Source organism: Bos grunniens, chromosome X, assembly GCF_055505025.1.
Source record: "Bos grunniens cultivar Pamir isolate PY7600 chromosome X, Bosgru_T2T1.0, whole genome shotgun sequence".
NCBI classification, from domain to species: domain Eukaryota; kingdom Metazoa; phylum Chordata; class Mammalia; order Artiodactyla; family Bovidae; genus Bos; species Bos grunniens.
The window spans coordinates 60419597-61573029 of record NC_141194.1 but is presented as its reverse complement, the minus strand read 5'-3'; the positions used below and the strand labels follow the sequence as shown (position 1 = coordinate 61573029).

General features: G+C 40.6%; 4 protein-coding genes and 2 non-coding genes across 20 annotated transcripts; 2 read left to right on the top strand and 4 right to left on the bottom strand.

The window, feature by feature from the left end:
• Positions 1–81613: 81613 nt before the first annotated feature.
• On the bottom strand, positions 81614–94500 carry EFNB1 (ephrin B1). The gene is made up of 5 exons (XM_086388017.1): positions 93615–94500; positions 84808–85085; positions 83968–84060; positions 83628–83756; positions 81614–83475 (listed from the first exon to the last, which is right to left on the bottom strand). The coding sequence occupies exons 1-5, from the start codon at positions 93740–93742 to the stop codon at positions 83063–83065; spliced, it is 1041 nt and encodes a 346-aa protein (XP_086244143.1). The 5' UTR covers positions 93743–94500; the 3' UTR covers positions 81614–83062.
• An 86140-nt stretch (positions 94501–180640) lies between these two features.
• On the bottom strand, positions 180641–262733 carry STARD8 (StAR related lipid transfer domain containing 8). 4 transcript variants are annotated; one of them, XM_086388470.1, is made up of 15 exons: positions 262499–262733; positions 247425–247458; positions 194810–194881; positions 192646–192727; positions 191594–191657; positions 188847–190249; positions 187982–188155; positions 185962–186121; positions 185314–185512; positions 184710–184920; positions 184324–184438; positions 183818–184042; positions 182603–182820; positions 182326–182502; positions 180641–182178 (listed from the first exon to the last, which is right to left on the bottom strand). In XM_086388470.1, the coding sequence occupies exons 1-15, from the start codon at positions 262541–262543 to the stop codon at positions 182061–182063; spliced, it is 3297 nt and encodes a 1098-aa protein (XP_086244596.1). In that variant the 5' UTR covers positions 262544–262733; the 3' UTR covers positions 180641–182060. The 4 variants fall into 4 exon arrangements, with proteins under 4 accessions (XP_086244596.1, XP_086244597.1, XP_086244598.1 ...); XM_086388471.1 differs by lacking the exons at positions 247425–247458; positions 262499–262733 and adding an exon at positions 213932–214092; XM_086388472.1 differs by lacking the exons at positions 192646–192727; positions 247425–247458; positions 262499–262733 and adding an exon at positions 213932–214083.
• Positions 262734–334923: 72190 nt separating this feature from the next.
• Positions 334924–361812, bottom strand: YIPF6 (Yip1 domain family member 6). Of its 3 annotated transcripts, none has more exons than XM_086388468.1 (7): positions 361695–361812; positions 348480–348608; positions 347368–347446; positions 344667–344709; positions 342291–342416; positions 341493–341650; positions 334924–339605 (listed from the first exon to the last, which is right to left on the bottom strand). In XM_086388468.1, the coding sequence occupies exons 3-7, from the start codon at positions 347444–347446 to the stop codon at positions 339487–339489; spliced, it is 525 nt and encodes a 174-aa protein (XP_086244594.1). In that variant the 5' UTR covers positions 348480–348608; positions 361695–361812; the 3' UTR covers positions 334924–339486. The 3 variants fall into 3 exon arrangements, with proteins under 3 accessions (XP_086244594.1, XP_086244592.1, XP_086244593.1); XM_086388466.1 differs by having other exon boundaries at positions 361729–361812; XM_086388467.1 differs by lacking the exon at positions 342291–342416 and having other exon boundaries at positions 361729–361812.
• A 12790-nt stretch (positions 361813–374602) lies between these two features.
• LOC147340548 (U6 spliceosomal RNA) lies at positions 374603–374709 on the bottom strand. Its single transcript, XR_015160025.1, has one exon. It is a non-coding gene; the product is annotated as a U6 spliceosomal RNA (small nuclear RNA).
• A 43540-nt stretch (positions 374710–418249) lies between these two features.
• Positions 418250–1145043, top strand: OPHN1 (oligophrenin 1). 10 transcript variants are annotated; one of them, XM_086388458.1, is made up of 25 exons: positions 418250–419128; positions 419270–419427; positions 598128–598223; positions 618478–618539; positions 640762–640833; positions 734283–734384; positions 745371–745481; positions 751161–751265; positions 753234–753363; positions 755856–755959; positions 773657–773748; positions 778243–778321; positions 780681–780714; positions 781260–781322; positions 785771–785845; positions 879948–880032; positions 885336–885394; positions 886547–886652; positions 921325–921484; positions 994636–994783; positions 1015509–1015832; positions 1036932–1037097; positions 1038189–1038239; positions 1042661–1042702; positions 1144606–1145043. In XM_086388458.1, the coding sequence occupies exons 2-24, from the start codon at positions 419274–419276 to the stop codon at positions 1042692–1042694; spliced, it is 2412 nt and encodes an 803-aa protein (XP_086244584.1). In that variant the 5' UTR covers positions 418250–419128; positions 419270–419273; the 3' UTR covers positions 1042695–1042702; positions 1144606–1145043. The 10 variants fall into 10 exon arrangements, with proteins under 10 accessions (XP_086244584.1, XP_086244583.1, XP_086244581.1 ...); XM_086388457.1 differs by lacking the exon at positions 1144606–1145043 and adding an exon at positions 1043923–1047878; XM_086388455.1 differs by lacking the exon at positions 1042661–1042702 and having other exon boundaries at positions 1144606–1144804.
• TRNAF-GAA (transfer RNA phenylalanine (anticodon GAA)) lies at positions 903850–903921 on the top strand. The gene has a single exon. It is a non-coding gene; the product is annotated as a tRNA-Phe (tRNA).
• Positions 1145044–1153433: the final 8390 nt, after the last annotated feature.

Genomic DNA, 1153433 nt, shown 5'->3' with positions numbered 1-1153433 from the left:
CTGTCTTCACGTCTTTTGGGCATCCCCCGTCTCTGCCCCTTTCCATCCGCAGCCACTGTCACTGCCCTAAGTCAGTCTCCCACTATCCCTCCCTGGGATCCCAGCTTCCCCAGCCTTCTCACTAGTGTCCCTGTCTCGCTTCTGCCCCACCAAGTCCCCTCCTCACTGCTGCCAGATAGATTGTTTTCTTTCTGTTTTTAATTTTAATTGGAGGCTAATTACTTTACAATACTGTGGTGGTTTTTGCCATACATTCTTATGAATCCGCCACGGGTGTACATGTGTTCCCCATCCTGAACCCCCCTCCCACCTCCCCCCCCATCCCATCCCTCAGGGTCATCCCAGTGCACCAGCCCCGAGCACCCTGTCTCATGCATCAAATCTGGACTGGCCATCTATTTCACATATGATAATATACATGTTTCAATACTATTCTCTCAAATCATCCTACCCTCGCCTTCTTCCACAGAGTCCAAAAGTTTGTTCTTTATATCTGTGTCTCTCTTGCTGTCTCGCATATAGGGTCATCATTACCATCTTTCTAAATTCCATATATATATGTGTTAATATACTGTATTGGTGTTTTTCTTTCTGACTTACTTCACTCTGTATAATAGGTTCCAGTTTCATCCACCTCATTAGAACTGATTCAAATGCATTCTTTTTAATAACTGAGTAATATTCCATTGTGTATATGTACCACAGCTTTCTTATCCATTCTTCTGTCAATGGATATCTAGGTTGCTTCCGTGTCCTGGCTATTATAAACAGTGCTGCTATGAACATTGGGGTACATGTGTCTCTTTCAATTCTGGTTTCCTCGGTGTGTATGCCCAGCAGTGGGATTGCTGGGTCGTATGGCAGTTCTATTTCCAGATTTTAAGGAATCTCCACACTGTTCTCCATAGTGGCTGTACTAGTTTGCATTCCCACCAACAGTGTAAGAGGGTTCCTTTTTCTCCACACCCTCTCCAGCATTTGTTGTTTGTAGACTTTTGGATCGCAGCCATTTTGACCGGCATGAGATGGTACCTCATTGTGGTTTTGATTTGCATTTCTCTGATAATGAGTGATATTGAGCATCTTTTCATGTGTTTGTTAGCCATCTATATGTCTTCTTTGGAGAAATCAGACAGACTGTTCTCTTAGGCAAAGAAGATTATGTCCCCCCTAGGCTAAGCCTCTCAATTACTGTCTTTTGCCTCAGGATCAAGGCCATGCTCAAGGGTGGTGCTTAAGGACCTTCACAGGTTGGCTTGGCACCAGCTGGCTTGGGTTTGAATCCTGGCTCTGCTACTTATCAGCCGATGACCTTGGGCAATCCATTTACCTCCCTGTACTTCAGTTTCCTTATCTGGAAAATGGGAATGCTGCTTGATAATGACAGTATCTACCTCATGGGAGTGGAGGGAAGAGTAAATGAGGTAATACAGTTAACAAAGCTCCGGACAGTACCTGTGAGCTGAGGCCCCAGAAGCACTTGTGGCTCAGGTCCGAAAGGGCCTCAGCCATGGCTCAATGTAAGTCAGAAAATGGAGCTGGAGTTGGACGGAGGGAAGGAGGGTGCTGTGAGAGAAGCTAAACATGGCCTCATTTTCGGGAGCTGAGAGGAAGATCTGGCCTTGGCTAGGCAGTTCACGGAGGGCAGCAAAACTGGCAGCACAGGCTCCCAAGGTTCTTGTGGTCCCTGAACCCAGCCTGGGGAAAGAGAGGAGGCGGCTGCAATGCCCAGGGCCTCCCTGGTATCTCCTAAGCCTCAGTTTTCTCATCTGCAAAATGAGGATTCAAATTACTTCATGGGGTAGCTGTGAGGTGAAGGGAATGCATAGAACCCCCCAGCATAACACTTCGAGCATCACAGGTACTCGAGAAATCATTGGAGAGGGGAGAAAAGAGCAGGGTTATAGATACCCAGGCCAGAGCAAAGGGCCCAGTGCTGCCTGTCCATCTACCATCTCCACGGTGGTGACAAGATGGGACATATCCCAGTTGCTGCAGGAGCATTGCTGGGTTTATTTTGGAGCCAGGGTGGTGGTAGAGGCAAAAGAGGTTTGGCCGCACCCTCGTGCACATCAGGCATCGGAAGACGGGTAGCCAGGCCCTCACATCTCTGAGTCTCAATCCCCTTAGCAGCAAAGTAGGGATAATATCACCAGGCCCACGTGGCTACTGTGAAGCTGAAATAAGCTAATGAACAGAAAAGCACATCATACAGAATGTGGGCAATTCTTGGTTTATCAACTGCTGCTGCTGCTGCTAAGTCGCTTCAGTCATGTCCGACTCTGTGCGACCCCATGGACTGCAGCCTACCAGGCTTCTCCATCCATGGGATTCTCCAGGCAAGAATACTGGAGTGGGTCGCCATTTCCTTCTCCAATGCATGAAAGTGGAAAGTGAAAGTGAAGTCTCTCAGTCGTGTCTGACTCTTAGCGACCCCATGGACTGCAGCCTACCAGGCTCCTCTGTCCATGGGATTTTCCGGGCAACAGTACTGGAGTGGGGTGCCATTGCCTTCTCCCATTATCAACTGCAGAAGAAGCAGTTTAGAATCAAGGTTCAGAGCACTGGCTTTGGAGTAAGACTGATCTAGGTAAAAGTCTGGGTCTCCCCTTCCTAGATACACAGTCTTAAGCAGGTCATGTAACTTCCCTTGGTCTCAGTCTCCTCATCTATAAAATGGGAATAATAACAGTACCTACTTCACAGGATTTGTGAGGAAATTCAGAGATCATTTTGACACACCTCCCAGTCCATGTAAACATTCAATACATATTGTTTTTTAAGATGATATTATGTCTCAAGGACAGAACCCAGGTCTTCAGCTTCTAAATTTCTTTCTTCATAAACTTCATCATGTAGCCCCAGTGTCTGCTTACATGTGGTAAATGATAAACCCTTGTAAGCTAAGAAATCCTTAACTCTCAGCTATTTTATGGCATAATGGACTATCAAACCTGGAGGAACTGTTGAAAATCAATTATTCTACCTACTCCATTATACAGATGGGAAAACTGAGGCTCAGTGAGCAGAAGTGATAGACCTCAAACTAACCACATGAGTGTTGCATACCAAGGCCTCCTGACCAAAAGCCAACACCCCATGCCCACCAATGTTGTCCCTTCTCTGGAGTTATCTCTGAGTGGAAGAGATGCCCCCCAAAAGGCAGGGTAACACCTGCTCTGGCTTCCCCAGAATCCTACCAGCTTAGGACCTTTCCATCTCATTTTGCTGACCTTGTCCCAGGCCACACCTAGCTGGTGGCCTATCGCCGCCTCAGCCTGCCCTCCCTCCACTCTGAGTGCTTCGACAGCCTAGGCCGGGTGGTCTGTAATTGCTTCCTGTCCTCACAGGCTCTGTTTGTTTGCTCTGTGGCCGCTTCCTCACACCCAGGCACACCGGAGGTGCTGACCAGCAGTGCAGGACCCCTGGGGCCTGGCCCCCAGCCTGCTCTCAGATGTTGGGCCAGCCCTCCCCAGACCCACCACCTGGAGCCCAGGAACCCAGCAAGGCCCTGGAGACACCCTCCCTCAGCACTTCCCCCAGCTTCCGCAGCCCACCCCCACCCTCTAGCAGCTGGTCCTGCCCCCAGCTGGGGGAGAAGCCAAAAAATCAACAGGTGGCGATCCAGAGGGAAGCCCTGGTCGGACTTGGACTGACTGAGTGGGACAACCGCCCTCCTTCCCCTAGCCCACCCCTGCTTGCAACCCCTGCCCAGTGGGACTCAGACAGTAGGTCCAAATGACTCTGCCTCACATCAGGGCTTTGAAACTCTGTGAGCTTGGAATGTGTGTAGGGGAGGAGGGAGGGGGGAGGGTTGCTTAGTTTGTCCCTGAAAGTCTCTGAGTCTAGGATAAAATGACTCAATGCAGTAAAACTACAGACCTGGGCTTCAAACCTGCCACTTTTGTGACTTTAAAGAGAATTAGTTCGATTTTCTTAGCTTCCATTTTCTCCTCTGGAAAATGGGACTAATACGCTCTATCCCCTGCCCAGGGTTGTTGTGATGTTAACAGGAGCCATCCTGTGTGCACTGCCTGGTAGGTGGGGTAGGTGGGGAGGGCGACCAGCTGGTTTACCTGGGACTGAGGGATTTCTCAGGATGTAGAACTTTCTGCGCTAAAATCTCCACAGTCCTGAGCAAATTAAGATGCATTTGTTACCCTCAGAATAGGTGTCAGATGAATGTTTGTTCCTGAAACCAGGCCCCCACTGCCTACCTCTCACTTCTCCACATAACTTGATATTCCTCAGTCTAAATGTCTCTTCTCTCCAATTTGCTCCCATGCCTTCTCAGGAAGCCTCCTAGATGCACGTCATACAGCGCCTTCTGCGTCCCCTTCCTCAGCAGTTGTGTCCATAGCTTCCCCAATGCTATCAAGCCTTCTTCTCTTCAGCCCCTCTGCCACCACACCCCATTGTCTCTGCTCTGGACTATTATACCAGCTTCTTCTCCAAGCCCTCTACATCCCATCTCATCCCCCTGCCACACACCCTCAAATAAATGATCTCTTTTCCACTTTGTCTAGGCTCCCAGCCCCACCCACACCACCACACACTTGCACCATACACCATACGCATCCCAGGACACCCACACTCTGTCTGAGTCTCAGTATGAAGGACTTCAGTTTGATTTAGGAACCTTTGATAGTGGGATAAGGCCTCAGAGGAGGTGAGAGGGGAAGGTCTATAAACTTTTCCTCTGAGAGTAGAGATTTAAAATATAGAACAGTTGCAATGGGTGGGGTGTTGTCTGAAAGCAGAGGCCTGGCTGCACTGCTCTCTAATGGCTGGGCTCTTGCATCTACTGCCTTGTTTCCAAGGCCTCTGGGATTGTTCTTCTCCCCAAAGCCCCTGCCCTTGAGGCCTAGGCAGGCCAGGCCAGGAGAAACAGAACTGAATTCCACTTAGTTGGCTCTAGGCCGTAGATACTGCAGGGAAGTGTGTGCATAGTGTGTGTGTGTGTGTGTGCACGCGTGTGCGTGTGTGTGTGTGTGTGTGGTGTGGTGGGAGGAGTTGTTGGTGAGTGGGCAAAGCCAGGTGAACAGTCCCTTGTGGCCTGTTTCTTTTTTCCAGCTAGGGAGACACTGTGCTCTAGCTGATAGGCTTGAAAGTCAGGGACATGAGCGCAGAAAGGACACTGCCATCTCCTTGGGGCCCCTGGCCATAAGCTCACACTGCCCCTCCTCAGCACCCGAAGAAACTGCCGTCAGCAGAATTCCTCACGTCCTGCTGCTGGGGCCATGTTTATCCAGTACAGCAAACCTACCCAGAAGCTTCTTGTGGCAGCCTCAGAAACACAGATTCAGAGGAGGCCAGAGGGCCTGAGGGAGGGAGGCCAGAGGGAGAAGCTGAGAAAGAGAGAGAGTGAAGCTCAGAGATGAAGGGTGAGAGACAGAAGCTAAGAGGGTGCCCCTCTGGGGCAGCAAGATGTTGATGCAGCAAGATGGAGAAACAAGCAGGACTCGGGATGTGATGGGAAACCAGACTGCGAGGAAGAACACGGGTCATGCTGGAGAGAGAGATGATGACAAAACCAAGACAGCAACAGACAATGGAGCCAGGCAAACAGCAGGGAGAGGGAAATAAAGGGGATGGAAGCAGGAGGAGTAGAGGGGAGACATATACAGGGCTGGGGTGGTCAGAGGGCTGGACAGGGAGGGAAGCAAAAGGCAGCATGGGAGGCGGTGGGGTGGGCTGGATGGGGGCGGCCACAGTGCCCCCTCCGTGCACAGACACATGGCCAGCCCAGCCCCAAGTGGGGCTGTTTGCAGAAGGAAGCCAGCTCTGTGGTCAGGGCGCCCCAGGCCTGGCGGCGGCCGCCCCCTGCACTTAATGAGATTCTTGTTCGGAGCTGCGGGAGATGGGGCCAGGCTGTAGAGTCCCCGCAGTGTCTCTGCTCTCACCCAAAGGGGGTCTGCGCCGGGGCTGGGGCCCGGACAGCAGTAGAAGCTGTGCAGGAAAGCGACCAGACAAAGCTCAGCCGCTGAGGTTACCAGGCCTCAGGAATGGAGGGGGTTGCAATGGCAGAGAAGCCATGTAGCTTCTGCAGAGCCCTGGGGGAAGAGGGAAGGACAAAGGGACACACTGGCCTGCAGGCAGGACTCCTTGGTTCTCATCTTGGCTCGGTCCCCCACTCTGGCCAGGTGACTGTGGGCAAGAGCCCTCCTTTCTCTATGGGTCTCAGTTTCTCCGCTTGCTCCCATGAAAGGCCAACTTGGGCAGGTGAGAACCATGGAAAAGCAGAATATATGCCCTGGCTAAGAGGACAACTGCCACTCTGCTCCAGCTGTGGCCTTTTGGGAATGTGGGTGCAGTGTTACTAGATTTTCAGATTTTTAGAAGTTATAAATCTGGATTTTATGTAAAAATCTAGTGAATTTTCAATGATGGCAGCTAATTTCTTCTCAATGTAGGTACTTTGTGGGCCAAAAAAAACACTCTGAGGGTCTTAAGTGGCCCATAAGGTACCTGTTTATGGCAGTCTCGAAGGCCCACACCAGCTCTGACAATTGCCACATCTGTGGCTCCACCACCATCCTGAGCGAAGTCCAAACCTCACCCAAATCTCATGTCCTTGGAGAATAGCCAGACACCAGGAGGAGGCTGCCTTGCCCTGGCACTGGTTGGAAGGGTGGGGGGAGATATGACCCAAGAAGTTAGGCTTCTGGATGATCTGTTTACTGGCCAATGATTTGCTTCTAAAGCTCCCACCTCTCCCTAACTCAGCCAAGTCCTTCAAGGCCTTCCTCTGAGAACACATTCTGCCTGTGCCTGAACCAAAGAGCAGGCGAGTACTATGCAAAGCCCTCAGGACCAGGCTGAAGAGAGGCAACTCCCCAGAGACAGGTCTGTCCTTCCCCTGCCACTCTGACTACAGGGCCCAGGCTAGGTGAGCACCACCCTGGCACCAGCTTGGGGAAGATGGAGGTGGGGAGCGGGGAGGGGTGGAAGGGGGCGGAGCATCCTGGCATGTGCATCTGCTGTATGCATCCCCACCCCTTCCCACTCCACAGCCCATGAAGCCCAGCCAAGCATGACAAGGGTTAATTGGATACCCCCAGCTGGAATCATAGAGTCATAGGCCTGGAACGGACCTTGGAGGTCATCTGTCAGGGAAAGAGGAGAGATTTTAATTACTCAATTCAGCTGGGCTGGAAACACCCCCAGCCCAGGTTGTTTATCTAGAAGGAGGGAAAGCTGGAAAGAGCTGCTAGGCTGGGAGCCTCCTGAAGGGTAGGGCCTGGCCACTTGGGTCACATTCCTGTCAGTGCCACCCCCACTGTCAGCATTGCTTCACTCTGGGGTGGGCACACAAACCTTGGCTGAATAATTGACTAACAGGCAGGACTAATGGTACTGGGAGAGATCATGAGTGACAAGACCCTAAGTGTGTGTGTGTTAGTCACTCAGTCGTGTCCAGCTCTTTGACACCCCATGGTCTGTAGCCTGCCAGGCTGCCCATGGAATTCTCCAGGCAAGAATACTGGAGTGGGTAGCCATTCCCTTCTCCAGGGGATTTTCCTGACCCAGAGACAGAACCCGGATCTCCTGCATTGCAGGCAGATCCTTTACCAGCTGAGCCACCAAGGAAGCCAGACAAGACTCTGCACCAGGAAGGAAATGACTAGGGCTCTAGGACTGACTCCAAAGGTCACAGGGCTAAGAAGAAGCTGCACTGAGAATTTTTCCATGATGCCTCTTTTCACAGGACTAGGGTAGGAACTTCAAGAGGGGCCAGCCACCTCAGCTCCCACTTCAGCAGACTCTGAGCCCCTTTAGGCTTCCTGGTCCAGTCAATGCTTCCCAGTATTCTAAGCTCCACTCATAGTGTGATCCTAAATAAGAAAGCTTCACCTCATGATTCTTTGCACAGAACCAGAAAAAATAAATGAGTTGGTTACAGCAGGAGGCTTAAGGTCAGACACCAGGAAGAACTTCCTGAAGGTGGAAACCCATACAAGCAGCAATCCAGGTGGACTCTGGAGTCTCCTGCCCTGAACAGGAAGTGCAATGGGGGATGGGGAAGTAACATTCAGAGCTGGGCAAAGGCTGGCTGAGTAATTTTTCCACCCAGCCTAGAGTTCAGTGTTGATGGGTGGCGGGAGGGAGAGGAGCTCCCCAGACTGGGGCAAGGGAATCAATTCACCTCATTTCCTATCACTGCTCTGGAGCAAGTGGCACCTGGTAATGTTCCCAGTCCAGTTCTGAGGCTGCTGATTGGAGGTGGAAGCTCAAGGCCACCACGGCCTCTTTCTCGCCATAAGCCATCCAAGAACTCAGCTGAGGCAGACAGACCCAGACCCTGTTGTCTGTCTTCACTAGAGAAGCCCAGAAATCAATGATGGCCCCTTGGCTCAGGGCCCAAAAGGGGGCTAGGCTCGGGGAGAGAGAAGGGAATGACGGCCATGACCATCAACACAGTGTCGGGGAGGGGGGTTAGGGGTGGTGGAAGCGGGGGATGAGGGAACCACATGTCTCCATCCAAGGCAGAGGGGAGTGAGAAAGACACAGAGCTCCCTTGGGAACTCTCAATAGCTCTTTAAAGGGTGTTCATAGTTACCTTGTTCTCTGCTTTAAAAGTCCAGAGGGTTTAATAACACTTTTAAGTGGCATCTTCTGTGGGGAAGTTCCCACTGGCTATAGGCCCAGGCTGTGTGTGTCATTTCCATCCCAACACCTTTCCCACAGCCAGAAAGAAAGTGTAGAAAGTGAAAGTCGCTCAGTCGTGTCTGGCTCTTTGTGACCCCATGGACTAAACAGTCCATGGAATTCTCCAGGCCAGAATACTGGAGTGGGTAGCCTTTCCCTTCTCGAGGAGCTCTTCCCAACCCAGGGATTGAACCTTGGTCTCTCTCATTGCAGATGGATTCTTTACCAGCTGAGCCACCAGGGAAGCCCAAGAATACTGGAGTGGGTAGCCTATCCCTTCTCAAGATGTACATTTATCGCAGCCAAGGAATCAAAGCTCGAGTACTCTAGAAGTTCCTCTTGATATCTATCCTCCATCCTTGCTGCTTCAGTACCCCACTTTCTTCTTGCCCTGCCTCCAAATGAAAATGAATTCCTGTTTGGTTCTTGAATGGACAAATCTCAAATTAGAAAGCCTCCTGCTATTCAGGAGGTCATTTTGGCACACTGCCCCCTGTCATTCCCCACCACTCCCATCCCTAGCACATTTTCTTCTGGGAACTGGCCTAGGCTACAGGGACTAAAGGAAGGGCCTAGGACAAATCAGGCTGAGGATCCATTCCTGAGGATCGCAGGGAGAAGGGGAAGAAAGAGGGAGGGGTGGAACTGGGTGGCCTTTGGGCTAAATCAGATAATAAACGTAAGCCACCTGCCGTTTGAGGCCAGAGTATAAATCGCTAATCGGTTTGGGACTTGCACATCCGCTAATGAATTTCTCTCTATTCCCAGAAGGTCTCTCTGGAGCCGCCTCACTGGCAGGGGGCCAAGCAGGGAGTTTCTGGGGGGTGGGGGCAGCTCTTTGCAGCCTCCAGCCGTGTTTCTCCTATCCCCCAACCCCTTTCAGCCCCTCCCAGCCCCTGTCCCCCGTGCTGCTTGCCAGGTTGGAAAACTCAGAGAGAAGAGATCAAAGGCAGCCAATGCCCCATGCACCCCGATGAGTGCTCCCAACCTTGGCCCTCTCTTTTCCCTGCACCACCCTCAACAGCCAGCAGCTTCCTTAGTCTCTCTGACAGGCTCATGGATAGGGGCAATGGATAGAGCACTGGCTATGGGGTAAATCCAACCTAACTCGGCTCCATCCCAGCTCTGCTTCTCCGGGCTTTGGTTAATCCAGCTGTGAACTGGAGACCATCATGTCTGCCTCATGCAGTGGTTTGAGGAATAAATAAAGCCGTGTAAGAGAAGCTCCTACCCTAATGCCTGGCACATAATTGGTGCTAAATTCATGAACTTTATCTCCTGCTTCTCCTCTAATATCATCCAGACCAGGGGTCAGCCATTCTTGGCCTCCAAGAAGGAATTATCAAAAATGGAAGCTGAATGAAGTTGGGTGAGAAATGAAAAGCTTCCTGACCAGGCCTGTCACCCCACTCCCAGCTTTGGCTTTTAATGTCAGCAGCACCCACTGCCACCTGTCTGGACTTCAGAAGTGGCTTCAGGCGCCAGAGTTGAGGGCTGGATGGACCAACTTCTCCCCTTCTAGTGCATTCTGTGGCCTAGGGACCATGGGCACAGCCCTCTGGGCAACTCCTGGGTACTTGAGGCAGCCTAGGAAAGGCCTCAGGTCACCACCACTAGGGTAGAGGTCCTCTCATGTCAGGTCACAGATAGCTACAGCTGTGGGCTCTGGGCTGTGTCTCTGCCCACTTGCTCTGTCCATGTCCATCCCTGTCTGATACCCCTTGATTCACACAGATTCAGGCAGCCAGCACAAAGCTGTGCCCCTGATATGACATATGCAGGGGACAAGCAGAGATGCTACAGAGAAAATAACTTGGGGTCCCCAGAGAGTTCATATTTTGGCAGAGAGCAGGCCAAAGGATTTTAACTGAATGACCGTATGTGTCCAGGGAGGGACACCAATGTGGGCAAATAGAGGTCTCCCCATTGGCCCTGAAGCTAGCTGCTCCTTCAGCAACACTCCCGGTCACACCTGCAAAGAAGCCTGACAGTAAAGAATCCACCTGCAATGCGGGAGACCTGTGTTTGATCCCTGGGTTGGGAAGATCCCCTGGAGGAGGGCATAGCAACCCACTCCAATATTCTTGCCTGGAAAATCCCATGGACAGAGGAGCCTGGCAGGCTACAGTCCATGGGGTCACAAAGAGCTGGACACAACTAAACCACCAAACCAAGTAGGTGAACTTCCTGGCAAGGTCCTGTGCTATGGTATGCTTAGTTGCTCAGTCGTGTCTGACTCTTTGTGACCCCATGGACTGTAGCCTGCCAGGCTCCTTTGTCCATGGGATTCTCTAGGCAAGAATACTGGAGTGGGTTACCATTTCCTTCTCCAGGGGATCTTCCCTACCCAGGAATTGAACCTGGGTCTCCTGCATTGCAGGTGGATTCTTTACCAACTGAGCTACTGGGGAAGACTTATCTAAGCTCTGTCCCATGCAGCCTCTTATTCTACTTACCGATAATCTCCATAAAAGCTGCTGCTGCTGCTGCTAAGTCACTTTAGTCTTGTCTGACTCTGTGCTATCCCACAGACAGCAGCCCACCAGGCTCCCGCATCCCTGGGATTCTCCAGGCAAGAACACTGGAGTGGGTTGCCATTTCCTTCTCCAAAGCATGAAAGTGAAAAGTGAAAGTGAAGTCGCTCAGTTGTGTCCGACTCTTAACGACCCCATGGACTGCAGCCTACTAGGCTCCTCCATCCATGGGATTCTCCAGGCAGGAATACTGGAGTGGGTTACCATTTCCTTCTCCAGGGGATCTTCCCCACCCAGGGATCGAATCTGGGCCTCCTGCATTGCAGGCAGATTCTTTACCAACTGAGCTACTGGAGATGCCTTACCTAAGTTTTATCCCATGCAGCCTCTGATTATACTTACTCATAATCTCCAGAAAAGCTAGAATAGAACTAATTGATCTTTCCATTCCACCCAATAACATGGAAGAGATGGGCAGCATGAACTAATCCTTTCTCCCCTCCTGGCCTCAGTGTCTCTATCTGTACAATGGGAAGAATTGGATTCAATATTTTCTGAAGGCCCTCCCATGACTGAGTTCCTCCTGCAGGCAAGAAAAGAGCCAGTCTCTAGGACTGGCAGGAACTCCATATTAGATGCTGGCTCTGTCTCTATAAAACTAAATTGAGTAGCTAATTCTGAGCCAGAAGTAGGTGAACCTGGTTCTGCCTGATACCAGGCGGGCCAGACTCTCTCCATGTGACTCTCCCAACAGGTGCCAAAATCAAAAAAAGTTCACATTCTCCTGGGTGTTGTTGATAGATGTAATCCAGGCCCACAGAGTGCTCTCTGTGACAGTGCAGCCCAGCCTAGCCCTACTCTGGCCAATGAAAGTTGCTCAGTCACTCTTTGTGACCCCATGGACTATATAGTCTATGGAATTCTCCAGGCCAGAATACTGGAGTGGGTAGCTCTCCACTCCAAGGGATCTTTCCAACCCAGGGAACAAACCCAAGTCTCCCGCATTTCAGGTGGGTTCTTTACAAGCTGAGCCACCAGGAAAGCCCAAGAATACTGGAGTTGGTAGCCTATCCCTTCTCCAGCAGATCTTCCCAACTCAGGAATCGAACCAGGATCTCCTCAATTGCAGGTTGATTCCTACCAACTGAGCTATCAGGGAAGCACTCTGGCCAGAGGTCCCACCAAGCCAGGGCCACATCAGAGCCTGTCTGGGCCTCAGCCCCAGGATGAAGAGTCTGCTGGAGGAAAGGGATGAGGACCACAAAGACAAGGAGGTGAGAGGAAGAGTTCCCAGCTCCTCCACAGCTAGTATCCACTTTCCTTCCACCTTTATTCATAGAGACCTCAAGACAGAGCTAAAAGGGGATATATTGTACAGTCCCCCATAGGACAGAAGAAGACACTAAAACCAGAGACAGAGAAAGGAACTTTCTCCGGCCTCCTGACATTGCTGAAATAATAATAGCTGATGTTCCTGAGGGACTTCCTGTGGCTTACATCCTGGCATGTACATTAAATCCTGACATGCTCTGCAGGGCCACACAAAAGGGGGATCAAATAGATTCTACTATTATCCCCATTTTCTGGATGGGGAAGCCGGGGCTCAGAGAGGAAGTGACCAATTCAAAGCCAGGCAGCCTGAAAATGGCAAAATCTGACTTTGAGCCTAGGGCTGTCTGCTGCCTACTTTATGCTCTTAGCTATTATTGTTCCAGTGCCCCTCCTGGACTTATTCCCACCTCTACCCCTGCCAGGCCATAGACCTGCTGATGTAGCAAGTACCAACAGAAGCCTGACAGAACCTCAAAACTCTCCAAGTTCAGATCCCTGCCTTCAGGGTAAAGCAAAGAGCAGTGCAAAAACTATTTAATGACACAGAAATGCTCTGGGAGACCCAGGGTACAAAACAGAATGGCCAAAAGAAGACATCCAAATGGACAACAGGTATATGAAAAGTGTTCAACATTACTCATCATCAAGGAAATGCAAATGAAAACTACAATGAGCTATCACCTCAGACCTGTGAGGATGGCCGTGATAACAAGAGACAGAAAATAATAACTGTCAGTGAGGATGTGGAGAAACTGGAGCCCTCGCATGCTGTTCATAAGCTGCTTTAGAAAGTAGTATGGAAGTTCCTAAAAAATTAAAAACAAGACTAACATATGATCCAATAATTCCACTTCTAGGTATTTAGCCAAACTAATTGAAATCAGGATCTTAAAGAAATATTTGCCCCCCCCCCCCGCCCCGTGTTCGCGGCAGCATTATTCACAATAGCAAGACATGGAAACAAGTATGCATCAACAGATAAATGGACAAAGAAAATTTGGTATATGCACCCAAGGGAATATTATTCTGCCTTAAGAGAGAAGAAAATCCTGCCATTTGCAGCAACATGGATGAACCTGGAGGACATTATGCTAAGCAAAATAAGCCAGACACAGAAAGACAAATACTACATTACTCCATCTGTATGAGATCTCTAAAGTAGTCAGACTCTTAGAAACAAAAAGTAGAATGGTGATTTCCAGGCACTGGGTGATGGGGAAATAATGATGCAGTTCAATGGGTATAAAGTTTCAGTTATGCAAGATGGAAAATTTTTCCAAATCTGCTGTATGGCATAATGCCTATGTTAACAATACTGTATGCCTAGAAGTTTATTAAGAGGGTACATCTCATGTTATGTTTTTTTTTTTTTTTTTTAACCACAATTAAAAAAAGAAAAACAGAATGCCAGTATGATCTCGTGGGTAAAAACAGGGACCGTGTGCATGTGCAGAGGGAAAGAAAACAGCTAGAAAGAAAGATAACCCCAAATTAACAGTATTTCTCCCTGGTTAGTGGAATTCTAGGTGATGTTTTCTTGGTAATACACTCTGTGGTTTGCAAATTTTCTATCATGTATATGTATGACTTTTATCATCCTCCTCTCCTTCCTCAAAATGAGAGACAAAAACAAGCCAACCAAGAAAATCAACAGATGCTTTGGCGCCTGACACAGAGGGTCGTGGCCGTGCCTCTACCAGCCGGGGTACTGTGGACAAGCACCCAGGCTCTCTGAGTCTCAGCTGCCTCCCCTTTGGGATGAGTGTTGTGATCTCACAATTCCTTGTCTTTGCTGTAGAGCCCACTTATCTTTTCTTTTGATCCCTCAAGTGAGATCAAAAACAAAGGTTGAGAAACTGGCATTCTAACCCCCAAAGTCACCACGGTGCAAGCAAGTGGACCACAGTCTCAATCAGAACTGCTTTCTCCTGCCAAATTAAGAGAAAGGGGAGGATGTGGCTGTGACCTCTTTGTGGTCTCAGTTTATTAACTTTGAAAATGAGAGCGCTGTGAGCAGGTCTGACCCCCTTGCCATGGAGCTGGGGAGGGGCTGGGCAAAACCTTCCTGCTGCCCACCAGGCCACAACAGCCCCACTGAGAACAAGACCTGCACTCCCTGGGAGTGGGAGTGGGAGCAGAGGGCAGGTCTGCAAGATCAGTTGGGGAAGAGAAGCGCAGAGCATGTTGGAGAGGACCTACATGGGGAGACCCTCGCTTCTGCCAAAACCTGCCAGCCAGATGCTCTGTCATCTTTGTTGCCACACTCCAAGGCTCTGGCGCTTGGGGTGGTGGCTGTGTCATCTCCGTGGGTACCCCTGCCCCAGAAGCATGGCAGGATGACAGGGCTCTGTTAGCCTTCTTCAAGCTGATCCATTCTTGGGAACCAATCCTGGCCCCCACCGCATTCCTTGACTTTTTGATGGAATGTTCAGTTGCTTAAGCAGGGGGCAAGACTGAGCCCTATGGCAGCCAGGACCCCAGGCTGTCTAGGGAAGGCACAGCCACTGGGGTACCCAACCCCTACCCAGCAACCCTCCAAATGCCTGTAAGCACTCTGGCAGGGCTCTGTGGTGATCCTGGTGGTCCCCCCACCTGCAGGAAAACTAAGCTCTCCTCCGCCTGCTAGAGACCCTCTCTGCTCAGGACCAAGCAGTCCCTTCTGTGGAGTTTTTTTCCATCCCCTTCTCTCAGACACCAGTTTTTCTTCCTCTCGGAAACTAAGAATCTAACTTCTTAGCCTTCTCTACAGGAAAAAATTTATATATATATATATATATATATATTTATATATATATATATCCATATGCAGACTTGAAATTCTCTGCCTGTGCATTCCTGGACGTTGCAAGATTTCATTTTCTCCTGCCTTTCACTTAGACAGATTCTAGAACATTACAATAGGAAGAGACTGTTTAGTTCAACTTGCTGGCCCTAACCCTCCCCAAGCGCACCCATTTTACAGAACGACCAACTGAGGCCCCAAAAGGGAAAAGGCCCAAACCCAGGTTCAAAGCCAAGTAGTGGCAGAGTTGGACCAAGAATCCAGAACTCCCAAGTCAGGACCCTTTCCTTAGCCCAGGTCATCAGTTCAGTTCAGTTTCTCAGTCATGTCCAACTCTGCGACCCCATGGACTAAGGCCAGGCTTCCTGTTCATCACCAACCCCCAGAGCTTGCTCAAACTCATGTCCATAAAGTAAGTGATAACATCAAACCATCTCATCCTCTGTCGTCCTCTTCTCCTCCTGCTTTCAATCTTTCCCAGCATCAGGGTCTTTTCCAATGAATCAGTTCTTCCCATCAGGTGGGCAAAGTATTGGAGTTTCAGCTTCAGTATCAGTCCTTCCAATGAATATTCAGGACTGATTTCCTTTAGGATGGACTGGTTTCTTCTCTTTGCAGTCCAAGGGACTCTCAAGAGTCTTCTCCAACACCACAGTTCAAAAGCATCAATTCTTCGGCTCTCAGCCTTCTTAATGGTCCAACTCTCACATCCATACATGACTACTAGAAAAACCACAGCTTTGACTAGATGGACCTTTGTTGGCAAAGTAATTTCTCTGCTTTTTAATATGCTGTCTAGGTTGTTCATAGCTTTTCTGCCAAGGAGCAAGGGTCTTTTAATTTCATGGCTACAGTCACCAACTGCAGTGATTTTGGAGCCCAAGAAAATAAAGTCTGTCATTGTTTCCATTGTTTCCCCAACTATTTGCCATGAAGTGCTAGAACCGGATGCCATGATCTTAGTTTTCTGAATGTTGAGCTTTAAGCTAACTTTTTCACTCTCCTCTTTCACTTTCATCAAGAGGCGCTTTAGTTCTTCTTAGTATTCTGACATAAGGGTGGTGTCATCTGCGTATCTGAGGTTATTGATATTTCTTCCAGCAATCTTGATTTCAGCTTGTGCTTCATCCAGCCTGGCATTTAGCATGATATACTCTGCGTATAAGTTAAATAAGCAGGGTGACAATATACAGCCTTGACGTACGCCTTGCCTGATTTGGAACCAGTCTGTTGTTCCATGTCCAGTTCTAACTGTTGCTTTTTGACCTGCATACAGATTTCTCAGGAGGCAGGTAATGTGGTCTGGTATTTCCATCTGTTTAAGAATTCTCCACAGTTTGTTGTGATTCACACAGTCAAAGGCTTTGGTGTAGTCAATAAAGCAGAAGTAGATGCTTTTCTGGACTCTCTTGCTTTTTCAATGATCCGACAGAGGTTGGCAATTTGATCTCTGGTTCCTCTGCCTTTTCTAAATCCAGCTTGCACATCTGAAAGTCCAGGTCATAGGCCCCTCTTCTACCATACTCTGAGCCACCCTCTGAAGAAGCAGGGAGGTGGGACAAGCCCCAGGGGCTTCTCCTGGCTGAGGAAGTCAGAGACTCTGAGGTTGTGAGCCCACCTTACTCATCTCCCCTACATCAAGGGGCTTAGCCCTGCCCAGCATAGGCCTGCTCCCCCAGCCAGCAGCCCACACCTTGGTGGGGAGGCAGCAGAAGGAAAACTGATTTGTTTCTCCTTGGCTCAGCTGGTAATGAATCTGCCTACAGTGCAGAATACCTGGGTTCATTTCCTGGGTTGGGAAGATCCCCTGGAGAAGGGAAAGGCTGCCCACTCCAGTATTCTGACCTGGAGAATTCCATGGACTACAGTCCACGGGGTTGCAAAGAGACACAACTGAGCGACTCACTTTCTGGTTTACAGCAGCACTCCCACTTGCCCTCTCTCTAACTTATCAACCTCTCACAGGCTCCCTCCATCTCTCTCTGTCTCAGTCTGTCTCTCTCCAAAATCTTGCTCTCACCCTCATCTGTTGCTCAGTCTCCCAGTTTCTGTCTGTCTCTCACACATGCAGCCAATCTCTCCCGATTTCAGTTCCTCTGCCTTGGTACCCTCTGCCTGTCTGTATCTCGTACACTGTTTCCCTGTCTCCCACTTTCCTCTGTCAGCTGCTGGCAGTTCCTCTCTCTCTGCATCAGGATCTCTGGGTTGTGCACCCTTTCTGCGTTTCTCTCTTTCCATTTCTCAGTGAGCACTGAGGATGACTATCACCTCGGCCCCTCCCCAGAGTGAGCAAGGGTACACAGAACAAGTGCGGATAATGCTTTCAGAGTCCCAGACTCCCAGCTGGGCTGAGGCCAAGCTGAGCGGACTTGGACTGGCGGCAGTAGGCCTAACTCTGCTTGGGAACCTCTTCCCCCCATGCTAGCCTTTTCTGAATCAAGTCCTAGAAACAACCACCCCAGATAGACCCCAGGAACAGGTGAGAGCCAGGAAGGAGCCTAGCACCCTGTTGGCCCTGGGGGCCTGGGAGTTGGTGCCATCTACTCCCCACTTTACAACTGGCTGAGTACTCAGATAACCTCTGACTTGATGACCACTGGAAACCTCTGGCAGGGCAGAGCAAGAGATTCTTCTGTCTGCTTCACAGACAAGACCCCTTGGTTTCCAAGAAGTCAAAGGACTTGGCCCAGGACATACAGCCCATGACAGATCTAGAGCAAGAGTAAGAGCTGCCAAGCAAGGATCAATGGCTCTGGATGTCCCTTCCCAACACCATTCCTGGAACCACGAGTGTGCTGGGCAAAGGAGTGAGCAGGTGCTCTCTTAATGCAAAGGCTCTGTTGATAAACACTGAAGCCCCACTTTGAACAAGAACCCAGAGACATGCAAAGGCAGACACAAATAAACTAATCTCTGGCAAGAACTTGACTGTTTCTAAAGTATTCTCGCATGTGCCACCTTCCTAATAAGCAAGGTAAGTGGTGACTAACCTTATGCCCATTGTCAGCTGAGGAGTAGATGGCAGAGAAAGGGTTAGGGCCTAGTCCTACAACCCCCACTCCAGGGCTCTATCATGCCCTTCTTGGCAGAAGGGAGACCAAGCCCCCACCACTAGGAAGGTCAGTGTTGGCCATGGATGGAGCTCCAGCAGTGCCAGCTCAGGCTGCACTCACAGGGCAAATCTCAGTCCATCTCAAGCAGGCAGGGCCCAGTAAGCAGGGCAGGAAGGGATTCCTAGTCCAGGATTCAGATCCGAAGAATTGGTCCTTGCACTCTAGCCCGAAATCCTGAACTCAACCCAACCTGGCCTAGAGCTGGCAGAGGAGCTGCTGTGAGAGAAGGGCACAGGGCTCCTCTCTGAAAGCAATGCCAGGGAGGAGAGGTTCTGGCCCAGAGACGCTTGGCCTTGCTTCTGGCCCCCATCCTCAAACTCTGATTTATGGTTTATATCTGCTTACTGTCTTTCTCTATAGTGTCAGTTCCATGAGGGCAGGGGTTTTCACATTTATTCACTGCTTTATCACCAGTGCCTGCAACAGTGGCTGGCATGTAGCACTCAATAAATTGTTGAGTAATTACTGAGTGAATAAATGAATATTGAGTAAATATATGGATGAGTATTATACCCCATGAGTGGGGAGAGGGAGGGTTTCATAGCCTAAAGGATTTTCCCACCTCTTTCTCCTGAACAGAATGAGACAGAGCATTCCTTCTGCAGAGTTCAGACTCTGCCCATCCCAGAGGACCTAGCTCAAACCCCTGGAAGACCCCACCTTCTCCTGAGGGCTAGGCAAGGCCCAAAAGGTGAGAAACAAGGGGCTTCCCTCCTGTTCCCACAAAGCACAACCAACAGCACACCCTGTCCTGACTCATAGACTTGAAAAGTGTCTGGTTGGCAGAGCCCATTCCACAGCTGGGGAGACTGAGGCCTGCAGAGAAGAGTATAGGAGCAGATCAAGGTCATTCTGGGTTGGTGTGGAGCTAGGCTTGGAGACTAGAGCTCCTGATTCTCCTTCTGGGTTCTGGAAGGGACCCAGGAAAGGAAGGGGAAGGGAGTAAGGGTGCCCTCAGGACTCCCCATCCTGGGCGCCCACACTGAACCCATCATCTTTGGCATATTTGTCACCCTCTGTTTCCGACCCATATCACCCTTCTTTCCTTTGGAGCTGGCATAGGGACCAAAGTGGCTGTGAACAGGGGCTTCCATTTTTGTCAGGCCCCACTCTTGTTCCAGCCCTAGCCACATATCCCCACTCCCTTCCTCAGATGGAAACTCTATCTCCACTCACACTTGCTCTCTTTATATCTCTCCCCTCAGTTTTATGGGGTGGCTGTGGCAAGAAAGAATTGGAGGGGAGGTGCTGCAGCTCAGAGACTGTCCTTTATTAGTTCTCTCTTCTCCGGGAAATGAGGGGCTGCAGCTGGCCGGTGATATGGGTGGGGTGAGCTGGCCTCTGGGTGCTGGGAAGACTGCACATCTGGGGGCAGGGGCCTGGAAAGGAGGCTGAGATGAATTACCTGCGTGTGCTGGAAGAACCAATTGGGCATGCGGGCACGCTGCCTGCCCTGCTGGAATTAGGGAGCGATACTGGGGGCACCAGCTGGGGACCTGGGAGCAGGAGGAGCTCCCAGAGAGGGGCAGGCAGTATCGGAGCCTTGGAGAGAAAGCCCAGCCTCCGAAAAAGAAGAAAGAGCTCTTTTCAAACTCAGGGGAAAATATCAATAAATGGAGCCTGCTCTTCTCCATGGCACAACCTTCTAGCCACACTAGCAGACCCCCTACCACCCAGTCCCCTCCCCACCCATCACAAAGCCACTTCCAGCTGGGCCCTCCCAGCTCTCTTTCTCTGACCAGATGGTGTGGGTGCTCTGTGAGGCATCCTGGCCCCTTGCCGAACATGCACACACATACACACACACAAGCACACACATACGCATTCTTGTTTGCTTTCAAAACATTCCTCCCTCCCTGCTCTGCTCCAAGGCCGTCATGGACAACTCTCCCATTTAATAGTTGTATGTGACCTCAGTTTTCCTCATCTGCAGAATGGAGTTAATCCTTCCAAAACAGAATGTTTTGAGCTTTGGAAATCATTAACGGGTGACACTTGGCCCTCAGCTCATGTCCATGGCTGACAGGGGAGTGAAATGGGGGAAAAAATAGTAATAATAATACCTATCTTGTAATATGGGCTTCCCTGGTAGCTCAGTCGGTAAAGAATCTGTCTGCAATGCAGGAGACCTTGGTTCTACTCCTGGGTCGGGAAGATCCCCTGGAGAAGGAAACGGCAACCCACTCCAGTATTCTGGGCTGGAGAATCCCCGTGGACAGAGGAGCCTAGCGGGCTACAGTCCATGGGGCCGCAAAGCATCGGACACACCTGAGTGACTAAGCACACACAGCACACACGTCTTGTAACATGGCTGAGAGACTATATCCATGTTTGGAAGAGTGAGTCCTTTTGCCAGCTGGGAAATGTGCTTCCAGGAGGTAAGACCCTGTCCTCATGATTCCCTCTTCCCTGCCTTCCACCCAGGGTCCTTGGAGGCCTCCACAGGAATGCGGCTCCTCAGCTCCCAAGGTGCCAGAAGAGCCAGGAGGCGGCTAGGGGTCAGGAAGCCAGGTGGGCCGACTGGGGCCTGGGCCTTGAAGGTAGCTGCCTGCATAACTGCTGGGGACACTGGAGATAGCCCCCTCCTTCCCACACCTCCCTGCCCCCACCCCCATCTCTGCAGCCTTGCATTTGGGTCCCTTGCTCTCCAGGAGGCAGCCTCCTCTCTGACATCATCTGCAGTCAATTCCCCTGAGGGCCATCCCCAATTTTCATTTCCTCTCACTAATCCTCACTCACAGTCCCTTTGCACAGCCCGGAACAGCCTCTGTCCCGGAGCTGGCCCTGCTCACCAGATATTTGTTGCAGCTCACAAACCTAGGTTTCTCAGCTGAAAGGGCCTTGCAGAGTTCACCATCTCCCATCTCCTTTCTCCAATGCAAAGATGAAGATGGGTCATGGTGGAGGCAGAGGGAGGAGAGGAGGGACCACTCACGGCATTCAGCACCTCTGTGCTAAGTAGAAAAGGGGTGCAGCATGCACCCATGTGCATATGATTGGCAAAGAGAAGGCAGGCTGGATTTCAGCCCTCACTCACACTCTCGGGCAGATACCTTTGTGCAGTTTGCAACCTGTGCAACCATATACAGTAGCTCTGGGAGACAGCCCGAGAATTCTAATGCATGCTCAGAAAGCCCGGACTGGGCTCTTTCAGAGATCTTGCTTCAGGAAAAGCCAGGAAGGTTATATTAAGTTCTGCAACAGTTCAAGAGGTGGAAAAGCACCAAAAGAAGGTGCTTACTCCACAGCCAGCTACATCTAAAGCAATTGTGCAGATGGCAAGGGCATCTCTGGGACTCTGGTGGTTAGAGAGGGGATGTGGGACTGAGGGCAGGTTGGCACAACAGGGTCAGAAATAAAGTGTACAATGTAAACCAAAAGGCTAAGGCCTAGAGTTCTGTTTGGAGAACAGGAGTCAAAGGCTGAGGTCTGAATTCCAGCATTGTGGTTAGGGCTAAGGATTGATGGAGGAATAGAAAGGTCAGTTCTGCTGCTCTGAAGAGGGAGTGAACTTGAAGTCCTGTGTCAGGTCAGATCACTCTCAGGGTAGGGGCAGTGGCCCAGCAGGCCTGCATGCGAGTGTGGGGCCCATTCGGTCAGCCCAACTGTTCCTGTTCATCTGCCTCCTTCCAACCCCAGGATCCTGGGGTTGTAAACAAGCATTAAGACATTAAAACACATTGGTTTAGCACTTCACATTCCAGTTCCCCTGTGCCTTGAAAGGAGCAAATCTCTAGCCCCCTCCATCTTTACCCTGGCAGAGCCCTATTCATCTTTAAAGCCTAGTTCAAATGTTACCTCCTCTGTGAAGCCTTCCCTAAGCCCCTGCCCTGAGATCCTCTCAGCTCTCACAGCTTCTTGGACTCCAACTGTCACCACACGGATCTCATTGTACTGTATTCGCTCAGGTTTTTGTCTGTCACCCCCACCAGACTAAAGGCCCCTGAGAGTAGGGCCTCTGTCCAATTTGCCTTTGAGTTCCCAGGGCCTGGCACTGAGCCTGGTGCTGGGAGGAGCTTAAGAAATGCATATCGGGAGAATGAATGAAGCAAAATGAATACATGTCCACACACAGGTCACTGGTCGCTAGGTCTGGGAAGGGCAGTGAACTCAACTGGGCTAGGGAATAAAGATCCGTGACTGTTCTCATTTCAGGCCTCCAGGCCATGTCTGGATCAGAATGAAAGCATGCACCAGAGTCAGGGGGATTGGATGGGGTAGGGGCTGTGGAGCGTGATTCCTGCTCATCATTGTCCCATCCTCCTGAATGTTCCTCCCTCAGTCTGACCTCAAGTTCTGGACAAGCTCCAGGAAGCCAAGGCAGAGAATATGCAAGTGACATCTGACCCACCCCTCTGGTGGGCACCATGCCAGTCTTGTCTTGCTTGGGATGTCAGAACACACCCAGCTACCCCTTATTCTCTGGACATCTCAGAGGGCTCCAGATTTCCCAGTTCTCGAGTTCCTAGAGGGCTCTGACCAGGGGCTCAAGCCCTGCTCTATAATGACCCCTCACACTCCCGTCTTGCCAAGTTGGGATGGGGACAGTACCACCAAGATAGACGAATTGAGGCCAGGGGGCCTGGCCTCTTGGATCCTTGATGCGCCTTTGCCATCAACCTGTCAGGTGACTGTGGTCCAGTGTCCGCCCCTCTGCTGATCTGCGATTGTCCCTCTGGGGTCTGAAGGTCCCCAGGAGGGATAGAGGCTCCTGGGAAGGCCAGTGGAGAACTGACTTTGCTGCAGAAAGATGGTCCTCACCCCCCACCCCTGGGGGCATCAGGAAGGCTTTAAAGGAAGAGATCAGGACTGGGCCTGGAGGGTCTCACGGGCGGGAACTCAGGCAAGTGGCGTTTGGCGCCTATCCGTCCACCCACCACCCGCCTGCCCGCCCGAGCCTGCACCCGCCTGGCCACAGGCTGAGGAAGCATAATCATGCTGGGCTATTTCAGACCCATTATCTCAGCTCAGCTCCTGCTTCCTGAGCAGGCCTCGAATTAGCCTGGTGCTTTGTTCTCAAGTGCATTTGTCAGATCGTTTGGCCTGTACCTCGGGAAGAAGGGAGAAGAGGGAGGGGAGGGCAAGGGCGGGGAGGGGGCGGAGAGGGAGCTGGAGGAGGAACTCGACGCTAATTAAGTCTCATTAAAAAAAAGAAGACGACAATGAGGAATAAGGAGAAGAAGAAAGAGAAACGAAGTGGAGGGGGGAGGGAAAGGCTGCTGAGGAAGCAGAACAGCCGCCGGGAGAGACACACACACAGAAACGCACAGGCACATACACGCCCACAAAGAGACACACAAACACACACAGCTCTCCCTCCTGGCAGCCTGCAGCTCTCTTCCTCGAGCTCAGCCCTGCCCTGGCCCAGCCCGGCCAGGTCAGAGGTAGGCACGGAAACCCAGGCCTCCCTTCTAGTACCCAGGGCTGCTGGCCCAAGGACCAAGCACAGCCCAACTTCCAATCCTGGCTCGGCAATTCAGGAACTCTGTGGCCTCCGGCTAATCCCCTCTTAGGACCTCAGGGTCCACATGAGCCACATGAAGTGCATCCACTTTGCAAGGTTGGTGGGATGAATCTGGAGCACCCTGTGTAGAACCTGGGCACAGAAGGGTTCCTCCACTGCCTACCTCTGCCTCTGGCCAGTGCCCTCCCAGGCTTAGACCCAGCTGAGCTGTTCCCAGAGCACTGCACAGGGGCTGGGGGCCTGCTGGCCTGTGCCCCATCACCAGCCCAGGCCGCCTTAATGGACGATTGCTTAGGCAACAGACAAAGCTGCCCGGGGCAGGGAGGCCCCTGTGTCTTTACAAAGGTCCCAAATATTCCTAATGAACTAACTCTAGTTTACTCTCTCTCTCTCAGAATTCTTGGTCTCTTAGTAACTTACCTCTCCCAAAGCAGGAGCCCAGCTTGGTGCCAAGCTTGCCTTTCACAACACTCCAGCTTAGCCTTGGGGAGATGTTTGGAATGTCTACCCCATTCCTCCTCCTCACGGGCTGACCTCAGCCTCTCCATCTGCAAGACAAGTGACCTGTGTTCCCCTGCTCTCTCTGGAGCAGGGGCTGCCATCTCCAGGCAGGAGGGTACTTCACAGGGTATTTGCCAGCTCCCCACAGGGCTTTTAAAGATTTAACTTCATATGATATTTCTCTTTCTCTGTCTGACTATATCTTACATGTGGAATATGAAAGAAATGATAGAAATGAACTTATTTACAAAACAGAAACAGACTTACAGACCTAGAGAGTGAATGGGGAGGAGGGACAGAATTGGTCGGGGAGGCATCGTTTAGTTGAGTTCAGTGCTGAGTCGTGTCTGGCTCTTTGTGACCCCATGAACTGTAGCACGCCAGGCTTCCCTGTCCATCACCAACTCCTGGAGCTTGCTCAAACTCATGTCCACTGAGTCCGTGATGCCATCCAACCATCTCATCCTTCGTCGTCCCTTTCTCCTGCCTTTAGTCTTTTCCAGAATCAGGGTCTTTTCCAATGAGTCAGTTCTTCTCATCAGGTGGCCAACATATTGGAGGCATAGATTGGGAGTTTGGGATCGACATGTACACACTGTTCTATTTAAAATGGTTAACCAACAAGGACCTACTGTAGAGCACAGGGAGCTCTGCTCAATATTCTGTAAAACCTAAATGGGAAAAGAATTTGAAAAATAATACATACATGTATATATATAACTGAATCACTCTGCTGTACACCTGAAACTAACACAACATTGTTAATTAACTATACTCCACTACAGAATGGGCTTCCCTGGTAGCTCAGACGGTAAAGCATCTGCCTGCAATGCGGAAGGCCTGAGTTCGATCCCTGGGTCGGGAGAATCCCCTGGAGAAGGAAATGGCAACCCACTCCAGTACTCTTGCCTGGAAAATTCCATGGATGGAGGAGCCTGGTAGGCTACAGTCCATGAGTTTGCAAAGAGTCAGACGTGACTGAGCAACTCCACTGTAGAATAAAAAGTTAAAAAAAAATTAACTTCAATCTGTGCCTTTGGGGTGGGCATTGAGACTCCTCCTCTAGTTCAAGGACATGAATTAGATGCCATTTCAAAAGCTCTTATAGCCTGAAGCATTCATAAGAACAGCTAAATGGTAAGAACTTTCATCTGGGAGTCAGATGGTCCTGGATTCAGATCTCTGCCCTGTAAATCACTAGTTATAAGACCTTGAGCAAGTTATCTCTCCTTTCTAAACATTACTATTCTCATCTCTAAAATGGAGTTAATGACCACAGCTGCCTCGTATGTGCCTGTGATGATGACTCGAGATCATATGTATACAACACTTAGAAACTGTGCCTGGCACATGCTAGATGCTCAATATATTGGACTATTTTTAAAATTGAGATATAATTGATGTATAACATTGTATTAGTTTTAGATGTACAACATAATGATTTATTTATAGACATATATATTGAAAAATGACTACCATAATAAATTTAGTTAACATCCATCACCACAGTTGCAATTTTTTTTCTGCTGTGATGAGAACATGCTGGGCTATTATGATTACTCCTCCGTCTCCATTTCCCCACATCTCCCCCACCCCATCTGGCTCAGCCCAGATCTAGATCCCCTCAGAACAGCCCAGATGCCCCGGGCCTGGCAGGGCAGAGGGGATGGAGGGAGTCACCATCCTAGGGGAGCTGGGCCGGGACCACAGGACTCCATGTCACCCTCAGGCTCTTCCCTGCACTCTCTGGCAGGCCGTGGGAGCTGGGTCCACAAAGGCTCAGGCTGCCTGGGCACTGAGTCAGGTACTGGAGCTTCAGCACTGGGAGTAGCCAGCTCTAGGAGCAGGAATGGCTTGGCCTGGGGTCTGATCACCTGGCTGCCAATCCCGGATGTGCTGCAGATTCTGTCTGCCCTTGGCTGAGTCCCTGATTCTATAAGGGTGTTAGCTGGCACCCCTCCCCCAGTGGGGAGGCAACACGAGCTTCAAGGCTGCAGAAGTGGAGATCACTGCTGAGGCCCTGCCTGGCTCAGCAAGGTCAGTGGGCAGAAGTCAGCTGGCATACCCCATTCCCACCGCCCTCTCCCACACTGCTCCCCTCCCCTCTCTGGCAGAGTTTTTTCTCGAAGTCTCTTCTGCAGCATGCTCTGTGAGCCTTTCCACTCCACATTCCTGTGCAAGCCTTCCAGCAGTCCCGGACTGAGCTGGGGGCTCGGATGGGATATGCACTGTGAGCTGAGTTCCCATTGTCCACAAATCGGGACCAGCTGTGAGCAGCCTGAGAACCCTGGGCTCATGGCCACCCCCACTCCCACTGCAGTTACAGAAGAAGGGAGCCGAGTGAGCCTACTGCCTGCCCGCCTGCCCAGGGCTCCCCCCGCCCCAACACAGCATGATCAGCTCCCTAGCCAGGAACAATCAAGCATTATGAATAAAGATGTGCAGCTGGACAGAGAATTCCTCCACACCCACCTGGCCCACCCAGCAGTTCCCAGCCTTCCTCCCTTGACCAGGCCGTCTCCACCTGAAGGGTACCCCACCCTGGCATGCATGCATGCAGAGACCAGTTTCTAGGGGCAGAAGACTGCCCTGGCCTGGCACTGCTTTCAAAAGAGCACTCCAGTCCTCTGGAAAGAAATCGCCTGACCCTGTCGTATCATAACTTGGGTGGGCTTGTGTGTAAGGCTTGCTGTGACCTTGGCCATCAGGACTGGTGGGGAGGAAGAAGACCAGTCCCTGGGGAACATGAGGCCAGGAACCTGATTCCCAAGCAGGAAGCTTGGTCCAATGGGATGTAAACCCTTAACTTGGTCAGACTCAGTATAGAGGCATGTCCAGTGACAAGAGGCCAGGGGGTGCGTGACTGTCTGTTGACAACAGAGTCATAGGATTCTACATACTCTGTACTGACAACAGTGTTCTAGCCAGGGTCTAAGCACATGGGAAGCAGCATCCAAGGCTTTGGGTGGGGAGGGGGATTTAAGAGGATCAACCCTGGGAGGAAGATATACACTCCCCTTGGACAGCAAGTTTTATGGTTAGGGCCCATGTATGCCTGTGTGGGGTGGGCAAGGAAGTCACAATGGACACAAGTTTGACCCAAGATTCTCTCTATAGCGCCTGCTGAGCACCAGCCTATTATAAGAGGAATTCCAGATCCTTTCCCATCACACCACTCCTCCTCCATTCCTGGCCCTGGGTCTTGACTCTATCTCAACCTCCATTCCCCACTGTTTTCCCCAAAACCTGTTGGGGCTGAGGTGGCCCAGGTCAAGATTAGCTTCAGACCTGAGGGCTGGGTTTCTAGGTCAGTAGTCTCAATCTTGGCTGCACAATGGAATCACCTAGGGAGCTTCAAAAAATCCCCAAGGACCAGACTGTACCCCAGACCAACTGAGTCAGAATCTCTATGATCCAGCCATCAATAAGTTTAAAACCTGTCAGATGAATCTAATGTGCAGTCATAGTGGAGACCACTGTTAGAGGCAAGCACCCAGCAGAGTGGTTAAGGACAGGGCTAAGAAAGTAGAAAGCCCGAGTCAGAATCCCAACCCTGCTGCTTTCCTGTGTGGCAGATTACCCAACCTCATCAAACCTCAGTTTCCTCATCTGTAAAATGTGACTTTCATGATTGTTGTGAGGATTACACAAGGAAAAAACCCACAAATATCTTAGCATGGAACACAGGAAATGCTCAAACAATTCTGGATATTATTATTATTAGCCAGAAGGGCTGATTCAGGAAGAGGCTGACATGTAGGTTGAAAAGTCATCCCTCTTCATCCAGAGGCTTGTAAACTTAGGTTATAGATTGGCAATGTCAATGGTGTCCTAGAAGGGTCAGGCAATTTCACCAATAGTGGAGGCATAAAGTATCAGGACTGAGGCATTAGAAACCATCAGGTCCCATCCACTCATGTTACCAAGATGGAAACCAAGGCACAGGAAGGGAAAAAGACCAGAAGCCTGGTCTGTCAACTCTCATGCATGTTCTCAGGTCAATGTACATTTATAAACATACAGTAGAGCATCTACTATGAACAAGGCACTGAGTTGACATGGAAGGAGCACGGAGGTGAATATAGTAGAGTACCTGCTCTCAGAGGGCTCAGAGCCAGGCTTGTAGATCTGTTGATCACAGAGGATGAGAAGTGGTCAGTTCCATCTGGATAGGGAGGTTGTATCCACCTGGAGAGTTCCAGAGAAGGCTTCAATATATAGTGGTGGGCCATGGAGAAGGCATTACAGGCAGAGGAGGACACAGGTAAAGACGTTGAAGGTTTTGGAGCAGGGGTTAAACTTTCTAATCTTTCAGGAGAGTAACTTAACTTTTGTGTGGAGATTGGAGGTATAAGTAAATTTAAAGGTAGAAGCAGGGAGGAGACTACTGCTCTAGCTCAGAGGACAATTGATGGGGATATGAGTCAGTCCTGATGTTCCTTCCCAAGCCCCCAACCCTCACTGCTGATAACCTCACCTCATTATGCACTGAGAAAATGAGCACCATCAGACAGGAACTTCCTTTTCTCCCCACAAACTCCGTAGCCCAACTCCTCCTTCTTTCCTCATCAAAGTGGGAGACAAGCCGGTTTGGTGGTGCTAAATTCTCCTAACTTTTGTTTGTCCGTAAAGCTTTTGATTTCTCCATCAATTTTGAATGAGATCCTTGCCAGGTAGATAATAAGTAGCATGGAAGCATATACACTGCTGCTGCTGCTGCTAAGTTGCTTCAGTCGTGTCTGACTCTGTGCGACCCCAGAGACAGCAGCCCACCAGGCTCCCCCGTCCCTGGGATTCTCCAGGCAAGAACACTGGAGTGGCTTGCCATTTCCTTCTCCAATGCATGAAAGTGAAAAGTGAAAGTGAAGTCGCTCAGTCGTGTCCGACTCTTCGCGACCCCATGGACTGCAGCCCACCAGGCTCCTCCGTCCATGGGATTTTCCAGGTAAGAGTACTGGAGTGGGTGCCATTGCCTTCTCCGCATATACACTACCATATGTAAAATAGACAGCCAATGGAAATTTGCTATATGACTCAGAGAACTCAAGCCAAGGCTCTGTAATAACCTAGAGGGGTGAGAAAGGGTGGGAGGTGGGAGGGAAGTTCAAGAAGGAGGGGACATAGGTATGCCGATGGGTAACTCATGTTAATGTATGGCAGAAACAAAAGCAATATTCTAAAGCAATTATCCTTCAATTAAAATAAATAATTTTTTTTTAAAAAAGAAGACAAGGCCTTCCTCCTATCTCAGACCAACCCTTCAAACTGTACTCTAGAGCCCACCCTTCTCACCTTCCCAAGATTTTGGGGGGTAGCTCCTTTCACTCTCTGTCTCATTCCCTTTAACAAAGACATACTTTCCATAAATTCCTTCTCAACAAAAATGGGGCGGGGGAGGTGACTAGGGAAGAAAGATGACAAAAGGAGAGGGAAGGGAAAAAAGAAATTTTTTTTTAAAGACTAGACTTCCCTTTCATCCATATCTCCCTTCAGTTATGGACCCACATCTATGCTTTCCTTCATAGAATTTCTCAAAAGAGCCATCTACACTCCATCTCTGCTTCCTGAGGGTCCATTTATCTGTCAGTCACTGCAGTCTGGCTTTTACCCCTTCACTAAAGTCTCTCTTGTCAAGATCACCAACAACTGCCAGATTGCCAAATCCAGCAGATGCTTCTGGAAGCTGATATTATGACAAGCAGTTCAGTGTGGTTATTAAGACAGGGCTTCTAGAGTCAGCATGCTTGCATTTGAGCCCTGGATCTACCACTACCCAACTGTATGACCTTGAGAAAAATACTTAACTTCTCTGGCATTAAATTTCTTAATCTTTGAAGTGGAGGTGATAATCATAGCACTTACCTCACAAGGTTGATGCAATGCCATTATTTTTTTCTATTTATGGCTGAGTAATATTCCATTGTATATATGTACCCCTGTTAAGGCCCTGTGCTCAGTGCCTGGTACACAGCAGATGCTCCACATGGGCTGGCTTCAACCAGGCTCCATCTGACCTCACCTCTCAGCAGACACCCCAATGCTGATTGACTTTTTCCTTCTGTAAAATGTCTCATCTCTCAAGGGACAACACACTGTCCTAGTTTTGTTTTTTCCTCCCTCACTGGCCCCTCCGTTCACTCCTTCTCTATCCAAACTCTCCTCTCCTCTCTGCACTCCCTCCTGAGGTGAGCACATCCATTCTCATGGCTTCAAATGCTACATATATGTCTGTCACTCCCAAATGTTCATGTCCATCCCAAACCTCCCTGATCTCCAGCCTCATTTAACCAATGACCTACTTTATATCTTCACTTAATGCTTAAAGAAAAACCCAAATTAAACATGTCCAAAGGGAAAAAATATGAATTCAGCTGGAAGCCTGTTTCTCCTCCAGTCTTCCCATCTTAGCACCATTTACTAGTTGCTCAGTCCCAAACGCCAGGAGTCCTACTTGATTCTTTTCTTCCCCTCACTCCCCACATTCAATCTATTGACAGATTCTATTCTACCTCAAGTATCTGTCCCCCTCTCTCCACTTGCCCCCACCATCACCATTTCTAGCTCATGGACAGCTGCACAGGTCTCCTCTCCACTCTCCTGCTACTTCTCCTAGCCTGCGGCAGTCTAGGCTCCTGACAATAGCTGTTAGTAAACTCAGGTGTGTCCAACTCTTTGCAACCTGATGGACTGTACCCCCCACCCCCAGGCTCTTCTGTCTATGGGATTTCCTAGGCAAGAATTCTGTTGTGGGTTGCCATCTTCTTCTCCTCAAAATGGCTGAGTCGTAGTTTTTCCAAATGTGTTATGAGATGACACCTCTCGCTAACTTACAACCTTGCGGTGGTTTTGGATTTTACTTGGAATCAAATGCAAGCATCTTTCTCTGGTTTACAGTGCCCCTCAAGGTGTGGTCCCTGCTTCCCCCTCCTTCTCTTCACTTCAGCCACAGTGGCATCTTTTCTACTCTGCAACATGCTCAGCTCTTTCTGGCCTTGAAAGAGCCAGTCGTTGGTCCCTGTGCCTGGAAAGTTGACTCTGTGGCTCTTTGCATTGCTGGCTCTTTGACAGCCTTCAGGTCTTAGCTTAAATAGCACCTCCTTAAAAAGGCTTTCTCTAAACACCTAAAATAGATCCGCCTGTTGTTCTCTACCACAGCCGTGCGTTTGCTGCCTTTGAAACTCCTTATATGTTTGTTCATTTGTCTTTTCACTGTCTGTTTCCCCAGTAGTATGACTATGTCATAAGGGCAGACACCTCAAGAGTCTTGTTCAACATGATTTCCCCAGAATCTGGTACAGTGACTTCACAGAGAATCCAATGACTGCTGAATGAAAGGAGGAATGAAGGAAAATAGAAAATAGGCCTGGAGAGAAGGGAACAAACTGGAGAGATATTGAGGAAGTAGACATGATAAGACTTGGTGATGGATTGGATGTGGGTGGTGAGAGGAAGGAAGGAGGCAGTGATGAGGTTTGGGGCTCTATTAACTAACTAGATGATTGTGCCATTTATGAAACTGGACAATAAGGAAAGGTACCAGTTTGAAGGAAAAGGTGGTACCTTCAAGCTTGAGGCATTAAATCTGAGGTCCTTGCCTGACATTAAAATGAACATGCCCAGTGGGCACCTTGGGACTTGAATTCAGTCTGGAACTGAATAAATGATCAGGACTAGTGAAAAATAATGGGATGTGATCAGAATAACTGAAAGCAAGAGAATGGACATGATTGCTGTGGAGAGAGTGTGGAGAAAGAAGAAGACAAAGACAAAATCTAGAGCAAAAGTGACTCATGTGTGGCAAGAGTAGAGAGTAAAGGAGTCACAAGATGCAAGAGATCTGGAGCCATTTGGCGTCTCCAAGCCAAGGGAAGAGACAATGGCAAGCAGGAAGGGATGTGTGGCAGGGTCAGATGTGAGGATTAGAAAAGGCCACTAGATTTGCTGACAAGGAAGCTATTGGTGATCTTTAAAGAGCAATTACAGGCAAGAGGGAGAGGACCATAATGCAGTAGATGAAGGAAAGCGTGGGACGTTAGGAAGAGATAGTGAGGGGAGACAATGCTCCCAAGAAGTTTGGCTGAGAAGGGAAGGCGAGAGAGAAGATGATAGCTTAAGAGGGAGGCAGGGTCAAGGGAGGGTTTCTTTGAAGGATGAGGGAAAGCTAAAAATCCTCATAGGCTGAGGAGGAAACAACACTCAAATGAGGGGGAGAGATGGAGATACAGGAAATAGAAAATAATTGATGGAGTTAGAGGTTCAGTATGGAGCAGAGGATAGACATGTCTCCCTAGGAGACAAAAGGAAAAAGGAGGAAGAAAGTAAGGGACAGAGGGAGGAGGGGAGAGAGAGAGAAAGAGACTTGGATGGAGGACATACAGAAAAATTCTGAGATGGACAGCCTTTGTCTTGGCAAAATTGAAAGCCAACTATTAGGAGGGGTGTAGCCATAAGGCTGTAATGTAAACAAAGTAGAAAATGAGAACTGCAGTCTCCATGGGATGAGTTAAAGGATTGTGGAACATCAGTGTCAGCAAGGACCTCCCATTGAGGCTGGCAAACTTATAAGTGCTAGGAGCTAACCAGTCAGGGCTGGGGACAGCAGCACGAGCAGAAGGTGTGCAAAGCTTGAATGGCTTCAAACCACGAAGGTCATGGCTGGCATCAGGATCTAGAGCAGACGACGCAGGGAGGTGAAAGAGGCCTGAAAAGGACTGAGAGCTGGGAGAACAGAGTAGGGAATGGCAGCGAGGGACTGAAATGCTCAGAATTGACGGGATCAACTTATTTTTTTCCCCTTTATCCAAAAATCAGTTACTTAACAGACCAGTGCCAAGCACTGGAACCAAGACCAGGTTTAGGAGGAATGAAGGTGCTGTTCATCTGAAGGATGGAGGTAGAGGAGCCAAGGACTGAAAATCTTGGGGCTGAAGTCTTCCCAAGTAAAGACAAGGCTCAGGATGTAGCTAAGCCAGTGGGAAGCTTCTTTGGAGAGGATGCATAGATGAGGTTACGGGGATTGTAGGGTGGCTGGCAGTTGGGCTGAGGAACGTCTATGAGGATGCTGAAGCCAATGGGGAAGGCAGCAGGGGCCAAGATGGAGAGAAAGGCCAGGGGCCTGGTGCTGTGTTAACTGAAGACCAGCCAATATTTTCTGGTGGGCAGTGAGACTGAGAAAGGGGAGAAGAGTTTCTGGGACTTACCACCTCCTGCCCAACTACAAATGCTATTTCTCTCTCCTTCTTTTCTGCCTCGGCCCAAACTATACCTTACAGTAACATCCACCATATAATATAACTTGGGAAGATTCATCACTCTTTCTGACAGCAATAACGTGGCTCTCTGTGGAAGATGAGGCATTGGAAGTAGGCATGAGAGCCCTGGGCCATAAACAGCAATTGTAAACATGGACTTCTACAGCAGTCTCCCTACTGCCTCTAGAAGCCATGCTGGAAAAAGGTAAAAGCAGATCATCCACTAGAGAGAGTTGCTAAAGGCAGACACAAGTTCTAGTTCTGATGTGAGGGTAAAGGGGAGATGTTTTTGGATAGAAGATGGAGGTGGGTGGCTTTGTGGCCAAAAGAATAGGTTTCAATGGAGAGCACTCAAAGTGTTAATTGGGAAAGATCAGACCTAGTGAGAAGGATGAGAGACTAGGTGGCAACTGAGAGCCCTCTGTCCTTGATTGAATAGTTGTCACAGGTGACAGGACTTGGGGTCAGGGAAGGGGGCCTCCAGGGAGATGAGACACCTCTGGTAGCATGACCACGGCAGCCAGTCCATCCTCCACTCCTCCCAGGAGAACCACAAGCAAGAGGCAACAGAATAGGGCTGCCTGGGTCCCTGAGACTAATCACCACAAAGCATGGCCAGCCTCCTGGAGGTTTCTCAGCTGGACCAGCTACTCCACTTCATTTCTCAAGAAGTTGGCCCTAATACCACCTGAACAGAATTGAGCTTGGGTTTACAGAAGTGTAGATAGAGTACCATATTGGCCCAGGACAGTGTAAGCAGTCCTGTGTAAGTTCTATTCTGTTGCTTTGCTCTCTGTACCTCAATGGTTTCCTCACCTGAAAAATCAGGGTAAGAATGCTTTTCTCACAAGGTGGTTATGACGATTAACTGAGAGAATGCTCTGAGAAGTTTTCATAAACCTTTAGTCACTGCAGAGATGTCAGTTGGAAGCATCTCATTACTATTGGGAGGAGGGCCATAGCCCCAGGCACTCTCATGAAGGCCAGTGGACCCATTAGCTTGTCTGGCTGTCCAGCAGCCCATCTTCCCACTTGTCAGTACAGGAAGCAGGCAGTTAAGGACCTGTACAAGGCTGGGAACCTGGTGCTCCTGGGCATGTAGGAGTCCAGTGGAGAAAGGGGTGAGAAACCAGGACATGATGAGAAATGTTGGGCTGGATGAAGCACAAGCTGAAATCAAGATTTCCAGGAGAAATATCAATAACCTCAGATATCCAGATGACACCACCCTTATGGCAGAAAGTGAAGAAGAACTAAAGAGCCTCTTGATGAAAGTGAAAGAGGAAAGTGAAAAAGTTGGCTTCAAACTAAACATTCACAGAGAAGGAAATGGCAACCCACTCCAGTATTCTTGGAAAATTCCATGGACAGAGAAGCCTGGTGGGCTGCAGTCCGTGGGGCTACATTACTGAGCACACGTGCATGATGGTGGAGGGAGATGGATTGGTAGCAATAAACTGGTAGAACTGAAAAAAAAAACACCTCAACATTCAGGAAACTAAGATCGTGGCATCCAGTTACATCACTTCATGACAAATAGATGGGGAAACAATGGAAACAGTGACAGATTTTATTTTGGGGGGCTCCAAAATCACTGCAGATGGTCACCGCAGCCATGAAGTTAAAAGACTCTTGCTCCTTGGAAAAAAAGTTATGACCAACCTAGACAACATATTAAAAAGCAGAGACATTACTTTGCTAACAAAGGTCTGTCTAGTCAAAGCTATGGTTTTTCCAGTGGTCATGTATGGATTTGAGAATTGGACCATAAAGAAAGCTGAGCACCAAAGAATTGGTGCTTTTGAACTGTGGTGTTGGAGAAGACTCTTGAGAGTCCCTTGGACTGCAAGGAGATCCAACCAGTCCATCCTAAAGGAAATCAGTCCTGAATATTCATTGGAAGGACTGATGCTAAAGCTGAAACTCCAATACTTTGGCCACCTAATGTGAAGAGGTGACTCATTTGAAAAGACCGTGATGCTGGGAAAGATTGAAGGCAGGAGGAGAAGGAGACGACAGAGGATGAGATGATTGGATGGCGTCACCAACGCTATGGACATGAGTTTGAGTAAACTCTGGGAGTTGGTGATGGACAGGGAGGCCTGCCATGCTGCAGTCCATGCGATCACAAAGAGTCAGACATGACTGAGTGACTGAATTGAACTGAAACATGGGAAGATTGGGAGAAGGCATCCATCTGGCTGCCATCCAATGCTCTTCCCTAAGGATACCAGGACCTATATGATTCTTATTTCTTGCTTTTCTGGCTAGTTGGGGGCTGTGGGCTGGCCAACTGAATGCTAGGCAGGAAGATCAGTGGACCAGTCTGAGCTGAGGGTGATACCTATAGGGGACCTTCAGGGGGTTAGGGAACGTAGTGGGAGAGCCCTGGACTGAGCTAGGAGGGGCCTTCAGCCCCAGGCTGACCCTGCCAGGGATGAACGGAATGTAAGTGAAACAGCTGAGCTGGAAATTGGGGAAACAAAACATAAACCACCTCAATAAACCTGTCAAGGCCAACAAACTCCCTCTTTTGTTCCCATTGCCTGACCTGTACTTGGCTTGTAAAAGGACAGCAAATGAACTCTGGCTTTTAGGCACAGCCTCTGGCACCCCTCTGCCCAGATAGGAATTCTGGCTCTACCACTTCCTAGCTGTGAAAGCTTGGACAAGGAAGTTAGCCTCTCTGTGCCTCCATTTCCTCATCTGTGCAGTGGGGTGCTGTGGGATTAAATGACTTAATATTGGTAAAGCAGTTATAACTACAACTGGCACAGGGTAAACACTCTTAATGTTTCTGAAACACTGGAGTCTAGGCAGCAGAGGTTCTATGGAAAAGGCATTGGACTTGAAGTCTGACAGGTCTGGGGGCAAACCCTCCATTTCTCACTTAATCTCACTGAGCCACAGATTCCTCATCTTTAAAGGAGGTGGTGGACTAATTCTTAACAGGACAGACTGAAATTAGATGACGATGCCTATGGTTGTGTCCCCAGCCTTTAGTAGGTGCTCAATAGATGACAGCCTCTTGAAATCTCCCATATACTGATAGCACCATTTCCCAGTCTACCCCAGATGAATAAATAATCATCCATATAGTACAGGATCCCATTTGAATGCTGCAGCCTGCCTGCTACTTATCTTTGTGGGGTTGGGGAAATCCAAGGGCCTGAGACTTTTCTGCAAGAGCTTCCTGCTTCATGTATCTTAGAGCAACAGTGCTTCTTAAACTCTAGGACCTATCAGAACCACCTGGAGGGCTTATGAAAACACAGATTGCTGACCCTACCCATAGAATTTTTATCTAGTTGAACTAGGGTAGGGCCTAAGAATTTAGATTCCTAATAAGTTCTGGGGCTACTGATGCTGCTGGTCCAGGAAGCACACTTTGAGCATCACTGCCTTAGAACAGCAACTGTGATGTGCAGACAGCATACCAGTGCAAGTTGTGCAGCCTTAAATTCTGATTGAGTGGGTCTGGGGTAGAGCCTGGGATTCTGTGTTTATAAGAAGCTACCAAGTGCTGCTGCTGCTGCTCTGCTTCACTGACCACACTTTGGCAAGCAAGGCTTAGAGGAGTGCTTGACCCTTTATTCATCAACAGTCCTTCCCAACCAAGATGCTGGAAGGTTAGCAGAGGCAAACAGAGCTGGGGAGGGCAGTGCAGGACTCACGTCCAGAAGTCAGTATCAGAGAGGAGGTGACAATGGAGTGCTTCGGTGGCAAGTGGGGACGACACTGAGGGCAGCGCAATACTGGAAATGGCGGGCACGTGCACACCATGTGTGCACATGAGACAGAAAGCGAAAAAAAAAAATTGAAAGAATTTTATATATTTTTTCAAGCATCAAAGTAGTATCTTGGAAAAAATCAAAACTCGTTGGATTTCCTTACACGTACTTTATGGGTTAGTATTGTTTTAATTTTAATTATATATGGCCAATGGGGGGCAGGGGGTGTGCAATCTGTTCAGAGCTTAAAGCCTCTAAAGGTGTTAACCCTGGTGGTCACTGAAGTCTCTGTCCCTGAGCTTTGGGGCCTAAGGTTGTGGCCAAGTGTGTGTTCCACTGGATGTCCCTCACTTTGCCCCAGGATCTGCAGAGGAGATTCAACTTTCTTAGGTGGAATACAAGTCACCATCAAAGGGGACTCAGGATTTGTAGATGGGGTACCAGATGTCTTGTGACCTGGAGAGGCATTGATGTCACTGAATCAAGGAACAAAGGAAGGGCATGGGTTCCCCATGGACACTCCAAGCAGCATCCATGCACACCATAAGTCCTTGCTCCCCTGCTCCATAAGAAGTATCCCCATCCCTCCCAATGGCAAAGAGACCAAGGATTCCAAGTCACACTGACCTGCACACGAAACCCAGATTCAACTTAGCTGTATAACCCAAGATAAATGACCTTTCTATTCTCTACCTTGGTTTCTTAAACTGTAAAATGTGAATAATAACACTTTTCATCTTATAGGGCTGTTATGAGAATTAAATGAGTTAATATAAATGAGATGCTTAGAATAATACCTGAGACCTAGTGTGCTCTCAAAAATCATGGTTATTATCATTATCTAATAGTAATCCTTATCATAGTAACAGCACCATCTCAGTAGAAACAGATGAGTTTGGGCAATGGGAAACATCTGTTCAAGGAGATGAAGGGGCAGATGTGAGAGGTGAGTTGTGTACAAGATGCATCTGAAAGGAGCCCAGCAGGACTTCTTGGGGCCACCTCCCACTGCCCAGTCCTGCCAAGTCACGTGTGGGCTAGTGAGACCATCAGACAAAACCCAAAATTAATCCTGAAGGACCTGAAAACCCCAGTAATGGAACTGAAAACCTTGGGGACACAGGTCTTATTTTTGTCTCTTTCCCTAGTTGAAAGCTGTTAAAACAGAGCAGCAATGTTGGTTGGAGTTTGGTGTTCCCGCTCCAGACTGCCACAGGCCTATGAGAATAGTGTCTGACCCACTAGTGAACACCAAACTGCTGGTATAGATCTGAAATGCCCAAGGCTTTCCTTTTTCAAAAGAGCACATCGGTATTCAGATGCACTTGGGAACCCTGAATCAGCTGAACGGTTCCCATTGCCCCCTCCCGGGGCACCAAAGCTGGCTGCAAGCGTGGTTTCAGAGCATGATAAGAAGTGGCCCCCTGGTCCTTCTTCCCCCACCTGTGCCAGTCCGTCCAGGCCAGTGGGCCCTCCATTAGCAACACTGGGAATCTTTTTCACCAGCTTCTTCGGGCTTTGAAAGATTCATTCTCCAAAACACACAGAACTGGGGGAGTAACAATTTATTTGTCTTTCTGGTTTTATCATACAGACATCCTGGGCTGCCAGTCAAAGCTTCTGGTCAGTGTGAGATTGGCCAAGAGCACGCTGAGCTGCCATTGGCACAACAGCCCAGAGCTGGGACAGGCTTCCCGAAGTACAGTGCTGGACTTTCAGATCCCTCTCCAGCTCTTCTCTTCATGGACACTGGCTTGAGATGGGAACCATAGACCTTGCCCCATCCCTTCATGCCCCAGAAATCGCCAGTGACTAACCTAAGGGTGCACAGGAATTGCTGGGAAGAAAAGCCAGGTCTTGGGTCCTCTAGCTCTGTCTATAGCCATGTTACCTGATTGCCTCAAACTTTCTCAAACCTTCCTCCAAGTGTGCACACAGTGCCTTTTAAATCAGTCTTCTTGGCCTGGCCAAAGCCCTCCTCCCCCTTCCTCCAGGCCCTCCATCCTGTATCACAAACCCCCTCCCCTCCAACTTCAGGGCCTTATCCCAAGTGTCCTTTTCACATCCGCACGCCTCCTTTCCCCTCCCCCAGCCTGTTCTCCATAGGAATGGGCCTCCCCCAGCCTTCCCATCTCCTGCTTCCCACCCCCCTCACCCCCAGCCCTATAGAGTGTCATAAATTCTAACGAAACCCCATCAGGGGAAGAAAAGGAGCAAAAAGTGCCTAATTGGCAGGGGCCTCGAAGCTCTTGGTCCCTGTGGTGGGATTGATAAGGTTCCTGGGAAGCGGTAGGGGTTTGGAGAGAGGAGGGGGGAGGCTGGGGGCCTGCCTGCCAAATGTAGCCAATTAATGTCAGTGCTGCCTTTCATGCCAGCCAATTAAGTCCCACATACTTGTCACCAGCCCTGGGAAGGGGGGCAGGGAGGGCGGGGCAGGGGTTTCAAGGGAACAACTAATTTCCCTGCAGCCAGGATAATGCAGCCTTCGAAATGGGGAAGGGGTACAGAGGGAGTTAGAAGGTGGTTGGGGGTTGCCAGGGGCAGGCAGCAGGGGAGGGGGCAAGGTGCAGAACACTGGGGCTCTGTGGGGACTTTGTTCGGGGCCCTGGGAGAAATGGAAGCTGGAATTGGCTTCAGGGGCCAATAGCTGCTGAGCCCTAGGAAGAGGGCTCACTTTCTCACTTTGTGCCATGTGCTGGCAGAGCCACGCATTTGCCACTTATGCTATTTAGTTCATACAACTCCTGCACAGCTCAGAGGTTAGGTAACCTGCTCAAGACAGAACAACTGTAAATGGTCAGAGTAACGCGCTATTGACTTGCCAAAGTCCATGGTAAATATTCCCTAAAAGCCCTGCAAAGCAGAGACAGTGGCTTAAGCATCCAGGAGCCCTAGTCACCTCCCTCCTCACCTCCACCAACTGGGCAGAGGGTCCTAATGAAGGGCCACATAACCCAGGCTGGCTCCCAGACAGCAGGTTAGTCTGAGAGCTGGTGAAAGACCTTTCAAGGCAGGGAAAGGACCTTGGAAGGGGGACAGGGAACAGAGTCTCAGTGAAGGAATATCCTTGTGAAACCAGGGATGCCCACTGTTAGGCCTCCAAGGACGCAGCTGGCAATGGATAGAAGAGACATTTCCAGATAGAGGTACTAAGAGGGTCTTGGCAGCTCTTCCCTTGGAAAGCTTAGGAAAGCTGCCTTCTTGCTGGCTTGGGGAAAAATTCTGAGAGCTCCTGAAGGGGGGTCCAGGAAGAGCCTGGCGGCAGCTCAGGACCAAACAAAAAGGCCCTGCCAGAGGCCCTAGGGAGCAAGCAAGGCTCCTTGGTATAGCCTATGGCTCAGCATCAGGCCCTTACCCTCAGGAGCAAGTCTGTTTCCAGGCATCTCCCCGGGGAAAAAGCAAACAAGACTGAGTGCTGATCTTGGCTGCACCACCTGTGAGACGAGTGAGCTTAGGGGAGTCCTGGCCCCACTCTAAGCCTCGGTTATCTCATCTGTGAAATGGGGATAAGCAGAATCCCTACCTCCAGGGCTGCAATGAGACTCCCAGAAGAGATAGGATGGGGAAGGGTTTGTAGTCGTTGAAAGCACTTCTGAGCAGGCAGTTGGGGTAGAGGCAGATGTGCCCAGGAGCCGGACAGCACAGTGCCACCAGCTGACTCTCTGCCCTGGGTGCCTGCAGAGGTGCCACAATGTGCGCATTGTCATGCAGATGCTTTGCCAAGCCGTCCACCCCCAGTGGGCCTACTAATGACCCTGAGAGCTGGTTGGAGGCTGGGGCAGGCTAATTACATGGCCCCAAGCCCGCCAAGACCCAATAATTACACAGCAACTTGTACAGAGAGGGTGGCTAATTGTGTGACAAGCTGTGAGGGGAGGGCAGGGTGCCCCCCGAGCTAATGAGCTTCCCCCAGAGTCTGTGAGGCAGGGCCAGGGCGAGGGGATGTGGCAGGCAGGACATTCCCATTCCCAGCCCCCCATGGCGCCCAGCTCCCAGGAGGGTAGCAGGGCACGCAGGAGGGAGGTGAGCAGTGATTAAGAGCCAAAGCTCGCCTCAGACCTGTCTCTTCTTGCCAAGTCTTGCTCGAAGACGCACCTGGTCGGGTGATATGGGCCTGCTCTCTCAGAAGCAATACTCCCCTACCCCTCCCTCACCCCGAGGTGGCTCAGGCTCTTCCACGTTTGCCTCCTGCCCCCGGCCGCGACTGGCTGGCAGACTCACCATGGCGAAGAGTAAAAGACGGATCTGGGAAATCCTTGACCATAAGACCAAGCAGGATTCACCAGGAGGCCCCAGCCCAGCTCCCATTTCTCACAGGGGTGGGAAACCAAAGCTCATATCAGCCAGAGTCCTGGCAAACTGGTGAGCTACTCTTGGGCCTCCCTAACTGAGCTTCTTATTTCTTTTTCATTCAGTGTAGTCCTAGGTACTCTGAAGGCCTTGGGGTCAGCCAGTTCTATGTTCAAATTTAGCCAGTTCACATTTGAGCTGTGTGACTTTGGGCAAGTCACTTTACCTCTCTGAGCCCCAGTTTCTCCATCTATAAAATGACAAGGTTACAAGGATAAAATGAGTTAATTCCAGTGAAACCTAGGAGTTCAGTGCCTGGCCCTATGTGACCCTATCTAGTGTACTCTTTGTGCATGTTCCTGACAGCCCACCTGAGGTAGAATGCACAGAACAATTAGGAGTCTCCTAGCCATCTCCACCTCTTTTCCAGGCCCACCCCCTACCCATATTTACCAGAGGCCACCCTGACTGCCTGAGCCCACCCCAACCACCAATTTCTGCCTGGATACCTCTTTCTTTTCCCTGACACTGGAGCGAAGCTGAAAGAGGCAGGGGTGTGAGGGAGAGGGGTGGATTAGGCCGTCTCTTCCCTTCAGATGTGGCACCCTATGGAGGTAAGGCTTCCAGGTGGAGAGAGGCCTGGGCACCTCCTGTTTCTGAGATGACCTCCCCCTCTCTAGCTCACCCCTCAGCTCTGGACACTTTCGAACTCCCCCTCCCCAAAAGCAAGCAGGAGGCAGAGGCATTGAAGTGGCTGCTGACAAGTTGGAACAGCTTAACAAATTACTCCTAATAAACTACTGGGGGCAAGAGAAGGGGAGGCCAGAAGCCAACCTGCTCCCAAACAGCACCTTCATCCATGCCCTGCTGGCCTGGCCACTCCCAGGACAGCCACAGGCTTTCCTGCAGGGAGGCCTACACAGGAAACCTCTCCAGCCACCCCTACCCTTACCAGCCCCAAGCCTGGGATCTGAGGTTTCCCAGGCCTTAGAACCATGCGACTTGCCCAAATCAGAGAGGTTTCTCACCTTCACTGAAGCCCAGGGTTTCAGCCCAGCTCTGCCAGACACAGAGGAAGAGGCAGCAGAGCCAAGTGCTCCCACCTCCAGACTGCTGGTCCAGGGGCTCAGGTTGGAGACCCCAGCTTATTTGGCACCTGACCATTCTACCAGACATGTGCAGACAGGATTCCCTTGTTGATACAGCTCCTGGCCACTGGCTGAGGCAAATCATCTCTTCTCTTGGCCTTGCTTGCTTTCTTGTCTTTCACATGAAGGTTGTCAATCCCCACAAGGTCCCGGACAGTGCTCCAAGGGCTGTCCTCTGCATTAAACAGGATCATGGACAGGAAAGCACTGCCTCGGTTTTAAAGCACCACACATGAGCTGGTTGTTGGAATGGCTGCTGATTATGATTGTTATTAATTCTTGGTTATTAACTCTTGTCCCTTCTGTATCCTTCACTTTTGTCCTTAGTTGGACTGGACCAGTAGGAGGAAAGAAATAACGGACTCTACCAGCAATAAAAGGTAAATGCAAAGCACTTTCACATACATTTTGTCTAATCCTCACATCAGTTCCTCAAGGGAGGAGTTACTATCCCCTTTCACAAAACAATCACAGGGGCAGTTGGCCTCTGATCAATACTGGCTACTGCCCCAGACTTTCAGACTTCTCCTCTTCTAGGATTCTTTTCAGCATCATGGCGATACTTCTAAGCTCACTGGGCAGGCTTGGGGAGAGACTTGGGCTGGGTGGAGGGGAAGAGGTAGGCCAGAAACAGGAGCCTGCGTGCTCAGACTCAGAGAGGTCAATTAACTTACCTGAGGTCACACAGCTAAAAAGTGCTGTCTCGGCTACAAATCCATGCCCTTCTCACCAGCTCACTTAGTGAGCCTGGACCTGGCTAACCTGGACAGGCAGGGGGTCTCCCAATGGAGGCTCAAAATGCCAGGTTTCAAAGTGGGCCCTGGGCACAGGGTGTAGGCTGCATCCTGGAGAGCCGTGGAACGGGTCTGTTCTTGAGGGGGAGCTGGGCACTGCTGGGACAGACCATGTGCCGAGGCCTGTAATCTGATTAAGCCATTAGAGCCACTGCCCCAAGCACGCGCTGCCAGGGCCGCCAAGTCCTTCAATTAATCCCCAGATTAATCTGCTCTTTCTCCCTGTCTCCTCCCCTCCACCACATCCCCGCCCCGCTGTTTCAGCCTGGAGGGGGAGGGAAGCTAACCCCTGGGGCTTGTGGGGCTGCACAAGGGACATCAGATACATCCCGCTTGTCATCACAACCACCCCTCAGACAAGGGAGCCTGGCCTGCTCTGGCCACCTTACCTTTGGTCTGTCTTTCCCTGCAGCCCACCTCAGACCCTCTACTCCTTAAAGTTCTGCATTCATCCAGCAACTGGTTGAGCACTTAGAATGTGCTAGGCACTCATCTTGGGGTCTAGTGGTAAAGAAGACAGACAAGGCTCTGGGGCCCCAGGGCAGGAAAGGAGAGAGAGAAACACACGGGTGCTGACAGACTCACGTGCTCCATGCTGCAGCGGGAAGCTCAGCAATGGTTGTTGAAGGAGATCAGAGAAAACAAGAGGGCTACTCTAGGCAGAGGAAACGTGTACAAAAGTACTATGACTGGTGTGAAACACATAGCCTGTTTGAGGAAGATGGCTTGCTTGGGATGGGGAAGGAGAGACAGAGGCTGGTGGAAGATGAGGCTTGGAGCGGGCTGCTGCCCATGGTAAAGGCTCTGCATCGTATGATGGTATGAGCCAGGCATCAGTGTCCATGGGTACACATTGCTGTAGGCATGAGTGTGCAGCTCAGCTTGTGCGCATGTACAATGATGGCCACTTTGCTCACGGGAATTTGTACCTGAACGTGTATATGAAGGCTCTTCCTTCACTGATGTGTCAGTGTGTGTAGTTGCCTCAGCCACACTCCTAGCACCCCGGGGACAGGGACTGAGGATGCTATTTCTCCTATAAATTACTTGCCCACCAAGCACCAAGTATCAGCAGCTTTCAACAGAGCATCCCTGGACCTAACTCTTCATCAGATATGCCAGATTCCTGCTGGGTAGGAACTCCAAGACCTGGATTCATATTCCTTTCTTAGACAGGGCGTTTCACTCTGCCCTGACTAACACTAGCCGGGGCCAGGCAAGCCTGGGAGGTTGGCAGTGATGGGGCTTTCCACCTGCCTCTCTACTGCTATCCTGGCTGAGCTCCCTTCATGTCTCACTGAGATTGCTACAGAGTTTCCTCACTGCTGTCTGGCTTGACCCCACCAAAGCCTGGTATCCACATACCCATCAGGGAGGGGGGTCCATTAAAACTGTCAGGTCCTGTCATTCCTCTGCTGAAAGCCCTGCAGAAGCTTCCACCTCACTCAAAGTAAAAGCCACACTTCTTTCCGTGGCCCTTACCATGGCACTGTAACACATGCCCTCCCTGCCTCACCATCATGTCTCTGACCTCTCCTCCTAACCTCCTTGCTCACTGCCCTCCACTCACACAGGCCTCATCACCTGTCCTCCAGCTACCAGACATTCTCCTGCCTCAGGGCCTTTACACCTACTGCTCCTCCTGTCCAGAGGACTCTTCCCTCAGATAGAGGCAAGGCTCCTCCCCTCACCTTCATTTTTTACTCACACGCCTCTTGTCACTCTCTCAACGACACCTGGCAGGACCACTCTATTTAAAATTGCAGATCATTGCCTACCCCATCCTGGTACTCCTTAATCTCTGTAATCTAGTCCTTTTCCTCTCCATAGTACTAACCACATTCAAATACACTGCATGATTTACTTATTTATTATGTTAGTATTCGTCCCCTCTCACTAAAATGTAAGCTCTATGAGATCTTTGTCAGGGCTAATCACTGATGTCTCCCAGCTCCTAAAACACTTTCTGGCATCTAGTAAGCATACAGTGAGCATTCGTTGAAAGAATTCCTCCTGAGGGGGGAGCCCCCAGGGCCAAGTTCTTCCCAAAGCTTGCTTTGAGCTTCATGAGCTCCAGTCTTCATTCCCAGTGCTTCCCAACCCCTTTTCCTCCCACCGAGATGCCATTAGATTCCTTTAAGCCCCAAAAGGGATTAGAGTGACCATTCATACAAATGCACATATGTATGGGGACATGTGCACACACATTGCCCAGATATGGGCACTGAAGTCAGGTTCTTTGCTTCCATTGCTGATCCACAGAATTCCAGGGAGCCCCCAGGCCCTGCACTTCCCCTCCCAGGTTTCTCTCAGCTGCTGCTCTTGATCCCCCAATGACTCCCTTTTCCTCCCCAGGCCCCCGAGCCTCTGCCTTCTGCCCTCAAGGTCTTCATTTTCCCTCCTCTGACCCTACCTCTGTGCCCCCAGGACTTGATCCCTCCCTTTACTTGTCTACCTAGTCCCAGCTCCTTGCCCCTTGGTGTGCCCATAACTCGGTCCTTTCCCTCATCACCACCTCAGTCTCTATGCCTCTGCCCTCAGGGTCTTCCCTGCCACTTTCCCTGTCCTTTCAGTCACCCCTGTTATCCCTGCCCTTCCTTCTCTGCTTGGTGCCCTCAAGTCTCGCCCTCTCCCTGCAATGCTCTCCCTTTCCACTTGCTGGCAAACACCCAGGCTTTGGCTCTTACAGCCTCTATCTGTTTCTGCCTGGCCTTTGTGCCACCTGCAGGCCCAGCATCCCCAAGGGCTCTCCACACAGCCACTCACTAATTAGGTCAATTATGAGGTCAATTATCTAATCCTCTCCAATCCAGCTCTGCATTGCTCCACACACTCGCATTCTCAGGCACTTTCAGAGACCCAAGCTGTAGATATTCCACTCCTTGCTACCTCTCCTGTAGATGCTCCCTGCCTGGCCTCTTGGCTGAGCAGGTTCTTCTTATCACAGAAAACTTTGGAAGGGGCAGAAGTCACTGAATGGTGGCTAGAAAGACTAATTCCCAAGAGTGATGTGTGGGGAGTACCTCCCTAAGCAACACTGAGGTCACCATCCCAGGGATGGCTTCACTGGAGTCAGTCCCCAGTACCTGGACTTGTGCATGTGTGTGTTGGGGACTGGAGAATGGATCCTGCCTGGAGACAAAGGAAGGGACAAAAAGACCTTTAGGCCAAGGCTCCTCGATCTTTTACTAAAGTCACATGACTCTTGAGCATCTTGAAGGAAGAACTGGACTATAGAAACACACACCTACACCCGTTTGCAATTCATTTCAAAGAACTGGTGCCCAGACCCCTGGAAACTGTCCAGAGATCCTGGCATAAACTTGGATCCAGAAACTCTGATCCAATGGCTCTTCCCAGCATTGTGCCAGCCTCTATCAGGAAAATCACCCCTTCAGGGTGAGGTCCAGAAGCCCTCAACCTTCCCTGCCTCTTCCCAGAGCCTCAGTTTTCACTTCAGGAGCGCCTTGCCTGCCTGCTCCGTTACCTGACAGCCAGTGCCATGAAAGTCCAGTGTCATTGTAGCCTCTGGGGCACCAAGAACGGCCACAAGGACCTGATACCCATGATAAACGCCCCACTAAACGTTTAGTTGGGTCCAACTAAACGCCCCACCTTGCAGCTAAGGCCGCAGCTCATTGGCAGTCTGACCCAGTAAGGGAGCCAAGGAGAAGAGGACCAGAGCAGGGGCTGGCAGAAGTGAGGAAATGAAAAAGGGAAATAGAGAGTCTAGGTAGGGAAGAAGATGGAGGCCAGAGAAAGACACTAAAGAGAATGAAAGCAGACACTCAATGAGGGCAGTGTTGACATTACCAAGGAAAATTCAAGAACTTCACCAAGTCTGATGTCTTCCACTACACAGACGGGCAGATTCAGGCCCCAGAGAGAAAAAGGGACTTGCCCAAGACCCTACAGCCTGTCCCTGGCAGAATTTCAAGTACTTAAGCCCAGACTATCACTGCCCCACCCCACTTGAAGGGCCCTGGGAGGAGAGAGGGTGGAGAGGCATAGAGCTAACAGCCTACAAATCTCTGTCTCACTGGCCACAAAGATATTCATTACAACCATCAGTATAATAAGGATATTTTTAAAATAACTTGAATATCAAACAACAGGGAGTTAAGTATACAAATTCTAGTTTAGTTATAGTGTTGAATGCTTTGTAACAAATAGAAATTGTAGATTACATTTCGTATCAGAACATGTTCACAGTACACTTTGGAGATCAGTTTATAAAACCAAACCAGTAAACACATACAGGAGTGAAAAAGGACGAGAAAGAGGAAACACACTAAAATGTTAACACTTGTTATCTCTAACAAGAATGTTGCAAATTATTGTGGTCTTCTTTTTGCTTGTCTACATTTGCCATATTTTCTTTAACATGCAAGTATTACTTTTGCAATGACAAAAAGCAGTACAATGTTACATGTAAAACACTTTTTAGAATGTTTGTCTCCAGCTCAGACTTCTCTCTTGACCTCCAGGCTCCGAAATCCACTGTTGGCTGTCCCATCAACCAGAGCCAGAACACAGGCTGAAGGCTCCTCCTCCTCCTTGTTGTTCAGCTGCTCAGTTGTTTCCAACTCTCTGCATCTCCATGGACTGCAGCAAACCAGGCTTCCTGTCCTTCACTATCCCCCAGAATTTGCTCAAACTCATGTCCATTGAGTTAGTGATGCCATCCAACTATCTCATCCTCTGTCATCCCCTTCTCCTCCTGTCTTCAATCTTTCTCAGCATCAGGGTCTTTTCCAATGAGTTGGCTCTTGGCATCAGGTGGCCAAAGTATTGGAGCTTCAGCTTCAGTATCAGTCCTTCCAATGAATACTCAGGGTTGATTTCCTTTAGGATTGACTGACTTGATCTCCTTGCAGTCCAAGGGACTTTTAAGAGTCTTCCCCATCATCACAGTTCAAAGGCATCAATTCTTCAGCACTCAGCATTCTTTATGGTCCAACTCTCACATCTGTACATGACTACTGGAAAAACCATATCTTTGACTATATGGACCTTTGTCGGCAAAGTGATGTCCCTGCTTTTTCTACGCTGTCTAGGTTTGTCATAGTTTTCCTTCCAAAGAGCAAGTGTCTTTTAATTTCATGGCTGCAGTCACAGTCCACAGAGATTTTGGAGCCCAAGAAAATAAAGTCTGTCACTGTTTCCAGTTTTTCCTCATCTATTTGCCATGAAGTGATGAGACTGGATGCCATGATCTTAGTTTTTTGAATGTTGACTTTTTTCACGCTCCTCTTTCAACTTCATCAAAAGGCTCTCTAGTTCCTCTTTGCTTTCTGCCATTAGGGTGGTGTCATCTGCATATATGAGGTTATTGATATTTCTCCTGGCAAACTTAATTCCAGCCTGGCATTTTGCATGATGTACTCTGCATAGAAGTTAAATAAGCAGGGTGATAATACACAGCCTTGATGTGCTCCTTTCCCAATTTGGAACCAGTCCATTGTTCCATGTCTGGTTCTAACTGTTGCTTCTCAACCTGCATACAGGTTTCTCAGGAAGCAGGTAAGGTGGTCTGGTATTCCCATCTCTTGAAGAATTTTCCACAGTTTGTTGTGATTCACACAAAGTCTTTAGCAATTGTCAATGAAGCAAAAGTAGATGTTTTTCTGGAATTCCCTTGCTTTTTCTATGATCCAATGAATGTTGGCAATTTGGTCTCTGGTTCCTCTGCCTTTTCTAAATCCAGCTTGAACATCTGGAAGTCCTTGGTTCACATAGTGTTGAAGCCTCACTTGAAGGATTTTGAGCATTATCTTGTTAGCATGTGAAATGAGTACAATTGTATGGTAGTTTGAACACTCTTTGGCATTGCCCTTCTTTGGGATGGGAATGAACACTGACCTTTTCCAGTCCTGTGGCCACTGCTCAGCTTTCCAAATTTGCTGGCACATTGAGTTCAGCACTTTAACAGCATCATCTTTTAGGATTTGAGATAACTCAGTTGGAATTCCATCACCTCCACTAGCTCTGTTCATATTCATGCTTCCTAAGGCCCACTTAGCTTCACACCCAAGGATGTCTGGGTCTAGGTGAATGACCATACCATCGTAGTTATCTGGGTCATCAAGACCTTTTTTGTACAGTTCTGTGATTTATCAACTTTAGCTGTCCCCACCTATGCCCTTCCTAGCAGAAGCCACAGCCATGCCCAGGCAGTACTACTGCAGCCTCTAGCCTGCTCCACTCCACCCTGCTCACAATGATAATCCGGGAAATTTTGTTAAAAGGTTCATCCAACCAAGTCTCTCTCACCTGCAAAGTGCCCTAGAAAAGGACCTATGGGCCTTCAGCAACTTTGTAAATCTCATTTCCAAGATTCCTGTTCCCAAAAGAGGAGGAACACACACATACACACTTCTCACCTCTGCTACTATTGTCCCATCCCTACTTGGCAAAATCCCTACCAAGACTTCCCAGATGCCACTCTCCCTGCATGCTACTGCTGCTGCTGCTAGGTCATGTCAGTTGTGTCCAACTCTGTGAGACCCCATAGACGGCAGCCCACCAGGCTCCCCTGTCCCTGGGATTCTCCAGGCAAGAACACTGGAGTGGGTTGCCATTTCCTTCTCCAATGCATGAAAGAGAAAAGTGAAAGTGAAGTTGCTCAGTCGTGTCTGACTCCTAGCGACCCCATGGACTGCAGCCCACCAGGCTCCTCCATCCATGAGATTTTCCAGGCAAGAGTACTGGAGTGGGGTGCCATTGCCTTCTCCCCTCTCCCTGCATACATGTCCTTTATTCAACTTCCAATCCATTTCTCCCGTCTGCCCTCATTTGGGCATTGGGTTCATCTTCTCCTCTGGCCAACAAGAGGATGATTCTTGTGGTTCGGAAGTAGACTTTAGTAGAGCCCAGCCTCCTGATAGAGGCAATTCCAAAGGGCAGCAAGGTGAGTCACAAAGTAGGGGCTGGGTGTGGGGTAAAGATGAACATGGAACTTTCTTATGGGACTGTTAACTTCAACACATACACACAGAGCCCTGTACAGTTTGCAGGCCCCCATAATAGGTGGCCAGTGTCTCTCCCAGCACATGGAGCACTCATACCACACAGTAAGTATACCAACCTGCACTTTCCACAATCTCCGCCCACATGCACACCCCCGACATAAAATGTGCACATTTTCTCAATTCAAAGAAGCCTCTCCCTTATCTTTTAAGGTTTAAAGACTTGGAGTCAACACTTGTAAGCAAGCACACAACCCCACACCCTAGGATCTGCCCACCCTACAGTGGTCTACCCTGCTGTCTACCAGATGAGAAGTGTTCAGTGTGGTAGTAAGAGCTGGGATGTGGAGCCACACCAGCTACCTAGACTAGTAGTGTGTGGCCTGGTGGCAAGTTACATCACCTCTCTCAGCCTCCTCAAGTATAGAATCAGAATAAGAGGAAATAAGTATGTATAAATATGTAAAGTGTTCAGAACAGTGCCTGTCATAGAGTGTTATATGTATTTGTTATTATTACTATTTGGTGGTTTAGTCGCTAAGTCGTGTCCGACTCTTGCGACCCCATGGACTGTAGCCTGCCAGGCTCCTCTGTCCATGGGATTTTCAGGCAAGAATAGTGGAGTGGATTGCCATTTTCTTCTCCAGGGGATCTTCCCAACCCAGGAATCGAACCCAGGTCTTCTGCATTGCAGGCAGACTCTTTACCAACTGAGCTATGAGGGAAGCATTATTACTACTACCTGTCGTAAAAATATATACCTATATCCATACAATTCAGAACCTTTTGGGGAGAATAATAGAGGGCTATATGTGTGTGTGTGTGTACACGTGTGCACACATATGTGCATACATGCATATGGTCGTGCATGCACACATGTGAGCTTACAAATAAGTGATTACTGAAGTGGTATGATTTAGAAGGGGACTACCCACACCTCTACCCTTAATCAACACCATTGCCCGAAATTCCACCAATATTGAGTATATCATCTGAGTCTTAAAGGCCAGTTCTTTTCAACAATCCCCTATTAAAATGCACATACCCCTTGGGGGGTGTTAAGCCTTATCAACTAACACCTTAGTTGTCAGCTAACACCTTAGTTATCAGCTAACACCTTAGATATCAGTTAACACCTTGGTTGACAGCTAACACCTTAGTTGACAGCTAACACCTTAGTTGACAGCCAGCTGAGAGCAAGACCCTGCAGGACTGGCTTTTGGAAGAAGGAGGACAGGGATAGTAGAAATAGAGGGGGTCGAATAGGGTTGAGAGGAGGGCACGGAAGCCAAACCCCACCAACTTCCCAAAGGTACCAAACTTGTCTTGCCATGCAGTGTATAGAAGGGACAGATCTTTCCTTCCAGCTGATGTCACCAGGTGTGGGTAGGGGTGAGGCAGAAAGAAAGGGAGATTATATGCCAGATATGTCCCCCACAGCAGCTGGTAAGTGTTGGCACAGCCAGCCCAAGCCTTCCTTCAAAGGTGAATGGAAGTTGGAAGCTGGAATTTCTGCATCCTCCTGCCTCTCCTGCAATTTTCGCCCCTTCTCTACCCACCAATCCCCCTCCAGGGGCTAATCGAAGGCAGTCGAGAGGAAAGAATACAGGTAGATGGGCTCTGACTTCCCCATCCTCAATTCCCACCACCCAGAACTGCCACTCTGAAAGCCTACGGCTACTCTGTGATTGGGCCCTAAGGGGCCACTTCTATCCCCTTGACCTTAGAGGTCAACACTGCCAGCTCCTGCTCAGAGCCTCTGGCATTTATCATTCCATCCAAAGCCATTCCTGTTTCCTGCCTGGACCATTCCTGTGTGTAATGAAAGCCATAAGCTCATTAAGCTGGGGGTGAGGAAGGACTTCCTTTGATTTGTCCTCAATTTACCTCCCTCAAGCTTCAAAGAGGCCTCCCACGTCCACAGGGCTGAAGCTTCAATGGCCCAGTAGAGCTCCCTGTGTTCACAGTGCTCATGATTGGAGCATTTATAGTCCATTCATTTCTACAAATGGTGGAGACCCAGAATTCCTGCAGTGTCAATGCTAGAATGATGATCAGCAATCATCTAATCCCCTCTATACTCTCCCCAGTTCCTACACATTATTCAGACAAGAAGACTGAAGCCCAAAGAAGTTACTAGTCCCTCATTTAGGTCCACACTGCTAAGGTGGACAAAACTCTTTCCTGTGCATTCCCCTATGGCATACTAGGAACAATCTTGTAAATAAAGGAAGATTCACATGCCCAACTCAGAGAAGAGGAAATTGAAAGTCAGAACTGCTTAAGAACTTGACCAAGATCTCAGAGCAAAGATGTGGCAGACATGGCCTTCAACCCAAGCCTTGTCTCAAAAGCACTTTCTGGCACAAGCAAGTGATTAGCAGCACAGGCTTTGGAGTTAAATAGACATGGGATTGACTTCTAGTTACACCCCTTCCGAAGGTATGGATTTGGATTTTCTCAAAGCCTCAGTTTCCTCCTCTCAAAATCCAGGGTTACGATTACCACTCTCATGGGGTTGTTGTCAGGATGAATGGATCTGATACATTGTAAAGTGCTTATTCATTCAGTCTACAAAGATTTAGTGAGCACCTACTATGTGGGCTCTGTTCTAGGCCCCAGAGATATAGCAGTGAACAAAAGACAGACAAGCCCTGCCTTCATGGAACTTATAATCTCGCAAAGTGGGAGAAGCATGTGAAGAATTAAGTAAACAAGACAACTTCAGGTAGTGATGAGTGCTGGAAAGGAAATAAAATAGGGTTGAGGGATAGAGCACGCCTTGGGTGGGGGCAGGAGGTGACTTTAGACTGAAGTGATGTTTGAGCTCAGTGAGGACAGAGTGTTGGACAGAGGGAAGAGCAGGTCCAAAGGACAGCGGTGAAACCTCAGATCTCTACCATGTTTATATATCTCTTGCCCTGACTGCTGTACTGAGCTCCAGACAACTGCCTACTTTGATGTGCACGTGTGCGTGCTAAGTCACTTCAGTAGGGTCTCACTCTTTGCAGCCCTATGGACTGTAGCCTGCCAGGCTCCTCTGTCCATGGGATTCTCCAGGCAAGAACACTGGAGTGGGTTATCATGCCCTCCTCCAAGGGATCTTCCCCACTCAGGGATCGAACCCGTGTCTCTTATATCTCCTGCATTGGCAGGTGGGTTCTTTACCACTAGTGCCACCTGGGAAGCCCACCTACTTTGACAGCTCTGCTTAATGTCTAACATGATTTTAGAGTTGACATGGCCAAAGCAGAGATCCTGAGTTTCTCCCAAACCTTCCTTCCCCCCAGTGTACCCCAGCTCAGTAAATTGTATCACTATTTGTTCAATTGCTTTAGCCCCAAACCTGGGAGTTACCCTTGAATCTTTCCTTTTTCTCACCTCCTACATCCAATCCATCAGAAAAGTCCAGCCACTCTACTCCCAAAACGTTTCCTAATCTGTCCACTCCTCAGCATCTCCCCCTCCACCAACCCGGCTCAAGCAACCATGCTCACTCACCCCAACAGACCTCCACTCACCCACACAGTCTGTTCTCAATGCAGAGACCAGAGTGAGTCTTTTAAAAATGCAGATCAGATCAAATTACTCTCTTGCTTACCACTGGCCTCTCACTCTGGCTTAGAAGAAAGCCCCAAGTCTCCCACCCCTGGCCTGCAGGGCCCTGTCTGTTCTGGCCCTCCCTGTGTCTCCCACTCATCCCTTACAACTGCCTCCCTTGTCTGTTCACCTCCAACCCCATCGCCCACCTCCTTGGTGAGTCCTCCAACATGATGAAACTCTTAGAATGGATAATTATTAACACTCAGAAGATGTGAGGCGGTAGGTAAAAAGAGAGAGAAGCCTGAGAAGGTCTAGTAGAGAGAAAGGAGGACACAGAGAGCAGTTCTGAAGAAGCCCAGTAAGGAGGGGCCGGACAACCGTGTTCAAACTGGCAAGTGGTTGGTGTCCAGGCCCAAGTGGGGAGGAGATAACTTTTAGTCACGCAGACATCATGGGCTTTCACAGTGAGAGGAGAATGGAAGGCAAACCAGGCCAGAAGACAGTGAGCATGGATGTTCAGTTGTGAGAGGGGAGGCAAGCAGGAGGGTGGGAGCTTGAGGAGCATGGAGGAGGGGATATTTTGCTTTCAGGGAAAAACTGGAACATATTTGCAGGCTGAGGGCAGGGAGCCAGCACAAGGGAGAAAATAACTGGAGTGTGGTCCCCTAGGGAAGGGGCTGGTTAGACTCAGGAGGAGGAGGACCATGCTTTCCTCTGAGGAGGCTGGAAGTGGGGAGGGGAGGAGGGCAGTTGGGAAGGGGAATTGGGGAAAGGGGGCTCAAGCCCATGGCCATCAGCCTCCCACTGTATCCCTTATTTTCCTTGTCTTGTTAGGCTTAACCACCAAGGGCAGTGCCAGCCAGCTGTTCTTCAGTTCTGACATTTACAGTTAAGGAATGATGGGGAAGCTGGATGATAAGATGTGGTGTTATAACCACCCCTTTTTTATGCCCTAGGGCCTATGGGCACAGGTGACCAGGGCAAGTGGAGCCCATGCCTGGTGTGGCCTTTCTCCCTGGATCCCTTGTCAGATTTCTGAGTCTCAGAACAGCACCTTCACCAATCCCCATGCCCACTGCCTTAACTCACACCCCTGCCTGCATGTGCAGGGGGAGCTAAGCCTGATCCTGAGACTAGGGACACTTTGAGGAATGCCATCACCAGCCCCAGTGCAACAGTCTCATGCTTCTCTAGGCCCACAGGCTCTGTGCCAGGACTTTTGCATACCTGAGCACACACAGTCTAATGCCCCCAAAGATCTTATGAGCAAGGTAGTTTTACTATGCTCATTTTACAGTTGAGGGAACTGGGCTTAAAGAGATGCTATCAATTGCCTAAGGTTACCCAGAGCCATTAACCAAGGGGAAAAGTCCCCAGGAATTGGAAGATCTTAGGTCTTAGTGTGTGTCCAAAGGCAAAAACAGTCACTGAAGCAGGAAAGGCCCTCTAAGCTCATCTTAGGGGAGTCAGTGCCAGGACAAATGGGGAAACGGAGGACATGGCAGGGAAAGCAATTTGCCAAGGTTACTCAGTGAATGGGAATCAGTAGGGAATCTTCCTACTCCCTGTGGGGCTACCAAGGTGAACTGACAGCACCAGGGCCAGCCATCCACCCTACAGGGCCATGGAGGAGGCAGGATATATGAAGCCATGGAGAAGAACAGCCAAGAATGCATTAGGTTCAGCAGTCTTGGAGACCAGGGACATATCTGCCTGTTCAACGTCCTGGTAAAATGCCTGGCATGAGAGTCACACCTCAGAGAATGTATGTGAGGTGGACGGAGGGAAGAACAGTGAGGGGGAGACATCTGGAACAAACCCAGAGGAAGGCCCAGAGGAAGGACTCCGTGCTGGTCCAGAATCCCCTCCTGGAACCAGTACCTCACTCCCCACTCTGCTATTTGGAGGCCAGAACCCAAGGCTCCGACTCCTCCTAAGCTGGAGAGGGGTGGAGAGGAAGCTCTGCCAAAACCGGCCTGGGGTTTTGATCGAAAAACCTAGAGTCACCATCAATGCATCCCTCAGCCTCCTTTCCCACCATTACTCCAGGAACATTCTTTGGAGCCCTCCTTGATCCTGCTGATGAAACAGAAGCCCCTGTCCCTATACAATCACTCACAGCCCACTACCCTCCTGATTGGGGTGCTAATAAAGCAAACCCCTTCTCAGTTCCCAGGGCACACAAGGAACACCTTTGTGGCTGGGGCTGGCACATCTGGTCTGCCTGTCTATCAAGACCCCAGGCCTGCTCAGTTCTCTGGGGCCCAACCTCTTTTCCGCTTGTCCCATCACCCTCTCATCTACATTGCTTGTCCCACCTTCTCTCTGGTATGTGCTCAGGGAGGGTATATTTGTGCTCAGAAGCAGAGAGCAGTAGGATCAAGTCCTCACACATGGGCACCAGCCCACATCCTTGTACATATATGCATACACACACCAAGGCACACACACTCCCCTGGTTACCCACACTCACACTTATGCCACTATACACACATACTGGAACTTGTAGATCACATGCACACACACAGGCTTGTGCCAAAAATAGACACACATTTATCTAGACCTAGGTATATAACTCTCCTGCCAAGGCCAGTCTGTGAAGTTTCTTTCCTGGGTGGACCCATCTTTGTTGAGGTGGAAGATATAAGAAAACATAGAGGCTGGATGTAAGAGTGGGTATAATTGTGTCTCCTGTGGTTGGAAAATGTTCTAGGGTCCAAAGAAAATGAGCCAGTGTTTGGCTCTAACTCCCTCCAACCCCTCATGCTCTGACCTCTCTGTTGGATTTCTTGCTGAAACTCAGCTCCTTGCCCATTGCTCAGCCTAGTGTTCTGGCCTGGCCCTGCCCTGCCCAGTCCTCTGGGGTCCAAACATGTGGCCAGGGCTCAAGAAACCAGTCTTATGGTGCACAACCTGGGAGGCTGCTCAGTCGTGGAGAAAGACCCCTCCAGGCCAGAGGTCATCTTATCTCCCCTTCCTGAGACAGTGCAGCCCAGAAACCTTCCCCAAAAGGAAGGCAGGAGGTGCCCTCAAGGAAGAAGCTGCAGTTCCCAGTATCAACAGGTCCAGGATGGATCCTGATAAGAGGAGGCAGAAAAGAGGGCATTGGGGCCAGCCTAGCTCAGGGAAAGGGTAGGCTCCACTTCCTCACCCCTGCTCTGCTAAGCCCCCACCAAGGATTCCCTAAGCCCCTCACTGCTCTCCCTGCTCCCCAATCCCATCTCTTCCATCCTGCCTTCTCTCTTCACCATCCTTCTCCTGATCCTCTCATGAAAAATGGATGGAGCTTTTATTAAACTGTTTTCTCTTCAAAGGAGTTTTCAATTTTTAATGCTTTGCCGGGGTCGGGGAGACAGACTGGCCCAGACAGACCATGGGGAGGGGCAGAAGAGGTCTGCCCTGAAATGTAGGTAGGAGGAGGGAGAAGGGAGGCTCTAGGTCTGCCTGAGGGTCAGGGAAGCAGGAAGCAGAAGAGATTTGTCTTTGTGATGGAAATGCTTTCCTGGGTGGGACACAACCCTGCCCTTTTCCCTCTGCTCCTCGTGTTGGGTTGGGAGATCTTCAAGGGAAGTAGACCAGCTTGTGTTGAACACCTACTGTGTGCCAGGGCAGTGAAGTGGGGTGCTATAACCACCCCTTGGTTCTACCCTGGGACCTTTGGGCACATTTGATATACAGATGCACCGTTGACTCATGACACCAGCTCAGTGATAGGAGGCAGTAAAACAGAGTGATAAAGAGCAAAGACTCCAGAGTCAGCCTGCCTGGCTTTAAATTCTGTCTTCATTGTTTGCTTGCTGTGCGATGCTCAGCCAGTCATTTCATCTCTCTGAGCCTCAGTTTTCCCACAAGTCAAATGGGAGAAGGAGTACATTCCTTGTAGGTTTGCTATGAAGATGCAATGAGATCATGCATGTCAAGGGTACATACGTATCTAACACTTAGTAAGCCCTGGATGCATACTTACAGTAATAGTGTGATAATCAATGTCCACATCTCACAGATGATGAGGCTGAATCTGTAGGAGCTTAAGGGTTGACCTTCAAAGCTGCAAGGCCACTAAATGGTGGAGCCATACATCATACCACCTCTCAAAGGGTAGAATTCTGCCTTCTTGAACACTCCCCATAGCTGGCACACAGTTGGCAGTCAGAAAACATGTGCTGAATAGTTAACTCCTGCCATCTTCAATTTTGCTGTCTTATCCCAACCTAGCCTCAATTTACTATGTGTCCCCTTAGACTAATCACTTTACCCTTCCAGTGATGGAGACCCAAGTCCCCCACCTTCTTCTCTGGCTCTCTTGGCAGATGTAGCCAGTGTGGAAAGGGGAGGGATGGGAGGAGCCCAGTTACTAGCTGGAAGAGTAAGCTCCCAGTCGGATGAGACAGCCCAGGACAGGGACCCACAGACCCAACCACAAAATGCCTATCGTGGTGTCAAGTATGTAAGTTTGATTCTGCATTTAGAGTATGTACTTTGATACTTTTTATTGTGGGATCACAAAAGTAATGCATGGTCATTGTAGGAAATCTGGAAAACCTGGCCAATTTTGGAAAAAAGAAGAAGAAATCTACTTTGAATCCATAATGGCTATAGGGTTGATTTGACCTCAATTGGACCTCAATTGGTCCACATACATCTCTTTGAATTCTAAAGCCAGAGGATCTAGTTCAATATGGATATTGTGGTGCATGTGTGTGGACAAAGGCGGCACGAGGCCCAGCTGAATTCAATTCAACCATGGACCCAGCAGCACTCTGGGCAACTCCAGGGAGAAGGAGATGAGGACCTTTTTTCCAACCCATCTGGTCTGGCTCCAAGTGAAACTATGAAAAAAAGTTGGCTGTAAATGATAAACTAGAGAAAAATTCCTACTCCTAGGCACTGCTTTTCTAGGCATTGATCCTTTTGACTTACAAGGAGATGTTTTAACAAACTTTTTGACAACTTAAATCATTTTTACTTCAGTGTCCATGCTGAGGTTTTTATTTGTGGGGTGTTATCTCTGATTCATTTAAACTCCTATTCTTCCTGACCAGCTGCATTGGGGGTGTTATCTCTTTTGGTGGAAGGGTCAGTGTGTGCAGGGCCACTGGAGCAACTACTCCGAGCCTGGAATCTACACCACTGCCATCCAGGAGAGGGGCCCAAACCAGTTTTTGAGGGAAGGCCAATGTTGGAAGCACCAAGTGGCTTGGACAACATAGACTGGCACTGAGGCAGCAGCACATGGGCTGCAATGAATGATATGCCCTGATTCCTTCCAAGAGCCTCAGATGCCTCCTTCACCTCCCACCCTACCTGGTGTGCCAAGTGTGTGTAGACATTAGGCCCACTGGCATTTTTCTTGCCAATATTTTCAAGCACCATTACACAAACAAAGCTCAGCCTAAGCCTGTCCCTGTCCCGGAAACCACACAGCACTTCAATTCTGACAGTGAGCAGCATTCCCAATGGGAGCAAATGATTACCGTGGCACAGTCAAAAAGATACTAAGCAAAAGCTGCTTACATTGAAAAGGGATGGATATTGAAATCGGTGAGAACATGAGCTACAGAGATAGTTGGCATCGCTGGCCAAAACACTTATTTGAAAAACTTAAAGGCAAATCACTTGAAAAGCAGATTATATTGCATTTAAAGGTTATATATTTATCCTCGGTTGCAGAAAGTTAGAGAAGTTGAAAGCAGCAATGGAAACATTTCAGCTTCAACTTGTTTGCTTTTGGGGGCAATTTACGTAGAACCAGAGGTAAGATTTCAAAGTTCAGGGAAACATTGCTGAACAACCAGAGCAGGATGAGTGAGTTGAAAATTAATTCCCAAATTGTTCTCCTCAAAGATATAAAAATGGAAAATTCCAGAAAAGAAGCAAACATGCTTAAAGGTGGCAAAAAAAAAAAAAAAAAAAACAACTTCCCATAGTGTCTGAAAATTACTATTACATGGAAAACCGGTGACTGGAAATATTTCTTTTCAACCAATTTGCCACTGTCACTGCAAGCTTGTTTGACAAGTTTGACATGCTAGCAAATCCTCGAAGGTCTCCTGGTCTCAGGTCTGCAATGAGGAATCAGACAGGACACTTCCAAGCTTCAAACCCTGTGAGGCCAACCACTCCCCCTCTCTGAGCCAGTTTCCTCTTCTGTGAAATGGGGAGAAATGGCCCTTCCCGATTCATCTCCAGGCTTATTACAAGGATCACACAAGACAGGGCAGTGTTAAGAAAAGTGTGCTCGGGAATCAGTCTGCCTTGCTCTGCTGCCTAGAAGCATTTTACTTAAGCTTCCTGGGCCTCATTTTTCCCATCTACAGAATGGGGCCACACCTTACCTTCCTCGACGACATCTTGCCATCTTACATGTAAAGTATAAATACTGGTATTTACTGGCATAGAGTAAATGTTCAATAGCTGTCTGTTATCACTATGAATGGAAAAGTCCACTTTGGAGACTTGTGAGGCATTGTCACTTTTATATCTGTCTTCCCACTCAGTGCAAGAGCTGGGGGGAGGCAGGGATTGGACTTTGGCTATCTATGTATCTCTCACCAAATGGAGACACAATAGTCACCACGGCATGAAGCTTTGAGTCCTTCTCCTCCATGCATCATCTGGCTGACTGGGTCTCTTAAAAAGATCCAAATGAGTCCATATATTTCTGATGAATAGAAAGAGGAGAGACAAATCCATGATGGAGCTATCTGAGGCCCACTCTCCTGCCACCCTGACTTCCCTTGAGCTGGTGTGTGCCACAACCCCTGTAGAGAATGACAGGGTATGGGAGCCTAGCCCTCCAGTCCCAGCTCTGCTCATGACTTGCTGGAAGTCTTGGAGCAAGTGCCAGGCCCTCTCTGGACCTCAGTGCCCTTTACTAAAACATGAAGTGGCTGGACTAGATCAGTGCCGCTCAGCCTTGGAATGGAATCCATGTGTCTTCCCTTTATAGGTAGGATAAAAGTTTCAGTTGAAACAGCCCCTGAGAAGAAATCTTTGGACAACTACAACTCCCACTCCCAGATCTGCATGGCCCCCACTTGAGATATGCCTTCAGAACTGAAGATAGGCTATGAAAATGTCTTCCAGTTGTGAATTATAGCTGTCTTTGTAAGTGTAAGAAAAATTGTGTTTAGCTTACCATCAAAATAAGAACATAAAATTTCAATTCTCAAAGAACTCATGACCCCTGGGAATATATCAGTAGATCACCCCAACATTGCACAAAGCCCAGGCTGAGAAGCCCTGAGCCAGATGTTTGCCCACACCCTCTGGGCCTATGCCTACTTTTATGGTCTCTGGATTGTATGCCACTTGAATGCAGAGTTCCAAAGAATAACAAGGAGAGATAAGAAAGTCTTTCTCAGTGATCAATACAAAGAAATAGAGGAAAACAATAGAACAGGAAAGACTAGAGATCTCTTCAAGAAAATTAGAGATACCAGGGGAAATTTTCATGCAAAGATGGGCACAATAAACGACAGAAATGGCATGGACCTAACAGAAGCAGAAGAGATTAAGAAGAGGTGGCAAGAATATACAGAAAAACTATACAAAAAAGATCTACATGACCCAGATAATCACAATGGTGTGATCACTCACCTAGAGCCAGACATCCTGGAATGCGAAGTCAAGTGGGCCCTAGGAAGCATAGCTATGAACAAAGCTAGTGGAAGTGATGGAATTCCAGTTGAACTATTCTAAATCCTAAAAGATGATGCTGTGAAAACGCTACACTCCATATGCCAGCAAACTTGGAAAACTCAGCAGTGGCCACAGGACTGGAAAAGGTCAGTTTTCATTCCAATCCCAAAGAAAGGCAATGCCAAAGAATGCTCAAACTACCACACAATTGCATTCACCTCACACGCTGGCAAAGAAATGCTCAAAATTCTCCAAGCCAGGCTTCAACAGTACATGAACCATGAACTTCCAGATATTCAAGCTGGATTTAGAAAAGGCAGAGGAACCAGAGATCAAATTGCCAGCATCCACTGGATCTTTGAAAAAGCAAGAGAATTCCAGAAAAACATCTACTTCTGCTTTATTGACTATTCCAAAGCCTTTGGCTGTGTGGATCACAACAAACTGTGGAAAATTCTTAAAGAGATGGGAATACCAGACCACCTTACCTACCTCCTAAGAAATCTGTATGTAGATCAAGAAGCAAAAGTTAGAACTGGTCGATGCAGGATACTGGATGCTTGGGGCTGGTGCACTGGGACGACCCAGAGGGATGGTATGGGGAGGGAGGAGGGAGGAGGGTTCAGGACGGGGAACACATGTATACCTGTGGCGGATTCATTTTGATATTTGGCAAAACTAATACAATTATGTAAAGTTTAAAAATTAAATAAAATTGAAAAAAAAAAAAAGTTAGAACTGGACTTGGAACAACAGACTGGTTCCAAATCGGGAAAGGAGTATGTCAAGGCTGTATTTTGTCACCCTGCTTATTTAACTTACATGCAGAGTACATCAAGAAATGCTGGACTGGATGAAGCACAAGCTGGAATCAAGATTGCTGACAGAAATATCAATAACCTCAGATATGCAGATTACATCACCCTTATGGCAGAAAGCAAAGAAGACCTAAAGAGCCTCTTAATGAAAGTGAAAGAGGAAAGTGAAAAAGTTGGCTTAAAACTCAACATTCAGAAAACTAAGATCATGGCATCTGGTCCCATCACTTCATGGCAAATAGATAGAGAAACAGTGAGAGAATTTCTTTTGGGGGGGCTCCAAAATCACTGCAGATGGTCACTGCAGCCATGAAATTAAAAGACGCTTGCTCCTTGGAAGAAAAGTTATGACTAACCTAGATAGCATATTAAAAAGCAGAGACATTACTTTGCCAACAAAGGTCTGTCTAGTCAAAGCTATGGTTTTTCCAGTAGTCATGTATGGATGTGAGAGTTGGACCATAAAGAAAGCTGAGTGCCGAAGAATTGATGCTTTTGAACTGTGGTGTTGGAGAAGATTCTTGAGAGTCCCTTGGACTGCAAGGACATCCAACCAGTCCATCCTAAAGGAAATCAACCCTAAGTATTCATTGGAAGGACTGATGCTGAAGCTGAAACTCCAGTACTTTGGCCACCTGATGCGAAGTGTTGACTCATTTGAAAAGACCCTGATGCTGGAAAAGATTGAAGGCAACAGAGAAGGGGATGACAGTGGATGAGATGGTTGGATGGCATCACCGATTCAATAAACATAAGTTTAAGTAAACTCTTGGAGTTGGTGATGGGCAGGGAGGCCTGGCGTGCTGCAGTTCATGGGGTCACAAAGAGATGGACATGACTGAGTGACTGAACTGAACTGAACTGATTGTGTGTGCACCTTACTTCCTTAGATGCAGGCATGCCCTCTCTCCCCGTCCCTTCCTATCACTCCCAACTCTTTTGGCAAGCTAGATAGGCCCCTCATTTCCCTGCCAAGGCCCCCAGAGCAGCTGTGTGGTAGGAGAGGAAGACAGGCCCGGGCAGGAGTTGGCTTTCACCCTGCCCTGGGACTGGCCAGCCCCAGTGGAGCTCCCATATCCAGCAGAGGAAATGGACAGGGGACTCTAAACCCCAAACTTCTGCTGCCCCAGATCCACTTCTAGGTATCGGCTAGAAAACAGCTGTTGGGCCCCTGGAGCTTCTCCTCCTTCCATGGATGCCTCTCTACTGCCTTGCCAGGTGAACTCACCTGGGGAAGGAACTTGTTCTACAGGTGCTGCGGACTGGAGGGAGGGGGAAGTGGAGCAGAATGGGCAAGAAGCCAAGAACGGCCATCACTCTACTGTCTCTTTTCTCTGAGAGGCTGTGGTGGGCAGGGGGAGCCTTAGACCAGCATAGGGGCAGGGGTGGGAAGATCTAAGATCAGCATTGAGTGCCGGGCAGAAGACTGCCAGGCTTGGTGTCTGTCAGTGACCAGCTGCTGTATGACCTCATTTCCCTGGATGTCAGTTTACTCATCTGGGAAGTGAGCGGGATCCCCATTCTTGAGAGGATCAGAAGAAGTTATGGGTGAGAAAGCCCTTTGCAGACTGTAAATTGCTGTGCCCTCAGCACATGCATACATATACATGGAAGCAGGCACCCCAACATACTTTCGGCCCCTCTCATCTGTCCTAAAGCTCACGCTTGAGCATGCATCAGAATTACCTGGAGGGCTTGTTAAAACACAGATGGCTGGGCCCCACCCTGACTGTCTGATTCAGTATGACTGGGGTGGGGCCCAGGAATTTGCATTTCTGACAAGTTCCCAGGTGATGCCGAGGCTGCTGGTCCTGAGACCACAGTTGGAGAACCATGTGCAAACGGTGTCTTCTGTAAATGCTAACTGTGTATGTTCACATTGTGTGTGTTGTTCTAAGTCATGGTTCGTGTGAACCACAGGCACCCCCATCCAGCTCCCACAGGCGCCTGCCAGGGAAATATCTCTTAGCTAGCTTGCCCTGTCCCCCAGGCAACCCCTGTGCAGAGCATGAGTGAGCAATCAAGAGTTAGCCAGGAACCCCTCCTAACACACATTCAAACATCTTCACACACACAACCATCATGTACACACACACTCATCTCACACCTGCATAACCTAATGGCTAAATAACAAAGACTCTGAACAGAACTGCCCAAATCAGCCAGCTCCCTTGCTTCCTAATGTATGACTTTGGACAAGTCAACCTGCCTGTGCTTCAGTCTCCTCACCAATAAGAAGAGAGGTAAGAATAGTGCTTCATAGGGTTATCGAGAGACTCAATGAGATAATGAGTGAAACTTTCTTGGAAGAATGTTAAATGTTAGCTATTTTTAGCAGTGGGCGCCAAGCCCCCAAAGGAAGCCTTAGTAGGAGAAAAACTCCAGGGTAGTCCATAACCATGCAAACTCACTTGGGTCAAAGCAGTCTCCTGGCTCTACCTCAATCCACGTGGGAGCTAGGAGACCTAGACCCCAAGGCCAGGTGTTTCTAAATCACTCCTTGTGTGCCTGTGAGTCAGTCTCTTGCCCTCCCTGGCCTCAGCTTTCCCATCTGTCCCATAGGGGCTGAGCTGGATCATTTGTCAGGGCTTTCTTCCAGCTCTGCCACATGGTGGGTTCATGCCCAGTGGTGCATGGTAGAGGCAATAGCCACAATGCCACAGGCCCAGCCCATGGCCCAGTTTCAGCCTTTCTGGAGCTGAGAGAAGCTGCTCACCCTCCCTGGAGCAAGAAACAGTCAGCAACTCTCCCACGGCTGTCTCTTCCACTGGCTCCTCAGGTGCAAAGAGCCTTGGGGTCGCCAGAGGCCTGGGAAGGGACGCTGGAGAGAAGATTCGTGATAACCACTTTACTTCTGGGCCCTGTCTGTGCAGACTACAAAGCACTGTTGTGCCCATCATGTCATCACAGCCATGCAAGGCAAGGAGCACAGGAGAAAATGCAAGTTCCAAAAGGTGGTTTCCTGCCCAGCATAACAGTACTTGAACCCGGGACTGCTAAAGCCCAAGTCCACTGGCCTGGGCTGTGAACATCTGTGGGAATCAGACACAGGAAGAGTTCCCATATGACCTTTGCTTTCTGTCTTCACGTTTTTAGTGAAATATCACGTTCTCAGTAAGACCTGAAGCCAGCCCCACCATGACAATCTTGAACCTCCTAGATCAGATCAGATCAGATCAGTCGCTCAGTCGTGTCTGACTCTTCACGACCCCATGAATCGCAGCACGCCAGGCCTCCCTGTCCATCACCAACTCCCGGAGTTCACTGAGACTCACGTCCATCAAGTCAGTGATGCCATCCAGCCATCTCATCCTCTGTCGTCCCCTTCTCCTCCTGCCCCCAATCCCTCCCAGCTGTGCTCTATTTTCTCTTCCTGTAACTGAAATCACCTTCTAATATAATATATAGATTACTTATGTATTATGTCTAGTGCTTATTGTGTGTCTCTGAGGGCATGGACAACATTTGTCTATGTTGTTTACTGAAATCTCTCCAGTGCCCACAACGGTGCTTGGCACTTAATAGGTACTCAATAAATATTGGCTTAGAGAGCGGCACATCTAATAGCGGCTCAGAATGGGACAGTGGAAACTACGTCTTAGCTGTTCTCCTTGCCTTGACCCCTTCCCCCTCTGCTCTGAGGATGTGGATGACTTTCTAAAACAACAAGCTGATCAGGTTCCTTCCCTGACTCTAACCTTTCCAGGACTCCTCATCAGTCCTGAGGTGAACTCCAAATGCCTTGACCCTTCATAATTTGGCCTCCTAACTCCTCTAGCTTCATCTCTTAGGCCACTTGAAATACCCTCTGCCTTCCAACCAGAATAGATTATTTGCAGCTTCTCCAAAGTGCCCTGGTCTCACCCACTTTTGCGCCTTTCCCATGTGATTCTGTCTGCCCTCTGGCACTTCTGTAGCCTAACAAACTCTTAATCATCCTCTACCCTTAGCTCAACTCCTCATCTTGGAAGCATTTCTCAATGAGATGATGACTTAAATCATTTCCTGACTCTCACTGACCTCCTGCTCCCCATCCCTGGCTACCTTTGTACTTCCTAAACACTCTGGAGAGGCCTGGGTTTCAGCAATTGTACCCTGATTTCTAGTCATCATGTATGTCTATTTCAGTGAGTCAGGAGCCCCTTGAGGATGGGGACCCATCATGCCTTACTTATGTCTGTGTCCCCAGTGCCCAGCCACAGAGTAGCTGCACAACGGATACACGCATGAATGAAGTGGGGTCCGTGAAGGTGTTAATGAACAGCCACAAGTATCTCAATTTTCGAAAGCTCTAAGGGAAAATGAACATTTCCTTGTGGTAGGATTGTTTAGGCTAAGACATCAAGCTCTTTTTGCATTGGGCTAGAATTATATCACCTCCATAAGGCAACCCTAGTTATCTTATGGAAAAACTAATCATATCTTTCATCTCACTGTCTGCCGCCTATGCCTACCTTACCTGCCTATACCTATTTATCTAACCTGTCTTCTATAGACATACATCCCATAGAAACCTGCCTACTTATCAGAGGCACACAGCAGAGTGACGGTATAGCTCTGGACTCAGAGAGTAGAAATTGCTTCCCAGGTCTACCAAGCTGTGTGACCTAGAGTGAGTAACTTGGCCTTCTGAACCTCAGTTCTCTCATCTATGAAAGAGAGATGATAATAATTGTACCTTTCTGATAGGGTGATTGTGAGATTAAATAATTTAATTCTTGGTAAGCACTGGTAAAAGAAAACATTCAGCAAATGATGGTGCCTTTTAGAACATTAATTTATATCACAAGTTATTCATCAAAAGATTTGGGACAGCTGAACAAATGCCATAAAATAGAAAATGATAAAATATGTACTTGAGAGAAATCAAGATAAAGAAAAATGAGGTAGGAAAATAATAAAGATGGAAGTAAAATTGACACACACACAAAATGCCTTCTCTAAAGTTCTGTAGTTACTAGAGTCTGCATTTGGCTCTCAGCTCTCCTGGTAGCCGCATTAAAGAGGCAAACATCATCAATTATAAGCTTCACAGCATCTGTAACATAAAAATAAACCAAGTGTTCCAGGGAAGCATGGCTTTCCCTGGTCAGAAAGGAAATCACATCTTTCCCTTAACCCTTCACAAAGAGGACCCTGAGAGAAGCTACCACGCAGTGTCTTCAATAACATCCCTGCAGCTAGCAATGACCAGGCTGACTTTCTCACAATATTCCCTCCAGCTACCTGCTATAGGGACCTAGGGCAATTCTCTAAAAATAAAAATAAACAATAATAGCCACCATTTACTACGTGCCAGGCATAGATCCCCCCAAATCAACTCAGGAAATGAGCATTATTTTTTATTGTTGTTATAAATTATTATTAATATTATTCTTATTGTTTTTTATTGTTGTTATTAATAGCTATTTCCCACTTTATAGATGAGGAAACTGAGCATCAGGTGAAATCACTTGCCCAAGGACACACAGGCCAAAAGTGGTAGGGCTAGATGCAAACCCAGGTCTCTCTGTTACCAGAATCAAACTAATAGTCACTTTTCTGCCTCTGGCAAGACCACAATGCTGCACTCCAAATACTGATGAACTGCCTTAAACTAAGGATAATAAAAGACTCCAGGAGATAGGTGGGGAGTCTGCTTTGCAGACAGCCTACCATAAATATTAATTCTTTGGAATGAGCTCTTGATAAGGCTGGGGCATCAGGGGCTTCAAGGTTAAGTCATCCAGAGGGATCCCAGACTGTCACTGTGGTGAGTCACTGATGCTGGGCAGAGCCCTGTGCTTGACTGGAGAGCCTGGCAGAAGGGAGGGCTTCGATGGGTCAAGAGGGCCTAAGAGAGATTCTCACAGAAAGACCCAGAAGGTTCCCATGGATGAGGACACCATTCCCCTGAAAACAGTTCTGAATTCCCTCCAACATACAAAGTTCTCCACCATGGAGTCAGGCCTGCAGCCATCTGTGTCTGGAACATTTTCAAAGCAGGCGTTACCAATTGCCACTGTGGCCATTTAAAAACTCTCAAAAACTCTCAATAAAACGCCCCAAGAACATCTAATTTAGGCAATATAGCTTCCTGGTGAACCCTCCAAGATGAATTGGTTGCAAATTGTACCCCCAGGTAACTGAATGATTTGACCTGTTGTATTAAATTGTTGGAGAGAAACCAATTGAATGCTGGGGGCTGTATGCCAATGCTGATGATCTGGGTTTTCAGGTAGTTGATCTCAAGGACTGCTTTCTGACAATAATTGGGCAGTAGGATCAATTGTCTGTTGCAGTTAGTCCTAGACCATGACAATAGAATCACACCAACAACAGAGAGAAAAAGACTGATCTTTCTGTTCTCATTTGCAGGGGGCCCAGCCCCAGCATCTGGTTTGCCCGGAAGTCACATCAAGTCATTCAAACTCAGGTGCAGAAGAAGCAGGGTAGGGAGAGAAGGTAAAATCCATACACCTCTCAAATGTGGTATCTGATTTGCCAGGAGACCGGCCTTCCCTGCTGGTTCTGCTTTATATTTTTCAAATGCAGTTTTTGGTAGACAAGATCTTTAAAGCCTTTGGATTGAGCACAAGGGGAAGAGACGAATGGGGAGGAATAATTAAAAAGGACAGCCCTAGGTGGTGAAATGGTTAAGGACCAGTGGCTCATGGCACCTCTAAGGTCTCATATAGCCTCATGAGGGTGGTAAGACTTGAAATGTCCCTCTAAACTTCCCCTCTCCCCCAGACCACCCCCCACCTCCACCCTCACCCCACACAAACACACACAAACCCCACGGTTCCAGGTGTTTACTTTGAACCCGTTGGCTTTGGAGATGACTTAAACACCTGGAGAGACTGGATTTGTGTCTGTGTGGACATCCACAACTTTCCCAGATGACGCTAGTGGTAAAGAACCTGCCTGCCAGTGCAGGAGACATAAAAGACCAGGGTTCAATCCCTGGGTCGGCAAGATCTCCTGGAGGATGGTATGGCAACCCACTCCAGTACTCTTGCCTGGAGAATGCCATGGACAGAGCAGCATGGTGGGCTACAGTCCATAGGGTTGCACAGAGTCAGACACAACTGAAGCGACTTAGCGTGCACTCACGTGTGACATACAGGGACTTTGTGTGTGTGTGTGTGTGTTCGTGTGGTGATGGTGGGAAGAGGCCATTCCAAGTGGGGGAAACTGCCTAAACCAGGGCTTGGAAGCAAGTGAGTACCCTTGGTGTTCAGTTCTCAAGGTGATTTATAGTGTGTGTGTCGGGAGGAGAGCCTTGAGTGGCAGCTTAAGGAATTTAGACTTTATCCTGTAAGTACTGCAGAGGTGTGGACTGTTTCTTAGGAGGCAAAATGGCTCAGTGGGTGAGGTCAAACTCTGGATTCAGACTGCATGGGTTCAAATGCTTGCTTGACAGAGTACTAGCAAATGTGAGTTTTGGCACATTGTATAACACCTGTGTACCTTAGCATATCCATCTTTGAAATGGGAATGATAGCACTTACTGTGGAAAACTGCACTGGAGATTAAATAAACTCTCATACGTGAAATGCTTAGAACAATGCCTGGCACAGAGCAACCCCTCACTTGGTGTTAGCTTTTATCATTTTTACCAGATTGGATGATGACAGGGGCTTCCTCCACTCCAGGAATGGTCCTACATGCTTTATGTGCATGCTGTCAGCTTGTCCTCACAGCCCTGTGAGATAGACCTGATTTTTATTCCCACCTTAAGAGGAAGAAGCTGAGGCATAGAGAAGCTCTGTTATTACCCTGGATCTGGAACTGAAGGTCAGGCTTCCCTCAGCGTAGAGGACAAAGGTAATGTCGAACCATGGAGGAGGCAGAGGCAGGAATCTGAGTTGAAAGGCTGGGGCGCTAGGATACTAAGAACAGAGGCAGAGAGATAGCAGACATGGATAGATGACATGGGCCCCTACTGCACAGAGACGGCTCAAGATCTCTCAAGTCCCATCTGGGCCTCTATTAATCTTGAGTAGTTGTGTCCCAGAAGCCTCACCACTCACTACAAAATACAGTGGGTCTCAGACCCCACCACGGAGCGGGATGTGAGGATGGATCCGCCCCATGTGTTAGCCCTCTGGCCAGGACTGTCCAGCTGGGAGATGGAGGGGATGGAAAGAGCTCTTGGAACCTGGGGACAATGTCGCCTTATCCAGGGCCCTCGGTTTACCCAGTGATGAACTGGAAAGGTGTCTCCAGGGTGTTTCTGAACAGCAATGAATGAAGGTGTATGCCAGGGGAGCTAAGAGAGAGGAAAGAGGCAGAGAAATGGGCCAGGTTAGGGAGTAAGGGGAAGGGGACACACTTCACTGGCCTGCCCCTCCTCGACAAAGTCAAACTGCTGTAAGGCACTGATGAAGCCTGCGTCCCGCCACTGGGAAGAGGAACAGAAAATGGGTGTCCCGGACACTCACGGAACTGCCTGTGCTCCTGGCTACTGAGAATCACGGTGGCTAAGAAGGAGGAGGAAGCAGCGACTAGAGAGCCACACAACTTTCCTTAGGGTAGGGCTGAATTCACTCAGTCGTGTCTGACTCTTTGCAACCCCATGGACTGTAGCCTACCAGGCTCCTCCACCCATGGGATTCTCCAGGCAAGAGTACTGGAGTGGATTGCCATTTCCTTCTCCAGGGGATCTTCCTGACCCAGGGTTCAAACCCAGGTCTTGTGCATTGCAGGCAGACACTTTACCATCTGAGCCACCTGGAAAGCCCAAGGTAGGGCTGGCTCAGGGCAAATCCTTTCTGTCCCCCAGTATCTATCCCAACCCCTAGCCCTGCCACCCCCAACCCAGCTCTAGGCAGAGAACTCTTTCTGCCCAGCTCCCCAGTGAAGACTGAACAAACTGAAGCAGCTGTGCCCTATGCAGGTCTCTGCAGATCAGGTGGAAGGAAGGTGGCATCTAGCAGTCCCTTGCATGTAGCTGTGGTGTGAAAGCTGTCTGCAAAATGACAAACAGAAGGGGTTTTCATCCGAGGGTTAGAAAACTTGGGTCACGTCCTATATTCACTGCTACCTTCCCACATGGATGTGGGCAAGTCTTTTCTCCTCTCTGGACTATGAAATTCAACTAAAAAATCTCATATCATTTTTGCCTAAAAATCCATCACACTGACTATGCCCTATTGGTTGGTCACATCTCCATCCAGATATCCAGGGATGGACACTGTCCTCAGAAGATCAGGGGGAGGGGTGGAGAGAAGAGGACCCTTGGAAGCAGAAAGCCCTGAGTTTGAAACCCCAGTGCTGTCACTTAAAGCCTGTGACACTGGACAAGTCCTGTGGCTTCTCAGATGTACCACACACACCCCATCAATAAACAGGGATAACACCACCTCCTCGTAGGACGATGGTAATGAGGACTTGATGAGACGATACATTCGGAGAACCCATAATCCCTCAGCAATGACCCTACCTGCTCGGCCTGCCACATCTCAGTGTAAAACACTCCTGGGCCAAAGAGCCAAGCTAGCAAAGCAGAAGCTGGTAATGGCCAGGAGGCTGCCCAAGCCTGGGGAGGTGGGCAGAGGGCAAAGCACAGAACTTGGATGGGGATCCAGAGGGGCAGACAGGGCCTGGGGAATGGGAGGCAGAGGAAAAGGGGAGCCTCTGAATGAGAAGGAAGGGAAAAGGGGGGCAGGAGAAAGAGAGTTTATTATTCTTCCTGCAGACCAATCACGAAACTCCTGGAGTGTCGAATTCCAGCTCCTGCAGCCAGATGTGACCTGTTCCTGTTATCATGGAATATTAATCAGAGGGGCCCTTGGGTAATTGGGAAGTTTTGATTAGAGAAATAGCCCTTACAATAATAAGCAGGCAGAAGCCTAGGGAAACCCACCCCCACTCCTGGTCACCTACCTCTTAGGCTCCATACTTCAGAGGCTCAAGGACCAGCACTGAAGGGCTGGGGAGTGCAGGGAGGGGTACCAGGTACCAAAACTGGTTGTGAGGACCAGGATTGAACCTGCCAGGTGGAGAGAGGGTATGCAAGGATAGGTGGCTACAAAGGGGACTACAGACTGAGAGATCTGGGGCCTGGCACTGGCCTGGCTTCACTCACCTTCCCATCAATCATCACATTAGCTGTTCCTGGGGATTCCCCCTTCCCAGACCCCCTCCTAGTCAGCCCTCAGCCAGCACCACTGCCTCAGGCTCTGGCCCTGCTGGGACCCCAGCTCTGTTGCAGGCTGCACATGGCCCCTGGGTTCTGTATATTTAGACGGTTAATGAATCTTCCTGTTTGACTGGGCCAGGCTAGAGCCTGAGATGGAGGAAATGAGGGCAAGAATGGGGAGGAGGGGCTGCAGAACTGCTCCAGCCCTGGAGATCCTCTGACCACAGGGACCCCAGACCCAAAGTACAGAAAAAAACCCAGGCAGTTCAGCTCAATGAACCTGGGTGGTTGCCCCAATCCCCACCTGTACCCCCAAGACCCCAAGACACCACAATTTGAAGACAGAAGACCTGAATTCTAGGCCCAACTCTTGACTTGCCCTCTCCTGGGCTTCAGGTGCCTCTTCTTCATGTTGAGGGCTTTATTCTCTTTACCAAACTCAGCATCTACTATGTGCCAAGCTCTATACTGGGCCCTGGAGATTCAGAAAGAAAAAAAAAATAGAGCATAGTTCTTACCCTTCAAGAGATCATATTCTAATGACAGAGGCAGTTATGCAACTATCACACATGGAGATAGTAATTGTAATAATAGTGTTGACTGAGTGGTCATGATGTGTTCGGCCCTGTGCTAAGGGCTTTCCATGTCTTATTTTCTCAATGTCTTTTCCATGCCTTCATCTTCTCAATGACCCATTGGTAGTATCAGCAGCCCTATTTTACAGATGAGGAAACTGAGTTACTAAGAGGTGACGAACCCAGTAAAAGGATAACGTTTTAGACTTTTGATATATATATATATATATATATATATATATATATATATATATATGTAAGTAAGTAAATGTTAGTCGCTTAGTCATGCCCAACTCTTTGTGACCCTATGGACTGCACCCCACCAGGCTCCTCTGTCTATGAGATTTTCCAGGCAAGGATAGAGTGGGTTGCCATTTCCTCCTCCAGGGGATTTTCCCAACCCAGGGATTGAACCTGGGTCTCCTGCACTGCAGGCAGATTCTTTACCGACTGAGCCACACACATAATTTTTATGTATGATGTATATCATATATTTGGGCTTCCCTGATAGCTCATTTGGTGAAGAATCCACCTGCAATTCAGGAGACCCCTGTTCGATTCCTGGGTCAGGAAGATCCACTGGAGAAGGGATAGGCTACCTACTCCCGTATTCTTGGGCTTCCCTTGTGGCTCAGCTGGTAAAGAATCCACCTACAGTGCGTGAGACCTGGGTTCAATCCCTGGGTTAGGAAGATCCCCCTGGAGAAGTGAAAGGCTACCTACTCCGGTATTCTGGCCTGGAGAATTGCATGGACTATATAGTCCATGGGGTCGCAAAGAGTCAGACACGACTGAGCAACTTTGACGAATATCATGTATATGTCATATATAAATGATAAAATATTATATATAATTTACATATATACATATATATTATTACCTAAGTGGCCTTCCAGAAAGGCTGTACTAGCTTAAACACCACCAGCCTAATGAGTGTAGAAAAAAAGCCATTTAGTAGCGCATCTTTCTTTCCAACTGTACCTGGAAGCTCCGGTGTCTCTGCTTCAGATCTGGGCCTCTGGCTGCTGGATCCTGGCTGAGGATGAGCATGGATTCTGGTGGGAGATACTCACTGATTCATGGGTTCATCAGCTTTTAACTGAGCACCAGGTTCACTGCCCTAAAGGAACACACATTCTGATGGGAAGTGATAGCTTCTTGCATCGAGGTATACTTGCTGCATTTTACAAAGCAGTTTTGCTGACATCACTTCATTCCCAACAAATGAAGAAGAAACCCAGGCCTCAAGAGAAGAGATGACTTATTCAAGTATGAGTGCCAGAGTCAGGCCTCAAATGCAGGGCTCCCAACTCTAACTGCAAATCCCTCTGGGGGCACAGCAAACTGGGTATTCCTCCCCTTGGGCTTTCAGGAATCAAGGTCAGGCCAGCCAAGTCCCGGGGCCTTGAGCTTGAGAGGGAGGTGATGAGGGCATGAATGGAGAGGAGGGGTAGCACAACTGTCATGGCTCTGAAGATCCATGTACTGAGCAATCACCAGGCTTTCTGTGTGCACATTCACTCTATCCTCACTGCAGTCTCATGAGATGACTGCTACTCTCAGCCCCACCTTATGGAAGAAAAAACCAGGAACACACAGAGGGTTAAGTAACTTGTTCAAGAATTCATAGCTAGAAAGTGGCAAAGCTGGGATGTAATCTTGGCAGCCTGATCCCAGAGTATGGGATCTGGAGCCCCGTACTAGGAGGCCTCTGAAGCCACATGGCTGACATCAAGGCTACAGGCTACAGGACTCCAGCTCACTCTCTCCCCATGCTGGCATTGCCACCTCACTCCTCTCAAGTGGCAAAATACCTAAGCGTGTGGACTCTGGATTCTGGCTTCTTGATTTCAAACCCTGCTCTACAACTTCCTAGCTGTGTGCCCCCGAGCAAGCTACTTTCCCTGTATGAGCCTCCATTTCCTTATCTGTAAGACAGGGCTAATCGTGGTTCTACCTCAGATAGGGACCTCCCTGAGACCTCACTGAAACATAAGGTGTCCATGGAACAATGCATGTGACTAAGTGTTGAGCATGGTGCCTGGCCCATAGTAAATACTCAATAAATGTTTGCTTTTATTGTAGGGTAATATAATAAGGCATTGACTCTTCAGATTGGCTGGACAGTAATGTGAGCAGATAGAGAGGGCAGAGACAGCCCAGCCAAGCCCATTCAGTTGGACAAATGTTTCAAAGTTTCGTTGATACTGCTCTGCCCTCAGCTCTGTTCTGGGTCCCACTCTAAATGAGACACAGAGACAAATGAGACACAGTTCCTGCTCTCCAGAAATTCAAAATATATTGGGGAAACAGACACAGGCCACATAGTGTAAGCAGAAGCACCACAAAAGCTGAGAAGAGAGTACCAACTTTGCCTGGATTTGAGGGTTGGGAGTGTACATGAAGGATGCATAGGAGTTGCAGGCCAGGAGCAAGGGCATGGGCATTTCTGGCTGGTGGCAGTACACATGGAAAGACTCAGAGGCTTAAGGGTCCCTGTCCTGCTCAGGGACCTGTGAATAGACTTGTGTTATTGGAATGTGAGGTGAATGCAATGTGGAGGGGTTGAGGTGAGAAACAAGAGGTTGGTAGGGGCCAGATCACCCAGGGCCTCAACCGCCGTGCTATGGAGTTAAGGGATCATTGACAAATGTGAAATGCTGAAATGGAAGCTGAAGCTGGTTGACAAGACAGGATAGAGTTTGGGAAAAAACACTTTGGCTGCTGTTTGCAAGAGAGAGGGATAGATGGAGGCAGGGATTGTAGTTGCAAGGTGATTGCCATAATCCAGGCAGGAGAACCAGTGTGGCAGCATTGGGGGTGATAAGAAGTGAGCAGAGTTAAGAGATGCTGAAAAGGCAGAACTAAAGGATAACCCAGAAGTTTCTAGCTCAGACCCATCTGTGACAAGACCTCAGCTGAGCTGGGAACAGTCACCTGTGCTCTTGTAAACTGGTCTCTTCCCCCTCTTCGGTGTTTATTTTCATTTCCTTGTAAAGTTTGATTCAGAAAATTCCGATCTTGTTTCAGCTAACAGAAGAGAAAGGAGATTTTTCCATACCCTAGCTGGGATCTGGGTTCCCAGGGCCTCCCAGGGTCTTCCAGGGTCCAGGCTTTGCTGGTGGCAACTCCAGCAGCGTGATGATACACAAAGCTTGGGAGATCTGTGGGGCTAGAGCCCAGGAAAAGGCTTGGCATGGCTTGGCCGGCCTGCTGTGGGGGACAAGAGCAGTTTGGCCAGGATCAGGGTACTGGAAGTGGGGCGTACACAGAGAGAGAGAAGTGAGCAAATCCTGCCTGTTGCCTGTTTGAAAGGAGAAAGGCTCCCTTCCCTTGGCAGTGCCCTTAAGTCATGGGCACCTCTGGCCTTTTCTTTTCTAGATTCTACTCTCCTAGGCTCCACTGAGAGTGCCCTGGATGAGTGGCTGTGCTAAATGGAGGGATCCCAGAGCCCACAATTAACAGCCTTGGATGGGGGTGGGGTGGGAGAAGAGGGATTGGGAAGCTGTGCGGTGATGTGAAGGGGCATTGGGCTGAAAGTCAGAAGACCTGGGTGAGGGCCAGTCCTGGTAAACTCTCTGTGTGACTCTGGGCAGCTCCTTCTTCCCTTCTCTGGACCTCAGTTTTCCCATCCATCCAACTAGGGGGTTGGACTAGTAGGTCTCTAAACGCCCAAACAGCTTGAAAGATTCCATTCTCTTCTCTGAATCTGCCCAGGGGGAGGCCTTGGGGGCTGGGGCACAGGCAGGGGCTGAGAATTCCATAGCAATTTGCATGTGAAAGCATGTTACTGCCATGGCTATTAGTGTGTGCAGGGGGCCTGAAGACAGGGCAAGGACAGCTAACAGTCAGGCAGTCCAGAAAGGCCTGCTGCCCAGGTGGGGGAGGGAGCGAGGGAGGTCCTGGAGGTGTGCAAGGGAGGCTGGACCACTGCCTTGGGTTCCCAGGGAAGGATGAATCCTGAGACCTTTAGGGCCCCACCCAGCCTCGAGATGCCCAATCCTTGGTCTGGCCGCTACAGAGACCTCCAGGCTGTCAGGCTGTCCTTGTCAAAGAGTGACTTCAGAGCTGCGCGAGGTGCCACAAGAGAGGGGCCCCAGGGAGGGGGCCAACTGTTAGTGCATTTGCTTTTCCAGATCTGCTTTGACCAGGCATAAACCTCTCAGGACCATATTTTCCTCAGGATTATGTGTCCTTTTGGTAATTGCCTTGTATAAACTTACATAGTTTGTCAATATAAATACTGTGTATATACAGGTTTGTTTGGTTCACTCAAAAGGGCTCCTGGGGATTCCGGGAGAACAAAACAGCTGTGTGCAAAGAGGGCCCACATCTGTGACCTGTGAGGGACAAGAGGTGGCCCTATCAGCACTCTTCATAGGCCTCTCAGTAAGTCCCTTCTGGTATTTGGGTCTCAGTTTCCCCATGACACATTTGATCTAGAAAGGACTCTCAGAAAAGTCCTAGCTCTACCATTTCCTGGCCTCTGACCTCTCAGATTCTACTGAACAAGCATGAGGGCAGTGAGGGAGGCAACCCACTGGTCCCTCCAAGAACAAGGGCTCTGTCCATCAGAATCCAGCCGGCAGACAGACCCCAGTGCAGGGTGGCTCCCAGTCTCCTTGGCTGCTCCTGGTACCCTGGGAGCAAAGGAGCCACCTGGAGCCCTGGGGCCCTGGCCAGAATCCAGGTATTTACCTACTGCTCCTGGGAAAGGCTGGTAGAGACTAACCTATGGAGCCACAGCAGTAGGTAAGGGCTGAGGGCACACATCTTTTCTACTTTGGCTTTGGGATGTATATATCATGGGTATATTTTGCTCATCCCCCAGCCTAGGTGGGATTGGGGATAGGGGATGCAGATTGGGAGTGAGACCTCAAGATAACTTCTGATGATGATGTTTAGGAACTTTGCAAAAGGCCAGCTTTGGTCAATGAAGATGGGACTAGCCAGAGCTTGGGGGCCACTCTCAAAGCAAGAATGATCCCTGGGAAGCACAGTCCCAGAGCTTAACTGGCCACTCCACAGCTCATGGGAGAAGCAACAGCTACCCTTTATTGGTGCCAGGCATTCAACACTTGTTAAAAAAAGGATGAATAAACACATGGAAGGCTAACTTTAGTACCCAAGCTTTTAATCTCTGTATCCTCCATTCTGCCTCTCACATCACCATAGAAGCACTTTAAGAGCTAACCAGGCACTTAAAGGTCGTTCTAGAATGTGAGATCCTTGGGGGCAGAGACCATGAGTATCCTGTTCATCACCGTACCCTAGTGCCCAGATTGCTGACTGGCATATAATAGGTGCTCAGTAAATATTCTCTGACTAACTGAAGAAGTATAATCCCACTCATTACCCAGACAGGGAAGTTGAGGCCCAAAGAGGCAGGGACCTGCTTGCCCCTAGTCAGAAAGAGTCATGGTAGATCTGGATAGGCTCTGGGCTCCAGCCTCTCAGCTCAGGGCTCTTTCAAAAGGCCCCATGGCAAACTTTTCCTGCCCTTCCCTACCCATTCACACATTCCTTATCCACTCTCCCCCACCCCCACCACCCAGCTTTCCCTCTTTCCTTTCTCTTTGCCAGCTAGATAATTAACCATTGGAAACAGAACCTATAATTACCGTCTCCCCCATGCCCTTAAATTGCTTTCAGTTTGGGTTCTATGACCCCTGTCCTGGATGGGGGTTGGTCTCCCCCTCAGCAGCCTCCCAAAGGGGGAGTCAACCTAACAAGCACCAGCTGAGGCCCTCACTCTCCAGATCTGATGGCCAGCTGTACAGGAGGCTGGCAGCAGATGGGCGAGGAGGGTCCCCCAGCAGGCTGGGGCTGACTCAGCTAGGGTGTCAGTGGGACTGTGACGTGCCTGGGCAGGATAGGAGACCAGGCAGGCAGGCAGGCAGGCAGGCCGGATTTCCGAGAGTGATTGATGCCAGGTGGCCAAAGGGCCGCTTTCTCAGCAGGCCCCAACCTAGGATGGTCCCAGTAGGGCCGGGTCTTTTCTTGGGTCCTTCAGTTCATGCTCATGTCCCTGACTAGAGGGTGTCAGGCCATCCACATCCCTGGTGCCTCAGGGAGGCTGGGAGCTTAAAATTGATCAGTGCAGTAAGTCCCAAGAGCCCTGGCCTTTCAGTCCCACAAGGCCTAGCCATTCAGGGAAACTGAGGCCTGATTAGCACCTGCTCAGCTTGGCTTCATTGGTGATCTGGACTCAGCTTGTGGAGGAAGCCAAGCAGCCCCACCCTCACCTGGGAAGCATCCTCTATCCCTGACTCACTGGGAGGGAGTTTAGGCCCAGCTGGAACAGGAAGGAGAGCTGAGGGTGGGGCGGGTCTGGGGCCCTACCACAGAAAGCTCACACCCCCTGCCTCCAGCTAGCTAGGCTTGGTCCCTCCCTGACCCACACAGACAGTAAGGGAATGAGGAGGGAATGGCTCCCCTTCTTCAAGAACCACAAGGAAGCACACTTCCTCAGTCTCAACCAAGGCGGGCAAGGAGTGTGTGTGTGTGTAAGGGTGGGGTGGAGGAGAATCACCCTCTAGCAACTTCTGTTTGCTCACAGTATAGTAAAAAGACCTGAGCTTGAAGCCTCGGACTTGCGTTCACTTGATGTGTGTTCTTGCAATAGGTCTGTTTCCTCATCTCAAATATGAGGCCAAGAATTCTTTACCTCCTACCCTCACAGGGAAGTTTATGAAATTCAATGAGATAACACGTGTAAAAGTGCATTTTTTTTCAGTGGCAGGCATTGTCCAGGTGAAGGACACTCTGCTACAAAGGGCTACTGAGTGGTACTGTGTGGCCGGCAAAGCACAAACATGGAGTTCAGACCAACAGCAGCCTCGGCTCCCAGGCCAGAGCAAGTGACAGCAGATGTCACAAACCTTCTAGGCTGTTGGAGAAGTTGCCCCAAACTTTGCTTTGCCCTCTCCCAGAGATTTTACTTCACATTCCCCACAGCTACTTCCAATAGGCCCCCAGAAACTCGATCCCCCACTGAGACAGTGGGGGCAGCGGGTGTCCCAGGCTGGGTGGTGAGCCACCCAAGGACACTCAGTTGGTGATGTGTGGGAAGGGCCCTACCCAATTCAGATCCCCCTCAGTTAGAGAAATCAATCTGGCCTAAACCAGCCTTGGGTAGAGACCCCTGGCCCAGGCAGGGGCCCTGCTCTGGGCAGGCAGTCAAGCAGCAGAGGCCCCATCTGATCCAGGCACTTCCTTTGGTTAATGAGAAACCAAATAAACAGCCTCTGCCCCAGCTGGCTTCAGGAGCACCCCAGCCGGGCCCAGCCCTGCCTGCTCCAGCCAGCCTCCCTCCCCTTCACCATGCAGGTCCCGTGATTCTCCTCCCCTAGCCTTCTCTGTGCGCTTCCCACTTCCCTCACAGCCCTGCCTACTCCTTGGCTGGTGTGCTGGGGCTTCCTGCTCTGGATCACTAACTAACCCTCCCCTTCCTTCCTCCTCCTCCTTTCCTCTAGTTCCTTCTTACCCATTTTTAGCTGCTGGGATCCCACTTGTTCTCCTCTCCTGATATCTGTCTCAGCCATCTCGATAGCTAATCCCCTACTAAGAAGACTGTGGGCTGCTCCAGGCCCTGCCAGCCTGAGTCTCTGCTGTGGGACTGAGGCCAAACCCTATTCAGGGTGCTCACTTCACTCTCAGACCCTCAGCCTGTGGGAGGGAGACTGGGTACTCAGGGCTTTAACTGTCAGCCAGAAGCCCCCGAGTATGCCATGCTGAGAACTCTGGTGTGCAAGAGAGAGAAGGCTCTTCTGGCTAAGAAGCGAACTGGGATGCCTAAAGCAGCCTGGTTACACAGTGGGCCAAAGCTGAGGCCCAGCTCTTCGGAAGTTATTTCCATCCACCTCCAGGTGTCTTGCGGCAGGGCAGGGCTGGGCCTGTCAGCAGGTTCCAGATCTAGCCCCAGCCAGGTGGTGGCAGTACTTGCGGACACACCCAGGTCCCCATGGGAACAGCCCCTCCCCCATCTACTCTCTCTAGCTGAACCTAATGCCAGACTGGGCAGATGCCCGTGGCCTATGCCACAGTGATGACAGGATGGAGAGGGGGATATATGGTCACAGTATCTAGCAGAACAAGAGGGCAGAGGAATCTGTGATGAGGAAGGGCACAGAACACTTGCAGCATCTCGCTCCACTAGGATAGTCACCATCTTCCCACACCTGCCCAGATCACCAGCGTTTTGGTCAGGTGAAAATCATACACACACACACACACACACACACACACACACACAACTCAATCACTCTCTGTGTTTCATTCATATATTCACTCATACACTCACACTTCATTCCCCAAACATCACGACATCATTTTACACCCATTTCTCCATGTGGTTTTTTTTTTTTTTTTTTTTTTTAGTTCTCATTTTTTTCTAAGAAAAAAGCAACAAGAAAATAATTCAGAGTTTATACAAAACATCTTTACATTATTTTTTTCCAAAAAGACTAGTATTTACACAAATGGCAATAGAAACAAAAACAAAAAAACCCTTTTGACTGCCACCTGGAAGGGGCTGGCTGTCCTGCTCCCTCTCCCACCTGGCTCTGGAGTGGGCAGCTGGCCAGGAGGCAGTGTGGAGGTGGATGGTGGAAGGCCCAGCTCCTTCCATGGCCACTCTGGGAGCGCCTGCAAGGCGCTTGCAAGTGGCAATCTGTTAGCAGCCGTGCTGGCAAGGACCCGGGGTCAAAGTGCACGGCGTGCTGGCTAAGCCCTGGGCAAGCCTCTTCCTCTTTCCAAGCCCCAGACCAAGACTGGGGGGCTAGTGGGAGCTGGGTTAGGGGGACACCCACCTGTGATAGAGCCCAGAAAAGGAGCAGGCCACCTGGCCTTATACCCGCTTAGTTCTCCACCCTGGGCTTCTGTTTCCCCACCAGGCCAAGGATGCCAAAGGTGAGGGGAGAACAGGGCAGAGGGGAGAGGGGGGAACTCCCAGCTCTGCAGGGCAAATAGCCACCTGGGCACCTCACCTCCCTCCACCCCCCATGAGGTCATCTGCCTGCAGCAGCTCTCCTGTTCCCCAGGCAACAGCCAATTAAGACGTTAATTACCGTGAGAGTGAGGGAGGCAGGAGATGCCCAAGAATCCCACAAGGAAGGGATTTTTTTTTTTTTTTTTTTTTGGTGGAAGGGTGGCAGCCACTACCCCATTGCCAAGATCAGCACTGTAGAAGTAGGGTCAGTGGGGGAGGGTGAGACACCTTGCCCAGTGACACTCTTGTCTTCCCTCATGGGCAAGAACAGCCCTGGCCTGCCTCCCACCATGCACCCCCCGTAAAAAAAAAATGTCAAGGAGTTTACAAAAGAAGTGCCATCCTATGCTTCCTGGCTGGTCACAACCTGCCCCAGGCCCCTGATACTGGGGTAGGCCAGGCTCAGAAAACCTGGGGAGGGGCTGCCTTTTCCATTTTTCTTAAAAAAAAAAAAAAAAAAAAAAACAGATGAAAATGAGTTGACAGCTAAAAAATGAACACAAAACATTAAAAACAGTGATGATAGCGGACAAGCAGTCCTGGGAAGGGAGAAAGGGGGCGAAGTGGGGCAGGGCCAGGGGGGCATCTCCCTGCCTGCTGTCCATCAGCGTCCGACCCTGCCCTCCAAGAAGGGGCACCCCCGCAGAGCCCAGAGGCCTGGCCAGAGGGGGAAGGCACAAGAGCATGGGGGCTGGGGGCACAAGCACCCCCCTCCAAAGCCCAGAGGGTGCAGCAAAAGGGGGATTATAAAAGCCAAGAAACTACAAAACTAAATACAAAGGTGGGCACAGCTGGCAAAGGGAGGGGTGTAGGTGAGGAAGGGGAGGTGCAGTCCCGGCTGACTGTCCCTCGGGACCGAGGCTGCTCAGGCCCTCAGACCTTGTAGTAGATGTTCGCTGGGCTCTGGGGCGGCATCTCCTGGACGATGTAGACGGGGTGCCCGTAGTCCCCACTCACCTTCTCATAGTGGGGGCAGTAGTTGTTCTCTGTAGTCCGTAAGGGGATGATGATGTCGCTGGGCTCGGTGCCCGCAGTGCCACTGCCCCCCTTGGGACTGGCCAGGGTGCTGAGTGAGAGGGCGGGCGCCCGCTGCTGTGTGTGCTTGCGGTGCCGCTTGCGCAGCTTCAGTAGCAGGATGGTCAGGAAGATGATGATGAGTAGGAAGATGACGCAGCCAGCGCCCACAGCTGCAAACAACGCCACCTTGGAGTTGAAGAAGCTGTCGGGGTCCCCGCTACTGCCTCCATTCCCACCAGAGCCACTTTTCTCATCCTGGTTCACAGTCTCTGTGGATGGGGGAGGGAGGGGAGAAAGGTCAGCCAGGGGTTGCAGGGATACATGGCAGATTCTGGGCTATGCCCTGCCTTCCTTCAGAGCTAGCGCCTGAACAGGCAGCCAAGCAATGGCTTCTGCCCTCTGAAAACTCCCATACGCTCACCATGCTTGCCGTCAGAGTCACCCATGGAACTCCGACCACCAGGGGCCTGCGTGGCCATCTTGATAGTGTTGTCTGCCTCCTTGCTGGGCCGGCTGGTAGTCAGCTGCTCGGGTGTCACAGCATTGGGGTCTGGAGGTGGGGAGAGGGCAAGTAAGCCAGGAAACTCCGGAAGCACAGGTGCCTTGGTTATGTAGTACCTCCCAGCCAAGAATGGTCCAGATGTTGGACCTGATATTCTATCCCTGCTGCCCCCTCTGCCACTACTCTCCACGCCCCCACACCCAATCAGGAGCATCTGTTGCAGAAGCCCAGCTAGGGACCCCTTGGCCTGGATGCTTACCTTGCCCAACCTTCATGACGATCTTCATGGTGCGTGTGCGGCACACACCTCCCTCCCGGTTCTCCAGTCCCTCCAGACTCCCATTGGATGTAGCTGCAGCAAGAGGCCAGAGCAGTCAGAGGGAGGAGCGGTCTGCCAGCATTACCTAGAAGCCCTAGAGATGCCTGAGTCCATAAGAATAGAACTGGGAACTTGGGAGTTACAAGCAATCCCACCCACCTGTGAACCTTTCTACTTCTCTCCCACTAGGAAGAGTCCGGGACCTAGCCCCTCCCATGAAGATGCTGCTCCTCTATCATGACCAGGCCTTGGCCCTTCTTTCTTAGTTGAAACTATGTGCGTCTCCTCACTGGGTAATGTGGCTCAGAGGCCAAGCAATTAGAACTCGCAAGGTAAGGGAGGCTTCTCTACAGACTGGAAAGAATCCTAGATTGGAGGTCAGGAGAACTAGATTGGAGACCCAATCCTCTCTCTCCCTGTGTGATCTAGAGCAAGAAGCCCCTTCACCTCTTGGGGCCTCAGTTTCCCATAAAGAGAAAGGCTGAAGGTCTGCCAATTCTGCCATTCCCAAGATTAGATCTTAGGTGGGCAAAGAAAATAAGAGACAGAGCACCACGGACTGGAGTCCTCTCCCAACTCTTAAGAGCCAGGGCGAGCTGGCAGCAGACCCCATGGTAATTGTTGGGGCCAGAATTCCAATACCAGGCTAGGAGGAGAGCATGTCAATCCTCAAAGGGACTGGATCAGGCTGGGCCTGAAATGTGTGTAGTCTCCTTGTACTACTCAGAAGCTCCCACCACTACAGGACAAGACAGAAACACACGGTGGGTAGGGACTCACAGGTAATATAGTAATCATGGTGCTTCTTGAACTCCAGGCCCATGTAGTTGGGGCTGAATTCCTGGAACTTGATGGTGAAGCGGATTTCCTGCTCTGGCCTATTGCATGTGACTAGCACATTGGGGTCAAGCACAGTGCTACAGGCCGCTGCCTGCTCAGGCCGCACCAGATACAGCTTGTAGTACTCATAGGGCCGCCCAGCTTCTGCTCGGGGGCAGATGATGTCCAGCTTGTCTCCAATCTTTGGGTAAATCACCAGCCCCTTCCCACTCAGGAACCTGCCCAAAAAGAAAGAGAGATGGTTAGCCTCAGGGTTGGGGGTCTCCGGCCATTCCCAGAACCAGGAGAGCAGACAGTGAGGACCAGGCTAGGCCCATTGGGTGGAGATGGAGAGGACAGACATTCTGTTCCTTCAACCTTATGCTGTGGGTGGGGAAAGAGAACCACACTGCCAACAGGGCGTGGAAGGGGTGGCCCATGGGCAAGGCTGCCAGCCTTTGACTGTTCGGCAGGGTAGGGCACTACCTAGCTGGGAGAGCCCTTTGTCCTAATGTGGTATTTCCGCAGGGGGCTGACGTGGCAGATGGGCTGGGCACCAAGGTGTCGGGTTTGGGCTGCCTGGAGGTGGTGGCCCTGTCCTCCTCTCACCCCCAACACACTCACATTCCTTCATAGCCACTGCTACCAGCTCCTCAGCACACACACATGTGTATGCACTTATGTGCACAGAACACAAAAACACACACAAAACAAGCCCACACATGCCCTAGAAACCACCCCCGCAGCTCCCAGTCAACGGCTGGGGGAGCACAACCTATCTAAGACCCATGTCTTCTCCCCAATTCGTGCTAATCTTGGGCATGATAAGGAGATAGGAACAGACCTTGCCTAGAGCCAAGGGATAATGGGCACAGTCTCCAGCCAGGTAAAGCTCCACACAGCTCTCTCCACTCCCCACTCCAACTGCCTGGCATTCTACCAGCACTCATCCCACCCCCATAATGCAAGAGCCCAAATGCCCAAATCTGACCAGTCTCACTGCTAGGAAGAACAGAGAAAGGGGAGAAGAGTCCCAAGCAAGAATGACAGATCATATAGGACAGGGCCCCAAGAACCTTGCTCACCCGCCTTTTATTACCACACACACACACACACACACACTCACTGACTCTGCTCCCAATCCTGAGAGAAAATGGATAAATGCCTCCTGAGCCAGGTCCATCTTCTGATCCAGAAGGCCAGGCACTGGGAAATAGCAAGGGGATGGCAGCTGCCTGGGGCCACTGATTCATATCATCCTGTCCTTGCCTAAGCACACACTAAATTCTCTCAGCCATTTCTGAGCCTGGGAAATGTAGGAGAAAGAAGACATGCTTTGGAATCAGACAGACAGTGGCCCTTACAAGCTCTGCGACCTTGCATGAGCTGTCTGATCTCCCTAAGCTTCTGTGTCCTCACTTATAAACTGGGAGTGGTAAGAGTCCCACCTCTAAGGATGGTGGAGGGGAGACATGATGGCATGTACAGAGTACACAGTTGGCACTCAACCATTTGACTCCTGCTTAGAAATAGTCTGGTCTGCCAAGAGGCAGGAAACCAGACACTAACACCAAGGACCTATGAGCCCAGTCTTGTTTCTTGGGTGGGAAAGAGGAAAAGATGATACAGCTCCATCCATAAGGACTTTACTGTCTCGTGTGGGTCGGAAAAATAAATGGCTCATGTGGCAGCAATGGACAGCACCAGGCTATCTGGAGGCTATATGCAAGGATGGTGGCTCAAAAGGCGAGGGCTGGAAGCGGAGAGAGAAAGGAGACAGCTCATCCGACAGGATAGTCAGAAATGGTCCCATAGATCGCTTCTTGGCCTTTTAGCTAAGATGAAGTGTAGAAATGGTCCCACAGAAAGAGTAGGATGAAAGCAGGTCCCAGGGGAGGAATAAGAAGTCAACACTCAGCAATAATAGACAGCAGTGGCTGGGACACAAAATCTAGGCCAGGGATTGTACCAGTGATGGGTAGAGAAGAGCAGAAGAGGCGGAACAGCTCAGCTGGGGTCAGACTGAAAGGCAAGGGTTACAACAATCAGTGTGGGTTTCATCCAGTTGGGGACAGACTCTCCAGCAGGAAGGGCAATGAAGAGCTGAAAGTAGTGCTTCAGCGGAATGAAGTTGATAGTGGAAAAACATGGTCCCACTCCCCAAGGACCCATTCCACAGCAGGGACTACACGGGAGCTCAGTATCCTCACCTGATGGAGGGAAATGAGATCCAAGGAGGTAAAGGAACTAGACCAAGCAGATGAAGTAGATGAAGAACAGCAGCCCTCTCTCCATGTCCAGGGAGGCTCCACTAAGCTGGAATCTGCCATCTTGCTGTGCAGGAGGGTAAAAGTCACAACAAGAAGGTCTCCCCACTTAGTACCTGGCTTTACCAAACTCCAGAAGGCCAGCAAGGAAGCAGGCATGGGATGGAGGCCCACACAAACATTTGAGAGAAAACACCTCCAACTCCATACACCACAAAAAGCCAAGAAGTTTCACCAAAGCCTTCATAATTCCCAAGGCATTTTTCACTTTATAATCCTCATACTGGTTCCAGCCAGGCAGTAGGATTAGACAACTTCTAACAACTAGAAGGAACCTTTGAGAGCCACTGAGTCCAAGCTCCTCATGTGAGGGAATGAGCAACCAGATGAATGTTCCTATTGAGGGGTGCTCAAAGCCAAGCCAGGGAGCCTAAACTCACCCAGGATGTTAACCCCCAGAGGTCTAAGAGTACCTGAAACATTGGCTGAATCCTTGTGCAGCTTCTCCTCCGCAAGACCCTACCTGGAGATGACAGCAGGTAGACAGAGAGCACACATAGGGGTACAGGCCAGCTCTCTTTTCTAACCATTTGGCTCGCCTTACCCATCAGGGAGTTTTGTCAACTCTGAGCAGTCTCCCATCACCACTTGGGTTCTGGAGCCCTGGAACCTAGACACAACCAAGGAAACAGATGTCTACATAGGGGGTGGGGGAATGGGAAAGAGAGAGGACTATTGCCCCCAGTACCCCTCAGACTCTCATCAACCTCAGCGAACAGGATTCATAAATATGCATGAGTTTATTTGCATAGCAGCTGGCAGAGGGAAACTCACCTTCCTCTAAAATGCAGAATGGAGCGGAGCCTGATGAGACCTGCCTTCCCTGACCCTGATGCACCATGATGGTGCCTTCTCAGCTTCTTTCTTCCCCACCACTGAAAAAAGTGCGTCTGGGCCTGTGAGAAGCCCCAGAAAGTGGCGAGGGGCCATGAGGGATGGGTATGCAGCCTATGAGAGTGAAGCCTGACGTCAGGTAATACGCTAGTCATCCTCTACAGCAGGGACCCTGCAGGTCTCCCTTTATATCCACAAGGAGTAGGGGCTGAGAGGAAGAGGATGAGAGTGCCTAGTTAAACTGTTTACCCCCCAGTTTTCAAAAACTAGCACTCCCTTCATCATCAAACCAAGCTTTTATGTCTGGGGCCACCCCCAGACAAAGCCCTTTTCTGGAAAGTAAGGGGATTGACATGGCCCAGCAGGAAGCCTGCAGCAGGTCACCATGGTAACCCCTGAGGCCTTCCCTCCTTAGCCTCTGATAGCCCCTGGGACCCCAGAGAGCCACCCCAGGGAGTAGAAGGACTTTTGGGAGGTGGCCTGAGCATTCAGGCTCCTATCTGTGGCCTGCCTCTTCCCCTCCAACTTAACCCAAGTCTCTTCCCCTCCACCTTAACCCAAGTCTCTTCCCCAGGCTGCCTACTGAGCTTAAAGAATTCTAGAAGGGGAGAAGCCTGAGGGTCTGGCACAGTAGTCAGTACTGGTCAGAGGCCAACTCCCCCCCTGCTTCTTTGTCCAGCTAAGCCCCTATTCACCCAAAAACCAACAATCAACAGCAGGGAGAGTTTTGGATCTGTGGGGGTTGTGTCTAGAAACCTGCCCACATTCCACCAGCTCTACATTTCTGTCCCTCTCACCCTTCCCTCAGGCCCTAGGAACTTGTGGTCAGAGACTGCCCAAAAGGACAAGTCCGGTCCTAGGCCACGCCACCACAGGTTTGGTAGAAGACTCTAGCCACAGCTTTGATTTAGTGACTTCGGAACCCCCAAGGGTGGCAGGACCAGTGGAGGACAGACCCCAAGCCAGAGCTCAAGTCTACACTCATTCCAGCAAGGGTGGAGAGTCCCCAAATTAAAGGCTCCTCTTTCACTCCCCCAGCTCCACCCAGCCCCCGAGGCAGCAGGAGCAGGCCTGGCGTGTCCCAGCAGTGCCCGCCCAGGCGTGGGTGGGCAGGAACAGCAGCTGGGTCCTGGCACACACACAGTGCTGTCAGAGGCAGGGAAGCCAGGACAGCCCCAGAGGAAGCCACCCCTCACACACACACCTACACTAAACCATGCCTCCCCTCTGCCCCACCTGGCCAACACTAGGGCCCACTGGAGGCTCAACAGCCCCTTCCTTGTTGTCTGCTTTCTGTGGGGTCCCTAAAAGGCAGGGAGACTCCTGGCCCAGAGAGGAACCAAGGGGGCTGTTTAGAGCTCAGGACGAAGTGTACCAGGCATGGAGCTGGCTGCCTCTAGATCATCCCGAGCAGCTTGCCCTCAGATAGTGGCCTAGGAAAGTCAAATGAGGAAGCTGGAGCTCTGATCATCCCACGTGGGCAGGGCCTGAGTCACAAGGACAGATGCACATACACCTGTGAAGTGAGAGGGGAAGCCGGCGGCTAGACCAGCGCCTCTTCCCAAACCCTGTCTCTCCCATATCCCAAGGCAGCAGGATGGTGTGGAAAGAACAGCACAAGGCGGCTCTCCCCGCTAGGAGCTGAGTGACTCGAAACAAGTCACTTTCCTTTTCTGGGCAAATGCCTCCTCATCTGCAAAACAGGGGCAATTCTAACTTCCCAGGGCTATTGGGAACATCCAATGAGCTCACAAATGAAGATGCTTTGGAAGTAGCAAGGTACTGCCCAACTGTTAGCACACCAAATACCATTTAGAAGAAGCTGAAGAAACTTACTACACTCCTGGCTGCAGCGCCCCTACCCAAAATGACTACCATGAAAATCCACCCAGGAGGGGCTGCCACAGAGCCCAGGGCCATTAACCCCCAATATGGCTGGTGAGCATCCCCCTACTTCAACTCCCCTAATAATCATAGGGTGGATCCTCCCCCTAAACCTACTGTTCCCATGGCAACCAGCAGCCTCCTGGCTGGCCTACCCGCTCCATAACCCCAATACCAAAAAACAGTGATGCACAGTAGTATCCAGGGCCCACCCATCCCCACCCACCACAGTTGCTGAGGCAGTGGAGAGCCTGAGAGGAGAAAGGGAACCCTAGATTCAGCTCCTGGCCCAGCCTCACCAGGCCCTTCTTGCCCTGGACTGAATGCCTGGGGTTGGGGGAGGGAGGGAGGGGAACAGGGAACTTTAGGAGCTGCTGGGTTCCCATTGCTTTCAGGCCCCCACCTGTGGCCAATCAGCCACAGAGTAAGAGGTCAGGTCCCTAGCCGCCCCGGAAAGGGGGCCCCCTGAGCTGGCCTCCCCAGGACTGTGAGCTGGAACAGCTGTGAGGGGGCTGGGACCAACACTTTGGCTTACAGCAGGCAAGCCTGGGTTGGGGTCTGCAGCTGCCCCCACCCATGCTGGATGGAGTCAAGGGTCCTGGATGCCAAGCTGAAACCCCCACCCCCACCCCTTGCAGGGAAGGTGTAATATGATCTCAGGCACATTCCCACTCCCTGGAGGTGGGGGAACCTGAGTGGGGGGCAGGAAAGGGTCAGAACGGGACTGAGAGACTGAACTGCAGCAGCTGGACTTGGCTGAGGACTCAAGTATGAGGCCTGCCGGCTGCCCCAAGCTCTCAGGGGAGGAGGCTGGAGGAGGGGGCTGCCCTGGGACCTTCCATCACAGCCCCCCACCCCCACCGATCCAAGCACGCTCACGCACTCTGGTTCCTCCCAACCTCTAGCGGGCCCAGACCCATTTTCTCACACTGCACTCACTGGGCAAATCTGACAAGAGGGGCCAAGGAGACAGATGCTCTTGCCACCAAAGACTATCACCCTGGAAGGCCCCAGCACCAATTGGGGTAAGATGCTGAGAGTCTGGAGTCAGCCCTTCCAGCTCCCTTCTTCTGGTCAGAGCTGGGGCTCTCTGTACCCTGGAACCTGGAAACATACCCCCAGCCCCACCACTTCTTTATTTTGATTTTTTTCCCAAGGAGGAAGCAATTAAGCAGGGTTTATAGGCACTGGGAGATTTTTTTGGGGGGAGGGGGTTGCCAGCTCCTGACAGGACTGAGGAGAGAAACCAAAAGCCGGGAGGAAGAGGGGAGGGAAGAGAGAAAATGAGCCTGTGAGGGAGAGCACGGGCATGTGCGAGAAACAAAAGGACTTGAGAAAAAGAGGCAGAGAGTGACTAAGAGTGAGAGGGAGTGTGAGAAAGAGGGAGAGCCGGGCAAGTCGAGCTGGAGAGGGGAGGTGAACGCGGCTCACACAGGGTGTAAGAGGGCGAACCAACAAGGGCCTGAGAGGGAGAAGTCAGGCGGGAGGCAAAGAGGGAGACATGGACAGAAAGAGACTGTTGATTTGAAAGACTGTGGGAGCTCAAGGCTTGGGCGCGGTGGCAGAGGCAGCCCCCAGAGCTCAGAGTGAAGCTGAGGGCAGTGCCTTCCTCTTGTCCTCCTGCACCCCGCCCCCCGCAACCCGTGCCAACACACACAGACAGGCTGCATTCCAGACCCCGGAGTATAGACGGAACATGGATTGGGGGGCCATAGGGGCACCAGGATCAGTCCCCCACTGTTCCTAGAATCTGCTCAATTACAGGATGGAATTCGTGCAGGTCCTACTGAGGCCCCAGCCACCACCCCCACCACCCCCAGGATGCCTGCCCTCAGCCTGAAGTGGATCTGGGAGGGGGGCAGATCTCAAAAATCTGTAAACTGGTCCAGAGCACTCAAGGCTCAAAACACAAAAAGGGTGAAGCTCAGGGAGATCTTGTTTCTCCCAGTTCCCACCCCCCACACTCTGCAGGAGGGCTTCCTTCCAGCTGTGGAGCAGCCTGCTATCTCTGGTTAGAGACCCGAGAGAGCAATTAGGTCACTCCCATGAGCCCCTGTGATGGGCTACCCCAGGCGGATTTCAGCTCTCCACACTCAAGAGAGAGCATTTCCAGCCTCCACCTTCACAGGAGAGAACTGGGAGCTTCACAACCTTTCTCCTTGGGCTGAGCAGCCCTAGGGCCCAAGACCATTTTGAGTCCCTGCTGTTAGCAGAGCACTGTGTCCAGTTTGGCTTCTGAGTAAAGAAGAAATTCTTGTCAATCCTTTTCCTTGTACCCTGACCCTGGTTTAGACATCCCACTAACTGATAAATAGGACCGTACCTTAACTCAAGGAGAAGAGAAGTAAAGAAGCTGCCCTCTTCCACTCCAGGGCTGAGAGATGCACCGCCCCTGGAACCTAAGAGGCCAAGGCAGGCAGGAGCTCGAGAAGTTAGCGGGAGCCCGGAGAGTGGACAGAAAGAGATTCCAGATATAGGAATCATACAGATAGGGCAGGCCTAGGGCCCCCAGTTTCCCACTAAGTGAGGTGTCCGCACACTGCTGGGCCCTCCAGAAAACAGGAAGGAAAAGCAATTTTGACCCTGGGTTCCAACCTAAGTCCTGGATGCCAAAAGAGAAAAAGGTCCAGAGGTCACTGCACAACCCAGCGACTCCCCATTAACAGCCAGAAACCATTGAGCCACCGCCCTGAAAGGTGTGTGGTTGGGGTTGAGGGTGGGGGGGGGGGGGGAGGTTGGGCGAGGATTATGAAGGGGAAGGAGAATAGAGAAAAGAAAGGATCTCCTCTACATAACTGCCTCCCCAACCCCTTTGGGAAAGCTAAGCTCAACTCCCCAATCTGAGGGACGGGGAAGATGGGGAGGAGCAATGGGACCAGCCTGGGCAGGAATCTTTCATTTGCCACCCACCTCCCTCGCCAGCTCGGCCGCCACACTCCACCCCGGCCAGCCCTGGAAGCTCTGCTGTCGGCTCCATTGGACCCCCGACGGGCGATGGATCGAACCCACCCCTCCTCCAACAAAACCCCTTTCCCACTCCGCCTCTCTCCACCCGCCGCCTTTGTGAGCCTGGGAGCGGCGCCCGCCCTTCCACGGCCCAGCAGGGAGAAAGGTGGCGGGGGGGTGGGCGCGAGGGCTGGAAAAGGCAGCAAAACGAAAAGCTAGGGAGGCGAAATGGGAAGAAAGAAATGAAAATGGGAGAAGCCCAAATCAGGATACAGGCACTGCCACCCGCCCCAAGCGCGAAGTCCCGCGCTGCGGTCCCTTCACTGCTTAAACAAACGGGGAACCCGTGTTCTGGCCTCTTCCCCTGCCCAGGTCAAGCTCGCCCCCACTCCCCAACTCCGCCAGCGGCTCTCCGCGAAAACCGCCACGTTCCCAGGGGCCCTAAGGGGGCTGCTTTCTCTCCCCTACCCAGCTCTCTGGTGCGCTCTAGAGCGCTCCGACTCCCAGCTCTGCCCGGCGCGACAATCTCGACTTGATTTGGGACTTGCGGAGGAGACAGCCGAGAAGCCGAGGGGTCACAATCCAGCCAAGTGCCCCCACCCAACCCCGCCGCACCCTTCCCCGCCCGTCCGCAGGGAAACACACTCGAAAAAGCCAGAGACAAAATAGGGCGCCGCTCCTCCTCTGAACACCTTCCCACAGGCGCTCGGGGGCGCGCGGCCTCACCCCGAAGGAGTGCCTCCCACCCTCAGGGACCAGAAGAGATAAGTTACTCACTTGGGGTTGAGAGAGCTCCAGGACACGGGCTCCAGATTCTTGGCCAGCGGCGTGGCGAGCCGGCATAGCGCCAACACGACCATCGCGACAAGCCACTTGCCGAGCCAACGCTGGCCAGGACGGGCCATCTTCCCGGGGGCAGGCTGCACTTCGGGATCCCCTGGCACCTCCTCAGCAAAGCTGGCCTCGCCTTCCCGTGCCGCGCTGCGCTCCGAACCTCTCAGGCGCCCATCCTCCGCAGCCACCGGCCCTGAAGTGCTCCCCTCCCGCCGGCTTTGGTGTCGCTCTTCTCCGCCCCGCCGGCCAGGAGGACTCACTGGGCAGCCGCCCGCAACTCCGGCATGAGCTGCGGCCTCCGAGGGCTCGCTCCCCTGGCCTCTCTACCACACGAAGCGCGACGGGGGCTCTGCCCCCCACCGGAGGATCCCCTCCGATTCCGCTCGGCTCCCCGAGACTGTTTGGGACTGCGTGCCCTCTCCCCGACAGGGTCTCCCCGCTGGGGACTTGGTGGCCGCCCCGACGCCTCAACCGTCCTGGAATCGGCACCCCTGGGAAGAAGTGGGAGTCTCCCCACCACACAAGCTCGGTCTGGGTGCTCCCGACCGGGCCGTCCTTGCACGGGCTCCGTTCCTCCAGGCCACACTGGAACTCCGGGCTGGGCGCCCCCCGACAGCTTCGACTTCAGCGCGGGCCCCACTTAGTGTATTTAGAAGAGCGGGGAAACGCTGCCGAGCAAGCCAGTCCCATCAGTTTGCGCCTCTGAAGCCTAGGCGTTTGGCCTGGCAGCCCAGTCGCCGAGTCCTAGCTTCCCGGCGACTGCGCCCGAGGGTCTGCGTTCAGTGCGAGGCTCACACACCTCCCACTGCTGTCCAGCACGCATAGACTCCCTCCGCTGCCGCTGAGCTGTCTACTCCCCTGCTCAGGCGTACGCAAGGCCAACCCTACTCGTTTTAGCCAATAGCAAGCTCCGTTACGGGGTCCTTGCCCCGCACCACGCCCCTAGAAGAGGAAGGGGGCGGGGTTTCGGGAACTCTTAAGGACGCCGCACTCTCGATGGCACCAATCTGAGTGTGCGGCTCGTGCGGTTAGGGATGGGTCCCGCCTAGTCCTGTTCTCAGAGCGCTCTGCCCGTGGGAAGTTGGCGTTCCTCTAGAGTTGTTGGCCTGCTCTGCTCCCTGCGCGCCTGTTCAACACTCCGGCCCACTGCCCTGGGCCAGACAGGTCCTGTCACGAGTATCCCGGGAAAGTACTGCCATTCTTGTTACACACGCGAGCCCTGAAGTTTTTGCTCCATGCCCACCACTGTGGCAAAGATAACTTGTTTACTGCCTGTCCCTTCTCTCGCAGAACTCTGGTAGGCTTTCCTCCTTTCACCTTCGCAGTGCAGTGTCCACTTGCACATGGACCCGGAGTCCTGAACAGACAAATGGATATCGGTGGGTGGTGGAATCTCAGAGGGGTCAAGGAGGGGAAAGAGGAGGGCGGGGGAGAATTTCTTCGCCCCTGGGGACTAGGCCTTGGAATCTCAACTTTGCAGAAGAGCCTTGTGGGACACCAGGGGCCCAGATTTCGAGTCTTGTCCTGTCTGAAGGTATGGGCAAGGCCCCGAGATAGGCCAGAGGGAATGAGAGGGCACCTCGATAAAGAATGACGCAAAGAGGAAAGGTTATAGGGCAGAAGCACCTTTAGAAAATGCAAAAGCAGATGCCCTGGCCCTAGCACACCAGACTCCAGCGCCTCCCGGCCTCGCCATCTGGGTCTTTGTCTCCCAGCCCTGGCCTGTTCTCCCCGCCCCTCCTCGGTTCTTTGCTTATAACTTTGGCTCAATCCCATAGCTCAGACCCTCCAGGTCCGACCCACTCTCCCTGTCGGACCTCAACAGATGTACCCACATGCTAATGTCTCCCTCTACTGGACTTTTATAACACTGCCGGCGCCTGGGACCGACTGAGAGTGCCCATTCCAACAGGAGCGTGGCACACACGAGCCTGGCACACGCGCTCGAGCACAAGACCCAGGACAGGGGTAGTGGCCTTGGCTAGAACCGCGGTCCCCTATGGGGAGGAAGACAGAGCACTAGGAGGAAGATCTGAGTTTGGAGTTGGCTCAGGGATTGCCGAGGACTTAAAGTCTCTTTGCTGCTGCTTTATGGAGATAATTAGAGACATTTCCGAAGTGCTCTGCCATTTACACAGTTTCCTGTCCTTCTCTCACTTAAAGAGGAGGCTGAGTTACTGACTTTCTCATTGGATCCTCTGATGACCTCTTTGGTTCATAAAGTGGACCTATATTTGGGGGAAACAGAGAGGGAAGTGGGTTATTCTCACTTCCAGGAGAGGAAGTGGGTTACTCTCACTTTCAGAAACAGGGCCTAGAGGATGAGGAGGATATGGGTAGAAATAGAAGAGGAGGAGCTGTTTAGGGTCTCTCACCTCCCAGCTGGATTCCTTATTAGGGTGTGAGCAAGGAAAGACAAGAACAAGGTGCAGGGACACACCAATAGACCAAGCTGGAGACTAGGATTGTCCAAAGGGCATGGAAGGACAGCAAAACGTGAGGATGGAAAACAACCTGCCACGTACTTAGTGCCTACTATGTTCCAGGAACCATGGTAGAGGCATTTCCCTTCACAACCCTTTGAGATGAGTTCCATGATCCCTATTTTACGTAAGAGGGAAAACTAAGGCTCAAGGGGAAGTGACTCATTTGAGGTCATGGAGCTGATTGATGGTAGAAGCAGAATGTGGCCCCAGACTTCTCTGTCTCCTAAGCCTGTGCCCAGTTTCCTATACCATACTGAGTCACCACATTTCCAGCCCCTCTTCTTGCTTACTTGCTTACTTACTTCATTCCTGGTTAAAAGCTGGTTCATGCCTGGAAAGCAGCAACCTTCAGAATGGCCAGGACTCCACTCTTCACTCACAGTCCTCTGAGGGGTTTCTAGGCCTGGGGAAGTTCATCTATGTCCCTAGCCATATCCCCAAGTTCCCAGCTAAAGTCAACTACCATCAATCCCAGAACCAGCCTCAGATTCCACTGCTAACATGCCGAGTGCCCCTCAGGAGGTGAGCCTAGGTGGGGGGCTGATCAGGTGGGGGATGGGGCAGATGAAGCTATGCTGCCAGACTTGGGAAGCCTGGGAAGACAGCAGCAGCTCCTGAGTGTGCCAAAACCTCATCCTGGGTGGGGAGGGCACAGAGGAAAGAAGAGAGGACTCTGTGTCTAGGCCTGCTCCACACACTGGTCACCGCTGGTCATGGTGCAGTTTTTCTGCCTCAACCTGCCTTCTGGAGCCTCTGTAGCAGGGCTGGGCCTATTCCATGCTGCAGCCAGGGCCAATGACTCCAGGATCCCACCTCCTGCCCCACCCTAGCAGGGCCTCTTATGTAGTGATTCATGCCCCCTAAGGTAAGGAAAATTACTCCCCAGGGAAGCTGAAAAGGAAGTCAGGATCTGTGGGGGATGTGGACCCTCTCTTATCCAAGCTCACTATCCTAGTGGCAGTTACACACCTTCCCAAGCCTCCCAGATCAGTGTCACTGAACACACACACCCCTCAGGGTTAAAGTCCACCAGGGTTTCCTGAGCACTGATCCTGTGATTGCCTCTGAGCTGAGATCCAAAGAGGAATCCCACCAAGCCCTGCCTTCAAGAATCTCCAAGCAGATGGAAATCTGTATGTAGGGGCCTTCTGAACCCAGGGGTGCCAAAAAACATCTGGCTGCTGCAGGAGGCCTCAGGTATCGTAACAGCCCCCCAGAGAGCTACATAACTCAGCTTCCCACACCCTCGGGAGGCATGGAGTTATGGACTTCAGAGCCATAGAGTTCACTGCTTATCAGTTGTATCTCCTTGGTTAAGTCGCTTCCCCTGTGTGCTTCAGTTAACTCTTCTGTAACCTGGAGATCATCTCTCCTTCATGGAACTGTGCTGAGTGGGGAGTGAGATAATGCACAGAAAGGTCTCAACATCACAGCCAGCCCACCATGGTGCTTACTAAATGGAAACTATTATTCCTCCACAGAGCCTCCCACAGACACCCTCATTCCCAGTCACACATGTTTTCACCCGTTCACACATGCTTTATGTGCCACATGCACATTTTTTTAGCTCTTCTCATATTCTCACACATGTACATATTCATATATGAACTCACTGTCTTCCTTGCCTATTGATTCGCACAGCACCAGTTATCAGGCCTGGTTCCTAACCCTACGGGACATAGAGTCTAGCCTCCACATTTTCTCATGGGACTGTCCTGTCCATGTGCATGAACACTCACACTCCCTCTCTGACTACCGTGGCCCTTGTCCTTGACCTTTCCTTGTCTTCTTTGTACTCTGAGACAAGACAAGTGAACTTCCTCACTTGAAGCCACATAGCCAAGGAGAAGAAGAGTCAGGATTCAAACCTGGGCCATAGAGCTGTGTAACTTGAGCTTAGACACATGACTCTACTCGGATACTCCAGGGCCCTGGAAAGGAATATGTGTCAAAGTGTGGACCTTGTACAGTGAAGGGTCAGAGGACAGGAAGCCTGCCCTGAGGCCTGGGGTGATGCCAGCTGGGACTACTCCATGAGGCTAACAGCCCTCTCTCCTGTCTACAGTCATCTCTGGCCTACCCTAATCCTCCTGTCGTCCCCTTGAAGACCCACAGCCTCTGCCTGCATCCTCTTCACAGATGTACACAACTGATCCCTACAGGGAGAAGGAGAGTTGTGTTTCTTGAACCCCATGTGTATGCCAGGCACTGTAGGTGGGCACTCTCACCCTTGATGCTATGCAATCTTTGTTTAATTCTCACAACATCCCTGAGATTGATACTGATAGGCCTATTTTAGAGAAGAGAAAACTGAGGCTCCAGGCTCAATCAGGCTGCATCCCCTGCCCCTACCACCCTCAGCCTGCAGAGCCCTCTCTTACCCAGCCAACTTCTTTATCCCACTAGCCGCTTCTCTCCTGGTCTTCCTCTGCCTTCACTGCCCTCTAGCAGAGACCACCTGGGGTCAGTGTTGAGCTCAGGCTGTCCTCCCTCCCCAGTGAACATCTTGCTTTTCCCACATCACTCTATCTCTGGGTCAGGCTCAGGGCAAGCCCAGGGTGGGAGCCTTCCTACTCTTCCTCCCATCCCTCTCCTGGCTGTACCACACCCCAGACCAAGCCCCAGGTAGGTAAGCCCTGCTAGTCTAGTTTCACTGTAGCCATGGCAATTCCCAGTGGCTGGGGAAAGAGAGGGTTGTCCCAAAAGCCAAGAGTTCAACCAGACGTTCAATCCCTGGTCCCTGCCCCAGCTTCAAGCCTGGTTTATGGGTGTGTGCACTGAGATTACCTTGATCTTCCGGGTGTCAGCCTGGCTCCAGATCATGCTGTTGGCAGGATGACACCAGAGATAAGAGACCTTCTCTTCCTGAGACGGGCCTGCCCTCTCCCTCGCTCTCTCTTTATCCCCTCCTTGCACCTCATTACCCTACCTTGAACTCCTAGAAATCTGTCCAAAGCCCTTGGGCCCACACAGGCACATGACCTTCCCTTGTGCCTGAAAAGAGCCTAGAACAGGGGATTTGAAGGCCAGCGCATGGCTACGGGTGGCATGGCAGGTAGCACAGGCTCTGGACTGCAGCTGGAACCCTTGGCTCCTTGAAGGCCTCATCTTTGGATATCCCTGAGTTCCTGTATGTCACTGATCTGGGTTCAGCTTACTCTAATAGTCCCTCCTGTCCTTGCTTTCTGGCTCCAGGGAGGGCAGCTGTGGGGGAAACTCTGCAGCACTCCAGCCTGGCCCACCTGTCACTCTCTCACTCCAGTTACCTGGGGAATGTGCAAAGAGGGGCTGGGCCATTCATCACTGTCAGGGGCTCAGGAATTCAAGGTGGGGATCAGCCATTGTCCCCATCTGTCACTAACCCCAGCTTAGCTCCCCATCTCAGAGAACTAGTAAGCCCCGAGGAGGACAATGCTGGCTGCAGAAATGGCATCTTTGCCCAATCCTGCTCCTGGCTCCTTAGAGAACACACTGGACTTGTCAAGCCCCATAAACACAGGGAATAAAATTCCCTTGGAGGAACACCCAAAGCAGAGCAAATATTTGAACAACCTCAGGAACCAAGGGAAGAGGCAGTGCTTCCTCCTCTCTCCAGCCCTCCTAGTTCTTACCCCTCACTAGCCTATGAACTAACTTCCTATCTCCCAACCTACCATAAGGGTTAAAGGGTCAGCAATATGTAATCATAGTTTTTCAGTGAAGTAAAAAAAAAAAAAAAAATGGTTAAAGGGTCAGGTCTGGGCTTTCTCAACTGATAAGCTCAAGCCTACTGGTAGAAAGGTCATGAGCCCATGGGCCATCCTGAGGCGAGATAAGGGACTGGACACAACTGGCCAGATAACCAAAGGCAAATATATGGGACCCAGGCCCACCACCCTCCAGCTGCCCCTGAGCCAACCAAGCCAGGATCTCTGACATTGAAACCTCTGCTCCCCACTCTCTACTTAGTCCAGCTTGGTTTCAAGACCTTCGTTCTCATCTTTAATCATCAAGACCCCAGTGCCCAGGCTCAATGTACATCCCAGGGAAGGTCCAATTTCCTTCTAAGCCTTTAGTCTCCCAACCAACCTCCCTCACCCCACCCCTGCCATACCTCCACCTTCCAAGTGCTGACCAAGTTGGGGCTGGGTGAGGCCTCAGTTGACAAACCACCCAGAATCTTCCTCACAATGAAGCCACCCCCTCCTCAGAGGAAGATAAATCTCACTGGCCTGGCTTGTTTTTCTTTCACAGCTGCTCTCCTGGACACAAAGCAGAGACTATGGCAGCCCCAGGCTTTAGCCAGAACTGGAGATGGGGGTGGGGATGTGGAGAGGAAGGGAATTTTCCTCCTTGGGTTGGTGTTCTGGTCAGGGGTGGGGAAGTCAGGAAGCTCTGGGGCTTCTGAACCAAGAGTGTCTCGGGGGGATTAGGGCTCTCTAGACAACGGAGGAAGGAGGAGGGAATTTCAGAGGGGAAATGAGACGTTAGGCAGGTTGTTCAATCACAGAGGTAGTCTCTAAGGAAATCTCTCCCTAGTAGCCTCCCTATTCCTCAATCTCTGTCGACCCCCAGTGGCCAGCCCAGTATTTGCAGTACTGGGCCTGGCCCCCAACAGCCTGAAGGAAGATAGAAGATACTGCCAGCTTCAGGTGCTGGCCCGGGCTGAGCTAAGCTGGGAATCCCTTTATTCTCTTTCCCCTCCTCCTCTAAGTACTAGAGATTCAATCTATCCAGGCCTACCATAGCACTCACCTCCTCTGAGCAGCCTTCCTAGAAGCCCCAAGCCCGCAGATCTGTTCTCTCCTTTGATCTCCATTTCCTGATTGTGTGCCTCTGATCAGCACTTGGATTTCCAATATTACTGTGTATCTGAGCTCTCCCTCTATATTCTAACCTGGGGCAGAAATCACTGACTGCTTTTCCTTTATCTTCTGCCAAGCATCAAAGCCAAGCATCAGGACTGCCATACAGTGGGTGCACAGTAAATGCTAATGGTGTTGGTGATGATGATGGTGGGGATGGTGGTGACAGGTACCATCTACTGAGCACCTACTACATTCCAGGTACTTTGTATCTATTCTCTCACTCAAAGTCATTTTATATTCCAATGAGAAAACTGGCATTCTCAGAAGTTAAGTGACCCAAATAGCATCTTATGTCTAGTATTTGACAGGCCCTGAAGTTTGGTGCAGATCTCCCTGGCTGCATCTCTGCCTCCATCTCCTACATACTAGACACTGCATTTACTCTTGTAAGGGACACAGGGATGACTATGATGCAGTCCCTGACAACATGACATGGTGTGGGCAGAGCAAAGATTGTAACTCTGTGAAGCATGGAGAAACTGGCTTTGCATCTATCCTCCTTGTTCTCTCTCTTGGGGCACTTCTCCAGTTTGCTCATTTGGCAGAAGGACAGACAGCTCAGCCAAGATGGGCAGTCTCCCAGCTACTGTCACCTAAGGAGGCTAGAGCCAACTAGGAGAGTCCTATAGACAATGGACACCCGAAAAATTTAAGAATCCAGGCCTGCAGAAGGAGGGTCCATCAGAGATTGCTATCTGTAAAATAGACCTTCTCAGGAACAAACATGGATCAGTCAGTTCACAAACACTGCTAGGCCTCCCCTGGGAGCCTACAAGGTGCTAGAATCTGATAGCAAACCATCCCAGGTCAACACGCACCATTGAGTAGAGGGCCCATCAATCTGAACCTCACTCTTGTCTGTGGCCTCACTGAGCCATTTTGCCTTTCTCCAGCCTGGTGATGTTGGAAATCAAGGCACTCTATCCTCTTCCCTTCCCCACGTAAGCCACTCACCTGAGACTCTTTCAGTCACTTAGGTCTTAGTAGTCCTTGGTGTGGAGAAGGCAATGGCACCCCACTCCAGTCCTCTTGCCTGGAAAATCCCATGGATGGAAGAACCTAGTAGGCTGCAGTCCATGGGGTCGCTAAGAGTCAGACACAACTGAGCGACTTCACTTTCACTTTTCACTTTCATGCATTGGAGAAGGAAATGGCAACCCACTCCAGTGTTCTTGGCTGGAGAATCCCAGGGACGGGGGAGCCTGGTGGGCTGCCGTCTATGGGGTCGCACAGAGTCAGACACGACTGAAGTGACTTAGCAGCAGCAGTCCTTGGTATGAAGAATACCTGCCCAGACTGAAAAGGAAAAGAACCTATTGTGGAAGTCTGAGGTGATTCAACCCCCCTCCCTTACCTGCATCCACTACTAGGGTTCTCCCAAGGCCCTGCTTGGAGTTGACAACTCTGGAAAGCAGACAGCCTATTCCATTTCCCAGGCACATTCTCCAAGGTGCAGAGCTTGCAGGTGTCTTCCAAGGGCACTTCATGAAGGGATTATGACTAAAGTGGATTGGCAACACCTGCTTTTAAAATGGTCCAGACTGAAATGACTAGAGCCAGGCAATAAGGTACAGGCTTCTACGACTCTGATTACCTGTTTTCCTGACATTAGAGCAGAATAGAACTGCTTCCTGCAGGAAATCTCAGCCCTACCAGAAGAGCCTCCCAGGGCCCACTTCTGGGCAGAAGCACAGTGGTCTTCCTCTGGAAGCAGACATGCCTTCGCAAGGCAATCCACCCACCCCTTGTCTACTTGGCACCCATATTCATCTCTAAACCATACTTAATCTCCAAATAAAGATACTAACAAGGTCATATTTCTGCCAACATAGTACAACTATCCTGCCTACCACCCAAAGCACACTGACCCCTTCTGCAGAGGAGGAAATAAAGTTCTTGAAAGCTATTTACTCTTTTCCTTGATATCCTATAAATTAAATATTATGATAGGAAGTTAACAATACTTAAATACTGATACCCATATTTCCCTTTGCCTCTCTTATAAGAATACTTGTCATTGAATTTAGAATGTATCCAGATATTCAATGAATGCACTGGTTGAGGTTTAAGCCCAAATATGTTATATTAAATAATTTATATATGAGCATGCTGCTGCTGCTAAGTCGCTTCAGTCATGTCCGACTCTGTGTGACCCCATAGACGGCAGCCCACCAGGCCCCGCCATCCCTGGGATTCTCCAGGCAATGATCCATCTCAGGATCATTAAACTTAATCACACCTACAAAGATAGATCTTCTTTCCAAATAAGACAATATTCATAGGTTCTAACTATTAGGGCATGGACATGGTGGTGGCCACATTCAGTCCAGTACAGTGAATAAAGGGATGGAAGGCATGCAGTAAGGAACAAGACAGAGAGAAGGTGCTAGAAGGGGCTGTCATGTTGTGTTTGTCTCAGGCACCATCATAAACATTTTTTGAGTAATTACCGTATACCAAGCTCCATGCTAGGCCCTTTATGTATATTATCTCATTAAAGTGGCCCAACCCTCTGGTTGTTACTATTGTTATCCCCATTTGCCAATAAGGAAGCTGTGGTACAGAGAAGTCAAGCAACTGGCCCACACTCACAGAACAAAGAAGTGGTGGTGCCTGCTTACTAGCTGTGTGACTTTGAATACAGTATCCCTAACCACATCCATCAGCTTCTCCCTCAAACAGGCTTGTGAACTGGAATTCATGGTGTTGCAGTTGTTTGAGAAGCATCTTGATATGACTGCTGGGAGCCAGGCTTTGAGGTCAGTTAGGCTTGGGTTTCAATTCTGTTTCTGACCCATTACTTCTGTAACTTCCCTAAGCTTCTGTTGGCCCTATGATGAACTGTGGAGAAACCATTAATTTGTTCACAAGTGCCTATCATGTATCAAGAAAATATCACTTACCTATCAGGGTGCTGTGCAGCTTGAACTAGCTGATGAATATAAACCCCTGGCCCATATTACATCCTTGCCAGAAAGTGGCTATTATTATTGTGTAGTTGCAGTTGTTGGGCTTCCTGGGTACCTCAGCTGGTAAAGAATCTGCCTGCAATGCAGGAGACCCTGGTTTGATTCCTGGGTCAGGAAGATCCCCTGGAGAAGGGATGGGCTACCCACTCCAGTATTCTTGGGCTTCCGTGGTGGCTCAGATGGTAAATAATCCACCTGCAATGTGGGAGACCTGGATTGGATCTCTGGGTTGGGAAGAGCCCCTGGAGGAGACCTGGGTTGGATCTCTGGGTTTGGAAGACCCCTGGAGGAGGGCATGGCAACCCACTCCAGTATTCTTGCCTGGAGAATCCCCAGGGACAGAGGAGCCTGGGGTGGCAAAGAGTCGGACACAACTGAGCGACTAAGCACAGCACAGTTACAGTTGTTAGAGAGAAAGGGGAAAACAACCAGGAGGTGTTCCATTTGGAGTGAGACCAGATGGAGTCCCCAAGACTTAGACTGATTCAAATGCCAGGGAGGCATTGGCATAGACAGGCCAGAGAAAGGCTAAGATCCTTGGCCAGGTCAGCGAAAGAAGGCTCTGCCAGCAGGGCCTTAAGTTGTAATCTCAGGCTGAATTTATGTAAGGCGAACACATGAGGGCGTGCACCCCTCATAATGGGGTGGTTCAGAGATTCCCAAATCCTGGGCTCCTGCTCCCTGTTTTCACCTCTAGGTCCTAGCTGAGACTGAAAAGGAGGTTGAGGGAGGGAGGAGATATAGGAGATTAACAGGTACCTCTCTGAGGCACAAAAGAGCAGATACTGGTGTTGACCCCCTGAAGAAAGTAAAAGGGGAAATAGAACAGACTCAGCAGACTGAGGATTGGGTTGGTGGGTAGAAGAAGTCACAATACAGGGATCAGAATGACCTCTTAGCCTGGGCACCAGGCAAGTAAAGAGCATCAGTCTGTTACTCTCTGTCTCTCTGTCTCTGTCTTTCTCTCTCTCTCTGTCTTTCTCTCTCTCTCTCACACACACACACACACACACACGGGTTATGAGGGAGTCCCAGATTTAGAGAAAGGAGCCTGAGTGAGGCATGAGACTGTCCAGCCAGGAACATTTGGGGTCAGACATGATCTGAGTCTTCATGTAATGACTACAAAAAGTAAAGACAGTAAACCTTGGTGTCTCTAAAGGGTCAGTTGATGGAAAAGGTTAACTTGATATCTCTAGTGAGACAGCTCCAATGAAATCAGGCCAATCCCAAAGTTAGGAATCTCAAAGCCTGAACAAGATAGTTTAAACTTCAGAATAATGGGAGAGCAAGAGATAATAGCAAGGTGCACCAGTCTTGACATTAGGCATATTCACTACACACTTGCTGGCAGTGTGACCTTGGGCAAGTTACATAAACTCTCTGAGTTTGCTTCATCTTTCAAATAGGAATAAGAATAGTAGTACTACTAGGTAAGAGGTAAGTAAGATACTGAGCATGGAAGTATCTGGCACACAAAAGGTGCCTAGAAAATGTTGGTTCTATAGCTATTCATAAGGGTGTCTGAAGAACCAACTGAAATGGGAAACTTTGGGGACCTTGAGGCAGATTGCCCTACCTGGGATCAGCAGCTTACTATCAGGAGATGAAACCTATGTAAGATTGGACCTGGACTAGAGAACCTTTAGGAAACTTGCACTCCTGACACTCCATGGCCTGTCAGTCAGCAACTGCAATATATAGGGCATTGTGGGAGATACAGAAAGATTCAAGTCAAATCTCAGCTCAATTGTCACTTCCTCAGAGAAATTTCTCCAACCATTCAGATGAAATTAGTGCCATTCCCCAAACCCTTTTTGTGATCTTACCTTGTCATCATCTTACCTTTTTAAATTTTCTTCATAAGTTATCAGTCTAAAATGACTATTTTTCTCATGTGTTAATTTTATGGCATGCACACACAAATAAGCTCAGTAAAATGTGTTGCTGTGTTCATAAGAAATGAACCCTGACATCAAAGAGCTTATGAAACCAGTATGGGAGTAGTTGAGGGCTCATGTGTCAAGGTCAAGGGCTCACTTCTAGCCAAGAGATACGAGTTTCAGTAGTTGTTGGGTCTTGACTGGGGCTTTGAAGGATGAACATTAGAAAAAGTGGAGATAAGTGAGGAGAGAGGAGTCAATAAATGATAACAGAAAGTACAGTTCTCACATTCTGAGCACCACACATTACCAGACCTGTTTCCCACTCCAGCAACAGACCACTGAACAAGCCAGAGGAGGTTCTGCTTCTGGAACAGTGCTCACATCAGTGGAAGAAGACAGGACATGTTCAGATAGTAGTCAATACTATGGAAAAGATAACACAGGGTAATGGGATGGAACAAGGTGGAGACAGAGGTAAGAGCGGCTCCTTCAGAAGTGGGCATCACAACCTCATGGGGCTTTTGAGGAGGCCATGTCTGAGCTGAGATCAGAATGATAAAAAAATCCAGGCATCCAGAATCTAGTCCATCCTTCTACACATGGTAATTCCCTCTACGTTCAGCCCTTGACACATCTTCTCTTTCTCTGTTCTCCTCTGATCTTTCCCCAGAGTCTTCTTTGCTTTCTCTGGTCACTCTCTACTCTACTATAAATCAGTCCTAACTTTCAAAGTCTCTTTCAATTTTTCTTTAGTCATTACTACCAGTTCAACAAACCAAAGGCCCCAAATGAGGCCAGAAAACCCAAGAAGTTTTTTAGAAAGGGGGAGAGAATGAGGAAAGACCGTGACTCCTTAAGTCTCATTTTCCCCCCGTTCACCCTGGTGAAGTTGAAAAAAGAAATAGCAACCTGACAGAAATACTGTGGGGGTTACCCTACCTAGTACATATCATGTGCTCAGAACATGTTAATTCTCTTCTTCCTTGATGTTTTAAAGCATGAAGTGTCCGATCTTAATTACATGTTCATTGTAGAATGTATGGAAAACAATGTAAAGTAGAAGAAAAGAAAAATAATAACAATCACCTTCACAAAACCCCACAACTCAAAGTTAACAGCTTGTTGACTTTTTGGTATATTTCTTTCCAGGATCTTTTCTAGATTTCTTCTTTTTAAAAACAACTCTTTTGAGATATCATTTAAACCATAAAGTTCACCCTTTTAAAGTTCACAATATAATGTTTTTTAGCATAGTTCCCAAAGTTGTGTGATCATCACTATCTAATTTTAGAACATTTAATCACCCAAAAAAGAAACTTTGTACCCATTAGCAGTCACTCCCATTCACCTCCAACTCACCTCCAGGCCCAAGTAGCCATTAATATACTTTCTGTCTCTATAGATTTGCCTACTCTGAGCATTTCATAAAAATGAAGTCATACAATTTGTGACCTTTTGTGTCTGGCTTCACTTAGCATGATTTCAGTGTTCATTCAAGTTGTAGTATGAATCAGTACTTCATTCTTTTTTATAGCCAGATAATATTCTTTATATCGATATGCTACATTTTGTTTATCCAATCTTCAGTTGGTAAGTGCTTATGTTATTTTCATTTTTGGCTATTATGAATAATGTTGCTATGAACATTCATATACCAGTTTTTGTGTGAATATATATTTTCATTCCTCTTGTTATATACCTAGGAGTGGATCTGCTAGGTCATATGGAAACTCTAACATTTTGAAGAACTACCATACCATCAACGTTTCTTTCTTCATAGTTATGGTGATGCTGTAACGCAATCACCTGTACTAGCTTTCTGAGACTTATTTTGATTTTCCCTAGTTTCTTGGTGAAGTATTTTTTCAAATGCCCTTTTAAAATACATTCAATTCAATAAAGCATGGAACAAGCCCTGGGACTATAAACATGAAGCAAAGCTGGTCACTGAAATCAGGCATCCCACAATCCAGTGGGAGAAGCAGACTCATCAAGTTAAATCCTATGTGATCTGTGCTATAGTGGGGCAATGTACTAAATGTTGAAACAGCACAGGGGAAAGAGGACAAAACTCTTACTGTGGGGTGGTAGGGAAGGCCTACTAGGACATATGACATTTTCAGACTCTGGGAAGATGAGTGTGGGTTCATCAGGGAGATGAGGGGAAGGTAGAGAGGGAAGAGAAGAAGGAGGGAAAGTCAAGCAGAAGCAACAAAGTATGCAAAATCATGGAAGCATGAAAGAATATGGCACCCAAGATGCTGCAAAAAGATTGCTATGACTAGAGTCTCAAGTACTTTAAGGAAAAGAGCAGTAATGATGCTGGTAATGTAGGTTGGGGCCAGATCTTAAAGGGTTTTGAATGATATGTAAAGAATTTATAATTTAACATGTATCACTAGGGGGATCTGAGGCCAGGAGTGGACAGGATTAGAATTGCAGAGTTTAAAAAGTACTTTTGAAATCAAAATATTACACATGTATATGGTTAAAAATCAAAGACCAGAAGTGTCAATATAACAACCAACCATCCCTTGCCCCATCCTTTTCCATGCCAGACTTTCTTCTCCTTTAATGGTTTCTCCTGGTAATTAGTTCCTGCATTTATTCCTATTTATATAGTAAGCTACTATTTCTCTTTTTTCTTCCAGTTTTATTGAGATATAACCGACATACAGTATTGTATAAGTAGGTGGCCTTTACACTTTGTGGATAGTTTCCTTCATCATGCAAAAGCTTTTTAGTTTGATGTAGTCCCATTGGTTTATTTTTGCTTTCATTTTCCTTGCTTGGGAAGACATCCAAAAAAATATTGCTAAGACCAATGTCAAAGAGTGTACTGCCTTTGTTTTCTTCTAGAAATTTCATGGTGTTGAACATTAAATTTATTCTTTGACTCCACTGTGAGTTAATTTTTGTACATGGTGTGAAAAAGTAGTCCAGTTTGATTCTTTTGCATGTAGTTGTCCAGTTTTCCCAGCACCATTGATTAAAGAGGATGTCTTTTCCCCATTGTATATTCTTGCCTCCTTTGTCATAGACTGATTATAAATTTGGTTCATATTCTATTCTATTCCATTTATCTATGTAACTATTTCTGTGCCAGTATCATATTGGTTTTGATTACTATAGCTTTGTAGCAGAGTCTGAAGTCAGGGAGCATGATGCTTTCAGCTCTGTTCTTTCCCAGGATTGTTTTGCCTATTTGAAGTTTTTTGTGTTTTCATGCAAATTTTAGAATTATTTCTTCTAGCTTTCTGAAAAATGCCATTGATATTTTGATAGAGATTGCATGGAATCTATAGATTTCCTTTGGGAGTATGGTCATTTTAACAATATTAATTGTTATGAAGCAGAAATCAATAACACTGTTTACCTACTCAGCTTTGTTCTTAGTACTTTATATGGCTTTGACTTACTATCTAATGTTCTTTTATTTCAGCCTGAATTACTACCATTAGCATTTCTCGTAATACAGGTCTATCAGTGACAAACTTCCTCAGCATTTGTTTATCTGGGAATGTCTTAATTTCTCCTTCATTTTTGAATAGTTTTGTTGAGTATAAAATTCTTAGGTGACTTTTTTTTCTGTCAACACTTTCAGTATGTCATTCTACCATTTACAAGCTTCCATGATTTTTTATGAAAATATATATTCTTCTCAAGTGCACCTGGAACAGTTTCTGTGATAGACTATTTAGTAGGCCATAGAATAAACCTCAGCACATTTTAAAGAATAGAAATCACAGAAATTATTTTCACTCACCACAATGCATTGAATTAAGAAATCAAAATGGAAAAATATTTTGGAAACTCACCAATATATGGAAATTAAAAAACAAACAAACAAAAAACTCCTAAATAACCACTTGGTCAAAGAAAAAAGAATCAAAGGAAAAATTAGAAAATACTGAAGATGAAGACAAAACATTGCAAAAGTTAAGAAGTGGCTAAAGCAGTGTTTTTAGGGAAATTTATAGCTATAAATACTTACATTATAAAAGAGGAAATATTCCAAATCAACAACCTAATATCCACCTTAAAGCTCTGGGGGAAAAAAACAAACTAAATGTAAAACAACCAGAAGGAAAGAAGCAATGAAGTGCAAATTAATCAAATAGAGTAGAAAATACAGAAAATCAATGAAACCAAAAGCTGAATCTTTGAAATGATTAACAAAATTGGCAAACTTATAGTTATATTCACAAAGAAAAAAAATAGATGACTCAAATTACTAAATCAGAAACTAAAAGAGAGGACATTAATACAGATATTACAAAAGTACAAAAAGGAATACTATGAATGATTGTGTCAATAAATTAGATAATTCAGATGAAATGGAAAAATTCCTAGAAAGATACAGACCACCAAAACTGATTAAATAAGAAATAGATAGTAAGAATGTGTCTATAATATGAATTGAATTGGTATTTTTTTAAAAGCTACAAGAAAGTATCAGCACAGATGGATCCATTGGTGAATCACACAAAAATTCAAAACAGAACTAATACTACTTCTTCAGACACTCTTCCAAAAAATAGAAGAGGAAGCAATATTTCCTAATTTCCCAACTCATTCTCTGAGGCCAGTATTACCCTGATACTAAAATAAGACAAAGATATCTCAGGAAAAGAAACCTAAAGACTAGCATCTCATAGAAATAAAGATGCAAAAATCCTCAACAAGATATTAGAAAACAGACATGTATAGAGCATGCCATCCAACAACAGAATATACATTCTTTCCAAAAGCATATGGAACTTTCTCCGGGACAGATCATTGCTTAAGCCATAAAAGAAAATACTAACAAATCAAATTCAGCAACATAAAATGATTTATACTCCATGGCCAAATGTGATTTATCACAGAAAAGCAAGGATGGTTTAAAATCTGAAAAATAATTAATACACCATATCAATAGTATAGAAAATGAAAATCAAAGTCATTTCAGTGGGTACAGAAAAAACCATTTGATAAAATATAACACCCTTTCATGACAAAAACACTCAATGAATTAGGAATACAAAATAATTTACTTAACTATATAGAAGACATATAAGATATACCCACCTACCAATGCAGGAGACATGGATTCAGTCCCCCTGTTGAAAAGATCCCTTGGAAAAGGAAATGGCAACCCACTCTAGTATTCTTGCCTGGGAAATCACATGGACAGAGGAACTTGGTGGGCTACAGGCCAGGGGGTCACAAAGGAGTTGAACACAACTTAGCAACTAAACAACAGCAAGATATACTCACATCTAACATCCATAAGATCAGTTACAAGACAAAGATATCTGTTCTTACCACTTGTGTTCAGCATTGTACTAAAGGTAGCATGGGTAACTGGGCACCAAAAAAGCAATAAAAGGCATCCAAAATGGAAAGAAGAATAAACCCATTTTTATTCACAGATGACAAGATCTTATACATAGATCATCCTAATAATCCCGCTAAATACCTGTTAGAATTAATAAACAAATTCAGTAAGGTTGCAAAATATAAGATGGATATACAAAGATAAATGTATTTCTATATACTTGCAATGAACAATCTAAAAACAAAATTAAGAAAACAATTGCATTTATAATACCAGCAAAAAGAATAAAATATTTAAGAATAACTAATGAAAGGATCTTTAAATCTCTTCCAACAAAATTTTGTAATTTTCAGAGTATGTATAAGGTTTACACTCCTCCTGTTCAGGCACCACTTGTTATGGTCTTTTTGACAGACTGGAACCTGGGGACAGGACTTGACAAAAAGAAGGTGAAGAAAAGAAGGACGTGTGGGACCCAAGTCTGTAATGGAACAAGGGTACTTTAATCATGGTGGCGTGTGCTTATATACTGTTATACATGGAAGCTTTAGGCAGAAAAATGTTGAGTAAAAAACACCAAAACCAGACGCATAACAACAGTAACTAAGGGAATAATAATAGTCATAGGGCCATAACAACAGTAACTAGGAGAATAACAATCATCACAGGGCCAGAAGACAATCCGTGTATTGGAAATAAGAACATGACTAAGTAGTTTTATAAAAAAGTAAAAGGAAACTCCAGTACTTTGGCCACCTCATGCAAAGAGTTGACTCATTGGAAAAGACTCTGATGCTGGGAGGGATTGGGGGCAGGAGGAAAAGGGGACGACAGAGGATGAGATGGCTGGATGGCATCACTGACTCAATGGACGTGAGTCTGAGTGAACTCCGGGAGTTGGTGATGGACAAGGAGGCCTGGAGTGCTGCAATTCATGGGGTCACAAAGAGTCGGACACGACTGAGCAACTGAACTGAACTGAACAGGTTACTGAAAAAAATCCACGTATGCGTTCCATCTCATGACCTCAGTCCTGAGAACTAGGTACAACTCTGCTCATTCTTGTTTTCCAGGAACTGATAAAAAACAAAAGACCCTTGAAAAACAGAAAACAACATGTAAGATTCCTTAAAATTAAACGTTCCCTGACAAATAAGTACATGAAAAGGTTCTCAGGGGAATGCATATCAAAACCAATGAAATGTCCACTTCACATCTAGTAGGATCACTATAAACAAAAAGCTATATAAAAACAAGTGTTGCCAAGTATGTGGAGAAATTGGAACTCTTATACACTACTGGAGGCAATGTAAATGGTGTAGCCACTTTGAAAACAGTTTGACAGTTCCTCACATGGTTAAACATAGAGCTATAAAGAGTCAGGCATGACTAACACACACACACATCATATGACCCAGCAATTCCAATCCTAGGCATATACCCAAAAGAAATTAAAACATATATACACACAAAAACTCGGAGAAGGCAATGGGAACCCACTCTAGTATTCTTGCCTGGAAAATTCCATGGACGGAGGAGCTTGGTAGGCTGAAGTCCATGGGGTCGCTAAGAGTCGGACATGACTGAGCAACTTCACTTTCACTTTTCACTTTCATGCATTGGAGAAGGAAATGGCAACCCACTCCAGTGTTCTTGCCTGGAGAATCCCAGGGACAGGGGAACCTGGTGGGCTGCCATCTATGGGGTTGCACAGAGTCAGACACGACTGAAGCGACTTAGCAGCAGGAGCACACACAAAAACATGTTCATGAATGCTCACAGCAGCATTAATCGAAAAAGCCAAAAGGTATAAACAACCCAAATATCTACCAACTGATGAACAGATAAATTAAATGTGCTATATCTGTTCAGTGAAAATTTATTCCACAATAAAAGGAAATGAAGTGCTAATACATGCTACAACATGGATACATCTTGAAAATATCACATTAAGTGAAAGAAGCCAGTCATACAAAGCTATGTATAGTATGATCCCAATTATATGAAAGGTCCATAGTAGGCAAATCCACAGACACAGAAAGTTGATTAGTGGTTTCCAAGAGTTGGAGGCAGCGGGGAAGGGGAATGCCTGCTAACATGTATAGGATATCTTTCTGAGGTGAAGAAATGCTCAAAAGTTGACTGCGATAGTGGTTACACATATACTAAAAACCAGTGCATTTTATGCTTTAAATGGATAAATTGTGTGTGAATTATATCTCAATAAAGTTGTTCTTTTTAAAGGAATCAACACTTAGAATATTTTTATAGAAAAGAAGCTGTGATTTCCTCCTGCAAGAGCACCAAAATTGCAACTAGCTGTTGAACAACCATTGACAGGATGACACTCAGTTCAGTTCAGTTCAGTCGCTCACTCGTGTCCGACTCTTTGCGACCCCATGAATCACAGCACGCCAGGCCTCCCTGTCCATCACTATCTCCCAGAGTTCACTCAGACTCACGTCCATCAAGTCGGTGATGCCATCCAGCCATCTCATCCTCTGTCGTCCCCTTCTCCTCCTGCCCCCAATCCCTCCCAGCATCAGAGTCTTTTCCAATGAGTCAACTCTTCGCATGAGGTGGCCAAAGTACTGGAGTTTCAACTTTAGCATCATTCCTTCCAAAGAACACCCAGGGCTGATCTCCTTTAGAATGGACAGGTTGGATCTCCTTGCAGTCCAAGGGACTCTCAAGAGTCTTCTCCAACACCACACTTCAAAAGCATCAATTCTTCGGCGCTCAGCTTTCTTCACAATCCAAATCTCACATCCATACACGACCACTGGAAAAACCATAGCCTTGACTAGATGGACCTTTGTTGGCAAAGTAATGTCTCTGCTTTTCAATATGCTATCTAGGTTGGTCATAACTTTTCTTCCAAGGAGTAAGCGTCTTTTAATTTCATGGCTGCAGTCACCATCTGCAGTGATTTTGGAGCCCAAAAAAATAAAGTCTGACACTGTTTCCACTGTTTCCCCATCTATTTCCCATGAAGTGATGGGGCCAGATGCCATGATTTTCGTTTTCTGAGTGTTGAGGTTTAAGCCAACTTTTTCACTCTCCTCTTTCACTCTCATCAAGAGGTTTTTTAGTTCCTCTTCACTTTCTGCCATAGGGTGGTGTCATCTGCATATCTGAGGTTATTGATATTTCTTCCGGCAATCTTGATTCCAGCTTGTGCTTCATCCAGCCCAATGTTTCTCATGATGTATTCTGCATATAAGTTAAGTAAGCAGGGTGACAATATACAGCCTTGACGTACTCCTTTTCCTATTTGGAACCAGTCTGTTGTTCCATGTCCAGTTCTAACTGTTGCTTCTTGACCTGCATATAGGTTTCTCAAAAAGCAGGTCAGGTGGTCTGGTATTCCCATCTCTTTCAGAATTTTCCACAGTTTATTGTGATCCACACAGTCAAAGGCTTTGGCATAGTCAATAAAGCAGAAATAGATGTTTTTCTGGAACTCTCTTGCTTTTTCCATGATCCAGCGGACGTTGGCAATTTGATCTCTGGTTCCTCTGTCTTTTCTAAAACCAGCTTCAACATCTGGAAGTTCACAGTTCACGTATTGCTGAAGCCTGGCTTGGAGAATTTTGAGCATTACTTTACTAGCGTGTGAGATGAGTACAATTGTGCGGTAGTTTGCGCATTCTTTGGCATTGCCTTTCTTTGGGATTGGAATGAAGACTGACCTTTTCCAGTCCTGTGGCCACTGCTGAGTTTTCCAAATTTGCTGGCATATTGAGTGCAGCACTTTCACAGCATCATCTTTCAGGATTTGAAAGAGCTCAACCGGAATTCCATCACCTCCACTAGCTTTGTTCATAGTGATGCTTTCTAAGGCCCACTTGACTTCACATTCCAGGATGTCTGGCTCTAGGTCAGTGATCACACCATTGTGATTATCTGGGTCGTGAAGATCTTTTTTGTACAGTTCTTCTGTGTATTCTTGCCACCTCTTCTTAATATCTTCTGCTTCTGTTAGGTCCCTACCATTTCTGTCCTTTATCGAGCCCATCTTTGCATGAAATGTTTCCTTGGTGTCTCTAATGTTCTTGAAGAGATCTCTAGTCTTTTCCATTCTGTTGTTTTCCTCTATTTCTTTGCATTGATCACTGAGGAAGGCTTTCTTATCTCTTCTTGCTATTCTTTGGAACTCTGCATTCAGATGCTTATATCTTTCCTTTTCTCCTTTGCTTTTCACTTCTCTTCTTTTCACAGCTATTTGTAAGGCCTCCCTAGAAAGCCATTTTTCTTTTATGCATTTCTTTTCCATGGGGATGGTCTTGATCCCTGTCTTCCTGTACAATGTCATGAACGTCAGTACGTAGTTCATCAGGCACTCTATCAGATCTAGTCCCTTAAAGCTATTTCTCACTTCCACTGTATAATCATAAGGGATTTGATTTAGGTCATACCTGAATGGTCTAGTGGTTTTCCCTACTTTCTTCAGTTTAAGTCTGAACCTGGCAATAAGGAGTTCATGATCTGAGCCACAGTCTGCTCCTGGTCTTGTTTTTGCTGACTGTATAAAGCTTCTCCATCTTTGGCTGCAAAGAATATAATCAGTCTCATTTCAGTGTTGACCATCTAGTGATGTCCATGTGTAGAGTGTTCTCTTGTGTTGTTGGGAGAGGAGGACACTGGAACCCACCAAAAAAGATACCCTGTGTCCAAAGACAAAAAAGAAGCTGCAACAAGATGGTAGAAGGGTGCAATCACAATAAATTCAAATCCCATACCTGCTGGGTAAGCAATCTGCAAACTGAAGAACAATAATACCAAAGAAGTTCTCCCACTCTTGTGAAAGTTCTGAGCCCCACACCAAACTTCCGAGCCTGGGAATCCAGCAAAGGGTTTAGGAATCCTCAGGGAATCGGACCTTGAAGGCCAGCAGTATTTGATTGCAGGACTTCTGCAGCACTGGGGGAAACAAAGAATCTACTCTTGGAGGGTAAAAACAAAATCTAGTGTGCACCAAGACCCAGGAGACAGGAGCAGTAACCCCACAGGAGACTGAACCAGACCTACCTGCTAGTGTTGGAGGGTCTCCTGTGGAAGTGTGGGTCAGCAGTGGCTCGCCACAGGGACGGGGGCACTGGCAGCAGCATCTTGGAAGGTGCCCCTTGGAGTAAGCCCTCTTGGAGGTCACCATTAACCTTACCATAGATCCTGTAGACCCCAGGGCTGGGTCACCTCAGGCCAAATAACTAACAGGGAGGAAGACCAACCCCACCCATCAGCAGGTAATTGGGTTAAAGTTTTACTGAGCATAACTCTGCCCACCAGAGCAAGATTCAGTTTTTTCTTCCGGTACCTCCCATCAGGAAGCTTACGCAAGCCTCTTAGCCTCATCCACCAGAGGGCAGATAAAAGAAGCAAGAACCATAATCATGCAGTTGCCAGAATAAAAACCATGTCACAGAAAGTTAATCAGAATGAAAAAGCAGAAAGTTTTGTCCCAGATGAAGTGACAAGATAAAACCCCAGAAAGACAACTAAATGAAGTGGAGATAGGCAACTTCCCAGAAAAAAAGAATTTGGAAGAGTGATAGTGAAGATAATCCAGAATTTCTGAAAAAGAAGAGAGAAGATTCAGGAAATCTTTACCAAAGACCTAGAAGAAGTGAAGAACAAACAAACAGAGATGAACAATACACTAGAAGGAATTCATAGCAGAACAACTGAGGCAGAAGAACAGATAATTGACCTAGAAGACCAAAAGGTGGAAATCAGTGTCACAGACTAGACTATAGAAAAAAGAATGGGAAAAAAATGAAGACCGGCTAAGAGACCTCTGGGACAACATCAAACCCACCAACATTCACATTATAGGGGTCCAGAGAGAGAAAGGAGTGGAGAAGGAGATGGCTACCCACTCCAGTATTCTTGCCTAGAGAATTCCGTGGACAGAGGAGCCTGGTGGGCTGCTGTCCATAGGGTCGCACAGAGTAGGACACGACTGAAGTGACTTAGCATGGATGCATGCATTCGAGAAGGAAATGGCAACCCAATCCAGTATTCTTGCCTGGAGAATCCCAGGGATAGAGAAGCCTGGTGGGCTGCCTTCTATGGGGTCACACAGAGTTGGACACAACTGTAATGACTTAGCAGCAGCAGCAGCAGAGAGAGAGGAGAGAGAGAAAGGACTCGAGAAAATATCTGAAGAGAAATAGCTGAAAATTTCCCTAACATGGGAAAGGAAATGGTCAACCAAGTCCAGGAAGTACAGAGAGTCCCAGGCAGGATAAACCCAAGGAGGAACACACTGAGACACATAGTAATCACCCTGACAAAAACCAAAGACAAATACAAAATATGAAAAGCAGCAATAGAAAAGCAGCAAATAACATACAAGAGAACTTTCATAGCGTTATCAGCTGATTTCTCAACAGAAACTCTACAAGCCAGAAGGAAATGGCACCATATATTTAAAGCAATGAAAGGGAAGAACCTACAACCAGGAATACTCTACCCAGCAGGAATCTCATTCAAATTTGATGGAGAAATCAAAAGCTTCAAAGACAAGCAAAAGTTAAGAGAATTCAGCACCACCAAACCAGCCTCACAACAAATGCTAAAGGACCTTCTCTAGGCAGGAAACACAAGAGAAGGAAAAGGCCTACAGAAAATAAACCCAAAACAATTAAGAAAATGGTAATAGGATCATACATATTTATAATTACCTTAACTGTAAATGGATTAAGTGCATCAACCAGAAGACATAGACTGGCTGGGCAGATAAAAAAAAACATGTTCATGTATGCACTTCCACTTACAACACTCTACTTAACCCCCAAACTTTATGAAATTATTTTATATTGTTTGGTTAATCATGTTTCCATTATGGCTTGTGATTGTAATTATCTTTTATTTTTCGTCTGGCTATTGATTGTAAAAACTGATAAACATCTTTTACTATTGTGATTATGTAACTATTATTCAGTTAATACCATTGTATTATGATTGGTCAACAGAAAATAATAGAATTCTATATCACTAAAACTACCATTTAATAGAAAAACCTGTAATCACTTTTAACAATCCAGATATATATCAAAATTATCTTGGACTTTTGAAAAATACAAATGCCCAGATATTGCTTTTTTCCCTCCATAGTACCAAATGTGTCTCTAATGAGCATCCATGTTTAAAAACAACTAGAGTATATGATGATTTTTTTTTACTTTTACATAGTTTGTTACAGTTTTTGTATTTCATATTCAGTGCTCCCATTTCATTTAGTTTATGTTTTCCAATTTCTCTGTCTCTTTATTGTTGTTGTTTCTCAAGCCTTTATCAAGCATAGTAGAAAAGCCTTTGTACACACACATATATAAATAGTATGCATAATATAATATATATGTTAGAAAACTTATGGATTTTTGCCTAGCTAAAATATTTATGACATTTTGATACCACTTGTTTGACTTAGTATGAATAGAAGGCTAGATTTCAAATTTATATTCACTCAAAACTTTGAGTGGCATCTAATATTGGCATCTAATACTTTGGCAACTAATATTACTGCTAAAAGACTAGAAAGTTTATTATCGTAGTGATTTTTTGAGGCTTGAAACTTCTAATTTGATTCTGAAAATATAAAGAAATACTATATTGTAAAAAAAAAACAAACAAGAAATTAACATGTAATATAATGTTATTAACTAAAGTACAGATTTTGTTCAAATTTCACAAAGTTTTATGCTAGTGTTCATTATTTGTTTTCATATCTTATTCAAGATTCCACATTGTGCTCAGTTGCATTGAGCAGCCTCAGCTGCATGCAACAAATTGTGGTAAATTCCCTTTTGATTTTCATTCTGTTATAAATATTGTTATTTTCCTTGTTATGGCTTCTTAGATACATCCATCATTTAAAAGTGGATATTTGATTTCCAAATGCTTGAAGCTTTTAAAGTATCTTTGATATTAATTTCTCATTTAAATGCTTTCTTCTCTGCAATTACTCTTTGTGTTTTTTCAGTCTTCTAATTTTATTGAGACTCTCAATGGCTAAGTCAAAGATCTCTCTTGGTAAATGTCATATTGCCCTTGAAAATATGTGGGTTATTTTCATATATCTTTTAATATTGATTTCTAACATAATTCCACAGTGATAAGAGAACAGACTATGATTTAAATACTTTAGACCACGAAATTTTTGCACTTTGTTTTATGTCCCTGGATATGTTCCAGTGTCTCCTAGTTTACAGTCTGTGGGAACTTAAATAGAATTTGTATCCTACTGTTGTGTGAAAATTGCATAAATCTTAATTATGTTGAATTGGTTCACAGAGATTTTCTGGCCTACTATATCCTTCTACTTCCCTGTATATTCATTCCATTAATTTTTGAGAGTTTGATATTGAAACTCCTATAAAAATCTTGATTTATCTACTTAGAAAATAATTGTAATATATAGTGAAACTAAATGTAACCTTGTATTTTCCAAGTCTCCTGTAAATGTGTTATCATACTTTCATGTATGGCAAAACCAATACAATATTGTAAAGTAATTAATATCCAATTAAAATAAATAAATTTATATTTAAAAAAAGAAATAAAAAAATTTTTAAAAGATGAGCTGAAAGTCACAAATTAATTCTTTACTGAGATTCCTAAAATTAAAGTTTACTCCTTGCTCTTAATATTTTATCCTCAAGAGAAGAGTTTTAAGGCTTACAAACTCTTAGATGTTGCTATTACAAAGTTGAAATAAAAAATTGAAAAATGTTGAAAAAAAGTTGAAAGTTGGAAAAAAAGTTGAAAAAAAAGAAAACGAAAAAAATACCCAAAGACTCAAAAAAAAGCTGTGATCCACTCGTGCGTGTGTGCTTAGTCACTCAGTTGTGTGACTCTTTGCAACCCCATGGACTTTAGCCCACGAGGCTACTCTGTTAATGGAATTTTCCAGGCAAGAATACTGAAGTGGGTAACCATTCCTTTCTCCAGGGGATCTTCCTGATCCCCTGGGGATCTCCCAGGGATCGAACCTGGATCTCCAGCATTGCAGGTGGGTTCTTTACAGTCTGAGCCACCAGGGAAGCCCTCAATTAGTGGAGATTTCACACCAGAACAATAAGGAAAGAAATATGGAACTTGAAAAGATAGAACCTTAGGATGATCTGGCCTCATGGAGGTTGGAAGTGAATCCTAAGCTATTCTGGAGACCTCTGCAGCAGAATTTTAAATATTCACTCTTAGCTTCTCTTTTCCTGTTTTCAGATTCAACTCCTGGTGTCAGCTTCTTGATTTCTCTAGTTCCAGTTCAGAATCCTTTCTGCACAGAATTTCCTGCCAGACCACTTTCAAGGCACCACCAAGCCGACTGACCTTTGGTCAGATGGACAACTTGATTCAACTAACCATGCTTACCATTACACCACCTCACTGGATTCAATTACTTCCTCTTCTCTCCCTTGCTCCCACAGCACTCTGAACTTCTCTCTATTATATCCCTGAGGCTCTAGGATTCTGACCAGTAACTGCATTTCTCTCCCAGAAACCTGGCCTAATTTTTCTCTACTTCCTCCAGGGCAGCTGGCACAGCCAGATGCAATGTAAGTACTAAGTAAAAAGCATTCAACAATAATGATAATAGCATTTATCAAGTGTTTACAGTGTGACAGGCAGTAAGCCCTTTGCATGAATTAATTCATTCAGTCCTCACATCAACCCTATATGGTAAATGCTATCATTATTTTCACAATACTGATAAGGAAACTGTGGCTTTAGAAAAGTTAAGTAGCTTGCCCCAAATCACACAGCTAGTAAAGAATGGAATGAAGCACAAGCACCCAGCTCTTGAAAATTTGCAAATTATGTGAAACTCTGAGGACTAATACTGCTGCTGCTGCTAAGTCACTTCAGCCGTGTCCGACTCTGTGTGACCCCATAGATGGCAGCCCACCAGGCTCCCCCGTCCCTGGGATTCTCCAGGCAAGAACACTGGAGTGGGTTGCCATTTCCTTCTCCAATGCATGAAAGTGAAAAGTGAAAGTGAAGTTGCTCAGTCATGTCCGACTCTTAGTGACCCTATGGACTGCAGCCCACCAGGCTCCTCCATCCACGGGATTTTCCAGGCAAGAGTGCTGGAGTGGGGTGCCACTGCCTTCTCCAAAGACTAATAGATCCTTAGGATTACAGTGACTCAAGCTTTGAAGAGTTCTCTATACGTTGAAATGATGAGTTGAAATGGACAGGATGAAATATTCTAGCCCCATCTCTCACCCTCAATCCAACTGCAGAAGTCTAGGAAGGGGAAGATGGGGCTTAGCAGCAGCAAATTTGGAAAACCCTTTGAACTTTCCCCTTTCCCCTCATCCTTTTCAATCAATCATTTGCCAAATGAGGTTGCAGTCACTTCCATGATAGTTTCCCCGTCTTTGCCCTACTCTCCATTCTCACTGATTCTGCCTTAGTCTAAGACACCACCATTCTTTCCCTAGACCATAGCAAAAGTCTCCTAGGTGACATTGCCTCCAGCCACCCCTTTCTCCACACCCAGGGTGATTATAAAACCTTACTTGGCACACTTTCCCTTAAAGAATCTCTATATCTCCCCTTACTAAATTGTGAGTCCTTGAGATAGAGACCAGACCTTGTTTATCTTTTTATTTCTCCCCACTACCACCAAAACAAGAGACACACCCACACATACACACATTTACACACATACAGTGTGCTCAGTGCTGTGTCACGTATGATGATTGATTCTTAAGTTTCATGGGTCCACCTAAGAGGGCATATTTCTATTTCCTCACTGAGGATGGTAGGAGAAAGGTCTGGCCCATCACCGTCCACATGCCAGTCCTGTGTCCACAAACTATGTCCCCAATCTACTGTGACCCTGAGCACTGTTACCAACTGATTGGGAAGTATCCTTTCCCTCCTTGTGTTGGATCACCAGCAGCTCTGTCTGACCCATCTGATTAACAATTAAGTGAAACCACTCAGAGGTTAATCCGAAGGCCAGACACCTGGATGGTTAGTAGAGCTAGGTTGTTTCCATCTCTCCAGAAAGACTACACTAGAGTGGCATCTACCAAGGGTATGATATCCTGTAGTAAGCTTTCCATGTCATTTTTATCTGGGATACTTAAGCCTCAGCAAGACGGTAGGCGCTGGAGCAGTGGCTGCATGGTGCTGGAGCGACTTTGAGGAGATATCCCACATCCAAAGGCAAAGAAGAAGCCCCAGCAAGATGGTAGGAGGGGTGAAATCACGTTTACAATCAAACCCCACACCCGCCAGAGACACTCAGAGGGCTCAAACATACCTTGTGTGCACCAGGACCCAGAGACCCCACAGAGACTGAGACAGAACTGTATTTGGGTGTCTCCTGAGGAGGCATGGGTCAGCAGTGGACTGCTGCGGGGGCAGAGGCTCTGGGTGCAGTAGACCTGGGTATGGTAGAAGCCCTCTTAGAGGAGGTCACCATTAACCACCATAGAGCCACCAGAACTTACACAGGACTGGGGAAACAGAATCTTGGAGGGTACAAACAGAACCTTGTGCACACCAGAACCCAGGAGAAAGGAGCAGTGACCCCACAAGAGACTGACTCAGACATGCCCGTGAGTGTCCAGGAGTCTGGCGGAGGCGTGGGTCAACGGTGGCCTGCTGCAGGATTGGGGGCACTGAGTGTATCAGTGCCTGCATGGGACCTTTTGAAGGAGGTTGCCATTGTCTTCATTACCTCCACCATAGATTGGCCTCAGGTCAAATAACAGGGAGGGAACACAGCCCTGCTCTTCAACAGAAAATTGGATTAAAGATTTACTGAGCATGGTCCTGCCCATCAGAATAAGACCCAGTTTCCCCTCAGTCAGTCTCTCCCATCAGGAAACTTCCATAAGCCTCTTATCCTCCATCAGAGACCAGACAGACTGAAAACCACAATCACAGAAAACTAACCAATCTGGTCACATGGACCACAGCCTTGTCTAACTTACTGAAACTATGAGCCATGCCGTGTAGGACCACCCAAGATGGACGGGTCATGGTGGAGAGTTCTGACAAAATGTGGTCCACTGGAGAAGGGAATGGCAAACCATTTCAGTATTCTTGCCTTGAGAATCCCATGAACAGTATGAAAAGGCAAAAAAGAAAGGACACTGAAAGATGAACTCCCCAGATCAGTAGGTGCCCAATATGCTACTGAAGGTCAGTGGAGAAATAACTCCACAAAGAATGAAGAGAAGGAACCAAAGCAAAAACAACACCCAGCTGTGGATGTGACTGGTAATGGAAGTAAAGTCCAATGCTGTAAGAGCAATATTGCATAGGAACCTGGAATGTTAGGTACATGAATCAAGACAAATTGGAAGTGGTCAAACAGGAGATGGCAAGAGTAAACATCGACATTTTAGAAATCAGCAAACTAAAATGGACTGGAAAGGGTGCATTTAACCAAGATGACTATTATATCTACTACTGTGGGTAGGAATCCCTTAGAAGAAATGGAGTAGCCATCATGGTCAACAAGAGTCTGAAATGCAGTACTTGGATGCAATCTCAAAAACGACAGAATGATCTCTGTTCGTTTCCAAGGCAAACCATTCAATATCACAGAAATCCAAATCTATGCCCCGACAAGTAATGCTGAAGAAGCTGAAGTTGAATGGTTCTGTGAAGACTTACAAGACCTTCTAGAACTAACATTCAAAAAAGATGTCCATTTCATTACAGGGGACTTGAATGCAAAAGTAGGAAATCAAGAAATACCTGGAGTAACAGGTAAATTTGGCCTTGGAGTACAGAATGAAGTAGGGCAAAGGCTAATAGAGTTCTGCCAAGAGAACACACTGGTCATAGCAAACACCCTCTTCCAACAACACAAAAGAAGACTCTGCACATGGACATCACCAGATGGTCAATACCGAAATCAGATTGATTATATTCTTTACAGCCAAAAATGGAGAAGCTGTATACAGTCAGCAAAAACAAGACCGGGAGCTGACTGTGGCTCAAATCATGAACTCTTTATTGTCAGGTTCAGACTTAAACTGAAGAAAGTCGGGAAAACCACTAAACAATTCAGGTATGATATAAATCAAATCCCTTATGACTACACAGTGGAAGTAACAAATATAATCAAGGGATTAGATCTGATAGACAGAGTGCCTGAAGAACTATGCATGGAGGTTCATGACATAGTACAGGAGGCAGTGCTCAAGATGATCCCCAAGAAAAAGAAATACAAAAAGGCAAAATGGTTGTCTGAAGAGGCCATACAAATAGCTGTGAAAAGAAGAGAAGTGAAAGGCAAGGGAAAAAAGGAAATATATACCCATTTGAATGCAGAGTTCAAACGAATAGCAAGGAGAGATAAGAAAGCCTTCCTCAGTGATCAATGCAAAGACATAGAGGAAAACAATAGAATGGGAAAGACTAGAGATCTCTTCAAGAAAATTAGAGATACCAAGGGAAGGTTTTATGCAAAGATGGGCATAATAAAGGACAGAAATGGTAGGGACCTAACAGAAGCAGAAGATATTAAGAAGAGGTGGCAAGAATACACAGAAGAAATATAAAAAAGATCTTAATGACTCAGATAATAACGATGGTGTGATCACCAACCTAGAGCCAGACATCCTGGAATGTGAAGTCAAGTGGGCCCTAGGAAGCTTCACTCTGAACAAAGTTAGTGGAGATGATGGAATTCCAGTTGAGCTATTTCAAATCCTGAAAGATGATGCTGTGAAAGTGCTGCACTCAATATGCCAGCAAATTTGGAAAACTCAGCAGTGGCCACAGGACGGGAAAAGGTCACTTTTCATTCCAATCCCAAAGAAAGGCAATGCCAAAGAATGCTCAAACTACTGCACAATTGCACTCATCTCACACACTAGTAAAGTAATGCTCAAAATTCTCCAAGCCAGCCTTCAGCAATACATGAACAGTGAACGTCCAGAGGTTCAAGCTGGTTTTAGAAAAGGTAGAGGAACCAGAGACCAAATTGCCAACATCCACTGGATCATGGAAAAAGCAAGAGAGTTCCAGAAAAACATCTATTTCTGCTTTATTGACTATGCCAAAGCCTTTGACTGTGTGGATCACAATAAACTGTGGAAAATTCTGAAAGAGATGGGAATACCAGACCACCTGACCTGTCTCTTGAGAAACCTATATGCAGGTCAGGAAGCAACAGTTAGAACTGGACATGGAACAACAGACTGGCTCCAAATAGGAAAAGGAGTACGTCAAGGCTGTATATTGTCACCCTGCTTATTGAACTTCTATGCAGAGTACATCATGAGAAATGCTGGGCTGGAAGAAGCACAAGCTGGAATCAAGATTGCCGGGAGAAATATCAATAACCTCAGATATGCAGATGACACCACCCTTATGGCAGAAAGTGAAGAGGAACTAAAAAGCCTCTTGATGAAAGTGAAAGAGGAGAGTGAAAAAGTTGGCTTAAACCTCAACATTCAGAAAACTAAGATCATGGCATCTGGTCCCATCACTTCATGGGAAATAGATGAGGAAACAATGGAAACAGTGTCAGACTTTATTTTTTTGGGCTCCAAAATCACTGCAGATGGTGACTGCAGCCATGAGATTAAAAGACGCTTGCTCCTTGGAAGAAAAGTTATGACCAACCTAGATAGCATATTCAAAAGCAGAGACATAACTTTGCCAACAAAGGTCTGTCTAGTCAAGGCTATGGTTTTTCCAGTGGTCATGTATGGATGTGAGTGTTGGACTGTGAAGAAAGCTGAGTGCTGAAGAATTGATGCTTTTGAAGTGTGGTGTTGGAGAAGACTCTTGAGAGTCCCTTGGCCTGCAAGGAGATCCAACCAGTCCATTCTGAAGGAGATCAGCCCTGGGATTTCTTTGGAAGGAATGATGCTAAAGGTGAAACTCCAGTACTTTGGCCACCTCATGTGAAGAGTTGACTCATTGGAAAAGACTCTGATGCTGGGAGGGATTGGGGGCAGGAGGAGAAGGGGACGACAGAGGATGAGATGGCTGGATGGCATCACGGACTTGAAGGACTTGAGTCTGAGTGAACTCTGGGAGTTGATGATGGACAGGGAGGCCTGGCATGCTGCAATTCATGGGGTCACAAAGAGTCGGACATGACTGAGTGACTGAACTGACATTGCTTCTGTAAATAGAAGGTGGAAAAAAGGACAGATAATACCAATATTTCTTCAGATCCTTTCCAAAGTATGCCAACTGACTTTGCCTTTCTGATTCTGATGACTGTCCTCAGGAGCTAGATGAGACCAGGATTGTGATGCCTATTTGAAGAATAAGGAAAATTAATCTCAGAGACATGAAGCAACTTACCCAAGGAGGAGGACTCATCTTTCCATTCATTTGACAAACAAGCTCAGGCACTGTGCTGGTCACAAAGATGAATACAGCTTGACCCCTATTCTTTACTAGGCAACAGCCATGTGATAGGAATGGTGAACAAGAGATGCATGGTCACCACCCTCAAGAAGCTTTTTGCATCTATAGGCACCAGGTTGTACAGTCCACTCTGCCTGGTCTGTGGCAGGACCTGTGGCCACATCTAACTTTAAACAAGTGGAAACATATAATCTCTGTGTACCTGGAAATACAGAAAGCTTGACATTGATGAACCCTTGGTGATGCCTATCACAATCCCACAGCTAGCAAAAATTCATCCCTGGACTGCCTGATTCCCAAGCCTCCCTCTTTATCAGTGTCCCACTGCTCTCCTCCTGTGCCCCCAGGAGGAATGGCCAATAGCACCTCCCGTGAGACAGCCAGCAATGGGCATGGCTTGGGGAAAGTGGAAGGGTTGGGAGAGTAGGGCCTCTCCCTGACTGTTCAGTGTCTCTCCCATGACCCTTGACACCTAATCCCTCAAGTTCCCAAGGTGCTTTCAACCCTACTCCTGGAAGAAGTCTCAGTCCAGTGTCCTCTTCTATTCTCTGAGCTTGGAGGAGCAGGAGTACACATGCTTCTGGTGAGGTGCACTTCACTCCACCCCTCCCACTAGCTCAGGTTCACAGAAATCCTTTTCTTTTGATTTTTTAGAATGTTAGAGCATAGTAGACAGGAAAGCCAGAGCAAATTGGGAGATCTTGGTCCTGGTGAGCAGAGAACATTAGCAGAGATTCAGTTTGCTGTCTGCAGCTCCTACCACATCCTCCTGAGGTGATGTCAGGAAGCTGAGGGAGGCTGGTGTAAAGGAGTCTGGGGTGACATCATCCCAAACTACAAAAGAAGAGATGAAACTTAGACGCTGAGAATTTCCTGATGACAAACAATGCTTTCTTTATGCCTGTCTCCCCACTCCTCGAGGAAGAAACCATCCATTTTTCGCTAGCTGTGGGATTGTGATAGGCAGGATTTAAACGTTTAGTTGCAGGTCTTCAATTATCCATCTTTCTCTTCCACAGTCTTGGTGATGGAGAAAGTCCATGTGGAGATGGTGGTATTATAAGATGGTAGCTGTCCCCCCAGCCTGGGTCATAGAACCCTCCTGCTGACCCATGGTAGACATATAAAATGAGTGAGAGTAAACTTTCTTTTGAAGTCGCAGAGATTTGGGTGATATTTATTACTGTAGCATAATCTGACCTATGTTACCTAAAACAGAAATCATGGGCAAGTTACTTAATCTTTCTGTGTCTCAGTTTCCTTTTTTGTAAAATTTGGGTAATATAAACCTTAACCTCCTGTGGATATAAGAATAAAAGGATCAGTAAAAAGAATGAAAAGATCTGAGGACAGTCTCAGAGACCTCTGGGACCATGTCAAATGCACCAACATTCAAATTATAGTGGTCCCAGAATAAGAAGAGAAAAAGAAAGGGTATGAGAAAATTATTGAAGAAATTATAGTTGAAAATTTCCCCAACATGGAAAAGGAAATAGTCAATGAAGTCCAAGAGGCACAAAGAGTCCCATACAGGATAAACCCAAGGAAAAACACTTCAAGACACATATTAATCAAACTAACAAAGACTAAACACAAATAAAGACTATTAAAAGCATCAAGGGAGAAGCAACAAGTAACATACAAGGGAAACTCCATACACTTAACAGCTGACCTTTCAGCAGAGACTCTGCAGGCCAGAAGGGAATGGCAGGATATATTTAAAGTACTGAAAGGGGGAAATCTACAACCAAGATTACTGTATCTGGCAATGATCTCATTCAAAATTGATGGAGAAATAAAAAAGCTTTTCAGACAAGCAAAAGTTAAGAGAATTCAGTACTACCAAACCTGCTTTACAACAAACGTTAAAGGGACTTACATAGTCAAGAAATACAAGAGAAGAAAAAAGATCTACAAAATCAACCGCAAACAATTAAGAAAATGGCAAAAGGAACATATATATCAATAATTACTTTAAATGGAAATGGATTAAATGCTCCAACCAAGAGACACAGACTGGCTGAATGGATACAAAAACAAGACCCATATATATGCTGTGTACAAGAAACCCACTTCAGACCTCAAGATACATATAGACTGAAAATTAGAGGATGGACAAATATATTCCATGCAAATGGGAAGCAAAAGAAAGCTGGAGTCACAATCCTCATATCAGAAAAAATAGACCTTAAAATAAAGAAGATTACAAGAGATAAGGAAGGACACTACATAATGATCAAGGGATCGATCCAAGATGAAGATATAACAGTTGTAAATATCTATGGACCCAACATAGGAGCACCTCAATACATAAGACAAACACTAACAGACATAAAAGGAGAAAATGACAGTAATGCAATAACAGTAGGAGACTTTAACACCCCACTCACACTAATGAACAGATCAACAAAACAGAAAATTAATAAGGAAACACAAGTCTTATATGATACATTAGATGAGCTGGATCTCATTGATATCTTCAGGACATTCCATCCAAATGCAGAAGAATACACCTTCTTCTCAGGTGCACATGGAGCATTCTCTAGGATAGACCACATCTTGGGTCACAAATCAAACCTCAGCAAATTTAAGAAAATTGAAATGGTATCAAACATCTTCTCCGACCACAATGCTATGAGACTAGATATCAATTACAAGAAAAAAAACGGTAAGAAACTCAAACACTTGGAGATTAAACAACATGTTTCTAAATAACCAACAGGTTACTGAAGAAATCAAAAGGGAAATCAAAAAATTTCTAGAAACAAATGATAATGAAAACACAACAACTCAAAACTTATGGGATGCAGCAAAAGCAATTCAAGGGAGGTTTATAGCAATACAATCGTACCTCAAGAAACAAGAAAAACATCGAATAGACAAGCTAAGTTTACACCTAAAGCAACTGGAAAAAGAAGAACAACAACAACAACAAAAAAAAAAACACACACCAAAATTAGCAGAAGGAAAGAAATCATAAAGATCTGATCAGAAATAAATGAAAGTGAAGTGAAAGAAACAATAATAAAGATTAATAAAACTAAAAGCTGGTTCTTTAAGAAGAGAAACAAAATTGACAAAGCTTTATCCAGACTCAATAAGAAGAAAAGAGAGAAGAATCAAATCAACAAAATTAGAAATGAAAAAGGAGAGGTTACAACAGACAATGCAGAAATACAAAGGATTATAAGAGACTATTATGAACAACTATATGGGAATAAAATAGGCAACCTGGAAGACATGGACAGATTCTTAGAAAAGCTCAATCTTCCAAGACTAAACCAAGAAGAAATAAAAATTATGAACAACCCAATTACAAGCACTGAAATTGAAGCTGTGGTCAAAAATCTCCCAAAAAACAAAAACCCAGGACCAGATGGCTTCAAAGGAGAATTCTATCAAACATTAGAGAAGAGCTAATGCCTATCTTTCTAAAACTCTTTCAAAAAATTGCAATGGAAGGAACACCTCCAAACTCATTCTATGAGGCCACCATCACCCTGATGCCAAAACCAGAAAAAGACAACACAAAAAAAGAAAACTACGGGTCAATATCACTGATGAACATAGATGCAAAAATCCTCAACAAAATTTTAGCTAACAGAATTCAGCAACACATCAAAAACCTCATACACCATGGTCAAGTTGGGTTTATTCTGGGGATGCAAGGATTCTTCAATATATGGAAATCAATCAATGTGATACACCATACTAACAAATTGAAAGATAAAAATCATATGATAATCTCAATAGATGCAGAAAAAGCCTTTGACAAAGTTCAGCACCCAAAAGCTCTTCCAAAAATGGACATAGAAGGAACCTACCTCAACATACTAAAGGCCATAAATGATAAGCCTACAGCACACATTATTTTCAATGGTGAAAAACCTAAAAGCATTCCCCCTAAGATCAGGAGCAAGACAAGGGTGTCCACTTTCACCACTATTATTCAAGATAGTTTTGGAAGTCCTAGTTACAACAATCATAAAAGAAAAAGAAATAAAAGGAACACAGATCAGAAAAGAAGCAGTAAAACTCTCACTGTTTGCAGATGACATGATCCTGTATGTAGAAAACCATAAAGATAGTACCAGAAAATTACTAGAGCAAATCAGTGAATTGAGCAAAGTTGCAGGATACAAAAATCAATACACAGAAATCACTTGCATTTCTATATACTAACAATGAAAAATCAGAAAGAGAAATTTAGGAATCAATCCTGTTCACCATTGCAACAAAAATAATTAAATATCTAGAAATAAACCTACCTAAGGAGACAAAAGAACTGTACACAGAAAATTATAAGACAACAATGAAAGAAATCAAAGATGACATAAACAGATGGAGAGGTATTCCATGCTCCTGGGTAGGAAGAATCAATATTGTGAAAATGACCATACTACCAAATGCAATCTACAGATTCAGTGTGATCCCTATCAAATTACCAATGGCATTTTTCACAGAAGTAGAACAAAAAATTTCACAATTCATATGGAAACACAAAAGACCCTGAATAGCCAAAGCAGTCTTGAGAAAGAAGAATGGAGCTGGAGGACTCAACCTTCTTGACTTCAGATTATACTACAAAGCTACAGTCATCAACACAGTATGGTACTGGCACAAAAACAGAAATATAGACCAACAGAACAAGATAGAAACTCCAGAAATAAACTCATGCACCTATGGGTACCTTATTTTTGACAAAGGAGGCAAGAATATACAATGGGGCAAAGACAGCTTCTTCAATAAATGGTGCTGGGAAACATGGACAGCTACATGTAAAAGAATGAAATCAGAACACTTCCTAACACCATACACAAAGATAAACTCAAAATGGATTAAAGACCTAAATGTAAGATCAGAAACTATCAAACTCTTAGAGGAAAACATAGGCAGAACACTCGATGACATAAATCAAAGCAAGATCCTTTATGACCCACCTCCTAGAGTAATGGGGGAAAAAAAAAAAAAAAGTAAACAAGTGAGACCTGATTAAACCTAAAAGTTTTTGCACAGCAAAGGAAACTATAAGGAAGGTGAAAAGACAACCCTCAGAATGGGAGAAAACAATATCAAATGAAACAACTGACAAAGGATTACTTTCCAAAATATATAAGCAGCTCATACAACTCAATACCAGAAAAACAACAACCCAATCAAAAAGTGGGAAAAAGATCTAAACAGACATTTCTCCAGGGAAGACATACATATATCTAACAAACACATGAAAAGATGCTCAACACCACTCATTATTAGAGAAATGCAAATCAAAACTACAATGAGATATCACTTCACACCAGTCAGAATGGCCCTCATCAAAAAGTCTACAAACTAAATGCTGGAGAGGATGTGGAGAAAAGGGAACACTCTTGCACTGTTGGTGGGAATGTAAATTGATACAGCCACTATGGAAGACGTTATTGAGATTCCTTAAAAAAACTAGGAATAAAGCCACCATGTGACACAGTAATCCCACTCCTAGGCATATATCCTGAGGAAACAAAAATTGAAAGGGACACATGTGTCCCATTGTTCATTGCAGCGCTATTTACAATAGCTAGAACATGGAAGCAGCCTAGATGTCCATTGACAGATGAATGAATAAAGAAGTTGTGGTACATATACACAATGGAATATTGCTCAGCCATATAAAAGAATGCATTTGAATCAGTTCTAATGAGGTGGATGAACCTAGAACCTATTATACAAAATGAACTGATTCAGAAAGACTAAAATAAATACCATATTCTAACGGATATATACGAAATCTAGAAACACAGCACTGAAGAATTTATTTACAGGGCAATGATGGAGAAACAGACATAGAGAATAGACATATGGACATGGGGAGAAGGGAGGAGACGGTATGGAATGAGTAACATGGAAATTTGCATTACCATATGTAAAATAGATAGCCAACAGGAATTTTCTGTATGGCTCAGGAAACTCAAATAGGGGCTCTCTATCAAACTGGAGGGGTGGAATGGGGAGGGAGATGAGAAGGAGGTTCAAAAGGGAGGGGATATATGTATACCTATGGCTGATTCACGTTGAGGTTTGACAGAAAAAAAAATTCCGTAAAGCAATATTCCTTCAATAAAAAAATAAATTAATTTTTAAAAACTAAAAAAAAGAATAACTGGATCAATACATAGGGGGCATAGAAGAGTTTGGGGCTGGTAATATTAACATTTTCAATCGAGGTTAGATTCATTACTATTATCTCCACCTGGAAAATATCAAAACTTGACCAATCAAGTTGAGCAGAGGTACAGAATGAACAGAGGAGCCCGGTGGGCTACAGTCCATGGGGTCACAAAGAGTCAGACATGACCGAGCAACTAAGCGTATTGCCTTGTGTTAAGTTGCAAAGAACACAGGAGGGCTACTTCCTGGCTCCAGCCACGTTGGAAAATCTGGGTAGCTATCCTTGAAGCCCAGTTCTGAGGTACTCTTCACTGGACTTATATGGGGTGCATGTTCAAAATGTAAATTTCTGAGGTGGTCTTGTGGGACTGGTTTTCTGCTATTGGAAGAAGGGCAGCTGGGGGAAGAAGCAAATTTTTAGCACACATCCTTCATCTCCCACCCTGGAGGCCACCCAGATCCTATATACAACCTCTGCTTGTGACCACACCTTCAAGATCTGAAGTCAGAGGCTATGTCCAGTTGAGTCTCGATTTTTAAGTAAAAGGAATATGGGAGCTTCACAAGATTCAGGAAGGCAGTGGTACTGTTTGGAGGACACCTCATTCCACTTTGAAGAAGAAGGATTAGTAAGAGACTATGAACTAAAACTACAGCAAGAGGAGTCAGTGCTAGAGGTCAGACAATAGGAAGAATTCCTGACAACAAAATTTTGTCTCATTTTTGCAGAGGTTTATAGTTTAGAGAGCTCTTTCACATCTGTACTCTCCTTTAAGCATCTCACAACAATGTAAGGTGGATACAAATTGCTTCTATTTTACAGAGTTGGCAATTGGGGTTCAGAGAGGTTAGATAAGTTGTCCAATATCACACAGCTACTAAGTTGTGTGGAAGAAATTTGACTCCAAGTGTCCTGCCCTGGGTGATAATTACTGGCAATTCGGTGAGAATTGGATGAACTCTGTAGCAGATTCTATGTCTCAGAGAAGCCACCAAGTGGGTTGGAGGCCCCAGGGGTTCCCCCACTCCCATTGTGATGCCTTCCCTCTCCCTAGGGAAAGTCTGGAAGAGATGGACCCTGTCCTTCTGGGTAATTAATCTTCATTGCTCTTCATAGGGCTCCTGGCTCTCAGAAACTACTGTTTGAACAAGGATGTCAAACCCTATGTGATCTCTGGACTGGCCAATGAAGCACCCATGTCTCTGCTCGAAGGAGATACTGTTGAAGAAGAAGATGCCTGTCTCCATTCTCCTCCAATGGGCTGGTCCCAATATCACACCTAATACTTGCCAGGTGGCATTCACCCCAGTGAGAACACATGGGGGACAGAGGTCAGCCTAGTACAACCCATATTTTGAAGCAGGAATGCTAGAGTCAACTGAAGAGCAACTCTCTGCTGGAGGAGTTTGGAAGAGAAGATTTCCTAACTCCTGTTTTTGTCTTCATGGCAAGTGACCACCCTCGGTGGTTGCTCAGTATCCCAGCACCCTTTTTATGCTAGAAAGAATCCACTCTATGCACTCAAGCACTAGCCTGGGATACAGAAGTACCAGGATCTAGTCTGTCTCAGCTATGAGCTCACTGTGTGTGACCTTGACAATTTGCTTCCCCTCTCCCGGCTTTACATTCTAAGGACCTTTCTATTTATTAATAGTACCTCAACATTCTCTGATCAGATCATTCTATGTCAAGACTTAATATGCATACCTGCAGTTAAAAATTCACTATGAGAAAGAAACTGACAGGAAAAAGAGTATGTATTAATTAGAAATATGCAGTTGTACTCAGACATATTTAGGGATATTTAGTTGGGGTGGAACAGAGAATAAGGTAATAGGAAGGAGGTGGGCAGACAAGTTGATGGCCTCACAAAGAAGAGGGATGAGAGGTATGAACAAAGAGATCTGGTAGAAATGACAGGGCTTAGGGGTGAAAATGAGAGGGAAAATCTGAAGATGGACAGGACAGAGCCACTAGAGGGAAATGTTGGCACTCATGAGTCTCATTGTCTGCTGGATATCTCCCCTTGGATATCCCACAAGCACCTCAAAGCCACCATGGTTCTACCCCAGCTCAGCATCTCTCCCTTCCTGAAGCATCCTTTCCCCTCCCCTCTGGCCAACCAGTCCCCAAGTCCAGGGATTTTTCTCTCCTCCTTACCATTCAAGTTTGAGTCTGTCCCCACCTCCATACCCACACTACTACCATCATCATCTTTCACCACTCACTTGTCCATATTTTTTATTGAGGTATAATTAATTCATAACCCAGGTCTCCTGTGTTGGAGGCACACGCTTTACCCTCTAAGCCACCAGGGAAGCCCAATTAATTCATAATGTTATGCTAATTTCAGGCATATAGCAAAGTGATTCATATATATATATATATTCATTTTCATATTCTTTTCCATTATAAGTTGTTACAAGATATTAAGTATAGTTTCTTGTGCTATAAGTATATCCTTGTTGTTTCCTTATTTTATATATTGTAGTGTGTATATGTTAATCTCAAAGTCCTAATTTATCTCACCCCACCCCCTCACTTGGAATAATGCAATGACTCCTGGTTCCCTGAGTTCATGCTTAACTCCTCCAACCCATGCTCCACACCCCCGGAAAGACCCTCAGGGAGCTCTCTAGTGCCCCCTGGATAAAATCCAAACTCTTCTCCATGGTCTGCAAGGTCCTGTGTCTGCCTTCCTCTTCAGCCTCATCTCTTCCACTCCCCATGTAGATGGGAACACTCCTACCTTACAAAACAATTCTTGCCCATTTCCACATTTTGGCACGTGCTTCCTCCTCTGCCTAAAACATTTTTTTTCTTCCTACTTCATCACTTGGCAAATTCCTTCCCATCCTTCAAACCTCATCCCATACAACCTCTCCTTCTGGGAGCCAGCCTGGGTTGAGGGTCTTCTGGGCTCCCACAACTCTTGGGTGTTTCTTTGTCACTGAACTGATCACACAGACTAGTATTTATCTGGTTATATTCCAGACTCCCACACTAGACTGGGAGCTCCGTAAGGACAGGAATCATGTCCTTTTTGTCCTTGTATGGCATCTTATATATGGGTGCTTAATAATTGTGTGTGGAATGAATGTTGAAACAGCTTTGGGCCTTGTGCTACAGTAAGCCAATGTTTATTGGCTTGAATTGTCATCCAGGAAAAAAGCAGTAGATGGGGATGTCAATGAAATTGGATGGGACTAGGGAAAATTTTGAAGTAGTAGAGCAGAGTTTCAGCTGGAATTTAAAGTCCCTTTGAGGAAGGATTTATGTGAGTTGAGGAAAGGGGAAGCTGGCCCAAGTCACAAGTGTGGGTGGATGTGGGGCACATGTGACACAGAGACTGGAGGAAGGACACCAGATTTAGCTGTTCAAGCAAACTAGGTGGTTCTCTGTAACAACAGTGCTCAGTCACCACTCTGTGGGCTGGGTGTGTGCTTGTGCGTACTGGGAGGTTTTGCAGGCTTGATGGTTGGTAGAGGATTTGTGAGACCTCATTCATTTCACAAATATTAGTTGAGCACCCATGCTGTGCCAAGCACTATTACAGAGACTGAGGAACTCAGCAGTGAATATAAGAGGCAAACACATCCAAAATTTCCTTCCCTCATGAACCCTCCTATACTGTTGGTGGGTAAACTGGTGTAGCCACTATGGAAAACAGTATGGAAGTTTCTTAGAAAACTAAAGTTACCATAAGATCCAGCAATCCCACTTCAGGGTGTATACCCAGAAAAGAGGAAAACTGTAATTTAAAAAGATACATGCACCCCAATGTTCATAGTAGCACTATTTACAATAGCCAAGACATGGAAGCAACAAAAATGTCCATTGACAGATGAATGGACAAAGAAGACAAAGTATATATATATGTGTGTGTGTGTGTGTGTGTATATACATATGTAGTATATATGTGTGTATATATATATATATATATATATACACATATACATATATATACACACACACAAAAATATATATAATGGAATACTACTCAGCCAATAAAGAGTGAAATAATGTTATTTGCAGCAACATAACATAGATCGTCCTAGAAATCATCATACTAAGTAAATTCAGACAGAGAAAGACAAATATATATCATTTGTGGAATCTTAAAAATATTACAAATGAATTTATTTACAAAATGGAAACAGATTGACAGGCATAGAAAACAGATTTATGGCCACAAAGGGGAAAGAGGAGGGGAGAGATAGATTAGGAGCTTGGAATTAACAGATATAAAATTACTATACATAAAATAGAGAAACAAGAATTTAGTGTATAGCACCGGGAACTATATTCAATACCTTATAATAATTTAGAATAGAAAGAGGATTGGAAAAAGTGTATATATATATACACACCAGAATCTAGCACAACATTGTAAACCAACTATACTTCAATTGTAAAAAAAAATCCTTTTCTTCATGGAACTCACATTATAGTGAAGGGAGACAGACCAAAGGGAAACAAATAAAATTTATAGAATGCTAGATGGTTATAAATCTATTGAGAAAAATCAAGGAGGGAAGGGAATTAAGAAGTTGCTAGAAGGGATGTATGCGTCAATTATAAATAGGGGAGTCACAGGACTCCAGGAGGTTAGAAGCCTTTTCTGTGGGGAGGGAACATTGTAGAGGGGACTGGCAGTGTGGGTGGTGATAAGCTCCCAACCAGGCTTGCAGGTGGAGGGAGGCTATGATGAGGAGCAAGTGACTGAATGGGCACCCTGGAGTTTGGGTTGATCCTGGAGTTTCATGGTGCCGGCATTCCCATCTCTTCCCATGTCCCACTGAGCCCCCACCCTCACCACATACACACGTAGAAGTAGCACATCCACTGCCACAGTCCCAGAGCTGCTTCTTGGTGGCTTATGTGTCATGCTTCACCTTACTTCCTTTCAGCTGAGACTGGTGCTCTTCAGTGGTCTGACTAACAAGTCTGATTAACCAATGCAGATTATGTCTGGTATTTCAGATCCCTGCACTTATTAGGATGGCAGGAATGTGTGTGAGTGAACCGCTGCTAATGTACTCACAAGTATGCTCTGCTTTTTCTAATGTTGCTCATCCTTCAAAGCCCCAGTCAAGACCCAGCAACTACTGGAACTCATATCTCTTGGACAGAAGCGAGCCCTTGACTCAACTACCCCCGTACTGGTCTCATAAGCTCTTTGACATGAGGGTCCATTTCTTATACATCACAGCAACACATTTTACTGAGCTTATTTGTGTGTGCATGCCATAAAATCAACACATGAGAAAAATAGTGTGCATGTGTGTGTTGCAGTTGGGATTCCATGGGCAGCTTTGCTGACTCTGGACACTTCCATCTCTGAGCCCCCCTTGAAATATGAAGCCCCTGCCCTACTTCCCTCATGGGATTCAGTTCAGTTCAGTTCAGTCACTCAGCCGTGTCCGACTCTTTGCAACTCCATGGACTGCAGCACACCAGGCCTCCCTGTCCATCACCAGCTCCCAGAGTTTACTCAAACTCATGTCCATTGAGTCGGTGATGCCACTCAACCATCTCTACCTCTGTTGTCCCCTTCTCCTCTTGCCTTCAATCTTTCCCAGCATCAGGGTTTTTTCAAATGAGTCAGTTCTTCACATCAGTTGGCCAAAATATTGGAGTTTCAGCTTCAGCATCAGTCTTTCCAATGAATATTCAGGACTGATTTCCTTTAGGATGGACTGGTGGGACCTCCTTGCAGTTCAAGGGACTCTCAAGAGTCTTCTCCAACACCACACTTCAAAAGCATCAATTCACCGGCACTCAGCTTTCTTTATAGTCCAATTCTCACATCCATACATGGCCACTGGAAAAACCATAGCCTTGACTAGACGGACCTTTGTTGGCAAAGTAATGTCTCTGCTTTTTAATATGCTGTCTAGGTCGGTCATAACTTTAATTTTATGGCTGCAGTCACCATCTGCAGTGATTTTGGAGCCCCCAAAATAAAGTCTGTCACTGTTTCCCCTGTCTCCCCATCTATTTGCCATGAAGTGATGGGATCAGATGCCATGATCTTAGTTTTCTGAATGTTGAGGTTTAAGCCAACTTTTTCACTCTCCTCTTTCACTTTCATCAGGAGGCTCTTTAGTTCTTCACTTTCTGCCAAAGGGTGGTGTCATCTGCATATCTGAGGTTATTGATATTTCTCCCAGCAATCTTGATTCCAGCTTGTGCTTCTTCCAGCCCAGCGTTTCTCATGATGTACTCTGCATAGAAGTTAAATAAGCAGGGTGACAATATACAGCCTTGACGTACTTCTTTTCCTATTTGGAACCAGTCTGTTGTTCCATGTCCGGTTCTAACTGTTGCTTCTTGACCTGCATACAGATTTCTCAGGAGGCAGGTCAGGTGGTCTGGTATTCCCATGCCTTGAAGAATTTTCCACAGTTTGTTGTGATCCACACAGTCAAAGGCTTTGGCAGAGTCAATGAAGCAGAAGTAGATGTTTTTCTAGAACTCTCTTGCCTTTTTGATGATCCAACGGATGCTGGCAATTTGATCTCTGGTTCCTCTGCCTTTTCTAAATTCAGCTTGAATATCTGGAAGTTCACAGTTCACGTACTGTTGAAGCCTGGCTTGGAGAATTTTGAGTATTACTTTGCTAGCGTGTGAGATGAGTGCAATTATGCGGTAGTTTGAGCATTCTTCGGCATTGCTTTTCTTTGGGATTGGAATGAAAACTGACCTTTTCCAGTATATATATATAATACATGATATAATATGTGATATATAATATAATATTTGATATAGAGTATAATATATGAATGAAAGCCTGAAAAGAAATACACTAAAGTGTCACACTGATTACCCTGGATGGTGGAGTTAAATATGATTTTCAGTTTCTTCTCTGAACTGTCTACTCACCAAATTTTATCCATTAAATATATGTAATATTGAAGTACCAATCCAAGCTACAACATGAAGGTATCTTGAAAACATCATTTGGGAGAATGGCTATCAACAAACTACAAAGTAAATACTCAGCAAATCTCTACTGGGTACCTAGAGCCAAAGTAAATTATGAGTCCAGTGCCCCCAGTGGAGCTTGAAAGGGGAAGTGGAAAGCTTATTTGCTAGAGGAATGATCCCAGTCCCAGCTCTGCCTTGAGCTCCCTGAGTGATCTCAGGGGACAGTACCTGAAAACCTCAAACACTCAGATCTGAAATGGGCTCTTAAATACCCTCTCTTCTCATCCACAGCAGATATCACTTGTCCAGTCATGGAACTTTTTATCCCTTAGTCCAGATGTCCTCAGAATCTGCCTCCAGACAGTGTTTCAGGTAGCCAGTGCTTATTGTGCACATTTTTATTCTCAATCTATAAAGCAGATATGGTATATATACAGAATGGAATACTACCTAGCCATTAAAAATGAAATCTCATCATTTTCAACAATATGGATGGACTTGGAGGGTGTTATGCTACGTGAAATAAGTCAGATAGACAAAGACAAAAACTGCCTGCTATCACTTATATGTGGAATCTAAAAAATACAACAAACTTTTGAATGTAACAAAAAGGAAGGAGACTCACAAACATAGAGAACAAACTAGTGGGTACCAATGGGTGAGGAGGGGTACTATAAGGGTAGGGGATTAAGAGGTACAAACTATTAGGTATAAAAAAACTACAAGGGTATATTATACATCACAAGGAATATAGCAAATACTTTATAAGTGGAATATTACCTTTAACATTATGAATCACTACATTGTACACTTGTAACTTATATAATATTGTACAGCAACTATACTTCAATTAAAAAAAAAACCTTTTATCTCCAATCTGATCTAATTTCCTCATTTTATAGTTAAGGAGAAAAGTTTCTTGAAACCACAGAATGAGTAAGTAGTCACACCAGGACTTGTACCCAAGACTCCTGCTTCCCTGTCCAATGTGTGTTCCACTTACCATCTGCCTCTCATGGTACTTCTCTACACAACTGGGGTTGGGATGCAAATAAGATAATTTATCTGAAAGCACTTCCCAAACCATTAAATGTAATACATATATGTGGGTGATGGATAATTGTTATTATAGAAATTGGGTAACTTAACAGTCTGTATGTATTTCAAGTGCCCAGGCTGTGTGAGACTTTCTGGAGTAAGAGAGAAATACAAAGAACACATAATTCCAGGAAAGAAGCTAGTGAGCAGAGGTGGCTAGTGAGAACAGATTCCATTCATCAAAATAAGAACCAGGTACAGGTCTAGGATCTGAAAGAAATCAGGTGGTAGGTGAAGATTTGCTGTGTCTCTGCTTGGTTTCTTCTTTGCTTCTGTCTCAGCTTTCCATGGTCATGGCTGCCATAAGCTGGGGACATTCTGGAATTCTGAAAGTATCTGCTATAGGAAATATATGTATAAATTATATATAAATTAATGTCTATATACTTGCAGAGAGGTGAATACACAGTCCAACTAAACCACCAGACTTGTAGTTCCCACTCTGGGCCCTACACCCAAGGCCAGCCCCATTTCTCCTGGGCAGGATGTACCACTCCTTTATAAATTGTTTTGAAACATCTTTATCATTCATGACTATTTGTCTGCATAGGGATCTTCAGTGATATTGTGGGTGGTGTCCACTCGGGAGTGTTTGGTAAGTGGCTGAATCCCAGGTGTGCTTCAAAGGCACATGCAGCCTTTAGGGCAACACTCACCAGACACAGTGGGCACCATCACCATGCAAGTAGAGGGGACCTCTTCTTGACCAAGACTCTGGCAGGTGGGAGGGCTTAGGCCCTTCTGTGATAATGGAACCCCTTCTCCCACAGTGTACTGGGGCCTGATTCCCAGGGTGGGAGCCTGAGCCTCAGGTTGTCTCCTATTGTGTACCCTCCCTTCCATTTCAGAGGCCTTGGCATTCTCATTAGGGACAGGGGAATAGTGACACTGCCCCACAGGATAGTTGTGAAGGTCCGAAAGAAAAGCTATCTAGAACACAAGAATATGGAGCTGCCTGTGGAGAGGCTGCAATAATTGACCACTTCCTTACCTTTCTCCAGGAACAGAGCCACTCGAGGGCCTTTGCCTCCCTAACCTGTAGCCTCACTCTCTCAGACAGCCAACCAAATGGCGTGAGGAAACCAGCAAGCCACAGTCAGGTCTTGGTCAAGAGATTTTACTTCCACTGCCAGAGGCCTTGGTTTTATTGTTCTTGTTGTATTTTTTTTTTTAATTTTCTTCTGAGTTTTTCTTTTTAGGAATGAATGTTGAATGTTTTCAAAGGTTTTTTTCAGAACTATTAATGTATTAATATAGCAGTTTATATTAATAGATTTTTGGCTATTAAATCAACTTCCCCTTTCTTCATAAACTGTTCTTGGTCATGATATTTTCTTAACTTGCTGTTGAAATATGCTCACTAAAATTTAATTTTGGAATTTTTTGTGTCAATATTCATAAGTGATATTCATCTGAAATTTAGTCCTTTTAAAATTATCTTTATCATATTATAGCATGTACTGTGGTGTGCTTAGTCGCTCAGGCATATCCAACTCTTTGCGACCTCATGAACTGTAGCCTGCCAGGCTCCTCTGTCCATGGGGATTCTCCAGGCAAGAATACTGGAGTAGGTTGCCATGCCCTCCTCCAGTGGATCTTCCCAACCAGGAGATCAAACCCTGGTCTCCCACATTGCAGGCGGATTCTTTACCATCTGAGCCACCAGGGAAACATACATAGCATGTATCATATCACATTTAAATATTAGTGTTATACTCACTTTGTAAAAAGAATGTGGACATTTTCCTTTATTTTCTCTGAAGCAATTTATATAGCATTAAGGCTATCTGGTGTCTTTTGCAGGATTCCCCTATGATATATCTGGGCCTACTGAATTTTGTGGGATAATTTCTTAATAATTTGCTTTAATTCTGTTATAACCGCTCTGCTTATGCTTTCTATCAACATGTTAAAGTTTGGTAAATTACATTTTCTTATGAAATGATGCATTTCATCTAGGTTTTCTAACTTATGTACATATATTTATACAAAGTACTCTTTTATTACTTCTTAAAAATTTGCTGTGTATTACTAGTTATTTCTTTCCTGTCCTTTTATTTGTGCTTTTTCCTTTTTAAAAATTAAATTTGCTAATGGTTCATTTCTTTTCTTGATTTGGTTCAAAAAACCAGGATTTTGACTTATTTAATCTACTGTTTTTATATTTTCTGCAGAGGCCTTGTTTTTATCCACTGCCTCACTCAATCTTTCCAGCTGCCTTTGAGGCAAATGTTATCATTAGCTGCATAATAGGGATGAGGTAGCTCAGCAAGGTGAAGTGACTCGCCCATGGCCACAGCTATCACAGACAGCTCTGTCTGTCTTGGAAAGCCAAGCTTGGTTCATGATGCTACATGAGAGTCACAAGAGAGTTCCTGTTCACTGAACTGCTATGTTCACAGCAGTGTGAATGGGGGTGATCAGGAAAGCCTTCCAGCAAGGCCCTGGATCCTATATAATTTCAGATAGATAAAATAAGGGAAAAGAAGTGAAAAGGCAGTTCAAAGATACATGGCTTGATGGGTTGGACACTGAATAAAGCATTAATCATGGATGGAGGCTGTAACTCTTGTCCTTACAGCTATGTAACCATGGAAGATTTACCTTTCTTCTCTGGTCTCAGTTTCCTCATCTACAAAATGGGGCAGTTATCCGACCTTTGTATAGGGCTACTATGAGAATTTGATGAGTTAATACATGTAGAGCTCTTGAAATAGTATACAGATGATACTTGAAATCTCAATAAATAGCAATTGGCACTAATATTTAATAGAAAAGGAAAGATCATTCCATTCTTAACTGAAAGCAAAAGCAGCAGAATACAAAGGTTAAAGTAATAAATAAACCAATCTAATATGAAGTCAGATTTATTCTTCCTTACTACCAGATCGGGAAGAGCCTGGAATTTCAGCCTGAGAAGTAAGGACTTTGTCTTGAAGGTGAAGGTGAGCCTTGGATGCATTTGTAGAGGCAGGGGGTGGTGTGGGTAGTACCTGCAGCACTTAGGAAGATGTGAGCTTCAGCAAGGCTCCTCCCTCTGCCTGAGTCCTTGTCTACCAGAGATGTGGAAAGGGAGATGCTCTGTGAAAGGCTGAGAGCTCCGGGTGAAGTGTCCAGAGCAAAGGCCCATCAGACTCCCACACTAGACTTTAATTTCCTTGAGGACACCATCTGGGTTGCTGACTACTCCAAAAATTGGGCGTTCAAGCTGGGTATTCATTCTGCCTGGGCAGGCAGGCTTCCCTGCTGTCTTCTACCATCTACGCTAGTGATCAAAGACATTTCAGTGCTCTCTCCCTTTCAATATGCTGCCTCCCCAAAGAAGCCTGCTCTTCTTGCCCCTCAGTGTCCTCTCACCCTCCTCTAGGGGACTTATCAGCCACATGTCATTTCTAGGCCATACAACTTGAGGCTGAAAGCGTTCACAGATCATCTAAGATTGTGGTTTTCAGTCCTGCTTGAATGTTAGAATCACCTAGATAACTTAAAAGGAATATTGATGCCAGAGTTCCACGTCCAGAGGCTCTGATATTATTGGTCTGGGGTGTGACCTGGGCATCTGGTGATTCTGATATGCAACCAGGGCTAAGAAGCCCTGATCTGGGGTTTCTTAAACATCCCTGGCGATAAGAATCATTACCTGGGGTACTTGTTAAACATCCACATTTTGGGGCTCTATCCTATCTAGTTGGGCCTCTTTCTGACTGGATGTAGGATTAATGTTACTTCCCCCTGCTCCTTCTATTCTCCCCACTAGAGATGAGCCTCATGGAAAGCTCTGTGTGCAGGTTGTGGTGAAGAGTTGGTGTGGGGCATTTCACAGAGCCATTTGCCCTGGACCATTATATGATAGAATGTTACTTGAGCAAGAAGCAGATACTCAAAGCCTTGGCAACCATTAAGTATAGATGAGGCCTCAGCCCTGGGGGATGCTTCTTCTACTTTTTTAATAGCTGCTAATCCCAGAATAACCTGCGGAGAAACACAGGAGAATGGAGTTGGAATGAACCTCGCAATAAGTCTAGCTTTCCCCTCATGCCTTGGAGGAGACAGTGCTGGGCAGACAAGCAGGAATTTGGGTGTAGGGGTAGAGAAGCAAGGAAGAGGGAGTGGCAAGAGGACAGTTAGGTGTAAGGTGCTGTTGGGCACTGAATTGTGCCCCCATAGGGCAGATATCGAAGACACAGAGCCACAGACACAAATGCCAGAGCCTGAATCTGTAACATATCTCTTTAATATCCAGTGCCACAGAGAATGGCAGAGCAGCAACTTTAAGGCCAGCCATAGTAGATTCTCAAAAAATATTCATTCAATAAATAAATATACCAGAGTCTGAATCTGTAACATATCTCTTTAATATCCAGTGCCACAGAGAATGGCAGAGCAGCAACTTTAAGGCCAGCCATAGTAGATTCTCAAAAAATATTCATTCAATAAATAAATATACCAGAGTCTGAATCTGTAACATATCTCTTTAATATCCAGTGCCACAGAGAATGGCAGAGCAGCAACTTTAAGGCCAGCCATAGTAGATTCTCAAAAAATATTCATTCAATAAATAAATATACCAGAGTCTGAATCTGTAACATATCTCTTTAATATCCAGTGCCACAGAGAATGGCAGAGCAGCAACTTTAAGGCCAGCCATAGTAGATTCTCAAAAAATATTCATTCAATAAATAAATATACCAGAGTCTGAATCTGTAACATATCTCTTTAATATCCAGTGCCGCAGAGAATGGCAGAGCAGCAACTTTAAGGCCAGCCATAGTAGATTCTCAAAAAATATTCATTCAATAAATAAATATACCAGAGTCTGAATCTGTAACATATCTCTTTAATATCCAGTGCCACAGAGAATGGCAGAGCAGCAACTTTAAGGCCAGCCATAGTAGATTCTCAAAAAATATTCATTCAATAAATAAATATGCCAAGTTTCAGGGTTCTGAGGATACACCTCAGGGCGAGCTGTTGAGAGGCAGATTGGCTGAGCTGAGCAGACACTCCCCCTTCACCAGAGGCCATCTGCTTTGATTTGCTTCATTTTTTTTTTCCTGAGTTAGATTTCACTGGGCCATAGGATTCTTTTAAGTGTAGAAACCACAGATGAGTTCCAATGTTTTCATATTATAGATAAGAAGAAATTGAATCTTAGGAGTAAGGACTTGCCTTGGTCACTCACACGCATGCTGCATGCTAAGTTGCTCCAGTTTTGTCTGACTTTGTGACCCTATGGACTGTAGACCACATGGCTCAAGAATACTGGAGTGAGTTGCCGTGTCCTTCAACAGGGGATCTTCCAAGGGAAGATCCAGGGATCGAACCTTTGTCTCTTATGTCTCCTGCATTGGCAGGCGGGTTCTTTACCACTAGTGCCCCCTGTGAGAGAACAGGCACTGGGGCCATGTCTGTGTGAGGCCTAGATTTCAGGCTCCCTAAAGTTGTCTGAGGGTGACCTTCAGCAGCTCAAGCTCCCTCACTCAAACCTCTGCTCCTCCATCTTCAGTCTACTTAGCCTGGAGATTGCAAAGAAAGCATAACGGAAAGGAAAGAGGGGTAGAGGAGGAAATGAAGGAAGAAAGAAAGGGTTTGCTGAACCATATGTTCAGAAAGAAGGGAAATTTGGGAGTAGAAAATTTTAGAAAAGCAGGGTTGCCTTAAAGAATAGCATATTTCTGGGAGAAACGTCCCAGAGTGTGGGGTGTGAGTGAATTACAAAAATGGCATTATCAGGCTCTCTCGCCCCAATAAAGTGTGTTTGCTGCTATGGCTGCTGCGTCAGCCAGGAGAGAGGCTGGGTTACAGCTGCTGGCCAGCCAGGAGAGAATAAATGTGTCTGCAGTTCCTACGGCTCCCTGAGTCTCCTTCCAGACTCTTAGCTTGCACCTTCTCTACCATGGATTCAGCAAACAGTGCACACAGTGAGACACAGTGAGACAATTGATGCTGTGAGCAGGGTCAGCAATACACAGAGAAATGCTGCTCTTCAAGGCTGGACTAGAGAGTAAAATAAGGTGAGACTCTCAAGAGGGAGGGGATATATATATATATATATATATATATATATATATATACACGTAGCTGATACACTTTGTTGTACAGGAGAAACTAACACAACATTGTAAAGCAATTATACTCCAATAAAAATAAATTAAATTTAAAAAAATAAGGTGAGACTGAGAAAAAAAGAATCAAACTTAACCCCAAAGGGTCCCAGTCTGAATTCCATAATGGCTCAGGGTACTTGGTGGTGCCTCTCTTACAATGTGCCTGAGTCAGAAGCCTTGGGCATCTGTGGGCAAATAAGTCCATCTGCAGACAGATAAATTGCACTTTGTCAAAATTAAACAGTTTTGCACTTCAAAGAACATTAACAGTTAAATGAACAGATATCTTACGGAATGGGAGAAATAGTTGTAAATCATATGTCTGATAACAGTTTCATACTCAAAATAGAATGCTTACAGCTCTCTGGCTTACTTATCCATTCATCTGCTGTTGGACATAACACATATATATGGAATTTAGAAAGATGGTAACAATAACCCTGTATACGAGACAGCAAAAGAGACACTGATGTATAGACCAGTCTTTTGGACTCTCTGGGAGAGGGAGAGGGTGGGATGGTTTGGGAGAATGACATTGAAACATGTACAATATCATATATGAAACAAGTCGCCAGTCCAGGTTCGATGCACAATACTGGATGCTTGGGGCTGGTGCACTGGGACGACCCAGAGGGATGGTACGGGGAGGGAGGAGGGAGGAGGGTTCAGGATGGGGAACACATGTATACCTGTGGTGGATTCATTTTGATATATGGCAAAACCAATACAATATTGTAAAGTTAGAAAATAAAATTAAATAAAATTAAATTAAAAAAAAAAAAGAATGGTTACAGCTCAAAGACAAAAAGTCAAATAACCCAATTCAAAAATGGGCAAAGGACTTGAACAGATATGTCCCCAAAGAAGATACACAAAGGGCAAACAAGCACAGGAAAAGACATTCAACACCACTGATCACTAAAGAAATGCAAATCACTGAGGAAATACAAATCCACAGTAGGATACAAATTCCCACCCACTAGGATGGCTATAATTTTTTTAAAGAGGAAAACAGCACATGTGACAAGCGTGTGGAGAAATAGGAATCCCTGTACACACCATTGGTGGGAATATAAAATGGTGCAGCCTCTACTGAAAACACCTTGCTGCTTCCTCAAAAAGTTAAACATAGAGTTAACATATGACTCAGCAATTCCACTCCTAAATATATACCCAGAAGAGTTAAAACCAGTTTTTAAATAAATACTTTTTCACAAATGTCCATGGCAGCACTATTCATAACAGGCAAAAGGTTGAAACAACTAGAGTGTTTATTAATAGATGAAAGAATAAACAAGTTGTGGTCTATCCATACAATGAATTGCTCTTCAGAGATAAAAATGGAATGAAGCACTGAGCTATCTATCTACCTAGGAAACTTGGATGTACTTTGAAAGCATAAGCTGAGTGAAAGAAGCCAGACTAAAAGCCACATAATTTATGGTTCCTTTTATATGAAACATCCAGAATAGGCAAATCCATAGAGACAGAAAAGAGATTACTGGTTGTCAGGGAATGTAGGGAGGGGTGAATGAGGAGTGAATATTTAATGGATATGGGGTGTTCTTCTGGGGTGATAAAATTTTGAAATGACAGAGAGGTAGTGATTGCACAACACTGTGAATGCATAAAGTGATACTGAATTGTATATTTAAAGTGGTTAATTGTATATTATGTGAATTTCACTTCAATAAAAAAATGATGATAGATCACAGCTGCCCTCTGTGAATAGGAGATAAGCCATCTGAGCAGTAATCTCCTTAGATCTAGTATTGCATGGCCTTCTGAAGTCTGAGCAAAACATTTTGTACACACTCCAAACTTAGCTTGATAAGCAACAGCAGCTACAGATGCACATAGTGTTCCATAGTTAATCTATCTGGTTATGTACAATTCAAAGTATGAAAACTAGGGCCATCCATACCTTTCTCTTTCTTATTGGAATCTTGATTTTGTTCACAGTACCCATATTCCTCTGCATGATGATGTGCTTCAAAAGATGGGTCTGATTGGTCTAAACCTATCATACAGGTATCAACCCATGGCCTATGATTGGCTTAGCCATGGGCATGTGACATAGTTCAGACTAGTGAGATGCTTTGGGGAGCCCTATGGAGGGCCCTTCTGGGATCTTCTTGCTTTATAACAGAGCTACGTGGGAAGAGATGATCTCTCTTGTCTTCTGTGGGATGTTCTACTGAAAAGGATATCCAAAGCAGTGGCAGCCATCTTGCAACAAGACTCAGGATGAAGCCACCATATGGATCGGAGAAGAGCCATAGAGAACCAAGAAACCACAGGGAGGTAAGTCCTGAAATCATCTTGATACATATCCTCATTCTCTCTTGTTCAGTCACTAAGTCATGTCTGACTCTTTGCCACCCCATGGACTGCAGCATGCCAGCCTCCTCTGTCCTTCACTATCTCCCAGAGTTTGCTCAAATTCATGTCCATTGAATCCGTGATGATATCCAATCTTTTTTTGCCTTCAATCTTTCCCAGCATCAGGGTCTTTCCCAGTGAGTCAGCTCTTCGCATCAGGTGGCCAAAGTATTGGAGCTTCAGCCTCAGCATCAGTCCTTCCTGGATTCTGGGTTGATTTCCTTGAGGAATGACTGGTTTGATTTACTTGCAATCAAAGAGACTTTCAAGAGTCTTCTATAGTAAGACAATTCAAAAGCATCAATTTTGGGGCACTCAACCTTCTTTATGGTCCAACTCTCGCATTCATACACGACAACTGGAAAAACCATAGCTTTGACTATATGGACCTTGTCAGCAAAGTGATGACTCTTCTTTATAATATGCTGTCTAGGTTTGTCATAGCTTTCCTTCCAAAAAGCAAGCATCTTTTAATTTCATGGCTGCAGTCACTGTCCGCAGTGATTTTGGAGCCCAAGGAAATAAAATCTGTCACTGTTTCCAATTTTTCCCCATCTGTTTGCCATGAAATGATGGGACTGGATGCCATGATCTTAGTTTTCTGAATGTTGAGTTTTAAGCCAGCTTTTTAATTTTCTTCATTCACCCTCATAAAGAGGTCCTTTAGTTTCTCTTCCTTTGCTGCCATTAGAGTGGTGCCATCTGCATATCTGAGGTTGTTGATATTTCTCCTGGCAATCGTGATTCCAGATTGTGAGTCATCCAGCCAGGCATTTGGCATGAAGTATTCTGCATGTAAGTTAAATAAACAGGGTGACAATACAAGCCTTGTTGCACTCCTTTCCCAATTTTGAACAAGTCCATTGTTCCATGTCCAGTTCTAACTGTTGCTTCTTGACCTGGCATACAGATTTCTCAGGAGACAGGTAAGGTGGTCAGATATTCCCATCTCTTTAAGAATTTTCCATAGTTGGTTGTGACCCATACAGTCAAAGGCTTTAGCATAGTCAGTGTAGCAGAAATAGATGTTTTTTCTGAAATTCTCTTGCTTTCTCTGTGATCCATCAGATATTGGCAATTTCATCTCTGGTTCCTCTTTTATAAATCAGCTTGTACACTGAGAAGTTCCTGGTTCGCAAACTGCTGAAGCCTAACTTGAAGGGTTTTGAGCATAACCCTACTAGCATGTGAAATAAGGGCAAATGTATGGTAGTTTGAACATTCTTTGGCATTGCCCTTCTTTGGGATTGGAATGAAAACTGACTTTTCCTGTCCTGTGGCCACTGCTGTTCAGTTCAGTCGCTCAGTCGGGTCTGACTCTTTGTAACCCCATGGACTGCAGCACGCCAGGATTCGCTGTCCATCACCAACTCCCGGAGTTTATTCAAACTCATGTACATTGAGTCAGTGATGCCATCCAACCATCTCATCCTCTGTTATCCCCTTCTCCTCCCACTTTGAATCTTTCCCAGCATCAGAGTCTTTTCAAATGAGTCAACTCTTCACATCAGGTGGCCAAAGTATTGGAGTTTCAGCTTCAACATCAGTCCTTCAAATGAACGTTCAAGACTGATTTCCTTTAGGATGGACTGGTTGGACCTCCCTGCAGTTCAAGGGACTCTCGAGAGTCTTCTCCAACACCACAATTCAAAAGCATCAATTCTTCGGTGCTCAGCTTTCTTTATAGTCCAACTCTCACATCCATACATGACTACTGGAAAAACCATAGCCTTGACTAGACGGACCTTTGTTGGCAAAGTAATGTCTCTGCTTTTTAAATGCTGTGTAGGTTGGTCATAACTTTTCTCCCAAGGAGCAAGCGTCTTTTTATTTCATGGCTGCAGTCACCATCTGCAGTGATTTTGGAGCCCTCAAAAATAAAGTCTGCCACTGTTTCCACTGTTTCTCTATTTGCCATGAAGTAATGGGACCAGGTGTCATGATATTTGTTTTCTGAATGTTGAGTTTTAAGCCAACTTTTTCACTCTCCTCTTTCACTTTCATCAAGAGGCTCTTTAGTTCTTCTTCACTTTCTGCCATAAGGGTGGTGTCATCTGCATATCTGAGGTTATTGATATTTCTCCCAGCAATCTTGATTCCAGTTTGTGCTTCATCCAGCCCAGCGTTTCTCATGAGGTACTCTGCACAGAAGTTAAATAAGTAGGGTAACAATATACAGACTTGACATACTCCTTTTCCTATTTGGAACCAGTCTGTGGTTCCATGTCCATTTCTAACTGTTGCTTCCTGACCCGCATGCAGATTTCTCAAGAGGCAGGTCAGGTGGTCTGGTATTACCATCTCTTGAAGATTTTTCCACAGTTTATTGTGATCCACACAGTCAAAGGCTTTGGCATAGTCAATGAAGCAGAAGTAGATGTTCTTCTGTAACTCTCTTGCTTTTTTGATGATCCAGTGGATGTTGGCAATTTGATTTCTGGTTCCTCTGCCTTTTCTAAATCCAGCTTGAATATCTGGAAGTTCATGGTTCATGTATTGTTGAAGCCTGGCTTGGAGAATTTTGAGCATTACTTTACTAGCATGTGAGATGAGTGCAATTGTGCGGTAGTTTGAGCATTCTTTGGCATTGCCTTTCTTTGGGATTGGAATGAAAACTGACCTTTTCCAGTCCTGTGGCCACCGCTGAGTTTTCCAAATTTGCTGGCATATTGAGTTCAGCACTTTCACAGCATCATCTTTTAGGATTTGAAATAGCTCAACTGGAATTCCATCACCTCCACGAGCTTTGTTTGTAGTGATGCTTCCTAAGGCTCACTTGACTTTGTATTCTAGGATGTCTGGTTGTAGGTGAGTGATCACACCATCATTATTATCTGGGTCGTGAAGATCTTTTCAGTACAGTTCTTCTGTGTATTCTTGCCACCTCTTCTTAATATCTTCTGCTTCTGTTAGGTCCATACCATTTCTGTCCTTTATTGAGCCCATCTTTGCATGAAATGCTCCCTTGGTATCTCTAATTTTCTTGAAGAGATCTCTAGTCTTTCCCAGTCTGTTGTTTTCCTCTATTTCTTTGCACTGATTGCTGAGGAAGGCTTTCTTATCTCTCCTTGCTATTCTTTGGAACTCTGCATTCAAATGGGTATATGTTTCCTTTTCTCCTTTGCTTTACACTTCCCTTCTTTTCACAGCTAAGGCCTCCTCAGACAGCCATTTTGCTTTTTTGCATTTCTTTTTCTTGGGGATGATCTTGGTCCCTGTCTCCTGTACAGTTCACAAACCTCCATCCATAGTTCATCAGGCACTCTGTCTGTCAGATCTAGGCCCTTAAATCTATTTCTCACTTCCACTGTATAATCGTTAGGGATTTGACTTAGGTCATACCTGAATGGTCTAGTAGTTTTCCCTACTTTCTTCAATTTAAGTCTGAATCTGGCAATAAGGAGTTCATTATCTGAGCCACCGTCAGCTCCTTGTTTTTGCTGACTATACTGAGCTTCTCCATCTTTGGCTGCAAAGAATATAATCAGTCTGATTTCAGTGTTGACCATCTGGTGATGTCCATGTTTAGAGTCTTCTCTTGTGTTGTTGGAAGAGGGTGTTTGCTATGACCAGTGCATTCTCTTGGCAGAACTCTATTAACCTTTGCCCTGCTTCATTCTGTACTCCAAGGCCAAATTTGTATGTTACTCCAGGTGTTTCTTGACTTCCTACTTTTGCATTCCAGTCCCCTATAATGAAAAGAACATCTTTTGGGGGTGTTAATTCTAGAAGGTCTTGTAGGTTTTCATAGAACCATTCAACTTCAGCTTCTTCAGCATTGCTGGTTGGGGCATAGCCTTAGATTTCTGTGATATTGAATGGTTTGTGTTGGAAATGAACAGAGATCATTCTGTCGTTTTGAGATTGCATCCAAGTAGTGCATTTCAGACTCTTTTGTTGACTATGATGGCTACTCCATTTCTTCTAAGGGATTCTTGTCCAAAGTAGTAGATATAATGGTCATCTGAGTTAAATGCACCCATTCCTGTCCATTTTATTTCGCTGATTCCTAAAATGTGGATGTTCACTCTTGCCATCTCCTGGTTGACCACTTCCAATTTGCCTTGATTCATGGACGTAACATTCCAGGTTCCTATGCAATATTGCTCTTTATAGCATCGGACCTTGCTTCCATCACCAGTCACATCCACAACTGGGTGTTGTTTTTGCTTTGGCTCCATCCCTTCATTCTTTCTGTAGTAATTTCTCCACTGACCTCCAGTAGCATATTGGGCACCCACCGACCTGGGGAGTTCATCTTTAAGTGTCCTATCTTTTTGCCTTTTCATACTGTCCATGGGGTTCTCCAGGCAGGAATACTGAAGTGGTTTGCCATTTCCTTCTCCAGTGGACCATATTTTGTCAGAATTTTTCAAATTTAGTTTTCCAAATTTGCTGGCATATTGAGTGCAGCACTTTTACAGCATCATCTTTTAGGATTTTAAATAGCTCAGCTGGAATTCCATCACTTCCACTAGCTTTGTTCACAGTAATGCTTCCTAAGGCTCACTTGACTTCATACTCCAGGATATCTGGCTCGAGGTTAGTGACCACACCATCGGGGTTATTGGGTCATTAAGATGTTTTTTGCATAATTCTTCCATGTACTTTTCCCACCTCTTCTTAATCTCTTCTGCCTCTGTTAGGTCCTTACTGTTTCTGTCCTTTATCGTGCACGTACTTGCATGAAATAGTCTCTTCATATCTCCAATTTTCTTGAAGAGATCTCTGATCTTTCCCATTCTATTCTTTTCCTCTATTTCTTTCAATTGTTCATGTAAGAAGGTCTTCTTATCTCTCCTTGCTATTCTTTGGAACTCTGCATTCAGTTGGGTATATCTTTTTCTTTGTCCCTTGCCTTTCACTTCTCTTCTTTCCTCAGCTATTTGTAAAGCCTCCTCAGACAACCACTTTGCCTTCTTGCATTTCTTTTTCTTTGGGATGGTTTTGGTCACTCTCTCCTATAACAAATGTATGAACCTCCATCCATAGTTCTTCAGCTCCTGCAGTACATGTTGAGCTGGGATTGTGTCTATCAGGGCTGATGAGGAGGATTTTGGTGAATTCTTCCTGCCCATTCTCCCACGTTTAGCCAACCCACCCAACCCAGGGGCCCCTAGTGGCCCCATCATTTTATGTATGTACACACACTCATAACGGCCTGGTCTTCCATGGCCTCCCATTAACCTCCTGGCACCTGACCCATGGACTATCTCCTTATTCATTCCAAAAGGCCTGCTTCTCTGTTCTTTCCCTCTCCTCATCTTTTACCTCCCCAGAAACACACTTTACCAAGTCCCATGCAATGAGTAACTTCCAACAGGGAGGGAGCCATAGGCTCAGCTTTATCCTCTCCATGGATGTAATAGTTTATCTTGTGTGTCAGTTTGACTGGACCACAGGTTACCCAGCTATGTGGTCAAACATTACTGTGGTGTGTCTGTGAGGGTGTTTTTGGATGAGATTAACATTTGAATCTGTAGCCTGAGTAAAGCAGATTGCCTCCTGAATGTGGATGGGCATCATCCAATCAGTTGAAGGCCTGAATAGACCAAAAAGGCTGCCATGCCCCCTCCCCTGTGGTATGAATAAGAGAGAACTCCTGCTCAAATGCTTGAGCTGGGACATCAGTCTGTTCTGGCCTTCAGACTTGAACTGTAACACTGGCTCTTCTTGAGTCTAAAGCCTACCAGCTTTGAGAGTGGCATTTACATCATCAGTCATCCTGGTTCTCAGGCCTTTGGATTTAAACATTAGCTCTCTTGGGTCTTCACCTTGCTGATGGCAGGTCCTGGGACTTTTCAGCCTTCGTAATTGTATGACCTAATTCCTTATGATAAATCTATCTATCTATCTATCTATCTGTCTATCTATGGTATTGGTTCTGTTTCTCCAGAGACCCCTTACTAATATACCAAGTCACCCATTTCCTCCTAGACATTGAGTTCCTTCTACCTTGGATGTCCTAAGATTTAGAATCAGGAGACCTAGGTTCAGATTCTGACTCTACCACTGCTCTGCTATGGTCACTTGGACATTTGTCCATTGATAGCCTCTGTACATTGGTCTGTAAAGATGGGAATAATATCTGCCCTGCCACCTTGGTGGGCTACTGATGCAGTCAGCCATAAGACAATGGTGGATCCATAATGATCTGTTCCATGGAGCCATCTCCCAGGGACTTGGGCCCAGATATATTCAAGTTCCAGCTACAAGGACATGATTCTGCTCTGGGTTTGGCAAGCAGGCAGCTCTGACCCTGTTCTCCAAATCAATTCACACCCCTCCCCCATCTCTCTCCCTCCACCTTTCCCTTCATCCCTCCCTCCTTCAACCTCTTCAGAGATTTGCTCAAGTCTGTAACTCAGAGTGGGCCAGGTCGTCCAGCCTCTTGACTCACAAACCTGTGAATGGAGAGCATTTCCAGGCAGCCTATTTGCATAAGCCTTTTTTGTAAGGTTGTTATTTGCTTCTGATTGCCAAAACTTCTTCCTAACTGTTTCTTATTAAAGAGACATTATTTAACAGTCAAAAAGATATGGGTCCTAGGAGCCCTGCAAGTGTTTATAAGACTTTGTTCCTCTCATCTTTCCATCTGTCTTCCCCTTTTCTCATTCTCTTGGGCCCTCTTTTCTGTTTCTTATAAAAACTACCCTTCAGTTCAGTTCAGTTCAGTCGCTCAGTTGTGTCCAACTCTTTGCGACCCCATGAATCGCAGCACGCCAGGCCTCCCTGTCCATCACCAACTCCCAGAGTCCACCCAAACCCATGTCCATTGTGTAGGTGATGCCATCCAACCATCTCATCCTCTGTCATCCCCTTCTCCTCCTGCCCCCAATCCCTCCCAGCATCAGTCTTTTCCAATGAGTCAACCCTTCGCATGAGGTGGCCAAAGTACTGGAGTTTCAGCTTTAGCATCATTCCTTCCAAAGAAATCCCAGGGCTGATCTCCTTCAGAATGGACTGGTCGGATCTCCTTGCAGTCCAAGGGACTCTCAAGAGTCTTCTCCAACACCACAGTTCAAAAGCATCAACTCTTCGGTGCTCAGCTTTCTTCACAGTCCAATTCTAACATCTATACATGACCACTGGAAAAACCATAGCCTTGACTAGACGGACCTTTGTTGGCAAAGTAATGTCTCTGCTTTTGAATATGCTATCTAGGTTGGACATAACTTTCTTCCAAGGAATAAGTGTCTTAATCTCATGGCTGCAGTCACCATCTGCAGTGATTTTGGAGCCCCCAAAAATAAAGTCTGACACTGTTTCCACTGTTTCCCCATCTATTTCCCATGAAGTGATGGGCCCGGATGCCATGATCTTCGTTTTCTGAATGTTGAGCTTTAAGCCAACTTTTCAACTCTCCTCTTTCACTTTTATCAAGAGGCTTTTTAGTTCCTCTTCACTTTCTGCCATAAGGGTGGTGTCATCTGCATATCTGAGGTTATTGATATTTCTCCCGGCAATCTTGATTCCAGCTTGTGCTTCTGCCAGCCCAGCATTTCTCATGATGTACTCTGCATATAAGTTAAATAAGCAGGGTGACAATATACAGCCTTGACGTACTCCTTTTCCCATTTGGAACCAACTTGGCATCTGTTAAAAAAGAATAAGAAAGCCCAGATGGCCCAGGGTTGGCAGAGGAGGGAGACTCACCTTGGGGACCTCTCATTAATTACTGTTATATCTAGTCTCCCTGGACTTCATACTCACACAAGCAGGACCCAGTTAATGCTTTGGACTGTGGGGGGATCTAGAACATTTTCCTTCATTCTCTGTCCTCAGTGTAGAATGTATAGTTAAGGCTTTCCTACAGGTACATGAATAATAGGATAGAAATGACATAAAATTGCATTATCTGGCTTACAAAAGAAGCTATTCCTGAGGCCCATGCCAGTCCCATTCCAGCTCCTGGCCTGCCTGCCTCCACAATGCAGGTGCCACCCGTGGCATCCATGGATCTGATAGGGCCACAGAGGTTATGTCTTACCAAAGGGCCATCTCTAGCAGTTTGAGTTTCTGTATCTGTATCTGCCACTTCCCCAGATCAGTAACCCCAGAAGTGTCTTCTTTCTAGGAGAGAAGATACCCACAGATGGAGTGTCTGAATGCAACATAGTAACCCATCATTCATATATTTGGCACTCATTTGGTAGATGGAGATGCTCTTCTTACATTTCTTTCCTTTTCCTTTCTTTCATCCCTCTCCTCATTGCCATCTTTCTCCTCAGTATTGACCTTGTTTCTTGCATCTCACCCACAAGAGGAGAATCATTCCTGCTTCTGCCTTCTGATGGCCCAGTGTTGGGGTGACAAAGTCTTTCAAAATGTCTTCTCTTGCCTTCAGTGGCTGAGTCAGTTCAGATGGTTGGCTTGCACCCCTCTCTCTAGAGTCACAGCTCTGCCTTGTTCAGCTAATATTACCAATCATTTGCTCAAAAGCATGGCCTGAGCTCCAATCAGATCAGGCCCAGGCTAAGTGCTGGGGACTTGAGGAACTGAGTCTCTGCCTTTTAACAATCCATAGTTGAGAAGACAGGCACACAAACAGGCCAGCATTATGTGAAGGAGGCACGGGGCACATACCCCAGAGTAGGGTTGGGAGGAAGACTAAAGAAGGCTTACCGGAGGAAATGAATTCTGACCTGAGATCTGAGTAAGGAATAAGAGTTAACCAGGGAAAAGGGAAGAGAAAGGGCTTTCCAGGCAGAAGGACCTGCATGATCAGAGCCTAGGAAATAAATGAAAGCATGACATATTCCAGGAACTGCAAGAGGTCAAGCATGGCCAGAGCAAAGAACATAAGAGCGGATGAGGCACGTGCAGGGGCCAGTTGTGGGATGGTTGGTATGCCACGTCAGAAATCTTAAATTTTATCCTGAAGGCTTGAGGGAACCACTGAAGGGCCAACCTCATGAATCCTTCATTTTGATCCTAAGGCAGAGAAGGTGAGTGTCCCAGAGTTGCACACCTAACTCACATGGCACAATAGCCTAGAGATGAAACACTGAGGCTCTGGAACCAGACTGCCTGGATTGTAAACACTGTTCTGCCCCTTAATACATAAATGACCTTGGACAGGTTCTTAAATCTCTATAGACCTCAATTTCTTCATCTTTAAAATGGGGATAATTATAGTACCAACCTCAGAGTTCAGTTGTGAGGATGAAATGAAATAATATACGTAAAGTACCAAATGCCTATGAAATACTTGATGCATAATAGCTATGAGTTTTTATTAACACACATAAATATACTCTCACTATATGCCAGGCACTGTTCTAATTATTTATTAAATATTACCTCAGTTAACCCTCACAACAACTCTATGACAGTTGACTAAAAGGAGCTACAAAAGCCTCTGGGAAAATAAAACTGATAAGGTCAGAAGTTCGCCTGAAATTGAACAAAGTTCCCCTAAGGATGGAAAGTCAGGAGCACTGCAACAGTCCCCTCAGAACAGAAGGTTCTGGCTGGACTGGCATGATGCCTCTGTGTGTGTATGTGTGTGTGTGTGTGTGGGGGGGGGGAATGGGGGTGTGGTGAGAGACGGTACAATGTGCCAGGCCAGTCCCCTTCAGCTGCAGAGCCAGCTTGGCCTGTAAGTAACAGAACAGCTGTGAAGACTTTTAAGCTCTGGAAAGTAGAGGCCCCTTCCCTCTGTAATCTTGCTGGGCCTCACCCAAGTGAAAGGTGAAAGCATATCACTAGCCCTGTCCCCTGTCAATGTGGTCTGTTTAGAAGGCCTGATCTGGGACCTGTCCAGACCAATACCTCATTCAGCCTGAAGAGTACTGCCCTCCTGTCTCCTTCCTCTACATAGTCCTCATCTGGCCAGAGGCCCAGGCCCCCTCCCTTCCCTTTCCCAGATAGGCTGCCTCCTTCCGTGACAGGCAAGTAGTTGAAGATAAGGACATTCCCTGGGCCCTGCAAGGGGCATGCAAAGCACCATCCAACATAAGCCTTGTCACCTCTGTTAGCAGGACTGACCACGTATGTGATTTACTGCTGGGTGAGGGCTACAGGGTGGTCTGTGTCTGGGCCCAGGTCCAGGTCTCCAGCCCTCCTTCAGCTCCACCGGCTCCCAGACAAGCAGTCCACATTCTGAAGGGGTATATAAGCTGGCCTGCCTCTGCTATTGCCCTGTGACTGATGTGCCCACCACACAATCTAATGCCAGCAGAGGCACAGCAGGACACACCACAACCCAGGGCTGTATAACCCAGTACATGAGAAAGGAAAGGGTGCATGTCAGAGACTCGTGCATCTCTGCAGGGGTATGTGTCTCTCTGCGTGTGCACCTGTATCTTTGTGTCTGGAGTTGTTTTTCTGTGCCACCGTGTGAACACGTGCTTGTGTTGCCCTGCATCTCCATGCATGACCATAATCAGCATATCTTTTCTTTTTTTTTCCTTAAGTAGAGTTGATTCACAGTGTTGTGCTAGTTTCAGGTGTGCAGCAAAGTGACTCACACACACACACACATGCATATATATATTAATTATATATTCCTTTTCAGATTCTTTTCCATTATAGGTTATTACAAGATATTGAGTACAGTTCCCTTTGCTATACTAAGTAGGGCCTTGTTTTTATCTATTTTAAATGTGGTAGTATGTATCTCTAATCCCAAACTCCTAATTCATCCCTTCTCCCTTTCCCTGTTGGTAACCATAACATTATTTTCTAAGTGTGTGAATCTGTTTCTGTTTTGTAAATAAGTCCATTTGTATCACTTTTTTAGATTCCACAAATACTGGATATATGATATTAATTTTTCTCTTTCTGACTTACTTCACTCTGTATGTGAATGTCTAGGTCCATCCATGTTGCTGCAAATGGTATTATTTTGTTCTATTTATAGCTGTGTAGTATTCCATTCTGGATGTATACCTCATCTTTTACATCCATTCATCTGTCAATGGATACTTAGGTTGCTCCCATGTCTTGACTATCAAAAATGGTGATGCTATGAATATTGAGATGCATGTATTTTTCTTTCTTTGTTAAATTATGAAAGTATGATAACACATTTACAGAAGATTGAAAAATATAGAACACAGTTACATATAATTCCACTATATATTGTAATTGTTTTTAAGTAAACTCATATTGTAATTATTTTTAAGTAAACTCATATTGTAATTATTTTTAAGTAGTTAAATTCATATTTTTAGTTAGAATTTCAATATCAAACTCAAAAATTAATAGAATGAGTAAACAGAAAAGTATAAGGATATAATAGACCTGAAAAGCACTATGAACCAACTCAATGTAATTAAGATTTATACAAATTTCACATAGCAGTAGGATACAAATTCTATTCAAGTTCCCATAGACTATAAACCAGGAGACACTGAAACATATCCAGGGACATAACACGAAGTGCAAAAATTTCATAATCTAAAGGTATTGAAATCATAAGTCTGTTCTCTTATCACTGGGGAATTATGTTAGAAATCAATATCAAAACATATTTGAAATTAACCCACATAATTTCAAGTGCAATGTGACATTTATCAAGAGACATCTTTGACTTAGCTATTGAAAGCCTCAATAAAGTTAAAAGAATGAAAAAACACAGAGGGTGATTGCAGAGAACAAAGCATTTAAATCAGAAATCAATATCAAAATGAGAGATTAATATTGAAGATACTTTTAAAATCTAAATAAGGATCCGTGTATATTTTTGAATTAAAGTTTTCATCTTTTCCAGCTTCATATAGCTGGAAAGTTATATGAGAGCAAGCAGTGGGCTTGCTAGTTCATATAGTAACTACTTTTAGTTTTTTAGCACATTTTAACACACATTTTGAGGAACATTCTGCTGGAGCCATTGAACACATTATGCCCAGACAGCTGCTGGTTTATGACAAAAAAGCACTGTTTTTATCATCAGGCAATGGACTCTTCTGACATCCTTGATCCTCCCTTCACTCCTGAATTCCTTCATCAATCTCCATCACAGGTAGGGTCGCCAATAAAGTGAGGTGAAGTGGGTCAGTTCGGGGATGCCCTTTTCTATATTTCCTAGCAAAGCATTAATGTTCATTAATTGCTATTTCTATAGAGCAGGGCCAAGACTTTTACTTGATTTTATGCATCTTTTTTAGTGTGCATAAAATATATCCATAATGCTTATTTTATTATTTCCAATTTTGTTTCAGTTTTATTGAGAAATAATTGACATACATCACTTTACAAGTTTAAGGCATACAGGTTATGGTGTGATTTAATTGTATTGTGAAGTGTTTTCCACAATAGGTTCAGCTAACATCCATTATCTCATATATGTTGTTGTTCAGTTGCACAGTCATGTCCGACTCTTTGTGACCCCATGGACTGCAACACACCAGACTTTCGTCCTTTACCATCTCCCAGAGCTTGTTCACACTCATGTCCATTGAGTTGATGATGCCATTCAACCATCTCATCCTCTGTCACCCCCTTCTTATCCTGCCTTCAGTTTTCCCCAACATCAGGGTCTTTTCCAATGTCAGTTCTTCACATCAGGTGGCCAAAGTATTGGAGCTTCAGCTTCAGCTTCAGTACTTCCAATGAATATTAAGGGTTGATTTCCTTTCGGATGGACTGGTTTGATCTCCTTGCAGTCCAAGGGACCCTCAAGAGTCTTCTCCAGCACCATAGTTCAAAAGCATCAATTCTTCAGTTCTCAGCCTTCTTCATGGTCCAATTCTCACATCCATACATGACTACTGGAAACACCATAGCTTTGACTATATGGACCTTTGTTAGCAAAGTAATGTCTCTACTTTTTAATATGCTGTCTAGGTTTGTCATAGCTTTTCTTCCAAGGAGCAAGCATCTTAATTTCATGGCTACAGTCTCTGTCCGTAGTGATTTTGGAGCCCAAGAAAATAAAATCTGTCACTGTTTCCATTTCCCCCACTCATCTATTTGCCATGAAGTGAGAGGATCAGATGCCATGATCTTAGTTTTTCAAATGATGAGTTTTAAACCAGCTTTTCACTCTCTACTTTCACCTTCATTAAGTGGCTCTTTAGTTCCTCTTTGCTATCTGGCACTAGGTTGGTGTCATCTACATATCTGAAGTTATTGATATTTCCCCTGGCAATCTTGATTCCAGCTTGAACTTCATCCAGCCTGGCATTTTGCATGATGTACTCTGCATATAAGTTAAATAAGCAGAGTGACAATATACAGTCTTAATGTATTCCTTTCCCAATTTTGAATCAGTTCATTGTTCCATGTCCAGTTCTGACTGTTGCTTTTGACCTGCATACAGGTTTCTTAGGAGGCAGGTAAGGTAGTCTGGTATTCCCATCTGCTTAGGAATTTTCCATAGTTTGTTGTGATCCACACAGTCAAAGGCTTTAGCATAATCAATGAAGCAAAAATAGACAAGATGGACGGGTCATAGTGGAGAGTTCTGATGAAACATGTTCCACTGGAGGAGGGAATGGCAAATCACTTCAATATTCTTGCCTTAAGAACCCCATGAACAGCATGAAAAAGCAAAAAGATATGACACTGGAAGATGAACCCTCCAGGTCGGTAGGTGCCCAATATGCTACTAGAGAAGAGCAGAGAAACAGCTCCAGAAAAAATGAAGAGACCAAGCCAAAGCAGAAACAATGCCCAGTTGTGGATGTGTCTGGTGGTGAAAGTAAAGTCTGATGCTGTAAAGAACAATATTGCACAGGAAACTGGAATGTTAAGTCCATGAATCAAGGTAAATTGAAAGTGGTCAAACAGGAAATGGCAAGAGTGAACATCGACATTTTAGGAATCAATGAACAAAAATGGAAGTGAATGGGAGAATTTAATTCAGATGACCATTATATTTACTACTGTGGGCAAGAATCCCTTAGAAGAAATGGAATATCTCTCAGAGTCAAGAAAAGTTCCCAAAATGCACGGCTGCTGCTGCTGCTGCTAAGTTGCTTCAGACGTATCCGACTCTGTGCGACCCCACAGACGGCAGCCCACCAGGCTCCTCCATCCCAGGGATTCTCCAGGCAAGAATACTGGAGTGGGTTGCCATTTCCTTCTCCATCCCAAAAGGCACTACTTGGGTGCAATCTCAAAAACTACTGAATGATCTGAGTTCATTTCCAAGGCAAACCATTCAATATCACAGTAATCCAAGTCTATGCCCCAACCACTAATGCCGAAGAAGCTGAAATTTTATACCAGTACTATACTATTTAGAAGAAATGGAGTAGCCATCATAGTCAACAAAAGAGTGTGAAATGCAGTACTTGGATGCAATCTCAAGAACGACAGAATGATCTCTGTTCGTTTCCAAGGCAAACCATTCAATATCACGGTAATCCAAGCCTATGCCCCAACCAGTAACGCTGAAGAAGCTGAAGTTGAACGGTTCTATGAAGACCTACAAGACCTTTTAGAACTAACACCCAAGAAAGATGTCCTTTTCATTATAGGGGACTGGAATGCAAAAGTAGGAAGTCAAGAAACACCGGGGGTAACAGGCAAATTTGGCCTTGGAATACGGAATGAATCAGGGCAAAGGCTAATAGAGTTTTGCCAAGAGAATGCACTGGTCATAGCAAACACCTTCTTCCAACAACACAAGAGAAGACTTTACACATGGACATCACCACATGGTCAACACCGAAATCAGATTGATTATATTCTTTGCAGCCAAAGATGGAGAGGCTCTATACAGCCAGCAAAAACAAGGCTGTGAGCTGACTGTGGCTCAGATCATGAATTCTTTATTGCCAAATTCAGACTTAAATTGAAGAAAGTAGGGAAAACCACTAGACCATTCAGGTATGATCTAAATCAAATCCCTTATGATTATACAGTGGAAGTGAGAAATAGATTTAAGGGACTAGATCTGATAGACAGAGTGCCTGATGAACTATGGATGGAGGTTTGTGACATTGTACAGGAGACAGGGATCAAGACCATCCCAATAGAAAAGAAATGCAAAAAGGCAAAATGGCTGTCTGGAGAGGCCTTACAAATAGCTATGAAAAGAAGAGAAGTAAAAAGCACAGGAGGAAAGGAAAGATATAAGCATCTGAATGCAGAGTTCCAAAGAATAGCAAGGAGAGATAAGAAAGCCTTCCTCAGCAATCAATGCAAAGAAATAGAGGAAAACAACAGAATGGAAAAGACTAGAGATCTTTTCAAAAAAATTAGAGATACCAAGGGAATATTTCATGCAAAGATGGGCTCGATAAAGGACAGAAATGGTATGGACCTAATAGAAGCAGAAGATATTAAGAAGAGGTGGCAAGAATACACAGAAGAACTGTACAAAAAAGATCTTCATGACCAAGACAATCATAATGGTGTGATCACTCACCTAGAGCCAGACATCCTGGAATGTGAAGTCAAGTGGGCCTTAGAAAGCATCACTATGAACAAAGCTAGTGGAGGTGATGGAATTCCGGTTGAGCTCTTTCAAATCCTGAAAGATGATGCTGTGAAAGTGTTGCACTCAACATGCCAGCAAATTTGGAAAACTCAGCAGTGGCCACAGGACTGGAAAAGGTCAGTCTTCATTCCAATCCCAAAGAAAGGCAATGCCAAAGAATGCTCAAACTACCGCACAATTGTACTCATCTCACATGCTAGTAAAGTAATGCTCAAAAATTCTCCAAGCCAGGCTTCAGCAGTACGTGAACCGTGAACTTCCAGATGTTCAAGCTGGTTTTAAAAAGGCAGAGGAACCAGAGATCAAATTGCCAACATCTGCTGGATCATCAAAAAAGCAAGACAGTTCCAGAAAAACATCTATTTCTGCTTTATTAACTATGCCAAAGCCTTCTGCTTTATTGACTATGCCAAAGCCTTTGCCAAAGCCTTTGACTGTGTGGATTACAATAAACTGTGGAAAATTCTGAAAGAGATGGGAATACCAGACCACCTGATCTGCCACTTGAGAAATTTGTATACAGGTCAGGAAGCAACAGTTAGAACTGGACATGGAACAGCAGACTAGTTCCAAATAGGAAAAGGAGTACGTCAAGGCTGTATATTGTCACCCTGCTTATTTAACTTCTATGCAGAGTACATCATGAGAAATGCTGGGCTGGCAGAAGCACAAGCTGGAATCAAGATTGCCGGGAGAAATATCAATAACCTTAGATATGCAGATGACACCACCCTTATGGCAGAAAGTGAAGAAGAACTTTCACTTTCATCCTCTTGATGGAAGAGGAGAGTGAAAAAGTTGGCTTAAACCTCAACATTCAGAAAACTAAAATCATGGCATCTGATCCCATCACTTCATGGCAAATAAATGGGGAGATGGTGGAAACAGTGTCAGACTTTATTTTTTGGGGCTCCAAAATCACTGCAAATGGTGATTGCAGCCATGAAATTAAAAGACACTTACTCCTTGGAAGGAAAGTTATGACCACCGTAGGTAGCATATTCAAAAGCAGAGACATTACTTTGCCAACAGAGGTTTGTCTAGTTAAGGCTATGGTTTTTCCAGTGGTCATGTATGGATGTGAGAGTTGGACTGTGAAGAAAGCTGAGCACTGAACAACTGATGCTTTTGAACTGTGGTGTTGGAGAAGACTCTTGAGAGTCCCTTGGACTGCAAGGAGATCTAACCAGTCCATTCTAAAGGAGATCAGTCCTGGGTGTTCATTTGAAGGACTGATGCTAAAGCTGAAACTCCAATACTCATGTGAAGAGTTGACTCATTGGAAAAGACTCTGATGCTGGGAGGGATTGGGGGCAGGAGGAGAAGGGGATGACAAAGGATGAGATGGTTGGATGGCATCACTGACTCGATGGACATGAGTTTGAGTGAACTCCGGGAGTTGGTGATGGACAGGGAGGCCTGGCCTGCTGCGATTCATGGGCTCGCAAAGAGTCAGATGACTGAGCGACTGAACTTAACTGAACTGAACTGACTATACTATTTTGATGATTATAGCTTTATATCACAACCTGAAACCAGGAAGTATGATGATTCTGTGTTCTTTGTCAGGATTTCTTCAGCGATTCAGGGTCTTTTGTGGTTTCATATAAATTTTAGGAGTGTTTTTTTCCTACTTCTATAAATAGTGTCATTGGAATCTTGATAAATAAGCTTTGAATCTATAGTTTTTTGGCAGTTAGGTAGTATCAACTTGAGTCTTCCCTGGTGGGAAGTATCAACATTTGTTTTTTGGAAGTATTGACATTTTAACAATATTGGTTCTTCCAATCCATGAACCCAGGATACTCTCCCATTTTTTGTGTCTTCTTCAGTTTCTTTCATCAGTGTCTTACAGTTTTCAGAGTAGTGATCTTTCACTTTCCTGGTTAAATTTATTCCTAAATATTTTATTGTTTTCAATGTTATTGTAAATGAAATCAACTTCTTTTTCAGAAAATGTGTTGTGTATAGAAATGCTACTGATTTTATATGTTAATATTTTACCCTGCAGTGTTATTGAATCCATCTAATTTTTTTTTTTTTTTGGTGAGTCTTTAGGATTTCTAAATATAAAATTATGTCATCTGCAAATAGACACAATTTTGCTTCTTCTTATACAATTCTAATAACTTTTATTTCTTTTTTGCCTAATTACTCTAGCTAGGACTTCTTGCATTATGCTGAATATATGTTGAGTTGAGTGGTGAGAGTGAACATACTTATCCTGTTCTTTTTTTTTTTTTTTTTCTTGTTCTTGATTCTAGAGGAAAAGCTCTCAACTTTTTACCATTTAGTAGAATATTAGCTATGGGCTTTTCATATGTGTGTGCATGCTGAGTCACTTCAGTCGTATCCAACTCTTTGTGACCCTATGAATTGTAGCCCTCCAGGCTCTTCTATGGGATTCTACAGGCAAGAGTACTGGAGTGGGATCCATGCTCTTCTTCAGGGGATCTTCCTGACCCAGGGATCAAACCTGTGTCTTTTATGTCTCTTGCATTAGCAGGTGGGATCTTTACCACTAGTGATATCTGGGCAGCTCTGTGAGATTTTCATGTACAGCCTTTATTATATTGAGATATGCTCCTTCTATGCCTAATTTGTCAAAGATTTTTATTATGAATAGATGTTGAATTTTGTCAAATGCTTTTTCTGCATCTATTGAGATGATCATATGATTATTTCATTCTACTAACATGATATATCACATTTATTGATTTGTGTATTTTGAGCCATTCTTGCATCCCAGGGATAAATCCCACTTGATCATGGCGCATGATCCTTTGATGCATTGCTGAATTTGGTTTGTGAGTATTTTATTGAGAAGTTTTGCATCTATATTCATCAGGGATGTTGGTCTGTAGTTTTCTTTTCTAGTAGTATCCTTTTCTGGTTTTGGTATCAGGATAATGCTGGCCTTGTAAAAGGAGTTTGGGAATATTTCTTCCTTTTTGGTTTTTTGGGAGAATTTGAAAAGGGTTAGGGTTAAGGACTGACTGAAAAGGGTTGGTGTTAATTCTTCTTTAATTGTTTGGTAAAATTTACCAATGCAGCCATTTGATCCTGAGCTTTTCTTCATTGGGAGATTTTTGATCACAGATTTAATCCCCTTACTAGTAATTAGTCTATTGAAATTTTCTAGTTCATGCTTATTCAATCTTGGTAGGTTATATATTTCTAAAACTTTTTCCATTTCTTTTAGGTTGACCAGTTTATTGGCATATTGCTGTTCATAGCAGCCTCCTATGATCCTTTGTATTTCTGTAGTTATTAGTTGTAATGTCTCCTTTTTATTTATAATTTTGTTGATTTGGGTTCTATCCCCTTTTTCCTTGATTAGTTTAGCTAATGGCTTGTCAACTTTGTTTATCTTTTCAAAGAATCAACTCTTAGTTTGGTTGATCTTTTCTGTTCCCTCTTTTTATTTATTTCTTCTTTCATATATATCAGTTCCTTTCTCCTGCTAACTTTTGGCTCAGTTTGTTTTTCTTTTTCTAGTTCCTTAAGGTGTAGTGTTAGGTTGCTTATGGAATCCTTCTTGTTTCTTAATGTAGATGTTTAATGCTATGAACATCCCTTTCAGAATTGTTTTTACTGCATCCCATAAATTCAGGTCTGTTGTGTTGCAATTTCCATACATCTCAAGAGAGTCTTTCATTTCCCCTTTAATTTCTTCTTTTTATCCCTTTGTTGTTCAGGAGGTTGTTGCTTAATTTCCATGTATTCATGAACTTTCCAGTTTTCCTCTTATTAATTTCTAGTTTCATTTCATTGTGGTCAGAGAAGATAGTTGGTACTATTTCAATTTTCTTGAACTTGCTAAGAGTGGTTTTGTGGCCTAATATATGGTTTTTCCTTGGAAATTTTCTGTGAGCACTTGAGAAGAATGCATTCTGATGTGGCTGGATAGAATTTTCTATATATGTATGTTAGATAAATTTTGTATATAGTGCTGCTCAAATCTGCTTTTTCCTTATTGTCTATCTGGATGATATATCCATTGTTTAGAGGGGGGTATTAAAGTCCCCAATCATTGTTATATTGCTGTTTATTTCTCCTTTTAGCTCTGTTAGTTTTTGTTTTATATATTTAGGTGCTTTGATATGAGGCACATAAATGTTCATAATTGCTACACCTTCTTGATGAATTTGACCCCTTTATCATTTTGTCATGACTTTATTTGTCTCTTTTTACTATCTTTAGTTTAAAACCTATTTTGTCTGGTATAATTATAGGTATCTTGATTTTGTTAAACTACCATTTATTTGAAGTGACTTTTTCCATCCATTCACTATGTCTATTTGCATCTTTAAGGCTAAAGCAAATTTCTTGTAGGCAACATATCATTGGATCTTATTTTTTTAAATCTATTTAGCCATTCTATGTCCTTTGATTGGAGAATTTAATCCATTTATATTTAAAGTAATTATTGATAGGCAAGGACTTACCATTATAATTTTTTTAAGAACTTACTGTTGTCATTTTATTCATTGTATTCTGGTTGTTTTGAAGATATGCTGTTCCTTATTTCTTGTTCTGTTATCTCTTTTTCATGTTTTGATGTATTTTGGTATCAGTATGCTTTGATTTCTTTATCATGTGCTTCTGTTAAATGTTCTTTTTATGTAAAAATCTGTAGAGGTTTTCTTCTTACAGTTACCATGAGGCATATATAAACTATCTTAAAATTGTAACATCTTATTTTAAGCTAATAATAACTTGTGGATAACAACTAGCTATGATTATACTTACTACATTCATTTTTAACTTTTAAACTACAGTTTTAAGAGAATTATTCACTACCAATACCAAATTACAGGATCTAACTTGTGATGTCCTATTCAAATAGAACTTGATAATAATAATCATTTTTAGGTGAAAATTTAATGCTTTAATTTTAGGCCTTATAAAAATATCTGTGTCAAATCCACCCCATTAAAGCAGTCAGAACAAAATATTCCTGGTGTCCAAATGAATTCATATAAGCAATCAGGTCAAGATGTTATGTATGTGTGTGTGTGTGTGTGTGTCTGAATGAGTATATGAGTGTCACTGGCTACATGCTCTTTTTGTGAGCACTTGGGCCAGTCAGGCACCTGTAGGCTGGGGGCCTTGTTCAGTGTATGCAGTGTGTGTTCATGTGGAGAAAGGCGCCCATTGCTATTGCCTACAGCAATAGCCCATTAGAGTGTTTCCACACTTTACCAGGGTATGGAACTGAGGCTAATCCATGGGAAGATGAGCTACTATTTGTACCTCCATCCTCACTGTTCAGCCAGCTTTCCCAAAATAATCCCTCTAGTGGGAGATCATAAAATGTCTCATAAAAGAGAAGGAAGCCTGGGGCCAGTCATATTCATACTACAAATTGCATTAGGGAGAAATGGATTTGAGGACTGTGGGTGTTGTGGGAACCCAGTCTTTCAAGATTTTAAGATGGAGAGAAGCCAGAAACCCAACCTCCTCAACTGTCAGCACACTGGCATCCTGGGCAGTTCAGAGGAACTGAGGCTGGAAAGGTAGAGTAGGACTGGTCAGGGAGAATACAGGCAGACTTGAAGTGGGACTGGGCTGACCATGAGGGCTCAGTCCTGGGCTGTGGGCAAGCTTCAGGGCACATGGACTGGGCCCAATTCAAAGACGAGGCTGGTTCTGATGTCATGAACCATCCCTGCTGTACCTTTGCTATGAGTGGGACTCTTAATTCTCCTGCCTTCATGATTACAGTTATCTCCCCTGATCTCCCTGCAGCTCTTCTTGCCCTCTCATGTCCACAACCCACACAAGCATCCAGAGTGAGCCTTCCAAAAAAACAGGCCCAATCTTGTCACTCGCAACCTAAAACCCTCTGCTTGTTCCCTTGAGTCTATGGCAACAGTCCCCAAATTATGTGGCCTGGGATGATCACTGAGATCTGGATACAAAAAGGGTTCCCAGGGCAAATATGTTAGGAAAATGCTTCATTCAAAAAAGTAAAACAGAGGTCTTTATTGTAGAGCAGATCAGCATTTGTACTGTGCTAATATGTATGTCATCTATCCCATATTTCTCATAGGACATAGCACTCAGCAGAACCCAGTTTGAGAAACACTGGCTCTGAATGCCATTTACAATCTGGTGCTTGCATACACCTCCAGCTCCTTTGTCTTTACTCATGCTGTCCCCTCAACTGGAATGCCTTCCTTGGCCTTCCCATTGTCGCCTAATTCATACTCATCTTTTTTTTTTTTAACTTTACAATATTGTATTGGTTTTTGCCATATATCAACATGAATCTGCCACAGGTATACATGTGTTCCCCATCCTGAACCCTCCTCCCTCCTCCCTCCCCGTACCATCCCTGAGTCGTCCCAGTGCACCAGCCCCAATCATCCAGTATCATGCATCAAACCTGGACTGGTGACTCATTTCATATATGATATTATACATGTTTCAATGCCATTCTCCCAAATCATCCCACCTTCTCCCTCTCCCACAGAGTCCACAAGACTGTTCTATACATCTTTGAAGACATTTAGATTGTGCCTCCTCTATGAAACCTACTCTGGCTTTCCCTACCCACTCTTCATCCTTTATTCTCCAGGCTGTGCCTATGTCTGACTTGTGACTTATTGCCATGTATTGAACAATTTCCATATTTGCCTCCTGCATGGGATTTTGAACTCCTTGTAGGCAGTCTGGGCTTTATTCAACTCTGGGCCCAGAGCCCAGCCTTGATGAATGCTAGATGGAGAGATGGGACAGAAAGAGCAATAGAGAAAGAAGAAAGAGAGCTTAAGGGGAGTAGAGAGAGGGAATGAGAGAGCAAAAGCAAGTATATGAAAGCTTTGGTCAGGAAGCCCTTGTAGTGCCCCAGTTTCTATGTGCCAAGCTAATGGATTTGAAATAGAAGAACAGAACATTATATAAGATGCTCTATGCAGCTTTTCTAGAAATGGTCAACGGCTCTTGGCTTATTGGCATCCAATAAGGCTGCAGCCCACACACATTTCCACTCAAGCCAGCCCTCATGTGCCCTCCAGCACACCCGCTGCCCACATAAGCCCTAAACCCAGCCCTGCTCTTGCCCCTGGTCTGCTCTGGCTTTTGGGGCCTCTTTGGCACTCCTTCCCTGGTTTTTTCAGAACTTTTCCCTAGTGGCTATGAGTAGGTTTCTGTCCTTCTGGGGATGGGAGCAAGATGGAGGGGAGATAAGAAAAGGCTCAGTGAATGTTGGGAAAGGCAGTCTCCTGCAGCTGTCCACCCCCTACCCACCCTGGGTCTTGGACCTGGAATGCTGTGCAGGGCTTACGGCCTTGTGAGGGACTCTCTCTCTGTTCCAGGCTTTACGTACTTTCCTTTGTTCTGCTTAATCCCCGCCATCAGTGACCCTCAAGTATGCTCCCAACTTTCTGTATTTCAGCCCCTGGAGGCAGGGAGGGGAAGAATGGGGTTCTTCTGCTGCGGCATGAAGTGTAGCACCTGTAGTCATGCTTCAGAACAGATCCTCCAGCCCTGGGGGACCCACACTCTGCAAGGGACTGAATCCTGAGAACCCTTTCTCCTCTCTTGCTGTAAGTAAAACCTGGCGTGCCTGTCCTCTGTTGTCAGCAACCTGGAATCATGCACTGGTCTCTTACCCTGGTGGCACTTATTTGCTTTTTAACCTTGGCTGCACAGCCTGAGCACCCCATGAACAATGACACAGAGAGACCTCTCCACACATTGGTTGCTGGTTTTCACCCCCTGTGTGTAGGCAAAGCAGGATAGCACAAGGCTGAGGTCCTGGCAAGAACCCCACTCGGAAAGAGACATCATCTCAGATGTTTACAAACTTCTTGGCCACGTTGTCAGGGCAACTCTGTGACACTTTCCTGGAGGCTGTCTAGGAGGAGGGCTGCAGTCCAAGAAAGGCTGACTGGAGGCCATGCTTCTGACTGCACCCCACCTGGGAGCTGGTCTTCCTGCCTGAGCAACAGCCGCCTGCTGCACCCCCTTGCTGAGGTTCACTTCCTTGAAGAAGTCTGGATAGCAGTAAGCTCACTCAGCTGCTTCTGAATCCATCCTGGGGCTAAGATCCTTGCTTTCTGTAAGTTCTTGATTCTATCCATTCTTCTCCTCACATTTGCTTGAGCCAGGGAACAAAGAGTCTGGATTGTGTCTATGACTTTGTGTGTGCACACATGAGTATGTGTGTGCAACACACATGTCCATGGGCACACGTGTATATGCATAGGCACGCTTTACCCTCTGAGCCACAAGAAGCTCTCTATACCCATACCCAGGAGAGGGCCAGGGGCTTCTTCTCAGGGAACAGGAGCCCAGAAGCCCCCACATCTACCCTCTGATGGAGAATGTGGAGGGCATACTCTGGTTCAGCCTCCTAGATCCTGCGGGCTTAGAAAAAGAGCTGGTTGTAGAGGTCTTGCTCAGGGTCACATAGCTGAGAAGCAAAAGAGTTGAGTCGAGACCCCTCACAACTTCACGGCTCCTGACTCATGGAGTAGGGTTTTTTCTACTACCCCAGAGCAGACAGAAGCACCTTCATCCTGCCTATCCCTGAAGCACTGATGAGAACCACAGAAGCCAGTGGACAGAGCAGTGCATAGTTGGATGTAAAGGACTGTGTGGCTGTGAGAGATGACTCTTAGGTACTGTCCTTCCCTGGGTGTCTGGTGGAGTGTTGAGCTCCTGGAGGGTACTCAATCTTGTCTGTTTGCTTGCCACTGCCAAGGCACCAGCTTGATAATTCTCTCCTTACATCCTGCCATTTCTCTCTGCACCCAGCTGCCCAAGCTGCAGTGGTTGTGAGGGCTGCTCCTTTAGAGCTCCGAGAGCAGGGCTATGTGGTACAGTCAGTTCCCTGTAGCCCTTCTTTTCTTCTCCCTTTACCTTCTCACTCTTGAGCTCTAGACTTCGGTCTTGGCCAGTTAACCCCAATCACAGTCAGAAGGCTTTGGGTTAGACCAGGGGTTCTCAGCCCTGGCACTATAGGTGTTTGGGGGCTGGGGAAATTCTGTTATGGAGCCAGTCCTGTGTTCTAAGCAGCAGCATCCCTGGCCTCTCTGCCATTCCATGTGCCATTGGCACACGCCTCCCCCCCGCCACCCCTTAGCTGTGACAATCAAAAGCATTTCCAGATATTGTCAAATGTCCCCTGGGAGGCAAGATTGCCTTCCATTGAGAAGCACTGGGTTAGACTGAAGGCAGCTACTGTGGTTCTGCTTCCCTTTTCTGGAAAGGCTACCATGTGGTGGGCTAGTCCATCTCCAAAGCTCCCAGTACCTCTCTGATGGCTTTTCTCTGCCATGTTCCTTTCCTGTTTCCACTAAATCCTGTAACTCCAGGGCTAACACTTGGTGGCTAGGCCTGGACACTCCCATCCACACAAGACCTCAGGACTCAGGTGGCTTGGGGTGAGAGCTGGTGGGAAGGAAGGGGACAGAGGCTGGCGGAGGACACTGGGACTCACCAGTATATCAGTAGTAAAACTAGATTTTCAATGCCAAGTCCTAGGCCAATGCATCACTTACATTTTGTAGCCCAGCTGGGTCTTTCTAAGACTTTGCCTGTCCTGCTAGGTGCTCACACCATGGCTGAGCCCCAAGCTCCTGGCTTTCTCCTCTTGAAATTCCTGATTAATTAAATGAAAAGTCTCCCTCTGGGCATGTAGGGGCAAGCCTCTGCTCCAGACCCATCCCCACATGCATGCTAAGTTGCTTCAGTCATGTCTGACTCTGTGCAACCCTATGGACTACAGTCTGCCAGGCCCCTCTGTCCATGGGATTATACAGGCAAGAATAGTGGAGTGGGTTGCCATGCCCTCCTTTCCCAATCCAGGGATCAAACCCAGGTCTCCCTCATTGCAGGCCGATTCTCTACTGTCTGAGCCACCAGAGGTTTTGTGAGCATCTAATGAGAAAACAGAGAGGCAAACTGAGTCAACTACACTGAGGAGGAGCAGGCTGGGTTTCATTTCTGTGACTCCCCCTCCTTGCCCTGGGCCCTGGGCCCTGTCTCCCTTCTCAGCACCCTGCCCCTCCACCCCCTATCTTTGTCTCCCCTCAACTCTGCTTCCCCTCCTCATAAAGCTGTCACAGGCCGGGACATGGCCATTTCCTCTGACTACACAATCAGTGCTTGTTTATGCTGATATTTTTCTGTGACCTGGACAACATGTCCCACCCCAGGGACAAGCTGGAGCCACTGGTTCAGCTGACTCCGCCCCCTGGGGGAGCTTGTTGGAAGGAGGCCAGTCTTAGGCCAGGCTCAGTTCTTCCCCGGCCCTTCAGAGGGGAAGCTAGGAGCTGGGGGCTCTGCCTCCCAGTCAGGAGCTTGGGGCCATAAATCACTGTCATCTGACAGCAAAGAGTTTGTCTGAGGTCATATAAGCCAGTTAGAGGCCCTGACAGGCACTTGCTTGCCTCTCTGGACTAGGAAGTATAGCTGGGGTAGAGCCGGGAAATGATAAGGGTGTCCACATGCTTGTTCAATGCACCCAAAGAGAAATGTAAAGATAGACACCCAGCTGTTCAGGCCTCAGGACCTCTCTCCCCCTGAGCAGAGGTGTTTTTACTCATTTATAGCTTCTGTGTTGCCCTCTGCAAGGTCCAGCTTATTATTAGTTTTGTAGGCCCAGCATCCAGGGCCCACAAAAATGTTTTAACTTTATTTTATTATCAGAAGAGAAAAATGAATATAATGCCAATGGATATATTTATAATGATTAGTCTAGCCCAGACAATATTTGTCTTTATATCAATGCAATTTTAAAATGTTGTTTAGGAAGGAAGGGCCTATGAAGACAAAAGTAGGCAGGGCCTTGAAAGTCCATATGCTACCCCAGTCTGTGCTCAATCCCAGGCCTTTTCCATTAGCTTGAGATAACATCCACCTGTCTAGAGGCTGCAGCAGCCCAAGGCCACCCTATGGTCCTTCTTGGGCAGGGCAGGAATCCTAGGGGCAGGCAGACCAACCCCCAGCAGCCTGTGGGGGTGGCCTGGGGCAGAGGAAAGTAACTTCCATGACTAGTGTGCATCCCTGCAGCCCTGTCCCTCTGCCCTCCATCCTGGTTTCAGCTTTCCTCAAATGCTTTTCCCCCCTGTTCAATAGCTCTCATGCTTACCACTCGCGGCTCCCTCTCCACCATTCTAGCAGACACACTGACACTACCAGCAAGAGGTGGGAGCATCCTCTCACTTCGCTCTCGGGGGGGAGTGGGAAGAAGACAACCTTGGGAGTCTGGGCGGAAGTCCCAGCTGAGCCACTTGCTTGCTGTGCACCCCAGGGTAAGTCTCCTTGCCTCTCAGACTCTCAGATCTCCATCCAGGAAAAGGGGATGATAACAATGCACAGGGGAATTTTGAAGTTAAAGGATATCCTGTGTGGGCCTGGTATAGAGTCAGCAATCAGTATCCATGTGCTCCCTCCTGGGTGGCGGAAGTTTGTTGCAGTCCTTACTCAACCTTCCCCAGGTTCCTTCGAGCTCCAGGGCCCCTTCCCATTCCCACAACCCCAATTTCATGTTCTTTCATGTCTCCCTGCTCCTACACACATTCAGTTGCATTCAGTACACACTCCCTGAGCTCCCTGATGTTGGCTCTTCTAGACCAGACCCGGTGCTGGCCACTGGAACTACAGAGATGCCTCTCACTTGGCCCCTGTTCTGGATGTCATAGCCTAGACGAAGAGATGAGCTTGTACATTTGAGGTCAGTTTTATGTGATAAAATTCCACTCAAAAAAATACTTCATGAGCTCAGAGGCAGGCTGGGTGGGGGAGGCTAGCTGAGCCTGGAAGGGTGTAAACAGAGAGGATAGAAGAGGGCAAACCAAGTTGCAGGGAGTGGGACTTGGACAGCAAGGGCTTGGAGTAAAGGAGCCTACACAGGAAACACAGGGAAGTGGTCCCTTTCTGCCTAGGACTATACTGGGCACTGTACTGGATATGTGGGTTCCTTGCGACACCGTAGAGAGGTAGGCATTCCTGAACCCATTTTACAGATGAGGCTCAGAGTCAAGTTCACACTGCTAACAAGTGGCAGAACCAGAACTTGATCCCACTTCTGTGTCTCCAGATGCCTTCCCTGGACCTCCCAGCCTCCTCAAGCTGGGCACTATGAAGGACTCAGAGACGAATCTCACCAGGATCTGGATCCCAGGTGCTCCCAAATTAATGGGGATACTGGCAATGTGACTGGTACCCAAAGAATCCTAAGATGAGGCATCAGCAAGATGGAGGTCTTAGATGCAAAGGGCAATGGCAACTCAGAGGAGGGACAGAACAAACCTTGCTAGAAGTTCTGGGAATGACTTTATTGTAGAGACATATTGGGCCTGAGTGTTGCCAGACTGGTGAGGCTGGAGGGTGAGAGTACCTTGCAATAATCAACCTACCTTGCTAAGTAGTTCACACATCTCTCTGAAGCTTGTTTTAGTTATGTGCAGGGAAACCGGGGCCCCAAAAGATTAAATGATTTGTCCATAGCCCCACAGCTAAGAACTGGCAGAGACTTGAACCTGGGTCTACTGAGTCCAAGATAGTCCTACAAAAAGGAACTAAAGGAGCATGCCCAGGACATGGCTGGAGAACAGAAGTGAAGGGGGAAGAAACCTGGTGGACAGATCAAGGCTGCATTGTGGGGTCCTGAATGCCATAGTTTAGTAGTCAACTGGAGGGGGAAGGAAAGTGGAGGCACTGACAGTTTTTGAGTCAGAAAGACACTCGACTTTGGAAGATTAACCTAGTATGAGGTATAGGTGGAAAAGGCTGCAAGAGGAGAGACAGGAGGTAAGGACCTCTGCTGAATATCCATGTAGAAAGAAATGCACAGTGAACTGGGTTGTTGCAGACACTGGGGCAGGGGCTGAAAGGGGGACGGCTTGCAGCAAGACTCAACCAGATGTGGCTATTTCCTCATTAGGCCCACGTGATCTGGCCCTACATCTTTGACCCCATCTTCTCCCACTTTCCCCCACTCCCTGCACCCCAGCCACCCTGACTTGGGAATGTCAACTCTGTCTCCACCTTAAAGTCATGGTACTTGCTCTGTATTTCTTCTGCCCATAACTCTTTACCCTAAATCTTTGCATGGCCCATTCCTTCTCCTCGGGTCTTGGCTTCCATATCACCTGCTCAAAAAGGCCCTCTGTGACCACCCTATTGGAGTAAGTGCTCAGTCACTATTACCTCAGCAGGTTTTAATGCCTTCATCACCATTATCATAGCTGAAGTTAGCTTATCCACCTCCCTCCACCCATCCATCTACTAGAATGGGCACTAAAGGCAGGTGAGAATCTTATCAGTCTTGTTAACTGATGTATTCTCTGTGCTTCAGCAGAGTCTGGCAAAAAACTGACATTCCACAACTACATGTCAAATGGCAGAATGGATGAGAAGTTGAATGAATGTATGGATGGATGCATTGGTTGAGAAAGAAGGAGGGATCATGGCTGATGTGGGGATCTGAGCTGGGCAGCCAGGAAGAGACAGCACCACAAGTTGAGACAGAGCAGGAAGCAAGGAGCAGACTGTGTGTGGGAAGATGGTGAGTTTGGCTTGAGCCTGTTAAGTTTCATATGCAGGTGGGGCCTCCAGGTGGAAAGGTCCATTTATACAGTGGGAAATATTGGCCAGAGCCAAAAGAAGTGATGGAGCTGTCAGTCATGATGGTAGGGGCATCTGCACAGAGGTTTAAACTGAAACAATGGATGTCAGCGAGGTCCCTAATGAACAAGGTGAGACAGAGGGGACAGGATAAGAAAGGAAGGCATGGACGGATAAACAGGAAGATCAGCCCATGGGGCCAACTTCTTCAGGAGGAAGTAGGGTGAAAACCAATCAGTGGTTAGGACACAAAGAGATCACCAGGATATTTAGGGCCTGGTCAAGAGGTAGCTGTGTCCAGAATGGTGAAAGCCAAGGTTGTGGGGGTCTGAGAGTCAAAAGGGTAGGTGGGGCTTTGGTGCAAGTCAGGAAATGATATGCATATGTAGCCCAACCCCACCCAGCCAAACACCCAGGCCCAAGCCCTCCACAGAGGCTGATTGGCAGGGAGGAGGCAGGACAGGGGAGACTATGATTTATTCATGTCTGCCATGTCCTAGGCACTGTGTAGCCATATTCACAATCATTGGTTTATTTAAATATGACAACAACCTTAAAGACACAAACAATCATTAGCCTTGTCTTCTGTGAGAAAAACCAAATCAGAAAGGTTTCATGTGCCACTTAAAGTCACAGAACCCGGTGATGATAGATCTTGTCTGGGTTTGTCTACCATCTACCCTCAGCCACTCTGGCAACAGGGCACTGGAGACTAGAAAATAACAAATTGATGCTCGCAGATAGATTGTCCAGTTCCCATGTGGGATTCACCCACAGTCTGGTTTCATTGAAGTAGTGGATCTGGGGAACTATATGGGTTGGGAATTTGAAGATGAAAATTCTCTGGCAACAGGGCAAGGCCAACTCAAGGTGGATCAAGATATAAGACTGAGGGTTACAAATGGCCATGAGTGGTGCCTGCCATGTGTGGGAGCGGCCTGGGTGACCCTCATCATCATGACATCTACTCCCACGTCTATAAGCTATGGCAGTCCATTCACAGACTGCATGGCGGGCCAGGCAGAGAGGCAGGGATGGAGGAATGGAAGCCTCTGCTTTACGCAGGGGAATAACACTAAGGCCCGGAGAAGCTCCCCTGCTTGGTACTACCTCTCTCAGAAAGACAAACATGGAGGAGCCACACCAGGCAACTGGTCCAGGGCCTCAGAGTCCAGAGCTGAAAGACTAGAATTCTCTGGCCCTTCTAAGAGCCTCCTCTGTAACTCTTTTCTGTCTCCTAGTGGCCATCACCTGGGAGGTCAATTTCATGCCACCCATGAACAGCATGCTCAACCTCATTCTCTGTTACCATCACCATGGCCTCCTTCCATGACCAAGTGGGGCAGCACTGTGCCAGAAGGTCCCCTAGCTGCCTGCCTGGAAAAGTACTGGCTTGGGCTTCACACCAGTGTTGCCTAACACCAGAGCTGCTTGAGTGATTTCCTATCCTACCATCATACCTGGGTTGCCTTCATTGTTTTCCCAAAGTCAAGGGGCTAACAGGCCCTCTGCTCCACTCTCTTCCAGGTCTAGCCAAGACCCCCAGGCAGCAGCAGTGAGGAAAGGCCAATGACATGTATGTATGGCTGAACCCAGAAGAGATTGGAAGAAGGTGACAGAGAAAGGGACTTGAAAAGTACCCTGATCTGTTCAGGCAGGGTAGAGGTACAGACTGGGATGGGCCATGTTGAACATTTACCAAGTCAGACTTGTGACGAGGTGATCACTGGCCTGTTTGGCCCAAGAGGAAGCTGAGGTTCCGAGAGAGAGAGAGAGAGAGAGAGAGAGAGACACCGTGAGCAAGCGAGCAGGACTTGTTTTCTCCAGGCTGCTCAACAGTACTCAAAGGGTGCAAACAGACTGGTTGGAAAGCCTATACTCTCTCCAGCTGCCCCTCAGAGCTTGGGAATTTTATGGCTACAGCAATGTGACCAAAAAAGTGCTTCCTACAGGAAGTCAATATGAGGAGGCCTCTCTTTGCTGGTCACTGGAGCCAAATCAGGGGCTGCCCTGAGGCGCTGAGACATGTCTTGTGGGTAGAACAGGGTCCCCAAGCTTCCTGAGACTGGGTCATAACTCTTTATCCATCAGCTTGAGCTGTGCGCAACAGAGGAAGAAAGGACAGCATAGCCAAAGGCATCCCTCCATAGGGCTATCATTAGTATGCATAAGGTCATGCTTAGGAGCTGCTCAGATAGGGGACCTGGTCAAGTCAGGGAATAGGGTTTGTGGCTTCTACTGAAGCCCTACTTCTTGGAATCCTACCTCCCCCCAGCCCCAATAAACTCCCAAAGAGAAAGACTGAAGCCTTTCCCCATTTTTCCTGCGGCCTCCCCTGGTGTCCTGTGTTAATGTTCACAACATCTGAGCCTGAAGTTGAACTGAACTTGCATCGTAACTTGTCCCTTGTCCCTGGCCAATCACCTCCGCAAAGACAACCACACAGGTAGAGTGCATCTCTAGGAATGCTTTATTGTTGCACTGGGGGGTATCACAAGGACTGTGCTCTCCACCTCCCCTGTCTCATCTTAAGTGCCCTGCCCCCCAAGGCTTGCTAGACCTCTGCCCCCACCCACAGATTATGGTACACTCATGATAGAATATGTGTGTGTGTATATATAGATAGATGTGACTGTATAATATATATATATATTTATCTATATGTACATAACACAGTTTTAATATTGATACAATACTGACTGTACAGTATTTATAGGTACAAATAAAATAGATAGGTTTAAACATTACAACTGGTTGGCTGGAACCCATCCCACTACAGTTTATTCAGCCAAAAATAACAAAGCACCAGTTGGCGTTTGGCATTTGACTTTGCATGTGAACCAACATGACTGGTAGGTGGGATAGATCAGGTTTGGATCAAGTCCCAGTGGGCTGAGATGACACTAAGCCCTTCCATCTGACGGGCTGGCTGCTTGAACCAGGGGCCAGGTCTCTGCTGGAGGGAGGGGCTGTCATATCAGCCTGCTACCACAGGCAAGAAGAGCAGAAAAAGTGATACAAACACAGATAGTGTCTCCTCACCACCATCTGCTTTTATTCAGCCTGTGCGGTGTCTGTTTACTCACTAGACATGGCAGTGCATGGCCAACGGCTACATGGGACCCCAGGGAGTGGCAGATAAAGTATGGGGCCCAAGTCAGGGGAGACTGGCTCATTGGTCTCTTGAGATCTGATAAAGGAAGGTTCTCCCCACTCTCACATCCCAAGCTAACCCAAATCGTCATGTCACCTACTGGGACCCATCGTTGCCCCCTCCTTAAATCAGCCTCGTAAAAATCAGCATCTTATTTACACAAATCAAACAGCTCATGGTGGTTGGGGCTGTGCTGTGCTCTGCCCCTGTGCCTGTCCACTCCAGTTCAATTTCTCTGCAAAAGCCAGTTCAGGATCAGTGCTGGGCCCAAAGGCAAGACCAGAACCTCCTGTCCAACCTCAAAAGGACCCTAGCAGCAAACAGGATGACTTAACCTCTCGGAATAGCAGAGAGCTGGGAGCACACACTGCTCTCTGCCTCCTCAACCCACAGGCAGGAGAGCTGAGAAGACTTTAGACTGACTGGTCGCCCCATGGACCCAGAGGGCAGTAGCTGTCTTCCTGCTCTGAAAATGACTCCTTTCTCTCAGAAGGGCAGAACACAAGTTCAGGGGTGGAGGTGGAATGGAGAGCGGACACTGAAATTCTCTTTTCCTCCCTTGTACATATGGAGGAACTTCAGGAAGTAAAGGGGACTGCATGGCCTTGCCTCTACCCTTAGGAGCAGCATCCATCTGGGAGCTCTCTGCTCTCATCCCCCCCTCACTGCCTTTGTGCCAGGGGGCCTGAGCAGTGGCACTCTGGGATCAGGCTGAGGCTCACAACTTTGTCTCAGGGCCAGCTGCCTGCAGGGTCGGGAAGGAATCCCGGATCTTTGCCACCTCCATGGCGCACAGGTGTCCGAAGACTTTGTTGTACCAGTCAGGAGAACGGCCCCTGAGGAGGTAGAAGCAGGAAGGCGTGAGTTGTGGGTTCTTCCTTTGAGCCCCTTCCAGGGACAAGGAAGATAGGACTTGCCTCCTAGGATCAGGGGCATGGGGCGGGGCAGGGGCAAGGGACACCAGGGCTGAGGGGGCTTTGTACCTGAGGTCAGCACGGCAGATGTGAGTGAGCCGGGAGCGGCCCAGGCCACAGGGTTCCATGAGGTACTGGGACGTGAGCATCAGAGCCCGCACCCCCGACTCCGGCACAGGCTGCTCAGGATCCAGGGACTGAGACACGAGGAGGCAACCCCCACGGGGCAGGTCAGAGCGCCACATCCTGTGGGGAAGGGATGCACACATTCAGCTTCCTGGCACTGGTTTCCTCCCCACCTCCCCAGTCCCCCAAGCACACAAGAGTGACAGCTCATGCCCCTCACCGGAGCACCACAAAGTCACGGCAGGGATGGGGTGCCATGCTGTCAGTGACATAGTGGTACAGCTCCACACCCGGCATCAGGGCTTCCAACACCTGGGCCCGCAGGAGATCCTCATCCCAGAGGGCCCTCTCCCGCAGGACACGGTGTAGCACCACGGCTGGAGGGGCTGCCACTTCTGTGGATGCCTTCCACACGCGCAGCGGGTGCCCGTCTGGTGCCTGTGAGCAACAAGAGGAGGGACAGGGGCGGCTGTCAGGCCTGGAGAACTCCCACTCCACCCCTGGGCAACGGCCTACCCTCACTCCAGCCCCCAACAAGGGAAGGCTGCAGGGCTACTCCGCTAACTCCAGCCAGATCCAGACAGACCAGCCCTGTGTTTCCTGTCCTCTTCCTCCTTTTCAGATTTCTGCTCCTCTGCCTGCTCAAGAGCACAAAAGATGACAGGACACATATTCTCCAAGGCCTACTAGGCTCTACCAAGCAATGGGCACAGTGCTTGGAATTTCTGGAACCAATGATGATGGTCATCCTCAATGAACTCCTCCACCTACCATGGCAAGTGGAGCACGTGCAAAGCAACAAAAGCTGCCACTCCTGGTGCCTTTTGCATGTGCCAGACCCTGTACAAGCCTCTTACCCTGATCCTGTGAGGGGGTTTTTACTATGACCATGGCAAACCTCGGACTTGTGGCCTTACTTATAATCAGAATTGGAGAAGGAACATGGCTCATGTCAAGAAGGACAGAGAGAAGTTACCTCCAGCCTGGGGCATGACTGGAGCCTTTGAACAGAGGAGGGGGCATATCAAGTTGGGGCTGGAAATGGCTGGGGAAATATAATGCTTGGGGCAGGTCTGTCCTGGCAGAAGAACAGCAGCGGTAAGAAGCACAAAGGTGGAAATGTAAGGAGCTCAGCATGACTGCGGTGCAGGGAGGGATGGGAGTGAGGCTCTAAAAGTAGTGACCTTTTAGTCAGTGCGGCCTTCTGGAAGGAGCCTTCGGGAAGGTAATGCCAGCAGGTGCTCCCCAAGACAGAGCCCTGGTCTCGCTTGCTTCTCACTTCCTTATGGTGCTTGCTCTGCTGCCTGCCATTCTCCATTCTCCATGCAGAAGCACAGTGAGAGGCGGGGCAGCTCCTTCCTTGGGGATCCTTGCACACAGCCTGTGCTCTGCCCCCTCTTGGTCCCATGGCCAGCCTGGGCAGCAAGGTCCTCACCTTCTTGCAAGCCAGCTCCGTGTGCTGGGGCCCCGGCATGCTCATCCAGCCCTTGAAGCGCTCAGCAGCATTGTGCAGCAGCTCCTGGATGCTCTCTTCCATATAGAGGCTCAGGCTTACACCAGCAGCCCGGGCCTGCCGCAGTTCAGCCAGGGCTGGGCCTGGAGGGCTGAGTTCGGCCGCACTGTAGGAGCCACACAGTTGCAGCACCATGTCTTGGGGCACCTGGGAGGGCATACACAGACTGGGTTGGGGGCCAGGGGGAGTGGCAGAAGGTCAGGAACCTCCGGTCCTAGAGCCTATGGGGTCTGCCAGGTTCATTTTAAGGGAGCAGAGCTCTGGATGCTGCAGGGTGGTAGATGAAAAACTACAGGGGAAGAGCTGAAAGTAGGAGATTGAGGCATATGTGGTCAAGATCGGCCCTATCCCTGATTTAGGGTGCAAAGGTCAGGTATGTTGGTTCTACTGGGTCTGGGAAGTAGGCAACATGGCCTAGAGTGACTCACCTGGAAAAGTTTCTTGCAGTCACTGATCATGTGTGATAAGCCCTGGGTGGCAGCCATGTTCTCACTTAAGTCCCTAGGGCCTGGCCGGCCAACTAGGCTGCGTTTGCTCTTGATCCTGGAGGGAAGGGCCAGGAAGAGAGGGCCAGGAAGAGAAGATGGCATAAGGGCACAAGACAAGCTCCCCAGAAGCCTGCTTGCCAGTCCTGAACACAAAACAATCTGTTGCCCTTTCCAAGCCCCTGCTTCACAGCGTCCAACCAGCCCCAGGCCCCTGAAGAGTCAGACTGACCCCTTGTGGTGATGCCTGGGAACTGCCGTGCCAGCCAACCAGGGCCAAAAAGCCAATGAGCCCCAAACCCTCCCTGCCATGCCCTGCCCTGTTTCACCTGGGTGAGGGGTTATCCTTCTTGGAGACGTTGAGGTGGAAAATAGAAGGTGCCAGGCACACTGCCAAGTTACCGGCTGTCATCTGGTTCTCCTCAGCAGAGGCAATGTCACTTAGGAAATAGAGCAGGGTCTGTAGTACCTCTCGGTTCTCATCGGGGAGCAGCAAGGTGGCGGCTTGTGTGGCTGCCAACCACTGATCCTTGGGGAGGACTGTGAGGAAGGCATGACAGAAGGGTTTCCTTATTCCCCAAGAGCCTCTGCATTCCAGGAATGCAGAAGGCACAGCAATCCCAATGTGAAATTGGTGAGGGGGAAGGTGGACTCTGGGGGGGTCTCTGGGTGCTAGATCAAGCCTGGCTCTAATGTGAAGTGTACCCTCGTGGAAGTCCCTGCCTTTCTTCAGGGCCTCAGTCTATCCTTCCATATAATGGGTTTGGGGAATACAATGTGGTCTTTAACAACCTTACAACTCGGCATAGAAAATCTTTCACTGAGCTCATGGGCATGGCTATACTTGCCTGCACAAGGTTTATCTTCCACAAACCCTAGGATTCAGGAAGGCTGAGAATCTGGCAAGTTACCGGGGATAGGTGGGTGACTCACGCTGGTAGATCTGCAGGAAAGTGGTAGTAAGCTTGCTGGTGAAGATGGGCTCGGGCAGGTCCCGGAAATACTGCTTCAGTAAGTCAGCCACATCATAGGCTGACTGACCCTCATAGCAGACGTTGTCAGGGGAGGTCTCATTCATTTGACGCAGGGTCTGGATCCTGGACTTCACCCCAGACTTGCGGAAGATGCCCACCTGGCCCATGGGGGGGAGGGAAGGAGACTGTGAGGCCAGCCATAGACTAGGTATCAGGAGTGTAGGGCACCCCGGAGACCCCCAAGCCTGGCAAGCTTCCTGCTAGGCAGGGTAGGAGAGAAGTGGAAAAACCAAAAAGATGAGTTTTTATAGCTTTGGGTCCAAGGAAAGAGATGGCCTTAAGGGAGATGAGTAGGAAAACAAGGTCCTAGGCTAAGGCAGGCTCCTGGTAGATGGGGGCTACTGCACTTGGGCAAGAAAAAGCTGGCACAGAGCCAGGTGAAAGGGAGCTTGGGTCCATCCTTCTTTGGCCTTCATGAATATAGGAAAAGTCTCCGTTGGGCCAGCCCGACCCAGGAGGAAGGCCAGAGTGGCTTCCCTCCCCAATCCCTCAGCCTTGGACTTCTTTCCCATTGCCATCTCTCCTCATGCTCCCTGGAAGGCCTCACCTGGTCCAGGCACTGGCTACGCAGGTAGCGCATGGCTTGCTGAATGCTCTGGGGCAGTGGCTGGCCTGTGCGCTGCACATGAATGAGGGGTGGCACCCCAAATACCTGCTGGCCCCGGTAGTTTGGTGTCTTGTTCCTCTTCATGAACTTGGGGACTGACCTATTCAAGGGAGAGATAAAAGATCAGGAATGGGGACAGGGTAGGCCCAGACACAGCTTGGAGACTGTCTCTAGTCTTGGGAACTCAGGTCCAGCTGCCCAGAGTCAACATTCATTGAGCATCCACTCTAGGCCAAGTCCTAGGGAGTCCCAGAGGAACACAGGGAGCTCTCAGTCTGGTCAAGGAGATGACTGCATTGATAGGCAGTGACAATACACATGGCCAGAAGTGAGCCAAGAACTTAAGGAAGACCCACAAGGGAGGGTAACTATACCTAGCAGGTCAGGGAAGGCTTCAGAGGGAAGGTAGAAATTCAGCCAGCTCTTGAGGGATAGGTAGGCATTGTCCCACAGGAGAAATGGGGAAAAAAGACATTCCAGGCAGACAGAAGAGCATGGTCAAAGGTAAAGAGGCAGGAACCAAATTCTACATTCAGAGAAGGGTGACTGGTCTGCTGGCCTGAATGGTGGTGTTGTTTGGGCATGGTAGAATAAAGACCCTGACAGATGAGGCAGGGTTGAAATGTGAAAGGATCATGATGGGAAGGAAGCCGGATCTTATTCTTTGACACAGGAGGGTTTTATCAGGAAAATGATCACCAAAGCTGCATTTCAGGACAATCTCCTTAGTGGCAGCATGGAAATTGAGATAGAAGAGGTATAGCTGGGGGGCCTGGGGTCCCCCTTCACCCCCTCCTCATCCATGGCACACACTCATGTAAATCCCATGTGCATCTCCCACAGACATACATAAGGCACCCGGAATGGCTCACAAGCACATGAAAAGATGCTCAACATCACTCATTATCAGAGAAGTGCAAATCAAAACCACAATGAGGTACCATTTCACGCCAGTCAGAATGGCTGCAATCCAAAAGTCTACAAGCAATAAATGCTGGAGAGGGTGTGGAGAAAAGGGAACTCTCTTACACTGTTGGTGGGAATACAAACTAGTACAGCCACTATGGAGAACAGTGTGGAGATTCCTTAAAAAACTGGAAATAGAACTGCCTTATGATCCAGCAATCACACTGCTGGACATACACACCGAGGAAACCAGAAGGGAAAGAGACACGTGTACCCCAGTGTTCATTGCAGCACTGTTTATAATAGCCAGGATATGGAAGCAACCTAGATGTCCATCAGCAGACGAATGGATAAGAAAGCTGTGGTACATATACACAATGGAGTATTACTCAGCCATTAAAAAGAATACATTTGAATCAGTTCTAATGAGGTGGATGAAACTGCAGAGTGAAGTAAGCCAGAAAGAAAAACACCAATACAGTATACTAACGCATATATATGGAATTTAGAAAGATGGCAATGATAACCCTGTATATGAGACAGCAAAAGAGACACAGATGTATAGAACAGTCTTTTGGACTCTGTGGGAGAGGGCGAGGGTGGGATGATATGGGAGAATGGCATTGAAATACGTAAATTACCACATGTGAAATGAATCGCCAGTCCAGGTTCGACACATGATATAGGGTGCTCAGGGCTGGTGCACTGGGATGACCCAGAGGGATGGGATGGGGAGGGACATGGGAGGGGGGTTCAGGATGGGGAACACATGTACACCCATGGTGGATTCATGTCAATGTATGGCAAAACCAATACAATATTGTAAAGTAAATAAATAAATAAAACTGAGATTAAAAAAAAAGAAAATAAGGCACCTGGAGTCATGCTGGCCTCTCCAGTTCCCCAGCACATCCCACCAGTCCACTGACATAAGGGCTCCGCCTGCCTGACCCACTTTCTGAGGATGACCCTCCCAGGACCCTGGAGTGGGGCAGGGAGGGATCTAAGACCTGGATAAGCAGCTCAGTGCCCACTCTGGCCCAGGAGGACTCACCAGACCCAGCCCTGTTTGTGGGGGATGGTGTACTTCTCCATGAAAGTGGTGAGCCGCAGCAGTGAGCCCTTGTGCAGGAGGTGTATCTGGCTGGCAAACTGCCGGTTGATCTCCAATGACTCTGAGTTGAGGCTGGGCCGGTGAGAGTTCTGAAAGCTGTGCCAACGGAGCTTCCTAGTGAGAGGCGAGGGGGTAGAGAAGGCTGGAGGAGCAGGTTTCAGCAAACCTTAGGAAAAGTTGTGTTCTTCTGGTCCTTTTCCTCCCCCCGCCAAAGAAAATATATACAAAGAGATGGGACCACTGTCAGCACTGCTGCGGGGCTCCAGGGTGGAGGAAGCTTAGTCTTGATTTCCAGGGCTGCCCAGAGGCCAAGATGTTGTCAGGGAGGGTGGTACAGAGATCGGGCCCATCTAGTGCCAGCAAGCAGTATGAGCCCCTCTTCCATTCAAGACTGCAGGGGAGGGGCTTCTCTGAAAAACCCAGAATAGTGAAGCTGGGGATCAGAGACCATCTCCTGCAATGCCCTTGATTTACACATGGGCTACCTAAAACCCAAAAGGAGCTACAGTTTGCACAGGCCGTAGCAGAGGCAGGTCCTAAAGCTTACATTCTAGATTCCCGAGTCCCGTACTTTCTTTTTCTCTTCTGGGACTGGCTGCAGCCAGGCAATCACTCAGCCCCTAAGAACTTTCCCCTGTGCCTTGTGACTAAAAAACTGGAAGTGGGAAAGGGGGACATGGAGGGCGGATAAGGAAGGGAGGGGAGAAAAGGGGTAAGGGAAGAGATGAGAGGAGGGGGAGGGAAAGGGAGAAGGGAGAAAGAGAGACAACAGAATCCTTGCCCCACCCTTACCCTGAACTCCCACCTGCAGGGTCTGGTAAGTGAGGCCCCGACACCTGAATCTCGTCGCTCACGGGATACTGATGTCTGGAGTCCAGTTGGGGACCCTGTAGCCTCAGCCTCGTTCATGGAGTTCCTGCTACTATCCAGCTCACTGGAGGAGGCCACAGTGTCGGAAACGTGTCCTTCTTCCACAGACAGGCTGGAGGAAGAGGTTGGTTCTCCCACTGAATGTGTCTCCTCCTCATGATCCTGGGCAAAGCCTGGGGCCCCAGTCTCTGACTGTGCCAGGAACTTAGCCTTGGCAGGGGTCTGAGGCTGAGCCAGGACTCCAAGTTGCACATCCACCTGGCCCAGGGCTAGGGACTCCCTGAGGGCTGGAGCCTCTCCCTGGGTCCGAGCCTCACCGGTCTGGCCTTCCACTCCATCGGTGGCTATTTCTACTGTTGAAGTGGCCTCCTCCTCTACTTCCTCCTCCTCCTCTTCTTCCTTATCTCCAGGCCCCAGGTCTGGGCACATGGCCTGAGACCAGAGCTCTACCCGCTGCTGCAACCCCCACACGTGCTGGAGGATGTCATCCAGGTGAGTGTAGCTGTCCCCACCTTCCTCCTCCTCCTCTTCAGCCTCGGCCCCAGCCAGTACAGGCTCAGCTGGATACAGCTCTGGCATGTTGTCATAGATGCTGGTGTGGCTACCTGTGGAGCCACAGGAGCCCCGGCGCCCTTCATGGCCCCAGTGCCTACCCGGCTGCCAATCTGCCAGGCGGTGTCCATCCTCTGGGCACAGGCTCTCAATGGACAAGGAACGAGGGAATGTGCCTGGTTTGTGGTCTCTGGGCACATGCACCAGGCAATCACCCTGGTGTGCCCGCGGAGGAGGCTGGAACATGGCCACAGGCCAGGCCTCCCAGGCCCTCTGAGTCTCAGCGCTACTGCCACTGGCTGATGTGGCCGCCTGGTTCTTGGCCCGATAGAGGAAGCCATGGCGACTTCGGAAAGAGAAGGCTTTGGCAACCTTTTCTGAGGTGACTGAGCTGTGCTCCAGATCTGCTTGCCGGCCTCCACCCTTTTCCTTCCGTCTGAGAGACTCAAGGTGCTTGAGGAAGCTCTGGGAACGGTGCTTCTTGGTTTTGTCCCGGGGGCCCTCCTGGCCCCGAGTGGGGCTGAAGAAGGGCCAGTGACTTGGGCTGGAAGAATGGCCTAGCAAGGGCAGATCCGCTGGCTCAGGTGGTAGGCTCACAGTGATGGCAGGCAGGGAGGTGGCACTAAGCTCAGTGAGGACGCCCTCACAGCTAGAGGTCACTGGCAGGTCAGGGCTTGCTGGGGCCAACAAGTCAGAGGAACCCATGCGAGACCACTGCTTATTTTCTCGCTCAAAGGTCCAGTGGTTGCTGATGGTACAGTGCTCTTCCTCCTCTGAGTCTTCATTCTGAGAAGAGCATCACAGGGTAGGGTCACGGGTAGCCAGTCCACAAGCCCTTTCTTGGGCTCCACTCTCTGCCTCCAAACTCTTTGGGGACTTGGGGGCAAAGGGCCCTGCTCTCTGACTGAGAACACATCCTCAGAGTAGGAGGCACTCCTCGGCACTCTGGGAGTGCCGGAAGAAGCCAGGAGTCATGGAGAAAGCCTGGATGGAGGGTAGTGGTCATCTGGTCAATGAAATCCCTACCCATTTTTACAGACAGGGAAACCTAAACAAATGAGAAGCTGCTTGCCCAAGGTCATGGCAACCCACTTCAGTATTCTTGCCGGGAGAATTCCATGGACAGAGGAGCCTGAAGGGCTATAGTCCATGGGGTTCCAAAGAGTCAGACGTGACTGAGGGACTAACAATTTCACTTTCAAGTGAATGACACAGCAGGGCTGGAATCCAAGCATCCCTGACATCCTGTCCTCAGCAGCCTCCCAGCGAGTCTTGAGGCTATAGTCTTAGATAAGAATCCCAGAATGCCAGAGCTAGAAAGGATATTTTACATTTTCTAGTTTTCTACTTTGCAAAGTGGGGACGCTGAGGAACAGAGAGGGGAAGAACTTTGTCCAAAGTCACTGAAAAGTCAGTGCAGAGCTGGGGCTAGGAGCCCAGGCTCTCCTGTTTCCCTGGCGACTTGTTTACGGCAGGCCTCTGGTGGAAAAAGCTCCAGAGAAAAACCCATAAAGCCTGACCCCAGGGAAGGGTAGGTTCATTTCCCCACCTTCCAGGGCTACATGCAGACTCAGAGCCATCTTAGTTCCTACAATCCCAGACTAGCAGAGTCAGAAAGGTTTTTGGAGGGTATTAATGCTGCTCTCAATTCATTGTAGAGCTGGAGAAAATGAGGCTTAGTGTAAGACTTCGTGAAGTGAGATTGGACATCCTGACTTCTAAGATCTTCTAAGATCATATAGGCCATGATTTTCCATCACATTATTCTGTCTCTGCCCCCAGTGAAGGAATTTTTGCCATCACAGAGAAGGCATGTAGGCAGATGGACTTCCCTGAGGGATGTCCATCACTAGGTCAAGTTATTAGAAAATCCAGGAGGGAGTGGTGGGCTGATAAGGCTGAGTGATGCTATGAGTCAGGGTACTTTTTCTCATACCCCAACTTTGAGACCAGGCTAGCCGAAACCCAGCAGCCTCATAAACGTACATCCTACTCCCAGGCTGGAGCAAGGCACCACCCTGGACAGCCCAGCCTCCTAGGACACTGGACTAGTTTCATAAGTTGTTCGTGTTCGTCCTGGGTTCGCCATGGTGCCACAAGACCACAGACCCTATCCTTGCCCTAACTCACCTGCTTGCATTGAAAATGAACCTCCAGTTTCATCGAGGCACAACTGTTCAAGGTCATCAGCCTCCTGCAAGTAACACAAAGCAGGGTTCACCCAAGGGTCACAAGCCACCGAGCCTGCAGGGACTAGCCTAGGACACTAGGAAGATGCCGTCCACTGCTTCACATGCTCAAGACATCAAAACATCTCCCAAGTCCCTGTGTTCATGAAGGTTTCAGTGCTAGACATGATGCTGTAGAAATTATGGGCTCTTGTCCTCTAGGAACTTACAGATGTGAGACAAAAAATAAAAACAGCCACTACAGAGATGGGACACATTCAAGAACAGAGCAGACAGAAGGCATAGAGGGCACACAGAGGGTGGGACGAGCAACTTCCCTGAAGGCAGGGGGGGTGCAGTCAAAGAGAAGTCTTGCTGGAGAACAGAAATGGGATTTGGATCGACAGAGAGACAGAGACTCCTATCCCAGTCTTCAACCAAAGCCTGTGACAAGGTAGAGAGGGAAATGGTCAATAAACAGACCAGTGCATGTGTGAGGGGTAGACTGAGGCTGATAAGGTTGGGCAGAGCCATGTTGCAAAAGGCCTCAGGTGTCATGCTAAAAAAGCTTTAGACTTCTTTCTGCAGACGGCGACATATTTCAAGCAGAGGAGCACTCACTGGGAAGCTGACTCTGGTGGCTCTTGTGGAGTTGTATCAGAGCAAGGATGGGAATGCAGAGATGGAAGATAGGAAGGCCAGTTAGAAGGATGGATCCAAGAAGTCGTGGTTTGGCCTCAAAAAGTAGAGGGGGACAAATTAGAGGAATGTTTGGAGGCTCTAACTGAAGGGAAATAAAAGGCCAAAGACCTTGGCTTTCTAGTGCCTGGGGGTGGGCAGTGAGGATATCACAGGCACAGAGACAGAGTGAAGAGTGAAGAGCATGAGAGCAGCAGATAAGCTTTGTTAATAGGCAGGTTACTCTGTCAGGGGGGCAAGGATGGCTTTTTTTTCCCACGAGGAAGCCCCAAGCCAGGCCCATGACCTCCCAGGCCTAGCCCTTAGCCCCCCTACCTGCACAGGGCCCCCAAAGAGTCCTCGTCCAAAAAACTGTGGTCCTTCTTCACAGAGCCAATATCCACAGGAAACAAACCTTCTGTATGGCAGAGAAAAGCAGAGATGAGTCTAGAGCAGCAGGTTAGAAACTCAGTGCCAGGGACCCTGCAGTGAGAAGAAGGGGGAGCAGGCAGCAGGGAGCCAGGCAGGCGAGAGCTGAGGAGGAGGAGAAAGGCTGCAGTGAAGGAGGGACCCAGGGAGCTCACGGTTGGCCACAGGGGGAAGATCAAGGAGAAGACAGAAAAGTCAAGCTGGACAAGAGGACCCATCAGTCAGTGAGGCAGGTTCATGCGGGAGGCTGCTCAAGACGGGGAACCTCCTCTCTGGCCCAAGGTGAACCAGGGGGACCAGGAAAAGAACAAGGACACTGTGCAGTCAAACAATAGCTCCCTTTCCCTTCTGCTCAGAGCAAGAGCACCTGCTCCCTGGGGTTTGAGAAGGGAAAGGGGGAGAGGAAGGAGCGGAGGAAGAGGAGAGAATACCTGCAAAATCTCACACCTCTCTGCCTACTGGTAAAACAAGCCCATGAACTCATTTACTAATGTTAATTGAGCACCAACTTTCTGCTAGACACTGGGGACACAACAGCGAATGAGACAAAAATGATCCAAGCTTTCATGGAGTTTGCGCTCTCACAGGGGCAACAGATGGTGAACAGTATGCGAGAGAAACAAAGTATGCTGTTACAAATGCTAGCAAAGACATGAGCCAGGGTGACAGGGTAAAGAGAGGCCTTACTAAGGCTGAGCCCTGAAGAGCAAGAAGGGGTCAACTGGGCCAGGAGTCTGGGAGAAAGTCTCCAGCAGGACCAAAACTAAGGCTCCAAGGAGGGCGAGAGTCTGGTGTGAGCAGGTGGTAGGAAGAAGCCCAGAGAGTAGTGAGCAAAGTGGAGAGAAGCACGTGGAAGCTGGGCGATGCAGTTTTGTCGGCTAGAACAAAGCGTTGCCGCTCACTTCATTTTGGGTGTGCCATGAAGCCCACGGAGGAGTGAGTGACAGAGTGGAGTGGGGTATACTGTGGTCAGGCCTGCACTCCCTGGGTCACTCTAGCTGCTGAACATCAGAGTAGAGGACGGAGTGTAGAAAGGAGGCTGTAGCACTAGGCTGGGCGAACAGATCACACTAATGTGACAGTTAAGGCGATATGAAGTGGATAGATTCAAGATATAGTCTGGAGGGAGCAGGGTCTTGCTGAAGGGTTAGATACAGGCACAAAGGAAAAGAGAACCAGAGGATGATGTCGGGATGTGGGGCTTAGGTGGTGGTGGCGCCATCAGGTGGTAACATCTTAGACGGCTGTCAGACAGCTGAGCAAAGATACTGAACTGAGAGTTGAAGCGATGAATCTGGAGTTTGGGCCTAAGGGCTGGACAGAGAGACATTGGGGAGTCATCAGAATATACATGGTGCTCAGAAAAGGATCTCCTCAGAGATAAATGTCCACAGAGAAGAAGGGCTAGGACAGAGCCCTGGGACACTCTAACAATGAGAACAGTTAGAGGAAGCTGAGCCGGTGAAGGAGACTGAGAGTGGCTGCCAGAAAGCCGGGAGAAGAGGGTAGTCCAGGAGCTGGAATGGCCAACTGCACTGAATGCTACTGCGAGATTAAGTCAGGTCTGAGAAGTGACCGCTGAATTTGACCACATGTAGGTCCCTGGTGAACTTGACAAGGACTGTTTTGTTAGTGAGGTGGGGATGAAGCCAAGATACAAGTGGGGATGTGGGAAGAATGGAAACAGCAAGTATGAACAACTCTAGAGAAAAACAGAAAAATGAAGGAAAGCAGAGAAATAAGGCCGTTGAGAGGGGAGGTGAAAGCAGGGCTACCCGAGTGCACCCTCCATGTTACGTCTACATAAATACCTTCCCTGGGAGCTGTGCAGAGCAGCAGCCCTGCCTGAGACAAGGTGCTTTAACATATGGGAGACCCCAGAACTTGTGAGAGCTGATGAGAAGGCAGGAGAAAAGACAGGACAGAGGTTGTAACGATGGGAGCAGGCCAGGATAAACAGCTTCTTGTGTGGTGGGAGAAAAAAAATCTTACGGGCCCCATGTTCCAACTGAAAAATGGAGGGATAAGGCAACTCTGGGGTGGGGCAGGGGGAACCACTGAGTGACCTTACCTTCAAAAAGCTGAGCATACTTAGGGAAGCCTGTTGCTCGGAGCCACCTGCATGCTTTTTTGGCCTCAGCTTCTAAAACAGATGAGAGGAAGAGAGACAGGCAGAGGAAGAAGGTTAGCAGGTGCTGGCGGCAAGCCACCCTGGATATGCACACTTGAACCTCCAGCAGGGAAGCACCTATAGCTCTGGTGACCTGGAAATGACAAGAGAAGCACAAAGGAGCTATCGCATTCCCTCCATGTCACAGCTAGGATTTCCTTTCTGCTCCCCAAACCCTACTCCCTGGATGTGGTGGGACACCTCTCTCACACCGTATTCTCTGCCCAAGAACAGGACCACCACCAGCAACAACTCTAAGGAACATCTGGGGTCCAGGAATACTGCCAGGGGAAGAAACCACCACTGTGTCTTCATCCACTCCTTCCCCCACCACCGGGGGTCACCCCCTTCCACAGCCCAGGTCCAGCTAGGGATACAAAATGTTCAACAGCGTTATTCTGTTTTCCATCATCATACCTAGTATTCCCCAGCATTCTGATAACAAATCTCATTTAACAGACACCATAAGCTGTGCGGATTTTAATATGCTTATTTTACACATATCCAAATAGGTTCAGAAAGGAAGGGCTCATCTGTAAGTCTCACACCATAAGGCAGTAGTGCAGAGGCCAGAGTTCAAGCTCAGTGTGATCCCCGCTCAAGGTTCTGACCCCTTCTAACAAAGCAGCTCTTCTCCCCCATCACCAAGGTCCAGGTGAGGATGCCTCCATCCCCATGGGGCTTCCCCGGACTGCTCCAGCCCTCCCCCATGGCTTGGCCTCTTTGTGGCACAACCCAATGCTGACTGTCCAGCTGACAGTGCTGGCTTATGGGAGTCTTGGAGGGCAATGGCTGGGTTAGCCTCCCAACTCTGCCCTGGGAGTGCCTGGCACAGGGTAAGGTACCCCTGATAGCCTCAGTGGAGACTTGCAGGTGGACTAAAGCCACAGTGGAGGCGCTCCTGGCCATGGCAGGCTGAATATCTGCAGCAGAACCCTGGGACTGCCCAATTCCCCACCCATGGTGCCAGGGAGCAGTGGGGCTGGGGCCATGGGAGCTGTCATTGATGTTGGGGCCACAGAGAGGCTGCCGCCTCTGCAGAGCTGCTCTGCCCATGGATTCCTGCCCCCACATTTCTTCCACTTCCTTACAGACTATAACCAGGAGCCTCCAAGGAGACTGGTGGGGATTTTCCAAGACAGGAAGAGCTCTCTCCCCAGTGGTCTCCCACAGGGAAATCCAAGATGAGATTCTGGCAGCCAGGAATCATAAGTAAAGGACACAAATGTATTTCAGAGATCCTAGGTGGGTAGACAAGGGAAGGAAGAATGTGGGAAGGTGGAAGTTGGTCGGAAAAAGATAGCCTGACCAAGGGTCACTAATGAGGAGTTGTTGCAGAGAAGAAAAGGCTCTGAAGCCTCTGGAGCCCCTAAGGGCTTAATGGGCCAAGGGCAGGGGTGGGAATGAACACTCTGCATTTCTGAGAGCGTGTGCATTGGTTGCTGCTGTCCCAGTATCTGTCTCTGCAAGTAACTGTAGCCAAGTTTGCTCATGTCCGTGATCCACATAGATCAGTGTGGGACCATGCACCCGGATACACTCCCCCTCAGCCACCTCAGTCTGTACCCACACCTGCATCTGTGTGCACACGTGTTTTACGTCACTATAACCTTCTAACCTATGACAGAGATTTAGGAATCATGAGGACCTCTGAGAGGTACTGGAAAGTGTTTGCTCCCACAGAGCCCAGCTAGCAGTACCTCAGCCCCTCTGGCAGGGGGCAATGCTAGACCAGAAAAGGATCTGGATCTCTAGGTCAGTGGTGATCCGGGGACATAGTGAGAACAGCCCTAAGGAACTTCACTCCAGCCCAGGCCGCATTTGACGGACATGGTTTTGCTGGTAGGACAGCTGAGCCAGCTGCCACAGCCACTTCCCTGTCTTTTGCTCCTACCAGCCCCCTGGGAAAAGGCCACCCGAGGCAGGGGGACCACCCTTCAGGATCAGGTCTGCATGTCAGGAACACATGTAGCCTGAAGACCACTGTAGCCTCTGGTCACTCATGGCTTAGAGGCAGAACAAGGAGGAGGCAGCAGAGGGAGACACATCCGGATGCCCTTCCTGAGCCTGGAGGAGATGGAAGACGGCAGAAATGAAGTCCTGATCTTACACATCTGCACATTTCACCTGAGTCACAAGGGGCCGTGGGAGAGGGGAAGGCTGCCCACTACCCTAGTGCTTGGCAGTAGCCCTGGCCAGGGTTGGTGGGAAGGGAACCAGCTCACTCAGGTGGGTGCCAAGGCTTTTCATTCATACATAGAGCCCTCTGTGCTGTGCTGTGCTTAGTCGTTCAGTCTCATCCGACTCTTTGCGATCCCATGGACTGTAGCCCGCCAGGCTCCTCTGTACATGGGGATTCTCCAGGCAAGAATACTAGAGTGGGTTGCTATCCTCCTGGCGATCTTCCCAACCCTGGGATCGAACCCAGGTCTCCCACATTGGGAGCCCAAGAATTGGGAAGCCCAAGAATACTGGAGTGGGTAGCCTAGCCCTTTTCCAGAAGATCTTCCTGACCCAGGAAACGAACCATGGTCTCCTGCATTGCAGGCAGATTCTTTACCAGCTGAGCTACCAGGGAAGCCCTTAGAGCCCTCTAGCTTCCTGCTATTCAAAGTGTGATCATTAGACTAGCGGCATCGGCTTCACCTTGGAACTTGTTAGAAAGGCAGAATCCCAGACTTTCTGAAACAGAATCTACATTTAAGTAAGTCCTTGAGTGATCTGCATGCACATTAGAGTTTGGGAAGCACTGGCACAAATCAGCTAGCTCAGGGATTTTCACCCGTGGACGCACATTAGAATCAACTAGGAAGCTTTGTAAAACTACCAATCCCTGGGAGCCCCACCCCCAGAGGCCGATTTAATTGATCTGTGGTAAGACTCTCCAAATCAGTATTTTTTAAAAGCTACAGTATAGACATACTGGAAATGGCCCAAGGGACTTTACCAAATCACACAGAATTAAGTGTCACAACTGAAATTACTACCATCTTTTAATTCCATGTCCTGTGCTCTTTCCATTGTATTATGGCACTTGCCTTCAGATGCCACATAAACAAAAGGCTTAGATTCAAAGGAACCAACTCCAGGTCCCCAAACTTTTTTCTGCCCTTCTGATCTAGTGGAGTGACAAGTCTGAGTTCAAATCCTGGTCAGTCACTTGCTCTCTGACTAAGCAGTCTGACTAGCTAATTCTCTAACTTTGGGCAAGTTGTTTAACCTCTCTCTGACTCAGTATTCTTTTCTGTAAAATGACAAAAATAGAATCCACCTCTAATAGCTACTGAGAACATTAAATAAAATACCAGGGATAAAAAGCACTGGCACATTGTACTGAGCATTCAGCAGAGAGTTACTACCCAACACTGACAGGAGGGTCCCAAGGAAAAAGAGAAAATGGGAGAAAAAGACCCAACTAGTATTCTTTTCTGGGCCTGGATAATGGCTGCATCTATACCTCTGTCAGAATTGGAACTAGATGGCTCAAGGAAGTGAGAGTAGGAGGCAGAATTATCAAAGAGGCCACAATAATTCCAAAAGACAAAGCAGCCAAGGGGTTAGAAGCAGGGTCTGAATGAATCCTCAACAGCACCTCCTGGCAGGAATCTAAAGAATGTAATGGCTTATTACCTGCCAGGATGTCAGGGACATTGGCTCCTGACAATAGACCACCTCACAGAGGCTTGAGAGGCCCTGAGGCTCCCTCCCAGATGGAGTGGTCAGGGGCTTTTGTCTTAGTGATTAAGGGCTGAGCTAAGGTGCTTTGCTTTGTCCTTCCCACCAATCCTAGCCTGGCCAGGCTGGGGCCAGGAGTGACCACCCATCCCCAGTAGTCAGTCAGTGTCCCTGGGGCTGGGGCTCAGGGAGCCCAGACCAACGATTGCCTTATGTGCCTGGCAGGAAGAGTGACACTGGGCAGGCTGAGACGAGTGATGGAGGAATGTCTGTGGCCCCTGGTCCTGCCTGTGTCCAGATGTGCGAATTCCAACAGTTTTAACTACTATGTTCTGCAGGCCATTTTGCTGGCCAAGACTAGGGTAATATGCCAGGACAGGTCAGGGACTGCATCCAGCTGGCACAAGCTGTATTCCACTAAGATTTAAGCCGCGATTCCCTGGGGAGGGGCCCAGCCGATCCCCTCAAGGGTTGGGGGAGAGGACATACTAGAATGCTCCAGAGTCAATCATGCCTCAGTCTCCCAAAGGGAATGACAAAGAAGAACTAGCTGAGCAGCAGTGTACTGTCTCAGGGGTAAATGACAGTATCTACACCTACACTTCCACAGGCCACATCCAGGGATCCTCTTAGCACTGCACATTTTTCTATACAGAGGAGGATACAATGAAGAGAAAAGCAGGGCTTCTGTTTTAGAGAAACTCTACATGAACAAGGGAAGAGTTTATGGACTCAGGAAAAAGGCAGCACTATTTCCCACTGAGGAAATACAATAACACCCAAAGATGATACCTGAGTTGGAGAAAAAGCTTTGTCCAATCAAGCTGACTCTCCCACTTGCTGCCTAAATCATCATATGCAACTTGCTTTACTCTCTAAGCTTTGGTTTCCAAATCTACAATTTGGGGACTAACAACTTTACTGCCTACCTCTGAGGTTACTGTGTGCATCTGGCTGGGTTCTGTCTGATTTTGAGAGGCTGTATGAAAGTTATCATCAGAGAGGGCTGCTTTTAATAAGACAACTTGAACTTTGTATCCAGAGTCTTTAAAGTTCAGTTCAGATTGTGTCCTAGGTATAAAGAAGTGGGAAAGTGAGCTAGGAGAAGAAAAGACAATCAACAACTAAGCTGCCAGAGCTCGGGTCTCATCCAGCCACTCTCCTCACTCGCCAGTCACCCCTCTTCACACCACTGTCGGGGAACTCAAGGCCTTTATGCCTTTGGTTACCCTGTGGGCTGTGAGATAGCTGCTGCCCAAGTCCTGGTTCAGCCTGCTCCCTCCCAACCCAAAATCCGGCTCAGGCCTCAGGACTGGGCAAGATCCAGGGCCTAGGACAAGAAAGGGGTAGATGTCACAGAGGCCCAAATCAAAGTGTTCTTGTTACTACCAGAGCAGTCCCCTCTCGATTTGGGTACATATTATAATCTGGGGAACTTGAAAATGCCAGTGCCCGAGGCCCAATTAAATCATGACCAATTAAATCAGACTCTCTGGAGATATAATTAGTTTTGTTTTGTTTTTGAGAGCTCTCCAGGTGATTTGAAAGCACACCCAGGATCGAGAACCGCTGCCCAAAACAGACATAACCTGGTAAAAAAAAGCCACAGCATAGGTCTTCAGAAATATTCTATCCAGAGGCTACACTCAGGCCTGTTCTTATCACTGGCTCATGCTCTCTTTGGGGCCAACGAACAGTGATGTGAATGCATGTGATAGACATCTGCAGGTGTCTGTGAAGGCAATTTATTCAGTTAGCTGACTTATTCCATGAGGCAGCTTTCAACAAACTTGGTTTCGTTTCTCTTACTTAGCTGCCTATTTGGAAGGGCATCTCCCCCGTGGCCCTCAATGCAGGATGAGTGATAGTCAGTCAGTCATGTCAGATTCTTTGTGACCACATAGACTGCAGCCCACCAGGTTCCTTTGTCCATGACATTCTCCAGGCAAGAACACTGGAGTGGGTTGCCATTTCCTTCTCCAGGGTGAATGCAGGATGGGTATCTCCAAAACAAGGTTTGTTTCAGCATGGTGTCTCCCACCTCCAGTGAGCCTAGGGGAAAGAGCCAATGTTCAGAGGGGTGAAGAAAGCCCTGGGAGGCTGCTGTCTATGTGACAACCCAAGGTCCCAGGTATCTATGTGACAACTCAAGTTTCCAGGGTGGACTCTGTGAGGCCAAGCTGGTCGCCCTCTGGTAGGCAGAGGGGCCACTGACCACTCGTCTTGCTGTTGCACGTGGGAAATGCCAAGTCCTAGCAAAGAGCTTCTCAGATCATTTCTCTTGGTTGATGCAGCTCTCAGTTCTTCTGCCCACCCCTATTCCTAGAGAGGGACCTCACTTGAGGAGGTGTTGGCCTTCCAGCAGAGGGCTCGGATCTCAGCTGACCCCAAGTGCTTGTGACCTGCTCCTTCCACTCTCCCATAAGATTACACTAAGGGGCCTTGGCCATGAGAAATGTGTCCACTCAGCCCCGAGGCAGTACTTCATTTGAATTTGCACAAAGGGGTCTGTGGGATTTGTTCTGACCCTGGCAAAGGTGCTGCAACAGGTGACCACCCAGATATGCACCTCTCTGTCTGGGAGACTGATGGAGAAGGGCCTTCACAAGGGCCAAGACTAAGAGTTGTCATGGATGCCGGGACTGTCAAGACTTCCCCTCCTGACCTTGCAGCGGACATGCCGGGGTCTACCATGCTCTGTCTACTGGGAGGTCAGGTGTACTGGTTGTCTCTCCTGCTCTTAGCTGGAATCACAACTCTAACTAGGTTCTTCCAGGGGAGGGGGAAAGGGAGACTGAGACCAAAATAACTCTTATCCCACATTCCAACCGTTGCAGGAGGGGTGCCGCAGCAAGGACTGCTGATGTCAAGTGGCCGAGCTTGATAGTGCTAGACACTGACTGGCCTCTGGTGGCTGGGCAGAACTCGGGGCCCCTGCTGCACCTGTTCGGATGTGAGCCCTGGTCTCAGCTAGAGCTACTGTGGGACTGGGTGGCAACAAAATGAAGCCACAAAATCTACTTGCTGGCCAGTGGCAGGTTCACAGGTGTGGCCCTCCTTCTCTAACACTCCATGTCCATGCCATGGCCATGAGGCCACAAGGATTCTCAACCAGAGACAATTTAACCCCCCCCCCCACCCATCACTACCACAGGAGACCTTGGGCAATGTTGGGAGACATTTTTGGTCATCACAACTGGGGAAGGATGCTGCTAGTATCTACCGAGTAGAGGTCAGGGATGCTACTAAACATCCTATAATGCACAGGACACCTCCCATAATAAAAGAAAGCTTGACTCCAGACCTGAAGTGTAAGAGACCAGGAACAGCAGCTTCCTTCCACCTTACCTGGGGGCCTCAAGCACCTCCAGGCAGCCCCAGCCCACCTTGGGGATGTCCTGAGAAGTGAGGTGAAGAATGAATGCAATGTTCACTGTAGGTCCCTTATCTCTGGACACTGTGGACCCCTTTCAGCATCAGCCAGGGGAGGTGACAGTTCTTATTTTTGGAGTTTTTATAAATATGGAAGTGATATAAGGAACTTCCAACTGTGCTCTGTCTCCACACACATACACAAAGCTGTAGCCCAAGCTGCAGTATGCAGCCATAAGTGGAGGAGGGCCATGAGGGCCCTGTGGCTAAGCCAGACTTCTGGCCTGCTGGGGCTGCTTGAGAATTTGGGTCCAGAGGCGGCCCGGTCTGTGGTCTCCTAGGCAAGCACTTGATGCAGCAGAGCCAAAGCAGACAGCTGACATTTTGCCTGGCACAGGGCTTCCTTGTGAAAGTGAAGGTCAAAGCTGTCACCTGCTCTGCCACAGAGGCTCCATTAGCTTTCTTGCCCTCAGGGGATCCTGTCCCCTATCCGGATCATCCCAGGTGCTCTGACAAGGTCATGGGAGACAAGGAAAGACAGGTGTTTTAATAATTCACGTGCTACTCCATCACTTCCAGTTCCCAGCCTGGAGGCAAGAGATACCCGCCTAACTGGTATGGGGCAGATGGAACTGCCCTCCACTGTGGTATGGGTGAACAGGGTACTGGATCCAAAGTCAGGAGAACTACATTCTGATCTTAGCTCCACTAGGAACCTGTCAGATGACCTTGGGCAAGCCAGTACCTCCATCTAAGTGGCAGTTTCCCTATCTTTCAATGGCCACTCACCAAAATCTAGACCCAGAACAGAAGTATGTGTGATTGGTAGAGAGGGGAGCCTCCTCTTGCATGCTCTCTTCTGGGAGACTCAAGAAAGAACCCTCAATAGGGACCAAGAACAAACCCATCTTTCCCTTCCAATTCAGCTCTCCTGATTTCTGGCCTCCAAAGGCACCAAACATTAAGGCTTAAACCTCTAGTCAGGCTGGTCTGTCCTCTCTCTGCTCATGTATTTAGCCACCAAATTCTATCCATTTTTCCATCCAACAGTCACGATTTCCCATGCCCAATCGTGCTCCAGGTTCTCATGCCTGGATTATTTCCGCCCTGCAAGTTCCCAGCCTCCAGGCTGTCCTTTCAACAGGTCATCCTGCCAGCTTCTTCTCCAAAGAGCCCAGCTCTGACCTGGCCACTCTCCTAGTCTGCAACCTAATGGGCTCCCCACTGCCCACAGCTGGGGCAGACATCAAACTGATTTCCACCTCCACACTCAAGACCCGGCCTGACTTGAAGCTGCAAATTCCTATTATTTATCACGATGAAGGTCAGACACCCTATCCCATGAAGACTTCATTCCCTGATCTCTCACCAACCCCCTAACACCCAGTTAAATTAAGTGCCCCCCCCGAATATTTCCATTACCTTCTCGACAGCATGTATCTGTTTCCCCCATTCCACTGGAGCTCCAGCAATTGGGTCCTTTGTATCTCAGTCTCCCCAGTGCTATGTGGTGTAGGCTACTGCATGCTCTGGCAACACCTAGATAGGAAGTCCTGTTTCCCAACTAAACATCGTGCAGACCTTTGACTTCACCCCCTCCTCTGGCATCTCCACAGTGGGGACACAGAACTGAGCTGCTGCTGCTGCTAAGTCACTTCAGTCGTGTCTGACTCTGTGCGACCCCATAGACGGCAGTCCACCAGGCTCCCCCGTCCCTGGGATTCTCCAGGCAAGAACACTGGAGTAGGTTGCCATTTCCTTCTCCAATGCATGAAAGTGAAAAGTGAAAGTGAAGTCGCTCAGTCGTGTCCAACTCCTAGCGACCCTGTGGACTGCAGCCTACCAGGCTCCTCTGCCCATGTGATTTTCCAGGCAAGAGTACTGGAGTGGGGTGCCATTGCCTTCTCCACAGAACTGAGCACACATCTGCAATTCAGCAGACTGGCTGACTGGCAGCCCACCTTGCCCCAGGGCAGAAACCATACATTCAGGAACCAAGGACCAAAGGTGTGAGAATAGAAGATAAACTCTGGATGAGGGTGGAGGCATTCTGCCTCATGGAGCACTTAGCTCTCCCATCCCAAGCTCCTGTGAGCACGCAAACTTACTTAAGAGAAGGGACATCCACCATCTTCTGCTTCCCTTTCCTGTTCTGCAAAATGTTGGTGCTCACCTGTTTTGACCCTGTACCACCACTTCTACATCCCAACCCCCCTTCCTAAACCCAACTTCCCTTTCCTCTTGCTGAGGCCAAATATAAACTTCTGGGCAGGAAATGCCTTGAAGGAGCTTGGCCCCACCCTGAGATCCAGAGAAAATTGTCTCTGACAGAAAAGATATAGGCCTGAGAGAAGTAGCCTCCTCAGGCCAGGTCTGCTCTCCTCTGGAAGCCAACAGACACAAGCCTGCCTTGGAGCCCAGCAGTGGCCAAAGGGAGGGCTGGGACAAGGAGTTCAAAGGAGAAGGTGGGGACAGGGGTGATGATAGGAATGCTCAGGCCATGGTGAGGTGAAGGGAAGGAAAACCCCAAAGAGTGGCCTGATGGCCGTGTTAGGACTCCAGAGCATACAGGTTCTGCAGTACGGTGAGTGGGAAGAGTAACAAGCTAGTGATCTGAAGACCTGACTTTTAGTCCTAGCTCTGCTACTTCTCAGCTCTGGCTGTGATCATTATTGATAACAATTTTTATGATACTGAATGTAATTATGTTGTGCATTAAGAATAATTCATGATAGACACTAATATTTACTTACTATGTGCCAGACCCTGAGCTAAGGACTTTATATAGATCATACTGGATAAGACTTTATTTCTCTATGCCACAGTATCCTCATCTGTCAAGTAGCATTACAATCATAGTACTGACAAAATGAGGTATTTGCAAATATAAAATGAGATAATAATCATAGCAGCCAAAGGGCAACAAGTCATCATTATTGTCCCAGGCATTAGATTAGGTACTTTTTATATGATTTATGTTATTGAGCCTTCATAACAACCCTGTGAGGTTAGTGCTCTGATAATATCTCTATTTGATCAATGAGAAAACTGAGGCCCACAGCTACAGAGTAATTTCCCAAGGTCATCAGTGAAGAAGTGGTGGTCCAAGATCCACACTGAGGCAGTCTGGCTCCAGAGTCAGAGCCACTACATTAGAATCCTCATTATATAGGAGAAATCTTCTAGGCCACAGACATAAAAAAACATATACCAGTTTTTCTGCAGTATGAACCATTAACTTGAAGTAAGTTCCCAGTAGTAGAGAAGCACCTGATCATGCTGTATCTCTTTGGTCTCCACAACAGCCCTGTCCAAGGCTGGCCTGCTGGACAAAAGGGAAACTAAGGCTATGAAACGTCAGTTCAGTTCAGTTGCTCAGTCATGTCCAACTCTTTGTGGCCCCATGGACTGCAGCATGCCAGGCTCCCCTGAAAGGTCAAATGGTTTCTATTGGACTACAGATGAAACCAAGAAACTGAGTAAATGCCCACAGCCCTCCTGTTGATCTGTTCTCACGTCAGCATCCCCAGGCTCTCCCCTCCAAATCCACTCCCCCTTGGTTGCGTATTTATTCAACCAATATTACCTGAGCACCTACTCTGCACTGGGCCCTATGGTAGGCACCAAGGTCTGAAAACTGAACAAACATTGAACTCTCCTAGAGTACCTGGCAAGAGCTGGTACTAGGCCCTCCTTCTCAGGGAGGCAGAGGCTAAGATGGACTGTCCTTGAAGCACCCCCTGGAGCTCATTTGGAGGCAAGTAACAGAATGAGCTCGAAAGTAACGGAGCTGGCAGCTGGTAAAACCTGAGGGAAGTAAGCTCGCAGCACCCGAGAGCCCTGAGGTGGGAACACTGGAGGGAGGACTAGAGCATCTAGACAAAAGCCCCTCACATACATACCCAATTTAGCATGTGCCAGGCCAGCTGCAGGGCTCACAAAAGTGAATCCAGCCAGCTACCCACGTGCCCCTAACCACCCACACCTTCTAAATAATACAACCTGGTTGTGAAGATAGCTCACTAAAATGTCTCTTCTCCTAATGCCACCTAGCAGCCTGCTCTCCACCCTCAGTGCAGGAAAGTGCTAATCAGGCAGGCCTGCTGCCATCAGAACAATCCCCACTCCCTCCTGCACACCCGCCCCCACCTCAGCGCAGCTCTGCTTTAGATACCCAGCCCTCAGTGTTTTCTCTCCTCTTCATCTGTCAACCCTGGGGGTCTGGAACATGCAAGGACCTGGGGACTGTATGTACAGGACTCGGTGATTGCTGGTGGGTGTGGGGAGCAGTCAGGCAGGGGTGGGAGACTCGAGATTTAGCTCTTGCCTCCCAGGCAGGCATCTGGGAAAGGGAAGGGGAAAGCATGACACAGTCGCTAAGGATGTGGGTGGTGGACTCAGACTGCCTGTGTCCTGATCCCAGCTCCATCACCCTCGAGCCGCATGACCTTGGGGAAGTTCTTTTAACCTCTCCCTGATTCAGTTTCTTCATACATAACATGGGGGTGATTATAGCAGTACCCACCTTACTGAATTGTCATGGGAGCTAAGTAAATTCAAATGTGTCAAGAATTGAGAAGAATTCCCTATTGTTCTTGGTGTTACCATTGTTACTAAGTCTCTTTCAGAGTAATAAATGTCACTAAAGGAGCCCGGAGGAAGGGAGCCCTGGAGGCAGGCACAGTCAGGAAGAGCTTTTCAGGAGGAGGCAGAATCTGAAATGACAGAAAAGTCCAGACTTAGGCCCGAGAGGTGGCAGGTTTGAGTATAGCATGTCTCCAAGTTAGTGAGAAATAGCAGTGACAAGGTAGAAGAAAGTACTACTAAACAACAATAACAGTGAGAGTGCTATTTATACTATTGGATTTCATATTCAGCAACCCCTGAGGTAAGTACATACCTTCATCTCACAGCTGACAGAGGCTGGAAGCTCACAGAGGTTACAGAATTTGCCTAAAGTCACCCAGTGCTGCATTATACCAGAGTCGCCACTCCTCACAGTGACACTGTCCTGCCCCGGGCATCCTGTGTACACTTCAGGGGGTGTTTTGCTTTGACTCCATTCTGGCCCCTTTCCCACATGACCCTCTCTGTTTGTCCCATTTACAAGACACTACTCAGGTGGGGGCTGCTCAGACCAGATGTTTGGGGCAACGTGCTTCCCAAGCTCATTGCCCTTGCCTGCCTGACTTGACTTCAACCTAGAGCAGAAAAGTTGGCTGCAAGTGCCTCTCTCGCACCTCAGACAGGCCTGCCTCTGCAGCCCAGATAAAGGACAGGAAATCCTCAGGCACCTCCCCTAGAGGTCCCTCCCTCTACCATGGGAACAGAACTACAGCCTGGGCAGAGGTTCCTCTGCAGTGGGGAAGCTGCCAAGTCAGCCCCAGCAGCCTTGGCTGCTGGGGTGTGGTTTGGGGGAAACGGGGAAGGCTGAGGGTCAGAAGACATGGGTTCCAAATCCTTCCTCCCTGGAGACTGAGCGCTTCCTCTCTCTGGGCCTCAGGTGGGGATCAGCCAGGAACCTGCTGCAGGGATCACATGGTCTGTCTGACTGGGTTGCTCTGTGAACAGAATGCGGTCATGGAACTGAAAGTCCCTTGGAAACTTTAAAGAAATGGTAGGACTCGTCACTGTCATCATCACTGACTGCTAGAGGCATGGCTGAGCTGGTGCTTCTCCCCATCTGATTCACACTTCTAGGCCCCACTGTGGGCGTGGCTCAGACTCATTTCCAGCTTTGATGCTCCTTAAAATATCCCTTTCCTACACCCCCCACCAGCTCAAGAGACAAAAGCAAGTGGCAGAAAAGCAGGCTATATGGTCAGCCCCCACACAGTACAATGCAGTCAGCCCATCCCAGTGAGCACCTCCTCTCCTCAGGCTTGCCCTCAGATGTGGGGACACCAAGAAGAAGGCCATACCCTCCCAAGGGCACCACAGTCATGGGAGTTAGCTGGACCAGAATGACAAACAAATCAGAGAGAATTGTATGAGGTGTTTGGACCCAGGACTCCTGGGGTTCAGAATCAACCTGCTGGAGTCACCATGAAAAAGTAATGGAGAAGTCTGGAAAAGTTGAGGGTACAAATAAACGGAGGTGAGTAAGGGGCTCCCCAGAGCCACAAATGGTAGAATGTGCAAAGGCCAGTAATGAGGCTGGGAAGTACTGGTCCCAGGTCCCCTGAGGAACATTTGGAGGACCTGAGGCTGTTTGGCCTGGGGAAAACACAGAGGGACTCGGGTTCTATCCTTAGACATCCACAGATCAGAGAGAACAGATAGGGTCTAGGCGGTCCCAGGGGGCAGAGCTGGGACCCAGGGGTAAAAGCCAAAGGGAGACAGAGATCAGCTCAACATTGGGGGAAAGAAAAAAAAAAAAAAAAACTTTGGAGATTCCATGGATGTAAGCCACTGCCTTGAAACACTGTGCTCCCGCTTATTGAAAATGGGTGACAGGAACTGCTCGAATACTTGGAGCGAAAAACCCGAGCTACTGAAGGAGAGTTAGACCCAGTGCCCTCTAAAGGCCTTTCTTTCCTGAGCTCTGTCTGCTTCCTACCTCTAGTGTATTGCGGGAGAAGCATAAAGGTGACCAGAACTGGTTAGGCCCTTGGCCGGTTCCCACAGAGACCTGGGATCTCAGGAGCACTGCGGGCTGGTACTACACAGGGAGGGAGCAGGTCACTCATTAACTTGCGGCTGAATGGGTCGAGGGTGGCCACCTGGGGCAGACACAAGCATGAGGAGGGGCAAGAGAGCAAACTGCACAAAAGTCCACGCTCAAGGAAAACCCAAGCTGTGGTAGTTCAAGGCCCTGCCAACCCTAACTGACCAGCCAGCCGAGAATATTTAGTGACTAGGCATGGTACAATTTGAAACCAGTTCACCTTTGCCTTGTGGATAAGGAAACGTTCTTGACTGGGAACGCAGAGTCTCATGGCTAGAAGGAAGCCTGGGAGACCACCAAGTCTATGTCATCTACCCAAGCTAGGCCCAGGGAAAGCATATTGTCTTTTCTGAAGTCACTCATGGAGAGGTAGCTAGAGAGAGGCACAACCAGAAGCCAGGTTTCCTGACCCTATCGCAGGCCCATGGGGTTCACTAAATGTTGGTTCCTTCTTGTCTCACTGAAACTGCAGAAAACTTGTGGTCTAGAGCAGTGGTGCCCAACTTTTTTGGCACCAGGGACTGGTTATGTGGAAGACAATTTTTCCACGGATGGGCGGGGGGGAGGGTTGGGGTTGGTTTCAGGACGATTCACGTGCATTACATTTATTGTGCACTTTATTGCCATTATTATTACATTGTGATATATAATGAAATAATTATATGACTCACAATAACACAGAATCAGTGACAGCCCTGAGATTGTTTTCCTGCAACTAGACAGGCCCATCTGGGGGTGATGGGAGAGTGATGGGGAGCAGCTGTAAAAGACAGATGAAGCTTTGCTCGCTCACCCACCACTCACCTCCTGCTGTGTGGCCCGGTTACTAATAGACCACAGACTGCTCCTGATCTGTGGCCTAAAGGTTGGGAACCCCTGGTCTAGAGCTATCTATATTGGACGTGTGTCCTAGCTTGATCCTTCCCAATTCCCACTGCTTGTCAAGATACAGGCTCTCTGAGGAATGCCTCCTCCTCCACTATGGAGGCCTCAGGTCTTATGTCCCAGTCTGGTGTGAAGGGACCCACAACTGGACTGAAAACAGACACACACAGCCCCACCCCACCCCCCAGTAATGGCGAACCCTTTGAGTGGGCATTTCTTGCTCTTTTAGACTTTCAAATTGAGATCAGGGATTCAACTGCTCCTTGAAACACCCCCACCCCCTATGACTCTGACGCCTAAAAAACCAAACAAACAAACAAAAACCTTACCCCATTGTCCATCTGAATTTCTATTAATTCAACTCCCTGCCTGTCTCTATAATACCACCCAAGATGCGTATGCATCCTTCAAGCAACGTGAATGACTACTTCTGTTTCCCCAAGTGAAAACACAGGGGCAGAAGCTTAATTGGCCCCAGAAGTTCTCATGCCTGAATGTTCATTAATGTCCCCTTGGGGGACGGTAAGGGCTTAAAATGGGGTCCCTTTAAGGCCTGGGGTGGACAAAGAGTTAGTTAATGGCCATCCCTAGAGGTGACTTTCCAAGGTGGTTATTATGTGGCTCAATCATTAACCACACAGTGGCAGGACCCTGGGTTTGCTCAAAAGGAGCCACTCCTTTCCCAAGGACAGCCCAAGAGCAGGAGGCTCTGGGGTAGCAAGGCCTGGATGAGGGAAACTCTCCCTCAGCTACACAAGGGGGTGGAGGAGGGCTGGCCCGGATACGGAGGAAGTCAGCACACCCTTACTGGGGTGGGAGGGAAAAGCGAGACAGTGAGGGTTTTTATCATGAATGAGAGAGGAAGCTCCAAGCTGGGTCATGGTGATTAGATGACAAGCTGGGAAAGACGCTCATCCTGAATGCATCCTGTTTTGCTCTGAACTGGAACTGGCCTTGGGGGCCAGGGGCAGGGGAAGGCCAGGAGGTGAGAAGCCTCCCAGGAATTCTCCCAGGCCTGCGACCTCAAGCTCCCGGGTGGCCCTGAAACTAGGGAGGCCAGCAAGAAAGTCAGAACTCTCATTTACCCCTACAGAACTAAGGCATGCACATACTTTTCACAAGATTCCTCCACAAGTCAACCTTGGGAGCCCAAGCCCCAGAGCTGAAACCTCAGAGACAGTGGCAGGCACTTTAAAACAAGGGGGCTAGGGCTCCATAATCCCTCCAACTCAGACCATTCGTAGGCCTCTCTTTCAAGGTTCAGCTCAAATGTCACTGCCTCTGTCAGTCATCTTCCCATCGGTCAAAATTCACTGTTGCCCAGGTCAGTCTTCCCAGGGCAAAACATCCTCAACAACGGGAAATATGAACTGCTAGAGTATTTGATGATATTAAGGAACTGTTTTCAGGTGAGATAGTGGTGCAGTATCTATCATTTGAGTCTCTATCATTCATACCGGAGAAGGCAATGGCACCCCACTCCAGTACTCTTGCCTGGAAAATCCCATGGACAGAGGAGCCTGGTGGGCTGCAGTCCATGGGGTCGCTAAGAGTCAGACATGACTGAGTGACTTCACTTTCACTTTTCACTTTCATGTATTGGAGAAGGAAATGGCAACCCACTCCAGTGTTCTTGCCTGGAGAGTCCTAGGGACGGGGGAGCCTTGTGGGCTGCCGTCTATGGGGTCGCACAGAGTCGGACATGACTGAAGCGACTTAGCAGCAGCAGCAATAGCAGCATTCATACATATAATATGTAATATGACTATTTATAGACAAATTGATAAGGTGTCTGGGATTCATGTCAAAATAACAAGAGAGTGAAGTATAAATAGGGAAGGATTGGCCATGTGTGGCTAATGGGACTTTACTCCATCGATCATCTCTACTTTTATGTATGTTTGAAATTCTTCATAATAATTTTTTAAAGCCCTCACCAAGGTAAAGGCTTGGTGTGTCATGTATCCATGCCACTAACTCCCATCTACTAGATGGCAGATTTCCAGAAGGTGGGGGTTACACTCTGTGTCCTTCACAAGAACTAGTACCAGAACTTAATGACTAATAATTTATACAGCACTTGGTAATTTACCGAGCTCTTAGCCATGGACCTTCTCATTTAATCTGCTGAAGTGGATAAAGCAGGGAGAAACCAAGAAAAGAGATCGAATGGAACAGCAGAGCCTGAGTTAGAACCTCCATGTGTCCTGCTCCCAGTCCCCTGTTCTTTGCCTGACACCACGCTAGACTCCTGAGGAACTTTACCTTCAGTTCTGCAGCTCCAGCAAGGTCGGGGTAAACAGGGACAGCAACAGTGGGGTGTGCAAATTCCAAAGTGGAAGGCTGGGCAGGAGGAGGCTCAACACACACAGCACTTCAGATTGGTGACAAGGACCCAGACTGGGGCCTCCTGTCCAGTGACTCAAATTTACTAGGACCTGTTCCCCCTTAATACACACACATAAACCAAGGCCCCAAGTCACAGATGAATAAAGCTGCAATAAACACTTGACACCAATAACTATGTGCCCAGCCCTGTGCTCAACTCCTCTGTTAACAGTTGCAGGGTGGAGGAGTTCACATATTCCATCCTAAAGCCCTTGCATCTTTCACATCCCCTCTTTACTTTATCTGATAACAGCCTCCCAAAGGCCATGACGCTGGATCCTACCCAAACTGGGAGCCCAGGAAAAAAGTTATCTTTAATCTATTCAAGCCAGAGACAACTCCTTCTTCTAGTGAGAGACCCCATGGCTCACCTTCCCCAAGAAGGTAGGGCACACCCTGCCTTTGTTAAACCTGTCACCTGCTGAACCTTGACATCTGCCACAGCATCCCCATTATAGACTCCCTCTCCTCCTTTTGGGACTTTCTGGCTTTTAAGGCACAGAAATTCCAAATCTCAAATCCAGAACATAGTTGGACAAAGGTCAAATCCTGAAAATGAGGACCAGCCCAGAATGTCTAGCAATATGGTAGCTGTAGCCTTTGGGTGAGAGCCCCCCACTCCCCAAAATCATCATTCCCATCACACTCTTCTGGGTTAATCCATCAACCACTCAGAAAGCACCTGCAGATGCCATCTCCTCTACTTCTCTACACTCTTGTTTTGCCTCCTCTCATCCCCAGATAAGAATTATCTTTTATTCCAGGAAGATGAAAGTGAAGGGGAAATTCACAGAGCAGTAAGACAGATGATGGGTGGGGACATCAACCCCTAGAGTGGGGGCAGGAACAGATCCACAGTAGGAGTCAGGGTTTGAAAATAGCCCTTGGTATGATTCATCACCGTCTCCTGCAGGGACCCCCGACATCGGTGCTCTGAGTGAGATGGAGACAAGCCAGGGCCCTCCAGCCCAACCTCTGGGGCCCAGGGCTCAGGGTTGGCCCCACTACTCTCCACCTTCAGTCTGGCTGCTGTCTTGGTTGCCTTTCCCAGTACCACTAGTTTTCCAGCTGGCTTAGCTGCATAATAACGACAATGCTCTCCATCTGCATAGCTCCTGTCACCCCAAGCATCTCAGAAACAACACTTTACCTGCCAGCTTAAGAGCCTGGACCCACGCAGCAAGTCACCAGATGTCAGGGTGGAAGAGACTGGCCCCTTATATACTGAAATCCAGCCCACTAACCAAGGTGCAGTTGAAAACACTGGCCCACAGAAGTAGCATGACTCGCCTAAGGTCACATGAATTAGTGGCTGAACTTTGGTTTTCTGAGTTGTAAATCAGTACTTTAAAAAGTCTTGGGAGAACAGAAATGGAGGAGAGAACCTCATACTATCTAAATGGGGAAATCCCCAAAGCTTCCACTAACTGGCTCACAGGTTCTCTAATCTAAAACCATCTTGGACTTCATGGGGTAAAGCAGCCCTGAAAGACGCGACTTATCCAAAGAATTTCGCTTGATCCCCGCCGCTGTCTTAATATCAGGAAAGTCCGGGCGTTTCTCAGAAGGGAAGGCAGTGACCTGAGGGGAAAGCCCAGGCCGCCCAACCAGGGGCTTCCTGGAAATGTGCTCAACAGAAGAGGAAGGAGAATAGAGGAAAAGCGGCGTGACTCGACCACAGAGCCCAAGCCCCGCCACCCCGCTCAGTTTCAGCCCGCCTCCGAAGCCCCAGAGCCGCGGCTCTGGGCTCCAATCAGGCCCGGGGGTAATGCGCGGACAGCTGCCTTCCACCACCCGACTCGCGGGGCTTTCTCGGGAGAATCGCGGACGGCGGCTCCGGGAGTCCCCCAATTTTGGCGACTCGGGCCTCAAATCCCGGGGACGCAAGTGGTTCGGCTCGCTCCCCTTGCGCCTCCTGTGGACGCCGCGCAGCCGAAACGCTAAGAGCGGGGCTGGAGCGCGCTGGAGAGGCGAGGCGAGGGAGCCCGGGCGCCTCGCCGGCCCCGACCTCCTCCGGCCGTCGCCCTAACTCCCACCTGAAGACCGCGTCCGTCGCTGTGGGTTCGAGTCCCGACGCAGCTACCAGCGGGCGGGAGGCACGCGCGGAGCCTGGGGTCGGGCGGGGGTAACGGGGCCAGCCAGAGGAGCAGCTGCTGCGGCCCCTTAGCTGGTGTCAACCCGGAGCCACTCTCGGCGCAGGTGGGGACGGAGCAGCGGCGAGTCGGGCGGCGGGGACGCCCCGCCCACCTATGGGACCTTCAACCAATGAGGGCGCAGTCCGGCCCACCGAACTCCCCAGAAAGCGGCCCAAATTGTGGTGGGTGGGGCTCTGCCTTCAAGTTCTTCCAATCCCTGGGCCTCTGCCTCTACCTCCGGTCACACCGCTGAGGGGGGGGGGGGCGGCATTGGGGGAAGGTACAAACTCAGGGCCAGCAACTAAGGGTGAACAAGCGGGGTTACTGGCGAGCAAACTAGTATCTATTGAGCTCTGTGTCTGGCACTCGTGTCGGGGATTTAAATACTTAGACTATGAACTCGGGAAGGTTCAGTTGCTTGCTGAGGATAATTTACCAGGAGTTCGGAAGACACAACTTTAGTGAGATCCCTGATTAGTTGGGTCAACTAAAAGAACATTAGGTATTTGAGAAGCAAGTTGCCATTCCCATCTTGTTCAGGCCTCAGCATTCTGCAACTCCCCCACGATTCCCAGCTCTCTGCCCCGTGTCCAAACTCTGTGCAGAGAAATGTAGGGAAAATTTGGGGTATCTGCATTAATCATGTTAAAAATCCCTCATAGCTCAGTTGGTGAAGAATCTGCCTGCAATGCAGGAGACCCCTGTTCGATTCCTGGGTCGGGAAGATCTGCTGGAGAAGGGATAAGCTACCCACTCCAGTATTCTTAGGCTTCCCTTGTGGCTCAGCCGATAAAGAATCCTCCCAGAATGAGGGAGACCTGGGTTTGATCCCTGGGTTGATCCCTGGTTCATTAATCATGAAATGAGAAGGCTCCTAAAAGTTGTGACAAGTACCACCAGAAAGCCTGTTTAAATTCAGTAAGAAACAGAGTGTAAAGTTTTGATTTCTCTCTTGCCTTTCCTCACAAGGGTCCAATACAATTTCACACTTTCATTTCATTGTTGAATCAGGGACTCCTATTAATCAAGGATGGGAGTACCCAAGACCCCATGCCATTCAATCATTATCCTCCACATTTACAAAATAGAACCTAAGAAGAAATGACTCACTCAAGTTTTCCCAGCAAATCCATGGCAGGAATAATACCTGCACACTAGTCATTTTCTCCTAATAGATGGGAGATTTCATACCTAACAAATGGGAGAAATGAAGCTGAAGTTCATAGAAAGCAAGGACTGCATCCAACTTGTTGCCCAGAGTACACAACACAGAGAAGAGCAAAAATTAATGTTTTTAACGCTGCAACTTTCTTAAAGTAGTCTGAGGCAATGGCAGAGCTAGACCTAGCCCCAGGTGCCCCCCTTTTGCCTGGCCTTCAGTACGCTAGGCCAAATTGGAATTCTTCTACCTTCCTTCCCTGCCAGCCTTGATGAGAATGAGGGGAAAAATGGTGAAGCAAGGTGTGTACACGTCTGTTCCTCTCAATGACAAGACTGCACACAGCTGGCACTTTGTTCAAGATGAGCAATGTCCTCTTGGGTCTTGGGTATGGATGAAGCCTGAATCCTAGAACTAACTCCTGGAAACAAAATCCAACCCAGAGTCAGAAATCTTTATCATGGGTGGGAAGGGAGATGACCTTCTTCCTGACACTGGGTTGCTATATTTGTAAGCATCCCTAAGGCTCTGAGTTGGAGCCAAACTTACCATGTTTCTGGAAAAGGCTAGAGGGATATAAGAATGTGGGTCCTGCAGTGGTCCTATAGGTTCCCTAATGATGAAAGTGAAAGAGGAAAGTGAAAAAGTTGGCTTAAAACTCAACATTCAGAAAACTAAGATCATGGCATCTGGTCCCATCACTTCATGGCAAATAGATGGGGAAACAGTGGAAACAATGAGAGACTTTATTTTTTGGCCTCCAAAATCACTGCAGATGGTGACTGCAGCCATGAAATTAAAAGATGCTTGCTCCTTGGAAGAAAAGTTATGACTAACCTAGACAGCTTATTAAAAAGCAGAGACATTACTTTGCCAACAAAGGTCCATCTAGTCAGAGCTATGGTTTTCCCAGTAGTCATGTGTGGATGTGAGAGTTGGACTATAAAGAAAGCTGAACACCAAAGAATTGATGCTTTTGAACTGTGGTGTTGGAGAAGACCCTGGAGAGTCCCTTGGACAGCAAGAAGATCCAACCAGTCCATCCTCAAGGAAATCAGTCCTGAATATTCATTGAAAGGACTGATGTTGAAGCTGAAAGTCCAATACTTTGGCCACCTGATGCAAAGAGCTGACTCATTTGAAAAGACCCTGATGCTGAGAAGGCTTGAAGGTGGGGGGAGAAGGGGACAACAGAGGATGAGATGGTTGGATTGCGTCATCGACTCAATGGATATGAGTTTCAGTAAACTTCGGGAGTTGGTGATGGACAGGGAGGCCTGGAGTGCTGTAGTCCATGGGGTTGCAAAGAGTTGGACACAAGTGAGCAACTGAACTGAACTGAACTGTACTGAAGGTCTTGACTAGAGACAAGTCTAGTCAAGGCTATGGTTTTTCCTGTGGTCACGTATGGATGTGAGAGTTGGACTGTGAAGAAGGCTGAGTGCCGAAGAATTGATGCTTTTGAACTGTGGTGTTGGAGAAGACTCTTGAGAGTCCCTTGGACTGCAAGGAGATCCAACCAGTCCATTCTGAAGGAGATCAGCCCTGGGATTTCTTTGGAAGGAATGATGCTAAAGCTGAAACTCCAGTACTTTGGCCCCCTCATGCGAAGAGTTGACTCATTGGAAAAGACTCTGATGCTGGGAGGGACTGGGGGCAAGAGGAGAAGGGGACGACAGAGGATGAAATGGCTGGATGGCATCACTGACTCGATGGACGTGAGTCTGAGTGAACTCCAGGAGTTGGTGATGGACAGGGAGGCCTAGCGTGCTGCGATTCATGGGGTTGCAAAGAGTTGGACACGACTGAGCGACTGATCTCATCTGATCTGTACTGAAGGTCAGGAAACCATATCAGAACAGATTCCATCTGCCACATGACACCAAGCACAGTGCCTACAGTAGCTTCTCAATGTTTGCTAATGGGTGAATGAATGTTAAAAGATACTCAAGGGACAACCATGAATAAATACATGAAAAAATAAATCAAATGAATGATGAGCAAAAAACTCAAGTTACCTTTTGGTAGATAAATTTAAGTGAATCAGATACGATGGGTTCTGAGACACCCAATTCTTTAAAAAAAAAAAAAAAAAAAGGTTATCAAACCAGAAAACTACAAAAGGGAAAACTACAGGAAGTGAAAAACTACAAAAGGAGCAATTGCTATAAATAATTAGAACAAGAGCTTCACAATGCCTATCATAGACTAGGTACTCAATAAAAACATCTGGTCATGAGTGAACACAATAGTCAGCAAAAGCTACAGTCCTAATATTTGCGATGAGCACTGTGACATTCTGAAATGGCCCAAGCAGATGTCTAGGCTATTTCTGTGGGTCTTTTTTTTTTAAAAAATCTCTTTCCCTTATCCCAAGAGCTTCAGAAAAGCCAGGAGAGCTCAGTTTCTTCAGAAAAACAAAGATAACTCATCTCCTTCAAACACCAGCATCCCTTGCTCCCCAAGATCTCCAACCTAAGCCAGAGTCTTGCATGAACAGATATTTAGCAACGGTTCCTGGAAGATGAGAACATGGTACCTTTTCACAGGTCCCTTTCTGGGCAGCATCTTGAATGACTCTGGAGATAATGGGAACCTCCAGATTCTTGCCATCCCTTTTCCTATAACCCCGCCCCGAATTTCCTGTGTGTCCTATAGTGTTGCTGCTGCCCCACATGCCAGCTGAACCATCAGGCAGAGAAGTGTAGTCTTCATGAGGGTAGGCTGAGGGCAGGTGACTAAGTCTCAGGGTGCATGCATGTGTTTCTATGCCTGAGGCATGTGGCTGCCCTCATTCTATCACTACCATAGCCCACTGTGTCATACAAAAGGCAGGACAGTGGATTCTGGAGTCAGACAGCCTGGGTACAGAAGTGCAACTCTGCTAGGTACACTAGCTGTGTACCTTGGGCAAATTTACTTTCCAGCTTTCTGTGCCTCAGTCTCCTTATCTGAAACGTATGGACGATAATCACATCCTGACCTTATATTGCTGCTAAGCAGATCCACTAGACTAAATTACCTAGAACAGTGACTGGCACCTAGAATGTGCTTCTAAGTGTCAGATATGATGATAGAGGCACTGAGCAATGGTGGAGTGAGTCCTGGATCAGGAAGTAGGAAAGTTAAGTGCTAGTCTCCATGGCTTTCTGTCTGTGTCACCCAGGAAAAGTCATTGTGCCACTCCAACCATCAGTTTCATCTGTAAAATGAGGGGAGAGCACAATCTCTAGTGGGCAAAGTTGAGACAATGGATATGAGTACTATAAAGGGTGACAGGATGGCACTGAAGGTGTTGTAAAGCTAAGCTTTTGCCAAAGCCAATCAACCCTTTCCTTCTAGGCAGTGGTAGAGAGAAACTCCATATGCTGTTACCCTGAGTCTTACTCTGAGACACTTGGGTCTCAATAAGTGCCTATCTGAGAAATTAACAACAGTCCCTACACCCATCCCTGTCCAGATGGGAATTCCTCGGGCTACTGCCGTCAGACGCATAGTCCCACTCCAGAATGGTCCAGGGTAACATCAGGAAATAACCCAAAAGACTCTTCCACTACTCTCTCCCATGCAGCTAAAGAGCAGCAGCAAATAATTCCAGGGAACTCAGTAGGGAAGAATATATGGGGAGGAGGAGCTGTGAGGGAAAAATAAATTAGACCAGCCCCACCCAGCACATGGACGCGACTGAGCGACTTCACTTTCACTTTTCACTTTCATGCATTGGAGAAGGAAACTGCAACCCACTCCAGTGTTCTTGCCTGGAGAATCCCAGGGACGGGGGAGCCTGATGGACTGCCGTCTATGGGGTCGCACAGAGTCAGACACGACTAAAGCGACTTAGCAGCAGCAGCAGCAGCACCCAGCACATGACCATGGGTGCCCTGACACATGCACTCACACTTGCACACACATTCAAACAGGCCTCATGGAAAGCCCACCAGTCAGGCCTGGGAGGGTAAAGGCCTGCTTCCTGGAGGTTTAGGGTGCCCCCAGCCTCATGAAAGGGGACTTCTGATCAGGTTGCCACAATGTGGGATTGTTACAGCTTGTTAAAAAATTCCTGAGAAACCATGGCCACGTCAGGGGGATTCACACTCAGAGGGGCAGCTGGAGTAGGGCCAGATGTAGGGAGGCGGGAATGTAGTGGGGGGAGTGGCTTCCAAAGGTGAGGGGCACACCTCACTGAGCACTGCCAAGTAGAGGTGGGGGACAGAGAGCTATGTCCTGGGATGAGCACAAAGACCCCCTGTCAGCCCACAACCCAGGGGACCAGCATGGCTGTGCTCACCCCGCATGCCAGAGCACCGTGCAAGGGGGGCTCTGTGCTAGGCTGGGACCTCTGGGCTGGCTGCAAGGGCAGCTTGAGCATTGGCTGAGCCAAGCACAGGCTAGGGGAGTTTCAAGGGTCACTTGCCTTCTCTGAGCTAGGATACAGAGGCAATCATTACCTCCCGCCTGCCTTCTGCAGCCATCAAGAGGAGAGTGTTGGGGCAGCTCATGACTGCCTCCGGACACTTGGACTAGGCAACTGGAGGCAGAAAACCCAGGCCCACTTAGTCCCTGTCCTCAGCTCTTCCCCAGACATCCAAGAGCCTGCCCCATCCCACCCCTCAACACCTCCAAACACCAGATAAAAGTGTCAGCTTGAAGGCCTGCAGCATGCACACAACAGACCTAGCAATGGATCCCTTTCACATCCAGGCTGTGACTCTGGTCTGGCTTTATAGGACTGTCTCAAAGGAGCTAGAGGTTTTCTGCTGCAAGCCCCCCATCCCTGGCCCACAATACCACCCCCGTCCCCACGCTCAGTTCCCTTGGGGAGGTCTGCCTGCCTTGAGTCAAAAAAAAAATAGGTGGGTTCACACTGGGTACACACTCCCAGAGCAGGATGTCCACCCCCAGCCCCCACGGCCCACGCCATTCCTGTCCTTCAGAGGAAGGGCACAGTGTGCTGAAGGGAAATAAGCAAAAGCAAGCCCACTTCCAGCTAGAGACTGTCACCTTGCCCTGCACCTTCCCCATGCACACAAACAAGCAGCTGAGGTCAGAGGAACCTCCCTCTACCTTTCCCAACAGCCACCTCTGTCCAATCTAGCTTCAGTCCTCAAACTTGCTCCTTCCTGTCTAGGCTGTTTCCTCATCTGAAAAAACAGGACTGGGTCCTGGTTTCTATGGTCCCTTCTTTCCAGATTATTCTCTACTCCTGTGAATCTCTCTGTATGTTCCCATGGGAGTAGGACTCCCAGAAAATTACATGCATGGATCTTCTGTAAAGGAAGGGATGGTGGGGTATGAGGGTCCTTTGAGGGTGGGGATTAGCAGGGGGCCAGGCAAGAAAGAGCAAATGAAAGAGTGAAAAAGGAAGAGGGGGGTGAGATGAAATTCAGAGAAAGGGAGGGGCTGAGGCCAAGCTGGCCCAGAGGACTGGAGACTCGTCCTCTGCCTCCAGTGCTGTCCTCAGCTCATCTTGCAGCAGTGGACACCCAGAGCCTCTGAACTAAGCTCAAGATCCTGCCCCCTTGCCAGGACCCTTCCACATGTCCCTCCCGGGAAACAGCTCCAAAGACAAACTCTGGGAGTGTGAGGAGGAGATGAAGGAGGAGGGGTTCTTCTTTTCCACCCACAGTCCCCACCATCAGCCCACCACAGCCTGACCTCATGCTGCAGCCCAGAAAGTTGGAGGGCTGCTCGGATGAGGGAGTGAAAAGGGACAGAGAGTAGCTTTTACAGTTCCTGCCCACAGCCTGGCCCAGATCAACCCCGTGATTATGGGTCTCTGGGGTTTGGTAATCTCAACTCAGGCAGACAGTACCAGACGTGTGGCCACCTATCCACCCTGTCTCCTTCCCTTGAAGGATAGCCCTCAGAGGTCCCAGGATGGCATCGGAGAGGGCATGGGATGTGTGATGTGGCTCCAAGGTCACTCAGCAATGGCTTGGATTTTTGGCTTGGAACTCCTGTTTCATCTCAGTGTGCCCTTAAGCAATCACAGCTCTCCCCCTTCCCTGGTATCCCTACACACACACATATTCTAATTCGACCCTGAGCCAGGGCCAGGGCTCCCCTACACATACACAACAACCTGTCAGTCAACATGGTGGGCATCCAGGCACTCTTAGGGGCTTGGGTAGGGAACAGGGTAGATAGGCCCAACAAGGGTCCCTGCATTCCTGGAACTACCACGCCAGTGCAGAAGGCAACAGCATCCCTAGATGGAGAATGCTCAACCCAGGCAGGCAGGCAGCCAGGTGAGGTCCCAAAGGACAGGGAGAGAAGAAAAGACAGCAAGGTTGGACATTTGATGTGTCTGAATCAAGCAGCCCCCCAAGAAACACCAGGAAAGCTTCTCCTGGGTCCCATTCCCACCAAGACTCCTGGATCAGGGGACAGGACACTGCAACTCTGGCTTCTACCCGGCTTCTACCACAAGGATACTGTGTGACTAGGCTGAGAATCTTGCCCTCTCTGGTCTTCAGTGCCCACGTAATAAGATGGTCTGATCTGAGGATCTCCACAGCCCCCATCCTTCAATGCATTCACACATTCCATGACAAATCTAAACCTGGTTTGCTATTCCTTATGTGGCATTTGAGTGGGAGCAAGGGGGAAATTACCAGGGGAAAAGAACGGGCAGAACCTGAAAGGTTTTTTTTCCGTGCTCAAAGAAATATATATTTTTTTCTGTTTTAAAAAAGACAAAGTGCCAGGCACTCTTGGAGACTTTCTGGAGTGGAAAGAGACCATGGGGATGGAGCTTTTAGGCTTTTCTAGCTGACTAAAAAGGTGCTGCCAGGGTGGCTGAGCTGTGTCACACAACTATGGGACAGAGTGGGGGAGGAAAGTGCTCTTGGAGTGATGGAGAGTGTAGGGAGCTATGGGTTCAGTAGTAAGACATGGAGACAAAACATGGGATAGGATGGACAGATATATGAATGAAGGGGTAAAAATACATATAGTGGGACAGGAAGACATCAGGAGGGTCCAAATGCCATGCCAGAGACAGCGACAAAGTGCTAGAGGAATAGGGAGCCGGGAACATACTATTTATTAAAACTGCCTACTACGTGTTAATAACCATCAGTTCAGTTCAGTTGGTCAGTCACGTCCGACTCTTTGTGACCCCATGAATCGCAGCACACCAGGCCTCCCTGTCTATCATCAACTCCTGGAGTTCACCCAAACTGATGTCCATCGAGTTTGGGTGATGCCATCCAGCCATCTCATCCTCTGTCGTCCCCTTCTCCTCCTACCCCCAATCCCTCCCAGCATCAGGGTCTTTTCCAATGAGTCAACTCTTCGCATGAGGTGGCCAAAGTACTAGAGTTTCAGCTTCACCATCAGTCCTTCCAATGAACCGATCTCCAGGACCGATCTCCTTTAGAATGGACTGGTTAGATCTCCTTGCAGTCCAAGGGACTCTCAAGAGTCTTCTCCAACACCACAGTTCAAAAGCATCAATTCTTCAGTGCTCAGCTTTCTTCACAGTCCAACTCTCACATCCATACATGACCACTGGAAAAACCATAGCCTTGACTAGATGCATCTTTGTTGGCAAAATAATGTCTCTGCTTTTGAATATGCTATCTAGGGTGGTCATAACTTTCCTTCCAAGGAGTAAGCATCTTTTAATTTCACGGCTGCGATCACCATCTGCAGTGATTTTGGAGCCCCCAAAAATAAAGTCTGACACTGTTTCCACTGTTTCCCCATGTATTTCCCAAGAAGTGATGGGACGGGATGCCATGATCTTAATTTTCTGAATGTTGAGCTTTAAGCCAACTTTTTCACTCTCCTCTTTCGCTTTCATCAACAGGCTTTTTAGTTCCTCTTCACTTTCTGCCATAAGGATGGTGTCATCTGCATATCTGAGGTTATTGATATTTCTCCCGGCAATCTTGATTCCAGCTTGTGCTTCATCCAGCCTGGCATTTCACATGATGTACTCTACATATAAGTTAAAAGAGCAGGGTGACAATATACAGCCTTGACGTACTCCTTTTCCTATTTGGAACCAGTCTGTTGTTCCATATCCAGTTCTAACTGTTGCTTCCTGACCTGCATACAGGTTTCTCAAGAGGCAGGTCAGGTGGTCTGGTATTCCCATCTCTTTCAGAATTTTCCACAGTTAATAATCATAGTAGACAGTTTTTGCTCTTTCTGAGAGTAGGATGCCCGCCCAAGGAGAGGTGGAGAGGGACAAAGCCAGACGGACTATAGGGATCAAAGTATGGTATACCCAGGGACAGAGCGAGAGATGGCTAGGAATTATAAGCAAGCGGACTGCAGGGGTGAAAGCTCTGAAACGGGGGTGGTGGGGGGAGTGGGCTGCCAGTCAGGCGCGGGGTTGAGATGGGACAGACGAGATGGGAGGCGGCGAGGAGAATGGGAGTGCAGAGCCTGCGGCAGTGCAGCCGAGCCCTGACCTCCGCAGGGTCCGCTCGGCTCTGATCACCTGGTTTCCAGCTCTGCGGGTCCCAGCGGGTGCCCTTCACATCCCGCGGCGTCCCACTCCGGAGCTTCAGGATCCGCAAGTTCCGCCCCCAGCCCAGAGCCTGGGCCATGAGTTCGCGGCGGCACTTGCGCCTCCGGTGGCTGCCGGGGACTCAGCGCGCGGTTGGCAGCACCGAGGGTGGGAGGAGCCAAGCGAGCTCCCGTCCCCACCTTGAGCAGAAACTCCCACTTCGCGATCTTACACCAACTTTAAGTCATTTGGCTTCACTGTGCTGCCTCACCAACCGGCCATGTTGTAGTCCCCCTCTGGCCTTCTCCACCGGACCCCCTATTTGAGAAGTGTCTCACCACCACCATTTCTTCCACTCCAGTTTGAGACAGTGACGGTCTTCTTTGTCAGCAAATCAGCCCCTCAGCCTCCTGTCTACCCCAGATCTCTCAGACCATGTGGCATGACGGAAGACCTTGTGCAACAGCCAGATGGTCAAGGAAACAATGGTTCCCGCCTTCTTGGCTGACTGACTGACTCACTCCTCAGCCTACTCTACTCCCACACTTCTCACCACCCCTGTTTTCTGTCTGACAAGAGCAACTGGACCCTGGGTTCCAAAAGGTACCCCTTGAAACTCTCCTAGTGCCAAGAATACCTTGGACCTTATGAGCAGGCTGCTGCTGCTGCTGCTAAGTAGCTTCAGTCGTGTCCGACTCTGTGCGACCCCATAGACGGCCTCCTACCAGGCTCCCCCGTCCCTGGGATTCTCCAGGCAAGAACACTGGAGTGGGTTGCCATTTCCTTCCCTAATGCATGAAAGTGAAAAGTGAAAGCGAAGTCGCTCAGTCGTGTCTGACTCTTAACGACCTCATGGACTGCAGCCTACCAGGCTCCTCCATCCATGGGATTTTCTAGGCAAGAGTACTGGAGTGGGGTGCCATTGCCTTCTCCGCTTATGAGCAGGCGCATTCCTTAAAGACTGTTTTGTGTTACAGTCTCAAAACTGAGATCCACGAATACAAATGACTTGGCCATCACTTAAGAAAGGGACGATATGTTGCAGGACAGTTATGAGAATCTAAAGGGGCTAATCATTGTACCTGGCATAGAATACAGTCTCCATAAAAAAAAAAAAATTGCTTTTATCCTCAAAGATATCAGCACTGGGCATCTACCACCAAAAAGAGCCTGGACCCAGGACCCTAAGTTATATAACCCATTCCCTTACCTTTAACTTCCACCTAAACAAGCAAACTTACACTACCTGACTGAGGATTGTGGGCAGTCCTATCAGCCTTTGTTTACAATGGATGAAAGGCAGTAAGATGCCAACTCACAGACCTGGCCATTTCTATTCCACTTCTGGTGGTATCTAGTAAGGGGGTGGAGATTTTACCTTAACTGCAGCATAACCTGGGCCATTTTTCCTCTCTGAGCTTCAGTTTCCTCATCTGTAACATGGGGATAATAGTTCCAACATGAAGATAATAATTCCAACATAAGGACATGGTGATAATAAGGATAGGATATAGAGTTGAAGTTCACAGCCCCTCCCTCTACTGTCTCTTTTCTTTGTGCCACAAGATGAGAGCTTAGCAAACCCATTTGTGAGGGGAAGGCTGGGAAAAGGAAGAGGTTTGTGAATTGATTTGTGCTTATTTGTCTGAAATTTGCACCCATTTTTCACAGTATCAGTGGCAGAGTTGGAAGGATTGAAAGATTAACATGATGATCGCCATGTCATTTGCCCTTTGCCAGGACAGAGCTGGCACAACAGTAGGTGTTCACAAATATTTATTGAATGAATATATTCTTCACATGGGGAAGAGAACTTGCCCAAGGTCACACAGTGAATTCATTTCAGAATTGAAACATCTCCTGTCTACTTCCATTCTGCCTGTGGAGTTCTTGTTTATCCCTTGTATGATCACAAATCAGTAAGGAGCCCACTTTTCTCTCCCAGCACCCACTGGCCTATTAGGAATCCCCGTTCTGGAAAAACAGCCATCAGGAGGGCCCCATCTGTGGCTAGCTTGGTGCTGCCAAGCCTTTGACTTCTGAGTTTCTGGAGCCCCTATACAGAGCCTGCCACAAAGGCAAGGTCCCTTCTGAGGAAAAGGAGGCCTTGTTCAGCTTGTTCAGCTTCATCCAAGGACAGGAGTTTCCCTTTTGCTCACTGGTGGGGTTGGCGTGCAGGCAATAGTCCCTTGCAGCAGCAGCCTAGAAGGAAGGATGGCAGCAGTCATTTCCTACCCTGCTAAGGCATCTCTCTCCCTGGCCAGTCCTTCCCCTATTTCCTGAGTTCCATTGCTTGGGCTCTGGCCAGAACAGTAATATGAAAGGGCTTCAAAATTTAATTTGAATCACAGGACCTAGGAACTAGAAAGGATCCCCAGAGATCATTTATTCCCATCTCCATCCCATTGCAGGAATGCCCTCTGTTAATAAATAGGAAGGGGCATCTGACTTAACCTCTTACAGCTTCAGCTTCCTGTCAAAGCTTCAACTTCTTGTCTCAACAAATGGACAGGATGACACCTACTTGACAGTGTTGTTGTGGGAGGAAATGTGAGAATGAATTTAATAAAAGCTAATGCGGGGCATCCCTGGGTTGCTCAGTGGTGAAGAGTCCACCTACCAATGCAGGAGGCATGGCTTCGATCCCTGGTCCAGGAGGATCCCACATGCAGGGAAGCAATGAACCCCATGTGCCACAACTATTGAGCCTGTGCTCTAGAGTCTGGATGACTAGAGAAAAGCCTGCACAACAGTGAAGACCCATCACAACCAAAAATAAATAAGTAAATAAAATTTAAAATAAATAAATAAAAGCTAATATGTATTAAGCACTAACTATAGGATTGGCCAAAAAGTTCTTTTTTCTGTAACATCTTATGAATAGACCCTAATGAACTTTTTGGCCAGCCTGATATATGCCTGGCATTGTTCTAAGTACTTTTTGCGTATGAATCTATTTTCTTACCACAACCAATAAAGCATTTAATTATCATCATCATCCCATTTTATAGATGAGGAGAGTGAGGGCCAACAAAGATATTATAACTTGCTATGTTCACACAACTAAAAAGTGATGATGGCAGAATTTGAACCCTGAACCTCAGTTTTCACCCATGTGACATGGAAATCACCCTTACCCCAGAGAATAATCCACTGTAAAAGTTCCATGAGCTCACTTTTGTTTGGTTGGAACTTTTGTACCCAAGAACCCATAAGGCTGAGGGGGAAGAATGTGTAGAACCCCCAGGGGCTGAAGTTGTAACTTCGTATCCAAGCAGGGAATGTCTTTAAAATACCTGCTCTTCAACATCTTCTTGAATTTTCCAGTTAATTCCGGTGTGCATCCATATTGTTTTCATATAAAAATGGTGCTTTAATCCTTTAAGCCTTTGAGGAAAGTTGACACTCCAGGAAGATGAGCCACATTGGTCTGTGCATCCATACGCCTCTAAGCCCCTGCCTTAGACCCCAGGGGTACCAAACACCAGGCACATGGAAGGCCCTCAGTCACTGAGAATAGACAGTAACATTTATGAAGCACTTGTTACGTGAGTCAAAGTTATAAACACTTTCCATGTACGATCACACTTGAAGCATCACGAAAGCTCTGTGAGGAGGTCAAATTATTATCATTGCCCTCATTTTTGGTGGGAAAATTGCAGCACAGAGAGATTAAGTAATTTGCCCAAGGCTGCACAGTTGGGAAGTGACCACTGGGCTTTAAACCCAGACAAATCTTTCAGCTTTGGTTAGTAATCACTATATACACTGCCTCTCCAGCCACGACAGAGCCTTTTGCCCATGCATTGCCACAACTTCAAACCAGGAAAATTGAATTGGCAGATGCAGACCTTATTCAAATGAGATGAGAAGTTCCTTGAGGGCAGAGACGTAGTGTCTTCTCCCCACCACCCAGCCAGGAGCTGGTTCTCCACTCATCTGTGGCGACTGACTGTTTCCTGGCTCCAGCAATTTCTTGGACCCAGCACCTGTTGGGCTGGTGAAAGAGCACTAGCATTTCACACAGGAGTCCTCTGCCAACCTCCATAGCAAAGATCCAGATTCACAAAGGGCTATCCATCACCTACAGGGACAAGTCCACACATCTAAGTTTGGCATTCATAGTTCCACACAAGCTCACCCAGCCAAAGCAGCTGGCACTCCCAGAACACACTAAACTTCATTAACTATCCTAATGTGTTACATGTGTTCTTCTCTCAACACAAACACACACAACGCTTATCCTTATTTCCTTCACTCATTTCACATTTACAGGGTGCTTTCAGTGTACCTGGCACTACTCTAAGCTCTTTGTACATTTTAACTCATACAGTCATCACACAAACCCTGTAGGTATTATTATTATCCCATTTTACAGATGAGGAAACTGAGGCATAAAGAGGTCAAGGTATTTGCCCTATCTCCTTCACTGGGCAAAGTCCCACAGACCCTGTAGCCCCTCTTATGAATAGAATAAGCCATTCCCTTTCCAGTCACTCCTTCAGCTCAGTTTCATCAGCAATAATTCTATATTGAATTATCTGTATGCCTTCCTTGTCCAATAAGAATTTGGATCCTCTGAGGCCTGGGACTGTGTTTTATTATTTATGGCATATACATTGATCAGGAAGGAGCTTGGCACAGACTAGGTATTTAGGGAACATTTGTTCAAGGGCTGAATGAATGACTCAGAAGCAGCCTTGCCCAAACTCACTGATGGAAGAAAGATTTGGGGTCTTCTCTCCCCAACATTACTAGGGTAGAGGAACATCAAGATGGCTTGGTGACCAAATATGAAATGCAGCTACCTTTGGTGAGAGGAGAAGACAGAGAAGGCCTCTGCATCCCTTCCTGCCCTTTGCGTGGTTAACTCAAACCTGGCACCCTGACCACAGAGCCATTTGAGCTGATGGGGCATCTACATCTAGCAAGCCATGAAAGCTGGCAGCTCTGGGTTCTGCTCCAGAGAATTGACCTCACTGGTTTCTGTGGTTCCCTCCCAAGGTCTCCACAACTGTCTGCAATTCAGAGGTTCATATGGAAAAGAGCTTAAATGTCATTCCCCCAGGGAGTTGGGGTTTGCTGCTTTAAGGCTCAAATGTTATGCTTCAGTCAACTTGCTCTATTCTTTCCATACTGGCCAAATGCACTCTGTAGACAAGTAGAGGGCAGTTTGGGCACAACTCTGGCCTCAAGTCCTGGTTCCATCATTCAGTAGCTGTGTAACTTTTGGCGAGTTGCTGAACCCCAGTTACTTCATCTAGAAAATGGAAACAATATTTTCCTGCCCCAGAAACCTCTAGATAATGGACCTGAGAGCACTTTTAAATGGAAAATGACCAGATTCAGAATTGTGGTGGAGTACTTCTTGGATCAGTGTTCTGCCTCCAACTGAAGGCAGAAAGGTGAAAGATGGAGACTGTCTTTCCTGTCTCCTCTTGGCTGTGTCTGACTATAGCCCAATCATTAGCCTTTTCTGGGCCTTAGTAAAATAGAAGGGATCATTCCTAGGTCCTGGAAGACTAGTCTTATAAGAGTTACTGGATGGGCTGCAACAGTGTATAAGTTGCACAGATTTTATCAGCTCCAGAGAAGAGGACCCTAAGAACTGCAACCGTCAGAGCAGCCTAGACTTTGAACATCAGCATCAATGCTACTTAGATGACATGTCATATCACTTTTCTGAGCTTCAGTTTCATCACTATTAAAGGGAGATGGTAAACACCTACTTGGACATCAAGGAGATCAAACCAGTCAATCCTAAAGAAAATCAGTCCTGAATATTCACTGAAAGGACTGAGGCTGAAACTGAAGCTCCAATACTTTGGCCACCTGATGTGACTCATTGGTAAAGACCCTGATGCTGGGAAAGATTGAAGGCAGGAGGAGAAGGGGACAACAGAGGATGAGATGGCTGGATGGCATCACCAACTCGATGGACACAAGTTTGAGCAAGCTCTGGGAGTTGGTGATGGACAGCAGGCCTGGCGTGCTGCAGTCCATGGGGTCACAAAGAGTCGGACACAACTGAGCTACTGAACTGAACTCAACTCAACTCCTACTTCCCCAAACTGTCATGTGACCCAAATAATATATCATCAATAAGATAAGCTTGTCAGTGGCAAACCCATCCCTTAGCCCTTCACCTGCCTCGCTGCTTCCTTCCTGTCCTTCCTTCCTTGTCAGCCTGTATCACACAGGCTGATCAGTTTAGTGTCCACTAATTCTTTCTGCTTTATGTGGGAAGTAGTCATAGCACCTACCCACAGTCGCACCCACTCCCACTCCCCAACTTTAGCACACACAATTTTACCCCAATGGAACTTGCAGAAGCCCTCCTCCTCTCTCCATTACCTGGCAAGATGCAGTACCACCAAACAGGAACAAGGACCCTGCAGTCTGGCTCAGGAGTCCAGGACTCAGTCCATTTAAGCAGCTGGCCTTGCCATGAATGGCTTTTGTGTCAGGGAAAGAGTTTGCAGTTTGGCGGGGATGGGGAAGTCAGTCATCTACATCCTCACCTTTGTGTGACTAGCCAGGAGGACTGGCAAGTCATGGCAGTAAGCAGACTCTGTTTGCATCCATCACTAGGTGTGTTCCTTTAGGATTCCAGGTCAGTGCATGAGAGAGCACCCAATGGGCCAGGGTCTCAACCGAAGCCCAGCATGGAGTTGGTGTGCCCTCAGAGAGCATCTGCTCCACCCCCCCATTATACAGATGGAGGTCCTAGGCCCATCCAGGGAGGGGCAAGAAACCCAGGGCCCTGTACCCAGGCTTTGCCCTTCAGTATTCGCTCTTGCCTTGCCCTGTCCTGCAGATTCTGTCATCCTCCTGAGGTCTTATGGGTCTGAGTGGTTCAAATGATCAGGTCAGAAGGGATCCAGAGAAGTCCCACATTTCTCTGAGGGGTTGTTGAGTCACTAAGCCATATCTGATTCTTTGTGACCACATGGACTGCAGCATGCCAGGCTTCCCTGTCCTTCTATATCTCCCAGAGTTTGCTCAAACTCATGTCCACTGTGTCAATGAGGCCATCCAACCATCTCATCCTCTGTCTGCCCTACTCCTCCTGCTCCCAATCTTTCCCAGAATCAGGGTCTTTTCCAGTGAGTCAGCTGTTCACATCAGCTGGCCAAAGTATTGAAGCTTCAGCATCAGTCCTTCCAGTGAATATTCAGGGTTGATTTTCTTTAGGAGTGACTGGTTTGATCTTCTTGCAGTCTAAGGGACTCTCAAGAGTCTTCTCCAGCACCACCGTTTGAAGTCATCAGTTTTTTAGTGCTCAATCTTCTTTATGGTCCAACTCTTGCATCCATATATGACTACTGGAAAAAACATAGCTTTGGCTGTACAGACTTTTGTAGCAAAGGGATGGCTCCACTTTCTAATACATTGTCTAGGTTTGTCAGAGTTTTCCTTCCAAGGAGCAAGCATCTTTTAATTTCGTGGCTGCAGTCACCATCTGCAATGGTTTTGAAACCCCTCCCAAAATAAAATTTGTCACTTTTTCCACTTTTTCCCCATCTATTTGCCATAAAGTGATGGGACTGGATGCCACGATCTTAGTTTTTGAATGTTGAGTTTTAATTCAGCTTTTTCACTCTCCTCTTTCACCCTCATCAAGAGGCTCTTCAGTTCCTCTGTGCTTTCTGCCATTAGAGTGGTATCATCTGCATATCTGAGGATGTTCATATTTCTCCCAGAATCTTTATTTCAGCTTGTGAGTAATCCAGCCTCGCATTTTGCATGATGTATTCTGCATATAAATTAAATAAGCAGGATGACAATATACAGCCTTGATATATTCTTTTCCCAATTTTGAACCAGTCCGTTTTTCCATGTCTGGTTCTAACTGTTGCTTCTTGGCCTGCATACAGGTTTCTCAGGAGGTAGGTAAGGTGGTCTGGTATTCCCATCTTTTTAAGAATTTCCCACTGTTTGTCATGATCCACACAGTCAAAGGCTTTAGCGTTGTCAGTGATGCAGAAGTATATGTCTTTTTCTAGAATTCCCTTGTTTTCTATGATCCAATGGATGTTGGCAATTCGATCCCTGGTTCCTCTGCCTTTACTGCCGAAGCTTATTTTGAAGGATTTTGAGCATTATCTTCCTAGCATGTGAAAGTGAAAGTTGCTCAGTCGTATCTGACTCTTTGTGACCTCATGGAATTCTCCATGGAATTCTCCAAGCCAGAATACTGGAGTGGGTAGCTTTTCCCTTCTCCAGGGGATCTTCCCAATCCAGGGATCAAACTCAGGTCTCCTGCATTGCAGACGGATTCTTTACCAACTGAGCTATCAGGGAAGCTCCTCCTAGCATGTGAAATGAGCACAATTGCATGATAATTTGAACATTCTTTGGCACGGCCCTTCTTTGGGATTGGAATGAAAACTGACATTTTCCAGTTCTGTGGCCACTGCTGAGTTTTCCAAATTTGCTGACATATTGAGTGCAGCACTTTAACAGCATCATCTTTTAGGATTTTAAATAGCTGAGCTGGAATTCTATCACTAGGGGGGAATATCTCTAAAGGGAACATCTGTAATTTCTTCTCTGTGTGGTATCTTCAGTTAACCCATGCCAAAGTCTGCAAACAAAAGCTGACAAAGTGCAGGTTGTCAGATAAACAGTGGTGAGCCTTGAACACCACTTGCAACACAAGTGTAGCAGTGAAAGGAGTGGGGAGTCAGGCTGTCCCTTTGTACTTCCCCAACAACAGTGAGTTGAAAACCAGGCTGCTGTTCCAGAACCTTGAAGGCGGAGTCTCTTGAAAGTGTTCTCTCATGCCAAGAGTTCAGTCAGAAAGGCTAAATGGCAGGATTTAGCCCCTGTGTCAGCTACATCCCCCAGACTGGAGAGCTCAGGGACAGGGACCACATCCTTTGTCAGAACAAAACCCCAAACCCTGTGTAGTTAGAGGCTCTGTGAGGACAGGGCCTTGTCTTGTTGTCTTAAAGTCAGGGGTGGGCCCAGCCAGATATGAGGGTCCAGAGGGGCTGTTCACACTCAGGGCCTAGAGACAGGGTCTCTGGGTCAGCCTCCCCCTCCCTCCTGCTCACCCTCTTTTCCTGGCTCTTCTCCATCCAAGCCTGGATGGTCTATGTTCTAATTTAACCAAGGAGGTTGTTCTCTTTGACCAAGTTATTATCCTTCAAGCCCAGTGTTGCCATCTGTGTTCCCTTCGGCCTTTGACCTGCTATATAACCTTTGGGCAGGTTACTTGCCCTTTCAGGTCTAATGATATCTTCATCTGATCATAAAAAGGTTAGATGGACTAGATCAGCAGGCTTGCAGTTTGTGCCTCACAGTGGCTAGGAAGGAGCCTTAAAGCCTATCGTGGGGATGTTGGAGGAAGGGAGAACAAAGGAAGGCTGAGCCTATCTCACCTTGCTTCAGTCAGAGTCATGCTGCTTTTTGTTTTATACTTTGAGCTTCCACATAGGATTTAGTTTACACCTAAAAAAAGCAAATGGACTAGACATGTCCTCACACTTAGGCCTCAGTTCCCTTCTGAGTGATCATTACAGGCCATAATACAAGTCAAACGTTTAGAGCAGTGCTCAGCATGTAACAATGGTGACAATGATAGCTATTATTTATTGAGCACTGAGTGCCAGGCATTGTTTAAAGGTTGTACCAGAGTCAACTTATTTGTTCCTTCCAAATCTTCTCAAGAGGGCGCAATTGTTATCTTCATTTTACACATAGGACACTGAGGCAACTGAGAAGTTAAGCAACTTATCCAAGATTGCACAGCTAATGGATGGTGCAACTGGGATTTGAATACAGGCATTTTGACTCTAGGGCCCTCCTTGATCAGCCCTACTATTGGTTCTCAATACGTATTTATTTATTTTTGCTGTTCTTATGGTTGTTTCCATTGGCATGTTCTCTTATCCTTCATCTGCAAAATGGGCTGAGTTCCACCTCTCAATGTGACTGTGTGCCTGAAACCAGACCATGGCTGTAGAGCAGGTACATTCCTGTGTTGGCAGCCAGGCCAGGCTTCAGTATGCCCTCAAGCTAAATCTGCAGAGCTAAAGCCTATGGTTTGAGGCCACTTCCCCAAACAGTGCACAATGGGAAAAGGGTGAGTTTGCTAAGAAAATAAGTGCTGGCTTACATGCTCAGAGCCTAGAGGAAACCAGAGAGCAGACCAGCGGAAACTTGTAAGGTGGCTGGATGTCCCACAGGCGATGAGGCTCTGCTGACGTGCTCAGTTCAGCCCTTACTGACTCAGCACTCTAATTGCCCTCCATTTGCCCAGGTCAGCCTTCCTTCTTCCATTTCATCTCCTTTTCTGGCTCCCTCTGTTTTTCTCTTCCTCTCTCCTCCTTCTGCTTGCTCAGCAAGGCTCATAATAACTTGCCAAACCAGAACTCTCATATTTCTTATATTTCTGCTTGGCAGGGGAATTTCACAGCTGGTCCTAACGTCTTCTCCTAAATGATCACATTCTGGCCACAGTCATCTCTTCTCGGGGTTCACTAACCTTCCCCAGCTGGTTCCCTCAACTTGAACTCAAAGCCCAAAGCTTTGTCCCTCTGCCTACCTTTGCTTGACTGTCAGAGCCACTAACTCCCTGGGTGCATCCCCCTCTCTTTTCTGAGTCTCAGTCTCTCTATCTGATAAAGGTTGAAGGGGAGGTGGTGATTTGACTAAATGATATCTGAGGAGTTTTCTAGCTCTAATTTACAACCATTTTATATCTGATCCATTTAGAAAATTGAATTTTCTTGACCACTTCTCTCTCTCTCTCTCTCTCATTTGTATCTATGTATATGATGCTAAAGCTGAAACTCCAGTACTTTGGCCACCTCATGCGAAGAATTGACTCATTGGAAAAGACTCTGATGCTGGGAGGGATTGGGGGCAGGAGGAGAAGGGGATGACAGAGGATGAGATGGCTGGATGGCATCACTGACTCGATGGACGTGAGTCTGAGTGAACTCCGGGAGTTGGTGATGGACAGGGAGGCCTGGTGTGCTGCGATTCATGGGGTCGCCAAGTCGGACATGACTGAGCGACTGAACTGAACTGAACTGATATGAATGTGTGTGTGTGTGCGTGTGCTGAGAACCCAGAAAACAGGACTTTGGGCCAGAATCTGAGGAACTGGGAGCTTTACAAAGTGGGTCAGCATGTTAAAAGCCAAGTGACTTTATTTTTTTTAATGTAAATTTATTTATTTTAATTGGAGGCTAATTACTTTACAATATTGTATTGGTTTTGCCATACATCAAAATGAATCCGCCACAGGTGTACACATGTTCCCCATCCTGAACCCCTCTCCCACCTCCCTCCCCGTACCATCCCTCTGGGTCATCCCAGTGCACCAGCCCCAAGCATCCTGTATCATGCATCGAACCTGGACTGGTGATTTGTTTCATATTTGAAATTATACATGTTTCAATGCCATTCTCCCAAATCATCCCACCCTCTCCCTCTCCCACAGAGTCCAAAAGACTGTTCTACACATCTGTGTCTCTTTTAAAAGCCAAGTGACTTTAGAAAAATGGTTCCCTTGTTTGAGGTTGAGCTTGATTCCAGAGGAAGCTCAGGGAAGTGTCTGTCTAGAACCCAGGAAGCAGCAAAGCACCAACTCCTCTAGGTGTAGTACAGCCCCTGGGCTTGAGCTCCATGCCTGACCCCCATCCCTTCCAAGAGTGACCCCCTGCCTGTTCCAGACAAGTCATCAGAACTAGGGGCAATGGGGACCCAACCCTGGATGGGCCAAGATTTCTGTTTTCAATGTGCTGACAGTCAAGTTACAGAGACCAGCACGGAGATAAATAGAGCATCCTTTACAGTTGTCCAAACACTTTTAGTGATTTTGTCTCATTTGGTCCTTACAACAATGCTGTGAGATAGCAGGTGAGGAACTGTTATCCCATTTTACAGAGCAAAGGACTGAGAGTCAAAGATAGGAGAGAATTGACCCTAGCTGAGTGGAGAGCTGAGAGACAAACCCAGGTGTTTAATCTTCAGAGCTACTGCTCCCTCCAAAGCCTCATGCTCTCTCAGATTTTCAATAACCTTGATAATAGAACCTTTCTGGGAAGCTACTAGAATAACTTCTTAACGGTGGCTAACTTGGAAAATGGGAGTGAAGATTAATGGGACTTTGGCTCTCTATCTTATATCCAGATATTCATTAAGGATTTTCCTCTGAGAATGATTCTTAACCAGTATGTGAAGGAAATGGGCTTCCCTGGTAGCTCAGCTGGTAAAGAATCTGCCTGCAATGTAGGAGACCCCAGTTCTATTCCTGGGTTGGGAAGATCCCCTGGAGAAGGGATAGGCTTCCCACTCCAGTATTCTTGGGCTTCTCTGGTGGCTCCAAAGGTAAAGAATCCACCTGCAATGCTGAAGGAGGGCATGGCAACCCACTCCAGTGTTCTTCCCTGAAGAATCCTCATGGACAGAGGAGCCTGGTGGGCTATAGTCCATGGGGTTGCAAAGAGCTGGACGTGACTGAGCGACTAAGCACAGCACAGCATGTGAAGGAAATACTCCAGTACAAGGCAGAACATGATCCATTCTCTAAGACAAGTATACACAGTATGCAAGAGACTTAAAGGTTGGAGGACATACTATTTGACTTGAGTTTCAAAGAATGGCAAAGGTCTGAACAGACTGAGATGGAAGTGGGAGTCTGTGAATCCCAGGGACCCCAGCAGCACTCCAGCTCAGCAGATGTCAGTAACTTCTGAGACAACTGTGCTGACTAGAAGGAATTCTTCCTGAACAATTAAGTACATAAAATGGGCAGGATTTCCTGTTTTCTTTCCTTTCTTCATTTTATATTGTGAGCTACCTAGGCCTGAGTCCCAGCCTTGGGAAACACCTGCTTCACCCACTTGCCCCTCACCTGGAACATGATCACGAATGGCTCTGGGGGTGGGCCAGTCCAGCCACACTTGAGCAGAAGGAGCCATGGGGACCAGGAGGCTTTGCATACAGAAGGGGGCCCAGCCAGGCCTCCCACACTGCTTTTCCCTAAGGTCCAGGATCAGTGTCAAACTATCAGATGATCAGATTGCTCACATTTTTGGAAAAACAAGGTCAAACACCTATTCAATTAAGTGTCACACAACCATAGTGTGTGAGAGATGGAAAGGCCTTAGTAGCCGCTCTATCCAATTCCTTCATTTTAATGATTGGGAAGTCAGGGCCGAGAAGAAGATAGTTGCCCAAGGTCACAGAGCTGTTAGCCACCAAGCCATTGTGCCTGACTGCAACTTTCACCCTACTGACAAACGACCCTTGTGAGCCAGGCCTTCAAGGGGCTCATTGGCCAATAGGAGAAAGCAGCACATCTGGTCTTTGAAGACGGGGAGGTGAACAGAAGCACATCTGATACTTCCATCACTCCACCCAAAGTTGCCCTTTGGCCTCTATACACTGGCTCCCTGGAGTGGGGGTGGGGCTCCAGAGCAAAGATAGTTAACCTGGGCCTTCCCCATCCCAGAGGCCCAGGGGCTCATTCCTGAGATCTCAGCTCCTGCCTTCTTAAATCTCAAATCAGACTTCTGGACTGGAGAAAACATCTCTCCCTCCCCCCACTCTCTTGCTTGGACTGGTCATGGTGGTAATTTTCATAATCATTTAATAACTATTATTTGTATATTGCCTGAAAGTGATTCCTGGGTCCAGAAAATCCCCTGGAGAAGGGAATGGCTACCCTCTCCAGTATTCTTTCCTGGAGAATCCCATAGACAGAGGAGCCTGGTAGGCTATACAGTCTATGGGGTCGCAAAGAATCAGACATGACTGATTGACTAACACCTTCACTTTGGGAGCTTATTGAGCTGTCTCACTCCCACTATCACACTTAGTTCCCACAACAAACCAAGAATTGGGTATTTGGATCTTTACTTTCAAACGGAGACAACTGAGGCTCAGAAAGTTGATAAGTGACAGAGTCAGACATCAGACCCAGAGATGTCCGAATTCTTCAGAAACCGAGCCCTTTGCATCAACCTTAAACTACTTTTTTCACTGGCATCTTGGGAATGACGCATAAGTGGATGGGTGGATGGAAGGATAAAGCAAATAGCCCTCAAACACTGTCTCTGTGGCTGGCTATGTATTCAGTTCAGTTTAGTTCAGTTGCTCAGTCATGTCCGACTCTTTGCAACTCCATGGACTCCAGCACGCCAGGCCTCCCTGTCCATCACCAACTCCCAGAGTTCACTCAAACTCACGTCCATCGAGTCAGTGATGCCATCCAGCCATCTCATCCTCTGTCGTCCCCTTCTCCTCCTGCCCCCAATCCCTCCCAGCATAAGGGTCTATTCCAATGAGTCAACTCTTCGCATGAGGTGGCCAAAGTACTGGAGTTTCAGCTTTAGCATCATTCTTTCTGAAGAACACCCAGGACCAATCTCCTTTAGAATGGACTGGTTGGATCTCCTTGCAGTCCAAGGGACTCTCAAGAGTCTTCTCCAACACCACAGTTCAAAAGCATCAATTTTTCGGCGCTCAGCTTTCTTCACAGTCCAACTCTCACATCCATACATGACCACTGGAAAAACCATAGCCTTAACTAGACGGACCTTTGTTGGCAAAGTAATGTCTCTGCTTTTGAATATGCTATCTAGGGTGGTCATAACTTTCCTTCCAAGGAGTAAGTGTGTTTTAATTTCATGGCTGCAATCACCATCTGCAGTGATTTTGGAGCCCAGAAAAATAAAGTCTGACACTGTTTCCACTGTTTCCCCATCTATTTCCCGTGAAGTGATGGGACCGGATGCCATGATGTCGTTTTCTGAATGTTGGGTTTTAAGCCAACTTTTTCACTCTCCTCTTTCACTTTCATCAAGAGGCTCTTTATTTCTTCTTTGTTTTATGCCATAAGGGTGGTGTCATCTGAATATCTGAGGTTATTTATATTTGATATGATATCAATATGATATCTGATATATTAGATATGATATACATATCTGAGGCTATGTATTAAGCATGAGGATAAAGAGGGGAATGAGACAAAGTTTCTACCCTCAGGGAACCTACCTGCTTAGTGAGTGCTTCTCAAACTTTTGCACCATAGTACCCCCAAACAACTGAACAGGATGAACTCATTCCCTGCACAGCCCTGAGGAGCCACGGAAGTCCATGTAGCCAGTCACAAGTGAGAAATTTCCTGGACGTCTCTATATTTATCTTACAAATTCGTGTAAATTTTGCATGCTATTCCATTACCTACATTTATGCTTGTTTTAATTTAAAAATGATGTTTCCCTCCCCTCAGATCTTTTAGGGAGAATGAGCTATTCCAAGCAGATGCTCTTGGAAACATCTTCTGGGAAAATCTTCTGCTTACCTCTAGCCCAGGGGGACAGAGATACCATTGAAAAGCAACAGACAGTAGTAGGCTTTTGTGTGGTGAAGGTCAAGATTTTGGTAAAGAGGTCATGTGTGTGCATGCATTCACACACATGACACATATAGAAGCTCTGTAGCCAGAATTGTTTGCTTTGCAGGACCATGTTTCTTTGGCACCCAGGTGATCCACACTTCAACCCTGCCAACTAGCTGTGAAGTAGGCATGTTCCTCAGCCCAGAAACCAGAACTGGAAAGGACACCAGGGATTCTCAAAGGTTTTTTACTTCCTAAAAGACCTTTTGGTGACTGTGATTGAGAAACAAGATGGCATCCACATCCCAGGAACAGAGAGCTGAGAGGAGAGAAAATCAGGCAAGCTTACAGCTGCTTATGTAGGTTGATGAAGTAGTTATCCTGTGAGAGATATTTAGGGACTGGTAAAGTGCTTCCCTGTTTTTGATGGCTTTCTCAAGACAAGAAGCATGTGTTTCATAAAGTTTGAATGTTGTTCTGCCATTTGCATGCTCTGTTAATGGATTAATGAACTCATTATTCATTCTGCTTTTTTTTCTTTGTTTTAGAGAAAGGTTCTGCATGCCAGCCTACTTTGATGATCTTCAGGGAAACAAGAAAAGGTGCTCCGACTTTCTCTGGGGCCATAGGTTAAAGGGAGCAGGGCATCTCTGGGGTCCAGATGTGCTGATAACAGCAGTGAGGTCAAAGTATAATAGCGCCAAGTGGCAGAAGGGGGAGGTGGGGAGCGTTGGATATTCTGAAACGGTTTCTCCTCCACTCCTTAAGAGTCCCTTTTGGCCTTTTTCTTTTTCCAAACCTTGAAGGGCTTTGTGTTTTGTTTTCAGTAAGGAGGCCTTTCCCTTCCCTGGTGGAATGTATTCCCTGGAATATCCTGCTCCAGGGGCACATGACAGAGAGTTGGAAGCCTCTGTTCTCAGGAGCCCTACTTCCTATGTTTTCATTTTTCCTCTTGAAACATAAACCAAACCAACTCTTCCTGTTTCTGGTTTGGGGATGTGGAGAGTCACACAGCAGGGACCCTCTAGCAAACAGGTCAGAAGGGGCCTCTGAAAGCTGCCCCTTGGCTGCCCTGCCATGGGAGGAGGGCTGTTGGGATGGAATTTTAGTCCCATGGAAAGAGGAGAACAGCGTCCAGGCTGTGATGAGGAAGCAGCCAACGCTGGTTCTGATGCCTGTTTGTTCTTCTTTGCCTTTGCCCTTACCCCAGGCTGATCAAAACCAGGTTGCCATGGAACTTTTATCAGCTGAGCTACTGATCTTCAGCCCTTGGGTACTGTCAGTCTGGAGCAAGTTTAGGGGAGAATCATCAGGGCTGTGAGAAATTGGGAGCTGGTGCTGTTCGCTCTCTGGAAAGACAGATTCTAGGAGGATACTATACAAGAGTGGGGACTTGGGTTCTAGTCTCAGTTTTACTACTAAGTGCCGTCTTCTGTTTTTCAGATGACCTACCTACTCTGAGCTTCAGTTTCACCAATTGCAGTGGGAACATTAGACTGTATGAGCTACAAGGCTCCTTCCATCTCAGACTTTGGGAAATTCTAAGCGCCAGCAGATTGGTCATAGAGAGGAGGAATATAACAACTTCCATGAGACTGCAAGGGGTGAAAACAAGACCACTGGGTGGAAGTTGTGAGGAAGATTCTGGCTTCACATAAAGAAGGACTTTCAACTGAGTACAGAATGAAAAGGAATGCTTGACCATACCTGGAGTTTGGACTGAGCCTGAGTGGATATATAGCAGGAATGGTAAAAAGGGAGCCTGTTAGCAATTGACCACATGACTAGAGCAGTAGTCACCAATATTTACTTTTATGTGACCAACTTCAGTCTCCAAATGAAACCTTTATGGAACCTCCAAGAGGTGAAGTAGATTTGGCTGAGTGAAGCAACCCTGCAGCTCTGTCCTCCCCTCATATCTCCCAGTGAATCTCTGGGAACTCTAGAGTTCCTCAGAACTCAGTTTGTAAGCTACCAGTTAATATAAATATGGTCTTTAAGTGCCCTTCTTGTCTTGAGATGTAGGCAACCTCCAAGTTTCAAGGGTTTGGTGGAAATGTGTTTTACATGGATCTGTACCATTGACTGCAACTCTTAGCCCCTCAAAGCCTTGTCTCAAGACAATTTGCCATCTGGAGCCAGTGGGGGCTCTGTGTTGATCTGTAATAGCTAGTTCAGAGCTGAAAAGATAGGGAAGAATGTCTGCTGAGAAAGAAGTCACTAGTCTAATTACTAGCAGTTCTTTCACTATGCCATCAAAAATAAATGGCAGTCCTTGCAGATTCATTGTTTATGTGAGGCCCTGTGCTTACTTAGTTCTGGGAATATAGAGGTCAGTCAGATGTAGCTCTTGTACACCAACAACTCATGATCCATGGGATATACAGAAAAGAAAAGAAGCAAATGCAGAACAGCATGTTGTGTTATAATAGAGATATCGACAAGATGGGTTTGTCCAGAGAACCAGAAGATGGCTTGACAAGCCAAGTAGGGGGGCTGGCAAAGATACATGCAGTGGAGAGTCCAATATGAGAGTTCATTGTATGCATGGGAAATACTGTCCCACGAGGCTCAGAAATGTGTGGGTGTGGTGGCAGATGGAGAAAGAAAGATAGGTCATTAAGTTGTGAAGAACCTTAGTTGCCAATGCAAAAAATCTGGATTTTGACCAAAGGTAGGGAACAATCAAAGGTTTTTGAGCATGACCAAATTTTTCTTTTAAAGAGAGAACTCTGACAGCAGTATGGGAGGTGGACCGGAAGGGAAAGCAAGCTGTCAGGGAGACCAGTTAGGAACCATAGAAACCATCCATGACAGAGCTCTTAAGGGCCAAAATGGAGGACTATGACGGTGTGGGTGGAAAAGAAGGGACAGATTTGAGAAACATTACAGAGAAGATTCATGGGCATGATTTGGTGACTGGATGGTAGCCAGTAAGAGAGGGAGGAGCCCAGGCAATTTCCATGATTCTTGCTTGAGTTACAGGGTGGATGATAGTACATTCAACAAGAAAAAGAATCCTAGAGAAGGAGAAGGTTTCCAGGAGAATGATGAAGAACTATGACTTTTAGTGTTGAGTTTGAAGGATTCATGTGAATTCCTGGTAGAAGTGTCCAATAACACTTCTCAGGTCCTTTCCAGATCTGCCATTTCATTTGCAATTCCCATTCCTCCACCCAGCCTGTGGGTAGCTGTCCTGTGCCACACAGCCCTTATTCTGATCTTCTGGATTGGCCCAGGCTGCAAAAGTGGTCAACTCAGCTGTGCATCAGGACATTTGCCTGGCCCATCTGTAACCCTGGCTTTCTATTTTGCATTCCTGAAAGCAAGCATCGGGGACCTGGAATTCCCATCCCCTTTTGACCCCAAAAGAAGCTATTAGGCTTTCCTCTATGGGTCTGGAAATCCTTTCCTTATCCCAAAAAACATCTTGAAATTGCCCTTTCCTCTGACCCTATCCTTGCCTCTCCCTTCTTTCAGTCTGACTCTGGCAGGAACAAGGGGTGGAGGATGACACAGAGTATAGTACAGATGATCTTGAGACCTTCTAGTTCAACTTTCTTATTTTTCATACATGGAAATTGTGGCTCAGGCAGGGGAGACAACTAACTCAAGGTCACAGAAGGAGTTAATGTCAGATCTGGGATTAGATCTTGGAATTTTCAACCCATAGTCCAATGTTATTTACCTTGGCTGAATTCACTGTAGACCACAGTTGAAAGATTTCCTGTCTCAAATGATAATCAATCCCAGGAACCCACTAACTCAGTCGATTTTTATACTACTCCCGGTTGCTGGGTAAAATATCTGTCAATTGCTAGATAAGCTATGGCCGGCCAGTGTTCTTCATCAAAAGGCAAATGTTAAATGGGCCAGATCTGTCAAGAATTAGTTACAATAATTTTTTGGTCTTTTTCAAAAGAAAGGGAGCTAATTATTATTATTCTGGTAATTTTCATAGGCTCAATGTTTTGGTATACTCTCCTCTTGAGCCTTAGAAGTGATGTTTAATAGCAACTTAAATAAATGTCTTTGTTTCTATTTTCTCCCTTTTAAACTAGTCTTCTCTGCTCTCCCAGAGCTGGAGGGACAGGTCTGGGGCATCTGATGGATGAAGTCTGGTGTTCAGGCCAAACCTGCAGCCAGGCTGAAGCCAGGTGGGTTGGGGAACCAGGACTCTTGTTACAGGCCAACTATTACCCCCACCCCCTCACCAGGTCACCTCAGCCATTTCAACAGGAGCTTGGAGAGAAGTCCCAAATGGCTATAGGCAAGAAAAAAAGTCTTGTGCACTGGGAACAGGGGGCCTCAGGGAGGATTTGGTGTAGGGCAGTGGGAGGGAAGGTCAGCAGGCTTCTCATCTCTGTGGGATGCTGGGAAGGGGAACTAATGGGTTAAACAGAAGTATAGGTTCTATAAGTCAAGAAGTCATTAAATTTCATTCAGAGCAGCAAGATACCTTAGAGTTCATTTGGACCAAGCACTTCACTTTATAATTGGGAACACTAGGGCCGAGAGAGGGGGAGGGACAGGCCCAAGGTCACACAACTGGTCAAAGACAGAGACAAAATGGGAACCTAGAACTTCTGGTACTCTGGTCAAGTGTTCTCACTTCAGTACCTGTGAGGCAATTCAGAATGGTTCAGGTCAGAATTTGTTTGGAGGGAAGGGGCTCCTTTTAGGCTCCAGAACTTATTTCCATCTCAGGAGCAATTCATTCTTAAGTAATAGGAATAAGGAGTATGGAGTGCTGTAGGGAGCCCGGGAGCGTTCAGCAAGTCTTGGAGTGAGCCACAGAGGCCTAAAGGCCCGTTTGACCTGACAGTTTGTATAATCACCACCTGTGGTTTCCAATGCTTGGTATATATGCAAGGGGTGATTTGGAGTGATACATCAACATTTTGAATTATGATAGATATATGTGAATTCATTATGTATTAGGAAAGCTGTAACCAGTATCTCAATCCCTCATTTCATAGATATTTACAGCTTGGTGGTGGTTTAGTTGCTGAGTTGTGTCCAACTCTTTTGTGACCTTGTGGACCGTAGCCCACCAGGCTCCTCTGTCCATAGAATTTTCCAGGTGAGAATACTGGAGTGGGTTGCTGTTTCCTTTTCCAGGGGACCTTCCTGACCCAGGGATCCCGGGTCTCCTACACTGAAGTGAGGTTATAGTTTAAAATCAGTCTGAAGTAAAGAAACACAGTAAATACATACTGCACAGGATGAAACGATGGCAAAAACTGTGAAGTTGGTTCACCAATAAGTGAAACTTGGAGAATATTGTGTTAGTGGATGCTTGGGCCATGATAGCAGGATCATCAAAGGTCATTCAAGCCATCCTCCTGGGCCTGGGCAGCATTATATATGTTGAAGCCAGTTAGATGTTCCTAATGTTGATGCCTTTGAACTGTGGTGCTGGAGAAGACTCTTGAGAGTCCCTTGGACTGCAAGGAGATCCAACCAGTCCATCCTAAAGGAGATCAGTCCTGGGTGTTCATTGGAAGGACTGATGCTGAGGCTGAAACTCCAATACTTTGGCCACCTCACGCAAAGAGTTGACTCATTGGAAAAGACCCTGATGCTGGGAGGGATTGGGGGCAGGAGGAAAAGGGGATGACAGAGGATGAGATGGCTGGATGGCATCACCAACTCGATGCACATGAGTTTGGGTGAACTCCGGGAGTTGGTGATGGACAGGGAGGCCTGGCGTGCTGCAATTCATGGGGTCACAAAGAGTCGGACACGACTGAGTGACTGAACTGAACTGAACTGAACTGAATGTTCTCCTGTGCAGATGGCACCAAAGATTTGCTCTGTCCATGAAACCACTAGGAGAGAAGCAGTAGCATGACAGAGAAACCTTTGATTGACTAATCTTAATAGGAAGACGATTACATATGCAAAGCATACTCAGTCATCAGCTTTGAGTCAATGTCTTGGCTTTTTCTTCTCTAAAAGGTCCCTGGTCAGTCCTCCCCTTCACTATTTCCATTCTACTCTGGTGGAAACTTACAAGAATGGCATATGAGAACAGAACAGGCTCAGTGTACAGATAGAACATTGAGAGTCAGAGAGGGGAAGGTTCTTAAGATCCTTCAAACATGAGTTGTGCAGTCAAGACTAGATCCCAGGCTTCTTGATTCCCAAATGCTTATTTCACATTTGCTGCCCTGCGATTCCTTATTCATTGCCCTCTTGGCACATTCCCCTCAATCTGACCCCAAAGCAGGCACCTATAGCCTCCACTGAACTCCTGGCTAGTACAGCTCCCTTTCTTTAAGAACTTCTAAACTCATCAAGGGCCCAAGAAGCTGGTAACATTGGTCATATCAGAGAGGATTGCTGAGTGGTGAAGAGATAGGCATAGGGAGATTTTGTATTTTCATATCTCTTGAATTTTAAAACAGGTGAAAGCATAACCTCATCCCCCAAAATCAATAATAAATCAAGAGTTCTCTCCCTCCCTGAGCTATATCTCAAAAATAATCATTTTTGCTCAGAACTTTGATATTTTTAATGCACCATTTCTTACACTCCATGCAAGAACCCCATGAAGTAAGCTCCATTTTATAGATGTGGACACTGGTCCAGAGAGAGGAAGTTCCATGCCTGGGCCCACACAGTGAATTGCTTATGAAATTAGGACTACAATCCAGGTCCTTTGATTTTTGGTGTCTTGCTGCTTCCACTGCCATATCCACATACACTCTTAATTTGTTCCAGATTGGCTTTCAATCAGCCTAAGGCAATGTGTTCACATTTGTCCTTAAATAGACATTTTCAAACTTTAACCTAGAGAAGCAGCACAAAAGTCAGTTCTAGCTCAGTTCTGTAGGTGACAACTTCTTCTGCCTGGCCCTATCCTCTTAAAGACACTCCTCTTTCCTCTAGAAAACACAGACCACTCAAGCCACCTGGTGCCCACCGTCCCGGGATGCAGCCCTGGCAACTCAGCCTGGCACAGACAATCTAATGAGGCAACCTGGCAACTTCTGCCAGTGCTTTTTTCTGGGAAAGGTCATTATTTCAGGACCTGAGGGTTTCTTTTTAGCCTTTGCAGCTGGTGTCTCTGAAATAGAGAAGTTTGTCCTTTCCCCACTATGGGCAGCCCACATATATTGTGCCCCCAGAAGTCTCTGTTGCAAAGTAGGAACTGTGTTCAGCAAGAAGCTCTGGAAGGAGATGGGGCAGGTTGGGGAGAGGGAGGTAGTAGAGAGAAACAGATGCATGCTGCATGCTGATCAAAGCAGTGTTCCTGCTCCACAACGGGTCCCCTCTCATCTGCTGTCAGGGCAATGCAAATAAACACCTCTCCCTGCTGGCTCTTCCTTTTGAGCAGCCACCACCCAAGAACTCAGGGTCCTAAGGTGGAAAAGCCCTTAGAAGGTCACCAGATCCCTTCTCTGCCTCCTTGTAAGACCAGTGACCTGGGGAGGTCCTCAGGAGCAAGGGCTCCTGTTGTCTATTCCAACATCTTACCAAGATGCTCTGTGCAGGCTCTTAGCATCCCAGTTCTTAATTGGTGTCTTTCTGCTTCCCTGAGCCCCAACCCTAACTGCCATCTAGCAGCCATGCTAATTCAAGTCCTGAGCTCATCCTGATGAAAAACTGTAGCCAGTGGAAATGGCTGAGGTCAGGTTGGAGCCAAGAGGATGACCTAGATGACCTCAGAAAAGCCCAGTTGATGCCAGGAGTCCAGGCTCTGGCGGCAAATTCATTTCTGGCCAATATCTTTCTTTCTCTTTCTCCCCAAAGCAGTCATCTCTAAACAACTGTGTCCTCTTCAATGGAAGGTAGGTGCTCCAGAATGCCACCCACTTGTTCACACCTAAGTGGGACACCAGAGGCAGAAGACAGTTAAGCAAAGAAATTTGCAGCAGAGGAAAGACAGGGATTTTTCTCCCTCAAGGCTATGTACATCCCTTTAGTCCTAACTGACTCTCTTGGTAGATTTCCAAACGAAGTAAGCATTGGAAATATCAGATATCGAACTCCAAATGCCAAGTCTCTTTCCTTCACCTCTTCTTACCTGCTCCCTTTCCCAACATATCTCCCATGCCTTATATACTTTTTAGTGAAAAGAAAGCATCTGAGAAAAAGGGAAGCATATGGGTGGCGGCCACTTGCTGATAGCTCTATAGGGAGACCTTCCCCTGGTTCCCTGACTGGAGAAAATCATCCATCTGAGAAACACAGAAGGTCTGCATGCTCATTCACCTCAAAAGACCTCAGAAGTGGACTTTGGGAAAGGAGCTTGGGAAATGCCCACTGGAGGGAGACAGAGGACATCTCAGCTTCGGCACTAGGACATCAGCTCCAAGCCCAGACACCTGATCAGCTCATCTGTGAGGATCACTGAGAAGCTCAGTGCTATTGCACGCTACGTGTGAGCCCCACCTTACACACTTACCGGCATTCTTCCTCCCTTGAAGCAATGGGAAGCACTGTAAAAGAAAGAGAGAAGAAATTAAGGCATTGCAGAGCCCCACAAAATATTAGAATCAGAAGGAATCCTTGAAGTCAGCAAGTTCAATCTACCCATTTTACAGAAAAGCACATGGAGGCCCACAGAAAAGGAAAATGAGGTACATGTCGAGAGCAAAGTGGAGCTTAGGAGCTCAGACTCCTGACTGCCCACTCCACACTACTTTCTCCCACTCCACTGACTGACTCCTCTGGTTCATGTCATTATCATAGAATAAGAGCACCTCCAAGTCAGGAGATTGGAGGCAGTCTGTGCAGGTCACAGTACTGTTCCAAGGCCTGACAATAAGAATTATCATAGAATCAGTCAGCATTTGCTTGGAACATACCATCCTTGGCATAGCATCAGCCAGATTAGAAGTAAGGTATGTTGGTGGAAAAAGCACTATTTGGAATTGGAAAGCTCAAGTTCCAATAGGGCTCCCTTCCCCTATTTATTGATTATGTAACATTGGACATTACCCATAATCTTTCAAAACTCACTTTCTGCATCCATAAGCCTAGGATAGTAATAATCCCAAGTTCATATATTTTGTAAGAAATTGCAACACACAAAAATATTTTAAATGGTAAAGAATATTATAAATTAACTCATTGAAAATATTTATAGAGCACCCTCTCCTCCGTGGATCACAGCCTTGTCATGGTGAAGGGGCTTGTGTAACTCAATGAAGCTATGAGCCATGCTATGCAGGGCCACCCAAGATGGATGGGTCATAGTGAAAAGTTCTGACAAAATGTGGTCAACTGGAGGAGGAAATGGCCACCCACTGCAATATTCCTGCCACGAGAACCCCATGAACAGTATGAAAAAGCAAAAAAACATGATCCTGGAGGATGAGTCTCCCAGGTCAGAAGTCATCCAATATGCTACTGGGGAAGAGCAGAGAGTAATTACTAATAGCTCTCCAGAAAGAATGAAGCAGCTGGGCCAAAGCAGAAATGACACACAGTTGTGGATATGTCTGGTGGTAAAAGTAAGCCTGATGTTGTAAAGAACAATATTGCATAGGAACCTGGAATGTCAAGTCCATGAATCAAGGTAAATTGAACATGGTCAAGCAGGAGATGGCAAGAGTGAACATCAACAGTGTAGGAACCAGTGAACTAAAATTAATGGGAATGGGTGGCTCTAGTTCAGATGACCATTATATTTACTACTGAGGGCAAGATTCTCTTAGAAGAAATGGAGTAACTCTTATAGTCAACAAAAGAGTCCAAAACGCAGTACTTGGGTGCAATCTCAAAAATGACAGAATGATCTCAGGTCATTTCCAAGGCAAACCATTCAACATCACAGTAATCCAAGTCTATGCCCCAACCATTGATGCTAAAGAAGCTGAAGTTGACTGGTTCTATGAAGACCTACCACAACTTCTAGAACTAACACACAAAAAAAGATGTTCTTTGCATCATCAGGGATTGGGGTGCCAAAGTAGGAAGTCAAGAGATGCCCAGAATAAAAGGCAAGTTTGGCCTTGGAGTACAAAATAGAGCAGGGCAAAGACTAACAGAGTTTTGTTAAGAGAACACACTGGTCATAGCAAACACCCTTTTCCAACAACTAAAGATACGACTCTATATATGGACATCACCAGATGGTCAATACAGAAATCAGACTCATTATGTTATTTGCAGCTGAAGATAGAGAAGCTCTATACAGTCAGCGAAAACAAGACCAGGAGCTGACTGTGGCCCAGATCATGAACTCCTTATTGCAAAATTCAGGCTTAAATTGAAGAAAGTAGGGAAAACCACTAAACCATTCAGGTATGACCTAAATCAAATCCTTTATGATTATACAGTGGAAGTGATAAATAGATTCAAGGGATTAGATCTGATAGAGTGCCTGAAGAACTATGGATTGAGTTTCATAACATCATATAGGAGGCAGTGACCAAAACCATCCCAAAGAAAAAGAAATGCAAGAAGGACAAATGATTGTCTGAGGAGTGCTTGCAAATAGCTGAGGAAAGAAAAGAAGCAAAAAGCAAAGGAGAAAGGGAAAGATATAGCAGAGTCCCAGAGAATAGCAAGGAGAGATAAGAAGGCCTTCTTAAATGAACAATGCAAAGAAATAGGGGAAAACAATAGGATGGAAAAGATGTGAGATCTCTTCAAGAAAATTGGAGATAGCAAAGGAACATTTCATGCAAGGATGGGCACAATAAAGGACAGAAACGGTAAGGACCTAACAGAGGCAGAAGAGATTAAGAAGAGATGGCAAGAATACACAGAAGTATACAAGAAAGGTCTTAATGACCCAGAAAACCATGATGGTGTGGTCACTCACCTAGAACCAGACATCCTGGAGTGTGAAGTCAAGTGGGCCTTAGGAAGCATTACTATGAACAAAACTAGTGGAGATGATGGAATTCCAGCTGAGCTAGTTCAAATCCTAAAAGATGATGCAATTTAAGTGCTACGCTCAATGTGTCAGTAAATTTGGAAAGCTCAGCAGTGGCCACAAGACTGGAAAAGGTGAGTTTTCATTCCAATTCCAAAGAAGGGCAATGCCAAAGAATGTTCAAACTACCATATAACTGTGCTCATTTTACATGCTAGTAAGGTTATGCTCAAAATTTTTCAACCAAGGCTTCAGCAGTATGTGAACCAAAAACTTTCAAATGTACAAGCTCCATTTAGAAAAGGTAGAGGAACCAGAGATCAAATTGCCAAAATTCATTGGATCACAGAGAAAGCAAGGGCATTCCAGGAAAACATCTGCTTCATTGCCTACACTAATGCCTTTGACTGTATGGATCCCAACAAACTGTGGAAAATTGTCACTTTGCTTATTTAACTTATATGCAGAGTACATCATGAGAAATGCTGGGCTGAATGAATCATAAGCTAGAATCAAGATTACCAGAAGAAATATAAACAACCTCAGATATGTAGATGATACCACTCTAATGGCAGAAAGTGAAGAGGAAGGAACTAAGGAGCCTCTTGATAATGGTAAAAAAGGAGAATGAAAAAACTGGCTTGAAACTCAACATCAAAAAACTAAGATCATGGCATCCAGTCCCATTATTTCATGGCAAATAGAAGGGGAAAAAGTGGAAGCAGTGACAGGTTTTATTTTCTTGGGCTGCAAAATTACTGCAGAAATTGACTGCAGCCTTGGAAGGAAAGCTATGATAAACCTAGATAGCATATTAAAAAGCAGAGACATCAATTTGCTGACAAAAGTCTGTATGGTTCAAGCTAAGGTTTTTCCAGTAGTTATACAGATGTGAGAGTTGGACCATAAATAAGGCTGAGCATCAAAAAATTGATGATTTCAAATTGTGGTGCTGGAGAAGACTCTTGAGAGTCCCTTAGACTGCTAGGAGATCAAACCAGTCAGTCCTAAAGGAAATCAGTCCTGAATATTCACTGGAAGGACTGATGATGAAGCTGAAGCTCTAGTACTTTGACCATCTGATGTGAAGAACTGACTCATTGGAAAAGACCCTGATGCTGGGAAAGATTGAGGGCAGGAAGAGAAGGGGGCGACAGAGGATGCTATGGTTGGATGGCCTCTTTGACTCAATGGACATGAGTTTGAGTGATCTCTGGGAGATAGAGAAGGACAGGAAAACCTGGCATGCTGCAGTCCATGGGGTTGCAAAGAGTCAGCTACAGCTTAGCAACTGAACAATAACAACATCATCAATGCCCTACAAGACACTATAATAGATGTTAAGAATATGGCATAGATTTAGATAGATAAGGTCCCTGTCCTCATGGAGCAGGGACAAATAATAAATAGGTAAATAAGTCAATAAGTAAATTATAGCTATCAGTAAGATCCAAGAAGGAGAAACCTTAAAACCAGGATGAGGTAGAGAGTGATAGGATAGATGGAATAGGCAGGGATTGCTTTAGAAAAGGTGATCAGAGAGTGTCTCTCAGGGGTGCTGAACTTTGAGCAGAGGCTTGAATGACAAGAAGGAGCCAACAATGTGACAATCTGTGTACAGAACATTCCGAACAGAGGTTGAGAGAGTCAAGTGCCAAATTATGCAGGGTTTTGAAGGCCAGGGTGAGGATTGGCTTTGATTCAAATGATGTTAAGTAGCTATTGGAGGGCATAGAACAAGAGACTGGCAATATCTGACTTACATCATAGAGAGATCACTCTGGCTGCTGTGTGCAGAATGGATTGTGGAACTAAAGAGGAAGCAGGGAGTCTCTCTTAGAAGGCCTTTGCGGTAATGCAGGTAAGCAATGTTGGTGGCTTAGGTTAAAATGATAGTGGTAAAATGTGAATGCAATAGTTAAGGAAGAAAGAAGGGTTCCTCTTAGAGGTGGAAGAGATTTCTTGCCTACGCTCCTGCCTTCAAGCAGCTAGTCTCTAAGCCAACCAAAATCTTATAAGGAAATGAGTTGCCATAGTACTTTTCACCTCTCTTATCCTTGCACAGATTGCTATACCAGGTGCAGACACTTGACCACAATGATTTCTAGTTCCAGGAGATTAATATAAGCCCTGCTGCTGCTACTGCTGCTAAGTCATTTCAGTCGTGTCCTACTCTGTGTGACCCCACAGGCGGCAGCCCACTAGGCTCCCCTGTCCTTGGGATTCTCCAGGCAAGAACACTGGAGTGGGTTGCCATTTCCTTCTCCAGTGGATGAAAGTGAGAAGTGAAAGTGAAGTCGCTCAGTTGTGTCCGACTCAGCGACCCCATAGACTGCAGCCTACCAGGCTCCTCCATCCATGGGATTTTCCAGGCAGGAGTACTGGAGTGGGGTGCCATTGCCTTCTCTGAATATAAGCCCTAGAGACCCTGAAATGAAAAAAGTCAGATCTACCTTTGTAGACTGAAAGACAAAATCTGGTGAATCTCCAACCCACAATTGACCACAAGAGAGAGTAGGGGTAAGAGGTGTCCCCCTTGAGTGTTCACTGGCAAAATCCTCAAGAGACATTAGTCTCATGGAGATGGAAAGTTCTAGAATGAGATAGGTATAAAGAGAGGGAAACGCCCAGTTGAGAGAGACTAATGAAATTCTCCTACAAAGCTCCAAAGTGGACCCATGATTAAGCAAGTCAATATAATTTTCAGTGGTGGACAAAAGGGGAGTAAAAAAGAAGGTTGAAGAGGTGGGAGGGAAAGTGGAAGCAGGGCCCTGTGAGATCCTAAATGTAACAGTTCTGGAAAATTAGGAGATGAACTGGTGGGTAGGACACATGGTTACTCTGAAATCATATTCTATTCATATTAAATTCTCTCCTCTCCTACCCTAACCACTAAAGATGTAAGAGAATTAAGGATCATTCAGGAGTTAATTAGGCTTTAAATTTACACAGGTATTTGCAGATTATAAATAAGTAAGCTATTACAAAGTAGACTGTCATAAACAAGGTAGGTTTTCTTGTGCTCATGTAACACATGAGGAAAATGAGGCCCAGAGAAGAGAAATTACTTATCCAAGGCCACACAACAGTAAATGGCAGAACCAAGTTTACAGTTTAGGCTGATGGGACTCCCAGTTTTATTTTATCCTATTCTTTTCTCTCTGGGGTCCAGGATAACCTGGCCATGAAACCCTCTCTGCTTTGGACCCTGATCCTGGCACTATTTTGGTAGCTGAGAGGCTTACAGGGGAAAATGGGGTATGAAATTTTACATCACAGAGTTTGCTACAGGACGAAAATTCTTTTTGTTTCTTGGTTGTAAAACATATTCTTTTACATGGAGATTCTGGACAGAGGAGCCAGGAGCCCAGCAGTTATAGAGATAGGCACTCTGGAAGAAGATCAGGATTGGTGGTAACAACTGGTTCCCATCCAGTTGGTTACCATCCAGTGACTCATTCAGTTATTCATTCATTCACTTACTCACTATGAGCCTCTAAGGGCCAGGCCCTTTGATAGGTACCCAGGGCTTCAGATAAATTAGATATATTCCTTCCCCTTGAGGAATTCACGGTCAAGTGGGGGCAAGAGGTAGGCCACAAGTACAAATCATCACAATTCCATGTAAATACTGGAAAAATCATGACAGGAGTAACATAAATAAAGTCAAGGAGGTATGGAAGCATGAGATTTGAGGAACAGTGTATATCTGGCTGGAGAGCAGAGTGCCAGACAGAGAGTAAGAACTGGGTGTGGAGCAGTGGTCAGGGCCATATCATGAAGAAACTTGTAGGTCAGTGTGATAGAACTTGAACTTTATCCAGAACCCAGTGGGGAACTCTTGAAGGGGGCTAATCAAGGTTTATGTTTCAGGATGCTACTCTGTCTGTTGAGTGAGGAATTGGGAATCCGAGTGGGAGAGGTTAGGTAAAACTTGAGACAGCGAGGCTGGAGAAGATTGGGTCAGTGGCCTTTGGGATCAGAAAAGAAGGGACTAATATATGAGCTGTCTACATAGTGGGACCACAGTAAGTGACAGGACGTGGGAGGTAAAAAGAAGTTGAGGATGAGTCCAAAGTTTCTGGCCTGGGCAACCAGTTAACAGCACCAGGTGGAGGTGCTATTAACTGGGGTCAGGAACAGAGGGAAAGGCCTGATTGGGGTAAGCGGGAGGGTAGTTTTCCTTTTGTAATGAATCTCATTCTGAACCTCTCAGATTTGAAGCCTATGTGGAACATCTGCTCAGAACTGTACAGTAGCCCCAGCAGTGGACCTGCAGATACAAACTTACACAGAAGCAGACATGGTTCTTGTGTTTGAGGTGCTTGCCATCTAGTGGGAAACAGAGTAGCTAGACAGAAAGAGACAGATACAGAGTTTTTGAGAGAAAAAGAGAATTTTATTGAAAGAGTATAAAAAGAGAGAGCCAGAGCCCAAAGGGGGATGGATACAGGAAGCTGGTCTCTGAATGAGAAGTCAAGAGGTCTGAGAGGGATAGTTTGGAGGCCATCCACAAAGACTACTGACAGGCTTTGTCCAGACCTGAAGAGTTCTCAGCATCATTGGTGGATTCAGAGCTCAGCATTCCAGCATCCTCTCTGCTGGGCCTGCTGGCTCTATGCCCAGGCCTTGCTCTGCTATCTGAAGGCAAGTCAGTGGGGACTTTTCGTCTTTTCCTTGCCTGGCTTCCCTGCTCCGCCTCAACCCCTGGCCAGTCCTGTGCCACAGGCCCCAGCCTAGGGCTGGTCATGAGAGCACGTTCTTGACATTCCAGCCTCCCCCAGCCTTCTCAGCTGGACCACACAGAGCCCTATTCACAGTCTGAGCCCCCCTCCTTAGTGGGCTATCACCACCCTCAGACCCAGACTGTGTGTTGCCAAGAAAGACTGTGGCCACTGTGGGAAGGAGACTCCCTGATCCCTCCATAGTTGATTCCTCTGTCTTTTGGGGTCTCTCTGTCAGGAGAGGGTTCAGCGGCTTTGGTTACTTGTATGTGCATGAGAGTACACGTGTGTTCTATGCACTCAGCCAACTTCCTTTAGGCTGGGCCTAAAATAGAGGCTGTGTTGGGGTGGACACAGGGGTGGATAAGACACAGGTTGGATCCTTAAAGGAGTTCACAGTCCAGCATGGAGGTAGCTGGGTACGTGGAGGGCAGTGTGCAGGTGAGGGCTGGGTTGAGCCTGCCACCAGGTCTTCAGTTGGAGCATTGGTGTCATGGTGTCACTTTTAAACCCCATCGCAGTGGCCTGGGAACATGTGTTCACGGGTAGGGTGTGAAATCTGGGTGTGAGGTGGTGTGGTCCTGAGGGATGCCAATTTCTTCTCTGGAAAGAACAGAAGAGACATTTAAAATGGGAGAGAGATTTAAAGTGGGACTGAGTGATAGCAGGCATTCTGGTCACGCGCCTTTGACTAGTTCTTTGCTAGACCTCAGACTTGTTGCCTATAATGATAGGTGGGTCCCTGATCATTCTAATCCTTTCATCACAAGGAAGAAGGTGAAGGACAATTTCAGCTGGGAAAAGACACTGTGAGAAAGGATTTCAGGAAGGCCTTTGTAGAACTCAAACTGGGACAGCATTTTGAGGAATCCCAGAGGGTTCTTTTTTCCTTTCTCTGAGGGTGCAAGCTATCCTAGACTAGCTTGAAATGTGTGAGCCTCTCAGAAGTTCTGACTCTCCTTTCCCACCCACCAGAACTACCATGGTCTAATAACCTACCCACCCCTAAAAGGGGATCCAACCTGTAGCCTCAGGGATGCTGATCTGTATATCATTTTCTAACTCACCCGCTGACAGATATCCTGCTCCCTTGGGCTCTTTTTGCCTTAATTCCTTCCTGCCAGTCCTGGTGGAGTGTTTTTTGCTCCTTCCCCACTCCCCACTCCTTACTTGGCCTGCAAGGCCATGCCAGGTCTGGCTCCTTGCCTTTGGGCCCGTATCGCCCCAGCCTTCTCCAGCTTCATGCCCTCCTGCCCTCCCCACCTCCACAAGAGGCAGAGAGCTGGGCTGGAGAGGAGAGACAGCGAGAGGAAAGAGAGAGAGCACAAATAGCTGCAACTCCCAGGGGTTCTCTGGACAATCTCAGGAATGTCACATCCCAAAGATTTGATTTTCCCACCAGCCAACAGGGACCCTCTTTCCTGCCTAGAGCTTGGGAGTCCCTCTGGGAGAGGGGCCTTAGACAGGGTGAGTGCAGTAAGGGACTGGAGAGGGGAGATGTAATGGTACCACAGCAGAATGGGCCCTCTTTTCCAGACTCTGAACTAGTTTGACCCAGAGTGGGAGTAAGGGTAGAGATAGGAAGAGCGAGTGGAATGGCCTAAACAGCTCACTTCCTGAGCCTAAGGGTAGTAATATCAGTGTTTCCTTCTGTCTTTTTATCTCCACAGTATGTCACCAATTCTAGGCTTTCTTTGGGCAGGTAGAATTTCACCCCATTCTATGGATGAGGAAACTGAGGGCCCAAGCCATGGGCCCAGGATAACAAGAGTAACCCATGAACTATCTTCAAATTTAAGTCAAATTTTCTAAGTATGTACTGTGCAGCAAGCCCTTTCACGTGTCACCCTTGCAATCAATTTTGAAGTGGGGACTATTATCCCCATATTGTAGATGAGGAAACTGAGGCTCTGAAAGGGGAAGAAAAGGCAGAATCTGGGCTGGCAGTTCCATTTCCAGCAGCTACTACATTGTATCATTATACTGCATTCTTCTCTGAAGCTCCCAGGGGGACCCAGGCCAGATTAGCTAAAAAGGCCAGAGAATTTTAACTCACACCCATTTCCAGGGCCTCAAACTCCATTTTCCAAATGCAGAACTTCCTTTCCTCTGCCCCTTGGCAGTTGCAGCCTTGGAGCTGCTGGTCTAACTGGACTCCAAGGTCCCTAGTGGCAGAGGCTGCTCAGGGGTGGGCCAAAGGGATGGGATCAAGGAGTTCCACTCCCTAACTCCACTGTGAAACCTCTGACCCCACATCCCAGCACAGGATGCCTGAGCTGCTGCTCCCTGTTATTGTTACTAGTGACTTGGAAATGCAGGCCAGGCCTTGGCTCCCAGAGCTTCTCAGGCTATTCTCCAGCCCTAGGGGCTGCTGGGAGGACTGGCCTTCAGGGCAGGCTCATTTGTCTGAGCCTGGGCTCAGTTCCACTCCCCAGGGAACTTGAGTGGAAATCACTGACATTTGGGGAGCAGATTTTTTTTCACTTAGCTTAAAAGTTCAGAGAAGTATACATTGTCAACTTGAAAAAAATTGCACAACCTAAAACTTGAGAATTACTTGAGAAATTCTTAAGAAAAACTTGAGAATTTTATTTGACAGTCTTTCTGAGGGCTTCAAGCCCGGAAGACAACCTCTCAGATAGCTCTGAAGGACTGCTCCAAAGATGTAAAGGAAGAGCCAGGATATATGGAGCTTTCAAAGACCAGAGAGTTGGAATATCAAAAGATTACTGTTAATTAAATAAAACCAGATATCTCAAGTTAATGAATGTAGCACTTTTCTGTGTGTGGGAAGATGCAAGAGTCTTGCTTTTTTTTTTTTTTTTTTTCCAGCCAATGATAGTAAGTATAATGAGAGTTATTGAAGCTGGAAGGACTTTCAGAGATAAACCAATCTAACCCCCTCATTTTATAGGTGGAAAAAAACTGAGGCAGAGATTACATAAACATAGTGGAAAGAACATGGATTTTGGACCTTGATTACCTGTATTTAAAATCCCAAGTTTATCACTTAATAGCTGTGTGACCTTGGATACATTTCCTAACTGTTCTGTATTTCAGTCAAATGAGAATGATGAGTGTAATAGCACCCACCTTGCAGAGTTGATTGTGATAGTGAAATGAGTTAATATTTGTGAAGGACTTGGTTCAGTGTCTACCATATACCATGTGCTCTATAAATGTAGCTAATCACTTTTTTCTGCAGTGCTTTGGGCTGGGGCGGGGGTGCGGGCACAGTGTAGGGAACTGGCATTGCCAATCTGCAGGTTTCCCCACTTTCTTCTTCCTCCACCAGCCATATCATCAGGCATGTCCTCCACTCCCAGTAACCCCCACTCATACTCTTTTTGGTACCAAAGAAGCTGAAGGCAAAGTAAGAATTTGTGTCCAAAACATGAGTCAGAGTCAAAGCTTTGATTCCTATTCCCCATTTTACCTCTTTAGTGCCCATGGGCACTTCTCCCACTCCCCAGAACAAATACTGTCCAATCTCAGATGGTTCTTTAGCAAACTTCACCAACTGTGCTGAGATGAGGCAACTGGAGGAGAAGGCGCAAATTCTGGAGGTCCTCACCCCTATCCCTCGATTTTTCCAGCTGTGCTGTTGCAGAAAGTACCCTAGTCTCCAGTTAAACTTTTCCTTTGCCTTGAGAACTAGGCGGATTTGCACACACAAGAGGGGGTGCTTGAGAGTGTGTTCTTGCGTGAACTCAGGAGAGCCCTCGTGCACATCTGCACCGATAAGCCTGGCTGTGTGAGTGTACAGTGACTGCGGAAAAGCGTGGCATTGTTTGTTGGACCAAAACTGGATGGCCAGCCTTGACAAAGCTTCCCAGTTTACAAGGGATTTTTCAATCTGATTTGTTTTGCCTCCCATAGAAGCAGGTAGGTGAGACAAGGTTATTACCACATGCGTTTATGTACATGTGTGTGGCAGTCCTGCCGGAATTGCTGTTATATTCTACCAGAGACAAGCTGTGTTTGGATTTTGCCACAGAGCAAGTAGGAAGACTACAGAATATGTGAGGATCTGGCTGTGTCCTTACCCCATGTGTGACCTTGGGCGCATCTCTTCCCCTTTTTGAGCCTCAGTTTCCTCATCTGTAGTTTCAAGAGAGGAAAAGGGAGGGAGAAACAGATGACCTCATTGAACCTTGTCACCCTTGATATTGTGTGATTAGCTTTGTCTGTTCTAAGGGGAAAGAATTGAGGGCCAGCAGGGAGTACTGATCCTCTCAAAGTCACCTAGAGGTCATGGCTGATATGGAACTCCAGCTGTATTCTCCACCTCCCAGGTCAGTGCCATTCAGGACCTAATAAGCTCGCCTGATACAAAGAGAGTAACATAAGAGAGGATCCATGTTCTGGGCACTCATGATGTGTGTCACACCATGCTTGGTCTGGAATGGGGCAAAAGGACACATCAGAGAAATGGTCCTGTGTGTATGCGTGTGAGTATGAGGCTGAGGGGACTCTCATGCATACATAGTGCCATGTTGAGAGGTCATGGATACCTTCTCAACCTTCACTGGCCTCCAGGGAAGATGCATCAGACATGTATGGAACTATTTACACTGAGTTCATCTCACATCCAAACACCTTACCCTTTGGCTACTCCTAACTTCAGCACAGCTCAAGGCAGTCCTGGACCCTGGCCTGACCTCCTCCCATCTTCCCAGTAACACTAACTTCTGAAGTATCACCCTTCAGCTCCCAAACAGGTTGTTTCTGGTCCTAGAGTCAGACAGGGCCAGAGGAGAGGGCTGAAGAGGAGTTGTGGCATAGGAGCCAGTAAGACTTGAGTTCTTAACCCTGGAGTTGCCAAACATGGAATAACCTTTGTTCTTTGCTCTGATGCTCCCAGTGAATAATTCGGAAATCTACTGCCAGTGAGTCATGTGTGTTGACCACTTATTCCATACCAGGCACTTTAAAGACACAATCTTCCCAAATCCTCATAGCATCTCTGTGAGGCAGGCCCTGATTAGTGTTATTTTGCAGACAAGGAAACTGAGGCTAACAGAGGACTTGCTTAAAAGCACACACCTCATGTGTGTGTGTATGTGCATGTGTGCACGTGATGGGTGGGGGCTGGGATTCCAAGTTTCTTTGCTTCCTCCCTCTTCAAACATCCTGAGCTGATGGAGAGCTCCATGTGGTGCTGGATGCTAGGAGCTCAGTTTCCCCATCAGGACCACAAGAAGGTCGAATGAGACATCTGAGACGGCCCTTTCAGCTACGGCAGGTTCAGGCATGGCCATGCCCCTCCCTGTAGGCAGCTTCTGCATCTGCCACAGCTCCCTCCCACACAGCCAAGCAATTGCTCACAAGGGGCCCAGCTCAGAGAGGCAGGGTGGCTCAGGGCATCCCATACCCCTGACTGGGTTTACAAGCCCAGAAGTCCTGCCTATTTGACTGGGTCTGCAAAGCAGTAGTGCTGGAAAAAGAGACACAAAACTCAAGGTGTACATAGGTCTGGCAGGCCGCCTCTTATCTGAGATCTGTGTGTTGATTCATGCCTGCCACAACCCTGTGTGCACACGTGTGTCTTTACGCTGTATGCATGCTTCTGTATGTCTAATTGTGAGTGTGCCTGCAAGCTCATGCATGGGAGAGTGTTTGTGTGCATGCATGCCTACCTCTGTATGTGCATGTGTGCATGTGTGTGAGTCTACATGCTTGTGGATATGTACTATCTGTGTGTGCATGTGTGATTGTGCATGTATTTGCCTCTATGTGTATATGTGTGTGCGCACACACTTGAATGGTGTGTCTATGCATATGTGCGTGTAGCTGAGAGTATGCAGAAACACATGTGTAGGCTCCATCTTTGTGGACATGTACATGAGTGAATGTGTGCCTGTATGCTAATGTCTGGGACCAGGGATAGAAGTCCCTGACTTTTTCTTGAGGGTCTCTGACCCCAACAGTCTCTAAGAGACTGTCATTGGTTGAGAGCATTTGCCGGGAGTCTGACAGATTGGGGTAATGAGTGCAAAGGGATTTAAATCCATGCCAAACACCCAGAATGGTTCTCCAGGGAGTGGACAGTCATATCAGTCTGGTGTCCAACCTCATAGGTACTTTCACCCCCTCCTTGCCCTGTTCTTCTCATTGGGTCCATCTCTCATCATCTCCTCCACTCCTTACTGCCATCGCAGCCACCTTCCTGGCTTTCACATCACTACTTGGGCTCCTCCACACCATTTCTGCCCAAGGCAACTGGAGTGATTTTCTTAAAACTGTCCACAACTATATCCATACTTTATTGAACTCCTCCATCCCCTAAAACAACAGTCCCCAGATTTTGGAATTTCATGGATGAGGAAGGCAATATTTAAATAAATGAGGAAGGGAACAGTCAGAGTATTGGAAACTTTATTTTCCTGAGGACAGAAATTTTAAAAATCTCACACTTCTATTTCATTAAAAGAAATCATTTGAACCCCACCCCCATAAGAAGTAATAGTAGTCTCTAAATAAAGAATAGTCCTTTGACTTGAATTAATTTAGCTTTCTGCAAACTGCAATGCATTAGCCCTACCCTTCTCATGTTTTACTGCAGATGAGTGAAAAGCTCATTTGAGAACCTCACTAGGTGAGGGCCAGGAACCCATGGATCAATTCCAAATTCTATGGGAGGTAGACTCTTGTCCTCCATCTCCAGCTCCTCTCTCCTCAAACCCTGCGATAAGTAAGGCACATGATGAAACCAGCCCTTCCTCCAACCCATCACTGCCTCCAGACTCTTGCTGATGAAGTTCCCTCTGCCAGGCATGCCTGGAATGCCCTTCCCCCCATTTGGACTGACAAACTTCTCTTCCTTCAAGCTCAGCCCAAATGTGACCTCCTGTGAATCCATTCTAAGCTCCTCCAAGGATGCCAGCTTGACTTTCATCCTGTCTTCTATGTAGTCAGGCTAGTTGTCGAAAGTTCTCCCTACTCGGTGCAGCTATGGGAAGCCATATAGTGTCAACAAGACTACGGATTTAGGAGTTCGGATCTCAACTCTGCCAACCATATCTGAGTGATCTTGTAAATATTTCTTGATCATTCATAGTGTCCATTCCCCATCGATAAAAGCAGGAAAACAATGGCTTGCTTATGGTGAAAATCACCATCACAGTTGACAAACAGAAAGTGCCTAAGTCTAACACATACCATATATGAAATAAATATCAGCTCCCTGATTCTTTAAAGCAGAAATCACATCCTCTACATCCTCATGGGTCCTGCTGTGCTTGTGTATCCTGCATACGTGCCTGTGTATCTTGTGTACAAGATATTGCAAGCACTCAACAACTATTTATTGACCAACTATCTAGCATAGTGTCTGGCATATGTCTTGATAAAGATTTAACACTTTTCTTACCTCTTCTTTGAGGACAAAAGCTATTTGTTTTTTTGTGTAATTCCTGTGGTGCCTAGCACAGAGTAGGTATTTAATATATGTTGAAGGAAATTAGTAGCAATAATCATAATAATAGTTACCATTACTTGTATGGTATGGATGCTACATGCCAGGCATCACGCTAGGAACTTTACACACATTGTCTCTTATATTTCCTTACATTTAATATGTAAACAATAACACCAACCTCACCACCCTATAAAGTTGGTGTCACTATTGTCTTTATTTTAAAGCTGAGGAAACGGAGGCTCAGAGAGGTTAAGAATCTTGTCTTTGTGGCAAGGGCAGGGAAGCAACAGAGGCAAGTTTTAGAAGAAGAGCCAGCCAGCTGTCTTATTTCTGTGAGAAAGCAGTAGAAGATCATAGAGCTGTTGTCAAAGGTAAGACTTGAACCCAAGCCTTTCTAGCTCCAAGGTAGTCTCAGAAGCCTATCTGCCTTCCAGCCAGCACTCAGTGGTCCCCAGCTGCCTCCTTCAAACCAGAGCAATGGAGTGGGCTGGGGCTAGGTAACCTCTTACCTTCACTTTCCTGAAGCAAGCCCAAAACACGTCCAACAGAGGCATGGTGGGGTGAGGGGAACTGGCAGGGCCCAGCAGAGCTCTGCTGGGCAAAGGTCTCTCCCTCTCTGGGGACCAGGCTACCCAGAACCAAAGGCTCAGCCAGAGCTAGCTCTGATCAGGCGCTCCATCAGCGGCTCATCTCGGGAAGAGGCGGAGAGCAGCGGCCTGAGCTCAGCTCGCCTGCACTTCTCCTGGAGGGCCCGAGGGAGGGAAGGAGGGAGGGAGGGAGGAAGAGAGACTAGCTGAGGAGGAGGGGCCAGGAGGCGGGTCGCTGATTCAAACTCGGCACCGTTAACCAGTTGGCTAGTACTGGACAGCAATGCCATTTGAAATTCCCTGAATTTCAGCTCCCAAGCTTGGAGCATCCAGCCTGCTGCAGCTTACCCGCCAGTCCTGCCACATGCACGCTGGCCTGCTTGGCTCCTGCCACCTGCGAATGACACACCAGCCCTTTCTGGGTGCCTCTGTGTAAAACCGAGACCACACAGGGACACTGGAAAGAGTGCCAAGGAAAAGCACCCAGGGAGGAGAGCCCTCGACCTGAGCAGGACTCAGGTTGGTGTGGAGACACAGAGGGGAAAGGCCTTAGAAACCTTTTCTAACAGGAGGCTCTGGGCCCTGGGTCACAGGGTCATCCTCCTCACCCTGCTTTAATGTCAGGAATCATGACTCACTCTGGCATTTTGGGGAGACCCTCTCCTTTCTGGGCCTCAGTTTCCCAACTGTACAATGAGAGGCAGGCTCACAGGTCACTAAGTCTCAAGTCTGTTGTATGGCTCCCGTTTGGAGTTAGCCACAGGGCAAGTCTGTAGGAAAATCCCTTCTGGTAATTACTACCCCTCTCAGAACTGCTGTGCTGCCCTTAGGCATCCATAGGAAGTCAGGGAATGCCCCAAAGAGAACCCCAGCTCTCAAAGATCATTTTCTCCATCCCCCTGCCTCAGAGCATCACAGCTTTCTCCCAACTCAGATATCCTGGCTGTGTCCTTTTCTGAACATCGAAGCAGATGACAATTTCCCTTCTTTATCCACTCCCATGCTCCCATGCTCAGAACACTCCAGTTCCAGTTTAGCCTGGAATCTAGTCTTGAACCCCCTGGATGCACTGAAGTCAGCTCTTTCCATGGAAACAGAGTTAGCACTAGCTACTTCTAGAGGCTTTTTGGGCAGGAAGCCATTAAGAAATAATGATTCCCCTCCCCCACTTCAAAGCTTCAGCAGGCAGGGTGCCATGGCTGATGGCCAGAGGGTCCCAGGGACCGACCCCAGGCTTGGGTCTCTTGGGGGATATGTCATCACAAGTCCTAGAATAACTTACTCCTTCTGGCCTCACTTCCCTTTCTGAGATTCATGATGGTCAGGCAAAGGGCCAAATCCTGGGGCCCGAGAAGATCTTAAGCCTACTTTGAGCAAGCCTTTGCCTATGTTTGAGGACTTTCCTCATCTGTGGTTTGGTCCAGAGGTTTGTCTTGAGGGTCTCTAAGGATCCCTCCAGCCCTGCTTACAACTTACTCTGTGGCCCTCAGTTTCCTTATTTATACTCTGGGGAGGTTGTGATAACGGATCTCTCACCTTATCTCTAGCCTCTGGGCCATCTCAGACGTTTGTTCTGCTGGGCTCTGTCAGAAGGATATTCAGACACAAGGCAAATGGTTCCTTCACACCTACCTCCAACTGTATGCATGCTCACGAGGGGAAGCCCCCTGCCTGGGGCAGGCAAGTAACACAAGAACCTAGAGTGGAGCAGTGTTTCCTCCTTTGAGTGTATCTCCTCTTCCCCCTCAGCCAGATGTTTGAGGATGGAGAGCCACGGAGGCTGTGCGGCAGGAATGCAGGCCTCCCAGAATGACCCCCTTCATTAGATTCCAGCCTCTGGGCAGAGGTGCACCAGCTGTGCCTTTGGACATTCATTCAGGAGGCAATAGTGCATAGCATACTGACTTGAGAGATCAGGAGATTTCAGTTCTGGGCCTCTCACACTAGTTTAGCTTTGAGCTTGAGGATAGTAGCCTTCAACCACTAAGCCTATGAACTATCGCAATGAACTGTCTGGATTCAAATCCAAGTTCTGTTACTCTCTAACTAGGTGACCTTCGGCTGCCTTAATTTCCTGATCTGTTAAATGGGGGATAATAATAGTACCTACCTGGTTGGGAGGTTTAAATTAAATGAATTAGAGCATTTAGTACAGAGCCTGGCATACAGAAAATTCTCAAGAAATGTTATTTGGTATTACTAAAAAAGCTAAAGCTTTGGAACTTGGCAGACTTAGATTTGAATACTGGTTATGCTGTCTTTTAGCAGTGCGCCCTCAGGAAAGTCACCTCATTTCTGTTTCCTCATCTGTAAACTGAGGATTCTCTGTTTACATGAGGGAACTGCTGTTAGGAGTTGATGGAAGAGAACATTCATTTACACTCACCATGCTGGGCACATAGTAAGCGTTCAATAGATTTGAGTTTCTTTGCTCCCTCTTCTTTTCCTGGGTGCTCCTGACTCTCCCTGCTCTTGGTAAAGCAGAAAGTATGTTAATTTGGCATTCTTTAGACCCAAATTCAAATCCAGGACCAGCTACTTTGGGGCTATATAACTACCTTAGGCAAGTCACTTTCTCTCTGGGACCCTCAGTTTCCCTGGCTGTAACATGAGGATGCTGAAGCTGAAGCTCCAATACTTTGGCCACCTGATGCAAAGAGCCAACTCAGGAAAAGGACAGAGGAGGGACAGGACAGAGGAGCCTGGCATGCTACAGTCCATGGGGTCGCAAACAGTTGGACACAACTTAGTGACTGAAGAACAACAACAAACATGAAGATGAGGGTAAAGATCACTACTTACCTTCCAGACTTGTCATTAAGGAAAAAGCAACATGAAGAACCCGATGTGTAGTGGTTTCTCTCAGTCAACACAGATTCTCCGTCCTTTCTTTCCCACTTCTGTCCTCCTTCCCCACCTCATGGGGGCTCTGAATCTGGGAGGGCCTCCCTTGCCTCATACCCAAGACCTCCCATGATGGGCATAACAGGCTGTTTTTGTTTGGTGGCCAGGTTCCAGAGGGGCCGGTTATTGAGGGAGTGAAGAATAGCGTATGGAGAGTCTAGCAGTTAGGACAGGTGGACCCAGAGGGACTGGGAACTTGTAGACAGACAAGCAGGGAGGCTATCACATTAACCCTCATGAGACTAGCTGCTTTCTTCCTCTACTCAGGAACTGGCACTGCCTGCCATAGGGTGTCTTGTCTAAGGCCCAAGTTACCAGTCTGTGCCAAGGAACCCAGGTAAGGGAGATAGTATATTATCTGGTATAGCTTAGATCTGTGAATTCAGAAGAATGGCCTACCTCCTGAGGTCACTGTGTTCTTTCCTCTGTCAGATATTGAAGTGAAGTTGCTCAGTCGTGTCCAACTCTTTGCGACCCCATGGACTGTAGCCCACCAGGATCCTCAGTCCATGGAATTTTCCAGGCAAGAGTACTGGAGTGGGTTTCCATTTCCTTCTCCAGGGGATCTTCCCAACCCAGGGATCGAACCCGGGTCTCCCGCACTGCAGGCAGATGCTTTACCGTCTGAGCCACCAGGGAAGCAGATCATATTTGGAACCACTAAAGTGAAAAGGCTTTATAGAATGAGACAGGAAGTCAGAGACCTTACTAGAACCTTCTTAAACTTTTTGCTCTCAATATCTCTTTATACTATTAAAAGTTATTATTAAAGATCTAGGCATTCTTATTTATGTGGATTGTATCTATGGATATTTGTGGTATTAGAAATTAAGACTGAGATGTTTAAAGGGGATTGATGGATTCATTCATTTTAAAAACATGCTTCAAAATTAGACATGTTCACATATTTTAGAACATATTTTTAATATATTTTGTGAAGAATAACAATATTTCCTAAAATAAATTTACTGAGAAGAGTGGCATGGTTTTACAGTTTCTTGCTGCTCTCTTTAATATCTGGCTTAACAGAAGATAGCTGAACTCTCATGGTTGCTTCTATGTTCAGTCTCTTATGATAGGTTGTTTTGACTGAAGTATGTGAAGAAAATCCTGCCTCTCAAAGATACATAATTTGAAAAGGGAGACCTCATTGATCATTGAAAAGGGTCTCAGGGACCTTTAGGGATTCTTGGGTCACACTTGAGAACCACTGTATTACAAGATCCTAATTAGACCTCATTAGAGAATTCTGAAACATGTGTGCTGGACGAGTCTTACAGAGCATTCAGTTTGAAATTTTTCATGGAGCAAAGAGGGAAACTGAGGCCCACATAAGGAAAGGAACTGCCCAACTTCACACAGCAAGCCAATGCTGGAGCTCATACTTGGACCCAGATCTCCTGCTTCGTAGGACAGTTCTCTTCCTACCAACTTTGTTAAATACAGGTTACTCAGTAAAGAATCTGCCTGCAATGCAGGAGACCCAGGTTTAATTCCTGTGTTGGGAAGATCCCTTGGAGAAGGGAATGGCTCCCCACTCCAGTATTCTTGCCTGCAGAATCCCATGGACAGAGGAGCCTGGTGAACAACAGTCCATGGGGTGACAAAGAGTTGGATATGACTGAGCGACTAACACTTGCTAAAATGCAGCTTTATAGTTCCAAGCGTACTATGGTGGAGGGTACTCTAGTCTGGGCTATAGGGAGGTTTGGGTTCTAATACTAGATCTACATCATTGATGTGCAGCAGTCAAAGCTTTTCTAAGCATTCAAAGATAGTAGCATAGATCAAGAATGTAGTAAAGATTATGAAGTAGTGAGCTCCCCCATCATTAGATGTATACAAGGGAAAGTTGGCCCAAATAACTTCTCATGTTCCTAACATGAGAGCCTAACAGAGGTGACTATAAATGGTACCTTGCACCAAAGTTCAGGCAGGATTCCTGTGGCAGGGCCTAATCAGTCCTTTTTCCAGGTTGAAACAGGAACATGGTAACTCGAAAGAAGTGTTTGAATAATTATTCCACATTTATTTTATTTAAAAAACTGTTTATGCGTTTATTTGCTTATATTCTACCTTTCATTCACCAATGTCCAATCATTCATTCAACAAGTATTTACTTGACACCTACTACACAGATCTTGGCATTTGTATTTCATCTTTTTTTCCCCTTGGTCTCTAAATATTTACCAATGTTTCAATCAGTGAAATCTACTATAACAGAGGGAGAGAGCAAAGCCCAATGGAAATCAAGTTTCCTAGAAGTCCATAGGCAGACAGGAATGGAGTGAAAGGCACAAGTCTAGATTTCCATTTCTAATAATCACAGTAGAGAATGGAAGCATAGAAGTGTTCCTATGAGACAAACAGTTGCATTACAATCTCCAAACAGCTGTTTACTCCCCTAGAGAGGAATATGCTATTATATAAGCTCCTGGAGGACAGAAATTTTCTCCCAAGGGAATATGGTTTTCCAATGCTCGTGTATTTTTCAGTACAAAGCCACTCCCTTTGGCATCTAGCACTTTCAATCAATGGGGCTCAGGATCTTATATCCATGCCTTTTATGCATGTATTCATTCACTCATTCATTCAGTAGATCTTACTGATCACCACACTGTGCTTGGCCCCAAAGATATAGAGATGATGATGTATACTCACTCTGTTCTAAGCACTCTCAAAGCTTTATCACATTTAGTTTTCACAGCAACTCTCTGCAAAAATTACTCTTATAATTCTCATTTTACAGATAAGAAATGGAGTCTGAAAGAGGCGGAAAATCTCGCCCAAGTTCACACAGTTGGTAATTGGTAGTGCTAAAATTCAAGCAAAACCCATTTGACCTCAGGGCCCATGGACCTCAGGGCCCATGCCCATACACATTACTCTCTACTCAGATATGGTCCCCGTCCTGGTGGAGGGCTGGTTCATGCTCCATGGAAGAGTTAAGCCAATAGATAAAAGAACTCTGATCCAAGATAGAGCAGGGGAGGTGGAAATACAGAGACAAGGAAAGTACTATCAAAGGATAGATCAGGGTCAGCTCAAAGAATAAGAACATTTGAAAGAAGAGATGTATTCAGCTTGAAGAATGCACAGGATTTGGGGAAATAATGGATTGAGTATTCCAGACAGAGGGGCTAGCATAAGCAGAGGCCTAGCAGTAGGAAATCAGAAATCACCTATTAATTACATGTGACAAAGCTCATTCAGGTGGTCTGCTGTGTAGGTTGCATCAAGTTGCCACACTGAGCAAAATATAAATACAAGACACTCAGTTAAATTTGGATTTCAAATCAACAATGAGTAATTTCTTAGTACAAATATGTCTGAAATTCAAATTTAACTGGTATCCTGAATTTTAGATATTTTCTATTTTATGCAGTCCTAAGGGGGTATAAATGAGATGCTAGAATAAGAAAAAGTAGATTAGAACCAGATCATAGACAGCCTTCAATGTCAGGTTAGGTAGTTGCCATGTGACCTTCAAAAATGCCTCACTGAGTTTCAGTTCCCCCATCTGCAATGTGAGGGCACTGAACTAGACCAGTAACTCCTAAACCTGGCTATACATCTGATTTTAAAAAGAGAGACTGCCAAGCTACTTCCCAGATATCCTGAATCAGAACCTTAAGGAGTAGGGTCCGGTTCTCTGGTGATTCTGATGAATAGCTGGGATTGGAAACCAATGGGCCAAATGGCTCTAGGGGTCCTCTAGCTCCCATGTTTATTATGACCAATCCAGTAATTGATTAAAATGGAGAGACAGAATATACCTTTATACCTTTAACTCCCTGAGCTCCTTCGGTCTCCTGATTTTCCTCACCAGGGAGGCCCAACACCAAAGACTTTGGGAATTCCCTATCCATTCCTCTCTCAGAGACAGAAGATTACCATTTTAAATGAGGCATTCCAGCAGATGAAAAGCAGATAATCATTTCTACAAAATGCCCCTTGCCTTGGCAGGAATTTCCTCATGCCCAAGGGAGGGGCCCAGGTATGGTTGGAAAATGGGATGGAGACTAGGGTTCTGTGTGTTACAGGACCATTAAGGCAAGCAGCCAGAGACTGAGGCAGGCCTGAATGTGATCTCCAGAAAAGACATGAGATGTCCTTGGAGAAGTGAAATTCCTGCTTTTAGAAAGTCTGGTCTCCCAGTCCCCAGGGCCTCAGGTGGGAAATGCAGACTTTCCAGCTCAGGAATGCAGTGTCCCTGCCCACTGCCACAGTGGTTCTGCCCATAAGTAGGTCAGCTCAGCACCTCCTAGCTCCTGTGGCCCCTAGTCCAGCCAACTTGTTAGGCTGAGAGTCAGAGGCAGGGCAGGGGACATGAGATTCCCCAAGGATCAAGCTCTGCTACGTTTCCTAGACAGGCCCAGCACCCCTCACCTTGGGCCAACTCACTCCGTCTCTCTGGAGAGGCCTTGGGCTTCATTTCTAAGTGTGACAGCCCTGAGGGGCCACCACTGGCTTGGCCTCACAGGAGGTGGTGGTAACCGAGGGCTGAATCCCTTGAGCATCTGATTGTCAGCAGGATTGTTGGTCATTATCAGCCCAGCACATGAGCAATTTCCTGCATGAAGCAGTGGCTCCAAATGGTCTGACAAAGGGGCTGCTGTCTCGGCCCTCACAGGCCAGAGAGAACCTGGCAGGGCTAAGTGCAGGGTGAGAAAGCTAGCCAAGAAAGGGAAAGGAAACAGAGAATGTGTCACAGATGTGGGTAAGAGAACTGAGAAACAGGGCAGGAGAAAGAAATAAACTAGCTTGGAACAAGTTCTTGGCCAATGACACAGTGGGGACCTCCTCTTCAGGCTCCAGAATGGCCTATGGGCATGACTCAGGGAGACTTTGGGTTAGGGTAGCAAATTCTTGGGAACTTCTTTGCCAGGCGTGGTGGGTAGAATGAAATTCTTTGTCATAGGATAATGGCTTCAGGAAACCTGGATGCCCTGAGAGATGGCAAGATCCAGGCAGGCACTACAGGGTAAGCGTTGCTACATTTGCAGGAAGGTAGGCAGAATAGGCTCTCTGGAGAGCCGAGGTGACAACCAGGAGTGGGGATGCTCAGGGGAGCATGCACGGTAAGTAAGATGTTTGAGTCATGTCCAACTCTATGCAATGCTATGGACTATAGCTCGCCAGGCTCCTCTGTCCATGGGATTCTCTAGGGAAGAATACTGGAGTGGGGTGTCATTTCCTTTTCCAGGTCTTCAGTCGTATACAATGTCTTGAGGGAGAGTGTGGCAATTGATGAGTCCATGGACAGATATTGCCAAGTACTCTAGGAGGGGTTGAGGATGTGGCACCTGGAGGGTCTCTGTCTGTGGGTGGAAGGATTCCAGAAGGAGAAAAAAGGCCAGATTCTAGTTTACGAGGGGATCAGTAAGGGCAAAGCAGGACACTCAGGTCACCAAGGATGGAACTAGGGATCAAAGTGGGGACTTGGTCACCATTACTTGGTCACTGTTACCAGTCAGAGCCCCATGAACCAGGATGCAGGGCCAGGGCCAGGCCACAACAACAAGGTTCTGATGTTGAGTACAGCAGGTGGGCCTGGGCTGCCCAGTGTCAGGATGGATGCCAGAAATGGGGCTGGGTCCGTAGGTAGGATCAAAAGGTCTCAGCTATGTGGGAAAGAGATCAGCAATGGCTGGGTCCTGGGCAATATTAGATAACAGACCCCACAGCACCAAGTTCAGTGCAGAAGTGTCTGTCTCCTTGAGCTTGACACCACTCAGCTTAAATAACTTGACTCAGAGTCTGCACAGTGGCCAAAAGCCTCCCAAGAGGCCCAGACTCAGGAAAAACAAGCCTTGAATTAAGAAGCTGTGACCTTCTCGGTAATTTGGTGAACTCTGAGATAAGCCATTCCTAGGCTTCTGGGTCTTCATTTTTCTATCTACCATCTATCCTTAGGACTGGAGGAAGAAAAATACATACATGGAAGGAGAAGAAACCAAAAGAAGAGTAATAATAACAGTGATGACGATGATGAAATGAAATATAGAACATTAAGAGGAAAGTATAATGACGAGTTCTAATAAAATAACCACAATCATAGCTAACATACATTAAGCACTTACTTTGTGCCAGATGCCTCTCTAAATACTTTTCATGGATAGCTTCATTAACCCTCACAGAATTCCTGAGTGGTAGCTAGAAATGAGGAAATCAGTTACTTTTGCCTGAGGTCCTAACAGTTGTCAAGTGGTAGAACCAGCTTTCTAATCCAGGCAGGCTGGCTCCTGAGTCTGCATAAGTAACTCTCATACTCAATAGTCTCCAACAAGGAGGCTCATGGGGATAATAATAAAAAAAAATCAACCCCAGCTCCTCCCTGTAGCCCAGTTAGTAGGAGTTTATCCACCAGTGGGCATGGCTTGGTTGTCCTCTATATCTATTTTTCAACAATAAACAAATAAACAAGTAAATAAATGTGCAATAAAAATAAAGTAAAATGCCAGGTATTGACCAGAGCTATAAAAATACAACAGGAGGAGAAGAAGATGAAAAATGAGGCCCAAAGCGCAAAAAGTGTCATCTGGCTGGAACTGGAGCCTTGATCTCTCTATGCCAGGCTTCCTTGCATTGTCCTATTCTGTCTCCTCACCCTCCATCCAACATCTCATCAACCACCTGCCTCATCAAAGCCTTAGACTTTGGCAGATTCTACCAAGGCCAAGGCTCAATGTATGTGGTGGGCTGGTTCTTCCCATGGGCAATGGGGCTCCCCTCTCTAGCTATTAGGAAAAGTGAAAGTGTTAGTTGCTCAGTCGTGCCTGACTCTTTGTGATCCCATGGACTGCAGCCCACCAGGCTCCTCTGTCCATGGGAATTTCCAGGCACGGATACTGGAGTGGTTTGCCATTTCCTTCTCTAGGGGATATTCCTGATCCAGGGATCGAACCTGGGTCTCCTGCACTGCAGGCAGATTCTTTCCTGAACAGAAACTCCAATTTGCCTTTGTCTTTCATTGCCTGCAATGTGGGAGACTTGGGTTCAATCCCTGGGTTGGAAAGATCCCCTGGAGAAGGAACGGTTACCCATTCCAGTATTCTGGCCTGCAGAATTCCATGGACAAAGAAGCCTGGCAGGCTACAGTCCATGGAGTTGCAAAGAGTCCAACATGACTGAGTGACTTTCACTCTCAATTTTCACTTTTTCATCGCCCTGGACTCTGGGCTCATGAACAGTAGTGCTGACCCCTGGTAGCAAGGCTGGGCAATGGGTAGAGAGGCTAGTGTTCTAAATTCCTGGAATTCACTAGCAGTGAGCTGCTCAGCTTACAGATAGTGGTGAATCTGTACACTATTCAGAAAGTCAGGCAGTCAGCTCTTTTTTGAGCATCAGCCACCACATGTTTACCCAAGATAAGAAAGGCACAATCCTGCCCTCAAAGAGCTTGTAATCTAGTTTCGGGAACAAAACAGACGTTTCTATTGGAAGGGAAGGAGCCCTTAGACTGAGAGGAAGTAGACATACTTTATAGTCCCAAGAAGCTGAGTAATCTTGGGTAAATCTCTGCATCACTCCATGCCTTGGTTTGCCCTTCTGAAAATCTGGATGACAATCTTGCTAGGGTTATTATTTTTAAGATTAAATGATAGGATGGATGTGAAAGTATTGGAGATCTGTAAATTGAAGGGGGTATTTATCCTGGTCTGAACAGCTAAGCTGGGTGTGGCCAAAGTTAACTTAGACAAGGAGAGTGTTGTGCTCTTCAACTCATTTACACTTTCTTAAGAAAATAAAAATGGAACTCTTTATGAATGAAGCTTGGCTTTCACAGTGACCTCTACTAAGTTAAATACTTACATCAAATGCACAACTTACACATGATTTTTAAATACACAAACAGATACAATTCCATACTTTTCTCACTGGTTTTCAACTGTTCTTAATCATTAAGATTAAACAAGTAATGAATATGAAATGTTCTTTGTAAATTGGAAAAACGCAATGGAAATGTGTTATTATTACCAAATGTAGGCTCTGTTATATTTCCTTCTGCTGCTGCTGCTAAGTTGCTTCAGTCGTGTCCGACTCTGTGCGACCCCACAGATGGCAGCCCACCAGGCTCCACCGTCCCTGGGATTCTCCAGGCAAGAACACTGGAGTGGGTTGCCATTTCCTTCTCCAATATTTCCTTCTAGAATCCTCTAATTTTAAATTAGGCATTCCAGGAGGGCCTAATTTATCTGGCAGCTCAGGTCATTTGGGCATCAAATGTGAGCACATCTTATAATGTTGGGATAGTATGGGTTCCTTGGATCCAGCTGAGGTCCACAGAGCTGACCAAGCTGCAGTAGATTTGGCCATTATGGGGAGGGGGACTGACTCCTTTCCCACAGACAGAAGCCCTCAGGAGGAGATGGATTTTGATCTGGTAGCATAAAGGATGTTAAGACCTTGGCATTTGGAGTATAAAGACCAAAGACTATAGGGGTAAAGACAGGACCAGCAGGCTTTAGAGACACCACACAGCCTCCTGTGTCCATGTCTGTGGGCACACTTTTCTCTTTTGGGAAAAGGATGGGGCAGAAGTAGAAAGAGAGAGGTGAAATCTCAGGAGTGCCAAGGCTTCAGGAACTCTTCATTTCCTGCTCTGTTCTCTCTGTTTGCAACTTCCTCACTTCTGAGAAATTCTCCATTTTTTAAAAAATGAAATCTGCTTAATGAAATATTAGACGATTCTAGAGGGAAATGTAAGGGAGTCTATATTTGATAGCAATAACACATTTCTGTCGTATTTTCCAATTTACAAAGAACATTTCACACGTATTACTTAATCTTCACAATCAAGAATATCTGAAGGCAGTTCTATTTCCAGTTTTTTAAGGAATCTCCACACTGTTCTCCATAGTGGCTGTACTAGTTTGCATTCCCACCAACAGTTTGTAGACTGTTGTAGACTTTTTGATAGCAGCCATTCTGACCGGCACGAGATGGTACCACATTGTGGTTTTGATTTGCATTTCTCTGATAATGAGTAATGTTGAGCATCTTTTCATGTGTTTGTTAGCCATCTGTATGTCTTCTTTGCAGAAATGTCTGTTTAGTTCTTTGGCCCATTTTTTGATTGGGTCGCTTATTTTTCTAGAACTGAGCTTCAAGAGTTGCTTGTATGTTTTTGAGATTAATTCTTTGTTAGTTGCTTCGTTTTCTATTATTTTCTCCCATTCTGAAGGCTGTCTTTTCACCTTGTTTATAGTTTCCTTCGTTATGCAAAAGCTTTTAAGTTTAATTAGGTCCCATTTGTTTATTTTTGCTTTCATTTCCATAACTCTGGGAGGTGGGTCATAGAGAATCCTGCTACAATTTACGTCAGAGTGTTTTGCCTATGTTTTCCTCTAGGAGTTTTATAGTTTCTGGTCTTACATTTAGATTTTTAATCCATTTTGAGTTTATTTTTGTGTATGGTGTTAGAAAGTGTTCTAGTTTCATTCTTTTACAAGTGGTTGACCAGTTTTCCCAGCACCACTTGTTAAAGAGAATGTCTTTTCTCCATAGAGTATTTTTGCCTCCTTTGTCAAAGATAAGGTGTCCATAGGTGCGTGGATTTATCTCTGGGCTTTCTACTTTGTTCCATTGATCTGTATTTCTGTCTTTGTGCCAGTACCATACTCTCTTGATGACTGTTGCTTTGTAGTATAGCCTGAAGTCAGGCAGGTTGATTCCTCCAGTTCCATTCTTCTTTCTCAAGATTGCTTTGGCTATTCGAGGTTTTTTGTATTTCCATGCAAATTGTGCAATTATTTGTTCTAGTTCTCTGAAAAATACCATTGGTAGCTTGATAGGGATTGCATTGAATCTATAGATTGCTCTGGGTAGTATGCTCATTTTCAGTATATTCTTCCAATCCATGAACATGGTGTATTTCTCCATCTACTTGTGTTCTCTTTGATTTCTTTCATCAGTGTTTTATAGTTTTCTATATATAGGTCTTTTGTTTCTTTAGGTAGATATATTCCTAAGTATTTTATTCTTTTCATTGCAATGGTGAATGGAATTCTTTCCTTAATTTCTCTTTCTGTTTTCTCATTATTATTGTATAGGAATGCAAGGGATTTCTCTGTGTTAATTTTACATCCTGTAACTTTACTATATTCATTGATTAGCTCATAATTTTTCTGGTGGAATCTTTAGGGTTTTCTATGTAGAGGATCATGTCATCTGCAAACAGTGAGAGTTTTACTTCTTCTTTTCCAATTTGGATTCCTTTTATTTCTTTTTTTGCTCTGATTGCTGCGGCAAAAACTTCAAAAACTATGTTGAATTGTAGTGGTGAGAGTGGGCATCCTTGTCTTGTTCTTGACTTTAGGGGAAATGCTTTCAATTTTTCACCATTGAGGATAATGTTTGCTGTGGGTTTATCATATATGGCTTATATTATGTTGAGGTATATTCCTCTATGCCTGCTTTCTGGAGGGTTTTTTTTTTAAATCATAAATGGATGCTGAATTTTGTCAAAGGCTTGTTTTGCATCTATTGAGATAATCATATGGTTTTTATCTTTCAATTTGTTAATGTGGTGTATCACATTGATTTGTGAATACTGAAGAATCCTTGCATCCCCAGGATCAATCCCACATGGTCATGATGTATGATCTTTTTAATATGTTGTTGGATTTTGTTTGCTAGAATTTTGTTAAGGATTTTGCATCTATGTCCCACTGCTGGGCATACACAACAAGGAAACCAGAATTGAAAGAGACATGTGTACCCCATCACAGCACTGTTTATAATAGCCAGGACATGGAAGCAACCTAGATGTCCATCAGCAGATGAATGGATAAGAAAGCTGTGGTACATATACACAATGGAATGTTACTCAGCCATTTAAAAGAATACATTTGAATCAGTTCTAATGAGGCGGATGAAACTGGAGCCTATTATACACAGTGAAGTAAGCCAGAAAGAAAAGCACCAATACAGTATACTAACGCATATATATGGAATTTAGAAAGATGGTAATGATGGCCCTATATGCAAGACAGCAAAAGACACACAGATGTAAAGAACAGACTTTTGGATTCTGTGGGAGAAGGTGAGGGTGGGATGATTTGCGAGAATAGCATTGAAACATGTATATTATTATATGTGAAATAGATCACCAGTCCAGGTTCGATGCATGAGACAGGGTGCTGGGGGCTGGTGCACTGGGATGACCCTGAGGGATGGGATGCGGAGGGAAGTGGGAGGGGGGTTCAAGATGGGGAACACATATACACCCATGGCTGATTCATGTGAATGTATGGCAAAAACCACCACAATATTATAAAGTAATTAGCCTCCAATTAAAATGTTTAAAAAAAGAATATCTGAAGGCCAGTGAGAAAATACAGGGGCTTCTCAGGTGGCCTTAGTGGTAAAGAACCTGCCTGCCAATTCAGGAGACATAAAAGATGTGGGCTCAATTCCTGGGTTGGGAAGATCCCCTGGAGAAGGAAATGGCAACCCACTCCAGTATTCTTGCCTGGAGAATCCCATGGACAGAGGAGCTTGGCGGGCTGGAATCCACGGGGTTGCAAAGAGTCGGACATGACTGAAATGACTGAGCACCAGTGAGAAAATAGAATTGTATCTATTTGTGCCTTTAAAAATTGTGTGTGCTTTGCATTCTTAGACACCCAATACTACCACTGCCTCCCAAAACATACATTCTGACCATAGTTTATCAATCAAGGGATGCATCTAGGGATGGTTAGCTGACTTAAGCCTGGGAGATCTAATTCACTTCATGTCAAATAGATGGGGAAAAAATGGAAACAGTGACAGACTTTATTTTCTTGGGCTCCAAAATTACTGCAGATGGTGACTGCAGCTATGAAATTAAAAGATGCTTGCTCCTTGGAAGGAAAGCTATGACAAACTTAGACAGCTTATTAAAAGCAAAGACATTACTTTGCCGACAAAGGTCCATATAGTAAAAGCTATGGTTTTTCCAGTAGTCATGTATGGATGTGAGAGTTGGACAATAAAGAAGGCTGAGTGCTGAAGAATTGATGTTTTTGAACTGTGGTGTTGGAGAAGACTCCTGAGAGACCCTTGGACTGCAAGGAGATCAAACCAGTCAATCCTAAAGGAAATCAATCCTGAGTGTTCATTGGAAGGACTGATGCTGAAGCTGAAGCTCCAATACTTCGGCCACCTGATGTGAAGGAGCCAACTCATTAGAAAAGACCCTGATGCTGGGAAAGACTGAAGGCAGGAGGAGAAGAGGAAGACAGAGGACAAGCTGGTTGGATGGCATCACCAACTCAATGCACATGAGTTTGAACAAGCTCCGGGAGATGGTGAAGGACAGGGAAGCCTGTTATGCTGTAGTCCATGGAGTTGCAAAGAGTTGGACATGGCTGAGGGACTGACAACAGCAACAAATCTAATTCTACCCTTTAACTTTACTATCTGGAGGGATTTACTCACTCTCAGGTTATGTGAGGCACAGAGGCCATGTTATCATGGGAAGCGGGCCAGTTTTCTGCAGGAGAGACTGAAGATGGCTTGCAGAGAGAAACTGATAGTGAGATACAGCTAGATTCAGGTCCTGGCAGTGTTCAAGGGCTCAGATACAATGGTTCCTGAGGTGCTGCTATATTCCTGTCTCTTGAGTTTCATTTTTCAATCATACATTACACTACTTTTGCCTAAGCTACTTTGAACTGAATTGGTCAATTTCTAACAAAATTCTCTATCCTTGATTTTGCATCCTCAAATCTTTTATAGGCAGTACTGTCAAATAGAGAAACAGAGGCAACTCATTTTTTGGTCATTTTCTTATTTGACATATTCACTACATTTGACTATTGATTATTTCCCCTCTCTTAAAACACTTCTCTTATGTTGAAGACTCTTCATTCTCCTTAATCTCCTCTTCTGTTTCTGATTCTGCCCTTCCCCATCTCCTTCAGGGAGACATATTTCTCTGCCTCACCACTGCTTTTCTCTAAAATTATATCCTAGGCTCACTCTACTCTCCCTAGATGACTTCACTCATTTTCAAGATTTCAACCACATTTTATGTGCTGATGACTCCCAACCTTTGTTTTCAGGCCAGATCTTTCCTTCAGCTCCAGACCTATGCATCCAGTTGTCTATTCAACACCTTTTGCTGAATGTGTCACAGGCACCTCAAATGCAACACATCCAACATTGAACTCCTCATTTGGTACTTTGGTTTATTCTTCACCTTAATGAACAGCACCCACACATTCAGTAACCAAAACCAAAAACCTGAGAATCCTCCAGGCTTCTTCTAATTTTCATTCACCATGTTCCACTGTTCCATCAGTCCCACCTGCTCTCTCAGTTTGTCAGTTATTTTCCTTTACTTAGTGTTAATGGTAAGGGAGTTATTTGTAGCAAATTAGAATTAGAAATGGCTCCCCAAATGCCCTTCTCACTGACTAAGTTGTAATGCTTTGTAATTATCTATCTGAGTTATTATAATGACCAGTCTAGCAAACATACCACACACACACCTAATTCTAGAATCTTCTCATCCTCTCAATCCCTACCATCCTTGGGCTGGATCAGGCATCAGTTTCTGCCTAGGGTAGGTGGAAGGGTTCAAAGTGCTCTGTGGAAGCATACCAGGCCACCATGAGAGGAGAGGGAAAGTGTCAGAAGCTAGGGCTCTAGACCCTACCCCTTCCTCAACAGTGCTTGTAGATGCATTGATTCCTTGATTTATATACTGGAATACAGGATAATTTCATTGGAATAGACACTGTCTAACCCCTTTCACATATCTTCTGTCACTTGATCTTTACAACATCCCACAAGGCAGAAAATATGCATGTTTTGACAAGTAAATTAAGGCTCAGAAAGGTTATGTGACTTGCTTAAAATCACAACACCTGAAAAGTAGTGGAGCCCAAATTTGAACCCATCTGTCTGCCTCTCAATTCTGCCTTCCCCCGACCATGCCATAATTCTTCCTCCCTTCTTTGCCTGGACATGCACATACCTGATTCTGCTAAGGTACTAGTTCAGTTTCAAGGACAGGGCATTCACAGAATGCCTAGTCAGGGAGCTGGAGAAGGGAACAGGCAGGGCAGAAATGTCTCCTTATATCACATACAAAATGGAAGACTGGAAGAGACCTCCTATTTTGTAAGAAAGAGACAAACTCCTGAGAGGAAAAAGACAGGCTGAGCATGGGCCATAGACCCAGAAAGGACTCAAACTCTTTTAATGAGTCTCACCAGTGGTTTTACATCTACAGAACATTGAAGACTGGACTGATTTTGAGAGAACTGAAATTGCTTTATTCTGTGATCCTAAATTTTATGCATGCTAAGTCACTCAGTGGTGTCCGACTCTGTGACCCTATGGACCTTAGCCCGCCAGGCTCCTCTGTTCATAGGATTTTCTAGGCAAGAATACTGGAGTGGGTTGCCATTTCCTAGTCCAGGGGATCTTCCTGAAACTGCATCTCTTGTGTCTCCTGCATTGGCAGGATTCTTTACCACTAGTGCCACTGGGAAGGTGCTCTAAATTTTATATTCATTATCATTACTTAAAGTATACCTACATAAATATTTTATGACCAGAAAAAAAATTTTTTAATTTAGTTCAATACCCTTTCCTGTCACTCCCATTTTATAAACAAGAAAATAGTGGCCCAGAGAGAACTGACCGGGCTGACAAAGTGGGTTAATGACAGAGCTAGGGCTTAAATCCAGGTCACCTTATGGATTCAAGACATGCCTCACTCTATAATTCCATTCTGATATCCTAAACATTCATTTTACATAACAAAAGAGGAGACCCCATCTATACCATAAGAAACAACTTTAAAAGTAGTCTTGCTCATTGCTCAGCATTAATTGGAAGAGAACATTGCTGAAAAGTTCTTGGTAGGAGGAGAGAAAGAAAAAGAAACACACTTCACAGAGCCTTTCACTTTCCAACCCTTTGGAATTTTAAATCCATTTGAGCATGCCTCATTTTTATCATCATCTGGAATTTTCCAAAAGGGCATTTCACATTGCAGTCAATTATATCACATTTAATGCCACCTTGTATAACAATCAGATCATTCCATTTTGCCTACCTGTGGAGAAATGCTGACTCTTGGAGAACTTGTAGCCTTCTTCCTTGATTTGTTTTTCATTCCTCCTTTTCTATCCTGCTTTCCTTCCCAGCGTGTAAGAGGCAGACCCAGAGTTGATCAAAGGAAAAGAGAAGGAAGGAGGAGGTATACAGATCCACAGACTCAACCTGGAACTTTCTTATAGACCCAAGCCCCCTAATCTACATCATAGGCTAACAGTTTGCAGATGGAGGAAGCAGCAGGGGCTCACAGGCAGCCGCACAGTGTCAATCTCCCTCTAGTTCTGGAATCAAGTTCATATGGCCTTGGAAGTAATATCAGAGCTCTGCCACTCACATTCACCTCTCTGAGCTTCCATTTCATCATGTATAAAATACGAGTAAAAATGTGCACCGGGTTTCCATGTTGAGAAATGGTAATAGCATATGTGAAAAACTATGTGGTGAACAGTATAAAGAAGTCACACTTCTGTAAGATGTGCCACATCTCTTGGTGTATATGTGTGTCTGCTCGCAGGGAAGAGAGATGGAACTGGCACAAGATTCAGTGAATCTCTTAGCCCTGTTCCAGGCTGACATAGATATGGAGCAGTACCCTGAAGCCTTACCTTACTGGGGTCACTGCTGCCCCTAGGGGATCACTCCTAGTCCTCTGAACCAGCTCACCAGGGGTTTACATTTATATCTGGAGGGATGAAGGAGGGAAGGAGAGTCTAGTTATGAATCCCAGGACCCATTCTGAAACAAACACACACTGAAAAAATGGAGAGGGACATTCAATTGGCTAGGTTGAGGGCAAATGTGTGAGTTCTTTTATATCTCTCTGCAGGCTTCTTGTTTCAGGAATTCCCTACCACCCTTCTCCAATCCCCTAGTTAGGCAGGAAGGAAACAGCACAGGAGATAAGTATATAGAACAAAGTAGATATGATATAAATATTATCAACATGTCAATGTAAAAGTTAAAGTACACAGGGCAAAGTTTGGAAGGAAATCTGAAGTAAAAGGTAAGGGAGGGTCTTCTTTATCATCCATCCATCTCTATAAGAAAATTTATTTTCAGTAACACATATGATAATAATGGCCAGAAAGGAGACAGAGTGAAACTTTTGCTTAACTTTTATTAATAATCACAATGATATCACTGTTTATTTCAAATACACAGTATGAATTGAGGAATAAACCATAGGAGTTGGAAACACAAACTTCACCTGAAGTGAGCTCAAGCAGTCCTGGATGGTTCTGAACCATTACAAACTTACTTTTGAAGAAATGCATGTTGCTGAACCTGCATGTTGTTGAGGGCTGTCTATGTAAATGGGAACTCCCAAAATTAACTTCCATGTACAACAAAATGTTTATTAAAGGTTAGGTAACAAAATCATGCTAATATGAAAGGTTGTAAAGCAATAAATTTCTTACATCATTGTTTCTTTGTAAATGTTGTTCACTGAAGAGTCAAGTAGTGTACTATAACACATTTTTGTTCTTTATATAACTTTTTGTTTTGTCCTGGTGCTTGCAATTGACTTTATCTTTCCCTCACTTTTAAAAAACTTATTTTCATCATATTCTCAATAATTTTATTCAAACTCTATCATATTAGGTATTCTAGCCAGTTCCTTTTTGTTCAGAGGTCTCCCCAGCAGAGGTTGTCCTCCTGTTTCTATCTGGGTTGTTTTGTTAGGACAAATGCACATTTCTTATCATCTTAGAACTTCAAGGGTTTCCTGGGTATGATCTACTATTTACACTTTCTTGGTATATTCCTACATTTGGTGGAACACATCCTCAAGGGAGTTTCCAATAAAAAGGTGGGTGGAAGTTCAATTTCATGAGTTCTTATGAGTGTGAATTTTAATTCCTGGGTCAGGAAGATCCACTGGAGAAGGGATAGGCTCCCTACTCTAGTATTTTTGGGCTTCCCTTGTGGCTTAGCTGGTAAAGAATCTGACTGCAATGCAGGAGACCTGGGTTCAACCCCTGGGTTGGGAAGATCCCCTGAAGAAGGGAAAGGCTACCCAGTCCAGTATTCTGGCCTGGCGAATTCCATGGACTGTATAGTCCATGTGATCGCAAAGAGTCAGACACGACTGAGTGACTTTCACTTTATGAGTTTGAAGATCTTTTAAAAATTCTATCATCATACTTAATTTGCAGTTTTGTTAGGTGTAGAATTATTGGCTTAAAACATTGTGTCATAATTATTTCATGATATTGCTTAATTATCTTCTAAAATGCAAAGCTTTTTGATAAGAAGCTCAAGGTTAGTCTGATTCTTATTTCTTTGTATGTGACCTGATTTTAACTGCCTGAAAGCTTTTAGGATCTCCTTTTTCTCCTTAGTATTCTGAAATGCTATCATACTGTTATTAGTCATCACAGGATGATATTAGGCTCCTTTTCATTCCTTGGGATAATATTCATTATGCCCTTTCAATTTAGACATTCATGTTTCTTGTTAATGGTAAAATCTTTTGGATTAATTCTCTGATGATTTTCTGCCTCTATACTTTCTTTTTTTCTTTCTTTATGTTATCCCTAGTACTGGGACAATGAATCTCCTGGATTGATTCTCTTATATCTCTTATCATTTTTCTCCTATATTTTCTTTACTTTTGTCTTTTTGTTTTCTCTTCTGGAAGATTTTCTTGATTTATCCACCAATTCCTCCATCAATTTAAAAGAATTTAAGAATAGATATATTTTTAAATTCCAGTTCTCTTTTGTTCTCTGATTTTTTTCCTTATCAACTTGCTTTTGTTTTCTAAATCCAGTCTTCTTGAGACAAATTAGACTTAATGCACTTCTATCCCCTGAATTTTTACTCTTTCTTCCAAATTAATCTCTTCTTTTATTTATCTGTTCTCTATATTTAGCATTAGAAACAATCATATATCTGGAGATCCTTGACTTTCAATTCATATTTTATTATGAGGCATTAAAATCTGGTTAGGAACAAATAGAATCAACAAAGAAGAAGGGCAGCAAAAAATGAAATACAAACAGAAACAAATAAGCCTAACTATATTTCAAATGAATAGCATAACCTCACTGAAAAGGAAAATAAAGTGCCTTTTAAACACAGCATTTGACCATATAGCCTCAAGCTAAAGATAAAAACATATATATAAACAAATATTAAGCTCTAGTTAGTTGGGTTTTTTAAAAATAGAGGTATGATTTATCATTTCCAAAACTAATATGTGTTCAAGGATTGCGTAAGAAGTAAATATTTTGTAGAAATAGGAACCATGACTTTCACTTTTTAAAAAGGGAGTTATAAAGTGAAAGTCTTTCAGTCGTGTCCAACTCTTTGCTACCCCATAGACTATATAGTCCATGAAATTCTCCAGGCCAGAATACTGGAGTGGGTAGCCTTTCCCTTCTTCAGGGGATCTTCCCAACCCAGGGATCGAAACCAGGTATCCCACACTTCAGGCAGATTCTTTACCAGCTGAGCCACAAGGGAGGCCCAAGAATATTGGTGTGGGTTCAGTTCAGTCACTCAGTCATGTCTGACTCTTTGCGACCCCATGAATCGCAGCACGCCAGGTCTTCCTGTCCATCACCAACTCCCGGAGTTCACTCAGACTCACATCCATCGAGTCAGTGATGCCATGCAGCCATCTCATCCTCTGTCATCCCCTTCTCCTCCTGCCCCCAATCCCTCCCAGCATCAGAGTCTTTTCCAATGAGTCAATTCTTCACATCAGGTGGCCAAAGTACTGGAGTTTCAGCTTTAGCATCATTCCTTCCAAAGAAATCCCAGGGCTGATCTCCTTCAGAATGGACTGGTTGGATCTCCTTGCAGTCCAAGGGATTCTCAAGAGTCTTCTCCAACACCACAGTTCAAAAGCATCAATTCTTCAGCGCTCAGCCTTCTTCACAGTCCAACTCTCACATCCATACATGACCCAGGGGATCTTCCTGACCCAGGAATCAAACTGGGGTCTCCTGCATTGCAGGTGGATTATTTACCAACTGAGCTATCAGGGAAGTTACTAATAGGGAAAAATGGTTAGAATGAACCATGTTGTATTGGGTTGGAATTGGAATATCAGCATGGCTTTTAATATATGTTTATATCTGCATTTATTCTAGCTCATCCTTTGAGAGCTCCATCTGTATTATTTTCTTGCCATTGCCCATTACAAATGAAGAAAGAGCTAGTTTCAGACTAAAGCTAAGAAAATACAAGATGAGCCTGGAAATTTTGGTTTTCTAAAAAACATGCTCAAAGAATGTTGGGGACATGCCAAAAGGACACAGGAGCCAGTTTGAAGGGACTGAACCAGTCAAATCTGGTACAATTTGAGTATCAAAACAAATAATGTAAGAGACTATAACTCACAGAATAAATAAGAATCCCTGAGTCCATGCAGGTACACATAAATGAATAAATGCATAATGGAGAGAGAAAACACCTCCTTATAGTGGAATGCCAACTAATAAATGTAGAACAAATGCTGGAATTAGGAAATTACCATTTCTCAACCACCATAGAAATGATTGTTTCAGACAAGAATTATCCATGGATGCTAAAACTTGTGAGTAAAAGTTTGATGAGAACTAGAATAGTTACACAGCCTGAGTATCTCCCTACAAGCCAGGTATTAATTACAAAGAAAATGTAGTAATGTTGTAGTGGATTGACTTGGCAAACAGGTGATTAAATCAGATGGTTAAAGTGAACTTAATCACGTGATTAAAGTGAACATTACCCATAATGGGACAAATGGACATCACATATCTGATGATATGATGCACTAAGAAAGATAAAACATCACCTTTGTGAAGTGAAGTCGCTCAGTCGTGTCCGACTCTTTGCGACGCCATGGACTGTAGCTCACCAGGCTCCTCCATCCGTGGAATTTTCTAGGCAAGAGTACTGGAGTGGGTTGCCATTTCCTTCTCCAGGGGATCTTCCCAACCCAGGGATCGAACCCGGGTCTCCCACACCACGGGCAGACCCTTTACCATCTAAGCCACCAACCTTCGTAGTATGCTTAATAAAAATGCATAACCTAAATCTAATCCTGAGAGGACATCAGATAAACTCAAAGTGAGGAACATTGGTTCTATAAAATAAATGTCCTATACTGTCCTAAAATGCCAAGATCATGTCAAGAAAGAGAAAGACAGGAAGCATCTAGGTTAAAAGAAACCAGATTGAATTCTGAACTAGAAACAGAATTTATTTTGATTTTGCTATAAATATATTAGTGAGTCGATTGGTGAAATCTAAATAACGTTGATATTAGGTAACAGTTAAGTGTTAGTTGCTCAGTCATGTCCGACTCTTTGTGACCCCAGGGACTGTAGCCCACCAGTCTCCTCTGTCCATGGAACAAAAAGAAGCCTGCCAGTCAATAAGCCCTCACCAGCTCCCAACTAGATTCCTCTGTCCATGGAATTCTCCAGCAAGAATATTGGAGTGGGTTGCCATTCCCTTCTCCAGGGGATCTTCCTGACATAGGGATTAAACCCTCATCTCCTGCATTGCAGGCAGATTCTTTACTATCTGAATATTAATTTTGTGATTTTGATATTTATATTGTGATTATGTAAGAGAATGTCTTCATTATTAGGAAATTGACAGTGGTGTATTTAAGAGTAAAGGGGCATCATGCCTGCAACTTCCTCCCAAATGGTTTTAAAATAATATATATATATATATATAATGATATAGATAGGTACAGATAAGTAAATTGAATTAGACAAAGAAAATATGGTGAAATGTTAATACTTTTGGAAATGTAGGTGAAGGGTATACAGGAGTTCTTTTAATATTTTTGCAACTTTTCTGTATTTATAAAGTAATTTATTTTTTTTAATTTTATTTTTAAACTTTACATAATTGTATTAGTTTTGCCAAATATCAAAATGAATCTGCCACAGGTATACATGTGTTCCCCATCCTGAACCCTCCTCCCTCCTCCCTCCCCATACCATCCCTCTGGGTCGTCCCAGTGCACTAGCCCCAAGCATCTAGTATCGTGCATTGAACCTGGACTGGCAACTCGTTTCATAGAATGGCATTGAAACGTGTATAAAGTAATTTAAAAACAAACATTTAAAAAATCTGGTTGGGAACTGGTGAGGGCTTATTGACTGGCAGACTTCTTTTTAGGATGACTGGGTGGTAAACTGGATGATATACTAGGACACTCCAAAACATCAGAAAACAGGGGTATTTTCTCCAGAGTTTGTCATTTTTGTTCAAGAAAAATCCTTCAATTTTTTGGTCAAAGGATAGACAACTGACTGCGGAGAATGGGAGTGAAGAAGTTGTTAGAGGGTGATAGGGTGGTTGGGTTCAAATACTAGGCCCTGTCTTCCTTGCCTAAGTTTTGAATGAACTGAGAAACGAGACAAAGAAGGAAGTCCTATGGATAACAAAATTGCAGTCTTTGTATCCATAAAGAATAAAAATACAGTGTATATCAAGATCAAATTGATTTCCTAATACTAAAACCCAGAACTGGAATAGTTTATCCACTTGCTGCAGTGCTAGAACATTCCAGGACTCCCCATAAGGCAGGGTGGGGCGTGTTCTGCTAAGGTGGTTGCATGGTGGAGATCCACTGAGAGTACACACTCTCTATGGGAAGACCACCCTCCTCCCCATTCAAGGAATGGAGAGGAAGGAGCTAGAATTACATCCTGGTTTCTCTTTCTAAACTCAGCAATTAGAGTTATGAGAAGAGGACAGTGTTTAGGAAATTCTTTCTCCCAGAAATCAGGAATGGAGAATTACTCTCTATAGAGAAGAGTTCGCACTTCTCGGCACAGACTTTCAACATCCCTGTCTTCAGCCTCACTTTCTACATCTGCCCAGCACCAAAACTGGCATTTCTAAACAACTACACTGAGGGACAGTAAGAGAAGATCCTAATGAGTACAGAGAATGCATATGCAGAGAAGTGGGAGGAAGGCTCATTAACATGAAGCTCTGCATGTGGCTCTCAGAGGAATCAAGTGCCAAGAAAGGAGTTGTCAACAATGTCATGTCAGTGAGAGGCTGTAGGAAAATGAATATTGGAGAAAAGCCCTTGGATTATAAATCTAAACTAGGGTGTCAGTGACATGTGGATAGAGATGAAGGCAGAAGTCCTATTGCAAGGGGTCAAAAAGGGGTGAACATTTTTCTCCTTGTGCTTCCAAAACATCCTAAAAATGACCTGCCTTCTCCCACCAAAGGTACAGACTTTTCTCTCCTGGCCAGCACACAGTGTTTCGGTTTCCTCTCATTTCTGGCTCTGACTGTTTCCCAGTGTGATGATACAGAGGAAGAATGTGGTAAGAGGCTGGCTCTCACTTCAGTGCTAGTCACATGCCAGTTTTCCCAGGCAGGATTATTCCCATCCTAAGCGCTGAGAAAACCTGAAAACTGCTTTACCCAAGCCAGGATACTATTTTCCCTCTTCCAGAGAGTCAGGTTTGAGTTCATAAGGATGTGCAGTCCACCAATTCAATAGAGGCCACGTGGAAGGAAACAGGCCACGTAGAAGTACAGGGCTTCCCAGGTGGCACTAGTGATAAAGAACCCACTTGCTGATACAGGAGACGTAAGAGACACAGGTTCAGTCCCTGGGTCAGGAAGATCCCCTGGAGGAGGGCATGGCAACCCACTCCAGTATTCTTGCCTGGAGAATCTCATGGACAGAGGGGTCTGGTGGGCTACAGTCCATAGGGTCTCAAAGAGTCAGCCACAACTGAAGCGACTTAGCACAAGCACACACAGAAGCAGTATGGCAGAAAGGAAAGAGCATGGACTCTGAAATCATAACTTTGGTATTACCACATGAATGACATTGGGAAAGTTACTTAACTTCTCTGAGATTTAGTTTCCTCAACTATATGGGGAAATAATGTCCATTCACTCACAAATATTTACTAAAGATCTACTAAATGACTAAGTTCTATGAACAACATAGGCATGTCATCCCAGAGCTTATGTTCTAATAAGAAGGCAGACATTGCCAACATAATCACAACAAATGTTTAATTGCTAAGGGAACAAATAGAGGGAGGACTTAAACTTGTATAGGGAGAAGGGACTTATTAAAACATCTAGAATTAACCAGATAAAATGTGGCTAAAGGGAGAGAATCCCAATTGGTGGTGGGGGGTGGGGTGGGGTGGGATTCGGTGTGCAAAGACTCAAAAACAAAGGTGAAATAATTTCAGTGTTGCTTGAGAAGAGAGTGCCAAGGGAAAAGAGATGAATTTGAAAAGATAAGAAGAGGCTAGATACTAGCAGGTCGTAAGGCAAAGCTAAAGATTTGGGGCTTTTCCCCCTTAGTACTGTAAAGGGAGCAAGGTAAAAGTTTTGTTTTTAGCAGTGCTGGTAAGAATAATGTCATTAAAAAAGGCAGAGTAAGGAACATCCAAAATTTTTCCCTTCATAAAATCAAGAATGCTGGCAGAAATGATCAAAATTAGCTTTTTCTCAGAACTTTGGAAATAAACTAAAAGTTTTGAACAATTAGAGGAGTGTTTATTCAAGAAAAGGGCTGAATCTCAGTCAGAGTATATTCTGTGGCATTTTAACTTGCCCTACAGCCATACCCACTTCCTGGTTCCACAGTAGACTTGAAAACCTACAACTCACAATCACAGTGAAACCAGAAGCCTGGAAGCTAATGGAAAGTGCAGAATACAGTTGGAGCTCTAGTCTCTACAGGAGTAATATTTTTGTATACGATTAAATTAAGTAGGGGTTTCCCAGGTGGCTCAGTGGTAAAGAATCCACCTGCCAATGCAAGAGATACAAGAGATGCAGGTTCAATCCCTGGGTCAGGAAGATCTCATAGAGGTGGAAATGGCAACCCACTCCAGTATTCTTGCCCGGAGAATCCCATGGACAGAAGAGCCTGGTGGGCTACAGTCCATAGGGTCACAGAGAGTTGGACACAACTGAAGGCGACTTAGCATGGCACAGCAAAGTTAAGTTAAACTAATCCAAAGTAGATTGTTTTAAATTGAGATGTGAATTATAATCCCCACGGGGAAAAAAAGTAAGAAATAACCCAAAACTATAGTAAAAAAGATTAGAAAGAAATTAAAATAGTACACTGAAAATATACATTTAACATAAAAGAAGCAATAGAGAACTATTAATGGAGGATAGCAGTTCATGGGGTCACAAAGAGACGGACACGACTGAGCGACTGAACTGAACTGAATGGCAGATAAGTGAAAGTCACTCAGTCATGTCCAACTCTTTGCAGCCCCATGGACTGTAGCCCACCAGACTCCTCTGTATGTGGGGATTCTCCAGGAAAGAATACTGGAGTGGGTTGCCATGCCCTCCTCCAGGGGATCTTCCCAACCCAGGGATTGAACCCAGGTCTCCTGCATTGCAGGCAGATTTTTTACTGTCTGAGCCACCTGGTATCAGTACTCACATTGAACACAAATGATTAAAGCACTACAATCAAAGGCAGAGATTTGCAGAATGGATATAATGTAAATATGTGCTATTAATAAGAGAGATTCTTTTTCTCAAAAACACAAATAAATTGAAAGCAAAATGATGGGAAAAGGGGACTTCCCTGGTGGTCCAGCGGCTAAGACTTCCTGCTTCCAACGCCGGGGGCCTGGGTTTGATCTCTTGTTAGGGAGCTAGATTCCACATGCTGCAACTAAGAGTTCACATGCCACAGCAAAGCACAACCAAATAAATAAATATTTTTTTAAAAAATTCACTTCAGTTGGATTTTTCAACTCAGTCACTTCACTGAAGGCATTGTTTTAATACTGATAAATATAATAAAATACTTGGAAAAGATACACCATACAAAGAGTAATCAAAAGAGAGCTGGAGTGGCTATATTAATATCAAACAAAATAGATAAGATAAAATTTGTTCAGTTCCATTCAGGCGCTCATTCATGTCCAACTTTTTGCCACCTCATGGACTGGAGCATGCCAGGCCTCCCTGTCCATCACCACCTCCCGGAATTTACTCAAACTCATATCCATTGAGTCGGTGATGCCATCCAACCATCTCATCCTGTCGTCCCCTTCTCCTCCTGCCTTCAATCTTTCCCATCATCAGGGTCTTTGCAAATGAGTCAGCTCTTCGCATCAGGTGGCCAAAGTATTGGAGTTTCAGCTTCAGCATCAGTCCTTCCAATGAATATTCAGGACAGACTTCCTTTAGGATGGACTGGTTGGATCTCCTTGCAGTCCAAGGGACTCTCAAGAGTCTTCTCCAACACCACAGTTTAAAAGCATCAATTCTTCGGCGTTCAGCTTTCTTTATAGTTCAACTCTCACATCCATACATGACTACTGGAAAAACCATAGCCTTGACTAGAATTTGTTACTAAAGGCAAATATATTGTAATGATAGAAGAGTTAATCTATCAAGAAGATATAATTATAAATGTATATGCACCAAAAAATGAAGCCTGCAAAACACATGAAGTAAAAACAGAAACAAAGAAATAGACAATTCAACAATACTTGATAGAGACTTCAATGATTCCTCTTTCAATTACACATAGAACAGCTAGACAGAAGATCAACAAGTCCTTAGAAGACTTGAACAATATTATATACCAACTTTTGCCTGGAAAATCCCATGGACGGAGAAGCCTGGTAGGCTGCAGTCCATGGGGTCGCTAAGAGTCAGACACGACTGAGCGACTTCACTTTCACTTTTCACTTTCATGCATTGAAGAAGGAAATGGCAATCCACTCCAGTGTTCTTGCCTGGAGAATCCCAGGGACCGGGAAGCCTGGTGGGCTGGCGTCTATGGGGTTGCACAGAGTCGGACACGACTGAAGCGACTTAGCAGCAGCAGCAGCAGCATACAGCTTATAGAACACTCCATACAACAATAGCAGAATACAGGTTTACCTCAAGTGTACATGGAACATTCACCAGGATAGATCATAATGTTATGATATAGGAAGTCTCAATCAATTTAAAAGGATAGAAATTATACATAGTATGTTCTACAACTACAATAGAATAAAATTAGTAATTGATAACAGAAAGAACTTTTGGAAATTACAAATATATGCAAATTAAGTAACATGATTGCAAATAACCAATGGACCAAAGAATAAATCATAAGAGAAATGAAAAAAAACCTTTGAGATGCATGAAAAAATACTAAACACAAAACTTATGAGATATCCTCTCTGGGGTTTCTTTTACAAGAACACTAATCTCATTAAGTGTTAGTATTAATACCCTCTGTTCAATTCCTGATATTGGTAATTTGTGACCTAATTACCTCCCAAAGGACCCACATCTGAATACCATCACATTGGGGGGTTAAGATTTCAACATATGCATTTTGAGGGGACACAAATACTCAGTCTATAGCATGAAATGAAGCTAAAGCAGTGCTTAGAAGGAAATCTATAGCTGCACAAGTCTAGATCTAAAAAATAACACAAATCAGTAATCTAAATTTCCACTTTAGGAAACTAGAAAAAGAAGAGCAAACTAAGATCTGGCCAGCAGAAGAAGAAAATAAGTATTTGATAGAAACTAAATGTCATAAAGAATAGAGAAACAATAGAAAAAAATCAGTAAACCCAAAAGTTGATCCTTTGCAAATGCCAAAAATATTGACAGACCTTTTACTAGACAGATGAGAGAGAGAAATTAAAATCAGAAATGAGTCTTGTATGTTATTTTTCGCTTTTTCCTTACTGCAAATGGGACCTAATTAAACTTAAAAACTTTTGCACACCCAGGGAAACCATAAACAAGACAAAAAGACAATCCTCAGCATGGAAGAAAATATTTGCAAATGGAGCAATGGACAAAGGATTAATCTCCAAAATATACAAACAGCTCATGTAGCTCAAAAAAAAAAAAAAAAAAAACCAATTAAAAAAAAATGGGTGGAGGACCTAAACAGACATCTCTCCAAGGAAGACATACAGAGGGCCAACAAACACATGAAAAGATGCTCAACATTACTAATTATTAGAGAAATTCAAACCAAAGCTACAGTGAGGTAGCGCCTCACGCTGGTCAGGATGAGCCATGCATGTGTGCTCAATTGTGTCTGGCTCTTTGTGACCCTATGGACTGTAGCCCACCAGACTCCTGTGTCCATGGGATTTTCCCTGCAAGAATACTGGAGTGAGTTGCCATTTCCTCCTCCTGGGGGTCTTCCTGACCTAGGGATTGGTCAGAATGGCCATCATCAAAAAAACAATAAATTCTGGAGAGGGTATGGAGAAAGGGGAACCCTCATGCACTGTTGGTGGGAATGTAAACTGATACAGCCACTGCGGAGAACAGCTGAGGTTCCTTAGAAAACTAAAATCAGAGCTACTATATGACTTCCAAATCCTACTACTGGATATATACCCTAAGAAAACCATAATTCAAAAGGAAACTTGTATCCCAGTGTTCATTGAGGCACTATAATAGCCAGAACATGGAAACAACCTAAATGTCCATCAACAGATGAATGGATAAACAAGATGTGGTACATATATACAATGGAATATTACTCAGCCATAAAAAGAAACAAAATTGTGTCATTCTCAGAGACATGGATGGACCTAGAGACTGTCATGCAGAGTGAAGTAACTCAGAAAGAGAAAAACAAATATTGCATGTTAGTGCATATATGTGGAATCTAGAAAAATAGCATAGGTCATCTTATTTGCCAAGTAGAAATAGAGGCACAGACACAGAAAACAAACTTGTGGATACTACAGAGGAAGGAGGAGTGGGATGAATTAGGAGATAGGAATTGACATATATACACTACTATGTATAAAATAGATAATTAATGAGAATCTATCAAAATCATCTATGCTCCTCCCACAAGAAATTAGAAGTGCAAAATAATTCCAAAGCAGGGCAAAGTAAGGAAATAATAAAGAGTATAAATCAATGAAAATGAAACCAGAAAAACAATAGAGAAAATCAATGAAACTGTGCATGAATGCTCAGTTGTGTCCAAATCTTTGAGACCCTATGGATTGTAGCCCCCCAGGCTCCTGTGTCCATGGGGTTTTCCTGGCAAGAATACTGGAGTGAGTTGCCATTTCCACCTCCAGGGGATCTTCCTGACCAGGGGTTGAACCCAGGTCTCCTGCATTAGCAGGAGGATTCTTTTACCGCTGAGCCATGGAGAAAACCCAACAATGAAACCAAGAGCTGCTATATTTTTAAGTCCAATACAATTACAAATACTTTGCTGAGACTGACAAAGGAAAAAAAAACCCACACAAATTACCAATATCAGGAATTGAACAGAGGGTATTAATACAAACCCTGGGACACCAAAAGGATGATAAAAGAACACTACAAACAACTCTACACACATCAGTTTGACAACTTAAGTGAAAGTGACCAATTACTTGGAAAAGAAATTACCCCATCTCATCTAATATGAAATAGATATTTGAATCACTCTATAACTATTCAAGTAACTGAAATAATAATTTTAAAACTCAAGCTCAGATTGTTTAACTTGAGAATTATACCAAACATTTAAAGAATTAACAAGTCTACACAACATCTTCCAATAAATAGAAAACAACTTCCAACTCATTTACGAGGGCAGTATTACCCTGAATACAAAACCAGACAAAGTACTAAAAAGAAAACTATAGACTGATATCCCTCATAAACATATACACAAAAATTCTTAATAACATATTTGCAAATAGAATTCAGTGGTATATAAAAGAAATTATGCATCTTGACAATATGAGGTTTAATTAAGGGCCATAGGGATACAAGATTGGTTCAGTATTTGAAAATAAAATAATTTAATTCACCTCTTTAACATGCTAAAGAAGAAAAATCACAGAATCTGAACAGTTGATGCATAAAAATCATCTGACAAAATTCAACATGCATTCTTGATTAAAAAAAAACCCTCAGAAAAATAAGAATAAGGGGCAACTCCCTCAATTTGATACATATTTTCTGTAAAAAACCTAAAGCTAACATTATACTTAATGATGAGATCCTAAATGTTATCCCTCTAAGATCAGGAAAATTCTTACCACTTATTCAACATAGTTCTAGAAGTCCTAGCAATAAGGCAAGAAAGAAATAAAAGATGTACTGATTACAAAGGAGAAATTAAACTGTCCCTATTTTCAGGTGGCATGATTGTCTACACAGAAAATCTCAAAGGATCTACAAAAAAATTCCTAGAACTAATGAGTGCAGCATGGTCATAGGACAGAAGATAAACATAAAAATCAGTTATGCATCTGTATACTTGCAATGAACACATGGAAACCAAAACTGAAAAATACAACACCATCTACAATTATTCAAAATATGAAATACATAATCCAATAATGCATGCCTTTGTATAAGTTTTTTCCCCTATTCATCACATTGTATAGATTTATCCATGTCGTTACGTACATAATTTCATTTCATTTTGTTGTTGAATAGTGTATTATTATATATATTATATATCACTGTCTGTTAATCATTTCTCATTTTACAGACATATGGATTGTTTCCAGATTGGAGCCACTATGAATAAGGCTACTGTGAGCATTCATGCTCGTGTCTTTGTGTGGATATGTTTCAATTCTATTTGAATACATACTTAGGTGTGGAATTGTTGTGTCATAGGGAATACATATGTTTAAAAGAACTGCCTGTGTGTGCTAAGTCGCTTCAGTTGATTTCAACTCTTTGCAACCCTAGAGACAGTAGCCCTCCAGCTCCTATGTCCATGGGATACTCCATGCAAGAATACTGCAGTGGGTTGACATGCCCTCCTCCAGAGGAAAGAACTGCCTAACTGTTTTTAAGGTGGTTATAACATTTTCACTACCCATTTATAAGATTTATGATTGTTTTACATCCTTCAAAAGATTTGGTATTGCAGTGTTTTTAATAATAAATATTCCTGAGGGTATGTAAAGCTGTCTCGTTGTTGTTGTTGTTGTTGTTTTCTGAGATATAATTGACATATCTGGGGCCACTGGAGAAGGGAATGGCAAACCACTTCAGCATTCTTGCCTTGACAACCCCATGAACAGTATGAAAAGGCAAAAGTTAGGACACTGAAAGATGAACCCCTCCAGGTTGGTAGGGGTCAAATATGCTACTGGAGAAGAACAGAGAAATAGCTCCAGAAAGAATGAAGAGGCTGAGCCAAAGCAGAAATGACACACAGTTGTGGATGTGTCTGGTGGTGAATGTAAACTCTGATGCGGTAAAGAACAATATTGCACAGGAATCTAGAATGTTAGGTCCATGAATCAAAGTAAATTGGAAGTGGTCAAACAGTAGATGGCAAGAGTGAACATAGACATTTTAGGAATCAGTGAAATAAAATGGACCTGAACGGGCAAATTTAATTCAGATGACCATTATATCTACTACTGTGGGCAAGAATCCCTTAGAAGAAATGGACTAGCCCTCACAGTCAACAAGAGTCCAAAATGCAGTACTTGGGTGCAGTCGCAAAAACGACAGAATGATCTGTTTGTTTCCAAGGCAAACAATTCAACATCACAGTAATCCAAGTCTATGCCCCAATCACTAATGCAGAAGAAAAAGTTGAACGGTTCTATGAAGACCTACAACACCTTCTAGAACTAACACCAAAAAAAATGTCCTTCTTATCAGAGGAGACTGGAATACATAAGTAGGAAGTCAAGAGATACCTGGAGTAACAGGCAAATTTGGCCTTGGAGTATAAAATGAAGCAGGGCAAAGGCTAACAGAGTTTTGCCAAGAAAATGCACTGGTTATAGAAAACACCCTCTTCAAACAACACGAGACAACTCTACACATGGACATCACCAGATGGTCAATATCAAAATCAGAATGATTATATTCTTTGTCAATGAAGATGCAGAAGCTCTATATAGTCAGTAAGAACAAGACCCAGAGCTGACTGTGGCTCAGATCATGAGCTCCTTATTGCAAAATTCAGATTTAAATTGAAGAAGTAGGGAAAACCACTAGGCCATTCAGATATGACCTAAATCATATCCTTTATGATATACAGTGGAAGTGACAAATAGATTCAAGGGATTAGATCTGATAGACAGAGTGCCTGAAGAATAGAGGTTTATAACATTGTAGAGGAGGCAGTGATCAAAACCATCCCCAAGAAAAATAAATGAAAAGGGCAAAATGGTTGTCTGAGGAGGCCTTACAAACAGCTGAGAGTGAAAAAAGCTGGCTTAAAACTCAACATTCAAAAAACTAAGATCATGGCATCCAGTCCCATCGCTTCATGGCAAATAGATGAGAAAATGATGTAAACAGTGACAGACTTAATTTTCTTGGGCTCCAAAATCATTGTGGCTGTTGACTGCAGCCATGAAATTAAAAGACGGTAGCTGCTTTATGACAAAACTTGGACAGCTTATTAAAAATCAGCGATTTCACTTTGCTGACAAAGGTCCATATAGTCAAAGCTATAGTTTTTCCAGTAGTCATGTACAGATGTGAGAGTTGGACCATAAAGAAGGTTGAGCAATGAAGAACTGATGCTTTCAAATTGTGGTGCTGGAGAAGTCTCTTTAGAGTAATTTGGACAGCAAGGAGATCAAACCAGTCAATCCTAAAGGAAATCAACCCTGAATATTCACTGGAAGTACTGATACTGAAGCTTAAACTCCAATACTTTGGCCACCTGATGTGAAGAGCCAACTCATAGGAAAAGACTCTGAAGCTGGGAAAGATTGAAAGCAAAAGGAGAAGAGGATGACAGTGGATGAGATGGTTGGATGGCATCATCAACTCAATGGAACTGAGTCTGAGGAAACTCCAGGAGATTGTGAAGGACAGGGAAGCCTGGCGTGATGTAGTCCATGGGGTCACTAAGAGTTGGACATGGCTGAGCAACTGAAAAACAACAATAATTGACATGATATAAAATTCACAATTTTGAAGTTTGCACTTCATTTTTAATATATTCATTATGTGCAACTACCACCACCACTATGTATACACAGAACATTTCTATTACCCCATACATGCTAGCAACTAGTCCCAATTTCCCCTCCCTATGTCCCTTGGAAACCACTAATCTGTGTTTTGTCTTTATGGATTTACCTGTTGTGAACATTTCATTTGAATGGAATCAAATAATATCTGACCTTTGTAACTGGCTTCATCTACCTGGCATAAAGTTTTTGAGATTCATCCATGCTGTAGCAAGTAACGATGCTTTTTTTTTTTTTTTAATATAATGGATGAATAATATCCCATTGTATGGATTTACCACATTTTGTTTATTCATTCAGTTCATGGACTTTTCGACTGTTTCCACTTTTTGGCAGTTACAAATATTGCTGCTGCTGCTGCTGCTAAGTTGCTTCAGTCGTGTCGACTCTGTGCGACCCCATAGACGGCAGCCCACCAGGCTCCCCCGTCCCTGGGATTCTCCAGGCAAGAACACCAGAGTGGGTTGCCATTTCCTTCTCCAATGCATGGAAGTGAAAAGTGAAAGTGAAGTCGCTCAGTCGTCTCCGACTCTTCGCCACCCCATGGACTGCAGCCTACCAGGCTCCTCCATCCATGGGATTTTCCAGGCAAGAGTACTGGAGTGGGGTACCATCGCCTGCTATTAACATTTAAATAAGTTTTGTTTGAGCATATATTTTAAATCCTCTTCATATATATCTAGGAGTGGAACTGTTGGGTCATAAGGTAATTATGTATTTAATTTTTAAGGAATTGTCAAACTGTTTTACACAGTGACTACACTGTTTTACATTCTTTCCAGCAATGTATGAGGGCTCCAATTTCTCAACATCTTCACCAGCATTTATTATTGTCTTTATTTTTGATGATAACTATCCTAATGGATATGAAGTAGTGTTTCATTGTGGTTTTTATTTGCACTTCCTTATTGGTTAATTATGTCAAGCACTTTTTAACGCACTTATGGGTCATTTATATATCTTCTTTGGAGAAATGTCTATTCAAATCCTTTACTTATTTTTATATTGGGTTGCCTTTTTATTTATTGTTGAGTTTTAAGTTTTCTTTATATATTTTGGTCACTTGATACTGATATATAATTTGCAAATATTTTCTCCCATTCTGTGGGTTGTCTTTTCACTTTCTTGATAGTTTGCTTTGACACACAAGCTTTTAATATGTACAAAGTCTAATTTATCTATTTTTTCTTTGATTGCTTTTACTTTTGAAGGCATATCTAAGAAGTAGTTGCCTAATCCAAAATCACTCAGATTTACACCTATTTTTTAATCTAAGCTAAGAGTTCTATAGTTTTAAATATTACATTTAGGTCTTTGATACATCATGGGTTAAGTGTATAGGATGTGAGGTAGGGACCAAAGAATATCCATTTGTGTCCACATCATTTGTTGAAAATACTATTCTTTCCCATTGATTGATCTTGGAACTCATTAAAAAAAGTCAAAATTTATATATTAAAGTCCTAACCTCTAGTACTTCAGAATGTGATTGAATTTCGGTTTTTAAAGAAGCAATTATGTTAAAATGAAGTCTAAGGGTGGGGCCTAGTCCAATATAACTGGTGCTCTTAAGAGATTTGGATACAAACATACACAGAGAGAAGACCATGTGAGGAAATACGTTGGAGGTGGCCATCTAAAAGCCAAGGAGAGCAGCCTCAGAAGCAATCAATCCTGACAAAACCTTTATTTCAGATTTCAAGCATCCAGAATCATGAGGAAATAAACTTTAGTTGTTCAATCCATGCTGCTATCTCTGGTATTTTATTCTGGCAGACTAATATAACTATAAATATATAGATTTATTTACAGACTCTCAGTTTTATTTCACTGGTCTCTCTCTATATATCTTTCTTTTTATTCTAGTACCACAGTCTTGATTATTACAACTGTGTGGTAAGTTTTGAAATTGGCAAGTCAGAGTGCCCCAACTTTTCAAGAATGTTTGTCTATTTGAAATTCTTTGCTATTCCATAAAATTTTAGCTTTTACAATATTCTGTGTATATGAAACTTTTTCTTTCTCCATTTATCTGTCAATGGACACTTAGGTTGTTTCCACCTCTTAGTTATTGCCAATAATGGAGCAATGAATATGGAAGAAAAATATATTTACAAGATCTTGTTTTCATTTCTTTTGGACAAATATGCAGAAGTAAGATTGCTGGATCATGTGTTAGTTCTATTTTTATTTTCTTGAGAAGCTTCCATACTGTTTTTCATAGTAGCTGCACCATTTTACATCCCCCACCAACCAATTTCTCTATATCCACCAACACTCATTGTTTTCTGTTTTGTTTTTTTTTTTTACATAATGGCCATCATAACAAGTGTGAGATGATATCTTGTGGTTTTAATTTGCATTTCTCTAAATCCTGAAAGATGATGCTGTTAAAGTGTTGCACTCAATATGCCAGCAAATTTGGAAAACTCAGCAGTGGCCACAGGACTGGAAAAGGCCAGTTTTCATTCCAATCCCAAAGAAAGGCAATGCCAAAGAATGCTCAAACTACCGCACAATTGCACTCATCTCACACGCTAGCAAAGTAATGCTCAAAATTCTTCAAGCTAGGCTTCAAGAGTATGTGAACCATGAAATTCTAGATGTCCAAGCTGGATTTAGAAAAGGCAGAGGAACCAGAAATCAAACTGCCAACATCCACTGGATAATTGAAAAAGCAAGAGAGTTCCAAAAAACCATCTATTTCTACTTTATTGACTATGCCAAAGTCTTTGACTGTGTGGATCACAACAAACTGTGGAAAATTCTGAAAGAGATGGGAATACCAGACCACCTGACCTGCCTCCTGAGAAACCTGTATGCAGGTCAAGAAGCAAAAGTTAGAACCAGACATGGAACAACAGACTGGTTCCAAATTGGGAAAGGAATACGTCAAGGCTGTATATTGTCACCCTGTTTATTTAACTTACATGTAGAGTACATCATGAGAAATGCTGGGCTGGATGAAGCACAAGCTGGAATCAAGATTGCCAGGAGAAATATCAATAACCTAAGATATGCAGATGACACCACCCTTATGGCAGAAAGCAAAGAACTAAAGAGCCTCTTGATGAAAGTGAAAGAAGAGAGTGAAAAAGTTGGCTTAAAACTCAACATTCAGAAAACGAAAATCATGGCATCTGGTCCCATCACTTCATGGCAAATAGATGGGGAAACAATGGAAACAGTGAGAGGCTTTATTTTGGGGGCGGGCCTCCAAAATCACTGCAGATGGTGACTGCAGCCATGAAATTAAAAGACCCTTGCTCCTTGGAAGAAAAGCTATGACAACTTAGACAGCATGTTAAAAAGCAGAGACATTACTTTGCCAACAAAGGTCAGGCTAGTCAAAGCTATGGTTTTTCCAGTAGTCATGTATGGATGTGAGAGCTAGATTATAAAGAAAAATGAGCTCTGGAGAATTGATGCTTTTGAACTGTGGTGTTGGAGAAGACTCTTGAGAGTCTTTTGGACTGCAAGGAGATAAAACCAATTCATCCTAAAGGAAATCGGTCCTGAATATTCACTGGAAGGAGTGATGCTGAAGCTGAAGCTTCAATACTTTGGCCACCTGATGTGATGAACTGACTCATTGGAAAAGATTCTGATGCTGGGAAAGACTGAAGGCAGGAGGAGAAGGGGACAACAGAGGATGAGATGGTTGCATGGCATCACTGACTCAATGGACATGAGTTTGAGCAAGCTCCGGGAGTTGGTGATGGACAGGGAATCCTGGCATGCTGCAGTCCATGGGGTCGCAAAGGGTCAGACATGACTGAGTGACTGAACTGAACTGATTGAGATTATTGTGGGGAGACAGCAAATTAGCCAAGATGGCGTGTTCAGGCTCTCTCGCCCCATATTTTGTAAATAATGACTATGTAACAGCTGAGATCCCTTATAGCACTTCACATCATGAGTTATTCGTTTGTTCACATGCTACTTTGTGTGGTATGCATATATGTGAGCTCCATCCAAAAAAGCGGTGGCATTTCTGCTGCATCATGGCTGTGTCTGTTGGATTAGCCAGGAGAGGAGAGAATGGATGAATACTGCTATGGCTGTAGCATCAGCCAGAAGAGAATACTGTTATGGCTGCTGTATCAGCCAGGAGAGAGGCTGTGTGTGGTCATGTTGTGTTATGTTATGTCTGTTGCTACAGCTGCTGTGCCAGCCAGAAGAGAATAAACATGCCTGAAGTTCCTGTGGCTCCTTGCGTCTTCTTCCGGCCTCTTTCCTCATGCCTTGCCTACCCTGGGTTCAGCAAACAGTGCAGAGAGTGTGAAAAGAGAGACAACTGATGTCAGGAACAGGATGAGAAGCAATACAATTACCATATGATTTTTATCTTTTGTTAATTTGTTAATATGGTGTATCACATAGATTTGTATATATTAAAGATCTGTTGCATTCCTTGGATAAATCTGACTTGATTGTGGTGTATGATCCTTTTAAGGTGTTGCTGGGTTCTGTTTGCTAGAATTTTGTTGAGGATTTTCGCATCTATGTTCATCATACAGATATTAGCCTGTAATTTTGTTTTGTGTGTGTGTGTGTGTGTGTGGTGTCTCTGTCTGGTGGTGGTATCAGGGTGATGGTGACCAAATCAACTATTCATGTTTGAGAGAGCTCTCACCCACCAAAATAAACTTTCTTGACTCTTAATTTTTATTGTGGAAAAAATTAAATGTATACAAACATAGAATAGTGTAATAAACCTCCATGTAACCATTACCCAAAAGCCTGGGAGGAAAAGGTTGAAGACAGAATGAGAGATAAGAAAGTAGAGCCAGATGGTACAGATAACTCTTTGTAGTGCTTCACCATAGGGAATAGCAGAGAACTGGAGAGTAGTTAGAAGTGGATATAGGGTAGAGAAGCATATTGGTAAGTGATGGAACTGATTCAATGGACAGGAAAATATTGATGATCATAGGAGAAAGAGAGGGTTTATTTACAGGAGCAAAGTCCTTGAATAGTCTGGAAGGAATGAATTCCAGTTCACAGTGGAAGGATGGTCCTATGATAAGTGCATGGAGAATTCATCCTTTGTGTTAAGAATGAAGGCATATAGTACAAGGATGGATGTCTGAAGAAGGACCAATTTGGTTGTGGGAAGGTCAGCTAATTGTCTTCTGATTGCTTCTGTATAGACAAAAAATAAGAATTGAGGTTATTACTAAGAGTGGAGAGACAGAAAGATGTTGGAGGCTTGAGGAGAGAGGAAAAGGTGTGAAATAGCTATCTAGAAGAATGAGAGAGTAAATGGCTAAGAAAATTTATGATTGTTAGGAGATTAGGGGCTCAAGTATTGTGGTTATAAACTTAAAGTAAGACTTGTCAACATAGTTTTTTTTTTCCCTTCAGCCATGTTCAGATGTCTGAATGCAAGGGGAGAATTTGGTTGAACTAGGGCACAGTGGAGGTTTTATGGGGTCAGAGAGGGATGGGAGCTGGAGTTGGATTAGAGGGTGTACAGAGCCAAGCAAAGAGAATGGTGCAGGTGATAATGGGAGGCTTGAACTTCCTTCTTGTGGCAAATTAAACAGGAATGTAAGGCATGAGGGGTCTGACGGTCTTTTAAAGAGAATGTAACTCTGATCACTCTGGCCTTCTTCCTGTTCATCACACACACCGCACTTTTTCACATGTCAGGCTGTTTTGCTTGTCCCCTCTCCTAGAACACCTTCTCCATGCCTTGCTACCTTACTGCATTCAGGACTTCATTCAAATGTGAGCATCTCAGAGAAGGCTTCCCTGACCACTCTTCCTAAAAGAGCAACCCCTCTCCTAGTCATTCTTTGTGTTTTTACTCTGCTTAATTTTCTTTCCAGCACTTAAACATCCATCTGACACATCCTTGTTTAATTATTTGTTTATTGTATCTATCTCATTACCAGAGTTTCAGCTACATGAGAGATGAGAGAAGGACTTTTTTTTTTTATCCACTGTAGTATCCCCAGTGCCTGGCACAGTATCTGCAACATACTTGGTGCTTAGTTAACATCTGTTGAATAAATAAATGATTAGTTCTTCTTATAGCCTCCTTTGGTTTGGTCCTTTGAGGTTGGTAGTATTGTAACAGCAATAAGCCAGGTACCTATCAGAAGCTTAAGGTATCCTATGGACCACTTTATATCCTGCTGTGAGTAAGGTTGAGGCAGTAGTTCAGTTCAGTAGTTCAATTATGTCCAATTCTTTGCGACCCCATGGACTGCAGCATGCCAGATTTCCCTGTCCATCATCAACTCCTGGAATTTGCTCAAACTCATGTCCATGAGTCCGTGATGCCATCCAACCTTCTCATCCTTTGCCATCCCCTTCTCTTCCTGCCTTCAATCTTTCCCAGCATCAGGGTCTTTTCTGATGAGTCAGTTCTTCACATCAGGTGGCCAAAGCACTGGATCTTCAGCTTCAGCATTCTTTCCAACGAATATTCAGGACTGATTTCCTTTAGGATGGACTGGTTTGATCTCCTTGCAGTCTAAGGGACTTTCAAGAGTCTTCTCCAAAACCCCAGTTCAAAAGCATCAGAAATCTGTAATGGAGCCAGAAAAAAAGTCTTCTAGTTTTTATCATGGTCGCTTGGGAAACGTGAGGTAGGACATGGGACAGGAGGAAAGCAAGATCAGCTTTTTACCATACATCTTTCCCCCATTCCAGTGAACAGTATTACTGGTTATAGGCAACCTAGAGTTCTCAAAGACTATAACCTGGAAGTACTGGGTGGTGCAGGAAAACAGCAGAGATTGTGTCTTTTGCTACTTAAATGGTTAGGGGTTCTAGGCAGAGGAAGAGGTATGTAAGATGTCAAACTTGGTTATCAGGGAGGTCAGAGCTCAAGAGTCCTGTGTGTGGCAGGCAGAATGCCAGAGCATTTGAGGGTCTGGTTTAGCATATTTCAACTGACAATTTATCTAAAGGAGATGAGCAGTGGACAGGGAGAATAGTAGTTGAAAGCCCTGGGAAAGGCACAAGATAGATGGATTCTTGATTTAAAAAAATATGGCAGTGCAAGTCAAGGAGTTGGAGTATGTCCTGCAGGCACCAATGAGGCAGCAGATAATGGCACTGAAGTGGCAAGTCAAGAAATAGACTATCTTACTCAGGGCATCTGCCCCATAGCAAATGTGGGATTGTAGCCATAGGAGGGGAGGGATAAAAGCATAAGATAAATCTCAGGCTTTCCTAGTCTATCCTTGGTCCTATATGTTTTTTTCCATGTGTGTCATTCAGAAAACTGGGCCTTATTCAGGCCTTCCAAAAACCTCAACAAGCAAGTCGATTGTCAGGCTGTCTGTTAGGGTAGCAGTGACGCCTCGGCAGAATACCCTTGCTGGGATCTCCCAAAGGCTGTGCTAGTGTTGATGTGCACTGCGAAATCTGGCAAGGCAGAGAGCTTCTGAGGCTCTGCCAGACTCTGATCATCTTGAGCATTGAATCATTGCTGACTCCTGATCGAGCCTGTTAGCACAGTAAGAGGTGGGGAATTCAAAATATCACTAAATGAAGAATTTCCTAAGGTGGAAGAGGCAGTACCTGATTTCCCTTAGTTTTTATCTTGTACCAGGTTTACTCAGTCCAGGGGCTCACTGGAAGCCAGCTTTGAAGGAAACAGTGTCTCAGAGATAGACAGCCACTCCTTGGTCCAAGAGGTCACAGAAGACAATAGCCTTAAGGCCCTAGAATTTGACTGGAGTACTTAACAGGCCAGAGAACATGTATTAATCACTAGCTTCAATAACAAACAACTCCTACATCTCAGGGGCTTAGCACAATGGAAGCTTATTTATCTTTCAAGTCAATCTGTTGGAGAATCTGTGACACATCTCCAAGTGGTGACTCAATAATTCAGCTATTTCCATCTTTTTTTTTGACTTTTTTTTTCTTTAACTTTCCTGTTTGGTGATTGAACAAAAAAATGAACTGTCTGATGTGATTCTAAATCAGAGAAAATATTTAAGGCCTTATATAGAGCATAAAAAGATGTAAAGAAAGGAAAACTAGCAAATAGCAGCACAAGTAGACTAATATAAGTTATCAGTATATAATATATTAACTACAGAAATCAATATAAAATATATTCAAATAGATAGACTCATAGATAAACCTAAACAGAATTTTTAAAAATGTTCCAGAGATTCACAGAAAGTTACATATGAAAAATACAAATAAAAGATAGAGATAACAGAAAACGAAAATGGAATGACTGGCTTAAGCCCTTAACAAAGATATAACAACACAATGCAAATGTTCTAAATATACCAATTAAAGCAAAAATACTGGTGGAGAGAATTAAACATGGCCTAACTATATCCGCAAGAAATTTATTTCAGGTATAATTATACAAGTAGATTGAAAGTAAGAAAGATGAAACAAATGTATCAATAGTAGTCAATAATCAACAATAAATAATCTAAGAAAACAGGAGTGGCTATAATAATAATCAATAAAATAAGTTTGAAGCAAAATAAAATTATGAGAGATAGAAATGAGCATTATATATTGATAAAATGGTCGGTCAGTTAAGAAGACATAGTTACCCTAATGCATAGTTTGGTGCATTTGTGCATGCACCAAAAAATGAAGCTAGAGAATACGTGAAGCAAAAACTAACTGAATTAAAAGAAACAAACAAACCCACAACTGAAGTTGGAGACTGCAACATCCCTTTCTTAATAATTGATAGAAGAAATAGAAAATCAGCAAGAATATTCAGAACTCAATAATATTTCCATCTCTATCCCACATTGTGGCTTCAAGGTCACCCTAATGTTCCAACAGTAGATAGAAAAATGAGAGTGAAGAATCAAGCACTACTTAACCATATTGGCCCTGAAATGATACATATCATATCTACCTATTGTACTGATAAGAACTAGTCAAATGGTCCTGCCTACTTTGCCAACAAAGGTCTGTCTAGTCAAGGCTATGGTTTTTCCTGTGGTCATGTATGGATGTGAGAGTTGGACCGTGAAAAAGGCTGAGCACCGAAGAATTGATGCTTTTGAACTGTGGTGTTGGAGAAGACTCTTGAGAGTCCCTTGGACTGCAAGGAGATCCAACCAGTCCATTCTGAAGGAAATCAGCCCTGGGATTTCTTTGGAAGGAATGATGCTAAAGCTGAAACTCCAGTACTTTGGCCACCTGATGCGAAGAGTTGACTCATTGGAAAAGACTCTGATGCTGGGAGGGATTGGGGGCAGGAGGAGAAGGGGACGACAGAGGATGAGATGTCTGGATGGCATCACTGACCCGATGGATGTGAGTCTGAGTGAACTCTGGGAGTTGGTGATGGACAGGGAGGTCTGGCGTGCTGCGATTCATGGGGTCGCAGAGTCGGACACTACTGAGCGACTGAACTGAACTGAACTGAGAGGTAGGTGGGGCTGGGAAATGGCTGGGAAGCCTCCTCTCAGAAACAAGTCTACACCATGGAAGGGAAGCTTGGACGTTTGGTCATCAGTTAGTGCTCCCTGCAACAGGACAGCCCTTGGGTACTTGAATTCCCCCAGTTCAACTTGAATGCTCTCTGTCCCTATTCCTTCTCAAGCATTAAAAGATAAATGGCCCATTGAGTTCAAATTTTGAAAATTCCTGAATCTGCTTCAACTGTTCAGCAGGATGCAATTAAACAGAAGTATGCAGCAAATCTTCTGTCCTCTTTTATAAATAATGGGGATGCCACCAAAAGAATCTGAGTGCCAGAGGACCCTACACAAAAGTTCTGATTGAGGTATTCCCCGAATCTCAAGATTCTAACTTTGAAAAGATACCTCATTTTGCAAGGGCTCCTGACCTTGTAATGAGATCAATTACATTTTTGTGGTTACTGTGTGGAACAGCTATTCTCCATACCTCTCAGGCAGTTCTTTTACAGAATGTCTATTTGCTGGGTGAGGCAGACTGGATATGACCCACAGTTTGCCCTAGGTGAAGGACATGACAAGGTCTTTCTGAGTCATGGATGCATGAATGATTGACAGCACCCATGGCCCTGTATAGTCCCTATCCTGACCTGCAAGGGTAAATAGTGTTACATGGGCTCCTTCCAGCAGATTTCTATTTATCTCATCCATTCAGACTTACTGTAGTGTCAGGAAAGTTGCCTAGCTAAGTCTCTTGAAACAGGTTTCATTTTAAAAGTTGTGAAATACCACAGAATCCACCCTTGCCTAGATCCATAGGTGGGCCCCAGGCAGAGGTATGCTGGTAAATGTGTAATAAACAGCCCTCCTAAAAAAAAGCTTTAATGATTTCCATGGTGCAAATATTCACTATGGCTGATTCCAAGCTATCAATATTATACCACTGAATACAAAGTTGAGGAGAGATGTACAGTATGTCTAACACTAATATATATGTTTAGTATTTCTACCATATAGATTGCATGGATGTAAATAACAGTAAAAGGTAGTAAAATCATTAGGAAGTGTTTAGCTTTGAGTATTTAATACCTATGTTGTAGTATAACATATTTAAGAGTAAGTTTAATGTTTAATAATGGCTGTGATTAATAACCAGCAAGCAAGATTTCTGAAAATTTATCAATCAGCTCTTGTGAACTGGCTTGAACACATCACTGATCTCAGTCCTCTCACCCCTGTACCATGGTTAACCAATCAGAGTAGAAAGAGGAGAGGAAGAGTGAGCCTAGAAATGGACAATTTCTTCTCCCAATGGACTGAGAAATTTCCCAGCAGTGATAACAGGGTGCCCAGGACAAACGACATGATCCATCACAGGGACAGACACAATTGTACATGTTGGTGGCATGTGTGTTTAAAAGCAGATTTTAGGAGGACACAGCCTACATAGCTTTGTGAGCTCATTTGCAGCCTTGAAGGTGAGTCATGTAAAAGCCTGAGTCATGGGTTGTACTGAATGGCCACCCATAAACACACTGAGTCACCAGTTTAGCTAGGCTTCCATCCTACTTGTGGAATGGCTTGGAAAGTCCTAGGATTGTCCTCCATTGGAGTCATCATTCTAACACAGGACCTATGCTGGTTAATCTATGCCTTACCCTGGAAAAAGTAGAAAATAGATGTCTTGATGCCCTCTAGCCAAGATAACAGAAGTTTGTCAATCACATCCCTGTTCCCCATCACCTTCACACACACAGAACTGACAGAAAACATATAGAATCTTTGAAGAAAAAGAGTTGCCAGTCTGCATAGACAGAAATGTCATCTGTCAATTTTGCCACTTGTTCATCCTCTCAAAGAGCTGTGAGGCCTAGGTCTCCATGAAGTGTTTCAATTGTATGAGAAAGCATGCTTCATTTAAAATCACTTGAGCAGAAGCAGAAAGGTTATGGTGGTAGTGTAGTACTGTCTTAAGCATGTATAAGAATTATCCAATACTGCATGTTCTTCTATGCTTGTACAGAAGGTACCTTGGGAATTAAGTGTTCATTGCCTGGCACTCACTTCTTGCTTCTGCATTTTTGATAGTCTTCCATTCTAGCCCACTACCTCAACTCAAGCCCTGTATTAGTTATCAACTGAGTGAGTGAGTGAATAAAGTGGCTCAGTCGTGTCTGACTATTTCCCATGGACTGTAGCCTGCCAGGCTCCCCCATCCATGGGATTTTCCAGGCAAGAATACTGGAGTGGGTTGCCATTTCCTTCTTCAGTTATCTATTACTGGATAACAAATTACCACCAAAACAAGAAACAAAGCGTCTCATGGTTTCTATGGATCAGGATATAAGGAGCAGCTTATCTGATAATCGATCTGATTTTGCTGTTGACCATCTGGTGTTGTCCACGTGTAGAGTCTTCTCTTGTGTTGTTGGAAGAGGGTGTGTGCATTCGTGAGGTTGTGAATGCACGACCAGTGCATTCTCTTGGCAAAACTCTACTAGCCTTTCCCCTGCTTCCTTCTGTACTCCAAGGCCAAATTTGCCTGTTACTCCAGGTGTTTCTTGACTTCCTACTTTTGCTTTCCAGTCCCCTATAATGAAAAGGACAACTTTTGGGGGTGTTAGTTCTAGAAGATCTTGTAGGTCTTCACAGAACCATTCAATTTCTGTTTCTTCAGCATTACTGCTTGGGCCATAGACTTGGATTACTGTGATATTGAATGGTTTGCCTTGGAAATGAACAGAGATCATTCTGTCGTTTTTGAGACTGCATCCAAGTACTGCATTTTGGACTCTTCTGTTGACTTTGATGGCTACTCCATTTCTTCTAAGGGATTCTTGCACACAGTAGTAGATACAATGGTCATCTAAGTTAAATTCACCCATTCCAGTGTATTTTAGTTTGCTGATTCCTAAAATGTCGATGTTCACTCTTGCCATCTCCTGGTTGACCACTTCCAATTTGCCTTGATTCATAGACTTAGCATTCCAGGTTCCTATGCAATATTGCTCTTTACATCATCAGACCTTACTTCCATCACCAGTCACATCCACAACTGGGTGTTGTTTTTTTCTTTGGCTTTGTCACTTCATTCTTTCTGGAGTTATTTCTCCACTGATCTCCAGCAGCATATTGGGCACCTACCGACCTGGGGAGTTCATCTTTCACTGTCCTATCTTTCTGCCTTTTCATACTATTCATGAGGTTCTCAAGGCAAGAATACTGAAGTGGTTTGCCATTCCCTTCTCCAGTGGACCACATTTTGCCAGAACTCTCCACCAAAGATGGAGAAGCTCTATACAGTCAGCAAAAACAAGACCAGGAGCTGACTTTGGCTCAGATCATGAACTCCTTATTGCCAAATTCAGACTTAAATTGAAGAAAGTAGGGGAAAGTACTAGACCATTCAGGTATGACCTAAAACAAATCCCTTACAATTATACAGTGGAAGTGACATTTGTCATTTCTAAATCTAAATCTAATTTTAAATCTAAATCTATTTAGATTTAAAAGGACTAGATCTGGTAGACAGAGTCCCTGAAGAACTATGGATGGAGGTTCGTGACATTGTACAGGAGGCACTGATCAAGACCATCCCCAAGAAAAAGATACGCAAAAAGGCAAAATGGTTATCTGAGGAGGCCTTACAAATAGCTGTGAAAAGAAGAGAAGTGAGAAGCAAAGGAGAAAATGAAAGATATACGCATTTGAATGCAGAGTTTCAAAGCATACCAAGGAGAGATAAGAAAGCCTTCCTCAGTGATCAGTGCAAATAAATAGAGGAAAACAATAGAGTGGGGAAGACTAGAGATTGCTTCAAGAAAATTAGAGATACCAAGGGAACATTTCATGTAAAGATAGGCTCACTAAAGGACAGAAATGGTATGGACCTAATAGAAGCAGAAGATATTAAGAAGAGGTGGCAAGAATACATAGAACGGCACAAAAGAAGATCTTCATGATCCAGATAATCATGACGTTGTGATCAGTCACCTAGAGGCAGACATCCTGGAATGTGAAGTCAAGTGGGCCTTCTTAGGAAGCATCACTATAAACAAAGCTAGTGGAGCTGATGGAATTCCAATTGAGCTACTTCAGATCCTAAAAAATGATGCTGTGAAAGTGCTTCACTCAATATGCCAGCAAATTTTCAAAACTCAGCAGTGGCCACAGGACTGGAAAAGGTCAGTTTTCATTCCAATTCCAAAGAAAAGCAATGCCAAAGAATGCTCAAACTATCACAAAATTGCACTCATCTCACACACTAGTAAAGTAATGCTCAAAATTCTCCAAGCCAGGGTTCAACAATACATGAACCATGAATTTCCAGATGTTCAAGCTGGTTTTAGAAAAGGCAGAGGAACCAGAGATCAAATTGCCAGCATCCACTGGATCATAGAAAAAGCAAGAGAGTTCCAGAAAAACATCTATTTCTGCTTTACTGACTATGCCAAAGCCTTTGGCTGTGTGGATCACAACAAATTGTGGAAAATTCTTCAAGAGATGGGAATACCAGACCACCTGACCTGCCGCTTGAGAATCCTGTATGCAGGTCAGGAAGCAACAGTTAGAACTGGACATGGAACAACAGACTGGTTCCAAATAGGAAAAGGAGTACGTCAAGGGTATATACTGTCACCCTGTTTATTTAACTTATATGCTGAGTACATCATGAGAAACGCTGGGCTGGATGAAGTACAAGCTGGAATCAAGATTGCTGGGAGAAATATCAATAACCTCAGATATGCAGATGACACCACCCTTATGGCAGAAAGTGAAGAACTAAAGAGCCTCTTGATGAAAGTGAAAGAATGAGAGTGAAAAAGTTGGCTTAAAGCTCAACATTCAGAAAACTAAGATCATGGCATCTGATCCCATCTCTTCATGGCAAATAGATGGGGAACAGTGGAAACAGTGACAGACTATTTTTGGGGACTCCAAAATCACTGCAGATGGTGATTGCAGCCATGAAAATAAGACTCTCACTCCTTGGAAAGAAAGTTATGACCAACCTAGACAGCATATTAAAAAGCAGAGACATTACTTTGCCAACAAGTCAAGGCAAACAAGCAACAAGCAAGGCATTACTTTGCCATCTAGTCAAGGCTATGGTTTTTCCAGTAGCCATGTATGGATGTGAGAGTTGGACTATAAAGAAAGCTGCGTGCCGAAGAACTGATCTTTTCAAACTGAGGTGTTGGGGAAGACTCTTGAGAGTCCCTTGGACTGCAAGGAGATCCAACCAGTCCATCCTAAAGGAAATCAGTCCTGAATATTCATTGGAAGGACTGATGCTGAAGCTGAAACTCCAGTACTTTGGCCACCTGATGTGCAGAGCTGACTTATTTGCAAAGACACCGATGCTGGGAAAGATAGAAGACAGGAGGAGAACGGGATGACAGAGGATGAGATGGTTGGATGGCATCACCGACTCAATGGACATGAGTGTGAGTAAACTCTGCAAGTCGGTAATGGACAAGAAGGCCTGGCGCGCTGCAGTTCATGGGGTCGCAAAGAGTCGGGCACAACTTGGGCGACTGAACTGAACTATTTTGATAAGTTCTTACTCAAGGTCTCTAAGGTAGTTGCACTTAAGACATTGGCAGGGGTTTCAGTCATCTGAAGGCTTTCGTAGGGCTGGAAGATTCACTTTCAGGATGGCTCAGTCACTTGGCTTTTGGCAGGAGTCCTCAGTTTCTCAGCATGTGGGCATCTCCATAGGCCATCTGAGTGCCATCATAATATATCAGTTGACTTACTCCAAAATGAGTGATCCAATACAGAAGGAGCACAGGGGAAGGTACACTGACTTTTTATGACTAATCTCTGAAATGACACAGTTAATTCTGCTTTATTCTGTTCATTAGAAGCAACTCACTAATGAATATTCATCCTATTCATTGGAAGCAACACATTACAGGCACTTGACCTTTAAGGGGACAGGAATAGGGTCTGCCTTTGAAGGAAAGAGTAGCAAAGAACTGGTGGACATATTTCAAAACTACCAGTTTTCCCTCTGTCCACAAATTATTGATATTCCTCCCACATGCAAATTACACTCACCACTCCCAAGGATCCTCAAAGTCTTATCCAATTATAGCATCAGCTTGAAGCCCAGAATATCATCATATAAATCAGATCCAGGCATACTTGAAGCTCCCCTCTTGTAGTTCTTTAAATATAGTTTCTCGATTACTGTTCCTCTCAACGTGGTGACCATGAACTACAGAGACAAACTATCTGCCTTCGTCACTCCACCCTACTCCCATCACTCAACATACAGTGGTTAGAAAGCACAGGATAACCTATAAAAATACTGCTCTACAAAAAAAGAGGGGAAATAGAAGGCACAAGGGAGTCACTGCTTCATAAACAATTCTGAAATCTACCTGTGACAATGTTGGAAGTTTCTTGATTCAGTCCTCCTCCTATCTGGGAGTAATTCTTCATGGCTCTTGGCTCTGCCCCTGCTGGAGTCTTGTTTCCACCTTCGAGGTAATCTTTCCTTTTCCTTGAAAGTCAGTCTATGTTTACACTTGCAAAGTTTTCTCATATTTTTTTCCTGGCAGAAGAGCTTTGGGGGTCCGAATGTCTCATTTCATTTTGTACTGTTTCTGCCCCTTTCAGTCCAAAATGATAGTGTTTCTCTAAATATAATTCTCTAAAACTTTGCAAGTCTTCTGTGAATCTTCTTAATATTTACTCTATTACATCAAAGACTCTCCCCAAAATATCTGTGAATTAAGTTCTTCCTAGCATTGAACTTTTTCTGAGAGTACAGAAGGAGGATACCGTTAAGCTTCTTAGAAGTTCTATTGCTTGACTGGATGCTCTTTGAGCCATGACCTTGGAACTTTCTGAAGTCTTAATAAAGGATTTTACAGTCTTACCTTACTTAGGCTTTATCTCTAGAACATGCTATCCTGAGAAATCCCTGTTGTAAAGCCATTTCTTAATTTTAGCATTATTTATCACTTAGACCATTAGAAATCTTCAAGAGCAGCAAATCTGGACTCCTTTCACATTTCACTATAAGCAGCATGAAGAAACCAGGCAGTTCATTGTATAGATATTCTACTTTCCAAATAAGTTCAGGTGAAAGTGTTGCTAAATTTTCTGCCACTACATAACAAGGATTCCCCCTGTCTTCATTTTCCAGTAACATTCCTTACTTCTATTTAAATCTTCATTGGAAGCCTCCTCAAAGTTTTAGATTTCTACTAACAATCTGCCCAAAAAATATTAGCTTCTCCTTCCAGTTTTTGACTGATTCTCAAGTCATTCCCACATTTTTCATATCTGTTATGTTGGCATCCCACTTCCAGGTATCAAAATCTGTGTTAGTTATCTAAAGCTGCATGACAAATTACTCTAAAACCCAATAAATTAAAACACACAGACACAAAATGTATTATCTTATAATTTCTGTAGGTCAGGAATTTGGGAGTGGCTTATCTGGGAACATTGGCTCAGGGTCTTTCACATGGCTGTAGTCAGGATATAAGCAAGGTTGCAATCATCTGAAGGCTTGAATGGTGATACAGGATTTACTCTGAAAATGATTCACTCACATAGCTGTTGACAAGAGGCCTCAGTTCCTCACCACATGGGTCTCTTCTTAGGCTGTCTGAGTGTCCTCATGATGTAGCAACTAACTTCACCCAGAGTGACTGATCGATGAAAGAAAGCTCAGAAGAAGCCACAGTGCCTTTTATGACCTAGTCTCTGAAATGTGACACGGTTACCATTGCTTTATGCTATTCATTAGAAGCAAATCCTAAAGGAAAGGGGACTTAGGCTTCATCTTTTGAAGAAGAATGTCAAAGAATGGTTGACACATTTTAAAATCATATTTTAAATCATCATAATCCTTTGTTCCCAGCATGTCATGATTGAGACAGGTGGGCAGAATACTCTAACTTAAGCAAGAAAGAAGAAATATTCAGAGAAATTAAGTGGCTTGACTGATACTCCACAATAGTTCTCATTGAACACTCAATCTAGATACTCGGAAAGACAGCCAAAATAGAGGTAAATAAACAGGAATAAGACAATTCTACATCTTCTGAGAATGATGCTTTATATTTTCTATCTTCTTAGCCAGAAAATATCTCATCTTTACTATATGCCATTTTTTTTTTTTTTACTATATGCCAGTCTCCATGATCAGTGCTGTACATGCATTAACTTAGTTAAGATTCACAAAACTCTATGAAGTAAACACTTTTATCATATCAGTTTAGAGGTATGAAATCTGTGGCTCAGGTTAAGGAAGGAGGAAGTAACATGACTGCAGAGCTACTGGCACAAAAGCCAAGAATCCAAAGGTTTGTCAAAACAACTAGACTGCTTTAAACAGCACACAAGATGAAAAGTTTCCATCTTAAAGCTCCAAGAGAAGTAAAGATGAAGACTATCTGTGATTAGTCTAACTAGCAGTAGTATTATCAATGTATTTTAAGAAAATGTGACTTTTGACTCATGAAAGCTCATTTCATCTTCAAAACAGATATGTGGGTAGAGTATAAGTAGCCCATTTTACAGAGGAGAAAACACTCTTTACAGATGAGAAAACACAAAGAGATGAAATTACTTGTTTTAAGTAGCACTGATATAGTCAGGTGTGTTTCCAAAGCCTGGGTCCATGACTGATTTTTTATGAACTCCAAATAGGCTCAATACGGCCACTAAGGCTTAATGAGGCACTGGAAGGTGCTCAACAGAGCTGATTCCCTTGTTTTAATCTAGTTTACATAGTGAGCATCTGTATATTTGAGTCAAAGGCATCTTGGTTTAAAAACAGGGGAAAAAACCCACAAAGCCATTGTCAAGTACACCATAAAGCTTTTTTTGAGTCTACAGGCTTATGAAAACTTTATATTTATAGTTAATTCACTCTCTTCACTTCTAACATCGTCTTTAGGTAGAATCGTGACAAACTTTCCCAAAGGAAAGACATTAAACATGAGTTTAAGGAAGCCTAGGTCTTCAGAAAGTAATTCAGATGATGGTTTGCCAGTAATTTAATAATTTTTAGTCTGTGTTATGACACTGTAGTAACCATCGTTCTAGAGGAGGAAATGGCAACCTGCTTCAGTATTCTTGCCTAGGAAATCCCATGGACAGAGGAGCCTGGCGGGCTACAGTCCACAGGGGTCACAAAGAGTTGGACATGACTTAGCAACTGAGCACACAATAACCATCACTGTCTATTTCTGAAATAAAATTAATTATTTTAAGTAAAAACCATCTTGAAAAGTAATAATTAGGAATACTAGTTCGGGGTAAGCACATTTTACAACTTCTCTCCCATTGATTGAATGCAGTTATAAGGGATGGTGGCATGAATGGAGCAGATAATTGAGGACTACGAAAAGTAAACAGTAACAGGAGGATTGGAGGATTGGAAAAGAAAGTTGGAATTTGAAGTACCATTTCCACTGGCAATGAGTTTACAGTTTTCTTCCCTCGAGCATTCCCTAACCTGAATTCAGTACAGCCCCAAACCCAGAAGTGGGCATTAGTGAAGATACAGTTCCAGGAAATCTCTAGTTTTAGTGTAAGGAGCTGAAAAGGGATCCCCCTAATGCTTAAAAACAGTGTAAAAATTCCCTGTTTTCCTTTTGTGCTTTTTTCTCAATTCTCTTGTGCTCCAGTCCCCTGTTGCAGTACTAGTAGTGGTGGCAACAGTAACAAATAGGAGGCAACATACACAGAGAGGGAAATATTCCTCAGATGAACCCCCTTTGCATGTTTTCCTCTCTGTTCTCCTGTCACTTGGCCCTGAATATGGGCACAGTTGCTGAAAGTGCATGACAGAACAGAGTACCTAAAGTTCTAGTTTAATGGCTAGAGGACCAAAAAAAAAAAAAAGAGCTACAGAAGCAGAAAGTACCAGGGAGGATCATGGAGAGGGAGAAATTCAGAAAAGTGATCTTTAAAACTTTTTATGAACTCCCAAGCTTGCATTTCCAATTGTATGTGCATGGACCTGATTCAAAGTAACATACATAGATTTTGAAAAGTAAGTTAAGGGATAAAATACTAGCAAAGTTCCAAATTGGTCATTGAGTAGAACACACTTGGGCAGATCTGATTAGAACTGTAAAATCTTTGAGCAAAAACTAAAATAATACAGCAGTACTAAACCTACCCTAAAATAAATATCAAAACATCTCCTCTAAATAGAAAAGAACCATCAATAGAAAATGTAAAATCGCAATAGGAAAGGCAAATATATAAAAGAATTGAAAATCACTTAAATAAGTTAGCATATAGGTTAAAAAACAATAAAAAATTTGTAAAAGCAATTTACAGGAAAAGAATAAGCATGAAGATGTAAAAATAGGACATCAAAATCTGTGGGAGGGGAGTATAAAAATGTATATCTTTTAGAATAAGTTTGAACTTACTTGACTATCACATTAAAGCTAGTAGATACAGTTATGGGTCAACATATTTGAATTCCTTGGCAACCACAAATAAAAAAAACACACACAATAGATTCACAAAAACCAAAAAGAAAGGAACTCAAGAATACTACAAAAGAAAATCATCAAACATCAAACAGAAAAACAAAAAGAATTTAAAATGATCTAAAGTAAATTATAAAAACAATTGGAAAACAAGGTTTAAAATGGCAATAAGTACATACCTATCAAAAATTATTTTAAATGTCAATGGATTGAGTGCTATAATCAAAGACATAGAGTGGCTGAATGCATACAAAAGCATGACCCAAATATAGGTTCCCTACAAGAGACTCATCCTTCATGGATCACAGCCTTGTGAAGAGTCTTGCATAACTCAGTGAAGTTATGAGCCATGCCAAGCAGGGCCATCCAAGATGAACAGGTCATAATGAAGAGTTCTGACAAAACATGGTCCACTGGAGAGGGAAAGGCAGCCCACTCCAGTATTCTTGCCTGAAGAACCCCATAGACAGCATGAAAAGGCAAAAAGATATGACACAGGAAGATGAGCCCCCTGGGTCAGAAAGTGTCCAATATGCTACTGGGGAAGAGTAAGAGAGCAATTACTAATACCGCCAGAAAGAATGAAGCAGGAACAACACTCAGTTGTGGATGTGTCTGTTGGTGAAAGTAAAGTCTGATGCTGTAAAGAACAATACTGCATAGGAACCTGGAATGTTAGGTTCATTAATCAAGGTAAATTGGACAAGGTCAAGCAGGAGATGGCAAGAGTGAACATTGACATTTTAGGAATCAGTGAACTAAAATGGACAGGAATGGACGAATTCAATTCAGATGACCATTATATTTACTACTGTGGGCAAGAATCCCTTAGAAGAGATGGAGTAACCCTCATAGTCAACAAGAGTCCGAAATGCAGTACTTGGGTGCAATCCCCAAAACGACAGAATCATCTCAGTTTGTTTCCAAAATCCATTCAACATCACAGTAATCCAAGTCAATGCCCCAACCACTGATGCCAAAGAAATTGAAGTTGAAAGGTTCTATGAAGACTTACAAGACCTTCTAGAACTAACACCAAAGAAGATGTCCTTTTCATCATAAGGGATTGGAATACAAAAGTAGGAAGTCTAGAGATACTTGGAATACCAGGCAAGTTTGGCCTTGGAATACAAAATGAAGCAGGGTAAAGGCTAACAAAGTTTTTGCAAACAGTCTTTTCCAACAACCCAAGAGATGACATGGACATCACCAGATGAAGCAGGGTAAAGGCTAACAGAGTTAAAGTAGATACAGGGTAACAAGAGTTCTGTTGTTGCTGTTGAGTCACTCAAGTCGTGTCCGACTCTTTGGGACCAACTTGGACTGCAGCACGCCAGGCCTCCCTGTCCTTCACCATCTTCCAGAGTTTGCTCAAACTAATGTCCATTGAGTCGGAGATGCCATCCAACCATCTGGTCCTCTGTCGCATCCTTCTCCTATATTGAGTTTTATACTAAACTATATTTGAGCCTGAGGCAAATATTAAGGGAAAAATCTTCTCAGGCTTCTAGCAAGAGGAGGGAAAAAGGAAACATTTAAAAATAGCCAGAGCACTCTGCACTTAGAAAGACCTGCCCTTAGGGGAAACTAGAGCCTAAACTGTTGGGGCATTATGAGGGCCAAATTGTCAGAGGGAAGGGAAATACCCAACTCCAGCCAACTGTAACCAACCTGTGCCACCAAAAGGGGGAGGAAAAAACTGAGAAACACTTGTGGAATATATAGTTCAGAGGCACAGGCTCACTTAAAGACTGAAACCTAATCATAGGACTACAGAATGCTTCCCCTCTTCCCTCACTTTACCACATTACTAAACGTCTATTTACAGCAATTCTTTTTTATACATGGTACATCATGTCTGGCTATCAAGAAAAACATATAAGTACACCAAAAGGCAAAAACACAATATGAAGAGACAGAGCAAGCATGAGAGCCAGACATTGAGGGATGTTGGAATTATCAGATGAGAAATTTAAAACAACTACGATTAATATGGCTGGATGGCATCACCGACTTGACGGACGTGAGTTTGAGTGAACTCTGGGAGATGGTGATGGACAGGGAGGCCTGGCATGCTGTGATTCATGGGGTTGCAAAGAGTCGGACACGACTGAGTGACTGAACTGAACTGAACAATTAGTGATTTTGAGCATCTTTTCATGTGCCTCTTTGCCATCTGTATATCTTCTTTGGAGAGATATCTGCATAGATCTTCCACCCATTTTTTTTTTTTTTTGATTGGGTTGTTTGGTTTTTTTGGATATTGAGCTGTGTGAGCTGTTTGCATATTTTAGAGATTAATCCCTTGTCAGTTGCTTCATCTGCAAATATTTTTTCCCATTCTGAGGGTTGTCTTTTTGTGTTGTTTACAGTTTCTTTTGCTGTGCAAAAGGTTTTGAATTTTATTAGTTTTATTTTTATCTCATCTGTTTATTTTTGTTATTCTCATTACTCTAGGAGGTGGATCAAAAAAAGATCTTTATGTGATTTATCAAAGATATTTATCAAAGATTTATCAACACTTGCAAATGGTATTCTGCCTATGTTTTCCTTTAAGAGTTTTACAGTGTCTGGCCTTCCATTTAGGCCTTTAATCCATTTTGAGTCTATTTTTGTATACGGTGTTAGGGAGTGTTCTAATTTCATTCTTCTATATGTAGCTATCTAGTTTTCCCAGCATCACTTATTGAAGACACTCTTTTCTCCATTATATGTTCTTGCATCCTTTGCTGTAGATTAATTGACCATAGGTGTGTGGGTTCATCTCTGGACTTTATATCCTGTTCCATTGATCTATATTTCTGTTTTTGTGCCAGGGTCTTACTGTCTTGGTTACTGTAGCTTTGCAGTATAGTCTGAAGTCAGGGAGCCCGATTCTTCCAGCTCTGTTTTTCTTTCTCAACATTGCTTTGGCTATTTGGGGTCTTCAGTATTTCCATACAAATTGCAAAAATTTTTTGTTCTAATTCCATGAAAAATGCCATTGGTAATTTGATAGGGATTGCACTGAATCTGTAGATTCCTTTGAGTAGTACAGTCATTTTCACAATATTGATTCTTCTAACCCAAGAAGATGGTATATCTCTCCATTTGTTTGTGTTATCTTTTCTTTCATCAGTATCTTCCACTTTTCAGAGTACAGGTCTTTTGCCTCCTTAGATAGGTTTATGCGGAGGTATTTTATTCTTTTTGTTGTGGTGGTAAATGGGATTGTTTCCTTAATTTGTCTTTCTGATCTCTTGTTGCTAGTGTATAGGAATGCAAGAGATTTCTGTGTGTTAATTTTGTATCCTGCAACTTTACTATATTCAGTGATTAGCTCTAGTAGTTTTCTGGTGGCATCTTTAGGATTTTCTATGTATAGTATCATGCCATCTGCAATCAGTGACAGTTTTACTTCTGTGCCAATTTGGATTCTTTTTCTTTCTTTTTCTTCTCTGTTGTGGCTAAGACTTCCACGACTATGTTTAATAGTAGAGGTGAGAGTGGACACCCTTGTCTTGCTCCTGATCTTAGAGGAAATGTTTTTAGATTTTTAACACTGAGAATAATGTTTGCTATGAGTTTCTCATATAAGGCCTTTATATTAAGATAGGTTCCTTCTGGTTGGATCTCCTTGCAGTCCAAGGGACTCTCAAGGGTCTTCTCCAACACCACAGTTCAAAAGCATCAATTCTTCGGTGCTCAGCCGTCTTCACAGTCCAACTCTCACATCCATACATGCTGCAATTCATGGGGTCGCAAAGAGTCGGACACGACTGAGCGACTGATCTGATCTGATGTCCACTTTCTGGAAAGACTTTTTTTTATCATAAATGGGTATTGAATTTTGTCAAAAGCTTTAACTATTAAGGTGATCATATGGTTTTTATTCTTCAATTTGTTAACATAGTGTATCACATTGATCAATTTGTGTATATTGAAGAATCCTTGCATTCCTGGGATAAATCTCATTTGATCATGGTGTATGATCTTTTTAATGGCTTGCTGGATTCTGTTTGCTAGTATTTTGTTGAGGATTTTTGCATCTATGTTCATCAGTGATATTGGCCCCTGTAATTTGTGTAATGTATTTGTCTAGTTTGGTATCAGGGTGATGGTGTCCTCATACAATAAGTGTGTGAGTGTTCCTTGCTGTAATTTTTTGGGAAGAGTTTGAGAAGGATAGGTAGGTGTTAACTCTTTTCTAAATTTTTGATAGAATTAGCCTGTGAAGTCATCTGGTCCTAGACTTTTGTTTGTTGGAAGATTTTTAATGATGGTTTCAATTTCATTACTTGTGATTGGTCTGTTCATATTTTTTTTACTTCTTCCTGGTTCAGTCTTAGAAGGTTGTACTTTTCTAAGAATTTGCCCATTTCTTCCATGTTGTCCATTTTACTGGCATATAATTGTTTGTAGTAGTCTCTTATGATCACTTGTATTTCTGTGATGACAGTTGTAATTTCTTCTTTTTCATTTTTAAGTTTATTGATTTGAGTCTTCTCCCTTTTTTTCTTGATGAGTCTGGCTAAAGGTTTATCAATCTTGTTAATCTTCTCAAAGAACCAGCTTTTAGTTTTACTGATCTTTGCTATTGTTTTGTTTTTACTTTATTTATTTCTGTTCTGATTTTTAAGATTTCTTTCCTTCTACTAACTTTGGGTCTTTTGTTCTTCTCTCTAGTTGATTTAGGTATAAGGTTGGGTTGTTTATTTTTCTTATTTCTTGAGGTATGATTATATTGCTATAAACTAAGAAATGCTTTTGCTGCATCCCATAGGTTTTTAGGTCATAATGTATTGGTTGTCATTTGTTGCTAGGTATTTTTTTTAATTTCCTCTTTGATTTTATCAATGATCCATTGATTATTTAGTAGCACACTGTTTAGCCTCCATGCATTCCTGTTTTCTATTTTTCCCCTGTAATGTACTTCTAATCTCATTATGCTGTGGTCAGAAAAGATGCTTGATATGATTTCAATTTTCTTAAGTTTACCAAGGCTTGATTTGTGACCCAAGATGTGATCTATCCTGGAGAATGTTCCATGTTCACTTGAGAAGAAACTATATTTTGCTAATTTTGGATAAAATGTCCTATAAATAGCAATTAAGTCTATGGTGTAATGTGTCATTTATGGCTTGTGTTTCCTTACTGGGGCTTGCCTGGTGACTCAGTGGTAAAGAATCTGCTTGCAAGGCATTTTCTGTCTGAATGTTCTATCCATTGGAAAATGGGATGTTAAAATCCCCACTATTGAGTTACTGTCAATTTCCCCTTTTATGGCTGTTACCATTTGCTTTATGTATTGAGGCACTCCTACATTGGGTGCATGAATATTTACTATTATCTTTTTCTTGGATTGAGCCCTTGATGGCTATGCAGTGTTCTTCGTTGTCTCTTGCAATAGTCTTTAAAGTCTATTTTGCCTGATACGAGTATTGTTACTCCTGCTTTCTTTTGCCTGGAATATCTTTTTCTATTCCTCCACTTTGAATCTGTATGTGTCCCTAGGTCTGAAGTGGGTTTCTTGTAGACAGCATATATACTGATGTTGTTTTTGTATCCATTCAGCCGATCTGTTTCTTTTGGTTGGGGCATGTAATCCACTTACATTTATCAATATGTATGTTGCTATTACCATTCTCTTAACTGTTTTTAGTTTGTTTTTGTAGGTCATATCCTTTTTTGTTACCTGCCTAAAGAAGTTCCTTTAACATTTGTTGTAAAGCTGGTTTGGTGGTACTGAATTCTCTTAGCCTTTGCTTGTCTATAAAGCTTTTGATTTCTCTGTCAAATATGAATGAGATCCTTGCTGGGTAGAGAATTACTGGTTGTTGGTTTTTACCTTTCATCACTTTAAATACATCAGGGCACTCCCTTCTGGCCTATAGAATTTCTGATAAAAAATCAGCTGATAACCTTATTGGGATGCCTTTGTATGTTATTTGTCACTTTTCCCTTGCTGCTTTTTGTTTATTCTTTGTATTTCACTTTTGATAGTTTGATTTTATGTGTCTCAGTGTGTTTCCCCTTGGCTTTATCCTGTATAGGACTTTCTGTGCTTCTTGAACTTGGGTGACTATTTCCTTTCCCATGTTAGTTTTCATCTATTCAAATATATTCTCAGACCATACTTCAAATGTTGGTATATTTAATATTGTTCTAGAGGCCTCTGAGACTGTCATTTCTTTTCCCTCTTGTTTATTCTGCTCATCTGCAGTTATTTCCACCATTCTTTCTTAAAGCTTACTCCTTGGAAGGAAAGTTATGACCAACCTAGACAGCATATTCAAAAGCAGAGACATTACTTTGCCAACAAAGGTTTGTCTAGTCAAGGCTATGGTTTCCTGTGGTCATGTATGGATGTGAGAGTTGGACTGTGAAGAAGGCTGAGCACCAAAGAATTGATGCTTTTGAACTGTGGTGTTGGAGAAGACTCTTGAGAGTCCCTTGGACTGCAAGGAGATCCAACCAGTCCATTCTGAAGATCAGCCCTGGAATTTCTTTGGAAGGAATGATGCTAAAGCTTAAATTCCAGTACTTTGGCCACCTCATGCGAAGAGTTGACCCATTGGAAGACTGATGCTGGGAGGGATGGGGGGCAAGTGGAGAAGGGGATGACAGAGGATGAGATGGCTGGATGGCATCACTGACTCGATGGACGTGAGTCTGAGTGAACTCCGGGAGTTGGTGATGGACAGGGAGGCCTGGCGTGCTGCGATTCATGGGGTCACAAAGAGTCGGACACGACTGAGCGACTGATCTGATCTGATCTTAAAACTCACCTATTTGTTCTTTCTCCTCATTTATTCTCCTATTAATTCCTTCTAGTGTATTTTTCATTTCAGTTATTGTTTGTTCTCTAGTTCTTCTAGGTCCGTGTCCCTCTAGGTTTCTTGGATCATCTTGATCCATACATCCATTTTGTTTCCAAGGCATTGAGTCATCTTTACTCTCATTACTCTGAATTCTTTTTCAGTTATATTATCTATTTCACCTTTATTTTTTTCTTGTGGGTTTTTACCTTGTTCCTTCATCTGAAACATATTTCTGTCATCTTGTCTAACCTACTGTTTATGGTATCCTTTCTCCAAGTTATAGGGTCGTAGTTCCTCTTGCTTCTGTTGTCTGCCTCCTGGTGGGTAAGGTTGGTCCAGAGGCTTGGGTAGGTTTCCTGGTGGGAGGGACTGGTGCCTGTACCCTGGGGGACAGGGCTGCATCAGGTATGTGTTCTGGGGTGTCTGTGAGCTTACTACAACTTTAGGCAGCCTGTCTGCTAATGGTTGGGACTGTGTTAAGCTAACAAAATATAAAAAACATAAAATAACAAAAAAAGTAAAAAGAAACATAAAAGACACATTTTAATAAGACATATTAAATATCTTTAGAAGAATAAGTAAGAATAAAACAACTGAACAAGACCAAACAATCGAAAAAGAATAGTAATATTTTCCTGTGGCTTCCACTATCAGTGTCCTTGCTCCCATAGTGAGTCACAGCCAACCCTCATCCCCCCAGGAGGCCCTCCAATACCTCTATCTAGTTCTCTGGACCTGCTGTGGGTATTGTGGGATAGCTTAGACTCTGAGCCCTGGGCTTATCTTTGGTTTTGGCTCCACCTCTGCATGTGCACTCCCTCAAGTGTCTGTTCCCCACCCAGCTGAGAGGGAGTGAAACCAGGGGCTGACTAGGGCACACTTACTTACTCAGGAGGGGCATGGCACCCACAATTGGGGTATGTACATAGTGCCTGTGGCAGCAGACAGCAGCATGCAGTTGCAACAGAGTGGGGCATGCTCTCTCTGGTGAAGTCTCTCCCAGATCCCACAGAGGCAGGAGCTGGCATGTGGTGGTGGTGGTGGCCCCACCCTTTGTGCACCACTCAACAATGGCTCCTTGTTTCCTAGGAAGACCACACTTCCTCTAGGAGCATTCCTGGCCACGGAGCCCCTCATTCCTGTTCCCTCTGTTGTATCCATGCATCCAACAGCAGTCTATTCTCCAGATCTGATCTCCTAACCCCACACTTTAGCACTCAGTCCCCTCCAGCATTGGCTGAGTTTCCCAGGGGTGATTTCTGAGAAGTCTTTGGCATGGGTGGTACTCAGGACCTCAGAATCTACATGGATAGAGGCCTTGGCTTGAGGTGTGGGTGAGCCTGCTCAGATGAGTGCCCTTCCCAGTGCCTGCAAAGGCAGAAGCCAGCAGGTGGGAAAGGGGGTTGCAGTGGTGGCTCCAACCCTTACATGCCACTCAACAATGATGCCTTGGCTCTATGGTGTTCCAGGCATCTTCCACAAACTTCTCCTGTTGTGGAGCTCCTCACTCCTGTCCCTGCAGGCTGTCTTTTCACACATAACAGCTGTCCCCTCCCTGGATCTGCACTCCAAATCCCACTTTTCAGCACCCAGTCCCCCTCCATAAGAGGAGACACATGACTCAGGCTGGGGTGTGCTGGGCTGTGACCCAGACCATGCACACAGTCCTTACTTTGCCCTGCCTTCCACATAGCATTCACTGCATTCCCCTTCAATCCCCAAAAGGTCCCAGCAGATTTCCCCACTGTGTGCAGTGCAGGGACCTCTCCTCATCTTCAGCTTCCTGCCAGGCATGCTGGTCCCTTCCCAATTCCTCGTTTTTTTCTTTCTTTCATCCTATCTGGTTGTGAAGGATTTTTTCTTATTCTTTGAGGTGTCTGAAGTCTTCTGTTAATGTTCAGCAGGTGCTCTGTGAGAGTTTTTCCATTTGTAGATGTATTCTTGATGTATTTGTAAGGAGAGCTGAATACTGCATCCTCCTATTCTGCCATCTTGACTGAGAATGGGTTTTTAAAACCGTGGGATATTTATACCATACAATACTGCTGCTGCTGCTGCTAAGTCGCTTCAGTCGTGTCCGACTCTGTGTGACCCCATAGATGGCAGCCCACCAGGCTCCCCGATCCCTGGGATTCTCCAGGCAAGAACACTGGAGTGGGTTTCCATTTCCTTCTCCAATGCATGAAAGTGAAAAGTGAAAGTGAAGTCGCTCAGTCATGTCCGACTCTTCGCGACCCCATGGACTGCAGCCCACCAGGCTCCTCCGTCCATGGGATTTTCCAGGCAAGAGTACTGGAGTGGGGTGCCATTGCCTTCTCCACTATATAATACCACTCAGCCATAAAAAGGAACAGACTATGGATACATACAACAAAAAGAATCAACTTATAAAACATGCAGAGTGAAAGAAATCAGACACAAAAGACTACATGAAATTCTATTGGGTTGCCCAAAAAGTTCACTCAGGTCTTTCCCAAAGGAACTTTTTAGCCAACCCAACAGAATGGGAAAAACTAAAGTGACAGCAAATCGTTGATTGTCTGGGACCAGGGATTGGAGGACATTGTTTACAAGGGGACACAAAAGGCCTTTTAGAAATAATAAAATAATATTTAATATGTTGATTGTGGTGCTGATTATACAACTGCTTACATTTGTCAAAACTCATCAGCTTGCACATTTAAAATGAGCCATTTATTACATGTAAATTATTCCTAAAATGTACTGAAACAATATTTTTACAGAGATTGCCTGGTGCACTCAATACCTAGTCCCTCTTTTTCTTTAATAGTGATAGTCCACCTTTATTTGAGGCAGCAAATTCACTTAGCTGAAAGAGTGCATTTCTCTAACCCCCCCTCCCCACCCCAGCTATATACACCTGATATAAGCTTCCTAGCAAGGAGATATAAGCAGAAGTGCTGTGTTTAACTTCTCAGAAGATAGCTTAAAGGGAGTTGACTTGCCTGGGGAAAAAAAGTACTCTTTTGTTTTCCCTTACTTCTAACTGCTGCCTGGTATGCATATATAGCAGACTAGGCTCAGCAGCTGTCTTAGACCATGAGGTAACCTCCAGGAAGGAAACTAATACTGGAGATGGTGGCACCAAGAAATTGGAGCTTAGGTCCTAGGTGATGCCAAGGAATCACCATACCAACTCCAGACCTCCCACCTCTAGACTTTTTTATGAGAGGGAAATAAATCTCTATTTTATTTAATACATTCTTATCTGGCATTTTTTTCTATTATATGCAGTAGAACCTAATAATAACTGATTATGTTGTTTAGGGAGAAGGCAATGGCACCCCACTCCAGTACTCTTGCCTGGAAAATCCCATGGACGGAGGGGCCTGGTGGGCTGTAGTCCATGGGGTCGCTAGGAGTTGGACACGACTGAGCGATTTCACTTTCACTTTTCACTTTCATGCATTGGAGAAGGAAATGGCAACCCACTCCAGTGTTCTTGCCTGGAGAATCCCAGGGACGGGGGAGCCTGGTGGGCTGCTGTCTATGGGGTCGCACAGAGTCGGACACGACTGAAGCGACTTAGCAGCAGCAGCAGCAGCATGCTGTTTAGAATCAGACCTGGGTTCAAGTCCCAGCTCTGCCACTTACTGTGTGGCCTTGGATAAATAATTTCACCTCTGAGTCTCTGCTTTCTCATTAGTAAAATAGTACTAACACAGTTTGCAGGGCTAGTATGAAGGAGGACTCAATGAAAGCATACACTGAACGTCAGCATATAATCTCTCCCTTTTAGTAGAGCAGCAGGCTTTCCCCTTTCCATAAAAGATTGCTAACCATACAGAGTGAACAGCCTCATGGGTCACCAACTGCTTCAATACACTGCATAAAAACACATCTCTGGGCTCCCATAGCCTCTACTAACATGCTTTCCACACTGTAGTCACATTTATCCCTTTATCTCTCTCTCCAGTCTCTCTTTCCCTGTCCCCACTGAGATCAGACCTAACCCTACTCCTCTTTCCCTCCTACCCGTCTTCTGGAATGACCCTCCTGAGTCTAAATCAGTCAACAAATATTGAGTGTCTATCATGTGCCAGTTTCCTGGCCATGTTCTAAAAAGTTAAATTGGCCATGATTTTTATCCTTTTATATCTCACGATCCAGCAGAAAAGTCAAACAGGTGAGTATAATTCAACTTAATTCAGTGTAAAGTGCAGTGACTGATATGAACTTTACCACAAGGCAAGAAAATGTTACCTCCATGAAGGGAGAGGCTATCTTGTTCAATTTAATCAGCACTCAATAAATATTTATTGATGGAATGAGGGGTATTGTGGTAGCACAGAAGACAATACCTAAACCAGGTGGAATAGGGCAGGAATTAGAAACTGCCCAGGAAGAGGGCAGTTAACTTCCTGGAAGAAGTAAGGCCTGGCTGATTTTTAAAGGAAAAGGCGGGTATGGAGAGGAGACAGCATGAGCAATAGCACAGAGGTGTGAAACAGCACAGTGGGTATTTGGGAACAAGTAGTTCATTGTTGCAAGAGCATAGAATTTAAGGCCAGGAACTGAAGCTAGAGAGGACAGCTGGGTCAGATAACAGAAGGCCTTATCATCCATGTTATAAAGACTTTCAGCTTTATCCTAGAGAAGATGAGGAGGCAGTGGAGAGATTTAAACTGAGGAGTTGTTCAGTTGCTCAGTCGCTCAGTCGTATATGACTCTGCAACCCCATGGACTGCAGCACGCCAGGCTTCCCTGTTCTTCATCATCTCCCAGAGTTTGCTCAAACCCATGTCCATTGACTTGGTGATGCCATCCAACCATCTCATCCTGTCCTCCCCTTCTCCTCCTGCCTTCAATCCTTCCCACCATCAGGGTCTTTTCCAATGACTCAGCTCTTCGCATCAGGTGGCCAAAGTATTGGAGCTTCAGCTTCAGCACCAGTCCTTCCAATGGATATTAAGGGTTGATTTCCTTTAGGATTAATTGATTTGATCTCCTTGTTGTCCAAGGGACTCTCAAGAGTCTTCTCTAGCACCACAGTTCAAAGGTATCAATTCTTTGGCACTCAGCCTTTCAATATATATATTTTATTGAAGTATAGTTGACTTACAATGTTTCAGGTGCACAGCAAGGTGATTCAATTATATAAATATACATATACTATTTTTGAAATTATTTTCCATCACAGGTTATTGCAAGATATTGACTATAGTTCCCTATGCTATACAGCAAACTTTTGTTGCTTATTGCAGATATATTTTTTAATTAGAAATCTAGCATTCTATTCATGCTAAGTCAAACAAGTGGAATCAAAATGTCATAATTTTTTAGGTAAAAATTCATACGTTTTATAAAATATATATTATACATATTTATATCTATGTATACAAAAGCTGTTTTACTACACTTGATAAAGGCTTGAGAAAGAACATCAAAAAAAAAAAAAAGAGATGGAGAAATTGGAGAATATAAACTAAATGAAATGGGAGCACTGAATATGAAATAAAAAATGTGAAACAAACTAGATAAAAATAAAAGATCATCATATAGTCCAGTTGTTTTTAAACATGACTGTTCATTAGAAACATATCTGGAGCTCTGGAGAAAAAAGCCTTTTTTATTGCACAGCTCTCACATCTGTACATGACTACTGGGAAAACCATAGCTTAGACTACATGGATCTTTATAGGCAAAGTAATATCTCTGCTTTTTAATACACTGTCTAGGTTTGTCATTGCTTTTCCTCCAAGGAGCAAGCATCTTTTAATTTCATGGCTGCAGTCACCATCCACAATGATTTTGGAGCCCAAGAAAATAAAGTCTGTCACTGTTTCCATTGTTTCCCCACCTATTTGTAGGAGAGATGTGGTCAAATCTATAAAGGAGGTAATTCTGATAACAGTATGACAAATAGATTTGAGCAGGTCAACTACATAAAGGTTTCTTGCTATAGTCCAAACAAGAGAAAATGAGGACTGAAACCAAACTGTAAGTGAGGATAGAGAGGAAGAGATGGAGTTGAGCTGGGTTCAGTGAGTAAAACTAGCAATATTGTTGAGAATAAATATAGGGAAGTAGGAAGAAGTTTAGGGCAACTTTTTAGATTTTTAACTTGGGTAACTGGATATAATGGTAATGATGTTCTCTACAATAAGGAACATAGCAGGAGAAACAGGCTTTTGGGGGACCAGTCAAATCCAGTTAAGACATGACAAGCTTAGAGACCATATGGGACTTCCAAGTGCCCATCCAGCAGGCAAGTATTTCTATGTCATGTTAGATATCATACATCAAAGTTCTGGATAAGATTTCAGAGTTATGAGAATTCCTCAAACTAATTATTGGCTCATCCATCCAGGAGTAGAGCTTGCTGTGTTTGGACACAGCTGGATTCAGGGCTCCAGCCTCTTAAAGTGTTCCTCAGTTGTCAGATTCTCTTTCTATAACTCATACTCTTTTGCTGTCTTCCTCCAGGTAGAGAAAAAGTTGGCCACTGACCACCCTAGGCCTGTATCTTTACAACTCACTACCCAAAAGGAAGACAGTCTTTCCTACTATTTCTAGTAGAAAAAACTAAGGAGGCCTCTGATTAGGCCAACTTGGACAGATACTTATCCTTTCATTACTTACTGTGTTGAAGAAAAGGAAATAACATGATTGGCTCAGCTGGGGCTTCCTAGGTGGTGCTAGTGGTAAAGAATCCGCTTGCCAATGCAGGAGACATAAGAGATGTAGGTTTGATCATGGGTCAGGGAGATCCCCTGGAGGGTATGGTAACACACTCCAGTATTCTTGCCTGGAGAATCCCATGGACAGAGGAACCTGGAGGGCTATCCTCTGCAGGGTTACAAAGATGACTCAGCACGCGCATGCAGGCCTCACATCTACTTCTGTGGCAGGGAGGATATGAGCACCACGGATGACACCTCACAATACCAGCAAGGGAGGAATTCTTCAAAAGAACTAGAAAGAGGATGGAAACGCACATTGAACAGGCCAAAGCGTACTGTGGCAGTTGAAATTATGAGAGTAGATTTCACTATGTAGGGAGTTTGTAGATTGAGAAGAGCAGGAGGCAGAGAGGAAGAGGAGCCCATTAATAAGAAAATAGATGATTATGAGAACACACAGTTTGATATCATGGACAAGAGGAAATTATTTCCAGGAGAAATTAGGAGTGATGGATAGTGTCAATGCAGAAGAGTAATGTAAGGACTTGGCAATTAGGAATGAGAACACTAAAAGTGAGCATAAAAGCCAGACTGCAGTTAGTTGAGGTGTTAGTTACATGTGAGTGTAGACAAGTTTTTTTGAGAAGTTTGGATGACAAGCTCTAAAGCTTAACCCGGGAGATATATCAATAACCTCAGATATGCAGATGAAACCACCCTTATTGCAGAAAGTGAAGAGGAACTAAAAAGCCTCTTGATGAAAGTTTAAGTGGAGAGTGAAAAAGTTGGCTTAAAGCTCAACATTCAGAAAATGAAGATGATGGCATCTGGTCCCATCACTTCATGGGAAATAAATGGGGAAACAGTGGAAACCGTGTCAGACTTTGTTTTTTGGGGCTCCAAAATCACTGTGGATGGTGACTACAGCCATGAAATTAAAAGACGCTTACTCCTTGGAAGGAAAGTTATGACCAACCTAGATAGCATATTCAAAAGCAGAGACATTACTTTGCCAACAAAGGTCTGTCTAGTCAAGGCTATGGTTTTTCCAGTGGTCATGTATGGATGTGAGAGTTGGACTGTGAAGAAGGCTGAGCACTGAAGAATTGATGCTTTTGAAGTGTGGTGTTGGAGAAGACTCTTGAGAGTCCCTTGGACTGCAAGGAGATCCAACCAGTCCATTCTGAAGATCAGCCCTGGGATTTCTTTGGAAGGAATGATGCTAAAGCTGAGACTCCAGTACTTTGGCCACCTCATGCGAAGAGTTGACTCATTGGAAAAGACTCTGATGCTGGGAGGGATTGGGGGCAGGAGGAGAAGGGGACGACAGAGGATGATATGGCTGGATGGCATCACTGACTCGATGGACCTGAGTCTGAGTGAACTCCGGGAGTTGGTGATAGACAGGGAGGCCTGGCGTGCTGCGATTCATGGGGTCGCAAAGAGTCAGACACGGCTGAGTGACTGAACTGATACTGTGAATCAAAGTCCTTTTCATCTTTGGGGTGTTGCTCCCTCAATAAACCCTTTTCCTTGGAGCCTATAACTCTCATGTGCTCCTTCCTATTTCATTGTTAAATATGCACCTATCCACTGACCAAAGAAAGTATTGGTTTCCTTTTTTCTTTTTTGGTATCAGGTTACAGTCCTATTTAGGTATTCTACTCTCTGATGTTATAGAAAGAACAGAGGACCAAAAGCAAAGAAAACTAGGTTATATTCTGATTCCTTTCAGTAACTTTGGATAAGTAACTTTCCCTCTCTGGGACTTAGCTTTTCATTGGTAAAATGAGCAAATTGAATCAGTTACCTCTTAAATTCCTTTCATGTCTAATGCTCTGTGCCTGAAAAGACTCTTCCTTCCTTCTCATCTTTCGGCAGCCCTGCCCTCTATCAACTATGCTTGTCACCAAGACTGAGACAACGCATTCTCTCAACATGCATCCCATCTGTCAGCTCAAACCTACATATCTATGATTTCTACAACTGTCCAGACTCCTATTTCCAGTTGTCTCCAGGATATAACTATTTTGATAGCCAAAGTTGGCATTTCTACAACTGTTCTCAGAAACATGGCATTTTCCCAGACATACAGAAGAACATCTTTCTTGCTCTTGGCACTTTCTTCTATCTTTCTCCCAATCCAATTTCTCATGTTCTCACTTATTCCTTCAAAGTCACTCTCATCAAGATATTACCGTTTCAGAACATTTGGAGATGCCTGATTTCTTACCATGAGACCTTGCTTATGATTTCCTACTTTTCAATAGTTTCAATAATTTGGCCTCACCTTATTCCACTAACTTCATTTCCCCAATTCAGTTGAATTCACTTCATTATGTGAATTATTAGAAAAATCACTGTATTAACAGCTTTCCAATTGTGTTCTTGAGAGACTCGCTGGCTTTGTAACCCAAGGCGTATTACTTCATTTCCCAAGCCTATTTCCTTAACTACAAAATAAGCTTATACCTACCTCACAGACTGAAGGAAGACGTATAAAGACAGCTAGAAAAGTGTCAAAAAGCACTGTGATCATGTACAGGACAATGTGCCACACTCACACGTGCACACAGATGGCTTTACAGGCTTGCCTTCTCCCTCTCACCTTTGCTCATGAGTATTCTCTGCCATCTGGAATGCTCTTCCTCCTCTCCTCTTGGATGAAACATTCTCAATATTTCAAAGACTTTCTCCTATTCTTACTGATGACTATGACATCTTATGTGGTACCAAAAATAAGAACCACCATGTATTTCAACTATTTTATGTGTCAGTGGAGTAGAGAATATAGTTTCTCCAACAGACTGTAAACTGAGAGGGGGGACAGTCTACAGCACAAAGCTGAAAGCTGTTTCTCACCACACTCTTTTAAGCTGCATGACTGATCTGGTTTAGTTTCATTTAAGTGGGTAAGCATGATTTTAGTTTGGCAAGAAACTGATATAGGGGACTACGGAGTCATAAAACGTGAGTCTGAATCCTGGTTGCACCACTATGTCCCTCTGGGCAACTTTTTTAAAAAATATAAATGTATTTAATTGGAGGCTAATTATTTTACAATATTGTATTGGTTTTGCCATACATCAACATGAATCCACCACAGGTGTACACGTGTTCCCCATCCTGAACCCACCTCCCTCCCTATACCATCCCTCTGGGTCATCCCGGTGCACCAGCCCCGAGCATCCTGTATCATGCATCTCCTTGAGTCCTGGTTTCCTCAACTGTGAGATTAACAATACCATCAACCTCAAAAGACTGCTGTGATTAAAGATACTGTTGTAGCAGGCAGGTAGCTAGATATGAGCAGAGAAACGGGGGCAGGAACCAGGGTGCAAAAGATCATGCAGCTTATAAACAGCAAGGGTCCATGGACAAAGCAGACTGACGTGAAACCACACCTTTTGGGTGATAAGTATTGGGGAAGCAAACAAAAAAAGGTGGGGAATCTCCTATGTTCAAATGTGACCTGTTGCTCATTAGGCTCTCATTACATAAAACTGGCCTTATACATAAGGACCCATCAAGAACCAACACCATGACAATTACAAGCTAAATAAGGACAAAAATCCCTCCCACCCTCTGGAAGATGAAGCTGGGATGAAAATCAGGGAATACTACCCTAAACCCCTCTTTACCCAGTGATTATTCCACCCCTTCATTTGTATACCTCTCATAACTGGCTTGCCAAAGAAACCCAGAGCAACAGCTCTGTCTGCCCACTCTTCTCCTGAGAGAGTATCCTTGCTCAAAGTCACTTTACTTTCTTAACTTCCCTGCTTGTCTCCTAATTCTTTTGCAATGAGGCAAGAACCTTAACTTCACTGGAAACAATAGTGATTATAAAACAGCTATTACGGAACTTCCCTGGTGGTCCAGTGGTTAAGACTATATGCTTCTAATGCAGGGAACATTGGTTCCATCCCTAGTCAGGGATGTCCCACATACCCGCAGAGTGGCCAAAAAATTTAAAAGCAAAAAAAAAAAAAAAAAAAAAAAACCCAGCACTGGGTAAATATTCTTTGCTCAGTAAATGTGACTTCCTTTCTAACTTGCTGGCTGTGCAATCCTATACAGCATTCGATATATTCTGATGACAGTATATCTGAAAACACTATGCAGCAAATATCCCCCTGCCTTTCAGCACAAGAAAGGCACATGCAAATTCTTTTCCAGTGTTTTTTATTTGTACATTTAATATTCACAAATCACTTTACAGATTTATTCTTTTCACAGGTTCTTTATAGGAAAAATGAGGATTAAAACAGCATATTGAAGAGGACCAAGAAATACCAGCAGTGATGATGCAAAGTACAAAGGCTCTGAAAGAGAACAGAGTGAACAAGAGCAGAATGTGGCCACTTCCTAAGAGGCTGGAACACTAACTTCATTAAGGCAAAACCTTTATTTACTGTGTTATTTCTCCCTCCCACCTAGTTTACCCAAGTAGAAAAGAATTCTATTCTCATACTACTACTGCTCTCTGACGTCTTAGGAATATAGCTGGTACTGTATGTGACCAGCGGCATCTCAACTATAAACACATGAATAGACAAGTTAAATTATGATGTGTTAACTATCCCTCTAGAAGAATAAAACAAAGAGGCAGAAGCTGCTTGATTCTTAAGACTTGATTCTTAAGATTCTTAAGATCCCTTAAAGGGGAGGGATATGTGTGGCTGGTGGTGCAAGGAGGGTGGGGCTCAAGGAGTGAGGGCAGCAAACCTAACTCTTCCCAATGTACAATTGCTCTTGTGTTTTTCTCAGATGCTGCTAATGTACTGCTCCAGTACTCAGGAAAAAGAACAAGTTATTGACCACCTACAGCTGTAGGTTGTAATGGCTAATAATGGGGAACATACCCTGGGGAAGGGGTGTATTTATTTCATATGCATAACAATGCAATTCAAAACTATTGTCCTACTATGATCTCAGATAATGTGTTTTCCTATTTTAAATCAATTTACTGTGTGACCTTGGACAATTTACTTAATCTTTCTGTCCCTCAATTTTCTACCAGTAAAATGAGGATTTTGGAAAAGACCCTGATATTGCTGGGAAAGACTGAAGGCAGAAGAGGGCGACTGAGGATGAGATGGTTGGATGGCATCACCAATTCAATGGACATGAACTTGAGCAAACTCTGGGAGATGGTGAGGGATAGGGAAGCCTGGCATGCTGCAGTCCATGGGGTCGTGAAGAGTCGAATACTATTTGGTGACTGAACAACAACAACAAAATAAGGATTGTACCACTTTATGTTGAAGATTGGAGGAGATGCACTGGCCAAATCAACAGACACAGAAAGAAGATTGATGGCTGCCAGGGGGTAGGGAAAAGGGAAAAAGGGAGTGACTGCTAATGTATATGGGGTTTCTTTGTGGAATGATAGAATGTTCTAAAATGAGATAATGGTGATAGGTGCACTATTATGTGAATATATTGAAAAATCACTGAACTGTACATTACTTTAAAAGGGTGAATTTTGTGGTAAAGTGTATCCCAATAAAGATGTTATAAAAATTCTTAAAAAAATAGAAGTGTCTGGTACACAGTAAGTGCCCAATAAATGTTAGCTATTATTAGTAGTAATATTATTGTCACATTATTATTTAGCCATCCTATGGCCTAAGTAAATCCCTAGAAATTATTTTTAATAAAAGTCCACAGAATCCAGAAAAGTATTTCTATTTTACATATATGATATATGGATTAACATTCACACGTTTATTTCTATCCAAATTGTTTGAGAAATGAACAGTTTAACTAAGAATCACAATTTCAGTATTCTACTCTAGAATAAAATAACTGCATGCAATGGATGTCTGATCATATTGTGATAGGTTTTAGGTAAATTTCAATGACTTGATGCTACCCAAGAATCTGAAACGATGGGAGATTTTCATTTTCATCTCCAAGAATAAACAAGAAGTCAAAACACAGTAAGTGCTTAGATTATGTAGTGTACACAGTTAAACTTTCAAATATATGCTTACTAGCCTTCTAATCACTTTTTGGGGAACATTTTATAAAATAACAAACAAACAGTAAAACGTTTACCATGCCCTGTGATTCCCCTCACCTTTCCCAAAAGAAAATCCCCAACACAACAAAAAGATACAACTCAACTCACGCAGTAAGTCACTTAAGAGGCAAAAGGCAAAAGATCTGACAATTAGTGACTGAATTTTAACACTACTACATAAAGATATTTGCATCAATTGAGTTTTTTATAATCTGAACAGCAATTAAATCCAGTCTTTGCCTTTCCTATTGCTAAAAGAATATGACAACAGTCAATCTCAGAAGTAGGAGCAGCAAGTGATAAACCACAATGGCAGTAATGCATCACATTAGGCAATGATGCTCACACACTTGAATTTCATCTAAAACACGAAACCTTCCAATTCTTGGAACAGAGTTTCCTTTGTTTGAATCCTTTTCCCTTCTGGTCTTGCTTTCTATAATTATCCATGTGCCTCTGCAGCAAATCAGGGAAAGTTGTTTTGAGGGTTACGACTTTCAGATATTCAGGTCTTCTGTGACAGAAAGCAATGCACTTTTTTTGCATATATTAATATTTATTTATACCCTCAAACTGACCACTCATTTTCAGAAAGATAATTTCAAATAAAACTATTCCCTAAGTCACCCAAAACCAACAGATTAAAACAGAACAAGTTACCTTAACACCCAATATGTGTAATACCCTCCCTCTACCCCCAATCACACACAGACCCCCACCAAACTTGTGCCCTTAGGAATTTCTGATCAAATATTTAGCCTGAGTAAAATTCAGTTAAGTATTTAATTCCCTTTTAAGAAGCACAATTATTTCTTCAATTTTACATTATAATCATTGGGACAGATTATAAAACAACTTTGGAAGAGAGTGTGTTTCGTGAGAAGTTAGAAAATTTCAGACAGTGGAAATGGATGACAAGTTAGGACCAATTTCAAACTTAGAACCAGTTTCAAAATATTTCAAAATATAAATATTTACCGGTTCAAGAATGAAATATTGGCTTTGTCCTAACAGGATTTATTTTGAAATTGTAAAGGGAAATTGAAACAAATACATAACCAAAATATCTGGACAAGACTGGGACATACAGACCCAACTTTGCAATGCTCTGTAATTGAATATCATTCCAAGGACTTATTTGTCCTAGTACTGTTCACTTGGTCTTGGTTAATCTATGGGATAGGGAAAATATGCTTTTACCATTACATATCTATGTGTAGGTCATCTTCAAATACAAATGAATAAATATTTAAATTCCATGATAAAAAAAATGTGGAATAAGAAATTGCTATCTTTATAAGTAACTGTATATTTACAATGAATGTTTTCTGCCTGACTCCTAATCTTTGTCTATTAAGAGTTCTTCACTGTGCAATTTACAGAAGGCAGCAGCTCATATTACCTTAAAGGAGCCCCAGTTAGCTGAATCAGCCGATCTCAGACACTCTGCTCCCTTCAGACTTGTGTGTATAAACAGCTGAGAATACAAGTAGGTGCACATGTGCAAAAAAGTAACTGTCTAAAAGAAATCTAACTGGCTTTACAAATAAAGTCTAAAACCAAGAAAATAAACTGCTATTTCCCAACCTGGAAAACACACCTAATCAAAAAACTGCTAAGCCCATTAGTAGAAAAGGTGGCAGCTGTAAACTCAACTCATCCTATGTAATGCTTTAAGCACCTAGCTGTTCTGTCAATCAGCCATCAGAACACTAAACCTCTCCATGTTCATATGGCTGAATGCAGCCTTCTGATTTAGCTTTACTTTCTAGTTAGAGGCCAGACTACACAGAACAGTAAGAAATTCCTTACAGCTATGTTGTATCCAAACTGCCTCATTCTACCCTGAATAGAAGGTGCCCACATGATAATATGCATCAGGGACCTACCAATCTAAATTTCTGAGGTCTTCTACTTGGGTAAGTTCAAGCATTGGTCCACCAAGAGCTTCAGTCGAAGAAAAATCACATGTTCACTGCTAATATCTTAGCTTGCAAATGCAGAACTTGGGAGTAAGACTGAAAATTAAAGTGTCACTGAGCTGCTATTTAACATGGCAGAGAGGTGACTATACAGAAAGACTAAAAAAACTTATGCTTTAGATGTCCTTTGATTTTTTTTTTAAGCAACAAGTGCAGAATTGTCTCTAATCAAAATCTGAATTTTGGTTAGTGCATGTTTTCTCCTCCCACATCTATGAACCCCCTTCCCAACCTCTGTCATTGTCTTTTTAAGCTTAAGAGAAATAAAATAGACAGACTATCCCTTCTTATTTATGAAAGAGAGGAATATTCTAATAGTCATAAGGCAATATGTTTAAGAGCTGCACCTGAACTGGTATTCTCAAAACTGAAAATATAGTTACCAACTCTATTCAACTTGCAGAATGAATCCATGTTGCTTTCCAAGTCATTGGCTGTCACCCAAATGAACCACAGTGATCCCATCATGCCTTAGGAGGCATTATATTGTGTGTACTATGCACACATATTTTAAAGAAATAACATTAAGAGGGAAAGGACAGCTTTTCAAACATTAGCTCCTTACATAAATGGTGACGGTGCTTTATGGCTCCTTTTTAATCACCTCACACACCCAGTTACCAAGTAACTCCAAAATAGACAAAAGAGGGCCAGAGGCAAAGCTTCATGGTGAATTGCATCCTTGAGATGAATTCTGAATTCCCTGGTTTTTAATTTCCATTTACTGAGGAGTGAAGGTGAGAATCATCCAACTGATGACAAAATAAAACAAGAAAACAGGATAAACGGCAAGGGCTTTGCGGTTTGGAGGCTGGCTATCAGCAAGAAAAGCAGTTGAAGCTAAACAAAACAAAACAAAAGGAATATTTAATACGAGTGTCACAACTATTAACATTTACTAAACTTGAATGTGCTTGGCATAGTCTGGGACACAGAATTATATACTACAAGTTCAGTTATATTTGTGACCTTAAAACCGCATTTGGCAGCAGGTGAGAGCTGCTTGGTTCAAGTATGGAAAGCTTTCCAACCATTTTAGATAGAAATCCTTCTAAAAGGGGTTTCTTACACTTTTATGAGTACCTACTGAACTGTGCTAAAAAGGCTTACAAAGCTCCTATGGCAAATGGTCTCACACTGTTGTATTTTTTGAGTAATTGTTCTTATTATCAACTCTTTTATTATTTACCTATTTCTCTGGCTGTGCCAGGTCTTAATTGTGGCACACTGGATCTTCACTGCCACTGTAGCATGTGGGCTCTTTAGTTACACCATGCAGGCTCTAAGTTGTGGCATGGGGAATTTTGTTATTTGACCAGGGATCAAACCCCAAGCATATGGAGCATGAAGTCTTGACCACTGGACCACCAGGGAAGTTCCTATCAGCTCTTTTAGATGCCAATCCTCTTGACCATTCAGGAAACACCTACTCACCTTTTTATTCAATAATGATCCTTCAAGGAAATCTTTGCTGAACAACCACCTGGCATCCTACCACCACAGGCAGAACTGCCCACTTATCTCTTCTGTGTCCCCACTATACCTGGCACAGACTTCTATTGCCCACCTGGAACACTTCATGGCCCTTAAATGTTTACATGCCTAGATTGTGAACTCAAGAGGATAGACACCATCCTAGCACAATGCCTGACACATAGTTTTTGCTTAATACACTTTAGCTGAATTACAGGTACCTCTCTCTCTTCTAAGATTCTACTTGCTGAACCCCTGTGGGCCTGGACACTGGATAACTAAGCTATTTAGAACTACATGTACAGTAAATTATCAGACTCTAAGTGAGGGAATGAGGGGTTCTTCCACAGGCAATTTTTTAAGTCTTTGGGAAAGCAATTCTGGCATTCCCAAACCTTAGTTTGGATCACTTCTTGGCTTTTAACCATTTTCTAAAACAAAGAGATGTTACTGCACACAAAAATATTAGGCAGCCTATCTATCCCATTAAAAAGAAGCTAGTGAACACTTTCAGTTTAAGGTGGGGTTTCAAGAAAATTTTAGGGATGTACAAATAATGAATAAATAGCATTCATTGCCACTGCTATAGGCTCTCCTAGCAGAATTTTCTACTGAAGCAGAAAAGTACTATGTAATGATATTTAACAACCTATACTGGGTGGTGCTATAGTAAAGTTCTAAAAAGGTATGTGATCTACTTGGGTTTGACACTTGACTCCCCTATTCTCTAGTTATATGTCCTAGGGCAAGTTGCTTAACCTCTCTGTGTCTGTTTCTCATCTATAAACATGGGACCAATAATAACACAGTTTTTATTTATTATGGTTGTTGTGAGGGTTAAATGAGATGACATATGTCAAGTACTTCTGACAGTGCCTGGCTTATAATAAGTAATCAGTAAATGTTAAATATTATCATGATTAATTTGTCTGGAAAAGGCTCATTTCTCAAGTCACCTATGCTTCCTATATGCCAGGACTAAGCTAGGTCTAGTGTAATCTCCTTTCCCAACCCTATCCATTATTTAAAGATTGAAGAAACAAGAAAGATGTGACTTCACATCTCACAAGTCCAGACAGCCAACTCAGATAAGATGGACATTATCCCTACTGAGAGCAGATGGTTCTATGGATAACATTAGCAAGAATCATATCACTAACGTGACTTATAAGTTACACTGCTCCTCATCTGGTCATCGTCTCTAACCCATATTTTCAGTCTGCTCTGCTACCACAGAGATAAGTACATTCTTACCTACTATAGACCAGGCAAACATGATGATCACCACAAAAAGCCGGACCATGAAGTTTACTGGTCCTGGCTCAGCCAAAAGTACCAGCCGGCAAACCAGCATTGCCATTGTCAGGGGAAGTATACAGTATCCCAGCACACAAAGGCTCTGAAAAAAAGATCTAAAAAACAACATATATCCATAAAGATCATAAATATAGTTGATCTATATCATGATACAATTTATTATACAGATTTCTATGTATCGTGGATCATTACTTTCCTCCAGATAGATATTACCTATACCCTAATGTTGATTTTATGAGGATAGACCTCTGTATTAAACATATGCCTTAGTTTTTCTCTCACCATACCCTCCTCCTCTCTACTTAAATGCCTTAACAGTCAGCCATTTAGGACCTAGATGATCTACTCTAATTCCTAGAGACCTCTTTCTCCCACTAAACTGCTAAGATTTTGTTTCTTAATCTTTTCTGGTTTATAGACCTATTTGAGCATTTGTTGAAAGCCATGGGGCATCTGTTCCCAAAGACAAATGTAATCTTCTAACACAAAATGTGCTGCACATAATTTCAGCGGGTGGAGAGAGAACATCTGAAGCCTATCAAAGGACCCCAGATAATTTAACATAATTTAATTCAACTAGGTTATTTCTGTTCAGTGTCTTTAAGAGAACTTTCTTTTTGTTCTCATTTATTTTGATTTTTATTTTTGAAAAATACATAACAAGCCAGACTTCCTTAAAAAATCTAAGATATGCAACCTGGAAATGGAAAAAGGATGCATTTAAATAATACTCACATGTTTCCTCCAAGAAGTTTTGAGTTGAGGGTGATGGTAACTGCACCAAACCAGACAATGACAAACACTTCTGCAAACTGGGGCCCTCCATCTTTTTCGCTATCTACAGAGCCTCTTTGAAGCATTCTGTGACAAGGAAATGGCATGAGAGTTGCCTAACCTTATTTAGAGCAACACAGTTAAGGTACGGGTTCTCAAACTTTGAATCACAGTGCTGCTCTATATCTTACCTGAAGATCTCTTATAGGTTGTACAAAAGGAAAATGCCTCAAGTATATGGCAAGGCTCCCTTATTTCAAATTCCAAATCCCTCAGGACTACAAGGGATGCTCCCTTTGATCCTGTGGGAATGTTTAAATGGATTACTGAAGACCTTTTTGGGTTAAGCAGAGGATATAAACTGAAGGGCTAAGTGTGACTCACGGACATGAGGTTGCTGGTCCATATAATACTTTTAAAAGGTCTTAAATTCAAGTTGATGTTATTTTAAAATTGGGAGATTTCACATAAAAATATGTATTTCTGGATTTTCTTAAAAAATCAGAAGAGTTTCTATCACCAGGCCTGCATTTCTACATGGCAATTATCAGGTGCAGTTGACATAGCAGCAGATTCCTTCACCAGGGTTTTTGGTCACCAATTTGCAATGCATGCATATACACATTTGAATTTGTAATTCTTGGGTTAAGGTTATAGTTCTGGCATTTAAAAATGCAAACAGCCTATCTATTTAGTTGTTGATCTTATAAAAATCAAAGCATACAGATTATCACTAAAAGGCTTTCTTTGAAACTGAGTAATTGAGCAGTCACTTAAATATTAAGAATTTAACACATAAACTGTTTTGAATTTTGAACTTATACTTCTACTCTGTGTCATTTTTTTCAGTAACAGAATAACATCACCTCAAAATTTCTTTTTTAACAACCTCTTCTTATTACAAGGTATAGACAAATCACACCCTAAGTCTTGCGCTGCTATGCTATTTGCCAGCATAGGCTTTTGTATTTTATGGTTCTGCATACTTCAAGTCCTGACAATGTGATGAGAAGAATGCTAGCCCCGATCACTTGTTCTCTGGAACTCCTATTATTTCAGCATGGTATAATAGAAAGAGGATTAACTGGTCTGGAAGGCAGGAGACTCAGATATTGATCCTAATTCTGTCACCAGATATGTAAACTGGAGCAAATCACTTGATGTCTTGGGACTCTGATTTTCTTCTTTGCAAATAAGCAGGATTAAATTCCATAATCTCTAATCTTTCAAAACTAAAAAAGTATATGCTCAGAGCTTTTAATATAAACACTTACATCAAGGCACTGGATTATGTCCCTTGATATGGTTATTAAAAGCATAAGATAGAGCACTCCACGTTTTTATCTAAATTACCATGCACTTGACTTTACATTTAAAAAGGGTTACAGAAGCCAGTAAGAAATTTGAATCTACAATCACAATAGGTTAGGCCTGGAAAGGACCCTCAACCATCTACTTTTATAGATATGGAAAAGGAAACCCAGAGAGGTTAGGTAGGAAGAGATGTGTAATAATCACAGAGGTAGAGAATGGGCAGTCAAGGAAATGTGAAGTGGAATTCCAGGTCTACCACTGATTGATTACGTGACGTTTAGTTCAGTCCTCAATCTCTTTGAACCTGAGCTTGTCTGTCAAAAGAGGAGAATAATATTCACTTCTTGTTATGGGGATAAGAGAAGGTATTTAGAAGTTTTTTTTAGAGACCCAAAGTCACTCTGCTGATAGCAAAGTTAGGATCAGAACCCAGAAATGGATCCTAGTGTAGTATTTTTTCCACTCTACCAGTGGTTATATTACCCTCTCCAGCAGAACTTTGGCTTTCCTTCTTCTGTCCTCTTCCCCTTTACATACAATGAGTATGGAAAATATAACACTTTGTGAAACACGATATTGCTTTGAACTCAACCACTTCTAATTTAATCTTATACTTTTAGTAAAATTTTAAAAGAATTATGTTTGCAAATAAATACTACTTTAATTGTTTAGTACTTAAACCTTTAAGATACTTAATTCACTTAGCTTAATGATGGGGAGGTAAATGAGTGTGAATAAATGTTGAAATGACTAAAACATAATAGTAACTATAGAAATTACTAAAACAGGGTAAGAACTCACTGATAAATGAGGGTGGGCATAATTTTCATATCTTTAATTCCATCACTCTTTGAACTGATATAGAAAGCTACTTGATTTTTTTAGATTTAAATGCATAAGGAGTATAATTTGCCAAAGAAGTCCAAAATGAAAAATTCAGTCAAAATCCCCTTCAATTTTGAAACTCCATGAAAAAAGTTTAGTCTATCTCAAATGACAAAGAAAGGAAATACAAGTACTTACAACGCAAGCGTCACACAAAGGATCAAAGGGCCCCATAAATCCCCTACAAGAAAGGAAAAGACAGAAAATTGTTAAGACACAGGCATATAGTATTTTCTGTCTTTTATTCTGCCATTCTTGGCATTCAGACATCAAGGCTTTCTCTGTCTGCCCAACCTTCCACCTCTCCTATCCCTCTATTGGCCTTCTCTGCTCCCCAATTCTGAATGCTTCATATATCTTTTAAATTTTGCTCATTTCATACAACACAAATCACCCCTCTCCTCAGCTACTACAGTAAAGAATCTGCCTGCAATGCAGGAGACCAGAGTTCAATTCCTGGGTCAGGAAGATCCTCTGGAGAAGGGAATGGCAATCCACTCCAGTATTCTTGCCTGGAGAATCCCATGGACAGAGAAGTCTGGTGGGCTACAGTCCATGGGGTTGCAGAGAGTCAGACATGACTGAGTGACTAACACACACACCACCTACTAAGCCACATTCCAGCAAGCTATTGTTAAAGACCAATAGGCAAGGAGTCAGAAGACTTAACTGCCCCACCCTGCACAGTGCAAAACTAAACCCAAGTCACTTCACCAATCGGAGACTAGGTTAGACAAGGCAAGTATAATCAGACTCATCTCAAAAATATGAAAAATGAAGTTGAGAAGAAGCGATGTGCCCAAGTTAATATAAACAGTTAAGTGTGGGGGTAGGACCAGAACCTAGAAACAAAATCAGAATCTTCTGATTCCTACTATAAAGTCCTTTCTACTCTACAACACAGGTTCCCTTTCATAATTACTACACTGAACTAGTACAGAACTGCTGTTCTTATAAAATGAGAAAACAGCCCAACATTGGTAATTTCATAGGGTTAAATATTAACAAATAACATGAAAACTTTTTGAAAACTATAAAGGCTCTGCCAATATCAGGTCTAAGCATGGTGGTTCTCAACCAATAGCTGTTGAGTGATTAATACACCAATAGTTCAGTAACATAAGGCTTAAAGCACAATTATCTTCCTCGAACAATATGAAAAAAGGTACATACTACTTCTAACTTTAACTTCACTTGTACATAACTTTACCTGAAAGGGTAATTTTGACACCACTGTGGAAAGTTTGTAAAAGATGTAAAAAAAAAGAAAAATCACAATCCTAACACTCTAATAGACTATGTTTACTAGGTAAACAATAAAATTTTCATCTCCCAAACTGAAACTCCAACCCATTAAATAATAACTCCCCAAAATCCCCTCAGTCCCTGACAACCATTTTACTTTCTATCTCTATAAATCTCACTATTTTAGGTACCTAACCTAAGTAGAATAATATATATTCTTTTGTGTCTGGCTTATTTTACTTAGCATAAAGTCTTCCAAGGTTCATCAATGTTGTAGCATGAATCAGAATTTCACTCTTTTTAAAGGATAAGTAATATTCCATTCATATATGGTATATACCATGGTGTATATAACATACTTCATTTACTCATCCATCCACCGATAGACATTTGAGTTGTTTTCATCTGCTGCTGTGAACATGGGTATACAAATATCACTTTGAGTTCCTGCTTTCTAGTCTTTTGGGTATATACCCAGAAGTGGAAGTGCTGAATCATGTGATAATTCTCTACGTAATTCTCCAAGGAACCACCATGCTCTTTTTCACAGTGGCTGTACCATTTTACATCCCCACCAGCAATGCACAAGGGTTCCAATTTCTCTACATCCTTACCAATATTTGTTATTCTCCATTTCTTTGATCAGAGCCATCCTAATGGATCTGAAGTGGCATCTCATTGGATAAGACAGCTTTTGTGAGGAAGAAACTTCAACCTCAGAAAAGTTAACTGTCTTATCCAGGATCACACAGCTTGTGATGGAACCACTATCCAAAATCACACAGCTAGTGATGGAATCAATATTCAAAACCCAGATTTGTCCATGTTCTTTCCACTATATACCAGCTGTAGCAAATCATCTGTCAGCTTCAACCCACAATGTACTTTGCTGAAAAAGTATTCTGACACTGCATCCAATCACCACACAGTGATGGCACATTTGCCACATATCTGACATCCCTATGTTACAGCAGAAATGCTGCCAAAATAGAAGGTACACTCATATCCAACATCATTGTTACTATTCTCAAACAACTGAGTCCTTTTTTTGGATAAAGGGTACTAAGAAAAGCCAAGAATGTTTGAAAAGAAAAACTAAAAGTCTAACAATTTTGAGAATAAATTCTAAATACTAGCATAATTTTCTGCAAACACTGTTTTGGAATTCTTAAAGCAGTCAACAAGGATCATTCTGAAAGTAGAAATGTCAATAAAGTACTATTAATTTGTTCATCCTTAATGGGTATTCGCTATTACTCTAAGGTAACATTTAAACATTCTGTCTTTCCCTTGGAGATCATTAAGTTTCTTGGCTGAACAAAGTCACTATGTGTTTGCCATTTACAGAAATACTATTTGCAGTGTCTATTACAGCAGGTGAAAATATACAGTCTATTGATGAGGACAATATATTAAGCAAAATCTTCCAATCTCTGAAATTTCATCCTCAATTTTTAACTTTTTTCAAAACCTTCATCTATATTCATTTTTCATCCTGCAAAATGATATCAGTTTTATTACCACAAAGCCTTATAAATGCTTATGATAAGGTATGATGAAAAACAGCAAAGCCTCAAAAATCATACATACTTACAATCTCTCAAAAGAGTATTACTTTTCCTTGGGTACAAAACATGCATGAATTTTTTCCCAACAGCTTTTAGATCACGCATCTGAAAGATAAAAATATGCTGTACTGTAATGACCAAGGCTACCAAGCAGCTCCTTGAATTTGCTCAATTTTTTTATTTCAATCCCCCTAGGAGCCCTTCATTGAATTTTAGAGCCATAACTCCAGTCTAACTCCTTCACCATACAAACAAACCAGAGAGGTGGGGTTTTTGTGTTAACTCCTTTTTCTATTAACTTTTCCTTTAACTCCTAAAGTCAACATCTCACTCTTTACTACATTCATCAGTTCTGTTGATTTTGATTTTTTAAACACTGCAAAAGAGAAATATAGCCCTCTTAATATGCTACTTAAAGAAATGAAAATAATAGCACTAGTAAAATCTGTTCTGCAAAACACAGCATCTAACTTTCAGTTCAACACGATAAGGTCACAAGAGCCAAAGGGCCTGCTCCTAAGCTACCTCACTCTTCACAATATGTAAAATCAATTAATTTTCAAAATTTCCATTCATTCTGGCAAAAGAATCCTAGAAGTCAGATTTTAAAAAATCAAGACATTTGAAGAAGGGTACAGTCATTTAACTTCTCAAAATATAGTTGAGGTAATTCTGTCCTAATTTTTTCACCTAAAATTTTCTTCATGTCATTAATAGTTCTTTGAAAACATGATTTTTAATGGTTGTTAACCATTCTACCACAGAGATGTAACATAATCTACTTAGCCAATTACTCTTCTGTTCAACTTTTCCCCACTATAAAGACTGCTGTAACAAACATCTTTGTGTAAATATTTTTCTTTTAAAATTATCTTTGTATTGATTTTTTTCTCCTTATACGATACCTAGAGAAACAGAATTATCACCTCAAAAAAATATGAACATTTTAAGTTCCTTAATATCCATCACAGTCAAAATGATTTCCAAAAAGGCTGTACCAAATTATTCTCTAGGGGAGAATCTTAAACTTTAATAAATAAAATACACTGAAAATTAGTGAACCAAACAAAAATATTACAAAGTGCTATTATTTAGCCCATGACACTGAACAGAAATTCTCTCAACTCATCTAACTTACAATGGTATTCTGAACAGACTCATTTAATGTGGAGCTGTCAAATTCCCGAACGCGCGATCTCACAGGAATGGTGATTTCTCCTTCCACAGGGATGTCTTGTGAGATAGATATATCAGAAAGGCCTGCAAACTGAGAAGAGTTAGGGAAAAAAAAATTTAAAGCCTGTAATAAACTGCAGGATTCCCCCAAAGACATCATTTCCCAGTGAGCAGGACTATATCTTTTTATAGGGTTTTATACAGTTTTTAAAGTAAGGTGTTAGTTCACCAAACATTGAACAGTACAGTTAATTAAAATTCTCAAATACTTGTTTCTTTTAAAGAAGGAGATGGAATATGATGAAAAATATTATAAAGTAAATGGCATAGATATTTTATGGGCTTTCCTAGTGGCACAGTGGTAAAGAATCTGTCTGCCAATGCAGGATTCGCAGGTTTGATTCCTCAGTCAGGAAGATCCCCTGGAGAAGGAAATGGCAACCCATTCCAGTATTCTTGCCTGGGAAATCCCATGGACAAAGGAGCCTGGTAGGGGGTCAGTCCATGGGGAAACAAAAGAATCAGAGACGACTTAGCAACTAAAACAACAACAATAGATATTTTCTTGGCCTCAAATAGTTTCTTTCAAGCATGAAATCTTAACAGGACATAGCTAGTAAGATTACAGAACTACTGAAAAAAGTGACCTTTCAGTGATCACATCTTAGCACTGTCATGATTCTTTTACACTTCTGCTCTTTAGTGGGCTCTAGTGGCCTCTGCTGGCTAAGAAGGAACATTATGTAAAATCTAAAAGAAAATTGGGAAGAACAGAGAAACAGTAAAGCACGTTATTTATCCTTTTTTTTTTTTTTTTTACCAGATTGTTGGCAACCACAGAACAAATAACATTTCCAAAGTGAACTGCAAGATTGAAAACTTTTAAACTCTTATATTCATATGTCAAATTTAATTACTGCGACTGAAACTCTAGAATCTTCAAGTTCCTAAGAAAAGAGAAGCAATCCCTCCTCATATGGTTCTTGGTCCAATGGGTCTAATGTTTAGTGTGAAAAGGTTGCAGGTAAATGAAAAACAAGACAGTACAGTAAAATTTTAGAAAGAATAAGGTTGTTCAAAAAACTTACAGAAAACAACTTTTTGATCACAGTTTTATTAAAAGTACTTGGAAATTCTTCACCCATTAGACTGGCAAAACCCAAGTTTGACAACACACTCTGCAAGTAAAGCTGAGTTGAAAGAGCACTCACTGTTGGTGGGAAGGCAAAATGGTACTAGGCCCTACTGAAGATGAATCTGGCAATATCTGGCAAATTTACATATGGATTGCTCACCACTTTCAGGAGTCTAAAGCAGTAAATATACAAAAAGACATATACACAAGGCTCCTCATTACAATACTACCTGTAAAAGCAAAAAAAAAAACCTGAGAATAGCCCAAATGTCCATCAACAGAGAACTAGTTGAATAAAGCATGGTATGTCATAATGGAATGTTATGCAGCTGTAAGAGGAATGAGGATATCTCTAAAGAACCATCTGGTTGGCAAAAAAGTTCCTTCAGTTTTAAAGTAAAAATAAAAGACACATTTTTCATCTTCACCAAGAACTTTACTGAACAATGTACTCACCATTTGTTCTACTACTTTGCCATTTTTCAGGCAACTACATAATTCCATCTTCCCAAAACTTTGTATTTTCTGAGCAAAGAACTATTCTAGGTGCCTTTTACAATCTTCTAGGGAATTGAAATTTTTTTCCATTAAGAGAATTTTATAAAGACCAAAATAAATGGAAATCTGAAGGTGCAATGTCTGGTGAATACAGTGGATGAATCAGAACTTCCCAGCCAAACTATTTATTATGTTTTTGCCAGGTCATCAAAGAAACTTAGGTCTTGTGTTACCCTGAGGAAGATTATGTATTTTCTGTTGACTAATTCCAGACACTTCGCCAAGTGCTGCTTTCAGCTGGTCTCACTGGGAGCAGTACTTGTTGGAAGTAATCTGTTGATTTTCCAGAAGGCGCTCATAATAGAGGACTCCCTTCCAATCCCACCATGTACACACTGTCTTCTTTGGATGAAGACCAGCCTTTAGTGTGGTTGGTGGTGGTTCATCTCACTTGCCCCATGATCTCTTCTGTGGATACTGTCCAGCAGTGTGGAACTTTTTATTGCCCAACACAATTTGTTTTTAAAAATGGAATGTTTTCATTATGTTTCAGTAGACAATCATATGTGGAAATATGGTCAAGAAGTTTGGGGTTTCTTCCTGCTTAACTTACGTGGAACCCAAAAATCAATTAACATCATCAAGCTGGTGCAAATGATTTTCAATGTTTGATATGGATATTTTGAGTAGGTCGGTGATTTCCTGCCTGATAATATATAACTTTGATTGTTCTCAATTAATGTCTTGATTTGAACGTTATCAGCTTCAACTGTTCTACCCAACCATGGAGCATGAACCAGCACACGAAACTTCCCAAAGCACTTCTGACATGTTCTATCAGTCACAGCACTTTCTCCATATACTGTACAAATCTTTTTGTGTTTCAGTTTCGTTTTTACCCTTCTTGAAATAATAAAGCATGATATGCCAAAAATGTTGTTTTTCCTCCCATCTTCAATATTAAAATGGCTATACAAAAATTCACCAATTTTGGTAAGTTTTAAAAAAATCAGTGTGATATGACAGCTGTCACAAGCTAACACAATTGGTTCAAATGAAGTTAAAGACAACTAAGCATTTCTTCTCAGTAATCACCCTCTCTGTTTTTTTCAGTCTAACCTTATTGAAGCTTTCGATAGCTAAGTCTAAGTAATCTCTCTTTGTAAATGTCACAATGCACTTGAAAAATGTGGTTATTTTCAAATATCTTTTGATATTGATTTCTAACATAATTCCACAGTGAGTGAAAATGGCAACCCACTCCAGTACTCTTGCTTGGAAAAGTCCATGGACAGAAGAGCCTGGAGAGTCCATAGGGTTGCAAAGAGTTAGCCACAACTAAGTGAGCACACGAGAATAGATTCTGTATAATTTCAATACCTTTAGATCATGAAAATTTTGCACTTTACGGCCCTGGATATGTTCCAGTGTCTCTGAGTCTATAGTCCATGGGAATGTGAATAGAATTTGTATCCTACTGTTGTGTGAACTGGTTCACAGTGCTTTTCAGATCTACTATATCCTTCCACTTCTCTGTATATTCATTAATTTTTGAGAGTTTGATACTGAAACTCCAAATAAAAATCTTAGTTTATCTACTTAAAAATAATTGTAATATACAGTGGAACTATATGCAACCTTTGCTATATATGCTGCGCTTTGCTGGAGCAGCCGTGAAGAGAGACCCCATGTCCAAGGTATGAGAAACCCAAGTAAGACGGTAGGCACTGAGAGAGGGGATCAGAGGGCAGACAGACTGAAAGTACAATGACAGACAACTAGCCAATCTGATCACATGGATCACAGCCTTGTCTAACTCAATGAAACTAAGCCATGCCAATAGCTGGGTCATGGTGGAGAGGTCTGACAGAATGTGGTCCACTGGAGAAGAGAATGGCAAACCACTTCAGTATTCTTGCCTTGAGAACCGCATGAACAGTATGAAAGGCAAAAGGATATGACACTGAAAGAGGAACTCCCCAGGTCAGTAGTTGCCAAATACGCTACTGGAGATCAGTGGAGAAATAATTCCAGAAAGAATAAAGGGATGGAGCCAAAGCAAAAACAATACCCAGTTGTGAAAGGGACTGGTGATGGAAGCAGGGTTCGATGCTGTAAACAGCAATATTGCATAGGAACCTGGAATGTCAGGTCCATGAATCAAGGTAAATTGGAAGTGGTCAAACAGGAGATGGCAAGAGTGAACATCAACATTCTAGGAATCAGTGAACTACGATGGACTGGAGTGGGTGAATTTAACTCAGATGACAATTATATCTAGTACTGTGGGCAATAATCCCTTAGAAGAAATGGAGTAGCCATCATAGTCAACAAAAGAGTCCGAAATGCAGTACCTGGATGCAATCTCAAAAACGACAGAATGATCTCCGTTCGTTTCCAAGGTAAACCATTCAATATCACGGTAATCCAAGTCTACGCCCCAACCAGCAATGCTGAAGAAGCTGAAGTTGAATAGTTCTATGAAGACCTACGGAGAAGGCAATGGCACCCTACTCCAGTACTCTTGCCTGGAAAATCCCATGGACAGAGGAGCCTGGTAGGCTGCAGTCCATGGGGTCGCGAAGAGTCAGATACGACCGAGCAACTTCACGTTTACTTTTCACTTTCATGCACTGGAGAAGGAAATGGCAACCCACTCCAGTGTTCTTGCCTGGAGAACCCCAGGGACAGGGAGCCTGGTGGGCTGCCATCTATGGGGTCACACACAGTCGGACACGACTGAAGTGACTTAGCAGCAGCAGCAGCAGCATGAAGAATTACAAGACCTTCTAGAACTAATAAAACACCCAAAAAAGATGTCCTTTTCATTATACGGGACTAGAATGAAAAAGTAGGGAGTCAAGAAACACCTGGAATAACAGGCAAATTTGGTCGTGGAGTACAGAATGAAGCAGGGCAAACGCTAATAGAGTTCTGACAAGAGAACGCACTGGTCATAGCAAACACCCTCCTCCAACAACATAAGAGAAGACTCTATACATCGACATCACCCGATGGTCAACACCGAGATCAGATTGATTATATTCTTTGCAAGCAAATATGGAAAAGCTCTATACAGTCAGCAAAAACAAGACTGGGAGCTGACTGTGGCTCAGATCATGAACTCCTTATTGCCAAATTCAGACTTAAATTGAAGAAAGTAGAGAAAACCACTAGACCATTCAGGTATGACCTAAATCAAATCTCTTATGACTATACAGTGGAAGTGAGAAACAGATTTAAGGGCCTAGATCTGATAGAGTGTCTGATGAACTATGGATGGAGGTTCGTGACATTGTACAGGAGACAGGAATCAAGACCATCCCCAAGAAAAAGAAATGCAAAAAAGCAAAATGGCTGTCTGAAGAGGCCTTACAAATAGCTGTGAAAAGAAGACAAGCGAAAAGCCAAGGAAAAAAGGAAAGATATACCCATTTGAATGCAGAGTTCCAAAGAATAGCAAGGAGAGATAAGAAAGCCTTCCTCAGTGATCAGTGCAAAGAAATAGGGGAAAACAACAGAATGGGAAAGACTAGAGATCTCTTCAAGAAAATTAGAGATATCAAAGAAACATTTCATGCAAAGATGGGCACAAGAAAGGACAGCAATGGTAGGGACCTAACAGAAGCAGAAGAGATTAAGAAGAGGTGGCAAGAATACACAGAAGAACTGTACAAAAGAGATCTTCATGACCCAGATAATCACGATGGTGTGATCACTCACCTAGAGCCAGACATCCTGGAATGTGAAGTCAAGCGGGCCTTAGAAAACATCACTACAAACAAAGCTAGTGGAGGTGACGGAATTCCAGTTGAGCTATTTCAAATCCTGAAAGATGACGCTGGGAAAGTGCTGCACTCAATATGCCAGCAAATTTGGAAAACTGAGCAGTGGCCACAGGACTGGAAAAGGTCAGTCTTCATTCCAATCCCAAAGAAAGGCAATGCCAAAGAATGCTCAAACTACCACACGATTGCATTCATTTCACACGCTAGTAAAGTAATGCTCAAAATTCTCCACGCCAGGCTTCAGCAATATGTGAAACGTGAACTTCCAGATGTTCAAGCTGGTTTTAGAAAAGGCAGAGGAACCAGAGATCAAGTTGCCAACATCTGCTGGATCATTGAAAAAGCAAGAGAGTTCCAGAAAAACATCTATTTCTGCTTTATTGACTATGCCAAAGCCTCTGACTGTGTGGATCACAATAAACTGTGGAAAATTCTGAAAGAGATGGGAATACCAGACTACCTGACCTGCCGCTTGAGAAATCTATATGCAGGTCAGGAAGCAACAGTTATAACTGGACATGGAACAACAGACTGGTTCCAAATAGGAAAAGGAGTACATCAAGGCTGTATATTGTCACCCTGCTTATTTTACTTATATGCAGATGACATCATGAGAAACGCTGGGCTGGAGGAAGCACAAGCTGGAATCAAGATTGCCAGGAGAGATATCAATAACCTCAGATATGCAGATGACACCACCCTTATGGCAGAAAGTGAAGAAGAACTAAAGAGCCTCTTGATAAAAGTGAAAAAAGAGAGTGAAAAAGTTGGCTTAAAGCTCAACATTCAGAAAACTAAGATCATGGCATCCAGTCCTATCACTTAATGGCAAATAGATGGGGAAACAGTGGAAACAGTGGCTGACTTTATTTTTCTGGGCTCCAAAATCACTGCAGATAGTGACTGCAGCCATGAAATTAAGACGTTTGCTCCTTGGAAGGAAAGTTATGGCCAACCTAGACAGCATATTCAAAAGCAGAGACATTACTTTGCCAACAAAGGTCCGTCTAGTCAAGGCTATGGTTTTTCCATGTATGGACGTGATAGTTGGACTGTGAAGAAAGCTGAGCACTGAAGAATTGATGCTTTTGAACTGTGGTGTTGGAGAAGACTCTTGAGAGTCCCTTGGACTGCAAGGAGATCCAACTAGTCCATCCTAAAGGAGATCAGTCCTGAGTGTTCATTTAAAGGACTGATGTTAAAGCTGAAACTCCAATACTTTGGCCACTCCAATACTTTACGAAGTGCTGACTCACTGGAAAAGACTGAGGGGAAAGATTGAGGGCAGGAGGAGAAGGGAACCACAGAGGATGAGATGGTTGGATGGCATCACCGACTCGATGGACATGGGTTTGCATGAACTCTGGGAGTTGGTGATGGACAGGGAGTCCTGGTGTGCTGCAATTCATGGGGTTGCAAAGAGTTGGACACGACTGAGAGACTGAACTAAACTGATATGCAACCTTGTTCTGTATTTTCCAAGTCTCCTATAAATGTGTCATCATACTTACATCATTAACTAAAAATTAAAAAAGGACAACTAAGCACTTCTTGTGGCTATCTTACAGATAAAACCAAACTTTTTCACCTCAATATTATGGCGTGTTAATGTGAATGTAAAGAAAAGTTTGTATAATACATCTAAGACAGGAAGAGATACAAATATATATTATACACACAGACACACACACACACACATATCTGAATGTTACCTTTTAAAAATAAGAAATAAATAATGCAATATGACTTAGAAATGATCCCTGAAAATACAGTCTTCCCTCGTGGTCAGATGGTAAAGAATCCGCCTACAATGCAAGAGATCTGGGTTGGGAAGATCCCTTGAAAGAACAAATGGCAATCCACTCCAGTATTCTAGCCTGGAGAAACCCATGGACAGAGGAGCTTGGCAGGCTACAGTCCATGGGATCACAAAGAGTCAGAATGACTGAGAGACTGAGTATGCACACACAAAGTGACTTAAGTCACATGTAATGCAAGTAGTATTTATAGAGTTTTTTTTAAAGCTTCCTATTTAGGAAAGGAAGGAAAAAGGTGGAGGAAACAAGGAGAGAAGTTAGGCTTCTTAGAATACACACTGTTCTGTATTTATGACTTGAAGTCATATAAATACTTCACAGAATTATTAAACAAAATTAAAATTTTAAAGTAGTCCCTAAAACTGAAAGAAAAATGGAACAAATTAACCTGCTAACTATACTAAATAAATAATTTTCTATTAAAAAAAAAAGAAATACATAGTTTAAGTTTATAATTATAAAGAATATGTTGATATGTGTTATTTTCCTTTAAAATTCTTACTATAAAAAAAATAAAATAAATTAAATACATAACCACACAAAGAGCAACTATCTCAAGTGAGTTTACCACACTGTAGTTTGATTTCTAATCAGGATATAGAAAGCTGGAATGAGCATTCCATCCACTAGAACAATGAGAAAAAGCCAGATTAATTCCAAAATCATAATTTTCCTTGAATCCATCAGAGCTGAGGTTTTAGGGCAACCAAGTATCATGAAAGAAATCTAAGGAAAAACAGGCACTTCCAAGAAGAGATGGAACATGAGCACTGGCTCATCTGCAGCAAACCATGAGAACAACACTGGGCATAACAGATGGTAAAGAATACAGCTAAAACTTAAAATGAACTGCTAAAGACCACGTGTGGACTGTTATGACAGGATAGCACCCTTTTAAGCATTAGACACAGGGGGAGTTCACATCCAATTGCAGGCTCTTCTTCACAGACTTCCACTATCTAGGTGTGGTGGCGGGAAGCAGCTGCCTCTTCTGAGAAAAGCAGAGAGCCCAGCTCAGACCCTTCCCCCCTACAGAAAAAGAGCCTTAAAGCCAAAGGGGGAAGATCAGCAAAACCTGTTGTTTTCAGAGCACAGGTGAAGGCCCACTGTGGCTGGGGAAAGGGAAAAGACAAACCTCACTACTCGTGGGGGGAAGGATGGGAAATCATCCTGCTACTGCTGCTGCTGCTAAGTCACTTCAGTCGTGTCTGACTGTGTGCGACCCCATAGATGGCAGCCCACCAGGCTCCCCCGTCCCTGGGATTCTCCAGGCAAGAACACTGGAGTGGGTTGCCATTTCCTTCTCCAATGCACGAAAGTGAAAAGTGAAAGTGAAGTCGCTCAGTCCTGTCCAACTCTTAGCCACCCCATGGACTGCAGCCTACCAGGCTTCTCCGTCCATGGGATTTTCCAGGCAAGAGTACTGGAGTAGGGTGCCATCGCCTTCTCCGAGCATAGGGGGCTAGCCACTCCTAAAAGACCAAACGTAAGATTAGAGGATTGAGGTCAAGTTTGAGGATTGAGGTCAAGTTTGAGTACTGTGAGGACTTCCCTGATGGCTCAGACGGTAAAGCGTCTGCCTACAATGTGGGAGACCTGGGTTCAATCCCTGGGTTGAGAAGATTTCCTGGAGAAGGAAATGGCAACCCACTCCAGTACTCTTGCCTGGAAAATTCCGTGGATGGAGGAGCCTGGTAGGCTTCAGTCCATGGGGTTGCAAAGAGTAGGACACGACTCAGCGACTTCACTTGAGTACTGTGATACAAACCTGGTCTCTTGGGAGTGGAAGAAAAAACGATCCAGTCAATCACACCTATGTAATGAAACCTCAGTAAAAACTAGATATGTGGGTGAGTTTCCCTGGCAATATTCTACATACTGTCTGTCATACATCAACATATCAGGAGGGTAACAAGGTCCTGCCTTTACTCCACAGAGAGAAGACAAGGAAGCTTTGTATTACGAACTACCTCAGACCTCAACCTACACATCTCCCCCTCTTGCTGGTTGGGACTGTACCCTTTTGCTATAATAAAAGTGTAATTTTAAGTATACCATTGTCCTGAGTTCTGTGAGTCATTCTAGTGAATTACAGAGCCTGATCATAGGAACCCTTGAATTTGTAGTAGTTCAGAAGTGAGGGTGGTCCTGGTAACCTCCAAACCTGTGGCTGGTATATGAAGTGGCCAATCTTTTGGAAGACCGGCCCCTTAACCAGGGAAGTTTGGCCTAACTCCAGTTATTTGGTTTTGAAAGTGACTATAGTCACTAATGGAGAAGAAAATGGCAACCCACTCCATTGTTCTTGCCTGGAGAATCCCAAGGATGGCAGAGCCTGATGGGCTGCCATCTATGGGGTCATACAGAGTCAGACACGACTGAAGCGACTTAGCAGCAGCAGCAGTAGTCACTAAAGTGCCATGTGATTCCCACTCACCCCTCATCCCAACCCTTCCTCAATATCTCTTCTCCAGAGAATCAGAAACATTGCTCAGTGAACTGAGCCAGGATCTGAAGCTCTCCAGCCCCATATATGAGACAGTGCTACCAGGCCCTCAGCTAGTGGACCTTGCTCTCTGACTAGCCCCTTGGTAAGGATGAAAGGTGACTTGGACCTCATATTCCTCCCCTTCCTCTGTGCTGGCAGGCTTGTGCACATACAAACATATGTGTGCATATAAACACATGTGCACACTTTGCTGCCTGGCTTGGGCCAATGAGGGGAGCAAGTAAAGGCCAGGCCAAAAACATACAGTAAATGTGGGGACTGCAGCCTTAAGAAAGCAGTTGGGAACAGATAGGTCATACTACTGACCAAAATTCTGAGGGGAAAAAGAAGTCAACAAGGTCAACAAGCGGGCTGGGGTGGGTGAAATCAAGCAGGAAAACAACTTGGTCCAAGCAGGCAGATAGGGGCTTAGTGGCATGGTCCACCTGGGACCAATATCCTTCCAGACCCTAGGCTACAGCGATTATTACGGCTCTTTTTTCTGCTCCTTAGATAGGCAATAGACAAGCATTACCCAAGATTCTATATTCTCAAGTCTATACAGATGATTCCAAATCAATCTCTCTAGTCCTGACCTCTTGTGAGCCCTGAAGTCCAGATTTTAGTGTCCAACTACCTGCTGGATATCTACTGGATGGTCTGTCAATCAATATCTGGAACTAAACATTTCCAAAAGTGAATGAATCAACATTTAGGGCCCTCATCCTCTTCTGTATTTCTGTTCAGGGTATCACTTTCCTCCCATTTATCTATAGACTTGTTTTTCAAAATGTGATACTGGGAGCAGCAGCAGCAGCACCATCTGGGAGCTTATTAGAAACGCAGAATCTTAGGCCTCATCTCAGACCTACTAAAAGAGAATCCGCAATTTAATAAGATTCCCCAGATGATTGCTAGCATGTTAAAGTTTGAAAAACACTAAGACACATTCTTCCTAGCACTGCAAATGCTCGAGGATTCTGCCTTTCTCAAATCTTCACATCTACCGCTGCTATAATCCAGGTAGCCGTCACTTCATTCCAGAACTACTGCAACAATTGCATGGTATTCTAGATTCCACGCATTTTCCATGGTAACTTTTCCTTTGTTATGTTGTCAAATTCATGATTTAAAACCCTTCCCTCCTCAAAAATTTCCACTGACACGTTGTTGCCTGTTAAACCTCCCCACATAGTAGTCAATAAAAGGAAATAACACTTATTGCATGATTATTATGTGCCAGGCACTCTACTAAGTCTTTTATGTGTATTAATTTATTCAATCCACTGAACAACCCTGTATTACTTTATCTCCATTTTACAGATAGGGAAACTGAGACATGGAGAGATTTTGGTAATTTCCCCAATATCCCACAGCTAGTTAAACGACAGAGCATAGAACCAAACCTAGACAATTTGAACCCCAGAGCACACAAAGCCACTGTTCTATACTGCCTCTCTACTACAGTAGCTTTATCTTTTAAGGCTTCTTTTCTAATACTTCCCTGTGCTTCAACCACAGTAATCTCTCTGTTGTTCTACAAATACATTAGTATCTCCTAACCTCTGTATCTTCACCGATGAGAGTCTGTGTAGCATTAATGGTAATAGTCTTGGTTTCAGAAGCAGACCCAGGTTCAAATTTCAGCCTGGTCACCCTAGGGAAATCATCAAATCTCTCTGAGTCTCATCTCCTCACCTTCAAGTAAAACACAGTCTAAAAACCACCTAACTGAAATAGTTGCTATAAAGTTTAGAAAATATGCAAAGGATATATAGCACAATCCTGGCACATATCAGGTAATCAATCATTCATAGCTCTTATGTTCACATCCCACCCATCCTTTGAGTCTCCCTCAAATATAACTTCTACCATGTTGCCTGCTTCATCACCTCAACAAGACATGATAGCAACTTTTAAATTATGTTAAAATGTTATGTGTAACTTTCTTACATACTGTCTTATGTTAGCATTGTATGTTTGTCTTATGCCTAAAACCAGTCTGTAAGCACCATAAGGACAGGCCACTTGTATTTCTTAAACCAACTAGCATAGTGTATTACACTTTGTGGGAGTTCAACAAACACTGCTGAATAGAAGTTTATTGGATACTGAGTAATGGGTTATCAGAACCACTAAAATTAATTGGGGGAAAGCTTCATAAAAGAGAAGTGGGGCAGTTTAGATGAAAAACAGGAACTAAAAACATCTAAACTCCTGTAACTATGGCATACCATGCCCTATGCTTATATCAGTTCATTTAGCACTCTGACTCTGTGGTGACTTACTATCATTTTCCAAAAGGCAAAACTGGGGTTCAGAGTGATTTCCTCAAGGTCACAAGTACTCCGTGAGAACTTGGACCTACTCACTCTCTTTCCCTGTTGTATCCACCATGCCTAAAAGAGTGCCTGGATCATAGTGGATGCTCAATAAATATTTGTCAAAAGAATGAAGAGATGAACAAATAAAGCTAGTAAGCAGAACCATAACTAGAATCAGTTTCACCTGACTCCCAGGTCAGTCCTCTACTATGTTGACAATTTAAAACAGAGAAAAGGAATGTACTATTTATTGAGCACCTACTCATAAACACTATTTGGGACATAACTAAATGTTGTTTGGGAGGTGGGATGGGGGGCAGAATGTTGAGTTGACACTACTCAGTTATGGTACTAGTTTTATTACACATTTCACATAAATTATGTCATTTCAACTTCCTAAAAACTTTTTGAGGCAGGTATTTTTATGTCCATTTTACACATGAAGAAATACTCTTCATTAAATGACTTGCCCAAATTCACACAAGTGCCAGAATGGGTGATTCTGGACCAAGTAACATTAACTCCAAACCCTGTGTTCTTAAATACATGTCCAGGCTTTGGACTTGTAGTACTTGCAATAGACATTCTGTCCTCTGCAGAGACAGGAGCAAGAGATCATCATGAAGAGGACTGCAAGGAGCTGTGACAAGGGAGGGCAGGGATTAAAACAGGACGACTGGGGTTCACTGAGCAAATAAATAATCAAGTTATAATGTCCCATGAGAATCAATCTCTCATTAATCCCAGAATGCTGCTACTCCATCGAGGACTAGTGACAAGTCTCGATAAAATAGGGGACAGCAGATGCAAAGATACTTAAATCGCCTAAAGCTCAGCATTTAACAAAATGAAGGGGAGAAGGACAAGTGGCGAGAGTAAAAGGAAAGTGAATGAGAGAGTGAATGAGAGTTTCACAAGAAGGCGAGGAAAGAAGGAGGGGGGCGGCGGCGAGGAGAATGGCGGGGGAGGCGGGGGGGGGGGGGGTGGGCAGTTAGCCCAAAGAACAGGTAGAGGGTTGGGACTGGATCTGGCATCCGATACAGGAAGGGCCTGTAGGGAGAAAGGAATTCCAGTACTCTCAAGTACAAGCCCATCACCCTACTTCCTTAAGGGGCACTTTGCCTCACCCTCGGTCCCCTTTGTCGCAGATACCAAGCTCACCAGGGGCCTGGGCGTTGTTGTCCCCGGGTCTCCTGGAGACTCCACCGCTTCTGCCATCTTGGCCCTCCTCCCGGTCGCTCCCACAAGCCTTTGCGGAACCTGCGACGTGGAGGCCGCGGCCCGTCAGCGCGTCTGCGCGCGGAGGCCGCGTCACCAAAAAGCGCCTAACAGCTGCTGGCGGCCCTGGCACTCGTGTCTCGTCTTCTGGGTGTTGGACAGGGGGATTCGTGTCGCCTCAGTTCCTTTCTTCGGGGCCAGGAGTGTCGCTAAATACGCTCCCTTTTTAACATTCAACCCTGATTTTCAGCTGGCTCCGTATGCCAAGGGACTGCCGCTTCCTTCTCTCACTCCTCCCCCGGCTCAGCGCCACTCCCCCTCCAGTGCCTGCTTCCGGCTCTCAGGCGGAGGCTCAGTGTGCCGCCCCCAACCTCACCCCACAACTGCACCTTAGGAGAAAACCCTGCTCCTCCCCCAGCGGCAGAGCGACTGTTTCCCAGCTGCTGAATAAAAAGATGAACCCTTCCCTACCAACTGCTTCTTCTACTGTTGCGCCTAAGCGATCTGGGGCAAGTACTGAAGATGTTCAAGGCTGAAAGAGGGTGAATATTAAAGTAACTTTTAAAAGAATACTCCTGCGTGTCCCTATCTCTTTTTCTGTCTCATCTCGGGACTTTCTCAGTGTTTCAGACTCCAGTTCACCTCGCCCCAGGCTAACATGAGATCAGGCAATACATCCATTGTTGATGTGAGCAATATATGCTAGAGTGCCAGTTGGGGCAAATAAATACTAATTTTCCACTTTTAACAAACAGGGTAGGGGATGATGTGAAATAGGGAGCTTTATTTTTTTTGGTTGGGCAATCTAGGAAAGCACACAAGTAGTAAACGTAAAAGAATGTGGCTGTAGTGTGATGAAATTCCCAAACTAATGAGGTGTGTGTGTGTTGTTCTGTTTTGTTTAAATATTCTTATAATTCACCTTGTCAGACCAAGCACATTTTCAGTACTTGTGCAATACTGATGGGAAAAATATTAAAAATGACACCAGTAGATATGAAACTTAAAAAAAAAATGTTACAAGAGAATATTATGTACAATTCCTCAGGCTCAGCTTCAGTCTCCCATACATCCTCCACCACCCCTGCCAGTACCATTCTCATCCCCAATGCCACCCCTACCCTGTCCTGACCTCAGCACTCTTATCAGGTTACCAAGTCCCTTCTGGCTTTCCTGAGGCCTTTAATAAACTTTTCTGTTTCCTTGCCAACCTCCAAAGTTAGTTATCTCTCCCCAACTGAAAACCACAACTGTAACACCTAACCTTATCTCTTGGCCTCTTTGCCACTAATTTCAAGACGGCCTTGGTGCTGGCTTAAGAGGAGGACAGGCCATACAACAATTGTTGAGAAAGTCAGTGTTTGGCTTACCTAGGGGTTATTTCAGTCTAAAAATGCCAGTGTTCCTCATTTAACTAATAGGGTACAAGTTGAATGTGAGATAATATGCTATGAAGAGAGAAACTCAGGAAAGAAAGTTGAAGAGAAAGGGGGTGGCATAGGGCTACACTCCTAAAATAGTAATTATTTTATGTTCTTAATTGCAACCATATCTCACAAAATTTCCAAACTGATTCATTACTCTTTAATACGCTACACTCATTACCCTCTGTGAACATTTACCCTACATCAGGAGTCACAGGCTTGCCCCAAATAGCTTAGAAACTTTGTAAGTGGTGAAAGTGGGATTAACAGACCAATGGGTATGAAGAACTTTGTTGGTTGTTCTAACTCTGAATACTACTGGAAAATATTGAGGAAACAGGTAGTTTTCTGAAGAAATGGTCAAAATTAACTCAAAAAGGAAGCAGCATATTTCATTAGGACAAAATTTTGGAAGAAAATAAATTTTAATATATAAAAAGCAAGGTGCAGAACAGTTTACATGGTATGCTATCATCTCTGTAAAAAAGTAGAAGGGAATGTATATCCATGTATTTGAATATTCACACTATGTCCCAGTGGCTACAAAGAAACTGGTAACAGTGGTTGCCTCTGAGGGAGAAACTGGTGGACTGGCAATAAAGTGGGAGGGACTGTTTATTGACTTTCAAGGGAGGGCTATTCATTGTATGACCTTTCATCCAGTTTGAAATTTTTACTATATACATGTGTTACGTGTTACTTTAAAAAAAAAAAAAAAAAGAGTTGACAAAGAACTATCCTCCCCTCCCACCCCCAAGGTACTGAATGGGTTTGAAGGCTACTGTTAGGGAAGAAGAAATTTTCCTTTATTCATCTACATTCTTCTGGCTTATCTAAGAATTAAATTGACAGGAGAAAGATTAACAGGAGAAAATCAAACAAGGTTTAATAACATTTCTGGGAAGAGACCCAGAAAATCTGGTAACTCACCAAAATGGCCCAAACCCTCACCTTAAATACCATCCTCAGCTAAAGACAAAATAGGCTTTTGAGGGTGGGGAGAGTCAATTATGGGAGGTTACCAGGAAAAGCAACAGTAAACAAGGGTGATTAAGGAAGATTTAAGTAGTTCATATTTATGACCATGGTCAGAACAAGTATGATTGGTTGGCCAACTGAAGGCCTCCAATCTAGCAATATCAGAAGTGGCTCAAACAGAAATATAACTTCTTTCTTCTAGCGTAATTTTTCTAAGACCAAGTGACCAAGTGAAGTTGCTCAGGCATGTCCAACTCTTTGTGACTCCATGGACTGTAGCCTACCACGCTTCTCCATCCAAGGGATTTTCCAGGCAAGAGTACTGGAGGGGATTGCCATTTCCTTCTCCAGAGGACCTTCCTGACCCAGGGATCGAACCTGGGTCTCCTGCATTGTAGGCAGAGGCTTTACTGTCTGAGCCACAAGGGAAGTCCTAATTTAGGGTTGTCCAATTAGAGCCTTGGAGAAATCCACCAAGAAGTACTTTTTTTTAAATTAATTAATTTATTTATTTTACTTTACAATATTGTATTGGTTTTGCCATACATTGACTTGAATCTACCATGAGTGTACATGTGTTCCCCATCCTGAACCCCCCTCCCACCTCCCTCCCCATCCTATCACTCAGGGTCATCCAAGTGCACCAGCCCTGAGCACCCTCCCTCATGCATCGAACCTGGACTGGCAATCTGTTTCACATATGATATTTTACATGTTTCAATGCCATTCTCCCATATCCTCCTGCCCTCGCCGTCTCCCACAGAGTCCAAAAGACTGTTCAATACATCTGTGTCTCTTTTGCTGTCTCGCATACAGGGTTACCGTTACCTTCTTTCTAAATTCCATATGTCTGCATTAGTATACTGTATTGATGTTTTTCTTTCTGGCTTACTTCACTCTGTATAATAGGCTCCAGTTTCATTCACCTCATTAGAACTGCTTCAAATGCATTCTTTTTAATGGCTAAGTAATATTCCATTGAGTATATGTACCACAGCTTTCTTATCCATTCATCTGCTGACAGACATCTAGGTTGCTTCCATGTCCTGGCTATTATAAACAGTGCTGCAATGAACATTGGGGTACACGTGTCTCTTTCAATTCTGGTTTCCTCAGTGTGTATGCCCAGCAGTGGGATTGCTGGTTCATATGGCAGTTCTATTTCCAATTTTTTAAGGAATCTCCACACTGTTCTCCATAGTGGCTGTACTAGTTTGCATTCCCACCAATAGTGTAAGAGGGTTCCCTTTTCTCCACACCCTCTCCAGCATTTATTGCTTGTAGACTTTTGGATAGCAGCCATTCTGACTGGCTTGAAATGGTACCTCATTGTGGTTTTGATTTGCATTTCTCTGATAATGAGTGATGTTGAGCATCTTTTCATGTGTTTGTTAACCATCTGTATGTCTTCTTTGGAGAAATGTCTGTTTAGTTCTTTAGCCTACTTTTTGATTGGGTCACTTATTTTTCTGGAATTGAGCTGCAGGAGTTGCTTGTATATTTTTGAGATTAATTCTTTGTCTGTTGCTTCATTTCCTATTATTTTCTCCCATTCTGAAGGCTGTCTTTTCACCTTGCTTATAGTTTCCTTTGTTGTGCAGAAGATTTTAATTTTAATTAGGTCCCATTTATTTTTGCTTCTATTTCCAATATTCTGGGAGGTGGGTCATAAAGGATCTTGCTGTGGTTTATGTTGGAGAGTGTTTTGCCTATGTTTTCCTCTAGGAGTTTAATAGTTTCTGGTCTTACGTTTAGATCTTTAATCCATTTTGAGTTTATTTTTGTGTATGGTGTCAGAAAGTGTTCTAGTTTCATTCTTTTACAAATGGTTGACCAGTTTTCCCAGCACCACTTGTTAAAGAAATTGTCTTTTCTCCATTGTGTATTCTTGCCTCCTTTGTCAAAGATAAGGTGTCCATAGGTGCATGGATTTATCTCTGGGCTCTCTATTTTGTTCCATTGATCTATATTTCTGTCTTGTGCCAGTACCATACTGTATTGATGACTGTGGCTTTGTAGTAGAGCCTGAAGTCAGGCAGGTTGATTCCTCCAGTTCCATTCTTCTTTCTCAAGATTGCTTTGGCTATTCGAGGTTTTTGTATTTCCATACAAATTGTGAAATTATTTGTTCTAATTCTCTGAAAAATACCATTGGTAGCTTGATAGGGATTGCATTGAATCTACAGATTGCTTTGGGTAGTATACTAATTTTCACTATATTGATTCTCCCAATCCATCAACATGGTATATTTCTCCGTCTATTTGTGTCCTTTTTGTTTTCTATATATAGGTCTTTTGTTTCTTTAGGTAGATATATTCCTAAGTATTTTATTCTTTTCATTGCAATGGTGAATGGAGTTGTTTCCTTAATTTCTCTTTCTGTTTTCTCATTGTTAGTATATAGGAATGCAAGGGATTTCTGTGTGTTAATTTTATATCCTGAAATTTTACTATATTCATTGATTAGCTCTAGTAGTTTTCTGGTGAAGTCTTTAGGGTTTTTTATGTAGAGGATCATGTCATCTGCAAACAGTGAGAGTTTTACTTCTTCTTTTCCAATATGGATTCCTTTTATTTCTTTTTCTGCTCTGATTGTTATGGCCAGAACTTCAAAAACTATGTTGAATAGTAGTGGTGACAGTGGGCACCCTTGTCTTGTTCCTGACTTTAAGGGAAATGCTTTCAATTTTTCACCATTGAGGATAATGTTTGCTGAGGGTTTGTCATATATAGCTTTTATTATGTTGAGGTATGTTCCTTCTATTCCTGCTTTCTGGAGGGTTTTTTATCATAAATGGATGTTGAATTTTATCAAAGGCTTTCTTTGTATTTATTGAGATAATCATATGGTTTTTATTTTTCAATTTGTTAATGTGGTGTATTACATTGATTGATTTGCAGATATTGAAGAATCCTTGCATCCCTGGGATAAAGCCCATGTGGTCATGATGTATGATTTTTTAAATATGTTGTTGGATTCTGTTTGCTAGAATTTTTTTAAGGATTTTTGCATCTATGTTCATCAGTGATATTGGCCTGTAGTTTTCTTTTTTTGTGTGGCATCTTTGTCAGGTTTTGGTATTAGGGTGATAGTGGCCTCATAGAATGAGTTTGGAAGTTTACCTTCCTCTGCAATTTTCTGGAAGAGTTTGAGTAGGATAGGTGTTAGTTCTTTGCTAAATTTTTGGTAGAATTCAGCTGTGAAGCCATCTGGTCCTGGGCTTTTGTTTATTGGAAGATTTCTGATTATAGTTCCAATTTCCATGCCTGTTACCAAGAAGTTCTTGATGTAGGTAATTGACCATAAATCTAACAATTGGATTAATTTTTAAACTCTACATGGTACTTGGGCCCCTGATAGAAAAACATTTGAGTTATGTTCAAAAGTCAAAGAAATGAAAAAAAAAAAAACTATAAATAATCATGTGGGTCAGATCCAGCATCTGGGCATAGCTATCTCCTTCTAATGTCTTCTTCTTATCCTGGGGTGGAAGTAGTTTCACCTCTGTTTGAGCATTATTTTAAGGTGAGTTTGAGGTCAGCAGTCCTCTCTATTGACAAGTCCAGTGCAGGGGCCCTTTCTAAGTGGGAAACAGGAATCTAAGAATCAATTCTCTTTAGTTATGCTGTGCATAACTGGGGCTTCGCTGGTGGCTCAGATGATAAAGCATCTGCCTGCAATGTGGGAAACCCGGGTTTGATCCCTGGGTCAGGAAGATCCCCTGAAGAAGGAAATGGCAACCCACTCCAGTACTCTTGCCTGGAAAATCCCATGAACAGAGGAGCCTGGTAGGCTACAGTCCATGGCGTCACATAGAGTCAGACAGGGCTGAGCCACTACTTAAGTAAATAAGTAAGTAATTCTGTGCAAGAGTTAATTAAGGGAATCTAACAAGGGTCCTTTAGGTTAGAGAGAGTCGTTTCAATAATATCTTTTATATTATACATCATCTCCTGGTTGTAGGCCATAGGTCACCCACTCTTCATATAAAAATAGATCTATGTGATAAGCTTCAGAAACAATCTTAGCATGTCCTTCTAATAATTGAACTAAAATTTTGTCACAATGCAAGATAGTAACAAAGACATCCATGAAGGGAGTCTTGGGCAGTAAGTACAAAATCTCAGAGACAATTATCAGCATTCACAGAAACAATCATTTTCTCTCTAAAATTACACTCGTTTCTACAATATATACCCAAATGAAGACTAACTTATTTGCAAAACAAGTCTGGTTTCAGTAAATTTTGCGTGATTATTTGCATAAGTATAAATAATCATTATAGGGGACTGGAATGCAAAAGTAGGAGGTCAAGAAACACCTGGAGTAACAGGTAAATTTGGCCTTGGAATACAGAATGAAGCAGGGCAAAGACTAATAGAGTTTTGCCAAGAAAATGCACTGGTCATAACAAACACCCTCTTCCAACAACACAAGAGAAGACTCTACACATGGACATCACCAGATGGTCAACACTGAAATCAGATTGATTATATTCTTTGCAGCCAAAGATGGAGAAGCTCTATACAGTCAGCAAAAACAAGACTGGGAGCTGACTGTGGCTCAGACCATGAACTCCTTATTGCCAAATTCAGACTTAAATTGAAGAAAGTAGGGAAAACCACTAGACCATTCAGGTATGACCTAAATCAAATCCTTTATGATTATACAGAGGAAGTGAGAAATAGATTTAAGGGCCTAGATCTGATAAATAGAGTGCCTGATAAACTATGGAATGAGGTTCATGACATTGTACAGGAGACAGGGATCAAGACCATTCCCATAGAAAAGAAATGCAAAAAAGCAAAATGGCTGTCTGGGGAGGCCTTACAAATAGCTGTGAAAAGAAGAGAAGCAAAAAGCAAAGGAGAAAAGGAAAGATCTAAGCATCTGAATGCAGAGTTCCAAAGAATAGCAAGAAGAGATAAGAAAGCCTTCCTCAGGGATCAATGCAAAGAAATAGAGGAAAACAACAGAATGGGAAAGACTAGGGATCTCTTCAAGAAAATCAGAGATACCAAAGGAACATTTCATGCAAAGATGAGCTCGATAAAGGACAGAAATGGTATGGACCTAACAGAACCAGAAGATATTAAGAAGAGGTGGCAAGAATACACAGAAGAACTGTACAAAAAAGATCTTCACGACCCAGATAATCACAATGGTGCGATCACTGACCTAGAGCCAGACATCCTGGAATGTGAAGTCAAGTGAGCCTTAGGAAACATCACTACGAACAAAGCTAGTGGAGGTGATGGAATTCCAGTTGAGCTATTCCAAATCCTGAAAGATGATGCTGTGAAAGTGCTGCACTCAATATGCCAGCAAATTTGGAAAACTCAGCAGTGGCCACAAGACTGGAAAAGGTCAGTTTTCATTCCAATCCCAAAGAAAGGCAATGCCAAAGAATGCTCAAACTACCGCACAATTGCACTCATCTCACACGCTAGTAAAGTAATGCTCAAAATTCTCCAAGCCAGGCTTCAGCAATATGTGAACTGCGAACTTCCTGATGTTCAAGCTGGTTTTAGAAAAGACAGAGGAACCAGAGATCAAATTGTCAACATCTGCTGGATCATCGAAAAAGCAAGAGAGTTCCAGAAAAACATCTATTTCTGCTTCATTGACTATGCCAAAGCCTTTGACTGTGTGGATCACAATAAACTGTGGAAAATTCTGAAAGAGATGATAATACCAGACCACCTGATCTGCCTCTTGAGAAATTTGTATGCAGGTCAGGAAGCAACAGTTAGAACTGGACATGGAACAACAGATTGGTTCCAAATAGGAAAAGGAGTTCATCAAGGCTGTATATTGTCACCCTGTTTATTTAACTTATATCCAGAGTACATCATGAGAAATGCTGGGCTGGAAGAAACACAAGGTGGAATCAAGATTACTGGGAGAAATATCAATAACCTCAGGTATGCAGATGATACCACCCTTATGGCAGAAAGTGAAGAGGAACTAAAAAGCCTCTTGATGAAGGTGAAAGTGGAGAGTGAAAAAGTTGGCTTAAAGCTCAACATTCAGAAAACTAAGATCATGGCATCCGGTCCCACCACTTCATGGGAAATAGATGGGGAAACAGTGGAAACAGTGTCAGACTTTATATTGGGGGGCTCCAAAATCACTACAGATGGTGACTGCAGCCATGAAATTAAAAGACGCTTACTCCTTGGAAGGAAGGTTATGACCAACCTAGATAGCATATTCAAAAGCAGAGACATTACTTTGCCAACAAGGGTTCGTCTAGTCAAGGCTATGGTTTTTCCTGTGGTTATGTATGGATGTGAGAGTTGGACTGTGAAGAAGGCTGTGCACCGAAGAATTGATCCTTTGAACTGTGGTGTTGGAGAAGACTCTTGAGAGTCCCTTGGACTGCAAGGAGATCCAACCAGTCCATTCTGAAGGAGATCAGCCCTGGGATTTCTTTGAAAGGAATGATGCTAAAGCTGAAACTCCAGTACTTTGGCCACCTGATGCGAAGAGTTGACTCATTGGAAAAGACTCTGATGCTGGGAGGGATTGGGGGCAAGAGGAGAAGGGGACGACAGAGGATGAGATGGCTGGATGGCATCACTGACTCGATGGACGTGAGTCTGAGTGAACTCCAGGAGTTGGTGATGGACAGGGAGGCCTGGCGTGCTGTGAAACATGGGGTCGCAAAGAGTCAGACATGACTGAGTGACTGATCTGATCTGATAATCATGCAGGCTTTTTTAAGTTGGCTGTGCTGGAACCTTCCATAAGAAATATCAGATTGAATTTTAATAAAAGGCCTCTCAAGGTCAGAAAAGTCATAGCAAAGACTTGTCATCAGATCTGCCTGTACTATTTATATTTATATCTATATAGATATATATAGATCAGGTGAATACCCCTCTGCTCGGGGTCCTCAAAATATTTTGAGGTTCTTGGCCTTCAAGGTAGTAACCTTTCTTATTTATCTGGTAAGGCTGCTGGGCTCCGTGTAAGTAAGGTAACAGGTTGTTTTTCCAAGGGGCTTTGTTATGGTTGTTGTTCAGTCACTCAATTGTGTCCAACTCTTTGCAACTCCATAGACTGCAGCACACCAGGCTTCCCTGTCCTTCACCACCTCCCAGAGTTTGTTCAAACTCATGTCCATTAGGTCAGTGATGCCATCCAACTATCTCATCCTCTGTTGCCATCTTCTCTTGCCCTCAATCTTTCCAAGCATCAGGGTCATTTCCAGTGAGTCAGCTTTTCACATCAGGTGGCCTAAGCATTGGAGCTTCAGCTTCAGCATCAGTCCTTCCAATGAATATTCAGGGTTGATTTCCCTTAGGATTGACTGGTTCAATCTCCCTGCAGTCCAAGGGACTTGCAAGAGTCTTCCCCAGTACCACAGTTCAAAAGCATTGATTCTTTGACATTCAGCATTTTCCATAGTCCGACTCTCACATCCATACATGACCACTGGAAAAAGCGCAGTTTTGACCATATGGTCATACTCATTGGTCTTTTCCAGTGAGTTGGCTCTTTGCATCAGATGGCTGGAGTGTTGGAGCTTCAGCTTTAGCAACAGTCCTTCCAATCAATATTTAGGATTCATTTCTTTCAGGATTGACTGCTTTGCTCTCCTTGCAGTCCAAGGGAATCTCAAGAGTCTTCTCCAACACCATAATTCAGGGGCATCAGTTCTTCAGTGCTCAGCCTTCTTTGTGGTCTGGCTGTCACATCTGTACATGATGACTGGAGGAACCACAGCTTTGACTTTGTGGACCTTTGTCAGCAGGGTGATGTCTCTGCTTTTGAATATGCTGTCCAGGGAATATAGCTGAAGATGTCAAAGAAATCAGAAGAGAGTGAAAAGAAGTGGAAACAATTTTTTAAATGTGTGGATTGAAACTTTATAAAAAATTTTTAAGTATAATGTTAATTAACAAACAATAATAGGAATACTTGTGCATTGTTGGTAGGAATATAAATTGGTGCGGCCATTATGAACACAGTTTGGAGTTTCCTCAAAAGAGGAAAAATAGAACTACCTTAAGATCCAGCAAGCCATTCCTGGATATATATCTAAAGAAGATGAAAACAGATATAAAAAGATATCTGTACTCCCATGTTCATTGTGTGTTCACAACAGCTAAGGGAGATTCATAGGTGTAGCAGTGCTGGACTTCCTCTGCTCTCAGTGTAGCAATTTATCTGATTCATAATCCTCAAGATGGCAGAGTAGAAGGATGTGCACTCACCTTCTATGAGAACACCAAAATTGAAACTAGCTGCTGAACAACCATCAACAAGAGGATGTTTGAACCCAGGAAAGAAAGATACCCCATGTCCAAGGACAAAGGAGAAGCCACAATGAGATTATAGGAGGGGCACAATCACGTTAAAATCAAATCTCATACTCGCTGGGTGGCAACCCACAAACTGGAGAACAATAATACCAAGGAAGTTCTTGCACTGTTGGGAAGGTTCTAAGCCCCACAATATGAGACTTCCCAACCTGGGGATTTGGCAAAGGGACTGGGAATCCCCAGGGAATCTGACTTTGAAGGATAGCGGGATTTGATTACAGAACTTCCACAGGATTGGGGGAAACAGAGACTCTTGGAAGGCACAAACAAAACCTTGTGTTCACCAGGACCCAGGGGAAAGGAACAGTGATTCCACAGGAAACTGAGCCAGACCTGCCTGTGAGTGTTTGAGGGTCTCCTGCAAAGGTGTAGGTTGGACTTGGCCTGCTGCAAGGACAGGAACTCTGGCCACCACAGTCCAGGAAGGTGCATATTAGCATAAATCCTTTTGGAGGTTGCCTTTAGCCCTACCATAGAGCCTGTCATCTCCAGTACTGGGCAACCTCAGCCAAACAACCAACTAGGAGGGAGCACAGCCCCACCCATTAGCAGAAAACTGAATTAAAGATTTACTGAGCATGGCCCTGCCCACCAGAGCAAGACCCAGTCTTACCCACAGCCAGTCCCTCCCATCAGCAAGTTTGCACAATCCTCTTACCTTCTTTCATCAGAGGACAGACAGAAGAACTACAATCCTAATGGGCTTTATCGCTCCATAAAGTTCACCTTAGTTCTTTAAAGCAATCTGGTCATATCTGATTCTATGGATTTTCTCAAATATGATATTCCAGTCAAAACCATGGTAATATAACCCCAATGTTTCCAGTGTGTCCTGTTTTAAGAACAGATTCTTATCAAACATGTAAATAATTATATTGCCATAAAAATAAGAATACTCACTAAGAGTTTCTAAATTCTGTAGGAATTTAGAGAGAAAAGATGAATGTTACAATTCTGCTTACAAAGTTAAAATGTACCAATTGCTGTAAGTCATAGTTAACTTAAGGGGAACAGTTTCCTTCTATTTGGACAACAAAGATTAAAAGCTAGTTATATTTCAGACAAAAAGTCGTACAAACTAACATTCAGCCTATGTAATTAATTCTTGTTGATCATGATCTTCTGTTAACAGTTTTATGAAGTCATCAGGGTTTCCACTAGAATTTAATTTCAAATTCCACTTTAATTTCTTAACTAGTTCACTGGTATGAGCTGAAAGTTATCAGAAACCTGGTGTGTCAAAAAGTTCTTTCTATGAATATTTTTGAAGATGAAGCATTTTTGCAAAAGCATCAGAGTACAGAAATAACTGTCTATTGAAGACAAAAAACTTAAAAAGCAAGGTTAAAAACCTGTTTACAATGCAATTGTCAAAGAAATTTGCTATTGTAGTGGAATATAATATTAAAATATTAGCTAGAATTATGATTGATGACATCACACCAGGACATATTTAAATTTTAGAAATTTCATTTGATTTTTAGATCTTTTATATTAATGACATTTATCTATACAATGCAACCTAAGAAGGTTTATCTCTACTCATTTAACAAAGCCCATGTAATTTAACTTACCAAATAAGTATTAATTAGTTTAATGTCTTTCTTTGATAAGAGAAAACATCTTGAGGTGCTCCAGGGGTGTTCTAGAAAACCTCAAAGTTAGCTAGAGGTCAAAAGAACTTCATTTAGAATTTGATTTAGGGGAAGTTTGTCAACTATATTAAAAAGGTTTTAAAACACTTAATCAAATAGGATCATAGGTCACTATGTAACAATACTTAGTTATCCACCCAAAAGTGATGAAAGATTTCGAATGCAAATACAGAAATTACAACAGTTTACTCAAAAGGTAAAAAAAGAGAAAACTTTATTATCAAGAGCATATCAATATCTGTTATTAGTTCAGTCACTCAGTCGTCTCTCTCTCTCTCTCTCTCTATATATATATATATATACACACACATTCTTTTACATGTTCTTTTTCATTATGGTTTATCACAGGATATTGAATATAGTTTTCTATACTAGACAGTAGAACCCTGTTCTTTACCATTCTATCTATAATAGTTTGCATCTGTTAATAAAAATATAGAATGCTTCTGAAATGTGTGTGCCATCCTTGCACAGGGGTCATGCTAATCTTCTCTGTGTGATTCCAATTTTAGTATATGTGCTGCCAAAGCCTGCACTCTGTCTTTCTCTAAAACTACCTTTAGGACAAATTACTTTATCTTCCTGGAAATAAATGTGTTTCCATTCCTCATATCTTCTTTTTTCTTGAAAGCAAAGATGTAAAGTAAAAAAAATTCTTTACTAATTTTAGTGGTTTTAATTACATATTTTAATTAGAATTCTCAACTCTTAAAAACCTACATTTCTAACAAAAACTAAGAAGTAAGCCATTATGAATATTAGCATTCTGTAGATTGGCAAACTTCTAAATACTACTTATGATTTTTTAGAACTATGTGCTTTTTTATAGAAGATATCTCCATGTGGCACCAAACATATTTACTAAATAGTCCTTAATATCTTTAGTTCACTGTAAAAGGAAGCTTATATTTAGTAATTAATGTTTCAGTATTTTTATTAGGGGATGATCTAGATATTCAATAAACTTCTGTCATTTACCTTAAATTAGCAAAACTCTAAAGTTTGAAGTTGCCAAAACGATTTAGAGAAACTCATAAGGAGACACACCATAAAACATGATTATTCTTAAAAAGTTCACTTAAAAACTCTGAACACACACTTAATTTACTATTAAAAATTTTATTATTGGTCGAGTTCAGTTCAGTCGCTCAGTCGTGTCTGACTCTTTGCGACTCCATGAATTGCAGCACGCCAGGCCTCCCTGTCCATCACCAACTACCGGAGTTCACTCAGACTCACGTCCATCGAGTCAGTGATGCCATCCAGCCATCTCATCCTCTGTTGTCCCCTTCTCCTCCTGCCCCCAATCCCTCCCAGCATCAGAGTCTTTTCCAATGAGTCAACTCTTCACATGAGGCGGCCAAAGTACTGGAGTTTTAGCATCATTCCTTCCAAAGAAATCCCAGGGCCGATCTCCTTCAGAATGGACTGGTTGGATCTCCTTGCAGTCCAGGGGACTCTCAAGAGTCTTCTCCAACACCACAGTTGAAAAGCATCAATTCTTGGGTGCTCAGCCTTCTTCACAGTCCAACTCTCACATCCATACATGACCACAGGAAAAACCATAGCCTTGACTAGATGGACCTTTGTTGGCAAAGTAACGTGTCTGCTTTTGAATATGCTATCTAGGTTGGTCATAACTTTCCTTCCAAGGAGTAAGCGTCTTTTAATTTCATGGCTGCAGTCACCATCTGCAGTGATTTTGGAGCCCCAAAAAGTAAAATCTGACACTGTTTCCTCATCTATTTCCCATGAAGTGATGGGACCAGATGCCATAATCTTCATTTTCTGAAGATGAGTTGAGTTTTAAGCCAACTTTTTCACTCTCCACTTTCACTTTCATCAAGAGGCTTTTTAGTTCCTCTTCACTTTCTTCCATGAGGGTGGTATCATCTGCATATCTGAGGTTACTGATATTTCTCCCGGCAATCTTGATTCCAGCTTGTGTTTCTTCCAGTCCAGCGTTTCTCATGATGTACTCTGTATATAAGTTAAATGAGCAGGGTGACAGTATACAGCCTTGACATACTCCTTTTCCTCTTTGGAACCAATCTGTTGTTCCATATCCAGTTCTAACTGTTGCTTCCTTACCGGCGTACAGATTTCTCAAGAGGCAGGTCAAGTGGTCTGGTATTCCCATCTCTTTCAGAATTCTCCTCAGTTTATTGTGATCCACACAGTCAAAGGCTTTGGCATAGTCAATAAAGCAGAAATAGATGTTTTTCCGGAACTCTCTTGCTTTTTCGATGATTCAGCAGATGTTGGCAATTTGATCTCTGGTTCCTCTGCCTTTTCTAAAACCAGCTTGAACACCAGGAAGTTCATGGTTCACGTATTGCTGAAGCCTGGCTTGGAGAATTTTGAGCATTATTTTACTAGCATGTGAGATGAGTGCAATTGTGCGGTAGTTTGAGCATTCTTTGGCATGGCCTTTCTTTGGGATTGGAATGAAAAATGAAAAATTTTATTATATCAAGTCATTTTTCTGGCTGACAAATCAACAGATGTAATAAGATCTTATTTAACTTATAAATCTAGGTACAACAAAAGTATTATATTTAATGCTGATAACTCTAAAGACATGTCTATATTAATAAAGAACTAAACTATCTTTAATACCAAACATTAATTCAGTACTGAATATTTCCCAAATCTTGTGAAACTGAAATTCATTTTAGTTTCTTTTATATTTCTGAGAATTTATCTAAGTGCTTAATTTTCTTTAAACCAAATAGGACTCTTTTACAAATTAATTTTGACTATACCATACATCTACAGCACTAATCCATTGTGCTATGCATGCGTGGGTTTGTATCCCATCCTCGTCGTCCTGTCCCCTCCCGCTGTAGTGTGGGAGTGAGGTTTTAGTGCCTTGTGAACAAGGTATAAATTGGTGTTCCATTATGGATGAACTGTGTAACTTTCACACATATATGTAGACACACACAAATAGAGATCCCTTAGTTCCCATTCGAAATTTTCGGCCTTGTCGGGTACAATAAAACAATACCCATTCGTTATAGAAAAGGTCGGATTTGAATTGGGTTTCTGGCAGATGGTCACTTATTTAGGTGGCTAAACCCCCTTTTTTTTTTTACTAATATTTATTGAGAAGACACTGAAGACTTATATTTGTCCTTGACAAGTCAAGTTCCAAGTGACCTATCTCCCTATTCATTTTCTTTCCATAAAGATTACATTTCTGAAATTTGCACTTAAAAGATGGCCTAGATAAAACTTTCTGGAGAAGACCAGGCTCAGGGAGAGAAATGCAAGATCCTTCTAGGAGGGCTTTGTTCCCGTAAGGCCAGAATTTTTTTTCTTTTAATACTTACAAATCTCTTAAGATAGATAGGGGAAATTTGGGTTAATTAGTGTAGTTTGTTGCACAGTCATGTCCAACCCTTTGTGATCCCATGGACTATAGACCATCAGCCTCCTCTACCCATGGCATTCTCCAAGCAAGAATACTGAAATGGGTTGCCATTCCCTTCTCCAGGGGATCTTCCCAACCCAGGGATCAAACCCACGTATCCTGCATTGCAGACCAATTTTTTTTTTTTTTTTAACCATCTGAGCCACTGGGGAAGACTAGGGGATATTTGAGGGAGAGAAAAGAAAAAAAGGATTGATGGGCTTTGAATTGTTTCTCAAGCCATACCTCTGGTCCTGGAAAGAGTAGATTTGTAAAACTGAGTACTGCTGTTTTTTATTTCCTCAAGGAATTAAGTGCATGCGTCCTTTGCCCAGCCACTTCAGTTGTGTCTGACTCTTTGCAACCCTATGAACTGTAAAGCCCACCAGGCTCCTCTGTCCATGGGATTCTCTAGGCAAGAATACTGGAGTGGGATGCCATGCCCTCTGGCAGCGGAACTTCCCAACCCGAATCTGCCTGCATCTACTGCATTGCAGGCAAATTCTTTACCCACTGAGCCACCTGGAAAGCCCATCAAGGAATTGAGTAACCACATCCTTGGTGGCTCAGCTGGTAAAGAATCTGCCTGCAAATGAGGGAGACTGGATTTGATCTCATGGTTGGGAAGATCCCCTGGAGAAGGGCACGGCTACCCACTCCAGTATTCTGGCTTGGAGAATCCCATGGACCGTATAATTCATGGGATTGCAAAGAGTCAGACACATCTGAGCAATTTTCACTCACTTTCATAAACATCAAAGGATGGACAAACCCATCCACCTATGTTGGGATGCTTTTCTTTCCCTCTGGGTATATTTAGCTTTGGGGAGAAGGCCAAAAAGCTCATCACTGTGAATATCAGCTGTGTTCACTAGTTTAGTCAGACCAATGGCCTCCCATCAAGGTAATCCATTTACAAAAACTTTTGAGGATCCTCTCTGCATTTAAGGAATTCTTTAACTATGGCCCCCAGTTCACCCCTTGACCCAAAGAGGATTGCCTACAACCTCAAGTGGTCCCATTTCTAAAGGTAACTGCTTAACAGTCTCTTCAGAGTGGAAAAGCAATTCATACAGAGGATTATAAGAATGAGTACTCAAATAAAGGAGGATAGAGGGGAGTGAGAGCTATGTCAATCTTACAGTCTTTTGTTTTAGATACTTTTTATATCTTTAATCATTCATTAGACTTATACCACAAATCCTTCAAAGAAGCTGTTTTAGAAATTAGAAGTCTTTGGGGACTTTGCATACCAATTAAAATAGGTATAAGTGTTTAAGATGAGCACTTTCTAAATTTTTAACAATTTCAAAGTCTTTCAAATTCTGAGGATCCATAATTTGTCTATTGATGTTGTTCAGTCAGTAAGTCATGCATACCAGGCTTCTCTGTCCTTCACTGTCTTGTGGAATTTGTTCAATTTCATGTCCACTGAGTTGGTGATGCTATCTAACCATCTAATCCTCTGCCAACCTCTTGTCCTTTTGCCTTCAATCTTTCCCAGCATCAGGGAAATGAGTTTTCCATTGAGTTGGCTCTCGCATCAGGTGGCCAAAGTACTGGAGCTTCAGCTTCAGCATCAGTCCTTCCAATGAATACTCAGGAATGATTTCCTTCAGGATTGACTGGTTTGATCTCCTTGCAGTCTAAGGGACTCTCAAGAGTCTTCTCCAGCACCACAAATCAAAAGCATCAATTCTTCAGCTCTCAGACTTCTTTATGGTCAAACTTTCACATCCACACCTGACTAGTGGAAAAATCATTAGCTGTGACTGTACAGACCTTTGTTGGCAAAGTGATGTCTATTGATGAGTAGAATCTTAATAGTGACTCAACTCAATAAGCCTTTTTGTGGCTAAACCAAGTATGTAAGAGGCTTCCTGCAAGAGATCACAAAGGATGCAGCCCTCACAAGATGCAGAAATTTCACTTCCATGGATGTTCTAAGAAAGTAAAGACCTTCATTGTACAAATGGAAACAACACAATTTGAGATGACAAAGGTTGCTTACGGACTGAGATCCGTTATGACAAACTCCCCTGAGAACTGACTCTGTCAGACAAAGAATTTCTCAGTTTGGAATTCCAGTATACTAAGTGACTGCCAAATGTACATGCACCTTCTGTATGTTAGAGACAAGTTTTCAGGATATATAATAAGATTAAAGAAAAACCTAATCAGACCAATAATTTTCCTCCATATGACCAAAGACACAGAAGACAGAAACAACAACAAGAAAACCTGACCATGTCTGGGAGGAAAAGGATTAACAAACCTAGAGTACTCTTCCACATTTCAAACCAAAAGTCACTGAGTCTAAGGAGTTAACTCTACAAAAATTTATTCCCACTAACCTAATTTTAGAAAAGAGAAGAACTCTTACCACTCTAATTTCCAGCAAACCCTGCAGGCAGAGGTCAAAGAAACTGACAGATATGGTAAGAATTCTTACCTTCTGCCAGCTTTATCTAACTGCATGCATAGAAACTAAATTTGGAATGTCAAATGAGTCTCATCTTGGCCATTTCAGGGCAAGTTCCTTTAATTCACAGTGTAAAAGGACTTGTGAATATAAATTCTCTAAACTGGGAAAATCCTCTTCAGTATCTGTTAACTGAGGAATCAGGTACCTTTTTATTCACAGCCAAATAAAACTCAGGATTGTCAACCAATAATTGGTAGATCTGGAAATAAGAGACACTTATTCAGTTTCATCTGGACATACATAAACCTGCTTGGGGTATTAAGTCAGAGGTTTTCTGACTCCCCTCATTTCACTCTTTGGGAAACTCTTACCCACTTGAAAGTTGGTTTGTTGGAATGAAATTGTTAATGAAATTATATGGTGGACCCGTGTGCTGTTTGTGAGTTGAACTCCTCTAGATGTCACCCTAGAGTCATTTCAGCTCTTTTATGTGTCTCAGCTTCTCCCTCATTCAGTCTAAAGCCATCATGGGTGCTTAGGGTACTGCTTGGTCAACTTTTACATTGTGTGTCACTGGGTGAGCAAGTTTTTAATTAATAAGTGATTTTCCCCATTGGACTACTGCATGGTATGAGGACTTGCCTTCACCACTCCCATAAATTTCTCAATTTTGGAAAAAGCCATAATTGTCCAGAAAGAGCTGTGTCCGCCCCCCCCCCCTTTTTTTTTTTAAAGCAGAGAACTCTCATATGGTATCTTCACTTTAATTCTGACAAATTCTATTAAGGTAGTCAAATTTAGAAAATATGTTAGGCCTGTCTCCTACCTAATCACCAAGTCCAAACCACTCAGTGTCTTTCAACTGAGCAAATCTTCCCAGTGTTTCTCAACCATGCACTTTTTCCCAGTGTCTCTAAACTGGGAAAATCCTCACTGGTCTGGACATGCTGAGGAGGAGGATGAACATAGGACCAGGGTTCCTTGTATAATATAGTTCAGGTGGGAAGTATGCCTTGGGTCCCTTCATGGGTGCCAAAATTGTCAACAACCAAAAATCCCCTAACAATATGAGAACTGTAAATTTCAGTTATATTTTGGAACTTAACTGAGTACTATTGCCTGGGAGAGACAGCCTCCCAGATAGCTGTGAGGAACTGCTCCAAATAATTAAGGGAGGAGCCAGTATATATATGATTTAGGGGGAAGGCTGAGAAATACACATAGCTGTGGTTGTCTGAGGAGGACTTACAAATAGGTGAGAAAAGAAGAGAAATGAAAAACAATGGAGAAAGGGATATACCCAACTGAATGCAGAGGTCCAGAGAATAGCAAGGAGAAATAAGAAAGTTTTTTTAGGTGAACAATGCAAAGAAATAGAAGAAAGCAATAGAATGGAAAATATGAAAGATCTCTTCAAGAAAATCGGAGATATCAAGGGAACATTTCATGCAAGACTGGGCATGATAAAGGAAAGAAACAGTAAGAGCCTAACAGGGGCAGAAGAGATTAAGAAGAGGTGGCAAGAATACACAGAAGAACTATATATGAAAGATCTTAATGAACCAGATAACCATGATGATGTGGTCAACTTATCTAGAACTGGACATTATAGAGTATGAAGTCAAGTGGGCCTTAGGAAGCATTGCTATGAGCAAAGCTAGTAGAGGTGGTGGAATTTTAGCTGAGCTATTGAAAGTCCTAAAGGATGATGCTGTTAAAGTGCTACACATATTGTCATCAAATTTGGAAAACTCAGCAGTGCCCACAGTACTAGAAAAGGTAAGTTTTCATTCCCATCACAAAGAAGGGCAATGCCAAAGAATGTTCAAACTACCATACAGTGTTGCTCATTTTACATGCTGCTACTGCTGTTAAGTCGCTTCAGTCGTGTACGACTCTGTGCGACCCCATAGATGGCAGCCCACCAGGCTCCTCCGCCCCTGGGATTCTCCAGGCAAGAATACTGGAGTGGGTTGCCATTTCCTTCTCCAATGAATGAAAGTGAAAAGTGAAAAGTGAAAAGTGAAAGTGAAGTCGCTCAGTCATGCCCGACTCTTTGCGACCCCATGGACTGTAGCCTACCAGGCTCCTCCATCCATGGGATTTTCCAGGCAAGAGTACTGGAGTGGGGTGCCATTGCCTTCTCCATTTTACATGCTAGCAAGGTTCCACTCAAAAACCTTCAAGCTAGTCTTCAACATTACATGAACCAAGAACTTCCAGATATACAAATTGGGCTAAGAAAAGGCAGAGGAACCAGAGATCAAATTGCCAACATTTGCTGGATCATAGCAAAAGCAAGGGAATTCCAAGGAAAATCTAATTCTGCTTCTTTGACTATGCTAAAGCCTTTGACTGTATGGATTACAACAAACTGTGGAAAATTCTTCAAGAGATGGGAATACCAGACCACCTTACCTGTCTCCCGAGAAACCTGTATGTTTAGGACAAGAAGCAACAGTTAGAACTGGATGTGGAACAATGGACTGGTTCCAAATTGGGAAAGGAGTACATTAAGGCTGTATATTGTCACCCTGCTCTTTTATGCAGATTACATCATGTGAAATGCTGGGCTAGTTGAATCACAAACTGGAATCAAGATTGCTGGGAGAAATAATCAACAACTTCAAAAAAGCAGATGATACCACTCTGACAGAAAACAAAGAACTAAAAAGTCTCTTGATGAGGTGAAAGAGGAGAGTGAAGAAGCTGGCTTGAAGCCCAACATTCAAAAATGAAGATCATGGCATCTGGTCCCATCACTTCATGGCAAATAGATGGGGAAACAATGGAAACAGTGACACATTTTATCTTCTTGGGCTCTAACATCACTGTAGATGGTGACTGTAGCCACGAAATTAAAAAGACACTTGTTCCTTGGCAGAAAAGCTATGACAAACTGATAGAGTGTATTAAAAAGCAGAGACAATTACTTTGCCAACAAAGGTCCATATAGTTGAAGCTATGGTTTTTTTAGTAGTCATGTATGGATGTGAGAGTTGGACCATAAAGAAGGTTGAGCACTGAAGAATTGATGCTTTTGAATTGTGGTGCTGGAGAAGACTGTTGGGAGTCCCTTGGGCAGCAAGGAGATGAAGCCAGTCAATCTTAAAGGAAATCAACCCTGAATGTTCATTGGAAGGACTGATGCTGATGCTGAAGCGCCGGTATTTTAGGCACCTGATGCGAAGCGCTGACTCACTGGAAAAGTCCCTGATGCTGGGAAATTTGAGGTCAAGAGGAGAAGGGGGTGCATTGGATGAGATGGTTAGATAGCATCACTGACTCAATGGACATGAGTTTGAGCAAGCTCTGGGGGAAAATGAAAGACGGGAAAGCCTGGCATGTTGCGGTTCATGGGGTTGCAAAGAGTTGGCCATAACTTAGTGACTGAACTACAAAGCATACATATCGGTAAAATGTTACTGCTAGTCGTGAGGTTCAGGTATCTCAACTATTTTAGTGCTTTTTTATGTATGGGAAGATGCAAGAATCTGGAGTCAGTGAAATTCTTCCTTGGATATGCATTGCATCTTAACTATCTAGGGGCTCATATATACAAAACACAGAATGCTTCAGAGCCCCTTGGATTGCAAGGAGGTCCAACCAGTTCATCCTAAAGGAGATCAGTCCTGGGTGTTCATTGGAAGGACTGATGTTGAAGCTGGAACTCCAATACTTTGGCCACCTGATGTGAAGAGCTGACTCATTTGAAAAGACCCTGATGCTGGGAAAGATTGAAGGTGGGAGGAGAAGGGGATGACAGAGGATGAGATGGCTGGATGGCATCACTGACTCAAGGGACATGAGTTTGAGTGAACTCCGGGAGTTGGTGATGGACAAGGACATGCTGCAGTCCATGGGGTTGCAAAGAGTCGGACACCACTGAACGATTGAGCTGAACTGCACTGATGGGGCTTCCCTGGTAGCTCAGCTGCCTGCAATGCAGGAAACCCCAGTTCAATTCCTGGGTCAAGAAGATTCTCTGGAGAAGGGATAGGCTATCCACTCCAGTATTCTTAACTTCTTTGGTGGCTCAGTTGGTAAAGAATCTGCCTGCAATTTGGGAGACCTGGTTTCAATCCTTGGGTCGGAAAGATCCCTTGGAGGAGAGTATGGCCACCTACTCTGATAGTCTTGCCTGGAGAATCCCCACAGACAGAGGAGCCTGGTGGGCTACAATCCATAGGGTCGCAAAGAGTCAGACACGTCTGAGTGACTAAGCACACACACACACACTGAAAGGTATTTATTGCTCTTTTATCATTTGTTCTCTGATTGTTTTGTAGTTCTTGGCTCACTTCTCTTACTGTCTTCCTTTGTGATTTGGTTATTTTCTTTTGTGTTATGGTCAGATTCTTTTCTCTTCATTTTATTTTATTGTTTGTATCTACTACAGGTTTTTGGTTCATTGTTATCATAAGGTTTAAGTATACCTATCTATATAATCATCTATTTTAAACTGATGGTCACTTAAGATTGAATGCATTCTGAAACACTAAAACACTAAACCACACCCTCATATTTTATATTTTTGTTGCCATATTTTACATCTTATTGTTTGTCATTCAGTCGCTAAGTCATGTCCAACTCTGCAACTCTGTGGACTGCAGCATACCAGGTTTCCCTGTCCTTCACCATCTTCAGGAGTCTGCTCAAACTCATATCCATTGAGTCAGTGATGCCATCCAACCATCTCATCCTCTGTCGTCCCCTTCTCTTCCCACCTTCAATCTTTCCCAGTATTGGGGTCTTTTCCAATGAGTCAGCTCTTTGAATCAAGTGGCTAAAGTATTGGAGCTTTCTTAAGTAATTATTGTAGTTAAAGTTGATTTTGTTGCTTTTGTCTTTGATCTTCCACACTAGCTTTGTAAGAGGCTGATCTATTTCCTTTACTATATGTTACTTTTAACAGTGTGGTTTTTCCTTTCATGTAATTTCTTACCTCTAGTCATGGCCTCTTGTTTTCCACTTAAAGAAGTTCCTTTAACATTTCTTATATGGTCAGTTTAGTTGTGATTAACGCCTTTAGTTTTGGCTTGTCTCAGAAACTCTATCTCTCCCTCAGTTCTGAATTATAACCTTGTTGGTTAGAATAGTCTTGGTTATAAGCTTTTTCCTTTCACCACTTTGAATATATTGTGTCACTCCCTTCTGACCTACAAAGTTTCTGCTGAAAAGTCAGCTGATAGTCTTATGGGAGTTCTCTTGTACACAACTAATTGTTTTCTCTTGCTGCTATTAAGATTCTTTATCTTTGACTTTGACATTTTAATTATGTTGTGTTTTGGTGTGGGTCTCTGGTTCACTTTGTTTGGGACTCTGTGCTTCCTGTTTTAGATGTCTGTTTCCTTTATAGAAGATTTCAGATAAATTATTTTATTTTATCAGATAAATTTTCTGTCCTTTTATTTTTCTGTCATCTGAAATTCCCATAATGTGACTGTTGGTATGTTTGGTACTATCTAAGAATCTCTTAAACTATTCTCATTTTTTAAAAAATTCTTTTTTCTTTTTGCTCTTCCATTTGGGTGATTCCAGGTATCCTGTCTTCCAGGTTATTGATCCATTCTTCTGAATGATCTAATCTGTTGTTGTTGATTCCATTTCGTGTATTTTTCATTTCTGTTTTTTGGGTGTTCAATGCTCTTTGAGTATTTTATATTTTCTACCTTTTTAATTAAAGTTTTCCTTGTGTTCATCAATTCTTGAGTTCATTAAGCATATTTATGACCATTACTTTAAACAGTTTATTCAGTAGATTACTTGTGGCCATTTTGTTTAGTTCCTTTTCTTAGGATTTGTCTTATGCTCTCATTTGGAACATACTGTTTTGTCTCCTCATTTTGCCTAACTCTGTTTCTATGTATTAGGTTTCTGTGTATCTATTTTTCTTAGCCTTGAACGAGTGGTCTTATGTAGAAGGTTTCCTGTGGGGTCCAGAAAAGCAGTCTCTTCTGGTCACCAGAGCCAGGCTCTCCCAGAATATCACCTGTGTGGACTGCATGAACCTTCCTTTTGTGGTAGTCTCACAGTTGCCACAGGTGCATTTGTGAGTGGGGCTGACAACCAGGCCAGCTGGATGTGAGACTAAGTCATGACTGTTGTGGGTGGACTTGTGGGTGGTACTGACTCCTGTTCGGAGGGCTTTCTGGCCTGGCCAACAGCAGTGGAGGTGTGCTGGTTGGCTGGGCTGGCTCCCTGGGTGGGAACCACTTTGGATGTACACAATTCAAGCTGATGCTGCCCTCCCAGTGTTACAGAGTGAAAGCCACTTTGAGGGGTCACTAGTCTTGGTTGAGTTCACCCAGTAAGTGTGGCATGGTGGGAGTTGCTTTGGGAGTATGCCAGAACTCTTGAGTCTACTCGCTGGGTATGGTAGCATGAGAGCCTCTTCAGACCCAAATGTGGCTGCCCACCAGGTCTGCTATGATGGTAGCCAATTTGAGGGAGGAGGTGCTGGACCTGACTGAGACTGCTCAGCAAGTGTAGTGAGGTGGGAGCTGCTTTGGAGAAGTATGGGTCCCTATTGAGGCTGACCACCAAATGTGCCAAGGTAGGGATGTTTTTTGCTTTTTAATGTGCTTGTCTCTCATTTCTATATTTGCATTTATAATTTATCTGTTAAAATATTTTGCATATTTTTATTTAGGTTGCTTTTACTTTATTATTGAGGTTACTACTTCCTTACATTGTCCAGATATCATTCCTTTGTAAGTTTTATATTTTGTATATATCTTCCCTAGTCTGTGGTTTGTCTTTTTAATTTTCTAATATCTTTTGATGATACCTCTTTATTTTCACTATAAAGACTCTTGTTAATTATTTACTTATTTGTCCTATTTTCAATTTGTGGGGCCTTCTGAATCTGTTCATTGACATGCTCATCAGTTCTAGTAGATCTCTATTATTATGTCTTTATAGTCGCAATCTGTGTCTTTTTCACTTGTCATCCAATTAAGCATAAGCTAGACATTCTCATTGAGTTCTCCATCCTCTTACTTTTCCTTCTGCCTGACACTTTGGCTCGGATGGTAAAGAACCTGTCTGCAATGCAGGAGACCCAGGTTGGATTCTTGGGTCTAGAAGATCCCCTGGAGAAGGGAATGACAACCCACTCCAGTATTCTTGCCTGGAGAATCCCATGGACAGAAGAGCCTGACATGGTACAGTCAGTCCATGGTGTTGCAAAGAGTCAGACAGGACTGAGTGACTAACAATTTTCTGTATCATTTCTTCTAACTTCTCTTCTGGATTACTAATTTTTTCTTAACTCCTTAATCAGTTGTTAAATCTGTTCATGGAGTTATTTTTTCCCTTTCCTTTTTATTTTGAAACAATCTCAATCTCACATGAAACTTGAAATTACAGTACAAAGATGTTTTTTCTAACCTATTTGAGATCAATTTGCCAACAAGATAGTTTACCAGCTCTCAATATTTTAGTGTGTTTTCATAAAAACAAAGGACATTCTTTTACACAAATACCATTAAAATTAGGGAATCATCTTTAATACATTAATCCTCAGATCCAATTCAAATTTCTCCAGGTTCCTAATATTGTTATTTAGAGCAAAATGATCCAGTGCAGTATCATGTGCCGAATAATTGGTTTTCTTAGATTTTTTTTTCTGTCTGAAATAGTTTCCCAGTCTCTCCTTGACTTTCATAAGCTTGCTGTATTTGAAGATTAATGAATGGTTATGGTGTAGAATGTTCCCTGATTTGGATTTTTCTATTTTCTTCATGATTAGGTATATATTATGCACCTTTGACAGTAATATCACAGAGATGATGCTGTATTCTTATTGAATCCTATCAGGTATTATTCAATTTTATTTAACCAAAAATAGTTATCATATGAGCCAACAATCCTACTCTTGGGCATGTATCCTGAAAAGATTAAAACTCTAATTCAAAAAGATACATGCATCCCAATGTTCATTGCAGCATTATTTACAGTAGCCAAGACACAGAAGCCACCTAAATGTCCATTTACAAGAAGAATGGATAAAGAAGTTGTGGTACATGTATACAACAGAATAGTACTCAGCCATAAAAAATGAAATAATGCCATTTGCAGAAACATGGATGGACCTAGAGATTGTCATACTGAATGAAGTAAGCCAGACAGAGAAAGACAAATATCATATGTTACCACTTATAGGTGGAATATAAAAACTGATACCAAATGAACTTACTCATGAAACAGAAATAGACTCACAGACATAGAAAACAAACTCATGGTTAACAAAGGGGTTAGTAGTGGTGGGGGAGAGATAAATTAGCAGTTTTTTTGTTAACATATACAAACTACTACATATAAAGTAGGTAATCAGCAAGGACCTACTCAATACCTTGTAACAATTTATAATGGAAAAGAATCTGAAAAATAATATATATATAAGTATAAACATATGACTGAATTACTTTGTTGTACACTTGAAACTAAGATAACATAGTAAATTAACTATACTTTAATTTAAAAATGATACCAGGACTTCCCTGGTGATCCAGTGGCTAAGACTCCACACTCCCAATGCAGGGGCCTAGGTTCAATGTCTGGTCAGGGAACTAGATTCCACTTGCTGCAGTTAAAGATCCTGCATGCATCTATGAAGACCCAGTGTAGCCAAATAAACAGATAAAAATAAATATAAAAAACTACAAAAAACTTACAAAACTCTCCTAGTATCTCTAATAACTAGTTGTACATTCTTCAAGATTTGTGTTATAGAGACAAATCATATGAAAATAATGACAGTTTTATGTATTCTTCTGTGCTGTGATTGTGCTTAGTTGCTCAGTTGTATCTGACTCTTTGCGACCCCATGGACTGTAGCCTGCCAGGCTCCTCTGTCCATGGGGATTCTCCAGGCAAGAATACTAGAGCAGGTTGCCATGCCCTCTTCCTGAGGAATCTTCCCAACCCAGGGATCGAACCTAGGTCTTCCTCATTGCAGGTGGATTCTTTACTGTCTGAGCCACCAGGGAAGCCCTTAGCAAATCATTATTTTTTCTTGTTTTTTTTTTTTTTTGCTGATTTAAACTATTAATAGGAAGTGGTGATTGTGGGTCTCACTGGCATTTTTCGAATTTTAGAGACAATACTTCCAACATTTCCTCTTTTAAGACACTGTTGTATGATTTTTGTTGTTTCCCTTTTTTCAGATCAAGGAAGTTCCCTTCTATTCCCAGTTTGCTAAAAGTTTTCAATTTAAAAAAAGTGGACTTTTTGTCAAATACTCTGGTATTTATAGTGATAATCTTACGTCTTTTTTCATTTATTCTAACAAGTAGTAAATGTCATTGAGCGATTTCCTACTATGAAATTGCCTGCATTGATGAAATAAATCCTGCCTGACAATGGCATATTGGACTTTAGGACACTGTAAGATTTAGTTTTCCAAAATTTTGTTTAGACTTGATGTTTCTATAAGCTAAATGGGCTTTTCCTTTTCCTTTCTTGTACTGTTCCTTTGTGGTGGTGATATCAAAACTATTCTAGTCTCATAAAATGAGAAACTGGAAGATCTTGCACAAAATTTGAATATTTTCCTTAAGTATTTGGAAGAACTCTTCTATAAAACTATCTGGTTTGGGAGCACAGAGAAGATGGCAGAGGAGTAAGACAGGGAGATTGCCAGCCTCCCCTAAATACATCAAAAACTCTTCAAGATATGGAACAACCCCTACAAAGCAACCTCTAGGCGACAGAAGAAGACCGCAGGCCTCCAGGGGGACAGGCTAAGCTCCCTGAAATGAGGTAGGAGAGATGAGGGAGACATAAAAAGGGAAACGATGGAGAACTTTGGGGCAGTAGCTTGTGCTCCAAGAGAGGGAAGGAGCCCTGAAACAGGAGTTTCCATGCACAGGGAAACTCCCTAACAGGCAGGCCCAAAGGGGAGCTGGGAATTCTTCCAAAACCAGGCAAAGCAGGGACTTGGAGGGCAGTAAACAGAGAAAGCTGTACTTCTCAGCCCGTTAACAGCTCATGAACTGTGGCCCCAAACAGACAGAGGACTCGGGCTCGGGCTCCGGGAACCAAGAGTGGTGTGGCGTACAAACCCAGTCAGCGCACACAATCCTTGCAGCACAGAGGGCGGGCCCAGGTAGCCTAGTGTGATGGGGCAGACAACCCCAGCCAGCGCGCACAACCCTTGCAGCACAGAGGGCGGGCCCAGGTAGCCGGCAGACAAACACAGGCAGCGCAAAGGGTGGGACTGGGGTGCCAATAGAGGGGAGGTGTACAAACCTGGGCAGCACACACAACCCTCCCTGCACAGCAGAAAGAACAAATAACCCCCACGACAAACAGTGCAGGCAGTGAGATGAAACAAATGCACATAAACCCCGCGATGCAGAGGGCCAGCATGGGAAGCCGAAACACGTCCACACTAGCCCCGTGATGCAGAGGGTGGACCTCGGGGACTGAGAGTCAAATGCACACAGCCCTGCAATGCAGAGGGTGAGCTTAGGGGGCCGAGGGAAGCCCACACAAGTCGCCATGACACAGAAGGATCCACACAAGCACCTACCTAGCAAGTTTCGGCCAGTAGCACAGGGCGGGACAGGGAAACAGAACCCCTGGCAATAATCCCAGGGACAAGTAGGGAACTGGTGGCAGAGCAGTTATCCTGAGAGAGCCACTTTGAAGCAGCTGCAGAAATAGACTTGCCTAATACCGTGAAAGCCAGAATGACTGCCCAAAGGCATACTGAACCCACAGACACTCCAAAACCTACTACTGAACACTGCACTGCCCTTCAGAGAGATGAGATCCAGCTCCACCAACCAGAACACAGGCACAAGCTCGGCCAACCAGGGAAACAACACAGGACACTAACCCAACCCCATCCACAGAGGCAGACTCCACAACCAAGAACTATGACCTTGAAAACCCTTTAAAACTTTTTTCCCTTTTTTCTTTTTCTCTTTTTCTCTTATAAATCATCCTGTTTATTCCCCCAACATATCTCCACCTTCACACTAGCATTTAGCAGTGCTGTGGAGTTTTCCTCTTTGTTTCTCTTATATATATTAAAAAAAATTCACTTTAAGATTCTTTCTTCTTGGGACTTCCCTGGTGGTCCAGTGCTTAAAACTCTGTGCTTCCACTACAGGGGCATGGTTCGATTCCTGGTAGGGAACTGAGATCCCACATGCCGAGTGGCTTAAAAAAAAAAATTAAAAAAAAAAAAGATTCTTTCTTCTTATAAATGACACTGCTTATTCCCCAACATAGTTCCACCATCACATTAGATTTTTGTAGTGCTGTGGAGTTTTCCTCTTTGTTTTCCTTGTTAAAAAAAAAAAAATCATTTTAAGATTTTTTTCTTTTTTTCTGATAAATCACATGGTTTATCCCTACATGTTTCTACCTCCATATTAGCCTTCTCAGTGCTGTGGAGTTTTCCTCTTTGTGTTTATTGCCCCCCCCCCCAAAAAAAGGCAAGAAAAAAATTCATTTTAGGTTTTTCTTCTTCTTTTTTTTCTCCTCACTTTCTTTTTCTTTTTCCTTGAGTTTTTTTGGATTTTGTTTTGGATATATTCAACTACATTTCCTACTGTTCTTACCAGCTGTAGCTATTTCTGAATATATACAAACCCTTTCCACACACATCTATTCATCTTTGCTTTTCTATTTTTTCTCTCTCTTTTCTAATTTTTTTAATCCTCTTCTCCACCCCTTCCTTTTCTCTTTTCCCTCCCTTCTCTTTTTTCCTTTCTCTCTCTTTTTATTCTCCCCTTTTCCCTTTCTTCTTTCACCAAGTAAGTTAAATTGTTGAGCTCTTTATGTTGTATTACCCAGTTGGCATTCTGCTCATGCTCAGATTTCCAGACTGAGCATTAGCTAACTCTGCTTTCAAATGGTTGATATCACCTCTGGTTTCCCTTGCTCATCAAGTCAATCTCCTGTACTCTGTTCTTTAGAATGCTTTGGTTATAACTGCATGTATGGAAGTGTGTGTGTATGTGTCCCAGTATTTCTGTAATTATCTACCTGATCTCCTCCCACTAGAACACAGGAACAAGTCACCCCCAACATGAAATCAACACAAACCATCCAACCAACATTTCCCTCCAAGGGCAAAAATCAAAAGGAAGAAGTAATATAATCCTAAAACCCGGGTAAAGGAGACCTCAAGTGAGGCAAGTTAGAAAAAAAAAGATGATGAAAAGACAGAGAAATACATCACAAATGAAAGAGTAAGGTAGAAACTCACAAGACCAAATAAATGAAGAGGAAATAAGTAATCTCCCTGAAAGAGAATTCGGAATAATGATAGTAAAGATGCTCTGAAGACTTGAAAATAGAATGGAGAAAATGCAAGAAGCATTTAACACAGTTAATACAATCACAAAGGACATAGAAGAAATAAAGAATAAGCAAACAGAGATGAATAACACAATTACTGAAATTAAAAATACCCTAGAAGGAACCAATAGCAGAATAAATGAAGCAAAGGAACAGATAAGTGAGCTGGAAGATAGAATGGTAGAAATACTGCTGAAGAGCAGAATAAAGGGAAAGGGATGAAAAGAAATTAGGAAAGCCCCAGAGACCTTTGGGATGATCTTAAATACACCAATATTTGAGTCATAGGGGTCCCACAGGAAGAAGAAAAAAAGAAAGGTAGTGAGAAAATTTTTGAAGAAATTATAGTTGAAAATTTCCCCAACCTGGGAAAGGAAACAGTCAATCAAGTCCAAGAAGCACAGAGAGTCCCCTACAGGTTAAATCCAAGGAGAAACACAACAATACACATATTAATCAAACTAACAGAGATTAAACATAAAGAAAGAATATTAAAAGCAGCAAGGGAAAAGCAACAAGTAACATACAAGGGAAAACCTATACAATTAACAGTGGATCTTTCAGCAGAAACTCTGCAGGCCAGAGAATGGCAGGATATATTTAAGGTACTTACTAAAAGAGAAAAACGGACATCCACAATTACTATACCCGGCAAAGATCTCATTCAAAATTGACAAAGAAATCAAAAGCTTTACAGACAAGCAGAAATTAAGAGAATTCAGCACCAAAAAACCAGCCTTGCAACAAATACTAAAAGGACTTACATAGCCAGTAAACACAAGAGAAAGGAAAGACCTACAAAAACAAACCCAAAACAATCAAGAAAATGCCAGTAGGAACATATGTATCAATAATTACCTTAAATGTAGATGGATTAAATGAACCAACCAAAAGATACAGACTGACTGAATGTATACAAAAACAAGACCCATATATATGCTGCCTACAGGAGACCCACTTCAGATCTAGAGATACATACAGACTGAAAGTAAAAGGATGGAAAAAGACATTCCATGCAAATGGAAACCAAAATAAAGCTGGAGTGGCAATCCTTATTTTCAGACAAAATAGACTTTAAAATAAAGAATATCCTAACAGACAAAGAAAGACTATGTAATGATCAAGGGATCAATCCAAGAAGAAGACATAACAATTGCAAACATCTATGCACCCAACAATACATAAAGCAAACACTAATAGGCATAAGACGAGAAACTGACAGCAACACAATAATAGTAGAAGACTTTAACACCCTACTTTCATCAATGGACAGACCATCAAAATGGAGAATCAATAAGGAAACATAAACCTTAAATGAAACATTAGACCAAATGGACCTAATTGATATCTTCAGGGCTTTCCATCCAAATACAGAAGAATACACTTTCTTCTTAAGTGCTCATGGAACATCCTCCAGGATAGACCACATCTTGGGCCACAAATCAAGCCTCAGTAAATTTAAGAAAATTGAAATTGTATCACATATCTTCTCTGACCATGATGCTATGAGACTAGATATCAACTACAGGGGAAAAAAAAAAAACAGCAAAAACCACACACTCATGGAGATTAAGCAATACATTACTAAATAACAAAGAGGTTACTGAAGAAATAAAAAAAGAAATCAAAAGATTCCTAGAAACAAATGACAATGAATATATGACGATCCAAAACCTATGGGTCTCAGCAAAAGCAGTTCTAAGAGGGAGTTTATAGTGATACAATCATACCTCAAGAAGCAAGAAAAGCATTGAATAGACAAGCTAACTCTACATGTAAAGTAGCTGGAAAAAGAAGAACAAAAACCCCCCCAAAGTCAGCAGAAGGAAGGAGATCATAAAAATCAGAGCAGAAATAAATGAAAAAAGCAATGAAGGAAACAATAGCAAAGACTAATAAAACTAAAATCTGGTTATTTGAAATTAACAAAATTGACAAACCACTAGCCAGATTCATCAAGAAAAAGAGGGATAAAAATCAAATAAGTAAAATTAGAAATGCAAAAGGAGAGGTTACGACAGACAACGCAGAAATACAAAGCATCATAAGAGAATATTATGAGCAACTATATGCTAATAAAATGGACAACCTAGAGGAAATGAACAGATACTTAGAAAAGATCAGCCTCCCAAGACTGAACCAAGAAGAAATAGAAATTATGAACAACCCAATTACAAACACTGAAATTGAAACAGTGATCAAAAATCTCCCCCAAAACAAAAGCTCAGGGCCAGATGGCTTCACAGGGGAATTCTATCAAACATTCAGAGAAGAGCTAATGTCTGTTTTTCTGAAACTCTTCCAAAATATTGCAGAGGGAGAAACACTTGCTAACTCATTTTTCGAGGCCACAATCACCCTGATATCAAAACCAGGAAAAATCACGAAAAAAGAAAATTACAGGCAATATCACTGATGAACATAGGTGCAAAACCCCTCAGCAAAATTCTAGCAAACAGAATCAAACAACACGTTAAAACACTCATAGTCATATCCAACTTTCCGACCCCATGAACTGTAGCCTACCACGCTCCTCTGTCCATGGGATTTTCCAGGCAAGAGTACTGGAGTGGGTTGCCATTTCCTTCTCCAGAGGATCTTCCCGACCCAGGGATTGACCCGGGTCTCCTGCATTGTAAGCAGACGCTTTACCGTCTGAGCCACCAGGGAAGTCCTACACCATGATCAAGTCGGGTATATTAATGGGATGCAAGGATTCTGTAATATATATATGAAAATCAATCAACATGATAAACTACATGAACAAATTGAAAGATAAAAACCATATGATCATCTCAATAGATGCACAAAAAACCTCCAAGAAAATCCAACATCTATTTATGATAAAAATGCTTCAAAAAATAGGCATAGAAGGAACCTACTTCAGCATCAGATGAGATCAGTCACTCAGTCGTGTCCGACTCTTTGCGACCCCATGAATCACAGCACACCAGGCCTACCTGTCTATCATCGACTCCCAGAGATCACTCAGACTCACGTCCATCGAGTCAGTGATGCCATCCAGCCATCTCATCCTCTGTCGTCCCCTTCTCCTCTTGCCCCCAATCCCTCGCAGCATCAGAGACTTTTCCAATGAGTCAACTCTTCGCATCAGGTGGCCAAAGTACTGATGTTTCAGCTTTAGCATCATTCCTTCCAAAGAAATCCCAGGGCTGATCTCCTTCAGAATGGACTGGTTGGATCCCCTTGCAGTCCAAGGGACTCTCAAGAGTCTTCTCCAACACCACAGTTCAAAAGCATCAGTTCTTCAGCATTCAGCCTTCTTCACAGTCCAACTCTCACATCCCATACATGACCACTGGAAAAACCATAGCCTTGACTAGATGAACCTTTGTTGGCAAAGTAATGTCTCTGCTTTTGAATATGCTATCTAGGTTGGTCATAACTTTCCTTCCAAGGAATAAGCGTCTTTTAATTTTGTGGCTGCAGTCACCATCTGTAGTGATTTTGGAGCCCCCCAAAATAAAGTCTGACACTGTTTCCACTGTCTCCCCATCTATTTCCCATGAAGTGGTGGGACCGGATGCCATGATCTTCGTTTTCTGAATGTTGAGCTTTAAGCCAACTTTTTCACTCTCCACTTTCACTTTCATCAAGAGGCTTTTTAGTTCCTCTTCAATTTCTGCCATGAGGGTGGTGTCATCTGCATATTGGAGGTTATTGATATTTCTCCTAGCAATCTTGATTCCAGCTTGTGTTTCTTCCAGTCCAGCGTTTCTCATGATGTACTCTGCATATAAGTTAAATAAGTAGGGTGACAATATACAGCCTTGACGAACTCTTTTTCCTATTTGGAACCAACCTGTTGTTCCATGTCCAGTTCTAACTGTTGCTTCCTGACCTGCATACAAATTTCTCAAGAGGCAGATCAGGTGGTCTGGTATACCCATCTCTTTCAGAATTTTCCACAGTTTATTGTGATCCACACAGTCAGAGGCTTTGGCATAGTCAATGAAGCAGAAATAGATGTTTTTCTGGAACTCTCTTGCTTTTTCCATGATTCAGTGGATGTTGGCAATTTGATCTGTGGTTCCTCTGCCTTTTCTAAAACCAGCTTGAACATCAGGAAGTTCATGGTTCACATATTGCTGAAGCCTGGCTTGGAGAATTTTGAGCACTACTTTACTAGCGTGTGAGATGAGTGCAATTGTGCGGTAGTTTGAGCATTCTTTGGCACTGCTTTTCTTTGGGATTGGAATGAAAACTGACTTTTTCCAGTCCTGTGGCAACTGCTGAGTTTTCCAAATTTGCTGGCATATTGAGTGCAACACTTTCACAGCATCATCTTTCAGGATTTGGAATAGCTCAACTGGAATTCCATCACCTCCACTAGCTTTGTTCGTAGTGATGTTTTCTAAGGCCCACCTGACTTCACATTCATGATGAAATGACCTAAATCAAATCCCTTATGATTATACAGTGGAAGTGAAAAACAGATTTAAGGGACTAGATCTGATAAATATAGTGCCTGATGAACTATGGACAGAGGTTCATGACATTGTAGAGGAGACAAGGGTCAAGACCATCCCCATGGAAAAGAAATGCAAAAAAGCAAAATGGCTGTCTGGGGAGGCCTTACAAATAGCTGTAAAAAGAAGAGAAGTGAAAAGCAAAGGAGAAAAGGAAAGATATAAGCATCTGAATGCAGAGTTCCAAAGAAGAGCAAGGGGAGATAAGAAAGCCTCCCTCAGTCATCAATGCAAAGAAATAGAGGGAAAAAACAGAATGTGAAAGACTAGAGATCTCTTCAAGAAAATTAGAGATACCAAGGGAATATTTCATGCAAAGATGGGCTCTATAAAGTACAGAAATGGTATGGATCTAACAGAACCAGAAGATATTAAGAAGAGATGGCAAGAATACACAGAAGAACTGTACAAAAAAGATCTTCATGACCAAGATAATCATGATGGTGTGATCACTGACCTAGAGCCAGACATCCTGGAATGTGAAGTCACGTGGGCCTTAGAAAGCATCACTACAAACAAAGCTAGTGGAGATGATGGAATTCCAGTTGAGCTATTTCAAATCCTGAAAGATGATGCTGTGAAAGTGCTGCACTCAATATGCCAGCAAACTTGGAAAACTCAGCAGTGGCCACAGAACTGGAAAATGTGTTTTCATTCCAATCCTAATGAAAGGCAATGCCAAAGAATGCTCAAACTATTGCACAATTGCACCCATCTGACATGCTAGTAAAGTAATGCTCAAAATTCTCAAAGCCAGGCTCAGTAATACGTGAACTATGAACTTCCAAATCTTCAAGCCAGTTTTAGAAAAGGCAGAGGAACCAGAGATCAAATTGCCAACATCTGCTGGATCATGGAAAAAGCAAGAGAGTTCCAGAAAAACATCTATTTCTGCTTCATTGACTATGCCAAAGCCTTTAACTGTGTGGATCACAATAAACTGTGGAGAATTCTAAAAGAGATGGGAATACCAGACCACCCGACCTGCCTCTTGAGAAACCTATATGCAGGTCAGGAAGCAACAGTTAGAACTGGACATGGAACAACAGACTGGTTCCAAATAGGAAAAGGAGTATGTCAAGGCTGTATATTGTCACCCTACTTATTTAACTTATATGCAGAGTACATCATGAGAAACGCTGGGCTGAAAGAAGCACAAGCTGGAATCAAGATTGCCAGGAGAAATATCAATAACTTCAGATATGAAGATGACACCACCCTTATGGCAGAAAGTGAAGAGGAACTAAAGAGCCTCTTGATGAAAGTGAAGAGGAGAGTGAAAAAGTTGGCTTAAAGCTCAACATTCAGAAAACTAAGATAATGGCATCTGTTCCCATCACTTCATGGCAAACAGATGGGGAAACAATGGAAACCGTGTCAGAGTTTATTTTTGGGGGCTCCCAAATCACTGCAGATGGTGACTGCAGCCATGAAAATAAAAGACGCTTACTCCTTGGAAGGAAAGTTATGACCACCTAGATAGCATATTCAAAAGCAGAGACATTACTTTGCCAACAAAGGTCCGTCCTGTCAAGGCTATGGCTTTTCCAGTGGTCATGTATGGACGTGAGAGTTGGACTGTGAAGAAAGCTGAGCGCAGGTGAATTGATGCTTTTGAACTGTGATGTTGGAGAAGACTCTTGAGAGTCCCTTGGACTGCAAGGAGATCCAACCAGTCCATTCTAAAGGAGATCAGTCCTGGGTGTTCATTGGAAGGACTGATGCTAAAGCTGAAACTCCAATATTTGGTCACCTTATGCGAAGTGTTGACTCATTGGAAAAGACTCTGATGCTGGTAGGGATTGTGAGCAGGAGGAGAAGGGGACGACAGAGGATGAGATGGCTGGATGGCATCACAGACTCGATGGACATGAGTTTGAGTGACGTCCTGGAGTTGGTGATTCACAGGGAGGCCTGGTGTGCTGCGGTTCATGGGGCCGCAGAGTTGAATACGACTGAGCGACTGAACTGCCTAAGGGACTGACATGCATAAGAATGAGATTAGATCACTACCTAACACCATACACAAAGATAAACTCAAAATGGATTAAAGACCTAAATGTAAGACCAGAAACTATTAAACTCTTAGAGGAGAACATAAGAAGAACACTCAATGACATAAATCAAAGCAACATCTTCTATGACCCACCTGCTAGAGTAATGGAAATTAAAATGAAAATAAACACGTGGGACTTAATTAAACTTAAAAGGTTTTGCACAACAAAGGAAACTACAAACTGGGCAGATCGTTGGTCTTTTTTTTAGTTGAATTATGTGCATATATTAGAAATCCAGAGATCTACATTTCTAATAATGAGAGACGTTGAGTAACTTTTCATATGTTTGTTAGCCTTTTGTATGTCTTCTTTGGAGAAATATCTCTAGGAATTCTGCACATTGTTTTCAAGTGAATTGTTTGTTTTTCTGATTTTGAACTACATACCTTTGTCAGTTACTTCATTTGCAGTTATTTTCCCCCATTCTGAAGGTTGTCTCTTCATCTTGTTTACAGTTTTCTTTTCTGTTGAAAAGTTTTTCAGTTCAGTTCAGTTCAGTCACTCAGTCATATCCAACTCTTTGCGACTCCATGAATCACAGCATGCCAGGCCTCCCTGTCCATCACCAAATCCCAGAGCTCACTCAAACTCATGTGCATCGAGTCAGTGATGCCATCCAGCCATCTCATCCTCTGTCCTCCCCTTCTCCTGCCCCCAATCCCTCCCAGCATCAGGGTCTTCTCCAACGAGTCAACTCTTCACATGAGGTGGGCAAAGTATTGGAGTTTCAGCTTCAGCATCAGGCCTTCCAATGAACACCAAGGACTGGTCTCCTTTACGATGGACTAGTTGGATCTTTTTTCAGACTCTCAAGAGTCTTCTCCAACACCACAGTTCAAAAGCATCAATTCTTTGGCACTCAGCTTTCTTCACAGTCCAACTCTCACATCCATACATGACCACTGGAAAAACCATAGCCTTGACTAGACAGACCTTTGTCGGCAAAGTAATATCTCTGCTTTTTAATATGCTGTCTAGGTTGGTCATAACTTTCCTTCCAACAACCAGTAACGCTGAAGAAGCTGAAGTTGAACGGTTCTATGAAGAGCTACCCTTTTAGAACTAACACCCAAAAAAGATGTTCTTTTCTTTATAGGGAACTGGAATGCAAAAGTAGGAAGTTAAGAAACACCTGGAGTAACAGGCAAATTTGGTCTTGGAGTACGGAATGAAGCAGGGCAAAGGCTAATACAGTTTTGCCAAGAGAACGCACTGGTCATAGCTAACACCCTCTTCCAACAACACAAGAGAAAACTCTACACATGGACATCACCAGATGGTCAACACTGAAATCGGATTGATTATATTTTTTGCAGCCAAAGATGGAGAAGCTCTATACAGTCAGCAAAAACAAGACCAGGAGCTGACTGTGGCTCAGACCATGAACTCCTTATTGCCAAATTCAGACTTAAATTGAAGAAAGTAGGGAAAACCACTAGACCATTCAGGTATGACCTAAATCAAATCCCTTATGATTATACAGTGGAAGTGAGAAATAGATTTAAGGGCCTAGATCTGATAGATAGAGTGCCTGATGAACTATGGATGGAGGTTCATGACATTGTACAGGAGACAGGGATCAAGATCATCCCCTTGGAACAGAAATGCAAGAAAGCAAAATGGCTGTCTGGGGAGGCCTTACAATTAGCTGTGAAAAGAAGAGAAGCGAAAAGCAAATGAGAAAAGGAAAGATATAAGCATCTGAATGCAGAGTTCCAAAGAAGAGCAAGGGGAGATAAGAAAGCCTTCCTCAGCTATCAACGCAAAGAAATAGAAGAAAAAAACAGAATGGGAAAGACTAGAGATCTCTTCAAGAAAATGAGAGATACCAAGGGAACATTTCATGCAAAGATGGGCTCTATAAAGTACAGAAATGGTATGGATCTAACAGAACCAGAAGATATTAAGAAGAGGTGGCAAGAATACACAGAAGAACTGTACAAAAAAGATCTTCACGACCCAGATAATCACGATGGTGTGATCACTCACCTAGAGCCAGACATCCTGGAATGTGAAGTCAAGTGAGCCTTAAAAAGCGTCACTATGAACAAAAGCTTTTAAGTTTAGTTAAAACCTCAGAGTCCTATTTGTTTAATTTTGCTTTTATTTCCATTACTCTAGGCTGTGGGTCAAAGAGGAATTTGCTGTGATTTATTTATGTCAAAGAGTGTTCTGCCTATGTTTTCATCTAAGAGTTTTATAGCTTTTGGCCTTAGATTTAGGCCTTCAATCCATTTTGAGTTTACTTTTGTGTATGGTGTTAGACTTGAAGTGTTCTAATCTCATTCTTTTACATGTAGCTGTCCAGTTTTCCTAGCACGACTGACTGAAGATGCTGTCTTTTCTCCACTGTATATTCTTGCCTGCTTTGTTAAAGATGAGGTACCCATAGGTGCATGGGTTTATCTCTAGGCTTTTTATCTTGTTCCAAAGCTCTATATTTCTGTTTTTGTTTCAGTACCATACTATCTTGATGACTGTAGTTTTGTAGTATAGTCTGAAGTCAGAACGGTTGATTCCTCCAGCTCCGTTTTTCTTTCTCAAGATTGCTTTGTCTATTCAGGGTCTTTTGTGCTTCCATCCAAATTGTGAAATATTTTGTTCTAGTTCTGTGAAAAATGCTATTGACAATTTGATGGTAGAACCAGCTTGTAAAAGAATATGAACCTAGAAATTTATGAGAGGGGAAAAATTTTTACTACCACTTCTTTGTCTGTATAAGTTATCTTTCTTTTTATGCCAATTTTGGCATTTTATAGATATATATGAGGTTATCTATTTCATTTAAGTTTTCAAATCTATTAGCATATAATACATTTTATTGTTTTTATTCTCTATTGAATCTTATTTAATCTTCATCTTATTTACCTTATCTTAATTCTTTAAAAAATTAATTAGTTTTGCCAATTTCTATCTTCTTTTTTGGGAACCAGTTTTCATTTTGTAAATTGTATCTATTGTTCTTTCTCTTCTCTATTTCATTTTCTCTCATTCTTATTCTTTACACTTTCTTTATGCACTTTTATTTTCAAGTTTATGAGTTGAATGTTAAACTTTTTTTTGTTTTACCATTTCTTGTTTTCAGATCAACTAATACCATAAAATTTGACCTATATGCCTGTATAACATTTCTGAGTGTGGTCCCCAAATTCTGGCATGTGTAGCTTTATTATCATTCTATTCTAGCACTTTTAATTTTTTTTACATTTCCTTTTTAAACAATGGGATTATTTTTTAAATTAATTTTTGTTGGAGTATAGTTGATTTACAATGTTGTGTTTCTGCTGTATGGCAAAGTGAATCAGTTATATATATATCCACTTTTTAAAAAGTTCTTTTCCCATATGGGTCATTACAGAATGTTGAGCAGAATTCCCTATGCTATACAGTAGATTCTTGTATATTATCTATTTTAAATATGGTAGTGTGTACATGTCAAATACAAATTCCCAATCTATCCTTCCCCTCACATTTCCCATAAACAAAGGAATTATTTATTAATAAGTAATTTCATTCCCAAATACATGTGAAGCTGTTTGTTGGCCTTTTTTTTTTTTTTTTTACTAATTTCTCATCTTACTGAATGAATTTTCAGAGCAGCCTTCCTCATTATAATCCCAAAGAGGAAGAAATCCAAATGACCATCAACTGATGAATGGAAAAACAAAATGTGGTGTATTTATACAATGGATTTTTATCTGGCAATAAAAAGGAATAAAATGCTGATTCATACTATAAAATGGATGTGGCTTGAAAACACTATGCTATGTGGAAGAGGCGGGACACAAAATTTCACATAGTTTATGATTTTACTTATAGGCAATGTCTGGGATAGGCAAACCTACAGAAGCATGGTAGATTTATGGATGATGGAAGCTGTGAAATGGTGGGTTTGGAGGGAAATGGAGAATGAGTACAGGGCATTTTTTTTTTGAGATGGTGAAAATATTCTAGAATTTACTGTGATGATAGTTCCTCAATTTTGTGAATATACTGAAATACATTGAATTGTACATTATAAATGTATGGTATGAGAGCTGTGAAAGTGAAAGTCATTCAGTCGTGTCCGACTCTTTGCAATCCCATGGACTATACAGAATTCTCTGAGCCAGAATACTGGAGTGGGTAGCCTTTCCCTTCTCCAGGGGATCTTCCTGACCCTGGCATCAAACACAGGTCTCCCACATTGCAGGCAGATTCTTTACCATCTGAGCCAACCAGGAAGCTGAAACCAAAACTAAAAACAAAACAAAACAAACAAATAAACAAAAAAACCCCAGAGCTTCCCTAGTGGCTCAGATGGTAAAGAATCTGCCTGCAATGCGAGAGACCTGTGTTTGATCCCTGGGTCGGGAAAGTCCCCTGGAAAAGGGAATCGCTCCCTACTCCAGTATTCTTGCCCAGAGAATCCCATGGACAGAGGAGCCTGGCAGGCTACAGTCTGTGAAGTTGCCAAGAGTCAGATGCAAATAACACTTTAACTTTTCATGAAATCATTTTAGCGAGTAGTGACAACAGTTTTTAAAACAATGAAATAAAGTAGAACAGAAAATAGTAGGACACAGTCTATGCTGTATTTTGTGAAACTTATTTTCATTATTTATATGCATATTCTGATCTCTGATGTACTGTATTTCTTACTGTGTTCATAATAAAAAAGTTCTAATTGTACTGAAATAAATGATGCTCCTTGAGGTTTTTATTTGTTTTTTGTCTTAATTTCATTCTTAACGAGATACGCTCATAGTAACAATTCAAACTGTTCAGAAGGTTGTAAAATGAAAGGTCCTCTCTCTCTTGATCCCATTTCCACTTCCACAGATCAAGACCATTAAAATTGTTTGTGAATAAATACATATTCAAACGTACCCAGTCCCATTTTTATTGATTCAATTTATATATATTACCAATTATAATATATAATATAAAACACACGAAATGATCATTCTCTAGATACTAATATGAAACTAGTTTTCAGTTTTATTCAGTTGTATGCCTTGAACCATACTAAATAATATTTTTATGTTTGCATAATCTCCCATTGCATGGGTGTACATCTTTTGTATATTCAATTCCGTAATTGTCATTTCAGGGATTTCCCAATTGGCTACTACAAAATAATGCTATAGTGAATGTGTTTGTCCATATCTTTTCATACTTTGATGAAATCTATAGCACAAATTCCTAAAAGTAGAACTACTTGGTCAAGGGGGATATGCGTTTAGAATTGTGGTGAATATTACCAAATTGCTTTCCAAAACATTCATACCAGTTTAAATTTCCACAATCTGTCTGTGAGACCTCTTGTCTCTCCTTGTCAGTATCAGTGTTCAGCAAGACCTTAAAGTTTGCCCAGTGTAATGAAAATTATATCTCAGTACAGATGCAAGTTAGCATAATAGTTAAGAGTGAGGTCCTGGGGTCCCAGCAACTAGATTTAATTCTCAGGTCAACCATTTCCAAGCTGTGTGACTTCGGATGAATTAGTTCATTTTTCTAAGCTTCAGTTTCCTCATCTGGAGAATGTGGAATGACACTCCTACTTCAAAGGATGATTGCTGTTCTAATGGTTAGGTTGGTATCTTGAATATAATAAATGTTAATGTTTTCCTTTACCTTTCAGTAATTCACATTAAGTTAAATTCAAAGTTGTTCTTCTTAAGACTAAAAGTAGAGTAACATAGTGGCCTAATCAAGACTTTTGGAAATTGAAATGTGAATTCACCCACAATTCATTTTTAGTAAGTTTTTGAAACCACTTTCCTTCCTGTGATAATGTTGGCTTAACAAAGAGAGAAAAAATGATTGGCATGTACTGGGTCCTTGTCAAGCATTGCCAACTTACTGTTGCCTTCTTTAGATGACCATCTTGGTGTCCACTGTGTGCAGTGTCCATTTATAAAATCACTAATATTACATTATTGCTAATTTTGGGAAAAGGACAAATTTATATTGTTCTGGAATACTTTATTAAAGTATTTTACTTTAAGTTTGAATGCATATTCATTTGCAGGCACTGACAGATTATTCTGAACATTTGTGTACTACTTCTTTTTGAAGAGATTCAAAGATTCAAAAGTATTGCATGTTTTATCTCACATTGCTTACTTAAAGAGAAACTAAAAGAACTTTGCTAGGCGTGATTGTCTGAAAGCTTCTTCATGGCATATAACACTTGAGATCAGAAGCCTGCTGAAAAATATTTTGTTTTATTTTTCCTAATTTATCATTCTAGCAATTCTGTTAAAAGGTATGTAATATGCTATATGCTATGAGCAAAACAGACCACATATAAAATGTTACACAAATACAAAGATCTTAAACAAATGCCATGGTTATTTAATGACATTAACTTAAGCATTAGCTTAGAATCAGATGTAAGTGGAATTAGTATGGAATCCGGAAAACCTAACTATTGCCAAAATGAGAAGCAGAAACTTCTACTCATATTATTAATCCAAATCGTTATTGTATGAGGGCTTTCATTTCTCAACCAGTGTTTAACAGATAAAACCCCATATCAATGCATAAGATTGGATGACTGGATTGTGGACCCCCTTCAGCAGAATGTTTAAAATTAAGATTTCTCAAAGATTCACTTACATTCCTCCCTGCTGCCCCCTGTCCCCCACCACCGGTTTTCTTCTTCTTTATTGTTCCTAGGCCTCAGTCTGTAGTATCTGGCCTCAGCCCATACCTGAATCTATATCATGTCATCAGATTCACTGTGAGAGAGGTATAGGAAAATCTACCTTTTCAACAAGTACTATATAGGTGATACTTATGCAAGCCAAAATTCAAGGATCATTAGTATAACATTATGATTTAGGTTACACTATGCACTGGTCATAGCAAACATCCTCTTCCAACAACACAAGAGAAGAATGAACACATGGACATCACCAGATGGTCAACACTGAAATCAGATTGATTATGTTCTTTGCAGCCAAAGATGGAAAAGCTCTATACAGTCAGCAAAAACAAGACCAGGAGCTGACTGTGGCTCAGATCATGAACTCCTTATTGCCAAATTCAGACTTAAATGGAAGAAAGTAGGGAAAACCACTAGACCATTCAGGTATGACCTAAATCAAATCCCTTATGACTATACAGTGGAAGTGAGAAATAGATTTAAGGGACTAGATCTGATAGACAGAGTGCCTGATGAACTATGGACAGAGGTTTGTGACATTGCATAGGAGACCGGGATCAAGACCATTCCCAAGAAAAAGAAATGCAAAAAAGCAAAATGGCTGTCTGAGGAGGCCTTACAATTAGCTGTGAAAAGAAAGAAGTGAAAAGCAAAGGAGAAAAGGAAAGATATAAGCATCTGAATGCAGAGTTCCAAAGAATAGCAAGGAGAGATAAGAAAGCCTTCCTCAGCGATCAATGTAAAGAAATAGAAGAAAACAACAGAATGGGAAAGACTAGAGATCTCTTCAAGAAAATTAGAAATACCAAGGGAACATTTCGTGCAAAGATGGGCTCAATAAGGACAGAAATGGTATGGACCTAACAGAAGCAAAAGATATTAAGAGAGGTGGCAAGAATACACAGAAGAACTACACAACAAAGATCTACAAAACAAAGATCTTCACGACCCAGATAATCACGATGGTGTGATCACTCACCAGACATCCTGCAATGTGAAGTCAAGTTGGCCTTAGGAAGTATCACTACGAACAAAGCTAGTGGAGGTGATGGGATTCCAGTTGAGCTATTTCAAATCCTGAAAGATGATGCTGTGAAAGTGTTGCACTCAATATATCAGCAAATTTGGAAAACTCAGCAGTGGCCACAGGACTGGAAAAAGTCAGTTTTCATTCCAATACCAAAGAAAGGCAACACCAAAGAATGCTCAAACTATTGCACAATTGCACCCATCTCACATGCTAGTAAAGTAATGCTCAAAATTCTCCAAGCCAGGCTTCGGCAATATGTGAACTGTGAACTTCCAGATGTTTAAGCTAGTTTTAGAAAAGGCAGAGGAACCAGAGATCAAATTGCCAACATCCACTGGATCATTGAAAAAGCAGGAGAGTTCCAGAAAAACATCTATTTCTGCTTTATTGACTATGCCAAAGCCTTTGACTGTGTGGATCACAATAAACTGTGGAAAATTCTGAAAGACATGGGAATACCAGACTATCTGACCTGCCTCTTGAGAAACCTGTATGCAGGTGAGGAAGCAACAGTTAGAACTGGATATGGAACAACAGACTGGTTCCAAATAGGAAAAGGAGTATGTCAAGGCTCTATATTGTCACCCTGCTTATTTAACTTATATGTAGAGTACATCATGAGAAACGCTGGACTGGAAGAAGCACAAGCTGGAATCAAGATTGCCGGGAGAAATATCAATAACATCAGATATGCAGATGACACCACCCTTATGAAAGACAGTGAAGAAGAACTAAAGGGTCTCTTGGTGAAAGTGAAAGAAGAGAGTGAAAAAGTTGGCTTAAAGTTCAACATTCAGAAAACTAAGATCATGGCATCTGGTCCCATGACTTCATGGCAAATAGATGGGGAAACAGTGGAAACTGTGGCTGACTTTATTTTTCTGGGCTCCAAAATCACTGCAGATGGTGACTGCAGCCATGAAATTATAAGACGCTTACTCCTTGGAAGGAAAGTTATGACCAAACTAGACAGCATATTAGAAAGCAGAGACATCACTTTGTCAACAAAGGTCCTTCTAGTCAAGGCTATGTTCTTTCCAGTGGTCATGTATGGATGTGAGATTTGGACTATAAAGAAAGCTGAGCACTGAAGAATTGATGCTTTTGAACTGTGGTGTTGGAGAAGACTCTTGAGCGTCCCTTGGATTGCAAGGAGATCCAACCAGTCCATCCTAAAGGAGATCAGTCCTGGGTGTTCATTGAAAGGACTGATGTTGAAGCTGAAACTCCAATACTTTGGCCACCTGATGTGAAGAGCTGACTCATTGGAAAAGACCCTGATGCTGGGAAAGATTGAGGGCAGGAGGAGAAGGGGACGACAGAAGATGAGATGGTTGGATGGCATCTCCTACACAATGGACATGGGTTTGGGTGGACTCTGGGAGTTGGTGATGGACAGGGAGGCCTGGCGTGCTGAGGTTCATAGGGTAGCAAAGAGTCAGACACGACTGAGCGACTGAACTGAACTGATTCAGTAGGAGCTTCCAGGAACTGTTTGGGCATTTCTGACCCCCTCAGAAGATCACACTACCTTTTAAGATGTTGGAAAATGGGGTGTACAGCAGGCTGTATTGGGATGACAGTATAAAAGTATAGAAGTTTCTGCGAGAGTAAAAGTAAAGAGACACAGTTTCACCATCCTTATAATGTGGGTATTTTAGAATAAAAATTGACACCAAAAATTGCCACAAATAGAAAATCCTCAGGTTCTTACCAACAGGGAGCTTTGATGTAGATTTGCTAATATGAGAGTGTGATTAAATAGTGAATGCTATGAATAAAAAATTTTGGTGGGTAATCATATAGATTAAATATATTATATTTTACAACTGAAATTGATGACTTTTTCCACCAAAAGCCATCATAAAAGAAGACATAAAGGGCGAGGATAAGTGGAGAGTTGGATGTCCAAAAACAAGCCACAGAAAAGGACTTTTCCCTTCCTTCAACCATTTGTCACTTATAGCTCCTAACATCTTGGCTTAAGCTAAGTAAAGAAACTAGGTGAAGTCCAGTCAAAGCACAGGATGGACCAGAGTTAAGAGTAGGGCTGGAAATGGCGTCAAAGTACAAGATTTAGGCTAGGCTGGAACTATGGGCAAGGTTAGCCATATGGTGGGGTTGTGGGGAGCTGATATGCATGTTATGTTATGTTCTTTGCATCATAAATCTAGAAATTCTAGAAGGTTTGGCATATGTGGCATGAGAGCCAGAGCTGTCAGCTAGCTCTCCAAAAAAGTTCAACATAACACCCTTATTAACATTAAACCTGGGATAATTTAAAATAATTTGTTGCTCTTATGTATAAATGACCCTGAACTATTTTTTCCATATTGTAGTACTAAGTGCATTCAGTCACATAAGCAGGAAGTAATGGAGATTAGATATTGACTGGAAGGCATGGTAAAAATGGCTTCAGATTCAGACCTGGATTTAAATCTCTGGTACATCATTTATTTTCTGGGTGACTTTCGCCAAGCTGCCTAACTTCTCTGAGTTTTGGTTGCATTATCTGTAAAATTAAGGTGACAATAGAACCTTCTTCACCGAGTTGTTATGCAAAGTAAACAAGATCACATATGTGACATGCTTGGTTTAAGAGAACTCAATCAATCCATGCTGCTCCTATCCGTCTACTTATCATCCCTATTTCCCTTCAGTTTCTTTTCTTATTATTGACATAGGTCAATTAGCTTCTGCATCTTCTTCACCTTTTTGTGAAAGGATTGGAACATTTTAAGACAAAGATCTTCAGGATTTGTTATAAGAAGCACAGGGGTTATAATTACCTTATCTTTTTAGAATAAAACTCATTTAAAACAAATCTTACAAATTACTAAAGTCTAAAAGTGGCATTTGGAAAATTACCTTTCTTTGCAAGCTCCCAGACCATTTCCAGGAGACCCAAAGATGGCGGAGTAGAAGGACGTGTGGTCATCTTCTCCTGTGAGAACTCCAAAATTACAACTTGCTGCTGAACAGCCATCAACAGGACAATGTTGGATCCCATCAAAAAGATACCACACGTCCAAGAGCAAAGGAGAAGCCCCAGCGAGACAGTTGGAGGGGAGAAATCATGTTTAGAATCAAACCCCATACCCACCAGAAATGCTCAGAGGGCTCAAACAAAACTTGTGCACACCAGGACCCAGAGTTCCCATAGAGACTGAACCAGAACCGTGTTTAAGTGCTTCCTGCAGAGATACAGGTCAGCAGTGGCCTGCCTCAGGGGCAGGGGCTCTGGGTGCAGTAGACCTGGGTATGGCATAACCCCACCATAGAGCCCCCAGAACTTACACAGGACTAGGGAAACCGACTCTTGGAGGGCACAAACAAAACCTTGTGCATACCAGGACCCAGAAGAAAGGAGTAGTGACTCCACAAAAGACTGACCCAGGCTTGACTGTGAGTGTCCAGGAGTCTCTAACAAAGACATGGGTCGGCAGTGGCTTGCTGCAGGGTCAGGGGCACTGAGTGCAGCAGTGCATGCATGGCACCATTTGAAGGAGGTCACCATTATCTTCATTACCTCCAGGATAGTTTGGCCTCAGGTCAAACAACAGGGAAGAAACACAGCTCCTCCCATCAACAGAAAATTGGATTAAAGATTTACTGAACATGGCCCTGCCCATCAGAACAAGACCCAGTTTCCCCCACAGTCAGTCTTTCCCATCAGGAAGCCTCCATAAGCCTCTTATCCTTATCCATCAGAGGGCAGACAGAATGAAAGCCACAATCACAAAAAACTAACCAAACTGATCACATGGACCACAGCCTTGTCTAACTCAATGAAACTATGAGGCATGCCATGTAGGGCCACCCAAGATGGATGGGTCATGGTGGAGAGTTCTGACAAAACGTGGTCCACTGGAGAAGGGAATGGCAAGCTGCTTCAGTATGCTTGCCTTGAGAACCCCAAGAACAGTATGAAAAGGCAAAAGATAGGACACCGAAAGATGAACTCCCCAAGTCAGTAGGTGCTCAATATGCTATTGGAGATAAGTGGAGAAATAACTCCAGAAAGAATGAAGAGATGGAGCCAAAGCAAAAACAACACCCAGTTGTGGATGTGACTGGTGATGGAAGTAAAGTCCTATGCTGTAAAGAATTGCACTGCATAGTAACCTGGAATGTTAGGTCCATGAATCAAGACAAATTGGAAGTGGTCAAACTGGAGATAGTAAGAGTGAACATTGACATTTCAGGAATCAGTGAACTAAAATGGACCAGAATGGGTGAATTTAACTGAAATGACCATTATATCTACTACTGTGGGCAAGAGTCCCTTCGAAGAAATGGAGTAGCCCTCATAGTCAACAAAAGAGTCCGAAATGCAGTACTTGGATGCAATCTCAAAAACAACAGAAAGATCTCTGTTCGTTGCCAAGGCAAACCATTCACTATCACAGTAATCCAAGTCCATGCCCGAGCAGTAATGCTGAAAAGGGTGAAGTTGAACAGGTTCATGAAGACCTACAAGATCTTTTAGAGCTAACACCCCAAAAAGATGTCTTTCTCATTATAGGGGATTGGAATGCAAAAGCAGGAAGTCAAGAGACACCTGGAGTAAGAGGCAAATTTGGCATTGGAGTACAAAATGAAGCAGGACAAAGGCTAACAGAAATTTTGCCAAGAGAACGCACAGGTCATAGCAAACAACTTCTTTCAACAACACAAGAGAAGATTCTACAAATGGACATCATCAGGTGGTCGATACTGAAATTGGATTGATTATATTCTTTGCAGCCAAAGATGGAGAAGCTCTATACAGTCAGCAAAAACATGACTGGGAGCTGACTGTGTCTCAGATCATGAACTCCTTATTGCCAAATTCAGACTTAAATTGAAGAAAGTAAGGAAAACCACTAGACCATTTAGTTAAGACCTAAATCAAATCACAAGGAGAGTATGCCAGTAAGTATTTAACTACTTACCAGTCAGAGAAAGCAGAAGAGAAAACAAAGGGTGTATTTGAGGACCAGGAGGAACTCCAGTGTATCTGGACACAAATTCAAATTAGTTAGTTAGTTAGATGCTCAGTCGTGCCCGACTCTTTGCCACCCCATGGACTGCAGTCCACCAGGCTCCTCTGTCCATAAGATTTTCCAGGCAAAGATACTGGAGTGGGTTGCCATTTCCTTCTCCAGGGGATCTTCCCAACCCAGGGATCGAACCCGGGTCTCCTGCACTGCAGGCAGATTCTTTACTGACTGAGCTACAAGGGAAGCAGATGGTAAAGCATATGTCTACAATGCAGGAGACCTGGGTTCGATTCCTGGGTTGGGAAGATCCCCTGGAGAAGGAAATGGCAATCCACTCCCGTACTATTGCCTGGAAAATCCCATGGACAGAGGAGCCTGGTAGGCTACCGTCTGTGGGGTCGCAAAGAGTTGGACACTACTGAGTGACTTCACTTACTTACTTACTTACTTATGATTATACAGTGGAAGTGACAAACAGAATCAAGGGATTAGATCTGATAGACAGAGTGCCTGAAGAACTATGGATGGAGGATTGTGACATCGTACAGGAGGCAGTGATCAAGACGATCCCCAAGAAAAAGAAATGCAAAAAGGCAAAATGGTTGTCTGAGGAGTCCTTACAAATAGCTGAGAAAAGAAGAGAAGCGAAAGGCAATGGAGAAAAAGAAAGATATACCCATTTGAATGCAGAGTTCCAAAGAATAGCATGGAGAGATAAGAAAGCCTTCCTCAATGATCAGTGCAGAGAAATAGCGGAAAACAATAGAATGGGAAAGACTATAGTTCTCTTCAAGAAAATTAGAGATACCAAGGGAACATTTCATGTAAAGATGGGCACAATAAAGGACAGAAATGGCATGGACCTAACAGAAGCAGAAGATATCAAGAAGAAGTGGCAACAACACACAGAAGAACTATACCAGAAAGACCTTCATGACCCAGATAACCACGATGGTGTGATCACTCACTTAGAGATAGACATCCTGGAATGCAAAGTCAAATGGGCCTTAGGAAGCATTACTACAAACAAAGCTAGTGGAGGTGATGGAATTCCAGTTCAACTACTTCAAATCCTAAAAGATGATCCTGTGACAGTGCTGTACTAAATATGCTAGAAAATTTGGAAAACTCAGCAATGGCCACAGGATTGGAAATGGTCAGTTTTCATTCAAATCCCAAAGAAAGGCAATGCTGAAGAATATTCCAACTACTGCACAATTGCACTCATCTTACACACTAGCAAAGTAATGCTCAAAATTCTCCAAGTGAGGCTTCAACAGTATGTGAACAGTGAACTTCCAGATGTTCAAGCTGGATTTAGAAAAGGCAGTGGAACCAGAGATCAAATTGCCAACATCTGTTGGATCATCGAGAAAGCAAGAGAGTTCCAGAAAAACATCTACTTCTGTTTTATTGACTACCAAAACCTTTGACTAGTGGATCACAAAAAACTGTGGAAAATTCTGAAAGAGATGGGAATACCAGACCACCTAACCTGCCTCCTGCAAAATCTGTATAATCAACAGCTAGAACTGTACATGGAACAACAGACTGGTTCCAAATTGGGAAAGGGGTACATCAAGGCTGTATATTGTCACCCTGCTTATTTAACTTATATGCAGAGTACATCATGCAAAATGCTGGGCTGGATGAAGCACAAGATGGAATCAAGACTGCTGGGAGAAATATCAATCACCTCAGATATGAAGATGACACCACCCTTATGGCAGAAAGTGAAGAAGAACTAAAGAGCCTCTTGATGAACATGAAATAGGAGAGTGAATAAGTTGGCTTATTCAACATTCAGAAAACTAAGATCATGGCATCTGGTCCCATGACTTCATGGCAAATAGATGGGGAAATAATGGAAACAGTGAGCGACTTTATTTTATTGGGCTTCAAAATCACTGCAGATGGTGACTGCAGCCATGAAATTAAAAGTCACTTGCTCCTTGAAAGAAAAGCTTTGACCAACCTAGGCAGTATATTACAAAGCAGAGCCATTACTTTGCCAACAAAGGTCAAGCTAGTCAAAGCTATGTTTTTTCCAGTAGTCATGTATGGATGTAAGAGTTGGAATATAAACAAAGCTGAGCACCAAAGTATTGGTGCTTTTCAATTGTGGTGTTGGAGAAGACTATTGAGAGGCCCTTGGAGTTCAAGGAGATCAAACCAGTCAATCCTAAAAGACATCAATCCTGAATATTCATTAAATGGACTGATGCTGAAACTTCAACACTTTAGCCACCTGATGCGAAGAACTCACTCATTTGAAAAGCCTCTAATGCTGGGAAAGAGTGAAAGCAGGAGGAGAAGGGGGCGACAGAGAATGAGATGGTTGGATGGCATCACTGACTAGAGGGACATGAGTTTGAATAAGCTCCGAGAGTTGGCGATGGACAGGGAAGCCTGGCATGCTGCAGTCCATGGGGTTGCAAAGAACTGGGCATGACTGAGTGACTAAACTGAACTGAGACCATTTTCAAAAGAACTCATTTCACTTTTTCATATGTGGAGAAAAGTAAATGATTAATAAGCACTGTAAGAAATATTTTAATGAATCTAGCTATGGTCCCACATGGGAGAGATGAAACAGAAACTGGTATATTAAGTTAATACTGGATATTTATTTTGCTTTCTTGGGCAAGTACATTGCCTTTCCTAAAATTCTATAACATCTAATTTCTTTACTTTCCCTCTCCTGATTCCCTTTGGTTCTGGTTCCAGCATGAAGGATGGACAGCAAACTAATAAGCTCTTATCCTGGATGACCTGAACTGAACATTGTTGACCCTTAGAGCTGTCCTGCAACTGCACCTTGGAGTAATCCACTAAAATGATTAACTTAATTTCATGTTCTAGTTCTTAAACTCTGAGAATCTTTGCCATGTTACAAAGCTGCAGACCCTGTGAGTGTCCTGAAAGTTGAGATAACATATTAATTACACCACAAACGAGATTAGAGTTTCTATGTGAGTTGAAATGTTAATTACTCTGAATGTGCCTTTTTAGTTTCCTATGATGATGAACAGGGATAAAGTTCTGTTATTTTATATATATATATATATATATATATATATGTATGTATAGAGAGAGAGAGAGAGAGAGAGAGAAATGTTTTCTAGGAATATCATTGTGAATAATGACTCCTCCCTGCCTCTGATGCTATCCATCAGAACAAGAACAATGAAAAAGCATTGGATTCAACCAATATTTATCAAGGAGTTATTATGTGCTAAGGACTTCCATATACATTATCTATGGTTAATCCTTAGAAGAAGGTACTATTCCAAAGACAGTTTACATGAGTTGCTCAAGGCCACAGCATTTCTAAAGAGTGGAGTCAGATTCAACTTCAGGCCTCTGTTACCTGTATTTTTTCAAACTCAGTATTCTTTCCACAGCATCACATCTGAAATAGGATGATTCTTTAGGGATGAGGTATTTGTCGTGAATTAAGACTGTGGAAGTGTTATTACTTTGACATACAAAATGCATGGGAAATAGGATTTCTGTCCTCCCACAAAAGTTTAAAGACTTTATTTTTAGGGCAGTTTTAGGGTCACAAAAATTGAGAGGGAGGTATAGAGATTTCCTCTATTTTGTTGCCTCCAACATATGCATAACTTTCCCTCATTATCAACATCCTCCACCAGAGTGTCACACTTGATGAACTTACATTGAAACCACATCATAATCACTCAAAGTCCAAATTTTACACTAGGGTTCACTCTTGGTGTTGTACATTCTATGGGTTTGGACAAACGTACAATGAAATGTATACACCATTATTATATCATACAGAGCATTTTTACTGCTATAAAAATCCCCTGGTATTCTACCTATTCCTTTCTTCCCTCCTCAAAATCCTGGCAACAACTGATCTTTTTACTGTCTCCATAGTTTTGCCTTTTTCAGAATATCACAGTTGGCATCATTTAGTATGTAGTCTTTTCAGATTGATTTCTTTCACTTAGTAATATGTGCATGTGTTTCCTCCATGTTTTTTCATGTCTTAATAGTTCATTTCTTTTCTTTTTTTTATTTTTAGTGGAGTATAGTTGATTTACATTGTTGTGTTAGTTTATGCTGTACAGCAAAATGGATCAGTTATACACATACATCCCTTGCCTGGAGAATCCCAGGGACGGCAGAGCCTGGTGGGCTGCCATCTAGGGAATCGCACAGAGTCGGACACGACTGAAGCGATTTAGCAGCAGTAGCAGTAGCATACATATACATCCACTCTTTTTTATAGAATATTTTCCCATATAGGCTATTACAGAGTACTGATTAGAGTTCCCTGTGCTATATTACATATCCCAGGACAAGTTCCCTGTCCTTATTTTATATATAGTGGTATGTATATGTCGATCCCAATCTTCCAGTTTATTCCCTCTCCTACCTTCCACCCCACCCCTGTAACCATGTTTGTTTTCTACATCTGTGACTCTGTTTCTGTTTTTTAAATAAGTTCATTTTTATCATTTTTTTTATATTCCACGTATAAGTGATATCATGACAGCACATTTCTTTTTAGCTCTGAATGATATTCTATTCCATGGATGTATTATAGTTTATTTATCCATTTACAAATTATGAATAAAGTTGAAAGGGAAGCAATTTTCAAGTCAATAAATTCATTTAGTACTATTTGCTAAATGATGTTTGCTAAATATTTGCTAAAAATGATTTGCCTTTCCCACTTCTTTTCCCCACCTCTTTTCCCCAGAGTCTAAAAAGAAAAGCACACCTTTCAAAGTAGGTCAGATGGCTAGTGGGAAGCTGCCATATAGCACAAGAAGTTCAGCTTGGTGCTCTGTGATGGTCCAGAGGGGTGAGATGGGTGGTAGGAGGGAGGTTCAAGAGGGACGGAGCTCAAGAAGGAGTATATATATGTATACATATAACTGATTCATGTTGTCGTACAGCAGAACTGTACACATGGCACTCTAAAGCAATTATACTCCAATTGAAAAAATTAAAAAAAAAAGATTTTTTTTCAAAAAGCAGGGTAGGTTCAAGTTTAAACTAGTTAAGGTTAAGTCACTTAACCTCTCTTCAACTCAGCTGTCTCATCTTTAAATGGGTATAATAATAATAATACTAACTTCATAAGATTGTTTTGAGGAATCATGAAGTCGGTTATGGGCTTCCCAGGTGGCTCTAGTGGTAAAGAATCTGCCTGCTGATGCAGGAGATGCACGTTTGGTCCCTGGGTGTGGAAGATCCCCTGGAGTAGGAAATGGCAGCCAACTTCAGTATTCTTAACTGGAAAATTCCACGGACAGAGGAGTCTAGTGGGTTACAGTCCATGGGGTCCCAAAGAGTTGGAAACGACTGAGCCACTGAGCATGCATGCCCCCATACATGCACACATTGGGTTATGGGATTATAGACTGCGTGGAAGGTAAAGGATATTTCTCCCATAGACATCCATGTCACAATCCCTAGAATGTGTGACTGTATTGTCTTACATGACAAACGGACTTTGCAGGCTTAAGTATCTTGAGATGGGGAGATTATCTTGGGTTATTGGTGGGTCCTTATAAGAGAAAGAGGGAGGCAGAAGGGTCAGTGTCAAAGTGATGCAGTGGGAGAGAGACTTGACTGGCCACTACTGGCTTTAAAGATGGAGGAAGGGGGCTATGAGCCAGGGGATGTGGACAGCTTCTAGAGGCTGGAAAAGGCAAGGAAATGGATTCTCTCTTAGAGTCTCCAGAAAGGAACACAGCCTATTTGATATCTTGATATGGCCTACAGAGTTGTATTTTTAATTTCTGACTTCCAAAAGTGTAAGATAATAAATTTGTGCTATTTCAAGTCATCAAGGTTGTGATAATTTGTTACAGCAGCAATAAGATACTAATATAGGTAGAGAAGCTGTTACTACTCTATTTACAATCTGGCTTTCTGGCTTTCTTGGCTTTCTTCACAAGGCAATGTAATCTAAACACTTTCCCAAAATTAAATTCAATCTTTTTGCTCATGTACACACTATTTTCCAGCCCCTAGCTACTGTGAGTCTAAAGGCAGCCACCTGTAAAGAGTAGCCCTAGTTCTCCTACAATAGACAATGGACAAGAGGCCTCTCAGGGAAGCTGCAAGACAGTTTATAACATCCTCTTTATAGCTTTTCTACTTACACATGGAAAATCACATGCTTTAATCAACAGCCAGTGCAATGAGTTGGATCACAAAAACCACACTTTGTGGTCCTATTCAGGGAAAAATGAATTCCTAATTATGGCCTCCTTTTCTCTGGCAGGGGGTTCTGAGCTTAACACAGAGATCCAAGAGCAGGAGTCAACCCTTCAGGTAGAAGGCACATGGGAATTAGAGCTCATAGAAATGGGAAAGGGAGGAGAAACAGAAGTGAGTCAGTCAGAGGGAAGCTGGAAAAAAGAAGGAAAAAAACAACAAACAATCCAGCCAAATAAAGAGAAGTGAGAGACATCATCCCACAGTTGATCTCTCCTGGGTTCTCACTCCCTCCCATTTTGGAAACTTTCCAGGTATACTCTAGGGGCTTCCCAGGTGGCTTAGTGGTAAAGAATCTGCCTGCTAATACAGGAGATGGTGGGGAAGATGCCCCGGAGAAGGAAATGGCAACCCACTCCAGTATTCTTGCCTGGGAAAGCCCATGGACAGAGGAGCCTGGTGGGCTACAGTCCATTGAGTCGCAAGAGATTCCCACACGGCTTGGCGACTGAAAAACAACTAGTGCGGGCGCACCTGCCTTTGGAGGCTGCGCTGGGACAGCTATTAGCTGGGGTGTGCTGGGAATACTCTTTGCGAAAGCCGGCGCCCTGGCGGGGTAATGCGGAGATCGCAGGAAGGAGTCACAGGGCGCGAAACGGAAAGACTACATCTCCCAAGCCGCCACGCTTTCCAACTGGAGTCTAGGGCGCTGACTGCTCCCCAGTTTCCGTAGGGAAGCGCCGGGCTACCGCAGCTATTGTGCGTCGCGCTGTTGCCCTCCTCTTCCCGTTCGGGCGTCTTTGGAGGAAGGCTACGTTTCATTGTCGCCCGGCTTAACACCTCTGGCGCTTAGCAGGACAAAAGGCCGCTCCCTCGGACCAGGAAGAACTTTAGGAGACGGCAGATTCTGGTAAAGAGACCCTAGGGTGCAAGTAAGATACAGTTTAAGGAACCCGAGTACCCTGCCTCGGTACATGGGCTTCGCTGGGGAAGGGCGGAGGCGCTGGCTTTAAGAAGGGGGAGGGGACAGTGCACTCCGGGTTACCCGCGGAGCTCGGCAAAGGAAATCTTCTGCTGGCTCGGCAGTTGGGAGCAAGGAGAGGCACCTCCCACCCTCAGCGCTCACCCCCGCCTACACCCTGGGCGGGCCAAAGTGTCACGTTTGCAGTTGCTCGGGAAGGATCCAGCCGCTCTCCCGAGAAGAGACGAGTTGGTTTCTGCTGCCTGTCAGGGGAGCGATGAATAGGGGGCATGTTGCTTGTTAAGCAGCACCCCGCCGGGATCCAACTGCGTTAGTTAGCTTTTGCCGTCACCTGAAGCAATCGCCGGGCCGCCCGTTTCCGGTACAGACCAGCCAGCTCTCCCCAGGAATCTCATCTGAACAGGTATCTGTCCTCTAAAGGGAGGGAGGCTGCAGCTTCCTAAACGGGTCCTGCACTCTGCGCAACCCATCTTTTCCTCGTACTGTGCCACTGATGCTCTTGATCTTTGTGTCTTTCCTTTCTCCTTCCAATCCCTGTCATCAGAACCATGGGGCATCCCCCGCTGGAGTTCAGCGACTGCTACCTGGACAGTCCTGATTTCCGCGAGAGGCTCAAGTGTTATGAGCAGGAACTGGAGAGAACCAATAAATTCATCAAAGATGTGATCAAAGACGGCAACGCGCTTATCAGCGCAATGAGAAGTAAGTGGAAGACTTTGATGAGCAGTTTCCCTGAGCCGGTGCTTCTGGCCTTTGGAGATCTTCCACACCCCAGCCCAAGTGTCTGAGGCTCATGGTTTTCCGGATATTTTGGAAGTGGGGTCAGTAGAAGTGGAAGTTGGTGGCTACAACTAGAATTGGGGTTTTCCCCTTTAGTGGTTTTGGTTTTATAAGACAGGATCTGTAGCTGAGGGACTGTCTTGTTCAGCAGCTATCCTTTCTTGTCAGACTCCTGTTCTAAAGGGACAGGCCACTTGTATTGTCAGACATGTTTATACCCATGTATGAAAGGGACATCTAAGCTGACCAAGGGACTGCCCCACAACCTCCTAAAGAATTGGGAATTCAGGCCAGCAGCTTGAGTCAGGGTTTTGTTCCTGTTTGGCCTCTAGTTGCTGCAGATAAATATGGGGGTAGTAAAAAATTGCCAATGGCAAGTTATTTTCTAAGGAAAGCACCTTTGCTCTTTAAGTTACTGAGTTATGATTGTGTTCAAGGTTGGTCTAAGTTCGGAATTATTAAATGACCTCATGTGCCACTGAATTCTCCTCACAGGTGAAACAAAGACCTGCCTAGTCCCTAGCAGGAAGAGCCCAGCTCCCTGGGAGCATAGTAGAGAGCTCAGGTTGGGAGTCACCAGGTTGAAGGAACCTCACCTAGCTTGGCTTTCCAGGTCCTCAGAACTAAGAACTCTGGGGCCCTCCCCCACTTCCCCGCTGTGTATAGATTTTTTATTTCTGCTAGTTGGCAGAAGGTTTGGAGTAAGAGAAAGAATAATAAACATCCCCAACAAGAGTGCAGGCAGATCAATCCATTGTGCCAAAGTATATACCCGTAAGAATGGAAGATAGGGAATGGGTGGTGATAATCCATTTTTTCTCTTGGTTGAAGGATGATTATGAAAAATAAAGTCAAAGTCACTGGCAAATATATTCTGTATACCTGTAATATTTTTTTTCTGAGTGGATTTATCCCACAAATAGTGTGTCTGGTCCAGCGTGGGGACCTTCTTAAGGCAAATACAGCCAACCAAGAGCAAGGAGAAAGACTTGGGAGCCGCAGTGCAGTGGTTTTTGTTGTGCAGCTCTCCTGATTTGCCCCTTGGAGTCTGGGCTTTCCCTGTATATGTTGTCTGCCTACTTTGGTCATAAGTGTTGCAAGTTCCTACTTGTTGTTTCATTGAATTGGATCATGTGATGGTGTGTCTTATTTTAGTCTGAACAAGAGTAAACTCTTGGTTGCATCTTAAAGATGGGATATTTGAAATGCTGATCCGTAGACTTTAGCCCAGGGTTTGGGGTGTGTTGCCGCTTAATAGACTTCATTGAGAGGTTAAAGATATGCTGGTTGTGCTACAAAAGTAGTTAGAAAGGTGAGGGTTCCTGAAAGGAAAAGCGGGAAATGTTTGGATTTTTTTTTTTTTTTTTGCTTGTTTACTTGTTACAGTAAACTACTTAGTGCAGTATTCATAGTTAAATGAAGCTCATCTAAGCCCTCAGAAGGGACTGGCTTTGTGAAGTGCAGGATAAGCTGAAAGTATTTGTGAAAATACAGTTCAATAAAATGGTGGAGGAAGGGCAAAAGTTTTCTAGGCAAGTGGTAAGTTGCAGTTTTTATTCTTTCCTTTTGGGGGATTAAAAGTGGTGAGAGTCAACAATTATGCAGGTTTAAACCTTTGAATATGGGCAGAAGATCTAAGAGTTATTTTGGCTCAGGGGGTTCTTGGTATTTATGGCGGTTTTCCTTTCTTGAGTATACATAGAAAGCCAAAAATAGGACAGTTAGGAAATAAAACCCAGCAGCTAACCCAGACTCCATTTCTTTTCTTTAAGTTACATGATTCTAAAAACATGATTTGCTAGAGGCAAAGACAGGACGTTTCCCGCTGTCTTGACCACAGTAATGTTTATACTCCCACTCTGCTTCCTCAAAATGGGCTAGCTGGGCAGCTTTTTCAGAGTAAGTGAGGTAGACGCAAAACAAAGGTATACTTTTGCTTTGTATGGAGGAAAAAGGAAGAGAGAACACTGGAATTAGATTAGAAGACCTGGGTTACAATCTTGGCTTCACCATTTTGGGATAGGAAGGCACATATAATATATTTCAGATATAAAATGGGGGTAATTGTATGCACCTCACAGGGTTGCTTTGAGGCTCAAAGGAGTTAATGGATTGTGAAAGTATTTTGTAAATGGAAACGGCTAAATATTTTAAGTCGTTGATAATACATCTTCAGGTTAATAATATAGTGGCTGAATATACTTTTTGGTAGGTTTCTAAAGGGAAATCCATAAACAAAAGTAGTTGGAAACATTTTTTTTGCTGTCATCTTGTGGAAAATTCATTCCCTATATTGGCATGGCTCAGTGATTAATTTTGTATATGTGTGTGGATTCATTTTGTCGTTTGGAATCTGGCATTAAAAGTAAAGAAGAATTATTGGCACTTTTTCATTTAATTTATTAAATTGACCATCAAATCAACTGGTTAGTGTTTCTGGTAACCAATGAAACCTGGTGCTTCATGCTGCAAAAATCAGCTGCAGTTTTTGTTTAAGTTGTTAAGCTAGTTGGAACTTGATTTCCAGCTTGTGTTTGATTTTGTCCAGAGCTCTAGATAAGGTTTTAGTCACAGCTGTGTGTGATAATTAGTTTATTAAATATGGATTCTATTTGAATATCTAGATTTTCTTAGATCTGTGCTCAGAGGTAATTGATGTTATGAATGATATTCAGTATGTCTTCTTTGAGAAAGTGACTGATTTGCTCTCTCCCCTTAAATGTGATCTATTCATAATTGTTGGAGTAAAAAATGGTGATTATAATTTAAATCAATGACAAAAACATTGGCACTCTGAAAGGTGAATATATTGCCCACTTTTCTTTTTGTTTTTTAAAAAAATATTTATTTATTTGGTTGCATTGGGCATGTGCAATCTTTTGTTGTGGCTTGCAGGCTGCCCCATGGCATGTGGAATCCTAGTTCCCCCACCAGGGATTGAACCCATGTCCCCTGCATTGCAAGGTGGATTCTTAACCACTGGACCACTAGGGAAATCCCTGTTCTTTGTTTTTATATTGGCAGCTTTGGTCCTTGATGTTGTATGAATATTTTCTATGCACTTAGGCTAGGTATTTACAACAAGTGAACATGATACACCTAATAAATGTTATATAATTCAGTGAACATGTATCATTCATTCAGTAAATACTCATTCATATACTAAATTCAAGCCATTGTTCTCAGGGTTGTTACAAATGTTACAGAGAAAGTCACAGATGGGATCCTGCCCTCAAGGAGGTCCTAGACGGGTAGGGGAGATAAGATATGTGTAGAGATCACTAAAGTATAAGGTAGTAGATATGGATCAGAGCCATAGAGTGGGACAGGTGGATACCATGGTATACAACATGACGGAGAGGTCATTTCCCTGTGGAAGGATAAGGGAAAGCAAAGGAGAAAGTAGCATTGTAATTGGGCAGAATTGACTTACCACTTATTTAGCTGTTCCTATATGTTGTTGTTGTTCAGTTGCTCAGTCGTGTCCTACTCTTTGTGACCTCACAGACTGCAGCAGGCCAGGTTTCCCCGTCCTTCACCATCTCCTGGAGCTTGCTCAAACTTGTGTTCATTGAATCAGTGATGCCATCCAACCATCTCGTCCTCTGTCATCCCCTTCTTCTGCCTTCAATCTTTCCCAGTATCAGGGTCTTTTCCAGTGAGTTGGCTCTTTGCATCAGATGGCCAAAGTATTGGAGCTTCAGCTTCAGCGTCCATCCTTCCGATGAATATTTCCTTTAGGATTGACTGGTTTGATCTCCTTGCAGCCCAAGGGACTCTCAAGAGTCTTCTCCAACACCACAGTTCAAAAGCATCAATTTTTTGGTGCTCAGCCTTCTTTATGGTCCAACTCTCACATCCATACATGACTACTGGAAAAACCATAGTGATGACTATATGGACCTTTGTCAACAAAATAATGTCTCTGCTTTTTAATGTTCCTGAATGCCAAGAATTAAAATCTTATAACAGACTTATGAGGCAAGGACTATTATTTCCACTCTTTCTGTGAGAAAACTGAAGTTCAGAGGAATTTAGTAACTTTCTCAGCTGATAAGGGCAGGAGTCTGAATTAGAACCCAGATCTGACTCTGAGGGCCCTGCATTGCACTATATTCAGGACAGAGAATTTCATGTAGTAGGAATGACATAGAGAATGTAAAGGGATAGCAAATAATTCAGGTCATCTGGGTTATATGGTGCAAGAAGAGAAGTTTGGGAGATGACCTTGGAATGAAAGGTTGAGGGCCTTGACTGTGCATGACCTGTTAAGTACTTTAGGCTTTTCTTTACAGGCAGGGAGTATTAAAAACATTTTTGGTAGCACAGAGGTGTCGTCCGAACTGTGCTTTAGGAAGATTCATCTGAGAGTGATATAAGATGTTCTAATTCTAAACAAATATTTGTGACTTTTCTGCAGATTATTAGGAACTTTAAATTTTCTTTGATATAGCTCAGGGGTCAGCAGACCTCTTCTGTAAAGGGCAATATTTTAGGCTTTGAGGGCATGTAGTCTCTGTGGCTCTTGCCTGGCAAATCCCATGGACAGAGGAGCCTGGTAGACTGCAGTCCATGGGGTCGCTAGGAGTCAGACACGACTGAACGACTTCACTTTCACTTTTCACTTTCATGCATTGGAGAAGGAAATGGCAACCCACTCCCGTGTTCTTGCCTGGAGAATCCCAGGGACGGGGGAGCCTGGTGGGCTGCCGTCTCTAGGGTCGCACAGAGTCGGACACGACTGAAGCGACTTAGCAGCAGCAGCAGCAGCAGTCTCTGTGGCAATTACTTAATTGCCATTGTTGTGAGAAAGCAGCTATAGATAATACACACATGAAATGAGAGTGGCTGTGTTCTAATAAAACTTTACTTATTGACATTGAAAAGTAAATTTTCCATAATTTTCATGTCATAAAATATTATCTTCCTTTGAATTTTTCAGCTGTTTAAAAATATAAAAACCATTTGCAGCTTAGCTAGAGCAGGGGCATACAGAAATACTTGTGGGCTGGGTTTGATTCAGTGGTTGTAGTTTGCAGAACTTTAATATGACTAGTTAACCTAAATGGACTTTTTTATTGGTAAGGTAGTGAATATAGTTATTGGTAAAACATAATGCCACGTTTAATATTTTCCATTAGTTTATTTAGTTTATTTTATTTTACTTTGGCGTGCTGTTAATTATGCCTGCACTGGATTCAAGGTTCACAGGTTCCAGTGCTGTCTCCATGGCCAAGGAGAAAATAGAAAAGTATGAAGCTATTGGAAGTGGGTTAATAGGACTGGAGTGATTGGGGTAAAATACAGTAGCTTCATCTCATTACAAAAGCCTTCACTTTCTTTAAAACTGTGAGAGCTAAATGAAATGTGTTCACAGCCTGGATTCAATCAGGTTGCAATTCCTGAGCTAGATGATCTACTTCTAATAGTCTAGGAGTCTTGGAAATGGGCTAGGAAAATGAAAGGTGATAGTCTCCAGAAAGAGGTTTCTCTGGGGAAGCACCACTAGACACTGCAAATTGAGAGAGGCAGAATGATGGTATAGTGGGGAAAAAACCCTAGATGTGATGGGTATGGTGATGGTTCTGCTACTAATAGGATCTGTGACCTTGGTAAGTCTTTTGCTGGGGTCCTTGGTCTGCAGCTTTACATAAGTGAGGATGGATAGGGGATATGTAAGCCCACTTTCAGATCTAACATTCCATGACTTTTTCATTGCATATTATAATTTAATCATTTGGGAAGGGAATGAGTAACTTAATTATAAGATCTTATTTTATACCTACATAAAGTTTCACATTATATTAGTGTACTGGCAGTATTTAATTAAATACAAAAAATTTAACAAAAATTTAAAGTAATCATTCAAAAACCAAGGATAACATACTTTATATGTATAAAACAGATGTCAGAAAAAAGAATTATATCATTAAGCTCACTCATATACATGCACAAACCACAAACACATAGGCTGTCTTGGACTAATGGAAACTTATGTTTTAAAAGAATGTAAAAATGTCACTTTCTTACATTCTGCACTTTTAAAGATAAAGAGTTTTAGATGTTTACATTAAGATGACCATTTGGGGTACCTGTTCAGCTCTTGCTTTGGCAACTGGGACACCTATTTGGTAAATTTTTGTTTTCCTGAAAGGATGGGTCAGTTCCATTTTTGAGGCAAATTTCATATTGAATATACTTTATGGAGCCGTCTCTAGCTTTACACACAGAGAACCTGGGTGCTGGTTCCAACTGTGCCACCTCCTAGCTATATGACTCTGAGTAAGTCTTTAGTTTCATGAACCTGAGTTTTCCCATTTCTAAAATTAGAGGTTTTGTCAGTGAGCTTTAGGGTTCCTCCTGGTTTCCTCATTCTGTTTTCTGGGATGCCACTGTATTGCACAGTCAAGCAACCTAAATTGATTCCATTGGAAACTTTGGAGCAAATTCGCCTTTCCTCTGAGAGAATGGACAAAAGGAACTGATATGTTCCATGTGAATAAATGACATGAATCATGCTAGCCTATTTAATTATCCTCTTGATGAATGCTTCTTGAGAGGTCCCAACCTGGTGCTTTTCAATTCTGTCTTGAATAGCTCTATACTGAGGGAGACCAAAGCTTTTAATCCCTCTGGAGTGGGTGTAGTGCTATGGTGTGCAGGGAGGAGTTGGTGATGTAATATATACATTTTCAGTCAGCAGATATCCTGTCATTATCCTGGTGATAGTTAATCAGTGCCTTGGAGGACATGTTGTTATAGTCGGCTCTGTATCTGCAAGTTTTGCCTCTCTGGATTCAACCAACTGGGGATAGAAAATATTTGGAAAAAAATTCCAGAAAGTTCCCCAAAGCAAAACTTGATTTGCCACATGCTAGCAACTATTTACATAGCATTTACATGAGATATTATAGGTAATAGGAGGATGTGGGTAGATTATATGTAAATACTACACCACTGTATATAGAGAGTTGAATATTTTGTGGATTTTGGTATCCACAGGGGTTCTGGAACCAATTCCCCACAGATACTGAGGGAAGGACTGTATTTTAGATATTCTGAAGAGTAGCTCAGATCAATGTAATGAGTATGTTATATGGTATTGCTCTTAGTAGGTACGAAGCAAAGTCAAATGGAATTTGCTGGAGGCAGTATTAGTATATTCATAGAAGGCCCTCGGAAGACCAGATTCCAAAGTAGCCAGACTGGAGTGCTGTGGGGACTAGGGTGCCAAAGTGAACCAAGCCAGCCTTTCAGTGTGTGACCATTTACAAGAAGCGGTTTTTAAAAAATGGATGGTGAATGGTACAGGGAAGATTATGCCTTGATTTGCTTATTAAGAAAAGTTTTTCAGAGTTTAAAGTGATGAAGGAAAATTACTTTTCAGCTTCATTTTTACAGTCTTGTTTTGTAAAGCATAACCCAAACCTTCTGTTTAATCCGATATCTGTTTCTCTAATCAGTTACTATAGAAATTTCCTAAAAGTTCATAATGATCTGGAAAGATACATGCTTTTCCAGAGGAGTTTTCTGGAAATCTAGAGCTGAATTTTTCACCTCCTACCTCCATCGGGTGGAGGGCCCTCATGATGCTTTACTGGGCTTGTATCAAGTGCTAAAGCCTTACACAATGTAAAGGTAATTAATTTTAATTCAAAAAGGATTTACGAAGCACCCACTATGTGTCCGGCAACTGGACAACTGGAGATAAAATGGTGAATAAGGCTGATACGGGCTTTGCCCACTTGGAGCATACATTAAGTGTCTGATTACTCACATAATGTAATTACAGTTGTGAGAAGAGCTATGAAGAAGTTCAGGATATGATATATATTCTATCACATATTATAAAAGTGGATCATTGTAGGGGGAAAATGAGCTACACCATGGGGATACAACTGTCCATAGCAAAAAAGAATACACTGAGGAAAAGAATTCTTAAGTCAAAGATATCTGCTCTATTGCTGTGGTAGTTAACGGTCCTAATAACGAGCAAGACTCTCTAAGTGAATGAAGAGTGACGCTTAAACTCTCAATAGGGTGTAGTATATCTCATGGTGTCTTTGGTCACACTGCATGGCTTGTGGGATCTCAGTTCCCTGATCAGGGATTGAACCTGGGCCAGAGCAGTGAAAGCATGGAATCCTAACCACTAAGCCACCAGGGAACTCCACTCCTCCTTTTATAGTTATATTAAAAATGTTTTTTGAGTGAGTAACACATGAACATGGTAAAAATTTCAAAATGTACAAAAGGGTAAACCTTTTTTGCCTCCTGTGTCCCAGTTCCCCAGATCTTCACACTAGAGGTAATAACTGGCAATATTTTGCTTACCTTTTAGAAAGACTTTTCCTAGTGCTTTTTTCAGCTTCCACCTACTCAGGAATGTGTTCATTGTAGGCAAATTGTTAGTCATACTGGAGCAAGATTTCTTTAGGATTGTACTTGGAGGGAATGGTAAATTAAAGATCTCATAAAATCAACTCCATAAAAACAAAAAGGACACTGGCAAAAATTGTTAAAATCAACATTTTCAGAACTCTGTAAATGAACCAAAATGCTCATGACAATCTGAAGAGTGTTTATGGATGGAAACACGTTGAGCCTTAGTGGCGGCAGATTTTGTGGCATTTTAACTTAACCCTGCCTCTCATTCCCTTCTCCAGAGCTTTGTGGTAGCCTTGAAAACTAACAGTCCTTTGACCACAGTAGCTATGGAAACCAGTAACCTTTTAACACCTTAGTGGGGAGACTGGGTTTGTAGTTCCTCAAAAACTCACAGACCTATAGTCTTGTCATTATCTAATATGTCTTAAAGCTAGCTAGAGAAGCCTCATTCACACAGCTTCTCATTACTTTACCTGACTTAGAGCTACCTCAGTGGGAAAAGTTCTATCGCCAAGATGTTTAACATCTCAGGTGATTTAGACTAACTGAAACTAAGTAGGGCAAGCAAAAGCCTGGCCAAAAACGTAAAAGGGGAATGAAACATATACTGGGGGCTCTGAAAAGATCTGACACATTCCTGGGATCTAGATGGCCACGTGCATGCCCTGGGCTGTGCGTGTGCCTAGAAAGGACCCGAGAAGGCCTTTTAATAATTTCTCTCCTATGGCTGAACTTGAGGTAGTTATAAACTGTTTGGCTAAATGTTGAAGAAATGATCCAACATGCAACACAGAGCACCTCAGAAAAAACTAGAAGACTTAATGGTTCAAGACATTTAAGGAGATCTGTGAACAATTATTAGCTGGACACTTATCTAACCAGGCAGAGATTTCAGGGGATACACTCCAAGGAATACAAACATTATAGAATCTGTCTAAGAAATATGTCTAAACAAACAGCGACAGTGATAGTGACAAAAACAGTAACAACAAAACCTGGGGGAAATCTGATTTCCAGAAGAACCATATTATATTGTGTCTAAAACGTCCCATTTTCTACAAAAAATGATCAGATATGCAAAGATACAGATAAGTATGGTCCATACACAGGAAAAAAGCTGTCAATAGAAACTGTCCCTGCTGCAGTCTAAACGTTGGAATTTAGACAAAAAAAATGAAATCAGCTAATATTTGTGTTAGTCTCTTAATCATGTCTGACTCTTTGTGACCCCACAGACTCTAGTAACCTGCCAGGCTCCTATGTCCATGGAATTCTTCAGGCAAGAATACTGGAGTGGGTAGCCCGTTCCCTTCTCCAGGGGATCTTTCTGACCCAGCGATCAAACCCAGGTTGCCTGCATTGCAGGCAGATTCTTTATCATCTGAATCACCAGGGAAAGAACTAAAGGAAACCATGTCTAAAGATTTAAAGAAAAGCCTGAGAACAGTGTTTTGCCAAAGAGACAAGGAAAGCCTGAGAACAGTGTTTCACCGAGACGATATAAAGAGATGAAAATAATAAGGAAGAGTCAGATAAAAATTCTAGAGTTGAAAAATAAAATAGCTAAAATGAAAAATCCATTAGAGAGGTTCAACAGCGGATTTGAACTAGCAGAAGAGAGTCATAGAACTTGAAATAATCTAGTCTGAGATTATCCAATCTAAGCAAAAGAAAGAAAAGATGAAAAGAAAATGAACAGAACCCCAGAAATTATGTGACACCATCAAGTGTATCAACATTTGTGTAATGAGAATCCCAGAAGAAGATAGAAAAAAACAGAAAGAATATTTGAAGAAATAATGGCCAAAACTCTCCAAATTTGATGAACAACACTAATATCCAGATCCAAGAAGCTCAAAAAACCCAAGTAGGATAAACTCAAGAAAATCCATTCCTAAGATACATTATAGTCAAATTGATGAAAAACAAAGGCAAAGAGAGAATCTTAAAAGAAGCAAGAGAAAACTAACTCATCAGTTGAAAAGCACCCTCAATAGGATTGAGAGCTGATTTCCCATCAGCAACCATGGAGATGGGAAGGCAGTGGCTTGGCATATTCAAAATGCTGAAAGAAAAATGATGGAAAATTCTTAAAGAGATGGGAATACCAGACCACCTTACCTGCCTCCTGAGAAATCTGTATGCAGGTCAAGAAGCAACAGTTAGAACCAGACATGGAACTATGGACTGGTTCCAAATTGGAAAGGAGTATGTCAAGGCTGTCTATTGTCACCCTTATAATTTAACTTCTATGCAGAGTACATCAGAAGAAATGCTGGGCTGGATGAAGGACAAGCTGGAATTAAGACTGCTGGGAGAAATATCAATAGCCTCAGATATGCAGATGACACCACCCTTATGGCAGAAAGCAAAGAGGAACGAAAGAGCCTCTTGATGAAACTGAAAGAGGAGAGTGAAAAAGCTGGCTTAAAACTCAGCAATCAAAAAACTAAGATCATGGCATCTGGTCCCATCACTTCATGGCAAATAGATGGGGAAACAATGGAAACAGTGACAGACTTTATTTGGGTTCCTCCCTGTAGCTCAGATGGTAAAGAATCTACTTGCAATGGGGGAGATCCCAGTTCGATCCCTGGGTGGGGAAGATCACCTGGAAAAGGGAATGGCAACCCACTCCAGTATCCTTGCCTGGAGAATTCCATGGGGAGAGGAGCCTGGGGAGCTACAGTCCATGGGGTTGCAGAGTCAGACAACAACTGAGCGACTAACATTTACTTACTTAACATTTCTGTATGTTTTCTAAGTTAAGTTAAAATTAATCTAAACAATATTGTAATTTTAATTCTGAGGTAAGTCACTAAGAAAAAAAAATATAGTGAAAGTAGTAATGAGAATCAAAATAGTACAGTAGACAATATTTAACACAAAGTTAGTAATGGGGAAGTAGAGGAAAAAAGATGACATATAGAAAACAAACTAAATGGCAGACATAAATCTTATCAGTAAGATAAAATGTAAATGAAATACACACTTTTAATAGAAAGATACAGATTGGCAAAGTGGATAAACTGCTCAAAAATGGATTAATTGATTGAAATACATGCTGTCTTTTAAGATACATATTTTGTGTTCAAAGATACAAGTAGGTGGAAAGAAAAAGGATGGAAAAATGTACCAGGCAAACAGTAACCAAAGAGAATTAGGATGACTATGTAAACATCAGACAAAATATATTTTAAGACAAAATTTTCATGACATACAAACAAGACATTTTATAATGGTAAAACCATAAATATATCGGGAGGGTATCCATTATAAACATATGCACCTAACAACAGTGCCCCAAAATTCATGTAGCAAAAGTGGACAGAAGTAAAGGGAGAAATAGATAGTCTAACAGTAATAGTTGGAGACTTCAATACTGTACTTTCAGTAATGGATAGAAGAACTACTAGAGCTCAATGAGTAAATAGAGGAATTGAACAACACTGTAAACCAAGTAGATCTTCTATAGACATCTGCAGAATACTCGTACAGCAGCAGAATACACATTTTTTCTTAAGAGCACATGGGACGTTTTCCAACACAGACTGTCTGATAGGCCATAAAACTTGCCTGAATATATTTCTTTATACAAATTATGTTCTGTAGCCACAGCAGGATAAAATTACAAATCAATAAGAGAAGAATATTTACACAGTTCATAAATATGTGCAAATTAAACATCACACTCCTGAATAACCAGTTGGTCAAGGAAGCTATCACAAGGGAAATTAGAAAATATTTTGGAATGAATAAAAAATGAAAACTCAATGTGACAAAACTGATGGGATGCAGCTAAAGCAGTGCTTAGGGGAAATTTTTATAGCTTTAAACAACTATATTAGGAATGAAAAAAGATCATAATTCAATAACCTGACCATTAAGAAACTAGGAAAAAAACAAACAAATCTGAAAGCAAGTAGAAGGAAAGAAATGATAAAATTACAGCAGAACTAAATGAAATAAAGAATAGGAAGATCTCTTTTCTCTATTTAAAACAGAAAATTTAAAAAATCAATAGTTTGTATTTAAAAATGACAACACTGAGAAACCATTAACTAGACTGACAAGAGAGAAAAGACTCAAATTATTAAAAGCATAAATGAAGGAGGAGACACTATTACCAAACTAAAAAAAAATAAAAAAGAACAAATGGGAATATTATAAATAGCTGTATGCTAATAAATTATATAATTTAGATAGAATGGACAAATTTCTAGGAGGACCCAAACTACCAAAATTGACTCCACAATATATGGAAAGTCTCTATAGACCCATAACAACTAAAAATTAGTGGGTAGTATTTTGAATCAGTAATCAAAATACTTCCCACAAAGAAAAGCCCAGGCTTAGATGGCTTCACTGATGAATTTTTCCAACCATTTAAAGGAAAATTAGTACCCTATCCTTCTCAAACTTCCAAAAGTTAGCAGTTTCTTAACACATTCTTTGAGGCCACTCTAATTAACATACGGGGCTTCCCTGGTGGCTCAGAGGTTAAAGCGTCTGCCTGGAATGTGGGAGACCTGGGTTCGATCCCTGGGTCGGGAAGATCCCCTGGAGAAGGAAATGGCAACCCACTCCAGTACTCTTGCCTGGAGAATCCCATGGAGGGAGGAGCCTGGTGGGCTACAGTCCATGGGGTCACAAAGAGTCGGACACGACTGAGCGACTTCACTTTCACTTTCACTTTAATTAACATACCAAAACCCAAAGACATCACAAATAAACTATTGACCTAATTCCCTTAAGAATATAGAACCAGACTCCCCTCGTGGTCCAGTGCTTGAGAGTCCAGCTGCTGGTGCAGGGAACATGAGTTGAGTCCCTGGTCCAGGAGGATTCCACATGCCTTGGGGCAACTGGGCCCAGGCACAACTACTGAGCCTGCACTCTAGGGCCTACCAGCTGCGATTACTGAGACCGTGTGCCACAGCTACTAAAGCTCTTGTGCCCTGGAGCCAATGCTCCACAACAGGAGGAGCCGTAGCAATGAGAAGCCCACCCACCACAATGAAGAGTAGCACCTGCTCACCACAATTAGAGAAAACTCACATGCAGCAGTGAAGACCCAGCACAGTCAAACATAAATAAGTAAATAAAATATATTAAAAAGAATATAGATGCAAAAACCCTCAACAAAATACTAGCCAAACCAAATCCAGCAACATATAAAAAGAATTATACGTCATAAGCAAGTTAAATTTATTCCAGGACTGCAAAGTTAGTTTAATATCTGAAAATCTGTCAGTATAATAGTGTAATATTTATATCATACAAAATAATTGGAATAAGGGGAAAACATTATTATATCAACAGATGCAGATATTTTTAAAAGTCCACTACCTTATTATGCTGCTGCTGCTGCTGCAAAGTCACTTCAGTCGTGTCCAGCTCTGTGTGACCCCACAGACGGCAGCCCACCAGGCTCCCCCATCCCCGGGATTCTCCAGGCAAGAACACCGGAGTGGGTTGCCATTTCCTTCTCCAATGCGTGAAAGTGAAGTCGCTGAGTCGGGTCCGACTCTTCGAGACACCATGGACTGCAGCCTACCAGGCTCCTCCATCCGTGGGATTTTCCCCTGGAGTGGGGTGCCATTGCCTTCTCCGAACCTTATTATGCTAAAAACATTAAATGAACTATGTATGTTAAGTGACTGGTTGTCTCGGGCTGAGAGAGAGGGTTAGCATTATTTTGACTACTAATGGGTAAAGGATTTCTTTTGGCGATTGTGAAATTTTTCTAAAATTAGATTGTGATGATAGTTGCACAACTCTGTGAGCATACTAAAAACCACTTAATTGTACACTGTAATACATGAATTTTATGGTATGTGAGTCATATCTCAAGGCCATTATTTTTTAAAGACTGCTTGGAGAAACAGAGGTCCTTGGCTTATATACCTACATCTTCCTTTGGCTCTTCCTTGTAGAACAAAAGACCTGGGAAGTTGTTTAGAAAGCTTCACATCCATTCTGTTGAGTTTATATCTAGAGAAAGGAAGCAAAGAGAGAACTGTCAGGGGTCTAGAGCTAGAGTATGAATTGGGACCAGAATCAGGTTTTCTGGTTTCCCATTCCAAGGCTCTTTCTGTACTGTACTCTTAAGTAGGTACATTGCATTAAGACTGTGGATGTTCTTTACTGGGGCTGGGGGTGCTTTTGTTTGAAGTGACCCACTTGGCAGTGAAGAACTGTGCTAGTGGAAAGTTTCCTTTCATTTTCTTCCCTCCATTATCATGGCTGTGATCGGGTGGTGTCCCTGTTGAGCAGTCTAGCCCAAGTTTAATTAGGGCCTGGTTTTGTTTTCTTTTTGTCCCAGAAGAATGGCAGTATATTACATCTTGGTGGTGTGCCACCTGTCCCCTTTGTTTCCTGCTCCAAGAGCCTACACCAGCTGGTTGGGCAGTTCCAGAAGCCTCTCGTCTTTCTGCTCATCTGTTGGCTTTTTACAGCAAATGCAGCTGCTTTTCATGTAGAATATAGTGTATATTGGAAAATGTGTGGCATTACTAAAGGGTGACAAAGTCCTCCCCTCCATGTTATTTTTATCCCTAGGCTGCATGGAATTTCTCACGAGAGGCAAGCAGTAGGCCCAGCCCCACAGTGCCATATTAGGAATTTCAAGGCAGTTCTTTGCAAAAGGTTTTCATTAAGGACTTCCCAGAAGCAGGAGAGCCACATTTCAGCTTCCAACTCTCTTTCCAGAGTCAGGCTGTTGTGGAAAGAGCCTTTCCCTGTGATTGAAAAAATATGTATTATGCATGTGGCAGTTAACAGCTGGAGACTAATCCTGAACTCATCCATCCTGAATTCATTAGGTCGGGGGAGGAGGGTGGATAACAAGCCATTGAGGTATTTTATAGCTGCCCCTTACAACTTTTGCTTAGAGCAGGGAAAAAAAAAAAAACTGAAAAGAGAATTCTTAAGAGAATGTCTCTGCCACCATTATCACTATGCTGAATTTCTCTTGCTCTTAACATTGGAAATATTGATATCTTTCCATATTTGGTTTATCTGGAGTGATTTGTCTTCTAGATTCTAAGCCCAGCGTTCCAGGGTTTGTGGAAGTGATTGTTCTGTTGTGGTACTAAATGGGAAAGCAGTTGGGTAACAACTCAGTCAGGGAGTATATGGCTGAATCAGCAGAATGAAAGGGGAGGGAAATCTGGGGTTTCTTGGCATTTTGTTTGCATTTCCTTTGTGAAAAGCAGATGCTGTGTAACTGTTCCCTTTTTTTTCTGATAATTGGGCAGTATCTTGCTGGAAATGGACTCATAAAATTCTAAGGGAATTAAGAGCACATTTCATGTAATTCTTCCATATTTCAGATGAGGAAACAAACCTAAGAGGGTATGTTCATTGTCTAAGGTCACTGAGATAGTTAATCACAAAGTCAGTATGGGAACCCAATAATCAGTCCCACTCTTGGGCTCTGTGCAGTGTCACTGTGCCTTTCGAAAACAGTCTCTACCCTTCACCAACCTCCTTTTTGCTGAGCCTGTGATTTTTTTCAGAATCAGTTTCAGCTTGTGAAAGAAAATAATTATTTCCTCTTCACTGTTTTTTGCCAAGAATGCACCTCCAGTTGTTGATCTGAAGGCAGCCAAGCATTTCACAGACCTGCAAGAATGGAGTAGGGGAAGGTCAGGAAATCTGAAGTCACTGATGTGCTTTTTCCTGTTGGCCTTTGCTTAGTAGGAATTTGATGAAATGGAAGATGAGAAAACAGACCTTCTATGATAGAACATTTACCCCTAGATATGTGGAATTTAGAGAATCCAATTACGAATGAGGAAGAAGCAACTCTAATACAAATTGAGTTGAGATTTAGGATTGGTCATGTTTGTACTGGGCAACAACAAGGCTGGGATCCATGAACATGATCTCACTCAGGTTAACCAATTACCTGGATGTGGGCAATAGATATAGATATGGGCATAAGCTAATATTTGCAGAGCACTTTATAATGTACAAGGCACTTTCACATACATATTTAACTTAATCTGGGAAGAAAAGTGTTACCTCTGTTTTATAGATGAGGAAACTAAGGCTTACAGAGTTTAAGAACTTTCATGCTGCTAGTCAGTAGTAGAACTAAGACTTAGATTTTCTGAATATTTGCACTGTTCCATTTTTATTTTATTTCCTTTAATAATGAAAGAGAATATAAGTGCTGTTCAGAGGAACATGTGATTCAGAAAGTAGAGTTATGAAGACGAGACATAGGGCCTTCTGTAGAGAAATGGGAGCAGCCATTTCCAGTACACACCTCTACAGGAAGTAGCCATTAGGATAGGCTTGTAAGCTGGAGAACAGCAGTAGATGAATGGTAGCAAACAGGACCAATCGACCAGAGCTTGTGGTAGAGTTTCTGGCGTCATCAAACTTGGGCTATTCTGTGAAGGTGCCTGCCGAGAAGACCGTCTAAACCAAAGTAGAGGCCTTAAAAGGAGAATTCTCTGAAGTCAGTGGAGGTGGTTAAAAGGAATTAGGGAAGCTTCATACTGGATGAGGGAGAGGGTGATCCTAGGCTTTTTTGATTATATCTTTAGGATGGAATATAAACCTAAAATTGTAAATTAGTTAACAAGGAAGAAAAATAGGGACATATTTTAATAGGCTGTTTGGTTTTTGATTCTGCAAGTTTTGTAGGTGGTACAGACATTTTTTTAGCCCAAGTTATCTGTGAATATTGAATTTTGGGGCTAATACACATCTTGTTTAAAACCAGCTTAATTCTTATGTGAAGTTATTTGTTTAAACTGTTACCATAAATAATAACATTTCATAAGAATAATAAAAGTATAACATCTTTCTTCGTATTTTTCAGTTCACCAAACAGTTTGATCTCTACAACAACCCTGTGAACCAATCAAGCAGGGTACTGTTAATGTTCTTTTTATATAGATAAATTAACAAAGGAAAGATAATGGTTTCACAGGTTTATAGATGAGGAAATTGAAATTCAGAGTAGTTAAGTGATTTGCTTAGAGCTACTCAGCAGTGTGTGGCAAAGAAGATCAAAACCCAGATATTCTGGTTCCTAAGGGATGCAAATTTTCTACTATGTTCTGATGTATGCTCTGGAGAAAGGGGTCAGTACTTGTACCTTACAGGATGTGTATGGGAAATTTGTGTCTCTGGCTTTTCCTGTATGGTACATTCCTGTAATAGTTACCTTGTTGCAGGAAGGGAGAGCCCTTCCAGGGCCTGAGAATGGACTCTTGTCTAACACTTGGAAGTGAATTGTCTGAGGATGCAAATGTGCTGACAAAGCAAGAGACTTTATTGGGAAGGGGCGCCCTGGCAGAGAGCAGTAGGTTAAGGAAACCCAGGAGACTACTCTGTCATGTGGCTCACAGTCTCAGGTTTTATGGTGTTGACATTAGTTTCTGGGTTGTCTCTGGCCAATCATTCTGACTCGGGGTCCTTTCTGGTGGCACATGCATCGCTCAGCCAATATAGATGGCAGCAAGAAGGATTCTTGGAGGTGGTAGGACACATGGCATCTCCTTTTGACCTTTTCTGAATTCTTCCAGGTGGTGGTGGCTTGTTAGTTCTGTGTTCCTTACCAGGACCTCTTGCCATGAAATAACTCACACAAATGGTTACTGTGGTACCTGCCCAGGGTGGGTGGTTTTAGTCAGTGTGTTCCTGTAACAACTTCCGCTTGAGAGACTTCATACTCAGGATACTTCTTGGGAACTGGGGTGGAGGTTTCTTTCATCTGTAACTACTTACAGCTGAGAGTTGTTGTAGTCCTGCCTAGTAGAGCAGAAGTCTCCCTCTACCTGATCTAAATCAAGGTATTCTGTGCCTGAAACCAGTTTTCACCCTCGTAGTAACAGCAATTCAGCCAGAAACTGTTGGACCCTGTCAGAGATGAAACAGATAGGGGCCAAACAGGAGGCCTAACAGGACAGTCATCACCGGGCCTAGAAAAGGAAGGCAACATTTGGAGTGAGGGATGCAGAATATGTGACTTTCTTCTGATTTGTTGGTGGTGAGGTAGCAGGGTAGTACTCCAGGAATCTTGCTCTCAGCCTGGTTACCATACTCCACTTGGTTGGGGACTCCAGTTCTGCAATGAAATCAAAGGTATTGCTATGGATATTCCTTGAATAGGAACCAGGACCTTGCCCCAAGGCTGTACCACCACTTTACTGCTCCTCCCCTGTTTCTGTATCCCCTCCCTTCCCTGACCAGCAGTGGTTTGAGTCTGCCCTTTGGAACTCAGGGAAGGTCAAGGATGCTGAACAAAGCCTATATCCTACGAACAAGGAACAGGGGACACAGAAAGGATTTGTGTATTGAAGAGTCCCAGAGTCCTGCTCAGTTTTAATTCAGGGAACTGGGCAGCTATGGCTCTGACAACTTCCTGTCAAAATGGGGCATAGTGCTGCCTTCAGTTTGGAGAATAGACACTGAATTGGAAGTATTCCAGTTCCAAGTCCTGAATGTGAGTCTTGTATGATTAAAACCTCAATCCCTTGGTGTACCATTTTGTTGTAACAGACCCAATTAGAAGTAGTCAGAGGAGCGACAATTAGAATTTTAATAGACAAAATAAATCTCATTTCTTTTCAGAAGAATAAGCCTGAAACCCAGTCTGGACCTGGCATTTTGGGGGGACTTATGGCCAGGTAGCCAGTTGTTTAGTTTTATCTGCTGCTGCTGCTGCTGCTAAGTCACTTCAGTTGTGTCCAACTCTGTGCCACCCCATAGACGGCATCCCACCAGGCTCCCCCATCCCTGGGATTCTCCAGGCAAGAACACTGGAGTGGGTTGCCATGTCCTCCAATGCATGAAAGTGAAAAGTGAAAGTGAAGTCGCTCAGTCCTGTCCGACTCTTAGCGACCCCATGGACTGCAGCCCACCAGGCTCCTCCGTTCATGGGATTTTCCAGGCAAGAGTACTGGAGTGGGGTGCCATTGCCTTCTCTGTTAGTTTTATCTAAGTAGGTTTTAACATTTAAATTAGTATTGACATACAGATAACAGGTGCTATTGGTCATCATTAAATGTCTCTTCTTTTTGTTAATGTATGATCTAAAGCAATTTCCTTGTCTAGAAATGTAATACAAGAAGGAACCTTTAAAAAGTAAGGTTGCAGTTACTGGCTGCCAGCAGACATTGTTTTGAGAATATCCAGGGACATCTGGTGGGATCCACAAGTCTGACACAGCTCAGAAAACTCAAGTTCCTGTAAAGAACTTGTCTGAATTATACCCATAATGTCACCTAAATATTTCCTTGGATGTCTGAACCATAACTACTCCATTTTGACTTCAATTGTCCTTATTAGCCAAGGCAGATGTCACCATTAACTATGTTAGTGTTTCTCTAGGTATGAGAAGATGCAAGAATTGGGACTCATAAAATCTCCTGAAAATATCTATCTGAAGGCCTGTTCTGCCAGTGTTTCCCAGAGCACAGAGGGCCTCATTCCTGATCTCCACCCTGAACTTCTTTCAGGGAGTGTTGCAGGTCAGAAGTTGCAGTGGCCATGGTCTAATCTTTATAGAGGTAGATGGCAAGTGCCAGTTTCCAATTGGTAGGGCTTATTCATGGTCATAAATTTGATCATGGTTTGGGTGGTGCATTTCATGACCATTTCATCCCATGATGCTGGAAATGCTCATTCTCAGGTCTGGCAAAGAATTTGCTGATAGGCCACTCAATGTGCTGTTACTGGATTAGGCCCTAAAAGAGTATCCAAAATTCTCTGGACCACCTCTCTATATTAGCCTCTTATGTACAAGGAAAATAAGAATGGGCTCATGTCTAACATTCAGAAATGAATTGTCCAAGGTGACACCTGGGCTGACAAAGCAAGAGACTTTATTGGAAAGGGGCACCCAGGTCGAGAGCAGTAGGGTAAGGATTCCCAGGAGAACTGCTTTGCCACATGGCTCACAGTCTTGGGTTTTATGATGATGGGATTAGTTTCTGGCCAATCATTTTGATTTATGGATCCTTCTTGGTGCTGCACACATTGTTCAGCCAAGATGGATCCCAGCGAGGAGGATTCTGGGAGGTAGTAGGACACATGGCATCTCTTTTCAACCGTTCCCAAATTCTTCCATTTGGTGGTGGCTTGTTAGTTCTGTGTACCTTACCAGGACCTCTTGTCATAAAATAACTCACACAAATGGTTACTATGGTGCCAGGGTGGGCGGTTTTAGTCAGTATGTTTCCCCTAACAATCTGATTCTTCCCGATGTCTGTCTCAGCTCTGACCTGGCTTTGCATCCAGCCTTCTGCTGTTCCTTGAGCCTTTCCTCCTAACACCATCTCCAATGCAACTCATTCTCTGTAAAACCCTCAGTGTTACCTGTTGCCAGCTGCCATTTCCTTCTCCCTCCTTTTCAGTGACCTTGCCTTAATGTTCCTTGTTTTTATGTCTGGTTACCTGTCCTTACTCTAATGTGTCACCTGCCAACCTCCAAATTGTGATTTAAATTCTGTTGGACCCTCTCATGCCACATGTTAGCCCCCTTTCAAAGGAGCTCAAAAATATTGGTGTGCTTTGGTGCTATTTAGGACCAATTCTTTTGCCTTTCTCTTAACCTTGTGCCTTTAATCAGGTTCTGCTTCCCTGGCAGTATGGGGATAATTGGCATATTTCTTAGTCAGAGCCCATTATATAGATTTCTCTGACAGCAGGCAATTTTGCGCTAGTCCATATCTGGCATTGAGTGAAAGTCACTCAGTCGTGTCCGACTCTTTGCAAACACATGGACTATACGGTCCATGGAGTTCTCCAGGCCAGAATACTGGAGTGAGTAGCCAGTCCCTTCTCCAGGAGATCTTCCCAACCCAGGGATTGAATCCAGGTCTCCCACATTGCAGGCGGATTCTTTACAAGCTGAGCCACCAGAGAAGCCCATATCTGGAAGTATTACCAAGGTAACTGCTATTGTTTTATCAAGTCTAACAAGTCCAGCAGGTCTTGCTGATCGAAGCATTGCAAGGAGGCACTTGCTTGGCAAGTCTCTCCAGAGAGAATTCTTTTCTTCTGGTAGTGGTCTCACCCTCAAGGAGTTAGTAGCTCCCTTCAGGACTGACTTTCTTAAAGTGTGGCCCTCCAGGAATTTCTGGGTGTTCTGAAGGCTGCTGGCCAGTTGTAGCTTTGATGTTTCTTATGGGATGTTATCTGAGTTTCTGCATCAGGCCGGAATTACTAACATGATATTTAATAAAATCCACGTGTCCTTCCATTGGCACACCAGAGAAGGTATCTCTGATCTGTCCATTGGACCAGTGAAGGTTTTTATTTTCTAATGGTGATAAGTACAATTAAGTAGAATGGATACTCACAGGCCTTGTTTACTTTGAAGTATTTTATAGCCTCTAATTTTGAGAATAACTGATTGAGGAACTTTCTAGCTTTGCACCTTTGCTCTTTGTTCCTTTTCAGGAGTTCTGGGCAGAAGGACAAGGGAAAAACAAAGAGTAACTTGATTTCTCAAAAAGGTCTCCTTGCTTAATTTGCACTAAAGAAGGGTCAGCATACTAGGGCCCATGAACCTAATTCTGCTCACCACCTGTTTCTGTAAATAATATGTTTTTGTAATAACATTTTGTCAGCATGTAGCTACACTCACTTGTTTACATATTGTCTACAGCTGCTTTTCCTCTAAAATGGCAGAGTTGAGGGCCATTATAGTTCTCAAAGACTAAATTAAGCTGTGAATTTATTGGCTATTGTTGGGTAGGACAGGACATTGAGTTTGTTGAGTGTTTCCTGGACCTTCTTATTGTTCTCCATCTTGAGCTGAGTCTGTGAAGAGAGATATGCAGGGAAGTGGTTTTGGAAATAGCCTACTTCCTCGTAAATAATAAAGATTTTTAGAATCCATATGATGCTACTAGGTGTTTTCTTGTTTGAATGGGCAAAATCTCCATTATCAGTGATGCATTCCTAGTACCTACCCCAGGGCCTGACACAATTTCAGCTCTGGTATCAATAAGCTATCATCCAGGGGTTCTGTTTTTCCCAGTGGCCAATCAGAAACATACTACTTCTCCAGTGTAGAAACAGTTTGCTCTTTTTGATTGTCTGTTGTTATTTCGTCATGAAGCCCTATTTCTTTCCCATTATAGACAGTCATTGAATTTTTTACAAAGGCCCTGAATAGTTTGTGTACATTTATTGATTTTGAATTTTAAACTGGAGATATTAAGCCCTAAGGTATATGGTGTATGTGTGTGTTAGTAGCTCAGTTGTGTTTGACTGTTTGTGACTCCATAAACTGTAGCCTGCCAGGTTCCTGTGTCCATGGAATTCTCCAGGCAAGAATACTGGAGTGAGTAGCCATTCTCTTCTTCAGGAGAACTTCCAGACCTGGGGATTGAACCCAGGTCTGCCGCATTGCAGGCAGATTCTTTACCATCTGAGCCACCAGGGAAGCCCATGGTATATGAAAGTGGAAGTGAAAGCACTCAGTCGTGTCTGACTCTTGGTGACCCCATGGACTATACTCCATGGAATTCTCCAGGCCAGAATACTGGAGTGAGTAGCCTTTCCCTTCTCCAGGGGATCTTCCCCACCCAAGGATTGAACCCAGGTCTCTTGCATTGCAGGCAGATTCTTTACCAGCTGAGCCACAAGGGAAGCCCAGTATATGGTACAACTAAATAATATATAAATAATGTATGGCTCTGCTGGAAGGGAAACCCACGATTTCTGATGTCTTATTTATCATAAGAGATAAATTAGATGACAGGAATCTCCTTCTCTCTCTGACAAATTTGGAAACTGCTGGTTCATTAAAGGGGCTAGACCAGCATTTCCCTTTATAATTAACAATGATGTAATATACCAAGTAGTGAAGGTGACAGGACAGGAACCACAAAAGTCACAACATGGCATGTTGCCTAGTCAGACTTTCTCCACTGGTCAGATAATATTTCACTGAGGTCTAAAGAAATGAAATGTTATGAACAGGAGTACCTCTCAGCTTCCATGGTACTTATTCATTCCTTGTGATTGATTGGTATGATTATGGTATTTTGCTGTGATTATTGTGATATGATTTAAAAGGAATTTTAAAAATGTGACAGTTGCTGGATGCAATTTCATATTATTGGTGGTACTTTACTAAAGTGGGCCAATTAAGCGTCTAAAACCTGGTTGTATAGACTAACCTATATTTTATTCTCTTATATAAATAGGGCAAAGAGAATAAGAGCTGTACAGTGTTGGGGTGGGGGTCTGGGAGTTCATGGAGTCCACTGGAGTGGGAGTGCTTTGTTTTCCAGGCATCAAAACCAACCAACATAGGTAAGAGCTAGAGAAGGAATTAGATTGTTGCCTTGGTGATGTTTTTCATCGTTAATTTCTGTCCTTTGGGAGCACTAGAAACTAGTTTGTTAAGGAAAATATAACTTTTGGACCCCAGGGCTTTATAATTAACTCTTCTTTTTTTAAAAAAAATCTCACCTAAATGACATTTGGGACTAAGTGGTCAAAGATACAGTTTTGGTTGAAGTTATGGTACTGAGTTTAGGGATTTCAGCATATTCTCTATCTAGGAAAGAGAACTGGCTCATCAGTAAGGCAGCATGCTGAGGCTTAGCACAGTGGTTGCTCTTGTGGGAGTAAGTGTTGTCATTGAAAGAACACAGACCTATGTTTGTATTCCATATCTGTCATGGACTAGTTGGGTGACATTTGGCAAGCTACCAACCTCTTAAAGTATCAGTTTCTTCAACTGTAAATGGAGACAGTAATACCAACATTGGATCATTGAGTGTATTAATAAAATAACATTTAAAAATAGCATGCCTTTAATAAATGTTAGTCTCTGTTAGCTAAGAATTTTCTTAAAAACATATTTTTTATTGAAGTGTAGTTGATTTACGATATCATGTTAGTTTCAGGTGAAAAACACAGCAACTCAGTTTTGTACACACACACACACACACACACACACACACACATTCCTTTTCAGATTCTTTTTCCTTATATGTTATTGCAAAATATTGAGTATAGTTCTCTGAGTTATACAGTTAAAAGACATTTATGGCTTTACTTGTGGCATGAATAAACTTTAGTTTAATTAGCAACTTGGTTCGAGTTTGGATATGGGCCATTTCCCCAGAATTCAAGAACATGTTTTACAAAGAGAAGAGCAAAGAATGTGAGTCATATTGCTTTCTGTCATACAGAAAGCTGTTACTCTGCAGTTACTCTAGTGTAAGACTGATCAGAAAACCTTCTAGGCTGGCTTATAAAAGCAACTTCATTCACAAAAAAAGTATGGGTATGCCTGGTCTTGGTCTCTTTTTCTATAATAACCATTTGAGTAAGATTAACATTGTTATTTGTAGTACTGTTGAGTGTGATGTTATATAATACCTTTGCTTTGATTCTACTGGCACTGAGAAAGAGAACACTTGGTAGGTCTGGTCAAAGTGCCTAATCCTTAGTATTCTCTAAATGTTTTATTTGAACTGAATAGTGAGACCTTATTTTACAGCAGATGAATTGAGACACAGAACAGTTAAATGGCTTATCCAGGAATTAACATGCAGAGACTGTGGCCTTGTCCATATGGGACCTGGTTTCCTGCCCTGGTTTCTTAACACAAATCCTTCCCGTTTCTAGCCTGTCTTTCCTCTTGCTCAAAGCATATTTTGCAGTATAAAGACTTCCTTCCCCTTTCCAGCTGGTGATTTGCTTTTACCTAAATTAGGGGAGTGGGTTAAAAATGCAGTCAGAGTGCATATGGCAATTCAAATGTTTTATATAGGATTTTGCAGTTGAAATCACAACAAATAGGGACAATTCTTTTTGCCTGTTTCATCAGCTGAGGTTGAACAAAGGGTCTTGGGCGGGGCTGTGGAAAAGGATGGGTGGTCATGGCATAGATTTTTATAGACAGATGGTGTTGGCTTGGAAGAAAAACAAACTAACAGTGGTGTGTGTGTAGAGTTATAGAGAGTATATCTCCTCCTACAGCCTGAATCTTTGAATCTGATTACATTCCCCAGGGACTTCGCATTGATTTACTTAAAGTTGCTTATTCTGATAGAGAAAGTCATAGGAGAAAGGCTAATGTACATTAATGGAGCTGTGTGTAGAAATCCTCTTTTTCAGTATGCAGACATCCTCGGTCTCTAGAAAGCTGGCCTCTCTTTGAACTTATCACTATGCTCCAGTTGTTGCAGAAGTAATTTAGAAGCCCCAGAAGAAATATGTTAACAAGGTCTATTACACACCAGGCTTAAGTTGGAGAGGAATAGTTTCACATTTAATGACAGACTGTTTGGCCTGTTTGTCTTTCCTCTCCCTTTGCTTCCTGTCTGATGTTGAGTCATTGCAACAGCTCTTTATGATTGTAGGGAGCCTTGGCCAAGGAAGGAATGGAACCCAGGCATTTTGATTTCTGATCTGACATCTGGACTACCTTCAGAATGCTCCTGGAACTTGTATAAATGAAGAAATGCTTTTAGGATTAATACTAGACAAAAAATTAAACACTTCTATATGAAAAGCCAACCTTAGTTGCTTAGTTGTTTTCTTCCCTTTCAGGTCCCAAGTACACAGCTGAGATGGGCTTATTATCTTTCTTTCATATACTATTTTAGACAAATTCTTCTCTGTTCAGAGAAGTTCCTTCTGATTATCAGTATTCCTTATGAGGTCAGGAAAGAGGTATGTTTAATAGAGTCTGATGAATAATTTAATATTATTTCTAATTATGGTAAAATATATATAACATAAAATTTATCAGTGTAAACATTTTAAGGGTTCAATTCAGTGGTTTTAAATAAATTCATATTGTGCAACCATGACCACCATCCATCTCCAAACTAATTTCATCTTTCAAACCTGAAAGTCTATGCTATTAAATAATAATTTCCATTCCGCTTTGCCTCAGCTCCTGGTAACCATCATTCTGCTTTCTGTCTCTGTGAATTTGACTCTTCTAGGTACTCCATATTATGGACTCACACTATTTGTCTTTTTGTAACTGGCTTATTTCACTTAGGACAATGTCCTTAAGGTTTATTCGTGTTGTAACATGTATCAGAATTCCCTTTCTTTTTTAAAATTGAAGAATAATTGACTTAAAATATTATATTACTTTCAGATATACAGCACAATTATTCAATATTTTTTACACATTACAAAATGATCACTATAATAAGTCTAGTTGCCGTCTGTCACCATACAAATTATCACAATGCTATTGACCATATCCACTATGCCAAACAATAATTACTTCTCTGTGATTTATTTTATAAGTGAAACTTTCTGCTTCTTAATTTTCGTCACCTATTTCACTCATCCTCCCCACCCCACTCTCTTCTGTCAACTGCCAGTGTGCTGCATGTATCTATTAATATTTTGTGTTGTTTTATTATGTTTGTTCATTAGTTTTGTTTTTGAGATTCCAAGTGTAAGTGAAATCTTGTGGTGTTTGTCTTTCTCTGCTTGACTTATTCCACTTAGTATAATATCCTCTAGGACCATCCATGTTGTTGCAAATGGCAAAATTTCATTCATATTTATGACTGAGTAATGCTCCACTGTATGTATTTATGTATGTATGTTGTTTCAGTCATGTCTGGCTCTTTGTAACCCAATGAACTGTAGCATGTATGTATGTATGGATGGATAAAGGTATCTTCTTTATCCATTTCTCTGTTGATTGGCACTTGGGTTGCTTCCATGTCTTGGCTATTGTAAATAATGCTGTAATAAATATAGGCCTGCATATAGCTTTTAAAAAAAATAAATTTACTCATTTTAATTGGAGGCTAATTACTGTACAATATTGTAGTGGTTTTGCCATACATTGACATGAATCAGCCACGGGTGTACATGTGTTCCCCATCCTGGATCCCTCTCCCACCTCCCTCCCCATCCCATCCCTCTGGGTCATCCCAGTGCACCAGCCCCGAGCACCCTGTCCCAAGTGTTGAACCGGGGCTGGCGATCCATTTCACATATGATAATATACATGTTTCAATGCCATTCTCTCAAATCATCAAACCCTCGCCCTCTCCCACACAGTCCAAAAGACTGTTCTACACATCTGTCTCTTTTGCTGTCTCACATATAGGGTTATCGTTACTATCTTTCTAAATTCCGTATATATGTGTTAGTATACTGTATTGGTGTTTTTCTTTCTTGCTTACTTCACTCTGTATAATAGGCTCCAGTTTCATCCACCTCATTAGAACTAATTCAAATTTATTCTTTTTAGAGGCTGAGTAATATTCCATTGTGTATATGTACCACAGCTTTCTTATCCATTTGTCTACTGATGGACATCTAGGTTGCTTCCATGTCCTGTCTATTATAAACAGTGCTGTGATGAACACTGGGGTACATGTGTCTCTTTCAATTCTGGCTCCTCGGTGTGTATGCCCAGCAGTGGGATTGCTGGGTCATATGGCAGTTCTATTTCCAGTTTCTTAAGGAGTCTCCACTCTGTTCTCCATGGTGGCTGTACTAGTTTGCATTCCCACCAACAGTGTAAGAGGGTTCCCTTTTCTCCATGCCTTCTCCAGCATTTATTGTTTGTAGACTTTTGGATTGCAGCCATTCTGACTGGCATGAAGTGGTACCTCACTGTGGTTTTGATTTGCATTTCTCTGATAATGAGTGATGTTGAGCATCTTTTCATGTGTTTGTTAGCCATCTGTATGTCTTCTTTGCAGAAATGTCTGTTTGGTTCTTTGGCCCATTTTTTTGACTGGGTCATTTATTTTTCTGGAATTGAGCTGCAGGAGTTGCTTGTATATTTTTCAGATTAAATCTTTGTCAGGTGCTTCGTTTGCTGTTATTTTCTCCCATTCTGAAGGCTGTCTTTTCACCTTGCTTAGTGTCTCCTTCATTGTGCAAAAGCTTTTAAGATTAATTAGGTCCCATTTGTTTATTTTTGCTTTTATTTCCATTACTCTGGGAGGTGGGTCATAGAGGATCCTGCTGTGATTTATGTTGGAGAGTGTTTTGCCTATGTTTTCCTCTAGGAGTTTTATAGTTTCTGGTCTTACGTTTAGATCTTTAAACCATTTTGAGTTTATTTTTGTGTATGGTGTTAGAAAGTGTTCTAGTTTCATTCTTTTACAAGTGGTTGACCATTTTCCCAGCACCACTTGTTAAAGACATTGTCTTTTCTCCATTGTATATTCTTGCCTCCTTTGTGAAAGATAAGGTGTCCATAGGTGCGTGGATTTATCTCTGGGCTTTCTATTTTGTTCCATTGATCTATATTTCTGTCTTTGTGCCAGTACCATACTGTCTTGATGACTGTGGCTTTGTAGTAGAGCCTGAAGTCAGGCAGGTTGATTCCTCCAGTTCCATTCTTCTTTCTCAAGATTGCTTTGGCTATTCGAGGTTTTTTGTATTTCCATACAAATTGTGAAATTATTTGTTCTAGCTCTCTAAAAAATACCGTTGGTAGCTTGATAGGGATTGCATTGAATCTATAGATTGCTTTGGGTAGTGTACTGATTTTCACTATATTGATTCTTCCAATACATGCTCATGGTATATTTCTCCATCTATTTGTGTCCTCTTTGATTTCTTTCATCAGTGTTTTATAGTTTTCTATATATAGGTCTTTTGTTTCTTTAGGTAGATATATTCGTAAGTATTTTATTCTTTTTGTTGCAATGGTGGATGGAATTGTTTCCTTAATTTCTGTTTTCTCATTGTTAGTATATAGCAATGCAATTTACATTATTAGTGTATAGGAATTTCTGTGTGTTAATTTTATGTCCTGCAATTTTACTATATTTATTGATTAGCTCTAGTAATTTTCTGGTGGAGTCTTTAGGGTTTTCTATGTAGAGGATCATGTCATCTGCAAACAGTGAGGGTTTTACTTCTTCTTTTCCAATCTGGATTCCTTTTTGTTTTCTTTTTCTGCTCTGATTGCTGTGCCCAAAACTTCCAAAACTATGTTGAATAGTAGTGGTGAGACTGGGCACCCTTGTCTTGTTCCTGAGTTTAGGGAAAATGCTTTCAATTTTTCACCAATAAGGATAATGTTTGCTGTGTGTTTGTCATATATAGCTTTTATTATTTTGAGGTTCAGTTCAGTTCAATTCAGTCGCTCAGTCATGTCCGACTCTTTGCAACCCCATGAATCACAGCACGCCAGGCCTCCCTGTCCATCACCAACTCCCGGAGTTCACTGAGACTCACGTCCATCGAGTCAGTGATGCCATCCAGCCATCTCATCCTCTGTCGGCCCCTTCCCCTCCTGCCCCCAATCCCTCACAGCATCAGTGTCTTTTTCAATGAGTCAACTCTTCGCATGAGGTGGCCAATGTACTGGAGTTTCAGCTTTAGCATCATTCCTTCCAAAGAAATCCCAGGGTTAATCTCTTTCAGAATGGACTGGTTGGATCTCCTTGCAGTCCAAGGGACTCTCAAGAGTCTTCTCCAATGCCACAGTTCAAAAGCATCAATTCTTTGGCTCTCAGACTTCTACACATTTCAACTCTCACATCCATACATGACCACTGGAAAAACCATAGCCTTGACTAGACGGACCTTAGTTGGCAAAGTAACGTCTCTGCTTTTGAATATGCTATCTAGGTTGGTCATAACTTTTCTTCGAAGGAGTAAGTGTCTTTTAATTTCATGGCTGCAGTCACCATCTGCAGTGATTTTGGAGCCCCAAAATACAAAGTCTGACACGGTTTCCACTAGTTCCCCATCTATTTCCCATGAAGTGATGGGACCAGATGACATGATCTTAGTTTTCTGAATGTTGAGCTTTAAGCCAACTTCTTCACTCTCCACTTTTACTTTTATCAAGAGGCTTTTTAGTTCCTCTTCACTTTTTGCCATAAGGGTGGTGTCATCTGCGTATCTGAGGTTATTGACATTTCTCCTTGCAATCCTGATTCTAGCTTGTGCATCTTCCAGCCCAGCATGTCTCATGATGTACTCTGCATATAAGTTAAATAAGCAGGGTGACAATATACAGCCTTGACGTACTCCTTTTCCTATTTGGAACCAGTCTGTTGTTCCATGTCCAGTTCTAAATGTTGCTTCCTGACCTACATACAGATTTCTCAAGAGGCAGGTCAGGTGGTCTGGTATTCCCATCTCTTTCAAAAATTTCCACAGTTTATTGTGATCCACACAGTCAAAGACTTTGGCATAGTCAGTAAAGCAGAAATAGATGTTTTTCTGGAACTCTCTTGCTTTTTCCATGATCCAGCAGATGTTGGCAATTTGATCCCTGGTTCCTCTGCCTTTTCTGAAACCAGCGTGAACATCTGGAAGTTCAAGGTTCACGTATTGCTGAAGCCTGGCTTGGAGAATTTTGAGCATTACTTTACCAGCGTGTGAGATGAGTGCAATTGTGCGGTAGTTTGAGCATTCTTTGGCATTGCCTTTCTTTGGGATTGGATGGATAACTGACCTTTTCCATTCCTGTGGCCACTGCTGAGGTTTCCAGATTTGCTGGCATATTGAGTGCAGCACTTTCACAGCATCGTCTTTCAGGATTTGAAATAGCTCAACTGGAATTCCATCACCTCCACTAGCTTTGTTCGTTGTGATGCTTTCTAAGGCCCACTTGACTTCACATTCCAGGATGTCAGGCTCTAAGGTCAGTGATCACACCATCGTGATTATCTGGGTCTTGAAGATCTTTTTTGTACAGTTCTTCTGTGTATTCTTGCCACCTCTCCTTAATATATTCTGCTTCTGTTAGGTCCATACCATTTCTGTCCTTTATCGAGCGCATCTTTGCATGAAATGTTACCTTGGTATCTCTAATTTTCTTGAAGAGATCTCTAGTCTTTCCCATTCTGTTATTTTCCTCTATTTCTTTGCATTGATCGCTGAGGAAGGCTTTCTTATCTGTTCTTGCTATTCTTTGGAACTCTACATTCAGATGCTTATATCTTTCCTTTTCTCATTTGCTTTTCACTTCTCTTCTTTTCACAGGTATTTGTAAGGCCTCCCCAGACAGTCATTTTGCTTTTTTGCATTTCTTTTCCATGGGGATGGTCTTGATCCCTGTCTCCTGTACAGTGTCATGAATCTCAGTCCATAGTTCATCACGCACTCTATCTATCAGATCTAGGCCCTTAAATCTATTCTCACTTCCACTGTATAATCATAAGGGATTTGATTTAGGTCATACCTGAATGATCTAGTGGTTTTCCCTACTTTCTTCAATTTAAGTCTGAATTTGGCAATAAGGAGCTCATGATCTGAGCCACAGTCAGCTCCTGGTCTTGTTTTTGCTGACTGTATAGAGCTTCTCCATCTTTGGCCTCAAAGAGTATAATCAGTCTGATTTCAGTGTTGACTATCTGGTGACGTCCATGTGTAGAGTCTTCTTTTGTGTTGGAGGAGGGTGTTTGCTATGACCAGTGCATTTTCTTGGCAAAACTCTATTAGTCTTTGCCCTGCTTCATTCCGTATTCCAAGGCCAAATTTGCCTGTTACTTCAGGTGTTTCTTGACTTCCTACTTTTGCCTTTCGTCCCCTATAATGAAGAGGACATTTTTTTTGGGTGTTAGTTCTAAAAGGTCTTGTAGGTCTTCATAGAACCGTCAACTTCAGCTTCTTAAGCGTTACTGGTTCCTTCTATTCCTGCTTTCTGAAGAGTTTTTATCATAAATGGATGTTGAATATTTTTCGAAGCCTTTCTCTATATCTACTGAGATAATCGTATGGTGTTTATCTTTCAATTTGTTAATATGATGTATTATGTTAATAGATTTGCAGATATTGAACAATCCTTGCATCCCTGGGATAAAGCCCACTTGGTCATAATATATGACCTTTTTAATATGTTTTTGGATTCTGTTTGCTAGAGTTTTGTTAAGGATTTTTGCATCTATGTTCATCAGTGATATTGGCCTGTAGTTTTCTTTTTTTGTGGCATCTTTGTCAGGTTTTGGTATTAGGTGATGGTGGCCTCATAGAATGAGTTTGGAAGTTTACCTTCCTCTGCAATTTTCTGGAAGAGTTTGTGTAGGATAGGTTTTAGCTCTTCTCTAAATTTTTGATAGAATTCAGCTGTGAAGCTGTCTGGTCCTGGGTTTTTGTTTGCTAGAATATTTTTGATTACAGTTTCAATTTCCATGCTTGTGATGGGTCTGTTAAGATTTTCCATTTCTCTCTGGTTCAGTTTTGGAAAGTTGTACTTTTTAAAGAAATTGTCCAATTCTTCAAAGTTGTCCATTTTATTGGCATATAGTTGCTGATAGTAGTCTCTTATGATCTTTGTATTTCTGTGTTGTCAGTTTTGATTTCTCCATTTTCATTTCTAATTTTGTTGATTTGATTCTTCTCCCTTTGTTTCTTGATGATCGATTTTATTTTTCTTCTCAAAGAACCGAGCTTTTAGCTTTGTTAATTTTTGCTATGGTCTCTTTTGTTTCTTTTGCATTTATTTCTGCCCTAATTTTAAAAATTTATTTCCTTCTACTAACCCTGGGGTTCTTCATTTTCTTTCTTTTCTAGTTGCTTTAGGTGTATAGTTAGGTTATTTATTTGACTTTTTTCTTCTTTCTTGAGGTAAGTCTGTTGCTATGAACCTTCCCCTTAGCACTGCTTTTACAGTGTCCCATAGGTTTTCGGTTGTTGTGTTTTCATTTTCATTCATTTCTATGCATATTTTGATTTCTTTTTTGATTTCTACTGTGATTTGTTGGTAATTCAGAGCCTGTTGTTCAGCCTCTATATGTTGGAAGTTTTAATAGTTTTTCTCCTGTAAATGAGATCTAATCTTAGTGCATTGTGATCAGAAAATATGCTTGGAATGATTTCAATTTTTTTGAATTTACCAAGGCTAGATTTGTGGCCTAGAATGTGATCTATCCTGAAGAAGGTTCCATGTGTACTTGAGAAAAAGGTGAAATTTATTGTTTTGGGGTGAAATGTCCTATAGATATCAATTAGGTCTAACTGGTCTATTGTATCATTTAAAGTTTGTGTTTCCTTGTTAGTTTTCTGTTTAGTTGATCTATCCATAGGTCTGAGTGGGGTATTAAAGTCTCCCACTTTTGAAATTAGTGGTTTTTTTTTTTTAATATTCAGGAATTTCTATTTAAGTTTTTGCGGACTCTATTATTTTCCATAGTGACTGCACCAGTTTAAATTTCCATTAAAGTATATGAGGGTTCCTTTTCCACCACATCCTTGCCAGCACTTGTTTTTTTGTTTTTTGTTGATAGCCCTTCTGACAGGTGTGAGGTTTGGTATGTCATTGTGGTGTTGAATTGCATTTCCCTGATAATTAGTGATGTTGAGCATTGTTACATGTGTCTGTTTGCAATCTGTATATCTTCCTTGGACAAATGTCTATTCAGGTCCTCTGCCCAATTTTTAATCTTGTTATTTTCAGGTTTGTTGTTGAGTTGTGAGTTTTTTATTTATTTTGGATATTATGCCCCTATCAGAGTTTTTGTCTTCAAATTTCTTCCTCCATTCACTAGGTCACCTTTTCATTTTGTTATTTCCTTCAATGTGCAAAAACTCTTAAGTTTGATGTAGTCTTATGTGTTTATTTTTGTTTTCGTTGTCCTTGCTTGAGGTGACAGATCTAAAAAAGCATTGCTAAGAATGATATAACAAAGTACTCATGCTTTCTTTTAGTTTTATAGTCTCAAGGCTTAAGTTTTTAATCCATTCTGAGTTCAGTTTTGTAAAGTTGTATTTTATGTATAGTGTAATGTTAGTTTTTACAATTAATTTTTAAGATTAGATTAGTTCAGATTAGTTTTTTTACATATAGGTATCCATTTTCCCCAACATCATTTTATTGAAGACACTGCCTTTTCCCATTTTATATTCTTGTCTCCTTTGTTACAGATATTCCATATGTGTGAGTGTGTTTAATTTTGGGCTGTTTTGTTCCACTGGTAGGTGTGGAACAAAATGTGTGTTTTTCTGCCAGTATCATAGTTTTTAGTATACTATGTTTTAGTATACTATGTTTTTCTGCCAGTATCATAGTATCAAAGTTTTTATAACTTTGCAGTACAGTGTGAAGTGATTCCTTCAGTTTTGCTCTTTCTCAAAATTGCTTTGACTATTCAAGTTTTTTTGTGGTTCTGTACAAATTTAGGATTATTTGTTCCAGTTCTGTGAAAAATGCTGTTAATATTTTGATAGGGATCACATTGAATCTGCAGATTGCTTTGGGCAATATGGACATAATAAAAATATTAATCCTTCTAGTTCATGTGCATGGGATATTTTTTCATTTCTTTGTATCTTCTTTAATTTCTTTCATCAGTATCTTACAGGTTTCAGAGTATAGGTCCTTAAAAAAAATGTTAGTCACTCAGTCATGTCTGACTCTTTGTGACCCCATGGACTGTAGCTTGCCAGGCTCCTCTGTCCATGGAATTCTCCAGGGAAGAATAGTGGAGTGGGTAGCCATTGTCTTCTCCAGGGGATCTTCCTGACCCAGGGATCTAACTTGGGTCTTCTGCATTACTGTCTGAGCCACCTCTTCAGTTAAATTTATTCCTAGGTATATTATCCTTTTTGATGTAATTGTAAATGAATTGCTTTCTTAATTTCCATTTTTGATAGTTTGCTGTTAGTATATAGAAATGCAATAGATTTTTATATATTAATTTTATATCCTACAGTTTTACCAAGTTCATTGATGAGCTCTAGTAGTCTTTTTGTGGCATTTTTAGGATTTTCTATGTATAGCATCATTTTCAAACAGAGACAGTTTTACTTCTCCCTTTCCAATTTGGATTTATTTTTTTTCTTGTCTGAGTGCTGTGTTCGATTCCAATACTTCCAATACTGTGTTGAATAAAACAGGTGAGAGTGGTCATCCTTGTCTTATTCTTTATTTTAGAGGACATACTTTCTTCAGCTTTCACTATTGAGTATGAGGTTGGCTGTAGTTTTTTCATATATGGCCTTTATTATGTTGAGATATGTTTCTTCTATACCAAATTTTTAAAGGACATTTGTCATGAAAGGGTACTAAATTCTGTCAAACGTTTTATTATGCATCTATCAATAGGATCATGTGTTTTTTATCCCTTATTCTATTAATGTGCTATATCAGGTTCATTGATTTGCAGGTGTTGAGCCATCCCTGGAATAAATCTTACTTGGTCATTGTGTATGATCCTTTTAATGTGTTGTTCAATTTGTTTTGCTTATCATTTGTTGAGGACTCTTGCATCTGTGTTCATCAGGGATACTGGCCTGTAATTTTCTTGTAGTAATTGGCCTGTTATGTCCTTGTCTGGTTTTGGTTTGGGTCAGGGTAATGCTGGTGTCATAAAATGAGTTTGGAAGTATTCCCTTCTCTTTAATTTTTTGAAAGAGTTTGAGGATGACTGGTATTATTTCTTCTATAAATGCTTGGTAGAATTCACCAGTGCAGCCATATGATTCTGCACTTTTGTTTGCTGAGAGATTTTTGATTACTGATTCAATCTCCTTACTAAGAATCAATCTATTTAGATTTGCTGTTTCTTTAAGATTCAGCCTTGGAAGGTCCTATGTGTCTAGGAACTTAAGACACTTCTTTTGGGTTGTCTAATTTTTTGACATATAATTGTTCATAGTATTCTCTTATAATTTGTATATTTCTGTGGTGTGTTAGTTTTTAATGTCTTCTCTTTCATTTCTGACTTTATTTATATGAGCTATATCTTGATTTCTTGGTGAGTCTACCCAAAGGTTTGTCAATTTTTGCTTATCGTTCAGGTCTTGGCTTCATTGATATTTTCTGTTGTCTCTTTAGTCTCTGTTTCATTCATTCCCACTCTGTTCTTTGTTATTTCCTTCCTTCTACTGACTTTGGGTTTTGTTTGTTCTTTTTCTATCCTGGAGGTGTAACATAAGCTGTTTATTTGAACTTTTTCTTAGTTCTTGATATAGGCCTGTATCACTGTGAACTTTCTTCTTAGAACTGCTTGTGTTGTATCCCATAAAATTTTGTATATTTCCATTTTCATTATTCTGGAGATATTTTTTGATTTCCTTGTTGACCCATCAGTTGTTTAGCAGTATTTTGTTTCGCTCTACATGTTTGTATTTCTTCCATTTCTCTTCTTTTTTTAAAAAAAATTATTTTTAAATTTATTTTTGGTTGTGCTGGGTCTTTGTTGCTGCACAGGCTTTTCTCTAGTTGCAGTGAGAGGAGGTTACTTTCTGGTTTCAGTGCACCGGCTTCTTATTGCAGTGGCCTCTCTTGTTGTGGAACAAAGGCTCTAGGGTGTGTGGGCTTCAGTAGTTGTGGCAAGTGGGCTCAGTAGTTGTGGTTCCTGGGCCTGAGAGCGCCAGCTCTGTAGCTGTGGCACATTGAACCCGGGTCTCCTGCTTGACAGGCAGCGCCACCAGGGAACCCCCATTAGGTCTGTTAATACTTGTCATATATTTAGGTTCTCCTATGTTGGGTGCATATATAATTGTTACATTTTCTTCTTGGATTGCTACTTTTATCATCATGTAATGTTCCTTCTTGTCTTGTTACAGTCTTTGTTTTGAAATTTGTTTTGTCTCATATAAGTATAGTGATCCCAACTTTCTTTTAGTTTCCATTGCATGCCATATCTTTTCTCCATCCCTTTACTTCATTCTTTGTTTGTCCTTACATCTGAGGTGAGTCTCTTCTAAGTAGCATATAGATGGGTCTTGTTTTTTTATCCATTCAGTCACTATGTCTCTCTCGATTGAAGGATTTAGTTCATTTACACTTGAAGTAGTTTATTGATATACATGTGTGTATTGCTTCCTGGCTGTTTTATGGTTTCTTTCTTTTATTTTCTTCTTCTCTTGTTCCCTTCCTTTGTGGTTTGATGATTTTCTTTAGTGGTATGCTTAGATTCTTTTCTCATGTTTTTTGTATATACTATAGAATTTGCTTTGTGGTTTTCATAAAGCTTACATATAACAATCTATTTTTATAGCAGCCTGTTTTAAGTTGGTAACATTAAGTTTGAACACATTCTGAAACTACATTTTTACTCCCGCCAACATATTATGTTTATGATGTCACATTTTACATCTTTTTATCTTGTGTATCCTTTATTGTACCTATAGTTATCTTTACTACTTATGTCCTTTAAAGCTTCATGTGTTGTGCTTAGTCACTCAGTTGTGTCCGACTCTTTGTCACCTCATGAACTGTAGCCTACCAGGCACCTGTGTCAATGGGGATTCTCCAGGCAAGAATACTGGAGTGGGTTGCCATGCCCTCTTCCAGGGGATCTTCCCAAACCAGGGACTGAACCCAGGTCTCCCTCATTACAGGAAGATTCTTTATAGTGTGAGCCACCCAGTAAGCACATAAAGGTTCATATTTGGTTTATAAATGATTAATCGACTACTGTGATTATGTTTATCTTTACCAGAGAGATTTATACTTTCATATATTTTCTATGTAGTAATTAACACCCTTTTTTCATCTTAAAGGAGTCCCTTTAACATATTTTATAAGGCCAGTTTAGTGGTGATGAAATCCTTTAGCTTGCTTCTACCATTTCACTATTGTGAATAACACTGCTGTGAACATGGATGTACAAATATCTCTTGGTGACCACACTTTCAGTTCTTTTGGACATATACCCCAAAGTGGAATTTCAGAATTATATGATAGTTATATTTTTTATTTTTTGAAGAACTTGATAAATAATTTAAAACTTTTCTTCAGGATCTGTAATATTTGCATGAACTAGTCATAAAAGCATTAGTTACACCACTTTGATTCAGACCCATGATCTGTTCAGCCCAAGGTTTTTGGACATTAGATATTTGTTTTGATTTAAACCCATTATAAATGGTTTATGGGCAGAGTGACATCACCTCACAGAGTTATTAGATACTAAAAAAATCTAATTTTTCTGTCTTGATTCCATATTAATTTTTCTTATAATTGCATTCCACATACCTTGGAGTAAAGAATTCCATGAGTCTACCACAGGAAAATATTACATACTTTAATTTGTCCTTAAATTGATTATTTGAAACTTCAAGAGGATACCTCTTTAACTTTTGTGTTTTTCAGTTTAGTTCAGTTCAATTCAATTCAGTCACTCAGTTGTGTCCGACTCCTTGTGACCCCATGAATCACAGCATGCCAGGCCTCCCTGTCCATCACCAACTCGCGGAGTTCACTCAAACTCATGTCCATCGAGTCAGTGATGCCATCCAGCCATCTCATCCTCTGTCGTCCGCTTCTCCTCCTGACCCTAATCCCTCAGAGCATCAGGGTCTTTTCCAATGAGTCAACTCTTCGCATGAGGTGGCCAAAGTATTGGAGTTTCAGCTTCAGCATCAGTCCTTCCAATGAACACCCAGGACTGATCTCCTTTAGGATGGACTGGTTGGATCTCCTTGCAGTCCAAGGGACTCTCAAGAGTCTTCTCCAACACCACAGTTCAAAAGCATCAATTCTTTGGCACTCAGCTTTCTTCACAGTCCAACTCTCACATCCATACATGACCACTGGAAAAACCATAGCCTTGACTAGACGGACCTTTGTTGGCAAAGTAATGTCTCTGCTTTTTAATATGCTATCTAGGTTGGTCAAAGTTTTCCTTCCAAGGAGTAAGCGTCTTTTAATTTCATGGCTGCAGCCACCATCTGCAGTGATTTTGGAGCCCAAAAAAACAAAGTCTGACATGGTTTCAACTGTTTCCCCATCTATTTGCCATGAAGTGATGGGACCAGATGCCATGATCTTCGTTTTCTGAATGTTGAGCTTTAAGCCAACGTTTTCACTCTCCTCTTTCACTTTCATCAAGAGGCTTTTTAGTTCCTCTTCACTTTCTGCCATAAGGGTGGTGTCATCTGCATATCTGAGGTTATTGATATTTTTTGTGTGTTTTTAGACTTAATAAAAAATATATTAACATTCCCTTACCTTGTTTGACTCTAAAGTTTTCTATTTTCAGCCTAACTTTTCAGACAAAAGAATTGTAATTTTTCTATTTGCACCTCATTTTAAAATATATTAGTTTCTTGGCCAGTTTATTTTGGTCCTATCTCTGGATCATCTCCAGCTCTCATATGACGTTCTGAACATTATCCTTAGCATTCCAGCTCATTGCCAAGCCTTGGAAAGAGATTTTAGCCTTCAAAGTTTATAATCCTCTGCCTGGTGATGATCACCATTTAGTTTTGCTTGTATTTTGGGGGAAGGAGTCCATACCTCCTCCTCTCTAGGACTGTAGCTGATAAATGTTCTTCAGAGATATTGCACCTATAGAGATGCTCCAGAGTGTCCATGAGTCAGCAGCATGAGCACTGGCCTGGGATTCCTAGAACCAGAATTCAAGTCCCAAATCTTTGGTAACCAGATCTTAGGTACAGGTAATCTTTTAGAATCGCAGTTTCCTTATGTTTGAAACAGGATTAAAAACACTTGCACTGTTTACCCCACAAGATTATTCTGAGAATCTAGTGAGATCATAGAAGTTATTTTCTTATTAAGTGCTTGTAAGAAATGTTGAATAATTGAGACTTAAATACTGTGTTGTTTAGTTGCTAAGTTGTATCTGACTCTTCTGTGGCCCCATGGACAGTAGCCTGCCTGGCTCCTCTGCCCATGGGAATTTCCAGGCAAGAATATTGGAGTGGGTTGCCATTTCCTCCTCCAGGGTATCTTCCCGACCCAGGGATCGAACCTGTGTCTCTTGCATTAGCAGGCGGATTCTTTACTGCTGAGCCACAAGGGAAGCCCCTTAAATACTGGCATCCGTGTGTACTAAGTCACTTCAGTTGTGTCTCACTCTTTGTGACCCCCTGGGCTGAAGCCTGCCAGGCTCCTCCATCCATGGGATTCTCCTGGCAAGAATACTGGAGTGGGTTGCCATTTTGTTCTCCAGGGGATCTTCCCAACCCAGGGATTGAACCTGCATCTCTTAGTCTCCTGCATTGGCAAGTGGTTCTTTACCACTAGTGCAGCCTGGGGAGTTCCCTAAAATACTGGAAGGTGTATCAGATAATTTTGCTTCCCTGGCTTAATTTATTCTGGCCCACGGACCAGTTGCTAAGAATAACCAGCTTATCATTCATAACACTGATCTCATTGCTTCATTACAGTAATAGCACTATGCATTTGGACGTCGTTATTCTAACCTTAACATCTAGAATACAACTGGTACTCTATAGCAGTTCACCCCCAAAGGCCTCAAATAGATAAAGTGATTTTCAGTGGGCACTCTAATTCATGGTAGAGGATGTGTTTTCCCACTCCTGAGAAATTTAGAAGTAGAAACTAGGGATGTGAATGTGAAGTGGGAAGAAGTCTAGAAACAGAACTTTGAAATAAAAAGTTATTGGCAATTGAAGTGAAATTCAGAAAGAGGCTGGAAATACCTGAAAAACAGATATAAAGTCTCTAAATCATTGTGCTTTGGGCACATTTTGTGTAGGAGTCGGTAGTTCTACATACTTGAACACTCAACAAGTCTATGACAAATTCAAATTAATTGTTGATGTCATTATGATGAAATTGAGTTATATAAAATTCATTTAAGAAGATAGGAAAGTATTAAATGTTAGCTTTCCATTAAAATGGTTAAAATAAAAAAATTCTCAGTGCTTAAAAGGATAAACTTTATTGATGTTGATAATTAGTTTTCTTTAAGTTTATTATCTCATAATGCTCAATAAATAGGATATCACTGTATTAATATTTTATTAGTCATTATATTATATGAGTATTTTTATTTCTTGCAGTTGGATAATTTTGTATTGTTATTCCTAATGTATAGGTAGAGGGCATTGACAGGGTATTATTATGCCAAGCTTATAGCATCATTTGGAGAGGAGAGGAATACATGGTTCTTTCTTCTGGTATATTACCAAGCTCTATAAATTATAAATTGCATAGAACTTTCCTATAGGCATAGTCTCATTTTATCTCCATCATGATCCATTGAGGTACATGTTGTTACCCCTGTTTTACAAATCAGAATGCTGAGGCTTCTAGGATCAATACAGTCTGATCATATAAGTAGTAAAGTACTGGGTTTAAATTTTGTCTTTGACTCTATAGCTTTTGTTTTTACCAAGTCTTCCACATGGGTATCATCTTTTGCTTTGTGTTTTAGAACACTTCTGGAAAGGAAGTTAGGATTTATAGGCATCATTACTCTTATTTTATTGTCTGAGGAGATTGAATGGGAAGATCAATCCATGTGAATTGCCAAGGGTCACATCATGGCTAGAATCCAGGTCTACTGATTTCTGGGACATTAGCTATTTAAAAAAATTATTTTGAATTATCAATACTTCCAAACTTACAGTGAAGTTGAAAAATAATACAAAGAACTTCAGTACATCATTCATTCAGATTCACTTGATTGTTACCATGTTGCTAATTCTGTCTCTGAATATTTCCATATTATTATTTTTTTCTCAGCCATTTGAGAATAAGTTGCATATATCATTAGCCTTTCCCTTGAATCCTTCAGCATGTATTTCCTAATAACAAGGATGTTTAGAATGGAATCAAGATGGTGGAGGAGTTGTTGGGTGTAGAATGCATCTCTCTCCATGGGTGCATTACAAATATATCTACAGATACAACAGTTCTCCAGAACACTGGCTGAATACTAGTGGGAGTCCCTGACCACTGGAAAGGATTATATGAATCCATGCATGGCTGGGTAGGACAAAAGAAAGAAGGGAGAAGGAGGAGGAGAGCAAGTAGGACTGGACTTGCACTTTGAGGTGGGGGAGCTGAAGTAGGGGAGAGACTACCATAACCAGGGCAATTGGTTGGGACAGAAGCAAAGCATTTAAGGCTATCAGAGGAAGGTGAAGCAGCTGATCTGTGACAGTCTGAATAGAGTGAGAATCACACAGATAATCTGTGCCATGGTCCTACACACCTTGGACAAGGTTGCGGGTCTACTGATGTATGCAGGGGCTGGGAGCTGGAGCGTGGGGTTTGGAGAGAAATCCTGGGGCAAAGACTGCTGTTGACCATGGGGAGATGGCTTGAGGGAACTGGAGGGAGGAAATCCGCAACAGGGAATGCCTTTGGAGAGAAACTGGGTAGCCATGGAAGTAGGGAGCTACTTCTGAGTCATATGCAAGGGGCAGATCAACCACTGTAACCTCTTTCTGTCTACATGCAGACACCAGTAGCTGCGAAATAGAGAAGGATCCCAGCAAGGGAAGCCCTTTGAGTGCCTGCTGCTGGAGGCTAGAAAAGGCTCCTAATAGAGTCGTGTGTCTTGTGCCTATGGCCACTGGCTTCCCGTGCACCTGGCCCTGCTGAGTTCTCTGCAGTTCAAGCAGGCATGCCACCTCATTGCTGTACCTTCACTGGAACAGACCCAAGTTCTCCAGGGCAGCCTCTTGGAGCAGACTCCTGTGGGTGGCCCACACACAGAGGTGGAGATAAAAAAAACCACAGTGAGCTCCAGGGGTGGAGCAACTAAGGAAGAGGATTGAAAACTTTTCCATCAGCTGCACAAGCTGCAGATTAAATCCACATGATTAACTAGGTAGACTGTATCTATGGAATATATGAAAGGACAATGAATGTTCCTCAAAAGAAAACACTCTAGCTCTGGAAACTGTGGATATTGGAGGCAAACACATGTGGAAGTAGGGCCAGACTAGAGTCTGATCTGTCCCCATGCTTGGAGACCAGCTCTCCCCAGGACTGGAAGGACTCCTAGGGAGACAGAGGTGGGCTATGGCTCACAGCAGGAGCAAGGGCATTGAAAGCTGGGACCCTAGGAAAATACATATTAGGTTTTTTGATTCAGTGTCTTGTTGGCTCTGTTTTTTTTTTTTTTTTTCTCTTTTTCCTCTGTCATTGTGGTTGTTGTATTTATTATTATTATTTAGGCTTTTGGAATTTTTTTAAAAAATCATACTTTTGATTTCCTTTATATATTTTTACAATTTTGGCTTTCTGCTATTCTGTGTCTTTAAAAAAAATATATCTATCTTTAAAAAATATACTTCTATTTTAACTTTTCTTTTTTTTTTTTTTTTACCATTTTTGTCTGTTTGTCTTGTTTGCTTTATTCCTCAGTTGGCACTCTGGTTAAGGTTTGATTTCTAATTTGTGCTTTAGTAAGATTTGTGTTTAATCAGTTGATTTCATTTTTGGTTTCTTTTGTTCTCCAGGTTTCTCTCTAGTAATTTGTTTTCTTTGGCCTGTTTTGGTTTCTTTTGTGTGTGTATGTTCCTTCATTTTTGTTTCTGTTTGTCTGGTTTTGTTTTTACCATTTGTCTGGGCTTTGTTTTTTTGTGTTTTTTGGTATTTTTTTAATCTTCTTTACTGAAATGACAAATGGCTGGTGGGGTCTTGGTCCCTGACCAGAAGTTGGGCCTGAGCCTCTGATGTGAGAGTACCAAGTCCAGAACTCTAGACTGTCAGAGAACTCCTGACCCCAGTGGGTAATGATCAGTGAGAACTCCCATGAAGGCCTCCATCCAAATCTAAGACCCAGCACTACCCACCTGCCAGGAGCACCCAGCACTGGACGCCTCACTCAAACAGCAAACAAGATAGCAACACAAACCCAACCATCAGCAGGCAGCAGACTGTCCAGATACCCCAAAACACAGCATGTTATAGGGCTCTGCCCATCAGACAGAAAAAACTCACTTTCACCCACCAGAATGCAGAAAAACGTCCCTCTCAACATGAACCTACACAAGCCACTGAAACACACTCACCCACTAGGGGCAGAGGCCAGAAACAAGAACTATAACCCTACAGCCTGGGAAAAAGATACCTCACACATAGTAAGTTAGTAAAAATGAAAAGTCAGAGAAATATGATGCAGATGAAAGAACAGAGTAAAAACTAACAAGACCAAATAAATGAAGAGGAAATATGCAAATTACCTGAATAAGAATTCAGAGTAATGACAGTAAAGATCATCTAAAATCTTGAAAATAGAATGGAGAAAATGCAAGAAATATTTAACACATTTATCAGGGACCTAGAAGAAATAATGAAAAAACAGTGATAAAAAACACACAATTACTGAAATTAAAAATATTCTAGAAGGAATCAATAGCAGAATAACTGAGGCTGAAGAACAGATAAGTAAACTGGAAGATAGAATGGTGGAAATAACTGCTGAAGAGTGGAATAAAGAAAAAATAATGAAAAGAACTGAGGACAGTCTTAGAGACCTCTAGGACAATATTCAACACACCAACAGTTGAATTATAAGGATCCCAGAAGACGAGATAGAGAAAGGGTTTGAGAGAATATTTGAAGAGATTATAGTAAAAACTTTCCTAACATGGGAAAGGAAATAGTCAAAGTCCAGGATGAGCAGAGAGTCCTATTAGGATAAACCCAAAGAGAAACACACTGAGACACTTATTTATCAAATTAAGGACATTTATTAAAAACCCACAGTATATCTATTAAAATCAGGATATTTAACACTGATATAATACTGCTATCTAATATAAAGTCCATACTCAAATTTCACTAATGTTCTAATATTGACCTTTATGGCTGTTTGTCCAGGTCCTAGTCTAGGATTATGAATTGATTTTATTTCTCAGTGGATTATTACTCTTTATATAATACCTTGTTGCTTCCCTTAGCCCATTTTCTCCTAAAACTTTATGAAACATTTCTTGGATGAAAGATGTACATAAAATGAATTAAAAGACAATAATGGGAATGTGGGCACACTTTACTTCGTACTCACCTCGGGTTGCTTGAATCCTCTCTGGAACCTCACCTACCACCTAGACCCGATGAAGATGTTTGTGCCATCCCTCCAGTGTTCTTAAAATGTGATTATGGCACTTCTCTTTTAGAATTTTCCTTAATCCTATGTGGTACAGCTATATCCTTTGCTCAAGAAATGCTCTACTAATTAGGCATTTTTTCTGGTACAGTTTCTGATGTCATAGTGGTCAGAATGCTGCTTCAGTTGAGACTTATCACTTCTCCTTTGCATTGTGCTTTTGAGCCTGGGATTGCATAGAGGGCATATATGAGGAAGCTGCCAATTGGCACAGCTCTTTCAGGGATAGTGAGTTTTCCATTTTTAGAGTTAAAAGGCACAATTTAAAAAAAAAATTTTATTATTATTTTTAAAATTTATTTATTTTAATTGGAGGCTAATTACTTTACAATATTGTATTGGTTTTGCCATACATCAACATGCATCTGCCACGGGTGTACACGTGTTCCCCATCCTGAACCCCCCTCCCACCTCCCTCCCCGTACCATCCCTCTGGGTCATCCCAGTGCACCAGCCCCAAGCATCCTGTATCCTGCATTGAACTTTGACTGGCGAGTAGTTCCTTATATGATATTATACATGTTTCAATGCCATTCTCCCAAATCATCCCACCCTCTCCCTCTCCCACAGAGTCCAAAAGACTGTTCTATACATCTGTCTCTTTTGCTGTCTCACATACAGGGTTATCGTTACCATCTTTCTAAATTCCATATATATGTGTTAGTATACTGTATTGGTGTTTTTCTTTCTGGCTTACTTCACTCTGTATAATAGGCTCCAGTTTCATCCACCTCATTAGAACTGATTCAAATGTATTCTTTTTAATGGCTGAGTAATACTCCATTGTGTATATGTACCACAGCTTTCTTATCCATTCATCTGCTGATAGGCATCTAGGTTGCTTCCATGTCCTGGCTGTTATAAACAGTGCTGCGATGAACATTGGGGTACACGTGTCTCTTTCAATTCTGGTTTCCTCAGTGTGTATGCCCAGCAGTGGGATTGCTGGGTCATAAGGCAGTTCTATTTCCAGTTTTTTTAAGGAATCTCCACACTGTTCTTCATAGTGGCTGTACTAGTTTGCATTCCAACCAATAGTGTAAGAGGGTTCCCTTTTCTCCACAGCTTCTCCAGCATTTATTGCTTGTAGTCTTTTGGATAGCAGCCATTCTGACTGGCGTGAAATGGTACCTCATTGGACAATCTCTTTAACAAGTGCTGCTGGGAAAACTGGTCAACCACTTGTAAATGAATGAAACTAGAACACTTTCTAACACCATACAGAAAAATAAACTCAAAATGGATTAAAGGTCTAAAAGTAAGACCAGAAACAATTGGTTTTTTATTTAGCTGCTGAGCACCGAATCTCTCTTTAGATTTTTACAGATTTAAAGCAGACATTATTTCAATATAAATTTCTCCAAATATAACACACTCCTGCACTCATGCAAAATGATTGCTGATCTGTAGAGATGAGTGACAGTTTTTAAAAAAAGCAAATTATTTTTATATTCCAATTGTAATAATAAACACTATCATTTTCTCTAGGATATTCCCTATCAGGAGTTGTTTCTCCCTGATTTGAATTTTTAAAATTTCATTTCCATTTTATTTGGTGCCTTTTTCTCTTTCCATAAGGTTCATCTCAGTAATCTATTGTGTTAAAGGCATTTACTGTGTTTTTTTTTTTTTTTTTTCCTTTTAAACTGGGCTCTGATGTAGTGGTGTGAAAGCTTCTAACATAAGACCTCTGACTTACAGATTCCTGAATAAAGTGTCCTATTGGAGTCTGCAAACTTAAAATATTTGGCATTGTTCTCCTTTTTCTATTCAGCACACAGGAACAGTTGGCAGCAGGAATTGTGTCTTAATTCTCTGTCCTAGGCTTTGTTTCCTTTATCATCTTTCCAGTTCACCCACTTCATGCTGACCTGTTTAAGTTCTGTCTTCTAGGAAGTTATCATTTTTTCTAGGCAGGCTATCAAAAGGTTGAATTTTTATTTCAAATACTTCTTTATAACTCTTTGTAGAGTTTTGTGGAAATTCCTTTCAGTTTTATATTTTAATGTGTGAGTAAGTGCTAATGTATGTTTTTCTCAGGGGACAAGTCTATAGTGTTCAATTCCCAAAGTTTAAAAATTGCTGGCCATACTCAGAAGTGAGTGGTATAATATATGTAAGTGATTAGAGAAAAAACATACAACCAAGAATATATACCTGGCAAGGTTTTCATTCGCTCTTGAAAAATAAATCAAGAGTTTTACAGGCAAGCTAACATTTTAAAAGGCCAGTACCATAAAAGCAGCTTTATAAGAAATGTGAAAGAAATTCTTCTAAGTAGAAATGAAAAGGCCACAACTAGAAATATGAAAATTATGAGAGGAAAAATCTCATTGGTAAAGGCAAGTATACAGTAAAGGTAGGACATCAATCACTTGTAAGGTAGAAGGAAGGTTAAAAGACAAAATTGGTAAAGTCATCTATATCCACAATAAGAAGTTAAGGGATTTATAAAACAGAAAGATGTAAAATATGATGTCAAAAATGTTAAATGTGGTTGAGGGTTGTAAAAATGTAGGGTTATTAAAATGCATTCAAACTTAACAGATTAGCAACTTAAAATAATCACATATATATAGATTGGTATATGTAAACCTTATGGTAATCACAAACCAAAAATTTATAGTAGATACATATACACAAAAAGAATAAGGTTTTTAAGTATAACACTAAAGATAGTCATGAAATCACAAGGGAAGAGAGCAAAAGAAGAAAAAAGGAACAAAAAAGTATCAAAATAATCCTCAAATATAATAAAATGACAATAAATACATACCTAACAATATTTACTTTAAATGTAAATAGACTAAATGCTATAATCAAAAGACATGTATTCACTGCTATATTTTAAATGGATAACCAGCAATAACCTACTGTACAGCACAGGAAACTCTGCTAAGTGTTATGTGGCAGCCTGGTTGGGAAGGGAGTTTGAGGAAGAAAGGATACATGTATATGTGTGGCTGAGTACCTTTGCTCGCCACCTGAGATGATCACAACATTGTTATTTGTCTATACAGCAACATAAAACAAAACTCTTTTTTTAAATAGAGTGGCTGAATGGATAAAAAAGCAAGACCCATCTATATGCTGCCTACAAGAGACTCACTTCAGGGCCAAGATACATACAGATTAAAGTAAAGGGATGGAAAAGACATTCCATGTAAATGAAAACTAAAAGAATGTTGGGTTACCATTACTTATATAAGACAAAATGGACTTTTAAACAAAGACTGTAACAAGAGACAAAGAGGGTCATTATATAACTCTAAAAGGATCAATCTAAGAAGATATAACAATTGTAAATATATGTGCACCCAGTATAGGAACACTTAAATGCATAGAGCAGATATTAGTAGATATAAAGGGAGAAAATAAGAGTAACAATAATAGTAGTGGACTTTAATATTCCACTTACATAAATGGACAGATCATCCAGATAGAAAATTAGTAGAGAAGTACTGGCCTTAAATGATACACTAGATGAGATGGAATGCACATACACATAGACACACATAATATTCCACCCCAAAGCAGGAGAATGCACATTCTTTTCAAGTGCACATTGAACTTTCTCAAGGATAGATCACATGCTAGGCCACAAAACAGGGCTCAGTCCATTTAAGAGAATGAAATTATATCAAACATCTTTTCTGAACCCAATGCTGTGAGACTAGAAATCAATTATAAGAAAAAACTTGCAAAAATACAAACTTCGAGGCGAAAATATATGCTATTAAACATCCAGTGGGTCACTGAAGAAATCAAAGAAGAAATAAAAAATACATGTAGACAAAAAACACAATGATCCAACATCTATGGGATGCAGCAAAATCAGCTCTGAAAGGAAAGTTTATGATGATAGAAGCCTAACTCAGAAAAGAAGAAAAAGCTCAAATAAAAAACCTAAAGTTACATCTAAAGGAGCTAGAAGAAGAAGAACAAAGGAAACCCAAAATTAGTGGAAGGAAATAAATAATAAGATCACAGCAGAAAAAAATGAAATAGAGACTAAAAAAAAAAAGATAAGGTCAATGAAACTAACAGCTTGCTCTTTGAAAGGTAAAATTGAAAGTATTTAATCAGACTTATCAAGGAAAAAAGAGAGGGCTCAAATCATACTTTCAGATGGTATATTTGACAATAGGTTAGCATCCAACATACACAAAAATCTCATATAATTCAACATTAGAAAACAAACAACCCAATTAAAAATGGACAGAAGAATTGAACAAAGAGTAAATCATTTAGTAAATCCAAATAATTATCACAAGGAGAAATACTTTTTTCCATTTTAATTTTCTATCTATATGAAATGATCAATAGTCATTAAACTTATTATGGTTATCATTTCATGATGTATAAGTCAAATCATTATGCTGTACCACTAAGCTTATACAGTGCTGCATATCAATTACATTTCTTTAAAACTGGATGAAAAAACCATAATACCAAAAAACAAACAAACTAAAAAAAAAAAAAAAAAAACCAAAACCCTCCCTTGGTTCTTTTCACTATGAAAATGTGTGGAATTATTTGAAAACTAGATTTTATAAGAACTCATCTGAATATCTTATCAGAGCTTATTTCTTTGGTCTCTAGTTCTTGGTATAGCAGTATGTATAACTCTTATTGGGCAGTTTGAAGAGAACAGATCATGATACCTGTCAAAATAAGATATGCAACAGGATTATTTATACCTGGGTTTTAATGTTTTGATTTATGCTGACATTTAGTCAGCATTTACTTTGTCTTTGTTTTGAGTCAAACCAGCTATGCATTTTCCCCACATCCTGCTGACTTCCTTATTTGATTCATGGCGTCCCCAGTTTTGTGACTTGGCCAGACTTGAAACCTCAAAGACAGCTTCTCTTTCTTTGTGCCAAGAACCTCACATCCAATAAATGGCAAAGCCTGGGAAATTTACCTCCAGCAATGTCTTTTGCATATCACTCAATCTTTCTTTCTCCTTCCCCCTCACACCGCATTTCAACCAACCCTTTTTCTTTTTGCCTGAGCAAAAACTGTTCCCCAGCTGTTCCTCTCTTTTTCATTTAGTTCATTCTTTACTAATTCCAGATGAAGTATTCCAAACCAAAGCATCCATCATACCCCTTCCTATGTAGGTAGGCTAAGTGGCTTATCATTCTGTGAACATCTTTTTTTTTTTTAAAGGAATATTCAGCCTGACCTTCAGGAATTTCCAGATTATGCGCTCAGCTGTCTTTCTCCGTCTTGTTTTCTGCCACTTCCATTTCTATCCTTTGCTTCCAAGCTAAATTGGATTCCTCAGTGTTCTCCAAAACTGTGCTCAGCTTTGTTCCACTTCAGTCCTTTTTACTCAAGCCATTTATTTTTCCTGGAATGCTGTTACCTCCATCCATCTCTGTTGTAACCCTTCCATCTTGCAAGGCCCATCTCAAATCTCACCTTCTTGTATTCCTCCCAGGTACTCTCAATTGAATGTGATTTCTCCCTTATTTGAATTGTTATTTGTGTCACATGATGCTTGTGTAAGCTTTGATGTTAGATATTTATACACTCATCTTCACTGCTACATTGCATGCTGTCTTTGGAAGACAAAAGATGTTTCTTAATAATCTTCATGTTATTGAACAATATGAGGCCTGAAAGCTTGGGACTATCCAGTTTTCAGTTTATTTGCACAACCAGAGTTGTTTTCTTTAGTTTTTTTTTTTTTTTTTTATTGCTCCAAGTTTATTTTGAGTCTTTGTAGACCAGTCCCAAATACCACCTTCTGAGTTAGAATTACCACTCCCCACTTGATTGTGACTTATATGTTGTTTATATAGCCATCTATTTTATTAGTCATATTTGTGAATATATTCCCTGTCTTCATGGGAGAGGCATTGGTTCTGACTAATCTTTGTATATCTCATGCCACTTAGTACAATACCTGGCTCACAGAAAACATTCAGTTACCCTTAGTTGAATTGAGTAACTCTTTCAATACAATTATCTTAAAGTTATTATGCTGTTTTCACTTTTTTCCAATGTAGGTATTCTTGTAACCAATGAATTCAGGTGAAAGAGTTATTTATTGTGGTCTTGATGGTTTGCCCTTAGGTGGGAGCATCCCTATGCAGACTGCATGTGCTAGTGCCTATGGTGGGAGAGCTGTATTTGATGAGGACACAAGTCACATCTTTCTTCAGGGTGTGCTGACAGCTATCACCTTTGTAGGGTATGGGGCTGAAGATGGAGGGACTATAGCTGGATCTTGGTGTGAAGTCTGACTTCCCCTCTTCTCAGTGGCCATCACCACCCTAGTGGGAGTGCACTATAATCTCAGGTTGCTGGAGCAGTAGTCCTGAGGGCCAGTCCTGAGTGGGCTCAGTTTCCTTTAAGTGTGTGATTTCTGTCTCATCCCTGGAACTTTTGCCCTAAAGTGAGTAGTGCTCAAGCAAAGGGGACCGAAGTGGGTTCTCCACTTGTGTTGTCTGTAGACAGAGTTTTGAGATATCTCTGATGTGTTGCCTGTGCAGGCACTGGCAGTTGTTCCCCTCACTGTGTTCAGATGCAGCCTTGAGTCAAAGTTCCCTTTGTCCCTCATGGCCAATCACTGTACCCAGCTCCTGTCATCCCTGCCCTGTTTTGGAGCCAAACCATAAGGCAGGCAGGCCCTGCGTGGACTCTGGGTGTATAATGAGTTATTAACTGAGGTGACAGGCAACAGCCAGTGTTCTGGGCTATTGTTAGCACTGTTTGAGTATGTGCCAACAATGGCGGCTGCCTCCCCACCCAGATGCTGCCCCAGTACTGACTCGCCCCTGCTTTCAACAGCTGAGATTTTTGCTTAGTCATTGCAGTCTTAGATCCAGTGTTATGCTGTCTTGTTAAGTAAGTGGGAATGTGGTGTTTGCTGGGGTGTGCAGTGAGGCAGTTACAGGTACCCTGGCAGCCAGTAGAGCAGTCTTCAATCTGCCCTCTATGTTCTGCTTCAGGGGGAAAGCTAGCATGTGCATGCTCCTCACAAGTGGAGTCCAGTCATTCACAGCCCTTCTGGTAGTCCCAGTGACTCTCCATCTTCCCTGTGTAGGACCACAGGACTGGGATGCCCAGTCACACCCTAGGGTGTGTCTCTGCCTTTTTCTCCCTTTTCCTCCGAGATCCCCCCAGACAGAGCAGAGTTGCCAACTTGATCACTTTTTTTTTCCTCTTCCTACCTGATTATGTGTGGATTTTTCTTACAGCCTTGGTTGTACAGGAGTCCTTCTGCCAGTTTCCAGTTAGTTTTCAGTGAGAATTGTTCCACATGCAGATGTAGTTTTGATGTGTTTGTGGAGGGAGGTGAGTTTCATATTCTCTTACTCCACCATCTTGATAAATCTCCTCAAAGGTTTATTTATTTATATTTTTATTATCATGCATGTCCTTGGAGGTTTGGCTGTGCACTCTTCTTATAGATTCTCAGACTGAGGTTCATGGTGCTTCATTTTTATACATGCTTTCATGATCACTGGGGAAGGCGAAAAAGAACATGAGGGATTTCTTTGTGGCTTTTAAAGCTTTTATTAGAAATGACACATATCACTTCTGGTCATATTACATTTGCTAAAGTAAGTCACCTGGCCATAGCTGCCTTTATAGGAGGTGGGGAAGTGCAACCCTAGTAGATGCTTTGATGGAGGAATCAGCAATATTTGGTGAGCAGCACTAATATTTACCAGGGCTTCCCAGCTGACTCAGTGGGTAAAGAATCTGCATGTAATGCAGGAGGTACAGGAGATGCAGGTTTGATCCTTGGGCTGGGAAGATTTGCTGGAGGAGGGCATGGCAACCCACTCCAGTATTCTTGCCTGGAGAATCCCATGGACAGAGGAACCTGGCAGGCTACAGTCCATAGGGTCACAGAGTCAGACATTACTGAAATGACTGAGTATAGCACAGCACAGCCCACTAATATCTACCACACATGGTAGTAACTTCATGAAAGGAATATCTCAACAATCAAATTCAGGATGTTTAGGAAGGGTAGGCGAAGTGTTCAACTCAATCAGAACTCAAGTCCTTAAGAAGTAGTTAGCAATCACCTTTTATATACTAGGCACTGGATAGTGTGGTGAACAAGACTAACATGGTCTCTGCCTTCAGGGAATTTATATTCCAGAGGCAGGCAAACAACAGGTAAGCAGACAAATAAAATGATTAGAAGTTATGATAAAATTGTGAGGGGAATAAACAAAGCCTGAGAGAATAACAGAGGGAGACATTCTTTTGGTAGTGTGGTCACAAAAGTCTTCTTAAAAGAGGTGATATTTAATTTGAGAACTGAATGATAAGAAGGCACCAAACATAAAGATATGGGTAGGATATTAGGAAGAACAATCCCAGCATAGGGAACAGTGATGCAGAGACTCTAAGCTTGCTTTTTCCCCCCTTCAAGATACTAAAAGAAGAGCAGTATGGTTGGAAGATATTGAGTAGTTGCCTGGTCATTCAGGGCCTATAGGCCAGATAGGGACATACAGTATGAACCCATCAGAACATTTAAAGCAGGAATGTTCAAGTGATGTGATTGATATTCTGAGCTTACTCTGGCTGCACTGTGGAGAATTACTTTAGGATGGGCATTAGGTGGTAGCTGCAGTAGAGAGATGATGATGGCTTAGACTAGAAATGGAAAAAAAAAAGTGTGTTAAAGACATATTTATGAGTTTAAATCAATGGGATTTGGTAATGGATTAGATATGGAAGGTGATGGAGAGAGAGAGATCATGGATGATTACCTGGTTTCTAGATAGATGGCAGGGCTATTCTATGAGATGAGGGATTCCTGGAGAGGACCAGTTGTGTGAGGGAAGATTGGATGTTTGATTTATATATATTGAAGAGTCTTCAAAACTCACAGTTTGAGTAAGCACACTGCCTCATGGTCAGTGCTTTAGCTTACTGATTCTGTGTAAATGTTACCCTCATTTAAGGCAGGAGTACCAGAGCAAGTGGTTTCTTCTTTTTAAAAAAAATTTTTTTTATTTTTTAATTGGATAATTGCTTTTAAAGGATAATTGCTTTACAGAATTTTTTTTTTGTTTTCAGTCAAACCTCAACATGAATCAGCCATAGGTATACATATATCCCTTCCCTTTTGAAACTGCCTCCCATCTCTCTCCCTATCCCACCCCTCTAGGTTGATAAAGAGCCCCTGTTTGAGTTTCCTGAGACATACAGCAAATTCCCATTGCCTATCTATTTTACATATTGTAATGTAAGTTTCCATGTTAGTTTCAACATACATCTCACCCTCTCCTCCCCTCTCTCCATGTCCACAAGTTTATTCTCTATGTCTGTTTCTCCATTGCTGTTCTGCAAATAAATCCTTTGGTGCCATTTTTCTAGATTCCATATATATGCATTAGTACATGATATTTATCTTTTGCTTTTTGACTTACTTCACTCTGTATAATAGGCTCTAGGTTCATCCACCTCATTAGAACTGACTCAAATGCATTCTTTTTTATGGCTGAGTAATGTTTAATTGTGCATATGTACCACAACTTCTTTATCCATTCATCTGTTGATGGACATCTAGGTTGCTTCCATGTTCTAGCTATTGTAAATAGTACTGCAATGAACAATGGGATACATGTGTCTTTTTCAATTTTGGTTTCCTAGGGTATATGCCTAAGAGTGGGATGGCTGGGTCATATGGTAGTAGGAGACTTTAACACCCCACTCATGCCAATGGATACCTCATCAAAACAGAAAATTAATAAGGAGGCACAAGTCTTAAATGATACATTAGATGAGATGGATCTCACTGATATCTTCAGGACATTCCATCCAAATGCAGAAGAATACACCTTTTTCTCAAGTGAATGTGGAACATTCTCCAGGATAGACCACATCTTGGGTCATAAATCAAACCTCAGGAACTTTAAGAAAATTGAAATTGTATCAAGCATCTTTTCTGACCACAATGCTATGATACCAGATATCAATTACAAGAAAAAAAGTGTAAGAAATACAAACACCTGGAGATTAAACAATACATTTCTAAATCACCAACAGGTCACTGAAGAAATCAAAAGGGAAATCAAAAAATTTCTAGAAACAAATCACAATGAAAACATGACAACTCAAAACCTATGGGATGCAGCAAAAGCAGTTCTAAGAGGGAAGTTTATAGCATTACAATCCTATCCCAAGAAACAAGAAAAATGTCAAATAAGCAACCTAACTTTACACCTAAAACAACTGGAAAAAAGAACAAAAAACCCTGCAAAATTAGGAGAAGGAAAGAAATAATAAAGATCCAAGCAGAAATAAATTAAAAAGAAATGAAAGAAGCAATAGTAAAGATTAATAAAACTAAAAGCTGGTTCTTTGAGAAGATAAACAAAATTGACACTTAGCTAGACTCATTAAGAAAAAAAGAGAATAATCAAATCAACAAAATTAGAAATGAAAAAGGAGAGGTTACAACAGACAATGCAGGAATACAAAGGATTATAATAGACTATTATGAACAACTATATGGTAATAAAATGGATAACCTGGAAGAAATTGACAGATTCTTAGAGAAGTTCAATCTTCCAAGACTGAACTAGCAAGAAATAGAAATTAGGAACAACCCAATTACATGCACTGAAATTGAAACTTTGATCAAAAGTCTCCCAAAAAGCAAAAGTCCAGGACCAGATGGCTTCACAGGAGAATTCTGTCAAACATTTAAAGAAGCGTGAATACCTATCCTTCTAAAACTCTTTCAAAAATTTGCAAAAGAGACACTGATGTATAGAACAGTCTTATGGACTCTGTGGGAGAGGGAGAGGGTGGGAAGATTTGGGAGAATGACATTGAAACATGTAAAATATCATGTAAGAAATGAGTTGCCAGTCCAGGTTCGATGCACGATACTGGATGCTTGGGGCTAGTGCACTGGGACGACCCAGAGGGATGGTATGGGGAGGGAGGAGGGAGGAGGGTTCAGGATGGGGAACACATGTATACCTGTGGCGGATTCATTTTGATATTTGGCAAAACATACAATTATGTAAAGTTTAAAAATAAAATAAAATTAAAAAAATAAATAAAGGTAAAAAAAAAAAAAAATTTGCAGAAGAAGGAACACTGCTAAACTCATTCTATGAGGCCACCATCACCCTGATACCAAAACCAGACAACACAAAAGAAGACTACAGGCCAATATTACTGATGAACATAGATGCAAAAATCCTCAACAAAACTTTAGCAAACAGAATTCAGCAACACATTGAAAAGCTCATACACCATGATCAAGTTGGGTTTATTCCAGGGATGCAGGGATTCTTCAATATATGCAAATCAATCAATGTGATACACCATATTAACAAATTGAAAGATAAAAACCATATGATCATCTCAATAGATGCAGAAAAAGCCTTTGACAAAATTCAGCAAGTGATTTCTTTACAAGCCCGGCAGCCCTGTGTTCCTATGTAGTTTCTTTTCTGCCATTAAATGCATGGTCAAAAGTGTTGGAGACATTTTTGTGGGTTTGAAAATTTCAAGTGAAAAATGTTTTGGCTTGAAATCTTTGGAAACCATTCCGTAGGGTTGTTATAGCTACAGCTGACATCAATTAATGGAACAGCAAATGAAAATCCAAAACATCCAAAGATTATTCAAATGCTGGGGCACTGTTGAAGAGGACCTTTCTCCCACTGTATAAGAATGTATACACATGCAGTCATGAAAAACTATTAAAGTGTCTCCTAAGAATAATAGCAAATGAAAGCTAGTAAATGGAGATGGAGAGAAAAGACAGGAGGCAACATAAGATCAAAATCAGCTCTCGTTTCTTTGCAGTACCTTGTGTCGCAGTCTGGTAATTATCCTCCACATGCTCTGGTCTGGATAACAGCTTGCTTCTCAGTCTTTCTTTGAATCCCACTCCCCCCTGAATCCCCAAACAAAATAATGGAATTCTATTTTTGTTAATGTTACAGGATGGAATAGGAAGGAGACAGATCTGAGAAGAAATAAAAAAAGTAGAAAGGAGGAACAATGTTAGATATGCCAGTGCTAAAAAAAAGCTGGTGGTGATAATGAAAAAAGTCCCAGGAATTAAGAAAGTGTTAACTAGTTAACCTAACAGAAAAATAAAAAGCCAAAAGAAACAGGCCCTAGGGCTGTGTTGAGGTCACAATGTGGAAACTGTTCCAGCTACTTGAAAATCTGCAGGTTTGCAGTGAAATGTAATTGGCTTCACTCATAAGAGGCCGGGATACTGGGGGAAGCCTATTTTGTAAGCTTGTTGGGAATCCTTTAGGAAAAACCTGTGGTCCCTAGTTTATAGCCAATTAGAAGTCAGGAGCAAATAAAACAAACAAGCAAAAAAACAAAGAAAAGGTTGTTATCCTTGCTATCAGTTCAGTTCAGTTCAGTCGCTCAGTTGTGTCCAACTCTTTGTGACCCCATGAACTGCAGCACACCAGGCCTCCCTGTCCATCACCAACTCCCAGGGTCCACCCAAACCCATGTCCACTGAGTTGGTGATGCCATCCAACCATCTCCTCCTCTGTCACCCCCTTCTCCTCCTGCCCTCAATCTTTCCCAGAATCAGGATCTTTTCAAATGAGTCAGCTCTTCGCATCAGGTGACCAAAGTATTGGAGTTTCAGCTTCAACATCAGTCCTTCCAATGAACACCAAGGACTGATGTCCATTAGGATGGACTGGTTGGATCTCCTCGCATTCCAGGAGACTTTCAAGAGTCTTCTCCAATACCACAGTTCAAAAGCATTAATTTCTTCTGTGCTCAGCTTTCTTATAGTCCAACTCTCACATCCATACATGACCACTGGAAAAACCATAGCCTTGACTAGACGGACCTTTGTTGGCAAAGTAACATCTCTGCTTTTTAATATGCTGTCTAGGTTGGTCATAACTTTCCTTCCAAGGAATAAGCGTCTTTTAATTTCATGGCTGCAGTCACCATCTGCAGTAATTTTGGAGCCCAGAAAAATAAAGTCAGCCGCTGTTTTCACTGTTTCCCCATCTATTTGCCATGAAGTGATGGGACCAGATGCCATGATCTTCGTTTTCTGAATGTTGAGCTTTAAGCCAACTTTTTCACTCTCCTCTTTCACTTTCATCAAGAGGCTCTTTAGTTCTTCTTCACTTTCTGCCATAAGGGTGGTGTCATCTGCATATCTGAGGTTATTGATATCTCTCCTGGCAATCTTGGTTTCAGCTTGTGCTTCCTCCAGCCCAGTATTTCTCATGATGTACTCTGCATATAAGTTAAATAAGTAGGGTGACAATATACAGCCTTGACGTACTCCTTTTCCTATTTGGAACCAGTCTGTTGTTCCATAAATAGAAATACATTGCAGGGTGAGAGGAAATTAAAAAAAAAAATTGTGTTGAACTGTGCTGGAGGCTATTTCCACACAGCTCCTTCTTAGCAGTCGTGGTACTGCTCCCAAGGTGAGAGCTACTTACCATGGGGAGATAGTTTTTATTAGCCGCACAGGGAAGATTAACCACAGGATCGAGTTATTTGCAGTCTCTCTGAGTCCTTCTGTCTAGAAACAGCCACATACCTCTAGGGGCAATCTCTGAGAAGGTGGGGAGTGATGCATGACTTTCTAACCAGTTACTACTGACTGGGACTCAACCTGCAAACAAGAGTATTCATTAGTATTGAGTCAGGAACTCCCTAGCAACATCAACCTAGATTTCAAGCCCTAGATATAGGGAGAAGGCATGTGGCTTTACTTAGGTTCCCCAGTCTTGATGCTTATTATCTGTACAGGGAAGTCCTGCCTTGTTCTGTCTCAGGGAGGAATGGCTGAGAGTCCTACCAGCCAACCTCCACCCTCAGTAATCTCTTGGTCTGAATACGTAAAATGCCTTCGAAGAAGGACCCTAGACTGCTCAAGTATCCTAAAATCATCCTGAAATTGCCTTCATATAAAATAGTAACAGAACATATAATGGAAGAAAAGACCCCATTTAATTAGCAACAGAAAAGAGAAATACTTAAGAATAAACAACTAATATACAAGTTGTACATGAAGGAGAGTAAGTATTAGTGAGGAACACCAAAGAAGACTTAGACTAATAGAAAGACACCTCATATTCCTAAATGGAAAGATAATATAAAAATATCAATTCACCTAAGTAGAGTAGGATAAATTAAACTTAGTTCAAATAAAGATACATTTTTTTGTTAATCTGGTTGTAAAATTCATATGTAAAAACAGGGAAGCATGGGACTTCCCTGGTGGTCCAGTGGTTAAGATTCCACACTCCAACACAGGGGTCCCCAAGTTTGATCTCTTGTTGGTGAACTAGATCCCACATTCTGCAACTAAGAGTTTGTGTGCTGCAACTAAAAGACCCCACATGCCTCAACTAGAAGATCTTGCATGCCACAACTAAAACAATAATAATAAAAACAAGCAGGCCTGTTAACCCAGAGAAATTAGGAAACAGGGAGTAGTTAGGGGAAATTCGTTTCAGCGGAGATTAAAAGTAAAATGCCACTAAGCTGCATTAGTTAAAACTGTGGCACAGGTACATCTGATAAAGATGGTATTGCAGATTAGTAGGGAAAAATCAATTATTTAACAAAGTTGTTGGGACACCTTCTTCAGGAAGAAGAGTTATTTCCATATACTTCATACTTAACACCAAAGTAAATTACAGATAAATCAAATAATTAAATGTAAGTGTAAATCAAATAATTAAATGTAAAATATAGGGCCATAAAATTTCTACAAAAAGCGAGAGTGTTTAAAATTAGAGTATGGAAGGATTTTAAAAATAGTATATAAAATTAGGAAGTAATAAAACGAAAAGTTGATATCTCTGAGACCATGAAACTCAAACTTCTGTATGGAAAAAGAGCATCATATAAAGTCAAAATTGAAATGAGTGTTCTTCATACATTGCTGTAGTAGAAATTGGCAGAACCTCTGTGTAGGGAGTTCAGCAGTTTAAGTCAAAATTTTAAAATGCACATACCTTAACCTAGGAATTCTACTTTTTTGATTTTATTCTATAACTATACCCAATATCTCCATACATGTGCACAAAGATATATGTGCAATGATAATCTTCATTGCCAGTGTAATAAATTACCACAAATTTAGTGGACTGAAACAACACAAATTTATTCTCTTATAATTTTGGAGGTCATAAGTCCAAAATCACTTTCGCTGGGCTACAATCAAGGCATAAGCAGGGCTGGATTCTTCTGGAGACTCTGAGGGGAGACTCTGCTTCTTTGCCTTTTTCAACTTCTAAAGCTGCCTGTATTCCTTGGCTTGTGGCCCCCACCTCTATCTTTAAAGAGCATCATTCCAGTCTCTACTTCTGTTGTCACATTGCTCCCTTCTCTCCCATTAACACTCCTGCCTCCCTCTTATAAAGACCTTTGTGGTTATATCTGGACTTATCCAGACAATTGGTGATAAATGCCCTATCCCCACATCATTGAATTAATCACATCTGCGAAATCCATTTAGGAATGTAAGGTAAGATAATAATAGGTTCTGGGGATTAAGACGTGAACATCTTTGAGAGAACTTGTGCAGCCTACGATAGACATGTTCTTGTATACCCTATTTCTAGAAGAATAAGAAATTGCTAATGATAAATGATTTTTGGACAGAGAAACCTGGAGGCTGAGGGACAAAGGACAAAGGAACAAAGGACAAAGACACTACTGCAAACTTCTTGTGCTTTTTGTTTATGTATCTGTAGTCTCTATTTTTAAAAATGTGATGTATGCTCATTGTAGAAATTTTAGAAATTGCAAAAAAGAGAAATGCATAAAATATTAATCATAATCAACCATACAAGCTGAACAACTGTTAATGTTCTTGGTATATTTCCTTCTATCATTTTTTTCTATTCATAATTATGTTTGTGGTAAACAAAATAAATGGCTTTCCAAAGATATCCAAACCCTAATCTCCAGAATCTGTGAACATGCTGCCACACACGGTTAAAAGGACTTTTGTAATGTAAGTGAGGATTGTGAGATAGGGAGATAATCCTGGATTATCTGGGTGGAATCAGTGTAGTCACAAGGATCCTTATAAGATGGGGTTGCAAGAAGGTGAGAGAAGGTGAGAAGGTGATGTGTAAAGGAAACCTGTGGTACAGTTATGCAATAAGGAGCCAAGGCTAAGTACAGCTGTTAGAAGATGAAAAAAGGAATGACTGAATTCTTGGACTTCTGTCCTCCAGAATTGTAAGAGAATAAACATGTCATTTAAAAATATTGACAGTTTGGTAATTTGTTACATTTAGGAAACTAATGCAATGTCTTTAAATGATAAACATTTCCCCATGTTCTTTAACATTTTTTGTGCATACTATAATGATACCTTACTTAATATTAATATTTATGTATTTGCTTTCTCTTCTAGACACTAAATTATACAAGGTCAGGGACCGTTTATGTCTTTCCCCCCAACTTTATTAAGGTATTATTAACATATATGTCTGTTTAGGGTGCACAACATGATGATTTGATATGTGTATATGCATGCATGCTAAGTCGCTTCAGTCGTGTCTGACTCTGTGTGACCCCATGGACAGCAGCCTACCAGGCTCCTCTGTCCACAGGATTCTCCAGGCAAGAATACTGGAGTGGGTTGCCATTTCCTTCTCCAGATATGTGTATATATTGTGAAATTATTACTGCAATAAGGTTAGTTAACACCTTTGTCTTATCACAAACTTTTATTGGGTATGTGATGATGACATTTAAGACCTATTCTCAAAACTTTCAACTATCAATATATAATACTGTACTGTAATTATATACAGTTAATATTGTACTGGTGATGGACAGGGAGGCCTGGCGTGCTGCAGTCCATGGGGTCGCAAAGAGTTGGACACGACTGAGTGACCAAACTGAACTGAGCTGTTAATTATAATCACCACGCTGTCCACTTGAGCCCCAGAACTCTTTCATCTTATATCTGGAAGTTGATAATCTTTGACTATTATGTGCTTGTTTCCCCGAACTCTTAACCTCTAGTGAGACCATCAATCTACTCTCTATTCCTCTTTTTTTTTTTTTTTTTATTGTTGTTATATTATCTTTTGGCCACATGTGAGATCTAGTTCTCTGACCAGGGATCAAACTAATGCCGCCTGCCTTGTCAGCACAGAGTCTTAACCACTCTATCACCAGGGAGCTAAGCTAAGCTAAGTCACTTCAGTCGTGTCCGACTCTGTGCGACCCCACAGAAGGCAGCCCACCAGGCTCCCCCGTCCCTGGGATTCTCCAGGCAAGAACACTGGAGTGGGTCGCCATTTCTTTCTCCAGTGCATGAAAGTGAAAAGTGAAAGTGAAGTCGCTCAGTCGTGTCCGACTCATAGCAACCCCATGGACTGCAGCCCACCAGGCTCCTCCGTCCATGGGATTTTCCAGGCAAGAGTACTGGAGTGGGGCGCCATTGCCTTCTCCATATCACCAGAGAAGTCCCTCTCTATTCCTTTTTTTTTTTTTTAACAGTGATACAAGTAGCAGTGTTTATTATAGTAAGTCAGTAACAAATGAATTCATATTCTAATAGCTTTTTTATACTTTGTACCTCTTAATCTCCTTCCCCTACTTTGTTCCTCCCCTCACTCCTAAACCCACTGATAACTGTTAGTTTGTTCTCTATATTTGTGAGTCTGTTTCAGTTTGTTGTATTTATTCATTTTATTTTTTATATTCCACATATAAGTGAAAGCACAGTACTTGTCTTTCTCTATCTGACTTACTTTACTAAGCACAATATTGTCCAGGTCCATCAATGTTTTTGCAAATGGCAAAATTTTATTCTTTTTTTATGGGTGATAATATTACATTGTGTGTGTATCACATCTTCCTCATGCATTCATCTGTTGTTGGAAACTTAGTTTGCTTCCATATATTGGCTCCTGCAAATAATACTATTATAAAGCATTGGAGAGCATATATTTTTTTAAATTTGTGTTTTTATTTTCTTTGGATATGTACCCAGGAGTAGAATTGCTGGATCATATGATATTTTGAGATTTTTGAGGACTCTTCATATTGTTTTCCACAGTGGCTGTACCAATTTGCATTCCCACCAACAATGTACTAGAGTTCCCTTTGCTTCACATCCTCACCAACATTTATTATTTGTTGTCTTTTTGACAATAACCATTCTGACAAATGTGAGGTGATATCTCATTGTGGGTATTGGTTTGTTTTTTCCTGATGATTTGTGATCTTGAGCATCTTTTCATGTGCCTGTTAGTGATCTGTGTTTATTCTTCAGAGAAATGTCTATTCAGGTCCTCTGCCCATTTTTAAATTGTGTTGTTTGTGTTTTTTTTTTTTTTTCATTTTGAGTTGTATGAGCTCTTTATTTTGGATGAAAGTGAAAGTGTTAGTTGTTATAGTCGTGTCTGACTTTTTATAACCCCATAGACTGTGGCCCATCAGGCTCCTCTGTCCATGGAGTTCTCCAGGCAAGAATATTGGAGTGGGTAGCCATTTCCTTCTTCAGGGGATCTTCCCGAACCAGGGATCAAACTCGGGTCTCCAGCATTGCAGGCAGATTCTTTACCATCTGAGCCACCAGGGAAGCCAACTTGTTAGACATATCATTGGAAATATTTTCTCTCATTCACCAGGTTGTCTTTTCATTTGTCGATGGTTTCCTTTACTATGCAAAAGAATTTATATTTCTTAGGTTCTATTTATTTTTGTTTGTATCAACTGAGGAGACAGATCTGAAAAATATATTGATAAAACTTAAGGTCAAATGAGTGTGCTGCCTACATTTTCTTCTATTAATTTTATGGTTTATGGTCTTATATTTAGATCTTTAATTCATTTTCAATTTCTTTTATATATGGTGTGAGAAAATGTTGTAATTTCATTTTTTTACATGTAGCTGTTCAGTTTTCCAAAGACCACTTATGGAAGAAAATGTCTTTTCTCCATTGTATATTTTTGCCTGCCTTGCTATAGATTAATTGATCATGTATGTATGGATATATTTCTGGACTCTCTATTCTATTCCATTTGTCTTTCCTAGGTATTTTATTCTTTTGATGTGATTCTAAATGGGATTGTTTTCTTGCTTTCTCTTTCTGATTAGTATATAGAAAAACAACAGATTTCTATATATTAATCTTATATCCTGCAACCTTACTGACTTTATTAGTTCTAATAGAGTTTTTCTTTGGTGGATACTTTAGGGTTATATAATTGAAAGGAAGAAGTAAACGTGTCATTACTTGCAGATGACATGGTGCCTTTTATTTTTCTTTTATGATTGCTGTGGCTAGGACTTCATGAACTGCTTATTGCCAAATTCAGACTTAAATTGAAGAAAGTAGGGAAAACCACTAGACCATTCAGGTATGACCTAAATCAAATCCCTCATGATTATACAGTGGAAGTGACAAATAGATCTAAGGGACTAGATCGGATAGACAGAGTGCCTGATGAACTATGGACGGAGGTTTGTGACATTGTTCACGAGACAGGGGTCAAGACCATCCCCATGGAAAAGAAATGTAAAAAAGCAAAATGGCTGTCTGAGGAGGCCTTACAAATAGCTGTGAAAAGAAGAGAAGTGAAAAGCAAATGAGAAAAGAAAAGATATAAGCATCTGAATGTAGAGTTCCAAAGAATAGGAAGGAGAGATAAGAAAGCCTTCCTCATTGATCAATGCAAAGAAATAGAGGAAAACAACAGAATGGGAAAGACTAGAGATCTCTTCAAGAAAATTAGAGATACCAAGGGAACATTTCATGCAAAGATGGGCTCAATAAAGGACAGAAATGGTACGGACCTAACAGAAGATATTAAGAAGAGGTGGCAAGAATACACAGAAGAACTGTACAAAAAAGATCTTAACGACCCAGATAATCACGATGGTATGATCACTCACCTAGAGCCAGACATCCTGGAATGTGAAGTCAAGTGGGCCTTAGAAAACATCACTATGAATAAAGCTAGTGGAGATGATGGGATTCCAGTTGAGCCAGTTCAAATCCTGAAAGATGATGCTGTGAAAGTGCTGCATTCAATATGCCAGCAAATTTGGAAAACTGAGCAGTGGCCACAGGACTGGAAAAGGTCAGTTTTCATTCTAATCCCAAAGAAAGGCAATGCCAAAGAATGCTCAAACTGCTGCACAATTGCACTCATCTCACATGCTAGTAAAGTAATGCTCAAAATTCTCCAAGCCAGGCTTCAGCAATAAGTGAACCATGAACTTCCACATGTTCAAGCTGGTTTTAGAAAAGGCAGAGGAACCAGAGATCAAATTGCCAACATCCTTTGGACCATGGAAAAAGCAAGAGAGTTGAAGAAAAACATCTATTTCTGCTTTATTGACTATGCCAAAGCCTTTGACTGTGTGGATCACAATAAACTGTGGAAAATTCTGAAAGAGATGAGAATACCAGACCACCTGACCTGCCTCTTGAGAAATCTATATGCAGGTCAGGAAGCAACAGTTAGAACTGGACATGTAACAACAGACTGGTTCCAAATAGGAAAAGGAGTACGTCAAGGCTGTATATTGTCACCCTGCTTATTTAACTTATATGCAGAATACATCATGAGAAACGCTGGGCTGGAAGAAGCACAAGCTGGAATGAAGATTGCCAGGAGAAATATCAATAACCTCAGATATGCAGATGACACCACCCTTATGGCAGAAAGTGAAGAGGAACTAAAAAGTCTCTTGATGAAGGTGAAAGAGGAGAGTGAAAATTTTGGCTTAAACTCAACATTCAGAAAACGAAGATCATGGCATCTGGTCCCATCACTTAATGGGAAATAGATGGGGAAACAGTGGAAACAGTGTCATACTTTATTTTTAGGGGCTCCAAAATCATTGCAGATGTTGATTGCAGCCATGAAATTAAAAGACGCTTACTCCTTGGAAGGAAAATTATGACCAACCTAGATAGCATGTTAAAAAGCAAAGATATTACTTTGCCAACAAAGATCCGTCTAGTCAAGGCTATGGTTTTTCCAGTAGTCATGTATGGATGTGAGAGCTGAGTTGTGAAGAAAGCTGAGTGCCGAAGAATTGATGCTTTTGAACTGTGATGTTGGAGAAGACTCTTGAGAGTCCCTTGGACTGCCAGAAGATCCAACCAGTCCATTCTAAAGGAGATCAGTCCTGGGTGTTCATTGGAAGGACTGACACTGAAGCTGAAACACCAATACTTCGGCTACCTCATGCAAAGAGTTGACTCATTGGAAGAGACCATGATGCTGTGAGGGATTAGGGGCAGGAGGAGAAGGGGACGACAGAGGATGAGATGGCTGGATGGCATCACCGACCTGATGGACATGAGTTTGATGAACTCCAGGAGTTGATGATGGACAGGGGGACCTTGTGTGCTGTGATTCATGGGGTCACAAAGAGTTGGACACGACTGAGTGACTGAAGTGAACTGAACTGAAGTGAGGACTTCCAATACTGTATTGAATAGAAGTGATGAAGATGGACATTCTTATCTTGTTCCTGATATTAGTGTAAAAGTTTTCATCTTGTTACCATTGAGTATGTTGTTAGCTGTGGGTTTATCCTAAATGGTCTTTAGTATATTCAGGTTATGGATTTTCTGCATTTGTTGAGATTGTCATGTAATTTTATTTTATCTTATCTTTCCTTTTGTTAATATGGTGCATCATATTGATTTGTGCATACTGAACCATCCTTGAGTCCCTGGAATAAATCACATGATCATGGTATATGATCCCTTTTATATATTGTTGAAATTGGTTTGCTAAAAGATTTTGTGAAGATTTTTGCTTCTATAGTCATCAGAGATGTGTGTGTGCTGAATCCCTCAATGTGTCCTCTTTGTGACTCCATGGACTGTAGCCTGCCAGGCTGCTCTATTGATGGAATTTTCCAGGCAAGGTTACTGGAAATATTACAGGGGATCTTCTGACCCAGGGAGCAAACCTGCATATCTTGTATCTCCTGCACTGGCAGGTGAATTCTTTACCACTGTACAATCTGGAAAGCTCTATTCATCAGAGATATTGGCCTCTAATTTTCTTTTTTGGTAATATCTTTTGTTTTGGTGTAACGGTAATAGTGGCCTCAAAAAATGAATTTGGTAATGTTTCTTCTTTAATTTTTTTTTTGGGGGGCAGTAGTTTGGGAAGGAGAAGTATTATGTTTTCTTTGTATGCTTGGTATTCAATAGAATTATCCCATGAAGACTTATGGTCCTGTACTTTTTTGGAGGGGGAGTTCTTTGATTACTGATTCAATTGCAATCCTAGTAATTGGTCTGTTCAGGTTATATCTTTCTTTTTGATTCAGTTTTGGAAGATTGTATGTTTCTAGTAATTTATGCATATCTTCTAGGTTGTCCAATTTGTTGGCATGTAACTGTTAATAGTATTCTCTTATGATTATTTGTATCTCTGTGATATTTGTGGTGAATTCTCCTGTTCCATTTATTATTTTGTTTATTTGGTTCCTTGCTTTTTTCTTACTGAGCCTGGTTAAAGGCTTATCAATTTTGTTTTCAAAAAACCAGTTTTTGGTTTCATTGATCTTTTTTTTCGTTGTTCTCTATTTCACTTATTTCCACTGTGATGTTTATCATTTCATTTCTTCTTCTGACTTTGAGCTTTGTTCGTTGTTGCTAATTCCTTTGGATGGTAGTTTAGGGTGTTTATTTGAGATAGGCATGTACTTACTGCTATTTTGTTACTTGTTTTCCCATTTTTCTCATTTTCTGTGTTTTTCTTATTCTTTAGGTGTTGGTCCCTTGTGGTTTGATGTTTTCTTTTGTGTTTTATTTGTGTTCCTTTCTAATTTTTGTGTATCTATTGTACATTTCAAGCTGGTTTTAGAAAAGGCAGAGGAACCAGAGATCAAATTGCCAACATCTGCTGGATCATCAAAAAAGCAAGAGAGTTCCAGAAAAACATCTATTTCTGCTTTATTGACTATGCCAATGCCTTTGTGTGGATCACAATAAACTATGGAAAATTCTGAAAGAGATGGGAATACCAGACCACCTGACCTGCCTCTTGTAAAACCTGTATTCATGTCAGGAAGCAACAGTTAGAATTGGACATGGAACAACAGACTGGTTCCAAATAGGAAAAGGAGTATGTCAAGGCTGCATATTGTTACCCTGCTTATTTAACTTGTATGCAGAATAATTCATTTGAAATGCAGGGCTGGATGAAGCACAAGCTGGAATCAAGATTGCTGGGAGAAATATCAATAACCTCAGATATGCAGATGACACCACCCTTATGGCAGAAAGTGAAGAGGAACTAAAAAGCCTCTTGATGCAAGTGAAAGAAGAGAGTGAAAAAGTTGGCTTAAAGCTCAGCATTCAGAAAACGAAGATCATCGCATCTGGTCCTATCACTTCATGGGAAATAGATGGAGAAATAGTGGAAACAGTGTCAGACTTTAGTTTTTTGGGCTCCAAAATCACTGCAGATGGTGATTGCAGCCATGAAATTAAAAGACGCTTATGGAGACCTGGGTTCAATCCCTGGGTTGGGAAGATCTCCTGGAGAAGGAAATGGCAACCCACTCCAGTATTCTTGCCTGGAGAATCCCGTGGATGGAGGAGCCTGGTGGGCTACAGTCCACGAAGTCACAAAGAGTTGGAATGGACTGAGTGACTTCACTTTACTCCTTGGAAGGAAGGTTATGACCAACCTAGATAGCATATTAAAAAGTAGAGAAATTACTTTGCCAACAAAGGTCCGGTTAGTCAGGGCTATGGTTTTTCCAGTGGTCATGTATGGATGTGAGAGTTGGACTGTGAAGAAGGCTGAGCGCTGAAGAATTGATGCTTATGAACTGTGGTGTTGGAGAAGACTCTTGAGAGTCCCTTGGACTGCAAGGAGATCCAACCAGTCCATCCTAAAGGAGATCAGTCCTGGGTGTTCATTGGAAGGACTGATGCTGAAGCTGAAACTCCAGTATTTTGGCCACCTCATGAAAAGAGTTGACTCACTGGAAAAGACCCTTATGCTGTGAGGGATTGGAGGCAGGAGGAGAAAGGGATGACAGAGGATGAGACGGCTGGATGGCATCACCGACTCGATGGACATGAATTTGAGTGAACTCAGGGAGTTGGTGATGGACAGGGAGGCCTGGCGTGCTGTGATTCATGGGGTCGCAAAGAGTTGGACATGACTGAGTGACTGAACTGAACTGATTGTACATTTTTCATTTGTCTTTTAAATTGATAATCCTTTAAGTTCAAACATATTCTAAAAATCTACATTGTTCAGTTTTGCCTGACATTTTGTGTTTTGGATGTTGTATTTTACATCCTCATGTCTACCCCTTAACTGTTTATTGTAGTTATAGTTGACTTCACAATTTTTGTCTTTTAATCTTTGTACTAGCTTAGTTAAGTGATTGAGCCACAGTTCTTTACTATATATTTGCCCTTACTTATGGGTTATTCCTTTTCTTACAATTTATTTCTTGTAGCCTTTCTCACCGAGAGAAGGTAATGGCACCCCACTCCAGTACTCTTGCCTGGAAAATCACATGGACGGAGGAGCCTGGTAGGCTGCAGTCCATGGGGTCGCTAAGAGCCGGACAGTACTGAGCAACTTCACTTTCACTTTTCAGTTTCAAGCATTGGAGAAAGAAATGTCAACCCACTCCAATGTTCTTGCCTGGAAAATCCCAGGGACAGGGAAGCCTGGTGGGCTGCCGTCTATGGGATCTCACAGAATCGGACACGACTGAAGCGACTTAGCAGCAGCAGCAGCAGCAGCCTTTTTCACTTAATGAAGATCCTTTAACACTTCTTGTGAGATGGTTTAGTGTTGATGAACTCTTTTAGTATTTGCTTATCTGAGAAGCTCTTTATCTTTTTCAATTCTAAATGATAACCTTGCTGGGAAGACTGCCCTAAGTTGTAGATTTTTTCCATTCAGCATTTAAAATATATCATGCATTCTCTCTGGCCTGTAAAATTTCTACTGAAAGTTCAGCTGAAGATTCTCTTGTATGTGGTTTTTTGTTTTTCTCTTGCTGCCTCTAAAATTCTTTCTTCATCTTTTGCCATTAACATTTTGATGCATCTTGGTGTAGGTTTCTTTGAGTTCATCTTGTTTTGGACTGTCTGTACCTGATTATCTGTTTCCTTCTTCCTGTTTGGAAGTATCCAGCCATAATTTCATTAAATACATTTTCTATCCCTTTCTCTCATCTCCTTCTGGGCCTTATATAATATGAATGTTATTATGCTTGATGTTGTCCCAGAGGTCCCTTAAACTATCCTCTTACAAATTTTTTCCCTTTTACTGTTTTGATTGGGTTATTTCAAATATTCTATCTTTCAGTTCTTTTATGTATTATTTACTATCACCTAATCTGTTAATTCCTTCTAGCAAATTTTTAAATTCAGGTGTATTCTTCAGCTCTGACTAGTTCTTTGCATATTTTCTAGTTTTTTGTTAAAATTCTCACTGTGTTCATCTATTCTTTTCTCAGTTCATTTAGTGTTCTTATTACTATTGCTTTGAACTCTTTATCAGGTAGATTATCTGTATCATTAAGGTTTTTTTTATATGTGGCCTTGTTCTTTTGTTTGAAACACATTCCTCTGTCTTTTCATTTTGTTTAACTTTTTCTGTCTCTATGATGTTAGGTGAAACAGTGACCTATCCTAGTCTTGAAAGGTGTTCTTGTGTGGTAGCTCCCTTATGCAGTCTACATGTGTCCAGTGGCTTTCATGGGAGAGCTGGATCTTAAGTGGGCAATGGCTGCATCTTTGCCTGGGGTGCACTGGTAGCTACCACCTTGGTGGGAGGTAGGGCTGGAGTTAAGCAGCAAGAGCCAGAGATAGAGCCATGTGTGAGCCAGAGCTTCTCCTATTCTCAGTGGCCATTATTGCCACAATGGGGGAAGTGACAGGACGTGAAAGGCTGGAACAGGAGTCCTGAGGGAGTTGGGTTCTCCTGGGTGTAATGGTATTCTTTGCCTTGGTTGGGATCCTGGTTAGGGCTTGGGACTGCAGTTTTGTGCTGGTTTCATTCTGTTGTGTGTATGCCTTGGTTAGAGACTGGTTTGGGGCTAGAGGGGTTGGTGCCACATTAATGAGCTGCATTCTTTCCTGCTGCAGATGGTGTTCTCTACTCTGGAGCTAGGTTTGTTCCTATGTATGGCCACCTCATGCAGAGTTGACTTATTGGAAAAGACTCTGATGCTGGGAGGGATTGGGGGCAGGAGGAGAAGGGGACGACAGAGGATGAGATGGTTGGATGGCATCACTGACTCGATGGACGTGAGTCTGGGTGAACTCCGGGAGTTGGTGATGGACAGGAAGGCCTGGCATGCTGTGATTCATGGGGTCACAAAGAGTTGGACACGACTGAGCGACTGAACTGAACTGAATCTTGGTATGGACATGTACACTGGCAGTGACTTCCTCTGCCCTGTTTAGAGGCAAGGCTGTAGTCCAAGCTGGCTCCATTTCCTCTAAGTGTGAGCACACTCATTGGCAAAAGCAGCCTCTGCCTTTGTGGGCAGTAGCACTGGAGAAAGAGGAGCTGGAGCAGGATCCTGGTATCGGTTGAGTGTGTATAGTCGAGCAGTCCTACACTCATTGGCAAAAGCAGCCTCTGCCTTTGTGGGCAGCAGCACTGGAGAAAGAGGAGCTGGAGCAGGATCCTGGTATCGGTTGAGTGTGTATAGTCGAGCAGTCCTACCAAGCTGGCTAGAGACCCAGGCAGCTTTGAATATGCTGCCTCTGTATGTGCATTCTTCAAGAGTAGAGTCTTATTTTCTTCCAGCTTTCTCGTAAACCTGACTTATTTTCGAAAGAGATAAGGGGGCTCACCTTCCCAATGTTGAATCCTAGGACTGGGGTGCCTAATTGCCTTCCTGTCAGACTCTGTGTGGATCTTCCTTTACAGTCTTGGTTGTGGAAGAGCTGTTATGCCAGGTTATTTTCACATGCAGTTGTATTTTGGATGTGTTTGTGAGGGGAGGTGAGCTCAGCCTCCTCCTGATCAGCTATATTTATCTCTCTCCCCTACTCTCTAAATTCACTTTTTTTTTAGATTCTACGTATAAAGGAGAATATATAGACTTTGTTTTTCTTTCTGACTTATTTCACTTAGCATAATCCCTTCATGGCCCATCCATATTGCTGCAAAATGCAGGATTTCATTCTTTTTAAATGGCTGATTAATATTACGTTATATTTATCCAGGCAACATTATATTGTTTCTGTGTCTTGGGTATTGTGAATGCAATGAACATGGGGATATAGGTATCTCTTTCAGAGAGAGATCTCATTTCCCTTGGAAAAATATATGGGAGTCAAATTGCTTGATTGTATGGTAGTTCTATTTTTAATGTTTTGACAAATTTAAATACTGTTTTCCTTAGTAGCTGCACCAATTTACATTCCTATAAATGGTGCTCAGGTGTTCCTTTCTGTACATCCTCTCTAACATTTATTGTATTAAATTTTTTATCCATTCTAATAGGCATGAGGTGATATTTTATTGTGGTTTTGATTTCATTTCATGATTAGAGATATTATGCTTTTTTTTTTTTTCTCATGAACATGTTGGGCATTTGTATGTCTTCTTTGGAAAAATATCTGTTCTGGTACTTTTCTAATTTTTAAATCAGGTTACTTTTTTGGCTATTGAATTGTTTGAATTCACTATACATTTTGGATAATGTCTTATCAGATGTCTAGTTTGCAGATATTTTCTACCATTCTGTATGTTGTCTCATCACTCTTTTGATTGTTTCTCGTGCTTTGCAAAACTTTATTAGTTTGATTTGGTCACATTTGTCTATTTTTCTTTCACTTTTATTGTCATATCAAAAAATGTTTTAAAGACCAATGTCAAGGAGCTTTTCTCATCTGTTTTCTTCTAATAGTTTTATACTTTGAAGTCTTGCATTCAAATCTTTAAGCCATTTTGAGTTAATTATTTTTTTTTCAAATTTTAACATGATAAATCCTTTTTTTTTAAAAAATTAATTTATTTATTGAATTATAATTACTTTACAGAATTTTGCTGCTTTCTAATTTTTGTGAGTGGTTATAAGATAGGGGCCCAGTTTCATTCCATTGCATGTGTGTATTTAGTTTTCCCAACACCATTTATTGAAAAGGCTATCCTTTCCCATTGAGTATTGACTCCTTTGTCAAATATTAGTTGACCATGTATATACATGGGTCTATTTCTGGGCTCTTAATTCTTTTCCATTGTTCTATATGTCTGTTTTTATGCCAGTAGCATTCTGATCTGATCACTATAGCTTTGTAATAAAGTTTGAAATCAGGTATTATGATTTTTCCAGCTTTTTTCTTTTAGCTCAGGTTGCTTTGGCTATGTGGGTCTTTTGTTGTTCCCCATGAATTTTAGGATTGTTTTTTCTATTTTTTCTAATATGTCATTGGAATTTTGGTAGAGATTGCATTGATTCTGTTTATGGCCTTAGGTAATAATGGACATTTTAATAATACTAATTCTTGTAATCTATGAACAGGAGATATCTTTCTATTTGTGTTTGTCAGTTTCTTCATCAATGTTTATAATTTTCAGTGTATAGATCTTTCATCTTTTTGGTTAAATTTATTTCTAGGTATTTCATTCCTTTTGATGCTATTGTAAATGGGATTGTTTTCTTTATTTATCTTTCTGATTAGTTCATTGTTATTATATATAGATGTAGCTGTTTTTTATATAGTGGTGCAGCATTAGAATTCCGCTTTTTTATATAGTGGTGCAGCATTAGAATCCCGCTATCTTTTTCACAGTGGGCCCTTACTGGCTACTCATTTAATGTCAATGAATTTAGAATATCTTACTATTATTTCATTTTAGATATTAAGATATTAGATATTTTTCCAATGCTTTGCTTTTTTTTTTAAGTAGCTCTAGCCAAATATAGCTGATACTGCTATTGCTATTTCTACTGCTACTACTACTAAGCTCTTAAGTGCTGTAATTACTTTATTTCAACTTAATCTTTATGAAAACCTCATGGGATTGGATGCTATTATACTCTCCCTTTTCCTGGGTCACAGTAAGTGGCAGAAACCTAGTTCTGTCAGATCTAGCACTAAACTGCTCCATTCTACTGTCAACCCACAAACTGGATCATATTGAATATGCTAATTTTGATAACTTGCTTTTTACCTAAATTAAACATCATAAATATCTCCTCGTATGATTACAAAATTTTTCTATCATATAAAAATATTGCTTAATGTTCCATTGTATGTATCTATTCTTAATTTATAGGTCCAAGATCTTATTACTAAATATTTTAGATTATTTCCATTGCACATGTAATTAAATCTGTTTCCAGTTTTAACATGGAAAAATCTAAATATGCACAAAAGTAGAGAGGATAATATAAAGTGCGGTTATGTACCTGTCATTCAGCTTCAATAATTGTTAATGTATGGCCTATCTGTTTTATCTATAACCCTCATGCAGTACTTTTCCCCTTGGCCTGAATTACTTTGAATCAAAATTTGCAGACTGTCATTTCATCTGTAAATACTTTATCATTGAACACAGTTTTTATACTCTACAGTTATAGTGATAGTATTCTAGTAGCTTATTAATTCAAGTTACCCTAGAAATGAGTATTCAGAGACAACCTGGTAGAGCTAATATCTCATTTTGGTTGGAAAAAGCACAGTTGGATGTCTATCATCCATGATCTGCAAATGAAAATTTTGTGTATTCCAAGAGGGGAAAAAGCTCAGATCTATGGTTCTTGATCTTGGCTGAACATTGGAAACACCTGAGGTACTTTAAAGGTAGTGATCTCACTCCCAGAGGTTCTGATGGAATTGGTCTAGGATGGGGGCCTGATAATTTTTTTTTTGTTATTTTGGTAGAATATACATAACATAAAGTGTATCTTTTTAACCATATTTAAGTATACAATTCAGTGGCATTTAATACATTTACAATATCATACAACCATCACCACCCCACATTTCCAGAACTTTCATTATCTCAAATAGAAACTCTGTACCCATGAAGTAATAATTCCCAGTTTCCCTGTCCCCTCAGCCCCTTGCAATCACCATTATTCTTTTTGTTTGTATGGATTTTCCTATTTTAGATATCTAATATAAAGTGGGATCATATTGTATTTGTCCATTTGTGTTAGGCTTCTTTCACTTAGCATAAAATTTTCAAGCTTCATCCACATTGTAGCATGCATCAGAATTTCATTCTTTTTTGAGGTGGAGTAATATTCCATTTATGTATCACCACATTTTCTATATCTGTCAATCTGTTGATAGACATTTACATTTTTTCTGCCTTTTGGTTATTGTGAATAATCCTGCTGTGAATATTGGTGGTTGAATATTGAATATCTGCTTGAATTCCTGCTTTCGGTTTTTTTGAGTATAAATCCAGAGTGGAATTATTGCTCCATCATATGGTATTTCAATATTTAGTTTTTAGAGGACTCTCATCCTGTTTTCTACAGTAGCTGTACCATTTAAATTTACCACCAGCAATACACAAAAGTTCTAATTTCTCCACATCCTTGACAATGCTTGTTCTTTTCTTTTTTTATCAGTGCAGTTCAGTTCAGTCGCTCAGTCATTTCCGACTCTTTGCGACCCCATAAATTGCAGCACACCAGGCCTCCCTGTCCGTCACCAACTCCTGGAGTTCACTCAAACTCAGGTCCATCGAGTTGGTGATGCCATCCAGCCATCTCATCCTCTGTCGTCCCCTTCTCCTCTTGTCCCCAATCTCTCCCTGCATCAGAGTCTTTTCCAATGAGTCAACTCTTTCCATGAGGTGGCCAAAGTACGGGAGTTTCAGCTTTAGCGTCATTCCTCCCAAAGAAATCCCAGGGCTGATCTCCTTCAGAATGGACTGGTTGGATCTCCTTGCAGTCCAAGGGACTCTCAAGAGTCTTCTCCAATGCCACAGTTCAAAAGCATCAATTCTTCAGCGCTCAGCTTTCTTCACAGTCCAACTCTCACATCCATACATGACTACTGGAAAAACCATAGCCTTGACTAGATGAACCTTTGTTGGCGAAGTAATGTCTTTGCTTTTGAATGTGCCATCTAGGTTGGTCATAACTTTCCTTCCAAGGAGTAAATGTCTTTTAATTTCATGGCTGCAATCACCATCTGCAGTGATTTTGAAGCCCCCCAAAATAAATTCTGACACTGTTTCCACTGTTTCCCCATCTATTTCCCATGAAGTGGTGGGACCAGATGCCATGATCTTCGTTTTCTGGATGTTGAGCTTTAAGCCAACTTTTTCACTCTTCACTTTCACTTTCATCAAGAGGCTTTTTAGTTCCTCTTCACTTTCTGCCATAAGAGTGGTGTCATCTGCATATCTGAGGTTATTGATATTTCTCCCAGCAATCTTGATTCCAGCTTGTGCTTCTTCCAGCCCAGCATTTTTCACGATGTACTCTGCATATAAGTTAAATAAGCAGGGTGACAATATACAGCCTTGACATACTCCTTTTCCTATTTGGAACCAGTCTCTTGTTCCATGTCCAGTTCTAACTGTTGCTTCCTGACCTGCATATAGGTTTCCCAAGAGGCAGGTCAGGTGGTCTGGTATTCCCATCTCTTTCAGAATTTTCCACAGTTTATTGTGATCCACACAGTCAAAGGCTTTGGCGTAGTCAACAAAGCAGAAATAGATGTTTTTCTGGAACTCTCTTCCTTTTTTGATGATCCAGCAGATGTTGACAACTTGATCTCTGGTTCCTCTGCCTTTTCTAAAACCAACTTGAACATCTGGAAGTTCGCGGTTGGTTCACTTATTGCTGAAGCCTGGCTTGGAGAATTTTGAGCATTACTTTACTAGCGTGTGAGATGAGTGCAATTCTGCAGTAGTTTGAGCATTCTTTGGCATTGCCTTTCTTTGGGATTGGAATGAAAACTGACCTTTTCCAGTCCTGTGGCCACTGCTCAGTTTTGCAAATTTGCTGGCATATTGAATGCAGCACTTTCACAGCATCATCTTTCAGGATTTAAACTGGCTCAACTGGAATTCCATCACCTCTACTAGCTTTGTTTGTAGTGATGCTTTCTAAGGCCCACTTGACTTCACATTCCAGGATGTCTGGCCCTAGGTGAGTGATCACACCATCGTGATTATCTTGGTCATGAAGATCTTTTTTGTACAGTTCTTCTGTGTATTCTTGCCACCTCTTCTTAATATCTTCTGCTTTTGTTAGGTCCATACCATTTCTGTCCTTTATCGAGCCCATCTTTGCATGAAATGTTCCCTTGGTATCTCTAATTTTCTTGAAGTGATCTCTAGTCTTTCCCATTCTGTTGTTTTCCTCTATTTCTTTGCATTGATCACCGAGGAAGGCTTTCTTATCTCTTCTTGCTATTCTTGGGAACTCTGCATTGATATGGATGTATCTTTCCTTTTCCCCTTCGCTTTTCACTTTCCTTCTTTTCATAGATATTTGTAAGGCCTCCTCAGGCAGCCATTTTGCTTTTTTGCATTTCTTTTTCTTAAGGATGGTCTTGATCGCTGTCTCCTGTACAATGTCATGAACCTCATTCCATAGTTCATCAGGCACTCTATCTATCAGATCTAGTCCCTTAAATCTATTTCTCACTTCTACTGTATAATCATAAGGGATTTGATTTAGGTCATACCTGAATGGTCTAGTGGTTTTCCCTACTTTCTTCAATTTAAGTCTGAATTTGGCAATAAGGAGTTCATGATCTGAGCCACAGTCAGCTCCCAGTCTTGTTTTTGCTGACTGTATACAGCTTCTCCATCATTGGCTGCAAAGAATATAATCAGTCTTATTTTGGTGTTGACCATCTGGTGATGTCCATGTGTAGAGTCTTCTCTTGTGTTGTTGGAAGAGGGTGTTTGCTATGACCAGTGCATTGTCCTGGCAAAACTCTGTTAGCCTTTGCCCTGCTTCATTCCGTATTCCAAGGCCAAATTTGCCTGTTACTCCAGGTGTTTCTTGACTTTATAGTAACCATCTTAATTTGTGTGAAGTGGTGTCTTCTCGTTTTGATTTATATTGTCCTAAATGGCTAGTGATGTTCAGAGTCTTTTCATTTAGTTATTGGCGATTTCTATATGGGAGAAATATCTATCAAGTCCTATGCCCATTTATTAATTGGATTGTTGTTTTTTGAAAAATTTTTATTGTAGTATAGTTGATTTACAATGTTGTGTTAGTTTAAGATATACAGAAAAGTGAACCAGTTATATATATACATATATCCATTTTTCTTTTTTTAGGTTATTTTCCCATATTGGCCATTACATAGTATTGAGCAGAGAGGTCCAGTAGGTTCTTATTAATTATGCATTTTATATATTGTACTGTGTACATGTCAATCTCACTCTCACAATTTATTCTTTCCCTCCTTATCTCCTGGTAACCATAAGATGGTTTTCTATATCTACATTTGGTTGATTCAAATTCAGTATTGTAAATCAGTTCATTTGTACCCATTTTTTAGATTCCACATAGGAGTGATATCACATGCTATGGCTTTCTGTGTCTGACTTACTTCACTCGGTATGACAATCTCTAGGTCCATCCATGTTGCTGCAGATAGCATTATTTCATTCTTTTTAATGGCTGGGTAATATTTCATTGAATATATGTACCAAAACTTCTATATCCATTCATCTGTCATTAGACATTTTTGTTGTTTCCATGTCCTGGCTGTCGTAAACAGTGCTGTAGTGAACACTGGGGTGCATGTATCTTTTTGAATTATGGTTTTCTCCAGGTGAATGCTTGGAGGTGGGATTGCTGGATCATATGGTAGTTCTATTTTTAGTTTTTTAAGGAGCCTCCATACAGTTCTCCATAGTCTCTATTAGCAATTTACATTCCCACCAACAGTGTAGGAGGGTTCCATTTCTCCATACCATCTTCTGAATTGATTGGTTCCACATTGTTTGATGATGGCTAGTCTGCCTGGTGTGAGGTATACTTCATTGTAGTTTTGATTTGAACTTCTCTAATAATTAGTGATGTTGAACATCTTTTCATATGCTTTTTGGACATATGTATGTCTTCTTTGGGAGAAGGAAATGGCACCCCTTTCCAATGTTCTTGCTTGGGAAATCCCATGGACAGTGAAGCCTGGCAGGCTATAGTCCATGGGGTCACAAATAGTTGAACACAGGTAAGCAACTAACACACACGCATGCACGCACGCACACACACACATACACACACACCCCTTCTTTGGAAAAATGCATGTTTAGCTCTTCTATCCATTTTTTTTTAAATTTTATTTTATTTTTAAACTTTACATAATTGTATTAGTTTTGCCAAATATCAAAATGAATCCGCCACAGGTATATATGTGTTCCCCATCCTGAACCCTCCTCCCTCCTCCCTCCCCATACCATCCCTCTGGGTTGTCCCAGTGCACTAGCCCCAAGCATCCAGTATCGTGCATTGAACCTGGACTGGCATCTCGTTTCATACATGATATTTTACATGTTTCAATGTCATTCTCCCAAATCTTCCCACCCTCTCCCTTTCCCACAGAGTCCATAAGACTGTTTTATTGGGTTGTTTTCTGATATTGAGCTGCTCTTTTTATATTCAGAGATTTTATTTAAATTTTAATCCATTTTGAGTTTATTTTTGTGTATGGTGTTCGGATGAGTTCTGATTTCATTCTTTTTCAGAAGCTGTCCAGTTTTCCCACCACCACTAACTGAAGAGGGTATCTTTTCTCCCTTGTATATTCTTGCCTCTTTTGTCAGAGATAATGTGCCCATAGGTGTGTGAGTTTATCTCTGGGCGTTCTATCCTGTCCCATTGATTGATCTATATTTCTGTTTTTGTGTCAATACTATACTGTCTTGATGGCTATAGCTTTGTTGTATCATCTGAAGTCAGGGAGCCTGATTCTTCCAGCTCTGTTTTTCTTTTTCAGGATGGCTTTGGATTTTTGAGGTCTTTTGTGTTTCCATAGATACCATAAAACTTTTTGTTCTAATTGTGTAAAAAATCTCATTGGTAATTTGATTAGGATGCACTGAATCTGTTAATTGCTTTGGGTAGTATAGTCATTTGCACAATATTGATTCTTCAAGTCTAAGAATGTGGTATATCTGTTTGTGTCATCTTTGATTTCTTTCATTAGTATCTTATATTTTTCTGAGTACAGTTTTGCCTCCTTAGGTAGGTTTATTCTTAGGATTTTATTCTTTTCATTGCAATGGTAAATGGGATCATTTCCTTAATTTCTCTTTCTGATCTTATGTTGTTAGTGTAGAGGAATGCAAGAGATTTCTATGTATTAATTAATTTCTATGTATTAATTAATTATCTATTAATTAATTAATGTATCCTGTGACTTTACTAAATTCAAACTAGGTGGCATCTTTAGGATTTTCTGTATATAGTATCATGATATCTACAAACAGTGACAGTCTTACTTCTTTTCCAGTTTAGATTCCTTTTATTTCTTTTTCTTCTCTGGTTGCTGTGGCTAGGACTTTAGAACTATGGTGAATAATAATGGCGAGAGTGGGCACCCTTGTCTTGTTCCTGATTTTAGAGGAAATGCTTTCAGTTTTTCACTATTTAGAATGATGTTTCCTATGGATTTTTCATGTAGGGCCTTATTATGTTGAGGTAGGCTCCCTGTATGCCCACTTTCTGGAGAGTTTTTATCATAAACAGGTGTTATTTTCCCCTTGCTGCTTTTAATATTTGCTCTTTGTGTTTGATCTTCGTTAGTTTGATTAATATATGTCTTGGGTTGTTTCTCCTTCCATTTATCCTGTTTGGGACTCTCTAGGTTTCTTGGACTTGGGTGGCTATTTCCTTCCCCATTTTAGGGAAGTTTTCAACTATTATCTCAAGTATTTTCTCATGGCCTTTCTTTTTGTCTTCTTCTTCTGGGACTCCTATGATTCAAATGTTGTGGCGTTTAACATTGTCCCAGAGATGTCTGAGATTGTCCTCATTTCTTTTAATTCTTTTATCCTCTCTGCTTCATTTCCACCATTCTATCTTCCACCTCACTTATCCTCTCTTTGCCTCAGTTATTCTACTGTTGGTTCCTACCAGAGTATTTTTTTCTCAGTTATTGAATTATTCATTATTGATTGATTATTTTTTATTTCTTCTAGGTCCTTGTTAAACATTTCCTGCATATTCTCAATGCTTATCTCCAGTCTGTTTATCTGTAACTCTGTTTTGTTTTCAAGATTTTGGATCATCTTTACTATCATTATTCTGAATTCTTTTTCAGGTAGACTGCCTATCTCTTTTTTTGGTTTGGTGGGCCATTTATCATGGTTTGGCGGGCATTCCTTTACATGTTGAATATTTCTCTCCCTTTTCATTTTGTTTAGATTGCTGTCTTTGGGGTGGCCTTTCTGTAGGCTGGAAGTTTGTGGTTTCTCTTTATTGTGAAAGTTGTTCCCTCTGGGTGGGCTTGGACTAGTGGCTTTTCAAGATTTCCTGGTTAGGGAAGCTTGTGTCCGTGTTCTGGTGGGTGGAGCTGGATCTCTTTTCTCTGGAGTGCAATGAAGTGACCAATAGTGAGTTTTGTGGTGTCTATGGGTTTGGCATGACTTTTGGCTGCCTGTATTTTAATGCTCAGGGCTGTGTTCCTGCATTGCTAGAGAATTAGCATGGTATGTCTTGCTCTGGAACTTGTTAGGTTTTGGGTGGAGCTTGGTTTCAGTGTAGGTATGGAGGCTTTTGGATTAGAGTTCTTGTTGGTTAATGTTCCATGGAATCAGGAGTTTTCTGGTGTTCTCAAGTTTTGGGTTTAAGCTTCCTGCCTCTGGCTTTCAGTCTTATTCTTACAGTAGCCTCAAGACTTCTCCATCCATACTGCACCGATGATAAAGCATCTAGGTTAATGGTAAAAAGATTCTCCACATTGAAGGACACCCAGAGGTTCACAGAATTACATGGAGAAGAGAAGAGGGAGGAGAGAGATAGAGGTGAACAGGAGAAGAAGAGGGGGAGTCAAAAGGAGAGAGACCAGTCTAGCCGTTAATCAATTCCCTAAGTGTTCTCCACAGCCCAGAACACCCAGAGAGATTCACAGAGTTAAGTAGAGAAGAGAGGAGGGAGGGAGGAGATAGAGGTGACCTGGGGGAGAAATGGGAGAGTCAAAAGGGGAGAGAGCAATCAAGCCAGTAATCACACCCCTAAGTGAAAATGTATACTGAAGATTAGATTCTTACAGGTACAAAATTGATAACAAATACCAAAAAGCAAAATTAAAAAATCTAGACTAGAGGTTAGACTCTCAGAAATAGAATATTGAAAATACAAAACAAAATCAAGCACAAAAATTATAAAAAATATATATATATGAAATTTGCTTTAAAAATAGGGTCTTCTTTGGTAAGGTAATAAAAAGTTAGCTTATAAAAAATTAAAGGCATAATAAAGAACTTAAAAATAAAAAATAAATTAAAAATGATAATAGTAAAAATATATCTAGGAATTGCTTTAAAAATAGGGTCTTTTTTGGTAAGATAATAAAAAGGTAACATAAAAATGAAAGGCATAATAAAGAACTTAAAAATAAAAAAATAAATTAAAAATGATAATAGTAAAAATATATCTAGGAATTTCTCTGGAGCTGTTGTGGGCAGTGTGGGGTCAGATAGTTCCTTGTTCCAGCTTGTATTTCTCCAGGTCTATAGGCCCTTTCCCAGAGAAGGCAATGGCACCCCACTCCAGTACTCTTGCCTGGAAAATCCCATGGACGGAGGAGCCTGGTGGGCTGCAGTCCATGGAGTCACTAAGAGTCGGACACAACTGAGCGACTTCACTTTCACTTTTCACTTTCATGCATTGGAGAAGGAAATGGCAACCCACTCCAGTGTTCTTGCCTGGAGAATCCCAGGGACAGGGGAGCCTGGTGGGCTGCCGTCTATGGGGTCGCACAGAGTTGGACACGACTGAAGTGACTTAGCAGCAGCAGCAGCAGCAGCATAGTCCCCTTCCAATGCTTAGTCAATGTTAACTACAGGGTTTTAATCTCTTGCACCTGTCACTTCCAGAGTGGTTCTCTCTTTATTTATTTTGGTTTCCTTTGTTTGCAAGTCTCTTCAGTGTTTAATTTCCACCCTGACACAAGAGGGAGAAGGTGGTCACTTATTTAGGCTCACTTGTTCAGTTGTGCTGTGGGGAGGGAGGAACACTGCAACAAATATCACTGGCATGTGTGAAGAGTGCTTGCAGTGTATGGACCACACTGGGTTTATCCCAGCTCATGGTGGTGTGTGCTTTCTGGGTCTATACTGCTCAGGCCCCAGGATGCTCTGCAGGGGCACTGTCCAAAGCGGGCACTGCGTTTCATGCACTTCCAGGGTCTTAGCTGCTCAGGTTCAGATTCTTGGGTACTCCACAAGGGCACAGACTTGGTTCGGCGTGCGTTTTTTGCCCTTCCCAGGTCCGAGCAGCTCGGGTGACCAGGTGTTTGGTGAGCGAACTGTCCCAGATGGGGTGTGCATCTTAACCACATCCCTGGTCCTGGCCGCTCAGTTTCCCAGGTGCACCGTAAGAGCACCGTCTCAGGTGTGCCATGTGTCTCTGGGGAGCTGATCTCAGGCTGCGACCCTCCTGGCAGATGTAAACCGTTCAGGATTCCAGGAATACTTGGTTAGCAACTGGGAGTCTGCTCACAGTTTGGTGAAGGATGCTGGTCTCTGGGGCCGAGAATGCCTCTTGCCTTCTGGCTCTGGCTGTGGCATGCCTGCCTCTGTGCCTCTGGCAGGGGGGAGTGGCCTGTACATAGCTGGCTAGCTCTTTTTTGGTGTTTGCTCAATCCTTCGTGCTGTGAGCGGGCCAGGCTGCGTGTTAACGTTAGAACCTTTCGTGGAAAAGTTCTGTTTTTTTTTTGTTTTCCTCTCCCTATGGCTATCCCACAGTTTGGGTTGCTATCTCCCATTAACTCCCTCAGATTGTCCTCAGGGCAGTCAGGCCTGGTCCTTACCCTAAGCACTGATGATGCAGCCCTCGCCTCTCTGTTCAGCCCCCCTCGCTGGTGGTAGATGTGAGCATCTGGGCTACTTCTCTGCTGCGAGTTGCGATTAAAGATGTAGTCTCTGTTTTTTTTTTTCTCCTGGTTATGTTGCCCTCTGAGATTCCAAAATTCCCCACAGACCCACTGGTTTGGAAACTTCTCCTCCTTCACGACTCCCTCCCCAGGACTGATCTCTACCCCTAACTCTTTTGTCTCTCTTTTTGTCTTTTATATTTTGTCCTATCTCCTCTCAAACAGAATGGGCTGCTTTTCTAGGTGCCTGGTGTCCTGTGCCAGCATTCAGAAGTTGTTTTGTGGTAGTTTCTCAGCATTCAAATGATCTTTTGATAAATTTGTGGGGGAGAAATTGGTCTTCCCGTCCTATTCCTCTGCCATCTTGGGACTGTTTTTGTAGATCTTTTGGGTTTATTTTTGAAGGTCTTTTTCTTCCCCTGTGTTCTGTGTCTGGAGAAATTCCTTTAGCATTTGTTGTAATGCTGGTTTTGTGGTGCTGAATTTTCTTAGTTTTTGCTTTTCTTTGAAGCTTTTGATTTCTCAGCCAAATCTGAATGAGATCCTTCCTGTGTAGAATCATCTTGCTTGTAAGTTTTTCCCTTTTATCACTTTAAGTATATCTTGCCACTCCCTTCTTGCCTGAAGATTTTCTGCTGAGAGACCAGGAATTCCCTTGTATGTTATTTGTTGCTTTCCCCTTACTGCTTTTAATACTTTTTCTTTTTGTTCACTTTTTGGTTACATTGATTTACATGTGTCTCTGCATGTTTTTCATTGGGTTTATCCTGTATCGGACTCTCTTAGCTTCCTGGACTGGGCGACTATTTCTTTTCCCATATTAGGTAAGTTTTCAAATATAATCTTTTCAAAGATTTTTCAGAAACTTTCTCTTGCTCTTCTTCTTCTGGGACCACAAGAATTTGAATGTTTGTGTGTTTAATGATGTCCCAGAGGTCTCTGAGACTATCTTCACTTCTTTTCAATTTTTTTCTTTTTTTCTGGTCTATGGTAGTTATTTCCACCATTCTATCTTCCAGCTCACTTAGCTTATCTTCTGCATCAGTTATTCTGCTTTTGATTCCTTCTAGTGTATTTTTAATTTTAATATGTTATATATCATTCTTTGTTTCTTCTTTAGTCCTTGTTGTTCCTTATTAAATGTTTCTTGTATTTTCTCCATTCTATTTTCAATATTTTATATCATCTTTACTATCATTACTTTGAATTCTTTCTCAGGCAGATTGCCTATTCCCTTCTCATTTATTTGGCTTTAAGCATTTTTTTTTCTTTGTTTTTACCTTGCTCCTCAGCGGCAACACATTTCTGTGTCTTTTCATTTTTTTAATTTACTGTGTTTGGGATCTCCTTTCCACAGGCTGCAGGATCTTAGTTTCTCTTCCCTCTGTTGTGTCTTCCCCCACTTGGTAACATTGGTCCAGTGGCTTGGGTAGGCTTCCTGTTGGGGGTCACTGGTGCCTGCATTCTGGTGGCTAGAGATTGATCTTGTCCCTATGATGGGCAGGGCCATGTCAGGTGGTGTGTCTTGGGTATCTCTGAGCTTTGTATGATTTTAGGCAGCCTGTATGCTAATGTGTGGGATTTTGTTTCTGTCTCACTAGTTGATTGGTGTGAAGCATCCAGCAGTGGAGCTTGCTGCCAGTTGTGTGAGGCTGTGTCTTGGTATTGATATGGAATCCTCTGGGAAATCTCTTGCTGATTAATAGTCCCTGGTGCTGGGAGTTTGCTGGCAGTCCAGGGTCTTGCACTTGGCTTGCACAGCTCAGAGGCTCAGGCCTGACCTCCGGTCAGAGAACCAAGACCCCACAAGCATCAGAGCATGGAAGAGGAATAAAATAATCATTAAAGAAAAAGAAAAAGGAAAAGAAAGCCAACAGACAAGTCCCCCAAGACAAGTGGTAAAAGTAAAAGCAAAGAAACAAAAACACACAAAGAAACACCCACAGACACACAAACTGACCAAAAAAAAAAAAGAAAGAAAAAAAGAAAACAAAGGGAGTAAACAAGCAAATAAACGAACCTCAAACCAAAAATGAACAATAAAAACTAAAGAAAAACAAAGCAGCAAGCAAATTAATAAAAAGAAAGAAAAGATAAAATCAGAACTAATGAAAGAAGAAAACAGCAGCAAAACACAAAACAAAAAAATATGTAAAAATGAAAAATTATAGAATATAGTTTAAAAAGGTGATAAAAACAAAAGAAAAAATGAAAATAAGGAAAAACTGTCATGTAGAAAGAAGTAGAAAATAAAACAAAATAATATATATTACAAATAGAAGCATAAAAAAGAAAAAATAAAAATAAAAGAATAATAAAGGAAAACAATAGAACAGAATGAAACAAAAAATTGTACTATTATTAATATTATTGCCCTCAGCTGTCAGTTTCATCATCCCCACATTGAGCCACAGCCAGTCTTCACTTCCTCAGGAAGTCCTCTGATACTTCTAGGTAGGTCTCTCAACATGCTGTGGACATTGTGGTACCAGTTCAGAATCTGACCTAGCCCAATTCCCCCATGTACTTGCCCCCAAAGTCCACAGTTATTAACACTAGACCAGCCTCAAATTGTGGGAGCCTTCATTTGTTCAGATATTCCACAGCTGCAGGGTTTATTAAGCCAATTGTGGGGATTTAATCTACTGCACTTGCTGTTCCTGTACTCTCTTCTCACTGAGAGAATTCCTCCTTTTCTTTGGTTGTACCATCCCTGGGGCTCAGCAGGCTGATTTGGGCACACTTAGGCAGGCTGAGGTGAGGGATGGATGTGGCAGCCACAGTTGGGATGTGTGGGGAGTGCCTGCAGCCTTTAGAAGATGGCAGGAAGTTGCAACAGTCCAGGGCATGCCATGTGCTCTCCCAGGGATGTTGTCCCTGGAGTATGGGACCCTTGGCAGTGGCAGACTGCAAACGCTCCCAGGAAGGTGTTAAGCATTATCTTGTGCTTGCTCACAGGACCCTTGGAGGGATTGGTGGCAGCAATAGCAATCCCTATCTTTATTCTTTTGTATGTGGATGTCTAGTTTACCTAGCATCACATGTTGAAAACCCTGTTAGTTCCCCATTGAATGATCTTGGCATTTATATTGACAATCAATTGATCGTATATGCAAAGGTTTATTTCTGGGATCTCTATTCTATTCCATTGTCCTATATGTCTGTCCTTATGCCAATACCACATGGTTTTGATTACTATACCTTTGTAGTAAGGTTTGGAATCTGAAATTATGATCATTCCAACTTTATTCTTCTCTTTCAAAATTGCTTTGGCCATTTTGGGGTACAAATTGAGGCCATTCAGATTCCTTATGGGGTTTTTCTGTTTCTGCAAAAACTGCTATTGGGAATTTTATAGGGCTTACATTTAATCTGTTGATTACTTTGAATAGTATTGTCATCTTAGCAATATTAAGCTTTTCAAACCATGAGCATTCTTATTGGTCTTTAATCTCTTTCAACAAATTTTAGTTTTCAGTGTGGAAATCTTTCACCTCCTTGGTTAGATTTATTCCTAAGTTTTATTATTATTATTGATGTTATTGTAAGTGGAATTGTTTTCTTAACTTCCTGTTTGTTTTGTGTATTACTAGTATTTAGAAATACAACTGAGTTTTGCATGTAGATTTTGTATCCTGCCAGTTCGGTGAATTTGTTTATTAGGTTTAACATTTTCTTGTGTGAAATCTTTAGGATTTTCTAGACATAAGATCATGTCATCCATTAACAAAGATAATTTTACTTTTCCAATTTGGTTGCTTTTAATTTCTTATTATTCCTTTAATGCTCTGGCTAGAACTTCCAATATTATGTTGAATGAAGGTAGTGAAAGCAGACATCCTGGTCTTGTTCCTGGTCTTAGAGGAAAAGCTTTTGTGTTTCACCATTTAGTATGATGTTAGATATTGTTCATGAGGAAAGAATACTGAAGTGGTTTGCCATTCCCTTCTCCAATAGACCACGTTTTGTCAGAACTCTCTATCATGACCCTTTTGTCTTGGGTGGCCCTACATGGCATGGTTAATTGTTTCATTGAGTTAGACAAGGCTGTGATCCATGTGATCAATACATTAGCCATCATTAATTTTGTTGGAGGTCTAGTTATACATTAGGTGATGCAAGAGGCAACAATCATAAAAAATAGATATAAGTAATATAGCTAGTAACATTAATAAGATTATAGTACAGCAGAGAGAGACACAAAGCATAAACAATTTGAAAACAACAACAAGATAACAAATTTTCAATAACTGCTATCAGTTCAGTTCAGTTCAGTCCCTCAGTCATGTCCGACTCTTTGCGACCCCATGAATTGCAGCACGCCAGGCCTCCCTGTCCATCACCAACTCCCAGAGTTCACTCAAACTCACGACCATCGGGTTGGTGATGCCATCCAGCCATCTCATCCTCTGTCGTCCCCTTCTCCTGCCCTCAGTCCCTCCCAGCATCAGAGTCTTTTCCAATAAGTCAACTCCTCACATGAGGTGGCCAAAGTACTGGAGTTTCAGCTTCAGCATCATTCCTTCTAAAGAACACCCAGGACTGATCTCCTTCAGAATGGACTGGTTGGATCTCCTTGCAGTCCAAGGGACTCTCAAGAGTCTTCTCCAACACCACAGTTCAAAAGCATCAATTCTTCGGCGCTCAGCTTTCTTCACAGTCCAACTCTCATATCCATATATGACTGCTGGAAAAACCATAGCCTTGACTAGGCAGACCTTTGTTGGCAAAGTAATGCTATAGCTAGTTGTAATTTGGTCATAAAGAGTTGCAAAGAGTCAGACATGACTGAGTGACTGAACTGATGATGTTAGGTATGCACTTTTCATATATGACCTTTATAATGATGAGAAAGTTTTTGTCTACTCCTATTTGAGTATTTTTATCATGAAAGAGTGTTGAATTTTGTCAAATATTTTTTGCATTGATTAAAATAATCATGTGTTTATTTCTTCTTTCATTGCATTGATTGATTGATTTACATGTGTGTGTATGTGTGTGTTTAAATATCCTTGCATTCCAGGAATAAAACTTATTTGGTCATGGTCTATAATCCTTTTAGTATGCTGTTGAATTTTGTTTGCTTGTATTTTGTTGAAGAGTTTTGCATCAGTATTCATAATGGATATTTCCCTGTGGTTTTCTTGTAGTGTTTTTTAAAAAATTAGTTAATTTATTTTAATTGGAGGCTAATTACAGTATTGTGGTGATTTTTACTGTGAAGCAGGGCACTCAAAACTGGTGCTCTCGGACAACCCAGAGGGATGGGGTAGAGAGGGAGGTGGTAGGCGGCTTCTTGTAATATTGTTATTTGGGTTTGTATCAGGGTAATGTTGGCATCATAAAATCAGCTGGAAAGTGTTATCTTCTTTTCTGTTTTTGATGAGCTTAAAACTGATTGGTCAATGAGAATTTTTAAAGCTCCCCAGGTGATTCTATTTGGCAGCCAGTGTTGATAGTTATTGCTCAGCAGAGTGTGGTTCCTGTGCCAGCTGCAATGACATCACATGGGAGCTTATTAGAAATATAGAATATTGGGTTCCTCCCCACACCTACTGACACAGAATCAGCATTTTAAACAAGATCCCTAGTTGACTTATATGACATTAAATTTTGGGACATGTTGGTTTATATTAGAATTGTGACAAGTGATTGAGATTACTTGGTAAGGCTTATCTGGGGTAATTGTTTCCCAGGCTCAGATAAGATCCACTGACTCAAAGTATGGAGGGGAGGAGCCTGCTAAGGTCTCTTGTGAAAAAAAAAAAAAATTTTAAAGTTCTTATTTTCTGTGAAAGTTTTGAAAAACTGCCTAGGTGATGGAGCTAAGCAGTGCAGTGATTCTCAACCTTGGGCATTCTGGGGCAAAGGGACCTAGTTGAACAGCAGGGTGGTAGGGGGTCATGGGGGAATGGTTTTAGTCCTTGATGCAGGAGGTAGGACGATAGACTGTTTCTAACTCATACCGTTCTGTACAGGTTGAGTTTTTTCCTCCCACGAACATATATTGTTTTCAAAGATTTAAAAAAAAAAAAAGAAACCCTAAAAGGTGATTTACATTCTGAGATTTAGATTTACTAGTTCTGGGGTGTGGAGAAGGCAATGTCACCCCACTCCAGTACTCTTGCCTGGAAAATCCCATGGACGGAGGAGCCTGGTGGGCTGCAGTCCATGGGGTCGCTAAGAGTCGGACACGACTGAGCGACTTCATTTTCACTTTTCACTTTCATGCATTGGAGAAGGAAATGGCAACCCACTCCAGTGTTCTTGCCTGGAGAATCCCAGGGACGGGGGAGCCTGGTGGGCTGCCATCTATGGGGTCGCACAGAGTTGGACACGACTGAAGCGACTTAGGTCAGTTTTCATTCCAATCCCAAAGAAAGGCAATGCCAAAGAATGCTCAAACTACCACACAGTTGCACTTATCTCACACGCTAGGAAAGTAATGCTCAAAATTCTCCAAGCCAGGCTTCAGTAATATGTGAACCATGAACTTCCAGATATTCAAGAGGAACCAGAGATCAAATTGCCAACATCTGCTGGATCGTTGAAAAAGGAAGAGAGTTCCAGAAAAACATCTATTTCTGCTTTGTTGACTGTGCCAAAGCCTTTGACTGTGTGGATCACAATAAACTGTGGAAAATTCTGAAAGAGATGGGAATACCAGACCACCTGACCTGTCTCCTGAGAAACCTATATGCAGGTCAGGAAGCAACAGTTAGAACTGGACATGGAACAACAGACTGGTTCCAAATAGGAAAAGGAGTATGCCAAGGCTGTATATTGTCACCCTGCTTATTTAACTTATATGCAGAGTACATAGTGAAAAACGCTGGGCTGGAAGAAGCACAGGCTGGAATGAAGATTGCCAGGAGAAATATCAATAACCTCAGATATGCAGATGACACCACCCTTATGGCAGAAAGTGAAGAGAAACTAAAAAGCCTCTTTATGAGAGTGAAAGAGGAGAGTGAAAAAGTTGGCTTAAACTCAACATTCAGAAAACAAAGATCATGGCATCTGGCCCCACCACTTCATGGGAAATAGATGGGGAAACAGTGGAAACAGTGTCAGACTTTATTTTTGGGGGCTCCAAAATCACGGCAGATGGTGACTACAGCAATGAAATTAAAAGACGCTTACTCCTTGGAAGAAAAGTTATGGCCAACCTAGATAGCATATTCAAAAGCAGAGACATTACTTTGCCCACTAAGGTCCGTCTAGTCAAGGCTATGGTTTTTCCAATGGTCATGTATGGATGTGAGAGTTGGACTGTGAAGAAAGCTGAGCGCCGAAGAATTGATGCTTTTGAACTGTGGTGTTGGAGAAGACTCTTGAGAGTCCCTTGGACTGCCAGGAGATCCAACCAGTCCATCCTAAAGGAGATCAGTCCTGGGTGTTCTTTGGAAGGATTGATGTTAAAGCTGAAACTCTTCACCTCATGTGAAGAGTTGACTCATTGGAAAAGACTCTGATGCTGGGAGGGATTGTGGGCAGGAGGAGAAGGGACGACAGAGGATGAGATGGCTGGATGGCATCACCGACCCGATGGACGTGAGTTTGAGTGAACTCCGGGAGATGTTGATGGACAGGGAGGCCTGGCGTGCTGCTATTCATGGGGTCAAAAAGAATTGGACACGACTGATTGACTTATCTGATCTGATCTGATCTGAGTGACTTAGCAGCAGCAGCAGTTCTGCGGTGGGGCTAGGAATCCATGATCTTTAAAAAAAAAAAAAAATCCCAGCTGAATTGGTAGCAGCTGGGCTTCCCTTGTGGCTCAGCTGGTAAAGAATCTGCCTGCATTGTGGGAGACCTGGGTTCAATCACTGGGTTGGGAAGATCTCCTCAAGACGTGAAAGGCTCCTGCAGAATTCCATGGACTGTATGGTCTGTGGAGTCACAAAGAATCAGACACGACTGAGTGACTTTCAATTGCTTTGCCTCTCTCCAGTTTGTTCCCTACTTTAGTGCACTCGTGTCCCTGTTGCCTGGGTTATCTTCCTAAAAAACAGATCTGATCAATAGATATTTCTTGGATGGATGAATCCCTTTTACTCTTTGCTTGCAGTTGATCCCTGCCCTGTCTGACACCAAACTTCTTAATAAGACATGTTTAATATCCTTTATAATCTGACTGCAGCCTATATCTTCAAGCTTCTTTTTCTATCATTTTCTTCTCTCTCTATTTGTATATTCTCTATTCCACATACCAAACTAATTACTATTTTTTGAACATAACTGGAAATCTTGTGCCCATATCCTTGCTTAAGATGCCATTCTTTGCCTGTGCTGTTCTCTTTGCCTGCCATGCCCTTCACACATTTTCTCAGTCTGGAAAATGCACTCAGTCTTCAAGTTCCAGTTCAACTTTATTCTCACCCATTGAAGCTTTATGCATCTTACCCAAACACGGTGACACGGTCGAAGGTGCAGTGTCTGGTGAATATGGTGGATGAATCAGAACTTCACAGCCAAGCTGTAACAGTTTTTGTCTGGTCATCAAAGAAACTTTAGATCTTAAGTTATCCTGATGGAAGATTATGTGTTTTCTGTTGATTTATTCTATTTGACTAATTCCAGATACTTTTCATCAAGTGCTGCTTTCAGCTGGTCTAATTGGGAGCAGTACTTGCTGAAAGTAATCCTTTGGTTATCTGGAAGGAGCTCATAATCGAGGACAACCTTCCAATCCCACCATGTACACATCACCTTCTTTGGATGAAGGCCTTTGTTGTGGTTGGTGGTGATTTATTTCACTTGCTTCACAATCTCTTCTGTTTCATGTTTTTGTACAGAAAACATCTCCCATCACAATTTGTTTTAAAATTGGAGCATTTTTCATTATTTCAGTAGAGATTCACATGTGGAAATATGGTCAAGAAGTTTTTTTTTTTTTTTTGCTTAATTTACATGGAACCCAAACATCAGAGTGATGGACATAACTAAGTTTGTGCAAATGATTTTCAGTGCTTGACTTGGACATTTTCAGTATGTCGGCCATCTCCCATGTAATATAAAAGTTGATTGTTCTCAATTAATGTCTCGATTTGATCCCTATTAATTTCGACTGGTCTATCTGACTGTGGAGCATTGTCCAGTGAAAAATCTCTGGCACAGAACTTCCCAAACCACTTTTGGCACGTTTGATCAGTCACAGCACCTTTTCTATATGCCACACAACATTTTTTTTAGCCTTTGCAGTTGAGTTTTTACCTTTCCTGAGATAATAAAGCATAATATGCTGAAAATGTTTTTTCTTCCATCTTCAGCACTAAAATGGCTACACAAAAATTCACCAATTTTGATAAGTTTTTAATGCATACTGATATGACAGCTGTCACAATATAATCTAACAAAATTGTTTCAAATGAAATTTAAAGACAACTAAGCACTATTTATAGCCATCTTACAGAAAAAAAAAAAAAATGGATGAACTTTTGGGCCAGCCCAATAAAATTTGAGATGGCTATAAAGCAGGATTACCTTTTTTCAATCTAAAATTTCTGAAAATCAGTTTGCTAAGGCATGAAAGTTGCTAGAGTTTACTCAGGTTTCTTTAATATTGTACACTTTGCAAATGTTAGATGGAAACAAGATGTTGTTTTCCCCTCCCCTTCCTTATTCAGTTTACAAAATAACCTGACCAACACAACTAGCCTTTAACAAGGGCTATTTAGGTCTATGAAGGATATGGGTAGAATTGGCCAGGATAGGTTAACTTGTCGATGGCAGGGAAAATAGCTGAGTTGTCAGAATCAAATATGGGTATTAGTTCCCCCAGAATAGACTAGAATTTACTGGTAGCAAAATATTCTTAGATGTAAGATACTGCTAAACAGTAAGGATTGTTGTTCAGTATTGGGTTAGGCCTTATTTGAAACATTAGACCCTAGAGTTTGAACAGCAGCCTAGTGAGGCCACTGGCGAAAACTACTAGCACAGCTTAGGATTTTTATATTTCTGGAATTTGAGGCTACATTGTAGGAGACTGCTGCCAAGATGGGGCTGGCCACAGAGGTCTGCTTTTTTTCCCACAGAAAATTATTGCTGTTTGAAATACACCCTTAAAAGGAAAGGGCCTTTTCACTATAGCCTCTTGTCTAGTTTCAGAAAAGGGTTAAATTTGGCTTAGATAAGCAGTGGGTTTGGATGGAATTATCACCATTTGTGTCCGAGAAATCAAAAGAGTGATTTTTTTTCCTCAAAGCCATCTTCTAAAAAGATTCTGTTTAACAGTTGACCCTTCATTGGGGTGTGAGAGGCTTTGATTTTCTCTCTCTGGCTGCTGGTATTGTATCAATGAGTTAACTGCCCGTTTATAAGTCTGTGGTTAAAACCATGGGCTTAGAATTTTTATTCCAACTGATTTACTTTCTGATTGACAAGTAGCAGACACAAAGAGTTCATTGTTTATAACCCATAAGGCAGAGTATATCATGCAGATTTGTGGGAAGAATTTCAGAGCAGACATTAAAAATAGTAAATTAATAAGCAAAGCCTCTTCAACTCCATCCTCTTAACTCTTGGGATGCAGCTGATAAAGAAGCATTCATGCTTTTTTTTATTTTATTTTATTGGACTGAAACACATGAATCCAGCAAGGTGAACATTTTGCTGTTTTAGGAATTCTTTTTCCAAACTTCTCTTACTTGCCCCTAACTCAGACGTACTTGGATTTCAAATGTGAACAACAGCCTAGTGGAATTCACTGTTTTTTTTTTTTTTAAACAAATGGTTGTTAAAGAACATCTGGTTACAGTTAATAAAGTTCCTTGTGTATGTGTGTGACTGTGTGCCATATGTCTCCAGTTGTAAAGGTTCATTTCATTGCCAGATTTAGGTCTTCTTATTGCAAAGTGGGGAAAACTACTAGACCATTCAGGTTAGACCTAAAGCAAATCCCTTATGATTATACAGGGGAAGTGAGAAATAGATTTAAGAGACTAGATCAGATAGACAGAGTGCCTGATGAACTATGGATGGAGGTTCATGACATTGTACAGGAGACAGGGATCAAGACCATCCCCGTGGAAAAGAAATGGAAAAAAGCAAAATGGCTGTCTGAGGAGGCCTTAAAATAGCTGTGAAAAGAAGCGAAGTGAAAACCAAAGGATAAAAGGAAAGATATAAGCATCTGAATGCAGAGTTCCAAAGAATAGGAAGGAGAGATAAGAAAGCCTTCCTCAACGATCAGTGCAAAGAAATAGAGGAAAACAACAGACTGGGAAAGACTAGAAATCTCTTCAAGAAAATTAGAGATACCAAGGGAACGTTTCATGCAAAGATGGGCTCAATAAAGGACAGAAATGGTATGGACCTAACAGAAGCAGAAGATATTAAGAAAAGGTGGCAAGAATACACAGAAAAACTGTACAAAAAAGAGCTTCATGACCCAGAATATCACGATGGTGTGATCACTCACCTAGAGCCAGACATCCTGGAATGTGAAGTCAAGTGGGCCTTAGGATGCATCACTATAAACAAAGCTAGTGGAGGTGATGGAATTCCAGTTGAGCTATTTCAAATCTTGAAAGATGATGCTGTGAAAGTGCTGCACTCAATATGCCAGCAAATTTGGAAAACTCAGCATTGGCCAAAGGACTCCAAAAGGTCAGTTTTCATTCCAGTCCCAAAGAATGCTCAAACTACCGCACAATTGCACTCATCTCACATGCTGGTAAAGTAATGCTCAAAATTCTTCAAGCCAGGCTTCAGCAGTATGTGAACCATGAACTTCCAGATGTTCAAGCTGGTTTTAGAAAAGTCAGAGGAGCCAGAGATCAAATTGCCAACATCCTTTGAATCATTGAAAAAGCAAGAGAGTTCCAGAAAAACATCTATTTCTGCTTTATTGACTATTGCCAAAGCCTTTGACTGTATGGATCACAATAAACTGTGGAAAATTCTGAAAGAGATTGGAATACCAGACCACCTGACCTGCCTCTTGAGAAACCTATATGCAGGTCAAGAAGAAACAGTTAGAAAGGGACATGGAACAACAGACTGGTTCCAAATAGGAAAAGGAGTATGTCAAGGCTGTATATTGTCACCCTGCTTATTTAACTTATATGTAGAGTACATCATGAGAAACGCTGGGCTGGAAGAAGCACAAGCTGGAATGAAGATTGCCAGGAGAAATATCAACAACCTCAGATATTCAGATGACACCACTGTTATGGCAGAAAGTGAAGAAGAACAAAAAGCCTCTTGATGAAAGTGAAAGAGGGGAGTGAAAAAGTTGGCTTAAAGTTCAACATCCAGAAAACAAAGATCATGGCATCTGGTCCTATCACTTCATGGGAAATAGATGGGGAAACAGTGGAAACAGTGTCAGACTTTATTTTTTTTGGGCTCCAAAATCACTGCAGATGGTGATTGCAGCCATGAAATTAAAAGACACTTCCTCCTTGGAAGGAAAGTTATGACCAACCTAGATAGCATATTGAAAAGCAGAGATGTTACCTTGCCAACAAAGGTCCTTGTAGTAAGGCTACGGTTTTTCTAATGGCCATGTATGGATGTGAGAGTTGGACTGTGAAGAAAGCTGAGCGCCAAAGAATTGATGCTTTTGAAGTGTGGTGTTGGAGAAGACTCTTGAGAGTCCCTTGGACTGCAAGGAGATCCAACCAGTCCATCCTAAAGGAGATCAGTCCTGGGTGTTCATTGGAAGGACTGATGCTGAAGCTGAAACTCCAGTACTTTGGCCACCTCATGCGAAGAGTTGACTCATTGGAAAAGACCCTAATGCTGGGAGGGACTGGGGGCAGGAGGAGTAGGGGGCGACAGAGGATGAGACGGCTGGATGGCATCACCGACTCGATGGACATGAGTTTGAGTGAACTCCGGGAGTTGGTGATGGACAGGGAGGCCTGGCGTGCTGCGATTCACGGGGTCACAAAGAGTTGGACACGACTGAGCGACTGAATTGAACTGTTTGCACTGGGGTCTAGAAAAGATTTTGTTAATTACACATTTTAGAGCATGATTAAATGTAGGATAAACTTTTCTATTTTTGACCAAGCAAAAGATGACTGATGTTTCTCCACTCTTCAGAATTAATAGGACAATTACAGTCTAGCAGTTTTCCTTGGCCGATGGGATGAAAGATTTTAAGGACTGATGAGATCTTAATTATTTTATCCAGTTATTTCTGGAAGGGACAAGTAATGTACTTGACATTTTGAGCAGCCAGTTCTTCACTGTTTGTCTGTGTTCTGGACATTGCTAACTGTCCCTCCCTCCCCTACAAAAAATGCCGGTAGTGTTCTCTGAGTCGTGCCAAACTAAATCACCTGCACACCTTTCCAGATGCCCCATGGAGTAATACTACCTTGAGATTGAGAACTACTGCTTTACTTTAAACCCCTCATCTTTCAGAGGAGGAAACCGAGGACCAGAGAGACCTGCATAGAACTATTGACAAAACTGGAATGAAACCCAGCTCCCTTGAATCCTTGCCTAGTGTCCTTTCTTGCACTTTATTTTGAAGGGCTCATTTAAATACTTCATACTGGTACCTTTAGTGGTTTTAGGGATTTTTTTTTTAACTGCTTGTAAGGTGTTCTTAGGCATTCATATGGTGAAAGGACAGTAGAGTGGAATTTAATTAAAGAATAGTATGTTGTTATTCAGTCTCTAAGTTGTGTCTCTGTGACCCCATGTACTGCAGCACACCAGGCCTCCCTGTCTTGCACTGTCTCCCAGAGTTTGCTCAAATTCATGTCCATTGAATCAGTGATGCCATCCAGCAATCTCATCCTCTGTCGTCCCCTTCTCCTTCTGTCTTCAGTCTTTCCCAGCATTAGGGTCTTTACCAATGAGTTGGTGTTCCCATCAGGTGGCCAAAGTATTGGAGCTTCAGCTTCAGCATCAGTCCTTCCAATGAATATTAAGCATTGATTTCCTTTAAGATTGATTGGTTTGATCTCCCTGCACTCCAAGGGACTCTTCTGTGTGGTGCTGCACCACAGTCCATGCAAGGATGGACATGATAAAGGACCGAAATGATTAGGACCTAACAGAAGCAGAAGAGATTAAGAAGAGGTGGCAAGAATACACAGAACTATCCAAAAAAAGATCTTAATGACCTGGATAACTATGATGATGTGGTCATTCACCCAAAGGTAGACATCCTGGAGTGTGAAGTCAAGTGGGCCTTAGGAAGCATTTCTATGCACAAAGCTAGTGGAGGTGATGGAATTCCAGCTGAACTATTTAAAATCCTAAAAGATGAAGCTGTTAAAGAGCTGCATTCAAAATGTCAGCAAATTTGGAAAACTCAGTAGTGGCCACAGGAGTGGAAAATGTCAACTTTCATTCCAGTCCAAAAGAAGGGCAATGCCAAAGAATATTCAAACTACTGTACAATTGTGTGCATTTCACAGGTAGCAAGGTAATGCTGGAAATCCTTCAAGCTACACTTCAACAGTATGTGAACTGAGAACTTCCAGATATACAAGCTAGCTTTAGAAAAATCAGAGGGACCAGAGATCAAAGAATAGTATATTCTAATTTTATTCAACCAAGAAATTTTGTGTATGTCTGTTGTGTGACAGTTGGAAAAATGGACCTCTCATAAGCCTCTGCTCTTGACATAATATAAATTTAAACGGATGGTTATATGAAGGAAATTTCCTTAAGCATCTAGAGAGTGATCTGTTTTAAGTTGATATGCAATGAAATGCTTACAATCCATTTACTCCTTTCCTCTATATAGTTCCTTCCCAGTATTCAGTAGGAATCATCATCAGCATTTTTTTTCTTCAGTCACTCCTCCTCCATAAGTTGTAGAATATGTACAGATTTCTCCTCGTTTTGTAGTTGTTTTATCCAGATCAGAGTGTAAACTGATCAGGTGCCTGGAAAAGACTGTGACTTCTGGGTCTTGGCTTTGTCACCAGTAAAACTAAGGCAAACAAGAGAAGGAATTGAAAGTATAAGTTGGAGCTGTCTGAGGATCCTTGGGCCTTGTCCCCTTCTGGACAGCCTATTGTTTTTCCATTTGTTTTTTCCTTGCTTTCCATGTTGAGCTTCCCTTTGGAGGACTTTACCCCAACACTTCTGTTTAGTTACTTTTTAATCATGGCAAAACTTTTTCTGAGTGGACTTTTCCAATCTGTAGCTTATCTTTTTAAAAATCCTCTTATAAGGGTCTTTCATAGAACAAAATTTTTTACTTTTATGGAGTACCATTTATTTAATTTTCTTTATAAATCATGCTTATGGAGTCATGTGTAAGATGTCACATAACCCTATGTCATTAAGATGTTTTCTTTTTTGTAGAAGTTTTAAAATTTTAGGTTTTATATTTAGATATATGATATATTTTGAGTTTATTTTTATATAAGGTTGTTGTTGTTCAGTTTCTCAGTTGTGTCTGACTCTTGGCGACCCCATGGACTGCAACACACCAGGCCTCCCTGTCCTTCACTATCTCCTGGAGTTTGCTCAAATTCATGTGCGTTGAGTCAATGATACCATCCAACTATCTCATTCTCTATTTTCTCCTTCTCCTCCTGCCTTAAGTCTTTCCCAACATTAGGGTCTTTTCCAATGAGTTAGTTGTTCACTTCAGGTGGCCAAAGTATTGGAGTTTCAGCTTCAGCATCAGTCCTTCCAGTGAATGTTCATGGTTGATTTCCTTTAGGATTGACTGGTTTGATCTCCTTGCTGTCCAAGGGACTTTCAAAGAGTCTTCTCCAGCACCACAGTTTGAAGGCATCACTTCTTTGGCTCAGCTTTTTTTATTGTCCAGCTCTCACATCTGTACATGACTACTGGAAAACCATAGCTTTGACCACATGGATCTTTGTAGGCAAACTAATGTCTCTGCTTTTTAATATGCTGTCTAGGTTTGTCATTGTTTTTCTTCCAAGGAACAAGCATCTTTTAATTTCATGACTTCAGTCACCATCTGCAGTGATTTTGGAGTCCAAGAAAATAAAGTCTGTCACTGTTTCCGTTTTTTCCCCATTTATTTGCCATGAAGTGATGGGACTGGATGCCATGATCTTAGTTTTTTGAATGTTGAGTTTTAAGTCAGATTTTCCACTCTCCTCTTTCACCTTCATCAAGAGGGTCTTTCCTTTTTACTTTCTGCCAAAAGAGTGATGTTCTCTGCATATCTGATGTACAAGGTACAAGGTTTAAGTTGAGCTTTTTAAAAAATTTATTTGGGCTTTTTTGACCTATGGATGTCCAATTGTTCCACACTATTTTTTGAAAATCTCTGCCACTTCTTAACTGTAATATCTTGGGAAATGACTTAACCTTTCATGGATTCAATTTTCTCAAAACTGGGGATACTAATAGGTCCTACCTCCTAAGGTTGAAGTGAGGATTTTAGACTATATCTAGTGCACAGTAGATAGTTGTAGCCATTATGTTTATTTTATAGAATTTTAAAATTTGAGATTTTACTTTATGATTTATAAAATTTGAGAACGTATGATACATTATTCCTTTTAATCCCTTCCAAGGGTGTTAGGGTGTATAGATAAGTGCTGAGGTGGGGTTCTGATGGATTCTATTGAGATGATGACTGAAATCATTTATAATCAGGAAGTGATAGCAGTTTCTAATTGGGAAGGGAGCTGAGTCCAAGGCCAGTTCAGCAAGGCAAGAGTGTGTAGCCAAAAACAGGAAATGAAAAGTGAATTCAGATGCTGTGGAAGTCAAGAAGAATTCAAGAAATTCTTCCTCATTAAATAGGTGAAGGCAAAAGAGTTTTGGACCTCAAGTATGACCAAAGCAGGATATTGAGGTATATGGAGTACTTGCCTCATAGCTTTGTTTAATGTGTTGGCCTTGGTGTTTCACTTTAGGATGGATTTCACTAACTGTGTATGAAGTGTTTTGCTCTCTGTTCTCCAAACAGATCTAGTCCAAGACTGTTTTGCTGTGAGCACTGTTGTTTTGGTGCCAATAGCTTGGGGATGTGCCAGGTTCCCTTTGGCTAGTCTTTCTAAAACATACTGCTCAGGAGAGTTGAAAAGGGTGAAGAACCCTCTCAGGAAGCTGATTATGCCTGTGGTAGGTCTTCATCTGGGAGCCATTTCACAAGCTGGATACCACTGCCATTTTGTTGTTCCTTACTATGCTCTCTGGCATTTCATGCTGTTTCAGCTCCCCTGGAAGTCTCCTTAGCCTCCCTGAGAAAGAGCTAGCATCTTCAATGTGTGTGTGTGTGTATTTTACTTCCTTTATGGTCAATGTTATGAGCTCCTTAGGTGAATTAATCTTTTGTGACAAGCATGTGCAAGATACCTTAAAAGGTATCTTGTGCTCTTAAATGGAAAAGTTGTAGTTACAACCAGTCTGATCAGAGATCCTTATCAGGCTGGTCAAGTGTAAAGTTTTACCGTTTGGAGTGTTGTCATTGGAAACTTAGAATCCTGTTGAAATTGCCTGAGCTGCAGGATATGACAAAACATGTATGTTTTATTGCACAGTGCTGAAAAGCAACTTAATGTTGTAATTTAGGTATAAATCTTCAAGATAATAATGGCACTTGACTTCAACTCTTTGTAGTTTAGAAAGCCCTGTGCTATTCTTTATTTAATTTGATTCTTACAAAAGTATGAGAGAGAGATTACAGGGATTATTATTTATATTTTACAGATACAGTGCTGTCAATGTGTTCCAACTGGCAGGGCCTGGGATATCATCCATGGTGGTCAGGAGCCCAGGCTCTGAGGCAGATTGTTTACTCAAAACTTTATTTTCAATTTTGAACATAAGTGTACAATTCAGTGGCATTAATTGCACTTGACTTGTTGTATAACTATCACCTGTTTCCAATTTTTTCATCACCTCAAACAGAAAGTCTGTAAGCATTAAATAACTTCCTATTGCTTTCTTCCCTCAGCCAGTAATAACCTCTGATCTACTTACTGTCTGTATGAATTTTCCTGTTCCAGATATTTCCTATAAGTGGAATCATATGCTATTTATATTTTTAATCTGGTTTATTTCACTTAGCATAATGTTTTTAGGGTTCATCCATTTTGTAGCACATACCTTCTTATTGCCAAATAATGGATATTTTATACACACATACTCACACACCACATTGTTTATTTATTCATCTATTGATAGGCATTTCACATACTGGCTATTGTGAATGAATAGTGTTGTTATAAACATCCATGTACAAGTTTTTATTTGAATATGTTTTAAGTCCCTTTGGGTATATACCTAGGAGTATATTTGCTGGGTCATATGATAATTCTATGTTTTGCTTTTCTGAGGAAGTTTTGAACTGTTTTCTAAGCAGCTGTAACATTTTACATCCCCCAGCAATGTATATGGTTTCCAACTTCTCAATATTCTCACCAACACTTATTATTTATTTATTTTATAATTATTGCATCAGTTATGAAGGGGTTATATTTTTATAGTTTTAATTTCAATTTCCTTAATGATTAAAAATGAGTGTTTTTTCATGTTTATTGGCCATTTGTATATCTTTTTTGGAGAAATGTCTATTCAAGTCCTTTGCCCATTTTATTGCAAAATTGAGTTATTTACCTATTTGTTATTGAGTTGTAGGAGTTCTCTATGTATTCTGGATATTAACTCTTACCAGAAACATGATTTCCAAATATTTTTTCCCATTCTGTAGGGGACTTAGTGTACCTATATCCACTCTTTTTTAGATTTCCTTCCTATTTAGGTCACCACAGAGCATTGAGGAGAGTTCCCTGTGCTTAACAGTAGGTTCTTATTAGTTATCTATTTTGTATATAGTTGATGATGGACGGGGATGCCTGACATGCTGCAGTTCATGGGGTCGCAAGGAGTTGGACACGACTGAGCGACTGAACTGAACTGAACTGAACTGAGTGTATATATGTCAGTCCCAATCTCCCAGTCCATCCCACCCTCTTTATCGTCTTGTTAACTATAAGTTTTTCTCCATCTGTGACTCTATTTCTGCTTTGCAAATAACTTCATCTATACTACTTTTCTACATCCCATATATAAGCAATATTAAATGATGTTTGTCTTTCTCTTTCTAACTTAACCTCACTTTGATGATGTCTAGGTCCAGTCATGTTGCTGCAAATGGCATTATTCCATCCCTTGTTATGGCTGAGTAATATTCCATTGTATATGTGTACCACATCTTCTTTATCCATTCCTCTGCTAATGGATATTTAGGTTGCTTCCATGTCCTGGCTATTGTAAATAGAACTGTAGTGTACATCAGGGTCCATGCATTCTTTCAAATGATGGTTTTCTTTGGGTATATGCCCAGGAGTGGGATTCTTGGACCATATGGTGGCTCTATTTTAGTTTCTTAAGGAACCTCCATAGTATTTTCCTTTTTTTTTTAAACTTTACATAATTGTATTAGTTTTGCCAAATATCATAATGAATCCACCACAGGTATACATGTGTTCCCCATCCTGAACCCTCCTCCCTCCTCCCTCCCCATACCATCCCTCTGGGTCGTCCCAGTGCACTAGGCCCGAGCATCCAGTATCGTGCATCGAACCTGGACTGGCGTCTCGTTTCATACATGATATTTTACATGTTTCAATGCCATTCTCCCAAATCTTCCCTCCCTCTCCCTCTCCCACAGAGTCCATAAGACTGTTCTATACATCAGTGTCTCTTTTGCTGTCTCGTACACAGGGTTATTGTTACCATCTTTCTAAATTCCATATATATGCATTAGTATACTGTATTGGTGTTTTTCCTTCTGGCTTACTTCACTCTGTATAATAGGCTCCAGTTTCATCCACCTCGTTAGGACTGCTTCAAATGTATTCTTTTTAATGGCTGAGTAATACTCCATTGTGTATATGTACCACAGCTTTCTTATCCATTCATCTGCTGATGGACATCTAGGTTGCTTCCATGTCCTGGCTATTATAAACAGTGCTGCAATGAACATTGGGGTACACGTGTCTCTTTCCCTTCTGGTTTCCTCAGTGTGTATGCCCAGCAGTGGGATTGCTGGATCATAAGGCAGTTCTATTTCCAGTTTTTTAAGGAATCTCCACACTGTTCTCCATAGTGGCTGTACTAGTTTGCATTCCCACCAACAGTGTAAGAGGGTTCCCTTTTCTCCACACCCCCTCCAGCATTTATTACTTGTAGACTTTTGGATCGCAGCCATTCTGACTGGTGTGAAATGGTACCTCATAGTGGTTTTGATTTGCATTTCTCTGATAATGAGTGATGTTGAGCATCTTTTCATGTGTTTGTTAGCCATCTGTATGTCTTCTTTGGAGAAATGTCTATTTAGTTCTTTGGCCCATTTTTTGATTGGGTCATTTATTTTTCTGGAGTTGAGCTGTAGGAGTTGCTTGTATATTTTTGAGATTAGTTGTTTGTCAGTTGCTTCATTTGCTATTATTTTCTCCCATTCTGAAGGCTGTCTTTTCACCTTGCTAATAGTTTCCTTTGATGTGCAGAAGCTTTTAAGGTTAATTAGGTCCCATTTGTTTATTTTTGCTTTTATTTCCAATATTCTGGGAGGTGGGTCATAGAAGATCCTGCTGTGATGTATGTCAGAGAGTGTTTTGCCTGTGTTCTCCTCTAGGAGTTTTATAGTTTCTGGTCTCACGTTTAGATCTTTAATCCATTTTGAGTTTATTTTTGTGTATGGTGTTAGAAAGTGTTCTAGTTTCATTCTTTTACAAGTGGTTGACCAGTTTTCCCAGCACCACTTGTTAAAGAGATTGTCTTTAATCCACTGTATATTCTTGCCTCCTTTGTGAAAGATAAGGTGTCCATATGTGCGTGGATTTATCTCTGGGCTTTCTATTTTGTTCCATTGATCAATATTTCTGTCTTTGTGCCAGTACCATACTGTCTTGATGACTGTGGCTTTGTAGTAGAGCCTGAAGTCAGGCAGGTTGATTCCTCCAGTTCCATTCTTCTTTCTCAAGATTGCTTTGGCTATTCGAGGTTTTTTGTATTTCCATACAAATTGTGAAATTATTTGTTCTAGCTCTGTGAAGAATACTGTTGGTAGCTTGATAGGGATTGCATTGAATCTGTAAATTGCTTTGGGTAGTATACTCATTTTCACTATATTGATTCTTCCAATCCATGAACATGGTATATTTCTCCATCTATTAGTGTCCTCTTTGATTTCTTTCACCAGTGTTTTATAGTTTTCTATATATAGGTCTTTAGTTTCTTTAGGTAGATATATTCCTAAGTATTTTATTCTTTCCGTTGCAATGGTGAATGGAATTGTTTCCTTAATTTCTCTTTCTGTTTTCTCACACATAGTATTTTCCATAGTGGCACTTACCAATTTATATTACCATCAACAGTGTAGGAGAGTTCCCTTTTCTCCATACCCTCTCCTGCATTTATCATTTGTAGATTTTTCATTGATGACCATTCTGATTTGTGTGAAGTGATACCTCATTGTAGTTTTGATTTGCATTACACTAATAGTAATGTTGATCATCTTTTCATGCATTTTTTTTTTTTTTTGCCATCTGTATCTTCTTTGGAGAAATGTCTATTTAGGTCTACTGCTCTTTTTTTTTATTGGGTTGTTTGTTTTTTATATTGAGCTGCATGAGCTGTTTAATCCCTTGTAAGCTGTTTCATTTGCAAATATTTTTTCCCATTCTGAGGGTTATCTTTTTGTTTTGCTTATGGTTTCCCTTTGCTGTGCAAAAGCTTTTAAGTCCCATTTATTTTTGTTTTTATTTTCAGTACTCTAGGCAGTGGGTCAGAAAAGATTTCACTGTGATTTATGTCAAAGACTGTTCTGCCTATTTTTTCCCCTAAGAGTCTTATAGTATCTGGCCTTACATTTATGTTTTTAATCCATTTTGAGTTTATTTTTGTATATAGTGTTAGGGAGTGTTCTAATTTTATTCTTTTACATGTAGTTGTCCAGTTTTCCCAGCATCACTTATTGAAGAGATTGTCCTTTCTTCCATTGTATATTTTTGCCTCCTTTGTCATAGATTAGGAAGCCAAGGTGCATTGGTTTATCTCTGAACTTTCTATCCTGTTGCACTGATCTATATTTCTGTTTTTATGCCAGTGCCATACTGTTTTGATTACCAAAGCTTTATATTGTGAAGTCAGATAGCCTGATTCCTCCAGCTCTGTTTTTCTTTCTCAAGATTGCTTTGGATTTTGGGGGTCTTTTGTGTTTCCATATGAATCATAAAAGTTTTTGTTCTAATTGTGTGAGAAATGCCATTGATAATTTGATAGAAATTGCATTGAATCTGTAGATTGTTTTGGTGTAGTATAATCATTTTCACAATATTGATTCTTCCAATCCAAGAACATGGTATATCTCTCCATCTGTTTGTGTCATCTTTGATTCCTTTGATCAGTATCCTATATTAATAGTTTACTGAGCACAGGTCTTTTATCTTTTTAGGTAGATTTATTCTTAGGTGTTATATTCTTTCTGATGTGATTGTAAATGGAATTGTTTTTAAATTTCTCTTTCTGATCTTTCATTGTTAGTGTACAGGAATGCAATAGATTTTTATATATTAATTTTGTATCCAGCAACTTTATAAAATTTATTGATGAGCTCTAGTAGTTTTCTGGTGGTATCTTTAGGATTTTCTGTGTAAGAGTTATTTCATCTGCAAACACTGACAGTTTTACTTCTCTTCCAATTTGGATTCCTTTTAGAGGATTCTTTCAGCTCTTCACCGTTGAGTATGATGTTAGCTGTAGATTTGTCATATACATCCTGCATTTTTATGTTAAGGTTACTTTCCTTTAAGCTTACTTTTGAAGACTTTTTTTTTTTTTTAATCATAAGTAGGTGTTGAATTTTGTCAAAAACTTTTTCTGCATTTATTGAAATGATCATACAGTTTTTAATCTTCAATTTGGTAATGTCATGTATCACATTGATTGGGCTTCCTCAGTGGCTCAGTGGTAAAGAATCTTCCTGCAGTGCAGGAGCCGCAGGAGAAGAGGGTTTGATCTGCGTCATGAAGATCTCCTGGAGGAGGTCATGGCAATCCACTCCAGTATTCTTGCCGAGAGAATCCCATGGACAGAGGAGCCTGGCAGGTTACAGTCCATGCAGTCACAAAGAGATGGACATGACTGAGCGACCCAGCACAGCAAAGCACCCACAGTATAAATTGTAGACCTGGTGATATTATTTCTTTGCATAGAGGTTAAAGCCTGTGAGAAATGCATGCAGAGCAAATTAGTGGGCTCTGCTGATTATCTAGTTTCTATTAAATAGGGATGTGACTTGGAGATGGCTTTTTTTTTTTTTTTTTTCCATTTCGTTGATCACATTCATTCAGTTTCCTTAATCACTGTTTTATAGTTTTCAGTGTACAGGATTTTCACCTCCTTGGTTAAATTTATTCTGAGGGATTTCTTTTTGACACAATTTTAAACAGACTTTTTTTTTTTTTACTTTCAGATACATCATTGTTATTGTAAATAAATGCAAGAGATCTCTGTATATTAATCTTACATCTGCTACCTTGCTGAATTCATTAATTAGTTCTAATAGTTTTTGTGTGAAGTCTGTAGGATTCCCTGTATCATGCCATCTGCAAATAAGGACAATTTTACCTCTTCCATTCCATGTGAATGCTTTTTATATCTTCTTGCCTGATTGCTGTGGCTAGGACTTCCAATAGTACATTAAAGGAAAATGGTGAGAGTGGGCATCCTTCCTTGTATTGTTCCTGAATTAAATGGGAAGGCTTTCAGCTTTTCATTAAGTATTATGTTGGCTGTGGGTTTGTCATAAATGGCTTTTATTATGTTTAGGTATATTCCCTCTATGCCCACTTTAGTGACAGGTTTTTATGATGAATAGCTGTTGAATTTTATCAAATGCTTTTTCTGAGTCTATTGAGATGATAATATGGTTTTTGTCCTTTCCTTTGTTAATGTGATGCATCACACTGATTGATTTGTGTATGTTGAATTGTTCTTGCAACACTGAAATGAATCCAACTTGATCATGATGTATGATCTTTTTTTTTGTACTGCAGGATCTGGTTTGCTAATATGTTGTTGAGGATTTTTGCATCTGTGTTCATCAAAGATGTTGGCCTGAAATTTTCTTTTTTGTAGTGTCTTTGTCTGGTTTTGGTATCAGGATGATGATTCATAGAGTGAACTTGGGAGTGTTTCCTCCTCTTATATCTTTTGGAATAGCCTGAGAAAGATTCGTGTAGGTTCTTTGTATGTTTGGTAGAATTCCCCAGTGAAACTGTCTGGTCCTAGACTTTTGTTTGCATAGAGCTTTTTATTATTATTATTATAGAGTTTATTTCACTGCTGGTGATCAGTCTGTTCAAATTATATGTTTTTCTTGACTGAATTTTGACAGACCATATATTTCTAGAAACTTGTCCGTTTCTTCTAGGTTGTCCAATTTTTGGCATATAACTGTTCATATTATTTCTTACATGTTTTGCATTTATGTAGGGATAGAACATTTTAAATTGGTGCTTTCCCTTACTTTCTGGAACTATATACAGATAAATTGGAATTTTGTAATTCTCTTTTGAGAGCACTCTTGAATGTACAGTCATTGGAGAGAAGAGAGAAAATAATGCTACTGACTTCCTAGCCTATGTCTTCCCCTTCCTGTGACAGTCATGTAGTTGAAATCTGCTTAAGGGAAACACCAAAAGAATATCTGATAAATAAAGAAGTCATTCAAAGATAATATGTGGGCTAAGAGATTTGAAAATATGGCAGAGGCAATCTTCAATCTTATACCTCAGTAACACTTAGCATGTTAAAGGCTCTTCGTACCATGAAAATATGATTTGGTTATTGTTTGGTTCATAAAAGTTTTTGTAGTTTGAAATTTAAATTTCTTTGTGTGGAATTCAAGGCTTGTCAGTTTTTCTTCTATTTATAATACTTCTTCAGTTTTATTTCCTGTTGCTTCTCTTCATACCCCCTACTTGTCAACTGTGTTCTCAGAATCCTTCTATTTCCCCCCCCCTAGATTCATTGTCTCTTTATTTGATATTTTTTATGCCTGTAATTTCACTTCCTTTCTCACTTGGGTGAATATCTCTTTATCTTTTTTTTTTTTTTTCCTTACCATACATTCCAGGGGTATGTGTGGGGAGCTTTTTTGTTTGTTTTTACATTTATGCAGTTTATGTTGCTTGACCCATAAGTAACACTTATAAGATTAATAGGGCCATAGTTTTAAAGAGTATTTACATAGCCCCACTGTGCATATGGGCTTCTCAGGTGCCTCAGTGGTAAAGAATCCACCTGCAATGCAGGAGTTGTAGGAGATGCAGATTTCGGTCGCTGGATCAGGAAGATCCTTGGAGGAGGGAATGGCAACCCACTCCAGTATGCTTGCCTGGAGGATCCCATGGGCAGAGGAACCTGGTGGGCTACCGTCCGTGGGGTCGCAAAGAGTTGGACACGACTGAAGCCACTTAGCACGCACACATGCACTGTGCATACTGAGCCTTTTTAATATTGAAAAATAAAGAAAAATGAATTTTCCGTCACTAGGAAATATAAATTTGACCATCTAAACTTATAAACCCTGACTAAAATATAAGCGACCATTTCATCCATTCCCTGGTGGCTCAGCCTATAAAGAATCCGCCTGCAACACAGGACACCTGGGTTCGATCCCTGCGTTGGGAAGATCCCCTGGAGAAGGGAAAGGCTACCCACTCTAGTATTCTGGCCTGGAGAATTCCATGGACTGTATAGTCTGTGGGATTGCAAAGAACCGGACATGACTGAGCAACTCATTTTCACTTTCATCCATAAATGCTGTTTTTGGTTCCCTAACAAATCTAGTACTACAGTGTAACAAACATCTTACATTTCAGGGATATAAAAATATCAACTTTAAAATCTGAACTGTATAGTATGTATATTAATATTTGTACTATTAAATTAGGAATACACAGGTCTATGAAGTACTGCATTATAAATAGCAATGTTCTTTTTAATCTGTAGTTGGAGCTAATACAATATAATGTTTACTTGGCTAGTGAGGGTTGGGAGGGGATGAGGTGGCTTCACATGATGGGATGCACAGTGTTGGCTGGGTCACATGACTACATGCATGCCACACAACAGGACAAGCCATTAGTACCTGGACCAACCAGGCACAGATGAATGAAAAACTCCATTGCTTTACAAAGGCAGCTCAGATTCTCCATTGTCTGAAATCAACAATCCCATCCAATCACTTCTCAACAGCTTCTTGACGATCTCTTGAGGGTTGGAGATCACAGCACCTGTGATGTACCCAACAGGCACAAGAGATTCTCTTTATCTTTGAAACTACAGCCAAATATAAATCATTATTTTATGAAACCTCTCCTATGCCAAAATAGTCGCTCTCTTGTTTGTGTTTTTAGCTCTATACCTGTCACAGTTCCTGACACAAAATAGATGCTGAGTAAATAAACACTTGCAGGAGGTTATTTCTTCTCCCATTATAATAATAATAGTATATATTCACTAAGAAAATTTGAAAAATACAGAGGAGTATAAATAAGAAAGTAACGCTCATGGACCATCTCAGTGAAAACCACTTTTTTGACATTTTCCTCCAGTCTTTTTCTCTATGCATATCATATATTTTGTAGACTGTTGGTGATTGATTGTTTTTGTAAATGTTTAATAAACTGCTCCTTTTCTATTCTTTCTTTTCAGTCTCATGTCTCATTATTCCTGTAATAGGTTTCTTGCTCTGGTCCTGTCCATACAGCTATTATGTTTCCTCTCCATCATCCACTTTCACACTTGCTAGTTCCCTTTTCAAAACTTGATTAGATGCTCTTCTCTCTGCCAGCTATGCCCTTCAGTTATAAAACTCCATATAAAACCAACACTCAGAATATGAGTTTTGCATGACTGAGTGCATCTGCTTCTATACTTTGTTTTAATAGACAATACATTTGAAAGTTTAAGTTGGAAAAAATCTTGGGGAAAGTAGTTCTCCCTTGTCATTTTGTATAACTCATATGCCTGGCACATAGTAGATGCTCAGTCAGTGTTACTGCCCTCCCTAATCCTAGCCTCTTGTTCCTGTTAAAGTCACACAACTGGTAATTGGCAGCCTCAGAACTAGGTTCCAGGTCTACTGATTCCCAGGCCAATGTGTATTTCTTGACAGGTTACTGTGTTAAAGTGTTGTTTAAGATCTCTTTTATCTCCAAAAGTCATATCTTCTTCCTCACCAAAATTCTTGCAAAATTTGTGTTCCTTATATCATAGCTTGACTGATCCACTGACCCAGGTTAGAATGGCTCCTTCCTTTGGAACGTACTCAGGCACATCCGAAGAACTTTTTAGCAGAGTTAGTGATAAAATCAATAATTTTGGACTCTTAGTTTTGAATTTAGGCCAATGGACCAACTGGTTTCCCAGAGGAGAGTTCCTAATTTTCTTATAAGGAAATACACATTTGAATATATTCAATATATTCAAACTCTCTATAGGTGTTAGGAATTTGATTATGGCAGTGTTAATTTAGTTTTCACAAAATCATAGTACGTTAAAGGTGGGAGAAACCTTTGAAGTCATCTCACTGTAGCCCCCTCATTTACTGATAAAGGAAATTGGGTGCAATATTACTTAGCTGTGAATAGCCGAGACAGTATTAGGAGATCAGGCCTCCTGTCATTTGTTCTAAAAGACACTAGAGGATATGCCTAGGTAGGAGCCAGGGGGTAGGTGAAAAAGATGGGCTTTGGGTATGTGTCCTTCCTCTGACATATTATAGCAAGTAGTCAAGTACTTGCTATAAGTCAAGTAGCAAATGTCAAGTGGTCTACAGTTCTTCTGCACTTGCTTCTTATACTCTGGTCCTGTCTTGTATATACATATGAGAGATTATTGAAGGTAGTTAAATAAACTGGATTGTTTTCCCAGAAGAATTATCTGGAATGCAATTGAGATTACATTGCCTGATTTTTTACAATGAACACAATTTGGAATATAATGTTTTGGAGGCTTCTGATTTCCCTTGTAAAAAATAGCAACATTCTAAGCATACAGAGCTTTGGAGAAAACAGTTGGTGTTTGTGGAAAGAGACCTGGCCTGGTATTAATTGTTAGAATACATTAAGCCAGAACTCATTGTGGACTTTTCATAATGTTCTTCTCCTTTTCTTGGCCTAGGTTTCCAACTGTGTAAAATCATAGATTACATTGGTTCCTCTATGGGTCTTCCTGTACTGATATTCTAGGTTCTAAGGGCATTTTTAGCATTCTGCTGAAGCAGCCACTTATTCAGCCACCTGCTGTATTCCAGGAAGGGTCCCCATTATCTCCTTATTGCCTAATTAGATTGTTTCATGTTATAGACTAATGGATATGTTGTGCTTGTCATTTCTACAGATCTCTTTGTCTTCTCTTGAATCACTGTTGTTTCTTTTCTTGCTCATTTCTCTTCGGACTCTGTTGTACTCCTATTAATAGTGGTTTGTCTTCTTGGTCACCTTTGTTCAGCTCTTCAGTTCTGAGAATTACACCTTTCATTTAGTGCTCAGGGTACTCCACTCCTTTATTGTGTCAGCTGGTTTGGCTCCACCTATAACAGTGTGTGTGTGTTTCAAGGTCATGCAGTTGGCACTTCTGCTAATAATGGTCTCTATAGCTTCTTTATTATTTATTTATTTATTATTATTTTTTTTTACTTTACAATATTGCATTGGTTTTGCCATACATCAACATGCATCCGCCACGGGTGTACACTAAAAGAGGTATTTATTTACTATTAAAATACTCTTGTAATAACAGTAAAAACTAATTTTATGCATAAGGTAAGCTTTAAAAATTTTTATGCACTTATTTTACTCATATGTGTTTATATATTTGTTTTTGAATTCCCCCCTCCCCCAAATAAGTCCATGCTGCGGCATAAAAATCCTTGAAATAAAGAAGAGGAAAAGAAATCACCTCAGAATGCCACCACTCTAATTTTCTTGTTAATTAATAGCATATTGTTTTATTTATTTCTGATTTTTCCCCTTCCTTTGTTTTATTTTTTAATTAATTATTTTAATTGGAGAATCATTATTTTACAATATTGTAGTGGTTTTTGTCATACATGGACATGAATCAGCCATGGGTGCACATCTGTCCCTCCCATCCTGAAACCCACTCCCACCTCCCTCCCCACGCCAACCCTCTAGGTTGTCCCAGAGCACTGGCATTGGGTGCCCTGCTTCATGCATCAAACTTGAACTGGACTTCTATTTTACATATGGTAATATATATGTTACAATGCTATTCTCTCAAATCATCCCACGCTCACCTTCTCCCACCGAGTTCAAAAGTCTGTTCTTTACTTCTGTGTCTCTTTTGCTGCCTTGCATATAGGACCATTGTTACCATCTTTCTAAATTCCATATATATGTGTTAATAAACTTTGTTGGTGTTTCTCTTTCTGACTTATTTCACTCTGTATAATAGGCTCCAGTTTCATCCACCTCATTAGAACTGATTCAAATGCATTCTTTTTAAGAGCTGAGTAATATTCCATTGTGTGTATGTACTACAACTGCCATATGACTCAGCAATCCCACTGCTGGGCATAAACATCGAGGAAACCAGAATTGGAAGAGACACATGTACCCCAATGTTCTTTGCAGCACTGTTTACAATACCTAGGACATGGAAGCAACCTAGATGTCCATTGGCAAATGAATGGATAAGAAAGTTCTATTTCCAGTTTTTTAAGGAATCTCCACACTGTTCTCCATGTGGCTGTACTAGTTTTCATTCCCACCAACAGTGTAAAAAGGTTCCCTTTTCTTCACACCCTCTCCAGCATTTATTGCTTGTAGACTTTTTGATGCTGGCCATTGTGACTGGTGTGAGATGGTACCTCATTGTGGTTTTGATTTTTCATATGGCAGTTCTATTTCCAGTTTTTTAAGGAATCTCCTTACTGTTCTCCATAGTGGTTGTATTAGTGTGCATTCTCACCAAAACCCTCTCCAGCATTTATTGCTTGTAGACTTTTGGATAGCAGCCATTTTGACTGGCATGAAATGGGACCCCATTGTGGTTTTGATTTGCATTTCTCTGATCATGAGTGATGTTGAGCATCTTTTCATGTGTTTGTTAGCCATCTGTATGTCTTCTTTGGAGAAATGTGTGTTTAGTTCTTTGGCCCACTTTTTGATTGGGTTGTTAATTTTTCTGGTATTGAGCTGTATGAGCTGCTTGTATATTTTTGAAATTAGTTCTTTGTCATTTGTTTCATTTGCTATTATTCTCTCCCATTCTCAAGGCTACCTTTTCACCTTGCTTATAGTTTCCTTCCTTGTGCAGAAGCTTTTAAGTTTAATTATGTCCCATTTGTTTATTTTTGTGTTTATTTCCATTACTCTGGGAGGTGGCTCATAGAGGATCTTGCTATGATTTATGTCAGAGGGTATTCTGCATATGTTTTCTTCTAACAGTTTTATAGTTTCTAGTATTACATGTAGATCTGTAATCCATTTTGAGTTTATTTTTGTGTATGTGTTAGAAAGTGTTCTAATTTCATTCCTTTACACATGATTGACCAGTTTTCCCAGCACCACTTGTTAAAGTGATTGTCTTTTCTCCATTGTATATTTTTGCCTCCTTTGTCAAAGATTAGGTGTCCATCATGCATGAATTTATCTTTGGGATTTCTATTTTGTTCCATTGGTCTATATTTCTGTCTTTGTGCTGGTACCATACTGTCTTGATGAATGTATCTTTGTAGTATATTCCAGAGTCAGGAAGCTTGGTTCCTCAAGTTCCATTTTCTTTCTCAAGATTGCTTTGGCTATTCAAGGTTTTTTTGTGTTTCCATATAAACTGTAAAATTATTTGTTGTAGTTTTGTGAAAAAATATTATTGGTAGCTTGATAGCAATTGTGTTGACTCTATAGGTTGCTTTGGGTAGTATACTCATTTTCTCTATATTTATTCTTCCAATCCAAGAACATGGTATATTTCTCCATTTATTTGTGTCATCTTTGCTTTCTTGCATCAGTGTTTTATAGTTTTCTATATATAGGTCTTTTTTTTCTGTAGGTAAATTTATTCCTAAGTATTTTATTCTTTTTGTTGCAATGGTGAATGAGATTGTTTCCTTTCTCTTTCTGTTTTTCATTGTTAGTGTATAGGAATGCAAGGGATTCCTGTGTATTTTATATCCTGCACATTTACCATATTCATTGATTAGCTCTAGTAATTTTCTGGTGTCTCTTGGGTTTTCTACGTAGAGGACCATATTATCTGCAAACAGTGACAGTTTTACTTTTTCTTTCAAATCTGAATTTCTTTTATTTGTTTTTCTTCTCTGCTATAGGTAAGACTTCCAAAACTATGTTGAATAGTAGTGGTGAGAGTGGACACCCTTGTTCTTTTCTGATTTTAGAGGAAATGCTTTCCCTTTTTTGCCATTGAGGATGAAGTTTGCTGTGGGTCTGTCGTATATTGCTTTTCTTATGTTCTGGTATGTTCCTTCTATGCCTGCTTTCTGGAGAGTTTTTTTTTTTTTTTTAAATCATAAATAGGTGTTGAATTTTGTCAAAGTCTTTCTCTGCATCTATTTTATATATATATATATATATATATATATATATATATATATATATATGTATACACACACACACACACATATATATATATATGTCTGAGGTTTCTAGGATTTTTTTTATTTCCCTTTTGATTTCTTCAGTAAGCTGTTCATTATTTAGAAATGTATTGTTTAATCTCCCTGTGTTTGTGTTTTTTACAATTTTTTCCTTGTAATGAAAATCTAGTCTCTTAACATTGTGGTCAGAAAAGATGCTTGATATGATTTCAATTTTCTTAAATTTACTGAGGTTTGAGTTGTGCCCCAAGATGTGGTCTATCCTGGAGAATGCACTTGAGAAGAGGTGTGGTCTGCATTTGGGTGGAATGTCCTGAAGATGTCAATGAGATCCATCTTGTCTAATATATCATTTAAGACTTGTGTTTCCTTATTAATTTTCTGTTTTGATTATCTGTCCATTGTTGTAAGTGGGGTGTTAAAGTCTCCTACTATTATTGTGTTACTATCAATTTCTCCTTTTATGTCTGTTAGTGTTTGTCTTATGTATTGATGTGCTCCTGATAGCTTACGGTGAACGATGTTGAATTTGTGATCTCTGAAGATTTAGTTTCAGGACCAGGGAGCAGGCTTGATCACTCAGGAGCTTTTGTGTAGCAGAGTTTTAATAAAGTTCCCCCTTATTTATTTATAATATTTGTAAAAAGAGTTCTGATCATTAGAGTTTGTTTAGTTTTAACAATCTTTGCATGAAGGCAATGGTAGATGACATATATAATTATCAAGACAATCATTAAAATTACAGTTCCAGACCCAATGTTGTGAGTTATGCTTTGAAACCATCCATGTGATTCTAGTCCAGATAATTGATAATTGATTAGCTAGTTGTTCAGCTAAAGTTTTCAAATTAGTGAAAGAAGGCAGATTATTAGAAAAGGTTTCAAATATTTCTTTTTGTAATAATTGTACATTCAGAGAGACATTATCATGTATGTTTTGTAAATGAAATTTGATTTGTTCCCAGTTATAGGCATTATTATTGAAATGAAAACAGGAGTAACATAAAATTGAGTAGAATTCCAATCACATTTTAACATTACCGGTTTTTGTACATCTGTTAATTGATCTCCAACCCGCATGATGGCTGTTTTTAGTTCCTGTATTTCCTCTTGAATATCATCTATCTGAGACTTAGTGGCCCACATAGTATGGGCATCTTTAGTCCAATTTTGAATAAAATTACATGTTTGAATTGAGGTTTTTAAAGCAACACCAGTGACAGCAGCAGTGGTGCAAATAGCTATTGATCTCAAAATGCCAAAAATTAGTTATCCAATGAATCGTTTAGATCGTTGGAGCAATTTAGTAAGTAACTGGGAAGCAAGTCCAGCCATGGGACCTTCTTCCTAGGGCTGTTGGAGATTTTGGTAACCATAGATTATGTTGAAATTTAAGAATCAAAAGGGAGTCATTTCTCAAGGAAATAGAGGAGTTAAGACAAGTATATAATTTACAATTTATGCAAATTACAGAACGTAAAGTCTTATTGAATTGTAAGTTTCTTATAGTTACAACAAAAGGAAGTGGAACACAGGCTTGTATAAAATATGCTTAATTATAATGAAAGAAATAATTGCTATGGCTACAATTAGTCCTTGTGAAATGTCCAGTCCAGTTCCTCGATGCTTTCAGCAAGTTTCCACATGTCCCATTGTTCAGGCCCAATCTGTTTATCAGAAATGATTCGAGGATGAGGGGGGGCCACTCCACTGTCAAGCCATCCAAAAGTCCTCTGTCATGGTTATGCTCCATTGTAGTATTAGTAACCTTCTATGTTATTTAAGTTATATAATCATATATAGTGTTATTAATATCATCTGAGCAGTTAGATAACCACATACCATTGCGTCCCCAATCAACAATTGTATGATTAGCCACAAACATTAATTTTCTTGATTTGGCCTACATTTGTCCCAATGAACAGGAATATATTTAAAGTTCTTATTAGTAAACCTTTTTCATAGTGTTCTTTGTTTTTTCCTTAACTCTTTCCTTAAAGTTTTAGTAGTATAAACATGGTTCATGGACAAAGAAAGGGTAGTAAATAATCCAAGCAGTGTCTGAAAGTCCTCTTTTAGAGGCAGGGCGAAAGCCCAAGTTTGTCGGCTAACATTTATGCATAATTCTGCTGGGCCCATATACAAAGAAAGGACTTCATAACCTAGAGAGATATTAATTAGTTTTTTTTTCTTCTTCAGGATGAGAGGGCCCCTCCAAGTTCCGAGGAGTCATTATGTGTTGAGTCATTATCATATGTGTTGAGTCATTAGTGGCTATGATTAGTCTTTTATCTGTCCATTTTATAACCTACAATAAAAAGGGGGGTTAGGTATATAAGCCTATTAAGTGTGATCAATCAAGTCAGCCTGAGCAGGGGAAGCAAAAGCAAGCAAAGCAAGCATAGCTAAGAAAAATATTTTCAGGATTCCGAGGCATTCCCTGTTGAGAAATCAGATTTTCAGCCTGATTAGTAAGGGTATTTATCTGTCCCCAAGTAGGGAGATCATAAGGTCGGTGACGTCGAGTGCAGCGTTTTTTGGAAATTTTTGAAGTTGCCATGGCTTGTATTGGAGTTCCTTCTTCCTGAGGTTTTTTTCTTTGCATCATCTCTAGTCTGAATGTTGGGGGCCCCCTTAGGTTGAATCTTCTGAAGAGAAAGTCATGAGTTCGTTGGATCCATCTGGAGAAACAGAAGCATATCCCTTTCCCTGTAAGATGAGTTTCTTAGATTTCCATAGATTAGTTAACCTGTCTTGATATCAAATGGGCAAAGGAAGGGAGGTGTCCTTTAATGTTTCAAATTGCTTTTCTGCTTTTGTCAAAATATCTTCTTGTGGTAAGTTTGAAAAATTTAAAACAAATAAAACTATATTAACAATAGTTATAGAAAGAAAGGAAAATGATAATGATGAAAACATTCCTAGGAAATGTATCAGTCCAAAAATAATCATCTAGAGATCTGTTTTGGGATTGGTAGATAATGTCCTCCAAGAGGACATTGAGAAGCTTTTATTTTAAATTGACCTTGACTCTTGACTACTTAAACCTTTCTTCTTGAATGTTGTTTCCATGAATTTATTTCTGTGTCAAAGGTATGAGTCATCATCTTGTTCAGCCAATGCTATTGTTCTTTTTCATATATGTAAATCAAATAGACCTAATTTTGGTTTTAAGTTAATTTCTTGGTCTTTGGGTATTTTGGGATTGACAACATTGATGTTGTTAGAGATAGGTTTTTTCTGCTTGATATAGTTTATGCCTCATGTTTAACAGATGGGACAGTCAGTGGCTTAAAGCAAGCCTTTGTAGATATATGTACCCATTTAAAAATACTTTTTCATTAGGCCCAGGTATTGGTGGCATAGTCTGTCTAATGCAGAGTTTATCAGTTCCAACCAAGCAACATGTCAGTAAGTTTGCCTTAATTTCCATGAGGTACTATAGTCTTGTTTTCATCACTAACTAACCATGAAAATTTGGCTGTGGTTTTGAAATAATGGGTTGATTTCTTTCTCATTTAGCATATATGTTTTTTCTGATATAAAAAGAAATAGAATATGACTGTGTTTTAAGTGATATGTGTTATTTGGGGCAAAGGATTAGGAGCAAACATTCAAATATTTTTTCTTAAGTGAAATTATTGAAAAGCTGATGCAGAACAACTTGATAAATGAAATGTTGCTCATACCCAAATGTATTTGACCTTGTCCTTGGAAAAGAAATGAAGCCTGGCAGTTGTTGAATCTCTCTGTTCAGTGTGTCAAGGAAGATGATTATACTTTCAAGACAGACCTGAAAAGAAGGTGAATATTTTGCACTTTTGATATTCCTAGGAACAAACAATCTTTTTGGCAAATGGTTTTTATGTTGGCAAATGGTTTTTTTATGTTGTTTTTGTTTTGCATTGTGAAACAGGCATTGAAGTTGATGTTATTTTGTTTTAAGAATCTTACAGATTGGAAATAGAAATAAAGCTATATTAATAATAGTAATAGGCTTAAAGACTATATTGTATTAGAATCTAGTAAAGTCTGTTCTGGATAAGGAAGATTAAAGTGTTCCTGTGTATTTTTCTTTATTTAACTTTCTATTTGTAGTTACAGTGTATAATGTGTTTGTTTAATTATGTCTTGTGTTTGTGGATTATAAGGAATATCTGTATTCTGTTTACTAGAGAATAAATGTAAAAATTGTTTGAATTGGCTTAGAAATACAGGTAGGGCCATTGTCTGTTTTTATAGAATTAGGTAGTCTCATTATTGTAAAGTAAGCTAATGGGTGGGTTATAACATATTGTGTAGTTTCACCTTGGAGAGGTGTGGTCCATATAAAAGAAGAAGAATTTGTATCGATTGAGACATGTAAGAAGGAAGAGGCATGTTGATGGTATGGCAAAACCAATACAATATTGTAAAGTAAAAAAAAATATAATAATAATAAAAAAAAGAGAGTTCGGGGCAATAAGTTCTATCCATTTGTCATAAAATTTTCTTTCATTTGTCATAAACTCTTATATATTTTTATATTCATCATTTTATTTGCCATTTCTTATATCCTTTTATCAAAAGCATATATCTTACTTTTCTTTAGCAACTATGAAGTGTCTTGTATGTTAGTATTTTATAGATTTGGTGAATATATTTATTATATCATATTATATAATATAATATATATTTTTATATAAATACATATATTTATTAATAGTTTAAAATCTCTTTAGTTTTTCTGTCAGAAAAATTTTTTGTAAGAGGAACTTAACGTTCAGTGATTAATGTTTTAAAATCTTACTTCATTTGGAAATGACCTAGCTATTTAATAAACTTTTATTATTTAGTATAACTCCAGAAACTTAAGTTACCCCAATCCTAAGAGATTATTTTAGATTATAATAATAGATTGTTCTATTGAAAATATAATTATTTTTAATAAAGTTTATTTAAAAGTTTTCATCATATATATATATATAAAGTTACCCTTTTGTTGACAAATTTAGTTTATCTTAAACCTAGGCATAATAGTATTATATAATGTTGATGACTTAAGACATGTCTTAATTAGATTAGCAAACAAGTGAATTTCAATAGAGCTCATTAACTTCATATTATTCAAAAACAAAGACATATTTTGAGACATAGACAATATTAGATAGATAGGCATGGTTTTCTTCTTGAAATTTAAAATATATTTTTGTTTTATTTTTTAATTTTAATTTATATATATATATATATATTTTTTTTTTGAGTTCCACCAATTCGTTTATGGCTGGAGTCCTAGATAGAGTGGGCTGTGTATCCCAAGGACATGATAAGAGTTAACTTTGTGTTTTTTCTTAGGCCTGTTTTTGTCTTCCAGGCAGAATTGGAGCTCCAAAAAAGTATTTTAAGAAGTTAACCTTTTCCTAACTGCACATGTAAAAAGAACCGGTTTTGCAATTTCAAAAAAGATTTTATTTTAATCAGTTTTCTCTGGAGTCTAAAGAATATCATGGCCATTCAGTGTCAAAAATATCATTTCTCCTTTTTGTAGTTACAGTATATTCTTAATGATATATGCATGAGGGAATTGCTGTCACATAGGAAGTAAAGCTTTGGCTATAAAATTTTGACAAATATTAGGATTGTTAAGCATATCTTGAGGTAACATAGTCTATTGAAATCTTCTATGAGTCCCGATATGATTAGGATAAGGGAGAGAGGAAGTGAATCTTTCCCCGTCTAAAGGGTGTAGAGGTATATTAAAAAAGTAATCTTGTAAATCAGTAACAATAATGTGCCAATTTTGAGGAATAGTAGTAGGTAATGGGATCCCTGGTTGTAATGTATCCATAGGTTTCATAGATGCATTAACTTTTCTAAGGTCTGTTAAGAGACACCATTTGTTAGATTTCTTTTTTATAACAAAAATAGGAGAGTTCCAAGAAGAGCAAGATTCATCAATATGTTTCAATTCTAATTGTGTGTCTATAAGTTCTTTAGTAGCCTGTAATTTATCTTTTGTAAGGGGCCATTGCTCTGTCCAAATAGGCTCATCATTCTTCCAAGTTATTTTAATAATTGCTCGGTTTGTTAAATGATAAGTGGCCCCTAGGAAAAATGTGGAGTGTATATCTGAGTTTGCCATTGCATAAGTAAGTATCTTTCTATTAAATTAAGGGGTGCATTTATCATATAAGGTCTTAATGTTGTAGGCTGGCCTTTTGGTCCTTCATATGGGTAGATTTGAATATTTTGATAAATTTCTGGTACTTTGGTTTGAGAAATTTCTGGAATTTGGTAAGAGATTTTTTGTATAGGCCAGGATTTGGGCCATAAGTGTTTGGAAATAATAGTAATATCAGATCCAGTGTCAAGGAGACCAGAAAATCTTTTATCATTAATTTTGATATTTACATTTGGTGGGCATATTCAGATACCAATGATGTCCATAAGGATTGTTTTTGATCTGTACTGCTGAACCCATTTGTCTGTACGTTATTAGAGGAGTTAATAGAAATGTAAGGCAAAAGAAGTAATTGAGCAATTTTGTCCCCCCTTATGAATTGCCATAGAATCTGAGATGACATCATAATTTGAATCTCTCCTTTATAATTTAAATCAGTTATTCCAGGGTGGACAGTAATTCCTTTGGAAGCCAAACTAGATCGGCCAAATAAAAGACTGAAGTTTTGTGGATGCAGGGGTCCAAAAAGTCCAGTAGGTATTCTAGAAGGGACCGCTTGAGGGTAAAGGAAAAAATAATTTAGGGCTGGTATATTGACGGCAGCACTGCCAGATGTCGAGGGTTTGAGGGAAAAGATAGAATTTATTCCTGGTTTTTGTTGTAGGGGACCTGGTGGGTCCCCTGTTTGGAGTTTCTTGGAATAGGCTTTCCTTCAACATCAAATTTAGATTTACAGTCTTTGGCTCAATGCATTCCTCTATGGCAGCGAGGGTGAGTTCTTGGAGGTTTTTTATTAGCCTTCTTAGGGCAGTTCCTTTTTAAATTGTTTTTATCTCCACATGTAAAGCATCCTTCATTTCCCTTTTTAAAGGTAGTAGCCATTGTTTCAGCTAGCATTTGCATCTTTTGAGTTTCTGATCCTAGATTGTGACAAGCCTTCAAATAATCAATAATAGTCCCAGTCTTACGAATTGCAGCGATAGCTCTCTGACATTCCTGATTTGCATTCTCATAAGCAAGTAATTTCTCTAGCTGTTTCTTGGTTTCTTCTCCAATTACAGTACAGGAAATAGCAGTTTCTAATCTAACTAAAAAATTAGTATAACTTTCATTAGGTTCAACAAAGGAGAGACTTTTGGAGTTGTGCCTGTTGGCAGGGGAGGAGCATTTGGAGCAGCCGGGGCAGGGCTAGTAAGAAAATTTTGAAATATTTTATGTTGTTCTAATTGGGCCTTCTGTAAAGTTTTATCATATAATTCATATTCATGCAATAAGTGTTCTGTCTGTTGCTGAATATTAGGAAGGTTAGAATTTACCTTGAAACGGCCAGAAATCAATTGGAATATTTTTTCCTTGCTTGGTGGCTTGTTCAACATTTTCTTTGATCTGGTGCCAAATTTCTAAATCAAAACTTCCTTTATCAGGGAACCAAGGATTACATTTAACCAGTGTTTGAAAGTAAGCCTCTATTCATTGGCACGAAACCAAAAGTCCCTGAGCTTTAAACAAATGGTGAAGTAAAGTAGAGAAACGATAGGGCTTTCCAGCCGTATAACCCATGTTTTAGTACTTACTGACCTCAATAGATCCTGACCTCAATAGGTCCTGAGTCCCTCAGCCATTTGACCCATGTCTTAATATTTACCAACCTCAATAGGTCCTGAGTCCCTCCGACCGAAATTCCACATACACCAGTGTCCCTGTTCGGGCGCCACTTGTTAGGGTCCTTTAATGGACGGGGACCTGGCCGTCTGGAGGCGACGATAAGAAAGTGAAAGAGAGAAAGAGGCTGGTACTCCCTGGTTTACACAGAAAACCAATAAAGTCCTTGACACAGGACTTATGTCTCTCACAAAGGCACCAGGCACCCTCTCGAGGCGGGATGAAGGCACAGGGTGCCTTCTCGAGAGAGTCTTAGAAGCCCGGGCAGGGGAGTGAGCAAGACAGGTCTCTGTGCTCCAAGGAATCAGCTGGAGAGAGAGAGAGAGAGAGAGAGAGAAAGAAAGAAAGACATGGGGACCCAAGCTCTGATCGAGCAAAGGTGCTTTAATGATTTTTCTGTGAGTATATATATGCTATAGTATAAGAAGTTTCTTTTGTCAATGATAAAGATCAGAAAACCAAATGTACAGTAACTGTTACCAAGGGAACAAAGGATGATGATGGTCACAAGGTCAGGAGACAATCCATATCTCAAGAAAGGGGATCGAGACTAAGCAGTTTTGTCGTAAAGAGACTGTTTACTAAAGGAGATTCAAGCCTGTCTCACACAATGACCCCAGTTCCTGGGAGCAGCATGCTGTTCCATTCTGCTTAAAAAGAAACAAAGGACTTGTGAGAAACAGCACATAGGAATCCTCCTGTTAAATATTCTCTGACAGTAAACGATGTTGGATTTGTGATCTCTGAAGATTTAGTTTCAGGATCAGGGACCACGCTTGATCACTCAGGAGTTTTTGTGTAACAGAGTTTTATTAAAGTTTAAAAAAGGACAGAGAAAGCTTCTGACATAGATATCAGAAGGGGGATGGAGACTGCCCCTCTCTCTAGTGTTAGCAAGGGAGTTATATACTTTTTCAATTGTTTATTAACAATAAATCAAGAGAATGTCTCAAGGTTGTAAAGGTCTTTCAGACCCACTCCTACAACTTACATTTTGAGATAATGGGAGTAGATATAACAATAGAAAGATCTTACTAGACCTGCTCCCACAATAAACATATTAAGATGACAGGATTAGTCAGAAAGTTCTTAAGAAGAAGAAACATATCCTAGAACAGGATACATTGCTATTATATTATCATTGGTACAGAGTTTAAGGAAAACCATATCCTTGAGCAAGATGAGTTGTTTTGTTGTGTAATCATTAGCTCTTGGCTTAAAGAAAAAAACCTTTTAAGTGACTAAGAGGAGGGAGTGTAGAAAAAATGTTTGTCCTTTTCTCCTCCTCAAGAACCCCACACCCCTTTCTTCTCCTTGGGGATCCCTGACTTCTTATCAACCTACCTAAGCATTAAGTCTCATATTCCTCCCGTTTATTTTAGAAGTATGTTGCCAAGTGTCAGCATTTTAATTCTATAACTACTTCCTGCTGGGATGTGGCGCTGTCCCTAAATTGTTGAGGCAAGATATTTTCCTAAGCCTCATATTGAGCATTTCTGATCCAGGGGCCCCAAGTAATAGTTGGAGGAGGGTGTGGCATTGCTAGAAGCCTGGTCAACCATTTGTAACTTAAGGCTTTTGGACGGTTAGAAACAAATCCAGTTACACTGTTACAGATTCAGGGAGCAAACATTTAAAACAGAACAATTATAATTATTATGATTAAGATAGTTTTCCATCATGGGGAGTTAGTTAATGTTTCCCAAAGTGAGGTGACTGAGGCTTCACAGGAGTATCCATAGCCTGAATCATCTTGTTTATGTGTTTAGTAAAGTGAGTAACATTTGTGCTCATATCTGGTATATATATATACAACATTGCATATGAATAATGACACAAGTTCCTCCTTGTGCAGCCATTAGAATATCTAAGGTCAATCTGTTTTGTAAAATCATCTTTCTAATTTGTATTTGTTCAGCATTAAGGGCTGAACTAGCTTTTTGAGAATCTTGTAAAGCCTGTTGAGTAAAGTTAGTCAGAGCATTAACTCGTAGCATAATGTCTGTATTTCCTAGACAGGGAGCGAATATTTTGAAATACAGAACTTGCCCAGTGAGTTTTAAGGTGTGACAGATAAGCAGCCTTCTCTTGAAGCTTTGAAAATATGAGGCCATGAGTGAGAGCTAGACCTAGGGTGGATCTCCCGATCCAGCCAGGGGGAAGCCATGCCCATAGGTAAAAGCCACATATCCAGTAGGTTCTGTTTGGAGCAAGTCAGACTGAGGGATCCAGTCCCAATCAGTGCCTGGCCAGCCAAAAGGAGGAACTGAACTGGGATTGGAAAACAGGAATGATTACATTGCTTATTTCCTGAGGCAAAAATCTCAATTGCTTCCTGTCATTATAATTAAGTTGTTGGCTAACTTCTGGGAATGGCTCTATTTATTCCTAGCATATGGGAGTGTTAGATAGTAGGCGTCCCTTTTCAGGAATTAGACATATGACCTCATCTCTTATTTGATAAACATCAGGTAGAAAACCACCAGAACTAGGCCTGTTTACCTTCTTATATGTAGAAAAATAGTAATTAGACCAAGATAATGTATAATCAAAGTTAAAAGTCACATTAAGTCCATAGTTAAGGTAAAATATGTTATACCAGTCCATCTTAGGATTCTTCGATGTCATCGCAAAGTTGAGGAAAGTCTTTTCCTTGAAGTTGAGAAACCCACAATGGGAAGCTTTCAACTGATGAAGAGGGGTGTGCTCCACAGACTCAGCAATTAGACCAATTGTGGACTGCAGAGTAAGAATGAGCCCAGGACAGGAAGGTGTTGTCTTGAGGGTCAAACAGCAGATTCAGGACTTTTGGAGTCAGTAGAAGCAAGCTTATATATATTATCAGACCCATCTCTGTTCCTGGCTCAAACAGTAGCTTGCTTGACTCAGCAGCTGGGTCAGGAGTCACCTCCCGGAGTTCCTCTAATGTCTGTTGCAAAGCTAAAAGCTGAGTCACATAGTTATTTCTGAGGCTTCAGGATCTATAACAATATCTGTGTGTAAAAACAGTCTGTCATAGAGACAGTCCCTTCTTCTTAGGGGCAGTTCAAGCCCTCATTAAAACTATGGGTAAAACTTTAAACCAACTGTCTTGGGTTTCCTGAGTTAGCTTATACAGATGCCTCTTAATAATGTCATTAACCTTTTCAACCTTTCCTGAAGATTGGAGTGTCCAGGAATAGTGTAAGTGATAATCTATTCCTAGAGTTTTAACACCCCTTGAGTTACAGGAGCTTTAAAGGTGGAGCCATTGTCACTCTGAACTTTAGAGTTTAAGATTCTGCTCACATCATGAGAAATCAGTACAGTAAGATTTTGCCCACTAGTAAACTTAAGAGCTTCAGGCACTAGCATGGCAATAGAAGCTACAGGTTGTTGGTGAGAGCCTTGGGGTTGTGTCATAACTCCCAAGTCCATACCTTTTCTTTCAGTAACAAACAGATTAAACTCTGATCCTGTGGGCAGGTTTAAAGCAACCTAGATCATCTTTACTATCATTATTCTGAATTATTTTTCAAGTAGTTTGCTTATTTCATCTTCATTCATTTAGACTTGTGTATTTCTATGTTGTTCCTTCATTTGTGCAGTGTTTCTTTGCCTTTTCATGATTTTTAAAAAACTTATTGTGTTTGAGGTCTCCTATCCCAGGGTTTGAGGTTTAATTCTTTCTTCCTTTTGGTTTCTGCTCTTGTAGGTTGGTCCAGTGATTTATGTAAGTTTCATGTAGGGTGTGACTCCCTCTGTAGGGAGTGAGTGAGTTTTTTTTTTTTCCCTCTGATGGGCAGGGCTGAGTGAGGTGGTAATATTGTCTACTGATGACTGAGTTTGTATTTTTGTCTTGTTTGTTGTTTGTATGAGGCATCCTGCACAGGGTGCTACTGGCAGTTGAGTGATGCTGAGTATTGTAGGCAAGTGGTTGCCTTTGTGGGAGTTCTCACTATTGGATACTTGCTAGGGTTAAGAGTTCTCTGGCAGTCTAGGGACTTGGAGTCAGTGCTCCCACTCCAAAGGCTCAGGGCTTGATCTCTGGTTGTGAATGGAGATTCCAAAGGTGGTGTTATGGCATTAAATGAGATTAAAACAAAGACCCAAAAATGATAAACAAAAGACTCACCCCAGACAAATGGCAATTACAAAATCAGGCAAATAATAAGTAAAATAATGGAATATACACAGATACATATACACCTATAAGCAAAATCAAAACAGTCCAAAAAAAAAAAAAGTACAATAGATTGACCTGGCAAATAAAGGAAACCAAAAATGATATCCAACAGTTAAGAACAAAACTATCAAAAGCACAGACCAGAAAACTAAAGCAATGTGCTGAATGGGGAATAAAGCAACAAAAACAAAACTAACAAATATGATGAGAAAGAGAAAGGAAAGAAAGGTGAGAAAGAGAAAGAAAGAAAAGAAAGAAGAGAAATGCAAAGTTAAATAGAGGTAGATAAGGAAGATTAATATATATTAAAGATTATCTGCAAGGGGAAAAGAACAATAGTAAAAGGAAACAAAGTAATAAATGTAGAAAAATTAATAACTTTAAAAATTCAAAAATTAAAATTAAAAAGAGAGAAAAAAAGAAAAAAAAAAGGAAAATTCCACAGAACTTCAAAAGGCCAACTAGATATAAAAAATGTGATTGGAAAAAAAAATTCTCAAAAGCTCAATTAGATTTGATAATACTAATAAATTCAACAACTAAAACAACAGAGGGGGGGAAAGTAGGGAAAAACAAAACAAAGCAAAATCCAGAATAAATTACAGAACAAGTCAAAATATAAGAATAATAAATGTTTTTCTTGAGTCTCTGCTGTCAGTGTCCTTTTCCTTGCTGGGAGTTACAGTCCACCTCACCTCCCTAGAATGCTCTCCAAACTTCTCTGGTCTCTGGTCTCTGGATCTGCTGTGGGGGAAGCTCAGAGTCTAATCTGGTCCTACTCCTGTGTGTTCTTGCCTCCAATGTCCACAGTTGTCGCAACTAGGGTGTTTTCTTTTGTGAGAACTCTAATTGTTCTTTTATATATTCCATAGACACAGAGTCTGACTAGTTGATAATGTGGATTTAATCTGCAGCTTGTACAGCTGGTGGGAAGGTTTTGGTTCCTCTTCTTTAGCCACACTGCCCCTGGGTTTCAGTTGTAGTTTTATCTCCACCTCTGCATGCGGGTCATCCACAGGGGTTTGCCCCTGAAGCTGCCCTGGAGGACTTGGTTCTGCCCCAGAGAGTGCCAGGTGTGGAGATGGTATAGCTGCTTGGGTAGCAGGGGCCCTGGCAGCACCAGGTACTCAGGGGAGTTGGTGGCTAGGGCAGCAGTAAATTTGGTGCTCTAGAAGGATATGGCTACCCATGCCAGTATTGCTGCCTGGAGAATCTGCCAGACAGAGAAGCCTGGCAGACCATAGTCCACAGGGTTGCAAAGAGTTGGATACGACCAAAGCAACTCAGAATGCACATACCTTTTTCTTGCCTGGATCACCTCTGCCCCAGTGAGGACTGAGTGTGAAGGCAGTGCAGCTGCTTGGGTCGTGGGGACCTTGGCGGTGCCAAGTGTGTGGAGACACGGACTGCCTCAGCCACAGGAGTGATGGCCCTATCAGAAGTCTTTTTCTAGCCTCTGGCAGCTGGAGATCAGAGGGTCTATTTGGCTAGTCCTCCATTGTTCCAGACATTCAGGCATTTAGAGGGCTCCCCTGCCTGTGGTCCTTCTGTGTTGCTCAGCTCGTCAGGTACATAAAGGGGCCCCTGGCTGGGATCCTACTCTGCTGGTGTTTGACAAGTCAGGCACTAAAAGTTCTCTCCCGACTGGGGTCCTTCTCTTTGGTTTGGTGCGTCAGGCACTTAAAGGGTCACCCTGGCTGGTGTCCTACTCTGTTGCTCAGGGCACGTCAGGTGCTTGAAGAGCCAGCCTCTGTTGTTCAGCTGTGGATGCTGATGTGTGAGGAGAGGGAGGCTATGATGGTAACTCCACCCCATACACATGACTCAGCAATATCACATTCCTTCCATGGCTGCCTGGCTTTCCTCTGCAAGCATTTCCCACCACAATCACCTTCCTCATGTCCCCTCGGGCTGTCTTCCTTCAGTCAACAGCAGACCTTGGCCTTGGATTTCTCTATAGTCTCTATGCTCCAGCTCCCAATTGATGTGCCTTGTATGGGACCTGTTCCCTGTCCAGGGTATGTATAACTGTGGCAAGGATAGTCTGTGTCGTTCTCATTCCATTTAGGTTGCCACAGATCAGCTGCTTCATTCTCAGCCTCAAATGTTTCTGCTCTGACCAAAACAGTTGCCCCGATGTGGGGATCAGACCCCTGCTTCAGTTCCCCAACCCACCAAGGGCACGTCTAGTCCTGCTAACTATTTTGTTTTTCCTCCTAATTCCTTCCTCTTACCCAGTTTTAAAAGTGAAAGTCACTCAGTTGTGTCCAACTCTTTGCAACCCCATGGACTATACAGTCCATGGAATTCTCCAGGCCAGAATACTGGAGTGGCTAGCCTTTCCCTTCTCCAGGGGATCTTCCCAACCCAGGGATCCAACCCAGGTCTCCTGCATTGCAGGCAGAACCACAATGTGGTTCTTTACCAGCTGAACCACAAGGGAAGCCCAGGAATACTGGAGTGGGTAGCCTATCCCTTCTCCCGTGGATCTTCCCGACTCAGGAATCGAACCGGAGTCTCCAGCATTCCAGGTGGGTTCTTTACTAACTGAGCTATTAGGGAAGCCCACCGAGTTTTGCATGGTTCTATATATTCTTCTCTGGTGGCCAGGTACTCCTGACCATTCTCAGCTGGTGTTCTGCAAGCACTTCTGTGTCAGAAGGTGTATTCCTGATGTATCCATGGAGAGAGATGTACTCCACATCCACCTACTCCTCTGCCATCTTGTTCCTCTCCAACTTTTATTCTTGAATTGTTTATTTCTCCCTTCAATTTTGTCACTGTTTGCTCCATGTATTTTGATGACTCTATTGTTAGGTACACATAGGTTTATAGTTTTTATAACTTCATGATGGATTAGGCCTTTTATCACTGTGCAGTGCTTTTCTTTATTTCTAGTATCATTGTTGTGCTTTGAGATATGTTTCATCTGATATTTATATAGCCACTAAAGCTTTTGTGTATCTATTACATCTTTTTACTTTTGACATATTTGTATCTTTGAATGTGATATGTGTGTCCTGTAAAGAGCATACAGATGATATTTTTAAAATCCATTTTGTCACTCACTATCTTTTATTTTATTTATTGACGTATAGTTGATTTACAATGTTGTGCCTATCTCTGCAGTACAGCAAAGTGACTCAGATATACACACATAAGATGTTCTCTTTTTATATATCACTCACCATCTTTTGATTCAGTTATTTACTTAATTTACACTAAATGCTGTTATTGAAATAGTTGGATTTCTATCTGCCATTTTACTTTTAAAATATATTTCATATCTTTTTTGTTCATATATTTCTCACTTACTGGTTTTTTTCTGTTTTAAATGCCATTTTTGATATATGTGTTACATCTGTATATTTAGAAAACTAATAATTCATGTTATAATTACCTTTTAAAGAAGTTGAGAGAAGAAAGGAGAATAAGCATACATTTATGGAGTTTGCTATACTGACTTTCTTGGGTATAATTTCTTGTTCTCTTCATTTTTTTTTTTTTTTGAAAGTTACCATTTTGTGTCGCACTCTATTAAAACTTTGCTTTCATGTTCCTTCTTTGTGATTGTATTCTAAAAAATATGTTTTTGTATGTTACAGTCCCCAAAATGCAATCATATGCATAAAGTTTTATGCAAATGCCTTTTGTGTCAGATAAGAGAAGAAAGAAGATATGCATCATAGATATTATTTATTTATAATCATTTATAATTGTAAAATTACTATTGCAGTCAATCTCAGTTTTTCATGAGAATTTGGATTACTCTCAATTGTCTATTGCTTTTTAAAATTTTATTTTCTAAAATTCAACTGAAGATATGTGTATATATGTATTTTTTCTTCTGGTTTTATTGAGATATAATGGACATATAGCATTCTATAAATTTAATGTATATAGCATAAAACATGTATAGCACTTGCATACATCATGATGTGATGGTCACAGCATGTTTAGTGAATATTTATCATATCATATAGAGGCAAAATTAAATAGTAAAAATCGTTTTCCTTGTAATGAAAATTCTCAGGATTTGTTCTTTTAACTACTTTCATATATAACATACAGCAGTGTTAATTATATTTATCATCCCATACTTTATATCTCTAGTATTTATTTTTGTGTGTGTGTGTGTGATAGTAATTAAAACTTTATTTGTAGAACCATCATTGTTTTATTAATATTACAGTGACAGAGCATGCAGTAAATAGTATTAAATTATAGACTAAACATAAGGTATTAGTACTCAGATATAAAACATCTTCTTGACATATTGTGGAAATTGACCATGAATCACTTCCCATGGACATAAAAAAATAAGCCCACATTCATTTATTTTTTAAAATTTTATTGGAGTATAGTTGATTTACAATTTTGTATTACTTTTTGCTGTTCAACAAAGTTAATCAGTTATACATACACTCTTTTTATGGATTCTTTCCCCATATGATCATTACAATGTATTGAGTACAATTCCATGTGCTATACAGTAGGTTGTTATTAGTTTATCTATTTTATTTGTGTGTGTGTGTGTGTGTGTGTACGCTTACTGCTACTGCTAAGTCACTTCAGTCCTGTCCGACTCTGTGCGACCCCATAGACAGCAGCCCACTAGGCTCCCCCATCCCTGGGATTCTCCAGGCAAGAACACTGGAGTGGGTTGCCATTTCCTTCTCCAATGCATGAAAGTGAAAAGTGAAAATGAAGTCACTCAGTCATGTCCGACTTGTAGCAACCGCATGGACTGCAGCCCACCAGGCTCCTCCGCCCATGGGATTTTCCAGGCAAGAGTACTGGAGTGGGTTGCCATCTCCTACTCCAGTGGGTCATCTTGACCCAGGGATCAAACCCATGTCTCTGGCATCTCTTATATTTGCAGGCAGATTCTTTACCACTGTACCACCTGGGTGGCCCTATTTTATATATATTAGTGTGTATATGTTTTGATCTCAATCTTCCATTTATCTCTCCCCCCACCTTCCCCTCGGTAACCATAAGATTGTTTTCTATAGCTTTATTTCTGTTTTATAAATATGTTCATTTGTACCACTTTTTAAGATTTAACATATAAGTGATATCATGCAATATTTGTCCTTCACTGTCTCACTTCACTGAGTATGACAATCTCTAGGTCCATCCATGTTACTGCAAATGGCATTATTTCATTCTTTTTTTTTTTAGTGGCTGAGTGATACTGGGCTTCCCTGGTGGCTCAATAGTAAAGACTCTGAGTAATATTTATGGCTGAATTATATTGGGGTTCCCTGGTGGTTCAGTAGTAAAGAATGTGCCTGACAATGCAGGAGATATGGGTTTGATCCCTAGGTTGGGAAGATACCTTGGAGATGGAAATGGCAACCCATTCCAGTATTCTTGCCTGGGAAATCTCATGGAAAGAAGAGTTGGGGTCTCAAAAGAGTCAGAGATGACTTAGCGACTAAACAATAACAGCATATACACTTATAATAATATATTTGTTTTATATATATATATATGTTGCTGCTGCTAAGTCACTTCAGTCATGTCCGACTCTTTGCGACCCGGTAGACGGCAGCCAACCAGGCTTCCCCGTCCCTGGGATTCTCCAGGCAAGAACACTGGAGTGGGGTGCCATTGCCTTCTCTGATACACATATATGTTATTCAGCCATAAAATATTACTCCACCATCAGTTCAGATCAGATCAGTCGCTCAGTCGTGTCCTACTCTTTGCGACCCCATGAATCGCAGCACGCCAGGCCTCCCTGTCCATCACCAACTCCCGGAGTTCACTGAGACTCACGTCCATCGAGTCAGCGATGCCATCCAGCCATCTCATCCTCTGCCATCCCCTTCTCCTCCTGCCCCCAATCCCTCCCAGCATCAGAGTCTTTTCCAATGAGTCAACTCTTCGCATGAGGTGGCCAAAGTACTGGAGTTTCAGCTTTAGCATCATTCCTTCCAAAGAAATCCCAGGGCTGATCTCCTTCAGAATGGACTGGTTGGATCTCCTTGCAGTCCAAGGGACTCTCAAGAGTCTTCTCCAACACCACAGTTCAAAAGCATCAATTCTTCGGTGCTCAGCCTTCTTCACAGTCCAACTCTCACATCCATACATGACCACTGGAAAAACCATAGACTTGACTAGACGGACCTTTGTTGGCAAAGTAATGTCTCTGCTTTTGAATATGCTATCTAGGTTGGTCATAACTTTCCTTCCAAGGAGTAAGCGTCTTTTAATTTCATGGCTGCAGTCACCGTCTGTAGTGATTTTGGAGCCCAGAAAAATAAAGTCTGACACTGTTTCCACTGTTTCCCCATCTATTTCCCATGAAGTGGTGGGACCAGTTGCCATGATCTTTGTTTTCTGAATGTTGAGCTTTAAACCAACTTTTTCACTCTCCACTTTCACCTTCATCAAGAGGCTTTTGAGTTCCTCTTCACTTTCTGCCATAAGGGTGGTGTCATCTGCATGTCTGAGGTTATTGATATTACTCCACCATAGAAAAATAATAAAATAATGCCATTTGCAGTAACATCTATGGATTTAAATTGTCATACTGAGTGACATGTCAGAGAAGGACAAATATCATGTGGTAACATATATATATTTATATACCACATCTTTATTCCTCTGTCAATGTACATTTAATTTGCTTCCATGTCCTGGCTATTACAAATACTGCCACAATGAACATTCCAACACATGTATTTTTTCAAATTGTGGTTTACTCTGGGTATATGCCCAGGACTGGGATTGCTGAATCATATGGTAACTCTATTTTTAGTTTCTTAGGAATATCCATACTCTTCTCCATAGTGGCTGTATCAATTTACATTTCCACAAGAGTGTAGAAGTGGCAACCACTTTTTTGTTCTCTGAATGTATGACTGTTTCTGTTTTGTAATTTCATTTGTTTTATAGATTCCACATACAGATGAAATCATGTAATATTTGGGTCTCTGTCAAACTTATTTAGTATAATACCTTCTAGGTGTATGCATGTTACTGCAAATTGCAAGATTTCATTATTTTGTGGCTGAGTAATATTCCATTGGATGTATATCCCACATCTTATTTATTGGTTACTTTTTGATGGGCACTTAGGTTGCTTCTTTATCTGGGCTATTGTAAATAATGCTTCAATGAACATAGGGTTGCATATATATTTTTGAATTAGTATTTTTGTTTTCTTCAAATAAATTCCCATGATTAGAGTTAGATCATACGCTTCTTTCATTTTTTGAGGAATGCCCATACTTTTTCCATAATGACTGCACCAATTTACGTTCCTACCAAGTGCATGAGGCTTCCATTTTTTCCCACATTATTGCTGACATTTGTTGTCTTTTTGAAAATAGTCATTCTGACAGGTGTGAGGTGTAAGGTGATATCTCAGTTTGGGTTTGAATTGACTTTCCTTGATGATTAGTTATGTTGGGCATCTTTTCTCATGCCTATTGCCTACCTATATGGCTTTGTTAAAATGTCTACTCTTCTGTTTTTTAAATTGGGTGGTATTTTTTTTTTTTGAGTTGTATGAGTTCTCTGTGTATTTAAGATGTTAGCCCTCAAACTGGTGAGAATGGGCATCTTTGTCTTGATCTTAGAGGAAATGCTTTCAGCTTTAATCATTCTTTATGTTGTTATTTGTGTGCATATCATATATGGTCTTTGTTGTATTGCTGTATGTTCCTTCTATATCCACTTTGTTGAGAGTTTTTTTTTTTTTTTTACCATAAATGAGTACTGAATTTTGTCAAAAACTCTTTTCTTGTCCATTGAGATGATCATATGATTTTTATTCTTCAATTTGTTAATGTGATGTATCACACTGATTAATTTGTGGACATTGAACCATCCTTGCATCCATGGGATAAATCCCAATTTATCATGTTGTATGATCCTCTTACAGAGAAGGCAATGGCACCCCACTCCAGTACTCTTGCCTGGAAAGTCCCATGGACGGAGGAGCCTGGTAGGCTGCAGTCCATGGGGTCGCTAAGAGTCGGACACGACTGAGCGACTTCACTTTCACTTTTCACTTTCAGGCATTGGAGAAGGAAATGGCAACCCACTCCAGTGTTCTTGCCTGGAGAATCCCAGGGACGGGGGAGCCTGGTGGGCTGCCATCTATGGGGTCGCACAGAGTCAGACACGAATGAAGCGACTTAGCAGCAGCAGCAGCAGCATGATCCTCTTAATGTATTGTTGAATTCAGTTTGCTAATATTTTGTTAAGGATTTTGTGTATATGTTCATCAGTGATTTTGAGCCCTAATTTTCTTTTTATGTAATATCTTTGTATGATTTTAATATCAGGATGAGGCTGGCTTCATGGAATGATTTCATGAAAATTCCTTCCTATGCATTCTTTGGTAATAATTTCAGAAGAATAGGTGTTAACTTTCCTCTAAATGTTGGTAGAAATTATCTGTATTGAAATTGAGTCAGTAATAAAAACAACTCCCAACAGAGAAAAGTGAAAAGTCCTGCACTTTTGCTTGCTGGGAGTTGTTTCTTATTACTGTTTCAGTTTCATTACTGGAAATAGGTGTGTTCATATTTTCTATTTTTCCTGGTTCAGTCTTGGGCTATTGGACATTTCTAGAAATTTGTCCGTGTCTTCTATGCTGTTCATTTTGTAGGCCTGTAAGTATTGGTAATTATTGATTATGACCTTATGTATTTATATGGTGTTGGTTGTAACGTCTCCTTTTTAATTTCTGATTTTACTTATTTGGGCTTTCTCATGTTTTTAGCAAAAAGTTTATCAATTTTTTTTTTACATTAAAAAAGCCAGCCTTTAATTTCATTGTTCTTTTCTATTATTTTTTTAGCCTCTATTTTATTTATTTTTATTCTGGCCTTTAATATTTTTTCCATCTACTAACTTGTGGTTTTGTCAGTTCTTTTTTTCCCCTAGTTTCTTTAGTTATAAGGTTAGGTTGTTTATTTCAGCTTTTTCTTGTTTCTTGTGGTAGCCATGGTTTCCTGTAAACTTTCCTCTTAGAAATACTTTTTCTGTATCCCATAGATTTTGGACCACTGTGTGTTCCCTTTCACTTGTCTTTAGATATTTTAACTTTTTAATTTCTTCAGTGATCAATCAGATGATTAATAGCATATTGTTTAACCTCCACATGTTTGTTTTCTGCAGGTTTTTTCTTCTGCAGGTTTTTTCTTATTGTTGTGTTCTAGTCTCATAAGGTTATGGTCAAAGAAGATACTTCATGTGCTTTCAGTTTTCTTAAATTTATGGAGACTTGTTTTTTGGCATACCATGTGATCTATTTTGGACAATGACCCATGTGCACTTGAAACAAATGTAATTTCTACTTTTGTGTGGAATCTCCTACATCTATCTATTGAGTCCAGTGGTGTAATGTGTTGTTAATGAGTTTTTTGTTGTTAATGTTTCATTGTGCATCTTCTGTCTGGATTACCTGTTCATTTGCTATAAGGGGGATGTTAAAATCTCCTATTATTATTTTGTTACTATAAATATCTCCCTTAGTATCTATTAATATGTGTGTTATGTATTTAGGTACTTCTATGATGGGTGCATATGTATTTATAATTTTTTTTCTTTGATGAATTGATTATTATGTAATGCCCTTCTTTTGTTCTTGTTACCTCCTTTGTTTAGAAGTCTTTTTTTTAATGATAGAATTATTGTTACTCTGGCTTTATTTTTATTTCCAGGTGCATGGAATTTATTTTTCTTTTTCTCACTTTTCGTCTGTGTGTGTTGTTAGATCTGAAATGAGATTTTTGTAGGCAGCATATATATAGATCTTGTTTTTGTATCCATATAGATGGGCCTTGTTTTTATATCCATTCAAGTACTCTTTATCTTTTGATTTGAGCATTTAGTCAATTTACATTTGAGGTTGTTTTTCTTATTGTCATTTTGTTGTTTTTAGTTGCTTTTGAGCTTCTTTTTTGTTTCTTTCTTCTTCTTTCACTATATTCCCTTATGATTTGATGACTGTCTTCAGTGTTATGGTAGAATTCCTTTCTACCATATTTGTGTGTGTATCTGATATGGATTTTTGGTTTATGGGTTCATGAGGTTTATGTACAACAATCTATATGTATATCTGTAACTATATATGTGATTATTTTAAATTTCTCATCTTTTAAAGTCAACTACATATTAATAACTATATCTTTTTGCTCCCCCAGCTTGTTTACTGGCCTTACCCAGTGACTCAGCGGTAAAGAATCTGCATGCTAGTGTAGGAGATGTGAGTTCAATGCCTTCGTCAGGAAGGTCCCCTGGAGAAGAAAATGGGAACCCACTCCAATACTCTTGCCTGGGAAATCCCATTGACAGAAGAGCCTGGCATGCTAAAGTCTATAGGGTTGCACAAGAGTCAGACATGACTTAGCGACTAAATAACAACAACCCTGTTTACTGTTTTTGACATCATATTTTGCATCTTTTTCTTACAGGTTTCCTTTATACACTTATTCTGCATATAGGTTATTTTACTGCTTTTGCTTGTAACTGTCTTACTCATTTTATACATCCATGATTTATAAACTTTACTATGTATCTGCCTTTATCAATGAGATTTTTTATTTCATAATTTTCATATTTCAAGTTGTGGCTTTTCTATTGCTTGTAGAAATCCCTTTAACATTTCTTATAAGGCTGGTATGGTAGTGCTGAAGTCTTTTAACTTTCACTTGTCTGTAAAATTTTTTAATATCTCCATCAAATGTGAATGAAAGCCTTGCTGGGTAGAGTATTCTTAGTTGTAGATTTCCCGCTTCCATTCCTTTACATATATTGTGTTACTCCCTTCTGAACTGCAGAGTTTCTGTTTAAAAGTTGTTGTTCTGTCAATAAGATGTGTCCAACTTTTTGCATCCCCATGAATCCAACATGCCAGGGTTCCCTGCCCTTCACCACCTCTTGGAGTTTGCTCAAAATCATGTCCACTGAGTCAGTGATACTATCTAGCCATCTCACCCTCTGTTGCCCCCTTACTCTCTTGCCCTCCATCTTTCCCAGCATCACAGTCTTTTCCAGTGAGTCTGTTCTTTGCATCAGGTGGCCAAAGTATTGGAGCTTGAGCTTCATGCATCAGTCCTTCCAATGAATATTCAGGGTTGATTTCCTTTAGAATTGACTGGTTTGATCTCCTTGGTGTCTGAGGAACCCTCAAGAGTCTTCAGTAGCACCACAGTTGGAAAGCATCAATTTGTCAATGGCAACCCACTCCAGTACTCTTGCCTGGAAAATCCCATGGATGGAAGAGCCTGGTAGGCTGCAGTCCATGGGGTCGCTAAGAGTTGGACATGACTCAGTGACTTCACTTTCACTTTTCACTTTCAGGCATTGGGGAAGGAAATGGCAATCTACTTCAGTGTTCTTGCCTGGAGAATCCCAGGGACGGGGGAGCCTGGTGGGCTGCCATCTATGGGGTCGCACAGTCAGACATGACTGAAGTGACTTAGCAGTAGCAGCAGCAGCCTTCTTTATGGTCCAATTCTCACATCCATACATGACTACTGGAAAAACCATAGCTTTGAATATATGGACCTTTGTCACAAAAGTGATGTCTCTGCTTTTTAATATACTGTCTAGGTTTGTCATAACATTCCTCCCAAAGAGCAAGTGTCTTTTAATTTCATGGTTGCAGTCACTATGCTCAGTGATTTTAGAGCCCAAGAAAAAAAATTCTGTCACTGTTTCCACATTTGCCCCATCTATTTGCCATGAAGTGATGGGACCAGAGCCATGATCTTAGTTTGTTGTGTTGAGTTATATAAGCCAGCTTTTTCACTCTCCTGTTTTCAGCCTCATTAAGAAGCTCTTTTCCATATATGTGCATTCATATATGCTATTTATCTTTCTCTTTCTGACTTACTTCACTCTGTATAATAGGCTCTAGGTTAATCCACATCATTAGAAGTAACTCAAATGCATGCTTTTTTATCACTGGGTAATATTCCATTGTGAGAAGTCAAGTGGGCCTTAGGAAGCATCACTATGAACAAAGCTAGTGGAGGTGATGGAATTCCATTTATGCTATTTTAAATCCTAAAGATCAGTTCAGTTTAGTCACTCAGTCGTGTCCAACTCTTTGTGACCCCATGAATCGCAGCACGCCAGGCCTCCCTTTCCATTACCAACTCCCAGAGTTCACTCAGACTCATGTCCATCGAGTCAGTGATCCCATCCAGCCATCTCATCCTCTGTCGTCCCCTTCTCCTTCTGCCCCCAATCCCTCCCAGCATCAGAGTCTTTTCCAATAAGTCAACTTTTCGCATGAGGTGGCCAAAGTACTGGAGTTTCAGCTTTAGCATCATTCCTTCCAAAGAAATCCAGGGCCGATCTCCTTCAGAATGGACTGGTTGGATCTCCTTGCAGTCCAAGGGACTCTCAAGAGTCTTCTCCAACACCACAGTTCAATATCATCAATTCTTCAGCACTCAGGCTTCTTCACAGTCCAACTCTCACATCCATACATGACCACTGGAAAAACCATAACCTTGACTAGGCGGACCTTTGTTGGCAAAGTAATGTCTCTGCTTTTGAATATTCTATCTAGGTTGGACATAACTTTCCTTCCAAGGAGTAACCGTCTTTTAATTTCATGGCTGCAGTCACCATCTGCAGTAATTTTGGAGCCCAAAAAATAAAGTCTGACACTCTTTCCACTGTTTCCCCATCTATTTCCCATGAAGTGATGGGATCAGATCCTAAAATCCTAAAAGTGCTCGCTAAATATGCCAGCCAGTATGGAAAACTCATCAGTGGCCACAGGACTGGAAAACGTCACTTTTCATTCTAATATCAAAGAAGGGCAATGCCAAAGAATGTTCAAACTGCCACACAATTGCACTCATTTCACATGCCAGGAAAGTAATGCTCAAAATTCTCCAAGCTAAGCTTCAACAGTACATGAACTCAGAACTTCCAGATGTTCAAGCTGTTTAGAAAAGGAAGAAGAACCAGAGATCAAATTGCCAACATCCGTTGGATCATAGTAAAATCAAGAGAATTCCAGAAGAACATCTACTTCTGCTTCATGACTACACTAAAGCCTTTGACTGTGTGGATCACAACAAACTGGAGAATTTTTAAAGACATGAGGACTACTGGACCACCTTATCTGCTCCTGCAAAACCTGTATGCAGGTCAAGAAACAGCAGTTAGAACCAGACATGGAAAAATGGACTGGTTCAAAATTGGGAAAGGAGTACATTAGGGCTGTATATTGTCACCCTGCTTATTTAGCTTATATGCAGAATGCATCATGCAAAATGCCATGCTGGATGAAACACAAGCTGGAATCAAGATTGCATGGAGAAATATCAATAAGCTTGAATATGCAGATGACACCAGCCTTATGACAGATAGCAAAGAGGAAGTAAAGAGTCTCTTGATGAAGGTGAAAGAAGAGAGTGAAAAAACTGGCTTAAAATTCAACACTCAAAAAACTAACATTATGGCATCTGATCCCATCACTTCATGGCAAAGAGATGTGAAAACAATGGAAACAATGACCGACTTTATTTTCTTGGGCTCCAAAATCACTGCAGATGGTGACTGCAGCCATGAAATTAAAAGATCCCTGCTCCTTGGAAGAACAACTATGACCAATCTAGACAGCATATTAAAAAGCAGAGACATTAATTTGCAAACAAAGGTCCATCTAGTCCAAGCTATGGTTTTTCCAATAGTCATGTATGGATGTGAGAGTTGGACCATAGGAAAGCGTTGCACCAAAAAATTGATGGTTTTGAAGTGCAGTTTTGGGGAAGACTTTTGAGAGTCCCTTGGTCTGCAGAGGAGATCTAACCAGAGAATTCTAAAGGAAATCAATCCTAAATATTCATCGGAAGGACTGATACTGAAGCTCCAATACTTTGGCCACCTGATGTGAAGACCCAACTCTTTAGAAAAGACCTGATACTGGGAAAGATTGAAGGCAGGAGGAGAAAGGGATGACAGAGGACAAGATGGTTGGATGCCATCACCGAGTCAATGGACATGTGTTTGAGCAAACTCTGGGAAATGTTGAAGGACAGGGAAACCTGGCATGATATAGTCCATGGGGGTGCAGAGTTGGACACGATTGAGTGACTGAACAACAATAATATTCCATTGTATATGTAGCATAGCTTCTTTGTCCGTTCATCTGTCTATGGACATCTAGGTTGCTTCCATGTTCTACCTATTGTAAATAGTGCTTCATTGAACACTGGTGTACATATATCTTTTTCAGGTTTGGTTGCCTCAGCCTAGTGGGATTGCTGGGTGTTACAGTGGTTTTATTCCTAGCCTTTAAGGAATCTCTGTAATGTGTCCATACTGGCTGTATCAATTTACATATGCACCAGCAGTGCAAGAGGTTCACTTTTCTACACACCCTCTCCAGCATTTATTGTTTGTAGACTTTTAATGATGGCTCTTCTGACTGGTGTGAGGTGATATTTCATTGTAGTTTTGTTGTGCATTTCTCTAAAAATGAGCAATGTTGAACATCTTTTCATGTGTTGTTAGCTATCTATGTCTTCTTTGGAGAAATGTCTGTTTAGGTCTTTTCCCTACTTTTTGATTGGGTTGTTTGCTTTTCTGGTATTGACTTGTATGGGCTGCTTATATATTTTGGAAATTAATCTGTTGTCAGTTGTTTCATTTGCTATTATTTTCTCCCATTCTGAGGACTGTCTTTTCACCTTGTTTATAGTTTCTTTTACTGTGCCAAAGCTTTTAAGTTTAATTACGTCCCACCTGTTTATTTTTGTTTTTATTTCCATCACTCTAGGAGGTAAACAATAGAGGATCTTGCTTTGATTTATGTCATCGTGTGTTCTGGGTATGTTTTCCTCTGAGAATTCTGTAGTTTCTGGTCTTACATCTAGGTCTTAATCTATTTTGAGTTCATCTTTGAGTATGATGTTACAAAGTGTTCTAATTTCTTTGTTTTACATGTAGCTGTCTAGTTTTCCTAGCACCACTTATTGAAGAAGCTATCTTTTCCCCATTGTATATTCTTGTCTCTATTTTAAAAAATAAGGTACTCATAAGTGTGTGGGTTTACCTCTGGGGTTTCTATCTTGTTTCTTTGGTGTATATTTCTGTTTTTGTGCCAGTACCATACTGTCTTGATGGCTGTAGATTTGTAATATAGTCTGAAGTCATGAAGGTTAATTCCTGCAGGACCAGTCTTCTTTCTCAACTTTGCTTTGGTTTTTCTGAGTCTTTTATGTATCCATATGAACTGTGAAATTTTTTGTTCTAGTTCTGTGAAAAATGCCATTGGTAATTTGATAGGAAACACACTGAATCTGTAGACTGAATTTGGTAGTTTAGTCATTTTCACAATATTGACCCTTCCAGCCCATGAACATGGAATTCCAAGCCAGGCTTTAGCAATATGTGAACCGTGAACTTCCATGTGTTCAAGCTGGTTTTAGAAAAGGCAGAGGAACCAGAGATCAAATTGCCAACATCTGTTGAATCATCAAAAAAGCAAGAGAGTTTCAGAAAAGCATCTATTTCTGCTTTATTGACTATGCCAAAGCCTTTGACTGTGTGGATCACAATAAACTGTGGAAAATTCTGAAAGAGATGGGAATATCAGACTACCTGACCTGCCTCCTGAGAAACCTGTATGCAGGTCAGGAAGCAACAGTTAGAACTGGAGGTGGAATAACAGACTGGTTCCAAATAGGAAAAGGAGTACGTCAAGGCTGTATATTGTCATCCTGCTTATTTAACTTATATGCAGCGTACATCATTAGCAATGCTGGGCTGGAGGAGGCACAAGCTGGAATCAAGATTACCAGGAGAAATATCAATAACCTCAGATGTGCAGATGACACCACCCTTATGGCAGAAAGCGAAGAAGAACTAAAGAGCCTCTTTACAAAAGTGAAAAAGGAGGGTGAAAAAGTTGGCTTAAAGCTCAGCATTCAGAAAACTAAGATCATGGCATCTGGTCCCATCACTTCATGGGAAATAGATGGCGAAACAGTGGAAACAATGTCAGACTTTATTTTTTTGGGCTCCAAAATCACTGCACATGGTGATTGCAGCCATGAAATTAAAAGATGCTGATTCTTTGGAAGGAAAGTTATGACCAACCTAGATAGCATATTCAAAAGGAGAGACATTACTTTGCCAACAAAGTTCTGTCTAGTCAAGGCTATGGTTTTTCCAGTAGTCATGTATGGATGTGAGAGTTGGACTTATAAAGAAAGCTGAGCGCCGAAGAATTGATGCTTTTAAACTGTGGTGTTGGAGAAGACTCTTGAGAGTCCCTTGGACTGCAAGGAGATCCAACCGGTCCATCCTAAAGGAGATCAGTTCTGCGTGCTCATTGGAAGGACTGATATTGAAGCTGAAACTCCCAATACTTTTGCCACCTGATGTGAAGAGCTGACTCATTGGGAAAGACCCTGATTCTGGGAACAATTGAGGGCAGGAGGAGAAGGGGATGACAGAGGATGAGATGGTTGCATGGTATCACCAAATCAATGGACATGGGTTTGGGTAGACTCCAAGAGTTCGTGGTGGACAGGGAGGCCTGGCATGCTGCGGCTCAGGGGGTCGCAAAGAGTCGGACACGACTGAGCGACTGAACTGAACTGAACTCAACTCTGCATAGAAGTTAAATAATCAGGGTGACAATATACAGCCTTAACATATCCCTTTCTCAACTGAACCAGTCCATTATTCCTTGTCTGATTCTACCTGTTGATTGTTGACCTGCATGCAGGTTCCTCACAGGATAGGTAAGGTGGGCTGGTATTCCATCTCTTTTTAAAAATTTCCCACAATTTGTTTTTATCCACACATTCAAATGTCTTCATGTATTCAATGAATCAGAAATAGATGCTTTTTTTTTTTTCTTCTGGAACTCCCTTGCTTTTTCTGTGATTCAACAAATGTTGGCAATTTGATTTCTGGTTCCTCTGCCTTTTGTACATCTATCTTGTACATCTGGAATTTCTTGGTTCACATATTCTTAAAGTCTAGCTTGAAGGATTTTGAGCATTACCTTGGTACCATATGTAAATAACTGCTATTGTATGCTTGTTTGAACATTCTTTAGCATTGTCTTTCTTTGGGATTGGAATGGAAACTGATATTTTCCATTCCTGTGGACACTATTGAGTTTTCCAAATTTGCTGAAATATTGAGTGCAGCACTGTAAAAGTATCATCTTGAAAATTCTAAATAGCTCAGCTTGAATTCCATCACCTCTGCTAGCTTTGTTCGTTATAATGCTTCCTAAGGCCCACTTGACTTCACACTCCAGAATGTCTGGGTCTAGGTGAGTGACCACACCATCATGGTTATCTGGGTCATTAAGAGCTTTTTTGGATAGTTTTCTGTATTCTTGCCATTTCTTAATCTCTATTGCTTGTGTTACATCCTTTCCATTTCTGTCCTTTATTGCACCCGTGTTTCCATGAAATTTTCCATTGATGTCTCGAGTTTTCTTGAAGAGATCTGTACTTTTTCACATTCTAAGTTTTTTCTATATTTCTTTGTATTGTTCACTTAAGAGGGCTATCTTATCTCTCCTTGATATTCTCTATAACTCTGTATTGAGTATATCTTTAACTTTCTCCTTTGCCTTTTGTTACTCTTCTTTTCTCAGCTATTTGTTAGGCTTCCTTAGACAACCAGTTGCTCTTCTTGCATTTTTTTTTCTGGGGAATGATTTTGGTTACCACCTCCTGTACAATGTTATGAACCTGTGAAAATTGTTCTGTTTTTAAATTGCATTATTTATTTTAATTGGAGGCTAATTACTTTACAGTAATGTGGTGGTTTGACATATATTGACATGAATCAGCCACGGTGTACATGTGTCTCCCATCCTGAAAACCTCTCCCACACCCCTCCCCATCCCATCTCTCTGGGTTGTCCCAGTACACAGGCTTTGAGTGCCCTGTTTTATGCATTAAACTTGGACTGGTTGGTTATTTCACATATGGTAATATACATGTTTCAATGCTAATCACTCAAATCATCCCACCCTCGCCTACTCCTACAGAGTCCAGATGTCTGTTTTTATATCTGTGTCTCTTTTGTTGTCTCACATATAGGGTCATCATTACCATCTTTCTTTTTTTTTTTCATTTTTTAAAAATTTTAATTGCAGGCTAATTACTTTACAATATTGTAGTGGTTTTTGCCATACATTGACATGAATCAGCCATGGGTTTACATGTGTTACCATCTTTATAAATTCCAAATATATGCATTAGTATACTGTATTGGTGTTTTTCTAACTTACTTCACTCTGTATTAATAGGCTCCAGTTTCATCCATCTCATTAGAGTTGATTTAAATGTGTTCTTTTTAATAGCTGAGTAATGTTCCATTGTGTATTTGTACTACAACTTTCTTATCCATTCATCTGCCAATGGACATCTAGGTTGCTTCCATGTCCTAGCTATTTTAAACAGTGCTGTGATGAACATTGTAGTACACGTGTCTCTTTCAATTCTGGTTTCCTTGGTGTGTGTGCCCAGCAGTGGGATTGCTGGGTCATATGGCAGTTCTATTTCCAGTTTTTTAAGGAATCTCCATACTGTTCTCCATAGTGGTTGTACTAGTTTGAATTCCCACCAACACTCTCTCCAGCATTTATTGTTTGTAGACTTTTTGATTGCAGCCATTCTGACCGGTGCAAGATGGTACCTCATAGTGGTATTGATTTGCATTTCTGTGATAATGAGTGACGTTGAGCATCATTTCATGTGTTTGTTAGCCATATGTATGTCTTCTTTGGAGAAATGTTTGTTTAGTTCTTTGGCCCATTTTTTGATTGGGTAATTTATTTTTCTGATAGTGAGCTGCATGAGCTGTTTGCATATTTTTGAGAGAAATTCTTTGTCAATTGCTCCGTTTGCTATTATGTTCTCCTATTCTGAAGGCTGTCTTTTCAGTTGGCTTATAGTTTCCTTCGTTGTGCAAAAGCTTTTCAGTTTAAAAGGCTCCCAATTGTTTATTTTTGCTTTCATTTCCATAACTCTGGGAGGTGGGTCATAGAGGATCCAGTGGTGATTTATGTCAGATAGTGTCTTGCCTATGTTTTCTTCTAGGAGTTTTATAGTTTCTGGTCTTACATTTAGATCTTTAATCCATTTTAAGTTTATTTTTGTGTATGGTGTTAGAAAGTGTTCTAGTTTCATTCTTTTACAAGTGATTGACCAGTGTTCCCAGCACCACTTGTTAAAGAGATTGTCTTTTCTCCTGTGTATATTTCTGTAAGACAAGGTGTCCATAGGTGTGTCAATTTAACTCTGGGCTTTCTGTTTTGTTCTGTTGATCTGTATTTCTGTCTTTGTGCCAGTACCACACTGTCTTAATGACTGTAGCTTTGTAGTATGATCTGAAGTCAGGCAGGTTGATTCCTCCAGTTTCATTCTTCTTTCTCAAGATTGCTTTGGCTATTTGACATTTTTTTTTTGTATTTCCATACAAATTGTGAAATTATTTGCTCTAGTTCTGTGAAAAATACTGTTGGTAGCTTGATAGGGATTGCATTGAATCTGTAGATTGCTTTGGGTAGTATACTCATTTTCACTATATTGATACTTCCAATCCATTAACATGGTATATTTCTCCATCTATTTTTGTCATCTTTGATTTCTTTCAGCAGTGTTTTTATAGTTTCCTATATATTGGTCTTCTGTTTCTTTAGGTAGATTCATTCCTAAGTATTTTACTCTTTTTGTTGCAATGGTGAATGAAAATGTTTCCTTAATTTCTCTTTCTTTTTTATCATTTTTAGTGTATAGAAATGCAAGGGATTTCTGTGTGTTGATTTTATATCCTGCAACTTTACTATATTCATTGATTAGCTCTAGTAATTTTCTGTTCATGTCTTTAAGGTTTTCTATGTAGAGGATCATGTCTTTTGCAAACACTGAGAGTTTTGCTTCTTTTCCAGTTTGGATTCCTTTTATTTCTTTTCCTTCTCTTATTGCTGTGCCTAAAACTTCCATAACTATGTTGAATAGTAGTGGTGAGAGTGGGCACTTTTGTCTTGTTCCTGACTTTAGGGGAAATGCTTTCAGTTTTTCACCACTGAGAATAATGTTTGCTGCAGGTTTATTATGTTGAGGTATGTTCCTTCTATGCCTGCTTTCTGGAGAGTTTTGATCATAAATGGTTGTTGAATTTTGTAAAAGGCTTTTTCTGCATCTATTGAGATAATCATGTTTTTTTATTTTTCAATTTGTTACTGTGTTGTATCACATTGATACAACAATATTTGGAAATATTGAAGAATCCTTGCATCCCTCAGAAGCCCACTTGGTAATGATGTATGATATTTTTATTGTGTTTATTGGATTCTCTTTGCTAGAAATTTGTTGAGGATTTTTACATGTATGTTTATCAGTGATATTGGCCTCTAGTTTTCTTTTTTTGTGACATCTTTGTCTGGTTTTGGTATTAGGGTGATGGGGGCCTTGTAGAATGAGTTTGGAAGTTTACCTTCCTCTGCAATTTTCTGGAAGAGTTTGTGTAAGATAGGTGTTAGCTCTCCTTTAAATTTGTGGTGGAATTCACCTGTGAAGCCATCTGGTACTGGGCTTTTCTTTTTGTTGGAAGATTTTTGATTATAGTTCGATTTCTGTGCTTGTAATGTGTTTGTTAAGATTTTCTATTTCTTCCTGGTTCAGTTTTGGAAGGTTATACTTTTCTAGGAATTCATCCATTTCTTCCAAACTGTTCACTGTATTGTCATATAGTTGTTGATAGTAGTATCTTATAATCCTTTCTATTTCTATTTTTTCTGTTGTGATTTCTCCATTTTCATTTCTAATTTTGTTGATTTGATTCTTCTTCCTTTTTTATTTTTTTGATGAGTCTGACTACTGATTTGTCTATTTTATTTATCTTCTCAAAGAACCAGCTTTTAATTTTTGTTGATTTTTGCTCTAGTTTCCTTTGTTTCTTTTTCATTTATTTCTGCCCTAATTTTTATGATTTCTTACCTTCTACTAGCCCTGAGGTTCTTCATTCCTCTTTTTTCTAGTTGCTTCAGGTGTAAAGTTAGGTTATTTATTTGATTTTTCTTTTGTTTCTGAGGTAATCTTGTATTGCTATGAACCATCCCCTTATCACTGCTTTTACTGATTCCCATAGGTTTTGGGTTGTTGTGTTTTCATTTTTGTTTGTTTCTATGCATATTTTGATTTCTTTTTTGATTTCTTCTGTGATTTGTTGTTTATTCAGAAATGTTTTCTTTGGCCTCCATATCGTTGTATTTTTTAATAGTTTTTTTTTTTTTTTTATGTTGTTGACATCTAATCTTACTGCATTGTGATCAGAAAAGATGCTTGAAACGATTTCATTTTAAAAAATTTTCCAAGGCTAGATTTATTGCCCAGGTTGTGGTCTATCCTGGAATGTTCCATGTGCACTTGAGAAAAAGGATAAATTCATTGTTTTGGGGTGAAATGTCATATAGATATCAATTAGGTCTAACTGGTCCATTGTATCATTTAAAGTTTGTGTTTCCTTGCTAATTTTCTGTTTGGTTGATCTATGCATAGTGTGAGTGGGGTATTAAAGTCTCCCAGTATTGTGTTCCTGTTAATTTCCCCTTTCATACTTTTTAGCATTTGCCTTACATATTGTGGTGCTCCTATGTTGGGTGCATATATATTTATAATTGTTATATCTTCTTCAATTGATCCTTTGATCATGATGTAGTGTCCTTTTTTGTTTCTTTTCATGGCCTTTATTTCACAGTCTATTTTATCTGATATGAATATTGCTACTCCTGCTTCCTTTTGGTCTCCATTTCCATGAAATATATTTTTCCAGTTCTTCACTTTACGTCTGTGTGTGTCCCAAGGTTTGAGATTGGTGTCTTGTAGACAGCATATATAGAGGTCTTGTTTTTTTATTCATTCTATTCATTCAGCCAGTCTTTGTCTTTTGGTTGGGGCATTCAGTCCATTTATATTTAAGGTAATTATTAAAGTAGGAAGTCAAGAAACACCTGGAGTAACAGGCAAATTTGGCCTTGGAATATGGAATGAAGTGGGGCAAAGACTAATAGAGTTTTGCCAAGAAAATGCACTGTTTATAACAAACACCTTCTTCCAACAACACAAGAGAAGACTCTATACATGGACATCACCAGATGGTCAACACGAAAATCAGATTGATTATATTCTTTGCAGCCAAAGATGCAGAAGCTCTATACAGTCAGCAAAAAACAAGACCAGGAGCTGACTGTGGCTCAGACCATGAACTCCTTATTGCCAAATTCAGACTTAAATCGAAGAAAGTAGGGAAAACCACTAGACCGTTCAGGTATGACCTAAATCAAATCCCTTATGATTATACAGAGGAAGTGAGAAACAGATTTAAGGGACTAGATCTGATAGATAGAGTGCCTGATGAACTATGGAATGAGGGTCGTGACACTGTACAAGAGACAGGGATCAAGGCCATTCCCATAGAAAAGAAATGCAAAAAGAAAAATGGCTGTCTGGGGAGGCCTTACAAATTAGCTGTGAAAAGAAGAGAAGCGAAAAGCAAAGGCGAAAAGGAAAGATATAAACGTCTGAATGCAGAGTTCCAAAGAATAGCAAGAAGAGATAAGAAAGCCTTCTTCAGTGATCAATGCAAAGAAATAGAGGAAAACAACAGAATGGGAAAGACTAGGGATCTCTTCAAGAAAATCAGAGATACCAAAGGAACATTTCATGCGAAGATGGGCTCGATAAAGGACAGAAATGGTATGGACCTAACAGAAGCAGAAGATATTAAGAAGAGGTGGCAAGAATACACAGAAGAACTGTACAAAAAAGATCTTCATGACCCAGATAATCACGATGGTGTGATCACTGACCTTAGAGCCAGACATCCTGGAATGTGAAGTCAAGTGGGCCTTAGAAAGCATCACTACGAACAAAGCTAGTGGAGGTGATGGAATTCCAGTTGAGCTATTTCAAATCCTGAAAGATGATGCTGTGAAAGTGCTGCACTCAATATGCCAGCAAATTTGGAAAACTGAGCAGTGGCCACAGGACTGGAAAAGGTCAGTTTTCATTCCAATCCCAAAGAAAGGCAATGCCAAAGAATGCTCAAACTATCACACAATTGCACTCATCTCACATGCTAGTAAAGTAATGCTCAAAATTCTCCAAGCCAGGCTTCAGCAGTATGTGAACCGTGAACTTCCTGATGTTCAAGCTGGTTTTAGAAAAGGCAGAGGAACCAGAGGTCAAATTGCCAACATCCTCTGGATCATTGAAAAAGCAAGAGAGTTCTAGAAAATCATCTATTTCTGAGTTATTGACTATGCCAAAGCCTTCGACTGTGTGGATCACAATACACTGTGGAAAATCTGAAAGAGATGGGAATACCAGACCAGCTGATCTGCCTCTTGAGAAATTTGTATGCAGGTCAGGAAGCAACAGTTAGAACTGGACATGGAACAGCAGACTGGTTCCAGATAAGAAAAGGAGTACATCAAGTCTGTATATTGTCACCCTGTTTATTTAACTTATATGCACAGTACATCATGAGAAATGATGGACTGGAAGAAACACAAGCTGGAATCAAGATTGCCGGGAGAAATATCAATAACCTCAGATATGCAGATGACACCACCCTTATGGCATAAAGTGAAGAGGAACTCAAAAGCCTCTTGATGAAAGTGAAAGTGGAGAGTGAAAAAGTTGGCTTAAAGCTCAACATTCAGAAAACGAAGATCATGGCATCTGGTCCCACCACTTCATGGGAAATAGATGGGGAAACAGTGGAAACTGTGTCAGACTTTATTTTTCTGGGCTCCAAAATCACTACAGATCGTGACTGCAGCCATGAAATTAAAAGACGGTTACTCCTTGGAAGGAAAGTTATGACCAACCTAGATAGCATATTCAAAAGCAGAGACATTACTTTGCCAACAAGGGTTCGTCTAGTCAAGGCTATGGTTTTTCCAATGGTCATGTATGGATGTGAGAGTTGGACTGCGAAGAAGGCTGAGCACCGAAGAATTGATGCTTTTGAACTGTGGTGTTGGAGAAGACTCTTGAGAGTCCCTTGGACTGCAAGGAGATCCAACCAGTCCATTCTGAAGGAGATCGGCCCTGGGATTTCTTTGGAAGGAATGATGCTAAAGCTGAAACTCCAATACTTTGGCCACCTCATGCAAAGAGTTGACTCATTGGAAAAGACTCTGATGCTGGGAGGGATTGGGGGCAGGAGCAGAAGGGGACGACAGAGGATGAGATGGCTGGATGGCATCACTGACTCGATGGACTTGAGTCTGGGTGAACTCCTGGAGTTGGTGATGGACAGGGAGGCCTGGCGTGCTGCAATTCATGGGGTCGCAAAGAGTCGGACACGACTGAGCAATTGATCTGATCTGACTGATCTGATTGATAAGTATGATCCTGTTGCCATTTGTTTGTTGTTTTGGGTTCCAGTTTATACACCTTTTCTGTGTTTCTTGTCTAGAGAAGATCCTTTAGCATTTGTTGAAGAGCTGGTTTGGTGGTGTTGAATTCTCTGAGCTTTTGCTTGTCTGTAAAGTTTTAATTTCTCCTTCATATTTGAATGAGATCCTTTTTGGGTTTAGTAATCTGGGTTGTAGGTTTTCTCTTTTATCACTTTAAGTATATCCTGCCATTCCCTTCTGGCCTGAAGAGTTTCTATTGAAAGATCCGCTGTTATTTTTATGGGGCTCCCCTTCTGTGTTATTTATTGCTTTTCCCTTGCTGCTTTTAATATTTGCTCTTTGGACTTGATCTTCATTAGTTTGATTAATATGTGTCTTGGGGTTTTTGACAGGGACACCCAGTGAGGGATATCCTTAGAGGTTCACAGAGTTGAATGGAGATGAGAGGAGGGAGAAGGGAGATAGACATGTCCAGGAGAAGAAGGGGATTCAAAATGGGAGAGACCAATCTAGCCAGTAATCAGTTCCCTAAGTGTTCTTCATCACTGAGAACACCCAGAAAGATTCACAGAATTAAGTAAAGAAAATAAGGGGGAGGGAGGAGATAGAGGTTGCCTGGGGGAGAAATGGGAGAGTCAAAAGTGGAGAGAGCAATCAATTCAGTAATCACACCCCTACGTGAAATTGGATACTGAGGATTAGATTCTTGAAGGGACAAAATTGATAACAAATACCAAAAAGCAAAGATTAAATATCTAGAGTAGAGGTTTGGCACTCAAAAATCAGTATTAAATTTCAAAACAAAATCGACCATAAAAATCATTAAAAAAATATATATGTATGAAATTTGCTTTAAAAATAGGGTCTTTTTCGCAAGGCAATGAATGAATGAAATTGCTCAGTCGTATCCGACTCTTTGTGACCCCATGGACTGTAGTAGGTTATAAAAATGAAAATTAAAGGAGTAATAAAGAACTTAAAAAATTAAAAAATGATAATAGTAAAAATATATCTAGGAATTTCTGTGGAGCTATTGTGGGCAGTGTGGGGTCAGTTTAGCTTTAGATAGTTCCTTGTTCCTTCTTGTACTTGTTCTCAAGGTCTATAGGCCCCCTCCAATGCTTAGTCAATGTTAACTTACAGGGTTTTAGTCTGTTTCACCTGTCACTTCCAGAGCGGTTCCCTCTTCTTTGTTTACTTTGGCTTCGTCTGTTTGCAAGGTCTAATTTCCACCCTGACACAAGGGAGTGAAGTGGTCACTTACTTAGCCTCACTTTTTCAGCTGTGTGGAGGGAGGCACACTTCCAATAAATATTGTTGTCATGTGTGGGGTGTGCTCACAGTGTATGGATCACACTGGGTTTGCCCCAGGTCAAGGCAGCTTGTGTTTCCTGGGTCTACATTGCTCAGGCTCCAAGGTGCTCTGCAGGGGCACTGTCCAAAACGGGCCCTGCATTTTGTGCACTACACAGGTCTAAGCCACTCATGTTCTTGGGTACTTCACAAGGGCACAGACTCCATTGGGCATGCATTTTGTGCCCTTCCCAGGTCTGAGCATCTCAGGTGACTAGGTATTTGGTGAGTGCACTGTCCCAGGTGGACCGTGCATCTTAATCACCTCCCTGGTCCCAGCCACTCAGTTTCCGGGGTGCATCATGAGAACACTGTCTCATGTGTGCCGTGTGTCTCCTCTGGGGAGCTGATCTAAGGCTGCGACCCTCCTGGTGGATGTCAACTGTTCAGGTTCCCAGGAATACATGGTTAGCAACTGGGAGCCTGCTCAGAGTTTGGTGGAGGATGCTGGTCTCTGGTGCCGAGATTGGAGCAGCCCCTTTTCTTCCGGCTTTGGCTGTGGCATGCCTGCCTCTGTGCCTCCAGTTGAGGGGGCGTGGAGGTGTGCTATATGCAGTCGGCTAGCTCTCCTTTGGTATTTGCTGAGTCCTTTGTTCTGTGGGCAGGCCAGGCTGTGTGTTAGAACCTCTAGTGGGTAAGTTCTCTCTCTCTTTTTCTCTTTGGCGATCCCACAGTTTGGGTTGCTATCTCATGTTAGCTCCCTTTGGTTGTCCTCAGGGCATTCAGGCCTGGTCCTTACCCTAAGGACTGATGATGCAGCCCATGCCTCCCTGTCCAGCCCCCACTTGCTGGTGGCGGACGTGAGCGTTTGGGCCACTTCTTGGTTGGCATTTGTGGTTAGGCATATATTTTGTGGTGTTGTTTTTTTCTCCTGGTTATGTTGCCCTCTGAGATTCCAAAACTCCCCAAAGTCCCACCTGTGAGAGGGTTTCCTACTGTTTGGAAACTTCTCCTCCTTCACGACTCCATCCCCAGCATGGGTCTCTATCCCTAACTCTTTTTGTCTCTCTTTTTGTCTTTTATATTTTGTCTTACCTTCTTTAAAAGAGAATGGGCCGCCTTTCTGGGTGCCAGGTGTCCTCCACCAGCATTCAGAAGTTATTTTGTGGAAGTTGCTCAGCATTCAAATCATCTTTTGATGAATTTGTAGGGGGAAAAGTGGTCTCCCTGTCCTACTCCTCCGCCATCTTCTCTACATCTGTCCATTGTTCTTCAGGCAGTCTGTCTACCAGATCTAATCCTTTGAATCTATTCATCACCTCTATTATATAATCATAAGGGATTGAATTTGTCATATCTGAAATGTCTAGTAGTGTTCTCTACTTTCTTCAGTTTAAGCCAGAATTTTTCAGTATGGAGCTCATGATCTGTGCCACAGTTTAAAAGTTAGCTGATAGCTTAACAAGAGTTCCCTTGTATTTAATGTGCTGCTTTTCTTTTGCTAATTTTAATATTTTCCCTTTCTCTTTATTCTTTTTTCAATTTTAATTAAAACGTCTTTTGATTTGGTCACCATTAGCCTGATCCTGTTTTGGACTCTATTTTTCTTGCAACTGGATACTTGTTTCCTTTCTCATGTTGGGTACTTTTTCAGCTACTGTGTTTTCAACTATGTTCTTTGCCCCCTTCTTTTTCTGGGACTCTTATAATGCAAATGTTAGCACACTTGATGTTGTCACTGAAGTCTCTTTTATTGTCCTTATTTCTTTTCATTCTTTTTTTTCTTTTTCTTCTTCAGCTTCAGTAATTTCCACTACTTTGTTTTCTAGGTTGATGTTTACTTCCTGTGTATAATTTAATCTACTGTTTTTTCTTTCTAGTTTTTTTTTTTTTTTAATTTCCATGAGTATATTCTTCATCTCTGTTTGGTTCCTCTTTATATTTTTAGCTCTTTGTTAAGACTTCTAACTTTTCCTCTTTTCATCCCTTCTTCTTCTGAATTCTTTGGATATCTTTCTTTTTATGAGTTTGTACTGTTTATAAGATTGATTACCTATCTCCACTTCACTTAGTTCTTAAAGGGTTTTATTTTATTCATTGCTTTTAACATATTCTTTTGTCAACTCATTTTGACAAACTTGTTGTTTTTATTTTTATCTATCTGGTTGTTTGGTTGCATTTCCCACTTTGGAGAAATGGCCTTTTATAGGAGATGTCCTGTGTATCCCAGCAGTGCATTTTCCACTCATCACCTGAACTAGATGCTCTAGTGGTGACTTTTTTGTCATCTGTGTGGATCCTTTGGTTGTGGGGCACTGCCTACTGTGGGCTGTCTAGTAGATGTGATTGGCTCCTGATATAGTTGATGCCAGGCCCTGCCTTGTATGGAGGCTGAAGGCTACTGGTTGGTGGGATGGGTCACAAAGTTTCTTATTGTGAATTCCTTGGTGGAGTAGTGCTGGTCCAGTTTGGGGTGGAGCTGGATTCTTGGGTGGGTGGTTGTGGGTTTGGGGGTTCCAGGACTACTGTCACCCTGCTGGTAAGCAGGCCAATTCTTAATACCACTGATTGTGGTGTTCAGTGTTTCCCAAAACTCATGAGTGCTGTTGGATCCAGGGGCAGCTGACTGAGGGTTCCAGGGTGTTTCACAGTTGGTGGTGGCCTGCTAATGCATAGTGCTGATTTCTGGGACCAGCGACTGAGTGTTTCTCTGCTGATGAGTAGTTCCTAGTCTTGGTGAGTCCCTGGGCTGATGCCTGGTGGATGCTGATCCACAGTTCAGTGGATCCTGGTGCTGATGCCCATCCAGTGGTATGTGAAGCTGGTCCTGGGGCTCATGTCAGCCAACATTTGGGTAGACTCAGCAAGAGTCCTGGGGTCTCTGGTTGCAGGACCCTTGGTTTCCTGGAGTTGTTGCCGGTCTACTTTTGGGTGAGTCTATGTCCTAGTATCTGCCTGCAGATCCTAGGTGGTTGCAGGAATACTGATGGTGCACTGTTATGTGGACCTTCGTCCAGGGCCTTCTGATCAACAGGGCTGGCTCGTGGTATGACTGTGCACTGAAAGGGTGTTCAGGTTGGTGGACTGCTGGAGAGTTGGGCTATGTCCCTCTCTGGATAGCTGCTTGACCTCAGGCAGCCCAAGACTCATGTTGAGACACTAGTACATAGGCATTTTTCTTTTTCTAATAAGCTAGAGAGAAGTTTTCAAAATAGTGATTGCCAGCACCAGTGTTCTCATGGTAGAATGTGCTATCCCAAATGGCTGCCATCAGTGTCTCTGTTCCCAGGGTTAGCTTCAGTTTCTACCTGCTTACCCAGGAGCCTCTCCAAATCAGCAGTTTGTTCCTTTCACATTGCTGCTTTTACCAGGGGGTGCCAGAGTGTGTGAGTTTCTGGCACATTTTAATAGGGGAATCTCTCTTTCCCACTGTCCTTGGCATCTCCCAAAAGTATGCCTTGCTGGCCTTCAAAGCAAAATATCCTGGGTGTTTATCTTTCCCATGCAGAACACCTGGGTTAGGGAGTCTGACATGGGACTTGGATCCCTTGCTTCTTGGGGAGAACCTCTGTAATTTAGTTATCCTCCCAATTGTTGGTAACCTACCCAGGGTTGTGTGTCTTGAGTATACCTGTCTCTGCCCCTCTTGTCCATCTCCTTGTGGTTCTTTCTTTGCATCTTTAGTTGCAGAAGATATTTTTTTGCTAGTCTTCAGGTCTTTCTCATAGATAGTTTCTCTGCAAGTCTAATTTTTGTGTGCACTATTGTTTCTCTTGACTTTCTTCCTTTGTCTCCCATCTCCTACCTTCCCTGCTGTTTGAACTCCTTCCCTACTCCTCCTGTTTGAACCTGCCCCTTGGAATTCAGGATAGGTCATGGAGGCTATACGAAGCCCATTTTCTGTAATCAAAGAAATGAGGGACAAAGGAATGCTGCTTTTGTGCCCAGGAGCCCCACAGGGTTCTGCCTGGTATCAATGTCCCTTTGTAGACTATTGATATTAAGCCTGTATACATATGTAAGACATCACTGTGAACAAAGGAAACTACAATTTTTTGAGCATATATTCTGAGAAACTGTATATGTTATCTCACTTAGTCCCTAACTGTTTTACAAGTAGTGATAGAATAAGTTAGCAATCTATTTTCCAACTCTATTGGAATACAAACATTGAAGTCCAGCATTAAAAACCAATTATATAAAATCCAACTACACTGAAATCCATAACTAAATAAAAATTAAAGTATATCAAATCCAATAGGAGAGTTAGATGAGGAATGGTGTTTAGTAAGGGTGTTAATAAGATCATTTTATTGCACTCTTCTACCTCTTCACCAAGAAAAGCACACAATTGTGACTTGTCTTATCATTAGCTAGAGTCTGTTAAAATTTAGCTATGATACTACACTAATTATGGTTTTAATTTAGGGGAAATCATGCTTCCTTCATGTACTTCAGTCTTTTCATTTTAAAATAAGCTCTTTTACCAAAAAAATTTTAAAATATCCTTTTTAAGGGTAAAATAAAATATCCTTTTCATTTTAAAATAAGCTGTTTTACCAAAAAATCTTTAAAATATCCTTTTTAAGGATAAAATAAAGGATAAAATATCCTTTTTAATTTCTTCTGTTTGTTTAAGATGTGCTAAGGTGTGAAATTTAGTGATTATTAAAAGCTACAAGAACTTTTTCCATAGTGAACTTTAAGAAGTAGAGAAGCAAGTATCTTTCTGGTATGGATTAACTATCAGCGTCAATATCAGATTAAGATTTATTGGATTGTATTGGACTAAAGTAGAAAATGACAGCTGAATTAGGGAAAATTTCCCTGTCAAAATTGGGTCTTAGAGTATGATTAGAGGCTCTTACAAGTGAGAGATAAGCCTGAAATTAATGATACTTGTTTTCTGATATAGAGTTCAGTAGGTTCAGTCAGTTCAGTTGCTCAATCCTTTCTCACTCTTTGCGACCCCAGCACGCCAGGCTTCCCTGTCCATCACCAGCTCCTGGAGCTTGCTCAAATTCATGTCCATTGAGTCGGATGACAACATCCTCTCTTGTCCCCTTCTCTTCCTGCCTTCAATCTTTCCCAGCCTCAGGGTCTTTTTCAATAAGTCAGTTCTTCTCAACAGGTGGCCAAAGTACTGGAGCTTCAGCATCAGTCCTTCCAATGAATATTCAGGACTGATTTCCTTTAGGATGGACTGGTTGGATCTCCTTGCAGTCCAAAGGACTCTCAAGAGGCTTCTCCAATACCACAGTTCAAAAGTATCAATTCTTTGGTGCTCAGCTTTCTTCATAGTCCAACTCTTACATCCATACATGACTACTGGAAAAACCATAGCTTTGACTAGACAGATCTTTGTCAGCAAAGTGATGCTCTGCTTTTTGATATGTTGTCTAGGTTCACCATAGCTTTTCTTCCAAGGAGCAAACATCTTTTAATTTCATGGCTGCAGTCACCATCTGCAGTAATTCTGGAGCCCAAGAAAATAAAGTCTGTCATGGTTTCCATTTTCTACCCATCCATTTGCCATGAATTGATGGGACCAGAGGCCATGATCTTTGTTATTTGAATGTTGAGTTTTAAGCCAGCTTTTTCACTCTCCTCTTTCACTTTCATCAAGAAGTTCTTTAGTTCCTCTTCACCTTCTGCCATAAGGGTGGTATCATCTGCATATCCGAGGTTATTGTATTTCTCCCAGCAATCTTGATTCCAGCTTGTGCCTCATCCAGCCTGTTGTTTCACATTATGTACTCTGCATAAAAGTTAAATAAACAGGGTGACAATATATTGCCTTGACATACTCCTTTCCCAATTTTGAACCAGTTCATTATTTCATGTCCAGTTCTAACTGTTGCTTCTTGACCTGTATACAGATTTTTATGAGGCAGGTGAGGTGGCCTGGTATTCCCATCTCGAAGAATTTTCCACAGTGTGTGGTGATCCAGTTAAAGGCTTTGTCATAGTCAATAAAATAGAAGTAGATATTTTTTTGGAACTCTCTTGCTTTTTCTATGACCCAGTGGATAAAGAGTTACTTTTTGTGTGACGAGTTACTGTCAGTGTGATGGTGCTAATTTTCTATATTTTATCACAGCCCTTTAATATTTAGGTTGTGAGTGTGTATGTGTGTACATGTATATACATGCTTTGAAGTACCAGTATTGTTGGCTGTATAGTATTACATTATATGTAATATTTATATGCATTTCTTGGTCACTATATATATATATATATATATAGTAATATTACTTTAATGGGAGCTAGAGTGTGAACTTGAAGCTGCAGCATTTTGGTTCATTTCTCTGTAAGTTTGAGTAGACTAGAAACTAGCTGATTGACAGAGTAGTCAGTCTCTGAAGAAACTGTCTTCCTGTGGTAAAGAAACATATTGGACCCCAAGGGACATTTGCTATTGTCCCTGCATTCAGGCAGCAGAATCTGTTCACTTTACTTCTTGTAGATATGTATATAGGTATAGCAACAGCCTATGTTCTTATGGTTTGAAGACTTTAATCTTTCTGCTTAAAATAAATTCTACAAATGAAAAATTAGAGTAGGAAAAATATTGGAGTGGTTATAAAGATTTCCCCTCTATCCTCTTTGGCCCAGAATTCTCCTCCTTTGTTTTCTCAAAAACTGAATCTTTTGCAGAGGCTTTGCCAAGCAGAACTGGAGTTTTCCCTTGGGAATCAGGAAAGGCGTAGTACTCAGCAAATTTGAAGAAAGAAAAGCTTTTCAAATGTTAATGAGTCTAAGCAGGACCCAGGACTCTTTGTGTTTTAGGGGGCAGATTAAATACATAAGCAGTCTAACCTTTCCCTGGCTTATAGCCAGGTTCTTAGTATTGTTGGTGATAACTGCAATAAAGGATTACAAAGGTAGAAATCCCCCAGATGGCATCACTCCAAACTTGGAATTCAGTACAACTCCCAAAAATCACAGTGAGTGAAAAAGTACTGACAACACCAGGCAACTTTTTGGGTGCCAAGTTTTCATATTTTCTTTGGTTTTCTCTATGTTCCTAACCTTGGCTGTTAGTGAGTGCTGAACTGCCAACTGCTGCCACAAACATTATATAGGAAACTTGAGGGAAAAAACTCTTGCTTTGGAAAGAGCACAGGAGCTCAGGGAAAACCCAGTTACTTGTTTTATTATCATCACTATTTATACTATTGATGCAAATTTAAAAGCACAAAGAGTCATATAGAAAAAGATTTTTGGATCTACCCCTGAAGATGAACACTTTGTCATGTTTGCTTCATTGCTCTCTTTCTCTCCACAAAACATTACAGAGATAGTGAAATATGCTTTTAACCCTATCACCAGTATTCAATAAAAGGAACCACAACCCTGAATTGTGTGTTTATACTTCTTGGTCATATTCTAGGGGATATATATATATATATATATATATATACATGCATATATATTTCTAGGATATACACACATATGTCTAGGATTACTTTATATATATATTTTTTTTCTCAAGTGGCATCATACAACAAGTACCATTGAACCTAATTTTTTTACTTAGCATTATTCCTTTTAGATATTTAGATATTTTAACATTGAGATACATATATATATATATATATATACACACACACACATATATAATCCCTTTTCTTTTTATATAATGAAAATACAACTGTTATGAATGCTATTGGGGAAAATTAAAAAATAAAATTTTCTGCCAATCCAGGAAGTATTTTCATAGATGTAGAAAAGAAAGAAAACCATTTTATGATTCAGTTCAGTTCAGTTCAGTCACTCAGTCGTGTCTGACTCTTTGTGACCCCAAGAATCGTAGCACGCCAGGCCTCCCTGTCCATCACCAACTCCCAGAGTTCACTCAAACTCATGTCCATCGAGTCGGTGATGCCATCCAACCATCTCATCCTCTGTCATCCCCTTTTCCTCCTGCCCCCAATCCCTCCCAGCATCAGAGTCTTTTCCAATGAGTCAACTCTTCTCATATATGATCATATGGTTTTTATATTTCACATTGTTAATGTGGTGTATCGCATGTATTAATTTTTGTGTATTGAAGAATTAGTACATCTCTGGGGTAAATCCCACCAGCCACATGACACAGAAGAGAATGAAAAAGAAAGAAACAAAAAAGAACAAACAGACAAAACTCCAGGAGAAATGGTAAAAGTAAAACTAAACAGACAAAAGCACAGAAAGAAGTTCACACACTCACACTCAGTAAAAGACAAGAACTGAAAAAAAAGAGAGAAGATGAAAAGCACAAAAGGGGAAACAAAAGAGAAGAGAGCAATCAAGCCAATAAGGAAACCCATAAATGAAACAAACACTAAAAACTAAAGTAGCAAAAAATCAAAACTGAAGTTTAAAGAAAAGCAGAAAGCCAATTAAAAAATTGCAAGGAAAGCATAAAACAAAGCCATCAATACAATAATAAGGAAAAATATAGAAATAAAAGAGAGATGAAAACAAAAGCAAAGTATAAATTATAGTTAAAATCGATAAAAATAAGGAAAAAACCAGAAACCTGGAAAAAATGCAATGTAATAAATATACTGTGGAGTTAGGAAATAAAGTAAATTTATTTAAAAATAAAAGCATAGGGAATGCAAACTCGTACAGCCACTATGGAGAACAGTGTGGAGATTCCTTAAAAAACTGGAAATAGAACTGCCTTATGACCCAGCAATCCCACTGCTGGGCATACACACTGAGGAAACCAGAATTGAAAGAGACACGTGTACCCCAATGTTCATCTCAGCACTGTTTATAATAGCCAGGACATGGAAGCAACCTAGATGTCCATCAGCAGATAAATGGATAAGAAAGCTGTGGTACATATACACAATGGAGTATTACTCAGCCATTAAAAAGAACACATTTGAATCAGTTCTAATGAGGTGGATGAAACTGGAGCCTATTATACAGAGTGAAGTAAGCCAGGAAGAAAAACACCAATACAGTATACTAACGCATATATATGGAATTTAGAAAGATGGTAACGATAACCCTGTGTGTGAGACAGCAAAAGAGACACTGATGTATAGAACAGTCTTTTGGATAATATCAAGTCTTTTGGATGTATAATATCATATATGAAACGAGTTGCCAGTCCAGGTTCGATGCATGATACTGGATGCTTGGGGCTGGTGCACTGGGATGACCCAGAGGGATGGTATGGGGAGGGAGGCGGGAGGAGGGTTCAGGATGGGGAACACGTGTATACCTGTGGCGGATGAATGTTGATAATATGGCAAAACCAATACAATTTTGTAAAGTTTAAAAATAAAATAAAATTAAATTAAAAAAAATAAAAGCATAAAAACTGAAAAGGTAAATAATAAAAATTAAAGAATAATACAACAAAAGAACAATGAAACAAAATGAACAAAAAAGTATATATGTAGTGGGCTTCCCTCATAGCTCAGTTGGTAAAGAGTCTGCCTGCAGTGTGGGAGACCTGGGTTTGATTCCTGGGTTGGAAGATCCCCTGGAGAAGGAAATGGCAATCCACTCCAGTATTCTTGCCTGTAAAATCCCATGGACAGAGGAGTCCGGCGGGCTACAGTCCATGGGGTCACAAGTGTCAGACACGACTTAGCGACTAAACCACCACCAAAGTGGTGGTAAGAATATTTTCCTGTTGCCTCTCTTGTCAGTGTCCTCACCACCACAGTGATCTCCAGCTAATCTGCCTTCTTAGGAAGTCCTCCAGTATTTCTAGGAAAGTCTCTGGACCTGCTGTGAGCACCTTGGGACCAGCTCAGACTCAGATCTGACCTTAGTCCTGATTGTAGTTGCTAAGTCCATAATTGCCCCCAATGTCCACAGCCTCAATTTGGGAACCCTCATTATTTATTCTGACAGTTCACAGATGCAGGGTTAGGAAGCCAATTGCAGAGATTTAATCTGCTACTCCTGTGGCTGCAGTAGTAAAATAAAATCCCTTTCTGTTCTTTGGTCACACAGCTACTGGTTCTTAGCTTCAGTTTTGGCATAGTCTCTTTTTGTATGTTGCCCTCTGGTGTCTGTTTCCTCCCCTACCCAGACAAAAGGGGGCTAATGCAGTGGCTGATTAAAGCTTACTTGCTCACTTGGACCAGGGAGAGGGAAGAATATGGTGGACACATGTGGGATGTGTTGGGAGGAATGCCTGTTTTGGTAGAGGCCTGCAGGAATTGGTACAGACTAGAATGGGTTGTGTGCTCTCCCAGGGGACTGGCCCCAGGTCATGGGTCTGTCAGCAATGTCAGGCTGCACAGGCTTCTAGGAGGGTATGGGCAGTGACCTGCACTTGCTCACCACTCAGTGGCAGTGGCAGTGGTAGGGCTGTTGCTCCCACCTCTAGGTCGTTGCTCCCACCTCTAGGTCAGAGACCACAGCCATGTGTCACCCCACATCTGGCACTCAGGAAAGCAGTGCCCTGCCATCTGTGAGTGTACAGAGTTAGAACATCCCTGGCTGACCCGCCCTTCTTGTCTACCTGGCGTTGAGATCTCTTGCATCTCTGGCACCCCCAGACTTTCTTCAGCACTCTCTGAGCTGTTTCATAATACCCCTCAGACAGTCTTCATGGCAGTCAACCTCAGTCTTCTCCCTGAGGTCTGACCTCTGAAGCCTGAGCCTCAGGACCCAGCCCCCACCAGCCCTGGTGTGCATGCAGACAGTCATTTCAGAGTGGGGAATAATAGTCTGGCACTGATCTCTGTGCAGAATTCTCTCTGCTTTACCTTCTGCACACGTTACTGCACTCTCCTCTGAGGTTTTGAAGCTCCTCCATGAGGGGGTTTCCAAGTGTCAGAAAATTTTCCTCCTTCACAGTTCCCTCCCAGGGGTGCAGGTCCCATCCTGATTCCTTTGTATTTTTTTCTTATTTCTTTTTCCCTACTCCATTGTGTGGAGATTAGCTTACTTTTTTGGAAGTCTGGGGTATTCTGCCAGCATTCAGTAGGTGTTCTATAGGAGTTGTTCCACATGCAGATGTATTTTTGATATATTTGTTGGGGGAAGTTGATCTCCACATCCTACTCCTCTGCCATCTTGAAGGTCCTCCTCTCTTTTTTTTTTACATGTGTTAAAGTTTTGCTCTCTACATTTAGGTTAGAATCCATCTAGTTTTACTTTTGTGTATAATGTGAATAGGTATCTAAATTTTTGTATGGATAGACAATTGTCCTAATATATTTTATGTAATAACATATCTTTTTTTGCACTAGTTTGTCATGTTCTTTGTGTCATATACTGTTTTTCCATATATATGTGGATCTTTTTCTGGGATTTCTATTTCTACTCTATCTAGTTACTTGCCTCTCCTTGTACTTATACTGTCTTAATTATTATAGCTTGTAACAAGTCTAACCTATTGATAGGGAGAGTCTGACTAACTTTTTCTTAAATATTCTCCTGACTGTTCTTGGTTTGGGACTTCTCTATTGAATGAATGCATTTATCAAGTTCTATAAAAAATCTACTCACTATAATTGCATTAAGCTTATAGACTGACCCCTTATTATATCATGTTTTCCCATGTTTGGAAATGGATAATTATTTTCCCAATCAGGGGGCATTTATGTCTTTCAATATTGTTAAAAATTTTTTTCATGAAATTCATGCACATCTTTCCTTAGATGTATTTCAAGATAGCTTATTCTTTTAGTTATAATCAATCCCTTTAAATTATGTTTTCTAATAGTTTATTTTTGACATATAGGAATTCTATTGAACTTTCATGTTTATTTTTAAATTTTCTATTGAAGTACAGTTGATTTACAATATTATATTAGTTTCAGGTATACTGCATAGTGATTCAATTTTTTTTAAATTTTTAGTTGGTACACCACTAAAAGTTATCATAAGATTGTTGTGGTTGTAATTCCTTGTACTATATAATATAGTATCCTGTCATTTACCTATTTTATACATATTAGCTTTTATCTCTTCATATCATCCCTCTAATGGGCCCCTCCAGCTTTCCCTCTTCCCACTGGTAACCACTAGTATGTTTTCTATAACTGTGAATCTGATTCTGCTTTACTATATATTCATTTTATTATTTTTTTACATTCCATGTATAAGTGGTATCATACAGTATTTGCCTTCTCTGTCTGATTTATTTCATTAAGCATATCACCTAGGTTCATCCTCATTGCTGCAAATGGCAGAATTTCTTTTTTATGACTAATATTTCATTGTATATATGTATTTTTATACCTACCATATCTTCTGTATAGGTTAGGTTGTTGATGGGCACTTAGATGCTTCCATATCTTCATTGTTGCTGCTATGTTGTGCATGTATCTTTTTGAGTTGGTATTTTAGTTTCTTCCAGATACATACCCAGAAGTGGAATTACTGGGTCACGTGGTAATTCTATTTTTAGTTTTTTGAGGAACCTCCATACTGTTTTTCATAGTGGCTCTGCCAATTTACATTCCTACCAACAGTGTACAAGGGTTCCTTTTTCTCCACATCCTCTCTAATATTTGTTATTTGTATATATTTGTAGCCATTCTGACAGGAATGAGGTAATATTATTGTTTGGATTTGTATTTCTCTACTAACTAGCAATGTTAATCATCTTTACATGTGCCTGTTAGCCATCTGTGTGCCTTCTTTGAAAAAGTTTCTGTTCATGTCTTCTGCCCATTTAATTTGGCTGTTTAGGATTTTTTGGATATTGAATTGTGTAAACTCTTTATATATTTTAGATACTGTCCCCTTGCCAGGTACACCATTTGTAAATATTTCTTGCATTCAGTAATTTGTCTTTTTATTTTGTCAGTGGTTTCCTTTGCTGTGCAAAACCTGTGAATTTTAATTAGGTCCCATCTGTGCATTTTTCTTTATTCCTTTTGTCTTAGGAGACAGATTAAAAAATATTGCTACCATTTATGTCAGACTGTTCTGCTTATATTCTCTTCAAGGAGTTTTATGGTTTCAGGTATTACATTTACATATTTAATCCACTTTGAGTGCATTTGTGTATATAGTGTGAAGAATGTTCTAACCTTATTCTTTTACATGGAGCTGTCCAGTTTTCCCAGCACCACTTACTGAAGAGACTGTCTTTTATCAATTGTATATTCTTTTTTCTTTGTTGTAGTAGACTAGTTGACTAATAGGTGCATGACTTTATTTCTGGGTTCTCTATTCTATTCCGTTGATCTATGTGTCTGTCTTTGTGCCAGTACTGTGCTGTTTTGATCACTGTAGCTTTGTCATATAGTCTGAAGTTTGGGATTTTTCACATGTCTAGATTTTTTTCTTTTTTTCCTGAAAATTTCCTTGTCAATTGGGGTTTTTGGTGTTTCCCTAAGAATTTCAGGATTGTTTGCTCTAGTTCTGTGAAAAATGTCATGGGCATTTTGAAAATGATTGCATTGTCTGTAGATGGCTTTGGGTATTATGGCTGTTTTAACAGTATTCTTCCAATTCAAGGGTACAGGTTATCTTTTCATTTCTTTGTATCATCTTTAATTTCCTTCATCAGTGTTTTATAGTTTTCAGAGAATTGGTCTTTCTGTTCATTGGTTAAGGTTATTTCTAGATATTTTACTCTTTGATGAAATTTTAAGTGATATATTCTTAACTTTCCCTTTCTGATGTTGCATTATTAGTGTATAGAAACAACAGATTTCTGTATGTTAATCTTGTATCCTGTAACCTTCCTGAATTTATTAGTTCTAATTGTTTTTTGGTGGATATTTAGGGTTCTTCATGTAATATATCATGTTCTCCTCAAATAGTGAGAATTGTTCTTCTTCCCTTCCAATTTGGATAACTTTCATTTCTTTCTCTACTTTGACTGCTATAGGTAGGACTTCTAATTAATATGAATTTTTCCTGGTTCAGCCTTTGCTTGGTTGTAATAAACCTTTGACCGTTTCTCAGAGCTCCTACACAGTTGGTTTAGACAGCTTCTGGTTGTTTTCATTTGTTTGTTTTGAAGTTCCTCTGGTGGACTAAGAGCCTGGAGTTTCCCAGCCTGTCATTTTGCCCTATCCCTTTTACTCTCTTCTTTTGTTGTTTTTATTAGGGCCTCTTGTCTTTCTGCCTCTTTCATTTCCTTTTATATTTTCTGTATGTTTATTTTTCTATGCTGTTCTGGGGGTGATATTCTCAAATCTGTTTTCCAGTTCAGTACCAGTAGGTTGATTGTTATTTTCTCTTATCATGTTAAAATTAACACTTCATTTTATTATTTATATTGGTTATTATTAAATGGTATGTTTGATTATTGTCCCTTCTGAGATAATCTGCACGTGGATTCTATTTTTTACTTTATCTCTGAATATTATAAATATACCTATTAAAATACCTTTTAGATTGTACTGTGATTCTAGTTCTCTCAGAAAATAGTATTCTGATTTATTTTGGCTCTCATGTTACTTTCCTAGTGTTAATTGTAATTTTTGACTATTGAATTCTCCTGGGTGGGAGTTCTTTGAAATTTCCTCATGTACCCTGGATTCTGGAGGCATCTTTAATGGGACAGTTATCCTTTACTTCTTGGAGCTTGCTGGTGTGGGTTCATGATCAGTTTTAAAGTTAATTTCTTTTAATCTATTTGCAAAGTACAAATTTGAACCTCAACCAACAAAAACTTGTGGTTCTTGATTACTGTTAATTTTACCTGTGTTTGACTGTCTGCTGTATTCCCTGCAACATTTTAGGCCAGTGGGTTTCATGCAGAAACTTCACTCTAGCTTTTACCTCCTACAGAATATTACCCCTGCTTGTTGATAAAATCCCAATTCCCACATACAGTCACTTCTTTTTATTCATGGTAATTATCTTTTTAAAGTCATTAGAAACACTGACTTTGTGAATATGGAACCATTGCTCCTTGAGGAAATACAGAGGTTTCTTTAGTCTTCTTGTTACAACATATTTATCAAATGATCAATACATACCTTGCTTTTTTTGTGTTTCCTTTTAAAAACGTTGAACTCATGACCAATAACACTATAACTCATGCCTGACTGAAGCTTATCTAATGTATGAAATTCCTCTGTAAGGCACATCACAACCTTCTTATTTTTATGAACATGAGACTACATTTAAGCACTATACTTAGGGGCAATATTAAATAGCTCAATCACCAACAAAAAGCAGAATAAACACGAAAAGCATGCCAATAAACAGACCACAAAAAGGATACTTGTTTATGATATGAGAGTTGAAACAAGAAAGCAATGTTGACTTTCATGATCTCTGCTAGGAATTGTATGTCAGTAAGTAGGCAAATATGCATTCAGAGAATCTGCAAAAGATGAGAATCAACTGTATCTAGTTCTCATACCCTTCCACTGGCTACTTGGCCTCAGCTACTGTTCTATGCTCTGGTTCTGATTTCCTCTTTATTTCTACAATTTGAGAGTTTCTTTTTCTTGCTTTTCAGGTCTATTGGTTATTTTAAAAGACACACAGAGGCACTCACTTGTTGTGTTTAACTCAGCATTTTTATGCGTTTGGATTAGGAACAGGATTTATTGGTCAAATCAGTCTTACTGAGTGGGTTCTTTATTTAAAAGAGGCAAAATCATACACTCAAGGCTGTGAGAGCTAAAAGGAGACCATAAAGATTATCTTGCAGAGTTCTTAAAGTAGACATCAGAATTTCTGTGAACTTGAAATGAAATTCTGTATATTTTATCATTCTCTTGACAAGTCCATAATCCTTTATTTATTTATTTTTTATGTAAGAGCCACTGATCGTCCAATTGGATTTTATTTACTATTTTTTAAAAAAAAATTATTATTATTATTATTTTTTACTTTACAATATTGTATTGGTTTTGCCATACATCAACATGCATCCGCCATGGGTGTACACGTGTTCCCCATCCTGAAGCCTCCTCCCACCTCCCTCCCCATACCATCCCTCTGGGTCATCCCAGTGCACCAGCCCCAAGCTTCCTGTATTCTGCATTGAACTTGGACTGGGGATTCGTTTCTTATATGATATTTTACATGTTTTAACGCCATTCTCCCAAATCGTCGCCCTCCCTCTCCCACAGAGTCCAAAAGACTGTTCTATATATCTGTGTCTCTTTTGCCGTCTCACATACAGGGTTGTCATTACCATCTTTCTAAATTCCATATATATGCGTTAGTATACTGTATTGGTATTTTTCTTTCTGGCTTACTTCACTCTGTATAATAGGCTCCAGTTTCATCCATCTCATTAGAACTGATTCAAATGTATTCTTTTTAATGGCTGAGTGATACTCCATTGTGTATATGTACCACAGCTTTCTTATCCATTTATCTGCTGATGGGCATCTAGGTTGCTTCCATGTCCTGGCTATTATAAAACAGTGCTGCGATGAACATTGGGGTACACGTGTCTCTTTCAATTCTGGTTTCCTCAGTGTGTATGTCCAGCAGTGGGACTGCTGGGTCATATGGCAGTTCTATTTCCAGTTTTTTAAGGAGTCTCCACACTGTTCTCCATAGTGGCTGTACTAGTTTGCATTCCCACCAAAAGCGTAAGAGGGTTCCCTTTTCTCCACATTATCTCCAGCATTTATTGCTTGTAGACTTTTGGATTGCAGCCATTCTGACTGGCGTGAAATGGTACCTCATTGTGGTTTTGATTTGCATTTCTCTGATAATGAGTGTTGTTGAGCATCTTTTCATGTGTTTGTTAGTCATCTGTATGTCTTCTTTGGAGAAATGTCTATTTAGTTCTATTAGTCTATTAGTTAAAAAGTCGATTTTAATTTTTACAAGACAAGAGTAAATGTTTTAATTAAATGTTCATAGCTGTCTTACAATGGCAACCCACTCCAGTACTCTTGCCTGGAAAATCCCATAGATGGAGCAGCCTGGTAGGCTGCAGTCCATGGGGTCGCTAAGAGTCCGACATGACTGGGCGACTTCACTTTCACTTTTCATTTTCATGCATTGGAGGAGGAAATGGCAACCCACTCCAGTGTTCTTGCCTGGAGAATCCCAGGGACGGTGGGGCCTGGTGGGCTGCTGTATATGGGGTTGCACAGAGTTGGACACGACTGAAGTGACTTAGCTGCAGCAGCAGTAGCCCAATTTTAAAATAAAAAGAATTGCATTTATAAAGTGATTTCTAGTTTTTATGCTATGAAATCTTAATCTCCACAATAACTCTCTGAGATAGATGATATTACAGGGTTATGTATAAACTGAAAGCAAATCACAGTACCTATTAAATAGTGAGGATTTTTTAAAATCAAGGCCCAGAGATATGAAGTTACTTGCCCAAACCCACAAAGCTGATTAATTCCAGAGCCAAGATTTAAAATTCCAGTCTTAGTGATCTTTCCACTACCTCATTGTGCTTTGGAAAACTACACAACACTAACAGATGTTAATATGAGGATTCATTTAAGCTATTAAATTTGTAAGTATAAAGGGAGGCGTATATTAAGAGAACAACTGTTTTTTTTTGAAAGCAGCCCAAACCACCAAGCCTGGCAATCCCTTGGGCATTCCGTTGTTTAATATGCTTGTTTTTGATGAAGTTCAGTTGCTCAGTACTGTCTTGACTCCTTGTGACCCTGGGGACTGCAGCACACCAGGCTTCCCTGTCCTTGACTATCTCCTGGAGTTTGCTCAAACTCATGTCCACTGAATTGATGATGCCATCAAACCATCTCATTCTCTGTTGCCCTCTTCTCCTCCTGCCCTCAATCTTTCCCAGCATCAGGGACTTTTCCAGTGAGTTGGCTCTTCATATCCAGTGGCCAAAGTATTGGAGCTTCAGCTTCAGCATCAATCCTTCCAATGAATATTCAGGGTTGATTTCCTTTAGGATTGACTGGTTTGATCTCCTTGCTGTTCAAGGGACTCTCAAGAGTCTTCTCTAGCACCACAATTCAAAAGCATCAAGTGTTCAGTGCTCAGCCTTCTTTATGGTCCAAATCTCACATCCATACATGACTACTGGAAAAACCAGAGCTTTAAATATACAGACCTTTGTGATGTCTTTGCTTTTAATATTCTGTCTAGGTTTGTCATAGCCTTTCTTCTAAGGAGCAAGCATCTTTTAATTTCATGGCTGCAGTCACCATCTGCAGTGATTTTGGAGCCTAAGAAAATAAAATCTGTCACTGTTTCCATTGTTTTCCCATCTATTTGCCATGACGTGATGCGACCAGATGCCGTGATCTTAGTTTTTTAAATGTTGAGTTTTATGTCAGCTTTTTCAGTCTCCTCATTCACCTTCATCAAGAGGCTCTTTAGTTCCTCTTCTCTTTAAGAAGTAGGACTGCGTCTATCAGGTTTTGAGTCATAATGAAACTTAGCTTCTTGAGTTTTATCTCAATTGAAAAGTAAATGCAGTCTTTATTTCATTTATTTCTGCTCTAATTTTTTCATGATTTTGTCCATTCTCCTAGCTCTGAGATTTGTTTGTTCTTTTTTTTCTTGTTCCTTTAGATGTAACTTTAGATTGTTTATTTGAGATTTTTCTTGTTTCCTGATGTAAGTTTGTATTGTTATAAACTTCCCTTGTGCTTTTGCTGCATTCCATAGATTCTGGATCATTGTATTTTTAATTTATAAATCCATTTTATCACTTCATGAATTGGAATTTTTACTACATTCATGTTTAATTTAATATTGACAAGGTGGGATTTACCTCTACCATTTGCTACTTATTTTTGCTATACGTTTCTTATTCTTCTATTCTTTCACTATTGTCTTCTTTTGTGGAAAAAATTCCTAGTACACTATTTTAGTTAGTTTGTTGTTTATTTTACTATATATTTTCAGCTGTTTACTTATGGGTTGTCCTGGGATATACAATTGCTATCTTAACAATGTAGGATTGATAAATACTAATTCTTTAATCTATAAAAACTTTTCTCCAAAATAGCTGTGTTACCTGCCTTTTCTTTTGCACTAGTATTTTCATATAAATTGCAATTTATATATTATAATTACTTCAACATTGTTTTAGAATTATTTCTATACACAGTTTTATTTTGATTTATACACAAAAAGACAACAGTTACAAACAAAATACATTTACTGTGTCTTCTATATTTTCATATATTTCCTTTCCTGCTGCCATTTACTTCTTCATATGGGTCAAATTACTATTTAGTGTTCTTTGATTTTCACCTGGAAGACTCCCATTAACATTTATTGTAAGGCTCTTTTGCTCGCAACAGATTCTTTCAGTTTTTGTTAATATGGGAATATCTTAATTTTCTCTTAATTTTTGAAGGTTAATTCTGGTAGACATAGAATATTTTTTGATAGTTTCTTTCCCCCCAGAACTTTGATTATATCACTTCACTCTTTGGGAGCCTTCATGATTTTTTATGAAAAGCCAGCTGTTAATCTTATGGAGACTTTCTTGTGCATGATAAGTCAATTTTTCTTGATTCTTTTAGAACTTTCCTTTCTTCCTCTTTCAGTAGTTTGGCTGTGAAGTTTCTAGATGTGTATATCTTTGAGTTTGTCTTCCTTCCAAAGTGTTGAGCTTGATGGAAGTACAGATTAGTTTTTTTCATCAAATGTGGCAAATGTTCTTTCTCTCCCTTTCTCTCTCTCTCCTCTTCTGGGATTCATACTATACAGTGTCATGCTGGTTGGTGTTACACAGGTCTCTGAGGCTTTGCTGATTTTTCTTCATTTTCTTTTCCTTCCCCCAGTTTCCATAAACTGGGTTATCTCACTTGACCTGTCTTCAAGTTCACTGACTCTTTCTCTTTTAAATTTCTGCTCAAATTTAACCTTGAGCCTTTGTAGTAAAATTTTTGTTTCAGTCATTGTGCTTTTTAGGTACAGAAATTGTAATTAGTTCTTATAAAATTATCTCCAACTCTCTATTGATATTGTCTATTTGTTGACACATCATTCTCATTCTTTCCTTTAATTATTTATGCATGGTTTCCTTTAATTCTTTGAATATATTTAAAATAGCTAATTAAAATTCTTTGTTTTTAGTAAGTCCAATGTCTGGGCTTCCTCATGGATAGTTTCTCTTGATAACATTATTTCCCTTAAGTACAGGCCAGTGTTCTCTGTGTGTCTAAATTTCTTGTTGGAAAGGATACATTTAAAATAATATAGTGTGACAACTCTGAAAGTTAGATCATAGGCCAATCCCCAGGGTTTGTTGTAAGTGACTGTTGTTGTTTGTTTGTATTTTGAACTCCTGGACTATTTCTGTTTTAAAGTCTGTAGTTTTTGTTGTGCGAAGACACTGAAGCCTTTGATAGGTTAGCTTAGTGTTCAGCTAATGTTTGGGCAGTGAATTTATGAAATAATTTGAACCTGTAAGTCTCCAAGCTTTGCCAAAGGGCTTTCGTATGTGTTGAGGCATTTCTTATATATTCAGCCAGTAAATTTACAACTCTTCCTTACTACTCTCTTCCAGCTTATATAGGCCTCAAATTCAGGCAGAAGAGAAAGAGAATTCTTTCATGGGCAAACACACAACCCAGAGTGTGCATATTTTTCTTTGCATGAACGTGTCTTTCTAGATTTCTAGGAAGAGTTTGAATCTTTGTTAAGACCCCTTTGGACATGTCATTCTCTAATCTGTCACCCCCACCCCCTTATTTAACTAAGTGTTTTGGTCCATCTCTTTATAACTCCAATTTGTACATTGCCCTAGGTCATCATAGTCTTAAATGATTTCAGATAATTGTTTTTGATAAATGCTCCAATGGCAGCATTGTTTACAGAGACTAAACTTTGGGTTAAGGCAAGCAAAGATAAACTCTAAGAATGGAGCTTTCTATACCTGTCAAACTGGACAAATAGTGATAATTTTCTGAGAGTGGGGCTTTGTGAACCTCTAACACCCTTCTGCCTTCTCCAGTGGCTGCTAAACTGTTGATTTCCTAGCTACTATAGTTATGAGGCTGTTGGTTTTCGGTGGTTATTACAGAGCTGGAAAGAAGGTGATTTGATTAGGGTAACTTTATATACGAAAAAGTTCGCTGGTTTTTTAAATCAAAATTCACTCATTTTTCTTCAATAGGCAGCCCTCAGATTGTTAAAACTTTAGTTAATTTAAATAGTATCTGAGATACATATATATATATATGTACAAAAAACTTATATCCAAAATATATAAAGAAATTTTATAGCTCAATAATAAAACAAGCAACATAATTATAAAACAGTCAGAAGTTTGAACAGACCCTTCATGAAAAAAATATGACAAATGCCCAATAAGTATATGATAAGATACTCATCACCATTAGTCATCAGGAAAATGCAAAGTAAAGCATGTTAAATACCACTATATGCCCATTAGAATAACTAAAATTAATATGCAGAAGTAACCAGATGCTGGAAAGTGTGGATCAACTGAAATTCTCATATGTTGTTAATAGGAATACAAAATGGTACAATTGTTTTGGAAGACAGTTTGACCTTTTCTTGTATAGTTTAATTAATAGGCACTTACCAATTAACCATTCATTGCACTCCTAGAGTGGACTCCTTGGGAGAAGTGAAAGCATATGAACCAGAAAGACTTTTACATGAGCATTTATAACAGTTTTTATTCACAATAATAAAAAGCAAGAAACATTGCAAATGTTCCTGAATAGGTGAATAAATGAATTATGGTATATTTATGCAATGTGATACCACTTATCAACAAAAAGAATGAATTACAGGTTAATAAATTACCAAGACATTGTGCAGACTTAAACAAGTTAGAAATAAAAGAAGATATTCTGTATAATTCTGTAGAAAAGTATCAGTTCAGTTCAGTCGCTCAGTCATGTCCGACTCTTTGCGACCCCATGAATCGCAGCACGCCAGGCCTCCCTGTCCATCACCAACTCCCGGAGTTCACTCAGACTCACGTCCATTGAGTCAGTGATGCCATCCAGCCATCTCATCCTCTGTTGTCCCCTTCTCCTCCTGCCCCCAATCCCTCCCAGCATCAGAGTCTTTTCCAATGATTCAACTCTTCCCATGAGGTGGCCAAAGGACTGGAATTTCAGCTTCAGCATCATTCCCTCCAAAGAAATCCCAGAGCTGATCTTCAGAATGGACTGGTTGGATCTCCTTGCAGTCCAAGGGACTCTCAAGAGTCTTCTCCAACACCACAGTTCAAAAGCATCAATTCTTCGGCGCTCAGCCTTCTTCACAGTCCAATTCTCACATCCATACATGACCACAGGAAAAACCATAGCCTTGACTAGATGGACTTTTGTTGGCAAAGTAATGTCTCTGCTTTTGAATATGCTATCTAGATTGGTCATAACTTTCCTTCCAAGGAGTAAGCGTCTTTTAATTTCATGGCTGCAGTCACCATCTGCAGTGATTTTGGAGCCCAGAAAAATAAAGTCTGACACTGTTTCCACTGTTTCCCCATCTATTTCCCATGAAGTGATGGGACCGGATGCCATGATCTTCCTTTTCTGAATGTTGAGCTTTAAGCCAACTTTTTCACTCTCCACTTTCACTTTCATCAAGAGGCTTTTGAGTTCCTCTTCACTTTCTGCCATAAGGGTAGTGTCATCTGCATATCTGAGGTTATTGATGTTTCTCCCGGCAATCTTGATTCCAGCTTGTGTTTCTTCCAGTCCAGTGTTTCTCATGATGTACTCTGCATATAAGTTAAATGAGTTGGATGACAATATACAGCCTTGATGTACTCCTTTTCCTATTTGGAACCAGTCTGTTGTTCCATGTCCAGTTGTAACTGTTGTGTCCTGACCTGCATACAGATTTCTCAAAACAAATTGTAATCTGTGTAGCATAAATTAATTATTAACTAATCAATCCCATTTATGTTCTACCTCTTTCCCATTAAACTTCAATTGCCTCATAGGCCCTATTCAACTACATTCTTAAATGAATTAGAAAAAGATGAGGGTAAAACATTATAGAAGACACATGAATAAATAAGTAGTTGATGGAGAGAGAACCGACAAAGACAGTTTGAAAAATTATGAGAGAGTGGCTTTTTGGGTGGGGATGGGGAAATATCAGGGAGGATATAATAAATAAATAAATAAATATCAGGGAGGATATACCCATTACATGGTTTGCAGTGATACAGTGAACTTTAGAATGATAAGAAAATAAATGTCCTTTCCATGACAAGTCTTTCTAGGTTATCTGTTGATTTTTTGTAGTCAAGAAATTTCCCAACAGTTTTATCTAAAATATGAGTCTTTCCTGGCACTTCCCTCAGTACAGAGGCCAAATAAATGAGACACTGTTTTCATGAAGAGCTGTTAATTTATGTTTGTATTTTTGTGCATGTGACTTGCTGCATTGTCTCATTTTCTGGGTTTGTTTTTAAGGTGAGGATGGTAATACCAATATTTAGATACTTGGGGAGGGTAAATGAAAGGTATTTGTGCAGAGCCTTTCATAAACCTTTTCAAGCTCTGTGCAGATATAAGGGTAGTGTTTTGAAGTCCCAGAAATCTGGAGAAGAGTGTTGGTGCAAATAATGAAAATGGGAATGAATGTAACTCCTTTCTCACTCCATGCCTTTACTTACAAAATACTGTAAATGTTGAAAATTGTAATATTTGTGGTTTTTTAAATATTCATATAATTCTAAATGAGAAGTCATTTATAACTCTACTTAGCTTAGCTCAATTTATGAAATCCTGGTATTTGTGAAAGAGCAATATAATGAATATTATATTTAATTTCCCAGAGTCGAGCAGAGTGCATGGGAACTTCTGGGGTTTATTTATTTATTTATTTTTTTGCTGCTGGCCAAAGAGGCCAAAGAAAAGGTTTTCAGATATGGAACCAGTTTTGTTTTTTCTTTGCTGATGAAATGTGAAAGGCAGTGTATGCATACTTCTCTCATATTTATGTGGCCTAGATTTGAAGTGGAAATGTGATTCTAAAATGTGGAAGTTTTGAAAAGGCATGGTAACCTGGTCTTCAGTCTCCAATCTCTGTGAAGTATTTTTATTATTATTATTGCCATTGATGTGTTCAAAGGATCAAGGTTCTAAATAATGAAAATAAGAACTTCTGAAAACAGGACATAGACAAAAAGATAATAAAACTCTTTACAGGTTTATCTGTTCCAAACAAATGCTTGAGCATGTTTTATTGTGTTTAACCATGATAGTCTAACCATGATAGATTTTCACTGAAAGGGATAGGTACTGTTGTTTGTATTGTCTCTCTTTCTTTTAGGGTGAGATCAAAAACTTTCTGTAGGTTGTATATCTGATAGATATGAAATTGGGGATGGTGATATAAGGAGTGAAAGAAGAAATAGGAAAGGGGGAACAAAAATTACAAGTAGCTTGATATTTCCTAGAATATGGTCTTAATGTGTTACTTTAGTTGGTGAGAGCAGTGCTCTTCAAACTCTAAAGAGCATGTGAATTCCCTAGGGATTATATAAAAATGCAGTTTCTGATTCAGCAGGTCTGGGGTGTGACCTGGGAATGTGTATTTCCATTAAGCTCCCAAATGATGATGATACTCTTAGAGTAACAAAGTTGGAGGTTTGACTGGAGATCTTGGTGAAGGTCATATTTTAAAATTTTCAATAAGGACAATTTGTCATAATGGTAGCTAATAGTGTTTAATTTTACATCAATAAACTTTTGTATAATAAAATTTAAAAACATTGACCAAAAATCACATTCATATGTCTGGCATACCACCCTCAATTTTTTCATAAACAATTTCCTTATTTTAAATCCCTTAGTAAATACTCAGTGAGGAAGTTAAATTTGTGTTTCTGCCAGATAGTACCTTCACCAAAGCTGCCAGCCACCTGGTTAATGTGTAAAATGTTAAAGTGTTGTTTATATGGTTGTAGGAAAGTTCCCAGAAAGGCAGACAGACCACTAGGCTTCTAGTTCCAGCTCTCCCAGCTAGCTGTGGAACCTGGAGCTCTTTTTTTTTCTTTTGTAAAATGACTGTGAATATTTATTTAGTAGACTTGAGAAAGTATCTAGTCCATTGTCCATAATAGGTACTCAAAAAAGCTTAAGGAGACTCTTAAGAGTAGAACTAAGCAGCTTTAGGTCTCACAGGTCGGTCACATAGGACAGGGACTGAGGAAAAGAATGTCCAATAACTTAAACAGAGGACTTCACTAAACTGCCCTACTTCATCTTTAATATGTGATTTTAGTTGCTCAAATCTTCTGTGGAAGGTCTGATCTTTTATTTAACGTCTTCCAATGCAATTTGCTGCCTGCTGGGAGCACTTTCCTTTTTCTCCTGTCTGTCCTAACAGAGATGAGGAAATCAGGCAAAAGGCTGAAGCATTGACCATTTCTCCCATTTTCCTTCCTTTGCAGATTATTCCTCTGCTGTTCAGAAATTTTCTCAGACATTGCAGTCCTTTCAGTTTGATTTCATTGGAGATACGCTGACTGATGACGAGATTAACATTGGTAAGTCTTCAGCTATTTGTGGCCATGTAACTCTCAAGGCAGGTCTGAGAAAAAACAGCCTCCTTGGTGAATATATAGAACTTGGGAATCTTTGATCCCCCTTTGTCACCTGTTGTCCTAAGTTCCTGGGAGACTGCTCAAGAAACATAAAGAAACATTCCCTCCTAGTCCCATTTCTTCCTTATACAAAAGCAATCAAAAGATATCCCTTTGGACTTCCCTGGTGGTATAGTGGATAAGAATCTGCCTGCCAAGGCAGGGAATATGGGTTCGATCCCTGGTCCCAGAAGATTCCACAAGCCTTGGAGCAACAGGGCCATGTGCTGCAACTACTGAGCCCACGTTCTAGAGCCTGTGAGCCACAACTACTGAGCCCATGTGCTGTACCTACTGAAGCCTGTGCTCCTAGAGCGTGTGCTCCACAACAAGAGAAGTCCCCACAATGAGAAGCCCATGTACCACAATGAAGAATAGCCCCTGCTCACCACAATGAGAGAAAGCCTATACACAGAAAGAAAGACCTAGCACAACCAAAAATAAATAAATAAAATATATTTAAAAAAATATCCCTTAAGCTTCCATTTAGGTCTTTGACTCAGTCTGCAGGGGAATTTTCTTTAAAAAAATCTAAAACATGAAAATGGGTTTCCCAGGAGGCACAGTGGTAAAGAATCCACTTGCCAATGCAGGAGATGCAGGTTTGATCCCTAAGTCAAGAATATCCCCTGAAGAAGGAAATGGTAAACCATTCCACTATTCTTGCCTGAAAAATTCCATGAACAGAGGAGCCTGGTGGGCTACAGTTCATGGGATCACAAAATTGGATACGACTGAGCAAAACACATGAAAACATATATTTTTTGGTGAAGAATTAAAATTAGTTTCTTGGTTTATTTCCCCAAATAATTCAGAATAAGGTTCTTCTAAAGAACAAATCCCCTAGAAAGTTTAATATTAGCATTTATATATGTATACTTTTCAGGCAACAGGAGATTTGACATCTCCCTTGGGAACTTAATTTAAGGACTTGCCTTAGTGTTTTCCTCTGTAAAATGTGGTTAATATGTATCTCTCAAAGATGTTATAATTAGGAAATTGAACAGTGGAAATAAAAAGAGCTTTGTGTTTCTGTCAGTTATGAAGTTAAAGTAGTATCAGCAAAGTATAAGTCTTCCCTGGTAAAGAATCTGCCTGCAGTGCAGGAGACTGTCATCGTAGGAGATGCAGGTTCAACCCCTGGGTCAGGAAGGTCCCCTGGAGAAGGAAATGGCAACCTACTCTAGTATTCTTACTGGAATACTGGAAAATCCCATGGACAGAAGAGGCTGGTGGGCTACAGTCCATGTGGCAAAATATGGCCCACAGACTTAACTGAAATACAGTTAAATATTGTTTATGGGTGGTTTTGTATTATAACAGCATTGAGTAGTAGTTGCAGAGACTACATGGTTTTCAGAGCCTCAAATATTTGCTGTCTGGCCATTTAAAAAAAGTTTTGTAACCACTGATTTAAAGAGTCAGTGCAAAACATTTGCTAGATGAGAGCACAGAACTATTATGAATGATCTAATGCCACTGAAATAATTATGTGTATGAACCCAAGAAATAAAATATAGAAATGTATTATTATTATATTGAATGCTTGTGCAGTAAATATGAATAATATATGTGTATAAAATATGAAATTACCTATACTAATAAGGTATTTCAACATAAAACTGTTTTGTGTGTATGTAATTTAGTTCATACATAATTTTAAATACATAATTACATAATTATGTAATATTATATAAATACATAAATACATAATTTTATATAATTTTAATCTAATATTTCATCAAGCATTTTCTCATATCATTTAAAAATCTTTGAATGCTTCATGGTAGCGTAGGACAAGGACATTGTTTCAGTCATTTCCATTTCCCTAGCATGTAGAGGAGTACCTAGCATATAGTAGATACTCAATACATGTTTGTTGAATGAATGAGTAATGGATGCATTTGAGATTCATTATTATAGGAGCTATACTTTACATGCTGTTTAACTATTGTTAGAAATTTGGCTTATCTCTAATTTTTCATGATTATAAATAACACTGCAATGGATATTTTTATGATGTTGATGACTAATACTTTGCATGAATGTGGCAGTATAGCTAGTGAGACAGACATTTGTATTTGGATTATTTCTTTACTCATGCCACTTCATTCTACTTCTGCATATCTATCTTGGTCTGAGGGCATGGTTTATTTAAAGATTAATATTGTGAGGGTTTGATAGCCCAAGTTTGAACTCTAGTTTCTCGACGTATTAGTTATGTAATCTTGGCAAGTAACTTCACCTCTATGAGTGTAACATTTCTCATCTGTAAAATGGGAGTGAGGTAATCATTGCCAAGTGTTCACATTGTCTAAAGAAATGTTAGCTATTTAATCATTGTTAATATAAGGTTTGACTACTTTATACTTTTTAATAGACTGAATGTTTTTGTATCTCCACAAAGTGATATGTTGAAATTCTAACCTCCAATGTGACAGTAGTAGGAGGTGGGTTCTTTGGGAGTTAATTAGGTCATGAAGGTGAAGCCCTCATGAGTGGTATTAGTATCCTTATCTCTGTGACAGTCTAGAAGGCTGGTGTGGGGAGGGAAATGGGAGGGAGGTTCTCGAGGGAGGGGACATGGGTGTACAGGGGGCTGATTCTTGATGATGTATGACAGAAAACCACAAAATTCTGTAAAGCAATTATCCTTCAATTAAATTTTTTTAAAAAAAGATAGAGGGAAAAGAAAACAGATTCTAGAGCACTCTCTCACACACTTTCTATCATGTGAGGATACAGTGAGAAGTTGGTAGTCTGTAGCCTGGAAGAGAATGCTCATGAGAAACTGACTTTGATATCAGACTTTTAACCTGCAGAACTGTGTGAAATAAATAAGCCCACCCAGTCTATGGTATTTCCCAATAGCATCCTGAACTCAAAAAAAAAAAAAAAAAAAATCAGGAATTTGTACTGAGATTTGGAGGGTGTTGCTATAATGAATACCTGAAAATGTGGAAGTGGCTTTGGAACTGGATAATGGACAGAGGCTGGAAAAGTTTTAAGGTGCATGCTATAGAAAGCCTAGATTGCTGTGAGTAGAATTTTAAGGGTGATTCTGGAGAGAGCTATGAAAGAAGAGAGAGGGTAGAGAAAGCTTCAGTATTCTTAGAGAATACTTAAGTAATCATGCATGAAATATTGGTAGAATATAGATGGTAGGGTCCATTTTGATGAAGTCGCAGACAAAAATGAGGAACATGTTATTAGACAATGGAGAAAAGGTGATCCTTGTTATAAAAAAACAAATACTAGGCTACATTTTTTTGTATTCTAGTGTTCTGTGAAAGGCAAAACTTGTAAGCAACTTGAAAATTTGGCTTATGCCATTTCTAAGCAAGTATTAAGAGAGAGGTTTGGTTTCCCCTGGCTACTTATACTAAAATGTAAGAGGAAAGAAATGAACATAAGGTAAAATTTTTAAGGAGAAAGGAACCATAACTTAAAGATTTGTCCATATTACGAAAAATGAGGAAATTTATTTGGAAGAAAACACTATTGCACTTCCCAGGTGGTGCAGTGGTAAAGAATCTGCCTGTCAATGCAAGGGTCACGGGTTTAATCCCTGACTCAGGAAGATCTCATGGGGTAGAAAAATGGCATCTCACTCCAGTGTTCTTGCTTGGAAAATTAAATGGACAGAGGAGCCTGGAGGGCTACAGTTCATGGGGTCACAAATAGTTAGACACCACTGAGCAACTAACTGAGCACACATACACATGCTTCAGTTCAGTTCAGTTCAGTTCAGTTCAGTTCAATTCAGTCACTCAATTGTGTCTGACTCTTTGCGATCCAATGGATTGCAGCATGCCAGGCATCCCTGTCCAACACAAACTCCCGGAGCTTATTCCAACTCATGTCCATCGAGTTGGTGATGCCATCCAACCATCTCCTCTTCTGTCTTCCCCTTCTCCTGCCTTCAATCTTTCCCAGCATCAGGGTCTTTTCCAATGAGTAAGTTCTTCACATCAGGTGGCCAAAGTATTGGAGTTTCAGATTCAGCATCAGTCCTTCCAATGAATATAGAGGACTGATTTCCTTTAGGATGAACTGGTTGGATCTCCTTACAGTCCTAGTGACTCTCAAGAGTCTTCTCCAACACCACAGTTCAAAAACATCATTCTTTGGCACTCAGCTTTCTTTATAGTCCAACTCTCACATCCATACATGACTACTGGAAAAACCATAGCTTTGACTAGATGGACACTTGTTGGCAAAGTAATGTCTCAGCTTTTGAATATGAAGTCTAGATTGGTCATAGCTTTTCTTCCAAGGAGCAAGCATCTTTTAATTTCATGGCTGCAGTAATCATCCCTCAAACTTAGGGACACATGCAGACTGAAAGTGAAGGGCTGGAAAAAGATATTTCATGCAAATGGAGACCAAAAAAAAGCAGGAGTAACAATACTCATATCAGATAAAATAGAGTTTGAAATAAAGGCCACGAAAAGAGACAAAGAAGGACACTACATCATGATTAAAGGATCAGTCCAAGAAGAAGATATAACAATTATAAATATATATGCACCTAACATAGGAGCACTGCAATATGTAAGACAAATGCTAACAAGTATGAAAGGGGAAATTAACAGGAACACAATAATACTGGGAGACTTTAATACCCCACTCACACCTATGAATAGATCAACTAAACAGAAAATTAGCAAGGAAACACAAACTTTAAATGATACAATGGACCAGTTAGACCTAATTGATATCGATATCATATTTCACCCTAAAACAATGAATTTCACCTTTTTCTAAAGCACACATGGAACCTTCTCCAGGATAGATCACATCCTGGGCCATAAATCTAGCCTTGGTAAATTCAAGAAAATTGAAACCATCTCAAACATCTTTTCTGATCACAATGCAGTAAGATTAGATGTCAACTACAGGAAAAAAACTGTTAAAAATACAAACATATAGAAGCTAAAAAACACGCTTCTGAATAACCAACAAATCACAGAAGAAATAAAAAAAGAAATAAAAATATGCATAAAAATGAATGAAAATGAAAACAAAATTATGCAAAATCTATGGGATTCAGTAAAAACAGTGCTAAGGGGAAGGTTCATAGCAATACAAGCTTACCTCAAGAAACAGGAGAAACATCAAATAAAAGACCTAACTGTACACCTAAAGCAACTAGAAAAATAAGAAATGAACTACCCCAGGGTTAGTATAAGGAAAGAAATCATAAAAATTAGGGCAGAAATAAATGCAAAAGAAACAAAGGAGGGCATAGCCAAAATTAAGAAAGCTAAATGCTGATTCTTTGAGAAGATAAATAAAATGGACAAACCATTAGCCAGAGTCATCAAATTATAAAGGAAGAATCAAATCAACAAAATTAGAAATGAAAATGGAGAAATCACAACAGACAATACAGAAATACAAAGGATCATAAGAGACTACTATCAGTAACTATATGCCAATAAAACAGACAGCTTGGAAGAAATGGACAAATTCTTAGAAAAGTACAACTTTCCAAAACTGAACCAGGAAGAAATAGAAAATCTTAACAGACCTATCACAAGCATAGAAATTGAAACTGTAATCAGAAATCTTCCAACAAACAAAAGCCCAGGACCAGACGGCTTCACAGCTGAATTCTACCAAAAATTTAGAGAAGAGCTAACACCTATCCTACTCAAACTCTTCCAGAAAATTGCAGAGGAATGTGAACTTCCAAACTCATTCTATGAGGCCACCATCACCCTAATAGCAAAACCAGACAAAGATACCACAAAAAAAGAAAACTACAGGCCAATATCACTGATGAACATAGATGCAAAAATCTTTAACAAAGTTCTAGCAAACAGAATCCAACAACATATTAAAAAGATCATGCATCATGACCAAGTGGGCTTTATCCCAGGGATGCAAGGATTCTTCAATATTTGCAAATCAATCAGTGTAATATACCACATTAACAAATTAAAAGATTAAAAACCATATGATTTTCTCAGTAGATGCAGAGAAAGCCTTTGACAAAATTCAACATCCATTTATGATTAAAAACAAAAAAAAAAACCCTCCCGAAAGCAGGAATAGAAGGAACATACCTCAACATAATAAAAGCTATATATGACCAACCCACAGCAAACATTATCCTCAATGGTGAAAAATTGAAAGCAGTTCCCCTAAAGTCAGGAACAAGAAAAGGGTGCCCACTCTCACCACTTCTATTCAACATAGTTTTGGAAGTTTTAGCCATAGCAATCAGAGAAGAAAAAGAAATGAATCCAGATTGGAAAAGAAGAAGTAAAACTCTTACTATTTGCAGATGACATGATCCTTTATATAAAAAACCCTAAAGACTCCACCAGAAGATTACTAGAGCTAATCAATGAATGTAGTAAATTTTCAGGATATAAAATTAACACACAGAAATCCCTTGCATTCCTATACACTAACAATGAGAAAATAGAAAGAGACATTAAGGAAACAATTCCATTCACCATTGCAATGAACATAATTAAATACTTAGGGATATATCTACCTAAAGAAATAAAAGACCTATATATAGAAAACTATAAAACACTGATGAAAGAAATCAAAGAGGAAACAACTAGTTGGAGAAATATACCGTGTTCTTGGAGTGCAGGAATCAACATAGTGAAAATGAGTATACTACCCAAAGCAATCTGTAAATTCAATGCAATCCCTATCAAGCTACCAATGGTATTTCTCACAGAACTAGAACAAATAATTTCATAATTTGTATGGAAATACAAAAAACCTTGAATAGCCAAAGTAATCTTGAGAAAGAAGAATGGCACTGGAGGGATCAACTTGCCCTACTTCAGGTTATACTACAAAGCTGCAGTCATCAAGACAGTATGGTACTGGCACAAAGACAGAAACATAGATCAATGGAACAAAATAGAAAGCCCAGAGATAAATCCATGCAACTATGGACACCTTATCTTTGACAAAGGAGGCAAGCATATACAATGGAGAAAAGATAATCTCTTTAAGAAGTGCTGGGAAAACTGGTCAACCACTTGTAAAAGAATGAAACTAGAATACTTTCTAACACCATACACAAAAAATAAACTGAAAATGGACTAAAGATCTAAATGTAAGACCAGAAACTATAAAACTTCTAGAGGAAAACATAGGCAAAACACTCTGATATAAATCACAGCAGGATCCTCTATGACCCACCTCCCAGAATAAAGGAAATAAAAGCAAAAATAAACAAATGGGACCTAATTAAACCTAAAAGCTTTTGCACAATGAAAGAAACTATAAGAAAGGTGAAAAGAGCCTTCAGAATGGGAGAAAATAGCAGCAAATGAAGTAACTGACAAAGAATTAATCTCAAAAATATACAAACAACTCCTTCAGCTCAGTTTCAGAAAAATAAGTAACCAAATCAAAAAATGAGCCAAAGAACTAAATGACATTTCTCCAAAGAAGACATACAGATGGCTAACAAACACATGAAAAGATGCTCAACATCACTCATTATCAGAGAAATGCAAATCAAAACCACAGTGAGGTACCATTTTATGCCAGTCAGAATGGCTGCTATCCAAAAGTCTACAAATAGTAAATGCTAGAGAGGGTACAGAAAAAAGGAACCCTCTTACACTGTTGGAGGGAATGCAAACTAGTACAGCCACTATGGAGAACAGTGTGGAGATTCCTTCAAAAACTGGAAGTAGAACTGCCATGCAACCCAGCAATTCCACTGCTGCATATACACACCGAGGAAACAAGAATTGGAAGATACACATGTACCTCAATGTTCATCGCAGCCCTGTTTATAATAGCTAGGACATGGAAGCAATCTAGATGTCCATTGGCAGATAAATGGATAAGAAAGCTGTGGTACATAGACACAATGGAATATTATTCAGCTATTAAAAAGAATGCATTTGAATCAGTTCTAATGAGGTGGATGAAACCACAGCCTATTATACAGAGTGAAGTAAGTCAGAAAAATAACACCAATACAGTAGATTAACATGCATATATATGGAATTTAGAAAGATGATAATGATCCTATATGCGAGACAGCAAAAGAGACACAGATGTAAAGAACAGACTTTTGCACTCTGTGGGAGAAGGCGAGGGTGGGATGACTGAGAGAATAGTATTGAAACATGTATATTATCATATGTGAAATAGATTGGCAGTCGAGGTTCAATGCATGAGAGAGGGTGCTCAGGGCTGGTGCACTGGGATGACCCTGAGGAATGGGATGGGGAGGAAGGTGGGAGGGAGGTTCAGGATGGGGAACACATGTACACACATGGCTGATTCATGTGAATGTATGGCAAAAACCACTACAATATTATAAAGTAATTAGCCTCCAATTAAAATAAAAAAATAAAAAAAGAAAAGAAAGAGAATGTGGAAAATACAGCCAAAGAGATTTATTCGCAAAACTTAAGATCGCATGGAACTTGCCTTGCTAGATTTTGGGCTTGCTTGGGACCTATCACTCTGTCCTTCTTGGCTTTTTCCCTTTTGGAGCGGGAATGTCTATCTTATGCATGTCCCATCATTGTATTTTGGAAGCACATAACTTGTTTGTTTTTACAGGTTGACAGCTAGAGAACAATTTTGCCTCCATATAATTTGTACCGTGAGTCTCAACCATATTTGATTTAGATATTTAGATAAAATTTGAACTTTTGACCTAAGAGTTAACGCTGGAATGAGTTAAGACTTGTAGGGCTGTGGAAATTGAATATAAAAGAAGGATGTGGATTTTGTCAAGCATGGTATGGGATGTAACAGGCTGAATGTAACTCCCCCAGATTCATTTTGAAAGCTTATCCTCAATATGATGGTACCAGGAAGTAGAACCTTTGGGAAGTGATTAGATCATGAGGGTGGAGCCCTCATGAATGGGATTAGTGCCCTCATCAAAGGGATCCCAGAGAAATTTCTAGCCCACTTTCCATCTTATTAGGATACAATGAAAAGTTAGTAGTTTATAAGTCAGAAGATGGCATGCTCCAGAACCCAAACATGCTGGCAGTCTAATACTGGTCTTCTAACTTCCAGAACTATGAGAAATTTCTATTTTTATACACCATCCTATCTATGTTATTTTGTTATAGCATCCCAAAATAAGTATATTATTTTCTTAAAAATAACTACTGCTTGCCTGTCAATTGGGCTTCCTAATCAATAACCTCAGATATGCAGATGACACCACCCTTATGGCAGAAAGTGAAGAGGAACTCAAAAGCCTCTTGATGAAAGTGAAAGTGGAGAGTGAAAAAGTTGGCTTAAAGCTCAACATTCAGAAAACGAAGGTCATGGCATCCGGTCCCATCACTTCATGGGAAATAGATGGGGAAACAGTGGAAACAGTGTCAGACTTTATTTTTCTGGGCTCCAAAATCACTACAGATGGTGACTGCAGCCATGAAATTAAAAGATGCTTACTCCTTGGAAGGAAAGTTATGACCAACCTAGATAGCATATTGAAAAGCAGAGACATTACTTTGCCAACAAAGGTCCGTCTAGTCAAGGCTATGGTTTTTCCTGTGGTCATGTATGGATGTGAGAGTTGGACTGTGAAGAAGGCTGAGTGCCGAAGAATTGATGCTTTTGAACTGTGGTGTTGGAGAAGACTCTTGAAAGTCCCTTGGACTGCAAGGAGATCCAACCAGTCCATTCTGAAGGAGATCAGCCCTGGGATTTCTTTGGAAGGAATGATGCTAAAGCTGAAACTCCAGTACTTTGGCCCCCTCATGGGAAGAGTTGACTCATTGGAAAAAACTCTGATGCTGGGAGGGATTGGGGGCAAGAGGAGAAGGGGATGACAGAGGGTGAGATGGCTGGATGGCATCACTGACTCGATAGACGTGAGTCTGAGTGAACTCCGGGAGTTGGTGATGGACAGGGAGGCCTGGCGTGCTGCGATTCATGGGGTTGCAAAGAGTAGGACACGACTGAGCGACTGATCTGATCTGATCTGAATGGTGCTAGTGGTAAAGAATGGCAGGTAAACACCTGCCAATGCTCTTTGGAGACTGAGAAGCAATCTTCAAGATCCTACTGGGAAGCTATTGTTGTGAAAGAACAATTGTTTGGAAAGTGGAAAGAGGAGATTTTTCCATGCCCTCTAATGTGCCAGCACTACTGTTTCTGAGTCAGTACATCTTCTTTTTTACTGGAAAACTGGTCAAAGTACAGTTACTTTTACTGTATGGAATGGAATGGAATTTGGAGTTGAGTTTTTAGATTTCACATTACATGTGAAAAGGGTTTTGCAGTTCTTTCCATAAGTGATTTTTCATGATTGCTGCAAGAATTCAGTCAGTCAGTCAGTCAGTTCAGTCACTCAGTCATGTCCAACTCTGCGACCCCATGAACCGCAGCACGCCGGGCCTCCCTGTCCATCACCAACTCCCAGAGTTTACCCAAACTCGTGTCCATTGAGTCGGTGATGCCATCTAACCATCTCATCCTCTGTCGTCCCCTTCTCGTCCTGCCTTCAATCTTTCCCAGCATCAGGGTCTTTTCAAATGAGTCAGCTCTTCGCATCAGGTGGCCAAAATATTGGAGCTTTAGCTTCAACATCAGTCCTTCCAGTGAACACCCAGGACTGATCTCCTTTAGGATGGACTGGTTGGATCTCCTTGCAGTCCAAGGGGCTCTCAAGAATCTTCTACAACACCACAGTGATCAGTAGCATTAACCCCATTGTAGTTACCAGGTGAGAAACGGAGATGGTAATGATTTCTAGGGAAAGTCTGAAGCTTCTCTGAACAGTTTCTTCCTTTGTTGATCAGCCTTTAGGTCTCACAGTCTATATATAACAGAGACAAGTGAGAGGAAGTATCTGACTGCCCTCTGACATTTGTCGCTGCTTTAGAGTATGACATGTATACTTTCAACTGGCATTGCCTGACCTTTTCTCTACCTCTATGGCCCAGTAACTAGAGGAAATTCTAAGTATTTAGGTAGTGTGTGTCTGCTTCAGGTTTGAGGTTTAGTTATTGGCTATGAGGTCTTGAAAAAATTACTTGAGTCTCTGTTTTCCTCATATGTAGAGAGTATAATCTACTTCCAAGAATTTCAAGGAGTAAATCATATAAATAAATGTATCAGATGGTTTATATAAATCCTTTTTCTCAGTGTCTGGTGATCCTACTAGGAAGGTGGAGAACCTAATTTTTGGAGAAAGATGTTAGTTTGAAATTATTGCCTGAGTTTACTACAAAATGAAAAGGTAAAAAAAGTCAATGTTTAAAGGGACCTTAGGAAGCATCTAGTTCAGTTAATCTTAATATAGCTTTGTATCAGAATTACCTGAAAAGCATGTTGATCCAGAGTCTCAGGACCCATCTTAGATGAAATGAATCAGTTTGTTTATTTATGCGTGGAGAAAGAAAAAGCAGTGTTTTCAAGTCTCAGACTGCAAATCAAATTTCTAATCATTGTAATATATTTGTCAAAAGTCCTTTGCAGACCAAGCAGATTGATTTAAAATCAAACTTTCAAGTAGAAGTTCCATCAGCCACTCGTTACTGCTGTATAGGAGCACAGGACTCAGGAAGTTCTACATTGTCTATTCCCCCTAGCCCCCACACTTATATTCAATGTGAATATTATTAATTGCTAACAACTCACAGGTAATCATAAACCTGATTGGGATAAAGCAGGGCTTAAGAAATAGTCTCTTGAGGATGTTTGTTAGTGTTTTTCTATAAAATCAGTTAGACCGTCTTTTTAGATTGTGAAGGTCAGTTGTTTTAGGGTCCTGAAATTCAGCTATCCTAAAAGAAGAGGGATGCCCTAAATGAAAAAAAAAATTAATATAAAAGTTAAAAATTATTTAAATTTTATTTTTATTGAAGTATAGTTGATTTACAGTGTTGTGTTAATTTCTGGTATACAGCAAAGGATTGTGTTATATGTGTGTGTGTGTGTGTGTGTGTATATATATATATATATATATATATATAATCTTTTTCATATTCTTTTCCATTATGGTTTATTATAAGAAATTGAGTATATTGACAGTTCCCTGTTGTATACAGTAGGACCTTGTCGTTTAATGCAAAAGTTTCCATTACAGAAAAGAGATGTGAATTGAACCCTGAGGGTCCAGTGATTTCTAAGTGGTCAGTAGTAGACATTTATTTTTGATTACATAGTGTCACTCATTGGAGTTTCTTGAAGCTCTCAAGGTAGGATGCTAGTCCTCTAGACGACATTGTCCACAGTCCTGGCAGTCTTTCCTATAAGGGCATATATGAATTGAACATTTTACCAGACTTCCTTAACTCAGATAGTGGTTTTTCCAGGGAAAATTTTAGCCCAATGCATGGTCTGCTATGGTGGCAAGCACTTACAGATTTATATCAAGTCATCAGATTTTAGTTCATAGATCTTCTTCAGATCATGGGGAAAGGATCAATTGCATGGTGACCTGGAATCCTTATAGGGATCTGGATCATCAAGTCTCAGGTCTCTCTTTTTCCAGGTCAGATGAGAAGGGGAAATTTAGGATTGCTAGTTTGGAGGATTATAACTAGATATTGGAAGAAATAGAAGGGATTGAAGATTTGCTAAATATAAGTTGGGTAAAGTAACAGGATCCAGTTCAATTTACATATGGATACCAAAACTGTTTTTTTTTTTTTTTCAGAAGGGGAGCAAGTCATTTAAATCTCAACCAGACAAGTGTGAGTGTGCATCCTTATAGGTTACCCTCCACTAACAAGAGGTGCAAATGTTCAGGTAGCTCAAAGACAAAGAATAGGGCAGTCTTCTGATAATCCAAAAGGATGTGATCTAGACAATGCATCATCTTCCATTGAAACACAGAAATTCTCCCTTTTGATGAAAGTTAATCTCAAAGAAAAAATATTCTTGATTAAAAAATAAGGCTGGTCTCATTAGATTTGGTCTAACTATTTGTAGGTGCAACAAGGATAATCATTTGCTATATGGATCTGTTTAAGTTTGCATTACTGAAAGTTTTCAAGAATTGTAGATTGGATTTTTTAAAATATAAATTTATTTATTTTAATTGGAGGCTAATTACTTTACAATATTGTATTGGTTTTGCCATACATCAACATGAATCTGCCATGGGTGTACATGTGTTCTCCATCCTGAACCCCCCTCGCACCACCCTCCCCATACCATTTCACCTGCAGAACCTAAAAATTTGAGTGAGTTCTTCTTTAGATAGGCAAAATATCCTGAAGTTTTCAGTTCTGCAAGGAAGAGACTTTCCTTACTCAACTATAAGGCCAGGAACTCTGCAAGGCAGGTATTAACCTGGTTTTCCCAAGAGGGCTTTGAATCTTTGTTGGCCCCGTAGTCAACCTTACTCATTAAAAGCATCTGGTCATATCCACTTCAATGAGCATCATATCAGATATGTCATTGCAGGTAAGGCCTTGGTTTCTTAAACTAATGTTTCAAATCATTTTCTAATAATAAAGAGGACAGACCCTAATTTAACCTATGTAAATAATGATCAGATCAGATCAGTCGCTCAGTCCGGTCCGACTCTTTGCGAACCCATGAATCGCAGCACGCCAGGCCTCCCTGTCCATCACCAACTCCCGGAGTTCATTTAGACTCATGTCCATCGAGTCAGTGATGCCATCCAGCAATCTCATCCTCTGTCATCCCCTTCTCCTCTTGCCCCCAATCCGTCCCAGCATCAGAGTCTTTTCCAGTGAGTCAACTCTTCTCATGAAGTGGCCAAAGTATTGGAGTTTCAGCTTTAGCATCATTCCTTCCAAAGAAATCCCAGGGCTGATCTCCTTCAGAATGGACTGGTTGGATCTCCTTGCAGTCCAAGGGACTCTCAAGAGTCTTCTCCAACACCACAGTTCAAAAGCATCAATTCTTCGGCGCTCAGCCTTCTTCACAGTCCAACTCTCACATCCATACATGACCACAGGAAAAACCATAGCCTTGACTAGACGGACCTTTGTTGGCAAAGTAATGTCTCTGCTTTTGAATATGCTATCTAGGTTGGTCATAACTTTCCTTCCAAGGAGTAAGCGTCTTTTAGTTTCATGGCTGCAGTCACCATCTGTAGTGATTTTGGAGCCCAGAAAAATAAAGACTGACACTGTTTCCACTGTTTCCCCATCTATTTCCCATGAAGTGATGGGACTGGATGCCATGACCTTCGTTTTCTGAATGTTGAGCTTTAAGCCAACTTTTTCACTCTCCACTTTCACTTTCATCAAGAGGCTTTTGAGTTCCTCTTCACTTTCTGCCATAAGGGCGGTGTCATCTGCATATCTGAGGTTATTGATATTTCTCCCAGCAATCTTGATTCCAGCTTGTGTTTCTTCCAGTCCAGCGTTTCTCATGATGTACTCTGCATATAAGTTAAATAAGTCGGATGACAATATACAGCCTTGATGTATTCCTTTTCCTATTTGGTACCAGTCTGTTGTTCCATGTCCAGTTCTAACTGTTGCTCCCTGACCTGCATACAGGTTTCTCAAGAGGCAGGTCAGGTGGTCTGGTATTCCCATCTCTTTCAGAATTTTCCACAGTTTATTGTGATCCACACAGTCAAAGGCTTTGGCATAGTCAACAAAGCAGAAATAGATGTTTTTCTGGAACTCTCTTGCTTTTTCCATGATCCAAACGATGTTGGCAATTTGATCTCTGGTTCCTCTGCCTTTTCTAAAACCAGCTTGGACATCAGGAAGTTCATGGTCATGTATGCTGACGCCTGGCTTGGAGAATTTTAAGCATTACTTTACTAGCATGTGAGATGAGTGCAGTTGTGCAGTAGTTTGAGCATTCTTTGGCATTGCCTTTCTTTGGGATTGGAATGAAAACTGACCTTTTCCAGTCCTGTGGCCACTGCTCAGTTTTCCAAATTTGCTGGCATATTGAGTGCAGCACTTTCACAGCATCATCTTTCAGGATTTGAAATAGCTCAACTGGAATTCCATCACCTCCACTAGCTTTGTTCGTAGTGATGCTTTCTAAGGCCCACTGGACTTCACATTCCAGGATGTCTGACTCTAGGTCAGTGATCACACCATCGTGATTATCTGGGTCTTGAAGATCTTTTTTGTACAGTTCTTTTGTGTATTCTTGCCACCTCTTCTTAATATCTTCTGCTTCTGTTAGGTCCATATCATTTCTGTCCTTTATCGAGCCCATCTTTGCATGAAATGTTCCCTTGGTATCTCTAATTTTCTTGAATAGATCTCTAGTCCTTCCCATTCTGTTGTTTTCCTCTATTTCTTTGCATTGATCACTGAGGAAGGCTTTCTTATCTTTTCTTGCTATTCGTTGGAAGTCTGCATTCAGATGCTTATATCTTTCATTTTCTCCTTTGCTTTTCGCTTCTCTTCTTTTCACAGCTATTTGTAAGGCCTCTCCACAGAGCCATTTTGCTTTTCTGCATTTCTTTTCCATAGGGATGGTCTTGATCCATGTCTCTTGTACAGTGTCACGAACCTCATTCCATAGTTCATCAGGCACTCTATCTATCAGATCTAGGCCCTTAAATCTATTTGTCACTGCCACTGTATAATCATAAGGGATTTGATTTACGTCATACCTGAATGGTCTAGTGATTTCCCCTACTTTCTTCAATTTAAGTCTGAATTTGGAATAAGGAGTTCATGATCTGAGCCACAGTCAGCTCCCGGTCTTGTTTGTGTTGACTGTATAGAGCTTCTCAGTCTTTGGCTGCAAAGAACATAATCAATCTGATTTCGGTGTTGACCATCTGGTGATGTCCATGTTTAGAGTCTTCTCTTGTGTTGTTGAAAGAGGGTGTTTGCTATGACCAGTGCATTTTCTTGGCAAAACTCTATTTGCCTTTGCCATGCTTCATTCAGTATTACATGGCCAAATTTGCCTTTTACTCCAGGTGTTTCTTGACTTCCTACTTTTGCATTCCAGTCCCTTATAGTGAAAAGGACATCTTTTTTAGGTGTTAGTTCTAAAAGGTCTTGTAGGTCTTCATAGTACCGTTCAACTTCAGCTTCTTCAGCATTACTGGTTGGGGCCTAGACTTGGATTACTGTGATATTGAATGGTTTGCCTTGGAAACGAACAGAGATCATTCTGTCGTTTTTGAGATTGCATCCAAGTAATGCATTTTGGACTCTCTTGTTGACCATGATGGCTACTGCATTTCTTCCTAGGGATTCCTGCCCACAGTAGTAGATATAATTGTCATCCTAGTTAAATTCACCCATTCCAGTCCATTTCAGTTTGCTGATTCCTAGAATGTCGACATTCACTCTTGCCATCTCTCGTTTTACCACTTCCAATTTGCCTTGATTCTTGGACCTGACATTCCAGGTTCCTCTGCAATATTGCTCTTTACAGCATCGGACCTTGCTTCTATCACCAGTCACATCCACAGCTGGGTATTCTTTTTGCTTTGGCTCTATCCCTTCATTCTTTCTGGAGTTATTTCTCCACTGATCTCTAGTAGCATATTGGGCACCTACTGACCTGGGAAATTCCTCTTTCAGTATCCTGTCATTTTACCTTTTCATACTGTTCATGGGGTTCTCAAGGCAAGAATACTGAAGTGGATTGACATTCTCTTCTCCAGTTGACCACATTCTGTCAGATCTCTTCTTAGTTTTCATTTAAAAAATGAAGATTGAATATATTGGAACTTGTGTATTATAATAGAAATATGGAAATAGAGAAAATGAATATTAAAGGCTTCATTTCCTGAGTACCTACTATGTGTAAAAACTTTTGCATATATTATCTGATTATCAGAGCAATTCTTAAGAAATTGAGACTAAGTTAAGGAAATTTTTTCAGATGACATGATGCTATACATTGAAAGATTCCACCAGTAAACTACTAGAGCTCATGAAAGAATTTGGTAAACTTGAAGGATACAATACTAATATACAGAACTCTGTTATGTTTCCGTATACTACCAACCAATTATCAGAAAGAGAAATGAAGGAAATAATCCCATTGAAATTATTGCATCAAACTATTGGTCTTCTGCAACACCACAGTTCGAAACCATCAATTCTTCAGGGCTCAGCTTTCTTTATTGTCCAATTCTCACATCCATACGTGACTACTGGAAAAACCTTAGCTTTGATTAGATGGATGTTTGTCAGCAAAGTATTGTCTCTGCTTTTTAATATGCTGTCTAAGTGGGTCATGAATTTTCTTCCAAGGAGCAAGTGCCTTTTAATTTCATGGCTACAGTCACCATCTGCAGTGATTTTTGTGCCCAAGAAAATAGTCTGTCACTGTTTCCATTGTTTCCCCATCTATTTGCCGTGAAGTGATGGGACCAGATACCATGGTCTTAGTTTTAGAATGTTGAGTTTTAAGCTAACTATTTCACTCTCCTCTTTCACTTTCATCAAGAGGATCTTCAGTTCCTCTTCAATTTCTGTAGTAAGGGTGGCATCATCTGTGTATCTGAGGTTACTGACATTTCCTCCGGTAATCTTGATTCCAGCTTGTGCTTCAGTAAGCCCGGCATTTCACATGATACACTCTGCATGGATGATAAATAAGCAGGCTGACAATATACAGCCTTAATGTGCTCCTTTCCCAATTTGGAACTAATCTGTTGTTCCATGGCCACTTCCAACTGTTGCTTCTTGACCTGCATACAGATTTCTCAGGAGGTTGGTAAGGTGGCCTGGTATTCCCATCTCTTGAAGAATTTTCCACAGTTTATTGTGATCTACATAGTCAAAGGATTTGGTATAATCATTAAAGCAGAAGTAGATGTTTCTCTGTAATTCTCTTGCTTTTTCTATGATCCAACAGATGGTGGCAATTTGAGCTCTTGTTCCTCTACCTTTTCTAAATCCATTGAACATCTGGAAGTTCATGGTTCACATTCTGTTGAAGCCTCGCTTGGAGAATTTTGAGCATTACTTTGCTAGCGTGTGAGATGAGTGCAATTGTGTGGTAGTTTGTGTGAACATTCTTTGGCATTGCCATTCTTAGGGATTGGAGTGAAAACTGACCATTTTCAGTTCTGTTGCCAGTGTTGTTTTCCAAATTTGCTAGCATATTGAGTGCAGCATTTTAACAGCATCATCTTTTAGGGTTTGAATTAGCTCAACTGGCAGTCCATCACCTCCAGTAGCTTTGTTCATAGTGATTCTTCCCAAGGCCCACTTGACTTTGCATTCTAGGATGTCTGGCTCTAGGTGAGTGATCACACCATCGTGGTTATCTGGGTCCTGAAGATCTTTTTTGTATAGTTCTTCTGTGTATTCTTGCCACATTTTCTTAATATTTCCTGCTTCTGTTAGGTCCATACCATTTCCGTCCTTTACCATGCCCATCTTTGCATGAATGTTCCCTTGGTATCTCTAATTTTCTTGAAGAGATCTCTAGTCTTTCCCATTCCATTGTTTTCCTCTACTGTCTTTGCACTGATCACAGAAGGCTTTCTTATCTTTCTTTGTTATTCTTTGAAACTGCCTTCAAATGGGTATATCTTTCCTTTTCTGCTTTGCCTTTAGCTTCTCTTATTTTCTCAGCTATTTTAAGGTCTCCTCAGACAACCATTTTGCCTTTTTGCATTTGTTTTACTTGGGGATGGTCTTGATCACTGCCTCCTGTACAATGTCATAAACCTCTGTCCATAGTTCTTCAGGCACTCTGTCTATCAGATCTTGAATGTATTGAATCTAATAGAGTCCCTTGAATCTATTTGTCTCTTCCAGTGTATAATCGTAAGGGATTTGGTTTAGCTCATACTGAATTGTCTAGTAGTTTTCCTTCCTTTCTTCAATTTAAGTCTGAATTTTGCAATAAGGAGTTCGTGATCGGAGCCATAGTCAGCTCCTGATCTTTTTTTTTGCTGACTGTATAGAGCTTCTCTGTTTGGCTGCAAAGAATATAATCAATATGATTTCAGTATTGACCATCTGATGATGTCCATGTGTAGAAGAAATGTTAGGCTACATGAATCACAAGCTGGTATCAAGATTGCAGAGAATCATATCAATAACTTCAAATATGCTGATGATACCACCCTAATGATAGAAAATTAAGAGGAACTTAAAAGCCTCTTGATGATGGTGAAAGAGGAGAGTGTAAAAGCTGGATTAAACTCAGCATTTAAAATCTAAGATCATGGCCTCTGGTCTCTTCACTTCATGGCAAATAGATTGTGAAAAAATCAAAACTGTGGTAGATTTTATTTTCTTGGCCTCCAAAATCCCTGTGGATGGTGACTAAAGCCATGAAATTAAAAGACAGTTGCTCCTCAGAAGAAAAAGTATGACAAACCTAAACGGCACATTAAAAAGCAGTGACATCACTTTGTTGAGAAAGGTCTGTATAGTCAAAGCATTGTTTTTTCCAGTAATCATGTAAGGATGTTAGATTTGGACCACAAAGAAGGCTGAGTGCTTAAGAATTGATGCTTTCAATCTGTGATACTGATGAAGACTCTTGAGAGTTCCTTGGACAGCAAGGACATCAAACCAGTCAATCCTAAAGGAAATCAACCCTGAATATTCATTGGTAGGAATGAAGCTGAAGCTTAAGTCCTTTGGCCACCTGATGAGAAGAGCCATCTCATTGAAAAGACCCTGATGCTGTTCAAAATTGAAGAGAAATGGAAAAGAGGGCCAGGATGAGGTGGGTGTACAGCATCATCGACTCAATGGACATGAGTTAGAGCAAACTCCAGGAGTGAGTAAAGGCCGGGGAAGCTTGATGTGCTGCAGTCCATGGGGTTGCAAAGAGTCAGACATACTGAACGACTGAGCAACAAACATCAGTGAATAAAACAGTCAAGAATATTTGTATAGAAATGTTTGTTTGAATATTTTTTCACTTCTTTTGCGAATATACCCAGGCATGGAATTGCTGAATCATATGATAACTATATGTTTAACTTTTATTTATTTTTTTAGCACTTGTCAAAGTCACTTTAAATGTACAGAATGTTATATGTCAACTATATATCAATAAAACTGCAGGTAAAAGCTGAGGTAGGAGCATTCCCCCAAGAAAAGAGAAGGAAAAAGGAAATCAGTATTGAATTGAATAGGTACTGAACTTTTCTTCTTTTGTCCTTAGATTTGACACCTTCATGTAGTGATGCCATTGGGTTGTGGCACTGGTTTCTACCTCTTTTCCCTTAACCTCTGCCCACTTGCCTATCAAGTACCATAATTAATTTGGTTTATCTTTTATTCTGTCCTTTCAGCTGAATCCTTCAAAGAATTTGCTGAATTGCTCAACGAAGTAGAAAACGAGAGGATGATGATGGTAGGTCATTAACACTTGGCCTGGAGCCACGATCATGGCTGACTTTGGACATTTTTTTTCTGTCCTCATTGGTTGGAGTGTTACTTTTTTGTTTGAGTTTCTGTCTCATTACTACCTGGGTACTATAAAGACTGGAATTTGATTTGATTATTCTATCTCAAGTTCCCATTCTGAGAGTTTAAAGGGATATCACTCTATTCATTTCAGTGAGATAAGACTTGAGAGGACATTAAATTTGGCTGTTGAACATATTGACAAAAAATGTGGTCTTTAGTGTTCTTAAATTATCTATTTGTGTTTATCTGCTTTTAGAAATAATGAGTTTATATTTATATGTTTACATTTAGACATGTGATAGTTTTTTTTTATATCTATGTGATAACTTTTTTCCTTACATTTAAAATCTCATTCATTAATATTAATAGACTTGGTATTTAGAGCATGTTTAGTTTTGTAGAAAAATTGAGTGAAAATACAGAGATTTCTTATACAGTTGCCCTTTTAACATGTGTTTGAGCTCTATGAGTCCACTTATATGTAGGTACTTTTCAATGAATACTACAGTACTACATGATGTGACTTTGGTTGAATCTATGGGTACAGAACCTCAGATACTGGAGGACTGACTGTAAAGCTATATGCAGAGTTTTGACTGCTCAGGGTTGGGGCTTATGCCCTTAACACTTGCACTGTTCAAAGGTAAACTGTACTCCATTTCTCCTTGCCACCACTCCCCATATAGTTTCCCTTATTAACATCTTGCATGTGTGGTTTCCCTTATTATTAACAACTTGCAACACAATATTATTAGCTCAAGTCCGTAGTTACTTTAGGGTTCAATTTTTGTGTTGAATATTTTATCACTTTTGAAAAATGCTTAATGACGTATATACAACATCAAAGTTTCATCATACAGAATATTTTCACTACCCTAAAAATCTCCTGTGATTCCCCCTACCTTTTCTGACACCCAAACCCCTGACAGACACTTATCTTTTTACTGTGTTTTGCCTTTTCTAGAATGTCATATAATTGGAGTTGTATAATATAGCTTTTTCAGATTGGTTTCTTTGACTTAGCAACATGCATTTAAAGTTCCTCTATGTCTTTTCATGGCTTCATAACTCGTTTTTTTTGGTCAGTGAATATTATGTATGTGTATATTATAGTAAATATTCCATTATATGGATGTGCCATGGTTTCTTCATCGTTTCACCTTATGAAGAATATATTGGTTACTCCCAAGTTTTGGCAATTATGAAAAAACTTCCATACACATCTGTGTACAGATTTTTATGTGGATATAAATTTTCAGCTCTTTTCAGTAAATTCTAAGGGATACAATTTCTAGATTGTGTGATGAGTAGGTCTAGATTTGTAAAAAAACTGCCAAACTGTTTTCCAAATTGGCTGTACCATTTTGCAATCTCACCAGCCATGAATGACAGTTCTTGTTGCTGCACATTATTGCAAGCTTTTGATGTTGGCTGTGATTTGGATTTCACCCACTCTAATATGTATTTTTGTTGTTGTTTAGTTGCTAAGTCATGTTCAGCTCTTTGTGACTCCATGGACTGCAGCGTGCCAGACTTCCCTGTCCTTTACTATCTCCTGGAGCTTGCCCAAACTCATGTCCATTGAGTCGATGATGCTATCTAACTATTTCATCTTCTGTTGCCCCCTTCTTCTGCTTTCAAAATTTCCCAGCATTAAGTTCTTTTCCAACGAGTTGGCTCTTTGCTTCGGGTGGCCAAAGTATTGGAGCTTGAACTTCGGCTTCAGTCTTTCCAGTGAATATTCAGGGTTGATTTCCTTTATGATTAACTGCAAGGTTTGATCTCTGTGCAGCCCAAAGGACTCTGAAGAGTCTTCTCCAGGACTAGAATTTGAAGGTATTAATTCTTCAGCACTCTTTCTTCTTTATGGTCCAACTGTCACATCTGTACATTACTACTGGAAAAGCTATAGCTTTGGCTATACAGATTTCTGTTGGCAAAGTGAAGTTGCTGATTTTTAGTACACTGTCTAGGTTTATCATAGCTTTCTTTCCAAAGACCATGTGTCTTTTAATTTCATGGCTGTAATCACCACCCACAGTTATTTTGGAGCCAAAGAAAATAAAATCTGTCACTGCTTCTACTTTTCTCTCTTCTATTTGCCAGCAAGTGATGGGACCAGATGCCATGATCTTAGTGTTTTGAATGTTGAGTTTTAAGCCAGCTTTTCACTCTCCTCTTTTACCCTCATCAAGAATCTCTTTAATTCCTCTTCAGTTTTTGCCATTGGTGGTATCATCTGCATATTTGAGGTCATTGATATTTCTCCCAACAATCTTGATTCTAATTTGTGTTTTATCCAGTCTAGCATTTCGCATGAGGTACTCTGCATACATGTTAAATAAGCAGGGTGACAATATACAGCCTTGAGATACTCTTTTCCCAATGTTGAACCAGTCCATTTTTCTATGTCTGGTTCTAATTGTTGCTTATTGACCTGCATACCAGTTTCTCATGAGACAGGTTAGCTGGTCTAGTATTCCCATCTCTTTAAGAATTTTCCATGGTTTGTTGTTGTCCACACAGTCAAAGACTTCCGTGTAGTCAATGAAGCAGAAGTAGGTATTATTGTGGACTTCCCTTGCTTTCTTTATGATCCAGCAAATGTTGACAATTCAATCTGTGGTTCCTCTGCCTTTTGTAAATCCAGTTTGTACATCTGGAAGTTCTCGGTTCACATACTGCTGAAACTTAGCTTGAAGGATTTTGATCATTACCTAGCTAACATGTGAAATGAGTGTAATTGTACAGTAGTTTGAACGTTCTTTAGCATTGCCCTTCTTTGCAGTTGGAATGAAAATTGACCTTTTCCAGTAGTCTTGTGGCCACCGGTAGGTTTTCCAAATTTGCTGACATATTGAATGCAGCACTTTAACAGCATCATTGTTCAGGATTTAAGATAGCTCAGCTGTAATTCCATTGCTTCCACTAGGATTGTTCATAGTAATGCTTCCTGAGGCCACTTGATTTCACACTCCAAGATTTGTGGCTCTGAGTGAGTGACCACACCATTGTGGTTATCTGGGTCATTAAGACTTTTTTTTAGTTTTTCTGTGTATTCCTGTTACCTTTTCTTAGTGTCTTCTGCTTCTGTTAGGTACTTATCGTTTCTGTCGTTTATCATGCCCATCCTCATATGAAATGTTCCTTTGTGTATAATAGTATATATTTGCTGTTGTAATTTGCTTTTTCCTGATGACATTTGATTTGGAACATATTTGCATATGCTTATTTGCTGTCTATACATCATCTTTCATGAGGGACGTGTTCACATCTTTTGCCTACTTCTTGAAAGTGAAAGTCTCTCAGTAGTGTTCAACTCTTTGCCTTAATTGTTTTCTTTGCTATTGTTAAGTTTTAAGATTTCTTTGTATATTTCGGATGTCAGTCCTTTATCAGAAATGTTCTTTGCACAAAATATTCCAATCTGTGGCTTATCTTTTCATTTTTTTAGAAAGTCTTTTGCAGAGCTGAAATTTTGAATTTGAATGAAGCCCATTTTATCAGGTCCTTCATCAATCATGCTTTTGGGGTTGTATCTAAAAAGGCATTACCAAACAAAAACTCATCTATATGGTTTCATTTGTTATTTTGTAAGGCTTCCCTAAGGCTCAGTGGGTAGAGTATCTGCCTGTAATACAGGAAATGCAGGAGATGCATGTTCAATCCCTGGGTTGGGAAATTGCACTGGAGGAGGAAATGGTAACCCATGCCAATATTCTTGCCTGAAAAATTCCACGTGTTGAGGAGCCTCATGGGCTACAATCCAAAGGGTCACAGAGAATTGGACACACTTGTGCACTGGCACAAGATCTTGTAGGAGTTTTATAATTATGTATACATTTAGGTCTATGATCTCTTTTGAACTAATTCTTTTTTTGTTTGCTTTCTTTTTTAAAAAAATTGAAGGGTCATTGCTTTATATAATTTTATTTTCTGTTAAACATCAACAAGAATCAGCCATAAGTATACCCACATCCCCTCCCTCATGGATGTCCCTCCCATTTCCCTCCCAATCCCACCCTTCCAGATTGTACAGAGCCCCTGTTTGAGTTCGCTGAGCCATACAACAAATTCCCATTGGCCTATTTTACATATGATATTGTAGGTTTTCATGTTACTCTTTTTATAAATCTCACCCTCTCCCTCCTCCCCTTCCCTCATGTGCATAAGTCTGTTCTCTATGTCTGTTTCTCCATTGCTGCCCTGCAAATAAATTCATCAGTACCATGTTTCTAGATTCCATATATATGCCTTAGTATAGGATATTTATATTTCTCTTTCTGACTTACTTCACTCTGCTTAATAGGCTCTAGGTATGTCCACATTATTAGAACTGACTCAAATGCATACCTTTTTACGACTAAGTAATATTGCATCTGAATGCAGAGTTCCAAAGAATAACAAGAAGAGATAAGAAAGCCTTCCTCAGCGATCAATGCAAAGAAATAGAGGAAAACAACAGAATGGGAAAGACTAGAGATCTCTTCAAGAAAATTAAAGATACGAAGGGAACATTTCATGCAAAGATGGGCTTGATAAAGGACAGAAATGGTATGGACCTAACAGAAGCAGAAAATTAAGAAGAGGTGGCAAGAATACACAGAAGAACTGTACAAAAAAGATCTTCATGACCCAGATAATCATGATCGATGTGATCACTCACCTAGAGCCAGATAGGCTGGAATGTGAAGTCAAGTGGGCCTTAGAAAGCATCACTGCTAACAAAGCTAGAGGAGGTGATGGAATTCCAGTTGAGCTATTTCAAATCCTGAAAGATGATGCTGTGAAAGTGCTGCACTCAATATGCCAGCAAATTTGGAAAACTGAGCAGTGGCCACAGGACTGGAAAAGGTCAGTTTTCATTCCAATCCCAAAGAAAGGCAATGCCAAAGAATGCTCAAACTACCGCACAATTGCACTCATCTCACACGCTAGTAAAATAATGCTGAAAATTCTCCAAGCCAGGCTTCAGCAATATGTGAACCGTGAACTTCCAGATGTTCAAACTGGTTTTAGAAAAGGCAGAGGAACCAGAGGCCAAATTGCCAACATCCACTGGATCATGGAAAAAGCAAGAGAGTTCCAGAAAAACATCTATTTCTGCTTTATTGACTATGCCAAAGCCTTTGACTGTGAGGATCACAATAAATTGTGGAAAATTCTGAAAGAGATGGGAATACCAGACTACCTGACCTGCCTCTTGAGAAATTTGTATGCAGGTCACGAAGCAACAGTTAGAACTGGACATGGAACAACAGACTGGTTCCAAATAGGAAAAGGAATACGTCAAGGCTGTATATTATCACCCTGTTTATTTAACTTATATGCAGAGTACATCATGAGAAACGCTAGACTGGAAGAAGCACAAGCTGAAATCAAGATTGCTGGGAGAAATATCAATAACCTCAGATATGCAGATGACACCGCCCTTATGGCAGAAAGTGAAGAGGAACTCAAAAGCCTCTTGATGAAAGTGAAAGTGGAGAGTGAAAAAGTTGGCTTAAAGCTCAACATTCAGAAAACGAAGATCATGTCATCCGGTCCTATCACTTCATGGGAAATAGATGGGGAAACAGTGGAAACAGTGTCAGACTTTATTTTTGGGGGCTCCAAAATCACTGCAGATGGTGACTGCAGCCATGAAATTAAAAGACGCTTACTCCTTGGAAGGAAAGTTATGACCAACCTAGATAGCATATTGAAAAGCAGAGATATTACTTTGCCAAAAGGTCCATCTAGTCAAGGCTATGGTTTTTCTTGTGGTCATGTATGGATGTGAGAGTTGGACTGTGAAGAAAGCTGAGCGCCGAAGAATTGATGCTTTTGAACTGTGGTGTTGGAGAAGACTCTTGAGAGTCCCTTGGACTGCAAGGAGATCCAACCAGTCCATTCTGAAGGAGATCGGCCCTGGGATTTCTTTGGAAGGAATGATGCTAAAGCTGAAACTCCAGTACTTTGGCCACCTCATGGGAAGAGTTGAATCATTGGAAAAGACTCTGATGCTGGGCGGGATTGGGGGCAGGAGGAGAAGGGGATGACAGAGAATGAGATGGCTGGATGGCATCACTGACTCGATAGATGTGAGTCTGAGTGAACTCCGGGAGTTGGTAATGGACAGGGAGGCCTGGCTTGCTGCAATTCATGGGGTCACAAAGAGTCAGACATGACTGAGAGACTGAACTAAACTGAACTGAATATTCCATTGTATGTATATACTGCAGCTTCTAAATATAAATGGATATTTAGGTTGCTTCTATGTTCTAGCTATTGTAAATTGTGGTGCAGTAAACATTGGGATACATGTGTCTTCTACAATTTTGGTTTCCTCAGGGTATATGCCTAGTAATGGGATTGCTGGGTCACATGGTGGTTTTATTTTTGATTTTTTAAGGAATCCCCATACTGTCTTCCATAGTGGCTGTATCAATCTGCATTTCTCCACACCCCCTCCAGCATTTATTTTTTATAGACTTTTTGATGATGACTATTTTGACTGGTGTGTGGTGGTATCTCATTGTTGTTTTTATTTGCATTTCTGTAATAACGAGTGATTTTTCTAGTTTCTCTAAATTTCTCTGATTTCTCTCATTAGCATTTCTCTAATAATGAGAAATGCATTTGATTTGCATTTCTCTAATAACGAGTGATGTTGAGCATCTTTTCATGTCTTTATTAGCTATCTGTATGTCTTCTTTGGAGAAATGTCTCTCTAAAGAGATATGTCTCTTTTGAGACATTTTCCCACTTTTTGATTGGGCTGTTTGTTTTTCTGGTATTGAGTTATATATGAGTTGATAGTATATTTTTGAAATTAATTCTTTGTCAGTTATTTCCTTTGCTATTATTTTCTCCCATTTTGGGGGGTTGTCTTTTCACCTTATTTTTAGCTTCCTTTGCTCTACCAAAGCTTTTAAGTTTAATTAGGTCCCACTTGTTTACCTTTATTTGTATTTCTCTTACTCTAGGAGGTGAGTCATAGAGGATCTTGCTTTGATCATGTTGTCAAGTATTCTGCCTGTGTTTTCCTTAAGAGTTTTATAGTTTCTGGTCTTACTTTTAGGTCTTTAAGTCATTTTGAGTTTATCTTTCTGTATGGCATTCAAAAGTGTTCTAATTTCATTGTTTTACATGTAGCTGAACAGTTTTCCCAGCAGCACTTATTGAAGAGGCTATCTTTGCCCCATTGTATATTCTTGCCTCCTTTGTCAAAAATAAGATACCCATTGGTGCATGGGCTATTTATCTTGCTCCATTGTTACATATTTCTGCTTTTGTGCCAGTGCCATACTGTCTTGATGATTGTAGCTTTGTAGTATAGTCTGAAGTCAGAAAGGTTGATTGCTCCAGCTCCATTCTTTGTTCTCAAAACTGCTTTGGGTATTTGGGCTTTTTTGTGTTTCTGTATGAATTGTGAACTTTTTTGTTCTAGTTCTTTAAAAATGCCATTGGTAATTTGATAGGAAACACATTACATTTGTAGATTGAATTTGGTAGTATAGTTATTTTCACAATGTAGATCTTCTTACCCAGGAACATGGAATGTTTTTCCATCTGTTTATGTCGTCTTTGATTTCATTCATTAGTATCTTATAATTTTTGATATATAGTTCTTTTGTCTCCTTAGGTAGGTTTTATTCTTAGATATTTTATTCTTTTTGTTGCAGTGGTGAATGGGATTGATTCCTTAATTCCTCTCTCTGATTTTTCATTGTTACTATATAAGAATGCAGATGATTTCTGTGTATTGACCCTGTATCCCACGACTTTGCTACATTCACTGATTAGCTCTAGTAATTTTCTGATAATTTCTTTTGGCTTTTCTATGTATAGTATCATATCATCTGCAAACAGTGAGAGCTTTGCCTCTTCTTTTCCGATCCGGATTCCTTTTATTTCTATTTCTTCTCTAATTGCCATAGCTAGGCAAAATTATGTTGAATAATAGTGGTGAGAGTGGACACCCTTGTCTTATTCCTGATCTTAGAGGGAATACTTTCAGTTTTTCATCACTGAGAATGTTTTCTGTGGGCTTATCATATGTGATCTTTACTATGTTGAGGTAGGTTCTTTCTTTGCCCATTTTTTGATGCATTTTAATCATAAATTGGTGGTGAATTGTGTCAAAGACTTTTTATGCATCTATTGAGATTTTCATATGATTTTATCTTTCAATTTTTTTATATAGTGGTTCACATTGATTGATTTGTGTATATTGAAGAATCCTTGCATCTCTGGAATAAACCCAACTTTGTCATGGTGTATGAGCTTTTTAATGTGTTGTTGAATTCTGTTTGCTAGAATTTTGTTGAGGAGTGAATCTATGTTCATCAGTGATATTGGCCTGAAGTGTTCTTTTTTTGTGTGTATTGCCTTTGCCTGATTTTGTTATCAGGGTGATTTTGGCCTTGTAGAATGAGTTTGGATGTGTTCCTTCCTCTGCAATTTTTTGGAATAGTTTCAGAAAAATAGGCATTAGTGCTTCTTTAAATGTATGAAAGAATTCTCCTGTGAAGCCATCTGCCCCTGGGTTTTTGCTTCCTGGGAGAATTTTGATCACAGTTTTGATTTCAGTATTTGTATTTGCCTTGTCCATAATTTGTATTTATTTCTGATTCAGTCTCGGGAGGTTGAACTGTTCTGATTATCTGTCCATTTCCTGTAGGTTGTCCATTTTATTAGCATATAATTGCTCATAATATTCTCATGATCCTTTGTATTTCTGTGTTGTCTGTTATAACCTCTCCTTTTCATTTCTTTTTTTTAATTTGATTTTTCTCCCTGTTTTTCTTGATGAGTCTGGCTAGTAAATTGTCAATTTTATCTTCTCAATGAACCGGCTTTTAGTTTTATTAACTTTTGCTTGCTTCCTTTATTTCTTTGTCATTTATTTCTGCTCTAATCTTTATTATTTCTTTCCTTTTGATTAATTTGTGGTTTCTTGTTCTTTTTCCAGCAGCTTTCGATGTAGAATTAGGTTGTCTATTCAATGCTTTTCTTGTTTCTTAAGGTAGGATTGTATTACTATAAACTTCCCTCTTAGAACTGATTTTGCTGAACTTCGTAGTTTTTGGCTCGTCATGTTTTCGTTTCCATTTGTTCTAGAAATCTTTTGATTTCCATTCTTATTTCTTCAGTAACATCTTTGTTATTTAGTAATGTATTGTTTAATCTCCATGAGTTTGTGTTTTTTCATCTTTTTTTTTTTTCTGTAGTTGATATCTAGTCTCAGTGTTGTGGTCAGAGAAAATACTTGATACAATTTCAATTTTCATAAATTTACTGAGGCTTGATTTGTGGCCCAAGATATGGTGTATCCTGAAGAATGTGCCATATGCACTTGAGAAGAAAGTGTATCCTACATTTGGATGTAAAATCCTAAAGATGTCAATTGGGTCCATTTGGTCTAATGTTTCATTTAAGGTTTGTGTTTCCTTATTGATTCTGTTTTGATGATCTGTCCATGGGTATAAGTGAGGTGTTTAAGTCCTCTGCTATCACTGTGTTGCTGTCAGTTTCCCCTCTTATGCTTATTAGTGGTTGCCTTCTGTATTGAGATGCTCCTGTGTTGGGCGCATACATCTTTACAATTGTTATGTCTTCTTGGATTGATCGCTTTATCATTATATCCTTGATCGTTATGTCTTTCTTTACCTCTTGTAATAAGTCTGTTTTGTCTGAATTAAGGATTTCCACTCCAGCTTTCTTTTGGTTTCCATTCTCATGGAATATCTTTTTTCATGCTTTTATTTTCATCCTTTTACTTTAGGTCTAAAGTGGGTCTCTTGTAGACAACATATATATGAGTCTTGTTTCTATATCCATTCAGTCATTTTGTATGTTTTGATTTGTGCATTATATGTTCCCATTGGCATTTTCTTAATTGTTTTGGGTTTGTTTTTGTAGGTCTTTCCTTTTTTGTGTGTTTGCTGGTTATGTAAGTCCCTTTAGTATTTGTTGTAAGGATGGTTTGGTGGTGCTAAACTCTCTTAACTTTGGCTTATCTGTGAAGCTTTTGGTTTCTCCATCAATTTTGAATGAGATCTTTGCCAGGTATAGTAATCTTGGTTGTAGATTTTTTTTCTTTCAGTACTTTAAATATATCCTGCCATACTCTTCTGGCCTACAGAGTTTCTGGTAAATGATCCACTGTTTATCACATGGGTTTTCCCTTGTATGTTGCTTTTCCCTTGCTGCTTTTAATATTCTTTCTTTGTGTTTAATCTCTGTTAGCTTGATTGATATATGTCTCGATGTGTTTCTCCTTGGGTTTATCCTCTAAGGGACTCTCTGTGATTCTTGGACTTAATTGACTATTTCCTTTCCCATGTTGGGGAAGTTTTCAACTATAATTTCTTCAAAAATATTTCTCAGTGCCTTTCTTTCTTTCCTTTTCACTCTGGGACACCTATATTTCGAATATTGGTGCATTTATTGCTGTCCCAAATGTCTCTGAGAATACCCTCAATTCTTTTCATTCTTTCTCCTTTATTCTGCTCTTCAGCAGTTATTTCCACCATTCTGTCCTCCAGCTCACTTATCCATTCTTCTGCCTCAGTTATTCTGCTATTGGTTCCTTCTAGAATATTTTAACTTCAGTAATTGTGTTATTCATTATCTGTTTGTTTATTCTTTATTTTTTTTCTACGTCCTTGGTGATTGTATTAACTGTGTTGTTCCTTGCATTTTCTCCATTCTATTTTCAAGTCTTTGGAACATCTTTACTGTCATTGTTCTGTATTCCCTTCCAAGTAGATTGCCTATTTCCTCTTCATTTATTTTTTTCTTGTGAGTTTCTACCGTATTCTTTCATTTGTTCTCTATTCCTCTGTCTTTCCGTGCTTTTTCTAACTTGTTCCATTTGAAGTCTTCTTTTCACAGGTTTTAGAATTGTATTCCTTCTTCCTTTTGGTTTTTGCCCTTGGAGTGAAAGGTTGGTTGAGTGGTTTGCATTGACTTTTTGTTAGGGGTGACTTGTGCCTGTGTTCTAATTGGAGGAGATCAAGCAGATCAAGCAGGTAATTACAGAAATAATGGGACACATACATAGTTCCACACACACAGTTATAACCAAAATATTCTAAAGAAAAGAGTACAGGTGACTGACTTAGTGAACAAGGGAAACCAAAGTTGATAATGCCCAAATAAAAGCAGAGCTCACTAAGGTTCAGTATTTTAAAGCTGAGCCTGGGCAGAGTGCCAACTGGCGAATATAGCAAAGATAGCACAACAATTTAAATTGCATGATGCAAAAAGAAAGAGTGAAGGAAGGAAAAAAGGGAGAAGAGAAAGAGAAAAGAAATAGAAGAAGGGAGAGAAAAGAGAAAAGGAAGGGCATGGAAGACAGGGTAAATAAAAGAGAAAAAATAGCAAAGCAAAGATAAATAGACACATGTGACAAAGGTTTATATATATTCAGGAATAGCTACAGCTGGTAAAGAAGTTTAAGAAAAGCAGTCAAACATATCAAAAACGAAATCACAAAAATCACAAAAACTGGTGAGAAAAATCTTAAAAAGAAGTTTTTTTAACAAGAAAAACAAAGAGGAAAACTCCACAGCATTGCAAAAGGGTAATGTGAACATGGAAGTATGTAGAGGGAATAAACAGTGTGATTCATAAGAAAAAAAAAAGTTCTCAAGATGGTAGTTCTTCTTGGTTGTGGAGTCTGCCCCCATGGATGGGGTTGGATTAGTGTCCTGTGATGTTTTCCTGGTTGGGGGAGCTTGTGCCTGTGTTTTTCTGGTTGATGGAGCTGGACCTCGTCTCTCTGAAGGGCAGTGCAATGTACATTGGTTGGTTTGGGGAATATCTGTCAGTTCAGTATACCTTTGAACAATCCTTCTGGCTTTGTCAGTGTTAGACACATCTATTTCCACAGCTGTTTCGAAGTGGCCCTCTCAGGATATTTTTACCATCACCAGCCCCCTACTTGTTCCTGGAATCTTCACTGGTGCTTCCGTTTCCTGGTCTTGCCTTGAATAGCAGACCAAAGCTTGCTAGGTCGGGGCATGTATGGATCTTTTCTCTGTTCCCTGACCCTTCCCTTTGCATCACGGAGATGTGTATGGGCTTCCCTCAGTCCCCTGAGGTTGTCCTATATGTCACATGGCTTGTGTGCATTTGCTTGGTTCACTGGACCCACCCTCTATGTCGTGAGTATTGTGTGCACTTGTCTTGGGCCCATTCTCTGCGTGGAGCAGGTGAGGGTGGACCTGTGTGCACTTGTCCCGTCTCACTTGGCCTGCCTGCCAGACTCCAGCTCCAGCAGCCAGGGAATCAGCCTGAAGGGGTGAGTGGTGTCGGCGGACAATGATGTAGCCTCTGACTCAAGGTGCAGGGCTACATGTTTATTTCAAGCTTTAGGTTTTCTTTTATACTTTGACAAAAGCATTAGGTCAGAGGTTTGACATTTTTAGTTTCCCCCACCCAGATTTATTGTCTCCAGAAATCATCGTTGCCCTACAAATAGAGTTCCTGCTTCAGTGATTCTCTCAGAATCGGCTTTACTATCTATTATCTACTTCCTCTTATGTGTCCTATACTTAACTTGTGATTACATTGTAACTCATGCTACATTCCTCAGTTTATTTCTTATCTTTCTAAATCCTGTTTGCTCCTAGCATCCTAAGATCACTATCTCCTAAAAAGTCTTCTAGCTATTAATATCTCTAAAATTCCTAATCTCTATAAACTATAGTAAAATATGCTAACACTACAACATTCCTTAAACTTTTAGCTTCTAACTATTCTTAATTACTCCTAAACCCTAAACTCAGCAAACTTCTTTTGCCATAAATATTTCCCTCACAAACAGGTCTCAGATAACAGTCCTTCCCATGGCCTCAAGTTGTGGCCTACATGCTCATCCTGGAACATTCTTTGTAAAGATCCTTGAACAAATGTCAATGGTTACTTTATAGATTATTCTCTGGGCATAACTGCAGAAGGCTTTGTGCCTTCTCATGCTCCTCCCAAGAACAATAAGCACCTTAACATTCTTTCCAGCCAAGTCAACCAAAGAAAGGAAAGAACAAGTCAGAATTACAAGAACTAACTCCTTCATCCCGGGACCATGCCTGCGGGATGAGGAGAGGGGGTCGGGGCCATGCCTCCATTTTGTCAGTAATGCCTAACGTGGCTCCCGACACCTGACCTCTATGTCGCAGGACTTGTGTGTTCTTTTGGTTCCCTGGGCCTGCTCTCTATGCTGTGAGGTTTGTGTGTGCTATAGAGGTTTGTATGCCATGCCTCTCTTGGCACCCTGGGCCTGCCCTCTGCACCACAGGGCTTCTGTGGGCTTGTTTCAGTTCCCTGAGCCTGTTGTCTGGTTGGGGCCACAGTCTGTGAGCTGTCTATGGGCTGAGAAGTGCAGCCTTCTTTGTTCTCCAATCTCCAAGTCTCTGCTTTGCCCAGCCTTCTGAGATTGTGCAGATACCCCTCCCCACAATGAGGTTTCCTCCCAGCTCATGGCAACTGCCCCTGTTTCAGAATTCCTCCCTCCCTCTCTCAGTGCAACAAGCTCCCGTCCAGATGTTCTGTGTCTTTTCCCTTTTTATGTCTCCATCTTCTCTCCTACCTCATTCCAGGGAGCTTAGTCTGCCCCCTGGAGGCCTGGGGTCTTCTGCTGTCGCCTAGAGGTTGCTTTGTAGGAGATTCATATCTTATTGAGTTTTTGATGTATTTGTGGGGAGGCTGACCATCTCCCTATCTTACTCCTCTGCCATCTTTTTCCGACCTTTTCCCCCTTTTGAGCTAATTCTTGAGAAACCTTAAGGATTGTATCCAGATTTTTTTTTTTAAATGTGGATATCTGGTTGTTTCATCACTATTTCTGAAAAGAGTGTCCTTTCTCCATTGAATTACTTTAGCTTCTTTGGCAAAGGTCAATGGATTATTTTTGTGTGAATCTATATCTGGGCTCTGTTCTCTTCCATTGATGTATTTGTCTATTTCTTCAGCAATATTATACATTGTTTTTGCAAAATTAAAAAATATTGAAATATAGTTAACTTAAATATTGTGTCAGATATATGTTGCTCTTGTCTAGTCACTTAGTCATGTCTGAATCTTTTGTGACCCCATGGACTGTAGCCTGTCAAGCTCCTTTGTCCATGGGATTTCCCAGGCAAGAATCCTGGAGTGTATTGTTCTTTCTTTCTCCAGGGGATCTTCCTGAATCAGGGACTGAACCCATGTCTTCTGTACTGCAGGTGGATTCTCTACTCCCAAGCCAATGGGCAAGTCCATGATTCAGATACATAGATATTAAAATTATTTTCTATTATCAGATATTACAAGATGTTGAATATAGTTCCATTTGCTATACAGTAAATCCTCATTGCTTATCTATTTTAGGTATAGTAGTTTGTGTGTGTTAATTCTATATTCTTAATCCTCCTCCCCTCCTGTTCCCCTTTGGTAATTGTAAATTTACTTTTTATGTCTGTGAGTGTGTTTCTGTTTTGTATATACATTCACTTGTATTATTTTTTAGCTTCCACATGTAAATGATATTATATGATACTTGTCTGACTTACTTCACTTAGTATGGTTATCTCTAGGTCCATCCCTGTTGCTGCAAATGGCAATATTCCATTGTATGAATCTATGCTTACATATACATATGTGTGTATATGTTTATATATACATATATGATATATATATATATATATACACATACATATAGTATATATATACCACATGTGTATGGGCTTCCCTGGTGGCTCAGACAGTAAAGAATCCGACTGCAATGTGGGAGGCCTGAGTGCGATCCTGAGTTGGGAAGAACCCTTGGAGGAGGGTATAGCAACCCACTCCACTATTCTTGCCTGGAAAATCCCTATGGACAGAGGAGCCTAATGGGCTACAATCCATGGGGTTGCAAAGAGTCAGACATGATTTAGTGACTAAGCACAGAATGAATATATATATATATATATATATGATATGTGTAAGATGTGATATATATATATATCACATTTTCTTAAGCCAAACATGTATTGATGGGCACTTGGTTGTTTCTATGTCTTGGCTGTTGTAATAGTGCTGCTATGTACATTGGGGTACATATATCTTTTGGAATTAAATTCTCATTTTTTTTGAGGGGATATATCCACAGGAGTGTGATTGCTAGATCATACGGTAGCTCTATTTTTAGTTTTTTAAGGAACCTCCATACCGTTTTCCATAGTGGATGCACCACTTTACATTCCCACAAACTGTGTAAGGGCTCCCTTTTCTCTGTTTCCTCTCTAGTATTTATTATTTGTAGAATTTTTAATGATGACCATTCTGACCAGTTTGAGGTGATGTTGTTCACTTGCCCCCTTGTGTCTGACTCTTTGCGACCCCATGGACTGCAGCACACCAAGCCCCCTGGTCCCTCACCATCTCCCAAAGTCTGCCCAAGTTCATGTCCATTACATTGGTGATGCCATCCAGCAATCTCATCCTCTGATGTCCTTTTCTCCTTCTGCCCTCAGTCTTTTCCAGCATCAGGGACTTTTCCAATGAGTCCACTGTTCACATCAGATGACCAAATTATTGGAGATTCAGCTTCAACATCAGTCCTTCTAAATGAGTATTCAGGGTTGATTTCCCTTAAGATTAACTAGTTTGACCTCCTTGGTGTCCAAGGAACTCTCAAGAGTCTTCTCCAGCACCACAGTTGGAAGGCATCAATTCTTCAGTGCTCTGCTGTCTTTATGGTCCACCTCTCATAACCATACATGAACATTGGGAAGACCATAGCCTTGACTATATGGACCTTTGTCAGCAAAATAATGTCTCTGCTTTTCAACACACTGTCTAGGTTTGCCATTGTTTTCCTGCCAAGAAGCAAACGTCTTCTGATTTCATAGCTACAGTCACCATCTGCAGTGATTTTAGAGCCCCAAAAGAAAATAATCTGTCATTACTTCCACTTTTTGCCTTCTATTTACCATGAAGTAATGGAGTTGGATGCTATGATCTTAGTTTTTTTAATATTTAGTTTTAAGCCAGCTCTTTCACTCTCCTCCTTCACCCTTGTCAAGAGACCCTTTAGTTCCTCTTTGCTTTCTGCCATTAGAATGGTATCATCCAGATATCTGTGGTTATTGATTTTCTCCCGCCTATCTTGATTCCAGCTTACAACTTATCCAGCTTGGCATTTCTCATGATGTGCTCAGCATATGGATTAAACAAGCAGGGTGATAGCAGACACCCCTGTTGTACTTCTTTTTTTTTTTTTAATTGTCACCCTGCTTATTTTTTTTAATTTAATTTTATTTTTAAACTTTACAATATTGTATTGGTTTTGCCAAATATCAAAATGAATCCGCCACAGGTATACATGTGTTTCCCATCCTGAACCCTCCTCCCTCCTCCCTCCCCATACCATCCCTCTGGGTCGTCCCAGTGCACTAGCCCCAAGCATCCAGTATCGTGCATCGAACCTGGACTGGCGACTCGTTTCATATATGATATTATACGTATTTCAATGCCATTCCCCAAATCATCCCACCCTCTCCCTCTCCCACAGAGTCCAAAAGACTGTTCTATACATCAGTGTCTCTTTTGCTGTCTCGTATACAGGGTTATTGTTACCACCTTTCTAAATTCCATATATATGCGTTAGTATACTGAATTGGTGTTTTTCTTTCTGGCTTACTTCACTCTGTATAATAGGCTCCAGTTTCATCCACCTCATTAGAACTGATTCAAATATATTCTTTTTAATGGCTGAGTAATACTCCATTGTGTATATGTACCACAGCTTTCTTATCCATTCATCTGCTGATGGATATCTAGGTTGCTTCCATGTCCTGGCTATTATAAACAGTGCTGCGATGAACATTGGGGTACACGTGTCTCTTTCAATCCCACTGCTGGGCATACACACTGAGGAAACCAGAATTGAAAGAGACATGTGTACCCCTGTTGTACTTCTTTCTCAATCTTGAACCAACCAGTTGTTCCATACAGAGTTCTAACTGTTGCTTCTTGACTTGCATATAGGTTTCTCAGGAGACAGGTAAGATGGTCTGGTATTCCCATCTCTTTAAGAGCTTTCCACAGTTTATTATGATCCATACAGTCAAAGGCTTTTGTGTAGTCAATGAAACAGAGGTAGATGTTTTTCTGGCATTCCCTAGCTTTCTCTATGATCCAGCAAATGTGTGAGGTGATACCTCATGGTTTTGATTTGCATTTCTCTAATTATTTAGTGATATTTAGTATCTTTTCATGTGACTGTTGACCATCTATAGTTCTTTGGAAAAATGTCTATTTACATCTTTTGTCTAGTTTTTAATTTTTTTAATATTAAATTGTGTGAGCTGTTTGTATATTTCGGCTATTAACTCCTTGTTATTCATATTGTTTGCAAATAATTTCTTCTATTCTGTAGGTTGTTTTTTCAGTTTGATGATTTCTTTGCTGTACAAGAGCTTTTAAGTTTCATTAACTCTCATGTTTACTTTTGCTTTTATTTATTTTGCTTTCAGAGACTGAGCTAAGGAAACATTGCTGATTTATGTCAGAGAATGCTTTGCCTATGTTCTTTTCTAGAATTTTTATGGTGTCGTGTCTTATATTTAGATCTTTTTACCATTTTGAGTTCATTTTTACATAGAGTGTGAGGGGCATTCTAATTTCATTGATTTACTTGTAACTTCCCAGCTTTTCCAACAGCACTTATTGAAGATACTATATTTTATCCACTGTATATTCTTCTTGCATCCTTTGTTATAGTTTAATTGACTGTGTGTCTGTAGATTTATTTCTGGGCTCTCTATTCTTTTCTTGTTGTTGTTGTTCAGTAGCTAAGTTGTATCTGACTTTGTGACCCCCGTGAACTGCAGCATGCCAGACTTCCCTGTCCTTCAGTATGTCCTGGAGTTTGCTGAATCTCATGTCCATTGAATCAGTGATGCCATCCAACATCTCATCCTCTGTCACCCCCTTCTCCTCCTGCCTTCAGTCTTTCCCAGCATTAAGGTCTTTTACAATGAGTTGGCTGTTTGCATCAGGTGTCCAAAGTTTTGAAGCTTCAGCTTCAGCATCAGTCCTTCCAATGAATTGATATTCCTTTGTATTGATCTTCATTTGTGCCAATACCATGCTGTCTGGATAACTGTAGGTTTGTAATGTTGTCTTAAGTCTGGATGAGTTATGTCTCTAGCTTTGTTCTTTTTCTCAGGATTGTTTTGGAAATTCTGAAACTTTTGTCTATTATATGTTCTAGCTCTGTGAAAAATATTATGGACCAACACCATACTCTCTTGATTTAATGTAACTTTGTAAATAAATTGTGGAGTAGGGTAGGAACTTTAAAACCTATTTATCAATATCCACAAAATAAATTGCTGGGATTTTGGTATTATGTTGAATTTATAGATTAAGTTGGGAAAAACTAACATCTTAAAAATATTGTCTTACTATTCATGAGCATCAATTATCTCTTCATTATTTATACCTTCTTTGATTTCTTTCATCAGAGTTTTATAGTTTCCTCCTATTAGATTTATTTTTTTAGATATATTTTTTGTGAACTATTTTAACAGTTGGAAAAAACAAAACAAAACTCTAGACCCATACCAGCAGTGTCACCTGGAAAAATTGGTAGAAATGCATGTCTATAGCCACACTCCAAAGTTATTTGAGAGTTAAATATGGAAGTACCTATGTTGTTCAATATTTATTTTTATTAGGAGCATGCGGTTGAATTGGAAGCAATGTAACAGACCACAAAATGGTCTATCTTCCCTTTCTGTGATTAGATGACTTTCTATTGGCAGCTCAGTTTTGTTAAACCCATTAATTCTGATAGCAAGAGCTCTTTAATCTTCCTGCTTCAACAGGAAGTAATCACTCTTCCTTTTCAACAGTGTGATTTCTCAGAATACTGCTACCATTTTATCTCGGCTCCTGGAGAGTTAGGATTGAAATCAGGGCCTTTAAGCAGGGGAGATGATTGCTGTGCCAATAACTTGGTTGTTGACTTCACACTAATCACTTTATTTCTTCTAGTCTCCTTTTTTAGTATGTAGAATGAGAAAATACTTCCCACCTCCCAAGTTTGTTGTATATACACCGAATGATAAAATGAATATGAAAGTGTTGCATAAATAGAAAAAACACTGATCATATAAATGTTTCTAGTTATCTTTTGTTGCCTAAAAGATTAGGCTTGTGGAAATTTGACTTTGGGAATTTTTTTCATTTAAGAAATTTGCTTTTAAAAAGATACTTAAGAGTTCAATATGTGTAGTCTTCCCGGAACCTATTAGATGCCCCACTAGTTTAATGTTTTCTTCTATCACAAGAGTTTTTGGACTGCTACAAATTTGATCTCAAAGACATTCATGCCCATTTCATTCAGATGCCACTAGAAATGTCATCTGTGCAGCTCTTAAGCCCTATTTGTTTCTTGACCTCTTTTATTTACCCCAAAGCTCTAAAATATGCACCTTTTGAGATGTTTTCCTCACCATTCTTCTGGCTGTTTTCTACAGGACTAGCTAATTTTCTTCTGTCTTTAATTATAGTGTGCTCATTCAATTCTTCAATCATATATTGAGTGTTGGCTTCCCATTTCCCATTTAATTCCAGGAATGCTGCTGTGAAGGTAGGGCTAAATGAAGGCCTTTTACAACATGCCAGGAATTTATTGCTTGACTGCATCTCTTTCATCTCCTGGAAGTGTAGTAAAAGTACTTGTGTACCTCAGTATGGTAGCTGTTAAAGAGCTTTTTATCATTTCTCTAAGAAGAGGCCAAAAAAAGCTTTAGTAGAAGAGGGAGGAAGATCACAGTCCTAGCATGTGACAACTGCAAATATCTAGTCATTCTCATAAATATGTTTTAAAGTGTGGAAGAAAGTATGGAGAAAACAAACAAAGAGAAGCTTTGCAGCCTTTATTTCTTAACAAGTACAGTGGAGGAGGTAGTAGTACCTCTGAAAGTATCCTTTAAAAATCTCGCTAACAGACTTTCTCTATAATTAAAGATAGGAGGCTTGCCTAGGTGCCGTTCTGACTCTGAAGGGAACTCTATTTGCAATGGTAAGGTCTGTTTTTAAGAATTGCAAAAAATGAACTTAGTGTACTTTCAATGCCTTCTTTTTGTAATATGTTAACTATCAATGACTCATTTACTAATGATCTATTGCTACATAACACCCTATTCTAAAACTTATCAAGTTAAACTAAAACTATTTAATTTTATTTCATGTTTTTTTGGGGGGGTCATGAATTTAGGAAGGGGTTACCTGGGAGACTCTTCTGCTCTATGTGGTGGTATTCACTTGGGATATGGGGTGGTATGGAAGATAAAAAGTAGCTTCACTTACATATCTGACTCCTTAGTGACTGGAAGCCTGAACTCAGCTGGACTGCTGACAAGAATGTCTACATTTGACCCCTCTAGCTTGGTAGTGGCAGGATATTTCAACTTCTTATACTGTGGCTCAGGTCTTTTGAGGACTGTTCCAAAGCAACCAGGTGGAAATTACTGGCTTTTTATGACCTAGCCTGAGATGTCATGTAGTATCACTTCTGCTGTATTTTGTTGGTTCAGAACAGGAATAAACTCACTTGTATTCAAGGTAAAGGGAATAGAGGCCTTTCTTCTCAGTGTGAGGAGTATCATAGAATTGGTGACCATGCTTTAAAACTTCCACTGTAGTAAAGAAAAAAAATTGCTCCCTGTATCTATGACACCAATGATTTAGTTTATTTCCAGGTGGGTACACAAAGTTGATAGCACATAATTCACAGTCCATTGAAAAGTAGCATGTATTAGGCAAGAGAGACAGGCTGGTACTTTTAGTACGAATATTATTGTTTTCAATTGAAGATAGTCATCGAGCTTTGATTGGATGAGAGTTTGCCCATTTATTTGAACCTTAAATCATACCTGGATGCAAAATAAGAGGTCCTGCTTGTAGGACCTGAATGCAATATGTATTAATGCCTTAACTTGCCTTGCTCTTTGTTGATAGTTTCAAAATTGCTTCTTAGTTTGGAAATTAAGGGGTTCCCTGATAGCTCAGTTGGTAAAGAATCTACCTGCAATGCAGGAGACCTGTGTTTGATCTCTGGGTTGGGAAGATCCACTGGAGAAGGGAAAGGCTACCCACTCTAGAATTCTGGCCTGGAGAATTCCCTGGACTGTATAATCCATGGGGTCACAAAGAGTCAGACACGACTGAGGGACATTCACTTTTGGAAAACGTAGGACTGGTCAAAACTGGCTTTCTACTCTGTCTTCTGTTTTTGTTATAAAGATATTTCTTGTGTTACTGACACTTCAGTCTCATCAGATAAGGAAACCAGTCCCTCTTTTTTTTTTTTTTTTTTCTTGTCTTGTAATAGATCAAAATTAAAACATAGCTAACTTGCACCTCTGGAAAAACAAACCCTGCTTGTTGCATTGGATAGGTGCAAATTTCCAAGAGGTTTATATGAAAAACAAAGCTTTGTATATCTCTGCCATCCCAGTGTACAAGGGCTCCAGTTTGGCTATGATGTTTTTCATTTCCAAAACCAATATTGCCAATATTTTTAGTACATGGAAAGGCTGTTCCTGTCAGGTTCTGAGCATACAGTTACATCTTTTGAAGGCCTGGTCTAGTATTCTCTGTGATGCTGTAATAGATTCCTAGTTCTGAGGGAAATGTTCTGGCTTTATGACAAACTAGGGCAGGGCTAGAAACAGTTTATACTGGGATCTTTCCTGGTGCTATTACTGTTAATTCATTTGCTTTCCTAGTGCTATTACTGTTAATTCCCATGAAATGATTTGTACTTGGTGCAATTGCCCTTTTCATGTGTTTTTGCATTCCCCTTTTCTTCTCTTTTCCACAAATACTTCAGGCTTCCTGTGTCTATTTCTGGTCATGTCTCTGGATATTTATCAATTAAAAAGTCAGATAATACTACCAGTAAAGTTGCAAAGAAAGGCCCCTAATGTTTCTTTTCTCATTTTCTCTGAAAGCATTTGATTTTAAAAGAGCAATGTGGGAAAACAGTAACAAAACCCAACAAACCAGCAAACCAGTTAACATTTTGCACTAATATACGTTGATGATGTATTATAAGGAAATATCCTAGTAACAATGAATCTTGACTCTGAACCTTGCTAATTTGAAAGTTATTTTGTGTGTTTTTTCTTTTTCTCTAGGTACACAATGCTAGTGATTTGCTGATCAAACCCCTGGAGAATTTCCGGAAGGAACAAATAGGCTTCACAAAGGTACATTTTCTCTACGTGTGTAGATATTTTTTTTAATAGCATGTGGATAGTTGTTTGGGCTACCACCCTTCACCCTTCAAGCTTGAGGAGGATTCATCTCTATAAGAAAACTTCTTATCAGAAAGTGAGAACATCTGAATTTAGCTCCTGACTGTGCTTCCAGCTACCTGTAACTGTGGACAAGATACTTCTCCTTTTGGAGCTTCAGATTCTCCATATGGAAAATGGGAACTTGATAATAATAGATATTATTTAAAGATGACTTACTATGTTCTGAGCCCTGGGCTAGGTGTTTTACATTCATTCTCTTAATCACAACAAACCTGTGAGGTTCTGGTATTATCCCCATTTTACAAATAAGGAAACTGAAGTTTGAACAAGATAAAGACCATGACCAAAATTATCGTGATGTAGTTAGTAACTGACAGTCACTAAGATTTAAAACTGAGGATCTATTTAGCTTCAAATCCCACATGCTTTCAATTAAACTATACTGTCTATATCTGTGTTATCCAATATGGTAGCCAAAAACTATATAAAGAAAATAAAATTAGTTTCTCAGATATGATAGTCACATTTCAAATGCTTAGTGAGTCACATGTGGCTAGTGGCTGTTGTATTGGATAGTGCAAACATAGAACATTTCCATTATTGTAGAAATTTCTACTGGGCAGCATTGTACCAGATAATGTCAAATTCCCATGGATCTCTCTGATTCCCCAGTGTCTCATGAAGGGGCATGAATAATTGTCAAATTTCTTTTTTTTCATGAGAATATTTGGAGAAACTTTATTCATAATAGCCCCCAAACTGGAAACAGCCCAAAGGTCCATCAATGGATAAATTATTGCCAATGAGTTTTCTAAGATGCTTCCATGTCCTGTTGTTGTTGTTGTTCAGTTGCTAAATTGTGTTTAACTCTTTGCAATCACATGGACTACAGCCTGGCAGGCTTCTTGTCCTACACATTCTCCCAGAGTTTGCTCTAATCCATTTCCACTCATTTGGTGATGCTATCTAATGATCTAATCCTCTGCCACCCCCTCTCCTTTTGCCTTCAATCTTTCCCAGCATCAGGGTCTTTTTCAATGAGTTGGCTCTTTACATCAGGTGGCCAAAGTATTGGAGCTTCAGCTTCAGTATCAGCCCTTCCAATGAATATTCAGGATTTATCTCCTTTAAGATTGACTGGTTGATCTCCTTGCAGTTCAAGGAACTCTCAAGAGTCTTCTCCAACACCACAGTTCAAAAGCATCAGTTCTTCAGTGCTCAGCTTTCTTTATAGTCTAACTCTCACATCCATACATGACTATTGGAAATACCACAGCCTTGACTAGACAGACCTTTGTTGGCAAAGTAATGTCTTTGTCGTTGCTTTTAAATATGCTGTCTAGGTTGGTCATAACTTTCCTTCCAAGGAGTAAGCGTCTTTTAATTTCATGGCTGCAGTCACCATCTCAAGTGATTTTGGCACCCAAGAAACAAAATATGCCATTGTTTCTACTTTTCCCCCATCTGTTTGCCATGAAGTGATGGGACTGGATGCCATGATCTTAGTTTTTTGAATGTTGGGTTTTAAGCCAGCTTTTTCATACTCCTCTTTCATCTTCATCAGGAGATCTTTAGTTTGTCTTCACTCTCTGCCATTATATTTGTATCATCTGCATATCTGAGGTTGTTGATATTTTCCCTCACAATCTTGATTCAGCTTGTGATTCATGCAGCCCATCATTTTACATAATGTATTCTGCATATAAATTAAATAAACAGGGTGACAATAACAGCCCTGTCATACCATCTCCTACCATCTCTGGGGTGTCCCAGAGCACCAACTTTGAGTGCCCTGCTTTATGTATCAAATTTGAACTGGTCATCTATTTTACATATGATAATATACATGTTTCACTGCTATTCTCTCAAATCATCCCACCCTCGCCTTCTCCCACACAGTCCAAAAGTCTGTTCTTTTTTTTTTTTTTTAATTTTATTTTATTTTTAAACTTTACAATATTGTATTAGTTTTGCCAAATATTGAAATGAATCTGCCACAGGTGTACCTGTGTTCCCCATCCTGAACCCTCCTCCCTCCTCCCTCCCTATACCATCCCTCTGGGTCGTCCCAGTGCACCAGCCCCAAGCATCCAGTATCGTGCATCGAACCTGGACTGGCAACTCGTTTCATAAATGCTATTATACATGTTTCAATGCCATTCTAGAAATCTCCCCACCCTCTCCCTCTCCCACAGAGTCCATAAGACTGTTCTATACATCAGTGTCTCTTTTGCTGTCTCGTACACAGGGTTATTGTTATCATCTTTCTAAATTCCATATATATGCATTAGTATACTGTATTGGTGTTTTTCTTTCTGGCTTACTTCACTCTGTATAATAGGCTCCAGTTTCATCCACCTCATTAGAACTGATTCAAATGTATTCTTTTGAATGGCTGAGTAATACTCCATTGTGTATATGTACCACAGCTTTCTTATCCATTTATCTGCTGATGGACATCTAGGCTGCTTCCATGTCCTGGCTGTTATAAACAGTGCTGTGATGAACATTGGGATACATGTGTCTCTTTCAATTCTGGTTTCCTCAGTGTGTATGCCCAGCAGTGGGATTGCTGGATCATAAGGCAGTTCTATTTCCAGTTTTTTAAGGAATCTCCATACTGTTCTCCATAGTGGCTGTACTAGTTTGCATTCCGACCAACAGTGTAAGAGGGTTCCCTTTTCTCCACACCCTCTCCAGCATTTATTGCTTGTAGACTTTTGGATTGCAGCCATTCTGACTGGTGTGAAATGGTACCTCATTGTGGTTTTGATTTGCATTTCTCTGATAATGAGTGATGTTGAGCATCTTTTCATGTGTTTGTTAGCCATCTGTATGTCTTCTTTGGAGAAATGTCTATTTAGTTCTTTGGCCCATTTTTTGATTGGGTCATTTATTTTTCTGGAGGTGAGCTGTGGGAGTTGCTTGTATATTTTTGAGATTAGTTGTTTGTCAGTTGCTTCATTTGCTATTATTTTCTCCCATTCTGAAGGCTGCCTTTTCCCCTTGCTTATAGTTTCCTTTGTTGTGCAGAAGCTTTTAAGTTTAATTAGGTCCCATTTGTTTATTTTTGCTTTTATCTCCAATATTCTGGGAGGTGGGTCATAGAGGATCCTGCTGTGATGTATGTCAGAGAGTGTTTTGCCTATGTTCTCCTCTAGGAGTTTTATAGTTTCTGGTCTTCCGTTTAGATCTTTAATCCATTTTGAGTTTATTTTTGTGTATGGTGTTAGAAAGTGTTCTAGTTTCATTCTTTTACAAGTGGTTGACCAGGTTTCCCAGCACCACTTGTTAAAGAAATTGTCTTTAATCCATTGTATATTCTTGCCTCCTTTGTCAAAGATAAGGTGTCCATATGTGCGTGGATTTATCTCTGGGCTTTCTATTTTGTTCCATTGATCAATATTTCTGTCTTTGTGCCAGTACCATACTGTCTTGATAACTGTGGCTTTGTAGTAAAGTCTGAAGTCAGGTAGGTTGATTCCTCCAGTTCCATTCTTCTTTCTCAAGATAGCTTTGGCTATTCGAGGTTTTTTGTATTTCCATACAAATTGTGAAAGTATTTGTTCTAGCTCTGTGAAGAATACCATTGGTAGCTTGATAGGGATTGCATTGAATCTATAAATTGCTTTGGGTAGTATACTCATTTTCACTATATTGATTCTTCCAAGCCATGAACAAGGTATATTTCTCCATCTATTAGTGTCCTCTTTGATTTCTTTCACCAATGTTTTATAGTTTTCTATATATAGGTCTTTAGTTTCTTTAGGTAGATATATTCCCAAGTATTTTATTCTTTCCGTTGCAATGGTGAGTGGAATTGTTTCCTTAATTTCTCTTTCTGTTTTCTCATTATTAGCGTATAGGAATGCAAGGGATTTCTGTGTGTTGATGTTATATCCTGCAACTTTACTATAGTCAATGATTAGTTCTAGTAATTTTCTGGTGGAGTCTTTAGGGTTTTCTATGTAGAGGATCATGTCATCTGCAAACAGTGATAGTTTTACTTCTTGTTTTCCAATTTGGATTCCTTTTACTTCTTTTTCTGCTCTGATTGCTGTGGCCAAAACTTCCAAAACTATGTTGAATAGTAATGGTGAAAGCGGGCACCCTTGTCTTGTTCCTGACTTTAGAGGAAATGCTTTCAATTTTTCACCATTGAGGATAATGTTTGCTGTGGGTTTGTCATGTATAGCTTTTATTATGTTGAGGTATGTTCCTTCTATTCCTGCTTTCTGGAGAGTTTTTATCATAAATGGATGTTGAATTTTGTCAAAGGCTTTCTCTGCATCTATTGAGATAGTCATATGGTTTTTATTTTTCAATTTGTTAATGTGATATATTACATTGATTGATTTGCAGATATTGAAGAATCCTTGCATCCCTGGGATAAAGCCCACTTGGTCATGGTGTATGATCTTTTTAATGTGTTGTTGGATTCTGATTGCTAGAATTTTGTTAAGGATATTTGCATCTACGTTCATCAATAATATTGGCCTGTAGTTTTCTTTTTTTGTGGGATCTTTGTCAGGTTTTGGTATTAGGATGATGGTGGCCTCATAGAATGAGTTTGGAAGTTTACCTTCCTCTGCAATTTTCTGGAAGAGTTTGTGCAGGATTGGTGTTAGCTCTTCTCTAAATTTTTGGTAGAATTCAGCTGTGAAGCCATCTGGACCTGGGCTTTTGTTTGCTGGAAGATTTTTGATTACAGTTTCAATTTCCGTGCTTGTGATAGGTCTGTTAAGATTTTCTATTTCTTCCTGTTCCAGTTTTGGAAAGTTGTACTTTTCTAAGAATTTGTCCATTTCTTCCACGTTGTCCATTTCATTGATGTATAATTGTTGATAGTAGTCTCTTATGATCCTTTGTATTTCTGTGTTGTCTGTTGTGATCTCTCCATTTTCCTTTCTAATTTTATTGATTTGATTTTTCTCCCTTTGTTTCTTGATGAGTCTGGCTACTGGTTTGTCAATTGTATTTATCCTTTTAAAGAACCAGCTTTAGCTTTGTTGATTTTTGCTATGGTCTCTTTTGTTTCTTTTGCATTTATTTGTGCCCTAATTTTTAAGATTTCTTTCCTTCTACTAACCCTGGGGTTCTTCATTTCTTCCTTTTCTAGTTGCTTTAAGTGTAGAGTTAGGTTATTTATTTGACTTTTTTCTTTTTTCTTGAGGCATGCCTGTATTGCTATGAACTTGCCCCTTAGGACTGCTTTTAAAGTGTCCCACAGGTTTTGGGTTGTTGTGTTTTCATTTTCATTCATTTCTATGCAAATTTTGATTTCTTTTTTGATTTCTTCTGTGATTTGTTGGTTATTTAGCAGCGTGTTGTTCAGCCTCCATATGTTGGAATTTTTAAACAGTTTTTCTCCTGTAATTGAGATCTAATCTTACTGCCTTGTGGTCAGAAAAGATGCTTGGAATGATTTCAATTTTATTGAATGTACCAAGTCTAGATTTATGGCCCAGGATGTGATCTATCCTGGAGAAGGTTCCGTGTGCGCTTGAGAAAAAGGTGAAATTAATTTTTTGGGATGAAATGTCCTATAGATATCAATTAGGTCTAACTGGTCTATTGTATCATTTAAACTGTGTTTCCTTGTTAATTTTCTGTTTAGTTGATCTATCCATAGGTATGAGTGAAGTATTAAAGTCTCCCACTATTATTGTTTTATTGTTAATTTCTCCTTTCATACTTGTTAGCATTTGTCTAACTTATTGCGGTGCTCCTGTGTTGGGTGCATATATATTTATAATTGTTATATCTTCTTCTTGGATTGATCCTTTAATCATTATGTAGTGACCATCTTTGTCTCTTTTCACAGCCTTTGTTTTAAAGTCTATTTCATCTGATATGAGTATTGCTACTCCTGCTTTCTTTTGGTCCCTATTTGCATGTAAAATCTTTTTCCAGCCCTTCACTTTCAGTCTGTATGTGTCCCCTGTTTTGAGGTGGGTCTCTTGTAGACAACATACGTAGGGGTCTTGTTTTTGTATCCATTCATCCAGTCTTTGTCTTTTGGTTGGGGCATTCAACCCATTTACGTTTAAGGTAATTACTGATAAGTATGATCCCGTTGCCATTTACTTTATTGTTTTGGGTTCGATTTTATACACCGTTTTTGTGTTTCCTGTCTAGGGAATATCCTTTAGTATTTGTTGGAGAGCTGGTTTGGTGGTGCTGAATTCTCTCAGCTTTTGCTTGTCTGAAAAGCTTTTGATTTCTCCTTCATATTTGAATGAGATCCTTGCTGGGTACAATAATCTGGGCTGTAGGTTATTTTCTTTCATCATTTTAAGTATGTCTTGCCATTCCCTCCTGGCTTGAAGAGTTTCTATTGAAAGATCAGCTGTTATCCTTATGGGAACACCCTTGTGTGTTATTTGTTGTTTTTCCCTTGCTGCTTTTAATATTTGTTCTTTGTGTTTGATCTTTGTTAATTTGATTAATATGTGTCTTGGGTGTTTCGCCTTGGGTTTATTCTGTTTGGGACTCCCTGGGTTTCTTGGATTTGGGTGATTATTTCCTTCCCCATTTTAGGGCAATTTTCAACTATTATCTCCTCAAGTATTTTCTCATGGTCTTTCTTTTTGTCTTCTTCTTCTGGGACCCCTATGATTCGAATGTTGTAGCATTTAATATTTTCCTGAAGGTCTCATAGATTGTCCTCATTTCTTTTAATTCGTTTTTCTTTTTTCCTCTCTGATTCATTTATTTCTACCATTCTATCTTCTAATTCACTAATCCTATCTTCTGCCTCTGTTATTCTACTATTTGTTGCCTCCAGAGTGTTTTTAATTTCATTTATTGCATTACTCATTATATATTGACTCTCTTTTATTTCTTCTAGGTCCTTGTTAAACCTTTCTTGCATCTTCTCAGTCTTTGTCTCCAGGCTACTTATCTGTGATTCCATTTTCATTTCAAGATTTTGGATCAATTTCACTATCATTATTCGGAATTCTTTATCAGGTAGATTCCCTATCTCTTCCTCTTTTGTTTGTTTTGGTGGGCATTTATCCTGTTCCTTTATCTGCTGGTATTCCTCTGTCTCTTCATCCTGTTTAAATTGCTGAGTTTAGGGTGTCCTTTGTGTATTCTGGCAGTTTGTGGAGTTCTCTTTATTGTGGCGTTTCCTTGCTGTGTGTGGGTTTGTACAGGTGGCTTGTCAAGGTTTCTTTTTTAGGGAAGCTTGTGTCGGTGTTCTGGTGGGTTGAGCTGTATTTCTTCTCTCTGGAGTGCAATGAAGTGTCCAATAATGCGTTATGAGATGTCTATGGTTTTGGGGTGACTTTGGGCAGCATGTATCTTGGAGCTGAGGGCTGTGTTCCTTTGTTGCTGGAGAATTTATTTGGTATGTCTTGCCCTGGAACTTGTTGGCCCTTGTGTGGTGCTTGGTTTCAGTGTAGGTATGGAGGCATTTGATGAGCTCCTGTCAATTAATGTTCCTTGGAGTCAGGAGTTCCCTGGAGTCCGGGTTTGGACTTATGCCTCCTGCTTCCAGTTATCTGTCTTATTTTTACAGTAGTTTCAAAGCTTCTCCTTCTATACAGCACCATTGATACAACATCTACGTTAAAGATGAAAAGTTTCTCTACTGTGAGGGTCACCCAGAGAGGTTCACAGCGTTACATGGAGAAGAGAAGAGGGAGGAGGGAGTTAGGGGTGACCCGAATGAGATGAGGTGCAATCAACAGAGGAGAGACTGGGCTAGCCAGTAATCTCTTCCTTATGTGCAATCCACAACTGGACCGCTCAGAGTTGTTCACGGAGTTATACAGAGAAAAGAAGAAGGAGGAAGGTTACAGAGATGTCCACAGGATAAAAGGGGGGAATGAAAAGGAGGGAGACAGATCCAGCCAGTAATCAGTTCCCTAAGTGTTCTCCACTGTCTGGAACACACAGAAATTCACAGAGTTGGGTAGAGTAGAGTTAGTGACGAGACACAGGTGATCTGGTGTAGAAAAAGGAGAGTCCAAAGAGAGAGAGCAGTCAAGCCAGTAATCTCGCTCCATAGTGAAAAATGGGTACTGAAGATTGGGTTCTTAAAGGTATAAAAATGGTAACAAATACAGAAAAGCAAAAATTAAAAATCTAGAGTAGAGTTTGCAATTTCAAACATATGATGTTAAAGAAAAGAAGAAGGAAAAGAGAGAGAGAAAAAACGAACAAACAAAAGCAAACAAGGCTGTGAAAATTATAATGAAAATATAGGTACAAAATTGATAACTAATACCAAAAAGCAAAAAGTAAAAATCTAGAGTAGAGTTTGGAATTTCAAAAACACAATCTTAAAAAAGAAGAAGAAAAAGAAAGAGAGAGAGAAAAAAACAAACAAAAACAAACAAAGTCGCATAAATTATAAAGAAAATACAGGTACAAAATTAATAACAAATACTAAAAAGCATAAATTAAATATCTAGAGTAGAGTTTGGAATTTCAGATATACAATGTTATTAAAAGAAGAAGAGAAAGAAACAGAGAAAGAGAAAAAAAAAGGGTCACAGAAATTTAAAAAAAAACTATAGGTACAAAATTTATAAAAAATACCAAAAACCTAAAATTAAAAATGTAGAGCAGAGTTTGGCATTTCAAAAATACAATGTTAAAGAAAAGAATGAAAAAAAAAAAAAAAACAAGGGCAAAAAAATTATAAAGAATATATATATGAAATTTGCTTTAAAAAAATAGGGTTTTTTTTTTTTTTTGCAAAGTAATCAATTATAAAAGTGAAAATTAAAAGAATAATAGAGGACTTAAAATTTTTTTAAAAAAATTAAAAAAAAAAAACAGAAAGAAAGAATGTTCGTAAAAGTAGTAAAAATATATCTAGGACTTTCTCTGGTTTTGTTGTGAGTATTGTGGGTTCAGTTCATTTTTGGCTAGTTCCTTGGTCCAACTTATACTTCTCAAGATCTATAGGCCCCTTACTATGTAGTTGGTACTAACCACAGGGTTTTAATCTATTGCCTGTAGCTTCCAAGGCAGTTCCCTCTGTTATAGCTTCTTCTGTTTGCTGGTCTCTTCAGTGTCTGGTTTCTGCCCTGACACAAAGGGGATGGTGGTGGACACTTTTATTTTTTTTTGGTCACTTGTTCAGTTGTGCTGTGGGGAGGTAGGGAGGGATGCTCCAAACAAATAACACTGGCGTGTGCTCTCAGTGCCTCAGCCACACTGGGTCTTCCCCTGCTCACGGTGCGTGTAGCCTCTCTGCCCACACTGCTCAGGCTCTAGGTTGCTCCACCGCGAACCATCCGTGGCCGGCCCTGGGCTGCCTGCACCTCCCAGATCCAAGCCGCTCAGGTTCAGGCACTTGGGTAGTCCTCAGAGGTGCAGACTTGGTTGGGCCTGCGTTTTGTGCCCTTCCCAGATCCCAGCAACTCAGGTGATGAGGTGTTTGGCGCGCGTGATTGCTGCAACTTATCGCCTCCCTGCCGTTCGGTTATCTAGGTGTGCAACTGGTGCACCTTCTCAGGCAGATGTTGACCGTCCAGACCCCCAAGAAGTTTTAGTTAGCAAAAAAGCCTGCTTACAGTTTTATAGATAATGTCTCTCTGGGGCTGTGATTGCCCCCTTCCGGCTCTGGCTGCCTGTCACTGGAGGGGGATGGTCTGCCGCCGGCTATTTCTGTCTTAGGTTAGGGCTGGCTTTTCGTGTGGTAGATATCCCACAGTCTGGTTTGCTAGCCCAAATTATTTCTCTCAGATAGCGCTCAGGGTATTCAGGCCAGATCTTTACTCTCAGCAGTGCAGTCCGCGCCGTGCCTCCCTGCCCAGCCCAGCCCAGCCCCCGCTTGGTAGTGGCGTGTGCAGGCATCTGCGCTGCTTCTCCACTGGGGGAGTTACCGTAGGGCTCACAATGTGCAGGTTTTAATTGTTTATTTATTTTTCCTCCCTGTTATGTTGCCCTCTGTGCTTCCAAGGCTCAGCACAGATTTGGCAGTGAGAAGGTTTCCTGGTTTTTAGAAACTCCTCTCTTTTTAAGATTCCCTTCCCGGGACAGAACTCCGTCCCTCCCTCTTTTGTCTTTTTTTTTTTTGTCTTTTATATTTTTTCCTACCTCCTTTCGAAGACTTGGGTTGCTTTTCTGGGTGCCTGATGTCCTCTTCTGGCATTCAGAAGTTGTTTTGTGGAATTTACTCAGCGTTTAAATGTTCTTTTGATGAATTTTTAGGGGAGAAAGTGTTCTCCCTGTCCTACTCCTCCGCCATCTTAGCTCCTCCAAAAGTCTGTTCTTTACATCTGTGTCTAATTTCCTGCCTTGCATATAGGATCGTCATTACCATCTTTCTATTTTCCATATATATGCATTCATATACTGTATTGGTGTTTCTCTTTCTGATTCTCTTTACTCTGTATAATAGGCTCCAGTTTCATCCACCACATTAGAACTGACTCAAATATGTTCTTTTTTTATATTTGAGTGATATTCCATTGTGTGTATGTACCATGACTTCCTTATCCATTCGTCTGCCAATGGACATCTAGGTTGCTTCCATGTCTTGGCTATTGTAAAGAGTGCTGCAATGAACACTTGGGTACATGTGTCTCTTTCAATTCTGGTTTCCTTGGTGTGTATGTCCAGCAGTGCTATTGCTGGATCATATGGCAGTTTTATTTCCATTTTTTAAAGGAATCTTCACACTGTTCTCCATAGTTGGCTGTCCTGGTTTGCATTCCCACCATGTGTAAGAGGGTTCCCTTTTATCTGCACCCTCTCCAGCATTTATTTTTTGTAGCCATTTTGATGGCAGTCATTCTGACCAGTATAAGATGATATACCTCACGGTGGTTTTGATTGGCATTTCTCAAATAATGAGTGATTTTGAGCATCTTTTCGTGTGCTTATTAGCCATCTGTATATCTTCTTTGGAGAGATGTCTGTTTAGTTCTTTGGCCCACTTTTTGATTGGGTTGTTCATTTTTCTGGTATTGAGCTCCATGAGCTGCTTGTATATTTTGGAGATTAATTACTTTTCAGTTGCTTTGTTTGCTATTATGTCCTGCCATTCTGAAAGCTGCATTATCACCTTGCTTATAGTTTCCTTCCTTGTGCAAAACCTTTTAAGTTTAATTAGTTCCCATTTGTTGAATTTTGGTTTTATTTCCATTACTCTGGAAGGTGTATAATAGATGATCTTGCTGTGATTTATGTCAGAGTGTTTTGCCTTTGTTTTACTCTAAGAGTGTTATAGTTTCTGGTCTTACATTTAGATCTTTAATACATTTTGAGTTAGTTTTTGTGTATGGTGTTAGAAAGGGTTCTAGTCTCATTCATTTACAATTAGTTGACCAGTTTTCTCCGCACCACTTGTCAAAGTGATTGTCTTTTCTCCATTGTATATTTTTGCCTCCTTTGTCAAAGATAAGGTGTCCATAGGTGCGTGGATTTATCTCTGATATTTCTATTTTGTTTCATTGATCCATATTTCTGTCTTTGTGCCAGTACCATACTGTCTTGATGACTGTAGCTTTGTAATATATTCTGAAGTCAGGAAGGTTGATTCCTCCAGGTCCATTTTTTCTGAAGATTGCTTTGGCCATTCAAGGTTTTTTGTGTTTACATACAAACTGTAAAATTATTTGTTGTAGTTTTGTGCAAAATACTGTTGGTAGCTTGATAGTGATTGGTTGACTCTATAGATTGCTTTGGGTAGTATACTCATTTTCTCTGTATCGATTCTTCCAATTCAAAAACATGGTATATTTCTCCACCTATCTGTGTCATCTTTGCTTTCTTGCTCAGTGTTTTTTAGTTTTCTGTATATAGGTCTTTTGTTTCTTTAGGTAAATTTATTTCTAAGTATTTTATTGTTTTTGTTGCAATGGTAAATTGGATTTGTCAGGGAACATTTAACAGGAGGATTCCTACATGTTGTTTTCTATTCCTCAAAGATTCTCTGTTCCTTATCAGTTCCTATTCCGAGAACGAGTAAAGCTGCACACAGTTCTCAGGACTGAGGTCATAGGATGAGACATGCAGTGACTCTTTTCAGTGTCAGTGACCTTGTATGTATTAGACTATCCAGTACTCTTGCCTGGAAAATCCCACGGACAGAGGAGCCTGGTAGGCTGCAGTCCATGGGGGCACAAAGAGTCGGGCACAACTGAGCGACTTCACTTGTACTTTTCACTTTCATGCATTGGAGAAGGCAATGGCAACCCACTCCAGTGTTCTTGCCTGGAGAATCCTGAGGACGGGGGAGCCTGGTGGCCTGCCTTCTATGGGGTTGCACAGAGTTGGACACGATTGACATGACTTAGTAGCAGCAGCAGCAGCAGCCGCCTCCTCAGACAACCATTTGCCTTTTTGCATTTCTTCTTCTTGGGAATGGATCACTGCCTCCTGTACAGTGTCACGAACCTCAGTCCATTGTTCTTCAGGCACTTAATCTATCAGATCTAATCTCTTGAATCTGTTTGTCACTTCCACTGTATAATCATATGAGATTTGATTTAAGTCATGACTGAGTGATCTAGTGGTTTTCCCTACTTTCTTCAATTTATGTCTGAATTTGACAATACGGAGTTCACATTCTGAGCCAAAGTTAGCTCCCAATCTTGTTTGTGCTGACTATATAAAGCTTCTCCATCTTCGGTTGCAAAGAATATAATGAATCTGATTTTGGTATTCACCATCTGGCGATGTCCATGTGTAGAGTCTTCTCTTATGTTGTTGGAAGAGGGTGTTTGCTATGAGCAGTGGGTTCTTTTAGCAAAATTCTGTTAGCTTTTTCCCTTCATTTTGTAGTCAAGGACTAAGCTTGCCTGTTATACCAGATATCTCTTGACTTAATACTTTTGTATTCCAGTCCTCTATGATGAAAAGGACATCTATTTTTGGTGTCAATTCTAGAAAGTCTTATATGTCTTCATAGAATAATTCAACTCCAGCTACTTTGGCATTAGTGGATGTGACATAGATTTGGATTGCTGTGATATTGAATGGTTTGCCTTGGAAAAGAAGAGCGATCATTTTGTTGTTTTTGAGATTGCACTGAAGAACTGCATTTTGGCATCTTTTGTTGACTTTAAGAGCTATTCCCTGTCTTCTAAGGTATTCTTGCCTGCAGTAGTAGATATAATTGTCATCTGAATTAAATTTGCCCATTCCAGTCCATTTTAGTGCACTGATTCCTAAAATATGGATGTTCACTCTTGCCATCTCCTGTTTCACCACTTTCAATTTACCTTAATTCAGGGACTTAACATTCCAGGTTCCTATGCAATATCGTTTTTTTAAAGTACCAGACTTGGGAATGGGGTGATCCTCTTCAAACAACACTGATGCTATCACCTCTTGAAATAACCCAATATCTTACGTGAAATTTGTGAAATGGTGCTGGGGCAAGCATCATGAAGGGTGACTCATGATACTCAATAATCTCCTGTGGCTTCAGTATGGACAGATTTTGAGCTGTTGCTCAGGGACGCTTTTGCTGGATAGTGCAAATCAACCCACTTGCAGAATTAATTTATATTCCACTTGAATCTATTGTCAGTTTAACTTGTTTGTTTAGGCCCCAGTGGATAGGCTCTTTCAGTGCTCTAAATGTCAGAAAGCTGTTTTGTAGCTGAGTCATTTCACAGAGACAGTGGTTCCCATCAGATTAGCCAATGTGATACCTCCTTTTACACAGTTCAGTTCAGTCGCTCAGTCGTGTCCGACTCTTTGGGACCCCATGAATTGCAGCACGCCAGGCCTCCCTGCCCATCACCAACTCCTGGAGTTCACTGAGACTCACGTCCATTGAGTCAGTGATGTCATCCAGCCATCTCACCCTCTGTCGTCGCCTTCTCCTCCTGCCCCCAATCCCTCCCAGCATCAGAGTCTTTTCCAATGAGTCAACTCTTAGCATGAGGTGGCCAAAGTACTGGCGTTTCAGCTTTAGCATCATTCCTTTCAAAGAAATCCCAGGACTGATCTCCTTCAGAATGGACTGGTTGGATCTCCTTGCAGTCCAAGGGACTCTCAAGAGTCTTCTCCAACACCACAGTTCAAAAGCATCAATTCTTCGGCGCTCAGCCTTCTTCACAGTCCAACTCTCACATCCATACATGACCACAGAAAAACCCATAGCCTTGACTAGATGGACATTTGTTGGCAAAGTAATGTCTCTGCTTTTGAATATGCTATCTAGGTTGGTCATAACTTTCCTTCCAAGGAGTAAGCATCTTTTAATTTCATGGCTGCAGTCACTATCTGCAGTGATTTTGGAGCCCCCAAAAATAAAGTTTGACACTGTTTCCACTGTTTCCCCATCTATTTCCCATGAAGTGATGGGACCAGATGCCATAATCTTCGTTTTCTGAATGTTGAGCTTTAAGCCAACTTTTTCCCTCTCCACTTTCACTTTCATCAAGATCCTTTTGAGTTCCTCTTCTCTTTCTGCCATAAGGGTGGTGTCATCTGCATATCTGAGGTTATTGATATTTCTGCTGGCAATCTTGATCCCAGCTTGTGTTTCTTCCAGTCCAGTGTTTCTCATGATGTACTCTGCATGTAAATTCAATAAGCAGGGTGACAATATACAGCCTTGATGTACTTCTTTTCCTATTTGGAACCAGTCTGTTGTTCCATGTCCAGTTCTAACTGTTGCTTCCTGACTTGCATACAGGATTCTCAAGAGGCAGGTCAGCTGGTCTGGTATTCCCATCTCTTTCAGAATGTTCCACAGTTTATTGTTATCCACACAGTCAAAGGCTTTGGCATAGACAATAAAGCAAAAATAGATGTTATTCTGGAACTCTCTTGCTTTTTCGATGATCCAGCGGATGTTGGCAATTTGATCTCTGGTTCGTCTGCCTTTTCTAAAACCTGCTTGAACATCTGGAATTTCACCGTTCATGTATTGCTGAAGCCTGGCTTGGAGAATTTTGAGCATTACTTTATAGCGTGTGAGACAAGTGCAGTTGTGTGGTAGTGTGAGCATTCTTTGGCATTGCCTTTCTTTGGGATTGGAATGGCACCTGAGCTTTCCCAGTCCTGTGGCCACTGCTGAGTTTTCCAAATTTGCTGGCATATTGAGTGCAGCACTTTCACAGCATCATTTTTCAGGATTTTAAATAGCTCAACTAGAATTCCATTACCTCCTCTAGCTTTGTTCATAGTGATGCTTTCTAAGGCCCATTTGACTTCACATTCCAGGATATCTGGCTCTAAATGAGTGATCACACCATTGTGATTATCTGGGTTATGAAGATCTTTTTTGTACAGTTCTTCTGTGTATTCTTGCCACCTCTTCTTAATATCTTCTGCTTCTGTTAGGTCCATACCATTTCTGTCCTTTATCGAGCGCATCTTTGCATGAAATGTTCCCTTGGTATCTCTAATTTTCTTGAAGAGATCTCTAGTCTTTCCCATTCTGTTGTTTTCCTCTATTTTTTTGCATTGATCGCTGAGGAAGGCTTTCTTATCTCTTCTTGCTATTCTTTGGAACTCTGCATTCAGATGCTTATATCTTTCCTTTTCTCCTTTGCTTTTTACTTCTTTTCTTTTCACAGCTATTTGTAAGGCCTCCCCAGGCAGCCATTTTGCTTTTTTGCATTTCTTTTCCATGGGGATGGTCTTGATCCCTGTCTCCTGTGCAAGGTCACAAACCTCATTCCATAGTTCATCAGGCACTCTAACAGATCTAGGCCCTTAAATTGATTTCTCACTTCCACTGTATAATCATAAGGGATTTGATTTAGGTCATAGCTGAATGGTGTAGTGGTTTCCCCTCGCTTCTTCAATTCAACTCTGAATTTGGTAATAAGGAGTTCTTGATCTGAGCCACAGTCAGCTCCTGGTCTTGTTTTTGTTGACTGTATAGAGCTTCTCCTTCTTTTACTGCAAAGAATATAATCAGTCTGATTTCGGTGTTGACCATCTGGTGATGTCCATGTGTAGAGTCTTCTCTTGTGTTGTTGGAAGAGTGTGTTTGCTATGACCAGTGCATTCTCTTGGCAAAACTCTATTGCCCTGCTTCATTCCGTATTCCAAGGCCAAATTTGCCTTTTACTCCAGGTGTTTCTTGACTTCCTACTTTTGCATTGCAGTCCTTTATAAAGAAAAGGACATCTTTTTTGGGTGTTAGTTCTAAAATGTCTTGTAGGTCTTCATAGAACCAGTCAATTTCATCCTTTTTAGCATTACTGTTTGGGCCATAGACTTGGATTACTGTGATATTGAATGGTTTGCCTTGGAAACGAACAGAGATCATTCTGTTGTTTTTGAGATTGCATCCAAGTACTGAATTTCAGTAGCTTCTAAATGGTCGTCAGATGGTTCCTTTCCCACGTATCATATAGATGCCATGCAGGGCACTGTTGGGTACCTGGACATGGAAGACTTTTTGTTCCCTGTTTCTTGTAGGCAAGACTCTAGGCTCCATGACCTTCTCTGAATTCCAAAGGGCAAATTAAAACCCTTGCTAATCAGGTGAGGAGCAGCCGAGAAACCACCTGAGGCAAGATTTAAGGAACCAGAGAAGTTCATCAAGATTAGGAGAGATTAGGCCATCAGAGTTGCTGTAGAGATTGTAATTTTGTCAGCAGTCACACCCTTTTGAAACTCTGCAGAAGAAAGAAGAATGCAAGACTGTTACTGACTTGATCCTTATCACATTACCTGAGACCAGGAGTCATAACTATATAAACTTTCCCTATTCCCCAGGGAGTGTGCGGTACAGCACCACCAGGGAGGTGCTGGCTTGTGATCCCCCTTTGCCTAGCAAAGGAATACAGCCACACTTTCTGTCTTCTCTATACCTTTGTATCCATATATCTATTCAGAATCGATGCACAAAGAGCATCAAAAAATTCTGGCATCAAAATTTTGGGTCAGGTTTTGGCATCAAAATTCTGGGTCAGGTGATCTCATACATGTCCTCTTTATTGAAGTTTTTTTGCGTAGATGTAACCTTTTGATTGGAACTCCTAATTTTCTCCTTCAAGCAGGGGAGTTTCCTTTGAGTCTGTTTTACAAACTGGATTTTTGGGGCAATATTTGTTTTTATTTATTTTATTTTATTTTATTTTTTATTTTTTTTAATTTTATTTTATTTTTAAACTTTACATAATTGTATTAGTTTTGCCAAATATCAAAATGAATCCATCACAGGTATACATGTGCTCCCCATCCTGAACCCTCCTCCCTCCCCATACCATCCCTCTGGGTAGTCCCAGTGCACTAGCCCCAAGCATCCAGTATCGTGCATCGAACCTGGGCTGGCATCTCGTTTCATACATGATATTTTACATGTTTCAATGCCATTCTCCCAAATATTCCCACCCTCTCCCTCTCCCACAGAGTCCATAAGACTGTTCCATACATCAGTGTCTCTTTTGCTGTCTCGTACACAGGGTTATTGTTATCATCTTTCTAAATTCCATATATATGCATTAGTATACTGTATTGGTGTTTTTCCTTCTGGCTTACTTCACTCTGTAGAATAGGCTCCAGTTTCATCCACCTCATTAGAACTGATTCAAATGTATTCTTTTTAATGGCTGAGTAATACTCCATTGTGTATATGTACCACAGCTTTCTTATCCATTCATCTGCTGATGGACATCTAGGTTTCTTCCATGTCCTGGCTATTATAAACAGTGCTGCGATGAACATTGGGGTACACGTGTCTCTTTCCCTTCTTGTTTCCTCAGTGTGTATGCCCAGCAGTGGAATTGCTGGATCATAAGGAAGTTCTATTTTCAGTTTTTTAAGGAATCTCCACACTGTTCTCCATAGTGGCTGTACTAGTTTGCATTCCCACCAACAGTGTAAGAGGGTTCCCTTTTCTCCACACCCTCTCCAACATTTATTATTTGTAGACTTTTGGATCGCAGCCATTCTGACTGGTGTGAAATGGTACCTCATAGTGGTCTTGATTTGCATTTCTCTGATAATGAGTGATGTTGAGCATCTTTTCATGTGTTTGCTAGCCATGTGTATGTCTTCTTTGGAGAAATGTTTGTTTAGTTCTTTGGCCCATTTTTTGATTGGGTCATTTATTTTTCTGGAGTTGAGCTGTAGGAGTTGCTTGTATATTTTTGAGATTAGTTGTTTGTCAGTTGCTTCATTTGCTATTATTTTCTCCCATTCTGAAGGCTGTCTTTTCACCTTGCTAATAGTTTCCTTTGATGTGCAGAAGCTTTTAAGGTTAATTAGGTCCCATTTGTTTATTTTTGCTTTTATTTCCGATATTCTGGGAGGTGGGTCATAGAGGATCCTGCTGTGATGTATGTCAGAGAGTGTTTTGCCTATGTTCTCCTCTAGGAGTTTTATAGTTTCTGGTCTTATGTTTAGATCTTTAATCCATTTTGAGTTTATTTTTGTGTATGGTGTTAGAAAGTGCTCTAGTTTCATTCTTTTACAAGTGGTTGACCAGATTTCCCAGCACCACTTGTTAAAGAGATTGTCTTTAATCCATTGTATATTCTTGCCTCCTTTGTCAAAGATAAGGTGTCCATATGTGTGTGGATTTATCTCTGGGCTTTCTATTTCGTTCCATTGATCCATATTTCTGTCTTTGTGCCAGTAGCCTACTGTCTTGATAACTGTGGCTTTGTAGTAGACCCTGAAGTCAGGTAGGTCGATTCCTCCAGTTCCATTCTTCTTTCTCAAGATAGCTTTGGCTATTCGAGGTTTTTTGTATTTCCATACAAATTGTGAAATTATTTGTTCTAGCTCTGTGAAGAATACTGTTGGTAGCTAGATAGGGATTGCATTGAATCTATAAATTGCTTTGGGTAGTATACTCATTTTCACTATATTCATTCTTCCAATCCATGAACATGGTATATTTCTCCATCTATTAGTGTCCTCTTTGATTTCCTTCACCAGTGTTTTATAGTTTTCTATATATAGGTCTTTAGTTTCTTTAGGTAGATATATTCCCAAGTATTTTATTCTTTCTGTTGCAATGGTGAATGGAATTGTTTCCTTAATTTCTCTTTCTGTTTTCTCATTATTAGTGTATAGGAATGCAAGGGATTTCTGTGTGTTGATTTTATATCCTGCAAATTTACTATAGTCAATGATTAGTTCTAGTAATTTTCTGGTCGAGTCTTTAGGGTTTTCTATGTAGAGGATCATGTCATCTGCAAATAGTGAGAGTTTTACTTCTTCTTTTCCAATTTGGATTCCTTTTATTTCTTTTTCTGCTCTGATTGCTGTGGCCAAAACTTCCAAAACTATGTTGAATAGTAATGGTGAAAGCGGGCACCCTTGTCTTGTTCCTGACTTTAGAGGAAATGCTTTCAATTTTTCACCATTGAGGATAATGTTTGCTGTGGGTTTGTCATGTATAGCTTTTATTATGTTGAGGTATGTTCCTTCTATTCCTGCTTTCTGGAGAGTTTTTATCATAAATGGGTGTTGAATTTTGTCAAAGGCTTTCTCTGCATCTATTGAGATAATCATATGGTTTTTATTTTTCAATTTGTTAATGTGGTGTATTACATTGATTGATTTGCGGATATTGAAGAATCCTTGCATCCCTGGGATAAAGCCCACTTGGTCATGGTGTATGATCTTTTTAATGTGTTGTTGGATTATGATTGCTAGAATTTTGTTAAGGATTTTTGCATCTATGTTCATCAGTGATATTGGCCTGTAGTTTTCTTTTTTTGTGGGATCTTTGTCAGGTTTTGGTATTAGGGTGATGGTGGCCTCATAGAATGAGTTTGGAAGTTTACCTTCCTGTGCAATTTTCCGGAAGAGTTTGAGCAGGATAGGTGTTAGCTGTTCTCTAAATTTTTGGTAGAATTCAGCTGTAAAGCCGTCTGGACCTGGGCTTTTGTTTGCTGGAAGATTTTTGATTGCAGTTTCAATTTCCGTGCTTGTGATGGGTCTGTTAAGATTTTCTATTTCCTCCTGTTCCAGTTTTGGAAAGTTGTACTTTTCTAAGAATTTGTCCATTTCTTCCATGTTGTCCTTTTTATTGGCATATAATTGTTGATAGTAGTTTCTTATGATCCTTTGTATTTCTGTGTTGTCTGTTGTGATCTCTAAAAAGTTAATAAACCACTTCTTTTTGCTAAAATCTGATACATTTCACTTTTCCAATTAAATAGCGTATGTCTTTCAACCTCCATATGGCAGTTTGTGTATTTATGCAATTAGAAAGACGTTTGTTTTCTTCTAATTTAATGTGTCATTTACAACTTTATAAGACTTCAGTTCAGTTGCTCAGTAGTGTCCGACTCTTTGTGACTCCATGAACCGTAGCACGCCAGACCTCCATGTCCATCACCAACTCCTGAAGTTTAGCCAAACTCAGGTCCACTTAGTCGGTGATGTCATCCATCTCATACTCTGTTTTCCCATTCTCCTTCTGCCTCAGTCTTTCCCAGCATCAGGGTTCTTTCAAATGAGTAAGTTTTTCACATCAGGTGGCCAAAGTATTGGAGTTTCAGCTTCAACATCAGTCCTTCCAATGAATACCCAGGACTGATCTCCTTTAGGATGAACTGGTTGGAACTCCTTGCAGTCCAACGGACTCTCAAGAGTCTTCTCCAACACCACACTTCAAAAGTATCAATTCTTCTGCACTCAGCTTTCTTTATGGTCCAAATCTCACATCCATACATGACTAATGGAAAACCATAGCCTTGATTAGATGGACCTTTGTTGACAAAGTAATGTTTCTGCTTTATAATATCTAGGTTGGCCGTAACTTTCCTCCCAAGGAGTAAGCATCTTTTAATTTCAAGCCTGCAGTAACCATCTGCAGTGATTTTGGAGACCAGAAAAATAAAATCAGCCACTGTTTCCCCAAATATTTGCCATGAAGTGATGGGATTGGATGCCATGATCTTAGTTTTCTGAATGCTGAGCTTTAAGCCAACTTTTTCACTCTCCACTTTCACTTTCATCAAGAGGCTTTTGAGTTTTTCTTCACTTTCTGCCATAAGGGTGGTGTCATCTGCATATCTGAGGTTATTGATAATTCTCCCAGCAATTATGATTCTAGCTTGTGCTTCCTCCAGCCCAGCGTTTCTCATGATGTACTCTGCATATAAGTTAAATAAGCAGGGTGACAATATACAGCCTTGACGTACCCCTTTTCCTATTTGAAAGCAGTCTGTTGTTCCATGTCCAGTTCTAACTGTTGCTTCCTGACCTGCATACAGGATTTTCAAGAGGCAGGTCAGGTGGTCTGGTATTCCCATCTCTTTCAGAATGTCCCACAGTTTATTGTGATCTACACAGTCAAAGGCTTTGGCATAGTCAATAAAGCAGAAATAGATGCTTTTCTGGAACTCTCTTGCTTTTTCGATGATCCAGCAGATGTTGGCAATTTAATCTCTGGTTCGTCTGCCTTTTCTAAAACCTGCTTGAACATCTGGAAGTTCACGGTTCACGTATTGCTGAATCTGGCTTGTAGAATTTTGAGCATTACTTTATTAGTGTGTGAGATGAGGGCAATTGTGTGTTAGTTTGAGCATTCTTTGGCATTGCCTTTCTTTGGGATTGGAATGGCAACTGAGCTTTTCCAGTCCTGTGACCACTGCTGAGTTTTCCAAATTTGCTGGCATATTGAGTGCAGCACTTTCACAATGTCATCTTTTAGGATTTTAAATAGCTCAACTGGAATTCCATCACCTCCACTGGTTTTGTTCGTAGTGGTGCTTCCTAAGGCCCACTTGAGTTCACATTCTAGGATGTCTGGCTCTAGGTGAGTGATCACACCATCATGATTATTTGGGTCGTGAAGATCTGTTTTGTACAGTTCTTCTGTGTATTCTTGCCACCTCTTCTTAATATCTTCTGGTTCTAGGCTCTTAAATCTATTTCTCACTTCCACTGTATAATCATAAGGGATGTGATTTAGGTCATACTTGAATGGTCTAGTGATTTTCCCTACTTTCTTCAATTTAAGTGTGAATTTGGCAATAAGCAGTTCATGATGTGAGCCACAGTTAACTCCCAGTTTTTTTTTTTTTTTCTGACTGTATACAGCTTCTCCATTGTTCGCTGCAAAGAATACAATCAATCTGATTTTGGTGTTGACCATCTGGTGATGTCCATGTGTAGAGACTTCTCTAGTTATATTAGACTAATCCCGTTTTATAATGCTTCACTTCTGAAAAAATAGTTTGCAGTTTTTGCATTCTGAAGATTCAAATTACATATAGTCCCCCCCAACATATATAATTTCAAATGATATAGTAATGTTGACTGAAAAAATGCACCACTTGAAATTTGAAAAGACACTGCTCTGAACAGGTAAGACAGGAGCTGGGATATATTGGGGGTTTTGCAGCAAAATTCAGCCAGTTAGAACATAAAAAGATTATTGTTAATTAAAGAAAAGTGGACATCTCAGGTTAATGAAACTAGCATATGATTTTTGTACTGTATCTAACGAAGCAATAGCATGGGCTTATTAAAATTATTCCTTTCATATGTATCATAACTATTAGGGCCAGTATCCTGTTTTTCTCAGTCCTGAATTCCCTCGGAGTGCACAGTTGGAGGTGGATGCCATGGCTGATGACTTGATGGCTGCAACAGCTTTTGTTTGCTGAAATGGCAGGAGACCTTCTTGCTGCTGCTGCTAAGTCACTTCAGTTGTGTCTGACTCTGTGCGACCCCATAGACGCCAGCCCACCAGGGTCCCCCGTCCCTGGGATTCTCCAGGCAAGAACAGTGGAGTGGGTTGCCATTTCCTTCTCCAATGCATGAAAGTGAAAAGTGAAAGTGAAGTCGCTCAGTCGTGTCTGACTCTTAGTGACCCCCATGGACTGCAGCCTACCAAGCTCCTCCACATTCGGGATTTTCCAGGCAAGAGTACTGGAGTAGGGTGCCATGTTTGCTGAAATGGCAAGAGACCTTCTTAGTCCACAGTATTATAAGATCTGAAAGAAACTCAGCAGTCTCCACTCTTTCCTTCCTTCTCAGGGGCTTCTTCTTTTTTTTTTTCCTTTCTTTTCCATTATGGTTTGTTACAGTGTATTAAATATAGTTCCCTGTGCTATCAATAGGACTTTGCTGTTTATCCATTCTATATATAATAGTTTGCATCTGGTAGTCACAAACTCCCAATCCAGTTCTCTCGTCTTCCCCATGCCCCTTGGCAACTACAAGTCTATTCTCTATGTCTGTGAGTTTATTTCAGTTTTGAATATGAATTCATTTGTAAGATTTTTTTCAATTCCACCTATAAGTGATATCACTTGTCGTTCTGTGATTTGCTTCAATTAGTATAATAATCTTTATGTGCATCCATGTTACTGTAAATGGAAACATTTCATTCTTTTTTTATGGCCAGGTAATACTTAAAGAGATGAGAATACCAGACCACCTAACCTGCCTCTTGGGAATCTTGTATGCAGGTCAGGAAGCAACAGTTAGAACTGGACATGGAACAACAGACTGGTTCCAAATAGGAAAAGGAGTACATCAAGGCTGTATATTGTCACCCTCCTTATTTAACTCATATGCAGAGTACATCATGAGAAACGCTGGGCTGGAGTAAGTACAGGCTGGAATCATGATTGCTGGGAGAAATATCAATAACCTCAGATATGCAGATGACACCACTCTTGGCAGAAATGAAGAAGAACTAAAGAGCCTCTTGATGAAAGTGAAAGAGGAGAGTTAAAAAGTTAGCTTAAAGCTCAGCATTCAGAAAACTAAGATCATAGCATCCGGTCCCATCCCTTCATGGGAAATAGATGAGGAAACAGTGGAAATAGTGTCAGACTTTATTTTTCTGGTCTCCAAAATCACTGCAGATGTTGATTGCAGCCATGAAATTAAAAGATGCTTACTCCTTGGAAGGAAAGTTATGACCAACCTAGACAGCATATTAAAAAGCAGAGACATTACTTTGCCAACAAAGGTCCATCTAGTCAAGGCGATGGTTTTTCCAGTGGTCATATATGAATGTGAGAGTTGGAGTATAAAGAAAGCTGAGCACAGAAGAAGTGATGCTTTTGAAGTGTGGTGTTGGAGAGGACTCTTGAGAGTCCCTTGGACTGCAAGGAGATCCAACCAGTCCATCCTAAAGGAGATCAGTCCTGGGTGTTTATTGGAAGTACTGATGTTGAAGCTGAAACTGCAGTACTTTGGCCACCTGATGCGAAGAGCTGACTCATTGGAAAAGACCCTGATGCTGGGAAGGATTGAGAGCAGGAGGAGAAGGGAACGACAGAGGATGAGATGGTTGGATGGCATCACTGACTCAGTGGACATGGGTTTTGGTGGACTCCAGGAGTTGGTGATGGACAGAGAGGCCTGGTGTGCTGCAGTTCATGGGGTCACAAAGAGTTGGACACGACTGAGCGACTGAACTGAACTGAACTGAATACTTCGTTTTATACACATACTGCATCTTCTTTATTTATTCATTTGTCAATGAACATTTAGATTGCTTCTGTGTCTTGTCTGTCATAAAAAGTGCTGCTATGAACATAAGGATGCATATATCTTTTTTAGGTATAGTTTTGTTCAGATATATGCCTAGGAGTGGGATTGGTGGACAACTCTCTTTTTAGTTTTTTGAGAACCGTTTATAATGTTCTGTATAGGGGCTGCACCAGTTTATAACACAAGAGTGTGGAAGTCTTCCCTTTTGTCTCCCCCCTCTTCGGCATTTTTTATTTGCAGAATTTTTAATGATGGCCATTCTGACCAGTGTGAATTGGTACCAAAGTGTAGTTCTGATTTACATTTCTCAGAGGCATCTATTTTTAACCAGTTTCATTTGTACTCTATTGGTGGTCATTTTCCTATTTAAAATATACTTGTATTGCTGTTTCTTGATTTATCAAATTTAGCAATTATTTTGTCATGCTCTAAATACTAGAACGCATTGTTGACACCTGTATTTTCCTCCCTTTATAATTTTTTTTTTACATTGCATGGTTTCTTTGTCTTTATTTTTTTATTTTATTTAATTTTTTATTATGTATTTATTTATTTTTTTATTTCACAATATTGTATTGGTTTTGCCATACAATAATTTTTTGAATAATTATAAAACCGTTTTACTTCCTCTGTTGCTTAACTATGTTGCTTTAAATAATATAATTAAACAACTATTTCCTACTCATTAAGTTATCTTTTTGTGTATGTATCAATATTCCTTTTCATACCTTTTTTCTTCCAGTTTTCTTGAGGTATAATTGACAGCAGTACATAAGTTTAAGGTTTATACCATAATGATTTGACTTACATCATGAAATGTTTATTACAATAAGTTTAGGGAATATCATTCAACTTCACATAGATACTAAATTAAAGAATTTTTATTCCTTGTGGTGAGAACTCTTAGGATTTACTCTCTTAACAGCTTTCATATATAACATACAGTATGTTAATTATATTTATTATGTTGTACATTACATCCCTTGTACTTATTTATTTTATAAACAGACGTTTGTACCTTTTGACTGAGTACATCTAATTCTCCCCATCTTTCATCTCTAGCCTCTCGTAGCCACAAAACTCTCTTTTTCTATGAGTTTGTTTATTGGGTAGTTTGTTTTTAAAGTGTAACTGACCTATGCCATTGTCTTAGTTTGTGGTACATAGTGATTTGATTTTTCTGTATGTTCAAAATAATCTCCATGATAAGTCCAGTTGTCATCTGTCACCATACAAAGATTATATTGTTACTGACTATATTCTCCATAATGTATATGTCATGCCCATTACTCATTTATTTTGCATCTGAAAGTTTGTACCTCTTAATCTCCCTCACTTATTTTTTTCCTTCTTCAACTTTTCTCCCCTCCAGCAACCATCTGCTTGCTCTCCAGATCTAGAACTCATTTTCGTTTTGTTACATTTGTTCACTTGTTTCAATTTTTAGATTCCACATATAAGTAAAATTGTACCAAATTTGTCTTTCTTGGTCTGACTTATTTCACTTAACATGATACTCTCTGGGTCCTTCCATGTTGACATAAATAGCAAGAATTCATTTATTTATGGCTGAATAATATTTCATCGTGTGTATATGCTACATCTTCATCTGTTCATCTATTGATGGGTACTTAGGTTGCTTCCATATCTAGGCTATTGCAAATAATACTGCAAGGAAATTAGTGTTTTTATATTTTCAGATATATACCCAGGAATGGAGTAGCTGGATCGTATTGGAAGCTCTATATTTAAATTTTTGAAGAATGTTCATACTGTTCCTCATAGTTGTTGAACCAATTTACATTCCTACCAACAGTGCATGAGGGTTTCCTTTTCTCCACATTGTCTCCAAAGTTTGTTATTTGTTCCCTAGAACTCATCAATAAATTTGGTAAGGTTGTAGCATACAAAATTAATATACAAAAATCTGTTGCATTTCTATACATCAACAATGAACTATCAGAAAGAAAAATAAAGAGAACAATCTTATTTAGAATTAAGCAGAAAGAATTAAATACCTAGGAATAAATCTAAGTGAGAAATTAAAAGACTTAAAACTGGGAAAGAATTAAGATACCAGTGGAAAAAACTGAAGATGAAACAGAGGGAAAAATATGCTGTGTTCTTGGATGGAAAGGATTAATATTGTTAAAATGTCCATATTACCCAGGCCAAGCTACAGATTAAGTGCAAACTCTATCAAAATGCCAATTCTGTTTTTCACAGAACTAAAGCAAATAATTATAAAATTTGTTTGGAACCACATAAGACTTCATATAGTGAAAGTAATACTGAGAAAGATGAATATTGGAGGCATCAGACTTCATATTTTCACACTATAATACAAAGCTGTAGAAATCCAAACAGTATGTTAAAAGCACTAAAACAGTCCCATATGCCAATGGAACAGAATACACAGGCCAGAAATGAGCTTTCACATATGGTCAACTAATTCATAACAAAGGAGGCAAGAAGATAAAATGGGGAATTAGAGAGCCTTTTCAATAAATGATGTTGGACAAGCTGGGCAACTGGATGCAAAAGAATGAAACTGAAGTACTCTCTCACACCATGTGGAAAAATAAATAAATTCAAAATGGATTAAAGACGTAAGTGTCAGACTTGTGACTATAAAACTTTTAGAAGAAAAGAGACATAAGCTCTTTTTTTTTTTTGCTCTTTTGATATCAGTCTTCAGTTCAGTTCAGTCACTCAGTTGTGTCTGACTCTTTGCGACCCCATGGACTGCACCACACCACGCTTCCCTGTCCATCACTAACTCCTGGAGCTTACTCACAGTCTTGTCCATTGAGCCAGTGATGCCATCCAACCATCTGTTTTCCTCTGTTGTCCCCTTCTCCTTCTGCCTTCAATCTTTCCCAGCATCATGGTCTTTCCCAATGAGTCAGTTCTTTGCATCAGGTGGCCAAAGTATTGGAATTTCAGCTTCAGCATCAGTCCTTCCAATGAATATTCAGGAGTGATTTCCTTTAGGATGTACTGGTTGGATCTCCTTGCAGTCGCAGGGACTCTCAAGAACCTTCTGCTATACCACAATACAAAAGCATGAATTCTTTGGCACTCAGCTTTTTAATAAAAAAAATTGAACTATAAAGTCCAATTCTCACATGCATACATGACTCCTGGAAAGATCATAGTTTTGACTAGATGGACCTTTGTTGGCAAAGAAGTGTCTCTGCTTTTTAATATGCTGTCTAGGTTGGTAATAGATTTTCTTCCAAGGAGGAAGCGTCTTTTGAATTCATGGCTGCAATCACCATCTGCAGTGATTTTGGAGAAAATAGTGTTTCACTGTTTCCACTCTTTCCCCTTCTATTTGCCATGAAGTGATGGGACTGGATACCACGATCTTAGTTTTTTGAATGTTGGGTTTTAAGCCAACTTGTCCACTCTCCTCTTTCATTTTCATCAAGAGGCTCTTTAGTTCTTTGCTTTCTGCCATAAGGGTGATGACATCTGCATATCTGAGGTTATTGATATTTCTCCTGGCAATCTTGATTCTGGGTTTTGCTTCATGCAGCCCAGCATTTTGCATAATGTACTCATGATGACATCTGTCTTAGTAATTTTTTTTTTTTTTGATACATCTCCTTAGGAAAGGGAAGCAAAAGCAAAAATAAACAAGTGGGACTACATTAAACTAAAGAATCTGTAACCATCAGGGAAACTCAAATAAAACCACAATGAGATACCACCTCACACCTGTCAGAATGTCTATCATCAGAAAACTGCAAATAACAAGTGTTGCCAAGGATGTTCCTTTAACTTTTGTCTTGCAGCAAGATATCAGCACTTGTCTCCTCTTTTAATACTTTTTAACCCTCAAATTCCCTTTTCACTTAGGGTTGATAACATTATTCTAGTCTGAACTTTAGTTTAAACTAGTTTGTGGTTACTATTAGGATTATTTTATAGTGGTCAAAGGCATTGGCAAATCCAAGATTTGTCAAGTTCCTTACATTTGAGTCCACAATGTTTGGCATTTCTTATATCATGTTAATGTTAGTATTAATTTATCATGGCTAAGATAGATTAAGGATGATCCCTTTTTTTACTTTTTTTCTTCTAAGTTCTTGTCTACTAGGCTTACAGTTCTTTATCCACCTTCACTAGACTCCTATTTTGTTAACTCTTTCTATTCCTGTCACCTCTCAAAAGTCCTAACACATGCAGTTTGTGCGTCTTCCTCCATGTCTATGTTTACAGCTGTTACTTGATTGGCAGAATCCTTCCCACCACTATTCCCCTTCTCACCAACATACAGCTCCCCCCTCCACCCCTCCACCTCTTGGTCATGGGAGGACAAACAAAGCTCAGTCCAGCTCTGTTCATAATGAATCTTTCTTCTGCAGTGTAGATGCTGGGCTATCCATTAATGTTGACAGAATAAAGACTCAGTCATCTTCCATAGACCCATGACAGGGAGAGTATTTGTATCCTTTGACTCATATGTTTTGGGGCACATTAGAGTTGCCTACAGTATGATGTTTTTAGTTTTCCTTCAAGGATGCCTTTGCCAGAGATGAGCAACCACTGAATGGAGCCTCTGAGTAGACTCTGGTAGGACTAGAGCCAAACTGTCTAAGACATGTGAGTCTGCATTTAATGCACTTTTTGGGAAGTTGGAGCTGGTGTTATATTTATGATATGGTGTGTTCTCACCGAAGAGATTTCTTCTCAATGAACAGAGATCAAAGAAAGAACTTTAGGCAAAGGCCTTATTGTTGAGGAAGATGTGGTTGAAAAAAATGCAGAAGATAGAACAAGGCACAAATATGTTATTCTGGGTAGATGCAAACAAGCGTGTTAGTCCACCCTGCATTCCAAAAGCCAGTGTCCTAGGAGAAGGAGGAAGAAAGCAGCAGCAAATCACCATCATGTGCTACAAATGACTTGCCTTTTAGTTGGCCCCTGCTCCAGTTCGGGTCTCAGCGGCCACAAAATCATATTAGCAAGAAGAATCAAGTAGTTAAGGTACCCAAAAGCTAAGCTTTGTGATAGTAATCCATAAATGATTTATGAGTTAATATTGAATATTTTACAAGGCTTATAATTATCACCTACTTGGTACTTGGTATATGTTTTCTTGGTGCTGGTTTAGTTGCTAATTCGTGTCTGACTCTTGCAACTCCATGGACTGTAGCCCACCAGGCTCCTCTGTCCATGGAATTTCCCAGGCAATAATACTGGAATGGGTTGCCATTTCCTTTTCTAGGGGATCTTCCTGATCCAAGAATTAAACCTGTATCTCCTGAATTGCATGCAGATTCTTTACCACTGAGTCACAAGGGAAGTCCTCATATGTTAAGCATTATTGTCCACATCCTATAGATGAGAATGTAAAGACATAATAGTCAAATAGCTTGTCCAAGGACACAGTTATTAATAAGCAAGCTTCAACCAAATTTGTGTTGTTACAGAAACTATATTCTTTCCACTGTACTGCACTCTGAACCTAACTTTGTGGGGCTGTGATGGATGGATATTTTTTAAAAATCAATAATGCCTTTGAATAACTGAATCAGTTCAGTTCAGCTTAATCTCTCAGTTGTGTCTGACTCTTTGCAACCCCATGAACCCCTGTCTGTCACCAACTGCCAGAGTCTACCCATACCCATGTCCATTGAGTCAGTGATGCCATGCAACTGTCTCATCCTCTGTTGTCCCCTTCTCCTCTTGCCCTCAATCTTTCCCAGCATCTGGGTCTTTTCCAATGAGTCAGCTCTTCGCATCAGGTGGCCAAAGTATTGGAGTTTCAGCTTCAGCATCAGTCCTTCCAATGAACACCCAGGACTGATCTCCTTTAGGATGAACTAGTTGGATCTCCTTGCAGTCCAAGGGACTCTCAAGAGTCTTCTCCAACACCACAGTTCAAAAGCATCATTTCTTCTGTACTCAGCTTTCTTTATAGTCCAACTCTCACATCCATACATGACTACTGGTAAAACCATAGCCTTGACTAGACAGACCTTTGTTGGCAAAGTAATGTCTCTGCTTTTTAATATGCTATCTAGGTTGGTCATAACTTTCCTTCCAAGGAGTAACAGAATAGGTGGTAAAATTCATATTGCTTTAGTCATGAGACTGAATGAACTAGAGATATTGTATACCACAATGATTGAATCCAACAAATACAGGGTTAACAGAGGGGGAAATTCAGTCACAAAGTATTACTTGCTGCATGAGCCCATTTCTGTAAAGTTCAAAAACAGAAAAATAAGTGATGGTATTAGAAGTCAGGATAAGTGTTACCTCAGAGTGGGGTAATAGTAACAAAAAATAGCACAAGGGGGCCTTTACCAGTGTTGGTACTTTTTTTTTATCTGACTGCTGATTACACAAGTGCGTTCAGTTGGTGAACATTTATTGAGATTTATGCAGAGTATTTTTCAGAGTATATGTTATAATTTTTTTAAATTCAAAAAAATTTAAGATATTAGTATTTCCTTATAGCATGTTTTCCACTGATAGTCTGGTGCGTATGTACATATAAGGAGGCAGTGGTTGAGAGAAGCTCTGGGTTTATCCTCCTAATTATCTTTACATATGAACCTTCCTAATCTATTATGACTTTCCTTACCTTTTTTGACATATGTGAATTTCCTGAAGCAATACATAATATTATTTTATATAGTATAGTGATTCAGCTGTATAATACAATAAAACTACCTGGGTTTGTATCTCGCCTCTTCAATTTACTAGCTCTTGAGCTTAGGAAAGTCACTTATCTTCTCTGGGCCTTAGTTTCCTTAACTATATGGGGTAAGTAATAATACCTACCTTATAGAATTTTGCCGGGGTCCAGCCCTGGCTGATCCAGGGAATTCGAAGCAGGGACGGCGTCGGCGAGGATCAGGATACAATAGCTTCAATTAGATATTAATTAGAGATGTAAAGAGTAATAGAATGAGGGTAGCTCAGTGGGAAAATTCAGTGGAGAAAAGAGGCTGAGTAGCTTGGTTTACGCGGGAGACCAATAAAATTTCAAGACAAGAAGTTTGCACCACTTACGTAGGCCGCAGGTGTCCTTCCGTTCTCCCGAAGGAGAGGAGACACTGAGGCCTTCCCGGTTGGATCTTAGAAGCCCAGGCATAATTAGTAAGCTTGGTGGGTTCCGCGCTCCAGATGGAGACTCAGCCAGAGTGAGAGAGAGAGTGACATGGGGAGACCAGTCTTTCGAGGAACTAATCCCAATTCTTTATTTTCCATGGTCTACTTTTATACACTGAGATGTTATGCAAAAGTCACACGGGGTCAGCAGTCCTGACTTTTACAAATGTATACAGAGGTCTTAGGGGTATTACATCATCTTCTGGCCAGGGGGCCTGCTGACAATTTATGACCCTCTCCTTGTGACAGCGGTCAGTCAACCAGGACACTTATTTCTCCAGGGGTGATTATTCTTAAAACAGACGCCACCCAAATAAAGTTACATTCCTATAGGGTGAGGGTGTAGTGGGTTTTAGTTAAGGAAAGAATTTACTTAGCCTAAGGTCTAACGTGATTAATATCAAAGGTTAATACTTATTTCTTCTATATATTCATTAATGTGTGTAAGGGCAGGGGATATGGAGACTTAGCAACAAACATTAGCTCAACAAATGAAAAACCCTTCATCAATACAATTTCTAATCAGCCCACTATACTTATACTAATGGTTTTCTAACTTTTCTAAGGAACTTGTTTTTAGAAGGTTTAAAGCATCTCGTGCCTCTCACGGTTGGGAGGCTGTGAGCAATCACATGTGGCCGGACAAGCCTGTCAGGCAGGCTAGAGAACCTTCAGAGGAGTTTGTAGGTTGAAACACTCTTATCACACCCAGGAATTATTATTAACTGGAGCTCTAAGTTAACTCCTTCTCCAAAAGAGGTGGTGGGGGACAGCTCCCCGTAAAGTCAGAGGTGTAGGTGAGAGCACAAAGTAGTAAAAGTAGGCAGGCTCTGGTTATGGGGGTAGATGCTCGAGAATTTCCAGGGGGACTCCTGAGGCTCGATCCCGCCTTTGTGTATGTCAAGCCTCCTTCCTCATGACCTTTGCCACGGGCAGAGTGCCTCACTCTGGCCCCCAACAGAATTTCCCTCAGAACAGAGATTGAAAGCCAGTGACCCCATATATCTTGGTTGTCTGGGCAGTTGCTGAATTGTACCATCTCCCTTTCCCTAATTTTTCCTGAATTTAAAGGTGATACTTTAAAAATGGATTAAAGACTTAAATGTAAGGCCTGAAATTATAAAACTCTTAGATGAAAACATAGACTGTACACTCTTTGACATAATCACAGTAATATTCTCTTTGACCCACCTCCTAAAGTAATGGAAATAAGAACAAAAATAAACAATTGGGACCTAATTAAAAGCTTTTGCACAGCAAAGGCAACAATAAACAACATTAATGATATTAAAAGACAGCCCTCAGAATGAGAGAAAATAATTGCAAACTAAGCAACTGACAAAAGATTAATCTCCAAAATATGTAAGCAGCTCATACAGTTCAATATCAGAAAAAGAAAAAGCCCAAACAAAAAATAAGCCGAAGACCTAAACATGCATTTCACCAAAGAAGACATACAGATGGCCAATAACACATGAAAAGATCCTCAACATTGTTCATTACTAGAGAAATGTAAATCAGAATTACAGTGAGGTATCACCTCACACCAATCAGAATGGCCATCATCAAAAAACGGCAAACAATTAATGTTGTAATGGATGTGGAGAAAATGGAACCCTCCTTCATGTTGATTGGAATGTGGATTGGTACAGCCAATATGGAGAACAGTATAATGATTCCTCAGGAAACTAGGAATAATATTACCATATGACCCAGCAGTCCCACTACTGGGCATATACCCTGAGAAAACCACAATTCAAAAAGACACATGTATCCTAGTGTTCATTGCAGCATTATTTACAACAATCAGGACCTGGAAGCAACATACATGTCAAGCAGCAGATGAATGGATAAAGAAGTTGTGGTACATATATATAATGGAATATTCCGTTCAGTTTAGTTCATTCGCTCAGTCGTGTCTGACTCTTTGCGACCCCATGAAGCACAGCATGCCAGGCCTCCCTTTCCATTACCAACTCCCGGAGTTCACTTAGACTCACGTCCTTTGAGTCAGTGATGCCATCCAGCTATCTCATCCTCTGTTGTCCCCTTCTTCTCCTGCCCCCAGTCCCTCCCAGCATCAGAGTCTTTTCCAATGAGTCAACTCTTCACATGAGGTGGCCAAAGTACTGGAGTTTCAGCTTTAGCATCATTCCTTCCAAAGAAATCCCAGGGCTGATCTCCTTCAGAATGGACTGGTTGGATCTCCTGGCAGTCCAAGGGACTCTCAAGAGTCTTCTCCAACACCACAGTTCAAAAGCATCAATTCTTCAGCGCTCAGCTTTCCTCACAGTCCAACTCTCACATCCATACATGACCACTGGAAAAACCATAGCCTTGACTAGACGGACCTTTGTTGGCAAAGTAATGTCTCTGCTTTACTCAGCTATAGAAAGGAATGAATTTGAGTCAGTTGCAATGAGGTGGATAAACCTAGAGCCTATTATAGAGTGAAGTAACTCAGAAAGAGAAAAACAAATATTGTATATTAGCACATATATATGGAATATAGAAAAATAGTACTGATAAATCTATTTACAGAGGAGAAATGGAGACGCAGACATAGATAATGGACTTGTGGGCACAGTGCAGGAAGGGGAGTCTAGGAGAAATAAGAAAGTAGCACTGACATATATATACTCTCATGTATAAAACAGATAAGTAGCAGGAAGCTGCTATATATAACACAAGGAGCCAAATCTGGCGCTCTGATGAATAAGAAAGATGGAATGGGGTTGGCGGATGGAGGCTCAATAGGGAAGCTAATATACGCATTGTGCTGTGCTTAGTCACTCAGTTGTGTTTGACTGTGATACCATGGACTGTAGCCTGCCAGGTTCCTCTGTCCATGGGGATTCTTGATGCAAGAATAGTTGAGTGGGTTGCCATCCCCTCCTCCCGGGGATCTTCCCAATCCAGGGATTGAAGCCAGTTCTCCCACATTACTGGTGCATTCTTTACAGTCTGAGCCACCAGGGAAGCCCAAGAATACTGGAGTGTGTAGCCTATCCCTTCTCCAGGGGATCTTCTCAACCCAGGAATCAAACAGGGTTTCCTGCTGCATTGCAGGCAGATTCTTTACCAGCTGAGCTACCAGGGAAGCCCCATACACACACACACACACACACACACACACGCACACACACACACACAATTATGACTAATTTAGTTTGATGTATGGCAAAGACTACCACAACTTTTTAAAGCAGTTATCCTACAATTTTTAAAAAAGATGATACTGAATCTGAATTTTATATGTAGTGTTGAAGATGAATCTTACATTATAGTTTTGAGTTGTTCAATTTGTTATGTTTATTATTTCTTTTCTGAACCCCCAGAAAGAAATTGTTAAATCTTTGCTGCTGCCCTTGTATAGAGGGGCCTGAGTATGTTGCTAAATGCCAGAATCCCATGTTCTGTGAACAGAATAATCATCTTTCTTTACAAGGATTAATACACTCTACACATAAAGCTCTCAGTCCTATGTGTGCTGCATGCTGGCATCCTCAGGGATTGGTACAAGTACGTGGAGGAGGTTATATAACCTAACATCCCTTTCCAAGTGGGAGGAGGAGACGGTCAACAGCTGCCAGTTCCACAGCTTTTCTTGCCAGCCCAAGTGATCCCAGACTTATTTGGCCAGAGGAGCTTCCTCAACATTTAGAGGGGAGATTTGCTGAATGAGATACAATGTCTTAAACCTTTGGCAATTTATGTTAACTTCCTCCAGCTAGGAAAGAAGATTATTTTGCATACCTTCAACTCTGCTGAATACAGTTATTGGTTATTATGACTTTCCAGTGAATCTTGGGATTTTGTATATATAGAATCATGTCATCTATGAATTGGCTTCTCTGGTGACTCAGTCAGTAAAGAATCTGCCTGCAATGCAGGACACCCAAGTTCAATCCCTGGCTTGGAAACATCCCCTGGAGTAGGAAATGCCAACCCACTCCAGTATTCTTCCCTGGGAAATCCCATGGGTAGAGGATCCTGATGGGCTCCAGTCCATAGAGGTCACAAGAGTCAGACATGACTTAGTGACTAAATCACCAACCACCACCATCTGTGAACAGAGATAATTTTACTTTTTCCTTTGCAGTATGGATGCATTTTTATTTCTTTTTCCTGCCTAATTGCTCTGGTTCGAACTTCCAGTACAATATTGAATAACAGTGGTGAAGCCAGGCATCCTTGCCTTGTTCCTGACCTTAGGGGGAAATTTTCAGCTTTTTGCCATGTAGTACAATGCTAGCTCTACATTTTTTATAATTGCCCTTTATTATGTTAAAGAAGTTCCTCTCTGTTTCTAGTTTTCAGAGTGTTTTTACAATCAACTATTTTGAATTTTGTTCAATGACTTTTCTGCATTAATTGAAATGATCATATGGCTTTTTCCCCGTCATTCTATTAGTGTAGTATACTACATTGATTTTCTTATGTAGAACCACCCTCACATTTCTGGGGAAAAACCCACTTGGTCATGGTGTATAATCCTTTTAATATTCTCTTAAATTTAGTTTGTTAGTATATTATTGAGGAATTTTTAAAATCTATATTCATAGCTGATGTCGGTCTATAACTATTTTCTTGTGGTGTCTTTATCTGACTTTGGTATCAGGGTAATGTTGGCCTTGGGGCTTCCCTGGTGGCTTAATCATTAAGAATCCACCTGCCAATAAAGGAGAAACAGGTTCCCTTGGAGAAGGAAATGGGAACCCACTCCAACATTCTTTACTGGGAAATCCTATGGACAGAGGACCCTGGCAGACTACCGGTCATGGGGTCACAAATCCTATGGACAGGACTTCTTGAATAAACAGCAATGTTGACCTCAGACAATGAAGTAGAATTTACCAGGGAAGGCCTTGGTTTTTCTTTGTTGGGAGGTTTGTGATTACTGATTCAATCTTTGCTCTTCTTATAGGTGTGTTTACTGATTCAATCTTTGCTCTTCTTATAGGTGTGTTAATATTTTCTATTGCTTCCTGAGGTGGCTTATGTAATTTGGGTGTTTCTTGCAATTTGTCCATTTCATCTAGGTTGTCTAATTTGTTGGCATTTAATTTTTCACAATATTCTTTTATAATCCTTTTTATTTCTGTAAAGTTGGTAGTAAGGTCACCAATTTTACTTTTTATTTTAGTTTGTCTCTTTTTAATTTTTTTGTCCATTTGCTTAAAGATTCATCAATTTTTTTCCAAGGAATGAACTTTTGTCTTTTTTTATTCTATTATTCTTCCTGTTACTTCATTCTGTTTGCTCTAAGTTTTATTCCTACATTCTGCTAGCTTTGGAGCTTACTTTGCTCTTCTTGTTCTAATTCCTCAAGGTATATATGAAGGTTATTTTTCAGTGAGTGGGGAGATGTGTTAAATGTACATATTAGAATTTTAAGCTATTTAAATATACAGCAATTTTTAGATTGATGCAGTTAGAGTTTTTTTCCCTATAGTTTTATTGAGATATAATTGACATACAGACTTTAAGTTGAAGTGTAGAACATAGTCATTTGACTTATATACATCATGAGATGATTATCACAGTAAGTTTAGTGAAAGTGTATAATCTCATGTAGATAAAAAATTAAATAGAAAAAATTTTCTTTTAATGAAAATTCTTAGGATTTTCTCTCTTATCAACTTTCATATAAAACATACAGTAGTGTTAATTATATTTAACATGTCCCTTCATTGTGTTCCCAGTACTTATTTATCTCATAACTGCAGCTTCATATCTTTTGACGACCTCCATTCAATCGCCCCTCTCCTCATTCCATGCATCTGGTAGCTACAAATCAGATATCCTTTTTTATGACTTTCTTTGTTTTTGAAGTATAATAACTTTCTAGTGAACAACATCGGAGAAGGCAATGGCAACCCACTCCAGTACTCTTGCCTGGAGAATCCCATGGACAGTGGAGCCTGGTGGGCTGCAGTCCTTGGGGTCGCTAAGAGTTGGACACGACTGAGCGACTTCACCCTCACTTTTCACTTTCATGCATTGGAGAAGGAAATGGCAACCCACTCCAGTGTTCTTGCCTGGAGAATCCCAGGGACGGGGGAGCCTGGTGGGCTTCTGTCTATGGGGTCGCACAGAGTCAGACACAACTGAAGTAACTTAGCAGGAACAGTGAACAACATAGTGATTCAATATTTCTGTAGAGTTCAAAATGATCATCACCATAAGTCTAGTTACAATATGTCATCATACAAAGACAGTACATAGTCATTGACTGTGTTCTCCACATTGTTTTTTTGTACCTGTGAATCATTTATTTTGCAAGAAAGTTTGTGCCTCTTAATCACATAAACTGTTTCTTTCCACACCTCACTCCCTTACTATCTGGCAACAACTGTTTGTTCTCTGAATTAATAACTCTGCTTATGTTAATTGTTCATTTATTTTGTTATACTGATTCCACATATAAGCAAAATCCTGCAGTATTTCACTTTGTCTTATTTTACTTAGCATAATACTATCTAGGTATATCCATGTTTTTGCAAATAGCAAAAATTTTTTTAAAGTTAAGGAATAGTTTACTGTGTGTAGGAATAGTTTACTGTGTGTGTGTGTATATATATATACATATATATATGTATAAAGTGTATGTATATGTGTATGTATATATATATATATATATATATATATATATATATATATACACTTTATCCATTCATCTGTTGCTAGGCACTTAGGTTGCTTCTGTATATTGGCCATTGTAAATAATGCTGCTGTGAACATCACTTCAGTTTAGTCGCTCAGTCGTGTCTGACTCTTTGCGACCCCCTGGACTGCAGCACGTCAGGCCTCCCTGTCCATTACCAACTCCTGGAGTTTACCCAAACTCACGTCCATTGAGTCAGTGATGCCCATCTCATCCTCTATTGTCCCCTTCTTATCCTGCCTTCAATCTTTCCCGGCATCAGGGTCTTTTCAAATGAGTCAACTCTTCACATCAAGTGGCCAAAATATTGGAGTTTCAGCTTCAAAATCAGTCCTTCCAATGAATATTTAGGACTGATTTCCATTAGGATGGACTGGTTGGATCTCCTTGCAGTCCAAGGGACTCTCAAGTCTTCTCCAACACCACAGTTCTAAAACATCAATTCTTTGGCACTCAGCTTTCTTTATAGTCCAACTCACATCCATACATGACTACTGGAAACACCACAGCCTTGACTAGACGGACCTTTGTTGGCAAAGCAATGTCTCTGTTTTTCAACATGCTGTCTAGGTTGGTCATAACTTTTCTTCCAAGGAGTAAGCGTCTTTTAATTTCATGGCTGCAGTCACCATCTGCAGTGATTTTGGAGCCCCCCCAAAATAAAGTCTGACACTGTTTTCCACTGTTTCTCCATCTATTTGCCATAAAGTAATGAGACCAAATGCCATGATCTGAGTTTTCTGAATGTTGAGTTTTAAGCTAACTTTGTCACTCTCCTCTTTCACTTACATTAAGAGGCTCTTTAATTCTTCTTCACTTTCTGCCACAAGGTGGTGTCATCTACGTATATGAGATCATTGATATTTCTGCTGGCAATCTTGATTCCAGCTTGTGCTTCATCCAGCCTAGCGTTTCTCATGATGTGCTCTGCATAGAAGTTAAGTAAGTAGGGTAACAATATAGTGCCTTGATGTACTCCTTTTCCTATTTGGAACCAGTCTGTTGTTCCATGTGCAGTTCTAACCATTCCTTCCTGACCTGTGGTGCATGTATTTTCTAACTAGTGTTTTCATTTTTTTCTGACAAACACCCAGGAGTGGACTTACTGATTCATATGGAATCTCTATTTTTAAAGTGTTTAGGAATCTCCATACTGTTTTCTGTAGTTGCTGCTCCAATGAGCATTCCCACCAAAAATGCATTGGGGTTCACTTTTCTTCAAACCTTCATTTACCATTTCTTATCTTCTTGGTAATAGCCATTCTGACAGATGTGAAGTGATATTTTATTGTGGTTTTGATTTGCATTTTCCAGATGATTTGTGATGTTGAGCATCGTTTCATGTGCATGTAGTCATCTGTATGTCATCTTGGGAAAAATATCTTTTCATATCCTCAACATATTTTTCAGTCGGAATTTTTTTTTGATGTTCATTGTATGACTCTTTTTATATTTTGGATATTAACCATTTATTGGATTTATTGAATGAAAAGTAGGTAGCTTTTCATTTTGTTGATAATTTCCTTTTCTTTGCAGACCCTTTTTAGTTTGATGTAGTTCCACTTGTCTGTTTTTGCTTTTGTCTTCCTTATCTGAGGAAACATACAAAATATATTACTAAGACCAATGTCAAAGAATTTACTCCTATGTCTTCTGGAAGTTGTATTGTTGCAAGTCTGACATTTAAGTCTTTAAGCTATTTTCATTTGATTTTTGTGCATATTGATAGAGTATTCCAGTTTAATTCTGTTGGTTATAGCTGTCCAGTTTTCTGATCACCATTTACTAAAAAGGATGTCTTATCCTTGTTGTATCTTCTTACCTCATTTGTTGTAGATTAATTGCCCATATAATTGTGATATCATTTCTGGGCTCTCTGTTCCATTCCATTGATCTTATGTATCTGGATTTTTTTTTTTTTTTGCCCTTATCATACTCTTTCCACTGCTGTAACTTGGTAGGATAGCTTGATATCAGCAAGTATATTACCATCAGCTTTATTTTTCTTTCTTAAGATTGGTTTGGCTTTTTGGGGTATTTTGTGTTTCCATACAAATTTGTAGATAATTTGTTCTAATTCTATGAAAAAATGTCATTGATATTTTAATAGGGATTGCATTGACTCTGTAGATTGGCTTGGGTAGTATGGCCATTTAAACAATATTAATTCTTCTAATCCATGGTGTATTTTTCCATCTTTTAACTCCTTAGTTAGATTTATTCCTAGGTATATATTTTTCTTTTTGATGTAATTTTAAAAAGACTTTGTTAATTTCTTTTTCTGATAGTTGGTTCTTAGTGTATAGAAATGCAACAGGTTTCTACTTAATTTTGCATCCTACAACTTCACCAAGTTCATTGATAAGTTCTAGTAGTTTTTTTGGTGGCATTTTTATGACTTTTCTGTGTATAGTATTGGTCACCTGCAAATAATAACAGTTTTACTACTTCCTTTATTTCCACTTTGGATTCCTTTTATTTCTTTTTCTGGTCTTATTGTGGTGGCAAGGACTTCCAATACTATGTTGACTAATGATAGTGAGCAGGAGCATTCTTGTTCTTAATATAGTAATGTCCTCCTGGTAGGTAGGGCCAGTTCCCAACACAACTGGCTAAAGGACCCAAAGTATCTGAGAGCTGGTATTGGCCTGATGCTGTGTAGGTCTGGGGCCCAAGGAGACCTGGGGCTACAGCTGCCTACTGGTGTGTTATCTGGTTCCTGATAACACTGGCTGTGTGGCTAAGCTGGTCCTGTGGCTGTTGTCTGCCTGCTGGTGGTTGGGCTAGGGCCCAGGAAATTTCAGGACTGGTGCCCACCCACTGGTAGGTGGGAGTTCAGTATTGGGAACTTGTCTATATGGCCTGGGTATGCTGGAGTTGGTATTTCTTCTCACTGGTGGTTGGGGGCAGGGGTCAGGGGATTTTGTCAATGGTGCCTGCCCACTGGTGGGTGAGACTGGCCCAGGTGCTGGTTCCAGCATACTGGTATGCAGGGCAGTATCCTATGCCATCTGGTAGACAGGGCTGGGTCCTAGGGTGACTGTGAGCTCAGGGGTTCTTTGGCAGCCAACCTGTTGGTGGATTTTGGCTATTTTCCTACCCTGCTATCTGCTTGGCCTGAGCTATCCCAGTACTGTTGCCTAAAGGCTGATGGGCAGGTTTGTGTTCTGGTGCTTATAAGCTAGATAGAGGATTCCAAAATGGCACTTGCAAACATTAATGTCCTTTTGATTGAGGAAACTCCCTAAAATCATTGCCTCCAGCGCATATGTCCTCAGGATAAGGTCCTGCCTTTCTGACAGGCACTTTAAGATTAGAAGTTGGGTCTGATCCAGACTCCTTTCAAATTGCTGCTTCTGCCCTGGTTCTCAGAGCATGTGAGGTTTTGTTTGCCCTTTGAGAGTGAAATCTCTATTTCCCTAGCTCTCTGGTTCTCCCGGAAGTAAACCCCTCTGGCCTTCAAAGCCAAACATTCTGGGGACTTGTCCTTCCAATACAGGACCCCCAGGCTGGGGAGCCTCGTATGTAGGGTTGAGACCCCTCACTCCTTGGGGATAACCTTTGCAGTTTAATTATCTTACTGTTTGTGAGTCACCAGGAGTATGGGTCTTGACTATACTGCATCTCTGTCCTTCAACCCTACTACTTGTCTCATTGTGGTTGCTTCTTTAGATCTTTAGTTGTAGAAAATCTTATCTGCTAGTCTTCTGGTCTTTCTCATCAATAATTGCTCTGTGAATAGTTGTAATTTTGCTGTGTGAATGGGAGGTGAGTTCACATTCTTGACCACTTCTATGACAGATATTGGTTTTGCATCTTTCTTCTTTTTTAATGTATGCATTTGCAATTTAAAATTCCCTCTGAGCATTGCCTTTGTTGCATCCCATACATTTTGTATTTTGCATTTTCGTTTTTGCTTATCTCTAGAAAGAAAAGAAAGTAGAAAATGTGAGTTGCTCAGTTATGTTCAAGTCTTTGTGACACCATGGTCTGTGCATGGAATTCTCTAGGCAGAATTTGGAGTGGTTGCCAATTCCTTCTCCAGGGGATCTTCCTGACCCAGGGATCAAACTTAGTTCTCCTGCATTCCAAGTAGATTCTTTACTATCTGAGCTATCAGGATAGCCCCTTACTTACCTCTAAATATTTTCTTATTCCCCTTGTGATTTCTTTTCTGTCCCATTGATTGTTTGAGAGAGTGTTGTCTGATTTCCACATATTTGTGAATTTTCCTGCTTCCCATCTGTTACTGATTTTGAGCTTCACTCCATTGTGGTTGGAAAAGATATTTTGAGTAATTTGAAAGTTTAAAAATTTATGTAGACTTATTTTTTTTTTTAGCATTTCGTCTATCCTGGAAAATATTCTGTGTATACTTGAGAAGAACATGTTTTCTGCCATTGTTGGTAGGGTATTTTATATATGTCTGTTATATGTAGATTGTTTATAGTGTTGTTCAAGTATTCCACTTTGTTATTGATCTTCTGTCTAGATGATTTATGCATTATTGAAAGTGGGTATTCAAGTCTTCAACTATTATTGTAGAATTGTGTATTTCTTCTCTCATTTCTGCCAATGTTTGCTTTATATATTTGAGGGCTCTTTTGTTTGGTACCTAATTCTTAGTAATTTTTATATCTTTTTATGAATAACTCTTTTATTAATGTATAATATTCTTATTTGTCTGTTATCCCAGTTTTTTAATTTGTTTGTTTTTATCAGACATTCTACCTGATAAAGCCACCTCTGTTTGTTTTTGGTTTTTATTTGCATGGAATATCTTTTTCCACATGTTCACTTCCAAACTATTTGTGTTTTTGAATCTGAAATGAGTCTCTGGTAGATAGCATATAGTGGATCATGTTTTTAAATTTATTGAGCCAATCCATACCCTTTGATTGGACATTTTAGTCAACTAACATTTAAAGTAATTAATGACATGAAAGGACTTACTTCTGTCATTTAGCTATTTTTTCCTATATCTCATGTCTTTTTGTTTATTTCCTTATTACTATATTACTTTGTGTTTGTTTGAATTTTGCAGTGAACCATTTTGATTCTCCTGTCATTACCTTTTGTGTTTATGCAAGCATATTTCAGAGATACTGCAGTTTTGGTTCCAGACCACCACAATAAAGTGAATATCACAATAAAATGATTTACACAGTTTTTTTGTTTTCTGGTTCATACAAAAGTTATGTTTACAGTATACTTACTCTGTGTGCAATTGTATTATGTCTAAAACATGATGTATACACCTTAAATTTAAAATACTTTATTGCTAAAAATGCTAATCACCTAGAAGCTTCAATGAGTCATGATATTTTTGCAATAGTTGCATCAATGATCAGTGAACACACATCACTATAACAAACATAAATAGTGAAAAAGTTTGAAATACTGAGAGAATTGCCAAAATGTGACATGGAAGCCCTTAAGTGAGCAAATGCTGGTAGAAAAATAGTACTGATAGACTTCTTCAATGCAGGGTTGCCACAAGCCTTTAATTTGTGAAAAAATGCAGTATCTGTGAAGAACAGTAAATCAAAGTGCATAAAATGAGGTATATTTGTATTTTGGATATTTTATTTGTGGGGATTACCTTTAATATACTAAATTTATAACAACTAAATTTGAATTCTTACTCACTTAACTTCAGTAATGTACAAATACTTTGCACCTTCTCCTTGTACTGTCATGTTTAAGGATTACATTTTTTTACATTGTGTGTCCAGTAACATAGATTTATTGTTATTTTATGCATTTGTCTTTTAAATGATATAGTAAATGAATAAGTGGAATTACAAAACAAAAACACTAATCTGTTCTATGTATATATAGTTATTTTTACTGGCAAATTTAATATTTTCATATGGTGTAGAATTATTGTCTAGTGTTGGCCCATTAACACTTGAATGACTCCCTTTATTATTTCTTGTAGGGCAGATCTACTGATAATGAAGTTTCTCAGCTTTTGTTTGATAGGCAATGTTTTAATTGTCCATAGTTTTTGAAGGGCATTTTTGCCATATATTGAATTCTTGGTTGTCAGGGATTTTTGTTTTGTTTTTAGCCCTTTAATATGTCATCCATCTGCTTTTTGGCCTCCATGGTTTCTGAGGAGAAATTGACTGTAACTGAGGATTTTTTTACATGACAAATTGCTTCCTTTTTGCTGCATTCAAGAATGTCCCTTTGGTTTTAGGTTTAAAAAAAAAAAAGTTAAGTGTGTTATCAGTGTATATGTCTTTGAATTTATCCTATTGGAATTTGTTGAGATTCTTGGAGGCATAGACTCATGTCTTTCATCAAATTTGGGGTTTGTACCTTGAGTTCCACATTAGGTGAAACAGAGAAAAGTGCTTTCATTAGTCCTTCAGATAGTACCAAGACAGTTTAGAATAGACATACATAATACTTTGTAAATAATACCTGTTCTGTTGCTTCCCTAACCAGGGACACCAGTACATGAGGGGGAATGTGGTCTAACATCTTCAAGATAACCATCAATCTAACTAACTGCTGTGTGAACAATGCACAGTAGTAGGGCTAAAGTGCTATCAACTATGCCAGTTGGGAAGCTACTGCAGTCATCCAGGTGAAAGATGAGTGTGGTCTTGACTTAAGTGACAGTAGTAGAGATGGTGATAATCATCATTCTCTATCACTGTAGATGAGAAGTGAGTCTATACTGCCTACAATAACTTGGTGACTTAGAAATCTACCTGCTCACTTCTTCCTGCTTTCAATCAAACCTCTTACTTTGAAGCAATTATCCCTATTATTAATACCTATTGCTGGAGGTTTTATATCATATAATCAAATTGTCGTGTTGAGAGGTATGGACACAAAATAGTTTAAAACTTATTTCGTATTTCCTTTTAAAGAAATTTCTGTCTTTTTAAATGAATTATATGTATTCATTGTTTAAAGAACGAGGCATATAGTATACTAGAAAATATAAATCATGGAAAAACCTTTTGCTGGAAATTACTTAGAGATAAACAGGTTAACATTTTGATGAACCTCTGTTTAAGCCTGCCCCCTCACCCCCTTTTTTTCAGTGCCCACTGCTTTTGCTTGTTTCTACTTTCTACCTGATACCTAATGTTAACATCAAATATATATGTATACATACACACACAAATGCTGATATATGTGCATTGTTGTTGTTGTTCAGTCACTAAGTCGTGTCCAGCTCTTTGTGAACCCATGGACTGCAGCACACTGGGCTTCCCTGTCCCTCACCATCTCCCAGAGTTCACCCAACTTCATGTCCATTGAATCAGTGATACTATCCATGGATCTCATCCTCTGCCACCCTCTTTTCCTCTTGCCTTCAATATTTCCCATCATCTGTATCTTTTCCAATGTGTTGGCTGTTCACATCAGGTGGCCAAAGTATTGGAGCTTCAGCTTCAGCATCAGTCCTTCCAATGATTGTTCAAGGTTGATTTCCTTTAGGATTAACTGTTTTGATCTCCTTGCTGTCCAAAGGACTCTCAAGAGTCTTCTCCACCACCACAATTCAAAAGCATCAATTCTTCAGCACTCGGCCTTCTTCCAACTCTCACATCTGTACATGACTACTGTAAAGACCATAGTTTTGACTATATGGACCTTTGTTGGCACAATGATGTCTTTGCTTTTTAGTATCCTGTCTAGGTTTGTCATAGCCCTCCTAAGAAGCAAGTGTCTTCTAATTTCATGGCTGCAGTCACCATCCACAGTGATTTTGGAGCCCAGGAAGAGAAAATCTGCTTCTTCCACTTTCCCTTTCCTATTTGCCATGAAGGGATGGGACTGGATACCATTATCTTAGTTTTTTGAATGTTGAGTTATAAGTCAGCTTTTTCACTCTCTTCCTTCACCTTCATCAATAGGTTCTATAGTTCCTCTTCACCTTCTTCCATTAGAGGTTATCTGCATATCTGAGATTATTGATATTTCTCCCAGCAATCTTCATTCCAGATTGTAACTCATCCAACCTGCATTTCACATGATATACCCTGCATATAACTTAAATAAACAGGGTGACAATATACAGCCTTGTCATACTCTTTTCCCAATTTTTAACCAGTCAGTTGTTCTATGTATGGATCTAACTTGCTTCTTGACCCACATACAGGTTTCTCAGGAGATAGGTTAGATGGTCTGATTTTCCTATCTCTATAAGAATTTTCCACATTTTGTTGTGATCCACACTGTCAAAAGACTTTCACATAGTCAGTGAAACAGAAGTAGATTTTTTTTTTCTGGAATTCTCTTGTTTTTTCTATAATCCAATGAATGCTGGCAATTTGATCTCTCATTCCTCTGCCTTTTCTAAACCCATTTTGTGCATCTGGAAGTTCTTGATTCAAGTACCTGAAGCCTAGCTTTAAGGATTTTGAGCATAACCTTACTAGCAATTATCTGGTAGTTTGCACATTCTTTTTCATTGCCCTTCTTTGGAATTGGGTAAAAACTGACCTTTTCCAATCCTGTGGCCACTACTGGGTTTTCCAAATTTGCTGACATATTGAGTGCAGCACTTAAACAGCATCATCTTTTATTTTAAATACTAAAATATATGAGCTGAAATTCCATCACTTCACTAGCTTCATTGGTAGTAATGATTCTTAAGACTCACTTAACTTCACACTCTAGGATGTTTGGCTTGAGGTGAGTAACCACACTATCATGGGTATCTGGGTCGTAAAGACCTCTTTTGTACAGTTCTTCTGTGTGTTCTTTCTACTTCTTTTTAATCTCATCTGCCTCTGTTAAGTCTTATTGTTTCTGTCCTTTATCATGTGTATCCTTGCATCAAATATTCCTTTGATATCTTCAGTTTTCTTGAAGAGATCTCTAGTCTCCCATTCTATTTTTTTCCTGTATTTCTTTTCATTGTTCATTGAAGAAGGCCTTCTTATCTAAACTTGCTATTCTCTGGAACTCTGAGTTCAGTTGGGTATATCTTTCCCTTTCTTACTTGCTTTTCACTTCTTTTCTCAGCTATTTGTAAAGCCTGCTCAGACAAGCACTTTGCTTTCTTGCATTTACTTCCCTTTGGGGTGGTTTTATTCATTGCCTTTTGTACAGTGTTAGGAACCTCTGTCTATAGTTCTTCATGCACTCTACCAAATCTAATCCCTTAAATCTATTTGTCACCTCCCCTGTATAATCATAAAGGATTTGATTTAGGTCATACCTGAATGGCCTAGTGGTTTTCCCCACTTTCTTTAGTTTTAAGCCTGAATTTTGGTATAAGGAGCTGATGATCTGGAGCACAGTCAGCTCCAGGCCTTGTTTTTGCTGACTGTATAGAGCTTTTCCATCTTCAGCTGCAAATAATGTAATCAATCTTATTTCAGTGCACCCATCTGTATGTGTGTATGTATATATGCATAATTATTTTACATTTTTGGATAATTTTACATTATTGGAATCATATGCCATGGTGCTTTGTAACTTTTGTATTCTACTTACCAATCTCATGGCCATCACTCTATGTCAATAAATATAAATGACAATGACTCATGATGTTCTCTTATATAAGTAAGTTATAATTTAGGAAACGTGCTGTTTTTAGGTTTTGTTTTATTTTTCTCTTACTAGTAATTTAGTAAGACATCCTCATGATAAATGAAATTAATGAAGTAGTTAAAACAGTAATTGTGTTGGAAGATTTTATGTGCCTCTCAGAAATCAATTGCAATAGAGCAAAATAAGCAGTAATACTAGTCTTGCTGCTGGTGCTGCTGCTAAGTCGCTTCAGTCGTGTCCCAACTCTATGCAACTCCAGAGACGGCAGCCCGCCAGGCTCCCCCATCCCTAATCTTGAGATATTCAAAATACACAGAGGATAAACAGAAGATATATATTCTTTTTGAAAATACAGGGAATAATACAAAAATAAAGTATGTATTAGGAAGCCTCTCATATTCCAAGGAATCAATATCTTATAGACTGTGTTCTCCAACCATGATAATAAAACTGAAAATTAATTATAAATATTAAAATATTCCAATTTGGAAACTATCATAATGTTTAATATTCTTAGAGTTAAAAAAGGAAATACATTTTAGAATGGAATAGTGAAGTTACTATACATCAGCATTTGTGGAACACTATTTAATACTTGAAATATAATGGTCATCAAGCAAAGGTTAAAAACAAATTTGATGAGCATTTAACTCAATACATTGGAAATAGCAGAGAATACCCAATGTAACAAGACAGACTCTTAACATATAAGAGTTAAGGGTAGAAATTAAATAAGTTAAAAGATTATTAGAATAACAATAAAAAATAGCAAAGATTATTAACAAGTCAAAATTGAAAGCCTGAAAAGTTTAGCAAGATAAACCACCTGTAGGACTGACGAATGAAAAGAAGATGTAAAGAAAAAATACACAAATATAGAATAAAATAAATGGAATGTTATAGATACAACGGATTTTTTAAAAGACAAAAGAAATATCAATAGCTATATGATAACACGTTTGAAGGATTAAATTCCTAGAAAATATAAAAATACAAAAATGGCATGAGAAAAAAATAAAGTCAGTAGACTAACACATTTTATTTTTTTAACTACTTGCTTATTTTATTTTTTAATATAAATTTACTTATTTTAATTGGGGGCTAATTACTTTACAATAGTGTAGTGGTTTTGCCATACATTGACATGAATCCATTATGGGTGTACATGTGTTCCCCATCCTGAACACCCCTCCCACCTCCCTCCCCATGCCATCCCTCTGGGTCATCCCAGTGCACCAGCCCTGAGCACCCTGTCTCACGGATCGAACCTGGACTGGCGATCCGTTTCACATATGATAATATACATGTTTCAGTGCCATTCTCCCAAATCATCCCACCCTTGCCCTCTCCCCCAGAGTCCAAAAGACTGTTCTATACATCTGTGTCTCTTTTGCTATCTCACATATAGGGTTATCATTACCATCTTTCTGAATTCCATATATATGCATTAGTATACTGTATTGGTGTTTAACTTTCTGGCTTACTTCACTCTGTATAATAGGCTCCAGTTTCATCCACCTCATTAGAACGGATTCAAATGTATTCTTTTTAATGGCTGAATAATATTCCATTGTGTATATGTACCACAGCTTTCTTGTTCATTTGTCTGCTGATGGACATCTAGGTTGCTTCCATGTCCTGGCTATTATAAACAGTGCTGTGATGAACATTGGGGTACACATGTCTCTTTCAATTCTGGTTTCCTCAGTGTATATACCCAGCTGTGGGATTGCTGGATCATATGGCAGTTCTATTTCCAGTTTTTTACAGATCTCCACACTGTTCTCCATAGTGGCTGTACTAGTTTGCATTCCCACCAACAGTGTAAGAGGGTTCCCTTTTCTCCACACCCTCTCCAGGATTTATTGCTTGTAGACTTTTGTATAGCTGCCATTTTGACTGGCATGAGATAGTACCTCATTTTGGTTTTGATTTACATTTCTCTGATAATGAGTGATGTTGAGCATCTTTTCATGTGTTTGTTAGCCATCTGTATGTCTTCTTTGGAGAAATGTCTGTTTAGTTCTTTGGCCCATTTTTTGATTGGGTCGATTATTTTTCTAGAATTGAGCTGCAGGTGTTGCTTGTATATTTTTGAGATTAATTCTTTGTCAGTTGCTTTGTTTGCTCTTATTTTCTCCCATTCTGAAGGCTGTCTTTTCACCTTGCTTATAATTGCCTTTGTTGTGCAAAAGCTTTTAAGTTTAATTAGGTCCCATTTGTTTATTTTTTCTTTTATATCCAATGCTTTTGGAGGTGGGCCATAGAGGATCCTGCTGTGATTTATGTCAGAGAGTGTTTTGCCTATATTTTCCTCTAGGAATTTTATGATTTATGTCAGAGAGTGTTTTGCCTATATTTTCCTCTAGGAATTTTATAGTTTCTGGTTTTAATCTATTTTGAGTTTATTTTTGTGTATGGTGTTAGAAAGTGTTCTAGTTTCATTCTTTCACAAGTGGTTGACCAGTTTTCCCAGCACCACTTGTTAAAGAGAATGTGTTTTCTCCATTGTGTATTCTTGCTTCCTTTGTTGAAGATAAGGTGTCCATAGGAGTGTGGATTTATCTCTGGGCTTTCTATTTTGTTCCATTGATCTGTATTTCTGTCTTTGTGCCAATACCATACTGTCTTGATGACTGTAGCTTTGTAGTATAGCCTGAAGTTAGGCAGGTTGATTCCTCCAGTTCCATTCTTCTTTCTCCAGATTGTTTTTGCTATTCGAGGTTTTTTGTATTTCCATACAAATTGTGAAATTATTTGTTCTAGTTCTGTGAAAAATACCATTGGTAGCTTGATAGGGATTGTATTGAATCTATAGATTGCTTTGGGTGGTATACTCATTTTCACTGTATTGATTCTTCCAATCCATGAACATGGTATATTTCTCCATCTATTAGTGTCCTCTTTGATTTCTTTCATCAGTGTTTTATAGTTTTCTCTATATAGGTCTTCTGCTTTTTTTAGGTTGATATATTCCTAAGCATTTAATTATTTTCGTTGCAATGGTAAATGGAATTGTTTCCTTAATTTCTCTTTCTGTTTTCTCATTGTTAGCATATAGGAATGCAAGGGATTTCTGTGTGTTAATTTTATATCCTGCGACTTTACTATATTCATTGATTAGCTCTAGTAATCTTCTGGTGGAGTCTTTAGGGTTTTCTATGTAGAGGATCATGTCATCTGCAAACAGTGAGAGTTTTACTTCTTGTTTTCCAATTTGGATTCCTTTTATTTCTTTTTTTGCTCTGATTGCTCTGGCCAAAACTTCCAAAACTATGTTGAATAGTAGTGTGAGTGTAGGCACCCTTGTCTTGTTCCTGACTTTAGGGGAAATGCTTTTTTCACCATTGAGGATAATGTTTGCTGTGGGTTTGTCATATATAGCTTTTATTATGTTGAGGTATGTTCCTTCTATTCCTGCTTTCTGGAGGGTTTTTATCATAAATGAATGTTGAATTTTGTCAAAGGCTTTCTCTGCATCTATTGAGTTAATCATATGGTTTTTATCTTTCAATTTGTTAATGTGTTGTATTACATTGATTGTTTTGTGGATATTGAAGAATCCTTGCATCCCTGGGATAAAGCCCACTTGGTCATGATGTATGATCTTTTTAATATGTTGGATTCTGTTTGCTAGAATTTTGTTAAGGATTTTTACATCTATGTTCATCAGTGATATTGGCCTGTAGTTTTTTTTAATTTTTTTTTTTTTTGTGGGATCTTTGTCAGGTTTTGGTATTAGGGTGATGGTGGCCTCATAGAATGAGTTTGGAAGTTTACCGTCCTCTGCAATTTTCTATAAGAGTTTGAGTAGGATAGGTGTTGGCTCTTCTCTAAATTTTTGGTAGAGTTCAGCTGTGAAGCTGTCTGGTCCTAGGCTTTTGTTTGCTGGAAGATTTCTGATTACAGTTTCAATTTCTGTGCTTGTGATGGGTCTGTTAAGATTTTCTATTTCTTCCTGGTTCATTTTTGGAAAGTTCTACTTCTCTGAGAATTTGTCCATTTTTTCCAAGTTTTCCATTTATTGGCATATAGTTGCTGATAGTAGTCTCTTGTGATCCTTTATATTTGTGTTATCTGTTCTGATTTCTCCATTTTTGTTTCTAATTTCGTTGATTTGATTCTTCTCCCTTTGTTTCTTGATGTTTCTCCACAGTGAGGGACACCTGGAGAGGTACACAGAGTTACATGGAGAAGAGAAGTGGGAGGAAGGAGATAGAGGTGACCAGGAGGACAAGAAGGGTATCAAAAGGGGAGAGAGCAAGCTAGCCAGTAATCACTTCCCTATGTGCTCTCCATAGTCTGGACCCCTCAGAGATGTTCACGGAGTTACACAGAGGAGAGAAGAGGGAGGAAGGAGACAGAGGTCGCCAGGAGGAGAAAAGAGGGAATCAAAAGGAAAGAGACAGATCCAGCCAGTAGTCAGTTCCCTAAGTGTTCTCCACAGCCCAGAATACACAAAGAGATTGACAGAGTTGGGTAGAGAAGAGAAGGGGAAGGAAGGAGATAGAGGCAACCTGGTGTAGAAAAAGGAAAGTCAAAAGGGGGACAGAGCAATCAAGCCAGTAATCTCACTACCACGTAAAAATGGGTACTGAAGATTGGGTTCTTAAAGGTACAAAATTGATAAGAAATAACAAAAATCAAAGATTAAAAATCTAGAGTAGAGATTAGTTTCTCAAAAATACAATATTAAAAAAACAAAATTCACAAAAAATATATATATGAAGTTTGCTTTAAAAACATCGTTTTTTTTTTTGCAAGGCAATAGTAAGTTAGAAAAATGAAAATTAAAGGAGTAATAGAGGGCTTAAAAATAAAAAGAAAATTAAGTTTAGAAAAATGATAATAGTAAAAATATATCTAGGAATTTCTCTGGAGCTGTTGTGGATAGTGTGGGGTCAGTCCATTTTCAGGTCGTTCCTTGATCCAGCTTATACTTCTCAAGATCTATAGGCCCCTTCGTATGTGGTTGGTGCTAACTACAGCATTTTAGTCTGTTGTATCTGTCACTTCCAAAGTAGTTCCCTCTGTTTATTTTAGCTTCTTCTGTTTGCTGGTCTATTCAGTGTCTAATTTCCACCCTGACAGAAGAGGGCGATGATGATCACTTTTTTAGGCTAACTTGTTGACTTGTGCTGTGGGGAGGGAGGAACACTGGGATGAAATATCACTGGCATGCATTGGGAATGCTCACAGGGTTTCAGCGGCACTGGAGTTGACCCCACTCACCACGTGTGTGCTTTCATGGTCTACACTTCTCAGGCTCTAGGTTGCTCTGCTGGGAACTGTCTGAGACAGGCCCTGGTTTGTTTGCACTTCCCAGGTCTGAGCCACTCAGGTTCAGGTTCTCGGGTACTCCACAAAGGCGTAGACTTGGTTGGGCCTGTGTTTTGTGCACTTCCCAGGTCCAAGTAGCTCAGGTGAGCAGGTGCTTGGTGCACACAGTCACCCCGAGGTGGGAGGTTCGTCTTATCGCCTCCCCTGTCCCAGCTGCTCGATTTTCTGGGTGTACAATGGGCGTGGCTTCTCAGGTGTGCTGTGTGTCTCTTCTGGGCATCTGATCTCTGGCTGCGACTCTCCCGGTGGATGTCAGCTGTCCAGAATCCCAAGAAGTCTTGGTTAGCAAAGAAGCCTGCTTGCAGTTTGGTAGAGGATGCCTCTCTGGGGCCAAGATTGTGCCCTTCTGGTTCTGGCTGCCTCCACCTGCCTGTCTCATGCAGGGAATGGGCCAATCTGCAGCCTGCTAGCTCTGCTTAGTCCTTTGTTCTGTTAGCGTGCCTGGCAGTGTCTTAGGTCATTGCTTTTCATGGTACAGTTCTCTCTCTCTCTCGCTCTTCTTTTTTTTTCCTCTCTCTCTCTCTCTGGCTATCCCACAGTCTGGGTTGCTATCTCATGTTAGTTCCCTCAGATTGCCCTCGGGGCATTCAGGCCTGGCCCTTAGCCTAAGCAATGCAGCCCGAGCCTCCCCGTCCAGCCCCCACTTGCTTGTGGTGGATGCGAGCGTCTGGCCTGCTTCTGCGCTGGGAGTTGCTGTTAGGCAGGTAATCTGTGGGTTTTAATTATTTATTTATTTATTTTTCCTCCTGGTTATGTTGCTCTATGAGATTCCAAGACTTGCCACACACCCACCGGTGAGAGTGTTTCCTGGTGTTTGGAAACTTCTCTCTTTTTTACGACTCCCTTCCCCGGGAAGGATCTCCATCCCTACATCTTTAGTTTCTCTTTTTATCTTTTATGTTTTGTCTTACCTCCTTTCAAAGACAGTGTGCTGCCTTTCTGGGTTCCTGATGTCCTCTGCCAGCATTCAGAAGTTGTTTTGTGGAATTTGTGCAGTGTTCAAATGTTCTTTTGATGAATTTGTGGGGGAGAAAGTGGTCTCTTCATCCTATTCCTCTGCCATCTTGGGACCACCTAGACTAATACATTTTAAAGAAATTGAAATAGAAGACAAAAATGTCCTCTTCTCTTTAATCAGCAACAAAAGTGGTCCTAATTGGCTTTGTTGGTGAGTTGTAACAATTAAGATAACAGTTAATTGTTATTGGTATATAAATTATTCCAAGGAATAACATAAGAGTAAAAGCTCTCAGAATAATTTATAATAGTATCATAATTTTGATTTCAAAAATGAGATAAAAAATAGAGAATAAAAATTGTCCCCTTTTGCTTATGAACATAGGTGAACTCTGAAGAATGAACTAAAAAAAGCAAAACAGAGACATATTTCATGTTCATGGATAGGAAAACAATGTCAAGATGTAAGTTCTTTCCTACTTTGATATAGAGATTCAGTACAATCCACCTCAAATTCCTAGCAAGTTATTTTGTGGTTAATAGCAAAATTAATCTAAAGTTTATATGGAAAGGCAAATATACCTAGTAGCCAACACAACATTTGTGGTTTTGTTGTTCAGTTGCTCAGTCATGTCCAACTCTTTGCGACCCCATGGACTGCAGCACGCCAGACTTCCCTGTCCTTCATCATCTCCTGGCGCTTGCTCAAACTCATGTTCATTGAGTTGGTGATGCCATCCAACCATTTTGTTTTCTGACATCCACTTCTCCTCCTGCCTTCAATCTTTCCCAGCATCAGAGTCTTTTCCAATAAGTCAGCTCTTCATATCAGGTGTCCAGGGTATTGGAACTTTATTTGTGGTTTAGAGGAACAAAATTGGAAGACTAGCACTATTGGTGGAAGAACAGACAGTTCAATGGAACAATCTAGAAAGCCCAGAAATAAAACATGTAAATATGGTCAACTGACCTGTGACATCATGGCATCTGGTCCCATAATTTCATGGCAAATAGATGGGAAAACAATGGAAACAGTGAGAGACTTTATTTTTTTGGGCCCCAAATATAGATGGTGACTGCAGTCATGAAATTAAAAGGTACATTCTCCTTGGAAGAAAAGCTATGACCAACCTAGACAGCATATTAAAAAGCAAAGACATTACTTTACCAACAAAGATCTGTCTAGTTAAACTATGGTTTTCCCAGTAGTCATGTATAGATGTGAGAGTTGGACTATAAAGAAAGCTGAGTGCCAAAGAATTGATGCTTTTGAACTGTGGTGTTGGAGAAGACTCTTGAGAGTCCCTTGAACAGCAAGGAGATCCAACCAGTCCATCCTAAATGAGCTCAGTCCTGAATATTCATTGGAAGGAGTGATGCTGAAGCTGAAACTCCAATACTTTGGCCACCTGATACAAAGAACCAACTCATTGGAAAAGACCCAGATGCTGGGAAAGATTGAAGGCAGAGAAGAAGGGGACAACAGAGGATGAGATGGTTGGATGGCATCACTGACACAGTGGACATGAGTTTGTGTAGGCTCTGGGAGTTGGTGATGGACAGGGAAGCCTGGCATGCTTCAGTCCATGGGATTGCAGAGTCAGACACGACTGAGCGACTGAAGTGAACTGAACTGACCTTTGAGAATGGAGCAAAGAAAATACAATGAAGCAAAGGTAATCTTTTTCACAAATGATGCTGGAGCTGCATGACATTCACACACACACACACATAAAAGAATCCACATGCAAAAGAAACCTTACTACTTCACAACAAATGACTCAAAATAGGTCATAGGCCTAAGTATAAAGTGTAGAATTATGAACCTCCTAGAAAATAAAATAGGCAAAAAAACTAGATGATTTGGGAGATGATGATGACTTTTCAGACACAATATCAAAGGTATAAATCATGAAAGAAATAATTGTTAACATAGACTTCATTAAAATTAAAAACTTCTACACCATTGAAAACAATGTCAAGTGAGTGAGAAGACAAGCCAAAGACTGTGAGAAAGTATTTGCAACAGACATCTGATAAAGATATATATGGACAACTCTTAAAGATGAACAGGAAGAAAGCAAACAACTGGATTAAATATGTGCTAAAGAACTTAATAGACGCCTTGCCAAAGAAGATGTACCTATTGAAAATTACCATATGAAAATATTTTCTGCATCATGAAAGGTATTATTAAAAGAAGAATGAGATACTCTTTTACACCTGGTAAAATGGCCAAAATCCAGAACACTGATGAGGGTGTGAAGCAACAGGAACTTTTATTTACCAGTGATGGGAATGTAAAATGCTACAGCTACTTTGGCTTCCCAAGTGAGGCTAGTGGTAAAGAACCCACCTGCCAATGCAGGAGACATCAGAGACTCAGGTTTGATCCCTGGGTCAGGAAGATCCCCTGGAGAAGGGCACGGCAACCTACTCCAGTATTCTTGCCTGGAGAATCCCATGGACAGAGGAGCCTGGTGGGCTACAGTCCATAATGGTTGAGTCAGACATAATGGTTGAGTCAGCAACTTAGCAGGGACAGCTACTTTTGAAGACAGTTTGGCAGTTTCTTAGCAAACTAAACGTACTTTTATGAACCAGCACTCCTTGCACTCCTTGAAGGTGTTCAAAACTTATATTCACTTAAAAACCTCCACATAGATGTTTATAGCAGCTTTATTCATAATAGCCCAAATCTGGAAACAAATACGATGCTCTTCAGTAGGTGAATGAGTACATAAACTGTGGTACATAGAGGCAATGCAATAGTATATACCACTGAAAAGAAATAAGCTATCAAGCCATGAAAAGAAATGAAGGAAACTAAATGCATATTGCTAGGTGAAAGAAACCAATCTTCAAAGGCTTCGTACTCTATGGTTTCAATTCTGTGTCATTGCAAAACTATGAAGATACTAAAAAGACCAGGAGATGATGGGGGAAGTCATGAATAAGTGCAGTACAGAGAATTTTTAGGGCAGTGAAAATATTCTTTATTTTACCACTATAATGATGGATATGTGTCATTATGCACATGTCCAAACCCATGGAATATACCACACCAAGTGTGAACACAAATGTTAGCTATGGAATTTGGGTGATTATGTGTCAATGTAGGTTCATCAGTGGTAACAAATGTACCACTTTTGTGGGAGATGTTGTTATTGGGGAAGGCTATACTTGTATATTGGCAGGGAGTAGGTGGGAACTTCTGTAGTTTCTTCTTAGTTTTGCTGTGAACCTAAAACTGCTTTGAATAAATAAAGTCTTTGAAAAAAAACAAAGACTTCTTTTACTTAATGAAAATAGAATGCTGAAGTATTAGCTAACTGAATCCAACAACAAAAACACACACACACATAGAGCCACATACTCACACATTGAAGATACTGTGGTTCCAGATCCTTAAAGTGATTATTGCAATAAAATGAGTCACATGATTGTTTTTTTGTTTCCAACTGCATATAAGTTACACCTACAGTATACTGTAGTCTACTAAGTATTCAATAGGTTTATGAGTAAAAAAATAATGTATATAGCTTAATTTAAAAATAATGCTGTTAGAGAAATGATTGTAGTAAACTTACTTAACATGGGGTTGTCACAAACCTTTAATCTGCAAAAAACACAATCTGTGAAGTGAAATAAAGCATAATGCAATAAAACAAGGTATGCATATATATATGTGTGTGTGTATACATATACACATTGTATATATATATATATATATGTATCAGGAATTCAAGGAAATCATCTTTAGAAATCAGTCATTGTAATTCACTTAATTTTTAGTGTAAAGGAGAAAAATTTTATGCTTATCTTCATCTAGAATTGAAGGGAAAATTCTTAACTTGATAATGGTTATACAGCCATTCCCCAATTTAGTAACGACTTTCAGCTTTACAGTGGTTCAATACTCATCCAGTAGAAGCCATACTTCAAATTTTCAGTTTTTTTTTAAATTTTATTTTATTTTTAAAACTTTACAATATTGTATTGGTTTTGCCAAATATCGAAATGAATCCACCACAGGTATACCTGTGTTCCCCATTCTGAACCCTCCGCCCTCCTCCCTCCCCGTACCATCCCTCTGGGTCATCCCAGTGCACAAGCCCCAAGAATCCAGTATAGTGCATCGAACCTGGACTGGCGACTTGTTCCATATATGATATTATACGTATTTCAATGCGATTCTCCCAAATCATCCCACCCTCTCCCTCTCCCACAGAGTCCAAAAGACTGTCTTATACATCAGTGTCTCTTTTGCTGTCTCGTATACATGGTTATTGTTAGCATCTTTCTAAATTCCATATATATGCGTTAGTATACTGTATTAGTGTTTTTCTTTCTGGCTTACTTCACTCTGTAAAATAGGCTCCAGTTTCATCCACCTCACTAGAACTGATTCAAATGTATTCTTTTTAATGGCTGAGTAATACTCCATTGTGTATATGTACCACAGCTTTCTTATCCATTCATCTGCTGATGGACATCTAGGTTGCTTCCATGTCCTGGCTATTATAAACAGTGCTGCGATGAACATTGGGGTACATGTGTCTCTTTCCCTTCTGGTTTCCTCAGTGTGTATGCCCAGCAGTGGGATTGCTGGATCATAAGGCAGTTCTATTTCCAGTTTTTTAAGGAATCTCCACACTGTTCTCCATAGTGGCTGTACTAGTTTGCATTCCCACCAACAGTGTAAGAGGGTTCCCTTTTCTCCACACCCTCTCCAGAATGTATTGCTTGTAGACTTTTGGATCGCAGCCATTCTGACTGGTGTGAAATGGTACCTCACTGTGGTTTTGATTTGCATTTCTCTGATAATGAGTGATGTTGAGCATCTTTTCATGTGTTTGTTAGCATTCTGTATGTCTTCTTTGGAGAAATGTCTATTTAGTTCTTTGGCCCACTTTTTGATTGGGTCATTTATTTTTCTGGAATTGAGCTGTAGGAGTTGCTTGTATATTTTTGAGATTAGTTATTTGTCAGTTGCTTCATTTGCTGTTATTTTCTCCCATTCTGAAGGCTGTCTTTTCACCTTTCTTATAGTTTCTTTTGTTGCACAGAAGCTTTTAAGTTTAATTAGGTCCCATTTGTTTATTTTTGCTTTTATTTCCAATATTCTTGGAGGTGGGTTGTAGAGGATCCTGCTGTGATGTATGTCGGAGAGTGTTTTGCCTATGTTCTCCTCTAGGAGTTTTATAGTTTCTGGTCTTACATTTAGATCTTTAATCCATTTTGAGTTTATTTTTGTGTATGGTGTTAGAAAGTGCTCTAGTTTCATTCTTTTACAAGTGGTTGACCAGTTTTCCAGCACCACTTGTTAAAGATATTGTCTTCATTTTTTTTAAATTTTATTTTATTTTTAAACTTTACATAATTGTATTAGTTTTGTCAAATATCAAAATGAATCCATCACAGGTATACATGTGCTCCTCATCCTGAACCCTCCACCCTTCTCCCTCCCCATACCATCCCTCTGGGTCGTCCCAGTGCAGTAGCCCCAAGCATCCAGTATCGTGCATTGAACCTGGACTGGCATCTCGTTTCATACATGATATTTTACATGTTTCAGTACCATTGTCCCAAATCTTCCCACCCTCTCCCTCTCCCACAGAGTCCATAAGACTGTTCCATACATCAGTGTCTCTTTTGCTGTCTCGAACACAGGGTTATTGTTAGCATCTTTCTAAATTCCATATATATGCGTTAGTATACTGTATTGGTGTTTTTCCTTCTGGCTTACTTCACTCTGTAGAATAGGCTCCAGTTTCATCCACCTCATTAGAACTGATTCAAATGTTTTCTTTTTAATGGCTGAGTAATACTCCATTGTGTATATGTACCACAGCTTTCTTATCCATTCATCTGCTGATGGACATCTAGGTTGCTTCCATGTCCTGGCTATTATAAACAGTGCTGCGATGAACATTGGGGTACATGTGTCTCTTTCCCTTCTGGTTTCCTCAGTGTGTATGCCCAGCAGTGGGATTGCTGGATCATAAGGCAGTTCTATTTCCAGTTTTTTAAGGAATCTCCATACTGTTCTCCATAGTGGCTGTACTAGTTTTCATTCCCACCAACAGTGTAAGAGGGTTCCCTTTTCTCCACACCCTCTCCAGCATTTATTGCTTGTAGACTTTTGGATCGCAGCCATTCTGACTGGTGTGAAATGGTACCTCATAGTGGTCTTGATTTGCATTTCTCTGATAATGAGTGATGTTGAGCATCTTTTCATGTGTTTGTTAGCTATCTGTATGTCTTCTTTGGAGAAATGTCTATTTAGTTCTTTGGCCCATTTTTTGATTGGGTCATTTATGTTTCTGGAATTGAGCTGTAGGAGTTGCTTGTATATTTTTGTGATTAGTTCTTTGTCAGTTGCTTCATTTGCTATGATTTTCTCCCATTCTGAAAGCTGTCTTTTCACCTTGCTGATAGTTTCCTTTGATGTGCAGAAGCTTTTAAGGTTAATTAGGTCCCATTTGTTTATTTTTGCTTTTATTTCCGATATTCTGGGAGGTGGGTCATAGAGGATCCTGCTGTGATGTATGTCAGAGAGTGTTTTGCCTATGTTCTTCTCTAGGAGTTTTATAGTTTCTGGTCTTATGTTTAGATCTTTAATCCATTTTGTGTTTATTTTTGTGTATGGTGTTAGAAAGTGTTCTAGTTTCATTCTTTTACAAGTGGTTGACCAGATTTCCCAGCATCACTTGTTAAAGAGATTGTCTTTAATCCATTGTATATTCTTGCCTCCTTTGTCAAAGATAAGGTGTCCATATGTGTGTGGATTTATCTCTGGGCTTTCTATTTTGTTCCATTGATCCATATTTCTGTCTTTGTGCCAGTACCATACTGTCTTGATGACTGTGGCTTTGTAGTAGAGCCTGAAGTCAGATAGGTTGATTCCTCCAGTTCCATTCTTCTTTCTCAAGATAGCTTTGGCTATTCGAGGTTTTTTGTATTTCCATACAAATTGTGAAATTATTTGTTCTAGCTCTGTGAAGAATACAATTGGTAGCTTGATATGGATTGCATTGAATCTATAAATTGCTTTGTGTCATATACTCATTTTCACTATATTGATTCTTCCAATCCATGAACATGGTATATTTCTCCATCTATTAGTGTCCTGTTTGATTTCTTTCAGCAGTTTTTTATAGTTTTCTATATATAGGTCTTTTCTTTCTTTAGGTTGATACATTCCTAAGTATTTTATTCTTTCCATTGCAATGGTGAATGGAATTGTTTCCTTAATTTCTCTTTCTGTTTTCTCATTATTAGTGTATAGGAATGCAAGGGATTTCTCTGTGTTGATTTTATATCCTGCAACTTTACTATAATCATTGATTAGTTCTAGTAATTTTCTGGTGGAGTCTTTAGGGTTTTCTATGTATAGGATCATGTCATCTGCAAATAGTGAGAGTTTTACTTCTTGTTTTCCAATTTGGATTCCTTTTATTTCTTTTTCTGCTCTGATTGCTGTGGCTAAAACTTCCAAATCTCTGTTGAATAGTAATGGTGAAAGTGGGCACCCTTGTCTTGTTCCTGACTTTAGAGGAAATGCTTTCAATTTTTCACCATTGAGGATAATGTTTGCTGTGGGTTTCTCATATATAGCTTTTATGATGTTAAGTTATGTTCCTTCTATTCATGCTTTCTGGAGAGTTATTATCATAAATGGATGTTGAATTTTGTCAAAGGCTTTCTCTGCATCTATTGAGATAATCATATGGTTTTTATTTTTCAATTTGTTAATGTGGTATATTACATTGATTGATTTGCGGAAATTGAAGAATCCTTGCATCCCTGGGATAAAGCCCACTTGGTCATGGTGTATGATCTGTTTAATGTGTTGTTGCATTCTGATTACTAAAATTTTGTTAAGAATTTTTGCATCTATATTCATCAGTGATATTGGCCTGTAGTTTTCTTTTATTGTGGGATATTTGTCAGGTTTTGGTATTAGGATGATGGTGGCCTCATAGAATGAGTTTGGAAGTTTAGTTCCTCTGCAATTTTCTGGAAGAGTTTGAGTAGGATAGGTGTTAGCTCTTCTCTAAATTTTTGGTAGAATTCAGCTGTGAAGCTGTCTGGACCTGGGCTTTTGTTGCTGGAAGTTTTTTGATTACAGTTTCAATTTCCGTGCTTGTGATAGGTCTGTTAAGATTTTCTATTTCTTCCTGGTTCAGTTTTGGAAAGTTGTACTTTTCTAAGAATTTGTCCATTTCTTCCACATTGTCCATTTTATTGGCATATAATTGTTGATAGTAGTCTCTTATGATCCTTTGTGTTTCTGTGTTGTCTGTTGTGATCTCTCCATTTTCATTTTTAATTTTATTGATTTGATATTTCTCCCTTTGTTTCTTGATGAATCTGGCTACTGGTTTGTCAGTTGTATTTATCCTTTCAAAGAACCAGCTTTTGCCTTTGTTGATTTTTGCTATGGTTTCTTTTGTTTCTTTTGCATTTATTTCTGCCCTAATTTTTAAGATTTCTTTCCTTCTACTAACCCTGGGGTTCTTCATTTCTTCCTTTTCTAGTTGCTTTAGGTGTAGAGTTAGGTTATTTATTTGACTTTTTTCTTGTTTCTTGAGGTATGCCTCTATTGCTATGAACTTTCCCATTGCGACTGCTTTTACAGTGTCCCACAGGTTTTGGGTTGTTGTGTTTTCATTTTCATTCATTTCTATGCAAATTTTGATTCCTTTTTTGATTTCTTCTGTGATTTGTTGGTGATTCAGCAGCGTGTTGTTCAGCCTCCATATTGTGGAATTTTTAAATAGTTTTTCTCCTGTAATTGAGATCTAATCTTACTGCCTTGTGGTCAGAAAAGATGCTTGGAATGATTTCAGTTTTTATGAATTTGCCAAGGCTGGATTTATGGCCCAGGATGTGGTCTGTCCTGGAGAAGTTTCCATGTGCGCTTGAGAAAAAGGTGAAATTCATTGTTTTGGGATGAAATGTCCTATAGATATCAATTAGGTCTAACTGGTCTATTGTATCGTTTAAAATGTGTGTTTCCTTGTTAATTTTCTGTTTAGTTGATCTATCCATAGGTGTGAGTGGGGTATTAAAGTGTCCCACTATTATTGTGTTATTGTTAATTTCTCCTTTCATACTTGTTAGCATTTGTCTTTCATATTGTGGTGCTCCCGTGTTGGGTGCATATGTATTTATAATTGTTATATCTTCTTCTTAGATTGATCCTTTGATCATTATGTAGTGACCGTCTTTGTCTCTTTTCACAGCCTTTGTTTTAAAGTCTATTTTATCTGATATGAGTATTGCTACTCCTGCTTTCTTTTGGTCCCTATTTGCATGTAAAATCTTTTTCCAGCCCTTCACTTTCAGTCTGTATGTGTCCCCTGTTTTGAGGTGGGTCTCTTGTAGACAACATATATAGGGGTCTTGTTTTTGTATCCATTCATCCAGTCTTTGTCTTTTGGTTGGGGCATTCAACCCATTTACGTTTAAGGTAATTACTGATAAATATGATCCCGTTGCCATTTACTTTATTGCTTTGGGTTCGAATTTATACACCGTTTTTGTGTTTCCTGTCTAGGGAATATCCTTTAGTATTTGCTGCAGAGCTGGTTTGGTGGTGCTGAGTTCTCTCAGCGTTTGCTTGTCCGTAAAGCTTTTGAGTTCTCCTTCATATTTGAATGAGATCCTTGCTGGGTACAATAATCTGGGCTGTAGGTTATTTTCTTTCATCACTTTAAGTATGTCTTGCCATTCCCTCCTGGCTTGAAGAGTTTCTATTGAAAGATCAGCTGTTATCCTTATGGGAATTCCCTTGTGTTTTTTTTGTTGTTGTTGTTTTTCCCTTGCTGCTTTTAATATTTGTTCTTTGTGTTTGATCTTTGTTAATTTGATTAATATGTGTCTTGGGGTGTTTCTCCTTGGGTTTATCCTGTTTGGGACTCTCTGGGTTTCTTGGACTTGAGTGATTATTTCCTTTCCCATTTTAGGGACGTTTTCAACTATTATCTCCTCAAGTATTTTCTCATGGTCTTTCTTTTTGTCTTCTTCTTCTGGGACCCCTATGATTCGAATGTTGTAGCGTTTAATATTATCCTGGAGGTCTCTGAGATTTTCCTCATTTCTTTTAATTCGTTTTTCTTTTTTCCTCTCTGATTCATTTATTTCTACCATTCTTTCTTCTAATTCACTAATCCTGTCTTCTGCCTCTGTTATTCTACTATTTGTTGCTTCCAGAGTGTTTTTGATTTCATTTATTGCATTATTCATCATATATTGACTCTTTTTTATTTCTTCTAGGTCCTTGTTAAACCTTTCTTGCATCTTCTCAGTCTTTGTCTCCAGGCTACTTATCTGTGATTCCATTTTGATTTCAAGATTTTGGATCAATTTCACTATCATTATTCGGAATTCTTTATCAGGTAGATTCCCTATCTCTTCCTCTTTTGTTTGTTTTGGTGGGCATTTATCCTGTTCCTTTATCTGCTGCTATTCCTCTGTCTCTTCATCTTGTTTAAATTGCTGAGTTTGGGGTATCCTTTCTGTATTCTGTCAGTTTGTGGAGTTCTCTTTATTGTGGCATTTCCTTGCTGTGTGTGGGTTTGTACAGGTGGCTTGTCAAGGTTTCTTTTTTAGGGAAGCTTGTGTCGGTGTTCTGGTGGGTGGAGCTGTATTTCTTCTCTCTGGAGTGCAATGAAGTGTCCAGTAATGAGTTATGAGATGTCTATGGTTTTGGGGTGACTTTGTGCAGCCTGTATCTTGGAGCTCAGGCCTGTGTTCCTGTGTTGCTGGAGAATTTTTTGGTATGTCTTGCTCTCGAACTTGTTGGCTCTTGTGTCGTGCTTGGTTTTAGTGTATGTATGCAGGCGTTTGATGAGCTCCTGTCAATTAATGATCCCTGGAGTCAAGAGTTCCCTGGAGTCAGGGTTTGGACTTAAGTCTCCTGCTTCCAGTTATCGGTCTTATTTTTACAATAGTTTCAAAGCTTCTCCTTCTATACAGCACCATTGATAAAACATCTGCGTTAAAGATGAAAAGTTTCTCCACCATGAGGGTCGCCCAGAGAGGTTCACAGCGTTACATGGAGAAGAGAAGAGGGAGGAGGGAGTTTGAGGTGACCCGAATGAGATGAGGTGGAATCAGTAGAGGAGAGAGTGGGCTAGCCAGTAATCACTTCCTTATGTGCACTCCACAACTGGACCGCTCAGAAATGTTCATGAAGTTATACAGAGAAGAGAAGAAGGAGGAAGGAGACAGAGGTGGCCAGGAGGATAAAAGGGGGAAATGAAAAGGTGGGAGACAGATCCAGCCAGTAATCAGTTCCCTAAGTGTTTTCCACTGTCTGGAACACACAGAAATTCACAGAGTTGGGTAGAGTAGAGAGGGTTTAGGGAGGAGACACATGCGACCTGATGGAGAAAAAGGAGTGTCCAAAGGGAGAGAGAGCAGTCAAGCCAGTAATCTCGCCCCCTAGTGAAAAATGGGTACTGAAGATTGGGTTCTTAAAGGTACAAAATTGGTAACAAATACATAAAAGCAAAAATTAAAAATTTGGAATTTCAAAAATACAATGTTAAAGAAAAGAAGAAGGAAAATAAAGAGAGAAAAACAAACAAACAAAAACAAACAAAGTTGCAAAACTTATAAAGAAAATATAGGTACAAAATTGATAACAAATACCAAAAAGCAAAAGTTAAACATCTAGAGTAGAGTTTGGAATTTCAAAAATACAATGTTAAAAAAAAGAGAAGAAAAAGAAAGAGAGAAAACAAACAAACAAAACCAAACAAAGTCACAAAAATTATAAAGAAATATAGGTACAAAATTGATAACAAATACCATAAAGCAGAAATTAAAGTTCTAGAGTAGAGTTTGGAATTTCAGATGTACAATATTATATGAAAGAAGAAGAGAAAGAAAGAGAGAGAGAAAAAAAAAGTCACAAAAATTATTAAAAAAAAAAACATAGGTACAAAATTGATAACAAATACCAAGTAGCTAAAATTAAAAATCTAGAGTAGAGATTGGAATTTCAAAAATACAATGTTCAAGAAAAGAAGAAGAAGAAAAAAAAAACAAGGTCACAAAAATTATAAAAATATATATATATGAAATTTGCTTTAAGAAAATAGGGTCTTTTTTTTTTGCAAAGTAATAGTAGGTTATAAAAGTGAAAATTAAAGCAATAATAGAGGACTTAAAATTTTTTTTAAATTAAAAAAAAAAGTCATCGTAAAAATAGTAAAAATATATCTCAGACTTTCTCTGGTTTTGTTGTAAGTATTGTGAGGTCAGTTCATTTTCGGCTAGTTCCTTTGTCCAACTTACATTTCTCAAGATCTATAGGCCCCTTCCTATGTAGTTGGTATTAACCACAGGGTTTAATCTATTGCCTGTAGCTTCCAAGGTGGTTCCCTCTGTTATAGCTTCTTCTGTTTGCTGGTCTCTTCAGTGTCTGGTTGCCGCCCTAACAGAAAGGGCACGGTGGTGGACACTTTTTTTTTTTTTTTTTAGGCTCACTTGTTCAGTCGCACTGTGGGGAGGGAGGGACGCTGCAAACAAATAACACTGGCGTGTGCTCGCAGTGCCTCAGCCACACTGGGTCTTCCCCCACTCACGGCGCGTGTAGCCTCTCTTCCCACATTGCTCAGGCTCTAGGTTGCTCTGCCGGAAACCATCTGTGGCCGGCCCTGGGCTGCTTGCACCTCCCGGGTCCACGCCGCTCAGGTTCAGGCACTTGGGTAGTCCTCAGAGGCGCAGACTCGGTTGGGCCTGTGTTTTGGGCCCTTCCCAGGTCTGAGCAGCTCAGGTGATGAGGTGTTTGGCGAGCGCGATTGCTGCGGCTTATCGCCTCCCTGCTGCTCAGTTATCTAGGTGTACAACCGGCGCACCTTCTCAGGTGGATATTGACCATCCAGACCCCTCAGAAGTTTTAGTTAGCAAAAAAGCCTGCTTACAGTTTTATAGATAATGTCTCTCTGGGGCTGCAATTGCCCCCTTCCGGCTCTGGCTGCCTGTCCACGGAGGGGGATGGTCTGCTGCCGGCTATTTCTGTTCAGTCCTTTGTTCCGTGCGTGGGCCTGGCGGTGTCTTAGGTTAGGGCTGGCTTTTGCCGTGGTAGATATCCCACAGTCTGGTTTGCTAGCCCAAATTATTTCGCTCAGATAGCTCTCGGGGTATTCAGGCCAGATCCTTACTCTAAGTGATGCAGCCCGTGCCCCGCCTCCCTGCCCAGCCCCCGCTTGCTAGTGGCGTGTGCAGGCGTCTGCACTGCTTCTCCACTTGGGGAGTTACTGTAGGACTTGCAATGTGCAGGTTTTTATTGTTTATTTATTTTTCCTCCCTGTTATGTTGCCCTCCGTGCTTCCAAGGCTTGGCACAGATTTGGCAGTGAGTTTTCCTGGTGTTTGGAAACTTCTCTTTTTAAGACTCCCTTCGCGGGACAGAACTCCGTCCCTCTGTCTTTTGTCTCTTTTTTTGTCTTTTATGTTTTTTCCTACCTCCTTTCGAAGACTTGGGTTGCTTTTTTGGGTGCCTGATGTCCTCTTCTGGCATTCAGAAGTTGTTTTGTGGAATTTACTCGGCGTTTAAATGTTCTTTTGATGAATTTGTGGTGGAGAAAGTGTTCTCCCCATCCTACTCCTCCGCCATCTTAGCTCCTCCTCCAAAATTTTGAGTTTTCATGTTTTCCCTGGCTAGCCATATGTCAAACAGTACTCTCTTTTACTACTGGCAAGCTTCAGCTCCCAGTCAGCTATATATACATTCATGACAGTAGACAACTGATACACTTACATCCATTCTGTACCCACACAACCATTCTGTTTTTCCCTTTTAGTATAGTACTTGATAAATTGCATGAGATATTCAACACTTTATTAGAAAACAGGTTTTGTGTTAGATGATTTTGCCTAACTGTAAGCTAATGTAATTGTCCTGGGCACATTTAAGGTAGGCTAACCTAAGCTAGGATGTTGGTAGTTTAGATGTATTAAATGTGTTTATGACTTTTGATATTTTCAACTTATGATGAGTTCATTGGGACATAACCACATTGTATGTTGAGGAAGATATGTCTAATGAAAACTTATAGCAAACTTTATACTTAACAGAGAAACTTTATATTCCTCTCAAGATGAAGAACAAGGCAAGGATGTTAATCACATACTGCTTTTAGCCTAATACAGGAGGGCTTGACCAGTTTTACAAGAATGAAAATTAAGTAAATGTATAAAGACATGAAGGAAAAATGTAAAATTGACTTTATTTGAAGATGATACAATGATCTTAAGTCCAAAAATCAATAAAAAACTTATTAGGCCTAATAAGAAATTCAACCAAAATGGTAATTACCAGTAGTTATTGTTTAGTTTCTAAGTTTGTGTCTGACCCTTTGTGACTCCATGGACTCTGATCTCCCAAGGTCCACTGTCCGTGGGATTTCCCAGGCAAAAATATTGGATTGGGTTTCCTTTTCTTTCTCCAGGGGGTCTTCCTGAGCCAGGGATCTTACTTGATTCTCCTGCATTGGCAGGTGGATTCTTTACCACTGAGCCCCCAGGGAAGCTGGTAATTACCAGAGTAATATACAAAAATCAATATTATATTCAACATGCAATAACCATCCAGTAAATGTAAGTTAAAATAACATTAATATTAGCAATGAAAACTATGAAATAAGAACAAGTTATTTTAAACAGGAGTACAGAAAACATTATATTAAGAAAGAAATTAAATGCTAGTGAAGGCCATGGAAGAAAACAGAATCTAAATAAATTTGAGACGTTTCATTCTCTCTACTGTGTTTCTTTGGGTCTTCCCTGATAGTTCACTTGGTAAAGTATCCACCTGAAACACAGGAGACCCCAGTTCAATTCCTGGGTTGGGAAGATCCTCTGTAAAAGTGATAGGGCACCCACTCCAGTATTCTTGGGCTTCCCTGGTGGCTTAGCTGGTAAAGAATCTGTCTGCAGTGCAGGAGACCTGGGTTCAATCCCAGGGTTGGGAATATCCCCTGGGGAAGGGAAAGGCTACCCACTCCAATATTCTGGCCTGAAAAATTTGATGTGGTCCATGGGGTCGCAAAGAGTCAGACATGACTGAGTGACTTTCACTTACTCACTGACTGTGTTTCTTTAATATTCACTTCAGTTCACTCCAGTTCAATCACTCAGTCATGTCGAACTCTTTGTTAGCCCATAGACTGCAGTACGCCAGCACTCCCTGTCCATCACCAACTCCTGGAGTTTACTCAAATTCATCTTCATTGAGTGATTGTTGCCATCTAACTATCTCATCCTCTGTTGGCCCCTTCTCCTCCTGCCTTCACTCTTTCCCAGCATCAGGGTCTTTTCCAGTAAGTCCGTTCTTCGCGTCAAGTGGCCATAGTGTTGGAGCTTCAGCTTCAGCGTCGGTCCTTCCAATGAACACCCAAGACTGAGCTCCTTTAGGATGGACTGGTTGGATCTCCTTGCAGTCCAAGGGACTCTCAAGAGTCTTCTCCAACACCACAGTTCAAAAGCATTAATTCTTTGATGTTCAGATTTCTTTGTAGTCCAACTCTCACATCCATATATGACTACTGGAAAAGCCATAGTTTTGACTAGACAGAACCTTTGTTGGCAAAGTAATGTCTTTAATTTAAGTATGGTGTCTAGGTTGGTCATAACTTTTCCTCCAAGGAGTAAGCGTCTTTTAATATCATGGCTGCAATCACCATCTGCAGTGATTTTGGAGCCCAAAATAATAAAGTCTGTCACTGTTTCCCCATCTGTTTGCCATGAAGTGATGGGACCAGATGCCATGATCTTAGTTTTCTGAATGTTGAGTTTTAAGCCAGCTTTTTCACTCTCCTTTTTCACTTTCATTAAGAGGCTCTTTAGTTCTTCAGCTTTTGCTTCATCCAGTCCAGCATTTCTCATGATGTACTCTACATAGGGTGACAATATACTGCCTTGCTATACTTGTTTCCTGATTTGGAACCAGTGTGTGGGTCCATGTTCCGTCCTAACTAATGCTTCTTGACCTGCATACAGATTTCTCAGGAGACAGGTCAGTTTGCCTGGTATGCCCATCTCTTGAAGAATTTTCCAGCTTGAACAGTTGAGAAGTTCACAGTTCACGTACTGCTGAAGCCTGGCTTGGAGAATTTTGAGCATTACTTTACCAGCATGTGAAATGAGTACAATTGTGTGGTAGTTTGAGCCTTCTTTGGTATTGCCTTTCTTTGGGATTGGAATGAAAACTGACCTTTTCCAGTCCTGTGGCCACTGCTGAGTTTTCCAAAGTCGCTGACATATTGAGTGCAGCACTTTCACAGCATCATATTTTAGGATTTGAAATAGCTCAGCTGGAATTCCATCACCTCCACTAGCTTTGTTTGCAGTGATGCTTCCTAAGTCCCACTTGACTTTGCATTCTTTAATATTATAGAATATTAATTCTCTTCAAGTTGAACTGTAAACTAAAATTTAATATTGTTTAGTTTTTATCCTAATTCATTTGGAGTATTAAAATTCACAAATAGCTAAATCAACCTTAAAAAACATAGACAAAGGAATGAGATTTGCTTTGCCAAATACTAAAACATACTACAAAGTCAGTGGAGTAAAACCATGTGGTGTTGACTCCCAAACGGGAGAATGGTGGAACAGAATAGAGAGTTCTATATTTAGTGACAAATAATAGGCTGAGACAAATAATAGGCCTCCTCTTGGAGGAGGTCGCCATTAACCCCACCATAGAGCTGCCAGAACCTACACAGCACTGGGGAAACAGGCTGTTGGAGGACACAAACAAAACCTTGTGCATACCAGGAGAAAGGAGCAGTGACCCCACAAGAGACTGACCCAAACTTGACTGTGAGTGTCCAGGAGTCTCCAGCAGAGGCATGGGTCAGCAGTGGCCTGCTGCAGGGTCAGAGGCACTGAGTTGGGCAGTGCATGCATGGGACCTTTTGAAGGAGGTCACCATTATCTTCATGACCTCCACCATAGTTTGGCCTCAGGTCAAACAACAGGGAATGAACACAGTCCCTTCCATCAAACAGAAAATTGGATTAGAGATTTACTGAGAATGGCCCCGCCCATCAGAACAAGACCCAGTTTCCCCCTCAGTCAGTCTGTCCCATCAGAAAGCTTCCATAAGCTTATCCTTATCCATCAGAGCGTAGATAGAATGAAAACCACAATCACAGAAAACTAACCAAACTGATCACATGGACCACAGCCTTGTCTAACTCAATTAAACTATGAGCCTTGCCATGTAGGGCCACCCAAGATGGATGGGTCACGTTGGAGAGTTCTGACAAAACGTGGTTCCTTAGACAAGAGAATGGCAAACCACGTCAGTATTCTTGCCTTGAGAACCCCATGAACAGTATGAAAAGGCAAAAAGATAGGACACAGAAAGATGAACTCCCCAGATCTTTCGGTGCCCAATATGCTACTGGAAATGGGTGGAGGAATAACTCCAGAAAGAATTAAGAGATGGACCCAATGAAAAAGCACCCTGTTGTGCATGTGACTGCTGATGGAAGCAAGGTCCGATGCTGTGGAGGGCAATATTGCATAGGAACCTGCAATGTTAGGTCTATGAATCAAGGTAAATTGGAATTGGTCAAGTACCATCAGGAGATGGCAAGAGTAAACATCAACATTTTAGGAATCAGTGAACTAAATTGGACTGGAATGGGTGAATTTAACTCAGATGATCATTTTATCTACTACTGTGGGTAAGAATTCCTTAGGAGAAATGGAGTAGCCATCATAGTCAACAAAAGAGTCTGAAATGCAGTACTTGGATGCAATCTCAAAAATGAGAATGATCTCTGCTCTTTTCCAAGGCAAAACATTCAATATCACAGTAATCCAAGTCTATGCACCAAACACTAATGCTGAAGAAGCTGAAGTTGAACAGTTCTATGAAGACGTACAAGACCTTTTAGAACTAACACACAAAAAAGATGCCCTTTTCATTATAGGGGACTGGAATGCAAAAGTAGGAAATCAAGAGTTACCTTGAGAAACAGGCAAGTTTGGCCTTGGAGTACATAACGAAGCAGGGTAAAGGGTAACAGAATTTTGCCAAGAGATCACACTGGTCATAGCAAACACCCTCTTACAACAACAGAATAGAAGACTCTACACGTGGACATCACCAGATGGTCAATACCCAAAACAGATTGATTATATTCTTTGTAGCCAAAGATGAAGAAGCTCTATACAGTCAGGAAAAACAAGACTTGGAGCTGATTGTGCCTCAGATTATGAACTGCTCATGACCAAATTCAGACTTAAATGGAAGGAATTAGGAAAAACCACCAGACCATTCAGGTATGACCTAAATCAAATCCCTTACCTTTATACAGTGGAAATGACAAATAGATTCAAGGGATTAGACCTGATAGATAAAGTGTCTGAAGAACTATGGATGGAGGTTCGTGACATTGTACACGAGGCAGTGATCAAGACCATCCACAAGGAAAAGAAATGCAAAAAGGCAAAATGGTTGTCTGAGGAGGCCTTTCAAATAGCTGAGACAAGAGAAGTAAAAGGCAAAGGAGAAAAGGAAAGATATATCCATTTGAATGCAGAGTTCCAAAGAATAGCACGGAGAGATAAGAAAGCCTTCCTCAGTGATCAATACAAAGAAATAGAGGAAAACAATAGAATGGGAAAGACTAGAGATCTTTTCAAGAAAATTAGAGATACCAAGGGAACATTTCATGCAAAGATGGGCAGAATATAGGACAGAAATGGTATGGACCTAACAGAAGCAGAAGATATTAAGAAGAGGTGGCAAGAATACTCAGAAGCACTGTACAATAAAGATCTTCATGACCCAGATAACCACGATGGTGTGATCACTCACCTAGAGCCAGACATCCTAGAATGTGAAGTCAAGTGGGCCTTAGGAAGCATCACTACGAACAAAGCTAGTGGAGGTGATGGAATTCCAGTTGAGCTATTTCAAATCCTGAAAGATGATGCTGTGAAAGTGCTGCATTCAATATGCTAACAAATTTGGAAACTCAGCAGTGGCCACAGGACTGGAAAAAGTCAGTTTTCATTCCAATCCCAAAGAAAGGCCAAAGAATGTTCAAACTACCTTACAATTGCACTCGCCTCACACATTAGCAAAGTAATGCTCAAAATCTAGTGATTCTATATTTTTAAGACTGTATTCCATTTAAAGTTTTTAAATACTGAATATTCCCTGTGCTTTACATTGCATCATTTTATCTTATTTATTTTATACCTAGCAGTTTGTACCTCTTATTCCTCATGTCCTATCTTGCCCCACATCTCCCCACTAGTATCCACTAATCTTTTCTGTATTTGTGAGTCTGCTTTGTTATATCCATTTTTTTTTATTCCACATAGAAGTGAAAACATTCAATATTTGTCTTTCTTTGTATGATTTTTATCACTAAGCATTATACCCTCCACATCCATCCATGTTGTTACAGGTGGCTGGATTTCATTTGTTGCTATGGCTGTGTAACATTCCATTTTATATATAGATATGAATATATATATATAAATATGTACATCACGTATACATATATACACACATATATACATAGCATATCTTCGTTTTCAGTTCATCTGTTATTGGCCACTCAATTTGCTTCCATATTTTGAGTCTTGTATATAATGTTGTGAATATTGTAAATGCTGCTGTGAACATTGGGGTGCATGTATCTTTTTGAATTAGTGTTTTCATTTTCTTCAGATTATACCTAGGAACGAAATTGCTGGGTCATATGGTAGCTATATTTTTAGTTTTATAAGGAGTATTCATGCTGGTTTTCGTAGTGGCTGTACCAACTTGCATTCCCACCAACAGTGTATGAGGGTTTGCTTTTATCTACATCCTTGCTGTTGCTCCTTATTTGTTGTGTTTTCAACAATAGCCATTCTGCTATATGTGAAGTGATATTTCATCGTGGGTTTGATTTACATTTCCTCATAATTAGTTGATTGTGCGTATCTTTTCATGTGCCTGTTGGCCATCTGTGTATCTCCTTTGGAAAAATATCTACTCAAATCTTCTGCCCATTTTTTAATTGGGTTGTTTCATTTTTGATGTTGAATTTTATGACCTCTTTATATATTTTGGATATGAACCCCTATCTATGGTACCTTACCTTATTCTGAATACTTTATTCCATTCAGTAGTTGTCCTTTTTATTTTGTTTACTTATTTTTAAGTTTTCAATCTAGTGGGAAAGTGGTTTCTTATTGGAGAAAAGAATGCTGAGTATATAAGGCTGTTTTTTGGAGCATTTCTACCTTGTGGAATTTAAGAATTGCTGATAGGAGTCACTCGTTCATTGTTACCATTTTGTTGTGGGAGATATGTAGTGTTCATCATCTAGAAGACATATTGGGTGGATTTGCATAATATTTAAATTACAAATGTCTTAGAAAAACTTTAAATAGAGTATCAGATTGGGTGCTATTGCCATAGAAATTTTGAATAGTAATTTGCATTTGGCAGACACAAAAGAATCTACTCATTTCATACTGAAGCTTTTGGCCAAAGGATAGCATTTGTCTAGTCTACCAAATGGATCTCTGATCTGTCATAAGATTCAGTTCAGTTCAGTCACTCAGTCGCATCCGACTCTTTGAGACCCCATGAACCACAGCACGCCAGACCTCCCTGACCATCATCAACTCCCGGAGTCCACCCAAACCCATGTCCATTGAGTCAGTGATGCCATCCAACCATCTCATCCTGTGTCGTCCTCTTCTGCTCCTGCCCTCAATCTTTCCCAGCATCAGGGTCTTTTCCAGTGAGTCAGCTCTTCGCATCAGTGGCCAAAGTATTAGAGTTTCAGCTTCAACATCAGTCCTTCCAAAAAATACCCAGGACTGATCTCCTTTAGGATGGACTGGTTGGATCTCCTTGCAGTCCAAGGGACTCTCAAGAGTCTTCTCCAACACCACAGTTCAAAAGCATCAATTCTTCGGCGCTCAGCTTTCTTTATAGTCCAACTCTCATATACGTACATGACCACTGGAAAAACCATAGCCTTGACTAGACGGACCTTTGTTGACAAGGTAATGACTCTGCTTTTTAATATGCTGTCTAGGTTGGTCATAATTTTCCTTCCAAGGAGTAAGCGTCTTTTAATTTCATGGCTGCAATCACCATCTGCAGTGATTTTGGAACTCAGAAAAATAAAGTCAGCACCTGTTTCCACTGTTTGCCCATCTATTTGCCATGAAGTGATGGGACTGGATGCCATGATCTTTGTTTTCTGAATGTTGAGTTATAAGCCAGAATTTTCACTCTCCTCTTTCACTTTCATCAAGAGGCTCTTTAGTTTCTCTTCACTTTCTGCCATAAGGATGGTGTCATCTGCATATCTGAGGTTACTGATATTTCTCCCGGAAATCTTGATTCCAGCGTGTGCTTCTTCCAGCCCAGCGTTTCTCATGATGTACTCTGCATATAAGATAAATAAGTAGGGTGCCAATATACAGCCTTGACCTGCTCCTTTTCCTATTTGGAACCAATCTGTTGTTCCATGTCCCGTTCTTAGTGTTGCTTCCTGACCTGCATACATATTTCTCAGGAGGCAGGTCAGGTGGTCTGCTATTACCATCTCTTTCAGAATTTTCCACAGTTTATTGTGATCCATACAGTCAAAGGCTTTGGCATAGTCAATAAAGCAGAAATAGATGTTTTCCTGGAACTCTCTTGCTTTTTTGATGATCCAGCAGATGTTGGCAGTTTGATCTCTGGTTCCTCTGCCTTTTCTAAAACCAGCTTGAACATCTGGAATTCACAGTTCACGTATTGGTGAACCCTGGCTTGGAGAATTTTGAGCTTTACTTTACTAGCATGTGAGATGAGTGCAATTGTGTGGTAGTTTTAGCATTCTTTGGCATTGCCTTTCTTTGGGATTGGAATGAAAACTGATCTTTTCCAGTCCTGTGTCCACTGCTGAGTTTTACAAGTTTGCTGGCATATTGAGTGCAGCAGTTTCACAGCATCATCTTTTAGGATTTTAAATAGCTCAACTGGAATTCCATCACCTCCACTAGCTTTGTTCGTAGTGATGCTTCATAAGTCTCACTTGACATTCCAGGATGTCTAGCTCTAGGTGAGTGATTACACCATCATGATTATCTGGGTCGTGAAGATCTTTTTTGTACAGTTCTTCTGTGTATTCTTGCCACCTCTTCTTAATATCTTCTGCTTCTGTTAGGTCCATACCATTTCTGTCCTTTATCGGGCCTGTCTTTGCATGAAATGTCTCCTTGGTATCTCTAATTTTCTTGAAGAGATCTCTAGTCTTGCCCATTCTATGTTTTCCTCTATTTCTTTGTATTGATCACTGAGGAAGGCTTTCTTATCTCTCCTTGCTATTCTTTGGAACTCTGCATTGATATGGGTTTATCTTTCCTTTTCCCCTTGCTTTTCACTTCCCTTCTTTTCATAGGTATTTGTAAGGCCTCCTCAGGCAGCCATTTTGCTTTTTTGCATTTCTTTTTCTTAAGGATGGTCTTGATTCCTGTCTCCTGTACAGTGTCATGGACCTCCATCCATAGTTCATCAGGCACTCTATCAGATCTAGTCCCTTAAATGTATTTCTCACTTCCACTGTATAGTCATAAGGGATTTGATTTAGGTCATTCTTGAATGGTCTAGTGGTTTTCTCCACTTTCATTCTGCATTTGTCAATAAGGAGTTCATGATCTGAGCCACAGTCAGCTCCCAGTCTTGTTTTTGCTGACTGTATAGAGCTTCTCAATCTTTGGCTACAAAGAATATAATCAATCTGATTTGAGTGTCACCCATCTCATGATTGATGTCCATGTGTAGAGTCTTCTCTTGTATTGTTGGAAGAGGGTGTTTGCTATGAACAGTGTGTTCTCTTGTCAGAACTCTGTTAGCCTTTGCCCTGCTTCATTCTGTACTCCACGGTCAAATTTGCCTGTTACTCCTGGTGTTTCTTGACTTTCTACTTTTACCTTCCAGTCCCCTATATTGTAAATGACATTTTTTTGGCATGTTAGTTCTAGAAGGTCTTGTAGGTTTTGTTAGAACTGTTCAACTTCAGTTTCTTCAGCATTACTGGTCAAGACATAGACTTGGATTACCGTGATATTGAATGGTTTGCCTTGGAAACAAACAGAGATCATTCTGTTGTTTTTGAGATTGCATTCAAGTACTGTATTTTGGACTCTTTTGTTAACTATGATAGCTACTCCATTTCTTCTAAGGGATTCGTGCCCACAGTAGTAGATATAATGGTCATCTGAGTTAAATTCACCCACTCCAGTCCATCTTAGTTTGCTGATTCCTGGAATGTCGATGTTCAGTCTTGTCATCTCCTGTTTGACCACTCCAATTTGCCTTGATTCATGGACCTAATATTCCAGGTTCCTATGCAATATTGCTCTTTACAGCATCAGACCTTGCTTCTATGACCAGTCACATCCTCAACTGGGTATTGTTTTTGCTTTTGCTCCATCCCTTCATTCTTTTTGGACTTATTTCTCCAATGATCTCCAGTAGCATTCTGGGCACCTACTGACCTGGGGCATTCATCTTTCAGTGTCCTAACTTTTTGCCTTTTCATACTGTTCATGGTGTTCTCAAGGCAAGAATACTGAAGTGGTTTGCCATTCCCTTCTCCAGTGGACCACATTCTGTCAGACCTCCCCAGCATGACCCGTCCATCTTGGGTGGCCCCACACGGCATGGCTTAGTTTCATTGAGTCATAAGACTAATAACTATATTTCCAGGACATGTATTTTTGCAGTGAAAAGTAAATTTTAGATGGTGACCCCTTACAGGCATATTTTTGAGGAAAAATAAATATTTTATGTATCAGAATTCTCATTTTTCTCTGGGTCACATAAAATACTTATTGCCAAATAAAGTCAGTCCAGTTGCTGAGTCGTGTCCAACGCTGTGGCCTCAATAGCACAACATAGGGCTGCGAAAAACAAGACTGTTTGGAGAATAATAAAGAATATGCTCACGGTAAAGAAACCAAGTTAGAAAAATGAACACTGCTTCCCCTAACTGAGATAAAGTACCTTTCATGCTCGCATATAAGATATCCATTAATTGTCCTTTGTTGAAGAAGTTGTGAGAAAACCACAAATTATATTTTTTAAAATTTAAAGACTGACTTGAGATATCATGACACTCAAGAATAGTTAAAAATAATTAAAAATAATCTCATCGTGAGTTTAAATTTTGATTTTAACCCTGAGTTTCCCTTTCTAACGCCTGATTACCTTGCCCCAAATCTTCCTCTAAAATCATTTGAAAGTAAAGGGTCACATATTATGTTATTTACAGGAAAATTTTTAACTTGCCTGAGCCTTAGTTGTCTCATTTACAAAGTGAAGATAACAAAATCTTATCTTACATTCAAAAAATAAACCCTCCAAAATGTTTAACATGTTTAACCATAATAGTTACCTTTATCCAGCTGTCTTTTTACACTTTGTACACTTCTGAATTGTTTGAACTTATTTTATTTCAAAAATGTATTGCTTTCATAATTTTTAAGATTAAAAAGTAAGTTAAGAAAAGATCATAATCAATTTGCAATTAAAATTATATATCAAGCATGGGGATCAATTTATACTCTATCAGGAATCCTAACTGAAAATATCCTAAATATAGGCACACTTTAGATAGAAATGTTGCACATTCAGTTCCAGACCAATACAATAAAGTGAATATCACAATAAAATGAGTTATAAAATTTTTGATTTCTTGGTCCATATAAAAAGTAAATTTAACACTGTACTCTTAAGTGAACAATAGCATTATGTCTAAAAAATGTAAATATCCTAACTAAAAACTAGTTTAGTACTTAAAAAATGCTAATCCTCATCTGATCCTTATGTGAGCTGTAGTAGCAACATGAAGGATCACTGAACACAAATCACCATAATGAATACAATAATTATTTAAAATTTTGAAATATTGTAAAAATTACCAAAATGTGACACACAAACAAGAAGTGGGCAAATGCTGTTGGATAGTTGGTTCTGATGCATTTTCTTAACACAGCGTTGTCATAAAACTTCAAATTGTTAAAAAAATATATCTGTTAAACACAAGAAAGCAAAGTAAAACAAGGGATACGGGTAGTGGAAAATCTGCGTGCTCATTCACTCAGTCATGTCTGACTCTTTGTGACCCATGGACTGCATTCTGCCAGCCTCCTCTTTCCATGGGATTTTCTAGGCAAGAATACTGTAGTGGGCTGCCATTTCCTCCTCCAGGGGATCTTCCTGACCTAGCGATTGAACCCATCTCTCCTGCATCTTCTGCATTGTTGCTGCTGCTGCTGCTAAGTTGCTTCAGTTGTGTCCGACTCTGTGCGACCCCATAGACAGCAGCCCACCAGGCTCCCTCGTCCCTGGAATTCTCCAGGCAAGAACACTGGAGTGGATTGCCATGTCCTTCTCCAGTGTAGGAAAGTAAAAAGTGAAAGTGAAGTTGCTCAGTCGTGTCTGACTCTTAGCGACCCTATGGACTGCAGCCCACCAGGCTCCTCCATCCATGGGATTTTCCAGGCAAGAGTACTGGAGTGGGGTGCCATTGTTAAGATGATTCTTTACCACTGAGCCACCTAGGAAGCCCAAGATTACAGAATCCTCAAGATTCAAGAACTGACAGCAACAGAAACCTCTGGAAATGGTAGTAGCCATAGGACTAAGGAAAAAAAAAAAAAGATTTATGTCAGTTTTTCTGGAAAATGAATCAGTGAAATGAAGCCCCAAATAAACAATTATCATACATGCAGGTGTTGTTCATTCGCTAAGTCAAGTCCAACTCTTTGCAACCCCATGGACTGTAGCATGCCAGACTTCAACGTTCTTCACTGTCTCCCAGAGTTTGCTCAAACTCATGTCCATTGAATCGATGATGCCATCCGACCATCTTATCCTCTGCTGCCCCCTTCTCCTTTTACTTTCAATCTGTCCCATTATCACGGTCTTTTCCAGTGAGTCAGCTCTTTGTATCAGGTAGTCAAAGTATTGTAGCTTCCACTTCAGCATCAGTCCTTCCAATGAATATTCAGAAATGATTTCCTTTAGGATTGATAGGTTTTATCTCTTTGCAGTCCAAAGGACTCTCAAGAGTCTTCTCCAGCACCACAGTTCAAAAGCATCAATTCTTCAGTGCTCAGTCTTCTTTAGGTCCAACTCTCACATCTGTTGCCTGCAAATTTGGAAAACTCAGCAGTGGCCACAGGACTGGAAAAGATCAGTTTTCATTCCAATCCCAAAGAAAGGCAATGTTAAAGAATGTTCAAACCGCACAATTGCACTCATCTCACACACACTAGTAAAGTAATTTTCAAAATTCTCCAAGCCAGGCTTCAGCAATACGTGAACCGTGAACTTCCACATGTTCAAGCTGGTTTTAGAAAAGGCAGAGGAACCACAGATCAAATTGCCAACATTTGCTGGATCATTGAAAAGCAAGAGAGTTCCAGAAAAAACATCTATTTCTGCTTTATTGACTATGCCAAAGCATTTGACTGTGTGGGTCACAATAAACTGTGGAAAATTCTGAAAGAGATGGGAATCCCAGAACACCTGACCTGCCTCTGGAGACATCTGTATGGAGGTTAGGAATCAACAGTTAGAACTGGACATGGAACAACAGACTGGTTCCAAATTGGAAAAGGAATATATGAAGGCTGTGTATTGTCACCCTGCTTACTTAACTTATACACAGATTATATCATGTGAAATGCTGGGCTGGATGAAGCACAAGCTGTAATCAAGATTTCCAGGAGAAATATCGATAACCTCAGATATGCGGATGACACCATCCTTATTGTAGAAAGCGAAGAAGAGCTAAAGAGTCTTTTGATGAAAGTGAAAGAGGACAGTGAAAAAGTTGGCTTAAAAGTCAACATTCAGAAAACTAAGATCATGGCATCTAGTCCCATCACTTGATGGCAATCAGGTGTGGAAACAGTGACAGACTTTATTCTTTTAGGCTCCAGAATCACTGCAGATGGTGACTGCAGCCATGAAATTAAAAGGTACTTGCTCCTGAAGAAAAGGTATGACCAACCTAGACATCATATTAAAATGCAAAAACATTACTTTCCCAACAAAGGTTCCATCTAGTCAAAAGTATGGCTTTTCCAGTAGTCATGTATGGATGTGAGAGTTGTACTACAAAGAAAGCTGAGCATCCAATAATTGATGCTTTTGAACTGTGGTGTTGAGGAAGACTCTTGAGAGTCCCTTGGACTGCAAGGAGATCCAACCAGTCCATCCTAAAGGAAATCAGTCCTGAATATTCATTGGAAGGACTGATGCTGAAGCTGAATCTCCAATACTTTGGCCACCTGATGTGAAGAACTGACTAATTCAGAAAGACCCTGGTGCTAGGAAAGACTGAATGTGGGAGAAGGGGAAGACAGAGGGTGAGACTGTTGGTAGGCATCACCAGTCAATGGACATGCATTTGAGTAAACTCTAGGAGTTCATAATGGACAGGGAAGCCTGGCATGCTGCAGTCCATGGGGTCACAAGTAGTGAGACATGACTGAGCGACTGAAATGAACTGAGGTAACATAAGAAAGAGGGCTAAGAATTGCTTCTTGTCTTAATCTCCTACATGGAACTAGATGATTATTTGAATAATGAAAAACTTTAATAAATAGTCCTAACCGTGAATACTGAAGTGGTCATGTGAGCAGTATGAGTGTGATGATGCAGTCATGTTCCTAGGCTCTATTTCCTCTCTTCAGTCTGTGATTCTGTAAAAATTTCTATTCAATAATAAAATTTGAAAATAAACGTAACATTCAGAGTTGATATGAATATTTTAATCAAATAACATTATTAAAATGTCTCACATTGTGCTTGGCAAATGTGTCTTCTCAACATAGGATTTCTTTCCTTTATCCATCAGTCCAGTAGTGTCTTAATGTAGCGCTTTGACCTGAGTATAAAAAGTGACTCTTGATTAGATCCTCTGTTACATTTGGCACTTACATTCAAACTGACCCTGAAATGAAAGTTCTGTTTTTAACTGAAGTATGTTTGATGTACTGGCTTCCCAGGTGGCCGTAGTGGTACAGAACTCGGCTTACAATGGAGGAGAACTAAGAGACAGGGTTTTGATCCCTGGGATAGGAAGATCCCCTGGAGGAGGGTATGGCAACCCATTCCAGTATTCTTGTCTGAAGAATCCCATGGACACAGGAGTCTTGCAAGCTACAATTCATAGGGTTGCACAGAGTCGGACATGACTGATGTAACTTAGCAAGCATGCATATTTGATGTACAATATTATATGTTGCATGCATACTCAGTTACTTCAGTTTTGTCTGATTGTTTGAGACCCCTCAGACTCCTCTGTCCATCAGATTATCCCGGCAAGAATACTGGAGTTGGTTGCCATTTCCTCCTTTAGGGGATTTTCCCAACCCTGGGATTAACCCACATCTCCTTTGGCTCCTGAATTGGCAGGCGAATTCTTTACCACTGAGTCACCTGGGAAGCCCCCACAATATTATATGTTACAGGTGTACAATATAGTGATTCACAATTTTTAAAGGTTATACCTCATTTATATTTATTATGAAAATTGACTGTATTTCCAGTGTTGTATATATACATTAGTAGCTCATTTTATACATAATATAAAATAGCTTATTTTATACATAATAACACACACACATATTTTATACATCATAAAAACATATGATGTATTTCTCAATTCCCTCCTCTTTCTTCCCACTGGTAATCACTAGTCAGTTATATGTATCTTTGAGCCTGTATTCACTACTTTGTTTTAATTTTTGCATTCCACATATAAGTTGTATCATACAGTATTTATTATTCTGTATTTAAAGAAGTAACACTCGATATTGGTGAATGACTTTATCTTATATATAGAAAATCCTAAGGAATACACACACAATTAGAACTAATAAAGGAGTTTAACAAGGTTACAGGGTACAAGATCAATATACAAAAATACATTGTTTTCCTATGCACTATCAATGAACAACCTAAAAATTAAATTAAGAAAACAATCATGTTTACAGTAGTATCAAAAAGATTCAAGTACTGACACAAAAATTTAACAGAATAAGTGCAAGACTTGTATACTAAAAAGTGCAAAACAACATTGAAAGAAATTAAGGGGCACCTCAATAAATAGAAAGACATTCCATGTTCATGAATTGAAAGGCAATATTGTTAAGATGGTAATAAAAAATATCCATAGATTTACTGTAAATCTCTAGCAAAATAGCAACTGGCCATTTTGCCCAAATAGATATGGTGACTCTAAAATCTACATAGAACCAAATGGAAAAAGAAATCTTGAAAAAGATTCACAATTGTTAATCTTAAAACTTACCACACACCAGTTGTAATCAACATAATGTTGTGCTGACATAAAGATAGACTTATAGATCAATAGAATAGAACTGAGTCCAGAAATAAATATACACACTTATGGTTAATTGATATTTTAGAGAATGCCAAAACAATTCAGTGGGAATGAATGATCTTTTGAACATATGATGGTAAGACTACTAGATTTTCACCTGCAAAAGTATGAAGTTGGAGCCCTACATCATACTATGTTAAAAAATTAGAACTGAAAATTATAAAACTCTCACCTAGGTGAAAAGAACATAGGTGCAAATCTTCATGACCTTATATCAGACAAGTTTCTGACATATTACACCAAAACACAGGCAACCAAAGGCAAAAATAGGCCAGTTAGACTTCAAAAATTTAAAAATGTTTATGCTTCAAAGGACGCTACCAATAAAGTGCCAAGACAGCCCAAAGAATGTGATAAAATTCTTGCACATCTAGTATTCAGAGTATATAATACATTGTCCCTTTATATATTTTAATTTTATTGGAGTATAGTTGATTTACAATGTTGTGTTAGTTTCAGGTGTACAGCAAAGTGATTCAGATATGTGTCACTTCAGTCATGTCTGACTCTTTGCAGCCTGATAGATGGCAGCCGACCTGGCTCCTCTGTCCCTGGGATTCTCCAGGCAAGAATACTGGAGTGGGTTGCCATTTCCTTCCCTAATATATACATATATATATATTCATTATTTTTTTAGATTGTTTCCTCATATAGGTTATCATGGAATATTGAATAGAGTTCTCTGTACTATATAGTAGATCCTTGTTTCTTATCTATCCTATATATAGTAGTGTGTGTGTTCACTCCAAGCTTCTGATTTATCCTGGCCCCCATTATATTTTCCCTTTGATAACCATAAGTTTGTTTTTGATATCTGCTAAGTCTGCGGACTTATTTGTAAATAAGTTCATTTTTATCATTTAAAAAAAATTAGATTCCACTTCAGTGATATCATATAATATTTATTTTTTTTCTGTCTGTCTTATTTCACTTAGTATTATAATCCCTAGGTACATCTATTAATATGTTGTGGCAACAGGCAATATTTCATTGTTGTATGGCTCAGGAATATTCCATTGTATATATGTACCACATCATCTTTATCCATTCCTCTGTTGATGGACATTTAGGTTTCTTCCATGTCCTGGCTGTTGTAATTAGTGCTACAATGATTATCAGGGTGCATATATCTTTTCAAATTGTGTTTTTTTTTCTGGATATATGCCCAGTAGTGGGATTACTGGATCATATGGTTGCTCTTTCTGATGGCTCAGTGGGTAAAGAATCCGCCTGAAATGCAGGATACACAGGTTGATGTGGGTTCAGTTCCTAGCTTGGGAAGATCCTTTGGAAGATGAAATGGCAACCCACTTCAGTATTCTTGCCTGAAAAATCCCATGGACAAAGGAGCATTGCAGGCTACAGTCCACGGGGTCACAAAGAGTCGGACACAACTGGGCACACACAAGCACATGGTAGCTCTATCTTTAGCTTTTTAAGGACCCTTCATGGGCTTCCCAGATGGCTCAGTGGGTAGAGAATCCGCCTCCAATGCAGGAGACGCAGGAGACGTGGCTTCAATTTCTTGATCAGGAAGATCCCTTGGAGGAAGGCATGGCAACCCACTCCAGTATTCTTGCTTGGAGAATCCCATGGACAGAGGAGCCTGGTGGGCTAGGGTCCATAGATTCCTAAAGAGTCAAACATGACTGAAGTGACTGAGCACACGCGCATGAAAGGAACCTTCATAGTATTCTCCATAGTGGTTGTACCAATTTGCAACAGTATAGGAGAGTTCCTTTTTCTCCACAACCTCTCCAGCATGTATTGTTTGTAGACTTTTTTGATGATGGCTGTTCTGGCCCATGTGAAGTAATACCTCATTGTAGCTTTGATTTACATTCTTATTATTAGTGATGTTGAACATCTTTTCATGTACTTTTTGGCAATCTGTATGTCTTTGGAGAAATATAAAGGTAGAACCAAATTTAAAAATGGGAAAAATAATTCAATAAACATTTCTCCAAAGAATATATAGTTGACCCTTCAATAACATTGGTTTGAACTTCATAGGTCTGCTTATATGTCGATATTTTTGATATTTAATATTACAGTGCTACAAAATCTGTTGGTTGAATCGGTAGATGTGGAACTGTAAATGTGGAGGATCCATGTGTTTGGAGGGTGGACTATAAGTTATACACAGATTTTTGATTACAGGGAGGTTTGGCATGCCTAACCCCCATGTTGTTCATGGGCTAACTTCATATACAAAGGGTCAGTAATCTTAGGAAAAGACATTTCAGGCTGTTAGTCATTAGGGAAAGGCAATGTGAATGCAGCCACAGTGAATGCATCTTCACAACTCACCCACTGGTTTCAGTATAGTCAAAAAGTAAGTATTGATGAGTATGTGGAGAAATTGAACTCTCATTCATTGTTGTGGGGAATGTAAAATGACACACCAACTTTGGAAAACAGTTTGATGGGAAGGAAAAACACCAATACAGTATACTAACGCATATATATGGAATTTAGAAAGATGGTAACAATAACCTTGTGTACGAGACAGCAAAAGAGACACTGATGTATAGAACAGTCTTATGGACTCTGTGGGAGAGGGAGAGGGTGGGAAGATTTGGGAGAATGGCATTGAAACATGTAAAATATCATGTATGAAATGAGATGCCAGTCCAGGTTCGATGCACGATACTGGATGCTTGGGGCTAGAGCACTGGGACGACCCAGAGGGATGGTATGGGGAGGGAGGAGGGAGGTGGGTTCAGGATGGGGAACACATGTATACCTGTGGCAGATTCATTTTGATATTTGGCAAAACTAATACAATTATGTAAAGTTTAAAAATAAAATAAAATTTAAAAAAAAGAAAAAAAAACTTAAAAATAAAGTCACCCATATGACTCTAATTCTACTGAGCATATGTGTATGCTCAAAATAATTGAAAACATGACCACATAAAGTCTCGTATGTGAATATTCATGGCAGCATTATTTATGACCACTCCCAAATGGAAATAACTCAAATGTCCATCAACTGAAGAATTCATAAAGAACATATAGTATATCCATTTAGTCATATAGTCAAATATTATTTTGCCATAGAAAGGAATGAAGTACTGATACGTGCTACAATAGGGATGAACATTAAAACCATTATTTTAAGTGTAATAAAACAGTAACAAAAGGCAACATATTGTATGATTCCAGATATATGAATGTCTAGAATAGACAAATTCATAGAGACACAAAGTAAGTTGTGGTTTTAGAGGAGAAATAGAGGAAAACAGGGAATGATTATTAATAGGTATGGGATTTATATTTGAGGTGATGGAAGTATACTGGAATTAGATAACAGTGATGTTGCACAACTTTGTTGGTATACTAAAAACTGAATTATTTACTTAAAAGGGGTGAATTTTATGATACATGAATTCTATCTCATAGTTTTTAATTTTAAAAATAGAAGTGGAGGAAAAAGTGACCGACAGAACTTGATCTATTTTTAGAGAAGTCACTGACATTTTCGGACTTCCATGCTTTCTTCAAACAATTGCTACTTGAAATAGATTCAACACCTGGAGGAACAGTTTTTCCTACCTATCTTTTGTATGAAAATCTCTATCTCCTGTGTTTGGTATCTGAGTTGGGGCAAAGCCTATAGTCGAGGCTCCCCGATTATTAATAAGTCTCCTAAAAAACTATTTTAATGATTATCTTAATTTTATTTGACAATGTAAAATAAAGTTCAGTTCAGTTCAGTCGCTCAGTCGTGTCTGACTCTTTGCGACCCCATGAATTGCAGCACACAAGGCTTCCCTGTCCATCACCAACTCCTGGAATTCACCCAAACTCATGTCCATCGAGTCAGTGATGCCATCCAGCCATCTCATCCTCTGTCATCCCCTTCTCCTCCTGCCCCCAGTCCCACCCAGCATCAGAGTCTTTTCCAAAGAGTCAACTCTTCGCATGAGGTGGCCAAAGTATTGGAGTTTCAGCTTTAGCATCAGTCCTTCCAAAGAACACCCAGGACTGATCTCCTTTAGAATGGACTGGTTGGATCTCCTGGCAGTCCAAGGGACTCTCAAGAGTCTTCTCCAACACCACAGTTCAAAAGCATCAATTCTTTGGCGCTCAGCTTTCTTCACAGTGCAACTCTCACATCCATACATGACCACTGAAAAAACCAGAGCCTTGACTAGATGGACCTTTTGTTGGCAAAGTCTCTGCTTTTGAATATGCTATCTAGGTTGGTCATAACTTTCCTTCCAAGGAGTAAGTGTCTTTTAATTTCATGGCTGCAATCACCATCTGCAGTGATTTTGGAGCCCCAGAAAATACAGTCTGACACTGTTTCCACTGTTTCCCCATCTATTTCCCATGAAGTGATGGGACCAGATGCCATGATCTTAGTTTTCTGAATGTTGAGTTATAAGCCAACTTTTTCACTCTCCTCTTTCTTTCATCAAGAGGCTTTTGAGTTCCTCTTCACTTTCTGCCGTAAGGGTGGTATCATCTGCATATCTGAGGTTATTCATATTTATCCCAGCAATCTTGATTCCAGCTTGTGCTTCATGCAGCCCAGCGTGTCTCTTGATGTATTCTGCATATAATTTAAATAAGCAGGGTGACAATATACAGGCTTGACGTACTCCTTTTCCTATTTGGAACCAGTCTGTTGTTCCATGTCCAGTTCTAACTGGTGCTTCCTGATCTGCATATAGATTTCTCAATAGGCTGGTCAGGTGGTCTGGTATTCCCATCTCTCCCAGAATTTTCCACCATTTATTGTGATCCACACAGTCAAAGGCTTTGGCATAGTCAGCAAAGCAGAAATAGATGTTTCTCTGGAACTCTCTTGTTTTTTCAATGATCCAGCAGACGTTGGCAATTTGATCTCTGGTTCCTCTGCCTTTTCTAAAACCAGCTTCAACATCTAGAAGTTCACAGTTCACGTATTGCTGAAGCCTGGCTTGGAGAATTTTGAGCATCACTTTACTAGTGTGTGAGATGAGTGCAATTGTGTGGTAGTTTGAGCATTCTTTGGCATTGCCTTTCTTTGGGATTGGAATGAAAACTGATCTTCTCCAGTCTTGTGGCCACTGCTGAGTTTTCCAAATTTGCTGGCATATTGAGTGCAGCGCTTTCACAGCATCATCTTTCAGGATTTGAAATAGCTCAACTGGAATTCCATCACTTCCACTGGCTTTGTTCATAGTGATGCTTTCTAAGGCCCACTTGACTTCACATTCCAGGATGTCTGGCTCTAGGTCAGTGATCACACCATCGTGATTATCTTGGTCGTGAAGATCTTTTTTGTACAGTTCTTCTGTGTTTTCTTGCCACCTCTTCTTAATATCTTCTGCTTCTTTTAGGTCTACACCATTTCTGTCCTTTATCGAGCCCGTCTTTGCATGAAATGTTCCCTTGGTATCTCTAATTTTCTTGAAGAGATCTCTAGTCTTTCCCATTTTTTGTTTTCCTCTATTTCTTTGCATTGATCGGTCTTATCTCTCTGTGCTCTTCTTTGGAGCTCTGAATTCAGATGCTAGTATCTTTTGTTTTCTCCTTTGCTTTTCTCTTCTCTTCTTTTTACAGCTATTTGTAAGGCCTCCCCCAATAGCCATTTTACTTTTCTGCTTTTCTTTTCCATGGGAATGGTCTTGATCCCTATCTCCTGTACAGTGTCATGAACGTCCATCCATAGTTCATCAGGCACTCTATGTATCAGATCTAGTCCCTTAAATCTATTTGTCACTTCCGCTGTATAATCATAAGTGATTTGATTTAGGTCAAATAAAGTAGACCAGGATATTATGCAACCTTCAACAAGTGACTTCACCTTTTTTGAACCTTAATTTCCTTTACAATGTGTACTTTTCAGGATTGTGAAGACTTAATGAGATATGGCTTTTAAATACCTAGCAAACTGCCTGGCCTGATTTAGGCCTCAGTTAATGTTAGCTTCCTCTCCTACTTTTTTCCCTCTGGTTAAAATACGCATTCTTCTTCTTCTCTCTCTCTCTTTTTTTTTTTATCAAATGAATTATGTCTATTTTTTCTTTTTTTAATTAATTAATTGATTTTTAATTGAATGATAATTGCTTTACAGAATTTTGTTTTTTCCTTTCAATCCTCAACATGAATCAGCCATAAGTATACATATATCTCCTCCCCTTTGAACCTCCCTTCAATCTCCTTCCCTATCCCACCCCTCTTGGTTGGTACAGAATCCCTCTTTGTGTTTCCTCAGCCGTACAACAAATTCCCATTGGTCATCTATTTTACATATGGTAATGTAAGTTTGCAGGTGGTGATTGCAGCCATGAAATTAAAAGACGCTTACTCCTTGGAAGGAAATTATGACCAACCTAGATAGCATATTCAAAAGCAGAGATATTACTTTGTCAACAAAGGTCTGTCTAGTCAAGGCTATGGTTTTTCCAGTGGTCATGTATGGATGTGAGAGTTGGACTGTGAAGAAAGGTAAGCACTGAAGAATTGATGCTTTTGAAGTGTGATGTTGGAGAAGACTCTTGAGAGTCCCTTGGACTGCAAGGAGATCCAACCAGTCCATTCTGAAGGAGATTGGTCCTGAGTGTTCTTTGGAAGGACTGATGCTAAAACTGAAACTCCAGTACTTTGGCCACCTCATGTGAAGAGTTGACTTATTGGAAAAGACTCTGATGCTGGGTGGGATTGGGGGCAGGAGGAGAAGGGGACGACAGCAGATGAGATGGCTGGATCACATCACCAACTTGATGGACGTGAGTTTGAGTGAACTCCGGGAGTTGGTAATGGACAGGGAGGCCTGGCATGCTGCAATTCGTGGGGTCGCAAAGAGTCCGACATGACTCAGCGACTGAACTGAACTGAATGTAAGTGTCTTTGCTTCTCTTTCCTTATATTTCACCCTCTCCTCCCCTCTCCCCATGTCTGTAAGTCTATTCTCTATGTCTGTTTCTCCATTGCTGTCCTGTAAAAAAATTCTTCACTACCATTTTTCTAGATTCTGTATATATGCGTTGGAATATGATATTTATCTTTCTCTTTCTGACTTACTTCTCTCTGTACAATAGGCTCTAAGTTTATCCACCTCACTAGAACTGACTGAAATATGTTCCTTTTTATGGCTAAGTCATATTCCATTGTGTATATGAACCATAACTTCTTTATCCATTTATCTGTCAATGGAAATCTAGGTTGCTTCCATGTTCTAGCTATTGTAAATAGTGCTGCAGTAAACAATGGGATACATATGTCTTTTTAATTTGGGTTTTCTCAGGGTATATGCCTAGGAGTGGAATTGCTGGGTCATATGGTGGTTTCATTCCTAGTATTTTTTTTAATTAATTCATTTTTTATTGAAGAATAATTTCTTTACGGAATTTTGCTGTTTTCTGTCAAACCTCAACATGAATGAGCCATAGGTATACATATATCCCCTTCCTTTTGAACCTCCTTCCCATCTCCCTCCCCATCCCACCCCTCTAGGTTGATACAGAGCCCCTGTTTGAGTTTCCTGAGCCATACAGCAAATTCCCATTGGCTATCTATTTTACATATGGTAATGTAAGTTTCCATGTTACTCTTTCCATACATCTCACCCTCTCTCCCCTCTCCCAATGTTCATAATTATATTCTCTATGTCTGTTTCTCCATTGCTGCCCTGTAAGTAAGTTCTTCAGTACCATTTTTTCTAGATTCTGTATATATGTGTAAGAACACAGTGTTTATCTTTTTCTTTCTGACTCACTTCACTGTGTTCTAGGTTCTAGGTACATCTACCTCATCAAAACTGGCTCAAATGTGTTCCTTTTTATGGATGAGTAATATTCCATTGTATATATATATACCACGACTTCTTTATCCATTTGTCTGTCAATGGACACCTAGGTTGTTTCCATGTTCTAGCTATTGTAAATAGTACTGCAATAAACAATGGAATACGTGTGTCTCTTTCAGTTTTGAGTTCCTCAGGGAATATGCCTAGGAGTGGGTTTGCTGGGTCATATGGTGGTTTTTTGTTTTGTTTTGTTTTTGTTTTATTTTTAAACTTTACATAATTGTATTAGTTTTGCCAAATATCAAAATGAATCCACCACAGGTATACATGTGTTCCCCATCCTGAACCCTCCTCCCTCCTCCCTCCCCATACCATCCCTCTGGGTCGTCCCAGTGCTCTGGCCCCAAGCATCCAGTATCGTGCATCGAACCTGGACTGGCATCTCGTTTCATACATGATATTTTACATGTTTCAATGCCATTCTCCCAAATCTTCCCACCCTCTCCCTCTCCCACAGAGTCCATAAGACTGTTCTATACATCAGTGTCTCTTTTGCTGTCTCGTACACAGGGTTATTGTTACCATCTTTCTAAATTCCATATATATGCGTTAGTATACTGTATTGGTGTTTTTCCTTCTGGCTTACTTCACTCTGTAGAATAGGCTCCAGTTTCATATAGTGGTTTTATTCCTAGTTTTTTAAGGAATCTCCGTACCATCTTCCATAGTGGCTGTATCAATTTACATTCCCACCAACAGTGCAAGAGCATTCCTTTTTCTCCACACCCTCTCCAGCATTTATTGTTTGTAGACTTTTTGATGATGGCCATTCTGGCTGGTGTGAGATGATATCTAATTATAGTTTTGATTTGCATTTCTCTAATAATGAGTGATGTTAAACATCTTTTCATGTGTTTTCTAGCCTTCTGTCTGTCTTCTTTGGAGAAAAGTCCGTTTAGGTCTTTTTCCCACTTTTTGATTGGGTTGTTTGTTTTTCTTGTATTGAGTTGTATGAGTTGCTTGTATATTTTGAAAATTAATCCTTTGTCAGTTGTTTTATTGATTTTCTCCCATTCTAAGGGTTGTCTATTTACCTTGCTTTTAGTTTCCTTTGCCGGGCAAAAGCTTTTAAGTTTAATCAGGTCCCAGTTGTTTACTTTTGTTTTTATTTCCATTACTCTAGGAGGCAGATCATAGAGGATCTTACTTTGATTTATGTTATCGAGTGTTCTGCCTATATTTTCCTCTAAGAGTTTTATAGTTTCTGGTCGTACATTTAGGTCTTTAATTCATTTTGAGTTTATGTAAAAAGCACATTCTTGACAGATAAGAGGTCATTCAGTTTTGTCCTGGCTTTCTGCCCAGCAATAGATTGCCTCTAGAAATAAACCACGGGTGAGGTATATTCTTTTCCTGTGTGTAACTTGCTTTGCCTCATCTAATACTTGGCATGCTATAGGTACTCAATGAGTTTAGATTTCCTATGCGACAACGCAAGCTTTTTACATGAATTTCCCAATGTGGTGCTGAGAGGATTCCAGGATGTCAGCATTAGTCTGTGACAAGCTAGCATTCTTAGTGCTCCTTTGGAGACTGTGTGATTTCTATTAATTGTTGTGCTGAGAGGCAGAGAGCTTAACACAAATAACGAGTGAGTCTTCCATCCCTCATAAGGCTTTTCAACTCCTGATTTTCAGTTAAGCCTTGCAGGATTTTTTCATATCTTTAACATCATCTTTTAACATGTTGTACTGAAATGCTTAAACAGTATCAAAGAACTTATAATTTACAGATTCAGTCTTAGATTCCAATTTTTTGGGGAATGTTTTACTTATTATTGGACTGTCTATATGCATTATAAATTAACATTTGAAAGGCATATTCACTGTTGACTATTGTGTTCCTTCTTCTTTTCAAAAATTAATGTAGTTTATACATGTGAAAATATTGAGGAGAAAAAAAAAATTAACTGGTATACAGGTGAATTTTAAGTGCCATTGTCTGAGCATTAGCTCCCAGAGCCTTTAGCTATACCAATAGGAACTACCCTTTGCATAGGTGAAGTTGTTCAAGGTTATATTTGAAGAAGCTGAAACTGCTGAGACAAAATCCTGACTTGCTTTTCTGACACTGTGTTGTTCATTCTCATTTCTGAGCAGATTAAATTAAAATCACAGACATCTTACTCTTTACCTTCTCTCTCACCTCTAGGAGCGGAAAAAGAAATTTGAAAAGGATGGAGAGAGGTTTTATTCCTTACTGGATCGGCACTTACATCTGTCTTCCAAAAAGAAAGAATCTCAGTTACAAGAGGTATGTTCAAAAAGCCTGTCCCTGCCTTCTGTTACCAGGTATGCCTTGTTACATGGCAGCTTCCTATTGCAAGGGTTTTCTCTTACTCTGCCTCAGCAGAGAACCATGTATAATGGTTGTGCTTGCAGATTAAACTATGGCCAGGGTCTCAGGACTCCTGAGTTCTTAAGTCAGCTCCTCCACAAACTCACAGTGTGACTTTGGATAAGATATTTCTTTCCTGGCCTCAGTTTCTCTGTCAAAGGAAGTGTGGTACCACTCACAGATCCCTTCCAGTTCTAAGTTTTTGATTCCAGATGAGGTTATAGAGTTAAACTAGCATTGTAGGACAGAAGAAGATGATGAAGGAGTAAGATGGGGAGATCACCTGCCTCCCACAAATACATAAAAAATTCATCAGAATATGGAACAAGTCCTACAGAACAGCTTCTAAATGACAGCAGAAAACTCCAAACCTCCAAAAAAGCAAGCAAATCTCCTTAGAATGAGGTAGGACAAAGGATAAACACACACACACAAAGACAAAGGACTTCAGGGCGGGAGTTTGTGCCCCAAGAGAGGTAGGGAGTCATGAAGGAGGAAAAGTTTCTGAGCACTTATAAAGCCCCTCACAGGCGGGACCAAGTGGGGAGCTGTGAAACCTCAGAGTGCTGTGCAACAGCAGCGACTCAGAAGGCAAAATACTGAGAAAGCTGCCTAACAGCACTTCTCAGCCCATAAGCAGCTTACAAGCCCCAACCTGGAATGGGGGAGTGGCCATGCAGGGAGCCAGGCTCCGATGAAGATCCCAGGGAGAGGTAGGGGGCTGGTGGCCTTGACAATGTGTGCTGAGAGTGCTACTTTGACAAGGCTGTGGAATTAGACATGCCTGCCACTGCCAAAGCCAGGAAAGGTGCTGGAAGCAACAGAAAAAACACTGCTGATACATTGCCAATCCCAGAGGTTGCAGCTAGCACCAGGCCATGAGCAGGCACAGGTTACTGCCCACACCTTGCAGGGAACTTTAACAGCTTGGCTCTTTCTAGAGACCCATGAACTGGGGTCCCTAGACCCCAGTTTTCTCTGGGAAAATTCACAAGCTGCCTTAGACTGTAACAGCATCCAACAGCTTACTACTTTCATAGGCATTCCCTTGTACAACTCATATGTGGCTGCCGTATCCTCCTCTCTCCCCAGCCCAAAAGAGCAAGTGAGCATTAATGAGCCTCAGCCTTCACTCTCTTATGTCCAGGTGGGGAACAGACTGTGGACTCTAGGAGAAACTGTGAACTTTAGGAGCTACTAGGAACTGAATTGAGGCCAGATGTGAGACTGACTCCATGCTGCCCACAAGTTTCAGAGACCTTCCTAGAAGTATTAGAAGACTTTGGTGTAGGTTTCATTGAGTATTCTGGGCTGCTGAGTGTTGCCTTTACCACTAATATAGGGAACTTGTCTTTTGTGTTGTGTGGCTTGTGAGGTCTTGGAGCTTCAATAGGCAACGAGCCTGAACCCCTGAGGTAGAGACGCAAGCCCAAGGCTTTGAACCACTAGAGTATACCGACCCTAGGGAACATTAATAGATAAGAGACCCTGAAAGGACTCCATCTCAACACCAAAGCCAAGCCCACCCAAAGGACAGCAAACACCAATACCCACCCCATGCTAATCCTTCAAGAAAACAGAAACAAAACATTACACACTAGCTGACAGGCTGCCCAAAGCAACACTGAACCCATAGACACACCAAAACCTACTGGTCATAGTGCTACCCATTAGAGAGATGAGACCCAGTTCCATCAACCAGAACACAGGCACAAGTCCCCCCAACCAGGAAACCTCTATATGGCGCTGGTCCAACCTCATTCATGGGCCACTGACTCCACAACTAAGAATAATGACCTTGAGACTTTTTTCTTTTTTTAAAAATCACAATCTTCATTTCCATTATATACTTCTACCTCTGCACTGGCCTTCTGTGGTGCTGTGAATTTTTTTTTCCTTTTTGAATTTTTTGTTTTTCTTCTGTTTGACTGTTTTTAAAAAATTATTTTCCTGCTGCAGTTGTTTAATATATTTAAATAATTTTTACATACTTCTATTTAACCTCACTTTTCTTTTTTCTTCCTTTTCTTTTTCTTTTTTTTCCCCTTATTTTATTCTTTTTTCACCGTGTTTGTTAATTTGTTTTGTCTTCTTTGCTTTATTCCCCAATTGGCACTCTGCTTTGGTTCTGTTTTCCAGTTTAAGTTTTAATTGGCTCTGTTTTCAATTGGTTGATATCATTTTTGGTTTCCTTTGCTTGCCAAGTCCGTCTCTTGTACTTTCATTTCTTTGGAATATTTTTGTTATGTTTGTGTATGTGTTAAGTATGTGTATGTGTATATGTTCCACTGTTTTTGTAATTTTCTGTTTGATTTGTATTTACCGTTTGTCTGGGTTTGTCTTTTGTTTCTTTCAATGTTTTGTTATTCATCTCTGTGTGTTTGTTTTAATCCCATTTAATGCCATAACAAACAACTTGAGGAATCTCAGTCCCCTGACCAGGGATTGGGCCTGAGTCTTTGGAGTGGGAGTACTGAATCCAGGACCTCAGAGTGCCAGAGAACTCCTAATCCCAGGGAGTATTAATTAGTGAGAAATTCCATGAAGGCCTACACCTGTATACAAAACCTAGTATCACACAGCTGCTGATGGCACCCAGTGCAGGATGCCTCACCCAAGCAACAAACAAGACAAAAACACAAAAACAGTCATCACCAGATAGGATTCCCTCAGACACTCCAAAATATACCACTTCACACAACCCTGCCTATCAGAGGGGAGAAAATGCAGGCACAAGTCACCCCCAACATGAAGGCAACACAAACCACTAGACCAACATTAACTATTGAGGGTAGAACCCAAAAGGAAGAAGAAATACAACCATAAAGCCTTGGAAAAGAAGACCTCAAACACATTAAGTTAGAAAAAAATGAAAAGACAGAGAAATACAGCACAAATGAAGGAACAAGGTAGAATTTCACAAGACCAAACAAATGAAGAGGAAATAGGCAAACTACCTGAAAAAGAATTCAAAGTAATGATACTAAAGATGTACTAAGGCCTCAAAAATAGAATGGAGAAAATGCAAGAATAAATTAACACACTTAACAAGGACCTAGAGGAAATAAACAGATGAATAGCACAATTACTGAAATTAAAAGTACTCTGGAAGTAATCAATAGTAGAATAACTGAGGCAGAACAGATAAGTGAGCTGGAAGATAGAATGGTGGAAATAACTGCTAAAGAGCAGAATAAAGGAATGGAATCAAAATAATTAAGGATAACCTCAGAGACATCTGGGACAATGTTAAATGTACCAACATTCTAATTATAATGGTCTCAGATGAAGAAGAGAAAAACAAGGGGTCTGAGAAAATTTTTGAAAAGGTTATGGTTAAAAAAAAAAACTTACCCAATATGGGAAAGAAAATAGTCAATCAAGTCCAAGAAGCACAGAGAGTTCTATATAGGATAAACGCAAGGAGAAACATGTCAAGACACATACTAATCAAACTAACAAATAGTAAATACAAAGAAAAAAAATTAAAAGCAGCAAGGGAAAAGGAACAAGTAATGTACAAAGGGAAACCCATATGATTAACAGGTGATCTTTCAGCAGAAACTCTGCAGTCCAGAAGGAAATGGCAGGATATATTTGAAGTACTGAAAGAAAAAAAAATCCATAACCAAGATTGCACTACCTGGCAAGGATCTTATTCAAAACTGATAGAGAAAACAAAAGTGTTACAGACAAGCAAAATTTAAGTGAGTTTAGCACCACCAAACCAGCTTTACAACAAATGTTAAAGGCATTGCTATAGGCTATGGTTTTTCCAGTGGTCATGTATGGATGTGAGAGTTGGACTGTGAAGAAGGCTAAGCGCCGAAGAATTGATGCCTTTGAACTGTGGTGTTGGAGAAGACTCTTGAGAGTCCCTTGGACTGCAAGGAGATCCAGCCAGTCCATTCTGAAGATCAGCCCTGGGTGTTCTTTGGAAGGAATGATGCTAAAGCTGAAACTCCAGTACTTTGGCCACCTCATGCGAAGAGTTAACTCATTGGAAAAGACTCTGATGCTGGGAGGGATTGGGGGCAGGAGGAGAAGGGGATGACAGAGGATGAGATGTCTGGATGGTATCACTGACTTGATGGACGTGAGTCTGAGTGAACTCCAGGTGATGAGGCCTGGCGTGCTGTGATTTATGTGTGATTTATGGGGTCGCAAAGAGTCAGACACGACTGAGCGACTGAACTGAACTGATAGGCAAGAAACACAAGAGAAAGAAGAGACCTACAAAAACAAACCAAAACAATTATGAAAATGCCAGTAGGAACATATATAAAAATAATTACTTTAAATGTAAATGAATTAAACACCACAACTAATAAACTCTGACTGGCTGAATGGATACAAAAACAAGACCCATATATATGATGTCTACAAGAAACCCACTTTAAGATCTAGTGACAGATAAAGACTGAAAGTAAGAGGATGGAAAAAAGATATTCTATGCAAATGGAAATCAAAAGAAAGCCAGAGTGTCCATCCTCATATCAGACAAAACAGACTTTAAAATAAAAAATATTACAAGAGATAAAAAAGGACAATATATAATGATCAAGGGATTAATCCAAGAAGACATAAAAATTTTAAATAATTATGCACCCAACATTGGAACACCTCAACACGTAAGGCAAACTCTAACAGACATACAAGAGGAAATTGCCAGTAACACAATAATAGTAGGCGACTGTAACATCCCACTTACACCATAGGACATATCATCAAATAAGAAAATTGATAAGGAAACACAAACCTTAATTGAAATTTTAGACAAAATGGACCTAATTGATATATTCAGGACATTCCATCCAAATGCAGAAGAATACACTTTCTTCTCAAGTTAACATGGAACATTCTCCAGGATAGACCACATCTTGGATCACAAATCAAGCCTAAGTGAACTGAAGAAAATTGGAATCATATCAAGCATCTTTCCTGACCATAACACTGTGAGACTAGATATCAGTTACAGAAGAAAAAAGACTGTGAAAGCACACACATAGCGATTAAATAATACATTTCTAAGTAATGAATAGGTTACTGAAGGAAGAAGGAAAGTTAAAATATTCCTAGGTAAAAAATGACAGCAAAAATATGACAACCCAAAGCCTGTGAGATGCAGCAAAAGCAGTTCTAAGAAGGAAGTTTAAAGCAATACAATCAATCTTACCTTAAAAAATAAGAAAAACATTGAATAGACAAATTAACTTTACATGTCAAATAACAGCTGGAAAAAGAATAACACAAAATACCAAAGTTAGTAGAAGGAAAGAAATCATAATATCAGAGCAGAAATAGATGAAAAGAAATGAAGGAAACAATAGTAAAGATTAATAAAACTAAAAGCTGGTTCTCTGAGAACAGAAACAATATTGAAAAAAACCATTGTCCAAACTCATCAAGAAAAAAAGGGAGAAAAATCAAATGAACAAAATTAGGAATGAAAATGGAGAGGTTAGAACAGGAAAATGCAGAAATACAAAGGATCATAAGAGATAATTAAGAGCAACTATATGCCAAATATGGACAAGCTGGAGGAAATGGATAGATTCTTTGAAAAGTTCAGCCTTCCAAGATTGAACCAGGAAGAAATAGAAATTATGAATAAGCCAATCACAAACACTGAAATTGAAACTGTGATAAAATGTCTCCCCAAAAAACAGAAACCCAGGTCCAAATGGCTTCACAGAATTCTGTCAAACATTTAGAGAAGAGCTAATGCCTATTCTTTTGAAACTCTTCCAAAAATTGCAGAGAAAGGAATATTTGCAAATACATTCTGTGAGGTCACCATCACCCTAATACCAAAACCAGACAAAGACATCACACAAAAAAAGAAAATTACAGGCCAATATCACTGATGAACATAGATGCAAACACCCTCAACAAAATTCTAGCAAACAGAATTCAAAAAAAGATTAAAATATCATACACCATGATGAAGTCAGGTTTATCCCAGTTATGCAAGGATTCTTCAATACACACAAGTCAGTCAATGGGAGACATCATGTTAATAAATAGAAAGATAAAATCCATATCAAAATCTCAATAGATGCAGAAAAAACTTTGACAGAATTCAATACCCATTTATGATAAAACTTCAAAAATTGGACATAAAAGGAACTTAACATAATAAAGGTCAAATACAGCCAACCCACAGCAAACAGTATTCTCAATGGTGAAAAACTGAAAGCATTCCCTCTAAGATCAGGAGCAAGACAAGCCTGCCTACTCTTGCCACTATTATTTAACATAGTTTTGGAATTCTCAACTATGGCAATCAGAGAAGAATGAGAAATAAAGGGAATCCAGATTGGAAAGGTGACTGAGATTGGAAAGGAAGAAGTGAAACTCTATTTGCAGATGACATGATATTGTATGTAGAAAATCCTAAAGATTATATAACAAAATTATTAGAGCTAATCAGCAAATTCAGTATCACTGGATACAAGATCAATACACAGAATGCCTACCATCAAAAAAATCCACAAACCAGTGCTGGGGAGGATGTGGAGAAAAGGGAATGGTCTTGCACTGTTGGTGGGAATGTAAATTGATACAGACACTATGGAGGACAGTATGGAGATTCCTTATAAAACTATTAATAAAACTACCATATGACCCAGCGATACCACTTCTAGACATATACCATGAGGAAACCAAAATTGAAAAAGACACATGTACCCCAGTGTTCACTGCAGCACTATTTACACTAGCTGAGACATGGAAGCAACCTAAATGTCCATTGACAGATGAGTGGATAAAGAAGCTGTGGTGCATATATAAAATGGAATATTACTCAGCCATAAACAAGAATGCATTTGAGCCAGTTCTAATGAGGTGGATGAACCTAGAGCCTATTATACAGAGTGGATTAAGTCAGAAAGACAAAAACAAATATATATCACACACACACACACATATATATATGTGTGTATATATATATATATGGAATCTAGAGAGATGGTACTGATGAACCTATTTGCAGGGCAGAAATGAAGACAGATATACTGCTGGATGTATGGACATGGTGGAGGGGAGGAAAGAGAGGGTAAGACAAATGGAGACAGTAGCATGAAAGCATCTATGCTATGACTTGTAAAATGGATAGCCATTGGAAATTTCCTGTATAACTCAGGGAACTCAAACTAGGGGTCTGTAACAACCTAGAGGGGTGGAAAGGGTGGGAGGTGGGAAGGAAGTTCAAGAGTACAGGGACATATGTATACGTATGACTGATTCATGTTGATGTTTGGCAGAAAGCAAATCAATATTGTAAAGTAATTATTCCTCAATTTGAAAAATTTAAAAAGATAACTAGCATTGCATTTGATAGGTCAGGAATAGATATGCTTTTTTCTATGAGGTTTTCCAACAGTAAGTTTTTTATTTTAGGTTCTGCACTAGGTGTACAATCACAGAAAACTAACCAAATTGATCATATGGATCACAACCTTGTCTAACTCAATGAAACTATGAGCAGTGCTGTGTAGGGCAACCCAAGACAGATGGGATATGGTGGAGAGTTCTGATAAAACATGTTGGACTGGAGAAGGGAATGGCAAATCACTACAGCATTCTTGCTGTGAGGACCCCATGAATAGTATGAAAAGGCAAAAAGATGTGACAATGAAGGATGAACTCCCCAAGTTGGTAGGTGCCCAATATGCTACTGGAGAAGAGCAGAGAAATAGCTCCAGAAGGAATGAAGAGGCTGAGCCGAAGCGGAAACAGTGCCCAGTTGTGCATGTGTCTGGTGGTGAAAGTAAAGTCCTATGTTGTAAAGAACAACATTGCATAAGAGCCTTGGATGCTAGGTCAGTGAATCAAGGTAAATTGGAAGTGTTCAAACAGGAGAAGGCAAGAGTGAACATTGATATTTTAGGAATCAGTGAACTAAAATGGATGGGAATGGTCCATTTAATTTAGATGACCATTTTATTATATTGTGGGCAAAAATCCCTTAGAAGAAATGGAGTGGCCCTCACAGTCAACAAAAGAGTCCAAAATGCAGTACTTGGGTGCAATCTCAAAAACGATAGAAAGATCTCAGTTTGCTTTCAAGGCAAACCATACATCACAGTAATCAAATGTATGCCCTAACCACTAATGCCAAAGAAACTGAAGTAGAGCAGTTCTATGAAGAACTGCCACACATTCTAGAACTAACAACAACAAAAAAGATGTCCTTCTCATCATAGGGGACTGGAATGCAAATGTAGGAAGACAAGAGATACCTGCAGGAACAGGAAACTTTGACCTTGGAGTACAAAATGAAGCAGGGCAAAGCTAACAGAGTTTTGCCAAGAGAACACATTGCTCATAGCAAACACCCTCTTCCAACGAAACAACAGATGACTCTAAACATGGACATCACCAGATGGTCAATACCAAAATCAGATTCATTATATTCTTTGCAGCTGAAGATGGAGAAATTCTAGTCAGTCAGAAAAAACAAGACCTGGAGCTGACTGTGACTTAGATCATGAACTCCGTATTGTAAAATTCAGACTTAAATTGAAGAAAGTAGGGAAAACCACTAGACCATTTCAGGTATGACCTAGATCAAATCCCTTATGATTATACAGTGGAAGTTACAAATAGATTAAAGGGATTAGATCTGATAGTACCCTAAGAACTATGAATGGAGGTTCATAACATTGTATAGGAGGTGGTGATCAAAACCATCCCCAAGAAAAAGAAATGCAAAAGAGCAAAATGGTTGTCTGAGGAGGCCTTACAAATAGTTGAGAAAAGAAGAGATTCAAAAAGCAAAGGAGAAAAGGAAAGATATACCCATCTGAATACAGAGTTCCAAAGAATAGCATTACTTTGCCAACATCTTAGAAGTGTTCTTTTTTCTTAGAAGTGTTCCATGTGAGTAAAGTCAGATTGTGTGAGCTCCACAGAACTATCAGAGTCTCACATTACTTTGCCAGCAAAGGTCTGCCTAGTCAAGGCTATGGTATTTCCAGTAGTCATGTATGGATGTGAGAGTTGGACTGTGGAGAAAGCTGAGTGTTGAAGAATTGATGGTTTTGAACTGTGGTGTTGGAGAATACTCTTGAGAGTCCCTTGGATTGCCAAGAGATGCAACCAGTCCATCCTAAAGGAGATCAGTCCTGAGTGTTCATTGGTAGGACTGATGTTGAAGCTGAAACTCTAATACTTTGGCCACCTGATGTGAAGGGCTGACTAATTTGAAAAGACCCTGATACTGGGAAAGATTGAAGGTGAGAGGAGAAGGGGACTACAGAGGATGAGGTGGTTGGATGGCATCACCGACTCAATGGATATGAGTTGGGGTAAATTCTGGGAGTTGGTGATGGACAAGGAGGCCTGGTGTGCTGCAGTCCATGTGGTCGCAAAAAGTTGGACATGACTGAGCAACTGAGCTGAACTGAACTGATGCTGGTTCTTTAGACTGTGTTTGTTGGTGTATTTCACTTTTTTGTACACTTTGTAACATTTTGTTGAATGATGAACATGATGCCCTGGGTAAAAGGAACAGAGATAAAAGGATGTTATTATGTGGTTTTATGCTTTATAGCAGAAAGTGAAGAGGAACTAAAAAGCCTCTTGATGAGAGTGAAAGTGGAGAGTGAAAAAGTTGGCTTAAAGCTCAACATTCAGAAAACGAAGATCATGGCATCCGGTCCCATCACTTCATGGGAAATAGATGGGGAAACAGTGTCAGACTTTATTTTTCTGGGCTCCAAAATCACTGCAGATGGTGACTGCAGCCGTGAAATTAAAAGACGCTTACTCCTTGGAAGGAAAGTTATGACCAACCTAGATAGCATATTCAAAAGCAGAGACATTACTTTGCCAACAAAGCTCCGTCTATTCAAGGCTATGGTTTTTCCTGTGGTCATGTATGGATGTAAGAGTTGGACTGTGAAGAAGGCTGAGCACCAAGGAATTGATGCTTTTGAACTGTGGTGTTGGAGAAGACTCTTGAGAGTCCCTTGGACTGCAAGGAGATCCAGCCAGTCCATTCTGAAGGAGATCAGCCCTGGGATTTCTTTGGAAGGAATGATGCTAAAGCTGAAACTAAAGTACTTTAGCAACCTCATGCGCAGAGTTGACTCATTGGAAAAGACTCTGATGCTGGGAGGGATTGGGGGCAGGAGGAGAAGGGGATGACAGAGGATGAGATGGCTGGATGGCATCACTGACTCAATAGACGTGAGTCTCAGTGAACTCTGGGAGTTGGTGTTGGACAGGGAGGCCTGGCGTGCTGAGATTCATGGGATCGCAAAGAGTCGGACAGGACTGAGCGACTGATCTGATCAGATCTGATCTGATACTTATCTGACTAGGATTTAGACTGTGCTTAATTTTCTATAACTACTCTTGCTAGAAGTGAAAATCTCCTCTGGTATCTTCGTGTTTTGTCTTCCCTATTGTCTTTGGATTTTTTAAAAATTAATTAATTTATTTATTTTACTTTACAATATTGTATTGGTTTTTTAAGAGATCTTAAAGTCTGACACTTGTTGCAGCAACAGGCTTCTGTTTCTGGGCTTCTGCTCTGATAATCTCGGATTGTCTATATTCAACTATCTATCCAATTTTTGAGACAGTTGTTTTTCCTTTGACTTCAGTGGTCTGTTGGTTCTAAGAAGAGTAGTTGATTCACAGTTTAGCTTTTCCTTGTATGAGGATGAGCACAATAACTTCCAAGCTTCTTATTTGTTAGGCCAGAAACCGGATATCGTGCATCAGTCACTTTTTCTATCTTGGCTTCATGTTCCCTATTTGTAAAATAAAGGGATAAGATCACTGCTTGGTAGTATAATTCTCTTCCAGCCCTAGCATTCTGTTGAATCCATAAACACTGACTTGCACGAATGACTATGCCAATATGTGACATTTATTACCCTTCTTCTTTAGGCAGACCTCCAGGTGGACAAGGAAAGGCACAATTTCTTTGAGTCGTCCCTCGATTATGTTTATCAAATACAGGAAGTTCAAGAGTCTAAGAAGTTCAATATTGTGGAGCCAGTAAGTTCTAATGATGAATGGTCTAAAAATATTTACCAAATGTCAAGTAAATGTAGAGAACTTTGATTATAAAATTGGAGTCTCGAAGAATATGAATATAGTCAGTTCTTAATAATGAATGTCAAAGAAATAGACACACTGGGTTGTGTTATTCTTGCTCTCTAACCAATGTTCTTTCACTCTTCCCCACCTTACCTCCTCCTGCAATTTCTCTCTATAGCTATGATTTTTCTTTATATTTCTTTTCCTCCTCTCCTTTCTCCTGTTCCTTGCTTTTTCTGTCACCCTTCATTTTACCTTGTTCTCCTACGTTCCTTCCTCTTACACTTTCATAAGGTTTCTGAAAATACCTATCATATCCCAGACACTCTTCTGAGAATGCATGTTTCTTGCATTCAATGACTTCCCATTCTATTTTTACTTATATCCTTTGAATATTTTTCTAATTAATTATCCTTAATATATTATAGAAGATGATGTACTGTGGTTTGATAAGTATTTTGATTTTTAGCAACTTTCTTTTTTATTATTAAAACAATGTAAAAAAAATTGCAGAAAAAGCTAGAAAAAAAATTTAATATATATAAAAGAAATACAACATATCCCCCATTTAGAGATGATCACTGTTAATATTGTGGTGTTTACCCCCTAAATTCTGTGTGTCTGTTATATTATTTTGTCTATCTATTGTGTCTATGTACTTGTTGTTGTGGGTGTGTGTACACATGTGCATGTGTGTGTACACATATTACACATAAGCATGTATATCTGTGTACATGTTATCTGTGATCACAGCTGTATGTATCTGTATATGTACAAATTTATATGTAAAAATGTATAGGTACATTTGCAAACAAATATTTATTCATTTATCCAATAAGCATTTATTGACCTCTGTTATATGCAGGCACTGTGCTAAACACTGGGTATCGTACAGTGAAAAAGCCTCAGTTTCTGTCTTTGTGAAGACTACACTTTCATGGGGTGGAAAGAAGGATACACATAAATAAAATAATTTGTGTTATGCTGCTGTTGTTGCTGCTAAGTCACTTCAGTCGTGTCCGACTCTGTGTGACCCCTTAGACGGCAGCTCACCAGGGCCCCCCATCCCTGGGATTCTCCAGGCAAGAACACTGGAGTTGGTTGCCATTTCCTTCTCCAGTTTGTGTTATGGTAATGGCTAAAACAAAGAACAGGAGCAGACAGCTACTTTAGGTCAAATGGTCAAGGGGGATCTCTGAAAGTGTCATATAAGATGAGATCTAAAGAAGGAAAAGATAAGGCAACGCGAATAATGGGAAGAGAACTTTGCAGGCACAGAAAAAAACACATGTACATAGTCCTTAAGTTAGTAAAGAATGGTGAGAATGGTGTTAGTAAGTCCTTAATGGTGTTAGTAAGTCCTTAATTTAGTAAAGAAAGGCAAGTATCACTGATGAAAGAAAAGGAGGGTGGCAGGAAATAATATCTGATAAGAAGGCATAGGACCTGTAGGCATGGTGAAGGGGTTAGATTTTCGCCTGAACTGTAGTAAACAAATCACTGATGTATATTAAATAGGATATGACATGGGCTGATTTTGTTGTGTGGAGAAGGTTGGAAGAAGACAATGTTGGAAATGAGGAAATGAGTTAGCCTATCCCAGTGGTCTAGGCAAGTGAAAATCTTGCTTTGGGTTAGGGTGGTGGTAGTAGAAATAGAAAAGAATGATTGGATTAGAGATATATTTTGGAAGTAAAACTGGCAGGGCTTAATGATTGGTTAGACTAAGATGTGAGTGAAAGAAACCAGAAAACCAGTCCATCCTAAAGGAGATCAGTCCTGGGTGCTCATTGGAAGGACTAATGTTGAAGCTGAAACTCCAATACTTTGGCCACCTGATGTGAAGAGTTGACTCATTGGAAGAGACTCTGATGCTGGGAGGGATTGGGGGCAGGAAGAGAAGGGGACAACAGAGGATGAGATGGCTGGATGGCATCACCAACTCTATAGATATGAGTTTGAGTAAGCTCTGGGAGTTGGTGATGGACAGGGAGGCCTGTTGTGCTGCAGTCCATGGGGTCGCAAAGAGTCGGACATGACTGAGGCACTGAACTGAACATATGTATTAATACACACATATAGATGTGTTTGTATGCATATAGTATGTAAGTGCATATTTATATGTGCTTTGTTGTTTACTTTCTAAAATGAGTTCAGTTCAGTTCAGTTGCTCAGTTGTGTCTGACTCTTTGTGAACCCATGAATTGCAGCATGCCAGACCTCCCTGTCCATCAACAACTCCCAGAATTCACCCAAACTCATGTCCATCGAGTCAGTGATGCCATCCAGCCATCTCATCCTCTGTCATACCCTTCTCCTCCTGCCCCCAATCCCTCCCAGCAGCAGGGTCTTTTCTACTGAGTCAACTCTTTGCATTAGGTGGCCAAAGTATTGGAGTTTCAGCTTCAACATCAGTCCTTCCAATGAGCACCCAGGACTGATCTCCTTTAGGATGGAGTGGTTGGATCTCTTTGCAGTCCAAGGGACTCTCAAGAGTCTTCTCCAACACCACAGTTCACAAGCATCAATTCTTTGGTGCTCAGCTTTCTTCAAAAAGAATAGAGCAGTTTTTACTACTTCCTGTTACACTTTACTCCCTGGTGGCTCAGATGGTAAAGAGTCCTCCTGCAATGCAGGAGACCTGAGTTTTATCCCTGGATCAGGAAGATACCCTGGAGAATGGAAGGGCAACTCACTCCCATATTCTTGCCTGGGAAATCCCATGGACAGAGGAGTCTAGCAGTCTCCAGTCTATGTGGTCGCAAAGAGTCTGACACAACTGAGCAATCAACACACACACACACACACACACACATTACACTTTACTATTGCTAGTATTGAGCATTGATTTTTAATATGTTTGTATTTCACAGACAAAATTTTTATTTTGTCGTTGTGTATATTTGATTTTTATTGGAGTGAACATTTGAAACATTAAAAATATATTTTATTGATCATTTCTATATCTTCTGCAATGTCCCACCCCCTCCCCAATACATTTCTAATTTAAAGATTGTTTTTCAAAATAAGATCCTTGGATATTTTAGCATTATGATATTGTTCATTATGATCATTTATCCATTTTTATTTATTGTTTTTATCAACAAATATTTGAGTCTCCTTCCTCAGTGGCTCAGCATTAAAGAATCTGCCGGCAATGCTGGAGATGCAGGAGACAGTGGTTCAATCCTCGGGTCTAGAAGATCCCCTGGAGGAGGGAATGGCAATCCACTCCAGTATTCTTGCCTGGACAATCCCATGGACAGAGGAGCCTGACAGAATACAGTCCACAGGATCACAAAGAATCCAACACTTCTGAAGTGACTGAACATGCATGTATTTATGAGTACGTACTCTGTGCCAGTCCTGAAGATATAAAGACAGCTATTCTCACATTGTACAGGAGACAGGGATCAAAACCATCCCCATGGAAAAAAATGCAAAATGGCTGTCTGGGGAGGCCTTACAAATAGCTGTGAAAAGAAGAGAAGCGAAAAGCAAAGGAGAAAAGGCAAGATATAAGCATCTGAATGCAGAGTTTCAAAGAATAGCAAGAAGAGATAAGAAAGCCTTCCTCGAGTGATTAATGCGAAGAAATAGAGGAAAACAACAGAATGGGACAGACTAGGCATCTCTTCAAGAAAATCAGAGATACCAAAGGAACATTTCATGCAAAGATGAGCTCGATAAAGGACAGAAATGGTATGGACCTAACAGAAGCAGAAGATATTAAGAAGAGGTGGCAAGAATACACAGAAGAACTGTACAAAAAAGATCTTCACGACCAAGATAATCACGATGGTATGATCACTTACCTAGAGCCAGACATCCTCAATGTGAAGTCAAGTGGGACTTACGGAGCATCACTACGAACAAAGCTAGTGGAGGTGATGGAATTCCAGTTGAGCTATTTCAAATCCTGAAAGATGATGCCGAGAAAGTGCTGCACTCAATATGCCAGCAAATTTGGAAAACTGAGCAGTGGCCACAGGACTGGAAAAGGTCAGTTTTCATTCCAATCCCAAAGAAAGGCAATGCCAAAGAATGTTCAAACTACTGCACAATTGCACTCATCTCACACACTAGTAAAGTAATGCTCAAAATTCTCCAAGCCAGGCTTCAGCAATACATGAACCTTGAACTTCCAGATGTTCAAGTTGGTTTTAGAAAAGGCAGAGGAACCAGAGATCAAATTGTGAACATCTGCTGGATCATCGAAAAAACAAGAGAGTTCCAGAGAAACATCTACTTCAGCTTTATTGACTATGCCAAAGCCTTTAACTGTGTGGATCACAATAAACGGTGGAAAATTCTGAAAGAGATGGGAATATCAGACCACCTGACCTGCCTCTTGAGAAACCTATATGCAGGTCAGGAAGCAACAGTTAGAACTGGACATGGAACAACAGACTGGTTCCAAATAGGAAAAGGAGTATGTCAAGGCTGTATATTGTCACCCTGCTTATTGAACTTATATGCAGAATACATCATGAGAAACTCTGGGCTGGAAGAAGCACAAGCTGGAATCAAGATTGCTGGGAGAAATATCAATAACCTCAGATATGCAGATGACACCACCCTTATGGCATAAAGTGAAGAGGAACTAAAAAGCCTCTTGATGAAAGTGAAAGAGGAGAGTAAAAATGTTGGCTTAAAGCTCAACATTCAGAAAACGAAGATCATGGCATCTGGTCCCTTCGCTTCATGGGAAATAGATGGGGAAACAGTGGAAATAGTGTCATACTTTATTTTGGGGGCCTCCAAAATCACTGCAGATGGTCGCTGCAGCAATGAAATTAAAAGACGCTTACTCCTTGGAAGAAAAGTTAAGACCAACCTAGACTGCATATTCAAAAGCAGAGATTACTTTGCCAACAAATGTCCATCTAGTCAAGGCTATGGTTTTTCCAGTGGTCATGTATGGATGTGAAATTTGTACTGTGAGGAAAGCTGACTGCTGAAGAATTGATGCTTTTGAAGTGTGGTGTTGGAGAAGACTCTTGAGAGTCCCTTCGAGTTCAAGGAGATCCAGCCACTCCGTTCTAAAGGAAATCACTCCTGGGTGTTCTTTGGAAGGACTGATGCTAAAGCTGAAACTCCAGTACTTTGGCTACCTCATGCGAAGAGTTGACTCATTGGAAAAGACTTTGATGCTGGGAGGAATTGGGGGCAGGAGGAAAAGGGGATGACAGAGGATCAGATGGCTGGATGACATCACTGACTCGATGGACGTGAGTCTGAGTGAACTCCGGGAGTTGGTGATGGACAGGGAGGCCTGGAGTGCTGCGATTCATGGGGTCGCAAAGAGTCGGACACGAATGAGCCACTGAACTGAACTGAACTGATTCCCACATTATGTTCATCCTATCCACATTTTGATTAGTTTCATATACTATCTGAAAAGGGTATTGTTGAATAAATTTGTTAGTAGTTCTTATTCTCTGGATTTGAGTCCAGTGTGCATGTTTAACGTAATGAAAAATAGGTATGTGTAGACCTATTTGTGTTTGCATTACTGCTTTGAAGACTATATTCGTTAAACACTGTGTGAAGTTTCTTTTTTGTGTGTCTTGTTTCCGTGTATTTGATTAATGTGAAGACGGTGGTGATAAAGTTGTTTTTATACATTTTCTCTAGGTCTTGGCCTTTCTTCATAGCCTCTTCATTTCCAACAGCTTGACTGTGGAACTAACACAGGATTTCCTCCCGTATAAACAACAGCTTCAGCTCAGTTTACAGAATGTGAGTTTTCCTGTGGGTTTCTTCACCAGTCTTTGCATTGCATTTGGATTTCATTCTCAATATCTTGACTTTAGAATTTTAGGTTATTATATCCCAGCTAATTTGTGAACCAACTGGTGTGGATCACAAATATTTCAGTGTAATAGATCGTTTTTACTCTTCCAGTTTCAACTATTCCCTGTCTTTGAGGCTGACTGTTGTTCAAACCCACCCTTCCACCCACTAACACATCTATCCAGTATTTATTAAATGTTGCTAATTTGCTATATCTCTCCCAGATTAGAACCCATCGATGGGCTTATTTAAGTACAGGTCAGGTCTTATGGTAGTTAGTCAAGATACTCTCTTTGTAGGTTTTATTAATGTGAATGCCCATTCATCCCTTCCTTTTCTCATTACATTAGTATAGTTAAATGAATTATCTTGAAAGATTGTCTCAATCTTTCCCATGCTGTTTCTTATCAATGGGCATAGGCACAGCCTTCCCTTACTTGTCTCATATCATTTTTCTCATTTAGTTATTTAACCCACGTTTAACAATTACTTAGGTATATAATGAACATATACCTTGTGCCAGGCATTGTAAAATGCACTGAACATACCATAATGAGGCACGTTAGTTTTTGTCTTCAGGGATTATTCAGTGCCTTAGAGCTGAGAGAGATAAACAGAGATACAGCATGATTACTTATGAAAAGTGCTAAAATAGAGTTAAGACGAAAAAAGTTAAAAAAGCACAGAGTATAGAATAATTGTTTGATACAGGAAAAGAAAGCACCACTGAGGTAGTGATTTTGGACCTGTTACATTGCATAAAATTTATAGATGAATTTTTGGATGAAAACAATTAATTGTTTAGGAGATTCTGACTTACACTTGTTTCTTTCTGGGTACTCTCTTTCACCAGAATGTGAGAGTTCCTGTCTTCTGCTGATTTACAATATATTTCTATAACTAGCTCAATTACTTAATCTTCCTGCAAATATAACTTGAAAAGTCTGAGTTTAGCAACAAATATTTGCATATATATATGGCTTCCCTGGTGACTCAGAGGTTAAAGCCTCTGCTTCCAATGCGGGAGACCCGGGTTTGATCCCTGGGTTGGGAAGATCCCCTGGAGAAGGAAATGACAACCCACTCCAGTATTCTTGCCTGGAGAATCCCATGGATGGAGGAGCCTGGTAGGCCACAGTCCACGGGGTCGCAAAGAGTCGGACACGACTGAGTGACTTCACTTTCACTTTTACATATATATATATATATATATCAAACTCAGAAGATAATCTGCAGAGTGAATTCAACTAGGTAGGACAGCCCAGTTCAGCTTTTTCGATAACATCATGTGACAATCTTGAGACTAAACACTAAAGATTTATCTCTAGTGATTCTGATACACGCATTTCAAACTGTGTTTTGCCATTGTTTTTTAGTAATGTACTTTAAACATACTACTTCTTAATATTAGCGTTTCTTATTCATGAGCATGAAAACATAGGTTTTCTGTTGACCTATGTTCAAAGAGAACACACTCTCATAGCCTTTATTCTAATGGCCAGGGTTTGTTTCAGTGTCAAAGTAACCAGTAACTTTACTTGAGGCAGAATGTAGAAGTTGCTATGATAATATTGTCCTAGGGACCCTTCTTTATAGCCTTCCTTTTTGTAAGGCAGAGTTAGTGTGATGCTCAGAATTCTTAGAGCTTTTATTTCTTGGACCCTTTAGTGATTTCCATTAGAAAATGTCTCCCAGGTACATTGTTATTTACATTTCTCTCTCCCTTTTAGCCTTTAGTACTGTTAAACTACGCTAAATTGTTTTCTAGTTACTATGCCACTCGACACTTGTTTTTTGCTATGCTGTAGCACATTATAAAAGCTGAGGAAACTCTGTACTAAGTCTCTGATCATTGAATGCTTATTCATGATGATGGTGCTGATGATAATAATTATGATGATAATATCTTGACAGACAAGAAATCATTTCTCCAGTACCCGAGAAGAGATGGAAGAACTTAAGAAAAGGATGAAAGAAGCTCCGCAGACATGCAAACTTCCAGGACAGCCAACCATTGAAGGCTATCTCTATACGCAAGAGAAATGTGTGTGGGAATACAGGGATAGCCACTGGGTTTAAGTAGGCTGATACCCACTGCTACTTGGCCTCTCCAAACCCCAGGCACCCATATAGTTCATAGACCCCTTCCAGCTATACCTCTTTGGAAACCAGCATAAGAACAGAGAAAATAAAAAGGAAGGCAAAATTAAAGGGGGAGGTTAAGGATTTGTATTACAAAGGCTGTGGGATGATAAGACTTAAGTTTTTCTCTGAAATTCAAAATGAGGATTGTTAATTGCTTAATGCTTTCAATGACTCTGACTTAGACTAAAAGGAAGGTAGGATAGAGGAGATATAAAATAATATTTATTATACCTATTATGTGCCAGGCATGGTGTTAAGTGCTTTAAATATACTACTTCATGTAACCTTTGAAAGCACTTTACCATACCAATATTCACATGAAGCCATGGAGGCTTAGAGAGATCACTAACTGGAAGTCACCTAACTATCAAGTAAAAAGGCTAAATGTAAAGTCAGGTTTGTGAAATGCCAAAACCTATGCTCCTACAACTGTACCCTATACCTTCCATTGTCTTAGGATCACAAGGTTGCCTTTAAAGCACTACCCAACCATTGTGATTTCAGTGAACAACACAGTTGTTCATTACTAACTAAGGGAAATGGGTTATCTTATTCAGTTAATGAATATTTCAGAGGTTTAAGCTTCTCTGCCTCCTAATGTTATGCAAACCTGTATGTGCTATTTGATTTTCTTTTGAATTGTGATACAATATCTCCAAAGCCTGTAACTTGAGTCTCTGACCTAGTGAGTAGGTAGAAGAGACTATTCAGAGGTTACCAGTGGCAAAACCCACTGAAATCCACAAACCATGGTATTTCAGCATTGGTATTATCATACTTTTCCTCCCTTAGAGCAGTCCACTTTGATGATTTTCAAAGGTGTGTTCTATTTGTCAGGTTCAGTTCTTCACCTGTCCGTTACAAGATCTCTCAATCTCAGTGCTATTGACATTTCAGGTTGGGTAATTTTCTGTTTTGAGAGGTCATCCTATGCATTATATGCTGTTTTGAAGTATCTATAGCCTCTCCCCACTTTATTCTGATAGTACTTCCCAACTATGATAACCTAAGATGTCTCTTGGCATTGCCAAATGTCCTCTGGGAGGCACAACTGCTCCTAGTTGAGAACCACTGCTGTGTTATACGAGGGGCAGAGTAATGAGTATGTTGTCTTGACTTTAATATCAACTAACTATGTGATCCTTCTATTCCCCAGTTTTTTAATTTTTCAAATGGATATGACATTCCTACTCAGTTGAATGTATGTTTACTAAAAATCCTTTTTCCCAGACAATGTGTAATGCAATGGGAGTACAAAAAATGGATCAAACTTAGTTTTTGACCTCAAGAAGTTTACAGTCTAATGAAGATACATGTATATTTAGAATTATAATGAAGTGTGTTGAGCATTACATTTGGAGAATATATCTATGGGCTTCACTGAGGAAGTGATATACGAACTGAAATGTGAATTAAGAGTGGGAGTTTGACAGGTAAAAAAAAGGCAAAGAAAATTCCAGGTGTATACCATTGCATGAGTCAAGGCACAGAGGTGTGTGAGAGTGTATTTTATTTGTAGGGTCTTCGTTATCCAGGAAGAGTCCTGGTTTATATTTGTTGTCCATATACAATTATTAATAGTGCCCTGTTCACTATTAAATATGTCCTGAACTTGGTCTATCAGTTATATCGCCAACTATTTATTTGATAACTGAATGTAATTCAATGAGTCAGGGGCATAGAAGTGAGGGGGGAAAAAAGCCAAGTTGAAAAGCTAAATACAATCACATTATAAAAGGCTTTGTGAGCCAACCTAAGGAATTTGGAAAGAATGGGAAATCCATAGGTGGTTTATAATAAGAGGAATGATATAAATAGAGATATAATTAAAAAATATTCTCTAACAAAAGAGTAGAGAATAGGCTAGAAAGGAGCGATCAGAGAAGGCCACTGAAATCATTAATTGGAGAAATAGTAAATTTTTGTTTTTCTTGGAATATCTTATAAAACAGTTTTTTGCCAAACATCAGAAATAGAGTCTTGAATGAATTCAACTATAAAAGGAGTGAAAAATGAGACATGTAGGGGATAGAATGAGCAGAACCCTACCACCAATCAAATAGGGCAGGTTATAGGGAAGGAAAAGCAGAAGATTACAGATGTCCATAGCTCATACAATAAAATGTATAATGGGAGTACTCACAGCGAACACAGTAAGGAGAGTGGTTTGGAGCAAGCCAGAGCAGATGTGGAAAGTAGTTGATGAGGATTACAACAACCATATGTGTAGTGGGCTGGTGGTACTGCATAGCTGGAGCTCAGGGGAAAGGTAGGACTAGATATGGATCATGGCCATGAAAAGTAACCTGTGCACAGATTCTGTCTTACAGGTAAACTGACCATGCAGCCAAAATACTTATTCTATCAGCTCACTGTTGCCTGTCTTTGTAGGGGCTTTGGGAATATCCTGGGTGAAATACTACTGCCAATATGAGAAAGAGACCAAAACGTTCACTATGACGCCTATGGATCAGAAGCCAGGTGCTAAGCAGCAGGTCAGTTCTTTTATGGGCCACATTTTTTTGAAATACATCTGTGACTGCATCTCAGAAAAGAATATATGTTGACTTCATGTCAAAGAATTGAGTCTACCACTGTCACATGAACCGATGTCTTCATATGTTTTCCTTGGCCTAAGTTTGCATTGGCCCAGATACTACCCAGTTGAGTGAAGAATCTCTGTTAATGATTTCAGGCCTTCGTAAAGTGCCTTTACTCTTTTAGATCATTGTTACAAGTGTCTATCACATTGTACAAAGAAAATTTACAAACAAAATATGGACAAATTGAAGGAGGAGAGTATTACTTGCTTTTAAGAAGGCTCTACTATGGATTCTTTAAAATAGTGTTTAAAAAGAAGCATTTTCTTTAAAGGAATATTCTGTCATCTAAATTTGAAATAACCTATATACTACATTTTATGCAATGCTCAAATGTCTTTAAGCACTTAATTCTTCTGGAAAGGCCTCCAGACTTTCCTCTACTCCCCAAAATGGCAACATGAGTTTGACACACTGACATGATAGTTCACTTACTATCATGAAGAGGAACTTGATACTATTATATTATAAATTCTATACTATTTTATGTATGACAACCCAGCTAAAAAATTAGTCTGTCATCTCACTTTTTCCCATCTTTGTATGGGCTTTGGGAACATACATACATAGGACCCTGAAGGTTTCCTAAGATAAAAGCTAATAGACTGACTATTCATATTCTAAAAGTAATATCACTTTAACTGTCTTTCAGACAGGGCCTTAGGGCATAATTAATAAAAGTTTCTGTTATTTAAAAATTGTTTACAAAATGGAACAAGGTTTACTTGTTAGCATTGAAAGTTGTGATGCATGAAGACCCAATTTCCATAGGCAGAAATTTGGAGACTTTTGGGGCCATTGCTGGTGATTTCCAGGGAAGATTGCTCTTGTGTAGCTTGTTCATAGGACCATACTACAAAGCTACAGTGAACAAGACAGTATGGTACTGGCACAAAGACAGAATTATGGATCAATGAAACAAAATAGAAAGTCCAGAGATAAATCCACGCACCTAGAGACACTTTATCTATGACAAAGGAGACAAAAATACACAATGTACAAGAAACAGTCTCTTCAGCAAGTGGTACTGAGAAAACTGGCCAATTATATGCAAAAGAATGAAACTAGAAAAATTTCTAACACCAAACACAAAAATAAACTCAAAATGGATTTTAAGACCTAAATGTAAGGTGAGAAACTATAAAACTCTTTGAGGAAAAGCTGCTTTTCTTTTTTTGTCATTAACAAGAAATTTTGGGATTCTGCTTTGAATGTGGGTTAGACATGGGATGCACCTCTCACAGAGCATACCAAATGGGGTTTTCACAGTCTTCACCCATGTTTATATGTAGGTCAAGTTGCTCATTCATGACTTCAGTACTCTTTAGTTTCTGGTCTGCCAATTGCTGAAGAACTTTTAAATGTGGTTCCATTAAAGTGTGTTGTCACACAGAATTTGTTCCATTTCTGTGAGAAGTTAGCTTAAGTATTAATATCTGACTAACAAATGCTTTTAAGCAACCTGTAATCTCTTCCTTCTCTTTTTCTACACACATTACTTTCCAAACCTTGGACTTCAAAATTGCTTTCTTAGGTCCTACAACAAAGATCAAGCCACAGGCAGCAGATATTAATACTACTTTCATAGTTTCTTAATATCTTCTGCTTCTGTTAGGTGCATACATTTTCTGTACTTTATTGTGCCCATTTTTGCATGAAATATTCCCTTGGTATATCTAATTTTCTTGAAGAGATCTTTAGTCTTTCCCATTCTATTGTTTCCTCTATTTCTTTGCACTGTTCACTTAAGAAGGCTTTCTTATCTCTTTGTGCTATTCCTTGGAACTCTCCATTGAGATGGGTATATTTTTCCTTTTCTCCTTTGCCTTCCACTTCTCTTCTATTCTCAGCTATTTATAAGGTCTCTGAAGACAAGCATTTTGCCTTTCTGCATTTCTTTTTCTCGAGGATGATTTTGTTGACTCCCTCCTATGCAATGCTATGAAACTCTGTCCATAATTAGAGATGCCAAGGGAACATTTCATGAAAGATGGGCATAATAAAGGAGAGAAATGGTATGGACCTAACAGAAGCAAAAGATATTAACAAGAGGTGGCAAGACTGCACAGAAGAACTATACAAAAAAAAGTCTTAATGACCCAGACAACCGCAATTGTGTGGTCATTCACCTAGAGCCAGCCTACCTGGAGTGTGAAGTCAAGTACACCTTCAGAAGCATTACTACCAACAAAGCTAGTGGAGGTGAGGGAAATCCACCTGAGCTATTTCAAGTCATAAAAGATGATGCTGTTAGAGTGCTGCACTCAATATGCCAGCAAATTTGGAAAACTCAACAGTGGCCACAGGATTGGAAAGGTCAGTTTTCATTCCAGTCCCAAAAAAGGGCAATACCAAAGAATGTTTAAATTACCTCACAGCTGTACTCATTTCACATGCTAGCAAGGTAATGCTCAAAATCCTTCAAGCCAGGCTCCAACAGTACATGAATTGAGAACTTCCAGTTGTACAAGCTGGGTGTAGAAAGGGCAGAGGAATGAAAGAGGAATGAAAGATTAAATTGCCAGCAACCATTGGATCATAGGAAAAGCAAAGGGATTCCAGAAAAGCATAAAAAAAGCAAAGAGATTCCAGAAAAACAACTACTTCTGCTTCATTGAATACACTAAAGCCTTTGTGTGAATCACAGCAAACTGGAAAATTCTTACAGAGATGGGAATACCAGACCACCTTACCTGCCTCCTGAGAAAACTGTATGCAGGTAAAGCAGCAACAGTTAGAACTGGACATGGAACAACAGACTGGTTTAAAATTGGGAAAGGAATATGTCAAGGTTATATTGCCACCATGTTTATTTAACTTCTGTGCAGAAGTACATCATGTGAAATGCTGGGCTGGATGAAGCACAAGCTGGAATCAACATATACTGGAGAAATATCAATGACCTCAGATAGGAAGATGGCACCACCCTAATGGCAGAAAGTGAAGAGGAACTAAAGAGCCTCTTGATGAAGGAGAAAGAGTAGAGTGAAAAAGCTAGGTTAAAACTCAACATTCAAAGAGCAAAGATCATGGAATCTGGTCCTGTCATTTCATGGCAAATAGATGGGCAAACAATAGAAACAGTGACAGACTTTATTACCTTGGGCTCAAAAATCACCGTGGATGGTGACTGCAGCCAAGAAATTAACACACACTTGCTCCTTGGAAGAAAAGCTAGACAACATATTTGCTGACATATTGAGGGCAGCACTTTCACAGCATCATGTTTTAGGATTTGAAATAGTTCAACTGGAATTTCATCACCTCTACTAGCTTTGTTCATAGTGATGCTTCCTAAGGCCCACTTGACTTTGCATTCCAGGATGTATGGCTGTATGTGAGTGATCACATCACTGTGGTTATCTGGGTCATGAAGTCCCAGATAGCTTTTTGTATAGTTCTTCTGTGTATTCTTGCCACCTCTTCTTAATATCTTCTGCTTCTGTTAGGTCCATACAATTTCTGTCCTTTATTGTGCACATCTTTGCATGAAATGTTCTAATTTTCTTCTAGAGAGATCTCTAGTCTTTCCCATTCTATTGTTTTCCTCTATTTCTTTGCATTGATCACTGAGGAAGGCTTTCTTATCCTTCATGCTATTCTTTGGAACTCTGCATTCAAATGGGTATATCTTTCCTTTTCTCTTTTGCCTTTCACTACTTTTCTCAGCTATTTGTAAGGCCTCCTCAGACAACCATTTTGCCTTTTTGCATTTCTTTTTCTTGGGGATGGTCTTGATCACTGCCTCCTGTACAATGGCACAAACCTCTGTCCTTAGTTCTTCAGGTACTCTGTCTATCAGATCTAATCCCTTGAATCTATTTGTCACTTCCACTGTATAATTGTAAGGGATTTGATTTAGGTCATTCCTGAATGGTCTAGTAGTTTTCCAAACTTTCTTCAATTTAAGTCTGAATTTGGCAATAAGGAATCCATGATCTGAGCCACAGTTAGCTCCCGGTCTTGTTTTTGCTGATTGTATAGAGCTTCTCCATCTCTGGCTATAAAGAACATAATCGATCTGATTTTGGAATTGACCATCTGGTGAGGTCCATGTGTAGAGTCTTCTCTCCTGTTGTTGGAAGAGGGTATTTGCTATGACCAGTGTGTTCTCTTGGCAAAACTCTATTAGCCTTTTCCCTGCTTCATTTTGTACTCCAAGGCCAAATTTGCCTGTTCTCCAAGTATCTTTTGACTTTCTACTTTTGCATTCCAGTCCTCTATAATGAAAAGAACATCTTTTTTGGTTGTAAGTTCTAGAAGGTCTTGTAGGTCTTCATGGAACTGTTCAGCTTCTTCAGCATTACTCGTCGGGGTATAGACTTGGATTACTGTGATATTGAATGGTTTGCCTTGGAAATGAACAGAGATCATTCTGTCATTTTTGAGATTGCATCCAAGTACTGCATTTTGGACTCCTTTGTTGACTGTGATGGCTACTCCATTTCTTCTAAGGGATTCTTGCCCATAGTAGTAGATATAATGATCATCTGAGTTAAATTTACCCATTCCAGTCCATTTTAGTTCACTGATTCCTAAAATGTCAGTGTTCACTCTTGCCATCTCCTGTTTGACCTCTTCCAATTTGCTTTAATTCATGGATCTAGCATTCCAGATTCCTATTCAGTATTGCTCTTTACAGCCTCGGACTTTACTTCCATCATCAGTAACATCCACATCTGGGTGTTGTTTTTGCTTTGGCTCTGTCTCTTCATTCTTTCTGAAGTTATTTCTCTACAGATCTGCAGTAGCATATTGGACATGTACTGACCTAGGGAGTTCATCTCTTAGTGTTCTATATTTATTTCAAATACTAAAAGATGGTGCTGTGAAAGTGCTGCACTCAATATGCCAGCAAATGTGGAAAACTCAGCAATGGCCACAGGACTGGAAAAGGTCAGTTTTCATTCCAATCCCAAAGAAAGGCAATTCCAAAGAATGTTCAGTCTACTACATGACTGCACTCATCTCACATGCTAGCAAAGTAATGCTTAAAATTTTCCAAGCCAGGCTTCAACAATACATGATCCGTGAACTTCCTTATGTTCAACCTGAATTAGAAAATGTAGAGGAACCAGAGATTAAATTGCCAATATCCATTGGACCATCAAAAAAGCAAGAGAGTTTCAGAAAACCATCTACTTCTGCTTTATTGACTCTGCCTAACTCTTAGACTGTGTGGATCACAACAAACAGTGGAGAATTCTTCAAGAGATGGGAATACCAGACCAACTGACCTGCTTTCTTAGAAATCTGTATGTAGGTCAAGAAGTAACAGTTAGAATGGGACATGGAAGAACAGACTGGTTCCAAATCGGGAAAGGAGTATGTCAAGGCCGTATAATATCACCTGGCTTATTTAATTTATGTGCAGACTACACCATGCGAATTGCTGGGCTGGATGAAGCACAAGGTGGAATCAAGTTTGCCAGGAGAAATATGAAGAACTTCAGATATTCAGATGATACCACCCTTATGGCTGAAAGCAGAGAACTAAAGAGTGTCTTGATGAAAATCAAAGAGGAGAGTGGAAAAGTTTGCTTGAAACTCAATGTTACGAAAACTAAGATCACGGCATCTGGTCCCATCACTTCATGGCAAATAGATGGGGAAACACCGGAAACAGTGGCAAACTTTATTTTTGCTGCTGCTGCTGCTAAGTCGCTTCAGTCATGTCTGACCCTGTGTGACCCCATGGGGCTCCAAAATCACTGCAGATGATGACTGCAGCCATGAAATTAAAAGACCCTGGCTTCTTGATAGAAAAGCTATGATCAACCTAGACAGCATACTAAAAAACAGAGACATTACTTTGCCAACAAAAGTCCATCTAGTCAAAGTTATGGTTTTTCCAGTAGTCATGTATGGAAAAGGCGATGGCACCCCACTCCAGTACTCTTGCCTGGAAAATCCCATGGATGGAGGAGCCTGGTGGCCTGCAGTCCATGGGGTCGCTAAGAGTCGGATAGGACTGAGCGACTTCACTTTCACTTTTCACTTTCATGCATTGGAGAAGGAAATGGCAACCCACTCCAGTGTTCTTGCCTGGAGAATCCCAGGGACGGGAGAGCCTAGTGGGCTGCCTTCTATGGGGTCACACAGAGTCGGACACAACTGAAGTGACTTAGCAGCAGTAGTCATGTATAGATGTAAGAGTTGGACTATAAAGAAAGCTGAGTGCTGAAGAATCGATGCTTTTGAATTGTGGTGCTGGAGAAGACTCTTGAGAGTCTCTTGGATTGCAAGGAGATCCAACAAGTCCATCCTAAAGGAAATCAGTCCTGTTTATTCATTGAAAGGACTAATGCTGAAGCTGAAACTCCAATATTTTGGCCTTCTGATGTGAAGAACTGACTCATTGTAAAAAACCCTAATTTTGGGAAATATTGAAGGAGGAAAGAGAAGAGATAGACAGGGGATGAGATAGTTGGATAGCACCACCGAGTCCAATGGACATGAATTTGAGTAAGCTCCGGGAATTGGTGGTGGACAGGGAAGCCTGCATGCTGCAGTCCATGGGGTTGAAAAGAGTCAGACACGACTGAGCTACTGAACTCAATTGAACTGAGACAGCATATTAAAAAGCTGAGACATTTATTTGCTGATAAAGGTCCCTATAGTCAAAGCTATGGTTTTTCCAATGGTCATGTATAGATGTGAGAGTTGAACCATAAAGAAGGCTGAAAACTGAATTTTATGATTTCAAACTGTGTTGCCGGTGAAGACTCCTGAGAGTCTCTTGCAATTCAGAGATCAAAACAGTCAACCCTTAAAGAATCAACTCTGAATACTCATTTGAAGGACTGATGCTGAAGCTGAAGCTCCAGTACTTTGGCCACCTGATGGGAAGAGTCAACTCAATTGAAAAGACCCTGATGCTGGGAAATATTGAGGGTAGAAGGAGAATGGGGTGACAGTGGGTGAGATATTTCGATGGCATCATTGACTCAGTGGACGTGAGTTTGAGTTAAATCCAGGAGATAATGAAGGACAGGGAAGCCTAGTGTGCTGCAGTCCATGGGGTTGCAAAGAATTGGATACGTGAGTGACTGAACAACAACAACATAGCTTCTTAGCAGATTAGAGCAAGCCCTTCTTTTACTTGTTTTTTCCCTCTGCCCTTTTAATTGAATTATTTGCATTCCTTTTGATGATAGTCATTCAGACAGATGTGAGGTGAAACTCACTCTGGTGAAAGCTCATTCACCCGATGATTAGTGATACTGAACATCTTTTAATGTTCCTGTTGGCCATTTGTTTGTTTGTTTGTTTGTTTTCAAAAAAATTAGTTCCCTTGTGCACTCTTTAATATTTTCTTTGATTTTGAATTTTATGAGTTTCCTGTATATTTTGCCTATTTACCCTTTATCAGGTATATCATTTACACATATTTCCTCCCATTCAGAAGGTGGCTTTTTCATTTTGTTGATAGTTTCCTTTGCCTTGCAAAAGCTTTTTAGGTTGAGGAAGTCCCATTTGTTTATTTTTGCTGTTGTTAATTTTTCCTGAGAAGATTAAAAAACAAACAAACAAACAAACTGGGATGACCCTAAGGGATGGGTTGGGAAGGCAGGTGGGAGGGAGTGTCAGGATGGGGAACACATGTACACTCATGGCTGATTCATGTAAATGTATGGCAAAAACCACTACAATATTGTAAATAATTAGCCTGCAATTAAAATAAATAAATTAACAAAACAAAAAATATTGCTAAAGCCCAATGTCAGAGAGACCTGCCTATGTTTTCTTCTAGGATTTTTATGCTTTCAAATTCTCCACCTGAGTCTTTCATTCATTTTGCATTTAATTTTGTTTACAGTGTGAAAAATAGTCCAGTTTAATTATTTCACATGTATCTGTCCAGGTTCCCAACACCATTTACTAAAGAGAATATTTATCTCCCATTGTATATTCTTGCATTCTTTGTCACAGAATAATTGGACTGTATAAGTGTGGATACTTTCTGTTCTCTGTGTTCTGTTGCACTGATTTTTGTGTCTGTTTTTATGCCAGAAAAATATCGTTTTGATTATTCTGCATGCATTTGTAGTTGGTCATTTGTGTTCAGCCCTTTGCATCCCCATGTACTGTAGCCCACCAGGCTCCTCTACTGTGGGATTTTCCAGACAGGAATACTGCAGTGGGTTGCCATTTATCTTTATAGTATAGTTTGAAATCAGGGAGTATGTTAACTTCAGCTTTGTTCTTCCTTCTCAAAATTGTTTTAGTTATTCAAGGTCTTTGCATGTACATACAAATTTTAGAATTACTTGTTGTAGTTATGTGAAAAATGGCATTGCTATTTTGATATTAATTACATACAATCTGTAAATTACCTTGGATCGTATGGTCATTTTAATAATATTAATTCTTCTAATCCACGAGTATGGAGTATCTTTCCATTTGTTTGTATCATCTTCAGTTCCTTTCCTTAGTGCCTTATACTTCTCTTGAGTACAGGTATTTTACCTCCTTAGATTATCTCTAGGTTTTTTATTCTTTTTTATGTGATTGTAAATTGTTTTATTAGTTTCTCTTTCTGACAGTTTGTTTCCAGTGTGCATAATTGCCACAGATTTCATTTTAAATTATTTATTTTTAATTGAAGGATAATTGCTTTACAATTTTATGTTGGTTTCTGCCATACATCAACATGAATCACCCATAGGTATACCTACATCCCTTCCCTTTTGAACCTCCCTCCCAGCTCCCACCCCATCCCAACCCTCTAGCTTATCACAGAGCACCCATTTCAGGTCACTGAATCATACAGCAAATTCCCACTGGCAATCTATTTTATAAGACCTTATAGAACTAACACCCAAAAAAGATGTCCTTTTCATTATAGGGGACTGCAGTGCAAAAGTAGGAAGTCAAGAGATACCTGGAATAACAGAAATATTTGGTCTTGGAATACAAAATGAAGCAGGGAAAAGGCTAACAGAGTTTTGCAAAAAGAACACACTGGTCATAAAAAATCACCCTCTTCCAACAACACAAGAGAAGACTCTACACCTGGACATCACCATATGGTCAATACCAAAGACAGATTGGTTATATTCTTAGTAGCCAAAAATGGAGAAGCTCTATACAGTCAGCAAAAACAAGACTGGGAGCTGACTGTGGCTCAGACCATGGATTCCTTATTGCTAAATTCAGACTTAAATTGAAGAAAGTAGAGAAAACCACTAGACCATTCAAGAATGACCTAAATCAAATCCCTTATGATTATACAGTGGAAGTGACAAATAGATTCTAGGGATTAGATCTGATAGACAAAGTGCCTGAAGAAATATGGACAGAGGTTTGTGACATTGTACAGGCGGCAGTTATCAAGACCATCCCCAAGAAAAAGAAATGCAAAAAATCAAAATTGTTATCTGAGGAGGCCTTACACATAGCTGAGAAAAGAAGAGAAGTGAAAGGCAAAGGAGAAAAGGAAAGATATACCCATTTGAATGCAGAGTCCCAAAGAAAGCCTTCCTCAGTGATCATGAAAAGAAATAGAGAAAAACAACAGAATGGGAAAGACTAGAAATCTCTTCAAGAAAATTAGAGATACCTAGGAAGTATTTCATGCAAAGATGTGCACAATATAGGACAGAAATTGTATGGAGCTAACAGAAGCAGAGATATTAAGAAGAGGTGGCAAGAATACACAGAAGAACTATACAAAAAATATCATGATGACCCAGATAACCACAGTGGTGTGATCAGTCACCTAGAGCCAGACATCCTGGAATGTGAAGTGAAGTGGGCCTTAGGAAGCATCACTGTGAACAAAGCTAGTGGAGGTGATGGAATTCCAGTTGAGCTATTACAAATCTTAAAAGATGATGGTGTGAAAGTGCTGCATTTAATATGCCAGCAAATTTGGAAAACTCAGCAGTGGCCACAGGACTGGAAAAGGTCAGTTTTCATTCCAATCCCAAAGAAAGGCAATGCCAAAGAATGCTCAAACTACCACACAATTTCACTCTTCTCACATGCTAGCAAAGAAATAGTGAAAATTTTCCAAGCCAGGCTTCAACAATACATGAACCATGAACTTCCAGATATTCAAGGTGGATTTTAAAAACTCAGAGGAACCAGAAATCAAATTCCCAACATCTGTTGGATAATTGAAAAAGCACGAGAGTTCCAAAAAAACATCTACTTCTGCTTTATTGACTATGCCAAAGCCTTTGACTCTGTGGATCACAATAAAGTATGGAAAATTGTTAAACAGATGGAAATACCACACCACATGACCTTCCTCCTGAGAAATCTGTATGCAGGTCAGGAAGCAACAGTTAGAACTGGACATGGCACCAGAGAATGGTTCCAAATCAGGAAAGGAGTACGTCAAGGCTGTATATTGTCACCTTGCTTATTTAACTTTTATGCAGAGTACATCATGCAAAGTGCTGTGCTGGATGAAGCACAAGCTGGAATCAAGATTGCCAGGAGAAATATCAATAACCTCAGATATGCAGATGACACCACCCTTATGGCAGAAAGTGAAGAAGTAAAGAGTCTCTTGATGAAAGTGAAATAGGAGAGTGAAAATGTTGACTTAAAGCTCAACATTCAGAAAACTAAGATCACGGAATCCAGTCCCATCACTTCATAGAAAATAGATGGGAAAACAGTGGAAACAGTGACAGACTTTATTCTTTCAGGCTCCAAAATCACTGCAGATGGTGACTGCAGCCATGAAATTAGAATACAGCTTGCTCCTTGAAAGAAAAGCTATGACTAACTTAGACATCTTATTAAAATACAGAGATGTTACTTTGCCAACAATGGTACATCTAGCCAAATCTATGGTTTTTCCAGTAGTCATGTATGTATGTGAGAGTTGGAGTATAAAGAAAACTCAGTGCTGAAGAATAGATGCTTTGGAATTGTGGTATTGGAGAGGACTCTTGAGAGTCCCTTGGTCAGCAAGGAGATCCAACCAGTCCATCCTAATAGAAATCAGTCTTGAATAGTCATTGGAAGAAATGATGCTGAAGCTGAATCTACAATCCTTTGGGCACCTAATGCGAGGAACTGTCTCATTGGAAAAGACCCTGATGCTGGGAAAGATTGAAGGCAGGAGGAGAAGAGGACAACAGAGAATGGTATGGTTGGATGGCATTAGTGACTCTATGGAGATGAGTTTGAATAAACTCCAAGAGTTGGTGATGGACAGGGAAGCCTAGTGTGCTGGAGTCCATGGGGTTGCAGAGTCAGATAGGACTGAGCGACTGAACTGAACTGGTCTATTTAACATATGGTAGTGTATCTGTTTCCATGCTTCTCTCTCCATTTGTCCGATTCTCTCCTTCCTCTCCTGTGTCCTCAAGTCTGTTCCTTTGTCTGTGTCTCCACTGGTACTCTGCAAATAGTTTCATCAGTACTATCTTTCTAGATTCCACAAATATTCATTAATATACAGTAGTTTTTTTTTTTCTCTTTCTGACTTACTTCACTCTAATAGGCTCTAGATTCATCCACCTCATTAGAACTGAGTCAAATGTGTTCCTTTCAATGCCTGAGTAATATTCCATTGTGTATACATACCACTGCTTCTTTATCCACTCTCTTGTCGATGTGCATCTAAGTTCCTTCCATGTCCTGCTGCTGCTGCTGCTAAGTCACTTCAGTCGTGTCTGACTCTATGTGACCCCCTAGACGGCAGCCCACCAGGCTCCCCCATCCCTGGGATTCTCCAGGCAAGAACACTGGAGTGGGTTGCCATTTCCTTCTCCAATGCATGAAAGTGAAAAGTGCAAGTGAAGTTGCTCAGTTGTGTCCAACCCTCAGCGACCCCATGGATTGCAGCCTACCAGGCTCCTCCGTCCATGGGATTTTCCATGTCCTAGGTATTATAAATAGTGTTGCAATGAACACTGGGTACCTGTGTCTTTTTCCTTCATAAATTTCTCTGGGTGTAAGTCCAGTAGTGGAATTGTTAGATTATATGGTAGGTTTATTCCACCCTTTTTAAGGAAACTCCATTCTGTTTACCATAGTGGCTGTATCAATTTACATTCCCACCAACAGTGCAAGAAGTTTCCCTTTTCTTCACACCCTTTCCAGTATTTTAATTTTGTATCATGCAACTTTACTAAATTCATCGATGAGTTCTAATAGGTTTTTGGTGATTTCTTTAGGATTTTGTATTTGTGATATCATGTCATCCACAAATACTCGCACTTTATTTATTCTTTTTCACTTGGGATTTGTTTTATTTATTTATTTTTCTTCTCTGATTGCTGTCGACTAGAATTCCAATATGTTCACTAATAGTAGCAAGAGTTGGTATCCTTGTCTTTTTCCTGCTCTTAAAGGAGATGCTTTTAGCTTTTCACCATTGACTGTTTGATGTTAGTTTTGGCCTCATCATATTTGGGTTTTAATAGTAAATATGTATAGGTATGTTAAAAATAAATATGTTGAGGTATGTTCCCTGCATATCAACTTTATTAAGAATTTATTTTATCATAATGGATGTCACATTTTGACAAAAGTTCTTTTTGCATCTATTGAGGTGATCGCATGATTTTTAGTCTTCAGTTTATTACTGTGCTGTATCACATTGATTGATTTGCAGATATTCACCCATATTTGCATTCCTGGGATAAATCCCAGTTGATCATGGTGTACAAACTTTTTAATGTTAAATTGGATTTGCCAAAGTTTTGTCGAGGATATTTTCATTTATGTGCATCAGTGATATTAGTGTGTAATTTTCTGTTTTTGTAGTATCTTTGTCTGGTTTTGGCCTTTTAGAATGAGTTTGGAAATGTATTACCACTGAATTTTTGAAAATGGTTTGAAAAGAATAGATGTTAGTCTTTAAATGATTGATGAAATTCACCTGTGAAGCCATCTGGTTATGAACTTTTGTATGTTTGGATTTTTTGTTGTTTTTTTTTTTTTTTTTAATTACGGATTCAGTTTCATTACTGGTAATTGGCCTGTTTGCATATCTATTTCTTTTTGATTCCATTTTGGAAGATTGTACATTTATTCATAGGCATTTCTCCTAGGTTGTCCATTTTTTTTTGGTATGTGAGTGGTCATAATAATCTCTTATGACCTGATAGACTTCTGTGTTGTTTGTTGTAATTTCTCCTTTTTTATTTCTGATTTTATTGATTTGGGCTCTACTTTTTCCTTGATGACTCTGAGAAAATATTTATCAATTTTGTTTATGTTTTCAACTAGCTCTTAGTTTCATTAATCTTTTCTGTTTTTTGTTAATTGTTGTGTATATTTCATTTATTTCTGCTCTAGCTTATGATTTCTTTTCTTGTAGTGACTGGCTTTTGTTTATTCTTTCTCTTGTTACTTTATGTGTAAAGTTAGGTTGTTTGAGATTTTCCTCATTTTATGAGTTAGACTTATATTGCTGTAACATTCCATTTTTGAATTGCTTTTGCTGCATTCCATAAAACTTGGATTGTTGTGTTTTCATTTTCATTTTGTCTCTAGGTATTTTTTATTTCCTCTTTGATTTCTTCAGTGATCCTTTTGGTTGTTCAACTGTTTATCCTCTATATGTTTATGTTTTTTGCAGTTTTTTTTCTTGTAGTTGATTTTTAGTCATAATGTTGTGATTATAAAAGATACTTAGTGTGATTTCTATCTCCTTCAATTTACTGACACTTGTTTTGTGCCTTAGCTTGTGATCTGTCTTTGAAAATGGCTCATGTATATTTGAAAAGAATGTATATTCTACAGCAAGCTTTTGAATAGAATGTTTTATATATAAAAATATGCCCCTCTTTTGGTGGGGCCTACTGTTGTGGGCACATTGGTGAGCATGGGCTGATCCCCACCACCTGATTGTTTACCTACTGCTGAAGCTTCTGCCTGCTGATGGGCCAGTCTGAGTTCTATTGCAGTTGGTGGTGGGGTCCAAGGAGCCCTGTTACTGGTTAATGCCCCTTGGTAGTTTAGGCTGTGTCCTGGTCCTGGCCCACTGGTGGGCTTGGCTGGGCACTGGTTGGCTTCTTGTGAGGCCTAAAGTGTTCCAGAACGGTTGTCAAGCTGCTGCTGGATCAAGCTGGGACCTGGGGCTTGGTATCAGCCTGTTGCTTGGTGGGTCTGGATCTTGGGTAAGCTGGTTGTGGGACATGATGTATCTCAAAGCTGATTTCAGCACATTGCTTGGCAGTGTTGGGGCCCAATATGTTCTAGGGCTGTTACCTGTCTGCTGCAGAGTAAACGAGTTCCTTGGGGCTCATGCCAGCTTATTGGTGGGTGGGCCTGGATCCTGGAGTGTCTGGGTAGTCCTGGGGGACCTATTGCTGCCTCTAGCCTGCTGGTGGATGCAGCTGTATCCCTGTATGGCTCCTAGGGCTTGTGCTAACTGGCTGGTGGATAGGGCCATGTCCAACATTAATAAGCTACAGGGAGGATTCCAAAATGGTGCTTTCTAGCATTTTTTTCCTCATGGTAGAATTAGCACCTCAAAATGGTAGCCTCCAGCTTCTATGTCCCCAGGGTGAGTTCCACTTGGCTCATGTCTCTCTGTATGGCTCTCTACTATCAGCAGGTGAATATGACCCAGGAACCTTCCTCCTTGCTTCTCAGAGCATGTGAGATTTTGTGTGCAACCTTTAAGAATAGAATACCTATTTCCTGTACACCTCTGGCTCTCCTTAAAGCAAGCCCTGCTGGCTTTCAAAGTCATATATTCTGAGGCCTTGTCTTCTCGGTTCAGGACCCCTTGACTAGGAATCTAATATGAAGATCAAACCCCTTGCTCCTTGAGGATAAATTCTACGATTGTGATTATCCTCTTATTTGTGGATCACCTGTTTAGAGGTGTGGGCCTTGACTCTACCATGCATGCGCCCCTCCCACCTATCTAGTTGTGATTCTTTCCTTATATCTGTAATTGTAGAAGATCTTTCCTGCTAGTCTTCAGGTCATTCTCACCATTGACTGTTGCTCTGTAAATAGTTGTAATGTTACTGAACAGGGTTCTTGGCCTTCCCCAGTCAATAGAAATTGACTACAGACCAGACAAGAAGTTCAGGCAAGGCTTTATTGTGGCCCCTGATGCATCAGGGGCAGCAAGAACAGACAACAAGTTCCCTTACTTGATTGCCTCCCAAAGCAGGGCAAGGTTGGTCCTTATAGGGGTGAGGGTAGAAGTGTGTCCACGGGTTGGAACAGAGGGGTAGCTTAGGCTTTTTGTCCACACCATAGGTGGTGGTGTGTGTAGGGGGCATGCACAATACTCTGCTTTTGCTCCCATCCCCCTGCTTTTGCTCCAGGCTCTTCAAAAGTGGCAGTTTTTTTTGTCTCTTTGTATCTTTTGTCCACAATTTGTCCCAACTGGGCATGCATGCAGTTATTTTTGGTCCCATACAATTTGCTTGCATTTTGTTGCTGGAACAGTGGTGTGGCCATGTGCAAGCATTGCAACACGGCAACAAAGGGTCTGAGGTCTGTCTGTCTCAGTAATTTTGGTGGGCCTATGGGAGGAGGTAAGCTCAGGTTTCTCCTACTCCACCATCTTGGGCACTCTTGTTTCAAGAACTAGTCTTAAATCCTAGTTCCAAGGCCTAATAAATTGTGATCTTGAGTAAATCAGTTATGGTTGCTCACTATCATTTTTCTCATCAGAAAAAATGTCAAGGATGATAGTCTAGTTTATAAATATTTATTGAACACTAACTTTTTACTAGGTGCTAGAGATATAAAGATAAATAAGATGCTGCCCACATCCTTGAGTTCTTAGTCAAGTAGGGGAATCAGACGTGAAAAAGAGAGGCTTTAATACAATGCAGAAAACACAAAGTAGACAGTATATATATTGGGGAAAGATTTTTGAGGAAATGAAAGCTGAACTGCAGGTTGTAGCACAAGTGAGTTTGTCAGAGAATATAGATAAAGTAATTTTGGGTGGAGGAAACAATATATGCAAAGTTGGAGTCATGAAAGAGCATGATACATGTGTGAAATAGGAGTTCTTTCACACTGATGGGACATCATAAATTAGATGAGGGTGGCTGAAGGTGAACCTGGAGTGGTGGGAAGGATGTTGTCCCTTGAGCTGTGATGTCATCTCACCAAATCTAATGGAGTTGAGAGTTTAAAAAGGGAATGTGAGCACATGATGTAGTTAATTACTCTTATCTTGCAAGGCTGACAATGCTTGATATCCTAAGTGTTGGAGTTTTAGAAGGCAGATTGAAAGATGAATATAGAATTGTGTTTCTCTAGTGCAGGAGCAAGAAAAACGATAGACCTGCAAAGGGCTTGAGTGTGACAATGAGAGGGAATTTATTTGATGATCAACTGTATGGGCCAGTTAGGACAGTATAGTGCTTAGGTACAAACTTGGCACTTTGGGCAGAAACACAAATTCAGTGTTTCTGAATTTGAGACAGCAAGGTTGGTAGTATTATTCCCATTTAATAGATTATGAAGTTTATATTCAGAGAGGAAAAATTATTTACCTTGGGCCACATACCTAGTAAAAGTCATAACTGAGACAAGACCCCAGCTTTTAAACTTCTTAGTTTATTGATATTTCTACTATTCTGACTTGGGTGACTTTGGGTGAGCCATTTTGCCCCTCTGAGCTTCACTTCCCTCTTAGGGCTGTTATGAAGAAAAGTGGTTTAAAGATACCTAGCATAATATGTGGCATGTATTAGTAATCAATAAATGTTACTTCTCTTTTCTATACCATATTGCCTCTGTTGTAAACTGAACTAGGTGGGATTTGAGGAATTTTAATCTGTGAACATGGGCTTCCCTTGTGACTCAGTGGTAAATAATCTTCCAGCAGTGTAGAAGCCACAGGGAACACAGGTTCGATCCCTGGGTCAGGAAGGTCCCCTGGAGGACATGGCAACCCACTCCAGTATTCTTGCCTGGAGAATCCCATGGACAGAGGAGCATGGCAGGCTATAGTCCATGGGGTGGCAAAGAGCTGAACATGACTGAAGCAACTTAACACACACTCAACCTGTGAACCCAATGAATTTCTATGGTTTTGTTAAGTGCCCACAAGACTAATGTGGGATACGTTGTCCTGCACACATGAAATACCAAATTCCACCTTGACTATGACAAAAATATCCTTATTTTCCCTACTCCTGCCCTATCTTTGGAGAGACTGCTTTTGTAATTCCCATCATCTTAAAGGTTCTGGAAATGGGAAACCAAAAATGTTTTTCCTCCTATCTTCTATCTGCCACTGTAATGGAAGGGACATTTCAGAAACCACTTACCCAGTGTAATCTCCCTACCTAGAAGTCTCATGAAATTTTATTTTGTATACTTAATACCATTTGTGCACCCCGTTTCTCCTACATCCCCCTTATGAGTTTCCTATTTAATATACCATACTTGGAAAAGAATACTGGTTTATTCTGAGCAGTTTCTTCTGAACTCAGTCATTGATTTTTGGAACAGAGAAAAACCATCTGCCACCTTGCTACAACTACGCTTTGAGGGGACAAGGTCCTCAATGAGGCTAAACATTGTTCCTGCTGCCGTAACAGATGCCTTCCAAGTGACATTAAGGACACTGCAGTAAGCAAAAGAAGCTTCTGTGTATTTTTTACAAACTGGCTATTCATCCTTCTGTTATTTCAGGGGCCCTTGGACTTAACTCTGAAGTACTGTGTGAGAAGGAAGACGGAGTCTATCGATAAGAGATTCTGTTTCGATATAGAAACAAATGAAAGGTAAGGATGTGAACTGGCAGCATCCCATGTGCCAGTTTCTGAGCCTGGGTAGGTATTTTATTTTCATCTGTCATCTCTTTTTGATAAAAATGAGCAAAACTATTCATGACACCATTTTATTGGCTCTTTTGGCTGCCCCTCCCAGAGATCCCTGTTAGAGCTGGACCAGAGCTGGTTCTCTCTATTCAAGGTTCAGTCAGCTTTGCCTTACTTGCTGTAGGCAGAAGTTACTCCTAGGATTTAATTTGCTATGATATATGCAAAAGGTCAGTATTTGGTGATGCTGCAAAAGAACAGGATAACAAAACTCATTCTTTTTTATCCCAATATACAAGAACAAATTAATTGAAACACATATTTAAGGGAACGTAGATTGGATGGAGGGTGGTAGTTCTACTGGGGATGCTTTTTTTCCCCCATTTGGTACAAATGATGTGGACTTTTCCTACCTTGCAGATATTTATGTAAAGTGTAAATAGTTTAATTATCAACTTTCTGATTTCAGCAAAGCTTGCAATCTTTGGACTTGGTTGCATTTGTTCCTATCCAATTCTCTCTTTTTGTCTTTTCAACCTGGACAATTTATTGGTAGGGAACTTTAACTTTTACTTTTGAATTTTAAAATGAGAGCATTTGGAGTAACTTTGGAAAGAGACATTTTATGTAGTTGGGAAGTTGATCCACGATTTAGTGAGTATATGTGTTTCTATATTTTATTTCCATCTATTATTCCTATGTATTTGGCATTAAGTATTATAATAGAATTTAACAAAAGATCAGATTGCTAGAAAGGAACTTGGTTGAATTACAATATCATATGAGCAAAACTATCAGTGACTAGAATCATATAGATCAGATTAAGAAAATAAGGCATTTTTTTTGGTCTTGGTATAAGTAGCTATTAGTTCCCTTTCCCATTTTAAATTTATGTATGTGAATCTATATGCTCTGTTTGTTAAGAATGGATGGTCCCAGTCAAAGATGGCTGTAATAGTAAACAGTGTTAGTGAAAATCATGAGGCTGTCACTCATTTCCACCCCACAACTTTGAGCTCAGTAGGAAGGGGAAAGCAACTGTTGGCTGTGGCTTTCTTTTTATGAACCTTTAGTGTCTTTGGGTCTGCTGAATTAATGCACTTAAATAAAGTTAAAGTTTTTCTGTGTCTAATTCCATTCTGATTCAGTTTTCAGCTTAAATTTGCAAGCCACCTACAAGTATTATTCTCATAGACTCAAAGCATTTGCAAACAGTTTGGCCCTGAGGTTGAGGGCAAGGATCAATATATATTTATAAGGATCTATCTATCTATCTATAGATATATTGCATCTAGTGCTATGTATGGCTCATAGTAGATACTGAATCTGGTATTCATTTTTAAAATTTTCCCCTACCCAAGAATACTGGGGAATTCTGAAGCTAGAACTCAGGATTAAAGTTTTGATATAGCTATGATTTTACTTACCACATATTGGGCATTTAAAAAATATTCCTCCACTGAACTCCGCCCTTATTTTACAGGTGAGGAGACGGGGACTTGTATATGTTTAATTGCCTTGCCTAATCAAAGTCACATAGTGGCAAGATTGAGCTCAAACTCTGGTCTGTAGGTCTCTAAACCCCATGTTCTTTTCAATTTTATTCCATTGTCTATTATAAGCAGAATAAATATGTTGTGAGATAGAGGGTCAAATATAATAATGCACAGATGCTGAGGTGCCTCTGTGTGTGTGGAGTTTTCTGAGTAATATGATGTCCGCATCTGCTTTCCTGGCTGGTCAATCTGATATAAGGGGCAGAGGCAGGCCTCGCAGTAGACATCAGGCACCTGTACTCATGTTCCCTGCTGAATTGAACAGATGGCTCTTTGAATCCCCTTTTCTATTTCTGGGATAGAGGATAACTTTTTTTTATTGTTCCTACCAATATTTGAAGCCACAGTCTCATAGCTCATCAGAACTTGAAGGACATTATAGTAATAATAATAACATTGATGATGACAATGACAGCAACAACTGCTAACATTCACTTGAGTACCTCTATGTGCTAGGCACCATTCTCAACCTTTATTTTATTGTTTTTCTTTGCTTTTTTAATTATTTATTTTAATTGGAGTCTAATTGCTTTACAATATTGTGGTGGTTTTTGCCATACATTGACATGAATCAGCCAGGGTGTACATGTGTTCCCCCCATCCTGAAGCTCCCTCCAACCTCCCTCCCCAACCCATCCCTCTGGGTTGTCCCAGAGCACTGGCTTTGAGTGCCCTGCTTCATGCATCAAACCTGTACTGGTCATCTATTTTACATATGGTAATATACATGTTTCAATGTTATTCTCTCAAATCATCCCACCCTCGCCTTCTCTCACAGAGTCCAAAAGTCTGTTCTTTACATTTGTGTCTCTTTTGCTATCTTCCATATAGGGTTGTCATTACCATCTTTCTAAATTCCATATATATGCATTAATATACTGCATTGGTGTTTCTCTTTCTGACTTACTTCACTCTGTATAATAGGATCCATTTTCATCCACCTCGTTTTAAATGCATAATTTCCTTTAGTCTTCATCACAGTCACATGAAGTGGGCAGTGTTTCTATCCCAATCTCACAAAGACCAGGAGACAGAGAGAAGTTAAGCACTTAGATTATACAACTAGTAAATGTTAGAGCTAGGATCCAAATCCAGGTATACTAATTGCCAAGCCCACATTCTTAACCACTGAACTCTACTGCAAATATGTTATATATGCCTTTTTGTTTTAGAGGAGTGACTGAGACCTCAGGGTGGGCACAGGATTTGTCTAAAATCATGATGGAAAAGCCTGGCCTAGAAGTCAGTACTCTTTCTACTTTGTCATTTTGTTCTTAACAACATTGTTCTTTGAATTTGACTTTTAGTAGCACCAGAGAATCTCCAAATGCTTCCTGAATAGTCACTTATTTATTCTTTCAGCTTCTCTGTATGATCAAGGAAGGATACATACCAGCTTTCTGATTTCCTAAATAGGAAAAATGTGTCTGTAATAGGTTTAACTTCGTATCTAGTCTGCAGCATCTGCTTTATGTTTTTTGCCCATTTTCTTGCTTTCCTTCTTTCTAGCTTCAGGATCCATCTGGGTAATTATTTTTACAGAGATTTGTAGACTTTCTAGCCCCATAAGATATGTCTAAAAGGTTGGATATTTCTTAGAGAAAGGTAAACTTGAAAAGAGTCCAGTACTGAAAGCGAAGTCCTAGTTTTCAATTGATTCTGGCTTAAAGATCATTTGGGGGCTTTACTTATTAAGGAGTACTTTAATGTAGTAAGAGACAGAAGGACAGGTAGGATAGGAATCCCATGGTATCAGACTAAAAAGGACCTACCAGTTCATCAGATCCAAATCTTTTATGGCTAAAGAAATTGAAGCACAGTGACTTTTCCACTGAACTCTCTTGTCATTACTCTGTTACTGTTTCATGACTCAGAGAGGTCTCATCTTAACATGGAAGGAGAGAGAGGAACAAATATCTCCTGGTGGCACAACTAGGCAGAGAATGGAAGTGACCTTATGCCTGCAAGTAATATGATTAATCCCCAAATTCCAGTTTGGTTTTGAAGGTCCGAGAAGAACAGTGTATACCAAATTGGGGTATATCTGGGTATATAGTTGCAGTTACTGGAAATAAATAAAACAAAATTGGATTTTAAGTTGTATGTCATGCAGAAGAGGCCTTATAATGTATTAGCTAAGAAAGAACATGGCTGCTGGAATAAAATTCCTAAATCAAAACCCTGGCTCTACACTTACCACGGACTCAGGTAACTTCTCTGTGCCTCAGTTTTCCCTTCTGTAAAATAGGGATTTCTATAGTCCCTGCTTTATAGGCTTCTTGTGTAGATTAAGTGAATTTATACCTATAAAGTACTTATAGTACTATGGCACTTGCTGAGCATTCAATAACTAGTAGTTGTTATTATTTATAAGATTGCTTAAAAAAAAAAATAAGATTGCTTAAATCAGCCAGAAGGCCTCCCTGTGCATGTTGTTGACTTCTTTCCAACCAAAGTGCTCCTTGGACATCCTAGGTGGTAGAAGTATCAAAGCCATTTTCCTGATACATGTACTTACAGTGAACATGCTCAGAACCATTTGAACTCAGACCAAATGACTGGCTTCTAAGAGCAAGAGGCAGGGAGAGCTTCAGTTTGTTTTAAGCACACAGTGGTATCAATTTAAGTCTGTATTATGGTGAGGTGTCAGCATCTGCCTTCATATTTCCTTGCCTGACCCTGGCATGAAGCCACCAAGATACTACCTCCACCAATGTTTCCAAAATTACTGTTCTCTAAGTTCCATTGTTTTTCTGAGTAAACAAAGATTTTGAAAAATTGGCAATCTATATCCCTGTGTCTGCTCAGTGTCGTAACTCTCAGGGCTGAGCAGAACCCTAGATTATAAGACTCAATTCTCTCAGTTAACTTTTCTGCTCTCAACTTGTCATTTATTCCTTAGACCAGGAACCATCACTCTGCAAGCTCTTTCAGAAGCTAACAGAAGACTATGGATGGAGGCTATGGATGGGAAAGAACCTGTAAGTTACCCTGGGGAAACCTCAGTAACATAGGCCAGTATATGATTGTGCTCTAGTGGTAGCAGTGAGTCCAGGACAATTAAATGGTGGTAGATAATTCATACTCAAAAGTTTAGAGTTAGAAGGAAATGCTGAATAACATTTCTTGTTTAACAAGTTAGGCAACTTGAGTTCCAGAGATGGTAAAGGACTTCTCTAGAATTAGCCTCAGAAAGGCATCACAAGGGACCAGAAACTAGGTCTCTCAGCTTCTTTCTTCTTATACAGCTATGCCCACAAGGTTTTCTTAAGAAAGAAATTAAGCCTGTTTGTAGTTTATAGCATTAATATGTGTTCATATATAAGGATGGAAAATAATTTTCATGACTGTGAACAAGCATTTATTAAGATTTTATTCAGAATGGTTTTACTGCCTCTCCCTTACATTCCTAAGTCAGCTTATTCTCTTTAAGGGCAGGAGATGGCATTGCCATCCTATATCCCACAATGCACCATTCCATTTAGAACACTGTTACATAGGATTACAAGGAATACTTTTACAGGGCTAACAATTATCATAGAAAGACCAATATGAACAGTCAGGTCACCAAAAAGCATTTTTTTTCTTCAGTATCTTCTGTGTAGGTTTCTTCTTGTGGCATATGATGTAATGTCAGCTTCTTAATTTTGGAATCCCAAAAGGTTATATTTGGGTCTGGTTCTGCCATTCAATGATTGTGTGACCTTGAACTACTTATTTAATTTCTCTGAGATTCTTCTCTTTGATGAAATGGCTTTAATAATTTCTGTTCTAGCTATCTCACATAGTTTCTTTGAAAGAAATCAATTGAAAGCCAGTTTGTCAACCATAATATGCTGTATCAGTTTGAAGTTCTTCTCACTGGTCTGAAGTCTTGGTACAAAGCTACTGAAATTCAGTAGTATTTGGGTACAATCTAATCTTCTTGCCTTATGCAAGGCAAAAGCTTGCTAAAATGGAGAATACATTACAGGGACTTCTTTCTGTGGTTTCTAGTGCCTTGAAGACTAGTGAGGAAGGCCCAGCTATAAGATTGCATGTATAGCAACTAAGAAGATACCAGGAGAGAACTGGTGTTGTAAGGACCGTCATCCAGAAAATAGGCCAGGGCCTTTCTCTGCTCCCTTCTCTCACAGAAACTTGGAACTTAACCGTTACATGCCTATGATATTTTTCTAGCAGGATACTAGCAAGCCCAGCAAGACATTTTATTCTTTTTTGTTGTTGTTCATATTTATTTCTTATTTTTTAATCAAAATATACTTAATTTACAATGTTGTAAGTCATTTTACTCTTAATTCCCTCTCCTAAACTTGCTCCCCCTTTAAAGTTTTAAAAATCAAAGGATACAGATGGCTTTTTGTGAAGAATGATGTTAGAACATGGGCCCTCTGAATGTGGATCCTTATCAACTTGACCTGTCTCACTGACCTATCCATGGGCATACACATATAGGCAGAAAATTTTATTTTAAAATGAGAGATTGTTAAAACAGATTATACAGATGGCACATAGAGGACTTATTTCCTGCATTACTAATGTTGCTTCTGCTCTACTAACAACCCCCCTCCCCAATTCACTAATATTACACATAGTAAGAAGATCAGTTCTTGAAGGAACATCTACTGCAACGCTGATAATTTTAGAGATATGAATTTTGAAGTCTAGAGAATGAATGGGACATGCCTAAGTTTCATAATGATGTAGCCATAAAGCCAAGACTAGGCTTCAAGAATCAAGGATCTCCTCTTGTTTCTCACATAGCTATCACAATTCATACTTTAAGATGACTCAGAGAAAGTTCGTTGAATACATGGATCTCTTTCAGATGGGCACTTGCTTTTCTACCCATCTGGGTAGAAAATACCCACTAACACCTTTGGGTAAGGAGATTGGTATTAGTAATATTTAAATTTTACCATCAGCTATTCAACACTGCAGTCTCCTATCCAGATCATTGAAGGTTTGTTTGGTGAGGCTTATTACAGCAAGATCTAACTCTGCTTTCTTCTGCCAATAACCTGGAGAAAACCACTTCTTTTCTGTCATACTCTCTTGCTCCATCAGAAACAGTTTTACATAAGTAAATGTCTAAGATGGGTAGGCTACCACTGCAGTGAGCTGTGTGAAATCCAATGTAATCTTCAGGGATTGTTAATCCTACTGTTTCTAGTGACCTAGGCAAAAATGATTCTGTTTAGCCTGTTTATTACTTGTTAAACTCTTAAAGTCACTAATGCTTTTGATGGCTTATTTGAGGAAAGATATTTAATTTTTCTATACTTACCTATAGTTATTTGCAATATCCATGGCTCTTTCTGTCTCTTTTTTTTTTTGTAGATCTACCACAGCCCTATAACAAAACAGGAAGAAAGTAAGTTAGATTTCTGATCTACTGGCATTATAAACTGTTAGCTATCCTAATCACAGTAAATCCTATCATGAATAATTTGTAATATTGATGCAAATATATTTATGGATACCTTTGTGTGAAATGAAATTCAGACCTGCTTTTTTAGAAGATGTCTTTCGATTGAACTAAGGAAGTCACTTTATCTATCTTAGATATTTGGTGGGGTAGTTGTAGTAATATAGAGAAACACTAATTATATTCTTATTTTTCTAGACACACAATAGAAATTGTGTGCATTTCCAGCCTAATTTTTCACACTTGATGTAGCTCATGCCTCAAGCAGATATACAAAAAGGGTCAAGTAAAAACATTTTGTGTTATAAGAGTAACACAACTCTAACCACTTCTCTCACCCAAATGAAGAATCTTTCCGTTTAATGGTGATTGAAGGAGAGAGACTAAAGCCCTAATTCTCTCACTGTAGTCTGTTAACCAGATCCCTGAAGGTTTTTTAGGTGAGGCTTATTGCAGCAGGATCTAACTCTGCTTTCTTTTGCTTGAAACAGTGGAACTGAATGAAGTGGGATTCAAGTTTGTTAGGAAGTGCATCAATATAATTGAGACCAAAGGTAAGATATGAGCCATAGCCTTGGCATCAATTGAATCTGTTTATTCTTTTTTAAATGATTTTAAAAATGTATTTAATTTTTATTGACATATAGTTGATGTGCAATATTAGGATCACATCCTTGTCATGGCAAAGAGGCTAGCATAACTCAATAAAGCCATGAGTCATACCATGCAGGGCCATCCAAGACAGATGGGTCACAGTGAAGAGTTCTGACAAAACAAAAACCTCCAGTGATCCAGTGGAGGAGGAAATGGCAAACCACATCACTATTCTTGCCTGGAGAACCCCATGGACAGTATGAAAAGACAAAAAGATATGGAACTGGAAGATGAATCCCCCAGGTTAAAAGGTGTCCAATATGCTACTGCAGAAGATCTGAGGGCAATTATGAGGGCCATTACTAATATCTACAGAAAGAATGAAGCAGATGAGCCAAAGTGGAAATGATGCTCAGTTATAGATGGAGGTGAAAGTAAAGTCCAATGTTGTAAAGAACAATAGTGTATAGGAACCTGGAATGTTAGGTCCATGAATCAAGGCAAATTGGACATGGTCAAGCAGGAGATGGAGCGCGTGAACATCAAAATCTTAGGAATCATTGAACTAAAATGGACAAGAATGGGTGAATTTAATTCAGATAACCATTTTATGTGTGTGTGTGTGTGTGTGTGTGTGTGTGTGTGTGTGTATATTATCTACTCTACTACTGTGGGCAAGAATCCCTTAGAAGAAATGCAGTAGAACTCATAGTCAACAAAGGAGTCCAAAATACAATATTTGGGTGCAACCGCAAAAAGCGCACAGACAGTTCATTTTCAAGGCAAACCATTCATCTCCACAGTAATCTGTCTATACCCCAAATACTAGTGCTAGAGAAGCTGAAGTTGAACAGTTCTATGAAAACCTACAAGACCTTCTAAAACTAACACCAAAAAAAATGTCCTTTCCATCATAGGGGATTGGAATGCAAAAGTAGGAAATCAAGAGATACATGGACTAACTGGCAAGTTTGGCCTTGGAGTAAAAAACGAAGCAGGGCAAAGGCTAAAAGAGTTTTGACAAGAGAACTTGCTGATCATGGCAAACACCCTTTTCAACAACCCAAGAGACAATTCTACACATGGACATCACCAGATGGTCAATACCAAACTCAGATCGATTGTGTTCTTTGCAGCCAAAGATGGAGAAGCTCTGCAAAGTCAGCAAAAACAAAACCTGGAGCTGACTGTGGCTCAGATCATGAGCTCCTTATTACAAAATTCAGGCTTAACTTGAAGAAAGTAGGGAAAACCACGAGGCCATTCAGTTAAGTTCAGTTCAGTCGCCCAGTCGTGTCTGACTCTTTGCGACCCCATGAATCGCAGCACGCCAGGCCTCCCTGTCCATCACCAACTCCCAGAGTTCATTCAAACTCACGTCCATTGAGTCAGTGATGCCATCCAACCATCTCATCCTCTATCGTCCCCTTCTTCTCCCGCCCCCAATCCCTCCCAGCATCAGAGTCTTTTCCAATGAGTCAACTCTTCGCATGAGGTGGCCAAAGTACTGGAGTTTCAGCTTTAGCATCATTCCTTCCAAAGAACACCCAGGACTGATCTGCTTTAGAATGAACTGGTTGGATCTCCTGGCAGTCCAAGGGACTCTCAAGAGTCTTCTCCAACACCACAGTTCAAAAGCATCAATTCTTCGGCGCTCAGCTTTCTTCACAGTCCAACTCTCACATCCATACATGACTACTGGAAAAACCAGAGCCTTGACTAGACGGACCTTTGTTGGCAAAGTGATGTCTTTGCTTTTGAATATACTATCTAGGTTGGTCATAACTTTTCTTCCAAGGAGTAAGCATCTTTTAATTTCATGGCTGCAGTCACCATCTGCAGTGATTTTGGAGCCCCCAAAAATAAAGTCTGACACTGTTTCCACTGTTTCCCCATCTATTTGCCATGAAGTGATGGGACCAGATGCCATGATCTTCGTTTTCTGAATGTTGAGCTTTAAGCCAACTTTTTCACTCTCCACTTTCACTTTCATCAAGAGGCTTTTTAGTTCCTCTTCACTTTGTGTCGTAAGGGTGGTATCATCTGCATATCTGAGGTTATTCATATTTCTCCCAGCAATCTTGACTCCAGCTTGTGCTTCTTCCAGCCCAGTGTTTCTCATGATGTACTCTGCATATAAGTTAAATAAGCAGGGTGACAATATACAGCCTTGATGTATTCCTTTTCCTATTTGGAACCAGTCTGTTGTTCCATATGCAGTTCTAACTGTTGCTTCCTGAACTGCATATAGGTTTCTCAAGAGGCAGGTTAGGTGGTCTGGTATTCCCATCTCTTTCTGAATTTTCCACAGTTTGTTGTGATCCACACAGTCAAAGGCTTTGGCATAGTCAATAAAGCAGAAATAGATATTTTTCTGAAACTCTCTTGCTTTTTCCATGATCCAGCGGATGTTGGCAATTTGATCTCTGGTTCCTCTGCCTTTTCTAAAACCAGCTTGAACATCTGGAAGTTCACGGTTCATGTATTGCTGAAGCCTGGCTTGGAGAATTTTGAGCATTACTCGGCCATTAAGTATGACCTAAATCAATTCCCTTTATACAGCTGTGATGAGTGGATTCAAGGGATTAGATTTTGGAGACAGAATGTCTAAGGAACTATGTATGGAGATTTGTAACATTGTATAGCAGGCAGTGACCAAAGCCATTCCAAAGAAAAAGAAATACAAGGAGGCCACGTGGTTGTCTGAGGAAGCATTGCAAATAGCTGAGGAATGAAGTAAAGCAAAGACAGGGGAGAAAGGGAAAGACATACCAAACAGAATGTGGAGTTCCAGAGAATTGCAAGGAGAGAAAAGAAGTCCTACTTAAACTAACAATGCAAAGACATAGAGGAGAACAGTACAATGGGAAAGGCTGGAGATCTCTTCAAGAAAATTGAAGATCTTATGGGAACATTTCATTCAAGGATGGGCACAATAAAGGATAGAAACATTAAGGATGTAACAGAAGTAGAAGGTATTAAGAAGAGGTGGCAGGAATACACAGAAGAACTATACAAGAAAGGTCTTAATGACCCAGATAACCACGATGGTGTGTGGTCACTCATCTAGAACTAAACATCCTGAAGTTTGAAGTCAAGTGCGACTTAGGAAGCATTATTACAAACAAAGCTAGTGGAGGGGACAGAATGCCAGCTGAGATATTTAAAATACTAAAAGATGATGCTGTTAAAGTGCTGCACTCAATAAGTCAGCAAATTTGGAAAATTCAGCTGTGGCCACAGGACTGAAAAAGGTCAGTTTTTATTCCAATCTCAAAGAAGGGCAATGCCAAAGAACGTTCAAACTACTGTACAATCGTGTTCATTTCACATGCAAGTAAGGTTATATTCAGAATCCTTCAAGCTAGGCTTTAGCAATATGTGAACTGAGCTTCCAGATGTACAAGATGGGTTTCAAAGAGGCAGAGGAACCAGAACTCAAATTGCCAACATTCTTAGGATTATGGAAAAAGCAAAGGAGTTCCAAAAAGACATATACTTCTGTTTCATTGACTATGCTAAAGCCTTTGACTGTGTGGATCCCAACAATCTGTGGAAAATTCTTAAAAAGATGGGAATACCAGACCACCTTACCTTTCTCCTGAGAAAACTGTATTATGGTCAAGAAGCAACACTTAGAACCAAATATGAATAATTTGTGGTTTCCTGCTTTTAGTGATAAAGAACTTCAAATGGCATATAAAATATTTTTAAATACTATCTGGCACTTTTCAAGCAGTGTTATGATAGTTCCACTCTAAATAAATAAGAGTTCAGTTTCTGCCACAATACATATTGATTTAAAAATTGTTGGGGACAAAGTTAAAATCCAGCAAATGTGGCATTAATATTTTTCTAGGTTGATAATACTTTCTTATTTCTGAGAATGTTTTGAATGTAGGCAAGGGTAGCATATAAGCCAGGGCTCTTTTTTTCCCCTAAATGTTGCTTCAATCTTTCTCAGTACACAAAATATTCATTTGCTTCACACCTGCCATACTCTAGCTCTCTCTTACTTTATATCCCTGCCCAAGGACAACTTCAAGGTTGATATCTCCTCCTTTTTCAACTAAACCCAAGCTTCTTTCCAAAATGATGATGCTGTTCTCTGTTATCCGCTGCTAATCACATAAGCATTTTTTTTTTCTATTTACTATAGAATGTGTTCTTTTCTAGTCATGTTATTGAGGGTTTGGTACAATCCAAATGAAAGTATGGAAAGAATAATTTGCAGAGATGTTTCAGGACTGTTTCCTTATTGTAGAGGAGGGCTGGAGAGATTGGAGACAGTAGGGAGATCCTTTCTTGTTTGAACTAAATCCATTGTGTAAATACCCACTTTTTCTACCTTGAGGGAGATGAAAGTTCTAGCTATATTAATAAAGCTGACCTGGTTTTCTTTCTCTAGGAATCAAGACAGAGGGATTGTACCGTACCGTGGGCAGCAATATTCAGGTTCAGAAGCTGCTGAATGCCTTTTTTGGTAACAATTTTAATTTCATAATTGTTTTGGAGAGTTGTTTGTATATTAGAAAGAAATATGGCTATAAGAGAAAGGAGACATTGATAAAGGTTGTAGAATATATTTTTAAATATAAAATGTACACTTACTTGCCTATGCTGAGTCAGAGACACCTTTCCTTGAAACAATGATTAGCTTCTCTCCTTCTCAAATCTGGATTCTACCCCAACCTCTCCATTGGAACTACTCTGGCCAGGCATAGAAGGTATATTCTTGTGAAATTCATGAACTCTTTTCAGTTTCTACCTTACTTGGTATCCTTATTGACCACTCCCTCCTTTTGAATCTTTCTCTCTACATGACATTTATGATTCAACAGTCTCTTAATTCTTCTAACATCATGTATTATTCCTTTCAAGTGACTTTTGTCAGGTCCTTTTTCTTCTTATTTTTTAAATCTTGTCTGGGTATTTTCCAGCCTTCTATCTTTGCCCCCCATTCACTACTTCAACATGTTTTCCTAATGATTAGATTTTTATCTTAGCTATGGATCATATTTTTCTTTTTTTTACATAAGTCTGGTAAGTTTTGTTACATGCTGTACATCGTGACTTGAGTGTTGCAGTTTTGGTGATTTATTTTTTAGTGTGTTGAATTTTATTTTGCAGTGAGTTATTTGTGTATCAGATTGCTTCATTTGAGGATTATTTTTAATCTTATTAGGACAGATATAAAGTATTCTTTCCTGGCTAGTTTAGCCTTACATTTAAGGTCTAATTTCTTTTGTCTCTTCATTTTTAGTGTTTGGAACTTAAACAGTTGCCAGCTCTGTGTGAGTTCTGGGTATTCTTCAGAATAAAGCTTCTTGGTATTTCTTTGTCTGGCCTCATGGATTTTCATCTTAGGCACTCATGGTTTTGTATTCAGTGACAGACTCAAGTGGACTCACAGCTAAGGGTTTTTCAGTTTTTTTTCTACATAGATCCCTCTTCTCTGGTATTCTGACCTGCAAAGTTTACTCTGAACTTCTAGTTAACTCAGCCTTTCTGACCTCTGATCTTTGTCTCTTCAACTGAGCAAAACGTCCATGCTCAGCTTGAGCTCTCACTCCCAATGCTACCATCCAGAAAATGTTTTCAGGTAGCAAACTGGTAATGATAAGGCTTATCTTGCTTTTCCCCCTGTTTTAGGGTTCTATACTCTGTATTGTTCAAGTACTACAAACAGCTATTTCTTATATTTTGTCCCAAATTCTAATTGTTATCACAGGAGAGAAAGTCTGGTTCTGGTTACTTCAACTCTCTTTGCTTTTTACTAGCACCTCTGCGCTGTCAACACACCAAAATCACTAATCCAGACATCATATCATGAGTTCTAAACTAATGGATCCAGTTTCCCACTGGACCTGTGCTTTTCAAACATATTTAGGTCATGGTGCACATTGGGCTTCCCTGGTGGCTCAGTGGTAAAGAATCTACCTGCCAAAGCAGGAGATGAGGGTTCGATCCCTGGATCAGAAAGATCTCCTAGAGAAGGAAATAACAACCCACTTCAATATTCTTGTGTAGGAAATCCTGTGGCTAGAGGAACCTGGCAGGCTACAGTCCACAGGGTTGCAAAAGAGTCAGACATGACTTAGTAACTAAACAACAACAGCAACATACTAGAATGATCATATCTGTGCAACACACTCTGGTAAATGGATAAAACTGATCATGGCTGAGGCAGTAATCCCCAAAGGCTGAGGAAATCAGTACTGGAATTTTTGCACAAGATCTCTGTACATAGATATTCCACAAGTACATCTGATTTACATGCCCAAAATTAAACTCATTTTTTATGTCTTCATGAAAACCTGCTCTTCTTCCTGATTTTGAATGGTGATGAGCTGTTTGGTAATCTCAGTTCTCATAAAGTTTCATAGAACAAGTTGAGTGTGGAAAGTTGAAGTTTGGATAAAGCATATATTTTTGGTCTTTTCTGTGGTGCATAACTTAACTTCCACAACCTTACAGACTTGACATCTCAACCTGTTAGTACTTGAGGGTGCTATAGCATCCAGTAATAACAGTAATGTAGATTTTGCATTGCAAATTACATCACTGATGCCTCAATATATGTCTTTGTTTATCACTTTACACTGTTGACTTTTAAAAATGTAAGTTCTGTTTTCCTGGCCAATTGACATTGTATTTTATAAGCTAAAGGACATTTCATATATAAAACAATTGACAGCATGGCCGAAGATACTTAGTCTCTGAAAAATTATTTAGTCTCATAAATTATTTAGAATTATATTTCCAGTATCACTACATTCTTCTACCTGATATATAATAAGCTAAAACAAAATGTCATACTACTCATCCTACTGATTCTGTTATAGGGTTCAATAGGACTGAAATGGTTCATTCAAATCACACATGACGGTACAATTCAGTTGGTATAGTGCATCTGTGCACATCAACCTTCAAATAGGAATATCTAAAAAATAGACAAAGAAGTTCTGAATATAAATATTTATAAATATAATGTGAAATAGTGTTAATTTACTTATGTATGCATACAACTGGTAAACCTTGATCCCTGGCCCATTATCTAAGTAATTCTAGATCTGGTGATGATCCTAATTCATTTATTTATTAATTTTAGCAAATATTTGAGTACCTACAAAGGGCCAAGCATTACACTCAGGGCTATAGATTAAACACTGAACATATTGCTTGTATTTCCTGTCTTTGTGCGACTTATATTCTATGGAGAAGACTCAGCTAGCATATAATCTATACTTATGTAAGGAGACCTCCCTTCAAAGCTTCTCTCGTATTATGTCTTCTGGAGATTTTCACCAGGATACTCAATTTCGCTGCTTCTTTTGACCTACCCTGATCTTTTCCCACACCACTATGAATTGGCTGCCTTGGCTTCATGTAGGCTCACCATAATTTATCCAGGAAGAAAAGCATTCATTTTCTTTTACCAGTATATCTTGTCCTTAATTCTTTCCTTAAGTCTCATGCTCTTTTCCAGCTATTTTTAACCCCTAAATCTGTATACTGTAGACTACCTTCTATGACATCTCCTATAATACTTAACTGTAGGCTTTCTTCTGTTGTTTACTAGAGCCTTTCATACTTCCTGTACCTAAAAAATATGTCTTTTTGGCAAATAAAATATAACAATCAAAAGGGATATATCCACAATTAATAATTATTTTTCAATCAGTTTGTTGGTTTACTAGTCACATTTCTCCCCTACCCTAGATTGTTGCATGATCAGTTCAGTTCAGTTCAGTCGCTCAGTCATGTCCAACTCTTTGTGACCCCATGAATCGTAGCACGCCAGGCCTCCCTGTCCATCATCCAACACCTGGAGTTCACTCAGACTCACGTCCATCGAGTCAGTGATGCCATCCAGCCATCTCATCCTCTGTCGTCCCCTTCTCCTCCTGCCCCCAATCCCTCCCAGCATCAGAGTCTTTTCCAATGAGTCAACTCTTCACATGAGGTGGCCAAAGTACTGGAGTTTCAGCTCCAGCATCATTCCTTCCAAAGAAATCCCAGGGCTGATCTCCTTCAGAATGGACTGGTTAGATCTCCTTGCAGTCCAAGGGACTCTCAAGAGTCTTTTCCAACACCACAGTTCAAAAGCATCAATTCTTCAGTGCTCAGCCTTCTTCACAGTCCAACTTTCACTTTCATACATGACCACAGGAAAAACCATAGCCTTGACTAGACGAACCTTTGTTGGCAAAGTAATGTCTCTGCTTTTGAATATGCTATCTAGGTTGGTCATAACTTTCCTTCCAAGGAGTAAGCGTCTTTTAATTTCATGGCTGCAGTCACCATCTGCAGTGATTTTGGAGCCCCCAAAAATAAAGTCTGGCACTGTTTCCACTGTTTCCCCATCTATTTCCCATGAAGTGATGGGAGCAGATGCCATGATCTTCGTTTTCTGAATGTTGAGCTTTAAGCCAACTTTTTCACTCTCCACTTTCACTTTCATCAAGAGGCTTTTTAGTTCCTCTTCACTTTGCATATTCAAAAGCAGAGACATCTTTTCATGTGCATTTTGGGCACCTGTATGTCTTCTTTTAGATCTTCTGCCCATTTTTTTCACATTTTTAATCTATCTTTTGTTTAAATTAAAATAAATTTTATTGGAGTGTAGTTGATTTACAATGTTATGTTAATTTCAATTGTACAGAGTGAAGTAAGTCATATAGTAATACAAATATCATGAAATCATTTGTATGTGGAATCTAAAAGAAGGATACAAATGAACTTATCTACAAAACAGAAATAGAATTACAGATGTAGAAAACAAGCTTATGGTTCTCAGAGGATAAGTTGGGGTGTATAATTTAGAAGATTGAGACTGACATATACATACTACTATATGTAAAGTAAGATAACTGGGAAGGATCAACTGTATACCTCGGGGAACTCTGCTCATTACTTTGTAGTGACCTATATGGGAGAAGAATCTAAAAACAAGTGGATGTATGTATATCTGCCTATTTTTTGGTTGGGTTGTTTGTTCGGTTTTTTATGTTGAACTGCATGAGGTGTTTGTATATTTTGAACATTAATTCCATGTTGGTTGTTCTGGTAGTAAATAAATTTTCCCATTCTGAGGACTGTTTGTTCATTTTGCTTTTTAATTTTGGGGGAGATATCATTGATTTACAGTGTTGTGTTAGTCTCAGGTTCTTGCTTTTCCTTTGTTGCTTTTAATATTTGTTCCTTGCTTTTAATTTATGTCAGTTTGATTAATATGTGTCTTGGCATGTTCCTCCTTGTCTTTATCCTGTATGGGACTCTCTGTCCTTTTTGGACTTGGGTGACTGTTTCTTTTCTCATGTCAGTGAAGTTTTTGGCTATAATCTCTTCAAATATTTTCTAGGCTCTTTGTCTTTCTCTTCTTCTTCTGGGACCTCTATAATGTGAATACCGATGTGCTTAATGTTGTCCCAGAAGTTTCTGACACTGTACTCATTTCTTTTCATTCATTTTTCTTTATTTTGTTCTGTGGCAGTGATTTTTATCAATCACTGTTTTTCTGCTCACTTCTTTGTTCTACAACCTCAGTTATTGTGCTATTGATTCCTTCTTCTGTATTTTTCATTTCAGTTATTGTGTTGTTTATCTGTTTGTTTGTTCTTTAATTCTTCTATCTCTTTGTCAAACATTTCTTGTATCTGTGTCTGTGCATCCGTTCTTTTTCCAAAATTTTGAATCATCTTTACTATCATCTCTGAATTTTTTTTAAGGTATATTGCCTAGCTTCTCTTTGTTTGGTTGTTCTTGTGGATTTTTATCTTGTTCCTTCATCTGCTACTTGTTTCTTTGTTGTCTTATTTTGTCTAACTTTCTGCATTTGTGGTTTCCTTTCTACAAGCTGCAGGATATTTTTTCTTGCTTCTGGTGTTTGTCTCCTGGTGGATGAGATATGTCCAGGAGCGTGTGCTGGATTCCTGGCTAGAGAGACTCATGCCTTCCCTTTGGTGAGTGTAGCTGGATTTTATCCTTCTCATGGGCAGGGCTGTGTCAAGGAGTGTGTTTTGAAATGGATGTGCTGCCCAGTATAACTTTAGGCAACCTGTCTCTTTATGGGTGGGGTTGTGGGTTGTTTTCCTATCTTGCTGATTGTTTGTCCTAAGGCATTCCAGCACTATAGCATGTAAGCCATTGTATGGAGCTGGGTCTTGTTTCCAAAATGGGGACTTCCTGAACACCTCATGTCAATAAATATTTCCTGGTTCCCCTGCTACCAATGTCCTTGTTCCCAAAGTGAGCTGTAGCTGATCTCTGTTTTCTCCAGAGACCCTCCAAACATCCTATGTAGATTTAGCCTAGGTTCCTATAGAGGTACTTCTTTGTGCTGGGCCCCAGTGCTCTTGAGATCTTGTGTGCACCCACCAAGAGTTGAGTCTCTATATTCCCCAGCCCTGTGGAGTTCCTGCACTCAAACTCTGCTTGCCTTTGTCAACATAAAAAAACATAAAAGTTAAGAGTTTTTCATTCAGTGGAAATTTTTAGGACTTTAAGCCTGGGAGACAGCATCTCAAGTGACTCTGAGAGAATTACTCCAAGGAGGCAGGGGAAGGAGTCAGGTTATATACAAGTTTACAATAAAGGGCAAGTAGTCTGAATATCAAAAGTATTTTTGTTAATTAAAGAAAACCAGACATCCCAAGCTAAGGAATTTAGCACTTTTCTATGCATGGGAAAATGCAAGAATCTGGGCTCACTGAAATAATTTCTTTCATATGTATCTCAGCTATCTGGGGCCAGTATCCTCAGTTTTTCACATCCTGAGTTCCTTGGTGCTCACCATAGGGTGTGGCTGTAGCCTGATGGCTGCCAGATCACAGGTATTGGTCTTCTTTCTCTGTGCCCTCAGGGCTCAGAAATTCACATTTGGAGGGCCTGAGTCACTGATGAGTGTGACATCCTTGCTTACTGATATGGGAGGAAATATTCCATTTCTCATCTTCAAGACCAGATGCCATGGGAGTTCCTCCTAATGCCGGACCCTCAGACTGCCTTAGAGGGCTATTTTTATGTGGGAACATCCTTGTGTAGCCTGTGTGCTTTAATATTTTTTAGTGAGAGTGCTATTTTTAGTATGGATGTCACCACTTCCTTCCTCAGTGTATGCTGGCCATTATCCCCTTGATAGGTATAGCTGATATCGTAGTGACCCGAGCCTGCCCTGGATATTGAGCTGGGCATGCCCTTTGCTCTCTGGTTGTCATTGCACTGTTAGGGATGGAGTCTACTCCCTAATTGTTGGAGCATAGGCCCTGGGATCTGTTTCTGTGTTGTGTTTCTGATCTGTAGTGCAAGGTACACAGGATTGGAACATTCCCACTGGGAGAGTAGCCACTGAGTATTCTTCCTCTGGTTCTGCTCACCTGTGAGTGTACTCTGTTCTGTCATCTTTCACAAGTTGTGCAAATTGCACTGTTTTTGTAACTGTTCTCAGCCCCATCTTAACTGTCAGTATGCTGTCAATTTGTACTGGTGCCTCTCAGGTGGTGTTTTCACTAGGCCACCAGCATAGATCCACTGATGTCACGTCCCTGTACTGCAGTAATCATGGACCAGTACATGCTGTGGGCACTGTGGGGACAGCTCAGACTCTGGCCTGTTCCACCCCTATATGTATGTACCCACAAAGCCTACAGCTGTTAAAGCTAGACCTGTCTCAGATGCAGAGGCACTCATGGTTTGTTCAGATGTTCCACAGACACTGATTTTCCAAAGCCAAGAGCAGGTGTGTATGTCTGTGTTTTTCATGGGTGTGGGGAGAGATTTTGGAGAAGGAAATGGCAACCTACTCCAGTATTCTTGCCTGGAGAATCCCAGGGACGGAGCCTGGTGGGTTGCCGTCTATGGGGTCACACAGAGTTAGACATGACTGAAGCTACTTAGCAGCAGCAGCAGCAGCAGAGGAGAAATTTTAGCTCTTCTTCCTTAGTTTCACAGCCCCTGGGACTCTGCTATTGTTTCAGCCCTACCTTTGCATGTGAGCCACCCACCAACATCTGGTCCTAAGGCTGCCCTAGAATGCAGGAGCCTACTCTGGTGGGACTGGGGTAGCGGTGGTACTTGACCAGGGCACATGAGCCTACCTGGAAGGGGAGTCTAGTTATATGTTATGTAGTAAAAATAAAATACAATATCCTCTAGCCTAAAAAGTAAATTTTATTATTTAATGACCACATGAGTTCTTTTTTTCAAGGGAAATGACTGGTAAATACAATCAATTATGTGATTAACTCCTTTGTATTCTAGTAATAGTTTATGATACAGTTCCCATTTGATTAAGGAACATAATTATCAGGTTCACAGTATAAAACACATTTCTAAAATCATTTTTCCTGTGAAAAAATGAAAAGTTACTATTTCCCATATAAGGACAGTTGAATTTACACTTTGGAAGGCATAATTTTAAATTATTTAGCTATATTTTAAAGATTCTTGGCAATTAAAGAGGAATAATTTTGGGAAATAATTCTTCCATTCTCCTCAGCTTATATTCTAAAATCATTTCTTTTTCTATTTTAGCAGTCCTGATAATACTTTTTATACTGTCAACTTAAAAAAATTCACAACCTAAAAGTTGAGAATTATGCTCTATACTTTTATATGTATGGGAAGATGCAAGAGTCTGGGCTCACTGAAACCATTCCTTTCAGCTATCCAGGCCAGTATCCTGTGTTTTTCACATCTTGAGCTCCCTTGGGGCTCACCTTAGGGAATGACTGCAGTCTGATAGCTGCTAATTCACATGTATTTTTCTATTTCTGAGTACCCTTAGGGCTCACCAGGTCACAATGGAGGGCTGCAATCACTGAAGACTGTGACATCCTTCTTTACTGATATGGCAAGAAATACTCCATTTCTCAATACCATCCAGAGGCTTTGACTGGTCTTTCAGTTCAGTTCAGTTCAGTTCAGTCACTCAGTTGTGTCTGACTCTTTGCGACCCCGTTAATTGCAGCACGCCAGGCCTCCCTGTCCATCACCAACACCCAGAGTTCACTCAGACTCACATCCATCAAGTCAGTGATGCCATCCAGCCATCTCATCCTCTGTCGTCCCCTTCTCCTCCTGCCCCCAGTCCCTCCCAGCATCAGAGTCTTTTCCAATGAGTCAACTCTTTGCATGAGGTGGTCAAAGCACTGGAGTTTCAGCTTAGCATCAGTCCTTCCAAAGAACACCCAGGGCTGATCTCCATAGAATGGACTGCTTGGATCTCCTGGCAGTCCAAGGGACTCTCAAGAGTCTTCTCCAACACCACAGTTCAAAAGCATCAATTCTTCAGTGCTCACCTTTCTTCAAAGTCCAACTCTCACATCCATACATGACCACTGGAAAAACCATAGCCTTGACTAGACAGACCTTTGTTGGCAAAGTAATGTCTTTGCTTTTGAATATGCTATCTAGGTTGGCCATAACTTTCCTTCCAAAGAGTAAGCATATTTTAATTTCATTGCTGCAATCACCATCTGCAGTGATTTTGGAGCCCCCCAAAAGATAAAGTCTGACACTGTTTCCACTGCTTCCCCATCTATTTCCTATGAAGTGATGGGACCAGATGCCGTGATCTTAGTTTTCTAAATGTTGAGCTTTAAGCCAACTTTTTCACTCTCCTCTTTCCCTTTCATCAAGAGGCTTTTTAGTTCCTCTTCACTTTCTGCCCTAAGGGTGGTGTCATCTGCATATCTGAGGTTATTGATATTTCTCCTGGCAATCTTGATTCCAGTTTGTGCTTCTTCCAGCCCAGCGTTTCTCATGATGTACTCTGCATATAAGTTCAATAAGCAGGGTGACAATATACAGCCTTGACGTACTCCTTTTCCTATTTGGAACCAGTCTTTTGTTCCATGTCCAGTTCTAACTGTTGCTTCTTGATCTTCATATAAATTTCTCAAGAGGCAGGTGAGGTGGTCTGGTATTCCTATTTCTTTCAGAATTTTCCACAGTTTATTGGGATCCACACAGTCAAAGGCTTTGGCATAGTCAATTAATAGAAATAGATGTTTTTCTGGAACTCTCTTGCTTTTTCGATGATCTAGCGGATGTTGGCAATTTGATCTCTGGTTCGTCTGCCTTTTCTAAAACCAGCTTGAACATCTGGAAGTTCACACATATTGAATGCACAATCATATTCTTGAAGAAAATTTTATTTTGTTATTTTATCATTAATAATTTTTATGAAATTTGGATTATATAAAGAACTTTAGAATCATACAAAGTATAATAAATAATATTGTGAGCATGCAAGAACTCAGAATAAAAAAAGAGAACATTACTATAGAGTGAAAGCTCCCCACATATCCTTCACAGATCACTTTATTTTCTTATGTATTAGTAGATATCTGGAGAAGGCAATGGCACCCCACTCCAGTAGTCTTGCCTGGAAAATCCTATGGATGGAGGAGCCTGGTGGGCTGCAGTCCATGGGGTCGCAAAGAGTCGGACACGACTGAGTGACTTCACTTTCACTTTTCACTTTCATGCATTGGAGAAGAAAATGGCAACCCACTCAAGTGCTCTTGCCTGGAGAATCCCAGGGACAGGGGAGCCTGGTGAGCTGCCATCTCTGGGGTCACACAGAGTTGGACACGACTGAAGCGACTTAGCAGCAGCAGCAGTAGATATCTAGCATCTGAAATTTTATACTTACTATTTTCTTACTTTGAAAATATTTTTATTGAAATATAGTTGACTTACAGTGTTGTACAGGTGAATAGAGAGTAAGGGATTTTACCCTACAGTGAACCATCAGTTCAGTTCAGTTCAGTCACTCAGTCATGTCCAACTCTTTGTGAACCCATGAATCACAGCACACCAGGCCTCCCTGTCCATCACCAACTCCTCGAGTTCACTCAGACTCACGTCCATCGAGTCAGTGATGCCATCCAGCCATCTCATCCTCTGTCGTCCCCTTCTCCTCCTGCCCCCAATCCCTCCCAGCATCAGAGTCTTTTCCAATGAGTCAACTCTTCGCATGAGGTGGCCAAAGTACTGGAGTTTCAGCTCCAGCATCATTCCTTCCAAAGAAATCCCAGGGCTGATCTCCTTCAGAATGGACTGGTTGGATCTCCTGGCAGTCCAAGGGACTCTTCAAGAGTCTTCTCCAACTGCTCTATTAGTTTTCTAGTGGAGTCTTTGGTGTTTCTATGTAGAGGATCATGTCATCTGCAAACAGTGAGAGTTTTACTTTAATGTTTGTTGTGGTTTTATCATATATGGCTTTTATTATGTTGAGGTATGTTCCTTCCATTCCTGCTTTCTGGAGGGTTTTTATCATAAATGCATGCTGAATTTTGTCAAATGCTTTCTCTGCATCTAATGAGATAATCCTATGGTTTTTATCTTTCAATTTGTTAATGTCGTATATCACATTGATTGATTTATGAATATTGAAGCATTCTTACGTCCCTGGGATAAAGCCCATTTGGTCATGATATATGATCTTTTTAATATCTTGTTGGATTCTGTTTGCTAGAATTTTGTTAAGAATTTTTCCGTCTATGTTCATTAGTGATATTGGCCTGTAGTTTTCTTTTTTTGTGGTGTCTTGGTTTGGTTTTGGTATTAGGGTGATTGTGGCCTCATAGAAGGTGTTTGGCAGTTTACTTTCCTCTGCAATTTTCTGGAAGAGTTTGAGTAAGATAGGTGTTAGCTCTTGTCTACATTTTTAGTAGAATTCAGCTGTGAAGCCATCTGGTCCTGGGCTTTTGTTTGTTGGAAGATTTCAGATTACCGTTTCGGTTTCTGTGCGTGTGATGGGTCCATTAAGACTTTCTATTTCTTCCTGTTTCAGTTTTGGAAAGTTATACTTTTCTAAGAATTTGTCCATTTCTTCCAAGTTGTCCATTTTATTCGTATATAGTTGCTGATAGTAGTCTCTTATGATCCTTTGTATTTCTGTGTTGTCTGCTGTGATTTCTTCATTTTTTTCTAATTTTGTTGATTCGATTCTTCTCTCTTTTTATCTTGATGTGTCTGGTTAATGGTTTGTCTAATTTATTTATCTTCTCAAAGAATCAGCTTTTAGATTTGTTGATTTTGGCTATGGTCTCCTTTATTTCTTTTGCATTCATTTCTGCCCTAATTTTTTATGATTCCTTTCCTTCTACTAAACCTGGGGTGCTTCATTTCTTCCTTTTCTTGTTGCTTTAGGTGTAGAGTTAGGTTATTTATTTGATTTCTCTCCTGTTTCTTGAGGTAGGCTTGTATTTTTATGAACCATCCCCTTTATACTGCTTTTACTGAATCCCATAGGTTTTGGGTTGTTTTATTTTCATTTGTTTCTGTGCATATTTTGATTTCTTTTTTTGATTTCTTCTGTGATTTGTTTGTTATTTAAAAATGTGTTGTTTAGCCTCCATATGTTTATATTTTTAATATTGTTTTCCTTGTAGTTGACATCTAATCTTACTGCATTGTGATCCAAAAAGATGGTTGAGATGATTTCAATATTCTTGAATTTGCCAAGGCTAGATTTATGGTCCTGGATGTGATCTATCCTGGAGAAGGTTCCTTGAGCACTTGAGAAAAAGGTGAAATTCATTTTTTAGGGTGAAATGTACTATAGTTATCAGTTAGGTCTAACTGGTCCATTGTATCATTTAAAGTTTGTGTTTCCTTGCTAAATTTTCTGTTTAGTTCATCTGTCCATAGGTGTGAGTGGTGTATTAAAGTCTCCCACTATTATTGTGTTCCTGTTTATTTCCCCTTTCTTACTTGTTATCATTTGCCTTACATATTGCGTTGCTTATACGTTGGATGCATATATATTTATTATTGTTATATCTTCTTCTTGGATTGATCCTTTGATCATTATGTAGTGTCCTTCTTTGTCTGTTTTCATGACCTTTATTTGAAAGTCTATTTTATTTGATATAAGTATTGCTACTCCTGCTTTCTTTTGGTCTCCATTTTTGTGAAATATCTTTTTCAGCCCTTCACTTTCAGTCTCTATTTGTTCCTAATGTTGAGGTGGGTCTCTTGTAGACAGCATATATAGGGGTCTTGTTTTTGTATCCATTCAGCCAGTCTTTGTCTTTTGGTTGGGGCATTCAACCCATTCACATTTAAGGTAATTATTGATAAGTATGATCCCATTACCATTTACTTTTGGTTCTGGTTTGGAGTTTATATATCTGTTCTGTGTTTCCTTTCTAGAGAAGATCCTTTAGTATTTGTTGAAGAGCTTGTTTGGTGATGCCGAGTTCTCTCAGCTTTTTGCTTGTCTGTAAAGCTTTTGATTTCTCCTTCATATTTAAATGAGATCCTTGTTGGGTTCAGTAATCTGGGTTGTAGAATTTTCTTTTTCATCACTTTAAGTATGTTCTGCCATTCCCTTCTGGCTTGAAGAGTTTCAACTGAAAGATCAGCTGTTATCCTTATGGGGATCCCCTTGTGAGTTATTTCTTGTTTTTCCTTTACTGCTTTTAATATTTGTTCTTTGATCTTTGTTAATTTGATTAATATGTGTCTTGGGCTGTTTCACCTTGGGTTTATACTGTTTGGAACTCTCCAGGTTTCTTGGCCTTGGGTGGCTATTTCCTTCCCCAATTTAGGGAAGTTTTCAACTATTATCTCCTCAAGTATTTTCTCATGGCCTTTCTTTTTGTCTTCTCCTTCTGGAACTCCAATGATTTGAATATTGGATCATTTAACATTGTCCCAGAGGTCTCCGCAGTTGTCCTAATTGCTGTTAATTCTTTTTTCTTTTTTCCTCTCTGCTTCATTTATTTCCACCATTCTATCTTCCACCTCACTTATCTTATATTTTGCCTCAGTTTTTCTCCTTTTCATTCCCTCCAGAGTGCTTTTGACATCGTTTGTTGCATTATTAATTCTGGATTGATTCTTTTTTATTTCTTCTAGGTCCTTGTTAAACTTTTCTTGCATCTTCTGAATCCTTGTCTCCAGACTATTTGTATGTAACTTCATTTTGTTTTTGAGATTTTGGATCATTTTTACTATCATTATTCTGAATTACTTTTCAGGTAGACTCCTTATCCCTTTGTCTTTTGTTTGGGTGGGTGGGCTTTTATCATGTTTCTTTACCTGCTGAATACTTCTCTGCCTTTTAATCTTGTTTAGATTGCTGTGTTTGGGGTGGCCTTTCTGTATTCTGGTAGTTTGTGGTTCCTCTTTATTGTGGAGGTTCCTCCCTGTGGGTGGGGTTGGACAAGTGGCTTGTCAAGGTTTCCTGGTTAGGGAAGCTTGTGTCAGTGTTCTAGTGGGTGGAGCTGGATTTCTTCTCTCTGGAGTGCAATGAAGTGTCTTGTAGTGAGTTTTGAGGTGTCTATGGGTTTGGTGTGACTTTTGGCTGCCTGTACTTTTGTTCTTAGTGTTATGTTCCTGCATTGTTGGAGAATTAGCTTGGTATGTCTTGCTCTGAACCTTTTTGGCTCTTGGGTGGAGCTTGGTTTCAGTCTGGGTATGAAGGCTGTTGGATGAGCTCTTGTCAATTAATGTTCCTTGGAGTCAGGAGTTTTCTGGTGTTTTCAAGTTTTGGATTTAATCCTCCTGCCTCTTGCTCTCAGTCTTATTCTTACAGTAGCCTGAAGACTTTCCATCCATACAGCACTGATGATAAAACATCTGGGTTAATGGTGAAGAGATTCTCCACAGTGAGGGACACCCAGAAAGGTTCACGGAGTTACACAGAGAAGAGAAGAGAGAATAGGGATATAGAGGTGACCAGGAAGATAAGAGGGAAATCAAAAGGGGAGAGAGCAATCTAGCCAGTAATCAATTCCCTATTTGCTCTCCACAGTCTGGAACACTCAGAGAGGTTCATGGATTTCCATAGAGAAGAGAAGAAGGAGGAAGGAGATAGGGGTGACCTGGAGGAGAGGAGGGGGAATCAAAAGGAGAGAGACCAATTTCTCCTGAGATTAGTTCCCTAAGTGTTCTCCACAGCCTGGAACACCCAGAGAGATTCACAGAGTTAAGTAGAGAGGAAAAGGGGGAAGGAGGAGATAGATGTGACCTGGGGGGTGGGGAGGAAATTCAAAAGGGGAGAAAGCAATCAAGCCAGTAATCACACTGTTAAGTAAAAATGGGTACCTAAGATTGGATTCTTAAAGGTACAGAGTTGATAACAAATACCAAAATGCAAAGATTAAAAATCTAGAGTAGAATTTAGACTCTCAAAAATACAATATTAAAAAAAACAAAACAAAATCACAAAAGTTATAAAAAAATATATGAAATTTGCTTTAAAAATAGGGTGTTATTTTTTCCAAGGTAATAATAGGTTTTAAAAATGAAAAATAAAGGAGTAATAAATAACTTAAAATTAAAAAATTAAAAAAAATTATAATAGTAAAATATATCTAGGAATTTTTCTGGAACTGTTGAGGGCAGTGTGGGATCACTTCAGTTTCAGATAGTTCCTTTTTTCAGCTTATACTTCTCAACGTCTATGAGTCCCTTCCAATGTAGCCAGTGCTAACTACAGGGTTTTAATCTGTTGCACCTGTCACTTCCAAAGCAGTTCCCTCCTCTTTGTTTGTTTTGGCTTCCTCTGTTAGCAAGTCTCTTCAGTATCTAACTTCCACCCTGACACAAGGGGGCAAAGGTGGTCATTTATTTAAGCTCACTTGTTCAATTGTCCTGCCGGGAGCGAGGAACCCTGCAAAAAAATATCACTGGCGTGTGTGGGAAGTGCTCGCAGTCTCTGGGACACACTGGGTTTGCCCCTGCACGGCCCGTGTGCTTTTGTGGTCAACACTGCTCAGGCTCCAGGTTTCTCTGCAGGGGAACTCTCTAAGGTGGGCCATGGTTTGCGTACACTTCCCAGGTCTAAGCCACTCAGGTTCAGGTTCTCAGGTACTCCACAAAGGCACAGACTCAGGCGGGCCTGTGTTTTCTGCCCTTCCCAGGTCCACCTTCTCAGGTGACCAGGTGTTTGGTGAGTGCACACTCTGCAGGTGGGATGGTGCATCTTATCACCTCCTCTGTCCCAGCCATTCAGTTTCCTGGGTGCACAGCAGAAGCGGCATCTCAGGTGTGACCTCTGTCTCTTCTGGGGAGCTGATCTCTGGCTGTGACCCTCCTGGTGGATGTCAACCATTCAGGATCCCAGGAAGACTTGGTTAGCAACTGGAAGCCTGCTTGGAGTTTGATAGAGGATGCTGTCTCTGGGGCCGAGTTTGCCCCTTGCCTTCCGGCTCTGGCTGTCACCTGCCTGCCTCCCTGCCTCTGGAGGGGGATGGGCTGGTCCACTGCTGGCTAGCTCTCCTCTGATATTCGCTCAGTCCCTTGTTCTGTGAGCGGGCCTGGCAGTGCCTTAGGTTAGAGCTTTTCACAGGAAAGTTCTCTCTGTCTCTTTCCTTTTTTTTATCCTCTCTCTGGCTATCCCATGGTTTGGGTTGCTATCTCATGTTAGTTCCCTCAGACTGTCCTCAAGGCATTCAGGCCCAGTCCTTACCCTAAGCAATGCAGCCTGCGCCTCCCAGTTCAGCCCCTGCTTGCTGGTGGCGGACATAAGCTTCAGGGGTACTTCTCCACTGGAATTTGCAGTTATGCACGCAATCTGTGGGTTTCATTTATTTTTTTCCTCCCGGTCTTGTTGCCCTCTGAGATTCTAAAACTCCCCACAGACCTGATGGTGAGAGTGTTTCCTAGTGTTTGGAAACTTCTCCTCTTTTACCACTCCCTCCCCGGGACCGGTCTCCATCCCTAACTCTTTTGTCTCTCTTTATATCTTTTATATTTTGTCCTACCTCCTTTTGAAGACAATGGGCTGCCTTTCTGGGTGCCTGGTGTCTTCTGCCAGCGTTCAGAAGTTGTTTTGTGGTATTTACTCAGAGTTCAAATGATCTTTTGATGAATTTATAGGGGAGAAAGTGGTCTCCCCATCCTATTCCTCCACCGTCTCACACCGCTTTTTATAATTGCCTGAAAGTGATAGTTGCTCAGTCGTGTCCAACTCTTTGCTGCCCCATGAAGTATACAGTCCATGGAATTCTCCAAACCAGAATACTGGAGAGGGTAGCCATTCCCTCTCCAGGGGATCTTCCCACCCTCAGATCGAAGCCAGGTCTCCTACACTGCAGGTGGATTCTTTACCAGCTGAGCCACTTGTTAATCCCTTTATAATGGCCTAATTACCTTTACTGGTACTTTTGTGTGTGTCTGTGTCTGTGTGAGTACTCAAATTATTGTTTTGCACTTTTGTTAGTCTCAAGACCTTTCTTTACCATTTCTTGAAAATTGAATCTGCTGGTAAAAGAATTCTTTCATTTTTTTAAAGATCCTGAAATGTCATTATTCCATATTTTCTCTCAGAAAACAGTTTTACGCAAGATAAAATTTGTGATTGATTTTCTTAAATTTCCTTTTTAACTTAGGCTACACCATCTCATTGCTTTCTGTCCTCCATTGTTCCTAAGGTGATATGGGCTGTGTTGATCTTTTTAGGATCCCTTGTTACATGACAAGCCACTTTTCCCTTGCTGTTTTCACAATATTTTTTCCTTTTTCTTGTGGCACTTTTGCTATAATATGTCTAGGTACAAGTGTTAGTTACTCAGTTGTCTATGTCTCTTTGCAACCCAATGGATTTGACCTGAAAGGCTCCTTTGTCCATGACATTCTCCAGGCAAGAATACTGGAGTGGATAACCATTCCCTTCTCCAGGGGATCTTCCTGACCCAGTGATCGAACTCTGGTCTCCTGCACTACAGGCTAATTCTTTACCATCTGAGCCACCAGGGAAGCCTGGGTCTAGGTGTACATGTTTTTCAAATTATCCTACTTCAATCTCACTAGGCTTCTTGGATATGTAGATTAATAATTTTAATCAAATATTGGATATTTTCAACAATTATTTTAAAATATATTTTATATACTACTCTCTTGTTTTTCTGGTAATGCCATTTCATATATATTGGTGTGCTTAATAGTGTCTTACGTAGAAGGCAATGGCACCCCACTCCAGTACTCTTGCCTGGAAAATCCCATGGACGGATGAGCCTGCTGGGCTACAGTCCATGGGGTCTCGAAAAGTCAGACATGACTGAGTGGCTTCACTTTCACTTTTCACTTTCATGCATTGAAGAAGGAAATGGCAACCCACTCCAGCGTTCTTGCCTGGAGAATCCCAGGGATGGCGGAGCCTGGTGGGTTGCCGTCTATGGGATCACACAGAGTTGGACACGACTGATGCGACTTAGTAGCAGCAGCAGCAGCAACGGTGTCTTACATTTCTTTGAATCTGTTTATTTGTCTTTATATTTTATCTTCATTATATTTTCGCTCTTCTTCAGATTGCATAATTTCTACCTGTCTATCTTCAGTTTCCTAATTTTTCCTTCTGCCAATTGAAGGCTACTATTGAGCCCCTTTTCCTTGATGGCTCAGTGGTAAAGAATCCACCTGCCAATGCAGGAGATGCAGATTTGATCCCTGGGTTGGGAAGATCCCTTGAAGAAGGAAATGGCAACCCACTCCAGTATTCTCACCTGGGAAATCTCATGGACAGAGGAGCCTGGTGGGCTACAGTCCATGGGATTGTAAGAGTCAGACATGAACTAGCGACTAAACAAGATCAACAAGAGAGTTTTTTATTTCATTTTTGGTACCATTCACCTACAAAATTTGAAATTAATTATCTTTAAAATAACTTGTTTTGCTTTATTGACATTCACTATTTGCAGAGGCATTGTTCTCATACCTTCCTTTACTTTTTTAAAGCAGGTTTTTCTTTAGTTCTTTGAAAATATTAAAAATAATTTTCTGCAAGTTCAATACCCAGGCCTTGTCAAAGGCTATTTTCCATGTGATTCAGCCATACTTTTCTTTTTCTTTGCATATCTTACAGTTTTTTGATCTGTAACTGGACATTTTAGATTATATTCATATATATATAGATAGATAGATAGATAGATAGATATATGCTATGCTATGCTATGCTAAGTCACTTCAATCGTGTCCAACTCTGTGTGACCCCACACACACATATATTATAGCAACTCTGATTTCTGATGTACCATCCCCTCTGTAAACTGAGAGCTTAGTCACTTTATTTTGCTGTTTACTGGTTTGTTTAGTGACTTGTCTGGACTCTTTAAGCAAAGATCATTTTCCCTGTAGTGTACAGCCTCTGATGTTGCTCCTCAAATAGCACTGCCTTGGGCATGTGCTTATTCACTGTGACATGGCAATAGTTTTACCAAGGCTGTCTTTAACAATCTCTTTGATCTCTGCATTAAATCATTTGCCTTTTTTTGATATCAAACTGAGCTGTTAGCCCTGAATAATTATCAGCTAATTGCTACATTGACTTTAAAAATACCCAGGGACATAAGTTGTTCCACAGTGATTCAATTAAATTTGGGTCCCTTCCCAGATAGCTCAGTTGGTAAGAAATCCACCTGCAATGCAGGAGACCCCAGTTCAATTCCTGGGTTGGGAAGATGCCCTGGAGAAGGGAAAGACTATCCATGCTAGTATTCTGGCCTGGAGAATTCCATGGACTGTATATTTCATGGGGTTGCAAAGAGTCAGACACGACTGAGCAACGTTCACTTCATTTCCAGAGGGAGTCTTTGAGGCCACTGTTTCAGGCTTGGTCTATCTTTTCTTGGGCTATTCTTAGCTATCTATTTCCTTGTTTCTTTGTGTTAAACTGGCTGTCTTGTGGTTTAGAGAGCTCATGAAGGTACCATGCATGCGTGTTAAGTCACTTCAGTTGTGTCCGACTCTTAGTGACCCTATTGACTGTAGCCTGCCAGGCTCTTCTGTCCATGGGATTCTCCAGGCAAGAATACTAGAGTGAGTTGCCATGCCCTCCTCCTAGGGATCTTCCTGACCTAGGGTTCAAAACTGTGTCTCTTAATTCTCCTGCATTGGCAGGCAGGTTCTTTATCACTAGGGCCTCCTGGGAAGTCCCATGAAGATACCACCTTCCTCTTAATTGGTTACCGTCAAAAGTTCTGTTATAATAGAAATCATTCCAAGCATCTTTTCTGACCACAATGCGGTAAGATTAGATCTCAATTACAGGAGAAAAACTATTAAAAATTTCAACATATGGAGGCTGAACAACACGCTGCTGAATAACCAACAAATCACAGAAGAAATCAAAAAAGAAATCAAAATTTGCATAGAAACGAATGAAAATGAAAACACAACAACCCAAAACCTGTGGGACACTTTAAAAGCAGTCCTAAGGGGGAAGTTCATAGCAATACAGGCATACCTCAAGAAACAAGAAAAAAGTCAAATAAATAACCTAACTCTACACCTAAAGCAACTAGAAAAGGAAGAAATGAAGAACCCCAGGGTTAGTAGAAGGAAAGAAATCTTAAAAATTAGGGCAGAAATAAATGCAAAAGAAACAAAACAGACCATAGCAAAAATCAACAAAGCCAAAAGCTGGTTCTTTGAAAGGATAAATACAATTGACAAACCAGTAGCCAGACTGATCAAGAAACAAAGGGAGAAAAATCAAATCAATAAAATTAGAAATGAAAATGGAGAGATCACAACAGACAACACAGAAATACAAAGGATCATAAGAGACTACTATCAACAATTATATGTCAATAAAATGGACAACGTGGAAGAAATGGAAAAATTCTTAGAAAAGTACAACTTTCCAAAACTCGACCAGGAAGAAATAGAAAATCTTAACAGACCCATCACAAGCACGGAAATTGAAACTGTAATCAAAAATCTTCCAGCAAACAAAAGCCCAGGTCCAGACGGCTTCACAGCTGAATTCTACCAAAAATTTAGAGAAGAGCTAACACCTATCCTGCTCAAACTCTTCCAGAAAACTGCAGAGGAAGGTAAACTTCCAAACTCATTCTATGAGGCCACCATCACCCTAATACTAAAACCTGACAAATATCCCACAAAAAAAGAAAACTACAGGCCAATATCACTGATGAACATAGATGCAAAAATCCTTAGCAAAATTCTAGCAATCAGAATCCAACAACACATTAAAAAGATCATACACCATGACCAAGTGGGCTTTATCCCAGGGATGCAAGGATTCTTCAATATCCGCAAATCAATCAATGTAATACACCACATTAACAAATTGTAAAATAAAAACCATATGATTATCTCAATAGATGCAGAGAAAGCCTTTGACAAAATTCAACATCCATTTATGATAAAAACTCTCCAGAAAGCAGGAATAGAAGGAACATACCTCAACATAATAAAAGCTATACATGACAAACCCACAGCAAACATTATCTTTAATGGTGAAAAATTGAAAGCATTTCCTCTAAAGTCAGGAACAAGACAAGGGTGCCCACTTTCACCATTACTATTCAACATAGTTTTGGAAGTTTTGGCCACAGCAATCAGAGCAGAAAAAGAAATAAAAGGAATCCAAATTGGAAAAGAAGAAGTAAAACTCTCACTATTTGCAGATGACATGATCCTCTACATAGAAAACCCTAAAGCCTCCACCAGAAAATTACTAGAACTAATCAATGACTATGGTAAAGTTGCAGGATATAAAATCATCACAGAGAAATCCCTTGCATTCCTATATACTAATAATGAGAAAACAGAAAGAGAAATTAAGGAAACAATTCCACTCACCATTGCAACGGAAAGAATAAAATACTTAGGAATATATCTACCTAAAGAAACTAAAGACCTATACATAGAAAACTCTAAAACACTGGTGAAAGAAATCAAAGAGGACACTAATAGATGGAGAAATATACCATGTTCATGGATTGGAAGAATCAATATGGTGAAAATGAGTATACTACCCAAAGCAATTTATAGATTCAATGCAATCCCTATCAAGCTACCAATGGTATTCTTCACAGAGCTAGAACAAATAATTTCACAATTTGTATGGAAATACAAAAAACCTCGAATAGCCAAAGCTATCTTGAGAAAGAAGAATGGAACTGGGGGAATCAACCTACCTGACTTCAGGCTCTACTACAAAGCCACAGTCATCAAGACAGTATGGTACTGGCACAAAGACAGAAATATTGATCAATGGAACAAAATAGAAAGCCCAGAGATAAATCCATGCACATATGGACACCTTATCTTTGACAAAGGAGGCAAGAATATACAATGGATTAAAGACAATCTCTTTAACAAGTGGTGCTGGGAAATCTGGTCAACCACTTGTAAAAGAATGAAACTAGAACACTTTCTAACACCATACACAAAAATAAACTCAAAATGGATTAAAGATCTAAATGGAAGACCAGAAACTATAAAACTAGAGGAGAACATAGGCAAAACACTCTCTGACATACATCACAGCAGGATTCCCTATGACCCACCTCCCAGAATATTGGAAATAAAAGCAAAAATAAACAAATGGAACCTAATTAAACTTAAAAGCTTCTGCACATCAAAGGAAACTATTAGCAAGGTGAAAAGGCAGCCTTCAGAATGGGAGAAAATAATAGCAAATGAAGCAACTGACAAACAACTAATCTCAAAAATATACAAGCAACTCCTACAGCTCAACTCCAGAAAAATAAATGGCCCAATCAAAAAATGGGCCAAAGAACTAAATAGACATTTCTGCAAAGAAGACATACAGATGGCTAACAAACACATGAAAAGATGCTCAACATCACTCATTATCAGAGAAATGCAAATCAAAACCAGTATGAGGTACCATTTCACACCAGTCAGAATGGCTGCGATCCAAAAGTCTACAAGCAATACATTCTGGAGAGGGTGTGGAGAAAAGGGAACCCTCTTACACTGTTGGTGGGAATGCAAACTAGTATAGCCACTACGGAGAACAGTGTGGAGATTCCTTAAAAAACTGGAAATAGAACTGCCTTATGATCCAGCAATCCCACTGCTGGGCATACACACTGAGGAAACCAGAAGGGAAAGAGACACGTGTACCCCAATGTTCATCGCAACACTGTTTATAATAGCCAGGACATGGAAGCAACCTAGATGTCCATCAGCAGATGAATGGATAAGAAAGCTGTGGTACATATACACAATGGAGTATTACTCAGCCATTAAAAAGAATACATTTGAATCAGTTCTAATGAGGTGGATGAAACTGGAGCCTATTATACAGAGTGAAGTAATCCAGAAAGAAAAACACCAATACAGTATACTAACGCATATATATGGAATTTAGAAATATGCTATCAATAACCCTGTGTACGAGACAGCAAAAGAGACACTGATGTACAGAACAGTCTTATGGACTCTGTTGCAGAGGGAGAGGGTGGGAAGATTTGGGAGAATGGCATTGAAACATGTATAATATCATGTATGAAACGAGTTGCCAGTCCAGGTTCGATGCACGATACTGGATGCTTGGGGCTAGTGCACTGGGACGACCCAGAGGGATGGTATGGGGAGGGAGGAGGGAGGAGGGTTCAGGATGGGGAACACATGTATACCTGTGGCGGATTCATTTTGATATTTGGCAAAACTAATACAATTTGCAAAGTTTAAAAATAAAATAAAATTAAAAAAAAAAGTTCCGTTATATTTGAGAGTACCCTTAGGCTTGAACTTCCTAATATGCTCTTTTAAATAAAGTCAGTCTCTTTGGGGACAGATTTGAAACTGTTTTTATTGCCTGCTCCTCCCCCTGGGTAGAACCTTTGCACAAATAAATTGGAAGGTGGGAATGGGGACAGTGACATGCTTCTCTCAGAACTGCACTCATGCTCTATGATTCTGCTTCAGAAGTGGAATCTCTTGGTCTTCTCAGTTTCTCTTTCCCTGCATGGAACCATTTCCCTGTGAGTGAGCAGGCACAGAGGTAATTTATACCCATTATTCTAGTCCTGCTATTTCTAGAATCAAAATTATGCCATATGAGTGGAGATTATGTTGACGGAGAGAGCTCCAGATCTCTTCAACATGCTTTCCTGGATAGAACTTCTGCAACCTCGTGCTAAGAGTAATAATAGAAATGTTAAAGACTTTCTCAGGGAGAGAGAGACCTGTGTTTTGGATGCATCTGGCAGGAGCAGGGCTTTTGTCTTGCTGAACTGGCAGGAGAAGATTGAAAGTGGCACATTTTGGGGCTCAAATGCCATAGACTCTCACTGTTCTCACAGATATTTAGATTAGATATTGCTAAATGTATTTATCCATATATGACATTGGGGAAGTTTCTAGAGATTATGGGCTTCCCTTGTGACTCAGCTGGTAAAGAATCTGCCTGCAATGTGGGAGACCTGGGTCCGATCCCTGGGTTGGAAAGATCCTCTGGAGAAGGGAAAGGCTACCCACTCCAGTATTCTGGCCTAGAGAATTCCATGGACTATATAGTCCATGGGGTTGCAAAGAGTCGGACACGACTGAGCGACTTTAACTTCACTAGAGATTATAAATGGATATGTTTTTGTTTAAATGATTTTCTCTAAGCACAAAAATGGTTGTTTCACTGGGAAGAGGATCCATGGAGCACCTCTTGCTGACATTTCACATCTCCTAACTTGGAGAATCATTTGACATATGAAAAATGTACTTTATTGATAACAACATAACAAGCTTTCTGAGCACCATTAAAGGTTTCTGCGCCCAAATCTGTATTTCCTACACTATTTTTTCTCAATCTTTTATACGTCACTGTCCGCTAGCCAAAATAGCTGCCATGCTATATTTAGAAGCATGCGCAACCTATAGTTGCTTCAGGCCTTTGCTCTAGCTATTTTGCCTTTCTGCAGTGCTTTTATTTCATATATTTATAAGGCTTACTCTGCATTTTCTTCAGTTCTCTACACAAACCTCATTGAGATTTCCCCAGACCATTCTATCTAAAATAGCATCTCATCTCCTCTTTCTTCTTCCCTCACACTTTTTCCATTTTATGACCACTTAATGTAATATATTTTATTTGTTTATCTTCTCTTTCCCATCATTAGCACTTAAACTCCACAGTGGTAGAAATTTTGCCTGTTTTGTGCATTAAAGTATCTCTAGTACCTAGAGTGGTCTTCCCTGGTGGATCAGTGGTTAAAAAAATTCGCCTGTCAATACAGGGGGTGCAGGTTTGATCCCTGGGTCTGGGAAATCCCTTGGAGAAGGAAATGGCAACCCACTCCAGTATTCTTGTCTGGGAAATCCCATAGACATAGAAGCCTTGTGGGCTACAGTACATGGGGCACAAAACAGACACAGCTTAGCGACTAAACACAACAACTGTACCTAGAGCAGTGTCTTTTACATAGTCGACTTTTCATTATTATTATTTGAAGGAATGACTGAATCATACTATGACATTTTTATGTATCTTTAGAGCAGCATTGTCTAGTAGAAATTTCTGCTATGATGGACATGTTCTCTGTCTGCATTGTCCAGTACAATAGCTGCTAGCTACATTTGGCCATTGAAGACTTGAAGTGTGGCTAGTGCAACTGTAGAAGTATATTTTAAATTTTAATCAACTTAATTTAGATTAAAATAACCAAAAGTGGGTACGGTTGCTTGACAACCCAGGTTCAGAAAGTCATATTCCTTGCCATGGAATATTTTCATGGCTTATTTTTGATTTCTTAGTTTTCATTCATAGTGTTAATTCTACCAATCCTGACACTGCTATCATTTATCCTGTATACTGTGTATGGTGTAAGCTTCTTAGGTCTTTACAGAAACTCCCTTTGGTTATAATAGCTATTAATAAACAAATTTGGGAATTCTGAAATATTGTCTACAAATTGAAATCAAATCCTCAGTTTTGCTTGAGTTTGAAAAGCAATATCTAATTTTATCCCCATCATTCATTTAATATGAAATAATTAGTATTTAAGATACACATTTTTGTGTGTACATTTAATGCAATATTTTCTGCAAATAGGATAAATTACTGATAAATGTTACAGCATGGATAGACCTTGAAAACATACTGATTGAAAAAAGGCAATGATAAAGATTACTTTTATATAAAATTTCTGTAATAGACTAATTTATACAGAATGAAAGTAGATTGGTTTTTGCATAGGGTGGTGGGGGGAAGAGAAAAGAAGAAAAATGGATCAATTCAGTTCAGTTCAGTTGCTCAGTCGTGTCCGACTCCTTGCGACCCCATGAATTGCAGCACGCCAGGCCTCCCTGTGCATCATCACCTCCCGGAGTTCACTCAGACTCATGTTCATCAAGTCGGTGATGACATCCAGCCATCTCATTCTCTGTCGTCCCCTTTTCCTCCTGCCCACAATCCTTCCCAGCATTAGAGTCTTTTGCAATGAGTCAGTTCTTCGCATAAGGTGACTAAAGTACTGGAGTTTCAGCTTTAGTGTCATTCCTTCCAAAGAACAGCCAGAGGTGATCTCCTGTAGAATGGACTGGTTGGATTTCCTTGAAGTCGAAGGGACTCTCAAGAGTCTTCTCCAACACTACAGTTCAAAGGCATCAGTTCTTCGGCACTCAGCTTTCTTCACAGTCCAACTCTCACATCCATACATGACCACTGGAAAAACCATAGCCTTGACTAGACGGACCTCTGTTGGCAAAGTAATGTCTCTACTTTTCAATACGCTATCTAGGTTGGTCATAACTTTTCTTCCAAGGAGTAAGTGTCTTAATTTCATGGCTGCAATCACCATCTGCAGTGATTTTGGAGACCAAAAAAATAAAGTCTGACACGGTTTCCACTGTTACCCCATCTATTTCCCATGAAGTGATGGGACTGGATGCCATGATCTTCGTTTTCTGAATGTTGAGTTTTAAGCCAACTTTTTCACTCTCCTCTTTCACTTTCATCAAGAGGCTCTTTAGTTCCTCTTCACTTTCTGACATAAGGGTGGTGTAATCTGCATATCTGAGGTTATTGATATTTCTCCCAGCAATCTTGATTCCAGCCTGTGCTTCTTCCAGCCCAGCATTTCTCATGATGTACTCTGCATATAAGTTAAATAAGCAGAGTGACAATATAAAGCCTTGACGTACTCCTTTTCCTATTTGGAACTAGTCTGTTTTTCCATGTACAGTTCTAATTGTTGCCTCCTGACCTGCGTATAGGTTTGTCAAGAGGCAGGACAGGTGGTCTGGTATTCCCATCTGTTGAAGAATTTTCCACAGTATATTGTGATCCACACAGTCAAAGGCTTTGGCATAGTCAATAAAGCAGAAATAGATGTTTTTCTGGAACTCTCTTGCTTTTTCAGTGATCCAGCGGATGTTGGCAATTTGATCTCTGGTTCCTCTGCCTTTTCTAAAACCAGCTTGAACATCTGGAAGTTCACGGTTCATCTACTGCTGAAGCCAGGCTTGGAGAATTTTGAGCATTACTTTATTAGCTTGTGAGATGAGTGCAATTGTGCGGTAGTTTTAGCATTCTTTGGCATTGCCTTTCTTTGGGATTGGAATGAAGACTCACCTTTTCCAGTCCTGTGGCCACTGCTGAGTTTTCCAAATTTGCTGGCATATTGAGTGCAGCACTTTCACCGCATCATCTTTTAGGATTAGCAATAGCTCAACTGGAATTCCATCACCTCCACTAGCTTTGTTCATAGTGATGCTTCCTAAGGCCCACTTGACTTCACATTCCAGGAATTCTGGCTCTAGGTGAGTGATCACACTATTGTGATTATCTTGGTCGTGAAGATCTCTTTTGTACAGTTCTGTGTATTCTTGCCACCTCGAAATATTTTCTGCTTCTGTTAGGTCCATACCATTTCTGCCTTTATTGAATCCATCTTTGCATGAAATGTTCCCTTGGTATCTCTAATTTTCTTGAAGAGATCGCTAGTCTTTCCCCTTCTGTTGTTTTCCTCTATTTCTTTGCATTGATTGCTGAGGAAGGCTTTTTTATCTCTTGCTATTCTTTGGAACTCTGCATTCAGATGCTTATATCTTTCCTTTTCTCCTTTGCTTTTCACTTCTCTTCTTTTCACAGCTATTTATAAGGCCTCCTCAGACAGCCATTTTGCTTTTTTGCACTTCTTTTCCATGGGGATGGTCTTGATCCCCGTCTCCTGTACAATGTCATGAACCTCTGTCCATAGTTCATCAGTTACTCTATCTATCAGGTCTAGGTCCTTAAATCTATGTCTCACTTCCACTGTATAATGATAAGGGATTTGATTTAGGTCATACCTGACTACTAAAATTATGGGCTTTCTTCTACAAATGGTATAACTCTTTAATAAATTATTGTGGTGAGGTTTTTACAACTTTGTGAATTTTATCTAAAGGTCACTGAATTGCATAGCTAAATATTTATTTATGTGTGTGCATTAATGTACTTCTATATACTTTTTCTTTGGCCTTCTTCCATAGATAATTCTGATTCAGTAGACCTAAGATGGTAGTCTGCATTTTAAACAATTCAGTTTTAACCCAGATGACCAAAACTTATTTGGGAAATACTGTCTTAGGCAAGAATGTTCATTTCTTATTTTACTTTTTTTTTTTAAAAGAAATTTGGGATGAAGTAAGGTGGTGCATATCTTTATCCTTGATATATACTAATACCTTGACCTCCTTTGCTATATTTTGAACTAATTCAGATCTGGGTGATGTTGACACATTTTCTCTAAATGACAGGTCACTGCTACTTTAGGCAGACCATGACAGTTGTTTTGGGGTACTTAAATGGCTTTATCTTCTCAGTTGAAATTTTTCTTTGATTTTCTTTTCAAATCTAAAATTGATATTTTTTATAGTATATCCTCTGCAATAGGTTTCTATGTAATCGTAAAAGCACTTTCTCTACATTATCCTGTGTGCTTAGTTGCTCAGTCATGTCTGACTCTTCGCAAGCCCATAGACTGTAGCCCGCCAGGCCATGGAATTCTCTAGGGAAGAACACTGACGTGGGTAGCCTTTCTCACCTCCAGGTATACAGTCTTAAACTGTGGTCTCCTTCATTGTAGGTGGATTCTTTACCAGCTGAGCTACCAGGGAAGCCCAATCTTCCTATTTCGTTATATGCATCTCAGATGGTGGGTTGGGGTATCTACTGAGATATTTGCAAGATAGCCTACATAGGCCAGTGTATATCTACATGTGGTGGTAGGCTACCTGTTTCTGAATCATCTAGAATGTTTGTTAAACTTCCCAGAAACAAAGATTCAAAGTCTCCAAAGGTGGAGCCTAGAAATCTGCATAAATATTATACATACTAAAGTTTAAGAACCACTGACTTATGTAATGATCTTTGTCTTTGAGTTTTCTAATATACGACTTGAGAAGAGTTTTAAATTTCTTCCAATTTTTCTTGTATTATTTATTAAATTTGCTTTTTCTAGGAAGGGTAGACTTTTGCTTCCATGCTTGAAGCTCCTGAGTTTTATTTGTTTATTTGTTTTTACTTCATCTTGCTGTTTTAATAAAAACTGTACTTTTGCCATTTTTATGTCTAGTTATGCTTTTAGTCCTGCCCATTTCCCTGCTCTGATTTCTGGACTAATTAACTTTGTCACTATGTAATTAATCTTGCTCTGTGGACAAAAAGTCTATTTTGTGTGTGTGTGTACAGTATTATTGCTGCTAAATTTTTACTCATCTTTGGTTATTTTTTTAATAGGTGAAACAAAATAGTACAGGCTCTGGAATCAGACCCTGTAGCCTTAAATTCTGACCCTACCTATTGCTAGTCATGCTGTTAGTTGAGTTAACTAATAATTCTGAGCATCTATTCCTCCACAGGTAAAAGGAGAAAAATAATAATACTCACGTCATATATTTATATTGAGGAATACACCCATGCAAAGCATGTAGCACAATTCCCAGAATATAATAAGTAATCAGTACATGTTAGCTGATATTTTTAAAGTAGGAATTTTAAATACATATTTTGAACTCTGTAAATGCATCAGATTAATATTGCTTTAAAATAATCATCATTAATGAAGTGATTCTGTGAGTGAAGGGATCTACATATAGTGTATCATTTAATCATCAGAAATTCACTAATCCTATCAATTTTATAGACAAGGACACTGAGTTTCAGAATGATTACAAAATTTGACAAAGACTAATAGGTAGTAAATGGCAGTGTGGACATCAGGCACCTGGTTGCCTTAAAGAAAATCCTGTACTGTATTATTTTTTTTTTCTTCCGGTTCTTTTGAGATTAATCAACATACAGCATCTTATAAGTTTAAGGTGGATAGTGTAATCATTTGACTTAGATACATCATGAAGTGATTATCACAGTGTTTGTTGAACCTCTGTCATCTCATACAGATACAAAATTTAAGAAATAGAAAAAATATTTTACTTGTGATGAGAATTTTAAAGATTCACTCTTGAAAACTTTTATCTGTAATATACAGCAGTGTTAATTACCTTTATCATGTTGTACATTATATCCCTAGTACTTATTTATCCAGTATTGCCAGCCCCATTTGTTTAAGAGACTGCTGCTGCTACTGCTGCTAAGTCGCTTCAGTCGTGTCCAACTCTGTGCAACCCCAGAGATGGCAGCCCACCAGGCACCCCTGTCTTTGGGATTCTCCAGGCAAGAACACAATAGTGGATTGCCATTTCCTTCTCCAGTTTAAGAGACTACTCTTTGCCTATTGGGTATTCTTGACTCTTTTGTTGCAGATCAGTTGACCCTATATATGTGGGTTTATTTCTGAGCTCTCTGTCCTTTTCTGTTAATCTATATGTATAACTTTATGGCAATACCATACTGTTTTAATTACTGTAGATTTGTAATGTATTTTGAAATCAGGAAGTTTGATGCCTCCAGCTTTGTTTTTCTCAAGATTATTTTGGCTATTTGGTGTATTTTATAGTCTCATATGAATTTTATGGTTTTTTAAAATATTTGTTTAGATACTGCCACTGAGAGTTTGATGAGGATGACACTGAATCTGTAGATCACAGTGGGTAATATGAATGTTTTAAAAATATTAAGTCTTCAAATAAATGAAAACAAAATGCCTTTCCACGTATTTGTCGCTTTAATTTTTCATTAATATTTTGTAATTTTATGTATATAAGTCTTTTACTTCTTTTGTTAAGTTTATTCCTAGGTACTTTAAATATTTTATTTTTTTATGATATAGTAAAGAAGATTGTTTTCTTTAGTTTTTGAAGTATAGTAGCTATACAATCAGAGAAGGCAATGGCAACCCACTCCAGTACTCTTGACTGGAAAGTCCCATGGATGGAGGAGCCTGGTAGGCTGCAATCCATGGGGTCGTGAAGAGTCGGACATGATTGAGCAACTTCACCTTCACTTTTCACTTTCATGCATTGGAGAAGGAAATGGCAATCCACTCCAGTGTTCTTGCTTGGAGAATTCCAGGGATTGGGGAGCCTGGTGGGCTGCCGTCTATGGGGTCGCACAGAGTCAGACATGACTGAAGCAACTTAGCAGCAGCAGCAGTAGCAGCTATACAATATTATACAAGTTACAGGTGCACAATATAGTGACTCACAATTTTTAAAGGTTATACTACATTTATAGTTATAGCATATTGGCTATATTCCCCATGTTGTGTGATATATCCTTGTAGCTTATTTTATACATATTAGTTTGTACCTTTTACTCCCCAACCATTTTATTGTCCTTCCCACTTCCCTCTCCCCATTGATAACCACTAGTTTGTTCTCTGTATCTGTGTCTGCTTTTTGTTGTTGTTGTTGTTATATTCAGTAGTTTTTTTTTTTTTTTATTGATTCCACATATACATAGTATCATACAGTATTTGTCTTCTTTGTCTAACTTACTTCACTTAGCATGCATGCTCAGTTGCTCTGTCATGTCTGACTCTTTGTGACCCCATGGACTATAGGCTGCTGGGCTAATCTGTCCATTGAATTCTCCCAGCAAAAATACTGGCCTGGGTTGCTATATCCTCCTCCAGGGAATCTTCCCCATAAAGGGATCAAACCTGGTGTCTCCTGCGTCTCTCCTTCATTGACAGGAGGATTCTTTACCACTGTATCACCTGGGAAGCCCTCACTTAGCACAACATCCTCCAATTCCATCCATGTTACTGCAAATGGCAAAATTTTGTTCTTTATGGTTGAATAGCATTCCATTTTATATCACCATCAATATCTACATGCCACATCTTCTTTATCCAGGCATCTATTTGTGGACACTTAGGTTGCTTCCACATTCTGGAAATTGCAGATAATGCTGCTATGAACATTAGGGTTCATGTATCATTTCAAATTGCTATTTTTTATTTTTTAAAATTTATACCCAGAAGTTGAATTGCTGGGTCATATGGTAGTTCTATTTTTATGTTTTTGAGAAACCCCCATGCTGTTTTCCACAGAGGCTGCATACCAATTTACGTTTCTGCCAACAATGTATAAGGAGTGATTCCCTGTTCACCACATGCTTACCAATATTTGTTATTTGTGCTCTTTCTGATGATAGCCATTCTGACAGGTGTGAGATGATATCTCATTGTTGTTTTGATTTGCATTTCCCTGACAATCAGTGATGTTCAACATCTTTTGAAGTGTATGTTGGTCATCTGCATTTCCCATTTGGAAAAATATCTGTTTAATTCTTCTGTCTATTTTTAATTTCAATTGTGTGGGATTTTTCTGATGTTGAATTCTATGAGATGTTTATATAGGTTGAATATTAATCCTTCATCAGTAATATCATTTTCAAATATTTTCTCCCATTCTGAGGCTTGTATTTTGTTTATGATTTCCTTTCATGTGCAAAAGCTTTTCAGTTTAATTAGGTCCTAATTGTTTATTTTTGTTTTTATTTTCATTACTCTAGGAGGTGGGTCAATAAAGATCTTGCTGTAATTTATGTCAAGGAGTGTTCTGCTTATGTTTCCTTCTAAGAGTTTTATAATGTCCAGCCTTACATTTAGGTCTTTAATACATTTTGAGTTTATTTTTTGTGTATAGTGTTAGGGAATGTTCTAATTTCATTCTTTTACATGTAACTGTCCAATTTTCCCAGTGCCACTTATTGAAGAGTCTGTCTTTTCTCCATTTTACGTTCTTGCCTCCTTCATCTTCAGTACCATACTGTTTTGATTATTATAGCTTTGTAGTATAGTCATGCATTGGAGAAGGAAATGGCAACCCACTCCAGTGTTCTTGCCTGGAGAATCCCAGGGACAGGGGAGCCTGGTGGGCTGCCATCTTTGGGTCGCACAGAGTCGGACATGACTGAAGCGACTTAGCAGCAGCAGCAGCAGCAGCAGCAGCAGTGTAGTCTGAAGTCAGGAATCATGATTCCTCCAGCTCTGTTCTTTCTTAAGAATTGTTTGGCTATTCAAGGTCTTTTGTGTTTCCATACAAATTTAAATTATTTTTTCTATCTATGTAAAAGTGCCATTTGTTCTGATAGGAATTGCATTGAATCTGTAGATTTTCTTGTGCAGTATAGTCATTTTAACAATATTGATTCTTCCAATCCAAGAACATGGTATATCTTTCTGTTTGTGTTGCATTCAATTTCTTTCATCAGTGTCATATAGTTTTCCAAATATAGGTCTCTTACCTCCTTAGGTATGTTTATTTCTAAGTATTTTATTCTCTTTGATGTGATGGTAAATAAGATGGTTTCCTTAGTTTCTTTTTCTGATCTTTCATTGTTAATGTATAGGAATGCAACAGATTTCTATATATTAATTTTATATCCTATAACATTACTGAATGCATTGATGTGTCCTAGTAGTTTTCTGGTAGCATCTTTAGGATTTTCTCTGTACAGTATCCTGTCACTTGTTAACTGTGACAGTTAAAGGAGATTGTTTTCTTAAATTCCTTTACAGGTAGTTCCTTGTTAGTCTACAGAAATTCAGTTGATATGTTGATTTTCTATCCTGCAACTTCACTGAATTAGTTTTTAGTTCTAGAACTTGATTATCAGCACATAAGATATTGTCATCTGCAGAGACAATTCTCCTACGTCCTTTCTGTTTTGGATGCTATGGATTTTTTTCTTGCCTAATTGCTCACTTAAGACTTTTGGTACTATTTTGAATAGAAATGGTAAGAGTTGGAATCTTTATCTTTTTCCAGATCTTAGATAAAATGCTTTCAGGTTTTCTGCATTGAGGATGTTTCCTGTGGGACTTTCCTATATGGCCTTTATTATGTTGACTTAATTTCTTTCTATACCTAGTTTGTTGAGAGCTTTAATCATGGAATTGTCTTGAATTTTGTTCAGTGTTTTTTTATGCAGGTGTTGAAATGATCATATATTTATCTTTTGGGTTTTTTTTTAACATGGTGTATCTTATATATTAATTTGCATATTTTGAACTATCCTTGAATCATAAAGATAAATCTGACCTCCATCACAACTGAAAGGAACAAGCTGCATTCACGTAGAGAGAATCTCAGAAAAATTATGCTGGTGGAAAATTCTGAGCCTTCAGTTCAATGGCTTTATACCTGCCATGAACAATATGCCTGGAGGTTAATTTAATGTGTGTTGGCTACAACTTGGTATAGCTTCTCATAAATTGGTTTCCTCTATATTCATTCATTCATTCATTCTCATAAATTGGTTTCTTCTATATCCTGCCACTCAATGATGTAATAATATTTTGACAGTTTGCAAGGGATTTGGAAAGGTATGTGTATGTGGTGATTTTTTCTTGTGGCTTAATCAGTTATTTCAATTGTATGGATTTCAAGGCTGCAGCTGCAAGACCAAGGAATTACTTAGTGGAGTGATTAAGACTGGCAGGGTCTGATTCATCAAAACGTCAAATGTGGCTTTGTTAGTCTTCATAATAATATTCCTAAATTTGGGACTTTTCACAAAGTATCTGCAGGACCAAATTATGTTTTCCAAAGGTTATACACTCTTTCTCTTTAATAAGCCTCTTCTTCCATTAAAGTTCTATTCTATGACTGTTTTAATATCAAGACAAATATTTTGCAGACTGGATTATATTGATATTTTATTTTCATTTTAAAGGAAATTAAAACATTTCATGGGCCTCTAAAAATATCATGGGCCCTAGACATAAAACTTATTACTGTGTGTAGTGGATGTCAACCTTGGATATATGGACACATTCCTCATGATATATTATTGGCCTTTGTGATTTTTATTGTCATTGGCTTATGAATCCTTAACCATTACTGTGATTACTTCCTTGTAATATTAATAATTTTCTTTACAACTGAATGTGTGTGTGTGTGTTAGTCACTCAGTCATGTCTGACTCTTTGTGACCCTATGGACTTAGCCTGCCAAGGTCCTCTGTCTATGGAATTCTCAAGTCGAGAATACTGGAGTGGGTTACCATTCCCTTCTCCAGGGGATCTTCCTGACTCAGGGATCAAATCCAGGTCTCCTGCATTGCAGACAGATGCTTTACCATTTGAGCTACCAGGGAAGCCCCCTTAAAACTATAGTGAAACTATGATGAAATATTTTTTCATCAGTTTCATTATGGATTAAAAACTATTTTAGAGTCTCAGTTTTTTCCATTTCATTTTCATTTTCTATTTAATATCCTGCCATTTTTTGCAATATTACCATTTGAGCTCTCAGATGTTGGGAAGGTCTTCTCAGATCAAGCCTTTGGTTTAGCATATTATTTTTATTTAAATATATTTCAAAGGATCAAGTTGAGTGTCTGTTTGATGTCCAGTGGCAGCACTGGGAAGACACGACAACACAGGCTGAACAGAAAAATTCACACAAGTGAAGTTTTTTAAAATTGTGAAAAAATGAAAGAAATAAAAATCAGCATGTTATAAATTCACACAATGAAATACTACACAGTGATTACAGTGAACAAACTGTTACAAGAGTTGGCAAACTCTATAAAGAGCCAAACAGTAAATAGTTTAATTATTTATGGCTGTATGGTCTTTGTCTCAACTACTTTACTATGCTGCTGTAGTTAGAAAGCAGCTGTAAACAATATGCCAGCTAATGAGAGTGGCTATGTTCCAATAAAGCTTCATTTACAAAAATGGGTGGTAGACTGTTTTTGGCCCAATGATAATAATTTGCTGACCCTAAAACTAAAGCAGAATATATCAGCATGTATAAATATCAGACATATAATTTACTAGAAAGATTCATACATTGTATTGCCATTTGGAAAAGTTTAAATACCTGCAAAGTATATGTGTATGTATATGTGTATGTGAGTTTGTGCACACCTACACTTGTGTGTGAGCACATATGCATGGGGATGATGAACACTGTATTCATGATAGCTATTATTAGTAGAGTGAGTAAATTTAATTTCTTTATAAAAGCTGTCTGATGGAAATATGGCATCATCTTAAAATATGATTAGTATATGAGTGTTTGCTTTATTTTTTCTTTGTATCTTCATGTTTGAAATATTTTACAATAAAAACTACACTGGCAAAGCCAATCAAAACATATTTTCAGGCTGAATTTGACTCAGATGCCATCACTTTGCCACCTCTGCTGTTTATGCATCCAAGCATTCTAAAGAATACCAACATCATGGAAAATAATGAGTCTTTATGTTAACAGGTTGGAATCTATTCCATATGTATCTGGAGGTTTTAATGTGTTAACAGTCACTGACAGGTCCTCTGGATATTAACCAGGATGTAAGCTAATTTTCATCAATATAACCTTTCTCTTTCTTTGCAAAACTGTTACATAAGTTCTTGACAACATATATATATATCATAGTTACCTTTTTATGATTTTATTCTCTAGCTTTCCATTTCCTCTGTCATTTTGTGGATTCTTAGACTCATTTTGTTCCAGTTAGAACTAATTATTTCAAAATCCAATTAACCACCTCTCCTCATCATGGAAGCCTTTTCTCAGACTTGCCTCTAGACATCCCAGAACTATCCTAAAAAATTCAGAGAGCATTGTGCCTTTTTAACAATATGATGTTCCATAACCTTTGTTTTTCTTGGTCCAATATCAAGGCTGGGTAACTCCAGCAGCTCAATTTTGTTGGCCTTGAACCAGTTAAGAGTCATGAAGTGATCCATATATTGAGCTCTGTTAGGGCAGAGATTTTGCTTTATTTCCTGCTATCTTCTTATACATATGTGTGTATATATCAGATTATAATATGCTATGTGTTGATTCATTCAATTTCATGTGTTGAATATGTTTTATAAACCTAAACATGCAAATGCCAACTTGTGGTTTCTTAACTGAAATTTGTTTTTGTAACTATGCCAATTTTCTTTATACTTAATACTTATATCTGTGATGTTATCATTCCCATGGCATTTTAGTATATTACTCTCTATACTTGGCACCCTTTATGGTACAGTGCAACTAGTCAATGTCAGTTGAGTTGTTAAAGACTGAAAAGGAAATTTTTATCTCTTCTTAAACTAGTCCTGAAAATGTACTACCTATATGTATTGGGGATCTCAAAAACTACCCGCCGTTTGGTTATTTGCTAAAAGGAGTCAGAATTTAGCATATAGTCATACTCATAGCTATGATTTTTTTATAGTCAAATGATATAAAGGAAAATTAGCAAAGGGTAAAGGCACATGGGGTAATATCTATAGGAAACTTGGCACAAGTTTCCAAGAGTTCTCTTCCAGTGGAGCAACAGAGTGTGCACTTGATTCCTCCAGCATTGAATTATGACAATACATGTGAAGTATTGTCTACCACAGGAGCTCATTAGGTTTTTATTGGTAGCTGGTCATGAAGACAGCTTCATCCCAGCATGTACCAGAATTCTAGACTGCCAATGGAAAGCAGGTGTTCAGCATAAACCATGGTGTTTGTACAGCCGGTTTAGGTACAATGAGCCACTTTTAACAGTTCTGGAAATGATGGAAACACTTCCAAAATTCGAAGTTCCCAGACACCAGCCAAGGACATACCTTGGGAGGAGGCCTTTCTAAGGATAGCAGTCTCAGGCCTGTTATGTTAACTTCTTTCTGGACACAATATGAATATAATTCTATATGAATTTCCCTAAGTGATTAGCTTATATAGGAAACCTATTTTGTGCATATGCCAAACCTATTTTGGCATACTGCCTATCAGTGAAAGGGAGAAGATAGAAGCTCATAACACATAAAAATGTTTGTAAGGTAAGTGAATATTAAATATCATTGATTGGTTTATTAGATTATGAATCTATCCAGGTCCTTTCCCCCATGTTTTAAAATTTCAGAAGTGGTGATTATCTGTCAGCCTCTAGTAACAGAAGATATAGGTATACCTTCATTTGGACTACACCGATTATCCCATTTGGATGCTGTCAGTATGATCCCAGAAATTGTATGTCTGCTGACCTTTTGAGTATTCACTGTCTCCTCACTTAGCCTCACTATCTCAACTGCAGATAGGCCCTGGTCATTACCAAGCTCCCGTTTCCCAAAGATGAAATCAAATTTCATTTTGTTGTCACTTAAGGTCTTTTCCTTTTTCTCCCCCTTGATAGTTTCAAATCTGTGCCTTTACCACTAAGCATAACTTCAAACTTCCTCTAATGAGCTTCTCTCTTTAACTAATGTGAAGATTCATTTTCCTACATTTTATCTCAGAATGCAGCTTGTTTATTTTATATTTAGTACACTGTTATACATATAGCATGTTTATTAGAAAGTTTCCACTGAAACCCAGCACTGAGCAGTCTTATTATGTGCCACACATAGGGTGTGATTCCAAAAAGTATTAGCATATCTTGATTTTTGTAGGTACTTTGGAGGCTTCTAGAATCTTCACTGATAGCCCAGTATTCCTTAGGAAAAGAGGAGATTTTCACGTTTGAATCCAAGATAAAGAAACTTATGGAGAAGGCTTGTTCTATATGACACTTAGTATAGAAGATAACAGGCCACAAACCATATCAGTTGACTAATATGGGGAAACTAAGCAATTGAAATCAGACAAGACGGAATGATCCTTGCAGGACAATATGTACAAAGAACAGTGGCTAACTTTTCATCTAAGTTTTTGAATTTGAATGTATGATTTCCACTTGACATTTTAATTTTTATAGAGTGAATCTGATAGTAGATTTTCATTAAAGAAAAGGAAGCATAGCCACAATTCAAGTGCTGGCCATACTCCATCCTAATAAAACTTTCAGACATATATTACATCTCGAATATTCCCAATATTGTTATGAATAATTCCTAGTCACTTTTCTTAACTTTCCAGAGGTAAAGTCAAACGTAAAAGAGACCAGAGCAATGTATAAAGTAAAACTTTGATGAGTCCTATTTCTTGGCGGCTCAGACAGTAAAGAATCCGCTTGCAAGGCAGGAGACCTGGGTTCTGTCCCTGGATTGAAAGATACCCTGAAGAAGGGAAAGGCTACTGACTCCAGTATTCTGTCCTGGAGAATTCTATGGATAGAGGAGCCTGGCAGGCTAGAGTCCATGGGATCACAAAGAGTCAGACACAACTGAGTGACTTAAACTCAGACTTTTACCTAATTTCACTACTTCCTAATTGTTCTCCTTTTTTATATTCTTCAACACAGATTAGCAAGTAGAGTATGGATAATTTATCTCAAGATTTTATTCCATAAATCTCTAAAATAATGATGCCATTTACCAATAAATATTCATCCTCCCCCAAATTAAAGCCAATCGGGAAAATGTTTCATTCCTTTTAACTATTAATTGCATACTTGTCCCTATCTCATTTTATTATAATGCTTTATTTTCATGTATGACTCTTACACTACACTATATGTTCTTTAAGACTTTGAATAATCCTTTCTCATTTTCATTTGTACAACACCTAAACATCTTTATTAAACTCAGCATGATTTTGCAGGAATTTCCAAGAGTATTCATGGCCTGGAAGATTGCTGTTTGTATCATAAGTCCTGTGTCAGCACCATCAAAACATGGACTGGGCACTCTTAGACTTCAGTCAGCTAAATAGATGCTTAACCAACATTTGAAAGACCACGGAGGAGAATTAGGGGAAGGGGACAATATCGGAACCCCAGGGCCTGTTTGCCAGGGGCTTAATCATGGGCATCATCCCCAGGACTGTCCAGACTCTGTCTGGCAACTGTCCAGGCAACTGTCTCATTTTTAACTCTTCTGTGCTTGCCTCTCTAATTCCTTTTTTCTGAGCGGCATCACATTTTCTGCTATTAAATTGTCACCAACTTCATTTTCTTTCCCGTTTTTGGCTTTTCTTTTCCTGGCCAGAATGTTCTTCTGGTTTCTTCTAGGGACTTTCTTGTCCTGAAATCTCAGACTTCTGACCCTTTTTGTGAAATACTATATTCCCGATGGGAATGAACTAGTCCAAACAACTATAAACCTCATATTTCATTGATTCTAGGAATTACACTGTTTTCACATTTTCAGTTCAGTTCAGTTCAGTTACTCAGTTGTGTCCGACTCTTTGCGACCCCATGAATTGCAGCACGCCAGGCCTCCCTGTCCATCACCAACTCCCAGAGTTCACTCAGACCCATGTCCACTGAGTCAGTGATGCCATCCAGCCATCTCATCCTCTGTCGTCCCCTTCTGCTGCCCCTCATCCCTCCAAGCATTACAGTCTTTTACAATGAGTCAACTCTTCACATGAGGTGGCCAAAGTACTGGAGCTTCAGCTTTAGCATCATTCCCTCCAAAGAAATCCCAGGGCTGATCTCCTTCAGAATGGACTGGTCGGATCTCCTTGCAGTCCAAGGGACTCTAAAGAGTCTTCTCCAACACCATAGTTCAAAAGCATCAATTCTTCACTGTTCAGCTTTCTTCACAGTCCAACTCTCACGTCCATACAAAAGGCTTGTACAAGGTGAGCTCAAATTATATGAAAAGGCACTGAATAGTATCACACTTTATAAATGCAATGTATTATGATTGCTTAGCACTATTTGGTATCATCTATGCCTCTTGTCAGTTTTCATTTAAATGTATTATAATAATTTAAAAAACAACTTTGATTGCTTGTGTGTGTGCATGTGTACACACATATGAATGCCCTTGGGTAACTTCAGAATGACATTTTAACTTCTGTTAAATTTGAATTCAGTCTTATAATTTTTCATATGTCACAGTATAATTGGCAGAGTTTTTTTCTTTCTTATTAGGATAAAAATGAAGGTGGAAATTACAATTAAAGCCATGTTAGATTTGAAGTAGCAGTGATTTTTAAAAAAATACACAAAGTTACACTGGTAACCTGCACACACAAATTTTGCTTGCATGTAATTTCTCTTTTCTTGCTTGACCACACCACATTGCTTCATACTGGCCTGTTAAATCAGAATGACAAACAGCCTTCACTCTGGTCTGAGTCTTCCCTGTTATATACGTCTATCTTGAGTCTGTCAGTTTAATGTTTGCTGAATATTTGCTATGAGCCAAGCATGGTGGTAAGGACAGGAAGATGAGCAAAATCAGAAATAGTTTTTGCTGTTTTGATTATAGACTCTTTTAAGATAGAGTTATTGATTAGAATTATAAATTGGTCTGATAACAGGCCAGATCATTTACCAGTTCCAGCAGTACATATATTGCTCAATCTTTCCATCTTTCACAAGGAAGAAACTATTCTGGGTGATCATTTTGGACTTGTGTCCAATGAACCTGTAAAGATATGGCAACAGTTTGACTTGACCACTTCAAGTTGATTTATCTCTTTCATGGAATCATCAGTTATCTCCCTAAGGTTTTCTTCCTAATGTGCAGATCCAGTCTGTTTCAAAGGAACTATAACAAGTCCAAATAGAATTTCCTCAGGGTTTGATTTTTCTCATTACTCATAATAATAATTTTAAATAGTTCCAAGGAGCATTGCCCAGAGAATGTGTCAGCTAGCACTTGCTCTGCCCTACAGGGGAGCTGTTATTTACGTTATTCTCAAGAGGTTGGTGTCTGTATAGATATACCTTGGTGCCCTACCTGTTTTCTTAGTCTTCTATGCTTTATGTATAACCACTTTCCCTTGATACAGCAAGTATCCAATATGCACTCTCTTGATACGTGCCTGCCCCTGATGAGGTTTTTTTCTTTTTAAATTCTTTTGTTGAGATATAATGACATATTTTGAACATATATTGAACCTCTCTACCCAGCACCTTGATTCAGCATGTGTCAACAAGTACTTAGCCTTGTTTCAGTTATACCATCACCCACTTTCTCCTCCACCTGCTGAATTATTTATTTTTCCTTTAAAAAATTATTGAAGTATAGTTGATTTACAATGTTATTTTAGTTTTAGATGTACAGCAAAGTGATTCAGTTGCTGTACTTAGTCGCTCAATTGTGTCTGACTCTTTGTGAGCCCGTGGACTGTAGCCCGGCAGTCTCCTCTATCCATGGAGATTCTCCAGGCAAAAATACTCAAGTAGGTTGCTATGCCATGCTCCAGGGGATCTTCCCACCCCAGGGATCAAACCCAGGTCACCTGAATTGCAGGTGAATTCTTTACCAGCTGAGCTGGGATTCCCTGGTAGCTCAAAGGGTAAAGAGTCTGCCTGCAATACGGGAGACCCAGATTAGATCCCTGGGTCAGGAAGATCCCCTGGAGAAGGAAATGGCAACTCACTCCAGTATTCTTGCCTGAAAAGTCCCATGAACAGAAGAGCTTGGCAGGCTGCAGTCCACGGAGTTGCAAAGAGTCAGACATGACTGAGTGACTTGACTTTCATTTTCATATATATATATATATATATATATATATATATATTTCAGATTAGTTTCCATTACATGTTATTACAAGATACTGGATATAGTTCCCTGTTCATGAGTGCTAAGTCACCTCAGACGTGCCCAACACCCCATGACCCCGTGGACTGCAGCCCCCAGCCCCACCCCCTACCTCTGCCCTGTCATCCACAGTATTCCCCAGGCAAGAACACTAGAGTAGGCTGTCACACCTGGCTGTTTTTTCTTTCTTTCAGTTTATTTGTGTAAATAAACTGGATTGCTTATCCTGTAGCATATTCCACATTTCTCTAATTTCATCACCAGATACAGTGTGTCTGTCACCAAATACAACCTGTGTTCTATAAGCTGCTATTTTGATTTAGAGATTTGATCAGTGTGGTAGGTTCTATTTATGACACATACTTTATAGGCAGTGTTATGTGTCTATATTCAGTTTTAATATTATAGATAAATCAGGCAAATTGCCTGTTTTTGTTTTATTTTGTTTTGTTTTGTTTTTACAGCATTTTGATTAACTGCATGGACTCTGTAATCAAATTGCCTGAGTTTGTATCCAAGTGTCATGGCTTAGTTCCTGTGTAATCTTGGACAAGTAATTCCACCTCTCATTGCACTTTTTCTCATCTATAGATTGGGGATAGTAATAGCACCTAATTCATAATGTTTTTGTGAGGAATCACAAAGTTAAATACATGTACTGCATTTAGAATAGTGCCTTGGCACATGATAGGTGTTAATGCTTACTATTAGGCTGTTATATTTTTATTTCTGTATCATCTGATATGATATAGCCAGAATTTCCATATTACCAAACTCCAGGGATCACCATTTATGTCTGGGCATTGTGAATGATGTTCATCTGGTAGAGTATACATGTACAGTCTGTGTGGCCATATGTGGCAACTCAGAAGTAGCCTAACATTGTTCAGCTTTTATGTTTTTCAGCAGTGTTTTGTAAACAGGATTTAGTCTCCATGTGGATTTCTTGTTAGCAAACATGTATATCAACTGCTTCTTTATTTCTATCCTCTTCTTCCTTGAAATGTGCATGTATGTGCACCCATATGTACATGTCCCTTTAAAATCAGAGCTAAATAATACTGCTCATACAACCTCTCTCGTAACCTTGTGATGTTAAGATCAAGTGTCTTTGGTGCATTCCACTTAGCATTCCATAGTATACATCCATGGAGAGTTGAGGTTTTCAGTCACATACTAGCAAATTAGACCTCTCTATTCCTAGTTACCCATGTGGGCATGTTCAGCAATCTCACAATTTTTTTCTGTATCTGTCCCTAAAATATGGCCAAGCAATGCAAGATAGATGCCTTCAGAATGAAGACCCTCTGGAGTTGCCTATAGAAACCTGGACTTCTTAATTGTTGCCAAGCTTAATAGTTCCTCTGGGAGCAATTTACTTCTCTGCTTTTCCTTAGTTCTAGCATGGGAACCATTAATGGAAAAGTACATCTTTCTAGATTGCACTCAAGAGGGCAAGTGAGAGGGGAGAAGGAATCAGTCACTAATAAAATGTTACTTGTATCCTTTCTAATTTAATAAAAAGACAATATAATTTCCACAGATGTGGCACCAAAGAATTAAGGAATACAGAATCCTCATTTTTGAAGTTTTCTAACTCACAGCTAATTCACTCATGTACACACACACACATACATACATGCCCAACTACCTAAATAATATATAGTTACAATAATCTGTTCATTAAAAGTCAGCCGTGGGCTTAGTCGAAGCAATAGCAAATTTAGCTTATTGGGTGGTTTAGATGGAATGTGCCCAGCAAGGTCCTATTACACAGAGCATTTAGGAAGAGCCCAAGAAAACTCTCTGGTGATTTAATTATTATATTCTGGATAATTACCAGTAACCATCAATTAGTTTCAGATTGAACCAGAATATGCTTGATATTGAAGTAGGGGTCAATTTGATAATCTGTATTATCTAAGGTCACCACTCTGTTGACTAAGGTCTGCTTATGGGTCATGAGCCAGTCAAGTCTTTACCCAAGCTTATCCATGTAAACAAATGCAAATTCAAATTCTAAACTGTTCTTTATAAATCAGTCTCTCTTGTCTTCCTTTCTCATGATTTAATTCATTTTTTAGTGATATAGGCTTAGTTAGTATTACCTATAACCATTCAATGTACCAAAGATATGCTGTCGTGCTTTGACAATACAATGGAAATTGACAGAGTTAGCCCTGGCAAATATAGAAATCACTGTAATGTATTGATTCATCCTGCCTCATATTATATCACCCCCCCTCAATAACACACCTGCTCATATTCATAGATATATTATTATTCAATAATTTTTATACAGTGCAAATTTTACACATATTTACTTATTCATCATAGCAGTGACACTGGTACACACATAGACAATATATTGAAAAATTCTGAGCCTTTTTCAAGACATTGGCCTGAAGGACTTTCCTGGTGGTCCAGTAGTTAAGACCCTGAGCTCCCAATGCAGGGGGCACTGGTTCAGACCCTGGTCAGGGAACTAAGATCCTACATGCCGCATAGTATGGCCAGAAAAAAAAAAAAAGACACTGGCTTGAAATCTTCCAAACACATGTTTCTCAAAACCTTTTTTGTAAAACATTTAATATGTAAAACATATTCATACTCTTTGCCCTGACTCAAGTTCAATTGTTGGCATCTAGTGATATATTCCAAATATAATCAATTTGTCACTGTGATTTTAAAACACAAAGAAATATCATTGATTTGGCAATTACTATATGCAATGATATGTGCTAAGCATTTTGTAAATATAAATTCATTTAAACCTCACATCATGTCAACAAATCCGATTTTTTATTATTATCTCATTTTGCAGATGAAGTAACTTAAGGCACAAAATTTAAGTAGATTCCAAAAGTTAGAACCAGGATTTGAACCCAGCCTTTTTGTGTCTAGTGTCCATGATTTTAAAACTACCTTATGTAATACACTGCCACTTTTGCTTCTAAAATTGTGACTTGTTAGGCTTGCCTTTATTTCTTTCTGTTACAACTTGGCTGATAGGATCTAGTACAGCATGGTCCAAAAGAACTTTCCTGCTGATGGAAGTGGTTTTTATCTGTGCTGTCTAATATGGAAGCCAGCAGGCATAAGATGTTATTAAGCATTTGAAATATGACTAGTGAGAATAAGGAACTGAACATTTAACATGCCATATGTGGCTAGTGGTGACTGTAATGAATATCACAGGTTTTAGCACAATACCTGGCATAGGGGTGACATGAAGTAAGCATTTGTTGGATGAAGGAATGACCCTCAGATTTATTTCTCCAGCTCAGATCTCTCCCCTAAACTTCTTATTTGGAGCACCTCCAAACTTATTATGTATAAAATGAACTACTAATTTACCCCTCCAAATCTATTGTTTCCACAGATTTGTCAATTTCAGTTTGTCTTTTTTTTTAACTCGCTCAAGGTAAAAGTTCAGTTCAGTTCAGTTCAGTCACTCAGTCATGTCCAGCTCTTTGCAACCCCATGGACTGCAGCATACCAGGCCTCCCTGTCCATCACCAACTCCTGGAGCTTACTCTAACTCATGTCCATCGAGTTGGTAATGCTGTCCAACCATCTCATCTTCTGTCGTCCCCTTCTCCTGCCTTCAATCTTTCCCATCATCAGGGTCTTTTCCAATGAGTCAGTTTTTTGCATCAGACGGCCAAAGTATTGGAGTTTCAGCTTCAGCATCAGTCCTTCCAATGAATATTCAGGACTGATTTCCTTTAGGATGGACTGGTTCTATCTCCTTGCAGTCCCAGGGACTCTCCAGAGTCTTCTCCAACACCACAGTTCAAAAGCATCAGTTCTTTGGTGCTCAGTTTTCTTTACAGTCCAACTCTCACATCCATACATGACTACTGGAGAAACCATATCTTTGACTAGATGGACCTTTGTTGGCCAAGTAAGGTCTTTGCTTTTTAATATGCTGTCTAGTTTGGTCATAGCTTTTCTTCCAAGGAACACGTGTCTTTTAATCTCATGGCTGCAGTCATTTTGCAGTGATTTTGGAGCCCCCCAAAATAAAGTCTGTCACTGTTTCCATTGTTTCCCCATCTATTTGCCATGAAGTGATGGGACTGGTTGCCATGATCTTAGTTTTCTGAATGTTGAGTTAAAAACTGTATAGCTAAAAACTGTAGAGTTATCTTTAACTTCACTTTTTCTTCTTCTCACCACTATGCATGGGCAAATTCTACAGCTCTTTCTTCAAAATGTTTCTATATAACCTTACCATTTCTAACTATCTCCATTTTGTATGGCTGAATAATATTCAACCATATACCCACATTTTGCTTATCTGCAGATCAGTTGAGGAACATTTGGTTTGTTTCCACATTTTACCTGTTATGAATAGTGCTGCTATGAAGCCAACCATGATTATGAAAAAGATCACATTGAATCTGTAGATCAATTTGTGAAATGGTGTCATGTTAACAATATTGTTTTCCAATTGATGAACATGGCCTGTCTGTCCATTTGTTTGAGTCTTCTGACAATGTTTTGCAGTTTTTGGAAATAAGTTTAGTACTTTTTATATTAAATTTATTCCTAAATATTTTATTTTTGATGCTATTGTAAATGAAATTGCTCTCTTAACTTTATTTCAGTTTAATAGTCACTTTTAACTTTACAATTATGTTTACATTTTAAAGTCTTGAAAGAGTCTAGATTTCCAAAACTATATTTTTCCTGAAAATTGATACATGATTCTTTTATGTGTTTTAAAGGAATCCTTTATTTAATACCTTAATTGCTTAAGTAATTTCTACCTTTTTTTTCAATAAATTGCCTTCTTATATTATTTTTTCTTCTGTCTCACCTTTTGTTGGTTTCACTAAATCTTCTGTGTTCCATTTTTTTTCCACTAAAAATTTGAAAAATTTATATAATATTCTATTCTGTTTGTTGTCGTTCAGTTGCTCAGTTGTGTCTGACTCTTTGTGACCCCATGGACTGCAGCATGCCAGGCTTCCCTGTTCTTCACTGTCTCATGCAGTTTGCTCAAACTCATGTCCATTGAGTTGATGATGCCATCCAACCATCTCATCCTATGTTGCTCTCTTCTTCTCCTGCCCTCAGTGTTGCTGAGCATTGGTGTCTTTTCCAGTGAATCAGCTCTTCACATCAGGTGACCAAAGTATTGGAGTTTCACCTTCACCATCAATCTTCCCAGTAAATCTTCAGGGTTTATTTCCTTTATGATTGACTGGTTTGATCTCCTTGCTGTCCAAGGGACTCTCAAGAGTCTACTCCAGCATCACAGTTCAAAAGCATCATTCTTCAGTGCTCAGCATTCTTTATGGTCCAACTCTCACATCCGTGCATGACTACTGGAAAAACCATAGCTTTAACTAGACAGACCTTTGTCAGCAAAGTGATGTCTCTGCTCTGTTAGTGGGTACCCTCATTTTTCCCATAATTTTTGATTATATTGATTGACATTTTGCCACATTTGCAAGTGTTCTCTGTCTCTGTCATGATATCTGTCTCTATCTGTATTATTTATATATCTTTATCTTATTTTATATTAGAGACAGGGAGAGAGAATATACACAAACGCACACACATCACTCCCAAATTCGTCAACATGGAACTCCTAAGAATAATTCTCATATGTTACCATAGTGTTATTAGCCTAAACAGTTATTTCCATAAGATGATCTGATATTTATTCATAATCAGATTTATCCTGTTTTAAAATAATTTTTGTTACATCTTTAATCTCTTTTAATCTAGAATAGTCCTTCAACCTTTTTTTCTATGATGTTGACTTTTGGCAGAGTCCTATCCAGTATTCTCGGAGAAAATTCCATGTTCTAGATTTGTCTCATGTTTTGATCAGTTCATCATTTCATTTAATTTGTTCTTCTATCACCCATGTTTCCTACAAATTGAAGGTTGGGTCTGAAAGACTGACTATATCAGCATAAACATTTTTGCAAGAATGCTTAACAGATGAGATTGCATACTTTTCATTGTATCATATCAAGAGAAACCTTCTTTTACCATTGTTAGTGATATACTTTGATCTCCCGCATGAGCTGGTGATTGCCAGATACCCCCAAAATAAAAGTGTATTTCTCTTTTGTATTTAGTAATTAATTTATCAAGTGATACTCTGGCATCATTTGAATAGTCTGCTTCCCAACAACCTTATTTGCAATGGCCCTACAATCTATTCATGATTCTGGCCTGCCTGAATCAATTATTATATTGGGGGTGGCCCTTATGTATTCTTAACCCATATACTTAAACATATTTTTGATAGGTTTCAAATAATATTAAGTCATTTTATCTAAATTACTCTTGCTGATATTTAAAAATTAACTTATTTGTAAGGAATCAGTAAACTTGACTTGTGAGCTGTTGGTTACATGGATATATGTGTTTTTCTTAAAAGAAAGTGAAAGTGTAGTCACTCAGTCGTCTCTGACTCTTTACAATCCCCTGGAGTGTAGCCCACGAGGTTCCTTTGTCCATGGAATTCTCCAAGAAAGAACACTAGAGTGGGTTGCCGTTCCTTTCTCCAGGGTATTGTTCCGACCCAGGGATTGAACTCGGGTCTCCCACATCACAAGCAGAGTCTTTACCATCTGAGCCACCCCTTGAATCAGCAGTGTACCATTATGCTTGAGAGTGAAGGGATATTCAAATCATAGCTCCTCTGCTTACTAATTGTGTCCTTAGCAGGTAACAGAATTTCTCAATGCCTGTTTCTTTATGTATAAAATGAGAGATTTAAGATTACCTGTTTCATACAGTTTCAAGGATTTAATAAGATAATCTATGTAAAATACTCAGCAAATTTTTTATCATATAGCTAAACACTCCGTATCTGTTAATTATTAAAAATAAATGGTTGTTAGCATTATGATTTGGATTATAATGAACATTGTAATTCCCTCCTGATCTTGTCTGGCTTGTTTATAATCTTTCCTTTCCCCAAACCAGAATACTTCTTTCTTTTTCTTAGAAATTCATCTACCTTTTCTTTCTGTTTTAGGTCATAGAGATGTCTCTTAGATATTTTTAACTTCTTTTACCCCTGATTCATTGTAATAATCCAGGATATAGTACAAATTTTACAATGTGAAGATTCTAATTCCACTACTTAGTCCAGTGACCTCCCTGGGGTGCTGGCAATGTAGACAAGACCAGTCTGCTTTTTAGTATCTTAGAAAAATTTACTGACTTCTTCCATGTCTTTCAGAAAGGATTATAGAGCTATACATCTGTCTTTATTACAATAACTTTTTCAATTCTCTCCCAATTCAACCCCATCTGGCATCATAAGCAGTAGGAAAATAAATGGTGATGGAGACATGCTGACATCTTTCTTGAGATTCCTCTTATAGATTTCTGATATCTTGTGATATAAGTCATCTGCAGTTAACACTAACAAATGGAACTAAATTCTTCTCAATATAAGTGCCTAAGGACTTATTAAATTCATGTGTGTCCTGCATGCAGATACCAGAATGACGAGTGCCAAGGGACAATAATTTTGCCGAGAAATTAGTGAAAGAGGCACCCTAGGTCTAATTATCTAAATAGAATCAAACAATATGAAAAAATATGCTAAGGCAAGGTAGATTGTAAGGTAAAGATGGTGAAATAGGAAGATATGGAGTTTCCTCCATATCTCCAAGTACATCAAAAATACATCTACAAGTGGAACAATTCTCACAGAGCACCTGCTGATCACTAGCAGAGGATCTCAGACACCTCAGAGGACAAGAAAACCTCTCATGTAACAGGATAGGATAAAAAAAAGAAAAGAGTAAATGAGACAAAGCCTGCACCCCTGGGTTGGTGAGCTAAAGGAGAAGACAGGTTCCCATACTCAGGGAAGCCCTTCCACCAATGGCAAGCTCAGCTAGGACAGAGAAGGAACTTCAGGGGATCAGAGGAGAGCACAGCAGGGATCTGTGCCAGGCAGGACATAGTAAGACCTACACAGATGATCTGTGCCACAGCCCTGTGTGCCCCAGCCTGAGATAGGTGTCTCCTAGTGCACAAGAGTTCTAGGTGCTGGAATTTGTGGTCTGGGGAATGGACAAGGGAGGGGACAGCGGTTTGTGAAGAGACAGACTGAAGGGATAGGACTAAGGAGCTCCACAAGTGGGAAAGATTGTGGAAGAAGCCACCAGAGGAGCAGGCACCACTGTTCAGTGGTGCAAAAGGGGAGGGGCCCCCATTGCAGCCCTTTTCCCCATATGCCAGCCCCTACCTCCATGGGCACTAGGAGGGGCACCTGTCTTGAGCAGGCTTCCTTTCCCCTCAAACCAAAGCCTTCTCTACCCAGGCTTGCAGAGCTGCCTGTGCACTACTCCCTGCCAAAGCCTCCTCTGCCTTTACCTCCTTCTTCCTGGTTGGGTGCCTGTGCTCTGGGGCAATCTTGAGAGCAGACACTGGTGAGAGGAACACACACAGAGGTGGGGCTCAAACCACAGCTAAGCCCCTTGGACAATGCAACTAAGGAAGAAGAACTGAAATCTCTCCTCATGGCTGAGGGAACCACGGATTCATACCCCAGCTGCTGGCTTTGTAAACCCAATGCCTGCAGAATATCTGAGTGGATGAGTGCTCCTGCAGCTCAGATAGGTCTAGCTTTACCAGTGGTGGACTCTGTGGGCACATGTGGGTGAGGATTGAGTCGGATCAGAATTGAGCTGCCTCAAAAGCTCACACAGTAGTTTCAGGTAAACAGTTAATGCAATTCTGAGACTTGACTTTGGTAGATGTGCACTGGTGGCCTGGTGAAAACGGCACCTGAAAGACATGAGGATCAAGTCTTATTGCCAGCATATCCATGGTTAAGGTGGAGCTGAGATTAGTTTCAACGATGATATTTATGAGCCAGCATGATGGGTGAAAAGTGACACGAGAGCACACTCACAGCTCCAGAGGAGGAATACTCAGAGGCTTCTCTCCAAGTGGGAGTGCTCAAATCCCACCTACCTCACATGGAAGATCAGAAACACAGTTCTGAAACAGATATAGGAGCCTCTGTCCCAACAGCTAAGGAGTAGACCCTGCCCCTGGCAGGAGAGTAATAACCACAGAGAAAAGGGGAGGGCCTACTTAATATGCAGGGGAGGCTTAGGTCACCACATCATCAGTTCCCTCACTTTCAATCAAGGGGATAATGGCCAGCATAAACTGAGGAAAGAGGTGGCAGACATCCATACTAAAAGCAGCACTCATACCCAAAAATATGGAACACATAGGGAATACACAGGGACGTTCCCACATAAAAATATCCCTCTGGGACAGTCTGAGGGTCAGGCATTGGGAAGAAGAACTCCCAGAGCATTTGCTTTGAAGGCTACTGGGGCCTGAGTGCAAGAGAGCCATAGGGCTGGGAGAAAAAAAGACTCCACTCTTGGAAAGTGCACATAAGACCATACATGCATTAGGAGCTAGCATAAAACATTACCTTCATACAAACCAGGGATACACCTGACTATGGGTCTTGGAGGGCCTCCTGGGGAGGTAGGGATAGACTGGAGTTCTGTCTGGGTGCAAGGACATTGGTGGTGGAGGTCCCAGATAACATTAATTGGTGTGAACTCTCACAAAGTTCCCTATTTTTGTACCAAGACCCAGTCACACCCAATAACCTACAGGCTCCAGAGCTCGAACACCTCATGCCAAACAACCAGCAAGACAGGAACACAGCCCCATCCAACAGCAGACAGGCTACCTAAAGTCATACTGGGCTCATGGTTACCTCAAACACAGGACTTGACACAGCCTTTCCATCAGAGGAACATGACCCAGATCCACTCGGCAGAGGGCAGGAACCAATTCATCCCATCAGGAAGACATCATGGGCCCCTTGACCAACCTCATCCAACAGGGGACAAACAAAAGAAGCTATAGGAGCTACGATCCTGCATCCTCCAGAAAGGAGACCACAAACACAGGAAATTAGACAAAATGAGATGACAGAGAAATATGTTGCAAATGAAGGAACAATACAAAAACCCACAAGAACAACTAAATGAAGAGGAGATAGGCAATCTGCCTGAAAAAGAATTCAGAGTAGTGATAGTAAAACTGATCCAAAATCTGCAGAAAAGAATAGATGCATGGACCAAGAAGGTATAAGAAATTTATTAACCAAGAGCTAAAAGATTAAATAAAAAAAAAAAAAAAGAAATGAAACAAACAGTAACTGAAATGAAAAATTGCCCTAGAAGGAATCAATAATAGAATAACTGAGGCAGAGGACTGGATAAGTAAGCTAGGAGACAGAGTGCTGGAAATCACTGCCATGGAAAAAAGAAAAGAGAGTGAGAAGAAATAAGGACACTCTGAAAGACCTCTGGAACAACATTAAATGCACCAACATTCACATTATAGGGGTCCCATCAGAGAAAGACAAAAGGCCTGAGAAAATGCTTGAAGATATTATAGCCAAAAATTTCCCTGAGAAATGAAATACTCCAATCCAGGAAGCACAGAGAACCCCATACAGGATAAATCCAAGGAGGAACATAATGAGGCATATATTAATCAAACCAACAAAAATTAAAAGACAAGGAAAAAAAATTTTTTTAAATACGACCCAGAGGGATGGTATGGAGAGGGAGGAGGGAGGAGGGTTCAGGATGGGGAACACATGTATACCTGTGGCGGATTCATTTTGATATTTGGCAAAACTAATACAATTATGTAAAGTTTAAAAATAAAATTAAATTTAAAAAAAAGAAAAAAAAAAGAATTTAGCTGTAAAAATATTAGTATGATTGACCGTAAAAGCAACACATATATTGAATTTTCTGTGTGCTATTTTCAAATCTAATTTAATTTCATATTAGCCTAAGATGATGCAAATTTTATTATTTTTTCAGAAGAATAGGACAAAAAATTTTAATATTATTGTAAAGTTCCAAAATTTTTAGAATATCTAAGAGGTGGTATCAGTTTCATTTATTCTTATTTCAGGTACAAAATTGCCTGAGATGAGGAGTGATTCATCATGGGATGAGAAGGCCAGTGACTGTTTAATCCAAATTAATAAATCAGTCAGTTCAGTTAAAAAAAAAAAAAAAAAAAACAAGTGAAAGGCAACAAATAACATACAAGGAAATCCCCATAAGGTTATCAGCTGATTTTTAAGCAGAAAATTTGCAGGCCAGAAGGGAGTGGCATAATATATTTCAAGTGAGGAAATAAAAATAACATACTACCCAGAATACTCTATTCAGCAAGGCTCTGATTCAGAAACGATGGAGAAATCAAAAACTTTATGAACAAGGAAAAGCTAAGAGAATTCAGCACCACCAAACTAGCTTTAAATCAAATGTTAAAGGAATTTCTCTAGGTGAGAAAGAGACCAGCAACTCAAAATAACCTTGTACAGACACAAACTTCTTTATCAAAATTTCATGGGAAAAGCAAATGAAAGAAACTGAAACAGATACACATACAAAAAAGAAAATGCAACCAAAACATGACACCAAGCAAAAGAGGAAGGGAAGAAAAAGAACTACAAAAACAAACACCAAACAAACAAGAAAATGGCAATAGAAACATACATATCAATAACTACCATAAATGTAAATGGATTAAATGCCCCAAACAAAAGACATAGACTCACTGAATGGATACAAAAACAAGACCCATGTAAATGCTGTCTACAAGAGATTCACTTTGTATCTAATGATACAGAAAGTGAAAGTGAGGAGATGGAATAAAAAGCTTCCATGTAAATGGAGACCAAAAACCAAAAATGATGGACTAGCAATACTCATTGGAAAAAGCAATGGCACCCCACTCCAGGACTCTTGCCTGGAAAATCCCATGGATGGAGGATCCTGGTAGGCTGCAGTCCATGGGGTCGCTAAGAGTTGGACACGAATGAGTGACTTCACTTTCACTTTTCACTTTCATGCATTGGAGAAGGAAATGGCAACCCACTCCAGTGTTCTTGCCTGGAGAATCCCAGGGACGGGGGAGCCTGGTGGGCTGCCGTCTATGGTGTCACACAGAGTCGGACACGACTGAATTGACTTATCAGCAATACTCATATCAGAGAAAATAGACTTCAAATTAAAGACTGTTACAAGAGACAAAGAAGGACACAATATAATGATCAAAGGGTCAACTCAAGAAGAAGATATAACAATTTTAAATATATATGTGTCCAACATACAAGCATATATAAGTATATAAGCCAAATGCTAACAACCATAAAAAATGAAATAGACAGTAACACATAATGGTGGGGTTGGTATTTAACACCCCACTTACTCCAATGGACAGAACATAGAGACAGAAAATCAATAAGGAAACAAAAGCCTTAAATGACACATTTGAGCAGATAGACTTATTTAATATTTATAGGAGATTTATAGGAAAAGGAGTACGTCAAGGCTGTATATTGTCACCCTGCTTATTTAAATTATATGCAGAGTACATCATGAGACACGCTGGACTGGAAGAAACACAAGCTGGAATCAAGATTGCCAGGAGAAATATCAATAACCTCAGATATGCAGATGACACCACCCTTATGGCAGAAAGTGAAGAGGAACTAAAAAGCCTCTTGATGAAAGTGAAAGTGGAGAGTGAAAAGTTGGCTTAAAGCTCAACATTCAGAAAACTAAGATCATGGCATCTGTTCCCATCACTTCATGGGAAATAGATGGGGAAACAGTGGAAACAGTGTCAGACTTTATTTTTGGGGGCTCCAAAATCACTGCAGATGGTGACTGCAGCCATGAAATTAAAAGACGCTTACTCCTTGGAAGGAAAGTTATGACCAACCTAGATAGCATATTCAAAAGCAGAGACATTACTTTGCCAACAAAGGTTCATCTAGTCAAGGCTATGGTTTTTCCTGTGGTCATGTATGGATGTGAGAGTTGGACTGTGAAGAAGGCTGAGCGCTGAAGAATTGATGCCTTCGAACTGTGGTGTTGGAGAAGACTCTTGAGAGTCCCTTGGACTGCAAGGAGATCCAACCAGTCCATTCTGAAGGAGATCAGCCCTGGGATTTCTCTGGAGGGAATGATGCTAAAGCTGAAACTCCAGTACTTTGGCCACCTCATGCGAAGAGCTGAATCACTGGAAAAGACTCTGATGCTGGGCGGGATTGGGGGCAAGAGGAGAAGGGGACGATAGAGGATGAGATGGCTGGATGGCATCACTGACTCAATGGATGTGAGTCTGAGTGAACTCCGGGAGTTGGTGATGGACAGGGAGGCCTGGCATGCTGCATTTCATGGGGTCGCAAAGAGTCGGACACGACTGAGCTACTGAACTGAACTGAATAGATTTCATGAGAAAGCAGTAGAATAACTTTATTCTCAACTGCAAATGGAACATTCTTCAGAGTAGATCACATCTTGGACCACAAATTAAGCCTTGGTAAATTTAAGAAAATTGAAATCATATCAAGTATCTTTTCTGATGACAACACTGAGTCCAGAAATCACTTGCAGGGAAATACTGTAAAAACACAAAAAACAGGGAGGCTAAACAATAGGTTTGTTGTTCAGTCACTAAGTCGTGTCAAAATCTTTATGTTTCCATGACTAGCATGCCAGGCTCCTCTGTCCACTGTCTCCCAGTTTGCTCAAAGTCATGTTCGTTGGGTTCCTGATGCTATCTAACCATCCCATCCTCTGTTGCCTACTTTTCCTTTTGCCTTCAATCTTTCCCAGAATCACTTTGCCAATAAGTCTGCTCTTTGCAACAGGTGGCCAAAGTATCGTAACTTCAGCATCAGTGCTTCCAATGAGTACTCATGGTTGATTTCTTTTAGGATTGACTGGTTTGACTTCCTTGCAGTCCAAGGGACTCTCAATAGTCTTCTGTCTAGCACCACAAATTTGAAAGCATCAATTCTTCAGCACTCATCCTTCTTTATGGTGGATCTTTCACATCTATACATAACTACTTCCCGGGTGCCTCAGACGGTAAAGCATCTGCCTGTAATGCGGGAGACCCAGGTTTGATCTCTGGGTCAGGAGGATCTCCTGGAGAAGGAAGTGGCAACCCACTCCAGTGTTCTTGTCTGGGAAATCCCATGGACAGAGGAGCCTGGTAGGCTACAATCCATGGGGTCGCAAAGAGTTGGACATGACTGAGTGACTTCACTTTCACTGGAAAAAACATAGCTTTGACTATATGGACTTTTGTCAGCAAAGTGATGTCTCTGCTTTTTAATATGCTGTCTATGTTGGTCATAGCTTTCCTGCTAAGCAGCAAGTGTCTTTTAATTTCATGGCTGCAGTCACCATTGACAATAATTTTGGAGCCCAGGAAAATAAAATCTGTCAACATTTCCAATTTTTCCCCTTCTCTTTGCCATGAAGTGATGGGACCAGCTGCCATGATCTTCGTTTTTTGAATGTTCAGTTTTAAGCCAGCTTTTCCACTCTCCTCTTTCACTCTCATCATTAGGCTCTTTAGTTCCTCTTCACTTTCTGGCATTAGAGTGGTATTATTTGCATAACTAGGTTGTTGATATTTCTGCCAGCAATCTTGATTCCAGCTTGTGATTCATCCAGCTCAGTATTTCACACTGTTTATATTCTTTGCAGCCAAAGATGGAGAAGCTCCATACAGTCAGCAAAAACAAGATCAGAACCTGATTGTGGCTCAGATCATGAGCTCCTTATTGGAAAATTCAGGCTTAAATTGAGGAAAGTAGGGAAAACCAGTAGGCCATTCAGGTATGACTTAAATCCCTTATGATTATACCGTGAAGATGACAAATAGATTCAAGGGATTAGACTGAATAGACAGATTGCCTGAAGAACTATGGAGGAAGGTTTGTAACATTATACTGGAGTCAGTGACCAAAACGATCCCAAAGAAAAAGTAATACAGACAGGCAAAGTGGTTGTCTGAGGAGGCTTTACAAATAACTGAGGAAAGAAGACAGGTGAAAGGCGAGAGAAAAATGGAAAGATACATACAACTGAGTGCAGAATTTCAGTGAATAGCAAGGAGAGATAAGAAGACTTTCTTAAATGAACAGTATAAAGAAATAGAGGAAAACAGTAGAATGGAAAAGACTAGCAATCTCTTCAAGAAAATTGGAGATATCAAGGGAATATATCATGCAGGGGTGAGTATGATAAAGGACGGAAATGGTGGCGACATAACAGAAGCAGAAGATATTAAGAAACTGTGGCAAGAACACACAGGATAACTATATTCAAGACTGAGTGACTGAACTGACCTGAATGACCTGGATAACCATGATGGTGTGGTCACTCACCTAGAGCCAGACATCCTGGTGTATGAAGCCAAGTGGGCTTTATGAAGCATTTCTATGAATAAAACTAGTAGACATGATGGAATTCCAGCTATGCTATTTAAAACACTAAATGATGATGCTGTTAGAGTGCTACACTCAATATGTCAGCAAATTTGGCAAACTCAGCAGTGGTGACAAAACTGGAAAAGGTCATTTTTCATTCTTGTACCCAACGAGGGCAATGTCAAGGAGTATACAAAGTATGACACGGTTGCTTTCATTTCAAATGCTAGCAAGTTTATGCTCTAAATCCTTCAAGCTAGGCTTCACCAATATGTGAACTGAAAATTCCAGAGGCACAGGCTGGGTTTCAGAGATGCACAGGAACCAAAGATGAAATTGCCAACATTCATTGGATCATAGAGAAAGGAAGGGAATTCCAGAAAAAAAAAAATATACTTCTGCTTCATTGACTATGCAAAAGACTTTGACTGTGTTCAGTTCAATTCAATTAGTCGTGTCCAACTCTTCACGACTCCATGGACTGCAGCACGCTAGGCTTCCAGACTGCCAGAGCTTGTTGAAACACATGTCCATCCAGTAGGTGATTCCATCCAACTATCTCATCCTCTGTTGTCCCCTTCTCTTGCTTCAGTCTTTCCCAACATCAGGATCTTTTCCAGTGAGTAAGTTCTTTGCATCAGTTGGCCAAAGAATTGGAGCTTCAGCTTCACCATCAGTCCTTCCAATGCATATTCAGGACTGATTGCCTTTAGGATTGACTGGTTGGATCTCCTTTCAGTCCAAGGGACTCTCCAGAGTCTTCTCCAACACCACAGTTCAAAAGCATCAATTCTTCAACACTCAGCTTTCTTTATGGTTCAACTCTCACGTCTATACATGACTACTGGAAAAACCATAGCCTTGACTAGATGGACTTTTATTGGCCAAGTAATGCCCCTGCTTTATAGTATGCTGTCTAGGTTGGTCATAGCTTTCCTTCCAAGGAGCAAGTGTCTTTTAATTTCATGGCTGCACTCACCATCTGCAGTGATTTTGGAGACCCCCAAAATAAAATCTGTCACTGTTTCCATTGTTTCCCCATCTATTTGCCATGAAGTGATGGGATTGGATGCCATGATCTTAGTTTTCTGAATGTTTCCTTTTAAGCCAGGTTTTTCACTCTCCTCTTTCACATTCAACAAAGACTCTTCAGTTCCTCTTTGTTTTCTGCAATAAGGGTGGTGTCTTCTGCATATCTGAGAATATTGATATTTCTCCCAACAGTCTTGATTCCAGCTTGTGCTTCATACAGTCTGGCATTTTGCATGATGTACTCTGTATATAAGTTAAATAAACAAGGTGAAAATATATAGCCTTGATGTACTCCTTTCCCAATTTGGAACCCGTCTGTTGTTCCATGTTTGGTTCTTACTGTTGCATTGTGATATGCATACAGATTTGTCCAGAGGCAGGTAAGGTGGTCTGGTATTCCCATCTCTTGAAGAATTTCCCACAGTTTTTTGTGATCCACACAGTCAATGGCTTTGGCAGAGTCAATAAGGGAGAAGTAGATGTTTTTCTGGAACCCTCTTGCTTTTTATATGATCCAACAAATGTTGACAATTGGATCTCTAGTTCCTCTGCTTTTTCTAAATCCAGCTTGAAAATATGGATGTTTTCAGTTAACATACTTTTGAAGTCTTGTTTGGAGAATTTTGAGCATTACTCTGGTAGCATGTGAGATCAGTGCAGTTGTGCAGTAGTTTGAACATTCTTTGGCATTGCTTTCTTTGGGATTAGAATGAAAACTGACCTTTTCCAGTTTGTGGCCCTTGCTGAGTTTTCCATTTGCTGGCATATTGAGTGTAGCACTTTCACAGCATCATCTTTTAAGACTTGAAATAGCTCAGCTGGAATTCCATTACCTCCACTACCTTTGTTCGTAGTGATGCTTCCTAAGGCCCACTTGATTTCACATTCCAGGATGCCTGGCTCTAGGTGAGTGATCACACCATTGTGGTTATCTGGGTCATGAAGGTCTTTCTTGTATAATTCTTCTGTGTATTCTTGCCACCTTTGCTTAATATCTTCTGCTTCTGTTAGGTCCATACCATTTCTGCCCTTTATTGTGCTCATCTTTGCGTGAAATATTCCCTTGGTATCTCTAATTTTCTTGAAGAAATCTTTAGTCTTTCCCATTCTATATTTTTCCTCTATTTCTTTGCACTGATCACTGAGGAAGGCTTTCTTATCCTCTCCTTGCTATTATTTGGAACTCTGCATTCAGATGGGTATATCTTTCCCTTTCTCTTTTGCCCTTAGCTTCTCTTATTTTCTCAGCTATTTGTAAGGCCTCCTCAGAGAACCATTTTGCCTGTTTGCATTTCTTTTTCTTGGGGATCACTGCCCCTTCTACAATGTCACGACCCTCCATCCATAGTTCTTCAGGCACTCTGTCTATCAGATCTAATCCCTTGAATCTATTTCTCACTTCCATTGTGTAATCATAAGAGATTTTATTTAGGTCATATCTGAACAGTCTGGTTGCTTTCCATACTTTCTTCAATTTATATCTGAATTTTGCAATAACTACTTGATCTGAGCCACAGTCAGCTCCCAGTATTGTCTTTGCTGATTGTGTAGAGCTTCTTCCTCTTTGGCTGTAAGAAATATAATCAATCTGATTTTGGTATTGACCATCGGGTGATGTCCACGTGCAGAATTGTCTCTTGTATTGTTTGAAGAGGGTGTTTGGTATGATCAGTGTGTTCTCTTGGCAACTCTGTTAGCCTTTGCCCTGCTTCATTTTTTACCCCAAGGCCAAACTTGCCTGTTATTCCAGGTGTCTCTTGACTTCATACTTCCTACTTTTACTTCTGCTATGATGCAAAGGACATCTATTTTTGGTGTTAGTTCTAGAAATTCTTGTAGGTCACCATAGAACCATTCAACTTCAGTTTCTTCGGCATTAGTGGTTGGTGTATAGACTTGAATTACTGTAATATTGAATGGTTTGCCTTGGAAACGAACAGAGATCATTCTGTCATTTTTGAGATTGCACCCAAATACTGCATTTCTGACTCTTCTGTTGACTATGAGGGCTGCTCCATTTGTTCTAAGGGATTTTTGCTCTCAGGAGTAGATATAATAGTCATCTGAATTAAATTCACCCATTCCAGTCCATTTTAGTTCACTGTTTCCTAAAATGTCTATGTTCAGTCTTGGCATCTCCTGTTTGACCACTTCCAATTTACCTTGATTCATGCACCTAATATTCCAGGTTCCTATGCAATATTGTTCTTTTCAGCATTGGACTTTACTTCCATCACCAGTCACATCCACAACTGGGTGTTGTTTTTGCTTTGGCTCTATCTCTTCATTCTTTCTCTAGTTATTTCTCTACTCTTTTCCATAGTATATTGGGTGCCTACCAACCTGGGCAGTTCATCTTTCAGTGGCATTTCTTTTTGCCTTTTCATACTGTTAATGGAGTTCTCAAGGGAAGAATACTTAATTCCTTTCTGCAGTGCACCACATTTTGTCAGACATTGTGGATCACAGCAAACTGTGCAAAATTCTTAAAGAGATGGGAATACCAGACCACCTTACATGTCTCCTGAGACATCTGTATGCAGGTCAAGAAGCAACAGTTAGAACCGGACATGGATCAATTTACTGGTTGAAATGTGGGGAAGGAATATGTCAAGGCTCTATATTGTCACCCTGCTTATTTAATGTATTTGCCATATATGTGTTAAATATTTCCTCCCAGTGTCAGTTTTCTGTTAGTATGCTGCTGTGCTGCTGCTAAGTCGCGTCAGTCGTGTCCGACTCTGTGCGACTCCATAGATGGCAGCCCACCAGGCTCTGCTGTCCCTGGGATTCTCTAGGCAAGAACACTGGAGTAGGTTGCCATTTTAATTTATAATAATTATGGCCCATATTTAAAAGCTTTTTGAGTAGTGAATTGTATCAGTATTTTATGTTATTGCACCTACATTTATAATCATAGTTAGAAAGACTTTCCCTACATGCAAGATCTGAGTTTTCTCCTAGCACTTCTGTGGTTTCATGTTTTACATTTACATCTCAAATGCATTTAAGAGTTTATTGGAGGAGTGGCCAAAATGGGAGGACTCTGAGCTCACCTCCTATCGTAGAAACACCAAAGTGCAACTATTTACAGAACAGTCATCAATGAGAAAGAAGAGAAGAACTAGCATAAATGTTCTTCTACAGCAAAAGATATTTATATAAAGAGGGAACCACAGTGAGATTTTAGCAGGAGTAAAGATGCAGTATATTCAGTGTTCATACCCCCAAGTGGGCAACTCACAAATGGGAGGATAAGTAAAATTGCAGAGGTTCTTCCCAAGGACAAAGGAGTCTGAGCCACCCATTGAGCTCCTCGGTCAGGTATCCTGTGCCAGGAAGATGAGCACTTAGAATGTTTGGTTTTGAAAGCCTGGAGACGGGGGTTACTTTTGGGAGAGCCAGTGGACTGTGGGAATTTGAGACTCAGTTCTCAAAGGGCACACACAAAATCTCATATATACTACATGACCCATGGCAGAAGCAGTAATTTGAAAAGCCTGGGTCAGACCGACCTGATGATCTTAGCCTCCTGGAGAAGCAGAAGGCTAGTGGAGCTCACCTTGGGGACATAGTCATGCACAGCAGACCTTTGTGGGAGCCTGTTCTATCATAAAAACATTGTGCTAGCAAGTTCCATTTTGGAATCCTCCCTCTAGCTTATTATTTCTGGAACCAAACCTCACCCACCATCCTGTCTTACCAGTACTGGGATGTGTCAGGACAAGCATCTAGCCAGCTGGAGACTCAGGCCCATCCACCAACAGGCTGGCTGTCTTAAGATACCCTGAGTCCACATCCACCCTGGGACCTGGACTTGTCCAGGTATGAACAAGCCTTTCATACCAGTGCACTGGCACTAGTCCCTGGATTCCCAGGGCCTGACAGCCAGTGACCCCATGATCCAGCTCTGCCCACCAGTGGGTAGGAAGGAGCCCTGCCACCTACACGCAGGGCCCTTGCCCCATCACCAGAAGGCTGATACCAGCTCTAGGAGCCCCCAGCCCCACCCGCCCACCAGCAAACCAGCACCTGCTCTGAAATACCTTGGACCCCTCAACAAGTTCCCCTATGATTCAGCCCCATTCATCAGACATCCAACACCAGTTTTGAGACACCGTGGACCTGGCAGCCAACCATGTCAAAAACCAGCCCTATCCACTAGCAGACTGACATTAGACCCAGTACCCCCAGCCCCACAACCACCCACCCAATATCCTAGCTCTGCACACAGTGGGCCAGCACTACCCCCCATGACCCCACAGGGCCCTGAAGCCAGCTTGCTTGTTACGCAGCCCCACCCTCCAGTGGCCAGCAGGCTCCACACAAGATGGCCTTGTGTCAACTGGAGTGGGGAACAGCCACACCTATGAGCCTGCCCATAGTAGTCAGCCAGCTACAGGAGGACAAATGCCACCCATGTAGAGGGTATGCAAGAGCACATGGCTCTGTTGACCAAATGGATATGTACTGGTGGAATCCATAAGACATCCACAAAAGGCCATTTCACTAAAATTGGGAATTGTAAGCCAACCTACCAAATACATAACAGTGAAAACAGCAATTTAGGCAAAGTGAGACTACAAAGGAAGACGTTCCAAACCAAAGATCAGAATAAAAGCCCAGAAAAAAATATGTGAAGTGAAGATAGGCAATCTACCAGACAAGGCGTTCAAGGTAATGATCATAAAGATGTTCAGAGAATTCAGAAGATTGGATGAACAGACTTAGAAGTTAGAGAACTTTCTAGCAAGGAGAAATTGTAAAGAAGAGAGTTGAAGAATGCAATAACTGAAATGAAAAATACACTAGACTGAATTGACTATAGGTTAGATGATACAGAGGAACAGATCAACAAGCTGGAAGACAAAGTGCTGGAAATACTAATGCTGAACAGAAAACAGAGAAAAGATTAAAAGGAAATGAGGACAGTTTGAGACCTCTTCAACAATATCAAGCATACTAAAATTTTCATTATAGTGTCTGAGACCACCATAAAAGGGGCAGAGAGCATAATTTAAGACATAATGGCTGAACACCTCCTTAACCTGGGAAGTAGAGAGAGTCCCAGATAGGATCAAACCAAAGAGGACCACATCCAGGCATGCTGTAAGTAAAATGGCAAAAAAGTCAAAGAGATAATATTAAAAGTAAGCAAGGGAAAAGCAACGGGTTACACACAGGGGAACTCCTATAAGACTATCAGCTGACTTCTTAGCAGAAGCTCTGCATGCCATAGAAAAGTAACATCAGATATTTAAAGTGATAAAAGAGAAAAATCTACAATAAAAAATGCTCTGTCAGGTAAGGATTCCATTCAAGTTTGATGGAGAAATCAGAAGTTTTACAAATATGAAAAAGCTAAAAGAGTTTTGCACCACCAAACCAGCTTTAAAAGAAATGTTTAAAGGACTTTTCTCAATGAAAATGAAGCCACAACTAGAAATAGGAAAATTATGAAAGGAAACACCTCATTGGTAAAGTAAAATGCATAGTAAAAGTAGTAAATCAACCACGTATAAAGCTATTAGGAAGGTTAAAAGAGAAAAGTAATTAAGGGAGGCACAAAGAAAAAATGATGTAAAATATGTTGTCAAAAACAGTAAATGTGTACACCGATGGCAGATGCATGTTGATGTATGGCAAAACCAATGCAATATTGTAAAGTAAAAATAAATAAATAAATAAAACCTTAAAAAAAAAACAGTAAATGTGGAGGGGTGCAGTAAAAATTCAGTGATGTTCAAATGTATTCGAATTTATACACACACACCCCTCATGGTAACCACAAACCAAAAATCTCTAATGGATATACCAAAAAAAGACAAAGGAATTCAATGATAACACGTTTTTCCGAAGACATTCCTTACTGAATGCTTCAATTGTTTTAACTTTCTGATTTGTTCTATAGGTTTTTTAAGTATACTCACATATTATCTGCAAATAAAAATAATGTGCCTTGTGTTTTCCAGTTCTTAGGCACTTCTCTCTCTTAGTGTGTGTGTGTGTGTGTGTGTGTGTGTGTGTATTTTATCATGTTAAGAATTCTAATCTATCAATTTCTAATTGTAATCTTTTTTAAAGTCAGGATATTTTGTTTTGAATTTTGTTGAAGGTGTTTTCAATATCTTTGGGGATAATCATGATTTTTCTTTAAACCTATTAAAATGGCATATGAGTCAATTTCCCAATATTGAACCACCGTATATTTCTAGATGCAATTCTGCATTTTTGCAATAAATCCAGTTTAGCTATGGTATATTATTTCCTTAATATGGTATTGGATAATGTTCACTAATAATTTATTTTAGATTTAGCATAATTATTTATAGGTGATATTGTTTTGTAAGTTTCTGGTACTATCTTTATTAGATTTTATTATGAATATTATACTTATTTATACAAAAGTGTGCAGACTTTTTCTTTGTTTTCAATGTCCCAGAATGATTTATGAACCATTGGAACTCTCTGTTCTATGTTTAGTAGAATTTCCTCTGTAAATGTGTATGTGTGTGTCCCCACATTAGGTCAGTGATAACTTTCTCTATTGCCACTGAGAAAAATTATCTTTTAAAGCTATCTACTTCTAATGGGATCAACCTTGGTAAAATTTCATCTAGCTTTAATATTTATTAGCAATGAGTTCTGAGTCTCTTATTACTTTTAAAATTTCTTCCATTTCAGTGATTTTTTTTTCCTTTTTGGATATTCTTATTTTTTCATAAAGTTATGCTATGGCTTGTCTATTTTGTAATGGTTTTTCAAAAAAAGGATTTAAATTTATTAATTAGGTCAACTGTTTTTTTATTCCCCACCTCATTAATTTTGACTTTTTTGTTGTTTCTTTCCTTACTTTTGATTTGCTTTCCCATTCTTTCTTTATCATTTTGAGCTGACAATTTATTTTTACTCTTTCACTTTATTGACAAATGCATTTAAGTTAGTGACCCTTCCTCCTTATCATTTCATTAAATATATCTCATAGGTTTTCACATGTAGTGTTTTTATTATAATTGTTTTTTTTTTCCAGAATTTTTGTGATTTTAGCTTGCATTTCTTCCTTTACTCAAGAACTATTTAATAGAAAGTAAAAGTTTCCAGGTAGATTGGACTTATCATTTCTAGTTTTACTGGATTGTGATTAGAAAATGTTCACATTTCAGTTTTGTGGAACTTATTGATGTTATCTTTGTGGCCTAGTATGTGGTTCGTTTTTCTGTTTTATGTGCACTTGAGAAGAGGTGTATTCTCTATTATCAGGGTATATAATTTAATATACATCTATAATAACAACCATATTGATTATATTATTTAGCCTCTGTATTTTAACTTGTTGTTTGTCCACTTGATCTATTGTGTGATAGAACTGGTATGTTTAAACTCTTTTAGTGTTTCTAATGACATCTCCTTGTATCTGTTGTATTTTTGCTTTATAAAGTTGGTTGCTGTATTCTTTGATGCACCAATATTTATAGCTATTCTTTTTTTTCTTTTTCCATTTTGAGTATGGCTGTTAGCACTTAAAAATATCTTTTGTCCGATTTAATGCTTTTTGGCTTGAAATTTACTTTGTCTGATATTGATTCTGTTTGTCTGGTAGATCTTTGCACATTATAAAATTTCCTCCTTTGTTTCACTTTCTTTTGTCCACTCAACCTTCTAAGGGTGTTTTTCGCTACTTTTTGCCACCCTCTTTCTTAGAAACAATACCTTTCAAAGACTGCCTTTTGAATACTTCTAAGAACACCTTTCCCTAAGTGCTCTGATCTACCCTGACTGTTTTTCAGTATTTTCATACTTTGTACAGACCGTCTTTCTGGTTCAGTTCAGTTCAGTTCAGTCACTCAGTCATATCCGACTCTGTGACCCCATGAACTGCAGCACACCAGGCCTCGCTGTCCATCACCAAATCCCACAGTCCACCCAAACCCATTTCCATCGAGTCGGTGATGCCTTTGAACCATCTCATCCTCTGTCATCCCCTTTTCCTCCTGCCCTCAATCTTTCCCAGCATCAGGGTCTTTTCCAATGAGTCAGCTCTTCGCATCAGGTAACAAAAGTATTGGAGTTTCAGCTTCAACATCAGTCCTTCCAGTGAACACACAGGACTGATTTCCTTTAGAATGGACTGTTTGGATCTCCTTGCAGGCCAAGGGACTCTCAAGAGTCTTCTCCAACACCACAGTTCAAAAGCCTCAATTCTTCAGCGCTCAGCCTTCTTCACAGTCCAACTCTCACATCCCTACATGACCACTGGAAAAACCATAGCCTTGACTAGACAGAACTTTGTCAGCAAAGTAATGTCTCTGCTTTTTAATATGCTGTCTAGGTTGGTCATAACTTTCCAAGGAGTAAGAGTCTTTTAATTTCATTGCTGCAGTCACCATCTGCAGTGATTCTGAAGCCCAGAAAAACAAAGTCAGCCACTGTTTCCACTGTTTCCCCATCTATTTGCCATGAAGTGCTGGGACCGGATGCCGTGATCTTAGTTTTCTGAATGTTGAGCTTTAATCCAACTTTTTCACTCTCCTCTTTTACTGTCATCAAGAGGCTCTTTAGTTCTTCTTCACTTTCTACCATAATGGTGGTGTCATCTGCATGTCTGAGGTTATGATATTTCTCCTGACAATCTTGATTCCAGCTTGTGCTTCCTCCAGCCCAGCATTTCTCATGATGACATGTGACAATATACAGCCTTTACATACTCCTTTTCCTATTTGGAACCAGTCTGTTGTTCCATGTCCAGTTCTAACTCTTGCTTCCTGACCTGCATACAGGTTTCTCAAGAGGCAGGTCAGGTGGTCTGGTATGCCCATCTCTTTCAGAATTTTCCACAGTTTATTGTGATCCACACAGTCAGAGGCTTTGGCATAGTCAACAAAGCAGAATTAGATGTTTTTCTGGAACTCTTTTGCTTTCTCGAAGATCCAGCAGATGTTGGTAATTTGATCTGTGGTTCCTCTGCCTTTACTAAAAACCAGCTTGAACATCTGGAAGTTCACGGTTCATGTATGGCTGAAGCCTGGCTTGGAGAATTTTAAGCATTACTTTACTAGCATGTGAGATGAGTGCAATTGTGTGTTAGTTTGAGCATTCTTTGGCATTGCCTTTCTTTGGGATTGGAATGAAAACTGATCTTTCCAGTCGTGTGGCCACTGCTGAGTTTTCCAAATTTGCTGGCATATTGAGTGCAGGTTCTGGCTTTAAATTAATCTTAGGCCTCTAGTCCTCTATCTTTCTCATGAATGAAATTCTACCAGGATTGCTGTTGCTTCCTGCAAAGATATATGGGCAGAAACTGAATGATACCTCACTAGGATTTAATGTTCATTTTCCTAGTTACAGTTAACTTGGAATTTGGATGTTCTCTGTGTTTTTATGTGGAGGGCATGGCTTTGTGTACTTTTAGGTATTTCTAGTGCTTCTATGCAGAGAAGGCAATGGCAACCCACTCCAGTACTCTTGCCTGGAAAATCCCATGGAAGGAGGAGCCTGGGAGGCTGCAGTCCATGGTGTCACTAAGAGTCAGGCACGAATGAGTGACTTCACTTTCACTTTTCACTTTCATACATTGGAGAAGGAAATGGCAACCCACTCCAGTGTTCTTGCCTGGAGAATCCCAGGGACGGGGGAGCCTCGTGGACTGCCATCTATGGGGTCACACAGAGTCGGACACAACTGAAGCAACTTAGCAGCAGAAGCAGCAGTGCTTCTATGTTGTTTTATGGAAGATGTGTAGTAGGGGGATTCAGATTTTTCATGACCATCATTACCTTGACATAAGCATTTCCAATATGATTAAAAATTCTTTATACGTATTTTAATGGCAGCATAATATGATAGTTAAAAGAACCAAAATTTATCAGATAATGTCCTTCTTATTGAGCATTTCATTTGTCTCCTTTTTAGTGATTACATAATTTGTCGATGAGTTAGTTTTAATGTATACTCTGCATAGATTAGATCTGACAGAATGTGGTCCACTGGAGAAGGGAATGGCAAACCACTTCAGTATTCGTTCCTTGAGAACCCCATGAACAGTATGAAAAGGCAAAATGATAGGATACTGAAAGAGGAATTCCCCAGGTCAGTAGGTGCCCAGTATGCTACTGGAGATCAGTGGAGAAATAACTCCAGAAAGAATGAAGGGATGGAGCCAAAGCAAAAAGAATACCCAGCTGTGGATGTGACTGGTGATAGAAGCAAGGCCCGATGCTGTAAAGAGCAATATTGCATAGGAACCTGGAATGTCAGGTCCATAAATCAAGGCAAATTGGAAGTGGTTAAACAAGAGATGGCAAGACTGAATGTCGACATTCTAGGAATCAGCGAACTGAAATGGCCTGGAATGGGTGAATTTAACTCAGATGACCATTATATCTACTACTGCGGGCTGGAATCCCTCAGAAGAAATGGAGTAGCCATCATGGTCAACAAAAGATTCCGAAATGCAGTACTTGGATGCAATCTCAAAAATGACAGAATGATCTCTGTTCGTTACCAAGGCAAACCATTCAATATCACAGTAATCCAAGACTATGCCCCAACCAGTAATGCTGAAGAAGCTGAAGTTGAACAGTTTTATGAAGACCTCTAAGACCTTTTAGAACTAACACCCAAAAAAGATGTCCTTTTCATTATAGGGGACTGGAATGCAAAAGTAGGAAGTCAAGAAACACCTGGAGTAACAGGCAAATTTGGCCTTGGAATACGGAATGAAGCAGGACAAAGACTAATAGAGTTTGGCCAAGACAATGCACTGGTCATAGCAAACACCCTCTTTCACAACACAAGAGAAGACTCTACACATGGACATCACCAGATGGTCATCACCGAAATCAGATTGATTATATTCTTTGCAGCCAAAGTATGAGAAGCTGTATACAGTCAACAAAAACAAGACCAGGAGCTGACTGTGGCTCAGATCATGAACTCCTTATTGCCAAATTCAGACTTAAATTGAAGACAGTAGGGAAAATCACTAGACCATTCAGGTATGACCTAAATAAAATCCCTTATGATTATACAGTGGAAGTGAGAAATAGATTTAAGGTTCTAGGTCTGATAGATAGAGTCCCTGATGAGCTATGGAATGAGGTTCATGACATTATACAGCAGACAGGGGTCAAGACCATCCCCATGGAAAAGAAATGCAAACAAGCAAAATGGCTGTCTGGCAGGCCTTACAAATAGCTGTGAAAAGAAGAGAAGGGAAAAGCAAAGGAGAAAAGGAAAAATATAAGCATCTGAATGCAGAGTTCCAAAGAATAGCAAGAAGAGATAAGAAAGCCTTCTTCAGTGACCAATGCAAAGAAATAGAGGAAAACAACAGAATGGGAAAGACTAGAGATCTTTTCAAGAAAATGAGAGATACCAAAGGAACATTTTATGCAAAGATGGGCTCGATAAAGGACAGAAATTTTATGGACCTAACAGAAGCAGAAGATATTAAGAAGAGGTGGCAAGAATACACAGAAGAACTGTACAAAAAAGGTCTTCACGACCTAGATAATCACAATGGTGTGATCACTCACCTAGAGCCAGACATCCTGGAATGTGAAGTCAAGTGGGCCTTAGAAAGCATCACTATGAACAAAGCTAGTGAAGGTGATAGAATTCCAGTTGAGCTATTCCAAATCCTGAAAGATGATGCTGTGAAAGTGCTGCACTCAATATGCCAGCAAATTTGGAAAACACAGCAGTGGCCACAGGACTGGAAAAGGTCAGTTTTCATTCCAATCCCAAAGAAAGGCAATGCCAAAGAATGCTCAAACTACTGCACAATTGCACTAATCTCACATGCTAGTAAAGTAATGCTCAAAATTCTCCAAGCCAGGCTTCAGCCATACATGAACCATGAACTTTCAGATGTTCAAGCTGATTTTAGAAAAGGCAGAGGAACCAAAGATCAAATTGCCAACATCTGCTGGATCATGGAAAAAGCAAGAGAGTTCCAGAAAAACATCTATTTCTGCTTTATTGACTATGCCAAAGCCTTTGACTATGTGGATCACAATAAACTGTGGAAAATTCTGGAAGAGATGGGAATACCAGACCACCTGACCTGCCTCTTGAGAAATCTGTGTGCAGTTCAAAAAGCAAGAGTTAGAACTGGACATGGAACAACAGACTGGTTCCAAATAGGAAAAGGAGTACGTCAAGGCTGTATATTGTCACCCTGCTTACTTAACTTCTATGCAGAGTACATCATGAGACACGCTGGACTGGAAGAAACACAAGCTCGAGTCAAGATTGCCGGGAGAAATATCAATAACCTCAGATATGCAGATGACACCACCCTTTTGGCAGAAAGTGAAGAGGAACTAAAGAGCCTCTTGAGGAAAGTGAAAGTGGAGAGTGAAAAAGTTGGCTTAAAGCTCAACATTCCGAAAATGAAGATCATAGCATCCAGTCCCATCACTTCATGGGAAATAAATCAGGAAACAGTGGAAACAGTGTCAGACTTTATTTTTTGGGGCTCCAAATCACTGCAGATGGTGATTGCAGCCATGATCTTAAGAGACGCTTAGTCCTTGGAAGGAAAGTTATGACCAACCTAGATAGCATATTCAAAAGCAGAGACATTACTTTGCCAACAAAGATTCGTCTAGTCAAGGCTATGGTTTTTCCTGTGGTCATGTATGGATGTGAGAATTGGACTGTGAAGAAGGCTGAGCGCTGAAGAATTGAGGCTTTTGAACTGTGGTGTTGGAGAAGACTCTTGAGAGTCCCTTGGACTGCAAGGAAATCCAACCAGTCCATTCTGAAGGAGATCAGTCCTGGGATTTCTTTGGAAGGAATGATGCTGAAGTTGAAACTCCAGTACTTTGGCCACCTCATGCGAAGAGCTGACTCATTGGAAAAGACACTGATGCTGGGAGGGATTGGCGGCAGGAGGAGAAGGGGACGCCAGAGGATCAGATGGCTGGATGGCATCACTGACTCGACGGATTTGAGTTTGCGTGAACTCTGGGAGTTGGTGATGGACAGGGAGGCCTGGCGTGCTGTGATTCATGGGGTCGCAAAGAGTCGGACACGACTGAGCGACTGAACTGAACTGAAGTGCATAGATTTGACAAGTAGAATTAGTGCCTCAAGGTTATAAATATTATTAACAATCTTTATATAATTTGAATATAGGGAGAACCAATAGGTCACTTATGGAGTTATTTTAATCTGCTAAGTTAGCTTCTACCTTTTCTTCAGATAACATCCCTCTCTTCTATATATATGGCAGGAACTAGTTGAAATAGCTGAGATGTATCAGTCTGACTATTTCTGATGTTTACAGCCAGCACCTCTGCTTATTGATGGAACCATGTGCCATTAGTAGTTATTAAATATTTGAAGGTCTACTGCAGCCATTGTTTATAGCATTTGTTTTCCTATGGATGTATTGTCTTTTATCAGTGTACTTGAGACATACACATATAGCAACAACAAAAGAAAAAGTGACCTTTATTTCAGCTATCCTTTAGTCTGTCATCCCTGGGTTTTATAACTAAAGAATAGGAATAAGCAAGAGCCTGAGCTGGCATGATTCGAACTTGGTGAAATTGATCAGTCTTCACCTTAGTCATTACTGCATTTACCACTTGTGTCAGAGCCCCATAGGTTCTTTTTCTGTCCACTTTCTGTTAGTCACTTCTCTTTTCTTCCTCTCACTCTGTCAGTTTCATCAACTGCAAGTAATCGAAACTTATCTTAACTATTAATGCAATTAGAATTTTCATAGTAATATCATGTTACTAATGTTTTCTTCATTCAGTGTTATACTCTGACATGACTCTGGTGTTTTAGAGGAACCACTCTAACCTTCTTGCTATTTGATGGGGGGCGGGGTGTTTTTGTTCTTGTGTTTTTGTTTGGGTTTTTTTTACCTCTAAATGTGAGGGAAAAAATCATTATGCCCTCATTTTGAGTGGTTTTTAGAACTTTGACCAAGATATGATTATTTTTACTCCCAATCTTATCATCTTTCATACAGTTGTTGCTTTTGCTGTTGTTTAGTCATTGTTGTATCTGACTCTTCAACCCCATGGACTGTGACCCACCAGGCTCCTCTGTCCATAGGATTTCCCAGGCAAGAATACTGGAGTGGGTGGCTGTTTCCTTCTCCAGGGGGTCTTCCCAATCAAGGGATTGAACCCACGTCTCCTATATTGAGAGGAAGATTATTTACCACTGAGCCACCAGGGAACCCCTGTCTATCGTATTACACAACAGAAAAACAGGCTCATCCTAGAATCACATGTGAGAAGTTGTTAAGTAACCTCCAATTAAAATAAATAAATTTATATTAAAAGAAAATAAAAACAAAACCTCCCAGGCTTAATCCTTGACCTGATGAAACAATCTCTTGTATTGAGATACAGGAATCTGTATTTCACAAAGCTTCACAAATGACTCTGATGCAGTTCATCATCTGACTATAGGCTCATTTTGGGGATGCATAGTTTCAGTTAAAGTTCTTCATCAAATCATGACCCCATTATATCTCTCAAGTGGTCATTTCTGTGTCAATTTCTAGACCTTGCCAACTTAGCAGTATGTTCATGACATGCTCCAGGGTGCATACAAAACTTAATTTTCTAACATACTCAGAATATCATTCCAAAATCAAGAGCCTGTAAAAATTCATTTGTGTTTTTTTTGTGTGTGTGTGAATTGAATGGTTATTATTATTATTATTATTATTACATTTTAAGTCTTCTGTTAATTGGAAATTGCCTATATTGTTTGATTGTAAAATAGGAATCTAACTTTATCTTTTCCAAATTGTTAATTATTTTCTATGCTCCATTTATTGAACGTCTTCTTTTTTCACTAATTTTTAATGTTTATTGTATATTATTGAAGGTGGGAGAAGGGGACGATAGAGGATGAGATGGTTGGATGGTGTTACTGACGCGATGGACATGGGTTTGAGTAGGCTCTGGGAGTTGGTGATGGACAGGGAAGCCTGACATGCCGAAGTCCATGGGGTTGCAAAGTCGGACACGACTGAATGACTGAATTTATTGTGTATTAAGTTCTTATATTTACATGATGATCTTTTCATGAGCTTTTCACTTTTTCCACTTGTTCTTGTAGTAGTATGACCTTGTTACTGTTGTAGCATCATTAATTATTTTCTTATCAAGTAGCACAAATTCTCCTTACATATTCTTCTTTGAAGAAATGTTTCAGCCATTTTTGCCCACTGATTGTCCCCATAAACTTTTTATCATGTTCCAGAAAACAAGCTTTTTGACATTTTTATTTGAATCATGTTAAATCTAAAACTTAGTTGGAGTCAAGTTGATAAGTTTTCAGTATTTAGCCTGTATGTCCAAAATAACAGTATTTGTTTTCATTTATGTGGTTTTCTTTTTATATTTTGGACTTTTATCTAGATAAGTCCTAAATGTTCATGCATATTTATTCCTAGGCTTGATTATATAAATAATACACATACATGTGCAGTGTGGCATTTTTCCTAATAAACTTTTTAATTGATTATTGCTAGTATTTAAGATGCTTATAATTCTCATATCTTTACTTTATAACCAGGGATTTTAACAAGGTTTCCTGTTAATTTTAACGACTTTTTAAAATTGTTTATCTTGGGTTTTTCAGGAAGAAACTTATATCTTAGATAAATAAGTGTTACTCTGTCTCCTTTCCAACAGCTTTAAGTTCCCTTTCTTGTTTAATTACATTACACATCCTAGGTATTCACTGTCTTTGCCATTCATTAAAATCATCTGGAGACTTTAGGAAACAACCAAGACTCTCCTCCCGAGATTCTGAATAATTTACATAGAATGGAACCTGGACATTCTTTCTTAAAAAGCTTCTCAAGAAATTTCTAGAAGCTAGTTTTGAGAATCATTGTTCAAAACACTCTGATCCAATGATAAGTAGTAATGATAAAAGAAGGTTGAGATGGTTGGATGGCATCACCGATTCAATGGACATGAACTTGGGTGAACTCTGGGAAAGGGAGAGGGAGACCTGACATGCTACAATCCATGGGGTTGCAGAGAGTTAGCTGTGATTTAGTGACTGAACAACAACAAAGAAGGATTCCTTCCTGGCTTCTGACCTTAAGCTTTAACTGCGATATCAACTGATCATTTGAGACAGATTCAGTGGTGTACTGGATGAGGACATACTGGCTCATGAGACCTGATTGTGCACATTATTTCCCAAGTTTATTGAAATCATGTGGTAACTTGGAATTGGCCCCAAACCACAGAAGCTGGTATACATTGCAAATCAAGGCTCGCCTCCTTCCCCAGCCAACTTGGTCATTAAACATTTACCAGCACATTATTGTAAATCTTTATTTATCTTCTATTCCTAGGCTAAGAATAATTTTTATCTTCATTACTATTTGAGTTTTATTGAAGTCACCTTTCATCATATTGACAACTTATCACCAAAATTTTAAAACTTTCTATATCTTACAATAAACTTTTTTTTTCAGAGGAATCCCTGTATTCTGTTTCTTCAGAGTGCCTCCCTTCTTTTGAACTACGTTGGCTTTTCCTAGATCTAATAACTTTTAAGTTTGTTGCTTTGATTGCATTATAGACATGGAGGAGTCAAATTTGGGTTTGTAAGATATTGGTTTAAATTCTTGCTCAAAACTTTCAGGTCCAAATGAGTAGAAAACAGAAGAATTACTCCAACAATGACTGCTGTGGTTATCCACAGATTCAGAGGGTAGTTTGGGTAGAAAGGAAAATTTCAGTCACTTGAGTATCTTGACTGCATGTTTCTCTAGTAATTCTCTGTAAATACTACCTTGTCACAAAGTTATGTATAAAAATTAGCTGATAGAATGAAAGTGTCATTCTCTTAGAAGTAATTGGAATGCAGAAATCATAACCATGTCAGTTTCATGCAGATGCACATGCTTTACAATCTAGTGAGATGAAATTGGGATTGATAGATTCTTATGAAAATTAAGGAGCCTGAATAGGCACATGGCTAAATTGGTGGTCACTTTACTTACACTGAGAATGGACAGGTCTTGGACAGGGCCAAGATTTTACATGAATAAAGCTGCAGTAAGCTTCAGAATATACTGGTTACCAATTTATATAGGAAGATATTTTCATTCAAACAACTGAAGTGTTTATTCTATAGCCAGGAATCTTTTGCCTTTATTTAGTGAAAAAGGATGAAGCTTACCTACTATATGCCAGACACGCTTCTGAGAGAAAAGGGTTATATCAGGAGAAGCATAGGCACAGGCTTGAAGTGGTTGCCCCTCTGGAGGGCACAGGCACTAAACTTTGTGGGCACCAATGCAAGTGCCAGCATGCAGAGTGCAAGAGCTATGGAGATATGACTACTTCCACATGCATGTTGGTGGATGGAGTCAAAGGACTATTGTGAATGTATGGCCACCACAGATTGCCCCCACTGGTGCAATGCCCCATGGTGCTGTGGGGATGGGGCTGCCTCCATTACCCTAGTCTTATAATGCCACATGTATGCAGTTCCAGCCTTGGAGAGTCACCTGCCCTGAACTCTAACCCAAGAGAGCTGCTGAATAGGCTATGCCACACAAACCATGGGAGCAGGGCTGTCCAAAGCCTTGGAGACCTGACCACTACCAAATATGTCTAGAAGGCAGAATCCCCACTCAAACTGGCCTTAAGATCTGGGACTTGATCAATACTAGTACCCCGTTCAATTTTTCTATTTCTATCTTTTAGAGTGAGAGTGTTTGTTCTATGCCTGTCCCATATCTATTTTGGAAGCATCTAACTTGTTTTCACAGGTTGCCAGCTGGGGAGCACATTGCCTCAGGATGAATTATCTTACCCATATCTGATTTAGATGATATGTAGCTGAGACATTCAACTTAGACATTTTTAAAATCATAAATTTTTATTTAACCTGATATATTAAGAATATTATCAATTTAATGTGTAATATAATAAATTATTAATGAGGTATTTTACATTATAGTTTGTACTAATTGTTCAAAATATGGTGTCTATTTGATATGTAAATGATATCTCAATTCAAAATAACTTTTTCCTTCCATTTTTATTGAGATATAATTGACTTTGATTGTTTGGGTGTCTCCTGAAGAGATATGGGTGAGCAGGGGCCTTCTGCAGGAATAGGGGCTCTGGCTGCAGCAGACCTGGGAGGCACAGTCTGTAAGCCCCACCATAGCGCCACCGAGCAGATAACCCACAAACTGGGGAACAATTATGCCAAAGAAGTTCATGCACTGTTGCAAAAGTTCTAGGGCCCACAATAGATTTCCCAACCTGGGGATCCAGCAAAGGGGCTGAGAACTCCCAGGGAATTTGACTTTAAAGGCCAGTGCAGTTTGATTACAGAACTTTCACAGGACTGGAAGAACAGACTCTTGGAGGTCTCAAACAAAACCTTGTATGCACCAGGACCCAGGAGAAAGTAGCAGTGACTCCACAAGAGACTGAGCCAGACTTGCCTGTGAGTGTCCAGGAATCTCCAGTGGAGACATGGATCAACATGGCCTGCCATGGAGTCAGAGACACTGAATACAACACCCTGGCATAAGTCCTTTTGAAGGAGGTCAAGAGTAACACCACTACCCCTACAGTAACTTGGCCTGAGGCCAAACTATAGGGAGGGAACACAGCCCCACACATCAATAGAAAATTGGATCAAAGCAAGACCAAGATTCCCCCACAGCCAGCCTTTCCCATAAGGAAGCTTCTACAAGCCTCTTATTATCCATCAGAGGGCAAACAAAATGGAAACCACAATTACAGAAAACTAACCCAACTGATCACTTGGATCACAGCCTTGTCTAACTCACTTAAACTATGAGCCATGCCATGTAGGGTCACCCAAGATGGAGGGGTCATGGTGGAGAGTTCAGACAAAACATGGTCCACTGGAGAAAGGAATGACAAACTACTTCTGTGTTCTTGCTTTGAGAACCCCATGAACAGTATAAAAAGGCAAAAAGATAGGACACTGAAAGATGAACTCCCCAGGTTCATAGGTGCCCAATATGCTACTGGAGAACAGAGGAGAAATAGCTCCAGAAAGAATGAAGAGGCTGAGACAAAGTGAAAACAATGTCCAGTTTGTGGATGTGACTGGTGCTGGAAGTAAAGTCCAATGCTGAAAAGAACAGTATTGTATAGGAACCTGGAATGTTAGGTCCATGAATCAAGGTAAATTGGAAGTGGTCAAATGGAGATGACAAGAGTGAATATCCACATTTTAGGAATCCATGAACTAAAATGAACCAGAATGGGTTAATTTAATTCAGATAACCATTATATCTACTACTGTTGGCAAGAATCCCTTAGAAGAAGTGGAGTAGCCCTCATAGTCAACAAAAGAGTCTAAAATGCAGTACTTGGATGCAATCTCAAAAATGACAGAATGATCTCTGTTCGTTTCCAAGACAAGACATTCAATATCACATAATCCAAGTCTATCCACCAACCACTAATGCTGAAGAAACTGAAGTTGAATGGTTCTATGAAGATCTACAAGAACTTCTAGAACTAACACCAAAAAAGGTGTCTTTTTCATCATAGGGGACTGGAATGAAAAAGTAGGAAGTCAAGAGATACCTGGAGTAACAGGCAACTTTGGCCTTGGAGTAAAAAATGAAGCAGGGCAAAGGCTAACAGAGTCTTGCCAAGAGAATGCACTGGTCGTAGCAAACACCCTCTTCCAACAACACAGAGACAACTCTACATGTGGACAAAACCACATGATCAATACAGAAATCAGACTGATCATATTCTTTGCAGCTGAAGATGGAAAAGCTCTGTAGAGTCAGCAAAATCAAGACCAGGAGCTGCCTGTGGCTCAGATCATGAACTCCTTTTTGAAAATTCAGGCGTAAATTGAAGAAAGTAGGGAAAACCACTAGGCCATTCAGGTGTGACCTAAATCAAATCTCTTATGATTATACAGTGGAAGTGAGAAATAGATTCAAGGGACTAGATCTGATAGACAGAGTGCCTGAAGAACTATGGACAGAGGTTCGTATCATTGTACAGGAGGTGGTGATCAAAACCATCCCCAAGAAGAAGAAATGCAACAAGGCAGATGGTTGTCTGAGGAGGCCTTACAATTATCTGAGAAAAGAAGAGAAGCAAAAGACAGAGGAGAAAAGGAAAGATACACCTAACTGAATACAGAGTTCCAAGAAAGAGTAAGGAGAGATAAGAAAGCCTTCCTCAGGGATCAATGCAAAGAAATAGAGGAAAATAATAGAATGGGAAAGGCAAGAGATTTCTTTAAGAAAATTAGAGATATAAAGGGAATATTTCATGCAAAGATGGGCACAATAAAAGACATAAATGGTATGGACCTAACAGAAGCAGAAGATATTTAGAAAAGGTGGCAAGAATACACGAACTATACAAAAAAGATCTTAATGACCCAGATAACCATGAAGGTGTCATCACTCACCCAGAGTCTGATATACTGGAGTGTGAAGTCAATTTACATTAGGAAGCATTACTATGAACAAAGCTAGTGGAGGTGATGAAATTCCAGCTGAGCTATTTCAAATCCTAAAAGATGATGCTGTGAAAGTGTTGCATTCAATATGCCAGCCAATTTAGAAAATGCAGCAGCAACCATAGGATTGGAAAAGGTCAATTTTCATTCCAATTCTAAAGAAAGGCAATGCCAAAAAATGTTCAAGCTACTGCAGAATTGCACTCATCTCACACGCTAGTAAAGTAATGCTCAAAAATCTCCAGGTTAGGCTTCAACAATACATTACTGATAACTTAATCAGTTCAGGCTGGATTTAGAAAAGGCAGAAGAAGAAGAGATCAAATTGCCAACATCTGTTGGATCATAGAAAAAGCAAGAGAATTCCAGAAAAACATATACTTCTGCTTTATTGACAACGCTAAATCCTTTGACTTTGTGTATCATAACAAACTGTGGAAAATTCTAAACAGATGGGAATACCAGACCACCTTACCTACTTCCTGATAAATCTGTATGCATGTCAAGAAGCAACAGTTAGAACTGGACATGGAACAACAGACTAGTTCAAAATTGGGAAAGAAGTACATCAAGGCTGTATGTTGTCATCTTGCTTATTTAACTTATATGCAGAGTATATCGTGCGATATGCCAGACTGTATGAAGCACAAGCTTGAATAAAGATTGCCGGGAGAAATATCAATAAGCTCAGATATGCAGATGACACCACCCTTATGACAGAAAGTGAAGAGGCACTAAAGAACCTGTTGGTGAAAGTGAAAGAAGAGAGTGAAAAACTTGGCTTAAAACTCAGCATTCAAAGAACAGAGATCATGGCATCCATCACTTCATAGTAAATAGATGGGGGAGCAACGGAAACAGTGAGAGACTTTATTTTCTTGGGCTCCAAAATCACTGCAGATGGTGACTGTAGCCATGAAATTAAGAGATGCTGCTCCTTGGAAGAAAAGCTATGACAAACCTAGATAGCATATTAAAAGGCAGAGACATTACTGACAAAGGTCCGTCTAGTCAAAGCTATGGTTTTTCCAGTAGTCATGTATGTATGTGAGAGTTGGACCATAAAGAAACCTGAGCGCCGATGAATTGATGTTTTTGAACTGTGGTATTGGAGAAGGTTCTTGAGAATCACTTGGAAAGCAAGGAGATCAAATCAGTCAATCCTAAAAGAAATCAGTCCTGAATATTCATTGGGAGGACTGATGCTGAAGCTGTAACTCCTATACTTTGGCCACCTAATGTGAAGAACTGACTCATTGGAAAAGATCCTGATGTTGGGAAAGACTGAAGGCAGGAGAAGAGGACGACAGAGGATGAGATGGTTGAATGGCATCACTGACTCGATGGACATGAGTTTGAGCAAGCTCTGGGAGTTGATGATGGACAGTAAAGCCTGGCTTGCTGCAGTCCATGGGGTACAAAGAATCTGACATGACTGAATGACTGAAATGAAGTTTAAGGTATACCGAATAATGATTTAACTTACATGCTCAGTCACTTCAGTTATGTCCCCCTCTTTTGCGACCCCATGGAGTGTAGCCTGCCAAGCTCCTGTATCCATGGGATTCTCCTTGCAAGCATACTGGCATGGGTTGCCATGGCTTCCTCCAGGGGATCTTCTTGACCCAGGGAACGAACTTGCATCTCTTATGTCTCCTGCATTGGCAGACAGGTTCTTTACCACTTGCACCACCTGGGAAGTCTGATTTGACTTACTTATATCATGAAATCGGAGAAGGCAATGGCACCCCACTCCAGTACTCTTGCCTGGAAAATCCCATGTACAGAGGAGCCTGGTGGGCTGCAGTCCATGGGATCGCAAAGAGTCGGACACGACTGAGCGATTTCACTTTCATGCATTGGAGAAGGAAATGGCAACCCACTCCAGTGTTCTTGCCTGGAGAATCCCAGGGACAGCGGAGCCTGATGGGCTGCCATCTATGGGGTTGCACAGAGTCAGACAGGACTGAAGCAGCTTAGCAGCAGCAGCAGCATATCATGAAATGATTACCACAATAAGCTTAGTAAAAATGCATAGTCTCATATAAATAAGGTGTAAAAGAAGTAGAAAATAAAATTTACTCTCTTCACAACTTTCATATATAGTATACAGCAGAGTTAATTACCTTTGTCATGTTGTAAATTACATATTGAGTACTTATTGATCTTCTAACTAGATGTTTATAGCTTTGACCACCTTCATCTAGTTCCCCGTTTCCCCCATCCCCTGTCTCTGGTGACCACAAGGCTGATCTCCTTTTCTCTGAATGTGTGTGTTTTTGAAGTACAGTTGACCTACAACACTGTATTAGTTCCTGGTACACAAAATAGTAATTCGATATTTGTTTACATTTCAAAGTGATAACCAGATAATTATAGTTTTCATCTGTCAGCTTACAAAGATATTATATAATTATTGACTATATTCCCCATACTATACATTTCATAATGTATCTGGCAGTTTAATCTCCCTCAACTATTTCTCTCCTCCCCTCAACTACTACTCCACTGATAAATAACCTCTTTGTTTGGTTATATTGTTCCATTTGTTTTTATTTTTATTCCACATATAAGTGAAATCGTATAGTATTTGTCTTTCTTTGTCTGACTTATATCACTTAACATAATACACTCTAGGTCCATCCAAGTTGTGACAAATAGCAAGATTTCATTCTTTTCATGGCTGAGTAGTATTTAACTGTGTATATATACCACTTATTCTTTATCCATTCAACTATCTATAGACACTTAGGTTGAACCTCCATATCTTGGGTATTGTAAATAAAGCTGCACATATGATCCATATATCTTTTTGAATTAGTATTTTCATTTTCTCCACATAAATATTCAGAGTGGAATTTCTGGATTGTATGGTAGTTTTTCAATTTTTTAGGGGATCTCCATACTGTTTTCTAGGGCTTACACTAGTATACATTTCTATCAACAGTGAATGAGGGTTGTTTACTCCTATCTTCACCAACACTTGTTATTTCTTGTCTTTTTGGTAATAGCCATTCTGACAGATGTGTGGTGTTAGCTCATTGTAGCTCGTTTGAGTTGCATTTCCATAATGATCAGTGATGTTGAACATCTTTTCATGTGCCTGTGGCTATCTGTATATCATCTTTGGAAAAATCTTTATTCATGTCCTCTGTCATTTTTTAAATTGAGTTGTTGCTCTTTTTAAAGTCAAATGTATGATTTATTTTATATTTTGAATATAAAAATATTATATAATATATATTATCCTTGTTGGATATATCCTTGTTGTGTATGTGAATATACATAAATATATATATATATTCACATACACAACAAGGATATATCCAACAAGGATAATATATATACATATACATATTATACATATATATATAAATACATATACATATATATAAAATACATATATATTTATAGTTGTGTGTGTATATATATATATATATATATAGTTTTGTTTTTGTTTAGTCACTAAGTCATGTCTGACTCTTTTGTACCCTCATGGACTATAGTCTGCCAGGCTTCTCTATCCAAGTGGTTTCCCAGGCAAGAATACTGAAGTGTATTGCCATTTCCTTCTCCAGTGGATCTTCCTGATCCAGGGATCAAACCTGGGTCTCCTTCCCAGGAGGTGCAGTGGTAAAGAACCCATCTGCCTATACAGGAGATGTAAGAGATGCAGGTTCAATTCCTGGGTCAAAAAGATCCCCTGGAAAAGGAAATGGCTCCCCAATCCAGTATTCTTGCCTGGAAAATCCCATGGATAGAGGAGGTTGGCAGGCTACTGTCCATGGGGTTACAAAGAATTCGACACAACTGGGTGACTTTATGTATACACACACATGTATTCTTCGAGAATTAATCCTTCTGTTTAATGACTCTCTTTATCCCTGATAATTTTCCTTAATCTGCTTTATTTGAAATGAATGGAGCTACCTCAGTTTTTTATTCATTAATGTTTGTATGGTATATCTTTCTCTATCCCTTTTCGTTTCAGAAGTTCCTACTGACATTTCTTCAGGTTCACTGATTATTTTCTCAACCGTGTCCATCAGTGAAATTCTTCATTTCTGTTATGGTGTTTTTGATTTCTAAAATTTCCTTTTGATTCTTTCTTAAAGTTTCTATCTCTCCACTTACATTAATCCAATTCATTGTTTTATGTTATCCACCTTATTCATTATGATCCTTAGTGTACTAATCATAGTTATTTAAATTCCCAGTTTGATAATTCTAAAGTGTCTACCATATCTGATTCTGATGTTTTCTGTGTTTCTTAAGGTTTTTTTTTTTTTTTTTTTTTTTTTTTGTGTGTGTGTGTGTCTTTTAGTGGCCTTTTATTTTTGGCTTTTATTTTTTTTTAATTTATTGTTTTAATTGGAGGCAAATTACTTTAAAATATTGTAGTGGCTTTTGCCATACATTGACATGAATCAGCCATGGGTGTACATGTGTTCCCCATCCTGATCCTGGAAGCAGTGAAAGGTTTTCTTTTATTGGGCTCCAAAATCACTATGGACAATGACTGCAGCCATGAGATTAAAAGACAAGTGCTCCTTGGAAGGAAAGCTAAGACAAACCTAGACAGTGTATTTAAACGCACAGATATCACTTTGTCAACAAAGGTCCGTATAGTCAAAGCTATGGTTTTTGCAGTAGTCAGGTACCCATATGAGAGTTGGACCATAAAGAAGGCTGAGTGCTGAAGAATTGATGCTTTTGAACTGTGATGCTGGACAAGACTATTAAGAGTCCCTTGGACAGGAAGGAGATGAAACAAGTCAAGTTTAAAGGCAATCAACCCTCAGTATTCATTTTTAAAAATTTTTATTTATATTGGAGGCTAATTACTTTACACTATTGTGGTTTTGCCATACATTCACATGAATCAGCCATGGGTATACATGTTTTCCCCAGGCTGAACCTCCCTCCCACCTCCCTCCACATCCCATCTCTCATGGTCATCCCAGTGCACCAGCGCTGAGCACCCTGACTCATGCATCAAACCTGGACTGCTGATCTATTTCACATATTATAATATACATGTTTCAATACTTTTCCCTCAAATCATCCCACCCTCGCCTTCTCCCACAGAGGCCAACAGTCTGTTCTTTACATCTGTGCCTCTTTTGCTTTCTCGCATATAGGGTCATGGTTATCATCTTTCTAAATTCCATATATATGTGTTAATATACTGTACTGGTGTTTTTTGATCTGAATTACCTCACCCTGTATAACAGGCTCCAGTTTCATCCACCTCATTAGAACTGATTCAAATGCATTCTCTTTAATAGCTGAGTAATATTCCATGGTGTATATGTACCACAACTTTCTTATCCATTCGTCTGCCGATGGACATCTAGGTTACTTCCATGTTCTGGCTATTTTAAACAGTGCTGTGATGAACATTGGGGTACACCTGTCTCTTTCAATTCTGTGTAGGCCCAGCAGTAGGATTGCTGGGTCATATGGCAGTTCTATTTCCAGCTTTTTAAGGTATCTCCACACCGTTCTCCATAGTGGCTGTACTAGTTTGCATTCCCACCAACAGTGTAAGAGGGTTTCACCTTTTTCACCGCACCCTCTCCAGCATTTATTGTTTATAGACTTTTGGATAGCAGCCATTCTGACTGGCGTGAGATGGTACCTCATTGTGGTTTTGATTTGCATTTCTCTGGTAATGAGTGATGTTGAGCATCTTGTCAGTGTGTTTGCTAGCTATCTTTATGTCTTCTTTGAAGAAATGTCTGTTTAGTTCTTTGGCCCATTTTTTTTTTTTTTTTTTGATTGGGTCATTTATTTTTCTGGAATTGAGCTGCAGGAGCTGCTTGTATATTTTTGAGACTAATTCCTTGTCAATTGCTTCGTTTGCTATTATTTTCTCCCATTCTGAAGGCTGTCTTATCACCTTGCTTATAGTTTCCTCCACTGTGCAAAAACTTTTAAGTTTAATTAGGTCCCATTTGATTATTTTTGCTTTTATTTCCATTATTCTGGGAGGTGAGTCATAGAGGATCCTGCTGTGAGTTATGTCAGAGAGTGTTTGCCTAACTTTTCCTCTAGGAGTTTGATAGTTTCTGGGCTTATGTTTAGATCTTTAATCCATTTTGAGTTTATTTTTGTGTGTGGTGTTAGAAAGTGTTCTAGTTTCATTCTTTTACAAGTGGTTGACCAGTTTTCCCAGCACCACTTGTTAAAGAGATTGTCTTTTTTCCATTGTATATTCTTGCTTCCTTTGTCAAATATAAGGTGTCCATGCTGCTGCTGCTGCTAAGTCACTTCAGTCGTGTCCGACTCTGTGCGACCCCATAGACGGCAGTCCACCAGGTTCCCCGTCCCTGGGATTCTCCAAGCAAGAACACACAGAGTGGGTTGCCATTTCCTTCTCCAATGCATGAAAGTGAAAAGTGAAAGTGAAGTCGCTCAGTTGTGTCCAACTCTTAGCAACCCCATGGACTGCAGCCTACCAGGCTCCTCCATCCATGGGATTTTCCAGGCAAGAGTACTGGAGTGGGGTGCCATTGCCTTCTCCATAGGTGCGTGTATTTATCTCTGGGCTTTCTATTTTGTTCCATTGATCTACATTTCTGTCTTTGTGACAGTACCATATTGTCTTGATAACTGAAGCTTTGTAGTATAGCCTAAAGTCAGGCAGGTTGATTCCTCCAGGTCCATTCTTCTTTCTCAAGATTGCTTTGGCTATTCGAGGTTTTTTTTTATTTCCATACAAATTGTGAAATTATTTGTTCTAGCTCTGTGAAAAATACCGTTGGTAGCTTGATAGGGATTGCATTGAATCTATAGATTTCTTTAGGTAGTATATTCATTTTCACTGTATCAATTCTTCCAGTCCATGAACATGGTATATTTCTCCATCTATTTGTGTCCTCTTTGATTTCTTTAATCAGTGTTTTATAGTTTTCTACATATAGGTCTTTTGTTTCTTTAGGTCAATTTATTCCTAAATATTTTATTCTTTTCATTGCAATGGTGAATGGAATTGTTTCCTTAATTTCTCTTTCTGTTTTCTCATTGTTAGTGTATAGGAATGCAAGAGATTTCTGTGTGTCAATTTTATATCCTGCAACTTTACTATATTCATTGATTAGCTCTAGTAATTTTCTGGTGGAGACTTAAGGGTTTTCTATGTAGAGGATCATGTCGTCTGCAAACAGTGAGAGTTTTACTTCTTCTTTTCCAATCTGGATTACTTTTGTTTCTTTTTCTTCTCTGATTGCTGTGGCTAAAACTTCCAAAACTATGTTGAATAGAAGTGGTGAGAGTTGGCACCCTTGTCTTGTTCCTGACTTTAGGGGAAATGCTTTTAATTTTTCACCATTGAGGATGTTTGATGTGGGTTTGTCGTATATAGCCTTTATTATGTTGAGGTATGTTCCTTCTATTCCTGCTTTCTGGAGGGTTTTTATCATAAATGGATGTTGAATTTTGTCAAAGGCTTTCTCTGCATCTATTGAGATAATCATATCGCTTTTATCTTTCAATTTGTTAATGTGGTGTATTACATTGATTTATTTGCGGATATTGAAGAATCCTTGCATCCCTGGGATAAAGCCCACTTGGTCGTGATGTATGATCTTTTTAATATGTTGTTGGATCCTGTTTGCTACAATTTTGTTAAGGATTTTTGCATCTATGTTCACCAGTGTTATTGGCCTGTAGTTTGTGTGTGTGTGTGTGTGGCATGTTTGTCTAGTTTTGGTATTAGGGTGATGGTGGCCTCATAGAATGAGTTTGGAAGTTTATCTTCCTCTGCAATTTTCTGAAAGAGTTTGTGTAGGATATGTGTTAGCTCTTCTCTAAATTTTTGGTAGAATTCAGCCGTGAAGCCATCTGGTCCTGGGCTTTTGCTTGCTGGAAGATTTCTCATTACAGTTTCAATTTCTGTGCTTGTGATGGGTCTGTTAAGATTTTCTATTTCTTCCTGGCTCAGTTTTGGAAAGTTATACTTTTCTAATAACTTGTACATTTCTTCCAAGTTGTCCATTTTATTGGCCTATAGTTGCTGATAGTAGTCTCTTATGATGCTTTGTATTTCTGTGTTGTCTGTTGTAATGTCTCCATTTTCATTTCTAATTTTCCTGATTTGATTCTTCTCCCTTTGTTTCTTGATGAGTCTGCTTCATGTTTTGTCAATTTTATTTATCTTCTCAAAGAACCAGCTTTTGGCTTTGTTGATTATTGCTATGGTCTCTTTTGTTTCTTTTGCATTTATTTCTGCCCTAATTTTAAAGATTTATTTCCTTCTACTAACCCTGGGGTTCTTCATTTCTTCCTTTTCTAGTTGCTTTAAGTGTAGAGTTAGGTTATTTATTTTACTTTTTTCTTGTTTGTTTAGGTAAGCCTGTATTGCTATGAACCTTCCCCTTAGCACTGCTTTTACAGTGTCCCATAGGTTTTGGGTTGTTGTGTTTTCATTTTCTTTCATTTCTATGCATATTTTGATTTCTTTTTTTATTTCTTCTGTGATTTGTTGGTTATTCAGAAGCGTGCTGTTCAGCCTCCATATGTTGGAATTTTTAATAGTTTTTCTCCTGTAATTGACATCTAATCTTACTGCATTGTGATCAGCAAAAAGGTGCTTGGGATGATTTCAATTGTTTTGAATTTATCACGGCTAGATTTATGGCCCAGGATGTGATCTATCCTGGAGAAGGTTCCGTGTGCACTTGAGAAAAAGGTGAAATTCATTGTTTTAGGGTGAAATGTCCTATATATATCAATTAGGTTTAACTGGTCCATTGTATCATTTAAAGTTTATGTTTCCTTGCTAATTTTCTGTTTTATTGATCTATCCATAGGTGTGGATATCTATCCATACGGGTATAAAGTCTACCACTATTACTGTGTTATTCTTAATTTCCCCTTTCATACTTGTTAGCATTTGCCTTACATATTGCAGTGCTCCTGTGTTTGGTGCATATATATTTATAATTCTTATATCTTCTTCTTGGAGTGATCCTTTGACCATTATGTAGTGTCTTTCTTTGTCTCTTTTCACAGCTTTTATTTCAAAGTCTATTTTATCTGATATGAGTATTGCTACTCCTGCTTTCTTTTGGTCTCCATTTGCGTGCAATATCTTTTTCCAGCCTTTCACTTTCAGTCTGTATGTGTCCATTGTTTTCAGGTGGGTCTCTTGTAGACAGCATATATAGGGCTCTTTTTTTTTTTTTTTCATCGATTCATCCAGTCTTTGTCTTTTGGTTGGGGCAGTCAACCCATTTACAAATAAGGTAATTATTGATAAGTATGATCCTGTCACTATTTACTTTCATGTTTTGGGGTCAAGTTTATACACCTTTTCTGTTTCCTTTCTAGAGATGGTTTAGCATTTGTTGAAGAGCTGGTTTGGTGGTGCTGAATTCTCTCAGTTTTTGCTTCACTGTAAAGCATTTGATTTCTCCTTCATATTTGAATAAGATCCTTTCTGGGTACAGTAATCTGGGTTTTAGGTTTTTCTCTTTCATCACTTTAAATATGTCCTGCCATTCCCTTCTGCCCTGAGAGTTTCTATTGAAATATCAGCTGTTATCCTTATGGGAATCCCCTTGTGTGTTATTTGTTGTTTTTCCCTTGCTGCTTTTAATATTTGTTCTTTGTGTTTGACCTTTGTTAATTTGATTAATATGTGTCTTGGGGTGTTTTGCCTTTGGTTTATCCTGTTTGGGACTCTCTGGGTTTCTTGGACTTGGGTGACTATTTCCTTCCTCATTTTAGGGAAGTTTTCAACTATTATCACTTCAAGTATTTTCTCATGGCCTTTCTCTTTGTCTTCTTCTTCTGGGACTCCTATGATTGGAATGTTGGGGCATTTGACATTGTCCCAGAGGTCTCTGAGGTTGTCTTCATTTCTTTTAATTGTTTTTTCTTTTTTCCTCTCTGCTTCATTTATTTCCACTATTCTATCTTCTACCTCACTTATCCTATCTTCTGCCTCAGTTATTCTCCTGTTGGTTCCCTCTAGAGTATTTTTTATCTCATTTATTTTATTATTCATTATTGATTGCTTCTTTTATTTCTTCTAGGTCCTTGTTAAACATTTCTTGCATCTTCTCAGTCCTTGCCTCCAGGCCATTTATCTGTAACTCCATTTTGTTTTAAAAATTTTGGATCATTTTTACTATTAGTATTCTGAATTCTTTTCAGGTAGACTCTCTGTCTCCTCCTCTTTTGTTTGGTTTGGTAGGCATTTATCCTGTTCCTTTACCTGCTGAGTATTTCTTTGCCTTTTCATTTTGTTTAGATTGCTGTTTCTGGGGTGGCCTTTCTGTATTCTGGCAGTTTGTGGTTCCTCTTTATTGTGAAGGTTCCTTTCTATGGGTGTGGTTGGACGAGTAGCTTGTCAAGCTTTCCTGGTTAGGGAAGCTTGCGTCCGTGTTCTAGTGGGTGGAGCTGGATTTCTTCTCTCTGGAGTGCAATGAAGTGTCCAGTAGTGAGTTTTGAGATGTCTATGGGTTTGTTGTGACTTTGGGCAGCCTGTATATATAAGCTCAGGGCTATGTTCCTGAGATGCTGGAGAATTTGCATGGTATGTCTTGCTCTGGAACTTGTTGGATCTTGGGTGGAGCTTGGTTTCAGTGTAGGTATGAGGGCTTTTGGATGTGCTCTTATTAATTAATGTTCCCTGGAGTCAGGAGTTCTCTGATGTTCTCAGGTTTTGGACTTAAGCCTCCTGCCTCTGGTTTTCAGTCTTATTCTTACCATAGCCTCAAGACTTCTCCATCCATGCAGCACTGATGAAAAAACATATAGGTTAATGGAGAAAAGATTCTCCACAATGAGGGACACCCAGAAAGGTTCGCTGAGTTACATGGAGAAGAGAAGAGGGAGGAGGGAGATATAGGTGATCAGGAGGAGAAGAGGGGGAATAAAAGGCAAGAAAGCAGTCTAGACAGTAATCAAACCCCTATGTGCTCTCCACAGCCTGGAACACCCAGCGAGGTTCACATAGTTACATAGAGAAGAGGGAGGAAGGAGACAGAGGTGACCAGAAGTCAGTTCATTTGCTTAGTCATGTCTGACTCTTTGTGACCCCATGAACTGCAGCATGCCAGGCCTCCCTGTCAATCACCAACCCCTGGAGTCCACCCAAACCCATGTCCATCAAGACGGTGATGCCATCCAACCATCTCATCCTCTGTCATCCCCTTCTCCTCCCGCCCTCAATCTTTCCCAGCATCAGGATCTTTTCAAATGAGTCAGTGCTTCGCATTAGGTGGGCAACCTATTGGAGTTTCAGCTTCAACATCAGTTCTTCCTATGAACACCCAGGACTGATGTCCTTTAGGATGGACTGGTTGGATCTCCTTGCAGTCCAAGGGACTCTCAAGCGTCTTCTCCAACACCACAGTTCAAAAGCATCAGTTCTTTGGTGCTCAGGTTTTTTTACAGTCCAACTTTCACATCCATACATGACTACTGTAAAAACCATAGCCTTGACTAGACAGAACTTTGTTGGCAAAGTAATGTCTCTGCTTTTGAATATGCTATCTAGGTTGGTCATAACTTTCCTTCTAAGGAGTCAGTATCTTTTAATTTCATGGCTGCAGTCACCATCTGCAGTGATTTTGGAGCCCCCAAAAATAAAGTCTGACACTGTTTCCCCACTTATTTCCCATGAAGTGATGGGGCCAGATGCCATGATCTTCGTTTTCTGAATGTTGAGCTTTACGCAAACTTTTCAACTCTACTTTTTCACTCTCATCAAGAGGCTTTTTAGTTTTCTTCACTTTCTGCCATAAGGGTGGTATCATCTGCATATCTGAGGTTATTGATATTTCTCCCAGCAATCTTGATTCCAGCTTGTGCTTCTTCCAGCTCAGCATTTCTCATAATGTACTCTGCATATAAGTTCAATAAGCAGGGTGACAATATACAGCCTTGACGTACTCCTTTTCTTATTTGGAACCAGTCTATTGTTCCAGGTCCAGTCCTAACTGTCGCTTCCTGACCTGCATATAGGTTTCTCAAGAGGCAGGTATGGTGCTCTGGTATTCCCATCTCCTTCAGAATTTTCCACAGTTTATTGTGATCCACACAATCAAAGGCTTTTGCATAGTCAGTAAAGCAGAAAAAGATGTTTTTCCGGAACTCTCTTGCTTTTTCGATGATCCAGCGGATGTTGACAATTTGATCTCTGGTTCCTCTGTCTTTTCTAAAACCAGCTTGAACATCTGGAAGTTCATGGTTCACAAATTGCTGAAGCTTGGCTTGGAGAATTTTAAGCATTACTTTACTAGCATGTGAGATGAATGCAATTGTGTGGTAGTTTGAGCATTCTTTGGCGTTGCCTTTCTTTGGGATTAGAATGAAAACTGACCTTTTCCAGTCCTGTGGCCACTGCTGAGTTTTCCAAATTTACTGGCATATTGAGTGCACCACTTTCACAGCATCATCTTTCAGGATTTGAAATAGCTCAACTGGAATTCCATCACCTCCACTAGCTTTGTTCGTAGTGATACTTCCTAAGGCCCACTTGACTTCACATTCCAGGATGTCTGGCTCTAGGTGAGTGATCACACCATCGTGATTATTTTGGTCATGAAGATCTTTTTTGTACAGTTCTTCTGTGTATTCCTGCCACCTCTTCTTAATATCTTCTGCTTCTGTTAGTTCCATACCATTTCTGTCCTTTATCGAGCCCATCTTTGCATGAAATGTTCCTTTGGTATCTCTAATTTTCTTGAAGAGATCTCTAGTCTTTCCCATTCTGTTGTTTTCCTCTATTTCTTTGCATTGATTACTGAGGAAGGCTTTCTTATCTCTTCTTGCTATTCTTTGGAACTCTGCATTCAGATGCTTATATCTTTCCTTTTCGCCTTTGCTTTTCCCTTCTCTTCTCTTCACAGCTATTTGTAAGGCCTCCTCAGACAGCTATTTTGCTTTTTTGCATTTCTTTTCCATGGGGATGATCTTGATCCCTGTCTCCTGTACAATGTCACCAACCTCTGTCCATAGTTCATCAGGCACTCTATCTATCCGATCTAGTCCCTTAAATCTATTTCTCACTTCTGCTGTATAATCATGAGGGATTTGATTTAGGTCATACCTGAGTGGTCTAGTGGTTTTCCCTACTTTCTTCAATTTAAGTCTGAATTTGGCAATAAGGAGTTCATGATCTGAGCCACAGTCAGCTCCTGGTCTTGTTTTTGCTGACTGTATAGAGCTTCTCCATCTTTAGCTGCAAAGAATATAATCAATCTGATTTCGGTGTTGACCATCTGGTGATGTCCATGTGTAGAGTCTTCTCTTGTGTTGTTGGAAGAGGGTGTTTGCTATGACTAGTGCATTTTATTGGCAAAACTCTATTAGTCTTTGCCGTGCTTCATTCCGTATTTATTTTAATTGGAGGATAATTACTTTACAGTGTTGTGATGGTTTTTGCCGTACATCAATATGAATCAGCCTCAGGTATACATGTGTCTCCCCATCCTGAACTCCCCTCCCACCTCCATTCCTACCCTATCTCTCTGCTGTCTCAGAGCACTGTCTTTGGGTGCCTGCTTCATGCATCAAACTAGTACTGGTCATGTATTTTACATATGGTAATAAACATGTTTCAATGCTATTCTCTCAAATCACCCCACCCTCACCTTTTCCCTCAGAGTCCAGAAGTCTCTTCTTTACATCTGTGTGTCTTTTGTTGTCTTGCATATAAGGTTGTCATTACCATCTTTCTAAATTCCATATATACACATTAATATACTGTATCAGTGTTTGTCTTTCTGACTTCACTCTGTATGATAGGCTCCAGGTTCATACACCTCATTAGAATTTACTCAAATGCATTCCTTTTTATAGTCTAGTAATAGTCCTTTGTGTATTTGTACCACAACTTACTTATCCATTCACCTGCGGATAGACATCTAGGTTGCTTCCATGTCCTAGATATTGTAAACGGTGCTTCAGTGAACATCAAGGTGTATGTGTCTCTTTCAATTCTGGTTTCCTTGGGGGTGAATGCTTAGTATTTTAGTGAACCTTTGCTTCTGGCTTATGATCTTCACAAATATTGTTCAGTTTTGTTTCAGTTTTCCCCCTTAGAAGAGACAGGGAGGCATTCCAGTTCTGGAGTTGTGAATTTCCCCTTTCCCAGGTCAGTCAAGTTCTGGTAAAATAGTTTCTTTGAGCGTAGGCCTTAATAAGAAAAACGAAATGGTCAATGCATATTTTTAAATGGCTAATTTTCTTATCCGCTTTTCAGAATTACAGTAACATGATGGAATTTTTCTCAGATCTTCACTGTGAGAATCTGATAAGGCTCCTGTAGGTAAAACTCCCAAAAGCTTGGGAGTCCCCTAGGACTGGGCCTGCTTAAAATTTTTAACTCTCAAGCCTGTTCACACTGCTGCTGCTACTAAGTCACTTCAGTCGTGTCTGACTCTGTGCGACCCCGTAGACGGCAGCCCACCAGGCTCTCCCATCCCTGGGATTCTCCAGGCAAGAACACTGGAGTGGGTTGCCATTTCCTTTTTCAATGCAAGAAAGTGAAAAGTGAAATTTTTCTATGCCTAGATTGTGCTAAAAGCTAGCCAGATAAAGAGTCTGTCAGTTCATAACACAGATATTTATAGAAAATAATCAGAGTGAAACACAACAGAGATGAACATCACACAATGGAAACACGGAGGAATGAACAAATACACCTAGTATCTGGTGCATGGTAGCTGCTTAATAAGTATTTGTACAAAAAAAAAAAAAAAAAAATAAGTTCCTGATGTTAACATTGAGGTGAGGGTAATTAGAGACACTTTGGGAATGAGTTGGCATTTGAATTAAGCCTATGAAAGCTGAACACTTATGGACTTTACCACTTAAGAGGTTCACAGTGAGCCTCTAGCAATTTGCCAGTTATTGATTAGGTTTTCATAGTCCTGAACTGGTTCCCAAGGACTTTTCTGCTCTTGGGCTTATGCCCTATATGTTTTGATTTTCTGTGTCTGCTTGTCTGTTTCTTCAGCTTGCCCTATGACCTCAGTTCTCTGATGGAGCTAAGAGGAGTTGATTTTCAGGTTGTTCCATTTTTTTTTCTTCTTGTGTGAATGCAAGAGTTGACTTCCAAGCTCCTTGCATGCTTAACTGGAGTGCAAGGAAAATTTTTGATACCTCAAAGACATGTTCGTTGTAAAGTTTTCATTTTGTGAAAACTCGTTAGAGTAACTATCTTTTAATTAATGTACTTTATTTTTCTTTTAAAGGGGTAAAATCTAGTATCTTGTGAAAAATTAACTTTTTTCATTTTTTTTCTTCTTGAATAGATCCTAAATGCCCAGGAGATATTGATTTTCATAATAGTGACTGGGACATTAAGACAATCACCAGCTCCTTGAAATTCTACCTCAGGTATGTCTAATATGATTTGGAACATTGCTTTTCAGAAATGATCGAATTTGGATGGATGGAGATGGAGTTAATGTATCCCAATTTTGGGAGTTTAGATAGAATTGCTAAAGAAAAAAGAATGAAAAGAATTTTTGTTAAAGAAAAATGTACATTAGGAGCCTTTTTTTAAATTGGGAATTTAAGCAAGGGAAACATCAAAATAATAGAATTATTATTGAAATGTGGGTTTCTGAAGAAAATTTGCTTTAAAAACTATTTGAAGGTTTGCCTTTATGCACAGATAGGGTGATATCACAGTGGGCTCACCAGCAAACTCAGGAGTTGGGAAAATTCAAGATTTTTAAACTGTATTGTTGGATAATAATAATTTTGAAACATTAAATTGCATTTACACATACATAATTTGTGTATTTGTATGTCTTTTTTAATAATGTGAATAAAACCCAAAAAAATACAAATATAAAAAAGTTAGAACTTAAAAAGAAAAAAAAAATGTTAGAACTAAATGAAGTGATGGCAGTAGGAAAAAATTAACTCATGAGCAAAATTTGGGGATGCACAATGACAGTTTATTGGTATAACTTTATACTGCATAAAATTATTTGTGACATATATACTTTTTAAACTCATTCATTTCTTACCATTTTCTATGTCCCATAGTATACACCATACTTTATGTGCTAAAATGTCTTTTCAGTTATTGTACTCTTTAGTCAATAAGATAGCTATTTATGATATGAGAAATGTCATTACTCCAAATAGATTGGGTCCCAGATATTGTTATTAAATGACCTTCTGCTATTGCATCATCTTAGAACTTTAAGTAAATATGAATGCTCTATTCAGGAGTATTTCTCTTGCATTTGCCAGAGAAGAAAATCACTGTTCTAAGAGGGTTTATTCTGTGCTGGGCAATATTCTAGTTGCTTATGTTGACAATATCATTGTTTTTCTCACAGTAATCTTATGAGGTAGGTGTTACCATACTTATTTTACAGATGAAGAATTACAACATACTTTCTCCCTCATTAAGTAATATTCATGATCACAATTCATATTATTTGAACCCAAGTATCTCTAACTTGTAAAGCCATTGGTATTAGAGCATCTTATTTCCCTATTCTCCACATCCCATAGGCTGTGGCCTTCTTAGAATTGCTTGGGTAATTTAGTAAAGACATAGCAATCTGCTATGCACACTTTCAGGAGACTCATGATGATGATAATAGTGCAAGTAAATGATTCTATGTCTCTAGCCTCTTTATAAGGAGTTACTTTTTTAAGAGATTTACGTAGGGTAAGTCCCTCCCACATTTTACCTTTCCCAGATCATTGCATAATAAGCAGTGAAGCCCATTTGAAATATGAACGTGAGACTTTTGAATGGCCAGCACCTCCAATAAGAGATATTTATTGTTAAGAGTCTTATGAGCCTTTAATATGTACTAGCCAGTTAATACCTTTTCAATTTCTTTTTTTTTTAAATTGTATTGGTATCTTCAAAATGAACTTGCTTCATCTGTGTTTTAGATACCTAATTCACCCCTTGTCTCTAATATTCTAGAAAATTACTCTAAAAACCATCCCTTTTCTTTTCTGTATCTTTAACCTTTCTCATTTAATGGGTTCTTTCCTCTGAGCATACAAATAGGAAGACCCCAACCACAGAAAACTAACCAAAATGATCACATGGATCACAGCTTTGTGTAACTCAGTGAAATTATAAGCCATGTCATTTAAGGCCAGCCAAGACAAATGGGTCATAGTAGAGAGTTCTGGTAAAATGTGGTCCACTGGAGAGGGGAATGGCAAACCACTTCAGCACTCTTGCCTTGAGAACCCCATGAACAAATATGATCCAACATTGCACATCTCTCGAACCTTGTGTTTTGTTTCATTCATTCATTTTTTCCACCATTCACTAAACCATTCAGTAAACATTTCTTGAGTACCTACTCAGTGCCTAGCATAATATCTGGCAGTTGGTACACAGTTGTGAGTAGATATGACCTTAAAAAGCTCATAGTTGGGACTTCCCTGGTGGTCCAGTGGTTAAGGGTCTGCCTGCCAATGCAAGGGTCACCGACTGAATCCCTAGTCAGGGGGGATACCATATGCCACAGCACAACTAACCCTGTGTGCTGCAACTACATTTGAGGGATATGACAGTAAAGAGTAGCCCCTACACTGCAACTACAGCAAAGCCCATACACAACAATGAAGACTCAGCACAGCCAAAAACAAATAAAACATTTTTTTAAAAGTTATAGTCCAGTGAAATGGACAGACAAAAAACAATTATACCAATATAATGAACTGTAATAAGTGCTCTGAAGGAAAACTGCAAAGTGGGATGCAATCATATAATAAGAAAGCCTGATTTATTCTGGTTTTCGTTTTGAACTGAGGTTTGAATTATAACTTGGAGTCAACTGGCAGGGGGAGGCAGTTCCAGACAGAAATACCTTCATATGCAAAGACGTTGAAGCACAAGGAGGACCCTTTTAAGGAACTACATGTACCAGTATATGTGGAGTATTGAGTGTAGAGGGAGGGAGAGATATGTAGGGCCAGATCATTCAAGGCCTTTTAGGATATTTTTTTAGAATTGGAGTATGAATATATATTTAAAGGAATGGGAATATACTGAAAGATTTTAAGCAGGAGGTTATATGATGAGATTTGCATTTTGAAAAAATATAGAGATGAGATTAGAGAGAGACAAAATAAGTAGAGGTGGAAACCAGTTAGCAAGCTGTTGCTGTGGTCCTGGAAAGAGATTATGCTTCTGTGGGACTAGGGAGTAGCATTGGGAATAGACAGAAATAAGCATAGTCAAGAGATTTAGGGAATAAACTTGGATATGAAGATGGAGGAGAGGGAGATAAAAGAATGACTTCCACATTTCCAGCCCATGCAACCAAATGATGGTCATACATTTACTGATTTGGGAAACATTAAAAAAAAAAAAAAAACACCTCATTTGAGGGAGATGACAAATTAGGTTTTAGGTATGTCAAATCTAGGTGTCTTTATAGAAACTAGGGCAAGAATTTTAAATAGGCAATCTGATATATAGGAAATGTATAGGAATGTAACTCAGAGAATTCTGGGCTTGAGTTAAAAAATTGGGGATCATCAACAGTGCAGATGACAACAGGAGGCAGGAGCTTAGATGAAATTGCCTAGTGAGATATTTCAGCCCTTCTCAATCTAGCCTCAGTGTATGAAGTAATACACACTCCCACCTTTACTTTTAATCTCCGAGTTTACTTTTTAACCTACTGCAAATCTGACTTGCGCCCTCTCCTCTATGAAGCTGCTCTTGCCAAGGTCACCAGTGATTCTCAATGCTAAACACAATGGATGATTGTCAATCTTTACCTTATTTGATCTCTTTGTAGCATTTGAAGCTGTTAACAAGCCCTCCTTGAAACTCTTTCTTCTTTTGGATTCTGTTAATCCATTACTTTTGGATTTTCTCTCACCTCTTTGATCACTTTAAGAAGTCTCTTTTATGGACTTTCTACCTGGTATTTCCCAGGGCTTTCTTCTCATTTTGCTACACTGGAGGAATGGAAAATACAAATATTTATAGGAACAAGGATATGAAAATGACTGAAGGACTACTTTCATATTAAACTACTTTCATATTAAACTTGTTGCCTATAAAACCCTTACTTGCATGGCAATCCCTTTGTTTATATATAAACAGCAATATTCTTTACTCCCGCAAACAGCCATAGGAGCCCAATATAGACAGATCTTTCCATTTTTCAATAGAGACAGACAATATTGATCTTGTATGTGAAATACTCAATTTTTTTCATATTATGATGACTGATTCAATTCCATTTCTTTTTTACACACTCTTCTGGACTGGAAAGAAATGTTGAAAGACCTCATGTAACTGTTAGCTGCCAGTTCACCATCTCTCCTTGAGCCATGGTATTCGTTCTTATGGTTCTAATAAGCCCTGCTTCTCAGATCTGGAAAAGCACTTCATCCATCTTCCTAATAAACATCTGTCTTTGGCTATCCCAGAAACCCCTCAGACATAGCATCTCTACTTCCCTCTGAATCAATTTCTAATATGTTCAGTCCCAAACCAGATTACTCTGGTTTTGTGTACCCAAACCAGATTACTCTGTCCCTCATCAACATTAATCTTTCCCTTATAACTGTTGAAGGAGCTGTCTTTAATGTCTTTCAAATAACTCTCCTCACCCTTTCTTTCTACCCCTAATGGCACTATTTTCATTTAGGCTTTTATTATCTCTTGCCTATATTACTACAATAAGAGCAGTGGCAAGCAGTATAACATAATGATAAAGAACATGGCCTTGAGACAGACTGCTTACTTCCGCCACTTACTATGTGGCTTAGGATGAACTATATAACTTTTCTGAAGCTCAGTTTCCTTATCTAAAAAATGAAGATAATATTAGTATCTACCTTACAGGGTTGTCATGAGAATTAAATGAGTAAATATATGTTAAACACTTAGAACAGTGACGAGTTTGCTATTATTACTATTATTAGTGGATTGCTTCCTTCTTCTGGGCCATGTACTACCCACTTTTATCATTGTACTTGTTACCTTACATTGCAAATTTTGTATATGATACTTTCCCCAACTAGACTGTTAGCTCCTTGAAGGTTTAGACTATGTCTAATTCATCTGGATCCCCAATACCTGGCACAATGCCAGTCACAAGTAGGTGTTCAGCCTATATATATATAGACCACACCACGCAGCATGTTGGATCTTAGTTCCTTGACCAGGGGTCAAACTCGTGCCCCTTGAAGTGGAATTACAGAGTTTTAACCACTGGATCACTAGGGAAGTCACTCAACCAGTATTTTTTGACTAAATAAAGAAACCTGTCTGAGCCTCAATTTCCTTTTCCATTAAACAGGGATTTGAATTACTTCTTCACAGGATTTTTGGAGGGATCAAATGGCAGGACAGATGTAAAAGAACTTGGAAACTGAGGAACTAATGAACTGTAAGGACTTCATAGTATCAATCGTAGTGGGTCCCCTTTTTGCAGGGCTGGTTTTTGCCTCTTTTCACTTTGGGGAACTAGTTGGAGACCCTGCTCGAGGTCTCAGCTCATACTTTCTTCTGTTGAATTACGAGCAATGAGAATTCCTCTGACAAATTTTCAGATGAACAAAAAATGCATATAGTCATATCAATCTGTGAGCTCAGAAACTTCAGCTTTGCTTCTCACAGAACTGAGATTCTAAGGCCTCACTACTCCCTCCCCAAAGGAACTTACAGTCTTCATTAATTTCAGGAATCTTTCTGAACCTGTCATGACCTATAGACTTCACAAAGAGCTGGTCTCTGCTGCCAGTAAGTATTTATGTTACTTAGTTAATTGTGTTTTCCTGGCTTCTAACTAATATTTACAACAATAAGCCTAGAAGACTGCTTGAGTGAAAGTAAGGGAAAAAGCAAACATACTTACAGGTTTTGTCCACTGTCAAATGAGGATATTCTTACTTGCTAACTCACGTGCTGTATTAGTTTTCATAAATTAGTGTTAGTTGAGTAAATTGGAGAAAACTGTCTAACTTGAGGGATGCAAAAGTTCTGAGGACTTGACTGATTGATTGTGCCTTATATCAGAACAAGCATATTGGCTCACATTGCCAGGAAACAACAAAATGGTTCCATTACAGTTATTGTTTCAGGTTTTTTTCAACACTTTGCCCTTTCAAATGGTTTTCAATTGTCTTGTGAATTATTACTCTTTATTTTTTTAGTGCTAGCATCACAATGTTTAGATTATGAGACCAGTGGTGAGACTGGAGGAGTACATAGGAAATAAGGTATATAGAATCACTCAAAAAGTTGGCAGCTGAAGAAGCATTAAAAGTTTTGGCTGAGGCCACTGTATGAGTATCCCTCCCTACCTCCATGTGACTCTTCTACATTGTGCCTTGTATAGTATTGAGGAAAAAGATGCAGGGGATTTGTCCTCATAATGAATCTTTGTTGAGGCAAGAGAGCCTTGATTTTTACTCTGAGCTCTCTCAGTAATTTTCCTAGGAATCCAGAGGCAGCAGCACACCTCCCAGTTCCACAAGGAAATTTGCTGGGCAAGCGTTTCCAGCTGGAAGTTTACATGCAGAGCTTTAAGAGCAACCTGCTGTTTCTAGAATTCTGACTTGTTCTGATACAGTCTTCTCTTCTCTCTTCTGTTTTATCTTCTCTTCTCTCTTCTATATTATTCTCCTTTCTAGACTAATTTATTTGTTTTTAATCTATGTTTTTATCTTATAGTCAGTCTCTGTCTTCCCCCTTCAGTGTCTTTGTTTCTTGGTCTCTTTCTGTCATTTTGTCCCTGTGTCTATATATCTCTCTCTTTTCATCTCTCAGACTATGTGTCTCTGATTATCTCTGCATGTGCACATGCATGGGTGTGTGTATGTGTGTCTGTGCATGAAAATTTGCTTAATCCAATTGCCCAGAAGGCAAAACTATCTCTCTGTTCTCTCTCAGAGTCTGACAACCTGGATTATCGATTGGGAGCTATTCACTCCCTGGTATATAAGCTACCAGAAAAGAACCGAGAGATGTTGGAACTTCTTATAAGACACTTGGTCAAGTAAGTAACTTCTAGGTTTTCAGGAAGAGTTCCTGTTAGAAGAATGACACACATGATAGCGCTACAGATAAACTTTCTTTAAGCTCATTAAGTCCCAACCCCCAATTGCTTCATCCTAGGCGATCTGAGTGCTCGGTGAGAAACATGATTTTGCCTTTATCCTTGTATGTATCTTATCCAGCTCATTGTGCATCTTATCTAAGGGGTTTTCTCAGTTTAGGGATTAATACCAGATAGAATGGATTAAACACAAGCTTTGCTGTCAGATAAATCTGGTTTCAAATACCAGCTCTACCCTTTAGCTTTATAATCTTAGGAAAAGCTCTCTTAACCTCTGTTTGGTCATCTTTAAAATAAGAGTAGTATTGCCTGCCCCTTAAGACTGTTATGTGGATTTGAATGAATACAGGTAAAGTGCCTGGGACATAGGAAGTTCTCAAGACATGGGAGTCATGATTATAGTCGCCTTCTTTGCTTGCATATGGCAGGTAGGAAGAGATAGCAGCATTTCAGAATAGATCTGGTGATAGGCTCTAAGATGGGTGGGTATAAGGGGCATGTGTGCCCCACTGTGGTGCTTTCTGACCAGAGGGTTCAGTGTTGTGAATACAGATAAATTTACTTGACTCATAAAAGGCTGCTCTAAGGAAACAATGTGGAACAGAAAAAAGTACTATAGCCAGGAGTGAGCAAACCTGGGTTCCAGCATCAGTTCTGCTACTTGCTTTCTTGATGACCATTGACAGGTCACTCTTAAGGCCACTCCTACTGTGTTAAAAAGTAAATAAATGAGACAACAAGCTTAGGAAAAATGTGATGTATTCTAAGTCTATGCAACAAAATTAAGCTATCAGTACACTGATAAAAATGCATCTGGAAATCACTTCAAAAACAACATTCATATTTCCTCATTATTTTTCATTCCTGTATAATGCTATATTGTTTGAATACACCATTATTTACACAAGTAGTCACTTATTGTTGGAGAATATCTCAAACACCTAGGGGATAGGTGGTGAATAGGGTGGGAGGGATAGGCATGGATGCTAGACTCCTCTGAGTCTGCCTCCTTTTGACTTTTGTGCCATATTAATATTTTATGTATCCAAATAGTAAAGTTAAATCAAAAGGAAAATAACACAAACTCTAAAATGAAATGCAAAAAAGAAAATGATTCTAAATATCAAATTCATAGCATACTAGTACAGAGAAAACAGTTATTTCATCAAACTTGTCAACACAGCTGCTAATTCATGCTAATAAAATATATTCTGAAAACAAGAAAAGTTGTGAAAAAGTTATAAGCATCACCCAGTAGGATTATTAGTACTATTATTAGTACAAGTTTTGCCAAGAGAATGCACTGGTTATAGCAAATACTCTCTTCCAACAACATAAGAGACAACTACACATGGACATCATCAGATGGTCATTACTGAAATCAGGTTGATTATAATCTTTGCAGCTGAAAATGGAGAAGCTCTATACAGTCAGCAAAAACAAGACCTGGAGCTAACTGTGGCTCACATCATTAACTCCTTATTGAAAAATTCAGACTAATATTGAAGAAAGTAGGGAAAACCACTAAGCCATTCAGGTATGAGCTAAATAAAGTCCCTTATGATTATACAGTGGAAGTGAAAAATAGACTCAAGGGATTAGATCTGATAGAGTGCCTGAAGAACTATGGATGCTGGTTTGTAACATTGTACAGGAGATGGTGACAAAAATGATCCCCAAGAAAAAGAAATGCAACAAAGCAAAACGGTTGTCTGAGGAGGCCTCACAAATAGCTGAGAAAAGAAGAGAAACTAAAGGCAAAGGAGAAAAGAAAAGATATACCTATCTGAATGCAGAGTTCCAAAAAACAGCAAGGAAAGATAAGAAAGCCTTAAGTGAAAAATGCAAAGAAATGGAGGAAATCAGTAGAATGGGAATGACTAGAGATCTCTTCAAGAAAATTAGATGCCAAGGGAACATTTCTTGCAGAGATGGGCACAGTAAACGACAGAAGCATTATGGACTTAACAGAAGCAGAAGACATTAAGAAGAGGTGGCAAGAATACACAGAACTATACAAAAGAGGCCTTAATGACCCAGATAATCATGATGGGTGTGATCACTCACCTAGAGCGAGATGTCCTGGAGTGTACATTCAAGTGGGCCTTAGGAAGCATTACTACAAGCAAAGCTAGTGGAGGTGATGAAATTCAATCTGAGCTACTTCAAGTCCTAAAAGTTGATGCTGTTAAAGTGCAGTTCTCAATATGCCAGCAAATTTGGAATACTTAGCAGTGGCCAAAAGACTGGAAAAGGTAAGTTTTCATTCCAATCCCAAAGAAGGGCAATCCCAAAGAATGTTCAAGCTACTGCACAGTTGTACTAATTTCACATGCTAGGAAGGTAATGCTCAAAATCCTTCAAGCTAGGCCTCAACAGTACACGAACCAAGAACTTCCCTGGGTACATGCTGGATTTAGAAAAGGCAGAAGAACCAGAGATCAAATTGCCAACATCTGTCAGATCATAAAGAAAGCAAGGGAATTCCAGAAAAACATCTACTTCTGCTTCATTGATTACATGAAAGCATTTGACTGTGTGGATCACAACAAACTGTGGAAAATTCTTAAAGAGTTGGGAATACTATACCACCTTACCTGCCTCTTGATAAACTTGTATTTTATCAAGAAGCAACAGTTAGAACCAGACATGGAACAATGAACTGGTTCGAAATTGGGAAAAGAGAATGACAATGCTGTATATTGTCACCCTGCTTATTTCAACTTATATGCAGAGTGCGTGAGTGTGTGGTCAGTAGCTTTAGTCTTGTCCAAATCTTTGTGACCCTATGGACTATTGCCTGTCAGGCTCCTCTCTCCATGAGATTCTCTAGGCAAGAATACTGGAGTAAGTTGTTGGGCCCTCATCCAGGGGATCTTCCCCACCCAGGCATCAAACCTGGGTCTCCTTCATTTTCCAAATTGCATCATGTGAAATGCAGGGCTGGATGAATCACAAGCTGGAATCAAGATTGCCAGGAGAAATATCAATAACCTCAGATATGCAGATGATACCACTTTAATTGCAGAAAGTGAAGAGGAACTAAAGAGCATCTGGATGAAGGTGAAAGAGGAGAGTCAAAAGCTGGCTTAAAACTCAACACTCAAAAAACCAAGATCATGGCATCCAGTCCCATCACTTCAAGACAAATAAATGGGGAAAAAATGGAAACAGTGACAGACTTCATTTTCTTGGGCTCCAAAGTCACTGCAGATGGTGATTGCAGCCAGGAAATGAAAAGACACTTTCTCCTTGGAAGAAAAGCTATGACAAACCTAGAGAGTATATTGAAAAGCAGAGACATTACTTTGCCGACAAAGGTCCATCTAGTCAAAGCTATGGTTTTTCCAGTAGCCATGTACAGATGTGTGAATTGGACCACAAAGACGGCCAAACACCAAATAATTGATGCTTTTGTACTGTGAAGCTTTTGTACTGTGTTGGAGAAGACTCTTGAGAGTCCCTTGGACTGCAAGGTGATCAAAGCAGTCAGTCCTAAAGAAATCAACCCTGAATATTCATTGGAAGGACTGATGCTGAAACTGAAGCTCCAAAAGTTTGACTACCTGATGGGAAGAGCTGACTCATTGGAAAATGCACTGATGCTGGGAAAGGTTGAAAGCAGGAAGAGAAGGGGGTGATAGAGGATGAGATGGTTGGATGGCATCACCAACTCAATGGACATGAGTTTGAACAAACTCTGGGAGTTGATGATGGACAAGGAGGCCTGGCATGCCACAGTCCAGGAGTTCACACAAAGTTGGTCATGACTGAGGGACTGAGCAGCAACAACACTCTACACAAAAATAAGTTCAAAATGGATTAAAGATCTAAATATAAGGCCTGATACTATAAGTCTTAGAGGGAAACATAGATAAGCCATTCTTTGACATAAATTTTAGCAATTTTTTTTAGATCTGTTTCCTAAGGCAAAGTAAACAAAAGCAAAAGAAAACTGGGACCTAATTAAATGTAAAAGCTTTCGAACAGCAAAGGAAACCATCAATGAAATGAAAAGAAATTCTATTGAATTGTAGAAAATATTAGTAAATGATAAGACTAATAAGAGGTTAATGTCTAAAATATATAATCAACTCATGCAACTAAATATCAAAAAAGTGAACAACCTGATTAAAAAACAGAAAAAGGAATAACATTTTTCAAAAGATGATATACGATGATCACCAGGCTCATGAAAAGATGCTCAACACTAATAATAATCAAAGAAAGCAAATAAAATCGCATTCAGATATCACCTCATAAACATGTCAGAATGACTATCATTAGTGGGGATTGGGAGGTTGGGATTTATATGAAGACCTACAAGAGTCCAGAACTAATGCGAAAAAAGATGTCCTTTTCATTATAGAGGACTGGAATGCAAAAGTAGGACGTCAAGAAACACCTGGAGTAACAGGCAAATTTGGCCTTGGAATACGGAATGCAACAGGGCAAAGGCTAATAGAATTTTGCCAAGAAACGCACTGGTCATAGCAAACACCATCTTCCAACAACACAAGAGAAGATTCTATACATGGACATCACCAGATGGTCAACACCGAAATCAGATTGATTATATTCTTTGCAGCCAAAGATGGAGAAGCTCTATACAGTCAACAAAAACAAGACCAGGAGCTGACTGTGGCTCAGATCATGAGCTCCTTATTGCCAAATTCAGACTTAAATTGAAGTAAGTAGGGAAAACCACTAGACCATTCAGGTATGACCTAAATCAAATCCCTTATGATTATACAGAGGAAGTGAGAAATAGATTTAAGGGCCTAGATCTGATAGACAGAGTGCCTGATGAACTGTGGATGGTGGTTTGTGACATTATACAGGAAACAGGGATCAAGACTATCCCCATGGAAAAGAAATGCAAAAAAGCAAAATGGCTGTCTGGGGAGGCCTTACAAATAGCTGTAAAAAGAAGAGAAGAGAAAAGCAAAGGCAAAAAGAAAAGCTATCACCATCTGAATGCAGAGTTCCAAAGAATAGCAAGAAGAGATAAGAAAGCCTTCCTCAGCAATCAATACAAAGAAATAGAGGAAAACAACAGAGAGACTAGAGATCTCTTCAAGAAAATTAGAGATACCAAGGGAACATTTCATGCAAAGATGGGCTCGATAAACGATGGAAATGGTATGGACCTAACAGAAGCAGAAGATATTAAGAAGAGGTGGCAAGAATACACAGAAGAACTGTACAAAAAAGATCTTTACAACCCAGATAGCCACGATGGTGTGATCACTGACCTAGAGCCAGACATCCTGGAATGTGAAGTCAAGTGGGTCTTAGAAAGCATCACTATGAACAAAGCTAGTGGAGGTGATGGAATTCCAGTTGAGCTATTTCAAATCCTGAAAGATGATGCTGTGAAAGTGCTGCACTCAATATGCCAGCAAATTTGGAAAACTCAGCAGTGGCCACAGGACTGAAAAAGGTCAGTCTTCATTCCAATCGCAAAGAAAGGCATTGCCAAAAAATGCTCAAACTACCACACAATTGCACTCATCTCACACACTAGTAATGCTCAAAATTCTCCAAGCCAGGCTTCAGCAATATGTGAACCATGAACTTCCAGATGTTCAAGCTGGTTTTAGAAAAGGCAGAGGAACCAGAGATCAAATTGCCAACATCTGCTGGATCATCGAAAGAGCAAGAGAGTTCCAGAAAAACATCTATTTCTGCTTTATTGTCTATGCCAAAGCCTTTGATTTTGTGGATCACAATAAACCATGGAAAATTCTGAAAGAGATGGGAATACCAGACCAGCTGACCTGCCTCTTGAGAAATCTGTATGCAGGTCAGGAAGCAACAGTTAGAACTGGACATGGAACAACAGACTGGTTCCAAATAAGAAAAGGAGTATGTCAAGGCTGTGTATTGTCACCCTGCTTATTTAACTTATATGCAGAGTACATCATGAGAAACTCTGGGCTGGAAAAAGCACAAGCTGGAATCAAGATTGCTGGGAGAAATATCAATAACATCAGATATGCAGATGACACCATCCTTATGGCAGAAAGTGAAGAGGAACTAAAAAGCCTCTTGATGAGAGTGAAAGAGGAGAGTGAAAAAGTTGGGTTCAAGCTCAACATTCAGAAAACTAAGATCATGGCATCTGGCCCCATCATTTCATGGGAAATAGATGGGGAAACAGTGGAAACAGTGTCAGACTTTATTTTTTGGGGCTCCAAAATCACTGCAGATGGTGACTGCAGCCTTGAAATTAAAAGACGCTTACTCCTTGGAAGGAAAGTTATGACCAACCTAGATGGCATATTCAAAAGCAGAGACATTACTTTGCCAACAAATGTCCGTCTAGTCAAAGCTCTGGTTTTTCCAGTGGTCATGTATGGATGTGAGAATTGGACTGTGAAGAAAGCTGAGTGCTGAAGAATTGATGCTTTTGAACTGTGGTGTTGGAGAAGACTCTTGAGAGTCCCTTGGCCTGCAAGGAGATCCAACCAGTCCATTCTGCAGGAGATCAGCCCTGGGTATTCTTTGGAAGGAATGGTGCTAAAGCTGAAACTCCACTAGTCTGGCCACTTAATGCGAAGATTTGAGTCAATGGAAAAGACTCTAATACTGGGAGGGCTTGAGGGCCGGAGAAAAAGGGGATGACAGAGGATGAGATGGCTGGATGGCATCACTGACTCCATGGACGTGAGTTTGAGTGAACTCCAGGAGATGATGATGGACATGGAGGCTTGGCGTGCTGCAATTCAAAGAGTCAGACTCTCTGCGTCTCAAAGAGTCGGACCCTACTGAGCGACTGAATTGACTGACTGATATATATATATATATATATATATATATATATATATATATATATTGCAACCTACTATATTGCAAAGGGTAGTCTACCCAATGATCCATGGTGATCTAAATGTGAAGAATATCTCCAAAAAAAGTAGAGATATTTATATGTACGTCTGGTACACTTTGCATCATAGAAACTAACACAACATTGTAAAGCAACTATACTCCAAAAAAAATTAATTAATTAAAAAAAAACAGACTCGCCCATGCACCGATGGTAAATTAATCTGTTACAAAGGAGACAAGACTACCCAACGTTGGAAAGAAGCTTTTCAACAAGTGGTGCTCGGAAAACTGGATAGCCACGTGTGAAAGAATATTTTAGATCATTCCTTTACTTCATACACATAAATAAACTTAAAATGGATTTAAAGACCTAAATGTGTGACTAGACACTATAAAACTCCTAATGGAAAGCATTGGCAAAACACTGTCTGACATAAATCACAGCAACATCTTTTTTATTCCCTCTCCTAGAATAATGGAAATAAAATCAAAAATATATGAGGCCTACTTAAAAGCTTTTGCACAGCAAAGGAAACAGTAAAGAAAACGAAAAGACAACCCACGTATTGGGAGAAAATACTTGCAAATGATGTGACCGATAAGAAATTAGTCTCCAAAACTTGCAAACAGCTTATGAGGCTTAATTGCATCAGAACAAACAACCCACTCAAAAAATGAGCAGAAGACCTGAATAGACATTTCTCCAAAGAGGGTGTACAGATGACCAATAGGCATATGAAAAGATATTCAATATCAGAGAAATACAAATCAATATTATAAAGAGATATCACCTTACTGCAATCAAAATAACTATCATCAAAAAGTCCACAAAAAACAAACGTTGAAGAGAGTGTTGAGAGAAGGGAACCCTCCTACACTCTTAGTAGGAATGTAAATTGGTACAGTCTCTATGGAGAATAGTATGGAGGTTCCTTAAAGAACTAAAAAATAGAGCTATCGTATGACCCTGCAGTCCCACTCCTGGGCATATATCTGGGAAAAATAAAACATGATCTGAAAGGATACATTCAACCCAATGTTCATCTTAGCACTGCTTACAATAGCCAAGACATGGAAGCAAGGTAAATGTCCATCAACAAACGAATGGATAAAGAAGTGGTACATATATACAATGGAATATTACTCAGCCATCAAAAGAATGAAGGAATGCCATTTGCAGTAACATGGATGAACCTAGAGAGTGTCACGCAGAGTAAGTTAAACAGAGAAGGAGAAATATCATATGGCATCTATTATATGTGGAATCTAAAAAGAAATGATACAAATGAACTTAACTTATAAAACAGAAAGAGACTTACAGACTTAGAAAATGAATTTATGGTTGCCTGGGGGGAAGGGAGAATTAGGGACTTTGGGAACATCATATACACATTGCTATATTTAAACTGGATAACCAACAAAGACCTATTGATAGCACATGGAACTCTGCTCAATGTTATGTGCCAGCCTGGATGGCAGGGGAGTGGGGTGTGGGAGAGAATGAATACAAGTATATGTATGGCTGAGTCCATTTGCTGTTCACCTGAAACTGCCACAACATTGTTAATCAGCTATAAAGGGTTAGTAGAAGGAAAGAAATATTAAAAATTAGGGCAGAAATAAATGCAAAAGAAAAAAAGAGACCATAGCAAAAATCAACAAAGCCAAAAGCTGGTTCTTTGAGAAGTTAAATAAAATTGATAAACCATTAGCCAGACTCATTAAGAAACAAAGGGAGAAAAATAAAATCAACAAAATTAGAAATGAAAATGGAGAAATCACAACAGACAACACAGAAATACAAAATCATAAGAGCCTACTATCAGGAACCACATGCCAATAAAATGGACAATTTTGAAGAAATGGACAAATTCTTAGAAAAGTATAATTTTCCAAAACTGAACCAGGAGAAAGTAGAAGATCTTAACAGACCCATCATAAGCACAGAAATCGAAACTGTAATCAGAAATCTTCCAGCAAACAAAAGCCCAGGACCAGATGGCTTCACAGCTGAATTCTACCAAAAATTTAGTGAAGAGCTAATACCTCTCCTACTCAAACTCTTCCAGAAAATTGCAGAGGAAGGTAAACTTCCAAACTCATTCTATGAGGCCACCATCACCCTAATACCAAAACCAGACAAAGATGCCACAAAAAAAGAAAACTACAGGCCAATATCACTGGTGAACATAGATGCAAAACTCCTTAACAAAATTCTAGCTAACAGGAGCCAACAACATATGAAAAAGATCATACATCATGACCAACTGAGCTTTATTCCAGGGATGCAAGGATTATTTAATATCTTCAAATCAATCAATGTGATACACCACATTAACAAATTGAAAGATAAAAACTATATGATTATCTCAATAGATGCAGAAAAAGCCTTTGATAAAATTCAACATCCATTAATGACAAAAACCCTCCAGAAAGCAAGCATGAAAGGAACATACTTCAACATAATAAAAGCCATATATGATAAAGCCACAGGAAACATTATCCTCAATGGTGAAAAATTGAAAGCATTTCCTCTAAAGTCAGGAACAAGACAAGGGTGCCCACTCTCACCACTACAATTCAACATAGTTTTTGAAGTTTTGGCCACAGCAATCAGAGCAGAAAAAGAAATAAAAGGAATCCAGATTGGAAAAGAAGAAGTAAAACTCTCACTGTTTGCAGATGACATAATCCTCTACATAGAAAACCCTAAAGACTACACCAGAAAATTACTAGAGCTAATCAATGAATATAGTAAAGTTGCAGGATATAAAATTAACACACAGAAATCCCTTGTATTCCTATACACTAATAATGAGAAAACAGAAAGAGAAATTAAGGAAACAATTCCATTCACCATTGCAACGAAAAGAATAAAATACTTAGGAATAAATCGACCTAAAGAAACAAAAGACCTATATATAGAAAACTATAAAACACTGATGAAAGAATTCAAAGAGGACACAAATGGATGGAGAAATATACCATGTTCATGGATTTGAAGAATCAATATAGTGAAAATGGGTATACTACGCTAAGCAATGTATAGATTCAATGCAATCCCTATCAAGCACTAATTGTATTTTTCCGAGAACTAGAACAAATAATTTCACAATTTATATGGAAATATACCCAATACAAAACAAAAAGTTTAAAGTTTGGTGGAAAAAAACATAGGCAACAGCAACTTTTTTTTATGTTGAGAAAGGTAAGCACAAAGTGTCATGCAGTATTTAAGTAACAGATACTCACTGGAAAAGCAAGGGTGTAAGGGTGAGTAAGAGAAAAATAAATTTTAATTGATAGCTCAGAAAAGTATTAATTTTATAATATGTTTTGAATAAGTAAAATGTGACACATTTTAACCTACTACACTTTTCATACAGAGAAGGTAGCATTTGGCAGAATTTAAAAATAAAAATACAGCTTTTATCGAAAAAATAAATGAGACTTTGGATATGAATGTTGCTTGATGTCACTAATTATTTTTGAGGAGAATTAATAAAAAGGAATTCCATATGGATGCTCCAGTTCCTACATGATTTGTAACTTTCTCCCCTAAGTTCCACAGTGTATCATAAGGATAAGTGGTAACATCCTGGATCTAAGGGATGCTTTTTTTTCTTTCTTTCTTTATTTTTTGGATTGAAGGATAACTACAATATTGTGTTGCTTTCTGCCATACATCAACATGGATTAACTATAGGTATACATATGTCCCCTCCCTCTTGAGACTTCCTCCTGCCCCATCCCATCTCTCTATGTGGTTACAGAGCCCTGGTTTGAGTTCCCTGAGTCATACAGCAAATTCCCAGTGGCTATCTCTTTTACATATGGCAGTGTATGTTTCCATGTACTTTCTCCATTCATCCCACCCTCTCCTTTCTACCACCCCACCGTGTCCATAAGTCTGTTCTCTATGTCTGCATCTCCATTGCTGTGCTGCAAATAGGTTCATCATTACAATCTTTCTATATTCCATATGTATGTGTTAATATACAATATTTGTTTTTCTCTTTCTGACTTACTTCACTCTGTATTATAGGTTTTAGGTTCATCCACCTCATTAGCACCGACTCACATCCATTCCTTTTTATAGCTGAGTAACATGACGTTGTATATATGTACCACACCTTCTTTATCCATTCATCAATCGATGAACATCTAGGTTGCTTCCATGTCCTAGTTATTGTAAATAGTGCTGCAGTGAACATGGGCTTGTTGTTGTTCTGTTGCTAAGTCATGTCTGAGTCTTTGTGACCTCATAAACTGCAGCATGCCAGGCTTCCCTGCCCTTCACCATCTCCTGGAGTTTGCTCAAACTCATGTCCATTGAATCAGTGTTGCCATCCAACCATCTCATCCTCTGTCACCCCCTTCTCCTCTTGCCCTCAATCTTTCTGAACATAGGGTCTTTTCCAATGCACCACCTCTTCCCATCTGGTCGCCACAGTATTGGAGCTTCAGCTTCAGCATCAGTCCTTCCAATGAATATTCAGGGTTGATTTCATTAGGATTCACTGCTTTGATCACCTTGCTGTCCAAGAAACTCTTAAAAGTCTTCTCCAGTGTTCATAACCATGTCAATTACAAATGCCAAGATGTGGAAGCAACCTAAGTATCCATCAATAGATGAAATGATAAAGCAGCCAAGGTATATATATGTACAATGGAATACAACTAAGCCACAAGAGGAATTAAATTTTGTCATCTGCAACAACATGTATAGACTTGGAGGGTATTATGCTAAGTGAAATAAGTCAGATAGAGAATGACAAATACTGCTTGTTATCATTTATATGTGGAATCTAAAAAAATTAAATGGATGTACATAACAAAGCCACAACAGAGCCACAGATATAGGAAACAAACTAGTGGTTACCAGTGGGTAGATGGAAAGGGGGAAGGGTAAGATAGTGGTAGGGGACTAAAGTACAAAGTGTGTGCTTGCTAAGTCACTTCAGTCCTGTGCAACTCTGTGTGACCCTATGGACTATAGTCCCCCAGAGTCCTCTGTCCATGGGAATTTTCCAGACAAGAATACTGGAATGGGTTGCCATGCCCTCCTCCAGGGGATCTTCCTGACCCAGGGATCGAACCTGCCTCTCATGTCTCCTGCATTGGCAGGCAGGTTCTTTACCAGTAGCACCACCCGGGAAACGCTATACAAAGTAGTGTGTATAAAATAAATAAGCTACAAGGATATATTCTATAGCACAGGAAATATAGCCAATATTTTATAACTTTGAATGGAGTATAATCTATAAAGATATTGAATCACTGTCTTGTACTCCTGAAACTAATATTGTAAATCAACTATACTTTATTTGCCTGCAATGTGGGAGACCTGGGTTCTATCCTTGGGTTGGGAAGATCCCCTGGAGAAGGAAATGGCAACCCACTCCAGTATTCTTGCCTGGAGAATCCCATGGACGGAGCAGCCTGGTGGGCTACAGTCCACGGGGTCGCAAAGAGTTGGACACGACCGAGAGACTTCACTTCACTTCACTTTAAAAGAAAAACTACTAGTTTGCAACCTCAGTGCCCTATTTCAGGCATGGATCAAGGTAAAAGATTTTTCAGGAACAATATATGCATAAAGTTTCAAAGTATTATCCATAGATTACTTACTAATTACAAATGGAAAACTGTATCTTTACAATGAAGTTATCTGGTAAACACTGCCTTAATTAATTGATCAAATTTAGCATCACTGATAATAATACAAACTGACCTTCTGATGGGATATGGTAAGAAGTATACAACATAAACAAATATTTTTGCCAAGAATGTTTAACCCCACTCAAATTTAGCCTCTAAACTACAGGAAATACAGGGTATAGAAAAATGCAGAATGTTTGACACTCTTTAAGACAACTGTCTTGGAATTTATTTTTTAGTCAATGTTCTGAGGGGAAAAGGTAGTGGTAGTATTCTATATGGGCTTCCCTGGTAGCTCAGCAGTAAAGAATCTGCCTCCAGTGCGGGAGACTTGGGTTCGATCTTTAGGTCAGGAAGATCCCCTGGAGGAGGGATTGACAACCCACTCTAGTATTCTTTCCTGGAGAATTCCATGGACTGAGGAGCCTGGTGGGCTGCAGTCCATTGGGTTGCAAAGAGTCGAAAATGACTTAAGCGACTGAGCCTAGAACTGTTCTATATTAAGAGGCTAAAGAAGCATAAACAAATGCAGCATATGAACTTTTGATCTAGATTTGAAACTTTCAACTAAAAATAATTGTTTCATGACATTTGAGAAAACTTGAATAGGTATCAGATATTGGGTGATATGAAATTATAAATTTTCCTTGATGTAAACATATTAAAGGTATTTGTAGGACCACATGCTTATTATTTGGAGATGAGTGGTAAGATAGTCAAGGCTGAAGCCATTTACTTTTAAAGGACTCAGGGAAAAATATACAGAACAAAGAATGCAAATGTATGAAAAAAATCAATTCCTGAATTTAGGTATAGACAGTATGAGTGTTCATAATAGCATTCTTTCAAGGTTTTGTCTTTATAACCAAAATTTACAGGGAAAATTCAAATAAAAATAGGCTTAGTTCCAACAGCAACATTTACACAGAAGAAGAAAATCCATGTGCTTTCAAAATTTACAGTATTATTCTGCCATGGCTTTCATAATCTATATGATAATTATAACATGCCTTTGTTGTTTATTCCCACCGCAGTCCTGTTTTCCAGGCTAATAACAGGCAAACACAAACTGACCTCAACCAATTTGAGATTTCTAATTATTCCATTCTTTCTGGTTGTTATCTATCACTTCCATTAATCAGATGTAGAACTCTACAGGTTACCTCCCCCACAATCTCACTACCAGTGGCATATTATAATACAATGGAAGCAAGCCTCAGGCCTAATTCTGCCACTCATGCAGATATTTATCTGGAAGCAAATGCAAAACAGTTATAAAATCTGTTCTGTAAACTCAGTGAAGTCTCAGCTATCTTTCTTTTCAGATACTGTGACAGCATCATGCATTAAACTTTAACTTGAAGCAGATAAGATAATATTACAACACTGCAATTGGGGTCAGGCAATTAAATCCCATAATCTAATGCCCAAATGGAAGACCCCTTTGCAGTCCTAGGCTTGGGCTACCATTCTAAAGGGTGTGAGTTGTCAGGCTTATTAAAATCTTCTTATTTTTTGTAATAACACTTCTGTTATTTCTGAAGCAATACCATTGCATTGTAGAGATTAGAAAATATAAAGAACAAAAAAATCAATAAAAATAAAAACCTTCTGTTAACAGCATTCAAAAATCACTATTATTAATCTGTTAGTGCATTTTCTTCTGGATCTTTCTGTGAGTGTGTGTGTTTATGTATATGCACACACTTCACAGAAATACATTTGAGTTTTTTACTAAATTGAGTTTATGCTGTTCAATAGCACCAAACTTTTCAGCAATTCCACCTTTTTTCAGTTCAACAGTTTCTACCTTTCCAGACCATATTAGCATTTCCTTAGCTGACCCAAAGCTTATTTGTTCAGTATAGTCTTACTTACTAGTTTTGTTTACTTTCTTCGTTATATTTTTCAGCTTATTCCCCCATTTTCTTTATTTCTCATAAAGTAGAGGTTGTATTTTAAGGCTAGATAGATTCAAGTTAGTTATTTGAGGACAGAACACATCATAGGTGATTTTTGTGTACCTTATGCTGCATCACATCTGAAGATACGTATTAGTTGATCCACCTTACTGATGTTTAGATTGATCTCTATTCTTCTAACCTATCAATACAAGCTTGGGAATGTCTATACAATACTTCTAGCCAATCAATAATCCATATATCTTGACACATCTAAGCAATGAAAGGTTAGTTTGCCACCAATCATGCTAATTAACAAAGCCACTGGTATTGATTGGAGATGAAGTTAGCTGAAGCTTATAGTAGCCAGCCCCTCTGGCTTCTAATCAGAGTCTTTTAAATGCTGATTATTCAGTCCTAGAGTACGTAAGTATGCATTTAAAATTAGAATACTGCAGTCATAACTTGCTTGTCTTAGTTGTCCAGTGGCTAAGTTGTGTTTGACTCTTTGTGACCCATTGGACTTCAGCAGGCTTCCCTGTCCTCTGTCTCCCGGAGTTTGCTCAAACTCGTATCCATTGAGTCAATGATGCCATTCAATCATCTCATCCTCTGTTGCCCCTTTCTCCTCCTGCCCTCAATCTTTCTTAGCATCAGGATCTTTTAAAATGAGTTGGTTCTTTGCATCAAATGGCCAAAGTAGTGGATGTTTAGCTTCAGCATCAGTTCTTCCAATGAACTATTCAGGGTTGATTTCCTTTGCGGTTGACTGGTTTGATCACCTTGCAGTCCAAGGGACTCACAAGAGTCTTCTCTCCAGGACCACAGTTTGAAAACATCAGTTCTTCAGCACTCAGCCTTCTTTATGATCCAGCTGTCACCTCCATACGTGACTCCTGGAAAAACCATAGTTTGACTATATGGACCTTTGTGGGCAAAGTGATATCTCTACTTTTTAAAATGCTATCTAGGTTTGTCATAGCTTTACTTACAAGGAGCAAGTGTCTTTTAATTTCTTGGCTATAGTCACCATCCACAGTTGATTTTGGAGCCCACAACAATAAAGTCTGTCACTGTTTCCATTTTTTCCCCTTCTATTTGCCATGAAGTGATGGGACCAGATGCCATGATCTTAGTTTTTGAATGCTGAGTTTTAAGCCAGCTTTTTCAGTCTCCTCTTTCATCCTAATCAAGAAGCTATTTAGTTCCTCTTCATTTTCTGCCACAGAGTGGTATCATCTGCATATCTGACGTTGATATTTCTCCTGGCAATCTTAATTCCAGCTTGTGTTTCATCCAGCCCAGTATTTTGCATGATGTATTCTGCATAGAAGTTAAATAAGCAAGGTGACAATATACAGCCTTGACATACTCCTTTCCCAAATTTGAACCAGTCCTTTGTTCCCTGTCTGGTTCTAACAGTTGCTTCTTGACCCACATATAGATTTCTCAGGGGGCAGGTAAGGTAGTCTTGTATTCCCATCTCTTTAAGAGTTTTCCACAGTTTGTTGAGATCCACACAATCAAAGGATTTAGAATAGTCAATGAAGTAGAAGTAGACATTTTTCTGGAATTCTTTTGCTTTTTCTATGATCTAGTGGATGTTGGCAATATGATCTCTGGTTCCTCTGCCTTTTCTAAATCCAGCTCACATGTCTAAAATTTCTCGATTCACATACTATTGAAATGAATTACCTTGCTAGCATGTGAAATGAGCACAACTGTATGGTAGTTTGAACATCTTGTGGCATTTCCCTTCTTTGGATTGCAATGCAAACTTACCTTTTCCAGTCCTGTGGCTACTGCTGAGTTTTCCAAATTTGCTGGCATATTGAGAGCAGCACTTCAACAGCTTCATCTTTTAGGATTTGAAATAGCTCTACTGGAATTCCATCACCTCCACTAGCTTTGTTCATAGCAATGCTTCCTAAGGCCCACTTGACTTCATACCCAAGGATGTCTGGCTCTAGGTGAGCGATCACACCGTCGTGGTTATCTGGGTCATTAAGACCTTTTTTGTATAGTTCTGTGTATGTTTGCCACCTCTTCATCTCTTCTGCTTCTGTTATGCACCTGTCCTAGAGTGTGCAGAAAAACTAACAAATACATATATCAAATTCCTTCCATTCTTAGGAGCCCTTATCTTTTTCAGATTGTAACATGAATTCTGGGTGCCACTTAGAAACAATGGCTTCTTAAAATCACTGTTGTCAGGTAGCAATTTTTATGTAATTGTCATAACTTCTATATGCATGAACATGGTCATTGCTGCTCATGTTGTAGTCATTTTAGTTAAATTGTATTCATTGTTGAATTTATTTTCTATTTAAAATGTCTTCAAAAACATAATGAGTTGACAATGAAACTTTTTTCTTTCTTAGTAGTACACAATACAATAATGATGTCATTGCAATTGATGACATTGGTGAAATTCAGGACATTTCACTGGCTATGTGTAAGTATTTAAAGTAAATTATGGATAACATAACACCAGTATAACACCAGTGGGAGAAACCAAAGCTGTCTACACAGGAATGGTAATGTTAGCAAAAGCTCAGCTTCTCTGTATACTGTTTTGAATCTAATATTGGAGACAGAGTTTTTGGGTGAAGTAGAAAAGAATGGCTTTATTATTTTGCCAGGCAAAGGGGAACACAGCAGGTTCCTACCTCAAAAAAACTGCCTGTCACAACCCCAAAGGATTTGATAAAGGGTTTTATAACAAGGGTGTTATAACATGGGCTTCCCTGGTGGCTCAGAGGTTAAAGCATCTGCCTGAAATGCAGGAGACCCAGGTTCAATCCCTGGGTCGGGAAGATCCCCTAGAGAAGGAAATGGCAACCCACTCCAGTACTCTTGCCTGGAGAATCCCATGGAGGGAGGAGCCAGGTAGGCTACAGTCCATGGGGTAGCAAAGAGTTGACTGAGTGACTGAGTGACTTCACTTTCACTTTATAACAATGGTTCAAGGATAAGGTCTCTGACAAGATTAGGATGGGACCAGAGCTTGTGCTCCTTTAATCTCATCTCAGGTGGTTGGTCTTCTAATCTTTTTGTTTTGTTATCTCTTTCTTTTTTGAATTATGAAATTATGATAACACCTTTACAGAAAACTTAGAAAATACAGAACGAAGTTACATATAGTTCCACTATATATTACAATTATTTTTTCAGTAGATAAATTAAGATTTTTAGTTGGAGTTTCAATATCAAACTCTTAACATTAATAGAATAAATATACAGAGGAGTAGAAGGATATAGAAGACCTGAAAAGCACCATGAACCAATTCAACATAATTAAGATTTATACAGTTTTCACACAATGGTAGAATAAAATTCTATTCCAAAATGGCAACTGACTCCAGTGTTCTTGCCTGGAGAATCCCAGGGATGGTGGAGCCTGGTGGTCTGCAGTATATGGGGTTACACAGAATCAGACACAACTGAAGGGACTTAGCAGCAACAGCAAGTTCCCATAGATTATAAACTAGGACTATAAAGGCCTAATCTTGATGAGCTTCTCTGGTCTCTTTAATCTTGCCTCAGGTAGTTACTTGGCTGATCCTCACTTGATTAGCAATTGTTCAAATCTTCCCTTTGGATGCAAGGAAAGTCATGAAGGCTGGAGTTTGTCTATAAGTAATGGGTGACTGTGGTCCACTGGAGAAGGGAATGGCAAACCACTTCAGTATTCTTTCTTTGAGAACCCCATGAACAGTATGAAAAGGCAAAATGATAGGATACTGAAAGAGGAACTCCCCAGGTCAGTAGGTGCCCAACATGCTACTGGAGATCAGTGGAGAAATAACTCCAGAAACAATGAAGGGATGGAGCCAAAGCAAAAAAGAATACCCAGCTGTGGAAGTGACAGGTGATAGAAGCAAGGTCCAATGCTGTAAAGAGCAATATTGCATAGGAACCTGGAATGTCAGGTCCATGAATCAAGGCAAATTGGAAGTGGTCAAACAAGAGATGGCAAGAGTGAACGTCGACATTCTAGGAATCAGCGAACTAAAATGGACAGGAAAGGGTGAATTTAACTCAGATGACCATTATATCTACTACTGCAGGCAGGAATCCCTCAGAAGAAATGCAGTAGCCATCATGGTCAACAAAAGAGTCCGAAATGCAGTACTTGGATGCAATCTCAAAAATGACAGAATGATCTCTGTTCGTTTCCAAGGCAAACCATTCAATATCACAGTAATCCAAGTCTATGCCCCAACCAGTAAGGCTGAAGAGCTGAAGTTGAACGGTTCTATGAAGACCTACAAGACCTTTTAGAACTAACACACCAAAAAGATGTACTTTTCATTATATGGGACTGGAATGCAAAAGTAGGAAGTTAAGAAACACCTGGAGTAACAGGCAAATTTGGCCTTGGAATAAGAAATGAAGCAGGGTAAAGACTAAAAGAGTTTTGCCAAGAAAATGCACTGGTCATAACAAACACCCTCTTCCAACAACACAAGAGAAGACTCTACACATGGACATCACCAGATGGTCAACACCGAAATCAGATTGATTATATTCTTTGCAGCCAAAGATGGAGAAGCTCTATACAGTCAATAAAAAGAAGACCAGGAGCTGACTGTGGCTCAGATCATGAACTCCTTATTGTCAAATTAAGACTTAAATTGAAGAAAGTCGGGAAAACGACTAGACCATTCAGGTATGACCTAAATCAAATCCCTTATGATTATACAGTGGAAGTGAGAAACAGATTTAAGGGACTAGATCTGATAGATAGAGTGTCTGATGATCTATGGACTGAGGTTCATGACATTGTACAGGAGACAGGGATCAAGACCATTCCCATGGAAAAGAAATGCAAACAAGCAAAATGGCTGTCTGAGGAGGCCTAACAAATAGCTGTGAAAAGAAGAGAAGTAAAAAGCAAAGGAGAAAAGGAAAGATATAACCATCTGAATGCAGAGTTCCAAAGAATAGCAAGAAGAGATAAGAAAGCCTTCCTCAGCGATCAATACAAAGAAATAAAGGAAAACAACAGACTGGGAAAGACTAGAGATCTCTTCAAGAAAATTAGAAATACCAAGGGAACATTTCATGCAAAAATGGGCTCGATAAAGGACAGAAATTTTATGGACCTAACAGAAGCAGAAGATATTAAGAAGAGGTGGCAAGAATACACAAAAGAACTGTACAAAAAAGATCTTCACGACCAAGATAATCATGATGGTGTGATCACTGACCTAGAGCCAGACATCCTGGAATGTGAAGTCAAGTGGGCCTTAGAAAGCATCACTACGAACAAAACTAGTGGAGGTGATGGAATTCCGGTTGAGCTATTTGAAATCCTGAAAGATGATGCTGTGAAAGTGGTGCACTCAATATGCCAGCAAATTTGGAAAACACAGCAGTGGCCACAGGACTGGAAAAGGTCAGTTTTTATTCCAATCCCAGAGAAAGGCAATCCCAAAGAATGCTCAAACTACTGCACAATTGCACTGATCTCACACGCTAGTAAAGTGATGCTCAAAATTCTCCAAGCCAGGCTTCAGCAATACATGAACCGTGAAATTCCAGTTGTTCAAGCTGGTTTTAGAAAAGGAAGAGGAACCAGAGACCAAATTGCCAATATCCACTGGATCATGGAAAAAGCAAGAGAGTTCCAGAAAAACATCTATTTCTACTTTATTGACTTTGCCAAAGCCTTTGACTGTGTGGATCACAATAAACTGTGGAAAATTCTGAAAGAGATGGGAATACCAGACCACCTGACCTGCTTCTTGAGAAATTTGTATGGAGGTCAGGAAGTAACAGAACTGGACATGTAACAACATACTGGTTCCAAATAGGAAAAGGAGTACGTCAAGCCTGTATATTGTCACCCTGCTTCTTAAACTTATATGCAGAGTACATCATGAGAAATGCTGGGCTGGAAGAAGCACAAGCTGGAATCAAGATTGCTGGGAGAAATATCAATAACCTCAGATATGCAGATGACACCACCCTTATGGCAGAAAATGAAGAGGAACAAAAAGCCTCTTGATGAAAGTGAAAGAGGAGAGTGAAAAATTTGGCTTAAAACTCAACATTCAGAAAACGAAGATCGTGGCATCTGGTCCCATCATTTCATGGGAAGTAGATGGGGAAACAGTGGAAACCGTGTCAGACTTTATTTTTCTGGGCTCCAAAATCACTGCAGATGGTGACTGCAGCCATGAAATTAAAAGACGCTTACTCCTTGGAAGAGAAGTTATGACCAACCTAGATAGCATATTCAAAAGCAGAGACATTACTTTGCCAACAAAGGTCTGTCTAGTCAAGGCTCTGGTTTTTCCAGTGGTCATGTATGGATGTGAGAGTTGGACTGTGAAGAAAGCTGAGTGCTGAAGAATTGATGCTTTTGAACTGTGGTGTTGGAGAAGACTCTTGAGAGTCCCTTGGCCTGCAAGGAGATCCAACCAGTCCATTGTCCAGGATATCAGCCCTGGAATTTCTTTGGAAGGAATGATGCTAACGCTGAAACTCCAGTACTTTGGCCACCTCATGAAAAGAGTTGACTTATTGGAAAAGACTCTGATGCTGGGAGGGGTTGGGGGAAGGAGGAGAAGGGGACGACAGAGGATGAGATGGCCAGATGGCATCACTGACTCGATGAACGTGAGTTAAGTATGAGTGAACTCTGGGCGTTGTTGATGGACAGGGAGGCCTGGCATGCTGCGATTCATGGGGTCGCAAAGAGTCAGACATGACTGGGTCACTGAACTGAACTGAATGGGTGACAAAAAAGGCCTCCATGTCTGGAAGCCCCACAGGGTCCGGCTTGGTTTCAGGGACTTCTCACTTAGTAACATACACGGACTCAATCTCACTCATTTAAAAACTATATTATTCAAGGCTTCAGGTATATGCAATATTTAATACTGATATGATATTGTTGAGTATTTAATATTTAAACATAAGAAACAGGAGGAATAGTAAAAGGAACTCTCTCATATGCCTACTACCCAGATTCAACAATTATCAATATGTAACAAATCTTGTTTCATTTATATCCCTATTATTTTTTTATTTTCCCCTCCTCTATTTTATTTTGAAGAAGTCTAAGACATTATATTATTTTATCCATAAATATTTCAGTATGTATATTTAAAATTAAAATTCTTTGTACTTATAAATGCAATATAATTTATCATATCTGAAAATAAATTGTTAACAATTACTTAATATTAGTAAATATTCTGTGATCAATTTTCCAGTAGTCTCAAATTTGTCATATGTTTTTTCTTTGAATCAGAATCCAAATAGCATCCACACATAGAAATCTTTTCTAATATTTTTTTAATTCTCTTAATCTCTAGCAGAAATCAGCAAAATGTTTTCTGGAAAGGATTATATAATGCATATTGAAGGTTTTGTGAGGTATATGGACTTCATCCAAGCTACTTAGTTCTACCATTGTAATACAAAACAGCCATTAAAATATGTGGATGAATATGCATAACAATTCTCCAGTAAAACTTTATCTACAAAAACAGATTGTATTTGGCTGAGGGGCCACAGTTTGGTGATTCCTTATCTATAGCAGTAGTTCTCACACTTTTTTGTGTATCAGAATCACTTGTGTGTGTATTAGTCACTTAGTCTGACTGTTTCCAACCCCATGGACTCTAGCCTACCAGGCTTCTCTGTCCAGCCATTGCCTTCTCCATCCAGCCATTGCCTTCTCCAGAGTATCTTCCCAAGCCAGGGCTTAAACCCTGGTCTCTTGAACTGCAGCCAGATTCTTTACCATCTGAGCCACCAAGGAAACCCATCAGAATCACATGGAGGGCTAATAAAGAACACAGAGGCCAAGGTTTAATAGGATAGAGTCTCCATGATTTTTTGTCATGTTCCTAATCTATAAGTTCCTTCTTTTGAATGAAATTATTTATTTATTTTTGGCTGTGCTGGGTCTTTTTTGCTACACACAGTCTTTCGCTAGTTGTGGCAAATGGGGGACTTCTCTCTAGTCACAGTACATGAACTTCTCATTGTGGTGGCTTCTCATCACAGAACACAAGCTCCAGAGTGAATGGATTTCTGTAGTTGTGCAGCATGTGAAATCTTCCTGGACTAAGAAATGAACCCTGCACATATGTCCTCTGCGTTGGCAGATTCTTTACTGCTGTGTTTCAAGAGAGTGAGTTGTGAGTGGATGGTCATGTCCCACGCCTCAGGCAAGTCCCTGAGATGGCCACCAAGTGCGGATTCTTGGCGTTGCACAGGAAAGAATTCAAGAGCGAGCCATAATAAAGAAAAAGAAAGTTTGTTCAGGGAGATACACACTCCATAGATCCATAGACAGAGTGTGGGTCATCTTAGAAGGCAAGAGGCAAGAGAGAGAAAGCACAGGGTTGACAGTTCTTATAGGACTGGGTAATTTATAGGCTAATGAGTGGGAGGATTATTCCAGCTATTTTGGGGAAGAGGTGGGGATATCTGGGAGTTGGGCTCTGCCCATTTTTTGAACTTTCATGGTCAGCCTCAGGACTGTCATGGCGCCTATGGTGTGTCATTTAGCTTGCTAGTGTATTACAATGGGCCTTCCCAGGTTGTTCAGTGGTAACAAATATGCCTGCCAATGAAGTAGATGTGGGTTCAATCCCAGGGTCAGGTTCGATCCCTGGAGGAGGAAATGGTAACCCATATCAGTTTTCTTGCCTGAAAAATCCCATGGACAGAGAAGCCTGGTGGACTACAGTCCACAGGCTCACAGAGAGTCAGACATGACTCAGTGACTGAGCACACATGTATTACAATGAGCATATACTAAAGCTCATGAGTTTGGGTAAGCTCCGGGAGTTGGTGATAGACAGGGAGGCCTGGCATGTTGCAATTCTTGGGGTCACAAAGAGTCTGACACGACTGAGCAACTGAATTGAACTGAAATGATACTAAGGCTCAAGTTTTAGTGCAGGTTGACTTCCAACCATCTTGGACATACTTGGTTCCAGCCAGTCCGCAGTGTCTTTGGGCCATGTCATTCCTTCCAGCCCCATTCCTGTCTCCACTGGACCACTTTTGTTGTTGAGTCACTAAGTGGTGTCCGACTTTTTTGTGAACCCATGGATTATAGCTATCCAGGTTTCTCTGTCCATGGAATTCTCCAGGCAAAAATACTGGGGTGGGTTCCCATTTCTTTCTCCAGGGGATCTTCCTCACTCAGGGATCAAACCGGAGTTTCCTCCATTGCCAGGAGAATTGTTTACAAGAAGGCAATGGCAAGCCACTCCAGTACTCTTGCCTGGAAAATCCCATGGACGGAGGAGCCTGGTGGGCTGCAGTCCATTGGGTCGCTAAGAGTTGGACACAACTGAGCGACTTCACTTTCACTTTTCACTTTCATGCATTGGAGAAGGCAATGGCAACCCACTCCAGTGTTCTTGCCTGGAAAATCCCAGGGACGGAGGAGCCTGGTGGGCTGCCATCTATGGGGTCGCACAGAGTTGGACACGACTGACGTGACTTAGCAGCAGCAGCAAGCCACCAAGGAAACCCTCAGTTCAGTTCAGTACAGTCACTCAGTTGTGTCCGACTTTTTGTGACCCTATGAACTTCAGCATGGCATGCCTCCCTGTCTATCACCAACTCCCAGAGTCCACCCAAACCCATGTCTATTGAGTTGGTAATGCCATCCAGCCATCTTATCCTCTGTCGTCCCCTTCTCCTCCTGGCCTCAATCTTTCCCAACATCAGTTCAGTTCAGTTCAGTTCAGTGGCTCAGTCCTGTCTGACTTTTTGCGACCCCATGAATTGCAGCACGCCAGCCTCCCTGTCCATCACCAACTCCCGGAGTTCACACAAACTTATGTCCACCGGATCAGTGATGCCATCCAACCATCTCATCCTCTGTCATCCCCTTCTCTTCCTGCCCCCAATCCCTCCCAGCCTCAGAGTCTTTTCCAATGAGTCAACTCTTCGCATGAGGTAGCCAAAGTACTGGAATTTCAGCTTTAGCATCAGTCCTTCCAAAGAACACCCAGGACTGATATCTTTTAGAATGGACTGGTAGGATGTCCTTGCAGTCCAAGGGACTCTCAAGAGTCTTCTCCAACACTACAGTTCAAAAGCATCAATTCTTCGGCGCTCAGCTTTCTTTATAATCCAACTCTCACATCCATACATGACCACTGGAAAAACCATAGCCTTGACTAGACGGACCTTTGTTGACAAAGTAATGCCTCTACTTTTTAATATGCTGTCCAGGTTGGTCGTAACTTTCCTTCTAAGGAGTAAGTGTCTTTTAATTTCATGGCTGCAATCGCCATCTGCCGTGATTTTGGAGCCCAGAAAAATAAAGTCAGCCACTGTTTCCACTGTTTCCCCATCTGTTTGCCATGAAGTGATGGGACCAGATACCATGATCTTAGTTTTCTGAATGTTGAGCTGTAAGCCAGCTTTTTCACTCTCCTCTTTCACTTTCACCAAGAGGCTCTTTAGTTCTTCACTTTCTTCCATAAGAGTGGTATCATCTGCACATCTGAGGTTATTGATATTTTTCCCGGCAATCTTGATTCCAGCTTGTGCTTCCTCCAGCCCAACGTTTCTCATGATGTACTCTGCATATAAGTTTAATAAGCAGGGTGACAATATACAGCCTTGACGTACTCCTTTTCCTATTTGGAACCAGTGTGTTACTCCATGTCCAGTTCTAAATGTTGCTTCCTGACCTGCAAACATATTTCTCAGGAGACAGGTCAGGTGGTCTGGTATTCCCATCTCTTTCAGAATTTTCCACAGTTTATTGTGATCCACACAGTCAAAGGCTTTGGCATAGCCAATAAAGCAGAAATAGATGTTTTTCTGGAACTCTCTTGCTTTTTTGATGATCCAGCGGATGTTGGCAATTTGATCCCTGGTTCCACTGGCTTTTCTAAAACTAGCTTGAACAGCTGGAAGTTCATGGTTCTCGTATTGTTGAAGCCTGGCTTGGAGAGTTTTAAGCATCACTTTACTAGCGTGTGAGATGAGTGTAATTGTGCAGTAGTTTGAGCATTCTTTGGCATTGCCTTTCTTTGGGATTGGAATGAAAACTGACCTTTTCCAGTCCTGTAGCCACTGCTGAGTTTTCCAAATTTGCTGGCATATTGAGTACAGCACTTTCACAGCATCATCTTTCAGGATTTGAAATAGCTCAACTAGAATTCCATCACTTCCACTAGCTTTGTTCATAGTGATGCTTCCTAAGGCCCACTTGACTTCACATTCCAAGATGTTTGGCTCTAGGTGAGTGACCACATCATCGTGATTTCTGGGTCCTGAAGATCTTTTATGTACAGTCGTTCTGTGTATTCTTGCCACCTCTTCTTAATATCTTCTGCTTCTGTTAGCTCCCTATCATTTCTGTCCTTTATTGAGCCCATTGGAAGTACTATTAGTTCCTTCTTCATCTTTTTCTTTTTTCTTATAATTTATTTGTTAAAGAAAGCATGTAATTTGTTCTTTAAAGTTTACCATAGTTGAATCTATGGTAAACTTTTAAAGCTGAAACTCCAGTACTTTGGCCACCTCATGCGAAGAGTTGACTCATTGGAAAAGACTGATGCTGGGAGGGATTGGGGGCAAGAGGAGAAGGGGACGACAGAGGATGAGATGGCTGGATGGCATCACCGACTCGATGGACCTGAGTCTGAATGAACTCCAGGAGTTGGTGATGGACAGGGAGGCCTGGTGTGCTGTGATTCATGGGGTCGCAAAGAGTTGGACACGACTGAGCGACTGATCTGATCTGATCTGATCTGATAGTTGAATCAAAAGGCTTGCTCTGATTCAAGTTCTTTTTATTTGTTTTTTGAGCAATTTGAGTTTTTGTTTGTTTTTTGTTGTTGTTATTTTGGATTTTCTTTGAGAGGGTGTTTCGAGTAGGGAGGGCAAATATACTTAATAAATGATTTGTGTGTTCTTCCAACAGTAGACACATAATGTGTGACTGTCTTTTTTTCTAATTATCTTCCAAAGAGGATGCTCATAGAGTCACTGAATGGCAGAGCCAAAAGGCTTTTTAGATTACACAATAATCTTCTTATTTTAGAGGTGAAGGAACAGATACCTAGGGATGCAAAAAGATATGCCCAAAGTCATATAACACATTATTGATGGAACCAGTTTAATGAACTTATTTAGGTTTTGCTTTTATTTTTTCATATTTGTTGAGGTATAATTGACAAAAAAAAGTTGTACAATTTATGTTGTATAACTTATATACCATAGTGACATTTGGTATATGTATATTCTGTGAAATAATTACCATAATAAAGCTAATTAGATGCCGGTTTGATCCCTGGCTGGTGAGGATCCCCTGGAGAAAAAAATGGCCACCCTCTCCAGGATTCTTGCCTGGGAAATTCCATGGACAGAACAGCCTGGCAGGCTATAATCCATGGGGTCGCAAAAGAGTTGAACACAACTCAGTGACTAAAGAACAACATCACCTCATATAGTTACCATTTTCTTTCTTCCTCCCTTCCTTCCATTCTCCCTTCCTCCCTTCTTCTTTCTTTTTAATAAGAACACTTATGATATACCCTGTTAGTAAATTTCAAGAGCAAAATACAATATTGTTAACTACATTCATATTGATATATATTAGATCTCCAAACTTACTCATCTTATGTACCTGAAACTTTGTACCTCTTGACCAATATCGCCCCATTTTTCCACCACACTTCTCAGTCCCTGGCAACTACCATTCCACTCTCTGTGTCCAGCTTATTTCACTTAACATAATTTCCTCCATGTTGATCCATGTTGTTGCAAATGGCAGGATTTCCTTCTTTTTAAAGGTGCATTAATAATCCATTTTATGTATATCCTTATCTGTTTGTCCATCTAAAGACACAGGCTATTGTGACTAATGCAATGAACATAGGAATACAGATATTCTCTTTGAGATTTTGATTTCATTTCCTTTGGATATGTACCTAGAACTGGGATTACTGGATAATAATGTAGTAATTTTGATTAGATGGTTTAGATCAGAGGTTATAAATTAAAATGTCTATAAAAACAAAACTTATAACCTCCTATCTAAACCATCCAATCAAAATTATTTTTTCCTAAACTGGAGGCTTTTTAAGTGCTGTGATTAGTCACTCAGTCATGTCCAAGTCTTTGCAACCCCATGGACTGTAGCCCACCAGGCATTTCTGTCCATGGGGATTCTCCAGGCAGGAATACTGAAATGGGTTGCCATGCCTTCCTCCAGGGGATCTTCCCAAACTGGAATCAAACCCAGGTCTCTTGCATTACAGGCAGATTCTTTACTGTCTGAGCCACCAGGATAGCCCTTCTTATAACCTCCCTATAATACCTGTTTCTTTGTTTTAAATTTGATGTTCAAAAAGTTGTACCCATTTTCTCTAGTTTAAGTGAACTAGAGAATTTAAGATTTCTTTGCTCTCAATTCACGCTACCAACTCCTACCTAATTCACTACTCATGATGCCCTTATTTTTGGTTTCATTCATCTTATTAATCAAAAATTATGCCTCTTAATGGTTTTCAAAATGTATAATAAAAGGAGAGATATCAAATGGAAAGAAATCTCCCCAGAGAATAGAATAACTTTCAAATCCCATAAGAAGACCAAGAAGGAAAAGAATGTCCTAAATGAAATACCAAGAACATACATCAGAGAAATATAAGGTAGCTGCAACCCACTCCAGTATTCTTGCCTCGAGAATCCCATAGACAGTGGAGCCTGGCAGGCTACAGTCCATGGGGTTGCAAGAGTCAGACACGACTTAGTGCACTGTCTCACCTTTCTTAACTTAAAGAGGATCCCATCAGGGCTGATTTCTTGACAGGAACTAGATACGAGATAAGGAGGCAGTGGGATGCAATGAGATGACTGTAAGGCTTGGAGCCCAACAGATATGGGTTTGAATCCCTGTATTTCCATATACTCACAAATTGACCTCGACTAAGTGCTTTTCCCTCTGTGAAACTAGGCTTCAGAGATAAAATACTATGCCTTTTGGAGTTATGGGATTAGGTGAACTGCATATTCAACCAAAGTAACTTTCTTTCAAAACTCTAAGGAGATAAGCATTCATACATGTTGAAGGCTGTTGTCTCACTAGTGTCCTTGATTTGTTACTAGTGGTTTAGCCATTCTGGATCCTTTGGTGGCAGCATGGAGTTGCTTTTCTGTTTTAACATCTAAACTGTTCTGTCACTAAAGAATAAGGGTTAATTAATTGTGTACGTGTTTAAGGTTAAAAGGGATCCATCACCAGTCCAGCAATATCAAAGGCCAGTGAATAGTTACTGTTCATTATCATCTGAATGGTACCTGGCCTTTGTCATGTGATTAACAGATTTCATTAGGATTTGTTTAAGGATTCAGTCCTTGTCAATTACCTACTTAGTGACTAGAGCCTGCCTCTTAATGCCAGTGAGTCTTTCAAGGGCCTTCATCTGGACAGGATTTTCAATTTGGTTTTCAGTGAGCTGTTCCACTTCCTCATCCCCTCAACTCAAAACCAAAGTAACCAAGGGCCAAACAGCTTTTACTTGGCTGCCTAAATACATTAAAGAGCACTAGAGTCTCTCAGTTCTATTAAAATAGTTATTAGTATCTGCTCTGTGTGAGGCACACACACACTTGGAAGTTGTTTACCAACTAGTAGGAAAGGCAGATAGGAAACAGAAAATTGCAACATGCTTGACTTACCAATGGTGTCAATCAAGATGAGGACAGTGGACTAAGAGAGCCCTGAAGAAAATGTCACCTAAAGTGAATCTCAAAGGATAAATAGAGATTCTTTGGATACAGGAGGATGGAGACATTAGAAACAGAGGAAATAGCATGAAGCAAAGATATGGAGATCTGAAACAGCATAATATAGCCAGAAAACCTTATCTAGGCAGTGTAGTATATGTGTCAACATTTTAGGATTCAGTAAATTAAAATGGACAGGGAGGGGTAAATTTAATTCAGATGACCATTATGTCTACTATTTGGGGGCAAGAATCCCTTAGAAGAAATGGAGTAGCCCTCATAGTCAACAAAAGAGTCCGAAATGCAGTACTTGAGTGCATTCTCTAAAATGACAGAATGATCTTGGTACATTTCCAAGGCAAACCATTCAACATCAGAGTAATCCAAGTGTATGCCCCAACCACTAATGCCGAAGAAATAGAGGTTGAATGGTTCTATGAAGACCTACAAGACCTTCCAGAACTAACACCAAAAAAGGATTTTCTTTTCAGCATAGGGGACTGGAATGCAAAAGTTTGGAGTCAAGAGATACCTGAAGCAACAGACAAGTTTGGCTTGGAGTACAAAATGAAGTAGGGCAGAGGCTAACAGAGTTTTGCCAAGAGAACGCACTGATCATAGCAAATACCCTCTTCCAACAACACAAGAGACAACTTTACACATGGACATCACCAGATAATCAATACTAAAATCAGATTGATTATGTTCCTTGCAGCCAAAGTTGGAGAAGCTCTATACAGTCAACAAAAACAAGACCTGGGGCTGACTGTGGCTCAGATCTTGAACTTCTTATTGAAAAATTCAGACTAAAATTGAAGAAAGTAGGGAAGACCACTAGGCCATTTAGGTATGACCTAAACAAAATCCCTTATGATTATACAGTGGAAGTGACAAATAGATTCAAGGGATTAGATCTGGTAGACAGAGTGCCTGAAGAAATATGGATGGAAGTTTGTAACAATGAACAAAAGGTGGTGACCAAAACCATCTCAAAGAAAAATAAATGCAACAAGGCAAAATGGTTGTCTGAGGAGGCCTTACAAATAGCTGAGGAAAGAATAGAAGTGAAAGGCAAAGAATAAAGGGAAAGATACCCCCATCCAAATGCAGAGGTGCAGAAAATAGCAAGGAGAGAAAAGAAAGCCTTCTTAAATGATCAATGGAAGGAACTAGAGGAAAGCAATAAAATAGGAAAGACTAGCGATCTCTTCAACTAGCAAAGCAACTAGCAAAGCTAACGCTACTGCTGCTGCTAAGTCGCTTCAGTCGTGTCCGACTCTGTGTGACCCCATAGACGGTAGCCCACAGGGCTCCTCTGTCCCTGGGATTCTCCAGGCAAGAATACTGGAGTGGGTTGTCATTTCCTTCTCCAATGCATGAAAGTGAAAAGTGAAAGTGAAGTCGCTCAGTCGTGCCGGACTCTTAGCGACCCCATGGACTGCAGCCTACCAGGCTCCTCTTTCCATGGGATTTTCCAGGCAAGAGTACTAGAGTCGGTTGCCGTTGCATACAGCATCATTTCATTCCTTTTCAGTGATGTGTGGCATATTTCTTTTTTGCTACAGTCTTTATAATATAATTTTATAAAGTAATATAAAATTTATAACTCAGAATTTTATGAAGGAACGTGTTGACCTTAAGCATTTTGAAAGGTTACAAAAATAATGTGCAGTAGTAATAAGAAATAAAGCATAACAGAGGTGTAGCAAGCACAAAACCACTGTTACCCTACTCCTCACATTTTATTTGTATGATTCTTAATAGGTACTTTTTTTTGTTATTAGACAGGATAGGTAGATTTTGATTAAATTGGTGGAAAAGGCCCAATAGGAGGCAAAAGCAAATTATATTTGACTCAAAAGATAGTTAGCTATATTTTTTATTATTCTACTTATGCTTTATTTTGTGACTTCTATTAGTCTGTCTCCCCATGTAAACTGTGATCTTCTTGATAGCAGAGACAAGGGTATATTCATTTTTTCTTCAGTACTTTGCAAATAGTAGACACTCATATGTTATTTGAACTGAATGCACAGTAGAAAGTGCCATGAACTGGATTTTTTTGCTCTGCTTTCTTGTTCAGCATTGTTGTGTTTTAACTCAGTGACCTGGGGCAAGCTGCTTCATCATTCTGTGTCTCAGTGCAGGTAATTCACTAGGAAGGTCAGACACTGTGTCCCTTATGGCTCCTTCCAACTCTAAATTATTGTGATTTTATATGTAGGCTAGAAATTATTTCCATAATTGTTAACCTTTTTTTCATATTTATATAGTGCTTGTAATTTGAAAAAAAAAAAATATATATATATATATAAAACTAGTCTATCTCGGAGAAGGCAATGGCAACCCACTCCAGTACTCTTGCCTGGAAAATCCCATGGGTGGAGGAGCCAGGTAGGCTGCAGTCCATGGGGTCGCAAAGAGTCAGACACGACTGAGCGACTTCACTTTCACTTTTCACTTTCATGCATTGGAGAAGGAAATGGCAACCCACTCCAGTGTTCTTGCCTGGAGAATCCCAGGGACGGGGGAGCCTGATGGGCTGCAGTCTATGGGGTTGCACAGAGTCGGACACAGCTGAAGTGACTTGACTTAGCAGCAGCAGCAGCAGCAGTGATGTCTTCAAGAAAATTAGAGATATCAAGGGAACATTTCATGCAGAGATGAGCACAATAAAGGACAGAAACTGCAAGGAACTAACAGAAGCAGAAGTGATTAAGAAGACATAACAAGAATACACAGAATAGCTATACAAAAAGAGGTCTTAATGATTTGGATTACCACAATGGTGTGGTCACTCACCTAGAGCCAGACATCCTAGAGTGTGAAGTCAAGTGGACCTTAGGAGGCATTACTATGAACAAAGCTAGTGGAGGTGATGGAATTCTAGCTGAGCTATTTCAAATCCTGAAAGTGATGCTGTTAAAGTGCTGCACTCAATATGCCAGCAAATTTGGAAAACTCAGCAGTGGCCACAGGCCTGGAAAAAGTAAGTTTTCTTTCCAATCCCAAAGAAAGGCAATGCCAAATAATGTTCAAACAACCTCACAGTTACACTCATTTCACATGCTACGAAGGTAATGCTCAAAATCCTTCAAGCTAGGCTTCAGCAGTACACGAACCAAGAACTTCCAGATGTAAAAGCTAGATTTAGAAAATGCAGAGTAACAGAGATCATATTGCCAAAAACTGTTGGATCATAGCAAAAGCAAGGGAATTCCAGAAAAACATCTTCTGCTTCATTAACTACTTGAAAGCATTTGACTGTATGGATCACATCAAATTGTTTAAAATTGTTAAAGAGATGGGTATACTCTGGTATACCCACCTTACCTGCCTCTTGAGAAATTTGTATCCAGGTCAAGAAGCAACAGTTAAAACTGGACATGGAACAATGGATTGGGTCATAACTGGAAAAGGAGTACATCAGGATGTATACTGTCATCCTGCTTACTTAACTTATATGCAGAATATATCATATGAAATGCAGTGCTGAATGAATCACAAACTGGAATCAAGATTGCTAGGATTAATATCAACAACCTCACATATGCAGATGATACCACCCTTATGGCAGAAAGTGAAGAGGAACTAAAGAGCCTCTAGATGAGGTTGAAAGAGGAGAGTGAAAAGGCTGGCTTAAAACTCAACATTCAAAAACTAATATCATGACACTTGCTTCCATCACTTCATGGCAAATAAACGAGGAAAAATGGAAACAGCAGTGGGTTTTATTTTCTTGGTCTCCAAGATCACTGTGGATGGTGACTGCAGCCTTGAAATTAAGACACTTGCTCCCTGGAACAAAAGCTGTGACAAACCTAGACAGCATCTTAAAAAGCAGAGAAATCACTTTGCCAACAAATGTCCATATAGTTCACACTATGGTTTTTCCATTAGTCATGTACAGATGTGACAATTGGACCATAAAGAAGGCTGAGTACTAAAGAACTGATGCTTTCAAACTGTGGTGCTGGGGAAGACTCTTGAGAGTCTTTTGGATGGCATGGATATCAAGCCAGTCAATCCTAAAGGAAATCAACCCTGAATATTCATTGAAAGGACTGATGCTGAAGATGAAGCTCCAATACTTTGGCCACTTGAAGAGAAGAGCTTACTCATTGATAAAGACCTTGATGCTGGGAAAAATTGAGGGCAGGAGGAAAAGCAGGTGACAGAGGATGAGATGATTGGTTGGCATCACTGATTCAATGAACATGAATCTAAGCAAATTCCAGGAGATAGTGAAGGACAGGGAAGCCAGACTTACTGCAGTCCACTGTAGCCTACCATAGACTGTAGCCTACAGGCTTCTCCATCCATGGGATTTTCCAGGCAAGAGTACTGGAGTGGGTGGCCATTTCCTTTCCCAGGGGATCTTCCCAACCCAGGGATCGAACCCAGGTCTCCCACATTGCAGGCAGATGCGTTACCCTCAAAGACACCAGGGAAGCCCAGTTACCACAGTCCATGGGGTCACAAAGAGTCAGATACCACTTAGAGACTGAACAACAACAACATATGGGTGTTATATGTCTGCAATTTTTAGATGGAGCCTCCTGGAGAGGTCATTATAATAGTAGATCCTTCTAATTAAATATTTCCAGGATACCTTTCTAACGCAACTTAGCTCTATTTATTTCACAACCCTCTGAGATGGATACTATTTTCACAAGTGGGAAAGCTTAAGCCCAGAGAGGTTAGGTCACCAACATGCACTGTTACACATCTAATGGGTGACAGTGTTGGGATTCAAACCCAGGTCAGCTTCAGAGCCCAGGCTGTGCATTGAGATTGGAAGTAGGTGTCAAGTTACTGAAGAGTTTAATTGCTACTTTAAGGACAATTGGCAGTGTCCTATAAGTAATAGGAAGCCACTAAAGGTAATTTAAGTAAAGAACATAATTAAGGATCAGAAAATTTTGGATTACAGGCCCTTCAGTAATCAAGCTAACTGATTATGGCTTCAGCCAAATCTCATTCGTTGGACCTCTATTTTCTCATCTATAAAGTAAGGATAATTCAAAAGTGCTGTTCTTAAGGATCTCTTTTGATTCTTTGAGCTCTTTGCCTCTCTAGCTAGAGCTGAGGAAGAGACTAGATTCCTGACTGGTAAGAGTGGTAGGCACTTTCTCTATGTGCTTTTTCTTTATATATGCTTTATACATACTGTAACTCTTGCCCTGGAATGCCATCTTGCTTCTCACCTGTCTTTCCAAACACTAAAGCCATCTACTTCCCTTCTTGTGACTTGTACAGTGCTATGAACTAAGTTAGCTATGTTTCACTTTGGCCCCTAATTAAACACTATCTTGTATTCTTTGCTAGTTGCTTCCTTTGTAATCTTTTCTTACCATTTATATTTTGGAACTCTCCTTTTCTTCTGCTTTGTAGTTTCTCTTACCCCCTAAAGCATCTAACACAGTTTTAGTTACAAGAGGGTCTTGGAAAAAATCTTGTTAATTGTTTTCTTTCTCTTCTGGCAGTGTGTGTGAGCACAGCAAAGAGAATCTTATGACCCCCTCTAACATGGGGGTGATCTTTGGGCCCACTCTCATGAGAGCTCAGGAGGACACTGTGGCTGCCATGATGAACATCAAATTCCAGAATATTGTGGTGGAAATCCTAATTGAGCACTTTGTCAAGGTATGTATTTCCTGTCCTCACCATCATTCCTCCAAACATGTGACACTTTCCCCTAACCAATTTTTAAAGCTGTATCTTCTCTCTGGCTCAGGTTACAATGGAAGGAAATTCCATATGATACAGTGACATTTAATAGCATTGCTGACCTTGTGAAATTCATTTATTTAACAAACATTGCTAGAGTATTCAACTATTTTGTTGTCAAGCTCCATGCAAGAATGTATAGAAGAAGAAAAATATCATTGTTCATACCTTTAAGGAATTAATAGTATAATATGGAAATAATTATGTAAACAAAGGAAAATGATAGGTGTAAAAATGGTACATGTACAATTAAACCATAAAGAAAGCAATATTTATGTTTATTTAAATCCCATCACATTCTGAAATAATGTAAGGTGTTATATTTTTATGGTATGTTAAATATGAGGTAGTATACATTATAATTAGGTCAAATCAAAAATGAAAAATAATGATAGACAGAAAATAAACCCAAGGATGAAGCTAGACAAGAAATACTTATTGACAAGTCCTATACACTTGCTATGAATGACCCTACATTTGACTCTTAGCTTTCTAGCAGCCAGTACCCTCTTAGCAGAGCACAATTCAATAAAAAAGTTTCTTCATGGGGAGGGGACTGGTGATACAGTCCAGGTGGTATGTACAGTTCAAATCCAAGCTCTTAGGATAGGATACATTAGGTAAAATACATAGATTAAGCTGCTAAGACACCACAACAGCTTCAAGACATTTATTTCTTGGTTCTGTAACGGTTCAACAAGTTGGTCCAGGCCTGATATGGTGATTTGACAAGGACTATAACCCAGGTTACTTCTTTGTTGTTCTGTAATCCCTAAGGTGCTGCTTCACCTACATGACCAAATATCTTCTACATTATATCAACTGGGAGGGATGAAAGAAAGTGGAGGATATAGCTGTTTCCTTTAAGGCAATGACGTGGAAGTCTCTCATATCACTTTTGTTTACATACCATTTATCAGAACTCAATCTCATGGTCACATCTAGCTATAAGCTGCTGCTGCTAAGTCACTTCAGTCGTGTCCTACTCTGTGCAACCCCATGGACAGCAGCCCACCAGACTCCACTGTCCCTGGGATTCTCCAGGCAAGAACACTGGAGTGGGTTGCCATTTCCTTCTCCAGTGCATGAAAGTGAAAAGTGATGGTGAAGTCGCTCAGTCCTGTCCAACTCTTCATGACCCCATGGACTGCAGCTTACCAGGCTCCTCTGTCCATGGGATTTTCCAGGCAAAAGTACTGGAGTGGGTTGCCATTGTCTTCTCCACTAGCTATAAGAGAAGCAGGGAAATTTAGTTTTTATTTGGGGCAGCCATGTGTCCAGCTAAGACTTTAGTTTTTTTTTACTAAAAGAAATAGAGAATGGATTTTGGAGAACAATTGGTATTCTCTGCCATATTATCTTTGTTACATTAAACAATGTAACTTCTCTGGTAGTCATTTTTTTTTTCAGCTGAAATGTGAAGGTGATAATAAACACATGCTGTGTGATAGTTGTGCTTCCCAGGTGGCTCAACAGTAAAGAATCTTCGTGCCAATGTGAAGCTGCAGGAGGCTCTGGTTCAATCCCTTAGTCAGGAAGATCCCCTGGAGGAGGAAATGGCAACCCACTCCAGTATCCTTGCCTGGGAAATATCATGAACGAGGAGACTGGCGGGCTACTGTTCATGGGGTAGCAAGAATCAGACATGACTGAAGCAACTGAGCACACGCCCACATGTGATAGTTACATGCCCCAAACTTAGCTAGTGACAAACCTGGAATTTAAATCCAAGTGCCTGGCTCAGAGTTGAAGTATTTAATCACTATGCTGTGCTGTCTCAGCAATCATTTTGGTACAGTTGTATTACTGGGTATTTACAGGGCACTTTGGGTTTATCAAAGATGGGTACTTGCAGAGAAGTACAACCTATATCAGTATTTAAAGTGGGAAAGAAAGGAAAATAGGGAAATGAAACTTTCAGGAGGTGGTCCAGCATGAACTAAGGCCCCAAGGGCCTAAAATCCCTAACCATTTTATGTTATTGTATCATGAAATGGAAATAGGAGTGGCAGGAGATGTGATTGGAGGCAAACAGTGGCCATATCCTAAAAGGACAAGACTTTGACTCATTAAGGAGTTTGGAATGTTTGAAATAGTTCTTGCAAGTGATAGCTTATGATGAAAGATGTTGGAGTCTGATCTCCAAAGAAAACTTAGCTTTGGGACCAGGGACCAGGCTTGATCACTCAAAAGCTTTTGTGTAGCAGATTTTTAATAAAGTGAAAAAGGGACAGAGAAAACTTCTGACATAGACATCAGAAGGAGGACAAAGAGTGCCCCCCTTGTTAGTCTTAGCAAGGGAGCTACTTTTTAATTGGTTATTACAATAAATCAGAAGAATGTCTCAAGGTTGTAAAGATCTTACTAGACCCACTCCCACAACTTACATTTTAAGATGACAGGATTAGAACTAACAATAGAAAGATCTAACCAGACCCACTCCCATAATATACATTTTAAGATAACAGGTTTAGTCAGAAGGTTTCCAAGAAGGGGAAACTTAAGCAGGATACATTATTGTTATATAATCCTTTATTGTTATATGTAGAGTTTAAGCTGAGTTGTTTTGTTATGTAATTATCAGCTCTGGGCTTAAAGAAAAAATCATTTTATGTGACTAAGTAATGTAGGATTAAGTAAACTGGATTAAGTAAACATTTTATGTGACTAAGTAAGCAGGATACATTATTGTTATATAATCCTTATTGTTATATATAGAGTTTAAGCTGAGTTGTTTTGTTATGTAATTATCAGCTCTGGGCTTAAAGAAAAAATCATTTTATGTGACTAAGTATTGTAGAAAAAAATGTTTGTCCTTTCCTCCTCTTTGAGAATTCCACACCCCTATCTCCTCCTTGAGAGCCCCAGACCCCTTTCTGCTCCTTGGGGACCCCAGACTTCTTATCAACTGGCCTAGAAATTGACTCTCTTACAAGCTTGGAAAAGCCTTGCTTCAAACTTAAGTAATATGATGAATAGACTTACATCTGGGATACTGTGTGGATGGGGCTGTACTTCATACATGTAAGAAATACAGAATGAGAAAATTTTGGAGGGATGGAGAAAAAGCTCAATTTGGGCCATATTGTATTTGAGATTTCTGAAATATATCCACAGATCAATATCTTAGAAGTAGTTGACTATGAATCCAAAGCAGGAATTGACAAACTTTTTTAAAATTAATTTATATTTTTATTGTAGGATAATTACTTTATAGAATTTTGTTGTTTTCTGTCAAACAAATAAAATTCCATTGGCAAAAATGGCAGCAGACCTGTGAGCGGTAATGTTCTGACTCATGGTCTAAAGAGCAAATATCATTTATTTATTAACTGGTTTGGTTCATTCATTCAGAAAATATGTATTGAGTACCCACATTTGCGATGTGGAGAGCTGACTCATTTGAAAAGACCCTGATGCTGGGAAAGATTGAGGGCAGGAGGAGAAGGGGACGACAGAGGATGAGATGGTTGGATGGCATCACTGACACAATGGACATGGGTTTGGGTGAACTCCGGGAGTTGGTGATGGACAGGGAGGCCTGGCGTGCTGCGGTTCATGGGGTCGCAAAGAGTCAGACATGACTGAGCGACTGAACAGAACTGAATTGAACCCACATTTGCCAGGTATTGTTTTAGGTGCTGGAGATATAACCTTTATGTAAATTAGAAAAGCAGTGTCCATGTAAGTAAAATATATAGTATATTAAATGGTGATGAACATTAAGATGAACAGTAAAGCAGAGAAGGGGCATAGGAATGGTTGAGAGAAGTGATTTTCAAATTTTAAATACAGTGCCCAGGAAGACCTCATTGAGAAAATGACTTCTGAGAAGAGACCCACAAGAAATAAAGGAATAGTTCATTCAGGTATTAGTGGAGAAAACAATCTAGGTTGAAGAAATGTTAAGTAGGAAATCTCTGAGGCAGAAATGTGCTTATCATGTTCATGGTACAAAAACGAGGCCAGATTGGCTAGAATAGATGAATCAAAAGAAGAAACAGAAGAATATAGGTTCAGAGAGGAAGTAGGGAGGGAGAGCTGAATAGATCCTATAGGGCCTTAGAAGCCTTTGGAAGGAATTTGACTTTGCTATCTGAGTAGGATAAAATGAGGTTTTTGACTAGAGAAATGACATGATTTGACTTAATAGGAATATTTTGGAGGCTTTGTGGATAATAGCTGTAGGGGAACAAGGGTAGAAGCAAGGAGACTGATTAGGAACCTGTTTCAACAATGGAATCAAGAAGTGGTTTGTACCTCAGATGATGGTGGTACAAACAGTGGAGATGGTGAGAAGTGGTTAGATTCTAAATAATTTTGAAGGCAGAGCTGTCAGGACTTGCTGACAAATCATAGGTCGAATGTGGGAGACAGAGAGGAGTCATTGATAACTTCAAGGTTTTATATCTTAGCAACTGGAGGGATGAAGTTGCCATTTTACTATGATGGATAGGCTGAGGAAAGAGAAGAATTGGAAAAAAAAAAAGAGCACGAGTTCAGTTTGGGACAAGTTATGATAGATAGGCCTGAGAGACCTCTGAGGTAAGATAGGAGAACAGGATTAGGGACATACAGTTCTCCTTTTATAGCATAGAGGCAGTGGTTAAAACCATGCAAGCAAATAGTCTTGCCTAGGGAATACTTGAAGCAGGAGAATAAATGTTAGACCAAAGATTGAAACCTAGGGAATGCCAGTGTTTTAAGGGCCATTAGAAGAGACCACAAAATAAATTAAAAAAAAAAAAAAAAAAAAGAATGTTCAGTTACAGGAGAATGAGGAGCTAGGGAGTCATAGACTCCTGGAAAGGAGATCGTTTTTGGAAGGAAGAGTGGACAGTAGTTTCCAGTTCCCAAGACATGTCATATAACACAGGTACTGAAAAGTATCTACTGTTTTAAGTGTTTTTTAAAATTTTAAATATGAGCAATACATGGTAAAAATTTCCAACCATGAAGAAAGTGTAGAATAAAAGACAATTCCACCCTTTACCTATTCTCAACTCCTAGTTCCAATTGTCATTTCAATAATTTCTTCTTTGTCATTCTGTCAAAGAAAAACAGTACATACACACAAATGCATTAATATGCATATTTTACGCCTCTACTTGAAAAGGTTAAAAACACTAGACACCATATATGAAACCATCACAAAACAGAAACAGACTCATAGACTTAGAGAACAAATTTGTTGTTAATAGGGGAGTAGAGTAAAGGGCAGGGATAAACTGGGAGTTTAAGACTGACAAGTACACACTGCTATATTTAAAACAGATAACAACAAGGACCTACTGTATAGCACAGGGAACATTGCTCAATATTCTGTAATCTAAATGGGAAAAGTATTTTAAAAATAATAGATACATGAATATGTATAACTGAAGCACCTGAAACTAACACATTGTTAATCAAGTATGCTCCAATATAAAATTTAAAAAAAATTTAAAAATGAAAAATCTGAAATTTGAAGGGAATAAGGCACACCAGACCAGCTATGGATCTTGGGACCTGAGGAACGATGGGGCCACAAGTCATCAGAGATTTGTTTTTGCCTCATGTTTCCCAGATGGAGTAGTATAGAAGCTGACAACCTAAGAACATCAATGGGTACAGTTGAAACGGTCACAGCAAAAGCCTGTTCCCACTATCCAAGGAACTGGAGAAAAACAGCCTAACAACAAAGAAAAAAATTTTTTATAATAACCCCTTCACATCAAAATGCCACCAAAAACTTGAGGCCTCACCCCCAGTCTCAGCAAAGGCTGAGTAGAAAGCCAGTCTGTAACAAGGCACCTCAACCAGCCTCTTCCTGCTCCATGTGATTATCTCAAGGAGGCCCAGTTGGGAAGCAGACTTCATCCTTACCCTCCCCCACTGTCTATAGTGTCAGAGGAGGCCTGCTAGAAATACAGGACATTATCACTCAGTGGTAATAAGTCTACCACACTGGTGTCAAAGGAGAGAAGACCATGTGGGGAAAAGTAATGGACACCCTTCTTTTCCAGCCACAGTGGTATCAACAGGGCCTAGTTGTTGTTGTTGTTCAGTCACTTAAGTCGTGTCTGACTCAGTGCAACTCCATGTACTGCAGCATGCCAGACTTCCCTGTCCTTCACCATCTAAGAGAGTACACTCAAAACTCAGGTCTGTTGAGTCAGTGACACAATCCAACCATTTCATTCTCTGTCATTCCTTTCTCTTTCTGCCCTTAATCTCTCCCAGCATCAGGGTCTTTTCCAATGATATGGCTCTTAGAATCAGGTGACCAAAGTATTAGAGCTTTAGCATCAGTTCTTCCAATGAATATTCAGGACTGATTTCCTTTAGGATTGCCTGGTTTGATCTCCTTGCTGTCCAAGAGACTCTCAAGAGTCTTCTCTAGCACCACAGTTCAAAAACATCAATTATTTGGCACTCAGCCTTCTTTATGGTCCAACTCTCACATCCATGCATGACTGCTGGAAAAACCATAGCTTTGACTGTACTGACCTTTGTTGGCAAAGGGATGTCTTTGCTTTTTAATATGCTAAGTTAGTCATAGCTTTTCTTTCAAGGAGCAAGCATCCTTTAATTTCATGGCTGCATTCACCATCCACAATGATTTTGGAGCCCAAGAAAATAAAATCCACCACTGTTTATATTTTTTTCCCCATCTATTTGCCATGAATTGATGGGACCAGATGCCGTGATCTTAGTTTTTTGAATGTGGAGTTTTTTGGGTTTTTTTTAATTTATTTAATTTAATTGGAGGCTGATTACTTTACAATATTGTAGTGGTTTTTGCCATACATTCACATTTATCAGCCATGGGTGTACATGTGTTCCCCATCCTGAAACCCCCTCCCACCTCCCTCCCCATCCCATCCTTCAGGGTCATCCCAGTGCACCAGCCCTGAGCACCCTGTCTCATGCATCAAACCTGGACTCGCGATCTAGTTCATATATGATAATATACATGTTTCAATGCTCTTCTCTCAAATCATCCCACCCTCTCCTCTCACAGAGTCCAAAAGTCTGTTCTTTACATCTGTGTCTCTTTTGCTCTCTCGCATATAGGATCATAGTTGCCATCTTTCTAAATTCCATATATATGTGTGTTAATATACTGTATTGGTGTTTTTCTTTCTGACTTACTTCACTCTGTATAATAGCCAGCCTTTTCACTCTCCTCTTTCACCTTCCTCAAGAGGCTCTTTAGTTCCTCTTCACTTTCTGCCATTAGGGTGGTATCATCTGCATATCAGAGGTTGTTGATGTTTCTCTTGGCAATCTTAATTCCAGATTATGATTCATCCAGCCCAGCATTTTGCATGATGTACTGTGCATATAATTTAAATAAGCCAGGGGACAATATACATCCTTGACATAGTCCTTTCCCAATTTGAACCAGTCCATTGTTCCATGTCCAGTTCTAACTTGCTTCCTTACCTGCATACTGGTTTCTCAAGAGGCAGGTAAGGTGGTCTGGCATTCCCATTTCTTTAAGAATTTTCCACAGTTGTGATCCACAGTCAAAGGCTTTCATGTAATAGTCAATGAAGCACAAGTAGAGATGTTTTTCTGGAATGCTCTTGCTTTTTCTGTTATCCAACAGATGTTGGCAAATTGGTCTCTGATTCCTCTGCCTTTTCTAAATCCATCTTGTACATCTGGAATTTCTTGGTTCACATACTGTTGAGGCCTAGCTTGAAGGATTTTGAGCATTACCTTGCTAGCATATGAAATGAGCGTAATTGTATGATTGTTTGAACATTCTTTGGCATTGCCTTTCTTTGGGATTGAAGTGAACACTGACCTTTTTCAGTCCTGTGGCCATTGTTGAGTTTTCCAAATTTTCTGGCATATTGAGTAAAGCACTTTAACAGCATCATCTTTTAGAATTTGAAATAACTCAAGTGGAATTCTATCACCTCCACTAGCTCTGTTCTTAGAAATTCTTCCTAAGGCCCACTTGTTTTCACATTCTAGAACAGGGTGTAATGAGGAGCCTCAACTCCTACTTTTGCCTATCAGTAACAAGAATTCTTTCCTTCCCATGGGGATGTAGAGGGAAAGTTGAAAATCTGGATTTCCAGTCATCCTGGTAATAATAAGATAGTGCTTCTCCTGTCAGAGACGCTGTCAGAGGAGGCCTGCTCTAACAGAAAGTATAAGTAAAAACAAGATTCTCATAATTCTCAAAATGTACAGACTTCAGTTGAAAATTATTTTCCGTACCAAGAACCAGGAAGATCTCAATATGAATGAGAAAAGACCTCCAATAGCAACACAGATGACAGATGATATAGTTGTTAATTATCTGATAAGAGTTTTAAAGCACCCAGCATAAAAATGCTTTAATAAGCAATTAGGAATACATTTGAAACAAATGGAAGGCTTGTTCCTTGGAAGGAAAGGTGTTGATAGGTGAACGGTGTTAGGTGCCTGATCTCTAAAGATTTAGCTTCGGGACCAGGGACCAGGCTTAATCATTTAGAGCTTTTGTGTGGCAGAAGTTTTATTACAGTGAAAAAGGACAGAGAAAGCTTCTGACATAGACATTAGAAAGGGGACAGAGAGTGCCCCACTTGCTAGTCTTATCAAGGTCTTATATAGTTTTACCAGACTCACTCCCACAACATCAGATCAGATCAGTCACTCAGTCGTGTCCGACTCTTTGCGACCTCATGAAATGCAGCATGCCAGGCCTCCCTGTCCATCACCAACTCCCGGAGTTCACTCAGACTCACATCCATTGAGTCAGGGATGCCATCCAGCCATCTCATCCTCTATCATCCCCTTCTCCTCTTGCCCCCAATCCCTCCCAGCATCAGAGTTTCTTCCAATGAGTCAACTCTTCACATCAGGGGGCCAAAGTACTGGAGTTTCAGTTTTAGCATCATTCCTTTTGAAGAAATCCCAGGGCTGATCTCCTTCAGAATGGACTGGTTGGATCTCCTTGCAGTCCAAGGGACTCTCAAGAGTCTTCTCCAACACCACAGTTCAAAAGCATCAATTCTTTGGCGCTCAGCCTTCTTCACAGTCCAACTCTCACATCCATACATGACCACAGGAAAAACCATAGCCTTGACTAGATGAACCTTTGTTGGCAAAGTAATGTCTCTGCTTTTTAATATGCTATCTAGGTTGGTCATAACTTTCCTTCCAAGGAGTAAGCCTCTTTTAATTTCATGGCTGCAGTCACCATCTACAGTGATTTTGGAGCCCAGAAAAATAAAGTCTGACACTGTTTCCACTGTTTCCCGATCTATTTCCCATGAAGTGATGGGACCGGATGCCATGAACTTCGTTTTCTGAATGCTGAGCTTTAAGCCAACTTTTTCACTCTCCACTTTCACTTTCATCAAGAGGCTTTTTAGTTCCTCTTCACTTTCTGCCATAAGGGTGGTGTCATCTCCATATCTGAGATTATTGATATTTCTCCTGGCAATCTTGATTCCAGCTTGTGCTTCTTCCAGCCCAGCGTTTCTCATGATGTACTCTGCATATAAGTTAAATAAGCAGGGTAACAATATATAGCCTTGATGTACTCCTTTTCCTATTTGGAACCAGTCTGTTGTTCCATGTCCAGTTCTAACTATTGCTTCCTGACCTGCATACAGATTTCTCAAGAGGCAGATCAGGTGGTCTGGTATTCCCATCTCTTTCAGAATTTTCCACAGTTTATTGTGATCCACACAGTCAAAGGCTTTGGCATAGTCAATAAAGCAGAAATAGATGTTTTTCTGGAACTCTCTTGCTTTTTCCATAATCCAGCGGATGTTGGCAATTTGATCTCTGGTTCCTCTGCCTTTTCTAAAACCAGCTTGAACATCAGGAAGTTCATGGTTCACATATTGCTGAAGCCTGGCTTGGAGAATTTTGAGCATTACTTTACTAGCGTGTGAGATGAGTGCAGTTGTGTGGTAGTTTGAGCATTCTTTGCCTTGCCTTTCTTTGGGATTGGAATGAAGACTGACCTTTTCCAGTCCTGTGGCCACTGCTGAGTTTTCCAAATTTGCTGGCATATTGAGTGCAGCACTTTCACAGCATCATCTTTCAGGATTTGGAATAGCTCAACTGGGATTCTATCACCTCCACTAGCTTTGTTCGTAGTGATGCTTTCTAAGGCCCGCTTGACTTCACATTCCAGGATGTCTATCTCTAGGTCAGTGATCACACCATCGTGATTATCTGGGTCTTGAAGATCTTTTTTGTACAGTTCTTCTGTGTATTCTTGCCATCTCTTCTTAATATCTTCTGCTTCTATTAGGTCCCTACCATTTCTGTCCTTTATCGAGCCCATCTTTGCATGAAATGTTCCTTTGGATTCTCTGATTTTCTTGAAGAGATCTCTAATCTTTCCCATTCTGTTGTTCTGGGGTCCAGCCCTGGTGGATCCAGGGAATTTGAAGCGGGGACGGCGTCGGCGAAGATCAGGAAACAATTGCTTAATTAAACGTTAATTAAGGATATAAAGAGTGGTTAAATAAGGATAGCTCAGTGAGAAAATTTAGTGGAGAAAAGAGGCTGAAATAAGGATAGCTCAGTGAGGAAATTCAGTGGAGAAAAGAGGCTGAATAATTCAGCCAGAAGGTGAGAGAAAGAACGACATGAGGAGACCAAGTTTCGGTGAACAAGGCCCGCACTTTATTTTCCAAAGTAGTTTTTATACCTTAAGTTATGCATAGAGGATAATGGGGGAAGGGTTAGAGTCATGCAGTAAGCCAGGCTTTCTTCCTGCAAACTTATCATATGAAATATTTAGGTGATTTGCATCATCTTCTGGCCTGGAGGCCTGTTAACATTTTAAGACCCTTTCTTCAGAAAACTTATTTTTCTCTAAAGGTGATTAGTCAGGTACCACCCTCCAAAAGCATTAGATAAATTTGCATTCCTACAGGGCAAAGGTGTGGTGGGCTATAACAAGAAAAAGAATTAACTCAAGGGTCCAAGGTTACAAACATTAAAGCTACTACTTACACCAATTATATTAATCAATACACTGCCAGGGACACAGCAGGTAAGGGATATGGAAACTTAGCAGCAAACATTGGCCCAACAAGTGAAAAACCCTTCACCAATACAATTTCTAATCAATCTTTCAACTGCTCAAAGGAATCTGTATTTAGACAGTTTAGAGCATCTCATGCCTCTCACAGTTGGGAGGCTCTAAGCAATCACGTGTGGCCGGAAAAACCTATTCACGCAGGCTAGAGGACTTCCAAAGGAGTTTGTAGGTTGAAACACTATCACACCCAGGATCTTTATTAACTGGAGCTGAAAGTTAACTCTTTTTTTTTTTTTAGAGAGAGGTAGTGGGGGACAGCCCCCCATAAAGTCAGAGGTGTAGGTGAGAGCACAAAGCAGAAAGTAGGCAGACTCTGGTTTTGGGGGTAGATGCTCAAGGATTTCCAGTGGGACTCCTGAGGTTCAATCCTGCCTTTGCATATGCCGAGCCTCCTTCCTCATGACCTTTGCCACGGGTGGAGCTCCTTCTCCCAGCACTGTTGTTTTCCTCTATTTCTTTGCATTGATCCCTGAGGAAGGCTTTCTTATCTCTTCTTGCTATTCTTTGCAACTCTGCATTCAGATGTTTATATCTTTCCTTTTCTCCTTTGCTTTTCACTTCTCTTCTTTTCACAGCTATTTGTAAGGCCTCCCCAGACAGCCATTTTGCTTTTTTGCATTTCTTTTCCATGGGGATGGTCTTGATCCCTGTCTTCTGTACAATGTCACGAACCTCATTCCATAGTTCATCAGGCACTCTTTCTATCAGATCTCGTCCCTTAAATATATTTCTCACTTCCACTGTATAATCATAAGGGATTTGATTTAGGTCATACCTGAATGGTCTAGTGGCTTTCCCTACTTTCTTCAATTTAAGTCTGAATTTGGCAATAAGGAGTTCATGGTCTGAGCCACAGTCAGCTCCTGGTCTTGTTTTTGCTGACTGTATAGAGTTTCTCCATCTTTGGCTGCAAAGAATATAATCAATCTGATTTCGGTGTTGAGCATCTGATGATGTCCATGTATAGAGTCTTCTCTTGTGTTGCTGGAAGAGGGTGTTAGCTATGACCAGTGCATTTTCTTGGCAAAACTCTATTAGTCTTTGCCCTGCTTCATTCCGTATTCCAAGGCCAAATTTGCCTGTTACTCCAGGTATCTCTTGACTTCCTACTTTTGCATTCCAGTCCCCTATCATGAAAAGGACATCTTTTTTGGGTGTTAGTTCTAAAAGGTCTTGTAGGTCTTCATAGAACCGTTCAACTTCAGCTTCTTCAGCGTTACTGGTTGGGGTATAGACTTGGATTACTGTGATATTGAATGGTTTGCCTTGGAAAGAAACAGAGATCATTCTGTTGTTTTTGAGATTGCATCCAAGTACTGCATTTCGGACTCTTTTGTTGACCATGATGGCTACTCCATTTCTTCTGAGGTATTCCTGCCTGCAGTAGTAGATATAATGGTCATCTGAGTTAAATTCACCCATTCCAGTCCCTTGAGTTTGCTGATTCCTAAAATGTCGACATTCACTCTTGCCATCTCATGTTTGACCACTTCCAATTTGCCTTGATTCATGGACCTGACATTCCAGGTTCCTATGCAATATTGCTCTTTACAGCATCGGTCCTTGCTTCTATCACCAGTCACATCCACAGCTGGGTATTCCTTTTGCTTTGGCTCCATCCCTTCATTCTTTCTGGAGATATAAAATAACAAGATTAGTCAGAATGTTCTTGTTAGGAGAAACATGTCCTCGAGCAAGATACATTGTTATATAATCATTAGCACAGAGCTTGAGGAAAAACAGCAAGATCAGTTGTTCTGTTGTGTAATCATTGGCTCTAGGCTTAAAGAAAGTTAGTCTTAAAAGACTGTTGTCATAACAGCTCAGAATTTAAGAAAAAATTCTTATGGACTAAGTGTCCTTTCTCCTCCTTGAGATCCCTGGACCCCTCCCTCCTTGAGGACTCTTTGATCAACCCACCTAAGAATTAGCTCTCTCAGTATGACCTAGACAGCATATTAAAATGCAGAGACATCACTTTGCTGACAAAGCTCTGTATAATCAAAGCTGTGGTTTTTCCAGTAGTCGTGTACAGATGTTAGAGTTGGACCTTAAGAAGACTGGACACCAAAGAATTGATACTTTCTAATTGTGGTGCTGGAGAAGACTCTTGAGGATTGCTTGGACTGCAAGGAGACCAAACCCATCAGTCCTAAAGAAATCAACTCTGAATATTCATTCACTGGAAGGACTGATGCTGAAGCTCCAATACTTTGACCATCTGAAGCAAAAAGCAGACTCATTGGAAAATACCCTGATGCTGGGAAACCACCAATTCAATGGACATGATTTGGAGCAAACTTAGGGAGATAGTGAAGGACAAGGAACTCTGGCATGCTGCATTCCATGGGTCACAAAGAGTTGGACACAACTTAGTGACTGAATAACAGTGGAAAATTTTGAAGAGAAATACAAAGACTCAGCAAAGGAACAGAAGATATAAATCAGAATCAATTGAAAATATAGAATGGGAAAATGCATTGAATGAAATTTTCAGATTCAGTGAATGGACTAAACAATACAATAGAAAAGACAGGAAACAGAAACAGGGAACTTTTTGAATAACAGAAATTATGCTATCCAAACAACAGACAATTATGAAAATTTGTTACAGCAGACGTGTTCTAAAAGCGAGGTTCCCAGGTGGTACTAGTGGCAAAGAAGCTGATAACCCTAGTCATATCATGGCAAAACACTTGTTAATTATATTACAAGTGATTCCTTATAAATCAGATCACTTTCTAACAGAGCCGCTAGCTGTAGTGGTACTGGTTGAAAAATATCATGTTGATATGTGTTAGCTGCTCCTTGCCACTTTTAGCAAAGTCTTGTGAAAGAGACACACTTAAGCTGATTTAAGTGGTAACTTTGTGGAAGCAGCTTCAACAGGAGATAACCAAGTGGCCCTCAAACTTTCTCAAGCCAGCCCTTTTGAAAATTTTCAGTTAGACAGTGGTAGCCAGACCAGCACCAAAGATCAGGTTGTTTCAGATAGCTTCAGGGTAACTGCCATTAAGATAAGAGAGAGGGGGCATAAACAATACAGATGCAAATAAGTGAATAATTAAAGTTTTAAAGTGTAAAAACTATTTCTCTGATATTGAGAAAAGTTAAAGATTAGGTATATCCAAAAACTCTCTGCTCCCCCCCCCAAAAAAAAAAAAAAATCAATGAGAAAACTGTCAAAATTGTCAACTTCATGTTTTCTAGGACTCTGGAAAATAAAGGTTTGTAGCAGTCTGGGGATGGACTTCCAAGGTGGTTCAGTAGTAAGGAAAAAAAAAAAAAATCACCCACCTGCCAGTGCAGGAAACATGAGACATGGGTGTGATCCCTGGGTCAGAGGAGGACATGGCAACCCAGTACAGTATTCTTACCTAGAGAATTCCATGGACAGAGGAGCCTGGTGGGCTACAGTCCATAGGGTCACAAAGAATCAGACATGACTCAAGTTACTGAGGACACACACATGCATCCTGAAAGAATGACTAAAGAAAGTTCTCTAAACAGAAAGGGCACAATAAAAGAAGGGATTTTGGGATAGCAGGACAGAATAAAAAACAACAGAAAAAAAAAAAAAAACAGAAAGAGCAAAATTGTGGATACATTTAATAGATTTTTCTTCTCCCCTTGAGTTTTCTCAATTATGTTTGATGCTTAAAGCATAAAATAAATTTTTCCAACTTCATTGAGATAAAGCAAAAATTATAATGTGGTCTGATATGAGTCTCAGTGTATGTGAAGAAAATACTTGACAGTTGTATTATAATAGATGGAACATAAAGAACATCAAATGAAAAGAGATTTGTACATTTCACCAAACACATGAAATGTTGACACTTAGTAGCCTGTAAGTTATCTATGTAAGTATAATACCTAAAGTAACCACTAACAGCCTATATAAAAAGATGCACTCAGAAACCCTATAGATAAATGAAATTGGAATTCTAAGAAATGTTCAAGAAAACATAGCAATCCTAAATAGTTATGCACAAAATAATCAAAGAAGCTTCAAATTACATGAAGCAAAAACTTTTAGAACTGAAAGAAGAAAGAAAAAAATCCATAATTAAACTTTAACAACCTCCTCTCCTAACAACTGAAAATGCAATTATACAGAAAATCAGAAATGATTTAGAAGTCAAGAGCACCATCAAACAACAGGATCTGATCAATATTTATGGACACTATACCCAACAATAGCAGAATATACATTATTTTCAAGTGACCATGGAACATATAACAAGATAGACAATATCCTAGTCTATAAAACAAGCTTCAATTTTTTAAAATTGAAATCATGGATGATTTCTCTGGCTGCAGTGGAATCAAACTAGAAATCAATAACAGAAAGGCAACATGAAGCTTGGCAGAAAAAATGGTGATGGTAGAAAATCTAACTTCCTTGTCCCCTCATATTGATCAATGATTGGATAGCTATCCATGAACAAAGATCTCTAGGAGGCTTCTATAGTCTACTTAAGAAGTTTTAGAAACATGTTAGAACAACAAAAACAACAAAAAGAGAATAATTTCACAAAAAAGAGAAGGAAGAAATTGCATTTTGATTGCATCATCCCCATCCTTCAAGTCAGCATTGTTTGTGCCAAGAAAGAACTTCCCAGCTAGGAGTTCCTTTTGCCAGGAAGGAAAGAGGGAGGTGAGTGACCAGCTTCTCCAGCTTTTCATGGCACTATGTAAAGGTCCTACTTTGGTTTCATACTATTCAGACCAGCAAAGCAGAAATGTATACAGCTGACTGGGAACAAAGAAGAAAAGCAGAGGCTGTTATTAGCAGACATGCAGTGGGACTGATCAAACTCCACAGAGACCTGCTCTTCAGACAAAACTCAGAAGATTTCATCATCGATGAAGCCAGTGGTCAGCACAGCTGCTGTGGACCCCTTACAGATCTCACCAGCTTTCTCCTCACAGGTATTCATGTTCCCTAATGCCAGCCAACTGAGTCAGTCTCCACTCTCTCCACCCACTCACCCCTGATGAGTCCAGGAACCACACTGGCAGCCATCCAAAGTGTTTGCAGCTGCACAAGTGTGAAACACAAGCTACCTGAGACCCTCCTCACCCCACTGGAGCCCAGGAGCCATGCCTACAGCCAGTATGGGCCTGCAGCTATCTGAATAGGGCTGGTTTAGTACACCAGCCTACAGACCCTAGGGTCCCCACTGCCACTGTGCCCACATTTGGAGCTAGCCTACCCATTTGTGCCCCTGCATTCCACTGGCCTGATCCTCATCTTTGGCCTCCACCATAATGCACACATCCTGGGGGAAAGGCATGCAGCCATGGATGACAACTGCTTGTGGTCCTGAATCAAACTCTGCCTTCTGTCACTGGCCAGCATCACTGTGCCCAGCTGTAACTTGCCTTTCTGGCTATGTACCTGCATACCAGAAGCCCAGCTCAAATCACCAGCTGCTACTGCAGCATGCATGCCTGGGGCAAGGGGGTGGGGGAAGCGGGGTGTATACAGCTGCAGGAATGTACACCAATATCCAGGAACTCTACCACTACTTATGGGCTCAGATCAGGCTATGTACGCCTTCTGTCACTGGCCAACACAATAGCACCCACCCTTCCATCTGTGAGCCTGCATATCTCTAACCTGAACTCTGTCACAAGCCTCCACTGAAGTGTGCATACTTGGGGGGAGAGTGTGCAGCCATAGGAGATCATTCTGACGTCTAGGGCCTCTTCAGCTATCAGTGAGCTCATAGTTGGCCCTGACCTTTGCAATTTGCCCTTGTTCTCACCGCTATACATGTCTGTCTGCAATTAGCCCTTGCTTATAAACAAGCACCTGCAACTGGTCCCTTTAGCTGAGTGTGTGTACACCAGCAACTCCACCCATCACTGCTGACTGCTCTGGTCCCTAGCTATTGGGCCTGGAGGTTCCACTTAGGATGCCAATAATCCTTGCAGCTACTGTTGACCCCCCACAGTACCCACCAAGCACCATGGAGTTGATGATACTGTGGACCCCAATAGCTTGAGTCAAAGAGACATCATGCCCCCACAGTGCCTGATGCGCTCCTAAACTTAGCACACTATACTACAAGACTGGGGGTCATAACACAACCCTGCATGCCTCCACTCACAGGTGAAAGGCTTCCTTTACCAAAGTCAATCCATAAAGTCTGGAAGATATGACTGCTTCTTCAGATGAGCAGACACCTAAGAAAGGCTACATGGGATTATGAAGAATTTGAGAAACATGTCTCCACCAAAAGAATATGGTAAACCTCTAACAGTTGGCCCCAAAGAAATGGAGACCAGGAATTGCCTGACAAAGAATTCCAAATAATTGTTCTACAGTGACCAGAGAGTTATAAGAGAAAACAGACAAATGTTTTATCAAATCAGGAAAACAAAATGAGAAGTTCAATAAAGAGATGTAAAACAAAAAAGAAACAGATTTTGAGGCTAAAGAATATAATGACTAACAAATTCAATCAGGACCTGATAGAATTCAATCAGAATTCAATCAACAGCAGACTTGAATATGTAGAAGAGAGAATTAACGAACTAGAAGACAGACTAATTGAAATTATATAATCAGAGAACAAAAAGAAAAAAAATGTGAAAAATAATGAAGAAAGCCTACAGGACTTATGAATGAATATCAACAAAAATAATGTACTAATGATTGGAGTCTCGGAAAGAGAAATGGATTTAAAGTTTATTAAAATTAATAATGGCTAAGAACTTCCTACACCTGGGGCAAGATTTCTATATCCACGATCATGAAGCTAATAGATCACCTCAAAATTTCAATCCACAGCAATATCCTCCAAGATACATAATAATAAAACTGTCTAAAACTGAAGATAAAGATTTTTTTGACTGGAAAAAATAGTTTATTTGGGGTCTTAGGAGACACAGCTTTGGGTAAAAATTAAAGAGTATTCTGGGGAAGAGAAAGTTAGGAACTTATAAAGACAAAATTAGCTACAAAGATGTTCATTGTTTTCTAGTGAGAAGTGTGACTGACTCTAATACAAATCAGGAAATATTTGCTGTTAAGGCATCACAGGTTATTTTAGGGTAGGCGTCTGAGAAGTAGATAGGCTGTCTTAAGTTATTTTAGAGTAAAGGTCTAAGAAGTATCTTGAGTTTCTGGCAGATGTTCTGAATGACTTCATTAAGAAAACAAGTGGTCAAAAAGTCAGATTCTATCCAGGCTGAGATGTATTAATACATAAGCCACACTTACTTTATGGCCTCCCAGCTCCATTTTATAGAGCTCTCTGAGTAATGCTAACTTAATTTTGATTTTTCTTTCATAATATCCAGGAGCATTTTCTATCTGAAGTGTTTACAAAAGGAGGACTACAATATTTCCTTGTTACATCAGTGGTTCACCATTGGTTCTCCTGGTTCTCATTGGTTTTATTGGTTCACCTGGTTCTCCCACATTGCAGTCAGATTCCTTACCATCTAAGCCACCAGGGAAACCCATTTTGCATGGGAGTGAACTTAAATTGCTAGCGTAAAATAGACTTTTGTATATAAGATGTTTTATGTAAAATTCATAGTAACCACAAAACAAAGACTTTCAGTAGATTCACAAAAGATAAAGAGAAGGGAATCAACACACACCACAATGGAAAATCATCAGTTTACAAAGGAAGGCAGCAAAGAAAGGAAGAAAGAAAAATAGAAGTAGAAAACAGCCAGAAAACTATAAGATGGCATTAGTTAAGTCCTTAGGGCTTCCCAGGTGGCTCAGCAATAAAGAATCTGCCTTCAGTGCTGGAGACACAGAAAGCATGGGTTTGATCCCTGGGTCAGAAAGATTCCCTGGAGGAAGGCTTGGCAACCCACTCCAGTATTCTTGCCTGGAGAATCCCATGGACAGAGGAACCTGGTGGGCTGCAGTCCATGGGGTTGCAAAGAGTAGCACATGACTGAAGCAACTGAGCACACACAAAGTTAAGTGCTTACCTATTAATAATTACTCTGAATGAGTAGTAGATAGAATTCTTCAATCAAAAGACATAGAGTGGCTGAATGGATTAAAAAAAAAAAAAAAAAACAACAACCAACCATATGCTGACTCGAAAAGATTTACTTCAGCTTTAAGGACACACATAGGCTCAAAGTGAAAAGAGGATAAAAGACATTCCATGCCAATAGGAACCAAAAGAAAGCATGGATGACTTATATTAATATCAGACAAAACAGACTTTAACCAAAAATGGTAACAAAAGACAAAGATGGTCGTTATATAATAATAAGATCAATTCATCAAGAATATATAACAATTATGAATAAATTTGTACCCTAGATTGGAGTGCCTAAATATCTTTTTTAAAAATTTGAGCACCTAAATATTTTAAGCAAACACTAAGAAATCTGAAGTGAGGCATAGACAAAAATACAACAGTAAAGGACCTTAATACCTCCCTTTCAACAATGGATATATCATCCATGCAGAAAATAAACAAGGAAATGTTGAACTTGAACCATACTTTAGGCCAAATGGAACTAACAGACATACATATGCATAGCTTGCATGTATTGTGGGTTCAGTTCCAAACCACTGTAATGAACTGAATATTGTAATAGAGTGAGTCACACAAACTTTTTCTTTCCCAATGCATATGTTATGTTTATAGTATAGTGCAGTCCATTATGTGTATGATAACATTATGTCTAAAAAACAACATGCACACTTTAATTTACAAATTATTTATTGCTTAAAAATGCTAACCATCATCTGAGCCTTCAGGAAGTTGTAATCTTTTTGCTGGTGGAGGATCTTGCCTCAGCGGTGATGGCAAATCTTCCATCGGTGGGTCGCTGAAGGTTGGAGTGGCTGTGGCAATTTCTTAACATAAGACAACAATGGAGTTTGTCACATCAATTGACTGTTCCTTTAATGAATGATTTCTCTGCAGCATGAAATGCTGTTTGATAGCACTTTACCCACAGTAGAATGTCTTTCAAAGCTGGAATCAATCTTCTCAAGACCAGCCACTGCTTCATCAACTAAGCTTATTTGTAATGTTCTAAATCCTTTTTGTCATTTCAACAATCTTCATAGAATCTTCACCAAGAGTAGATTCCCTCTTCAGAAATTACTTTCTTTGCTCATCCATAAGAAGTAATTCACCATTCATTACAGTTTTATCATGATATTGTAGCAATCCAGTCACATCTTCTGGCTCCACTTCTAATTTTAGTTACCTTGCTATTTCTATCACATCTGCAGTTCCTCCTCCACTGAAGTGTTGAACCCCTCAGAGTTATCCATGAGGGTTGGAATCAACTTCTTTCAAACTCCTGTTAATATTGATATTTTGACCTCTTCTCATGAATCACAAATGTTCTTATTGGCATCTAGAGTGGTGAATTCTTTTCAGAATGTTTTCATTTACTTTGCATGGATCCATCAGAGCAATCACTGTCTATGTCAGTTATAACCTCATAAAGTGTTTTTCTTAAATCATGAGACTTAAAAGTTGAAATTACTCTTTAATCCATGGGCAGCACAATGAATGTTGTGTTAGCAGGCATGAAAACATTAATGTCATTGTACATTCTCCATCAGAGCTCTAGGGTGACTAGGCACACTGTTGATGAGCAGTAACATTTTGAGAGAAACCTTTTTGTCTGAGCAGTAGGTTTTAACAGTAGGCTTAAAATATTCAGTAAACTATGTTGTAAACAGATGTGCTGTCATCCAGGATATGTTCCATTTGAAGAGCCCAAGCAGAGTAGATTTAGCATAATTCTTAAGAGCCTGGATTTTGAGAATGGTAAATGAACACTGACTTCAACTTAAAGTCACCATCTGCATTCACCCATAACAAGAGAATCAGCTTGTATTTTGAAGCTTCAAAGCCAGGCACTGACTTTTCCTCTCTAGCTGTGAAAATTCTAGGTGGCATTTTCTTCCAATAAAAAACTGTCTTGGTTATATTGAAAATCTGTTGTTTAGCGTAACCACCTTCATTATCTCAGGTAGATCTTTTGAATAAGTTGCTGCAGCTTCTACATCAGCACTTTCTTTTTCACTGTACCCTTTTATGTTATGGAGACAGTTTCTTCCCTGAAACCTCACAAACCAACCTCTGGTAGCTTCAGACTTCTATAATTTTCTCACCTCTCTTACATTCACAGAATTGAAGAGTTAGTATCTTGCTTTGGATTAGGCTTTGGCTGAAGGGAATGTTGTGGCTGGTTTGATCTTCTATCTAAGCCACTAAAACTTTCTCCATATCAGCAGTAAGGCTGTTTCAACTTCCTTTTTTTTTTTTTAACTTATTTTTTATGTTTAATTTTCATTGAAGTATAGTTGATGTATAATACTATATAACTTACAGATGTATTATATAATGGTTCACAATTTTTAATAGTTATGCTCCATTTATTGTTATGATAAAATATTGGCTAATTCCCTGTATAGAACAATATATGCTTGTAATTTATTTTATACATAATAGTTTGTACCTCTTAATCCCCTTATCCTCCTTGCTTCTTTCTCCCACTGGTTATCACTAATTTGTTCTCTGTATCTGTGAGTTTGCTTCTCTTTTTGTTATATTCACTAGTTTGTTTATTTTTTAGATTTCACATAAAGTGACATCATACAATATTTGTCTTTCTTTGTCTGACTTATTTCGCTCCAAACATAATACCCTCCAAGTCCATTTGTGTTGCTGCAAATGGCAAAATTTTATTCTTTTTATTGCTGATTAATATTCCATTGTGTATGTGTATATATATATATGTATATATGTATATGTATACACACATATATATATATATCACATTTATCCATTCATCTCTTGATGGACACTTATGTTGTTTCTATATCTTGGCTATTGTCAATAATACTGCTATGAATGTTGGGGTATGTACATCTTTTCAAATTAGTGTTCTTTGTTTTTGTTGGATATATATCCAGGAGTGGAATTGCTGGATCCATTATCAATCCTGAGAAAGAAGAGCAAAGCTGGAGGCACCATGCTAATTGATTTCAAACTATACTATTTAAACAAACTATAGTAAACAATACACTATGGCATTGGCGTAGAACTAGACACATAGACAAATGGAACTGAATCAAAAGCCCAGAGATACCCTTCTGTACATACAGTTAACTAGTATCTGAAAGAATACTCATTGGGGATAGGATAGTTTTTTCCATAAATAGTGTTGGGAAAGCTAGATTACCACATGCATAAGAGTGAAATTTGAACCCCATCTTAAACTTTACTCAAAATGGATTAAATACTTAAACATAAGATCTGAAACTGTAGATATATGAGAAGAAAACATAAGGAAAATGTTCTTTGACATTGATATTGTATTTATTTCCTGTAAAGCATAAGTAACAAAAGAAGAAACAAATAAATGGAACTACATCAAACTAAAAACTTCTGCACAGCAAAAGAAAAAATAAAAAGAAACAGACAATGAAATGAAAAGGCAACATAAAGAATGGGAAAGATTGTTTGCAAACCATATATTGGGTAAGGGGTTAATAACTAAAATCTATAAAGAACTCATATAACTCATTATTTAAAACAAAAAGCCCTATTGAAAAGTGGGCAAAGGAACTGAATAGACAGTTTTCCAAAGAATACATACAAGTGAACAACAGGTATATGAAAAGATATTCAGCATCAGTAATCGGTGAAATGCAAATCAAAACCACAGTGTGATATCACTTCACACCAGTTAGAATGACTGTTATCAAAAAGGCAAGAGATAACAGGTGTTAGCTCTGATGCTGGGAAAGATTGAAGGCAGGAAGAGAAGGGATGAGAGAAGATGACATGGTTGGATGGCATCACTGACTCAATGGACATGAGTTTGAGCAAGCTCCAGGAGCTGGTGATGGACAGGGAAGCCTGGGGTGCTGCAGACCATGGGGTTGCAGAGTTGGACACAACTGAGCAACTGAACTGACTGACTGAACAAGTGTTACCAAGGATGTAGAGAAAAGGGGAACACTTGTGCACTGTTAGTGGGAGTGTAAAATTGGTACAGCCACTATGGAAAATAGTATGGTGATTCCTCAAAAATTAAAAATAAAACTACCATATGATCCACCAATCTCACTCCTGGGTTTATATCCAAAGGAAATAGAAACTGATTTTTAAGGGATATCCACACCCACATGTTCACAGCATAATTCACAATAGCAAGATACAAAAACAATCAAAGTGTCCATCACAGATGAATGAAGAAGTTGTGAGATTATGAGATTATAAATAGTATGAGTGAAAAAAGGTGTTGTGAGATTAAATATAACATATACAGACATGAAAAAGAAAGAAATTCTGCTGCTTTGCAATAACTGGGTGACCCTTCAGGACATTATGCTAAGTGAAATTAATAAGACAGAGAACAACAAATGCCATTTGATATCAATTATTTGTGGAATCTAAAAAAACCAAACTCAGAGAAATAGAGTGGTGATTACCAGGAACTGGAAGGTAAGGGAAATGGGGAAATACTGTCAAGGAGTACAGGCTTCCAGTTACAAGAGTAATAAGTTCTGGGCATCTAATGTATAGCATGGTGATTGTGGTCAGTAATACTTTATTATATACTGGAAAGTTGCCAAGACAGTAGATCTTATATGTTCTAACCACAAAAAGAAATGGTAATGCTATGGGGGTAATCATTTGTAGCATACAGTGTATCAGATCAGCAGACTGTACACCTTAAGCTTCCACAATGTTATATGTCAATTATAATTCATAAAGCTAGAAAAAAAGAAGCAAAATGTGAAGATTCTCCAAACACTTAAATATTAAACACACTCTTCAATAATGCATGAGTAAATAAGGAAGTTTCAAGAGAAATAAGAATAACACTGAACTGAATGACAGTATAAATATATCTCAATGTATGGAAAACAACTAAATCATTTGTTGAGAGGCATACTCATAGGATTGAATGCTTACCTTAGAAAAGAGGAAAAGTCTAAATCAATAAACCAAAATGTCACTTCAGAAACTTAGAAAAATAAGAGCAACATAGTAGAAAGAAGGAAATAAATATAACTAAAGAAGATACAAGTTTTAAAAATCCCTGGAATTGAAAACAGAGAAACAATACAGAAAAATCAATGAGTGAGTTGGTTATAAGAGAAACAATATCTAAAAATCAATAAAATTAATAATTTTTTAGAAGGCTAAAGAAGCAGAATGGAAGAAGCAAAGGAAGTGAGTGAACACAAACCACCAATGTCAGGAACAAAGTGGAAGGTATCATACCGATTGTGTGAATCTGGAAAGGATAATAAAGGAATAATATGAACAGTTCTATACACATAACTTTGGTAACTTAGATGATATGGATGAGTTCCTTAAAAAGTAAGAAGTACTACAACTCACTCAATATGAAATAAATCATTTGAATAGCCCTAAAACTACTAAGCATATTGAGCTCATATTTAAATAATCTCTGAAAAAGAAATCATTAGGCCTGGATTGTTTTACTGGAGAATTATACCAAGAATTTAAAGAAAAATTAGCATACTACTACTACTAAGTCTCTTCAGTCGTGCCCGACTCTGTGCGACCCCACAGACGGCAGCCCACCAGGCTCCCCCATCCCTAGGATTCTCCAGGCAGGAATACTGGAGTGGGTTGCCATTTCCTTCTCCAATGCATGAAAGTGAAAAGTGGAAGTGAAGTTGCTCAGTCGTGTCAGACTCTTAGCGACCCCATGGACTGCAGCCCACCAGGCTCCTCCACCCATGGGATTTTCCAGGTGAGAGTACTGGAGTGGGGTGCCATTGCCTTTATACAAAATATCTCCTGGAAAACAGAATAGGAGAAAACACTTCCCAACTCATTGTATAAAGGCAGTATTTGTCTGACACCAAAACCAGAAATAAAAATGATACAGAGAAAAGAAAGTTATAGAAAATTATAGACTAATAATATCCCTCATCAATATAAGTGCAAATTACGTTAACAAACAGTTTGAAGATAGAATTCATAAAAACTAAAAAACCATAACTGTACACCATGATAAAATGGAGTTTATTCCAGGAATGCAAGGTGGTTCAGTTGATTTTAAAATAAATCATTTTACATATTAACAGGCTAAAGAAGCAAAATCACAAAAACATGTTAGTTACATAAATTTATGCAAAATATGTACTTGAAAAAATTACCACACATTTGTAAACACACACACACACAAAAAAAAAACCTCAACAACCTAGGAATAGGGAATAATCACCTCAGCTTGGTAAAGAACATCTTAAAGAAAACCCTGTAGCTAACATCATACTTAATGGTGATCTGTTGAATACTTTTTATTTAAGATTGAGAATAACATGAGAATGCTTGCTCTTGTCACTGCTATTCATTATATTAAAGGAATTTAAGGGAAAGGGTGGGAGAGGGATAAATTAGGAATTTGAGATTAACATATGCACATTATAGGACAGAGAACTATACTCAATATTTTGAGTATATATATATATATGTATATATATATACACATACACACACACACACATATATATGAAATTGAATCACTTTGTGGTATACCTGAAATTAGCACAATGTAAATCAACTATAATTCGATTTAAAAAATGAAGTAACTTTAGAAAGTAAAAAAGAAAAAAAGAAAAGGAAATAAAACATAGTTTGGATAGGAGGAAATATAACTCTCTACCTGCCAATGACATGATTGTCTGCATAGAAAATTCTAAGGAGGATATTAAAAAAAAAAAACTTCCAGAAATAATAAGGTAGTTTATCAAGGTTACAGGATACAAGGCCAACATGCAAAACTCAATTGAATTTTTATACTAGCAACGAACATGTGAAAAATGAAATTAAAAAGCAGTGCCATTCATAATCTCTCAAAACAATTGAAATGCTTAAGTATATGTCTAATAAAACATTTATAGGATTTATATGCTGAAAATTATAGAATGTTAATAAAAGAAGTTTAAGAAAACGTAAACTAAAAGACGTAAGGAGTAGAAAACTCAATGTAGTGAAGACTGTCATTTCTTTCCAAATATATTTAAGGTATTAATATGAAAACCCCAGCAAGATTTTTTGCAGATAGAGATAAGGTTATACTGACATGTGTATATATACATACATGCATATATATATGTATATACACACACACAATATAGAGTATGCATATATATGTATACACACACATACATCCATGTACACAGAGGAACTAGAAGAGCTAACACAATTTTTAAAATAAAAAAATGGGGAGATATTATTAATGTTTATTATATTGCTTCAGAAGTCAAACAGTCTGAAATTGGCAGATGGATAGACACATACATCAATGTAAGAGAACAGTCTATAAATAGCCTCATAGTTCAGTTCAGTCACTCAGTCGTGTCCGACTCTTTATGACCCCATGAACCACAGCATGCCAGGCCTCCCTGTCCATCACCAACTCCCGGAGTTTACCCAAACTCATGTCCAATGAGTCGGTGATGCCATCTAATCATCTCATCCTCTGTTGTACCCACTTCTCCTGCCTTCAATCTTTCCCAGCATCATGGTCTTTTCAAATGAGTCAGCTCTTTGAATCAGGTGGCCAAAATATTGGAGTTTCAGTTTCAACATCAGTCCTTCCAATGAAGACCCAGGACTGATTTCCTTTAGAATGGACTGGTTGGATCTCCTTGCAGTCCAAGGGACTCTCAAGAGTCTTCTCCATCACGACAGTTCAAAAGCATCAATTCTTCTGTGCTCAGCTTTTTTTTATAGTCCAACTCTCACATCAATACATGACTACTGGAAAAACAATAGCTTTGACCAGATGGACCTTTGTTGACAAAGTAATGTCTCTGCTTTTTAATATGCTATCTAGATTGGTCATAACTTTCCTTCCAAGGAGTAAGCGACTTTTAATTTCATTGCTGCAATTACCATCTGCAGTGATTTAAAGTCAGCCACTGTTTCCACTGTTTCCCCAACTATTTGCCATGAAATGATGGGACCAGATGCCATGATCTTAGTTTTCTGAATGTTGAGCTTTAAGCCAGCTTTTTGACTCTCCTCTTTCACTTTCATCAAGAGGCTCTTTACTTCTTCTTCACTTTCTGCCATAAGAGTGGTGTCATCTGCATATCTGAGGTTACTGATATTTCTCCTGGCAATCTTGATTCCAGCTTGTGCTTCCTCCAACCCAGTGTTTCTCATGATATACTCTGTGTATGAGTTAAATAAGCAGGGTGACAATATACAGGCTTGACATACTCCTTTTCCTATTTGGAACCAGTCTCTTGTTCCATATCCAGTTCTAAGTGTTGCTTCCTGACTTGCATACAGGTTTCTCAAGAGGCAGGTCAGGTGCTCCGGTATTCCCATCTCTTGACTTTTCCACAGTTTATTGTGATCCACACAGTCAAAGGCTTTAGCATAGCCAATAAAGCAGAAATAGATGTTTTTCTGGAACTCTCTTGCTTTTTCGATGATCCAGCAGATGTTGGCAATTTGATCTCTGGTTCCTCTGCCTTTTCTAAAACCAGCTTGAACATCTGGAAGTTCACGGTTCACCTATTGCTGAAGCTAGGCTTGGAGAATTTTGAGCATTACTTTACTAGCGTGTGAGATGAGTGCAATTGTGCAGTAGTTTGAGCATTCATTGGCATTGCTTTCTTTGGGATTGGAATAAAAACTGACTTTTCCAGTCCTGTGGCCACTGCTGAGTTTTCCAAATTTGCTGGCATATTGAGTGCAGCACTTTCACAGCATCATCTTTCAGGATTTGAAACAGCTCAACTGGAATGCCATCACCTTCACTAGCTTTGTATGTAGTGATGCTTCCTAAGGCCCACTTGAGTTCACATTCCAGGATGTCTGGCTCTAGGTGAGTAGTTACACCAACGTGATTATCTGGGTCATGAAGATCTTTTTTGTATAGTTCTTCTGTGTATTCTTGCCACCTCTTCTTAATATCTTCTGCTTCTGTTAGGTCCATAGCATTTCTGTCCTTTATCAAGCCCATCTTCGCATGAAATGTTCCCTTGGTATCTCTAATTTTCTTGAAGAGATCTCGTCTTTCCTATTCTATTGTTTTCCTCTATTTCTTTGCATTGATCATTGAGGAAGGCTTTCTTATCTCTCCTTCCTATTCTTTGGAACTCTGTGTTCAAATGGGTATATCTTTCCTTTTCTCCTTTGCTTTTCACTTCTCTTCTTTTCACAGCTATTTGTGAAGCCCCCTCAGACAGCCATTTTGGTCCTTTGCATTTCTTTTTCTTGGGGATGGTCTTGATCTCTGTCTTCTGTAAAATGTCATGAACCTCTGTCCATAGTTCATCAGGCACTCTGTCTATCTGATCTAATCCCTTAAATCTATTTCTCACTTCCACTGTATCATCATAAGGGATTTGATTTAGGTCATACCTGAATGGTCTAGTAGTTTTCCCCATTTTCTTCAAGTCTGAATTTGGCAATAAGCAGTTCATGATCTGAGCTGCAGTCAGCTCCTGGTCTTGTTTTTGCTGACTATATAGAGCTTCTCCATCTTTGGCTGCAAAGAATATAATCAGTTTGATTTTTGTGTTGACCATCTGGTGATGTCCATGTGTAGAGTCTTCTCTTGTGTTGTTGGAAGAGGGTGTTTGCTATGACCAGTGCATCCTCCTGTCAGAACTCTATTAGCCTTTGCCCTGCTTCCTTCTGTACTCCAAGGCCAAATTTGCCTGTTACTCCAGGTATCTCTTGACTTCCTACTTTTGCATTCCAGTCCCCTATAATGAAAAGGACATCTTTTTTGGATGTTAGTTCTAAAAGGTCTTGTAGGTCTTCATAGAACCGTTCAACTTCAGCTTCTTCAGTGTTACTGGTCAGGGCATAGACTTGGATTACTGTGATATTGAATGGTTTGCCTTGGAAACGAACAGAGATCATTCTGTCATTTTTGAGATTGCATCCAAGTACTGCATTTCAGACTCTCTTGTTGACTATGATGGCTACTCCATTTCTTCTAAGGGATTCCTTCCCACAGTAGTAGATGTAATGGTCTACTAGACTAAATCTGATAGACAGTTTGCCTGATGAACTATGGAAGGAGGTTCGTGACATTGTACAGGAGACAAGGATCAAGACCATCCTCAAGAAAAAGAAATGCAAAAAAAACAAATAGCCTAATAAAGTATGGCCAAATTGTTTTTGAAAAAGGTACAAAAGCATTTAGAAGGAGGCAGTATAATCTTCAATAAAGGATGGTGGGGCAACAAAAGTGAACATTGACCTAAAACTCACATCTTATGGAAAAATTAACTTAAAATCAGCATACATATAAATGCAAAACTATTCAACTTTTTAAGATAATATAAGAGGAAATATGTGGACCTATTGAAGAGTTTTATTGAGCAGATTTTTGTGTTTACACAAAAGCACAAAGTATTAAAGAAATACATTAATAAATTGAACTTCATCAAAATAAAAACATTTGCTCTGTAAATTACCCTATTATAAAGATTAAAAAAAAAACCAATCTACCAACTTGGAGAAAATATTTACAAACCATGTGTCTTATAAAGGACTCATAACTAGAATATTAGCTCAGCTGATAAAGAATCTGTCTGCAATACAGGAGACCCTGGTTGTATTCCTGGGTCAGGAAAATCTCCTGGAGGAGAGCATGGCAACCCACTTGAGTATTCTTGCCTGGAGACTATCCATGGACAGAGGAGCCTGGTGGGCTACAGTCCATGGGGTCACAAAGAGTCAGACATGAATGAGCGACTAAGCACAACTAGAATATACAAAAAACTCTCAAAATTCAATGGTAGAAAAAAATTAGACAATCCAATTATAAAATGAGCAAAAGATGTGAAAAAGATAAATGTATGACAAATAAACACATGAAAAGATGTTCAAGATCACTAGCCATTAGGGAAATGCAAATTAAGGTATGTCCCTTAAACAGTTAAAAAATAGTGATAATACCAAATGCTAACCAGGATATACAGAAACTGGAGCTCTCCTATACTTCTGGTGAGAACAAATTGATTCTGGAAAAGTTCATAAGTTTCTTTGAAAAGAAAATATGTACTTACTCTACAACCCATCATTTTATACTCCAGGGCATTTAATTCAATGAAATGAGAACATGTTCACACAAAACTTCTACAGATGTGTACATAGCATTTTTACTTGTAATAACCAAAAACTGAATATAACCCAGATTGTCCTTCAATGGATATATGATTAACAAATTACAGTAATTCATATTCTAGAATACTATTCAGTAGTAAAAAAAAAATAGTGAATTTTTTTTCTTGTTGTTGAGTTTTATTTTTTTAATTTAAATTTATTTATTTTAATTAGAGGCTAATTACTTTACAATATTGTATTGGTTTTGCCTTTTTGATGCACACAACAACTTTGATGCAACTCAACGGAATTATACTGAGTGAAAAAGCCTATCTCAAAGAGACACATACTGCATAATTCCACTCAGCATTCTCAAAATGAAAAACTTCTAGAGATGAAAAACAGGTTGGTGGTTGCCAGTGTTTAGGTGAAGGTAGAGTTGGAGGGTGGCGAGTATGACTATAAAGTGGTAGTATGAAAGAGATATTTGAGATAATGGAATGGTGTGTTGACTGTGGTGGTGGTTACATGAACCTACACGTGTGATAAAATGGTAGAGCACTATTTATACACATTGTGCTAATGTTATTTTCCTAGTTTAGACATTGTACTATAGTTATATAGGATGTCCCCTTTTGGGGGAAACTGGGTGAGAGGAATGTGCAACCTCTCTGTACTATCTTTGCAACTTACTGTAAATCTATTTTATTTCAAAATAAAAATTTAGAAAATGTAAACCAACTCAAATTTATATTTATTGAGTTTAATAAAGTATATTATAAAAAATTTAAATGAAAACCTCGTATGGAATGCTTTCTATTATATACTCAAAACAGCAGAGTGCAGAAATGTATCTATATTATGATACCCTTATGTAATGAAGATAGGGATATAAGAAAATATAAATGGATTAGTTTATTGTGAAAGAGATTTATTTACAGGACAGGTAAACCAGAACCTAATGAATTGGTTACCTATAGGTGTTCAGCCGGAGATGGAAATGGCAACCCACTCCAGTGTTCTTGCCTGGAGAATCCCATGGACAGCAGGGCCTGGTGGGCTGCAGTCTACGGGGTTGCAAAGAGTCGGACACAACTAAGCAACTCACACACACACACACACACACACAGGGGTTCAGCAGGTATGGGGTGGTAACGATGAGATAATGATAGTAGTACAGCATGAATGAGAGAAGAGCAACTCTTTGAATGTACTTTTTCCTCATCAGTCAGTTCAGTCATTCAGTTGTGTCCGACTCTGCAACCCCATGGACTGCAGCACGCCAGGCTTCCCCATACATCACCAACTCCTGGAGCTTACTCAAACTCATGTCCATAGAGTCAGTGATACCATCCAACAATCACATCCTCTGTTGTCCCCTTCTCCTCCCACCTTCAATCTTTCCCAGCATCAGGGTCTTTTCCAATGAGTCAGTTCTTCACATCAGGTGGCCAAAGTATTGGAGTTTCAGCTTCAGCATCAGACCTTCCAGTGAATATTCAGGACTGATTTCCTTTAGGATGGACCAGTTGGACCTCCTTGCAGTCCCAGGGACTCTCAAGTCTTTTCCAACACCACATTTCAAAAACACCAGTTCTTCGGCGCTCAGCTTTCTTTATAGTCCAACTCTCACATCCATACATGACTACTGGAAAAACCATAGCTTTGACTAGATAGACCTTTGTAGGCAAAGTGATGTCTCTGCTTTTTAATATGCTGTCTAGGTTGGTCATAACTTTTCTTCTAAGGAGCAAGTGTCTTTTAATTTGATGGCTGCAGTCACCATCTGCAGTGATTTTGGAGCCCCCGGAAATAAACTCTATCACTGTTTCCATTGTTCCCCCATCTATTTGCAATGACATTATGGGACTAGATGCGATGATCTTAGTATTGTGAATGTTGAGTTTTAATCCAACTTTTTCACTCTCCTGTTTCACTTTCATCAAGAGGCTCTTTAGTTCTTCTTCACTTTCTGCCATAAGGGTGGTATCATCTGCAAAGCTGAAGTTATTGATATTTCTCCCAGCAGTCTTGATTCCAGTTTGTGCTTCCTCCAGCCCAGTGTTTCTCATGATGTACTCTGCATATAAGTTAAATAAGCATAGTGACAATATACAACCTTGACGTACTCCTTTTGCTATTTGGAACCAGTCTGTTGTTCCATGTCCAGTTCTAACTGGTACTTCCTGACCTGCACACAGGTTTCTCAAGAGGCAGGTCAGGTAGTCTGGTATTCCCATCTCTTTAAGAATGTTCCACAGTTTGTTGTGATCCACCCAGTCAAAGGCTTTGGTATAGTTAATAAGCAGAAGTAGATGGTTTTCTGGAACTCTGTTGCTTTTTTGATGATCCAATGGATGTTGGCAATTTTTTTTTTTTTGCATGTGTCTAACTTATAGACTCAGTATTTTTTCATGTACTCAAACTAAATAAAAAAATCAACCTGATAGTTGGAAGAACCCAAAAGGAAGCACAAAGTGTAACAAATCAACCTAATTATATTACAAATGAGGAACATAGCTATACAGAAAAGGATGGGATGAACTAGCCAAATTAATTTTGGAAAGCAGTATTTCTACTGTATATTTTAGGACTAAGGATGAAAAAGAACTTTATACAAACACTGCCCTGGTTGGTAAATATATTGCTCACAGGAATATGGGTTAGCAACTCTGAAACTAATATACTTACATTGTGGGTTTAAATAAGTAAGTAAATATATTATGAATAATGAAAACTAGATTTCTTGCTATTGAAGAAGAACATTTCAAATGAGAAAAGAAGAAATGCTAAATTTATCACTGTTGTATTGAATTGGAGTGGAAGCAGTCAATGTTTTTAAAACTCATGTTTTACAAATATACAGATAGATACAAAAGTAAATATAGGTAAGTATTTGTGTATTCATAGAATACCTAGAAGCAATGCCACTCTCGTAACAATGAACTCACTTAGAACACAGGCCTTGGTTTTTAAATAATATTCTCCTATAAAATATCCTGGGCTTCTTGGAAAAATAGCTGATTCCAGGGATGGTAAATGGAAATATATGAGACTGGAATATCTTATGGTGCCAAAAAGTAAGGAAGTGCTAAGAAAAATTACATAAATATGATAAAAGAACATGGGAGCCAACACGGAACTGATCCCAGTGGTCAAAGCGGGAATATTTGAGCAACAAGACAAATAAGTATATTCCTGGATTATAGCCCATAGAATAAAATAAGTATCTATGTTCCTATACTGATATAAACTAACAAATGCACACACACAATGGAGAAAGAATAGCTTGCTCTTACAATAAACTATCATTTAAAACAAGATATGAGCAAAATGGAAAATTACTACAATATATGCAACAGTCATTTGTGGGTGTGAATCATCAACAAAGACTAAAAATAGCAGGTGAAAATGTGGCAAGAATCAGGATGTATGCATAGCCTCAAATATCTCACTTCAAGATATCTATTAATGATAAGGGGAAAAATAATGTCTTTACAGTAGATAATATCTTTACTGGCATCACCAGTAATAAGATATAGCAACATCTTATAATATTAGTACGATTCACTGAGAGGGGTTCAGCATCACTTTTTCCCCAAAATGTTTAACTTAAATATATCTGTGAGAAGACATCAGAAAAACCCAAGTTGAGTGAATCCTATAAAAGAACTGAAAAGTTGTATGTATCTTGCCATGTAATTTAACATGTTTATTGGTTTGGGGATACTAAGACGTGGACATCTTTAGGGTCATTATTCTGTCTGCCACAGTTCACTCTCTGGCCTCAAAAGATTTACATCAATCTTATTTCAACCTCCCGCAAAGTCTTAACTGACTATAGCATCAATTCAAGTCCAAAATCTCATGTAATTACCATCTGCTCAAAAGTCCCAAATCTCATCATCTGAATCATCCAAGCTGGCTAAGATAAGTCTCTTGCTATGGTTCACTGTACTCAAAATTCTCCAAGCCAGGCTTCAGCAATACATGAACAGTAAACTTCCAGATGTTCAAGCTGGTTATAGAAAAGGCAGAGGAACCAGAGATCAAATTGCCAACATCTGCTGGATCACCGAAAAAGCAAGAGAGTTCCAGAAAAACATCTATTTCTGCTTTATTGTCTATGCCAAAGCCTTTGACTGTGTGGATCACAATAAACTGTGGAATATTCTGAAAGAGATGGGAATACCAGACCACCTGACCTGCCTCTTGAGAAACCTATATGTGGGTCAGGAAGCAACAGTTAGAACTGGACATGGAACAACAGACTGGTTCCAAATAGGAAAAGGAGTACATCAAGGCTGTATATTGTCACCCTGCTTATTGAACTTATATGCAGAGTACATCATGAGAAACGCTGGGCTGGAAGAAGCACAAGCTAGAATCAAGATTGCCGGGAGAAATATCAATAACCTTAGATATGCAGATGACACCACCTTTATGGCAGAAAGTGAAGAGGAACTAAAGAGCCTCTTGATGAAAGTGAAAGAGGAGAGTGAAAAACTTGGCTTAAAGCTCAACATTCAGAAAATGAAGATCATGGCATCTGTTCCCATCACTTCATGGGAAATAGATGGGGAAACAGTGGAAACAGTGCCAGACTTTATTTTGGGGGGCTCCAAAATCACTGCAGATGGTGACTGCAGCCATGAAATTAAAAGATGCTTACTCCTTGGAAGGAAAGTTATGACCAACCTAGATAGCATAGTCAAAAGCAGAGACATTACTTTGCTGACAAAGGTCCATACAGTCAAAGCTATGGTTTTTCCAGTAGTCATGTATGGATGTGAGAGTTGGACTGTGAAGAAAGCTGAGCACTGAAGAATTGATGCTTTTGAACTGTGGTGTTGGAGAAGACTCTTGAGAATCCCTTGGACTGCAAGGAGATCCAACCAGTCCATCCTAAAGGAGATCAGCCCTGGGTGTTCTTTGGAAGGAATGATGCTAAAGCTGAAACTCCAGTACTTTGGCCACCTCACACGAAGAGTTGACTCATTGGAAAAGACACTGATGCTAGGATGGATTAGGGGCAGGAGGATTAGGGGACGACAGAGGGTGAGATGGCTGGATGGCATCACTGACTCGATGGATGTTATCTGAGTGAACTCCAGGAGTTAGTGATGAACAGGGAGGCCTGGCATGCTGCGATTCATAGGGTCGCAAAGAATCGGACATGACTGAGCAACTGAACTGAACTGATGGTTCACTGTAGGGTAAAATTCCTTACTCTCCATTCACCTGTGAATCTGAAAAACAATGGATTTGCTCCCAAAATACAGTAGTAGGATGGGTATAGGGTAACGATTAAAGATATTCCCTTTCCAAAAGGGAGAAAATGGAACAGAAAAAGATAAGTCACCAATATCAAGTAATCTTGAAGTCTAGTGGGCAAATTTCTTTATATGTCAAGGCCTGGAATAACCCTCTGTGAATTTGGCTCAATCCTTTCAACTTGCAGCTCCACCCTCTTAGTCATCCTTTGTATTTTGTGATAAGTAGCTGTGTGTTTGAAGCTGAGCTATTTGTTGCTGCAAATAGGTTCATCAGTATCGTCTTTCTAGCGTCCATATATATATATATATATATATGCTGCTAAGTTGCTTCAGTTGTGTCCGACTCTGTGCGACCCCATAGATGGCAGCCCACCAGGCTCCCCCGTCCCTGGGATTCTCCAGGCAAGAACACTGGAGTGGGTTGCCATTTCCTTCTCCAGTGCATGAAAGTGAAAAGTGAAAGTGAAGTCGCTCTGTCCTGTCCGACCCTCAGTGACCCCATGGACTGCAGCCTTCCAGGATCCTCCATCCATGGGATTTTCCAGGCAAGAGTACTGGAGTGGGGTGCCATTGCCTTCTCCATATATATATATGATTTTTTTTTCTTTCTTACCTCATTCTGTATAATAATTTCTAGGTTCATCCACCTCATTAGAACTGACTCAAACACATTCCTTTTTATAGCTGAGTAATATTCCATTGTATATGTACCACCACTTCTTTATCGATTCATCTGTTGATGGACATCTAGGTTGCTTCCATGCCCTAGCTATTGTAAATAGTCCTGTGATGAATATTGGGGCACATATGTCTTTTTAAATTATGCTTTCCTAAAGCCAATAGCGAAGCCCCAAAAGATGCTCAACATCACTCATTATTAGGGAAATGCAAATCCAAACTACAATGAGGTATCACTTCACATGGGTCAGAATGGTCATCATCAAAGTGTCTACAAACAATACATGTTGGAGAGAGTGTGGAGAAAATAGAATTCTCTTGTACTGTTGGTGGGAATGTAAATTGATATAGCCAGTATGGAGATTCCTTTTGTAAAGTTTTGACTGCCATAGTTTTTAAGTATTCTTTTTACAGAAGCATACTACTTCCAGGCATCAAAATTTATGTTAATTTCCTATTGTTGTTGTAACAAATTAGTACAAAATTTGTGACTTCAGTTCAGCTCAGTCACTCAGTTGTGTCTGACTCTTTGTGACCCCATGGACTGCGGCACACCAGGCCTCCCTGTCCATCACCAACTCCTGGAGTTTGCTCAAACTCATTTCCTTAGAGTCAGTGATGCCATCCTCTGTTGTCCCCTTCTCCTTCTGCCCTCAATCTTTCCCATCATCAGAGTCTTTTCCAGTGAGTCAGTTCTTTGCATCAGGTGGCCTAAGTATTGGAGTTTCAGCTTCAGCATCAGTCCTTCCAATGAATATTCAGGACTGATTTCCTTTAGGATGGACTGATTGGATCTCCTTGCAGTCCAAGGGACTCTCAAGAGTCTTCTCCAACACCACAGTTCAAAACTTCAGTTCTTTGGCGCTCAGCTTTCTTTATAGTCCAGCTCTCACCTACATTCATGACTACTGGAAAAACTATAGCTTTGACTAGACCGGCCTTTGTCGGCAAAGTAATGTCTATGCTTTTTAATATGCTGTCTAGGTTGGTCATAACTTTTCTTCCAAGGACCAAGCGTCTTTTAATTTCATGGCTGCAGTCACCATCTGCAGTGATTTTGCAGTCCCCCAAAATAATTTGTTGTAACTTAAAACAAAACAAATGCATTATCTTAATATTTCTGGGTGTCAGAAGGATAAAATTTGTTCACGATGCTGCGTCTCTGTTTCCTATCCTTTTCACCTTCTGGAAACCTCCTGCATTCTTTGGTTTGTGGACCTTTCTTCTATCTTCAAAGCATATAATTTCTCTCTCCCTCATTTTCATTCCCATTATTACTCTTACTGTCTCCCTCACTTACGTTTGCCTCTGTCATCATATCTGATGATATCTGATGATGTTTTCTCTCTGAATCTCTTGCACTTCTCTTATAACTACCCTGTTATTACACCGGGCCTATCCAGATAATCCAAGATAATATTCTCACCTCAAAATCCTTATCTTAATCATATCTACAAAGTCTCTTTTTCTATGTAAGGTAACATACTAACAGGTTCTGGGGATTAACACATGGACATCTTGAGTATCACTATTCTGTGTACCACACCAGTACTCTTAGAAAGTCTTAGTCATTAAAGACAGAGAGATTGAGGAACTACCACCGACTGGAGAAGACAAAGGTAACATGACAATTTGATGCTTCATGGGGGCCTGGATTATATCCTAAATCATAAAAGAATGATATTAATGTGGAAACTAACAAAATTCAAATAAATTCTGTGGATTAGATAATGTTATTGTACTAATATTAATGTCCTGGTTTTGATAATTGCATAATGGTTATGTAAGATGTTAACTTTAAGGGAATTTGGATAAAGCTTATGGAGAAACTCTGTAATAAACTACAGTTTTTCTGTAAGTCTAAAATCATTTCAAATTAAAACATTTAAAAAAGGTTTTATTGATGTATCCTGGCACCATCCTGTTTCCTCACATAGTTGATAAACTTGGATATTCCCAAATATTTTAATGTCGTTCAGCTCATAAGTGAATAATTATATTTCTTTTTTTAAATAAGTTTTTAAAATTATGGATGAAATTTAATATCTTTTCATACACTTATTGGTTGTTTTATTAATTTGCTAGGGCTGTAGTAACAAAATGCCACATATAACATAGCTTAAATGGCATAATTTGTAAGTCAAGATACTGGGATGGTTGGTTTCTCTTCGGGCTTCTCTCATTGGTTGCTTTCTCACTGTGTCCTCATGCAGACTCACCCACGTGTATGTGTCTGTCTAGTGGCGCTGCTTATCTTAAAAGGACGCCAGTTATATTGGCTTGGGCTCAACCTATATGACCTCAAGGTAATTTGGAGCCCCTATCTCCAAATACAGTCACATTAAGGGTAAAGTCTTTAAGATATGAATTTTGAGGGGATACATTTCAGTCCTTAACAACTGTCCATTTCAGTTGAGAGATGGGGTGGCACATTGTTTTTATTAGATTGACATTTTAATGTGTGCCTTTCTTTCTCATGCACTCATTTAACCTTCAATCACTGAAAACTCAACAATAGTGGTTACCTATGTGAGAGGAAAGGGAGTATAACTGGGAAATGTTATTGCTCTTAAAGTGAGTGGTAGTTTTACAGAATATTTTAATATTATCTATATAGAATATTTCATAATCATTTAAAATATTTAATGAGAGATGAGGAAATGAAGGGAAAGGAAAACCACTTCAGTATTCTTGCCTTGAGAACCCCATGGACAGTAGGAAAAGGCAAAAAGATAGGACACTGAAAGATGAACTCCCCAGGTTGGTAGGTGCCCAATACGCTATTAGAGATTAGTGGAGAAATAACTCCAGAAAGAATGAAGAGACAGAGCCAAAGCAAAAACAACACCCAGTTGTGGATGTCACTGGTGATGGAAGTAAAGTCCAATGCTTTAAAGAGCAATATTGCATAGGAACCTGGAATGTTAGGTCCATGAATCAAGGCAAATTGGAAGTGATCAAACAGGAGATGGCAAGAGTGAACATTAAAATTTTATGATGGACTGGAATGGGTGAATTTAACTCAGATGACCATTATATCTACTACTGTGGGCAAGGATCCTTTAGAAGAAGTGGAGTAGCCACCATAGTAAACAAAAGAGTCTGAAATGCAGTACTTGGATGCAGTCTCAAAAATGACAGAATGATCTCTGTTCATTTCCAAGGCAAACCATTCAACATCAGAGTAATACAAGTCTATATGCCAACCAGCAATCCTGAAGAAGCTGAAGTTGAACAGTTCTATGAAGACCTACAAGGCCTTCTAGACCTACACCCAAAAAAGATGTCCTTTTCATTATAGAGGACTGGAATGCAAAAGTAAGAAGTCAAGAGATACCTGGAGTAACAGGCAAATTTGGCCTTGGAATACGGAATGAAGCAGGGCAAAGGCTAATAGTTTTGCCAAGAGAATGCACTGGTCATAGGATACACTCTTCCAACAACACAAGAGAAGACTCTACACATGAACATCACCAGATGGTCAATACCGAAATCATATTTATTATATTCTTTGCAGCCAAAGTTGGAGAAGCTCTTAATAGTCAGCAAAACCAAGACCGGGAGCACCTTATTGCCAAATTCAGACTTAAATTGAAGAAAGTAGGGGAAACCACTAGACCATTTAGATATGACCTAAATCAAATCACTTAGGATTATACAGTGGAAGTGAGAAATAGATTCAAGGGATTAGATCTCATAGACAGAGTGCCTGAAGAACTATGGACAGAGGTTCGTGACATTGTACAGGAGGCAGGGATCAAGACCATTCCCAAGAAAAAGAAATGCAAAAAGGCAACATGGTTGTCTGAGAAAGTCTTACAAGTAGCTGAGAAAAGAAAATACACTAAAAGCAAAGGAGAAAAGGTAAGATATACCAAATTGAATGCAGAGTTCCAAAGAATAGCAAGAAGAGATAAGAAAGCCTTCCTCATTGATCAATGCAAAGAAATACAGGAAAACACTAGAATGTGAAAGACTAGAGATCTCTTCAAGAAAATTAGAGATACCAAGGGAACATATCATGCAAAGATGCACACAATAAAGGACAGAAATGGTATGGATCTAACAGAAACAGAAGATATTCAGAAGAGGTGGCATGAATACACAGAAAAACTATACAAAAAATATCTTCGTGACCCAGATAACAAAGATGGTGTAGTCAGTCATCTATAGCCAGACATCCTGGAATGTGAAGTCAAGTGGGCCTTAGGAAACACCACTACAAACAAGTTAGTGGAGGTGATGGAATTCCAGTTGAGCTATTCCAAATCCTAAAAGATGATGCTGTGAAAGTGCTACACTCAGTATACCAGCAAATTTGGAAAACTCAGCAATGGCCACAGGACTGGAAAAGGTCAGTTTTCATTTCAGTCCCAAAGAAAAGCAATGCCAAAGAATGCTCAAACTACCCCACAATTGCACTCATCTCACATGCTAGTAAAGTAATGCTCAAAATTCTCCAAGCCAGGCTTCAGCAGTATGTGAACCATGAACTTCTATATGTTCAAGTTGGAGTTAGAAAAGGCAAAGGAACAAGAGATCAAATTATGCTGGATCATCCAAAAAGCAAGAGAATTCCAGAAAAACATCTACTTCTGCTTTATTGACTATGCCAAAGCCTTTGACTATATGGATCACAACAAACTGTGGAAAATTCTTCAAGAGATGGGAATACCAGGCCACCTGAAATTGAGAAATCTGTATGTAGGTCAAGAAGCAACCGTTAGAACTGGACATGGAACAGCAGACTGGTTCCAAAACAAGAAAGGAGTATGTCAAGGCTTTATGGCTTTATATTGTCACCCTGCTTATTTAACTTACATGCAGAGTACATCATGGGAAATGCTGGGCTGGATGAAGCACAAGCTGGAATCAAGATTGCTGGGAGAAATATCAATAACCTCAGATATGCAGATGACACCACCCTTATGGCAGACAGTGAAGAAGAACTAAAGAGCTTCTTGATGAAAGTGAAAAAGGAGAGTGAAAAAGTTGGCTTAAAACTCAACATTCAGAAAACAAAGATCATGGCATCCAGTCCCATCACTTCATGGCAAATAGATGGAGAAACAGTGACAGACTTTATTTTGGGAGGTGCCAAAATCACTGCTGGTGATGAATGCAGCCATGAAATTAAAAGACACTTGCTCCTTGGAAGAAAAGTTATGACCAACCTAGACAACATATTTTGTCGACGAAGGTCCGTCTAGTCAAAGCTATGGTTTTTCCAGTGGTCATGTATGGATGTGAGAGTTGGACTATAAAGAAAACTGAGTGCCAAAGAATTGATGCTTTTGAACTGTTGTCTTGGAGAAGACTCTTGAGAGTCCCTGGGACTGCAAGGAGATCCAACCAGTCCATCCTAAAGGAAATCAGTCCTGAATATTCATTGGAAGGACTGATGCTGAAGCTGAAACTCCAGTATTTTGGCCAACTGATGCAAAGAACTGATTTATTGGAAAAGACCCACATGCTGGTAGAGATTGAGGGCGGGAAGAGAAGGGGATGATGTTGTTGATGGCATCACTGACGCTACAGACATGAGTTTGAGCAAGCTCCACGAGTTGGTGATGGTTAGGGAAGCCTGCGGTTCTGCAGTCCATGGGGTCACAAAGAGTTGAACGTGACTGAGCGACTGAACTGAACCGACCTGAGGAAATTAATATCAAGCAGTTTGCTTGTAAAGGGAAAGAACAATTGGAGGCAATGGCTATAGAGGCCTTGATTCAAGAGAGAATTGTTTTAAGGCTGGGAAACATGTACATATTCCCAGGGACAGTGAAGCTCATATGGAGGAAGAGATTGAAGATCCAAGTGAGAGAGAAAATAATTAATGGAGGGAGGCCCCTGATAAGTTTTGAGCATATGACCTTTAGATTATTTTATTATCTTTCAGGGAGAGAGAGGAAAATAAAATTGGATGGATATAAGTTTGTAAGCTATAGGCATGAGGAAGCAATGTCTGAAAAATTGAGGAACATAATGTTTACTGCACTTCATTTTCTCAAGTAAAATGTAAGTTTTTCATACTTGCTAAGAGTAAAAGAAAGTGGATGTAGGGCTGGATGCTTGAGGAGAGTAAAAAGATTTAGAAAATGTTGTGACGACAATGGAAAGAGAGGTAACCAAGGACATGTTAAAGGGCTTTTATTAAAGGAAAATGCACACCATAAATCTAGAGTGGTATCATCCCATCGGCCTCTTACCTCTCCTAAAACACTGCTCAAAACCAGTGTGTAAATGTTTTCTCCCGTTCTGTGTGTTGTTTTTTGTTTGTTTGTTTTATGGTTTGCTTTGGTGTGTAGAAGCTTTTAAGTTTAATTAGGTCCCATGTGTTTATTTTTGTTTTTATTTTCATTACTCTAGGAGATAGGTCAGAAGAGATCTTCCTACAATTCATGTCAGAGACTGTTCTTCCTATGTTTTCCTCTAAAAGTTTTATACTACCAGGTCTTACATTTAGGTCTTTAATCCATTTTGAGTTTATTTTTATGTGTGGTATTAGAGAATGTTCTAGTTTCATTCTTTTATATGGAGCTGACCAGTTTTCCCAGAACCATTTATGGAAGAGAATGTCTTTTCTACATTATATATTCTTGACTCCTTTTTCATATATTAGGTGACCACAGGTACATGGGTTTATCTCTAGGCTTTCTACCCTTTTCCATTCATCTGTATTTATATTTTTGTGCCAGTATCATATTGTCTTGATTACTGTAGCTTTGTATTATAGTCCAAAGTCAGGGAGCGTAAATCCCCCACTTCTGTTTTTCTTTCTCAAGATTGTTTGGCTTTTCAGGGACTTTTGTGTTTCCATACAAATTGTAAATTTTTTGTTGTTGTTCTAATTCAGTGAAAAATGCCATTGGTAGTTTGACAGGGATTGCATTGAATCTAGGATGCTTTCAGTAGTGTCATCATTTTGACAATATTGATTCTTCCAATCCAAGAACCTGGGATATTTCTCCATCTGTTTGTGTCATTTTTTATTTCTTTCATCAGTATCTTATATTTTTCTGTGTACAGGTCTTTTGCTTCTGTACATAGATTTATTCCTAGATATTTTATTCCTTTTGTTGCAATGGTAAATGGGATTATTTTCTTAATTTCTCTTTCTGAACTTTCCTTGTTGGTGTATAGGAATGTAAGAGATTTCTGTATATCATTTGTTTATCCTGCAACGTTACTAAATTCATTGATGAGCTATAGCAGTTTCCTGGTATTTAGGATTCTCTTTGTATGTTATCCCTGGAGAAGGAAATGGCAATCCACGCCAGCACTCTTGCCTGGAACATCCCATGGACGGAGGAGCCTGATAGGCTACAGTCCATGGGGTCGCAAAGAGTCAGACACGACTGAACGACTTCACCTCACTTCACTTGTATATTATCATGTCATCTGCAAACAGTGACAGTTTTACTTCTTTTCCAATTTGGGTTCCTTTTATTTCTTCTCCTTCTCTGATTGCTATGATTAGGACTTTCATAATCATGTTGAATAAATGATGAGAGTGGACATCCTTGGCTTGTTCCTGATCTTAGAGGAAATGTTTCTAGCTTTTTACCATTGAGTATGATGTTAGCTGTAGGTTTGTCATATATGGCCTTTATTATGTTGAGTATGTTCCCTTGCTGTTCACTTCCTGGAAAACTTTCTATCACAAATGGGTGTTGAATTTTTTCACAATTTCTTGACATCTTTTAAGATGATCATACCATAGCTTTGACTATACAGACCTTTGTCAGCAATTGATGTCTCTCCATATTAATACACTGTCTAGGTTTGTCAGTTTTTCTTCCAAGGAGCAAGCATCTTTTAATTTCGTAGCAGCAGTTACTATCCACAGTGATTTTGGAGCCCAAGAAAATAAACTCTGTCACTGTTTCCATATTTTCCCCCATCTATTAGCCAAGAAGTGATGGGCCCAGATGCCATGATCTTAGTTTCTTGAATGTTGAGTTTTAAGCCAGTTCTTTTCATTCTCCTCTTTCATCTTCCTCAAGAGGCTCTTTAGTACCTCTTCACTTTCTGCCATTAGAGTGATATCAGTTTGTTGATATTTCTCATAATAAAATTGATTCCAGCTTGTGATACATACAGCCCAGCATTTTGCATGATGTACTCTGCATAAGTTAAATAAGTAGGGTGAAAACGTATAGCCTTGACACACTCCTTTCCCAATTTTGAACAAGTCCATTGTTGCATGTATGGTTCTAATTGTTGCTTCTTGACCTGCATGTAGGTTACTCAAGAGACCAGTAAAGTGGCCTAGTATTCCTATCTCTTTAATAATTTTAAACAGTTGGTTGTGATCCACACAGTCAAAGACTTTCACATAGTCAATGAAGCAGAAGTAAATATTTTTCTGGAATTCCCTTTCTTTTTCCATTATCCAGTGGAATTTTTCAATTTGATCTCTGATTCTTCTGCATTTTAAAATCCAGCCTGTATATCTGGAAGTTCTCAGTTCACATACTGTTGAAGCCTAGCCTGAAAGATTTTGAGCATTACTTTGCTAGCATGTGAAATGAGTGCAATAGTACAGTAGTTTGAACATTCTTTGGCATTGCCTTTCTTAGGGATTGGAATGAAAACTGACCTTTTCCAGTCCTGTGACTACTGCTGTTCTGTTCATTTCAGTTCATTTCAGTCACTCAGTTGTGTCCGACTCTATGTGGTCCCATTGACTGCAGCACACCAGGCCTTCCTGTCCATCACCAACCCCCAGAGTTTACTCAAACTCATGCCCATTGAGTCGGTGATGCCATCCAACCATCTCATCCTCTGTTGCCCCTTCTCCTCCTGCCTTCAATCTTCCCAGCATCAGGGTCTTTTCAAATGAGTCAGCTCTTCGCATCAGGTGGCCAGAGTATTGGAGTTTCAGCTTCACCATCCATCCTTCCAGTGAATATTCAGGACTGATTTCCTTTAGGATGGACTGGTTGGATCTCCTTGCCATCCAACGGACTCTCAAGAGTCTTCTTCAACACCACAGTTCAAAAGCATCAGTTCTTCAGCACTCAACTTTCATTACAGTCCAGCTCGTCACATCTATACATGACTACTGGAAAAACAATAGCCTCGACGAGATGGACATTTGTTGTCAAAGTAATGTCTCTGTTTTTAATATGCTGTCTAGGTTGGTCATAACTTTTCTTCCAAGGAGCAAGCATCTTTTAATTTCATGGCTTCAGTCACCATCTTCAGTGACTTTGGAGCCCCCTAAAATAAAGTCTGTCACAGTTTCCACTGTTTCTCCATCTATTTGCCATGAAGTTATGGGATTGGATGCCATGATCTTTGTTTTCTGAATGTTGAGTCAACAATTTCACTCTACTCTTTTACTTTCACCAAGAGGCACTTTAGTTCTTCTTCACTTTCTGCCATAAGGGTGGTGTCATCTGCATATCTGAGGTTATTGATATTTCCCTCAGCATCTTGATTCCAGCTTGTGCTTCATCCAGCCCAGCATTTCTCATGATGTACTCTGCATATAAGTTAAATAAGCAGGGTGACAATATACAGCCTTGACGTACTCCTTTTCCTATTTGGAACCAGTCTGTTACTCCATGTCCAGTTCTAAATGTTGCTTCCTGATCTGCAAACAGATTTCTCAGGAGGCAGGTCAGGTGGTCTGGTATTCCCATCTGTTTCAGAATTTTCCACAGTTTATTGTAATCCACACAGTCAAAGGCTTTGGCATAGCCAGTAAAGCAGAAATAGATGTTTTTCTGGAACCCTCTTGCTTTTTTGATGATCCAGCGAATGTTGGCAATTTGATCTCTGGTTCCTCTGCCTTTTCTAAAACCAGCTTGAACATCTGGAAGTTCATGGTTCACGTATTTTTGAAGCCTCTCTTAGAGAATTTTGAGCATTACTTTACTAGTGTGTGAGATGAGTGCAATTGTGTGGTAGTTTGAGCATTTTTTGACATTGCCTTTCTTTGGGACTGAAATGAAAACTGACCTTTTCCAGTCCCATGGCCACTGCTGAGTTTTCCAAATGTGCTGGCATATTGAGTGCAGCACTTTCACAGCATCATCTTTTAGGATTTGAAATAGCTCAACTGGAATTCCATCACCTCCACTAGCTTTGTTTGTAGTGATGCTTCCTAGACCCCACTTGACTTCACTTTCCAGGATGTCTGGCTCTAGGTGAGTGATCATAGCATCATGATTATCTGGGTTGTGAAGATCTTTTTTGTACAGTTCCTCTGCATATTCTTGCCTCTTAATATCTGCTGAGTCTTCCAAATTTGCTGGTACGTCAAGTGCAGCACTTTAACAGCATCACGTTTTAGGATTTGAAATAGCTCAACTGGAATTCCATCACCTCCACTTGTTTTGTTCATAGTAATGCTTCCTAAAACCCACTTGACTTCACAGGATGTCTGGCTCTAGGTGAATAACCACAGCATCATGGTAATCCAGATCATTAAGATCGTTTTTGTATAGTTCTTCTGTGTATTATTGCCACCTCTTCTTAATCTTTTCTCCTTCTGTTATGTCCTTGCCATTGCTGTTCCTATATTGTGCCCATCTTTGCATGAAATGTGCCCTTGATATCTCCAATTTCCTTGAAGAGATTTGTAGCCTTTTCCATCCTATTGTTTTCTTCTATTTCTTTACATGGTTCCCTTTGGAAGACTTTCTTATTTCTCCTTGCTGTTATCTGGAACTCTTCATTCAGTTGCAGATGTATTTCCCTTTCTTTTCTTTTCACTTCTTTTCTCAACTATTTGTAAGGCCTCCTCTGACAACTGCTTTGCCTTCTTTTATTTATTTTCCTTAGGGATTATTTTGATCTCTGCCTCCTTTAGAGTGTTATGAACTTCTGTCCATAGTTCTTCAGGTACTCTATAAAATCTAATCCCTTGAATCTACTTGTCATCTCCATTGTAATATAATAAGGGATTTTATTTAGGTCACACCTAAATGACCTAGTGGTTTTCCTACTCTCTTCAATTTGAGCCTGAATTTTGAAATAGGGAGCTCATGATCTGAGCCACAGTCAGGTCCAGGTCTTATTTTTGTTGACTGTGTAGAGCTTCTCCAACTTTGTCTGCAAAGAATATAATCAATCTCATTTTATATATATATATATATATATATATACACATACATACATACATATATGTATGTATATATATATCAATCAATGTTGACTGTCTGGTAATATCCATATGTAGAGTCATCTTTTGTGTTGTTGGAAAAGGATGTTTGCTATCACCAATGTGTTCTTTTGACAGAACTCTGTTAGCCTTTGCTCTGCTTCATTTTGTACTCCAAGGCCAAACTTGCCTGTTATGCCAGTTATCTCTCTTTTTTATTTAAGGGACATTATTTTTCATTTTTTAAATTAATTTATTTATTTTAATTGGAGGCTAATTACTTTACAATATTGTAGTGATTTTTGCCATACACTGACATGAATCAGCCATGGGTGTACATGTGTTCCCCATCCTGAACCCCCCTCCCACATCCCTCCCCATCCCATCCCTCAGGTATCTCTTGACTTCAGACTTTTGCATTCCAATCCCCTATGATCAAAATTACATCTTTTTGGTGTTAATTTTAGAAGATCTTGTAGGTCTTCATAGAACCATTCAACTTCATCTCCTTTGGCCTTAGTGATTCTTGCATAGACTTGCTTTGATTTTGCATGGACTTGCTTTGATTTTGCATGGTTTGCCTTGAAAATGAACCAAGATCATTCTGTCATTTTTTTAGATTGCACCCAATACTGCATTTTGGACTCTTTTGTTTTCTATTAGGGTTACTCCATTTCTTCTAAGCAATTCCTGCTCCAAAATAATAGATATAATGGTCATATGAATTAAATTTGCCCATTCCTGTCAATTTAAGGTAACTGATTCCTAAAATATCATTGTTCATTCTTGCCATCTCCTGCTTTACCACATCCAATTTACCTTGACTCATGGACCTAACATTTCATGTTCCTATCCAATATTGTTCTTTACAGCACTGAACTTTACTCTCACCACCACACACATCCACAACTGAGCATCATTTCCACTTTGGAACAGCCTCTTCATTATTTCTGGAGCTATTTCTCTGCTTTTCCACAGTATCATATTGGACACCAACTGACCTGGGGGGCTCACCTTCCAGTGTCATATCTTTTTACCATTTCATACTTATCATGTTGTAATTGAGGCAAGAATACTAAAGTGGTTTGCCATTCCCTTCTCTAGTGAACCATATTTTGTCAGAACTCTCCACCATTACCCATCTGTCTTGGGTGGCCCTGCACAGCATTGCTCATAACTTCATTGAGTTACACAAGGCTGTGATCTATGTGATAATTTTGGTTAGTTTTCATTGATTGTGGTTTTAATTTTTTCTGCCCTCTGATGGATGAGGATGCGGCTTGTGCAAGCTTCCTGATGGGAGGGACTGGCTTTGGAGAAAACTGTGTCTTGTTCTGGTGGGCAGGACCATACACAATAAATTTTTCATCCAATTGCCTGTTGGTGGTTGAGGCTGTGCTCCCTCCCTGTTCATCATTTGACCTGAGACAACCCAGTTCTGGAGTCTGCAGGCTTTATGTTAGATCTATTGGCTACGTCTTAAAGGACTTATGCCAACATGAAACTCCCAGGACTGCTGCTTCTAGTCACCTGTCCCCATGGCAGGCCTCTGGTGTCCCACGTCTCTGCAGGAGACCTTGAAACACTCACAGACAAGCCTGGCTCCATCTCTTATGGGGTCACTGCTCCTTTCCCCTGGGTCCTGGTGTGACCAGGTTTTGCTTGTGCCCTCCAATAGTCTCTCTTTCTCCCATTCCTGTTAAATTTCTGTAATCAAATTTTGCTGTCCTTAAAAGTCAGATGCCCTAGGGATTCCCAATCCTTTTGCTGAATCTCAAGGTTGGGAAGTCTGATAAAGGGCCTTGAAGCTTCACAACACTGCAAGAACTTCTTTGGTATCATTTGTTCTCCAATTTGTGTATCACCCACCCAGTGGGTATGAAATTTGATTTTATCACGATTACTCCCCTCCTGCCACCTTTGTCCTTATATGTGGGGTATCTTTTGTGGTGGGTCCCGCATCTTCCTGTCAATAGTTGTTGAAAAGCCAGTTGAAATTTTGGTGTTCTCACAAGAGAAAAAGAGTGTATGTTTTTCTACTCTGCCACCTTGGATTATAAAATCTTTTTGTGAACTTAGTATGTGGCCTATCTGCTGATGCATGTAGCTGTATTCTCATCTTGATGATTGTTTGGCCTGAGGCATCCACCAATGGAGTTTGTACACAGTTGGGTGGAGCCCTATTTTGGTGCTGAAATGGGGACCTGGGGGAGAGCTCATGAAAGTTAATATTCCCTCAGCCAAGAATTCTCTGGCCATTCAGCATCAAGGACTTGGTGCTGTTACCACAGGGGCTCAGTTTTGACCCCTGGCTGGGGAACTGAGACTCCATAAGCCATATGGTGTAACTAACAAAAATGGAAAAGAATAGGGATAGACGAGCAAAAATAAAGACAAACAACACAAACATAACTAAACAAAACAAATGAAGAGGAAAACAACAGAGAAAACAAACAAAAAAAAGAAAACATCCAAACAATTAACCCCCAAACCAACACAAACAATATAAATAAAATTAACACAATAAAAAAGAAAAGTAAAACTAAAACAAAAAAGCATAGAAAATAAAAATTAATTCACAAAATTACTGCAAAACAAAAACCCAAATAAGGAAAAGAGGCAAAAAAAAAAAAAAAAAAAAACAAGACAAAGAGCATAAATATAGTCAAACAAGGACATAAAGAAATAAACAAACAAACAAAAAAAAACACAAAGAAAACAGAAAAAAATCAAAACACTTCAAAACCAAAAGAATAAAAACAAAAACCCAAACTAGAACAAAAAAGCAAAGAAAACAAACAAAGCAAATAACATAAAAATAAACACAAAATGACAAAATAAAAACTAAAAAAGGAAAAGAAAGCAAGTAAAAAGCAAGACAAACAATAAAAAAAACAAATATACAAAAACAAAAACAAAAAAATCCATAGAACAAAAAACAAACAAACAAAGTACCCTAAAACCAAAACAATGAAAACTAATTATAGGAGGATCCTTTTGTCTTTTTAGGTGTCTGTGGTCCTCTGCTAGTGTTCAGTAGTTCCTCTGAGTGAATTGTTCCACTTGTAGATGTATCTTTGATGTACTTGTGGGAAGAACTTAACCCCAGGTTTTCCTATTCCACCATCTTGACTGCTCCGTCTTCAAACTGACCGTCTTGACTGCTCCGTCTTCAAACTGACAAACATTCCTGGCTGCAAATAGGGCTTTAGCTGGGGAGGTCCCTCCCAAGAATGGTGGCCTTGTGGCTGTGGGCAGCATTGGGGGTTGCACTGCTCTCCTCTGAGGTTCTGGGGCAGCTTAGTGACAGCAGAGGGAAAAGACACTGAGCCAGGATTTTCAGCCCTGCAGGGACCAGGGCTCCAAGCCTGGCAGCAGGGGTGGGGCCACCTGGCCCTTAGTCATTCAGGAAGGGGCGTGGGGGCACCTGGGAAGAAGCTCCCAAGAGCACGGTGCAGTGCCTTGCCTCAAGGGGCATCCTGGAGGGGCATTCCAGGCATGGGGGTGAGTCCACCCTCTGTGACCACAGCCCCAGCCAAAAAATACCTAAATGTCAGAGTTTGGAGCAGAGAAAGGCTTATTGCAGAGCCATGCAAAGAGATGGTTGGCTTATGCACCCTAAAACCCCTTTGTTGTTATTCTTTACAATTTTTTAGGTGAATTGCCAGCTTCAGTTTTTTCCAGAAAATCCATTTTTCAATGAATGAGCTCGATCCCTACTGAGTTTCTGAAAGTGTGATTTTGCTATGATTTTGACCAAGATATCAAAATTGTATTCTGTTGGGTGATTTGCAGAGCAATTGAAGGGCTAGTTACCTGTTATTGCTCTGACCTAATAGGAGATTATTTCTGTTAACCAGTGGTCAGCTTTTAAGTGAAGTTGTTACACCCTTGTAACCTATAAATATATACTGAATGATTGAAGTTCTGACCTTCGTATGACACTAGAGATGAACTCTGATCATATTTTCCAAAGACATGATAATCAAAGATTTTTCTGATTTATGAATTTATTCATATGAAGATATATGGAGATATAAAAAGTACCAACTTAATAAACATTTATCAAATTGCATTTTTCAAAAAAGAGCAAAATGAAATGTGGGTGAGATTGTTTCAGAAATTCTGGACCTTATGTATGTGTAACCTCATAGGATGGTTGTGGAGATTAAAAGAGAAGAGTTATGCTTCTTTACAAATATCAGGGATTATATGTTCCTGCCACATTGTTCTGTTAATGGGATATGACTTTTCAGTTGACATATACTATAATTTCAGTAATGTGTTTTTTTTTTTTTTTCCATTTACACTTGCTCTTTAATAGAAAAAGGCTTAAACACATTGGTTTTAAGTTTCTTTGTCATTCTCTTCCTTCTGCCTCTCTTTTAAGAATATCTATGTTCTGGAAATAAAATTTAAGTGAATCAAAAGTATTGATACTTAAAGGAGTCCATTCTTAAGTCTTTTAAAAAAAGTATTTGAAAACAATTTGAATCATCATCTTTAAATTACTTATTTTCTGAGTTGGTAGGCAAGTAAGTTACAGGGCAAGAAAATCTACCTCTACATTGATCCCTCAATGGTGTCAATGATTCTTAAGTTCTCTCACTTCCAATCTCACCGAACAGTATCTATCAAAGTGCCCAAACCTAATGCTGATACTTTGAGACATAGAAGCCATTTAGATGGACAGAGGAATGTTGACTTCTATTTTTGAAAATTTTGTTTTGGAGAAATGTGGTGAAATACAGGGGAATAGAGAGGTCAGTCCTGAAGGCAGTTCTTAGCAATTTTTTTGAGGACAAGTATTTATTTTAAACTTAAGGGGACAAAATGTTGAATAGAACCATTTGAATATTAGAACTATTAAGGGACCTTGAAAACCTTCTGGTACAGGCTCTTCATTTTACAAAAGTCCTTTTGTGCATGCTGCAGTAGTGGTAGCAAATTTTTCTTTCTCTAACTCCATTCCTACTCATCTACTCTTTGGAACTTTAGTTCACACCCACTAACCTAGCCCCACAGTTCTTCTTGTCTCACTTGTGCTTTGCAAACTCATCTTCTTAGTTATACAATCTGGCACTGGACATTTCCTTCCTTTATTATTGCTGGGATCATTGTATTGGGGCTAGGAACCTCTTAAATTTAGACTTGTATTCAGGGAACATGAAATCAGGCTAGGTGCCATATATGGGGCAATGTACTTTTATCTCATTCAGTCATTATCCTAATTCTGTGAATGATGGATATTATTATTTCCTTTTTTTAAATTAGAAAACAGAGGCACAGAGTGTTGTAAGTGGCCAAGTTGAGACTTAACTCTAGGTCTGTTTGGTTAAGGCTGAACCTCAGGGAATGGGGACTTGTTTTACATGAGATGTTAAAGACAACAGCGACTTGTACTTCTCTTTTAATCACTGACGTTGACTTAGCTCTTCTAACCTTAACTCTTCTCTTGAGTTCCTTTCTAATTGCTAATTTTTCGCTTTTACTGGGTGGTAAGCTGCTTTTGTGGGCTTTTCTAGTGGCTCAGATGGTCAAGAATCTGCCTGCAATGCAGGAGACCTGGGTTCAATTCCTGGGTCAGGAAGATCCCCTGGAGAAGGGAATGCCTACCCATTCCAGTATTCTTGCCTGGAGAATTCCATGGACAGAGAAGCCTGGCAGGCTATACAGTCCATGGGGTCGCAAAGAGTCACACAAGACTGAGTGACTAACACTTTTACTTTCACTTTTCAAGCTGCTTTTTAATCCAACAAGTTCCTTCTTTATTGCCTTATGTACAGTTTTCTGTGTGAATAATTATTTTCAAAGTAATTAGAAAATCTGTTATCAATGTATGTGAAAATGGATTTTATTTTTATGTCTAAAAATATATGGTTAGAAACCATGGTTGAGGGAACTGAATGGTACAGTCTTTGCTGAAGATATAGATGGTTAAGAAAAAATTTTTCCTATAAATTGACCACTGTTCTCAATGCAGAGTTTGTGGGAACTCAATTGCTGCCTATGTTCCCAAATGGCCAAATGGGATCTTGTCCAGAAAAAAACCCAACATTGTAGCAATGTAATGGATTTAGGGAGGCAAACGAGAGTCCCTTTTAAGGGCCAGCTCTGATTTATGTTATTCTTCAGACACCCAGTCTAGCAACCTAGAGGAAACAAGATTTCTTCTAGTCCTACCCTATGCCTCCTGTCTCTCTGAAATATGGTTTCTGTCAATTTTGTTCTGCCACCAGAGGGCAGCAAAGGAATAGATGAATATTTCCCTCTACCTCTGCTTTCTGGAATGATAGGTAAGTAGGTTGGTAGAGAGATAGTTATTTTGATAGGTAAGTAGGTTGGTAAAGAGATAGTTATTTTAAAATATGTATAAATATAAATATAGATTTATACTTTATGGATTTGTATTTTATATATCTTAAAATATGTTTTTATGTATCTATCTACCCATATACATATAGATAAAAAACACACACATGGAGAGAGAGAATCTAATTAAGCCAGGTTTATACATCATTGCCTTTAAATCCTGAAATGATAGAGTTAAGCTAAAAGCTATTAAAAATAACATTTGTATTAGTCTGTACATATGAGGACAGTATAAAAAGAGACAGTATATGAGAGTATAAAGTGTACTTAACTAGGGATTTGGCAAACATTTTCAAATGAATCTTCAGAAAAAAAAATACTTTGAGTAGTGAATATTAAAAGTAAAGTATAACCTGAAGAAAAATATCTTTGAGCAAAGAATGATTAGATTGAGAAATTTCAAATATGTTTATCAGTCATAGTGAATCTTTGAAAACACAGCTTTAAGTTTTCAATTCTTACTAAATCAAAAAGATCCTCACACACTTACCAAAAGCCTAATTCTCTTAGCTTTTAAGTGAGGTCAGGACCTGTTTGAAGTAAGTAAGCATGTCTAAGCCTGGTGAGATAGTGTGATAAGTGTAGGATACAGCTGTAAGCTGGGGTTTACCCCTCAGTGTTCAGAGAGCTGAAACCTTCCTCATGAGTCATCCTTTTGATTCTTGTCATCCTAAGAATTATTGTCAAGATTCAGTAAAAGGCGGGAATACCCTTTCCCTTCCTTTTCCTGTCTCCAGCTGGCACTGAAACAAAAGTCACAATAGTACAAATAATAGTTGGCATTTATCTAGATTTTGCTACTAGTGCCACTGCTACTTGTGCCACTGGATGTGCTGAAATTTTGGTATTCAACATCTTCAGTGTCTCATTGAATTCTCATAACTTTTACGAGGTATTTCCTTATTTTACTTACAGGTAATTGAGACCTGGAGGGATTAAATTTGTTATGGATTTCAAAGTCAGTTATCTGTTTTTATTGTATTTTTGGTGGCTTCTGATTTGCTTGTGTGTGTGTGTGTGTGTGAGTGAGAGAGAGAGAGAGAGAGAGAGAGAGAATGAGAGAATTAATATATAATCAGAGATTTTTGAGAATTTAATAAGATCTCCCAAAATCATATAGCCCATTTCCCTCAGTGGCCAATGATTTTCCCATATCATATACTTTTGTCTTTTCTATTCTCCTTTGGGTGGTCTGAATCTCAGGTTTGAATATCAGAGTCTGAATAAGACTGGGGCCACTGTGCTAGAGGGTCAGATAGGTATACTTTGGCAGCTAGACATGAAGCAGACCGAGGTTCCTCAGTCTGGTGACACTAACCTGTAGGAATTTCAGAAATCAGGTATCAGTGGAGGAGCATTGGGATTGGGTGAACTTTTTCCTTGCTCTGAGATTTTGGGACTAATGGCTGTCACTGCTATTTTGGGATTAAGACTGAAAATTGAAAATGCCTATTTTCAATTCAAAAACATCTATAGGTTTTCCAAATAACCATAGAGATGAGAGTATTATGGAAATAATGGAAAATAACTTTGGAAGCAGATAACCCTGAGGCTGAATCCCAGCTCCATTATTTGCTAACCAGGTAGTCTTCAACAAGCCAGTCTACCTCCCTGAAACTTGTTTCCTTCATTTTAAAATTGGGACTAATAATTAAACTTACCTCACTCAGTTATTGGGAAGGTTCAATGAGATAAATATATCAAGTACTTTGTACATTGTATTGCCCACCAAATGCTACTGGGTTAGCCAAAAAGTTTCTTTGGGTTTTTCCCTAATATCTAACAGAAAAGCTCAAATGAACTTTATAGCCAACCCAATAATACCTTCCCATCCCTTGCTATATTGATAGGAAATTAACTTTATCTCAGTGATGACACTCTTCCATAATCTATGGTATACACTAAGTCTTTGTAGTCAAAATGGTACTTTTTAGAAGTCCTTAGATCATTGTCTAGGTTATCTAGGTTGGTCATAACTTTTCTTCCAAGCAGTAAGCATCTTTTAATTTCATGGCTGCAGTCACCATCTGCAGTGATTTTGGAGCTCCCCAAAATAAAGTCTGTCACTGTTTCCACTGTTTCTCCATCTACTTGCCATGAAATGATGGGACCAAATGCCATGATCTTAGTTTTCCTAATATTGAGTTTTAAGCCAACTTTTTCACTTACCTCTTTCACTTTCACCAAGAGGCTCTTTAGTTCTTCACTTTCTGCCATAAGGGTGGTGTCATCTGCATATCTGAGGTTATTGATATTTCTCCCAGCAATCTTGATTACAGCTTGTGCTTCATCCAGCCCAGCATTTCTCGTGATGCACTCTGCATATAAGTTCAATAAGCAGGGTGACAATATACAACCTTGACGTACTCCTTTTCCTATTTGGAACCAGTCTGTTGTTCCGTGTCCAGTTCTAACTGTTGCTTCCTGACCTGCATACAGATTTCTCAAGAGGCAGGTCAGGTGGCCTGGTATTCCCATCTCTTTCAGAATGTTCCACAGTTTGTTGTGATCCACACAGTCAAAGGCTTTGGCATAGTCAATAAAGCAGAAATAGATGTTTTTTGGAACTCTCTTGCTTTTTCCATGATCCAGCGAATTTTGGCAATTTGATCTCTGGTTCCTCTGCCTTTTCTAAATCCAGCTTGAACATCTGGAAGTTCACGGTTCATGTACTGTTGAAGCCTAGACAGCATATTAAAAAGCAGCGACATTACTTTGCCAACAAAGGTCCATCTATTCAAAGCTATGGTTTTTCCAGTAGTCATGTATGGATGTGAGAGTTGGACTATAAGGAAAGCTGGGCATTGAAGAATTGATGCTTTTGAACTGTCATGTTGGAGAAGACTCTTGAAAGTCCCTTGGATTGCAAGGAGATCCAACCAGTCCTTCCTAAAGGAAATCAGTCCTGAATATTCATTGGAAGGACTGATGCTGAAGCTGAAACTCCAAAACTTTGGCCACCTGATGCGAAGAACTGACTCATTTGAAAAGACCCTGATGATGGGAAAGATTGAAGGCAGGAGGATAAGGGGATGACAGAGGATGAGATGGTTGGATGGCATCACCAACTCAATGGACATGAGTTTGAGTAAACTCCAGGAGTTGGTGATGGACAGGGTGGCCTGGTGTGCTGCATTCCATGGGGTCCCAAAGAGTTGGACACGACTGGGTGACTGAACTGAACTGAGATCATTGTTAATTCATAGTTGTTAAATGATGCAGAACTCTTTACTTCCCTAATCTGAAGGTATTATAAGTAAATCTTAAGAGAAAACTCCACTTGAAATCTGCCATTGCATTCTTAGTAGAATACATAAATCCTTGCCAAGTGGATGGAGGTGTCATTAGCAGATTCTGACTTCATTCTTTCCTAAGTATCCTCTTCCCAAGGCAACTGGGAGGGGAATGGACTGACAGAGCATGGGTTATAGACATGTTAGACACAATCAACAGAAGTATAAACCAGTTTCACAAAGGAGGTACTGTGTTTTAAGGGGATAGGGCACTAGATTGAGGATTAGATTTTTGGGGTTCTAATCAAAGTTTTACCACCTACTAGCTTTGGAGACATGAGCAAACTGCTTCCTCTCTTTGGACATCAGTTTTACCTTAAGTATGTTGTATGGGTCATGTGTCATGGAGAAGAACCTTAAAGTCTATATGTTGCAGAGACCAAAGACAAGCCTGGTGACAGCCCTCTTTAAAAATTTTTGGCTCTTAGTAGGCAACAGACATGATATTTTCAAAGTTCTGTGCAAACTCTGAGAGAACTTGTTGACACACTTGATGTTTAAAGTGGTCTCTGCCAAATGCTAAGAGCTCATTATTTTTTAGCCAATCACTACCTTTGTTTCTAATGAAGTTCAGAGTGCAGTTTTTGCTAATATAAGGGGACCTCATAAAGTGCAACACAGCCTCAGCCAGAGTGTAAATGGAGGCTCAGTAGAAAGCTGAGCTTCATTAGGGCCAAGTCTTATATCTTTGATTTATAGAAAGACAAGATGCTTTTTGTACAATCTGATATTTGCAACCCTGAAGCAGCATCTGGGGCGAATCTGGATAGTTACTGCGTTCTGTCAAAATTTCCAAGAGTTCAGATGACTGTGGATATTATTGCTTTTGGCAATTGAAAAATGGTTATCTTATGTTAAATTTCTTCTATCTTTCATGCCTAAAGACATGACAGAGAAGAAACTTGGAGGGGATTAATATGTTATCAAATTCAGGCAAGAGTTTCATTAACTCCCTCCACAGTGAAGGTGATACCGCTCCTGTCTGTGCCTCAAAGCCCAACAAATGTTATCATCCAGCTTTAGTCCTCAGGAGCCTTCAGAAAAAGGATTTCCAGGAGTTGGACTCATGAGGATCCCAGGCAATAGCCAAGGCCCAACAGAGTGAAATAATATCCCTTGTGTATTGATTTCTCTTAGACTGAGTCTTTAGAATTCAACTCAGCTAACACTCAGGGCCAGCCATGTGCCCAGAAAACAAATATCATTGGTTTGCTCCCAGACTCTGTACTGGTTATTTTCTGGGACTTTTTCCAAAGTCACTATTAAAGACCACAATATTCTAGGTGTTCTTAACCAGTTTGCAGAAAGCCAAATCAGTTCACCCTCTTTCAGGACTTTTGCAAGGTGGGAAAATAAGTTTGGCCTGATACTGTTCCCACCCAAGGAATTATTTTTAAACTTAAAATGTTTTATTCTATGTTATATAGTGAAAATAATATTAACCTTAATGTCAGACAAATCTAAGTTCATGTCATAGCCCTGCTACTTAGGTCTTCTCTTGCTACTGGTATCACTTCCCTTTTTCAAAGATTGCATGAGATACAGAGGAGCTAGTTTTGCATCCTGTGCCACCTGGTATTTCACTCCATCCACCCCTATAATAAAGCCCCACACATTATGATTTTCCCATTCTTTTAGAATTTATTTTTTCTATCTTCAGAGGGTACATTGTGATTCCTCTCTTAGAACATACTTTTCATGGATGCTCAAGAAGTCAATAGGGAATTGAGTAAAACAAAGTTTCTTTTCTTGGGCCTTTCTTAACATTAAAAATGAGTTGTCAAAATTAAGTTCAGAGATCTTGGGCCCATCATCTCTTCTTCTTTCTCTCTTAAGAGAAACTATGGATATTTGCCAGGTTTTCATTCCCAAGACATTAGTTATATCTGTAGTTTGTAGTCCTCCTTCAAAGAACTAATGATACAAATTAAATTTCATAAATACTAAATTCTTATCACATACCAGGCAAAGTTTTCAGCACTGAAGATACATATACTTGTGAACAAAACAAAGGCCTTTATTTCATGGGTCTTGCATTCTACTGGGAAGGGACAGATGATAAACAATTCAGTACATTGTCAGGTGGTGATAAGTGCTGTGAATAACAAAGTAAAGGATGGTTATCTGTGGTTATCTTGTAGAAGGTGGCATTAATATGATTCTTAGGCAGAAAACTGAATAAAGAGTATTAGCCATGGTGGATAACCTGAGGAAGAGCAATTCCAAGAATAGTAAGCAGTGAATGCAAAGTTCATGAGGCAGAATTGTCCTTGGCATGTTGAACAGCAATGAGGCTAAACTGGCTAAGGTTGAATGAGCAAGGAGGGCAAATTTACTCCATTTCTTTTACCAAAGGGAATAGCAGTAACACATAGGTTAAAACTCATCATTTAAAAATAGATCTGATGTCAGGCTTTTTGAGGGCCCATAGAACAGAGAGAGAGGTAAATGGATTCTTCCTACCACAGTAATTGCCAGTATTTCCACATTAAAGCTTAGCTTCAAGGTTTACATCTGTAGACCAGCTTTGGGGAGAATGTTGCAACCCATGTTGACTCTAGGTTTATCCCGGCCATGTTTTAATTTTAGATAGGTCACACAACAGGAAGTATCCCCTCGGCTTTTCTAGACTATTCTCATTTAGAAAGACTGGTTTTAAGCCTACTGAGCAGTTTCTCTGAACCCGGCCCATGCGCACATTGGCAGAATTTGTCTCAAAACTTTCCCAACCAATGTCTCAGTCTACCTGGAGGAGACAGAGCCTATAGATAGCAGCCTGTCCAGGTGGATTTGCTGGCTTTCATTGCAAACTATAAAAAATAATGATCCCATATCCTTCTTGGGGTCTGGGTAGCTCTTTGAAGATGAGCAGGCTGTGAGGAAGGAGTTTTGCCAATGAGAAAAAAATAACTGCTATAACTAGAGGAAATAAATAAAATAACTTAATCTGGCAGAGACCTCAAAGAGCCATCAAGTCCACAACTTCTGATTTGCATAGCACATCCACTTCACCCCTTATTGCTTTAGTCTCAACCTCCCTCTGTCCCCTATTCCTTCTCCCCTCCATCTTACCTCTCCATCCCTCTCTCCCTGCTTCTCTCCAAGGAAACATGAGTTTAAGTCATTTTTAGGGTTGTGGTAGTTACCATCTATCGAAGAAGGCAATGGCATCCCACTCCAGTACTCTTGCCTGGAAAATCCCATGGGCAGAGGAGCCTGGTAGGCTGCAGTCCATGGGATCGCTAAGAGTCGGACACGACTGAGCGACTTCACTTTTACTTTTCACTTTCTTCCATTGGAGAAGGAAATGGCAACCCACTCCAGTGTTCTTGCCTGGAGAATCCCAGGGACGGAGGAGCCTAGTGGGCTACTGTGTATGGGGTTGCACAGAGTTGGACACGACTGAAGTGACTTAGCAGTAGCAGTTACCATCTATAGAGTGCTTAACATGTTCCAGACTAGGCTCTTTACATATATTTTCTCATTCAGTCATCACAACAGCCATATGAGGTAGGTAGTTATAGTGATTATTATCACTATTTAGGAAATTGAGGTTTGCAAAAGGCAAACTGAGCTTCACGTTTGAGGCACATATAGTTTAAGTACCTTTCCTGAGGTTGCATAGTTAGCAAGTGGCAAAGCGTCTACATTCTGATTCTTGCTCAAAGCTAGTTCTTTAATCTCTGTCTTATACTCTCTTTCCCCATTTCCAGTTGGAGAAGAAACAAGTGAGAAAAGTCTCTAGTACTTAATAGGCCTCGAGGGGCCTGGCAGCCAAAACCCCTCCATTCGTTATAAAAACTGTCACTGATGAAACGAGATGCCAGTCCAGGTTCAGTGCACGATGCTGGATGCTTGGGGCTGGTGCGCTGGGAAGGCCCAGGGGGATGGTATGGGGAGGTTGGGAGGGAGGAGGGTTCAGGATGGGGAGCATGTGATTTTTTTTAAAAAAATAAAATTAAAAAAAAAAAAAAAAAGATATTATCTGAAAAAAAAAAAAAAAGTTTTCAATGCTATTTATAGAGAAGAGGCTCTGACATATCTTTTTACAAATAAATTAGATTAAATTTAATGAATTGAAAAGACACAGACAAGTTGTGCTTATGGTAAGTTTATAATAATATGAAAACTAAATATCATGGTAATATTATTAAAAAGGCAAGAAAAATGTGTGGATTACATGTAGCCATTTATTATATTAAAAAATTCAGTGCTTAGATAAAACTAGAAGTAAATACGCCAAATGGTTACAAAGTGCAAGGAAATAGGAATGATTTTAAAAATACATTTTTAGTAGGTTTAGTGTTACTATTTTGTAATGAAAAGTGAACATATTCGGCACATGATGGCAATGTATAATAAAGTTATTAATTCTAAAAAAAAAAAAAAAAAAAAAAAAACTGTCACTGAACTGCTTTCTTTTGTCTGATGTCCTAATAAGGCTCTAGCTTGTAAAGATGAATGAGACAAAAGTCTCTACTGTCAGGAAGCTTATGATATTGAGAGGGAATTGGGGGGTAATCAGCACTCAGGATACAGTGTAATAAGTAATATGAAGATGTACATCAGATGCTATGGGAACAAGTGGAAGTAGAACATAACTCTGGCCTGGGAATCAGCTAAGGCTTCCCAAAGCCTTATGGGAAGCCTCAGTACTAACTCATGTTAGTACATGAGTTAAGACACAAAAGTTAAAAGGGGATGAATGAGTTAAGGTACAGCCTAACTTCCTGTAATACAAAGAAGAGCAAATTCGGTGACTTAAATAAGAGACAAGTTCATTTTGCTTTCATGGAAAAGTCCAGAGGTAAACAGCCCAAAATTGGTGGAGTAGCTTGACCCACTCCAGTGTTCTTGCCTGGAGAACCCCAGGGACGGGGGAGCCTGGCGGGCTGCCGTCTATGGGGTCGCACAGAGTCGGACACTACTGAAGTGACTTAGCAGCAGCAGCAGCAGCAGCTCTGCTGTCCTTACTGCTTGGCCTTAATCTTTGGGTCCGACTTACCTGTTCCATCAGTCTTCGTGAAAGAGAAAGGGAAAAGAGAATGGAATGCAGACAAATTCTTTATAAAAACGTGATCCAGAAGTTTGTATAAATCACTTCCACTTGTATTTTATTGTTTAAAACTTAAGTGCATGGCCTTACCTAGCTTTAAGGGAAGCTGGGAGATGTAAGCATGGGTACTCAGCTAAAATTCAATGACTTCTATTAATATTAGTAAAAGGAAGAAGGGTGGATGGATATCATAGTATAAAGTGAAGGGAAGAATAGAGGAAGATGAGATTGGAGACTGTAATCAGGGGCCAGATTATAGAGCACCTGGTGTACTAACTACAGAGTTTGAACTTTGTCTCAAAGATAGTGAGGAGTCACTAAAATATAATCAGAGGGGTAAAACAATTATGTTTTGAGTTTAGGAAGGTCCCTCTATGCATACTTTCATAGGCAGATTGAATAAAAGAGTGACATGAGGCACAGAGAATAGTTAGAAGACCACTGTAGTAATATTAGAGAGACATGATGAAACTCTGAACTGAGGCAGTGGTATTGAACAGAGAGAATAGATTAGAGAGATATTAAGGAAGTATAACTGATGGAACTTGGTGACTAAATGGATATGGGATGTGAGAGAGAGGGAAGATGGTAGGATAACAATACCCAGATTTCTGGCTTGGACATTAGCATTGTTTTAAGAAATAAACAATAAAAGAAAATAAATAGTTTAATTGTAGAAATGTTGAAGTTGAGATGCCTCTGGGATATCCAGATGTCAGTATTGAGTGAGCAATTATATATATATATATATATATATATATATATATATATATATATATAAGGAATCCAGGTGAGGGATTATAACACCTGGTAAAGCAAAGAAATAAGAAGACACAATGAGGAAGAAAGATAGAGTTACTGTCTTTCATTCCTCTCCCATGATGCAGCCCAGTGTGGAGAATGACAGTCTTCTTGGGAGAGGAGAATGAAGTGAGCACTTGATTTCACTGTTAAACCCCAGTACCAGCCCACCTCAGCATCAGACCAACTCATGCAGTCAGATGTCTCTCATGGCCCCAGGCTCCCAGTGGTATTAGGCAAACCCAGGCCCTTGCCCCATGCTGTTATCCACCAGCTTCTGTGGCCCCAGGCATTTCCCAAAGTCCAAGATAGCTCCTGCAGCACCATGCTACCAGAAGGTTCCTGCAAATTCAAGCTCTCAAAACACTCGACATTGCCCAGCACCTATATCCCCAGACAGCTCCCAAGACATATGTGAGCTCACACAAACCCAGGTTCCTGGCTGACCCCACTGTCAGCCAGCTCTGTCACCAGGCTTCTAGTGGATTCCTGTGAATGCAGATTCCTGGACCATTCCAGAATGGATCAGCTCCCACAGACCTAACCTCTAGACCAGCTCACATAGACTGAGGCACCCACAATGCCAGGATAGCTCCTATGGCTCAGGGTCCAGACAGGCTCCTGTGGACCCAAGCTTCTGGCCAACCTCAGTGCCAGACAAGCACTTATGGCCTCAGCTTATAGGCTGGCTTCCAGAGAACCAGACTCCTGGCCTGCACCAGAAACAAGCTGAACCCCTTAGACTTAATCTCTAGGCTGGCCCTTGAGGCCCCAGATGACAGGCTGTCTTCCATGGCCCTAGGCTCCCAGTGTGCCCCAAGGGCAGACTAATCCCATTGCCCTAGGTTCTAGCCCATTTCCTATGAAATCAAGCTCCTGGCCCATCCAGCACCAGAATAGTCCCTGTGGACCCAGATTGTAGGCCCACCCTAGTGATTCCTTATCTTGGTCAGCCCTCATGGACCCAGATCCAGATTCATTCACATGAACCCAAATCATAAGCCTATCACTGCAAAACTCAAGTGTTAGGCCTATTCCAGTGAATCCAAGCCCCAGTCCATACACTTGGACCCAGGCACCAGGCTTGCCCTAGTGGATCCAAACACCAAGCTTGCCTACCTGATGACCAAGGCACCAAATTTGACTTCCAAAGAACTCAAGCAGCAAGTCTCCCCCAGACACCACCAGATGGCCCACCTAGAATCTCAGGATAAGAATGTGAAGAAAAGGGAAGAACCCTAGTACATTGCTAGTGGGAATGCAAGGTGGTGCAGCCAATATGGAAGTCAGTGTGGATGTTCCCTAAAAACTAAAAATAAGATTACCATATGATTCAGCAAATCCACTCCTGGGTATATATCTGAAAGAAATGAAAACATTAATTTGAAAAGATATATATATATCCCAATATTCATCATAGCATTATTTACAATAGCCAAGATATGAAAGCAACCTAAGTATCCATCGCTGATGAATAAAGCAGCTGTGTGTGGACTATCAGCCATAAAAAAGAAGGAAAATTTTGCCATTTGCAACAACATGAATAATTTAGAAAGTATTATCCTAAGTGAAATGTCAGACAAAAACAAATAGTATATGTTACCACTTATATGTGGAATATAAAAGCTAAAACAATTGAATAAAATAGAACAGAAAAAGACTCAGATATAGAGAACAAAAATGGTTATCATTGTGATGAGGGAAAGAGAGGAGAGCAGTATGGGGCAGGAGATTAAGATATATGTATGTATACTTTATATGAAATAAATAAGCTACAAGGATATATTATATAGCACAGAGAATATAGTCAATATCATAATTACTTTAGAGTATAATCTATAAAAATATTGAATCACTATGTTGTATACTTGAAACTAGTATAATATTGTAAATCAACTATACTTTAATTAAAAAAAGATATTGAGTGAACTATAAGAAAACAAAGATAAACAACTAAATGAAATTAGGGACACAAGGCATGAACAAAACAAGTTCAACAAACAGAAATTATTAAAAAACAAAAACAAAACAGAAATCCTAGGGTTCAAAGAACAATGACTGGACTGAAGAATACAATAGAGAGCTTCAGTATTATACTCTATCCAAAAGAAGAAAGAGTTAGTGAATTAGAAGACAGGTTATTTGAGATCATCTATTCATGGGAGCCTAGATGGGGAAAAAGTGGAAATGGTGACAGACTTTATTTTCTTTGGATCCAAAAATCACTGCAGCCATGGAATTAAATTAAAAGATGCTTGCTCCTTGGAAGAAAAGCTATGACAAACCTGGATAGCATATTAAAAAGCAGATATATCACTTTACCAACATAGGTCTGTATAGTCAAAGCTATGGCTTTTCCAATATTTATGTGCGGGTGTGAGAGTTGGACCATAAAGAGGGCTGAGTGCTGAAGAATTGATGCTTTTGAGCTGTGCTGAAGAAGACTCTTGAGAATCCTTTGAACAGCAAGAAGATAAAACCAGTAAATCCTAAAGGAAATAAAACCTGAATATTCCCTGGAAGGACTGAGGCTGAAGTTGAAGCTCCAATATTTTGGCCACATGATGCAAAGAGCCAACTCACTGGAAAAAACCCTGATGTTGGGAAAGATTGTGGGCAGGAGGAGAAGGGGACGAGAGAGGATGAGATAGTTGGATGGCATCATCAACTCAATGGACATGAGTTTGGGCAAACTCAGGGAGATAGTGAAGGACAGGGAAGCCTGGCATGCTGCAGTCCATGGGGTTGCAAAGAGTTGGACATGACTGAGGGACTGAACAACAATAACAATATTCACGGTAGCAAAAAGAAAAAAGAATGAAAAAGAATGAGTATAGTCTATGTGAATTATGCTGCTGCTGCTAAGTCACTTCAGTCGTGTCCAACTCTGTGCAACCCCACAGACGGCAGCTCACCAGGCTCCCCTGTCCCTGGGATTCTCCAGGCAAGAATATTGCAGTGGGTTGCCATTTCCTTCTCCAATGCATGAAAGTGAAAAGTGAAAGTGAAGTCACTCAGTCGTGTCTGACCCTTAGCAACCCCATGGACTGCAGCCTACCATGCTCCTCCATCCATGGGACTTTCCAGGCAAGAGTACTGGAGTGGGGTGCCATAGCCTTCTCCAAATGTGAATTATGGGGTCCATTAAAAGAAACAATTTATGAATAGTTGGAGTCTCAGAAGTCCCAGAAGGAGAAGAATGAGAGAAAACTTTTTAAAGAAGTAATGCCTGAGAATTTAAACCTAGGGGTAAATTTATGAAGCCAACAGTTATCTCAAAATGTCAACCCCAAACAATCTTTTCCAAGACACATTATAATGAAACAGTTTAAAATCAAAGACAGAATGTTAAAAGCAGCAAGAGAGGAAAAAAAAAAAATACCCTTACATATACAGCTATCAAAAGATTTCTCAGCAGACCCCTTGCAGACCAGAAGAGAGTTGGATGGTATATGCAAAATGCTGAAAAAAAAAACCCCAAAAACTTCCAACCATGAATATTTTACCCAGCAAAGTCATCTTTCGGAAATGAAGGAAAGATAAAGACTTTACCAAAAAATTAAAGCTGAGGGAGTTTGTCCACACTAGCCCTGCCTATTGAGAATACTGAAAGGAATTTTTCAAGCTAAAATGAAAGGATACTAGTTAGTAATGCAAAATATATGAAAGTATAAAACCTACTGTGGAGAAGGCAATGGCACTCCACTCCAGTACTCTTGCCTGGAAAATCCCATGGATGAAGACTGGAAGGCTGCAGTCCATGGGGTCGCTGAGGGTCAGACATGACTGAGTGACTTCACTTTCACTTTTCACTTTCATGCATTGGAGAAGGAAATGGCAACCCACTCCAGTGTTCTTGCCTGGAGAATCTCAGGAACGGGGAAGCCTGGTGGGCTGCCATCTATGGGGTCACACAGAGTCGGACACGACTGAAGTGACTTAGCAATTAGCAATAAAACCTACTGATAAGATAAATATGTTGTCAAATTCAGAATACTCTCATACTGCAATATGGCAGTGTGTTAATTATATAACTCTAATATGAAGGTTAAAGGACAAATATATTAATGATAACTTAGCTACAGTAATTTGTTAATGGATATACAGTATAAAATTGGGTAAGTTGTGATGTCAAAAACATAAAATATAGAGGGAGATGTAAAATGGTAGGGTCTTGGTATATGACAATGATAAGCTGTTATTAGCTTTAAATAGAATTTTATATCTATAGTTTTGTTTATATAAGCCTCATAGTAACCATAAATGCAAAAACCTAAGTAGATAAACAAAAGATACTGCTACTGCTAAGTCACTTCAGTCGTGTCCAACTCTGTGTGACCCCACAGACGGCAGCCCACCAGGCTCCCCCGTCCCTTGGATTCTCCAGGCAAGAACACTGGAGTGGGTTGCCATTTCCTTCTCCAATGCATGAAAGTGAAAGTGAAGTCGCTCAGTCGTATCCAACTCTTAGCAACCCCATGGACTGCAGCCTACCAGGCTCCTCCATCCATGGGATTTTCCAGGCAAGAAGAGTGGGCTGCCATTTCCTTCTCCAAAACAAAACATAGAGAGAAGGAAATCAAAGCATGACATTACAGAAAATGATAAATTCACAAAAATAAAGACAAGTGATGAGGAAAGAAAGAAGGGAATTTCAAAATAGCCAGAAAATAATTAAGATGGAATTAATAACTCCTTGCCTATCAATAATTAATTTGAATGTAAATGAATTAAATTATCTAATCAAAAGGCAGAGGGGCTGAATGGATTAAAAATAGGACCCTACAGTATGCTGCCTAAAAGAAACACTTCAAATTTAAGGACACACATTGGCTCAAAGTTAAGGGTTGGAAAAGTTATTTCCTGCAAATGGAACCCAAATGAAAGCAGGGATACTTATATCAGACAAAATAAACTTTAAATCAAAAACTGATTTAAGGGGATGAAGAAGGTCATAATTTAATGATAATATGGTCTATTCATCAAGTTCAGTTCAGTTCAGTTGCTCAGTCTTGTCCAACTCTTTGCGACCCATGAATCACAGCACACCAGGCCTCCCTGTCCATCTCAACTCCCGGAGTTCACCCAGACTCACGTCCATCGAGTCAGTGATGCCATCCAGCCATCTCATCCTCTGTCATCCCCTTCTCCTCTTGCCCCAAATCCCTCCCAGCATCAGAGTCTTTTCCAATGAGTCAACTCTTTGCATGAGGTGGCCAAAGTATTGGAGTTTCAGCTTCAGCATCAGTCCTTCCAAAGAACACCCAGGACTGATCTCCTTTAGGATGGACTGGTTGGATCTCCTTGCAGTCCAAGGGACTCTCAAGAGTCTTCTCCAACACCACAGTTCAAAAGCATCAATTCTTAGACCAAATGAACTTGAATGACATATACAGAACATTTTACCCACCAACAACAGAATACTCATTCTTCTCAAGTGGACATGGAACTTTCTCTAGGATAGATAATGTTAGGTCATAAAATAAGCAAATATATGAAGATTGAAATCTTATCAAGTATTTTCTGGTCACAGTGGTATGAAACTAGAAATCAATAACTGGAAGAAAACAAAAAATTTTCAAATATGTTGTAGAAAACGCACTTTTGAACAACCAAAGGGTCAAGCAAGAAATCAAAAAATTCAAAAAATACATGACAATAGAAAAACAACCAATCAAAACTTATGAAATGCAGAAAAGGCAATTCTAAGAGGGGACTTTTACAAAACACTACATTTACACTACATTTACATTATATTACATTATACTACATTTACATTAAGACAAAAGAAAGATCACAAATAACCTAACTTAACATCTCAAACAATTGGTAAAAGAACAAACTCAGCCCAAGGTTTGCACAAGGAAGGAAATAACAAAGATCAGAGCAAAAAAGAGAGAAATCAATGAAATAGAGAACAGGAAACTAATAGAAAAGATAAATGAAATTACATTGAGTATTTAAAAAGATAAATAAAACTGAAAAGCTTTAACTAGACTAAGAAAGAGAGAAGACCTGAATACGTAAAATCAGAAATAAACAAAGATTACACTACAGAAATAAAAAGGATAGTAAGAGACTACTATAAATAAACCTATGCCAACAAATTGGATAACCTAGAAAGATTGATAAGTTCCTAGAAATACATAACCTAGTGAGACTGAATCATGAAGAAATAGAAAATCTGAACAAATAGTGAGTGAAGAGCTTGAATCAGTATTCAGAAATGTTCCAAAGAAGAAAAGCTCAGGTCCAGATTTTTTCATTGATGAATTCTACCAAACATTAAAAGAAGAATTAATGTCAATTATTCTCAATTATTCTCAATTAAAAACGTTGAAAGAGAGAGAACACTCCCAAACTCATTTTTGAGGCCAACATTGCCATGATGCCAAAGCCAGTTTAGGACTCTCTAAAAAAAAGAAGGAAGAGGAGGATGGGAAAAGAAGGAGGAAAAGAAAGCTATAGGCCACAGACCAACATACCACAGGCCAACAATACAGAAAGCATAAATTCTCTGCAAAACACTAGCATACTTAATTGAATAGCACTTTAAAAGAATCATAGACTATTATCAAGTGGAATTCATCCCTGGGATGCAAGGATGCTTCAACATAAGAAAATCAATAAATGTGATATACCACATTAATAGAATGAAAAATAAAATTCTCAATAGATGTATAACATACATTTGCCAAAATTCAATATCCTTTTGTGATAAATACGCTCAATAAATTTGGTATGGAAAGAACAGACCTCAACATTACTAAGACCATATAGGAAAAGCCCACAGCTAACATCATCAGTTCAGTTCAGTCTTTCAGTCATGTCCAACTCTTTGTGACCCCATGAACTGCAGCATGCCAGGCTTCCCTGTTCATCATCAACTCCTGGAGATTGCTCACACTCATGTCCATTGAATCGGTGATGCCATCCTACCATCTCATCCTCTGTCGTCCCCTTCTCCTCCTGACTTCAGTCTTTCCCATCATCAGGGTCTTTGCAAATGAGTCAGCTCTTTGCATCAGGTGGCCAAAGTATTGGAGTTTCAGCATCAGTCCTTCCAATGAATACTCAGGACTGACTTTCTTTAGGATTGACTGGCAAGGTAGACAACTGTTGCTAAGATCAGGAACAAGATAAGAATATTTATTGTAACCACTCCTATTCAGTACAGTATTTCAGTCCTAGCCAGAGCAATTGAGCAAGAAAAAGAAATAAAATACAAATGTCACCCCACTCGAGTACTCTTGCCTGGAAACTCCCATGGATGGAGGAGCCTGGTAGGCTGCAGTCCATGGGGTCGCTAAGAGTCCGACACGACTGAGTGACTTCACTTTCACTTTTCACTTTCATGCATTGGAGAAGGAAATGGCAACCCACTCCAGTGTTCTTGCCTGGAGAATCCCAGGGATAGGGGAGCCTGGTAGGAGGCTGTCTATGTGGTCGCACAGAGTCAGACACGACTGAAGTGACTTAGCAGCATTGGGGAGTTTGAGGGAGAATGGATACATGTATATGTCTGGTTGAGTTCCTTTGATATCCAGCTGAAACTATCACAGCATTGTTAATCAGCTATACTTAAATACAAATATAAAAAGTTTAAAAAGAAATAGCTATGAATAATTTATTTCTGATAATTTTTTGTCAGACACAAGACATTAATTTTACCTTCTTGAATTCTGGCTATTTTTTAATCACTATAGGTAATATTCTTGAGCTCTTTCTAGGGGTGCAGTTGTTACCCAAATACAGCTTGATATTTACAAGTATTTCCTTTAACCTTAAGCAGAAAAAGAATAGTATTTAGTCATGTTAATTTTTCTTCGTGAATGAGGCAAAACTTGTCTGTGTACTCTAATCAGTGCTCTGTGAATTATTTAATAGTTCACTGTGGCTGGTGAGAACAGGAACTCTTCCAGCCACTGTGTTTCCCTTTAATTTTGTCCTGTGGTTCTTGCCTTACACATATGTATTAATCAGTATGCAGCTAAATTCTTAAAGAGGACGCCTGAAGATCTCCAGAGTTCTCTGTGCAGATCTTCTGTCTGCACAGGTACTCTGCCCTGAAAACTCTCACTTCCTTGCTCTTCTCATACTTACAACTCAGTGTCTTCAGCTTATGGAGACTGCTGGGCTCTTCTGGGTTCCTTGTCTTGTAGTATGGCCTTAAGAATCTTTCCAGGCTTTATGCTGGGACAATCATGGAGTTCACTTCATTTATTTTTCCTCTCTCATGGATCACTGTCCTTCATTGCCAGATTTCAAATGCCCTAATAATGATCAGAATCATTATTACATTTTTTCAAGCTTTTTAATTGTTCCATGCTGATGATATAAATCTAGGCCCTTTTACCCTATTTTGGCTGGAAGGGAAAGTGGCTGTCATGTTATTTTCAGAGGACAATTTGGTCTTTTATATCAGAATTTTAAATGTGTTTTTTGGCCCAGCAATTCTAGTCACTCTTCTAACTGCTGGAGATACAACAGTGAACATGATGATATATATTAGTATAGTATACAATCAAGTGGAGAGGCAGATAACCAAAAGCTAAATAAGTACAATATATGGTGTTAAAAGACCCTGATGCTGGAAAAGATTGAAGGCAAAAGGAGAAGTGGGAGGCAGATGATGAGATGGTTAGATAGCATCACCGACTCAATGTACATGAACTCGAGCAAACTTCAGGAGATAGTGGAGGACAGGGAAGCCTGGCGTGCTGCAGTCTATGGGGCTGCAAAGAGTTGGACATGACTTAGCAACTGAACAACAACAGCAGTGTTAGAAAGTGATAAGAAAATAAGTTAAATAGAGATGGGGGATAGAAAGCACAGCAGAGGGAAGCATGTCAAAATTTTGATACATTTATCTACAAGGACTCACTGAGAGGAGTGTATTTGATCACTAATACTACTGAAATCAAGATCACAAGCTATGGATATGGTTACCTGGAAGAAGCGCACTCCAGGTGGATGAAACATTCAGTGCAAAGTCCCTGGTGCACTTGATAAATAACAAGGGATATTTGTAACAACTACTACATCTGCTTAAGATGCTCACAAAATGGTAGCTATTTAGAATATTATTACTAATGATGACACCAGAAATATGACCTAAAAGTATATGGCCTCAAAGCTCATCTGCTTGCTACTGTGTCATATTCTTTTTTCCCTATTCCATGAGCTACTGAAACATGTACTGCCTTATGATTCTTATTACTTTGTTCTCTATCATTGTGCAGCTTTCACACAGGCTTGCCTTGTGTTCCCAATCATGTAAGTTCTGTGTCTATGCAAATTATGTTGATTTTTGCCTGATAGAATGTTGGGCTATGACATTATTTTGCACAAATCATTGGGATTGATTTTATTATTGCAATGGAACCAGTTCCCTTCCTCCATCATCACATATGTGTGTCTTTCTAAATTGTGTTCACTCTGGCCAAAAGGTCATTCTCCTCAGGGATAGGAAGATCCTTAAGTACATATGAGACACTATATACAAATTCTAATCACAGCTCCTCCCTCACTTATCCAGCAATTATCATAACTTCAAGGAACTTCGTTTTTGTCCTTTCTCTTTTGAATAAGTAATGCATACATGGTTTGAAAATTTTTAAAGATCAAAATGATATAGGAGTGAAAAATAAGTTTCCTCCATCCTTCCCTGAGCCACTCATTATTCCTGTCTTGTGCAAACAATGTAATCAGTTTCTTGGTATCTTTTCAGAAATATTGAATGCATGTGGGTGTTTTTAATCATTCTTCACACCCTACCTCTACCCATACAATGTACTTTGACTACCTATCCACTTGGTTCTCAACACATCCTGTGATAGGTGGTGCTCCCTGCGATTTACAGATGAAGAAGCTAAGGCTCAGAGATGGGAGGTGAATTTTTAATGAGTTTTGCTTGGAAACCTTTTTTACAGTTTTTGTTGGGAAAAGCTTTTTTACAGTTTCCCAGGCAGTAAGTGGAAAATTCAGGACTGATGTTGCACAGTTTTTAAAATAATAATTTAATTGGTTTTGTTCAGTGAATATGTGTCATGCAGCAATCCCATCTAATATATAGAAGAGTACACTCCTGATGTTGCCATTTTTGTCTGCATTCTTTCCTCTACACTGAGAAATCCCAGGTCCTGCACCTCAAACATGGTGGGAAATCTCTACTTGCTGGTGGTTAGAGTGTTTAAGAAAATATCCCCAATTCCTTTAGTAATATTAGAATTTCTATGGCAGACACTAGGTGTAATGCTGATGGGCATCAACTGGCAGTTAGCATTAGGAATACAAAAAGTTGATCTTTCTAATTGTTTTCTGGAAATACTCCCCATCTACAGATCTATTCAGGTCCACCTGAGGAAAGTACTGCACCCCCAGTGCCTCCACCTCGAGTAACAGCAAGAAGACACAAACCAATTACAATTTCAAAGCGCTTGCTGCGGGAAAGGACAGTTTTCTATACTTCTTCCCTGGATGAAAGTGAAGGTCAGTATTAAAGTTTACCCTTATCTTCTTAATAGTGACTGGAGATAAAAAGTATATTGAAAAGCAGAAGTGGAGGCATAATCATTTTTTTCCATGTAAAGGTAGACTTTTTCTGCATCCTGAGCCAGGCAAGTCAAGGTTTGTAAAATTTGTGCCCAAAGAGTGAATTAGTCGTTTGGTAGTGGATAGAACAGAGATGAACCCGTCCTAATCAATTTACAGATGAATCTGTAACATCATTTTCCCTTAGCAGAGCAGTGGAAGATACAAGGTGTTCTTAAATCTGTACCTCAATACATTGAAATAGGTGAGCAATGTGTTTTCTGAATATTCTGAGATTTTAAATAAAATTCTGCTAACCCAGGGGACTGATGGCTTAATAGGAGTTTCTAGTGCTTGTCCCTTCACAGTAACATGAATGAATTCCAACAACTATCTATGCAAGAAAATTCCTTCAATGAGAGCTATAGAATCCATATGACAGATAAGAATACCTGGGTGGAGTACAGAAATAAGAAAAAGTGCATTGCAGATGCTAGAAATGACACTTTCATATTACTCATGTCACCCTTCCCCAAAGCTCACATTATGTAGTCCAGGGAAGGATCCCCTCCACATGGAGAAAGGAGAGTGAAGGGAGCAATCAACATTACCTTGGACTGCAGCACCAGGCCCATCCCAGTAAACCCAAGCACCAACTCATCCCCCAGTTTTCCAGACTCCAGGCCAGCCTCTACCAAGCTAGGCCCTAGACCTGCCCCAGTACTAGGCCATTCCATGCAGTCTCAGGCTCTAAGCCTGCCCCTAAAGACCCAGAATCCAGGGCCAACACATGCCAAGCTGGCCCTGTAGCTCTAATCACCAGGATGTAACCACAGCTCAGCTTCTAGTCCAGTCTTCTGTGGACAAAGCCTCCAGGTCTGTCTCAGTGCCAGGCTAGCCCCCTGGGCCTAGGCTTCAAGATCCAGGCTGATCTCCTGCAGATCCAGGCTGAAAGCTTGCCCATTCACTGACCCAGGCACCAGATCAGCCTACTCAAGAACTCCAGCAGCAAGCTCACCTGTGGAGCCTGCCAGGTGTTCTGGTTGTGCTGATGGATAAAAGGCTTTCCTCACCAAAGCCAATCTATAAAGACTGGAAGATGTGCCTGCTGCTGCTACTGCTAAGTCGCTTCAGTCGTGTCCGATTCTGTGCGACCCCATACATGGCAGCCCACCAGGCTTCCCCGTCCCTGGGATTCTCCAGGCAAGAATACTGGAGTGGGTTGCCATTTCCTTCTCCAGTGCATGAAAGTGAAAAGTGAAAGTGACGTCGCTCAGTCGTGTCCAACCCTCAGCGACCCCATGGACTGCAGCCTTCCAGGCTCCTCCGTCCATGGGATTTTCCAGGCAAGAGTACTGGAGTGGGGTGCCATTGCCTTCTCTGGAAGATGTGCCTAGTTCTTCAAATAGGGAAACACCAACTAAAGGCCACTGCTGCTGCTGCTGCTAAGTCGCTTCAGTCGTGTCTGACTCTGTGCGACCCCATAGATGGCAGCCCACCAGGCTCCCCCATCCCTGGGATTCTCCAGGCAAGAATACTGGAGTGGGTTGCCATTTCCTTCTCCAAAGCATGAAAGTGAAAAGTCAAAGTGAAGTCGCTCAGTCGTGTCTGACTCTTTGCAACCCCATGGACTGGATCCCACCAGGCTCCTCCACCCATGGGATTTTCCAGGCAAGAGTACTGGAGTGGGGTGCCATTGCCTTCTCCAAAAGGCCACTAGGGTGAGGATTAATCAGGGAAACATGACACCACCAAAGGAACAAAATAAGGCACCATGAACTGGTCCTAATGAAATGGATATCTATGAACTGTCCAAAAAGGAATTCCAAATAACCATCTTAAAGAAGCTTAGTGAGCTACAAGAGAACTCAGACAACTAAACAAAATCAGGAAAATGATGCACGAGAAGTTCAAGAAAGTCATGGAAATCATAAAAAAGAACCAAAAAAAAAATTCTGGAACTGAGGAGAAGAAAGAATCACTGCATTCAAAGACAGGTCACTTGAAATTACCCAGAGGAAAAAAAGGAAAAAAGATTATAAAAGAGACTTATGGGACACCATATACAAACCAATATACACATATGGGAGGAAGTCTCAGAAGGAGCACAGAAAGTAAAAGGGGCACAAAGCTTATTTAAAGAAATAATGATGGAAAAATTCCTAAATCTGGAGGAGGAAATGAAAACCTGGATCCTTGAAGCCCAAAGAAATGCAAATAAAGTAAACATAAAGAGATTTTAGCCAGAAAGATTTGTATAAAATTCTCAAAATTCCAAGACGAAGAGAATTTTGAACATACCATGAGAAAAGCAAATCATCAAATAAAAGGAAACTCCGATAATACTATGAGCAGATTCCTCATCTAAAACCTTGAAGGCCAGGAGAAATTGGGATGATATCTTCATGGTACTGAAAGGAAATAACTTCCAATCAGGAATACCATATTAGACAAAGTAATCCTTCAGAAATGAGGAGAGATAAAACTTTTCCAGACAAACAAACCTGAAGGAATTGATCACCAATAGACTTGGTTCAAAAGAAATATTAAAAGAAAGCATACTAAGTGAAGTAAGCCAGACAGGGAAAGACAAATGTCATATGAAATTTGCTTATATGTAAAATCTCAAAAAAGAAACAGATGCAAATGAACATAATTACAAAACAGAAATAGACCCACAGACATAGAAAACAAACCTATGATAACCAAAGGGGAAAGTGGAGGAGGGATAAATTAGGATGTTGGGATTAACACATACACATTACTGTATATAAAATAGATAATATGTTGATGTATGGCCAAAAAATCAAAATGTTGTAATTATCCTTTAATTAAAATATATAAAAAATAGATAGCCAGTAAGGACCTACTGTATAACACAAGAAAGTGCACTCCATCTTTTATATAAGCTATAAGGGAAAAGAATCTTAAAAAAGTGTATATATATGTATATATACAGAGAGAGAGAGAGAGAGGGAGAGAAGAGTCAAGATGGTGGAATAAAAGGATGCAGAATTCATGTCTCTTCACAAGTACATCAGGAATACATATACAAATATAATGATTCTCACAGAGCACCTGCTAAACACTAGTGGAAGACTGTGGACAACTAAAAGAAAAGAAAACTGTCCTTGAAACTGGATAGATTGAAAGAAGTGAAAAAAGAAAAGAGGAATCAAAAAAGGGACCAGTAACTCTGGCAGGAAGCTGAAGGTGAAGAGAATAAGACAAAAAGGAAAAACAAATATCATATATTAATGCATATACACGGAATCTAGAAATATGGTATAGTTGATCTTTTTGCAGAACAGAAATAAAGACACTGACATATAGAACAAATGTATGGGAGGAGGAAAAGGGAAGTAGGATGAATTGGGAGACTGGGATTGACATACATACACTGCTATGTGTAAAACAGGTAACTAATGAAAATCTGCTGTATGGCACAGTGAACTCCACTCATTGCTCTAACCTAACTAGGTTAGTGGTAACCTAACTAGGAAGGAAATTTTAACAAAGAGGGGATATGTGTAAACATTTGGCAGATTCACTTTGCTGTACAGCAGAAACTGATGTAGAAGTGTAAAGGAACTATATTCCAATAAAAAAGAATATATGTAACTGAATCACAGTGCTGGACATCTGAAACTAACATGACATTGTAAATCAACTGTACTTCAATAAAATAAGTAAATAAATCAGTAAGACATGCTAAAAGAGGGTCAGTCCAGTTCAGTTAAGTCATTCAGTTGTGTCTGACTCTTTGCAATCCCGTGGACTACAGCACGCAAGGCCTCCCTATCCATCACCAACTCCTGGAGCTTACTCAAACTCATGTCCATTGAGTGGATGATGCCATCTACTATCTCATCCTCTGTCGTCCCCTTCTCCTTCTGCCTTGAATCTCTCCCAGCATGAGGGTCTTTTCAGATGAGTCAGTTCTCTGCATCAGGTGGCCAAAGTATTGGAGTTTCAGCTTCAGCATCAGCTGCTACTGCTAAGTCACTTCAGTCGTGTCCGACTCTGTGTGACCCCATAGATGGCAGCCCACCAGACTCCCCCGTCCCTGGGATTCTCCAGGCAAGAACCCTGGAGTGGATTGCCATTTCCTTCTCCAGTGCATGAAAGTGAAAGTGAAAGTGAAGTCGCTCAGTCATGTCTGACCCTCAGCGACCCCATGGACTGCAGCCTTCCAGGCTCCTCCACCCATGGGGTTTTCCAGGCAAGAGTACTGGAGTGGGGTGCCCTTGCCTCCAGTAAATATTCAGGAATGATTTCCTTTTGGATGGACTGGTTGGATCTCCTTGCAGTCCCAGGGACTCTCAAGAGTCTTCTCCAACACCACAGTTCAAAAGCATCAATTCTTCGGTGCTCAGCTTTCTTTATATTCCAACTCTCATATCCATACATGACTACTGGAAAAGCCTTAGCTTTGACTAGACAGACCTTTGTTGGGAAAGTAATGCCTCTACTTTTTAACATGCTGTCTAAGTTGGTCATAAGTTTTCTTCCAAGGAGCAAGCGTCTTTTAATTTCATGGCTGCAGTCACCATCTGCAGTGATTTTGGAGCCCCCCCAAATAAAGTCTGTCACTGTTTCCATTGCTTCCCCATCTATTTGCTGTGAAGTGATGGGACCAGATGCCATGATCTTAGTCTTCTGAATTTTGAGTTTTAAGCCAACTTTTTCACTCTCCTCACTTTCATTACGAGGTTCTTTAGTTCTTCTTCACTTTTTGCCGTAAGGGTGGTTTGATCTGCATATCTCAGGCTATTGATATTTCTTCAGGCAATCTTGATTCCAGCTTGTGCTTCTTCCAGCCCAGTGTTTCTCATGATGTACTCTGCATATAAATTAAATAAGCAGGGTGACAATATACAGCCTTCATGTACTCCTTTCCTGATTTGGAACGAGTCTGTTTTTCCAAGTCCAGTTCTAACTGTTGCTTCCTGACCTGCATACAGATTTCTCAGGATGCAGGTCAAGTGGCCTGGTATTCCCATGTTTTTCAGAATGTTCCACAATTGGCTGTGATCCACACAGTCAAAGGCTTTGGCATAGCCAACAAAGCAGAAATAGATGTTTTTCTGGAACTCTCTCACTTTCTCAGTGACCCAACGGATGTTGGCAATTTGTTCTCTGGTTCCTCTGCCTTTTCTAAATCCAGGTTGAACATCTGGAAGTTCATGGCTCACATATTTGTGAAGGCTGGCTTGTAGAAGTTTGAGCATTACTTTGCTAGAGTATGAGATGCGTGTAATTGTGCACTACTTTGAGCATTCTTTGGCATTGCTTTTCTTTGGGACTGGGGCTTCCCTGGTGGCTTAGAGGGTAAAAGCATCTGCCTGCAATGCAGGAGACCTGGGTTTGATCCCTGGGTCAGGAAGATTCCCTGGAGATGGGAAGGGCAACCCACTCCAGTACTCTTGCCCGAAAAATTCCGTGGATGGAGGAGCCTCGTAGGCTACAGTCCATGGGGTCACAAAGAGTCAGACACGACTGAGACACCACACACGTTCTTTGAGACTGGAATGAGAACTGACCTTTTCTAGTCCTGTGGCCACTGCTGAGTTTTCCAAATTTACTGGCATATTGAGTGTAGCACTTTCACAGCGTCATCTTTTAGGATTTGAAATAGCTCAACTGGAATTCCATCACCTCCACTAAGTTTGTTCGTAGTGATGCTTCCTAAGGCCCACTTGACTTTGCATTCCAGAATATCTGGCTCTAGGTGAGTGATCACACCATCATGAAGACCTTTTTTGTATAGTTCTGTGTATTCTTGCCACCTCTTCTTAATATCTTCTGCTTCTGTTATGTCCATATCATTTCTATCCTTTATTGTGCCCATGTTTGCATGAAATGTTCCCTTGGTATCTCTAATTTTCTTGAAGAGATCACTAGTATTTCACATTCTGTTGTTTTCCTCTATTTCTTTGCATTGATTGATGAGGAAGGCTTTCTTATGTCACCTTGGTATTCTTTGGAACTCTGCATTCAAATGGGTTTAGCTTTCCTTTCCTCCTTTGCCTTTCATTTCTCTTCTTTTCACAGCTATTTGTAAGGTCTCCTCAGACAACCATTTTGCCTTTTTGCATTTCTTTTACTTGGAAATGGTCTTGATCCCTGCCTCCTGTACAATGTCACAAACCTCCGTCCATAGTTCTTCAGGCACTCTGTCTATCAGATCTAATCCTTTGAATCTATTTCTCACTTCCATTGTATAATTCTAAGCGATTTGATTTAGGTCATACCTGAATGATCTAGTGGTTTTCCCTACTTTCTTCAATTTAAGTCTGAATTTGACAATAAGGAGTTCATGATCTGAGTCACAGTCAGCTCCCAGTCTTGGTTTTGCTGACTATATAGAACTTCTCCATTTTTGCCTGTAAAGAATATGATCAATCTGATTCTGGTATTGGCCATCTGGTTATGTCCACGTGTAGAGTCTTCTTTTCTGTTGTTGGAAGAGGGTGTTTGCTATGAGCAGTGCATTCTCTTGGCAAAACCTATTAGCCTTTGCCCTGCTTCATTCTCTACTCCAAAGCCAAATTTACCTGCTACTCCAGGTATTTCTTGACTTCCTACTTTTGCATTCCAGTCCACTATAATGAAAAGGACTTCTTTTTGGGGTGTTAGTTCTAGAAGGTCTTGTAGGTCTTCATAGAACCATTCGACTTCAGCTTCTTCAGCATTACTGGTCAGGGCAGACTTGGATTCTGTGATATTAAATGGTTTCCTTAGAAACAAACAGAGATCATTCTGTCGTTTTTGAGATTGCATCCAAGTACTGCATCTCAGATTCTTTTGTTGACCATGACAGGTATTCAAGTTGAAATTAATGGATGTAAACAATATGAAAACCTGAAAGTATAAACCCAAATTTTAAAGATAAGAATATAACCCAATTCACAATATTCTACTGTAATAGTGATGTGTAAATCACTTTTAACTGTAGTATGAAAGTGAAAATACAAAAGTATTTAAAATTACTTTATGTACAATAATTTATTAATGGATACATAATCTAAAAATCTATAAATTATGACATCAATAACATAAAATGGAGGGGTAAGGAAAATTAAAATGTAGTTATTGTATATAGTCAATGTTACTTTGCTAGCTTCAAACAGACTGTTATGTTTTATATAAACTTCAAGAAAAAGACCCCAAATATGCAAAGTAATGTTGAAAAAGAAGAGCAAATTGGAAGATACCACACTTTCTTAAATAATATAATATGAAATATAATATAATGTGAAATATATTATAAATATAATATGAAACTATAGTAACCTACAGTATAGTTCTGGCATAAAAGCAGACATATAGACCAATGAAATAGAATAATGAGCCTTGAAAAAGTACACACATTTGTGGTCAGTTAACCTTTGACAATGGGGTCAAGATTACACAATGGGAAAGTATAGTCTTTTCAATACATGATATTGGGGGAAATCGATATCCACATGCAGAGAAACTGGGTTCTTATCTCACACAGTGTACAAAGACCAACTCAAAATGGATTAGAGACATAAATGTAAGACCTATAGCTGTAAAACTACCAGAAGAAAATGTAGGGGGAAAGCTACTTGGAATTGTCTCATCTGGGCAGTCATTTGTTTGGATATAACTCAAAAAGTACAAGCAACGAAAGCAGAATAGACAAATGTGATTGCAGAATGCTAAACAGCTTTTTCACAGCAAAGGAAACAATCAAGAAAGTGAAGAGACAACCTACAGAATTATATGAAGATATTTGTAAACCATATATCTAATAAGGAATTAATGTCCAAAATAAATAAGGAACTCATACTACTTAAGAATTAACCCAATTTTTAAAGGTCAAAGTACCTAAATAGACATTTCTTAGAACATGACATATAAATGGTTAAAAGATATATGTAAAGTTGCTCAACATCACTATCACCAAGGAAATGCAAATCAAAACAACAATGAAATATCACCTCACACCTATTAGGATGATTATTACCAAAAAATGACAAAAAATAGTAAGTGTTGAGAAGAATTTGGAGAAAAGGGAACCCCTTTATATTGTTCGTAGTAATGCAAATTAGTGCAGCTATTATGGAAAACAGTATGTAGGTTTCTCAAAAAATTAAAAATAAACTACCATATAAATTTGTCAACTGCCTGGTTGAGTGTCCCAGGTATGCTCAAACATTCATACAAAGCCCCTTTTCAAAGACTTGGAGTAATATTGGTGCTTGGTGTTTTAAAGTAATCTCTGCCTAATCGTTAGCTAACCAAAAAGCTAACTAAGCAGTGTGTTTGGTGTCCACACTCGACAAATGATAAAGATTTAACAGAAATGGGTGGAAAAAGTCAGTAAACAAACTAACAACAATAACTAAAACAAATAGCAACAACAACAAATTGGGTAGGAGAGAGAATGTGATTTCCAGAGATGCTATATTACTTAAACTGTCCAGTTTTCAACAAAAAATATGAGCTATGTAAAAAAAACAAGAAAGCATGACCCATACCCAAAAAGAAAAACAAAAAAGTCCGAATATGGCTTCATAAAGACTAATATTTGAATATTTATAGCAGCTTTGTACATACCAGCCAAAAGCTGTAAACAACCTAAATGTTTGTTAACTGACAAATGACAAACCAATTGTGACATATACATACAATGGAGTACTACTCAGCAATAACACACAGGAATGAACTACTGATACATAAATCATCCCTATCCTCCAGGTATATCAGGTTCTTTCAAGACCTCTAGCATGCCTCATAATCCAGGCCTCTGCACTTGCTATTCCCTTTGCTGGACACATTCCCCTGCACCTTCACATGACTGGGTCATTCTCATGCTCCAGGTCCTGAGATCTGGTCCAGATAAATGCCATCTCCCCAAAAGACCCTCCTTAACCACACCCAGAGTGGCTCTCCTTGGTTGTTTGCCTCTCCCCTCAGTTTGTTTCACTCGTGCCACTTGCTAATAATTCTTCATATTTTGTGATCATGCTACTTCTTTTTGGTTGCCCATAGAATAATAGTTACCAAGTGTGTCAATTAAAAAACAACACTACCAGTAATTCTATTTCTGAATATATATCCAAAGGAAATGAAATTAGTATATCGAAAAGATATCTGCCCTGTCATGTTCATTGCAACATTATTTACAATAGCCAAGATATGGAAATATCAAAGTGAAATATCAACAGGTGAATGGATAAAGAAAATGTGAGAGGTACACAGATACTTACCCAGAAACACACAGACACACACACACACACACACACAATGGAATATTATTTAGCTTAGATAAAAAGAAGGAAAGTGTGTAATTTGTGACATGGATGAACCTGAAGGACTTTATGCTAAATGAAATGAACCAAGGACAAAAAGACAAATGCTGCATGCTCTCACTTATATGTGAAATCTAAAAATGTCAAACTCATAGAAGCAGAGAATAGAATGGTGGTTGCCAGAAACCTGGGAGAGAGTGAAGTGGGGAGGTGTTGATCAAAGAGTACAAAGGTTCAGTTGTGCAGGATCAATACATTCTGGAAATATGATACAACACTGTGATTGTCGTTAATAATACTATATTGTATACTTGAAGTTTATGAAAAGAGTAGATCTTAACTGTTCTTATCACACATAAAAAATGGAAACTATGTGAGGTGATTGATATGTTAATTAGATTGAGTGTGGTACTCATTTAACAATATATTCATATATCAAAATATCATATGTATACATATACCTTAAACATATACAATGTTTGTCAATTTTATCCCAATAAAGTTGGAGAGAAAACCAGCTCACATGGATTGAATAAGTACTGTGTTAGGTGGAATTAAGACACCATCCCTGGCCTCAAGGAGTTTATAGGCTAAATGGAAATAGATGATAGATAGATAAACAAATAAATGCCATTGAGTAGAATAATTGTTAGTATGGAACCTGCACCAGTTCTAAATGGGCCTTTCTCCTCAGTACTCTGTGGAAACCATTTTTTGTCAAGATAACCAGCAATCTCCATGTGCTATTCCACTATTCTTACCATACTCAGCTTGTGAGCAGCATTTCAGTTTACTAATTCTTCCTTCTTGAAACATTTTATTCATTTTGCTTTTAGGACACCAAACTCTCCTTCTACCTCACTAGGCATTCCATCTCAGTCTCCTCTTGGTTTTCCTTCTCTTCTCAATTTCTGCATGTTGGAAGGTCCCAGAGTTTTGTTTTGATTTTCTCATTCAGCTTTTTCTGTCTATATTTGTTTCCTGCATGATTGCATTGTCTCACAGCTTTAAATATCTTTTAAATATGAAGATGATATCCAAATTTGTATATCTGGGAGTATTATCTTCCTTTTTCCCATCTTAAACTCACTGCGCAACAGTTCTCCTTAGATGACTCAAGGAAATCTACAATTTAAAATGTACAAATACCCTAGATTGCCTATTCCTCCTCAATCTGGTTTTCCTCTGGTCTCCCTCATCTAAGTAATTGGCAATGTTTTTGTTGTTGTTCAGTCACTAAGTCATGCCCAACTCTTCATGACCCCATGGACTGTTGCATGCCAGGTTCCTCTGTCCTCCACTGTCTCTGGAGTATGCTCAAATTCATGTCCATTGAATTGGTGACACTATCTTAAATATCTCATCCTCTGCCACCCCCTTCTCCTTTTTTCTTCAGTCTTTCCCAGCATCAGGTTCTTTTCCAGTGAGTCAGCTCTTCCCATCAGGTGGCCAAAATATTGGAGCTTCAGCTTCAACAATAGTCCTTTCAATGGATATTCAGGGTTGATATCCAATCTCTTTGCAGTCCAAGGTACTCTCAAGACTTCTCCAGCACCACAACTTGAAAGTATCAGGTCTTTGGTGCTCAACCTTCTTTACAGTCCAAGTCTCACATCCATACATGATTACAGGAAAAGCCATAGCTTTGCCTATATGGACTTCGTCAGCAAAGTGATGTCTCTGCTTTTTAATATGCTGTCTAGGTTGGTCATAGCTTTCCTTCCAAGGAGCAAGCGTCTTTTAATTTCATGGCTGCAGTCACCACCATCTGCAGTGATTTTGGAGCCCCCCCAAATAAAATCTGCCACTGTTTCCATTTTTCTCTATCTATTTGCCATAAAGTGATGGGACAAGATGCCATGATCTTAGTTTTTTGAATGTTGAATTTTAAGCCAGCTTTTTCACTCTCCTCTTTCACCCTCATTGAGAGGTTCTTTATTTCCTCTTCACTTTCTGCCATTAGAGTGATATCATTGCATATATGAGGTTGTTGATATTTCTCCCAGAAACCTTGATTCCAGATTGTGTTTCATTCAGCCCAGATGAATTGACAGTACCAGTCACCTAGTTAGTAAGGTCAAAAACTTTCAGATCATCCTTGACTATTTGCTTTTTCCCTCATATCTAATTCATTAGCAATTCCTGTTAGCTGTATGTGCACATTATATGCTGAACCTGCTAATTCCTACTGCTACCTTACTAGTTGAGCCAGCATCATCTTTTACTTGAGTGGCTACAGGAGCTTCCAAACTATTATCTTTACTTTTCTTCTTGCCTGACAACAGTTTGTTCTCTGCAGCAGCCAGAAAGATATACAATCTTTTAAAACTGGAAATCAGATCATATCATTCCCTATGATCTAAATTTCCAGTGACTTCTCTTAATTTTTAGAAGAAAATTTACATTTTATTTTGCATTATATGGTCCGCACATATGTTTTTTATCTCATTTATGAACATCACTATCTCTATGCACCCTTTGTTCTCTGCTCTGATCTCACTGGTTTTGCTGTTTCTTATAGATGTCAAACTTACCCAAGGGCCTTTTCATTTGCTGTTTTCTTGGTCCTAAACATTCTTCCTCCAAACTTTGCAGTTTCACTCCTTCATTCAGATCTCTGCTAAATGACATCTCTTCATAGAGACCTTCTCTGAGTACTTTATTTAAATAGATCTTTTTCCTCCTCCATTACTGTCTGTCCTTTAAACTGCTTTATTTTATTCATATCACTTGCTGCCATTAATATTTAACAGCATGTTTATTGTCTGTCTTTCTCAATAGAATATCAGATCCACTTTCTTCACCAGCCTCTAGAACAATTCCTATATATTGCATGTGTTCAGTAAATACTTGTAGAATAAATGAGTGGGTGTAGAGGGAATAATGAAGAGAAAAAGATCACCCAGCTTAAGGGATCACCTCCTTAGGAGATGATATAGCATTTAGGGAAAAGTGGAAGGGAACATTCAATGCTTACCCTGTTGTTCCATAATCTCATTTTAATTGGATAAACTCACTTATTTGTCTATTCACAATCTCCCCAAATACACATCAGAAAATATAATTTCTATGCCAGCAGAAAATTTTCACTCTGTATCCCATAGTATCCAGCATATCATATGTCCTCAATAAATATGTGTAATAAATGAATGAACTAGGTGTTGGTAGACCTGAGATAAATGTCATCTTGGCTCCTAGCTTGCTGAATAACTTGGGCTAATCATTTCCTTATTCTGGGTCTTAATTTGCCCCTCTGTGTGATGAGGTCTTCATGCCAGAAGTTCACCAATGGGATCACCTACCCTAGCCATACCTTTTTTTTTTTTAACTGAGATATAATTCGTACGACATAAAATTCACCCTTTTCAAGGGTAGGTCAGTGCATTTAGTATATTCATAAGCTTGTGCAACAGTCTAATTCCAGAACATCTTCATCATCCAAAAAGCGCCTTGTACCTCCCAATACTCCCCTCCTCCTTCATTCCTTATAATCACTAATTTACTTTCTGTCTCTATGGGTTGCCTATTCTGAGAAAATTTCATATAAATGGAATCATACAATCTGTGGTCTTTTTTGTGGCTGGCTTCTTAGGATAATGATTTCAAGGTTCATCCATTATGAAGTATGTATCAATACTTCATTCCCTTTTATGAATGAGTAATATTGTATTATATGGATATAACACATTTTGTTTATCATTCATCATTTGCTGGATACTTGGATTGTTTCCACTTTTTGCTATAATACTGCTATGAACCTTTATGCACAGATTTTTTATGTGGATGTATGTTTTCAGTGATTCTTGGTGTATATATAGGAGTGGGATTTCTGGGTCATACAATCACTGTATATTTTATCTTCGAGGAATCATTTTGAGGCTATTTTTAAAATCAGGTGCACCATTTTACTTTCCCACCAATAATGTATGACAATTCCATTTTCTCTGCATTTTCGTCAGCACTGTCTTTTGTGTCTTGATTTAGTAAAATTGTATATGTTCAAGTTACACAAAGTGATGATTTAATACACATATACCTAGTGAATTGATTATTACAGTCAAGCTAATAGACATGTATTTATTTATTTATTTATTTTAATGACAGTACCTTAAATCCACTCTCTTCGCAAATTTCCATTATTCAATGCAGTATTGTTAGCTATACTCATTATGGTATACATTAAATTTCTATACTTATTCATCCTATATAACTACAGCTCTGTATCCTTTGGCCAACATCTCCCTATTTTCTCTATCCTCTTGCTCCTGGTAACCACTGTGCTCTCTGCTTCTAAGTATTTGACTTTTAAGCATTTCACATATAAATGAAGTTATGTAATTTTTTTCTTTATTTGTCTGGCTTATTTCACTTAGCATAATATCTTTTTTTTTTTTTGGGCTCTTTTATTTTATTTTTTATTTATTTTTTTTTATTCTTCCAATTTTATTTTATTTTTAAACTTTACATAATTGTATTAGTTTTGCCAAATATCAAAATGAATCCGCCACAGGTATACATGTGTTCCCCATCCCGAACCCTCCTCCCTCCTCCCTCCCCATACCATCCCTCTGGGCCGTCCCAGTGCACCAGCCCCAAGCATCCAGCATCAAGCATCGAACCTGGACTGGCAACTCGTTTCCTACATGATATTTTACATGTTTCATTGCCATTCTCCCAAATCTTCCCACCCTCTCCCTCTCCCACAGAGTCCATAAGACTGTTCTATACATCAGTGTCTCTTTTGCTGTCACCGGGTTATTGTTACCATCTTTCTAAATTCCATATATGTGCGTTAGTATACTGTATTTATGTTTTTCCTTCTGGCTTACTTCACTCTGTATAATAGGCTCCAGTTTCATCCACCTCATTAGAACTGATTCAAATGTATTCTTTTTAATGGCTGAGTAATACTCCATTGTGTATATGTACCACAGCTTTCTTATCCATTCATCTGCTGATGGACATCTAGGTTGCTTCCATGTCCTGGCTATTATAAACAGTGCTGCGATGAACATTGGGGTACACGTGTCTCTTTCCCTTCTGGTTTCCTCAGTGTGTATGCCCAGCAGTGGGGTTGCTGGATCATAAGGCAGTTCTATTTCCAGTTTTTTAAGGAATCTCCACACTGTTCTCCATAGTGGCTGTACTAGTTTGCATTCCCACCAACAGTGTAAGAGAGTTCCCTTTTCTCCACACCCTCTCCAGCATTTATTATTTGTAGACTTTTGGATCGCAGCCATTCTGACTGGTGTGAAATGGTACCTCATAGTGGTTTTGATTTGCATTTCTCTGATAATGAGTGATGTTGAGCATCTTTTCATGTGTTTGTTAGCCATCTGTATGTCTTTTTTGGAGAAATGTCTATTTAGTTCTTTGGCCCATTTTTTGATTGGGTCGTTTATTTTTCTGGAGTTGAGCTGTAGGAGTTGCTTGTATATTTTTGAGATTAGTTGTTTGTCGGTTGCTTCATTTGCTATTATTTTCTCCCATTCTGAAGGCTGTCTTTTCACCTTGCTAATAGTTTCCTTTGATGTGCAGAAGCTTTTAAGGTTAATTAGGTCCCATTTGTTTATTTTTGCTTTTATTTCCAATATTCTGGGAGGTGGGTCATAGAGGATCCTGCTGTGATGTATGTCGGAGAGTGTTTTGCCTATGTTCTCCTCTAGGAGTTTTATAGTTTCTGGTCTTATGTTTAGATCTTTAATCCATTTTGAGTTTATTTTTGTGTATGGTGTTAGAAAGTGGTCCAGTTTCATTCTTTTACAAGTGGTTGACCAGATTTCCCAGCACCACTTGTTAAAGAGATTGTCTTTAATCCATTGTATATTCTTGCCTCCTTTGTCGAAGATAAGGTGTCCATATGTGCGTGGATTTATCTCTGGGCTTTCTATTTTATTCCATTGATCAATAATTCTGTCTTTGTGCCAGTACCATACTGTCTTGATAACTGTGGCTTTGTAGTAGAGCCTGAAGTCAGGTAGGTTGATTCCTCCAGTTCCATTCTTCTTTCTCAAGATCGCTTTGGCTATTCGAGGTTTTTTGTATTTCCATACAAATTGTGAAATTATTTGTTCTAGCTCTGTGAAGAATACTGTTGGTAGCTTGATAGGGATTGCGTTGAATCTATAAATTGCTTTGGGTAGTATACTCATTTTCACTATATTGATTCTTCCAATCCATGAACATGGTATATTTCTCCATCTATTAGTGTCCTCTTTGATTTCTTTCACCAGTGTTTTATAGTTTTCTATATATAGGTCTTTAGTTTCTTTAGGTAGATATATTCCTAAGTATTTTATTCTTTCCGTTGCAATGGTGAATGGAATTGTTTCCTTAATTTCTCTTTCTGTTTTCTCATTATTAGTGTATAGGAATGCCAGGGATTTCTGTGTGTTGATTTTATATCCTGCAACTTTACTGTAGTCATTGATTATTTCTAGTAATTTTCTGGTGGACTCTTTAGGGTTTTCTATGTAGAGGATCATGTCATCTGCAAATAGTGAGAGTTTTTAACAGACCCATCACAAGCATGGAAATTGAAACTGTAATCAAAAATCTTCCAGCAAACAAAAGCCCCGGTCCAGACGGCTTCACAGCTGAATTCTACCAAAAATTTAGAGAAGAGCTAACACCTATCCTGCTCAAACTCTTCCAGAAAATTGCAGAGGAAGGTAAACTTCCAAACTCATTCTATGAGGCCACCATCACCCTAATACCAAAACCTGACAAAGATCCCACAAAAAAAGAAAACTACAGGCCAATATCACTGATGAACATAGATGCAAAAATCCTTAACAAAATTCTAGCAATCAGAATCCAACAACACATTAAAAAGATCATACACCATGATCAAGTGGGCTTTATCACAGGGATGCAAGGATTCTTCAATATCCGCAAATCAATCAATGTAATACACCACATTAACAAATTGAAAAATAAAAACCATATGATTATCTCAATAGATGCAGAGAAAGCCTTTGACAAAATTCAACATCCATTTATGATAAAAACTCTCCAGAAAGCAGGAATAGAAGGAACATACCTCAACATAATAAAAGCTATACATGACAAACCCACTGCAAACATTATCCTCAATGGTGAAAAATTGAAAGCATTTCCTCTAAAGTCAGGAACAAGACAAGGGTGCCCACTTTCACCATTACTATTCAACATAGTTTTGGAAGTTTTGGCCACAGCAATCAGAGCAGAAAAAGAAATAAAAGGAATCCAAATTGGAAAAGAAGAAGTAAAACTCTCACTATTTGCAGATGACATAATATCTTCTAGATTCATTCGTATTATAGCAAATGAATGGCAGGAGATTTTTCTTTTTCTTTTTTTTTTTTTTAGATCTTTCTTTTTTAAGTCTGAAACAACCAACCAAAGTTCATCCACTGATGGATACTTAGGTTGTTTCCATATCTTGTTATCTTTTAATTCTAGCCATCCTAAATGGGTGTGAATTCATATTCATTTAATCCTCATCACTTCTCATAGAACAAGCGTTAGAGGCTTAGAGAGGGTGTGTAGTTTGCCTAATTCACACAGCTAATGAATTACAGAAAAACAACTTGCATTCGTCTTATTCCAGAGCTCATTTATCTACTGTAATATTGTACTCCCTATAACCTCTTTGAACATTGTTCTGAGAAAGAACAAATCCCTCTACTCACCACTGTTTCCCAGTAGCATTTCATTATCTTACCTCTAAACTTGTTATTCCCCTCATATATAGTATTATAATGAGTCCTTTCACTATCATCATGGACTCCCTCCCACCTCCATATCTAAGCCCTGTGCGTTCCACTCCCTTAATAGCCCTTGAATCTGTCTCTCTTTGCTGCTGCTGCTGCTCCAGTTTAGATCCAGCAGCCCCCATTTGGTCTCCCTACCTCCAGTCTCCTCCAGTCTCTCTGGTTCAGTCTACTCTTCGTCATGAACCTAAGGGCATATTCAAAAAACACATGTGATAGTGCCACTTTTCTGGGAAAAAAAGTCATGGTCCTCTGCAGCCCAATGATAAAACTCATATTCCTGAACATGGCATTCATGATATAGCCCCACCCTACCTTAATAACTCTTCTCCAACTACTCACACTTTTTATCTAAAATTGGTTCCTATGCTCAAACCACACTAAATATTTTCTTTTACATTTTCTTAAACAAACCTTGAACTTTCATTCTTTCAAGTTGCTCTCTCTTTGAAATTCCCTTTCCCTCTTTTTCCATCTATTGCAATCCTTCAATATTGCCTCTTTCACAGTATTACCTCTTTCACAAAATTTTCTTCAACACCACCAGAAAGAATTAGCACTGTCATTCTCGTAGTGCTTATTTGCATGATTCTACCTGTATTATAATCATTGATCTATTTCTCCTGCTGGAATAGTGTGCAACCTCTTAAAGCTATTCCCCATCACTTGCCTACACTTAGAAGAGAGGCCTCTAGTTGGCCACTTGCCTATTTATGAGGCCTCCTTTTCTGATACCTATTCACTCCTAGTTCTCTGCAGTTTCTGAAGCTGGCTTTTGTGTTTTCCCATGGAAATAGATGGCTGGTTAGAGAAAGGGGATGATGCTGAACAGGAGCAATGAACGCTGTCTTCAGAAAGAGTATGTACTCTGAAAACAGACTTCAAGCTATGAAAACTGGCTCTACCATATTAGTTTTGTGACACTGAGACTTTTAGGGCCTTCGATTTCTTATCTATAAAATGGGACTAATAACAGTTTACAGAGTAGTTTTGAAGATTATGAGAGATAATCCATGTAAAGCACTTAGAACAGGCCCTGACACAAAGAAAGTGTTTAAATAAAGGTATCTGTTTTCATTATTATTATCATTGTCATTATTATAATTATTACCATTTTATCATTATTATTCAGCATATCCCAGAGCCTTGAAATGGTTTTCGTGGCAGAATAGCCTAGTTCCAAATCCCTATTGCTGCTATCATTATATGTCTTATTTCCAAGCCAGGAAAAGATCCTTTCCAATGTGGAAGGTAGTGGCCTGAGACTGTGTTTGTGGATCATCTTTATGAGACTGGACCTTCTTTTACTGTATTGAGATGGTGATGATACCATAGAGCATGACCAATCGCTGTTGTTTTCCCTAAATGAGAACAGGGACGGGAATTTCCTAGAGTTTCTTCACCAAAAGAAAGCATTCAGACAGAAACATGTAACTGAGATGTTAGACTCAAAGCATGTGGGAGAATGAGTTTATATCACTTCATGTGTGACACAAGAATTTACTTCATACTTTCTAGAAGGTATGTGTGTTTGAGGTTAATCCTAAGTGCTGGAGGTTAGATGGCCTCTGCCACAAGGCATCTTCTGGAAGCATGTGATCTAATTACATTGCACTTTTGAGCTATGTCAGTAGTATTATTATTAATGAGTCTTTGATTTTTTTGTTTGACTAGTCTGATAGCAGTTGTACTAGAGTTAATAAAAGCAGGGCTATGTATCTACCCTGGGACCAAAGTAGGGGAGCTATAGAGGAACTCCTTGGCTCTAACCCTTATGGTGGTAGCAGCAGTGCAGTCATCAATAAAAAGCTCCCAAGAAAAAGAAAACTCCTGGGGAAAAATTCTTTGAAACAAGACTTACTCTTTCTTTCCCCATGGAAACTCTTGCCCCACTGCCTACTGAGAACATAATAGTATAAATAATAACTAGCAATTATTGAGTGTTTATTATGTACCAGGCACTGAAATAAGTATAATACCTCATGTAATCATCACCACAACCTCATGAGGTAGGTACTATTATTATTTCTTTTACTGAGGAAAAAATTTAAGATATAGAGAGATTATGAACTTGCCCAAGATCTCACAGTTGGTATGTAGCACAACTGGCTCCAGAACCTGCAGTTCTTTTAAAATTTTATTGTGGAGAGTTTCAAATGTAAAAGGAAATTGTATATTTGATAAAAATATACAGTATAACATACAGCATAACATATTCCACATGTCCATATTGCCCAGCTTCAACATTTACAACTACATGCCCAATCTTGTTTCATCTATACGCTTACCTATTTCCCTAAAACAGACATCATGTCATTTCATCCATAAATGCTTCAGTATGTACCTGTAAAAGATGAAGACTCTTTTTTAACCAAAATCTCAATACCATTGAAATGGCAACCCACTCCAGGACTCTTGCCTGGGAAATCCTATGGACGGAGGAGCCTGGTAGGCTGCAGTCCGTGGGGTCGCTAAGAGTTGGACACTACTGAGCGACTTCACTTTCACTTTTCACTTTCATGCACTGGAGAAGGAAATGGCAACTCACTCCAGTGTTCTTGCCTGGATAATCCCAGGAATGGGGGAGCCTGGTGGGCTGCCATCCATGGGGTCGCACAGAGTTGGACACAACTGAAGCAACTTAGCAGCAGCAGCAGCAGCAGAAATACCATTATCATACATAAAAGAAAAGAAACTAAACAAAATAGTAATTCCTTAAAAGCAGTAACTATCTGGTCAGTGTCCTAATTTTCCTTCTTACATTTAAAAAAAATTAATCAGGATCCAAATAGGACCCATTTGTTTTAATTGCTTGACATAACTCTCAGGTCTCATTTAGCTAACCAGAACCTCTGTTCTTAACCAGTACACTCTGATCCAGGCTTTCTATTAACAAGGAAGGTGACAATTTCCATATGGCAGGAGTTCTCAATTAGGGGTTCATTAACAGATTCAGGGGGCTCTATGAATCTCTTAAAATTGGTTTTCAAAATTTTACATGTATTTGTGTAGGTTAATTTTTTAGGGAGAATATCCTTGGCTCTCATTAGAGTCTCAAAGCTTTAATTAAGACATAAGACAACTGAAAAGCATATGCTATTGTCATAGGAAATTGTAAACCACAATAGCTAGGGGAAGGCCATAAAGTGGCTATTGAGGATGGAAAAAGAAGTTAAATTCAGTTTAGCACATTACACTGAAGTATTAGAGATATTTATAAATAACTTTTTTTCCCTTTATTTTATTTTTAAACTTTACAAATTGTATTAGTTTTGCCAAATATCAAAATGAATCCGCCACAGGTATACATGTGTTCCCTATAAATAACTTTTGAGATAAATAGAAATAGTTGATTATTAACTGATGTCTGTATTTGAAAGTAATATAATCTTGGCATATTGTGGTTTTGCTGAATTGTGGTCATGAAAATAATCAGATCTTGAATTGAATTCCTTGTGTTATGAGACCTGTGTCTCCACATGAAGTGAGGTAGCTAGAGACTGATTTTTGTGGGATATCATTGATTTGTTCCATAACAAAAGCTCCTTTGAATATGTATATAATTTTGCAATCTTATGTCTACATGTCTAAAAATGAAAAGGTGATAAAGGTTGTCATTAATCTTTCCTCTACACCAACTTTTCCTAGATGAAATTCAACATAGAACACCCAATGGTACTATCAGCAGCAGCATAGAACCCCCCAAGCCACCACAATACCCCAAAATGCCTATGCAAAAAAGTGTGGAAGCAGATCCTGGGAGGAAGTCCCCAAGCAGGCTTGTTTCAGATGTCAAGTTGGAGACCTGCCTCGAGGTGGACGTGGGGAAGTTGGTGTCTAGGCTGCAGGATGGAGGGACCAAGGCCATACCAAAGGCCAGCAATGGACCTGTGCCAGGCCCTGGGACCACTAAGGCCCCCTCTTTCCACATAAAGAGATCAGCACCTCGGCCCCTGGCTCACCACAAGGAGGGTAAGTGCTTGGGAATTCCATGAGGAAGAGAAATGACCTCAACTACTTTGCACCTTGAAACACCTATGAGGTTGTAGGTATTTAAGTAGAAATCTGTTCGGGTTTATTACTACTAATGTTGAAATCCTCTTTGCGACCCTATGGACTATAGCCTGCCAGGCTTCTCTATCCATGGGGATTCTCCAAGCAAGAATACTGGAGTGGGTTGCCATGCCCTCCTCCAGGGAATCTTCCCAACTCAGCGATTGAATCCAGGTCTCCCACATTGCAGGCAGATTCTTTACCAGCTAAATCATTTGGGAAGCCTAAGAATACTGGAGTAGGTAGCCTATTCCTTCTCTAGGGGATCTTCCTGACCCAGGAATCAAACCAGGGTCTCCTGCACTGCAGGTGGATTCGTTACCAGCTGAGCTACCAGGGAAGCCCAAGAATATAGAAACCATTCACAATAATCACTAGAATGTATGCTTTATGAGGGAGGGATTTTTGGCTGTTTTATTTACTTCTATGTCCCAAGTACTTAGCACAATGCCTGACTGTCACATAGTAGGTACTCATTGTTTGTAGAATAAATTAATAATAATGATATTATTTTTCCATTATAGGTTATTACAGGATATTGAATATAGTTCCTTGTGCTATATAGTTTGACCTTGTTCATCCATTCTATATATAATAGTTTGTATCTGCTAATCCCAGATTCCCCATCCATCCATCCTCCATATGACTCCCCCCTTGGCAGCCACAAGGCTGTTGTCTATGTCTATGACTCTTTTAAGGTTTCATGAAATAAGTTCATTTGTGTCATATTTTAGATTCCATGAATACTAGTGATACCATATTTGTCTTTCTCTTTCTGACTTACTTTACTTAGTATGATAATCTCTAGTTCTATCCATGTTTCTTCAAATGACATTTAGTTCATTCTATTTTTATGTTTGACTAGTATTCCATACAATGTATGCATACATATATATATACACACACACACACAGAGTGAGAGAGGATTCCCAGGTGGCCCTAGTAGTAAAGAATCTGCCTGCCAATGCAGGAGACACACGAGACTCAAGTTTGATCCCTGGGTTGGGAAGATCCCCGGGAACAGGTAATAGCAACCCACTTCAATATTCTTATCTGAAAAATTCCACAAACAGAAGAGCCTTGCAAGCTATAGTCCATGGGGTCGCAAAGAGACACAACTGAGTAACTGAGCATGCACACACAGAAACACACACACACACACACACATATTCTTTATCCATTCATCTCTCGATGGACATTTAGGTTGCTTCCATATGTCTTGGCAATATAAATAATGCTGCTGTGAACAGTGGTGTGCATGTATCTTTTTGAATTGATATTATTTATTAATATAATTTTTGCTGTCATTTATTTATTTCTACTTCCGTATGCATTATGGCATGCTCGCCACCAAGAATTTAGTTTCTGTCCATCACCATACAGTTTATTCCCTTTACTCATTTCACCCCCTCCTTCCCCTCTGGTAACCATTGCTCTGTTCTTTCTATTTGCATGTTTGTTTTGTTTTAGTTTGGTTTGTTCATTTATTTTGTTTTTTTTTTTCATTGATTAATTTTTGTCTTTTTTCCACATAAACAAAATCATACAGTATTTGTTTTTCTCTTCTTTCACTTAGCATAATATGCTTAAGGTTCACCCATGTTGTTGTGAATGACAGTATTTCATCTTTTTTTGACACAGTAGTATTCCTTTGGATATATCATATCTTTACTTATTCATCCATTGTTGGGGACTTAGGTTTTCCCCCATATCTTAGCTATTATAAATAATGGTGTGATGAACATAGAGTTGCATATATTTTTTGAAGTAGTATTTTCATGTTATTTGTATAATATCCAGAAGTGGAATAGCTGTATCATATGGTAGTTCTATTCTTAAGTTTTGAGGAATCTCCATACTGTGTTCTATAGTGGCTATACCAAGTTACATTGCCACCAACAGTATAAGAGGGTTCACTTTTCTCCACATTCCTTTCCAAAATTTGTTATTGTCTTTTAGGACATAGCCATTCTGATGGGCGTGATGTGATATCTCACTGGGGTTTTGATTTGCATTGTCCTAAGTGAAGAAAAACTAAAAAGCCTCTTGATGAAAGTGAAAGAGGAGTGAAAAAGTTGGCTTAAAGCTCAACATTCAGAAAATGAAGATTATGGCATCTGTTCCCATCACTTCATGGGAAATAGATGGGGAAACAGCAGAAACAGTGTCAGACTTTATTTTTGGGGGCTCCAAAATCACTGCAGATGGTGCTGCAGCCATGAAATTAAAAGACACTTACTCCTTGGAAGAAAAGTTATGACCAACCTAGATAGCATATTGAAAAGCAGAGACATTACTTTGCCAACAAAGGTCCGTCTAGTCAAGGCTATGGTTTTTCCAGTGGTCATGTATGGATTTGAGAGTTGGACTGTGAAGAAAGCTGAGCACTGAAGAATTGATGCTTTTGGACTGTGGTCTTGGAGAGCACTCTTGATAGTCCCTTGGACTGCAAGGAGATCCAACCAGTCCATTCTGCAGGAGATCAGCCCTGGTTGTTCTTTGGAGGGAATGATGCTAAAGCTGAAGCTCCAGTACTTTGGCCACCTCATGCGAAGAGTTGACTCATGGGAAAAAACTGATGCCGGGAGGGCTTGGGGGCAGGAGGAAAAGGGGACGACAGAGGATGAGATGGCTGGATGGCATCACTGACTCGATGGATGTGAGTTTGAGTGAACTTCGGGAGTTGGTGATGGACAGGGAGGCCTGGCGTGCTGCAATTCATGGGGTCGCAAAGAGTCGGACACGACTGAGTGACTGAACTGAACTGAATAATTAATGATCTTGGACACATTTTAATATTCCTGTTGGCTATCATTATGTCTTTTTTGGGAAAATGTCCATATAGCTCTTCTCTCCATTTTTATTTATTTTTTAATTTAAATTTATTTATTTTAATTGGAGGCTAATTACTTTACAATATTGTATTGGTTTTGCCATACATCAACATCAATACACCATGGGTGTACACGTGTTCCCTATCCTGACCCCCCTCCCACCTCCCTCCCCATATCATCCCTCTGGGTCATCCCAGTGCACCAGACCCAAGCATCCTGCATCCTGCATCGAACCTGGACTGGCGATTCGTTTCTTATGTGATATTATACATGTTTCAATGCCATTCTCCCAAATCATCCCACCCTCTCTCTCTCCCATGGAGTCCAAAAGACTGTTCTATACATCTGTGTCTCTTTTGCTGTCTCGCATACAGGGTTATCATTACCATCTTTCTAAATTCCATATATGTGTGTTAGTATACTGTATTGGTGTTTTTCTTTCCGGCTTACTTCACTCTGTATAATAGGCTCCAGTTTCATCCACCTCACTAGAACTGATTCAAATGTATTCTTTTTAATGGTTGAGTAATATTCCATTGTGTATATGTACCACAGCTTTCTTATCCATTCATCTGCTGATGGACATCTAGGTTGCTTCCATGTCCTGGCTATTATAAACAGTGCTGTGATGAACATTGGGGTACACGTGTCTATTTCAAATTTGGTTTCCTCAGTGTGTATGCCCAGCAGTGGGATTGCTGGGTCATAAGGCAGTTCTATTTCCAGTTTTTTAAGGAATCTCCACACTGTTCTCCATAGTGGCTGTACCAGTTTGCATTCCCACCAACAGTGTAAGAGGGTTCCCTTTTCTCCACAGCCTCTCCAGCATTTATTGCTTGTAGACTTCTGGATCACAGCCATTCTGACTGGTGTGAAATGGTACCTCATTGTGGTTTTGATTTGCATTTCTCTGATAATGAGTGATGTTGAGCATCTTTTCATGTGTTTGTTAGCCATCTATATGTCTTCTTTGCAGAAATATCTATTTAGTTCTTTGGCCCATTTTTTGATTGGGTCATTTATTTTTCTGGAATTGAGCTGTGGGTGTTGCTTGTTTTTTTTTTTTTTTTCTTTCTTTCTTTTTTCTTTTCTTTTATTATTTTTTTTCTAATTTTATTTTATTTTTAACCTTTACATAATTGTATTAGTTTTGCCAAATATCAAAATGAATCCGCCACAGGTATACATGTGTTCCCCATCCCGAACCCTCCTCCCTCCTCCCTCCCCATACCATCCCTCTGGGCCGTCCCAGTGCACCAGCCCCAAGCATCCAGCATCGTGCATCGAACCTGGACTGGCAACTCGTTTCCTACATGATATTTTACATGTTTCATTGCCATTCTCCCAAATCTTCCCACCCTCTCCCTCTCCCACAGAGTCCATAAGACTGTTCTATACATCAGTGTCTCTTTTGCTGTCTCGTACACCGGGTTATTGTTACCATCTTTCTAAATTCCATATATATGCATTAGTATACTGTATTTATGTTTTTCCTTCTGGCTTACTTCACTCTGTATAATAGGCTCCAGTTTCATCCACCTCATTATATTTTTGAGATTAGTTGTTTGTCAGTTGCTTCATTTGCTATTATTTTTTCCCATTCTGAAGGCTGTCTTTTCACCTTGCTTGTAGTTTCCTTTGTTGTGCAAAAGCTTTTAATTTTAATTAGGTCCCATTTGCTTATTTTTGCTTTTATTTCCAGTATTCTGGGAGGTGGTTCATAAAGGATCCTGCTGTGATTTATGTCGGAGAGTGCTTTGCGTATGTTCGCCTCTAGGAGTTTTATAGTTTCTGGTCTTATGTTTAGATCTTTAATCCATTTTGAGTTTATTTTTGTATATGGTGTTAGAAAGTGCTCAAGTCATTCTTTTACAAGTGGTTGACCAGTTTTCCCAGCACCACTTGTTAAAGAGATTGTCTTTTCTCCATTATATATTCTTGCCTCCTTTGTCAAAGATAAGGTGTCCATATGTGCATGGATTTATCTCTGGGCTTTCTATTTTGTTCCATTGATCTCTATTTGTGCCAGTACCATACTGTCTTGATGACTGTGGCTTTGTAGTACTTTCAGCAATTATATGTCAATAAAATGGACAACGTGGAAGAAATGGACAAATTCTTAGAAAAGTACAACTTTCCAAAACTGAACCAGAAAGAAATAGAAAATCTTAACAGACGCATCACAAGCACGGAAATTGAAACTGTAATCAGAAAACTTCCAGCAAACAAAAGCCCACGTCCAGATAGATTCACAGCTGAATTCTACCAAAAATTTAGAGAAGAGCTAACACCTATCCTACTCAAACTCTTCCAGAAAATTGCAGAGGAAGGTAAACTTCCAATCTCATTCCATGAGGCCACCATCACTCTAATACCAAAACCTGACACAGATGCCACTAAAAAAGAAAACTACAGGCCAATATCACTGATAAACATAGATGCAAAAATCCTTAACAAAATTCTAGCAATCAGAATCCAACAACACATGAAAAAGATCATACACCGTGGCCAAGTGGGCTTTATCCCAGGAATGCAAGGATTCTTCAATATCCACAAATCAATCAATGTAACATTAACAAATTGAAAAATAAAAGCCATATGATTGTCTCAATAGATGCAGAGAAAGCCTTTGACAAAATTCAACATCCATTTATGATAAAAACTCTCCAGAAAGCAGGAATAGAAGGAACATACCTCAACATAATAAAAGCTATATATGAAAAACCTACAGCAAACATTGTCCTCAATGGTGAAAAATTGAAAGCATTTCCCCTAAAGTCAGGAACAAGACAAGGGTGCCCACTTTCACCACTGCTATTCAACATAGTTTTGGAAGTTTTGGCCACAGCAATCAGAGCAGAAAAAGAAATAAAAGGAATCCAAATTGGAAAAGAAGTAAAACTCTCACTGTTTGCAGATGACATGATCCTCTACATAGAAAACCCTAAAAACTCCACCAGAAAATTACTATAGCTAATCAATGAATATAGTAAAGTTGCAGGATGTAAAATCAACACACAGAAATCCCTTGCATTCCTATACACTAATAATGAGAAAACCGAAAGAGAAATTAAGGAAACAATTCCATTCACCATTGCAACGGAAAGAATAAAATACTTAGGAATATATCTACCTAAAGAAACTAAAGACCTATGTATAGAAAACTATAAAACACTGGTGAAAGAAATCAAAGAGGACACTAATAGATGGAGAAATATACCATGTTCGTGGATTGGAAGAATCAATATAGTGAAAATGAGTATACTACCCAAAGCAATCAATAGATTCAATGCAATCCCTATCAAGCTACCAACGGTATTTTTCACAGAGCTAGAACAATTAATTTCACAATTTGTATGGAAATACAAAAAACCTCGAATAGCCAAAGCAGTCTTGAGAAAGAAGAATGGAACTGGAGGAATCAACCTGCCTGACTTCTCTCCATTTTTAAAGTAGGTTGTTCAGGGTTTTTTGTTGTTGAGATACATGAGTTCTTTAAATGTTTTGGACATTAACCCCTTATAAGCTATATGATTCAAAAGTATTTTCTCTCACTCAGTAGATTGTCTTTTCTTTTTTGTGGAAGGTTTCCTTTGCTCTGCAGAAGTTTGATATAGTCCTATTTAGTTTGATATAATCCTGTTTGCTTATTTTTATTTTGCTTCCCTTGCCTGAGGAAAATATTTAAAAAGATATTGCTAAGATCAATGTCAAAGTGTGTAGTGCATATGTTTTCTTCTAGGAGGGCAATGGTTTCAGGCATTACATTCAAGTCTTTATTTTGAGATGATTTTTTTGTATGTTGTGAGATAGTGGTCTAGTTTGTTTCTTTCTTTTTTTGTGGCTGTGCAGTTTTCCTAGTACCATTTATTGAAGAAAATATCTTTGTCCATTCTAAGATCTTTAATCCTTTGTCATAAATTAATTTTCCGTATATTTGTGGGTTTATTTCACCGTTCTGAATTGTGTTTTATTGATATATGTGTCTGTTTTTCTATCAACACCATGCTGTTTGATTACAAGAATTTTATAATATAGATTAAAATCAGGGATTATAATACCTACGGCTTTGTTCTTTTTTTTCTCAAAATTGCTTTGACTTTTTGGCTTCTTTTATGGTTCCATATATTTTAGAATTGTTTGTTCTATTTCTATTAAAGCTGTCATTGGGATTTTGATAAGCATTGCCCTAAACCAGTAGATTGCTTTTGGTAGTATGAGCATTTTATTATTTTTTGATTCATTTATTTTATTTTTTTTTAATTTTTTTTCTATTTTTTAATATAAACTTATATATTTTAATTGGAGGCTAATTACTTTACAATATTGTATTGGTTTTGCCATACATCGACATGAATCTGCCATGGGTGAACTCGTATTTTTTGATTTATTTTTTTAAACTTTTATTTTGAATTGAAGTATAGATGGTTAGCAACGTTATGATCATTTCAAGTGAACAACAAAGGGACTCAGCCATACATATACATGTATCCATTCTCCCCCAAATTCCTCTCCCATCCAGGCTGCCACAGCATTGATAAGAGTTCCATGTGCTATACAGTTGGTTCTTGTTGGTTATCCACTTTAAATATAGCAGAGTGTACATGTCCATCACAAAGTTCTTCCCACCCCTCACAAGCAACCATAAATTCATTCTCTCAGTCTATGAGTCTCTTTCTATGTTGTAAGTAAATTCATCTGTATCATTTCTTTTTAGAATCCACATATAATGGATGTCATATCATGTTTCTCCTTCTCTATCTGACTTACTTCACTCAGTATGACTATCTCTAGATCCATTCATGTTGCTGCAAATGGCACTATTTCATTCTTCTTAATGGCTGAGTAATATTCCATTGAATATATGTACCACATCTTTATCCCTTTCCCTATGGGTGAACATGTAGGTTGCTTTCATGTTTTGGCTATTGTAAACAGTGCTACAATGTTAGGGTGCATGTATCCTTTTGGATCATGTTTTTCTCTGGATATATGCCCAGGAGTTGGATTGCAGGGTTATATGGTAGCTCAAATTTTTAGGTTTTTAAAGAACCTCCATACCATTCTCCATAGTGGCTTTTCCAACTTACATTCACGCCAACAGTGCCCGAGGGTTCCCATCTCTCCACACCCTCTCTAGCATTTATTGTTTGTGGATTTTTTGATGACAGCCATTCTGGCTGGTGTGAGGTGATAATTCACTATAGTTTTGATTTGCGTTACTCTAATAAATAGCAATGTTGAACATCTTTTGGTGTGCCTCTTGACTATTTGTATGTCTTCTGTGGAGAAATGTCTACTTAGGTCTTCTACCCATTTGTTGATTGGGTTGTTTGTTTTGATGCTGATAAGTGTCATGAGCTGTTTATAAATGTTGGAGTCTAATCCCTTGTCAGTCACATAATTTACAAATATTTTCTCCCAACCTGTGGATTGTCTTTTCATTTTTTATTGTTTCCATCACTATGCAAAATCTTTTGAGTTTAAGTAGATCCCATTTATTTATTTTTGTTTTAATTTCCATTATTCTGGGAGTTGGATTAAAAAAAGATATTGCTGCAATTTACATCAGAGAGTGTTCTGCCTATGTTTTCCCTTGGGAGTTTTATAGTGTTTGGTTTCACATTTAGATCTTTAATACATTTTGAGCCTTCTTTGTTTATGGTGTTAAAGAATGATCTAATTTCATTTTTGCATGTAACTTTCCAGTTTTCCCAGCACGATTTGTTGAAGAGAGTTTCTTTCAATCATTGTGTAGTCGTGCTTCCTTTGTCATAAATTAATTAACCATAGGTGCAAGGGTTTATTTCTGGGCTTTCTATCCTGTTCCTTGGACTATATTTCTATTTTGTGCCAGTACCATACTATTTTGATAACAGTAACTTTATAGTATAGTCTTAAGTCAGGGACCTATTCCTCCAGCTCTTTCTCAAGATTGCTTTGGCTATTCAGGGTCTTTTGTGTCTACATAAATATCTTGAGATTTTCTATTCTAGCTCTCTGAAAAAATGTCATTGTTAATTTGATAAGAATTGTGTTGAGTCCAATCCATGAGCATGGAATATCTTTCCGTCTGTGTGTGTCTTCTTCATTTTCTTTCATCAGCATCTTATAGTTTTGGGAGTACAGGTCTTTTTACTCCTTAGGTAGATTTATTCCTAGTTATTTTGATCTTTTTGGTGTGATGGTAAATGGAATTGTTTCTTGAATTTCTCTTTCTGATCTTTCCTTGTTAGTGTATAGAAATGCAAAAGATTTCTGTTGTTAATTTTGTAACCTGCATCTTTATCAAATTCATTGATTAGCTCCAGTAGTTTTCTGGTGTCATCTTTAGGGTATTCTATTTATAGTATCATGTCATCTGCAAAGAGTGGTGATTTAACTTCTTTTCCAATTGAATTCCCTTTACTTTCTTTCTTCATCTGATTTCTCTGACTTCCAAAACTGTTGAATAAAAGTGGTGAGAGTGGACTTCCTTATCTTGGCCCTGATTTAGAGGAAATGCCTGCAGCTTTTCACCAATAAGTAAGATGCTACTGCTGCTAAGTCGCTTCAGTCATGTCCGACTCTGTGCGACCCCATGGACTGCAGCCTACCAGGCTCCTCTGTCCATGGAATTTTCCAGGCAAGAGTACTGGAGTAGGGTGCCATTGCCTTTTCCAATACACCCTACTATATATAAAATAATAATCAACAAGGACCTCCTGTATAGTACAGGGAACTCTACTCAATATTCTGTAATAATATATATGGCAAAAGAATCTGATAAAGATTGATGTTAGCTGTAGGTTTGTCATATATAGCCTTTATTATGTTGAGGTATGTTCTTTCTGTGCCAACTTTCTGCCAAGATTTTTATCATAAATGGGTGCTGTAATTTGTCAAAAGCTTTTCCTGCATTTATTGAGTTGATCATATGTTTTTTATTCTTCAGTTTGTTGATGTGGTTTATCACATTGATTGATTTGCAGATATTGAAAACTCTGCATCCCTGGGATGAATCCCACTTGATCATTTTGTATGTTCTTTTTAATGTATTGTTGAATTCAGATTGCTAGTATTGCTAGTTTAGGATTTTTGCATCTATGTTTATCAGTGATGCATGTGTGCACGCTAAGTTGCTTCAGTTGTGTCCAACTGTTTTTGATCCTATGGACATAGCCCACCAGTCTCCTCTGTCCATGGGATTCCCCAGGCAAGAATGCTGGAAGATTGCCATGCCCTCCTTCCAGGGATCTTCCTGACCCAGGGATCAAACCCACGTCTCTTAGGTCTACTGCATTGGCAGGTGGGTTCTTTTCCACTAGTGCTATCAGTGATATTGGCCTGTAATTTTATTTTTTTTGGTATATGTTTTCCTGATTTTGATATCAGGGTTACGATGGCCTCATAGACTGAATTTGGAAGTTTCCTATCTTCTGCATTTTTTTTTTTTTTTTGGAAAAAGTTTGAGAAGGATAGGTTTTAACCCTTCTCTACATGTTTGATATAATTCACCTGATGTGAAGCCCTTAGGTCCTGGACTTTTGTTTTTTGAGAGTTTTTCAATCATAGTTTCAATTTCAGTACTTTTGATTCATCTGTCCATATTTTTTATTTCCTCTTGGTTCAATCTTGGGAGACTGTACCTTTCTAAAAATTTGTCCATTTATTCAAGGTTGTCCATTTTATAGGCATACAGTTTCTCATAGTAGTCTCTTATGATCCTTGGTATTTCTGTGGATCAATTATAACTTCTCCATTTTCATTTCAAATTTTGTTGATTTGAGTCCTCTCCCTTGTTTCTTGAGTCTGGCCAAAAGTTTATCAATTTTGTTTATCTTTTCAAGGAACAAGATTTTAGTTTCATTGATCTTTCCAGTTGTTTTCTTTGTCTCTACTTCATTTATTTCTGCTCTGATCTTTATGATTTCTTTCCTTCTATTAACTTTAGGGTTTTTTTGTTCTTTTTTCTCTGGTTGTTTTAAGTGTAAAGTTAGGTTGTTTGAGATTTTTCTTATTTCTTGAGGTAAGATTTTATAAATTTCCTTCTTAGAACTGCTTTTGCTGCACCCCGTAGGTTTTGGACTGTTGCACTTTCATTTTCATTTGTCTCTAGGTATTTTTAATTTCCTCTTTGATTCCTTCAGTGACCCATTTGTTGTTTAGTAACATATTGTTTAACTGCCATGTGTTTGTGTTTTTATGATTTTTCCTTGCAGTTTATTTCTAATCTAACGTTGTGATCTATAAAGATTCTTGAAATCATTTCAATTTTTTTTAAATTTTCCAAGGCTCATCTTTGTTTATTTTCATTTTATTGCATTTTGTTTATCAATGAAAATAGTTCTTTGATGGAATCTTTAGAATTTTCTTTAGATAAAACAAAACAATGTGGTAGTTTTACTTTTCCCTTTCCAATTTAGATGCATCTTATTTATTTTTCTTGCCTAATTGCTCTGGCTAAGACTTCCAGTTTTATGTTTAATAAGAGTGATGAGAGTGGGCATCCTTGTCTTACTCCTTTTCTTGAAGGGATAGCTTTTGGTTTTTCACCATTGAGTATGATGTTAGCTACACATATATAATATGCAGTCTGTAACCTTCACTATGTTGAAGTACTTCCTTCTATACCCATTTTGTTGAAAATTTTTATAATTTGTGTGTATTGAATCTTGTCAAATACTTTTTCTGCCTCTATTGAGATATTTTTTTATTTTTCATTTTGTTCAGTTCAGTTCAGTTGCTCAGCCATGTCCGACTCTTGGCGACCCCATGAATTACTCAAACTCATGTCCATCAAGTCATGTTAATGTGCTGTAAACATTGATTGATTTGCACATAATGAACTATCCTTGCATCCCTGGAGTAAATCTCACTTGATCATGATGTTTGATATTTTTAATGTATTGTATTTGATTTGCTAATATTTTGAGATTTTTTACATCCATGTTTACCAGGAATAATGGCCTATAACTGTGTGTGTGTGTGCGTGTGTTGTCCTTGTTTGGTTTTGGTATCAGGATAATGTTTGCCTTGTGAAATAAGTTAGGAAGTGTTCTCTCCTCTTTAATTTTTTAGAAAAACTTGAGGAAAATACATATTACATCACCTTTGAATGTTTGGTATAAACCACCTGGGAAGCTGTCTGGTCATGGACTTTTGATTATTAGAGGTTTTGTTTACTGCTTTAATCTCTGTATTAGTAATCAGTCTATTCAGATTTTTCTATTTCTTCATGACTTAGTTTTGGAAGATTGAGATTCAAAGAATTTGTCCATTTCTTCTAGGTTGGGCAATTTGTTGACATATATTTTTGGCTGCTCATATCATTGTCTTACAATTATTTGTATTTCTGTGGTATCTGTTATTTCTGTTCTTTCATTTCTAATTTTATTTATCAGAGACTTTTACTTTTCTCCTTTTTTCTTAGTGTCTAGCTAAAGGTTTATTAATATTTCTTTTCATCATTTCAAAGAATCAGCTCTTAGTTTCTTTGACCTTTTCTATTACCTTTTTGGTCTCTGTTTCAATTTACTTTCACTCTGATCTTTATTATTTCTTTTCTTGTACTGACTTTGGGCTTCATTTCCCCCCCCCCCTTTTTTTTTCTAGTTCATTTATGTGTAAGGTTAGATAGTTTCTTTGAGGTTTATTATTTTTGTTTTTAAAAGGTTCTTTGTTTATTATTTATGTTTGGTTGTGCTCAGTCTTCATTGCTGTGTGGACTTTAGTTGAAGCAAGAGGGGGCTACTCTCTAGTTGCAGTGTACAGGCTTCTCATTTCAGTGGCTTCTCTTGTTGCTGACATGGGCTCTAGGGCATTCAAGCTTCAGTAGTTGCAGCACTTGAGCTCAGTAGTTGCGGTTCCTGGGCTTTAGAGAACAGGTGCAATAGTTGTGATGAATGGGCTTAGTTGCTCTGTGGCATGTGGGATCTTCCTAGACCAGAGATCAAACCTGTGTCCCTGCGTGGAGGCAGATTCTTTACCACTAAACCACAAGGGAAACCCTAAATTTTATATATTGGGGTAGCCTCTATTGCTATAAACTTCTCTCTAGTACCACTTTTGCTGCATCTAATATATTTAAGTATGCCATGTTTTCACTTTTACTTGTCTTTAGGTAATTTTCAATGTCTACTTTAATTTATTTGTTATCTCAATAGTTGTTCAGTAGTATGTTGTTCATTCTCCACATATTTATAATTCTTAAATATTCTTATAGTTGATTACTAGTTTCATTCCATGATTAGAAAAGGTGCCTGATATGATTTCAATTTTCTTAAATTTATTGAGACTTATTTTTTGTCCCAACATATAGTCTTTCCTTGAGAATGTTCCATGTGCACTTGAGAGGAACATATATTCTGCTACATTTAGATGGAATGTTGTGTATGAACCTATTAAGTCTATCTGCTCTACTGTTTCATTTAAGACTTCTGTTTCCTTGTTAACTTTCTGTATGGATGATCTATTAATTGATGTAAGTGAGGAGTTAAAGTCCCCTACAATTACTGTGTTGCTATCAATTTCTCACTTTTTTGTTGTTGTTCAGTCACTAAGTCATGTCCAACCTTTTGTGACAATATGGACTGCAGCACGCCAGCCTTCTCTGTCCTTCACTATTTCCTGGAGTTTGCTCAAACTCATGTCCATTGAGTCAGTGATACCATTCAACCAGTTACCTCTTTCAATTTAAGCCTGAATTTTACAATAAGGAGCTCATGATCTGAGCCACAGTCAGCTCCAGGTCTTGTTTTTGCTGAGTGTATAGAGCCTCTCCATCTTCAGCTGCAAAGATATAATCAATCTGATTTATATATTGACCATCTGATGATGTCCATGTGTAGTGTCTTCTCTTGTGCTATTGGAAGAGGGTGTTTGCTGTGACTAGTGCGTTCTCTTGGCAAAACTCTGTTAGCCTTTGCCCTGCTTCATTTTGTACTCAAAAGCCAAACTTGCTTGTCACTCTAGGTATCTCTTGACGTCCTACTTTTGCATTCCAGTTCCCTCTGATGAAAAGGACATCTCTTTCTGGTATTAGTTCCAGAAGGTATTGAAGGTCTTAATAGAACTGTTCAACTTCAGCTTCTTCATCATTAGTGGTTGGGGCGTCGATTTGGATTATTGTGATGTTGACCACAAAGGATGAGATGGTTGGATGGCATCACTGACTCAATGGACATGAGTTTGAGCAAGCTCTGGGAGATGGTGAAGGGCAGGGAAGCCTGGAGTGCTGCAGTCCATGGGGTTACAAAGTTCAAAGACACCTGAGCAACTGAACAACAACAGCAACTGTGATGTTGAATGGTTTACCTTGGCAATGAACCAAGATCATTCTGTCATTTTTGACATTGCACCCATGAACTGCATTTCAGATTCTTTTGTTGACAATGAGGGCTACTCAAGTCCTAAGAAATCTATAAATGCTATGATTCTTTAGTTATGGTCATTTGATAGAGAATGGGGAGGGAGGGAACAAGTTGAGCTGGAGAGGCAGATCCAATTTATAGTAAAAGTCATGTTAAAGTCCAAGGTTAAACATAAATTACAAGGAAATACAATTTGGTATAAATACCACTAAGCTGAAAAGGCTTAGTGAAGCCTCAGGTGTGACTTAGGCTCCAGAGTCTCTGAGACGTGAATGTGAATCTTGGTCCTGCTTCATCCTAGTTGTGGGACCTTGGAGAAGTCACAGCCTCTCTGAGCCCAGTTTTCTAACTTGTAAAATGAAGATATTTATGTGTATAGGATTGCAATAATGATGAAATGAGATACCTATATAGTTAGCACATAAGGAGTATTCAGTTTAAGGTAGCATTTATTTTGATTTTACAGGCATCCAGTTACTAACTACATGATCTTAATGAGGTAAACTTCACTTCTCTGAGCCAGTTTTCTCAACTGTAAGTGAAGACAATGCCTATATTGCAAGCAAGATTTTTTTTTTGGTGTTTGAGTAAGATTAGGTATACAGAACTTCTGGTAATATAATAGAAGTTTGAAAATGATAGTGCTGCTGCTACTGCTGCTAAGTCGCTTCAGTCGTGTCCAACTCTGTGCAACCCCAGAGATGGCAGCCCACCAGGCTCCCCCGTCCCAGGGATTCTCCAGGCAAGAACACTGGAGTGAGTTGCCATTTCCTTCTTCAATTCATGAAAGTGAAAAGTTAAAGTGAAGTCACTCAGTCGTGGCCGACTCTTAGCGACCCCATGGACTGCAGCCTACCAGGCTCCTCCATCCATGGGATTTTCCAGGCAAGACTACTGGAGTGGGGTGCTATTGCCTTCTCCGGGTGCTACTGATTGGGTAACAGCCTTTTAGGAAGTGGCAGGCATGGAAGATGGTAGATGTTTATTCTTCTATATTCTAGAGCTGATGAGAAGCCTCAAGCTCTAAATGTTGAGGTTATAAAAGAGCTCAGAGCCATTTTTTCCACCCTCAGCCTCTCTCTGACCATGCCAAACACTCAGAAATAGGAGGACCATTGATAAGGGGAAGGGGCAAGGAAGGCTTCTTAGCCATCTTCCTCAAAGTCCAGCCTTTTGACAATCCTACCCCAGGGAACTCTCCCTTAACCCATTTCTTTTGGCACCCAAGTTTGACCCTTTAGTGTGGATGCTGAGTTACAATATCCATGCTTATTTTCCATGAGTATGACTCATTCTTCAACTCAGTTTTAAGCCTCTGGATGGCAAAGTCTATGTCAAATCATTTGTTTGCATCTCTTGTGACAGCATAAGGCTGGGCAAAAAAAAAAAAAAAACCCTCAAGAAACACTCAATAAATTGAATACCTTTCAGTTTATATTTTAGAATAACCCTCATATTTCGGTATATCATGTTTGTGTGTATCACAGATGGCACAAATGGGGACTTGAAAATGGAAAGCTTTTCCTGTTGTCCTTCTAATGGAGTGAGCTACATTTTTCTTTTCTCAATGAATATTAAATAACATCTAAATGCAAAGCAATGTACTTGGGCCCTTGCTGACTACAGAGAGGGATCTCACCTAGATCTAGCTCTCAGGTTGCTCCATCTTAATCAGGGAGGTAAAACCAACAAAACAAAGAGCCCTGAATCAAAGTACAAGGTGATTGGTGCTGTAAGAGTGAGAGAAAGGAATTTGCAGCATATTAGGCTTCCAAAAGATATGAAACTTAAGTTGAATCTTGATGGATGATGCAAATTGCGGTATATAATAAGGAATAGAGGGCATCTGAGAAAGAGATTATTAATTGTAGGATGTGTACGTGGAACAAGAAGTAATACGATTTGTGTAGACTATAGGATATGTGAAGAGGAATGGTGGAAAGGTAGACCAGAATGATCAGTTGAATTGAGACCGAAGAAGGTAATAAATTCCAGGTTTAAAAATGTTTGTGCTTATACTGCAGATAACAGGGAGCTGTGAAATCTAAATCTAACTATTATCTATCTAGCTATCTGGAGATTTTTTTTCAAACTAGTTAGGTACATGATCAGAACAGTCTTTTAGAGTAGCATATGAAGGTCAGCAGGGAAAGATATAGGCCTATAGACTTATATCATGGACCCATTGATCTGGAAAGCAGTCCAAGTCCACATTGTAAAGGTAGGGAAATGATCCATTCAAGGTCACACAGCAAGTTAGTTTTAGTATTAATACTGAAATCTAGGTCTCTTGACTCCTGGGTATTGTTACTCTTCCCTATCTAACTCAGTTTGACTTGTGGCTTTGCTGTGACATTAGAGGTAAGAGAGAACAACATTGGGGTCTTTCAACCAAGAAAGCCCTTTGCTACTACTTTGAAGTTCGACTTATAATGAAACATCCATTTGTAGCTCCCAATAAAGAACCTTACAGCTGAACTGGTGAATCCGCCTGCAATGCAGGACACCATGGTTCAATTCCTGGGTGGGGGATATCCCCTGGAGAAGGGATAGGCTACTCACTCCAGTATTCTCAGGCTTCCCTGGTGGCTCAGATGGTAAAGAATCCACCTGCAATGTGGGACACCTGGCTTTGATCCCAGAATTGGGAAGATCCCCTGGAGAAGGGAGTGGCTACTCACTCCCTTATTCTGGCCTGGAGAATTCCATGGACAGAGGATCCTGGCAGGCTACAGTACATGGGGTCACAAAGAGTCGGACATGACTTAGTGACTTTCACTTTCATAAAGAGCCTAGGAAGATGCAACTCTAATGACATTTGTTTTACAAGGCCTTAGGTTGATGTCTATTTGGATGTGCCTGAAACTGGTAAATGAATAGGTTTCATGTTTCAGGGAGTGTCATCCAGTTCTCTCATCAAAGGAAATGATAGCCTTAGGGTGGACACAGCTTCAGGTAGAAATGTTTTCTGGCTCTGACTGAAGTGTATGCTTCCTATCCAGTACTCACTCCAGCAACCAGTAGAAATGGAACAGTGTTGTCAATTCTTTTAATCTGATCTGCAGGTGAGCAAGCACCATCATGTGGCTAGAGGTTCTCAACTATGGCTATACATAGCGTCACTTGGGGAACTTTTAGAAAATATCCATACCCAGGTCCTACCCTAATCAATTAAACTGGGATCTCTGGCTATTCGGTCCCCAGTATTATATAATTTCAATGTTCTCTATGTTTAGCCAGGGTTGAAAATCACTGGTACTTGTGACTACTTGGGCTTTGGAAAGTAGATAGACCAGGATCTATTGCCAATTAACTATGAGGTTGCTTCTCATCTCTCTGTTTCCTCAGCTGTAGTACAGGTATAATACTTTTTATCTTTCAGGGTTATGGCTAGTGTTAAATGAGAGTATGTGCATAAAGCACTGACTATAGTATCATAGTATCTAGAACAGAGCAGGTGTTCAATTAAAATGGTAGCTAAATTTTTATCACTTATTTTATTATCATTATCATTATTGTTATCATTTATAACTTTTTCCTTTTTAATTTATTTTTTATTGAAGGATAATTGCTTTACAGAATTTTGTTGTTTTCTATCAAACCTCAGCATGAATCAGCCATAGGTATACATATACCCCTCCCATTTGAACCTTCCTCCTATCTCCCTCCCCATCCCACCCCTGTAGATTGATACAGAGCCCCTGTTTGAGTCTCCTGAGCCATACAGCAAATTCCCGTTGGATATCTATTTTACATATGGTAATGTAAGTTTCCATGTTACTCTTTCCATACATCTCACCCTCTCCTCCCCTCTCCCCATGTCCATAGTCTATTCTCTATGTCTGTTTCTCCACTGCTGCCCTGCAAATAAATTCTTCAGTACCATTTTTCTAGATTCCATATATGTGCATTAAAATATGATATTTATCTTTCTCTTTCTGACTCACTTCATTTTTACTACTACTAACAACAACACAGCAAACACTGGGAAGAACAGTGGATGCAGAAATAGGAGTTATAAGTCTTAGTCCTCTCTCTACCACTTACTTAATTATGTGATCGTGGATGAGTGAGTTCACCTTTCCAAACCTTAGTTTACTTCTCTGTAAAATGGAAAAGATAAGACCCATCTGCTATTCTTTCCTCACAAGCTTATTGTGAACATCAATAGTTATCTGGAAGAGTACTTTGAATGGTATAACATTTTAGAAAACTTAGATTATTATTATTATTTTGGTCATTATTTAGCTACAATTCTGTGTACATGACCTGGTGCTAAGGGGAATGATGTGTCCAGAAATGTAAGATACAGCCTAGATGGGGAGACAGAATTTCTCTGTGTGTGACTGAATAGTACTTGGCTCATATCACCATTAGAGCACAAATCATACTGTATTATCATTATCATTTTTTTTCATATCTGTCTCCCTCACAAGAATGACTAGCTAGAGGAATGAAAAAACCCTACAGAGCAATATATGTATTTTATGAGCATTTACATGGATGGAAATTACCTATGCCAGGTGGAGTGTTCAGAGGATTGAGATTTGAGCTGAGTGTTTAGGGGTGGTTTCAGTACAGATTGGGCTTCCCAGGTGGCTCAGGGGGTAAAGCATCTGCCTGCAATGCGGGACACCCAGGTTTGATACCTGGATCAGGAAGATCCCCTGGAGAAGGAAATGGCAACCCACTCCAGTATTCTTGCCTGGAGAATCCCATGGACGGAGGAGCCTAGTAGGCTACAGTCCACGGGGTCGCAAAGAGTCAGACATGACTAAGCAACTTCACTTTCTTTCTTTTCTTTTTCTTTCAATACAGATCAAACATGAAAACAGGGGTATATATCAGACAAGAAGCAGGGCAGAGTCTAACACTTACTTATCCCAGCTGTCACCTAGGTACTCTCTATCAGCCATCTAATTTAGTTCTTAAAACTACCTCGTGAGGAGGGGTTATTATACCCATTTCTCAGCTGAATACCTTGATAGTCAAAGAGTTGAAATAACTGTCCAGGGTCTCACAGCTTAAAAGTAGCAGAACAAGGCCTAAAAGCCAGATCTGCCCAACTCAAGACTCTGTACTTTCTACACTGTACCATACTGTCTCATCTAAAAGTAAGAACCAAGGGATTGCTTTGATAGGGCCAGTGAGGAGACTGGTTTAACAAAAGTAGAGCTGGAGTTAAAGTCCAGTGTTAGTGCCTGGGATAATAATTTGGGACCAACTCATAGAGGGCCTTGAATTTTTGCTAGGGAGTTTGAACTTTATCCTGTACGTTTTATAGCCACTGAGAAAATCTAGAAAAGCAATTTTCAAATACTTAAGGATTATGGATTAAAGTTGATTTTTTTACATTTACCTTAAAAAGTTTTGTAGAAGAAAAAATGATTATCAAGGTTTACTGACAAAAACTGAGTGAATATCAAAATCTGATAACACTCTTGCATAGTTACACATGTGTCTATTTCCGGATGGGGTTCATCAGGCCATGAATATTTCTGTGGCCTTTTCTTCAGTTAATATTATTTTATATGAATACCTTTTTCACCTAGCCTAAATCTTTGTTATTTCATGCATAATATGTATTGGTTAAATGCCTGTAAGAATTTAATTATTTCCTTTGTGCTTGAGTCTGACTTTGTGCTACTAAGAAACATGTTTTTGTGCTGATTGCTTATTTTTTCCTCTTGGGTTAATTTCTTTGGTCTGTTCTTCAAAGTGGATCAACTGGATCAATGAGCATGAACTGTCTCATATATATTATTTTGCATTTCATCCACATTGTTCCACAATTCTTGATGTCAGGCTATCTAGATAGAGTAAGCCCACTGTATAGTGCTACGAGCAATGTGTGCATGCATCTGTTCCAATATACTCCTGCCAGAACTGTTTTATTAAAAAAATTATGTGTATTTATTTTGTGCTGAGTCACATGGAGACTAGAGACATAGAGGTAGAAAGTTCAGTTAGGAGACTGCTACAATAGTCAAGGTTTAAGTGAAAAGAACCTGATTTTTTGGTGATGATGACTATAACAAATTCATCATCAGATATTGACCAAGCACCTGCTATGTGTCAGTCATAATACTAAACATGTTAGTGAAAAGTGAAAGTGAAGTCGTTCAGTCATGTCCGACTCTTTGCGACCCCATGGACTGTAGCCTATCAGGCTCCTCCGTCCATGGGATTTTCCAGGCAAGAGTGCTGGAGTGGATTACCATTTCCTTCTCCAGGGGATCTTCCTGACCCAGGGATCGAACCCGGGTCTCCCGCATTGCAGGCAGACACTTTACCATCTGAGCCAGTACCTAAGTAAATTCTCCTAATGCCTCTGTAAGATAATGTATTATTGGTCTTAATTATATAGTTGAAGAAACTGAGACTGAGCAAATTGATATCCTCAGTTCAGTTCAGTTCAGTTGCTCAGTCATGTCCAACTCTTTGTGACCCCATGTACTGCAGCATACCAGGCTTCCCTGTCTATCACTGACTCCTGGAGCTTACTCAAACTCATGTCCATCCATTCAGTGATCAGATATTGACTAAGCACATGCTATGTGTTTTATTGGTCTTTATATAGTTGAAGAAACTGAGACTGAGCAAATTGATGCCCTAGGTGACACAAATATGAAGTTTCAGAGCTGGAGTTCAAACATAGACTAGACTATCTGAAGGGATAGCTGCTAGAATAATTTTTTAATCCAGAATTGTTAGTAACCAAAAAGAAATGGGGACCAAGAAAGGTGGCCAATATCACTGCAATATCGGGTACCTCCTGAGGAGTAGTGTTCCATTTGGCTAACTGTCCAAATTTTTGTTGTTCTCTCTTCCAGGAGACTCTGACAGTTTCAGCAAAGTGCGGCCTCCAGGAGAAAAGCCAACCATCATCAGACCCCCAGTGAGGCCTCCAGACCCTCCCTGCCGGGCAACTACTACCCAGAAACCAGAACCAAAGCCAGATGTTATGGCTGGCAATGCAGGGGAAATCCCATCATCTGTGTAAGTAGGGCTGTTTTTCAACCTTGACCTAAAGCCCACCTTAGATCACTAAGAATGCTTTTAAGATTACCATTATGGTTGTAAAGGGTGTACAATGCACAACCCTGGGGCATCATTCACTTCATAGTGAAGGGAACTGTCATAGACCAGCCCTATTCAGAGTTTTCTACTCAAAGCTTAAGGCTGGGAGAGTTTTCCTAAGAGCTTTCCTAAGCTGAAGTGTTTAAAACTTAATGCCTGATAGGAGACCCATTTTTCTTAGTTGCCCTGATCTCTGTAGGGTAATAAGATTACCTACTGCTTTCATGCTTCCTTGGCCTGGAAATTTTTTATCTTATTATTACTACTTGTTTTAAAGTAATTTAATGAACAGATTTGTTCATTTTACTTGTACTTTAAGGCTTTTTTAAAAAAAGAGAAAGTATGATTTTAAAAATTTTCCTAAATGACTCTCATTCTCCATAGAGCATCTTACAGGGTAAGAACAGAACGAATATCCAGCAGGCCTTCCTGAGGCTGGCTTGCAAGCCAAGATACCAGGGATAGAGCAGCTAAGATGGGGCCACAGCACCCCTTAGGGACCTGCCTTGCTTGGCCACAAAACTAGCCTGGCTGGCCTCTCTGTAGCCAGTGCCTGGGACCACTCTCAGTATCCTGCTTCCTGGTTTTCCTTTTTCTTGTGTTTATTGTCTCATAATTGTAAAATTGAGGAAGTAAGAAAATAAAAGCCTCTACCGCTTGGACTGATTAGCTAAGTGTATTTACATAATGCCAAAAACTATACTCTGAAACCAAGAACTTGTTTCACTTATTTCTCCCAAGACTAGCCTGAATGCATATCATACTTAGAACATTCTGAACCAAGGGGAAGCAGAGGGTATCAGCCATAGCCTTGGGAGTGCCTATGGTGTCTGAGCCATTTCACATTCTGATATATAGATTTTCCCTCAGACCCAGATCCTTTGTAAGCTAAGGCAGAACGTGGCATTGGTGGCCTGTCTGGTTCATATTTTATTCTCCTTTCCATTGGCCATTGGTTCTCACACATATTTCAGAGCAGTTGATGGGACTTGGTTGACTTCTGTTTGCAGAGTGGCTTCCAGGACCAGATTCTTTGAAACAGCTTCCCGGAAAACAGGAAGGTAAGAGATGCAGGTGACATAACTGAAACCAAATCACTTTTTAACAAATGCATCATGAGTGTGTCATTTACTCTCTTAACATTCCCCTTTTCTGTTTCCTGTAGCTCTGTCTCTGTCTGACTGTGTTTGTTCCTTTCTCTCCCCCAACACTGTCTTTCTGTCTCCCCAGTCTTAACTTGTGTTTCTGCCTTTTCCCTATACCTGTGTGTCTCTCTGCCTTTGTCACTCTTACCTATTTGTTTCTTTTACACTATTTCTTTCTCCGTCTCTGTAATTCTCAGTCTCTTTATCTCTCTTTGTGTTTTTTCTACTTATGTCTCTGTTTCTTTGTCTCTCAGTTTCCCTATCTCTTTGACTCTTTTTTTCTCTCTCTCTCCATGTCTCTCTTTCTTTGTCTGTCTCTATATTTGTTGTCTCTGCCTCTCTGACTCTGTTTTTCAATCTCTCTCTCTCTCTCTCTCTCTCTCTCACACACACACACACACACACACACAGTACTCACATGCCAAGTGGTATTGCAAAAATATTATGCTCATTGTAGGTCTTTTTTTTTTGTTAGTTTGCTTATTTAGATCCTATTTTATTCTAAAAGGACAACAGATAGAAATATATAGAGTGCAACATTCTAACAAAAACAGCCTTAGAATGAGCATAGTCCTGATTCCAGAGGTAAGCATTAGACTTAGGTGGTTGTTTTCAAACTGGCTGCACATATAAATCACCTGGAAAATTTTGAGGGAAAAGAAAATGAACACAGATTCCTACCTTGCACTCTAGACTCATTTAAACAGAATCTCCAGGAGTAGGACCTGGGAATCTAGGTTTTTACATTTCTTTCCTTTCTTCCTTCCAATTAATTTGTTTTTAAAATTCTTCAAGTGCTGGTATAAACTTTTCAAGGCCTATCATTTGGGACCCGTTAGATTGGAACACCTGGAGAAATGATTGCTTATCCTTCAGGGACTCTTCTGTGAGTTCACTTAGTGTTGCTTATCAGAGAGATCAAAATTGTGTTTCCTGGTTGGTAATAGGAGTGTAACTCTTCTGGGTGTTCAATTAAAAGCAGAGTAATATGCTTTTGCCAGCACTGGAGCTGGGATAGGTTAGACATCATTTAGTTAAAATTGTGGGCCCTGACTCACCAGGACATGATTCTGAATAGCAGGCCACTCAAATTCTGTTTGGCAGTCAGCCACATGGAACTCTAGTCTAGACCATATTCTCCTTAGACAATAATTTACCATTTATTCTACCATAACAGATGAAAGCAAGGTCAAAGCCTTAGATTTCTTTTACTAATATAATGAAGATAAAGTTTTTACCTAGAATATTTTTTGAAGCAGGCTTAATCAGATAGCCTTGAGGGGAAAAAAAGAAAAACAGAAAGAGACACCTTAATATTCTTAAAGCATCTGCCTATAAGCAGGACTATTTACTACTTCTGGGTAGTCCTTCCTCCCTCCCTAGGATAAGCCATACGATAAATAAATACCAGGAAAATAGAATAAAACATCTTGAGTTAACAGAATGAAGTGCGCATATCTAAAGGAAAGCTTTTTAGAGGTGGTGGTATCTGAGATGGAACTTGAAAGGTGGGTAGAATACACTGAAAATGAGAACGATTGCTCTGTAGCCTTGAACAGGGAACCAAGGCATTGAGCTGTACATGTACTAGGCATGAACAAAGTCCAGTAGAATCTTTAAGGCAGTTTGATTTCTAATAGGGAAACTATAGCCAAACTGGTGTTGAAAATGTGGAAAGATTGGTAACCATTGCCTAGGCTTTGTCATAGTGCTCAGAGAAATCTTGGACCAACTGCAACATAGGGTACTATGGCCAAAGCAGGCACTTCAAGATGGAGGATGACCCTACCAGTCCTATAGTCAGGCCTCTGGAACCTAAATTTAATCCTCTTCCTTATCCCCAGATTCTATCTTGGCAGGAGTGTGTGTAAGACCAAGCTGGGTACACCAGTCCTCCAATATGTCATGAGTCACCTGCCTAGGTACCTACAGAGTCCTCCCACTCAGCATCCACATGACAAAAGCACCCCTTCCGTCTAGACCCACTTTTTAAAATTAATTTATTTATTTTAATTGTAGGCTAATTACTTTATAATATTGTGGTGGGTTTTGCCATAAACTGACATGAATCAGTCACGGGTGTACATATGTCCCCCCCATGCTGAACTCCCTCCCTTCTCTCTCCCCATCCCACCCTGGTGCACTGCACCACCAGCTTTGAGCGCCCTGTTTCATGCATTGAACTTGGACTGGTCATCTATTGCACATATGGTAATATACATGTTTCAACACTATTCTCTCAGATCATCTCACCCTTGCCTTCTCCCACAGAGTCCAAAAGTCTGTTCTTTATATCTGTGCCTCTCTTGCTGTCTCGCATATAGGGCCATCATTACCATCTTTCTAAATTCCATATATATATATATGTGTGTGTTAATATACTGTATTGGTGTTTTTCTTTCTGACCCCAGTTTTGTAACCACCATTTTCATCAGTGCATCTACATGCTGGCTGCTGGTCAAAATTCTTAGACTAGCCACAGTCAGTCTCATCTCATCACTAATGAAAATGATAATCTATTTAACCTTTGCTGTGCCCCTTTTTGCCTCCAATTTGTACACCTGACTATATGTAACCTGATATTTGAATGACCTCACTTTTCATTTATCTCTCTTATACAACAATTTAAAAATTAAAAACTCAAAAGAGAAAGGAGGGGAAAATATTTCAGTAAGACAGAACCACTTATGCAACGCAAGGTCACAAAGTGCTTAGTGTTCCACTTTGGCTGGAATGTTGGGGTGAGGGGAAGGAAGCTCAGCTGGAAGTGAGACCAGGAAGATGGATTGGGGCCAGATTGTAAAGGCCTTATATACCATACCAAGGAGTTCAGTCTTTATTCTCTAGTCATTATGAAGAGCTTAAAAGCTTAAAAAATGACAATGCATATTCTAATCTGCATGAATTATTTTGAAATACACACACTTTCTGTTGGTAAAGAGGAAGATAGGAGAGTAAAACCTGAAGGCAGTGAGACCAATTAGGAGGCTAATCATCCTAGCAAGAGTTGATGAGGTCCTGATATATGGCATTGTTAGCAGGAATAGAATGAAAGGATAGATTCGAGGTAGACTCAGTAAGACCTTGGAGAAGGCAATGGCACCCCACTCCAGCACTCTTGCCTGGAAAATCCCATGGACGGAGGAGCCTGGTGGGCCGCAGTTCATGGGGTCGCTAAGAGTCAGACAAGACTAAGCAACTTCACTTTCACTTTTCAGTTTCATGCACTGGAGAAGGAAATGGCAACCCACTCCAGTGTTGCCTGGAGAATCCTAGGGACAGGGAAGCCTGGTGGGCTGCCGTCTATGGGGTTGCACAGAGTCAGACACGACTGAAGCGGCTTAGCAGCAGCAGCAGTAAGACCTTAATGACTTTTCAAATATGGAACATTGGAGAAGGATGAAGAGAGAAAAAGTCTAACTTGGACAGCTGGGTAGATGGTAGCAATAGTAAATCATGGTGGAACAGGTTTTGTGGAAAACTTTCTCTGATCAGTTTTGGACACAGTGTGTATTAAGATTCTGTGTGACATCCAGATAGTAATGACCAATGGGTAACTACAACTTAGACTAGTAATTGGTACTGGACCTACATACATTTAGGGGTAGAATTATTGAGTACCGACACTGTACAAATTTATTCACATATATTACAATATGAATAGTAGCCTTTGGGGGTGAAGGTGGGGTCTCAGTGCTTGATGGGGATTGAAATCATGAATGGGAATAAGATCACTCAGGGAGTAGGTATAAATAGACTTAAGAGAGAGGAGAAAAACAATGTTGAGAACATAGCCCTGGGACCAGCTGTTGTCTGGGATTTTCTGCCCACATTATATGGACTTTAATTATCCAGGGTTTTCTCTTTCCTCCAACCATCTCTAGACAAGGTGACCCTAGGGCTGATCTAAAGACATCAAGATCCAGGCAAAGCTTGTCTGGTCTCTGAGGCAAAGGAAGATTCATGTTCCATACAAGGCATTTGCCTTTCCTCTCTGCCCTTCTCTCATTGGAGATAATCATAGAATGTAGTCTTTGGTCTTAGGCCAGTTTCTCTGGTCTCCCCTAGCCTCCCATTGTATGACACTCAAAGGATTGTGGTAGCACCTGAAAGGTGTTTTTGTGTCTGGGACACTGGGCTCTCTAAATCTGCTAGAGAGGTAGCCTAACCTATAACCATGGAGTGAGATGTTTTGAAATATCTGGATGGAATCACTTCCTAATTTTTCAAATGGCCGGATTGGCACGGCCTTAGAAGGGTTACCCACCCACTTGTTTTGCCTTTCCAGTTCTGATTTCTAGAGTCTTAGTGAAATGTCTTTCATCCTTTACCCGCAGTTCTCAAGGCAGACTTCCTGGAGATGAGAGTTGAGGCCTCAGGTATGTAGTATCCTCTTCTGATTACAAAACCTTGTTACACATATGCCTTCTTTATGAGATCTGAGTTTTTGAGACCTGGAATGCCATATAGGTCCAGAGGGTGGGAATTAACCTCCGTGACTCAGTTTACTGCTTTGTAATTACATGATCCTTATACTTACTGTCTTTTTATACTGAGGTTCTCTATGTTGTTAAGTTTACTTTCTCTTTCTTTCTCTCTCAGCCAAACTACAGTATAATTATATGAATTGCCTTTGAATCAAGGTCATTAGAAATCCTAGATTGTGACATTTGGGGCAATTACATTTCCTTTCCTGGGCCTCAATTTCCTAATATGTAAAATGAAATGTTTGGAACCTTTTAATTCTGACATCCTTTGGGTCTGTAAGAATATCAGTAAACTCTCATTTGATATTTTGGTAGGTCCAAAGAGTCTACCTTAGTATTTGTAGAAGGATTTCATTCCTTCAGCCCAAATCACTATTTCATACTCCTTGAATCTTCATCCTTAGTTCTTTATATATGTCAAATGCAAAGTGCTTTCACATCCATTAACTCATTTAGTCCATATCAAATGTCAAAAATAAGGAAGATAATATGTACTTTCACTAAACATATAAAGAAACTGAGGTTCAGAGGGGATACGTAACTTACTAAGATCACCAGAGCCATGGAGATCATGGAAATTTCTTTCTCTGCCTAGTTCTGATTGACAGTCAGATTGTTGGCATGATATAAACCAATACATGCATAAACAAGATCCAGGTATCTGGAGCAGAGCTTTCCACGTACTCCTCAGCCTTCCTTTTCTTCCTATCACTGCCAGTCCTCAGAGGTCTGTGGGTAGATAAGCTTTTTCTTATCAGCTCTCATAAAGGTAAAGTCCCAGTAAAAGGAAATCTGGAGTTATTGTAGGGCCATAAAGGCAGTGACCATTCCGCAAGGGGGGGGGGGCGGCGGGTAATCTCAGAGATATCAGGCTTCTATATCCCCTATAGACTTTTTGAGGATTAGAGTTCAGGCTAAAAGCACAGGGTTTCCAGCCCTGATTATAGCACCATATTGGGACTGGTCTATGGAATGAGTTATAAGGGCTTTTTCCTAGCCAGCTGCTGTTGCTCAGCAGATTTGCTACCTACCACAAGAGGCCCTACTGCCCAGTGGCTATTAAGTGCTTAACCAATCATAGCTAATTCCTTACTCTCTTCTTTCCCTTTCAGGTTGTAAAATCCTTGGCCTCAGGGGACCCTTTCCAGATTCTAGAAGGGTCTTCTTCAAACCCTTGTGTGCTGAAGAGCAGATTCTTCCTGTCCCTGCACCTTCAGGCTCTGGGAGGCTATAAAATAAGGGGCACATGTCCTATACACAAGTTTATTTCTCCTTTGTATTCTGTCTTCATTCCCCTAGAAGGTCTATCTTGAGCTCCTATAAGACTGTGAATGGTTGAACTTCCTCAAGCCAGACTGCAGAAACCAAGCTGTCCACTGACCTGAGTCGAAGAGAGGAGCTCAGTTTTCAACTGTTCTCTGAACTTCCTGCCTCCTCAAAAGGCCATCTATCTCTGAAAGATTTGGGGCTAAAGATTGATCTCAGAAGTCTTACCCTGAACTAAAAGTTACTTGAGTTGGGGCCATTGATTACCTTGGAAGTAAGGGAGTAGGAATGTTTGCTGAATTTCAGAGGCTCTTACCATGTCTTTCTTACTGAAGATATGGAACCTAGTGCCAGTTTGGAGCTCTGGCATGGTACCACATTGCCAAGAATGCATCTGCTCCTATGGCCCAGACAGAAAGAGTGATGCCTCTATACTCCCTCCAATGTGGACTCAGGAAGGTGGCCTTCCTGCTTTTACATACTTAGGACAAATCTGCAAAGCATGTTTTGCATGTCAAAGCCTATGTCTGTTTGAATTATTCTTCTTCCTGCTTTGTCCTAACAGCTTCCTTTCCAAGCAATCAGAAAGAAACAAAAGCTTAAAACAGTTCTTTTTTTTTTTTTTAAGGCAGACTGCATTTGTTCTGTAGGAGTTCCATTTTGGGATCAAATGCTGGGGAAAATTGTTAAGATGGATAAAGGCCAGGTAGTTGTCATTGTTGTTTCATGTTTGCTGTTTGAAGATAAGCTATTTTATCGCCTGAGAAAAACAGTTCTTAACCCAGTATCTATGGACTCAGGAACTTCATAAAGCCTCTGAAATGGTATGTAGACTTCCACAACAATGTGCCTTTTCTGAGGAAATGGTCCATAACATTCTAGTGAATTTCAAATTGGACCTGTGACATAATAAAGATTAAGAACCACAGCCCTTGAGACAAAAGACTCTTTTTACAATTCCTTAAATAATTGATTAGAAAGGCCTTTCAGTATTATTTAGTCAAACTGCTTAATTTACTATTGTGGAAACTGAGGCAGAGCAAGTTAGCAGCTGTGCCTAAACAGGATCCAATATCCCTACTCAAGGTTCTTTCAATTATACCATGCTTATTAAGCAAAGGGCCTCATGATTGGTAGCTTTAGGGGCCACCATTTTGAGAGTTTGGCTTTTACCCTCTTTCTTGAGCCACATATACTTGCCACCAAATGGGACTTCCAGAACTAAGCTCCTGGTCTTCCTCATTTGATGTTTCAATCATTGAAAAGGAACTAAAACACAATTAATTAGTGAAGTGAGTCAGAAATCTGACAAGTAGACATTTCTGATTCCTATTTGTTGAAGAGAAGCTGCTGGAAAAAGTGTCACCACTTGTTCCCATACAGGTGCCTTGATTTAAGGATAGGTTTTAAGATAGCCTGTCTTTCAGTTCAGTTCATTCACTCAGTCGTGTTCAACTCTTTGCGACCCCATGAATCGCAGCACGCCAGGCCTCCCTGTCCATAACCAACTCCCAGAGTTCACTCAAACTCATGTCCATCGAGTTGGTGATGCCATCCAGCCATCTCATCCTCTGTTGAATCTGTGTAATTTTGGGTTGGCCAAAAATTCATTCAGGTTTTTCCATATGATGATACAGAAAAACCCAAATGAACTTTTTGACCAGCCCAATATAATGTGGTCCAATGTGAGAGAAAGGACTTTCCTATTGGACTCTTCTAGCAAGGCCCCACTAGTGCACTTACTATAGTATCAAGAAGAAGCATAGACATGGGGAAAAGAGGAGGTGAGAGATGGGGTGATGAGAAGAGAATGCATACATGCACTAACCAACTCTGAGATGCCTTTGGAACAGTGTTACTGAAAGGCAATAGCTACTTTCAAGATTTAACTCTGCTGCTGCTGCTAAGTCACTTCAGTGGTGTCTGACTCTGTGCGACCCCATAGACAGCAGCCCACCAGGCTCCCCCGTCCCTGGGATTCTCCAGGCAAGAACACTAGAGTGGGCTGCCATTTCCTTCTCCAATGCATGAAAGTGAAAAGTGAAAGTGAAGTCGCTCAGTCATGTCCGACTCTTCGCGACCCCATGGACTGCAGCCTACCAGGCTCCTCCACCCATGGGATTTTCCAGGCAAGAGTACTGGAGTGGGTTGCCATTGCCTTCTCTGAGATTTAACTCTAAGTATGGCTTATTGATGAGTTAGTGACATGTTATCTGACATAAACACACTGAGAGACTTTGTGGAAATAATTTAGTAGAAATTTGACAACATTCTTAATGAAGGTGTATCCAAGTGGCCATATTGAACTCTCAGCTCTACCCAGTCTCAAAGGTCAAGTTGCTAAGAAACCAGGAGCAAGTAAGCCAAGTGGCTACCATTCTACCTGCTGCTCACCCCCAAACAGAATCTCTGTGAGGCCTGGTGGACTCAGTCAGGAAGTACTCATTGAGCCCTAATCTCAGAGCTGTGGACTCTCTGTTCTGTCCCATTAGATGACTAACTAAACCAAGCAGGTATGCAGATTTTAGCCACAGAAGCAGTGTCCATTCGAGCGTCAGTACTTTTGAAGATATTAGAGATATGGGTTCACTGTGGTTTCCTTGGGGGGAAATTCCACAATCAATTTGTATTCCACCACAAATATTGAGAGATTATTGAGAACCAGAGAAAATGAAAGTCACTCAGTTGTGTCCAAATCTTTGCGACCCCATGGACTGTACAGTCCATGGAATTTTCCAGGCCAGAATACTAGAATGGGTAGCCTTTCCCTTCTCCAGTTCTTCATCCCAACCCAAGGATCAAACCCAGGTCTCCCGCATTGGATTTTCCAGGCAAAAGTACTGGAGTGGGAGAGAAACTGGCTAATGGATGAACTGTAAATCTTGAGCTGACAGTGATAGCATTTATTAAGCACCTACTAAGTGCTAGGTGCTTCATATACACTATATCCTTTAGTCCCTACAACAATCATACAAGTGGGTACTATCCTCATCTTACAGATAAAGGATTTATGGCCCAGCAGGCTAAAATAACTGGCACAAGGTCACACAAGTAAACAACTGTTTTTCTAATCCAGGTCTCTCTGATTCTGCACTCCATATTGTTTTCCTTTTGTAATATAATGGCCATATTACTGGAGCTGACATGACTCTCTGACTCTTGCCTGATTAACAAAATATTAAAAGGCAAGCATTTGAGGGGAAGGAGGGAATGCAGGTCCAATTTACTGGGGAAGAAAAAACTGGGCTGAAAGCGATTTCTGTTATGTTTCCTCCTCCCATTCAGTATGACCATTTGTTATGGTTTTTAAAAAGATCATTTACTTTTACCTTGTGACACGAAAGATTTATTTTTGTTGGTAGTTGTCAAATCCTTGGCTTAGGGGCTTTTCAAAGAAAAAAAGGCCCTTCTATATGTCTGTTACTTCCCCAAAGTTCTAGCATGTGCAGTGTCACCCTGAGACTGGTGACATCCACACATGTAGTTTGAGAAAATGAAATGATCTTGGTGCTTCTGCAATACTTGATGCCTTGGGATCAAATCCCTATTAAGGGTTTTCTGTGGTGACAGCAAAAGTTAAGAGATGATTTAGAATAAAAAATATTATTGAATTTTTTGTTTAAAAAATATGAGGGATATTGTACAGCCACTGAGGGGCAAAACTCAGCATCCAAGTTGAGTAATAAGTGGTGTCATGTAGACTATATCTAAAATAAGTTGCTATTATGTGAAAGAATCCTTCCCTTTTCAAGAAGTTCTTTAATTCTGTAATAACTAAAATAAATAAAGTAATGAAAAAGTACTTCTGTGACTAGAAAAATTGCTTTTGAAAGAATGTAGATCAATGATACTATGTTTAATATAGCTGCCTCTAATGGCCTTGACACATTACAAGCCCAGAAAAAGCTTCAGAAGCATTTAAAAATTGCAGAGAAAAGCAAGATACCTTGAAGAGATGTTTCTGATGAAGAAAAGCCTCCATTTTCATAAGGAAAAGAATCATTTGATACCAAGGACATTAATAGATCCTAGAAAGATGCCTTTATGAAATACATATGTAACATCAGAAGAAAAAGAATTAGATCCTGGAGTACATTCACATGACTTTTAATAAAGTATACAGACTGTCTAGTATTATTGGCCTCTATCTTCAGTTTGTCATGGAAACAATCTTTGAGCATATTATGCATAATCCAATCATTGTTCCTGTTGTCTTCTGTAATTCTAAGGAAATATAGGGCTCAGAATCTGTTTGTACATAGGGATCTCCATCTGCAGTCTATTTTGCACCAAGTCCAGTTATTCCTTAAGGCCTCACAACATCACTGTGTGAAAGTGACAGCCCCATTCTACAGATAAGAAAACTTGAGACTCAGGAAGATGAGAAATAATTTGCCCAATGTCATACAGTTAGGGATTGATTAAAAACCCAGCACTAGAAGCTACAGGAGCAATCCTGTTTCTAATATAGCACACTACTCCAAGTGGTAAAGGAATTCTGACAATAAGTGGAGATGATGTTTAGAAATGAGACTAACATCTGCAAGTTTTGCTACTCAAAATATGGTCCATAATCAGCCTCAGCATCAGTATTACCTGGGAGCTTATGAGAAATACAGACTCCTGGGCCCCCTCCCAGACATCTGAAATCAGAAGTTGTATTTTAATAAGATATCCAGGAGATAACTATGCACATTAAAATTTGAGAAGCACGGATTGTAAGCCAAAGTAGGTTGAGGAAGGAGATATCTTGGTGAGGTAAAGACCAAAAATGGTAGATAAGACCAATCTGGTATGTTGGAAATGTTTACAAAGATTGTGTCCATAGCTGCCTGCTTCTTACATTGCTTTGTACATGGTCTTATACTTTGATGAAATATAAATGAAGATTTTTCTACTTCAAAGAATAGTGAAACCACCTTAAGACTGAAAGTTACCTGAGTTTCAAATCTCTGAGCATTAAAAGCAGTAGAAAGGCAACATGGAGCATTGTAAAGAGTTCATTCAGGAGTGTTGGGGGTCCAGACTCACTCCTCACTGCCTGTTTGTAATGCTGAGCAAGTCTCCCCTAAATTGTCTACCTTTAAACCAGGTAGTCTCAAAAGATATTTTCAGTTTTGATTCAGTTATTCTCAGCTGTGGATTTTAACTACAGTCAACCTTATAATGAAAGCATGGGCAATTCTACCAGGTTTTGTCTGCCCAGAGATTAGTATCTTAGTTCACATGAGAAGGAGTATTCTGAGAGGAAATACCACAGTCATGACAAAGCTACATTAATGGAAATTGCAAGAAACTGGGAGGAGCATGACTCTAGTTAACCGATTTGAAATTGGCAAGTATTTTAATAAATGTATAACCAAGATATCCATATTCCTTTGAGAACCAGCTGCTTCAAACCACATACTTGGAAATCAACTCTTATATCCTGAATAGGGGTACTTAACAAAATTTATAAAACTCCTCTAATTTGGGATTTGGGGGGGTAGTTTATTTGGGGTAGGAGAGACCTGTAAAAAAGAGAAGACGCTTGCTCATCCTCCAGCTGGCATCTCTCCAGGTGATTCTGATCCTCATTAGCTGAAAACAACTAGTTATAATCTAACCTCTTAAAATGGAGAAACAGACTCAGAGAGGAGAAGGAACTGATCTAAGGTCACGTGCCAAAACCAGTGGCAGAAAACAGGTGCTCAGTGTACCACCCCAAGGGCCTTTCAACTCTACTTCCTTTGGGTGACTAGTTTACCAGAATCAAGATCTCTGCTTCCAGCAGTAAGGCACACACTGGGAAGGATGAATATGCCTTCCATCTGAGTACTTTGCTTCCATCACATGTTCACACTCATTTCTTTATTAGGCTCAGAGAGATAACATAACTTGCCCAAGGTCACACAGATAGGAAATAGACTTGTACCTAGGTTTTCTGATTTCACCTATGCTTCACTACTTCTCTAGGAGAGAAGCAGCCCTCCAAACCCTCAGCACTTCTCCTGGGAAATGTCAGGAGCTCTACGCTTTTAATTGCTTTAATCCAGTTGTTTCAAAACAGATCAATTTTTTCCCTACTGGAGAATATACTAACAGGTTTATAACTTGTAACTCTGCAGAGCACACTTATGTTCATCATTTTGTTCTCAGACCCATAAAGTAGGTAAGACAAGGTATTAAGCCCTCATTTGACATGTACAAAGTAAGGCACAAAACCACTGTATTAATTTTCTATTCCTGCTGTAACAAATGATGACAAACTTAGTAGCCCATCACGCTCCTTTGTCCATGGAATTCTTCAAGCAAGAATACTGGAGTGGGGAGTCATTCGCTTCTCCAAGGGATCTTCCTAACGCAAATGCAGGTCTCCTGCATTGCAGGCAGATTCATTACTGTGTGAGCCACCATCTGCTATATGCCAAATATGAGCCTTAGTACTTTGCATGAGTTTACTGAATTTGTCCAAATAATATTCCTATGAGGTAAGTACTGGCATTTGCCTCAATTTACAGGTGAGAAAACTGAGGCACAGAATAGCTACATAATTTGCCCACATTCCCTCAGCCAGAAAAGGGTGAATTCAGGATTCAAATTCAGACTTCGTACATGCATGCTGAGTTGCTTCACTCATGTCTGACTCTATGCAACCTTATGGACTGTAGCCTGTCAGGCTCCTCCGTCCATGAGATTCTCCAGGCAAGAATATTGGAGCGGGTTACCATGCCCTCCTCCAGGGAATCTTCCCAACCCAGGGATCAAACCCACATCACTTACGTCTCCCGCAGTGGCAGGTGGTTTCTTTACCATTAGCGCCACATGGGAAGCCCACAAACTGAGACCATTCCCTTGACTAAGTCCTTGTGTCTTCTACAAGACTGAGAAAATTCTCCTAGAGGAGACATAAAAGCCAAATTAATGTCCCTTGCACCTTTGATGCTCTAAGCTTGCCCTCAGAGCCCTGGCATTCTGATAACCCAAGTCAGCACAGCTGAGTATCCTGAAGGAGTCAGAGACTTGCTGTGTTTTATGGGGTCAGTGGGGGGCTTTCCCATTGGCTCAGCAGTAAAGAATCTTCCTGCAATGCAGTAGATGCAGGTTCAATCCCTGGCCAGGAAAATCTCTGGAGGAGGGCACGGCAACCCACTCCAGTATTCTAGCCTGGAGAATCCCGTGGACAGAGGAGCCTGGCAGGCTATAGTCCATAGGGTCACAAAGAGTTGGACACAACTGAACCAAATGAGCATGCATGCACACATGGGGCCAATGGAGTGCAAAGCGAAGGTGCCCAACATTTTCTCAGAGACTGGAAGAAAAGGAGCGTGTCAGTCCAGGTAGGTGGGGTCTATATGGGTTGGTCCAGGGACTTCCCTGGTAGCTCAGTGGCAAAGAAACCACCTGCAAATGAAGAAGACATGGGTTCAATCCCTGATCTTGGAAGATCCTACATGCCACAGATCAACTAAGCCTGTGCACCACAACTACTGAGCCCATGCACCACAGCTACTAAAGGCTGCACTCACTACAGCCTGGGCTTCACGACAAGAGAGGCCGCCACAATGAGAGGCCTGTGTACCGCAACTAGAGAGTTGTCCCTGTTCACTGCAACTAGGGAAAAACCTTCCCAGCAATCAATACCCAGTACAGCAAAAATAAACTAATCTTTTTAAAAAAACAGATGGACTGTTACTACATGCAAGGCAGCAAAAGAGACAAAGATATAAAGAATAGACTTTTGGGACTCTGTGGGAGAAAGCAATGGTAGGATTTGAGAGAATAGCATTGAAACTTTTATATTACCATAGGTAAAATAGATGACCAGTTGCAAGTTCCATGCATGAAGCAGGGCACTCAAAACCAGTGCTCTGGGACAATCTAGAGGGATGGGGTGGGGAGGGAGGTGGGAGCAGCCTTCAGGATACGGGTACACATGTGCACCCATGGCTGATTCATGTTGATGTATGGCAAAAACCATCACAATATTGTAAAGTAATTATTCTCCAATTAAAATAAATTAATTTTTTTAAAAGATGGAGTGGCCCCAGGAATACCCTCTGCAGAGTAATATTTCCACTGATTCCCCATGAGACAGGTGGGCCTCCCTGTTGTGGTGTACATTCAAGTTGTAGCATTTCCTCTGAAACTCTATGAAGCCCATTTCTTGAAGATCCAGGCCCTGAGCATGCCCCCCAAAAGTGCCTGAAATTAAGGCTGCAATGAAGAGTTTTCCTGATTCTGGAGAACAGGGCTACACAATGACTTTCACTATACCTTACATTTCCCAGCATTTGACAAGACTGTGGGTACTAAGTTTCCACTCATATTGTCAGCCCTGATTTATTCCTCTTATTTGTACTTCCTCAGTTATTTCCATCTAGGTACCATGATGCTGGCAGGTACCACTCTACTGTAATTTCCAGAGCTATCATGATCAGAGGTAGGTAAGATATGGACAACCTCAGTCCTGTCACTCACCTCTTCTCCACCCCTGCTACCATCCATTAATACTCAGAATTCTGTCTCCTTTCTGAGCTTGAGATCCAGAGGGACTCAAATATGAGTCCTCTCTTAACAGAAGTTGAGATCTTCTATTCTCCATATCTCCTTTGCTAGCCCTGGCCTCTAAACCCCCTGAAAGGAACTCAAACACCATTATCCGTATTCATGCCTCAATCACCATTGGCAAGTTACTTTATCAAAATAACCATGGTTGGCCCTTAAATAATGTTCAATTAATATTAGCCAGTGGTGGTAGTAGTAGCAGCAGTAGCAGCAACAATAGCAGTGGCTGCCTTAGTTGCTCTATAAGAATGGATTCTTCTCTATACCTCTTCAGGGCTAGTGGGACATGCTCTGCCATTCAAAATCTTCCCTAATTTTAACTATCTATCACTTGATTCTTGAATTCTTCACTATAGTGAAATGATTGTCTGGAAACAGTCATGTTCATTGGCCCTATATCTAGCCACCCTGATCCCCATCACCCTGTGGAACCTGTCCTCATGCATGGTTCAGTTTCCCCAAAATACTTATTCTCTTATGCAGGAGTTTCATGTCAATAATCCAGGCCCACTATTCTGCCCTATGCAGTTTCCAACAGTCAAGTCTATGAAACATTCCTGAAGCATTCCCATGCTTGAGGAATAGAGACTCCTTCCTCCTATGGCCGTTAAACTCGTGGCTATGTGGCTTAGGTACCTTCACCCTCATGAAGACCCCTCTTCTGGGGAGCAGCTGTTTTTCCCACACTGCTTACTCTCTGTTTCTCTACATTTTTCACTCTTATTGTCATTACAATAGTGCTTATTGTGTTTCCTCAAATGTCTTCAGTGAGCAAGTGGGTAGGTCTTGAAGGAGATATAGAAGAAAAGCACTATCCTGCTGCCAGCTGGTTTCACACTTAATTAGAATTAATCTTGCCTCTTGGCTGTCCAGGGTATATTCGTATCCAGCAAGAAATCACATTATTTTCCCTGAAGTGAATAAGACATCACAAAATACCTTTGGATATGGGTGTAAAGATTCTTTCAATGAATTTGAAGAGCTCTGGGAAAGAAACACAGGAAGCTAAGTAGCCAAACTGGTTCCACTGTGACAAAGAGAAAAACAGACTTAATCCTGACCACAAGTAAACATTTTATAAGAATCTGATCCAGAACCTTTGCATAATTTGTCCTTCTGGAATTCAGAGCCTGGGGAGTTGAAACAAGCCCCATAATGGAACTGGGTGTCCCCTGGGACCAAGGAAAGGAAATAAACTTGTTCAACATTTATTGTGTGTCAAGCATAGCTGTGAGAGGCCTGAATCCTTGAGCCTTCCCAGTAGATCTGGCAAAAGAGTTAGGGTGGTAATTGGGTTAAAAAATGTACTACAATTGGACAGGCACATTGCATACATTGTCTATACATTGTCTCATTTGAGCCTTTTAACCACCTCATTTTAGTTCCATTTTACCTATAAAGACTTGAAATATGTTACTTGCTCTAAGTTTCATAGAGAGAAAAAGGTAAAAGCCTAGATAGGAATGGACTCCTAAGCCTATACAAAGCATATTTTCATTACTAAAACATTCTCTTAACACAGAAGACTCCAGTACCTAGGGTTGAACCAGTTTTCGAGAAAGAACTTTTCATGGCTTTTGCTGTGATGCTGGAGGTGGAGCAAGGAAGAGTAAATAAGGTTGTGGCCAGTACCTGAAGCAAGTTGTGATAGGAAAGGTGAAGGACCACTTACAGCTTATATGGAGACTTTGTGTGAATTAGACAAAGCACCCCTTGCTCAAGATACTTTATAACCATCTGCCATAAAATTGTAACAAATACATAAATATCTTATTAAGATGTGAGAGGCACTGCTAGATGTGGCCATATCAACTGCATTCAATAGCCCCAAGGAAGTGAAATAATCATGGGGCTAATTGAAGCATTAATGAGTGTTCCTCAGATCCATGTAAGGCCTAGACAGTCATTCTACAGATTATAGCCTAAGCAATTCTAAATGAGAAGGGATTATGGAGCTTAGTTAGTGGGAAGGATGGGCTTTGAATTTGTAGAATTAAATTACATTTTCAAAGCCCTGAAAGTTTTAGGATGCTGATTGGAAGATGAGGGAAAGAACTGGGCAATGGGGGAGGGAAAGGTCCTCTGCTAAAACTTTTACACTTTTTTATATACTCACAACAGTCATGGGAAAGAGTATTATCTTAATTTTAGATATGAGAAAACTGAAGCTCTAAGTTTAAATAACTTACCTTAGATCACACAGATATTAATTGGTGGTCCTAGGATTTGCCCCCAGGTGTGTCTAACACATGAAATAGTACTTTTCTCCCTTTGCAATGTAACTATTGGGCATTTAGGTGTGCATTCAGTCAGTCAGAAGCATTAGGTTGCTGGCAGCCTTAGAGAATAAAGAAGCTCCACAAATCATATTCAGGAGTGCATGATCCTTGACTGAGCAAAGGGTAATAACCAATACCCAGACCATAATGATTGAAATCATACCTGTACAGGGCAGTGAGAGTCTCCCTAGTGATCATCAGCTTTACCCCACTCACAGAAGGGTTTTCAGTGGTAAGTGGAGATCATACTTTTCTCCCTTCCCACCCCACATTTCCAGGAAACCCTAAGGTATCCATAGACTTATACACATCTATGAATGATATACATATTTATCAGTTCTGGGTCAAGAAGGTATGGCCATGGAAATTTCTTTTTCCCTTGCTAATTTGACTCTAGAGTGAAGGAATCTGAAATATGTGTAAGTTTCTGGGGGTTTTTTGAGCCAGTTAGTGTTATGATCCTCAAGCCCTGCTTTCATAATCTATAGTCAAAGTTCCAATCCTCCAGATGATTATCTCCATTCTTGCTATCATCTCAGCAGCCATTTCCAGATATGAAGGTAAAATGGAGGTCAGAGAGAGCTAGCTAAGCAACATCAAGCTGCAGTGAGGGAACAAGGGAGGGTGGGCACAAAAATTCACAAGATGGAGAAACCACATACTTTCTCTCAAGCTTTTCAGATTGGGTCTCTCTAGTTCAGCCATTAGCCTTAGTCTTGCTCCAGGTTTAGGAGAAAAGCTGATTTTCTTCAAGGAGACTCTGCCTCTTGATCTAATTCCTTTCTTTTCTTCTCCAGGCCCAAGAATGGAAGAATCAACAGATTTTAAAGGAATAGAAATGGCTCTATATTTTAAAAATGTACGACATTGACTCTGTGTCAGACACTCTTCTTGGTGCTTTACAAATATTAATGCATTTAACCCTACAACAATACTATGAGGTAGATATTACTGAGACACAGAAAAGTTATACATGACTTGCTCATGGTCATATAGCTAAGAATTGGAGGAACCAGGATTCAAAACCAAGTTTTTAATTCTGAGGATTTAACCAGTATATTGTACTGCTCATGTGATACCATAGGAAAAATATTGGCTTTAAAAGTCAACTAACATCTGAATTCCAATGCTTATTCTGACACTTGTTAGCTACTTTCAGTTCAGTCGCTCAGTCGTGTCCGACTCTTTGCGACCCCATGAATCACAGCACACCAGGCCTCCCTGTCCATCACCAGCTCCCGGAGTTCACTCAGACTCACGTCCATTAAGTCAGTGATGCCATCCAGCCATGTCATCCTCTGTCATCCCCTTCTCCTCCTGCCCCCAATCCCTCCCAGCATCAGAGTCTTTTCCAATGAGTCAACTCTTCGCATGAGGTGGCCAAAGTACTGGAGTTTCAGCTTTAGCATCATTCCTTCCAAAGAAATCCCAGGGCTGATCTCCTTCAGAATGGACTGGTTGGATCTCCTTGCAGTCCAAGGGACTCTCAAGAGTCTTCTCCAACACCACAGTTCAAAAGCATGAATTCTTCGGCGCTCAGCCTTCTTCACAGTCCAACTCTCACATCCATACATGACCACAGGAAAAACCATAGCCTTGACTAGACAAACCTTTGTTGGCAAAGTAATGTCTCTGCTTTTGAATATGATGTCTAGGTTGGTCATAACTTTCCTTCCAAGGAGTAAGCGTCTTTTAATTTCATGGCTGCAGTCACCATCTGCAGTGATTTTGGAGCCCCCAAAAATAAAGTCTGACACTGTTTCCACTGTTTCCCCATCTATTTGCCATGAAGTGATGGGACCAGATGCCATGATCTTCATTTTCTGAATGTTGAGCTTTAAGCCAACTTTTTCACTCTCCACTTTCACTTTCATCAAGAGGCTTTTTAGTTCCTCTTCACTTTCTGCCATAAGGGTGGTGTCATCTGCATATCTGAGGTTGATATTTCTCCTGGAAATCTTGATTCCAGCTTGTGTTTCTTCCAGCCCAGCGTTTCTCATGATGTACTCTGCATAGAAGTTAAATAAGCAGGGTGACAATATAGAGCCTTGACGTACTCCTTTTCCTATTTGGAACCAGTCTGTTGTTCCATGTCCAGTTCTAACTGTTGCTTCCTGACCTGCATACAAATTTCTCAAGAGGCAGATCAGGTGGTCTGGTATTCCCATCTCTTTCAGAATTTTCCACAGTTTATTGTGATCCACACAGTCAAAGGCTTTGGCATAGTCAATAAAGCAGAAATAGATGTTTTTCTGGAACGCTCTTGCTTTTTCCATGATCCAGCGGATGGTGGCAATTTGAACTCTGGTTCCTCTGCCTTTTCTAAAACCAGCTTGAACATTAGGAAGTTCACGGTTCACATATTGGTGAAGCCTGGCTTGGAGAATCTTTACACCCTAGTAAATCATTTCCACTAAGCCTTAGTTTCCTCACCTGTAACATGAGGATGATGGCACATGCCTCTCAGGGTTGTAGTAAGGAATAAATGGAAAGTGTTCAGTCCAGAGTAGGTATTCTAAATTTATTCTTCTTTTCATTTTCCTAAGACTTGATACCAAACTGATTTAATATCCAAACTCAACAGCCACATCAACTTAGACTGTGCCAGAGTTAAACTAAGCAAACACTGGTTGGCACTATAGGTGGCATTCACTTGTGCTGGAGTGCTTTATTTCTACCAGAAGAGCTGATATAACTGGCATTTCTAAAGACAGAATTCTATCAGAATTATTTAGCTATATGGTTCTGTTTCTGCACAGACGTGGGGAAGACATGGCCAGCAGAGGGACATTTGTAGGAAATGAAAGCATTGTGCCCAACCAAGAAGTCTCATTCACACTCCTGCATGTACCCCACAAGGTACCACCAGCACCTTTAGTTCATGGATGGGCCAATGAACTTAGGTGGAGATACCTTTCTTACCCAATAGAGTATGAAGTTGTAGGGCTGAAAGACACTTTAAAGGTCATATAGACTAACTTATCATCCAACTTGGTCTAGTGAAGCACCCAAATGCTAGACTTAAGCAGGAACAGGTTCAAATCCTCATTTTCTACTGATTAGAAATCTAGCAGGCAGGTTATTTCTTTTTTCTGAGACTTAGTTTTTTCACTTGTAAAATTGAGATCAATAAGTGCTCACCTTTAAGAGTTGTGAAGATTCGATGAGATAATGGAGATAAAATGTCTGGCACACAAAAAATATTCAGTAAATTGTCGATCTTAATTCTGGACTCATCTGTGTAACAAATCAACAAACTTCAGGAGTTCCCAATTGAGAACAAAGTTGGTTCATAAAGGCTCTTCATGACCTACTCACAAAGTCTTTCATGAAAAGAGTCATACAATGCCATGTAGACTCTGCCTCATCTTCTGTTCTCCCCAGTCACACACTTTAAATTCTGTGAAAACTGGACCTGTGAATGTTCTCAGTTACATTTGCAATGGTCCTGCAGGAATTAAATTGATAACTTTCAAAACTATGGGCAGGGTTAGTGGTATCAACAAGACATGGTGAAGCACTCAAGGTCTAGGAATGACAGGAAGCCATTACACCTTTGAACTGGAGGAGTAAATAAACAGGAAAATGTTACCAGCACCTAGAGAGAGCTGGAGCTGTGAAGAAATTCCTAGTAGGAAATATAATCAGGGAAAATTCCAGACAGTGTCAGAAATGAGAACGAGAGCAGTAAAGTAGTGAGGAAGAAATAGCAAGACCTCTTCTCCCGCTCTTGTCAGTGTCTCTCGTTTAGCCAAACCCAGACAGAAGCCATCAGACAAGTTAATACAATCACAAGATTAGCCTCTTGGAACACAGAGGAGTGAAGATAATGGCAGAGAATGGATCTGGAAGTGGCAGATGATGGCCAAAGAATAACTATTAAGTAAGCTCAGCTTTCCTATCTCCATGCCTTTCATATTTGGTTCCCTAAAACTGTAAAGATATTTTGTGAACCAATGAATACCTGTTCATCTTAAGGTCCTGCTCACCTTCTTCATTTCATTATAGTCACTCCTTCTCCATTTCATTATAAAAATATAATGGGCTTTATTTCATTAGTCTTTCCCTGATAGCTCAGTTGGTAAAGAAACTGCCTGCAATGCAGGAGACCCCGGTTTGATTCCTGGGTCAGGAAGATCCCCTGGAGAAGGGATCGGCTACCCACTCCAGTATTCTTGGGCTTCCCTTGTCACTCAGCTGGTAAAGAATCTGCCTGCAATACTGGAGACCTGGGTTTGATACCTGGGTTGGGAAGATCCCCTGGAGAAGGGAAAGATTACCCACTCCAGTATTCTGGCCTGGAGAATTCCATGGACTGTATAGTCTGTGGGGTCACAAAGAGTTGGACATGACTGAGCCACTTTCACTTTCATTTCAGTATTGAAAAAAAGCCTTTTCCATTTCATCATAGTTACTCTTCCAATTATACTGATTTTAGTGCTGATAATACTATGTATTATACTATTTATGCTATATATTTTTGCCTGATTTCCTGAAGAGAATATAAACTTTTCAGGAGTATGAGCTTAGTTTTATTCAACTCTATTTCAAGCTCTTTGCACAAGGTATGGCTCAAATGTACCCCAATTAAATGGGTTAAACTGACCGAATCAACTCCACCCTAGAAGCTTTACCATAGGACAGTGTCTTCAAGACATCCAAACACCAAATTAATTTTCATTAACATCATTTAGACCCCTGTCCCTGGGGTAGGATTTCCTAACTAGCCAGGTGCTATAGAACAAGCAGCATTCTTTAGAGTTAGCTTCATTTGGAGGACGCACAGAAACTCTCTCTCGACAGTTAACAAAAGCTTTTAAAACAAATTTTATCCAAAGAGAATATTCCCAGTATATGCCATTTGAAAAATTATGGGAAAAGCAAAGTTCTCTGAAACAGGCAATTACATTTTTCACCAAATTCCAAATATTGCTTTAGGCTTCACCTCCTGGAAAAGGGTATGGCAACCCACTCCAGTATTCTTGCCTGGAGAATCCTACAGACAGAGGAGTCTAGCAGGCTACAGTCCATAGGGTCTCAAAGAGTCGGACATGACTGAAGCTACTGAGCATGCACACACTCAGGCCTCTCCTAGTGTTTTTTATCCAGGCCTAGGGAGCCCAATAAGGGCAGTGTGTGTAACAGGCAGTGGTAACAGAACATCAGTTCAATTAGTCTTCTTCAGATGGGAGCAATACTTTTCAGAAGGCTCCTGAGTGCCTGCAGGCCCCTCAGACATTTCATTTAAGGATACTGACTAGATGGTATGGATGGAACTGAAGAAGATAAAAAGGATAAGAATATGTCCCATGAGTTGCTTTTCATCTGTATCAACATGATTAAAGATTTATTGCTCTTAGATCAGGCCAAAGTCAAGGGTTACTTCCTTTAAGAATGTTCCAACCCAGAATTTTTTTAAAGCTCAACTTTACTTAATTCTCCTTCTCTCCAGAGCCTTCAATACTTTCTGCTCTCTGTAGCAGCTTCCATGTAGAGAAGTATGAAAAGAATGGTGGGAATTTAGGCTCTAACTCTGCCACTCACTTTCTGTGGAACTTAGATGTCTCCTTCTTTTCTATGGATTTCAGTTTTGTTATTTGCAAAAATGAGGAAAAATACAGTTAGGTACATTGGAGAAAGTAAGTACATTGGAATAAGTAAGTACATTATACTCATAAAGTACATTGGAGAAAGTAAGAAGAGATCAATAAATCTGCCAAATAGGGAAGGGGGACCCAGAGAAATATGATGTTCAAATTGGCTAGATGTCCTAGGCATGGAGGTAAGAATGAGAATGGCAAATGGAAGGACTAGCAAGTTACCTGATACAGATGCAGCTGATGTGAGGAAAGCAGTGCGTGGAGGGGAGTGACATGAAATGAGACATAAAAGGGAGCTTTAAGCCTGTCTATAAAGGGCCTTAAATTCTTGAAGGCCATTAAAACTTAAGAACCAGGTAGATGACATGGGTAGAATATAGGAATTGTTCTCAAATGTTTTGATCTCAGTATCAGACTTATACTCTTAAAAATTACTGAGGACTTCAAAGAGGCTTTGATGTTATGGTTGATATCTATTGATGTTTGCCATATTGCAAATTAAAACTGGGAAATTAAAAAATTTTTATTGCTTCATTGAAAAAATAATAATACAATTATACTCTAATAAAAACAATATTAAACCAATGTATATTAACATATTTTTATTTAAAAATATATTTTCTTGTTTCATTTAAAAAATTTTATTGGAATATATTTGATTGACATTGATTTGATTGACAAACATTTGATTGACAATGTTGTATTAGTTTCAGGTGTACAGCAAAGTGACTCTGTTATGCAGATACATATATCCACTCTTTTATAGATTCTTTTCCCATATAGGCCATTACTGAGTTTTGAGTAGAGAGTTCTGTGTGCAATACAGCAGGTTCTTATTAGTATTTTATGCATAGTAGTGTGTATATGTCAATCCCAACATCCCAATTTATCCCTCCTTCTCTTACCTCCTGGTAACTATAAGTTTGTTTTCTACATCTGTAACTCTACTTCTGTTTTATAAATAAGTTGATTTGTACCATTCTTTTAGATTCTGCATGTAAGTGACACCCTATGATGTCTGTTTTTGTTTTACTTCACTCAGTATGACAATCTCTAAGTCCACCCATGTTGCTGTAAATGGTATTATTTCATTATTTTAAATGGCTGAGTACTATTCCATTGTATATATGTACCACATCTTCTTTATCCATTCCTCTGTTTAATGCACATTTAGGTTGCTTCCATGACTTGGCTATTGTAAATAGTGATTCAATGAACACTGGTGTGTATGTATCTTTTTTAAAAAATCTACTTAAAATATAATTTACTAAATTGTTGTAAGCCTTAATGATAAAAAAGAAGATTCATAGAAAGGACTATTAGACAAGTATACATTTTTGATAAATTTTAGAGTATGTATCTTTTTGAATTATGGTTTTCTCCGGTTTATGCCCAGGAGTGGGATTGCTGGCTCATATGGTCGCTGTATTGTTAGCTTTTTAAGGAACCTCCATAATATTCTCTGCATTCCTACCAACAATATATTAATAGGAAGATTTCCTTTTCTCCACCCCTTCATAAACATTTATAATTGGTAGATTTTTTGATGATAGCCACTCTTCCAGGAGTGAGATGATACCTCATTATAGTTTTGACTTGCATTTCTCTAATAATTAATGATGTTGAGCATCTTTTCATGTGCTTTTTGGTCATCTGTATGTCTTCTTTGGAGAAATGTCTATTTAAATCTTCTGCCCATTTTTGATTCAGTTATTTTTTTTTCATATTGAGCTTCATGAGCTATTTTTATATTTTAGAGATTAATCCCTTGTCAGTTGCTTCATTTGCAAATATTTTCTCCCATTCTTAGGGTTATCTTTTTGTTTTGTTTATGGTTTCCTTTGCTGTGCAAAAGCTTCATATATTTTCCAAAAATAAAACATACTGAGAAGAATGGTATCATTTCAGATTTTCCCGAAAACTCTTTCTCTATGGTTTAGTAGAAGACAGCCAGATTCTAGTGGCTATGTCTGCATTCAATCTATTATGATGTCATTTTATTTGAAGGAAATAAAGAAAATCTGGCCTCACTCAGTTATGTGGATAATCTTTGTGCATGCATGCTCAGTCATGTCCAACTCTTTGCGACCCTATGGACTATAGACTGTCAAAATACTACACCAAAACTGCACAAGTATAGTTTTTTAAACTTTAGTTACATTGTGGATCCAAAAACTATCTTAATGAACTTTGTATATTCTATGACATTACAATCCATTGATCTATATTGCACTTTGAATGCATCATTTACCCAGGAATGATTTTGTAACACCATGCCTTGATCATTTGGAAAACTTTTAGTACACTTAGTAACACAAATCCTGCATGTACATTTCATTATACACTGATTTTAAAAGACTGTGTTAATAATACCATTGATCTTATCAAAATATTGTGGGAAACTCTCAAGGTCATGGTGGAAGATAAAATTTTTCAAAAATTCCAATTTTTACTTGAAAACTCAAATGTCATCATTGACAACAAATATTGTCACTTATTTTCCATAAAGTGACAAGTTCACATCATTCATTTTAAAGAAAATATCTGCCAAATACCCAAATCTGAATAAGCATAGTTTCTCTCTCAGTTGCTCTGTCAATTAAAAATGATGTTCTGAGAAAAAAGCAGGTAGTTCAGCCCACTACTCACAAGTGCTTTCCCTGAGACAACCATCATACTTTGTTGTACAGCAGAGATGTTTTATGATTAATTTCCATTTTGTCACATAGAACATTAGAAAGTTACATACTTTAGGATTGAGATTTAATAAAATTAATATTTTTGCTGCTTAATCAGGAAATTTTAAAAGTGAAAATGTCTTATTTTTTCTGGAAGTTAGTGGTAGTGAAGAATCTAGTGACCATTTAGTTTTATGAAATTTTTATGCATACCATAACTTTTATGCATGCCAAAATTTTTATGGTGCCAGCCATGCAAATATACACACAATGAAAAAGATAAATGACTTTAATACAAAATACTAAAAACTTAGTATCATTATGAAAATAGTTTTGACCTCAAAGTGAAAGTGAAAGTGTTAGTCGCTCAGTCATGTCCTACTCTTTTTGACCCCATGGACAGTAGCCTGCCAGGCTCCTCTGTCCATGGAATTATCTAGGCAAGAATACTGGAGTGGGTTGCCATTCCCTTCTCCAGGGAATCTTCTCAACCTAGAGACTGAACCTGCGTCTCCTACATTTCAGGCAGATCCTTCATCAACTGAGCCACCAGAGAAGAATGGACACCCTAAAATTATCTCAGGGACCTCCATGAGACCACAGTTCTCTTCTCTGAGAACTCCTTATGTATAAGGAGGTGTTTTGAAAGAATGGATTATTGGAAACAAGAAGACCAGTTAGGAGATGGTTGCAGATAATACAAGTGAGAAATTGCAGCAGCAGCAGCAATCAGTGTGACTGTGTTCCTACTTTCAGTAGCTATCTCTAAACTGACCACTTCTCTGAAGTCCTATGCTGCTGCTGCTAAGTCGCTTCAGTCGTGTCCAACTCTGCGCGACCCCATAGACGGCAGCCCACGAGGCTCCCTCATCTGAAGTCCTATAAACATACTCAAATATCTTCTTTTTATTATTATTATTTATTTTATTTTTTAACTTTACAATATTATGTTGGTTTTGCTATATATCAACATGAATCTGCCACAGGTATACACGTGTTCCCCTTTCTGAACCCTCTTCCCTTCAAATATCTTCTATCTTAAAAAAATTTTTCCCTCAACCAATATTTCCTTCTCATCTTCTTCTCTCTCTAGCCACTTCTAGTTGCTGCTCTATTGTTCTTCTGTACATAGCCAACCAAGGCTTTTGAAAGAAAGTGAAGTTGCTCAGTCTTGTCCGCCTCTTTGCGACCCCATGGACTGTAGCCTACCAGGCTCCTCCATTCACAGGATTTTCCAGGCAAGAATACTGGAGTGGGTTGCCATTTCCTTTTCCAGGAGATCTTCCCAACCCAGAGATTGAACCCAGGTCTCTCGCATTGTAGGCAGACGCTTTTACTGTCTGAGCCACACGGGAAGGCTTTTGAGAGACTTGATTATTCTCAAAGTCTCAAATTTCTTAACTTCTCTCACACCTCAATCCACTATAATCTGGCTTCCCTTCCTATCACTTAACAAAAATTGCTCTTGCCAAGGTCACTAAGTACCTCAGTGATATTAAAACCAATAACACTTTTCAGTGCTGATTCTATTTTTCCCTTCTGTTACATTTGACGCCAGTGTCCAGTCTTTACTCATTGAAATTATTCCCAGGACAATATTTTAGTTCTCCTTCTGCCTCTTGGCTATTTGTTCTTCATCTCCTCTTTTGGTTATTACTTGACTTCCCTTAGAGATCAGTCTTAAGCTCTTTCCGTCTCCTCTATACATGTTCTTCCCTGGAGATTCATACATGCTCATGGCTTTAAACAGCATCTTTTTGTCAAAAAATTTGAAATCTCTCTCTTCAGCCCATACATTTATTCTGAGCTTCAGATTTACTAATCCAACTATCCATTTAACACCTCCATCTGAAAGACTCTGGCATCTCAAAATAAACATGTTTAAAACCAAGCACTTGATTTGTTTCCTATCTCAGTCTAAATATGTTCTTCCTTCTATTAATAAATAGTAAGCTCCATCTGTTAATACAGTTGCTCATGTCAAAGATAACTGGGCATAATTTTAGTGGCTCCTTTCTCTCACTCATCACCCAGGTACATCAGTCGTTGTTGTTGTTCAGTTGCTAAGTCATGTCTGACTCATTGGAGCCCCTTAGACTGAAGCACACCAGGCTCCTCTGTCCTTCACTATATCCCAGAATTTGCTCAAACTCATGTACATTGAGTTGATGATGCCATCCAACCATCTCATCCTCTGTCACCCCCTTTTCCTCTTGCCCTCAGTCTTTCCCAGCATCAGAGTCTTTTCCAATGAGTTGGCTCTACACATGAGGTGGCCAAAGTATTCGAGCTTCAACTTCAGCATCAATCCTTTCAATGAATATTCAGGGTTGATTCCTTAAGGATTGACTGGTTTGATCTCCTTGCATTCCAAGGGACTCTCAAGAGTCTTCTCCAGCACCACATTTAAAAAGCATCAACACTTTGGTACTCAGCCTTTTTTATGGTCCAACTTTCACATCCATATATGACTACTGGAAAAACCATAGCTTTGACTATATGGAACTTTAGTCAAAGTAAAGTGATGTCTCTATTTTTAAATTTTCTGTCTAGGTTTGTCATAGCTTTTCTTCTAAGGAGCAAGCATCTTTTAATTTCATGGCTGCAGTCACTGTCTGCAGTAATTTTGGAGCCCAAGAAAATAAAATCTGCCACTATTTCCAACTTTTCCCCATCTATTTGTCATGAAGTGATGGGACCAGACTCCATTATCTTAGTTTTTCGAATGTTGAGTTTTAAGCCAGCTTCTTCATTCTCCTCTTTCACCCTCATCAAGAGGCTTTTTAGTTTTTTTTTTTTTTTTGCGTTCTGCCATTAGAGTGGTATCATCTACATATCAGGGTTTGTTGATATTTCTCCTGGCAATCTTGATTCCAGTTTGCAATTCATCCAGCCTGGCATTTCACATGATGTACTCTTCATATAGGTTAGATGACGTATAGCCTTAACATACTTCTTTCCCAATTTTGAACCAGTCCATTGTTCTATGTCCAGTTTTAACCATTGCTTATTGACCCACATACAGGTTTCTCAGTAGACAGGTAAGGTGGTCTTGTGTTCCCATCTCTTTAAGAATCTTCCACGGCTTATTGCAATCCACACAGTGAAAGGCTTTAGCACAGTCAATAAAGTAGAAGTACATGTTTTTCTGGAATTCCCTTGCTTTTTCCCACAGCCTCCAGAATGAAAAACACTATCACAGAAAGCTAAAGAAAATTAACACATGGATCACAATCTTGTGTAATTCAATGAAGCTATAAGCTATGTCATGCAGGGCCACACAAGACAGACAGGTCATGGTGGAGAGTTCTGACAAAACATTGTCCCCTGGAGAATGGAATGACAAACCACTGCAGTATTCTTGGCTCGATAACCCCAGTAGGAACAGTATGAATAGGAGGGCTGGCATTCTGAAATATCTGAAAATCTCTAACAAGAGTTATGTTAGAGTGCTGTGGACAGGTATGAGCCTGCTATCCATATAAGAAATAGTATCCTAGTAGAGCACAGTTCGTATTGAGAGCATAAATATAATTTATTATCATAAGTGTGATGAATTTTTGTTCCTTAAAATGCACAGATACTTTGAGTGGAATCAAATCATTTATTTAAAGCAAACTGAAGTGCCTCTGAAGAGAACAAAATGACTATCATAACCAAGATACTGCTCTAATATATAAGCCTATTTCTGATTGACTAGGCCTTGCTAATAGGATTATAATGACCTCCACATTTTGCTGACATGAAGTCAAAGTTTAATTTTTATAAGACTGAAGGTTTGTACTAGTGTTGTTAGAGAAAGTTAAGTACTAAAGGGACTTTTAGAAGGAAGCTGTCTTTTGAAAGATTTAAAGGAACAGCTATTAAATGTTTGTTATAGAATTCAGGTGAGAGGTGTTTAGTAGCTATCATCTCGGGAAAATATATAAGAGAATTTTGAGTCCTCTTCAATGATAGGAGACCATAAGGATCAGAAATAATAGGATAATGATAAGGGAGATCAGGAGATCATCTTAGTTAATGATCTAAGGTTTAGTTAGGGTTTAGTTAATCAATCCCTCAAAGTGGATTAATAGGCAGATTAGTAGTAGAGTAAAGGGACAGTAAAGGGACAGGAAACAGTGTTGAAGAACCAGAAAACTAAACTGTTCCACTGTCTTGAACCAGGGAACAGAGGGAAGCTGTCCCTATTGGATTTGATAGGTTCCAGGGGATTTGTAAGAATCCTGTTTAGATTTTAGTTAGAATAGATATTCAGTAGTCAGGAAGGAGGAATGTAGCTATTTTGAGCTGGGAAATATGCATGTAAGGGTCTATAACTTCAAGTTTTATTTCTGTGTCAGTTAGCAGTATCTGATAAGGTCTTTTTCATTAAACCTAAAGGGCAGTGTTTTTTCCAAAAGATTAAATCTCAGGTTTGAAGATCACATAAAGATTTATGTTTGTGCATGTTTTAGAAATGGATTGTCTTGAGTGTCACATGAGTCACATGAGTCTCTTGAGGCAATTAATCATATTTGCTTGCAATATAAAATTCTTGGGGTGGCTTATTGCTATTTTATAAGGAGATAACCTTCAGATCCTAGAGAGAGTTGATCTTCTATACATTAAAGGTAATAGCAATACTTTAGGATATGAAAGTTCAAGAATTTCTGAGAATGTCTTTAATTTTAGTTTTAGAATTCTGTTAGTTTTATTTTCTCCCTAATGACTGTGGAAAAAAATGCCCTTGACTATTTTGGGTAAAAGTTAAAATTTTACATATTTCCCTGATAATATACTGGTAAAATGAGAATCTATGTTGATAGATAAGTAGGAATTCCCTGGGTTGGATAAAGGAATCATTGGGGTTGGGGGGCTGTTTACAGTGTCGTAGCTCTCCAGTAAGGAAACCTTTAACCCATTCTAAGAATAAACAAAAAACAACTGGAAAATATCATAGCCTGTAGCATAAAGCATTTGTATGACATCCATTTGGAGGTGCTTGAAGGGCTTTTAAGGCTTTGGTTTCTGCCCACATCCTATCTTCCCAGTTTTTCCAGGATTGATTTGTTGGCAAGTAGGACATGTTTTGGGTCATCCTTGGCAATACCTCTAAAATTACCCCACCAATGATGGTTTAATATTGTTGCCAGTTTATGTCTGCAATTGTTAATAATGACATGAAACATTTTTACTAAATTCCATTTTAAATTGTTTGATGCTATCAGTTGGCAATCCTGAGAGTGACAATTATTCAGTTCAGTTCAGTTCAGTTGATCAGCCGCATCCAACTCTTTGTGACTCCATGGACTGCAGCAAGCCAGGTATCCCTGTCCATCATCAACTCCTGGAGCTTGCTCAAACTCAGGTCCATCGAGTTGGTGATGCCATCCAAATATCTCATCCTCTGTCATCCCATTCTCCTCCTGTCTTCAATCTTTCCAAGCATGAGGGTCTTTTCCAAAGACTCAGTTTTTAGCATCAGATGGCCAAAGTTTTGGAGCTTCAGCTTCAGCATCCATCCTTCCAATGGATAATCAGGACTGATTTTCCTTAGGATTGACTGGTTTGATCTCCTTGGAGTTCAGTGTCTTCTGCAAAACCACAGTTCAAAAGCATCAATTCCTCAGCACTCAGTTTTCTTTATGGTCCAATTTTGACATCCATACATGACTACTCGAAAAATCATAGCTTTGACTATACAGACCTTTGTCGGTAAAGTAATGTCCCTCCTTTTCAATATGCTGTCTAGATTTGTCTTAGATTTTCTTCCAAGGAGTAAATCATCTTTTAATTGCATGGCTGCAGTCACCCTCTGCAGTGATTTTGAAGCCCCCCAAAATAAAGTCTGTCACTCTTTCCATTGTTTCCCCATCTATTTGCAATGAACTGATGGGACCAGATGCCATGATCTTCATTTTTTGAATGTTGAGTTTTCAGCCAGTTTTTTCACTTTCCTCTTTCACTTTCATCAAGAGACCCTTTAGTTCCTCTTAGCTTTCTGCCTTAAAGGTGGTGTCATCTGCATATCTGAGGTTATTTATATTTCTCCCTGAAATCTTGATTCCAGCTTGTTCTTCATCCAGCCCAGCATTTCATATGATGTACTCTGTGTATTCTTGATACCTCTTCTTAAAATCTTCTGCTTCTGTTAGGTCCATATAATTTCTATCCTTTATTGTGCCCATCTCTGCATGAAATGTTCCCTTGGTATCTCTAATTTTCTTGAAGAGATCTCTAGTCTTTTGCATTCTATTGTTTTCCTCTATTTCTTTGCATGGATCACTTAGGAAGGCTTGTTTCTCTTTGTCTCCTTGCTATCCTTTTGAGCTCTGCATTCAGATGGATATATCTTTCCTTTTCCCCCTTGTTTTTTTTCTTCTCTTCTTTTCTCAGCTATTTGTAAGGCCTTCTCAGACAACCATTTTGCCTTTTTGCATTTCTTTTTCTTGGGGATGGTTTTGATCAGTGCCTCCTGAACAATGTCACGAACCTCTGTCCGTAGTTCTTCAGGCACTCTATCAATCAGATCTAATCCCTTGAATCTAGTTGTCACTTCCATTGTATAATCATAAGGGATTTGATCTAGGTCATACCTGAATTGTCTAGTGGTTTTCTCTACGTTCTTCAATTTAAGTCTGAATTTTGCAATAAGGAGTTCGTGATCTGAGCCACAGTCTGCTCCCAGTCTTTTTTTTTTTTTTGGCCGACTATATAGAGCTTCACTATCTTCGAATGCAAATAATATAATCAATCTGATTTTGGTGTTGACCATCTGGTGAGGTCCATGTGTAGAGTCATCTCTTGTGTTGTTGAAAGAGGGTGTTTGCTATGGCCAATGTATTCTCTTGGCAAGACTCTGTTAGCCTTTGCCCTGCTTCATTTTGTACTCCAAGGTCCCACGTGTCTAGTACTCCAGGTATCTCTTGACTTCCTACTTTTGCATTCCAGTCCCCTATCATGAAAAGGACTCTTTCTTTTGGTTGTAGCTTTAGACAGTCTTGTAGGTCTTCATAGAATTGTTCAACTTTGGATTCTTCAGCATTAGTAGACTTGTATTACTGTGGTATTGAAAGGTTTGCCTTGGAAACGAACAGAGATCATTCTGTGTCTCTATTTCTGCCCTGTAAATAGTTAATCAGTACCATTTTACTAGATAACATATATATGCGTTTACCCACGGTATTTGTTTTTCTCATTCTGATATACTTCATCCTGTAAAACAAGCTCCAGGTTCATCCACATCAGTTCAACTGACTCACATTTATTCTTTTGTATGGCTGAGTGATATGCCCCTGTATATATGTACCATAGTTTCTTTATCTATTCATCTGTTGATGGACATCTAGGTTGCTTTCATGTCTGGGCTATTGTAAATACTGCTGCATTAAACACTGGGGTACATGTATCTTTTTGAATTGTGCTTTTCTCAGAGTATGCTGTCCTTGTTAGTATAGTGGTGAGTATCCCCGCCTGTCACATGGTAAACCAGGGTTTGATTCCCCAACGGGGAGGCATAACACCCTTTTGGTTTTCCCTCATAACTCAGTCAGTAAAGAATCTGCCTGCAATGCAGGAGATCCAGGTTCAATTCCTGGGTTGGGAAGATCCCCTGGAGAAGGAAACTGCAATCCACTCCAGTATTATTGCCTGGAAAATCCCATGGACAGAGGAGCCTGGAGGGCTACAGTCCATGGCATCACAAGGGTTGGACACATGCATGTTGCTGCAGATTGGCATTATTTCATTCTTTTTAATGGTTGAGTAATATTCCATTGTATATGTGTAACACATCTTCTTTATCCATTCCTCTGTTGATGGACATTTAGGTTTCTTCCATGTATTGCCTATTGTGAACAGTGCTGAAATGAATATTGGGGTGCATGTAATACTTTTGGATCATGTTTTTCTCTGGATATATGCCCAGGTGTGGGATTGCAGGGCCATATGGTAGATCTGGGCTTCCCTGATAACTCAGTTGGTAAAGAATTTGCCTGCAATGCAGGAGACCCAGTTCAATTCCTAGATCAGGCAGATCCCCTGGAGAAGGGAACAGCTACCCACTTTAGTATTCTGGCCTGGAGAATTCCATGGACTGTATAGGTCCATGGGGTTGCAAATAGTCAGACATGACTGAGCCGCTTTCATTTTTATAGTAACTCTATTTTTAATTTTTAAAGGCACCTTCATACTGTTCTCCATAGTGAATTTCTTGAATTTATTTTTCTGATCTTTTGTTATTGTATAGAAATGAAACAGGTTTCTGTATATTAATTTTGTAATGTTCAACTTTACCAAATTCATTGATTCACTCTAGTAGTTTTCTTGTGGCATCTTTAGGATTCTCTATGTATAGTATCATGTCATCTGCAAACAGTGACAGTTTAGTTTTTTTTTTTTTTTTTTCCAATTTGTATTCTCTTTACTTCTTTTTCTTCTCTGATTGCTGTATTTAGGACTTCTGAAACTATGCTGAGTAAAAGTGGTGAGAGTGGACATACTTGTGTTGTTCCTGCTCATAGAGGGAATGCTTTCAGCTTTTCACCATTGAGTATGATGCTAGCTATAGGTTTGTTATATATGGCCCTTGTTATGTTGAGGTATGTACCCTTTATTCCCACTTTATAGAGGGTTTTTAATCATAAATGGGTGCTGAATTTTGTCAAAAGCTTTTTCTGCATCTATTGAGATCATATGGTTTTTATTCTTCAATTTGTTTGATGTGGTTTATAGCATTAATTGATTTGTGGATGTTGAAAATACTTGCATCCCTGGGATGAATCCCACTTGACCATGGTATATGATCTTTTTAATGTGCTGTTTGATAGAGATTACTAGCATTTTGTTGAGAATTTTTGCATCTATGTTCATCAGTGATATTAGCCAGTAATTTTCTTTTTTTGTGTGGTATCTTTTTGTTATCAGAGTGATGGTGACCTTATAAAACAAGTTTGGAAGATTTCCTTCCTCTCCAATTTTTTGGAACAGTTTCAGAAGGATAGGTGTTAACTATTCTCTAAACGTTTGCTAAAATTCACCTTTGAAGCTGTCAGGTCCTGGACTTTTGTTTGTTGGAGGTTTTAATCACAGATTCAATTTCAGTACTCTATTTCTTCTTGGTTCTGTCTAGGGAGACTACCTTTTTAAGAATTTGTCCATATTTTCCAGGTTGTTCATTTTATTGGCATACAGTTGTTCATAGTAGTTTCTTATGATCCTTGGTATTTCTGTGGAGTCAGTTGTAGCTTCTTTTTCATTTTTAATTTTCTTGATTTGAGTTTTCTTTCTTGATGAGTCTGGCTAAAGGTTTATCATTTTTTAATCTTTTAAAGAATTAGCTTTTCGTTTCCTTGATCTTTGCAATTGTCTTCTTTGTCTTTATTTTATGATTTCCTTCTTTCTACTAACTTTAGGTTTTGTTTGTTTTTCTTTCTCTAGTTGCTTTAGGTGCAAGGTTAGGTTGTTTTTTTCCCCCAGTGGATCTTCCCAATCCAGGGATCAAACCTGTGTCTCCTGCATTGAAGGTGGTTCCCTTTATTGCAGGCAGATTCTTTACTGACTGAGCCACCAGGGAAGCCATTTTTCATGTTTCTTGAAGTATGATTGTATTCTCTCTTAGAAATGCTTTTGTTGCATCCCATATGTTCTGGACCATTGTGCTTTCACTTTCATTTGTCTCTAGATATTTTTTAATTTCCCCTCTGATTTCTTCAGTGATTCAGTGGTTGTTGAGTAGCATTTTGTTTTACTGCCATGTATTTGTGGTTTTTAAAGGTTTTTTCCTTCTAGTTTATTTCTAATTGCATAGCGTTGTGATCAGAAAACATGTTTGATATAATTTACCAAGGCTCGCCTTGTGGACCAGCATGTGGTCAATCCTGGACAAGGTTCTGTGTGCACTTGAAAAGAATGTGTAATCTGCTGCTTTGGGGTGGAATGTTCTATAAGTATCAATTAAGTCCAACAGGTTTAAAATGTCATTTAAGGCCTGTGTTTCCTTATTAATTTTCTGTCCAGATGATCTGTCCATTGATGAAAGTGGAGTATTAAATTCCTCCACTGTTATTGTATTACTGTTGATTTCTCCCTTTATGGTTGTTAATATTTGCCTTACATATTGAGGTGTTCCTATGTTGGGTGCATATATATTTATTTGTCATATCTCTCCTTGATCATTATGTATTGTGTGTTGTCCTTCCTTGTGTCTTGTAATATTCTTTATTTGAAAGTCTGTTTTGTCTGACATGAGAATTGCTACTCTGGCTTTCTTTGGATTTCCATTCTCATTGTTTCAGTCTGTATATGTCCCTAGGTCTGCAGTGGGTCTCTTGTAGATAGCATATATAGGAGTCTTATTTTTGTATCCATTCAGCCAGTCTATGTCTTTTAGTTTGGAGTATTTAATCCATTTATGCTTAAAGTAATTATATATATGTGTGTGTGTGTGTGTGTGTGTGTGCACACGCACATGTGCGTGCATGTGTGTATTTGTGTGTGTTCCTGCTGGCATTCCCTCAATAGTTTTGGGTTTATTTTTGTGGTTCTTTTTATTCTCATGTATTTTCCACCTAGAGCAGTCCTTGTAGCATTTGTTGTAAAGCCACTTTGGTGGTGCTAAATTCTCTTAACTCTTTTTTTAGCATTAAAATGTCTAATACTTATTAAAATTGTGTTAATTCTCACTCCCCCATATATATTACTTACATTAAAGCACACAGATTAGATTCATGTAGATAAACTTACTGTCCATGAGTTGTCTTATAGTCTGTAAGAATGGAAGCTTCAACTCTTTTTTCTCCAATAGGGATTAGCTTAATTTCTATAGCAGCATCTGTGTCTTGAGCATTTTGCAATATCCCCTTGGGATATATTTCATATTTTTATTTTTTTTAAATTTTATTTTATTTTTAAACTTTACATAATTGTATTAGTTTTGCCAAATATCAAAATGAATCCACCACAGGTATACATTCATATTTTCAAAAATATTCAGTTCAATAGTACAAATATCTAGGGATTGAGTAGTTAAGGACTTTATGCATGGACTATAGATTTGTGATATTTTTGACCAATATCTTGAACACCTGGACCAGAATGCATTTAGCTAACTGTTTTGCCATCCAGAAACTAAGGTATTAAAGGACATATAAAAGTGGGATTGGAGGCAGTAATATTTTTATTCCATTGGCAGCAAAAATGTGGAGAATTTTTGGATGTATACTAACTGATTATTATTTTTTGTCTGTGTGCATGCTTTATTTGTAGTTTAAGAGTTGTTTCTTATAAGAAATGGAGCAGAATAATTTCTAGTTACTACCAAAGTGACCTTTCATGACCATCTTAATCATTTACACTGTTTCTTTAACTAGATTGTAAGCTCTAGGAAAGTATGAGTGGGTTTCTATTTCTCACCATTATATACACTATTGCCCCATGGTTGATGCTAAATTGTTATGTTGAATAAAAAGAATGAATACCAGAGCTCTCTCAAGTTTTCTGCAGTATATCTCCCCTTCTTAATGAAACATTGCTGCCATCACCATACTGATGTTCACTTATTCATTTGTTGGAATAATTTTATTCCATATAAAATGTCTTTTTTTTCTGTTAGAAATGGTTTTATTTGGTTTCTCAACATCTTTTCAGTATATTCCAATGATTACCAGTTTGGTTTTTGCAATGATGCTCTGTGATGACCTAGAGGAGTGAGACAGGGGGAGGAGAGGGAGGTGATATATGTATAATTATGGTTAACTTGCATTGTTGCACGGTAGAAACCAACACAACATTGTAAAGCAATTTTCTGCCAATTAGAAGATAAATTAAAAAATAAAAGAGCAGAGAAAGTTGTAAACCATAGTTTAAAGATTTTTTAAATATAAATTTATTTATTTTAACTGGAGGCTAATTAATTTACAATATTGTATTGGTTTTGCCATACATTGACATGAATCCACCATGGGTATACATGTGTTCCTTATGCTGAACCCCCCTCCCACTTCCTTCCCCATACCACCCCTCTGGGTCATCCCTGTTGCACCAGTCCCGAACATCCTGTATCATGCATCAAACCTGGACTGGCGATTCATTTCACATATGATAATATACAAGTTTCAATGCCATTCTCCCAAATTCTAGAGTATTTTTAATTTCAGTAATTGTATAGTTTGTCACTGTTTATTCATTTATTCTAGGTCCTAGTTAAATGTATTAAATGATTGTTGCATTATCTCCATTCTATTTTTGAGATTTTGGATGATCTTTACTATCATTACTCCAAGTTCTTTTTCAGGTAATTTCCTATTTCCTCTTTGTTTATTTGATCTTATGGGTTTTAATATTATTCATTTATCTGCATGATGTTTCTCTATCTTTTCATTTTATATAACTAACTGTGTTTGAGTTCTCCTTTTCCCAGCCTATAGCATCACAGTTCTACTTGACCCTAGTCTGGTCTCTGTCCTCAGTGAGTGAGGTTGGTTCAATGGCTTGTGTAGGCTTCATGGTGGAAGGGACTTTTGCCTGTGTTCTGGTGGGAGAAGGTGAGTTTTTTTTTCCTTCTGATGGACAGAGCTGTGCGAGGTAATGTATTTTGGGGTATCTGTGGGCTGTCTGTCTGCTGATGGCTGTGCTTGTGTTCCTGTCTTGTTTGTTGTTTGGTTGAAGTGTCCAGTGCTGTGGTCCTGTATGTTGTTAGGTGGTGCCAGGTCTTGGGTTCAGGTCGAGGCCTTCATGGGTGTATTTACTGATTAATACCCCCTTGGGTCAGGGGTTCTGTCACAGACTAGTGCCCTGGACTCTATGCTCCCACCCCAGAGGCTCAGATCCATCTCCTCTTCAGGGAACCAAGACTTCACAAGCCATGTATCATGGCAATAAAATGGATTTAAAAAAACAAAACAAAACAAAACCACTAAAAAGCAAAAAAATGAAAAACAGACAAATGATAAAGCAAAATCAGCCAAACAGAAACAAAAACAAAGTAACACACAAATACACACACATGCACACACACGAGAAACCAAAACAGAGTAAAGAAAGCAAAGTACAACAGAGTGACCTGGTGCACAAAAGAAACCAAAAATGAAATCAACTAATTAAAAACAAAATCAACTAAAACAGAAAACAAAACCAAAGCAGAGTCCCAACTGAGAAATAAAGCACAGAAAAACAAAATAAACAAAATGGTAGAAAAATAGAATATCAAGTATAAATAGAAGTATATAAAAGTTATCTATGTATTAAAAAAAACAAAGTAAAACAACCAAAAACTAAGGAGATTTATAAAAAACAAAAATACAACAACAGAAAGCCAAAGTAGAATTATAAATATTTAAAAGAATTAAAATGCACCATTTTTAAAAATCCCAAAAGTTTAAATAGAAGTAATAATAATAATAATAACAGCAATCACAACAGTAGAGAAAAACAAAACCAAAACAAGCAAACAAACAAACAAAAACGGAACCAACAACAAAACCAATCAAAATATAAAATCATAATACGTTTTTTTTTTTTAGGATCTCAGCTGTCAGCATCTTTGCCCCTGCTGAGCCACACAGCACAACCTCTGCCTCCCAAGTAGGCTTTCCAATGTAGGGGAGAGCTTGTCTCTGAACCTGTTGTCAGGAGAGAGCTCAGACTCTAGTTTGATCATATTCTTGTGTGTGCTTGCTTCCAATGTCCACAGCTGTCAGAGGTAGAGCATTTTCTTTTGTGGGAACACTCATTGTCCTTTAATATATTCCATAGATACATGCTTGTGTGCTAAGTCACTTCATTCATGTCTGACTCTTTTTGACCCCATGGACTGTAGCCAACCAGGCTCCTCTGTCTATGGGATTCTCCACTGGAGTGGGTTACCATTCCCTTCTTCAAGGGATCTTCCCGACCCAGGGATCGAAACTGAGTCTACTGCATTTCCAGCATTGCAGGTGGATACTTTACCACTAAGCCACTGGGGAAGCCCATTCCATAGATACAGATTCTACCTATTTGATTTTGTAGATTTAATCTGCAACATTTGCAGCTAATGGAAAGGTTTTTATTCCTCTTCCTTACTTGCTCTGCCCCTGGAGCTCAATTGTGATTTTATCCCCACCTCTGCATATGGACCATCCACAGGAGCCTGACCTCAAGGCTGCCCTTTAGGACTTGGGTCTGTTCCAGTGAGGAAAGGGCATGGAGGTGGCGTGGCTACTTGGATTTCAGGGACCCTGGCAATACCAGATATTCAAGGAAGCCAGTGGCCTTGGATGCAGGAGATACGGCTCTATTAGGAGCCTTTTCTAGCCTCTGGCAGCTGGCAATCAAAGGGCCGCCCTGCGTGGTGCTTCTCTATTGCTAGGCACACCAAGCAGTCAAAGGGACATCCTTGCTGAGGTCCTTACTACTGTTTAGCTGTCAGCAGCAGGTGTATAGGAAGAGAGAAGCTAAAGTGGTACCCACTGTGTATGAATCATCAGTAGTGTCCTGCTTCATTGCCAGTCCAATTTTCCTTCAAAAACATTCCCTGCTGCACATTTTCTCCCTCCCATTCCCTCAGGCCATCTCCTGACAGTCAACAATAGTCATCACCCAGGGTTTGCTCTCTAATCTCCATATTCTAGCTCCTAGCTCCATCCACACCAGTGGAGATGGGTCCCTGTCTGAGGTATGTAGGGCCGTGGCATTGATTGTCAGTGTGGTTCTCACTCTTTTCAGATTGTCATACCATCTGACAGACTCAAATTCTCCCCCCATGTCCCAACCGATTTCCCTAGTTGTGGGATCTCTCATCTTTTTTGGCTCTCCCCACCATCTAGGGGCAGGTCCAGTTCTGTTAGTTTTCCTCCCCACTTTCCCCCTCTTTCTTTTGCTTTACCTAGTTATGTGTGTTGTGTTCTGTAAGAGCTGAAGCATCTGTAGATGAACTATTTATGCATCCATGGACAGAGATGTACTCCATGTCCACATACTCCTACACTATCTTGGTTGCTCCTCAATGAAATTTAGTAACTTTTATTTATTTATTTATTTTATTTTAAAAAACATTTTATTTTTTTTTAATTTTATTTTATTTTTAAACTTTACATGATTGTATTAGTTTTGCCAAATATCAAAATGAATCCACCACAGGTATACCTGTGTTCCCCATCCTGAACCCTCCTCCCTCCTCCCTCCCCATAGGGTTTGCCATATTGGCATGAACTTTAGTAACTTTTAAAATAAACAAACATAAAATCAAATTTATTGTTCTGTTCACATACGTCTGACTTTGCAATTACTGTACCTAGTAGAATTGTCTACATTCATTAATATCTTTAATTAAGGTAAACAATTTGCTCTTTTTTTCCCAAGACACAAAACTTCCTAAGGAGAGAAAGTTAATAGCCATTCAGTTATTTTTTTTCAGCTTCATTTATATTATTTAAACAATTTGAAGGTCAAAAACAGACATAGACACATTAATCAAAACTATTTGCATATTTTGTTAATCTCCTGACATAATAAAAAATGAGAAAAAATAAAATTTAAGCTTAGTAACCAGTATTTTCAGAGAAGGCAATGGCACCCCACTCCAGTACTCTTGCCTGGAAAATCCCATGGAGGGAGGAGCCTCGTAGGCTGCAGTCCATGGGATCGCAAAGAGTAGGACACAAATGAGTGACTTCACTTTCACTTTTCACTTTCATGCATTGGAGAAGGAAATGGCAACGCACTCCAGTGTGCTTGCCTGGAGAATCCCAGGGATGGGGGAGTCTGGTGGGCTGCCCTCTGTGGGGTCATACAGAGTCGGACACGACTGAAGCGACTTAGCAGCAGCAGCAGCAGCAACCAGTATTTTGTAATTATTTTCTTTTTAGAAATTGTTCAAACACTCAGAGACTATTTATTTATGAACTTCAGTTCAGATCAGTTCATTTCAGTCACTCAGTCATATCTGACTCTTTGCAACTGCATGGACTGCAGCATGCCAGGCATCCCTGTCCATCACCAACACCTTGAGCTTGCTCAGACTCATGTACATCAAGTTGGTGATGCCATCCAACAATGTCATTCTCTGTCAACCCTTTCTTCTCCTGCCTTCAATTTGTCCAAGCCTCGGGGTCTGTTCCAATGGGTCAGTACTTTGCATCAAGTGGCCAAAGTATTGGAGCTTCAGTTTCAGCATCAGTCCTTCCGAAGAATATTCAGGACTGATTTTCTTTAGAATTACTGGTCTGAACTCCTTACAGTCCAAGTGACTATCCAGTGTCTTCCCCAACACCACAGTTCAAAAGCATCAATTCTTCGGTGCTCAGCCTTCTTTATGGTCCAACACTCACATCCATACATGCCTACTGGAAAAACCATAGCTTTGACTAGATGGAACTTTTGTTAGCAAAGTAATGTCTCTGCTTTTTAATATGCTGTCTATGTTGGTCATAGCTTTTCTTCTAAGGAACAAGTGTCTTTTAATTTCATGGTTGCACTCACCATTTGCAGTGATTTTGGAGCCCAGGAAAATAAAGTCTTACTGTTTCTATTGTTTCTCCATTGATTTGCCATGAAATGATGGGACCTGATGCCATGATCTTCACTTTTTGAATGTTGAGTTTTAAGCCATGTTTTTAACTCTCCTCTTTCAATTTCATCAAGAGGCTTTTTAGTTCCTCTTCACTTTCTGCCATAAGGGTGGTGTCATCTGCAAATCTGAGGTTATTGATACTTCTCCTGGCAATCTTTTTTTTTTTTAATTAATTGATTTATTTTATTTTTTTTTAATTGGAGGCTAATTACTTTACAATATTGTGGTAGCATTTGCCATATGTTGACATTAATCAACCATGGGTGCACATGTGTCCCCCCCATCTTGAACACCCCTCCCACCTCCCTCCACACCTCATCCCTCTGGGTTGTCCAAGAGCACCAGCTTTGAGTGCCCTGATTCATCCATCAAACTTGCACTGGTCATATATATTACATATATTAATATACATGTCTCAATGATATTCTCTCAAATTGTCCCACCCTCATCTTCTCCCACATAGTCCAAAACTCTATTGTTTACATCTTTATCTCTTTTTCTGTCTTACATATAGGATCATCGTTACTGTCTTTCTAAATTCCAAATATATGTGCTAATATACTGTATTGGTGTTTCCTTTCTGACTCACTTCACTATGTAAAATAGACTCCAGTCTCATCCACCTCATTAGAACTGACTGAAATGTATTCTTTTTTATAGCTGAGCAATATTCCATTGTGTATATGTACCACAATTAATTACCTATTTGTCTGCCGATGAACATCTAGGTGGCTTCCATGACCTAGCTATCGTAAACAGTGCTGCAATGAACTTTGGGGTACATGTGTCTCTTTCAATTCTGGTTTCCTCGGTGTGTATGCCCAGCAGTGGGATTGCTGGATCATATGGCAATTCTATTTCCAGTTTTTATAGGAATCTCCACACTGTTCTCCATAGTGGCTGTACTAGTTTGCATTCCCACCAACAGTGTACGAGGGTTCCCTTTTCTCCACACCCTCTCCAGCATTTACTATTTGTAGACATTTTGATGGCAGCCATTCTGACTAGTGTGAGATGGTACCTCATTGTGGTTTTGATTTGCATTTCTCTGATAATGAGTGATGTTGAGCATTTTTTCATTTGTTTGTTAGCCATCTATAGGTCTTTTTTTGGAAATGTCTGTAAATTCTTTGGCCCATTTTTTTGATTGGGTCATTTATTTTTCTGGTATTGGGCTGCATGAGCTACTTGTATATTTTGGAGATTGATTCTTTATCAGTTGTTTCATTTGCTATTATTTTCTCTCTTTCTGAAGGCTGTCTTTCACCTTGCTTATAGTTTCCTTTGTTGTGCAAAAACTTTTAAGTTTAATTAGGTCTCATTTGGTTTTTTTTTTTTTTTTTTAATTTTGTTTCCATTACTCTGGGAGGTGGGTCATAGAGGATCTTGCTGTGAACTATGTCTGAGGGTGTTCTGCCTATGATTTCCTCTAAGTGTTCTAAAGTTTCTGGTCTTACATTTTAGATTGTTAATCCATTTTGAGTTTATTTTTGTGTATGGTGTTAGAAAGTGTTCTAGTTTCATTCTTTTTTTTATGTGTATAGTGTTTTTAAAATTTTATTTTGAAACAATTATATAATCACAGGAAGTTGCAATCATAATACAAATTCCCCTTGGACTCATCACCTGGTTCCTCCCAATAATAAGATCTTATGTTAACATCAAAAAACCTCAAAACCAGAAAATATCAAAACCAATAAACATCAAAGTCAGGAAAATTGACATTGGTATCACACGGGTCATTTTGTCATGTGTAGAGATTCATGTAACCACAATCAGGGCACAAAACTTGTCCATCAACACAAAGATCCGCTAGAGCTTCTTTCTCATTGTCATGACCCACTGCCCTCGCACCACCATACTTAAACCCCACAACCACTCATCTGTTTTTTTCCATCTGCAAGGGGTCAAATAGTGGCTTCCAAAAAGATGTGCCCAAATCCTAACTCCAGAATCTGAAACTAGAGAATGTCAAGGATTAGCTCTTCTTTTTAACAGATTGTGCTTTTAATGCCATGTCTAAGAAATCTTTACCAAGAACTAGGCCTTTGAGATTTTTCCAGATGTTATGTTATGAGAGCTGTATAGTTTTACAGTTTATTTTTTTAATTTTATTTTATTTTTAAACTTTACAATATTGTATTAGTTTTGCCAAATATCAAAATGAATCTGCCACAGGTATACCTGTGTTCCCCATCCTAAACCCTCCTCCCTCCTCCCTCCCCATACTCTCCCTCTGGGTCGTCCCAGTGCACCAGCCCCAAGCATCCAGTATCGTGCATCAAACCTGGACTGGCTACTCATTTCATACATGATATTATACATGTTTCAATGCCATTCTCCCATATCTCCCCACCCTCTCCCTCTCCCACAGAGTCCATGAGACTGATCTATACATCAGTGTCTCTTTTGCTGTCTTGTACACAGGGTTATTGTTACCATCTTTCTAAATTCCATATATATGCATTAGTATACTGTATTGGTGTTTTTCTTTCTGGCTTACTTCACTCTGTATAATAGGTTCCAGTTTCATCCACCTCATTAGAACTGATTCAAATGTATTCTTTTTAATGGCTGAGTAATACTCCATTGTGTATACATACCACAGCTTTCTTATCCATTCATCTGCTGATGGACATCTAGGTTGCTTCCATGTCCTGGCTATTATAAACAGTGCTGCGATGAACATTGGGGTACACGTGTCTCTTTCCCTTCTGGTTTCCTCAGTGTGTATGCCCAGCAGTGGGATTGCTGGATCATAAGGCAGTTCTATTTCCAGATTTTTAAGGAATCTCCACACTGTTCTTCATAGTGGCTGTACTAGTTTGCATTCCCACCAACAGTGTAAGAGGGTTCCCTTTTCTCCACACCCTCTCCAGCATTTATCGCTTGTAGACTTTTGGATTGCAGCCTCTTTTACAGGTGGTTGACAAGTTTTCCCAGCACCACTTGTTAAAGAGATTGTCTTTTTTCCATTGTGTATTTTTGTCTTCTTTGTCAAAGATAAGTTGTCCACAGGAGCATGGATTTATCTCTGGGCTTTCTACTTTGTTCCATTGATCTATATTTCTGTCATGTGCTAGTACCATACTGTCTTGATGACTGTGTGGAGTATAATCTGAAGTCAGGCAGGTTGATTCCTCCACTTCCATGCTTCTTTCTCAATATTGCTTTGGCTATTCGAGGTTTTTTTGTGCTTCCATACAAATTGTGAAAGTATTTGTTCCAGTTTTGTGAAAAATACCATTGGTAGCTTGATAGGGATTTCTATGAATGTATAGATTGCTTTGGGTAGTATACTCATTTTCACTGTATTGATTCTTCCAATTATGAACATGGTATATTTGTCCATCTCTTTGTGTCATCTTTGATTTCTTTCATCAGTGTTTTATAGTTTTCTATATATAGGTATTTTGTTTCTTTAGGTAAATATATTCCTAAGTATTTTATTCTTTTTGATGCAATGGTGAATGGAATTGTTTCCTTAATTTCTCTTTCTGTTTTTTATTGTTATTGTATAGGAATGCAAGGGATTTCTGTGTATTAATTTTATGTCCTGCAACTTTGCTATATTCACTGATTAGCCCTAGTAATTCACCTTTTTCTCAAGTGCATATGGAACATTCTACAGGATAGATCACATCATGGGCCATAATTTTAGCCTTGGTAAATTTAAAAAAATTTAAATCATTTCCAGCATCCTTCCCAATAATGATGTGGTAAGATTAGATGTCAACCACAGGGGAAAAGATATTAAAAGACAAACATACAGAGGCTAAATAACACACTTCTGAATAATCAACAGATCACAGAAGAAATAAAAAATGCATATAAACAAATGAAAATGAAAACACAGCAACCCAAAACCAGTAAAACCTGTGCTAAGAGGGAGGGTTCATAGCAATACAAACCTACCTCAAGAAAGTAGAGAAACATAAAATAAACAACCTAACTTTACACCTAAAGAAACTAAAGAAGAAAAGAAGAACCCCAAAGTTAGTAGAAGGAAAGAAATCATAAAAATAAGAGCAGAAGTTAATAAAAAGAAACAAGGGAGACTACAGCAAAAATAAACAAAACTAAAAGCTGATTCTTTGAGAAGATAAATAAAATAGATAAACCATTAGTTTAAGGAGTAATAAAGAACTAAATATTTAAAAAAATAATTAAAAAGTCATAGTAGTAAAAATGTATCTAGGAATTTCTCTGGAGCTGTTGTGGGCAATGTGGGGTCAGTTCAGTGTCAGATAGTCCCTTGTTCTGGCTTGTACTTGCTCTCAAGGTTTATAGGTGCCCCTCAAATGCACAGTCTCCAGTATTAAATGCAGGGCTTTAATCTGTTTCACTTGTCAACAGGTGCTGTTTCCCCCTTCTTTGTTTATTCTGTCTTCCTCTGTTTGCAGATCTCTTCAATGTCTACTTTCTGCCCTGACACAAGGGGGTGAAGGTGGCCACTGATTTAGGCTCACTTGTTCAGTTGTGTTGTTGGGAGGGAGGAACACTGCAAACAAATACCACTGGCATGTGTGCGGAGTGCTCACAGTGGATGGACCACACTGGGTTTGCAACAACACAAAGTGGCATGTACTTCCTAGGTCTACACTGCTCAGGCTTCAGGGTATTCTGCTGGGGCACTGTTCCAAGTGGGCCCTGTGTTTCATGGAGTTCCCAGGACTAGGGCACTCAGGTTCTCAGGTGCTCTGCAGAGGCACAGACTCATATGGGCTGTGCACACAGACTCATATGGACTGTGCATTTTGTGCTTTTCCCAGGTCCAAGCCACTCAGGTGATCAGGAACCTGACAAGTACACTCTCCCAGGTGGGCCATGTGTTTTATTTACCTCCCCAGTCCCAGCAGCTGGATTTCCCAGGTGTGTCATGAGCATACAGTCCCAGGTGTGCCATGTGTCTCCTCTGGGGAGCTGATCTCAGGCTGTGACATACCTGGAAGATGTCAACTATCCAGGATGCCAGGAAGATTGGGGTAGCAATGGAGAACATGCTCACAGTTTGGTGGAAGATGCAGCCTCTGGGCTCGAGACTGCAGCAGCCCCTTGCCTTCAGGCTCTGGCTGTAATATGCCTGCATCTCTGCTTCCAGTGAGAGAGGGCCCTATATGGCAGCAAGCTTGCTCTCCTTTGCTATTTGCTCAGTCCATTGTTCTGTGAGCGTGCCAGGGGTCACAGCGAGGCATTAAAGCCTTTAGCAGGAAAAGTCTCTCTCTCTCTCTTTTTTTTTGTCTCTCTGGCGATTTCACATTAGTTATCTCACATTAGCTCCCTCAGATTGTCCTCAGGGCACTCAGGTCCAGTCCTTACCTTAAGGACTGATGATGCAGCCCACGTCTCCCTGCCAAGCCTGCACTCACTAGTGGCAGATGGGAGCATCTGGGACACTTGTTCACTGGCAGTTGTGGTTAGGGGCTTATTCTGTGTTTATTTTCTTTTCTCCCAGCTATGTTGCCCTCTAAGATTCCAAACCTCCCCACAGATATGCCCGTGAGAGGGTTTCCTACTGTGTAGAAACTTCTCCTCCTTCACAACTCCATCCCCAGGATGGGTCTCCATCCCTAAATCTTTTGTCCCTGCTTTTGTCTTTTATATTTTGTCCTACATCCTTTTGAAGAGATTGGGATGCCTTTTCTGGGTGACTGGTGTCCTCCACCAGGGTTCAGAAGTTATTTTGTTGAAGTTGCTCAACATTCAAAGGATCTTTCTGTGAAACTGTGGGGGATAAAGTGGTCTCCCTGTCCTATTCCTCTGTCATCTTGGTACTGTCCCCATCCTGGCAAAACAGATTCTAGCTTGTGTTTCATCCAGCCTGGAATTTTGCATGATGCATATAAGTTAAATAAGCAGGGTGACAATATACAGACTTGACATACTCCTTTCCCAATTTGGAAATCTGTTGTTCCATGTCTGGTTTTAACTGTTGCTTCTGGACTTGCATACTGGTTTCTCAGGAGGCAGATAAGGTGGTCAGGTATTTCCATATCTTTAATAATTTTCCACAGTTTGCTGTGATCCACACAGTCAAAGGCTTTGGCATAGTCAATAAAGCAGAAGTATATTTTTTTTATGAAATTGTTTTGCTTTTTCTTTGATCCCATGGATGTTGGCAATGTGATCGCTGGTTCCTCTGCCTTTTCTAAATCCAGTTTGAACATCTGCAAGTTCTGGGTTCATGTACTTTTGAAGCTTAGCTTGGAGAATTTTGAGCATTACTTTGTTAACATGTGAGATGAGCACAATTGTGCAGTAGTGTGAACATTCTTTGGCATTGCCTTTCTTTGGGATTGAGCCGAAAACTGACTTTTTCCGGTCCTGTGGTTACTGCTGAGTTTTCCAAATTTGCTGGAATGTTGAATGCAGCACCTTAACAGCATCACCATTTAGGATTTGAAATAGCTCAGATGAAATTCCATCATCTCCACTAGCTTTGTTCATAGTAGTGTTTCCAAAGGCCCACTTGACTTTGCATTCCAGAATGTCTGGCTCTATCGTGATTATCTGGGTCATGAAGATCTTTTTGTACAGTTCTTCTGTGCATTCTTGCCAACTCTTCTTAATTTCTTCTGCTTCTGTTAGGTCCACACCATTTCTGTCCTTTATTGTGCCCATTTTTGCATGAAATGTTTCTTTGGAATCTCTAATTTTATTGAAGAGAGCGCTAGTCTTTCCCATTCTATTATTTTCCTCTATTTCTTTGCATTGTTCATGTAGGAAGTCTTTCTTATCTCTCCTTGCTATTCTTTTGATGTTGCATTCACATGGATATATTTTTCCTTTTCTCCGTTGCCTTTCACTTTTCTTCCTTTCTCAGCTATTTATAAGAACTCCTCTGAGAACCATTTTGTCTTTTTGCATTTCTTTTTCTTGGGGATGGTTTTGATCACTGCCTCCTGAACAATGCCACAAACCTCCATCCATAGTTCTTCAGGCACTCTCTCTATCAGATATAATCCTTTGAATCTATTTGAATGAAGCAGGTAAAAGGCTAACAGAGTTTTGCCACGAGAATGCACTGGTCATAGTAAACACCTGCTTTCAACAACACAAGAGACGAGTATACACATGGACATTACCAGGTGACTAATACCATAATCAGAATGATTATATTCTTTTCAGCCAAAGATGGAGATGCTCTATACATTCAGCAAAAACAAGACCAGGAGCCGACTGTGGCTCAGATCATGAACTCATTGCAAAATTCAGACTTAAATCGAAGAACATGGGGAAATCCACTAGATCTTTCAGGTATGCCCTAAATCAAATCCTTACAATTTATTAACTTAGTAAGGTTAATTAATCTACATTTAGAAATTACAATTTAGTTATCACATTAAATCTTTCTGTATTGTAGCATTTAAAAACTAAACCCTTAAAAAGACATTCACTGTAATTATTTTTAATTAAATATAATTTTTAAGTTAGAAAACTTATGGGAACAGTGAAATATTATTTAACTCATACAAGTAGTTTCAGGCTATTTGGAAGTTTAAATCATGAGAAATTTACCATTGGTTCTGAACAAACCAAAATATTATAGTAACATTTTATTTTTGGTAAAGCAATTTTTAAGTCTGAATTGTATTTAGAAGCATCTTCATACCAATTAAAGAAAGTAAATTATTTGATGAGGTTTATCTCCTTTTGTTTTAAGACATTTTAAAAAATGATCTGTCCATATCAGAGTTCCCCCAAAGTTACTATGTAATTTCAAATTTTCCGTGGTGAGATTGTGACAGTTTGAAAGTTATGCATATTAACATTCTAGTTAGAAAGCAAAAGAAGCAGGTGTTTGACCTGAAGGAAGCAGTTTTAGATGGAAAAGACTCCACAAAACTACACCATGTCCATAAAAAGGTATTTCTATGACCTATGTATCCAGAGCTTGGTCAATGACCAGTAGTCATTGATCAAGAGGTGGACAAAACTTCCCAATTCTGGGCAGACTGAACTAAATATCAGAAATTCTCAAGAACACAAAAACAAGACTGAAAAAGTCCTTATTAGGTTTTGTTATGGTGACCTAGGACAAAGTTTGTCCTAAGGAAAAAAAAAATAATTTCGCATCTCCTAAGGTTAGTATGAGGACAGACTTATTGGACAAGTGCTCCTCCTCTCTCTATAGACTTTTCCTCTGATAAACAAGTAACAATCAAGATGTTATACAAGAATATAGACACAAAAGGCATTAGAGAGTGGGTGTTAGATGCTAGAAAATATTTCATCAAACAACAATGCAAATCTGATCAATAACCAAAATCTTAAAGAGGGATTTATTCTTAGGAAAGCAAAAATTTAACTCAATGCTAAAAGGCTTCTGTAAAATGGTGGAGCCAATTCAGCATGGATTTATTGCTCAGTCAATAACATGTGAGACTTTGTTCAGATAGAGACACAAGGGATCTCAAATGTGCACAGTGTTATATACTAAAGTTCTCAGTCCAAGGGAATGAGTTTCTCTGGGAAATCTTTATTGTTACCTCAAATTCTGTCAATACAAGTCAACCAAAGACCACCAGGGACATCTTGTAATTAAACAAGTTGAGTTTGTTACTCATTGCAGCAAGAGGGAACACACATCTTGTAGAACCATGGGGTATCGCAGTAAAAAAAAAAAAAAGTTAGAAAGAAACTGTTGTAAGATTTGGGCTTTTGTGTGATTTTAGAGAGAGTCTAAGAGAGTGGAGGTTTGCTTTAGGAGCTGTTGAAAATATGGGGGTGGACACAGTCACCTTGATTTTGTCTCTGTTGTTGCTGTTTAGTCTACAGGTCATCTCCAACTCTTTGCAACCCCATGGACTGCAGCACACCAGGCTTTCCTGTCCTCCACTATCTCCTGGAGTTTGCTCAAACTCATGTCCATTTAGTTGGTAATGCTATCTAACCATCTCATCCTCCATCACCCACTTCTCCTGACCTCAATCTTTCCCAGTATCAGAGTCTTTTCCAATGAACTGTCTTTTGTGTCTGCTTAGACCAAATTATGAAGAAACCTTGTTTTGCTTCACTTTGACTTGGTTTCAGAGTAATATTGCCTGGGGTGGTATTCTATGAGATATTTTCTGTCCAACAGGAGAAGAAAATAGCCTGGCTGTGAATGTCTGACCAGCGTGTAATAACACCGAGTTTGAATCATAAATACAAGATCAGTTGTGGACATCAGGGGCGGTTTTTGTCTTGATCAGTGCCAAGTATTATTCAATGTGCTGGTGTACAGAGGTTAAAAACAAACAAACAAACAAACCCCAAAGTTCTATTTTCTTGGAGCCCTAATTCTAGTTGTGGGGATAGGGAGAAAAATAATGCTGGGTAAAGGGAAGAGAGAATGATAAGGTTGGTGTGCTATGTTAAACAAGGTAGTCAAGAATGGACTATTTGACAAGGCTACATTTGAGCAGAGATGTGAAGTAATTGAAAGAATGAGACATATATATTAAAGATGATTCCAGGCAGAAGGAAAAGGGAATGATCAAGGCAAAGGTTCTAAGGACACATGCTTGGTGAGGAAGAGAAAGCATGCCAATGTGATTGGAGCACAGTGAGGGGGAAAGTAGTAAGAGATGAGGTCAGAGTTCTTATGTACATTTAAATGACTTTGACTTTTCTCATTGAGTTTGGAAGCCATTCATGTTTCTGAGCAGAGGAGTGGCATGACTTTTGTGTGTAAAAGAATGGAAGGCACTTGATTTTTTTTATAGGGTGAGGGAAAGGAATAAATGGAGAGAAAGGTTGGGGATAAAAAAAGAGATGGAGGGAATGGGAGAGAAAAAGTGAGAGGTTGTAGAATTTTCATAGATACTTTTTTTCCAGGTGAGGATGTTTCTTTATATTCCTAGTGTATTGAATGTTTCTACCATAATAACCTGACAGATTTCGTCAAATGTTTTATCTGCATGTATGGAGGTGATAATGTAGTTTTTGTTTATTATTCTATTGATATGGTATATATATTACATTAATTGATTTTGGGGAGATGCTGAAACAACCTTGCATCCCTGAGATAAATCCCATTTGGTCATTTTGTATAGTTTTTTTTTTAATGTTTCTCGATTGGGATTATTAGTATTTTTGCATTTATATTTGAAGGACATATTGATCTTAGTTTTCTTATCTTGTGATGTCTTTGCTTTGATATCAGGTAATACTAGGCTCATAGAAATTGGAAAGTTTTCCTGCCATGTCTCTTTTCTGGAAATTTATATATATTATTTTAAAACTTTTGATAGAACTGAATGGTGACGCTTTCTAGGCCCAGGCTTTCCTTTGTAGGTAATTTTTGATTACCAAATCAGTCTGTTTACTTGTTATAGATCTATTCATAATTTTCATTTCTTCTTGAATGAATGTTGCTAGTTTGTGTCTTTTTAGTAATTTATCTGTTTCATTTATTGGCACACATTTTTTCATAGCATTCCTACCTTTAATTTTTAACGGCCTTAAATTAAATCTCTTTAATTTCTGGTTCCAGTAAATTGAGTCTTCTCACTATTTTCTTTATCAATTTAACTAAAGGTTTGTCAATTTTTTAAATTTTTTTCAAAGAAACAGTTTTATTTCATTAATTTTCTCTATATTTTTGCATGTTCTATTTCATTAATTTCTAATCTGTATTATTTTGTCCATCTCCTTGCCCTAGGCTTAATTTTTACCATTATTTTTTCCAGTGTCTTATGGTGGAAAATGAGGTTCTTGATTTGAAATAAACTTTATTTCTTAAAATAGGCATCTATAACTATAAATTTCCCTCAAAGCTCTGCTTTAGTTGTATCCTATAAGTTTGAGTATGTTGTATCTTCACTTTTATTTATCAGAAAATATTTTCTAATTTCCCTTTTGGTTTCTTCTTTGACTCATTGGATATTTAGGAAGATGTTTAATTTTCACATATTTCTGACTTTCCTATATTTCTTTTTGTTATTGATTTCTAGTTTCACACCATTGTGATTAGATAATGTACTTTGTATTATTTCTATTCTTTTAAATTTATTAAGGTATATTTTATGGCCTAGCATATGGTCTATCATGGAGAATGATCCATGTCAACTTGCCAAGAATATAGTCTGTTGTTGAATGGAGTGTTCTATCGGTATCTGATGTAGCTGGATTATAGTATTACTCAAGTCTTCTATTTCCTTGTTGATCTTCTGCCTAGTTGTTCCATCCGTTATTGAAAGTGAAGTATTGAAATCTCCAACTATTACTGTTGAATTGTATATTTTCACTTCATTTCTATTAGTGTTTACTACATGCATTTTTGTGTTCTACTGTTAGATACATACATACTTATAATTGTTATATATTCTTAGTGGTTTAACATTTTATCATTAGAAAATTTCACCCTTTATATTTTTAATTTTTTGTGTTTTAAAGTCTATTTTGTCTGATATTACTGTAGTCACATCAGTTTTCTTGTGATGGCCATTTGTGTGATATTTCTTTCTCTAGTCTTTGACTTTCACTATATTTCATTTTTAAACCTCTAGTGTTTTTTTGGTAAACAGCATAAATTGGATCTTTTCTTAATCAATTCTAATAATTTTAGTGTTTTGAATGGATTATTTAATCCATTCCCATTTAATGATATTATTAATATACATGGACTTACATCTGTCATTTTACTTGTTGTTTCTATGTCATATATCTTTTTTCTTCCTCTTTTCCTCCTTTACTGCTTTCTTTTGAATTAAGTGAATATTTCCTAATATATCATTTGAATTTCTTTAATGATATTTATATTTTTGAATTATTTCCCTAGTGGTTGCATTAGAGTTTATCATGTACATACTGATCAGAATCAGCTTCAGATTTATGTTACTAATATCTCCATTCCAGTGTGATATAGAAATACATACACACACATACACACACACACACATATTCCCCATTCTCCTTCTTTTATGGTATTATTATTATTATACATATTACATGTATAAATGTTTCAAATTCAATAATACAGTACAACAGTTATTACTTTATATAATTTTATGTCTTTTAAGAAATTGAAAGAACAGAGAACAAGAATATATTTTTATCTGTCTTAATTAATACTCTTATCTAGTATTTTTGTTTCACTTATTCTTGTGTTTGAGTTGTCATATAGGCTCATTTAATTAGCAGAATGTACCTTTTTCTTCACACCCAAACTTCTTTGTGCTGCAGTTGGCAAATATGCTACATTTTGTTATATTATAGGCCCCCCAAATACAATATATACATACTATTTTACACAGCTATTTCTTTTTTTTTGGTCTCAGTTTTATTTATTTATTTATTTTTTTACTTTACAATATGCATTGGTTTTGCCATACATTGGCATGAATCAGCCATGGGTTTACCTGTGTTCCCCATCCTGAACCAACCTCCTACCTCCCTCCCCATCCCATCCCTCTGGGTCATCCCAGTGTACCAGCCCCAAGCACCCTGTATCATGGTTCGAACCTGGACTGGCAGTTCATTTCACATGTGATAATTTACATGTTTCAATGCCATTCTCCCATATCATCCCGTCCTCGCCCTCTCCCAGAGTCCAAAAGACTGTTCTATACATCTGTGTCTCTTTTGCTGTCTCCCATACAGGGTTATCGTTACCATCTTTCTAAATTCCATATATATGTGTTAATATATTGTATTGGTGTTTTTCTTTCTGGCTTACTTCACTCTGTATAACAGGCTCCAGTTTCATCCACCTCATTAGAACTGATTCAAATGCATTCTTTTTAATGGCTGAGTAATACTCCATTGTGTATATGTACCACAGCTTTCTTATCCATTCATCTGCTGATGGACATCTAGGTTGCTTCCATGTCCTGGCTATTATAAACAGTACTGCAATGAACATTGTGGTACACATGTCTCTTTCAATTCTGGTCTCCTTGGTGTGTATGCCCAGCACTGGGATTCCTGGGTCATATGGCAGTTCTATTTCCAGTTTTTTAAGGAATCTCCATGCTGTCCTTCATAATGGCTGTACTAGTTTGCATTCCCACCAACAGTGTAAGAGGGTTCCCTTTTCTCCACACCCTCTCCAGCATTTATTGCTTGTAGACTTTTGAATAGCAGCCATTCTGACTGGCTTGAAATGGTACCTCATTGTGGTTTTGATTTGCATTTCTCTGATAATGAGTGATGTTGAACATCTTTTCATATGTTTGTTAGCCATCTATATGTCTTCTTTGGAGAAATATCTGTTTAGTTCTTTGGTCCACTTTTTGACTGGGTCATTTATTTTTCTGGAATTGAGCTGCAGGAGTTTCTTGTATATTTTTGAGATTAATTCTTTTTCTGTTGCTTTGGTTGCTATTGTTTTCTCTCATTCTGAAGGCTGTCTTTTCACCTTGCTTATAGTTTCCTTTGTTGTGCAGAAGCTTTTAATTTTTAGGTCCAATTTGTTTATTTTTGCTTTTATTTCCAATATTCTGGAAGGTGGGTCATAGAGGATCCTGCTGTGGTTTATGTCGGAGAGTGTTTTGCCTATGTTTTCCTCTAGGAGTTTTTCAGTTTCTGGTCTTACATTTAGATCTTTAATCCATTTTGAGTTTATTTTTGTGTATGGTGTTAGAAAATGATCTAGTTTCATTCTTTTACAAGTGGTTGACCAGTTTTCCCAGCACCACTTGTTAAAGAGATTGTCTTTTCTCCATTGTATATTCTTGACTCCTTTGTTAAGATAAGGTGTCCACAGGTGCATGGATATACCTCTGGGAGCTGTTTCTTAAATCAGTAAAGAAAAGAGGGGAAATTATGTTAATTTATATTATCTTTTATAATTACAAAGGTTCCTTTACCAGTGCTTTTCATTTTTTGTTTGTGAATTTCAATTACTATCTGGGATCACTCATTTTTAGCCTAAAGAATTTGATTCAGTAATTTTTGAAAAGCAGATTATTAGCAAAAAATTATCAGCTTTTTGTTTATCTGGGAGTGCCTTTATTTTGCCTTCAGTTTCAGAGGGTAGTTTTGCCTGGGTAGATTTCTTGATTGACCAGTTTTTATTTTCCCTTTTCTACTTTGAATGTGTTATGCCACTGCATTTGGCTTCTGTTGTTTCTGCTGGGAAATCAGCTGCTAACCTTACTGAGATTCCCTACACATTTGGGAAGCTCAACAACTCCAAGTAGGATAAACATAAAGATACCCACAACTAGACACACCATAGTAAAAATGCTGAAAGTAAGAACCAAGAAGATAATCTTAAGAGCAGCAAGAGAAAACTGTACTTTATAATGAAGTCTTCTTTTACATATGGATATCTATCTTTGACATCATGTTCAAAGGACCCTCAGTTAAGCTCATCAAATTCATTCTTAAATTTAGGTATTATATTTTTCAGTTTTAAAATTTTCTTATGACTCTTTTGTGAATTTCAAATATCTGAAGAAATTCTCTCTCTTTTATCTATTTTATTTACCTATCACTTGTTTTGAAGTTAATGATTGTAATCATTTTAGGCTTCTTGTCAATCAACCCTAATATTTAGACCATCTTTGGGCATATCTTTAATGCCTATTCTCTCCACTTTTCATCAAGTGGTCTTTGTTTTAGCTCAATACAATTCTTTTTCAGTGAATGTCAGATATGGTGTAACAATTCTGCTAAGTCAAATTAGGATTATCTTCCTTCAGAAAAGCTTCAGTCTTCACTCTGTTAGGTAGACATTAGGTAGATGGCATTGTGGGTGATGACCTTATTCCAATCAAGAACTGTGCTAAGTTATCTCTGGGTTGCACTTCTCCTGGTAAGGCTCAATATTTATCTGTTTAGCTGTAGGACTTTCAAGGCTTTCAACTTAGTCCTAGTGTAATTTGTATAGCCAGTCTTCTAGTGGATCTTTAATTTTTGATTAATGTTAGTGTCATAACTTAAGTGCTCTAATTTTCAGGATCTCATAGGATTTGTCTCCTACTTCAAGTATTCCTAGTATCTACCAATTATATGAGGGGATACAAGCCATACATTTGAAGTGTCTCCACCTCCACCAAAAGCTCTGCTAGTGCTATGACCCGCAGCAGCAGCCCACATTACTGACAATACTGGATTATCAGGTCCCTACCCATACCTAGAACAGGCAAATTTTACCGAGGTAGAAGTGGCTACAAAACTTTGCTCACCTCTTTAAGGTAATATTATCTCTGTATTGTTATCTTCTCTAGTTCCTGTTGTCTCAATAGTTCTCTATTACATTCAAATATAATATTTTGTTTTATCCAGCTTTTCTGGTCATTCTAGATAGAAGTACTAGATTCCATCATCTGTTGTATGCAGTTATGAACATGACCCAGTATCTGCTCCATTCTTTTCCCTGTATCTTTTCTTCACTGCTAACTTTTGCTCCCTAATATACTCTACTCTCTCCTAACTTTGGCTTGTAGTTACTTTATAATGGGCTTCCCTGGTGGCTCAGACAATAAAGAAGCTGACTTCAATACAGGAGACCCAAATTCAATCCTTGGGTCAGAATGATTCCTTGGTGAAGGGAATGGCAACCCACTCCAGTATTCTTGCCAAGAAAATTCCATGGACAGAGGAGCCTGGTGGGCCATAGCCCATGGGGTTGCAAAGAGTTGGACATGACTAAGTGACTAGCACAGCTAGCCTGTAATAACCCTTCATTATTCTTCCAGTCTTCCTTCATCATAATCTTTCAGCTTTAGTGCCTGCTGTTAACTGATTTCTTTTCTTAGAACATCCTAATTCAAATTTCTGTGAGAGAGCTTAATTGGCTTAGGTCAACGTTTGATGTCAGATTACACCTGTAATTGGATAGCCTATGTATAGGTTTTTTCCCCTTAGTTAGGTGGTCACCTTGGTTCAGTTAGTGATGGCTAAGTTGGGGAGGGGGCACATCATGTAACCCAAAGCATGGCTACCTAAGGATGGCCCTAATAGGGCTTTGGAAGGGCATCTTCCCTTAGAAAACACTGTACATATGTGACAGATATCACAGTTGACATGTCTAGGACAGAGCCGTAGCTTGCCAATTCATTCTAGATACCAATATCCAGAGAAAAGGAAGCACCATAGTTTTCCTTTTGAAGTATACTGATACCAAGACTACAGGGCAGCTGCCATGTCAGCAAGAGGATCTAGTTGCAGGGATGCTAACAACTCTGTGTAGGCTGTGCTAGATGTGGGAGAAAGGCTAGAGACTAAGCTGTCTTCTGTTGCTCTGACTGTCAGATTACTGGTCATGTCAAATACTAATGCTCAGTCACCAGACTTGTGTGGGCGAGGAAAGAAGATAAACATGATTATTTTATTCATTCAACAAACACCTACTAAGCACCTACTGTGTTCCAAGAACTGTTCACGTGCTGGGAAACAACAGTGAATAAAGCAGACCAAATTTTTCTATACTTATAGAGTTTATATTCCATTATAAACTTCAAAAGTACATATGGAGAATGAGAACAGTAACAATTATTGAGCACTTACTATGTATTTGTTATCATAAGTATGTACACATATTAATTCATTTAAGTCTATCATTGGATAGCTACTAGTGTTATCATCGTAATTATTATTCCAGTTTTAGAGTTGAGAAAAAAAAAACAGTAAACAGCAGGATTAGAATTGACACTCAGATGTGGTGGTTACAGATGCTCTTCCTTAAGCACAAGGCTCAACTGGCTGAATCATAAACTAGAAAATCTTGTATCTAGAAGTTCCCCAACTCTTGTCTATGATGGAGAGGTAAATAATATGTATTTATTTTTTCAGTCATTATTTGCCAAATGTTTATAAGCCCCATTTCATTTGGCTCCCACAACAACTCTGAGGAATGTACTGTAATTCTAACTGTATAAACCTAGAGATGAAGGCTTAATGTCTGGCCCAAGATCACACAAGCTAGTAAGGGACAGAATTTAGATTTGAGCTGAAGTCCTATTATTCAAAAGCCAGGAATTACATCAATTAAATAATGAGTCATAAATACTCATATAATCAAACACAGCATAATACTAAGCAGGTACCATTTATGATGTCAAGTAAAACATTTGAGAATGAGAATTACTATTCATTTAGACTCAAAACTGATATCCAAAGATGCACCTAAACTCTGGAAACAATGTAATCTCTTGATAATTTCTTGAATTAATCCTGTTGCTTTAGAAAACCTGTTTGATGACTGAGTTGTAATTTTGTTTCTATCTGCCTTGTATTAACCCATAATAGGTATGACCTCAAAGTATGCTAACAATAAGGGCAAACTCTGTTCCTAAAATGATATAGTAGTCATATCATTATAAAAAGTCTTAAAAGGTCAATAAAATTCTACAGGTTAATATCACACTGTCTTCTTTATAAGTAGATTTATCTTCCATATTAGAGAAATAATGGAAATATATTCAGAGTTGACTCTCAGTAAGTACTTATTCCATTGAATTAAACTAATAAAATTGATCCACTTTTGTGAGAAAAATTTAATAAATAATGCAGAAATATTTACTAAGTGATAGTTGATTGTTCTATTTAAAAATACTGTGTATAATTTAGTTATGCTATGATCCAAGGTTTCTACTTCCTAAACACCAACCAATAATTTGTTTTCATGTAGTTGGTTATTATTTAATAAGAATTTATAAAAAACTATGTAAAAGTATCAAGTAAAAAATTAAAAAAAAAAAGCCAATCTTCCTCTTTTCACTAAACAGTGCTACCTTCTATAGCTGTCATTTTACCTGAGAGACACTGGGAATTAAAACTTTCTAAATTGAACTGAAGCATGTATTGGAATTGGTTGAGTTTATCAAGAGGGCAGGTTGGAAAAGGATAGGTGCTAATTATTTTGAAAACGAAAAGTATGGAATGTGTTGTGGAGTGGTTTTTGCATCATGAATACACACAGATGTGCTTAAGCTATATTTTTAGACCAACAAAAGGAGGATCTTTTGGTCTGTTTCTCTATGGCCACAGGATGTATGTAGGGAGGGCACAAAATATTCTGAATCACATTGACTGCTCTCAGCCACAAGTTCCCTTTCACTTCCTTCCCACAGGCCCTAAGGACTTGGCTTGCTTTTCTCTCCTCTAAACTGCCCCTACTATTCTGTTCCTCAAGACTCCATTCTCCACTGAGTTGGGATTGAAGTGAGCTTTCCTCTCCTTTGCTGCTCTCCCTTAGAGAAACCCTTTGTGGTTGTAGAATTTTACAGCTGTTCATCTCAAGTGTGTGTGTGTGTGTGTGTGTGTGGTTTGGAAATAGAGGCTCAAAATGGGAGAACACCATGAGGTGAGGAAAGAAAGAACACTGCAAGGAAACTAGAAGGGAAATGTAAAGAGGGCCACAGCTTCAAGAATCTAATTACCTTAACTGGGAGCTCTGCTTTACTCTCCTTGACTCCTTTGCATGGGTGCCTCTTTGCATTCGAGCACCTTTAAAAAAGTATCTCTGAGGGCTAGTTCACCACTCCATCACTTCTATCTTCCAAAATGTAGGTTAATGTCAATCTCCTTCTCCATGACAAAAAAGAGTATGGATGAAAGAGAACCAGTATTTATTGAGATTATGTCATGTGCACAGTCGTTTGATTCTATTAGAGGAAATTAAAGCTCAAAGAATTAAACTTTCCTAATTACTCCTTGGAAGGAAAATTATAACCAACCTAGATAGCATATTGAAAAGCAGAGACATTACTTTGCCAACAAAGGTCCGTCTAGTCAAGGCTATGGTTTTTCCTGTGGTCATGTATGAATGTGAGAGTTGGACTGTGAAGAAAGCTGAGCACCGAAGAATTGATGCTTTTGAACTGTGGTGTTGGAGAAGATTCTTGAGAGTCCCTTGGACTGCAAGGAGATCCAACCAGTCCATTCTGAAGGAGATCAGCCCTGGGATTTCTTTGGAAGGAATGATGCTAAAGCTGAAACTCCAGTACTTTGGCCACATCATGAGAAGAGTTGACTCATTGGAAAAGACTCTGATGCTGGGAAGGATTGGGGGCAGGAGGAGAAGGGGACGACAGAGGATGAGATGGCTGGATGGCATCACTGACTCGATGGACGTGAGTCTGAGTGAACTCCGAGAGTTGGTGATGGACAGGGAGGCCTGGCGTGCTGTGATTCATGGGGTCACAAAGAGTCGAACACGACTGAGCGACTGAACTGAACTGAACTGAACTGAATATCCTATAGCTAGTAAGTGATATAGTCAGGATTTTGATTCAGGACTTTCTTACTCTAAAGTCTTGACTGTCTTCCTAGAGTGCCGCAAGTCTCAGCATTTAGACCTCCAAATACGTACGGACTAGAAGGAAGATTGTCAACTAGATGATAGAAATAGCCACCATACAACAATTTCTCACACCTTGTAAGATCACTGGTCTTATTTGGAGAGTGAGGAGACAAACTTCTGGTCCCTATATGTATTGTTTTGGCTGCTGTTCAGTCACTAAGTCGTGCCTGAATCTTTGTGACCCCATGGGCTGCAACACGCCAGGTTCCTCTATCCTCCACTATCTCCTGGAGTTTGCTCAAATTCATGTCTATTGCATCAAGGATGCTATCTAATCATCTCATCCTCTGATACTTCTACTTTTGCTTTCAATCATTCCCAGCATTAGGATTGTTTCGAATGAGTCAGGTCTTTGCGTCAGGTAGACAAAGTACTGGAGCTTCAGCATCAGTATTTCAAATGAATATTCAGGATTGATTTTCTTTAGGATTGACTGGTTTGATCTCCTTGCTGTCTGAGGGACTCTCAGGAGTCTTCTCCATCACCACAATTTGAAAGCATCAATTCCTTGGCACTCAGCCTCTTTATGGTCCAACTCTCACATGCATACATGACTACTGCAAAAATCATGTTGCTGTTCAGTTGCTTAGTCATGTCTGACTCTTTGTGACCCCATGGACTGCAGCATGCCAGGAGCCCCTGTCCTTCACCATCTCCCAGAGCTTACTCAAACTCATGTTCATTGAAATGATGATGCCATCCAACCATCTCATTCTCTGTCATCCTCCTCTCTTCCTGCCCTCAATCTTTCCCAGTATCAGGGTCATTTTTAATGAGATGGCTCTTTACATCAGGTGGCCAAAGTATTGGAGTTTCAGCTTCAGCATCAGTCTTTCCAATGAATATTCAGGACTGATTTCTTTTAGGATTGACTGGTTCGATCACCTTGCAGTCCAAGGAGTCTTCTCCAACACCACAGTTCAAAAGCATCAATACTTTGGTGCTCAGCCTTTTTTATGGTCCAACTCTCATATCCATACATGACTACTGGAAAAACCATAGCTTTGACTTTATGGACCTTTGTTGGCAAAGTAATGTCTCTGCTTTTTAATGAGGTGTTCTAGGTTTCTCATAGCTTTTCTTCCAAGGAACAAGAGTCTTTTAATGTCATGGCTGCAGTTGTAATCTGCAGTGATTTTGGAGCCCAAGAAAATAAAGTCTGTCATTGTTCCCATTGTTTCCCCATCTATTTGCTGTGAAGTGATGAGACTGGATGCCATGATCTTCAATTTCTGAATGTTGAGTTTTAAGCCAGCTTTTTCACTCTCCTCTTTCACCTTCATCAAGTGGCTCTTTAGCTCCCCTTCGCTTTCTGCCATTAAGATGGTATCATCTGCATATCTGAGTTTATTGATATTTCTGTAAGCAATCTTGATTCCAACCTATGTCTCATCCATCCTGGCATTTAGCATGATGTACTCTGCATATACTTTAAATAAGCATGGTGGCAATATACAGCTTTGACATACTCCAAATTGGAACCAGTCTGTTGTTCCATGTCCAGTTCTAACTGTTGCTTCTTGACCTGCGTACAAGTTTCACAGGAGGCAGGTAAGGTGTCTGGCATTTCCATCTCTTTAGAATTTTCCAGTTTGTTGTGATCCACACAGTCAAAGGCTTTGGCATAGTCAATGAAGCAGAAGTAGATGTTTTTCTGGAATTCTCTTATTTTTTCTATGATCCAACAGATGTTGGCATTTGATCTCTGGTTCCGCTGCCTTTACTAAATCCAGCTTGAACACCTGTACAATCTCAATTCACATACTTTTGGAGCCTTTCTTGGAGAATTTTGATCATTCTTTGCTAGGGTGTGAGATGAGTGCAATTGTGCGACAGTTTGAACATTCTTTGTGATTGCTTTTCTTTGGAATTGAAATGATAATTGACCTTTTCCAGTCCTGTGGCCACTGCTGAGTTTTCCAAATTTCCTGGCATATTGAGTGCTGCACTTTAACAGCATCATCATTTAAGATTTGAAATAGCTCAACCGGAATTCCATACCTCTGTTAGCTTCATTATTAGTGATGCTTCCTAAGGTCCACTTGACTTCACATTCTGAAATGTCTGGTGAATGATCACACCATCGTGTTTATCTGGGTCATTAGGATCTTTTTTTTTTAAACTTCTATGTATTCTTTTTTTTTATATGTTCTTTTTTTAAATTTAATTTTATTTTTAAACTTTACAATATTGTATTGGTTTTGCCATATATCAAAATGAATCCGCCACAGGTATACATATGTTCCCCATCCTGAACCCTCTTCCCTTGTCCCTCCCCATACCATCCCTCTAAACTTCTATGTATTTTTGCCACCTCTTCTTAATATCTTCTGCTTCTGTTAGGTCCATATGGATCTGTCCTTTATTGTGCCTATCTTTACATGAAATGTTCCCTGAGAATCTCTAATTTTCTTGAAGAGATCTCTAGTCTTGAATAGATCTAATTTTCTTGAAGAGATCTCTAGATCTCCCATTCTGTTTTTTTCCCCTATTTCATTGCATTGTTCACTTAGGAAGGCTTTCTTATCTCTCCTTGCTATTCTTTGGAACTCTGTGTTCAGATGAGTGTATCTTTCTTTTTCTCCCTTCCCTTTTGCCAAATCATAGCTTTGACAATATGGACTTTTGTCAGCAAAATGATATCTCTGCTTTTTAATACACTGTCTAGGTTTGTCATAGCTTTCCTTTTGGGAGCAAGCGTCTTTTCATGGCTGCAGTCACCATCCACAGAGAATTTGGAGCTCAAGAAAATAAAATCTGTCGCTGCTTTCAGTTTTTCCCCTTCAGAGCTATTGTCTTTAGAACTCAGCATTCACAAACCTAATTGGTGGAGAGTAGGTGGGTGTGGTGCATTGAGTTAGAATCTGTTAAAAACCAGCCTCCTGGGGATAGAACAAGAGTTACTGGACCCAGTTGTAGCTATTAGGCATAGAGGTGCTGTCAAGTGGTTACAGGAAGGAAAACTGAAATACATATCAATGATACTTGTTCAACTTTGCTTTTCCATTATATTTATATTTTATATATGAGTAAACTGAGGCTCAGAGTAGTTAAATCACTTGCTCATAGGCATACAACTTGTTAATGGCATAGCCAGATTTTAAACTCAGCTCTTTCTGACTCTAAGGGTATACAGACACTGCTAAACTGTACCAGGGAATGTGAAGTAGGAGAGATTCAGAAGTCTAGTCAGTTTTACAGATCACTGGTCACTTTATAAGTGGGCCAGGCCCCAGGCATACTTATCTAAAGTTAAACCCTTATAACACAATTCATCTGAAAAGTAAAAGGAAACTAGTCTGACAAGAAGTATGGTTTCTTACCTTGCAGAAATTGATTGCCAATGGTGAAAAGGGCCAGAGCAAGTGCTGGGGTCATCAAAATATGGAACAAAGTAAAAAGCAATGGAGAGGAGGCACTACTAGGAATTGAGTGATTCCTTAGAACAAATTGGGGTGATTCCTTGCTTTATGGCCTTGTAGGGATATATGATGTGTAGATAGGTTGGCTCAGATTAAAGGGCTCAGAGAAGAAAAGATGTATTCCCATCCTACCCTTCACTTTCACTCCATTCTTCTGGAGATCATATTTGGGGTATCACTAACTTTGCTTAGTAGGAAGTTTTAACATTTTTCTGGGAGTTACTGAGTTGGGAATTGGCAACTTGACTCTCCTACTCATATACATGAAACTGGAGATTTGGTGCAGACCATGATGCTCACAGAAGTTAAGTCCTTCCACAACATGGTCCAGCGTCTGCTATTAAGTTTATGGGGTTGTGTGTGGCAATATGGAGTAAAAACCAAGCCCTTGTTGAGTTAGGCAAAGGAGAAAGTGATGGAAGATGGGATAAATTTGTTGGATATCTGGATCTGAGAACTACATGTTTGAGGACTTCTGAAAACTTTGTTGCTATTGTTCAGTCACTAGTCATGCTTGACTATTTGTGACCTCATGGACTGTAGCACACCAAGCTCTTCCGTTCTCCACTGTCTCCTGAAGTTTGCTTAAATTCATGTCCATGATGATGTCAGTGATGCTATCTAACCATCTTATCCTCTGCCCTCCTTTGTCCTTTTGCTTTCAACCTTTCCCAGCATTAGGGTCTTTTCCAACAAGTCAGCTCTTCGCATCACAACCCTAAATAGTGAGTCTCCATGGTTGCCTTGAGAAGGAATTTTGATTAAAGGAGAATAGCCAACTACCCTAGGTAAATTCTTCAGTGGAAAAGCAGATGAGTTCAAGATTATGTCTGTAGGAGGTGTAGCAGATATTCATTTATATGCGGCTAGCTGTCAATTTCCACATGGTGAGCTCTGGACACGTGGAACAAGAAGTGGTGAGGATGAGTGTAAGTGAAGAGAAATCTCAAACACTAGGATATGTAGGAAAATTAGGCACAAGCAAATGGGAGTCTACTGCAGGAGCTAAAAAGAATAATTAGGATAAGATGTCCACCACCATCAGGATGGTATCATGACCTTCGTGTGTGCTAAGTTGCTTCAGTCATGTCTGACTCTTTGTGACCCCATGGACTGTAGCCTGCCAGACTCCTCTGTCCATGGAATTCTCCATGCAAGAATACTGGGATGAGTTGCCATTTCCTTCTCCAGGGGATCTTCCCAACCCAGGGATCAAACCTGTGTCTCTTATGTTTTCTGCATTCACAGGCAGGTTCTTTACCACTAGCACCACCTGGGAAGTCCATCATGACTTTAGGCAGGTAGTAAATTCATATTTAAGTTTGTCTCAAGGCTTTCAAAAGCTTGAGTTTCAGGGGCCAGAGTAATAAACCTTTGAGTATGTCAGATGTTGCCAGTGGTGAGTGAATGAGACTCCAATAGTCACATTTGAACTATAGTTAGGGCTTTGAAGGAGTGGACTAGAAATTTTAATCTCCCAACTTTGTTAATAAAGCAGAGCAATGAGATTCAACTAAATTACATTTTATAAGAATGTAAATAACAACATTTAAATTCAAATAATCAATTGCTCAAGGACCAGGATGTGTAAGAGACCTGGTTCAGTAGTAGCAGATGTGAGAGACTTCGAGCTTTCTTTGACTATAGTTATAGTTTCTTTAACTTATAAGCTCATTGAGTGTTCTGTGGGAAAGTTTGCCAAAAGGGCTAATGCCAACCTAAGCTGCATTAGTAGAAAAATAAAATCTACAGCCAAGGAGAAGATGGTTCTGTTTCTGTGCCCTGTGTCCTGCAAAGACCAAAGTAGAATATATATTAAATTCTGGGCTGTCCGAATTTCCCAATTAATTTGTGTTTTCTTTTGTGGTAACAGGAATGTCAAAACAAAGGCAAAGGCAGAATAAAAATTTGTGTGGGAAAACCAAAGTCCAGAAAGCCAGGAATGTTCTCAAACTGAAAGTATACATGAGAGACAAAGTTTGCAACTGGGAAATCAGGGCTAGTGTGATGTAATTATGCACAAAGGATGCAGGAACAATGTCCATTAATGTATTTTATTTATTGACTGAGACATAGCAACTGGGTTATTTGACCTAATTAATTTCTAAACTATAATAGTCACTAAGTTGGACCAATTTAGGGGACATTGAAAAAGTTAAGTTGAACAGGCAGAAATGCATCATAAGTGTAAAAGCAGAAGACAGAGGCCATGTGCATGCCAAGTCTCTTCAGTCATGTCTGATTCTGTGAGCCTATGGACTGTAGCCCACCAGGCTCCTTTGTCCATGGGGTTCTCCAGGTAAGAATACTGGAGTGGGTTGTCATGCCCTCCTCCAGAGGATCTTCCCTACCCAGGGATCAAACCCACGGCTCCTGTGGCTCCTGCACTGCAGGCAGATTCTTTGCTGCTGAGCCACCGGGGAAGCACAGACAGAGCCCAAAGATAAAAAAGGAAGAGCCTAATGTAGGCACCCATGACTGGCTTTGGGAGATATCCCAGGAGCTCCAGGTCTAGCTGGAGGTTGGTATTTGGGGACTATGTAGGAGCCTGGTGCCCACCATTGTGCGAAAAGATCCCAGTCTCAAGGGGGAGCTTGGGAAACTGGGTAGGAAAGATCAGTGGGCCCAGATGTTAGGAATCTGGAAAAGTCTGCATTTATTCAGGGATAGTAAAGTCAGTTGTGAAGTTAACCCAGTGCTCCTTTCTATACCTTCAAAAGTTGGATATTTGTAAACCCAATACAGACTGTGTGTGTGCTTAGTTGCTCAGTTATGTCCAATTCTTTGTGAGCCCCATGGACTGTAGCCTGCTAGGCTCCTCTGTCCATGCAATTTTCCAGGCAAGAATACTGGAACAAGTTGCCATTTCTTACTCCAGGGGATCTTCTAAACCCAGGGATTGAACCCGCATCTCTTTTGTCTCCTGCACTGGCAGATGGATTCTTTACCACTGCACTACCTCGGAACCCATCCAACACAAACTATGAGTGAGTTTCTCAAATGAGTGAGGAGTATCCTGAGCTTATTATTCTGGAAAGCAGACACTCCAGGAGGCTGGGGTCTTAAACCCAGGACCTTTTGCATATATCTTTTGGAATCCTGGGACAATTAGGAGCCTATTTGAGAGCATTTGGGGCTCAAAATAAGAATTTTGGGACTTTGTTCCTCTGACAATTTGCATGAAATCAGAAAGTTAAGAGAAAGTAAATGCAACCGCCAAGGGCTTGTCCTGAGTGCTCTGGCTCATTCAGTTGCAAGGGAGATGAAAGTGTGTGTTTTGCATGTATTTCGAGAGGAGGACTTGAGTAGAACAGGGACCACAATAACAGAGAGATAATCACAATGATGACAACAAAGATACATGCACACTTGAGGCTAGTTTTGAGGAGACTACATAGAGATGCATATGACCTTTATATGTATAGCAACAACTCCCACTAGTGAATATGACAATCAATGTCATAGGCTTCTTTCATTGATATTAGTATCACCTCCTCGTAGAGGAAGAGAGGGAGCAGAGGGGTAAGACAAGGGTGGAAGAAACTTTTCCTCTACATATGCACTCTTGTCACTACTTAATGCTTAAGCATACCAGTGTTCAGAGAAATTATATAAGTTTCTAAGAACAGTTATTAGGCATAGATAGTTGTCAAACATAGGTCTGTGTTATTCTACACCAGTCTTTAATACAATGCTATATTTCTTTTAATGGGTCTGAGGGTGTCAGATAAAAAAGGCAAGTGCTGAGAAATCCAGTGGACAGCCAAGATTTGCAGTTAGATCAGTAAGGGGAGGGGAAGAGATTATCAGACAAGAAAATAGTCTGAAAGTTACTAAGGGGGTTACATATGTTATTTTTAAGTTTTATTGCAACACAACAAGGTAGTTGTTCGCTAGGATAACTAACTCTTCTGATGTGCCTAGGATTTATCTGCTTTTAGTGCTAAAATTCCTATGTCCAAGAAACCTCTCAGCCTCAGGCAAACCTAGACTGTCATTTTGTTAGCTCACTTTACAAATGAAGACCATGAGTCTCATAAAGGTGAATAACTAATTCAATGCCATGAAATTAGCAAGAAACATAGAAAAGACTACAAACTCCAACAGCCAAGTCTTTCAGTTTCACAGTGCTATATCCATGCTGTCTCTCCAGTAGCTCAAGAGGGCTAAGGAGGTGGTCTGGTAGTTTGGAGGGCTTTAGCTTTGATATCATCTATTCATTTAGTAAATATTCATTAAATGTAAATCATTATGAAAAGTGCTGGGAATGGCTTCAGGGGACAGACAAACTGAAAAATGGCTTCAGGGAAGAGTATAATGACTATATGGACCAGGCACCCTAGCAACACAGAGGCAAAGTCTGTATTCTTCCTGGAGGGATCAGAAAAAGACTTCTCAGAGGAAGTAATATTTGAAGTGAGTCTTGAATGATAACAAGGAACTTATCAGGAAGGTAATTTTGTCTAAGAATCCTAGAAAGAGGAGGCAAAGACAAAAAAGAACATGGACATTTCTGGGATTTTAACAAAATTTAGAGCAGGATGGGAAGGGAGTGATAAGAGAATAAATTGGAGACGTAGAAAAGGATAATTTATCCACCCTACAAATATTTATAGAATATTTATTGTGTTCCACACACTATTATGAGCACTAGGAATAGTGAGCAAGACTACTCACTAGGCATTAGTGAGTCCATAGGCAAAGTCCATAGGCAAATAGTCCATTAGGCAAAGTCCCTAATGTTATGGTGCTTACTGTCTAGTATAAGAAGACAAACAATCAACAAACAAGAAAATACCAGATAGTTATAAGTGCTGTGCAAAAAATAAAATAAGGTGGTATGATAGACTCACTGGGTGGATCTTAACTTGAGTGGTCCAGGAAGACCCCTCTAAGGAGATGGCATTTAAGCTGAGATCTAAATGATGAGAAGAAACTAGGCATGAGACATTAGGAAAGAAGAGCATTTTGGGCAGAGGAAACTGCTTCAGGAATTCCCTAAGATGGGAATGAACTTGATATATTTGAAGAACAGAAAACAGAGGTGAAGGTTTAGCAGGGGGTAGGAGCATATTATTTAGAGTCTTATATGTCATTTTCTTTGAATGAGATATTATCTCATTGGAGATACTGAGCAGATGAACACCATGGTTTAATTTGGATTTTTAAAGGACTACTATTGCTGTCATGTGGGTTTCCCAGGTCGCTTAGTGGGTAAAGATTCTGCCTAGCAGTGCAGGAGATATAGGTTCAATCCTTGGGTCAGGAAGATTCCCCGGAGGAGGGCATGGAAACTTATTCCAGTACTCTTGCCTAGAGACTCCCATGGACAGAGGAGCTTGATGGGCTACAGTCAATAAGATCAGAAAGAGTTGAACATGACTGAAGGGACTGAGCATGTATGCACACATGGCTGTCATGTGGAGAGTAGGCTGTAGGGGAGCAAGAGTGAAGTAGTTAGAAGGTTATTGTAACAGAGATTCTCTAAATGACAGAGGTTATGGTGGATCAGCCAAGTGTGATAGCTATAAATGTAGTGAAAATGTAAAGTATACAGATTCAAGATGTGTTTTAGAGGTCCATGTAGACAGAAGTTGCTAATGGACAAAGAATAAAGGAAAGAGAGAAAGCAAGGATGACTATAAGGCTTTGGCCTAAGCAACTGTGTGGTATAATGAAGTACCCCATGTTTCATGTTGAATTTGGACTTCATTCTAACGACAGTAGGAGTTTTGATATTAAAGAAAGGAAACAATACAGTTAGATTTGTGTTATAGAACAGCTATTGCAACTAAGTGAAGAATGGATTGAAGAGGCAAGAGACTAGAAGCCAAGAACTCTTGTCTGGCATATGCAATATGCAATTGCAGTAGTCCAAAAGATAAATTATGAATCTGAATTGATGCACTGGGATGACTTGGAGGGATGGTGCAGGGAGGAAGGTGGGAGGGGGGTTCAGGATGGGGAACACATGTACGTCTGTGGCGGATTCATGTTGATGTGAGGCAGAACCAATACAATATTGTAAAGTAAAAAAAAATAAATTAAAAATTAAAAAAAAAAGACAGTGGCTATGGAATTAGAGAAAGGGATTCATTGGATATCTCCTAGCCAAGGGGAAACCAGAAGACTAATGATAGGGGGCTTCTCATGTGGCATTAGTGGTAAAGAATCTGCCTGCCAATGCAAGAGAGGTAAGAGACGTGGGTTTGATATCTGTGTCAGGAAGATCCCCTGGAAGAGGGTATGACAATCCACTCCAGTATTCTTGCCTGGAGAATCCAATGGACAGAAGAGCCTGGTGGGCTACAGCCCATAGGGTCTCAAAGAGTCAGACACAACTGAAGCAACTTAGCACGAAATGATAAGGGGTTGCTGAGTAAGGCAGAAAACGGTTTGAGTTCCAGATCCCCCAATTACCAGTTGTGTGAATCTATGTGTTGAATAAATGATGAAGGAATAATTATGATTTCAGGAAAACTTTACCTCTCTTGCCTTAGTTTTCCACCTGTAAAGTAAGGGTATGCTACATCAATCTGTTGTTATGAGAATTAAATTTATGTACCATCCGGGAGTTGGTGATGGACAGGGAGTTCTGGCGTGCTGCGATTCATGGGGTTGAAAAGAGTCGGACATGACTGAGCGACTGAACTGAATGAACTGAAAAAAAATAAAGTGAGCCTCTTGTAGGCAACATATAGTTGAAAAATCTTTTGTAATGCCCTCTTTGTCCCCCACCTATGAGCCTCATACATAGCAGGCACTCATAAATGTCTATCCATTGTGAGGCAGGCTTATGCAGACAACTTATGAGGAGCTCAGTGTCTATGGGATACATAACACAAGGCGAAGGGCAGGTCATGCATTTGGGACGATTATTTAATGACTATGAGCTGTCCCTCATATGTGTCCCTTACCAACCTTTCATGATATTGCTTGATTGGGACTTGCAGACTGAAATCCTTACCTAGTATATTTATCCTTTGGATAAGCCAACCATAGGTGTGCTCATAGAGAGGTGGTTATAGAGAGCCTCTGCTACCTAATAAAAACATGTTAGGATTAGATTGACCCTCAAAAATCTTTAAGTAAGTTGTTAAAAATGTTTTTTACTAGTTAATCCCTTTTTTTTCCAATGAAGCTTTAGTTTGGAGCCTCCTTATACTACAGACAACAGCAGAATTGCTCTGGTTGAAGTGAAGTGTGATGGGCCCAAACAACTATAGATCACAATTAGAAAACCACTTAATCAGACCTTGTTGCTATTAATAAATCCCTCTTCTCTATTTATCATTTAAGGAAGGTAAGTTCCAGAGACTTAAGTGACTAATTAAGTGACTTAATTAGCTAAGATCATAGATCTAGAAAGTGATATAGTCAAATCTATTCATTTACTCCTCTACTAGCTTACTATTTCTCATTAACATAAAGCTTAGCTTGGCCCTTAGTTTAGCCAGCTTCCTCTCTGAGCTCCAGAAAGCAGATATCTGCCACTAGAGGACTGACTTTTAGGGGTAAGGTTAGATATGCAGGCTAAGGCACTAAATAGGAAGGGAGAGAGAGAATCTTAGCATTTGTTCTAATTCTTGGGATGGTCCTAGAAAGGCAGAAATTTCTATTCAAGACAGGAGTGTTTTTTTTTTTTTCCTTAACATGTTTCTGTTGTGAGAGAGAGAGAACGTGAGTGAGAGACAAGAGAGGAGAGGAAAACATAGAGGATAAAAGGATAAGAGAGTCCAGACACAAGACTCTAAAATCCTGTCCTCAATCAGTCTATGAGGTCCAGAAGTAAATTGCAGAGGGAGCAGTGTGTAAAAAGGAAGACTTGATGACCAAATTTTACTGTGGAGCTCTAGTCCTGTTGACATAGGATAGACCTCAGAGAGCCAGGAGGGCTCTATTTTTTTCCCTAGTAGGCAAATCTAAGGCCTCTTTGCTAGTTCCCATCTGGGTTTATAAAAGATAGGAAGAGCAACTGATCCTCAAAGTAAACTGCTACATGTTTTTTGAAACAGGAAGCTGCAAAGCTGAAAGAGTCAAGCTTGATGGGCATTTCAAGCAATATTTCTCAACAGCTGATCTGCAGTTTCTCCTTAAAATGATGACATGTACTTTAAGTCTCTCACATTTTTGATTCTGTGGGGGAAATAGAAATTTCTCTAGATTAGCAATGAAACCAAGGCCTTGGATGATAGAACTAGTCAGTTGAAATACCTATCACATTTGGAGAGAAAATCACTTTCACGTGGATCAGAGCAGAGTCTCAGATTCAACAAGTAACTGGATTAAAAACTGTCAAAACCAAAGCAGGAAGGAAGAGTAATCCCACACTCCAAACTGTTTATCGAATTTTCCACCCCTGTTCCAGAATTAGGTGAGTAGGCAGAAGGAATTCATGGCTTCAGCTAGAAGTGGCTGGGGAAGGGCAGAAGCTCACAGCTACCAAGATTTGATGTTCTCCCTCAAAGCATTCATGCTGTATACTCTGACTGCATTTACTCTGGGACTTTGATCTTGATTGTTTTCCCACTGAGAAGAGAATAAGCTGACATGAATACTCAGCTTGCTCAGGAGTGATATTACTCACTGAAAATTAATAAATAGAATCTGATTTATAAGTTAGTCTTTGGTGGCTCAGTGAGCATAAATCAGTTTCTTGGGGTCCAATTCATCCTCAGGAAAACTGTTGTAATGGTGCTTATTAATCTGTAAGTTTTAAATGGGATCTCTCAAAATGGAATGAGCTATTCAAATGTAAAGTAGCTTAGGGTCAGTTCAGCCATGGCTTGACCAGGGGAACAATACAAAATTCTTAACATACGGATAATGGGAGGCCTACAAAGAGAAGGAAGAGAATTATGGAACAGAAAAGTTATTTGAAGCCTAGTAGCCACTGTCAAACTTTTCCGCATTACCAACCCCTTGGGTGCTTAGTTGCTCAGTCGTGTCTGACTCTTTGCAACCCCATGGAATGTAGTCTGCCAGGCTCCTCTGTCCATGGGGATTCCCCAAGCCAGAACACTGGAGTGGGTTGCCATGCTCTCCTCCAGGCGATCTTTCCAAGCCAGGAACTGAACCCAGGTCTCCCACATTGCAGGCAGATTCTTTATCGGCTGAGCTACTCGGGAAGCCCCTATGTGAAGAACAAATGGCTGACAGCTCACACAATTTGGCAAAGGAAATCAACTTACAGATTCATTCATCACATCAGAACCCAAAGAAGATAAATATGAAGAAACTACACTTGAATACATAAGAGGCAATCTAGAAATGAAAGATAAAAAGAAATCTAGAAAATAGCCAGTGCAAAATGACAGCTTACATATGGGACAATTATATATGGAACAGTTTAAATATATGAAACAATTCAAATCATAATATTCAGGATTCATGAAGTCCAGAGGAGAGTGGAGGAGTATCATTAAAATGCTGAAAGAAAAACTGTCAGTTTAAAGTTCTACCTCTAGTAAAAATAACCTTCAAGAATGGAGGTAAAATTAAGATATTCTCAGATAAAGGAATTCTGAAATAACTCATTGCCACTAGATCTAGACTATACAAAAACTGAATAGGATTATTCAGGTTGTAGAAAAATCATGCCAGAGGGAAACCCAGATCTTTGGGGTTAAATGAAAAGCATCAAAAATATAAATATCTGGGTGAATATAAAAAAGTATTTTTTCTCTTTCTTTAAAACACAACTTACTGTATATGTGTGTGAGTAAGATTGACTTAAGTTTATCATGTATGTAGATTAGTATACATAGTTATATGTATTAAATATTGTATAAAAGATTGAAGATTGCTGTAATAATAAATGTATATGTTGCCAGTTCTATATTTTCTATGAAGTGGAAAACTATTAACTCCAAACACATGGTGAAAAGTTAGGTATGTATACTACAATCTGTAGGATAACAACTTAAAAAAATGCAAATGCTGCTGCTGCTGCTAAGTTGCTTCAGTCGTGTCCGACTCTGTGCAACCCCATAGATGGCAGCCCACCAGGCTCCGTCATCCCTGGGATTATCCAGGCAAGAACACTGCAGTGGGTTGCCATTTCCTTCTCCAATGCATGAAAGTGAAAAGTGAAAGTGAAGGTGTTCTGTCGTGTCCGACTCTTCGTGACCCCACAGACTGCAGCCTACCAGGCTCCTCCATCCTTGGGATTTTCCAGGCAAGAGTACTGGAGTGGGTTGCCATTAATAGATAAAATGAATATCTAAAAGATGTTTACAGTGAAAAAAATTAGCAAATCCAAAAAAAGACAGGAAAAAGAAATAGTAGGACAAAAGCTAGAAGAGACAAATAGGAAAAAGAAGAATAAAATAATATTCTTAAATCCAACCATTTCAATTAATTGCATTAAATGTTAATAGACTAAGTGCTCTAAGTGAAAGGTAGGGATTATCAAAATGCATTAAAAAAGCAAACCAAACTATATGTTATCTACAAGAAGCCCACTATAAATGTAAAGACTCAGAGGTTGAAATAAAATGGATTCAAATGGCTATGCCTGGCAAATAATCATATTTGATTAAGATATTTCAATAAGTCTGAAATGGCTATACTAATATCTGATAAAATAGACTCCATAATAAGAAATATTGCCCTCAAAGATTGCTATTTCATAAATGCAAAATGACATATTCATCAGGGATAAAAATCATAAACATGAATATGATTAATAAAAAAGCCTCAAAGTAAATAAAGCAGAAGAAACTAGCAGAGCTAATGGGACAAATAGGCAATTAAACCACTGTAGTAAGAGGTTTTAACATCTTTCTCTCAGAAATTTATAGAAAAAGAAAACAAAATGTCAGTAAAGATATAGAGGATCTAAACAATACAAACACATTGACATTTAAATTTATAGAAAAGACTATGCAAAATCTTCTGACTGCATACTCTGTTTAAGTGTTCATTTTACATTCACCAAGAGACCATAAAACAAGTTGCCCAAGAGACCGGTTCATAAAACAAGTTGCAATAAATTGAGAAATTTAAATCATATAGAGAATGAAATCATATTGAGAATGTTCTATGACCATAATAGTGTTAAACTACAAATGTTGCAAGATAGCTAGAAAAACAATAAGTAGTTAGAAATTAATCAATAAACTTCTAAATAAAGAAGAAATCACAAAAAAATTATAACATAGTTTGAATGGAACGATGAAAATACAACATATCAAAATGTGTGGGATCCAGCTAAAAGCAGTGCTTGTATGGCAATTTATAACTTTATATGTTTAAATTGGAAAATAAGAAATGTTTTAAATTAATGAACTAAAGCTTAATTTTGAGAATCTAGGAAAAAGAAACAAAGTATGACTAAACTAAGAAAAAGAGATACAAAAATAAACATAGAGGCAGACATAAATGAAATATATTAAAAAAAGGCAAATGATAGAACAAATTAAGAAGGCCACAATTTAGTTCCTTTAAAAAGTTCAATAATAGGGACTTTCTTGGTGCTCCAGTGGCTAAGACTCCAAGCTTCCAATGCAGGGAGGCCAGGTCTGAATCCTGGTCAGAAAACTAGTTCCCACATCTCACAACTCAGTGTTCACATCGCACAACTAAAGATTCCACATGCTGCAAGTAAAGATCCCACATACAGCAATGAAGGTTGAAGATCCTGCAGGCCATGACTAAGACCCAGCACAGCCAAATAAATAAATAAATATTTTTTAAAAGTTCAACAAATAAAAAAATTCAACAAACTGATAATACTCTAGCAAGACTGAACTAGGAAAACAAATCAGCAATGAAAGCAGCATTACCACTACATTTCTCACAAACACTAGTATACAATAATACAGACAACTCTATTCCAAAATTTCAGCAATTTAAATGAAATGAAGAAATTTATTTCTTAAAAAGTTTACCAAAATTGACTCAACATTAAACAGAAAATCTGAATAGTTTTATGTCTATTAAAGAAATTGCAGTTATCATTAATAGCTCTTTCATAAAGAAAAATTGCAAGGCCATTCATATATTTTTACTGTTGAATTCTATCAAACATTAAAAGAATGAATAATATGAATTTATAACACAAACAATTTTCAGAGAATAGAAGATGAAGGAAGATTTCCCAATTCATTTTAATAGACCAGTATAACCATAATACAAAAGCTGATAAAAGCATTAAAAAAGAAAAACAAACAAAAAAGACATCCAGTTCAAGATGGTGAGGAAGAAGGATGTGCACTCATCTCCTCCTGCCAGAGCACCAGCTGTTGAATAACTATTGGCAAAAGGACACTGGAACCCACAAAAACAAAATAAAGATACCTCACGTCAAAAGACAAGCCACAGTGAGACAGTAGGAGGGGCACAATCACAATAAAACAAAATCCCATACCTGCCAGGTGGGTGACCCACAAACTGGAGAACAATAATACCATGAAGATTTCCCACTGTTGTGAAGGTTCTGAACCACACATCAGGCTTCTCAGCCTGAGGACTCAACAAAGGGACAGGAAATCCCCAGGGAATCTGACCTTGAGGCCAACGGGATTTATTTTTTCTTTTTGATTTTTTTTTTAATTGAAGGACAATTGCTTTACAGAATTTTGCAGTTTTCTGTCAAACCTCAACATGAAACAGCCATCAGATCAGATCAGATCAGATCAGTCGCTCAGTTGTGTCCAACTATTTGCGACCCCATGAATCGCAGCATGCCAGGCCTCCCTGTCCATCACCAACACCCGGAGTTCACTGAGAATCACGTCCATTGAGTCAGTGATGCCATCCAGCCATCTCATCCTCTGTCGTCCCCTTTTCCTCCTGCCCCCAATCCCTCCCAGCATTAGAGTCTTTTCTAATGAGTCAACTCTTCACATGAGGTGGCCAAAGTACTGGAGTTTCAGCTTTAGCATTATTCCTTTTGAAGAAATCCCAGGGCTGATCTCCTTCAGAATGGACTGGTTGGATCTCCTTGCAGTCCAAGGGACTCTCAAGAGTCTTCTCCAACACCACAGTTCAAAAGCATGAATTCTTCGGTGCTCAGCCTTCTTCACAGTCCAACTCTCACATCCATACATGACCACAGGAAAAACCATAGCCTTGACTAGACGGACATTTGTTGGCAAAGTAATGTCTCTGCTTTTGAATATGCCATCTAGGTTGGTCATAACTTTCTTTCCAAGGAGTAAGCATCTTTTAATTTCATGGCTGCAGTCACCATCTGCAGTGATTTTGGAGCCCAGAAAAATAAAATCTGACACTGTTTCCACTGTTTCCCCATCTATTTGCCATGAAGTGATGGGACTGGATGCCTTGATCTTCGTTTTCTGAATGTTGAGTTTTAAGCCAACTTTTTCACTCTCCACTTTCACTTTCATCAAGAGGCTTTTGAGTTCCTCTTCACTTTCTGCCATAAGGGTGGTGTCATCTGCATATCTGAGGTTATTGATATTTCTCCTGGCAATCTTGATTCCAGCTTGTGTTTCTTCCAGTCCAGTGTTTCTCATGATGTACTCTGCATATAAGTTAAATAAACAGGGTGACAATATACAGCCTTGATGTACTCCTTTTCCTATTTGGAACCAGTCTGTTGTTCCATGTCCAGTTCTAACTGTTGCTTCCTGACCTGCATACAAATTTCTCAAGAGGCAGGTCAGGTGGTCTGGTATTCCCATTTCTTTCAGAATTTTCCACAGTTTGTTGTGATCCACACAGTCAAAGGCTTTGGCATAGTCAATAAAGCAGAAATAGATGTTTTTCTGGAATGCTCTTGCTTTTTCCATGATCCATCGGTTATTGGCAATTTGGTCTCTGGTTCCTCTGCCTTTTCTAAAACCAGCTTGAACATCAGGAAGTTCACGGTTCACATATTGCTGAAGCCTGGCTTGGAGAATTTTGAGCATTACTTTATTAGTGTGTGAGATGAGTGCAATTGTGTGATAGTTTGAGCATTCTTTGGCATTGCCTTTCTTTGGGATTAGAATGAAAACTGACCTTTTCCAGTCCTGTGGCCACTGCTGAGTTTTCCAAATTTGCTGGCATATTGAGTGCAGCACTTTCACAGCATCATCTTTCAGGATTTGAAATAGCTCAACTGGAATTCCATCACCTCCACTAGCTTTGTTCATAGTGATGCTTTCTAAGACCCACTTGATTTCACATTCCAGCATGTCTGGCTCTAGGGCAGTGATCACACCATCATGATTATCTGGGTCGTGAAGATCTTTTTTGTACTGTTCTTCTGTGTATTCTTGCCATCTCTTCTTAATATCTTCTGCTTCTGTTAGGTCCATACCATTTCTGTCCTTTATCAAGCCCATCATTGCATGGTATACACATATCCCTCCCTTTTGAACCTCCCTCCTATCTCCCTCCCCATCCCACCCCTCTAGGTTGATACAGAGCCCTGTTTGAGTTTCCTGAGCCATACAACAAATTCCAGCTGGCTATCCGTTTTACATATGGTAATGTAAGTTTCTGTGTTACTCTTTCCATCCATCTCACCCTCTCCTCCCCTCTCCCCATGTCCATAAGTCTATTATCTATGTGTATTTCTCCACTGCTGCCCTTTAAATAACTTCTTCAGTACCATTCTTCTAGATTCCGAATATATGTGTTAGAATATGATATTTATCTTTCTCTTTCTGACACACTTTACTCTCTATCATAGGTTCTAGTTTCATGCACCTCATCAGAACTGACTCAAATGTGTTCCTTTTTATGGCCAAGTAATATTCCATTTGTATATGTATCACAACTTCTTTATCCATTCATCTGTTGATGGACGTCTAGGTTGCTTCCATGTTCTAGCTATTGTAAATGGTGCTGCAATGGACAATGGGATACATGTGTCTTTTTAAATTTTGGTTTCCTCAGGGTATATGCCTAGCAGTGGGATAGCTGGGTCATATGGTGCTTTTATTTGTAGTTTTTAAATGAATCTCCATACCATCTTCCCTAGTGGCTATATCAATTTACATTCCCACCAGCAGTGCAAAAGCATTCCCTTTTCTCCACATCCTCTCCAGCATTTATCATTTGTAGACTTTTTGATGATGGCCATTCTGACCTGTGTGAGGTGATATCTCATTGTAGTTTTGATTTGCATTTCTTTAATAATGAGCAGTGTTGAGCATCTTTTCATGTGTTTGTGTGCCATTTGTATGTCTTCTATGGGGAAATGTCTGTTTAGGTCTTTTTCCTACTTTTTGATTGGGTTGTTTGTTTTTCTGGTATTGAGTTGTATGAGCTGCTTGTATATCTAGGAAATTAATCCTTTCTCAGTTGTTTCATTTGCTATTATTTTCTCCCATTCTGAGGGTTGTCTTTTCATCTTGCTTATAGTTTCCGTTGCTGTGCAAAATCTTGTAAGTTAGTCAGGTCCCACTTGTTTACTTTTGTTTTTATTTCCATTACTCTAGGAGGTGGGTCATAGAGGATCTTGCTTTGATTTATATCATCAAGTGTTCTGCCTATGTTTTCCTCTAAGAGTTCTATAGTTGCTAGACTTACATGTAGGTCTTTAATCCATTTTGAGTTTATCTTTGTGTATGGTGTTAGAAAGTATTCTAATTTCATTCTTTTATATGTAGCTGTTCAGTTTTCACAGAACCATTTATTGAAGAGGCTGTTTTTGCCCTATTGCATATTCTTGCTTCCTTTGTCAAAAATAAGGTACCCATAGGTGCATGGGTTAATTTCTGGGGTTTCTATCTTGTTTAGCTGATCTATATTTCTGTTTTTGTGCCAGTACCATCCTGTCTTGATGACCGTAGCTTTGTAGTGTAATCTGAAATCAGCAAGGTTGATTCCTCCAGCTCCATTCTTCTTTCTCAAGGCTGCTTTGGCTATTCTGGGTCTTTTGTGTTTCCATATGAATTGTGAAGTTTTTTTGTTCTAGTTCTGTGAAAAATGCCTTTGGTATTTTGATAGGGATCACATTGAATCTGTAGATTGTATTTAGTTGTATTGTCATTTTCACAATATTGATTCTTCCTAACCAGGAACATGGAGTATCTCTCCATCTATTTATGTCATCTTTGATTTCTTTCATTAGTGTCTTGTAATTTTCCTTGTACAATTCTTTTGTCCCCTTATGTAAGCTTATTCTTAGATATTTAATTCTTTTTGTTGCAATGGTGAATGGGATTGATTCCTTAATTGCTCTTTCTGATTTTTCATTGTTAGTATACAGAAATGCAAGTGATTTCTGTGTATTGATTTTGTATCCTACAACTTTGCTAAATTCACTGATTAGCTCTAGTAATTTTCTGATACTATCTTTAGAGTTTTCTACGTACAGTACCATGTCATCTTCAAACAGTGTTTACTTCTTTTTTTCTGATCTGAATAACTTTTATTTCCTTTTCTTCTCTGATTGCTATAGCTAGGACTTCCAGAACTATGTTGAACAATAGTGGTGAAAGTAAACACCATTGTCTTGTTCCTGATCTTAAGGGGAATGCTTTCAGTTTTTCACCATTGAGAATAAAGTTTGCTCTAGGCTGGTCATATATGGCCTTTACTATTTTGAGGTATGTTCCTTCTATGCCTATTTTTGAAGAGTTATAATCATAAATGGGTGCTGAAATTTCTCAAAGACTTTTTTCTGCATCTATTGAGATTATCATATGATTTTTATCTTTTAATTTGTTAATAAGGTGTATCCCACTGATTGCTTTGTATGTATTGAAGAATCCCTGCATTCCTGGAATAAAACCAACTTGATCATGGTGCATGAGCTTTTTGAGATGTGTTGCTGAATTCTGTTTGCTAAAATTTTGTTGAGGATTTTTGCATCTATGTTCATCAGTGATATTGGCCTGTAGTTTTCTTTTTTGTGTTGTCTTTGTCTGGTTTTGGTATCAGGGTGATGGTAGCCTTGTAGAATGAGTTTGAAAGTGTTTCTTCCTCTGCAATTTTTTGAAACAGTTTTAGAAGGACAGGCATTAGCTCTTCTCTAAATGTTTGATAGAATTCTCCTGTGAAGCCATCTGGTCCTGGGCTTTTGATTTTGTGGAGATTTTTGATCACAGCTTCAATTTCAGTGCTTGTAATTGGGTTGTTTATAATTTCTATTTCTTCCTGGTTCAGTCTTGGAAGATTGAACTTTTCTAAGAATCTGTCCATTTCTTCCAGGTTATTTGTTTTTTTGCCATGTAGTTGTTCATAATAGTCTCTTATAATCCTTTTTATTTGTGCATTGCCTATTGTAACCTTTCCTTTTACATTTCTAATTTTTTAATTTGATTCTTCTCTCTTTTTTTCTTGATGAGTCTGGCCAAATATTTGTTAATTTTATCTTCTCAAAGAACCAGCTTTTAGTTCTATTAATCTTTACTATTGTTTCTTTCATTTCTTTTTCATTCATTTCTGCTTGGATCCTTATGATTTTTTTCCTTCTACTAATTTTGGTATTTTTTTGTTTTTCTTTTTCCAGTTGTGTTAGGTGTAAAGTTAGGTTGTCTATTTGATGTTTTTTTTTGTTTCTTGAGGTAGGATTATATTGCTATAAACTTCCCTCTCGGAACTGCTTTTGCCACATCCCATAGGTTTTGAGTTTTCATGTTTTCATAGTCATTTGTTCCTAGAAATTTTTTGATTTCTCTTTTGACTTCTTGAGTAACCTGTTGGCTATTTAGAAACATATTGTTTAATCTCCATGCATTTGTGTTTCTTACAGTTTTTTTTTTCCCTTGTAATTGATATCTAGTCTCAAAGCATTGTGGTCAGAGAAGATGCTTGATATAATTTCAATTTTCTTAAATTTACTGAGGTTTGTTTTATGACCCAAGATGTGGTCTATCCTGGAGAATGTTCCATGTGCACTTGAAAAGAAGGTGTATACTTCTGCATTTGGATGGAATATTCTGAAGATATCAATGAGATTCCTCTCATCTAATGTATCATTTAAGACTTGTGTTTCACTATTAATTTTCTGTTTTTAATGATCTGTCCATTGGTGTAAGTGAAGTGTTAAAATCTCCTACTATTATTGTGTTACTATCATTTCCTCCTTTTAAGTCTGTGTTGTCTTATGTAGTGAGGTGCTCCTATTTTGGGTGCATAGATATTGACAATTTTTATGTCTTCTTCTTGGGTTGATCCCTTGATCATTATGTAGTGTCCTTCCTTATCTCTTGCAATCTTCTTTATTTTAAGGTCTATTTTGTCTGATATAAGGATTGTGACTCCAGCTTTCTTTTGCTTCCCATTTGCATGGAAAATATTTTTCCATCCTCTCACTTTCGGTCTATATGTGTCTTTATGTCTGAAATGGGATTTTTGTAGACAGCATATATGTGGCTCTTGTTTTTGTATCCATTCAGCCTGTTTTTTCTTTTGGTTGGACATTTAATCCACTTACATTTAAAGTAATTATCGATATATATGTTCCTATTGCCATTTTCTTAATTGTTTGCAGTTGATTTTGTAGATCTTTTTTCTTCTTTTGTATTTCATGACTATATAAGCCCCTTTAACATTTGATGTAAAACTGGTTTGGTGGTACTGAATTCTCAACTTTTGCTTATCTGAAAAGCTTTTTATTTCTCCATCAATTTTTAATGAGATCCTTGGTGGGTACAGTAATCTTCATTGTAGATTTTTCCCTTTCAGTACTTCAAATATATCATGCCATTCCCTTCTGGCCTGCAGAGTTTCTGCTGAAAGATAGGCTGTGAAGCCTATGGAGTTTCCATTGTATGTTACTTGTTGCTTCTCCCTTGCTGCTTTTAATATTCCTTGTCTTTAGTCTTTGTTAGTTTGATTAGTATGTGTCTTCGCATTTTTCTCCTTTGGTTTATCCTCTATGGGACTCTTTGTGCCTTTTGGACTTCATTGACTGATTTCCTTTCCATGTTTGGGAAATTTTCAACTACTATCTCTTCAAAAATTTTCTCATACTCTTTCTTTTTCTCTTCTTCTTCTGAGACCCCTATAATTCGAATATTGGTGCATTTGATATTGTTCCAGAAGTCTCTGAGACTATCCTCAGTTCTTTTCATTCTTTTTACTTTATTCTGCTCTTCAGACGTTATTTCCACCATTTTATCTTTCAACTCACCGATTCGTTCTTCTGCTTCAGATATTCTGCTATTGATTCCTTCTAGAGTATTTTTAATTTCAGTAATTGTGCTGTTTATCTCTGTATGTTTATTCTTTAATTCTTCTAGGTCTCTGTTAATTGATTCTTGCATCTTATCCATTTTGTTTTCAAGGTTTTTGATCATCTTTACTATCATTATTCTGAATTCTTTTTCCTATTTCTTCTTCATTTATTTGGACTTCTGTGTTTCTAGTTTCTTCCTTCATTTGTGTAGTATTTCTCTGCCTTTTCATTATTTTTTTAATTTATTGAGTTTGAGGTCTGTTTTTCCCAGGCTTCAAGGAAAGTTGAATTCTTTCCTTGAAGAACGTTGAATTCTCTCTTCCTTTTGGTTTCTTCCCTCCTAAGGTTGGTCCAGTGGTTTGTGTGAGCTTCATATAAAGTGAGATTTATGCTGAGTTTTTGTTTCTTTGTTTATTTTTCCTCTGATGGGCAAGGCTGAGTGAGGTGATACTCCTGTCTGCTGATGATCTGGTTTGTATTTTTGTTTTGCTTATTGTTTAGATGAGGCATCCTGCACAGGGTGCTACTGGTGGTTGGGTGATGCTGGGTCTTGAGTTCAAGTTTTCCTTTGTGTGAGTTCTCACTATTTGATACTCCTTAGGGTTAGTTCTCCAGTAGTCTAGGGGCTTGGAGTCAGTGCTCCCATTTCAAAGGCTCAGAGCTTGATCTCTAGTCAGGAATAAAGATTCCCCAAGTGGTTTGTTATGGCATTGAGATTAAAACAAATATCCAGAAAACAAGAAACCAAAGATTAACCCAAGACAAATAGTGGTTACAAAATCAGGCAAATAATAATTAAAATAATGGAATATACACATGTACATATACACCCATGAGTAAAGTCAAAACAGTCCAACAAAAATAAAGATTGACCTGAAGAATGAAGGAAATAAAAAATTATACTTATGAGTTAAGAACAAAACTAACTAAAGCACAAACTGGAAAACAAAATTAAAGTAAGGTGCCAAGTAGGGAATAAAGCAATGAAAACATAACTAACAAATATGTTGATAAGAAAGGAAAGAAAGAAAGAATAGATATGCAAAGTTAAATAGAGGTAGATGAAGAAGACTTATATACATTAAGATTAACTGTAAGGTGAAAAAAACAGTAGGAAAGCTATACAAAGGAATAAATGTAGAAAAAGTATAAAAGGTTTAAAAAATTAAAAATTAAAATTATAAAAAAGAGAAAAGAAGAAAAAAATGGAGGAAGGAAAAAAAAGGTGGGGAGGGGGGAAGAAAACTCCACAGAACTGCAAAACCCCAAAATAGAGGCAGAAGTTTATAATGACAATAAAAAAGTGTGACTGAATGTACACATATACATATACACCCATAAGCAAAATCAAAACAGTCCAACAAAAATAAAGTACAATAGATTTAACTGGCTATCAAAGGAAACAAAAAATTATATCTACCAGAAGAAAACTCACTAAAGCACAAATTGGAAAATAGAACGAAAGCAAGGTGCCAATTGGGGAATAAAGCAATGAAAATATAACTAACAAATATGTTAAGAGGAAAGGAAAGAAATAAAAGAAAGAAGTAATAGATATACAAAGTTAAATAGAGGTAGATAAAGATTTATATACATTAAAGATTAACTGCAAGGGGGAAATAACAGAAGGAAAATCAAACAAATGAATAAATGTAGAAAAATAATAATAGGTTTAAAATAATTAAAAAAGAGAAAAAAAGAACCAAAAGGAAAACTCCACAGGACTGCAAAAGCCCAATGTAGAGGCAGAGGTTTATAACAGCAAAAAATGTGACTGAGAAAAAAAAAAAGCTAAAAAACTTAATTGGATTTCATAGTGCCAATAAAATCAACAACTACAACAGAGTGAGGGAAAAGGAAAGAAAAACAAAAATATTCAAAAGAATCTACAAAACAAGTTAAACATAAGAATAATAAATGTTTTTCTTGAGTCGCTGCTGTGAGAGCCCTTTCCCTCGCTGGGAGTCACAGTCAACCTCACCTCCCTAGAATGCCCTCCAACACTGTGCTGACCTCTGCTGTGTGTGAGCTCAGATTTAATCTGGCCCTATTCTTGTGTGTTCTTGCCTCCAATATCCACAGCTATCAGAACTATCAGAACTGTGTTTTCTTTTGTGGGAGCTCTCAATGACCTTTTATATATTCCATAGATGCAGAGTTTGCCTAGTTGATCATGTGGATTTAATCTTCACCTTGTACAGCTGGCAAGAATATTTTGGGTCTTCTTCCTTAGCCACGCTGCCCCTGGGTTTCCAATTATGGTTTTATTTCGACCTCTGCATGTGCTTCATCCACTGGGATTTGCTCCTGAGGTTGCCCTGGAGGACTTGGGTTTGCACCTGTGAGGGCCAGGTGTGGAGGTGGTGCAGCTGCTTGGGGTGCAGGGGTTCTGGTAACATCAGGTACTCAGGGGGGTTGGTGGCCAGGGAAGCAGGAAATATAGTGCTCTGGCTATGGCTTTTCCAGTGGTCATGTATGGATGTGACAGTTGGACTGTGAAGAAAGCTGAGTGCCGAAGAATTGATGCTTTTGAACTGTGGTATTGGAGAAGACTCTTGAGAGTCCCTTGGACTACAGACTGCTAGGAGATCCAACCAGTCCATCCTAAGGGAGATCAGTCCTGGGTGTTCATTTGATGCTAAAGCTGAAACTCCAGTACTTTGGCCAGCTCATACGAAGAGTTGACTCATTGGAAAAGACTCTGATGATGGGAGGGATTGGGGGCAGGAGGAGAAGGGGACGACAGAGGATGAGATGGCTGGCTGGCATCACCAACTCGATGCACATGAGTTTGGGTAAACTCCAGGAGTTGGTGATGGACAGGGAAGCCTGGCATGCTGCGATTCATGGGGTTGCAAAGAGTTGGACACGACTGAGTGACTGAACTGAACTGAACTGAAAAAGGGTAGGGCAACCAGTATTGGCCAATATGCTCCAGTATTCTTGCCTTGAGAACCCCCCTCACTGACAGAGAAGGCTGGCAGGCCACAGTCTACAGGGTCACACAAAGTCACACTACTAAAGCAATCCTGCACGCATAGACACAAGACATTTTTTTTTTTTTTTTTTTGCCTGTGGCAGCCCAGGCCCAGTAAGAGTTGAGCATGAAGGTGGTGCAGCTGCTTGGCTTGCCAGGACTCTGGTGGTGTCAAGTGTTCAAGGACATGAATTGCCTCCGTGGCAGGAGTTAGGGCCTTATCAGGGTCTTTTTTCAAGCCTCTTGTAGCTGGTGAAGGCCTCTTTGGTCAGTCTGTCTCTGTAGCTCCCTCCATTCAGGTACTTAGAGGGCTCCCTTGCCTGGGGTCCTTCTCTGTAATTTGGTGCATCAGGCACATAGAGGGGCCCCCCTGGCTGGGGTCCTACTCTGTAGATTGACTCATCAGACACTTAAAGGGGCACCTTGGGTGGGGTCCTACTCTGTAGTTCAGTGTATCAGGCGTTTGATGGGCCAGCCTCTCTATTGTTCAGCTGCTGATGCTGGCCTGTGGGGAGAGAGAGGCTATGGTGATGGCTCCACCCCTGTGCATGACTTAGCAGTATCACCCGGCTTTCCTCCACAGGCATTTCCCACCATAAACTCCTCCCTCACATCCCCTCGATCCGTCTCTCCACAGTCAACAGCAGCCCTCACCCTGGGATTGCTCCATAATTCCTAAACTCCAGATCCCAGCTGCTGTACCTTCCAGGGGACCTGCATCCCTATCCAGGGTATGTATGACTGCTCAAGGACTGTCTGATTCTCATTCCATTTAGGCTGCCCCAAATCAGCTGTTTCACTCTTAGCTTTAAATGTTTCTGCTCTGACTCAGACAATTGCCCCAGTGTGGGGATTGGACCCCTGCTTCAGTTCCCCCACCGACTAAGGGCAGGTCCAGTCCTACTAACCCTCCTGTTTTTTTCCCTTAGTTCCTTTGTCCTACGGAGTTTTGCGTGGTTCTATATATTCTTTTCCACTGGTCAGGTACTCCTGTTCGCTCTCAGCTGGTGTTCTGCATGCACTTCTGTGTCTGAAGCTGTATTCCTGATGTATCCATGGAGAGAGATGTACTCCACATCTACCTACTCTCCTCTGCCATCTTGTTTTCTCCAAAACTTATGAATTTTTGCCTAACTGAAATTTATGAAATTTTGATTCTATTTGTTTGAGTTAATGTAAATAGAATGCTAGATTTCTAATTTAAAAAGATAGATGTGCAACAACCAACAAAAGTTTATTGTATAGCACAGAAATTATACTCAATATCTTGTAATAAACTATAATGCAAAATAATTTCAAATATAATATATGTGTCTATTTATAACTGAATCACACAGAAAAAATAATTCTACTTTTTGAAATTTTATTAAGTTTATCTTTTTGCCAGTTTTTCTAAATGTTCTATGGACATCTAATAACAATGTATGAGATACAAAATTTTAAATATAGTTGTGTAGGTTATATGATTAATAAAGTTAAATATAAATCTATTATTTTAAAATTATTAATATGACATTTAATATACTCTTATTTTTTCTGCACTTGAAAAAATATTCAGAAAAATATTAATGTCTCACTATGATTATATATTTTTTATTTTTCCTTATATATCTTCATATTTTTGCTTTATATACCTTTTTTTCTTTGTTGTTGAGCATCTAATGTTTTATGATGTGTATATTCTTTGTGAATTGTACATTTTGTCATTAAAGATATTTATCTTTGTTTAATTTAAAATAAATATAAAAGAAAAAAGAGGAGGAGAAGGAGGAGGGGTAGAAAAAAAGGGGTGGGGGAAATAAGATTACAGATCAGTCAAATTCATGAATATAGATCCAACATCCTTAACAAAATATTAGCAAGTCAAGTCAAACAATACACATAAAGGCAATACACAGTGACCAAGTGGGGCTTATCCCAGAAATGCAAGGTTCATTTTGCATTTGAAAATTCAGTGTAATTCACCATATTGGCAGAATAATGAGAAACAAACAAATATCATTTTAATAAGTGCAGAAATACTATTTGATGACATTCAGGGCTCATTCATGATTAAAATCCATCTGAAGCTGAAGCTCTAATACTTTGGCCACCTGATGCAAGGAGCCGACTCATTGGTAAAGACCCTGATGTGGGGAAAAATTGAGGGCAGAAAGAGAAAGGGGCAACAGAGGATGAGATGATTGGATGGCATCAACTCAATGGACACGAGTTTCAGCAAACACCAGAAGATAGTGAAGGACAAGGAAGCCTGGCGTGCTGCAGTCCATGGGGTCACAAAGAGTCAGACATGACTTAGCAAATGAAAAACAATTCATGATAAAAGTGCCTCAGGAAAATAGGAATAGGTACAACTTTGCCAAAATGAGGAAACTGTGAGTAAAACTACAGCTTAAATTATTTATAATGATGAAATATTGAGGACTTCCCTCAATATCAGAAAAATAAAACAATTCCCACCCTCACCACTTCTATTCAAGATTGTACTGGCGATCCTATTCATCATAATAGTGAAGTGGACAAAAAGGCATAAACTTTAGAAAGGAAGAAGTAAATCTCACATTTTTATATAAGTGTGTTAAACAATTTGGAAATGAATTATTAAAAAAATTAAAATAGCATTAAAACCACAGTACACTTAGGATTAAACACTTACTAAAACTGTACAATGTTGCTGAGATTAATAAATGAAGGACTAAATAAATGTGGAGATACATTATGTTTATGAATTGACGGCCTCAATATTATTAATGTCAAGTCTTGCTAAACTGTTTTACAGATTCAACATAATTTAAATAGAAATTTTATCACATTTTTGAAATAATTGTCAAGAAGATTCTAAAATTTCTGTGACAATGCAAATAACAGAATAATTTTTTAAAATATGGGATATAATTGCTTTACAAGTTGTGTTACTTTTTGCTGTACAACAAAACAATTAATCAGCTATATGTATGCATATATCCTCTCCCTCTTGAACTTCCCTCACACCCCACACCAGTTCCACCCACCTAGGTCAATACATAGCACTGAGATGTGCTTTCTGTACTATACAGCATTTGCAATAGCTGTCTCTTTTACACATGGCAGTACACATATGGCAGCCCCAATCTCCCAATTCATCCCACCCTCTTCCTCCACCATGTCCACATGTCCATTTATGCCAGTGTCTCTATTCCTGCCCTGCATATAAGTTCATCTGTACCATTTTTCTAGATTCCATATATATGTGTTAATATATGATATTTGTTTTTCTCTTTTTGATTTACTTCACAATGTACGACAGACTTTAAGTCCATCCACGTCTCTACATATGACCCAATTTTGTCCCTTTTTATGTCCGAGCAATATTCCATTATATATGTACCATATCTGTATCTATTCCTCTGTTGATGGACATTTAGGGTTGCTTCCTTGTCCTGGCTATTATAAATAGTGTTGCTATGAACCTTGTGGTGTATGTATCATTTAAAATTATGGTTTTCTCAGTAGTGGGATTGCTGGGTTATATGGTAGTTCTATTTTTAGTTTTTTTTTTTTTTTTTTTTTTTACTCTATACTTCTCTCCATACTGGCTATTTCAATTTATACTCCCACCAACATTACAAGAGGGTTCCCTTTTCTCCATACTCTCTCCAGCATTTATTGTTTGTAGATTATTTGATGATGGCCACTCTGATTGTTGTGAGGTGATATCTCACGGTAGCTTTTATTTGAATTTCTTTAATAATGAGTGATGCTGAGCATCTTTTCATGTATTTGTTGGCCATTTATATATCTTCTTAGGAGATATGTCTATTTAGGTCTTCCACCCAATTTTTGATTGGGTTGCTTATTTTTTTGATTCGAGCTACATGAGCTGTTGTATATTTTGGAGATTAGTCCCTCATCAGATGCCTTATTTGCAAATATTTTATCCTATTCTGAGGGTTGTCTATTTGTTATGTTTATGGTTTTCTTTCCTGTGCAAAAGATTTTAAATTTAATTAGGTCCTGCTTATTTATATTTGCTTTTATATTCATTACATATGAATATCTATTCATTAATCTGGGAGGTGGATCAAAAAAAAAATTCTTATGATTTATGTCAAAGAGTACTCTGCCTATGTTTTCCTCTGAGTTTATAATGTCTGACCTTAAACTTAGGTCTTTAATCCATTTTGAATTTATTTTTGTGTATGGTGTTATGCTGCTGGTGCTGCTAAGTTGCTGCAGTTGTGTCCGACTCTGTGGGAACCCATAGATGAAAGCCCACCAGGCTCCCCCATCCCTGGGATTCTCCAGACAAGAACACTGGAGTGGGTTGCCATTTCCTTCTCCAATGCATGAAAGTGAAAAGTGAAGTCGCTCAGTCGTGTCCAACTCTTCGCGACCCCACAGACTGCAGCCTACCAGGCTCCTCTGTCCATGGGATTTTCCAGACAAGAGTACTGGAGTGGGGTGCCATTGCCTTCTCTGGTATGGTGTTATAGAGTATTCTAATTCCATTCTTTTACATGTAGATGTCCAGTTTTCCCAGTACCACTTATTGAAGAGACTGTCTTTTCTCCACTGTATATTAGTGCCGGCTTTGACATAAATTAGGTGACCATAGGTTTATGGGTTTATCCCTGGGCTTTCTATCCTGTTCCATTGATCTATGTTTCTGTTTATGTGCCAGGACAATACTGTCTTGATGATTACCTTTGTAGCTTACTCTGAAGTAGGGAGTCTAATTCCATCACTTCCATGTCTCTTAAGATTTCTTTGGTCATTCAAGGTCTTTTGTGTTTCCATACAAACTGTAATTGTAATTTTTCCATACAAATTGTAATTGTACCGATACAATTATTCTATCGGTAATTTGATAGAAATTGTATTGAATTTGTAGATTGCTTCTTGGTGGCTTCCCAGGTGGCGATAGTGGTAAAAACAAACAAGCAAGCAAAAAACACTTCTGCTATTTCAGGAAACATAAGAGACAGAGATTCAATCCCTGGGTCAGGAAGATTCCCTGGAGGAGGGCATGGCAATCCACCCCAGTATTCTTGCCTGGAGAATCCCATGGACAGAAGAGCCTGGCAGGTTAAAGTCCATAGGGTCACAAAGAGTCGGATACAAATGAAGTGATTTAGCACACATGAACAAATTGTAAAAATTTTTGTCCTAAGTCTGTGAAAAATACCATTGGTAATTTGACAGTGATTGCATTGAATTTGTAGACTGCTTCAGGGAGTATTGTAATTTTTACCATATTGATTCTTCCTATCCAAGAATATGGTATATCTCTCCATCTCTTTGTGTCATCTTTGATTTCTTTCATCAGTGTCTTACAGTTTTCTGAGTACAGGTCTTTTATCTCCTTAAGTAAGTTTTCTTGTTATTGTTCAGTAGCTAAGTCATGTCTGACTTTTTGTGACCCCCATGGACTCCAGCATGCTGGGCTCCTCTGTCCTTCACTATCTCCTGAAGTTTGCTCAGATTCATGTTCATTGAGTCAGTGATCCTATCTAACCGTCTCATCTTCTGCTGCTCTCCTCTCCTTTTGCTTTCAATCCCAGCATCAGGGTCTTCTCCAATGAGTTGGCTCTTTGTGTCAGATAACCAAAGTATTGGAGATTCAGCTTCGGCATCAGTCCTTCCAATGAATATTCAGGACTGATTTCCTTTAGGGTTGACTCATTTGATCTCCTTGCAGTCCAAGGGACTCTCAAGAGTCTTCTCCAGCACCACAGTTCAAAAGCATCAATTCTTCAGCATCAGCTTTCTTTATGGTCCGACTCACACACCCATACATGACTACTGGAAAAACCATAGTTTTTGCTATATGGACCTTTGTGGGCATTTATATGCTGTCTAGGTTGGTCATAGCTTTTCTTCCAAGGAGCAAGCATCTTTTAATTTCATGGCTCTATCCACCTGGTAAAGGTGTCAACCCAAACCAGTAGTTTTTGATGTACCTTGGCTTTTGGCATATGAGTGAAGTCTATCTGCCAGTCGTCTCCAGAATATCTTCCTGTACACTGTAAGCCTGGGAGAACTGAGTGGTTGTTATGGGGATTATTCTTTTGACAGCCTTTAACAATCTGGCTTATAAAAACCAGATTAATAAAAACTTACTAATCCTTTTCCCTTGAAAAGACTCTTAGGAAGTTGGTAAGTATTTTCAATTCCCAAATGGAAAGTTTGGTGTAGAGTTTAAGAATTTTCTGTTGGGTGCTAGAGGGCAACACAAGTTTTTCATCTTCTGTTTGAAGTCATTCAGAGGGGAGTAGAGAATCTTTATGAGAAAAAGAGTATTGAAGTTCCTCGGGAGAATACTTGGGTTTTATGTCAGTGGGGATCTTATCACAGAGGAGGGAAGCCTGAGTATTAAAAGGTGGGAGGCTGCCTTTTTAGCTTGTCAGTTGGCTCTCCTATTTCCCTCCGTTATGTCAGAATCATCCCTTTGATGGCCCCAGCAGTGTATTACTGCCTCTTCTTTGGGTAGCTTAAGTGCATCTAAGAGGTGCATAATTTCTTGGTAGTATTTAGTGGGGATGACATTTGAGGTTTTAAAGTTTCTTTACTTCCAGATGGCAGCGTGAGCATGATGGATTAAGTAAGCATATTTAGAGTCAGTATAGGTGTTCACTCTCTTGTTAGTTGCCAGCTGTAAGGCTCTCCTTAAAGCAATCAATTCAGCTAATTGAGCACTAGTTCCAGGGGGTCAGGGATTACTTTCTCAAATTTTAGGTAATGTGACCACTGCAAATCCTGCCTTATGTTCTCCTTTTTCCACGAAGGAGCTGCCATCTGTAAACATAGTTTCATCAGGATTTTCTAAAGGCTTATTTTTTAAGCCCTCCCTGGCTGAATAATTTAAAGCTAGGACTTGATGGCAATCGTGTTCTGGCTTCTTATCGAATGACTCAGGAAGGAATGTTGCTGGGTTTAAGGCTGAACAAGTTTTTAGCTGAATTATGGGTCCTTCTAAGAGCAGAGATTGGTATCTGAGAAGCCGATTGTCAGATAACCATAGCCCTCCCTTAGAATTTTAAATTCCAGAGATATCATGTGAAGTATAGACTGTCAGATCTTGGCCTATAATTAACTTAGGAGCTTCAGAAATTAATAGAGCTACTGAGGCCACTATTCATAGACAACGTGGCCATGCTTGGGCTACAGAATCGAGCTTTTTTCTTAAATAAGAAATACATTATAGTGGGCTTCCTTTGGGCTGAGTTAGACCTCCAAGTGCTATTCCTGATCTCTCTGTTACAAAAATATTAAATTGGTCTCCTCCAGGCAGGCTTAGAGCAGGAGCCTGAAGAAAAGCCTATTTTAAAGTCTTAAATGCATGTATTTCTCCAGTTTCCCATTGTAATATCTTTTGCCCTGATTGTTGAGTCTCTTTTAGTAACTTATATAAAGGTTGAGCCAGCTCTTCATATCCAGGAATCCAAATCCAACAGTAGCCAGTTATGTCAAGGAAACCATGGAGTTGTCTAAGAGTATTAGGGAGAGTATGTTGTAAAATGGATTCCATTATTTTTTTGCTCCATGGGAGAGTTTGAATACTAAATATCTGACTTCTTGGCACATTTGAGATTTGGATTTTGATATCTTGTAGCCATATCGAGCTAGATAGTTAAGAAGGTCACAGGTGGCTTGGTTACATTTTTTCTCTGTGTCAGCACAAAGGAGAATATCATCTACATATTGAATGAGTTTGATAGATTCAGTTGCCCAAAATGCAGCTAGGTCTTTGGCTGAAGCTTGCCTGAATAAATGAGGGCTATCTCTAAATCCTTGAGACAATACTGTCCAAGTTAATTGAGTAGAGGAATCAGTTGGATCCTCAAAAGGAAGCAAAAATTGTGAACTTTGAGCTAAGGGTATGCAAAAAAAAAAAAAAAAAAGACATCCTTCTAATCTAAAATAGTAAAATAAGTGGCTGTTTCTGAGATTTGAGAGAGTAGAGTATAGGGGTTAGGCATGACAGGATGTAATGGAATTACTGCTTCATTACTGGGGCAGAAGTCCTGAATTAGACACCATTCCCCATTAGGCTTTTGGACTCCCAGAATAAGTGTATTAAAGGGCTGTTACATTTGATTAAGAGCCCCTGCCCTTTGAGATTTTTAATCAAGAGAATGAGTCCCTGTTTTCCTTCTGGCTTTAGGGGGTATTGTTTCTGACGAGGAAAGTTATTAGGATTTTTAAGAGTTATCTGTATTGGTTGAGCTGAGATGACTCTTCCTATCTTTCCTCCGGTTGCCCAGACTTCAGGGTTAATTTCTACTTCTGTCAGGGATAAACATAAGTTTTCTGTAGATTCCACTTCCATATGAATGAAAGCGTGAATTTTACATAGAATACCTCTTCCTAGGATGGGGATTGGGCTATCTGGTATTATCAGAAAGGCATAAGAAAAAAGAATGAAATTAGTTACAACTCAACTGCTGTGTAAAGAATTTTGTAACAGGCTTTCCAGAAATGCCACCTATAGCAGCTGACTTAATAGAAGGAAGACCCAGATTAAAGAGGAGGGCTGAAAAAGTGGCTCCTGTATTGAGTAGGAAGTTAACAGGATGGCCTCTTACAGTTAGAGTCACCCGAGGCGCCTGTGAGGTGATGAGGACAGGAGCCAAAATGGGAAGCCCTGGGCTCCATCAGTCTTGATCCTGGGTCTGAGTTTCTGAGCCCTGAAACCTACATCCCTGGGGACAGTTATTCTTCCAGTGATCTCCTTTGCAAGTGGGGCAAGGCCACGGTGGTGGCCTCTGCTTGCCTTGTGGGCATTGTGCCTTAAAGTGTCCATCCTTGCCACAACGGAAACAGACTCTAGCGTTTGGCTTTTGTCCTCCCACCTTTGGAGCCTTAAAGTTAACTCCCTGTAGGGCCACAAAGAGAGCTTCGGCCTTCCTGTTTTCTCTCCTCTCTTTTTCCCTATGCTCCTCTTGATCTCTGTTAAAGAGTACTGATGTGGCAGCTCTTAGGAGGCACTCTAAATCCATATTGGGGCCGAAGGCCAATTTTTGGAGTTTCCTCCAAATAATTGGAGCCAACTGAGTAATAAATTAGTCTTTAAGAATAAGTTGGCCCCCTGGGGAATCTCACACACTAGCAAAGTAATGCTCAAAATTCTCCAAGCCAGGTTTCAACAGTATGTGAACCAAGAACTTCCAGATGTTCAAGTTGGATTTAGAAAAGGCAGAGGAACCAGAGATCAAATTGCCAACATCAATTGGATCATAGAAAACGCAAGAGAGTTCCAGAAAAACATCTACTTCTGCTTTATTGACTATGTCAAAGCCTTGTCTGTATGGATCACAACAAACAGTGGAAAATTCTTAAAAAGATGGGGATACCAGACTGCTTTATCTGCCTCCTGAGAAATCTGTATGCAGGTCAGGAAGCAAGAGTTAGAACCAGAGATGGAACAATGGACTGGTTCCAAATTGGGAGAGGAATACGTCAATGCTGTATATTGTATGCAGAATACATCAGGTGAAACACTGGGCTGGAGGAAGTACAAGCTGGAATCAAGATTGCCAGGAGAAATATCAATAACCCCAGATAGGCAGATGATACCACCCTTACAGCAGAAAGTGAAGAAGAACTAAAGAGCCTCTTGATGAAAGAGGAGAGTGAAAAGTTGGCTTAAAACTCAATATTCAAAAAATGAAGATCATGGCATCCAGTCCCATCACTTCATGGTAAATAGATGGGGAAATAATTGGAACAGTGACAGGCTTCATTTTATTGGACTCCAGAATCACTGCAGATGGTGACTGCAACCATGAAATCAAAAGACACTTATTCCTTGGAAGAAAAGCTATGGCCAACCTTGACAGCATATTAAAAAGCAGAGACATTACTTTGCTCACAAAAGTCTATACAGTCAAAGCTATGGTTTTTCCCAGTAGTAATGTATTGATGTTGATGCTTTTGAAGTGTGGTGTTGGAGAAGACTCTTGGGAGTCCCTTGGACTGCAAGGAGAGCAAACCAGTCAATTCTAAAGGAAATCAGTCCTGAGTATTCATTGGAAGGACTGATGCTGAAGCTCCAATGCCTTGGCTATCTGTTGCGAAGAACTGACTCACTGGAAAACACCCTGATGCTGGGAAAGATTGAGGGTAGGAGGAGAAGGGGATGACCGAGGATGAGATGGTTGGATGGCATCACCAACTCGATGGACATGAGTTTGAGCAAGCTCCAGGAATTGTTGATGGACAGGGAAGCCTGGTGTGCTGCAGTACATGCGGTCGCAAAGAGTCAGACATGACTGAGCAACTGAACTGAAGTGAACTGAACTGGGGAATCTGGGTCCAAATAAGTGTAGTTTCTTAATGTCTCCCTGAGACTTTCCAGAAAAGCTGTGCAATTTTCCTCCTTTTCCTGAGTCAATCCAGATAGTTTGGAGTAGTTTAAGGACTTAGCTCACAATTTTCAAAAGCTTTAATGCACGTGATGAAGTGAACTCTCCTCTAGTCATCACTGTCTTTGTCGTGTGCCCAATTAGGATCAGCAATGAGCACTGCTTGAAGTCCTGTAGGTAACCAGGATGATTCACTGTCAGCTCTCCCCTGCATGTTAGTAGAATACCATTCGTTTCCCCATTCCCGGGCATTTTTAATTACTCTACTTCTTTCATTGTCAGTAAGGGTACTAGTCAGGATTAGCATAATATCTTTCCATGCCATTTCAAAAGATTAGCTTAGACTCTGGAAAACACATATACTTATCAGGATCTTCAGTAAAGCTTCCCAGGTCTAATTTAATTTGTCTTAAATCTTGGAGAGGGAAAAGGACATGGATTTGCATGGGTCCCAAGTCCTCATTAGGAACTTCCTGTAATGGAAGGAGGGAAGGATATAGTCTAGAGATCACCAGTGTTGGTTAGAAGCCCCTGGGGTAGGAGCTGCTGCTGGTTCCAGAGGCCTTGCCAGAGATTGTGGTGGCTCCTCGTGGCTAGGACTGGGCAGCCATGGATAAGGGGGAGAGTTTGAACCCAAGGGTTTGGGGTTAAGTTACAGGTAACATAGAGGGAACAAGCCCACAACTCCTGCATAAGAGGGTGTTTTCTCTCAAGACAAAGAAAACCTATATATATGGGAATTCTGAACAGTTTCCTTCTCCTCTACAAAGGAGGTCTATTTGGAGGATGGTACTATAATTTTTTTTAAATTTTATTTTATTTTTAAACTTTACAATATTGTATTGGTTATGCCATATATCGAAATGAATCCGCCACAGGCATACATGTGTTCCCCATCCTGAACCCTCCTCCCTCCTCCCTCCCCATACCATCCCTCTGGGTCATCCCAGTGCACCAGCCCCAAGCATCCAGTATCATGCATCGAACCTGGACTGGTGACTCATTTCATATATGATATTATACATGTTTCAATGCCATTCTCCCAAATCATCTCACCCTCTCCCTCTCCCACAGAGTCTAAAAGACTGTTCTATACATCAGTGTCTCTTTTGCTGTCTCGTATACAGGGTTATTGTTACCATCTTTCTAAATTCCATATATATGCATTGGTATACTGTATTGGTGTTTTTCTTTCTGGCTTACTTCACTCTGTATAATAGGCTCCAGTTTCATCCACCTCATTAGAACTGATCAAATGTCTTCTTTTTAGTGGCTGAGTAATACTCCATTGTGTATATGTACCACAGCTTTCTTATCCATTCATCGGCTGATGGACATCTAGATTGCTTCCATGTCCTGGCTATTATAAACAGTGCTGCGATGAACATTGGGGTACATGTGTCTCTTTCAATTCTGGTTTCCTCAGTGTGTATGCCCAGCAGTGGGATTGCTGGATCATAAGGCAGTTCTATTTCCAGATTTTTAAGGAATCTCCACACTGTTCTTCATAGTGGCTGTACTAGTTTGCATTCCTACCAACAGTGTAAGAGGGTTCCCTTTTCTCCACACCCTCTCCAGCATTTATTACTTGTAGACTTTTGGATCACAGCCATTCTGACTGGCGTGAAATGGTACCTCATAGTGGTTTTGATTTGCATTTCTCTGATAATGAGTGATGTTGAGCATCTTTTCATGTGTTTGTTAGCCATCTGTATGTCTTCTTTGGAGAAATGTCTATTTAGTTCTTTGGCCCATTTTTTGGTTGGGTCGTTTATTTTTCTGGAATTGAGCTGTAGGAGTTGCTTGTATATTTTAGAGATTAGTTGTTTGTCAGTTGCTTCATTTGCTATTATTTTCTCCCATTCTGAAGGCTGTCTTTTCACCGTTCTTATAGTTTCCTTTGTTGTGCAGAAGCTTTTAATTTTAATTAGGTCCCATTTGTTTATTTTTGCTTTTATTTCCAATATTCTGGGAGGTGGGTCATAGAGGATCCTGCTGTGATGTATGTCGGAGAGTGTTTTGCCTATGTTCTCCTCTAGGAGTTTTATAGTTTCTGGTCTTACGTTTAGATCTTTAATCCGTTTTGAGTTTATTTTTCTGTATGGTGTTAGAAAGTGTTCTAGTTTCATTCTTTTACAAGTGGTTGACCAGTTTTCCCAGCACCACTTGTTAAAGAGATTGTCTTTAATCCATTGTATATTCTTGCCTCCTTTGTCAAAGATAAGGTGTCCATATGTGCATGGATTTATCTCTGGGCTTTCTATTTTGTTCCATTGATCTATATTTCTGTCTTTGTGCCAGTATCATACTGTCTTGATGACTGTGGCTTTGTAGTAGAGCCTGAAGTCAGGCAGGTCGATTCCTCCAGTTCCATTCTTCTTTCTCACGATAGCTTTGGCTATTCGAGATTTTTTGTATTTCCATACCAATTGTGAAATTATTTGTTCTAGCTCTGTGAAGAAAACCGTTGGTAGCTTGATAGGGATTGCATTGAATCTATAGATTGCTTTGGGTAGTATACTCATTTTCACTATATTGATTTTCCAATCCATGAACATGGTATATTTCCCCATCTATTTGTGTCCTCTTTGATTTCTTTCACCAGTGTTTTATAGTTTTCTATATATAGGTCTTTAGTTTCTTTAGGTAGATATATTCCTAAGTATTTTATTCTTTTCATTGCAATGGTGAATGGAATTGTTTCCTTAATTTCTCTTTCTGTTTTTTCATTATTAGTGTATAGGAATGCAAGGGATTTCTGTGTGTTGATTTTATATCCTGCAACTTTACTATAATCATTGATTAGTTCTAGTAATTTTCTGGTGGAGTCTTTAGGGTTTTCTATGTAGAGGATCATGTCATCTGCAAATAGTGAGAGTTTTACTTCTTCTTTTCCAATTTGGATTCCTTTTATTTATTTTTCTGCTCTGATTGCTGTGGCCAAAACTTCCAAAACTATGTTGAATAGTAGTGGTGAAAGTGGGCACCCTTGTCTTGTTTCTGACTTTAGGGGAAATGCTTTCAATTTTTCACCATTGAGGATAATGTTTGCTGTGGGTTTGTCATATATAGCTTTTATTATGTTGAGGTATGTTCCTTCTATTCCTGCTTTCTGGAGAGTTTTTATCATAAATGGATGTTGAATTTTGTCAAAGGCTTTCTCTACATCTATTGAGATAATCATATGGTTTTTATTTTTCAATTTGTTAATGTGGTGTATTACACTGATTGATTTGAAGATATTGAAGAATCCTTGCATCCCTGGGATAAAGCCCACTTGGTCATGGTGTATGATCTTTTTAATGTGTTGTTGGATTCTGATTGCTAGAATTTTGTTAAGGATTTTTGCATCTATGTTCATCAGTGATATTGGCCTGTAGTTTTCTTTTTTTGTGGGATCTTTGTCAGGTTTTGGTATTAGGGTGGTGGAGGATGGTACTATAATTAAGTGAGCCTTCAGGGGGCCATTTTTCACCATCAGGTAGATCATATTGAGGCCATGCCTCAGTGCAGAAAAAGATCATCCACATCTTTAACAGGGTCTGAGGGTCAAACTTCTTCCAGTTCTTCAGTATACATGCTAAAGGCACCCACTATGAATGAGAGAAGACCAGAATACAGCACTCTTTGTCTTTTCTCTGGTTCCTCTGATAGAGGGTGTCTCCTACTTGAGGGGTGGGAGCAAAGAATCACCAGTAACGTATGCTTCCCTCAACTTTGGTGTGCACTCGGGCTTGACTACCCTTATCCAGGTGCCCTGGGCCTTTGTCCTCTTCCTGTCTCTATCTTCCCTTTCACCTAGAGAAAGGTAGAGTGAGACTTCCACATGTTATGTTTTATAGCATAGGTGGACTTCCTATGCTCTTGAACATTGGGTATGCCTGAAATGGAGTTCCCCTTAAGCAAGCTATGCAGTGCACAAGGTTTGTAGCATCTACACACACTACAAAATGATCCTACCTTAAGTGAAAAATCTCGTGACCTTTAAATGTTAGGAAAGAGAAATGGTAGATGTCCTGCAGTTCTCACTGAGGCAGCAGCCTAGCAGAGGTTTTGCTCAGCACCTCCAGGTCAGTTGGCTGGCCAATACCAAGACCTGAGTCCACTGTCTACTAACTCTGTCTGCCTTCGGAACTCAAGCAGGCTTGTGAAACAGAGTGGCTCAAGAGACCTGCACTTAGATTAGGTAACAAGAAGTGAATGACAGTGTTGAGAGTGAGTGTCTGTGCTTACCTTGAATAGGCATTGAGGAATCCTGGATGAGCCCCCAAAAGATGAGACAGGAATCCCGAGTTCTTGTCCATGGAGCTGAAGAATGGAATCCACGGACATGCAAACACTCATGGTAGCAAGCAAACAGGATTTATTAAAGATGAGGCAAGTACAAAGCTCTTAGCATAGACACTGGGAAGGGGTAAACAGTGCTCTCAAGGTGGCACTTAAAGCAGTTTTTATATCCTTAATTAAATCACATTATTTCTAACCAATAAATTTAAGGTCAAGACCTTAACATCTTTATGGCTTCTTGAGGGCCTCAGAGGGCAGACACACTGAAACCATACTCACAGAAAACTAGTCAATCTAATCACACTAGGACTACAGCCTTGTCTAACTCAACGAAACTAAGCCATGCCTGTGGGGCGACCCAAGATGGGCGGGTCATGGTGGAGAGATCTGACAGACTGTGGTCCACTGGAGAAGGGAATGGCAAACCAGTTCAGTATTCTTGCCTTGAGAACCCCATGAACAGTATGAAAAGGCAAAATGATAGGATACTGAAAGAGAAACTCCCCAGGTCAGTAGGTGCCCAATATGCTACTGGAGATCAGTGGAAAAATAACTCTAGAAAGAATGAAGGGATGGAGCCAAAGCAAAAAGAATACCCAGCTGTGGCTGTGATGGGTGATAGAAGCAAGGTCCAATGCTGTAAAGAGCAATATTGCAGAGGAACCTGGAATGTCAGGTCCATGAATCAAGGCAAATTGGATGTGGTCAAACAAGAGATGGCAAGAGTGAATGTCGACATTCTAGGAATCAGCGAACTGAAATGGACTGGAATGGGTGAATTTAACTCAGATGACCATTATATCTACTACTGCGGGCAGGAATCCCTCAGAAGAAATGGAGTAGCCATCATGGTCAACAAAAGATTTTGAAATGCAGTACTTGGATGCAATCTCAAAAATGACACAATGATCTCTGTTCGTTTCCAAGGCAAACCATTCAATATCACAGTAATCCAAGTCTATGCCCCAACCAGTAACGCTGAAGAAGCTGAAGTTGAACGGTTCTATGAAGACCTCCAAGACCTTTTAGAACTAACACCCAAAAAAGATGTCCTTTTCATTATAGGGGACTGGAATGCAAAAGTAGGAAGTCAAGAAACACCTGGAGTAACAGGAAAATTTGGCCTTGGAATACAGAATGAAGCAGGGCAAAGACTAATAGAGTTTTGCCACGAAAATGCACTGGTCATAACAAGCACCCTCTTCCAACAACCCAAGAGAAGACTCTATACATGGACATCACCAGATGGTCAACAATGAAATCAGATTGATTATATTCTTTGCAGCCAAAGATGGAGAAGTTCTACACAGTCAGCAAAAACAAGACCAGGAGCTGACTGTGGCTCAGACCATGAACTCCTTATTGCCAAATTCAGACTGAAATTGAGGAAAGTAGGGAAAACCACTAGGCCATTCAGGTATGACCTAAATCAAATCCCTTATGATTATACAGTGGAAGTGAAAAATAGATTTAAGGGCCTAGATCTGATAGATAGAGTGCCTGATGAGCTATGGAATGAGGTTCGTGACATTGTATAGGAGACAGGGATCAAGATCATCCACATGGAAAAGAAATGCAAAAAAGCAAAATGGCTGTCTGGGGAGGCCTTACAAATAGCTGTGAAAAGAAGACAAGTGAAAAGCAAAGGAGAAAAGCAAAGATATAAACATCTGAATGCAGAGTTCCAAAGAATAGCAAGAAGAGATAAGAAAGCCTTCTTCAGTGAGCAATGCAAAGAAATAGAGGAAAACAACAGAATGGGAAAGACTAGATATCTCTTCAAGAAAATCAGAGATACCAAAGGAACATTTCATGCAAAGATGGGCTCGATAAAGGACAGAAATGGTATGGACCTAACAGAAGCAGAAGATATTAAGAAGAGATGGCAAGAATACACAGAAAAACTGTACAAAAAAGATCTTCATGACCCAGATAATCACGATGGTGTAATCACTGACCTAGAGCCAGACATGCTGGAATGTGAAGTCAAGTGGGCCTTAGAAAGCATCACTATGAACAAAGCTAGTGGAGGTGATGGAATTCCAGTGGAGCTATTTCAAATCCTGAAAGATGATGCTGTGAAAGTGCTGCACTCAATATGCCAGCAAATTTGGAAAACTCAGCAGTGGCCACAGGACTGGAAAAGGTCCGTTTTCATTCCAATCCCAAAGAAAGGCAATGCCAAAGAATGCTCAAACTACCGCACAATTGCATTCATCTCACACGCTAGTAAAGTAATGCTCAAAATTCTCCAAGCCAGGCTTCATGTGAACCATGAACTTCCTGATGTTCAAGCTGGTTTTAGAAAAGGCAGAGGAACCAGAGATCAAATTGTGAATATCCCCTGGATCATGGAAAAAGCAAGAGCGTTCCAGAAAAACACCTATTTCTCCTTTATTGACTATGCCAAAGCCTTTGACTGTGTGGATCACAATAAACTGTGGAAAATTCTGAAAGAGACGGGAATACCAAACCACCTGATCTGCTTCTTGAGAAATTTGTATGCAGGTCAGGAAGCAACAGTTAGAACTGGACATGGAACAACAGACTGGTTTCAAATAGTAAAAGGGGTATGTCAAGGCTGTATATTGTCACCCTGTTTATTTAACTTCTATGCAGCGTACATCATGAGAAACGCTGGACTGGAAGAAACACAAGCTGGAATCAAGGTTGCCGGCAGAAATATCAACAACCTCAGATATGTAGATGACACCACCTTTATGGCAGAAAGTGAAGAGGAACTAAAAAGCCTCTTGATGAAGGTGACAGAGGAGAGTGAAAAAGTTGCCTTAAAGCTCAACATTCAGAAAACGAAGATCATGGCATCTGGTCCCATCACTTCATGGCAAATAGATGGGGAAACAGTGGAAACAGTGTCAGACTTTATTTTTTGGGGCTCCAAAATCACTGCAGATGGTGACCGCAGCCACGAAATTGAAAGACGCTTACTCCTTGGAAGGAAAGTTATGACCAACCTAGATAGCATGTTCAAAAGCAGAGACATTACTTTGCTAAAAAAGGTTCGTCTAGTCAAGGCTATGGTTTTTTCTGTGGTCATGTATGGATGCGAGAGTTGGACTGTGAAGAAGGATGAGTGCCAAAAAATTGATGCTTTTGAACTGTGGTGTTGGAGAAGACTCTTGAGAGTCCGTTGGACTGCAAGGTGATCCAACCAGTCCATTCTGAAGGAGATCAGCCCTGGGATTTCTTTGGAAGGAATGATGCTAAAGCTGAAACTCCAGTACTTTGGCCACCTCATGCGAAGAGTTGACTCATTGCAAAAGACTCTGATCCTGGGAGGGATTGGGGGCAAGAGGAGAAGGGGACAACAGAGGATGAGATGGCTGGATGGCCTCATGACTTGATGGACATGAGTCTGGGTGAACCCCGGGAGCTGGTGATGGACAGGGAGGCCTGGCGTGCTGTGATTCATGGGGTCGCAAAGAGTCGGACACGACTGAGCAACTGATCTCTTGATTCTTGGATTAAGGTACCACCCTTTTTCATGCCCTCGGGCCATTTTACCTTGGATCAGATGTATGGGTTTAAGATTAATGATCTCCAATTGTTTTTCCCTCAAGCATATGGAACATAATTTAATTACTGCTCTTCCCTGGATCTGAGTGCTGATAATTTATCAGACTAAAGACACATTCCAGGAATTCAGGACAATGGAGCAGGATATTTACTGCAAACAAGACCCAGGTTTCAGAATTCTACACTGACTGCCTAGTAATTTCTACCTCAGTGAGACCCTGATGACCTGCACCTCCACAGGAGACACTCTGACACTAGCAGGTAGTTTTGTTTCAGTCTCCTTTGGGGTCACTACTCCTTTCCTCTGGGTTTTAGTGTGTGAAATGTTTTGTTTGTCCCTCCAATCCCTCCAATACTGGAGTCTCTGTTTCCTACAGTCCTTTGGAAGTCCTGTAATCAAATTCCTTTGGGTCAGATTCCATGGCTATTCCCAGTCCCTTTGTCAGATCCCCAGACTCGGAAGACTGGCATGGGGTTCAGAGCCTTCACAACAGTGGGGGAGCCTCTTTAGTAGTATTATTCTCCAGTTTGTGACTCACCCACCAGAGGGTTATAGGATTTGATTTTATCATGATTGCATCCCTCCTACCATCTTGCTGCAGTTTCTTTGTCTTTGGACATGGGGTATCTGTTTTCGGTGGGTTCCAATGTCCTCCTGTTGATGGTTATTCAATAGCTAGTTGCAATTTTGGTATTCTTGCAGGAGGAGATGAACACACATTCTTCTACTCTGCTTGAACTGCAACCTTACATGAAAAATTTTTGAAAATGCTCCTTACACATGCTTTTTTATGTACAAATATTTATCTTTTAGTCTTTCACAAATGCCATTACTTCATTGAATGGTAAACATAATTTTTTTATTTTAAAACACTACCCGCCTTCCACAAAGTTCTGTATGAATTTATATTTTCATCAACAATGTATGAGAATGTTTTTCCCTTCACCTTCATGAGTATTTTATATTATCATCATTTAAAATTCTTGTCAGTTTGATGGGTGAACAGGTCGCATTTTAATTAGATTAGAATCACCAATATTATAAGTGATCTTTGAGCATCATTTAATTTGTTTTTTAGCCTTTTGGATTCCCTATTATGTGAATTGTTTTTCTTATTTCTCCATTTCCAATTGAATTGTTTCTCTTTTCTGTCTTGGTCTGTAAGTGTTCTTTTTATATCCCAGATATTAATTTCATGAAAATAATTTTCTAAATATATTAGTTTTATTTTATGTTTGCTTTTTGTTTTAGAAAGTTTTTGCATTTTGATGTCAAATTTATAAATCTCTTCCTTTAAAATTTGGATTTTTAATCTTATATAAGAATTTCATATTCCAAATTTACAAATACTTACCAAAATTAATAACTGTTTTCCACATTTAACTGTTTAATTAATGTGAAATTATTTACTTTTGTAACTAGTATCAGATGGGGATTTCTTTCTTTTTAAAAAAAATAATATGACCAATTGTTCCCAATCTATTTAGTAAATTCAACCATTCTTTCAACACTAATGTAAAATACCATATTTGTTACATATCAATTCACATCTTTATCTATGTTTATGGCTATAAACCTATAGTCTGTTCCTAGACTCCATTTTGTTCTATTGATTTGTCTATTCTTGTGCTGATTATACTTTTTCAATAATTAAAGCTTCATGTTTTGATATCTGATGGGGAAATTTTTTATGTTACTTTTATTTTCAAAAATATTATATATATATATATGTATATATATATATATATATAGGTACATTTCTTCTTCAGAACAAATTTTAAAAGGAGTTTATTAATTTCCACTTAAATAAGACACATTAAATTTTATTGAGATCTCTTTAAATTTACAGAGCAATTTTGAGAGAATCATCATCTCTTTAATATTTTCTTTCTGTCTTTGAAATGGACATGTCTCTCTACTTATTTGGTTTTTATATTGTTAAGTAATGTTTTATTGGTTTTTATTTCATATATGTCTTACACATTTCTTGTTATTTTTATTCCTAGATTGGAGAAGGAAATGGCAACCCACTCCAGTACCCTTGCGTGGAAAATCCCATGGACAGAGGAGCCTGGTATGCTACAGTCCATGGGGTCGCAAAGAGTCGGACATGACTGAGCAACTTCACTCACTCACTCACTTTATTCCTAGATATTTTGTAGTTCTGGTTGGCATTATAATCATTATATTTTTGTCTGTAACATTTCCTAATTAATAACTACCAATGTATGTTTATTTTGTGTCTGAGCTCTGTTACTACACAGTGGCTGATCAGATCTATGTTACTTAATTTTTAAGTCCTCACATACACCTCACATACTTGGGTGAGTGATGTTCTATTAGTCAACTGGCAGGCCAAAATCCTGACTGAGCTCCTTTTAGCCCTCTTTAGTTGGCTGAATCCAGTTCTCTTTCTTGTGTAAATTAAACTAAATTTTAGTTTATTCTGAGAATGATCAATGGCCAATAATATCCTCTTTATACCCTCATTCATTTAGCTTTTTGCCCTCACTTGATCCTTTTAGATCCCAATGCCTATTGTATTTAATGGAAGTTTACTGTCTTGGATTGTTCAATACTGTTCTTTTTCTGGGAAGTAGATATGGCTACTGCTGCTATGGTATTATGTTCTCTGTCTCATCCTTACCTGAAATACTCTCAGCTCATTCCATCATGCTGTATGTCTAAAGTTCTTGACACAAAATAGATGCTCTGGAAATGTTTGTTCTATTTATGCTAAAAAATAAAGTAAAATATAATCCTAAAGGACACTCAAATATCCAAATGAAGCAGATTCCCAACATTCCTGTCTTATAAGACCTCTACATTACGTGAACAGCAATAGTGGCATTCTCTAACCCCTTGGGGGAGTCCAAAGTTTCTCCTATTCTCCTCTCTCTGTCTCTCTCTTTTTTTTAACCAAAGAGACAACAGCAAAACAGACTCATTTAAAATATAAAAATGAGGTCACTGTATTCATGAAATCAAGAATTAAACAGAGGCTTTTTCTTTGGGCTCACTGTTCAGGGGTGCCACTGGCAATTATGGCAATTAAATCCAGAAAACCATGATCTCTATAAAATTCTGAGGGCTTTTTGAGGAAGGAGGGCATAGGACAAGCTGCTTAGTCCTGTATCTGGTCCCTGTCAGCCCAACCTGATAAACCCTGATTTTAGTGATGGGAAACAACCTTGGGGTTTGGATCTAGACCCCTGACATGGAATTAAAAACTCTATGTCTCTATGTTGGCCTAGAGCATCAGCTTGTCATCTAAGCGTTATGTTCTTTGAGGATTTAGTATGACGGTCTGCAGCTGGTAAAGAATCAGAGTTTTAGGGTCCTAGCCAATGTCTCTTTCCATAAGAGACACAACTAGAGTCAGAGCCAGTATCTCTTCTAATTGTTGGCAGATGTGAGCAGACATTCATTTTATTTTAGTGTTTAACTTGAAGCTCTGAAATGTGAAATGTGTTCACTATAGCTTGGAAAGTATAACAAATATTAAGAACTCAGTTCTTCAGATCCTAGTCCAGTTCATATGTTTCCCAACCTCACACTTGCTCTAACCTGTGTTTCTCCACTGCCCATGGACAGACATTCAAGATGTTGCCTGGATCTCTCAGTAAATTCTATTCCAGGCCTCTCCATCACTGTATTCCATATGTCCAGTAACCCCTCCATTGGTAACTGTGGGATCTTTTGGAATCTATTGATCATTTGGATCATCACCTGTTGCTGTTCTCTGTATTTTCTGGATATCGTGTACTCTAAAGAATTAGATTCTGTTAGTACTTGAAACAGAGAGGGAGAAAGAAAAAAAAAGTATAGACTGAGACTTAGATAGACCTCAGTTTAATTATTTGTTCTGTTAGTTCAAAAATACATATATTATGACTTTTGGATATATTTATTATATGGGAAATTTTTTAAGAACATAAATTTCAGGAAAAATAGAACAAACATCTCTATTAATCATGCAGAATTGGCGATTAATATTGAAATAATTAATGCTGCTATTTTCCATTTTATCATATTTGTTTCAACTATTTTTAATCTAAGTACATTATTATAGGTAAAGCTAAATCTCTCTTTTTTCCTATCCTCATTCCCATTTCACTCTTTTTTTCCCTCTAAGCAGTTGTGATCATTAATTTAATGCATGCTTTCCTCTTTTTTACATATTCCTATATCCATGAACAATATATAGTAATGTTTTGTGTGTGCTTTAAAAATGTACATCAGTAGTATTATTTGATATTATATTATAGGGATCAATTGATATTTATAAGTTTCTATGTTGACTGGTTATATGTTTTTACAAACATATAATGCATTACTTTTTCTATATAGTCTATCATGTACATATGTTGCTGTTCAGTCATTCAGTAGTGTCTGACTCTTTGTGACCCCATGGACTGCAGCACTCCAGGCTTCCCTGTCCTTCACCATCTCCCAGAACTTGCTCAAACTCATGTCCTTCGAGTCGGTGATGCTATCCAACCATCTTGTTCTCTGTCATCCCCTTCTCCTTCTGCCTTCAATCTTTCCTAGCATCAGGGTCTTTTCTAATAAGGTGGCTCTTTGCATCAAATGGCCAAAGTAATGGAGCTTCAGCTTTAGTATCAGTCCTTCCAATGAATATTCAGGATATATTTCCTTTAGGCTTGACTGGTTTGATCTAATTACAGTCCAATGGACTCTCAAGAGTCTTCTCCAACACCACATTTCAAAAGCATCAGTTCTTCAATTGATGAAAGAAAGCTCAGCCTTGTTTGTGGTCCAAATCTCACATCCATACGTGACTACTGGAAAAACCATAGCTTTGACTATATGGACCTTTGTCAGCAAAGTAATGTCTCTGTTTTTTAATATGCTGTCAAGGTTGGTCATAGCTTTTCTTCCAAGGAGCAAGTGTTTTTTAATTTTGTGGCTTCAGTCACCATCTCCAGTGATTATGGAGAAAAACAAAATAGAGTTTCTAACTGTTTCCATTGGTTCCCCATCTATTTGCCATGAAGTGATGGGACTGGATGCCATGAGCTTCGTTTTTTGAATGTTGAGTTTTAAGCCAGCTTTTTCACTCTCCTCTTTCACTTTCATCAAGAGGCTCTTTAGTTCTTTGCTTTCTGCCATAAGGGTGGTGCCATCTGCATATCTGAGGTTATTGATATCTCTCCCAGTAATCTTGATTCCAGCTTTTGCTTCATCCAGCCTGGCATGTCACATGATATACTCTGCATAGAAGTTAAACAAACAGGGTGACAATATACAGCCTTGACATATTTTTTTCCCAATTTGAAACCAGTCCACATTGTTCCATGTCTGGTTCTAACTGTTGCTTTTTGACCTGCATACAGGTTTCTCAAGAGTACATATATATCATGCACCTTTACATCATATATATATATATATGTACACGATATATATGTGTGTGTGTGTATATATATATATATATATATATATATATATATAGTACATATACCACAGCTATAGATTGAATGTTTAGGTTTTCCCCAACTGTTTTCTAATACAAATGTTACTGCAATAAACATCTTTCTACATGTGTCCCTATATGTACAAGAATTTAACTAGAGATTAAAGAAATACATTTGCTGGATCCTAGGGTATGTGAGCTTTCAATTTTTCCATTTACAGTCAAATAGATTTCTTAAGTGATTAGAGGAATTCTCATCTCCACCAGCAGTGTAAGAAGGTTTCTATTTACTCACCTTCTTGCCAAGACATAAAATGATACCTTTCATAATATTGGTCAATCTAATGGGTGAGAAGTAAAACTTATTGTTTTAATTGTTTAATTTGCATATTCCTGACTACTAATGAGGTTGAGTATTTTCTCATATGTTCATTAGACATACAGATTTCTGTTCTGTAAATTGGTGATTCATTTCCTTTGGTGACTTCTTTCCTACTTAAAATATTTTGTTTTACTATTGGATATAATTTAAAAATTTTAATTTACTTCACTCTTTGAAAAGTAGATGAACAGAGTAAAGGAAAATCACATGACATAAAATGATATACAATTAGTAATTCTGACTTTCTTCCTCTGATCCCAGTCACCCAGTTCCCCTTCCTTAATGCAACTGTTTTCCAATTTTGTTTATCTTTTCAGAGATCTATGTATTCATACACACAATATTTTTTCTTCACAAATATTAATTTTGCACTTTTCTACACCTTGTAACTTTAACTTAATGTGTTGAAACCCTTTCCATGTAGTGCTGACTTATTTTTTTATAAATTTAATTTTATGTTTTTAGATTAATTTTATATTTTTAAATTAATTTTTATTGGAGTGTAGTTGTTTTCCCAGGTGGTGCACTTGGTAAAGAATCTGTCTGCCATGCAGGGGACACAAGAGACACGGGTTCAATCCTTGGGTTGAGAAGATCCCCTGGAAAAGGAAATGACAACCCACTCCAGTATTCTTGCTGAAAATTCTCACGGACAGAGGAGCCTGGCAGGTTACAGTTCATGGGGTCATAGAGAGTCAGACACAAATGAGGATGCATATTATTATTATAGTTGATTTACAATGTTGTGTTAGTTTCTGCTGTACAGCAAAGTGAATCAGTTATACATATACATATATTCACCCTTTTTAAGATTCTGTTCCAAAATAAATCATCACGGAGTATTGAATAGAGTTCCCTATGCTATACAATAGTTTCCTATTAGTTATCTATTTCATATATAGTAGTATACATAGTAGTATATATCCTTCCCAATCCCCCCAATTTATCCCATCCCCCTTTCTCCCCTTTGGTAACCATAAGTTTGTTTTTTACATCTGTGCTTCTGTTTTGTAAATAGATTCATTTGTACCATTGTTTAAATTCCACATATAAGCAATATCATTTGATATTTGTCTTTCTCTGACATTCCACTCAGTATAACAATCTCTTAGATTTACCCATGTTGCTGAAAATGGTATTATTTCCTTCTTTCTTATGGCTGAGTAGTATATATGTACCAAATATATAGGTAGTAGTATATATGTGCCACATCTTCTTTATCCATTTCTCTGTCAATGGGCAGCTAGGTTGCTTCCATGTCCTGGCTATTGTGAATAGTGCTGCAATGAACATTTGGATACATGCATCTTTTTGAATTATGGTTTTTATCCTGATATATGCCTAAGGGTGGGATTGCTGGATCATATATTAGCTCCATTTTAGTTTTTAAGGAACCTTCATACTGTTTGTTTTCCATAATGGCTCTACAAGTTTTCACTCCTACCAACAGTGTAGGACAGTTCCCTTTTCTCCACATCTTCTCCAGTATGTATGGTTTGTAGATTTTTTTATGGTGGCCATTCTGACCAGTGTGAGATGATACCTCATTGTAGTTTTGATTTGCATTTCTTTGACAATTAGAGATATTGAGCATCTTTTCATATGCCTACTGACCATCTATACGTCTTCATTGCAGAAATATCTAGATCGGCCCATTTTTTGATTGGATTTTATTTTTAATATTGAGCTGCATGAGCTCTTTGTATAAATTGGAGGCTAATCCCTTGTCAGTAGCTTTGTTTGCAAATATTTTCTCCCATTGTGTGGGTTGTCTTTGCTTTTTGTCTATGGTTTCCTTTGCTGTGTAAATGTTTCTTTTGCTTTTTATTTAAATTTAATTAGGTCTCATTTGTTTATTTTTATTTTCATTACTCTAGGAGGCAGATTAAAATGGCTTTGTTCTTTTGTTAGCTATTGCATTGTATTTTGCTGTATAGTGTGAAGGCATTTTAAATTAATTTTCCAATTAATAGATAACTATAAGGCATATTTATGTGCTAATAAGGTACTTGAATACATAAAATGAAATTTCTGTAGAGGTACAAACTTACAGAAATACACCTATAGTGTGAAATTTTAATATAATACAGTTTTTGAAGGGTCAAGTAGCCAAATATTATTAAGGCTACAAGGCTTTTGAAACATGTAATTATTTATAACTATAGTGAACTTTTTACCCTATAAAACAGAGATTAAATCTTACTTTCCAGTGTTCATTAAACATTTACAAAATTTTATCAAGTTTCAAAATTTTCAGAGCAAGTAGTCTATGTATGAAATGGTTTGAAACAACTAACAAATATTATATAATTTAAATATAGAATAACTTTACAATACCTAGTTTACCATTCATTTTCTTAAAAAAATGTTTGTGTATAATTGGTTTACAGTGCTATATTCCTTCTTTACAGCAAAGTGAATCACTTATACGTGTACATATTGTATTTTTTAAAGAGTCTTTACCCATATAGTAGTTTACCATTCATGAACATGGTTTAGCTCTCTGTTTATTTAGGTCATCTTTAGATGATCAGTGAAATTTCATATTTTTCTCTACAATGGCCATGAGTATTTCTTCTTATGCTTATTTCTAAGTTCTTTATTTTTATGTTGTTGTTGTGATTATAAGTTATATAACTCTTACATTTTTAATTGACAATAAATGATTTGTAGGAAAGCTATTATTTTTTATATTTTGTGGCTACAATGTTTCTTAATATATGTAATATAAAATTAAAAGATCCTCGCTCCTTTGAAGAAATGCTATGACAAAACTAGACAGCGTATTAAAGAGCAGAGATGTCACTTTGCCAACAAATGTCCCTATAGTCAAAGGTATGGTTTTTCCAGTAGTCATGTATGGATGTGAGAGTTGGACCATAAAGAAGCCTGAGTGCTGAAAAATTGATGCTTACAAATTGTGGTGCTGGAGAAGACTCATAAGAGTCCCTTGGACTGCAAGGAGATCAAACTAGTCAATCCTAAAGGAAATGACTCTGAATATTCATTGGAAGGAATGATGCTGAAGCTGAAACTCTAATACTTTGGCCAACTGATGCAAAGTGCTGACTCATTGGAAAACACTCCGATGCTGGGAAAAATTGAGGGCAGTAGGAGGAGGGGGTGACAGGGATGAGATGGTTGGATGTCATCACTGACTGCACATGAGTGTGAGCAAACTCCGAGAGATAGTGAAGGACAGGGAAGCCTGGTGTGCTGCAGTCAATGGGGTTGCAATAAACCAAACATAACTTAGCAACTGAACAACAATTTTCTTAATATAATAATTGTTCCTCTTTGAAAATATCTTTATTCTTTGTTGTAGGTTTATCTGGATATTTTTCTGGTTTTGATAAAAATGATTTTATTTCAACTTTATGCTTCATAAACTTCATGCAAGTTTCTTGAAGGACATATTTTCAACTTACAGGAGTTCTGTTATATGTTAGCTTGCCAAGGTTTTTTTCTGTGAAATAATGGATGTGAGATTTTTTTTTTTTTTTTTAATGGAGCAAAGATTTTATTTATTATTATTTTTTTTCCTCTAATTTTATTTTATTTTTAAACTTTACATAATTGTATTAGTTTTGCCAAATATCAAAATGAATCCGCCACAGGTATACATGTGTTCCCCATCCCGAACCCTCCTCCCTCCTCCCTCCCCATACCATCCCTCTGGGCCGTCCCAGTGCACCAGCCCCAAGCATCCAGCATCATGCATCGAACCTGGACTGGCAACTCGTTTCCTACATGATATTTTACATGTTTCATTGCCATTCTCCCAAATCTTCCCACCCTCTCCCTCTGCAACAGAGTCCATAAGACTGTTCTATACCTCAGTGTCTCTTTTGCTGTCTCGTACACCGGGTTATTGTTACCATCTTTCTAATGGATGTGAGATTTTTACCAACTACTTTTTCCACATCTGTTGAGATGACCATGTGATATTTTGTCCTTTAATCTGTTAAAGATAGACTTCCTGATTTTCTGTCTTTGAATTTCTGAGACAAACTTCACTTAGCTATGCTTTATTATTCTCCTAATATGCTACTGGACTTAATTTGTCAATATTTTATTTAGAATTTTTTACTTGTGTTAATCAGCAGCATTATTGCATATTGGTTAGAAATATGGACTCTGTAGTGAAAATATCTGAATTTGAATTATGGCTTAATCATTTATTAGCCCTGTGATCTTAGACAAATTACTTATTTCCTTTCACCATTTGTAAAATAGGGATAATAATTGTATTATTCTCTATGGTTATTAAAATGATTAAATGTATTCATATACATTCTAGGTATCTTTTACTGTATAAAAGATACAATGAGTATTTGTCTGCATTGGTTAAAATCTATTTCAAATGACAATTTCTGTTCCTGTTCTTCTGTTATGTAACAAATAAACAAATATAGTGGCTTAAGACAATGATTATTCTTATTACGTCTTGTAATTATCTGGGATTACTAAGGTGCCAATCAGCTGGGAGCTTAACGGGGCTGGAATGTCCAAGATGGCTCACTTGTATGACTGGCAGTTGATGCTACAGATGAGGTTGTCTATGGGGATGCCTATATTTTGTCTAATTATGTGGTTTGGCTTTCTCACAGCTTAGAGCCTGGATCTTAGAGAACATTGCAAAAGAACCAGATGAAGTTGAAAGGCTTCTTATAATTTAGCTTTTGAGGTCTCAGAATACCACTTCAACTGGAGCTCAAGAACTTCTTCCAAGCTCATGGAGGATATTGGCAGAATTTATTCCTTGTGGTTGTAGAACTGAGTATCCATATTCTTGCTGCCAACTGGAGAGGGAAGGATTTTTCTGTACTCCTAGATTCCACCCTCAGGCCTAAGCCATGTGGCCCTCTGATAACATGACAGTTTACTTCTGCAAAGAATCCTTTCTCAGTATGCAATTTCAAGGGCTTGTACATAATTGTGACATTGACTATCTCATCACATTTGTAATATAATGTAACCTAATATCAACTATCCCATTGTATTCATAAGTCCCACCT

Coding starts and splice junctions, on each gene's coding strand:
- OPHN1 (XM_086388456.1), top strand. CDS start 419,274: ATGGGGCATCCCCCGCTGGAGTTCAGCGACTGCTACCTGGACAGTCCT. Junction 734,385..745,370: donor AAGAATCTCAGTTACAAGAG/GTATGTTCAAAA, acceptor CTTCTTCTTTAG/GCAGACCTCCAGGTGGACAA. Junction 751,266..753,233: donor TTCAGCTCAGTTTACAGAAT/GTGAGTTTTCCT, acceptor ATATCTTGACAG/ACAAGAAATCATTTCTCCAG.
- STARD8 (XM_086388470.1), bottom strand. CDS start 262,543: ATGCCTCTGTTGGACGTGTTTTGGGCTTGCTTCAGGAAAGTGAAG. Junction 194,882..247,424: donor TCAAGGGAGGAAGAATGCCG/GTAAGTGTGTAA, acceptor CATCTGTTTTAG/AAGCTGAGGCCAAAAAAGCA. Junction 190,250..191,593: donor TTCATTTTCAATGCAAGCAG/GTGAGTTAGGGC, acceptor TGCTCTTCTCAG/AATGAAGACTCAGAGGAGGA.
- EFNB1 (XM_086388017.1), bottom strand. CDS start 93,742: ATGGCCCGTCCTGGCCAGCGTTGGCTCGGCAAGTGGCTTGTCGCGATG. Junction 84,061..84,807: donor CCATGATTACTATATTACCT/GTGAGTCCCTAC, acceptor CTCTTGCTGCAG/CTACATCCAATGGGAGTCTG. Junction 83,757..83,967: donor CGTCATGAAGGTTGGGCAAG/GTAAGCATCCAG, acceptor CCCCACCTCCAG/ACCCCAATGCTGTGACACCC.
- YIPF6 (XM_086388466.1), bottom strand. CDS start 361,785: ATGGCAGAAGCGGTGGAGTCTCCAGGAGACCCGGGGACAACAACGCCC. Junction 347,447..348,479: donor AGTCTGTTCAGAATACCATT/GTAAGTTAGATG, acceptor TTTATCTTTCAG/ATGCGTGATCTAAAAGCTGT. Junction 342,417..344,666: donor CTTTGTGTGACGCTTGCGTT/GTAAGTACTTGT, acceptor TCCTTGTCACAG/AATGCTTCAAAGAGGCTCTG.